Source organism: Linepithema humile, chromosome 3 (assembly GCF_040581485.1).
Source record: "Linepithema humile isolate Giens D197 chromosome 3, Lhum_UNIL_v1.0, whole genome shotgun sequence".
Taxonomy (NCBI): Eukaryota; Metazoa; Arthropoda; class Insecta; order Hymenoptera; family Formicidae; genus Linepithema; species Linepithema humile.
In genome coordinates, this window is record NC_090130.1 from 12,310 (window position 1) to 1,165,742 (window position 1,153,433).

General features: G+C 34.5%; 74 protein-coding genes and 9 long non-coding RNA genes across 148 annotated transcripts in view; 52 read left to right on the forward strand and 31 right to left on the reverse strand.

The window, feature by feature from the left end:
- The first annotated feature begins 12,871 nt into the window (after positions 1-12,871).
- LOC136999103 (uncharacterized) lies at positions 12,872-18,663 on the forward strand. Its single transcript, XM_067352652.1, has one exon. The coding sequence runs from the start codon at positions 13,018-13,020 to the stop codon at positions 14,710-14,712; it is 1,695 nt and encodes a 564-aa protein (XP_067208753.1). The 5' UTR covers positions 12,872-13,017; the 3' UTR covers positions 14,713-18,663.
- On the reverse strand, positions 16,509-21,128 carry LOC136998672 (uncharacterized). The gene is made up of 3 exons (XM_067351748.1): positions 20,978-21,128; positions 20,620-20,886; positions 16,509-16,636 (listed from the first exon to the last, which is right to left on the reverse strand). The coding sequence occupies exons 1-3, from the start codon at positions 21,126-21,128 to the stop codon at positions 16,509-16,511; spliced, it is 546 nt and encodes a 181-aa protein (XP_067207849.1).
- LOC136998673 (uncharacterized) lies at positions 21,128-21,670 on the reverse strand. Its single transcript, XM_067351750.1, has one exon. It carries the CDS (start codon positions 21,668-21,670, stop codon positions 21,128-21,130), a length of 543 nt encoding a protein of 180 aa, XP_067207851.1.
- A 17,574-nt stretch (positions 21,671-39,244) lies between these two features.
- LOC105675928 (DNA helicase MCM9-like) lies at positions 39,245-42,623 on the forward strand. 2 transcript variants are annotated; one of them, XM_012373432.2, is made up of 11 exons: positions 39,245-39,452; positions 39,552-39,696; positions 39,988-40,149; positions 40,369-40,494; positions 40,570-40,676; positions 40,802-41,018; positions 41,141-41,374; positions 41,470-41,840; positions 41,913-42,122; positions 42,260-42,414; positions 42,514-42,623. In XM_012373432.2, exons 1-11 carry the CDS (start codon positions 39,358-39,360, stop codon positions 42,564-42,566), a joined length of 1,875 nt encoding a protein of 624 aa, XP_012228855.1. In that variant the 5' UTR covers positions 39,245-39,357; the 3' UTR covers positions 42,567-42,623. The 2 variants fall into 2 exon arrangements, with proteins under 2 accessions (XP_012228855.1, XP_012228856.1); XM_012373433.2 differs by lacking the exon at positions 39,245-39,452 and having other exon boundaries at positions 39,552-39,659.
- Scamp (secretory carrier membrane protein) lies at positions 42,592-46,177 on the reverse strand. The gene is made up of 8 exons (XM_012373434.2): positions 45,929-46,177; positions 45,001-45,264; positions 44,829-44,892; positions 44,615-44,743; positions 44,350-44,506; positions 44,162-44,263; positions 43,951-44,077; positions 42,592-43,870 (listed from the first exon to the last, which is right to left on the reverse strand). The coding sequence occupies exons 1-8, from the start codon at positions 45,983-45,985 to the stop codon at positions 43,709-43,711; spliced, it is 1,062 nt and encodes a 353-aa protein (XP_012228857.1). The 5' UTR covers positions 45,986-46,177; the 3' UTR covers positions 42,592-43,708.
- Positions 46,178-49,803: 3,626 nt separating this feature from the next.
- LOC136998573 (uncharacterized) lies at positions 49,804-53,845 on the reverse strand. The gene is made up of 2 exons (XR_010889164.1): positions 52,580-53,845; positions 49,804-52,409 (listed from the first exon to the last, which is right to left on the reverse strand). It is a non-coding gene; the product is annotated as an uncharacterized lncRNA (long non-coding RNA).
- A 113-nt stretch (positions 53,846-53,958) lies between these two features.
- Positions 53,959-177,568, forward strand: LOC105675932 (zwei Ig domain protein zig-8-like). 11 transcript variants are annotated; one of them, XM_067351455.1, is made up of 10 exons: positions 76,141-76,456; positions 77,005-77,355; positions 82,003-82,099; positions 82,907-84,131; positions 107,519-107,694; positions 158,955-159,165; positions 159,556-159,609; positions 165,561-165,724; positions 166,826-166,979; positions 176,744-177,568. In XM_067351455.1, the coding sequence occupies exons 4-10, from the start codon at positions 83,993-83,995 to the stop codon at positions 176,878-176,880; spliced, it is 1,035 nt and encodes a 344-aa protein (XP_067207556.1). In that variant the 5' UTR covers positions 76,141-76,456; positions 77,005-77,355; positions 82,003-82,099; positions 82,907-83,992; the 3' UTR covers positions 176,881-177,568. The 11 variants fall into 11 exon arrangements, with proteins under 11 accessions (XP_067207565.1, XP_067207556.1, XP_067207557.1 ...); XM_067351456.1 differs by lacking the exon at positions 82,003-82,099 and having other exon boundaries at positions 82,800-84,131; XM_067351454.1 differs by lacking the exon at positions 82,003-82,099.
- Positions 135,117-475,015, reverse strand: LOC105675915 (immunoglobulin superfamily DCC subclass member 4-like). Of its 9 annotated transcripts, none has more exons than XR_010889163.1 (9): positions 370,583-373,850; positions 353,944-354,061; positions 293,916-294,073; positions 203,379-203,589; positions 202,174-202,233; positions 200,220-200,370; positions 199,314-199,474; positions 192,380-192,796; positions 135,117-135,455 (listed from the first exon to the last, which is right to left on the reverse strand). XR_010889163.1 is itself a non-coding variant. In XM_067351466.1 (9 exons), the coding sequence occupies exons 5-9, from the start codon at positions 354,041-354,043 to the stop codon at positions 199,952-199,954; spliced, it is 948 nt and encodes a 315-aa protein (XP_067207567.1). In that variant the 5' UTR covers positions 354,044-354,061; positions 390,705-390,954; positions 421,133-421,223; positions 474,083-474,153; positions 474,712-475,015; the 3' UTR covers positions 199,482-199,951. The 9 variants fall into 9 exon arrangements, 8 of the variants coding, with proteins under 8 accessions (XP_067207570.1, XP_067207571.1, XP_067207573.1 ...); XM_067351466.1 differs by lacking the exons at positions 135,117-135,455; positions 192,380-192,796; positions 199,314-199,474; positions 370,583-373,850 and adding exons at positions 390,705-390,954; positions 421,133-421,223; positions 474,083-474,153; positions 474,712-475,015 and having other exon boundaries at positions 199,482-200,370; XM_067351469.1 differs by lacking the exon at positions 135,117-135,455 and having other exon boundaries at positions 190,153-192,796.
- On the forward strand, positions 184,367-187,110 carry LOC105675933 (chymotrypsin-2-like). Its single transcript, XM_067351473.1, has 4 exons — positions 184,367-184,972; positions 186,159-186,287; positions 186,379-186,633; positions 186,826-187,110. The coding sequence occupies exons 1-4, from the start codon at positions 184,970-184,972 to the stop codon at positions 186,970-186,972; spliced, it is 534 nt and encodes a 177-aa protein (XP_067207574.1). The 5' UTR covers positions 184,367-184,969; the 3' UTR covers positions 186,973-187,110.
- On the forward strand, positions 328,524-335,709 carry LOC105675913 (uncharacterized). Of its 4 annotated transcripts, XM_012373411.2 has the most exons (7): positions 328,524-328,789; positions 328,856-328,950; positions 331,136-331,392; positions 331,481-331,750; positions 333,322-333,452; positions 333,631-333,796; positions 334,485-335,709. In XM_012373411.2, the coding sequence occupies exons 3-7, from the start codon at positions 331,138-331,140 to the stop codon at positions 334,881-334,883; spliced, it is 1,221 nt and encodes a 406-aa protein (XP_012228834.1). In that variant the 5' UTR covers positions 328,524-328,789; positions 328,856-328,950; positions 331,136-331,137; the 3' UTR covers positions 334,884-335,709. The 4 variants fall into 4 exon arrangements, with proteins under 4 accessions (XP_012228834.1, XP_012228832.1, XP_012228833.1 ...); XM_012373409.2 differs by having other exon boundaries at positions 328,524-328,950; XM_012373410.2 differs by lacking the exon at positions 328,856-328,950.
- LOC105675916 (major royal jelly protein 5) lies at positions 408,180-409,419 on the reverse strand. The gene is made up of 3 exons (XM_012373413.2): positions 409,272-409,419; positions 408,546-409,187; positions 408,180-408,455 (listed from the first exon to the last, which is right to left on the reverse strand). The coding sequence occupies exons 1-3, from the start codon at positions 409,332-409,334 to the stop codon at positions 408,321-408,323; spliced, it is 840 nt and encodes a 279-aa protein (XP_012228836.2). The 5' UTR covers positions 409,335-409,419; the 3' UTR covers positions 408,180-408,320.
- A 2,564-nt stretch (positions 475,016-477,579) lies between the features above and the next one.
- Positions 477,580-511,538, forward strand: LOC105675912 (neuroendocrine convertase 1-like). Its single transcript, XM_012373406.2, has 15 exons — positions 477,580-477,895; positions 478,462-478,636; positions 495,118-495,222; positions 495,463-495,684; positions 496,263-496,409; positions 496,784-496,850; positions 498,421-498,692; positions 499,907-500,119; positions 500,474-500,574; positions 501,366-501,431; positions 502,479-502,631; positions 503,726-503,895; positions 505,988-506,121; positions 506,864-506,995; positions 507,066-511,538. The coding sequence occupies exons 1-15, from the start codon at positions 477,885-477,887 to the stop codon at positions 507,195-507,197; spliced, it is 2,100 nt and encodes a 699-aa protein (XP_012228829.2). The 5' UTR covers positions 477,580-477,884; the 3' UTR covers positions 507,198-511,538.
- An 861-nt stretch (positions 511,539-512,399) lies between these two features.
- LOC105675903 (ankyrin repeat and death domain-containing protein 1A-like) lies at positions 512,400-538,000 on the forward strand. Of its 8 annotated transcripts, none has more exons than XM_067351446.1 (14): positions 512,400-512,571; positions 525,189-525,403; positions 526,662-526,765; positions 526,910-527,008; positions 527,331-527,429; positions 528,072-528,278; positions 532,554-532,751; positions 533,081-533,179; positions 533,452-533,550; positions 533,728-533,826; positions 534,983-535,078; positions 535,472-535,706; positions 535,926-536,069; positions 536,296-538,000. In XM_067351446.1, the coding sequence occupies exons 2-14, from the start codon at positions 525,298-525,300 to the stop codon at positions 536,379-536,381; spliced, it is 1,671 nt and encodes a 556-aa protein (XP_067207547.1). In that variant the 5' UTR covers positions 512,400-512,571; positions 525,189-525,297; the 3' UTR covers positions 536,382-538,000. The 8 variants fall into 8 exon arrangements, with proteins under 8 accessions (XP_067207547.1, XP_012228810.1, XP_067207550.1 ...); XM_012373387.2 differs by having other exon boundaries at positions 535,941-536,069; XM_067351449.1 differs by having other exon boundaries at positions 535,493-535,706.
- A 232-nt stretch (positions 538,001-538,232) lies between these two features.
- On the reverse strand, positions 538,233-573,318 carry Hrb27C (Heterogeneous nuclear ribonucleoprotein at 27C). 5 transcript variants are annotated; one of them, XM_012373393.2, is made up of 8 exons: positions 573,139-573,318; positions 571,722-571,929; positions 571,441-571,627; positions 569,089-569,171; positions 568,128-568,518; positions 565,756-565,956; positions 562,597-562,752; positions 538,233-539,457 (listed from the first exon to the last, which is right to left on the reverse strand). In XM_012373393.2, the coding sequence occupies exons 1-8, from the start codon at positions 573,174-573,176 to the stop codon at positions 539,396-539,398; spliced, it is 1,326 nt and encodes a 441-aa protein (XP_012228816.1). In that variant the 5' UTR covers positions 573,177-573,318; the 3' UTR covers positions 538,233-539,395. The 5 variants fall into 5 exon arrangements, with proteins under 5 accessions (XP_012228816.1, XP_012228813.1, XP_012228814.1 ...); XM_012373390.2 differs by lacking the exon at positions 538,233-539,457 and adding an exon at positions 539,692-541,100; XM_012373391.2 differs by lacking the exon at positions 538,233-539,457 and adding an exon at positions 541,496-543,751.
- A 2,096-nt stretch (positions 573,319-575,414) lies between these two features.
- On the forward strand, positions 575,415-576,684 carry Prosbeta6 (proteasome beta6 subunit). The gene is made up of 4 exons (XM_012373427.2): positions 575,415-575,625; positions 575,792-575,981; positions 576,068-576,304; positions 576,429-576,684. The coding sequence occupies exons 1-4, from the start codon at positions 575,528-575,530 to the stop codon at positions 576,612-576,614; spliced, it is 711 nt and encodes a 236-aa protein (XP_012228850.1). The 5' UTR covers positions 575,415-575,527; the 3' UTR covers positions 576,615-576,684.
- A 266-nt stretch (positions 576,685-576,950) lies between these two features.
- On the reverse strand, positions 576,951-579,007 carry mbf1 (multiprotein bridging factor 1). Of its 2 annotated transcripts, none has more exons than XM_012373428.2 (4): positions 578,763-579,007; positions 578,628-578,679; positions 577,877-578,037; positions 576,951-577,508 (listed from the first exon to the last, which is right to left on the reverse strand). In XM_012373428.2, the coding sequence occupies exons 1-4, from the start codon at positions 578,856-578,858 to the stop codon at positions 577,353-577,355; spliced, it is 465 nt and encodes a 154-aa protein (XP_012228851.1). In that variant the 5' UTR covers positions 578,859-579,007; the 3' UTR covers positions 576,951-577,352. The 2 variants fall into 2 exon arrangements, with proteins under 2 accessions (XP_012228851.1, XP_012228852.1); XM_012373429.2 differs by having other exon boundaries at positions 578,784-579,004.
- Positions 579,008-579,751: 744 nt separating this feature from the next.
- Positions 579,752-583,338, forward strand: LOC105675924 (phosphatidylserine lipase ABHD16A). 2 transcript variants are annotated; one of them, XM_012373425.2, is made up of 11 exons: positions 579,752-580,163; positions 580,260-580,313; positions 580,498-580,808; positions 581,104-581,288; positions 581,366-581,480; positions 581,558-581,693; positions 581,937-582,101; positions 582,170-582,297; positions 582,381-582,577; positions 582,665-582,816; positions 582,881-583,338. In XM_012373425.2, exons 1-11 carry the CDS (start codon positions 580,104-580,106, stop codon positions 582,983-582,985), a joined length of 1,608 nt encoding a protein of 535 aa, XP_012228848.1. In that variant the 5' UTR covers positions 579,752-580,103; the 3' UTR covers positions 582,986-583,338. The 2 variants fall into 2 exon arrangements, with proteins under 2 accessions (XP_012228848.1, XP_012228847.1); XM_012373424.2 differs by having other exon boundaries at positions 579,754-580,190.
- Positions 583,030-586,612, reverse strand: LOC105675885 (Ran GTPase activating protein). Its single transcript, XM_012373364.2, has 5 exons — positions 585,973-586,612; positions 585,276-585,695; positions 584,411-585,204; positions 584,108-584,326; positions 583,030-584,023 (listed from the first exon to the last, which is right to left on the reverse strand). Exons 1-5 carry the CDS (start codon positions 586,082-586,084, stop codon positions 583,802-583,804), a joined length of 1,767 nt encoding a protein of 588 aa, XP_012228787.1. The 5' UTR covers positions 586,085-586,612; the 3' UTR covers positions 583,030-583,801.
- A 521-nt stretch (positions 586,613-587,133) lies between these two features.
- Positions 587,134-592,054, reverse strand: Dhx15 (DEAH-box helicase 15). Its single transcript, XM_012373430.2, has 9 exons — positions 591,884-592,054; positions 590,971-591,326; positions 590,086-590,780; positions 589,776-590,006; positions 589,477-589,696; positions 589,146-589,268; positions 588,867-589,057; positions 588,607-588,769; positions 587,134-588,504 (listed from the first exon to the last, which is right to left on the reverse strand). The coding sequence occupies exons 1-9, from the start codon at positions 591,934-591,936 to the stop codon at positions 588,377-588,379; spliced, it is 2,160 nt and encodes a 719-aa protein (XP_012228853.1). The 5' UTR covers positions 591,937-592,054; the 3' UTR covers positions 587,134-588,376.
- A 541-nt stretch (positions 592,055-592,595) lies between these two features.
- Nup43 (Nucleoporin 43kD) lies at positions 592,596-594,502 on the reverse strand. Its single transcript, XM_067351453.1, has 7 exons — positions 594,273-594,502; positions 593,897-594,001; positions 593,699-593,820; positions 593,499-593,620; positions 593,249-593,397; positions 592,932-593,178; positions 592,596-592,836 (listed from the first exon to the last, which is right to left on the reverse strand). The coding sequence occupies exons 1-7, from the start codon at positions 594,384-594,386 to the stop codon at positions 592,661-592,663; spliced, it is 1,035 nt and encodes a 344-aa protein (XP_067207554.1). The 5' UTR covers positions 594,387-594,502; the 3' UTR covers positions 592,596-592,660.
- A 757-nt stretch (positions 594,503-595,259) lies between these two features.
- Positions 595,260-613,534, forward strand: neb (nebbish). Of its 2 annotated transcripts, XM_012373415.2 has the most exons (12): positions 595,260-595,455; positions 595,760-596,323; positions 596,524-597,070; positions 597,156-597,383; positions 597,473-597,601; positions 607,760-607,920; positions 608,101-608,310; positions 608,736-609,008; positions 610,170-610,242; positions 610,319-610,488; positions 610,936-611,398; positions 611,966-613,534. In XM_012373415.2, the coding sequence occupies exons 1-12, from the start codon at positions 595,349-595,351 to the stop codon at positions 612,797-612,799; spliced, it is 3,759 nt and encodes a 1,252-aa protein (XP_012228838.1). In that variant the 5' UTR covers positions 595,260-595,348; the 3' UTR covers positions 612,800-613,534. The 2 variants fall into 2 exon arrangements, with proteins under 2 accessions (XP_012228838.1, XP_012228839.1); XM_012373416.2 differs by lacking the exon at positions 608,736-609,008.
- fok (fledgling of Klp38B) lies at positions 597,980-605,769 on the reverse strand. The gene is made up of 2 exons (XM_012373417.2): positions 605,355-605,769; positions 597,980-599,521 (listed from the first exon to the last, which is right to left on the reverse strand). Exons 1-2 carry the CDS (start codon positions 605,461-605,463, stop codon positions 599,283-599,285), a joined length of 348 nt encoding a protein of 115 aa, XP_012228840.1. The 5' UTR covers positions 605,464-605,769; the 3' UTR covers positions 597,980-599,282.
- On the reverse strand, positions 613,523-615,011 carry Pyroxd1 (pyridine nucleotide-disulfide oxidoreductase domain 1). The gene has a single exon (XM_012373400.2). The coding sequence runs from the start codon at positions 615,009-615,011 to the stop codon at positions 613,560-613,562; it is 1,452 nt and encodes a 483-aa protein (XP_012228823.1). The 3' UTR covers positions 613,523-613,559.
- Positions 614,977-616,109, reverse strand: mRpS18B (mitochondrial ribosomal protein S18B). The gene is made up of 5 exons (XM_012373404.2): positions 615,914-616,109; positions 615,688-615,844; positions 615,487-615,584; positions 615,287-615,417; positions 614,977-615,193 (listed from the first exon to the last, which is right to left on the reverse strand). The coding sequence occupies exons 1-5, from the start codon at positions 615,974-615,976 to the stop codon at positions 615,055-615,057; spliced, it is 588 nt and encodes a 195-aa protein (XP_012228827.1). The 5' UTR covers positions 615,977-616,109; the 3' UTR covers positions 614,977-615,054.
- Positions 616,110-616,525: 416 nt separating this feature from the next.
- Positions 616,526-634,824, forward strand: PNUTS (Phosphatase 1 nuclear targeting subunit). 3 transcript variants are annotated; one of them, XM_012373399.2, is made up of 10 exons: positions 616,526-617,000; positions 617,088-617,282; positions 618,294-618,358; positions 619,918-620,102; positions 620,711-622,560; positions 629,727-629,956; positions 630,828-630,966; positions 631,388-631,696; positions 631,870-632,029; positions 632,515-634,824. In XM_012373399.2, exons 3-10 carry the CDS (start codon positions 618,356-618,358, stop codon positions 633,329-633,331), a joined length of 3,693 nt encoding a protein of 1,230 aa, XP_012228822.1. In that variant the 5' UTR covers positions 616,526-617,000; positions 617,088-617,282; positions 618,294-618,355; the 3' UTR covers positions 633,332-634,824. The 3 variants fall into 3 exon arrangements, with proteins under 3 accessions (XP_012228822.1, XP_012228820.1, XP_012228821.1); XM_012373397.2 differs by having other exon boundaries at positions 616,528-616,964; XM_012373398.2 differs by lacking the exons at positions 616,526-617,000; positions 617,088-617,282 and adding an exon at positions 617,776-617,955.
- LOC105675910 (calcium load-activated calcium channel) lies at positions 634,431-636,539 on the reverse strand. Its single transcript, XM_012373405.2, has 4 exons — positions 636,080-636,539; positions 635,875-635,952; positions 635,450-635,769; positions 634,431-635,375 (listed from the first exon to the last, which is right to left on the reverse strand). The coding sequence occupies exons 1-4, from the start codon at positions 636,138-636,140 to the stop codon at positions 635,283-635,285; spliced, it is 552 nt and encodes a 183-aa protein (XP_012228828.1). The 5' UTR covers positions 636,141-636,539; the 3' UTR covers positions 634,431-635,282.
- Positions 636,540-636,685: 146 nt separating this feature from the next.
- Positions 636,686-653,249, reverse strand: LOC105675895 (protein dopey-1 homolog). 5 transcript variants are annotated; one of them, XM_067351545.1, is made up of 27 exons: positions 652,515-653,249; positions 652,111-652,351; positions 651,652-651,929; positions 651,372-651,537; positions 651,057-651,246; positions 650,811-650,986; positions 650,456-650,725; positions 648,782-650,348; positions 648,444-648,706; positions 647,242-648,376; positions 646,734-647,156; positions 646,229-646,539; positions 645,941-646,142; positions 645,272-645,673; positions 645,035-645,171; positions 644,801-644,957; positions 644,326-644,697; positions 644,111-644,249; positions 643,770-643,941; positions 643,475-643,686; positions 643,242-643,394; positions 642,970-643,165; positions 642,412-642,423; positions 641,616-641,783; positions 641,424-641,535; positions 639,053-639,310; positions 636,686-638,295 (listed from the first exon to the last, which is right to left on the reverse strand). In XM_067351545.1, the coding sequence occupies exons 2-26, from the start codon at positions 652,164-652,166 to the stop codon at positions 639,101-639,103; spliced, it is 7,479 nt and encodes a 2,492-aa protein (XP_067207646.1). In that variant the 5' UTR covers positions 652,167-652,351; positions 652,515-653,249; the 3' UTR covers positions 636,686-638,295; positions 639,053-639,100. The 5 variants fall into 5 exon arrangements, with proteins under 5 accessions (XP_067207646.1, XP_012228797.2, XP_067207648.1 ...); XM_012373374.2 differs by having other exon boundaries at positions 636,686-639,310; positions 652,938-653,249; XM_067351547.1 differs by having other exon boundaries at positions 636,686-639,310; positions 644,135-644,249.
- LOC105675899 (uncharacterized) lies at positions 639,881-641,582 on the forward strand. The gene is made up of 2 exons (XM_012373380.2): positions 639,881-640,021; positions 640,833-641,582. Exons 1-2 carry the CDS (start codon positions 639,961-639,963, stop codon positions 641,369-641,371), a joined length of 600 nt encoding a protein of 199 aa, XP_012228803.1. The 5' UTR covers positions 639,881-639,960; the 3' UTR covers positions 641,372-641,582.
- A 161-nt stretch (positions 653,250-653,410) lies between the features above and the next one.
- LOC105675898 (receptor-binding cancer antigen expressed on SiSo cells) lies at positions 653,411-655,608 on the reverse strand. Its single transcript, XM_012373378.2, has 4 exons — positions 655,238-655,608; positions 654,825-654,977; positions 654,646-654,756; positions 653,411-654,580 (listed from the first exon to the last, which is right to left on the reverse strand). The coding sequence occupies exons 1-4, from the start codon at positions 655,400-655,402 to the stop codon at positions 654,389-654,391; spliced, it is 621 nt and encodes a 206-aa protein (XP_012228801.1). The 5' UTR covers positions 655,403-655,608; the 3' UTR covers positions 653,411-654,388.
- A 24-nt stretch (positions 655,609-655,632) lies between these two features.
- LOC136998601 (uncharacterized) lies at positions 655,633-660,049 on the forward strand. The gene is made up of 2 exons (XR_010889188.1): positions 655,633-655,827; positions 659,789-660,049. It is a non-coding gene; the product is annotated as an uncharacterized lncRNA (long non-coding RNA).
- LOC105675902 (waprin-like protein) lies at positions 655,852-658,103 on the reverse strand. Its single transcript, XM_012373386.2, has 4 exons — positions 657,964-658,103; positions 657,520-657,582; positions 657,102-657,278; positions 655,852-656,642 (listed from the first exon to the last, which is right to left on the reverse strand). Exons 1-4 carry the CDS (start codon positions 657,968-657,970, stop codon positions 656,548-656,550), a joined length of 342 nt encoding a protein of 113 aa, XP_012228809.1. The 5' UTR covers positions 657,971-658,103; the 3' UTR covers positions 655,852-656,547.
- Positions 659,204-660,055, reverse strand: LOC105675901 (WAP four-disulfide core domain protein 2-like). The gene is made up of 2 exons (XM_012373384.2): positions 659,824-660,055; positions 659,204-659,540 (listed from the first exon to the last, which is right to left on the reverse strand). Exons 1-2 carry the CDS (start codon positions 660,053-660,055, stop codon positions 659,320-659,322), a joined length of 453 nt encoding a protein of 150 aa, XP_012228807.2. The 3' UTR covers positions 659,204-659,319.
- A 1,694-nt stretch (positions 660,056-661,749) lies between these two features.
- Positions 661,750-691,744, reverse strand: stumps (DBB domain-containing protein stumps). 3 transcript variants are annotated; one of them, XM_067351549.1, is made up of 18 exons: positions 690,859-691,744; positions 687,353-687,411; positions 685,230-685,671; positions 684,767-684,964; positions 684,117-684,385; positions 671,124-671,280; positions 670,609-670,996; positions 669,763-670,059; positions 669,414-669,549; positions 669,083-669,273; positions 668,438-668,507; positions 667,631-667,942; positions 666,702-667,094; positions 666,493-666,609; positions 666,165-666,259; positions 665,586-665,802; positions 664,746-665,330; positions 661,750-663,329 (listed from the first exon to the last, which is right to left on the reverse strand). In XM_067351549.1, the coding sequence occupies exons 2-18, from the start codon at positions 687,360-687,362 to the stop codon at positions 663,313-663,315; spliced, it is 3,894 nt and encodes a 1,297-aa protein (XP_067207650.1). In that variant the 5' UTR covers positions 687,363-687,411; positions 690,859-691,744; the 3' UTR covers positions 661,750-663,312. The 3 variants fall into 3 exon arrangements, with proteins under 3 accessions (XP_067207650.1, XP_012228798.1, XP_067207649.1); XM_012373375.2 differs by having other exon boundaries at positions 666,702-667,136; positions 690,859-691,743; XM_067351548.1 differs by lacking the exon at positions 661,750-663,329 and adding an exon at positions 663,388-663,914 and having other exon boundaries at positions 666,702-667,136.
- Positions 671,460-675,141, reverse strand: LOC136998600 (uncharacterized). The gene is made up of 2 exons (XR_010889187.1): positions 673,559-675,141; positions 671,460-673,384 (listed from the first exon to the last, which is right to left on the reverse strand). It is a non-coding gene; the product is annotated as an uncharacterized lncRNA (long non-coding RNA).
- On the forward strand, positions 681,067-706,319 carry jdp (DnaJ domain-containing protein). Of its 2 annotated transcripts, none has more exons than XM_012373383.2 (5): positions 681,067-681,274; positions 696,084-696,326; positions 699,214-699,315; positions 699,428-699,544; positions 700,127-706,319. In XM_012373383.2, the coding sequence occupies exons 2-5, from the start codon at positions 696,243-696,245 to the stop codon at positions 700,349-700,351; spliced, it is 528 nt and encodes a 175-aa protein (XP_012228806.1). In that variant the 5' UTR covers positions 681,067-681,274; positions 696,084-696,242; the 3' UTR covers positions 700,352-706,319. The 2 variants fall into 2 exon arrangements, with proteins under 2 accessions (XP_012228806.1, XP_012228804.1); XM_012373381.2 differs by lacking the exon at positions 681,067-681,274 and adding an exon at positions 694,620-694,769.
- Positions 706,320-710,974: 4,655 nt separating this feature from the next.
- Positions 710,975-736,890, forward strand: LOC105675919 (guanine nucleotide exchange factor for Rab-3A-like). 2 transcript variants are annotated; one of them, XM_012373419.2, is made up of 9 exons: positions 710,975-711,249; positions 731,138-731,518; positions 731,928-732,219; positions 732,345-732,593; positions 733,261-733,499; positions 733,886-734,269; positions 734,398-734,500; positions 734,586-734,652; positions 734,906-736,890. In XM_012373419.2, the coding sequence occupies exons 2-9, from the start codon at positions 731,175-731,177 to the stop codon at positions 734,983-734,985; spliced, it is 1,758 nt and encodes a 585-aa protein (XP_012228842.2). In that variant the 5' UTR covers positions 710,975-711,249; positions 731,138-731,174; the 3' UTR covers positions 734,986-736,890. The 2 variants fall into 2 exon arrangements, with proteins under 2 accessions (XP_012228842.2, XP_012228841.2); XM_012373418.2 differs by lacking the exon at positions 710,975-711,249 and adding an exon at positions 723,951-724,150.
- A 163-nt stretch (positions 736,891-737,053) lies between these two features.
- LOC105675920 (methyl farnesoate epoxidase-like) lies at positions 737,054-742,965 on the reverse strand. The gene is made up of 8 exons (XM_012373420.2): positions 739,878-742,965; positions 739,479-739,776; positions 739,009-739,197; positions 738,745-738,931; positions 738,572-738,683; positions 738,114-738,294; positions 737,782-738,041; positions 737,054-737,253 (listed from the first exon to the last, which is right to left on the reverse strand). The coding sequence occupies exons 1-8, from the start codon at positions 739,957-739,959 to the stop codon at positions 737,072-737,074; spliced, it is 1,491 nt and encodes a 496-aa protein (XP_012228843.1). The 5' UTR covers positions 739,960-742,965; the 3' UTR covers positions 737,054-737,071.
- Positions 742,883-748,969, forward strand: LOC105675884 (uncharacterized). The gene is made up of 4 exons (XM_067351751.1): positions 742,883-742,957; positions 744,159-744,224; positions 744,616-744,779; positions 744,963-748,969. Exons 1-4 carry the CDS (start codon positions 742,883-742,885, stop codon positions 747,913-747,915), a joined length of 3,258 nt encoding a protein of 1,085 aa, XP_067207852.1. The 3' UTR covers positions 747,916-748,969.
- Positions 748,968-749,444, reverse strand: LOC105675887 (uncharacterized). Its single transcript, XM_012373366.2, has one exon. It carries the CDS (start codon positions 749,442-749,444, stop codon positions 748,968-748,970), a length of 477 nt encoding a protein of 158 aa, XP_012228789.2.
- A 1,114-nt stretch (positions 749,445-750,558) lies between these two features.
- On the forward strand, positions 750,559-760,816 carry LOC105675934 (mucin-5AC). 2 transcript variants are annotated; one of them, XM_012373441.2, is made up of 6 exons: positions 750,559-751,000; positions 756,886-758,700; positions 758,793-759,065; positions 759,171-759,392; positions 759,470-759,940; positions 760,194-760,816. In XM_012373441.2, the coding sequence occupies exons 1-6, from the start codon at positions 750,986-750,988 to the stop codon at positions 760,212-760,214; spliced, it is 2,817 nt and encodes a 938-aa protein (XP_012228864.2). In that variant the 5' UTR covers positions 750,559-750,985; the 3' UTR covers positions 760,215-760,816. The 2 variants fall into 2 exon arrangements, with proteins under 2 accessions (XP_012228864.2, XP_067207651.1); XM_067351550.1 differs by lacking the exon at positions 750,559-751,000 and adding an exon at positions 756,196-756,482.
- A 1,550-nt stretch (positions 760,817-762,366) lies between these two features.
- Positions 762,367-766,992, reverse strand: LOC105675935 (uncharacterized). Its single transcript, XM_012373442.2, has 10 exons — positions 766,369-766,992; positions 765,960-766,233; positions 765,131-765,294; positions 764,496-764,643; positions 764,246-764,410; positions 764,038-764,139; positions 763,767-763,974; positions 763,337-763,662; positions 763,023-763,214; positions 762,367-762,902 (listed from the first exon to the last, which is right to left on the reverse strand). The coding sequence occupies exons 1-10, from the start codon at positions 766,435-766,437 to the stop codon at positions 762,754-762,756; spliced, it is 1,797 nt and encodes a 598-aa protein (XP_012228865.2). The 5' UTR covers positions 766,438-766,992; the 3' UTR covers positions 762,367-762,753.
- Positions 766,993-767,806: 814 nt separating this feature from the next.
- Positions 767,807-778,074, reverse strand: LOC105675892 (uncharacterized). The gene is made up of 3 exons (XR_010889185.1): positions 775,382-778,074; positions 769,171-775,226; positions 767,807-769,015 (listed from the first exon to the last, which is right to left on the reverse strand). It is a non-coding gene; the product is annotated as an uncharacterized lncRNA (long non-coding RNA).
- Positions 778,075-783,910: 5,836 nt separating this feature from the next.
- LOC105675931 (uncharacterized) lies at positions 783,911-793,999 on the reverse strand. The gene is made up of 17 exons (XM_067351752.1): positions 793,850-793,999; positions 792,677-793,084; positions 791,897-792,023; positions 791,620-791,763; positions 791,392-791,519; positions 791,200-791,334; positions 790,746-791,022; positions 790,322-790,477; positions 790,054-790,245; positions 789,792-789,951; positions 787,589-787,655; positions 786,602-786,872; positions 785,886-786,133; positions 785,501-785,759; positions 785,190-785,417; positions 784,344-784,538; positions 783,911-784,223 (listed from the first exon to the last, which is right to left on the reverse strand). The coding sequence occupies exons 2-17, from the start codon at positions 792,764-792,766 to the stop codon at positions 784,045-784,047; spliced, it is 2,856 nt and encodes a 951-aa protein (XP_067207853.1). The 5' UTR covers positions 792,767-793,084; positions 793,850-793,999; the 3' UTR covers positions 783,911-784,044.
- A 1,362-nt stretch (positions 794,000-795,361) lies between these two features.
- Positions 795,362-800,474, forward strand: LOC105675921 (monocarboxylate transporter 9). Of its 2 annotated transcripts, XM_012373422.2 has the most exons (11): positions 795,397-795,471; positions 795,551-795,801; positions 796,257-796,497; positions 796,695-796,821; positions 797,894-798,108; positions 798,195-798,285; positions 798,353-798,621; positions 798,728-798,990; positions 799,202-799,500; positions 799,590-799,784; positions 799,877-800,474. In XM_012373422.2, exons 3-11 carry the CDS (start codon positions 796,300-796,302, stop codon positions 800,038-800,040), a joined length of 1,821 nt encoding a protein of 606 aa, XP_012228845.2. In that variant the 5' UTR covers positions 795,397-795,471; positions 795,551-795,801; positions 796,257-796,299; the 3' UTR covers positions 800,041-800,474. The 2 variants fall into 2 exon arrangements, with proteins under 2 accessions (XP_012228844.2, XP_012228845.2); XM_012373421.2 differs by lacking the exon at positions 795,551-795,801 and having other exon boundaries at positions 795,362-795,471.
- Positions 800,475-800,550: 76 nt separating this feature from the next.
- LOC105675923 (cytochrome P450 4g15) lies at positions 800,551-804,252 on the reverse strand. The gene is made up of 9 exons (XM_012373423.2): positions 804,118-804,252; positions 803,836-804,036; positions 803,438-803,651; positions 803,056-803,352; positions 802,554-802,965; positions 802,356-802,424; positions 801,421-801,589; positions 801,091-801,265; positions 800,551-800,963 (listed from the first exon to the last, which is right to left on the reverse strand). Exons 2-9 carry the CDS (start codon positions 803,972-803,974, stop codon positions 800,792-800,794), a joined length of 1,647 nt encoding a protein of 548 aa, XP_012228846.1. The 5' UTR covers positions 803,975-804,036; positions 804,118-804,252; the 3' UTR covers positions 800,551-800,791.
- LOC136998741 (uncharacterized) lies at positions 801,596-802,644 on the forward strand. The gene is made up of 2 exons (XR_010889280.1): positions 801,596-801,876; positions 802,065-802,644. It is a non-coding gene; the product is annotated as an uncharacterized lncRNA (long non-coding RNA).
- A 2,262-nt stretch (positions 804,253-806,514) lies between the features above and the next one.
- On the reverse strand, positions 806,515-951,705 carry LOC105675890 (myoblast determination protein 1 homolog). 3 transcript variants are annotated; one of them, XM_067351848.1, is made up of 5 exons: positions 950,311-951,705; positions 949,955-950,005; positions 814,218-814,927; positions 813,629-814,028; positions 806,515-808,703 (listed from the first exon to the last, which is right to left on the reverse strand). In XM_067351848.1, the coding sequence occupies exons 3-4, from the start codon at positions 814,856-814,858 to the stop codon at positions 813,635-813,637; spliced, it is 1,035 nt and encodes a 344-aa protein (XP_067207949.1). In that variant the 5' UTR covers positions 814,859-814,927; positions 949,955-950,005; positions 950,311-951,705; the 3' UTR covers positions 806,515-808,703; positions 813,629-813,634. The 3 variants fall into 3 exon arrangements, with proteins under 3 accessions (XP_067207949.1, XP_067207950.1, XP_012228793.2); XM_067351849.1 differs by lacking the exons at positions 949,955-950,005; positions 950,311-951,705 and adding an exon at positions 816,067-817,057 and having other exon boundaries at positions 806,515-808,697; XM_012373370.2 differs by lacking the exons at positions 949,955-950,005; positions 950,311-951,705 and adding an exon at positions 816,067-817,057.
- On the forward strand, positions 817,081-823,275 carry LOC136998743 (uncharacterized). Its single transcript, XR_010889283.1, has 2 exons — positions 817,081-817,430; positions 822,780-823,275. It is a non-coding gene; the product is annotated as an uncharacterized lncRNA (long non-coding RNA).
- LOC105675889 (achaete-scute complex protein T5-like) lies at positions 851,122-856,660 on the reverse strand. Its single transcript, XM_012373369.2, has 2 exons — positions 854,720-856,660; positions 851,122-853,026 (listed from the first exon to the last, which is right to left on the reverse strand). Exon 1 carries the CDS (start codon positions 855,647-855,649, stop codon positions 854,762-854,764), a length of 888 nt encoding a protein of 295 aa, XP_012228792.1. The 5' UTR covers positions 855,650-856,660; the 3' UTR covers positions 851,122-853,026; positions 854,720-854,761.
- Positions 932,441-937,171, forward strand: LOC105675886 (protein yellow-like). The gene is made up of 7 exons (XM_012373365.2): positions 932,441-932,695; positions 934,433-934,725; positions 935,546-935,675; positions 935,793-935,955; positions 936,044-936,403; positions 936,628-936,816; positions 936,902-937,171. The coding sequence occupies exons 2-7, from the start codon at positions 934,449-934,451 to the stop codon at positions 937,079-937,081; spliced, it is 1,299 nt and encodes a 432-aa protein (XP_012228788.1). The 5' UTR covers positions 932,441-932,695; positions 934,433-934,448; the 3' UTR covers positions 937,082-937,171.
- LOC136998738 (odorant receptor 4-like) lies at positions 940,225-943,650 on the forward strand. Of its 2 annotated transcripts, none has more exons than XM_067351844.1 (5): positions 940,225-941,784; positions 941,961-942,296; positions 942,399-942,603; positions 942,889-943,044; positions 943,402-943,650. In XM_067351844.1, exons 1-5 carry the CDS (start codon positions 941,423-941,425, stop codon positions 943,453-943,455), a joined length of 1,113 nt encoding a protein of 370 aa, XP_067207945.1. In that variant the 5' UTR covers positions 940,225-941,422; the 3' UTR covers positions 943,456-943,650. The 2 variants fall into 2 exon arrangements, with proteins under 2 accessions (XP_067207945.1, XP_067207946.1); XM_067351845.1 differs by having other exon boundaries at positions 941,461-941,784; positions 942,033-942,296.
- Positions 943,952-949,863, forward strand: LOC105675880 (uncharacterized). The gene is made up of 10 exons (XM_012373360.2): positions 943,952-944,782; positions 945,158-945,493; positions 945,664-945,859; positions 946,131-946,286; positions 946,501-946,555; positions 947,511-947,895; positions 948,311-948,649; positions 948,922-949,117; positions 949,396-949,551; positions 949,705-949,863. Exons 1-10 carry the CDS (start codon positions 944,421-944,423, stop codon positions 949,774-949,776), a joined length of 2,253 nt encoding a protein of 750 aa, XP_012228783.2. The 5' UTR covers positions 943,952-944,420; the 3' UTR covers positions 949,777-949,863.
- A 5,766-nt stretch (positions 951,706-957,471) lies between the features above and the next one.
- LOC105675888 (Odorant receptor 71a) lies at positions 957,472-967,664 on the forward strand. Its single transcript, XM_012373367.2, has 10 exons — positions 957,472-959,565; positions 959,656-959,991; positions 960,293-960,497; positions 960,589-960,744; positions 960,987-961,030; positions 965,478-965,885; positions 966,156-966,491; positions 966,594-966,798; positions 966,957-967,112; positions 967,343-967,664. The coding sequence occupies exons 1-10, from the start codon at positions 959,204-959,206 to the stop codon at positions 967,388-967,390; spliced, it is 2,256 nt and encodes a 751-aa protein (XP_012228790.2). The 5' UTR covers positions 957,472-959,203; the 3' UTR covers positions 967,391-967,664.
- LOC105675893 (odorant receptor 94a-like) lies at positions 961,597-964,985 on the forward strand. The gene is made up of 5 exons (XM_012373372.2): positions 961,597-962,891; positions 963,121-963,456; positions 963,752-963,956; positions 964,049-964,204; positions 964,510-964,985. The coding sequence occupies exons 1-5, from the start codon at positions 962,530-962,532 to the stop codon at positions 964,561-964,563; spliced, it is 1,113 nt and encodes a 370-aa protein (XP_012228795.1). The 5' UTR covers positions 961,597-962,529; the 3' UTR covers positions 964,564-964,985.
- Positions 967,665-968,128: 464 nt separating the features above from the next.
- Positions 968,129-971,259, forward strand: LOC136998736 (odorant receptor 10-like). 2 transcript variants are annotated; one of them, XM_067351840.1, is made up of 5 exons: positions 968,129-968,722; positions 968,987-969,322; positions 969,786-969,987; positions 970,487-970,642; positions 971,060-971,259. In XM_067351840.1, the coding sequence occupies exons 1-5, from the start codon at positions 968,331-968,333 to the stop codon at positions 971,111-971,113; spliced, it is 1,140 nt and encodes a 379-aa protein (XP_067207941.1). In that variant the 5' UTR covers positions 968,129-968,330; the 3' UTR covers positions 971,114-971,259. The 2 variants fall into 2 exon arrangements, with proteins under 2 accessions (XP_067207941.1, XP_067207942.1); XM_067351841.1 differs by lacking the exon at positions 968,987-969,322 and having other exon boundaries at positions 968,618-968,722.
- Positions 971,260-972,465: 1,206 nt separating this feature from the next.
- Positions 972,466-974,675, forward strand: LOC105675879 (odorant receptor 94a-like). The gene is made up of 5 exons (XM_067351847.1): positions 972,466-972,960; positions 973,362-973,697; positions 973,853-974,054; positions 974,205-974,360; positions 974,443-974,675. Exons 1-5 carry the CDS (start codon positions 972,599-972,601, stop codon positions 974,494-974,496), a joined length of 1,110 nt encoding a protein of 369 aa, XP_067207948.1. The 5' UTR covers positions 972,466-972,598; the 3' UTR covers positions 974,497-974,675.
- A 90-nt stretch (positions 974,676-974,765) lies between these two features.
- Positions 974,766-976,582, forward strand: LOC136998675 (odorant receptor 94b-like). The gene is made up of 3 exons (XM_067351755.1): positions 974,766-975,297; positions 975,563-975,895; positions 976,357-976,582. The coding sequence occupies exons 1-3, from the start codon at positions 974,906-974,908 to the stop codon at positions 976,580-976,582; spliced, it is 951 nt and encodes a 316-aa protein (XP_067207856.1). The 5' UTR covers positions 974,766-974,905.
- Positions 976,583-979,347: 2,765 nt separating this feature from the next.
- On the forward strand, positions 979,348-984,885 carry LOC105676710 (uncharacterized). Its single transcript, XM_067351756.1, has 10 exons — positions 979,348-979,976; positions 980,389-980,724; positions 980,881-981,082; positions 981,232-981,387; positions 981,470-981,513; positions 982,754-983,134; positions 983,396-983,734; positions 983,964-984,168; positions 984,316-984,471; positions 984,693-984,885. Exons 1-10 carry the CDS (start codon positions 979,570-979,572, stop codon positions 984,738-984,740), a joined length of 2,274 nt encoding a protein of 757 aa, XP_067207857.1. The 5' UTR covers positions 979,348-979,569; the 3' UTR covers positions 984,741-984,885.
- Positions 984,886-985,402: 517 nt separating this feature from the next.
- Positions 985,403-988,332, forward strand: LOC105676774 (odorant receptor 43a-like). Of its 3 annotated transcripts, XM_067351843.1 has the most exons (6): positions 985,403-985,680; positions 986,187-986,433; positions 986,568-986,903; positions 987,045-987,246; positions 987,450-987,605; positions 987,770-988,332. In XM_067351843.1, exons 2-6 carry the CDS (start codon positions 986,207-986,209, stop codon positions 987,824-987,826), a joined length of 978 nt encoding a protein of 325 aa, XP_067207944.1. In that variant the 5' UTR covers positions 985,403-985,680; positions 986,187-986,206; the 3' UTR covers positions 987,827-988,332. The 3 variants fall into 3 exon arrangements, with proteins under 3 accessions (XP_067207944.1, XP_012230397.2, XP_067207943.1); XM_012374974.2 differs by lacking the exon at positions 985,403-985,680 and having other exon boundaries at positions 985,697-986,433; XM_067351842.1 differs by lacking the exon at positions 985,403-985,680 and having other exon boundaries at positions 985,697-986,433; positions 987,450-987,599.
- A 327-nt stretch (positions 988,333-988,659) lies between these two features.
- On the forward strand, positions 988,660-990,806 carry LOC105676851 (odorant receptor Or1-like). Its single transcript, XM_012375080.2, has 6 exons — positions 988,660-988,724; positions 988,958-989,369; positions 989,590-989,925; positions 990,171-990,372; positions 990,460-990,612; positions 990,693-990,806. The coding sequence occupies exons 2-6, from the start codon at positions 989,008-989,010 to the stop codon at positions 990,738-990,740; spliced, it is 1,101 nt and encodes a 366-aa protein (XP_012230503.2). The 5' UTR covers positions 988,660-988,724; positions 988,958-989,007; the 3' UTR covers positions 990,741-990,806.
- Positions 990,807-991,745: 939 nt separating this feature from the next.
- Positions 991,746-997,156, forward strand: LOC105677401 (uncharacterized). The gene is made up of 11 exons (XM_012376037.2): positions 991,746-992,107; positions 992,405-992,740; positions 992,984-993,185; positions 993,302-993,457; positions 993,736-993,785; positions 994,516-994,540; positions 994,837-995,204; positions 995,678-996,013; positions 996,352-996,553; positions 996,660-996,815; positions 996,906-997,156. The coding sequence occupies exons 1-11, from the start codon at positions 991,746-991,748 to the stop codon at positions 996,960-996,962; spliced, it is 2,250 nt and encodes a 749-aa protein (XP_012231460.2). The 3' UTR covers positions 996,963-997,156.
- Positions 997,157-997,314: 158 nt separating this feature from the next.
- LOC105676923 (odorant receptor 46a-like) lies at positions 997,315-1,001,032 on the forward strand. The gene is made up of 5 exons (XM_012375183.2): positions 997,315-998,381; positions 998,996-999,331; positions 999,880-1,000,081; positions 1,000,154-1,000,309; positions 1,000,528-1,001,032. The coding sequence occupies exons 1-5, from the start codon at positions 998,020-998,022 to the stop codon at positions 1,000,573-1,000,575; spliced, it is 1,104 nt and encodes a 367-aa protein (XP_012230606.2). The 5' UTR covers positions 997,315-998,019; the 3' UTR covers positions 1,000,576-1,001,032.
- Positions 1,000,951-1,004,621, forward strand: LOC136998733 (odorant receptor 46a-like). Of its 2 annotated transcripts, XR_010889274.1 has the most exons (7): positions 1,000,951-1,001,438; positions 1,001,583-1,002,086; positions 1,002,327-1,002,662; positions 1,002,975-1,003,179; positions 1,003,549-1,003,707; positions 1,003,790-1,004,080; positions 1,004,159-1,004,621. XR_010889274.1 is itself a non-coding variant. In XM_067351837.1 (6 exons), exons 2-6 carry the CDS (start codon positions 1,001,641-1,001,643, stop codon positions 1,003,844-1,003,846), a joined length of 1,203 nt encoding a protein of 400 aa, XP_067207938.1. In that variant the 5' UTR covers positions 1,000,951-1,001,438; positions 1,001,583-1,001,640; the 3' UTR covers positions 1,003,847-1,004,621. The 2 variants fall into 2 exon arrangements, 1 of the variants encoding a protein (XP_067207938.1); XM_067351837.1 differs by having other exon boundaries at positions 1,003,790-1,004,621.
- A 97-nt stretch (positions 1,004,622-1,004,718) lies between these two features.
- LOC105677055 (uncharacterized) lies at positions 1,004,719-1,011,622 on the forward strand. The gene is made up of 10 exons (XM_067351757.1): positions 1,004,719-1,005,537; positions 1,005,934-1,006,269; positions 1,006,917-1,007,118; positions 1,007,292-1,007,358; positions 1,007,523-1,007,666; positions 1,009,369-1,009,501; positions 1,009,921-1,010,169; positions 1,010,557-1,010,758; positions 1,011,086-1,011,241; positions 1,011,325-1,011,622. The coding sequence occupies exons 1-10, from the start codon at positions 1,005,176-1,005,178 to the stop codon at positions 1,011,373-1,011,375; spliced, it is 1,902 nt and encodes a 633-aa protein (XP_067207858.1). The 5' UTR covers positions 1,004,719-1,005,175; the 3' UTR covers positions 1,011,376-1,011,622.
- Positions 1,011,623-1,012,204: 582 nt separating this feature from the next.
- LOC136998739 (odorant receptor Or1-like) lies at positions 1,012,205-1,014,299 on the forward strand. The gene is made up of 2 exons (XM_067351851.1): positions 1,012,205-1,012,734; positions 1,013,008-1,014,299. Exons 1-2 carry the CDS (start codon positions 1,012,376-1,012,378, stop codon positions 1,013,354-1,013,356), a joined length of 708 nt encoding a protein of 235 aa, XP_067207952.1. The 5' UTR covers positions 1,012,205-1,012,375; the 3' UTR covers positions 1,013,357-1,014,299.
- A 592-nt stretch (positions 1,014,300-1,014,891) lies between these two features.
- On the forward strand, positions 1,014,892-1,018,210 carry LOC105677125 (odorant receptor 46a-like). The gene is made up of 6 exons (XM_012375561.2): positions 1,014,892-1,016,135; positions 1,016,371-1,016,759; positions 1,016,984-1,017,319; positions 1,017,482-1,017,683; positions 1,017,823-1,017,978; positions 1,018,076-1,018,210. Exons 2-6 carry the CDS (start codon positions 1,016,398-1,016,400, stop codon positions 1,018,127-1,018,129), a joined length of 1,110 nt encoding a protein of 369 aa, XP_012230984.1. The 5' UTR covers positions 1,014,892-1,016,135; positions 1,016,371-1,016,397; the 3' UTR covers positions 1,018,130-1,018,210.
- Positions 1,018,211-1,018,841: 631 nt separating this feature from the next.
- LOC105677826 (uncharacterized) lies at positions 1,018,842-1,036,450 on the reverse strand. Of its 4 annotated transcripts, none has more exons than XM_012376960.2 (9): positions 1,036,227-1,036,446; positions 1,030,062-1,030,287; positions 1,028,933-1,029,101; positions 1,027,749-1,027,935; positions 1,026,624-1,026,824; positions 1,021,519-1,021,685; positions 1,020,869-1,020,964; positions 1,020,341-1,020,519; positions 1,018,842-1,020,157 (listed from the first exon to the last, which is right to left on the reverse strand). In XM_012376960.2, exons 3-9 carry the CDS (start codon positions 1,028,999-1,029,001, stop codon positions 1,019,935-1,019,937), a joined length of 1,122 nt encoding a protein of 373 aa, XP_012232383.2. In that variant the 5' UTR covers positions 1,029,002-1,029,101; positions 1,030,062-1,030,287; positions 1,036,227-1,036,446; the 3' UTR covers positions 1,018,842-1,019,934. The 4 variants fall into 4 exon arrangements, with proteins under 4 accessions (XP_012232383.2, XP_012232305.2, XP_012232220.2 ...); XM_012376882.2 differs by having other exon boundaries at positions 1,036,074-1,036,446; XM_012376797.2 differs by lacking the exon at positions 1,030,062-1,030,287 and having other exon boundaries at positions 1,026,624-1,026,818; positions 1,036,074-1,036,450.
- A 3,157-nt stretch (positions 1,036,451-1,039,607) lies between these two features.
- Positions 1,039,608-1,042,191, forward strand: LOC105678046 (abasic site processing protein HMCES). The gene is made up of 6 exons (XM_012377082.2): positions 1,039,608-1,039,768; positions 1,040,466-1,040,694; positions 1,040,852-1,041,163; positions 1,041,300-1,041,407; positions 1,041,524-1,041,678; positions 1,041,838-1,042,191. Exons 1-6 carry the CDS (start codon positions 1,039,749-1,039,751, stop codon positions 1,041,986-1,041,988), a joined length of 975 nt encoding a protein of 324 aa, XP_012232505.2. The 5' UTR covers positions 1,039,608-1,039,748; the 3' UTR covers positions 1,041,989-1,042,191.
- A 464-nt stretch (positions 1,042,192-1,042,655) lies between these two features.
- Positions 1,042,656-1,054,305, forward strand: Ptp61F (Protein tyrosine phosphatase 61F). 2 transcript variants are annotated; one of them, XM_012376245.2, is made up of 9 exons: positions 1,042,656-1,043,102; positions 1,044,629-1,044,790; positions 1,044,863-1,045,122; positions 1,045,240-1,045,468; positions 1,045,549-1,045,701; positions 1,046,029-1,046,194; positions 1,046,262-1,046,436; positions 1,046,521-1,046,634; positions 1,053,459-1,054,305. In XM_012376245.2, exons 1-9 carry the CDS (start codon positions 1,043,004-1,043,006, stop codon positions 1,053,520-1,053,522), a joined length of 1,422 nt encoding a protein of 473 aa, XP_012231668.1. In that variant the 5' UTR covers positions 1,042,656-1,043,003; the 3' UTR covers positions 1,053,523-1,054,305. The 2 variants fall into 2 exon arrangements, with proteins under 2 accessions (XP_012231668.1, XP_012231585.1); XM_012376162.2 differs by having other exon boundaries at positions 1,046,521-1,054,305.
- A 3,264-nt stretch (positions 1,054,306-1,057,569) lies between these two features.
- LOC105677683 (uncharacterized) lies at positions 1,057,570-1,058,609 on the reverse strand. The gene has a single exon (XM_012376493.2). It carries the CDS (start codon positions 1,058,529-1,058,531, stop codon positions 1,057,803-1,057,805), a length of 729 nt encoding a protein of 242 aa, XP_012231916.1. The 5' UTR covers positions 1,058,532-1,058,609; the 3' UTR covers positions 1,057,570-1,057,802.
- Positions 1,058,610-1,058,956: 347 nt separating this feature from the next.
- On the forward strand, positions 1,058,957-1,062,474 carry LOC105677599 (uncharacterized). Its single transcript, XM_012376367.2, has 5 exons — positions 1,058,957-1,059,465; positions 1,059,779-1,060,033; positions 1,060,448-1,060,612; positions 1,061,191-1,061,592; positions 1,061,728-1,062,474. Exons 1-5 carry the CDS (start codon positions 1,059,451-1,059,453, stop codon positions 1,062,064-1,062,066), a joined length of 1,176 nt encoding a protein of 391 aa, XP_012231790.2. The 5' UTR covers positions 1,058,957-1,059,450; the 3' UTR covers positions 1,062,067-1,062,474.
- A 2,560-nt stretch (positions 1,062,475-1,065,034) lies between these two features.
- Positions 1,065,035-1,067,963, forward strand: LOC105677268 (uncharacterized). The gene is made up of 3 exons (XM_012375812.2): positions 1,065,035-1,065,192; positions 1,066,268-1,066,600; positions 1,066,963-1,067,963. The coding sequence occupies exons 1-3, from the start codon at positions 1,065,175-1,065,177 to the stop codon at positions 1,067,287-1,067,289; spliced, it is 678 nt and encodes a 225-aa protein (XP_012231235.1). The 5' UTR covers positions 1,065,035-1,065,174; the 3' UTR covers positions 1,067,290-1,067,963.
- Positions 1,067,964-1,070,844: 2,881 nt separating this feature from the next.
- Positions 1,070,845-1,078,759, forward strand: LOC105678113 (putative glycerol kinase 5). Its single transcript, XM_012377212.2, has 12 exons — positions 1,070,845-1,071,289; positions 1,073,242-1,073,335; positions 1,075,357-1,075,456; positions 1,075,552-1,075,711; positions 1,075,828-1,075,942; positions 1,076,134-1,076,327; positions 1,076,562-1,076,688; positions 1,076,874-1,076,978; positions 1,077,067-1,077,161; positions 1,077,485-1,077,648; positions 1,077,932-1,078,065; positions 1,078,278-1,078,759. Exons 1-12 carry the CDS (start codon positions 1,071,194-1,071,196, stop codon positions 1,078,418-1,078,420), a joined length of 1,527 nt encoding a protein of 508 aa, XP_012232635.1. The 5' UTR covers positions 1,070,845-1,071,193; the 3' UTR covers positions 1,078,421-1,078,759.
- A 144-nt stretch (positions 1,078,760-1,078,903) lies between these two features.
- On the forward strand, positions 1,078,904-1,083,131 carry LOC105677330 (putative gustatory receptor 28b). Of its 3 annotated transcripts, XM_067351834.1 has the most exons (8): positions 1,078,904-1,080,054; positions 1,080,146-1,080,438; positions 1,080,808-1,081,073; positions 1,081,291-1,081,467; positions 1,081,749-1,081,998; positions 1,082,235-1,082,303; positions 1,082,415-1,082,504; positions 1,082,820-1,083,131. In XM_067351834.1, the coding sequence occupies exons 2-8, from the start codon at positions 1,080,160-1,080,162 to the stop codon at positions 1,082,901-1,082,903; spliced, it is 1,215 nt and encodes a 404-aa protein (XP_067207935.1). In that variant the 5' UTR covers positions 1,078,904-1,080,054; positions 1,080,146-1,080,159; the 3' UTR covers positions 1,082,904-1,083,131. The 3 variants fall into 3 exon arrangements, with proteins under 3 accessions (XP_067207935.1, XP_067207934.1, XP_067207936.1); XM_067351833.1 differs by having other exon boundaries at positions 1,078,904-1,080,438; XM_067351835.1 differs by lacking the exon at positions 1,082,820-1,083,131 and having other exon boundaries at positions 1,078,904-1,080,438; positions 1,081,749-1,081,943; positions 1,082,415-1,082,486.
- A 137-nt stretch (positions 1,083,132-1,083,268) lies between these two features.
- Positions 1,083,269-1,085,708, forward strand: LOC136998740 (uncharacterized). The gene is made up of 3 exons (XM_067351852.1): positions 1,083,269-1,084,328; positions 1,084,670-1,084,935; positions 1,085,361-1,085,708. The coding sequence occupies exons 1-3, from the start codon at positions 1,084,053-1,084,055 to the stop codon at positions 1,085,518-1,085,520; spliced, it is 702 nt and encodes a 233-aa protein (XP_067207953.1). The 5' UTR covers positions 1,083,269-1,084,052; the 3' UTR covers positions 1,085,521-1,085,708.
- A 9,885-nt stretch (positions 1,085,709-1,095,593) lies between these two features.
- LOC136998730 (putative gustatory receptor 28a) lies at positions 1,095,594-1,101,786 on the forward strand. The gene is made up of 9 exons (XM_067351832.1): positions 1,095,594-1,096,184; positions 1,096,593-1,098,554; positions 1,098,806-1,098,884; positions 1,098,978-1,099,086; positions 1,099,350-1,099,499; positions 1,099,962-1,100,214; positions 1,100,452-1,100,520; positions 1,100,606-1,100,695; positions 1,100,808-1,101,786. The coding sequence occupies exons 2-9, from the start codon at positions 1,098,285-1,098,287 to the stop codon at positions 1,100,916-1,100,918; spliced, it is 1,131 nt and encodes a 376-aa protein (XP_067207933.1). The 5' UTR covers positions 1,095,594-1,096,184; positions 1,096,593-1,098,284; the 3' UTR covers positions 1,100,919-1,101,786.
- A 3,067-nt stretch (positions 1,101,787-1,104,853) lies between these two features.
- Positions 1,104,854-1,107,155, forward strand: LOC105678180 (putative gustatory receptor 28b). Its single transcript, XM_012377334.2, has 7 exons — positions 1,104,854-1,105,172; positions 1,105,332-1,105,597; positions 1,105,841-1,105,999; positions 1,106,157-1,106,406; positions 1,106,471-1,106,539; positions 1,106,614-1,106,703; positions 1,106,972-1,107,155. Exons 2-7 carry the CDS (start codon positions 1,105,563-1,105,565, stop codon positions 1,107,065-1,107,067), a joined length of 699 nt encoding a protein of 232 aa, XP_012232757.1. The 5' UTR covers positions 1,104,854-1,105,172; positions 1,105,332-1,105,562; the 3' UTR covers positions 1,107,068-1,107,155.
- Positions 1,107,156-1,107,284: 129 nt separating this feature from the next.
- LOC136998734 (uncharacterized) lies at positions 1,107,285-1,110,691 on the forward strand. Its single transcript, XM_067351838.1, has 7 exons — positions 1,107,285-1,107,975; positions 1,108,079-1,108,350; positions 1,108,455-1,108,610; positions 1,108,807-1,109,050; positions 1,109,121-1,109,189; positions 1,109,265-1,109,354; positions 1,109,950-1,110,691. Exons 1-7 carry the CDS (start codon positions 1,107,712-1,107,714, stop codon positions 1,110,043-1,110,045), a joined length of 1,191 nt encoding a protein of 396 aa, XP_067207939.1. The 5' UTR covers positions 1,107,285-1,107,711; the 3' UTR covers positions 1,110,046-1,110,691.
- A 4,382-nt stretch (positions 1,110,692-1,115,073) lies between these two features.
- On the forward strand, positions 1,115,074-1,116,247 carry LOC105678269 (uncharacterized). Of its 2 annotated transcripts, XR_010889282.1 has the most exons (3): positions 1,115,074-1,115,362; positions 1,115,469-1,116,059; positions 1,116,128-1,116,247. It is a non-coding gene; the product is annotated as an uncharacterized lncRNA (long non-coding RNA). The 2 variants fall into 2 exon arrangements; XR_010889281.1 differs by having other exon boundaries at positions 1,115,074-1,116,059.
- An 896-nt stretch (positions 1,116,248-1,117,143) lies between these two features.
- Positions 1,117,144-1,128,503, forward strand: LOC136998735 (putative gustatory receptor 28b). The gene is made up of 17 exons (XM_067351839.1): positions 1,117,144-1,117,854; positions 1,117,959-1,118,221; positions 1,118,331-1,118,486; positions 1,118,668-1,118,911; positions 1,118,984-1,119,052; positions 1,119,129-1,119,218; positions 1,119,508-1,121,090; positions 1,121,331-1,121,911; positions 1,121,974-1,122,042; positions 1,122,115-1,122,204; positions 1,122,468-1,123,632; positions 1,123,870-1,124,138; positions 1,124,447-1,124,602; positions 1,124,757-1,125,006; positions 1,125,073-1,125,141; positions 1,125,215-1,125,304; positions 1,125,694-1,128,503. Exons 11-17 carry the CDS (start codon positions 1,123,348-1,123,350, stop codon positions 1,125,754-1,125,756), a joined length of 1,182 nt encoding a protein of 393 aa, XP_067207940.1. The 5' UTR covers positions 1,117,144-1,117,854; positions 1,117,959-1,118,221; positions 1,118,331-1,118,486; positions 1,118,668-1,118,911; positions 1,118,984-1,119,052; positions 1,119,129-1,119,218; positions 1,119,508-1,121,090; positions 1,121,331-1,121,911; positions 1,121,974-1,122,042; positions 1,122,115-1,122,204; positions 1,122,468-1,123,347; the 3' UTR covers positions 1,125,757-1,128,503.
- Positions 1,128,504-1,132,528: 4,025 nt separating this feature from the next.
- On the forward strand, positions 1,132,529-1,139,185 carry LOC136998732 (putative gustatory receptor 28b). Of its 3 annotated transcripts, XM_067351836.1 has the most exons (13): positions 1,132,529-1,133,102; positions 1,133,836-1,134,104; positions 1,134,445-1,135,029; positions 1,135,117-1,135,185; positions 1,135,260-1,135,349; positions 1,135,576-1,135,713; positions 1,135,843-1,136,798; positions 1,137,091-1,137,359; positions 1,137,600-1,137,758; positions 1,137,953-1,138,208; positions 1,138,263-1,138,331; positions 1,138,397-1,138,486; positions 1,139,047-1,139,185. In XM_067351836.1, exons 7-13 carry the CDS (start codon positions 1,136,511-1,136,513, stop codon positions 1,139,107-1,139,109), a joined length of 1,194 nt encoding a protein of 397 aa, XP_067207937.1. In that variant the 5' UTR covers positions 1,132,529-1,133,102; positions 1,133,836-1,134,104; positions 1,134,445-1,135,029; positions 1,135,117-1,135,185; positions 1,135,260-1,135,349; positions 1,135,576-1,135,713; positions 1,135,843-1,136,510; the 3' UTR covers positions 1,139,110-1,139,185. The 3 variants fall into 3 exon arrangements, 1 of the variants encoding a protein (XP_067207937.1); XR_010889273.1 differs by having other exon boundaries at positions 1,132,533-1,133,102; positions 1,134,445-1,134,588; positions 1,134,780-1,135,029; positions 1,137,091-1,138,331; positions 1,138,397-1,139,185; XR_010889272.1 differs by having other exon boundaries at positions 1,132,533-1,133,102; positions 1,134,445-1,134,588; positions 1,134,780-1,135,029; positions 1,137,091-1,139,185.
- A 6,964-nt stretch (positions 1,139,186-1,146,149) lies between these two features.
- Positions 1,146,150-1,150,857, forward strand: LOC105668489 (uncharacterized). Of its 2 annotated transcripts, XR_010889278.1 has the most exons (7): positions 1,146,158-1,147,327; positions 1,147,552-1,147,820; positions 1,147,928-1,148,083; positions 1,148,209-1,148,464; positions 1,148,554-1,148,622; positions 1,148,753-1,148,842; positions 1,149,089-1,150,857. It is a non-coding gene; the product is annotated as an uncharacterized lncRNA (long non-coding RNA). The 2 variants fall into 2 exon arrangements; XR_010889277.1 differs by having other exon boundaries at positions 1,146,150-1,147,327; positions 1,147,928-1,148,464.
- A 455-nt stretch (positions 1,150,858-1,151,312) lies between these two features.
- LOC105679761 (uncharacterized) overlaps positions 1,151,313-1,153,433 on the forward strand; it is a 3,443-nt gene continuing 1,322 nt past the window's right edge. Inside the window, exons 1-7 of the long non-coding RNA XR_010888942.1 lie at positions 1,151,313-1,151,593; positions 1,151,818-1,152,086; positions 1,152,194-1,152,349; positions 1,152,475-1,152,730; positions 1,152,820-1,152,888; positions 1,153,019-1,153,108; positions 1,153,351-1,153,433. The exon at positions 1,153,351-1,153,433 is cut by the window's right edge and continues 1,322 nt beyond it. This is a non-coding gene — a long non-coding RNA (uncharacterized lncRNA). The remainder of the gene's footprint in view (positions 1,151,594-1,151,817; positions 1,152,087-1,152,193; positions 1,152,350-1,152,474; positions 1,152,731-1,152,819; positions 1,152,889-1,153,018; positions 1,153,109-1,153,350) is intronic.

The following is a 1,153,433-nucleotide window of genomic DNA, read 5'->3' on the forward strand; positions in this document are numbered from 1 at the left end:
TGAGTCTTGACTTTACAATGCCGAGTCGTTGTGTGTCTTTTCTCGAATGCACGCCTTGACCACAGTATATACAGTAGCGCAACTCTCGGAAATTTGTGAAGCCCAAAATAAGTGCGCATGCGCGAAGTCAGCGAGTAAATCCAGTACCGCCATCTGAACTTTTTTCTCACTTCCTCTTTCTTCGTTACGCTCTCTCTCTGTTACTCTTTCTCAGCATTTAAAAGGCCGTACGAATATTTGTATATTCTTGCTGGCAAGATATTTAAATGCAGAGTTAAAAAAAGCAAGCGATTAAAAATAGTGTTGTGTTGTGTAGTGAAAGTAAAATAGTGGAAGTGCAAGTGATTTTAGTGACATTACTAAGATAGTGAAAGCTGATTGAAGCATTATCCTTAGAAAAAATAGTTAACCTATATAAATATTTATATAGATTTTCTATTTTCTTGTAGGAGCATTTTGATCTTAGCTTTGTTTCAGGTGTTGCTGTTGTTCGTGTTTTCTAAAAAATAATAATTATTTTTTTAAATGAACAAAAAAGGAAAGCAGTGGTGCGCTGTATTTAAATGTATGAATGTCAATGTGGAAAAACGACATTTTTTTTAGATTTCCAAAAGAACATGACAGGTATTCTTTTATTTATTATTTGTAAAAAATGTATTTTTTTAATCACATATATCTTATAAAAATATTATACATAAAGTTTTAAAAATTGTTTTTACAAGTTTGTCAATTTATATACGTTTCTTTTTATATTAACAAATTATTATTATTATATGTATATACAGGTGGTTGCAATGGATAAGAGCAGCTAACAGACTGGATTTAGAACAAAAAGGTCTAAGTTATGCGTATAACAATTGTAGACTATGCCACCTGCATTTTGAAGAAAAATGGTTTATTAGAAAGACCACAGTTCGTTTACATCCAGATGCTGTACCAACTATATTTTTTGGGTAAGTTTTTGAATTAATTTTTATGTATAACTTTTATTATTTGTTGTTAAAAGTAATTTAGTTTTATAATATATATATATAGTATTTGATATATTATTAAAATATTAAAGAGTTATAGTAATAATTTAATTAATCAAAGACAATATAAAAAAATAAGCTATTTTTTGAATTTCTTATAAAAAATATATAATTAAAAAATTTTTAATGTATTAATTTTTTTAGGAATACAGAAGCAGAAGCTGCAATACAACCTGCGGTAAAAAAAGAAACACAAATAGAAGAATTGCAAGAAAAAGAAGAAAATGTAGTTGAACAAGAGAAGAGATATCAGTAAATGAAATCTAAATATATTATTAGCTTTTTTTATATAATGATGAAATATTTTATGATATAATAATGATAAAATATTTTATGACATATTATAACACATGAATTGTTTTGTAGAAATACATGTGAAAAAATAGAGCCTATACTAAGAGAAGAGAACCAACAAGAAGAAAATGAAGAAAGGTAACAGTAATATATATGAAATGTGTAATATATATAAAATACTTTTTCTTTATTTCAAATGTGAGAATGGTATCACATTAAATTATGTTATATATTTTTCAGTCATGCACAAAATGTTCAATCATCGCCTGATCATATTGATGTAATTGCCGAAATTGAACCGTAAGTTTTTATGTATTATAAGAAATTATTATGTATAATAAATATAAATTTTTTTAAATATAATTACATATAAAATATAAATTTGCTAATGAATAAGAGTTATAAAAATATTTTTATATTTTACTTTATATTTTAATGCTTTTATTTGTAAAATTAATTTTTTTCATAAATTTTGTTTTCTGCTGTTATCTAATTTTGGATGTATTATAGAGTACGTCCAGTATGCAGCCAGCAGCAGAAATCTACAGGAAAGGATAGTCCGCGAAAGAAGAAGCTGCAATCCAAAATCTTTAAATTAAGGAAGCAAAAGAAGAAATTACAACAGACTGTTCGACGGCTGAGAAAACAACTGGAACAGCAGAAAATAAAGACACCGAAAGAAGAAGAAAGCGACATAATCAAGATTCGCAAATTAGGCAATAAGGTATTTAGCGGAAATTTTGAAAAATTATTAACTGCGCAGATCGATGCTCTGACGAAAAATAAACGCGGAAGACAATACGATAACGATTTTAAACAGTTTGCATTATCATTATTCTTTTCTAGCCTGCGTAATTATAAAAATATGGTGAAGGAATTTGCTTTGCCTTCAATTCGCTCACTTCACTTATTCACGCAATCGTGGAATATTATTCCTGGAATTAATGATAAAATTTTTGATGCTCTAACTTTAAAATTAAAATCATTAGCATCATTAGAAAAGCATTGCATATTATGCGTAGATGAAATGAGCTTAAAAGTTAATTTATTTTATAATGTATCGCGTGATGAAATAATAGGTTTTCAAGATACGGGTTATGAAAAATCAAGTAAACTTGCTAAAAGTACATTAGTTATAATGGCACGTAGTATTGCAGGAAATTGGAAGCTTCCTGTTTGCTATTGTTTTGTAGAAACAACATGTCAGAGCACTGTTCTAAAAGATTTAATATTTAATATTATAATAAAATTGCGTGATTGTGGTGCTATAGTGCATGCATTAGTTACTGATATGGGATCTAATTTTATACAGCTATCTCGAGAATTGGGCATTTCGACACAAAATTCGACCTTCTTAGTAGATAAAGAAGAAGTATTTTATATTTTTGATACTCCTCATTTAATGAAAGCAACGCGTAACAATTTATTGAAATATGATTTTGAATTTAATAATAAAAAAGCTTCATGGTCTCATATTGTTGAATTTTATAACAGAGACAGTAAGCAATGGATGAAAATGGCTCCTAAATTATCTAAATGTCATATTGAGCCAAATAATTTTCAAAGAATGAAGGTGAAATATGCTGTCCAAATATTTAGTAATCGAGTAACTGCTGGAATGTGCACGCAAATGTCTTGCGGTCTTCTACCAAGCGAAGCAGTTGGCACTATAGATTTAATAGATTATTTTGATAAACTGTTTGATATTTTAAATTCTTCAACTATTAATAGTCCAAAAGAATATGGAAAAGTTTTTACTGGTAGTGAAAAACAAATTAAATTTTTAGAACAAATGTTATTTTTCTTAAAACATATTAATAATTAATAAGTTATTAAAGCCAATGGTTCGCACGTGACAGTAAAATGCTTTAAATCCTGGCAGATTACAATTAGAAGTATAATGTTATTATGGGATAAATTAAAATGTAATGATTTTCCTTTTCTTCAAACACGTAGAATTAATCCAGATTGCTTGAAAAATTTCTTTGGTACTGTAAGGCAACAAGGTGGCAATTGTTTAAATCCGACACCTATACAATTTCAGCGTGCTTTTAAAAAACTTTTCAGTGTTAAATTTTTACAATACTCAGAAGCACAGAATTGCAGTGAAGATAGAGATCAAATGTTAAATGTTATTAGAACACCATATTTAAATAAATGTACAGAAATTATTTCATCTCCACCACTCAAAATTATAGATATTCCAAATCATGATTATTATGCTATGGATCTGTCAGAGGAAAATGTATTTAAATATGTATGCGGATATTTAATTAAAAAATGTACGGAAATTTATTCATGTCAAGCATGTACAACCTATGTAAATGAAAATAAGACTGTATTAGATGATACTACTTTATATTGTTCTTTTAGAGCTTATATAAATGAACAAGACAATGAATTTGGAAATTTGCATGTAGCAAATAATAATTTTTGTTCTTATATACATAAATTGGAAGAAATCTTTGTAACAAATTTTGAAAATAATTGTTTTAAAAAAAATATTGGCGGTTATTTATTTCAACTTGCGCAAGCTGTCTCTTTTGAACCGACATGTCCAAATTTTCCTGTAGACTTTTTGATAAAACTGTTTCTCCGAATGCGTATTTATTATACATTATCTGAACATAATAAATCTTGCAAAAGTACTGTTACGTCCTGATCAGACTACACGATTCTTTTCTTTTCATTAAATACCAGACCTAGTAAACGCGGAACCAACAAAACTCTTAAGAAATATTATAACGCCAGAGCTGTTTTTCTCATGAGACACCAGGAGCTCGAATCTTCTCACGGAGAAAAATAGCATGGATATTCCAAAATACCTTGGCCGCTCAGCGTGCCTATCGTCGCCAGAAAAACCGTAAAAGTCAAAACTTCGCGGTAGCTGGAGTCCTTAACCGACTCCAGACGGTTAGAGTAAGAGATAAAAAGAAAAAACTGGCACCAACTAGTCATACTCTTGGATTCCACCTACGGGAACTCTAGCTAGTAGATAGGGTTTTACCGAGTAACGATCGGGGAATGACCGCAGTCGCATGCCGAGAAGGCGCGACACCTGATACGGCGCACGTGTTTAGTAGGTCTGGGAAACCGAGATGCATTAGTCGCACTCTCCACGCGACACCAAGGGCACGCGACAGTCGTAAACTGTCAAATTTATTAGATCAGTGACCCAAGGCTTTGCGAACTTATATACCGATTCTTAACCACCCAATCCGAAAGCCGAGAATCGGGGCAAGCACTTCTATAGACCACCCATCATTCCATCGTATGGTCTAAAGACTACGCCCACCCAGATCTTAAGACACTGAGATGCACCCCACCTATACTAATTAACACCAACCGGGTTACGCCACCTCAAAAACCTACCCCCATCATATATGGACCCGAAACGACGCTATTCCTTATTCGTTAGGGCCTCTTTCTTCCTATCTCATTTCAAGTAACCTAGTCATCTAAACCCAATCCTATTAGCTAAAAATGACGCCATCCTCCCCCACATTAAAAATTTTCTCGCAAGACTAATTCCTATTCGATCCCCGCTCCAAAAACCTAAGATTTTCCAAAGGGATCTACCCCAAAGAAAAAGTATAAAAACCCGTGTTCTGGTGGCTCCGGACTCAATCACACACAGTTTTTCAAGCAGTTTGCGCAATTATTCCGTTTAGCTCAGTTTCTCGAAACAGTTTTTCGAGTAGTTCGGGGGCGCGAATCAAAGAGTAAAATCAGTTGATACTTTGTCGCGACCATCTCGTGGTGCATCTCAAGTAGAGGGTCCATTACCTTGACGACACCATCCCGCAGTAGGGTGCCCACTCGTTTACAAAAGGGTCCGACGCCTATACAACACCTTCCCTCAACGGGGCGCCTGCTCAGAACCACCGAACATATTCAACGCGATCCGAAACTACTCTGCAACGAGTAAGTCAGTTCATTTCTCTTTATTTTATTATTTCTTCTGTCCTCCCTCCGGAAAAATAAAACACTCACACACACACACACACACACACACACACACACACACACACACACACACACTTGTAAAGAATACATAAATAAAATTATTAACATATGCGATTAAGAATTAAGTTTTTGTATCCTAATTATAAATTCAATCAAATTAAAATGTTGTCTTTAGTAAATTAAACTTTTGTTCTTTTTCATTTAACCACACCCTCCTCGTTCGTCACCCCCTCACACCTTCCCTCTCAAATTGCGCACAAAGGTTCCGCCCCGGGTAATAGGGATTCAATTCCTTGACCCAAAAAGGGAACCACGAGCGGTTGACTTGTTGACGGAGTAAAAACGACTCTTCCAGTCGCTGACCCGTCGCAAGTCCTAAACGTGCCGCTCGGCTCGTGCGGTCAGGTCCGTTTACGTCGATCGCCGAGCCCAACGAAAAAAATTCTACATCTATCAGGACGTAACAGACTTGATAGAAAGAATAAAAATTGGGGGCTCGTCCGGGATGAAAAGTGCAATTTTTGAGAGGTAGGAATGACAACGAGGTCTAACTCCGATAAAGATAAAATAGAAGAACAATTTAATGCCGCAATAAAAAACAAAAAGAAAACTAAATCAGATACATTAGATACACTTCACACATCCACTCCAGCAGCCTCCTCCGCTCGCGTCCCTAAACGAATTAAATTCAACGCTAACGAACCTGAAATTGAAGCGTTTTTAGTGGAACCTAGTGCTCCCGAGTACGGTTCCGACGATTCTGGTGACGAGACTATTAGACCGTGTGGTGAGAACGAACACTTAAATTTTAAACTAAGTCCAAGTGACAGTAAAAGGGTGAAAAATATGGCGCAAGGTAATCCGTTTGCTACCCTAAAATACGCGGTCGAAGCCGTTCCATTTTTCGACGGAAAAAATATCCCATTAAATTATTTTATCGAAGGATGCGAAGAGGCAAAGTCTATGTTGCCCCATGAAGCAGAGCCTCAATTTACTAAAATTTTACGAACGCGAATAGTAGGCGAGGCGCGACGAACAATTAGAGATCGAGATTTCGAAACAGTAGCTCAGTTAACTAAATATCTAAAACAAATTTACGGCGGATCTAAAAATGTGTATCAGTTACAGGGAGAATTAGGAAACGTATATCAAAAGAATGACGAGGATGTCGTCACTTATGCTAATCGTGTAAAACTCTTAGGAAAACAGATACGAGAAGCCTATCGTAGTTCAGAACACGCGTTAACAGATCACGACGTGCGAGCATCTTTAGAAACAGACATGTGTAAATGTTTCATCCGAGGCCTAAAACCCGAAATCGAGCAGAGGATCGCTCGAAACTTAGACGTACAGGCGACTGTAACAGATGCCCTACGCATAGAAAGAGAGCTTCGTGCTATTACAGATTTACGACATGGACCTGCTAACTCCGACCGAAATAATGTACAGGAAAATCGTTCCGGAATTTGTCAAATTTGCTTTAAAATTGGCCACTCAGCAGCTAATTGTAGGAAACTTATGCAAATGGCAGACTCTTTTAAACAAAATAATTTAGGCACTGAAATCCTAATTTGCCAGATTTGTAAAAAACGCGGACATAGTGCAGAAAAGTGTCGATTACGTGATCCTCAAGCTCAACGATCAATAAATATGGTGCAGGAAAATACCATAAAATGTCAATTATGTTTTAAACCGGGTCATAATGCAAAAAATTGCCGCCTAAATAATTCTAATAACCAAATAAGTAATTTTAACAATAAGATCTCCATAATTTGCCAGTGGTGCGACCGACCGGGCCATTCTGCCAATAATTGTTGGAAAAAACAAAACGAGCAAACAAATCTTAATAATCAAAACAGAATTATCTGTCAAATTTGTAATAACTTGGGCCATACAGCTAAAAACTGCCGTTCAAATCCTAATCAACCAGCAAATTCTGCTGACGGAACGTTTTGCCGTTATTGTAAAGAAAACGGGCACCTAATTGAAAATTGTCAATTGCGCATTGCAAGTAATAATCGTAAAAGAGAAGGAAACACGGGAAATGGGAACGGCCCCTCGAAATCGGGCGTACCGCAGGGGTCCGACCAGACCTTACGCCCGTCGACCTCACAGAAAAATGCGTAAAAAGTGACCCTTCGGAAATTCGGCCCGTAACTGTAAATCTTAACAAACAGAGTCGCGTACCTACTGTCCAAATAAAAATTAACGAAATGATTTTGCCCATAACTTTTATGCTAGACACAGGTTCCGGTCCTAACATAATTAAGGAAAATTTTGTGCCTCAAAATTTAAATATTAATTATAATAACGTTTTACAGTTAAATGGTATAAATAATTACCCCGTTTATACACTCGGAGAAATCGCTCTTACTCTTTTCGGCGAGTCAGTAAAATTCCACATAGTAGCCGATGACTTTCCGATTACGCAATCAGGAATATTAGGAAACGATTTCTTTAAACAAACAGCTTCAACTATCGATTACGCACACGAACGACTAAACGTTTTTGGAAACTGCGTGACATTTTCTTCTCCAGAAACTATCGTAGCATCACCCAGATCAGAATCCTTGTTTTACGTGAGAATAAAAAATCCAGAAATAAAAATAGGTTATTTACCAAAAATCAAATTAGCGCACGGAATATATTTGGGAGATACTATCGTGGAAAACGTGTCGGGAAAAGCTTATTTGAATGTCATAAGCACTTTGGACGAAGAAGTTGAAATTCGAGTGCCTACCCTTCGACTCAGGCCCCTGAGTGAACTGCTCGACGACCATAAAATTGATCTTAACCAGGATAGTTTAAGGAAAACGCAAGAGACGACGATACAACCTGAAAGCGACGAAACTCTTAAGATGCAAAATGAATTTAACAACGATGAACTCGACGATAGAGACATTAATAACGTTAACATTATTAATAATAATGAAAAATTCGAAGATGGTAGTAAAAATAAAACTAAGATCAAAGTAAACAAAAATGATGACGTGTCAAATAATAAAATTAAAAGGGAAATTAAAAATAAAGATAAAATTAAAGATAAAGATAAAATTAAAAATAACGTTGAAAATAAGAATGATCCTGAAAGTAGAGAGGGAAGTTGTCAAGTCCCTCCAAAATTATTGAACAATTCTAAAAACGGGGAGGAAAGCCGTCAAACCTCGTTAAAAGAAATGAGTGACTCTACATCCTTTGAAGGGAAAAGTTTCTGTACTTTTCCGAATCATCAAATCATTCCCGGAGGGGGAAGTTACCAAACCTCTCCAGACCCCGTCGGTTGCGAGGAGGGAAGTTACCAAACCTCGCTACGCAATTCGACACAATCTTCTTTTAAAAATATAAAAGGGAGAAGTTTTCTATCCTCCCTAAAAAATATAAAATTTCCAAAGGTTGAATCACTCTCGAAAATTAATGGAAAAGAAAATCAGGATACATATGTAACAATTGAAGAGCTACTGGATAAAATCCAACATTTTAATAAAAAAATGACGATTAATGACAGTATTAAGAGTAAAAATAAACCATCTTCGAAAATTTTGGCGTTATCAAAAATTAAGACTCAGGAAATGATAGATAAATTTATGCGAAAGAGGAAATCTAAACATAAACATGAAAATGTGAAAAAATTAGTAAAAGATTGCATGGAGAAGTTAACTCCGCGTGAAAATCTAAGTCAAGACGCTGTTAACACTCCAGTCCGTAGCAAGTGTCTAGTAGTAGCAGAAAAATCTGGAAAGGATCGTCTTACAGAAATCGTCGACCTACTACGTTTGGAACACTTAAACGCACGAGAAAAAGAAGGCATAATAAGGCTTATTACACAGAGTCAAGACCGATTTCACATACCTGGAGAAAATTTAACTGCCACTCAAATATTACAACATCAAATTTCAACAACGGATGATCGACCGATAAACACGAGGCAATATAGATTTCCGCAATCTCATAAGGAAGAGATAAATAAACAAGTAGAAGAACTGCTGACAGGAGGTATAGTTAAACCTTCGCAATCACCGTATAATACACCCATATGGATAGTACCCAAAAAGGAAGACTCGAAAGGAAATAAACGCTGGAGAATGGTTTTAGATTTTCGAGCTTTAAACGATAAAACAATCGGAGATGCTTATCCATTACCGAATATTGTCGATATTCTTGATCAATTAGGAGGAGCGCAATACTTCTCCGTATGTGATTTAGCTTCCGGATTTCATCAAATAAAAATGGATCCTGCAGATGGCCATAAAACTGCTTTCACCACTCCTTTTGGACATTATGAATTCGATAGAATGCCTTTTGGATTAAAAAATGCACCTGCTACTTTTCAACGTTTAATGGATCTAGTATTATCAGGACTACAAGGCCAGGAATTATTTGTTTATATGGACGACATCGTTATTTACGCCGCCTCATTGGAAGAACACGAAAGGAAATACAATTTATTAATTGAAAGGCTTCGAAAGGCCAATTTAAAATTACAACCGGACAAATGTGAATTCTTAAAAACAGAAGTAACTTATCTAGGGCATATAATTAGTAAAAATGGAGTTAAACCTGATCCTAAGAAGTTAGAAGCAGTAAAATTATTTCCTAGGCCCAAAACACCAAAAAACATTAAACAATTTTTAGGACTCGCTGGATATTATAGACGATTTATACCGAATTTTTCAAAACTGGCAAAACCATTAACTAATTTGTTAAAAAACGATACACGATTTGAATGGACGATTACTCAAGAAGAATCTTTCGAAATATTGAAACAATTATTATGTAAAGAGCCCGTATTGCAATATCCTGATTTTTCAAAACCATTTATTTTAACAACGGATGCTTCTGGGATAGCAGTAGGAGGAATATTATCGCAAGGAGAAATAAATAAGGATCGTCCAGTGGCCTATGCATCTCGTACTTTAACAGATAACGAACTGAAATACGATACATATGAAAAGGAAGCATTAGCAATAGTTTATTGCGTTAAACATTTTCGACCATACTTATACGGACGAAAATTCACACTGGTAACCGATCACAAGCCTTTAATGTGGTTTAAGAATGCTCAAGATGCGAACATGAGAATATTACGATGGAGACTAAAATTAGCGGAATACGATTATGAAGTGGAATATAAAGCAGGTAAAATGAATGTAAACGCAGATGCATTATCACGAAATCCTATAAACCTTGAAGAAGTCGATTGTAAACCAGTTAGAAAGGGCAGACAGAAACGAAAAATCTCTAAAAATGCTAAAACAACCTTAAAAACGCAAAGAGAATTTGACGAAGAAGAAGATAATTATAAATTGTATCTCTCCGATTCTTCAGAGGAAGATGATAATTACGAACTACGCCTCTCTGACACTGAAGAAAATGATAATTACAAATCGCATCTTTCTGATAGCGAGGAAGAAAATTACGAATTACATTTTTCCGACACCGAAGAAAACGAAAATGCAATTAAAAATAATACAGACTCGATACCATTTACCCAAGAAGAATTAGATGAACCAAATCAACAAATAATAGAGAGAGCATTAATTCACAGTCCACCTACACATGACAAAATACTAACAAGAAGTCGGACAGCACGACGTCGAATTATCGATCAAGATGATTTAATAAAAGAGCAAATAGACGATAACATTATATTGTTAGACGATAGAAATGATCCGCCTGATAAAGAAAACAGTGATGAAGACGAGGAACAAGAAAATATAGACAATAACCAAGAGATCAATATCAAAAATTATAGTAAACCCACTATTAATAATCAGCAAATAATAGAAAATAATATAATTGAATCTCGCGATCTATTATTCTTACGTAAAGACAACATAGCATATTTTGTTGATACAAACGGTAAACCTTTAGATTCCGGTTCGCAAAAGTTATTCGAACGAAACAAACTTCCAAATTTAAATAATCTTATGTTAAATCAACCTAAAACCATTAAAGTAAAAAATTATTATCATATAATATTGCCGATAAGCGAAGAACAACGAGAAGGCCCAACATTAACTTTATCTCGAATCATAACCGCTTTAAATAACTTAAAAGAAACTGTTGAAAATTTAAAAATTGAAACACTTAGTATTGCTAAAACGGATTTTATTAACAATGTACCGTGGAACAATGTCAAAAATCAGCTACAATTAATATTCCTTGACGCACCAATTAAATTAATTATTTGCAATGGATTAGTTAAATATCCACCTAGAGATCTACGACCAATAATAATAGGAGAAACGCACTGTTTACCCACTGGGGGACATCGCGGAGTAACTAAAACGTATAATAGAATCAAACATAATTATTACTGGGAAAATTTAAAAATAGATGTACAGCGTTTTATCCAACAATGTTTACATTGCCAATTAAAGAAACTAGTTCGCGTAAAAACCAAACAACCTATGATAATTACCGATACACCCGGATCATCTTTCGATAAGGTCGCCATGGATATCGTAGGACCTTTGCCTAAAACCGAACGTGGCAATGAATATATCTTAACTCTACAAGACCAACTCACTAAATTTAGCATGGGAATACCGTTATCCGACCAAACTGCCGAAACGGTAGCCGAAGCTTTCGTCGATCGATTTATTTGTGTATTCGGTTCTCCGAAAGCAATTTTAACAGACCAGGGTAGAAATTTTATCAGTGACTTAATGAAAAAGGTAGCTAAAATATTTAAAATTCGTAAATTCCGTACAACCGCATTCCATCCTCAATCAAACGGCTCATTAGAAAGATCACATCACGCATTAGGAGAATATTTAAAGCAATATGCAAGAGAACAAAAACAGTGGGATAGATGGATAAGTCTCGCGATGTATAATTATAACACTAGTGTACATGAAGCAACTAAACACACGCCTTACGAATTAATCTTCGGTAAAATAGCACGAATTCCGTCAAATGAACCTTTAGCATCTGGCGATAAATTAGCAACTTACAACGAATATCTTGTAAATTTAGTTAGTCAACTCCACGCAATTCAGAAAAATGCCCGAGAAAACGTTGTCGAAGCAAAAATTAAATCGAAAAGACACTATGATAAAAAGATAAACCCACAAACATTCAAACTTGGTGATCAAGTCTTTTTATTAAAAGGCCCTAAACCTGGCAAATTTGGAGATCAATACACAGGACCCCATGAGGTCTTAGAAATATTGAATAGAAATAACGTAAGAATTAAAATAAAAAAGAACAGTCGCGTTGTACACCCTAATCGCCTACGAATCTCACACATCAAACCAACTCCTAATAATTAAGTAATTTTATTATTATTAATTAAAATAAGTAACTATAAAAAAAATATATATAAATATATTTTACACAAAAAAAAAATTTTATAAATAAATAAATGATAAATTGATTAGCAAATAAGGAAATAAGTAATAACAACAAGCTTGACAATTAAAGGTGCGCTATATTAATATACCTTAGACGTGCTAAATTTCAGATGGATCTCCGAGGATTTTTAATAATCGCCGTGCTAAATTTTTGGTTACGCGGCACTAAAGGCATAATAGGATATGACTGCGGATCTGCATCAACGAACATTACGACTCTATCATTACTGGGGATAGAGGAATGTGATATACCACAGCCAGAAGTAGCAGCTCAGAAGATTTATATACAATTGCTACAAATTAACGAATTTACCTCTGCGAGAGTTATACAATGCAAAATAGAAATAGACAGATTAATCAGGAGATGCGGAATGTTCTCTCACTCCATGGACGTGTACAACGGAAAGCACGCGTATATAGAAGAAGTATCAAGAGACGCCTGCCAACGAATGCACATGTATGGTACTTACGAAATCGGGAACACTCGAATAACAGGATTGAAATCCAATCAAACTGCAACACGACCGGTAACACTGGCCGGACACGTGAACAATGATGGCACCTGTTCCGGAACAACATATAGCGATCCATTCGGCACATGGGAAAAAGCCGTGGTACTCGCAACCATAAAAATTACACTACAGGATTATATAGCTGACGTGAAGATAAACACGAACCGAGTCCAACTGAGGTCTGGAGTGACCTGTGCGTTGAGCGCAACACATTGCACCGACATCGAGGGTGGGGATACCTACTGGGCATCCATGCCCACGGATACCTGCAGGTTCGGCACTTATGGAGTATTATATGAAGGATATGCACACAGAATAATAGACATCGTCAACAAACAACAGCAAATTGTTTATTCCATGACTACAGAAGACACAGTTTTTGCATTGGCAAGCAGAGACTCCTATTCTACTTGTGGATACACTCTTTTCCACACGGAACATCCAAAATTAGTAATTTTCGAAACTTCACCAGGCGTAGCAATTTTTAAAAAAGAATCACGCATAGCTAATTTGGACATTTTCACCTATATGAATTCTAAATTTGTATATGTAGAGAAACATGTGCGGACTCAATTTAGTGAACTATATAAGAATATTTTACTGCAACAATGTCAGCTCGAACAGAAAATATTACACAATTCATTAGCCATAGCCACTCAATCACCGGATGTTTTCGCTTATCACTTTATGAAGGGACCAGGATACATGGCCTTACTGGCTGGCGAAGTAATACACATAGTAAAATGTGTGCCTGTCGAAGTAAGAGTAGCACACACCGAAGAATGCTATGATCAATTGCCTGTGACGCGAGAAAACAGAACACAATTTTTAACACCGCAAACCCATATACTATTACGACAAGGAACGCAGATTACGTGCAATTTGTTCGCACCACCTATGTATCTTCTGGGAGATGCATGGTATAGACTCACTCCTAAACCAATACATACAGTACCGCCGATGACCATGAAACCGATGACAACACCTAGCTGGAAATATATTAGCCCCGGATCACTTGCTACCAGCGGCATATATACTGAAGGAGATTTAAGCGATCTCAGGGATCATATTATGTTTCCTGCTGAGAGACCAGCAATGTTAAACACCTTGGCCAGAGGAATGATGGGCCACTCTACGATTATGCACGATGGAGGATCTTTTGCAAACTTCCTAGATGAAGCATCAGTTGAAAAAATAGCTATGTCAGCATGGCAGAAATTTTGGGATCGATTCCTAATTTTCGGCAATATAAGCGCTGGATTTTTAGGAATTTACTTGGCAGTAAGAGCAGTAAAATTAATATTGGATACCATTGTGCATGGCTATGCTCTACACACAGTATACGGATGGTCCATATACCTGCTTGGAGCCATTTGGGACTCGTTAACTCAGCTCCTATTACACTTAAAACTGAAAAAACCACGCGATGGAAATAGAGAAACTATGCAACCGTCCGCAGAACGAAACCCGATAGAAGACTCTTCACAGAGGGGAACCTACCCCCTATTACCTGCAAAGGATGCATCCACTTATACATTCGCACTAAAGGACTGACCGCTTGATTTCTCTTTCCCTTGAAAAAAAAAGGGAAAAAAAAAGGGAAAAAAAAAAGAGGAGAACGGAAAGAAGGAAAAAAAGAAAAAAAAACATAAACAACAGCTTCACTACCAACCTTACATAAGCGCCAACTCTGACAATTCTTATTTTTCTTATTTACGCATTTTATTGTTTTATCTCATTTTAATCTGTTTTGCTCCTTCTTATGGGGTCTCGCGGTTGCGACCCGAAATTCGCACCTAACCCCAACACCACCTTTTTGTTTATAGAAACATGGAGATCGAACACCTCGATACTCAAACACTGAGCCGCTCGCCGTTTGCTGTTAAAATAATCAGGGTGTTTTCGCCCACGCTGATTTGGATTCACCTGGAAAATAGTAAAGAATCTTTCCAAAAAATGATGGAAGACTTCAACCAGCGGATGAACAAACGCCGATTTTTCCATTCGAATACAAAACTAGGCGACATTGTTGCCCTCGAAACGAATGGAGGATGGCAACGCGGCATCGTTACAAAAATGAACGGAGATGGGACAGCGCAGGTAGGACTCCGAGATTGGGGCGTGTATGTCCGCCATGCAATCGCTGAACTCTACCATCTCGAGGAGAGGTTTAGAGAACATTTCTGGCAAGCCGTGCCATGTAGCTTAGCCTACACAGCCCCTGCCACCACAGGACCCACATGGTCCCGCAGAGCCATAAATGTTACCAGAAGCATCGCCGAACAGCAAACCGGAATTATGCAGATAATCAAACCAATTCGTGACGAAGGTGCACTCATCAAATTAGATATTAAGAACGAAACTAACAACGTCTACCACAACCTCAGAGACTTATTAATAGAATTAGGAGTCGCGCAAAAAATAGCGAATATAGCCACACACACCGTACCATCCGCGTTGAGTTAAACACCACACCCTTATTATCACGCATAAGGATATATACATAATTAATTCTATAATCACAGATAATAACTGATAAGAATAACAAAAATATATACATATATATATTGTGTTTGTTATTAGGCAAAAGAAAAGTTTTTAAAAAAAAAAAAGGAAAAAAAAAAAGAAAAAAAATTTTATATAACTATCTTTTATAAAAAGTTATCTCTAATTATCTCTTATAAGAGAGAAAATACATAAATATATATATATATATATATATATTCAATAGTATAAATAATAACCATAATATTATACACACACACCTATATATATATATACATACATATATATATGAATACGTATATATACACGTTTAAAATAATGTTAAGAAAAATCTATATATACATATATCTCTATATATCAAACATATATATATAGTACAAAAAAAAAGGGAAGAAAAAAAAAAAAAAATTTTTTTTTTACTATCTACTTCAATAAATAATCAAACATATATAATCTTATATACATATATACATATATATAGATACATACACTTCTAAAGCATATATATATATATCTAAGTAAATAAGCAAAATAATTAACTTAGACGTAGGATTAACTTCTAGTATATATTTTACTTAATACATACATAAATAAATAATGTCGTATACTTAAAGGATTTTCACATATCCATAATTCTCTCATAAGTAAATCTTAGATAAAGTGGAATCCTTTTCATTAACAATTTGCTATAGGGAGAATTACTCGATGATCAGTCACAGTATAGAATGTCAAAGTACCAACTTTTACAAATACAAAAAAGGAGAGAGAAAGAAGAAAAAAGATCTATACATATAGTATATCGAAGAGTAATGTGCCACTAATCCACTTGACGCCACACTGAAAGATCACCCTGGAGCCTGCCCGCTGCTCACGGAACTTAATGTACGACCGCCCTGAGTGGGAAAATACATTAATTGTGGTAGACTACCACAATTCCCGTCACCAGTGTTGTCACAATCCGTGACTAAGGTGACTAAGGACAAACTTGAATACGCACCTATCACATTACCCTACCTGATCCATGAGATCAACCTATGTGAAGGTTGCGGAAACTTTATTAATAACATTGAAGATGAGAAGACTGTACAAAAAGGTTCCTGTATAAAGATGAAAGCCGAGCTGGACCAAGGGATGGAGAAGATAAGTGGCTACCCAGAAAAACAATAAAAGGGTACATGTGGTTGGACTGACCTACGGACCTTTGCACGTGACATTCTGGGACACGATTATCACGTAAATAAAACTCCATCTTTTCTTTTCTTTACTCATTTTACCATGTTCTATCGAACATTTGAAAGGATTCCACGGAAGAAGGCTTCATCAAATCCTTTATAGTAGATTTTTATTATTAGAAATAGAGTCAAAAGAAAAAATATATGCAGTATGTAAGCGACAGCAAAAAGAACGAAAGGAATAAGGAAGGGGTTTTGGAGGTCGCCTTTCCTTTCCTTCTCTTTAACAAACAAGCAGTGTAAGAACGATTCGGCATCTCAAATGGGAATGTTAACCGAGAAAAGAAAAGAATCTATCTTTAATTTAATTGCAAATGTTGCATACCCCCAACATTTGTCTAAGGTGGGGGGTGTTACGTCCTGATCAGACTACACGATTCTTTTCTTTTCATTAAATACCAGACCTAGTAAACGCGGAACCAACAAAACTCTTAAGAAATATTATAACGCCAGAGCTGTTTTTCTCATGAGACACCAGGAGCTCGAATCTTCTCACGGAGAAAAATAGCATGGATATTCCAAAATACCTTGGCCGCTCAGCGTGCCTATCGTCGCCAGAAAAACCGTAAAAGTCAAAACTTCGCGGTAGCTGGAGTCCTTAACCGACTCCAGACGGTTAGAGTAAGAGATAAAAAGAAAAAACTGGCACCAACTAGTCATACTCTTGGATTCCACCTACGGGAACTCTAGCTAGTAGATAGGGTTTTACCGAGTAACGATCGGGGAATGACCGCAGTCGCATGCCGAGAAGGCGCGACACCTGATACGGCGCACGTGTTTAGTAGGTCTGGGAAACCGAGATGCATTAGTCGCACTCTCCACGCGACACCAAGGGCACGCGACAGTCGTAAACTGTCAAATTTATTAGATCAGTGACCCAAGGCTTTGCGAACTTATATACCGATTCTTAACCACCCAATCCGAAAGCCGAGAATCGGGGCAAGCACTTCTATAGACCACCCATCATTCCATCGTATGGTCTAAAGACTACGCCCACCCAGATCTTAAGACACTGAGATGCACCCCACCTATACTAATTAACACCAACCGGGTTACGCCACCTCAAAAACCTACCCCCATCATATATGGACCCGAAACGACGCTATTCCTTATTCGTTAGGGCCTCTTTCTTCCTATCTCATTTCAAGTAACCTAGTCATCTAAACCCAATCCTATTAGCTAAAAATGACGCCATCCTCCCCCACATTAAAAATTTTCTCGCAAGACTAATTCCTATTCGATCCCCGCTCCAAAAACCTAAGATTTTCCAAAGGGATCTACCCCAAAGAAAAAGTATAAAAACCCGTGTTCTGGTGGCTCCGGACTCAATCACACACAGTTTTTCAAGCAGTTTGCGCAGTTATTCCGTTTAGCTCAGTTTCTCGAAACAGTTTTTCGAGTAGTTCGGGGGCGCGAATCAAAGAGTAAAATCAGTTGATACTTTGTCGCGACCATCTCGTGGTGCATCTCAAGTAGAGGGTCCATTACCTTGACGACACCATCCCGCAGTAGGGTGCCCACTCGTTTACAAAAGGGTCCGACGCCTATACAACACCTTCCCTCAACGGGGCGCCTGCTCAGAACCACCGAACATATTCAACGCGATCCGAAACTACTCTGCAACGAGTAAGTCAGTTCATTTCTCTTTATTTTATTATTTCTTCTGTCCTCCCTCCGGAAAAATAAAACACTCACACACACACACACACACACACACACACACACACACACACACACACACACACTTGTAAAGAATACATAAATAAAATTATTAACATATGCGATTAAGAATTAAGTTTTTGTATCCTAATTATAAATTCAATCAAATTAAAATGTTGTCTTTAGTAAATTAAACTTTTGTTCTTTTTCATTTAACCACACCCTCCTCGTTCGTCACCCCCTCACACCTTCCCTCTCAAATTGCGCACAAAGGTTCCGCCCCGGGTAATAGGGATTCAATTCCTTGACCCAAAAAGGGAACCACGAGCGGTTGACTTGTTGACGGAGTAAAAACGACTCTTCCAGTCGCTGACCCGTCGCAAGTCCTAAACGTGCCGCTCGGCTCGTGCGGTCAGGTCCGTTTACGTCGATCGCCGAGCCCAACGAAAAAAATTCTACATCTATCAGGACGTAACAGTACTAGTAGTAGAAATATGAAACTTTTAAATATTTTACATCTATAAATTTTGTATAATATTTGATGATTTTTATATTTACAGTCTTATTTTTATAATATGCATTTATTCTTATGCATATGCGTTTGTGTGTTAACTTCTCACTTGTTTCTATTGCATTATATATTTCTATTTGATAAGTGTGCGTTTGATTTTGCATGTTGTGTACTGCAATATATATATAGTATTATTAAATATGTTTCATATTAATGCTTTAAGATGCTTTGCTTATTTTGCTTATTAATAACATTTTATCTTAATAACTTATTTTATTAATTACATTTTGTGAATTTTATAATATTTTTTAATTGCAAAGGTTTATAAGTTAGTGCTTTAATATAATTTTATGTTTAAATTCTTCCTACTGTACTATAGTTTTATTAGATAAGTGCACACTATTTTATTTTATTGCATGTGTGTGCTGTAACATATAGTTTATTAGTATAGTTTATTAAATATGTATACTATAATTGTTATAATTTTAAATTGTTATTTCTCTAGGATTGAACAAGCAAGCGAAATCAACAATTGAAGAAAACAATTAATTTCATGTAGTAGATAAAGATTTTCTTTTTCTCTTTTTCTCTATTTTTTTTATTCATATCGAGGTGGATCGAGTAGCTGAGGTATGAACAATTGATAGAGTTAAAGAAGAAAGAGTTAAAATAATTTATGACTTATATTAAACATTATATATTTCTTATATCTTGTAACTTTGTAAATGTTTGTAAGTTTGTAAGTTTTATAGTTTAAGAAAATATTTAATTAATATTAAATTTTAATAAAGATTACTTTTATTTTAATTGCAAAATAAAATACTTATTATAAAATGTAGTATATTATTGAAAAATACATTTTTATTTTGCTTAATAAATATTGTATTACAATTAATAAATAAACATATTGTATTATAAATTAATATTGTACTATAATTGTGTTTTCCTTTATTAATAAATTAAGTATATAAATATATATACATTATTATTAATTTATTAATTTTTGTTACTTATATTTATGTATGGCATATATTTCATTATTATTTGCTCTCTCTCTAATATACATTTACATTATATTATATATTATTTTACAAATCTTGCAACTTTTTTATTTTTTACTGTATATTACATTAATAACAATTTATTTTTATAATAATAACAACATAATTTCTATTAAAATTCGTTTCTTTTAGATTTAGAAATAAGTGGGAAAGAGAAAAAAAACGAAGCAAGGAGAAAAAAGGAGAAGAAAGTTCAGATGGCGGTACTGGATTTACTCGCTGACTTCGCGCATGCGCACTCATTTTAGGCTTCATAAACATCAAAGGTGCCGACACAGAGTTGCGCTACTGTATATACTGTGCCTTGACCGTGTGCGTTCTTTTTTGTAACTAACTTCGCCTCTCGACTCTGTACAGTCGATACTATAGGACGGTATAGTTATCGGTAGGAGCCTACAAGTATTCTGATCCACTCGCCATCTTTTTATATTATTATACATTGCAGGGTTTGCCCACGTAAGGTCTACAGTTGATTGTCCGTTCCACCTTATACATGTGGGTGTATCATCCCTGTTAACCAGGATGAGGCCTCTGCCTGCAGCCCAATCAGCTAATAGTCTTCCCTTGACGGAGCATTTTTTATCCCATTGAAATGACCTTGCGTTAAAGTCTCCAAGGAACAATATCGGTCTACTCATGTTAGGATCTAGCAATGTACTCACCGAGTTAAGAAACTCCCTGAAGTTGGTTCTGTCCATTCTTGGTGAGCAATAGCAACCAATCACCAGGTAAGTACCCCATTCTACCGCAACCCAATTTGCTGTACGCATCATCAGGGTACAAGGGAAATTTTCCCTTATGTCTCCGCCCTCCCCCCCCCCCCTAGATGATCGCCACCTTGGGGAACTTACCTGTTGAGCCCCACCATCTGGGATTATCCAAAATCCGATAGAGCTCCGTCACTATAGCAAGGCTCGTTCTCACCTCAGTCATATACTGAATGAGCAGATCCTGAGCCCCGCCAGCGTGATTAACGTTGGCTTGTAAAAGTGTAATAACCATTATCGTGTGTTAGCTTTTTCCACCTCCATGTCCACCTCCTTTTCTGGTATATTCACCAAAGAGGTAGTGTCCTTGGGTTTTCCCTTGGCCGGAGGACATAGTGGGCATTCAGGGCTACCCACTTTATGGTTGTCTTTAAGGCCTTTTCCTTTACAAATTGGACAGCAAGCTTTTCGCGTACAGTCTCCCGCCTTGTGTCCAGCTTCCCCACAGTTGTAGCAACAGAAGGATCTGTCAGCATTTTCAGATGGGCATCTGTTGCGGGTATGCCCCCTTGCGAGACATCTGAAGCACTGAAGTGGTCTCTTCTTCAGTACCTCCACTCTGGCAAATGACCATCCTATCCCTATCTTCCCTTTTTCAGCTATTTTGATAGCCGCTAGCGCGGGAATCTGTAGCCACATTGAGCCCAAACCACCTTTAAACTTTCTGATGGGGCCGTTGCGTACATCATCTTTGTGGCAGTCTCCTTGTTCAGCCACTACCTGGATTACTTCCTCCGGTGTTAAAGATACATCCAAGTCCATTATTCTGATATCCATTTTTTGGGTGGGACGTCCAATTTTAACTTGTGTTCCTTCAAAGACTTTTCTTAATTTCTCGGCAAGTATGTCAGCTTTTTCTTTAGACTCCTTACCAGGAATTGGGAACAGGTATCCTCCCGTATATGTTGGTTTTAGTGAGGGGGTCTCGATACCTATTTCCTCTAGATTAATCGATGAACGCGCTTTTCTTAGCACTTCCGAGTAGGTATTGTTCTCATCGAGGCATGTTATTGTCACCGCAGATGTGCGTCACAGTCTTTTCTTTTTATTTTTTAGAGTATTATCCTTCTTTCCTTCTTTCCCCAGTTCTTTTCCATTAGGAGCAGCCACAGAGGAAGCAACTTGTGCATGTTTCTCATTCTTTTTTGCTCTCCTGCCAACGACCTTAGTCCACGGTTGAGGTTGTTAGTTGGAGTTGCTCTCCTTGGCTGTTTCTTCCTTCGAAACATTCTTTTTTCCTTTATTCTCCTTTTGATTTTTATTCTTAATTTTATTTCTGTTTTTTGTTTCAGATGCAGCGGTCATCGGCTCAGCGACAGAAGAGGCAGCAGCAGAAGCAGCAGCAGTCGGCCTTGCGGATCTTTTTGCGGTAAGTATATTTTTTTTTCTTTCCAGGGATAATTTCCTTTCCTTATTTTCAGGATTTCCTATGACTTGCAAACGAACAAAGTTTTCCACTATGGATGTTAACCCCTGTATCGCCATAAGGATCTCATTAGTAGAGTCCTTTCTTACTTCCTCTGGTGATTTAGGTTTTGTTTTGGGGACATCTTCTAGGGTTATGTCCATTGTCTGTGTATTTGACATGTTATCCTGTTTGAGTATCTTATTTCTAACAATCCTAGTTCTAAGTACTCTACCCTCATCTATGATTTTTGTTTTGCCCTGTATTGGAGGTCTCATTGCAGGTGGGGCATAAGTGACCTCCACAAATAAGGCAGGTTCTTCATCCTTTTCCTCCAGATCAGGTGAGTTATCCATAGGAGAGGGAGCCAAGGTTGGCTTGCCTTCCAACTTTCTTTTTAATATTATGTTTTCTTGTTTTAAGACTAACATTTCTTTCTTTATTTTATCTAGTTGTCTTTGAAGGTAGTGTAAATCCCCATCGTGGTTGGCTTTATATACCAGCAAATCCACAGCCTCCAATGACGTTTTTGTACTTATTTTAATTTTCCGATCTAGGTTTTCTTTCAGATTTTTAGACTTAGATCTAGCGTCTTCAATGTCAAACAACCATCCCTTGACCTGTGCTCCTATTTCAGCGGCTGTACTCTCTGCCAAGTCTGCCGTCTTCATATTAGCTTCCTGTCGCTGAATATAATTGAGTGGCACGCATGGGTTTTCATCTTCTTCATCTGAAGTTGATTCAGTGTTGTTCTTGTATCTCCTCCCTTTTATAGGTTTTTTCTTGGGTCGTTTTGGACCTGTTACTGATGCGGCCATTGCCTTCACAGAGGAAGATCTGCTCTCTGTATCAGAATTTCCCGTGTCCATTGTATTCACTAAATCCACCATCTCTGGATCTACCATTACTTGAAGTTTCTCAGGCAGTACTTTTGGGACTTGAAGTTTCTTAAGCAGTACTTTTGGGACAGTGGTTATTGAAACCTCTTGACTGGCTTGTAATGATGCGACCATAGCGTGGACTGTCTTTACATCTTTTTCTCCACTAGTCCAAGCCGATCCGGCTGTACTTGGCCCTGGATTCTCACGTATGATGAGATTCACTTGTTGGTTTGTGACGATAACAGGTTTGGCTGGGTCGCTCGTCATCAACGGCCCAGCTAGCCCTACACATGATGACGACGCATCGGGGGCAGAGACTAGACCCCCGTATGCGCCGACCACTGGGGTATCCGAATTCCCCTGCGGTGATAACATTTCTTCATCTTACTCCATGTATTTTCATAAAATGTAATTTGTTGACACAGTTTTCTTCTGCGGGTTTGTAATCAGAGTTTTCTTTCTCTTAGGTCGGTTGCCGGCCAAGGCTAAGGAGCCCGACCTGCCCAATGACTAGAACGCAGCCGGGCCCAATCCGACTACTTGTCAGACGGCCCCGGCCGCTGGACCAGGCCGGAATTCCAGGGAATTTCCTCAGAGAATCCGCCCCGGACCATTGCCATCACCTTAGCCTTAACGAAGGCTATGGGTGATCCAATCCAAAGTACCTGAATTTCAGGCACTCCGGACTGCCCTCCATTGGTAACCAGGGAAGAATCCCCGGCCTTCTCCCTTGTGGGACATCTTGGCTGATCACCAGCCAGGCACCCACATCCCCCCACCGAAGTCAGCGACCCGGGCCCCAATAGGGAACCGAGCCACCGGCTTGGGTTGGCATGCACTCAACCTGTGGACCGGGAGCACCCGGACCACAGAGAGGCGCCTGCGGGAGCACCCGCAATGTTTTTTATAGAGGTTTTCTCCTCTTGGCGTGCGCCTCTGTCTTCCACTGGGAAACAGATGCGCACCTGCGAGAGCACCCGCGTCGTCACGGACAGGGAGTGGTCCTCCCCCTAACGGTGCCGTGCCACCGGGCGATTAAAGTCAGGGCCGCCAACCCCTACCGGCGATTGAGATTCCATTCGTGCCTAAACACGAACTTCATCCCTAGAGGAGTCGCCGGGCTCCTATGTTCCTTCAATTGAAGGAACTGTGCGCTCTTGGCACCGTGGGATGATTCAATGGACCACCCCACGGTGAGCCTCCTCACCACGACAAGGTGGCGCACAACAAGGAGGTGACATTTTGGACCTGACATCTGATTCTGACACTTTGGATTTTTAATTTACCTGCCCACTTTTTTGTCGATAATTTATACTTGCGCAAATTCCAAAATTTAACCAAACCTAACCATTTCCAACCCTGTAACTCAAAAACTAAGGGTTGCAGGGGGGTGATTCATAGAACTTTTTTTTTACAGCATTTTTCAAGCCCTTTCGAAAGCATACCTTTTGATCGGAGGTCGTCGAGCATGAATCATCGGTCTGAAAATTTTCCAAGTCCCGCGAAATAGCAAATCGTGTTTGGAGGGCTGTAACTTCCAAACGAAGGCTCGTATCGACCTGGAACTTGGGGCGCTCGACGTTCTACAAAATTGCCTTTCATTTTCCGAAATAAAAAATAAATAAATAAAAAAAAATAAAAAAAATAAAAAAATTTTAAACAGCAGGTTGTTGAACAAGAAAGTGGCATCCGTGGCTGTGGAACTGTCCTTCTCGTCGTACGCCACCTTGTCGTGGTGAGAAAGCTCACCTGTGAAACCCTCCAAGGTGGAACGGGTGCTAAGAGCGCACAGTATCCTCGAAAGAGGATACAAGAGGAGCCCGGCGACTCCTTAGGGGCAAGGTCCGTGCTTGCACAGCCCGAATCCCAATTGCCGGTAGGGGAAGGCAACTCCGACTACAAATGCCCGGTGGCACGGCACCGATAGGGGGAGGATTGCTCCCCACCCGTGACGGGGTGGCTGGATGTCCGGCGGCGGGTGCTCCCATTGTCGAGCGTCCTAGGGGATGGGATGCGGGTGCGGGTCCTCTTGTGCCTGGGGCTGATTTCCCCTCCCCCATATAGGGGGAGACGGGGATGCAGTCTGGCATGGAAGAAAGCCGCGTTCCGCAATAGGGGGGTGCTCTCCCTCTCCGTCCAAACGGCACAGGGACGTGGTCCTTGTGTACGCGGACGTGAAGGAGAGCAATGGGAGGTCCGGAACTCGCCGGAACAGGCCGATCGTATTGAACGGCCGGCCCTCACTGCACGAGGAGGGCGACCCCCCACTACGTGGGACTACGTGCGACTCACACCGGAACCCCCAGGTCATGTCTCTGGGAACCGGGGGCCTTGGCTTAATCGCCCGGGCCGCGAGGTAGAAAACCTCTATAAAAAATCACCCCTAATCCCAAGCTGCGCCACGCGGTGAGGGGATGCATGGTCCAGGGAAGCAGGGTCTCTAGCGGGCAACTCTGAGGGAAATGGTGATCCCTCAGTAGTATTAACCTTCCCTCCGGAAAGGACGTCACCCGGGGAGCGACTGTCATTTTGTCCCAACTCGTGGGATTCAAAATGGATTTTCAAATTTCAAAAAAAACCAAGGAAGAGCAGGACAAAGAAAGAAAGGAGGAAGGAACAGCGAGGGCTGTTATAGTGGAAGACTCGAGGGTCGAGTTCGACCTTCATTTATTGCGCAAAAGATACCCCAGGCTCCCAGGGGTTGTGACGATTTCCTCGTCCTCCGCGAACGAGTCGTCGTCCGAAAAGTGGTTGCGCTGCGGCAGCGACGTCACACTGCCGCCGGGATCTTTCGCGCACCTCTTCGACGAGAAGGCAAAGCCGCCGTCGATCACGAGCGGCTCCTTGGTCTGCGGGGAAGAGGGGACATCTGTCTCCACAACGCTCCTCTTGCCGGCCCCCGAAGAGAAGGAGGAGGACGCTGGAAAAAACAGCGAGACGGACCCTTCCGTCTCACTATCATCTTCTCGCGTTTGCGAAAATACGATGTCATCCGACAGCAAGTCGATGTGTATCAACGATTTAGATCCGACTATTGTTCCGCTTATTGTTCCGACGGCTGACGGATACGGCGCACTTTTGCAGGGCGACATCGATTCGGTGCTCGCGTGCGCCGCATCGTTACAGCCGTTTATGTGTCGCGTCGTTTCACAAATTAATACACATCCGCAGATGATTTCACGCTGCAGCAATAATAAATTGACGTCGTATCTGCGCAAACGCGACGCCTTTCATCTGGCGCGTCCGGCTGGGTTCAGCGCCGTTATTGATAGAGCGAAGCCGGCCCACACGTGGTACGAATTCACACTGTGCCACGTCGACGGCCGGCCTCTCTACGCGCTTTTCCAACTTAATCCACCGGAGGACCTGACGTCCAAACCGCAGCAGACGAGAGACAAGGACGTGGAGAGCACCACCACGTGGTTGCGAGCGGTGTGCCAGACGTTTATGGCGACGGTCGTGCGCGAGGCGCTGCGCAAACTCGCCGTCAACAGTCTGACCGCTCGCGACGGAGCAGTGTACGCGCAGTACGATGTGCGGCGCAGTTACCGCTTATACGCGGCAGATTTTAGCGTTTTCGCCCGGCACGTGTCCGACATACTGCGAACGCGAAACCTGGAAGAGATCTGTGAAATGCATTTCGTACGATTTTACGTGTGCGAGCACGATCTGAGGATGACGAAGACGGTCGCCACTGATCATATCAAAGTGACCGTCGATTATCATCATCCACACCTCGACATCCTCCAGGTGCATCGAGCTGACGTGATGCGAGACACCGGTCGGCCCGCGATGATCATATTAAGGGACAATAGGACACGCGGCGACTCTCTCCGTCAACTCTACGCCGACGCGTTGGCTCTCCGCGGACACAAACTGGACAAGTTTCGTGTTGGCTTTCTCGTCAACTACGGGCATTATGTGGCAAACTGCGCCCCGTGGTGGGAGAATCGAGCGGTAACCTATGCCCAGTGTTACAACTCGGCGGCGAAATTTGCGCGACCCGCCCATGCCGGGAATCTCGCGGTACTGACGCTCTGCCGCGGATTTCAACGCACGTCAAAGATGGCGGTCACGCGCACCGAAATACAACAGCATACCTACGACCTCCTATCTTTTGTGCGCAACTACGTTCAGCGCGACTATCAGTCGCGCATCGAGGAAGTAGTTACGCTCGACTCTCGCCGCGTCGTAATCGCTAGAGAGATGCAGAGTCTGCGTGTCCTTTACGACGACACGCCGACGCTGACAGCAAGGGTGCTGTTGTATAACGGTCTTATTTGCACGCTGTCCCGCCGCGCCTGGTCCCGACACCTGCGCGCAACGATCGGAAACGATCTGCGCATTATTAATCGCGCGCGCAGGCTTGTGTTTCCGCGGGAACTGTACGTTCCTCACGAGCACGTCATACGCGTCATGCGCGCGGAATTCCGTGTAAATTACTTCGTACACGGCATAAACGCGATATACGCGTATGACGTTTCTCATGACACTTTCGCGCGCGGAACGAAAAATAGGTCCATCCAGGACGAGATGGTCCTGGTTAATCCGACCGCGATGGAGAACGACGAGGCGGAGACTCACTTTTCTCTCTTCTCCAACATCGTCCAGTACGAGATGATGCAGGCGATCCGCCACGTATGGAACGTGACGCGTATCCTGCGGACGAGCGACGCGATAGAGTTCCTACTCGTCTGTTACGCCTCCTGGGCGTACGAGCCGTTTTTCAGACAACAGGCGAATAGGAATGAGCACATACATTTTGCGTTGCGGGAATATCGGACCACCAAGGCACCGTTTGAGCACGTTCCTCCGCGTGATACGCGATCGCAAAAAAGGCACACAAAAACCGTGTTGTGCCCTTAGTGATAGGGCACGGGTTCGGGATCTGCCGAGGAGTTAGGCCGGGAACCCGGGAATAATCCTTTAATGCTTTTCCAATAAAAAACAGTCTCCCGTATATTTATTGGTTTCTTGTTTTATTACAAATTCCCTTACTTCTAGATAAACTAAGTTTTGTCAGGAATCCTTGCCTTAGTTTTAGTATTACGGAGCCTCAAGTTATTGTTATTCGCTTTTAGCGATTTGTTATAATTCGCGTTCTTCTAGATTTGTGGTCCCGACGGACATACGTCCGTTTCTTTTGACTGACAGTTTTCGACCCGCCGTCGTGATCTCGCGACGGCGATTTTATATGCGCGAAACTGCACTTGATTGCAGTTTTTTTCGATCGAATTTGCTGACGAAATTTGATAGTTCGTCAGCATTGTCACGTTAAAAGTGAATTAGGTTTTAATTTTTGCTGCGCGATTCTTCGGTGTCTCGCATGAGCCGGAAACTGAATATTTGATATCTTAATCTGATATGTAATAGATATCTTCTTATATTTTATTAATATATATATATATATTTTATTATTAATAATTGGTTGTGGTTCTTTGGACCCACAACACCGCGCATCAGTGGCACCGTTCAAGCCGATTATTTGATCAAAAACATATATTTCGATCCGACCACAAACATTGCACACGCCGTGTTGAACTGCATAAACATGGAATTCGATGAACAATACACGGAATCATATCAGTTGTGCACCAAATTTCTTGCAATTGCACGAGACACGTTCGACATCGTCCCGTACAACTTGTGGACGGTGAGGAACAAAAAGTCGGATTGGAATGTTGTTTTAGCGAGACCGCACAAAACACTGTCTAACGGCCAAGCGCTGACAGTTAAATATGTGCTCGCGGAAACTCGGCGCATCCAAAAAAAGCGGAAAAAGCGAGAGGATACGACGACCGACGATGACGAGGAGAACGACGGCGGCGACGCGGTAACGCCGATTCCCCCTCCGGCTGCGGGCAAAATACGGAGGGATAAGAAGAGGAGGGACGCCGAGAAACGGGCGAAGAATCAGCCGAAAAAGAGGAGCCGCATATCACCATTACCGCCGCCTCCTCCTCCTTCTCCTCCTACTTTTTCTCCCCCTCCCTCTCCCTTTTTTCCTTATTCCCCTTCTCCTCATTCCCTTTCTTCTCTTCCCCCTTCTGCTCCCCCTTCTCCCCCTCCCCTTTCTCCTCTTCCGTCTAAAGCTCTCCCCTTAGAGGAGAAGTCTCAGAGGAGGCTGCAAAAAAGAAAGAGAGAGAGCACTGTGGATTTAGCATCCACATCGTCCTTGTCTCGCGTGAGCAGGAGAAAAAGAAACGCGCCGAGTATGCCGGCAACATCGTCGACGGAGAGCAAAAAACAGCTATCCAAACTTCTGTACTCCAAATCTATTATCAGCAGACACGACATAGCAATAATTGGACACGCTTTACACACACGCCAAATCCATAACTTAAAATGTTGGCGTGAACCGGCGCTGCAACGGCCAGATTTGTTCAAAAAATTTTGCTCCACCGAAATTCGCGCAAGGTGCAGAGAGATAGCCCGTGGTACAGTTAACCCGGATTTCGCTGCAGACTTCCACGAACAAATAATAGCGTTGAGTCTATTGGTGCAACAAAGTCGATAGATAAATAATTAATAAATTGTAAATATTGTAATAATTGTAAATAAATTAATAAATAGTAAATAAATTAATGTAAACAAAATATATGAATATTGATAAGTTAATATATACAGGTTTTTTTATGGGTTTAATACCCAGTAAACATTCGATATCCTATGTACTCTGGCGACGATGTGCCATCTTGACGTGGTGCCAGAGCTCCCTAGGCCAGCGATCTCCTTATTCATGTGGGAATTTGTTTCTGCATGGATGGGAGGGAGGCTCGGGGTCTAAGAGCACATCTAGGAGAAGGAAACTCCGAAGGTAAACCCGGGCAGGACGGACTCGTAGTTCTGGTTCAACAACCGTCCTAGTGAAAGGAAAACCACGATAAGAAACCCGGAGAAGAAAACGGAGGAAATAAAGAAAAAATACCGGTTAGGACGACAATGACTAAAACAAGAATTTATTCTCAAAATATCTCGAAAACTAAAGGTCGCAAGGAGGTGGTTCATAGAACTTTTTTTGCAGCATTTTTCAGGCTCTTTCAAAAGCATACCTTTCGATCGGGGGTCGTCGAGCATGAATCATCGGTCCGAAAATTTTCTAAGTCCCGTGAAATAGCAAATCGTGTTTGGAGGGCTGTTACTTCCGAACGGAGGCTCGTATCGACCTGGGACTTGGGGCGCTCGACGTTCTACAAAATTGCCTTTTATTTTCCGAAATAAAAAAAAATCAATTTTTTGAAAAATTGGGCGTAACCCTGTAACCCTAGCATTTAGCTTGCTGCCCCACAACAGCTTCGCTACTTTCTTATTTAATTCGACCATTTATACCGGTTAAGACCATGGTATAAATACAATGGTATGCTCTTGCACACGCGACCAATCAAAATTGTCAAAGTGTGACGTCACGGATAAGCAGTAAATTAAAAAAAAAAAAAATTTAATATAAATTAAACAAAAATATTAATTTTTTTTGTTAAAATATGAGCATTTTTTTCTCTCTTTTAGATATTAACATTTTTATCGGTTACGTAGGTTTGACAGCTTCCTCCGTTACGTCACTTCATGCACATAGTTTAATGACAACAATAATAATAACAACATAACAGATGCTACGAAAAGGATTTATTATTTGTAAATTTGGTTAAATTTTTTTTTTTTTAAATCTATTTTCTACAGCAATATTTTGATTAATTACCCGCACTCTAATGTAGGTTCTTGTCTTAACAAGACTTTTCTTGGCAGTTCGATAGGTTTTAATGCAATTTCAATTATCCGCAAGTTTCTTAAATATGAATTTATCTTTCCTAAGATTTGAACCGTGATACTTCACTGAAAAGATTTCACTCAATCATACGTTTTTGAACATAAACATCAAGCACTGAGGGTCACCATGTTTAGTCAAACCGTTCGGATGGTTTGATTGGTTTCGAGTGTGACGTCACACTTTGACTACGCAGTGAGTGAATACGAGATTATCATACCCTTGTATTTATACTATGGTTAAAACGACAATGATTAGAACAAGAATTTATTCTCAAAATATCTCGGGAAAAAAAAACAACTAAGAGTCGCAGGGGGTACGACACACATGACTGCGAATGATGTACTTTTTTTTGTGGTGAAATACATCACTCGCAGCGTTGTAATGCACAGCGTTGTACGATTAGTATCGCAATGTGTGATATGATGTCGAACGTTATTGCGGAAAGGAATTACTGTTACCTTTTCTTTTTTTGCAGAAACGGAGGAGCACTTGTAGGCACGAAAAGATGGATGGAGAAAGAAGAATCGCAAACTGAGACGATACGCGGACGAAGCATCGATACAGCGGCACGAATCAACGAAATATCGCGCGCGCATTTCGCGAACCGTGGTAATGAATATTACAGATGAGCAAACATGATGTAACGAGATAGCCGGCGCCAAACATTAAGGTCGATTTACATGCATCTGAGTAAATGAGGAGATCGATACTTTGATGTATAAAATTTTACCTGGTGGTAGAGGACACTTGGCAGAGAAGGTTGGCATAGGAGAAATTGAGTTTTTTTTCGGAAAAAAAAAAGTTAGACAAAAAAAAATTGAGAAAAATTGAGAGAACGTTGATGTTGATGTTGATGTATAAAATTGTACCTGGTGGTAGAGAACACTTGGTGGATGAGCTAGGCATAGGAGAAATTGAGTTTGTCGATGAGCGTTTTTGAATTTTTTCCGAAAAACGGCAGATTTCCGGATGTTGTATAAAGGAATATGTGGGAAAGGATCGACTTGCGTCAAATGGCATCGAGACTCTAGCGATGACCCCTGCGGAGATATAAAAACAAACAAATTCCTTACAAATTTACGAATTTCGAAAAAGCGCCTCAAAGAATTGAAAGACCTCTCGATGCTCTGCAAATAAGGTCCTATAGTCCGACTTTCCATCTTCCATAGTTTCCGAGTTTTAAGCCCCGATAACAAAAAAAAAAAAAAAAAAAAAATTGGCGACGAAAAAGAGCTATAACTCCATAAATATTCGTTATTTGCTATATGTTTATAGGACCAAAGTTGCTTGTCTCAACGAGACGCATCGACGTAGGTACTTTCAAATGGAAAATAATGGCGACCCATAACCCCTAACCGAAGGTTAGAACCCTTCAAAAGTTAAACTTTTTTAGGGGGTTAGATTTTTCGCGGGGTAGAATTTTTGAGGTTAAAATTTTGGAAAGTTATAATTTTCGAGTGTTATTATTCTCGGGGTTAGAGTTCTTAACCCAGATAGCATACCATCGTACAAATATCAAGCTAAAAATGTATTATAAATTATAAGTTTTAAGTTATTAACTTATAATTTATTATATTATAAGTTAATTATAAATTTCACGTAGGTGGTCACAATCGTCCACTGTATGTTCGTTACAGCTCATGAGTAATATTATATCGTAATATACAACCTATCGCATATAGCTAAGATGAATGTAGCCGTATTTAATACCAGCTACATATAAGTCTACTTTATAACAAACATAGCACTATTTATATCGCGTTATTTATGTATTGTAAGATACTTATCGACTGTCTGTAATTTTAAATAAATGATGAGAAAAGTTAATGTTCGGCAACGACTATTTTTTGAATGATAGGACGGTTACGTCCTATCTCTGACCTTATTTATTATATTTAAGGTATAATACCGGCAAAAGTTATTAGGTTGTCAGGAACGACAGTTTATGTAAGAAATGAATCGACACTACTTCTAGATTTAATACTTAACATTTAATTCACAGAAAGATGTTGTAAGTAATTTTCAAAGAACGACTTCGACAAATTTTATAAGTTCTTATATCTCGATAACTTCCGACAGTCTCTCTATTGATTTCTCTTTGCGACTATTTCGTTCGACCCGACGTTAGAGAGTGAATTTGATTTTATATCTCTCTACCAGGTCACCTCTTAAGAAGGTTCTCGAACGGATCAACCGGTACATTGTTATTAATCTTAAAAATACGGGGCAGAAGCGCGCCCGCGCAGAATCGATACGATCGAGGCGCTGCTCGATATTCTGGCTGCCATCAGTTGGCGCCGTCTAACGGTGGTTTTTTTTGCCATCTTTTAGTATCTACTGGAGCAAATATATGCGACAAAATTTTATATCAGCTACCTATAAGTCTACTTTTGAACTAAAGTAGCACTATACAGGTCGCGCTACATATACGTCTGTTGTAGAACATACTAAAACATACGTACCTCCATTTATAAGCCACTTATATGTTTATGCAGGGTGTCCGGTAATTGCTGAATCACCTCTCGAATGCAGGTAGAGCGGGTTAAACCGAGTGGATGAGTTCTCTACTGTTTTGCGATTTTCGCAATAATTAATGAGAAATTCATTAAAGAGGATTGGCCAATTTGCACGGGTCTAAGCACGCGGCGAGAAAAGACAGCATACTGTTGCGTGGTCGCTAGGAGTTGAGTTGAATTGAGTTAATAGTTGTTGGCTCCGGGAGGCTTTTTCTCTCCTAACGGACATATGAATTGGTACGCGCTTGCGCGATAGAAAAAGCGGTATTTTACAACTGTAAGGCGTAATATAATGATGCGATCTTTTGTTTTTTGAAATAACCTAATTTATATGGTTCACTGATCACTGATGATTTGTATGGTATTGATTACTATGTGTAATATGTAAATGTGTTAGTGTATTTTTGTATGTATGACCGCGGTGTGTGAGCTCGGGTCCGTGGGTTTGCTAAGCCCAGTGATGCGATGTTTCCTACCGGGCTCCCGGCTTCCGAGCCCCACATAAACGAGAAGCGTGTACACCTCGTCACACAAATGCCTTAACACATGAAGTTGCACGAGTGTCAAGGCATATCGAGTCGGCGTGTTCCGACTTTACATATTTTTACATCATGACTAATTATGAACATAACGGCAATGCTGTTTTGGCTATTTTAAAGCAACTGGAGCAATTAACAAATAAAGTTTAATATTTATAATATCAATCAATTGCTCCAGTTGCTTTGAAACAGTCAAAACAGCTTTGCCGCTGTGTTCATAACCATAGTCATGATGTAAAAATATGTAGAAATGTCGGAACACGCCGACTCGATATGCCTTGACACCCGTGCAACTTCATGTGTTAAGGCATTTGTGTGACCTGGTCTTAGAACATATATACTGAACATTGAGTAAAAAGAAACAGGAGGAAGCATATACTAGCCAGGACTAGGTAAATCCGCGGACGGATGTACGTCATGGCAGCCATCTTGAGCGACCACTTTTTGAAAGTGAGAGGAAATGCTCGAGCATAGCGGCAAACGGCATACCGTACGCCGTACGCATTAATATGCAGTGTATAGTCTTTTATGCAACAGTGTATGGAAATAAACGATCAAAATGGTATACTGTAGAGCTTGTGGCATAACAGCAGTAGCTCGAAATCATGGAATAACGTTTCATCGGTTAGTATTATCAACAATAATGAGATTTTTATTTTGGAGATTATAATCATATGTATAGTATTGTGAAATTGTAGATTCACAATAATTACTAAATAATTTTCACTCACAAACAGGTTTCCAAAAAATCCGGATCAAAGAAATGCATGGATAAATTTTTGTAAGGACGAAGGATTTAATATAAATTTAGATTTTAGATTTTAACATTGCTCTTATGGAAATACTGCACGAGTGCAATCCCAATGAAAAACGCCATTAAAATTTGGTATTATTGTTGCATATTATAGTTATTTTCTTTTAATTGTACATTATTTCCTAATTAAACATAACAAGTCATTCAATATTGGCGCCCTTGAGCGGCCATCTTGAGCGACCACTTTATATAGTCACTTCCGTCCGCACTTTTAAGACCAAACGCTCCCTCCTGTTTCTTTTTACTCAATGATACTGGAAGGGGCATAGCCTATCTAAATATACATAACAAAAGTGTCCCCTACATCTATCTATCCTTGTCTGTACGAAATCGGTCAATGCGCTTGCGCGAATGAATAACCGCTTAAGTTGAAAGTAGAAAGATTTAAAATAGGTGGAAGGCATTTAAAAATTTGATTATAACAATTTATTCTTTAAGTTATATTATAATATAATTGCAATATATTATAAATTATATATAATAATATGTAGTAATATGTAATAATAGTCTTACAAAATAAAATAAAAATAATGATGCACATAACCAAAAACAAATACTGTAATGAACAATAATTATATACAGAATTTACAGGATAAACTAAAATAAGATAACAAACTTTGAGGAGCGAGACCAAACATGAAAAAAAATTTGACATCAACATATGTCCGTCAAACCCACTGTTACTGATATAAAATATATATTATTAATGAAAAATAAAAAAGTAATATTTATTATTATGTAATATTCTCGCTCCTCTAAAGTTTGTTATTTTATTTTAATTATATTTTGTATATATAGTAACTAGTACAATAAAAATTATTATAAAACAATTTAACACATATAAAGGAATGGCTCAAATGATAACAATCAATTAATATAATAGAAAGGCATAGAGAGCCGTCGCGGGATGTTAGTGCGAAATTATAATTTTCCTTAAAGAAATTAATTTGTTAGTCTACGTGAGACAGTTAAATTTGTACACCGATCTCTGGTTCGAGATACTTAAAGTGTACGAAAATTTTAGTACATTGTTCTCACATATGGAGAATCAGTATGTACTGATAGGAATTATTAGAAAGAAGGGAATAGAGAAAAAATATCAGGGCGCGAGGAGCGCGGGAAGCTTCCCGGCTTAGCCACTCGCGCCCTGATATTTTTTCTCTATTCCCTTCTTTCTAATAATTCCTATCAGTACATACTGATTCTCCATATGTGAGAACAATGTACTAAAATTTTCGTACACTTTAAGTATCTCGAACCAGAGATCGGTGTACAAATTTAACTGTCTCACGTAGACTAACAAATTAATTTCTTTAAGGAAAATTATAATTTCGCACTAACATCCCGCGACGGCTCTCTATGCCTTTCTATTATATTAATTAAAAATTATTATAATAAATAATAAAAAAATATTTAAAAATTTCATTGATGTTTAAATAGTATTAGTTTTGTATACTTTTTTATGATTATTTCTTTAGACTTGATTATATTGGAAGGCTTGTCATAGATAAGCTTGTCTAGTTTGTCATCACACACATCAACATAATCGACGCTTGCGTATTGCAATAAAATGTACAGACAAGGATAGATAGATGTTGAGGACAACGGCAAGTCAGCTATGCCCCTTCCAGTATATATGTTCTAAGGACCTGGTGTACATGTGCTGCGCGGAACGCTTTGCACAGCACATGTACGCGCTTCTCGCTTGTGTGGGGCTCGGAAGTCGGGAGCCCGGTAGGAAATATCGCATCCTTGGCTAAGTCCGAATTGGCCCGAATGACTGTACGGTTCAGCTCAGGCCGGCGTCACATAGAACCCGTAATCCGTAATCCGCACCGGAAGTCCGCAAAAGTTACTAGGGATTGCGTCTGTCTGTATTTTAGATATTTCATGTATGAATGTTCCCTCACTTACGGCGTTTGACGCGTAAATTTTAGGTTTTGTTGTCAGTGTTCACGATGACTTCTGTATATTTTGCAGTAAATAATATTTTATATTAAATGCTATTTGATATATGCAAGCTGTTATAAATATAAATTATTAATAAATGTATCTTATTTTACAGCGAATGAAATGTGCGGGTGGATAATGTCGGACGACATGAACGAATTAATAAAACATAAATGTTTTGTAACATTTGATGAGGAAGTATGCTAAATAGCGTAAAGTGACTTCCAATCGAGTACGAGGAGGTATTGGTTGCCTGATACACTCTTGTTTTGTAATACCTGGTCCAACCAATACTAATAGTCTTTGAAATGTTTCAGGTGACATTCTAAAGTAATTGAAATACTTGTCTGAATCATTCAATTGCATTTCTAGTACCACGTTGTCGCTTGCTCCTTGCAATCGTTTTCTTTCCAGCTGAAATATCGGTCGCACCCAGCACTTGCGCTTCTGTTTTTTGGCACTTTCCAGTCTCTTCAATTTTAAATAAATTGTAAACATGTAAATCACTCTATTGTACGTTAGTTTTCTTTGATAAAATGGAGAAGCCACTGAATTTTTCAACATTGTAATCATAACTAATAACATGAACCAAAGATTCATTATGCTTCTAATTTCAAAATTGTCAAACAAATCACTTTATAAAAATAACAATTATTAAGATTATGACACGTTTATTTTTATTTAAAGTCGGAGTGCACTTGCATTGCGTGCTTACATGCCTCCTTGTAGAAATTGCGTCCGTAACGTTACGTGTTTTTATCTCCTTGTGTCCCATGGAGCCGTAAATACACACGTAACGGTATTACTATTTTTTATTTAACAGATTATAATTGTTTATTTGTATTTTATTCATAAAAAAACTACAGAATATATTATAATTTTAACAAAAATTTTAATTAAATCGTCAAATTTAGTTAAATAAATAAAATTAGAAAAAGCATTACTAGTAATAACTAGTAACTTGTAGTAACTTTTACGGAAATTTCATGGAATTACGGCTCCATGGGACACAAGGAGATAAAAACACACGTAACGTTACGGACGAAATACCTAGTAACTTTTGCGGACTTCCGGTGCGGATTACGGATTACGGGTTCTATGTCACGCCGGCCTAATAATTTTTTTAAATAAACGGGTACCATATGGTATACTCTTTTACTCACAGATGTCTATACTAGTACTAGATCGCTAACTTTAGGCTTTGACGTATGGAAAAACTGAGGCTGGCAGGATTTCTGGTTTCGGCCATGACACCCTACAACAAAATGGCCGCTTAACAACTGCTCAACAACTGCTCAACAACTGCTTAACAACTGCTCGGCATCTTTCAAGAATTTTTACAATATTATCAATTTGTATCACCACGCCGGGTATCACATGTGCATATGCACGTACAGATATACACATACACACGCATTGTCGCCATTTTGTTGTAGGGTGTCATAGCCGAAACCGGAAATCCTGCCGGCCTCAGCTCTTTTGACGAAGGGTGTTTACGATAATTCAAGTTCGAGTTAGTTTTACTAGGGCCGAAAAATGAGATAGACATAACCATCTAGAACCTTTATGATTCATGACAACTCAACGCTGTCTTGTATTGCTTGAGTTAAATTCATTGAATTTATTGAGTTTATTGAGCAAATTTTATTGTAATAGAAAAATGTCATTTATTATTATTATTAATTATATTATTATTAATTTATTAAAGAGGTATACCAACATACATACCAACATTATTTGTTTCTTCATAGACTGATTTGCAGTTGACATTTTTCTATTACAATAAAATTTGCTCAATAAACTCAACAAATTCAATGAATTTAACTCAAGCAATACAAGACAGCGTCGAGTTGTCATGAATCATAAAGGTTTTAGATGGTTATGTCTATCTCATTTTTCGGTCCTAGTGAAACTAATAGCGTTTTTGAATAAACGGGGTTTGAACGATCTAGGGTTGATCAATCACTATTTTACTATAAATGCAAGTCTTTCATTGGTGGAGAGGTTGCAATGACGTCATTAACCAATCTTGGGTCGTTCAAATCCTGTATAATCGAAAACGCTATAGCCGAGAGCACAAGCTTTTACATAAAGCATAACGCATAAGCATAAGGAAATTGATTGGTCTATATATAAGCATAAGCAAATGCATAAGGAAATGGACCAATCAATTTCCTTATGCTTATGCGTTATGCTTTATGCAAAAGTCTGTGCTCCGGCCATATAACTCGAACTTGAATTATCGTAAACACCCGAAGTTAGCGATCTAGTACTAGTATAGACATCTGTGCTTTTACTAGACTGAAACACTTCCTCGAGTCGAGGAGTCATTTTATTTGTGCGACAAATGATGCGATAAAATGGGATGTTTTCATTGGTTAATTCGTGACGCGACGGATGACGCGACGCGTGACGCGCTCAGTGGGATTTTGCCATTAGTCCCTAGGTTTCGTTAGCAGTTCATTTTTTATAGATTGGTAGACATTGTTTAGCGGGAAAATAACCTTGTTATGTGCTACACGTGTATTATTATAGATAAAAGTTTTTAATTCCTCGATCATTATCATAGTGGTAATTTATTCCAAATTATCAATATGCTTCAAGATTATTTGTTAAAGTATCACACGAAAGACTTGGAAAAGATATTAAATGCTGCAGAGGATCATTTGTTCTATTCAATATATGTAAAGTAAGTTGAGTCTTTATATTTGCTAAAATTTCTGTCAATTTAGCATCATATATACCACACACATATATATATATAAAATTTTTTTTCCTTTTTTTTCAGCTTTGTGTCGTTATTTGATGCTGATGCAGAGAAGGCACAGAAAATCCTAAACAATCCTAGACATTATTTACCATTGTGTGAGGAGGCTGCAGTAAAAGCTCAGAAACAGTTATGTAAAATAGTTCAACAAACAGTAAAAACCAGAGTAAGAGTTGTTATTTTATTAATCATTAGCGCATTGTTGCGATACTGGATAAATTTATATCTAATGCTATAATAATCAAAAAGACATCCAGATATTAAATTTTTTGTTTTTATAATTAAAATATATATAATTAAAATATATATCATTATTATAATCAATCGGATCATTATATAGACACTGTTGTTGATAAATATTTGTACAGTAGTTATACTTATATAACTGAATCTTTTTTAATATATATATATATTAATATGCTGGGAATTATTAACTCATTATAACATTAATGCGCAGGTTCACATTAGAATTACTGCAGTACCGATAAAACTTGATACAGGTCAAATTGGTCAGTTAGTTTCAACATCTGGAATTGTAGTACGCATGTCTCAGCCTACAGTTATAAAGTTAAAAAAGCGTTTTGTCTGTAAAAAATGCAAACATGTCAATATAGCCAAGGTATGTAAACATTCGATAAAAAAACAATGATATAAATATATGAGCTGTTTTTTTCTTCTGAAAGTGATATAAAAGTCCACTTTTTCTTCTTTCAAGATATTTAATGTTTTTTATTTTATCCTACTTAGAAATACTGTTAAACTTGTTTTTTCAAAATTGGACTTCTATCATTTTGAAAAAGAACAGTTTATAAATTAATTTTAATTTTTTTTTTTATAGCTAGAATGGGAAAGGCGATTATTTGGAAATATTAAGTGTTGCGAATCGTGTCATTCGGAAGGTTTAAAAGCAGTAACATCCTTGGAACAAGATGATTGTTCAGACTATCAAGAAATGAAAATTCAGGTACAAAAAGTTTTGTCTTGCTATTACTATTGTATATTGTTTTCTCTCTGCTCTTGAGTAAAATTTTGTCTTCAGGACAAATGTAAAACAGATACAAGAAGCTGCTATGCTGTGGGCCTACAAGTAATTTTGTTAGATGATCTTATTGACAAATGTAGACCTGGAGATAACATAGATGTCAGGTTCATACATTACTAATATTGATTTATTTTCTTGTAATATAAAAAATAGGTTAGATTTTGCACACGATAACTTATAAAATGTAATCAACTAAATTTGAAACTAAATTCATAAAAATATTTACTAGTGGAGTGATTATACGAAAATGGGACAAACTAAAAGCTGGCTGTCGTGCAGAAGCCACACCATTCTTAATGGCAAATAGCATTTTTATACGCAAGAAAATTTCAGAAGCAACGTTCTCCACTGCAGGAATAAAAGACACTTTTACAACGTACTGGGAACATTATCGAGATAATCCGTTAACTGGCAGAGATAATATTCTCGCTTCTATTTGTCCTCAGGTACAATTTAATGTTTTCAAATATTACGAGAGATAATAGTAAATAATATTAAACATATAATAATATATCATATAAAATATACATTTTAATAAATGCAATTTCCTGCTTCCTCCTTTCTTCAGTTGTATGGTATGTATCTCGCAAAATTAGCGTTGTCCGTTGTTTTGTGTGGAGGTGTCGCAAAAACTAACGAAACAGGAACACGTGTAAGAGGTGAACCGCATCTTCTTCTAATTGGAGATCCTGGCACTGGCAAATCGCAGTTGCTTCGTACTGCGTCTCGACTAATTACACGGTCCGTCTTTACAACCGGCATTGGTACTACTGCTGCTGGACTTACGGCAGCCGCTGTCAAAGTTAGTATATGTTAAATGCTTCGTTCCTTTTTATTCGTCTTTTTGAACCAAGTGATCATTTTTTTGAATTATTTTCAATAAGAAATATATTACAGGATTCAGATGGATGGCATTTAGAAGCTGGCGCTTTAGTGCTCGCAGATGGAGGTGTATGTTGTGTGGATGAGTTCGCAACAATGAGTTCGCATGATAGAACTTCTGTACATGAAGCAATGGAACAACAAACAATCTCTATAGCAAAAGCTGGCATGGTGAGCACATTGAATAGTCGCTGTTCCGTCATTGCTGCTACCAATCCGGACGGTGGATGTTTCTCAGGTGATGAATGGAAAACCTGTTTAGGAAATCCCCTTCTGTCGCGCTTCGATCTGATCCTTCTTCTGAGAGATACTAGAAATCCTGAATGGGACAGAATGACATCGGATCATATTTTGAAAGCTGCTAGTGAAGATGAAGAAGATAATTCGTAATAAATATTCGTTTCTCTCATTCACAATAATCGTTACATATAAACGCAAAATATAAAATATTATTACAGATATTCCGAAATATTCATGGGTCCTGCAAATATAACAGGTTTGTGGATGGAAGAAACTCTATGTGAATATTTTGCACACGTGCGTACATTTAAGCCAGAGCTAACAGAAGGAGCGAAGAAAATACTCAGTGCAAGTTATCTTTATCACAGATCAGATCCATATAGAAGACCTGAGAGAACAACTGTGCGACTTTTAGATAGTCTTATCAGGTATAACAAACAATTACCCAATCAGTCATCAATAGTGATAAGAGTTCTATCATATGTTGTTTATCCTGAATCAATTCCAAGTATTGTTGTAGAAATGAATAACATTAGTAAAGTTATCATATGAATAATGTTTTCAGATTAGCCGAAGGTCATGCAAAACTCATGTACCGAACTAAAGTAGAAATTGTTGACGCTGTGACTGCAGCAGAATTGATTGGAACTACTATGTCTAATAATTCTGATGTCGGTTGTCCATTTCCAACAAACCCAATTGAAACATATCATTCCAAAGGTACGTATATGTTAAATAATTTGCTAAATTATATGAATGTATCAAATGTTTTACTATGTTTTATATATATTATATTAATGTTTCAATATTTTCTTGCAGCCAAAAACTTACTCAGAAGACTTAACTTACAGGAATTAGAAGCATATCTATGAATATTAGTCTGCAAATGTATCACAATTAAAATTAAAAAGCAATTTATTTAAAATCAATTACTTTGTGACAGATGTTTTTGAATGTTGTGAGACAATTTTTATATAATAATGCACACTATACTTTTGTACAAGAATTTAAGAATTTCTATATTTTGATTATTTTTGAAAACTAGTTATATTTATATTGTATTTATTATCATCATAGTATGTGAAGAAGTACAAATAAACCTTAATATATTTCAATTCCAACAAATAACAACCATATTTTTTAACACTGATCAGAAAAACCATAAACAACTCCTTAAAATAACTTTGAATTATTCATTGATGATGAATTAACGTTTGCATAAATAATAAAACAATTCACAGATTCATAAAATTTCGAGTGAACTTCAACTTCTTTCTATCAACATTGTTTCACTACCAGCGTTCTAGTGAAAACGAGTTATTTAACTTACATTACATGTGAAAAATAACAGTCATAATAAAGAAGTCATTCAACATGTTGCATAAAACAAGAGTGTATAGAATTTTACAAGATTTAGAAACAGGCTGTTTGTGAAAATTAGCGTTTATATTAATATTTTAAAAAATAGGAATTGTGGGTTCTTTAGATTGAATCTTACAATTATTTAAACTTGGAGTAAACTTAAATACCGTGATATTCTTATAACTTGCACATAATCACATTGTTACGAGACTATGCCGTTGAAAGCTAGGAAATATAAGTAATTATGAAATAATAAAATTTTGAATGTAATTATTAATAACTCAGCCATACCATTGTTATTAATCTGACGATTTCATAAATAAATGCACGTGATGAAGCATAAAATATTACTTAGAAACAACAAATACATATTGGTTTTGAAAGATTTGTTTAAAGGAAATACCGAAGTTAATACTCCGACATTTTACTGATAGTATCTGTACAATTAACGTTGTTCACACAACGTGCATTAGAGAATAAATTTAATCGTGAAGCACAATTTTCTTATATTGCATTGTAAGAATAAGTTTTGCAATACATTCGCATGATCGATTTGTATGATCCATAAACAGCGGAATTAATGAGATCTATCCACTTAATGATGTAAAGCCAGAACATAGTGTATTTTTGGGACAAATAAATGATAAAATTATTAATAACGCGATTGGCTAATGTCAGTCATCTGCGTACGAACTGTACTTGCTGCGACATTGCTTGCCGCGTTTTGCACATGCTCATTTCGTAAGAATGTTGTAGCAAATTCTTGTTGCGCCTTCGTAACACTTGCATCGGAGGTGCGATAAATGCGATGAATCTAAAAAAAAAGTAATAATAATTTTATTCTTATTTTTTAATACTCAATTTTTATTATATTATTTTATATATGTATTATACCTTAGTGAGCAGTAAGAGATCACCGCATGTCGCCAGAAGAAAACAAATAGCGACGAAGAGCGTTACAAGACCGACAAGAATACCTTTGACCGATGAGTCGAATGCACCAATTGCTGTTATTATACCACTACAAAATGAAAAATGCATTTTACATTAACATAAAAATACTCACGTATTGTACATAAAAGTGGAGCAAAAGTATATATATTACCAAGTTCCTGTACCAGGAATACCTATAGCTTGAATGCCAGTAACAATTAATTGAAAGAAGAAGACGAAGAAAAAGACCATAAAATTGAAAGAGCTGTCGTTCCTAAAAAAATTAAGATAATTTACATATTTCTAATTTCCCTATACTTGGATAACTCTTGTAATAAAAGATAAATTTGAAAAACATACTTGAAAGCCCTGTACGCTGGTCTAAACCAACACATGAAGGAAAATGGAGTAAAGAGTACGGCATACAAAAGAGGCAGGCCAAAATATGATATACCATAGCCACGTATCGCCAAAAGAAATCCTCCGAGTATATTAAATAGTAGAATAACGCAGTGAACTATAAATAATATTGTTAAATATATTATCGGCATATTGATAAACAAATGTATTTTTAACATACATTTAACTGATAAATAAACAATTGTAACATTATTACGAAACTCACACATCCATAAGTAATATAATTGTCTCAGAATCTTTTGGAAATCTATATTAATTTCCACATCAATGTCTTGATAGTAGCATGGTTGAAAACAGCAGTTATCTGCTAGTGGTGGCCAATTATTTCTCCTTGCTATAATATAAAAATTTTTAATATGTCTAAATAAAAAAATTTTATTTAATATGAAGAATTAGAATTATGCGAATAATATACTAACGATAGTAAGGTGTATTTCTCATTTCTTCGTCCGATCTGGCCTTCCATTCTGCTTCTGATCGTTGCTAAAAACACATCAAAATACTTTTTTGTTTAATCTTAAAATATTTCAAGAGATTTGTATACCTTATGAAAGAAATTTTGCAAAAACTAAATATTCAATATAAATTTACATCTGCCGAAGATGACATAGGACTTCCAAGAGCCGCATTGACTGTTTGTTGGGGAGTGCGAGCATATGCAGGAGGAGGTGCTTCTTGATTAGTAGGTTGAAGTGTGGCTGGTTGCTGGGTTGCACCGACTCCACCATAAATAGGTGGATTTACTGCTCCTCTAACTTGTGTAGTTCCTTGAGGACCTTGTTCAGCAAAAGGATTGTAGTCTTCAAGACTTCTACTAGCAGGTGTAGAATTTACTGCTCTTTGTATCGCTGGATCCTATTATTTATGTAAAAATATCCATTCATTTTTCTTCTAATAATCTTTTGTTAGTAAAGTTAATTATCTTATTTCTTGATTGTTTTTGATATCAAGTCTCGTATTTTATGTAGTTTTACAAAATACAAACTTGCATTTCAATAAATTGTTATTGAAAACGATACAATTTTTGATTATACATTAAAATCAATTTTCTGAAATTAATTATAAAATTAAAGCGCGCATGTTTATAATCAATATATAATCGATAGAAGAGTTATATTAGTTACTTCAATGTAACATCATAAAATTGCATATAATATCACTACATATGTATAAAGTACAGATACAACAAATATTCATCTAATTAGATTTCATAATAACTAAAATGTCGATCATATGACGATAAGGAAAAAAAAAATCGTCAACGGAGACGAATATATCTTTGCCGACGTTAGGATGACACATTCAATGATAAATCATTATTACAGCTTCGTAAGCATCGCTTATCGGTTTAAAACCGTTCGATAGATTATGATTAACCTTTCATGAAATAGACAAAAAGAAAAGAAATAAACAAAAATATCGATGAAGCGGACTGGCAGACTTTGACAGATACACGAACAATATTGAAGCACAGAGGTTGCGTGTTTCGTTGCATCGATATGAAGGGAACGCTACTCACCGAAAACGGATCATTGATTGTAGGTTCCCCGAAGGGATTTTCGTCAAAGCCGGACATTTTTCGTCTTCGTTTTTGCACCACCGATACGCAGGTGAAAGATTCGGAGTACGCACAATTGATATATTCGATTAATCTTATCTAAACCTGTCTAAACCTGATGAACTGTGGTCTCGTCATTACACACTATACAACTACACAATACTACAGTAACGCCGTAACTAGCCGTAACAGCAACCATTCATCTCGAACAACGTCGACCATTACCTATCAGCAGTTGCCGATTAGAGTCGGTTAGGCTATATTCAGACAAACTTGCATAGCGCATAAGCATATGCATAAGGAATTTGATTGGTCCATTTTTTGTGCATCTTCTCACGACCAATCCATTTTCTTGTCCATACATATGCTTATGCGCTTATGCAAGTTTGTCTGGATATATCCTTAGACGAGTTGTGCACGGACGGCACGGACTATGCTCAACCATTGTGACCATCATGAAGAATAGAGATCAGGAGGCCGAACTTAATAGGCGATGGCGTCAGATTATGAGCTCAAAAGTGGTCATTTGAATTAGTTCAAAATGCTACTCGAGATGTCGCTTGCGTTCCACGACACCGTGGGCAGGGACATAAAAGTTCACAGCGAACTGCGAACAAGAAAACCGTTAGGTTGCAAAAAATAACGAAACGATGTTGCTTGTAACATGGCCGAAGCCAAACTACTTTCTGGAGTCATTAAGTATATAGCCGAGAGCACAAGCTTTTACATAAAGCATAACGCATAAGCATAAGGAAATTGATTGGTCTATATATAAGCATAAGCAAATGCATAAGGAAATGGACCAATCAATTTCCTTATGCTTATGCGTTATGCTTTATGCAAAAGTCTGTGCTCCGGCCATATCACTCAATAACCTCTCTATTCTTTACATCTTTCGTTCTTGTGTATGTATCATTGAGTAAAAAGAAACAGGAGGGAGCGTTTGGTCTTAAAAGTGCGGACGGAAGTGACTATATAAAGTGGTCGCTCAAGATGGCCGCTCAAGGGCGCCAATATTGAATGACTTGTTATGTTTAATTAGGAAATAATGTACAATTAAAAGAAAATAACTATAATATGCAACAATAATACCAAATTTTAATGGCGTTTTTCATTGAGATTGCACTCGTGCAGTATTTTCATAAGAGCAATGTTAAAATCTAAAATCTAAATTTATATTAAATCCTTCGTCCTTACAAAAATTTATCCATGCATTTCTTTGATCCGGATTTTTCGGAAACCTGTTTGTGAGTAAAAATTATTTAGTAATTATTGTGAATCTACAATTTCACAATACTATACATATGATTATAATCTCCAAAATAAAAATCTCATTATTGTTGATAATACTAACCGATGAAACGTTATTCCATGATTTCGAGCTGCTGCTGTTATGCCACAAGCTCTACAGTATACTATTTTGATCGTTTATTTCCATACACTGTTGCATAAAAGACTATACACTGCATATTAATGCGTACGGCGTACGGTATGCCGCTTGCCGCAATGCTCGAGCATTCCCTCTCACTTTCAAAAAGTGGTCGCTCAAGATGGCTGCCATGACGTACATCCGTCCGCGGATTTACCTAGTCCTGGCTAGTATATGCTCCCTCCTGTTTCTTTTTACTCAATGGTATGTATACGCAAGCGTATATGTATATGTGAGGAGTTTTGCGATTCGAACGCCGCCTATCGAGTACCACCAGTGTTACTTCAGAAACCTGATTTTGGTCGCATTTCTGAAAGCCTAGTTCGGTCTTCTGATCTCTATTCTTCATGGTGACCATCTAAAACAGCGCTCGGAATTAGTTGCACACATAAAGTCTGTTCTTTATAGCTGAACTGGCTGCACTAGTTCAGAGTTTATCTTTCTCCTTTCATAAACTCTGAACTAATGCAGCCAGTTCAGCTATAAAGAACAGACCTATAGCAATAAGAAGATGGAGTGTAAGCCGCGGGGGGTGAAGCCGCTTTCGGGGAGCGGGGACTACGGTCACATGGTACTTTGGTGCCACATTTATGCTACAACCTTAGAACATATATACTGGAAGGGGCATAGCCTATCTAATACACACACAGATGTCTATACTAGTACTAGATCGCTAACTTTAGGCTTTGACGTATGGAAAAACTGAGGCTGGCAGGATTTCCGGTTTCGGCCATGACACCCTACAACAAAATGGCCGCTTAACAACTGCTCAACAACTGCTCAACAACTGCTCGGCATCTTTCAAGAATTTTTACAATGGCCGGTATTCATAGTCTGTTCTTATATTCAAGATCGTCTTAAGCACGAACTTATATTCGCTCTCTTTGTCAGACACAATCTATGTGTGACGAAGAGAGCGAATATAAGTCCGTGCTTAAGACAATTTTGAATATAAGAACGGACTATGAATACCGCCTAATATTATCAATTTGTATCACCACGCCGGGTATCACATGTGCATACGCACGTACAGATATATACATACACACGCATTGTCGCCATTTTGTTGTAGGTTGTCATGGCTGAAACCGGAAATCCTGCCGGCCTCAGCTCTTTTGACGAAGTTAGCGATCTAGTACTAGTATAGACATCTGTGGATATAACTTTATTCCGCGTCGCAATAGATTATTGGCCGTCGTATTGACTTCCGCCACGCGCAACACATCAATGCGTTCTGTGTGTAGAAGCCCTAAGGCCGAATTCCCACTGAGCGCGTCACGCGTTGCGTTATCCGCCGCGTCACGAATTAACCAATCAAAACATCCCATTTTATTGCATTATTTGCCGCGCGAATAAAATGGGATGTTTTGATTGGTTAATTCGTGACGCGACGGATGACGCCGACGCGTGACGCGCTCAGTGGGAATTCGGCCTAAAGCGTTCTTTGGGAGGAAATGGGTGCATCCAGTTCTACAACCGCTCACTTAGCCGCTCAGTGATCGCTTACCTACATTGAGTAAAAAGAAACAGGAGGGAGCGTTTGGTCTTAAAAGTGCGGACGGAAGTCACTATATAAAGTGGTCGCTCAAGATGGCCGCTCAAGGGCGCCAATATTGAATGACTTGTTATGTTTAATTAGGAAATAATGTACAATTAAAAGAAAATAACTATAATATGCAACAATAATACCAAATTTTAATGGCGTTTTTCATTGGGATTGCACTCGTGCAGTATTTCCATAAGAGCAATGTTAAAATCTAAAATCTAAATTTATATTAAATCCTTCGTCCTTACAAAAATTTATCCATGCATTTCTTTGATCCGGATTTTTCGGAAACCTGTTTGTGAATGAAAATTATTTAGTAATTATTGTGAATCTACAATTTCACAATACTATACATATGATTATAATCTCCAAAATAAAAATCTCATTATTGTTGATAATACTAACCGATGAAACGTTATTCCATGATTTCGAGCTGCTGCTGTTATGCCACAAGCTCTACAGTATACCATTTTGATCGTTTATTTCCATACACTGTTGCATAAAAGACTATACACTGCATATTAATGCGTACGGTATGCCGCTTGCCGCAATGCTCGAGCATTCCCTCTCACTTTCAAAAAGTGGTCGCTCAAGATGGCTGCCATGACGTGCATCCGTCCGCGGATTTACCTAGTCCTGGCTAGTATATGCTCCCTCCTGTTTCTTTTTACTCAATGCTTACCTATAACTAATAATGGTTGCGTTCCGTTTTGCGCATAGCACGCATCGTTTGCATCGCTAATGCTTAGCGCATTGGCTGCGTTTCGTTTCATTATGCGCATGATACATGCTTTGAAACGGAACGATATTGAACGCATTAGAAGCGAAAAATCAAAATGGATTCCACAATAAATTGCGCTATCAATGTGACAATGTTTTTAATTGATGAAATGAGTGACAGTAATAGTAGTGAATCATCAATGACTCTTCCATTATGACTCTTTCTATTTTGACACTTTTTACAATATAGGCCGGAGCACAGACTTTTACATAAAGCATAACGCATAAGCATAAGGAAATTGATTGGTCTATATATAAGCATAAGCAAATGCATAAGGAAACGGACCAATCAATTTCCTTATGCTTATGCGTTATGCTTTATGCAAAAGTCTGTGCTCCCGCCTTATCGCTATCAATCGCCATATGCAATTACGCAATCGCATGGAACGCATAAGCTGCTGCAACTCAAACTTGAGATAGCTGATGCGTGTATTATGCGCTGCAGGTGGTGGGGATCTAGGGAATTCTAAGCGCTGTTCATGCGCGCATTGAGTGAAACGGAACGTTTTCTATGTAATTCGTGCGCATAATGTGCGAAACGGAACGCAACCAATATCAAATTAAAGATGTAATTTAAAACTACATATTTCTCTATATATCCGGTAAAAGGAGATTTCAGCAAACACACAGAACAATGCAGCAATATTGCTGCAATGTTCTGTATTTGCTGGACATATTACGATGCCAAATCCATATCTTAAGAGGTTAATCTCATTAAAATGATAAAAAAATCAATTTTTTTGCATTTTTTGAAAGTCTAATGCATGGAGAATATATTTTTAAAGTGGTTTTCAAAAATCGTTTTTAATCGTATAAAGTATGTGGTGAGTAGTCCCACATAGCAAAATTTTATCCTACGGATGTCCGTGGGATGTAATGTAAAGGATTTTCAGATATCCCTGGAATGTCTGTACAAAGCCGTAGGATATCCGTAGGGCATCCGTGAGATATCCGAATGTCCACTTTTCAGATATTCGTAGGACATCCAAAAATAAATCCCTGGGATATCCCTGGGATATCCTACATATGATTAAATTAGATCCCAACAATGCCCTCTGGATATCTTTTTCTATCCAGATAAAGTCCAGATAAGATCATTGAATATAGGATGGTGTTTATAATCTTATATCCGATCTTATATTCGAAATCATTTTAAAACCTCATTCAAACAACAAAATGGTTGCGCAACATTATTTCATTAGTTGAATGAAATTATAAGACGATTCTAAATATAAAATCGGACTATAAATACCATCCAGAAAAATATCTATTTTAAATATTTATTTAAAATGTCTCTAAAAAATATATTTTTTAAAAAGATTTAAACAGAAATTGTTTAGTTTTAAGTTAAGAAAGCAATAAAACAGTAATCTTAATAAGTAACGTTTTTCTCTTTCTCTCTCAAAAAGTTTCATATTAATTATTATTTATATTTTAAAAAATTACGACAATCTCGCTTTAATGACACCATTATCAAGATATTGTTTTATTACTTTTTATTACTCCTTTAAAACTAAACAATTTTTGAAACATTTTTTCAAAATACATATTTTTTTCAAATATTTTATATAGACATTTGACATGTAAGTATTTTTATGAGCATAAAGGAAAGATTATTAGCAAAATTTCTAAAAATAAAAGCTTCTATTACATTACATTATTTTAAGAAATTGACACATTTCAAAAAAGGTAAAGTACGTATAAGTAATATAAATAATAGTACATTTGAAGCACATTTGATTATAAAATATGTAATTTTTTTTAAATTTTGTATTTACTATATAATGTAAAAATAGTTACAATAAAAATAAAATTTGTATATATATAAACGAAAACTAAAGATACGTCTTGTAAATTTGAAAATTGCACTAGTCACAGTGTTAGATATAAATTAATAAACTTAATATTACTAAATATTATAACTTAATATGAATAATATTACATACATAATATTTTATACATAAAATTGCTAATATTATGTATGAATTATACACATGAACAAAATATAAAAGAGAGTATTAAATATTTTATTGTGCAGCATTCAGTTTTTTTATTTTTTCAGTTGCATGACAAAACCATGATTTAATTGGTTCCGAAATTTCGTGCTCGGTAGCTTGCAGGTATTTTAATTGAACTGCACCTACAAATACGTATAAACATTTATATAACATAAATATAAACATATACCTCTCAATATATTTTTAATTTTTTTAAACCAGATGTTTAATGAATTAGATGGAAAGTTAATCTAATTTTTATAATTTAATAACTAAATCTAATGTATGTATTATATGTATATGCATTATGTATAGGTTTATTAGTGTAAATATCTATGTGTTTAAGTGTGTGTTTATGTGTTTGTACATATATCCCACACGGAACATAATATCCAATGGACGTCCATATAATCTCCATAACTCCATACTACATCTATCTCTACGATGGATATTAGATAGGTTTCTATTAGAAATCCATATTATTTCCATGATAAATAACGATATAAATTCATCATAAATGTCTATTAGACATCTGTTATCGATGTTTGATAGAAGTATCAGTATCCATAGTAACGAATATTGTTAAGGCATCGTCGATGTCAAACGTTTCGGCTGATCATTCATGCCCAGTTCCACCAACGTAGATTAACTTTAATCTTGGTTCAACTTACTCGTCATCTTTTTTTACTTCTAAGAATTAGAAGGTATATATACAGCACAAAAATTAATATAAAATATATAAATAAAAATTGTAGTAGTGGTGTTCTACTAGTCAACATCTCTCAAACATAACCTTATTTATGATATATATAGAAAGATGACCTGCGTATGATATAATAATTTTAGATTTTAATAATTACCTGTCAATTTAATAGTTCTTGACGCCTTATATGTTATTGCTTATGTGTTTTTTCCGTTTTTTAAGGGAGAATCACAGCACAAAACTCACACTTCACTGCCTGCGTTAATCTCAATAGGTCTGTTTTTTATAGCTGAACTGGCTGCACTAGTTCAGAGTTTATCTTTCTCCTTCCAATGTAGGGGAAAAAAGATAAACTCTGAACTAGTACAGCCAGTTCAGCTATAAAGAACAAACCTAATGTTCACCGATCTACGACACTAGAATTCGATTCGAGTTGTCGATCTGAGAAAGGTTAGGTAATCAAAAAGCGGTAATCTTATATATACTGGCTTCTCGAACCAAGAACTCGATGACCAAGTTCTAGTATCGTCATATAATAGAAATAAATATTTTCTCTATATATACTTGTACATTGATCTTAACAAATGGACGGATTAAAATTATATTTGTATGTTATATGTGTGTCTACGCATGCACACAAAATTAAATTTGTTCTCTGTTCAAATTAAGCAAAAAAAATGTCTTACTAAAAAATATTTATGTAAGAAATCTTTTGCTAAATTTGAAGAAAAAGCAATTTTAATGTACGTATATTTTTTGTACTAAAAATATCTTCAGGAAATCTTACGAATGACTATTTATTATCGATCTGTATCGTTCGGATCATTTTGATCAAAATGGGATGTCCTGCGGAGATCGTACATAAGATATCCACAGGACATGCTACACGGGATATCCTCAGGTAATCTTACGGATAACGTTTTACTCTTGATCAAACTGGGACCATTTCGATCAAATTGGGATGGCCTGGGGAGATCTTTGCTATGTGGGGTAGCAATCGATATATAAAATAAATTATGAATGTAATAATTGATCGATGCACTTGTTCATATAAGAATAATTTTCAGCATATTTTTGTAGAAGTTCAAATATGAAAATATGTCACGTGACATTACGAGATCTATTTCGCGGCTGCGCTGATTTTTTCACTGGGCAACTATGCGGGTATCGGACGCGAGTAAGTATATAGTCTTGTGTTTCCCGTGCATTTTTTTTTGTTCTAGGATAATGTTGCGCGTTATTCTGAGTATCGGAGACAGATTTTGCGACGGGAATAATTATTGGAAATATTTAATTAAAATATTGTTAAGAAATTGTTAATTAAGATATATGGTCGCGCAGTTATCAATCTTTCGACATTCGTAAAAATATATGAATCGTATCGTATATGAATTGATGCATACGGTTGCAATTATGTATTAATATTTCTATATTTTTCCGTGGTTTTATCAGATAGAATTAAGTAACACAACGTCTTAGGGAGTTTCGAGTATAATCACGTGATCATTTCTAAACATGACGTCACATGATCTATTTCGCGGTGGCGTTGATTATTTCACAGGACAGTGGCGAAAGTGTCGGATGCAAGCGAATATTGTCGTACGTTTCGCGTGTGTATATTCTCGTTCGAAATAAATTCCGCGTGCAAATAAATGTCGGAAGTATCGAATGTAGCAACGAACAATCGTCGTGGAATGTTAATTAGAGCGTACGATCGCGTTTATTAATCTATCGACATTCGTAAAATCAGTTGCAATCACGGATCGTATCGGATATTGCTCGTCGCATCATCGAGTATCGGTGTGAAGTTTCTTTCAAACTTTTAGGCCTGATCTACAATGTGCTTCTTGCGTATTGTTTCTTATGCTCTGCCTTTCGTATCTTTGCTTTTTATGTGTTTGTCGCATGAAATCAAGAAACACTGTGATTTACAATTTCTCCTTTCTAAATTTCCAAAGAAAAATATATTACCTTTACATAAAGGTAAAAAGGCAAAAATCAAAAAACACATTGTAGATTGGGCTTTAAACGTATTTCACGCCAATGTCGCGAGTGTCGAGCAAAGTTACAGGCGGTCCGTGTTTTGCGTTATTCGTTCGAAAGTGCAGTGCGTTTATAAATATATCGGGAGTGCTGTATAAAGTGACCGATCGTGATAATTACTTAGTGCCATACAAGTATTTGGTGCAGTCAACGTCGAAGCGAATGGCAAAGCCAACAGCCAACAGCAGCTGCTCCTAGGACATCGAGTGGTGAGTAAATTTTAATATTATGCTTATAAAATATGCGTTTTCTCAAATAAGTGGATTGAATTTGAATAATAGCGCTCTTTCAATAATAATTAATTTTAATCTCAATCTTTCGATAAAAATCGATTTTACTTTTTCGATAAGTAACAATCATTTGATTGATAAAATATTATATCCAATTTATCGAGTTTCAAAGAAAGCGTAAAATACACCTTACGCTATAATTGCGATTAATGGCTTTAGAGCGCGTTGGTTCAATAAAGTCTCAATGGTCGTCGCGTCATTTAATGTCAGTGGTGCCAGTGGTTTTTGTAATACGAATCAAGAAGAATAAAGAGGTTAGGTGCGAAGTGGAATATTTTAATGCCTGCGCTTGTTCGCTCTCTCGCAATGACGTGACAGTGCATGCGAGCAGGACTGCACCTTCTGTCTCATACTACAATAGAGTGAATCGAGGCATGAAAAAGAATATCACGACTTTCTTGAGACGAGATGAGATGCTACTGGCGCGAAAAGTAGTACGTCTCGATTAATTTGAACAACCGACCAGGTGATCTTAAATGGTCGTAATCGTATCGAGTAAAGTAATCTGTAAATTCCGGCACTCGCTTCTTTCATGGTGCGTCGGTCGCAAATGCTTGTGAATGGCCGCGGCACGTATACGCGCACGAAATTGATTTACATTTCGAATTATCCCGATTGCTGCATACAAGAGAGGTTAAAAAAATCGTCGGAGCATAAAGTGACGCGTCGAGGCCGATTTATTAAGAATAAGTCGTTAGTCTCGCAGCTACCGAGGTACGCATGCACATATACACGTACAAACGTACACCGACAAACAGTGAGTTTTTATCGCCCTCTCATAATAAAGCCCTATTGAAGAAAACGAAAGCACGAACTTTCCCTAATTAAGGCGCGCCGCCCTCGCTATTCCTCGGGCATAACGCAATCGTTTCTCATAAACACTCATTTTCGATCATCGACCTTTCTGCATGAGCGAAATAAAAGGAACCGCGGATTAGATCGTGAAGAACAATCAGTGGTACATCAGATATTTTTTGCGCTCTTTTTGTCGGAATTTATACATTTCATTTTAATATAAATCTTTGCAGTTGCTTTTGATTTTATCTAATTGCAGATTAAATTATTTTAATTGCGTGAAATTTTAATACAATTTTATTGTGCAACATCGGCATTTAATCTCGTCGATACAATATTATCTGTATGATTCCGTAAGGAGCTATTGAAATGTCTAAGTAATACACAAGGCGAACAGGCAGCGTGTCTGCGCGAATCCCGGAACAACGACATTATCTTTTGTGAGGTGATTGGTTGTTGGGCGATAAATCAAATTTGATGGCGTCCGGCTTTTGCATACACTTGTGAGCATGATGCGCGTCTTATTATCGATACTACCATATTGTTATCCGACCTCGCGATTGGACTTTTCATTGCGAGATATTGATGCTAATCTGCGCAGATATATATCTCTCTATGGAATCGAACTTAATGAGCCCGTGAAATTTGCGAATGTAGACGTTCGGAACGATATATAAGACAAGCGACGAGAAAGAAATGAGCACCCGTTTCGATTACATTGTATGTACACTTTTCGTGCGATATGTTACAATCTTAGAATTACTGCAATTGTACATAGTGATTGAAAAACGGCGTGCTCTCATTAAATGCTGGCGAGCTTAATTTCCGCGCTAAACGATTTCTCTCGAAGGCACAGTAATTAGTATTGCTTTACGGCAATTATGACGCTCATTACATAGTTGTTAACTTTACGAGGATATGTTCTGTCGATTTTTGACACTCGTGACTGAGCTCCTTTCACGAAAAAACTGTTAGCTTTATAAATAATTACATAGATAAAAAAGCAAAAGGTATATACTGTCGTTAATGATTTCGCTTATCTTTCTTCCAGCTTTGTTGTTGTGAAGATTCAAGCTCCGAGCATCTTTTTCGATCTTTCTCACGTTTAGAAACTTACGCGTGAATCTAACATTAAATTTTTAAATTATAATGTTAAAATTTACGTCGTGTCAAGTGTTCACCGTGTGTTCCGATATGTCGTATATCGTTGCTGAGCAAGCTGGCGTAGGAAAGCAAAGTGGATAAATGCAAATTAATTAATCGGCTTGGTTAACATACCTCATGTCATACGTGACATTGTGTATAATTAAATATAATAAAAATTTGGCTATTAAGATTTTTGCGCATTACAAAAATTTGGCACGACCGTATTTCTTGATATGCTATATATTTCAATGTCAAATAAAAATGTCATCAATATTTATACACATAACGAAAATATGAAGTCGATACTTTATTAATTTAAAAATTCTCTTTTTTTATTTAATTCTTAAAATTTTTTTTATCAAAAACATCGAAAACTTGATAATTTTTTAAGGAATAATTGGAACTTATCAATTATACAAAAATTCCGAAAATACAATAATTTTTTCGAAACATATAGCTATAGTATAGTATAGTTACAAATATTTTGCATATATTGCAAAAATATTGCATATATGTTGTAAAAATTCTAAATTATCGCGCCTAACATGCGGTAGTGGTTGTCTGCTAAAACACCATCAATGCTGCAAATTCATCAGCTGTCAGTTAAACGCTTGAAATTCCATTTGAGCCGAAAACTATTCTCATGTCGCGCTTTGAGGGTCACAGTTTCGGTTACTTTTCGCCAAACCGCATCGGCGGCTAACCTCCATTAATCGATTTCCGTGTCCCGACGTCTATTTGTCCCATAATTCTGCGTCTGGTTTTGTCTGGGATTCTGCGGCGAAACTTTTTCTGCAACATCAGAAACTTTTTCTGTTCTTAATTTTCGTCGATGATGTGTGTGATGGCGCGAAAATGATACGTGTGAAGTACATTCCAATAAGGATACATAGGGAAATAAATATTATCGAATTAATGCGGCCCAATGAATATTCTGGATATCCGAATATTTGAGTTATAACGAAATCAGATTTTTCGCTCGTTCACACAGCGGCGAAGCAAACGGAAATCGGTGGAAATTTACACAGCACCGATAATATTATTCGGTGAAACGAGAGTTTCTGGTCGACTTTTCTGCAATTTTTAACTTTACTATGTAAATGCTTTTTCGTTTATTGCACATATAAAAGTCATGATTTGTAGAGAGACTGATAGTTTTGTAAATATTTATTATTTTTTTGTTCTTTATAGAAACGCGATGCAAAGAAGAGATATTTATCGTCTATGTCAATATTTCTAACGTGTAATTTTGATGAAAAGTGCTTAAAGTGAATAAAGATAATATATGTATAAAACTTTTTATAGAAGATTTTAAAATGGTTGATTATTTTATTTGTTAATATTGTTTTAATATTTACAATTAAATCACTTATGATTTCTTTTCATGGACAAAATGCTTCACATGGAATGGAAAAAATTGCAAATTAAAGTTAAATGTTCGAGAACAAAGCGTCCATTAATTAACGTATTAACGATGTCCAATTTGAAATACCTATGTATCACGGCATAACTCATCGTTTTATTTATCGATTCTCATCCAGTACGATTTCTTCTCCGAGTTTGATATCCAAAGAGGTTTGATTTAAATTAGAGTATGGCGACATTTCAAGTGTGGATAATACACATTAAATATATGACATTTGTATCGGTTTTATGATATCATTAGTAACGATTACCTTTGCGACCTGTTTTTGAATTATAAATTACTGGTTGAATACACGATGGTGGAGAGAAACAGTGTAATTAGCGTTACTGTGCGCGTACTACTAGATATATATGCGGACGTATAATTGGTCTGCACACGATCACAAAACTTGCCTCATCCGTTTTGTACTCTAACGTTGCGATCATAAGTCTTGTGATCTCGTGCAGCTTCGTTTAAATTTATCTTTTGCAGTATATTTCCATACATTTGACATTATTTATGGACATTCGACAATTATAATGTTCTATTATCAGGCTCGCATCTTGTTTTTAATTTAATCAGAATATATAAATATTATAGATGTGAAATTTAATCAGGTATTACCGTGAAAGTTGTAATCGGTCTTTTTCTTATTACTATCACATATTATATTCAATTTAATGTAGGGGGATAAAATGATAATATTTAAATGATTGAAGAAATTGTGATGAATGAAAATATATATGTATGATTTCAAGAGTGAGCAATGATATATCTAATATACAAAATAATGTGATTCAAAATTGACACAAAGTTGTAAAACAATAAAAACGGATAATACAATTTTTTTCAATTTGGATCAAAGTTTACAACTGAATCTAGCATAAAAAAATGTCCATTTTAAATAAATAAAAAATAACTAAAAATTACACTGAAAGAATAGAAAATTACAGTAAAATAAAATAAAAAATAAAAATATATATATAAATAAATTTGTACAATTGAAAGTATATCAATGTGACGTCTATTTCCAATTTACAGGATGTTCCATTTTAAATGCCGCAGATAAATATCTCGAAAATTAAAGTAGATATGAGAAAGTGTTTCGGACAAAAGTTGTAGGATTTTGAAAGGAAAAAAAGATGATAAGATTTATTCGACTCTAGAATGATCTTGAAAAGCCCCATCAAAATCAACATAAAAATTTTAAATAGAAACTTCTATTCTTTATTCCATATTTTCGTACCTAATGTCGAGACATTTTCAAAATGCTCATTACAAATCCTTTTGCGATAAGAACTTTCTGAGATATTTCCTATTTTATTATGACAATTATTAGTGTAACATATGGAAGTACCTCATGAAGTATTCATTTTTCCACCTTAATGTTTTTTTATGTAGAATAATGAAAAGAATTGGTAAGATTAATTTTTATATTTACAATTTTACAAAATGCAGCAACATATTTGCAAAATGTTGTAAAATTTTTTAATAATTTTTTGTGTTTTTTATAATATTAATTAACTTTTTTTAATTATTCTACGTATAAAAATAATAAAGTAAGAGTATCAAAAAGTAAATATTTTACGGGATATTCTATATTTGACACAAACAATTGTCATAATAAAATGGAAAATATCTCAGGAAGCTTTCATTGCAAAAGAGTAACTAGTGTTTTGAAAACGTCTTGACATCAGGCATAAGAATATGCAATAAAAAATAAAAATTTTTATTTATGATTTTTATGTTAACTTTTACGGGGCTTTTTAAAGTCATTCCAGAGTAAAATAAATATTATTATATGGGTGACATAAATAAATTTTTTTTCCTCTCGAAATTCTACAACTTTTGTTCAAAACACTTTTTCGAATCTTCCTTTATTTTTGAGATATTTGTGCCTGCGGCATTTAAAATGGGACATGCTGTATATAAAATTAATGATAAGATTGCATTTTTCTAATTCTCAACACTATTTCTTTGTAAAAATGTAGAATCGTTCTTTCGATTTTCCGGTGTTAACGATATATTCAACTCGCAAAGAAATACTATTCGAACAGAAGTAAACGATGAATTCGTAACGAGACGCAAACCAGTCTTCCATTGAAATTCTTCAACCTTGTGCCAACAATAACCGCGTGAGTCGTTCTCGACTGACACCTATTCTTGCATTTGAGATTCTGTGAAATGCAAATTTTCGTTGTATCTCATTGAACGGTAGCGCGGTAAATCTCTGGAATTTGTCATACGTATACCACATTTCCTGTAAGCACTATTCTATATAAGTTGTCAACCACAGGTAATAGCTGAAAGTCTTTCAGATGAAATTATTGAAAATTGATATCGAATGCCATCGGTATGTCCAAAAATATCGCATTTTTACTCAAACTTTACTTACTTATTAGAGCCACGTTTATTTGTCCGTTAATGCTGCTGGCGTTTGTTCATATAAAAGTAAAACAGTGGGTCCAAGAAAAATACATAAAATTATACTAAACGAAATATAGCCGAGAATATATCCTCGAAGCTATAGAAAATGCTGCATTTAAACAAAGTGCTTAAATAATTATTTATTTAGCAATTTATTTTGAATTTGAGTTTGGTTTGAGTTTAGTTTGGTATTAACATACGAACATTTTTTATAGTTGCGTTAATTATTGAATTTCTTGCTGATTATACAATATTTAGTTTTAAATCAACATCGTCTTTTTGTTTACCAGCGAGTCTGCTCTTTATATCATTTCGACTTTGATTTGCAAAATTATTTGTCGATGGTATATTCAGTTTTATGCAAAATTTCAGTGTAATGTCATTTTGAAAAATAACGCCGCGGTTTCGACGCGAGCTAGATAGTGAGAAAGCAGGTTTGCGAAGTAAGAATAGCGGTAATTGCATAGGGATGTGATGGTAGAATAGCGATTGCATAGCAATTGCTATATGTGATTAGTACAAGATCTGTTTACGGACTCTGTTGCGTTTGCAATGGCCGCGGATTTTATTAACGCGGTGATTGAACATTCGAGAAAATTCCAATCGTATGTCAGGTCAGATTTGTTACATGACCATTGCCACACACGCGGTATGATTTGATTGACCGAATTTAATGATATAAGCAGAATTGCGCGAGTCTGATTGTTGTGGCAAGGCATAACAATTACAGTTGTTTTAGCCTTACGTGTGCTGTTTACCGATTGGTCGATTACACGAATTTTACATTATAAGTCTAAGCTTTATTGCAAACTTTACTAAAACATTAGCAATGTTTTGAATTAATGACGAAATAAGCTAATTACGATGTCGAACAATTATAAAACGTACAGCATTTTTCAACATAGATTATGTTGTACTCGTATATACATGTACAGTTAGGAGCATCGAAAGCTCGGGTACCTCCACCACTTTCCAAAAGTATTCATTCCAATGCTTTTACTTGAATGGATAGCTTTCGATACTTTTAACTGTACATAACGTATATGCCTTGGAAAAAGATTTATTCAATAATTAAATCATTTTTTATCTATATTTATCATGCGAAGCATTTTATCATTCACTCATCACTTTATCGAAGGATTGAAGAAATGGGAGGAGGATAGAGGAGTGAGAGAGAAGGTTATGCGATCCGAACGGAAAGGAATATTTCGAACAAGTGCCGGTAAAAGAGAAGGGCCGGTCGTCTCGTCCAACAAGGATTCCACGTTCTACGGGTCCTACGCTTTAATAATACATCCCAGATCGTTAATCACACCGATGAAATATAATTTAATACCTCACCGACCGAGGGACGACCACTAAAAATGACGAACGGCCGGGAAACACGCGGCAAACGTGCCATCTACAAGCGATCCCCGCGCGCTACCCCGAACGTGCAATAACGATAAAGGGTTGGGTATTCGTGAATGACCCTTCTGGTATGGACACTCGTGAAAGGCGTGTGTCGGCTGTACATTACATTCGTCCACTCTGCCGCACTCAATAGCTTCCCAATTCGCTGGATTCCTTGACATATGGAACGACTCGGGAGTGGGAGGAGAGAAAGAGTGATTCTTTTTCTTCGTGAATAGTGATGGAACTAATCCTTACTTACGTATACTTACGTATAATATTCAATCAATAAAATGTCCATGTGTTGTTCTAACTTGTTTATATTGTAGATATGGCCAAATATATAGTTGCATGATGATATATGAAAATGGAAAAGAAATCAAAAGCAAATATTGATTTCAATTCTTTATTTATCTTTTATTCTTTTTTTTTCTTGTTACAAAGTGTAATTTAAAAATTCTTTAAACAATTCAATATTTTTTTTCTTAATTCTCTATCAATATCAATGTCCAATAAAGAAAGTTAATTTTTTATATACCTACTTTTTTGTATATTATAATTGTTTTTATACATATAAATAGAAAAGCGCGAAACATACCGAAGGATGGCGGAAGAGACGATAAATACATTACTAAAATTAGTTGTTGAATATTTAAAAAAATAGATTACAAGATTATTTATAACATTGAATCATTTTAATTTAATTATTTTATCAGATAGAAAATTTTCAAGTTGTAATATAATATTGGTTTAGTCGTTTTAACGAAATATAAAATGTGATGACAAGAATAATGAAAACGCATGGATTTGAAAATTGGAGAACAGGACTCCATTATTTTTTTCAACTGATTTAAATAACAAAATTTTGTCTTACAATAATATACAGATGATTAGCGATATAACAATGTGATTCGATTTGAAAGTCTTGAGTCTCAAAGATATTTGCGAGGAATTTCGTCCCATTTAGTAATGGGGATTCTCAATGGGAAGAAGCCACAGTCACGTAGATGTCGATTATATTAATCCGAAGGGGACGATTCGGTTACTCGGCGAAAAAGTCTTCGATATTGTCGGCATTCGTACTGATGAGTTCGTCGAAGCATGTTCTTTTCGATCTTTGTATGACACTCGTGAGGGTAGGGGTTGTTGCTACGGACTGAATCAAGACGATGTTCGTGACAATGAACATTATATAATTTCAGTGGACAAAAGTATTCTGACGATTTGATGCGTGATTTGGCAATGATCCTAGGTTTCGAGGTAGAGTAGGTTCGCATTGATTAGTCACAGTTCAACCTTCAATACTGTAGAGAAATGAATATTTTTATCCAATTGAATGAGTAATGTTGTATAAACTATTGAAGCGAAATAATGAATTGTAGTTATAGTAGTTCTAATTGCAATTAGTTTCACAAAATATGGTTTTACCTTTCTATATTAAGCTATTTCAAACTATTGTTTGATGAATTAATTATTATTTATTCTTGTTGAATGATATTTAAGTACAAAAATAATAAAAATTTGAATTTTGTAGAAATATTAATAAGTTGTGCGTCATAATGATTGCAGATTTATATCTGTAAATGGATTGATCAATTTATTTGAAAAATATATATAATACGTGTCACAGATGTTTTTATTTATTTACGACAATTTTGCAATACAAATATTTGATATTGAGTAATCATCGACGGAAAAATAAAAATTATATTTTAAAGTGATAGAGTGCCGTTGCTAAACAATACGCTATATATATTTAACTATCAAAGACAAAAATTTAAGTCTTAAAAAAAAATAGCAATACAATCGTAATAATCACTCTCATTCATAAAAACATTGTAATATCAAAATCGAAATCATAGATTTCATCAGCAATGATCATTAAACATAAACAGTGTCATATCAAGTTTATCTCATATACCAGAACGCAAAGATAGAATTATTTATAGAATGCTATCCTTATATTTGCATTGTAAATATCACTCTATTCGTACTTTCTCATTTCTCGTTGAAAGATATTAATATTTTCTCGGTAAATCGTTAATACAATTAGTAAGACGAAATAAAATAAAGCGCGTAGCTGGTTTACAGAATAATTGTCTATAAATAGAAACATCATGGAGCTTGCTAGCAATTCGTTTATTCGCCGTAAACCTTATTGCATCTTTTTCGGCTCTCATCTTTCATTTCTTATATAAACTGTCGAAATATTTGTACGCGTGCGACTACCGAAGCTACAGTATTGCAGAGATTCCTGAGATGGAATAATAAAGATATAAGGCAGTTTCATAAGCCAACATTATAGTTAGGCTAGAAAGTCGTTAGTAACAGCGTTAGTAATAGTCGTTAGTAATAGCGACATATAGGAGCTCATATCGATCAGAATTATCAACGATCACGACGTAGAACTTATTTTACTTAAAATTATTGCTATTGAAATATCAATGACATTAATTAAAGCTTGCAAATATAAATTTATAGTTTAATAAATAATATACCGAACTGTGTCATTAAGAAAATCAGCCAAATGAGAATAAATCTGCGTAAAATCGTTGCAATAAAATGTTGCATATATATTGTCAAATATAAAAGAAATAATCTGTCTTATAATCTGACATTGTGCGAAACAAAGTTTTTGCTATTCTATCTATTCGTGAAACAAACAACACACGTTTCACGGCTTGTTCTCGAGACTTGCTGTTCTTCGGAAAGCACCGATAAACTATCTCCAATAGTCTTCGGAGAAAGACGTTAAAGCGATCCACATAAATCATCTTTCAATGTCGTAGATTCGAGCAAAAGGCACGCGTTAATCCGGCTAATTTCTTTCAATACATCGACATTCATTTTTACTTATATTTTTTATGTACACATTATATGATCGATTCGCTTGCAGGAATAACTACAAATTCGTAATACTATTTCTGCATGTGTTTCTTGTATGTTACGTATAATTAAACGTTAAAGATTTTTTTATTAATAATATTTCTATATTAACTGTTGACAAATACTTTTTGTGTGTATGGCATTCTGAATATATCGAAGATAATTAAGTAAAAATAATGTGAAATTGGTTAATGTAATATTCACTTAATGTTTTTAAATCTCTCTAGGTAGTGCTGTTTAACAGAGAAGGGGCAAAGAAAACACTAAAACCTATTTATCTTTATGCCACGTCGAGCTTGAGAACATGTGGACGCGTATAATAAAGAAGTATAGTCTCATTGCGTGTATCTCACACTGTGTCGTGCAGCGGTACTTTAGAGCCACTTCTTGTGGTTGTAAGTTTAGGGCGGAGAACTTGATTTTCATCCATCTTCCTCCACCTTTGTCATGTTATGCTTAGATGCCTTAGAGTTAAAACATTGCGGTGTAGCTTAGGAATGCATTGCGCGTAGCTGAGATCTCGCAAAATGAATTATGAGATAATGCTCTCAATTATGAAAAACTAGGGTCAATAATCAAACGACAACTAACGATAATAATGATGTATATTTACATCGATCAAATGCTAATTCGCAATTAGCTGATTATTTATAAAATGAAATAAAGCAATTAAGACCAACAAATAAATAATGTTACTGTTAAAAAGACTAATTGTAAAATTGCACACTTTTTTTTTGTTACTCAGGACAATGGTCTTAATAACATGTAAAGATAAAGATCAAAACGATTGTAAGCCTGACTGTGTAATTAGAATTATAATTATCACATTTTCTTTTTAGTAATATTGACTGTACCATCGCTTCACATAAAATTTTTTACTAGCAAAATGTAAAAGGAATGCTAAATAGTATTTAAAGTCAGGAATAATGCTTTTATGCGTGAGAGAAATGCTCCGATATAATGTTTTATCTCCAGTCTATGTATATGGTAGGGAAAATATGGTCCGATATAATAAAAACGTATTGCCGCCGGCTATACTACATTATACCGCATAATCGTTGTTTTAAAAGGACTCCTCGGAGATGTAGGACTGAGAATAAAACGTCATTTTCATACATTCTTCTTTGTCCTATCTATATTATGTACGTTAAGGTGTAAGGTGGAAGGAAGGATTCATTACGATTGATTTTACGTACAGAATGTTTACACGCATTGAAATTATACATACATACGGGTATAAAAAAAATTGCGGTTAAAATACATTAAATAAATCTTCATCAAATCTAGCAGAATTTAGCGTGATTCGTCTTTTTTCCTCATGTCACCGCGCAACTGCAAGATGTATTACTTAAGAATCGATATTTTCGTAGTCAGTAACTTTCGCGCGCGAACAAACGCGATATAATCTCCCCGATATTACACTTGACCACACGCTTGCTTAAAAATTGAACGGCCAGCTTCGACGGGGGTTGCGCATCATAAATTATCAGCGGGAGTCTAGAATTCCCAGTTTGGACACATGACTCCAGACAACTGGAGTCGTCTGGAATTTTGAATTATGAGAACGCGGTGACTCCGCAACTCGGTTGGTGATCGACCCTCTTGCCACTTCTAAGTCTTGACATTTATATTTGATATCTAAGAAAATGCCGCGCTTAGTTCTAATATTTCCAATATTTCAATATTATTGCGCTCATTATAAGAAGTGGTTTCATGTTGAATATTATTTGTACAAATGCCGTGACGTCGAGATCGCTTGTTTGAACGGCAATCCGTCTCGCTCTCGAAATTGATCAAGTTGCGTTGAAATTTTGAGAGAAGATTTAATATTACTTTAATAGGAATTATGGCACCAGCATATATAATAATAAATTGATTATATACGTTGGCAAAGATGACGCTTAATAAACCTGTTGAAATTCTGTACAAACTTGAGTAATAAGAGCAGAGTAGGAATTATAAGTTTATCTATTTTTAAAGTGGAAATTGCAAAAATACTTGGAATAAAATTAATATTTATAGAAATATTATGTATTTTGTATTCAATTTTCATCATATTAAGAAATAAGTTTTGATATAAAGGTAAAGTTTAGAGAATTGATAAAACGTGGTTTTATCGTTTTCGCACTGTACATTTTGCGCCATCATATTTGAAAATTTAGATACTCCATAAAGGCTAAAAATTTATCCAACTTTTCGATATTTCTTTTCGTAGAACGTAGAACAAATGTCTCGTCATCGAAGTCACTGATTATTCCTTCCTTGAAATCCTTAGAGTTTAGCCCGCGGGAAACGCGCTCGCAGCACAGATTTAATCTGATTTGATCGATCAGATTCTAGTTCTCACTTTTCACTCTCCAACCCGTTCTAAGATTAATATATAGATAAATCGGCGTCCAAGTCCGAAAAAGTGGCGCTAAGCCGGCCAGGCCATCACGATAACCTACGTGATCCATTTCTTTCCTTGCGCTGCTCGCCGGCCCATCATCATCCGACGACTAATTGTTTCTTTCGCCGAGCACACGGACGGGCCACTCGATCACGCGGGATGATCTATAGCGGAGTAAATCTTGTTTAGCGAGATACAGGTGGTCATCCTGTACAGCGGGAATAGAGCTTGATGGATGGCTGGTACCGATCTTGCGGTGTTTCGTAGTTTAGACGCCAAACGTACTGATACGTTAACACGGTGGGGCGTTCAGTGTAGTTTAACAAAGCTTTGACGGACTCGCCGTGCGCTCATTTTATGGAGATGCATCGGCGCGTAGCTGCGAGATTCCCGTGCGTGTTGCGGTTGCTCTCGGTACGCGTATACCATAGGATTAGTTTATACGTTCCTGATTGTTATGCATTTCTAGTGTAGCATCATTACGAGAAATTGATATTAAAAAGAATTAATTAAATTGCTATCATAAGTATTCATAACTAAACATCTATCTAAACATTACATCTATAGATATAAGGATAAAAAAATGTTGCGAGATACGTATTTTCTAATAAAATTTTTGTTACTAATCTAATAAAAACAAAAAGATAAAATCGAAATTTATTTAAGAATGTATGAGAAAAAGATATGACGTTATGTGCACTTTAACACATTTGGCTATGAAAAATTAAATTTAGATTTAGAACCATGTTTTCAAAACAATATTTTCATAAAAAGTAGCGTAGTTTAAATTGTATTACGTAATTACAGTTACATGATTACATATAAAAGTCTCCTTTTGATTAATTTAATTGACGCTGTAAAACCCCATTAAATCTCAAGTTAATAATCTTTTTCTGTCGTCTTCGTGATTTGTGAGACGCAAAGCATGCCGCGTCTTTTTTCCGTAGCTCTGCATACATATGGTCTTTTTTTAGACCACTGTGTAACTATTTTCTTCCCCTCCGTCCGATCGTTGATCACATTCTTTCCCACGTCATTTTTATTTTTAATCCCAAATTAACTGGCAAACGTTCAGAAAATTCGAGTTTAGTAAACAACCTTTAATACAGAATGTAAAAACTGTTGAAAACAGTAAGTGCCATGTTAATACATTAAAGTATTTAACATTTAATAATTTGATGTTTTTTCTCTTATTAAGAGAGTATGCTCTTATTATATAAATCTATTAACTTTAAGTAATATTTATATGCCATAACAATAGTTTGTAGACTGATCTATTCAAACAGATCTTACTTTGTACTAATGTAAAAAAAATATAAGTAACGCACGACTTTTTTTAAAAAATAAAAATACGATATTATTTGTACAAAAAATATTAAATAATGGAAAGTGACAAGTTTGTCAGATTGAATGTTCCATGAAACTTTTTAGGCGCGCTTGTAGAGATGTGTTTTGCGTAGTCAGTAAAGAGATGTAGATCATTGGATAATGATGGGATGTTCCATTCCATTCGCTTGTAATCCCATCCTCCCTGGTACAACAGTCATCATGTCGTCGTGGTACGGATCACTTAGGGATCATTAGCTTTATGGCGCTTCCGTATGGCCAGCCGTTCGCGTGCAAGTGAATATTGCTCGAATATATAATGAATCTGAGTGATGAATTCGTTAGTGTGATAAAAAAATCATACACCGTCTGATTAGTGTGTCTAAATTTATAAAAGTGTCATAAAACGACACACTTTTACAAAGAAAAGCATTCAGAATCGGAATAAGAACGTGGAAAAATGCACACGAGTGAGAAGAGCGAAGTAGGGCGAAAATTGAAAAACCCACCATAAAGTTAATAAATTTTGCCAAGAAAGCGGACTCCTTATTAAAACATATGGATAAAGGTCGCGAGGAGGGGAAAGAAATCGCCGAATCTAGACACTAACGGGATCGATTTACTCGAGTGAAAAAGCTGCCCGTCTGCCACAGTCTGCGAGTAATTTCCGTCGCGCTGGGAGCGATGATTAATTTTCTCAGCGATTCTCCGCGAAGAAACCCGCAACGGCGTCGCACAGTCCGCCGCAGGTTTCCGCGAAGTCGAATTAATCCAGATGCCACGCGATACCCTTGACCGCGCGTTGCATCCGTAGGACCGGGTACTCGTCGCGTGTAACGGCACACCGCGGATGTATATCGCGGATATTGTGTTACTGTATTTCATTACCGGCGGGCCGGACGCGGTACGCCCGGTGTATCCTGGTGCGAGGAAACCGGTGGCCGCCGGTACGGACGGCTCTCTCACGTGTGATGCACACGTTGCGCTCTCTCCTTCATGCGAAGCTTAGCAACTCCGACTTCCGGCCGTTCCATTCAGGGATATCATCTTACGCGCTTCCTCGTGTGATTCAAACTCTCTTCGGCCGCGTCGTAATCAAAGGCTTACCACTGTGCGTGCACCTCCGCACGGCCCGTAAGTCAGCCTCTGCTTATGTAGCGTGACCACCTCGATGCTATATAATCATTTGAGTACCGCATGAATATGAGGATCTTTGATATACAGTTTCCAGTATTAGTAGTGACGTATATGCGACGTCATTTGTGGAAATACGAATCAATGGAAAGACGGTAACTTGTGTAAAGAATTTGGGATAATCTCAATAGTTTCGTCTACTCAATGAATATACGTATTATATCTTGCAGCAAAATTATACTGCAAATTATAAAGATTATTATAACATTATACAGTAAATTCAAGTTCATTAATGCTATTTTAATCAAAATTGAATGAACAGTGCGACTTTATATACTGGCTATAATTATGCACGAAAGGCATATATCTACGTTTATCACACGTTACGCAATTAGACACTTATTTGTTATAATAAACCACATTCTCATCGCTCTGATTCACAATCTCAGAGCCAAATACTGTTTCTAATCCCTTTGTTACACAGCGATTCTTGCTGGGTCACTAAGCAACAGCGGCGTTAAACTACACCGCAGATTAGTGGAATGTTTATACACGACAGCGTCTATATTGGCAGAAGTTTAATGACTGAATATAAATCTTGACTTGTTAAGTAATCTCTGCAAAACATTACTGATGCATTCAAACTTGTGTTATATATTGTATATAACACAACTTTTATATATATATATATATATATATATATATATATATATATATATATATATATATAGCAGCATGTATAAATCTCATTTTACAGTATCTTTTTTTTTATTCATTTCCCATCTTTAAAGTTTAATTATCGATTATAAATTAGCATCGGAACAATTACAGTGTACGAAATACATTGTTCCGATGCTTAAAGTACGTAAGTACCTAAAATACTGTGTTATACTGTTTCTGGTGAAATTTCTGGCAGTAGCGCAAAGAGAAACTAATTATATAATGTGATAACGAGGATAATTTGGGTCCAGCCACGACTGTTTCGCACTTGTGCGCTTATAAAGAGAATAGGATTATAAATAGGGATTATAAATAGGAAGGTACTGAGAGATACAGACCATGTTTTATTCGCCGGTTCTCATTATTATACTAGAGATTTGCGTGTTGTCGGCGCTTTTTACAGAATCCAACTGTCATCCACCATTACGTAATTAACTTAGAAACCTTTGTACGCGATATTATATATCTAGAAGACGCGAGCACATTAAAGCGGTGTAAGACAGTGGTTATTCACTGCCACACGCCATCTATTATTTTTCATCGTCTTATCTCGCTCTCGTGAAATGCGTAAATTAACATTAGACAAAAGACATTCGTAATACATAAGACGGTGGTAATTATGGAGAATTCCGCGACATACAAATCAGGCAATATACAATGCGTCTATGTGTGTACGTAAAAAGAAATTTTTCTAATTACGATACGTTAGCTTAGTCGGATATTATTTTGTAACGTATGGTGTTATACAATGAACTTTGTTTACAGATTATAAAAAAAAATTAATAATTTTAATGATTATTTAGCTTTCCATCAGTCACGCAACAGTTAGATGTGTGTGCGCGCGCGCGCGCGCATGTGTATGTGTGAGTGTGTGTGTGTCCAGACTTCTGGTCAATTATACAGCCAATTATTTTAGGGAAGCAGTTGGGTTAATTATAGTACGCGTTGATTTTATACACATGCATATAGGCCGAGCGCGCGGTAAACTTATACGAGATTAATCGAATTTAATTTGATGCCTGAGGGACGATCTATCGCGCGAGAAGTTAGAATTTATTGTATGACTGCGTCATACAATTTTGCGTATTAACATTCACATGATTGAATTTTAATCCTCGGAATATTTTCGGATTTTGCGATAACGAGAGAGGGAACTGATTTATAAAAGTAGGAAAGGGAAAACGTGCAGTACCACCGCCGCTATTATTTCTCTACGGTATCTTTGTCCAATTATATTTCCAATTATTTTGCAAGCACATCCGGCTTACATCGTGCCCGGCGCGTAACGTAGGCGCAATTTAATCATATTTCATTTTCAACCAATTATAAAAATGGAGACGCCCCGAAAAACCCGTTTGATTTTTATAGTCAGAAAATATTTTTAAAATATCCCTTTACGTCTGCGATTCTTATAGATATTTTAGTGGATGGCTTCATAAATATTTTATAAACCCGTATATTTTGTTCTATTCAATTCAGGGGCGATATGCTGATGTATGACAACATCAGAATAACACTTTTGATTTATCACGAAATTAACTGCTCATATATATTGTAACATCTATTTTCATATTAGTTATTGAGAAGAAAGAGATATGTATGAGAGATTTGTATCAAAAAACTTTTTAAATTTATATATATACGTGTCATTTTTTTACACATTTCTATTTTTTGATAATAATTTTCTACGATAAAAACTGATATAGGAATAAATGGAAAGACTCTTTGATTTGAAATCTTTATTTTAGAATTTTGAAGAAAATTCAAAACAGATTAAAATAAAATTGCATTTTTTTGGTTTTCTTTCTGTCGTAAAAAAGTAATATTTTTTGTTTTTAAGCAATGAAAAATGTTTAATGCAACATTCCAGATTCTCTTCTCTACTCCTGCACTAAAATTTATACGTCGCGTTTGTTTTCATTTCGGCGTATTTAACTTCTAGGAGAGTATCACTTAATTTAATTTCAAACGTGGGAGGGATTATTTCGCCATAAAATATAGAAGTTGTACTCTAATGAAAATTTCAATAGTTCCTTAATGAGTTCCGAGCCCTTGATAATTAATTCCGCAAACTTATATTTCTGTGACCGAGTTAATTTCACCCACGCAAATTAGGAATTTAATCAAATCTCGGTAGTCATTTCGGCCGTAGATCTGGCCACGCACAAAAATGGCAATTAAATCTGACATGCCGTTATTAAGTTCCACAAATCATCTGCAGAACCTAACATTTTGCGTGAAAAAAAGTGACCGAATTGATTAAAATTTCAAGAATTTTGTCACTTTCTTATAAGAATTTAATCATCTTTTATTTATTACATTGCTTATCAAGATGAGATTCCACAAATCACCTGTTGGAATATTATAATGTGAGAGATTACGTATTACATGTTTGTCTTATTATGTATTGTATTATTCGACAAGAAAAGATTTCACAGAACACAGACAGTCGATGATCTGTTTATGTGAAGCAAACAATAGAGACTTTGAATTGTCCGGGCAATACCGATCGAGAGACTTTGATGACTGACAATGAGCGAAAAAAATAATGTATGGACCGGCCACGAATTCGAAGCTTTTAGCATTCGAGATCGTTGCGAGTCGTCTTTTGCGGAGTCGTCTACAAGTTGATTTACTGATTTACTGATCGATTATGCGAATAATTGAAATAATCGTTTGCCTCTCCTTGTTATATTAATATACATTATCCTGACAACTAATATTTTCATTTATTATCATTTATTTCATTTATTTATTCTGACTTTAAATCCTACACATCCAAAAGTTATTTATAGATTGTCATAAAAGTAAATAAAAGTTGGTATAAAAGTTCTTCATGCTTTACGAAAATACACACTAAACTTATGATCGCTGCAATAAAAGTAAATAAAATCACGAGAAACAAAATTATATAAGATTTACGTGCTTTGCTATATCTGCAATGTTTCTCTTTGTATCAATAATCTCTTACAGCAGGGAAAAATAATTATTCCTGCGTAGCTGATGATGGCATATTAAACCTGCGTGATGCCTCTTTTTTTGCCGTCGTCAGGAAGAGAAGAAAAAAATTGTGTTGGAAAAACGCTTTGGTGAACGCCTTGGTTGACAACATTTTTATTCATCACGGAAAATAATGCCAGTCCAAATCGCGAGTTTTTCGATAATCATGAATATTTGATCCGCATAATATTTCTAATACCCATTAGCGTGTCCTCTTTCCTCCGTCTGACGAGACGACCGTCGTTATAATCCAGGCGTGTATCGTGTCCGCGGCGGCGGCGTTGGTGTGTCGGTACGCGTGTAAATGTGCCATGGCGTGAATCGCGGATTCCCGAACACGCATTCGCGGTTTTCGCGCAAATGCTGGAAAAGAGCAACGCGATTTCGCGGATCGCGCGCGAGCATAGAGGATGCGGACATCACGCGCCGGGCTTTTGAACGGATCGCGAGGATTAGCAGGCTTTATGCATCGCCGCGAAATGGACCGAACATGAAGTCACGGATGCCGTTATGATGCGTGTAGCGGGTAATGTTGCGTGTCGAAAGTAATGCCGTTTGTCGTGAAACGTTAACAGATATGTCGTTTTGTGTCGTCGCTATATATTGTACGATTTTATACGCGAGTATGGTGTCATGTTCTAAATGTGTTGCGTAATGGGCGATGTGTTGGAATATTAATGATGACTACGCAGCGATGTTTCATGTCGCATTCTGTTGAATATTATAATGATCACATAGTAAGCATTAATCTCAGAGAAATTGAAAGATAGCATTTGCTTTGTTTTATTATAACACAATACACAAGTAAGATTACGCGCGCACGCGTACGAGTGACTGTTTTCTTAAAGAGCAATTATTAAGAATAAAAATAAGAATTTAATTAATTTCTTTACCTTAACGAAACATGAAGAAAGCAATAGAAGAAGCACATACTATTAAAAATACGCTAAACAAATTTGAAAAAAGTTACACAAAATGTCGAGATACGCGCGATAAAGAGCCAAACTTGTTTTTCTGCGATCAAGTCGGTGGAAATTTAAATTTATTTACGTACAGAAAGTTCGTACGAAGACGGGCCGCTTAATAGAATTTTCCTAAAGGCAGAAATTTTTCTCGTTTTTTTTGTCTCGTAGAGAGTATCGAGAGACATGAAATCTGTGTCCCGTATACCGCGCGCGGGATGCACGAATACCAGTGCGCCGCTATGATTGCCCATATTAGAAGGGGAGCACACGTTCAACGCAATTGATCGCAAATTCTGTATGCGTTTGTGGTTAGCGGCGTGCAACGCTAGAACGATCGATCGCGCGAGATATGCACGCTCGGATGCTGCGCTTTTGCGCGGGTCGCGTCGATGAACAGGCCGCGAATTGCAGCGCCTCCGCGCGGCGCGATACGCAGCGCACGTGTTGTCAGATAAGCGGAGAGTTCAATCTGTGTAGGTTTCGGCCCTTAACCCTTTAACGCCGCTTGCCTCAAATTGACGAACCGTCCGTTACGAGCGATTTATATGATATTTAAGCGGGACACAATGCCGCAGATTCAATGTTGATATTGCGGCATATTCGTCACTCCTAACAAAATATTTTTTATCTTGTATTTTGGAAGCACTCTACTGTTGTACTATTATTACTATCATCGTGAGTGTCATACAAACTAGTCAAATTACATGTCTGCAATATAACAAATACGTTTGATAATGCAAATTAATAGTGATAAAGATTATTTCATAATTCATATTTTCAAAATTTTCCACACAATTGGTAATACACGCGAATTGTTATAAGAAAACTAAGCAAAGTGTATAAAAATTCAAATTGGATACAAGAGTGTAAGACAATTAATGAATAAAAAAGTTTATTATCAAATTACTCATATGTATAGTATAGTTACATGATTAATGTTTCACGAAATAATTGAAGCTGGTACACATTACCTTGGAATAACGTGATGCGTGTTTAATACATCTGCATCGTTTTCCTATCATGTTTGTGATACGTAAACAACCATGCGTGCGCAGCTAATTATGATTGCTTATACCAATTGCGTACACGCGCGCTCGCGTTTTCGAACGGACTATGAAATGTGTAACATTTGCATGTTCGAATTGGCAGAAACTTGATCTATAATCCGCTCTCTAAATTGTCGCGCACGTTCTCTTTTCGTCACGTTACAAATGTACACGGAATACAAACTTTAAAGGTTTTTAACTTTAAATAAACAAGTAAATTGTTTTTATTCAAAACGTTTTCTCTTTAACGAAGTTGCGCAATTATATAGGTATCTAACTTGTTTGTAAAATTATGCTTCAATCTAGATTATTTTGTTGCCGGACGCTTCATGCCGGGCGTAGCTATTTCCAGAAATACAACCGGTATATAACACGTACATGATAATCGTGTTAATTCACACGTCGCGTATATCGCTTAACCCTTTACCTCCCATATCCCCCTTATAGTATTAACACGATTAGTTGTATCGCATTTCGGCGCTGCGGCGCTTACAATGCGGGCTTCCCGCACACAGATTATCGAGTTCTGTGCACACTCGACGTATCTTTGTATGAGCTCTAAATTCATGAAGGACAAGTATTTGCACCACTACAATATCATGCGCTACACGATGAAGGCAATCGGTCCTCCACCCGCACAGATTTCACGCACACACAAAATCACGCGCGTACCATGCACGCATGCACACACCCATTCTCTACAGACGACAATTTACACTGTCCCGGTGTGGAACACGCACACCAAGATAGCGTCTCGAGTGGATCGTCTCTGGTACTCCGTTCGTCGCACTACACGCGTCTAGTGTGTCTCACGCACCCACGGTGCGTGCGACTGTTTTGTCATGCGTGCGGTCGACACGCGTGTGTGCACGTTATACGTCGCCGTCGTATTCGTCGGCTTACCTAAGTTTATTGTTAGAGGGACCAGTGCGCGTAGCACACTGTAGACGGAGCTTGAGGATTTAGTGCGTCTCGCACGCTGCTCCGGGTATCACGTTTGCCGGCTCCGATCTATCTCGATCATTTCATCGATGATGCGGGAGTGAAAGAGATCTCGGCAACAAATGCGTGTAAATATGCGTGTAAATATGCGTGTGAAAGTGACGAATTTAGTGAATCGCAAATATTAATAATCGATTTTTAATGTAGTATTGATGAATCATTGATGTAATCATGAGTGAATACTTGAGTGAGAGAGTGCTGTTATACATATTACAATCTATTTGATAATAAGTAACCTTAATTAACTAATCCAAAATTTTATGAAAAGATAAAACAGCATTAATGTAACAAAATATCTATTTCTTTTTTTAATTTAATCGCACACATTGATAAGTGTAAAAAGGAAAATACATAAAATCGTATTTTAATTAATTATTTTTGAATTTTGTCCGCTCGATGATATTATTAAAGTATTTTTTAAATGTTACATGCAAGAGAGTAAATTGATATAGTATGTGGAAATTTAGGTTATTAATGCAATTGAATTAATTTAATGAAAAAAGTTATCTGATAAAAGTCGAAAGAATTAAATAGATCAAAACATAGGAAAGAGTATTTCTCCGATGGTAAATCTATATAATAACAAAATAACAGACGATTCATTTTAAATATACAGAAAAGAGGATGGAGCAAAATCGGAACACCAGAAGCAAATAAAAGTTGTCGCAGTACGCACAGCTTCGACCTGTTTACACAGATTCCACAATCTGCCCCCATTTTCCGTACCGTCGCAAACCTGAAAATCAAGCGAAACGCAATAGTGAGATTCCGTGGGCATCGCACCACTGGAGAACCGTTCGCGCTCCATCGAATGACGGGGATGCGGCGGTGTGAGGGAGTGAAAAACGAGAAATTAGGATTTCGAGAACAGCAAAGTGCTTGGAACACGAAAAACCAATTGCACGAAAACTCGAGAGGGGTTGGTGAATAGTCGAAAACGCGATAGTTCGATGAGAGTCCGCGAGTGGTAAAGAGAGACACATTATTTACTCTAGAAATAATGTTTTTATGAAAGTTTTACGCAAATTAACACACATGTATATCTAGCACACACATTTTTTGCTAAGATGATGATGATCTTAATCTTAATATTTTAATGAGTATATGAAGGAGTGTTTAGAAATACTAGAAAGTAGTTTAGTTAATTAAATAAATTAAACGAGTTATTTCTTAGAAACATACTAGAATATATTGAAACTGACAAAAGGCAGTAAAAGTTCGAAAACATGTAAATGAAACTGTTAATAGTTTCTCGTTTACAGTTCAGATTTTTCTCTATAGACAATTTACATACCTGTATTTCTTTTTTGCTAACTCCGACATATGCAATAGTATTTACTATAGAATTATATAAAAATGAATATATTGCATTATTTTTTAATTTATTTTGTTCTTTATGTGTTATTTAATTTACATATGAGCAAGAATATCAATATACTTTAAAACATTAAATTTGCATATGATTAGGCACATAAATAAAAACTGTAAATCCTTACAAAAGAAAATGTGCGAATACAAAGCTCGACTTGGCAAAAATTTCAATGCTGCAAGGTGAGACAAATCAATCAGTCACAAAGTTACGGTATTCTTTGACGTTGCAGAGAATAAAACGATGATCAGATGCCGAAAAAGTTTTGCCTTCTCGAGGAAGAGTCTCTCGCCTAAATCGTTGTTGCTAAAATTACTCCACTAAAACTCCCCGCAAATCGTCGAGCCTTTTCTTTTTGCCACGCCGCATTTGCTGATACGGGCGGCCCGCAATGTTTTAACACCGTTTCAAACTCTATTCTTCTAGAGATAATACATCTTTAAATGTGTCGACAGCCCCCATCTTCAGCCACGAACTTGGCCCTACCACTCGCGTCTCTCTGGCTTTCTCTCTCATTTCCAAAATTCTAATTAACCTAGTAATTATGTATGCGGGACGGAAGAGCTTTGCACACTACGTTACGTCGACGAAGAGAAAAGGGAAACGAGAGAAACATCGTCGACGTTGCGCGTACGCGTGTTCTTGGGAACAAATTCGACGTAAATATCACGTTCATGCGAAAGTTCATACGAGGTCTCGCGTTTCTTGCCATTTTTAACATTTAGCGAAATTTGAAAGGTTGAAGAAAAATTCACTTATTTCTGAGATGAGAGCTTAAAAACTGTTATGGCGAGATAACTGGCGAGTCATATAAATAATATTTTTCTTATTTTGACAAACAAGATACTTTGTAAGATATTCAATTGAAAATCTATATCATTTGTCATATGCATTTATATTTTATTCTAAAATAAAAAGTGGAAAGACATTATCAATCTTGCAATTTTATTTTTACAAATATTATTTCACTTACATCATTTTTGTGTTATTTATGCAAAATATTTTACATATTTTTATTTTTTTCGAATTGAAAATCTAATCTTGATCCTCAAGAAAATTTCCTTGCTTACCCACCTTGCTTTTCACAAAAATTATTCAACGTTATTTTTTCCCTTTTTCATTCTCGCGAGCATTCCCTCGCTTGACGATGTCATATAAGTGTTTGAATTTTAATTCGCCTCGTCCTGAAAATTTCGTTATCTCCAGCGTGCCCGTACACTGTATGTCGCTACATTCACACTGTCGCTACGTGTGCGCACACATATCTGCGTCATACACAGACGCGTTTTACGTGTTCCTAGTTTTATGTTCCGCTCCGTACACCTGTGCAGCACACTCGCCTGCTATCTACAACCCGCATCTCTCGCTCCTTCGCTCGTTCCCCATCAAGCTCCATAGCTTAACAAGGGCATTAATTAATAATACCTCCCAGGGATAATTTGCGCCTGCTGTCTTGTATCAGCATTGTCATTGTCCGCGGAGTCTGCGTCTATCCTTTGTGTCTGCATCTTAAAATTGACCCGGCGCTATTCATGCACAACATACAGCTTGAGGGCATACGACGGTTTTCTGAAGTTTATAAAAGATAACAAAAATAGCGTGAAAATACTAACTAAAGAAAGATTATTCTTTTACATTTATCTTTGTATGTTTGTCATTACGATTATTTTCTCAACTAATTTAGACACCTTCTTGTTTTAATTAGTATGATATAAATTCACTTGGCGTATACGTATAATCAAATGTGGCTATAGATTCAGTTGGCAAATTTCCAATTATAATCATAGATATTCTTATTGCCATATTATAGCCAAATCAAGTAATTTTTTATTTTAATATAATATTGTTTATACTTGTTGTTTTTAATTTATTGTTTTGAAATTTTACTTTAATATAATTTCTTAATTAGTTAAGCTTAATAAAAATAAATAATTTTATACAAGTAATTGTAGAAGAACATTGTTCTCTCTCTCTCTCTCTCTCTCTCTCTCTCTCTCGCAATAAATTATATTAATTTATATTAATTCGCAAAATTAAAATATCTGGAAAATTTTGATGATTTTATTTCATTTCATTTTATTGTAGATTTTGTAAACTCATTTATATGGAACTCACATGGATTTTATTTCAGTAAAAGATAGTAGAACAAGATTAGACGTAGCAAGTGTGCATACTTGCAATTGAAAAAATATTATATTCTTTATATAGTCAAACATATATCAGTATTACAAACATCCTATGAATTTCCGACGTATACTTTCAAATTATATAAAGATTTGTTTAATAAATTGCGTAATAATTTATTTTATTTTAATTTTGTAAATACACACAATGTTAGTACAATTGTATAAATAAACATGATTTATAGTAATTAATAGTAATTAATAATTAATTTTTAAACAAACATTAGAATATATATTAATATAATTTATTTGTTTATGTTTATAGAAATAAATTTTTGAAGTATTCGAATTTTTTCCTATTTTTATATATTAATTAAAAAAGTTAAGAATATTCGCTTTATTATTTTTGTCACATTTGCTTAAATATTATTTACCTTTTTATTTTTTTTTAGTAAAAGTTACTTACATAATTTTGAGGGTATTATTATATTTGATAAATTAGTTATAAATACAACACTATATTTAACAATGCGATCGAAAGTCAGTAACAATGTGTTTGTGACTGTGTCGCACATATATTCTATTATACATCGATACTATTTTAACATTTAGATTCTCATGTCATATTGGATTCGCAATTTTATGCTTACTTCATAATTCACGACACTCGTCGTCTCTCGTAAAATAACGTTGTGTATTATATATAATTTATAATTTTATAATTTTCTCAATCAAAGCGTGCTTTTTATGCCGATACATTCCTATAGTTTTTCATTAAAATCGTCGAAATTAAAAGTTGCACTTTGGGCGTTGCACACTCACTACGAAATAACCTTCAACATTTTCATTGATAACAAATTCGGATATTCTATCGAGATACCAATATTTAAACGATTTTTCACGAAGCTGACCATCGTGTCACTATATTCAATTAAAATTGGAGTTATTTTATCCTTGAATATCTCGTTGCCTACATTCATTGAATACCTATGTCATACAAGAGCAGTTTTGAAGGTATAACAATAACTCCGATAAAAATTTCTAAACTCCTAAAATGAATATTCCGTTTTACAAACTTCCTAGATATATACATTCGAATTGAAAGCGTGAGAATAGTCGTTTTATAGCGACTGTACGAGATGAATTTTATTTCGATTTCGTATCGTGGCGCATTCCAATGGACTATTCTATACTTTTAATTTAAATTCGGCCGCAGCAGAAATACTTTCTTCCCCGCTGTGATGAATAATAACTCCCTGAATCTTCCGACACGTAGACATGCTCCGAAGACAATAATGACAACGATAATGACGACGACGTGCCGGTACAAAATCGACCGACGAATTAATTAACGGCAGAATGTCATTATCTAACTGCGGTTTAATTCTAACGAGATTTGATCGATTTGATCTCACATTGCTCAACTTTATTGCCTTTTTGTGTCCGAAATCAATAACAATAAGTCTTTAAGCCAGAAATGTATTCATTAGCGGAAAATCGAGACTTTTAGATGGAAATTAACGAGGTTGTTTTGAAGCATAGTTATAGGTGAAACGCGCTACTTCCACGATCCATCTGCCCCCAATTAACCTACATGCGGATAAAATTCAGTAACGTTGTTACTGAATCTAGAAATAACTAGACATTTTAATTAAAGCGGAGGAAAATTTTAATGCTTATAGCAATTTACTACCACGTTCAAATTACTGTGATCGTAATTGATGATCAAGCTGTTTTATGTTTAACACGTTAATAATGCGACGGAAAAATTATATTGCAAACTCAAAATGGCTCGATGAGCGAATATTCAAGTATATCGTCATTGTTTTTTGTGTCTCGTAATACTCGTAAGTCATCTGAAAGATGTGACTTTGAGAGTGTTACATATTAAGTTACAAATATTAATAAGAATAAATTTATGGTCTTGGCTAGATGCATCGGCTTGATTCATCCACTTGATCTAACATAAGTTAAATTTAGCCAATTTCTTTCACAAATTGATACAACCTATTGCCGCTTTGTCATAAAATATGTGTACCGCGTAAAAGCACTTTTTAATGAAACAAAGGTTGCTCTTTTCTCTTTAACTTTCATAAATTAATTTAGCTATTTGAAATAATAGGTTTTATTATGGCTTGGGAGATGCGGATGGAACCGCATAAGATTTCCATTTGAGATTTTGAACAGTTGGTTTCAATTGCACGGAACTTCTTTGAGTAGTAAGTTTAATGTTTGTTTCGAAATTATATACAATTATGTGCACAGTCTTTGTTACCTATGTAATCTTAAATAGGATAATTGCAAACTTTAGTGGACGCTATGAATTATTGTTATTTGTTTATAATGATTGCGTAGAGGGAAGAAATTAAGATGATTGTTTTACCGCCACTTAATTCCGTGCTGATCTATTCTATTGCACGGAACGCGAATAATCGCGAAAATTAACTGCCAAAATTTATGACAAACGTAATGCATTCACGTGAGCGCGCGTATAATACATCGTATCCGAATCTTAGTATCAAATGCCAGGGGCATGCTGAAATCGCATAAACGGATGCCATTTATCATGCTGCCAGGTCTTACTACGCTGGCTGAGTGACAGCGCGTTAAATTTAGCATTAATGATGCGGTTCGAGGTATTATAGCGAGACGGAAGTTCGTTAATTAGTTATCGCGGCGAAAAGTGTATGGCAACTTGTGCCACGTTTCACGCATCTTGTCGTTTCCATCGCGCTGCATGGACGCATTTCAATTCTCCGTTAAGATAAAGGATGCGTTTACCATTCTATCGCGGCTCATATCATGTTTGGAATGTACTGAAGAATCTTTCGACTATTTACCGACTTTTACATTTGTCAAATGATTATAATAAAAAAGGGTGTCTTTTATGGAGTAAAGTAAACGCCTTCGTCGTTTCAGCAAATTGAAAAAAATTCGATGCATCAATCAATTATATATACATATTTTTAAAATTATTACCAATTCCGAAGACATGCTCTATGTCAAAATATAAAACATTATTGCAGAAGACAGAAGAAAGAAGCCAGACGATTATTATGTATGAAGTAAAACTATTTTTTGTAATACAACTTGGATCGCTGAAACTTTAGTGAATTTATTTACAAGTAATTTCTCCGTGTGACACGAAATAAAAGTGTCGTGATAACAAAACTATATTATGAAAAAGAAAGGTCATTTCGTGTGTGTCGTTTGCAAGCTGGCCGCGTACACAATGCAACTCGTTGCGCCCGATGCAATTGCATCCTATTAATGAATGCACTTCGCATCCGTGGCACGCACGTTAAGATTGTTACGAAATCTCGCGTCACGTGTGTAAGAACCGAAAGCTGGGCAGAGGAAGAAAAGAAGGAAGAAAGGAAGAAGGAAGGAAAAAAAGAAGGAAAGAAGGAAGGAAGGAAGGAAGGAAGGAAGGAAGGAAGGAAGGAAGGAAGGAAGGAAGGAAGGAAGGAAGGAAGGAAGGAAGGAAGGAAGGAAGGAAGGAAGGAAGGAAGGAAGGAAGGAAGGAAGGAAGGAAGGAAGGAAGGAAGGAAGGAAGGAAGGAAGGAAGGAAGGAAGGAAGGAAGGAAGGAAGGAAGGAAGGAAGGAAGGAAGGAAGGAAGGAAGGAAGGAAGGAAGGAAGGAAGGAAGGAAGGAAGGAAGGAAGGAAGGAAGGAAGGAAGGAAGGAAGGAAGGAAGGAAGGAAGGAAGAAAGGAAGGAAGGAAGGAAGGAAGAAAGAAAGGAAAGAAAGAAGGAAGGAAGGAAGGAAGGAAGGAAGAAAGGAAGGAAGAAAGAAAGGAAGGAAGGAAGGAAGAAAGGAAGGAAGAAAGGAAGGAAGGAAGGAAGGAAGGAAGGAAGGAAGGAAGGAAGGAAGAAAGGAAGGAAGGAAGGAAGGAAGGAAGGAAGGAAGGAAGGAAGGAAGGAAGGAAGGAAGGAAGGAAGGAAGGAAGGAAAGAAAGAAGGAAGGAAGAAAGGAAGGAAGGAAGAAGAGAAGGAAGGAAGGAAGAAAGGAAGAAAGGATGGAAGAAAGGAAGCACATTATTAAACTTCTCGCGCTCTAATCCAGGTGTAACGCGCGCGGCTTACGTGGTTGGAACGAAAACTATGCGGCACGATGAAGGGGCCAAAAAGAATCGGTGGTGATCTACCGAGCAGGAAAAAGTTGAACTACTGCCAGAAGGCGCGTCAAACTCAAGGAGTATTACTGGTGTACTTGAGCATATGCGCGTTGCTGCCTGCCGCTATTTTCACTGGTTAGTATCAATGATTCTTTTTGTCACGGCGATTTTTCGTCGCCGTCAGAGATTTATATTTCCATGATACAAATGTAGCTCTCAATCTGGCGGAACTCTCTTTTTATTGAAGAAATTACGTAAATCGATAATACATTTTTTAAGAAATATCTACTTTTCGTTTCTGAATGAATTAATTTATATTTCAAAAAAAGTGATAAGTAAAGAGAAATATAAATTATAATTGCGTATATACAGTTATCAATTATTTGTGAAAATCTGTGTGCTTATTTAAGTATCATTATTCCATATGAATACATTTAAAAATTAACACATAGCATATATTATTATACTTTCTTTAACAGATATTAATATTGCGTACGTTTTTTATAACTCTTACAGTTTCTAAAGTTTTAGAGGTAAAAAATAAACTTTTTGAAATAAATATAAATCTAGTCTTAAATTGCTGGGGATAAAAGCAAATTTTTATTTTCAAAATGTCTATAAATTATAAGATCTCTGATAGCAAATGTGATACAAATATTTTTCTCGCAAAATTCACAAATTGCATACCGTCGTCAACAGTGGCGAGCATAATGACGATATGATTTCCGCGCGCGGGTGCAGAAGGCGGGAGTGAAACTTTTCTACAGTCGTTCTTTAATATAGGGCCTCGCGGTCTCACCTGAGAAATGAAGAGCATAAATCACGGCGCTCATCAAGCCTCGCGTGGTCTCAATTTTGCAAAACTTTTCCCACAAATCTTTGCCGCCCGCGTTGGGCGCTGTCGTTTCCATCTTTTAAAGATTAGTTTAATGTCATTCGTGACGCCTGCTGTACTTCAACTTTATAATGAGAAAGTCATTGTGACGAAACGAAATAAGCAATAATATTTCATATTAGATAAAGGGCATTACATCAAAGTTACATTTGCAAAATACATATGCATGATTCTCGCAACTTTGTTCAATAATAATTTTATGTTATATTAGTATTTGACGCGATAAGTCCATAATATTTTGAGTCCAGCAAGTTTGCTTGCTCATATAAAAAAGGCATTAATATTATTATAAATTAATTTTATTATTATATAAAATTCAAACTTTTTTATTCTAATTAGATTTATAAACTTTATAGGATAAATTATAATATACCAAATGATGATATAATGCTAATATGATTCTAATGCTTTTTGCATTTTCAATTTGGGTCATTTATTTTATACACATTAATTTTATACACAAGATTTGCGTAATAATTACATACAGTTGACACAACAAAATTTACGACATACATGTATGTAGGAAGTTAACTGCCGCAAAGATACATTTAGAGCTTCGGAGACAATTCGAGTGTTGACTCTATTAAAAATAGACGTTACAGATCCGACTGAATTATACTGGTAGAAACACATTTCTCTAATTCGGACACTGCGGTATTATAATAAGGCTGCTAACAAGTAATTATAATAAATATATAATTATAATTATTTTTATTATAATTACTTTAATTCTCACATACTCGCATAAATACATATATTAACTCTGTACAGTCAACACTCAAGAGAATGTTTCTTCTCTTTTCTTAATTGTAGAAAAATATTATCAAGAATTGCCCAAAACCTTTTTAGCATTCGTACACATGTTACTTAAAACTTTTCTCCGATTGTTTTTAACTTTATTATAAATTCTATATTACGTAGTGCGAGTGTACATTGTTCTATTTTAACGTTGAAAGGGCGTGACTGGAAATATAAATTGAGAGAAACGACCCCTGTAAAACGCGAGAGTAGTATTAAAGGACGTCCTCAGACGCACTCGAACGCGAGTGCAGCTCCATGCGTCGAGATATGCAACCCGTAACGCTTCACAGGCAAAATAGGACCTAATTAAGCACACGAGAGTTTAAACGAGGCGCCACGGCACCGGCCGTAGTGCAAATTGCGAGTCGTATTAACAATTATCTCGTAATTGTCACAGCATGCTCAGGATTTGTAAAGCTAGAATTAAACTCGCAAGTAACGCTCACTTGGCACTTGGTGTCTCGACTGGTGTCTCTGTGTGTTCCTTTCTAGGTATATCTCCCACTCTATTTCCCCTCAAATCTTTACTATTGTGCTTCTCTGCTTTGTCATTGACTTGACGTTTCATTCGAATGAAAGGGGAGAAATAAATGTTGCAATCGTTTTTTAAAAACAAAATGCAGCAATCGTATAATTACCGTAATAAAAATTTTATTCTCTTTATTACAAAATTGCAGCACATATATTATTTTTATTCAATTTCAAAAAGCATTTTAAATAAATGTGTGTACAACACCAAATATAAAATTATTTGTTGCATTGTTGAATAAACTACAATGTAATAATAATTATGGTTATAATTACAATTATAATTATAAAAATATGTATATATAAAAATAATTCTGTATGCAAAAATATTTGTAGTTATATTAGAATTTTCTATAAGTCTGTTTCTACTTTTGAGAAATTTAATTTTCTTAACTGTTGATAACAATGACAATGTTATAAAAGTTTTGCTCTCAATTTTGTACAAAAAATTTTGTTTAGATGGCACGAGATTATTTATGCATCTTAAAATAATAATGCACAAGACAGTGTAATACTTGGAACTGCGATGCTAACGTTTTTTTTTTCTTTTTTTCTTTTTTTCATCGCTATATGTATTTTTATGGAGTTTTATGACGACCACGTGCCATTATAAAAGCATATGTACACATGCGTCCACGCATTCGCGAAATTCCATCGTTTCTAAGTGTACGCGACTGCATAAAATTGTGTCAAAGGAAACGCAAATAGCTCATGCTTTTACATAGCGCTCAGGGGGATCCTCTTTAATATTGAATGTGATTCGTGCATTTGCACATTAAAGTTTAATAAACAAAATAGTTTTCAAATGACATTATATGTTTCACAATTTTTAATCCGTGTTATTTGCAATAATTTGATACACACGCTGATATAACAATGGTAGCAAATTTTTCCTTTTTGCTACATTGTTAACATATTTTAAATTATATTTGAAATGTTAAAGCAATTTTTTTTAAACTACAAAGTGTTTAAACGTTCGAATTCTCAGACGTGAGGCACTATGCTGAAACATGGGAGATAGTCTTAATCTTGGTCAAGTACTTTCGGCCGAAGTTTACTTACCTCCAGGGAAACATAGGCGGCGCATTAATTGGTTTCTTGAACCGAGTGCCACATTTCAAGTTCCCTGCAAACTAAACATCTGGTTTTCGCGGTCTAAACATTCAAGTCTCGTGTTAGTTCCATGTGACGGGGAGAGCACGAAACTAACATAATGTTTAACTGCCATTTACTAATCAAAGATCTGCAATTGATACTTTAAATATGGTGTTTCGTGTAGATGGATGCATTTGTTTCATGAAATCTGATTTCCCTTTTAGATAAAATACAATTTTTTGATTTTCCATTAAATTTTTCTGTCATATAATATCAATTTATAATTGCAAAGTGAAGAAAAGTTAAAAAGTTGATTTTTTTCGTTTATTATACAGCAACAATTATAAACTATGATAAATGCGTAAAATAATATTAAATGCATTTTTTTGCAATATGTCATGAAATTTTCACATGTATGTAATTCAAGCATATTTGCTGACTTGGTTTTCTAACTATGAGAGTAGAAGCAGCAATATCTGAATAGTACAGTTGATTAGATGAATACGTAAGTATCAGTTGATTACGTGAATATCGAGTTGTCAGAAATAACAAAGATAAAGAACAAACAGAGAAGTCGTTTTACATTTACCGTAACCTACAACAGAAAATTCGATTCACTACTGCTCGATTTTCCCTGAGACAATGCCGGGTACGTATCGCCGAAAGGGAGTACCGAAAACAAACTATGCTCCGTAACTCGTCTGGCGGAAACGAACCGCGTGTCTATCAATAGAGCGAGCTGCAACTCGATTTGTTCTTGCTCGCGGGGAGAGAAAATTCGCAGACAGCTGAGAGCAACATTAAAGTTCAAATAAGAATATTGGCCTTTCTTTATTTTTGTGTTCTACCAGCTGATATCAATAATAAAAAAATTCAACAACGCCCTATGATGAAATATTAATGAGGACACAAAATTTTATTATTATTATTATTATTATTATTATTATTATTATTATTATCGTGAAATGAAAGATTTTGACTTTCAGTGCGAAAATTTGCAATCTTATGAAACACATAATCTCTCAAAAGGGACGAGTAAACTGCAAAAGTTTGATAATCGCTATTCCCAGTAGAGACTACCGAACAGTCGGGTTGCCAAGCGTTGTGAAACGTAGTCCGCCACGTCGAGACAACCGAAAACAAAACTCCTTGCGCTCGGTGCTTGCGCCGGAAACGCATCGCGCGGTTACCCATAAAGAGGATCGCGGTGAAGTCGCCGCGCGAGAGGGAACAAGTGAAGAGTAGCCCGGGCGCCGGCAGTTACTTACGCTTAGGACAATTTACCTTAATTAATTAACCGGCGTTGTGACGGGGCGCTAATTTATGCTCATAGAATGATTCACCGCCAGTACTGGGCGGATTGCGGTTTAACCTCCTTCTTCCAACGGCTCGCTGAAGTCGCCACCGTGAGGCAAAATTCGGTCGTCGCATTTTGCCTGCAGTCAGACGGATGAGCCGTGCTAATTACAAGTCAACGTAAAGCGTTTCGAATTGCAGTCGAAAATTTGCACGGACGCGCGCCGTTTTACGCGCGCCAAGTCGACAGGCGATGTTGCGTAATGTGCATCTCGTAAAAGTAAATAAATTTTTCCATTATTTTAATAATTGAAATGATTGTAATATTTTATGATTAGCATATTAATTAATGAGGTATAAGTTCTCTAATGACAAACAGACAGAACACTGGATACGACAATAAACACTTATTAGAAACATCATTAGAGATAAATTTGACGGCACATTTTGGAAGACTATCATTTCGCACTCTCGTTGCCGGAGGAACCTTCTGTTTCCACTGCAAACGATTATAATTGCATAAGCGTTTTATAATGACAAGAAAACATTGCCGTACCGCGAGAGAAATCCGCCTATAAAACGAATCTCACGCATTACACTATAATACCTTCCGATAACAGTGAGACGAACGGAGATGCCGCGCGCCACGGTCGCAATATTATTTCCACAGATTTACACGTTAAATTAAACAAAGTAAAGTGACATTGTTGCACTTTCTCGCCTCTTGTTATTTTATCTCCAGCCAATTTCGCGAAGCAAATCTTTCGGATACATATCCGGATACTCAAAGAGCTGCTTCAGCTTCCATTCTCACGTATGTACATATGTCTGCACGTGTGCGCGTGGATATATGCGAAAAGCAGCGAGACAAGTTGGAGACTCCCTAATGCCACTGACTTTATTAACAAAGCCAGATAGAGGATCCGGCGTATCCACACACGCACACACATATGCTGACTATCATATATTGACTACCTAAAGAGAGGGAGAGTGTGGGGAGGGGGAGGGGGTTCGCTCGTCCGCCTGCGCGATATTAAAATCACTTGAACGAGATGCCTTCATATTAAATTTTCGTTCCTGCGCGGAGTCCTTTTTGTCCGGCCTCTAGCCTTTGACTTTCGCTTGCAAATGCTTTTTATACGCTTGTGTTTGATCATATATGTGCTCTCGATATAAATCGATGCGCTTGAAAACAATTTGAAATATTGTATACTTGAATATTGTACTCTAGTATTATTTATTATTCTTTTTTTTATAAAATAACTTTGTGACTTTTCATCAATATTAGAATTACAGCCAATCATATATTTTTCATTGCAGTACTTCATTAGAAATTCTTATCAAATTCGATTCACGAATATTCAAGAATGTCCAAGTTAAGCACGACGGACTAGAATGAGTATATCAAGCTGTTAGTGGAAGAAGCATACAAATTAGTATACGTTTTGAAACTTATTTTATGCTTATGTAATATTGCAATCAAGACATATTATTAATCTTCATTCGTATTTTTTCACAGTTTTTTCAATACATTTTAAAAGCGTAAACTTTTTATTTTCAAGAGCTAGTAATGTTTTAATATCTTTATTAATATTTTTTGAAGCCTTTATTCAGATCGATAAAAATGCTTTGATTTTGTTTGTACAATTAATTAAATTAAGAGATGCATTTGAATCTGTCCTTTTTTTGAAGATAAACTAAATACACAGAAAGAAAGTGATTGTTTGAAGCTAATTGTAAACCGTAAAACCTGGTTCAAGTATCGATGAAACTAAAACGAATCGTACGCTAGACATCGCGGGAAAAAGTGACTGGCTGAAAAAGAGTAGAGCTCCGCAGTCAATTCATCGGGAATACGACTTCACCGACATAAACAGGAAAACATTCGTTTGTCGCGGCAGATCCGCATCCGCGCGCGACACGTTCACGCGAGGTGAACCTCTAAATCACGGTGACGCAGTCGAGTTAACGGGTTACAATCCCTATTCGGTCTGGTTGCCAGCGAGGGCTTGGCCAAGGCCTTTCCCAGGCTCGTCGACCAAGTTCGCTCGAACCTCCTTTCCGCCCTGTGACACCGCCGTTCTATGGTATTTATAGATTAATTACGGTACATTAGATCGGTGTCTATGCGCGTGACTCGAATTCGATTGACGTAGATGATGGAACACGCGAATTCTCTCTGCATGCTGGAAAGGACATGTGATGGGCATTTTGGGGACGCTTAGTTGAGGGGAAGCTTTAGCACCGTGGTAAAATCATGATGCGAACGACAAGGAATTGTTGTGGATCGCATGAAACTTATAAATATTGGCTCATCGCAATGTCTCTCGAAAATTCTTTGACGTTTCTTTATCGTAAAAAAAAATAAATTTTTATTTATTAGCGTTTTTAGATTTTTTTGTTTTATTTTCGGAATTAATAATTTAATTGAAATAATATTTCTAGCAAAAAATGTAGCAACACCTTTAAAAATTTTTATTTAGTAAAGTCAAAAATTTGGTATTCTGAACAGTTGAAAAATGTTTTGGTACTGTTTTAAAATTAATGATTCTTTTCTCTTAATTGACTGTTCACGGACTGATTTTATTAATTGTAAAACGTCGCAATAAAATTCCGATATTTAATGTCAAAATTATTTTACGTGGATATGATTTTCTGTAACTGCGCATACGAATTCTGGATTGCGTATACCATGTGGTCTACGCTAACTACATCATGCCATAATTTTCTGAGTGTTGTTCGTGGAATATGCAGACTTTCCAGTGCGCATGCAATCGAACTGCGTATCGTTGGAATTGCGGAAATAATCTCTGATTTAATTATTTAAAATATTAATTATAAATAAGAAGTACTGTTAACATGTAATTAATGAAATTAACGATACCTAACATCAAAATACAAGTAAATATTTGCAATAATACAAGATTTAAGAGGCATTTTAATTTGATACACAAGAATTAAAATATAAGTAGGATGTCTGTTTACTGACAATGAGATTGAGTGTGTGTTACAACAGAAATTCACATTTTTTGTGCAAGAAAATAACAAAATTTGCAGATCACGATAAAATAATTAAAAAATTACCATTTACAAATATCTGAAATCACTTATTGTTAGTTGTGGTTGATAATTTAACGTTGTTCGCTACAGTCATTACGATTAACGCTGAGTGTTTCAACTTACCCCATGTTTCTTAGGGCCTTAAGAAGTCTGCGCGGTAATAAATCCTTCCATCGATCCATCTATGCCTTAGCTCCGACCGCGCGAGAGTTTCGTCTTTATTTTCGTTTCTTCGACAATTTCGGCTCCGATACGCGCGCGCTGACGGGCCAATGGATTTCCGGAAAGCATTTGCCATGGTTTCTTCTTCCATCGGTGCGACGGGTGGAGTCGGACGTGTACGTTACCGCGGTGCGCTTCTTGTTGTCGTTTTATGCATTCACGCTGCCGAGGTGCTCGTACGAACGTGAAAAATGACCCAGTAAGAGACATTTCAGACGGGGGCTGGTCGAGCGCGTTTTTCGACACAAGTATTTGCTGAGATCTTCGTGCCATTATTTATGTCTAATGACGCGTAATTATGTATGGATGCATTGTAAAAATGTTTGAAAAACAGAAACTTGGACGACTAATACCAAAGAGTTTTAAAGTTTAGTCAATAAATGTTACATTCACGATTCTTTCATGCGAAACTAATTCAAATGTCAGTTAAACATTAATTTGATGAAAAAAGTGGCTTTGTTCTTTGCTTCTCTCTCCCTTTCTTTCTCTCTCTCTCTCTCTCTCTCTCTCTCTCTCTCTCTTTTTCTCTCCCTCGAGTAAAATTACATCTTTAAAAAAGCATTCTGAAGAAAAATAAATATTTTAATTCTTAAAAATTTAGATTCTTTTACACAATTATAAAAAAGTGTCCGTTTGATATATTCTCGCTTGTCAAAGCGCTTGACACGTAAGGCAGAATGAATGTGAAGACTTCGTTGAATATAAAATGGCCGTGTATACAAGTCAGATATAATTTATTCTGCATATGAATTTGTCACAGAGCTTTCGCTACTGAACCTGGCGCCACGTAAAGGTCTTTTTTAGTTTTGTGACTTCCGCTTTCTGGACTTCACATAGTAATTCTACAAAGGCTCACAAATAAACCCCGTCGACGCTCCTCGCTTTACGACTAATTTGACGTATTATGGTGTGCTTGTGCATCGTAAGCTACACGACGCGACATCCGTGCGCTAATGCTGTGCGTATATTTTTTCAAGACGCATTGCGTGATGTTTAACATTGACATTTCTGTATTTCTTGGGGTATTTATTTATTTATTATTTTATCTTTGGAAAAAGATATTCTTTCGAATTTGTATTTGCGCGTATATTGGTTTTTCTTTGCAATTTTATTTCTAAATAGCAAAATTGTTTTTCTTTGATATGTATTCAAACTTTCCTTGTCATTAATTTATTTTATATATAATTTATCTACTCTACTCTTAAATTATAACAATTTTAATTCTTCGTAGTAGCTAAATAAAGCAGGATCGTTATTTCTTTTGCGTTTAAACACTCGTTGTACGTTGTACGATTAATGTAGAAGCAAGGGTGAAATTAACAGCGTTGACGCGCTGAAACGTTTGTCACGTCGCAATTTGATCATGAACGACGGCCTTGAAATCCGCTCTTTACCCTAAGAGAACAATTGTCGTTAATAGCTCCTTGCGTTGCGTGCAAACTATCACATCAATGAGAGATAACAGTGGAGAAGCACCACTTCTATATATCCGTCAATTATCGTGGATCCATACGATGATATTACGTGTATTTTATCGTCTAGACTAAACACGACAATTGCACAATCAGATGTAATCATAAAAATTATAAATAGATGAAGTGTATATTTACTATAAAAAAGTTTGTTTTTTTTACGTTGCGAAGCATTAGCATACTATCCAAACGATACATGATTTATCATATTTCGTACAAACAGATATTATCTGTTATGTGATAAATACGCAAACAACTAATTTATTAACTGAATTTATTGTTTACAATTAAGTGTTTCAAATTACCCGCAGTAATTACAGCTTATAAAAGATAAACAGGTTATTAAATATAATTTTGATTGTAATTATAAATATCTACAATATATGCATGCATTTATAACGTATTGTAATATGTTTTTAAAGTACACGTTAATATGGAGTACACACACACACACGCGTGCGCGTGCACGCACACACTTGTTTATTTATACATTTAATGACACAAAAATGAAGTAGCTATCATATTCAATAATAAAATATGAAAAAGGCACACAAAGTTAATTTACAGTTTAATTTACAAAAAGATAGAAATAATTGTTGGAAATCTGTAAAATTCTATATAAAGCAGGACTCTTTTAGATCGTGTTCATTGTAAATATCAGAAATAAAAATTCCTCGTACTTTTGCTTAATATTAAAAATGGCACCAGGCAAGAGCTTCGAGATTTTCTATGAAACGCGAGCGAAGCGGAGATGAGATTCAGCTTCCGATTTGTCGCTTCAGTTAGACGCTGTACTCCGTGCGGATTGCGAACTTTGACGTCGCACTCGCGCTCAGCTTTTTCAATAAACCGCCGAAACCGTGGATAAGAGAAAATTGAGGTCGGAGCGCGACAGGCAAGGGGTGTAATACTTTCTTCGGCCATTATCCGTCGCGTCGCTTTGCGCAATTCGAAATTCCGGCGTGTTTCCGCGGAAGAGTTCGATTCGCGCGTTACTCCGAAAATTGATGCGTCGAAAAGTGTCGAAAAAGAGTCCCGGATTCCGTTTCATTGTCGACAAAAGCATTTTGACGTTCCGGAATTATGAAGGCAAAAGCTAGATTTTATCGTGTCTAGGATTCAATAACGTATTTAATAATCTCAGTGTTTCAATTAAGTATTGAAGAAAATTGATCTTACATTACAATATGCAAAAAAATAATAAAAGTAAATTACTATAATTTAGAAGCACAGTTAATAAAGAAATAATGTATACATGTAGAAAGATAAAGTACTACAAAAATGATTTAATTAATCAAAGTTAAAATTTTAATAAAAAATGCAAAATGGTATAACAAAATTTATAAACAATCCCTGAAAATTTTTCAATTGCAAAACGCGTAATATTAGCACAATCAAATGATTACCGGATTTAACATCACTCCCAATAAAGGCAAACCTTTTTATTTTGTTTTAACCTGCAGCAGCTATCGTGATATCGTGTTATTCGATCTGATTAATAGGAATTTGGACCGCGATTGTGCGCGTACGAGCGATTTCTCCTCTTTAGTAGCGCGACCATAGCACGTACACGTCGGACGTACCAAACTGAAAGAGATCCCTCGTCTTCGTCGCATTTTTCAAGTTTCTCGGCGACCCGCTTCACTTTTCTCATCGCACCCTCCCGATGTCGTCCTTTTTCCACCTTTATCTCGCTTTCTTCTTCTCCTCCCACCTATGTCGCCATGTTCTTTCCGCCTTCGTTTTTAATGCTCAGGCAAACGTTATCGTAACTTGCCGGCGACCATGCGCGAAACGTGCTCACAGACACAGGTTTATGTACAGGATGATACGTTTGATTTTATCGCGCGCGATGTAATTCGGAGATTTACTGCGTGAAGCGCGTTTTTGCGGGCAAATTGCGCGCTTGATAGGACCTGCTGGGCAATATGAGAATCGCAAGAGTGGTTGTTAACCATAAACATATCTTATTACTTATTTTTATGTACGATAAATTATCATAATGCTTATTTTATGTTATATTTTTACTTTGAAGCTTTGCGTATTTAAGAACAATATAATTTGCAATATTTTTTAGAAAGCTTATAGAGTAAAATGTGACATTTCTAATTGCGTACAATTAGGTATTAAAAATATGAAATATAAAATTGATTGCTACGTTAAATTTTCATAATTTTACATCGTAATGCGATGTCTCAAAATCTATTGATGTTTTTAGCTATAAATTTAGATATGGTTTTTAGATTTTATAAGAAACTGATATTTTAACGATGGCTTAATAACTATATTTTGTTATTCGACATTTATAGTAAACTATATTTCATTGTTTTTAATTTTTGCAATTAACATAAATCAGGAAAATGTTGCACGAATCGTCGGTACAGGTTCCTTTGATTCAATCGTCAAGCGTAAAGTAAACGCATATGCTTCGCATGCGACATATGTCATCCGCTTACACACGCGCGTAAATGTCGCACGAGATTCGCGAGCCAAGAAAGAGCAAACCGCGCAGTGGAATTTCTCCGAAGGATTTCTCTGCTACTTTTTTCTCTTCGTTTTTTCTACCTCCGTCTGAAATCACTCGTCCCTTCTTCCGCCACTTCCGTTTCTCTTTCAATATGTCGTGCCTGAAGAGTTAAGAGACTAGCTTCGGTTCGGTTTTATTAGCAGGTTGAACGTTCTCTCTCTCTCTCTCTCTCTCTCTCTCTCTCTCTCTCTCTCTGCAGCTTTTTTCTTCGCGTGCGTCCTCTTTGGGTCATTCACGATTCCGCCGCGATGTCTTTAAGGCGATACGTCAATCTTATCTCCTCTCCTTCTCGCGTACCTCTGTATATCCTTTTTCTTATTTATCTCGAGTTGGTAAATTTTGGCATCGTCATGAATAAGATCCCACTCTTTTCCACTACTTTTTAGAATCCATTTATTTGAACTTTTATGCGTCACTTTTAAAAATGTAATAGTACTCACTAAAAATAGAACTGCTCCTTTCCATTACACTTACACTTCATATCTAAATTGAATAAATGCGTGTTAATCTGTTAAAAAAAAAAAAAAAAAAAAAAAAAAAAAAAAAAAAAAAAAAAACACACGAAAACCGCAACTATAATGTTGAAAAATTGACTTTTTGAAAATTTCAAGCAGGCATATTTTTAAACTGCAGACATTGAAATGCTTTGAAAGGTTGCTAACACGAGGTTTAAGACGAGGTTGTTCATCCTCGTGAATCGAGCGGGAGAAGAAGTTTCCAAGAAATCATACTTACCAGAGAATACCACGTGCTCGGCATGTGTATTTGCGTATCCGCGGTGCACCCGCGCGATATCTCTCATTGCACCATTGCTCGTGTTACGGATTATAAACACTGCGTAATTCGTGCAACCTCTGTGTTTCTGCCAGATGAAATGAAATTTCTCGTGTCCGACGGGAAATTTGCCAGTTTCGCCACATATTTTACATTTTCATGGTTACAAGATTGTTCTTGGCAGGATAATTTTGTTCTCAGTCCTTCTTTGAGATTGTTTCTTAGTTAAACCGATGAATTTCTAATTAAAAATTTCAAATTAGTCCTCGAAAATCTATCTTGTTTAATAACTTTTAATAATATAAATTTCTAATTCGTTACTTGTTTTTTATTTCTCATTGAAAACTGCAAGTTTTCTTAAACATTTGGTGTCATATTGAATTAAACATACAATTTTTATATAATAATTTAATTTAACAATTATTAGGGAAATTTCGTCAGATTACTTTATGCGATTTAATATTTCGATCGCATATGCAAAAGTAAATCACATGTGTAAAAAAGTAGTAACAAACTTTGTTTATAATACCCAGGCTAAATTACTTTTATATCACGGAAAAAGAGAATTTTCCTATTGCAGCAAAATCGTCGTTGCTATTGCATATTAGATGTGACAGCGACAAAACTTTGCTATCACAACTAATTTTTCAAATTATTCGATATATCAGCAAAATCTGTTTTGTTGATAGAATAGATAAATTTTGCCGAGTACATTTGTTCGTAAAGACACATTAATTTGTTGCTACAACAAAATAATTTATTTCTAACAAATGTATTTTGCTAATGCAGTAAAATTGTCGCTGCCAATACAAATTTTGATGGCAATATAAAAATCAATTTGTCGTAATAACGAGATATAATTTACAAACTTCGCAAAATTATTTGCAGCAAATAAAATTAGCATCCGTAACAAATCTCTTTGCTGTCCATACATGTAATAACTAACACATTTTGCTATAATAGCGTAAAACTTGCTATGCCAGCAAATTCTTTTTTCCGCGTATACTGCCAATTTCACATACCGCACACACATTGACAAAGAATTAATTCTGGCAATTTTTAAATATATTATTTATATATGCAAATTTAGCCGAAAAAAATCCAAGAATACTTTTCTCAATCGCACATAGAAAGGCGAAAAACTCTGTACTACATTTTTCAGGAAGCCAATTCGGAGATGATAATGTTATACGCGGAGAAAAGTGGATTCACGCATTGTGATGTCGACAAATGGGGTCACGCGTATTCTTTTCCCATACACCCTTCGCGCAGTCACCCATGGTTCTCGAAATATTTTATGTCGTGACTTTTTATGGTATTATATCTCATATAAAACTGTCAGTGCCGAATCCATTTATGGTCACCAATCCGCGACGAATCTTCGTTTCGTGACACTATTGTAAAATCGTGTCACTACTATAATCGTGTGACTACATTTGTCAGTTTTGTTGTGCTTCTATATGAGAAAAAATAGTATATTAAAGAAACATCTTTAGCTTAATCATACAAATATATGATAAAAAATAAATCTTGGAAAAAACCAAAATAGAAGAAATATTAGAGATAGTGGCAAATTTAAGCTACTGTTCTATTTATGCTATTCTTCTATTTTGCTTATTATAGTACAATAATTGCTATTATATTTACAGTATATTATGTAGTAGATTTATAAATCATAATCTAAATATTTAAAGAAACAGCACATTCATTATGTTCCGTCTGCTTTAATGGCTTTAATTTGATCTATAAAATTTATTTGTTAAATGTTGGTTTTTTTGCATTCCACATATCTACAACTATAATGTTAGCTTTCTTGAGAGAGATAAATATTATTTATTAAACAATATTCATATTATTTTATAAATTATTTTAAAAATATTTTATAATTTTGTAAATTATTTTGTATTAACAAAAATGCGACATTAAATAATAGAATAATGCTTCTCACATTTATGCATTGTCGTATAAATGAAAAGTTAAAACAGTACTGCTGGAAATTTAAAGTAGAATTTCCAAGTTGTATAAAATTTCTCTGCGAGAAATTATATTTGCAAGTGGACAATGTCTGCAAAACTGTCACAGATAGCTGAAAGCAAAGAGGTCAAGTAGAACGCATATGTGAAGCACGTGGTATACTTATTATACGCGAGAATTTGGCGAACGTAGACGTCGTGCAAGTCTACCATCCAATTCGTAGAAATTTCATCTTTCTTCCTTGAGAAACTCGGTACTCAATAGTGGCATCTACGAAAACGCGAGAAGCTTCTTCCAGTGTCGACACGTTGCCGCCACGAAAGCATTTTCAATCGGATGGCGTTGTATTGCACTCTTTTTACGTTGCACATGTCGTGTTATATATATACAGAGGGTGTTTCAGACCGAACGCATCCTTCAGAAATGGCACATTCCTGAAATCATTTTAACAGTATAAGATGAAAATCCTAATACCAAAGTGCCGGGACTATAATAATTTTCAAATGAGAAGCATTTAAAGATTGATTGATCGATTATATTATTCCATATTCTATCCATGGTAAATATTGCGCAGTAATGAGGATACTTTCAGATATTGATCTGTTAATATCGCTTATAACATACTTTACATGACAGCATTGACAGCTAGATGTTGCGCATCGAGTTCTAATATTCCATTTCAATATTCTATAATATTTTTACTATTATCATTAATACGCGTATCACAATTAATTAAAACGTAACACAATTAAGGTAATATCATATTAAGGAAGATAGTTTCATTATTATTTCCTGTGAAATATATCTGTATTTAAAAGTAGATCGGAAGACACCCTTATTACTGTGCGATGTACCATGCCTAAACGCGCGAATTTGGAATAATCTAATTGATCAAATTCAAGTGCTTCTTATTTCTGAAAACTATTAGAGCCTTGACATTTTGGTATTAGGATTTTTATTTCAAAATAATTTCAGAAGTGCTGTTTCAGTGCGGCGCGTTGGAACATCTGTATAAGAGGTCTTTTTAGTATCGCATTAGCCTTTAATGGCGCATTCTTCGATGAACCTGAAGTATCAATTTCTCTTTCGCTCAAACATCAAAAGATGTTATAATTTATTATAAATTTGCAATCATAATTTAGCCTAAAATTACAAGCCTATTGAAGCTGATTTAAAATTAGATAAAAAATAAATTTTTCTATTTAATTGTTTGTTTAAAGTTTTTACAGGATAAATTTTTCTTTCGTTGTAGTGCAGAGCGAATTCAGGTAGAGTCGACAGCGGCCGGAAGTTACCTCGCCTGCGCGAAAGAACTCTATCTCTAACTAGGGCAGCTTAAGCCCGTAAACGGTTTCTCGAAGTTGCCGGCGTGCCGGCGAGGCAAGAAAAATTATATTCGCCCACGACGTCAAATTGGAAATAGTCTTGAGCCGTCGTCGCCTCCGCGAAGAAAGCGGGCGCGTCGAGAGCACCCGAAGATTTCGAAAAATCCGACCGAGATTATTGCGAAAGCGTCGCGAAACTTTTATATGAAAATATCGCCGTCTTCTTATTGGTCGGAATTAACTTTTTACGTGCCGCAACGACCATCTGGTTACTCTCATTTTGTCTCTTTGAGAGATTATTTTAAGCCGTTTGTTGCTACGCACGAAAAGTAATGTAACGAAAAGATGTAGTATATTAATTGGCTAAAATTAACAAGTTTTATATTGCAAGTAAAAATCTGCAAATTAATTAATTGCTTTACTTGACCGACTACTCCAATTTTACAGGAATTCTTGCTTCTCCAGAAAGAATATATAAAAGGATATTAAGAATTCATGGTATTAATGTACAAAATTTTATTAATACGGAAAAATATACTAGCTTTGTGTGACAAGTTCTACTACGAGATTCGTGTTTTTTTTTTTTTTTTTTTTAAGTAATATATATATATATCTATAAGCTATATAACAGTAAATTTGTTTATTTGAGATACACGATTATTTTTGTAATTAAAAACCGCGTTTTGATATAGGTATATCGCGCTGGATGTGGAGTGTACTTCCGCTTTAAGCATCGTTATAGCACTTCTGCCGAAATGGTACCTGATAGCGAGTACTACGCGGAGTGCATCCATTACCTCCACGCCTGTTTGAAGTGTCTAAATACGTGTGTCTGTATATTGAACGTACATGTGTACAGATACGCAAATGCAGCATCTTTTCAAGTTCCTTCTTCTGAAAATAGGTCATTGATTATTTTTTAATGTGCTCACGCATAGTTTTCACATTTTTTTCATATGGATAATTTTAATGGAGTTGCTGTAAAAGTTAAATTATTTAATGTATTTTCTATTTGTTTCCATTTAACAACTATTTTATTTACATTGATAAAAATGATTGTCTCGTTAATCTTATCAATGAAATAAACAGCTTGCGTTTTGATACAAGTTACTTAAAAATAATTCTAACATATATTTTTGATTACGCATAGAAATTGACTCTTACATTATTTTTTATCTAATGGACTGCAAAGTTACAATTATTAAAAATACACATTGATCTTATCAATTTTTACTAACAATGTAGCTACAATCTATCTACAAATCACTCATTTCGATTATATTATATTTGTTTGCTGGAATATCTCTTTTTTTCAGGAGACACAGATCTGCAAGAGTAAAATTGAGTTCAAAATAGGCGAAATTAATTTAATTCCCTCTTTCGACTGTGTCATCTCTTAACCGCATTAAAGTTCTATTCTTCGCTAGATTTCCCCTTTGCGCCGTAGTATGTCGTAAGTTTTGCTGAAACCGAACACATGTCGTTGAATTTGCCATGCGGTTCAGCGTGATTTCAGCGTGACAGCAGCGGTCTACCCGCGAAATTATGAAATAATCTCGCCGTTAATCTTGCACGTCGTATCGGGACGTGCTGCGTGCTTTTTGGACCGGGCCCCGCTCTGACCCGCGACCCTTTTCTCCCTTTTCCGCTCGAAACAATGAGGACGAAAGTTTACGGTCGCGCTAGAGAGACCGCCGGGAAGATCGTATATTTTTGCCGCAACGCTCGTAAACTGCGGTCATGCTGTCAGTCGCCACATCGTGGGCGGATCTTTGAGGGTCGGCGAAAGGGCTGCGTGCAGTGCGCCACTGTGTCAACGTGTCACTGGATAATTTCAGAGTTACGCAGTTCTCTTGTTTTTCGTTGTCCTCTTTTTTTTCGCCGCTGTAACGGCGGAGATTTGTTCTCCGCCGAGTGCGCCGTTTGCGTACGTGTTTATCTAAGTGCATTTTGGATGAAACATAGAGGTCGTCCCGCTTACTGCCCGCACTTGCGTTCGTCTGGATGTGTGCATTATGATACGGCTGGACATGAAATACTGGTATGACGTTTGTTAGTCGCGAATGTCGTGTACATATGTTGTCGTAAGACAATAAAAACATTATACCATTACATACGTAAGCTGTGAGACAAACGAAACGTGCAAATTATAAGGTATAGAAATTGAATATCTTTTTCTCTAATTTTGCTTATTGTATTGACAAATTTTCCGATATCAAGCATACTTTGCATCGGTAAATAATGTATCTTTTAAAATTAGATTTGTGCATTTCGCAAAAGTGATCCCTATACTTTGAAATAAGCACGCGAATGTGTTTATATTCTCGGAGATGACACGCACTTTTATCCATTAGTCGAATCGAAATTTATTCTTGTTTGCGCTCGTGGATTTCAAAATGCCGCACGTCATCCACGTTAAGAAACCGGGCACGAGGAAAGCGCGTTGGGAAGAAATATGCCGGAGGAAAACCGAGATAATACTTCCAAGAAATAAAAATGTCGGTGGCTCGAACACGCGAATTAGGAACTTGGTAAAGAAGGTGGGATCTGGAAGAAAGTAGTCCAAGAAGATTTAGCGTGTGGCAATTTGCGGGACGTTATGTTACTTTTCTATAGTAATTGTGATTTCACACGAGAGTTTACGAAAATGTATTATCTCTAGAGACAGCTATTTCCCGTCACACATTTATCGCTATTCGAATGAAATACAAGGGCCGTAGGAAATTACATTGACCCTTTCAGTGACAAGAATACTCGGGCTTATCCGTTAAAACAATAATTTATTTCTAAATTTAATAAATCAATATTTCTTTTACAAATATCTTCGAATCTTGACAATTAGCACTCGAGTTTGTGCGAATACATTGTATTTTGCGTATAAAGAGAGGGATGAGTTTGATGTTACCACATAACGTCAGGCTATGGAAGAGTTGACTGTCCATTCAGTTATTAGCCGTAAAAGTGAAAAGAGTGCTTCAATATACGCCAGATATTATATATTTTTGTCAATTAAGCGGCATAATAGCAGCATAATAAGTAGTTGTCGCACAAAACGACAACAATGCATTCTCGCAAATGCATTTGGCCTTATCTGCGCTTGTGCAATAAAGTGCCAGTTATTAAATTACGATATAGCCGAAGCGGAATGATATTCATAAATACGGCGGGGCATATAAAAAGTCCGGACGAGTTTAAAGCGTTTAATTATGAGCGCGACGACGCGCCCCGCCCGGATTTACAGCCCTTGCACGCGGTATGATTCGTCTGGCGTGACCAAACGTTTTTACGGCCGATGAAAACGAGAGTGGGTCTTATATACACGCAGACACACATTTTCTGTTCTTTCCCGATCTTTTAAAAGATTCACCCTCCACGATAATCTAGGGAAAACATCCTCGATCAGAAAAACAATGATGAACGGGGAGAAAAGTGGCAATCTTAGTTTACGGCACATTTACGCACGGTTTATAATATTATAGAATCTGAATGGAAAAAAGAACCTTGGGGATAAAAAAGTGGTGAGCGCAAAAAGTGGTTGTTCGCATAGGGGTTGCAAAGACGCTTGCAGAGGTGGCGCCTGCGACGGTTTATGACTAGTAGAAACGGTCGGCTATAATTGGACGTGAAAATATATCATATCTGACAAAAGTGCACATGTGTAAAGAAAACTAGAATACAAGATTGTTTTTGCAAGTTTCTTGTACAATTCATATCATACCTTTAATATGTTGCTTGAAATATGTTGACTCCCGCTCTGAAATTAATTTATTTAATATATGCGAAATGTACAGGACCGAGAAGTAAAGGAAAAAGATACACTTTCCACGCAATTCGCATTTAAAAGTTAATTGAATCTCTTCCCTCTTCCGATTTACATACCGGAAGAACCACTGGATGTAGTGGAGACGGGGATAATGGCAATGCAGGCCGATTTTCAGGTAATGTACATCATCCTTATTTGCGACGGTAGCTTTTTGTCAATTAATCTGGAGTTATCAGAAACGGTGGCAGGGCTTTGCCGTCCCCTCCCCCTCCTCCTCCCCCCTCGTGTTACCGGGGAGGAAACGTAAAGGGGTGAAGTGTTGGTCATTTGTATAACGCCAGCGGAATGGGTATGTATACGGGCGTTATCGCGCCAGTGGAGGAATGGAGGGAGGTAGTGATGGGACCAAACTAATATTTACTCTCGATTCTCGAGCAAACCAAGAGAAGATGTTCGTGTAAACTACTATCAATATTAACTTCCAAATCGCGTACACTTAATTGATATAGTTATATTAGTTTTGTGTCCGTGTTCTACATTTAAAATAATAATCTGTATGTGACGCGTAGAATATTTATAGAATTCACTACATTTCTACCCTCATTGTGGGAAATTAAATATTAATTTCAATCTTTAAAGAAATTGTTTTATAACAGATTGTATTTACTTAATAATAACAATTATACATTGTCAATCGTCATTTATTACTAATTTTATATCAACATTTATATTACAATACAAAAATAACAATCATTAGTAAATATTTAAACACTTTAAGCAATAAATATATTGTTAAATCAAATTCTACTACAGACAAATGATGAAATAAATTTGTTTTCGACAATTCGACCGTATTCTCCAATGCAATATAACGTATTCTCTGTTTTCTTTATTGTAACATTTTGATCAATCATTTCCAAACGGAAACGTTATATACCTGTCAGGCGGTGACAGGTGAAGATTGTGCGTGAGAATGGTAAACGAGCGATCAGTGGTGAACGAGATTGAAAGAGGATACCACCGGCTATTGGGGAGGACGTTGTTTATGCGAAACGGTCAGTCCAACGAGTTACGATGTCAGCGGGTTGTTCTGGGTAGATTCGTTTGATAATTTGATAGCCATCCGCGTTTCAAGCCTCTCGCAATCGTTCCTACGCTCACCGTGAATTTACTTTCGCAGCGCACGCAGGTTCATCCAATTAAATTTATCAGATTGCACGCGTCCGAGGGTCAAAAGAGAGAACGGTACGCGATGATTGGCAGGCGTTTGTCTTTTTTGGGTCACGTGAGGACGTAATTTTTTATTTACAATTGGCATATGGCAGTGAAACAAAATGGATGGAAGTGGAACACAATGGTGGCGAAATATAGCAGCGGATTGAAATAAACGTTTAGATTCGCCGAGTTTGCTAATTTGCTTTAAATGGGATTTTGTTACTTCATCGTTTACGGTATAGAAAAATTGTTCTTTCTTTTCGAATTTTGTGAAAATATTGAACAAACTTACAAAAACTAGTGCGTCCAGCATCAACAAATTTCATTACGATTGTTACATTTGTGACGACTGTTTTGAATAAAACAGTGAAAATAATGTGGATTGCAAAATATAATTAAAACAAGTGCTAAAGTCTCCAGGAGGAACAGGAAATTATACGTTTGCATCATTCGCTTTTCTTTTTTGTCATTAACAGCTGCAGTCGGCCAACCTCTATTATAAACTTTCCTTTCGAATCAATCCCTGTCTATCGCCAATAAGTATCGTCGTTCGGTCTGATGATGATTGATGATGATGGAGAGCATACTAACCGTTCTGAAGGTATATTAACGAGAGAACGATCTGTATAGATGGACAGCCATTTGAATGACGTTCATTTGGGAAGTTCGAAGAGTTTACGCAATATACGTGTTCAGAGTTACGTAGCAGACGAGAACATCGGAAAGCCAGAAAATCGCATTCTTATCCGCGTAATCTAGAAATGAAAACAGAGATGAAAACAGAGTGCGATACGTCAAAATATGTTGAGAATACTAAAATTTACGTAATTAAAATAAGAGATAATAACAATAATAATAATTTCTTTATATTATATATATATATATATATATATGTGTGAAATAAAACATTAAATGCCACTAATAAATTACACATGAAATGACGTGTATGGTTAACACACAATTTGAATAATGTGCACTTAATAATTTCCCAAGATCGTTTGAAAGTTTGGCTTTTGCGCGTGACCCCCGTAACAGGCGGCACTGAGCTACGTGACACGCATATTTGAAATAAATTTGATGGGCTGCGAGGGAGGAATGTATGCGAATCGAATTTGTCCTATTCGCTATTCGCATACGCGAAGCATTATGTATGCGAACGCGAATCGGGCTTAAGAAGAACTCATCCTTACACTTGCGCGTCATCACCTTGCAAGTTGTACCGCAAGTAGATTTTAAAATTTTTATTTCATTCAGTAATCAGTAACTAAATATTATGTTTTATTTCTTTACATCTGGCAAATATAAATTTATACGCTTGTAAATGCACAAAGAAACAAAATATAGAATATAAAATACATGTAGAATGTGGAATATAGAATATAGAATTAGAATACACGTAAACAAAAGTTTATTATAAAAGATTTTGCTTTAATTAATGGCTGTAGTTAAACATGGTTTTCTTAATCATGGCAGAGAAATGTAGTTACATATGTGAAAGAACCTCTGATTCTGAAAACATACACGCGAGTATAACCGCCCATAATAGAAATGCATAAGCCTCTACTTCAATTGGTCAAAACAAATTTTTTTAAGCAGCCAAACAATCTCTTTTATTGCAAAGTCAATAAATCCCACAGGTAAAACAACATAAAAACATGTCATCGATTAAACAGAAATCAGTTGTCTGGTGCTGGTTTTTTTTTACGTATTACATGCAATATTTTCTGTTGAAGATTTTTTAGTAAATAAAATTGTCGACGGACTCATTCTCCATAAAATACACGTCATTTGCTGTACTCGTGTAATGTCTTTTACCATTACGAAGACGAGCATACATTGTCGCTAAAGTACGCTAGATTATTCTTCATAGCGCATGATGAGGTGGGTGGTGGGCAGAATTCTATGGAGGTACAAACGAGCATATACAATGAAGCAAAGTGCATAGCGATGTTCCATAAGATATTCTACCGAAATGTCGAAGAGCGTATTACGCTTAAGAAATGAGCTGAGCTTGCTCGCTCGGCGCCAGTTCGCTACTTGCCAGTTATAATGCACTTGGATTCTGGTATCTTGTAAGTAGTACATCCAGCAGTCGCTCGCAGCAGATTCGGAGTTGTGCTCTCGCGGGAGACGTCGGCGAGCGCTTGGTTTCCTGTCCAGAATTCGCATACAAGTTTCACAGAAGATAGAACACGCCCATTGCCTCCCCGCGACGCGCAACGCAATACTACAAGCGTGATTAAGTCGCAAACACGTAGTATTTTTGCCAAATTCGTATTTTAACCACTCCGTATAATTGTTTACAATAATTTGTTTGATTGTCGTAGCTTTTACAGATAAAAGAGTAGAGCATATCCGCATGTACTTTTTTCTTTTTTCTTTTTTTCTTCTTTACTACTTTTTTTACTACTTTTAATATACATTCAAAAATAATGATAATTCAGATAAATAGAAGCGAGATAAAAACGAAAATTGACTTTATGTAACAGCAATATTTCTGAATCTAAGTGAAAAGCGCGCGGGTTAAACATTATTGTTAAGGATCATGTTTGTCAGATTGTCATTCTTTTTTCAGCGCCAGCACACATACACGGAACGTCCAAGCAAGATATGCAGTGGCACGCAAACGATGCTAATAACAATTCGACGGAAGATCTGCCTGTTTTCGAGCCGACAGCAACAAATGTTAGTGCGTTCATAGGGCAAACTCTATATCTGCCGTGCCGCGTGCGAAAATTGGGCGACAAAGTAGTAAGTCTTTTTTTTATTTCATTTACTTTTTTATTATAACGATTTATCAGAAATATGATTTTTCTTGCAAGCAAAAATCCTCGTGTATTCATTGCTTCAATTAAATTTATACACATAAAGCGGTATATATAACGATATATGTTATCACACGTAATATGTGTAAAATATTGAAAGATTACGGTCACATACTCGTATTTTAGTAATAAATATGTGATTATATTATATATACGGTGCTTCCACAAGTAATAAAGTATTAACGACAAATCGTGGATAATGAAAACTACGTATAATTATAAAATAAAACGAATGCACACGAAAGCTGATATTTCACCAGCTTTATGTCGAGTAAGTACGCTGCATTTTGCACTTCCAGATTTTATCGCTTATATTAAAAGTTACATTGTGAGGATACCACGAAACTACCAATAAGAATTTGACATCAAAATTACTGTTTCAATTGCGTTTCTTTTTCAACGATAATAAAGTGTAACGTTATGCATATTACAGTACTTGAAAATAATTCTTTAGCTGAAAAGTTATATCACTGAATAAAAAATAACAAAGTATATAAAGCATGAGTTATAAAGACTATGCAAGACTTATGTAATTGCATCTCTAATTATTCACTTTAATATGACAAAAATACTTTTGATGCAATAAACTATATAATATTATAGTAAAAATTACAAATTTGATCTTTGAAATAATATTGAAACTTTATTTTATTTGTTAAAAATAATATATGTATAATAGTAAAATATGATATAATAATTGTACTGCATTAGATAAATTGAAATGTTCAATACGTTAATTATGTATCTGAAGGCAGATCATATGGTTATATGACGAATGAAACTACATTTGTCATAACATATATCATTCTTGGACAATTGACAAAGATCGCGCGTATACGTATATCATTATTAATTGCGAACAAGCGCCGACCGGCCGATAGCAATTAATCTGAAAATTTACCGGAGACGGTTTCGATTCAAACAGGTTGCTTCCAGTACCCTTATCTACACACAAGGGAGAGCCTATGTAATTAATACAGAGGCATGACAAATTGTCGCTTCCGTAGTAGCAGACCGCCAATAAATATCGCGGTTGCGATTAGAGCGCACCCTGCGCGTAAATGTAGACATGGGGGTGGCGTCACAGCGCGTAGGAAATGGCATGTCTGCGACAATCTATCATGGGGACACAAACATCGGTGTGTTTCCTTCGAAGGCGAATCTCTCTGATGCGTATCTCATAGCGTTGACTAAGCGCGGCATAGATTTAACGAAGACGTATGAACCCCCCTCTACCCTTTCCTGCTCATCTCAACGAAGCTTTTCTTTAGCCAAGTATCTTGCGCTCAGCGTTACTTGTCGGCTTCCATCTCATTTCCAAGCATTCGTTGTATCGTTAGAGTTTTCAATGTCCTGTGTGACTTTACAATAAAATAACACTGAGCAGAACTTGTCGATATGAAATATTGTTGAAAAATATTCATATTGGTTAAATTTCCGTTGTACTTTTATTGGAAACGTTTTGCTTTATTTTTATTTAAATTGATGTGTTCTCAAATCTGCGAATTTTTTTTACGTATAATAAGGGTTCCAACTGTATATGTCTTTTTGCATTCCGATTTATTTGAAGAAAAGTAGATTAGTAATCAAATTTTTAATGTACAAAACTACAATTTTAATAGCTATTGAAATTTAGAACAAAACATTAAAAGCAATGCGCAATTGCAATAGGGTGGGAGTAAAAAGCAAGCGAAAACTTGCAAATTCGTACCGTGGGAAAGAATGAAAAAGGAAAGCTGAGAATTGCTAAAGCGTTTACATCCAAGTACGAACACTTTATAACTTACCTACCTAAATTCTTCGCTCCGAGGAACACGCGCAAATAGAATCTTTCGAAAATTCCTGCGTCCGCCATGCGAGAACTGTAGTCTGCAGGTTGCCAAGGCGCCGAGAACACAGTTTCGCGGTAATAAGAACGCAAAGGAAGGTCGATGGCGAAAATTCACATTCGAAGCGTACATGTGAATTTTCTGGACGACTCAGCTGCGATTCACGATAGATAATGGCCGTAATCATTCCGCGTGGAGCGTGATTCGTCGCGCCGATGAGTCGACGATCGTGTCCAGTATTTGTCGGTTCGCGCAGACATCCGTTGGATTAAAGAGCACTCGGTTTGATGTCAACCGACAATCACTCTGGGAAGCGAACATTATGCTATTTGCAATGCATTTTTCCCTACGAACGCTATTTTTCGACATAGCCGTTAAATTTTTGCGATCCACTTTTCGCGCTTTTCCGAATTTTCTCTCCTACTTTGGACAGGTTTCTTTCTGCTTCTACGCGGGCTTTATTGTTATCGAGCACATCCGGCGGTAAGCATATGCAACTAGCGGATGAATGCGGTTTTTTTAGCGGGGTTTTGCCTAGCTTTTTCCGCTCGGCTCGGGAAAAGAAACATCCGGAATTGATGGACGTAATTGTCTAACCGTTGACGCTTTTACAACGCTTGATTTATGTTCTCATTCATGACAAAATTGGCATCAAACTGAATGGTCTGCAACAATTTCTCTCTTTGTTGTAACAAGTTTTGTCAATTTTATATCGCTTATAATTTAAGATAGAAAAAAATTTAATAGTTATTCAATATAAAATACTAGCTAAAAAACTGTTTATAAGCATTTATTAAATCAATTATATGCTATTATGACATCGATTGAAAATTATTCCCACTGATTTACTTGGATTAGGTTAGCAATTAATATAGCTTATTTCCGTTGTATTTGATACACACAATAATAGAAAAGAAAATGCATTATTTTTTTCTATATTAAAATTTTTCTATGAAAATTGATCCATCTATCACATTCCAATTATAAAATATCTTTTTGTAAAATTTTAATAGTAATTATTTTGCTTCCGGAAATAAGTTCCATCAAGATTTTCAATAAATGATCATTTATTTTACTATACCTTTCCTACAACTAAGGGATGGAAGCGTGTGTTTTTTGCTAAAAGAGAGTTTCATTTTGATACTGCTATCCAACCGTAAAAATTTAAACTGAAGATTGATCGTACGTATCAAACGTGGTTCAACGTGCAATATTTCGAAAGCGTACTCGTGTCTAACATAGATTTTATTGGAAATGGACGAATATATAGATTTCTTTAATAGCTGGGATACAGAATTGCTCGGCGCGCATTTTCTCGAAGCACGGCCGGATGCATTTTTAGTTCACGTTCACCAGGTTTTTCCAATCTTTTCCACATTTTTCTTCCTTCCACTTATCTGTTTTCTTTTTTTTCTTCTGGCGATCCCCCTTTAATTAAATATCGATCTACGCAGGGACGGTCAGCGGCAATGCGTCGATTACGGCAAGTTTTCTCGAATTAAGTCGGAAAATCAAATGGAGTTTAAGAAGAAAATAATTGCAAGAGATTAGTCGCATTTATTTTAGTAAAATGCAGATTGCATTTTAAACAGAAATCAATGAGGTTCTAATGAAATTTGATTGTCTTCTCATTAAGGTCGGATTATAGTTAAGATTCTTGAGAAAGTATGAATGAAGAAACGGACTATATCAAAAAAGTTATTTCCCGGCCCTTACTAATTCTACAAATTCTACATATTCCGCCAATATTAGAAAAGAAGTATTCGTTAAAAAATGCGGAAATATGTATTAATCGTGATAATGATATCGTGATAATTGTGATAATCGTATAAATGATATTTTCTCTCTTTATTTGAGTTAAGACGTTGTCTTTGAATTAAGCAGTAAATGTGTATTTTTTTGCAATTAAATAATTATCTCTTTCAAAGTAATTTGTAATGAAATAATTATGATAATCATATTGGAATGTTAAACTTTTATATTGATTGTTTAACAATGCAGAATATTTAATTATTTACTTTACTCTATATTATTAACTTCTCCTCATCACTACGTATAATACAGTAAAGTTTAATAATTATACATTTATTGGTTTGATTAAAAATTTCTGCAGGATCGCGCAGGATACTTTTCCCAATAATGCATGAAAAGCCAATAGTTTAATGTCTGAATGAATGCTTATTTCTTGAGCGCTTTACATGATGTGATTGTCTTGATAACTTTATGGATATTTAATCAAAGATGAACCCCCCCGTAAAAAAATACAGAATCACATGAAAGGAAAATTCAGCGATGATAACACTGGTCGTCTTAGCTCATGTCCCTTTTCACTCTATGTGCAACAAAATGCATAGCTCGATATTCAATTCTATATAAAAGGTCAATGTATACATATCTGTTGCCCGCGTTAGGAAATCGGAACTTGATCCCCATCGAAATATCACTTTACGATTCCTTCGAGCGGGAATATCGAATGGGTCGAGATGCGAATGTAAGTCAAGTTAGCAGTGAACGACCATGCTGTGTGTATTGTATTCCTTTTCCATAACGTTTCCTAAGAATCTTACCCCTTACTTATTCCAGTGAAGATGAGTTATGAAAGGTACAGTTCTCGCGATTCTTCCGCGTGAAGGGAATCCAATGAATGTCGAGATAAGATAATGCAACGTAAAGTGCTGCCCAAATGCAATAGACGTTCTCTTTGTGCCACGTCTTGCTAAGCATTACTCAATTTAGAGGAAAATCTTTTGTATATTTCCTATTAAGAGTTAAAGTGATCATTCCGAAGGACAAATTAACTTTCTTACTACTAAAGTTTCCATAAATCGACATTAAGAGAGAGAATGTGGTTTTTCAAATGTAATTACGGAGACTGAACTGTAATCGAAAGATTTTTTGCAGTCAAAAGAGGAATAAAAATAAACTGGAATATAATAGTGTAAATTTTACACAATATTGCATATTGGCATATTGCAGGTAATCTACTTCCAATTCGATTTGAGATCGATCGTATATTTTATTCTTTTTTACTATTGCTCGGACTTTTGATTACGATGAATATTTAATTATTAATATGCACAATTTTTTGAGAATTGAATATGTCAGTTGAGACATTCGAACAGTATTGTGAAGAAAAACGTACAAAAGTATTGTAATTGAATAGCCACAATCACTCATAGATTTTACATTTCCTACATTGTGTCGTATAGCGTATATCTATAACATTTTCTTCTGTATTTCAATATTGCGGAAAGAAAAATACCACAAGTTGAATTGATTTGTTAGTCTTCTTAAAAAATCAACTCATTTTTAACGGAAGACAATCAGAAGTCTGTAGACTTGTATTATTTAGTACTTAGTCAACTTTATAATAATTTTATGATAATTCGGATAAAACAATACATGCGAAAAGCATAAGAAGTATAATAAATGTGAAGTATATAAAATTTATATCTAAGAACTCCATTATAAACATATTGGGTTGATTATAAAATTCCTTCGAATTTTTAGTTTTTATTTTTATCGAAAAATTTGAAGGAATTTTCTGATCAATCTAATATATTTACAATGTTACTACACAAAAATATAAAATTTATAAATTTACTCTTCTACGCTTTTTATATTGTTCTCTGAATTATTATAGAAATATCATAAAGTTGACTAACTACTAGCGATTTTCCGCTACTATCTCGCGGTTGTTGTCGTCTGAGAGGGCGAAAAGGGTCTAGATCGGTGAACGCGTAACGAGAAACGGAAAATGACGAGTGTTCGGACAGGCTACCATAGCAAGTCAGACAAACAATTATACCTATGAATATTGAACGCCAGACGCGTACGCGTGGACTTTGCGGAAGGCAAAATCCCCAAAATCGCTTGAAAAATCGTCACGAAAATACAATGTAAAAACACGATGCGAAACTCATCCTCCTGACGCGAGACTTGTTACAGATTCGGCCAACTCAATTTAATAGTAAAGGGACAGGGCGTAATTAGCTGCATGATAAAAATCGAAGAAAGTTTCGCAAAGACATGAAAGAAAAATGAGGTCGCTGGATAGATTGTAAAAAATTTAACAAAATTTATTACTAATTGCGTAACAAGAGCAATTTTAATCGGTACAACTCGATACAAACAAGAATAAAAAATATGCGGAGCGAACTGATAATTATTTGATGAAACAATAACGAGTGGATGTGAAAGTACTTTATTGGCCTCTTTTGACTGCAATGCCAAAATTCAAAAAAGAAATCCAAGTCGACACGTGTGGAAAGATGCTCGCACGCACGAATCACCGACGCGGAAGTTCCGAAATAATGCAATACCGACTACGCAGCCACGTGCACACGATTCGATATTCGCGACGATTTACGAAACGCGACCAACAGGTAGGGCGACATATTGGTTAACCGAACGGAAAAGCAAACAACACTGCGAAAGTATTCTAATTCCCGATAACAATGTCTTATTCTCTGTTTAATCGGGCAACTAGAGCGATTTCTACTTCTGCAATCCGATACCCGCGCGAACGGCACCCCTTCGACGACAATCTCTCGATCTCACACACCACGCTCATACACGAGACATCCATCTACAGGTAACTCTCACAACTTTTCGCACAATGCCTCGTACGATGCAACGAGTATTATACGATCGCACCAGAGGTTTACGCGAATATAAGCACGCTTATCTTTACACCTATGAATAGAGGGCCACGAAATTCTTAGTATCGCCCGATTTCGACCGTTTGCTAATACTAAATATTCGAAAACAGCCGAGAAAGAGCTGCACCAAAACGATACGGAGCTTTTTTAAAGATCGTGCTACTTTTATATAATTTGACACGAGTAAGATAGGGCAACCTCACCGCGATACTGCATTGCGATCGGTCCTCCGCCGATAGCCGCGATATAGCGATATGTATGTATATTGTGCAAAGAGATGTTGCTTATAGAATGCGTACGATCATTGATTTTGAACGTTTCAAGCGTTTGAACGTTAACTGTCACTCGCGATTGTCTGAATTAATGATTCAATGCTAATGTCCACCATCAACATAAAATCAGGCACGATATTCTGGTGAAGCCCTGGCATAGAATCACCCAAAAGTGTCTCGTAACTCGTTCACCTTCTCGACGGTCCGAAACATCCGCTAAATGATGGATGGCCGGAAGGGGATTCCTCGGTATTTATGCTGCTCATAAAGTTCGACGGGCTTATAGTCCGCCCACATTTCATTGTAGCGTTGCTTAATATCTGCTGAATGTGCGCAACAAAAGAATACAACACGCGGCGAATTGTTCTCATTGCTCGAAGCTATATGTATATCCTATATAAAAATGAGTCCTTAAGTTTGTAACATGCGCATTTTTTCTTCCGTGAATAGTTGAAGCAAACACTTTTCCCATCTGCATGTACACAAGCAAAACAAATTATTTCATCGAATATTTAACAATGGAACAATTTCATTTGACGTCTTATGATTTCAATACAAAATACTCGACATGATATACCTGATAAGATCGTAACTCGACGCACATAAATCGTAATTCGCACAGTAATCGAGGCGAAAAAAACGGGCTCGTAACTGTGAGATCGATTTTCTGCGTGTAAGAATCCAGCGGGCAGCATTTCCACCATATAAATTGGACAACCGCGAATCCCGGACATGCATTATTCATGGATTCCCAGATAAGAAAATGTGACCGGTTCGGAAAACTGGATGCGCTGTATGCATGTGTGTCAATGCAATCAGAAAAAAAGAAACAAAGCAGCCAGCAGGCGGTAGTCATTTCATTCTATTCTGATTAAGTTATTCTTTTCGAACAATACTACTATTCAGATTCTTTTCAAAGCTGAAGAATAATAGACATCTCTTAAAAGACTAGCTTTGCATATACTTTTTCTCTTATATCTTGGGTAACTTGTAGAATATTTATAAATTAGTCGAACTTGTATCGAAATATTAAATAAAGTAGGTATATTTCTCTATAAATAATGCATGTGAGAGATTTCTACAAAATATTACAATATGAATGGCATGATGATTTGGCGGCGTTAAATCGGAAAAATCATTCCCGCATTGCTGCGATAATCGATGATAATCATTGTAAAGAGGAAATTGCGAAAAGGGCAATAGCATATCTGCGCGTTATCGAGCGTATAAATGAGCGTAAAGCACGTAACGTGGAACGGCATTATGCAGAAGCGCAATAAATTTACATTTGCGCGAGGTATCGTTTATCGTTTCCCCTGAGATTATTACATATAAAATTGAAAATGTTTCGGCGCTTTCATAAAACATCGCGTGCTTGAATAATTGCCCGTACTCCCTCGGAACTGTATTGCCAACAGCGGCTACTGTGCGAGTTTGATGCATGGCTGTGTTTACGGTGTATGCGCTGCCGGATATGAAAGCTTTTTTTTATAGCACAAAGACGATATTAACGTTTGTATATTAACATAACCAGAGGCCGGGATGAGCAAAAATGCGCGACAAATCAAAAGCTGATCATAACTACACAAACGATTACTACTATAGTGAATCTTTATACCTTCGATAACAAAGTGCAAAAGTAACATAAAAGTGATTGATAGTCAAACTTCCATCGGATCGGCGATATTTACGAACGGATGTACGTGATTGTTAAACTAGCAAATATCCTCCACTGTTAACCACACCAAAATTTTTATTTTATTAGACTGTCTATTGAAAAACTGACGTGTTTCTAAATTGTTCATTATTTAAATACTGACTTATTACATTATTAATAATTAATTGACATTAATTTTAATTTCGTGACATTGTCTGACCGATAATTGTCGCTAAGATTGTCGGTAAGAAAAGAAAAGCGTTACAATCGCGCGACAACATTTTCATTATACTGTGCCACGTCTGAATGGCTAATTCTTAAGTTCTCTCAAGAAATTCAGCGGGGATTTTAATTACGAGCAGTCTTTCAAGCATTCACAAGAAAGAGAGTTTTTTTCATTAAGATTACAGTCGACTGTGCCAGAGCGTTTTCTAAACAAATGTTCCCTTTTCCCATTGTGTCGCCGTAGTGGAGAAATGAAGAAAGATGGCGCTAGAGGGTGAAAAACGCAAGAGGGAGAAAGTGAAACAACTGTAGAGTGGAATGTGGCCAGGTATTCCAAAGGTAAAAGATCACTTTGCGCTTGAAAGAAACCTTTCGTCTTTCACATGCCGGTAAATAGACGGAGTGTGCTGGAAATCGCGGCAATGGATCAGGATGTCGAATTGTGTACGCAAACTGTGTTCTGCTATTCGAGTTTCACTATTCGAAACAGGCAAAGATTCTCTATAACAATGGCACTTGTGACCGCGAAATTAGGGCCGATTGAATCAGCAATCAGTCATATGATTCGGTAATTACACAGTAATTACACAGACGAATAATTTGATCTTAGCGAAATTGTCGTCCAACAGTCAATCGACTCTCTCGCTTGCCGCGTTTGCGGATAACGTGGTAGTCGACTGACTGAATTCCACTTTCGAGTGCGTCACGCGTTCTTAACGTTAATTTACTTTTCTACCGCGCGATATATCAAATGTAAAATAAAAGACTGATTCAATTACTTTTTCTATCTTGAAAAATAGTTTTACTTTTGTTCGTGAAGATGTAATGTTTTTTCATATAATTGTGTTTTTACAAAAGGCAACTATCAGTTGAGAAGAAATAATAGAGAATAATTGTTTACAAACCGTATGACAGAAATAAAACGAGACAAATGGTGTTTTACGTTTTTCAAACTTGTCCGTGCCATAAATACAGACATTGATTTTAGATTAGTTCACGGTTGATCCATCCATCTAGATTGGAGTAATCGATTATAGTATTTTTGTTTGATAGCTTATATGTATAAAATTAAAAAAAGAGTACCGCTAGCGTTTTGAATGGCAGAAATGTGACACAAATTAATAGAATTTGACGTGAAACATTCAGAAAAGTTTTTTTTTAACATCTCAAATAATTTGGAACAAATATTTGCACGCCGTATTTCTATATTCCTTCTCATTGCGTCTAAAAAGAGAAGCAGCATTAAAAGTCTGCCATGACAGGCGCAAATTATTATTCCCGTATCTGCACTTAACATCAAGTGCGACACTGCTCCCAAGGATGTACAACAGCGGTCGGCTCTCTTGCCGCAGCTGCAGACGATAGAGAAGGCACTGCTCGCAAACTACGCGCTTGTAACAACTTGCCGGCACACCAAAGTCGACACCGAAACTGCTGGAAATGCAGCGTGGAGTTCCTTTCCGTTTGTCGACGTCGGACGGCTACGTCGTCGCCGTTTACGAAACTTTTATCGCGAATGTGAAACTGTCCGATTACTCGCGGCGCTTTCTGAAAAGAAATTCGCACCTTTTAGAACCACCGATCCACGTCAGCTTCACACTGCGACCGCATAAGCGCCAAATAAATCTCAAAGATGATAGGGTGCAAACGGAAATGTGATGACGATAGTCGAATGAGTGTTGAAATTATGCTAGGAGTTTTTGAGTTTGTCCTGACAAACGAGTGTGTTTCATTCCATACATATGATTGTAGCTCTGGTAACATGTCAGTTGTGGTTACGAATGTTGCAGATTTCATATGATTTTATAATCACGGTGCTTATATATGGAAATAAGCTTTGAATTACCATACGGCTTCGAAAAGCAGTATTTTGATACATCCGTGACCAGTGCTTTTCATCGCGGAAATGAATGCGCTTCGGTATTGGAGAATTTTAATGAACGGTGTTATTAATGTAATTGGCAACGTCGATATTGTTATTATCTAATTTTAGCATACTCGTATAATTTGATCATTGATATATATGCGCTGACAATAAGGTGAAATAAAAGAAAATTATTTCGAGCTGTAAAAATGAGAAAGATGAATTTATTCGATAAAATTAGTTCATAATCATAGGCGCTGAGCAAAAAATTAATTATTCCATCAGAGGATACGTTGAGAGAAAGAGAGAAAAATGTTGTGTAAATTGAGGAGAAAGTATCAGAATAAAGGATATCAGGTAGCTGAAAACTATATCAAAACTATATTAGTAGTAATAAAAAGGCAAAAAGTTACAATCAGTATCGTATTTCAAAATATAAGTAAAATGCAAGTTCTCATTTTTCATCAAGAACTTTGAATCTGAATTTATTGCGTTTTTATCGGTGAGTTGATTTACGATTTGATTTTACGACATAATAGATTTCAAAAACAGAGCCGATTAGTTAACGGCGAAATTGACAACTAAAAATTGACAAACGTTTGTCGAACGAACCAATAAGAGAAAAGACTGATGCTTCATGAAATGAGACTATCAGGATCCCACGGTGTCGAAATGGAAAATCTATAGAAAATTCGCAACACGGTTGCGAATTGTAAAGGTTATCCCGCTAGGAAGAAAAATACAATGAAAAAAAAAGACTCAAATTATGGAAGCAAAACAACGCGTCGACGTCGGGAGGAAGCGTGTTCGTGGATTTTTTGTTTTACGAGCGGTCGTTACGCACAACAGCGTCACCGACAGACAGTCTGCTTCCTACTGTAATTAACGTCCGAAAAACAGACGCAGCGTCGGATTGCGAATAAAAATATGACAACTGCGCGGTCGGCGCGCGCGGCATATGTTTTAAAAGTCGCTTATGAAAATAACGGGCGTGCGCGGGCAACAAACGCGTCGCGTTTAAAATTAAAAACATCCATCGCGAGTTAGTTGGGCGGATGAAAACGCGATCCCTCACTCGCGCGAGACGACACCGCGTTACGCGTGCTAACAAGCCTGGAATTGTGCGGTAAGTTTGTACTATCATGCCCAGGGATTTAGTGAATCCACTTAACTATGTTTGTAGAATTCGGGGGCAAATGAAATTTACGTTTTATGTAATTTAATTTATGTTATGCGCAAACTTATTTTGCTTTTATTTGGCATAATTAAAAACTACATCTCATATAATGCTATTTACATAATATTCACCACTTGGTTGTTACTTAATCAGAGAAAAAGAAAGACCTTAAATGCTTTAAATATATTGTATTCCACCATTGTATGTGTATTTGAATTCTGTCAACGCATATATCGAGTTTGTTTGCTAAATGATACGCGACGCCTGGGGATAATTAAATCTATCTCATTTAAACGTATTCGCAGCGATTTCAACGGATGCAACTTTGCAATTTTCCATATTTTAACATGCACGTATCCCTACTGTCGCGATTGGATTTAAATCGGCATCTCGACGCTAACATGGAAATTAATTAATTAGGTCGAAAGCTTCGTTCTGCCATTGCTGGTGCGAGATACAGTTACACAAATACACACTAAATAAGCACATTGCTATTATGCTTCAAAGTTGGCATCCGGTATAAAAAGTGATACGCGATGAAATATTAATTAAAATAATTGAACATTAGCTTTCGTGATTCAATCATATGGATGTGCATTTGCATCTTTTCAATTTATTGCAATATTAATGTTAAAATATCTATGGATTGAAATGTTTTGTAGTATTTGTAGTATTGATTTATATACACTTTCTTTTTCTAGATTATAACTATAAAAATGATAAACTCGAATGTCAGTGTGTCACGCGACATAGAAGCGGTGATATAAAATAATTTGGTCAAGTTCAAGCTTGAATTTCGTATTATATATTTTTACAATATAAGAATATTTATTGTAAAAATATATTAAACCAAATTGTACGTTAATGTAATGTTATAGATATTTATCTTAAGAAAAAAGAGCGAAAAAAGAGCATAATCGCCATGAGACTATTGCAATAGTTTTAACAATCTATCCAAAATTATTGATATTTTGTGCAGATATCTACAGAAAGGATATTCATATTTGCTGTATGAAAGCTGGTGTGAATAGAGTATTCCGCGATTCTCTCTTTTTTTTTTTTTTTTTGACGGATTCGAGAAAGCCTTTTTCAGAGTGGAAAATTGCCAGTCGAGTCTCTATGCTTTTTTCGATGGTGTTCAATGGAACGAAGACTGATTCTAGCGTAACTCAACGTTAGACAAAGAGAAAGGGATGCGCATGGGAAGAGGAAAGTGCGCAAAGAGTACAGAGAGTAAAATGGTGTAGAAAAATGACGAATAATATGAGGGAGAATTTGACGTACGTTCTCGAGGTGGTTCGTATTTTACCTGCGACACTGTCAGAAAACGAGAGAGAGAAAGAAAGAGAGAGAGTCAATTTGCATAAACGCAGGGACAAAGATATTCTCTTGCTCGCGTATTTTATTTTTTTCTGCCGATTAATATTCAAGACATTCTCTTTGCTTGCGTCAGTGTGATTTACTATTACGAAATATTCTTTCTGGCAGTGTCTGCGGCGAGAGAAATTTAACGTTGATTTATTGCTCAGTGTAAATTATGCAATGTTTTATTTATCACTACCGCGTAATGTAATTATTTTCACGAACATATATTTCTTGCCGATCTTTCGAGGATTTGTATGCGTACCGTATCAAGATGTAACAAGATGTAAGAAAGTTTACCCGAGCTCGCCCAATTAACGGAGCTTGGAAAACGTAGCCTTCGATCTTATACGTCCGTACCATCTGCCCCCTATCTCGCCTTGGTCTGGCGCTTTTCCGTCGGAAAAGATGTCGATAAAATCATTCGCCGTATCCCGGCACCCGGGCGTCGAGAGGTCATCTAATTGTTTTCTTCCGGAAGTTTTACCGGAGACGTCTCTCCTCGTGACAAACGACACCCTTACCCTCTTCGTCCACACACCTCGTCCTTTTCTCTCGTCGTCCGCAAAAAGCGAGTCTGCGATCACGAGCGGAGGAAATGACGCACGCGGTTCCTCGAGCGGGACGACGCCGTTCTCGCGCGAGCATAAGCGTCGCGACTCTCCGTGGAATTGATTTAATTCCAGTCAACGTCGTGACGTTTAATTGACGTCTCCAGGAATATCGGTTCTACACATTGAAAACGCCAGTGCTGTGGGATCTTATCGGCGAAAGCATATTTATCATCCTTGGTATTTTAAAATAAAAATTCGGACCAAGTGGAGATAAAATTTATACGACGGCTATACGGATAAAATTTATATTTGATATGTTTTACGTTTTACGTTTTAATGGACCAAATCTTCTCTAGAATAAATAGCTGAATTATTTAGAAAAATCTTGAACTTGTGAGATAAAATAACAATGAGGAACTGACAACGTGCAAAATATGGCGGTGTATTTTTGCAGAAAAAAAAACAGATTTATAACGAAACAGGACACCTTTCTATTCTTAAAATTAACCAGTATGTTATTCCGCTCGCAACGTAGAGAGCATAGCAGTCGGATTGACGAGGGCTTAATTAAGAAGTTGGACATCTGGCGTCGAAAAAGTATCAAAAAAAAGGGGAAAAAAGACAGACGTGATAATAGTGACGCGGCCAAAGTCGCCGTTCCAACGACCGATAATTGATGAGCAAGTGCAGCAGCGTGCAAGAGGAAGCGTGGGCGGTAGCGACGTTACAAACGATGACGCGGTATTATTTCATTATTTATGGTACGAATTTTGCCGCGCGGCCGGTGCCGCGGCGCTGGCCGACGTTTTTCCGATTCCGCGCCGCTAGAAGCGCGGATTAAGTTACCGTCGGTAGACTGAATTAAAACGCTAATAACGAGCGGTGATATTTATTGGACGGCTTTCGCGGGGGTTAGAACCAAAAGCCGCTCTCCGCGTTTCGCCTCAACCCTCTCTCGCGTCTGCTTCTCATCCTTCCCTCACTCTTCATTCCCGAAGCCCCTTTCCACCTTTTCGAAGCGAACTTTTGCCGAGCCACCGTAACCCAATGGTGCCACCATTGTTTCCCAAACAACGGTTCTTACCACTTTTATGAGGGAGATTTCGGACTTAGCCAGGCAGATAATTCTGCCGCACTTGTCGCTTAATCGCACCCATCTTCCCACATACACTTTTAACCCTTATTTCTTTGCACCTCTTGATATTAGGCGATTTCGAGACAAACAAAGGCGACTATTCGGCCGTTAACCAGGATTTCTTCATTTTTTTAACAATGCCAAATTGTGAGGCAGTTCGGAAAATTAATAGTGAAATTTGAGAAAAATTCATGTCCGTTTATTTAATAATATAACGTTTCAAATGTTCAAATACGATGCTGTTTAACGTTTTTTTAAGGGTTATTTTCGACTAATGTCTTTATTTGATCGTTATAATCACAGACAATCTAGATCATTCCCAATCTTCCAAAAAAATGTACTGGCTTTGAGAGTGAGAAAACCGTTTACGCACAATACTCTCACCAACGGCATCATCTCGATAAAGAGCATAGTATTTTTGGGGGGGGGAGGGAGGGGAGGGGGTTTGTACAGCATTTTCACTCTTGCGATAATAAAAGAGCATTAAATGCCGGCGCGGAAGTGCACTTTCTTGTCCTTGATCTTTTGATTGCTATTAAATAGACACAATCAAACAAATTTTGATGTTTTTTCTTTCAAATGACGCTTAGGAATCTTTCAAGTTGCATATAGTTATCACAACATTAAAAACAAATGACAATCGCCAAGAGCGTTAGCACTTACGACAGTTATCAAAAACGTCATACTACGAATTTTGCAAACAACTCAATATGTCATGAAATCGTGGAATTCAAAGGTTAATATACAAATAAATATTCCGAAATCGTAAAGAGTTATAACTCTGAATTTAATATGTCATCAATTAGATGTGTGAAAAGCTCGGTACAAATTTGTCGATTGCCGTAAAATGACATAAGAAATATTGCAGCATTATTTTAGGTGCAAATGTTTCTCTATCTACATATAAACAGGAAAGCGTAAGCTAGCTACAATGCCGTATTACGGGATATTGCCTACAGATATACTTTCTGCGGCTTAACACATCTCTTTTTCTCTCAGAGGCCGATAAGCCACGGAACGCTGAACTGATGTAAGCCACATTTAAAACGAGCTTAATCCGCTTTTGAGTAGAGTGTCGCGCGATCGCAGCAGTCATAGAATTTTTTAGCCGGACTTGGTGAATGCGACATACTCAATTCCGAAATCTAAAACGGATTTAAGCCTGCCATTATAAGGCCCGTTACTGCTATCGGCGTCAGGCGGGATTGCGTCGAAATTTTTTTAGCAGCGCAACGCGACGCTGCGTCGTCCGGGCATTCGAGGATGGAATTCAAAACGGGTTTTAAGTCGCTGTCGTAAGTAGCTTAGACAGATTTCACGCCTCGTTTCACGTCTCAGCCGGAGTTTACGCGGTAGTCACCGAATTTTGCAGCCAAAAAATGTTACTTCACGCGACACCGTGAAATTCAACGCGGATTTAACGATCGTATCTGGAGTAGATTAAACCGCGCGCTCGCGCTGTTTCAATTTCGACGCTCGTAGAGTTTTTGGATTAGCTGTAAAAAGGCCTTTCAGCCTTGCTTTTGTTCTCTTCACGTTTCTAAATGACGAGTGTGCTTGCGGTGATTATGATTGTTTCCATTCAAGCGTTTATTTTTCTCTTCCCTTTCATCATTCGTATTCTTGTGCTTGTGTGTGGTTTTACGGCTTGATATTACAGTTGATTTGCTTCACATATTTTATTAGACGAAATAAAGTGTTTGAAAACGAATAAAACAAATTAATAAAGTTGGCGTAGCAGTGCGAATCTGCGTAGCGTAGCGAATCCGAGCGGACCGCGCCATCGATCACCGCGGAAAAACAGCGCCAACAGTTTGGAGAAACACGCGCGTTCTCGTTATAATGATATGCAAATGTATTTAACGACGATTCCATGGGGCGTATGCGAGCGGTGCCGCGGGGCGTCCAAACAAACCGAATCCGCGAAACGATTCGATGGCGCGCGCGCGCGCGCGCGCGTCGACGGGCGTTTGTTGCACCCGAAATTTCATAATCGTCGAAACGTTATCGCCGATCGCTCCCGAAAATCCAACAATAACCGCACGCGACGGCTTTAATTTATTCATTGACATTCCGGATATTTTAAGCAATGAAACTGCATCGGTCTCTTTTTTTTTACTGTGAATATCGGATCGCGTGTTGCCCCGCGGGCGATTAACGGGACGATGGGAGCGACGGTTGACGCCAGAGCGGCGCGAGGCGCCGGCGGGGTGAGTTAGTTTCATTTAACTTCCCCCGGTCGAATGCCGTTCGCGCGCCCCCGATGTTTTGGCCGAAAACGCGCGTCCATACGCGCGACTCCGACTATTGAACTGTTCTCATCCCCGATTAACTTTAACGCCGACCGTGCGTTCGTCCCGTCGACAAACCGCCCTCGAGTGCGTAAAAATTTCATCAAACGGTACGCGTTTCGGCCGCGTGCTACGTCCGCCGTGAAAGCGGTAGTGAAAATATGGCGAAAATAACGATTTCTCAATCGGCGGAAGCGGCGTGTCGCATTGGTCGAGAAGAGGAGTGCAGTTAAGGTTACAAATGCCTATCGCGGAGTCCCAGCTAAATTACGCGATTGCGAAAAGAAATTCGCACGGGATCGTTAAGGTTTCTATAAGCCGAATGGAATTGTTGGCAGCTTTTACAATAATCGATAAGAAATATCAAACTTACTTAAATCTTTTATTGTTCGGAGTACCGGCGATAAAGTAAAACTTTGTATTAAACTTTGTTCTGGAGTAACTTCTGAGTTTTGATTGTTTTTCAAGGTATAGCTAATTTTAACACTAATTTTCAGTTCCATGAAGTTAACTATCTCAATTTCGCAAATTGCATTAAAGCAAAATCTAACAGATGCGTTAAAGTTGCCTTATTATTAGGTTCTAAATGAAGCAAATTGAAATTGTTTGTATTTCTGCGCGTTTGTGAAAAAATGAGCATTTAGCGTAAAAAAGTGCGAGGAAAGTAATCAATTTTTGATCGCAATGTAGGATGAGTAAATTAGTGTGTCCCAATATTAAAACAACTACAAGTGGAGTCAAAGATTAAAAAGAGTTTAATCTGAAAAGAACAGGTTTATGAAACACGCAACAAAAAGTCAGTGTAATAATAACAATGTAAATTGGGCACAATTGGTTTGCACCAGAAACAATATATTGTGCAGCAAGAGATTTAAGCGGCAACAGCAATATGCATCGCAATTACCTAATTAATTGATATTGCATATTAATGACCATTGAAACGCAATGGTAAAGGTTTTCGGGGAAAATCGAGGAAGTCAAGCCACCGCAAGCCGGCAGTCATCGAACATTAACTGAACAATAACCCAAGTTCCGCTGTACGCTTTACGAGTCACAGGGCGTTCGATGACTGTTAATTTGCATGTTACAATATTAATTAAGGAAGAACATCTTTCTCCACACCCCACGCCTCCGGGAGCCCCGGACGTGTTTCAGCTTTGGATCTTACTCGAAATTTCGGCAATAAAACACCCCCGGAGCGTCCCTCCCCCGAAACTGAGATTAGTCTACTTACAGTAGTAGGCTTATTGAAGTTGATTAAAGGAGTGACGCGGGAGGGCCGGTGGGAAAGGGCGCATCCACTCGGGCGCGATTGAGGGGCGAGAGGAGGGGCGGAATTCACCTCATAATCTTCGTAACAAGCACCCTCTCTTCTCCGCACCTCCCACGTCCACCCGCTGTCGTATTCGTGAAGAGCCCACTCCAATAAATCACGCGCCTCGAGCCCCGTGTAAACAGGGCCGACTTAATAAATCTAATTATCCGCAGCCAGAAGGCTGTCGAGAAAAATAAATTTATCGTCGGCATTTTCGGTGTCGATAATACCGCCTATTTTGCGCGCCGCGTGATAAACAAATTGTAAAAGTGCGGACTTTCGCCGCGACTACGAGTGAAATTAGTACATATTTTAACGTCGCAGTTATTGAATTGCGTATCGAAGGTTTTTATTTAACGCGAGTAGTGATTTGTTTTATTTAACGTGACAGCTAGTTTTTCACGGTGTAATGGATTGCCGTGAATCTGGAAAAAATTTGTACCGATTTGAAATCCGGGCTTGTGATTTGCGCCATGTTTTTATTGATTAAAACATCAATGATTGAGGAAATAGAGTGCCGCGTTAATAAAAATAAAAATAATTAAAATTTTTCAGTGATTTAAAAGTTGCAGGATTATTGATGCTCTTTGTGGAGAATTTCTACAGGAATATATGATTGTGTGATGAGACGCATATATTTGGTTCATATTTTAATCAACAACAAAATCTATGAATCGATATCTCTAGAGATGATATTTTCCTGCCTTTCTGTTCTCCTGTTTCTCTCAATTTCCGTCCTTTATTTTGCTTCCTTTCTTCAAACATTCTACTTGCTGTTTTCAGATCCTCGCAAACTTCTTGTTCCGCGAAACTTTGCGATTAGGAATTAGATTTGACAGTGTTTTTATGGGATTTTCCGTGACGCTCATTACTAGCAGGTCATCGTGGTAGACTAGCATCAAATTTTGTCTTCGCTTCTCCGCGATACTTTTCGACAATTTTTCCAATAGCTTTCGCTTTTCTATTGGGATTAAAATTTCTGAAGAAAGCGGAAAGTGTGGTATTTTTCGATCAGACGGAGAGAAACAAGGGCAACGCGAGTGACGTATTATTAGGGAAGAAGGCAATCTCGATTGTTGTAAATCTCGCAGAGTGTAATTAACTCCGGCAATAATGACCGGAGGAGAAATTGGAGTCGAATTCGCTATATCGCGAGGAAGACACGATTGAAGATTTATTGTTTCTTTAATCTGTGCGACTGTTCCTCGTTTCTCGTAATTAGCGTGCACATTTTGCCGAAAAACTCCGCCTATGTTATTAATGAGAGAAATACAAATTTACCTACCAGCGAAGATCACGACGTGGAAAGACGTCATACTGTGTAATGTGGCGTACTCAAGCGTATTCTCTGATCAACTCTCGCTCGTACATTTGTCATACTTCCGTATTCTGCTGCATTCTAACTTATTCCGACATGTTTTGGCATATTCTATGAGAGCGTTCTCTAGTGAACTCCGTTCTGTTCTGGCATTGTTAATTCGTGTTAATCTAACTTACCACGATCCACTTTGACGCGTATTCTAGCTTACTTTGACACACTACGATTTACGAATTTATATCAAAATTCCACCATGTTTTGGCGGACAAAATTTCCGACGCGCTATACATAAAATTTTTACTCATTTTAATTGTTAACTTAATGCATACATCGATGAATGGTGTGCAAGTGTGCACCATTTGGAGTTAGTAAATTTCGATGGTTGCTTTTAACATTCTACGTGAAGCCAAAAACATAGTGGCACAGTGCCTTATACTGTATAATGCATCTTCAAGCAGATTCTTTGCACGTTTCTGAAAGCCACTGCAAAATGTAATTTGATGACTTCTAGAAAAATCGACTCAGCGTAAAAAAAAAAAAAAAAAAAAAAATTACATTTTATTATGGGAGAGATTTAATTAGCGTCGACATAAATAAATGATAAAACTTCATAAAAAATATTTAGTTTTGAACTATAATACTTATAAATACATACATATATCGTATTTGTTTCTTTACTTACGACATACATGTATTCAATACTTTCTACTCAACTTTTTCATTAGTAATTGTCGCTAAAATTAATATTTTCCAACTATATGTCGTGCGACATTTAATAAATGCTAATCATTTTAACACACACGCCCAAGCGAATACCGCCTGTTGAAGGACTAAAGGAAGAAGCGCAATAAAATATGATGCCAATTCGTTCGAGCGTACAATTGAAATTCGAGCACAACGTCGAACAACACGTTCCAAATGAATTCGATGACGAAGAACAAGAAAAGAGAAGAAAGGGAGGAGAATGAGGACACTCGGGACTTTCAAAGCTAAGCTACCACCTTCAATTGCAGATTCTATCCCTCCGTCTTCTTATTTCCTTCCCGCAAAGTTCAGCCAGCAGCACAGTGATCCGTCGTCTCTTTCCACTCTCGAACTACGAGAACTTGAACTTCTTCCTACGCAGGACCAGTAAGACGCTGACTGGCTGCCTTTATGACATTATTTTCCTCGCGCTACCAACTTCTCGATTACTTTTATTAGAATGCAACTCTGGGAATTAACGTGGCCGAGATAGGAGTCCACCGGTTCGCTTGTTTGCAGTGCGACTTCGTGTTTCAGCCGGAGAACCGCTTTTCAACGCCTTGCTCTTTCGCTGTCGGAGCACGGAAATCCGCTTCTATCGACGCAGGCATTTCTGTGAAGCAATTTATAGTAGATAGAATCGGGGGATACTTGTGTCATTTTTTATTTTACCAGATTTTTCTTTGTACATAAATTTAAGAGATAATCCAACAAACTGTTACATTCGCAATAACTATATTTTTTATAATTGTGAATATATTTTTATATAAAATAAATATTAATAATAAATACAAACAAACACTTTAAGTTGTTTTCTCGTTACTAATAGTGATAATGACAAAAGAGATTTTCGCGTTTCCAATAAGAGTTTTCAACTTTTAACTTATCTTTCTTTCGGCTGCTAATTCTTTCTTCTCCTATGATCTTCTAGGCTTGTTAGTATCAGATAATTGTTGATCAATATATTAGCTTTTCACAACTTTTTTATCACATTTATTACTTTCTCCGCGGATATATTGATTCCCTTTCGCGAAAACGTAATTCAGCTTTCTCGAAAGCTTTTGATGACGAGTATTGTGACTTTTATATGATAGCCATTCATTCTGATGTATGTACGTGCGCATATTAAGAATTTAAAAAGGATCCAGTTTTGTCAATTGTACCATTTTGTGAAAGAAAATTAAAGCGCATTGATTCGAAAGAGGATGATTATCTAAAGACAAACTTCTTTGATGATTTTCTAAATGCGCCGTCGTGCACGCTTATTTCTTATTTGCCAGAATTTCTCTCTGGAATGAAAAAGAAATTTTTACGAACAGTTCAGCGAGACACTTGGGCTGCTTTTATTAGAATGCAATTATGGATATTGACGTGACGATCGACACGGTTGGTTTGTTTGCGAGGAGACTTGGTATTTTAGTCGAGCGAGAGCTCTTTTCAACCTTCCGCCATTAACAAGAAGCACCACTTTCACCGCCATCCATCAGCATAGCGTGACATCCAATGTCACAGATGTCCTTAAACGCAGGATAAATCCTGTCCCTTTTAGTACCACAGCATTCCCTTTTCCTCCTCTTCCTTCCTTCGTCCTCGCGCGGAACGCGTTCTTCCGCGTCCTCACGCTTCATCGATTCTCCAACTTCGATATGCCTGTGACTTTCGTGACGTAAATAAATCATATCGCGTCACACGATTTCTGCCCATTTCGTGACTGGATGCACAAAAGAAAATTTCTCGGAAAAGACTGGTGCTGTGAAAAATTTTAACAACCAATTATGATTGTGCACGCAATCACACATTAAATTAATATTCACTTTTGTAAAATAGCTTTAGCAGCAATTTTACCTAATTTTCACTGTTTTGGCATTATCAGCAATCCAAATGTGAAAGCTTTTATATCGTTACGTTAAAAAAATTGATTTGCGAGTGTAAAATCTGTTCGTATGCGATAACGTAATCATTTTTTCTCCAGCAGTAAATACAATCTTTTCTAGCCAACGATATCACACATATGAGGTTCTTGCTGCGTCGCGTACGTTTCGTGCGTAAAACTGCATCAGTGGCAATTTACGAGCCGAACTGTGTTACTTTGTTGTTAGCCCTTTGTTGTTAATTTCTCAAACTCGCAAACCGTGCACGTAACCCGGCAATTCAGCTATTCTAACTGTACTCTAAAACTGTATAACGAGAAATATAATAGTAAATGATCTTAAGTGAATTAAAAAGTAAACAGTGTAAAAATGATAATGATGATTTTGGTTTATCAGAGTTTATAATGAAAATAACACATTAATATAATAAAGTATTAATCAATTATTATATTTTGAAAATCAATACTTTACTAAAGACGCGCTCTAGTTGTAATTTACTGGATAATTAATTAAGAAGAATAAAACAGGAGTTTAATTAACACGCAAATAAAATAATAAAACAAGAGTGTGCAAAAATTATAAGACAAATCATGGAAAATCTTGAAATGCGGAAAGGCGAATTTGCGAAGGTGCCAAGTAATCGTTACATTTCAAGGAAAAACGGTGGCTGGAGAGTAAAGCGTTTCTAACTGAAATTTTTCTCATTCGAAGGCGAGGGCACGTTTTCAGTCTTGCTCAGAAAAGTTCCCCGCGCTATCTTTATTGCCTCTGCATCTTTCTGACTTTTGCTCCAAAGAATCGCATTACTGCGTTACTTGTCTTAGATTAGTTTTCCACTTCGTCCAGGGCTCCTTTTGAGAGAAAAAAATTCTTCTAAGATCCTTTAATCTCTTCGAGGAAGCACTGGGTCGATTTTTTCCTCGCTCGCGACGGTTCCTCACGCTTATGTAGAAGCGTTCGAAAGACGACACTCGAGGAAAATAACTGTCGAGAAGGACTTGACGTTCTAAAGAGTCTCGCGACAGAAATTTCTCTCATTCGAAGACCAATGGCTTGCCCAAGAAAGTCCTTTTTACTATGTTGATCATTTCCTTTCGTATTTTTCTTGTCTATGAAGTTCAGAAACTCGTTTCTCAGGCGGATTACATGTTGAACGGAAAATCAGAAGAATAAAATGTAATGTAGCATTAGAAGAATTTGTATTGTTCGAGTTGGAGAGGTATAAAGAGTGTTATAAATTATTTTACATTATTTTTTGCATATTATTTCGATCCCTGAGATATAAATTATACGTTATGTATTTGTACATTGCGAATATCAAAGCAAATTCTACATTGCAAAATGTTTAAAAATTGCTAAATTAACGAAAAACGTGGTAAAGTATGATTTAATAAATAAATAATGTATGGGAAGTGTGCTTTAAGATAACAAAGCTCTAATAAAAAATTTATTTTGTAATTACAATGAGTACACATACACACTATTAGAAAATATCAAATGGGAACAAATAAATAACAATTCAATTTTATTAACAAAAATGAAATCTCTGTTAGATGTTTTCTTCATTTTACAACAGCATGATTATGTCTATGTCATGTAACAATACTTGACTTCCGTTCTCTTCAAAATAGCATTCCTTCGGTCTCATCTCGAAATGTTGAACGAACTCGGTGTATGAGAATGAGGGTTTTCGCGGACAAGAAATCGACAATGTAGGAAACGCCGGTAGGAGAAATTTTTCTCATTCGAAGACAACGGCGCATTTTCCGTCTTCGGTCCGGCGAAACTTTTCCACGCTATCTTTATCGCTCCGTGCTCCCCAGCCTGACCTTCGCCATTTCTCTCGAAGACTCACTTTACTACGTTACTTATCTCAGATTAATAACGTCTCTTACTTCACTAGTGATTTTCCTTTCCAGCTACTACGTTCTGGATAATTTCGTGTAATGGAGGCGCGGTGGAATTGAGTGGAAGGACGTTGTAAAAATAATGGGCGTATCATTTGAGTACACTTATTCGTAGGTAAAGCGGGACGCTCGGTGTCACCTCGTGATTCCTCGACGACTCGTAATAATGCCGGTCGAGAAAGATCACACGGAAATTCGCGGCTGCTAGCTTTAAAGGTAATTATCTTCCGTCAAAATGTAAACTCTCGGGAGGAGTTCTCGAAAGCCATGTATTATGCCTTTCGCTGTAATACGTCGACGAGCTTGTACCTCCTCAAACAACGAGTAGACGCTGCCTCGTGGATCCGCGGAAGGTTTTGTGTACTTAGCATTAAATTTATTACTCAGTTTAACGCTTCTCTCTCTTTCTCTCTTTTAATGTCGCGGATTATCCCGTAAACACCGCGGAGATATTCCATCTTCTAACGCCTCTCTCTCTCTCTCTCACTCTCTCTCTCTCTCTCTCTCTCTCTCTCTCTCTCTCTCTCTCTCTCTTTCTTTCTTTTTTTATTCACCCGCCCTTATTTTTATACTCGTCATCTTTAATCATACTTTTAATCTACGAGAGCTCTGCTGTAATTTCCTGAAGTGCAACCAAGTCGTGATATGTAACGTATCGCACGCTCTCGTTACGACGACTTTTTCTTTGATGCACGTGCAATCGTCTCGTTTCCCGATATACAGAACAACAAAATGTAATCTCGTTCGTCGATATTTTTTTTCTACAAACCTATATGCGTTACTCTTCAATTAAGTTTCATTTCCTTTCGAAAACTCGGGAGTCTTGCATAAAAATATGTAATGTTTCTTGGTATATCTCATGACCCGGTGTTATACGCAAAGTGTATTATAACAGAGCAGAGCACAGCGTCATAGGAAGATATGCTATTTTTATACGGTGATTTACTAGCAATTTTGTAGGACGGGTGTACGCTCGTGTAGCAAATTCAATATTATAACTGGATGATGAATTGCTGAGAGCTGCTTTATAAGTTTTCGTTTGCCCGGAGAGAAACCGCTAGCGCTAGTCGTTGTTTCGTGATTTTCTCCGTTTGTTCTAGATATTTTACTTTTGTCCCCGACAAAGCACACGACCGCAGGTATGAGTGCGCCACAGCAGCAAAGTGTTCGTTGTAGGAATTTTTTTATTTGCATGTTGTTTCGTTTAGAAGATTTAATTAAAATTCCGAGCCCCTGCGTGGATGCGTTTTATAAACATTGAATTTATTGGGCTACAGAGCTAACTCGGCCGAAACGAAATAAATTTGTCATCTCCACGAACGTTTTTCAAGCATAATTGCAATGATCGAAGAACTTGGATGGGAACCCGCTCTATCAGCCGCAGGCTGCACGACTGTTTCGAGTTTTCAGCTATTCGCGGTCGCACCAAGCGAACGTGGCGAATGACATTCCAACATTTACAAGAGTTGGTCGCTTAATCGAGAAAATCGTCCGCGGAACAAGAAACTCGTGGCGGAGCGCCATTACGTTCCAATCCGATAATCGATTATGAGACTTTGAGCGGGAATAAATTGTTGGGGGATTGCGGGCGATACTGAGGCTTAACGATTGTGCGATTTGATCGGCGGAGAATATTGCAGCGCTATTTTGTTGCTACGTATGATACGTATTAACACAATCACTTTGTGATTTAAATATTCCCTTACGCAAAAAGAAATCAAGTTACCGAAGCTGGAAAAAACAAAGAGACGCATTGCGGATAGTGTTTGCAATTTCGTTAAATTGATACAGGTATATCATTTCTTTTTTCAAAACAACGCTCCACTTTCTTGATACGCAATAGCATTGAAGCGTAATGTCCATTCGCAAATTCCGGATTGTATACAATAAATTTCACATCGGTTTAACCAAATTCCGCGTTTCGATCAACCGATTCGCCTCGTAGAGTTCGCTTTCCTAAGTGCAACGATGCCGGCCCAATATCTCTCTTCTTTTGACTCGGACCCCCCGCGTGTGCGATTCGAGTACATGAATCGAATCACAAGCAGGGGGGGACCTGTTCATTGAACAGAGAAAACGAGCTCGGATCCGCTTCGTTCACGTATTGTATCGTATTGTTCTATCGGAATATACGTTCCGGACGCGCGTTTTGCCCCATCCTCGGGCCGACAACCCCGCGAAACCCTCGTGTTCGATCCTCGACGTCCACTGTGCCATTTCCGGCGAGATTGTCGAAAGGACCGGGATAAAGTTATATCGTATTTCCGACTCTCTCTCCGGTCTGGCAATACTCGAAGTTTCGGTAATTGACGGACCGTGGAGAACATATCGACTACTTACTCGTTCGCAAAATTACTTGGATGATATGTTATTGCGCGTTACGATTCGAACGAAGGCTGTCAGTAAAAATGTTCGTCGCCAAGTTTGCTACAGTTGGATGGAGGATACACTTGGATTCTTTTTGTTTAAGAAATCAACTGAGAAATTATCTCGAGTCTTTTTTTTTTGTTAATAGGAAAGCTCATTTCTCTTGAAAATATTTTGAGATAGAAACGACGAATGCAATAAATTTCTAAAGAAAATACATTCTAATAAACATATTAATAGGTATAAGTTTGTGAATATTTTATATCGCGTCAATATACACATTTCGTTAATATAATTAAAGACAAAAGACAAATTGCAAAAACAATTGGTAGATATTTTAGTTTTTTAAAAGTTATTAATATAAGTTTTGCTTTTCTTAACATAACTTGACATTTCTTTTGCATATCTTATTTGCAGAGTGTATGAAAATGAATGAACGATAGTGTTTATTTATGAATCTCTGATGAAAGCATTTTTCTCGCTAATCAATATTACATTAAAGGTGCGAGGTGCGACAAGACCGCGACAAAGTTGTGCCCTTTGCCAGATTTGGATTATTACGTGGTTTATCAGCGGGAGGATAAGCGCGAACGTCATACAGTCGGATTACCCGGATTTCGGCGGCAGTAGGATCGATTCTCGTTGGCTGTCTCGGAAAACTTGCTGCTGATCCACTTTCGAAAATAACAGAAGCGACGACGGTAGTTTTGCGAATTATCGATTTTTTTTTTTGTTTTTTGACAAAAAATGCGACTGGATTTGTAGGGATTGAGGTCAGAACAAATAAAAACGAAATAGATAACTTTAATAAAGATATTGGTTGTCGGGATAATATATTAATATATACATATACATGCGCGTATTAAAACTTGTTATATTAATATACGTGTATATCACATTTTTCTCTAGTATGCGTTTGAAGTTTATAAGGATAATTCTCACTGGCATTTTTCATTTCCTTTGTATAGTCCGCGTAACATCAGCTGCCTACATTTTGCTTTCAATCCGCCAGAAATTGGTTCTCGATCATGACGGATCGTTTTCGAAGCTATTCTCGATTTTCAAACGGTGGTCCTCGTTCGATCGGATTCCGTACATTTCCTGCTGTCTCTGTGGTTTCACAAAAACGCAGTAATTTCTGCAAAAGTAAAATCATTGAGATAGATAAAGATTTGTTTGTTGAATTTGAGATAATATTTCATGGAAAAATTGTCTTTAGATTAATCTATACTTGAGGACAATAAAATGTTGTAAAATGTTAATAAGCTTAATTATGTTATTAAAAAGATAAATATCTTTTCAACAAAATTAAAGGATTGGTGATGATTCAATTTTGTTGAAGAGTGTATTTTAAATTCACACAAAGATATTACAGATATTGATAAAACTATTTGTAACGGCAATATCAATTATAAAAATTTTATGCAACTTTTTTTTCAATTGAAGCTCTGATATATTTATCCTATTCCATCAGTAAATTTAATACTTTCAAATAAATTGAACGATAGTACTATTAAAGATTTCTATTATCTTCACTTTGAATGCTATTATACCCATAAGCTTTTTTCCAAATAGCTCTATCTATGAGCAATATGTGAGGATGTCTATAAGTAACATGTAGTAGGTAAATACTACAGAATCGTTGGAAATTGTAGTGCTTTTGGCAGCAGTGAATGCTTTGTGTCGCGAGAGAATTTCGCAATCACCAATGTGTCAGAACTAAATCACAATAGCATCTAACTTATGCGTTCGTAGGTCGATGTGCATACTGCATTCCATCCGCGCATATCGGCGACCAATTGTGTCGGATGTCTCTTTCGAAGGCACGGCTGTCTGATGGCTCGATTAAAACTTCCTTCGACCTACTTCCCTCCATATGTAGAAATCTCAAAGTTCATCCGGAACGTGCTCTCGGCGATTGGAGGCAGGTCACCGAAAGAACGCGTCAATATACCTCATAGCTCTAACCTTCAATTCCTGCTGCTACCATCATCATGACAATACAATTCACGCCGCAGTACAATTGAGGCGTCATTATTTACAGAGCTGTTTTTCACACAATTTGCATCTTCCGACTATTTCTTACGATGAGATTACGATTAGAAAAATCGCCAAAAATTTATTTTAAAGAATAGAAAATAGTAAATTGCACGGATCTAATTTTTTTATGACATCAAACAGAACATTGCGTTGTGATAATATTTATAATAATGATAATGTAACAAATTATTTGAGATTTATTTATTAAGAGTTATTTAATTACTATTACTTATTTATTATTACTAATTATTACTAATGACGAATAGTTAATTATCAGTAATTGCATAACGTAAATTTGAGGGAGATTTTTAGATTTTTAGAAATGTTGACACATAAAAATTTCATCACTTTCATTAGTGAAAAATTTGGTTAAATGCAAGCCGTTGAGATAGAAAAAAATAACCGCGCAACTACTGAATTTTGCCCTTTTAATATTTCAAACTTATAATAGTCACTGAATGAAAAAAATGCTACGCAACATATGTTACACATAAAATTACACGACTGTAAACAGTCGCGCATTCTACTCGCACATTCTACATCGCATCGTGTCGGCCGCAACAAACGCACCGCTTTCCGCTTGACGAAAGCCGGTCGAGGGGCAAAAAACGCATCGATATACGTCCAATCGACTCTCTTCTTCTCCTTTATCACGATGACAATGCAGATAGCGTGGAATTCATGGCTCGGAATTACGGCGCGGATCGACGTACCGGGACTACTACCGTTCGACGCGATTGTATATGTATAAGATATATACATGTGTACGGTAGTGATGGGCTCGATCCAATTATCGATTCGCAATTTTCGATCGTTTCAAGCACAAATGTTCCGCATAGTATAGATGAACATCAAAATAGGTATTGTGTAGCTCGAATGGATCAGATTCCCCGTTTACAATGCTTCTATTCAAAACTCCGCCACAACATCAATTCCATTCATATTTATATTGCGATAAACAATTGCGAATAATCGAGTGCCCGTTCTGATAACATTTATTTCGTAATTTTATTTTTTATGCTCAGCATTGTGAGAACACGCAAGCAGCTAAATTCATATCCACGAGTTAGAAATTGTACATTCAAAGCTTCGACAAGGCGATTAGTTGAATATTTTTCTAGAATGTTTGAAAATCTGTAAAAATCAAATAATTATTTGCATTATATCAAAATGTGTAAGGTTGTGATCTCATACTGAGATCACAAACTTGCACACAATATGTACTTTAATTTGTAATACCTCGTGCGGGACTTGGCGCCACTGCTAGGGCGCGGCGTCTTAGGAATCGTGCCGTTATAGCGTCTCCAGAATCGACTATACGGCTAGCTGCACTCCTAATCTCGTGAAGAGAGAGAGGTATAGTTTCTCGAGCACAGCTTAGTATTCGTCGAATGCCTCGAGCAGCTCGGGTTATGTCGTACTCGAATATTCGCGGGTGGTGCGCGAGAATGAACCACTCGCCTTGAATTTCGCGGTTAATAAACGCGACTAGGATAAACTTGCCGATATTCGTCCCTGGAAGCCGCTAACTCGATTGAAGCTCATGAATATAATCCCGATCCAGGAAACATTTGAACGTGCCATGCACATTTGATATTAGAATGCGTTTCAGTTTTTCAACGGGCGTGAGAGATTGAATCACATATTCATTGAACAAGTTTTTAAAACAAATACCATTTTTAAAACAAATTATTTAAAGAAACTAACTAAACATTCATGTTTCAGAAATATTTTTATTATAAACTAAGCTTGGACAACACTTGAATTAATTTGTAAAAGATCACATTATTTGCCGTTTATATTTACAATATAAACATTTGGACGAAATAGTTGATAATTTTATTATATGCGAACTCTATCAATTTCCATGATATGCGAATATCTCTACGGAATCTGCTGTTTCCTAAGTCTCATTTCGACATACTGCCAGATTGTAAACAACAACGCGGAAGTAAATATCCGCGCAAACAGGCGTGGATGCCGACGGTACAACTTTCAGCGTTGAGAGATTATTGAACGGAGAAACGATCCCCGGCATCTCGTTCCCGAACGAAACAACCGTGCTTCGTTAGCGAGGCTCCTTATCGACCAATTAGATTAGGATATCTTAAATGGACGTATCGCCAGCAGAAGAAAGACACATCGCGATTTGTTAAGCAAAGCTGAATCAAGTGGGAGTTAGATATCTGCCTGTAAGCCACTATTCCAGAAGCATTATGAACAATTGGATTCTTATTTCAAGCAGAGATCAACGCGAACATTTCCGTGACGAGAGGAGAACTGACGAAATTCAAAAGCCGACGATTGGGGGATTGGATTAGGCTGGGTGACGGGGGAGATATTGATCAAAGCATTGCTAATAAATTTAGAACTAATAAATTTAGGAGAGATATGAATCCGAGAGCTCAGTGTTGCTTTGTTTGTTCAATTCTTGGTTTTGTCTATGTGAATCAATTCTGATATAGCAGTCTTTTGCTGTCACGACAGCTCATCGTCAAGTATTTTAATTCCAGTCAAAATCATGATGTCTATGATTTGAGATCTTCGACGGGCTTATTTTATTCATGTTCATACGATCTTTACGGACTATAGTTTTTACTCGTCTTTCACTTTTGTCCGGTCTACGTATGTAACGTCACAGTTTTTGCATATTATTTTACACACAACACCGCAACGGGACTCTGCGTCTAGCTTGACTTTTGGAAATTACATTAATTTTTATTGCACTAATTTTCAAAAACCAATTTTACAATGCGGAACACTAATATTCCAATTTTAAACAACGATCTACACTTTTATTCTGATAATTTTTTTCGAATGCTACAACAAGTTATACTAGTTATACTTTTTTTTAACAGCTGGAAGCAATATGAATGACGTGTCAATATTGACAAATACTATTATATTCACTGCAAAATTGTGTGTATCGGTTTTACCGGGAATATCCAGAATGAATTTTAGTTCTCTTTTTCTCTTTTTCTAAAATATTGACCACTGCCGACCGGGTCATAAACTACCATCACTATATCCATACCTTGAAACAAGAATAATGTCATTCTCCGTGATTTGAAAATGAGAGAAAAGAAATCCTATATACGTACAACAAATATAGAACACTGTCATTTTTTTTATGCATAAAATAGATTAATTAATTATTTTAGGATCTTTTTACTTAATATAACATATGATATAATGTAGTATAAATATGTATAAAGAGTATAAGTACACAGAAAAGCGACTTTTTTACACTGGGAAAAACTCACATTAGTGCAATTGATACGCGTCTCTGCCTTTTATTCGCATGTTTCGACGCGCGTTAATCAACCTTTTCGTGGCCACGCCGATGTTTATTTTCTTTTTTTTTTTTCTTTTAATAACAACGGACGGTCACATATGCGTGCAGAATTTTTCACATAAAATAATGTATCTAAATTTTCGATTTTATATTATTAAGAATAATTATTTCTTGTGCGAGCTCAAAAGGTTTACTATGAAATGGTATTTTTGTGCAGAATATAAGAAATCAGTGCAAAAGCCTTCTCATTTTTGATCTTTTGGAGGAAATTACGACCGCATAATGATCCTTGGTTCTCGATTTCTGAAAGCGGGACGGCAGACAGCATCGTGCGCACATTCGAAGGGCCAGAAACGCCGCGACGCATGCATATATGCACGAGCATCGTTACAATCCCTCCTAGAAGATCCTGCTTGAAATCGAGAATCGAGAATTTCTTGCAGTCGTCGGTGGTCCACCGACCGTAGGTCTATTCGAGGATGGAGCGCGCGTAATACGACGTAAAAATCGGCCATATAAATCGCATAAGCTTTTTCCCGCTTCCACCCGTCGTTCTTTCTCGCGCGGCAGATCTTAGTATCAAATATCTTCTGCCAGTATTTTAATCGGTACTTACCGCGCATTTAATTGCTTCCATAAAACTTCTTTCCCTCTTTTGCACGCGCCTGCGGATAAAACGGATAAAGAAAAACCTCGAGAAGAAATGAGACCGCTTTCCCAGTGTACCCTTCGCTACGACCGTTTCAATTACGTTGATTCGGAACTCTTGATTGCCTTTGACAAGTCACCGAATTCCTCGTGCATTTTTTCATCTCTCTCCGGTTGTTTCTCCGGCTTGTACGAGCCAAGTGAGAAAAAACCGAACAGTAATGTCGGAGCTCTCAGTTCCAGCCATTTTATTTTACGGTCTTCCCGGGAAAACTTATCAACGTGGATGATGGGAGTGAAGTGAAAAATTGCGGGTCAAAAAGAGAAATTGGCGGGTATTCCTCCTAACCGCATACTGTCTTCCGGCTAACTTCTTTCGACGTAAACCGTCCGTACAAATAAGTAGCCGTTGCTGATTTAATTTTTTATCTTTCTTATTGAAAATCGTCATAAAAAAGCCAAAACAGCGTGATAAAATTTAAACAATTTTTAAAATCTGACGAAAGATATCGTGAAGCATCAACAATATAATACTACATTATTAAAACATTGTAAAAATTAAATAAATACATGATGAAAAATATCGTTATATAATACAATGTTGAAAAATTTCTTGTAGTAATTTTTTTTATAAATTTTGTATAATAATTTTTAACGATACACATATTTATTATCTCAATATAATTTTTATTCTTCGATATTTAAAAAAAGCTGTTTAGCTTCTTAGCTGATTTTCAGTGTCATTTCTTTTCGATATATTAGATAAAATCTTATTTATGTACATATCACTCTTTTGACATTTTGACCATCCGCACGTCCGCACAGTAGCCACAGATATAGATCGTCTCGTGGTCAGACATTTAACTTCGTATCTGCCACGTAAGATAAATGTAAGAGTTGTCAACTCTGGAAATTTCAGAGATAAGACAATGATTTAAGATGGAAGCTGACAAACGGATAGCACACATTTCGACCAATTAAAATGGAAACTTTAGAAAATGTTCAAATACTAATTACTAATTGATAGAGAAATAAGGTGTAGTAAGGTAAGTAATAAAATCAGCTTGAATGCAAATTATAGAATTAATAAAAAGCATCGATCTTATTTTTGGTTTCTTTGAGAGTTGATGCAGCATAATACATTATATTTTACGTGAGCATCAACATGTTATGTTGAAAAATGTAGATTGTAAACGTTAAATTTGAGTAACTGAAAGGACGACGATTTCGTAGAGAAACGCTTGAGAGACTACATCTAAACAATTTATAAACCCTTAAGTTACTTGCATGTGCGCAATAACTTGCAGCATAAAAGCCACTCTGTATATGTATACAGTCACCAAATCCGATGCCTTCTCTCTCCGAGTCCCCTCAAGGTCACGCGAAATTCACGATTCCGGGCAGTAAAAGGATCTTGCCGAGATCCCCACGATTCTCCTACATATATGTATGTCGTTATGGTAATTCCGATCCTCGACGACGCCCGCATGCGCGTCGAATCGTAGGACGACGCTCCACGTCGGCTCTGCCTGGAATCTCCAGGCGACCCTTTCTTGCTTGCCAAGTAACGGCGTATAACAATGAATCGCGTATAACTACTGCGACGCCGTCGCTGCCGCGGCGGGATAATGTACAGAAGCGGCAGGAAACTGCGGAGTATGGTGATCCTTTTGTCGCGCGAAATATCAAGTGCTTCTGCAAACGAGGAGGAAACGATCTTCGAGTAAATAGATTAAAACTCACTCCGGATAGCGTATGTAGCGCATTTTCTCTCAAATGACAAACGTGGAGACAGTGTGCGTAAGTATGTGTGATATCTCTACAATATGTACAATGTATTGCTGTAAAAAGAAAAAAAACGTATGCATGTAATTTATTCCATCAATGTCCCATCAATGTCGCGCCAACTATTTTTCTAAATAGCTATAACTGTGTCTGACGAACAAAAAAGTGATCGAATTTATTTTATTAGTTTCCACACGAGAACTTAAGTAGAATATCCCAGGTACATTGCCGGTCGATAGCGTATCGCGATGACCTCGCGAAAGGAACGAAGTTATAAACGAAGCCGGTGTGGTTCGAATAAAAATCAGCAGGGGCTGTTGGAACTTCCACAAGGATGGCGACCGGCTGCCTCCTCGCCATCGCGACGATAGAAGCAGGAAGCCGGGGATGAAAACTCGATCAGCGGCGTCGGGGTTTGGTGCACGTCGTGATGGAAAAGGGGCGGCGAGGCAGGGGAAAAGGGTACGGACGACGAGCTCGGCACTAGGCAGGGATACGGCTGTCCACTACCGAGATTTCTTTCCTCGCGATATACTACGCAGGACGTGGAAGGGAAGGACCGTGGGTTGATTTCAAATGATCCTGGATTTCTCAGAGGCGAATAAAAAAGGAAGCGAGCGCCCGGGGAAAGTGAAATGAATTCCTCCGACAAAATCTTTCTTTGTCTCTTCTTGCCAGTCATCCTTTTCATCTAGATCCGCATTTTTTTCGTTCAAGCCTCTTTTTGCTTTCGCAATGTATCTTTGAGAATTCTCGAAAACATGTATCACATCTAGCACGTATCATCTAATAGAACCAATAAGACACACATAGCCTCAAATACCATTATTTGAACTCTCCTGGAGAAGAAACTGCGAGAAAAATGTTACATAATTGCAAAGAAAAGTGTTGATTCAAAATGCAATTGATTTAATCGATCAAGTATTGTCGCGCTAAAATATTAGCTGTAATACTTTCCGGACCAGGTGTCTTCTATAACACGGCTTACAGGTCTATATAGGCTTGAGATTGATACTCCATTCAAATCTGAGGTCAAGAATATAGAACTCAAAATGACAGATCCAATACGATGGACGGAATTTCCACAAAAATGATCAGATTGTCTTGAAACTTGATTTTAGGGGCTTTTTCGGGTTGGGGGATTTATAACCTTAAAATTTTTGAAATTTGACACTTGAGTTCAGCGATCCCGAAAATCACGTAAAAGCGAGTTTCGCGATAATCGGACTAATTTTTCGAATTCCGCGACTTTGAAAACCCCCCTTAGAAAATCCCCTTAGAGAAGCTCCTATTCTCCGAAAGGGTTAAGAGATGATATATTGCACGATTGAAAACTTGTTTCTATTATTTTTGGTCTGAATCAAGCGATTTACATATTACCTATAGCAACTAATTGTTCGTTAACTCGTTGCCAGTAAATATCCAACATCTCTAACAAACTTTTTCGTTCATTAAATTTGTCGATAAATGCATCCGCAATTCCGCTTGCCGCGGGGGCGCGGGCATACGTAACGCGCACGAGTTGTTGCCTTAGCGGGAGCGAAGCGGGAGTTAGATTTCAAAGGCAACTCGTTTGGAACTTGGACGCCGAGCAAACGAGCCTTGGGAGAAGTACTTTTACGTCGAATATCCGGCGCATAGCACGTTGTGCGCGGGTAAACTCTTCTGCCGTGGCCAGCGATGTGAAAGGTCGCCGCCCTCGTGCTACGCCGCCACGTCGGATGGATGCTTCAAAAGCACGCGCTTTCGACAACTCCAAGAAAGGAGTAAGCGCATCAAGCCGCGGAAAAATGCACCTCGCAGGAATGCACCGTCCGTGTATCATCCCTGGACAAAGACGATAAACCGGGAAAGAGTATCCACCGGGGTATTCGAGCGCCGTCCGTAGTAAATAAAGGGTTGGACATGCCAAGTTTTGTAGACACGCGCTTTTCGCGTGGAATCTTTCACATATTTCATTTTAAATTGCAAATATTTCCCTGTGATTTTCAAGAAACTGTCCATTGATCGCAAAGGCGCAACGCGTTGACAAAGTTGCGTTTGGAATTTATCTGCAGTGATAATCAGTCTGCACTTTTAATCGGCATCACTGAAAATCTATTATACATTTGTCGCATACAACATTAATATTTATGCGTAATTGAAGAGCGGAAATTAAACAGCAACATTCATAGATAAAGTTTCGGAAGAGAAAAGTCTTTTACAAATGTCTATGCTCGCTCTATAGTTAGTTATTATATCCATATAGATAGCTGGGAACTTGCAGATTTGCTTAAGCAGGATAAAAGCACTGACACCATCCAAAGTTATGAAATCTATCCCGAGACCATCGTTTGTACGCGAGCGTATTATAATTAAAGCGGATTAGCTAACGGCATTGTTATCTTTGAGACGAAGAATCTGTCCATTTCACGAGTTCAGAATATTCTTCATTCGCGTAATGTCTTCATTTCCGACATCCTGCGTATATTCCCGAAGTCAGGTTAATTAACCTATCTAGTTTCATGAAAGAATGCATATTTTTATAAGAATGGAGCTTATTTAAGAAGAATAACTCTTATTCTTGAGCGAAATTTTACATAAAAGTCGATTCAAAAGTAAATTTCATTTACAGCACTCCTTTTTTTTGCGACTATTTTTTGCGTCTAAATTTTTATTTATTTATTCGTTTTGTTTTAATTTTCGTGTAAATTTTCGTAAATTTAGAACGCATAAGGGGGAAAATTTGAAAATCAATTAATACAACATATTATAATATATTACACAAATTCGCACATAATTTTGTGTAAGCCGGCTCTTAAAATTATAAACGAAAACACGAGAGTTTTTCGTATAAAATTAAGTATTCTGAGCAGAAAGGAACGCGCATAATCTTCCAAAGCAAACTTATAATGTTCAACTGATCTCGAAATTACCACACTGAGAAGCTGCGAATCGTTACATTATGAACAAACCGCCTAGATTCGATATTTCGTGAATTATGTAAACGGTTACCAACGCGTGTAATCCGCTTTCTTGATTGTACTCTCCGGAGTCGATAGCGTGTTAAGTGTTGAAGCGACTGAGCTAGCACCAAATTACGTGTACCAAACAGGCCTTGGACTAAGCTCAGTTTGAAGCTTCGCTTAAATTTTAAACGTCGAGCGAAGTTGCCCTAAGTCAGGTTTACTGGACTTAGCCCGGGAATTTAGACCGTAATAATTAACGCAGCTCTACGGATCTTGGCTGACGCGTCTAAGCATATCAGGACGGCTCGGAGAAACGATTAGTACAATCTACACGGACATTTATTAGGAGTTAAGGAAGTGCGCCTAATTGAAACAATGAAAATGACCATGCGATCTTAAAGGGAAAATAGTAACGGAAATAGTAGCTAACAGAACGAACAGGGATCAATACATTCAATATATTAAACATTAATATTATTATATAACACAAAAGAGGAAGCATGATAAATGCGTGAAATTTAAAACATGCGATAGCTGATTAATTGAGTTAATTAAAAAACTTCACTTTATTAAAATGAGCAATCTTTAAATAATTCCCGAAGATATTAAAATCGTTTGCTATTTCTTTTTTTTCAGTGCGGCAAACCTGATCGCTATTTTCAATGTAAAATGTGCAATAATTGGCTGATTAATAAGCGTTTCGATAATTTTATGTTTTAAAAAAAGCAGCTATACTTAATATTAATTAAAATTATTAATGCTTCAGAATTCTCATCGAAGCAAATATGTGGATTGCATAATATTTTTTATCTTCTTTATTGCACACATTTTAATTAAACTAATATATTGCCGATAAAGTTATTAATCATTACATTATCACAGTATGCAGCAATGCATTTATACCAGATAATAATAACGTCGTCTAATATTTTTTACAATGTCGATTGGTTTACTTCTGCATTAACGATAAATCAGCTGCTTAATATCATGATGCAGTCATTGATTATAAAATCGCGTTACAGCGTTCGCAAAAAAGTGTGACTTGTTCTACCGGAAGTGCAAATAAATTGCAACATGGCAAATAAAAATTCGCAGTAGAGATTTTCTCGCGACAGTTAGTCTCGATTGCGCTAAAAGCATTAACGGCGTCAAAGCGTGAATGCTTCTTCCTCTTTTCATCCTTTTTTTTGCAATCGCTGTTTTTCCGCGTGTAATTGCTATCGCATCGCGTCAGGAGTCGCCACGTTGTGCACGATTTTTTTTTCAACACGATGTCACGCATCAACGATATGAAACGCCGGCTCGTTCTTCAATTATTTGGAGCACGCGGAATTTTTCGGCCTCGCATAGTTTTGTCGTTCAATCGGATATCTGACATTAAAAGCATTTATGGGTCGTTGGAACCACCGAGCGGCCGATATCCGTTTTTTGAACCAGAGAAAAGTTTTCTCTCTCTTTTTTTTTTTTTTTTTTTAATCTACAGCCTCTTTCAAACTCCCGACAAACGTGTAAGCTCAACAGTGTCGGGGTGTTTTTGAGATGGAGATTTGTTTCTCAATCCATTCTACGTCATATGACGAAAATCAGCGTTGAAGAGGCACGCGTTTTAATGAGAATCTGTTTAAAATATTTTAATTAAAATCATTTCGATCGAATAACAAATATAAGAATATAAATTTAATGTATCGACAGATTGAGGAACATATAAATGAGATATATTTGTAATAAGAAAAGGAGATTCGTTTGATTGCGCGTTAAATGCGGAAAGATGTAATTTCGAAATGAATGTAATGAGACATTTAATCCGATTAATTGAGGTCTACGTAAATTGAAGTCTACGTAAATTTAACTGCAAATTTGCCGGTACTCGTTCAAGTATTTTAATAGAAGTATTTCACATGATGCATCCGGAGCCGCAGCAAAAAAACTCCGACGTTAAATCGATACGAGAGGAAAACGGTTTTAATTAGAGTAGATTTGCGTATTTTGCACAACTCGATAGGAATGCTGCCTACGTAATAGTGAAACGTCAAAAAACAAGCAATTTTAAATTACACAATATAATATAATTATAAAATATAATGCACAATATTAAACAAATTAATGCAATAAATAAGAATTAATAATGAGACTTGGCTTTTTCATATTTAGTTTCAGTTGGAAGAAGTCGTGTACAAAATTGTATTACACTCGATGTATCGCAATATTTGTGTGTCGAGGCTTTTGATTTTCCACTATATTTCACGCAATATCTCTAACATTTACTGACTATAAACTTTTGAAAGAAGAGCGTTAAATTTCTCTATAATATTTTTACGAATTCTACAATTTTACATTTAAAATATTCATAATTTGATTTTGTTCTGATATTATTTAATTAAGTGTTTAAGTTTTTGTTTCAAAATGAATGAAATTACGTCTATATCTTTCTTTTTGGAAAAATGTAAAAGTATATGTTGTTAAATATGTGTGTGTATGTTTTTTTTTAAATTCCTCCATCTATATATCATTTGACAAAACTGAGAGCAGGGATTCTTGAAAGCATAAGTACTTCCGGTGGACAGCAATTTATGGCGTTTTAGTCAGAACGCTCCGCGGAGCGTTGACAGGAAGGCAGAGCGCAGGAAGAATTATATCCAAAAGCCGAGGATCTTTGACCTAATGCACGCTTCATCGCTTACGAACTGGCGAGTCCTCCTCCTTTTCGCCGTGAGATAATGGCCCCTGGCAAATTCGGATTTACACGCGACTGTTCACGAACGATTGGAAGCGTTCCAACGTAGCGCGTGCAACGTTTTATATTCCCGACATTTTTATCTTTATTTTCAGCGACAATCCACCTCGATATTTTTACAGTCGTAACTTCGTGCAGAGATTACGTAAACAGCGCACTCGACTTCTCGCGGACTTACTTACGCGTGCGAATACGTGATGGAGCGACTCGTGAGTTAGCCATATCGAAGTTCTAGTCTATTGTTGTTAATATTTTTTGTTGTTTTATATTTTTTGTTTCTCTTTCGCTCTTTCATTAAATAAAACTCGAGCTATATTTTTCCGATAATTAAGTAGAATATAAATTCAATTTTTATTCAATCGTTTTAAACACTAATCTCAACAAAATAATAAATTGTTTTGAGACATGTCGACTAGCTACAAGTAATTAAATTACAATTTAACTTCAATTCTAAGAGTATCATTTTCTCAATGTATGTATAGCAAAAATTTCTGGATTTTATCGCCTATTATTCTGGCAATATTAATATGATTATAACATTTATTAGACACGTACGTCGTTATACACCATTTAGTGAAGTTGCTTATCATTCCGCAACACGAAGACAACCGTTCTCGAGAATTTGACATTAGCGGCGTTGCCAGTTTTCCAGCACGTCCGGAAAATGGCGGTGTGCGAGCAGTCTCGAGCGACGTTACAACCGAACTCAAAGCGGAACTCGGAAGATGACAAGGAGGCAACCGAAAAAGGAAACGCGTATCGCGCGCGGCCGCGCAAGTGGTCTCATCAGTATGCAAAATGTAGGACTCACTCGGGGGTGCGCGCGAGTGGTTTCCTTGTGTCCTCCATTTGCCCGACTAGGAACCGACGTCCCTGTTCAGCCCCGCTCGAAACCGCCCTGTCTGCTCTTCCACGCCGTTCCAGCCGCAGGAGCGAACTCTTCGCCTCGCTTTACGCCTCTTTGTGCGCGAGTCGCATCGCAGATGCGAGAGCGCGGAGCATTATCGTACGCCGAGCACGCGTGTCCCGCGCGTTGTGCGTGCTTGTGTGCATCCCGCGTCGCCCCGCACGTAGCGTAATTATCCGTGCGCGCGGCGCTTCTCTCATCGTGTTACTCTTTCTCTGTTTCTTTCGCCTTTCGCGAACGTCCTCTTCTCGTCGTCTCGAAACTTGGTCGTGCTTCAGTACTTTCCGGTACTTTGCACTGGCGATTTTATCTCGCTTCCACGCAAACGTACCGTTCCGATCTCTGTAATTTGTTTCTTGCGAGTTGCTTGCTTTGTAAGTTCTGCCTCGAGACTTAATTGAATTACGAACGTTTCAACGGAGCAGCGGGTAAATGCGCGACGTCGCGCACACAGGAGGCAAAATTTAAATCGTCCCGCAATTGAATTTTTATGTAGAAATCCGATTTGTGCTCTCTACTCTATTTTCTTCATTTGATTACTACTTTGCGGTCGCGTGCGCGCGCGCGCGCAGGCACGCACGCACACACGCTCTCGCGTCCGTCCGCCCAGTCGTCGATCTTTTTTCTTTTGTTTTGATCCCGCCATCGCTACCAGCTCTGGTGTCCTGCCCGTATCATCTTTGATGTTCTAATAAAGTTAGTTTGCTAAGAAACAGTCGACCGCACCAGAGATTCCTATCCCCTCTCGCGTATGCGACCAAGACGAGTTGCAGCGTCGCGACGCACGTGTTATCCGCCAAAGCAGATATCTCTCTCTCTCTCTCTCTCTCTCTCTCTCTCTCTCTCTCTCTCTCTCTCTCTCGTATCCTCTTTCTTTTCTCCGGACAGGCTGTTGTCTCCGACCTTGTCGCCGCGCAAAACCTGGAAAACCTCGCCATCTCGTATTTCGCTCGTATTCTTGGATTGCGAGCGTGGAGATAGTGAGTTTCGTGTTCTTTGCGCACAGTTCACGATAAACTCTTTCCATTGGCGGAGAAAATGCGCCACGCCAACGCTTTAAACACGAGCTGTCGTTTCTGAAACGCTCGCGAGTTTCAGTTCAACTTGGCGAACTGCGCAATTGTGCAGCGCAAAGTAGTAGTAGTAGTTGTTTCTTGAGATTATGCGCATTAAAAATTTTTCAGAAATGTCTCTTGTTTTTAAAGTTTCCGCGATGACACGCTTGTTTTTCGTTCGGATATTTGCGAAGAGAGCGAACGGTGTACCTTCGGTAGCAATTCCGTGTTAATTTGGTGTCGCAGGATTAGCACTACTGATGTTTCTACGGTCACCTCGTCCGTTTATTTTCCACCACCGGACACAACTAGTCGCAACTAACCAAATTACGTACTGGATGCTAAAATGGACCCTTGCATTCTCAGCTGTGTGCAATCTCGATGCAGTCGAGATCCAGTTAGTCAGCTCGGCCTTTTGTATCGCACAATAGGAAATGCGACGAAGCCGCCCGACGAATTTCAGTTTTCATCCGTCCGGCCGATTCTCCTCCTGTCGTTGTATAAGGAGGCAAGCGCAAACTCTAAGGACGTCGAACGTACGCGAAGAGAGAAGGTGTACAGATAATGGTGAAAAATAATTGGATCGCTCGGGTGTGGGCACTTTCAAAAGTCCCGCAGGACGTCGCGTTGCGCACGCAAGAAAAAGAAGGAATCTCCTTGGCCTATATCGAAAAATTGGAAACACTTTTATGGATTGGCGAGCGAAACTTCTGCTTAAAATTGATAGTTTTATATTTGCTTTGTTGTATATTTTCGCAACGAGAGCATATACTTATTTAATAATCAATATGAATGTAATAATTCACAAGTAATTGTGCAGTAGGAATTTTAGCTGCAGAGAATGCAGCTCTTATTCATTCATCTAGTCATCTAAATAATACGTGAGAAATTGTAGAATTTTTATAAAATACGTACGCACGTTCTTATGTATAATTTCGATTAAACACATTCATATAACGATATGTATGTGATCTGTGAAAAAAAAGGGAACATGATTTTATTTCTTCACGTAATAAACTTTTGATCTCCCGACCGTACTGATATAAACGGAAGTGTATGGCTCTTCAGAAGAGATTTCATTAGTTTTGCACACAGCGATTCTACAACGTGAGTTTCCAATGAAATTTAAATGGTAAAAAAGGCGTTCCACGACGTCGATTGGACAGTCTCACGCACTCGGCATCGATCGCATCTCCCGCGGACGCGAAGGAGACAGAATACCGGCTCTTTGTTTCCCACTGACCCAGTTCTCTTTTACATCTCCGAGTTGTCGGAGCGAGCGGACCGGAACACACCGGATTTTAATTTACGCGGAGTGTCAGAAGCACACGGATAATCGAATGGCATTACTGCCACGATGGGCGCAACGTGTAACGCAATAAAGGTAATCGATGAAAGTCCGATGACCCAAGACCACTGTTGGTCATCGAATAGTTTAGGCTTGGATTAGTCGAATTAATATTAAATTGGGGTCTACAAAATTGTACGAAAGTTTACGCGCCTTTCACCCTCTTAATAACAGGTAACAATCTCTTACTCCGCAATTAATATTTTATTACACAATTAATGTTGCATTTACCTCGAGTTAAAGTTTCTTTATGTACTCGGAAAGTAAAGTACCTAATCTTTCTAAAGTTAAATGCATATTAACGCAACAGCAGTCAAGTTGCAACGTTCATACATAGAATTTCAGATTTGTCTGCATTAAAATAAAGAGCAAATCTCGCATGTATATGCAGCTGGAAACGCCGCTGGTAACGCAAATCAGATTTCATCTAATGATTTCAAGTTATGAAATTGTCCAATAATAACCGATTGTTGCTTACATGATTGTGTATTCAACTAATTTGTCCAATTTGTTTTTAAATCTTTAAAGAAAAGGCACGTCAGAAAAATAAGCGTGTTTGAATAAAACTCGTATTGCAAACGCGAAACGCGTGTAAAAGGAATAATCTGAAAAAATTCTACCTCTGCACTCTGTAAAATTTGCGAGCAAATTAAAAAAATTTTATTTCAACATAATTTGCTTTCCGCAGAGGATCGATGTTCTCAATAGGCGCCATCATTTCCCAAGAGAAAGCACCATCCTTCGCAGGCGTAAAATTTCGCGCTGCGAAGCTTCCTAACCAAGCCTTTCGTCAACAAACATTACCTCCGCAGTGACATTTTTTTTATCCGCGTAGAGATAGAGAAAATGCACACCATCCGTTTTTTAATCCGATTTCGTTTATCGGAAAAAGTAGAAACTGCTGGCCAGCGCCGGCGTAAAAATTGTTCCGCCGAGCGGAAATGGCACATGGTCCGAGTGTCGAAGAGGATTACGCAGCGCAAGGCTCTGCGTGAGGATCCGTAAATTTTTCAACTTTTCTATCGCCCCGGAAGGCTGCGTCTAAGTTTGCTGAAACGCGAGTGATTGTTCAACCATTAAGCAGCATACTTTCACCAACTTTGCGGCTGTAAAATCAATGAGACACGTAATGAATTATTTTCATAGCATAAACAAGTATTGTGACTAAAAATGTCCAATTCGATTATCTCTCTGTGAGGAATTACAAAATACGCAGAGTATTCGATCACAATGTGAATGGTTATTTTCTTTTCTCTGTGAGAAGAAAATTTTATCGCAAAACCATGCGATTCCAGTTGGTAAGATCATAACGATAAATCCAGCTGGAAAATAGCAACGGGAGATCGGCGGGAGGTTGCCAATCTCGGTTACATTCGCCGAACATCTTTAGCCGAATGTAAATCCAAAAGCGCTGAGTCGACTTTATCGAACCAATGAACGACGAGTGCGCCGTCGTTCGCGATGGACGACATTCGCGATTCTTATCGCCGATGCGGAAGCAGGAGTAAATAATTTACCTGAGGAATTCTGATTCGATGGCGCCATCAAAGACCTTTTTTTGACGCAAGCACCCACTTCTTCCCGATTCCATCCCAAGCCATTCCTTTCGCTCGACTACTCGACTGATTCAAGCGAGCGAGGAACTTTTTTAATTCATTGTGTTTCCATCGACGAACTTTCGCCACTCTTGGATGGCAAAAACTGAAAGAGCAAAAGCACATCCAGGATTGTCGCATCGTGATTCGCCGAGTAAACGAGAGGACGTAAATGATGTCGGACGAACGGCCGTGAGAGAACCGTTCTGACTCGCAGCGGCCGGAAGACCAAGTCTCGGCGTACTTGCAGGACGCGGAGAGATCTCCCTTCAGATAGACTCCCTTATTAACCTTTCTTCCGTTGAATTATTGACCGTGAAAATTTGCGAGCGGAACTTTGTCAATTGGGTAAAAAGACCGGGAGGCAATATATTTCAAATTCAAATAGACAATTTAATTCTACAGCGGTCACACAATGTTCGGAAGAATAAAATTAATAGCAATGTCTCTATGAAGTAAAATATAAGGTGGGCATTTTTCGTTTCGTTTCGTTTGCAAAGGAGCAGTTTCTTCAAAGCAGCAGGATTCGAAAAGAAAGCAATTTTATAATTAACACTTAAATAAATGATTAAAATGAAATGAAAAAGTATTTATCATTAGTAAGGAAGCGAATCTCAAAGAGATAATGTCGTGAGAAAATCTGTAATTTACAGAGTGCAATTAAACAGAATACCTTTTGCATAAAAATATTATAAATTGGTGAAGAAGAGAAAAGAATTTTTTGGAAAAGTCTCGCAATCGGATTTCAATCACGCAACATTTCGAGCGATGACGGCGCGCAACATTTAATGTGCAGGGCAACGAGCAAAGTTGGCGGGCGGCGGGGTTTCCTCTGGCGGAAGGTAGCCGAATGTGGTGGAACGGCGTGCATAAGATGCCATCCTGCGGAAAATTCCGGCCGAGCCGCGGCGGCGGAACGCTCGTAAGGTACTGCGCGAAATGTTGGAACGACCAGGAGCCGTTGCATTTTTATCCCGGATGGTGCCGACGCAGCAGATGAAAGCGGTTATGTCGGCTCTCTATTGCCGTCCTTTGTCTCCCCCACCGTATCCAAGACGTTCCTTAACAGCCGCGGCGACTCCATCCCCCGACTGGTTTCCCCCTCCAGCATCCTCCCTCCCTCCCACCGCCCCGTCATCTTTTCCGCTTCTTCCTCTTTCGCGACCTCAAAGCCAGTTCTATTTTGGACCATCCGAGGTATATTCAAGGCACACTGGCGTACGACCAAATGCCGTGATACACCACCCTCGCTGCAACACGCCGTATAACGTGTTGTGCCGCATGGTGAATCCCTCTCGCTCTAATGTTATTGCCAAACCGACCGCGCATCCCTTTCCTCACAGCGCTGTATTATGCGGAGTAGCATTCCACTAAGAGCGGATTCCTCCGTGGTTCAAAGGTATTTTCTCTCGGAGAAAGTCACATTGGGATTTAAATGGATTATTATAACCAGTTGTGATATTTACATCCGTTTTATCTCTATGAAAAGTCTTAGATTAACGAATTTATCATCCCGCAGACTTTTAAAGCTCTATCAGCTTAATAGAATTTGCTAAAAATTTGCAAAAAGTGAAAAATTCGATTTTATCACATTAGAAATTGCCAAGTGGAGTCGAGTCGCTTTCTTAGCTTTCTAACAAAAATCGATTATTCTTGTTACTCGATAAGATTTTTATCACTATTGTCACAAATCATCGATGACCTGAGTTGAATAATAATTTGTTATATAATTCTGCATAATTAATCGTGAATTGTCACACAGATATGAAATTACGCGATGTGTCTGCGCTCTCTCTCGGAAAGCTTGAAATTTATATCTCTAATAAGATAAATATTTATCCCGATACTGATGCGCGTCAAGATTTACAAATTAGTTTATACTACCGATTGCTGTGCCGACCAGTGATTATCGCGCATAAAAGAAGGACAGAGGATCTGTTTTTATGTGACAATTTTCATATAATTAAATTTAAACGCATGAATCTACATATGGTAGATTTGCATGTCACGAGCAAATCCACTTATTATTTGAATAATTGTTTAAATTGATGCATATGCATATAATTGAATTCGCAGTAGTAGCAGTTAACGCTTCCGTGATAATATATGTCATATTATGTTGCGTACGTAAATCCCACTCGTCTTTCACCGATTTTGCTTTGCCAGAATCATTACACGGTTTGTGTATTCAACGTGAGAAACCTTTAGTTGATTATAGGTACGCCTGTTCCTTACAATGTCGCTTATGTGTAAGCATGTTGCATTGCAAACACATGTCGTACAAACCGCTACTTGCTTCGCTATTCAAGAACATCCTGCAATTCGACTAAACGTGCTTCTTTAGGAACGAAAGCAATTTACGGCAAACATGGAATATTAATAGCAATATATTTAATAAAAAATATTGTCTTACGACTTTCAGATTAGCAAAGCTATCGTATTTGTAGACACAAAGACACACTTTATTTGTCCATAAAATCAATCTAGCGGTCAAGTGCAGTGAATACAATCCTCGAAATGCATCATCACAAGTGTCGCGAAGCGATACGCTTTCTTTCTCTCCGAATCGTAACGACGGATTACACGCAAAAAGCGAAGGAGCGCATCTTGGGATATATCATAACTGCTCAATCAGCCGCGCAAGTGTAAGATATATGAAAATTTTAGGAGTGCTCGTAATGTTTTGTATTTATATGTATGTAACAAAAGTTTTACAGTGGCGTGGCGAGATATCGGATTATGAATAAAACGGCATGTTTTATTAAAACCGAGCGACACCCGATAATCAAATATATCAATCCGCGAATCAGGCCGATAAAATCGAGAAAAGAAAGTCGCGAAAGCTTGCACATCAGTACACTGCGTGGTATTCCGCCATCGATTTAATTACCGATTAATCTAGACTTCTTTTGTTCCCTTTGAATAATGTCTACGCTCGCCCGACCAGAGATCGCTCGTGTATCACCGCGCTTGTTTTAATAACGACGATAAATCTCGAGTCCCACCGCAACGCCGTCGGAATATTCGAGACTCCGCACCATTGCCTTTTTTTGTCGTCCAGATTATTGGACTCTTCGCAGTCTCGATGTCACGTCGACGGAACGTTCTCGATTGTGTTCGACGGGGTACCAGTGATGAATCAAAAGAAATCCCCATGATTTAATTTCTCAGGTAGACAAACTGAATAAAAGAATTAAAATTTAAGTGCTTTAATATGCTAAAGTTTCTCATAAAATACTTATTTAAATCTATATGCTGAAAGATTACGCTTTATTACGAGTTCTTATTCACGTAATGCAATCGCTTCTCATACCCAATTCGATATTCTACAGTATATATAAATGAAGCAATATATTATATAAAAAAATATATAATTATATAATAACATAATTATATAATAAATCCAGCGCAATATATACTTGTGCAACGCTCTAAGCGTCCTTTTCATTCGCAAGCGGCTTTCAACAACCTTGCAGCAATAAGATTAAACTGGAAATTGTGGAGCGCAACGCTCGGAGAATCCCCGTCGCTACTTACGACGTTATTAAAACACCTTCTAAGCCGACGCGGCGGTGGATGTCTCACGTTTTTGCGGCCGCGAATCGATAGCTTTTTCGATACGCCAGCGTGGCAACAAATCATCAGAAGTATCATTTATTCCCAGGCGTTCCTCGACGAAGCTAATACACCTCGGTGAAGCACCTCGCGGAATAGCCAATGGGAAAATGGTAACTGGGTATAGACCGGAAATGACTACCAGCCGATAACCGGATATCTAATATCCGACCGTTTGGGCCGGCCGAGTGCCGAAAAATATGAGAATCGGATAAGCCGCGGCACACTGTCCGCTAACCATATTCATCGGATTGCACCTTTTGCTCGCGACTCGCTGCACTCGCAAAAATTTCGACTCGTCGTAGAACGACGGCCGAAATTAAACCTTTTTTCATGTTTAGTTACATTTGTTTTTAAAATTGCAAAATAAGTAATTAAATATGACCGGAATATATTACCGTACAACCACAATGATGAATCGAGTAAATATGAATTGTTTACTTTCTCGTTAAACAGACGTTTCACGCAGCCAAGACAAAATTGCACATTCTTCGAGTATTAATTATGATGTGTTAAATAACTTGTAATCGTGCGATAAATTAATCATTAATTATTCTGCAACGATATTCTTCACACACACACACGCGCGCGCGCGCGCGCGCGCACACACACACATCACATCCGTAGTCTGCGATGATAATTGAACTCTCTAGTGATTTTAATTATTTGCTATTGCTGCATCGATGCTGCGCAATATGTTCACAGGCGTTAATTGGAATTGAAATGCGGATGGTTGAACTTTCCTGAAATTCATTAGTGTTGGTGATATTTCCAAAGTATGTAGGTTGTGCGAGACTTTGGCGTTAACACAACCAAGTAAAATAGGAGAAAGGGAATGAGTAATCAAAGAGAATTATATAACGCTCGGCTGGCTTACAATGGACATGTTCTTTGAGTCCTTCTCACTTGTTCGTCTGTTTTATGCCATTAAAACAAAGGGGCAAGAGAGAATTGCTGTACGCGCAATCCATAAATTGTGCATTCAAGAGAATCTTTGTCCAAAAACAGTCAGTGATAATATATAAATAATGTATCTTCTTTAAAAGATTTTTACACAAATGGATTATAATTAATTAATATTTTCAGAATTTTTACTCAAAAAACAAAATGATAGATATACTTTTTATAAAATTTTATTGTGTGATAAGGTGATGTAACGATTAAAATTGAGACTAAAACAATCAAAGATTATTAGGTACTTTTACCGCGTTTGATATAATAAAAAGAATCAGTTATCGACTTTTTATACATCACGAAGTAAGCAAATTACTTTATTTACAGAGTAAATATAAATTTTTCTCGAAATTGGTCGCATGTCTAGAACGTAAAAATCAATTAACACAATATTTTGTGAAAAAATAACACTTGAGTTATTTTGTAAAAAGACGGTTCTCATTTTATCAATTTTTCTCTTAATCACTATTTGTTGTCTATTTTTATCAGCATCAGATCCATTCAATAGAGAACTGCTCCTAAATGAGAGAAAGAGAAGAGAGAGAGAGAACTGGTCGCAGCTAATACGCTATCACTGATACAGTATCGATGATAATTAATAATAATTGCGTGCCGCTCGAGTAATCGAGCATCCATTAGCGCCATTACGCCCATCGTCGTGTTACCACCCTTCGCGCCGCATGTTCTCGCTTCCGCTCCATTAACTTTATTATCATCACGTCGTAATGTATTATTATGTATTACGACGCGCGTTACGTGTCGGGGTCGTGGAGAGGCGAGCGAGGAAAATAAGTCGTAGCGGGGTACGCTGATTTACGCGAGACGAGTGCGCGTTCCGCGCGAGCCTTCTCGGATTTTAAGGTACCCGCCGCAGGCGTCTGCAGTCGCATGTATACGGTTAAATGACGCCATTCTGACAAATGCGCGTCATCAATGGCGTCTGGCAACTTTACGCTTCCCGAGAACCCCTATTATCGAATGCGTGTCCAATCCTACGTTTGTACCGCTACGGCGAAGGTTCTCTATAAAAGCTACAGCTCTGAATCGCCACATTCCACGAACTCCTGTTTACCCAAGATGTTTTCGCACTTGAAGAATATCACGCGATAGCGCAGAAATTTCTCGGATATCGTGGAAATTCTTGGATTTTCGTCGTTTAAAGTCGTTGTACATTTGCAAAGAGATTTTTTTCTCAAATGTGCTTTCTTCTGTGATAAAGGATTCGACAGGATTTGAAATATACAGATCGTTTGTATTAAAATAAACGATAAAGAAGAATATGATGTATGCAGCAATCGGAGAAATAAACCGTCGCAACACAATCAATTTGACTGAACGCTCGATCCAAACGCGAATAAACAGTTTACTCCAAACTCCCTTGTTCGACTTCACCTTCTTTCTTACGCAGAGTATTCCGAGTCTAAAATTTCAGTCTGATTTTTTACTCGGCTACGTTCTATTATATATTAGCGTTTGTCACTCACACGTGATCAAAAACCGCATCAGTTTCCACAAACATTATATAATTTTGAAGTTAAATTTGAAACTGTTTTTGACACATTCCACACTTCTCTTTGCTCGGACATATGATGATATAAATGACATAAAAACGCCAAAAGATTAAATGTTAAAACAGTAAAGACATTTTGAACGCAAAATTTTGATATTAAATGTTGTCCTATTTTAATAATCTCTTCGCTTCTCTGATCTCAGGTCTCCTGGATGAGGAGCAAAGACTTGCATGTCCTTACCGTGGCGGATTTGCTCTTCAGCTCAGATCCGCGATTCGGACTTCAGCACACGCCAGGCAGCGACGCCTGGACTCTCAGGCTGGATGACGCCAGAAAGACGGATTCTGGCAAGTACGAGTGCCAGGTCAATACGGAACCGAAGATCATGTATGCAGTGCAGCTTTCTGTGCGAGGTGATTGTCGTTCCACTTCACATTTCGTACTTTACATATGCTTGTCACACGACGATTTACGATAGAATTTCGACATTTTCTTTTTTATCCGAAATCGCAAGCTTTATTCCAACTTTTGTGAAAAATAATTGAATATCTTCACGGAGAGAACAGCGTGCAACGACATAAAACTAGAATATGTATATTTAAGATATACGCAATATATCTATATTTCTGAAATTAATTTTGAAATAAAATGCAACAAGAGTGACATATCGCTCACACAGTGTATTGTGTGAAATAATGTGTGACAAATGTGCGAATAAAATAATATTAGAATTGATATTAGAATTGGATTACGATTCTTTCTTTTGCGCTTCGCGATGATACGACGTCTCGTCATATTTCCAGATCCGGACAAACCGGAGGGCTACGACGAGCCGCATTCTCAGCAGACGCGTATAAGTAAGTATACACCACGCGTGGACGCGTGACGTGTATTTCTGGCCTGCGCGCTTGTGACACACACATGAGCGTGACGTTCCTTTAGTTCCGTTGTATGCTGATCGAATCGTTCGTGTATTTAAAGAGACGACTGGAACGTTCCTATTAACATTAAATAGACTGTGCCGGTAATAGCGATGAGAATTTCAAAGGGGCAAATTAAACTCTGTTAACTGGAGGATATCGTGCACATATTACGATTTACTATAAAAGCTTCACTTCCGCGTAAAATACATCGATGAAGATACGATTCATTTGATTCACATGTGGAGAAATTTAAATTTCATTATTTACAGATTCGCGAAACCGCGTAAATTTCACTTTAGAAAATTATTATTAAATCTCATATTATGAAACAATTGGAATTAATTAAAAATTTATATGGTCGCATGCACATTTGCATTTTGTTGTGATTCTAATTTCACTGACGCTGAACTTATTTCACCGTCTGTGATATCAGCGATAATATTTTGCGCAGCCTTGCATAATTAATTTCCCGCGTAATCAGCATTACCCGAATCGAGTGTACAGAGTGTGTATAAAATGGGGCGTCTGTATCGCACTGAAATTATATCATGCAAATTATTTTATGAATTTCTTGATCGGCACGGAAACTCGGACAAGCGTGCAATTATGCAATCAAAACTTTGTCGAAAGTTTTGCGGATCACGGTTCTTAGATATAAGACGCATTCCCTTCTTTTTTCCTTTGCTTCTTTCAAATCCATCCATCGTTTTTGCATTTTATCGGCATGCGCGCTACGGATGATGAACGTAATAAAATACGCGCGGTGAACATTACTTGGCAATAAAAATTTGCGCCGATATAAATCTGTAAAATGCCCTCGGGTGCGAAGATTGACCCAGTTACCAAGGGATTTAAAAATATAACTTTCATCGTCAGCGACTGGCAATTTCCGCTTTGTTTTACCACTCGGAAAGTAGCGGAACCGAAAGCACTGGTTGAATCGTCGTTAAGATTGCATCAGTCGGAAAAAGCGCGATTAATCAGCCGCTGGGTAGAGCGCTAAGCTTACTGATAATTATCAAGCGAAGAAAGCGCGATTTCTTGTAATACAATCATTACAAATGTAAGGTATCACTGTCGCCATTAATTCTGTTTTTCGTGTTTCCCACACCCGCGACATTGGTAACACGAGTAACATGAGTAATGCAACTAGTACTGCAAGGAATCGTATTTATTGATTATCGAGTCATTCGTGTTGTCTGCTTTACAAATTTAGATTTTAGCGAACCTCTTTTGTGTATTACACTTTCATTATCCATTTTCGTTTATCTGTCGATCATATATTGTATTATAATACACGAGTTTAATTTACGACCGACATGTTTTATTAATGTGCAAGTCATTATTATTTATTTTCGTGAAAATGAAGGACTTGAAAGCTTGTTTAAAGGTGACCATATTGGAAATTATCTAAACATATGTTAGCTATAACCATATTGGAAATCTGACCTGTACACAATAGTTCGCGCCATAGGTGGGAGATTACGTTGAGCTCTTACGACTAGCATTACAACGTATGTTCAAAACTTGCGCGATGCCTGTTTACCGCTTTAGTCGGCGGCGAACTTTTGAACGGGCAAACAGCGTTATTTCTGTTGTTCGCTGTAATACTCTATGAAACTCGAGCAAGTGGGTGTATTATATGAAAGTTTATTACTAGATCTCTGCATAGCGTACGCGTATAAGCCGCGAAAGCGTTTCGAGTCTAATTCGCATATTGCCAGTGTTCGATATTTCAATAATTTGCCGAAAATAATGTTCACACACGTGTAAACCATCGCTTCAAAACTATTTGCAATTTTCTTGCAAACCTCTCCAAATATACAAATATGAGAAATATTGCAAACAAAAGATTAAAGATAAACTATTGAAAGAAAAAAATTAAAACAGAGACTGTTTAAAATATGACGAAAGTACTATATGCAAGAAATAATAATTCTGTCGTCACATTTTTCATAAATACACCAAGAAACTTTAACGCGTTCTCGTCGCACCGTTCGAATATCCTTCGAAAAATCATTAAAACCAGCTTTTTATTTTTCCTACGGAACCAAGTGACATCAATCACTTAAGGATAAGTGCGACACCGTTCTGGCTTTGACGCTCGTGATCCGTCGTCGTCGATTCTTCTTGCGAACTTTCTTCAGTCGCTTCATAATTCTTTTTAAGTAACGTCGTTTTATTTCAGACATGTCCTTTCTCTTGACGCCTTCGACGTATCTGAATTTACGCTTTTTCATTTACGACGAAACGAGAGATTACAGAGGAGCCACATTCCTTAGTCGGAACTCAAAAAGCTTCGATAAAATTCGCAAGCACGATGCGCAATGCGCGATACACATCGCGTTTCTCGATTTCTTCTTAATCTTTATTTGTTTTTAATTTTTAGGTAAAAAAAATCTGAACAAGTTTAATTATTTCTCGCGATATTAAATATGCTTCGAGCTCCCTTCCATCAACCTAATGGGAAAGTTACGACCATGAATATATTTCTTTTCACATCACTACGTATTTCCGCTCAGAACACTCCGCGCAGTTTCACTCGGCTAATAAATATACTCGCGCCAAGTTTCTTCTCGCTTTTGTTCGCGATATATGCAAGACTTAAAGATGGTCACAGATCGCTGCCAGCTATATTGTCCAAGTTTTGCAACAGATAAATAAGGCGAACAAAGCAAAGGGAAAATACGCACCCCGCGTATGCGAATAATAATGTAACATAATGGTAACTCGGTAAATTTCGTTCTCGTGCAATCATGCTTGCAATACATATAAGTATTATTGTATTGTAACGTTTATTTGATCGTAGCAAGCAACGTTAGATAAAATAATAAAACAACCATTAAAAAAAAAAAAAAAAAAAAAAAATTTATCCAAGTTATAAACATGTACAATGTATATCGACATGTCGAATTTAAGTTGAAAGATTACAACTCGGAGAGTGCTGGCGGATCATGAGAGAATTTATCCACAAAGTTTCCGGTAACAAAAAGGTGAGCAAGACCGCGCTCAGGAAAGAAACGTCGGCGAGCGAGTTTACAGTAATAACAGCATAACATAATATTTCGCTAGAGGGAACGCAGTCGTCGCCGGATTCATTTAAGTCTAATAGGATTATCCTTAATCCTGCGGTCCCGTAGCGCGGCTTCTTCGTATCCTTTTCTTCGTCGGCGAGAGTGCAGAGTTCAGAGTTCTAAGGGATAGGAGTGGCCCACTAAATGAGTCTCGACTGCGGTCCTCTTGCTGAATAATGTATATCGCGCCTCTCGATATTTTTATACAAGGCAGAGAACTCCACTTTCGACCATTTTCCTTTTTCCCTTCGAAGATAATGATGAATTATTAATCTATTCAGAGAGAGCTTGCGTCAATGGGGCCAAGATCAACCACGAAAAATATTAACATTAATACGTTTTATTATGAAATTTATTTCAATTATTCTAATTGACGTGAAACTATCTTTAGTATCTCAACTCTTTGCTTATTATCTTGTTTTTTTCTTTTTCTTCTTCTTCTTCTTCTTCTTCTTCTTCCTCTCCTTACGTATAAAACTATATCCTGTTTTTTCATCGTTGTTCAGTGTAGTCTTGTTCAAGTTACCAAGCGTCGGCGACCTATCGCAGATGTACAAATGAGCATCTAGGATCTAGGATCTAAAATCTACAAACACTGTTTCGCATATTGCCAGCCTAGAAGAAGCGATCGTAGGTCGCTTTATTTTCGTATGATGATGGGAATCGAACCCGTTTCACTAACGCGCTAGTAAAAAGCCACGGTTGCGATATTTATTACCTCACGATAGTATAAACATTCTATTACTAGGATTTGCGTATTTAAGTTTAAAAAAGATCAGCATAATACGGATGGTAGCTGTGTATAGATGCACTATAAAAAAAACCTGAAACTTTCGTTATATCCGGCAACTAAGTTTGTAACGGAATGCTCTCTCGCAATTTATCGTATGTGTAATGAGGAACCAAAGAGTTTTCAAGGCGGGGTAATTTACGGTACACTTTGTAAAGGCCGATGCACACAGTGGCGCGGCGGCGGCGGCGACGGCGACTCGCGTATTAAACGAGTACTTGTCCCTGCTTTCTAAATTAAAATGTACAAGCTTGACAGTACTTATATCTATGTGTGAGCGTGTCACTATGTTTTTTGCTACTTCAGCGTACTCTACTTTGTGCCGCGTCGGCGGCGCAATGGAAGTGGATATAACGCTGGCATTAATTAAAATCATTGCATAACATTTGTCGAGTGCCCTTGATGGCGCGCGCGTGCGCACTAAAACGCCCGGTTCTTGCGTTCGCCGGGCGCTTCGCTTTCTTTTCGCCAGGGAGGAAGGTCTAGTGCGTTAATCCCACGTTCGTCGGGATATTAAAACCGAGGACGGATTGCGTCAATTAGAGGGTATTCACGATACATCACGCTCGCTATGACGCTGTCAATTAAAAAGTTGTAAATCCTTTTGCATGCGTCGCCGTTTGTTCGCCGCCTCGACATCGCGAGTCTCGCCGGGATTTGATGAAAGCCTCTTTATATGAATTAAAGTAATGCATATAAGTACTTGAAAATATTCCTTTTTGCGTTTATGCATTTACATTAACTCTAATGGAAAGTAAATATTCATTATAGTAAAGCTCTGGCTAAATTGTTATCATTGTGCGTTATACGCTGTTGTTTGTATCTCTTCTCACGTTTGATTAAAATATACAGAATATCGTAAATGTATTATCCGTTTTAGTTAGAAATTTTTTAATCAGATGGAGATGTAGTCTATTAATGTATTGTAGTTTATCAGTCAAATGCTTTCTATTAAAAAACATATTGATGTTTTATAATTAACAGCAGGGGCGAATTTCCCATTAGGCTGGATAGGCTATAGCCTAGGGCGGCAGATTTTAGGGGGCGGCAAATTTTTAATTTTTGAATTAAAAAAAAATTTATTAACACTCGATTTATATTCAAAATACATTCTGATTTTCATCAAAAGAGTCATAATATAAATATGTTCGTGATCATTACTGTTAAAGAGTGTATAAAGTGCTATTTTTTCCGGCGTTTTCGGCGAAATTTATTTCCTGTTTTTCTCCTCCAATTCTCAACCGATTTTGCTGAAATTTTTTCTTTAAGTTTTTTTAATATTAAACATTTTTTTACGTTTTTTACATTTCTGGCTTTATATGCTCGGGGTAACATTAAATATCATAGAAAAAATGTCAACAAAATCGGTTGAGAATTGGAGGAGAAAAACTGGAAACGCGCGCGCGCGAGAGAGAATGTGTTATTTATTATTATTCAAAGAATCCTATATATAAGATATCTGTTTTCTATTTTATTATCTATTTCTTATTTAATTAATAAAAAAATTTCCCCTTGCTCCACTGTCATTAAGGGGCGGCAAATTTGATTCAGCCTAGGAGCGGCAGAAACCGAAATCCGTCCCTGATTAACAGCATCAACGACCACATAACTTTTAATGCAAAAATATTACCGTTAAAAATACATTTACAAAGTAAATAATATAAAAATACACATCTAAATAAAATTAATTATTTCCGCAAGGCTACATTACACTTTATGCGAAAAATTTGACATACCAAAACTTTTACACGAGATGTATAATAATATTTTAATATGTGTACGCATTGGCTCTTATAGAACGTGAAAAACAGCGTACTGCTTTTGAAGCAGAGCAGCTAAGGGATTCGAGTTGCATTTCCGTTTCGAGTCAAGATCCTATCCGACGAATCTTTAGACTCGATTAGGAAACTCGCCGGCGCGTCGTATCACTTGAGCCGCCGGATATGCGCGTAATCTCGTCACGACGCGGTCATTCAATTGCTTCAGCCATCGCATGATATTTGTCCGAACATGACTTCCAGGTTATGAGAGCACAGCGCCGGTGGCGGACATAATGGGTCCCCAGGAGCAAAGGGTGCCGTCGGGCTCGACGATCACCCTGAGGTGCGTCATATTGTCGCCGTATCAGACCCGTCCCATCAGGGGTGTACAATGGCTTCGGGATAACAAACTCCTAACATTCCAGGTAATGCAGCCTCAGCTGGATACGCGCGAGCGCTTTAATGAAATTTCTGTTTGACGACCGGGAATCGGGAGAAGGTCGGAAAAGGGAAAAAAGGGGCGCTCGTATATCATCAAGCGCTCGACGCGAAGAAATATGGGTCGTACGGCCCCTAAAATGTGTCTTCCACATTTCTGTTTGCGTGGTAAGCCTGCGTCGGCTGTTTCTTTCGCGCGATACGTGAGTGACGAAACGATGGCTGGGGGCTGATCGATTTGGCAGTCGACGCGGTTTTGTCATTGCGGCTATGCGCGATTATCTCGCTCGGTTGATGCTTGTCGCTTAACGTGTCTTTCGAAACATCAATCTCAAACAATTTTGCTGATTTTTTTCGCAACATTTTCTTTCTGTTATTTATAATTTGATGTTAGAAGAACTTTGCATTTTAAAAATATTATGTAAAACAAAAGTACAGATCTGAAAAATCATAATATGTGTTAGAATCGCTATAGACAACGTCCAACGCTTTAATCTTAATCCTAATCTTAATATTCTCAAAATATTATGATAAGATATTTTTGAAACGGCAAAATATTTATATATCAAATGCCATTAGTCCTTTGGATAAATAATTTGTCACTCGATGCACACATTTCAGTTTACTATTACATCGCTTTAATTAATTCATTTGATTAATTTACGAATATTTTTGTGATACATTTATACATAGCATGAATAATAATTCGAATTTGTTCCATTGATGCAAGTGTTAACGAGTACGCTTATATTCATTGATGCACATAAAAATACAGATTTGAATAGAAATAATGAGAGCTCAGCTCATGCATAAAATCATGATACGAGAGATACAGAAGCAAAAGAACTGATATTCTTTCGAATTCTTTCAAAAATATATAATGTCACGCGACAAAACTAATGTATGGAGTTTTCACGTTTAATATTATATTTTGAGATAAAAAGGTACTGACAAAATCTACTGCAATCTATAAGATTGCGATTTTGAAAAACGAGAAATATGAATTTCGCTGTTTTATTACTCAAATAAATATTTAAAAAATTTCCTTTTCTTTTATCGTAGAATTCACTTGTTTACTCTCTATCTAGACACGCGGAGGGATAACTGTGGAGACCGAAAAGGGTGCGGCACGTACAGTATCCGTGTTAATTTTGGCGCCGGTGACGCAAGATGACATCGGAAACTATTCATGCAGACCGACGGAGGGTCGATCAGCGACTGTCACCTTACTCGTTGAAGAAGGTAAGCCTCAGCACTTGCGCGAAAATATTGTAATAAAACAATAAACTCTAGCAACGTTTATAAATCATTTGGCTACGACATTCGCTGTGCACTTATACATACAGTTTGTATCCCATTTTCCTTTTTGTAAAATATATTTATTTAAAGCAATATTGTGAAAGTTACAAGACTAATACGCGAAACAGTGGATAAAGTGTACAAAAGTATGTCAAATATATTTTACGGAACGTAATGATATAATAACAGTGCACACGTCTCACAATCTTCCGGGAAATCTCGCTGTCGCCGGATGTGCCACGACCGTAGCCGGAAGCCCATCGCGGGCGCACCGATATTCCATTTCCTTCTACGCTTGCGTGTATCCTCCGCGGGGTACAACCATGATGTAAAGTCGTGCCTTAGGATTACTCGAAACACTTTAAAGTTTTAAAGAGGCGGCGGTATTTCACGCTGGAGCTATTTGTCTAGCTCAGCCCCTCGGTCGCCACGATAGGGATGAAAAGGAGCGGAAGGGGGGTGGAAGGCGAGCGGGGTGAGGGGATGAGGGGAGTTGGTGGAAAAGACGGAAGACCGCTCGCTCGGGCGCGTGTACTCCTGCGCGAGACGAAAGACGGGGGGATGTCCGAGGGACAGGAGGAACGAGAGGAATCGCGGAAGGAGAGAAATTGCGGTTCACAGGTAGAAGGACGGTGACGAAGAAGGAGTAGAGTTTGAGAGAAAGAAAGAAACTTGCGAAGGTAAGCGGCGGTATAAGCGGAGATCCTTCGCGTTTTCTTTCTCCTCGTTCAAGCTTATTGTAGAATGAATGTCCTTTTTTCACTTTTATCTCTTTAAAATTGAGAGAATAAATATGAAATCAAAGGAAAGAAAAAAATGAAAATAAGACAGTCCCGAGAGCAAAATAAAACGGACAAAAGATGGAAGAAAAAAAACTCTAAACTCTTTTGGTTTTCTCTTCCTCTCACCTTCATACCGCGCATTTTTGGCACATTTCTCATTGTCATTGTGGTGAACACACACACACACACACACGCGCGCGCGCGCGCGCACGCACACAGATTTAGACATGACTTCTCCGGATGTCATATCTGTTTCCTTCCCGAAATGTCGAACCTCTCGATTTTTCTTCGCGTACAGCAGTCGCCCAAAAACACAGACTGAGAGGAAAATAATGTAACAAAGTGAAAGTACGGAAATTATGGAGACATCAGCTGGAACTGAACAAGTGTGTGAGAACGCGCGTCGGCTGAAATGAAACGAATGGCACGGAAAAGGATGAGAATCCGCGAAAGAGGTGTGGGAGACAGACACGAAGGGATCGCGGGGACACTTGTATGCGAAATTCACGTGGGTAGTCTCTATTATCGTGAATTTCCCTTCGGAGGTTATTGCGAGGAAGCACCCGTGGCGCGCATTTTTCCCAGGCAAGAGTAACACGGCGTGTGTGCACGGCGCCATGCACGCGTGTGCGTCACATGCGCTATCTGTCCCCGTGTCTATCCATACATGGAACGCTCCCCGTGCGAGTATAAATCAGAACTTAGGCGACTCGCGGCCTCGTAGATTGCGGATTTACGCCGGTTTATGCCGCGCTCGAAGGAAACTGCCGCCCGCGCGTAACTAAGCGGAGTGCATCGTCCGATTTTTACGAGCGCGTATCGACGTAAATATCGCGAAAGGTGTGCAAGTGAATATCACGGATATTCACCGTATAACGGTAGGAATGAGATAGCATTGAAGAATGTTGCCAAGTATAAAATAAAGATGTTATCTATATACCGTTTCTTGCTTTTATCAAAATTTTCCTGAAATTATTGCCAATTGCAGTTTAATGTCTAAAATTTCATTCACTTTATTAAAGTTGTAATAAATAATTTGCAAATCATGGAATATTATTTTCTAAAGGAATAAAGATTATGAAAAGAAAATTACGATAAGGACGCTTTGTAATTTGACTCTAATAAGAGTTTATTACATTTTAATAAAGCTATGAGGCAACAAAAGCATAATAATATCATACTCTTGACGTAGCTCGCGTGAAATCTCTTATTATTATTTATACGGTCGTAAACATGGTGTAAATACTGCAAAGTTATGACTCCGTGTACGATCCTCATGCATGTCGGAGTAAATCTCCGAGAGAATATAGAATTAATTCGTTGCGTCGGACCGAGCAACACGTATAAATTGTACATTTATTCGTTACGGCGGTACTTAACGCGTGTAGGTGCACCTACATGCTAAAAAAAGGCCAAGTAATTAGATACCTATTATTTCAGCCTGGTTTATTAGCACAATGTACAATTGCGTAATGTGTATGAAATCGTAGCGACGCGTAACTTTTACAATATGCGAACTTGTTGAGGTGCAAAAGGCATCGCAAAGAAGAACGGAAAAATTGCGCACACGGCGCATAGAGGAGACCGCGTATAAATTTACTCGCATGCATCGCGAAACTGAATTTCCGCCTGATTGCGAGTCACTTTGCAATAGCACTTCACTCTCACGTGTATATATACGTGTACGCGTACGGTACATCAACCGCAGGCATGATACGTAGCCGCGCGGTCGCGCGAGAGCCGCGGACGATAAATCAGAAGTCCGGCCACTCGTTTTCCAGTTTTGCAGATTGCGAATTCGCGCGGTTTATCGGCACGGACGAGCTGAGTCCGAAGGAAGTGCCATTGCGACGGGATTAAACGGGACAACGGGCAGTTTTATGAGCGCGCCTGCATGAGAATATGCACCACCGTTGGCGCAAACATCGTGTACCGTTAAAATGAAATCAAAATTACAAATGCAAATTTTCGTGCTAATTAACAAAAATGTAAAACGATAAAATTGAAAAAAGGAAAATGCAATCGAAGGTTTGTTTCAACTCCTTAGCCAATGTATACCATTTTTTGCTATATATGTATGTTCGATTGCATTCAAAATTGCGAATGCAATCGCGTATTGTTAGTGTAAATATTTCCTACAATTTTTTGAGATTGTCCAAACCAGTTGAAAAATTGTTTCAAAAGCAGCGCACGGTTTGGCCGTACAACAATATCGATTCGGCAAGATTGTATGAAAACTTTATCTTCAATCTTATCAAGACGGTGGCAAGAAAACTTTTCTTTGCTGCAGGGATAGCTAATAATTGATCATTCCGCAATTAATTATCGATGGCGATAATCGAGACTTAGATGATAATCATTCTCAAGATCAGAGAGTTGAATTAAAGTCATTAAAAATCTTTTATATATCGGCGATATACGTACCTATATATATATATATATATATATATACGTATATCGCCGGATAAAGTTCCAAGTTCGCGCAATGAATCCACGGCGAACACAATATTTTATTGGATTTTATTGGAACGGACGTTGATTCGATTTAACAATTTGGCGGGCGCGTTCCGAAATATGAAAGAGCCTCGCGAGAATACGGGTTAAAATGCATGTCGGAATGTTTTCGCATGAGCTTTCGGCTCAGACAATCGATAGGTATTTATCCCTCGAAATAATAAACGACTACCCTGCTGCTAATTAGAACGCGCAAATGAATTGGCAGTGGATAATTAATGAAAGTTAATTCCTTTATTTATGAGCTCCAGGAAAGATCTGCATCCACTCTCACGCTCAACTTTTATTAATTATCCATTGCTAATCCATGTCGATATTTTAATCATTGCAGATTGGCCGCTTATTATTTCGAGGGATGAATTCATATCGATCGTCTGAGGTAAAAGAGCTTCTCGTGCTTTTTGTGAAATATTCAAAAGTTATCGAGTACTAGCTTTCCAATGCAACCGTGATACGAAAATTCCTATCTTTTACCTTGGCAACGTTACTAAATCACAAGAGGCTGTCGTATATATAACGCAGGCCCTTCATCATCGCATGCGTCACATCCTCGAGTATCTGCGAACGTTTCTACCGAACGCTCGCGCGGCAAGAAGCGCCATTTGCGCGCGATTTGTCGAAAGCGGCGCGGGATTTAACGACTTTTGAGGAAGCCAATGCACATTTGCACGCAAAAACGTCTCGAGTGCAGTGCCAGTCCGCCGCGGCTGATGCCGGCTTTTTGCGTCGGCTTACGTCGCGGGGGAATGGGCTTTGGCGGCCGTCTGAGCTAATTCTTATGCGATCGTAAATAATGTCGCGCATATATCAAAACTTACAGCGACTTCCCATCCCGGCGTAGTTGCAGTCGCCATCTCCCGCGGCAGCCCTGTGTCTTACACCCGTTCCACCTGCATCTCTTGGCTCCACCCTCGTCGCGTCTCCTCGTCCAAGACCCAAGTCGCGTTTCCCCTTGACCATCTTTTCCCGTCCTTTCCCGTCACTTAGCGGTGGCTTGTCCGCCAACGGCACTTATGGCCCGCCAGATTAAAGATACAATTCCGCGATTCTATTAATTAAGAAAGTTAATTACGCCGAAATTTAATTTTCCTAATTGCACATTCCCGAGTTTTCGCGCCGCTTGCGCGGCTAGCAATGATAGGATCTTGCCCTGTCTGTTCGCGAAGCTATCCAGCTACATCCAGAATAGGCGGAGAGTGCCCAGAGAGGTTGAGAGTTCCGTCAAAAGTTCTCTCTCTCTCTCTCTCTCTCTCTCTCTCTCTCTCTCTCTCTCTCCCTCTCTACCTCTTTTAATTTTATCATCTCGATTCAAGCATGGCTCTTCATTTCTTTTGTTTTGTTTTTTTCTTCAAGCCCATTTCACTTATGATTTTACAATTTTAAGGATGCTTTCAAACAAAAGCTAGCAAGACATATTTTAAAACGAATCTTGACACTTTTGCAACTTTTTGATCACGATTTATTAAAATATATTGCACATTCTTTATTCACGTAAAAAATACATTAAACATAAAGGAGTAAAGAATGAAGTGAAGAATGTCGCAAGAATTTCAAGCAATGTTAGCAAAATTAATTGAAATTGTTTAACAAACGATAGAAATAAACAAGTTAAATGTGCTTCCGTAAATCGGGACGTACCGTGCCGCCGTAGCGAGTTATGATATCACTTTCCGACATCCTACGAATCCCTGGTGCCTCGGTACGTCGCCGGCTCAGTCTAGACGATTCATGGTTACTTCCAGGATATTTTAAATATATATCGAGCACGACGGACTACGGAAGTTTGCAGGGAGTTTAATACCTAACGGCTCCCTAGACTGTCGTTTATACCAGCTCCAAACTCTCCGCTCTTCTTGGATCTCTCCCCTCTCGCTCTTCTTATCTCGCTCTCCTGTTCCTCTCGCAGCATCGTGTGTCCTCTTAACGCGCGATATTATTAAATTTTGTACCCAAAATATCCGCGCGAAGTGAAATCCGCGAGACTCGGTTCCGTTTCGTTACATCTCTTCGTCCGTTGTCCATATCCGTCCATATCCGATGAGAGTTTTTAATCCTTTCGGCAGGCTTTCTAACAAAGTAACCTATACAACATCTTGTTTTCTAAATGTTTTCAGGAACATTGAATTCTCATTGAATAGATTGCGATCTTAGAATTCCAAAATTCAAAATAAGATTTTATAAAAATTTTGCAATCTTAAAAACAAACCCAAAATCGAGTTTCAAACTAATCTAATTATTTTTTTTTAATTCGGTCCGCCTTGATGGATCTGTCATTTTAAATTTTGTGTTATTGACCTGAGATTTGAATAAAGCATCAACAAATAGTCTTATAGGCCAAGTTTCATGAAAATCGAGCGAGTAGTTAAAGAAATAAAAAGGGAGTGTCCTCTATAAAGGACGCTCGCGTCCCAGAAAGCGTTAAACTGCAGAATCTACCTATATTTTGTTTGTCACAACGCGCTCTATAATAGATGAGATCGATCCACCAACCCAGTTAAAACGCTCGTAGTGTAGTAATCGTAGATTATAACGAATCGATAAACGGATTTAAACTAGGTTCTTATAATCCTATAACATTTTTATTTACTACACAAAGCCACTGAAAATTCCATGCGTTAATCTGTCCGAAATCGTTAGTTGAAAACCAAAATATTCATTTTCTAACGCATGCACGCAAAACGTAGAGAAAGCGACGAAGCGCGTATCCATTAACAAAGTATTTCCATTTTTATGCAACTTGATATTTTTTTATCTTGCCTTGGACGTAACTCTCTGGAGCCGGCGGACAGTTTCCGAGACAATGTCTAAGGAGCTGCTAAAAGCGGGCGGATGGGCTAAAGTGCAACTTGCTCGTGAACTTCCAACGCTCGTAAATCATTATGATTTTGCGCGGCTATAATGCAAACATGCTCGCACTTATTATACGCTGATATAGGTGCTCGGTGAAAAAATCGGGTCAGCAGTTCCATAAACAGTACATGTAATTCAAAATACAAGAGCTCAGAGACGGTCATTGCGGTTGTCCGATAATTACATAATTATCGGTTCGTAATATTTATCAATTACCTTTGCATAATTCACTGTAGTATGCCGACATATTATGGCTTTTTAATCAATCGCTCTCATACGACGATCGTCTTCTCTCTCACAAGATCTCTTTAAAAAAAATTATTGACACTCACGAGGGAAATTATTATACCCTTACCGGACCACCATCGCAGATTGAAAATTAATTTTTAATTTCGCACACTCACTTAGCCCGATAATCAATCCTGTTATAATTAAGCGTGTGTTATTTTATAATATACTGCAGTTAATTTTTAGAGGAGCTTAAATACAAAAACGGTGCAGAATAATAAAAGGCTGGAATATTTGAAAAACAAGATTAATGGAAAATTGCAGTGCAAATTTTAATGAGAAAATGAATACCTGAAAAGTTATAATTATTTATCAAGAATTGTCCGTAACACGTTCTAACTGTGTGTATCCTACATTTATTAAATCCTAGTAAGCAAAGAATTTTTATAATTTTGATTTTCGAAATTATATTTGATATTTATTTATAAATATATTTACAATTATACACTTTTATAGTTTAAATTTTCGAGAATAGTAGTAGTTTTTCATTTTCAATGATTAAAAATATTAATCTTTTTATCATGTTTAAGCAAAGTAAGTTATAACAATCTTGATAATCTTATCTTTACAAAGTATCGACTTTATATCCACTCAAATTATTATGAAAATTGATATCACGACTTAAAACAGTTAATACATCCAAGCATATATCTGTGCATCATTTGCTTTCCCAATTGTCCATGCAGGAAGTGTTAAGTAGATATCGATCGTCAAATGTTATCGTATACACAATCACAAACCACCGTATATCCTATGATAGATCGCGGTGTTCTGAGGTATAGATTCATCACACGTGCAAAGATTTCACTTCCGCTTTAACCGACGTCGCGTGCAAGTACGACGCGTATGCGTGCCACGTGCCGGGACACGCGTGTCGCATTCCCAGACTCGATCACATGTACGACGTTTACGGTGGTGGTTGCAAGCACGCCTCTATCGGGCGTGCGATTCATACGGTTAATGACGCGGCTTTCGTACGAATACCTGATCGGGCGCATACCCGACTGTACGCAGGTATGCTTCGCCGGCGTATTGTCGCCCGAATTCTGGAGATCGTCATTGATTATGATACGGTCGATCATTATCGATCCCCATCGAATTCCGCGCTACCGATAATTAGCCATTTATCACATAAACTATACATTTCGATCTAATGTATAGGAACTGACAGCATCAAATTTTCAACAGGTTGTTGTCGAGAAGAGTTTGAAAATGTTGCTAGTTTTAGATCTACATGTAAATTTAAAAGGAATATGTATTTAAGGAAAATATATTAAAACAATTAAAACAACAATATATTAAAACAACTTACAGGTTGTAGAAATTAAATTTATATTTGTAGCAGAGTGATGAAATAATTTAATAATAAGAGGATATACATGGCCAATACCATAATACCATATTCAATCAGAGAGCTAGATTTACATCTTGTAATGTGTAATATTATTTATATAAAAAATTAATAATAGTGAAAGTACATATAAATATAAATTCGGATGTTGATGAGATATCGATACTTTGAAACAGAATACAGAATAGTTCATCAGTACGTCAGCCAGCATGGCTGTCTTGTGCGGTCTGTTACTACTGTCTGCCTAAATCAAGTGTTATTCTACTGGCTATTATACTATAACATACATATAATTAAAAATTAATTTCAAATAGATAGATCCTTTTTCAAATCTTGAATTAAGAAAAAAACCCACCGGTTTCCAGCGAATGGGCAAAATACGCGACAGGACCTAAGCTTACGGCGGCTTAGACGGGCGACCTAACCTTCATGATCATTATTTAGCAACATCATTATTTTCAATTATACTCTGAAAGCAATCAATATTGTCTTTCTCGAACATCGTAAGGTAACATAGCTCGCATCAAGCGAGTCCGAGTATCACAAAGCAGAGGTATATCTGCCGTTAAAGGATCAACGTTACGTAATCGGGGAGGAAGTTGTTAAAAGAGTAATTTCAGGAAATAAAGTACCTCTTATTGGTTCTTCTGTAAAGTTCAGCTTTCGTTTCCGTTAATGGCTGTAAAGAACCGTAAAGACGCGAAGGCGCGAATCTAAGCCTTGGAATCTATGCCTCAAAGAGCCACGACGACCGGAATTAAGATTTCTTCGTTATTAAAGCTTTAACTGCTTTCTACACTGATCAGCGATCGAGTACAGATGCAGATCTCGATGCGCAAATGGAACGCAAAGTGAATTTCGAGCGAGATCAAAGCGCGAAACGCTTTTCCTTTATTCCCACCGCTTTGCTGACGCCGCCAAGTAATTTATGTACGCGATAGCAGCTCGCGATTGAAGTATTTACGGCTCTTTCAGACTTCCCGCGACGTGCGGTCATCGCTGTTGGCGCCTTGCTGGAAATATTGCGGATTGAATCTTGGCGAAGCGTACCGTTCTTACGTAAGCACAGCTGAATGCGCTCGACGTCACGTGTGCGAAGCATGTTCTTCAGCGCACCGGGGGATGTATCATTTACATCGTACAGTGCGCGGAGAGTTTGAGCGCCGCCGATATTTTTGGGATAATATGCAGATGTCAGATATCAGATCATTTGCAAGTGCACTGTGCGAGGTCAAACTGTCGTGTGCAGAGAGTTTGCTAGAGAGTTTGCTAGAAAGTTTGCCAGAGAGACTGATTACTTTTAGTTGAGCATAAAAAAGTAATAATCTATTGCTCAATTTATTGGAATATTTAGTAAAAATAGAAATGAAATTGAATTGAAAATTTGATTCTGCTAACATCTCGTAGAATGATTGCAGAGGATCTTTACTGTGGATCCAAAACTGCTGTTCTGAAAATTTCGCATCGCTGGCATCTGCGATGCAAATTGCATCACTGTGAAATCGATCGTCGCAACATTGTATTAAGCTTAAACAGCGAAGAATGAAGAAACGGCACAGGAACGCGTATCGACATCCCTCAAACAACGCAATAATTAATGGATCCCTTGTAACACGAGAAAACCCATAATCCCGTAATCTTGGAGCGACATTGATTTACGAGTTGTGGGCGGTGTCATTATTCTCAAAAAGTATCAAGATTTCCGACGTGCGATATCCAGATTCAATATCGTAATATGGCAATTTTTCAACGTCTGCTAGGCGTTTTTGCCGACATGACACTCATTAGATGATATCGCGTGGAGCCGCGTTAATTTGATATCGCACTCGTAAATATTCATACGATTACGAGCGCGATACAAAGACGGCTGACGAGTGTGGTACTGACACTTGATTCTCCTTTTTTGCCCCTTTCTGTTACAGGGGAACGTACGGAAGCCATGCAACGTGACGCCGGATACGTCTCCTCCGGAAGTGACGTCAGGCACTGGCCCGGACTTTTGCTTCCGTTTTCGTGGCTTCTAATACTCGCGCGCAACAGCCAAACTTTCTTGCTCTAGCACACATCCGACAGTATTTCACGCTTATTTCTTGCCGTTTCCAACGTTGAAATGTATCAAAAATGCGACCAAGCCGATTTAGATCGTAAGGTAGACTTGTAGATCCCACAAGTAAAACATATTTGAAAATTGTCTGGATATGCCAGGCGCGATACCAAGATAGTGTGTTGTATGTACAAGTCGTTGTAATAAATTTATAATGCAGGGATTAATGCGGTCCAGTAAATAATTAATATACGTATTGTTATCAATAATTGCAGACGTACAAACACGTACAAACAAACATAAACGTACAAACAAATATAAAATCATAAAGTTCGAGAAGATTAAGATATTCAAAAATTGTAGCAATTGTGTATCGTAGATAAAATCTTGAGTAGGAACTGTAACGAGCTGCAATACCGACAGTCGAATCTACAAATTGTATCACGATTGATAAATTAGATTAGCGAGTAATAATAATTAAATTAATCAAATAATATAATTGCTTAGTGTATAATGCGAACGAGGCACTGAGTAGGATAAAGAAATAGCATGGAATTTTCACGAATTTTCTTTGCTAATTAAAGCACAAAAGAAATCGTACATCTATTCAGTTCTCTTGATCGCATTATCAGATGACAAGTAGTTTGAGGGAATTTAATGCAAATGGTGATGGGAAAATAAAGATAAAATGTCCTGTACAGAATTCCTCTCGTGTTATCCTCTAAATTTAACTTTGCGCGCAAATAATTCATTAAATGACCTGTGATACTCCATTGGATCTCAATGTTCCGGAATGTTCTTTTCGCCCTCGCAATTCACGGTGTTTCTTTGAGCGCAGCTCTTAAAGTCAATGGGATTAAAGTAACCGCGAAGCGCCAAAGAATACGGAGGTAATTTGATATCATGTATCCTGCTACATCCATTCGTTCGAAGGAAGACGCGGAGAATACGTCATGAATTTCATGAAACTCTGACAAATAAGTACCCACCCTGTGTGTGCCTGTGTTGTACCATTTACTTTGTCAATGTTGCTCATGTATAAATTTCCAAGAAAATTGTCCTCAAGTTATCGCAGCAAAATAAGGTACGTATTTATTTTAATTTTGTTTAATATTTTAATATTAAAAAAAATGTTATATAAAATTTTTATAATTTAATAATATTTTTTTATATTATAAGAATTATTCCTATATGTGTGAGGAGAAGGTAAATTTCTATTTAAAATATTATATAAAAATGTAATATACACGTGTAAATTCGCTGCAATTCTTAGACAATATATATTTTTACTGTAAAACATACATAACATTTTTAGCTTGATTTAATATCCAAAATATTTTTACATTATTACATGATAATATTTTTTAATTTAGAGTCTAATATAAAAAAATTGTTTTGAAAAAATAGCATGCGCGTACATATAATCAGTTTTTATTCGCTTCATGTATTGCATGGAGTAAATTCAGATGACATAATCGCTGTTGAATTATGCGTCAGCCTCTCTTATAAATATCAAATAAGACGATGTTCACTTATTCATGCTTATTCCGATATGCAAAAGAAAATCATGTCGCATACTCGAATTTGTCAAATACAGGAACGTGTGTTATAGTGGATGGCAATTTCTCTTGTCATGCGTCGCAAATTTTGAAGACATAATTCTCCCGAAATTCGCAATTCCACTGCCGCTACTACACCGTTAACACTCTCTCTCTCTCTTTCTCTCTCTCTCTCTCTCTCTCTCTTTCTTTCTCTCTATCTGTCTCTCGACGGTAGTGCTTTGATGTGTTATGAATTACAAATAAGACGGGCAAAAAGTCACAGTGTGACAGGTGAAATTACATATTTGATCACAAAGGCGAATTTCCCGCATGGCAGAAAAGACGACTGAAGAAACGGAACAACGAATGCATTACCGTGCTTTTTCAGCGTTCGACTATAGCGTACGGAGTCTTGTACACTCGTACTGCCTTTTACACGCGATAAGCTATACACGCAACGACCATAAAATACGTGTAATCGAAATTCGATGTGTGCCACTTCATTTTCTAAACGATTCAATTTAGATATGACGAAATTCGTTTATTTTTAAATATTTACTGTCGAGAAGTTGGAAAGCGAGTTACATTTTATGCTTGACTTAATACTAGTAGCTGACAATTTCATAGTTGAATGATATCTATGGACGTCGTAAAGAGGGAACGCGCCATTTACTACTAAACTTCACGCCGTAGCTGTGCGCTTCCTTTACCACTGAACGTGACGGCATGCCTCGCGGCATGTCCCATACTGCTGAATATTACTCGCTGCATTTCAAACTTAATGATTAGCCAAAACAATTCAATTTTATTCCAACACCCTGGAAATTAATACGATTAAATATAGCGTTTTTACTTTTAGCACTACGTATCGTGGAAATGCAATAAAATGTAATAAAAATAACTTAATGTGACACAGAGAAATGTATTAAATCGATACGTTATATGCTTTTTATTTGACTCTATTGACTCAATTTGAGCGTAATGTTTCTCTGATGGACTTGTCGCTTGTAATTTGACTTGAATTCAAACTGTGCCACATCTATAAATAAAAATGCGTGGTCATCGGCTGCTTCCTGTCTAGACTTGCAGCGTTTTAAAATTGGCACGCCCTACTGCGCGCATTTTACATTCAGGACATTACTTCGTGTTGAATTATTTTTCAAGTTCGGACAGGAGCACTGGTAGCAGTAGTAGTAACTCTTCCCGGACGAGGCTCCTGTCGTCCTGTCTCAGCCATCCCTCCTACTTGCTCACCGTCGCCGGAACGAATACCGGTTCAGCTTTTCTCTCAGTGTAATCGTATATAACTGTCACTCCGCAGTAAAGGTGATACGAACTGTGAAACTCCAGCCGGCTGCGTCAACGTCCAACATGTGCCTAGGTGTGCCGGGGGATTATAACATTTGCATGTCCTAAAGATTCTAATACTTTATAACAATGACGCGCTCTTTCCTCGAAGGAAATCGATCGCAAAGTTTCCTCGCAAATTCGAAATCGCAATGAAACACAAATATCGAATACGCAAGAACAAGTAATTTACGAATACTCTTTCTCACGTAAAGAGAAAGACTCTCGAGAATCTAGCAATTAATCAAATTGACTGATTCGGGCGGATGTGATAATGGTTACGCGACGGGGACAGTCGTAGAAAGAGCATGCGACGATCGCGCGTGTAACGAGGCACGATGCAATTCAAGCGTCGCGTCGGGGATCGTTAAAAGTGGCGCTTAAACGACGCTAAAGCAAGAATAAAATAACACTAAATTTACGGCGGACCGTGAATCAACATGCTTTATGATTGTTCGGGTAGCGGATGATAAAGGGCGTGAGCGCGCAGGGAACTAGCCGGCCAGGTCGAACAGGGGCTCGAACGTCCGGGTGGGGGGATGAAAATTGGAAAACTGCATTGTCCACCCGTTCTGCCCCTCTGGGACACATTCGTTAGTGGGCATCGTCCGCCGACGATAAATTTCACATATCTTCCACTTTCCCGTCTTTCACCTGCGTTCAAATTAAAGATCAGCTCGTGATCGTGATTGCTCTCCGCGCGCGATTCTTGACTGCTTTTTTCATTAAATGTTCGGACAAGTATTCAATTATCAGGATAACTCCTAGTGATACACACAGCTCATTCGTCTCGCATTAATTTGATCTAAATATAAAACCTCTATTCCGCTGACGCGCTTCCGACGCTTATGAATTTAACTGAACCAGTTTTGAAACGTGATATGATTCAATACGCGGATCTTGAGAGTCAATTTGATATTCGTGACGTCATATTTGCAATCGCGATACAGCTGAGGAACTCGGATGGAGCTAATCTTGAGAGACACAGCTTTGAGTCCTGTTTCGTGCGATTCAATACGTGACTCTTGAGGTTTCACACGAGCAACTATTCCACCTATCACGTGAACTCAATCTGAGCTGAACTATGTATATATTCGAAATGCGACTATTGAATCATCCACATGTTAAGTTCCGTTACAATGCGCTTCGCGCATTCTTAGGACGAGACTCAAGTAACAATTGTAAATGCAGTGAACAATAATATGTGCAAAATATTTAAGCTACAAAAAAGTAGCTGATTTTGAAACAAATAATTAATATAATAAATAGCATGTAATAAATTACAATCATTCCAATAATCTTCCAAGGGACAAGCTTCTTCCCACCGTAATGACAGCTTCAATGACTCAAACAAAAGGCGCTAAAAGAATCGGGAAATGTTCAGTGTCCGTTGTATTGAAATTAGAGTGAGATAGATCGTACTACCTACCTACCTACCCGCACGGATACGCACGTATTAATTGGGTCGTATGAAACACTATTGAAGCCGCAGAACATATTGATACGTTCAAATCCTGTGAGCACCGATGCGAAATTTACAATACCACACTAAAGCACATAATAATATAGAATTTCAGAATGAAACATGTTGAATTGAAAACACGCCTCGATACAACGAAACATGCACGGAATTTTATACACGGCAGCTTTATTCCGATCCGCGCCGTATGTTTTCGCGCTTGGTTTTAATGCAATTGATTTTTTAAATATATCTCATATACGCAAGTATGCTATTTATTTCTCTTGGTTCTTTTCTCTTCATTTTTTTTCCAAATTTGCTTCGTGGATCGACACGCGTGTGTTGTCGAAAGGTTTCGATAGTCGGATAGACAAACGGCGGCTAATTTTCGCAGATCCGCCCCCGCGCGTGACTCAAACAAAAAAGAGGCCGCTTTTCCGTAAAAAGTGTTTGCGATCTTGCTTTGTTAACAGGCAATTCAACTTTGTTGCTTCGAATAAACAACGGTCGGCCAAACGAATGTACCTTCCCAATAGCGCGTTCAACCTCGCTTTTAACGTCCCTTTTCACGCAAATTGCCACGAAAAGCTGAGCCAGTTAAAATGTTTACGAACGTCAAGTTTATCGCGAGGAATAAAGGCAAGCTCGAAATGCGAGTTTTCACGGGCTATTGCAATAAAGTATGGTGTGATTTTTGCCGCGCGACTCGTGAGTCTTGAAACTCTTATTTTAAACGTAGATTAAACATCGTGAAAAAATAAATCTAGTAATAATTAACGAGTTAAGGATTAACGTTAATTTTATTAAAGATTTCTGACCTGAATTTATATTCATTAATATGCGTAATGTTAAACTCTCCTACGTGATGTTGGTTCATTAATATATCTCAAAGTATAATATATATATAACCTAAGAATGTACAGAATAAAATTAACAGCGACATTAATGGATCGACGAAAGAATTTTTTTAGATTACAAGCTCTTTCCCCAACGATCATTTTGCAGTTATAAAATGCTAAAGACAAAAGAAACTTAAGCTTCCTGTTTCAACGTCATTCTGTGCAAGATAATAGAAACAGATGCTTAGATAAAATATGCATATTCTTTTCCAAACTGTATGCATATAAATGTGAGATTAGCATGTCAGATCAAAAAATGAGGTAAAAATGCTCAGACTTTGTATAATCTACACATTTGCATAATTTTTATATCACTGTGTGCAAATATTATCTTTTTGATAAAATTTAAGAAACCTGTGTTTACGCTCAAAACCCGATAAAAAGTTGTTTAATAAATATATTGCGTAAATTTGCTGTTTTCGAAGTGGCGCGGTGCGCGCAATTCTATACCACGCAATTAAGCCGGATATCGATCCCGTCAAATTAGGACGCGATAATATAAAGACATTGGCAGTAGAGTGCGCCAGTCACCTCCAGCTGTGACCAAAGAAATATTTTACGTGTTCACATAAATTCATTATTCCGAGTGTTGGAGTACATATTAATCACAATTTCAAAATCCTTGTACCTCAATTTCAACGTACGATTTTAAGATTATTAAGATGTTTCTTCATTTTCTATGAAACATTTTTCGAAATGTCATAATATTCACAGTCATAGGTGCACTATTTGTTATTTATCAAAAATTAATTGCTTACGTATTTGTATTATAAATATATGTTATTTATTAAAATTATGTAAACATGTAAAATATTTTTCATTAAAAATTGACGCAATTTATTCTTACATATATTTAAAAAAAAAAACATACGTATGTATATGACAAATGTACATTTAATCAAAACACGTGTTGCTATTTGGGTAGTTATTAACTCTAGAAAATAACTTGTCGATTATATAAATTGATCGATCACTCACTGTTGGTGCAAATTTAATTGAAATATATGCACATTTTAATGATGTATAGTTTAAATAAATTTGCATTGGAGTTTGCTTAAATTTGCATTTGGGATGTGTTTCGTTGAAACAATCTGTACTTCGATTTGTATGTCACATCAGCCGACTCGTTTGATCGACTTTTAACAATATTCATTAGTCAATCCTTAAAATTCATCCTGTACGCACTGTTTGAATAATAAATTTATCCGAAAATTATCATTTTTAACAATCAACAAGAATGGGGGCTTTATTTTTTGCCTTAGTTGCAAGTAATTTAATGCAATTATTTTTAACAAAGCACTATGCATTGTTATTTTATTTTTTATATCTAAATAATATTACAAGTCAAATTAAATTAACTAGATATTTTAAAAACTACATATTGACATGTCTTACCACGAGCGACTGTAATATTTTGATGGAATTAGTCGTTTTAACTTTTCAGCTATCACTACTCTTTACTTTGAAGCAAAAATTGGTTCAGAATTTATATTGTAAAATCTCACGATGAAATAATTCCAAGATACATTTTGTATTATATATTTTAAAGGCATAAAAGTATAATAGAGAATGTTATATATTTATTATTACATTGTACAAAAAATTATAAATTACGATTCGACTATGTATGATACTTTAAAGTTGACTTATTGTTTACACACACGCGTGCGCGCGCACACAGTTTTAAACAGTTTTAAATAAAATTAAATAACATTAATAATAATTTCTGTATCGTTTAATCGAGTGACGTTAGAAAAAGTTCCAGAGTACGTCTCTCAAACAGAACAATAATATTTTTTCATTAAAGCTGGATAGTCGTACTATATGCGACTAAAAGAAAATTAATTGCATATTAAGCAATGATTTAGCTCAAATCATTGCTAAAAAAATGTCCAATTTAGCTATAATGTCTAATTGTGCTTTCGGCCGTAAAAGGGGTTGAATTTGCATGTTTAAAGAAATAGAAATTAAATAGCATGTTGCTTTATATGTATAATACAACCCGCAAACCCACATACCCGTGTATACGCAATTATTTTTTCAGTAGATATAAAAGTAATTCGTGTCAGATAATAATATTCGTGAATAACATTAATTAATCCACCTGACACATGTTTCTTTATATCGGCTCTGAATGTGTTGAAAGCCGTGCACAAATATAGATTTTATAAACGCGTTTTGTTCAAAATTGTATGAATAATATGCATAATTGCAACCTAATGCAGTGCAAACAAAGACACCTGTTATACAAGATCAAACACAGATGCGAAAGCATTGGTACATAAAAGGAAATGGCGAATGGCCTCTTTTATCCAGTTTATAATTCAATCTGGATTTGCTAGATCACGAGTTGCAACGGTGAAAATGATAAAGTTAGCTATTCTGCTCGCTGTCGGCGTCATCGCTCAGCGTAAGTAAACAAAAATCAACTTTTAAATAGACAAATAATAAGTTCATTATGCAAAAGAATTTATAAACTAATTATCAACTTTAAAATTAAACAATAGTTATTTCTAACACATATTCTAAAATAATTATAAATATTACGTAATATTACTAGAATATACATCTTTTCTCGTATCATTTTTTATGAATTATATTTTTTATTTATTTCATACTAAATAAAACATTTTCAGATAAAATAATAAGTAATGTCGGTATAATTATTATTACTTGTAGAGACTTATTGCGATGAGCCTGAACGAATCGTCGGCGGTGACACAGCCACTATCGGTCAATTTAAGTATCAAGTCTCCCTTCAATCTTATGGCGAACATATTTGCGGAGGTACCATAATTAGTGATACACACATTCTCACCGCTGCTCATTGCGTAGACGATACTTTCTATACAGAGGACATGGTATGTGTAACCATTTTATATTAACAAAGATAGTTTTATCATTAATCAAAATTATAACCAGAGTTGGATGTCCTTTATTACACATTTGTTAAATTTTATTAATAGTGTACAGTAATACGATACATACTAATAGGTAAAAATATTTTTACGCGAACTTCTTGGAATAATTATTGTAATATTCTTACTCCTTGATTAGGTTACTCGTAGAAGATCATACTCTCTATTATCAAGTGAAATAACGACGACTGATGAAGAGTGGAGAATAACGCGAATAACACGAATAACGCGAATAAAATATAGGTACATAATAATGTGAATGATGAATAGTCTATACAATAAATAATACAATAAAAAAGTAAAATCTTATTCAAATAATAAAATACATGAAATAAAAATTTATTATGTTATTAAAATGCCCACAACTTTGACTATAATTGATTTATTCTGTAAGTTTAAGAGATCGCACGATATAAAATCTTTTTTATTCAAATAATATAAAAAGATATTTTTAAAAGGCCGCCAAAACTATTAGTACTCTTTGTATGTATTCAGGATATTAAAATAAAAAATTTTTGCAATTCTGTAATAAAATTTCAGTTTACAATTTCTAAAAAGCTGTTTGTAGATTGTAAAATTTTTGGGGAAAACAGTAGATTTTTATACAAAACGTTGAAATTTTACATATCGCTGCGAGAACTTATATTTTCTGTTCGAAAAGAAGAAACATTCCAAAAAAATTCGTATAGGCAAATAATCACATTGTGTCCTCTTTCATCTAGAGAAATAATGCTGAGAGAGGTTTCAAACTCCCTGCTTGTACTTTATTCCAATCTCCGCAGAAATCATTTGGAAACTCATTCGGAAAATCACACGATATTATTCAAGTAATGGAATCAAATTTACTCGGATAACGTTCCGGTTATTAGTTCGGTCCGCGTACTTGATTTCCTAGGCATTTCGAGTATTATCAAGTTGGACAAAGCCAGTAATAGTCAGTTAATGTTTGAATTAATCGGATATGCGACTCATCAGACATCGACAGCGTTAAAACTTATAGCACAGAAATACACCAAATATTCACAATCGCTTCACATCTTTTTCTCATTCGTATATCTATTACCTTTTATACACATATATACATATATGTATAAAATATATATATTTAATAAAATTGCTCGACTTGCAGGTTGTCGTAAGCGGAATTGTTACCTTGGGAGTTGGTGGCGAAAAACACGACATTAAATGCATTCGGATACATCCAGATTACACCGGTGAAAGAGAGGGCGGCTGGAAACATGACATTGCTGTGATTACCGTAAGTTCATCAAGTTCACTCGAGTGTACGAAACGTGAAAAATTCTCATTTCCATATATTTTGTACTACAATTTTGCAAATGTTTATCTAGTTGAAGAAACCGATCGAAACAAACAATGTCCAAGGTCCGATTGCTTTAGCGACTAAAGACCACATTAACGGCGGTAAGCGCGGTATCGTAAGCGGATGGGGAAAAACTAGAATAAGTGGATCAGTCTCGGAGATTCTTAGATGGCTTACCGTGAACGTCTTGAGCCAAGAGCGTTGCCTGCATGGTCATAAAAATCCACGTACCAACGAAAATCAAATATGCACGTTGGAAAAGGTCGGGAAAGGCGCCTGCCAAGTGAGTATCTCTCATTTCCTCTTATGCATAATGCATCTAGAAAGTATTACATGTGCGTACATATTTTCTTTCAAAATAGTCAATCAAAAATTGAGTATGGCATGAAAAAAATGTTTTTATTAGTTGGCGCACATTCATGTCTTTTATTGTTTATTGTCATAAATTAATAATATGTTCTTTCTCACATTTTAGGGTGACAGCGGTGGTCCGCTTGTTATCGATAATGAGGTTTGCGGTGTCGTTTCTTGGGTCTTGCCCTGCGCTTTGGGTATATCCGATGTATACACTAACGTTTACAAGTACCGCGATTTCGTCACAGAATCCCAATTATTGTGTTGATAATTTTAACAATCACAGATAATTGATAAACTATATTCAATACATTGCCTAATTTTGAATCTTAAATATTTTAATAAACACTGTAGCAATAATGAAAATATTATAGAACGGTAGTTAAAAATCTTTTCCTTTAATGAAATAAGCCATAGGAAAAATTAAAAAAATCAAAAAAGTAAGAGTAAAACCAAACAATTTTTTCACGAAGTACTTACAAATAGATTTTTTACTCATTTCTCGAATCACACCGGTATAATATATTACTTTGTACATGTGTGAAACATCGAGAAATGTCGTCGTATATTTTTCGTCAAAATAATATGATACTGCAAATAGAAAATGTTATCAAAACATAAAACATTTTATTATAATATTGAATGTTACGATAAATTGTACATATATTTCTTCCCAACCGTTAAATTATTTATATATGATACTTTCGATCAATACCTACCGAATATAATGTACCTTTATCGTATTAATATTTTCATAACTATAAATATTTGTTTGTTATCCGGCAGTTTATTTATTCCTCAAAACCAATAAAGCCGATTTAGTCGCATTCAAGTGGATATGAGCAAATATCGCGATAAAGTGGCGACTTCTTAATCTGACCGGATAACTCGACAGTTGCAACCCTCGCAGCGTGCATTCACGTCCAACTAGATGCGGACGGGTTTGCCCGAACAGCTGATAAAATATCAGCCGTCTATCGAACTGTGTTTGTCGATATTTTATCCGTTTAATTGTTTTTCGATAGCCAAGAGCCGGTTCGGCTTTTTGTGCACGGGTGTGAGAGGTCAGCGGGACGGGGATGGCCCGGGTTATTCGTTACAATGAAATTGAATCGCGTGTTAACCGGAGCAAGATGGTAAACAGTTTTTATCGGCAGAATAATTTTTTGCACAGGGGCTGCGCAGGAAATTAGCTGCCGCTGTGCAATCTCGTGTCAATGCCGACATAAAAGCTCGCCGCGACGTAGACAGACTACAATGGCACACTGTCGAAGAAGAAACGCGAATTCGCTGTTACGTGTCCTTGTTCTTTCCGCGGGAATACGCTCGGCAGTTTGTCTTTGTCAGGCGAAGCCGTTTATACTCGCGTCTGCGATGTATGCATTTCTGGGACACTATAAATGCCTTTATGGGACACTAAATGCGGAAAATAAAAACGCGCGGTGTAAAATACTGCTTTTATATCAAAGCAAATGTGCTGAAGTTTTAACAATACATTGGCACCTATAAAAGTAGTTCAGGATGGAAAATCTTATTGTTAGACGACTTCTGTGCCGTGAATCACGTCAAGATTTGATTAATTAATATTATTGAGAGATGGGCTGCGAGAGCTCAGTAGAACTTTCTGACAAAAGTATTAAAAGATATTAAGCAATTTTATGAGTGCGAAACATGTCGGAAAGTGACAGTTTTTATTGTGGTTAGAATGTAAGAGTTCAAGACACAGCGATTAAAATCATCTTCGTGTATGAAATGTCGAGTGGACAGGCGTGTGTTCCAATTCCAGCGCAGTCATCCATATAATCGCACGAGTATGCGAAAAAAGAAAATAACAACGGGCGCATGTCGAGCATACGCTTCTAGTAAGTTATTTTTTGTTTTTTTTTTCCCCCTCCCCCAAAGATACGCTTATCAAGCACCATTTCTCTTCTTCGCCAATTTCGACTTCTGTCGATCCGCCTGGCTGCCATTGCCTCGTTCATTCGATTTTGGGAATTCTCGTTTTGACGCTCGACCGGCGCAATCGCAGCATCCCGGCGGCGAATTGCGCGACAGCTCGCCGGCCCGTTCGTTAATTGTCACGGCGGCCAAGTTGGAAACAGCCGGGCACACGTAGTAGATGGCCGGGGCTTACCGCGCGCGTATCGCGTTTAACTATGCTGCCATTTTCCCTCTCTACCCACCCGTCGCTTGCCGGCGCGAAACATCGCACACGTGCGGCGAGCAAGAAAAATTGCAGCACAATGCACGAATTCACTACTCCCGAATACCCGAAAGTCGCTCAATGGCTGTTCGGCGCTTGCAATTCCACGCTTTGATCGCATCCGTGAAAAATACCGAATGTTACGATCACATCTACTTTTCTTTTAACTTAATAATAACTATATTACTTGGTATAATTAAAGATAAAATAAGTGTGAAAGAAATTATTATTTCTCAATGCATAGAGCGCGGTGCATGCATGTGCAAAGAGATATAAATATTTAGAAATCATTTCCATTATTTTTTAAATAAAATGATTAATTCTTTTCTGTTATTTGTATAAATTGCTCTAATATACATATGTATACGAGGTCCACACAGCGGCAAATTGATGTTTAAATGTTTCAATTTCCCTTAACTTATAACATTATATTACATTAGAATCGCAATTTGATTTGCAAGCTAGTTCAAAGACCATTAAAGAATTAAACATAAATTGTGGTTTCTTTTCAAATACTTCTCTAATTTCATTAATTTTATTACGACAAATTTCGAAGCGGTCGCGTACGCGTGCAGTAAATAAGAGATGCTTACCGCGCGTATGTTTCGCGTTAATAGTACGTGCGTACCAACATCGTTTTTCTGTCTACTATTTTCCACTGGCATAAAACTGGGGCGCGTTGCACTGCGTGCAACATGTGCATCAGAAAAATCGGTACATATGGGCTCCACGTACCAATTAAAACCAGCAGTTTTCGTATCTAATTAAAAAAACAGCGTATTTGTTAAGCGGAAATAAATATTTCTGCTCACATAAAAACGTTCTGCGTAATTTCTGTAACATATATTATATCCAGATATAAAAGAGATAGAGAAGCTATACACTAAATCCAGTGTATATGTAGTTTGAGTTTTTCGCCTGAGAAAATATAACAAACTTTAAAAAAATTTTCTCTGGTTGACAGCGTTATACCTAACCATATATTTTTTCAGAATTTTCTGTCGTTATTTAAGCGGAAAATTTAAATTGTCCACTCTGGCCCCTGCCTCTCTTTTAGTCGATAAAAAATATGGACATCAGTAGCTTTCGTGAAAATATCAACTGCTGAAACGTCAGAGGTGATATCACACATGGAACTTGTAAAATAGGCAATACTGCGGACATAATTCTCGTTTATATTGCGTAACAAAAAATATATGTGCTTGATAAAAAATATCTAGTAGGAAAAGCGAATCAGAAAAAGTGTTTTCTTTTTATATTATCATTACATTTATTGAAACAGTATTCACGTCGATGAATATTTTTACAATATAATATTCTATACTCGCTTGTTTCGGTTTTAATTCTGTCATTTTTGATTCATGCTTAAGTTCCCCTATAACATGATACATTATCGATTATGAATTTTATGTACAATGCGGCCTAATCTCTTACCTATGCAATGTACAACATTCCGTAAGCATGCGAACCGCGGATATTGATTATCTATTTCACAAATAGGTATACTTCTCTCGATATTTTTCTGTTTGATCACCTTTCACGCACAGGATTATCAAATCGTATAATTGAGCCACATTCCCGCGCTATAAAAAAATCACGACAAAATATGTGTTGAAAAAAAAATACGTTAAAACGAGAAACATTGCGAATATAAATTTTGATCAAATTGAGTTTGATTAAATGTTTGGATTCCGCACATAGCGATCGTACGATGAAAGTGATTTTTCGATCCGTAAAAGATTGACTTTTTCATTTTACATTTGATCACTTTTTACGCGATCACACCAATCAGTTTTTCCGCACTGTTTGTGTGATTCGCCATTCTGTACATTTCATTCGATATAATCAAATTCGTCACTTACTTAATAGTTGTTATTACAAACTTAATCGATATAAATTATAACAAATACATAAAATGATAGCACCGTGACATTTCTCCTCCGATTTTCACTCTGTCCAAAGTTTCAAAAATGTTCGACAATCTCCAACGGCAGATAGATCCTAGCTTGTGTTTTCCAAACTACAACGTTATAAAAAATCTATGGGTTCTAAGATAAATCGCATCTTAACATATTAATCATTATGATATATTTTTTTACTCGTGTTACATTGTATTTCGTAATAAATCCACTGCCTAATAATTTACTGCTATATCCTATATTACGTGCATTGGATTACTTAACGACCAGATCTAGAGTCTTGCTTTCCCTCTCGTATCTTTTTGTTTTCAGGGGAGGGGAGGGGGAACGGCTTGAATCGGAAGAAATTAATTGAGAAAGTCATAAAAAGTAAATCAATTATCTTCTTAACTGGATACTTAAGATTTAATCGATTCGATGGAATGCATTGAGAGACTAATGAAGTATTTCTATTCGTAGAATTTGATGGGAATATAGAATTTGAAATCAGATCGGCATTAAAGTTGGAAGACCGCCATATAATTCAATACTAATAGACAAAATTGATCCACCTTGAAATTTAATCAACGAGGAATTCCAAGTTTTAAGAGAATGAAATCATGACAACTATATACAGACTTATTTGATTCACTTGCAAAACGCAGTAAGTCACCCTTTTTAATTTCTCCTAAAAACATTATTTTAGGTAACTGGAAAATTATTAAACTTTTACAACAGAAAAATAGGTATGAATATAAATTGTATATATAAAGTATAAAATTTTAAATTTTACGATACAAATTTTAACAATAATTTAACTACGGCAAACAACATCTCAAGGTTTCCTAGCAAATTAAAACAAGTTATAATATTATGGCCAAAAGCGACTTTTCATTAGTTCTGCAAAGGAACCTGTTATTTCTCTTATGCTTACACTTGGATCTTTCGAATTATACTTTCCGCATGTCGACGCAATATTATTATAATACATACTGAACGCTTATCACTCGCCTATTTAAATATATGTACGTATTATCTTTTCATACTTATCTGTACACGAACTTTATGTTTAATACATCTTAATGTCCGTTGTTCGTGATCGTTGATATCCGTTTGATTATATTTTGATTGATCGGAGAATTTATTTTGATGCGTTTTAATCATCGAAAAGAATCACTAGTGACAACTTTGTAAAAGAGCTTCTTGAAATAAGATGAGTGGAGGGAAAACAACTTGTTGTTATGCAAATTACATTTTGATCATCGAACGACAAAGCAAGACCACGCATCGATCTAGCAAGAGTAATTCAATATGAAAAATCTCTGTTTGCAATAAACAAACAGAAACATATCGAGAATAGACCTATCTACAATTATTACTAAAATGATCAATCCTCTCATTCTCCTTTAAAGGGATGATAACCTCGTATACACTCTAAACACTCTTCATCAACACTCTCGTCTCATTGACAGCATCGTCGCGGACGATCACTATACGCCAACAACACATTCAACACGACGATTCCATACAAAAGAAGGAAGAATCTGAGAAAGATATTCGTGTTAAAAACGTACGTGCTAAAGTTCGTCCGCCACGTCACTGGGTCCTTCACAGCGCGTCACTGGGTCCTTCACAGGTCCACTGCACTTGGTCCGCACTGTGATTCTCTCTTGCCGTCGTCCCGAGCACTCGACGAGCGGATAACGTGTGACAGCGACGCGTGAGTTAAAGCGATCTGTCGCGGTCGGCCGAACGATTTTTCCGAATGTGATCCATTTCGCGACCGTCAATCGCCGCGTTTCACTTTGGACTTTTTTTTCCGATCGTCGAAACGTTTTAACTTTCTTTCTTTCTTTTTCTTTTAGGATGCACGATTCACGACGCGGTTGCTCACCTTAACAAATTCGCGACTATGAGAGTGATGCTGGCGAGTAGAATAGTCGGAGTCACGCCGCAGCTGCCACCGTGCTGCATCGCCGCTGGATGTTCGCCTGCAACAAAAACGTGCAAACCGCATTCAACCCATCTGTTTTCCGTTTCATTCATCAATATTATCCCCATTGCTTCTTTAGCAAATTAAAATATCTATTATTCCTAAAAGATGTCTGTTCTCGTACACTTTTCTGTATTTTTTGTTTTTATTACATTAAGAAAGAAACATCTCCGGATTTTTTACACATTAAGATTAATATTTTAAGACGACTTTACAATAATGATACTCTTTAAGGGTGTTCAACATCAATCTTAAAATAGTGGAAATTAATAAAGTTTTAAGATTAAGTTTATAATTATGTCACCACATGTGTAAATTTTTAGAAATTTTTTAAACGCATAGATTTTCTAAACAGTGACTTTAATTTTGTATAGAGTCTTGTGTAGAAATAAGATTATATTACACATTTAACATTTAAGCAAAATAAGTAATAATAGAAATTCAAAAAAAATAATGAAAATAAAAATTAGGATTGTAACAAAAACAATTTCAGATTAAAAAGCAAAATTTTGACTGTACTGTTTAGCTAGAAAAATAAAAGGTATGTAAAAAATACTAATAGATATTTGTGAAATATTATATTATCAATTATATTGTAATGAAAAATTATCAGCTAACTTAACAATTTAGTACAATAAATCGCATTAAATAATACTTTGTATGCCTTCTAATTTTTGTTTTTCAAAGTTGCCAAAACGAAAAAAGATTCTCATGTTAGAAGATAGAGGAGACCACATGACTGACTCTCCACCACTTTTTCAAGATATCAAACATCCTTAAATTGTTAAACATCTGTAGAGAAAACTTTGCGATATTCCATAAAAATACAAACGCAAATATTTGTTAAAATAATATGGTTGTATGTTAAAATTTTCTAGCAAAATTTCTGTGATAAAAATATTCGCGTGTTTTTTACACGAAACATTTATTTGTCACATATTAGCGCGACTAGTTACAAAATGAATTTCATAATTATTGACCATACCCACGTAGAAATCGTGGATGCTATCCAATTTAGTAGTGGCATCCGCGTCGATTAATTCTGTTTTGATTCTTCCTGACCTACTGTTACCCAATTTAGAAAATAGATTTGAACCAATTCACATTGATGCGCAGTGATTTGCCAATAGTGCCAACGCTTAGTCGCAATGATCGTGCATTGAAAATACTGTATGCTTTTGTTGCACCAAGTTTGCACGTATTAACAAATATTGAAATCAATATTGGGCAGTTTATAAATTTCTGCATGGATACGAATAATAATCGGGGGAGTAATAGAAAACTGTTGGCGGGAGTTGAAGTACATTCAATTATTCCAGAAACTAATTTAAATAAAGCACGTCACAGACTCGTTGCATTGAATATTATCTCGGAGTAGCTACATAACGCAGGAGTTTAATTGCGCAGCCCTAATTAGATTCACAATGTAGGTTAATCGCTCGTATAACGCGTTAAACGCTAAGCAGGAACTTTCCAGCCTAACGGCAATCTCGTATCTGGGTCCTGGATGAAATAAGTGAGAAAATAAAATGCGATGAAAGAAGCTCGTGCATTTTTATTCAAAATTAATCTGCAATGCATCCATATTTCGTTATGCACATTACAGTAAATACGACGTATTGAAAAAATAGTTGAATCATATTTATACATCATGCTGAGTGATTTAAATCTTATATTAGGGGTTAGATTTTTGCGTGATGAGCACTTTCGAACTTTGTTCAGTTGAATAACAAAAAGACACAGACATCTTGTAAACTATTGGCTTTAGAAAAATTTTCGGGCAAGCAAGATTTTTTTACGCAAAATTAAACAATTTTTCATATTTCGATAGAAACCGTTTCAATGTAAAAAGAATCAAGTTAACATTAAAATATGAAAAACATTACTTCAAAACATTTTAGAACCTTACCCTTACCCGTCCCTTTGCGATTCTGCAACTTTTGTTTCAAACAATTTTCTCTAGAAACAATTTTTTTTGCGATAAAAATTCGTAACGCTTTATTTTGTTCACCCTGTATATTCTATATTGATATTAAATATGCAATTTTTTTGTAGTTTTATAATGTATAACTTATATTGCATTTTTTACTTTTCGTTACACATTAGTCGATACACTTGGTTCATTTTTCAAACGCAATGTTGGCGACATGTTTATAAAAGTAATGTTCGACTTTTTTTATACGACCATAAAGTTTCATGCGATGGCAGCAAAGAGTAACGCGTTTAACGTATGCAACGGCAGCGTGTAAAACGTGCCGTAACGCGAGCCGCGAGCGAAATATTGTTCGGTTCAGCAATAACAGCAACTACGACGGACACGAAACAACAATTTCGCGCTCTACGACGACGACGACGACGACGAGCGGTATCGCTGTTGCACACAACATTTGGCGGCAATAGAGATAATCACGGTAGTCCGGTGGCGGTAGCATAACGGCCGCTCTCACCGGTTCCCCCGGAAAAGCCGCAATTTATGAGCAAATTGAAAATCTCATTCGGTGGAGTTACCGTATTATCGCCGCGTTCACCTGACGCGTTACCGAAAAATGACACCGGGCCGACGCTTGAAATGTTGACGGCAGTTTCGTCGACGGCGTCGGCGGGCACGGCCGACGTGCGTAATTGCGTTAATGCGCAGATACTACGTGCCGGAACGGATAGCCCGGGGGTCGCGTACGGGTTTATCGGGAAATAATTGAAATTTGCGGTCAATTTTGCAGAGTAATCAGCTGTGTTTGAAATAACGTCGATGGCCAATGCGCCGACCGCCGCGACCGGGTGCGCCCTGTAAATTAATTATGCAGACGAACTGCGCCGCATTAATTTTCATCCGGCACCGGAAGCGGCCGTTCCGCGAGCGAGACGTGCGTTCACCGAGCGTTTCCGAGCGGATCGATGTCCCGACGGTGCGAGAGAGGCGGAAGCGCACAGGGGCGGACGGCACGGGGGTTGCGCTAAAACCGTGAAAACGTCGAAGAAGGCTTGTTAAGTTCTGCAATTCGATTGCCGTACAAACGCGCAGCGTACGCGGTGGGAGGTCTGTTGTCCGGTTGCCGGAGGGGTTTGTTGATTTTTGTAGCCCGCCGACGCGGGTTGCTTGAATTCGAAAACATTAATTTAATCAGCGGTCGAAGAGAGGCAGCGATGCTGCAAAATTTATTGTGCTGTCGGTCGGGATGCGCGCGGCGTCAGTGTCGAATAAAGCGAAACGAAAGTTGCCGAATATCAATGCAGTCTGTTTTCACGTAATATTGTGAATAAACTATAAAGATCGCGTGTAAGTAAAATAATGTGATATTTCCCGCAACATAATCATTAAGATGGTTATCTTTACTCGAAACGATGCAACTTGCAACAATCTACGATTATGCATAACCAATCCGGTATATTCATATTTCCGTAGGCATATTTCGTTACAAGACACTGTTTTTTCATTTTTCTTTAATATTATATTTAATTTCATTCAAATTCATATTATTTGACAACTAAGAGTGTTAAATTAAAATTCCATTTAATTTGAAATTTTGTTAAAACAGATAAAATTTGATTATAAATTTACAACTCTAAGTTTGCTGCAACTGCTGCATTTTTAATGCCCGCTTCTAACTCATCAGAAACTATAATGTTGTATTTTATAAAGAAAAAGTCAAGTATAAATTATTGAAGAAATTTGACACGTGAACGCTGAGTTGAGAGCATACATATTTCGTTTTTGTCACGAGAGAAACCCCCCCCCCTCCTCCCTCCCGGTTGATAATAGAGACTTTATTAAAGTCGGATTTCGACTTGTGAATTAGACCGCAAGATGCGCGAAAGTTATTGACTTGGAATGGCTGCAGCTGCAGCACGAGTTTTGCGAGACGCGTGCCAGGGCAACGAGCTCGCGATGATTGACAGCTTGGATTGGTGAACTTGCCGAACAAGATATTACATGTGTTATCGCGAGCGCTGCGCCGGCTGACAATAGATCAAAAGCGAGTGTATGCGTGCGGCGCCGAGTACTTGCTGCGACTCCAATATACGGGCCTGTCAAACTTTATGACGGGGGATTTCGATACTTGATGAATGAACACGCGCCGTCCTTTTCGAATGTCACACTTCAGGAGCCCGGCTTGCTTGTCGCCGAGCTTGCGCCGCGAATATGTGAGCGTTTATTGATGCGAAATTTGTCGGTCGCGCGCGAACACAATCCGGAAGCCGTTGAAAAATTTTGCCATCCTTGAAGGCTGCCTATATTGAACAGATTTCTTTAAAGGAATCGCGCGACAATGAAAAGGATGACGCGAGAAAATTCTAAATTCCTACAAAGAAGCAAAAAATTTGCTAAATCCACAAAGCAATATTAAAAGCAATATTAAAAGGTGGAATATCGAAAAGAAAGAATTGAGAATAAAAAATATACATCTTAGATTTATATTCGTAAATAAATTATTGATATATGACGCACATTTTCAGTAGAAACGATTTATTCATTTTATGAGCAAAATACGGGAAGGTTAGTAGCTTCTATGTTAATTTGATATAATAAATGAATGAGAAAGCTAAGTGAGCACGCGACAATAATGCATCAAATAATTACTGCATAATTAAGAGGACTGTAATGTATTCCAAATACGTATCTTTTCAGGTCAAGCGATGGATAGTGACGTGGAAATGGATTACATACAGTATTATAATATCCATCTATTTCGCTTGCAAAATACAAAAATGGAACAGGTGTAAGCAGATTTAATAAATCACTGAAACATAAAATTGCACTCAATCTGCGAAAGAGTTGCCGCGCTGTATGTTCAGTAAGGACCAATTTCACTCTTCACGGATAAAACAATATCGCAACTTTTTTAACAAACACTTTAAAAGTTTTACATAATAATACATAATAATCAATATCAAGTAACACAATTCAATTATAATACATTTTAGAAAAATTTGAATTTTTAAATATCAAGAATATTGCTCTCTCCCTCTCTCCCTCTCTCCCTCTCTCCCTCCCTCTCCCTCTCTCCCTCTCCCCCCTCTCCCCCCTCTCTCTCTCTCTCTCCATGTTAGAGCACTTGAACAAATTTACGTTATCTAATTTAGAGAATATTTATCAAATATACAAATATATGTTAATTTATGTTACAATTCGAATCCAATAATGTATGATATCAGATTGACAATTTATAAATAGCAAAAAACTAATTCTTTTTTCATCAAAATTGATGTCTTTACATAAAAATTGTTTTTTTTGTTTTAATATTATTATTTGTCTTTAAAAAGTAACGATCGATGTGATATTAAAGCGTTGGAAATACGCAAATCATTGCGTAATTGCATATTTGATTGAGAGACTTGCTCGTAAGTAAAGCAGACGCCGCGCGAATTTTTTCACACACCTCCCAAGCGAATATCACGCAAATCCAGTTGCACTCTAATCGAAAACAAGCGGTTAACCGCGAACTCTGATCGAATCGCGTGATGCGGTAGACGTAAAAACGCGGCATTACAAGAATGCCGACATGGAAATGTTTATACGCCGCTGCTTGGAGATTTTTCCGCGTGCGACGGCTCTTGAGTATGCATGTGCACGCGACGTTTATCGAAGGGCGTGCGAATGACGCGGCAGCCCGACTCAACTCGCGCGTGCTTCTCCGTCGCATAAAAAAAAAGCAGCAACGCGAAGGAGAGAAAAATCCAACCATATCGATGGCATATGGTGTATATAGAGAATATATATATATATATAAATGGAGTCACAAGGCAAGAAAACTCTTGCGTACGCATTTGTACAAATAAATCAATAGAATTGTATAATTTGTCACGTTTGTTATTATTTCATAATAATTCGTCGATTTTGCAACAATGAAGAAAATTACCAGAAGCTACCTAACGATGTTAGGGTGACGCGACAGTGTTGAGATAAAATATGCAGTTTGCAGCTTGATATTTCTATTATTCTATTAGTTTGCTTGCATAAGTAAGTTACATTGTAACGTGGAACGCGTAAACTGTCGACAACTTGCCTCTGACTTTGTTTATCGAGTGGGCGTCTCGAATGGTTTGCAAACGGCATGTCGTATTTGCTGAATAGAAACTAATTGATCTTTAAAGCAGTGAATTTCCAATTAAAATGTCTTACAGTTTCGTGTATAAATATCGATGTAATTTAATTTGCATCCTGTCATCTTGCTGTCCTTGCAAATAAAGATATGTATCCGAGCGAGAGTAATTAAATGCGTTGTCGCATTTGTCGAAATAAAAATTCGTCGCATTAATGCATTTGCTGAAAATTCGGCAACTTATCGCATCGCGCGGAACCGGCTTGGTAGATAATACTCGTGATATATGGGAGGTCGCCGGCACTGGGGGTTATCTGAAAATTTCAACCGCGGATATTCAGACATTTCCATCGCGATATGTCATTAAAGCAGCTCTGAGTATCCGAATATCCGGATGCCATGCTACCGGCTACGTCGCGCGGCGAGGGATGATGGGCCGCCGGATAAGTCCGGCGTCACAAAAAAATCGCTTACCATTCAGCACGTGGACCATTACGCTCGCTGGATTCGCGTTGCTAGGGATGCAGGTGTAATTTCCGCTGTCGGTCAATCTGGCCTGTGTCACCAGTAGTCTGCTCGTCGTGCCGGTGTCCGTTTTCTCTGTCTCCAGGGAAACCCCGCCCCTGCGGTGAACACTGAATTATCGTAGATACTTTGACGCCATTCTCGTCACACATAATTGCTACTTTGTCATTAGTTCTCTCTGCAGGGAGGAAGTGCGGCTTGCAGAACAAAACGTCGGCTAGGAGCGCAGTCATATATGTAACACGTTGTCAAACGTTCGCTTTAACAGATCCGACAAATCAAATTTTATTCACGTCGAGAATGCCTTTCCGTAAAGCTGATGTATAGCGTATGCCAAAGACGCGATAATTGCGAACGCATAAACGCAAAAATACAAAAACAAACTTGCCGCGTGACGTTTTTAACGAGCAACGTTATATTATTCTTCATCAATACACATTTCGTCGTCGCTGCAGAGAGTGAAAAAGACAAAAAATAATTCTTTTTATTTCGTACAAAGTGTTATCTGAACGAATTGCGAACAAAATTGCCGGATCACGGGTCGTTTGCTTTTTCAACTCTAGACGATACCTTATCAAACTGACGAGCTACGAAAGGATTAAAGCGGGATACTCCAACGCTTGCCGCTTGTGATCGGCAATACCGCAAAGTAGCCACCGGAAAAAGCAGCTAATACTTTCCTCCTCGTTTTTCAAGGCGAAGGAACATGCGTCGGGATCTTCGGTCGCGCTTATGCGATAGCAACGGTAAACGCGATGTCGGGGCGGAAACGTGTGTATGTGTGTGCGTGTGCATGTGATAAGAAAGGAGTGTGCAGAGGAGCGAAACTGAGAACTCCATTCTCGCGGCTTGTACCTGGGACTGTCGAAATCCACCACCGCTCCTCCGTGATGCCACGAAACGCTGCTGGGAGGCGTACTTCGCACATTAACTTCGCATATGAGGCTTATTGTGCTACCCTTCTTCACGTATACATCTTCCGGCCCTACGATTGTTGCCTGAGCAGCTGCAACACATGTTAGAAACCGTACGCTTAAATATTCCGTATCCGCATCCACCTGCGCTAATTAACGGGCTAGAATTGGTCTGGGAATATCGGGTCTTTTATCGATATCGAATGACATCGCTGGCAAATTGATTTGCTTGCGCAACTAAGCATTTCATGGCAGCAAAATATTTTTTTTTTTTTTTTTTGCTTATTTGATTGCTATGTGATTAATGATTTTTTTTTTTTTTTTTTTTGGATAAAACTATGTGGGAACATATTTTAACAACAATAGCTCATGCTAATACGTGTAAATGACGCTATTACAATTAAAATTACTGCAGTTCTTTTATATTAATAGTTGATTGATAAAATTCTTTGTTCTTTATGTTTCTCTGCATCTTTTGACATTTTTATCAATTTTCTAATTTCTTTTCTTGCTCACGAATTTGTATTTTCAATACAAAATTAGTAGAAATAATTTTTGTATTGATTTGAGTCTGAGAAGAAATCTTATTGTCTATTCTATATTATTATTTAAAAAATTACATTTATCATTTTTTAGTAATAAATTCTTACAGGCAAAATGAGATATTGAAGGAAAAAACGCAAATGTAATAACGCATGCTTGTAACACACGTAATTAACGTCCCGTGTCAATATATATTATGGCGGATAGAAAAACAGGATAATTCTACATTGACATCAATTCGACTAGATTATTACATGGTGTCTGAATAAAGTCTTCCGCTAGGTATATCAATATTATCGATTCCACTTGAAGTATTGAAGAAGTCGTTCACATTGAAGTTTAGAGATATTACCGATTAGAGAAATATAAACGACACGTTTTCGCATGTTAAACTTTCAACTCGTCTTAAAAGTCACTCGTCTCTTCAAATTATAATCGACGATATTTCAATATCAACTGACGGGATAAGTTAGAGAAGCAAAATTGAGCGAAAAAACTTTTATAGAGTAATAAATAAAACAACTTAGATATGTAATAAATTAAATTTTATAAAAATGTGCTATATGCATAATTGAAAAAACGGCAATATATTCTAAAATGAGTAAAAAAATATACATATAACGAAGAAAGTAGTGCACAAAAATCACAAAACATAGTGAGATTCGTTAATATTAACAACGATCTTCAACAAAAGACGTATTTAGTTACGCTAACAGTACTTACTTGTTATATACACTTGAATCTCTTTGCTGCAATTTTACTTTAAAAAACACACGAGCCATGCAAAGTCATGTGTGTACAATTGATCTAAGGACAATCCTAAATTTTCTAAATCAGATACTAAACTTTGCATAGATAATCTATCGCTAATCATTAACTACAATCATTAGCTACAAGTCTAAATCTACAAATCTAAGTAAACTGAAAGCCGTTTGAATGATGCAGAAGAAATGTTCGCATCATTCTCGTTACGTTCACAGTTCCGAGTTTCCACAGTTTTAAAAATGATCCTCGTGCATGGTTCACTGAATATTTAACGCTTCGTATATTTACGAACTTGCAGTATTACGGCGGCAAATTAGCAGGCGTTAACGTCAACTTGCAAAAAAAAGAAAGAATACTCGCCGACAGTCTCGGATGTTTCACGTAACGACGCTTAAGGGCTGTCTGTTTCACCCTCTTCGCGCTACGATCTCATTGGCGAACGAAACCCACCGGGCCTGGCCGTTAATTTGTGCTATATACATCCATGCACTCTGTTATAGCACACAACTAAACGTCGCAAATAAAACTTCTAGCCGCTAGCAAATTCAACAGTTTGGAAAAGGAATCTGTTCTTGCGTGAGTCTAACCTGAGTTGAACGTCCGGTGAATGGCGTTCGGTGTGGTGGTGGCAGGGACAGGGGCACTTTCTGGAATGGGAGGACAGAAAAGATATCGAGTTAATCGATTTCGTCGAGATCTATTGTTTCGGGGGCTGGGAATCGAACTAACGTCGAAAGCACTACCGGTATATATATGGACCACGTATGCCTGCGAGACTTCGGGCAGAAAGAATATTGTCAACCAAGTTGTTTATCGCTTTCCGTTTACTTTCCACTATCCATTTCTCTGTAATATATCGTCGAGATTGCGCGCGCGAAAAAAAAAGCTTTTGATCTCTTCATTTTCACCTTAATGTAACGGAATTACATTGAAACATAGTGATTTTGAGCGATTGCTTTTTGAAATCTCTTGCAAATCTTTTTCAACGGCAACAAAAAATTGCGAAATTCGAAAAATATTTAAATTATGATTATTTCCCAAGATCTATCTAAATGCACGTTTAAATATTTCATGGCGATAATGTTTATATAATATAACAGATTGTGTAATCTGTTGTTTATCAGTTTGATAAAAAATGCGTCAAAGTAGATGCTTTTTTTCAATCGTCGGGGCACTATTTTTCATTTAAATGATTGTATATATTACACATACAAGTGTTTTATGTATTGAAAGACGAAATCGATGCGGAGCGCTGATAATCAAAGTAACTGCGATGTTATGCGATTACTCGATTAGAGAAGTAGATGCAACAAAGCTAATCGATACTTGAAGAGACTCTTCACGTGACAGACATGCAAGCGAAAGCATTAATCACTTTGATCATGCTGGTGCGTATTCGAGTATCCAGCAGTGTCTTTCCTGACCAGTCAGGTGATAGACACTTACGAAAGCGCTTACGTATTCCTTCATCTATCGTAAATTACGCAAAATATTTACAGCGGCATAGAGTCATTACGAGATCTAATCTAAAACCCTTTCACAGTCTTCCACTTGATCTTTTAACTCAGTGCACTAAAATTTTACGTGGGAATTGAACTAATTCGGTATATTTTGCAACATTAGAAGATAAAAGTAAATGAATCTATCTTTAAATAGATAGCAGATAGACACACACTTATTTTCTCTCTTTCTTGCGATAAAAATTGATATATATACCTTTTTCGATTGGGAATTCCATGAAAGGGTTATCTGGCAGATTTCTTACGACCTTACTTACGACCTTTGATTTTACCTTCGACTTTTAACATGAAGGCTAAGTTCATTTTCGGCTCGGTGTTAACCTGGCATTCGTAAACCCCGGCGTCCCGCGGTTGAACGTAAGCGATCTTCAGCGTCCATTCGTCGGATGCTTCGGGGTGCTTAACGGAAAATCTTGCGTCTCCCGTGTAAGCATGGATCGATGACGTCAGGATATGCAAATCCCTCTTACGTATCCAGGAAACCTGCAAGCAAAGTGAATACCCGATTAGACTTCATCCACCCGAAATCCGATCATCAATTTACCGATCCGAATAATTGATTCGATTATTCCAATTGCGTTTCTGTTTTCTTAGGAAAACATTATCATTCCACAAAAAGCTGTGAAATGCGCATAGACAGCGATAGATTGCGTTTATGCATTAATTGCAATCACTCAAAAAAATATTTCGCTGATGTAGTTAGATTTCTAGATATCGCAACAAGAATGTATCGCTATTTTTCGTATCTGTGAAAACATTGTTTGTCACATATAGAATTTATAGCAGTAATGTTCTAGCAATAGCATCTGAAAAATTTAGGTACCATTGCTAAATGTTATTCATTGCATAATCGAACACGTGATTGATCTTATATAGATAGGCGCTTTAGAGAAACTTTCTTTTTAAAGTTCACAAACAATACAGATATATATTCTGTTTCTGTCATCTAAACTGATTAAGTAATTACATATGCAATATCACAACAGTTGCTAATCATTTATCTGTTTTAGTTAATTTTTTACACCTAGAAAATTTCAGCTATTATTGCAAGATCATTTTTTTGAGTGATAAGAAGCTTCAGACATTGATATATTATGCCATTTTTTACAAAATTGTGCAACATTCTTAGCTGAGAAGTATGTTAATCTCCCGCTGATGCACCATTTATTATAAATTATTCGTCGACAAAACGTTTCATCCATCGATGAATATACTAATACAGCTAAATACACTATTAATAAACTAACTAATTTATATTTTTAAGCCGATTTTTTGTTCCAACCAAGATATTTATTAAAAAATAAAATTGATAATAATGTAAGACCACCAGCGTATCCATATTGTTGATTTGTTTTTCTGTAAAAGCAACCTACATCGCTGCTTCAAATCATACAATTTGAAACGAAAATATTACCGCTGCAGATATTTCCGGAACATATGTTTTGGAATCGGGACAAAGCGACTGCACGGGAACGATCAGTTCCGGTCGGCCTCAATTCATCAAATGACGGCAATTAGTCGGTAGCGCGATTAATCGACTCTCGGTTAATCGGTACCCAACTATCCATTTATTTGATCAATTATGTCGTCCGTCATTAACCCCTGTACTGCCGTCTGATTCGCTTTAAAAAGCGATGTTCGCTTCCGGCCGTTTCAGCTGTCATCCTATTGTTACCGGAAATATTTCGTGTTCAACAATGACTTGTACGTGGCCGCATAGATGTGTAATGCGTCGATGATCGGTTCGACTGCCCATTGTTACAATGCTTCCTGCATAAACACGCGTGTAATGCGTAACGTTTTGTCTACATAAACGTTAAATATTGTCGCACTTCGTGTCGCATATAAATATTCCATTCTATCGACGTCGTCGTCGATTGTTGGTCGATCAAGCACGTCGCTGTGGTGATAAGTGAATTACCGCGTCGTTACATCAAAATTTCAGTGTAATCTGAAATTAGTCGTAGCCGTTGGTACATACACACATCAGCGTGTATAGCATTACAAACGAGGTATTACATTTCCACGGTTTACAACGCCGCCTATTAAAGCGCGATAATAAACGGATTTCGCGGTTTAACTTTTTGAATTTTGTGGATCGTGTGATTAACGTGTCGTGATGACTAGGCTTTATATCACTGGAGAATGCTTTATAGAAATTACTAAATTTATAACAAAATTCTATGTCTTCATATATACAAAAATAAATTGAAATCCTAATTCTATAAATATTTTTCTTCTTTTTTAAATTAAATATTTTTGGATATGATATTTTTACATTTCAAATATGTATAGTCGCAACTGAGATACATAACACGAAAAACGGGTATTTGGTTTTTGCAATTTTATATGATTTATATCTGATCTTTTTATTTTGGTGCTCAATCTACTTTTTCCGTCATCAAGTTTGACGAAGATTGGAATTGTTTCAAAGTGCTTGGGTTGCATGGACTAGTTTGTATATTAAGTTTGGCCAGTAGCCACAGACTCATCTTGCTTCAGGAGTCTGATTCCTCTTAAACTTTTCATCTATCCATCTATCTCAATTTTCCTTATTCTAAATGTCTTCTTGCGATTTTTCCCTCCCCGTCATTTCTTCTCATTTCCCGCGGACAAGTATTATCACATAGGTTGCAAAACGATTTCAATCTTCATCTCGTTCAATCGTAATTCGCGCAGTGTCTTTCTCTCTCTCTCCTCCCCCTCCCCCTCTCTCACTAAAAGGGAAGACGCTCTCCATAAATTCAGTGCCAAATAAGAATTCTCCTTAACTCGAGGGAAATCTCACTAGGCGAATCATCCCCTCGAAAATCGAGTCTCTCAAATGCTTCAAGTCGATGCGACACTTGGTATCGCTTAGAATCGATAGGGATTGCGCACGTATAACGATCGAATTGGAAAAACGCATTAAGTCTTCCCGCGCCCAAGGGGGGTGGCGTACGAGATGGCCGTTAAAGGTTGTCTCCGAGCCACCCCAACAATTATAGAAGTACGTGCCTCCGGCCAGCGCACCTACAAGGCATCCCTTCTGACTCCGCTATCGGGGCCAGCCTCATCCAGCCCCAGCGACGGGGGGATCGTTAAACGTATGTTCTATCCGGGAAGAGGATGCTCTCACCCCTCTCATTAATTATTCCCCCGTCGCATCCTTCTGGAAACCACCACGGATCTAGAGTGACGTGATCCTTCCGCATGAAAGGGAGACGCTTGGATAAGCAAAGTTCTGGATATTAAACTGATAAGGGTCGATCTTCCGATCCGCGCCATACGTTAATCAAACTTGTGTCGTTTTCCTTTTTTGAACCGCTACTTGAGTTTCTCTCAAATTTCTTACTTGAAAAAAAAGGAACAGGTGGTCTCAAAGTTTCATATCTGCCCGCAGGCGTGTACTCGATCCCTTACGAGATGATCTTGTATAAAATATACGTATATGATATGTGGCGATCACATCAAATGACGTGTTTATAAAACATTCCGATACTAGTTGCAATAAAAAATGTATCCATTTACGTAAGATGTTTTGCGAGAAGATAAGGTCAGTGTTGAAAATGTATATTTTTTCCAAAAAAAATATCACAAGTTTATTAAATAACTTTATTAAATATTCTTATATCTGATAATATTTTCCGCATTCCAAGAAGATTCTTATATCCCGTAATAACCAGTAGACAGCATTTCCAATTAATTTGTTTAAAATCACAATTAAAAAAATAATGAATAAAAATAATATGATAATTCTTAAAGAATATTCAAAAACCATACAAACTCGCTTTAATAGCACTCGGTGAAGCGCTGGTATTCTTTAAAAAAATAGACATATTTTCAAATTTAAAGACTATCTAAAACTGATAGCAATCGCTTGAAAGCCGCCTGTAATTTTTGCGGGCTTAAGAGCCGGGATAAGAAGAGAGTTCCAAGTATAAATTAGAAATACGCTCGCGTATCCCTTTACGTCGCTTTTATTGTCCATATTTCTCTCTTTCTCTCTCTTTTCCTCCCTCAGCCGTGGTTATCGTTTCACGCCTTTTATATCTGCCGCATACTTCCGCCGGGGAAAATTAAATATCCGCCAGCTCTCCTACGTTTTGCCCCGTGGGGGTCAGAAACCTTCGTAACTTAGCTACGAAAATCTTATAGTTTCGAACTCTCGGCTTGCAACCGAGATTATGAAAGTAAGAACATCACGTGCTCAACGCGTTATCATGTCGTGTTCTATTACAGCGAAACATGTAATATGATAAATAAATGGATTATGATTACTGTGTGTGTGCGCGCGCGCTCACGCTACTTATGATTGCACATTAATAATTGTTGATTCTGAAATAAAATCTAAAATATTCTTTTGTTTTTGTAACATGACGTAATAAATGCATGCCTTTGCGATGATTTATGGATAAAACTTCGGTATTTGTCCTCTTTTGTTTTTTTTCTCAATTAAATGAGACGCAATAAAAAGAAGAAAGCGCTTTATTCGGCTAAAATCTCAAATAAACTCAATCTAAAATAATACTTTAATAATAAAATAAATAATTAATAATAATAATAATAATAATTTAGAACATTCACACAACAACTAATGTAAAACTCAGATTTTACATACAATAAATTAATGAAAACTCCTAATGTAATAAATGTAACTTCGGAACAAAGATTGTCTGCGACGTCTGCGAGTAAGTACACAGCTTCAAGCAGTCTGAGATTAGACTAAAGTCTTGACGCGATTTTCACGTCCCTTGGAACAATCGACGCAATCTACAGTAAAGTAACCAAATTTGTCGTACAATTTCCAAGCACCTCTTTCTATCGCAGTTGAGAGAAATTACGAAGCAACATAGGATGTTGCTCGCAATGTGGTTTCAGTCTTAGAAATCAACGTGTTTTTGGCGTACGAATAGTGAAAGGAACAGAACAGGGCAGCAGCATCCCTCTTGCATGCTCTTCTCTTGACTTTTTGCTCGTCTCTTCTGCATCCCACAGGAATATCCGGCCAAAGAGAGAGAGAGAGAGAGAGAGAGAGAGAGAGAGAGAGAGAGAGAGAGATGGAATGAGAGAGCGAGAGAGTGCCGGCTTACGACAAGCCGGGTGGTACATAAAACATCTCTAAGCGCAATTTACCGGGCGGTAACCAGCGTAAGCGAGCTTTCAGTGCTTTTGGCCTTTCGCCGCCGCTACGAAGATTTGCCATTTTCTGCTTAGATCAACCCAAAAGCGCTCCGGAAACACGCTTCTTTGTACGGTTATATGACTACAAGCGAGCACTATTCAACAATTTTCATTTTCCTTTAATTCACGAGCGGCAGATGGATCGAAGGTATTGTGCGCGCATATAACTACTGAGAGCGTGTGAAATCGGGTGAAAGATGCATTGCAATTTAGCGTGCGAATGTGTTGAAAGCGTAGCGTAAATGGCCGTCTCTACACGACTTTTCTTTAAGAAATATTTCGTCAGTGCTTTTGCGTTTTGAATAACATTTCTCAACTAATGATATCAATAATACTTTAGTCGATAACAAAATGATTTATTAAAAGTCACTCTCCAAAATACAAAATATGATTGCAATTTATTTCGCAAATAATATTTATATTATGTAAAGTAGTTTTCGCGAAACTCCTACATTTTCGATGATTCTTCTTCCTTTTTTGTCTTGTGAGCGTAAATGCTGACATTTTTCTGCCGTGGAAAAGTAGAAACTTCGTCAATACGAGCGAGCAAGTTTTCTTAGCCATTCACTGTAATCTCGCGATGTAAAAGGTTTCCTGCACAGGTATGCGACGACTTCAATACCGAAGATACGAACGTGTTGTACGAACTGAAGATAAATTCTATTTACGGGAGTCTCGATATACGAGTAGTCGCACTTTTACACAAGTTGGTCGACGTGCTGTGTCACAGCTCGGGTTCCCATTTCTTTTTCTTGTTTTTTTTCGAGTTTTCGTGGGATCTCGGGACGCAGTCAGGCATGTCGATCAATTTGGCCGAGACAGCTTGTATCCGGTCGGTTTTGTCTCGAACGTGAACTAACAGACGCGCGACAATATCGACTGACGCAAGCGAAATAAAAGAAAGGAGAACAAAAATTTAGGAAAAGGCTGCTTGAAGGCTCTGACACGATCCATTTGCGTGTCAATTTTTAATAGCGGTATTGACACTCCCGTTGTGTCAGACACTTTCCTACACGTCATCCGATACAACGTCGCGAAAAAATTATGTGAAAATAGACAGATTTTTAGAATAGACAATTCGCGAGATTAAATTTTATAATAATATTGGATGTATGTAGTTATGAAAACGTATGTAGTAGTGTTTGGTTTATCACAATGCTAAGAGGAGAGTATAGAGAGACTTTGTCGAATCAATTGAACATATCCCTTTTACTTTTTCCTCGTACAAAATGTACATTCAAGTATAAAAATATGTACAAAGGTAAAATAATAAAAAAGTGATTCGAGTAATTAGGAAAAATCGAGAAGTACATATGCATTCGCCTTGTTTCCTATCTCTTCATTTCTCAGCTAGAAATTGCAAATGCGTATCAGCAGTACGTAAATGCGACGTGAGGAAGCGCGTCATGCTAGTACATTAGCGAGATCCATCCGACCAAAGCTGCAATAATGTTACCCATTGATCATCGCCGTGACGCACTCGCGAAATTGTCAGACAGTCTGTACAGCGCGCGCGAATCATTTCGCGCGCGCAGCAATACTGGCGAGAGGCGCGTCGCGCGATTATTTTATCGCGCGATAGTCGGTACACCGAGAGATAGAAATTGGAGGTACCAATTAGCAGGTGGTATCAATTTAATGGCCGCTCGGCATCGTTCGTCATTGCTGTTACTGCGGCGAAACGCGTCCGACATGGGCGCTGGGCGTTGATTATCGTCGCCGTCGTTATCGTCGTCATTACTTGAATACCCTATCGGCCGCTTCAACCCCCGGTCTCCTCATTTCCCTTGGTGCATTATCTTTCTCTCACGTACCCGTCTGATTTTGCCGCAATAATTGTGGCTGTCTCTCTCTCTCTTTCTCTCTCTCGTTTTGGAAGAGAATAGCGCGTGTATTCGTATAACATCGCTCGTGATAATAAATTAAATTGTATTTTATGTGCAAACAAATTAACGCTTTATTAGGACACGTTGTTTGCGTAATGTTTTGTAACTAATTTTATCAGCAATTTCGATGTAAAATTTTCAGCGAGAATCTGCATGTTTTCGCGGGTTACTGAACAAACTGCATCATTGACGGCACGTTGATTTTGGAAAATGAGGTTTGTAATTGACACTTTGTGAATACTTAGTCGATGGACTGATACATAAATTCGATCACATCATTATTTGGGGACAAGTTTTCCGCAAAAATTACTCGATAATCCAGATGAAATATAATATGGCAAAGATATAAGGAGAGAGAAAAACACTGTCGACATTACCACGTAAAAAATAACTTGAAAACAATTTGCTGAAAATTTTAATTTAGAAAAATTAGTATTATCACTGGTAAGTGTGTGTAAACTTTGTAAAGTGGTGATTCTGAAATAAACAGTGCCATTCGAGCGAGCTATCGAGGCGAGGCGAGAATAATGCCGGACGATCGGACGAATTTCTCGAAAATCCGCCGTTGCATCGACGAAGGACACTTAGGCGTGGCACGAATCCAAATTCTCGCGAAATCTCTCCAAAAGGGATAAAAGAGAAGGATCGGTGCTGAGACAAACGGCGCTTCTCTTTTAACAAAGTGGCTTTGGGCGAGTTGTTCGTCACTATCTATCGCAGTGTTCAATTATTTATACCGAATAAGAAGCGGAAAAGAGGCGCGAATAACAGGGAAATAAAAAAAAGTAAAGCGACGGGGGCTGAGTTTGGATTAGATGTGAAAAAGGAATCGAAGCGACCCTGAAAGAAGATGTACGATAGATCGGGGGAGAACGATGGTTTCAGCAAAGTGCGAGGAAGAGAGCGAGAGGAAGGGATTTAACGAAGCTGTTTGAGGGAGCGAGATTGTTGGAATAGATTTGATTAGACGTTCGCGTGGTAAGACTCGAATAACAGAACACAGAAGATAAGAACAAATTGAATTAACGAAAACAGGAGGGCGCGTTGGCTTTTGAAGGAAATGCTGTTTGGATATCAGAAAACAGCTAAGTCAAAGAATATTGAAGCAGGTGAGATGGAAGATAATTAAAACAGGTATATAGAACATTGTTCGGTAAAAAAAGTAGATTCAAATTCTTAATATAAAATCACCTTTTATGTATAACCTAATATTTTTATACGCTTTTTGAATTTCTCTGTGTATTAGTAAAATATAAAAGTCTTAATATTTTATAATCAATATACATTAAATTTCGCTAATCTTTAAAATCCGTGGACGTTTTGAGATACATAATTCCAGCTATATTTTATATATTCAAGAAGTAAACTAGAACGACATTCACGTAAGAGAAGGAGACGAAGCGGCAAAAACAGAAAAGAGATCGCGGAGCACCTCGGAAAAAGCTGGGGTTTAGGTCGGATTCCGATGGTTGAGGAAGGAGGAAAAAAAGCGAAAGAACAGACGGAGATATCGGAGGGTGAGAAGAGATGAAATAGAATGGTACAGCCGACTCGAAAAGACGGCAGCTAATTAGTATTGGAGCTCAGTACGCCTCTTTGCAGGGTGAGGTGACGATGCCCGCCTTCGATGGCACAACGGGCCCAAAGGTGTTAGGCTAGGGATGTCTTGGGGGTAGCTTGAGCCTCTCGTTAATGAGCCTCCGGTAACGACGTCTTTTTCCTTCGTGGACATATATCCTGTCAAGAGGCGCGGCTCTTACCAACCGAACTGGTGCGCATTCTCTCAGCATTGTATTTTCGCTTCTCGCCGTACTGGATCGTCGTACTTTATGGCGCAATCTTCTCGCAAGCGAACAATTAGCCAATAAGGTCAATGCGTTTGGGCATTAAAAATAAACAAATAATAAACAATGTCAAGTAACATGATTATTTTACAGCAATTTAATGTAATTTAATTTAGTGTAAAAAAACATGAAATCAATGAGGCAAAAGTAATTAAAATATTTAGTAAATTATTAAAAATATTTTGATTCTTTTAATACGACCTAGTTGCTGCTAACACCGAATCCGATAAAAACATATTATTTACAAATGAATAATTCTATAACTTTTAAATAAAGCTCTCTCTTTTTAAATTTTATAATCTATTATTTTACACGTCGTACACGTCGTCATTATGAAAATTGTGTCGAATAAAATTTCAGAATCAATCAAAAACTCGTGATTTTCAGCACATGTGTCGACACCTCGGAAAGCAATCAACGCGCGCATCCTGCAGAAAACTTTGCGAGGAGAGTTCCGGAAAAACATGCGCTGTGTCATACGCGGAATACGCTCGGAGGCGTTTGCAGCGAAACTTGCTCCAATCCCACGACTCCTTGATATTCGCAAAATCCCGCGCACACGCGCGCGCGTACCAGCGTGCGATTCATAAATCTACCGGATGGTTGCGTGCACTCGGCAGTCCACCAATAAACGGTACATGCAAATTGCATTGAAACAGTGATACGCGGCAGAAAACTGCTGCGGCTGATACAAAGAATGCAGATAGAAAATAAAAAATATAAAATGACAGTAAAATGCAAAAAAAGAGGAAGCAAATGTTGCTGAAAACAACTCCATCAGAAATGTAATATGTAATATTATTAAAATACCGTGTTGATTTTTGCTCTTTCTTCTTTTTGCTATTCATCGTAAAACTGACAGCAAACCGAGCAGAAGCATGTATACGTATAAGCATCTAAGAGAGAGAGAGAGAGAGAGAGAGAGAGAGAGAGAGAGAGAGAGAACAACTAGTTTGCCATTTTCAACGTTAAAGATAGAGTGAGCTCGTTCGTGAGTCCATTGATAGCCAACGGCGGCGGGTCTTCCGGATCAGCGGCGTTTCCGCGCGGGCGAACAATTCGGGGCGTCGAAAACCATTTAGTAATTTACCGATAGAAATCGAATTAACCGCCGTGAATTTAATGTACGCTTTCCTCCGTCGTTATTCGGGTAACCCAATTTTTCAGTTTGACGCTACTGCGCTAGCGGCGGCGGCGGCGGCGGCGGCTCTTCGATAGATTGCGCCCGAGCGAGGTTGTTCGCACACGTAAACACACATACAGCCGTGCACAACGTTACTCTATAAATCGTGCATTTCCCACGAATTTTCCCCGAGATCGTTCGTACCGCCACGACAAGCCTGCCCGCCGATACGTGCGCACGTACACACGTTCCCACTGAATATATCGCCGCGCGGTGACATAGTAATGGTGGCTGCAGAGAGACGGCAAAGTAAACACGTGATCGATATTGTTTGATTTATGTGCAGCAAGAGCGCCGACGGTCACTGTACGATCACGGAGTGTTTTCGGAGCCTGCATTCACGAGCGATAGTCGAGGTTGACGGGGGGGCAGGGCGGGCGAGGGGAGATAGGTTGCGTCGATGTGGCCGGCACACCGATACGCGTCGAGAGAGCGGACCGGAACTTGCTGCCTGCTCCGAATTTCTAATTTTCGATATTGACAACCGAACGAGCCAGGCAACGTCGCTCGTCGTATATACCTTTTTGCCTTCCTTCCTTTTGATGTGCATTCGCTTTCCATCGTGATTCTCCAACAGTCGAACGGTGTATTTGTTGCTCGAATACAGCGAGACCGATGACGGAAATATATTTATGCTATGTAATTTGCGTGATTTGTTTACTTCGCGCAAAGCGCATTCAATGTAGCGTATCGACGAAGCGTCTCGTATTGCCCGGCATTGTTCGCGTATTTATCGTTACGTAAACGGGCTCTCGTTGCGATTCTTTTCTCCACGTGTCTTACTACAATTCATATCACAAATTTTGCTTCCTCTTTTCGTACGTTAAATATTCAACAATTTTGCAAGGAAAAATGTTCAAACTCTCGCAAGTCCAAAATATCTGAAATATTTGGCAAATCTAAAGTTGAAGGTTGTCCATAAAAATTCGAAACTACCTACGTATTCGAGAACTCGAATTTTTTGCTTTATCGTTAGAAGCTGATGCTGTATAAATAACGTATTAAAAAATTTTATATTTGCTTATAATATATGTGCAAATGAAATATCAGCAGTCACTCGCGCATTGGAATTTCAATTAACTTTATATATTGGACACGTTGTGCAGGAAATATAAAAAAATCTGACTAATATTACATTCCTAAAAGTATAAACGAACCGATAACGCGTCCACACACATCTCTCATTTCCATTAAAATCTGACGATTTAATTTTTCATACACACCCCTTGTCGTAATATCTGGCTGGCTGGCTGGCTGGCTGGTGTATAAATAGATGAGTATTTGTAATACGGTTATTCAAATGCTCCCTGAACTCTTCTCAGGCGAGGCAGTCGACCGAGCGCGATCTCACGTAAATCGCTCTTTCTTCCGCGCATCTTGCAGCGGAAGTCGAGGCCGGGCGATTTCTCATCCCGGATGAAGAGTAACGCGCGTCGGGCTTTCCGTCGCTCGAGCGCGCCGGTAAACACGAGAGATTGCGCTCCGCCGGCACAAGTTCTTCCGCCTTCTCCCGCGCCTTCCGCGCAGTGCGACAAATTGATCGAAATTAATACATCATGCGGCAGATACGTATCGAGTCCGTGGCGTAATTGCGGAGCGGAATGCGTCGTGCTCGGGTCGCGATGCGACCAGATTTCGCCCGCGGTCCCATTACATTGAATTTCACGTCCGCCTTGTACGTGACATCTACATCCTCCGATGATTTATGTAACGTTACGTGATGCATTATTTATTGGGTCCTTAACCGACGAGAAGACGCGATCGACCACACGTGTGGAATTATTCGTCGCATAATAATAGGACGCGCCGTAGATTTTTTTTAATCGTTACTTCTTTATACATAAAAGGTTCAGAGGAAAAATGGATCAAGTCCATTTTTCTTAACTGTTACAAAATTAGTTTTAAAGTTTGAGTTATTTTAATTGTGCGCAACATGTACACTGTTTTTCATGGATGCTACAGTTTCCTTCAATTTTAGACTTAAACATTTGCACTCACTTTTAAATCATTCAGTAAAAACTGTTAAATTTTTTTAAAATTTATACATGGATTTAGAAAAGGACCTGGTCCACTTTTCCTCTGAACCCTTTACATATTAAATCGTTTGTCGAAAAGTTTGTAGCATTTTTCGGATAATCTATTATAATACATGAATCTTCAATATTGCCTTTTAAAATACACAATTAGTAGGAGATGAAACAGATTTGATAAACGTTATCTCGTTTAATTTATTATAAAACCAATAAAACAAATAAGTATATGGAAAAGAAATAAAATCTTTGTTTTACTTTATGCAGTTATAGCACGCAGCTTATTTTGAAATATAAGATAACGGAAAATTAACTATTTTTTTAATTTTCAAGATATAAGCAATATATGGAATTCTATCTTCGCAGACACACATTGATATACATCACGACAAGTAGCAAGAAAATGCTCGACTGGCATTTACTTTCGTAAGTGGTCGATGTATTATTAGCGAATTGCGCAATAAAGTAGACCGGCTCGTGTTACTCTTTATTCAGGACGAGAAAATGTCCTGCTTCACCCATTGTGGCTGCAAAAAAAGGCAACAAAGAAGAGTAGCAATTTACGTAAGACCAACCACGTAATCGCAAAAACAATATTCAAAAAAGTCGTATACGACATGCCAGTAATTTAGCGGACTAACGTGCTCAAACTTAAGTAAGCTGTGCTTAGCGAAAGGCAAGTTTGCATTTAATTTTCTTGTTTATCGTGATTATTTGCTCGCTTTTCACCATTAGAGAGAAAACGTAACACATTACCTTATTTCTTACATTAATTCTAGTTCTTATTTCTTTTCAACCGGAAATTCAAATCGTTATCTCGAAAATCTAAAGATTACCATGGATTTATGTATTACGAATAAATCGCAGAAACAATGGGAAGTACAATCTTTTGAATTATTTTAACGCATGTAGAGGGTCACATGGTCATGATGAATGTTTCCAAGTGTAGCCCGAAAAATTCTTCGCGCTAAGAGGAATATATCGTAAGATTTGGAAATCTAAGTGAAGTCTGTCAGGTATAGGCCATTCTCCGCTCAGCCGAGAGGGTGAATTTATTATTCCATTCTCAATCTTGACGTTATAAATTTATATCGCGCGCACATCCCGCTAAATCGAAATCCGAAGACGATACGTCCTCGCTCGACGGCATCGCACGAGGACTTCCTACTAAAGGATGATCGAAACGATAGTGCAGCCGGGATGCGTGGAATAGAAGGAATACGAAGGCACCCGCAATAGAAAGGGATATGCCGTGGACTGCTTCATATAACTTCAAATGCAATTTTAACTTTTCTCGTCGGCATAGGGGAACCCCGATCAAATGCGATGATAAAAGAAACGAGAAAATAAGAGATCGTATATTATTTGAAACACCTCTCTTCGCCCTTAAATATTTACGTGAGCATAGAAAAACTTGAGAAACATCGATATTGATCGAAACTTTTTCAATATTGCGATAAATAATAAACATACAAATAGCGACGACTGTGCGGATCCTTAGGCTTTAATTTTATGTCCCGTGGAAAAATCTGTGCTTTTCGATACATCGACCGTGTGACTTTTTCACATTACGGGTGTTTTTCTTGTTCGGCGATACTCGATCAATCAGCTCGTTCCGTTACGACGCAAAAGTGAAAATACGACAGGTAAGGGAAAGTTAAACGTCTGACCACAAAGCATCCAAAGTTTGTCATAACGCTTATACGAATTTATGTTGTAACGAAATTATATAGTTAGTAAGTTTTTTTATCTATATAAAAGCTGTTTAACTAAAAGAAGAATAATAGAATGGATATTGTTTAAAATATAGTTTAAAAAATTATTATACATTTGTCAAATTAAAACGTAGACATTTATATAATCTAGCTTTAGTCCAAAAAAGCTCTCATTTTAGTAAAATTAGAAATAAATGATTGCAGTAATAATATGCCCACGTGTATTGCGTGATGAATCCTTAAATTTAGCAAGTTTAATGCTTACTTAATTCACAAAATTGGCCACCTTATGAACAAAAATCATTTATATATTGTTAAATTGTCTGCAGACATATTTTCGCAGAGATATCTATGAGATGTGTTGAACAAGTAAACACATGGGTCAAAGCTTTCAACGCGTGCATATCGAATGCGAAACATAACACTAGGATGTAAAATGAAACTAATCGGGTATGTGCGATGAAGGTTTGCACACATAACGTAATTAATGAACGTATTGTTCAGATAGAATAAACTAGAGGGCACGGAAACGGGACCGGCATGCGCATTCAAAGAGATCAGGTTATTTCATTATTTGTGAATTTCACTCTACACTGAAACAAAGGTCGGCGCAGCGAGTTATATATTAAACGATCGAATAAATCAAGCTGCTCTTGATATTCAATTCTAATAATAGCGCGGTCGCACGTTGTTTTTTATACACGCTATTTTCTACAAATATATATACATATATGTGTGTGTGTAACAAGATATATTTGACGACAGACTTAATCATGTTCCGGATAGTGACAGAGACATCAGAAAGCGATGAGAAATGCTTGGGTTTATCTTACACGTTGTGTATAAACGCTCGTGGGATTAAGGGTGAGTGTATCGTGTAGTACGATGTATGACGATGTAGGCGTGTATAGGCTTCAATAACAGCAGGCGTTTAATTAACCTTTAAACTGTCCAGAGTAATCGAATCCATCAAAAAATACTTGTGAAACTGCAAGTTGCCCATTTTATAATAAGAAGATATATTCAACTCAAATAATTTAAATCATATTTTTAAAAATGGTTTTCCTAAACTTAATTTTGTAATATCGTTTTAATCAGATTTATATTTTGTAAAATAAATATTTATACTGTTTCAATATGGTAATAAAAATCGAAATTTTTCGATAAATCATATTAATTCTTAATAGAAGAAAAGCTGAAAAAACCAAAGCACGGGTGTCAGGGTCAAAACATTTTTTTTTTATCAATTGGTACAGAGTAGCGATAGAGTTACCGAGACCGATTAATAATAAAAAAAAATTGTTTACACTCTTTATAGATATCCGCGCTTTAATTCTTTACATAACCTTTCTTCTGTTAACTTTTTGTTGTTATAGAATCATGCATCATTCTTATATTAATTTTATTTTGTTTCTAATTTTACAAGTCTGCTGTAGATTATGATGGTAAATTTACATGAGATTTCTTAAATCATCTAATCATCATATGCGCAGAGTATCGATTGATTTACGAGGGAGGAAGACGTAGCGCGGAACGATAATCGACTACGTGAGCAACAGGGTTACTGTAATCTCCACAAAATCGTGACCCCTAGAAAGAACCGGTACGAAGACGGCACGGCGACGCTCTTTTAGGATCAAAATAAATCCTAATCTAGGATCGGTCGTAAGGTCAAGAGGGTGAGACCATCTTATAAACCGAAGACGAGGGAAAAGAAGAGAGATGTGTGCTCGAGATGTGTGTGCGAAGGAAGAAAACAAGTGGGAGAGAGAAAAAGAATCTGTGTAGAGCGCCGGACGAGAAAATGTTACTCGAGATACACTAACTTCCTGCTTTAGTTCCGCCATTCTCAAGATCTCGAGACGTCTAGCTGTTGTATAGATATTAGTCCCTTGCGAGGTGAACGGTTGTAAATTCTCGAGGACACTCGGTGTATATTCGAGCGTCATACGGAGGCCGCGGAGATTGTACCCTGCTGTATATGCACGAGATTCAGAGGCGTATAGTAAATGCACTAGGTGGATTTGATGGTCGAGGAGATAGAACGCGTTATAACATACTCCTGTTCTCGAGACTCGACACGGTTGCGTTAATGGATTACGCTACGATAAGAACAAATAGTTTTTACGTAGTTAAACTACAATGTAATATAATAACAATATGTATCTGCACTGAGAAAATGGAAAAGTCAATAACGCTATTTATTATAATAACAAAAAGATGTAAAGCTTGTTAGACAAACAGAAATGGCGAGAATATTTTTTGATAATGTATCGATACAACTTTACGACTTGACTTGATAAAAAAACAACTGTAAATACAAATATTAATACTCTAAACTTGAATTAGCATATTTTATCAGCCCAAGAGATATATTTTAAATATTTTTGTGTAACTGCTGTTAATTGATATTAAAGTTGGATATTTTTATTCGACCAACTAAAACTTATATTTGTTGCAGAAAGTTGTGCAGCGTCACCGACATGCTTGCTGTATTTCCTTCCACAAGCGGAAGCCATGTTCGCATATGCACGGAGTTTCGGAAGAGAGAGAAAATATCCATAATTTATTAGTCATACACTAATTTCCTTCTCCACTTCTTCCTGTACCCCCCAAGGTCTTCGTAGTGATGCATACGTGCATTAATATTTACTGGTTGCTGGAGGATTATAAATTTCTGGAAGCAGGCCGAACTTGGTATGAGGCAAACGTTCCTGACCAGATGTTATCGCCAGATCCCCTTTCGTAAGAGATAGAGAAGCAGGTCACGTACGCCAAAGAGAGAAAATATTCATATGCGCTTTTAATCTTTAAACAGATGTGCAACAGAAGCATCTGTTTTAAATTGTAACAATTGATAATAAAAGGCAAGAATTATAATAAATTTATCTTAAGCGATGAATAGTAAATGCGACAATTTTAAATATTTATCTGTGGAATTTGTATTAATCCTGCATTAATTATATTTGTAAAGCTATCTGGTTATAAGTAATAAGTAATTTTTCGGATTTTTCAAATAAATCTGTCTACTTTTTTTATCAGGCAGAGTGCAGTTTGATTAACATGCAAATTAAATATTTATTTGTCAATGTTATAATCAAGTTTTACCCGATCACGATTTTTTAGACGCATAAAAAACATTAACACCATGTATTGGAAAATACACAACTCAAGATTGTGTCTTTGTAAACAACGTGTCCTTGTAAATTATTAAATTTATGCGCTTATTAATATTATTAGGCACAATCCTTATTTCGGTGAAGCAATTTAAAACAAGTTAATTTATAAACTTTCAAAAAAAGAATTAACAATGATTCTAAGAAATCTTCTCTCCTCGCGTAGGTTCGTCTTCATAGTTTTTAAAATGAGTTATCTCCATGTCAAAATATGGTATCGAATGACATTTTGGTCTTCATTAGTAGTCGCCGCAAAGAAATGTCTGAGGAGTTGCATATTTTTCGGAAATGCGCATCCGTAGCAAACAAACGCCACATTCTTCCGCGCGGATGCGCTTCGGAAGAGGGTCCACCGGAAGCGGTCGAAACGCAGTAAGCAACACGGTCGCACACGTTCCCGTGGCACAGTAGTGGAAGTAGCTTGTAGCTCATCCATGTGCCACTGTACATTACATGGGTCCTCGGCTGTAGCGGGGTTAGTAATGGTCGAGCACAAGGCAAACAAAATACACCCTTGCGCGTCGGCGGAGGCGACGGAGGTTCCGGGGGTTGGATTTGGTACGTTGGGTTAGGTCAGCGCAACGAAACCAGCGGGTCGAGTGTCGCATGATATGATACTCAGCCGCTACGGCCGAGTGAGCGCCTCGCAAAAGTACATTGCGAAAGTATCTTCTAAAAATAAACACTCCCTCGCAAACACGCCGCCGCCGTCGGTGACCGACCGATGTCGGCGTTCACCTTCCTTACTGCGGTTTGAAAATACCACTGCCTCACTATTCGTAGACGGTTTCCTTGCATAGCAAAATAAAAAAAGGAGAAAATTTCTAATCGAAACGACGGAGAGGTTGATTCTTTCATTGATCTGCTGCGGAAATTACTTTCTAGAGACTTTCGCAACGCCAGATCAAATGAATAGAAAGCAATTTTATAGTGGTGGCTATCTTATGTTAGCACGCGACAGATATTGCCACGTTTAAAAATAATCAGTTGAGTTTGCTTCTCTTCTAAAATAAAAAAATCTGTTAATTAGAACAACTTTTTGGAACGAATGTTGTTACAAATTTTATAAGATTGTATTTTTTCTTAATAATTGTATTTGCCTTATTTTATTGAAAATGGAATTAATTTATATAAAAAAATTGAACGTAGATTCTTTATTTCAAGCATTGATTTTGCATTAAACAATATTATTAGTTTCATACACATCTCACGTAAACGGCAATGCGTAAATGCATTTATTATTTTATCTGATTTATTCTGATTTATTCTGTATTTGACATCAATTTAAAAGCTAACATAGAGCCGAGCTAGAACTTTGTGCTCATATTCCGTATTTATTAAATATATCGAATAACGACAGCGAAACGTCAATTCCTTCTTATTTGATTTCCAACAATTTCTTTGCTTTCGTCGTTTATAATTATCTCTGCTAAACGAGCAACGTGGAGACAATTTTCAAGATTAACATACATCTTAATTCTGTTTCTTGTTGCTTGTACTTTTGAACAAGGGAACTCATTATGAGTAAATTCTTTTCAAGAGAATGAGAAAACTTGCTTACTCGCAATTACACGATAAAAATTGGATCTCTTTTTATAAACTTTCTCTCTCTCTCTCTTTCTCTCTCTCTCTCTCTCTCTCTCTCTCTCTCTCTCTCTCGACGGTTATGGAAAAGAGGTGCTTTGACTAACAAACAATCGCCTATTATAAACGGTGGCTTTATAATCGCCCTCGCGACCCAAACAAATCAATCGCCAGTGAATTCCCTCTGCCCCCCCCCTCCCCCCGGTTTCTGTGCCAAGCAACCGCTGATTATATTTTTCTGCCCCGAATAGCATCGCGTCAGCCACGCTCCCGCTGTATTTTGTGCAAATTATTTCGACGGCAAACTTTACTGCAAATGCAGCATCCGGAATGATACGATTCACGTACGAAAATTATGATAAATATTATATTGTATATATTTTAACTAATAAGCGTTCTTTTTAAAATTTGCTATTAAAACAAGATAGTAATAAAATAGATAATTGATAGTGACAAATAAATGTTAATAATATTGGTAAATAATGATTTAATTAACATATATGTAATATAATGCAGAAATGACGTTAAAAGTTACTTCACATCGGAATTCTTAAATACTTATGTATATGACTAATTTTATTTGTCAGCTGCTAAATGTCATAAACCCTTCGAACGACGATGTTTAAATGTATACAATAAATTTTGCATAAAAATCGCAAAAATTTTCCATCACTCTTACAATGAATAGTGACTCAACAATCTTTTCTGCTGTCTTCCAATATTGTGAATAGATCGTTTAACAACCTCGAATGGAAAGTCAGAAAAGTTAATATATAACAAAAAGGTACGTGTCATGAGAAAAACAAACGAATGACAATAGCGACGAACCAAGTACAGATATCTCATAGAGTCTTCCCACCGGTAAGACTTCTCTCATTATACTCCTCGGCCACCCCCTGAATTACTTCTCCACGGCGCCACCCCGGTCATCAACCTTACCCGCTACAACAGAGACACTCTTGGCCCTAGCGGAGAGATTTCTTCAAATGCGGGCCTAAGATTGCTCACACTAATAATTATTGCGACGGTTTTCTTTTGGAGATCCTCGACCTGTGAGTAACAAATGAAAAACTTGAAGCGTACGCCTATCGCGAAGGAAATGAGGTCAGAGAGAAAATAGAAGTGACTGATGTCTGTCAGACGTCGATAAATAAGAAAAGAAAAAAGCTTACAATTGTTATCACTTTTTAGCTATTTATATAATGATAACGTATAATCAAGATAATATAATAAAGAATTTCAAAGCCACAGCTGGATGTTATAATGCAAAAAATTATCAAAGTTTATTAATATTATTCGTGCATTTCAACCTATCGTCAGACCATTTTCAGAAAACAAAAACAATAAATATAAATAAATAAGCGCTCAAGAAATGTTACAATCACATTTGTCGAAAACGCAACGATAAAAAGAATATAATATTGTTAATTCGTAATCCCGATTTATTGTCATGTCAAATACCACTACTTTCAATATCTGTTTGCACGATAATTACAACGACAAGAACAAGAAAAAATGATTTGCATTAATAGCTACGGCAAAATATTGGCTACAACTTGACGCTGGTAAAAATAGGTCGAATTCGAGGAATTCGAGCTGTAGATAATCCTCATCGAATCCTTTGGAAAATAAGAGAACAATGTCGCCAAACATGATTATAGTAATAATACAAGGATCGTATAATTATCAGGGCTCAGATAATAATAGTTCCAGGTCAGCACGTTTACTTGAGTTTCGCTTTGAAAAGCTTTGTGCTCGGCTGTGCTATGCCCGAGCGGTCAGACGACAGGGATCCACTAATAGGCCTTCAAGAGCAGGAACGCGATCCCGGAAAGCCCTAACAGCGAACCCGATTTATCCTACATCCTCTGTACTCGCTCACCTTTATTCCGGATTTCCAGGATCTCCGAATACGTCTTCCCTGAGCCGCGTAGCAATCAATTGACGAAATGAGGATTTCAGCGATCTAATGCCGCCGCTCTAATCATGCAGAAGGCACTTCTGTGTGCGCATCAATCTTGTCTTAGCCAGATTAATGATAGTATTAATTGTGCTCTGTATATTGATCACACGCGTAAAACCGATAAATTCGTAACAATGAAAAATTCGTATAATAATGCATTTTGATATAATTTCTCTATGAAATACTAACACAATTAAATAAAAATAATTCTAGACTATTTCTTTCTTTAAAATATAAGATTTCAATGCATCGCAGTAAAGGAAATATTTAACATTTAAAATGCTAAATCTACCATATTTTAAAATATAAAATTCCAGTAGGTACTTAAAATGTATATTTTATTCATTTCTATGCCTTATATAATGTTATGCCATAACGTTTTTTAGGCTAAAACTTTAGAATGTACATTTTCTTCATCATGATGCATTGAAATTTTATATTTTAAACAAAGAAATGGTGTAGAATTCTAAAATACAAGATTTTAATGCAATAAAGTTCTCGGCCTACCAAATGGTACGATATAAGATTCTAAAGCATTCTAAAGCATTCTAAAGCATTCTAAAATATAAAAATAAGTAAAATGTACATTTTAGTATTAAAGGCTATTTCTAAAATTCTAGGTCTGCCAAATGTTACTCAATTTTAACATAAAAATTATTCAAATACTAGTCAAAATATTCACAATGACAGCCGCTCACAATATGTTAAGAGAAGATATATAAAAATATATGAACAAAATTGACGGATTTATTATTTCTTAGTACTAATTACTTTTATTATATTTTATTTATTTATAATATTAATTATCAATTAATTTAATATATTATTGACAGACAAGCATCTTAAATTTATAAAAATCAAAACCAACCTATATCACGACAGAACTTTCAAATCAAATTTTGAAATAATTGTTTGTTACCCGCACAATAATGTAATTAATAAACTTAATAAAAAATTTGGTGGATATCCTATACGCAGAACGGATCGAAAGGTATAACTTTTTGTTCGAAAGTAACTAATAGTTTGTATTGTGAGTAATATTTAGTCAAGTTCCAATCAGGTCAAACACAGTTTGTCAACTTGTTATCACAAAACTTCTCTCGATAAGCCATTAGTTCGACATAATTTGTTACTGTCACGCAAGATAATGCCGGGAAGGGAAGAGCGGGGGACGAAACGATAATCGTGCGAAAGATCTAATTGGTTCTTGATGGCGTCAGCATTGATCTGGGTTAAGAATCACAGACGCGCCGTGGAATGCGAATAATTCCTGCGGCGACCGGCGTCAAGAAGCGACGGGCGATGGTGGAGAACGCCGACGGTGAAAGAAATTAATTTAACCCCTCACGCGCAGTGACTGTAAAAAAAAATCTACGAAATTGAAATTAATCCGACCTCTCGCGCGTTACGACAAAGGCCTTCCTTTGAGTTCGCAGCCGGGATTATTCGTAAGAACCAGAACTCTCCGCTTCCAATTCCTAGATTTTGCGTAGATTATTCTTTCGCGATTTAAATTTTGCGAGATTTCTCGCTTCATGATTCTCGTTTCCCTTCTTACTATTCGCTATTCTCGCCAACTGCCGCGAATCGCGCAAAAGTCAAAATCAAGGTAGTTTGCAGACTCATCTTCTCGATAGTCCGCTCGCGTGCGACTCAAAGTAGACGTCTCCCGGAGCGTATAATTTCCGCACGTAACCGCACGGGATACGCACACGGTATGACGCGCATTATTGTGCGAATACGCCCTTTATGTAACGGGCAACCCCTGGCGCGGCTTTCAACCCCTTTCAGTCAGCCGAGACGGCGACAGCGACGGCGACGACGACGACGACGACGACGACGACGACGATGACGACGACGATGACGACGACGACGACGACGACGACGACGACGACGACGACGACGACGACGTCACCATCACTGACAAGGTATACGTCCGCCAAAGTCACAGTCGACGTCTCACATTCCGTAAAGCTCATGGAAAGGCGGGTAGGGTTCTAGTCATGGTTTCTTCTTTTGTCTGCCAGCAATTACGGTGCAGGCAGGCTCCTATTGAAAACAACTGCCACCGCGCCGAAGCGCTCGCCATGATTGTTATGCATGAGGGTTTCTCGTGTCGAAGGGAACGACGTAGTCGGAATGATTTTCGGTGGAACTTTGCATATTCCTTCTTTTCTCCATTAGTTGCGCAATTTGTCTAGCATAGGAATGTATGGAATCAGTTACTACCAATTGTACCGTAAAAAAATTAAAGCCATAAATAATTGACGCGAGTTATAGAACCAAAATTTCAAAAATTAATATTTTATGCTTATTTTACAATAAAATCTTTGCTTGTCTATTGTATAAAATTATTTAATACAATTTTCAATTAATAGATAGCTCCTTCTCCTCTGCGCTATTTTATAAAATCTTGCTACACCTTTATTTTACTCGCAATAAAAAGGACTACAATATTATTCATGCAAACATCATGCGAATATCGAATATCAAAAATTCCGTCTTAAATAAATGTTAAAAAATAAAGCCAATAAACTACAGCATATATAATTATTTATAAAGTTTGAAAGTGTAATCGTTTATCGATGAAATGTTGCAGACGCCGAACGAGAAAATATGAAAAGTTAGGCACAAATACACCCAAGGTTGCAAAATTATCCAACTCTCATGTAGCGTGTTGCGCTGAGGTGCGGTAAGAAATATCTGCTCTTATTATCGCAGGTTCAGGATGTTATCTATTGCAAACCCCGTAATTTTCTGCTCCGGTACAAAGTTCCGAGAAATTTTGTTTTCTCAATTCATAACTTCGGCGAGTAAACTTCCGCTTTTCCTCGCACGGTAGTCATAGTTTATTAAATACCCTTTTTTAGTATACAGCATTATGCTGTAAACACATGTGAATAAAAATCTTAATTTTACTACGTCACACTCGCCAAACTTAAAATTCTTAATGATGAAACTTAAAATAAATAACAATACGCAAAAAATTTACTTTTTATTATTTTTTAGCTAAGATAATCTACATAATCTCAATAACCAATAAATACCAGGGAAGAAATACCAGAGAAAATAGTAGTCTAAATACGTACGATGCGAGGACAGCGTTCATTCAATAGCAGCTTTAATATCCACGAACGTTTCGCCGTGACTTTTATAATATCGTACTTCTTGCATTTCCTCCCCGAGCGATCGAACCGGGTGTTCGGTTGCGACGGCTTTCGAAGATCAAAGCGACAGGACGTATTGGAAAATGTTAGATGTCACGCTCGGCACAATCTGTGTATCCCTTGCCGTATACGTTGCGTCTCTTATATATTCGGAGAATTTCCCATTCGGAAAAACGCCGATTAGTAAAAAAAATGGTCCGTGCAAGCTGGCGAATTAATGCAAAGTTAGATTTGACTCAGCATTGTCCGACAAAAGATCGGCGCTGGCTGCATCTGTCTTTGCATATATCAAGAGAATTCATATATATTGCACTATCAAGAGAAATCATATATATTTAAGACAATTGAAACGAATAAATTAAAGATTTGACTTTATTGCGCTCAGAAAGTGTGTATGTGATTTTTTTAGTTATATGCACCGTATCTTTGTTTTAGAATTTTTTTTACATCATATCGAATCAATAAACAAATCCCAAGGGTTTTCTTCTCACAACAAGTTCTGCCATGATTACCCATATATCTGTGTCGTGAATCGATTATACAACGGTAAATCAATGTTGGACTTTGCGCTTCTAGTCTCTTTGCTGTCACTACAATCAATACACAAAGCCTCGGGCAACGTGCATATAACTAATATATTGCATCGAAGATTAAAAGAGCTGAAAAAAGATTAATAAAAACAAGAATATGTAATTAACACAAATATATCTATTATTTAAAATATAATATGTGCAAATCTATAAAACATGCAAAATTAAAAAACAATAATATACAAGTAATTATTAAATCACATAAGCACACAAATAAGCATTTAAAAAAATTATACAAAAATAAAAATACTCTTTATATGCAAATGCTGCAACGAAATTGTGAGTAGTATAGTAACTATAGAGTATTATTCGGCGGATCTGAGCGTTTATTGCAACCGTTAAATATCGAAAGACACTTTGTCGAGAATGTTCCGGGAGCGCAACTGACTCGCCTTCGAAATGTCGATCGGTCTTCTCCGCTCTCTACCGAATTTCTAGCTCGTTTCTCCAAATTTCTTCATACTCTTGAGAGCTTCGTAAAATTGTGAAGATACTCTCGCGACTGCACGATTTTGGGCATTTTTATATTACTTTGAAAACTATTGCACCCCTGCTCCGAAATTAGATCCAATTTAATGACGTTAATTCCACGAATCTCGGCACGACAACAACCTTCCTGAGGCAAGTTTTTACAAACAGAAATAAATGTATCCTTCGCCCAAATGTTTGTAACAAATGACAATTTTCGAGATAAATATTTTTACACAGTAGTAATAACAAAGAAAGCAATATAATACGCTGGAAAATGTGACAAAAAGAAGACTTATTTTGTCAGTAATATTCTCGCAATCATCGCTGTAATTCCAGTGGAAATGATTCTCACGTCGCAGACTACTGCGTAACCATCATCTCTCTTAATGACTGTCACGTTCGCAAAAATGAATGTCCCAGGGGCATGTATGTGTGCGTGAAAAAAGATCCCCTTTCGACGCTTTCAATCGGTTTTGCACGCCTACCTCGCACATTTATTGTCGCGACATCCCTGTCAACTGATTTTCAACTTTTCACGGAAGTTTCCGCGAGATCCGTTTCTTTCTTTCCTCGCGCTGACCCAGCCATTGTTCCGGATTAAATGAAAGGATGAGAATCCGAAATGATCTACAGAATCCTGTCGAACCGCGACAATCTTTCTTCCTGTGAAAGCACTTCATTATATTCCTCTTGCCTGTCCGTATTCGTTTTACTTTTTTTTTATCTTTCAAAAAAACACCACGAAATCTTTGTAATCGTAAACTTTTTGTCGCAAAACAACTTAGAAAAATGTTTAAAAAATAAATAAAATGTCGACATCTTTCGTAATTGCTAATAGCAGGATTGCAAAGCTTTCTTATCTTAAACTCAATGTTGGCAATTTGTTTGAAATCCAAATTGTAATTGGAACAATTATTTACATGCATGATTGTCAATAAATCGACAATTGCTATAAAATTGTATAAATAACAGTAAAATTCGGGTATTAACATAGTTGTAATTCACACGCTGATAACATTAACGACAATACATCCGGTACACGCCGTTTCAAACATCATCGACGCTCTGGCGTTTCAATTCATTTGTCACTATTTTCCGCCCCATCGGCGACATCTCCGTTTTCTCAAACCGAAGGAGCCGCCGTTCCGATTCCACATGGCGTAACTTTGGAAGATTTAGGGGAGGTCGGGCTCTCATTTGGCAGCCAATTACAATGCCACCGGCAATAGCGACGAATCCAGTGGCGGAACTGCGCTCCGGCTACGGTGGTCGAATTGGTACCAATAGCGGTGGAGGCGTGCGGTTTGGGACAACCCTGTAGCTCATTCGAGCTCACCTCCTCGCAACCCCCCACCAGTCCCTTTCTCTCTCTCTCTTTCCCATTGCTACTTGGGCTCGCTTCCCACACTCGAAACTGTGCTCCTCAAAAGGATATGACCCGGGATACCTCGAAGGACATAGCGAGACGGGCATTAGAATGACTGTAATATCGGCACGATTGCATGCGTAATTGAAACACCATAAACCACTAGCCAGATCCCCGGCAAGCTTCATATCGCGGGTATTATTGCGTATGTATATATATGACCAGCTCTTAATGTCACCCCTTCTCGTTTACGATCCCGGGAACTCTCGACCTCCTTACACACGTTCCATTCGGCGACGAGAGTCGCGCGCGATCACGTCGCATACGTAATAGAGTTGTAAAATAAATTTGGTATGTCGTAAAGCCATCCGTATAATGCCAGCAGAGTCGAAGGTGCGAGAAACGAGTGTAAATGTGCTTTTATTACTTCACGTACGACTAACAAATCGTAACGAACGATTTTACGTCAAAATATTTTATGGCGAATGGGATTGTGAATAAAGAGAAAGAGCGTGAACTCGTGTATAATAAAATAATGTGCAAAAGTATATCTCGTTATGCATTATGAAGTGCTTTTAAGGAAAAAAGCCTGTCACGACTGGACGGAATTCTATAGATTCTTTCATTTAATCGGAAACAATAGTCGAGATAATACAAGAAGAAAAGAAACAGATTCGCAAAGCGGTGAAAATCAGTGACGATGAAAGTGACGCGGCAATAAATATGCGAAGAAACGCGTTCGAAATCAATTAAAGACTCCGAAAAGGAATCTTTACATTTCATTAATAATACATTTATTTTTCCCCGTTTTCCATTTTTCAATAATAATTCACATTAATTTCATATTGTTTTCGATCCTTGATTTATATCACTCCATTTAATCATTAAACTTATTCATTGCAGTATTAATGAGAAGCATATCTGACATTTATTGTTTTACAGCAGGTCGCAGCGGAATTGCTCGGTATCTCGTAGCAACGGGGATTACAAGGATTGTAACAAACATGATGTCGTTTCCGCGAGCTAACGAGTAACTCTCGGAATCAAAGTTGAAGCGTTCCAATCTACGATGCTCTCCAGATTCGTCCGACATCCACCCTCCGTCCATCTCCCCCGACAAGTTGTCCGCCGCTCCGCGATACCAAGAAAATTGTCTTTCCCTGCAAGTCCCTCTATTAAATTCTCGTGGTTCGACGGCGGGCGCCTCTCGTCGTCGACGGATAAACGAGGTCGAGCGCGTTGCCGTTCCGACTTCCTGTCGAGCGATTCTCGAGCGTTTCTCCTTCCTTACCCGAACGGCTCCTTTCTCGTTTACGACACCGGAGGTTTTGACCGATCGCTATTGGTCCGAACGGCAGTGAGTGAGTGCTATGCGAAAGTTATGGCGCAACAGTAGCGCTTGCTCGCCATTGTTCCTTGGTATCGCGTTCGCTAATATCTTTTAACACAAGATCTACAACTTTTGGCCAAATGATAACAAAAAGCCAACTTAATTAAACTACTTTTAAATAATTGGCAAAATTGTTACGTTTTTTAATTAGAGAAAATAATTTATCCCTAACACATAATTTTATCCGAGAAATCAAAGTGATTCGTCGAGTTAAATTATCTTCATATATTACACGTAATTTAGGTCAGAAAACATTCATTTAATTAGCAATAATTCAAACTTGATATCACTTGTACATTTTTTTTGTTATGTATTAAATAACGTTAATTGAGTGCGCGCAACACGCAACTCGCCAAGAGCGGTTGGTTATAATTAAAGGATTTTATAGCCCCGACATTAAATGCACACATTGAGTAAGAATCCCGCTAATGATCGCGTCGTAATGCTATTCAAATTATTATTCTACGGAAAACTCAGTTAGGCAATAATACTTTATGCTTTCACGCGTTATAGCTGTGCCCAAATAAAACGATATCATGCTATATCACATTTATCCAACTGCGTGATTGAGGCAATTATTGCGGTAAAACTACAAGTTCTGTAAAATATGTTGTGTGAAATATACTTGCAAAAAAATTCTAGTGTACTTTTTCATATATTAAATTTCTCTCATTTTTCTGAAACACTTTTGTGTTGTAATATAAAATTAACGCTGTTCATTTATTCTATTACACAATGTTATTCGTACTATTTTTCACTTTTTTAAATTGCAAATTTACACAACCTTTATGTTCTAAAAGCCAATCAATATTCGCCTATTGTTGAAAAGCTTGTGACACGAAATCGGAAGACTTGCGCGGCACATTTCATTCAAATTTTTCTCCTCTATATTGCGCGTTATTTCCCAGAATAAATCAATATTTAATCCTGTGACCGCGGGCTGCGCGCTTTGCGCGTCCGAATTATTTTGTTGACTTTAACGCACCACGTGAAAATTGCGCGCGTGTAAAGCTTGTTATGTGGGAATGCTGCTATTTCCGCGTCGTCATACGGTATATTTGCCGCGTGGAACGCTATTTCGATTTTCATCGTAAAATTGCAACGTTTTGTCGTGGTCGGTGAATTAAACAAATATTAGACAGCATGGGTATGAAAATATTGGAGAAGAGAAAGACGGAATTAGCGAGAGCGCGGAGTACTGCAAACCCCGCGTTAAACACGCATAAGCACTCGCAAGAAAAATCTGCCAACTCGAAAGTTTCCATCAGCAAATCGGCGAGTGCGAGATTGGACGAGAAATATTTTTCACACGTGAACAAACAATCTTCTCTCTCTCCGTCGCCATACGGTTGCATACGTCAGCAACGGCACTCTTCGACGGCGCGCGATTATAGATTACACATGCGGTAAGCATATTTCACCTCTCCGTCACGGACGGAAACGTACAAAAAGGATTTTTCTCAGTCCAAGACAATCGCGAATCACGCACTGATACGGAACGGCGCAATTATTTCGAATAGCATTTCCCAGGAAGCGCGCATTATCAGCGCGGAAGCGCGACACAAAGACTAGCTGAGACAAGGATCGTCGTAAATCACGGGACGCGCGCGGTTCGAACAAAAACCAGCAATGCGTATTTCGCAGAACGAGTTGAGAGATAAGACATGAGAAACGCCGCGGAGTTTGGGGCAAAGGGAGGAGAGCGAGAGAGCGATATCGCGGGCGACAAAAGAGAGAGAAATGCTCCGCGTCTTTCAGCGACATCGGCGTCGCGAGCAGTAGATACGCAAGGGGGAAAATGAATGGGAGGGAGTGAAAGGAATGAAAAGGAGGTGCGAATCATAACCGATTGTCTTTTGTTTTCAACGTTTTGTTTTTACGCATTTCTCGCACTCGGTGGCCATTTGTTCATCCCGTCGCAGTTGTGCCTCTTCGCTTAGGGTTGGAATTGGCTCGCTTTCTCTCTCTCTCTCTTTCTCTTCCACCTTTCACCATCTTTTGAAACGTTGACGAGTGGAATGCCAGGGAAGACGCCGCGCCGTTTCAGCGCTGAAACGGCGCGGTGTCTAATACAGAAATAACGAATGCGTGTGCCCAATGGATGCCTCTCCCGCTGATGAAAGAAGCGAGGGTCTTTCTCTCTGTAACGTGTGAGGATTTGGCACAATGATGTCGGTTCGCGTCACTTTACTCACGGGATTCTGCTTTGAAAAGGGAGGATTGGCAGGAATATTAAAAAATAAGATTCACGGAGTCTTTTGAAAGTATTTCGAAAAATTTATCAGTGAAATAAAAATGATCTTTTCAAATCTTTCTCTCGCACGGCTCGAAATAAATTTGGAATATAAAAATATTAAATGTCTCCTTATTCATCAAAGTAATTGTTAAAAATAAACTAGATACTTTCAATTATTACATACAGCAAATTATTATGTTTATATTAATATATTAATTAATTTTCATTATATTTTTTGTAATGTGCATTTGTTTTGTAACATTTGCAAATGCATTAAGGAACGAAATTATGATTGGAAAAGCATATCATTAATACATTAATAAAATAACTAAAATATCACAGATTTGATATAACTGCGTAAAACGAAACATTCATATTTATGGAAAATAAATCTGCCTGCATAATTCCGTATAATCTTATTTTGCTGGATTATAATGGCTATACAGCTGTTTAATTGCACCATTCACTGCGAATGATATCCACAACGCCGAAAAGTGATTCATCGAAACGGCTAATGTATCGCGAAACCCGTATGCTTCATGTAACAGTATCCAAGATTGATATTTTAATCTGCCCTTGTGCTGCATATCCTCTTGACAAGTTGTATTGTTAACATATTTGTTTCACATGTATATTATTTGAAAGCAGCTTACGAAAAAATAGACAGCAATTATATCCTCTTGGTTTTAATGATGCGTGACAAATTATTGTGCAGTCTCTTTACTTGGACCAACACAATTTCCCTTTCTCAAAGGGATGACCGCTACAACGTCACGCCGAGATGCATTACGACCGCAGAGCGAAGAGTAGCGAAACATTAGATATCATACATATGAATAACGACCAGTGGCGTAACAATTGACGGCAGTGAGATTGCGACGAAAGCTCATGATTTCTGTCGCGGAATTAGAAAAAAAAGCCTGACTTCACGAAAGAAGAAATTAAATGCGTCGATGTATTCTCTTCGAAAGATACGTTCTGAATAAAATAAGATTAAAGTGGATATATAAAATGTGTAGGCGTAACAAACAAAAATGCATAAAACCCGGACTTTCGAGTATCGTGATTCGGCTACGCCATTGCTGCCGACTTTATGCATAACCGCACTATGCACTACATTCCAACGAAACTATGCACAAAAGAGCTATGAAGTCTGCGTTATTCTTCGTGGAATCTTTATACCATCGCGGAGATATTTCCAATATATCGCACGCAAGCTTCTCCTTCTCTTTTCTGGAGCATCCAATAGCAAAGAGAAGCCACACTCCGGCTTTTCGATCGCTTCACCTCAAATTTCAAAAGGAAGAGAGAAATAAGTGCCGTCCGCTTTTCCGTGAAAGACTAAAATAAAAAAAAAAGAAAAAGAAAAAGAAAAAGAAAAAAGAAAAATAAAACAGAAGCTCGGTACTACTACTGACAATCGTCTGAAATCGTCTGATCTGGACAGCGCGACAAAAGTGAATCTTAGCTGTTTCAAAGTAGTGATGAAATTTCTCGATCAAATGTGATATAGTAAAAAATATTTTCTACTGGAAAACCTCATGCACAGCTGATATGGTTATTTGTGACGTAAATAATTATAAAAACGATAAAAAAGATCTTTTTTATACATATATTTTTTTAAAACAAATGCAAATAAATATTTTTCGCTCAATTTCAAATTTTTGGCATCGTCGATATCAGATTTCCGTCAGTTACGCGCACAAAAGAAATTGTGAATCGAATCGGTTTTTATGTAACATGTCACCAAAAAATTGTTTGAATCTGCCACGTCATGAAAAGTCAAATTTTATCTGCTTTTTTTACGAGCATTGCTGTGTTGTACAAAATATTATTTTTGCGCTTTGCACATCTTGTAAATAAAACAAGCCCAAGTGTCAGAGAAACTTTCTCTCAAAACTTTTCATATTACTACCGCTTTATCCATAATGTCACACATAACTGATTTTCTCACCAACTTTAGTACTCTGTATATTTAAAATTTTTTAAAGCTGTAAAACTATCAAACGAAGAAAAACCAATGAAAAAGATGCAGAGATTAGCCTGTAATAGTACTTCAAATTTTTAAAATCTGGAAAATTTTTATTTTTGAAAATTTTATTTTCAAAGTGTTATAAAAACTGACAAAAAAACGAAAGGTGAGAAATAGCAGAACGTTTTAAACATTGCAAAAGTTCCTTTGGCCAAAAATATTGTATATATAGCAAGCTTGCACGCGATTGTTCGTTTCGCCTACAATTTCAGCCGTCATTTCAATCGTTCCCGTTTTTTCTTTCCGGTCTGATACGCCGGGCCGAAATTTTAATTTAGCTTTTCCGCTACCGCCGCGAGTATCGTGGCCGTCGGCCGTTATAGTAAATTGTCGTAAATTTATAGACACGCCCGTAGTCGCTCGGTCGGTCGCGGTACTATATAGAGTTCGTTTCATTATTAGTTGTCCGGATTTGCTCCCGTAACACGATCTGGCGGACGGCCAATTCTTTTTATTCTTAATTTCCGGACAACCAAAGTAACCGTCCGGACGCGCGCTTCTGTCTCCCCTTCCAATCTTTCCCACTTCTCTCTCCACAATTTTTCCTAGTAAATGCTGCTATGTCCCGTGATGGATATAAATTCGCGTTTCGAGCAAAAATTGTATTTAAGTTTGCGTCATAAGTGAGAAAAATCTTTTTCTTTTCGGAAATAAATATCCGCGCTAAATTTAATTTGTCTTTGTTGAAAATGATTGCAAAATTCAACTGACAAAGAACCGATTGAATGAGTGAAACATGTATTCTACACAACGCGCGATACTAAATAACGGGAAAAACAATGTATTATAATACGCGATATACGTATTTTTGAACTTACATTCCGCAGTTGGAAGGTAAAAGGACATTATTTTCCGCACGAACCAATGTATTCATCAGAAAAGTGGGTCACGAATTGCGCGAAAATGCGCGGATTACGCGGTCCGCGAATTACAACCGCGAATCCAGCGGAGTTGCCGATTACGTAGCTCCGGGGCACATTAAACCCTCGGAAGTTCGTGTACGTGAGATTACGCGAATTCGATCGATCCTCTCTCGTCCGCGCTTTGAACTCGCGCGCGATCGGCGGCATTGTGCCCCGCGGGTACCCCGCGAAGCCCTTCTTCCGACCTCTCCGTTATTAGCCTCGTTAAGCGTAATTAATTGCAGGGAGCATGAAATCATTATACCTTCTGTGGGAAACATTTGGTTAATGGTACAACCAGCATGTACACGAGTGGAAACATGTATCGCAGTTGTCAATCACTACACTTTGCAGCATTACACGCATAAATCTCTTACAATTAGTATAATATATATGATGGAAAATATGCGATGCGATACATGTGTTACGATTAAATTATTCTGGGACAATCATAATCCTCGAAATATACGCAGAAATTCTTCAAATTGTGTTTGAGATGATGATTTCTTAATCTAAACATTCGGCTGTTTTAGAATATTGCGAATTATTAAAAATTGCGAAGAAAATTGCCAATCGAGCAAACATATTTCATATAAATTTATTTCCATAATTATATTATTCCCATGTGATATTTTTATGCTTTTTACATTTATGATATATTCGATAAAATTTTTAAATATTTGATTTTATCGCAAACTATAGCGACGATAAATGGGATAAACGTCAACACGATGATGGAAATAACTGTCTCTACGATGTAGTTTTGAAAAATTCCCATCGCGCTGACGCTCTCCAGAGCATCGACGATATTTTACCAGCACTCAGGATGTACGTGCTGTTGTATATTGAGGATGTCCTTAAGGTATCCTGATATATTCAAAACAGCCTCTATATGTGCGCGCGGTTGTGTGTGGTAGGCAAAGCTATCGATAATTCCCAGCCGTGCGTTAGGGGGTCACGCAAATGTGAAACAATGTTTGTAAACAACTCGACGGCAAACAGTTGGGAACCGCGCTTATGTGGCAAACCGGAAGCAAAGTGGTCTGGACCGACAACTGGTACATATCCGGTTTATACCGTCGCGCGGACGCCGATGCGAATTAATATTCCCTTTGAATTCGACACTATTTGTTCCGCGCGACAAGCGATCGAAATGTCGCAATGCGTTAACGATCGCTCAGAATTAGATTACATCTTTCGCATTCAGTGAATGATAGTGGCAGATATTGCGATATCTATTTAGTCGATTGAAAAGAACCAGATTAAAAAGTCGATCCTGTGTGTGCGATGCTGTGACGTTTCACTTCATCTGGCAATATTCGACGTACGCCCTAATAGACTTTATCGACATGTAAAGTGAAAACCATACGACTTTACCTGGCACAAGCGAATAAATAGGTGCGCTTATTTTATTCCCAACCGTCTCTTAGCGGACGCATTATTTTTCTATTTTATCAGTTCGTTCCAGGATCGAATTTGTAATTGCAGCGATGTGGACCGACAAGCGAGAATAAGAGAATTTAAGGGAGGCGAAAGGATCAGTAGTGTTAAACAGCCAGAAGTAGGCAACGGCCTCAAAGTCAGACATTGGAACTAATTCGGGACTGGCGGTATCGTTCCGTCTCACGTCACGCGGCGTCCTATATATCGACTTAAACTACTTCCCTCCGGCAATGACCGCGCACGTCGCAACTACTTGACCTGCTCGCGCGCTGCAATGAATATTATCGAATAATACCAAAAAGTTTTTAACCAAGCGCGGTTGCGCTCAGTTAAACCGCACGTTACCGAGCAACCTCGAGAAGTTCGTTGATCGAGTCCGCTTCGGTTTAGAACTTGAACAGCGCGCTAGCCGCTCAAGATTTATTAGTCCATTGGGAGATGCAATGACTATCTTCCTACTAGAACTAGAACACTGTAGTTGTACCGTGCAGTTCGAAATCCAAAATTAACCGTAATGATAAGCAGAAGCTTTTATACAGATTGTGTGCGATTTTCGTCTCCTTTTGTAAATAAAATTAAAAAGATATCAGCTTTTTTTTGTAATCGAGAAACTTGTAATACCAGAAAAAAGTGGATTAAGTTGGTAGCGTAATAAAAATATAAATTATCAGAGAAGAAATTTGTTACCTTGCCAATATTGTGCAAATTAGAAATGATTTGTATTTTATTGCCGAAACAGATCTCTCTCTCTCTCTCTCTCTCTCTCTCTCTCTCTCTCTCTCTCTCTCTCTCTCTCTCTCTCTCTCTCTCTCTCTCTCTCTCTCTCTCTCTCTCTCTCTCTCTCTCTCTCTCTCTCTCTCTCTCTCTCTCTCTCTCTCTCTCTCTCTCTCTCTCTCTCTCTCTCTCTCTCTCTCTCTCTCTCTCTCTCTCTCTCTCTCTCTCTCTCTCTCTCTCTCTCTCTCTCTCTCTCTCTCTCTCTCTCTCTCTCTCTCTCTCTCTCTCTCTCTCTCTCTCTCTCTCTCTCTCTCTCTCTCTCTCTCTCTCTCTCTCTCTCTCTCTCTCTCTCTCTCTCTCTCTCTCTCTCTCTCTCTCTCTCTGCGTGGTAGGGCCTGTGGTATATGCTGCTCGAGGGAGGTACAAATTATGGCGCAAGGACGCGACGGAGCGCGTTGCGTGAATTCTCCAACTATATTCGGTAATCGCTATTCACACTCGGAGCGACCACAATTACTCTCTCGGAGTTGTATAACGCAATGCACGGTCACGTACGGCGTGCACGCATGGATGAGTTTTCCGCAAAATTCGTAAGCTCCCGCATTGTGCGCGTCGTGCACGACGGTATATCTACTGACTCGCGCGGTGAGGTTTCCCGCGGCTTTCTGCCCGTATTATAGAACTCGCCGCAAACATTCTACCCCTTGCTGCTTGTTTGCGCGACCGCATCGCTGAAACATGCAGTCGCCGTGATAGCGGGAGAAAAGTCGCGTTTCGTTCGACCGCGATGTTGGGACGTTGCATCGCAGCGTGACCGCTTCATTATAACTTCGTGCCAAAAATACAGACTTTAATAAGCGGAGCGAAAAGCCATTTAAAAAAAATTTCATGTTTGGTATTACTCGCAGATGTATTTATTTTTGTAACATTAAATATATTCCAAATTGTATCAACAAATTTTTTATTTCGGTAATCTCACAAATTTGTGTCTTACAATTTATCTTATCAATCGCGATGTTGAGAAATCAAATTCGAAGGTTGCGCGATTATTCTCCATAATAAGACATGAGATAGAAAAATGTGCGATGCTAAGGTATAAAGAAATTTACGTCACATTCGGTTCTTTACTCTACCACTAGATGCGACAATATCAAAGCTTGATATTATTTCGTGGAAAGTCGCAGTTTCCTGCGTGAACATCACCGGGAGACGCGGTCCACTTTACGCCAGAAATTTCGAATTAACGAACTTTGAAATAAATGTCCGCACCGCATATTCATAAGATGACGGGGGCAATCACGGGACCCGAGAACTAATTAAATCGCTGTGCACCACCAGGGCGCGATGCTGAACCGCGGCACCCGCGCGAAATCTGTCGTCACGGTGGGACGAATTTCCGTGTTGTTAGTATTCATATTAATCACGCTTGGGCTAGTCAGCCGCGATTCATCCAACTCGAAAAAAGCAATCTCGCACTAACGTATTATTAATACATTTACCTATTTGTTCGAACCGTCAAAGGAGCATATTGCGCATCTTCACCGCCGCGCGTATCTGTCACCAGAAAATTATTTCTCCCGCACACGCATAATTCGAAGATTCTTAGCAGCAACTTTGCAACAACAATAATCAAATACCATTGACATTTTTCGACATTCTAAATTATTTTAAATTGCGCATATAAAAATTGTGCAAACTTGATAACAATATAACAGCGATTGATAGCTATTTATGTGCTTTGAATCGTGTTTTTCTCTTGTCTTGTGTATTAAATGTCGTATTAAAATTTGATAATATCCCAATTTAAGGAAGCCAGCATCTATACAAATTTCGCACAAGTATACATATATAGATAAGCGCTTAATTCCGAGTTTCATCTCGATTTTAGGCTTTACCGTGTGCATCCCCATGTTTCGACGTGAATACACACGAATGTGGTGTTTACTGACGCAATATGCCGAATCCCGTATTTGCGTTACTATGGAATATGTTGTTCCCAGGCGATACGAATCACTGATTTTACACGTGCGTTTCCGGACATTGAATTGCTTTCGATCAGCACGTTTCAACTGCTGCACAAGATAGAATATAGCACGTTTCGTTCTGCAAACTTCCATGTTCGATATAATTTACTAAACACCATTTCTAGCAAAAAATGTGCAAGCGTAGAAAGTAATATGCAGAATCTTCATTACTTGCATGAGTTGCAAAGCGTTCGAAATGTATAATATATGAACACTTTTAATTCAAATTTGAATCACCTTCGTATGTTACACATGTTTTATATATATATATATATATATGTATAATATATATCTCACAATTATAAGAAGATACACTTTACTATAAAACGACGTATTAAAAAACGACATTCGCTCCATTTGGGAAATAAAGTTGAAACTCACGCGATACGAGGAAACATCGTTACCGCTTGAAGCCCGAATCCAGGTTAATCGGGTAAAATCACTTTTCGAATTCGTCGTAAATACGTTACGAGGCAAGCTCTTCACGGATTGAAGAATCAAAGTTCCGAATGTACTCCTCGCCGTGGCATCCGCATTTCGGCGAAGCGAGTTCCCCGGGATTTTCTCGCATTTTTCGCAAGTTAGAGGTAAAAGCCACCAATTGCCGCGCTTTCCACTCCTCCATCCTCCGCGAACTTGATGGAGTGACTGTAACTCAACGTGTCGAACCAACAGCTGCGGCGAAACTTCCAAGTCCAGTTACAATGGGACCGTCGTGCGGGCACGAGAAAAGGAGTGAGAAAAGTGGAAAGCACAGGCGGAGAGTTGCCTGTGTTTTCCACTCCATTTGGTATTTCTTTCATAATGCGTACGCAGTCGACCTTTTCGTGGCCGTCGTCACTTGTACTTGCCGCCGCCGCCGGAGACCATTCAATGCACCGTGGGCGTTCAATCCCCATCGGACGTTCGTCCCTTAAGAGCCGCGCATCCATCTATTGAGTTTTTTCGAGCGTGAAAATCTTCCCTCGCACTTGCCTCGTTCGGAGACAGGAAGCTGTTCGCCGACAGACGCTTTTAAAGCGACGTCGCGTAACAATCGAAATACCACATTTCAGTGTTGCATTAAAAAAATGCACTCCTCTTGTTTCAAAAACAATATTACCTAATTACCAACTTTATATGCGAGCAATTGAATTTAACGCTTACATAACGTGTATATCGCATTTCTCTTCAAATTCTGTGAAAACAAAGTATTTTTTAATATATTGATTATCAAAGTTTAGATAGATTTTCTATTCTCAAATGCACAAAAGTGTGTGTGTGTTCAGACAATGTTAATTCTGCCGTTAATTCTTCCCATCTTGCCAAGAGTTGCTTCAAGTTGTCAAAAATTTGGTGCGCCAAGTTCCATTCCCTTATCACAAACTCCTCAAGCATTTCGACGTAAGGAACAACCGTTAGCGAGGGCATGCACCTCAATCTCAAGGAAACTATCCGAACTACGTGCTACATTTTGATATCAAGTAAGCGGATCGAACTCCAGTTAAATTTCTAAGCGCAGCTAATGCAACTTTACGAAACTCGAGCTTCTACCTCGCTATTACGCGCCTACGCGCACACTTCCGGTTCCGATCTATGCGACATTTACTTGGTGCGGCTCATATTAGCATAAGCTAAGCGAAATAAAGCGGGACGACTCGGTGCTGAATGAAGAACGGTCAAATGAGGGTATTAGCGTATTCCACGCCGACTTGGAAAATGCGAGGAAAGAATTAAACGGGTCACGGAAAGCTGTCCTAGGAGAATTATTTCCATTTAACGGCCTGGCTCCGGTTCCCGCTCAGGCAAGCAGTCACGCGGGTACGATAACGAGACGTTCGCAATTATTCAGGTGGCGATAATTATGGCGAGTTATTTCGTCGGTGATGACGCAATTTGCCGCGTCATGTCGGGTGATTTTTCAATCCTGCGGACTTTCTTTTCGGCCAAGTCCTCTCCTTGACGAGGGGTTTGGATTCCCCGGGAGGCTTAATGAGGCCGACTGAGCTTCGCCGAGATGTCGGAGAAAAATGTCTCGTGTACATTATATATAGTCGGAAAACCTCTATCTTTGCAGTCGAAGGAGATTCGAGAGATTTTCTTCTTCCACACTCTTTTCGTACATATGTATGTGCACATACGTATGTGTCTTTCCTGATATTGTTATATAACAAAACGTTAACATTTAAAACTTTAGAAAGTTTAAATGCAATAAAATTGAGATGGTACTTCAAATATACTATACTGTGTACATCCACTATACACTTTTAATATCAACATATTAATTCTAATAAATGAAGAAATACTAAAAGCTTTTAGTCATTCTTAAGGAATGTCTTTGTTAGCAACATTTCTTTTCCTACAATTCCTCTTTGCTTGATATAACAATTAAAACAATGTTAACAAAACAAGTTTTATTAATTTAAACAAAAATGTTTGGTTGTATTAATTTTGCTTCATTAACTTAACTAATTTCTCATATGTAATATTAACCCTAACTTAAGGGTCGAAAAGACGTCTAATAGACACTTTTTCGACTTGTATTTCTCACTGGGAATCTAATTGTGCTTTATTAAACTAACTTTATTAACTTGGTTATTTCAACTAAATATATAAAAAGTCAATTTTATTGAAAATTTTCTAACAACTAAATTATTTAATCAAGTGTTTGCAAATTATTTTTGCAGAAACAACTAAATCTTTTATAATATAAAAGAAAATATTTGGTTGTTGTGCACAGTTACCCAAGTCGAAATTTAGCGTCTCTTTTAATGCTCATACAGCCTATATGAACCTATTTTTACGGAATTAGAACCTAAAACTCCTCTTTTGAAACTTGATCTCCTATAATTTGATGTTGAAATACTACTTTAAACCTATAGAGCCTCACAAAATAGATTGTATTACTGCGAGAACTCCTCCATTAAACCTCGAACTTTTATCTAGTATATATATATATATATACTAGATAAATTCGACCTATAAAAGTTATTATAATGTTTAATCATAAAGAAAAATATTTAATTCGTTGCATTTCCAACTTTTATTAATATTGATACCTTTCCGTTTCCTTCTTCAAAATAGTGATATGATATCTGAAAAAGATTCAGCGCAAAAAAATTTTTTTAAATTAATTTTTTTATTAAATGTTAACTATTTTAGATGTACTCGTTAAAATTCAAATAAGAATGAAAAACTATACGAGCAATATGCATAATGTGGTTGTATTTTGATTATTGCTTTATTAAGTGATACAATATTATCAAACGTTTCAGTCTTAATTTGGACCTTTTTCTGTATAAATATTTCTGTCTGAACTTGTTTTAACGCATGTTAACTATACTTAATAATATACTCTTAACTATATGTATTACATATACTTAATAAATAATATTTAATTCAATAAATATTATGTAATGTTTTTAGTATCTTATTTTATATTTAATATCTTAATTTAATATTTTTAATATAATCACAAAGGTATATGGATTTTCAGCACTAGTTTTATGATATTATCAAGAAATTCTAATGATTGCAAAAATCTTCACAATAATAAAAAAAATTACTAACTATATAATTTTAATTGATGATAATTTTTAATAACATAGAATTTTTAAAAATATTAGAAATTAATACTCAATAGTTGAATTTTGATATTATATTTTGATATTATCAAGAAATTTCTAATAATTACAAATTTTCAAAAGATAATAAAATTCAACTAAATGGTATTGATTAATGATATTTTTAAATTGTATGCTATTAAAAATTATCGTTAATCAAAATTATAGTTAGTATTTTTCTTTATTGTGAACATTTGCAATCATTAGAATTTCTTGATAATATCATAAAAGTAGTGCTGGCAAAAAGGAATCTATATATTTTCAGGGTCTAAAGCGGGTCAACGGAGGGTTTTAACTAAACCCTACTTTGAAGCTTTAGCAGGAAAAAAGGAAATTTCGGACATATTGTAGCGCCAAAGTAGGTGCTATTATATACATACGATACAATGCATAACATCTACTTTGACTCTCTTATGCCTACCTCAAAATAAAAGATTAAGGTTCAATATAGGTGCTAAATTTCGACTCGGGTAAGCCTCAACTATAAAATTTTGTTAAAAACACTAAATTTTTTTTCCGGTATACTCTGTAACGTATATTTTCCGAGCTTGGGATATATTTGATGTTCGTGTACCTTCCATGAAGCTGACAAGACCTTCCTTTATTTGCACAGAGTCGGGACCGCATGCAAATACTTCCAGCAATATAAACAAACAACTCAAGAAAAATATAAAATAAAATATGTCGCAAAAATCCAAAGATGTGAGAAACGCTTACAATTATCTTCGAATATAAAATATAAATTAGCATTATTAAATATAATACAATAAATTGTTTTTTTTATAAAAAAGCTTCAAGTATAAATTCACTAGAAATGTAACGAAAGATGTATGATTAAAAAATATTTTTCAGCCATAACGAGAACAACCTTTACTCTCGAATCTTTTTATTTAAAATTTGTTTTTAAAAATAAAATAAAATTTTTACAACAAAAAGTCGAGGAATATATCCAGCAAGTCTTCTTCTAATTTGCAAACATATCTTGAACAAAACTTTATGAAATAATTGGACACAAGTTATTTGACAACTCTTCTCACACTGATTTTTTCTTATAATATATCAATTTATCGGCGTAATTAAAATCAAATAAAGAGATGGAAGCGATACGAAACAATCGGCCAGCACTGCGACGGCTGACGATAAAGGGCGGATTGGCAGCCGGGAATTAAAATAACCCCGTGTTGCTTCGAAAATATTGGCCGAGTGAAATTGATATCAAACATAAATGCCTGAAATTGGTTACTATCGATTGTTAGATATTCATCCGGCCGTGTCCGCGAATGCTATCGGATTTCAATAATTTATTACAATTCCAATTTCGTTCGCCCTTTCGCTCCGCGCGGCAGTCGGAATATTCCATTCCAGATGAGGTAAATTTCTTATCTCTTAATCGATTCATATTAGACCCTTGGATGTTTCATTATTATCAACGATAAGGTAAAAGTTTAAAGAAAGTTTTTTTTCAGAAAGTAAAATTTTCTTACCAGTTATCTGGGGAAAAAATATTCTCTTAAATAACAGTTTTTAAGAAACGAAATACTCGCATCAGTGATTGCGTTAATTAAAAAATTAATTATGATACTGACTTGAATTATTTATTCGAGCCGAGCTTTCTCGTGGACAAACTTAACACAAAGATTACGACTCTACGATTTCTTTTTTTCATGAACAAGAATGTTTATTCATTTCTCATCTCTCAGTGGAGTACCCGACCAAAGGGTACATAAATAGCTACGATACATTAATTCTCATAGCCTCAAACTCCAAAGACGATCTTCTATAAGCGAGCGTAACTGCAGCAAAGTGTCTTGAAGCATGCTACGAGAGAGTGGACTAATGCCGCTGCTCCCTTCTAATTGATGTTCTCTAATTGAAATAATGTCTCGCCATCGCCTCTGGCCGAGCTCTCGCCGTAATATCCACCAAATTCGCAGGAGCGCAATTTATTTCTTGCATTCATTTGGAATCTTAATTTTCATTTCTCGGTTTCGAGTCGTTGTAATTACACATTGATCCGCTGAGTCGCGCGGCAAAGGTGGAATTAAGGAATCGGGAAAGTACTTTGTACAAAATACCCGGGCGTCTTTTCGCTTTTGATTCACTCGCGGACTCGAGCTGATGATTATGCTGCGCTACAGCGAATAATAAGCGACAGAAGTTTCCGCTTCTTCCACCACCGCGAGCTATTCATTACGGCCAGTCGAATAAATTATTTATTCTGTGCCAGGAACTTTAAGCGAAACGGATGGTGGAAAGAATTTCCGCGTGCCTCTCGGCATTCCCACAATTTATTTCGATTCACACGGTACGGGGGATAAATTCACCGGTTGAAATTCGCGTGATAAACCAGAAAAATGCAACTTTCGTGCAGATCGCATGAAATGCTATGGGTGAAATGCACTCGGTTGCAGCAGCGTTTAGACATTTTGAAATGTTGAGAAATGTTCGTTGATAATAAATAATAACAACAAAGAAAGCAACGTTGCATCGCTACAATAGTGCTGTCACTTTTTTAACTGATAACATTATATTAGTTATAATTACATTTGAATAAATGTATTAATAAGCTCGATGTATTAAAAAATCCGGAATAAATCCAAATGTCTGTAAGCAAATTTTGTGTAATAAAACTATGATTGCGTTAAAATGTCATAACAGAAATGTCAAATGTCTCTCTGGAGAGGCAATTTAAGTAAATTTCAATCCTGGATTTGAGCATTCTTTGAAAGCACTTACAGCGCTACTTCGTCATTCCAAACGAATCTTTCGAATGGCTCAGAATGAAGCTCTTGAATGGTAGAATCTTTCTGCGCTGTTCCCCCGTAATTTAGTTCGCAGAAACGAGAGATGAATTTATTAGTTATAAATCGTGTGAAAAATCCTTAGAAGAGCAAGATATTATTCAACTTAGAATCCAAAGAGTTATTTCAGTATTTTATTCTTACGTTGCGCATAAAAAATAATAATTAAGTCAATTAATTATTAGTGTCAAACTTTTGTGTAAAAAAATGTATAAAAAAATACGAATAAACGCATAACAAGTAAATCGCGGTTACAATAAATACGTGTGCTGCAGCGAAAATACACTCGTCTTGCATGTTATATACAGTTACATACGTGCTTCTCGCAATAAATCCGGAAAATCTACTTTGCAATCCCCACAGACATCAACGTTCATCCAAGTTGGAAAAAGATGAATCCAAAATACAGTTGCGTAATTCATGCGGTGAGTCTAAAATATGTTCACACCGCGGCAAACCGGAAGACAAATTTTGGTATGCGCGAGCAAAAGAAAATTGGACACCTCGGAAACGGAAAGCACGCAGAGAGAGAGAGAGAGAGAGACGCGCAATCTACGCTATAATTCAACCCAATCTCTACAAACAACAGTTTGGCTTGTTGAGAAGCGGCGCCGATGCACAGCAGTTACAGCCATATTTTACGCCCGTTTCGCTGCAGCGACGGAAGGAGCGAAAGAAAAGCCGAGATTAGACGCGAGCATCGAAGACAATCCGCGGTCGCGTCGCGTCGCGTCGCGCCGCGCCGCGTCGGTCGAACAATTTGCAAATAGTCGGTGTTCGGTGGAAATTTACGACGCGCCGGAGATATTTCATTATAGGTTTTCATGGACGCACGTCGCGTTGCACGGCGCACACATGTACCGCGGCCGTAATATATGTCCTCACGTACCACATAACACATCTCGCGTATGTGCAACGCGTGTCCGCGCGAGCTCGCGAGACTTGAACTCGAGTCACGTACTCGTGATAAATGCAATAACATATAAACTGTGGCGAGAATTAGAGCCCTGTGGCGATTTATATCGAGGGTTTCGCTTTCTCTGTTTCTTCTCCTCCCCTCTCTCTTTCTGTTTCAGGGGATTACGGAGGCGCGATGGCTGGCAGCGTGTTAGTAAAACCCGCCGTCTACAGCCGTACCGCGAAAGTTTCGCGAATCACCGGCAATCCATGTCGATTTATGCGAGTCGTAAATAAAAAAAAAAAAGAAAGAGAAGAGAAAGAAAAAAGAGAAACTGGACAAAAAGAGAAGCGAAAGGAGAAAGAGAAGGCGGAAAACCGCCTGGAGCTCTGACAAATTGGTTCCTGGAAATTTCAACCCCTCCCTCTAGACTTTAGCCACTCGAAGCGTTGCGGCTACTGGGTGCGGGAAATTGAGTCGTGCCACCAATCGGAACTCAAGGCTTTTGCCGGAGACGAAAGAAGAATGTGCATTCGACATGTGCGCACGTTGAATAATTTCGCGAGTGTCAAGTGCGGATTCCTCGTCGCCTCTTGTCGAAAGTCGCGAAAAATTCAACACGAAGAACTGACGTGTTCTTTCGGGCCGAGCCAAGTATTAATTTCGACGAGTATTTTTTCAAGTCTACCTTGTACATTTGAAATAAAATGGAAAAAGTCAAAGCGTGTGACATATTGTAATGTTAAACACGGTTTTGCCATTAGCCATAATAACACATCGGAGATTACATTTTTAACGAAACAGAGAAAGTGTTACGAAAGTCACGGAAGTCTACATCACGGGCGGACAGTAGGAGAATCGGTTAGATCAGAGTTGAAGTGCGGAAAATTAGGTGTCAGCCTAGGAGGAGAAAAACAACGGGCGGTACTCATTGTTCCTATGCATTCATCTTCGCTATCTGAATACCAATATTTTTTCACGACTTGACAGATTCGATCAGTGCCCGCTATTTTCCTACGCTCACTCTCCTTCCGCCTTCTGTCAATCTTCTTTTATAGACCCATTTGTTGCCTTCACACATGTAAATAATCAACGCAATTCGGTCGTTCTCACTCATTGTCAGTGTCTGTCCATTTTATTTATTGTTCCAATCAAAAACGTTCCTTCATGATAAAAAAAATGAAAGAGTAATGCATTTAGGAACTGTTAGTATTTTTTATTCCTCATTAATCCTTAGGTATAAGAGAGGGTGTCTCTGTGGAGGTCTACTCGTTCAGAAAGAGTTAATTATCTAGTCTATTTTGCAATTAAACATAAAATCTTTCGACAGTTTTTATATTTAATAATAAATAGCATAAGCATTATCTTTTTCTGCCAAAATGTAAGAATCTTCCTTTTGCGTCTCGTTATATAATCTAGTTCTATCCTTTATATAGTTTTTCGCGGAAAAGTTTGTTATCCTAGCAACAATTTTCTCTTTATTGTGAAAATATTGCGATAAGATTAACACACGAAAAGGACAAAAGCTATTCAAATATTTTAGCATGTAGGCAGGCAAGTAATTGACGTTGTTTCGGCCTAGGAGAGGCATCGGGCGCGAAATCCTGGCGGAGTTCCTTCGATACGCCGAGATTGCGGAACGTAATCTCGAGAGGTGTCGATGTAATCGAAAGCTGCAATTTAACGTGCCCCGGTTATGGCACTAGGTAGAGATAGGTTTACGCGGATGCATACACAGGCGCTGAATGCAGCTTCGATTACACGGCTATAGGCGCTACAAGCGCTATACTTTGATCCTTTGTGAGCGTTGCATATCTGGAGGGACCCTTGTGCAAATTACGATCGACTATAGAGAGCGACGGGCTTCAATAAGAATGCTCGACGGTTCGATGAAAGCGAATACATTGCGAGTGCTTTTCTATCGCAAAGATATTTTGCATTCGATAACATTGTCCCATGTGTGAAAGAAAGATTTACCAATTTAGAAAATGAGTGACTCTTTAATATTTATAAGGCAAATTGAAATAACAATATAATTCCATTAATAATTATTAGAGGAATATTGTGTGCGTGCGTGCGTGCATGCGTGCAGTTATAATACCAAAGAATTGCGTTTATTTACAATATAATTATTTGCATTTAAAATTTATCTTTGTTATGTACTGTACTAAATTTATCCTCTTTTGATCCTCTTTTAATTGCTTTTTTATTTCTACACCATTTTACTTTTGTTCGTAACATTTTAATTGTATCTAAAGCATAGACAATACTACAACTGGGTCGATACTACGATCGTGGTGAGGCTTAATTGCTTAAAGCAACTGAAACAAATATCGAATTTAGGACACCAGCCAAGTGTGGTTTACAATGCAATCTGCAACGCGGGTCCGCAGACAATTAAAGATGGATGACATCGTCGGCGCAGCGTTATTTGGATGACTATGCACATATCACGGACCGTTCACTTTAAGCACGAGGACGTCTATATGTGCGCTCCGTTCCTAAAGATACGAGTTCATTCGCTCGCGTATAGACGTACCTATGTAATTCACGTTACATTGCGCGTATAATGTAACCCGTGCCATACACACGTTCCGGCGCGCAACGCCGTCCCTATGTTAAACCGCAGCTGTCGATGACAACTCTCTCGTTGTTAGTCACGAAATTACGTTCCAGCGCTGCGTTCGAGATATTCCGGAAGGCGCAAGAACGTCATGGAAGTCGCGCGTATCGAGTAAATTATACGGTGGCTCGCCTTGCCTCTGATTATTAACTATTATTACACTGTGACCGCGCATTCGAATTGAAGTTTCGAGTATACTTTCTCCCTGCGATACTGCAATTTCTGTCCAAGATTTTATTGATATGTGCTCGTTGAGAAATCTTCCGTCTCTAATTATGATTCACAAAAATTATGCAATCTAAAAAAAGATTTAAAAAATTGTTTAACAACATATTCTCACATTTAAACCAAAGAATAAGATTGATGAAATTAATGTTACTTAGTACAACATGTGTATAAATAGATTTTCAGAATTACAAGCTAAGAAAATTAGTAGGATTATCGAATGGAGTGAATGCGCAGCCTGTGGGTAACACATTATCACTTATCTCGTGAAGGAGTCGACAGCGTTGGTAATTGAGTCACATCACACGCGTATGCGCCGCATTGTGCATGCACGCTACAACGCGTCACGCCGTTGCTCCTCGTTACAACGATCGCGCGCGCGCGCACCATGAGACGCCACTGCTTCTCTTACCTGAACCCAAACCAGGAAACTTAGCCGGCGTATCAAGCGAATTAAAATATAAACTCGCGAATAAATTGTAATTCGCCCCTGCGTTAAATTACTCGTATAAATTCACAACGGGAAAGTTTGAAGAAGCGCATAGCGCAGCGCCCAGAGTTTCCATTTAATTAACGGTACTATACGAACTTAACGATTCCGCCTTGTTCGTCGTCGTAATTACAAGACCCCGATTTTAGAGCCGCGCCGGGCTCGCGATGCCGGGCGAATAAAATCGCCTTTCGCGCTTCTCGTGTTCCAAACGGATGGAACTCGTTGCAAAGTCACTTCTTTCGCAGCAATACCATTTGTCCAAGCGAATTCCTATGCCATGCTTGGCCGGCGAAGGACGTAATAATTCAGTCCTCGGGACGATTTCAATTACACCGGCAGCGTAACTGCTAATGCGCCTCGGTCCTTCATAAGGTAAGCGACAATGCATGGCTGAGACACATAGACGTTTATACATGCGCGAACCGGAGGTGCGAGAAGAGCGGCGAGAGGAGAGGACAAGTCCCGGAGAAGGAAACCTACCGCTCCCCGGATCTCCGAGGCCCGGTGGCACCGAGCCCTCGTCGCAGGCAAACGTGTCAAGTTGCCTTAGGCAAAGCTAACATCGGGGGTACCTCGAGATGGGTATATATATATATATATATATATATATATATATATATATATATATATATATACATATACATATATATGTACATATATATATATACCGTGCCGAGACACGTCAGGACACTAGAGAGACAATTCTAGTTAGTGCCCGGTTTCAACTCGACCCTCTCTCTCTCGTCCCGCCGTTCCTTTCTACCTCTCTTTCCTCCGTTCTCTCCTCCGTTCTCGTCGTTGTTGCCTTCTGGAGAAAGCAGCAATCACTTTTATACCTCGCGTTTTGCCATTGTTGGGAATTTTGTTTCTTGTAACTGAAAAATAGTGTTACAATGTTTTGTTTTGTTTTGTTAGTCAGATTATAATTTCATATATTAACCCTTTCCGGACCTAACCTCCTTTTATTTTTCAAACTGCTCGCTTGTTTTCATAAAACTTAATCTATAGAGGTACTTGTTGAAGCTTCGATCAAATCAAAAATCAAAAATACAAAATTCAAAATAACAGATTCAATGTAGCAAACCAAATTAAAGAAATAATTAGATTGTTTTAAAACTCAATTTTTCATGTTGTCAAAATATAAGTTAAAAATTTTGAAATTCTGAGGTGACATTTGAGTTCACCGATCCCAAAGACCCGTAAAACCGACTTTCACAATAATCATACTTATTTTTTAAAATTTGGCTCGTCATTTTAAATTTTGAAATTTTTAGACCACAAATTTAGTAAGCCTGAAAATCTTGTATAAGTTACTTTGTTGGAAAGAGTTAAAATCTAAACATACACTTTGCAGAAGACCAAAAATTGAAGTAATTCAAAAATCTAGAATGTGATAAATAATTTAAAGTTTGCACAATCAGTGAAATGTTTGTTGAATTTAAAAAACTGAAAACTCGAAAAATCTTAGAGCAAAAGATTTAGTAGACTCTACAAAGTAACGATGTTCGTGCAATTATCAAATCAATAAATAAACTCGGTAGTGGTAGAAGACGGCAGAACGAGGGGAAACAATAACGGAGTATAATAATTTATTACTCGTTGAGGGTGGCTGTATACTGCGCGAAGTAGCGTACAAATTTCGAGGGGAGTCAGGTTGCCATTATGGTGGCTGCTGAGCCTCATGATACTAAGCAGATTGCACGTATAATAGGGTAGTCTTCCTACGACTAGCTTATGTCAACAGCTTTACGCTTTATACCCGTGGTGGATGCGACTAGAAGGTATCTCGCAGCCGATTACCGAGAGGGTAAAGTGTTTAATGTAATTAGTCTATGATATTAAAGAAGCATACATGTGAAATTTTTCCAGTTAACGAGTATGTGCAAGAGTCCTAAAACGAAATGCGTTCAAATTTCTTCCAAGGTAATAACGACAATTGTACTATTTTATGTCCCAAAATAATCGCTTACTCCGTAAATTCGATTTTGAATAACATCAAACTACATTTACATTTACTATTTTACAAGCCTCTTTCAAGTTTCCTTTAAGAGTATTGCGTAAAATACGAAAAGTTAAGAAAGTTATTAAATTTCAATCTAGAACTAAGCTCAATCGCATTCCTCTTACGATATCATTTTAATGAGCAAACCGAAATTTCCGTTGCTAAACTAAAATAAAAGCCCTTCTAATCCAAGCAATAAAACAGTTGAGACGGCTCGTGTAGAATCGCCGCATAAATGTCGACGCGCAGCTTCGCGCGAAGGCAATTGCATTTTACCTCGCATCCGCGGCAGACATCCACGCGGAATTTCCGCGCTTGCACTCGCTTCCTGCATTTTGTCACGTACATCTTCATCATGCTCGCTTCAACGCGAGTCCCTTTCAGGGCGAGTCACCGACCCACTTTGGAATCGTGGATCGATTCAAAAATATTTTTCGCGGCGATAATTCTCGTGACTGTGAAAAACTAATTCCGAAACGCCGTCCCGCACGTTCGACTGAATGCAGCATAGCAGCGCAATATCGGGAAAAGATTTTCCCGGTGTAACCGAGCGTTCTCGCGTTGCATCGGCCGCGCGATTGTACGTGCGCTTTGAAACGCTACTATAGCGCTATTCACGAGCGACAGTCGAATACATATACCTAAGCTGAACACATTGCAAACAAATTGTATTAATTTTCTTTTGAAAAATTATCTCAATACAATGAATCTTAAGGTATGGCGTATAAATATAATAAATTCGTAAAAAATGAACAATTCTAATCATTTTCAACTAATTCATTAATTAAAAAAGAAATGTTTTTTAATTCGAATTAAAAAATCATAATTAATACAAAACATTAATATCAAATTCTGTAAGTCTAATTTGCATCGTCCACAAAAATTTTCTTTTTTAAATGTATTTTTAGACATCTACACAAAATGTTTTATGCAATAGAATTTTGCGTTAAACTGATTCAGTTATATATTTGTATTGTGCACACGTATGCACATATAAACTGTGTTTATATTACTCGCTATAAAATGATGAACATGATAAAATGTTTGATTAATACAAAGAGTAAATTGGTATTAATTTAGCTATTTATTATATTTCAATTTTGATGAAGCATTAACCGATTCCGCTGTCTTAAAAACGTGAAAACGACAAGCGAATATAATTTCTTATCAAAATGTACACATTTTAGGTGAACGTATCCGTAAGACATTATGTCAAAAATAATGTTTTATCTTTCTATCGTGATTGAGAAGCAATTATTCCGCTAAATAATCAAACAATTGTCAAAGCGGCGATGTTGCAACATATTCGCAAAGCGGTCATCGGACATTTGATTGGCGTGTAAGAACCACAAATTCTAATCCCACGAGCTTGAACTTAATTACTTGCACGGTAGAATATTGCATTTACCGTACAGTAGAACATTACAAATTATGCGCATAGCGGAGAAGCAAGTTTACTGCTTACCATAATTTCCACAACAGACGATTAAGTCATTATCAGCCGCGATTTCTGAACAATGCAATAGGAATATCCGAATGAAAGGTACGCGTGTGTGTCGTTGCGTGGGTGGCGCATCGCAATTCGCGTCCGATCATAGTTATGCGTAACTGCACTCGCACAAGTTTCGACGGATTCGCGTGGAACGGCAGGAAATCGAATAATTCAATTCTCATCGCTTTAATACCCGCTCTTTCCATTGGAAGGGCCGCAATATTAAGCGGATTATCGAAAACGTAGGGACCGACGACAGTCGGAAAATTGTCGGGCATCGTTCCGATATTGCGTCTAATTGACATCTAATGGATCTCCGGGGAAGATCCATTTCTCTCCTCTCCGTCGTGAATTTAATTCGATCTCCGCGTCGCCTTCGTAACGGATATAAGCCAGGCCACCGATCATGACGAAAATCAACGAGTGACGTCTCTCTACCGTGTATCCTCTGCGTTCAAACACGTGTATGTCGCAGATGGAAACTGGAGATTTGATAGCGCGAGGTCTGAATAACTTTTATTGTAATCTGAGTTTGTTACAAAATTAAAAGATACAATACCGATCTTGTAAGTTCCACACACAATGCAAGATTTTTCACTTGTAAAAGAATTGATGAATGTATCTATCTAAGCGACATCTAAGAAACTGAAAAAGGAAAAATATGCTCTCTATGTGTGCTATAACTGCTGTCGGCAGTTCCGTAAACAAAAATTTAACACGATAATGCATTTAAATGTATGACATCTTTATCTTAGTATCCTAATAATACCTTGATCAATTATTATATATGTATCATAGCGCCGCACTTTGTACTTTCCAGTTTCGGTTTTATTCAAAAAACCGTGCGTGTGTAGTCTCGAGTGGCGTTACCCTTCGCCTCATCCCGCGGGATTTAACTTTAAAGCCATCCCGGCAATCAAGATACCGAGCTTACGCGCTTGAGCTCAAAGTTACACACATTTTACGTACCAATATCCATTTTCTTGGAACCTCTTGGATGGTGCGTTGTAACTACGCGACTGTGCGCGACTTACGCGGCTCAGCCCGCGAAGAAATATGCGAAGAAAACCAAGCGGTTTCTTCCGCCAGACATCCCGCGTTATCCAGCGCCGTGAATTAATTCGGAATTAACGCGGATCGCAGACGCCAACCGGCAAGCGCTTAATTATCGACAAAATAGAGCGTACCGTGGAGACCCACCCGTCACACCTCGTCCGTTCTAAGAACTTTGTGAATAATTAAGCATGCCCGTCGGCGCGCCCGGACTAAATGGAATTACTAATTCCTCGATGCAATAATTGGCCAATTAACGATAAAATGCTACGGGCGAAACGTGAAGATGCTCTGGGAATTGCTGCGTTTCAAATATTATTTTCAAGTTACGTCGTACTTCGAGATAGATCGTTGTAACTTTTAGTATTATTCTTAATAAGGCTTTTCTTTAAGATACACAATCAATGTTTTTGGATGATAATTCTCTTAAATCGCGTTATTGCAAAAACACATATATTAGCATAATTAAATATATTACAATAATTTATCAACAAAACATTAACACAACAAAAATCGCAGGAACAGAGCGCAAAAAAAATATTATTATCAATAGGTATACACGGTTATCGAAACTTGCTTCTTTTTTGCACCCTGAAATCCGCGCATTGATTCTTATAGACTTTATTCTGTTAATTGATTAATTGATTAATTTACAGTGTTTTTGCAAAATTGCCTCATTATTATCTTCTTCTTCTAATCATTCATCTAATTAAAGAGCTGCCGATCGGAAATATAGATGTCGATTCTCGATTCATGTGTACGATAACGGGAGGTTAATTAATAATTTGATCGCGGCACTTTTGGGAAATCATGTTTTTCCGCGTAACAATCGCGAGTAATCTGTGCGGCATTCGACGACGATGTGGAAGAGTCGAGGGATGCATACGTACAGTTGCCGGTTGCATTGATTTTCGGGTCGCCCTACACCCGCGCCAACCATCGCCGCCGCCGCCGCCGTCGACGCCGCCCATCTCTTCGCGAGGCGGGAGTTCGCATTCCCATCCCTGCCATTCTAGAATTGTCACAGATTTCTGAATAGGGGTAGACGTGTAATTTGCGAGTGCGAAACGCACCTGCCTATCGGAACGCGGGCGCGCTAAATCACGGTTATACCGCTGCATAGAGCGCGGGGGTGGAGTGCTTTACGAGTTAAAAAGGACCGAGTTGTGTTGTGGGCCGTGTAGCAGGTGGTTGCGCGATACTTTCTTTTTACGACGCCGAAAGAGAACGAGACTGGCATAATGTAATTGTGTCCGTAGCGGAGAGAGTGTATAGCCTGATCTTTAACAGATAACACGGTTGTGTTTAATAAGCCCAAAAACTGCTAATAATAAAATTGTTTGCGTTTCAATGCGAGCTGCACAAAAATCTCTATATGATGCAAATGCACAAATAGAAATACAATAACTCTTTTTTTTATTTTTCCTTTATTTTCTTGCGTCCTGTCTTGCGCTGTCATTTGTTTGACTGCTGCAATGTTGTGAAATACAAAGAGATAGCGCGAAAAGAAAGTAAAACAAGAGAGAAAAAAATCAGAAAAGAGACAGAAACTCGTAATAAGAAATAAAGTAAGAAAACTTGTAATTTTCTTGACAAATTTAACTCATTGCGCCCGGTAAGTGGCCGTTAAAGAAATTAGTTATACAATTACGATGTGCAAAACAATATTTGGAAAAGCACGAAAATCGTGTAATCAAACAAGCCTTAAACTACATGCTATTTTCTTGTCAAACTGATCGTGTTCACGAATTTATAAGCGGTGTTTGGTGACGTGAGGATTTTGCAGCGTGCAACATGCCGGCAATCTGCAAGACACTTATTGCTTGACTTAGATGCTCGCTGCGACGAGGAAATAATTACTACGTACGAGGAAATCTGTTATACAGCCAGCAAACTGTTACGTATATAAGGGTTAAACTGTTACGCAGCTATTGTATTGCAACGTAGCTATATGCAATCCGAGAAGAAGAGAGGGAGAGAAAGAGAGAGATGGATATACACGTAACAATATTATATATTGTACATAATGGGACGGTAATTAGCGAATATTACAGCATATTGTGGCTCTCATTGCGCAAACTCTTTGAAATATGAATACAGTATAATATGAATCGATCGTGACAAAGAAACAGAATACGAAACAAAGATAATGATAATAAGCAACTTTTAGCAACGGTCGTTAGGATAATAATAATGATACAAGCACTGATGAATATAACAATGTTATTAATGACAATAACATGCATCATTTCCAATATCCACCTATTCTAACATCGATTTACGCTATATTAATAATTACATTCGTGATATCGATCTCAACTAAGTTGTGCTTTCACGATATAACCGAAATTACAGCCTGACATCATTAATTAACTGGAATACAACAATCCTACTTTGAACTGCAAAAGATAGATTTGTTAATTTATCTATCAAAGCGTGACAGTAATTACTTTAGCGTTCATTAAATGTTACTCTAATACGTGGTTCTCTTGGAAATAGAATCAAATAGAAATTTACATGTAAACATTTACATGTATAGACATGTAAACGTCATTATTTTAAATTGTCAAGTAAAAAAAGTGCACCGCTTCTGTGAAACACATTCGAAAACACTTTCGAGATCATTTGTCACGGAACACTTGGCGATCGGAAGTTCCACCAATCTTTTATTTGGCCGGTTAAATTGTCCGTGGAATAAATGGACGAAATGTCGACGGGCATGTGAGCCGAATGAATAATAATGACTGTAATAATCCAAACATACCGGCGTATTTCCGAAATAAAAGGGCATAAAAGCTGCTGGGAAACTCAGTACTGGAGATTGACCGCCGACAATAAGAGCGAAAATAGACACGTAGAGACGATTGACGAAACTACATCGCTGTTGCCGCACACACACAGCTGTGCACGAGTTCGAGTACTCGATATTTAGTATCTGTGAGTCCTCTGCATCAATATTCCTCTGCGCCAAAGTTAAGATAATTCAGATACGCATCTTGCGTCAAAATTATTGCAAAATTAGTTTTATATAAAAGAATCGACGTTTTTTTAATTCTTTAATTAATCTTAACATTATTACTAGCTTTCTGTTTTTGTATGTAAAAAGCAACCGTAAAATTAAATTCATAGAAAAACAAAAAAAAATGTATAGAAACGTAAAATAAAAAATTAAATTATATAGAATGATTAGTGGCGGCACAGCGACACACTCACTGGCGGCGACATGTTCATATTCGAAAATTAGACTCTCAGGTGCCGTGTGAAGGCACGTTTCCGCATAATTTCGACGAAATAGGGACTTTATGGGCACCCTCTAGACACAGGTATATGTCGTATAAATTGTACGGCTGTGCATGAACATGTACACGTCTGCCCGGCGGGATTGAAGTGCGTTATTCTGGGTGAATTGGAGCGCCCTACCGGAGGACGAAACTCGTTCCTTGTATCTTCGCGGACTGATGAATGTGTCTCGTTAGTCGTCACTTGCCTCGGTAATATCACCAAAATTCGACTATTGCCTCGTTACACCAACGTCGTTGCACGGCGTTGTACGTAATTCTGCTCGCACCCTCCCCGGCGTTCATCCGGCGAAAAGGTGCTTCGCATCTTATATATCGCTTACAATTGCATTTTCATGCGCCATCCATTGTAATTTTCGTAATCTAGATTGAATAACAGTCGCGTTCAGATGATTCGTGTGGAATAAAAATCACTGAGCGCAAACGTAGAAGACAGTTCTATTAAAGAAACAGCATTAGGTTACAATTTCATTAGTCAACATATAATGTTGCATAATTGAATTATGCCACGCAAGACATGATACAAATTCTCAATTATTATCATTATTACACTTCGTTAAAAAGACCTTACCAAAGCGCGTAATTTTATCTAGCAAAATTGACTGAGACGTTTAACGCGAAATATAAAATTACATTGCGAAACACGAGATTGTACAACTTTTTCGTCGAAAAGGACGCAATTCAATCATTACATCCGTTTGATATTTTTGCACAGTTACGTACGTTCACAATATATATTTTCGGAATATTCCACCGATGCAGTCCAATGATGCATCGCGCACACTGGATGCACACGGTTTGCGTATATCCATGCCGATTCGAAAACCAACCAATCATGCGTACCGAGCGGGCACAGAGCCGGTATATCGATGTGCAGTCCAATGCGACGCGGTATAACGGTGCGGTACTCCGAAATGCTCTAAGCGATTCGCTAGAGCTACGATGTTCCAGGTTGCAGTTATCAGCGTATGCTTCGGCACTTAACCCTTTATTAGCAATACGCTCAGAAATTGCTGGTGCATGACCATCCCTAAGTATACTGGTTAATGACAGTCCGGAATTATATCGTTACTATAGTGTGTGTGTGTGTGTATTTAAATATAAAGACAGAGTGTGTTTCCAAACTGTACGACAGTTTCTAAATTAATTTAATAAATATTAATAAAAAATAAAAAAACCTCTCAACTTAGCCGTTCGAAAACAGTCAAGTTTAATCAAGAAATAATTTTACTTGTAAAGTTTATTCGTTTCAAAAAATTCCTCTAATTTTTTTTTTTTTTTTTAATTCCTTTTTACAATTTATCACAAAATATATAGCATTCGAAACATATAGAATTCATCTAACAAGATTGCAAACAATCATAATGTTTGTAATAATTCTAATAATCAGAGTATTGAATTGTACTTTAATTCCATTATTCCTCTTAACTGCATTTGCGTGCTCCCGATTCACTTAATTATAAAGCGCCGCCTTAATTAATAATGAAAACGCTGTCACAGAATCCAGCTCCGAAATAACATCGTGCTACGTGAATTTTTCCGGAATACGCAACGGAAATCTATCCAATAAAATCATTTGGAATTTACCGTCAATATTTCCGCATGCTAAAATTGTGCTTATCTTTTCTCTTTGGGACCGCGCGCGTCCTTAAGGTGAAAAACTTGGTATTGAACGGCAAATGAGCTTAATGAGAGCTTGTCACGGGCAAAAAAGTTAGGAACAGAAAAGCTGGCCGGAGGGTGAAAATGCTCGCGAAAGAGAGGCAAAATCTTCTTTTTTCTGCTTTCGTCCTTTTTACCCGTCACCAGCGCCCGCCCTTGCAAACACCCCTCGGCCACTTGGCAGCCGTTCAGGAAAAAAGTTTGGCCGAAAGCTCGTTACTTAGCTTGCGGACAGAGCTTTAGACGCCGTTTAGCGAGTAGCCCACGACACTCTCTTTCCTCCTCTACTCTCCCGCACACTTATTTTCGAGTTTCCTTTTTTTTTTACGACAAACGGAAGGTCGAATGGGAACGAGTAACGGATGGTCCTTCGCTGCGCAAGAATCGATATACGGCGATACAACCTTCCGGCGATATATATTTAGCGGCAAATCGTTCCGCGAATCGCAATCTTCGCTTCGGCATGGGCCCATAAAAAATGTAAGAAAAACGTGAAACAGTCGTCTAAGCCGAATTGGATTTTACGCAAAATGCACGTACAAAACGAGGGACATTTCCAGGTCGTTTCCGCGGAACGAAACGCGCAGATTGTGAGCATTATGTATTCCGAGGAACGCGTTAGCGTGTGTAAAGTAATCACGATGCCCGTGTAGCTTGCTTTGTAATGAGAACGATTACGAGTGAGAAAGTTCGTAATACGGCAGGTCGTAATGCGCAATTTGTAGAGAAGAAATGATTCCTCGTTTGAACGTTTAGTATTCCGTAGCTATTGTCACGTGAGCAGGATGCAACTCGCTCTCAGCTTCGTGCAAAAATGTTAGTCATTAAGATGTGATGAAGGCTATGAAAATAGTGGCGAGACACGCGAGACTTTTACCTTTTTTTCATTTGCAATTTTGCCTTTTTTTACGACGGTGAATATATTAATTACCATCAATAAATCATCGGTGCTACTCAATTAAATTACAGTCGACGTTACGTGGGCAAGCATATCAGCCAGGGCAATTGCAATGGAACAAAACTATTATCCGAAATATCCGAAACAGAAGCACGCTGATAATATTACATAAAAAATAATATAAATAATTGTTATTAAAAAAATGCTAAAGCGAGAGAAACAATATGCAAAATCCAAACGTATATGACACACATCGTAAAAGCAAAAAATGTGTAACTGCTTTTTCCGTAGCAATATTGCCGCAAAATGTACATTCGGTGCGGCTGCGGAATTCCGTCAGATGCGCCTCAAAAATTGCATCGTAAACCAAACAGCAAAGTCATCTTGAACGCGTTGCGGCGCAACGATATGCTATTATCAGCGACTAGTGTGCACTCACCCGACCGCGAAGATATTACGCAACTGCACACACGCACTCGGCTCTTATATAATACATAACATCCCGCACATGCGCGCGACGCTGGTTAGATCTCACGAGTTCTACGACATCAATTTCGAGGCGCCGACCGATAAAAGGCTAAAGACAATTAAGAAAAAACACCCGCGCTGCGTCAACCCGCGCGCCACCGCGCTGCCTCGTAAAGTGTATGAGAATTTTATTTATGAGCTTTTATATAACATTCCGGGGATGCTAGATAGTGTTGGCGTTTATTGCCTCTCGCCTCAGCCACCTCGCGCTGCAAGCCCCCTACCTACTTCCTTCCCAAAGCGCCTCGTTTTCACCCTCGAAACGTGTTAAGGGAATTCCTGCTGGTGGGATTTCATAGCCGGTCTACCCACCCAGGCGAAAGACACACATAACTCCCTGAATATTTTGCGATCTGGGAAGAGAGCGCTTCGAAAACCGGCGCGGGCGCACGGACGCGGAAAAATTCGTGAAACGGGGTATAACCCCGTGGGAGCGGGAATAGCGCCTTCGGGATAATGCGATTTTATGCGGCCCGCTTCCAACTCCCGTTTGCGCGTTTGCATACGCGCGCCCGCGCGCGCCAACGCGTTTATGGCGCGACGCATCCTTCCGCAGCAGCATCGCGACGCTGAGTTTTTACGACGCGACGTTGTTACTCCTAATTCGCGATATTGCTCGTCGCGACATGGACAAGTAATCGTAATACGAAAGAACAAAGTGCATGTAGCTACTCATTGTAAAAGCGTGTGGCTCTCATCCTTGCAGCTGCTGCAAGGTGGCTTTACAGAATAATTATGAATTTGATACATCATCATTGGAGAGACTTAATGCTCTTTCGAATTACGTTCTTAAGATAATAATAAAGTTAGATCAAAATGTAACAATGCTCTCCACACGACCTACATATATCACTCTAACAAAAATTCAATCATCGGAAAACTTATTTATGTACACCAAATTAATTTAATTGCAATTATATAATTAATGTTTAGAAATGTGTGTCAATAATACAAAAAAAAAAAATAAATAAAAAAAAATTACATGTTTGCATCACGTCCACTGCATCGGGGTAAATTTAATACTGTAAATAAATGAGAAACGACCCGTTAATAAATTTCCAATAAATTTGCCAAGTTTCGTACTGAGCGCAAACGTGAATAAATTTCGCGAGCTTGAAACCTGGCAATATCTTTTGAAAATAAATTACGTCAAAAGCGGTTTGGTGGTTTCACGGGAATTGAATTAAAGGGAGCCATCTATTTAAGAATATCTGTTACAGCTATAATAATAATTTATATACAATGCAAGAGCAAGTCTAATATCCCGTGCTTCACGAATGACTGCTTTTCCATTACGAATACTTAATTAAATAATCTCCAAGTTCCTGGAAGTTTCACCTTTAATAAAGCAGAGCCTTAGCGAAGGGAACAGCTCTGTATAATTTCTCTCTTCGTGCTTTCCTAAAGCTTCGCTATATCTATTTCTTCCGCGATATAGAGATACCTTTGAAGAAACAATGATATTGCAAGCACAATGTAAAGTGATTATAAAACAAGCAAATATGTACACTGTCATTTTTCGATTATACCGCGTATTCACTTCGGTCGCACTTTCCAAAGAGATTGTAAGAATTAATTTGAAAATTAGTATAATCTTATTGAATATATTTATGTAAATTTTTCATATAGAATATTTCAAAGAGTACGGAGCGACCTATATTGCGAACGCTTTCTACAAAGTACAAATGCACGACTTTTAATCTATTTCTACGATAAAGATATATATTGTAAGACTTCTTATTCCAAAAGTGGACACACTCTCGCGAAGGATCACGTAAATTTATGGGCTTCTTTAAAATTCCTTACTAACGGAAAAAAAAAAGCAGAAGAAGTTAGAATGGACCGCTCCAATCAAGTATTCATCTCCCGCAACAGGCTCGAGCTTAATTAATAACGTGACTGTATCCTTGGGCATTCATTTGCCGCGATATGCCTTTCTTTCATTCTCATCCTCTTGCTTTTCAGGCTTCTTCCGCATTTAAGTATATCCGCCCTCTTTTAAGTATATCAGCGACTTTTTACGGTATCCTTTGTAGCCTTTGTACTCTCCGTTTTAGTTGATTGCCGTTAATTCAGTTCCATCAGGTTCAATTTTGATCATTTACAAATTGCAACATTTCAATATCGATTTCATCGAAGAATTATAAAAGCTGGAACATTTTCGAACAATCTTCAAATGGAAATGCGATTCCTATTGAATATTCTTCAAATTGATCTTACCGAGAAGAAAATGAAAGTTGGTGTAGAAATCGTAGCTTTCAGCGATTATTAAAATCCACAAACAATCCACCTAAAGCACGACTTTGTGCTATTTTAAATACGCGTCATGATATTTTTCCGTCTTTTATTGCGTTTCGGTACAACGAAGTAAAGGACTCTTCTTTCACCAATTTTAATGCGTATTCTAGTTGTATATCTACAAGAACTAAAGTAATTATTTACCCGGAGTTACTATTTTTCATATTCACGTTTCGCGATTAAAACCTGTATAGAACGCGTAATTGAAAGCGATTTTTCTACTTCGCTATGCGGAATTCCAAAAGTGAGGTGTTGAATGTTGCACTCATCTCGCGGCGGCAATTGAATCCATTTCATCTCCAATTGTACGGAATGACTGGAGCTATATTGCGTGGCCTGCCGTATGAAAATAGTCGCAGCCATTGCGGCATGACTCCGTGGAAACGCGAAATATGCTTACGGCTTAATTACTGTTGGCAAATACGCATAAGCGGAAGCAGGGGAGTATGCGCGGATTTCGTGCGACGGAAAATTAATGTTATTAAGTGCACTGTCATAGCCCGTTTGAAATTCTGAACTTTGTCATCGCTGCAGTTTATTACTGATAAATTGCGCCATAACAAATTTACAAAACTCGCATGATTATTAGATGCATTGTAATTGCTTTCGAAATGTGTGCTTTTGTGTAAACCGCGTAACGACAAATATGTTAAACACGCGTTAATAATATGTTTTAAATAACCCCTAGCAATTTAGACAAAGTTTCGCAATAACGTTTTGTAATTGGCGTAGAGTCCTTCGTTCACTAGACACCCTTGCTATTGTGTAATAAGAGAGTTTATCTCGCGAAAAATATTTATTTCTTTTGATAACATGGAATAAAAAATCGTTGTGTATTTTTGAAGCAAATTAATATTTGGAAAACTGGAATGTGGAAAACACGAGAATACCATTATACGACAATTATTTTCTAATGTAGATTTCTTTCTACCTTTTTTACAGCACAACCGTCGCGAATTTACATCCTCGTCGGATTTCGCAGCAAAGCCAAAGAGCAGACGAACGAGAGGCGATGGACGGCATCTCGTTACCCCTCTCTAAATTTAATCCACGGCGGATCGAGGTCGCGCGATTCGAATTTTCCGATCAGGAGTGGACACGTATCCCCTTATCTGATCGACGAGTGCACTAGCGAGCGACAGAACGGGATAATGAGAAAGAGGGGCAGACAGGAATTTATCGCATTCGAGAAAAAATGCTCTCCGTTAGTACCAGGAATCATCGATCTAGCGCGGATAAAGACATGTTGCCAAAAAATACGCTCTAACATTCTCGTGCATTTAAACGGAAATGGAGGTTGTTCTAAATTCTTCCCAGCGCTTTTAATCTCGTGCTAAAATACCAAAACTATCAATATCCAGAAAAGTCGATATTTGCCTATTTATTAAGAATATCACTCTTTGCCAGTATTTAATTTATAAAGCACATAAAAATCTCGGTTTTTCTTTCAAGAATCAGTAATGTAATTACAACAAGTATTTGCACGATCATAATTAAATAATGCCGAAATTTACAATGCAAATTTCTTCTTGCTTTAGTTAGTGTAACGAGCACGGCACAATTACAAAGACGTCCGGTGGTAAAATGAGAACAACAGTGTTCTCTTTGAAAATTCGATATCGCATGCAGAGTACGACAATCGCACTAATTCTCGCATTACCTTGGTTCTTTTAACAAAAGCGTTGTCAACATCTCCGAGCGTCTCGTCGTTCAAATTAAATCTACACCCGCTTCGAATTTCCCAATCGGAGCTTTACTTTTCCTTTACCCATAGACATGAATTAACAAAAAGAATGGAAAGCAATGGCCAAATAGAATTTTTCCATTTGAAATAGAAAAAAGCAGAAAAAACAACATCCGTGCTCGTACAGTGTCTGAAATTACAGACTTACGTTGTATCTACATGTATGTATACATATTGTATATATATATATATATATATATATATATATATATATATATATATATATATATATACACATTTGCAGCAAAAATATTACAAGCGCTTAATCGCGAACGAAGAACCGCTGCGCCACGAAAAGATGGGAAAAACGATGTGAGATACGGTAGCATAAAGTTCAGAGGCTATTATTACGTTCTGCTGACGATACGTAGCTGCTTCGCGTAAAAGGAAGCTGCAAAAGGCAGGAGATGGCGTTCGTTCGCGAGACACATCGACCGGCGGGATCCGTTATTATTTATTGCCAGCACGGAACGCCTTTTCTCTCTCGTCATTTCGTCGTGCCGCAACATGGACAGATACGCCAGCGGAAAAACGCCGCCACGAAACGCACGAAGAGAAGCGGCGAGCGAGCTCAGGTCTTGTAGCAAAAAAATGTTATTGCAGAAGTAGGAGGTTTGCGGATGTGGTGGTTTAGTCCGACTTTTGCGTGTCAGGTAAAAAGTTAAAAAGCAGAATGGTGCTGAATTTAAAATTTCTTATGACCGCGAGAGTTACGATTTTTTTTTTCGGTTTTATTGTTTTTATTTTATTGCAAAATTTTATTTCTGAAAGAACAGGAAACGACTAACCTCTTTGGTAACATCTTGTAGACCGCAAAAGTTTCTACGCGCCTTCAGCTCATTTATTATTCACCACTCGAAATGGGTAAAATAAATTCAAATAAAGTAAAGATGTTTAACTAAAAATTGAGCTATTTGATTGCGCGCTGTAAAATGCAAAATTTCTTTAAAGTATTGCAAATTTCTAATGTACATTTTGTGTTTACTTTCTTTGTTTTCTAATCAATTCATAAAACAATTTTGATAATAAAAGATAATCTTTTCTTATATACAAAACTTGAATTGTTTCAAGTGCAATATTTTTGTAAAACATAATTTAATTTCAAGGAATAGACACTGAGAAAAGACTCGACTATGGCTTCTATATAATAGGAAAAAATTCCGCGGTTTATATTTCTTTTCGTAGTAAGAAAAAAAACCTATAATTATTCACGCTTGAATAACTGAACAGTAAAGCGAATATAATATTCCTTTGTCAAGAAACCTACAACTCTCGTCAAAATTTTCGCCGTTATTCTCATTGATTGTCCTGTTTTTCTTTATATTTTCTTATCCATCGATTAAATTTCACTAAAAATCTATAAACGTGGGTAAATTTTTGTGCCTATCAAGTAATCCTGATAGGTTCGGAAATAATTAAAGTGCGCTAAATAAGAAAGTTTACAATATCATTACACAGCGGTGGTTTGCACAAATAAAATTTATACATACATATAAACACCCTTATAATCTCTAAAATAGCTTTCAACGCGTAACAAACGTTATAAACAAATATATACTACAATACAGTTATATATACTTGTTGTAGGTATATTACATTTCTATTGTACGTTATATTTTTTTACATTTGCGCTACATACATTCACTATACTACTGCAGGAGCCACGGAAACACGAGCGGTGCATCGCGAATGCGATCATTTCCGCGAAAAAGCGCTGAGGAAGATTCATGCGCGTGCGAGCGAGCACCGCGTCCATTCTCCAGCGTCCTTTGTTGCACTCAGAATAGGAGCCATGTATCATTTTCGTTCGAATAATAGCTAATTGCGCTGTGGATTCGTTTACTCTCAAGCGTAGGATCTGAAGCCGTTGTTGCGTTCTGCTGGTTTCATGTAACAGAGTTTCAAAGAGGAAGAGAGAAATGTCTATGGAAGCTAGGAAAATAGCGGTGGATGCGGGAAATATCGGACTAGTGGAGCGAGTGGATACGTTATTATTTATTGCTGGTACGACGCGCGCGCGCTCTCTCTCTCTCTCTCTCTCTCATTTCATGAAAATATAGGCGTTGCGAACGTTTTTGACGAAATTCGTAACGATCGTTACACGACTGCCTCTAAAGTTTGTCGAAGCTTACAGAGGAAAGTTTTCAGAAGCGTACTTAAGAGCTTTTAGTAGTTGGTCCGTTACTTTGTTCTTTATACGGAAAGAAATATATCGGGAAATATGTGTAACCGGATATTTTACAACATTTATTACAACGGGAATAAAACTTTTCAAACAGCTAACACCATGCCTTTCATATGTAACGTTTATCTATAGCAAAAAAATGATCTGACACAGATATCAGACAGCACACTGGCCCACAGGACTATTTAGTATTGATCCTGAGCATTTTATGATTCGTCGCCGAGAGAAAAATGGATAACCAAAAAGAAAGAATATGGGTCACGGAGTACATCGAGCGAGTAAATCCGTTATTATTTATTACTACTGCAACTCGTTATTATTTATAACACTTTTTCATCGCTGCATGTCATAGAGAGAGTTTTAGATGAGCTTGGCACAGAGATTTAAAAAATCATTCCTGCAAAAATGCTCCATCGCCAGGCAATATTCATGCATATCATCACCATTTTTCCGACATTAAAACAATAGATAAAATCAGCCATGCTTACGTAAACTGTAATCATTAAATTAAGACCAACGTTCAATCTATATATTGTATTGTGAAATATTAAAAAAACTAATCACGAGTATCATTCTATTATAGATATATTCCAGATGTGTAAAAGCATGTATAGTTAACATTTTTAAACAAACTGTTTTTAATATGTGCACACGTTACTAGATTTTAATTTACATATGCAATGAGAGAATGTTTAGTTTTCGATAGCTACTATTTCGTAAATTTATCCATGTTCAACGCTGTTTCTGGTTAGAGACAAACATGTGCGCGAGAGAGAGAGAGAGAGAGAGAGAGAGAGAGGGAAAAAACGAGAAAAATGAAAAGAGGAAACTAGGGAATATCGGTCACGAGGCACATTGACCGGGTGGACTCGTTATTATTTATTGCCAGTGCGAAATGCTTTTCCCTTTTCGTAGTTACGCGCCGTTGCAACGCGCGAACGAGTCAACGACGAGCACGAAGAGCTCATCCGTGATGTTTCGCAGCGCGCGAGACAGTCAGCCGAAAAAAAAGTGCGGACCTGCCACGATTTTCATGAATAAGCCAACTGCTGAGAAAGATTCATACACAGCTCGTATACTCTGATTTCTCATTGGGCATCGCCGAAACGGGAAAAAACAACACGGTCAAATATCGGTTTTCAAAATCGTTAGAGATATTAAAGCCGGGTTTATGTTAGCAGCCTCGACGCATCCGCATATTTATGGTATCTATAAAATAAAGGCACACCTCCCTGATATGTAGATATATTTTTTCCGCTTTCAAAATAAAATGTAAAAATTGAAATTTGTGTACTCGTCCTTTCAATAGTTAAATATTTCAAATGGATGCGTTCTAAAAGTGGTCAAAACTGAAGAAAGACTTTATACTAGCAAGTTTTACGATATAAGAATTTAAAGCAATATAAAAAACGCAGTAGTGAAAGGCAGCCGGCTTCTTGGCAGTAACATTAATAAGGGAGACTACATTTAATCTGCTTAACGTGATTTAACAAAAAGCCGTCGTCGGGGAAGTCGTTAACGAAGGAAGAAGTAAAATACTTCAAACGTCCGCCACTGCAGTTACTTACGTTGGCGTTATTATCCACGATAAAACGGGGACGCTTTATACTGCGCCAGCTGTGAAAAATTCACACCGTATCCCTGTTCATCGGTTTTCAAATTCTAATTAAACAAAAAATTCCAAAACACAAGAATGCATAATTCACATTCGAAACACATGGCAGATGTACGAGCTTGAGCTGCGTGAAATGCGATATCGAATATTTGCAACAAGAGACCACGGTCGGTACAGTTGCCCGCCGTGTTTCACGTGATTATTCATACACCCATTATTACTTGTTTTCGCGCGGTGGCTTCTCATTAATTTCTCTTTAATCCGTCCGACCAAATGCAAAGCCCACATTGTTCGTATAATCTACCGGCGCGAGATATTGCGTCAACGATGACCCGCGGTACTGTTATGTCGACCCTTGCGATATTTTCTTTCACGCCGATCACCCGCTTGCAAATTGAGTATCTCAATCGACACGCCGTCAACTGTCAAATGGACAAAATCATTTGTTTGGTAAAATGTTAAAAACGGCACATTCGCGTAGCGTCATCATGATATTAATATAATATAAAACCTCTAGCGGTAAAGAAAATTAGTCATTTCTCAATATAGAAGAAAAATGGAGTGAGATTTTGTTATCTAATGGGAAATATTTAATTGCATGTATGTCTCCGCAGAAATCAACAGCATGTAAAATATAACATGATTATTTCAGGCATTATTTATATTGCAAGCTCTGTAGAACTTACGAATCGTAAGCACACGGTACAAAGATTGAATTAACGTGAACAACAACCTAATTTCCAGTATCGCAATTGCAACTGACGAATTTCGAAATTAATCATTAATTAGAACGCGCTGCACCATCAAATGGAAGCGAGATTCCGCGGCCTCTTCATCATTTCCGCCAGCTACATTTTCACGCTGAGTCTTCACGGCCGATCGCGCCAATAATCGCACGCAACGCTTCCCTCTCTGGCCACCTCTCTTTCGAGCGTAACGCTCGTATGAAGGTGTGTATGCGACCGCGCGCGCGCGCGCGTGTGTGTGTGTGTGTGTGTGTGTGTGGAGGAGATGACTACAGGGGATTGCACGTTGCCCGAAACTACAGTCTGGAAACGAGATTCTTGTGCAGTCCTCCACGTATAGGAGAGCAACAGGGGGCGCGAAGGAAGAGGAGAAATTCGCTACGAAACCCGGGGCGATAAAGTTGAGCGCAGTTAATCCGTTTTGCATTCAAGAGACGCGACGGCAGCGTCGCTTGAAGACAGAAAGAGTGCAGTGAACAGGTCGGAAGTGAACGAGACGACAAGAGATGGCAATCGCGAGGCTGTTCGCATTCATGTTGAACTTATTGTTATTTGCAAATCACAATCGTGCAACAATTTGCAGGGATCTTTTATATTCTTCCGATTGTATAATGTATTAAGAATTGCAAAGCGCATCTTGAAGCACTGCGAGAACGAAAGTCAGCGACAACGGTAACAAGGATAAAAACAAAGTTTAAAAAAATGCAAAACTCTAGAAATTAAGTTGAGTGTAGTTAATTCGTTATTTCTTTGTGCTCGTCGTTGCTTGAACATCGTCGGAGATGACGAAAATGACAAAACAGTAATACAAATAAGCGCTATGTAGAAATATAGACATTGAAAATATTTAGAAAATACACAGTTTCTTTCTTAATTAAATTGTAACTGTCTGATTTTCAGCCACCAAGCAATAAATTATACACGACAAAATGTGTTGCTGTCAAGAACATCATTCTTTTTTCCGTCGGGAACGAAAGATCGCATGTATGTAAGGTATGTCTAATCTTTCGCAACATTTGCTCGCCACGCAAACTATTCATCCAACACTGGAACACGCTGCATAGCAGGAAATATCCTTCAAGCATAGTCTCGAAGGTGGCCAAGTAGAAGAGCAAAGAACGCCGCAAGGTGGTTCTAGCGAGCTCGAGGACGGATTATGTACGCTCAACTTTATCTTCTCGGGTTTCGTGCCTTTACCGTCCCTCAGTCTTTCTCTTCAATTTCTTGGGCCACTCATCAAGCATTTACAAGAATTTCAATACTTGAACGCAAACTTTACCCCGTCTTGGACTATTTCTGAACAAGCAGTCATTATTGAATATTCTCGAAACATTAGTGGCGGCGCGCATTATGTCGCGGACAAAAAGATTGTTAATATAGTAAATTTTGATCGTGCGATCCGCAAGAATTTTATAGACAAAAGTGAAGGAATTTCACGATATAGCATGATATATATTTATGAAGGACTTTTTCTCTAGATATAAAAAATGGATTAATTTATCGCGGCATTTTTGGGGTCATATGTTAATGATCAGGTCATACGTCAACCATTCCCTGCCGTGACCAGCACCTGCCGGCACCAGGTTTAGCAGGACAACAACGCAAGAAAAAAGCCCCTGGAGCGATAAAAGTGCATTATTTCAATAACCGAACCGATTCTTCCAAGCCAGCGGTCCCCGACGACAGGAAACAACATCCTCTGGCAGCCGGCCAGGCGGTAAAGAAATGCCGAAATCCCGTCTTCCCAATAATCGGATGTGTTCCTGCAGTGTTCCTGGCACAATGCAGTTATCCACTTCAATGAATTTATCCCTCTCCGACGACCCATCTACTCCGCTTCCTCCCGGTGGCCCCAACTTTTACTAGATTCCTCGAAGCTCCGCTTCCTTCCGAAATTCACGTGTCTCGTGAAGCTCGCGAATTTTGACCCGCCAATAACCCGACACGTCGATTTCGAATGTCAATGCTCGAGACTTGAAATTTTCAAACGAATCAAATAGATGTACGCAAACATTGTGCAAAGTATTTTCACAAATCGGTGATTTTATAAACTCTAAATCAAATTTGGATTTTACTAATTATGCAATGATGATGTAGGTATGTATGTAAGAACAAGCAAGCACTTATTTCGTAACGGTGTTTTCTAATTTTTCTTTTAATCCGCTCAAGTTCGGACAATAATAATTTAATTGGCTAATCATCAAATACTTTACGAACATAGAGAGCACTCGATTTCATTTCTAAAATCAATCGAATTTATCCATTCAAATCGTCTTTTACATACGTAAGCGCACAAAGCAGGACGAAAAGTCGAACAATTCTTTCAGCCGCTCTTTGTAATACAATATATAGGAAGGGTAATTGGTTGCCAGATTGTGCTGCAGTCTGCATGCGCTTTGCGCATTCGTCTTTTCGGAAGCTCGAGGCAAGTATAAAGTGCATGCGGTAGTTGTAAGCTGAATCTGGCTTTTGGACATTGCTCTAGTGCCGCGGTCCCTATCTGCTTTATCTTCTTTTCGAAAAGCGTCGTCCCCATTGGCGTCCTTAAACTGCAAGTGGTTTAGGACTGACCTTACGTTTCGTGACCAGTGTGCAAAATATTTTCCACACTGATGTATTCCTTCTCTTGGCATTCCACTCAGTTCCACTCCCTACTCCTTTTGCCCTACGGTACTTTCTATAGATCCACGGAAACGAAACCGGTGTGCAACGTATATCCCGTGGTGGAATCAATTTGCAAACTTCGAAACCATTCGTGTCTCGCAAGATAAAACGCTGCCTGTGAAAGTTATATTTCCGGCAAAAGAATCCCGGCCATGGCTACTACATGTTTATTGCTTCTTATATTCGATAGTTGGATATCGAAGGGCAGAATCTTATAAATTCTTCATATCCTTTCTTTTTCTTAAGTGAATTCTACATTATGCGCAGTAAAAATCAAATTAAGTTGCAACAAGACTCCAAAGTAATATTTTTCCAACTACTGGAAACTCATAAAAGATTATTTCTGATAGAAACATTTGCTACGTCGCAGTAACAAAAATCGAAATAAGAATTTGATATTGATTAGTTGAATAAACTTAGCTGCTGCTGCTCTCTCTCTCTCTCTCTCTCTATCTCTTTCTCTCTCAGCGTAAAATGAAGCTTGAAAACAGCTTGCTAAATGGCTATTCTGGCTATCGTGAAAAGAGAAAAGAATAAATAATCAGTTTCCGTGGCAAAAAGTAATCTGCAGTTTCGACGGGGCAATGAAAACAACAGCGAGCGTTACCTCGGCTTGAAAAACAATTCCTGTTTATGAGAGAGCACCGAGCGACTGAATAACAGAATTAGCGACTGCCTCATTACCGTAAGCGTGATTTTAATGAGGGGGAAAATTATTCGCGCAAGTTTAACGGTAGGTAGGTAAGTTTTGGACTTTCGATACTTCGCGGGTAACGATTTCGTTGAAACGCGCGGGCAGGCCGGCGCGGCCAAAGTTAAAGGTTAAAGAGGCGTGAACTTACGACAATTGGATGCCAGGAGCAAATGTATGAAGCTATCGGAAAACTTCCGGATATCTACCATTCTTTGGCCTTCCGAGAAAAAAAAAGCGATTTATGACAATCCAGTTTTTTCTTATTTTCGCGATATGTAGAGGGAAAAGTAAGACATTTTCAAGAATATTTTTTATCTTTTTTAACCCGGAACTACAATATCAAAAAGAATGCAACGAATATTCCTTTAGGCTATCTTGATCGATGAAGCGTCGAACCAGTTAATGTTTCGATTCTAGACAGAAATTTTTTGGCAATTTTAATAGAGATGCTTGAAAACAAAAAAATCAATACGTATCAGTTAATATATATGTATATGCTGTATTCTCTTTTATTATTTTTGTATAGCAATTTGACTAAAAAAGTGCACGTTTCACGTCACGGACAGAAATTGCAATTTCTCAATATTTTTCTATTTTCGACAAGTCAAGATATTTTTTTCATTCGCAAAACTTGTCGAAAAATCCGAGAAAAATATAGAATCCCCAAAATATGAGAAAAAGCTTTCAATTTACTAAAATTTTTTAATAATTGTTAAAAGAGAATTTTCGATTCCAATTTGTATCAAACGATACGTTGATACGCCGGTATACTCTTGATTGAATAACGACATTGACGTTAACTGCCCAAATATTGGAACTCTTATTTTTCAACTATTCCGTTCAATGAACCGCTTTCGTAATCAATCGGTATTTTTGCGCGCGAATCGCCTGGGTCAGAATTGTTTAGGCAATTATTAACGCTGACAGGAGTCGAGAATCAAGGGTGGATCGAGCAACGGGGATGATGGGGTCGAATCGATCGAATGCACACGAATTTGAAAGCGCAAACGAATTTCACGAGAAGCGCGCACGGCGGGGCTTACGTTTTCGAGAGAAAGCGTTGGAACGTATCCAACATCCAGACAACGTGAAATAACGTCTTCGATATTCGCCAGTATCTCGCGCGTACAAACTCATTGTCCGCGATCGAATATGTCTGGTGGTCGACACCCAAGCTCAAATATCGGATTAAAGTCTCGTAACGCGATAACGTCCGGCGATGCATGTTTAGTGAAACGCATGATTCTTTCTCAGATATGAATTCACATCTGCGCGAACTTCAAATCACATTACAATCGTGCACAATGGCTTTCACATAAATTTGTGTCATCAAATTATATTTCATTAAGCATTTTAATACCGCACACATGCAGTAATTGTTGTTAACTCTTTGTTATACGAGACTTTGTTATTAATTGTTATAATTAGTTAATTAAGTACGGAGAGAAAGTAAATTATACAACATTTTCGCCGCAATTTAATAATGAGTAACACAATGCGATGATTATGAGAGTTTGTGAAAATTCATTTAAGTCATATTACAAATATATCGCGCACAATATCAATTTGTATCGTAATGAAGATAATTTCGAGTCTTTAATTATAACGATATTATATTACAATATATATACGACAGCCAAGGGAAAATATTCCGCGCATAATAAACTCATTCGGTATAATTAGCGCGCGTACATTTTATGCTAATGCAGTCGCATTGTATCCCGTATAGTAGTTATTCCCGGTAAAAAGACAAGCTCGCTCGCTCGCTCTCTCTCTCTCTCTCTCTCAAGGATGTCGTTTGTTCGGCGCATTACGGCCCTGCAGCAACGGTCCATAAACAACCGATAAAACCGCCGACGATATCCTGCCATTCCACTCTCTCTCTTTCTCTCTCTCTCTCCGATCCATCCGATCGCCCTTTCTAGTGTCTCGCCTAAGCGACTCCCGTTCCAAATTTAATCAATCTCGATAACAAATATACACGCTTGTCAATAACACATCTCGGCTCTCGGGCGCGCGATAAAAGTACCGCGATAAACGTACCGCGGATATCGAATATGGCTCGCATTTTCGCCCATGACGCTTTTCTCGCTCGCCGATCCGCCCCGACGATCGCCCGGGCGATCAATCGATCGCCGGGATCTCCCTCGCTTCCTTCACTAATACCGACGCTGAAGTATCCCTCGTATCCCTGGCGCTTCGCACACACATACACATACAAACAAACACGTACACACAGACTACCGCGATGTTCCCAGTTTTCCCGGATCTCAGGGGAGGAGATCTCCGGGCGCGCAGGTGTCCCGCGGCGAAGATTCCCGGAGGAGATTTCCTGGGAAGTCTGGCGCGCGCGAGAGTATCGCTTCCACAGCGTGCGAGATTGCGTTGGGTGTGCTTTTTCCCTTTCCCCGTCCTGTCGCCCGCGCGCGATTTCCTCTCGATCGCAATGCTTCCCTCTCTTCCCTTTGCCGTCGCGACGGAAGCAGCGAGATAGGAACGGACAGAGAAGTAATGCGGGGATCGAGGGGGATTGAGAAAAGCGGTGAGCGACTGGGAGGAATGATGGATATGCACTTTATTATGTTACGGTGCCGGAAAGTGATTTTGGAGGAATTGAACGAGTTTATGAGCAATTAATGCACCCTTGCGACATGAGTTTAATAATAGAAGAAACAAGCCAAAGATATTTAATTCGTACGGAAATCGATAACACCGGCAGTAAATAAATGATATTTTTATAAAACGCAGTTACAGTTCTACGAAGATATTCCGATAAAAAGTTGGCGATGCTTAGCAAGCCGAGATACCTGTACGAGGTGAAATAAAAATATGTACTTGTCCACGCAGATGGTCAAGCGCCAAGAGTCAACAACGACGGATTTTGCTCTCGACGTTGTTCAAGTTAACGGCTGGCAACTCGCTTCGATATATACCAATTGTTTGTCCCCTCAAGTGCCGCGTTCTTGTATATATAACGCTTTACCGCAGCTGGCACGTCGGCCAACCGAATCGGGTACGCGAGAACTTGAAATTTTCAGTCGCATCCGCCGGCCACGGCGTGTCATCTATTTTCACCGATACGCCGGTCGAGTGTAACGCCGATACGCGCAAAGTATTGGTATCGGGACGAAAGAACGCTTCCTGCCATCGGCGGAAGAGCTTACGCACGATTCGACGAATCGCGATAAATGCGGTGGCGATTGCGAGCGGGTCAATGGATACTTCGGCCCGATCCGCTTTTCTTTTCTTTCACGGCAAACTGCATGCTAGTGATAACGCGAGAGATGTTTAATCTTTCCGCTGTGATTGGCGTGTACAATGGCGTTCCACCGACAGTTTCTCGTTTTCCTCCGCAAGTGAATTCCACTTGAGTGAAACGTAAAACCATTTCTTCCCAGATAAAAGATATACAGCAAGATTTAGGTTGACGACGTCAAGTGAGTCAATACGTTTATGTGTATCGATACGTGAATACGTGTGCACGTACCGCTTATTCATCATACGCGCATATTCACCATACGTAATATCGATGATAAACAAGTATTCCTTAACAATTTCTAGTTAAGAGAAAAATTTAACGTCAAAGAAATGACTTCTTCTTATAAATACAATATTGAAGAAAGATTCTTCTCTTTTTAACGTTTTTGATCGAAATAACAGTCACGATGTGTCAAAGACAATATGCTGTATTAGTGATTAAATATAAAAAGAAATATCAACAACTCTATATTGCGCGCGTATTGAGCGAAATATGTACATATTCTGAAATACAGAATTTGTCGAACGAAAGAACGCATCGACGAACAACATCGTTAAAAACGTTATACACATATATTACACGTATATTCGTAAAAATATATAGATTCAACTTGTATAACAAATTATAGGAAAATATTACTTAAAAACATGCAAAAAATCCAGCGAAGGATTGAATTAATGCAAAAATGCAAATTTAATTCAACAGTAAGGGAAGCATACGCAACGCTCGCGATGCAATGCAACGATCTGCTTGGCCATTTTTCCTGGCAAGCGAATATTTGATGTGGCACTAGTAGCGCGGATTAATATTTACAAACCATAGATCGTTGTCTAAACCAATATTTCATGCTGCCTCGAGAGCGGCTGATTTATTTCGCCTTTCTGGCAACGTTATGCCGTTCGCTTGGAAGTAGGCGGCGTATCACGCAGAAACGGCGACCCGCAATTCATAATACAAAATTGACATTAAATTAAAAACCCAACCATGTCGCACTCTATCCATACTAAAAGTTGGAGAAACTCGACCCAACAAATTTTCCTTATAAAACTCGTAGAAAAATTATCTATTACATTATATTGTTTTGCTGGATCGCGTTTATGAATTATCCTGATCTGTAGAAAAAAGACAGAAACAATTGAATAAAGTGCAAAAATGTTTTAAAGAGCAACAAAGATAAATAATAATTAATACATGTAAATATCACAATTCTCAAAAGTCAGATTGCTGTAACCATATTAAAAGTTTCAACTGAGAATTCTTTTCACACAGTGCAAAACCCCCAAACTTCTAAATATTACAATATAGTACAAGGTTTTTGCAAACATACTCACTTGAGTGGCAAAAATCTGTTATTCTCTTGTGAGATTATTTAGATAAAAACACCTAATTAAGCGAATCAGATACGCGCAATCAGCTGACGCTCTGTAATTGCATATTATAGAGATTGCCGCAACGTCGTGGAAGTTTGCCGCGATTTTGCAGGGTTCTTACACGTCTTTACACAAAGTCGGACGAAATCGTCGTACGACGGAACCTGCGGGTCAGTCCAATTAACGAGTAGAGCATTCCGAGCCGTGGCTTTCGAACGTTGATTGGCTCGTGTAGCACTCGTCTGTGCAAAAGTACAAACGCTGCCGTACGCAGTCTTGACTTTTCTCTTTCCGTTTCGCCGCCGAGTCGCAAGCACTCCAAGTTATAGATGAAACCGTGGAACAAACTAACTACTTATTAATTTACTGCCGACTAATGAGTCGCGCAGCAATGCTCAGCAACGACGATTTTAAGCGGCGGCGCTCAAAAGTGCATGCCGCAGTCGGAAATAAAAGTCGGTCACTCGAGAGCCTACTTGTATATATTTTCAGCATATAGCCGACGCGTTTATGCGTGATATCTCGTTCAAATATTTATCCTCGCAACCGTTACGTTGTTACACGAAATCGTGTGATACGAAGCAAAAACAAGTTTCTTTATGCGCGACCTGATTGTATTCATTAAAAAGTCAAACACAGCAAAATTTCGGTATTTTAACGATAAACCTGCGAGAACCCAAATTATACCTCAACAAAGAGAAGTAATTCTCGAGAATAAAATAAGGACATTTCACGTCTAATTTTTTATCAGCGTGCTGTACACATCTTAATGACTGATGGAAATAAAAAATATTTTTTACACAACCTTGTCACATAATATGAAGATTATTGCGTGATCGCGATCGGAGGATTTCCATCTTAAAGTTACAATAAGAACATCGGGATGTATTACAGAAATTATTAAGTGTTGATGCACTTGCAGTTTTCTGTTGGCAGTTAAATTGAGCGGTCCGTAAATCTGTCAGTTTAGGTAACAACGTCCTAAGGGTAAATTAGATTTTAATTCGACGGTTGTGTCTTGGTTCACATCGCGTGCCGCGCCTGCGAAATATTCGGCGAACGCGATTCGGGTTGCAGGCGCGACACGCGATTAAGAGGAAGCGGCCCTGGGTGATGCTAATGTCTTCCGAGGCAGGGGCAGGTGTCGTGGATGGATGTGGTACCTTAATGTATGTTTCGCCGTGGGTCTAATATGTGGGCCATAACACGTAAATCGTACCTTAACTTGTCACTGCATCCGGATGATTGAGTCATGTGCAGTGATTAATGCATCTTACCGTCTTATCGTGTAGAAATTAGAATTAAAAAAGAACCATTAAATCCACGACACATACGAGATATAGCCCATTGTGATTTATTGTCGTGTATTACAACGAATAAGATATTCGCTAAAGTTATAGTTTTATTACGACAGATTGGTATTAACGCGTAACATGTGAAAAAATACGGAAAAAAAAAACTATCAGAAACTGTATTGTTTTATTTCAATGTACGGGTATATGAAAGGTTTGGAAAAGCGCGTTATTAAATTTATGCAAATAAAATTCAGATAAAAATATATATACGTTAATGCGCCCCAGTTATGAAATAAACCGTGAGACCTCAAAAGACGAAAACGCGCGGATGAGAATTGTTTCGTAAATTACAAACGCCTAATGTTAGTAGTTGCAGGCACCGTCGCGCATTAAGCTTTGCACTCTTGAGACTACGTCGCGCGCAATTCACGAGCAAATGTTTACAGCACCCGAGTATTTCATAAGCGGGCGCAATTAGAAATCTCGAGACGGTGGATCCGTTTTATTTTGAACGTCGTACTCTTCCCTCCTAGGAATGTCCACAATGGATGATTACACAGACTCTCGGCGGTGCCTTACAACGGAAAAAGGGAAGCAGGAAAACCTGAGCTTAAGGTTTTATTTATAGCCGGACGACCCACCGTTAATCTGGAAAATCTGTAGAGTACCGTGTTGCTCGTAAATTACCGAGACATAAATTATTATTTTCCGTGCAAAGCAGGCCGAAGACTGGAAACCAAATATTGCTCTTTACGCCGAGGCATATAAACTATCCAGAATATTTCATAAATATCTTTTAACGTGTTCGATAATGGCGTAGTCAGATCTGTGGAATTTTCAAAGCGATAAAAATTGTCAACTATACTCTTTTCTTTTATAATTATGTAATGCATGTATTAAAATATTCGTGTAAAGATGTAATTTTAGAGGCATTAGGTTATAAGATTTAACGTTGTATTGCTAAAACGTGCGCAAGATCGACAACACGTATCTTGTAATATCGGATTACCATGTAATGCCAACACGTTATACAGGTTGTAATGAGATTGCGGGTCATTAAAGGAGATGGAATACAATGTCAAAATAGAAGCGGAACATGTTCGGTGTTGTCACAAACGCGCTTGTGCCAGAATGCTTTTATTAAATGTTGCTTTCGTGTTGATAATCGGATTGTGCATTTATCAACAAACTTTTTCATAGGAGATTCATAGCCGTCCTATTTTGCTTTTTGCACCGTAACAGTGGTTTAAACTCTTGTTGTATAAAATCGGTAGATCACGAAGCGCGGCTTTTCACTAGCAATTGAACGAAAAAATGGCTAACACGTTAAGTTTATCGATAATATTGTCAATACTTTTTGAATTGCTAAAATACATTTAATTATGCAAAACACATTTTCAAACTGTGCAAATAACATCGTTTCAGTGAGCACTTTTTTTCACGACAGGTAAGGTTTCGTTAGAATCGATATTGATTTTTAATAAACTAACTTCAATATGCAGAGTAATTGAGTTAAAAAAAAAAAAAAATAAAGTTTTACGTACACTTTGCAATCAATATTAACGTGTCTTTTCTAGTATTGTTAAAGAAAACTGCATTAATTTGCAATATATTCAATATACCAAGCAAAAATAAATGTAGCGTAAATACAATTTCCTTCTCAAAATTACTCTTATGAAACTAAATACAAGATAAGAATGTAAATAATCTTATTCTCTGAGAAAACAAAAGATTAAGAAAATACACCGAAAGCCGTCCGACGAATTTCCCCATTGATTTTATGAAACATAGACGAGATAGTTGAATGTATCGGCAAGTATCCAGACCGGAGATGCTATTAGCCGGAATTTTCTGTTTCACTCTCACATCGAATTTCCATCAGGAGTAAATTCGTGTATTCTATATCAAGATGCATCTCAGGGATGCTGGATAATGCCGCATCATTAGACTAAGATGCGCAACAAAGGACACGGATAGCGGGTACTATTAGGCCAGGTACGTTGATGTCACCTCTTCTTACTTCGTCAGCCGGTATCGCATAACATTTTGCACAAGCGTGCTCGACAACAATGGCCAGCATTCTCCGCTTCCGGCTTAACGGCACATCTCGCTGTTCCTTTACACGAGCTACAGTACATTAGAGGCACTCGGAAGAGAAACCGCGCGAATTTAGGAAGCGGGGAAACGGTAATGAGAAAACTCGAGCAGAGATCAAGCGTAAATCTCATTTTTCTTATCCAGGCTCGAGAAACAGCGCATCTCGCCCTCAAGAATTGATGAGTATCTTGCCACGACCGGCAACAAATTTTAAGCAATGGACGAAACGCGTATCTTGTTTTTTTTTATTACTGTTCAAATGAGATTACAGGAAGAATTATGAAAGAAATATAAAGCACATAAAAGTTTCTCGAGTATAATTAAGCAATAATTGCAATGCACATAGTATAAAAAGGTTTATTTTCTAAGTCCTAAATTTTCTAAATATATTAATCATAATTCGTAATGCGATATAAAAAATTTCGTCTTTGTCTATATGTCGATTGCCGATTTTTTAAATGTGAAATTTAAACTCTTTAACGGTTATTAGAGAATACTTTAAAAATGTCTAGGCATTCACATCGCCACACATAATTATCCGTATATCGTCAATGCTAATTAGTCAACAAATTACGAGTTCAACGACGTCAACAATAAAAAGAAAGTTTTTCGGACATTTTATATAAGTGCACGCATTAATGACTTCTGGATGAATTGTGCGAGCCACATCAACTCGTTTGTATGCGCGAAAATTGTACGTTGTGCGTAAAAATATTCGTTGGACGGCCCTCGATGCGAACGACTTTTAAAATGTGCGGGGTCACGCATCGCAAACGTTACAAACGTGTAACATTTTATAAATCCGTAACTGCGTTTTTTTTTTTGCAAGTCGACAAAGCGTCGTTAACGGTACATCTGAATGTTCGATGTGCTTTCAAATGCGCTCGATTACGTTCAATTACTCAAACATGAACGTTTTGCATCTCACATACGGAAAAAATCAACTGAGAAAAGACGAACAAAGTTTATCATTATAGAGGCTGAACTGACAAAAATCAGTTCTTTAAGAAAATGTTTTACGGCACAATATGTCTATTTAGTAAGAATATAGTAAAATTGTGACAAAATGATCCAAGTCAATTATTACTTAATTATAGTTAGATAAACAATTATATAATACTCACATCGAACATGTGAGCACGAGCAATTAATTACTTGGCTGTAATCCTATAATTGCGTTTTAAATTTAGGAAGAGATCCGATTAATGAAGTCATCGCGAGCGTATTAAATTTTCACCTAAATCCGGAGTCCCTATTTTCGTTAATGGCGTTTCACTTTTAATAATCTCCCGCGAGATCTTTTTCCGTGCAACCTCACTTTTAATAATCTCCCTCTTAAATTATGCCTGTGCCCGTCTGATAAAAGCTAGGAGGCATTTTTGCCATCGACCGTCATCGACGCTTTGCTCCCTTTTGCATTCTTCGTCGTCCTCCATTTTTCCCCTTCGATCCCTCCGTTCTCGACCCCGAGTCTTTTCTGCTGCAGCTCTTCTCCAATATCGGGAAGAGAGCAGCTCGTTGCACTCGACTTAATAGATTACATTGCGACGGATCGAGCCTTTCGCCCGGGCTAACAACGGGTGCGGCACGAAATAATTAATAAAAAAGAAGAAAGAAGGAGGCGAGATCAAGGGTCGCGTTCTCCTGCTTCGAATCGATCCACAAGATAAATATCGATGAGATTTTAGTGACACGTGAGCGATGAAACGCTGAAAGGAGATAATTTCGCAGCGTAAAGCTCCATTCGAGATACTACTGTGAGTGAAAACGAGTCCTTTCGTTTTAAGAGATAACTCTTAAAGTACGAAGAGTGTGATACGATTAGAAGGATTTGAGATAAGGGTTATTCGCGATGTAATGACATTCGGAATGTTAACGGCTCTGGCATTAAACTTGATTTGCTTTAACACACGAGAATGGGGGGAATTCAACTACGATCCTTATAAGCTCTTTAGATGACGAGAATCATAAGCGTAGCGAGGGAACTGTTGCTTTCCAGCGAGCGGCGAACTATATTTTTATCGTAAAACATTGATGTAAAAATAAAAATTATCACCCGATCTCACGCAAATCTCTCACGAAAAACCGAATTCCAATGTTTGACATTGCTGTGATTAAGAAAATGTTACGGGTATCTTACAAAGCTCGTAGGATCAATTCCAAATATCAAGATTGCCGGCAGGCGTGATGCACTCGATCGCGCAAGAGCTTTTGGTGTCGCTGCGCGAACAAAGTGATGCAGGATAGCCGTGAGGATTATTCCGAAGCTTCAGTTCGCATTGGTCGTCACGAGCGTAAATAAGGCTAATTAAGGAGGATAATTCCCTGAGTGGCACCGTCCTCTCAGTAGAACAGACAGGCGTTAGTCCGGCGCGCGTCGCCTTTCAATAATGCCGTTTACTTCGTGTGTTTCGTTCGTGTTAGACGCCGGCAAGCGGCGTGTCCGTGTCCGTTGTGGTTAATGGCCGCTCTCGGAATTGGCTTTGGAAATGTTCCCTTGACTGACCCGTTTGATGTTTTGTTTGCGCGTCGAATCTGCTCCGATGCTCAAGCGAGTTGGATTCCCTTCGCAATCGCGCATCCTCAAACGGTTTCGTATCGTTCATCGGCATGACTTATGGAAAATAGGAGATTATGGCGCTATTTTCGCTGTATTTTACTTCATACGTTGCTTTATTTCGCAAAAATATGATAGATCATGTGTGAATAATGTGTCAGTGAATAATGAACTCGGTGTGTCAGCAGTACTGGTACGGTTACCTCAGTTTGAAAGGATATGACAGGTGATTGATCGTCATTCATTAATACAGTTTCCAATAACATGTGAATAACGCGCAGCTACGTGTGCCACAACCCCGTTATATTTTTTCACGACAATTTTATCCGAACGAACAAGTCTGCTGTATACATTTATCTATATTTCGGCGTACACTACTTTTTTACAAAGTTTTTTTTGCAAATTAATACAGATTTAGATATTATTTTTGAGACTAATCTTGTTAATTAATATAATTCATAATTTTTCTCATTAAGTTGTTTCGAAAATAAGATACAAAAAAACTTTACGCCGCTAAAATTGTACGTATTTGCAAATTTGAAAAGTTGTATTTTTAGTACATAAAATCATCAATGCATAGATAACTCGGAACGTTCCATAAATACGAATAAAAGGAGAAATCAGTGCGATAGAGCATCAACGTCATACACAAATTCAGCGAAACATATTTATTCATCTGAGAGAAATTGAGAGAAAAGAAAGTTTAATTAATACGGCTATAATGCAAAATTGCATTTTCCCGTGCAATACTAATTACCGCCAATTAATGTTAACAAAGATCGTTATCGTTAGTCTGCCTGCAAAAAAAAGTCGCGACTAACTTAGTCAACTTTCAACTTGCTCAATATGTTCAATTGAGTGGATCTGGGACAACGGCAGCGCAGTAAATTCCACGGCAAACGTAGACTTGGAAGCAGTCACCGAAGCAGGCTAATTCTATCCGCGCGTCTGTTCCAGAACAATCCTCAGGGGAAGGAGTGCCAATTATACCTGGCTAGCCTTTCGTCGGTCACAGTAAATACAGATAAAGGTAATTGAAAGCAATCGTTCGCTGCGAGCTGTGTTGCTCCGTCCGCTGAATCGGAGACAAAGAATCCGGTCCACTTGTTCGCGCCAGTCATTGTTAATACCGATTCCGCGCATGTTCCATTCAGCCGAACAAAACAAGTAGGCACGACGCTCTAGAAAACTTGGCTGCGCCACCAGATCGTCCTCGGATCCTCTTAAGGTTTATCCTCATTATGATTGAAATTCATCTCATCGTTCCAATTGAATAAGAGTCGTTAAACTGTTTAGACTTATCGTTAGCTTCGAATCAATTGTTTTGAAATAGAGATACAATTATATAAATTATTTCTTTCCATCACGATTATTTCTAAATTCTTTTTCCATCAAATGCTATTCTTACATTCCGATACAATAGCTACTTTACTATTGTATTTTCTGTGTGAAAGCAGCAGCATGGTTTCTGTTCTTCGTTTGTCTGACACTTGGTCGGAGATATTGGGAATCAGCAGCGTAGTAGTGGGTGTGGTTCGGCCGAGTAATGGACAGGACCCTTCGTCCACTGAGCAAACTCTAGGACAGAGGTCCGTAATCGAAAGACGCTTCTGGCGGAAATCCTAGAGAACGCTCTCGTTCACAAACACTCCTCCGTCGAGGATTAGGAGCTTGGGTTCTGTATCCATGCGCGCTGATTGCGTTTTTTTCTCTTTTATGACAATTCCACAAAGCGTATGAATTTGACGTTTTCAGCGGAAAATTGGAGCATACAAAACGTGAAATCAAACTTTGTTTTTTGAGACAATTACTCAAAATTGTCGAGTAATTTCCTCAAAACCCCGTAATTCAATGCTAATGCGTCTTATATAGAATATTGTATATTTCAATGTGAATCTATTGCGTACGTTTTTCCGCTTTAGAAATCCACGCCGATGAAAATTTCCGGTGCGTTAAACTGTATGCGACTTTCACACAATGTAAGTTGATAAAGAAAATGCAAGTCAGCGTTCGCTCAAGGATGCAAAGTGATAAAAGTCTACTCAGCCCTTTTGCCATGTAGATATTATCGTTTCACGGCTGCTTTGTCGCAATCATGTCGGTGAACCCTTCGATAAGAAGGACGATGGCTTGCCACCTCGTTTGCATATTTCTCGTCGGCAAGTTAAGCGTGTTCGCTAATCAACTGCAAACGAGCGTGCAATAAATTAAAAGTCAGTGAATGTTCTTGGCATTCGTCGAATTTTGTAGGTTACGAGGTAATAACTTTAAGAAGATTTTCCGTGGAAGATAATGGTCCTTGAAGAAGTACTCGAAGGGTCAAATCCCCTTTATCGGGGGATAAAATGAAAGAAAACTCCTAAAGATGAGGAGGAGAAAAGAAGGGAGAAAGGCGGCAGCAAACAAAACTCAAAAATCATTAGAGCGCCGATGAGACTATCGAGAAAATTATACAATCAAATTGAAGGCGTAATTAAAATTTATAGATATTGTAATGTTGATGGAAAAATAAAAATTATGAAACTCAATTACTGCTAGATACTTTTTACTTTATATTAAAAATTACTTTACGTATAATAGGATATTAATTTTAAACTTCTTATAAAGAAACAAACCCGGTATACGTAAGAGGGCGTATAGATGCGTGCATCTAATGATCAATTTAGTTGCACTAGGGGCTGCCTTTAATTGGCAAACGGAAAGGCTTGGAAACGGTAGAAGAAGCAAGTGTAGGATAGGGATTGGGAGGTTGGTTACTCCCTACTGCGCGTCCTTAGTGCTGGCAAATGAACCGATCAAGCATGCTCGGCCAAGTGGTTGCAGAGAGAGAGAGAGGATCAGACCGCCCGCCTCACTACGTCTATGATATACATGTCGCGCACAGCGACATACGTAGTCGACACAAATGTTTGGAATAGGCATGCACCTATATACGTTGCTGTTATTCACAAGTGTGGACATCTAACGAAGATCAAAGGATAAGTGTTGAAAAGCAAATAAGCTGACGAGCTTAAGTTTGAAGACTAACTGTTGACTTTAGTTGGCCTTACTACATATTCCACTAAATTTCCGCAATGTTGCGAACGTATAAGATCAATTTCACATATTAAATTTTCAATTAAATTATTATAGATATACTATTTCAAGAATAAGTCATAGTGGCTGAAAAATTAATATTTTGTTCAACAAAATTTGATGTCATCGGGCGTTTTTCGACTTTTTGTTGCATGGCACAACAGTTGATTGTACAATATATTTAGAATTAATTCCAAGCGCGTAAAGCGGTCTTGGAAACTGAGTTTCTCTTGTTTAATTAACAACTGGTTTGGAAAGAAAAGTTGGCGGGAATACGTCGCATTTCTCACTACACTGAAGCTTGTAGGTGGAACAGCCAGCTTGATTGTAAAATGGATCGGAAGTGATCCGTTTAATCGAGCCCTTCCCATCGCATGTACCATCTGAAATAGTTCGAATGGCTTAGGCTTAATCGTGTATCTGCACGCCGCCAAAGCGATACGTACTGTTGAAGGAATTCCCGTTACATGCTACAAGGGTTACCATTTGATTGCGCGAATCGGCTTTGCATTTTCATTAAGCGCAAATGATCGCGGAGATACGAGACTCTGTCACTCATCGTCGCGCCTCAATTTGCGCGACACGATATCTGCTTTAATGAATAAAAAACGAGTATTTGGAACACATGATATTCTTTAACGCGATATTCCAGAATCGGCGCAAATTCATTTTAATCGTGAAAAATATGACTACCCAAGCTAACATTTCATCCATTTACAATTAGCGGCGATATTAAATGATAAATCGGCGGCAGATAGACGAGCATTGTGAATCGATCAGTTCTCCATTTAACAATTTGCACGTTTTATACGATACCATATATATCTTGTTTCTCAAAATCAATAAAGCAGGAATGAGTCACGGTGTGGTATGTGTAAAATTCAGCAGAATAAACAGTTTACTATTTGCAGAGTGCTTTGCCGATGCATTGTTTATCTCTCTGTAAAATGCAACGAGGAAAGTTATACAAATTTTACGTGCATTTTTTATATTTATGTTGTTAAATATCATATAATAAATATTGAATGAAAAAAGTAACGTTGTTATAGCATCGAATTTTTATATCACGTTGAATTTTATATTAAAATTTCCTTATCATACAATAATAGAAATCTTACAGGAATTTCCAACGGTACAGTTCTCTCTGTTAATAACACCTCGCATAATTATAGCTTTTACAAAGACAACAAAAATCTGCCACGTAACTTTACGTTATTACGAGGTTAGATTGACCCATTTTCTCAAGCCGCGAAATATACAAAATTCATTCAGGCGTTGTAGCAATTACTAACCCTTCTATTGCTCTATTAAACGCGTAACCATGCTTTGTTCGAAAAGCGCGTTCACATACACACCGTATAATCCATCGTTATTCCCGGCCGCCCTCTTTCCAATCCATCGCGGACGATTTTCAGCGTCGTCCGAAAATAAAAGCACGGCGCACAATATGCGAGCCGCCCGGCAAGGTATTCCCGGCGACACCCTTTCACATCGCGCCGGTAACTCCGATAATTGATTTAGCGGCGGATCAGGAACGTAATACATATAACTGGTCCGCGCGACGGCGCCGGCGAGAGGGGAGAGAGGGTTCCGTTTAAACTTAGTTTAATTAAACCGTGGATTTATTGGGCACCGCTTGATACGCGCACACGAAGACACGGCTATAGTAGCGGGCGACAAGAGGATACGTCCGTGTACCTGTGCTGTTGGGAGGGGGGAGGGGGGGGTCGGAAAGGGTGGCAAAATGGGATAAAGTGGAAGGGCGAGTCGGGGGGGGGGGGAGAAATGCTACACGTGTCTACGAGCATCCGCTGTGTGGGTGCATGCGCCGCGTAGACGGGGCGAAATCTTCCAAATGGTCCCAGGAGAGATATCGCGGGGCATCAATTGAGATAATGGCGCGAGTGATCTAAGAAGATCCGCGAAGAAATCGGTTTCGTGCCCCGGCACGGTCTCTCCGAGCGATATCTCTCTCTCCGCGAAAATGTCACGGGATCAACCACGATGCATATTCAGCGGAATAAATCGTACTTTAATGAAGGGCGCCGACGTCTCTCGGGACGCGACGCGAAATGTACACCGCCGAGGGCGAGCTCGCGGTTAATTGGAACCGAAGAGAGATGAGAGACGAAGAGCACTCGGGCTGCACGGTTGTTGGCTTACCTCGCGACGATTGCTCGATTATTTTCGATAGCTATGGCGTTTTTACGCCAAACTGTTACACTGTCGAGAAATCATGTACCGATTGACAGTCATTTTTTGTTCAGTTTCCTGCGCAAATTTTTTTTATTGTGATAGCTCAGATTTCAGAAAACTTTATCAACGATGCAGTGATGTAGATGTATCGAAATGTAAAATATACATATATTACATAACGATATTTTTACATTACATCTTTTTAGACGATGTGAATTCGTGTATGTTTTTTAAGTTTGTTAGCGCAAATCACTTATTTAGATAGAAATATATTTATCATGTTGGAATTTCAATGGGATTAATGCAATGTCGAAATGGTATTATGCTGAAGGACTTATATATGCGGTATATACATGCACATATATACATATATATCGTAATCCGACATCCGACGTTCTTGGGGCGCTGTGCATTTCAAGACCCGCACTTGGTACTGAGATGACTAATATACGTATTTAAGGAACTGGAATGTACACGTAATTAAATTGGTTCTCGTTGAAACATGTCCAATTACTAACAACTCATTACACAAAGTAGAACTACGAATGCTATTTTCCAATTAATCGATGCATTTTATTTTGTGGATTAAACTGATATATTTTATTTATAATTTATAATTAGTTGCGAAATATATCGTGTCAACCAGCGTAAATTGTGGAAAAAAAATTTAATCACCTAATAAAAAAGAATTGAATTTGATTTAACGTACGCAAATATTTTGAAATCATGAAAATCGCAATAAATAAATTGTATAATTTAGATGCATATATATTATTTTATTTAGAAATAAATTTTTTCTATTACTAATATATTTTAAATCAACTGGAGAAAAATAATCAGTTATCTTAATTGTCGCAAAATTAAATATTGAAGAATTTTGAAAAATAATTTTCCGAGCTAAAAAGGTAACTAAGGTTGTGCGTGCGTGCGTGCGTGTGCGTCGTACAATATATATATAAATACACTACGCGGATGAGCAAACACACAATGTAGCGCATGCACTCTTGGGAATTTCAGAATCGAGTGAAGGCGAGTAGTTTAACGATCGTCTCTCTTGTTACGACAATCGAGGGTACCCAATGACGCGTTAAAATAAGAGGGCAATTGTCTCGTTTCAAAATAATAAAACTTGTTGATAACGATGTTATATGCTATTCCGCCGAGATTGCAGCTGTTGCGCGTGTCCAAGAAGCGTCGTACAATTGATCGCGTTCGTTATATACGAAGCTTAGTGGAGATAAAAATATTGCATCGATAAACTCTCAATGGAGTTTTAGAGTTTCTTTGTGCACAGTTAATCACAGCGTTATTTATTGTAACATTTTCCTCATTATATAAAACTTTATGCACAGAAGCGTAATATTGATACAAGACAGATTAATCAGTGATATTAATAAATAATAAATCGCTTACGCGCGATATTACGGCGCAATTTATTAACATTAATTCGCGAAAACAATGTAATATATTATTATGAAAACCGAAAACATTAACTTACAATGATTAATAAATGAAAGATATTCTGTTATGATTGTAGACCGGTTTGTTAAATGGCGTGTTGACAATTTTGTCCAAACGTTACAAAACTGTCGCGGATGATCGCGCGCGATCAAAATTGAACGAACGACATTAATAATGTATAACGCACATCCCCGTACGGTGAACGCGGTCGTATTATACGCCCCATGATGCAATAATACGCGAATATGCAGTGCAAAATAAACATTAAACCTCAATTGTACGCAACGCAACTTTAATGAATTTAATGTGCATATTGATATCGCGCCGATACGTATGCTAACCCGGATAAACACTCATAATTATGCGAACATTTACGTATAAATCGAATCCGCTTGGTGTCCGATGTACAATATTCCAGAAACCGCGCGATTTGACACAAGTCGGATAATATAATTGATGTAGATCGACTGAGAAATGAGTTTTGCATAATTAACACATAATTATTCACTTTAAATGTTGTATGGCGTTTGTTTTTGTAGATTTATGCGTATACGCGGAACGAAAACCGATTGTCGAGTGCGAGCGTGGAAGTACGACAAATTGGTCCTACGCCATTTACACACAAAGACAATTATTCCATCAGCACACTTTATTATCGCCCGCACACTGTGCAAAGTGTTAATGAACCTACAGACATGCATTTCCTTTCACGAAGCAAGCAACAAGGTTGAGACAATGCAAACGAATTCACAAACGGTCTCGTCGACGCCCAGAGAACAAACAATAACTGACGCCGGCTCACTCGTTTGTATTTGCAAACAGTTACAGAGGAAGAAACACTTCTTGCTCAACGCAAACCATCCGAAATTACTGTTTCGACAGGCTTGTTCGGGATATTTTAGCCAACATATTGCAAAATTATAATTTATATCACGATTGCTTATAAATCACAGAAAATGTAAGTTTGGAAAATAAATGCTTCAAATTACGATAAAATTTGGAGTCGATTTCATTAAAAAAAATGTGAATTACAACGATACCATTAAAGAATTCAATTTAACAAATGGAAAGCATTAATCGATTGGTTAAATAAGTATATTTTATAATCTCACACACACAATATCCTTGGAAGAAGAGAGATTTACTTGTAATAGTTACCATATAATACCATATGATAGGTTTTACAAATTTTTTAGTGGTCAGAAATCTAAACTCATTGTGCTTAGTTAAAACATTCGCTATTAACGTTGCAATAAGCATAATCTCGAGCAAACAACTAAACTTAAATGATGGTTTTCCGCTGCAAGTGTTCCAAACTCGAATTTCCTGCCAAGCGAAGATTGAACATTTGACTTTCCATGTACCTCCAGTACTTGAGTAGGTCGTTAAAGTTTAACGATCCGTTAATGCTTGTCGAAGATAATACCCAAAACAATTCGCGGCAAATCGATGAAGTTTAACGGTGCCATAAATATTTTTTTGTAGTTTTATTATGAAAGTGCCATTTAGAAATCTTATTTTTAGCGAAACGTAAAATCTATCGATCATGCTGGAGAATTTTCCTAAATCCAACAAAAATTCCTTTGCACACACGCGCGCGATTATTTTATTTAAAATGAGATTTACTTTACACCCGTTAATTGGATGGCAACGTTAAAGGACAGAGCTGCTTTCTGCGCGCGCCATAATAACGGCGAGATTTGCATTTAATCAGGCCGAGAACTCCTCGCTGAGTTTCTTGCCGGCCATTGTAAATGCAGCATAGCAAGAATGTCCGTGCGCGTTTTTATCTCGCTGCTATTCCGCACGCGAAAGCCGTGAAAACGCCCGCCCGTTGTTGTGCCGCACGTCGAATCGCACGAGTTCTCCATAAATGTTTGCAGTTATGGACGAACGAACGTCACAGAACAGTGTTATTGTTCACTTGTCGAGACTTTGAGAGTTCCGCTGTCGCATTTGCATCCTAACGATAAATGTTCTAAAAAGAATTCTCATGCCGGCGTACCGAAAGTTTCCGCGCAATCGCAGCGCGACTTTGCCATTACGCGGTATCAGTTGTACAGATATAGAAAAGCAAATGTTTATCACAGGCACAGGAATGTGTTAAATAAAAATATTTGTGTTTACGATTACATTGCTCAGTTATGGAAGAAAAATTTAATCACAATCGATCAAAGTTTAATTACGTTATATTATATGTGTAAGTTTGCAAAATCTAAGTAACATGTAACACATTTGTTCCAAAAAATTGTTACAAAAATAAAAAATCTATTTTGAGCAAAATTTTGTAAGTATTTCGATAAAAAGGCCTTTTTTTCTGTAGCGTGCAATTCTACAATTTGCTTTAGTACATAGTCTCAAGTCCATGTACCATAATCTGGGATCTCTTTCAGGTTGTCCCGAGCGGTAAACTCTGCCCGGCATAATTTTAATCCATATCCAACCGCTTTGTGCTTACAGAGCCGTTAATTCTTTATTTACTTAAGGCGGAAAAAAATTATCTTTCGGCAATTTTGCACAATAAATAAAGAGATTTTGTAACGTTAGCGGGAATATTTAACTTAGATTCTAACTGTACGTTATTTTAATAAGAACGAAAGATCGGTACCAAGCACACGCCATGCTTCATTCCGTATTATTTCACACCTTACCACGTCAAGCTGCCGTTCCGTGTTAACATTAATCTCGAAGGCTGATCGCGTTGATTAATGTTGCGAAATTGCTACTTTGAAAAACGATAGAACGTAATTTCCGTAGTATAACTTTCGCACGACGTTAAGTTGTCGTGTTATTCCGAAATACCTGTGTCTCGGCCAGTAAACTCTGCCCGGCTTATAGTTTCAAACAGAAGACGAACAGGAGAACGAGCGAAAAGAAGTGGGAATTTCGAGGGGAGGGCGAGTTGAGAAGTGGTAGCGCACGGACCATGAAAGCAAGTGGACCGTCACCACACTGTATTTTTCTCAGGTTTCGATATCTAATAAAGTTTCTCTTCATATTTTACAAAATAAAGTGCTTCTTTGAGTAAATGATCCTGTTCCTAAAATAAGGGAAAAACAATGGATGCGTGGCAAATGTAGCGTGAAAATATTACTCACCACACGGTCACCCGGATGCTTGACGTAACAGTTCAGCTCCGCCGTCTGGCCGACGATGGCAGTGACATTTCGCGGTGCAATATCGTCGAATTGAGGTTTGTTGTCCCAGGATCTCGTCGGCTTGCTCCCTGCTACTACACTAGCGATACTGGAGCCACCTGAAACAAAATACGCCACTGTTACAGTGATGCAGTAGGAAATGCGAGATAATTCTGCAAGTATCACTTTTCACTTTTAAAAGTTTCAATTTTAAGAGAGATCATCGTGGAATGCTGCATTATCTGCGGGACAACTTTGCACCATGTTCAAAAATTATTTCAATGAAAAAAAATAACGCATAAAGAATAAATTATATAATAAAATTAAAATTTAAAAACAAATTTCTCAAACATCACAAGTATAGAATCTCAGCAATATTGTTTTTACCGTACAATAAATTAATCTCACACGACAGTCAGTAGTAGAGTTAGAATTGTGTAATCGTAATATAAATCAAACCTTTTTGTCATAATATAAAATATTAAGTTGCAGCTTGTTTGGTTTGTACATAAAAACGTCTCTAATGACGGTAATGAGAAGTCGTAATATAATATAATACACATAAACAAATGCATAATTTATTTTATACATAAATGAATAATGCAATTATGAACGACCACATACTGACTCTAGAGTTACTTATCTTTCCTACTTATATTACTTTGCAATTTTCTCCACCCGCGGGAATTGAAACTTTTTCAGTCATAGAATCAAAACATGAAGCATGTCACGCATTCTAGCTTAAGTACTCGAAACTTTGTTATTGATCAAAATTCCATTTCCAATACCAAATACCTACAATGCGCGAACCGAGCAACGAGAAAAAGGAGAAGAAAAAAAAAAGAAAAACGAAAGAGCAATTTATCCATGAACAATTTTCTCCATAAGGTTTTCTCATACTATATTTTATAAAACAATATTTAATTCATCAACATGTACCTTCCTTCACTCACAATCGGATCTAATTTATTTGTTTTACGAATCCAGCAAAAAGGAAATGTTTTTCTTTTGTAGAAGCTATATATGTGTATAAAAAATAAACAGATATTTTATATTTTGCATTTAAAAATATCCAGCAACATGTACAATAAATATGTGTGGACATCACGCTGTCGCCGCTGAAAATTATCGGAAGAAATATTGTTTGAGAGAGCGTGTCGACAAGCTTAGCAAAGCACATAAATCCACGGGCAAATCTTATCTAACGAAACATTGAGCGGGCTATATAACTCACGCTAAGTCAAAGTCGAAGTTAGATGAATATGGAAACTCAATGCGCCGTACATTCAAACGAGATTAGACGCGGAACCCGCTTTACAACATCAGAAGCTGCAGCTTGAGTGGACTGAAAGTTGCGCCGGGTTGCGCATACCGTAGGTAATTGTAATAAGTACTTGATTAAGCCCGAACTTCCGTGAATTATAAAGCGTCACTCACAGCCATTACTCACAGTCCCTATGTACAGTCTAATGTTCACGAAGCGCGATGCTGTTCGCGCCAAGAATATGGTTATCTTCTTTGATCGCATGCATCGATGCAAATAATTTAGAAATTAGTAACTGTACGGCGCATTAACGTGTCTGTGTGCGCGCACTTTCCGCTTTCCGTCTTACTTCTGCACTGCAATGTTGCTAACAGGGAGTATTTGATATAATGTTTAAAAAAAATTCACTTTAAGATATGATGTTTAAAAGTCCGAAAAAATTTTCTTTACGTCACAAAAAGGTTTCTCTGGCAATTTATATGTTCAAATAAATTAAATAAATTACTACTAGATCAATTAACTGTGCGCATTAACATCCAATATATGGCCAATCATATATTAACGTGTATTTTTAATTGCATTTCTAACAGCGTTAATTACATAACCGATTTACGGAATATCGATTAATATCTTATAATGATTTACCATTGTAAAATAGTACATCCAATTCTCAATATTAATTAAAGTCATTTACCTATGAAGCATATCGATAAATGCGCTTCAAATATATAAATAACACTAGTAAATATATAATTTTGAGCTAATTGTAATCGAATCACTCATATACGTGACAACAAATTAAAATTTAATTTACTTCCAGATAATTAAACATATTGATTTAAAAGAAAAAGCATTAATACCATTCGTATAATGAGTTAATCCCATGATGTATAATGTACTTTCTAGTGCAAGTTTTATTCAATTTATATAAATTGCTCGACTTGCCATTAAACGAGGTTTCGACGATCGCGGAGATCGTCATTATCATAATCCCATAGGAGTAGCTGAATACGATGGAAAGGAACGGGCGAATCAAGGGATGGCATTGGAAAGCCCAATAGAACGGCCGCGCAACGGGCAAGAAAGGCGAGATAGAACGCGTCCGATAAAATTTTCCATTGTATGCCGGGGAAAATGGTACTTGGGTGCGAGTAGAAATTGAAATTGTTACGAGGTACATGTGGAAATTGCGGAAATCGCGTGACGATGTTCAGAGCGTAACGAAGGTGTGACGGGATCAAAAAGGTCGGTAGCTTGAAAATGCTGACGCGCTGCGAAATTAATTCACCGTGATTTTATAGCGAGATTAATTCATAACTACGACAATGTAATGGAAATTTTGCAGCTCAAAGTGTTGCTTTCGTTGTCAAAAATGGAGAAACGAGTTCTCATAAGGTGCGAGATAGAAATTTTATATACAAGTCCGATTATACATATATTTTATTAAATCCGATAATACTTATACTACGTGTAGCATATGTAGCATGGTAGCAAGACGGATATTGCAATATCTTACATAACATATGTACCGGCATTGCGTTCCTATCCATAGAGAAATTTTCAAGTATAAATTTTTATTATAAAGTATTCTACAATCTATAAATCTCACAAGCTAAATTTAAAAATCTAATTTTGCACAGTATAAAAAGATAAAAATCTACTGTATTTATATATTTTATAAAGAAGTTTTTTTTTTATTCTTTGATTGAATTGTTAAATTTGATATAACAATATAATTAATAAAATTCTTTATAAACTTTGTATTTGAAATATATAGAACATCATTTTCACATTATCTAAACTTTTACATTCCTCGGCAAGGGCATGATTCGCCATGGAGGGAGATTCAATAAAGCATTCTCTCCCAACTTTCAATGAGTACCGGCAAATGAAAGCTATCGTGCTCGATTTCCTATACGCAAAGGCTATCCCCCTCACTGTATCTTGCACGAATTCAATAAGGTGCTGCATTCTCTGCACTCCGCGGCAACAATAACTTCTTGTTATGGTACGGGTTAAGCAAACACCGCACGCGGGTCACGAGAACAATACAGGCACTACCCACTCGCCGGATGATTTTCCAAACTTCGTACCTTCCAGTCTCGGCACGTAATCCGAGTTGTTTGATCTCTAGCTTTCAACTGGGCAGAAAACAACCCTAGTGAAATTTTCCACTTCGCCCTTAAATTTAACAGCAACATAAGCAATGTATTCTTTATTTCTAATTTTATCTTCGTACTCCATAAAGTACGCTAAATTTTGCAAGAATAAACAATAACGATAAATTAATAACAATATAAAATCTGTAAAGAATGTATGCACTGCAATGTAAAGAATAATAATACTTTAACACTTTAACAATGTAAAGTAACACTTAGCCAACCGATGAGATAGATCTATCTCATTACACCACCACCGCCATAAGCGCTTAATATGTACAAACACGATAAACATCAATAATTGCCGTAGTTCAAAGTTTAAAATAAAAAATAACATCAGTTTTTTTTCAAAACTCGATTGAACACAACTCGTATAATTTTCTTCTTAAATTGAGAAAAAATAAGTTTTACAGTTCATAATTTCAAAGTTGAATTTCATAAATTCCTTATCTTTATGTTACAAAAGTTGAAAATAAAACACATCATTATGCGCGGCAACCTGTGCAATGCCTGTGCAGTTAGACATAATAACGCGTGCGGTTGACAAAGCGATAAGATAGATTTTTATATCATAGCAAACGTAAAAAAGTAGGAAAATTGTAAGAGATTTCAAAATTAACATGTATATTAGATTCTCACACCATAAGTTTCTAATTATAAAATATTTAATATATAATACCTTGAAATATTTAAAACTTCGTGGAAAAACGTATCGCACGTTAGCTTTTAAACCTTGACGCGAAAATACATCGCCATAAACGAATTTGTGTTACTGACGTGTTTTCTACCCTTTAATAATTTGCACGAAAAGCGAAAATTCTTTCTCACGTTGATGTGACCATGCGCCACGAAAAGCAAACGCGGTAATACCGTTAATGTCAAAGCGCGTTGCGCTTTATTCACGATCTACACCGTATTTCACCGCGCTAAGCCGTGTCGAATCTTGGCCGGCTCTGAAACAATATTTATTTGCCGTTACGATAGCGAAAAGCGAAGCAAATGCCTGTACAAAGTGTCCCGCCGTTACGATACTCGGCCATAGTTTTCCGACCAGTTCCTATTCCAGTCGCACTTGGCTCTGAATTGCTCTGGCGATATTTCGAAATGGATCGTATCATCGATTTCGGCATCGAGTGCATTGCCGAAGGGTCCGTTCTTTTCTAGCCATTTTATTCTGTTGCTCGTTTCGTCGCAATTCGTCGCGGTGCACGCTCGATCGGCTCGCAGCACTATGAGTGCGTATTCCTTTTCACCTGCGATCGAGAAGCCGGATTTTGCCATTCGGATAAATCGACGACTCGCGAGCGACATTGATGGCAATCGCGCGAGCTAAGTCGAGGTCGGAAAATGATATCTGTTTTTATCACTTTCTGCTCTCAATCTGTGACGAGATCGAATCAAATATATTACCAAGTGTGTAATTTGTCTGATTCCGGAAGAATTGATTTCCGGGAGAAAAATTACTTTTTAAATAGTAAAATTAAAACAATCTATGTGTGTGACTCATTCATTACACTACTTGGCCACATTTTAAACAAGATTATCTTATTTCGATAATATATCAAAAATATAAAAAGTTGCAAAATTAAAATATTTATTATTAAAATGTGCAAACAATGCTGACTAAAATTAAAAGATATTTGAATTTGGTTATATTTTCCAGCCCCGAGGAACAATGTTAGAGAATGTGAAATAAACTGGGAAATTCTCCTTCTCTTTCTCTCTTTCTCTTTCGCAGGGTGTCATAAAAGATTAAGACATCACTTTGGCGGAATACATCGCGCGAGATCGAATTTGCACGAGCGCGTGTGTTTCGTGAGCGGAGTTAAGTTTTCGCCTGTGGATGGCTACACGGTCGATAACGATAACGATATGGCGAGGCAACCAGTTACGATCCCGCGCTCATATGCCTCCTTTGGGATGGGACACGAGCATATTCTATTAACACGACGGTTTACACGGTCGCGCATCCCTCGTAAATAGAAGTGAGCAAACAGATTCTCCGCGCGACAACGCAGCCATCGGCGCGCTTTGCCACGCTCCGTTCGGCAATTTCATCAGCGCTCGTTCGCATAACTGAAAACCGTGAAAAATGAGGACGTACCAGCGAGAAGAGGGAGTACAAAGACCTTCCGGCATTTTCCGGAAAAATGTTCGCGCGCGCTGTGATACGCGCCCGAGAGCAATTTATCACTCTCAGAACGCCGCGACATTAATAAGCGTTTCGGATCAGACAATGAGCGGTGGAGTAATTCTGACGAGAAAGCCGCGAGTAGCTCGTCTCGGAAAGATTTGTCGCTACTGGCTGGAGAAGTTCTGAGTAAAATGTGATATTAACGTTGTACATAGATCTTCAAATTCAACCGAAAGATGCTCGAAAGGTTCGGATTTCATATCTTTCAATGTCCACATAACTATTTCGTTTAATAACAAATTATTCCATTATTGTTTATTGTTTCACAAATGTATATAACTATTTAATTTAATATCACAAATTATTCTATTGTAATAATATTATTTGTATTATATAATTCTTCGTATAGGTCGCATTATTGGTTCAAATACGATAACAAATAATACGAAATATATGTTTAAAATTTATATCAAGGTCTGGTATCAGATAAATCATTATATTAATAAAAACTCGTTATTAAAGTATTCTTTTTTTGCGATAGTAACGATAAAAAACGATAGTAGATAAAAACGACGGTAATGATTATCATATAAACTTGATACGATAAACGCGATGAACAAATATATTTCCATCGATACATTGTGTCAGTAATATTATAATCCCGTAAACATTTTTAATTGTCAAATGTATTTCATTCGAATACTCAATTACAGTTCAATTAAACATATATCGCGACTTTTATATCGCGCTATATCGACCGATACGAAACTATAGAGTAATATTTTTCAATACGATTTTTACGAGATCCATTACGAGATTTACTACGGAACTCCATTCATCTCGTAAATCAGAAACGTGCGCTCGAATCGTGCGTGCTTCCCTTTTGCGAGTAAAGCTAATTTAAACGCACGTGACTACAAAGACGAGCTACCGAGATAAATAATACCGCGTATGTCGGAGGGATAGTAAGCATATTATGGGCTATCTATGTAGATAAAAAGAATACAATGGCGAAAAGACGAATACAAAAATCCGAGCAATATGCGCGAAAAGTTTACAGATTATTTGTTTATTTTTCGAGAACAGAAGTCGGAAAGCCGGACACGCAGAAAGAAATTTCCAAGTCTCTACTATATCAGGCACGAAGCAGCATATACTGATAATACAAAACTCGGGCCATCAAAATGCGCGCGAGTACAATTTTTGATCGCTTCTATAATTGGCTTCAGCCAATACTAAGGAACGTAATTGAATATTTTTTAGAAATAAAAAAAAGTGGAAAGATATTGAATATATAACATAATGCTACATTTATTCATATAGTAAAATGTTATTCAATACAATTATTTAAAAAATGATAGTTTTCTTACGAATCATTTCGGCTAATAAATTTGTTCTCATGTTGCAAAATAAAGAATCCGTAATTAAAATTGTTTCCTTCTTATTCGGATGCACACTATAAGCGTATCATTTCCTTCATACGAAAATGCTTCTAAACAGAATAAATATTCCGGCTGTTCTAATCTGATGATGCATCTAGCACAACACAATTTCACCTGTATCATACGTATTCAATAGCGAGCTGAAACTTTACGAAGCCCATTAGCGAGTTACTAGGGGATGTTCCATCGAGCGAAGTCAGCAGTTAAATTCGCGGACGTTCAAATCTCACGAGACTGTTCAGCTTCGCGGCACTAGTGCCGTCCTTAAGGGCGAGAATTCTAAAGCGTTCACATCTATGCGTGCGCGCATTGAAGAGAGTGCGGAGCCGTGAAGGATGGGAGTGAGTAATCGAAGGGATCGTCGGCCTTAACGAGCAGAGGACCTCGTAGCGACACTTGACCCTTGGCCAACGTAGAATATAGCAAGGTCAGAGAGACGGAGGGAGAGCACACATTGAAATTCGAAACCTGCAAATTTAATGCGCCGAGAATTAGCTATTAAGCGTGAACAATGCCGTAATCTTGCTCGGTGCATCTGTTCTATCCGAGCGCGATAACGCTTATTGCACAGTAAACGACTCAGAATATTAATGCAATAATAGCAGCGCTGCTCGATAATCCCGCGCATAACTAAAAGTAAGTCTAAATAAATGTCATCCCTTTCACGCTAAGAATTTATTGACCGGTATTAAATTATTCAGGATTGTTGTTACAATTCATCCAAATATCTTAATGAGATATAGATTATTGATTAAGCAATAAAAATGCGAAATAAGATTTTGCTTTTTATCAAGTTCCTCAAACTTTAATTTTGAAATCAAATTGTTTACTTCACTTTAAAAATTCTTTTTTGTAGTTTAAAATTAAAATTATTCTTTTTTATTTTAACGTTGAAATTTTAGTTGAAATTTTTTTATTTTAATTGAATTGAAACAATTTTAAGACTTTCTACATTTCATTTCTTTTAGTATCAAATACATCGTACATTGTACGTTGTATTTTTTCGTAATTAAAAGAGCATTAAATTAAATATCACGTGATACCTACAGTTTAATCTACAGCATAATTTATAATATTATTACAAATCTTATTAAAATATCTTTCTTCTACAAAAAACGGCTTTACAGCTACAAACTTATGCTTACTACACTATACTGAAGATAAGCACAAAACCGTAAAAAGCTTACAGCTGAATGAGAGTGACGAAGATGAACTGCAAAAGCTATATCATCTGAGATGATGATGAGTTGGGACGAAAGTATGTCGAAAATGCGACCTCGCGGTTAAATAGGTATAGTCAGGTTGAAAGGTTGGTCTGAGACAGCGCAGGCTCGCGGATGAAACTAGGCGCGGCCTGGTTCGAGAAAATTGCCACTCAGAAAGTTACGTAACCGAGGGGATTACAAAACTTATTGTATGGGGAGAGAACGAGGCGCCGAACCAAGTCGCGATGTATTCTTACAAGCCGCAACGCGACTCTCATACGAGAAGAAGCGCCGATATAAACCGCCTTCCTGGACTACCTGAATACAGGCTGGCGAAAAAGTGTGAGATAATAGAAATTTTGGTCGCTGCACAAAGTGGTCGCTGCTATTTGTTAAATAACTATTATTAAAAAATTTAATAATTAACGTTTCCATTACGTAACAAAATATACATATAAAATGCATAGAAAGTTGAGAAAATTTGATTTGTTTAAGACTTGATTTGAAGAGATCGGAACTGCGTTGTGAAGAATTGGAAAAGGAATCAGGAACGCTCCTGTTCCAGAAAATTGCCACTCAGAAAGTTACGTAACTCGAAAGATTACAAAACTTATTGCGTGGAGGGAAAACAAGTCATCGACCGACGCCGCAGTGCAACATCAACCCGATCCTTCTGAAATTCCATTCTTACGTGCTATTTTGAAGCGGAAGTAAGTAAGATATCTTGTGTCTGCAGTATCATAATTCTACTCGCAAATGTGCAAATTACGTTCAAAACTCTGCACCGTCGTCTCTTTCAAATCCGCGCCGTAGCCAGCAAACGTCCCCGAACGAAGAAAGTAATTTCGCATAGATTATACTTGCGAAAAAACTTGAAAAAAAAAAAACAGATCCAATGAGTCATTTTATTAAATACTTTGATCGGCAAAAAAAATGTGTGCTTTTATTTTTGAACTTGTAACTTCATCGCGTTTATGTTACAAAATTGCAATAAATTAATTGTACATATGTAAAACAACTGTTTTCAAATAAAATTATAACAATTTGAGTGAAATATTCGAACTGCATGTTCGTGTAGCAAATACAAACCTTATTTAAAAGCGGAAATTTAATTCTCTCGCACTATTAATTTTTTTCATCGTATACGTATCCTATTTTCTCGCAACTGTGCGGGATTTTTATTCACGCGCGAGTAATATTCACGCCGCCAAGCAGACTGTTTAAAAGAAGTGTGTTCCACGGGAATTGCTACTCACGAAAAGATACGTAATTATCGCGAAAAATAGACACGCTAGTAGAGGGAATCATCGACCAGTGCCGTTGTGCGTTTCTGAGACGCCGAGAGTTTCCGGGACGAAATCGCATGTCGCAAGTTTTCGACCGCGTGCTGCTTGTGAGAGAAAATGACGTCCTGCGTCTCCTCGCGCTCTTGCAAAAGTTTGAACAGCTTCAGCTATTCCTTCGATGAAGGATGAAGGCAGTCGGCAGACGCGGTCATTTGTTATTTACTGATCATTACACTTCGACGTGACTGAAATGCTCAACGAGTTTCTGAGGCGGACTAGTGATGATGACAACTGGTGGTGCTATATTATTCCTGATTTCTCTCTGTATACTGAGATTCGCCAATGTCCCGTTTTCTCATTTGATTGTTATGTCAGGGAATAAAGAATTTAACAGAAAAAAGTCAACGAATTCTCGTCATGGATTCGCATAACTTTGATAACTGATATTTTTCCCACAAATTAATACACAGATTATTGTATGTTGCGGGGTAATCAACATTAACATTGGCACAATGGATTTGAACCTCTATAAGAAGTCTTTGTAGAATCATGCGGAATCCGTATTAAGCCGAGTGAATTATTTAGCTTGCGTTGCACTACATTCCGTTTTGTATGTAACATATGCATGAATGCGCAACGGACTTTCTGGCGATCTGCTCATGCGAAATAAAGCTTATTTGCCAAGGCGATAATGAATTACATATAGACGCCAGATGCAAAGTTGCGTTTCATGCAGATTAACAATGAATTAAAGGAGTTAAGCGAGCAACATGTGGTAACCACAGCTACTATTCAGCTGAAACTATCTGATAAACTATGATATTATAATTCTCAACAATCGAAATATTTATATAAAAGTATTTTCATACGCCTGTATATCAATGTAAAACCTGTCTTTTTAATGCTTCAAATAACTTTACTTGAAATCGCTTTCGAGTTTCGCGACGCAATGTTCACAAAAAGTGCTTGCTGATTAAGAAATGGCAATAACGTAAAGCGCTTCGTCCAGCGTGAAATACCCAAACAATAAAAATTTCTCTCCCGTAACATACTGTACGTTGCGTCGATCAAGATAAACTTCAAATATGGGAATATTGGCGTACGGAAAAAGTATGAGAGGTCAGCAGTATATTCAGGCCTGAAGTTACCGTACCGGACATTTTTCTCGCAACAATCATTTTTTTCTTTCCTCACACGACTTCATCTCGAGGAAAGAGAGAGAGAGAGAGAGAAAGGAAGAGTTGGCGCCAAGCGCGAAGCCCCGTTAAAGCCTTCGCTTTAAAGCTTTGTAACTTGGGCAGAAAGTTCGCATTTGAACTATCGGGAAAACCTCACCGTACAGTATAAGCCCGACCTTTCTGATATTATTATTGCCGCGAGCGCGGCTTGCACCTCACGCTGTCCTCGTTTTTCCTTCTTTCAGCCTTTTTCACTTACTTTTCGGTCGCGGAACGTAAAAGAGTCACGACGAGTCATCTTCGCGAAAATCACCTCGCAACCTGCATTCTTTGACGCATTTTCTCTCTAATTACACTCAAATCTTGAGACAAAGTCTTAATAAGCGTTACTTCGAGATCACTCTTTATTACATTCAATTAAATAGTATTCAATACGCTAAGTAATGCATAACCATTCAATATCTGTTTCCATTATTGTACTTTTCGTCTTTCCCGACCGGTTCTCTTATTATTCCCGTCGTTAGTATTGTAGTAGCAGATTGTTTTTTTCTTCGATCATTATTTCAAGGTACGTTATTACAAGATCTGAATATATTGTATTTATTGATTAGTGGAGTGTCTTGTTGAGCTAACGTTTCTTTAAGGTATGATTGAGAAGGAGTAAATAATCCGGCAGATGAAGAAAAGTATCTCGGACTAAACCAAATCCTCTTGAATTATTTGATGTTTGTACTCTTTGAATCACGACGTCATCTGGAGTACCTATGGCTTTTGTTGCGTTAAAAAAATACATTTTTTAACAGGAAACCCGAGAATTCTTTTAAAAAAATTTTATTATTAATAATAAAATATTAATTTAATATATAATAAATTAAGTTAAAAATAATTAGTACAATGTGCATACTTGCCCAGTAATCCGTCATATTCAATCAATTATTTAGTTTCACCTCTTCATGTACTACATTAATCTTTGCAATTATATTATATTTCAAAATATTTAATACAGATAATAAAAAAATTCACATCAATATTGCACTTTACATAAACAGAGAGAGAGAGAGAGTGTGTGTGTGTGTGTGTATGCATTATTACAATTAATATAAAATATGTTCTTAAGACATGCTATGATCGAACTGTTATTTCCGTGAAACGTTATGGCTAAAGGCACGTAAACGAGAAATGTTAAATGACAGTTTTCCTTTTTTTTTTTTCTATAAATTAATTCAAACATATAAAAAAGTTTATTGTATCTTTTTAGTTATTCTATCGCACAATCCGAATATCTTCGCCGTAGCGGGCAAATATTTCTCTGAAATTTATTTGATTGACATCTCATTAATTTAAATGCTAATTTAATTGTGTTTAATTGTTAATTTTATTAAATTAAGTTTTTCTGCATGTGACATTTATATAATTATTAATTGTATAATCTTGTAAATCATGATAAATGCTTGTAGCACTAGTCATCAATTTTATCAATTTGAATATATTTTTATAAACAGTTAATACGAGTATAAAATATACATTTTTCTCGAGATATTTGTATTTAATTAAATTTCATTCGACTATTTATTGTTTCCAGTTTCAGTAAAATTTCATATTTCTCTCAATATGACAATTTAATTTAATTAGCTGACAGCTTGATTACCAATTATATTTCATTAATAATAATATATGCGTCAGTAGAGAGATCCTAATTAATTTGCACACGTTGCATTACATCTTAATAGCATCATAAGCAAAGTATATTGTTTTGTATATTAAAAAACATATAACAGAAGGTTATTAATTTTTAGTAATACATACTAAAATTAAATATATTCGTATTCTACATTCAAAACGCTCTCGGTTCTGAAACCATTCTCTAATTTCAATTAACCAAAATGCTGTATAATTTACATTTGGCATTTCAACGAAAGGATCTAGTGCGGGCATTATACCCACCCACGAATGTCATTTCCCTCATCAGTAAGCGCAACGGCAGCGTCTTCTCCGCATCGACATGTACGCGGAATGAAATCCTATTGTCATATACAGCCATGAGTACCATTGAATGTACGAAGAAGTGGCAAGCAAAGCAGCGACAGCGAAACAATTGCGTTACTAACACGCCAAGCGCATAAGATTCTACATTCAGACATTTGTTTTAGATGTGAAGTCTATAAAGTAATTTCTACGAATAAGTTTGAAATGTGAAATTTAAAAAGAGAGAACTTACAAGTCTACACTATCTGAAAAGTATCGCTTACGCAGCCACGCGAGGGTTTCCGAATGACATCGGTAAACGCGCGGTGTGAGCGCATTGAGAAACTTCTTTTATCCTTTATTCGCGCGAGAGGGATTAAATTTCATTGTCACTCGTCTCGACTGCGTTCGGCGTATACAGTGCATAAGTGCCAGGTGCAAGCGTATCGACACTGTATGTACGTTGCTTATGATGTAGGTGCGTTACTCGATTCTCGCGCCAAGTCTGGCTTTTCACCAGCATCCAGACACATTTTCCTAACAATGCGACCAGCACGTGCCTAGCCTACGAGCGACAAAAGTTATTTTAGTACGTGAACTCTGTAGCTTATATATGTAGCAGTTGAAACGCAGTCTCACTGCATACGATCCAGCGGATTATTATTACGAGATTGATTGCGATTTGTTATAATAAATTTGAAAACTTGTTTCCCTTGTATTTGTCGGGATTAACTGTCCATCATTTAATCATTTTCTGTATTAGAGGTATACATGATAAATCACATAATCCAATTATATGGCCGAATATATACCGAGGATTTTGAAGAATTTAAAACATCCTGCAACTGTGTGCAAGACAGTGTGTCGAAAAGAATAAAAGAATAAAATAGTAAAATAGCGAAGAGAGTACAAACAAGTTCAATCGCGATGTCAATCACATCGACCAGCGTGGATCAACAAACTGATCCACCATAAATGCCATGACTGGCATTGCGATTGAAAGAGTTCGGATTATTTATCGATTCGTTGACAGTTCGCGACTGCTATAGATATTTGATTGTACCCTTCAAACACTTGCAACGAAGAACTCGCGATTCTATCAACCGCCAGCCTGAAAAACGATTCGAACGAGCATTCCCAGAGTTGTCGGTACGCGCGGTCGGTGTGCTCTACGGGCTACGGCCGAGATGTTTAATACAAACTCATCGATTCGCCAAACCCCTGTTATTTTTCTCGCTCGCGCGGAGTATCCGAAAAATACCTCGAAAGATCACGGCGAAGATTCTATGAACGATGGTGGCTCGTAAAGTCGACCGTGTGGTGCGGGTGTGACCTCCATGCGAGAACCGGAAGTGGCCCTCATCGCACCACCGAAACCGCCGCACCGGGGTAACTATCGGAGTTACGAGCTGCACGATGATCGTAGATCTGAGGATAAACTGATAGAACGAAGCTGCAATCGCGCGAACCCCACGTGGAAACCCCACATTGAATATTCATTGACTAATCGATTGGAGAACACGTTTCAGAGCATACTGAACTTTACACGTAAATTTGTGTGAAATAGATTTTCGCATCTCTATGATCGACGATAAGACATTCTCAAATCTAATATTTATTGTAAATATAATTATGTATATTTGCAATTCATATAAAAAAAAAGTGAAATTTATCTCAGTTTCAATAATATTCCTTATCATCTTTTGTACTTGGAACTGCAGGAAATAGTAAGAAGTTTAACAATTGCTTTGAGAGAAATTTATTCGGGATATATGAAGAAGCGTTTATCAGATTTCTGGATTGAGAAGGCGTTACGCTATTGGCTGAGAACATCTTGCGTGAACGAGGTCATTTTTCGTACTAGAGAGAAAGAGAGATGTGATGTAATACATCACGCGGAGAAAGCGACATCCGCGTTTCTTGATTAGCCGCATAATTTTTTCCTCTCCTCCGATAATGCCGGCCCTAGTCCCTAGGCAGAGACTTTCCGTCGAAATGAGAAATGTTCTTGGACCGCGTTACCAAACGATTCCGCGGGAATGAGCTCTTCCTGATACCTCGATCCCGCATTCCCCATATTCGAGGCTCGTTCATCGTGAAGCGCGGCTCATGAATTTCTGCGAATGCCGGTTCTTATCGCCGGGACACGTCGTTGCGCATGAAAGGCGCGCCTTTTGGAAGAAGAATGATCATCGTTTGCGCAAAGACCGTGTGAATTGCGCCATTACATTTTGCGGAGCTTCTTCGCCTGCCGCGCTTCTTCATATTAACTTCTTCCTCACGATGCAGCGTTCCCTAGTGCTGATCATTTCTCATTGTGGATACGTTGCAAATAGAATTCGCGAAATCCCGCGGCGATATCGAGGAATATTACAGCGCACTTAACACGGAAAACTCTAATGCCATTTGATAATGCTTTCTTCGTTTCATGACGTGCTCTGATAAGATAAGTTCTTTTTCCGAAGATCTTTCGTAACATCTCTACGTTGATTATTTCTCGTTTATTATAGAAAGCGAGATTAGTAAAGATTTATTTCTTTTGCTGTGTACTGATAACTCTATTAAGAATCACAGATAACAAATATTTACAAAACATTGACATTAATATCCTGTTTATTGTTGAAGGAATAAACTAGCAAAATCTGGGCATACGAAATCGTCTAGCATCCGACGTCTATAAAATACGTTCTCAGCTATCTCAATTTAACGTGAAATATTTACATGGAGTATCAAACAGATATACTCTTTATCATCAGTCTTGAATAAAAAACTAAACCACACAAATTACATTGCGCACGAAAAAGAACTTCCAAGTGTTGATTAAAATTAATTATACAATAATAGTTTCTCACAGAATTGTGTACTTAGATAAAAGAATCTATACAATTATTTTCGATCTCTTAAAAACATCAAAATTTTTATTTTACAGACCAAATAAGAATTATCGTCAAAGATTCTTGGTACTTACAAAAAACAGACCTCGAACAAAATGAAACGTTGACCAAGAGAACGACTTAAGAAACGCAACAGAGCTTGGCGAACTTCCTATGACGTCATTACGCCTTAAGAAGGGTGAAACTCGGATGGATCTTCTCGCCTTTCCAAGCGAGAAACTTCACACTTCCATGTCGTCGCTCTCTTATTGTCTTCCAGTCACGAGCGACACGTTTCTGTCCACTGGACCTAATTCTCGTCCTTTAGCCGTTTCACTCTGCTGTTCCCAAAAGACTGAGAATAAAATGATATTTTCTTTCTCTCAAGTGTCGTGGTCTGAGAGAAGTTTTAGTAAATTCACATCTTATGATATCATCTTCAACCTGCTTATATTCATTTGCATCGTTATGATAACAATAACGGCTTCCTTGCAGCAATATCTTGCTTTATACTTTGAAAATTAAGAAAATGTAATCCAATGTTTAAAATATACGGGACAGTTTATCTCTCGCAATTTATTCATTATTTGTTTAACTATAAGTTTAGAAATGTATAATTTGTTACACTAATCTCAATTTGTATGAGAAATAAGAAATAGATATCGCGAAAAACAACTTATCTTATTAGAGCATTAAAAAAACACGAAAAATGCGATATCAAACAGCAATATCAGTTTTTATGTATAAACAAAAATATACATATACATACATATTTACAAAAGACGTCATTTTTATCAATCAGTATATGGAGCATAAAATTCACTCATAATCGCGCATAAAGCTAATCGGAAATAATTTAAGAAATTAAAGGTCGCGTTTCGTATTTCGACAAGTTTCCACTGTTGCAAGAAATGCAAAATGATATAAAGCATCCAAAAGTGTAACGCATACCCCCTGTAACAGTTTTCTACTTTTTCTTCACACGTTTTCTCTTCACGGAAGAAAAGAAGGGAAAAAAGCGTAAACCACTTCCCCTCCCCCCTTATTTTACGACGCAGACCGTTCGCACAAATTAACACTCCTTCTCTTTTAGCCTCAGCAACGATGATAATAAGCACTAACAAAAGACAATTTATGGTCATCTGATTCCATCATCGGTGCGACGATTACGCAAAGCAAGATTTCCTTATTTACGAGCAAAAAAAATCCACAGTTTCCGGAACACAGCTTAGATAATTCTTTATTTATCTTCGAGACACGCGGCAACACCGACGTCCCCCTCGTACTTTTCGATAACCGCTCGCTTAGCTCTCGCAGCAGCTTCTTTTCGTCGGACACGCCCAGAGCATGTATCTTTTTCCGGTGTTCGACAGGGATATTTATCTCGAACTGTCGAACTCATCGAATCGCAAGAGCATCTCGTACTAGCAAAGATTCCTATCCGGAAAAGACCAGTGAAATGTCCCGCTTTTAGGTTACTTGAAGATGTAAAAGAAAATTAAGATTTCTCAATGAAGGATAAAAACATGAGTGAAGAGACAAAATTTAGAAATTAGTGTTTTTAACTGAAAACATGAATTATGCATTCATGTATGATAATATTTTTGAAATATAATCGTATACTAAAAAAAATTAAGTATCATATATAAAAATCGATAATTTAATTTTTTTTTTTTTTTTTTTTTTAATAATAAAGCTATATTATTATGTGTATAATAAATATTTAATTTTCTTAATAACACAGATGCGTTATAATCCAAAATTAATTTATGAATTATTATGAATTATTATAATCATTATTAAATTTCTGAATCGATGCATTATTAAAAAGTGGTGACATGTAATTCAGAAAAGCATTAAATATTTCTTTCTGAATATTCTATGCGCAAAAGTATGATTCAACAAATTAAAAGCATTTCCATCGTATCTTCCTGTAAACTGCAATGATCGTTCCTTTCTGCTAGATACGAGAAAATTGCATGATTCTCAAAGGGTTAGGGTGCTTGAACGAGCATCGAAGGATCGCTATTTCAGCACCAATCGGGTTTTCAACCAAGCAAGTGAACGACGTTAGCCGACGAATTCCCCTTTTTAACGCTGTTTCGAGAGAAGGAAGATGTACCTATAAAAAGGGCGAGAGCGCCAGAGGCGCGGTGGAAGCACAGAGGAAGGGCCGCTGTAGAAAGGATGGTATTTTCTAAAGACGCTTACTCTCTTCAGGCAGATGCGAAACCGCGAGCAAGGAAAAACGAGGGGAGAGAACTTGAACCGGCGCCTATATTTACTCATTTTCTTTCGGGCGTTTCTCAAAGAGACCGTCGCCTTAGTCGTCGCCGGGCGTAAAAATGCTCAACTATTTCGCCTCGCCTAAAGGCTCAAAACCCCACGTGCGGTAATCTGCGCCCTGTGGATCTACGCGAGCATCTCGTAGACGAAGCAAACGGGCGAAGAAAAAAGAAAACGATGGAGATGTGCTAAAATTTTAAGGATCGACGGTGAGCTTGGTCCTCGACCTTCTGAGGGAGCTCGCGGCTCGTGGCTAACGAGATTTTCACATTCGAGAAGAGAAAAGTATTCACGCGGTGCGCAAAATATTCTCGTCCGCGATTTTAATTATTTTATTTTTAAGCAAACGGCCGTCTCATACCTTTCTCGTCTTCGTTTCACGGTTTTCGCGGTAGACTCGAATTTACGCACAATCACTTACTCTTCTTAATCATTTTAATAAATTTTTTCCAGATATGGTTACAGAAGAAAAATACTTGTGCGTGCATTCTCTCTCTCTCTTTCTCTCTCTCTCTCTCTCTATATATATATATATATATATATATATATATATATATATATGTATAGGTACATATAACGCAAGACAAGTCGCAAATATTTGCGACAAGATCTCACGGAGCGTAAGATCAACGATCGGACGAGGATGCCGGGGCTAATAGTTTCAAGCGCAATTGAAACGCGCGAGCGGAGCACTGGAAGCGTATAGGATCATATCCAGTTTAATTTAGCCTGACTTCTGCATCGCATAGTTACTGATGTCTGCCGCACGGTCGTATACAGATAGCGAATAGTTTCCACGGTGCCGGTTATCGTCATATTGCTCACGGGCCTTCTCCATCCTCCGCGAATGCCGCAATGGCACGCACCGCATCATCGTCCGGTAACAGCAAACCGCCTCGCTGCTGTTTCGGCACGTCATGCCGAACTGGTTTATAACAAAATTCCTACTGCCGGGCTAAAAGCCGAGGTTTAAGACACACCTGCACGCACGCGATCGACCGTGGGATATCAGCGAAGAGTTCTTTTATGCTTTTTCCGTGTACACGATTTGTACGCTCACAATTGGCCTGCCATATATATGAGCGGTTGTCCACTCGTAAACCTTCATTTCTCACGATTCATCATCTTCCCTTCCTCCCCCGTTTTTCGTTTTTACGACGATCGTAACCGTTCCTGTAACAGAATACGAGACTCGGCATCGTAATGGCGAGTGAGTTTTGCGATTGTAATGATCGGTGTTTCGATAAACTTGGTTGACTGAATGGCGTTACAGAGGATTGTAAGATGGATTTGTCAAATTCTCTGGTTGCCGCGCAATTCTGTTACTCTTATTTTCTACAACGTTTTCGTATAATTGTGTGAGTATTTGTTGCAGATGATAATATTAGAATGTTAAAAAAATTCACACAGAAAAAGGAACCGAAGCACCAATGTCAAAGCGCAAAAAAAACTTTTTATTACCAACTGATACATTAATGTATCAATGTATTAATGTATGATGTATTAATTGATAATAAAAAAGTTTTTTTGCGCTTTGATTCTTATAGCCTTTTTTCTGTTAATTTTTTGTTCTTACAGAATCATACGGCACTCTATTGTAATGTTACATTTTTTTACACCGCTACTAACATTTACATAATTGATGGGAGGAATGTTAAAGCTACACCATAAAATTCGCAGATTTCTCGCAATGATGACCTGAAGAAAACTATTTTGTAACGATATTTATTAGGCAGCTTTTCTGGTAGACAAGAATGCGCGCGAAAATCGTTGGCTGCGAGAGACTTGCAGGCACGCGAATGCAATGGCGCATTCCTCGGCATTGCTGAGAAGCGGATTTGCAGAATGGTATTTAGCTGCAACAAAACTTGGCGAACCTTTCACACGACCAAGTGGCGACTGGCTCGCGGTAAGTGAAACGAATGGTATTATTACACGCTCACGTGGCATATATAAAAGTTGTAGTACGCGCAACAAAGTATCTTCTTTGACTTTATGCAAAGCTATAACGAACAGAAGGGGAAACACTTGCATAATACCGGCCACTATAAAACGCATGTATATCGCATGATACGCTCGCATGTATTTGAACATTTACATGTACACTTCGCGCAAATAGCTCCATTATTATGCATTCCGCTGTTATCTATTTCTAAATTGCACGTCTGCGTTTAAAATAGATTATTAACGGTAATTGTATTACAACGCGAAAAATTATTATCTGTGGACAAAAAGCCACAGATAATATATTAAAAGCGATATTCTTATATATCGTATATATTTAACTCTGAGTATATTAGGTAACCAAACAAGTTCGTGTGATTATCATTTTGTTTTAACGAAAACGCAATCGCAAGTAGTAAGCACAACTGCTAGTAGCGCGTACAGTCGAAAACTCGTGATACGCTAAGTCAGTTGATGTGTAATAAGTGTGAAAAACAGTTCGATAAAATTGGGAAAGGTGACAAAAATATGTCTACAATTTTCGTGCGTGCTTGCTACATGGGTTTGAACTGGGAAAGTTGCACAATGCAAGCAGTCCGTAAAATGGCATTTGGAGAAAACACGGAAAACGAATGAACAGTCAAATAGTAGTTCAGAAAATTTTCAAGCGACGAGACACTGGAGCATGCACTCCGACTATCTTTGATGACGTTAAACTGAAACCCAGGGCCGAGTGAGATTTGCGCTAAACGTATCGCAAACAAGTTTCATGCAAGTGATGAAACTATTCATTCGTATTCACTTTTCATGTATGATTTAATTTTACCAGAAAACCGCACAAACATTTTGTAACCTTTAATATCTTTTTGTCTGCTAGAAATATTAGTAACATATTGTTTTACTAATTTATTAATTGCTTAGCAGATAAGAGAATACAATGAATTAATTTTATTTTTTGTTTCAGAATATGCTGTTCCACTAAAATTGTCAGCTCTTCAAATGTGTTCTTAAATTCTTGTGTGCATCAGTTTGTTGCAAACTTGTAAAGTCAGTTTGTTGTAAAGGGAAAAAATAATGAAATAATTTTTCAAACTAGAATTATTTTTAGGCCACATTATGTTAAAATTTATAACATTCTTGAGAAAGTTGTCATCTTTTTATATTTATACTTCATTTTTTTCAACTCTTCTACATTATACAACTATGAGCATTATAATAGATATATTTTTCAAAATATAATCTTATATAATAATATAAAAATATGTATACTTTATTATATATAAGAATAAAAAGTTTGTTTCGAATAATTTCAATTTCATTCGTTTCATTCTTTCGAGTGCTTCTCGGCTTTTCGTATTTTTGCATTTTCTACATGCAAAAAAAAGCTAAGACGCAAGAGCAAAGATTTTACATGCTGCGACACGTTACAATGACTTCGCTAAACAACAATAATTATTATTCCGGACACGCAGCCGCTCGAACCCTCTGTAATTGTTCCCCCGTCGAAAATCCGAGGGCGAGAAGTTGCGAGGCGCTGAACAGATTAAAGCGTTAAGCTGCACTACGGTACTCGGAGGTATCAGGAAGCGACGAAATAACAGCGCGATGGGATTTTCATCCCCGTTCGTACGTGTCAAACGCCCCCTTAATTACCTGGTGTAGCAAAGTTTGCATCGCCGGGAAGCGTCACTCGATGGCCAAATCCATAAGCGATATGCAAAGAACGCTCACTGGCATCGGCTACGAAATCTGTCATTAGATACGTCTGACAATGTCGTGCAGTTTGAAGACCGATTTCGTCCATACACGCCCTTTATTATCCCGAAAGACCTGGCTCATCCATGCTTCCGAGTACATCCTGCTATCTCTTTACGCTGTTTAACGCGCTATCGAACTTCTCATCGTTTAAGTGAAATATGCAAATTACATTCAACGATATAGAAGGAAAAGCTCGCCCTACAAGCGCGTAATTTAAATTCCAGCTTTGCAGAGAATTGCAGAGAGCGAGTTCCTAAGATTTTCCGCGCAAGTGTGCCGCTTTGTTGAACTTCCGGTTGATCGTAGTCACAAGTATTCACTTCTTTGTGGTAACGGTTCTCATCGTGTTATTTCAGTCTCAAATATTACTGTACTAAATTTTTTTTAACTACTGTTACAACTATTTGCATTCGTTTAACGGTATCTAAACTATTTCGCTCTAATAAATTAGTTATATTAATATTTATCAGAATATCTTAATCAATAGTAGTAAGTAAAGTAAAGCAATATAATTATGACTGTTTAACCATTCTGAAACATATTAAATTCCATAATATGATATCAATAATTGCCATATTGGTTATGCTATTTCATGTATAGAATTTCACCGTTTATATTTTATGTTGCAGTTTATAATGCAGTTTATGTTAATCTTGAAAGATTTTCATTATGTGATATTTGTCATATTAAATATTCCATTATTATTCATTATATTAAAGTATATTTAAAGTGCAATTACCAAATATTATTGCATAATCATTTCTCTTGTCAATCGATCAAAATGTAATCGCTGTTTTCGTAACATGTGATATTAATATCTAACAACAATTAACACAAAAGCAATTAATTTCTAATTCAATACATATGTGTATATATATATTGGATTGTGTAATAAGTCATTTCCAATAAAAAACCAATTAAAAATCTGAAATTACTTATTACAACACAATAGAATAAATCAATTAGGAATAAATTGTGACAAAAGAAACATAGATTGCAGCAAGAGAAAATCATACAGCATTTTAGTAAAATACTAAATTGATAAAAAGAAAATTGAAAAATTTTGCATCTAAAGGCGCAAACCGTAAAAAATTATACAAATAAAATAAAAGAATTGAGATAAATCATTATGAAAGTGGATTAATTAGATTTACCGATAAGGTAAAAGGCATAGTTATACCTCTAAATTTATGGCGTTGTTGCATTTCTATAATTTTTGTAATATAAATTAGTTAAATATTTACTTTCACCATTTAATAATTCATAATATTGAATGCTATTCCATTCGACAAACTCATATACAAGCTTTGACATTGAGCTGACGTTATTATTCACAATTATCATCAAATTACCAAATTACCATCATATCTTTCATCGCATATCTGCCAGATTCAACATCTAATATATGTGTTGCACAAGATAAATTCACACAAAAACTTTTCCAATTCTTGCACAAAACATGAAATTTCAGAAAAGTTTTATATCAATTTTGAAATATTGCTCTCCACAATGTTGAATATTGTCTTAAAAAAAAAGTTACATAAAGCTCTTCAAGTCAAAATCGATAATCAGAGCATCGTAATTGTGACGAAAATACAGTGGAAATTCGAAGCTTAGAAGCTTCTCGTCCATTCAATGTACAATTATACAGTTCAAATGAGAAAGACGGTCGAAGGTCTCGGCTAACCGACAACAGTGAATGTAACTCTGGTTTCCAGCTCGAGTTAACTGCGAGAAACGGGAGATCATGTGAGGTCAAAATGTGGAAGGATTTCTCGAATCGTGACGTAAGCGGTTAAGCTTCTTGCGAGAAGGATAGTTCAGTAACCAATCTGATATTTTACGTGTTTAACTTACATGATTCATCAATGTTCAATTCATTCTGGTCGTCGGAGAATGTCGTTTCTTAAAAAAAATCTCACATGGCGCGAAAGTTAATCAGAGAAAAATATGAATATAAAGATATTGCATATCATTATGCATTCGCAAAGATCAATCTCCGATTGCCGCGCATAAACGCTCACAAACACAAAATGGAAGTGCTACTACTTCTCATGGAAGAAATATCGTGGAAAGAATATTGAATGCATTCGCATACGTGCGTCTATTTATCGTCACGCGGTATCAATATCGGCGTCTCGGAAATGTCCTCGGAGCATTTCTTTTCCCAAGATGACAAATAAATTCATCTGCGTTTCTATCTCTCTGACAACAGGGCAGTTTGATTCTCCCGCGGGAGATCTGCATACAACTCGACAGTGTCTTTCTGGTATCGAAATGAAACCAAGCGCAAACATTCCCTCTACAATGAACGATTCACCAAATGCCGAGTTTACACCATGTGCATGTTCTTTTCAGGCGACGTGTCGTTTGTTACTTTTTTATCAAAGCACGATGCTCTTGCGATTGTTTTTCCAAATAGAAACGCTGTAAAGCACATCCGGCGACAGAGTATTTTGCGCTTCTCTTCGGGACCAAGCTGATTACGCTTCGTCTTGTTACTAGAGGAATGCCTCGCCTTTACATTAAATACCATCCGACTCAGAATCACTCGTCCGCTCAGATGAATTAATTGGAAACTTAAATGCTGTGCACTTCTAATGATCTTTTACAGTTTTCATGAAACGACAGTGTAAGAGAATAAATTGCTTCTCTGAATATCGATTTTGCATTAAAAGGTGACTAGAATAGAAACCAATGTTGAAAGAATAAAAGAAATTGGTTTCAAATCGAATAAATAGTGCCAAAAAAAAAGATATACATGTATAAATTATATGTACAAAATGTCGGGAGGAATGCGCAAAGACCAAGCATATAAATTAAAATATTCAATGTTTTATAAATATTTCACGAAAATACAATATATGTATATAAAACGTAAAATAGGCAAATATTGCATGTGAATTTTTATTGTTTCATTATTTATGTTTTTTAAATATTACATATATACGCTTTTTCAATAAAAAATACATGAACAGAATTATAGATATTTCAATATCCTTTTATTTGATAAATCTTTAGAAGCGTATTAATTTTTTAACGATTTATTACTAACATTATTTAAATATCAGAAATTTTAATTTGTACAACAAAAGACGACAAACTATTGGATGCGAATAATCGTTTCTATAAAATCCAATAAGATAAACATTTTTATGGAGATCTATTGAAGGATAACACAATAAACATTAAATTTAAGATAATTTATATGATATTATATTAATTGCAATGCTAAATAGCGATAAGCGATACGCATCCGTTAACGCTATCTCTTATCTCCATTTTCTATGAATTACCGATTGCTCTTCAGGGACTTAAATAATAAATCGCGGTCGATATTGCGCTCGGTGCGCTTACCGCAGACTCGCGTCTCTGGATTTATTACAACAAAGGGCACTTTAATCCACCGCAGGAAATCCATATACATCGCGAGCATGTTTTCGCGACCGCGAAATAAAACAATGGCGACGGTATCCTTTACAACGAACGAATCTACGAGTGCGAGTTTACACCACGAGAGTATTCAGCGCGCGCGCGGGCACACGCTGATGGAGGAGAGGGGTTTTTCCTCTTTTCAGGCCGTGCGCCGCTTTGCTCTTTTGGTGTGCGCGATGCTTTCACAATTGTTTTCCTAAATGAAAGCTCGAGAAAGTGCAGCCGTACCAGTCGACGTCGTCGTCGTAGATAGGTAGAGCGGCGAGCGGAAGGGCGCAGGAATAGTTGGACACGGCGAGGAAGGAGGGGTTAAAAGGGCTTAGTTACACTGTGCATTTCATTGTTACCGTAGCTCGGTATCACCGACGCTTCCTACTCGCTTCCTAGAACTTTATGCCCTTCATCGCGAAAGTTTGGAACTTACCCTCAGCACGAGAGCTTTTTAACCCCGCCTACTTCGCTGGAGCCGACGAATCGCAGCCGCTAATGGCACAAAATTGTAGCGGATAGCGCAGATAGCGCAATGCTGAAATTTGGATGGTACTTGCATGGTACTCCCGAGTTTGTCGCGGTCAAATATCTTCTTCTATGAATTTTTTATACACTCTTCTCATTTCTTCTTACACTTGTAATATATATGCAACAGATGTATTATTAATAGATATGAAAATCATACAGAGTTAAATATTTGAAAAGTATAAAAATATCTTAATCGAACTTTTATTTCAATAGTGTATTCAAATAGTTGTATTCAAATTATTAAAGTTTGATCGAATAATATCATATTTTTGTGTACATGTAAGAAGTTACGCGGCAGATAATTATTCATCTATTTATAATTAGTAAATTAGTAAATAATTATTCGGCATATTAGCGCGTTAAACAGACGACTTTATTGCCACTAATATCTAACATATGTTAATACCTCGCACTGTTAATCGTCGCAATATTTCCACTGAATTATTCACAATCCATCCCAGCGTATCGAATCGTTATTGACGACGTCCGGAAATATGTTATACGCAGTTAAGAGCTTTTCAATAATGCATTTCCGGAAGCCATGACAATTACTGTCGGCCACGCGATAAAAAGCTTTAATTCGAGATCGAACTCTACCAGGAACAATGCTATTTCCTGAATAGGGAATTGGGATTTTGTGGTCATAGGGTCGGAGCGTGATATGACTTCCCGGCTCCACAGAGAGATCGTGCTTTATTTAGGTCCCCTCTGATAAATTTGGTCGTACACAAAGTGGACGTGTTCAGGATTCCCCGGATCACTTTGCCCGTATCGTTCGTACAAATCTTTACCTTACATAACTTCTCATTCAAACAATTACCCCCGTTTTTATCTTTTATTACAGTCTAATGTTGTACAAATTAAATTTCTGAATAATTAAATAATGTCAATTAAATAATTTGTTAAGAAATAAAAACCTCAAAAATATCATTTTGTTCATGCATTGCTGATAAATTGCTTAGAAAAAAATATGTGTAAATATGTTGATTTTGTTAGAAATAAAATTGCATATAATCGAACTGTAAAGAGAAAGACAACATTGATTTGATAAGTCGATAGTTTTTAAATGTAGATTAGATTAAAATTTCATTATATGACACTATAAACATTTATCAGTTGTCTGATGTTATTTGACTCGAATAAATTTTCTTAAAAGCAAATGCTCAAATTTGACGTACAATTTTGCAGCAGATACTGTCACAACAAGCCAGTTCAGCTTATAGGGCCCGAGGGCCGATCATTAAATTTTCCACGCTACGATAACTGGGTGAGAGAATTTTTGATATCAGTGGAAATCCTTATAAAATCCTTCTTAGAGTTTGACATTAACGAGAATCATCGGCCATCGAGTGATTATCTAGAGCCTAACGATCGTTTCCAGCAAGGTGTAAAAATCGCTCAGCCGACGTGAGCAGCTCTTAGAAGCGACATTCATTTGATAATAATTGGATGAGCACCGCTGCATTATCGCCTTCCAATAACCGAGATGTGCCGAAGGACGCATCCACCGCCAGCCTTCAGATATTCCGGAGCCAACAAAATCATTAGAAACACGATCTCGCGAGACTCTTAAGAGCGCCGGATGCTCGTTGATTCAGGGGTCCTTGAAACTCCAATGCGCGGTATCTCGCAATACGCATAATTTCTCAATAACATCACTAAATATGCATATCGACAAACAAGTCACAAGTATGATTAACGATCGTGATAAATTATAATAAATCTCCAGACTCGAAAAAATATTACGAGACAAATTCGTTAACTCTAGAGAAATATAATGCAATTCTTTTGATAAATTCACGTTTGCTTTTGATAATGTGTAATTAATCACAATCAATTTTAAATATATATGTTTTTATATCCGTTGTTCTCCTTTTTTCCAGAATGAAAAAGAATGTTCCTGCATTAATCATGTCAAGTCTATCATCATTAATCACGTCACGTCAATGTCATTTACCGAGCGCAAGATACATTTTAAGGCACTCTAACGTTCTGCTACAGCATCTATTTTACTTTATTCTCGATCGATTTAACTTCTGGTATCAGCCGATCGCGATTATCCTGACATGGATATAATGGATCGCGGGAAAATTGTGCATGCCGATATTATTTTTCCGCATGAAGAGACATTCGTTTCGACAAATGCGCCGCGCGCATTGCAACATCCACGTTCTACTTGATGGGATACAAATGCGATTTTTGGTTCGAGCGTATCATTCAACTGCGATTATCCCGGGATGATATATTTTTCGATAAGGGAGATCAAGGAAATTGCGAAAACCGTCGTGAAATTGACTAGCTTTAAGGACGTTTCATTTTCGTCTCAGCCATTCCCTCGCACTGATTGGAAATTTCGCAAGGATGACGCAGGATGATTGGATTAACTTCCTGCAGCAACGATAACGGACAGCAGGCTGTCCTTTTAAATAAAGTTCTGTGAGAAGGAATACTAGTGCGCATCTCTCAGGCCAGTTGGAAAATTTTCGAAACCCTATAGAGCCGCGTATAATTCATAATTCAAATATTTCTTTTTCTCCTTATTAGCGCTTGTTAGCTGTATAATAATAGCAGTACATTATATTCCATGTGAAATGTATATTTTATTTACGATACGTGATGTGTAGCGATTAGATTTTATAAAAATTTCTTTTTTAAAAAAAAAGGTTGATCTCTCTGTTGTACAATTTTTTCAGTACTATCTATAACATAAAATTACTGCAATGAGAGGCTCACTTCACACCTCGGTTTATGTTACTTGTAAAAATAAATATAAAATAAGCAAAATATTTCATATGCTAAAATAAAATTTCTCTCACAAATTACACACATGGGCTAAAACAAAAGAGAGGGCTGTTTCCATTATAATTTTATAATTTGTATAACGTATAGTGTGTTGCTATATCAATAAATAATTATCAAAGTGTATCCCAATACTAAGAATAATAAAATTATTATGCTTTAAAAATGCAATTATTTAGTAAAATAAGTAAAAAATACGTTTAAACTTATCCAATTATTTCATATTCTTTTGTATTGCTCTAAGCACTAATATACATATACAGATGACAATTTTTTCGCGCCCTGACACCCACGCTTTAATCCTTATAGTTCTTTTTTCCGATGAATAATTATCAGAACAATGTAAAGAATATAGAAAAAAAATTAAAATTTAAAGTAATTCTTTTGAAAAAATCCTTCGCAAGATCAATCGCGTAGCTCTCTCAATAAATGGTTAGTGGAAATAAACTCAAGAGACAACTGCAGTCGCTTGCGTAAACATAAATGCATTGGAGACACGGGCTCCATTAGAAGAAGTGCCATCACTTGTAGAACCGATACTGAAGGGCGCATCGCTCGGGATTATCCCGCGATTCGCTCCGGAGCAGTTCCGCGCCGGGGATTCCAGTAACATTGGAAATTGTCACTTTATTCGAAGAAGGATCTTACGGAAAGCTAGTGTCCGACTATCTTTTAGCTTCCCTCGCCTCTCCTACGCCATACAATTGTCTCGAACGAGAAGCGAATGGTACGAGGACTCGTGCAACGAGTGCTCCATGAAGGGCTGCGAGAAAACGCCGTCGGGGATGGATGAAGCGAATACGGTGGAAACGTAACGACTGCATTCAGCTCGAGTGCTCGCAACGGTCCGCATTTTGCAACGACTTAACGAAACTTATATTGATATTTGAATGTCGAAGCGCGTCGGACGGCATTTCGCAAATTGAACCTCGAGGAGCGCCACGCACGAGCGTCGTGAACAGCGCCCAATGGGATGTAACGTAAAAACTTATGTGTCGGTCGTTGCGCTGAGAACGATGCTGCTGCAATGCATGTTTAAAAGACGCATTACAATGCGGTTAATAAAACATGCTTCGTGTCTCTCGCGGGATTCTTAATGATAATTAAATATCTTTTCTCAGAATTTAACTGTCGTAATTAATATTTGTCGGGATTCTTACAGGAAATACAAGCTTATCTTTGGTTTCAGTTAATTCAGTTAATTTGCTGTTTAATTTTTCATTTAATTGAAAATTGATTTTTTTTTCAATAGAAATTTAATTCTACCTTACTTTGCGTGTGCACCGCTTTTAAATATTTGATATTATATACATATATATATATATATACAAACCTCATTACATAAATAAATCTTTAATTAAAATTTTGGAAAGATAATATCCATTCTAATTATTCTTACTTCCATAAACATGTGTATAGGATTATATTCGTGTCATTATCATTCAATGGCCGTTCTGCACACAACATATAACAATTAATTTTCATGATAAATTTTTGCACAATAATTTGCAAAATGATTTGAAGACTTAAAGCGTCATTAGGTGAACGTGTGCAGGGCTGCGATAACAACGGACGATTGTAAATTCACACGTAAACACAGCAACATAATTTTTCATCGCGCGTAAACTCGTTAATTTATAGGGAAGCATATCAAAATGCGCACGTACAAATTGCGACATTTCTCTTGGATGAGTTAATGCAGCAATTTGGAGCACGTCCGTAAAACCAATAAAGCGGTCACCGACATCGTTCGACCCGATCAGCAATATCGCATTTTTTTACTATATCATAATCGTATCATGTTGTTGCGATATCTCAATTTTAGGTATTATCAAGTAATTATTTTTCACGATAAAATATATCTTGCGCGCGCAAACGCAAACACGCGATAAATTATTTCATTAAATAAATTAAGTAAAATGAGTATTTTTCATCACGCACTTGCTTACATTACACAAATTCTCTTTCGTAAATGCTCAATCATACAGTTTCCATTGAATTAGAAACCTTTTTCTGATCTATTCTTAGATATGTCAATTTTGTAATCAAAGTGACAATACAATTTATTATCTTTGATTGAGCCTTCGATGTCTTGAGCGATTGCTAAAACGTTAAAAATAAATCTATCGCATGTGCAATAGAATCTATATTTCGCGCTTAATAAAACGCAGCATAAATTCATGATATATTTGTAAAATAACGTTCAAGTCGTATTTTGGAATTGATTTTGTGTTGCATAACTGCCACCAATTACTACGTGGAAACAGGTGTTGCAACATTGTAGCTTGTCACATTTATTATTATACAACTCGTAAGCGCGTAAATTAATCTTCTTGTATCGGCTGAGCTTGTTAGAGAGAAAATTGGTATAAATACCACTAATTGCTGTCGCAATTTAACTACTATCCAAAAATATATAGAACACGTGTCTGCAAGACTATCTTGTACGTTTAATAAATTTGCCCTTCACTATGTGACTGAGTCAATTCATTTCCCCTTGGCATGCGTTAGTATTATCACCTTGTCATTGATAGATTGCAGTAATCAAGCACGTGTGCTGAATGAGAAATGTCATTCAGTAATACTCGTTATCTCTTTATGATAAATTTTTGCAGAATGATTCGAAAACTTAAAGCGTCATTAGGTGATACCTGAGTTATTAACGTGAGCAGTTTCTAGTGCATATTAATAACATTTTGTCTTGATGCACTTGTATCATGTTTATTATTAATGTTTACGATTTTGATTAAATAGCACTCAAAAGCAATACTTTCAAGTTTGCAAAAATATGACGTAAGCTTATTGTTAGTATTATAAATCAATTCTCAATTGATGCAATCATCGGGTTAAAAATTTCCATTAATTTGCATCAATTCAAAATAAAACTCGCAGTTAAACACTGCTTCAAACTTGAAACTAGACAGTAATGAAAATGCTTGGTAACTACAGCTGCACGTCGCAGTTTCTAGTTCACGCCTGAAATTCCTATCATTTTCCTATGTCGCTTGCACATTTCCTATGAACGCGCGTACAATATTGCAGACAATTAGAATTTTGGACAGCTACGCTGGCAGATGTGTTCCGCGCAATGCGAGTGATCGCTGAATAATGTAATTGAAAACTATTGGCGAATGCGGCCCGTTCCGTTTAATCGGCTCATATAAATAAATGGCACGGACTGTGAATAGAGCGCACCGATACTTCAGAATTGCACACGAGTACGTAATTTTAGTCACGTGGCCGTTAACAATTCAATCGAATAGCGATACTTATCGGCTTTCCCTAGAAATTAATTAAACCGTTAAAAATTCATCGATCGACTTACGGATGCACCCGAGAATTTCGCATTTTATCATGGATGCTTATAAAACTAATAATTTTAAAAACTACTTACACATATTTATAGAATATATTCTTCACAATAGGAATTATATACGTAATAAAATATTACATTCATACATAACACTTCTACATCATTGAGCATCATCGCGTCCGTTTCATATTTTGGATGGCATACGATAATAAATATTTTGAAACATTCCACATATAGAAAAAATATGACAGTGTAATAATTGTCGAGTTAGAGTATATAAATTGTATCAGAATAATATATTTTAGTAGTTACTATAGGAGCATCTTTTCTTGTCGACCGTTACAATTACTCGGAATTTTCACTCTATCTTTCCATGCGACACCTCAAAAACAAATAAAATTCTAAATATGCGCATCCTTGTGCAATGGAACTAACTTTAAACAAAAATTAAACCTATCTATTCATCTCTTACACGATATTATCAAGAAAAAAAAATTCTCAATGCTTAATAAGATTACTATATAATTCTTTTTTATTTTTATGATGTTTTTATTTTTTATGATTTTATTTGTAATTATAAATTTTTAAAAATTAAACATCTTTTTGTAGACTGAATAATTATGCAATAGATAATAAAAAAGATAATAAAACAACAATTTATTTAATTGATGTGTAATATCAAGTGTCATGGTGTTTATCAGATTATCAAATTTTTAATCCAACAAATTGACGGATGATGATGAATGTCGAAATAACTTATTTATAAGCGCTATAGATGTAATAACATTGGAATATAAAAATATTTAATAAAGTGCATCAACAAATTTTCATAATCAAATTTTCTGTCACAATTTGCTTTCAACGTAATATTGAAATAATTTTTTATATAATTTTCGAATTATGTTATTCCCTAAATTAATTTTTTTAAACTCAAATAATGTAAAAACAATTGTTTAAATTGTAAAATTTTATTTTAGTTTATCATGAATGTCGTGAAGTCTAAATGTATCTCATTTTTTATACGGATAACTTCTTCTCTACATATTCTTGTCATACATTTCAAATAAAAAGAATGAAGAAGATATAAATGTAGAATGAATATCTTGTCAGTGATATTATTTGATTGAATATTAGTTGAAGATATTCGTTGATATTAGTTGATTATCGTGTAAAGATAAGATATCCATAAAGATAAGATATCACTTCGGTATCATATTGAGTATCAACGTAGACGTCACACGCTTCGAAGCGTATTGAATATCATAGTAAGAAACAAATAATTACACATAGTTATGCAACCAAGATAATAATTATTATTAAGTGAGAATGACTTGCGCAAATACATTATTTCGCAACATTCATTGTGCGACTTTGTGATCGTGCCTATTGCTTTGTGAACAAGAAACCAACTTGTACAAATTGTTAGGGACAAAGTACCATTTGTTACGTAAAAATTCTTGAGATTGCGTGAAGATATTACTAAATGCTGATTACACTTTCTTATTTGTCATTCGCGTGCAGATAATTAATCAACTTTATGTATCGTGTCATTTTTTTTCTTTTTTAGAGTGATAGATACAACGAGTGACGATACGTGTAACGAGCGGTGAATTAAATTCAATTATCTCGGTAAGTCAAATTAAGTCGAGAAACATATTTTTGAGACAAAATATAGATATAATTTTACAGTAAAAAATGTCTTTTGTAAATTTTGCCTGTACTTTCTATTATTGTTGTTATTAAAGCATGGAATACATTAATTGCTGCCATTGAGACGAGAAAAGTTCACCTCACTTAAAAATATTATACAGATTGCATGTAATAAAAGTGATCTTTTTCTTTACAAAATTTATTTTTACTTATATTATGTTTATATATTATATTTATATAAAGTTATATTATATAAATTTATATAAAACATCTCTTAATAACTCTTAATAACTTAATAAATTTATATAAAACGTCTCTTAATAATGTATGTTTCGGATAAAATAATTTTTGCGAGGCAGTTTGTGTATTTAATATCTTTTTATATGCAATTCCAATTCCACATTAAATTAGCTTTATAGCATATCATAAAGTTGCTATGTTGACATTTTCGCAGAAACTGTTCTTTTTTTAAATTTTAATATTTTTTTTTTTAATTCAAAATTTTTAAGTATGATAATAATTACTTAAAATTACTAATAAACGAAAAAAAAAAACAAAATTTTAATATGAGCGTGTCATTTGAACAAAATAATGTTATAATCTGCAACAGTGTGTAACAAATATGTCATTGTTCATAAAATTTTAGATATCCATGTACACAATATATAGACAAATGTTGCACATATATTGACAAATATTACAGATATGCACGTTTCTATAAAACTCTATAAGGCTGCCTAAATAAATATTTGATGCGTTAAACATTAACATTTCGCATTAAACAGTCAGCACTAATTGCCCATTGACAAAACGAGTCTTTCAACGATAAAAACAAAAGGTATATTGACTCAGGCGACGGAGAGTAAAATCCGCCAAGATTTTTTCTGTTGAATATCACATATGAATTTCATATCCCAAGATAACGCATGTGATAGACGACCTTCGTGAATAATTCCACTATATTCTCGTCGTTCAGAAAAATTATGCAAGCTTAGTATGATGGTGTTATGGATGACGACGAATAATGCATGAATTAATTTCGGGAATTTTACATCCTCCAAATTTAACGGGTCACGGCAATTTTTGGAATTTTAAACGCAATATGCAATAGATATCGATTTATATTTTTTATCCCCTTAATAGACTATCTTCTCTCTTATATTAGCATTTACAAGTACACGTGCAGTTTTACAATCACATGTAGACGATAAAGGCACGAGCGCTATCTTTTAATCACACTATTATTTTCGTAATTAATTGACAATTGAAAAACAACGCGTTCATAATTTTATTGAAGGACAAGTCGGGACGCGAGTGACGCGGGAGTTCAGTGTTGCAGAATGAAATTTACCAAGCTTAGAATGAATCAGGAAGTCCGACCGTACAGTGACCAAGCAAATCGTTAGATGTCGTGCTCGTGATGATCGTGTGCAATACTAATCAAAGCTTATCATAGACCTGTAATTCATAGTTCCTTGCAAGAGTATAAAAGAATGAATCGCGTCAGTATAAAGTCTATCACTTCTGTTCTCCGTGTATCATTTCCCGCCTGACTTTACGAAGCGGTGTATAAAGTGAGCATTTCAGTGAAATAAAGAACCACAGTCAAAACGATCAACTTGCAGGTCAGTGTGTCAACAGTTATCAAATCTGCTTATGTAATATCAATGACTACTTAAGAAGAAATACAGTGATTTCAGCCAGTATAAGATTACCGTTTGACATTGCAATATACTGTTGAATTTCATTGAAATAAAGAACCACAGTCAAAACGATCAACTTGCAGGTCAGTGTGTCAACAGTTATCAAATCTGTTTGTGTAATATCAATGACTACTTAAGAGAAAATACAGTGATTTCAGCCAGTATAAGATTACCGTTTGACATTGCAATATACTATTGCAAATTGTTCAACTGTAGTAAATTCTGAGATTATTTCAATATATTCTGATAAATTACACTTTTCAAAAAAATATATTCAATTGCAATTGTATGTCTATGAAATACTTGGGTAACAAAAATCACAATAAATGTATTCTACAATCATCCAAAGTACTCTCTTGTCATAATTAAGAGAAAGAATGTTTTCACAAAAATGGTGCAACAGAGAATCCCATGCTCAGGTAATGCCTGCGTTAGCTGTGTGAATTGTGTTTGTGCAAAGAGAAGTTTAAGTTGCAAAAATTGCACACCGTACAGCTGCCTATTTTTACGAGACACTTGTGGATTTTACGGATGACTCTAAAAGTACACAAGATTCTTCACGTTTCATTAATTTCGTACTTAGAAATTTAATAATAAAGCAGTAGAGTATACACCAACAAAGTGTCTTAGCATAAGTGACCAATCTCTTTTACTTCTTAAACTAAAAGTCAGAAATGAAATTTAACAATTTGATCCGATGTCTATTGTAATTATAATAGTGAATCGTAAAAACTCTCCGTGTTAAGAAACTGAAAATGCTTATTTTCTTATTAATATGGGTGACGTTGTAATAAAAATCGTTGTAATAAAAATTTACTCTTAAACTCGTTCCAAACAAACTTTATGGATTTTAAATTTTGTGTTCCACGACTACTTTTTGACACACACCTCTACAACTCGTGTGATTAAAACTACTGACTAAAAACTGATATAAATATATTAATATAACAATGACTACATCTTAAACACTTCAATCTTACGTATATTATACCATAGCATAAGATATTCAAATAAATAATAATATCAAAAGGTAACCGTGGTACGAGCCAGAAAATTTAATAACTATAATAAAACAAGTAACGCATATAAAAAGTAATAATTAAATCATATAAATTTCAAACGAGGAATCTGTATATTGATTGACTTGATATGATAGAATTGTATTCTTTAATGCAAATTTTAGTGCATCAATTAATTACATATTACGCTTCATGTATGCAATTATTATGCTCGACTGAGTAGCAAATCGACTTTATCCGCATTGCAACTCGTTGTTTTTCTTTCATACCGAGTATTAATCCGAGTATTACCAAGTATTAAACTAGTCCCGACAGATTACATAATCTGCAAACAGTGTAATTTAAAAAAATGACATAGCACAATGTGATCCATTAAAACACGTGTCATTTTACATTTATAAGAGCATTCTAATGATGCCATCCATCTCTCTCTCTCTCTCTCTCTCATTTGATTCTTCTTATAAATATCAATCTTAAAAATCATTCAACTAAAGCTTGAATTAATATTCAGTTAAAATAAAATATATTTAAAATTAATTAAAAAATAAGGGTTTGTTATTGATTTGCATTCCTAACATTTTTAATTTATAACACATCTATGCTCTTAAAGTGATTCTGAATGAAAGTTTATTATAAATTCTTTATACGCCATTAAGATGATAAATAAGTTCCCTATACAAGTTCAAGTATCAAGCGTCTTAATGGCAGCCGGGGATTTGAACCTGAGAAAACTGCGGAAAACATTTCTGAGAAATGTTATAGTGGCTGAGAAAACTCATCAGAGTGAAATATAGCTGACGTCGTTCGACCGCAAGTACGTACGCGATCGCGGCGCGCCAGACGCGTCGTAAATTTCTCGCAAATACCGCAACTCGATCACGTTCGACGGCATCTCGACGCGGTACGTACGTATGCCGTTGGCCAAAAAGGAAAAGGGAAAAGCGGAGTCCCATTACGCTCTTAATTGAAACAGCGATTTCAAACGCAAGGGGAATGCTCGTCGTGAATATCGACGGACGCGAAGAAAGAAATGACGGTAAAACGAGCGAAAAACGGCGCGCAAGGGGTGGCGAAGAAAAGGGTGGAAAGACCAAGATGGGGGCAGGGGAGTTGGCTAGAAAGAAAGGAAACGTGATAAATCTCGCCGCGAACAATAAGTTATCGTAAAGAATCGTTTTCGCGTTTCGTGACACGGCGAGAAGAACAATGATTTGTCGGGGAAATTCTCCAATTCCAATTCCAATTTCAGAAATGGCCCTAGAGACACCGACATGGCTGAATCTATGCTTCGTGGAGAAGATCTTGCGAAAGTCGGAAGGCGACAACTCGATCCAGGTGATCGATATATTCTCGAAGCCGGCCACGAACAAAGGTGACAATTATACCAGCGATATGATCAGAGTTAATGTCGAGTTCTCACGTGAACAAGGCGACTGTAAGACCACGGAGAAGAAATCAATCATCGTCAAAATCGCCCCCATAGACGAAGGCGCGCGCAAAGAAATTGTAAGTTCATTTAATTTATATCAAATTTACGCACCCTATAAAAACAGATCAAAAACTGTAATGCAAATCTTGAATAATTCGTTTACAGATCTTGAAAGCGCGCCTTTTCGAAATAGAGATGTTAATGATGACAGATACTTTGGATAGAATGAACAAGTTGTTAGCACCTAAATATCGCTTGAGCGGAAAGGGCCTATACGTGCAAAAGGAAAATCCAATGTTTATAGTAATCGAAGATCTCACGCCTCTCGGTTTTCGCATGGCCGATCGTTTGGCCGGTCTTGATCTTGATCACTGCTTATTGGCGATTCGTGGATTAGCTAAATTTCACGCATCCTCGGTAGCCGTATGCGAGCAGGTAAATCACAATGCCTTCGTAATCATAACAGTTCGCAATAATTAAAAATTCTCTTCCATATCAAATTCATGTCAATGGCATTTCCGCATTAATACGTCAACGTACAGAAAATCACTTGAATTGCATTGCATGACAGTCGCATTGTTTTAAAGTTGTCATAAAAATTCTTGTACTATCTAATGAATACATATAATGCAAAATAATCTAAAATTTTATGAAATAGATTATTATAAATATTGCCGAAAAGTAATTAGATAAATAATAATAATAACAGCTTTAGAATCACGTGCTAAACATACATGTTTGATTTACGCAATTTGCCTTTTATTTCATTCAGAATAAGAGCATTCGGCAATTTCTGTTAAAAAAAATAGACAATATTTTTCACATCAATTTTATCCGCGATAAATTTAGATGCAATTGATTGAACAAATATAAAATAGATTTATATTGTTATAACTCAATATAGCTTGTACAGTAAACTATATAATTTAACTATTTTTACAACTATAACTATTTTTACAAGTAGTTTTATGTTTTTAAATAGCATATATAAGCAATAAAATATCTATCACAAAAAACGCAAATTTTATTTCATTTCAGTAAATATCGTAAATGTATTAAAAATTCATGAGTATGTCATTAACAATACCTAGTCGCGTACAATTCACAAAATTTATAAAAGTATGAACAGAATTTTTATGACAACTTTAAAACAATGATACATGTCACGATAAGGAAAAATTATTGCGCCCATTAACGATCGCTGAAACGGAATTCATTCAAGATAAATATCGTGCGTCGTGATCCTAAATTCTGATAAATTCAGATACCTACATATATACTATTATACATATAATAATGCGTGCGGCATAATGGTTACCATAAACTACTGCGATTTTGAATGGGCAAATGGGAGTTCGAAACTACACGGCAAATGATCCAACAAGAATGTTTAGCGGAGAATAATCAAAGTCCAATATCCTTTATTATCCTTTATTGCGGCACGTATTTCGATGTTTAGTCAAGAGAAGAGTTTAAAAGAAAAATTGAATCTGTCTTTCCAACTCGAAAATTACAATTCACGCTAAAAAGTAAAATTATAACAAAAAAAAATAAACTTTTTATCATTAAAACTTTCTCTAAAAGATACAGCTTTTCAATTTCAATCAATTTCTTTAAAATAATGACGGTTTTAACCAATCTCGAGTTAACGTTTTCTCAATTGGAATAAGCAATCAAAAATGAAATTTATAGCAAATTAAAGATGTACATGTATTATAAAACTTTTTAAAACTTTGCAAATTGCAACAAATAATAGTTCTCCTGTTAATTCACTACAAATAAATATCGATTCTAAACTTGTCAAAGAATCGCGTGTCATTAAAATTAGCTTCATAAATTCTATTTGTCATATCCTCTTTGAATAACATTTCAAATCGCATCACAAATATAATTATTTTACGTTTGTTAACATATGGAGCCTTTCCATTATATGTGTTTTATAATTATTTTACTTTCTGATTTAATGGATAAAGATTAGTTAGAAACAAAAATGTTTTAATATTTAGGACCCGAGCCAAAAGCAGACGTACAGAAGAGGAATGTTTAGTCATGAACATCCAACAGAAATGAGAGCATTCTTTTATATGGCTATTAAAACTTTAGCAGACGAAATAACAAAGTGGCCAGAAGTAAGCAGGTAAGATAGTGTTTGTCATTCCAATGTATAAGGTATACATATAAGGTAACATTTTATATAATATATTAAAGTAATAAACAGGAAAAATAATATGACAATAATAAGTACATGTACAAACTGCGTTATTTAAAATATTTAAAAAATGTTAATCTTATGTTTGTATGATTTTTATTGCTAGATACGCGGAAAAAATTAGTAAATTCACCGAGCACATATATCGAGTAGGAGCAGAAATAAGCAAGCCTTCCGAAGATGAATTTAATGTAATCAATCACGGTGACTGCTGGGTAAATAATATGTTGTTCAAATATGACAATGGTGGCAAACCTATTGATCATATATTTGTAAGTATCACCATAAGTTATAAAAATTTTCATACTCCTAAATATGGAAATCCACTGAGATTTACCTATTACAATATTCCTTACACACCCGATATAGAATTAAAATTACATAAATTCATAAAATGTATATCTACATGTAACAGAAAATTCATATTGTTGAAACAATATTTCCTAATGTTTAATTAGATTCAATTCGAAAAAAAAACATGATTTAAGATTGCATTTTCGCATAATTTAGAAAAATATAAATCGCACATAAGCTCAATTCTAGTTTCTTTTTCAAATTATTTCAAATTTTGTTGAATTTTAATTATAATTTCTGAAATTGAACGCTGCAATAATACAAGTTTAAATTAAATAGATAAAATAAAATAAATAAATAATTGACTAGGCGTTATATATTTTAATTCCATTATCTATTATTACCTAGCTGAAACAAAGAGTCGATGACAATATGTGATATTTCGGAATGCAATACGTTATGAATAATGCAATAAATTCAGGTTGATCGAATTCGGGTACACACATCCGCCACCTATCCGCCTGTGTCACTCGCACAAACTCTCATTCGTCCGCGACTTCCTAAACACGAATCCCGCTTCTTTTCCCGTGCACGGATTTCATTTCCAATTCAATTGCCAAACGCTCAAGAGATCGATCGATCGAAAGAGTTCGTTTGATATTGCAGGTGGACTTCCAGCTATGCGTTTACGCATCGCCGGCGCTCGATATCCACTATTTCCTCAGCACGAGTCCCTCCCCGGATGTCATTGAAAATAGCAAAAGTGTTTTATTGAACGAGTATCATAACACCCTGGTATCAACCATGCAGCAATTGAACTGCAAAACACAACCGCCTACTATGGAGGAATTGAAGGCTACCTTGAAACGAAAAGCCAGTTTTGGAATGATAGCGGCCTTCACGGTATTACCAATAGTACTGTGCAATAAGGATGACGTGAAAGATCTTGATGAGATGATGGGCGGTGATTCTTTTAATAATGAAGCCTATAGTAATGAAGCTTATCGAAAAGTGATGACAAAAAGAATACCTCTATATGATGAATGGGGTTTACTGGATGTCTAATATATTCGATCCGTCTAATATTTCTCATGCCGGAGACGTAGAAAACTACGAATGAAATATAAAAAGACATTGCACTTTCCTCGAATTATTAAAATCAATAACAAAAGTTATAAAATGTGGATATTTATATTAATATATAATTTACAATATTATCAAAAATTACGAACAAATTAATAATTCAGTTCAGATGTATAAAAAAAATTTAATGTATCTGACTGTATTATTGTACGTACGGAGTTAAAGCAAATGAAATATTATGAGAAAGACTAATATTTAATTCTCTTACAACATATTATATTATTCTATTATATTATATATAAGTCGCCGATGACTTGGTCGCCGAGAGACTAGAAACAAAAGCTAGTCGCGGCGACCAGCGGCGACTACGTACGTAAGCGCTTATAAATTCCAATATGCTCAATGACCAAGTCATTGGCATTGACGACCAAATTGCCAGTAACTAGTTAACATTGCACAAGAAGCCTACAAGGAGATAAATATAACAATAATAGATAGTATAATAATAGGCAGAATCATAATATAAGAGTTATATAGCAGGTTATTAACATAATAATAAAGATAAAAATTTAATATTAAAGTATAAGCATAGATTAAATATTGTTGTTACTTTAATAAAATTATATATTTTATCGCAACAGAAAAATTATTCATTACTAAATAAAAAATATGCAAGAAAAATAATCTTTAATTACACTATAATAATTGCATATTTCGTATTTATAAAATAAAGATATATTATAATTCGTGTTATATATTGAGAAAAAATTCTAATATTGCAACAGAATATACAGAGAATATACAGTTATATACAGAGACTTAATTATCCCTTTTAATACCTTCGGTTAACTTTTACTCTCCGCTTCGCTATACGAAATTACAAGATAATTTCTTTTACGATGCAGACTGAAAGATTATATAATGTTTGACTTCGTTGACTTTGATAAATTTGGGTTACTTCGCTTATAGGTCACATTAAAAAACATGATTTTCTATGTCTTAGTATTCTCATTATTTTACTGTAATTTCTGATATGTTCATAATTTCATTGCAAACATTTTTAATTTCTTGTTATAAATTTTTTCATTATTATGTTTATATTTTTTTTAACTAACTTCTCAATCCTCTACAAAATTTTATTTCTAAATCAGACATTCAACATTTTAATCCTTATTGGAAATTTATTGGATTTATAAATTAATTTACTTTATCCATTTTTTATTATATATTATATATATATATATATATATATATATATATATATATACACACACACACACATACATGACATATTTTACGCCAATTAATATACATATATTAATCAATCAATTTTATTAAAATTTCACAAAAATTTATTTTTAATATAAAAACGAGTTATTGTAATTAAATGTATAAAAAACTCAGATATATTTTTAAAATAATATACATATACTTGTTACGTCTTACACATTTTTTATGGATCTGTATAATATATTAAATATAACTACTGTAATATATATTTAATATATCTACACACACGCGCGCGCGCACGCACCTAAATACATTAGATATATAAAAAACATAAGACACACATAACAAGTACATATTATTCATATAATTAGAAATAGCGTTTTAATAATCTTAAGAACACTAAATAAATTATTTAGTATTATTGAGATTTTGTTATTATCTTACAATTAGATAAATCTTGAAGATAAGCAAAAAGATTTAAACTCAAATTGAACTTTCGTAACATCTTATGCGTAGTAATTCCGGCGTTTGGAATAAATCTATGCGGCACAGTTTTGCGTGCATAATGGCCATTTCACGGAAACAAATAACACGACACGTGAAAAACAAAAGAATAAAACGGAACGGAATTGCTATTGGTCACGTATCCTATGATGCACATTTATATTATAGATCAATTGCCTCAATTTAGATAAAATACTTATCAAAAAAGAGCTGTCAAAAAAATTATTAAAAATAATCCAAAAAGCTATTCTTGTAAAGTTATTGTTAAGATAAAAATAATAAAATATAGAAACATTAATGATGTCGCTTATTAATATTTGATGTAAATTACTCAATACCGTTAATCCGGTTTGTAAATATTTTAATGAGGTTTTGCGAATAATTCTCGTCGATTTCAGATAAAGCTAAATGATTATCATCCATATTGCCCCAAGTGATTCCGATTCATGGCATGCATTAAGCGCGCTATCGAATAATTAACCTTTGTTGTGGTTATATAATAATCTCAGCTACTTATGGTATTCCATATAAACAACAGGTAAAATAAACAACAGAAAATCATTATTTTGCGTGAATAATTGCGTATTTCGCAAAGATAGCATTATACAGTATGATATGTATAATTGGTGTCTTAATCTATAGATTTTCTTGAGAAATATTTTATGATTTGTTCAAAAAACTTATTACTTAAAAAATCAATTTTTTGGTTAACAAGAAATTTGAAAATTTTGTAACCATAGTGGTTTAAATAAAAACTATATACAAAATAATCATATACAAAATCTATTCACTAATATAATTAATTTGATAAAGAACATAATTTTTATAAAACTTTCTTTTTAAACATAATCATTTTACTCACAAAAATGGATCAATATATTTCAATCAGTACAATATAATGATTTGCAAAATATTATAAAAACATACAAATAATCATGTAACATAAAATTGACTCATCGACCGATTTTCCGCCCTTGTAATCCGCTAAGTGCGCGGTTGCAGTTTGCTCCAATGTTATAATCCATTGCCTCCAAACACGCTCTTATATGGCACTAATTATCATTTACGATACGACCGATACCCGAGATTCACAAATGCAAAATACGCGACGAACCTATCTGAACCATTAAACGGGATATAATTCTATCAACTATCTAAATTCAACATAGCGACAATGTCCGATGAAACAGTATCGCAAGCCAACAATATCGAACGGGATTATCATCGAAAGAACCACTCATCATCATTTGCCTCTATCATCACTTCGGCTGACACTCTCAGCGTGCGATTACACATGCGACGCACTCGAAACAAATAAATAACACGATAACCGACAACATTCGCTCGTAAATTTGGTTATACTTTCGAGATACATACGTTGAAAAAATTTGAAAAACAAAGCAATTTTAACTCGCGGCTCAAAGATTCGGCAAATTGAAGGTTAGGTTAGGTTAGGTTAGGATTATACTCTAGAATCTAGAATTACAATCGCAATGATTTAATTTTTCCGACGATCGCTTGTCATTTGATTTACACATCAATATGTTTAAAAAGTATTTTGAAAGTTCCGAGATAACTTTGCACTGATTCTTAAACGAGCAATAGCAGAACGACACGACGCGATTGTTTACACGAATATCGAAAGATTGATAATTACGATTGTACGCACTAGTCAATATACTATGACGACACACACTATTGCACACATCGTTTGATCGACACTTCTGACATGTTTTTGTGCATGGAATTCAAATGAAGATAAATGTTCGCGAAACACAGGACGATGTTTGCTAACATCCTGTCACAGTGATGATAGAAATAAGACGCGGAGCACACGCATCAATCGAGAACCGCGTCTCCTGCGCAGTGCGTCGACCTACGGCTGCGAAATAGGTCCGTGGCGTCATACTCATACGATAGTCACGTGATCGCGTTTAAATATCTTAACATTTTCGGAATACATTTGAAAAGTTTGAATGACATGGCAACTTTGCATCAAAACTTGGCCCGAAACTTGGCGAACGATATCCGCCACGATGTGATAGATGCAAAACATCAGTTTTGCAAATCGAGTTAAAAAGGTTAGATTATTCCTTTATTTACGTTTTATAAAGTCTAAAGATGAGACAAGAGAAGTCCGATATATTTTCGCATCGATATTCGGAATTGTTCAAAAAGTAATATCCAACACGACACGATGGCCGCAATTGTTTATATACTAATCAACACTCTACGACGATTGCCCATTGCTCGACCGACATTCTCGACGTACGTTTACGCGTAAAATTCACTTCAAATGAAGAAAAACGCGCGCAAAACACACGATGCTCGCTCCTGTCCGAGCGTTCATCCTGCAAACTACATGGCTGCAGAATAAATATACGATGACCACGATGATCACATTGATATTTGCGACGAGCAAGAATTCCAAACTTATGTCATGTGTACGTTGGTTATACGCTCATAAAGTTTTTACTCAAAAACGTCGCAAGATAAACAAAACGAAACGTACAGGGTGTTGCATATACATATTGGGCAGTACGACGGGTTGCGCGGCATACTTTGCAGGGATAGGCGCAGTTCAATGGGTAATGACAGCATATATACGTATCATCATAACTTATTGATCGAATTGATCGAGCGCATTTTTACTAATTTTGAGTTTACAGCGTTTCAATAATAACGGACTTGAATAATCGTTGTGATTATTACTAGAGAAGCTAAAACACATTAAAGATGAAAAATTAAATTTTAGAAAGTTAACACGTTAAAAGAAACGAATATGATACAACAAAATTTCTTTCTTTACCGCTCTATCAAAATTTACAACGCTAACACGCGCGAAAAGTAAAGCGGTAAAGAAAAAAAATTTTGTTGTATCATATTTGTTTCTTTTAACGTGTTAACTTTCTAAAATTTAATTTTTTATCTTTAATGTGTTTTAGCTTCTTTAGTAATAATTGCAACAATTATTCAAGTCTGTTATAATTGAAACGCTGTAAACTCAAAATTAGTAAAAATGCGCGCGATCAATTCGATCAATAAATTATGATGCTACATATATATGCTGTCATTACCCACTGAACCGCGCCTATCCCTGCAAAGTATGTCGCGCAACCCGTCGTACTGCCCAATATGTATATGCAACACCCTGTATGTACGCCAGCAATCGCGATATTAATAGCAACTTCGAGATCAGGGCGTCGTAAAATTATTGAGTCAAATATTCGACATATATGCGAGAATCACATGCCGATATAGAGACAGCATTTAAAAGAAAAAAAAGAATTTATGGAATTTTTGGAATAATACTCCTGCTTTCATGCGCAAATAGCATTGTCGACTAGAAACGCCGATATATAATGCGATACGTCATGAAATACATGAATTATTCCAAGTGTTGATCGTATTACGCTTGTTATCCAATTGATTATCGATGCACAAAGTGCGTTTTAAGCATAGCATAGTTTCATCAAAATTAAACAGCCGGTAAATTAAAAAAATTGTTTATCAGAGATGGAAAGATTACAAAATGTTTTTAATTCTCAGTTGTATCGCTTGTGCATACTGCAAAATTAGGACATGATAATGCATAAATTATGACATTATAAATTATTATCTGACCAATAACCAAAATAAAATAATTATGAATACATAATAATTAATTAATGTCAGAATATACTACGCCTATTGCTATGAAAGTGCTATGAAAAAACAACATCTACAATGTTGTTCAGATTTCGTTTAAAGCATAATTTCTTATAATTTATATTTTATTACTTTATAATTTATATTTTATTTACTTAGTTTATCGAAAGTATCGAGATACGCCAGAGAATGAAAAAATAAGAAATAGAGAACAGATGAGAGATAGGGTATATAGGCGACTCCAAAATAGAATCTAATCGTATTGATCGCGTATATTACTAACAAGCAATTGATGTTTGCTATTATATTGCTCCGTGTTTTAACGCATTAATTGGAACTACATATCAATAGATATATCTCGATTTTGATTTCACAAAAACAATAATACATTAACAAATTATTATAATATAATAGTATATTATAATATAGTAGTAGAATCAATTGAAAATCGAATTTAACAAATTAAACATTATTTTGATATGCACATTTATCTATTGGCATTGAAGTAAGTATTAAAGAAGCAAAGTGCTTTCTATCTCGTCCCTTATTGTCTCCAATTTTATATATTTATGTATAAATGTTATTTATATAAGTTTTCCGAATGAGTCAAAATAATCATATTGTTCTAAACGTATTTAATCGTTCTTTTTCCAACTAACGAAAAAAGTACAATTACAAAATAGTGACCTAAATTCATTTATATGTTATATCAACTTGCCCTTTCAAAATTATTCAGACGTACCGAATCGTGCTCATTTCAAGCGTCAATGAACCATACAAATTCTCGAACGCAACAATTAAATTCAACGAGCCATCACGCGAGTAATCATACGCGCTCAATGAAATTGCGTGACTGCGTGCGAAATGGGACGATTCTGGGGACCTCATGGAGAGCAGTCCGATGAACCGCGAAAGCTAATTAATATCTTTGGGAAGTCGGGATGTGTATTTCGTCCTTTCAATTAAATCAAACGTGTACGCTATCTCCAAGCGTGCACGTTGTCTACGTTCGCACACGCGCATTTATAGGTGGATGTGTGTATAGGCATGCACATGACGTGGAACAAATGGTGATATTAATTACCACGATTTGCCATCTCCGATACTGAAATCGACCCCTATTAATCTAAGCTTACACCTTTCGTTCGCCTCCTTGCTTGCTTTGCAAAATAAATCAGTCTTTGTTTAACTTTATCACTTTACCGTGCTTTTGTTTCTTAATCTTTATAATATATTGTTAACTGTGTCATATTCAGAAACGTATAATTTTTCTTTCTTTTTACATTACAAAGAATTAAAATAATCTCATTAATTTAATTAATTTTTGGCAATAAATGTTTTCTCAATATAAATATTCCGTATTTCTTTACATGCACTAACTGCATAAATCTCGTCATAAATATCATAATACATAATATGCATAATATCCTAATAAAAATTTTTGCATTTATTTAAATAAATAATAATAAACGTAATTTAAGAAAGAAAGGATAAATAGAAATGCTGGAACAAATAGCTGGCTATGCTCTACTGTGCAAGCAAATAAAATTTTCAACCGCCTATTTTTCGCGCTCTACATTCCCCCAAAACAGTCGGTGGAGTCAATATATGGTTTGACTCGCCGAATTTCTGGTATTGCTTTTTCGCATGCCGCGGATCATTCGTTACACGAAGTGGCGCAAAACGATGCAGCGGGTTTACAATTCTAGTGCTGGAACATGTTTTTCGTTAAATATTGCCGCGCACTACGCGCAGAGTTCTACTTTTGAATTCGCGATTTACGATACTCAGCTTGTTAAAGCCGCATAAACAATATAATTGTCATCGTGAAACAATCGAGAGAGTTTTACAATTAAACTAATTCCACCGCAAACGAGAGAGAGAGAGGCTATGTATAAATAATAAATAAACTTGATACTAGCTAACGTATTGGATGTTTGTCATGCTATCGCTTTTCGTTGTAACAGTAACCACTGTGCGATCAAATATTAAAATAAAATATAGAAACGTACTGTGATTCCCGTGCAATAATGGTTCTGACAATTAAAACAATTAGAAATTTAAAATAGACTTTTATCGTCATGTTCAGATAAATCGTTAACATATCTATAAACAGAAATAAAAATGAAATTTTTCAAATATTTTTTTATTGAAAAACATTTCTTTTCTCTCAACTTAAACATATTACAAATGATTACATCTTTAATTAGAAAATTGAGGCTTTCGATTCAAAATTCAAAAAATTATTATATAAAAAAGATATTGGAATTATCTCATCCAAGGAGTCGCATAGTTTCCTGCTGCTTTCTTACAGTCTCTTGCATTAATTCCAAATGTCAAATTACACGCGATATTATCGACTCGAACTAGGAACAAACGCATTGTGCAATTTTCCAAAGTTACCGGGATACAGGTCGAAGGAGTCAGTCACAAAGAGAACCAGAGCGAATGAAGTCAGACGTACGTACACGATAATAGGAGCACCGGAGGGTGAAATATAACAGCAAGGTTGAGCTGCGTGCGGGTTGGGGGAGCGAGGGGGAGAGGTGGTACGGAATAAAATAGAATAAAACTACGTACTACCCTAACGCAATTTCCTCTTCTTTCGACCCTCTCGAACCGCGTACTCATAACTCGCTAAAGTGGAATATCTCGAAGAGTCTGTTTCGCCTCGCGTCCCAAGCCGGTTGTTTCTTTTTTCCCCATCCGTCGCGGAAAAGCTTTTCAATTCTTGACCAAATGGTTTAAACGCTTGTACTCTAAAAATAGATTTCGCGATTTATATGATGACGGTGTTGTTTCGTCTTCGTGAGGTATTTTCTCCCATTCTCGGCATCGAAACGATTGACGCGTTTATTTCACTTTTTCATCACTTATCAGATTCTTCTATTAAAATTTGTCAAAAACTCAGTTTTAAATTTCAATATTTAAAAAGTTTCAAAACCGTCGAACTCTTATTGATGCTTTTATCAGTCAGAACATGTATTCAATTTTCACTACGTGGCCAAATATCATTTGCGATAATCGATAAGACATCGGATAGATTCCCAGCAAGAGCATCGATAACAGCATCGTGACGATGGACATATTGTCCAATGTGGAAAGTAATAGGCAATTTCTGTATCAAATAAGCTAATACATCAATATCATTGCACGAAGTTTCCAATCGTGATATCAAGCTCAGATAGAAAAATGTCTCTTCCTGCTCATATTTCAGTCTCTTGAGTACAATCTATAGAATATCTGATTATAGTATGTGTTTCGAGATTAAAATACTCTAATAAAAATAATTCCATACAATATTATATCAACAACTATTGTAACAAGTAAATTATTATAAAAATATTAATTAATAGTGTTGCATTTCTTATTATCGCATTTATCAAGTCCTCATAAATTTTTTAAGACAACTATTGTTTAAATAAACTATTCAAATGCAATATAATAAATATATGTATATATAATTGCTTTCATTTAAAAATTATTACAATCATCAAACGCTGTAATTAATTAATATTGTCAAATCAACATAAGCTATAAAATGTTTTTAAATTACACAATGTAAAAATGCTTAATACTAGCAATATTATAATAGCAATAGTATTTTATCAAACGTTTACGCTACACTACAGTCAATAATTTAATTGCGTTTAATTATATAATTGCAATGTTATACATTGCTGAATAACGTCAAGGTAGAAAATTGTAATACTGAAAACAAAATGACAAAATAATGGAAAATAGGAAAGAATCGAGCAGATAACAAAGCTCGAATATCGAAACCGCATACAGATTGGAACGTAGATTTGATAAATCCGATAGCGATTCATCATATTTAACCTTATTCACAATAGAGAGCCCACCGGAGCTAACCAGCCGAGGGATTATCAAAAAAGGGCGAAGAGCGCGGAAGGAAGAAGCGGAAAATTATTCGCTGGTCCCGGCGAAATTGAAGCGCGAACTTCGTCGACTAACCCACACCAGCCCATTCTCACCGTCATGCATTCGCTGCCTTTGTCTCCAGGAACTGATGCGGTATCACATGTGTAAAAGTAATATCTGGTATGCGAGTACCAGTCAAAGGGGTCTCGTTTGAGTTATAAGGGAGGGCAGACTGCGTTGAACGCGGCAGCGCGCGCGCGCGCGCACTCGACGCGAGGTCGAAAGAGAAATCGCACACACATACACACAGGACGCGAGAGGGAAAAGCATCACGAGAATATGAAGCGGACTACATGTATATCTGCCATATACGCGCGTGTTGGGGACAGAGGGTTGATAAACGTCTTTCCCCGCCAACCGTCTCCCATTCGCGTCCAACCGTCTTTCCCGCAATCATCTCACCGTTGCGGTATTCATAAACTACTCAGACAACGTCTGACAAACTTTGCATCGCGGACTAGCGACGTTCCGATGTGAAATAATAGCGACCGCATACTAATGAAGATCACACATGCTCACCGGTCACGCCTGATTTTCGCTACACAATCGTAAAAATTTCCATCACAAATAATGCAAAACAAGGTATCAAATTTGATGTCACATAGAGTTTCTGACGTTTTAATGTTTCAAAATTGTTAATAATAGAAAAATTTAAAATATCTCTTTCTTTAAAAAAATATTTTAAATATGGAAAAAAGTATAAAAATAATACCATATTATTTCCTTTTAAATGTTGAGCACACAAAGCGTGTGCAATACGACTTTGCTAAAAGATATTTTATCAAAGTGAACTTAGAAATTGGATTCACGTACATGCACGTACTAAGCACAGAATATAAAAATTAATAATGTTTGCTCTAAGAGATAATTCCTTTTGTATCACTTTGAAGTCATAATAATTAAGAAAAGTTATCTCTGTTACATAACCAGGCGGACTGACCTAATTTCAAGTGCAGATAGATGGATTGACAGTTACGGAGCAAGCGGAGGTGGAAGCTGACGCGAAACGGGCTAAAATAAATAAACGCCATAATTCACGTTCAACAGTTACGAACGGTTCAATTCGCGATTGGAAGTGGTCCAATTGTGGAGCGTGATATAGTGAGCGGGTGCAAAGATAATAGAAGGGGCATGCATTACGTGCGCGCGTGAGGGGCAAACAACTCGACTTTGCCGGCGTATCGAGGGAGAGAACCATTCTACGAAATTAATTTAAAAGACAGTATTCCCTGCGCCGCGGGCTTTGCACCTGCATAATCTCGTCGCACACTCGCAGCTTCATGCCGGTTCTCCCTCCTTTCCTCCCCCACGATCCGGCCTCGCTGCCAGTTGAAAATAAGTGGATTACCTTAACTTGATAATGCGGGGATCACATTTTATCGCGTTAAAGGAAAACCTTCCATTTCTCGTCTCTCCCCCCTCCCCCCCCTCTCTCTCTCTCTCTCTTCCACGTGTAATCATCTATTTCATCGTGCCACTGATCGCAGCACGCTCATCTCCGCTCGTGCGCTTTTGCGCGGCCTAATTTTCGATTAGCTCTGATTCTGTTCATTCCTCACAATTATTTATCGCTCTTCTTATTTGTTTTTCTTTGTACAATTGCTTGAACATCTTCAACGCGACAAAAAACAAGATAAAAATTGCACATCTTCACATTTGTACACAGATTTGCAACGAATTTAACAAAGATTTCTTTATTCTACGAATTATAGAATATTTATTTCGCGCATTTCGATTTGTCAGTCTATGCGCAATAATTTCAATTCGCGTCGGGAGACAAGCGAGCATTGCACGGAAATAGAATAACAGCAAAATCGTACACACTTAATTTCACTTTGCACTTCGCTATCTCGTTTGCTACTTTACCGTTGGCGTTTTCGTGGTAACTGCGGACGCAGCCAGTGTACGTGCATCGGATGCACACGTAATGCTCACTCCATCAGTACAGTTGCAGTTAAGTTGAGAGCACTATCGCCGGAAGGGGACAAAAAAGCAGGAATGAATGGGCGGGAGGGAGGAAGAAAGACAGTTACGCGAAACAGGTGATTATCACTTTGTTGCGCGAAAACTCGCTTACTCCCCGAATAACTGCGGTCCTATATCGTTTATTGCACAGCAGCACTCATGTGTGCTAATACAGGTCGGAAGAAATATCCTCAACTAACGGAATTTGCCTTCGCTCATTAATTTGAAAACAACGATTCTACCAAACTAACACTTTCATCTGAAATTGTGATTCTCGCGGCTCGTTGCGTTATAATAAAATCCTTAAAAAAAAATCTAAATAAATAATGTTTTAAAATTGCAAGATTGTGAAGGATATTTCGAGGATTAACAAAAACGCAGCGCGGAGTAGACAAAATTTACATCTATCGTATATTCTTCTTGTTCGCGAGATAAATTACCTCAGAGAGGGATTCCTGCATTTGCCATTATTCTTTACCGAGACAAGGCAGGATAATCCGTAATCTTATCTAATGAATGTCCAGTTAAATTCAATCCTCTAAGGTTTTATAAGATTTCAGCATGCGCGCAACGTTACAAGAGCACAGAATTTCAATAGGATTTCTCTCATCGAATGCTATTGCCCATTCTGCCGTCACACTCAATTATGATATTAAACTTCTCGCTGACATGGATACGAAGCAATTTCGCAGGATTAAAGTTCCATACAAGTTCACAAACAGCGTTTCTTCCGTAAGACGCGGAAAATGAGAGGCTTTTCCGCAATGCCTCGCCGAGTTTATTCTCACAATGCTGAATTATATTTCTTTTAAAAGAGACGCGTCCGGAGTTGGGATCAAAATTATCGTGAAGGGAAATAATTATGCAAGTGGCGCATCGGCTGCAGGCGGAAAATAAGCACGTGCACGCGTCAGCTGTTATCCGATATTCCGCGGAATTATCTCTGACGTTATACTATAACTGAAAGCGCACTGTATGACGATCCCCTCTCAGTGAGGAGACATGACAATGAATGAAGTATTACGCCGAGACGGATATAAATTGAGTGTTGTGGTAGCTCCATCTGTCACATAAGCGAACAAAGGTAAACCGATATCGAGATTTGAGTTGAACGGAGAATCTGAATAAGTTTATCTTCAAGCTTGCTCGACGTATCAATTTCTCGTAAGACCTGTCGGATACACGGAGAAATACGCCCGCAAGTATTAATCGAGTTTTATCTTAACATCGATTTCGCGTCGTGAGAGAATAATTCAACTGTTTAGCTTTCTATGTTTATTACACGCAAACTTTAAACGCGACTTTAAGCAATACGTATATTGTCATTAATTATTGTACATTAAATATTTAAACTTTTCATGTGCCTAATTCGTGTATCAAAATTGGAGTAAAATTGGAGTAAAATTGATATAATGATGAACAAATAATTGTTGATTATTATTATTAATTTTTCCATCTTATCGGTTTTTCTATCGTCACTAATCATTTCATAAATAACCACATCGATATTGCAATAATATTGAGCGATGTAAGAAATGTCTTGAGAAGAAATATCCTCGACTTTATTAAATTGAATTATCAAAAGACATTTGTCGTACTAGTACGACACATATATGTCGTCACAATGACTTGGCTTTAAATCCCTGCGCGTTGAAGAATCTCGGGGCAATAATATTCACACTTGGCCTGACCCACCGTGCATGGCCCCGACGGTTGTACTTTCTCGTCGATAATCCTCCACCCACATTCACTGTTCTCCGTAGCAGACCGGGTCTATCTATCCGCGTGTCTGTAGGGTAGTTTATTATTCATTGGGGTTGCATCCCCAACGCGGATAAACGGCGCATTGTTTATGCATTAGCCTGTACCCTGCCTGCGCAACCCCTCGATCTAGCCATTGAGTTGATTCTGCCTTTTCTCACATTCCGGGCCATCAAACTTTCTCGCCTAATTGTCCTCGTATACGCAGAATGTCCGTTAAATTGTTATGACGCACCGTTTTAATTTGTATTCTAATTTGATTTCGACTATCTTTAGATTTTCACATACATTTTTGTAATTAAAGAATGTTCAGTTTGTCCGAAACACAATCAGATGAGAAAGTGTTGACTCAAGTAATTCTCTCATAATCCTTCTTCAATATTTAACTAAAATATGACGATCACGGCATTAAGAGGATCAATGCTCTCATGTGCTAAGAACTGATAATAGCTTAAAATATTAAATATAAAATGCGAGATGAAAATTCAAAGTTTGCCAAGTCCTCTTTGCCAACTAAATCGTTATAATGCCGTTATAGATAACATCTAACATGCTTCATAAGAGCAATCCCTCGTTAAACCGGCTCAGCTTTCTCGATTTGGAAGCAGCGATAGACGGTTAGGAAATGCGACCGCGCCTCTATCACCAGTTTGAATCCAAGTCCCGATAGTTCGCACGGCACGATGATTAATGGCGAACGTCTGTTCTAGACAATTGGAATATAAAATGCGCCATAGAACTAAAGGAATCTTTAAGCGAGATGGTATGAATAAAATAACCATTAATTTTGGCGGATCCATAGTCAGCCGTATGAAATTTGCAACAGAACACTTTTGTTCACTGCAATTATATTGAAAAGATCATTAGCAAAATCTCAAATGAATAAATTTAAAACGCAAAATGAACGTAATATGTATTCAACGTAATTCAATCGCATTAATAAAGAAAAATTTAAATTGTAACATTCGAGTAAATTTTATTAAGAATAATAATAATTTTATTCAGGTGCTTAACTCCATACATCGATTAACAAAAAGTAAAAAAAATAGCTCCTATTGTATTTTCCAAAATGTCATACAACTATTTTTAATAAAATTTATAATTATTTCTGTAATTGCATCATTTATTAAAAATAATAAGAGCAACAAAACATGCTTTCAAATTAAGAAATTTATTATTATTTACGCCAAGATCATTTATTAAACTATCATCTAAAAGATTTATTTAACATTTTTTAGTAAATTTTAACTTGTTTCGTATGTATACCGTTCAATTTTCATATGCAATATAGTATATGCACGCACATCTGAAAACTATATCGGAAACACGAACAGTACGAATAAAATTCGGAATTATTCCACCAAGTTATTACATATTTTCGCATTATGATAACCCTATTGTTTTAAAGTATATGATATAATGGATCGCACAGTCGTGTATGTATTTTTCGATTTTTGCATGCATTCATCGATATACATATTTGATCTTTTTAATGTTAGTTCCCTTAAAATATAATACTTATTACAGTGCCTTTTAAATAAGCTTTTATGGTGCATTTTAATTTCTTTCATACTTTTATGTTTGCGTAAAATTACAGCTCGTTCGCTAAAAAAAAAAAAATGTCTAATAAAACTAAAAATGATTTCAAAAGGTATAATTTCAACTATCTACAAACAAAACATTTGTAATGAAAATTATTATAGTATATTACGATAGCATGCTTTTTATAGGTATTTAACTAAATGGGTTATCTTTTTTATCATAATTTCAATGAATTGCTTGCACATTTTGCACATATAGCGCTGCACAATAGCTGAAATAACATTGATTTGTTTGTAATTTTATTATTTAAATGTTATTCAAATCACAAATGCCGGAGGCAAAATAAAAAATATTTTTCTAAATAATTATACATCAAATTTAGTTGTTGGTAATCAAAAAAATACCTTCAAATTTATTTACAGATATTACTTGGTATCTATTTAGAATCTTGTACGTGAGATATATTATTTATTATTATATGTATACCGTAATTTACTTTTTAGTAAATTATACTTATAATAAGTTTATTTGATTTGATTTTTGTAACTTAAATTATTTTATTTTAACAACGCAAACAAACGAAAGTGGTGTCAGGAGCTTTCGTTTCTGACACACATCGAACTTTTGATACTCGAAAGAATACGTGACGCGCATACACGCATGCAAGCGTGAAGATACGACTGAAGTGCACACGACAGAAAGTCGAGCCACAGATTTTCTTCGATCTCGATTTTCAAGCAACACCTTTTTACAGGTGGCAACCAAGACATAATCTCAGTCGGGAAGCCTTCTCTTGGCAAAACAATAGTTTCGACCGGTAATCCCGGACTGTGTTTTAATCTGAAAGAACACCGCTACGTCGCTGATTGCATTGCATAGTAATCTTAGTTTTTATCGCGTCTCGAGATTGGTGGAGGTGTCGACCAGGAGTTTCTACGTGTATCAGGCTGGTGCAATCTGCATTATACACGCCATCACGTATAATTGTGAAAAGAGTAAGAGAGCGCGGACCAGACGGCAAGAGAAAAATATCCGCACAATATTCCGATTCGCTAACATCATTTGCGTGCATATACTTATTCATTATAAATTTGAATGTGCAATACATGTAAATCAAGATAATATCAGTTCTCTGTAAATGCAACTATCAATGGCATTTCTTGCCATGCACATTTCTGGATAATAATTAAAATGTTAGAGAATCAGTCATTATTAATGATAATGTTATACCATTAAAGATCGACTAATTCGATATTTTATATTTCGACGCGAAACGTTAGCTTTCTGAAGTTGACAAATGAAAACATTCGAAACGCGACTGTCGTGAGCTTAGCGTGCAAATATCACATCGATATTCTGAGGAATAAAAAATATTGGGACAGAAACGTTTGAACAAACGATAACAAAAGCCATAAAAAAAGTCGATATTATCGGCTGACTATGTCAATCGACAGAGACAACTTGCTGTTTTAATTAATAGTCTAAAAAGGATAGTATATAACCAATGTTGCTGGATCGGAGAAACTTGTATATCGCAAAACACCACATCAACGTGCCGACGACATATAACGGCGCTACCATAAATCTACCAGTTCAGCAATATAGATTTTGTCACAGTTTTCTCCAATTTTTATAAGGATATTTAAGAGACCTGAACGTTTATGTGCCTGCTGATTAGTAAACTGCAGATAATGCGTTTATCGTCCTCTCCACCATTCACCGGCAATAATTAATTACTTTAGAAGACCTTTTAAGTCGTTGACCGCGACGCAACGTAATTATCGCAAACAGCCTCATAATGACGCAAAATTTATGCATTGTGACAAACTTACGGTATCACGGCGCTATTAAATCATGCATAATGCTCGAAGCTTTTTTTCGAGCATCCTAATAGAAACTAACGATTTTCGCAAAAGTCGCACCATGTGCACAAATCGATGTAATACTGATGCTTCCGATATTACTGTCATTTTTGATTTCGCAATTACATAAACGCTTCACATCTGTGACAAGCCAAAATTTATTTTAGAGTTTAAAATTCTTATTATCTTTTATACCTATAAAATTATTTATTGTTTAAATTTGCAATACGTATACAAAAATTTAATTAAAAATTTAATTAAATAATTTAATTAAATTTCAGATTTTATAATAAATTAATTAATTTTTACTACAATAAATGTTTATTACGGAAAATAATATGCAGTATTTAAATAAAAGTAAAAGAAATAAAATAAAATTTTTTTACTTTCTTTACATTTATTTAATTTTTAGATTTTTAAAAATTTCAAGGTTATAACTTTATACACATCTTAACTTGATTTTTTATTTTTAATCACAATTATTTGATTTTGTATGATGTGTGTGTGTGTGTGTTTCTGGTCGTCAAATTTTTATAAAGCACATCAACGATAATAAATAATAATAAGCACAAATTACAAAATGTCGCAATATTAGCGAAATAATGCCACATCTTTCTGATGAACGTAATGGAAAATAAGCAAAAACCGAACAAGATTTTTCCCGAAAATTGTTGTTGAAAAATTATTAAAAAACGGCAAATGGGAATCGATCGTTTCATCAAACCTTCAATATAAAAAAGAACGCAATAAAGTCAGTGATATTGAAACCAATACAGATACGTCGCTACTGGAAATAAACTATGCGGATTTACGATAATGAATCAATCGGATTACGTACAGTTTGCGAGCGTAAATTAAAGTGTGCACGATGGAAACCAAGGAATACAAATAGTCTGCTTATCAGAGGACATTGACGTAAAGAATGTTATTGAACAATGTTGTACGATGTAGCCATATAAAATCCTCCTCGGGATAAAAACGCGATTTTAAACGAAATACGCACACACGAATGAAAACGTGCCGAGTTTTCAATGCGGAATTAATGGTTTCATAAGTAATGAATAAAAATTACGCTTAAAAGCACACCAATTCGCTCCCAGGACTATCTGGAAAAATGCAAAAGCGTTGTATTCGCAGAATCAACGAATGAATTAAATTCCGTGAGAGTTATCTATGAATTGATTGCTCTTAGCTCAGTTTTATGTCCGTGCGAAATTTAACGAAAAGTTAAATCATCTATATCATCTCGCATTTCAAAATGTCGATTAATTGCATACAATTACGAGTAGTATTTCGCGTAAATTAAACTGAATAATTAAAGCAATGAATTCAAAATAATTGGGAAAGCTGTCTAGGTTGAAATGGGAGAAAAGCTGCTTTCTCGTTATGTATTAATTAAAACAGTATAATGATAAATTTAATCTATGAAACAATTCTGTAATTAAAATTCAAAAAACTATGTCGCTTTCATATGTGCTGTCGCATCTATCACAGACGCATCCAAATTTTCTCCATTAATCACATTGATTGTGTGCATTTTATTAAAACAGACGTAGCTAAAATTTAAATAGGGAAAACTAGATTCCTAACTTCGCAAGGTATTTCACTTGAGTTCTCGGACATTGTAATTTACTTCTTTGTGTCAATCGGAAAAGTAATCTAACGTGCCAATGAGAAAAATCGCGGCGGCGAGATAGACATCCCATCCTCCGAAACGATGCATACGCATTACTCGTCACTCTTTCGGACAGACTCATTCCCCGCTGTCTAATTCTGTTCGCAGCCTTCGCGAATATTTCATTACCACCATTTCTCGGCTTATACCGAGGAAGTTCAGTTACGAGAGGTTTATATAGTCGTTAATTACGTCAAGTACCATTACTTCGTTTGCATTATAATTCCTTTTTACGATTATTATTGAAAATGAAACAAAACTGAAAAAACAAAGGAACGCTTCATTTAAATAAAACTTTGATTGTTCAGAAATCACTGTAGTTTTACAAGTATTATATTATGAGTCATAAATTACTATTTCAGTGTTTTAAATACAATATAATAATTCAATAAAACGCGACATAACATAAAGATTTTACAATTGTTTGTGGTAATAATGGCAGCGAATAAAAAAAACATTTAAAATAGCAAGATCACCAGTTATAAACTGTTCATTAATTTTATATTAAAAGAACAAATTTTTATTGATGAAAGATGGAGCATGTAACGTTACGCAAGTTGAACCATTAATAATCATGTAAAATAGCGAGATATATAAGAGATATACCTATAAACACTGTGTGCATGTTACAACAGCTCAATGAGAAAGATTTAATTTCCGATACAATACTATGTATATCTAGCTATACAGCAGCACCATTTTCAGCGTAATAATACTTGGCGCAATACTTTATATGATATCTGGTTGAAAAATCGCTACTAATGAAGGCATAAATATGAGTGTTCATTGAATTACGGCGCAGCAAAAAGCTAATAATACTGCCGATCTCGACGGGAGGAAAACCGTTTGTGGATTGTGACGGATGAATATGCCGCAATGCAATAGTAATCAACTATATTGAAATGGAACTCACCGGTTTTCACAGTTGGAGACGCCGACGGCTGCGCGTATAGGACATGCGTGCCTCCTAAGAGCGCCAGGATGACGCGAAAAAACTTCATACTGGTCAGCATATTCACTCCATGGAAATCCTGGAACACACAAATAACACTTGCTATATTTTTTGCAATTAACAGACAAATTTGAGCGCAAGTAAAAATAAAAAATTAACTAGCGTAATTAAAAGAAATAAAGATGTATGTTTGTTAGGTATTAATAAAGTAAACAAAATAATTAATTTATCCTTTATAATTAATTTTGTTGAACATATAATTTGTAGGAAATATAGTATATAATACGTAGGTCACAACACACACACACACACACACACACACACACACACACACACACACACACACACACACACACACACACACACACAGAGGAAAAGTCATACAATTGTGAAATTTAGCAATTAAACCTGAAACTTTGAAAAAGACAGATTACATGAGAAAAAATTGTTTCCAGATGGGTGCTAAATCTTGAATAATTTCGAAGATGAAGTGATCTATTAATATGTTGTGCTCGATGACACAAAACGATTATCATTAAATAATCATTTCAATAAAAAACGGCGACCACAAATTTTGGAAAATCGGGAACTGTTATCAGATCTTTGTTATTTGGCTTTATTCTCTAAAAACACGTTGCCAACTTAACAATTAATATATCAGAAATGAGATCCGGCTACCTGATGACTGCAAACTACCGATTTTGATAACAGCCAACGTTTTTTGCCAGCGAAATTTCGAGAGTAAGCATATTCCCTTCTTATCGCGTGATTTTAATACTAAAATTAGAATTTTGACAGACAAAAATCTATAAAGAGAAAACTAAAGCGTATTAAGGATTATGTCAAAATACTCGTAAACTATTTAATAAAAAATATGGTGTGTGTTATTTTTTATCGCAGATTGAAGATTAGAACTGTGCACTTTGAAAAATACCAAAAGCAGTGAGAAGAAAGCAACAAAAAAAGAATGTTTTTATAGAGTTACAGTTTTCCGCAAAGATGGCAAAGATGAAAGCTGAAGAATATGAGTGTAATGAGGAGTGAAAGAGAAGATGTAATTAGTTGTGTGAGAAACTTCTCTCAACTTTATGAGAAGCGCGTAAACTCATGAATTCCTCATATTCGGCTAATGTGCAGCTCTGCTTTAGGCGTAGACGCACAGTTAGTCGACTTTCATATACATGGTGTCGTAAAATATATATGATGTGTGCATTTATTACACAGATTGCTATATTTCGCAAAACTGTTATATCACAATATATAAATATTATAAATGAATAGAAGATACTTAAAGTTCAATAATCGGTATTAGAGTGTTATTAGCACTAATGAACAATATATTACGATATATAATATTACAATTTAAAAACAATTTGCATGAAAAATATCTGCATGTATGTACATGTATTACGAGACAGTAGCCACCAGCATCAATTGACCACAGTAACATGCATTGATAATATCGCTATATAATGCGCTGATGCGAATCTATCTTCTTGTACCAGTCATTTGATTCGTGGACTTTGCACAGATTTTCAAATAAAATTTGCTATAAAATATTGGTAGATATTGTTGTCGATCGTAATTGGCGCTTTCATTTGAACATTAATATACATTTTATTTATTTTTATGTCTTAGAATCTTATATCATATCATTTGACAGGTCTAGAACTTTACAACGATGCATTGAAATCTTATATTTTAAAAGAAATAGTCTAGAATTCTAAAATATAATATTTCAATGCATCGCAGTAAAAAAATACACATTCTAATGTTCTAGGTCTATCAAATATTAAGATACAAGACATTCTAAGGCATAAAAATGAATAAAATGTACATTTTAATATTCTAGACTATATTTTGTTTGCCAATCGGCATTGTGCAACAGCGATACAACAATAAACTTCGATACTATTGAAATATATCTATAACATGCCTGTTTAAAGAGAAAATCATGAAGAAAGATATGATTTCGTGAATTCCTAATTTTACAATTTAGCGCGATAAAAAATATTATTTATAGTACTTCTCTACTTTTAGTAAACGAAATAATCGTGATTTTATAACTAAACATTATTATAATAAGATACACTTACTACATAAGCTACAACTATTTTATAAAAATGCTTCCTGAAAATTAGCAACTTTAACTTGCGCTCAAATGTAAGATGGATGTTGGTTCTATACTACGTATTTAGCCAAAATCCATCCCTCAGCATCATTACCAGACCAGTTTCTTGCTGAATCTTAATGGTAATGTAGTTTTTCCGCAAAATTTCAACTCACATCACGCCAACAGGTGAAATACTAAGAGCATAGCGAAACATTAGCTATACAAGTTTTTGATCCTAATCCATGAAAAAGAGTATGAATTTCTGGATTCTGGTTTCAACAATCCACCGCGATGTAAAGTTCTCTTCACACAGTACTTCTCATCGCGGTGGACTGCAAAAACCGGAATCCAGAAATTCATACCCTTTTTCATGGATTAGGGCCAAGAACTTGCACAGCCAACAGGTTTGCTGTGTTTTAACTGCTTCACCTGTTAGCGCAACGTGAGTTGAAATTTTGCGGGAAAACCACATTATGTCACAGAGCTTCAACAAAAAAGATTTAATAATAATGCTGGAGTATAGATTTTATAATAATTATAATTCAACGTATAAGTGATATACATTTAAATTGAATGATTAATGGCTTGGTTGGCAATTATTAAAAGGTATTCTTCGAAAAATAGCTACAGCAATAAATTATTTTTGCAAAAATATTCGCATATATTTACAAGTATAACAGTATCTAATACAATGATAATTATTTCTTTCATTGAAATAAATTATTGTAGATATTAACAATTTTTGATTGAATAATTATTGAAAATGTTAAAACTGGAAAAAAGCAAAATTGAAATTGGCGTAGACAGATGAAAGCAATTCTTGTTTGTAGAATCGAGAATTTATCTTTTGCATCTTTTTTATAATCTTGTAATATTTAAGTATTACATACCAAAAAGATAAATATTTTAACAAATAATATAATAATGATTGTAATTGTACAATTAGACACACATATTAATTACGCAAGATGTAATAACGTAAAAATTTTCAATATAATATTTAATAAAATAACAAACAATTTTACTTTTTAGTTCTTAAAAGCATTTGATATATTTTCAGATGTATTTTTTAATCCCTACGGACAAAGATAGATAACTTGCTCATTCGTAGCTTTACGTCCCGACATAATCCTACCCGAGATAGATCGACTTCGTCGCAATGTTTCGCACCGAGTGGAAACACCGTCGCCTCCTCGTTTTCCCACCGCGATATCGCCGCGGGGAAGAGAAAAAAAAATGAAACACAACGATAGCGTCGTCTCACCGCGGAATGAGATTCTGATACCGCGATTCGATCGCTGCGCGTTGTCGCTACGGGAGTGTAATAAAAGGGGGTATGACGCAGGTAATAAGCGAAAGCGGGCGTAAAACGCGAACGCTGATTTATCGGAAATTAATATGCTACAAAAGCTGGCGAGGAACACTTGGCGCCGTTTACGAGCGCGTGGAACAAGGATAGAAAGAGAATTTAAAATAGATTTGCCCGAGCGAAAAAATACTCCTCGTCGTCGTCTGTTCTCCTACGAGAGCTTATCGCGGCTAAGATAACGATGAGCCCTGGGGTGGGCCGTGCAAGCGACTAAGGCACATTGATGGTCGCCGTTAAGAGGATGGAGGAAGAAACTCGCGACTGCTGGCTAGATGTATCCCCCTCGTCGGCGCGAGTGGGAGATATCGAGCATTGTATATCCCGCCAACCACCGGCGCGCAACCGCCGTACCATCGACTCACGGAGATCCGCAAGAGTTGATCCACAGAATGGATAGATCGTAGATAAGTAGCGATCTTGCCTCTCGGTTCGGGAACGCCGACCCGATCCGGCTTAAAGCGACAGAAGTCGAGTAGTGCGACTTGGAGCGTGAACCCACGCTGGGAGATGTGTTGGGAAACGAGCCACCGACGGTTGCCGTGAAGATGCTCTTCAATAGACTCGATGACTAAACACTTCCGAGCGAAAAGTAAAAAATTGAATATTTGCTTCAAGCAGATTCGACGATAACATTTGTTGCTTTATGTGTTTTTTGTATGTAACAAGCGAATGAACAGCGCTATACACATCATTGATACGCATTTGCGGTAAATGTTAATTCAACTTTGTCTGAAGAGATTCCATGTGGTATACATGTATGATTAGCAATGCCATTTTGAATAAAAATCTTGAAAAAGAGATTTGAAAAAAAGATACATTGGGCTCGTCTGTAACAATCCGACTAAATAAAATTTCAAATTTGCAAATTCTATGATAAATTAATCTTCAATTTATTTTCTTCAATTTACGGTGTCGAGGTACCATATTACGCACATGATAAAATCTCTGCAGATAAAATTAAATTAACATTCGGTAAAAGTGCGCGATGACGCGCAGTTATATATCGCGGTTATAATTCGCTGATCGATTATTCATACGATATCCTCCATTAGTGGGATGATTTATCACTCGCACGAGATATTGCATTCAAATTTCATTACCTTAATAGGGGCTAAACTCTTAATGACCACATATGCCGTGATACTCCATAGGTGGGAGTCAATAAATAATCGCCAGCAGTCTCGTCCCTTCCGTCCAACGGATCGCAGATCGTCTAAATCTACCGATCACTCGGCCGTATCAGAAATTCATTCCGCAGAGAGACCATTTCTACTCTTCCGCGAGCGCGAGCTCTCAAGAAAAAAAATGACGTAGACGAAGCACCCGCAAACTTGGTAAAATATCGCGGTGCAACCGGCGCCGCGATGCGCCACGATGCACCTGCATTCGTGACGGATACACTCGACGAGCCTTCCGAACAGGGTTTCACACACGGCCAGCAAACGCGTGTCGACGATTTATCGCGTTCGTATACTTGCTATTATGTGCACACGCCGTCGTAGGAAAGCATACACCTGCAATAAATAGCAGAAATGCACGGAATCACCTCGAATGTTACCTTTTATCCGCCATTGAACCGGATGTGACAAACTTCTTATCGCGTTTTTAAGATCTTTTTCGTCCATTAGCTCTGAACTGTGTTAAAATTGTGTGTGGCATCGTTGACCGTCTGAAATATCGCTTAGAATTCGTTTCTGTTAAGGAGTTATTTATTCACGTGATATTAAATTGCAAAGTTTGAGAGAAACATTCAGCACTCGTTTAAGAAGAAAATTTGCAAAAATGATAGCTAACAGATCAATTTTCAAGATTTATAGATAAGAATTACAAGATATATGATACATCTTTAATAAGGTCTGTATAATTTTTCGATTTCTGCCATTATTTTTCCATAATTATAATAAATATATGGTTAAAAAAATAAGAGTCAATCGGCGATGAAAGATCTATGAATAATGGGTACCGCGCTTCATTTATGTACCAGCTTCGGAGAAAATCGTTGAGCAATAAAGTCGACCTGAGACTATAAATCAGCAAGATGGGCAAAAAATTATGCGGTAAAGTACTTTCGTTTTACTAGAATGGAGAGCGCCTCCGAACAGAGAAATTTGCATTTCCTCCCTGCTTACCTCGCAGAAGCGGAAACATTTCAACGTTATGCTCGCAGGATGAAGAATATTTCCTTATTAAGAAGTCGCTGTATTATATTTTGCTGGTGCATAAATAATGATTACATCTCAGTCAAGTTAAATAACACATCAATCTTGTAAGAGTAATGTATAAATGTATAACGTTTTTCACTTTAAGCATTTCATCTGTTTTCCTTCTTTTTTATTAAAATGATATTTATTAATATTTTCCTTGCTAGCATATATTATAATAAGATTTCCAAGATTTGGCAAAGCGTTTGGAGCTATATTATGAAATGTAGCAATTCTAACTTTCGACGTGGAATTTATAATGCGATACTGAATCTCGGGCAGCATTTAACACAATCTTTGTGTTCTAGTTTATTTAATTCGGTCGAAAGTTCTGAGCAACGTTTAACCGTGCCAACGACAGACAGCGCGGTCCGGCTTTTGCCAAGTACTATGTTATCGGTTTATACCGAGGAAAAGTTTCCGGTAGTACCAAAAGTCCGGAAACTTTATCAGTGTTTTAAAGAAAAACTTCCTTTGTTTCGTAGGGTTACGCTTATCGATCTTCATTTACAAGTTGCTTGATCGATGGTGAATAGTGGTGTATACGAAAGTGAGACGAGAAAGTAGATTCACTAGTTCCCTTTACAAACAATCAAACTTTAAATTTAATATTTGTGGACATGTCCATTGAACTTTTCGACTTTCATCTCTTCCTCTCCCTCTCTCCCTCCCACCACTCCCTCTCGCTTTCGGAAAACTAAACATGTAAAGAAAGAAGAATCAAAATTCCACAAAAATAATAATATAATAATTATTATAAAAAATTCACGAATATTTTTAAATTTAAATTATTTAAACAAACATAATAGAAAAGCAGATATAATAACGATATAAGTAACGACAATGACACGCTAATAAAAAGACTGTTTGAGATTAATTGTTACTTTGCAGTTTAGATTAGGATCGGATAAACCGCCTCCGACCAGGTTAGAGTATAATCGTTTTAGATTAGAATCGGACCACTTTAAAACAAAATCAAATCGTAAGTTAAACTAGAGTCACAGTTAAACATAATCTTTTTGCAATTCTACTTATGCAACTATGTATATTTTCTCACATAAAAAAATTGCATTGATAGTAAAGGAACAATTAAAAATAGATTGATAAAAAGCTTGATCAACACTTGACGGTTAATCCAACACGCGTGAATCTCGTTTCGCTCTAAAAGCATTAAAACGCGCGACCGATTGCATTGACGGCGGTCGGCAGTTTCGGTCGTGTCGGCCCCTCGCCCTAAACAATATTCACTTTCCACTCTGTTCAACTCGCGCGGAATCAACGCCGGTCACTTTTTCGGCTGCGCCGACACCCCCCGCTCGTCGTAAACGAACAGTGCGAACATAATGTACTCGGAACCACGGCCTCGGGATGGCCGCCACAATGGCCATAGAGCTCTGCGGCCGACGCGGACGGTAGATACGCGAGCACGCGCCGTGCGCGCGGCAAGTTCGAGCAGCCGTGAATAAGGAATGCCGCGATCCTTCAGGGTATGCATTTTTGTAAAATATTCCATGCTCACCGCCGTAACCGCGACTCCACGAACCGTAACCACCCTCGTATTACGGCGCTCGCGCTGCTACGAGAAGTCGCAGGACAAGTTTTCCGGTGCCATCCCCAACGATGGCAGCTGCGAAAGCGGCGTGCGATAAAGCGAAGGAGCGAGCAAGAGCCGAAATGCCTCTAGCCCCTCGCGCGTCTAGACATCCTGGAATTTCGCGTCATCTATGACGTTAAAACGCGGCAGTAAACGGTTGCGGAGCTCGCTCAGTCGAGCGGACCGAATAAAAAAATCAGGAGCGCAGGAGATACGAATGGATGTGTTTCTCACGATCGTAAAGTCAACCGCGTTTTCCAGTTAATACCGCGCATCTCGGTTGCTCTACCGTGAGACAATAAAAAATTCGCTGGAAATATGCTCGATTCGCGTTGGACTATTTGTCAGACGCATCGTTGGCGAGCGCAAATTTATGCCGCCCGATAACGCACACCTCGTCGTTATTTGAATATGAACCGTCATTGTGTTGCATCGTCGAAAACGATCACTTGCGACATTTCTCGCAAAATGACACGCGAAAAGAATGCGACGTATTACGAATTTGTGATCGTAACAATCGCGAGAATCGCATGATTCACAGAGACACTTAATTTTATGGATAGTGCTGCACAATTCGGTCGCCGTTTTACGAACTTTACTATTTCTATTTTATTGTGCAAAATCGATTTGAATTGCGCATAAATATCCAATGAACTGAGGCTTCCTTGTCATAATATCAATACTTCGGAACAAGAACGAGCATCCTTCTCTAATGTGGAAGTAAAAGAGTAAATGTAATCCTATACCTACATATATAATATTTTTCTTCCATTCTCTCCTTCTTCCTTTGCTCTCAAGACGATAGAATGCTGCTCGTTCGAAAATATTGATGTATCCAATGCAGAAAATAACAACACGGAGGACATACATGTTTTATCTTAAAATAATTGAATACTTGAATTATTTATCTACTTTCAAAGCGCGCACGCTCCTTTAGGTTATAACGTAACACAGTAGAATAAAATGGCAATAAAACTCCTATTACTTTGTTACTGCATGTTGAACATTTAACATTTTATTAGATTAACTATTTTTATTACAAACAAGGAGAGCCGTTCCGTATTTAATTATACTTCATATTTTCCCCTATATCAAACGATAAATTCATATACATGGACTTGTGTTTGATTAACCGTACAAACATTTATGATACATAGAATCGCTTTCTCATCCTCAATGTGTTTTATCCTCAATAAGAAAAAAGTCGATTTAAAAAAAGAAGAAAAATAAAGTGATATTTAAATGTTTTTGAATATCAATAATTCTTTATATCATTTTAATTAATTTTCCTCGTGCTTGTAATTATATATTTTCTATGTATATACTTTGAACTCTTTACATATATACATATTAGGGTGGTCCTTAAAAGGGGTCTAATGGAATTTTATTCTTGGAGCCCTCTAAATCGGCTCCAAATAAATTTAAAAAAATCCTCCCTAAGTTTTAGCCCTCTATCTCAATCCTAATCTCTCCCGCAAAGAGGTCGAATTTCGCCATTTAAAATATATGTTTCTACTATATTTTAAATATATATTTTTTCGAGAGACTAATTACTCGCGAAAAATTCGTAATTGTGACATTTGAGGGCGTAAATGTTATGTTTGTAAAAAAATATTAGTATAATTTTAGGTGAAAGCCACGTTAAATTACATCAGATATGTTCATTTTTCGATACAATATTTCGTCAAATTTGAAAAAAAGTAAGATCTAGGTCATGTAATTCAACGTGTTTTCCCCCTAAAATTACACCAATATTTTTTTACAAACATAACATTTACGCCCTTAACTATGTCACAATTACGAATTTTTTCGCGAGTAATTAGTCCCTCGAAAAAATATATATTGAAAATATAGTAAAAACATGTGTATTTTAAATGGCGAAATTCGACCTCTTTGCGGGAGGGATTAGAGTTAAGATAGAGGGCTGAAACTTAGGGGGGATTTCTTTTTATTTATTTGGAGCCGATTTAGGGGGCTCCAAGAATAAAATTCCACCAGACCCCTTTTAAGGACCACCCTAATATATATACCTTGAAGAAGAAATATATATATACTTAGAAGAGAAAAGATTTTGCTCACAAGATATTTTAACAGAGACAGCTCATGTCGAGTATTAGAAAATATACGCCGAAATAAACATGCATAATTTCATGCCTTCTAGTACATTAATATCATTTGAAATAAGGCAATTTGAGAGCTCGAAATATATCAACGATTGATGGAAATAACTCATATTTGCGCATCTCGAATGAACGAGAATACGAAAAGTCACTTTCATACATTAGTCTCGAAACGGAAGCCGGAAACGGAACGCGTCTACTGTAAAGTCAACCGGTAGTGCGACCCGCAGTCACATCCGGTCACTGCAATCAGTGTATCATTGCACTACTGCAAAATTATACCGTCCCCACTTTGTTTGCTTTCTCGCTTTATACCGCGAATGTAAAACCCGCCCGGAGCAAGTGTTGCGTGAGGATGCTGCACGTATGCATATATGCGTGCGTGCTTGCGGCCGGACAAACACACTCATTCACGATGCACGAACTGAAAATCAACACCACCAGCACGTGCACCGATGCGCCGTTTCATCCAAGCGTATCCATTCATCTGTTGTCGGTTGCTTGTCTACCATCCCTGTATGATTACGCGCGCGGTTGTTAAAGTGTTGTCGACCGGACAGTGAGCTGTCGGCTCACTTACGCGCCCGTGTCTCGTTCGCGTAAAATAATGCTGGTAATGATGTCACCGTCAACAGTGAATTACTCAACTTTGCGCCAATTTCTTCCGTTGCGAACAATGCGTATAAGAGATGCCGCTTTGATATTCCGATCCCTCTCACAATATACAATAGATTGCAAAATTTCGATTTTCCGTAGCAATAATAAAGGTTTCACTGTAAAAAATATTTAATTTATATTGGATAAAAGGTTTCATTTTTCAAGCAAGACTGTAATCTTGAGATTTAGTTACTAAAGCGTTTTTAATTATAGAAGCACACGCAATCTGTTGTCGACGAAAGAGAATACTTTAAAGGGTGAATCGATCACAGACCTGACCTAGGGCAAGTTACTCCTTGAGAGAAGGACACGCCCACGTTATCCCGGCTCGTTTCACATCCGAGCGTTAAAACATTTTTCCACTCTAGTTTCTTACATCAACGTCTTCGTTGGATAGGCGCGTTCTATTAAAACCCGCGATACCGTAGCCATATCATTCAATGCGTTCGCCGTACTGGATTAAAGCCACCTTTGCGCAGCACGACAGTCAACACAAATCATCGTCTCGCGCTCGTTTAAAATGAATAGCGGTAGGCAGGGAGGCGCAAACCCGGTTTCCGGCATTTATCCGGACAGCGCCAAGTATCTGTTATTTTAATGAATACCGCGGAAGTATGTGTTTGTACACCTTTAACGAGGCGTACGTGAATAAATCCTGGTAAAACCGACTCTCGCACGCAAGACTCATCCGGCACGCTCCATACGCGTATTCCAGAGAGGTCTGAGCGCGCTGCCGATGTGTACATACCGGAATAATGAACGTTCTTTCATAAATACACGCGGCAAAGATGCATATTTTGCTTCTTTTTGTAATGCAGTTCATTTTACGATGCAACTATTTCTCATTTATTCATCATCGTGGCACTTGATTCGCCTATTATTAAAATCGTAAAGCGCACATAATTCACATTTCAGCTTTCCCTCTCTGGATGTTTTTAGGGAGAATGCCAATAATTGCGAAATAAATTTCAAAGTCGACGTGACGCCCGTACAGTTAACGCCGTAAAATAGTGTTTGTTTGACCTCATTTCTTCACAGAATTGCCATATTTTTCACTTATTTCAATCTATCTAGCAACTGTTTTCAATATCTCTCTGTACATTCAACCTGGATACTCGTAATAATGCGCGTCCTTTTTGTTAATTAAATATTATATAATGGTTTCACAAATAAAGTTAAATAAAATCGTATTTTTGACGATATATATATGTATATATATATATTTTTCCGACGGTCAGCCTCATATTGTTATTCAACACAATATAGCTTTATTAAAATAAACAGAAAAAATTTTGCAACTGGAATATTGTAGCAATATTAACGAGTGTCTGCGCAAACTATATATTTGCGTAGATGAAGAAAAATCTCACGAAATGTTGAAGGTTTTTATTGGATATCCAAAGAGAGCAATAGTGTATAAACTTGTATAATCGCACTTCATGAGGCGTAGCTTGTTGCGAACGCGATAGTACATCACTCGTATGCGCCATACATTAATCCTCTTCGAAGTGGAAGAGCCGATGTCACGCGCAGAGTTTCACAGGATGACGAACCGTTTCCCCGAAATATAGCGTTCCCATTGATCAGCCAGCCGCTCACTTAGTAGAATTCGGATCGCCGTCTTCGTATAGAAGCATTGTCTGGCTTGAGGCCCGTACGTCACTAATGGGGGTATGCGCGACCCCAGATACCCCGGCTGCATGACAAATGCACTAATCGGCCTTCAGTATAGAGAATCGTTATGCCCGCGCAAAGCTATGAGTGATTACTTTGACCCGACGACGGCGTTGCTTCGATGAATATTGAACGAATGGCCGATTACATATTCCAGAGACGTTGCCGTAATTTTACAGTGACGAGAGAAAATAAGAACCCGATCGGAACACTGATTTTCAGATGCGCCCGACACGGTTGCGCTTTAATTAAAATTGCAAAATAAATAAATTGTTGTTATTTCTATCAGGTTGAAAAACTCAAAAAATTTTCATAAACGCTCCGCTTAAATTAGCCTGAATACCGCAAGATACGATATAAACTCATCTGAAAAAGTTTATTAGATGTCTTCTATTTTTTGTTTTATTATTCCTATATTAAATCTATTATATTTTATACATCCAACTCTATGCATTTTTACATTGCTCCCCCCTCCCCCCCCCCTCTCTTTTATGCCAGTTTACTTTACGTGATGTTAAAAATTCATCAGAAACTCCTTGCTTATAAAGTGCTATTTTTCTTCATATAAATTCTATTTGCGCATAACCCCGTTTCTTTCGGAAGATTGGTATCCACTGGTATCAGTTTGCGAGAGCGAAATGCACAAACGCGCGCGTGATTAGGTAACGTTACTGTGCCAATATGGAATCACAATCGTACCAAGACCGGCAACGCCGTGATACGTGTAATGAAATATGGTTATTGATACAAATTGCCGCGGATACGTTTTAGTACATATTTGTCACGCGGAGAAAATTATTGCGACGCCGATATTATTGGTCCACTAAATCACTGTTGAAGGGAGAAATAAGGGGGGAGGGGAGAGGGAGAAGAGCAGATAAGTTTATTCGACGCGATTGCGATATGGGAACACCGATCGTAAAATCCGAGGTGCGAGGGTGGTAAAAATCCTTCGGCTTAAATCGAACGAGAAAATATGCCGCGGCGCCGAAGTAGCTTTCGGAAAAGTTTTAAGACTTGGTTTTAAGAATACGCAAAAGTTTCGAGAACGACTTTTTCGAAAATTCCGCACACGACCTGGACTTACGCCATGCGCGTAAGGACTTTAGGTCGCTGACATGAATATATAAAAGTGCGCGATGCTTCTGCAAAAGCGCGAGAGCGCAGCGCCGTCTGACAAATATTTCAGAAAATAAATTCGATAATACAAAAATAACAAAGATTTATCATTATTTTTATATATTAATTGATTTTTCATGTGCATTTTTGTGATTTCAAAACATATTTAAAAGCTGTTGCTCTCTTGCATCGTCTTTTTTATAATAGAAATTGGACTAGTCATTAATGTCAGTGAAATATGAGAAATTGTTCAAATGCATAATGAAAAAAATACTTTGTGCATTTCATTAGTTTTGCTATTACGCTCAAGAAATGTTTCGTATTACAATCTTATTTTGAAATCCTAAACATATTTCTTTTTTTTTTACATTACTTAATTATTTTTGCTGAAAGATTCAAATAGTAAAGACTTGCATTTAAAGATCTTGTTAATACGCACTTCACATATTCGTTTTCTTTATAACTAAATTGTTTTCCAGCTACATTATCAAACTAGACTAATCTTTTATCGAGAGTTTTCAATCAGACATGTGTAATAAATGTGAGACATATTTTATTATTTATCTAATAATCCAGCGTTGCATTATACCGGTTTGTTCGTGCATAAGTAAGCCAGACAAAATTAATGAAGAGAAATTACATAACGCGATAACTTTCTTTTATTCATGCATGTACGTATACTGTAACAACTGGAATATTTAATGGATATAGACGACCATTAGATCGAATCTAGCGTAAATTTCGCGGTTAAATCTGAATAATAATAATTCCGTTATTCATCATAAAAAACTTTACGATTAGATAATCATCAAATTCTAAGTGATTTCTAATCATACCTTGCAATAAATAAAAATTTGCCAGCAATTTCGAGATGATTGAAACAAATAAAGGAATAAAAATATAAACCAAATCAGAATGTCCACAATTCTTTTAAGGTTACGACATTAATCTTGTTCAGCGCGCTATTTTCCAAAAGCGGCCGGCGCCTCTAATTCTAACCGAGTGACAAATATCTCCCCGGGAGAAGATTGGGAACCTCGTTAACCAAGCCAGTAGGCTTGATGACTCTCCGTCATATCACTATTATCGAAAGCATTCAAGCGTTGTAGGTGCCAACTCCGCGCGCAAGCTAACTATTTCCTCCCCTCCTTTTGTTCCCAGGACATTTCCGCTGTCCGTCTACGCTTCCATCAATCATTTCAGTTTTGCGTAAGTCTTTCGCAAGTTTTTCGCCCATTATTTGAATCCCTATCCTCCGTTTTCTTCCTCCGTTTCCACCTTCCTTTCTTTCCGATCCTTTCTCGTAAAATCGAACCTTCGATATCTTCAATTTGTATAGTTGAAAATGACAATGGGGGAGTATTACACGTTCAAAACTTGTTTTCGTGATATTGATTTTATAAAACGCATTAGTAAAATATTTCATAGATTATTTTTTTGCAGAATGAAAACGATATAATTAATCTATATAAAAATTATAGAGAAAGATGTACTATATGTGCACACTGATGTAAGTAAGCGACAGCAGATAAGAGCGGTCTCAAACAGAGTAATCGCCAATATTGTCAAATATGATGAATTTACACGGGCGAGCTTTCACCCATTAATCTGACATTCAAAGAACAATGTGTGCTCTATCGCGATTGCCGACGGCAATGCATTAAAATGACTGTAATTTAACGGAACGGAGATTATTTCACAGTATTATTACGAAAGAGGCAGACTGATTTTTCTTTCTGTGGCCACGATTGCCCGCAGCAGCGGTGCACACGTATACCAACCGCGAAGAGTTGGAAATTTCATCGCAATTTGCTAGACCACAAAAGCTGCAAAAAAATATCGCGTCGATATTCACGCACACAAAGGAAAAATCCTCGAAAATATGATTCGTGACGTTGATGTCACTAATTCTCATCGGAATAATGTTTATAATTGTAAATTCGCACACGTAAATTAACAAGTCATTTTTATAAATAATAAGACGTAATTAGATGTTTAATTTGACTCCACAGCATGGAGTTTATTTATTATTCATAAATTTGCAAATTTTAGATTTAATTGAAATCCGCGGCTAACCTATATATAAATTTTCGTATGTTTAAACTTCTAATCCCTAAAATTTTACTTAAATATTTTACTAGCTTGAATTATTAAAGAATATAAACAGCCATAAAATCATTGTTTATATAATGCATCAAGTAAATAAAAGTACTATTGATTAACCAATATGAGGAATATTGTTCAAGTAATACAGTTTGTATATAACACACAATTTGTGTGAAATTTGAAATATTATTTCATAAAATGTATATATGTATATTATTTAATACTTTTCAAAATAATAATTTATTTATAGAATTTATATGAATAATGGATGTAAAATAAAATACAACCAAAAAATTGACGGAAAAAGGCTAGACAGAAACCAAAACGCAGTTCAGAGTCAGAGCGTAATAAATATTTTTTTATTATCAATTAACGATACAAAATTAATAATGTTTCGATCCAATTTCGGATCCTCCTCAGTCTGGTAGAATTGCAACCAGTGTAGTGTCACACGTAAACAACGTGCGACAGGGTTCTGACATCCGCGCTTTTCTTCTGTAAGTTTTGTTGTTGTTACGCATAAAATACAACTACCTATTATAATAATTACTATTTTCTTTTCTTCACTTAAATATACCTATTATTATTATTATTATTATTATTATTATTATTTCGATTAATAAATTAATAGATATTTTGCTATTTGCCATTTGCGCTGTGCTTTGATTTATACGAAACGGATAAACAATGACTAAGCAAAGACTAGCCCTTTAAAAACACGCGAAGCAAATAAGCAATATCGGACTTTTGTCCGTTTAATTTAGCCCTCACGTTTATTTGAATGAGCCTGCACTCTGGGAGTTCTAGGTAATGAGAAAGCAGTAAAGACAGATTAAGAGATCCCCAAACTCTCTTCCCATTCCCGGAGCCAACATTCTTTTGTGACAAATCCATTAGGGACTTCGAAGAAATTGAGTTTGCGCCCGCGATTCATTATAATCTCATTTATAAATGAGAACTAACTGCTCGCTCAGAAAACTGTGACAGCCCTTTAATTATCGCGCTCTAACAATGCACGTCCAATAAATCATCTGAAAACGGGATAAAGCTCGATTCTAACAAACCAGCGATTTTATCGTAATTCTCATAAGTATACATAATCCTACACAAAACTCGTGGAACATATTCATAATTATACGAAAGAATCCGTATTCCCTTCAAGAGTATTACAATCACAATACAACTCTGAGGCTTTATTAGTGTACGTACTCGAGGATGCTTACGTACCTAATTTCATCTTAATATCATGTACGCTTGTTACAGTGGAAAGAATTTAACGATGCACATTGCTTTGTAAATTTTAACTTACATTGCCAATTATTACACATATTAGGCATAAACTGTATAGTAATCACATATAAATTGTGCTAATTTAGATTCTGCAAAACCATCCGAAAGATTATTTTTTAGTCAACGCGTATTTTTTCTCAATAACGGCATTCAGTAAATTCATTTCTTTCATTTTCTTTTAAAGAAATCCTAAAATCTCGTTACTCGATGAAAAACTCTCTTAAGGAAATTAAACTAAAATTTTTAATATATCCCGTTAGAAAACTTAGCATTCTTGTTACCTAGTTTGAAATATTGCCCTGCAGCTTTTTATAAAATTACCTGTCATTAAACAAGTAAAGGTGATTCAAAACTTACGTCCAAACAAGTCTCGTGCTCCTCTTCTTTTCAAAGTACACACGATCGAGGAAATTGCCTTTCACGTAGGACACCGAATCGAACGATCGAAAGACAATGGCACGAAATCAAGCTGGGCGGACAAGAACGCGACGAAAAAGGGCGATCCTCTTGGCTTACTTGCTAAGAAATATCCAAGCACTTCTGGCACAGCTTTTAATCAACACTCTTCGATCTGTACAAGAGTGATCGATCCTCGAAACGACGGCTACGATCTCGAGAGTGTTTAGTATTTTTTCGCGCAAAAACACATAATACGAATCGCTGCCCGGTATTTCGCGAGACAATTTATTAAAGGAATTTTGTTGCGCTCTCGTCAGGTGTACATTGAGCACTTTTATTCTCATGCATATTTTATTTTTTCTCCGCGACGTCACGTGCGATCTTGTCTTACGACGCGCAGCTGTTGCTTCAATTTCGACCTTAACTCACGAAAAACTTTACGTCGTGATGGGAAATTAATAGAACGCACCGTCAACACTTTTCCGTCCGCGACAGCAGCTCCTCGCGAATGCCGAAAGCCATGTAATCGTCGATGGCGATGACGAAGAAAGTTTCGTTCGTTGACACTGTCAATATTGATACAATCGATTGTGCATATCGTATATTACAATTTTATTTTAACAGCTACGATCGCGAAAGAAATAAATTTCTTTTTAATTATCTTCTTTTCATCACACACACGCACACACACACACACACACACACAATTTTGCTTTGAAATACGCTACGCGTAATTTTGTATTTCGGATAATTGGTAAAGATTTTTTTATCGAGCCTATTATAATGTAAATCTCTGTTTCATTTTTGCTACATTTGCAATATTCTCCGCCTAATTGCGTAACTCCGTGACGTTCCTCATATACGTGCTCATATTTCGCGCTCGTATAATAATAATTTAGGTACAGCACGTGTACGTGAATGTAATTTTATTTCAATGTATTCCGATCTTAAAAAGCGGGTAATTACGGCACGATAAAACGCACGATAAAAGCTCAACGAAATACTCGAGCAGCGCGTAATCACGATTGCACTTTATACGGAGATCTCACGCCTCTAAAAATATTCCAATAAGAAGATTGCTCGAATACCAGCTGTTATTGTCAGTATTTTCACGTTTCGCACAACACTTTAACCACCCGGAAACTACAATTGCGGAGAGTTGATCTAATGGTTATTCGGAGCTTTTTTCCCCACGAATACTTTTCGCTGGTAGTTCGCGTAATCGCTTTTCGAGAACACGCCTCGTCTGGTCACGTAAAGGAGCAGCAGTACAACGTTACTGTTATTGCAATCGTATTTTGCAGCTCACGTGTATCTCCCCGTTTTAACGATGCCACCATGCATTTGTGACGCGAGTGACACCGCTATTCCCAGAGTTCTCCAAACACTTTACACGTCCCAGCGGAATACTCGTAACCTGGCAAGTTATTTTCAAGATTTCAGCACATTACAACGTTTTTGTGTTCAGTTATTCACCAAAAATATTCACAATTATGCATCATCCACGGGAAACAATTTTTTTTTCTTCTCTGATCACTCGCATCCCGACGGCAACATCCAACGATCTAATTCTCTTCGCTCCGGCGAACTTTTCTATAATTTTATGTGGAAAACGGACTATTCTCAGGCTCCGAACGGAGAAGATCCTCAAGAATGCGCACGCGGAATAATGCAGTAGCAAAAGCTGAACAGCTTCATCCTTCGCACCTTTTACACCTTTGAAAATTTGGATGCCATTATCTTTCTCTCTTCCACAAATTGCTCAGATCTTGCCGGTTTCTTCAATTATTGAGATCAACAGTGTAACAGGAATGAGCACCCGCAATCTATCATTGCTTTTGTGTTAAAAAATCAATTTATTTTATAATTGGCGGTTACAAATAAAAACGTATCTTTATGTACAGAGTTGCGAGATTGTGTTATTTTTCGCGTAAATTCAAGTATTGTTTAGAATTTGCACTTATATGAAGCTCGTCGGTATCGGAGAGAACTTGATGCCGAGACTTCACCGCGGATTTTTGCTGACACATTTACGCACCGTTGCAGAAATATCTCTATCGAATGTTCTATTGAACGTAACTCGTCGCGCTCGATTCAAATTCAAACCTTTGAATCTCAGAGGCATTCAAAACATATCCGTTGCTCGAATCGCATAAGATTTATCATATTCGAAACGCGCTACTCTTTCCGCTCTATTACTTCGTATCTCGGATATATTCTCTTTCGAGTTTTAATCGAATCTCTCTTTTAGACACCACCGATACTAGAATGTTCCGCCCGTTGTACGTGTGTAATTAGTTTTTTGTTATACGCAAGCGAAACACGCACACGCGCGAGAACGCTTTAATCCGGATTTCACTGGAACGCGTTTCATGGCACTCTCACTTCAAGCATCATCTCACTGCCACAGAATCCGAGAATCAAATTCATTCCAAACCATTTTGAACGCCGCGCGCACATTCTAGACAGTCGCTTCGCGAAACAAATTTTTCCGGAAATTCCTCGGGAATTCCTCGCGAATCAGGCGACTCTTCTTGTTTTTCGCCGGCAAAAATGCCGCACCGCGATGCAATTTCAATCTTGAAGAATTCAAGCGTTGTCTCTACGTCGTACAGATTGCCCGATCAGCCACGATTTCACCGAAAATCTTTGCATTCCCGCACGTACGTTCTGTCCCGGAAAGCGCTCGGATTGACAAAATTAATGCAGAGCGCGCGGAAGGGAAACAGGTTGCACAACAAATGGCAAACAACAGTGTTGTTGTCGAGCTAACAAACCGAATCCAAAGCAAATTTCGAGAAAATTTACCTTCCTGATCACACACGCGGATAATTTATGACGAGCACACAATCTGTCAGCGATCGAGAGATCCGCAATTGATCGCTCCTTACAGTCCAATAATCGTCCATAATTCAATCTCACAAGTGCAACCTTATCTTCTTCCGATTAAAACACACTCTTCGGGATTCTCTTCGGGATCCTCTTCGAACTGTTTCATTGACGCTTCACGCCGTCTAAAATTTTTGATTGTGCCGCTCGAACGATGCGACGCGTCGAAGCGAGTGTGTCCGGCGCGTTTTGCCGGAAATAGGACGGAATCTCGATTTTTTTCCTTGAAAAGTGGTCTCACCTTAGCGGCGGATGCGCGCGCGAAACCACCACGAGTGATGCTGAGGTCGGACTGGAGCCTCCGGCGCGGCGCTAGCGTCGCTACGAGCGAGGGGCAAACCAAAATCACCCTTCTCTGCGCCGCGACGTCCACCACCCCCCCCCCCCCGAGGAGAAGGGTGGCGTCAGTGGCGGAGGAAAAGCTAAGTCGCCCGGAGTTTAAGGTGCGAATCGCGTGGGGAAGTTAGAGATTTCTTGTAGAAACCGATTTGTAGTGCGACTACTATTCTCTCTCAAGGATTAGCCGTACTTATCTTCAACTGTAATTCGTACAAAACAAAATCACCTTTGCGCACACTTTACGACATTTTAGCCTTCAATTGCAAAGGCACTTTTCAATTTTTTAAGCAAGTAATCGAGTAAACAAGAAATACTATAATAAGTGGAAATGTTTTCGCGGCAGGTGTGCTACAATTTCCACTAAATTGCCCGAGAAAAAAAGAAGATAATTATAGAATTACGAGCCGTTAAATATTCAAGTTAAAAAAATTGTAAAAATATAAAAATGTAATACATTTCAATATTGAATATCATTGCATAAAGCAAAGTAAACTTGCAAGTTCATGTAATATTCACAAAGTATTCAGAGTAAGATCAATAATTGCAAAAAGTTGAATAAAGATATCTCGAAGAACGATGGAAAATATGCGTATCCTAGATATTGGCAGAAAAATCTTCCGTCACACTCGTTATTGAGCGTCATGAAGCGAGCAGTTTATGAAGCGATCGTGACATTTGCATCGACGTTAATAGCTCGTTCTCGACGGCAGTATCTCAATTATGCGTGTATAGGATATAACGCGCGCAATACAGCTTTCAAACTGTGGACGGTAACGTACACTCCTGATCTACCTCCGTTTGTTACACATCGCGATGTAACGTGTCAGAAGTGTCTATTGATCTCAGTGATGTCGAATGCATAGAACGGTCTAATGCGTTAGCCGTATCGAATGGTCGATGCGCCGGCAATAGATCATCCGACGGGCGGCTGAGATTTCGGAAATTACCTATCCGATATCGCGGCGCCGCGATTTGCAAAAACGGTGGCCGACGTTGACTGATGCGCGAATGACTGAAAAACTCGATTTTTCGCAAAAACAACCAAAAAAAGAACGACGCTCGCAAACTTCCGTATTCCATGGTAGGCGAGTTTTCGAATCGCGCGGAACAAGCAGAGGATTCAATCGACCGACATTTCACTGCACGGCAGGAAACAAATACCTGCTTGCGTGCAAGAAGATAAAAACAGCACAACCGCGCGTTTCGCATCGCGTCTTTTCTGCACGGCCTTCCGAACGGCAGATAGCGACATCCGTTTCTTTTACAAAATAACATACGGTTGTCATGAGACTCCGCGTTTTTTTTTTATCCCCAGTAAAATACGATAGCCACTTTTCTCACACGTTGCGCTGCCGCCGCTAAAAATTTACATTCGAGATATTCAAATGGAGTATTTAGTATGTGAAGTGTGCTTACTTTGCGAAAGAATAAATCCATTCGCGTAAAATAAAAGGTCCATCGTGCACTCTGTGTACGATGTAAAATTTACTTTAAGTAAAGTAAAACTTTTGATAAATAAAATGCATCGTTTGCAACAAGTTCTGTCAAATATAAAAATATAAAAAATGTATAATTTTTTACGAAAGTAAATGCAAACGAAGTTTCTAAAAAGAAAAACATATAAACATAAGTATAAATAATTATATTGGTACATAAAATTTGTATTTCTTGTGGAAATAGGTTGTATTATAAAAAACATTATAAAAGATAAAATATGAAAAAGATTAAATTGTTCTTTGATTAAATGTGCTTAATTTGCAAACACCTTAATTTTAATTTAACAATTTAAAATATAATTATTGTTTATTCAACGGCTCTTGCACTTATGCATGTTATATCATCTCGCTTTAGTTTAACGACATAAAACATGAATAAATGGAACAAAACTACTCTGGCAAATTGCATAAAACATGGATTTATAATACAAACAGTCGGCTGCAAATATTCAAACATACAACAGCAATGCTGTGAAAGTAAATGCTTGTTTTCATTTTCGTCTCAAATGTAGTATTAAAATTGTTTGTCATAAAATCAAACTGTATACGATCGCAACGAATATACGTAAAATTATCACGTACCAGATATTATTGCAAACATTTTACTATTGACAAAAGCGGAATGCACGTCTACATCGAAAGTCTCTCTAGTTTACCGTTTCATAATGTAAAGCGTTTGGGGTTTATCGTGGAATCTTGAAGCTTCTTAAAACTCCAGGTCCTGACCGCAGAAGTATAAGTAAGGTAAAACTAAACCAACTTTAGCGCCGTCGAGTTCAAGTTAAAATTAAAGTTTAAAGACTTATAACTTCCTAACGTGCTGCTCCCTGATCCCGAGGACGAGGATAGTTAACTCAATAGGTCCTATTTCCCACATAGACACACACACACACACACACACACACACAAAACATGCGCGTGCGCGCACGAACACACAGAGCGCTTAAGCGCCAGGATTTTCAATAACTATGATACTCTTGAGCTCGGTTTTGACACGATGCCTGCATAATGAGCTTAAAACTTTTGTATCTTCTTTAATTTCTCGACGCGCGACCGTCACCTTTAACCAATGATCGAATAGCAAACTAAAAAAAGATCCTTTAACCTTAAGATCTTTTTCGCAGTAATTTCAGATTTAAAATTGAAAATGCAATATTAAATTTTGTAAATAATACCACGAGAAATGTAAAATCGAAATAGTTCGCTGCAGTGATTTACGCAAACGGTAAATTTCGTATACAGTAGTAATACTGTGTTTCAGGCCAGGCTGCATCGTACGCACAGCATGGTAACAAGATACGCCATCGTATGTAACATACGAAAATATTCACATGGAAAAATACAAAGCGTATTTATGACGAACGATGTATATATTACATCGAGCGCATTAAATAGTCCACTGCAGGCTTTTATTTCCGAAAACTTATTGTGTTGCGTTATTGTCTGCCTGCACGATTATTTTTGCGTAACTGATGCTTTTTGGCATGTACTTTTAATACATCTTTTTAAACATTTTTGTATATATGCGATGTGTATATCGAGTCAATATATAAAAATCAATATACGGAAAAGACAAAGTTTGCTAATATTCAAAATGTGCATGTAAAAATAGAAGAAAATATTTTTAATTGCTTTAGGATTTCCGGTGCAATAAAACCTCAAATTTAAAAATGCATTAAAAGATAATTAATTTATCATAAAAAATATGCAACACAAATAAATCTATGGCATAATAAATGGATAATGGAGTAAAAATAAAAAAGCTACATTGCATAGCTACACTCTTCAATATAATAATGTAATTTAAGAGAATAATCAATCTTTCCTTTGAAGCTTATTCTAATATAAATTTTTATTTGCATTTATTCAATAAAGTATTTTAAGGCATTTTAATTTCCTTTTGTTACAAAACATGACATAGTTTTCTCACAAAATCAATTACGTAGCTTTTCCCCTACCAATCATTTAGAGTTATCATATAATTTGATATATAAATATAATCACATAGATTGAGAAAAAATACAATCAACATCTGAAACAGCAATATAAAGAAACAAAACAAGATCTGCTTGCACAATTATTGTTCGCTAATCAATAAAAACCATCATCAATAATAATCATGAGTTATAACCAATATCCATTTGTTTTTCCGTTTCTGTTTTTGTTCATGGCGAAAAATTATTGTACATCTTTTCTAATAATGTTAAGCGTTATTAATCTTTTCGCGCACTTTCAATTTTTGTTATGTCACTGTATTGTTTATCGGTTTTCTCCCAAAAAAAATTAAAATTACTTGGCAATTTATATTTGTCACTAAATATTTAAATTTTATGCAATTAAAATTTTGATTATTAAACTGTCTTTAAATATAAGACAACGATTGAAAAATGTGTCTTTGAAGTGTCTTAGTTAACGAGATTGAGAAATCGAGAGCTAAAAATCGTAAAGTCGAGAAATGTAAATATTTGAAAACCACTGGCTCGTGCTCTAAAAAGTAGGTGAAATGCAACAAGTTCTGTATCCTGCGTTGTATATACGTTGTGTGTTTCATGCTTCGCATACTTCTCTCAAGAAGAGCTATAGATTACTCACAACTAATTTGAAACCAACACACATTTCTTCGACAAAAATATTTAAAAATTCTTTTATAATAAATTATTTATTATTATTATCATCAGATAAATTGCTATTTGACATCTGTATAATCGTTATTTCATACATTAAATTACTTAAATGTAAAGTTACTTTAGAATAAAAAAGAACTAACGTAATCAATTTTCCACAAACGTTACTTGAAGCATTCGCTCGTGTAAAACCAGATAGTTTCGAAATAAGACGGTAACGCCACTTTTACGCGAACAAGCGTAAATTACAAGCTCTCAGGACGATAATTAAGTTCCTTCGATCCGCTACTGGAGCATCTGGATAACATCTAGTTACACTAAGGCGTTACGTCGTGAAATACGTCCTTTTCTTACGAACAGATGTGCGAGTTTCCAGTAGTAATCAAAACTATCCTACGGTCGATAGTTTATGACTTTCTGTACGTTATGGCACTCTCCTGGAGGAACTTTATGACGGCGGTGGAATCGCTGGGACGAACAGAAATTATCTGTGATAGCCGCGATTGAGGGACTCTACTGTGTGTGATCTCTCTTCTACCGAGCGGAAAAAAAAGAACATTTCGCGAAGAAAGTGCTGAGACGTCGATTAATTCTTATTGTCAGGGTCAGGCAGTCCCGGAGAAAAATATAACATGTCCGAGCGAGCGTCTGGTCAGTGACCATTGGAGCGAAGCCTGGCCATCAGTGGCCCTACTTGAAAGGGACTAAGTCGTCGGCTGACTAGTCGTCGACTTTGATCACTGCGACTGACCATATACCTTCGTACAAAGCGGTCCGTTAAATCAAGCACCAAGCTTACTCTTGAAAAAAAATACACACGAATTTGACAGAAAATTGGACTCTTTAGTTGCTTAATAATTTAGTTTAGTTTAATTGTTTGGCTTATGAATGCCACAATTAAAATTAAATTCAAAATTTTGTTTAAAGTATTTTAAAAAGTTGAAATAAAGTAATGCATATGCTGCTGCTGTAAAAAAAAAGAAAAAACTATAATTTTATAAACCTTGTTAAAAGCAGGGAAAAATTATGATTATAAATTAACTTTTGTATAAAGTTGTTTGTAATAATAATCATATTGCGTAAAAGCAGTTTATAATGAGAATTAATATATAATTTTCTAGTCATAAAGAAAAATGTGTTTAAGCTGTAATCTCAGAATTAATCTACTTTAGATGTGAGCATATAATTATGTAATATAATGATCAAAAACTCTTTTCTTAACACTTTAATCAATTCGTTTAGTTGAAAAATGCATACTGATAAAATCAACTTTTTCGCAACGCAGCGTGCTATACTTAAAATAACGATCGTTTAATCGATATTCCAATCTACAATGCACGGATATACCATAAACTTTGATGCTTGTAATCGTTATTCTGGTTTTCTAGCCGGATTTTTCAAAAATGGTTTCGTATTTTACCCATTTGAAATAGAATGAAAAAATGTTTCCCTTCGCCATTTATTACATACAATATACAGTTTGACAAATAAAACTGCAACAAATTTCGGTTCGCACATTTTGAATATGAATACACGTAACGATATACTTTTTAATAAATTCGTTCTTTCTTGCAACATATCCATCACTTTTATTGCATCATTCCAATATTGACATGATTTCTCTAACTACGTGTAACAGAATCAAAACATATACAGTTATAGCAAGACTGAGATACTTTACATGTTATAAAAAAATTTAAAGTTTGAGAGTTCAGGAGATACATGTATGATTCAATCCTTAAGTTATTCTTTTCTATTACAGATCTTCTCAATAAATATAATAATATACGTATGGTGAAACATGAGGTGAAATACTTGCAATTCAAGTTACGAAAGATAAAAATGTGCAAATTATTTGAATAACAAATAAATAAATGGTGTACATCTTCTAAATGTGACGATTCGTGTAATCTCTATCGTAATTGTGGTTTTATGAAATTATGACAATAAATCACGGGCTAATAAAGACAGCGGCAATTACACGGTTGTATGACGCGACCGTCTCGCTGTCGTATCAAAGCTCTTAGAGGACGCGATTCCGGATTGAGAGGAAATTAATTAAGATGGCACTGTCCTAGATCAAACCACCCCTTTTCGCACCCCAAACCACCGGCCTCCTACGGGCACATTCCATGCATAGCTTGTGGCTACATCTCAGACTGCTACATCACCAAATCCGTACCGTGCACCGCCTTGCATATTCCTTTACCAAGCCCTAGTCAACCATTCCCCCGTGGCACCGGATGCTGTAGACGGTATATCCATGTGTTCAGGTGTGCATAGACCTACCTACAGGCGCGCAGCATCTCTCGGCCAAACGCACCAGTTACACATTTCAATAACAATAACAGAGAACCGCCCGTTGCCTTCGCGGAAACCCTGCGGCCTTCGACAGGCTCTTCGCCCTTACCGAGATTAGGTTGGGAAATTGGACCAAACTTCGCTGTTGGCTATGATCCGGAGAGTCTGCTTATTGCACTTGGACATGCGTATTTCTGTCACGTGCAACAACATCCGACGGCAGGACAAAGATTAAAATCGCAGAATAAAAGAATAAAGAATGTGATAAAGTGTCATTGTTTCATTCATTTAAAAATGACAATCACTGAAGAGACAAATTAGCATTTGTCTCATTTGAACAATTATTTCCGCAGTTATTTTTCACTCTTTATTATTCATTGAAATAGAAACAAATAAATCATTGACAAATTTTGCAACTTAATTTACAAATCGTTATGCTTTATGAAGCGCAACAATATTTTAGATTCAATTTTATCACACACAGTTCCATCTGTCACGCGATTTAATGAGTTAGGAAACTGATTACCGAATTTATAATGTAGCAACTCTCATCGGAATTCATCGGGAAAATGTAATATTTCTTATTTGCCGATGTTACATAATTATTCCTAATTAACACAGCTTTGCCCAATTTTCCACGCCTAAAGTATATTAATTCTACTCCAAATTTATCCAACATATGTTATCAGTGCTAATTGCAAAATAGGTTAAAATGTTGCGATGCGCGACGATGTGTATTTTATTTTGATCAATGTATAAAACAGATTTAATTTTTAATTCATACGCGAGAGTGAACAGCCGGGGACCATGTAGACAAGGGAAATAAAGCAGAGGAAGAGAGCGTCAAACGAAGAAAGTCGGTAAGATGAAATCCCCGACGGGAGAGACCGATCGTAGGAGATTTTAATTGGCATCATTAGACCCGCGCGAATAATTAGCACTCAAACGATCGAGAGCTTAATGGCGAGCCGAGAATATGGTCTTTTCACAACTCGAGCCTGCATTATGGAACACTTTCGTGGATAGCTGCGCCCTTGGCGCAGATGACAAACTTTTAATCGTGTTAATTGCCGTCTAACTTGCTTGTAATAAATTCGACATGGCTAGCCGAAGATAAAAATATTCCCGTAAATTGTATAAAAATATTAAGTGTTTTTCAGCATGCTAATGTAAAACTAAAATATAAATACTGTCTCCTACTCACTACAGTAAAATGTTGCACATTAAAATAAATATTATAAAATAAATACTTAAATCAGTTTTAAAATTATTTGTTTTTACGCACATAATTACATACAAAATTATATAATATATGATTCAACCGAAAATGTATTCCCATCACTAAGAGTCTTTTCATAACATTAAAATTAATACGAATTCTTTTGATACGTCGCTTTTTTAACATTTGCAAATGAGAAAAATATTATATGCGTGTGTGTATGTCTATTATGTTGTATAATTTAAACAAAAAAGCGAGATAAACAAAATAATTTTATTATTGCCTTGATTATTATTTTTATAAACACATATCAAATTTTGCAAAAAGCTTTTAGGCGAATATATAGTAAAAGAAGCAAAATATTATGAATAAACAACGTAAAAGCTTTCACGTGCGATCATACGCTCGGACCTTTATATTGTGATTGCATTATGATTTCTTCGGCACGAAATATTTATCCGACGCGTTTTTATATCGGAACAATGAATTGGAGTATAATAGAGCCAGCGTAATTCGCAACTTGCCCCATTGTTCTAACTTCTGCATAGATGAAGCAATAAGCACAGCGTTTCGCGGACTAAGAAGCGTCTTACTGTAACTGCGTGCATTGCTATGCTGTTACGCGCTGAATGTTCACCGAAGAGAAATATAACAGTTGTATAACTGCATAATAAACCTATTGTTCAAAGTACGTAACTATAATTAAGTTCTGCGTCAAAGACCGTTCTTTATCTCATATCAAAGCCGTTGTGTATCGCAAATGGCTCCATTTGCAACAGCACACGCGTTAATCAATACACGAAGATAACGATGAGTTGTCTCTTTAAAAAAAGTTACGCGTACCTAAAAAGGCGTGATCAAACGTATAACAAAATAATATATTTGCAATCGATGTAATATTAATTGAAAAAATATTTAAAAACTTGAGTTTAAAATGTAATAATACATATCGAATAAAAATTGATAGTGCACACCTCTTACCCGGAAGTCCCTGATCCAATCGAGCAGGCTATCAGAAGTAGTGATTAAAATGGGGAGTGAGTGCTTGGTCTGCAAAAAGGGGTTGAAGGTAGTCTGAATGGTGGTCGGTGGGGGTCTCGTTTCGGGCTTGGGGAAACGTAGATAACACTTCTTACCCGAGGGACTTCCCGCGACCCCAATCTCAAGTCAGATATTGTTCCGAGCTTTGAAAGCTCAAAAGAACTTGTGAAAAGGCATTTCGTCCCGATTCGATGTATTATACCAGGCTCATACGTATTGTACTCCCCGATCTCTCGCTCGGAGACTTTGAGAAAAAGGAAGAATATCCTGCTTCTCGCGTCTCTAGACGGACGCCGTTTGTAATTTATAGTAGTTTTCTTAAGGAATAAAAAAAGGAGTGCATTTCGCCGATTTCAACGCTCGTCGAGTCCGGACCCAACCGACTCGAAGAGTCGACAAATTTGTATAATGTCACATTTACCAGCAATTAAATGTCTGAAAATGCATTTAGAAAATTCCATTACGTTCCTTGATTATTGGAAGATACTTATATCAGAAAGATTAGAAATATTTTTACAAATGTATTGCTAATAGCGAACTACAAATAAATTAATCAACAATAATCGATAGATATTGGAACATTTCTTTCATCGTATAATTATTTTGCGATATAAATTTTAAAGAAAAGTTAATGGAAGTTTAATTTCTGATTATATATCAAACAATTACACATTTGTCTTGCTAAGAAAGGCTCACTAAAATTTCCAAGAGCAATTACTGAAAACTAAATTGATGTTTCAATCGTTGATCGGGATTAATCCCACGGAATCTAATAAAGAGCAATTCCGTTAAGCCGGCTCACCGCAAAACTAGAGTGTCTCAGCCACTTCTAGCTCTCGAATAACGCTTCAGAGATTAAACGAAGATCAGATGTTCGAAAACGATCATTAAGATAATTCGTCACAGCCGTCCCCTTATTTCTATGTCTCACACGAGTCAAGGAACAAGTTCTCGGTACAGTCTATAAGGAATAGTCGAAGGGGACACGGGTCTTCTCCGTGCGGCGCGATAAATAAATCTCGAAAGCCGCGCCGAGAGTTGCCTGCCGACTGTACGTATATAGATACCGCTTTCATCCCCTTTAGCGAACGCGCCGCATCGTGGACGGGGGCAAAGTTGGTTCTGTATGTTCTTCACGGTGGCACCGCTCACTCGGAAGGATTTAGAGGCGGTAGTGTAACTGCGGGATACATCTCTTCGCTTCGCGAAGACGAAAGAGGGGACGGAAAAGAGGACGAGGCTGGAAGGAAAAGGGGGGAAGCGCTCGCTCGCGCGCGCGCGCGCGCGCGCACGTGGTACACGAAGAGGAATCGCACCCAAGGTCCCTGACAGCATAGTTACGGAATAAGTGACAAGTTTGTGTACTGTTCGCGGATCGTTGGATCACTTATGCATGGTAGACCGGTCCAAATTGCTTTGCGGGAGCGCCAGCCTGGAACCGGAAGTTACTGTGTCTCCTAACGTGCCGGGATTTATACCGACAGGTAACTCGGTAGCCTTGAGCTTCGCGGCTCATCCCCCTGAGCGGACTTTGGATACCTTAAGTCTCGTAACGGAGAGTAAGTTTCGCTCAAGGCGACACTTTCGATCTGCGCCATGCTGCATTTTTCAGCGACGTGCCGTATTGCACCTCGGCGACAGGCAGAAATGAAAGAGATGGGTTTACAAGATTTCGTACCGAAGAATCGCGGGAGAAAAAAAATCTGCTTTTATCGACTAACCAATTATGTCTTTTTGAAAGGACGAAATAAAGCCGAATTTGTTGCAGTCGAAATATAAAATTATCTGCAAAACTGGAGTATATTTGAATCATTATTCAAAATTTCGCGAGATACGGCGAGACTCTCCAAATGAGAATAAAATAAATCCAGAAAAATAACGAGAATGAAACGATTGCATTTAATACATTTTGTCAACTATTTAAAAGTGAGAAGCAAACAAAATAAATATGCGTCAGCCGGCATTTAAACATTTTCAAGTGCGGACCGCGCAACGTCGAGCTTATTTATTGAATAAATGGGTTTATAATACATATGAGTGAAAAGCGCTGCGCCAAAATGGGAGAACTTTTGTTACAGTAAAACATACATATGGCACTCCGTGCACATGCGGCTTCCAAAGAATGCTCTTCAAAAATTACGGACGAAGTGAAATACCTCAGACGAAATATAGTGCCGCGAGTTTCAAAATCACTACTTTCGAACAATCAAAACTTCGCGTCCTTCCCGCGCCGTGCGATATTTATATCTCGAAAGACTCAAGGGCGTGGTTGAGCTAAGTTTTATATGACCCGAAGGAACCGAACTAAAGTTTCTCTTCTATACATTTTCAGCGTGAACTCGCACTTTTCTCTCGGAGAACTCTTATCCTCCATACTGCATCTCAATAGTGTGGCGGAGCGGCTTATTTGAAGAAATATTATAATCAAGATCTTTGTTATCTTGTATCAGATTTCTATCTGATATCATATGTGCAACTCTGTATGTGTGTGCAACACTTTGTTATAACATTCAATGCAATTCCAATATTTTACAATTATATATCTCTCTATTTATATTATATCTCTCGTAACATCTTGCAACACGTTTTGCTGGTACCATTTTGATGTTGATTCAACTTGTCATTCAGTGTATATTTCCATACGCGCGAATGTTTTTTTGTCACATTGTTGGTTTATCCCGCCGTAACATAGTAATAATGCGACGTAGTATAATACTGAGAGCTGTTTTGTTTACAATCACAATGTGCAACGTGCGTTTAATAAACATGAGACATTTATTCGATTTCTCGCAATCCCTTTTTCCGGATTTTTCTCTATTTCGCGTTGAGAAGAAGATTTATGCCGGCGCAAAATATTAAATCCGTCTGTAGTCGCATGCTGGGATAACGCTGCGCGTGCAGAGTCAAGTAGAAGAAGCGATAAAGATATTCAAACACAGAGGAGTATTGTAAATATGTTTAAGAGACTCGCGCGGAAAGCCATTTGAAACGTTTATTTATCGTCATTTGACGAAAGAATTCTTTCTTATGCCGTATCTCATTACTAAGTAAACGAAAAACGTTGAGTTCATGTGTGTGCTTCGTATGATTTACGTCTGTGTATTTCTTATTCTACATAAATCCGAATAAATACCTCCATTATACGACAAAACTTCAAAATCGATCTTTTCAGTACCACAATAATGCAGACGAAGCTATGCATTTCTAGACTAAGCGTGACTACAACTTCCGCAAATAAGGATTTATGAATCAACTTGAGAAAATCATGAGAAACACTTTTTAACACAGAGATAAATCTTACCATGCATAAAATAAAACTATATTTCTCGTTTCTGCTACTCTTTTTTCCTGACACATTTGCTGAGATCGAAGTGCAACAGAGATTTAAAGAGTCTGGATGCAGAAATTACCCGTAATATTATTTCTCTCGGATTACGCAATGACGTTACATTAATTCCAAATAAATTTGTTAATTAATAAAAGATAAAACGCATATTTCAATCTTCCGCGCTCGTTTTACGTAAAAAGTAAATATTTGAGTCAGAATGGCCATCGTGACAGAGTTATAATCGCGCGATCGAATTATTTTTAACCTGCATTATTTTCAATTCGTCGACGACACTGGCAAGTAAAACTTACAATACAGTAGAATAGCCAAATAGAGATTATAGAAAGATGAAGAGAAAATATACGAGTAAAATGATCACTCGCGTGGAGAGAAGCGCAAGAGACTCTGATATTATACATTTACAGCATCGTAAAAATGGAAAAAGCCGAACGATACGAAAGAGAATGGGTGATGAGGAGCGAGACTGAGGACGACATTGGCTGGTAAGATTTCAGCAATTTTAGCTTCCCCGCCCTTCAACGCCCCTCGCCAATTTCCGTGCACGACATTCAAATTTCGCTCCGCCTGGTCGGTTCGCGTCCATACTATTTTCGAATCCCAATGTATTGGAATTCACTTTAAAAGGGTGCAGCCGAGACGAAGGCCAGAGATCGGTCCAGCGGAGGGCGCGAGATCATCATCAGCGGCGGGAAGCGGAGAAACTTGGTGGAATGGAGAAAGAGAATTCAGGGATGAAATGACGGGAGTAGGAAGGAAAGGACGCGGGAATAGTCGAGCGGCGGCGCTTTACGATGATGGTAAGCTTCACCCGTAAAAGCCAATGTAGCGCTACCGTGTCCTGGTCGTCCACCGCAACGTGCATCCCCTGACCTTTCCCAAAACCCAAGTGGGACGCTTATCCCTTCGGCAGTATGAAGCAGTTCGACGTGCAAAGATCTCAAAGAACAGCTTCATTATCCGCCGCGAGCTTCTCGTGCCTTCGTGCCGGAAATGCGACACCTATTGTCGATAGTCCGCAGAAAGTTTTCGAAAACCATGCAATAACCTCGCAACAGTGTTTTGCGCCGATCACGTTCTGATATTATGTAGAGGTAACCTAACCTCGTACATAGCGCGACATCCTCGAGCGTCTTATTGGCAACATTGGTGAGACGTTGAATTCTTCAAAGTGTTTGAGAAGTATGCTTCAACTTTCGCGACGTATTTATCGGTTAACGGAGCGATTTAGTAAGCACCGCAATTACGGCAACCACAATTACTCAAAAACTTGCTCGATACTTTTTCTTTTCACTTTCGCCGAGTGTACAATTAACAGAATTTCTTGGATATAAAAGATATTAACCAGAGAGAGTGTTGCGTAATCTCGAATATTTCTTTCAAATGAAAGAAAATTAATTGTAATTGATTAAAAAGTGTTATTCCGCAAGAGCAGTGTGTAATGTAAAATATTGAAGTAAGCCGGCAAAGTATATTGCAATATTATCAAATAAAAAGAAAGTTTTCGAAAAAATAATTTTAACTGCTGACAAATGTTGCAACGACAAAGACTAATAAAGTTGCGGAGGCAACTGGGATTACTTCTTCCCCGTAACAGGCAACGTAACCAATTAGTCGGTTCAAGCATTTAAAATCTAATTAGTCGAAACTCGGGCAACTGTACAAAACATAAACTCCGCTAGGATAGTGCTTAGAGACCGCAAATCTCCTATTAATTATGGCTGTGCATGTTGGCTGTAAAAAATTGCGACCACGATTTACAACGCGGCATTTAATCATTTCTCGAGGACACTTAGAACGCCGCATAGTACTTGCCACCGGAAATATCTCGAGATGCGTTTAGAGTGAAAGCTTATTTATCATCTACGTAAAAAATGGTGCGCGTAATAATTCTCTGTGATTTCACACGCAGTGAACAATGCGCTGTTGACCGAAAAAAAACTTGCAAGTATTTGACGTTTATTTCAGAGCGATTTTCATTCGGCAATTTTTCGAAATTGCTTTAGTTTGATAAAGAAAGTTTAGAAAATATTCCGCAAACTCTGCTATTCATCACGCGGACACGAACGATTAAATGTGGTAGCAGGTGAAAAAACGTTGTAAATCCTACGGAAGCCTAGATTACAGTTTCCACGTTTCGACGTGATGCGTCGACTGATAGCGGAGTCTGTGACACGTTTCATAAGCCTGCTTTGTCAGATAAAGCTGCTTTCCTGACAAAAAGTCGTTTACGTGGAAGTGAGTTGCAGCAATCGTTCGCGAGTATTTCCCCGCTTCTGACGTCATAAGTCAAGCTGAGTGATGTAGGCAATATCGTCGGCATGTAATATCTCTGTGATATTCCAACGCCAAGAAGCTAATACGCGTTGGGTGCGCGCTTGGATACGCTCGGTCTCGGGTCGGGGATGAGGGTGTGTTACGACGCGCGTAAAGGTGTTAAGACGCCACGTAAAACAGCAACCTGCTGTGTATTTCAGGGTCGGCGCACTGTTCATTACACGGGCTGCACGGCTCTGGCGGTGCAGGGCGAGGGTTTCCAAAGTGCTCAAACAACAATCAAGCCGCGAGGGCGCGGGGCTCAGTACATATTGTGCAACATCGCCACTCTGAATTGGGGACCGCTCCCGCCACCGCCGCCTTCCTGCTATCAATTTAACCCCTTTAACTCTCTGCGTGCCTGCCTATACGGACACTTGGACCGGTGGTCATCGCCGTTTCGCAGAACCCGCGGGTATATTGCTATTTGTACAGCGGCAACTATCAATTTGCTGGAATCCATTACGGTATTAGAGACGGACTCGACGATTTAGAGGCGCCAGTTTGCAGCATGCGCCGAAACACGCGCGACTTGCGCGATACATCCTTGCGCTTGCGGATGGCGAATCGCATTCTCGTGGCGCGCAGACGCCCCAATAAAGAGGGCAATTAACGAAATCCTCGTTAATTGCTTGCCGGCAGCCAGTAGATTCATTCGTTGCAACAGGCTGCGAAATCCCGGTCACCATTTTCAGGCTGAATTATTCTAGTCTTGTGAATCGCACGGTCAAAGGTACAATTATATCGCGATGAAATATTATTTCTGTACAAGTAATTTTTCAAGATCCGAGAGCTTCCTTGGAATAAATCTTAATTACACGAAAACGCTATCGTGATATTTCCAACAAACTTCTACACTTATGTGTGTGTTGCACTTTTTGGAAACTTTGCATAATAATTTTTATTTATCGATTTTTATTCTAAGATATTTAAATTTTGCAATTTTATGGATTCATAAGTCTGCGGAGAATGGAATAAATACCGCGGCTTTTATAACCCGCCTATAACATCGGACTTGAATATCGATCTGCCGCACAATAGACGTGCGATCAACATTTTCTGGAAAAAAGGAAACCGCATTTGGTATTCTATGAGGAATACTTGCTGCAGCTCGCCACATATACTGAGCACACCCCATATATATCCCGTGTATACGGCAAGGTGTCCTGTGGCTCCCGATGTATGCGCTATACGTATACATACATCTACATACATCGTCGTGTTACGACAATTAGGTAGCGGAATGCAGATTGCGGTCGGCTGCTACCCGTAGTTACCATACGAAGAGAACGTTCCAGGAGGGAGGAGGGTTAAAGGGGCCGATCGTGACGTCGAGCCGTTGCACCGCCGTGACCATCCCCGGAGATGCAGACCAATTGAAGCAGTCATTTTGCAAAAACCTCTAAACTACTAGTGTTTCCTAATACACAATTATGCGTTCTATTTCTGTCGCTCTATTGTTTGACTTTTCTAGCGGTTTCACTCTGTGTGCCTACTCTGTATATTCTACTCTGATTGATAATCTCGGATTTATGAATTGATGAGAGATGTTTTGAGGAGCAAATGTTTTTCACTATAAATTAACTCATGTATAATTACATGAATCAATATTTAAGATACATCAAGTTGTCCATTTTGCTGTGGACAGTCGTGCTTTTTACTAAATTCTCCCGTTTATTTAAATGTATAAATAGTTCATTTAAATGCATGTATGGATTTAATATTTTTTGCTATCAAATAAATATTTTTTCCATAACAATATTAATACATTATTGTATATCAAATCAAATTTAAAACAAAGTCCAATTCTTTTTATTAATGTAAAGAATATATTTACACAACTGTTATCTAAAAGCAAACGTATTCATAAATTTATCAGAAGCGGCCTCGAAAACTCTGATTCTATTTTTGGTTTGTTCCTACCAACAAATTTTCTAAGCAGTGCTTAAGTGATAAATAATTTGGGAGATGCCACATTTTAGTTTGAAGAATAAAATACATAATTTTAAAGAGAAATTACGTTTTCAAAGCCACAATCTAGTGAATGCATAGCGATTATGCACAATTTTGAAAGGGCAGCTAAATAGGTAACACCTCGTAATTACCAGCAATTACGTATTCTCTCTCGCTTAGGCGGTTTTAGAGAGCTGTGTGTGTGTGGGGGGGAGGGGGAGAGGGGGAAGGGGGGACGTGGCGATTATACGCGCTGTGCAGCTCGTCAATTGTTTTGCGCAAAATAGGATCTTTACTATTAATTGAGTTAATTGATCAGTTATAGTGTAATATTAAAGTTATAAATAAAAATAAAAAAATATATCTATTTAAAATTGCAATAAAATATATAATTTTAGATTTTATATTAAAATTGCACGTTGTAAAATTGCAATTAAAAATAAAAACATTATTAAAACATTTAAATGAGAAATATTTGAGTGCGTAAATTTTGCAAATATTTGGGCGTGTAAATTTTGCATTCTTGGTTTAATTGCATTTTTGAACTTTTACTCACGTAAAACGCAGCAGCAATGACCAGCGATAATTTTCATTCGTTGCGTGCCAATATCCGTAAGTAATCTTTACACGTGGATGAATATACGGCGCACCTGCGTCGCTCGGGAATGGCATAAACCCCAGGAAATTGCACCCTCGGGGTATCGTCTTCGCGAAGTCGATCAGTCTACAGACGATTGCGTCTTCCGGATTTTCCAGATTATGCAAACGCGAGCAAGTTCGTTTGTCGATAAGTCCGGAATGAGATTCTGGAAATTAAAATATCATCTGTCTCAATGCGTTAATACATGAACTACATCATTGTAATCGATATATAGATATAAAGTATTTTTATATGAAAAGAGAGATTTATCTTTCCAAAATTTTATTATTTAAAATATTAATTAATATTATATAAATAATGAGGCTGGAAGATAAAATATCGAAAAATCACACAAGAAAGATGAACAATCCGTAATTTGTGCTAAAATCGTATACTTATATTACAAATCTTCGCTACATCAAATTATAGATGGTTCGGCCTTTAATTAGGCCATCCTCAGTATACAATACAAATTAATAAGCATTACAGTTAAAGTCCGAAACAAATATAAAACGGATATTTGGCGTATAAAATGCGACGTGTTTAATCTCGTTTGTCGTTAATATTGGCATTTATTTTATTATTAGTTTGTATGCGAAATCAAGTCGCACAATCGATTTCAGTCACGTTGCTAACGTCTGAATAGATAGCGTCTAAACGCGTGTGCAGATTACTTTTTTAAAAGATCTATGTACTAGCAGGCGAGGATGTTCACATGGAAATACGAGGATTTAAAGTACGGGTGATCGGAAACGCGATACGCAGACTATGGTATCACAAGAAAGAAATCAGGTGTCGAACGATCGAGGATTTTCGAGAAAGCAGTTTACGTCACTCCGTTGCAGACCCATTTCAGACTTTCCTATTGGTCGACATCAGATAAGCCACTATGGAAACAAACTTTTCGGCAGTATCGTTCCCAGTTCTTCCCCGGTTTTTCTTCAGAGTGAAACCCTTATTATCGATATCCAAATCGCAGAGCTATCTCGCAATATCTGCGGTACTGCTAATAACTTCCGGTCCTTTTAATTCAATTTAATCGAGAGGCGATTTCCCGCTTCCGTTATCTAATAGTTTACAATTTCTCGACAAAACACTTCTTTCGTTTTCAGAAACTCTAACTTGTCAATTAATTTCCTCGGCAGCATGCAAGAGGTTGGCTAATTATTTACTTACTATTATGACCATTTTCTCTTCACGATAACACAAATAAGAAAAAATACTACGCTTAAATAAAAAAAAGTGAAAATTGATTTATAAAAAGTATCTTAAAAACTGTGCAATTTCAGTAATTTTTAAAATAAAAAAATTACTAGATAAATAAAAATAAGATAACAATGACTTCTGCTTAATATTCATTATTCACGTTTAGATATATTTTTATTTGATTTTACGGCCTCCATCTTTTTGATTTAAAAAATGTAACTGCTAAAGTACAATTATTTATTGTTGTATCTTAAGCATCTTTCTTCCTGTAGATAAGAAAAAGCTACCTTGAGGTGTTGTTAATACGCATCAATCTCGACAGGTTAAACGGGCAGAAAACTAATAAGAACCAGGCGACGGAGTTGGTTGATTGGTCGCACTCGTCTGGAAAAATAATTGAACGCGTTTCAATATAGAAAAAAGGAGTGCTATCGAGTTTCTATTATCCGGCTGACACTTAATCGTTATCAAAGTTCAATGATAGCAGAGCGGAGATAAAATTGAGAATTGAGACTGTTCTCGAAAAAAAGTCCTATGAATGCAGACCCTCAAGTTAACGATTTATCACCGGCTTGTCGTCTTCTATATTCTACGCGAAAATATCCCAGATGTATACGTAGAACTATTGACCCTCGCAACACGTTTAAAGAGTCAAGAAATATGGCTCAATCGCCTCGACGCTCTTCAATACCAGCTGTACAAAAATGCGACGGTTTTTATAAACACATTTCACTGCTACGCGGATGCGTAAAAGTTCCAGCACACTACGAAAAAATTCGTTATTTTTGCAAACGTTGTCCAGAAGGACAAAAGATCTCCACTCGCCGTCGGCAGGATTAATGACTTTGTCACGTAGCACGGTATCGCGTGACTACCGACGAAAGAGAGAAACGCGGAAACGTAAAGAGAAAACTCATCGCTTTTCACATTTATCCTTTTTGATTTCCGCAAAAGGATCCAAAAAGAGATATTCTTGATAAAAATTGTCCGGTCACTCAGGTGTACTTATTTATTTAAAATAAAACAACTCTGGATACACCCTCGAGGCAGGTGGTCAAATCCTGCCGGCGACAGTAGTGGATCTTCATGGATTTATAGCCTTATTGGGTTTAAGTTGCTTGCAGAAAGATAGCTCCGACACCTGGACACGAGAATAAATGAACAGTTTGAAGGATCTCCGTTGAATTACTTGAATTTGTTTTCATCGTTTTCTCTTGGGAGTGAAAATCGCGGCGATAGCGGTCATAGCATGGACTAAACGACATAATCGCCGAATATAATCTTAATGTAATTTTATATTTGTGAAATGCGTGAAAAATATCTTGTTGCATGTAAAATAGTTTTCCATAACATTGCGACACTTTCTATATGCATTTAGACGGTGAGAGATAACTCATTCTGTCATTAGAACTTCAAAGAGTAACGCAATTAGTTTTACAAAAGCAGGATTGCCAAACCAGTTTTGAACCACAACAACAACAACAACAACAAGTTTATGAGCAAAATCATAATTTACACGAGTTACTGTCTGCACAATATGTTGAGTAAGCTACTGCAAACCACGTGTGATACGTTGTCATTCGTGTCAAAATAGCCTCCAGTAAAATGTTAATTGTCATAAGCGCCATATTAATAATTATTATTAGTAATGAAGCAACACATATAGATGTTAGTAATAAATTAAAAATACAATTTTATTCACTGCATACAACTGAATTTTAATCCCTCCAATAAAAATATAAAACTGTTCATTATTACGCTATAATTTAATTTACGTTCACAAAACCAGATACTGCAGAGACAGGTAGATAAAAACATAGAGTCATGAATCATATTTGAAAATGATTTGTAACAGAATCGATATCGAGCGCAGCAGTATCCGCGCGGTGTATTTGTATTACGTCCGCGTCGGAGCAGTCCGAAGTTCGCGATGTCCATTAAACATCGCGTAAATGTCCACGAACGAGAGAAAGAGAAGATACATAATCTCCCGTAAACCCAAAACCATTACCATATACAAGTCCGCCTTTGTATCAAGCGCGTCCCCTGTAAATATCGCCGTTTCCCTTTGTCAATGCTTTACGCGACCGCCGCTTCCAACGCCACGTCCGCTGTTCCTCCCGGATCCTCCCTTATCCCTGAGTCGCCGTCCTTCATCCTCTCCTTCAGCCCTCCTCTTTCCACCATCCTCGATGCGCTTCTTCACACGCGCGGATGCGGATACCTCTTTCTCTTTAACGCGGATTACGGCAAGTCTCGTTTCTCGGATCTCTCGCCAGGTGATAAATTCGTTCGGCTCTGCCGCGAACGGCGCGTCCTATCCGAATCGCCTGAGATATCGCACGTTTCCCCTTCTCGGCGAAAAAGTCTCATGATAAATTCCGAAAAGATTTTGATACGATCGCCGCGCAGTTCCAAAATCGTAGATGGCATAAGTTTGTGACAATGACAGGATATTGTACGTCTTGGCGATATATAAAAATATAAAAATAAAAATTACCATTTTGCCCCTAAAGTTTGATTTACATATAATTTCGACTGTAAATCAATCTCTAATAAAATTTTAAAAATTTACTTCAAATAACAAAAATATCAAATTAACGTTTCATATTTTTGTACCTCCACTTTCCGCATTTAATCGCCAAAATCTGAAAGATAACTTGATATAACTTCATAAATAAATAACAGTTTGAAAAACAACAGCCATGGCGGTATCTTAACACGATCAGGAACTCTATTCAACGCGATATAATTTTCCACCACAGATGAGTCTTCATTCGATGTAATCCCTATTTCATTGGCAGCCCCCCAAACGAGTTTGCGACGTAAACGAGTTTGCGGCTTCACGACTTTGCCGCCTCCTCGTTACTTTATACGGACGTAAAGATACACGCTCTTTATCAGGAACGGCGTCCTCGAGGAGTTCCTGATTGGACGACACTTCCCAAAGCATAAAAGACGGTCGTTCGCGCCCGTGTTGGGCTTTTCCCGCGAATCGATAACCGGGGAAGAGAGATGATATCGTTGTCTGCGATAAGCTCTGGCCGATGCCGCGAATATACAGACACACAGCATCGACGAATTGATGGAAATTCTTTCTCCAAATCTATTTGGAGTATCAATTCGGACGGCAGTAGGACGTTTTATCGAAAATGTGATTTATATGACGGTTATGCTTGGGTATGTGCTCTTATCTGCAGGTCAATATCGCACGCAATTGATTTGATAATGGTTTCGACGTGGTTTTTTTTTTGGCGTACCAACGTAAAAGTGACATCCCAAGAATTTCGCAGGAATGTAAAAAGAATATGTATCACTATTCAACCGTGAAAAACGGAGGAAGTAATAACGTATTGCTCGAATACGATACATGTGACTCGATTTAAGATGCCTTTGCCTCAACTTTTATTTCAGTGGCTTGGCTGTATCTACAATGACACTGTGGCATGAATGAAACCAAAACCGGCGTTAAAAGCATGTCCGTCATGTCAAGTCGTCCGTTTATATCGTGTAACGGAACTACGTAAAAGTTCACCAAGTGTGGTGTTTCAAGTTTTTATCTCTTGATATCGTGAAAGTGGCATTGCATTCTATTCTGTTGAAGCGACTAATTCCTTCCTTATAATTTAAATATTACATAAGCTTTATGAAACAATACTTTTCTCACAATCAGTGTCGTAATTTCCGTCTCAAACAATAGTAGTAGTAAAACAACAAGATATTGATCAAATCTATAACCTATATATTCATTAATATTTCACGTATAAAATATATTGTTATGTCTAAAGCTAATCTACAATTTATTTAATTTAGAGAAACCAATAAATGTGTTGATTTATAAATAGTTTAAATAGCATAATTAATTTTTTTTAAATTGCAAAAAAATCTTTCGTAAAATATTTCATTAATTTTCTCTATTTTTGATCAATGTTTTTACAAATTAATATGTCAAAACTTATCTAAAAATCACGATTATATAATTTGTTTTCATTCGTTTTGTTTTTAATAGAATGTATTTCTAAACCTCCTCTTTAGTTTCAGCACGGGAACACGCTAAGACAACGCGGTCATAAAAATGTACGATATTAATATCTGATGCTTAGATATTATGCCGCAATATGTCGTCCGCATATCACACTATAAATACCTTGCTTGAATTACAACACCATGGTAAGTAATCTTCACGCATATTAACGCTCGTCTTTCTGCTATAGCAAGGGTCGTTGAAAAGAACAAAGTAATCGATATCGTCCAAATATAATTCTTAAACATATTTATATACAATAAAACGCCAGTGTAATATCGCACAAAATGATAAAAAATTTGCTGAACATCAGTTGAAACTTTCGCATTCAGATATAAAATTCTATTTAATTGGAAATAAGCTAGAACAAATTTCATAAAAATTTTCCACAAAAATAAAGTTTAAAATTCGTGCAAAAAATATGGCATTCTATATCGAATATGTGTGTGTGTGTGTGTGTGTGTGTGTGTGTGTGTGTGTGTGTGTGTGTGTATACTTAACAATAAAAAATATTTATAATTTGCGTAAATTATTCTACTGATATTGTCATCAACTTATGCGACACGAAAAGCTCTCAGACCAGACACATGTCTGGCTTTTAATTAATCAGCAAATTTCAGCGTACGTAAAGCAACGTGTAAGCCACTGTTTACTGACGGTAGCTTCATTCAGCTGCTTTTGGAATCCTCTAAGAAGAGGTGCCTACGGGGTTGGCTTAAGCGATGTTTAGCGAAGGATTCAGTATTATATTTGGGAGTACCCGTGTACGCTTAAGCACCCGATGTCAGGTCAAACTGCTTTTACAACAATAGCCCTATTAACCCTCTACGCGCATTGCGTCCCTAATATTTTAAAGCTTCAAAGAAATAATCTTCTAAAGCAATGTCATGCCTTTTTGTACTAATTTACTGTTCCTTAAGCAATGAATTTACATTGAATATATTTCTTCTATTAATTTATGTAAAACAAATTCAATATAATTGTATTTCGGCAACAAATCTTATTATTAGATGTAAGTTGCTAAAGTAATATTGTAAGTAAAATCAAAAGCTATTAATTTTTTAGATATATAAAATTAAAGTATAATATCAATGCCCAATCCATTATCTAATTAAATTGAAAATTTCTATTACCATTTTTTCTACATTACAAAATCGCAAACAGATTCCTTCCTGTTTTTTGTGCAAGCATATACTATTTAATGAAGTGGATCATTACCCTCAAAGCCCGATAGACAAGAACAATTCTTAAACGCCGGCGCGCTTATTCCCTTATCAGATTTTCCGGCGGATGATTCGATAAGCCTCGAAGTAATCAAGTTCCAGTGGCAGATGCCTACGACACCGCAGCGAGGCCCACGTTCGTAATCCGTGGAACGACCATATTGAAACGGAAACACAGAGGCCGCTGACAGCAGAGATTAGAGAATTACTGCGAGCCAATAACCATTAAAGAGAACGACCGACAGTGCCAATGTTCCGCGACCGCAAGCTGGCTTTAAACGGCCCAATATTAAACACCGTATTGCGCGGATAGCACGATGCAACGGCAGAAACATACTTAAGCCATCCTCAACAACGAACAAAAGACGCCAAGAAAGAAGCTTCGACTAGATAACACATGATTTACGATTTTAAAATTAGATATCGCTCTCCCATACAACAATTCTCCAAGGTATTCGATTAGTCAACAGAAAATAAAGAGGACAATTCGAGTTCTCACAAAACAATAGTGTATCTCTCTCAAGACTGTATCCGTTAAAATTTTATGTGCGCATGAAAATTTCAGAAAATATTGTAGTCCTATCTTTCGGCACTTTCTTTTCTTTCCTCCTTTCTTATTCTTTCTTCTCAGAGGCGCACGGTGGATTACTTTTACTCTGTAGCCATCGCTTCAACCGATAGCTTAACTTTACACGTTGAAAAATAGAAATTGTAAAAGGAGGTTACAAAGTTTTAATAATGTTCACGGAGAAATAAGGGGACCATGCACGTCAATTCTATCGCACAGATTCCAAAAAACTTGAAAATAAAATTTATAAAAACCGTCTAAATTCTTGAACATTTGTTATACTATTAAAAATAAAAAAATTTTTCTATACAATCTAATTAATTAAAATGAAAGCATCAATCAAATAAATATAAAAAAGATAAAATTACAAACTGCAAAATAATTATTAAAGTAGTTACTTATTATTATTAAAAATTACATAAAACTTTGTAATTATGAAGCAATTAATTTTAAAAAGATATATTTTTGTTAATTTTTATGAAATAAAATTTAATATTATATGTTAAATTAATATATCATGTGTGAGAGCACATTATATATGCTAAAATATTATATATATTAAAGGAACAACGCAGTTCCACCACAGGCAGTTTATTCACATTAAACCAACTTCCTCTGTTGCTTTGTCTTCTTTGACGTCGGTTAAATTACCCTTGGAAAACGCGTTGGAAAGTTTTAATAATATTCGTGAAGAAATAAACGAGCACAATGACTATGTTGAAAATTTTCAAAAGACTCAAAATTAAATAATTCTTTAAAACAAATTTCTTCTTCTGCTTAACGTTTGACATTTAAAACTTCGTAAATTATTTTCATATTTTAACTATTCATAATTAATATAGTTTAACTAAAATAATTGTAGGTATAATTGTAGAGGGACATTCATAATACATTAGCAAAATTCTTTACTATGTAATGCATCGTTTTCTTAAGAAAAAATCTGGAGCAGTGGTTTTGCATGAGCAAGAACAATGAGTATCAAAATCGCGATCAAAGCAAAGAAGGAGGATTGATGAACGTATTTAGCAAACTACTTCGTGGTCAAAGTGGATTAGCGAGTTAACCTGGATAAAACTTCTCAGGTGGTAGGAAACGAGTTGCAGTAGAGTATATAACTTCAAACGCTTTTCAAGATGAGCTTCGCTCGACGATAAGTTAAGTTGATTGCGCCACCAGGTGGACGTTAGAGGAAGAGAAGTTTCGACCGAGATCGGTATTTATCAAAATAAAATCTCTTCAGGATATTTGGATTGCAATTGACGGTCCCAACACAATAAATGACGTCACTCACACTATCGAACATTTTTATCCCTACTCATCATATTTGTAAAACAATACTTATCCGCGTTTCGAAAGCACCAGAAATACAAGCTAGTTGATTTTTGTGAGAAATCCTATATTCTCATCTTTTGCTGATTTAACAAATTAAAAGATCTGAAGATTACCGTCTTCGTCTTGCATTTCTGCATTCATTGCGTGACTTTGACATCCGTTTGAATAAAAAGACACTGTTTTACAGAAATAGCATCACAGTAAAGAAATAAGTTTCTCTCAGTTGCATTTTTCTCCTTCAATTTGTTCTTCAGTTTCAGCTTTTTTCCAAGTGAGAGAGAAAGACGTCGATTGCTCGTAGCTTCCAGATTTTCTCAATTTGCTTTAAATTTTTCTTCTGCGTTTATATATATATATATATACATTCTTGTACACCAGGAAAACGTCTTTATCGGCTAGTCGCAATAAAACGAATTAAACAACCGTTTCACAACCGTTTCAATCACTTAACTTTTTCGCCAAAGAGATACCGAATATATGTATGTAACTTGCAATATAAATACTTTATCTTTTCACCACGTGAAAATTTTACTGTCGCCGTGAGGCACCTTCGATTGGTCGCTAGTCTCGCTGCGCTTTTTTTTTTCTTTTGGAGTTTAACTTCAGTCTCGTATCCAGGTAGGGCCGTAGAGACCGCCCGCTCTCTCTCAATCGCGACAAAACTTTCCAATAATGTGAAACTAGTTAGCGATTTTTGTCATATATAGATATACTACGTATGTTCCACGGCCGCGCGTTAGTTCGGGCACGTACTACCAAGTAACGGCAGCTTATCGACTTTCGAACAGAGACAATCTTAGTTTGTTACTTGGAGAATTGTTTAAAAAACATTCTGCCCATGATCAAATTACTTGATAAAGTACAATTAAAAGTCAGAAAAAAGCTTTTTAAATTGAGAAACTTTCCAAATGACGTTTTCGATTCTCATTGCAACCGAGTGATAGTCGCAAATAAAATTATGATAGTTAAAATATATGAATCTGAACAAAAGATAAAGTTCCCATAATTTAACCGCAATTATATCAGCAATGGACCGTATCAGCTCGTAGGATTCGAAAGTGGGTTATATTATCCGCAGGTAGCAAATTAAAGACGATATTATCAGGAAAATGGATAATTCAAAGTAATTATTCAAAGTAATTGTGCATCATGTGCTATCAAATATTTTTGCTAATAAATGATAATACTATTCTCGCGAGTATCTACGTTCAAGTGCTTCTATATTTATATAATAATAATAATCAGATAAGTAAAGTAAATGCGTATCGATAATATTATAAATATTAATGCAAAATAAGACTAATATCTTCTGCAAAAAACAAAAGAAGTAAAAGCACTAATTCTCACATTGTCTCGATTATATTTAAAAAAATTGCTAATTTAATATAATTCTACTTTCAACTTGGAAATATAATGTGCTAATTTTTTAGAATCTTTTTTAAATATTAAAGTCATAAAACGCTAACATTTTTAATTTCTCACACTTTTTACTTTTCACTTTGTTATCTTTTATTAATACTTATTTCCTTTTATCTAAGTCTTCGCTTTTTCTTGTACCATAACACGTAGTGAGATTGCAGCAGCACGGACAACTTTGCATCAGAGTAAAGGGGAAGGCTTTAAAACCATTTAACGTCCAAGAAGGTAATCCATAAAAAGTTTGCACTTGTGTACGTGTACGGATCCTTTACTTTTATGCGAAGTTACTCGCGCACCAACGCATTCTTACGTAAAACACAATAGCCCAAGAGCTTTTAATAAAGTACCGCTTAAGTAATCTCTATCCATCAAGCGGGTAGCTCTTTAAAGTTCCATTCACTTGCTAATAAAGCAATAGTATCCCGTAACTTTTGCAGACAAGTTCCTTCCGTGCCTGTCACTCTCTGTTCGCGCTGCAGCTCCGCTTGACCATCATTTCCGGCGTGTTTCACTAGACGGTCGGCTTTACTCCCGATCACCATGTAGCCACCAACCCGTCTCTCAGGAAGTCACGTGGACGGTGATGCCTGTATGCTCGAGTGCATGAGAGTATATCGCGCATGTACACGCCATACGTCTTTGACGTACTCTTCCGTCACATCAAACTGAATATTCTCACCTGTCCCCTGTTTTCTTTCACTATCACCACTGCCTGTCTTGGATCATGTTGAAGTAAATGCATTGTGTTCGGTACATGCATCGTTTAATCGGAATAAAACACTGCAATAAGTACGTGTTAAAAAATAACAAGGGACACCGCGACGCAGAATCGCGTTTGTTTTGCACAGCATACATTGAAACGCCAGACTTCGAGTGTTTTTTTCGTAATTAGAATCCGAATCTGTAAGAGCTTTAATTAAATTTCTTTTATTGTAAGAGTCCTACTTTTTGCGCGCGGTGTAACAAAATTTTTTAATAAAGCGCGTTTTAATTAGATATGATTAACAGAATTCAACAAGAATGCACTTGCACAACTTTTCTATTGGAAGTACGAACATTGCACAGAAGAGTGACACACTTAGACTGTGATAACCGCTGCTCTCCATATCACATTTTTATACAAAAATGTTTCATTAAACCATATAGATAAGAAACAATACGTTATCTTGATACACCTCCACACGGCGAAGACATTCCATCTTTGCTATCATTAACCTAAATGTTCTTGCATCTATCTCCTTATCGATTAGCGTTCAAGTCTCCGAAAATGAGGACAATCAGTTATATATCACTATCTCTCGCATAACAGATATCCGCGAAAATATAGATTCTAATGATAAATTCAGTATAAATGGAGTGTACGTTGACACAAACCGCACAGTTTAACCACACAGAACTCTATTTCATTCATATATAATTAATATTATAACAATTGATAAATTAAATATCATAATTAATTAATTTCTACATGTTATTGAAGAATGCAAATTGAAATTGATAACAAGAGGACAAGAGCCAATTGCAAACTTTTTAACTCAAAAGGATAAAGATAGGTAAAACGGTATATTTTCAGGGCACCGCGTATATCACGGTGATGCTATTTACGAGTATAGGTACGTTTGTATCTACGTGACATGAGGATACATTGAATTGGACGACCTGTGAGAGGGCACAGTATCAAGAACATACATCATATCTGTGGACTTATACGTGACTTCCGTATATACGGGACACATACGTATGTGACGATCGAGAATAAAGCAGGATTGTAAGTGAAGTGTTTCGGAAATGGTGGTCAGATAGATATACCGCGCGCGGAAAAGCAATAGCTGCGTATCGCCTTGTCATCGCCGTGTCAAACTCAAGCGGAAGCTTCACATGATTTGTATAATCATGATTGCATCCCTTTGACGAAATTATGAAATTAATGCGTCGTCATTTGGTAATCGATGCATTGCATTACGCACGCAGCCACTGTAAAATAATTCCGATTGTCTATTAACAATTGGGAAAAAAATTCATGGATTGCATCTGTTCATCGATTGCAGTCAGTTAATTTTTTAATTTTTCTTTTACATGTTCTATTAGCGCATAAATTCACGTGTATTACGTATGTTGTTTTCAGAAAATTTAATCCTACAAGAAAAAATATAGTATGAAAACAAAATTCCACTCTACACTCTGCTTATATATCATTCCATGACACCGCCGCATCGATAAATTCTTTCCTGCAGTCCAAGTTCAACAACATTATACCAACAACTCGCTCGCTACCCATGGCACTCGAGATCATAAGTGGTTGCGTTTTATGCTGCTGAGCATATTTGAAGTTCTGAGCAGTCTCCTCCTTCTTGTCAAATATTGCTTCGTCGTTGATGCTAACCCGTAGAATGCAGTCGGTAAGAACTTGGACGACAGATTGCGTCAACAATACGTTTGTTCGGCATGGCAAATAATAATCTTTCATCAAAGCTGAAACAGACCGTTCGTCTCCTTCGTTTCTATTTCCGTCCTTTCTTCTTTCACGACACATCGTCATGCATTATACGTAGATTTATCATCCTTCGTTTGACCCTTCGTGGTGCTGCTCTGATATGTCCATCTCTCTGATATGTCACTCTTTTCTCCGTGTCGCTTCACTCACAATTCCACTTTCCTCAATCATTGCATATATGCGTAATTTGCAGATACATATCGGTACGATATATGAATGTTCATTGAGCATGTGCCGCGTATCTTTTTTTTTCTGCTAAGCACATCATGGATTTAATGAAGAATAATAACTAAAAATCTCTATTTATTTAAAAAATAATAACGTATAAAATTTATGATAATAATCTTAAGACTTTCTGAAATTTCTGTCTATTAAAAATAATTTTTAGAAAAAGTATCTCTTGCTGAATTTTTCCCTATTCATTCTTTTAGTAAACTTTTCATTTCTTTCCAGCTAAACTTTTTTTCTCTGTTAATATTAAATATTTTATCAAATATTAACGAAAATTATATATATTAAAAATACAAAATAATAGTTGTGAATGAAATAACAATATATGCTAAAAATAAAATTTATTCGTAACAAGTGCGATTCGTTTACTTTTAGCACAACTTGCTTTCCGATTGCTGTTATTATACGTAGGTTTCACTTAAAATTAGATATTCACCTAAATTCCTGGATTTCAAAGCACCACGCCGGTGCATTAGAAATGATGGCGTGATTATCTATCCGCATGCTGCGGGAGGGTGAGGGTTCACAAAGTGACGGTAAGGGTGGCCTAGTGGTAAATGGCTAGGGTCATCGGGGAATATCGTAGTTACGCATTAGAGGGACACAGGGCACAACTGCTCTCTGATAGGTTAACGATATTACTCGACTAACGACGAAACTCTATACTATCGAACTATTCCAGACGTTCGCCCTATCAAAAGACACGGAGGAAATGCATTAATTCAAAATGTAGTATCGTTACGATTATGTGTTTAAGTTTGTAACAAATATCACTCAAACTTTAATCGTATTCTAATCTACTTTGATAATTTTTTATTGAAAGTTACAGTTTGATTACAAAAATGTTACTAACGTTTAAGCTGTATGTATGTTAACGACACCATCGAGCGTTTAATTGTTCTCTTACCGAAATGTAAATATAATTAAATCCAGCTGCAAAATTAAACAAACCAATTAATTATCGGATTTTTTATTTTACGTGTCACCGCGAACGAAAGAGTAGCGAAAGATGCTCGTAGTAGAGCGAATTCCCTCAACAATTTCCGAGAAAAACGCTTTGACACCATGGAGGTCGCGCAATCCGTTTACCATCCATTTTGGTATGATGCATCACAGCATCGCTCGCAATGACAAATCCGCTTCTGCTGTCGGCTGCGTTTGTTTCCCGATGCATTGCGACGACCACGACATATAAAAATCTCTAGGTAAGCATAAAAAAAGAGGGAATGAAAGGAGGAGATAGTGAGAGAAGAAAGAAAAGGAACATTAGAACGTAAATCCGCACCATTTTTTTCACTATTGTTATAATCATCTTTCTGGAGAGCTTTAACTAATTCTCGCATTCAAAAAAATGCGCTTGTCATATACAGCAAAAATCTTTCTTTCTTGTAAGAGCAACACTTTACAAAATGTTAATTAGTAAAGTGGTACTACATTTCCAGATTTCTTAATTGTGTACGATACTTTTAAAGGATTAAGTTTTTAAATAATAATGTTTCCAAATAAACATGTTTATATTACATATGTAATTATTATAAATAATATCAGAATTTTTATCACGATTAATATATATCATAAAAAGTAAAGTGAAGAAAGGCTGTGAGAACTAAAACGCAGATAAGGAGTAAAAAATTCTATTATCCATTAATACAAAGCAATGATACCGATACAAAATTATTTACCGGTTACAATCCTACCGGACTAAAAAGAGTCTGAAATTAGGCTGAAATATTTCGGTAATTCTGCATTGGTATTATTGTTTCGTATTAATTGATGATAGAATTTTTTGCGCCACAACATCCTGATGCTTTGATTTTTTTTAACCTTTTTTCCGTTCACTTTTTTTGTTATTATAGAATCATGGACACGCATCGTTCTATATATCACATAAATCATCGCGTATATCTTTATAAATTAAAGATTTGAATTGCTCAAGTACATTTTCCTAGTAAAATCCCGCAATCAGTGGTCATTGATTCGCAAACGATAACATCGACGATTGTCGACGTAACTATATTGCAGGGATTAGTAAATAACGTCGACATAACATACCTACATGTCGTAATAATTGAGTTCATGAACAGCAAGCCGGGATAGATCACTGATTACCTATTGATGTACCTTGTTGCCATCGCAAATCTATTCGGAATTAACGCTGCATTATGACGTGAACATCGTCAAAACATAAAGATATTTCGAGCATTCTGACACGCATCCAAATGATTCTACTAACTTTTCTTTATATTATTGCATCAAAGAACAATAATATTAAAATAATAATTTTATGCAATCCCAATTACATTCACGTAAGATTTTATAAAAATCTATCCAACATTATTTTACTTCCATTGAACTTGACAATGTTGTATTTTTATTTATTTTTAAAAAGGCTTTTTAAAATGCAAAATATCCATTTCTTTTAACTTTTATCTATTTGTCAAAAAATTTCCTGTTACCAGTGCAATCAGTTAAAATGTGGAGAAATGTAGGTCTTGTTTGATAAACTCCTAGTGCATACTTTTAGAAAGCCTTCCACGTTGTACCCGTATCATAAAAATAAAGTTTTTAGAATATTATTTTTCTAATACATATAAACTGTTGCTCACAACAATGTTTTTAATAATAAATTTATAATAGATTAAAATAATTTTTGAAAATAATACGAGTAAATTATTTTATTGTATATTGATATAAATTTTATTATTATATAAAATATATGAGTAATAAAAAACCTTCAAAAAATTGTGTTTGTATTAAAACTAAGAGATTAATATAATAAAATTTATTTTAATAATATCGTAAAATTTTTAATTATTTTTGATTAACATTAACCAGTACGTCTCTCTAAAGTTTCAAAGGATAGATAATTATCTTCTTTATTAAAAAAAAAGAATTAAAGATATTCATAATTGATTGTTATAAAATTTATTGTATATTATAAAATAGATGTGTATGGATTTAATCTTTGAGGTGTGATTTGTCAGTGTTGAAACTTTCAATCCAATCTTGCGATATCATATCGGTACATTATGGAATCAGCACCGTAATCTGCAATTCGATGTAATTAAAGCGCATGAGGTGAGCAGATAACCGCGGCATGGCGATGCCGCGTCATATCCATGGTTTCATTGAATTCGTGGCATCGAGCCGGAGTAGATCATTAATTACCTATTACTGACACCCTTGCGGTACAGTTAGCACCATTACTACGTTAAATTGCCATAACCGCCGAATCCTTTGTTGTAACGAGTAATAAGATTAAATTACCGTCACTCTAAAGCTTTAACAGTAATTTAACAATAACGCAATGTATTGCGTAATATGTACCTCTTTTTAAAAAATTCTTCAGTTTCACAGCTCATTGACCAAGTCTTGTTAATCTATCCAGAATAAAGGATAAGATTATTATTATAATAATTCTAATTATATAACATGATTGTTAATATATCGTTTTAATTACGTTTGAATTAAAATTAAAATTCTAATACGGTCTATAATTGATCACTTATGGCGTAATATTATTTCAAATAAAAGTATAAAATTTTTGTAAACATATTTTAATATACTTGACAGAATGTGTTGTAAAAAATCGTTATTCTATTTTGATTGTTTATATATTACTATTTGACGAATCATAAAACTTTGCTTTTGTTTTAATAAAGACGAGTTTGCAATCTATGCCTGATTACGAATTATGGTACAAAAAAAGAAATCTTGAGTCTGATAATCGTTGCACACTCCCCCGTTATCTAACAAACTCCGATTCTCCGCATACGCACCACTTCAGCGCTCGTTAAACTTAACTAAGCGCACACCATTCTTTCGAATGATTTCCGGCCGTAATTTCCAACAGCCGGCTAACGCTAGATAAGCCCGAGACAGGACCTCGGAAAGAGACGGGTCGATCGGATGAGAAGGATGGAAAATAGCGGATAGGCGGGAGCAAAAGGGTGGACGGCATCTGGTACGGTGGGTCTGGGTTCCGCCTTTAACGTGTTGCCGCGTCAGCGTTACACCCCTGCCAACCCCCGTTGCGATTTACTGCTAAATAATATCTAAACAGCCGCATTCACCATCCTCACTCTACGCTTCCGCGCACCTCCTCCCTCCTCCTCTCGTACCAGGATGCTGTCAGTCTGGATCGACCCGAGCACATGGCCTTTCTACTCCGCCAACCGCCCCCGCCGATGTAGATCGACTCGCATCAGTGACAAGATCGTTCCACTCGCTCGCTCGCTCGCTCGCTCTCGCTCAACTTGATACGTTTAGTCCCGCTAAATATTTGCGTTGATTAACAATCTACCCCTCCCTCCTCTCTACCCTCCTCGAGGGAGAGAGGTCGAGTACGCAGCGCGAGCGCGTTGGCTTTCTGGTTAGCGACCTGGTGTCGAGGCTCGCAACTGCGCCGACTGCACCCATAGCGCGCGGCGGCTGCTGCGGCCAACGGTTGCCTGGCGCCAACGGTTAATCAACGGTCCACCTCGGCGACTCGCGCCGCCACGTATTCACCCCGAAACGCCTCCCTATGACGAGTTGTCGCCGCGTCGCGGTTTGTCCCACCGATCGCCCAACGCGCTTTAATTATACCGGCTGCACCGAATTATGTTGATACGGCCGTGATTGCGGTCATCGAGTTAGATCGCGTTAAGCGGTATCGCGCGAGCGGCGCGGCGGATCGCGCATTGAAAGTTCGATCGACGCGTATCGTTGCGCTCTTGAATCATCAATGAATCAATGAATCGTGAAACCATGATAGGTGTCAAGGGACATACAATCATGTCTTGATTACAATAATATTATAATATTATAATAATATTATGTTCTCACGCGTATAGTTTTTGTAAATAGTTCGACAAATTATATTAATCGAAATACATATGAATATATGACACAATTTTGCTGCATATTACTATTTATTTCAGGGACTACACAAGTTTTTAGTTTTGTTAATATAGTGTAAATATAGGTAGGGTGCTAATAAAATTTAACATCTCGGTACCATTTGCTTCAGCCAAAATTAGACTTTTCTATGTCTTCACGTGTATTGCACCGTTAAACGTCGGCCTTGACGGCTTTGGTCTCCTGGTCTTACTGATTCTTGTGGTAATCTTGGTCGTTCTTGTTGTTGTCCTTGTCCTGGTCTTTGTGATCTTTGTGAAAATTCTTGGTTCTAAAAGAAATCAAATAATTCAATAATTATATCATCGGATAAATCACCGCAAATCCTATTATCACGATCAATACTAGAATCGATAGTTACAGAACGTTTATCAGCTCCCTTAGGTTTACCAGATCTACCACGTCTACCAGATCTACTAAGTCGATCAGATTTATCAGATTCATTAGATCCACTAGATTCACTAGATCCACTAGATTCACTAGATTCACCAGATTTACGAGATCCATCAAGTTTATCAGATTTATCAAGTTTGTCAGATTTGTCAAGTTTGTCAGATTTGTCAAGTTTTTCAGATTTGTCAAGTTTTTTAAGTTTGTCAAGTTTGTCAGGTTTATCAAGTTTGTCAGATTTGTCAAGTTTGTCAGATTTGTCAAGTTTTTCAGATTTGTCAAGTTTTTTAAGTTTGTCAAGTTTGTCAGATTTGTCAAGTTTTTCAGATTTGTCAAGTTTTTTAAGTTTGTCAAGTTTGTCAGATTTATCAAGTTTGTCAGATTTGTCAAGTTTGTCAGATTTGTCAAGTTTTTCAGATTTGTCAAGTTTTTTAAGTTTGTCAAGTTTGTCAGATTTATCAAGTTTGTCAGATTTGTCAAGTTTTTCAGATTTGTCAAGTTTTTTAAGTTTGTCAAGTTTGTCAGGTTTATCAAGTTTATCAGCTGCAGTAGGTATAGAAGCTAATCCATCACGATTTTCACTAGATTCACTAGATTCACTAGATTGTTGTGCCTTTATGAAAAAAATAACATATCGTTTTTTTATACATTCTCTGAAAACTGATAGATGAGCAATAAAATTTGAATAAGTACTTACAGATTCCTGGATTATGGCGCAAGCCACAATTACCACGATGAGACACACCACTGCTGTCTTCATATTGCAATCTTACGTTTTCACTGGTTATGCTACAGTACAGTAGCAATATTCATACCACTTATATTTATACCATATTATTGAGTGACAACCTATTTGTTAGGCATTGATAAACAATGGAACGCACCTGTTTTGCCACTTGTGTAACATGGTAATATCTACTACCTAATAATAATTAACAATTTCATAATATGTCAATTTGTTTCGCATTCTTTTGAATACATACGTTGTTGGTATATAATTGTCGGACACGTGTACACGATAACGACGTCAGACAAGTGTGTATTAATTCAAACAAATTCCAACGTTAAAGAAACGTTTGTCATCTTTAAAAATAAAACTGCGCCATTTTTTAGCATCTCTCAAATTTAAGCTTTTCTTTAGATGAATGTAAATGAGATGCCCAAGCTGTTTTTTTTTATACATCACCTTACGTTTGCATAAACTCCAAATTGCAAAATGTCTGTGTTATAGATTAACTACTCAAAGTCTTTGTAAGATTATGCAGTTGATAATTATCGGATGCAATATATAATTTCTATAAAAAGCATTGCGTTCGATATTTAGAATCGAAACAATGTAAATTACAACGTGCCGTGACAGCGGAACGGAATCGAGAAGTATACGTGATACGTGATACGTGAAGTTGCGTATATACCGACGCGCGATTTGTTATCCCTTGTGTACTGTCATTGCAGGTCGTGTTTCACCCGAAATCCAGATTCACCGCTTTGTATTGTCCTCATATTTACATCATGCTGCCTTCATCTGGGCGAGAGAATTAGGAGCATTTTGGACCGCCGACGCGTATGTTTCGTACACTGCCAGCGAGGACGCAGATTCTAATTACAATCCGGAACTAGTGTATTGAATACTTCATTGAAAACGGATTCAATCGCTCGTGTTATGATATTAGCTGATATTCATGTTACTAGTTACGAAGTTAGAAGGGCGAATTCAAGTAAAAAGTGGCTCAGTTTTTACCAAATAACAATATTTTATCAAATATTTATATTATCGCACAATGCAAAGTAATATATGCAACTTAATACGCATGCCATTATATTAAGTACAATTGTTAAATACAATTCTTATTCATAAATGACAATGTGCACATCTTTTTTTTGAGCCAAAACATTGTAAAAAAAATTTGACGTTTAAAAAAGTCACTTGATGAACGTATGCAAATTATTGAGATTTAGGCTGGCTGCAATTTCAAAAATTTCAGCAAATATGCAAACAAGAGTGTCATTGACTCAGCTTTAAAGCAAATTGATGGACGTTGACAAATCCATCGAGAGAGCTCAAGAGAGAGAGAGAGAGAAAGAGGGAGAGGGCGAGAGGGAGTATACAGGACAAGGCAGGAGAGCACCAAATGGGTAACCGTTGCAGGTGCATCAATGTATTCAGTAAACTAACAGGAGACCCCAGCTGCAACCGGCAGCTTCTATCTCTACTAATTAGGATGACGACAACGCCCAATAAGAGTCCTTTCGAATACGAGTTTCATAATGAAAAATATATATCTCAAAAGGATATAATATTTTATTTTATGTAGTATATTAAGCGAACAAACAGGAGAATTTTCCTAGTTATGTCTTATTTTTATTTTAGCAAATTTAATAGATTAATGTTTAAAAAACTTTGCATATTAAAACAAAAAAAGTCGAATATTAAATGCATTATTAAATATATCAATGCTTGTGTGACATTTATTGCAATAGACAATTCCTTTCTGCATAAAGTATCATAAATTTAAGATGGAAACCTGAAAGAATGCATCATTTTCGCTTCGTACTTCAAGAGATAAAAACAAGTATCACGCTTTGCTCAGTTCCGACAATATTCTATTTCCAAGTTCTATATTCCTTCCTTTATTTATTACGTTACATTCTACTCGCCCCGCTTTTTCTTTTATTTCCGCCGCGCCGCACTTCTATCTTTGCCTCTGTCTTCCACGTTTATGCGCGCACTTATATATATATATCTCGAACAAATGCTTCCCGTTGTTAACGTTATTGCTCTCGCTCGGAAACTGTCGGATGAATTTCGAGCGGTCTGACAACCGGCTCGATTATGTGACGCGAGAATCTCAAATGATTCGCGCGCGCGAGTGTACCGTTGCGCGACAATTCTCACCGGTAAAGTTGCTAATTAAAATAACTAGAATGCCAAGAATCTGCAAAGTGCAATTAAGATGCGAGATGATCGTCTTTCGACAAAGATTTTTCGAAATTGTCTTATCCAAAAGAATATCTCATTATTACGTGTGTTACGTCAACACAAATAGTTATTTCAGCAATTTTATCAATTTTTTTATAAAGATTAAACTGAAAAATCGTATTGTATAGTTTTTAAATATCGCAATTATTTGATTTAATTACAATTGTTATAAAAATTATCATTTAATGTTTTTGTAAAACAATTATGTTCTTCAATAATGTATGATTCTATTGTTTAAAAAAAAAAAAACAATAGTTGTTATTTTTCTTTCAAAGATTTTTGGATATGTTCCAACAAGATAATAGGTTTTTCTTTACCGATAAAGGCTGTGAGAAAAAATGCTCGTTATACTGTGATTATTAAATGAAAATTATTAATTAAATTTGATGAAATAATTCAGATCTATCGTCTAACAAGATTGTCAACTCTTTAGCTTACTATCAAATTTTCTTATTAACTAATTTATTCAGTTTGAATCCTTCGTGCTATCATATCTCTTTCGCTATTCCATCCTTCATCCAGTGACTTACATTCGCTTCGAAACGTAAATCATAGTTCAAGCACCCGATCAAAGCTTGTACTTCTGGCTAGCAGCTCAGACGGATTTGGCGGTCATATAACGGAGGAATTTCACCGGGTTAGTAGCGCCGAGGTGCACTCAGCGCGGCAACTATTCCCGCGGGCGCAACTGCCAACTTGCCCTTGTGCCCCTCGATTGCAGTCGCTAATTAGAATGGCATGAACGCTTGACCATAGCCGGAAGCAGGACGGCAATCAGGATCGGGATGATGACACAGCTACCTGCTCCTTTTACGATTCGGGCATTCGAATTACCTTCAGACTCTTCGGCGCAACTCGCTTTTGCAAGAAGCCGCGAGTTTTTTCCGCGAGAATCCGTATCAATCGCGGCGCCTTCCCTCTTTTCTCAAAAGCGTCTTATCGAGCATCGCTTTCATCTCATCACTTTTCTTTCTTTTTTGTGAAAACAAAAAAATAAACGGTACTTCTTTGACTCATTAATTTAATTAAGTTTGAATTTTCATGATTTTCTAATAGAGAAAAATTTAACAGCAATAAAAACAATGCGTTATAAATAACTTTGAGAGAAATTTTTGAAATGCATTATTGCTTTAAAAGTTACGTTCAATTTTAACTAATTATTTATTTGATCAGTTTTTTATGCTACTATTTTTTATATTAAATATGATATTTATTATACATAATATCATTCATGTTACTTCCAGTCAATTTAATTTTTGTGTAAAAGTTCGTGTCATAAAAGATTAACCGACGGTCATAGAATCAATCGTAATCGCTAATGAGAGTTTTCAGACAGCTTGAATGCTCAACCAGACGGAAATGCAATTGAATACGAGATGAGGATACTATCTTTTTTATGAGAGATCTGATTAGTATTCTCGGCAGTTGGAATTGATGTCAATTTGCTTGCAGCGTTAGACAGCGTTCGATAAAGATTTATTTTTTATTTTTATTATTCGTTTCTTATTCAATTACAATTTCGACGAATTTACTTAATATTATTTTTCGCTTTTAATATTATTGTAAGCGATAAGAAACGTGCCAAATTATTATGTAATAACATTCAAATACGAAACAGATTTTATGCAAAAGCTGCTAAATAAATTTCCGTAATTGCTGTAATGTGTAATTGCGTAAAAAAATTATGCAAATAATTCGCATAAATTTATGCATAACTAGTATCTTGTGTTCTCATTATTCAAAGTTTTATGTAGGTTTATTTACTAGCTGTGGGACAATAACCACACATTTAAACCGTTCAGTGAAACATAAATCGGTAAATTTTGCGAGACGTTTATAAAACGTTTATAAAACGAGTAGTTTTATGAATATTTCAACTTTTACTTAATATTATTTTTCGCTTTTAATATTATTGTAAGCGATAAGAAACGTGCCAAATTATTATGTAATAACATTCAAATACGAAACAGATTTTATGCAAAAGCTGCTAAATAAATTTCCGTAATTGCTGTAATGTGTAATTGCGTAAAAAAATTATGCAAATAATTCGCATAAATTTATGCATAACTAGTATCTTGTGTTCTCATTATTCAAAGTTTTATGTAGGTTTATTTACTAGCTGCGGGACAATAACCACACATTTAAACCGTTCAGTGAAACATAAATCGGTAAATTTTGCGAGACGTTTATAAAACGTTTATAAAACGAGTAGTTTTATGAATATTTCAACTTTTCACATAATTCTAAGCGACTTTCTAATTTCCGGGGAAAAAAGAAGATTCACGTTATTATTATGCTAGCGCGTCTCAATGCTGCGCTCAAATTATCTGTCATAATGTACAAAAGCTCCAACACCTGTTACTATCGTCCGTTCGTTTTATTGCAAAAATTCCATGCAACGCGAAATCGCGCTTCATACCCCGAGCACGCCTTTAACCCGAGGGGTATCCTGCGGAATCTCATAAATCGTAGACATTCTTCGCGTGCGTCCGGCCAACAGCCACGCGGATCGTGGCAATTCAATTACAATACCAATCTTTCATAAGAGCCTTCTAACGCAATCGCGCCTGTCAGCTCTGACGTGCCATCAGATAACCAAGCATATCGAAAACGCGTACGCACCTATCTCGTTGTCATAAAATTTCAACACCGCCGAGATGCCGAGAGAGATACGCTGCCAATCCTCCCACCTAAGAAATATTGCCGCCCTTACCTCTCCCCCGTCTCCACCACCCCCTTTTCCGCCGATCCATCGCGTTTTCGCATCTCTCAAATTATCGAGTAGAGCAAGTATTGACGAGATGCGCAAGGGTGCCTGTACGGGATTGCTTTTCGGGCTGCACTCCGTGCTTTCGGTCGTAAACCTTTTACGATTAACTCCCTAAGTGCCGTAATTCGCTCGCATCTAAAAAAACCTCAAGTGTGCTGCTTTTTTTGATTATCAAATAACACACGCACACAAATTTGGCTAAATATTTCATATTTTATATTTGTTCGATATCGCAGTCTCACTAGCACACTCTTTCATTCATTGCATCAAATTCTGAACAGATTCATTTAACAACTACTACTTGCAAACAATTGATTGAAAAGCGTGTTGAAGCGTGTGCAAAAGCAAAATGCCAACGGTGAACTCGATCTGAAATCAAACGAATGTACGCAATCTTCTCGAATAATCCTCTCGCGGTACGGAGGTATCGCTTTAGTCGTCACGCTACCTCCAAGACGGTGCAATAAAATGGCGAAACAGTACCGTGAAAAGGAAAGCGGAATGAATGTATACGTGGATAGAAGCAAAGTTACGAGGCCGCGGCGCCAGTATATACACCGAGTATACTGCATTTACCTCGAAATGACGAATGCAAAACTTGCTTTTCAGATCACGTTCCGAGACGCCTACTGGTCGGCGATATACTGGTCTTCGTCGTACTTTATGTAATGCAGATTCTTTAAAGCGGTTGCGTGACACACGTAATAATTCCACGAGCGGGGTGCGTAAAAGATTCGAGAAAAACAGTCGGAGCTGAAAGAACTTAACACGGATAATACTCGCGGAAATAATTGTGCTGCATCCGGGGATTATAGAAATCCACGCTGCGACGCGTCTCTCGACGTCTCTAAAATGAGTGACGCGTGCTTAATCCGCCGATACTTAATCCGTCATGGTAGAGAAACGTCTCCTCACGGCTTTTCCGTTCTCGCATCCGTTCTCGCATCCGCCTAGCAGATGCCAGTTACATCGAATCATTTTACAACTGAGTTTTCGTGAATAGCAGCGTAAAGTCATTGCGTCCGATAATTTCGCGGTTTATAGCACTATCTGCATCACTATCTTCTTGCATTCATGTTGTAAAATATAGGATTATTATCACGTTACCTCATTAAAACTGCGCTGTATCACGGAAAGTAACAGAAACAACAATTTTTCACATAGATTTGAATCTCGCTGTATAAATGAGGCAAAGTGGTCGAAAGTTTAAAAACTTTGAAGCGTAATAATTATCCTTTATATTTATCAAGATTAATGGCCTGAGAGTGATGAAATCGTGTTTGACTTATTCAAAAGCGATTATTCCGACGAAACAGAAAGTAAAGAAAAACAAAAGCGACTCAATAACTGGCGCAATGGAAATCTAACGAGCAACATATTGCAATCTACGTTGAATGTTTCGTATGTGCAACGGAGGAATGTGGATGTAGCGGTTTCGTAGAACACCACCGTTATCCCAGCTATCCTTCTATTCTCCGAGGCACACCGCTCGGCTTCTCCTTGAAAACTCGCTCTGTCCAGGAACTCACGCTAGTCCATTCTTCCTAGGTACCATCAGCTCTTCTCTGATGGTTCACTCTCACGTTGCCGCTCGGACCGAGAACGGCGGAAACGCGAAACTTCAACTTCGACTTCATGGAATTGTGGACGAGTGTTCAGAACTTTGGAAACACCGCCTGCACAATCATTGCTCAAGTCTGGCCGGACATGATGGTGCGCCGTTCTTTAAAGACTTTGTATTTAAAAAGAGCTGTGATGCAACAGTAAACATACAAAGTGCTAATTTGTTGTATCATCAAATGTCATTTGAAATACAATACGCGCGGCTTTTTATGATGATAAACATTATAAAAATAATAGTTTCTCGATAAAAATATTGCTACTAATTTTCAGAAATTTTTATAATTATATATAATTTTGTATTATTAAACACATGTTTTAAAGTAAAACTTGCCGTACATGGAACTCTCCATCCACCAATTAATTTGCTCATTTCAAAAAACATTTTAGTACTTATGTCAAAACTTATTTGAAGACCGCAATCTCTCTTTCTTTCTACTTGTTTTTTCCCTAATGACTCCAGAACATTTCTCAATTGCGGAAACCAACGCGGAATTTGGCGATTTGCCTTCCAGAAGCGATATTTACTGTGTCACAAATTCACCCCGCGCGACGCTCGGGGTATTGTTCTTTCCGACTGTTAAACTCGGCAGCGTCCACGGTGGTAGCAGAACGAGGAAAGTTGGGCGCGCGGACGTCGGCTAAGTTTGCACGTCAGTTTGTCCAGTTATACCGGTTTTAGAGTCTGCGAAAGATAAAGGTGTCTGAGAGATGTCTATTAAGTCTCATATACATGTATATTAAGCGACGGCCGGCGGAGAAAATAGTCCCTCTCCTTTATCTGCCTCCGCGGCGCACTATTAAGTTCTGTTAAGTTTCCCAGTTATAATCGCAGCGTCTTCCGCTCTGCTTCTTAAGCGGCGCAACGAATATTTGTATAAATTTTCACAAGGGAGACTTAACTGAGAAACTAATTTTCCTCCGGAAAAAATGACATACCGCTGCACACACAGTAGGGTTCAGAAATACCGTCTGTTCATCCTAGCTTTTATCCTGGCTACGTATATAAATGTAGCGTCCTTTTGCAAAACTTTAATTGTCGAATAATTACCATTAATTATGCCTTATGATATATATCATATGAAGATCTTATTATAATTGCGACGTTGAAATTGTATAATAAAGCAATTGCTAAGAGAGAAAATACGTAACATAAATGTTTCTTTTTTTTTTTCAAATTTCTCGTTTTTCTTTCTTCAAATAAATTCAAAAGAACGACAGCTTAACATTATATTATTTTACTTGTCTTTTATTCACGAGGCATTTTCTCGCAGCACTTCCAATAATTCATAGAATCATTAATTATTGTCGTTACCAGATTTTTCCGGATCGTAAAATGTTTACGCGCTTTGCTGGATCTAACGTCGTGCAATTTGCTGCAAAGAAATGACCCAATTACCAATGAAATTTATCTTAATTACTACCTGAAAAAACTTAATTAAGCGATAACCGTCAAGTGGAACGTTGCGAAGGCGCGAAAGATTCTCTTCGTTTCTGCACGCTCTTGGGACGAGGAATCCCGGCAATTAAACCATTTTGATTTCACGCGCATTAATCATCATTTTAAAAATTCGCCCATGACACTTTGGCTACGACTATACTTTTCCAGGCTAAGCGCAAGCAATTACGTATGAACAATGTTTCCTATGCTCCGCGCTTCGGACGGCATGCACCTGCCCAGGGCAGGAATGCGATCAACAAACGACGTCGAAATAAGAGCACTGGAATTTCAATATGGACGTAATAAATCCGAGAACTTGGCTGCTTATTTAAATACTTTGACCCTGTATTCACAGGTACATTTAGCTATTCCTAGATAATGGAAATTCCAATTGAAATTCCGAGTGCCGTTTTTTTAATTCGACCCCCGCCGTGGCCGCCCCATAAAAACCTCGCCCTCGCTTTGCCGCGGCTTGGTTTGCGTCACAATGCCGTTGCGCGACATTAAAACGGACACCGCGACGCGCCAGGCGTCGTAGACATTTACGAGTGGCTTTAGCCATAAGTTCGACGCGCTAATAAGAAATTATATATCACATCGCCTAAAGAAGTTGGACACTTAGCGCTCACTACGTGCCCTTAAGTGCCGGTAACTGGGCGTGTCGAGCTATAAAATAATTGAATTTCGAGTTCAAAGGAGCGTGTGGTAATACCATTACCTTACGCCGGCTGGCGCAATTAAGGTGTATAAGGCGTTTCGACGGTATACGCCCGGTATTCGCCGTTGGCTTCGGACCCCAAGTTTTCTGGGCACGTAGATATTTTTATCATTTTCCTTCCCGAGACACTCGGGGGATAAACCCGATAAAGGGATTCGCGATCGACGAGCAGTCGCACGTAGATCAGATACGCCGTGATCGCCTTCGAAAATTCATTCGCCACGTCGAGGAGATGCTCGCACTCCCAACGAGAATTTCCTTAATTCCCCGAAGAGGGTAAGACGGCAAGTTCTCTTCCACGAGTTGGAGCATTTCGTGCACTTTTAACTGTGTAGTCGCGTATTGCATTCGTTATGTGAAAAGACTACGGGAAAGATTGCTCCGATTGAAATTCGAAGATGGTTCGATAGCGCGGGCATAATTCTCTCGGAACGCGTCCATACACGGATTTCTCTTGTCTCGTTTGACAATCCGCGTTCTAGCGCTTTCGACAGAAATTTCTCATAAATAAATTGTTTCGACCTCGGACAAATGGACAAATTTTTTCACGGCGCGAAACAACTTCTGGCAGCTCGTAATTTTCCCTGCAATTTAAACTTCGTTTTCTGCAAACTTTTTACTCGAATTTTATACCCTGCCATCGTGGACTCCAAGCGAGAGTTATGTCAGAGTAAAGCGTGACGAAAAATTTATATTAACCATGTTCTGTTAAATTTCTTTCTTAAAAATATATCTACTAGTATTAAGAAATATACTAGTATTAAGTAATAGAATTGATTTTGCACATTTAATTTGAAACAATTTAACGTAATAAAAATGCATAATCTCAAAAACTTTCTTTAGAAGAGCTGATAATTTAATGTGAATCGTAATTAGAATGAAAAATTTTAGCACTTTTTTGAAGTAAGCTCGAACTGGTCGAATCCTTTCATTAAATCAAATTTGTCTAGTACTTTAAAGTATCTTGTAAGATAAAAATTCAATGATTAAAGGACAAGCGTGTCTTTATTATGTGTCGCGTCCTACTTTTTTTTTATATAAATTAACCTCGACAATCGAGGCGCCAATCGCTGCAGAAAGTAACTCGAGCGTGTCCAATTAGCGCTCGTGCAGTTCCGTCATTAGTGAAGTACACGCAAGCGTGATGGTTAACGCGAAGATCGGTCCAATTTAACGAGGACATAGGTAGTGACTTGCCGGTCAAGAGAACCAATCAACGCCTGACCAACGAACGAACGAACGAGAGAGAGAGAGAGAGAGAGAGAGAGAGAGAGAGAGAACGCGACACAGTCGCAGCCAGTTTTTGAATGTAGAGAACTTTTTTCCCCTTTTTCCTCGCCTTCAATGCGCGAGATGCAATATTTTCTCTGATACATTTCTTTCTACTTTGCATATACGCAAAGAGCTGCAGATAAAAGAATACAGTTATAGAATTTCTATATAAAGAAAAAACCGACGGGATAAAGCAAAATTGTATTAGTTATATTTTATATTGTTTCGTATTGATCATTTTTGAGATCCATAATTTATTGTTGTAAGCACATTTGGGAAAGCAGCTTTAAAAAAGTTTATGTAATTCTTTCACTTAAAAGTGATCATAATAAACTGATATATTATTAAACTAAAAATTAAAATTGAGAAAACGTTTTTACCGTCTCTCGAGATAATTTACCTGCGTTTACAGTTGTTTTCTGAAAAAAACCAATCTTTGTCAACCTATCTACGCGCCGCAATGCGGAGAATCAGAGAACACAGTAAGAAAAAAAAAGAGGGAAAAAGTATCTCAGAATGAAAAGTGCCGGCGAAGATTTCATAATAAAATAAGAAAGCGCGAAAAGAGACTGCAAGTTAATTAATCCGTAAGACGAGCCGCGATGCAACTGCAAGGAAATTATACTTTGGACAGTCTCGTGCTTGTTAGCCAAACGTAAGTACGAACAAAGTCTACGGAGACCGCATTTTCCAGTATCGATCTTCGCGAACGCAAGGTGCATGTAATCAGGCGCAGCAGGCAAATAAAGTCGCAATGTCGAAGGAACAAAGCCGTAAAACAAACGTAGTCGATATTCATTTTTCTCCGATTTCTTTACGCCAATTTTCTTTTGTAAGAAAATTAATTTCGTGTCTATTCTACACCCTTGCTTACACTTAAACTAGAACAAGTGTATCATTTCGACGAAAGAAAAGAAAAACAAAAAAGTGAAACTAAAAAAATCGATTTATTAACATTTACGTGTTTAAAAGTTACGTTTTGCTTTCAAGGTAACAAACTGCCAATCTTTTTCCTCGTCTCGTACTTAAAATTTCTTTTAAAAACAAGTATCTTGCAATTTATTTATTTCAAAGAAACTTTTACTATTCCGCTTATATTAATTTGAACGCAAATAATCCGGGAAAGAATTCAAAATGAGACAAATGATGTACGAGCTGCATTATCGATTCTCAATGAACTAACGAATGCAAAGCACATCTTCCGATCAGAGCTAAGCTTCCCCGAATCGACTCTTATTCAGCTCTTTAGACGAGGAGATTTGACTTTTCTGTTTGGACTAGCTGTTTGTCATTTGCGTTGTTCATTACGATTAATTGATCCAAATTTCGGTAGAATACATCAAGAGTCAGTAGCGAAACGAGAAGATAGAGCACTTGGATGGAGGAAACAAGCGGAAGTGGAAATTACGAAGAAACTTAAAGAAGTTTAATGAAGAGAGAAGTCCGAAGAATGATGCGAATGCGGGTATTCGTGTCTGTGCACACGTATATACGAGGAAGTAGACTGCCCTGGGAAGAAGCATACTTCACTTGGAAGTAGCGAAGTTTGTTGAGTCTGTACGAATCGAAAGGTACATTTCATCGGGATAGTTAGATGGCCCCAGCAATAATCACAAATATCGACTAGTCGAAACGTATCACGCGAAAACAGAAGAGGGAAAAGTAGCGCATCTCTCATTGTTGTTTTCCCTAATTCCTTCACTCTTTCCCACCAAATGTGATATACGTTTCTACTAGAAAACTTAGGATTGCTTTACCTCTTATATTTTCGAAGCACGAATGCGGAATATCCGGCCTTACGCTCCTAAGAGACCAGTTGCAGGATTGCGAGCTCGCTTCCATTCCGATCTGTAAAAATTTATATGTTTACAATTTTTATTTATATCTAATTGCACACAAACACATATATATTTATCTTATTTTTATATTTATAATAACTTAATATTATATAGAAAATTACAAATTTGGAATGTAAATTTTATTTGATAGTAATAAATAATTTCAAACTTTTCAAATAAATCTGTCTACTCTTTTTATGTCAGGCAAGCACAGGTTAGTTAACACATAAATTAAACATTCGTTTGTCAAAGTAATCAAGTTTTACCCACATCATGATTTTTTAAGCGTGCAGCGTATTAAACAATAACACCATTTTTATACATAGAAAAAAATCCCAAATTACTTACAATAGTACGCAATCCAATATTTAGAGAAATACTTTATGAATATGTAACATTTTTTCCTCGGCTTTTATTTTAAATATTTATTCGCAAAAAATGGATACATAATTTGTAATGTTATATGCGACGCATTAATGTCACAACTTTTCATAAATTAGAAGATAACTGGCGTGGATATTTTAGAAAGATATCTGAAGAAGACTTTCTGCTGGAGCAGTAGAAATCACAATGAAAGCCAGGACCTTAATCAATCCATGACGCAACTGGTTCTCTTCATTCTTTTTCTCATTGTCCAACTCCATACAAAGAAGTTTCTCTCTTTGCGTCTTTAACTTTACGTTTCTGCGACAATACGCACGTAGAATACGTTCGGTTCGTTACGGGCCGGGTAATGACCAGCGAGTGTCGTTCACGGACACTTCCTGGGTCAGCAGGAAGTCGCGCGAGAGATTGTTACAGCATTACAAGTATCTTCAGCGATGGGAGCACGGTGAGCTTCGCGCGAGGTAAGAAAAGAACCGCGCGGATATGGGCGTGTACTCGGGAAGAAAAGAGTAACGTGAGGAGAAGTGTCGGGCGAGGAGCAGTTCGCTGGGAGTAACAATGAAGGCTCCCTTTTCTTGCCGCGCTCGACGGAGCTTGCATCGGCAGCTTTCGGCGAGCGATCGGCCGTAAATCTGTGTTCGACAATAATGATGAACTGTTTGTGTTTCACAAGACAAGCCTCGCCCCCCCCCCCCCCCGAGCGTTACAACGGAGAAGATAATACGGTTGAAAAGGCGATGGCGGTTTCAAAGCCGAAATGGAGAATATCCGGCCCTACGCGTCTCAAGAGCCCCGAAGTTGCAAGACTGTGATCATCATCACGAGCTCACTCGTATCGTTGCCGGTAACGTGGTTATGTATGCGTATTGCGATAAAACAATTTATAAACACGCCTGTTGCATTTACTACACCGTGATGCTTAATCTTCATTATTTGCAAGGCAGCTATAAAAATAAGGATTTTTCTCCATTTTCTTCATTTGCAGAAAAATTATCTTGTTGCTTTTTACTGATTTATCGAAAAGAAAGAAAAGAAAAACTTTAATAACTGATGTAATAATTTTTTTTCTTTTAATAAAATAAGTTATGTAATCTTATTAACGCTACAAATCGCATAGTATTACACATAAATATATCTACTGCAAATTGGATTAAAAAATGCTCAACCAAAAATTGTTTTGCCCAAACGCAGAAATATTGTTATTTGAAATATTTTTTCTCAAATATGGACACAAGCCTTTTAAACTCCTTCAAACCCTGGAAATCGGATAATATTGTACGGTACTTACTTTATCGCATAGAACCAATCCCTCCGTGGATCATAAAGTTTGCACGTTACATATATTACGACACATAATCCTCAAACTTGAGTTCGAAGACTTGACTTCATCATCATGTAACAGAGACAAGTTACAAGCCTCTTGAGTCCACAATTTACATAGGCAACGATTACGCAATCTGACATGCAACGAAAGCTCAAAGGTGCACTATCGAGTTCACTGGACGCATCAAAGTACTTCCTGTGCACGCAAGTGTATCTTTGATGCGACAGCGACAAAAAATACGTGACAGAAATTCTTCGAAATAAAACACTGTAGATTATAATTATTCTCACCGAAGAATACTTCAACCACAAAAAGTAACGAAGTACACCCGAGAGTTGTTTCACACACTGATTCACATACATTCTTTTATAAAGGAAGATTGTACGCAATAGTCACAGAGTAATTTTAGAATAGTCAGAATAACATTACACACAGCTGTGAACTTATTCTGTTGCTGTGAAAAATCAAACTATAAATAATTGTTTAAAACAATCTTTTGCAAACTGTAAACTGTATATTCTAATTTTTAAATTACTAATATTTAATAATGAAAAGTTCTTGAAAGATTAACATCAAATGGATATTCACACACAATAAATTTACAATAACTTTTAATTTTCTCGTACTTCTCATTATGGATTCTGTTCCTAAAAAATTGAATAATTGCGATAACAATTTATCGATTTTTACAGAATGTTCCAAGTATTGCGTACAACCTCAGATCACGTCCGATAAATTTATATTTTGCATAATTTTTCTGCCGTAATACGAGTGGCCGGTCTCTACAAAAAATTCACTTTATAAAATTATATTATGCCACTAATGGAAGAGGGATGCATATCGTACACGACACATTGTCAATTAATGCGATGAGTACGTTACTGCAGCCTCTATTCATTATAGCTATGCCAGTTATGCTGTAAATACATAATTAACGCTAATGGAATATTTATTAATTCGCAACTTTCAAATTTATAGAGTCTGTTTCCATGTGATCCTAATACATTACCTATAAGAAAACACTATATCAGTGATATAAATATTCAAATTATATGTACACTATAGTATATAAACTTTGAAACAGATCTAAAGATATGGACATTCAATTTTTCAAAGCTACATGTAAGCTACATCCCTAGCAAAGCATTCTCGAAACACTAGCTTCATTCAAAATTACGTAATTTATATTGCTGATATCTGACACGTGAAAATGAATACTTTTCGAAACATCTACAAACGAAGAGATATGAGATATTTCATCCAAGATAGTTATTAAAGATCACAAATATCAACACAGCACAATTGTTAAAAATCTTGAATCTCTCGCGATATTCCGTGTGCTATGTCCCTAACATTTGACAATGATTTGCAAGTTTAAATCTTGGTGATTTCAACTGCTTTGATTCCTCGCAAAGACTATTCTTCCTCGAGGCGCGAGAATTCTTGCCATTTAGAGTCGGAGATTCCTCGTTCTTTCGCAGCACGTCGTGTAAGATTTCGTGGTTTAATTAGCGGTCGAGAGATCGTAAATACGCTTAAAAGCCGTACAGAGAGAACCCTTTTAACGATATCTCCGCAATTTGCCTTAAACGACCCGGTCTTCCATTTGACGCTAATACTGCTAAATCTCGCGCGAGAGCCGTTCGAGCGGGGGTTAGCTATAAGAACGGGGAGGGGGAAGGGAGTGAGGACGGCCTGCTCTCTTTGGAACGGGGAAGCGAAAGTAAGATAGATGCTCCAAGGGATGCAGAAGAAATTTCCTCAAGGCCAGCGATAAATAGCCCCTAATTACGGCTCTTTCCGCGACGGTAAAGCGCTCACCCCGTCGCCGTTCATCGACAAAAGGGGTATCAATTAGTTAAAAAGAAAAAAAGGAAAGAAACCTCTGCACTCAAGGACGCTGGAACAATGAAGCCGGAGAAAGGAGACTTCGCGATGAAGGAGGAGACCCGACTATCTCGTTTCTCTCACTTTGCGTTCTCAGCCTTACTGTCTCTGCTCCAGGGATGTAGTCCTAAAATACGAGTCCTGGAGCAGTTTTGCCCAAAGTTGCGAGTCTGGGGAAATGAGCTTGAGCTATGACAGTTCTTACAGTTCTCGCAGTGCGATGCAAGCATATGCTTTCAAGCATTCCGCTCAAACTTCTTATATCTGTGCATACGATCTATATAACTTGCAATTTTACAACTATTGTCCTCCAGATTTAAATGATTAAAGTTGTGTGCAATTTTTTGTCTAACAAGCATCCAACATTCATCCGCAAATAATAAAAATACTAAAATATTCGAGATATTTAAAGATATCTAATTAAAGAAATTTTTTAAACGCGAAGAATTGTTATCTCTTTTTCCTCAAGATGCTTTCAGCGCTAATTGAAATAAATATCCTCGGTAAAAATGATGCAATATTAAAGAATAAAATTTTTACTTTTTCAAAAGCTTACAAATATAATGCACCAAAATCCCTATCAGATGTTACAGCCGTGCCTAACACTCCTTTCCGAGAACATTTGTTTCCGCCAGATGACTAAACAAATAATAACAAGCTCTCATCTTTATTCCAGCTATGAAAGGAAGAACGGTGTGCATGTAATTAATTTGTGTTATTAACGGTACCACAATAGCCTTATTTCGAGAATTGGAGCGAAACAAAGATCAACGATTAATGGCGACCATTTAAAACTTAAGCGTCTTCCATTAAATACAATTCATAATTCGGCAGATAATTGTGCAGAAATATTTTAACGCTTAAATTTATATTAGTAAATTTAAAATTATTTTTTATTCTGAAAAGTTAGTATAAAAATGTTCCTAATGATACAAAATCTTGTTTATTCGGAATTCATAAGGTTATTTACAACATTCGCCGAGAATTATTTATAAAACTTGGGACTCTGTGTCACAAATTTTCCCATAAATTATAAATCATATAAAGCAGAATTTTACATATGCTGCCAAACAATAAACGCATAGTTATAATAAATTGTACTGCTAAAGAAATGGTAGCTTGTAAACACGGAACAATAATTTGATCTCACCCGTTTAAATCGAGATAAACAGGACCAGTCCCGAGAACGAAGTGCCTTCGCACCTTTCCGCGTTTATCATTGTGCCGCTATTCGAGAACAATCCCTGTTTTAGTGGTGCACAAAACCGAAACGCGGAGGGTAAAAGACGTCGTTATTACTCGAACGTGCGAACAAGGGTTACTTGTCGTTACTTGTCGTCGAAGTAAACATTATATGATTGTCACGGACGACAAAAATTGCGGAAATACACATTTTTACGACAAATAGTAAACCATTTTTAGCATTGCTTATTTCTATACCAATAAAAGCAACTTCTTTACACATAAAAATATTTTTAATCTGATGATTATAAGCTTTCGCTAATTCTATAGTTTATAGGTTTTCATGATTGTATATTTAGTCTACTAAATTTATTTTGCTAATATCTTCAAAAAATAAAAATTTTTAAGATATAATTTTAGAATTCTCTTATAATCGAATCTGTAAATAAATATAATTATGATTTTGACAGAAATTTTATGGAGTAACTTATCGCGTAATTTGTTCAAGTTCTTTGATCATATTGTACGAGAAATCTTTGATTTCATAAATGTAATATAACAGTATTCTCCTTTAATTTAATTTATAGAGCATTAATATTGAAAATATGAAAATGTATTTGACTTCGCGTTTCGAATTTTCATTAAAAGCGTAGTATAATCATAAAGAGAAATATTAACTGTGCAATGGATCGTTTACCGCCACAGAATTGGCGACAGAACTCTGAAAGCGCCCATATTGACCAAAGTCCGTTTCATCGAGCAGAGGTATTAAAATTCACCGACGAGAGCAATGATAAGGTCCTCTACGATGCCATGAATACCTCATAACTTCGATCGAGAGACTGCAAATACCTTTCTGAGGGCCCATATCGGACAGCATTGACTTTGCCGCGAGACGTCGTACGACTGTTTTACTGCTCCAAGAAATCGACAAAATCGAGCCGGACGAGTTCGTTTGCGCGATTGCAAGGGCAACTGAGCGCCCGTGAAGGTTCATATCTTTGTAAGGGTGGTACGGATGCGACTGGCGGTCGTAAGGGAAAGACGTGAGGGAGGAAAGAGGGAGGTTTATTTTCCAGATCGCTGGAACTCGTCATTCGAACGGACGGACATCACTGGAATCCCTTAACGGCGAGCCTGTCCATTCCCAATGGCGAACCAGACGACGTCAGTAGGAAGGTCCCTTACCTCGTAAGCGTCGCGACGCTCCGTCGAACCGCTCCGCAAGCCACTCTTGAAATCGTCCGTAGATTTCACGAGATAACGTGCGTGCTGCGATTTATGTCGCGTTGAAATGTCGATTGCCACTATACTGTCAAACTCCGTTTCTCTTGCAATTCAAGATTTGCACGACTCGTCTAGCGAACATTGCCAAGTAGATTTATCTTTTTACTGAATTAACGACTGCTCTCTATCATCCGGTAATATATTACTTTACAATTTTTTCATAAATTTTACTTAGCTATGTACTTGTAGAAAATAAAATTATCTTGCAAATTCGTGAACTTTAGCTTTATCATCTGATAAATTTATTGTTGTATGAATTTAAGTACAATAATACTTCAAATGATATATATTATATATAAAAAAAGTTTAAAGTTAAAAATCAAAAATTTTAATATATACAAGATACTTCTAAACCTAAACAAAGTTTATCTCAAGATATAATTTCGTAATTTAAAGGACATTTTCCACAGCTTTTTTAATTATAAATAATCAAGTTTTTGAATTTATAACGATTTTATGGTAAATTTTTGAAAAATGAGAAAAGATTTAAAGGAAAACGAGAAGCAATGACATAAAGAGTCGTTTCCAGCTTAAATATATTTCTTATCGAAACCTGCTACTTTATTTCGAGGACGAAGAGGTCGAGTCAAGGCGAAGAACTGCCTGTAGGATCGCCTTCTCGTACGATGCGACGCCACAGGTGGCCGGTTTGAAACGCTTGATTTACGACAAGCCTTGCCTATGAAGTTTAAAGTTCGTGCGACGAGATCCGAGTAAACAGGTTCGCTGATTCGTCTCGACGAGGCAGCGAAAATCGAGAGTACCTCAAGAATACGACTGAGTACTTTGTCTCCTTCGACTTCTCTAACCTGACTACATAGGTGACTGAAAAGCAACTGTAGATCTTTCGCAAAATTGTTCATGCAAAAAAAATCCACTTTTATTTTCCTTTATAGAGGATACACTCACACATTTTCCATTTGTAACAAAGAACGAAAAAAGATCATTTCATTTTTAAACAATTATCTATAAAATTAATTTTTATAAGACAATGGCTAACAATATAAAGTCATATTTATTGAAAATTAACTCATTCGTCTATGTTAAAAGATCTCTACTTAAGATTTTACTTCCAATCTATCCATCGAACGTTCTCCAACCTGAATTATTGTTGCGTTACTGACAAAAATGGTACCATTAAATATGTTTTTTTATCAATGGAATATATCAATCAAGAGCTTTTCGTTTTTTAAAAAATTATTTTTTCAAGTGGCTAATAGTCGCTACTTCGATAAAAAATTCGAAAGTTTCGTATCAAATACAAGAGAACATTACAAACTTTTAGTTTAAATTAAATTATTTCGCATTGCATATAATAAAAATCATTGTTAGCCAAAATATCGTTAAAATACTTTGTTCTCCGCTCTCGAAATATTCTCCTCCTGTCCGCGCTATTCAAATATAATTAATAAAAATAACATTCTCTCATGACATTTTTCACTATAAAATATTAATTATGCTGTAATAAAAGAGGTTGCCTGTGTACATATGATTGTAGTTAAAAAATAAAATTGTGTCGTGCTTTAAATATTTTTACCTTTAGGGTAAATTCTGACAAATATAGTTAAAATGAAACTATGGAAACTAAATCACATCGTATTTGAGATCAAATTTTACTCCCCATTTGACCTCACAGAATAAGTTAATATTGAACTTTGACAAAACAAAAGAACAAAAAATGTAGGCAAATCATGTAGCTTATTTCTAATAAAATTTGGAATACAATATGTTAAAACAAAAATATTTCTGTTTAAGTTATTTGTTATTAAACTGATCTACATTCTCGATTCCAAATTGTCCCCATTCTTATTCATTTATTTGTACAATCTAAAATTTTTATCACAACATTCTACATTGATTAGGCTGATCTTATATCAATCTTGAGCTACTTGAAATGAGATTGCTGCAGCGAATGCAAGAGAAGTCAACACTGCAAAGCAGTATTAGGTAATTTGAGCACACCGCTAAGCGGTTAATTGTAGTAGGATGCATTGGTATCTGTTAACCGAGTGTGGTCGATCGATTGCCCAGTTAATCGATTGCAGACATAATCCACTCGAGGGTCACGCACGGTAAACAGACTAATCGATTATGTGTATATATACAAATCGCTCAGCTATGTGAGAAGATGGTAATCGATACCTAATTGTACTCGTAGCCTAATTGTAATCGTAATGTTTCATCAAAATCTGATGTGTCAATAAATAAATTCAGGAAAAATTCTATAAACAAAAAGTAATTTACAAAATCGTGACACAGTTTGTATAGAAGCAAGAGGCGTAAAATATTGAATATTAAGGAAAGAGATGTTATTAATGCCATATTACTTTAAATAAAAATACGTTTATACGATTATACAGAACTGTGAATTTCAAAACGTTCATTTCGATATCTAACGAAGGTCCTGCATCGTGTACGCGTTCTGATTTACCTCTCCACTAGAGCTTTTTATCGAAACTGTAATCAGTAATAACTGGTACAAATTGCTCCCGTGCGCCGAAATAATTAATATCGACTTTGCAAATAGCTTGAGCAAAATGTTGGCAAGCCGGAGGCAAACGGAGATTCACTCGTTCGTGCATTACCGCGTCTCTACGTGGCAGACAGTTTTCCGGAAAGTACATATGCGACCCGCAAATTGTTTCCAGATTGTTCTGTTGCGAACAAACTGTGGTCACACACGAGACAAACAGTAAGCCATTAAAACCATTTGTGAGTACGAATCGTGTCTTGTGGTACGTAGTATAATGCGATCTAATGCAACGTGCTGCAATCGAATTCCATGCCGCGAGACATTCTTCTTCTTTGACATTTTATAAAATAGATTATTAATTACTAGTGTGCGATATTGAACAAACAATCAAATTATTTATAACATTGATATTGAAGCAACATTTTTATGTGCACATACTTTAATGCAAAAGGCATACATTCAAAAATAATAAAAAGTAAAAACTACACTGATCTTTATAATTTTATTTTTTCAACGCACTTTCGTTTCATATGTAAAATCTTTAGAATCAAACAAAAGTGTCTAACAAAAATTCACCAGGTCTTAACAGTTTCGAGTATCATGGTGTAAGCGCGTAATTGTCGAGTGCGAGTAAAGCAGCCAAGAATTAATGCCGACGCTGGCGTTCACCCAAATCAAACCCAGCCACCGTGTCGATTCCTATTATAATCCCGCGAAAGTTTTCCACCGCAAAAAATCGTGTCTTTTATAAATTTAAAATCTTGTAAAACTAGTAGTGATTATACTAATTTATTGTCAATTTTTACACTTTTAGATTATTAATCTATCTGTCTACAAAAATATATCAAAAAAGTGTGAAAAAAATACGTTTTCCAAAATTAAAAATTAAAAATCACTTTTTTATGAACTATATATACATTTTCATGCCATTAAATGTACTTAACTATATCATAATATGTACTTTAGAACTAAAACAAGTAAATCAATAAAAATTTACAAAAATTAATTAATATCTAAGCGTGCAAAGTTGAAAACGAATACTGCTAGTTATACGTACACGATATACACTCGTTATACAATCGGAGTTAATTTAATTTAATTATATCGACTTGTTTTACTTGTATGTATAATATCAAAAAGCTTTAATTTTAGCTTTTAATTAAGAAGAAAACCGAGGTGAACGTCGATGTTTCAGCTTTATTATAACGTAGCTTTGCATGGTTTTACGGCTGCTGCTTTATAAACAGCTTCAAGTATATCTTCACGGAAGAAGAAGAATAATATATTTCTTCTTCATAAACACAGATATATTCCTGAGAATTACGTTTGTATGTAAATTTTCAGTTTCAAGGGATAATAAGAATTTGCATAAAGCCGTAAATTTTTGAAAGCAAATGAACTTTTGTTTTAAATTTTGTTAATTCACAACTTATTTATATTTAAATAAAAGGCTGGCTACAATATCCAATATCAATAAATATCGACGATCGTGCAAACATTAATGTTGATTTTATCATATTTATTTAACATTAACGTTGCGTTAATATTAAAATTATATATTTAAAGCAAAGAGATTTATGATAAAAATATAATATTATGATTAACACGAAAACAAAAAATTAATAATTATTTTCATACAGTATGCATAAAATCAAATTTAATTATAATATGTTAGAACAAACTCCAACTTCAATTATATATAAATTTTGTTTATTATTCCAAAAAACATTATAAAATAAATATAATATTCCTGTTCTACTTTCATTTCACGTATAAAACAATTATAATTATTTTTCTTAAAAATATTTTGATAAAAATCGAAAAAAACTTTTATCAATGAGAACAAATGGCACTTCTTGAACTAGTTATGAATGAAATTCTATGCAATTTATTATAATCAACTTTGCAAATTATAAAAATTTTTATCTTACATATATGCAATCTTTTTTATGTTATGAAATATGTGATAACAATGCAGTTTACTGTTTTGTCTGTTACTGCGTTGTTTGGCTTTAACCCTTCCCCATTGAAGGCTCGCATATACAATCAAATTAACGATCTTTAACGAAAGGACGCCTATAAACAATTCGCATACTCGTTCCAAGTGCTCGACTTGCAGAGCGCATTAGCTAAATTACGATGGCGTTCATAAACACACTGAATAATAAATTTTATGCAAATTTTCTCGAAAAATCCTATCCTATATAATTTTTGCAAGAGAAATATGCGTTTTCTGTATTGCGTGACATACCGAGCGTTGTACAGTTCATACTTTTGAAGTGATAAAAGAAATACTTAATAATTTTCAATGTTTAAAGGAGGTGTTAAAAGCATCAGTCATACTGATTGTGAGCAAAATAAAAACATTTATGCATTCATAATAAATTTTGCCAATTCAAAGACGATACGTTTAAATCTGCTTACGTAGCGAAACCAATGCAGCAATAATTCCCATTTGTTGATCAACTCCCATTAAACGATACATTTCGCATTTTGCGATGTTTCACATAAAAGGTAAATTACACCGTTTGCATTACATCGCACACTGCACCATTTTAATCGCAAATTACAAACATTTCGAACAATTCTTTTCACGAACATGTTTTGGCGTTTTATTTCATAACAGCTTATAAACAAGCAATTATAAATAGCAACAATAATTTCACTTTAAATCTGACTGAATTTTCTAACGCGTACATACGAAATGTACAAATTTGCCTAAAATTGGAGTATTGCATTTATTTCCTGACGATCACGCTTGCCTCCGACTTATATATAGAAACAAGTCCATAATTGCTAAATATAAAACGTCTCACTCATTTTCACCGCGACGTACACTAAAAAGTACTTAAAATGTTTCCGTTCGGCGCGTTACATTTATATCGTTTTATAATGCACTTGGTGCTTGCGATCTCTCAAGCGTCCGTGGAGCGATAAGAGCAGCGCGAGTGAACAGATTGAAAGCGGACAGCGCGGAGCTTTTACTACGCCGACAAAAGTGCGCGTGTAAACAATTTGCGCGCTTTCGCTCGCACGTAGCGCGAGCGTGAAAAGTGCATTATGCAAGTTAGAAATGCGACGAACCACATCGGGTGATAAATTTTTTCGCACAAACTCTCGAACCCCTCCCTCCGAAAACCCATCTCAAAGACCGACGAGTAGCACCTTACGTACGCGCATGCACATCGTGTCGCGGATACTGTACGTAATATAATGTACATACGTATGCACGAAGTTCACCGTTTTTTCCTCCTTCCGCTCGTAGCTCCCAGCAGCATCCTTTGAAAATATAAAGAACGGCAATATCCTGCATTATACGGGACGCGCCCTCGGAAAATAAGGACGAACGAGCGTCGCGTGCTCGGCGCAAGCATCCATCGTGTTGAGCAATGCGCATTGGATGCTCGTCGCTTGTGCATAATATCGCAATATGGAGCTACGCTTATGGTATTTAAATTGATTGCTCGACAAGGAACGGGGACTCATACGTTATAGCATCGTACGCACACACTACATTTCATGGCGATTGTAGTCATATATCCGATTGCTCCGGGACGAGAGTTCTATTTTATCGGAAAAAAATCACACTTTATATTCGTCATGTTGTTAAAAGCGCTACAGTTTTTTTGTCTCTAAATCTTGCTTCACGAAATAATTTTGTATTTTATCTCGAAACATAGTAGCGCTATAAATTTGACGTTTACAAAGTTTGAATGATAATCGCACTTGAACTACTTTTACATTTCATCCTGTGTGTGTTTTTTTTCTTTTTTCTTAGTTGACCATTTAATTAATGAGATAGAGCAAACTTGAATTACGATAAAATTAAAAATTTTGAAAGCAATATTTTTTATAAATATACTCGCAAAAAAGGCAGCATAAACTTAGAAAGACACTAGCAATTTTCACTTAAAACTTGCAAATTTTATTTCACACTAAATACGCGCATTATCTTGTAGCAAATAATTCAACTGCACTACTGGGTCATTATCGATTGAATACTATTGTACATTCGTCCGACATTAATGAAGTTCTCGTGTTAATCAAGCTGTATGAGAGAACTCAGTAATGCCAGATTTGAAATCTAACAAAATAGTTAAAATTTCATCTGTTTGCAGCTCACCGCGCGCGAAACCGCATTATTCAAAATATGGTCTCCGCAGGCTCGTTAAGCCTCTTCAGGCCAATGGAATCTTGGGTTAAAATTTACCTCGTAAGAGGGTGCAGCAACGCTTCCGGAATTCCATCGTGTCCCGCTGGCGTTCCTCGCACGTGTCGCCTCGCACGCGAATACATCTGCGGAATATTGAGCATTTTTACGCGATAATACTCTTCTCGCCCGTCCTTCGCCCTTATTTTCTTCAACCATTTACTATTACTACGTTCTACTATATTCCATATAATTCGCGGGAGAGGGAAGAAGAAGGAGCGAATTTACCGACGCTAAATCGTCGCGGCGGTGTGGCCCGACGAATAAAACTTCGGAGCGAGCTTCTACTCCGGAGCGTCGCCGTCGATATCGCCGGAACGACTATTTTCCTCGCGGGCTAACGAGCGATTTCGACGCCCTCGATTTCAGACTCGGTCTTGACGACGAACTTTTATGCCCGCGATTGATTGACTGTAAATGCGGAAAAGCCGGGCGTGTTTTATGTATCGTGAGCGGGGCGAACCAATGGCGGAGTCGCGCGCATTACACTCACACGCTACTGCGGAGAACGCGCAATAGAATTTCGAGGCGAGACGCTCAGGAAGCCGCCCTCCCGATGCGCTCGTTAAATTTTCTGATGAGATATCGCTGTGCGGTTGGTAAACATTCAGCGTACTAATATGCAGCTTACCACAACTGTAAGGGAACGTGGATAAATTAAACCCGCGAACCGGCAGTACTATTAATATGGACCGTATGTATTCTCTGCACCAATGCTTGTCAAATTGTGTTCCGTGGATTTCGTAATATCTAATAAAGATTAAAAGAGCATAGACTCGATAAATTTCATTTCTTATTTATACACATATCATTTTCCTTGCGTATTAAGACAAAAGAAAGACTAAGCATTCGTTTCGCATGATATTATGAGCGTTGTATTTTCTGTCTCACATTTTGTTTTCAAAAAAGGATAGATATCGTAAACTTGCTTTACATTGACAATCACTATTTACTTGTATTATCACCAACATCCACTTCCATACGCTTGTTCTAATGAAAATAGTATTAATGTTTAATTAAACATCATAAGAATATTGATAAAGATTTTAGCTTACAAACTATTAATCAAGATTCTCGGTTACCTCCCTATGATTTACATCTGTCGCCGCAATTCAGTCCATTTGGTAACCGCATGAATATTAGACGGACATCCGGATTTGATTTACCCGCGTAATGCTCGGAATAGTAGTCGGATACCTAAATAGCTAGATATTGCTAGCCACATTACTAAACAAGGAAGTTACACTCCAATAAACACTAACAAGCTATGATTTCTATCAAAAAGGATTCCGCGTAATAAGATCTTACGACAGAACGACAAAGAAAAATCTAAATGTTCGATTTAATTAAGTTTACCAACCTTTGTGAATTCTGCCTGATACACTAAATCTTCGAGAAATGATCAAAATCCAAATAATATCGAGATAATCTCGCGATAATTGAAAAAATATTAATGACGAGAATTTTAATTTCAAAACAATCGGAACATGTTTCTTAAACAAAAATAAACTTTTAACGTGTGTAAGAGCTGCATTACTCTCACAGTAGAAAATACTTGCATTATAAATTTTCAGAATTCTATTCTAAACTCTTAGAACACAGAATTATATCTTAAAAATGTATAATGGAAGGATTTCTTATCACATTTTCATTTGAGAGAACAAGAGAAAAGAGATAAGGAAACTATATTTCTTCGATAAATACTACTCCCTTCTCTTAGCGTGATCAAATCACGATCGATGAAGCAAAGCGTATCGTAACGCGCGAGTTTACTTCGAATGGTTACGCCATTCTGGGAATCTCGATATTCAGCTGGGTAGCAGCTAGGTAGATTACCCTACTTCGCCTTAATTCGTTCCTGGGAAAGCGTTTAACCTGAAATGCGTTTTTTTTTTTATCGCACCGGTTTGGCTTTACTGCCGATTTGTCTCCTGGGCACCGCTAACTCGCGAATTCTCCTAGATACGAGTTATAAAAATCATGGCCGAGTCGAGATACACACCACGCTTTTCCACAACATTGTTACATTGAACATGACAATTATTATTTTTAGCTATATCCGTGTCGGAGCTTGTAATGTAACACAATGCTAGAGAGTGTACTCCGATGAGACGGAGATCCAGTTCACCTTTGTGAAATCCGGGAACCCGCCTGCAATTACCAGGTACTATTATTGCTGCTGCGCTGGTCTCCGCGAGACTGTGCCATGATGAACCATGCAAAAGTCCGTGCGAGCGCCAACATCGCGGATGTACAGTTTACGTAATTACATGTATGTCCAGAGAAACAGATTAAAATTTTTCATGAAAAAGTCGCAGGCATTTAAATTGAAAATGTGAAACGCGCGCACAACATAGCATTTAAAAGCAAACTACGCCGAAAATATCCACGCTTCGATTTCATATAAATGTAGCATACAGACTTCTGTGATAAAAATGTGCATCAAGAGAATTCCTATTGTTATTGCAAGTATTAAAGCATTTAAATATATATTTAAACTAGCGAAATCATAAATTACGTTGGTTTTTGACCACAACATAAATTTAAATTGCAATGCTATATCTAGTAGCAGCGACAAACATTTTATTATTACATTTTAGCAAACAGAGTTTCTTTATTCTGCAGACAAACATCTCTTTGATAAAGATTATATCTTGTTATGTTTTCTCATATTTTACACCAAATTTTTATAGAAAATAAGATAAAATAAATTTATTTTTATTACTAATCTTTATTTTATTAAAAAAAACACTATATATTACACCTTGAAAAAATTTAAACACTTGCATTTTCGATGTATAATTAATATTTAATGAAAATTGAATGGTAGAAATAAAAACTTAAAATAACAAAATCCAGAAACCTTATATACAGACAAATTGAAATTTGGACGAAATTTTCATTTTTCCGCTCAAAATGTCACAGTAAAATCCCGAAGCGTACGAAATCGATGGTTTCTGTGAACGACGGAATTTCAGAGCGCGGGCATTCATTTCCCACAATTGCCAACCGAGTTTGATTCACGCAGCAGCGTTAGCTGTACCTATCGCACCGCGTCGTCGTGAAGTATTAGCCGATACGATCGAGTGGCGAACAATTAATCTCGCGTGTCCTTAATAGAGCTTCCTATCGCGGGAGACTTGGAACGACTTATCGCGGCGCGAAACTTTGTTCGCGCTGCGATATCGACGCGAACGATTACGACTTCTTGACGTCATCCCGCGAGCACACTCCACGTCACTCAACCCACGCAATTGGCTGCAGTTGAAATGCCGGATGGGCAATTCACACTCGAGAGTAATAAAGAGCAAACTTCCTTCCTCGCACAGGATAATGCCGCTAATGTACGCGTTAAGGAAGCGTACGCCAAACTGGATGAATAGCGAAGCGAAAATCACGTTTCGATCGACTATCGGCTTCTATCGGCCTGATGGGAAGAACGTTGATGAAACGAACGAGTCGCAGAACGAGTTCGATATTTACATATTACGCGAAGAGAAATCGCGGATGACGAACTTCGTTATCGTATGCAAAATTCCGTCAACGTGTGGCATTGTTGTTAGATCGAAATAATGTAAACCGACATGAAGTATAACCCGAGATATCGAAAGTTTTCAAAAAAAAAAAAAAAAAAAAAAAAAAAGAAAACAAAGCTGAATTCAAAAGGAAAGATTTATACGCAAGGAATTCTAATTTACATCGCGCATCTAGTGAAGAAAATTTCAATTTAAAAAAAACTTTTACGAGTATTTTCCTCAGTTACATTTAATATATAGATACTGCAAAACATGATAAAATTTAAAATAATTAAATTGATTTCACTTGCTACGTAAACCATAAAAATATTAAAAAAGATTGCAGAGTTACAATTTAATATTAATATTAATTTAATATTAATTAACTTAATTAAAACAGAATGGCTAGAAAAATCACAAATTTTTTTTGTTACATATGCTACTCTAACTTTTTAACATATGTACTCGTATTTTAATTATATCGTACTCCAATTTCTTTTGTACTTTATTTCACAATAAAAGTTTATGAGCTCCATGGTATTTCATGATTCATCGTCAACGAAATCACAGAATAGTATCGGACTTTCATGAACGCCATTCTTTCTTCGAGAATATCGATGGTCAACGAGCGCCATCAATATACTCATTGTCAGAGAGAGAGAGAGAGAGAGAGACCTCGCCGAAACTTTCCTTGAGCGTACTTAAAACAAATTAACGCCGTTAATTCCGGGTCCGTTGGCGCGGCGGAGCGGAATGGGCGCGGCGGACGAAAGCGGCAGAAAAGAGAGAAAACGAGGTGGGCGGTAAAATAAAAGGATCTGAATTTATATTCGTACTGATAGCGACCGAGCTGAGAAACTGCTTGACTAGCAAGATAGCGCCAGCTCAAGCCAATTACATTCACTTGCTCTGTCTTCTTGCTCTCGTCCTTCTTAGCCAAAGCTGTCCTTTTCACCCTAAGCGGATCCTGTCTCTCATCTTCCGCTCCTCTCCGCGTCCTCCTTCGTCAACCCACGCGCGCTATGCCTTTTGTTTGTTCGTCACCCGCCGACATGTCGTCGTTCTGTCTCGTTCTTCCGCGACCTATCTTGTCGGTGTTATTCTATGTTTTTACTACTTAGCCACATTATACGTTTGACTAGTAGTGAGTGATATATGGAAATAGCACACACAATTGTATTATATGCATAATAAACAATTTTCTGAAGATTCTGAAAGATAATCGGAGTTGTACAAAATATATTAAAAGTGATTGCTCTTTTTTGTTGCAGAGCTTAGCAAATTTTTATGCACAATTTATATTTGGTGCAACTTTGTAATTTTTAATAAGAAACGCTAAAAAATGCATCATACTAAGTAAGTAAGTATAAGAATAGTAATAAAAAATTATCGATTGTATAAAAAAATCCAATTTATTAATATACAATTATATTACTAAAATATTATTTAAAATTAAATTATATTCTATTATATAACAAAATATAGCAAGCAATTCTGTAATAGTAAAAATATTAAAACAGCAAGAAAGACAATAAATTGTTGTTTTTTTTTTCGCACTGATATCTGCGTTTTTTATTCTTATTACTTCTTTCACTCTTTTAATATTTATATTGTAAAGTACACATAACACAATTGTTTTTAGCGGTGAATATCTGACATGTTTAAATATCCAGAGAAAAATTAATTTCAAACAGTTGTGATTACGTTACTGATAACTCGCAGATGCTGCATTTCATAGAATGTGCGCTTTCACAAGAGTTAAAGCTCGCGTTTTACGTTTGTCAAGACGTTATTCTTACTATTTTTCTGCGTTCGTATGTGTCAAGAATGCGGAATTCAACGTCGCTATCGACAGCTGCATCTCCACAGTTCGTGCATCTCGGGCTCACGGAGTGCATTACGTATCCACGGCGAGACGCCTGCGACAATCGAGCTCAGTGCGCCGTCCGGAAAATATGAGCTTCATCTCGCAAGATGATTCCTTGCTTCCGCTGTTTTATTTTTATGGCGGCTCCGTTTCCCGGTCGATCGCCTCTACTCGAAAACAAATTTATCGCGCTGCTGTCCTCGCCTCGCATTCGCAACGTGCGTTTAAAGCAGCCTGTGGCTCTTTCGCTAGGTGCTCGTAATTTTAGTGTAATTTATGGACCAGAAAACTAGAACATACTTCAAAAACGTTTGAAAATAGAAAAGAAATAAGAATTTGTATTTTTTTTTAAATTGGATGAGAAAAAAGATTAAATTCAACATATTTTATTCATAAAAATAAAACTTGTTGAAAAATTCTCTAAAAGTAAAAATTGATATGATTCTGATATTTGTCGATAAAGAAAAAATTATAAATCGAGGCTTTTAAATAGAGCTCGGTAAATACAAGGTACGCGATAAACAAACATATTAAAAGCCTATTGAAACTTTGTGAAATAGCAATTTGTAAAAAAACAATTGCAAAGAAGCAATTAAAGGATAAGCTCTAAGCTAACGCTTTAGTCACAAAATCAAATAAGAAAATGAATTATTTGTTTCTTGTAAATAATAGATAGAAAATGGAGTTATTTCAGGAAGAAGAATTTAATATAAAATATCCAGCGGAATCACCTGAGCGTAAATACACTCTGCGGGCGAAGCGTTTCAATCTCGCCGTGGTAAACACTTCGGAATGAATCGTATTTATCACAAGTTTCCTATTATCGTTCAAAGTAGCGGATTTCTTATTCGAGATAAACGTAAGCGAACGAGACGCAATATCGAGGTGAGTTATAGCGAGCGAAACAAATGATACAATGTTTAATGCCTACTTTCGCATTTCATTATTTCATCCATCCTCTTTTGCCTCGGTTTACATTTTCAACGATCTATTTGATCTGTCTTTCTAGATCCTTGTAACGCTATCTAACGGTTGTTAAACTAAATTTATACATCGAGAAAATGATCGGCGTCAGCTTCTTGAAGTAAATGATTAATTATCGCAATTTCATCGGTTAGGACGGGGGTTCGAGTAATTAGTTGGACGCATCCCTCGCAATCGAGATCTACGAGGAGAGAGGCTCCGAGTTTTCCCCCATCGCGATCCTTCGAAGTTCGAATCCATCGTCACGGATAATGACGAGGGCGCGGGCTTAACTGCTCACCGTTTGGCCGCGGATTGCCGGATAATCAGTTCGCCGGCACGTTTGCGCGCCGATTGGCGAAATCGCCGCTCTTTTCGGCACCGACACGACCGAAGGGCTCCGTGAAATCGCGGTGATTTCACACTTGCGAACTCGCATCAGCAAGTTGAACTTGTTATAGGCCCCGACCGTTGCAGCCCGAAAGGCGGAACAAGTGGAACGGATGGAAATGCGCGAGAGATGGAAATGCGGGAGGGATTAGTTAAGTGTTCTCTCAGGGGCGACCGATACGCGGTACGATCGGGTAAACAGCTCAAGTGATATGTCGCTTCGAGTGCTTCCAGCACGGAGAGGAAAAGAAACTTGGATTCTACACTATCTTTCCATCTAAATCATCGAGTTATTCGGCCATGCCAGGGTAGTTGAACTCACTTTGCGGGAGTAAAGGGATCTCTATAACGCGATAAAGGGAGGAGAGAATGCCGCATTCCTTTTGTTCCATTAACTCTTTGGTTTCCTTCACTTTCTCAGCCCTTCGCATTCTCGATAGCTTTCATTATTATTATGGCAATTGGCTAATCACGACTATGTATCTCATCGAGATGTTAAATGGCAGTGACGCACTAACACTACGCAAACAAATACTTTATGTTTCGATTTTAAATCAAAAGCAAAACTTGGCCTCAATTTATGTTCATCATCACTTTTTGAATTGTCTTGTAAATCTTTAATTGATCGTAATAAAATAGTATAAGAAAGCATGGAAAGTATTAAGGTTTCAGGAATACATTCAGTAGACATCAAGTAGCCGCAACTTTTATGCTGTAGCCAAAAGGAATATAAAATCAGGATTATCTATTCTATAGGTCATCCTGTTTCCTCAGATCAAAGAAACCGGGGAAATGCATTTTGGTATGCAGTTGCAGCCGTTCATACGTGTATGCGTATGTGTGCGCACGATTCTTGGTAACAGGTCAGGATTAGAGAACTCGGATAAAAGATTCAAATATTTTTTATGTCTAAACTGTTCAAACAGCTCGAATTTCGCACGATTGTTCTGACGAATCTTTTGTAAGAAGTAGTCATCGGCGGAACACAACTTTAAAGTAACTGATTTATCATTTACTTGTTATTTGTTATGTTATTGCTGTGTGACATAATATAATACTTGGAATATTTATACTATTTAATTTTCAGACCTGAAGTTAATGCGAACAATCAAATTGTTTAAACATACATTTAGCTTGAAAGGTCCGAACAATTTAACGTTCTCGAGATTCTTCGAAGAATCTCTAAATTCTTGTCTAAAAATGTCTAAATTGCTCGACCGTCTGAAATTTCCGAGCAGTCAAGATACAAGATTGTATCAAGGTTACAGCACCGGTCGACGTCATGCCAGATAGTGGCAAAAGAGATTGAGTTTATGGTCATGCCAGGTTGCAACTCGATTTTCCAGGCACGAGGCAATAGCGGGAAAGATGGAAGATCGTTTAAGAAACGTGCGTAGAAATTCAAGTACACTTGCGCCTGTGCTTATGCGCGCTTTACTGTTTCGTGACAATCTCGAATTCGGATCAACGCAGCAGCAGCTTTCTCGCCGCAAATATTTTTACGTGTGTATTACTCTCTCTCTCTCTCTCTCTCTCTCTCTCTCTCTCTCAGCGAGAGACAAATAGCGCACTACCTTCGAGTGGCCGCCAAATCTAAGCAATCGTCGATCGATGACTATTCCAGCCCATAGAGAGCCACAGAGACAACTCAAGCTCGCGCGGCAACCATCGCACCCATGAGACTGCGGTCGAAACCTTCCCATTCGGCTTAGCATACATATTTATTCCACTCTGTCGAGAATTTCCTTCGCCCCAGCACGAGCACGGCGCTCGTCGAGCGAGGCGTGGTATCGGGCAATAAAAAGACGAAAGCTCGACTACAATTTTCCTTTCACCACTCACCAAGTTCGGGGCCGTCGTGCGGCGACGGAAACGAGGACGACGACGACGGGAAGGGGAAATCGAGTTTGCATGACATTTAAGAGCTCGGCCCGCGCTGTGTTTCATAACCCTTTGACTCTGCCGGCGAGTCTGATTCCGTGCCAGTCAGCGGCTTCCGGCTTCAGCGTTCTCGCCGCTAGCGGAAAGGAGAGAGCGACGCGAAGAGACGGAGAGTATAGGGAAGCGAGATGCGAGGTAACCCATTTTCGGCTACCACCGCGTAGCCGCGTCTATGACCGTGTTAGGAACAAAGTTGCGCCGCCGTAACATTAGAATTTTAAATCGACATCATCGGCCGCGAGTCGGGGCGCAGGTATCACGCGCGGAAAGGGTCGCAGCGGTTGAAGAAGAAGAACGAGTTTGGCCATGGCGGGTAGGTAAGACACCGGCGATAGAACTTGCGCCGCTCCATACCTGATGCGTTACGATGTTATTCAAATATCACTTGGCATCTAGGAGAGCGATGGGATATGTATATGGCGTACGTGTGATATATAGGTCACATATTTCTCTAAAGATACGGCTGCTCTTCTTATCTATATCTGTGTATATGTATCCTTTCAACTGTCCCTTCCATCTCTCCCTTTCATCAAACACAGAATTTTATCACAGAACTACAAGAAATTTTAAATGTCAATGATTTTATTTTATTATTATTTAAATTATTGCAAGTTTTAAAAATTTTGTTCTTCGCAATAATCGCAAGAGCGCGCGCGCGCTCTTTATAATTCACTGTACTATAATTCACTAACTCATATCTTGTACGATCAAATATGAATTTCTTTTCAAGGATTGCACTAATTCACTACGAAACTGTTTATCGTATAACCCACCAGCCGCAACACTCGACGAGGCGGTAAAAGACCCGAGCGAAACTCGATTCCTCTTCTCTCCCGCTACAGGTTACGCTGCTATATTTGATTTGAAATCGCTTTGCACTCATCCGAACGACATAATCTGCCGCCAGTGTCGGCCGTCGATGACGGAGCTCTATAATTCCAGCGCGTTCTACGCGAGCGAGGGCACGCGGTCGCAGGTCGGTCGACTGAGCCGGTGCTAGTTGATCGATCGACACGGGGAACCGCAACTGATTGATCGATCGCTCACCACACCGCCGTTCGCACGAATGTGCAGATTTCGCGGTCGCTCTCTCCCGCGCCCACCTCGCTCTTGATTTTCGGCGGTGCGAGACCAAAACCCTCGGCTGTCATCGACCCGTTTTATATCTTATAGCGTCCCTCCGGGTGGGAGTCACGTATTCTCCGTTATCCACGAATGCCTCTTCTACGACAAACGAAAGACGCTCCTCCGTGACGCGACTATGTCAAGTCCACGAATGTTATTTAGGTTATTTTCCGAGCGACCCATCCTCTCAGCCAGACAACTCGCCTGTGTGTTTTCCTTAGAAACTGCATCGCGCTGGTTGCAACGATAGAAACGATATCGAGCTTAAATGCGACCAGCTCCGCTATATGTTTATTTTGTCGAGCGTGACAATGGAATACGTTATATGCGCGCGATGCAACCGTGCGGTTCGATCATTTGCATCCGTTTATTTTGAGAGGGATCGCAGTTCTCTCCGCCAGGTTTGAGGCGCGGCCGCGTTTGTATCTCGTGAAATATATTCATATCCTACTTTATATCCAACATCCAATGGCGCCGGTTGGATATTTATTATTTCCTTTCTCGCGTCAAGATATTGAAGTATCAAAAGTGTTGTCTGCGTTATTAACAATGACTCGCGGAAGTTAAAAAACTGCACCTTTAATGCAAAATATAATAAATGTTGTCGAACAATATAATTTCCAATATAAACTTGCAGAAAGTAAAACTTTTAACTGTTGTTCTCAGAGAGTAAAATTCTTCATTAAAAATGGAAAAAGGGAACGATCTAAAGCAGCAGAAGAGGGCAATTTCATTGTAAAAAGTTTGCACAGATGGAAAACGAAGCAGCTTCAGAGTAATAATTAGATGCAATTGAACTTCCGTGGGAAATGGACGGAGAAATTGATTTCGAATGAGTCAAGTTTCGCACCCTTTTATATAATACACATTACGCGATATTTGTGGATCCCCCCCCCCCTTCCCATCATTTTTTATCTCTCGGTTGCATCCGTTACACTGCGGCACGTACGTCTCTCGCGTTTTCATTAAAAGTCGTCACTCCCGCGCTTTCCGCTGCTACATATTAATGTCGGCTCTCAGTAATTCTTTCGTAGAAACGTTTCCGAGCGACACCCGCGACGTTATGCGGCGCGCTTCTCCTCACTGCGGAACGATATAAAATCCTCTCAAACCAGATGCATCCGTCAGCAACGTGATCCGAGTAGCCTTGAACCGGCTCGTAGCCTGTAGCCGCTCGTTATGTTACTGCCGGTAATTAAATCAGTGGTCGCCTCTTTACGCACCGAATGAAAGATATTTCGCCTCAGTGTTGTTACATCCGTTCTACGCGCGTGACGGAGCTTGCGATGCAAGCCGCGATAAAGTTTACTAGAAATCCACCCGTATTCACGGTGTTGCATTTAAAAAGTTTATTCTACAGCAGCTTTTTATGACTGCGAATGTATTCACTAAACATAAGCGCCTCTTGTTTGTTTTAATTATTTATGCATGCATAAAATGGTACATTTATTGTCGATCTTTTAAACGTTTCTAAAAATATTGAAATTAATAATTTTGATAAATTAGCAAGAGATTTATCGAGATTTGTTAACAAATTAAATGTATCACTTTGTATAAATAATTTATAAAAAATATTATTTTTTTCAAATCACAAATAAGCCCTTGATAAAAAAAATACTTTATATACACTGTCGTCTAAGATCGTGCTTGCAGTTGGCATATGAGCGGAAATTTCTTTCTTCAAAACGCGACTGGTTTCTGCCTATTTATGCGCAGCTCGAGAGGGCCACTGTAGGACAGAAAACGTACGAGACAAATATCTCAATTCTTCCAACGATCGGTGAAGCACCCTCAAAGATCCACACCACACCCTTTTTCTCGAAGAGGAGCTGCGAAAGCGTCCGTGAAAGTGTCCTGAGGGACGCGGCACTGGTCGCGAGAAGGGCAAAGTGCGGAAGTAAAAAATCCGCAGAAACCGAGAGCGTTTACATTGGTATTCAATGGCTGCGATTGAACTGTGGGTTTTCGGAGGAGGCTAAAATGGAGAAGTAGGCGGAATGGGAAAACTCATCAAAACGAAATCCAGGATTCGGACCAACCGTGGCAGCGGCGAATCCCTTGAAAAAATACGGATATATTTTATATCACTTTCTGCTCGTATTCAAACGCTTTTTTTCTTCCCTCCCTGCTTTCACCATTTCCGCGCGCACGCGCGCGCGCGCGCTTTTCCCCCCGATGATCTCCGCCGGCTATCCTTTCACCACCCGCTTTCCCGGCAGTCTAACGTGACGTGAAAAAAGCAATGCTCCACTCTCGTAGGATGTCAAAGCAGAATTCATAAAAATATGTGCGATTAAAGCGACTTGGCGCGAAATAGCACTTGGCCGTGGTATTCGACGCATAGGACGCGAGTAATTATACTCGCGATATTATGCCAGAATTTGCACACAGAACGTCACTAAACATAAACAGAAAAAAAAAATAGCGAGAGGCAAGGAAATGACAACGTTCTAATTACATGGTAATTATTATTGTTCAAATTTAAATAGATAAAAGAGTAATTTAAAATAATTAAATTGTTTACAAAATCTTAAAAAACTCTGACACGTTTTTTACATAGATTTTAATAATTTTAAAGAGAATAATGGAAGAATAGTAAAGTATAGTTGAATAATAAATTGAAATGAGACTTGCGTAATATGAAATCAAGAAAATAAAGTACGTATCCAAAATTAAAATATCATAATACATATCTACATCTGAATAATTTTCTTTTTTGATGTAATTAATTTTCTTTTACCTTATTAATAAACAATATGATGATTATAATGACAAGATATTATACAGCAAACTCCAATTAACTGACGAACAAAATTGCGTCTTCCTCTCTGATGTGGTCATAGCTTTTAACTATTTTATCGAAGAATTTCAATTATAGCGTCAAACTGATATACATTTTTCACTCAAATTATTATTCGGTGATTCATAATTAACGCAAAAACGTAAAATATTGAAATATATCATAATAATAATATAATATTGTCAATTATATGCTGTCGTACTACTTTGTTTTCCATAGTATATATCATAAAATTATTGCGTACCGAAAATCACAAACACTAAAAATGGAATTTAAAAAAATGCTATATCTTATTTACCTATGCATTTAAAATACTCAAGTACAGATATAAAAATATAAAATTTTTTATACGACTTTCAGTGCCTGTAATTTTCGGTATAAAATAGTAATAACTATATTATGTTCTAAACCATGATAATACATCTAGCGACGGCGCATGCATTAAAATAAATTATCCCTAAAAGTCGTCAGCACACCCGGTTTTTTTTCGCAAAAGCATACGGTCGAACTGGAACATTCCCGGGGGTTCACGAACTTCCGCGATATTTACCAGGACAACGCCAACGGGAGAACCCCGCAATTGCGCTAATGACAAAGCCACGACGCGCGCGTGAAAAGCGAGGAGGAGAACGGAGAGGAGGAGACGGTTGACAGACGGTTACTAATACTGTTCACCCCAACGAACGAGAACATTGCAATACCTGACGAGCAAAACCTCCCCTTTTTACGTGAGCAAAAGGCCTCCACGTCCGCCTCAGTTTTCCTGGAGACTTCGTTACGTATTCATAAATGGAACGCATCCGGAATATAGGCGGCGGGTAGAACATGCGGAATTCGTAATGCCGGTCAGTGACGTGTCGTACAAACGCGCTCGCGCCAAGCTGAGTCCTGAGGGGGGAGGGTGAATTATTCGTTCGCTTTTGTGCTTCCGACATTGAGGTATCATGCACCGATACTTTGTGGCACTGTGGATGCAAATTTGTCTCCGTACATTAAATGAGAATATAATGTTTGCTGTTGTGCGGTTGGCGTTGTGCTCTATAATAAGCATGAAGTCTGAAACCCGTAATTAGACGTACTAAAATTAATGTCAATAGAAATAATTTATTAACTGATTGTGAGAGCAATGTGACTAAGATTGCACATTGAACCATGATCGATAAACATGAAAAGATATTATCAAGATATATTAAAATTGTTGCTTTTTATCTTTATCTTAATCATTTGTGAATATCCTTATTCAAATTAATTCTCAATCAAAACAATGAATGATTGCAAATAGAAATTTGTAAAAAAAAATGTTAAATATTGTATCAAATATTGTAATCCTTTAAAAAAAAGCTATAATGTTGTGCACATATAAACGCTCTTTGCTCTTTTTTATGTAAAACATGCGTACAAAGTACTATTAACAATTTTGTAAATTCGCGTGTAAAGCGCGTAAAAGCGCATCTCACGTATTTTGTGAAACACAAGCCGACTATTTCTATGTTTTGCGGTACTTTGATATAATAATATTAAAAATCATACAACGTCAGCTTTGTTACGACGAAGTCTTCGTTCTCACTCTCATTTTTAATGGACGCGACTTTTTCAACTTCGTATAGAATGGTACACGACATATAACAAAACATTTTTATTGTTATTTGAAAAAAATTTAAATAGTCAAATAGCTAAATATTCGAATATTATAAGAAATCATTTTAATGATTATACAAAATAAAGATAAATTATGCGGTAATTGGCTGATTATGGATGAGACACAATTTATGACCGGTTTAATTCTATCGTCATTTTGCCTTCTGAATCACAGATCTTCACAATAATAACGTGTGTATATCTATATACTATTCTTCTATTCTATATATTAATATGACAATCAAATTCCGATCGTAGCCTAAGAATAAAAATAGAATTATCTCGATAATAAAATAAATGCATGGCGTGTACAGCAGTTTAATTATGCCCGCGTGGCCATGGACAATAAATCGCGCAATTATTCATGAGCGTACATGCGTGTGCGTAGATAAGGATACGTGTAAACCGTGTAACCACAAGGCATCGATCGACACGCGTGATGTATAGGCGAGAAGTTAATCAAATCGTTTTCAGCAATTTATCAGAACAGCCGTCGCACAGTACGACGTGCCGTTCGCGGATAGTAGCAGTGACGCAACGTTCATCTTGCTTATACATACATAGATACGTGCGTGCGTACAACAGGATATGATACGTTTGAAAGTATTGATCGACACAAAATAATTACCGCACCACAATCGGAAATTATAGTCCCGATCGTCACAGCGTTCATATTGATTCTCACTGAATTGCTATAAATTTCTCACACGTAGTTCGCAAAGCGTAGAAAATAACGTCGATAAGGCAAGCTTTTCCCCGCCAATATAGATACCAGAGTGAAGTCGGAGTGCAGCTATCCCATCGTTTTACGTGGGGCGCTTACCGACCTTTGTTCAGTACTGCTATCCACTTTAAAAGTTGCAACTACATAGGCACATCCATTTTTCGACACAGCTGTGATGTATGTCAACATTGTAACCGCGAAATGCTAGAAACTAGATTAGAAATACTCCGCGTGTATGGATTTAATTACGTAACACAATACAACGTAGTTTAAACTCTGAAATAGGTGCAGATACTTTGTAATTGATAAATATACATGAATAAGCTGGAAAAGATAATTAATATAAAATTGTTGCTTTGCGCAAAAGCACGTACAATTAATAATTATTATAATTCTATTGCATAAATCAATTGAAATATGAGACTTCTTTCTGTAGATACATATTTTTTTTCGTTTTAACCCTATTTTCTTTGTTTATAAGTTCTTGATCAATATAATACAATCAATTCTGAAAATAGATCAAAAGATCTAAATAAATAATAAAAAATATGTTTTATTTATTTTAAGATTATTATTATATCAAATTTTAAGATTTATATTAACAAAATTTTTATTTAAATTTTTTTTCTAATTATAAAAATATTTAAAAACAGCAAAAGTTGTGATCAAATCTGTTAAATTTTCACGCTATCTAAACAATTCGCAAAAGGAAAAAATGGCAAGTACTAGTAATAATATTTATTACATTTAAACGAATACCTATGAAACATTTTACTTTTACAAATTAAATCTTTTACGAATTAGACGTAAATTATATCCATTACAAATTAGACTTTTCAAATAACTATATACCAGAATAATTTCGAAAGCGAATATTAATAAAGTTTAATAGTACTAATCAACGTATTCCAGCAAATATCATGTAGATATCGATTACAGAAGTCGAGGTGATGAAAAAGGCAAATTGCATAAGTGTACCTCAAAGAAATGAAACGTATAGACATATACTTTCTCATTTAATGAAATAATTTACCCTGAAAACACCCTATGTAATTTACCCTATCTGACAATCAGTTTTATTCTTTATATAATCCAACACTCGCAACACGCAACGTGCGGTAACAATCAACATGAAACACGTAATGCAATGTAGTTTCATGTATGACTATGTAACTTCCTGCAAACGACTACATTATGCAATTCGTGCAACTTGGGACATGTTAGATTAAAACTTTACTTTGTTTCGTTTAGGGAAAGTCGAGGTTGGTTTGCACCTTACGCCACCTGCTTTTCGCTTGTTAATCCTATCAGATATATCCCTTAGTGCATCAAATATAATAGTACTCTGAAAAGAATTTTTTACATTAAACCTTCCGTAATAATTTTAAAAAAAGCAGTTATATTTATAATAACCATTGGAACTTCAAAGTACAATTAAAGATTTTAAGCGCCACCTCTTTGCAATCCATTCCCGATCGAAAACCGCCAATAAAAAAAATAGTAGCTTCAAATATTATTCTTTAATATCCAATAGGATATTGGATTGAGATTGACGATCGAATATACCAGGTTTAAGATAAAAAAGTAGCAACCTCTGCAGAAACACTCGTTCATTTTTATTTCGATTATTTCATGAAATAACCGAATTTATAAAATTAAATCTTTACACTAATTTGTTGATATATTTTTATTATTATGTAAATGTAAATGCAGAATTTTCTACAAACTATACTAATAGCATAATTTAATCTTTTGAAACATCAAATTTTCCCTTGTCAATTTAAAATCAATTTTTTCTCAAACAATTAAAAACGTGAAAATATTAATGCATTTAGTAATCAATAATAATAATAATTTTTTATAACTTTAGTTTTAGAAGAACAGATATAATAGATATTTTTAGTTAATTTCAAGTAATAAATTTAGTTTGTACATTGCAAAAAATTATTTCTGCTGAAAAAAAACAATACCGCGAAAATTGCGAATCGTCTGTTGTTAAAATTTAATGCGATGTAACTATAGTTTTTTTTTTCAGCCAGAAAAACCTTGATTTTTTTAGTATTTGTCGAGCTACGCGTGATAAACTATTGAGTTCTTGACGCCCTTGGCGACGCAGTAATGGCAAAAAGAGAAAGTTCGAAAGAAAAGCATCTTTCGTGCAAGGCAACACGTTTCGGATATTATGTCGCGGCAGCGATCATAATGAAGTATCGATGAAACGTACGGAGCTGGATGAGAGAGAGAGGAGATTTCATGACGCCCGTAGGGTGAGTAAAACGTGAACGGAATCGTATTTTCCTCCAAACTTTTTCCAGGGAATTTACCGGGCAAGTGCCAACTGAACCTGGACTTTCGAACACAAGAAGTGGCTAGAATCACCGTAAAACGGAAAACCGCCGTTGCACCAGATGTTAGTACATACCAGATGTTAGTTACTTGAATTGGACTCTCCATACTCTTTATCTTTAATACTTGGCTTTAATACTCGCTTGATTGACGTTTTCCTTTTAAAAAATATCACTTGTACGTTTGAATAATGTCTTAATATACGATAATAACACGTAATACAAGATTAGATCTGAAAAATCATGTCTGCAATTTGCACACATTGCAGATAATATATTAAACTAAAAAATTTTAGCATTTAGATAAAAATCAGATAATTATCAATAATTACCAAGAAATAATTAACAAGATAAAAAATTATAATAGTATACTGCAATAAGTAGAAAAAGTTTAAGACTTACAAACTAGTAATTGTATCTAATGATATATGCTGCGTTAATGCTTGATCTATTCTACTGAAAACGGTAAAAATTGAACGTAAATTTAATAATCTATTGCTAGTATAATTTTTGTTATTTTTATAATTTTTATATCGAGAACTTTTCACTTTTTTCTGTACATTTCTCGCAATAACTGACAATTTTTCTCTTTCGTCTGCTCCCCTCCCGTCTGTCTTTTCTAGATCTCCCATCCCATTCGACTCCCATCCCATTCGACTCGCACATATACAAAGGAGCCAAAGCGGAAGTAGACCGTCTCGCTCCGTACAACCGTGATATTTTCCATCCACCTGATCGCTACAGCGTGCTCGGGAAGATTGGATCGTACCAAAATATTGTCGTTATGTCCGTTGCCGCGTGTTCCAAATCGCAGTAGTTCCGTACCGTATGCACGACGAGCACTCTTGAAACAGGGCCCGGCTCCAGACCGCAATTTCAAGGTGACATAAGTATCGTGAGCAATGTTGCGAGAGAGAATGTAAATACCACATGCAATCGATGCGAGTCGTTCCACCCACTTCCGAAAAGTTAAGAGGATACTACGCGAACGCAATCGCGTAAATGTCCATAATTTGAAGTTGTTACCAAATGCCAGACTCTGCGATGTACGTACGTCTGGGTGATGTACTGATTTTAATTTAATTTCATTCAATTTAATTTAAAAATTAAGATATCAGAATTACATAGTAAAATTTATCAGAATTAACTGAAAGAATTAAAGAAAATTATAAGTATGAAAAATTCTATATTTTGCAAAGTATAAAGAGATAGAAATCGATAAATGCATAATGATCTATATGCGTCACCTATCCGCGAATATGCATTTTCTATCACACTCTACAATTGGATTTTTATCCCCGGCTCGACAGTTATTACAGAAGAGATACATAAAAGTGGAAAACTGCTATGCAAGGGTACGGAGTTGAATTACGGCACGGTCGTTTTCCAATTCCGCGAGGATACATCAATCCGATTAAATCGTTTGCCAAGTTGAATCTCCCGCCGCACTCAAATCTTGTCAGCTTTTCTTCCTTTGTCGCGTCGGCGAAGAGCGGACGAGTGGACGGAGCTCTTTCGGAATCGGCTCGTGGCTATGGCGCAGTCCTATACCGAAAGTAATCAACCCCGACGGAGACATATCAGGAGCGCCCGACTATTCTGGCTGCTCAATGGCGAATGTCCGGCTGTAACTCAAGTCAGAACTATTCATCGTTTCACCGTACTGTTTCTATGCATTGGCGGTTAAGAATGGCATACATGCTCCGTCAGCGGAACTTTTTCAGTGACCTTATCTCCTCCCCCCCCCTCCCTGTTCTCTCTCTCTTTCTCTGTCTTCGCGAATGATGAATTGTACAACTTTATAAAACTTCTTTGTTTACAAGTACCCCGCCATTGAATAGAATTTTTATAAAAAATTAATTTGATTACATATAGTCAATTGTCACATTTTTGTGTTTCTTGTCACAATATAATAGCAATATTCTATTATTCTCTACATCAGACACTCCCAAGACCTAAGAACTGATTGCCCTGAAACAGAAGGGATCCACCAGTAAACCAGTCGTTCGTTCTCCCGGCAAAAGCTCGTCTATCTTCCCGCGGTTCGAGCCATCATTTCTTGCACGAGCCGTCAGGCGCAGATTACAGAGCGCGCGCCGCAGACACGGTTGTTCTAAAATCTGCTCGCTGTGTGACCCGCCACTAAAAGCAATCAACTTTAACCGAGACTTATCAGCGGCAGTCGAGCGCGCCAGGCAGGCTGAATGGAGGGCGTGCTGCGGCCAACTTCATTAACCGTTAGATACGTGCCGCTTTACGAAGGCTCGCAGCCGCTCCGCTTCGCTTCGCTTCGTTGTGGCTCGCGCAAAAAGCTGTAATTCGCGGAATCGGGGCGGTCAGCGGCCCGCGGGGCTACCGGCGCGTATTATTTTTCATAGGTGGTTCTTTGTACGAGGGTGGACTCCCAGCCTTCCAACATCCTCTTTTATCCTACCCCCACGCCGCGACGCTCTTTGCTCGCGGATCCGGTTGACCGCGTGCACGCTTGGCATTTGTCATCCGAGATTCCTTTGTTCCGGCGCGAAACAAACGAGAAACTCCCTCTCTCTTCTCCGCCCCCCTCCCTCCCACCCGCTTACTCCCGCTCCCACTTCTGTGCCAACACTGTGTTCTCCACCCTTTCCCCCGAGCGGTAACGCGCTGATTCCACCCTTCCCTTTTCTTCTCGCAACCCTCGGGCTCCTTCACGCCCTCTTGTCCTCATGTGCGACTTAATCAGAAGTTTTTTCATCCGGCTTTGAGGTTACTGGATTGTTTCGCGCGCTGTGTGTGTCTCTGCATTCAGTAAATTCTACACTCGGCAAGATTCCACGTCGTTGTACGCTAGTACGTACGGCGCGGAAGCGCATACGGTTATTCACCGGTAAATTATTTTACGCTATTTAGCAACCGGTTCTTTTGCAAAAACTCAAGACAAAAAGAAGCAGTTATAAATTGCAGTTGAAAATTAATGGACGTTGATAAAAATAGCGCATGATGTTTATCAATCTTTTTAAATTTTATATAAAAACCATTTGCATTATCAACAGATAAAATACACTTACTATAACAATAATAAAATTTCTTTCTAAAATTTTGAACGGTCTCTGAAATTTATACAGATAAAAATAGAAGAAATTTATCTCTAGCTGATTGATTCCTAAAACAGAATTGTCGAATATACAAGTTGTTTATCATGAAAAATGCAATAAGCTACTGACGATCGACAAATAAGAGTAAACACAAGAGTCAGAAATGTGCTGATCTAACGGAACGAGGGATTCAAAGGTAACATCACAGGATAGGTCAAGTGTCTCATGGTTAGCCGGCTGGTATGTCCTCGAGAAGCCACCGTTAGGTACGACAGGGTTCATCCGTCACGACGTTATCGCGCGCTGCCGGGTTCAACTACGTGACGAAGATCGAATCTCGTCACGCTGGTGGATGGCGATCGTGCCAGCATGAGAACATCGGCCTGGGGCGCCATTTGATCGACTTGCCACCCCCTGAAGGGACCGCGGCGACGCGAGCGATGTCAGGCGTTGACGTTCGTGCGTCGAGAACTGATCGAAATTATCGACACGCGCGTGCGTACATGCGTTACATTACGCCTGATGTAACAAAATAGTTTTCCACTATGATGCAAATTTTTTCTGTAATAATTGTCAAATAGTGATCAGAATTAAGCTGCGAAGTGTGATGAGAGTGCACATGGATGCATTTCTCTCGATGCGCTCTAGTGATTTCTACTCCTTTGTGATCTTGAATCATTTTGTAAAATTCTTCAAAAATTTGCGATACCTTGCACTCTGCAATGTATCATGATTGTGCACTTGTGACATTGCAGATATATTTTTAAATCTCAAAAACAATAATATTTCGATGTTATTTATATTACTCATAAATTTGACGATAAATATATATATATATATATATATATAGATAAACATATTACTTAATCAAACAGAAATAGAAATGAAAGACACTTTACAAAGTAAAAAAGATAGATACATAAATCCTACTAGAATGCAAAAACAAAGCTAATGTGTTTTTGGAAGAATGATGACAAAATCTAGAAAGGAAATCTAATGAGATACGTAAGTTTGCAATTTCTTTTTGTTGCAGAAAAGTATGCAGCTCGAACGAAATAATTTCCAAAGTTCTCACGCGATTCTAAAAAGCAAAGAAGCAGAAAAAAGTAAGGTGGAAGATCAGACGGTTTCTCCCATCGCGAAAAGTTTGATTGCGATACGACGTCGGCGGAGGCACGGGGAACTTGGTTCATCACCCGGAGAATTTTCCAGCGGAAATAATAATTCCCGTGGAAACGGCGGGGCAGTCCGCAGAACCTGAGGGACAGTAAGTAACGTCGGAGCGCGGCCGTCTTAATTCCTTCCACCATCTTTGTTCCGCCGCGCCGGCATCTACCCGACGGCTACAGGGCCGCACAAACTTCCCGACCGAAGCTCGCCCTTTCCCCTCCCCTCCCGCGCCCGTGACCGCTCCTCTTTCATCTTATATGAAGTTAATTACATTTTTATGAGCCACCATCCTTCTTCACGAGCGCACCCATACACCGCGGCCTTTATGTTTCACTCTGTAAGAAGCCAAGTGCGAACACTTGCCCCATCCTCGCCTGCCATCTCCGCCGCCACTTTTCTCGCTTTTTGCAGCACCCGCCGCTCGCCCCGCCGTATCGTTTTTCCGCGACGGAATTGGCCGAACGGAGACGGGGATAGCATGGATGGTCGGAACGGCGAGAAGCGCGCCGTGGCGGGAAGTAAATGAGAATGACTTTATTGTCCTCATTTCGGAGCGTCTACCGTGCTACCTGATTGTGAAGAGGCGCTGAGAGAGCAAGAGAGAAAGAGCGGAAGAGTAACGGAGAGGAGAATAGAAAGGAGGGGAGGGAGCGAATAGCAGCGGAGTGACGGAACGACGGAGGGAGGTTAACGCGCTGGTGAAGAGAAGCCGAGAGATGCTACCCCGTGAGTGGAGGGAAAGACGTTACGTTTTTCATTTCCTCCGCTTAAAGGTGATTTCCCGAATCACCTTTAAAGTGGAACCGACGGTGTGAGTAGTTTTTAATCTCGCCGCTTAGCCTCGGGAAGTGTATTTACTGTGCGGGGATATAAAACGCCGTTAGCGCTGCGCTGTCCGAGTGCCGAAGCCCACCTGTACATTATTTGAATTCCGTTAAATATTTCCGCGACTCGAGTACCGTGAGCAAAATTAACATATCGAGCGGGAGCGAGTACCGATGAGAGGAATGTGCGTGCTGAAAGCTTTCCGTTTGTTGATTCTTTTCCGCACGCGTCGCGTGACACCGCGTGGAGATACAATATTATTTTAATTGCAAGTACATGCTAATTTTTCTAATGCTATCTGAACGAATCACTTTTGCATATGAGCCGTCAGAAGAAATGCAGTGCTATTTCTATAAGAAGCATAAGGATAGATAAAGGAGAAACTCGTGAAATACTTGACATAGAAACTTTATATATACTTGTTAGTTATTTCTCTTTGTCCGTTCACAAATGACTCAAGAATCCTTTCCCCAAACTTTTAACGACGTATTAATGCCACGCTCGGAATTTCACAGTTCTTAATGTATGGAGGTTCGGTACTATCGTCGATATTCAATATAAATGCAAATGCAATGTTTCGCCAACTCTGCTGAACATTTCATTCTTGTCCATAATTATTTACAAGAGTATTTCACAATATTGCAAATTATATTTAGTTGCAAATTATGAAAAGTTATAATTTCTATATCAAATTGTATATTAGCAATCAGTTTTATATGAATGAAGCTTCCAGAAGCCCGATGCAAGATGCGACGGAAAAATGTATAAAACATCGCCAACGGAAAAAATTCATTTTAAACGAGCTTGTTTTCCAAAAAGTCGCTAATAAAAATAACTTGCATTTTTAGTTTAAATTTCAATAAAAATCTTCTCCAACTGCTACAAAAGTTATTTGATCAGTTTAGTTTCCTTTTTACAAACAGATAAGCAAATAGTAAAAATATGCAAACGAATGGAGGGTGAAACGCCACAAAGTTTTTTAAATCGCACTCTACACTTCTATCAAACGTATAATTTTCCGTCGAAAAAATATTATTCTGATCATTCCACAAATCAGTTAGAAATCTTGATTATATCACGTACAAAACTCGAGATCCGCAGCAAAATCGTCAGCAAACATAAAATGATTCAAATTCACTAACATTTACATATCTTCTCATAAAGTGCATTTCAAATCTATTCATTTTTAATTTTTAATTGCAATTTTTTTCCAATTTTGTTATAAATTCATGATCCATCTTTAAAACAATTTAGGACAACCACTGTTTTTTTACAATTTTTAATATTTTAAGTATCATTATTGGACAAAATTAAATATCAAAATTGCTATGATTCTGCTCTCTCTCTCTCTCTCTCTCTCCCCCCCGCTCCCTCTCTCGGTAAGTTGTTTCTAGTCATTGTAATTTATGCCGTTGTTATTCAATTATAACTCAGAGTGCCGGGAAATATTGTCAAAAGAAATAAAAAATAATAAAAATAAAAGTATAGACAAAACAGTCGTAACTTTGCTAAATAAATCCATTTCCTGAGCGTTTTATCTCGTAAAATATATAATTTCTGTACTGTTGAGTAAATTGAATACGAAGCTGACACAATTTGTGTCTGTCACTTTGTATTTTAATATTAATTACAAAGTTCTTAATGTTAATATTATGTGTATATCAATAATAATGTTTTATGTGTATTTGTATGTGTATGTTTCTACATATATTAAATATGATTCTAAGCACAATTTTTTAATTGCATAGTAAAAAGTCTTTCGCGAAACAACTTACGAAGTGATAAAGACCGATTTTTGCATCCTTTTGCAATTAATGCAAGACACGAATGTAATCATTGGTAGATTTTTCCCACTAAGGTAGTACAGCCTTGGATTATTTTCAGGAAATTCAGTTAATCGTATAAATCTTAGCGGGACGACTAAGCTCGACTAACGAGTAACCCGATATCCGTTCTGGGATCTACTGTCTGTCTAATCTTATCCTAGATCCATGATTCAATAAAAGAGTACATACTATGCTCAGCTATTGCAATATCCCTGCTAACCCTCGGTCGCTTCTTCACCACGCGCGCGCGCGTCTCTTACCTTGGCCAACTTTGTTTAAGTCTTACTAGGTCGTCCACGATAACCTTCGGGATAAGGTGCTTCCATCGAATAAGTATTTCAGCGACGGCAAAACGATAAGGACTATCCTTTTCTCTCTTGCTTCTTATACTAAAGCTACCAATAAATCTCATTAACTACGTGATGCTTAGGAGATAGCTCGATCTGCCGAACATATCGCTAATTTGATGAAACGTTCGCGCCATCGAGAGTAATGTGGTGTATTTACGCGATTAGGAGTTTGGTTGCTCGGGGAGGCTTGAGGTACACCATCGCGATCGCGAAAGCCATTTATTACTTCTTCATAGATGTATGACAAAGAGAAAAATAGTTGACCAAAATTTTTCGAATTGCTTCTTAATCATTATTTTTTTATTTTGAAAATTATAAATTATAATTATAAAGATATCGATAGTTCCTTAGAAATGATTTTAAACAATTAACTGGAAATATAAAAATATATTTCTGATGTAAGAAAACATAAAAAAGTAACTATTCAATTTTAAGAAATAATAATACTCTCAATTGTTGTTATTAATAAAAATAAATCGATAAGTTATATAAAAATCCTGTCATAATACAGTATTTCGCATTTAATTACTTAATACCACTTGGCGAAGCACTAAACTACTTTTAATTATGCACCGTGTTATGGTAGCAGAAATCACAATGAATAACATATTAATAGATTATCCCGTAGCTCATTATAGCAACAAGGTAACTTGGTTCATATAAATTACGCGCAGATAGGCAATGAATTGATTCACAAAGGCAGGAACCACGCTCGCGACCGCGAATTGATTTTCCTGCTGAGAGCCACTCTCGATACAAGTTTTCTGGACGTAATATTTGACCGCCGAACATAATTAGTCTAATGATCGTGCGCCACGAAGCCGACCGCGTTCGCGGATTATCCTAACAACTTTGGCATAAATATCCTGCCATTATCGGCGTTTCATTCTCTCATTAGATACGCGCAGGTTGATTAAATTATTCCTTGGTACGGGCAAACATTATTCGCTCGTTGCAAACCGCTCGCGCCCGCGCCGAGCGGAATTCGCTCGCCGAGTGTCATCGGTTCGGCGAAGATTTAAATTGTACCCAGCAACAAAATGGAAATGAGGGTTGTAGAATGGAAAATGGAAGGCAGCTTAAAATACAGAGCGAGTTGAAGAGAGAGAGAGAGAGAGAGAGAGAGAGAGAGAGAGAGAAAGAGAGAGAGAGAGATCGGAAGAGGGAACGGAAGGGGAATAAAGTGAGCGAGACGGAGAGTGCGCTACACAAGCGTGGAAATAGGAGAGAGCGACCGAGAGAGACAGACTGTCGGCAGAATTTTACAGCGGTCCGCGCGACTATTCCGCACTCACCCCCGCGGAAAATAATGGCCGACGGATGCGCCTGTTGTTCCATTTTTGAATTTGCAACCACTCGTGCGGTCTTGTTTGTGCGTTTCTTCCCTCTGCCCCTTCCGGCCCGCCTATTCTCCGCTCCGTATTCCTTCGTTTTCGTAAGAACATGTACCAGAAGAAAAGACGCGTCTACGAGCACGTAACCCTCGGCTAAGAAGTCAGCTACGATAACCATCTGCTCTTAGCGCGAGCGCGAGCGCAACGCGCGTGTTTCAACCCCCTTGATGAATATTCACGTAAATAAGGCTCCGTATAACGAGGGCTGGGTTAATGTAAATTCACGTGGAGATGTTTAAAGAGGCGAGGGAGAGAGAACAAGATAGCGGCGTGCATTCATTTAGCTGGATAATAAAGCAGCTGATAATTGTATCAATAGAACAGGACAGGAGACACGCAAGGGTTGTTTCCACGCCGTTGTGATTGTTTATAAGAAATTTACATTAGAAAGTGATACAGATGGTCCAAGCTGTTTCATTACCTTTAGGGTTCAGACTTTATTGCAACTGACAGTTAAACACATATGAGCGCACATTTCGATTTCCGAATACCATTTTATCTTTGCTCAAAGGACTCAGGTTTTTATAATAAACTTCAAAGATAAAGCATCAATCGTTTCGTTCAAATTTTTTGCTCAATTACGTATATAACTATATTTCTTTAATTATAATTGTCTTGACGTAGCACTTTAAATTATCAATTACAACAAAATAGTCAGTATAATAAACTATTATAACATAAGAAATATCGAATATCATTAAAAAATTAATTTACTTTTTTACAATAGAAAATTAAAAACTTTTGTTAAAGCTCGTTTTAGTTAAAAATAAATGCAAATAAAAGATAATAATAGAAAAACTAATAATATGATTTTATAAGTACAGTGTTTGAAAAAATGAGAGAGAAAACAAAGTACCATTACTATTTATTTCAATTTTTGGAAGAAAAAACATAGATCTTAACAATATATCCAAATTTTAAAAAATGGCATTATTTTATATATATTTTAATATCAAACAGCTCTCATCACAGAAAAAAATATAATTTTACAAATAACTTTATGATTTCACAAAACGAAATATGAAAGGTCGACATGCAAAGCACTTGAAGCTACGTGTTGAAAAGTAAAGGTATCGGTTGTGAAAATTGCCGCGACTTTATATGAACCTTTCCGAGAGAGCAGGGCTGCTTACGCAGATCTTCGTTAAAATTATTCATAAAGTTAATGTAATACCAGGATCCAATTAATTCAAAGGAACGACACCGGGTTGGTAAGAAGAATTTTTTTACTCTTTCTGTCCAATGCAAGACTCGTGAAATATTAATAACCTCGATGAAACGCAAATGTCTCAATGGTCCGCGAGAGATGTCAGCCTTGCAATTCGCAATGAAATAGATTGAAGAAATAATTCCCCACCTATGAGGTTGGACTTTGGACGGGTGTACCGTTTGTTTCCCAGAGTGGAGTTTTCCGGGACGTTGCAGCCGACGTCTCTGAAGGAGATATAAAGATCCCGGCAGCATAGAATTCGCGATTTTCTGCAGCGCAGATGGTACGAAATGATACTTTTCACTCTACATTATACACTGCAAGTGGCTGCTTCCATTCCCACAATTGCGAGAGAAAAAAAGCAGAATATATTTTGCTGCCAAATGACAAGATTTCTTTTTGTTCAATCTTCTAGTTTGCTTAATCTCGAAACGAACAATGCCACTATCGACATTTTTTGCAAAAATTGATATATGATCATCACAAATTAAAAAAATAAAAAACATGAAGAAGTTAATATATCAAATAATGTTTGAGAAATTTGCTTATCCCTTATATTGGAAAAATATATAATTTTTTTAAATATCACATATTTTATTATTTTTATTGTATTCTCGAAATTTAGATGACTTCTTCTCGACCAATCTGCCAATTGCTATTACTTTTCCCTCTTATAAATTGCTTTTCAATATCACTTGTTGTTTTTATTTATTATACTTATATTTTTTTAAAATCAAAAACCAAAAATTTTTCATGTAATTTACAATCAATTTTCTAATTATTGTCGTACGATCAGACAGAAACCTACATTAGCCGTTATATTTTCGCACGAGTATGAATTCAACTCACCAGAGGACACTTAAAATCAAGCAAAGTATCACGAAAAAAGGAAAGCTTTGAAACAATTATATTCATCCGTTGAAATTTTCCACGAATGAAAGACAGATATTTTCTCTCGAGATTATTCCTACTATCGCTATTACACATTCGTGCAAATCTATTATCACCTGAACTAAAAGTGACTGTCATTATTACTATAATATTGCTTCATAAGCTCCCCCATTGAATACAGGTAGTTCATACGAAGCGAATTTAACACGAATAATGCACTAGCAGTACATTATCTGTTGTATCTAATACTACCAGCTTATCGAGTTATAATTTCACGTATGCTGTAACTGGATAATGAACGCTGAATGGATATTGAACGACACATTACACGTTATATATCAGATCAATTAATTGTTAAGGCTGCGCTCAATACGCCATTCGATCTGTTTAACAATGCGATTATCATGAACATCACTGAGAATAGCCTGAAAATCTCCGTTATCGATTCCAATCGAGAAATGACAAAGAGAAATTCTGTAATTCCGGGCTATAATCACTCTTCGTCCTTCATGTCGGACAGAATGAGAAGATAAAATAGAATGTTTAATCACTTATCTATTTGTGGATAATTACATACTGAATTCTTCTAATTCTCGTCTCATTATTGATTTTAAAGTAAATTCTTTCTCAGCAACACAGATAAAATTTGATTTCCTAAAAAACATATTTAGAAACTTCTAGTATAAGCATATTTAAAAAAATTAAAAATAAATTTAAAATAAATAAATCAGTCTGTATATAGCAAAATAACTAATTTCTCACTAATGCGTTGTCATGATTCTATAATAAAAAGAACAAGATTAAATAAACCACTTTTTTGCCAAGATAATTTGCATATCATTAGTTTTGATAGAGCTTTAACTAGATCTATAAAAATTATTGTTAGGACACTTTTAATTATTATAATATAAAAAATTACTAAGATTTTTATATATATTAGAAGTTTGGAATGTGTGTGTGTTATTAGTTTTAGAAAAAATAGGCTTTAAGAATATCGGGAATACAATATAATATATGCAAAGACGACGAGAAAAGTAAGCTATAATAAAAAATAAAAAATATATCTTTTAAAATTTTAAAATATACCAAATAGTGCAAGTTTCGTGAAATGGGAACCCAGCTCGCGAAACAATAGCTTTGTACGCAAAAGTATCGCAGCATAAATTTTTTTCTTCATAATTCTAGATATACATAACTCGACATTTTAAAAGAGACATGTTTACCGTGACCTAGTCAGTTCTCAACGCGCTCGTAATCATCGCAAGTACGAACTGCGCAAATTTAAATCCGAGCAGGTTTTGCATAAACAGTAACCCGATAATCTGAATTCTCACTGTGGCGCATTTATGAGGAGACTTTCGCGGACGAACAATCTGTTTCCATTTCCGCGTCGGACATCTCCGACACCCTCGGAGAGATTCGTGTTCGGAAGTAAATGCTTCCCCCGCCCGCCCACGCCCGCCCACGCCCGTCCACCCGCGCACGGCCCACTGTCCTCGATCTTTCGTGTCCTGCTCCTCTCTCGCCGCTTAGTTACTCGAAACGCGCCTTCGCTTACCAGGAGTGTTCACCGTTCTGTCCTTCTACCCCTGAGAGCCTGCCAATCCTTTCCGGTCCTACAGTCGGGCTCTCGCAAATAGCCTCTTGTCTAACCACCACACTAATGCTGGAGGATTTTGAAATGTAATACGTAGGAAATCGGCGTACCGCTAATACCTTATACCACCAGCCCTCGACCCTTCCTTTGCGATTCTCTGTGAAAACGCCGGAAGGAATCCGGAGGTTTCACTGCATCGGAATTCAGAGAAGTAATTAGACTTCCTATTGATATTCGTAGTTAACGTGACGAGTTGAAAAGTTACATTATTATATTTTTGCCACGCATCATTCACAATTTGCATAAAAATCCCTAATTTACAAATTGCAATAATACTTTTGTTGAATTAGAATACTTGCTTTTTTCAATATCTTTTTCCCCAGCCCTTTAAGCACTCTGTAAGTTATGTGATTTCTGGGTCAAAGCAGATTTTTAGCTGATGCAGTAGCTGGCAGTAGGGCCGTTTCTCGAATCTCATTCCCCTGGAATTGAATTCCGCTTTTTGCCTTTATGGAACACGCGGAGATAGTCACATGGAACCTAATCGGTCCTACATGGAAGATTATTACAGTTTTATGGCCATTACCGGGCGATTATTACGTCGATGTTTTATTTGATGACGCAATAACATTAGTCTTGGAAATGTACATTTCTCAAGTGTTCGACATTTCTATGCTCTCACAAACACATTCCAAACTCATAGTTAAATTATTTATACTTTAGAAATTATACCAAGTCGACACAACAGAAAGGTAAGATAATTACATTCCATATTTGTAATCACAAAGAAAATATTTTTATGAGATAGAAAAAGTTATAAAAAAAGATATATATGTTTATATATTCTCCTTTCGAAATGCCTTCTATTTTTGCAAAATTTTATTTATTTTATTATATTAATGATTTGCAAATAATTTTTATAAATTAATATCTACATATTACGTTTACCTGTCGTATTTGTTTCATTCGCTGAAAAGAGTATCTTTATGCAGATATTAAACTTATTCTACAAAATAATTCATATGAAAATATTTATTGTTTTGCGTTAGAGATTGTAGAGCAATCGGGCATTGTACGAGATAACTGTCGATATCGATTCCGTCCTATTCGATTCATTTCGATTTGAAACTAAAGCCGAAAGAACAGAATTTCACAGAGGCGAAATATCTTGTAACGAGAACTTGATAATCTAGGTACGCTCGAAACATCTGCGTGATATCGTCTCGAAAATAAATCCCGAGTACAAAAGCAACGGGAACATTACGAATGCAAATTGCTCGCTTACGCGTATGCACGCTTTACGCAAAGTCGCCACTTGTTTGGCGCATCGATCGTGAATTATCGGATAATCCGAGCTTACGGCGCTCTGCTCATGCGAACGTTCGCATAACAATGACGCTGCGCCGATGCAACAACAACGGCGGCGTATCCAATAAATTAGTAACTTTATTAAGAGCCAGGATTGCAAAAGCGAGCAATTGCCAGCGACGCCCACGGCGACAATGTATCTGCTGAAAGGGCCACCTCCTCTTCCATTTCCTGTTCCACCGAGTGTCCCCGGAATCGTCCTTAATGTCCGTTGGTGATGGACACGGGAAAATCCAGCCATATAGGCGCATTCGTGCATATGTTAGACAAGGAAACTTACAAATGATATTTCATATCGCGATTCGGTAAGACGAAACGCGTTCACGAAGCTAAACGTATTCATCATATTTTCATAATTCAAAATCACTAGATAATTCGTAAAACTTCGTAAGAAAGACAAATATTTTCACATATATGCGAATGTAAAATCACATATGCGTATGCACGGTATGTAATTACATCTCATTGCGGACTCAGACCACAGTTTCGCATTCGCGATCATTCGCGCGCGCGCGCGTACGTCTCTCCGTTAATATTGAATACAATTGTATGAAAATAAAACAAAGAACCGTTGATTATAAAATAAAAATTTTAATAAAAATTTTCTTAATGTATTAATGCTATTAAAAATATTATGAAAAAAATAACACACATTTCAAACTCGTTTGATAGATAAAAAAAACTAATATGATAACTGCAAATTTAGCCACAAATTTTCTTTTCAAATGTCATTCCATGCTTATATTAAATGCAATTTTAAAACTGGGATGTTTATTGTCTATTTCAACGCAATCTGTTTTTCATTATTTCCTCCCTTTCTGGAATTCCTTCCATTCACGTTATCTGCTCCTGCATGAGTGTACTTTTTCAGATATCATACACGTGCATTGCAATAGCAATTTTCACATTCTCGGCAATAAATTAGCGAGCGAATTAAAATCTCGAAAATGGCAACTGAATAATCGGCGCGCGGTAGCGTAATTCCACGTTCGTTGCTTACGTAGCAAAAGCACATTTGTGTTTTCCACTTTCATCAGCCACTCTCTTTGCAGTCAGCTCTCTGTCTCTTTCTCTTTTTCTTTCTTCCTTTCTCTCTCTCTCTCTCTCTCTCTCTCTCTCTCTCTCTCTCTCTCTCTCTCTCTCTCTCTCTCTCTCTCTCTCTCTCTCTCTCTCTCTCTCTCTCTCTCTCTCTCTCTCTCTCTCTCTCTCTCTCTCTCTCTCTCTCTCTCTCTCTCTCTCTCTCTCTCTCTCTCTCTCTCTCTCTCTCTCTCTCTCTCTCTCTCTCTCTCTCTCTCTCTCTCTCTCTCTCTCTCTCTCTCTCTCTCTCTCTCTCTCTCTCTCTCTCTCTCTCTCTCTCTCTCTCTCTCTCTCTCTCTCTCTCTCTCTCTCTCTCTCTCTCTCTCTCTCTCTCTCTCTCTCTCTCTCTCTCTCTCTCTCTCTCTCTCTCTCTCTCTCTCTCTCTCTCTCTCTCTCTCTCTCTCTCTCTCTCTCTCTCTCTCTCTCTCTCTCTCTCTCTCTCTCTCTCTCTCTCTCTCTCTCTCTCTCTCTCTCTCTCTCTCTCTCTCTCTCTCTCTCTCTCTCTCTCTCTCTCTCTCTCTCTCTCTCTCTCTCTCTCTCTCTCTCTCTCTCTCTCTCTCTCTCTCTCTCTCTCTCTCTCTCTCTCTCTCTCTCTCTCTCTCTCTCTCTCTCTCTCTCTCTCTCTCTCTCTCTCTCTCTCTCTCTCTCTCTCTCTCTCTCTCTCTCTCTCTCTCTCTCTCTCTCTCTCTCTCTCTCTCTCTCTCTCTCTCTCTCTCTCTCTCTCTCTCTCTCTCTCTCTCTCTCTCTCTCTCTCTCTCTCTCTCTCTCTCTCTCTCTCTCTCTCTCTCTCTCTCTCTCTCTCTCTCTCTCTCTCTCTCTCTCTCTCTCTCTCTCTCTCTCTCTCTCTCTCTCTCTCTCTCTCTCTCTCTCTCTCTCTCTCTCTCTCTCTCTCTCTCTCTCTCTCTCTCTCTCTCTCTCTCTCTCTCTCTCTCTCTCTCTCTCTCTCTCTCTCTCTCTCTCTCTCTCTCTCTCTCTCTCTCTCTCTCTCTCTCTCTCTCTCTCTCTCTCTCTCTCTCTCTCTCTCTCTCTCTCTCTCTCTCTCTCTCTCTCTCTCTCTCTCTCTCTCTCTCTCTCTCTCTCTCTCTCTCTCTCTCTCTCTCTCTCTCTCTCTCTCTCTCTCTCTCTCTCTCTCTCTCTCTCTCTCTCTCTCTCTCTCTCTCTCTCTCTCTCTCTCTCTCTCTCTCTCTCTCTCTCTCTCTCTCTCTCTCTCTCTCTCTCTCTCTCTCTCTCTCTCTCTCTCTCTCTCTCTCTCTCTCTCTCTCTCTCTCTCTCTCTCTCTCTCTCTCTCTCTCTCTCTCTCTCTCTCTCTCTCTGTCACACACTTTCTCTCGTCTGTGATCCTTCTACATTGCGCGAAGGCGAAGGCAGATGCGCTAAATAGCCCATAGGGAGACCGAACCACCGCCATCCCCGTCATCATGGACGAGGGGTGCATTTTATGGGGCATCGCGAGTACCCATCGACCTTTCCCTCGGGCTGACCTTCCTATGCTTTCATTTCGAGATCAATCATCGCGGCGTCTACGTGCTCTTCCCTACATGACGACGGATATGCTATAACGATTATCCTTTCGGACCATATCGCGTGATTAATTTTGATGAGTTGTATTTCCTCTTTTATAGTTAAGCTTCAACGACACAATAATTAATAGATAATTATATTTAAAAATTTATATATCTCTCTAACAAGCACAAAAATGTAATTTTTTTTAATAACTATCCAACTATTAATTTTAATACATTTTTAATAGAATTAAAATTTACAAACTCTTACAAACTCGTCATTTTTTTATTCTTATTATAAACAATTTACCATTTGGATCCATTGCTTGCATCTTGCATCTTTCAATTTTTATCAAATTTCTATATAAATATGTAGCCGTCTGTATATAATACATCATGTAATTTATTTATATGAACTATACTATACTGTATAATAAATGTGTCGCATCCGCTAGACATAAACGATGAAGCTGACCGCGTGTGCTTTATGGGAGCTTGATCCGATAGTATCCAGAAGAATTCAGTTTATGAAGGATCGGGCAACACGAAAGCAGGGACTCTCATTGCCATTTATCCATTAAATGTACACGATAAATCAATATAATCGCAAAATAATGTCGATAAAATATTATCCGAGAAACTGTCGTGGCGCTAAAATAAAGATATTTTATTTATATTTCTAATAAAATATCGTGTTGTTAATATGACTTACCTGTGATAATTTAATGCAACAGAATATATGCATCAACTGAGATGCTAATACAAATATTTTTAAAAATTATCTAAAACACAAATTGTCATAATTTCAAAATAAATTATAATATTTATAACAGTCAACGGAAAATCTCGAACGTGAAATGAATTTGTTAGAGCGTGAAAGTTAAGTTAATGCTAACATTAATTTCACTCTAATATAAATGCAGAAGAGTACGAGCAAGGTACATTTCTTGTGAGCAAACATTTAAATATCGTTATTGCTCGTCAGACCAATTGTAGATAAGAACTTCAAATATTAAATACGCAGCGTAAGGTTACGATACCACGGATTTATCTTAAGACGGAAACAAACCCGCAGAATTTATGAGTTGAATTTTCTTTTGACCGCGCGATAAGAAGTTCCGCGCGAACAATTAAACAATTCTTAATTATTTGAAACAGATAACGCAAGTAAAGTGCCTACTTGTTTCCCGTGCGCGCTCCCTTATCTCGCGCGTGCAATATACACCGCACTGGACAAGACTCTCTTAGTTACGGAAATGATTATTTTGTCGGCATATATATATATATATCTTATTATCAAGTCAGAAAACAAAAACTTATAAAATCACAAGCAGGAATTGTTCCTTCAGTATTCCCTTCTGCATAATTGTTTAGACAGGCAACGTTTCAGAAAGCAGATACTTTCAGAAGTTAATCCTACAATTACATTTCTCGACTTGCACATACATTTCGGATCTACTCACGCTACATGACTTTCTAGAAATTCTATTTATCTGGGTTTACAGAAGTACCAAATGTTCCGAGAAGACGAGGGTTTATTGCGCAAGAAACTCGATGCATCCTCGCATCTCCTTGTTGCCAAAATTTTTCCAAAAATAATCCAACCTACCCACCTGACTCGTGCGTCAGTTTACCTTATTGCCCGTCGTATGTGCAATAAAAACGTGACAAAGGCGGCTGATACGTCAATATACAAAATCAATATCATTTCTACAGCATTGATTCTTGAAATGTTTTTTACGCGACAGGCGAACGTATGTTCGATTCGCTTGACAGCCCGTACGAGATGGCGCGAGTTTCATCGCATGACACAGTTTTCGAGTGGCGCAAAGAAACATGCTTTCGTCCGGCGATGTTTCCGCGAAGTCCTATTGCCTTTAAGGGCAGGAGCCCGCGTATATACAACGAACGCTAAAGTTTTCACGAGCGTTAAACCGAAAGTACCGAAATGCGCCGCGCAGAAGGCGACAGTGTCGAGCGACCGTATAATTTATGCGATCATAGATGTAATCGCATTTGAATATTAACAACTACGCGCGCGTCGCCAAAGAGAGAGAGAAAGAGGGAAAAGAGAAGGGGGAAGGGGGTGCCAGTAACTTTATAATTACCAAGTAAATTACCTTTCCTCCGACTCCCCGCTCTCGAGTTAGCGTCGAACCACGTACGAGAGGCGAGTGCGCTCCGCGCTCCGTGGAAGGTGAATTTATTGAAAATTAAGTCCGATTTTATCGCGCGGAAAGTTTCCAATTTTCCACGGTTACTTTCGCGTTCTATTTCGACGGTCGAGAGGAATTTGTGACGAAAGCCGACGGAGTGCTTAATAAACGGTCCTACTTTCCCTCCGTCTAACTCGCGCTATCGCCTCTCCTTCATATCTCTCGTCGTTTCTTTCCCTCCCATATATTCTTCTCCCATTTCCCATCATCTTTTGAAAAACAAACTCGCTGCGAGATTGCTAAAATATCTCCCGTGCAAATTTTCCGACTATTTGGAAGAGATCGTTACCAAACCGTAATCTCTTTGACTCTAATTATATAGCAAAACTTGAAATAAAATTAAACTATTAAATCAAATAAAAACAAGCTTCTGCAAAATGTATATTTTTGCGAAGAACTTATTCCGTTAGAAATGTTATTATTCATGTTGCGCTTCACCAACACCGACGATTCATCAAATACTCGAAAACCAAAAAATCTATCCGCGTGAATGCCGCCTGTCAATCTCAGATACTTGAAAACATTTATTTCTTTCTACATGCTGAACGCCACGTCCGATTTCGTTTTTCGTATCAATAATTCGTAAAAGTTCTATAACACGTAGCGCACCACGAACGGCGTGATGTGCGAAAAGCACGAGCATACGTGGAGCAGGACAGAAGAGAGGGGACGCAGGGATGGAAGTGCACAAAATATACAGAGTTACCTAATGGAATACGAACTTCCGATAACTATTGTAATGAAATTATCTGAAAACTGTCGGAACATTCTCTCTCTCTTCTCTCTCACTCTGCGCGTACGAGTTGCACTAACACGAAACTAATGCGCGACTGAGCACATTATATGTTTTACTTGTTAAATCTCGAAATTACTGCATAGGCATCGAACATCCATGAATTTGCGCAAAGTTAAAATTTTCATTTTAAAATAATAAAGTGCGACATTGTTAGCATACATCACATGTGAAATTATAATATTGATAAAATGCCATTGACGTGTAGATTTGAAATTTCGCAAGTTTGCAATATGCAAGTCCCATATGATCATATCGATAATACATTGCATATGTAAATTCTACAATTTAAAACAGTATTGTTATATTGTATTAACTACTTGTGATTAATGTCGATGTTAAATACACAATGCCACTAGCTGAAAATCCACTCGATGTAAAATTTCAAATATTGGTTTTACAAATCTCGGTTTTACAAACAGCAAAATTTATTGGCATAATGCGCCGCCAGACTTATTGGATTTGTAACATATATAAGAAAAAAATCAAAAAAAAAAATAACTATAATTAGTAATTTTAATCTGCTTTGATAACTTTTCATTATATATATAATTGAATTAAAAGCAACTCTAAATTTTCTTTAATAATTTGATACTTTTTTCAGCGTTAAATATTGAAAAAATATAGGTAGGTATTGTATTAACATTTACACTCAATAGTAAAAGAGGTAAAAATAGAGACTTCGCCCTTTAAAACGACTCCAGGAAAATTATTGTACGATTTTTTCTCGCAAAGTTGTTACAGTTTAAAGATCGACAATTTTTCTGCAGAAATTTAGTGATCCTTTAATCTCGCTGTTGAGTGTAGTAAAAGTATATATGTATAGTCAATCAGAAACATATGGCCATCGTTTCCAATAAAAGAACAGATTTGATTTGATATATCACCATGATCATCGAACTTTTCGCATAAGCAGTCGAGAAGCCTGGGGTCGTTTTAAGCGCGGTATCCTTACCAGAAAGTGTCAATAAAAGACAAAAGTTACGCCGTCGTAATTCTCTTGTTCTTTTGAGGAGAAATCTGCGTAAGGAGCAAAGAAAGAAGAAGAAGGAATGAGAGAGGAGAGGTAAAAGACGGCAGGAGAATTTATCCCAAATTCGACGTGAACTGAACCGAAACGAGTCCCTTTTATCGGCGGATATACCCGTCCTCTCTCTTTCTCCTGCGGATTTTACGACGCTTGCCGGCTCTGTTTCGACTTTTATCGGCCGCCCTTCGCGTGTCTCTTTCCCATGTATATCTATCTCAAAGACAGATAGTAAAAAAAGGCCTGAATTTATTTATAAGCATTACCCTCGGGCAAACGACAAAGTGAGTCGTTTCGCCGACCGAAAACTGTAAAACGGCTCTTATACCCGGTCGACCACGCTCGTATTTCAATTACGCGGATTTGTATGCCTCATCGTCGTTCCATTCGAATAAGGAAATGCTTTAGCTGATGCTCATGTCGGGGATTTTGGGGGCGCGGGAATTCTCGGTGACTATTGTCGGTGGAATTACTTGGCGAGCACCGTATTGGAAGTAAATGTCGGAGAGTATAATGTTTCAGAGTATCTATTACATCGTATCTCTCGATTGGAGAGAAGGTGAGAGAGAGATTATCATAGTTTTAATTCTAAATTTTCCTATTAATCATGAATAATAATTTGAATTTTGCCATAATTTGAATAATATCACATTTTATCGCGCCATTTTTTACATCTCAAAAATTTTTGAAATAACGGTTCAAAATTCGCAAAAAGAAAAGACGAGAGACATATCTTTTGATTAATTTCAACAATGTATTGGTTTTTAATATATCACACAAAAAATGACAATTCTAACAGAGATTTATGAGCTTATCCGTTATTTAAACATAATTAGAGCCTGGTTACACCGACAATCTAGACGAAATAAATCCAAATAATTTATTACTATTTTTGAATCTTGCACATTTCCTATAATATAGGTGGAAAGAGAAAATTAACTTAACTAAACTTAGCTGTAAGCGGCGTTAGTGCAGGCAGTCCTAAATGGATTATGCCGAGGATTTGGTACAGTTTAAATCGTATGCGGAAGGTTCCCAGGAGGCGACGGCCGGCTTCGGCGAGCCAGGCAATATGCGAGTGAAATTCCATATCAACGTTAAATCCATACGAAAGTACATTCAGTACGCGCGCACGTAGAATGCCCGACGTAATTACACAGTCTGGGTTGCATAACGGCACTTAACCGGTCGCTCGTAATTGCCGAGTTACCGGTCTCGCGAAAATGAAACAAATCGGAAACGGAGCGTATGTATGGACGTTAATCAGCCGACGATGCCGGTAAAACGAATCGCGCGTCGACGGCGAGCGAACACGCGGGTCGATTAAGCATGACATCCCGAAAGTTAAATCGCGTTTACTTAATGGTAATCCGCGTCTAAATGTGCTTACGTGTTACGCTACTCCAAACGTAACCCGCAAAATACGTTTTACTTCGCATTGGTTCAATATTAACTCCCAATTGTGCGAAATGGGGAGTTAAGTTCATGTATCACTTGAATACAAATTAAAGATTTAAAGCGTGCCTCATTAATAATTTATAGCGATTTTTCATTATCTGTCCGATCTATCATAACTTTCATTTCTTTGTGTCTAAAATGTCTTAAATATATTTGTTATTTTAATTCATTCTCGCAAAAAGATAATTATTTTGCGACACACTGCACATATTTCGATTTCCTTGTTCCGATTTCCGTCTTAGCCAAACAAGAAAGATAAATTTTGTTATATTTGTTTTATTTTGACTGTCGTTTGCAATTAACATCAAGCTATTAAGAATCTGTTAACTCAACTTAAGTTAGTATTATATCTTTAATTGAATTGTCTTACTGTTCCTTTCTCTCTAACTATATTGTAGATAAAGCTATAACTTGGAAAGCAAAGAGTTGTTACGTCAAAGTTAATTTTTTAATTTGAGGACATAAATGAGAACAGAACGTCAATTAATTTGGTCAAAACAGCATATCTGTGTAAATATTATAAAAATTGCAGTTTTTTAATGTAAAAAATAGCAAATACTTTAATATTAACTTTATATCAAAAAGCGTCAACGACTGCAATACGATTTAAACATTTAAATTACTCTGCCAAATTCTATTTTAAATATTTTATACTCCTGCAATACGGAGTCAAAAATTAATTCATGTTAATTATCATATAAATATCAAACAAATAGTTAAAATAGTTAAAAAATCAACTTGATTAATTAAATATAAAATAATTATAATTATACAATAATATATAAAATCTATTCATTAGCTAATCAATAAAAAAGCATATTTTTACAAAATCTGATTTCTCTATTTTCATTTATATAAATCCTAAGTCTTTTTTAAACAAAATATCGGTCGATAATAAAGGCAATTCTTCGACTCGCTTTTTTTACGATTGAAGCATACCAAACAAGAAAAATGTCTATGTAGAGAAATATCAGGCAAAAAAGAACACGAGTATAATATAATTACGTTATATGTATGTATATAAAATAAAACTCACCATTGCAATCGAAGAATGCAACCGAAGAACGCAGCCAAAAAACGCAGCCGAAGAAAACTAGACGAAATAACCTGAAAAAAATGGAAAAATCTTAATATTTCAAAAAATCCTATTGTTATTTAATAAGCAATTAAAAAATTAAAAAATTGATCTGATAATTCGTACAGAAATAAAAGTTTATAATAACAATTATATAAAAAAACTATTACAAAAATAATTATAGATAGAAAAGTGATCGTCTCATATAATTAACAAACGTCACAATTTTTATATAAATCTAATCTTTTCGTTTGCACTTAAACATGTCAAATCTTTTTCTAGTAAAATATTAAACTTAATAAATGATAAAATGCAACAAGTAGCAAAATATGTTTTAATTATTTAATTCACAGAAATGGATCACAGATTAATATTACAATTTTATTGTATAAACGTTATTAACGTGCTAGATATCACAAATAAACAAATAATTATATAAAATATTAAAACTGGCTCATCAGCCGCTCGTTTTTCCGTCTCGTTTTGTCAATCCATTAACTCGGAACACAATGTCTGACAAAGCCGTTCTATCAACAAATTTTAAACATAAATATCAAAAAAGATTCATTATCAAGTTCATTATCATTTACCTGTATTATTTCCGACGCGTTACTTCCGACACATGATATACGCGCGATACATTTCCGAATGAACAAATAACACGAAACGACTGCCCGTAATTTTATTCAACACTCCCGTTAGTTCTGAAATACATTTTAAAAATGCCAGAAACAGAGACAGTTCATGCCGATACTTGAAGATTCGGGAAACGATTTTCAATTATACGCAACGCAGGCGTAACTAGCTTTACAAATATCGAAAGACGGATTATAGGTTAGGTGATAAAATACATGCTGATTCACTCTCCACTGGTGATCTACCACTGCTCGATTACTAGCAATCGCAATACAATAGCTTGTCATTAGATTTGACTTACGACATTCATATGTCATTCATATATCACGGAAATTACTTGAAACAAGAAAAAGAAACAAAACACAACATTAACTCGTATCTCACATTCGAGAATGCCGCCACCGCTACTGCCTGCGTCGTGAAGTAAATAGCGGGCAATAGATTCATAGCATCACGTTTCTACGATTGTCGCGAAATCATGAATATTTTAATGTTTAAGAAATACGTTGTGAATTATTTTAATATCATCAAGCTATCGATTAATTATTATCATATGTCAATTTTATATTATTTGTATTTCGGAATCTCGGAGTTAATAATGCAGCCAATAAATTTTTACACACAATTAAGTGAAAAATACAAAAGCCGAATTATGTAAATTATTGATACAAAGCAAAATTTCACAAAAAACATAACTTTATACCGACTTTTAATGAATTATGCCCGTTTTTACATCACACGCGCGAATAATTATAATACGTTAAAAATTATACGAATAAACCGGCATTAAATACTGCGTTTAAAACAGTCATTTATTAAAAGATTATGACTGTAACCATCGCGTCGGGAAGAATTAATCAAGCATGCAAAAGTAAGTTTTACATCAAGAATATTAAGTTGATCTCCAATCTAACAGCCAAAGAGAAGTTGTGCGAAAACTGAATTTCAAAGAGCACATAATGCGATTAATCTTGGTATCATAAATGTCGCTACAATTGAGCATTCAGATTACGTCGAGGGAGTCGGGTAAGCGTGACGTAAAGCATCTGTTTGATGCTGTTATTTCGTGTCTCAATTACATCGCAACTAATCTATTTCGTGGAGCAATGGCTCGGAATAATTCCCCCAACAAAATTGCCACACGCCATTCTCCGCGAACTCTCGAAGGGCATGACAACGAATGCCTTTTTGTTTCAGTATCCGAATTCTCATTAAATTCGGCATAAATACTTCGAGTTGTGTTAAGCTGACTCTGACAACTCTACAACACTAATAATTATCTACAACTAATGCTCTTCGCGCAAGAATCAATCTTATTTTAAATCTGTAGATTTTTAAAAGAAGCATACTTTTCGCACACTGTCATACACTAAATACAACATGTACTGTAGGATATTAAATACATTTGTTATACATTGCTTTGACAAAAGTAAACAAAATTTTTGTAACATGCCTTACGCAGTTTCTTGAGTTTTCTAATATTTAGAAAAGTTATATTGCCATACATTTCCAGACATAAAACTCTATTCAGTTCTCAAACATTTCTGTTTCATACATTCCATATGAAACAAAACTTCCCATTATAACGTACAGAAAGTTTTAAGTTCCACCTTAGGAATAATTTCTCGAGGGAAAGTGAGCAAAGATACGTGAACAAAAGATGATAGAATGTTCCATCGTAAGAGCAAATAGCTGAGTAAAGTATATGCGATTTACGATGAATAAAATAATAAAGCATTTTAGAACTTTAACGTGTAGAAAAATAAATTTTATTTTACGGACAAAATTGTTTTTTATTATTGTAATTTATTTGAATATATCTTTACGTATTTTATTCGTATGTGTGGCGAATTTTTACTTTGCTCATGCCAATATTTAATCAATCCTTGCAATAAAGATTATATACATATATAAATTTTATATATAAAAAAATTATATACATATAAGAAATAACATATTTTATTTCTTGTATGTTTTAAGGATCATTAAAGCTCGATGTCTCTCTGATCATTTCATTCAAAGTATTTGATGATACGTGCGCAAGCATCTATCTCAATTCGTGTGAAGCAACAATAAGAAAAAGGTAGTAAAGACAGAAATCCCCTACAGATAAAAAAAAAATAGCGCGGCTAATTGCCACGCACACTCTACGAACTGTTGTCGTTCAGCCGACGAACTTTATTGCCCGGATTATCAACACACACATCTGCCTGAGTAATAGACGGCCTTTCTTCTTTTAATCCTTCCATCGACTTTCTAATACGTTGCTTCAATTATAGAAAAATAAAGACAGATCACGGGTATATTGTTATTAAACGTATTTTATTATACAGAATAATACGACAAAATTAACTGAATCTCATAAAATAATTCTTTTTATACAAATAAAATAAATATATATTTAAAGAAATTCGTATAAAAAGATTATTTTATAAAATTATTAATTTAGTTTTATATTATTCTGTATAGTAAAATAGATGCAACTAATAAAAATATGCTGACGATCTAACTTTATTTTTCCATAAGTGAAGCAACTATTAAAAAGCATTTGCATTCTCTGCGGAAATTACAAGTATTTGTTTCAAGCATAAAGTAATATTTCTATTAATCAACGATTGCAACGAAAGCAATAGCAATGCTGCATATCAACAGCTTCATTTGCTATCGGAAATTGCCCACAAATCGTTATCATCGGCTTGTTACATCCCACGCGCGTCCGTTTTGCGTCACGTTTGCTTAGTTTAATCCGCTACCCTTCCAAGCCCCACTGATCAGCACCGTCTACCACAGCATGAAGCGCGAGGGCGACGAGATGCTCCCCACCCCAGACAGACAAAAAGGAACATCGCGGCTAATTGCCACGCACACTGTCCGATCACTTGTCACCCGCGATCCAATAGCTGGCTCCAGCGAATTCCACCGGCATTGTCCTTCCAGTCGCGTAGACGGTACGCGCGCGGCAGAGAAATCGGACGGAATCGCTAGAGTCCAGGCGCAGTGTCGTGAAGAAAGTGATAAGAAAAAGAACGACAATTCCTCGGAAGTGATCGTACTGTGGTGGAAGTAATAATTGCGCGATCGTCGCTATTTATTGGCTACCCCTGTGTATTCTGTCGAGAAAATCGTTATGCTAGTCAGGTACGTGTCGTTGTGCAACGGCCATAGTGTCTGCTCTGTTCAAAATTATACCGACAAATTGCGAACGATAAAAATGATAGCCATAATTCTTATACGCCGTGCGAATGTCTCGCGCGCTGCACGAATGATAAGAATATAAAGGATTAACGATTGCGCTATGTTAAATCCGCTGTCTTGAAAAATGTATGTAACATCATTTTTCTTATAAACGACAAAAGGAAAAAATTTTTATAACAGGTTTTTTTCGTTAATTTACATTCTCAAAATTGCAGCAATTCATTATCAGCTCATTAATTAGCTCAAATAATGCATCGAATATGATTTTTTCCGAAAACAGAGATTGAACAGAGGAAGATCGGGCAAGAAATTCGCGAAAATAAAACGATCGAGCGTCCTTAATACTTTCGCATTTATGGCAATCGAGTATTCTTAATATATCTGTAACAGAGCGGCTTGCCAAATCCGCTTATGCGAAAGGAGGTTTTACTGCAATCTTCTTTCTTCTGCACTGCAACGCGAGCGAAAGAATAGTCGCGCTGATATTCGAAACTCCGCTTATTCCGTAGAGCGTGCGCGTACTTTATTATGCCGATCACCGTCATGGTCGTATGTGCATCCAATTTCATTGCTGATGACATCGCCGGCGCGGATCATCGCGAGGAATGGGTCGTCAGGATACAAGGCGGACCGCAAGTGGCATCCCTATTGGCAGCTCAGTCCGGTTACAAGTACCATGGCCGGGTAACTCTTTTCATTAATATGACGTGAACAATATATTACACAGAAAGAGAGAGAGAGAGAGAGAGAGAGAGAGAGAGAGAGAGAGAGAGTGAGAGAGAGTAGACTTTTTTTATCTCATAGTATCAACAATTGTAAAACGTATTATTATTTAATTTTTATAAAAATAGGGAGACGTGGACTTGTAACAAGGCGTAATTATTACGCTTGCAATCCTTAATTGCTATATAGAACGAGAACAAACAACAGCTGTAGTACGTGACTTGATTACAATCCGTACGATTATTTAATAGGTGGGGAATAGGAGGCTGTTAAATTTTGCAAAATAATTTCCCGGTTTAATCATCGACATTATTATAATTTCATATCCTTCCACTCTGTGATACACACCGAGGAAAAAAATGTATACATTAGTTTGTACGCATCATTGTTTAATAAGCACTTAAAAATGGATTGATTTTGCATAGGAATTATCTCGCGCGATGATATTGTTAGCCTAACGCCTAACATATGGCGCGCAGTAAGTCGCGTTACGATATCGAGCTAAAAGCATATTACTACCGCACGTATTGCAAATATTTAATCGCAAGTACAATTTCTTGTAAATATTATTTTCTCAGTTTAGAATAAAACACCTCTAAATAATAAAATTATTTAAAAGTAATATTTTTCAAAATATTTACAAAGAAAAAATTGACTCAAAATTAATAAAAAAATCCGTACATGAAAAATAGTTCTATATTTTGAAGACATTTGCTTTGTACAAAATGATTGCAACATGTAGAGATAATTCTAGTTAGCAACAACTTGTTTATTTCTTCGTCTAAGTAAAGAAAACCTTATTGTCTTAAGAAACATGAAAGTTAAACTACAATGCTGACGTGGACAAGAGAGTAAAGTTAAAATTGGACGTTGCATAAGTGGTCAACAATAAAATATCAAGCGATTGTATAAACTTTTAATTGCATTCCATTGTCTCTCACTTTACTTCTAGAATAGTTACAAATATCTTTGGCAAATTTATTCTTCGAGTCGGTGAATGTTTAACAAAAAAAAAGTTAATTAATTTTTTTAGTTTACAGTAACAATGATACAATAAATACAGAATCATTTATTTTAAAACATTTATCTTATTGTTAGACAAAGCTGTTCCAATATTGATAGATTTTTTTCAGTAAATATATTTAAATATTTCTCACAAAGCACAAAATATTTTGCACAAAGCAAATGTCTTCAAAATATGGAACTATTTTTCATATACGGATTTTTTTATTAATTTTGAGTCGATTTTTTTCTTTGTAAATATTTTGTAAAATATTATTGTTTTAAATAATTTTATTTTAGAGGTGTTCTATTCTAAACAATATTTATAAGAAATTGTACTTGCGATTAAAAAGTTTCTGCAATTTTTGCAACAAGGGAAATATTCTCGTACGTCAGATAATTCCAATACTCGTGTTCTAGGAAAGGGTTAATAAATATTCGCGAAACGCAAACGTATGTAGAAATACATATGGACACCAAGGGAGGTCGATCCCATCCCGGGGGCCCGCGCGCGCCGGCGGCATCCCACGAAACCGTAAAAAGTATCCCAATTTCTGCGAAAAGTTTCCGCCCTGTGGGTCCCATTCAACTCGCAAATACAGGTCGCGAAAAACGGGACGCCCCGCGCTGGGTGAAGGAATTTTCGCCTCGCCCAGCCGAGTCTTTGAAGGAGAGGTATTCGCTTTCGTATACATATTCCGCCGCGCTGAATCTGACCGGGGAGCGTAAACGTGCTTCGAAGTTTCGGCAGCGGTAGATATACAAGAGGGTTGGATACGTTCGGCGGGCGCCAAATCGTTTCCTTTGCCATACGGATGACTGCAGAGAGATTATCCCCGTAAGCGAGAGCCTCACGAGCCATTTGATCGTTCGTTTATTTCGTTCCGCTCACGTCCGTTCTAACGCCGCCTTTGCCGCTCGACAGACAGATCTCGTACGGATCTCAGGGCGCGGTGTACTTTGCAAAACGAGTTTCGCCGCGAGATCACCGCGAGAGCCCGAGAGAAAATATCAGTGAATTGAGCCGATATCGTATCTGCTTCCCTTCCCTTTGACGAGAGCGTCTCAGGCAATCGCCTTATTTTCATCGGTAGACGCTGCCGAACGCGCGTCGCTCGCTTCCCGCAGTTTCCGATGCATAATATCGGAGAAGATGTATGAGCACCATTACAAACCCCAGATCTCCTGAGAGTATCTCGTTAATCGTGCGATAAATCGAGCAGCATATTGCGTATGTAGCGTTTTAGCGCGCGATTTTCATACGAATTCGGCATAATGCGGTTTGAAATACCTTGCTTGGTTAAATATACGCATAATTCTCTAGAGTTAAACAATTAAATTACGTAATGTTCGCAAACGAGTATTTAATTATCAATATTTGCAAAATGCAAATTTTAGTAAAAAGAATTGCAAAATTAAAAACTCGGAAAATTCAAAAAATTGCTCGTAACAGCAGCTTGTATAATAGGTTCAAACATTTTAGGGACAACTTTGCACCAATCTCATTTCTGCATATAATAAATGGAAAACGATATCGCGGTTGTAGGGTACTGCCGTTTAAACCCGCAAACGATAGTATCGTACAGTTATCGTGTACTTTGCACAACGAGTTTTGCCGTACCGTGAGCAGAAGGAAGCATCGGAAAGCGACGGAAAGAACGATATCGTATCTCTTTCCTTGGCTTTGACGAGAGTACTGTGCAATCGATGCCTTCCATCTGTCTCACGGTACGTGGTTTGAACCAAAAACGCCAAGTCATCTATTTTTGAGAAAAGAGAAAAAGAAAAGCATTATATATATCAAATTTAATTTCGTATTTCCAATCGTAATAACTGAAAACTTATAGTGTCTACATTAAATAATAGTTTTAGTAATTTTTTTAATACATTAAAGCAATTCTGTTATCCTGTTACAAACATGACACCAGATATAGTAATTAAATGATGCACATTCATTCAAATAAACGACTCTTTAATCAATAAAAATGGCCAAGAGATAGATTGTTTATCTGTATCCGTATTTATTTCCCTTGTGAATAACGATGTATTGAACGGAATCAGCGCGTATCAGCGCTTAGCAAAGGGCCAATCTCATCAGATAGTTTTAATTGCAGTTTAACTGATCTTTGTTTTTTTTCAGTTTTAGTTCTAAAGAGAAACAAACAGATTGAACTAATAATAAATTAATCGTAACTTTGTTTCCAGAAAAAAAACCAATAAAAAGAGTAAATATTTAAAGTTCAATTTACTACGGACGTTAAATTTCAAATTTTACGTTAAATTTAATTCCAATACAGGAATTTCATGCATTTCAAACGGATTTCTGATTTGTCACGCTGTGTCATTACGCGCACTTTGCTTTACCTCGCATATTTGCATCACGATACGCGTTTTCTAAACGAGTCCCATGCGATATAATTATGTAAATAACGTAACAGCTTTTTGAGCCTCGAGAACACCCCTCTTTAAGCGTGATATTCAGCCGAGAAACTGTGAGCTACACGCGAGAGAAGAGAACCCACAAGAGCGATCGTGCCGCAACTGTGACTGCTTTGCCAAGCACGCGGTCTACCGCAATCCGCAAGCGAGCGCAATGCGTGAGACTGTCCTTAGACAGTCTGTAAGTGCATATATCCAGTGTGGCACCGATGTAATTATTTCATATAATTAAGCCCACTTGGCGGCGACCAAGAATACGCGATTAACGCATGTCGGCGCGACATGTCGGCGTTGACACACCAGATGAAAAAATAATGAATGCTCCCCAGAGAGCGATGTTGACTTAATTGCATACGTAAAGTCGTCGTAACTTACAGGGTATCTAAAAATTTGTGGTTCACGGCTACACATTATTGCGTCACCGCACACCATTGAACAATCAAATATATTACACAATTCACACGAACGAGAGGGTGAATCGAATGGACCTACAATTCGCAGTAACGTGTTCAACGCATTTGTAAAAGATGTTATCGTTGTACTATGATCCAATGGGAAACGACAATAGCGTGTAATAGAGATCACATGTAATGTCTTTCTCATCAAAGTATAATTTTGTGAAAACACATCACATTTACGATTATTTTTATACTAAGTCTCTGCTTGTAATTTCACGCACTTATGGATCACTAAAAATAACGTACGAGTTTACGTAGCAAGATATTTCTGTCATCTTATTACACTTATTTCTATCAAATAAAAATTTCTCAATCCCAAAAACGAATATAATATCGTTTGTCACAGTAGAGTGTACGAACTGTCATGGTCGCACTATTTTGTGCGTAACAGCGACAGAAGGAGGCGTGACTGATTGTGAGGGTATGAGACTTGGCACTGCCAATTTAGCAGCGAAACGTAAGGTAAAGACGGGATCCTTCCGACCATCGTTCTTCGATGAAGATAATAAATTACGACTAATATACGACCATTTATACATTCAGAGTTAGCATTGCAAGTTGTACGCGAGTATCACTTATATTATGCAAATATATTTTTTTAAATAATGTGCTCGCTTAGTCTATTTTTATAATAGATATTTTGCTTAGCTCATTATTGACGGTACATATAATTGCCTAAACACAATTGATCGAATTTTACATACATATATTAGCGCGCTAATTAACAATGGCAACAGTATGCATGCATTAAAGCGATTAGGTGGCATTTTACAAAGAATTATCAAAATATATAACACGCAACTATAATATTCAGTCAATGAGCGACTAGCTGAGAAGCTTCAGAAATTTCTACGGCTTGCTTGCTTCGTACATCTTACGCATAGTATTCTATTATAAAGGGCCGAAATTGCTCAATCAAGTCCAGGCCTTCGGGCAAATTGGAATTCGGTTATCGAGAATCTATTACAGAACTGTCGGAATGAATTTCCCAACATTAATTTTCCTGCCGGCAGACAGAAATCGCTTCTTTATTTCAGAGAGCGAATACAGCAGCTGTCGATGCTACGGTGACAAGGATATTGTCGTCTAAGTAAATTGTCAGCAACATCTGTTTCAATTGATATAACTATTTTAAGTGTTTTTTAAGTATAAATGCTCTATAAATAATATATACATATTTAAAAATTTTTAATATTTACTGTAAATTGTAAAATTCTACATATATGTATATGTAAAATGTTCAATGTTTGAAAGAATAGTTCCAATACTTAATATTATATAAATTTTATATACCCGAGAAAAAATGGTCTAATATGGTCAGATGTAAATATGTATAATTAGTTATGAAAAGATCTAATAACATGTAATATTTTATATGATCATATAAAATTACATATGTTATTAGATCTTTTCATAACTAATTATATATATTTACATCTGACCAATTATACCATTTTTTTCGGGTACGTTTAAAGTTAATTAGTCAAAAAATTATTAATTTGCCATTAAATATAAATATATCTTTAAATTTTTAATATTCTCTTCAAACATAAGAAGCGTTACTGGCATGTTAAATCGACTTCGGTAAAGTAATTTCTATATCCATATTCATATCCAATATTGTGAACATTTGCTAATGTTTTATTCATAAAACCTGTAGCAACGACGCTCTCGATGTAGATACTGCAAAGAAACAATTTTTTACCTTTCTTGTACATCTTTTTTTTTATAAAAAATGCAAAAATTATAGAAATGATACAAAATCTAAAAGATACATACATATCCAAAAATTGCATTTTGCAAAATTCATTCAGTTTCATTCAAAACTTATCAGATTAAAAATTATATAACAATTATTTCCACAAATGTCTTGAAAAAAGTACTTATCAGGCATAAACGAACTTGTTATTTACAGATTGTACGTAATGCTATTATTTTTAGACGATTTCTTCAGCAGAAGTATTAATGATGTATGTACATAAATTATCGGGAACTACCGACATAATATTTCACTGATTCAGCGTTTGGCAATAATTGGAACAAATAACTCGACACCCTACTAAACACCATAATAAACTTCCTGTTATGTCGGTTGACAGATGTCACAGCGATTTGCTGTTCGGAGCTTGCCTTCGTTAGCTTTCTCCCTTCGACCTTATAATAAAGATTAATCTCAAAGTGAGTCGACCCACGCCAATCTGACCAACGTTAATAAATACTTGATAGTTTATAGCATGAACCGTCATTTAATTTTGCAATTTTCTAATTTATATAATGCAATTTATATATTGTATTGTAATTTGGATACATCAAGATCTAATATATATGTACACGCATAATTAGTTACAGAATTTTTTAAATGTTTCAATTTTTGCATTTACTTTTCAACTTTTTTAAGCTTCTTAAATATTATAAAATTTCATATACATATATAAAATACTGAAAACAATATCTAAACAATATCTGTCTAAAAAACACGTAGGCCTAATTCCAAAAATTTTACCAAAATTAATGCATTGCATTAATTTATATTTGCAATAAATTTTATAATTTTATATTTTATAGATTTATACATTTTTCTATATGAGCAATTCTTATATAAAAGATTTAGAAAAAACAGTGCTTCTCTCTCTCTCTCTTTAACATTTATTATACATAGAACAATTTTTATTAATGATATTACTGCAAAATTTCTACGTGACCAGTCATGATGTGCTTGTTAAAGTTCTGTAAATATTGTTACTTCAATGCTCTTGTAAGACATAGAAACACTTCCGTGTTACCAGTGTATGTAGTTATTGGGTATATGATAGTTTGTTTCAGGGATAAGATTGAATCTATAATCAATATAACGTTAATCGGTTCAAAACAGTCGAGTGAGATCGACTGCATGAAACTAGTTGGAGCTCTTTGATCAAATTCACGTGATGCTGGTTATAGCGTTGATTTCAATTAAAACTTTAACTTTGACATCGACTTCGGGACGATGAAGTTTCAAAGGTCGGACGCATTAATGCAATTTCTCCTTGCTTATATACATGCCTGCTACAGTCCAGCTATTACAAAGATTGCCAAGTTTGATACTTTCCCTGCCTCTTCAGTTTCTTAACGCTACACTTCGAAATGCTTAACTCAAAACTCTCAACAAGATATTCTTTAGTTTTGGAAAACTAATAAAAAGATAAAGATGACAATTTCCAGATAGACACTGTTTTTCAGAATGCTCAATGTTTAATTAATATCAAATTAACGCATTCTGCGTCGATAAAACTGTCAATAAAAAACAAGATTAATACTAATTTATCGAACTTTAAAATAAAAAATAAATCGATAAAAACTCGATTTTAATAAAAGAATTAAAGAAAAGTTAATCCGCGCCCATTCGCGTCCACTGTTCTAAATATTAAATTGCAAAGATATTTACGACAACAATGTGGTCTGTCTGTTTGTGCATGCATAACTAAGTTTACGGTATCATTGTCAGTTTACGTGTTTACTGCTACATATCACCACAGCTGTATAAGCGCTTGCCTAAAGTGTGAGTTCTGCCAGTTTGGGAACCTGCACGTGAACTTGTGCACGCAGAGCGGCGAGAACTTCTACCCTCTACTGAATTCAATGCATGTAATTGAATTTGCAGTCCGCAAATGCCAGACATCGCGTAATCCTAAGTAACACGTATACCAAAATGTCATGGGCTGCCACTCAACTGATATATTCAATTATAACGAGAAAAATGCTACTGCAATCTAAAGATTCAACGTAAAATGCCATTAAAAAAAAAATAAAAATTGTAGCACAAACAGCTTTGTAAAATAACAATAGCATTAACTTGCATTAGCTTAAATTTCTTTTTTAATTTTAAATATCATAAATATTAAAGAAATACATGTTTTAAATAATGCACATTGCATATTACTTATGCAGCTTATTAATGTAATAAAAATTGGAAATAAATTATATTTTATAATTAAATATTTTATAAATGTATTGCAAATATTAATATAAAAACAAAACGATATAAATATAAATTTTGTTATAAATATTAGAATGTAGAACATATTTGTTTTTATCTTATAATAAATGTTTTTACTATATTTTTCTTTAATTAGAAAAGTAATAAATTTCTCTTTGGTCTCGCAAAGAAACGTTTGTGCGCGAATACGAAAAGGACATGGTAATAAAACCTCCAAATGTTAAGCGCGAAAAAAGTTTCTTGCTATACCGCAAAAGTATTATGTCAAAATAAGAAGCTGCAATCAAATTACTTTTTCCATGCAAGAGTGTATCAAACGTCTGATATGTACATACATATAGAGGCTAGAGAGAAAAAATCGTTTGACAATCAAACTAAAAAAACGAGATTTCCCATATATTCACATAAACAAAATTAAAAACAGAAACAGTTTTTAATATGTTCAATGTTTCAATTTTATATCAAAAAACACAAATTTTGCATAAAATATGATTACTATCATGTAAATCATATCATATTTATGCTATTAAAATTAATTAAAGTAAAAAACAAATCTTAAAATCTTGTGTAATATAACTTAAAATTCTTTACCTTTTTCTTACAACAAGACAATTCTGTCAGTGAAAATGTTTCAGTGTGTTTTTTTTTTTGTAATTATCAGTTTTTATCAGTATTGTCAATTTTTTATCAGTGTTTTGTAATTACACAATTATAATAAATAAATTTACTCACCGGTAGTTGTACTCTAGCTAAATACCGTCAATTATACCTGAAGAAATTTATATATATTTTAATTATTATTAATTAGCATACATTTTCTGAATGATGATTTTCATATATTATTCAATTTAATTATACATGTAGGTATATAATATCACAGTTATCTATTTAAATAATAAACAAAAAGAAAACTATTGTGCTCACCAGCTAGAGTATTAAAGTTTAAAATCTGCTGCTTCATCTGCTGTTGATTCCGCTTTAAACTGCTTTACATCAGAATTAATAAATTCTATGATGGATTCACCACAAATTTACACTTATGCACTTAAACACACGTACTACCGAAGATAGATTAACTCGCGGTACTTCATTTTCAAAAATTACGGATATATGTCGCGAGTTTACGTCGCAAATTTACGCGCGGTACAATACATTCGACGATTTTTTCAATACCGTGCGAGCATTCCGAACGAACGAAATGAAAAGTTATGATACACAAAAACTATACATAAATATATAAGATTCAAGCAATAAACCGACTATCATTTAGAAGAAATTCAATTGTGATCGGTCTATTTGTTTAATTCTTATTATTTACGTTCTTCTGTATATCATAAACCGAATGGCAACAATTTTAGCGATCTTGGAATGATTACTAGATGCAGATACGCATGTAACTACGTTTTACGGGATTTACATTCCGATGATAAAAATTTTCAACACATATTATATCTAATAAAAAGTAAACCGCGTTTGATGCTTTTGAGCAAACATCGAGATTATTTTCGCGCGTAATGAACATTGGACTACTCACTACATTCGCAGTAACCACGCACCGATGTAATACAAAAGTTGATCGACAAAACACCGTTAATTATGTACACATGCGGTAACAACAATACATTCCAGCAATCTCCCGGTACTTGAATCGGCACTCCCGACAAAAATTCGTACTTATTATGTATGTTAACGCACGATTAATTATGGAACTCCGAACTTTCACTTTCTACACATTACACTATGACAGAGCAAACTGAAGCATTGAAGATGTCATGGCGGCCAGTAAAGCCTCGAAGCAAGCGCGGTCCCGCCAAAATGGAAGGGAGGGGTTGACAGGCGTCGCTTAGGGCCTCATTTGCATTCTGATATCATGTAAAGCCCAAAGATAGCGCGCATAACGTCGAATTTATCGCGACATCAATCTTTTTGAAAATGTTGGTATAAATATGCTACTATTTTACCGACCATCGTGAGTTTCTCCTGGCATTGATTGATCGCGAATGTTGTGCAATTAATTGCAAATTTTATTTGTATTGAAACAATTAAAAGTGCAAATTTATATCGGGATTGCCGATTAAAGTTTCCGGGCGTTTTTTGGAACATATTATTCATTAATATACTCACCATTAACGCTGTTTCGTCTATCGTCTGGCGGCCGTGAACTCAAATGGGTTATAATATAGATTTTGATGCTGCAAATGCGAAAATTTTTTACGTTTATTCAAGAGGATTGAACCGCGGTATACCTTTCATTAAATATATCGTGTTAAATATTCAACTCGTTGAAATTGAATCGGATGAAACATGGTTGTTATTGTTTGTATGTTCGTACCTGATGACTTCTGCGTAACCGCTAAAACAATCGTTCGTATCGCTCGCTTGGAAAGCATGTGCAGTGTCGACTAAAATTATGTGCGTAGATGTGTTGCGGCACATACGTTTTATCTCACGTTTACATTTCGTGTATTGCGGTAAACTCGTTACGTGAATCTGTGATTTGTGAAAGTGAAGTGCGCGAGTTAACCTAAAGACGATAGTAGTAGTGAGTGCAATAGAATAAATCTAAATTTTTGGTGCAACAGAATAAATCTAAATTATTCATCAATTCTTCGACGGAGCTGATGCGATGCGGTCTAAGGCGAAATCTCCAGCAGAATCTGAAGTAAACTACAATACCATAGCTGGTGATTATAACAATTTGTTTATTACTTAAATATTTGTGATAATATACATATATAATTTGCACAACTACATGTTTATTAAATATTTATTAAGATGATTTGGAAAAAAAGTTTTTTTAAATATTTTGTTTAATTTATTTATTAAATATATTTATTACAATTTTCAAATAATTATTTACACAATTTCTTGCACATAATTATGTTTTAAATGGAAATAATTAAATAACAATAATCAACATATATAAAATGATTGATAATTCATAACAATAACTAAAATATGTATTGATTTGTATAGCTGTGAAAACATATTTAGCTAAGGTACAACGACCGGTGAGTAAATTTATTCATTATATAAAATTATATAAAACACTGATATACCATTTGTTACCTTTTTCTTGCCTTATTCGCTATGTAATTGCGAAGAATAATGCTTTGACAGTCGCATTCTTGCCTGTAACATACAAATAAGCAAATAAAAATAAAAATTGACTTTCCTTCTATTTTTATTAAATATCAAATTTCATACAAGCAATTTATTATTTTCAAATAATATAATTACAAAATTAAATAAGTTATACATATATAAAAAGAAATTATAAACATATATAGAAAAAATGTCATATGTAGGTGTAAATTATAAAAAAAAATAGAATTTAGAAACTAAAATTCTAAAAATAAGAGTTTTGAGAAAATAACATTCAATATAATTTCAACATACATACATATATGTTTTAATTAATTATCTCAATAAATTTAATATTTCTTTAAATTTTTGCAAAAGTGCGAATTGTCATTTTAATATTAATACATTTTATTTATTTTTATGCTTTAAAATCTTATATCATATCATTTTTAGCAGGCCTAGGTCTTTATTGCAATGCATTAAAGCTTATATTTTAAAGAAAGAAATGATCTAGAATTATGTACATTTATACATTTTCATATGTAACTACCTAATCTAACATTATAAGATATAAAAATGAATAAAATGTACATTTTAACATTCTAGATCATTTCTTTGTTTAAATTATAAGATTTCAATGCTACGCAATGAAAATTGTGAATGTATGTATATTATACATAAATTGATAATTTATAAAACCTACTAACACAACTTCTGTGAGCTTTATAGCAATATAATAGACTCGAACACTTTGAATTGCGCACTTTCTCTGTACTTTCGGGCGGGTACTTTAGCAAACTTGAAATCGATTTTTTCTTAGATAAAGTTTGATTGGACACAATCTTTCCTCGCACAACTTTTGAATTTTTTATATTAAATATCTTAGCAAAAGTAAGCTTCAAGTTTAAAATTTTTGCATGTAAAGTAAAATTTAAAATTATGTGAAAAAGAGATTTTATATTTATTTGTACTTTCTAGTATTTTTAACTTTAACTCGGAAATTATTAATATCTTAGCATCAAGACTATTTGCAATTTTATTAGATAAATCTTTAGCATATATAACGTAGATTGTCCAAGAGTAATCGCCCATATTCTCTAATTAATTTTAAATTTCCCATCTTTTTTTACAATTTTGTTACACTTTATTTTTGTGTTTCATAATTTATTAAGTGTTCCTTCAGTTTTTATTTTTGTATTATCAAGTTCATGGTGTTCAAAGAGTAGGCTTCGGTTAAGTTTGAAACAGTCCATAAAGTTGGAGGCGAACACGCGATATCTAAAACGCCCATGTATAAATATATACATGCATGTATGCACACAAGTACTCGCGTACAAAGAATACATGGAGAACGCGGGGAATGCTCACAAAAATCCAAGAAAAAGGTGTGGTCGGGGAACAACTACGAGGGTTGCTGCAGAACGGGCAAGGCCGAATAGGGAGAAGAGGATAGAGACGTTAGGGTTTTCATTGGAAACTGACGACGCCTGCGGGAGCTTACGGGTGCGGGATTACGAGAGACAGTTGGAAATCCGATCAAAACAAATGGACTGCGAAAATACTTCGCCCTCCTCCCCCCCCTCCCTCTTTCTCTCTCTCTCTCTCTCCTTTACCCTCTCTTTACTCTCTTTCCTCTCGTTTCTCTCATCTTTACTCGCACCCGAAGGGGATTACAAGCGACTTGAACCGTCGATGCGCAGATTTTCCTGTATCTATACCGAATACAAAGCGCGCGTCGTCCCTAATAGTCGAAAGACGCAATCTGAATAATGAAAAGACTGATCGTCCGCTGATCGGAAAATAATGATCGGTTCTGATTTCTCGCCTTTATCTGTCCCATCTCCCTTTTACGAGCACGGAAATGCTTCACAGAAGAACATGCGAAAAACGCCATCGTCGATGATGCCTCCAAAATGCCTTTGCATAAACTTAAGACGATTGGGTGGGAAATGTACAGGACGCGGTAAGAGTGGCATAATATCTTTTCCAGAGTTCGTGCCAAGGAATCGTTAAATGGCGAGGAAGTCAGGCATGATATAGTTGAACGAAACTTTACCAATCGGCGAATATTAGCTGTGCAATAACAGGATAGTATAATGCAACAATACAAAATTAAAAACGCAATTTAAAACTTACATCGATTGTTTATATATTAACAGTGAAAAAAATTAGTATTCTTTTTATACAAAATATGCTTACCCAAAACTGATGACAAATAAACAAAGAATGTGAAAAGTAAGATTTTCCTGTGAAATTCAAAGTCAATATTTTTCCTTCTACTAAAAGAGTATCGAAAAATGTTCCTCAAAAGCAAACCTTCAAAAAGACAATAAAGAATATTTCATTATTTGTCTGAAAAAATTAATTGCTATTTATTTTCAGTAAACTTACAGCTTTTAACAAAAATCTGCTATAAATTTAACAAGAAAGAAAGCTATGTTTACTTTACCATTAGTTTAGGATATTTTGCTTATATATATTTTTTAATTATTATATTCTCTAAAAAAAAATAAAATAAAACAAAATGTAAACGTAGAAATAGGCTGTCTCGGCTTACGTGGAAAGAAAACTGCGTGCTCATTCTCAGTTTAACGTTACTACGAAAACTCATTTTGCGTACATCGGATTAACATTGCGATATCATGCGATAATACTCGGTAATAACCATAATATTCGCCTCGTCGCTCGCTGATCGCGAAGTAATGACCGTCTCCGATTTTCCTCTACGTGCACTTCTCACGTTCGTGCACCTCGCGGTGTAGATCTCAGGGTACTTCGACCACCAGTGCTTGCCGATTACAACCGGGCCAGAGAGAGAGGGGGGGGAGAGAGAGAAAGAGAGAGAGAGAGACAGAGAGAGACAGAGAGAGACAGAGAGAGAGAGCGAAAGAGAAGAACCATTATCACGTAGTCGACGAATTCGAGTTTGAAGTGTTCCCACGTGGAATTTAAGAGAAGCTCCCGTGTGACATCTAAAAAGCACGTGCTCTATCTCGCCAACGCTATTCTCCGTTAAAAGCGACGACCTTGAAATCGTCACTCGACAAAAGGGTAGGAAACTCTCACGTGCCGATCGAAAACTTCCTAAGAATTCTATAATAGGAAAGTTTGCGGAAACTATATTGAGAGAGAGAGAACCGCAAGATTTCTTTTAAATTAATCCTTTTACGATAGAACACGTATACCAACAAAGTTGAAGTTACTTCGAAATTTTGTTATTAATTGCCTTAAAAGTTACGTTAAAATTTAGTCTTGATATATTACACTCAGACTTCACTTTATTACAAAATTATCAAATAATGTCAATTTTTTTATCAATTTTATGTAGCAAATATTAACAAATTATAGAGATAAAAATAAGAAAATACTACAATTAACGCAAATTGTTTTAAAGATTAAAACTCATAATTTAATACAGCGTTACGATACATATATGTAATGCTTTTACTTTCTTTTCTTTATTTAATTACTAGAAAATGTCAAAAAGTAAGAACTTTTATTTCCCAATCAATTGAAAATGTCCCTTTACTTTTTCACCTTCTCTTATAGATAACTCGGAAAAATGTTAGCAAATTGTTATTCCGACAACTTCTTCCATATATTTGCATATAACGGCATTAAATTTTATAACACTGCATTTATAAATCTAGTTCGCAGGAAGTAGAAGAATTTGCCATCAATTCGTGAATTGCAATGTAAAATCCTAAATGGTTAACGCAGCATGCATGGCATACGTGATCGCGAATACGCAAACATGCAACATTTATGCGCCGTTCTATTGAAAAGTGTATCGCACCGGATATACAGTAGTTTATCAGCGAGTTCAGCGAAGCATTTTGATGATCAAATTTATTCCTTCCAACTGGATGCATAGCGGATATGATGGATAGTGGATTAAAGGATTTTTGCGCACGTTTGGTATGGAATTGAGGGGATAGCAGACAAAAGGATTATTGTTTTATAATCCTAATGCCCTGAATCTCTCCTTGGATCGCAGAACTTGATCGCATTTAATAGCATTTGTACATTTGCAAAAAGCATAATGCTCGAAAGACACTATTATCGCAATTAATAAAATTACGCTACTTTTTACTAATAGCAACGATCAACTGACTTTCAAAATTATGACAAAAAGCAACATAACATGTGCAAAATACAAATTCAATATTAAAAATAAAGCTGAACAATATTACGCAAAAATGCATCAAGAACAACAATAAAAAAATTATGCACATAGCATTTTAAACTTAATTTATTCAAAATTGTTACTTGTCTATAATGTGTCAATTAATTTTGCTGCTTATGTTTGCACTTTGTTATTAAATTGTCGAACCAAAAATAGTGTACAACGGACATACATATAATGCAAAATATTGACACAATAGCACGCAAACGAGTCTACGATATAAACATTAATAAAGTCTGATTATAAAAAAACTGACTAACGCATATCGGCGGCTATCAGGAGAAACGGTTATCACGAGAACAGTTAGGAAGTATATCGAAATAAATGGCACGCGCGTGATATTACAGAAACATCATGGGCTTCCCCCTTGCAACGATACCCGGTGGTTGCCTACCAGGTGGTCCCCCCCTGCCACGCGAGCGAGGGTCTCCCTCGCTCTGTCTCCGCCGTATTGCTTATATGCCATGCGGAACAGCACATACAGATGCCATACAAAAACGAAACCAAACTGACCGTGCATGTTACACCGTAGATAATAATATAACATTACTCGATGCCCTATTTAGATTTTCGATAGTTCCCCTCCGAACGAGTCACTCGATCTACCAACTACTTTTGTATGCTATCCTGATCGCAGCGTCCCTTACGCTCGTACGAAGAGCTCCAACGTCGGGACGGCTACCTTCACCCTTTCCCTAAGCGTTCACGGGGGGTAGTTATATCGACACGCACAACATAGAGAACGCGATGCTTCGAACGTTTCAAAAAATGATTTTAATCCAAGTATTTGGTGTCTCAATTATACATTATTTTATAATTATATTAATTTATTATTATTTTGCTTCTGTCTTTTTAAAATAAGTAGTTTTATTTAATTCAAATGGAGATTTATAATAAATAGATATATATAGTTGTTGTCCGTCATATAATAATTAATTTAATTTTTATTTTAATTAATTGCTGAATAAAGTTTTTTAAAATCATGTAGGTAATTGAAAGAAAAATAGATGCATAAAATGACGGAGAAACGTAAAATTTGTGTAAAGAAGCGATACTCATCTGCGATTCTATGGATGAAATACATCGCGGTATTAGTCCACACTGCTGAAAACTGATGAAAACTGAGAGAAAAGGATTAACTGCGAAATGATAATAGAACGGATAAAAGACCGTGCTTTAACACTTATTTAAGCAAAGATTTAAATAAAGACTAAATTCGGTCTAAAGTTCATTAAATATTCAGCGCATATCAGTGGCCCTCTTGATAAATTTACATGTAATGGATCTCCTCATTCAGGTTCTTGGATTCAAGGACACATATATATGGCTCAAAGATGATAATCCAAGTCAGAAGAAAAGAGGAAACCTTCGCTTAACGAAGGCTCTTAATGCAAATTCCAAGGTAATACTTTTATGCACTTATGGTTTTAAGTAATAAAAGTATTCTAACTGCGAAATACTTCAATATATTATTAATTTCTGTAACAATTTTCTTTTTTAATTATTCTGATGCACAAGTAAAAAATAATAGTACAAATATCTGCAACAACAATTGCAGTTGTATGCGATATATTGCAAACCTTACCTGCATCACGAAGATGCAACTTGTATCTTAACGCATTTCGCATTTTACCGAGAAAAGATCATCTGGGCCGATCAACAGAAAACCATGAAACGACTTAAACGCAATTACATCTCGTTAGTCGACTTGGAGTCTGAAAAACCTCTAACGAGGGAGAAGCGTCTGCAATTAAATGCATACGAAGCTGCATCGAATGTCGTTAACAACGTGGAGGAAAATTATGCTGGTGCCCATAAGACAAAGATGTTTAATGATGAGCTTTGGAATCAAGAATGGTATCTGGTAATAATATTTTGTGACTATCACGCTATTTTGCTTTAGTTGTTTAGTAAATAACATTTTGTTACCAAATTATAAATATTGAGAACAAAATAAAATCCAAGATGAAAATAATTTTGCCAAATCTTTGCAATTGCAAATCTTTAATTCACAAAACAATTGTCCACAAAAAAATAATGCCTGCATATTTTTGTCGAAGTGTAAAATTTTATAATTAAATATAAATATATATTTCAGAGCACGTACATTTCGACAACTTGATTTATTTCAGTACACCTAACAAACAAGCTTAAAAACGATTCTCTCGTAAAAGCTGTAATAAAAACAATTGCAGAAGCAAGAATCTTATAAACAATAATAAAATTGTTATATAAATTATTGTTGATAACTCTGTATGTTTGCAATCAATATTTTTTACAATTTATTATATTCTTCTGTTACATTTTGTATAATGTATTATATTGCAAATGTAAAATACACAGATATAACCATAATTATTCTAATAGCTAACAATATAAATTTTACAACAAATTTTGTTATTATTTGCAATATTGATAAATTTTCTTTATCAACTGCCGTAGCAAGACACAAGGACGAATAAAGCTTTGCCGAAGCTCGATTTGAACGTCCTGCCTCTCTATCGGCTGGGGATAACTGGTCGTAGAGTAAGGATCGCTGTTCTCGACGATGGTTTGGAATACACTCATGATGATCTGTGGAACAATTATGTATGTAATATTTGCTTGAAGCTTCTTTGTCGTCCTACAGATGACGAAACGTGTAAGTTAGGGGTTTATTTCAAATCACAAAACATTATTCATATATTTATACTTATGTGTATATTATATATACATACATTATTATGTTACTATATATATTACACTTGCATTTAAATCAATACGATATGCATTTATCATAATTTTATTAAAAACTTATATTTATAGGAATATTTTTTATAAAATTAGCATAAAATCAAGAATTTTATTACATTTTTAAAAAATTACATTGCTCGAACTGAAATCGAATCAAATGATAGAGAGTTGTTTTAATATTATACATATTTAATTCTACTCTTATCTACCATCATAACATTTAAACTTAGGATGCGGCTATTAGTTACGACATAAATGAAGGCGACGATGATCCTTTTCCAAGATACGACGTGTCAGGTAATTCTTTCTAAATTTTCCTTTTTTACAAAAAAGTATACACAATGTGATAGTGTAATATTATAAAATGAAATTTAGAAAAATAGCACCTTTGCATAATCATTTCTTATGCGCAGTCATTTAATAGAAGAAATCAATAATACTTATAACTTAAACCATGAAATCTGACATTTGCTAATAGTACCTAATACCTGGCGATACATGTGCGTCATTATAATTACATTGTTGTACAGACGCACATAGTACTTACGCTATATCGGTCAAACTGTAGAAACTACGTCACGCAAACGTGTCAAAGCTTCGAGTAAATTGTGATAAATTGATGAAGATTGAAATGCGTCCAGCGCATTCGGTAATGCATTTAAGCTATAAACCAGCAGCGAGTCGCGAATTAGTTTAAAACTTGCTCGTAGAAAATTTTACTAGATTGAGGTTTTCTGACGACGGTAATAACTTTAGAATAAATGGAGTGTGTATATTGTGACAATACTATTTCACTTTTCTAATTGAATCCCTGATCCAGTTTGTGTCTAGATTTATTACAATCTATAATATTGTTTTTCACTTTACGTTTGAAATTTTTTCTCTTAGTATTAAAAATCAGATCTATGTTCACATTTTGTTTTTTATTAATTAACTAGAGTGGCAAGAATAAATAAGTGTAAAAGAAATCTAAAATGTATTTGCTACAAAAGTTTTTATAAAAAATAGCTTGTAAATTGATACATATACATTGCAATTTTTATACGTGCTTTGATGACGCAAGTACTATATTATCTTTATAAAATGCTCATATAAAAAAATAATAGCTTTTATTTTTTCTTTTTTTCCTCAATATTATCACATTTTTCGTTCTATAAATGTCGAAACATAATATCGATATTTGCAACCCGGTCATTCGAATAATGTAGCAACGACGCAAAAGCTCAGCCAATAAGGCCTAATAAATAATTCATCTGCTGATAAAAGTGTTAACGTGATGATCTGAAACCAGATCAAACCAGACGCTCCCACTCTCGAATCGATTCATTCACAAATTACAATATAATTATCGATTGAATGTAGTTGTAGAGTGTGGGCAGTACAATTACGCAAAATGCAACCCACATCACTTTGCTTGTCATTTTGTTTATGATAAAATAGAAATTAGTAATTATTCGTTCAATATGAAAGCGTTATTCAAAATCATCTTTAAATTTGTCAAAAAATTTATAAAAGGAAAACGTGATAGATCGGGAGCACAATGCATAATTCCACTTCTAATCTTATAAAACACATCTCCATGCGAGAAACGTTTCGACTCCTCCTTGCGCATCCAATCGTAAAGCGCGCCACTTGCATTTTTATCAATGGAATATCCGGATAAAATTACGTGCATTGTATTTTAAATTTCAAAATCCAGTAATACGCAATACACGCGCAAATTACGGAACGAAATTTCGAACCTTCCACGTAGATATTCTCAGCGTTTGACTACTCCCCTTGCGCACAGTGAATTTTAGGTGAACTATAACGATCCGATTGAACATTACTGTTTCACGATCGTATTATAAATTCAACTGCTCTTCAGGGATGAACGGTCACGGCACCAGGTGTGCCGGTGAGATAGCGATGGAAGCCAATAACCGAAAGTGCGGCGTCGGTGTCGCCTTCGAGGCGTCCATCGGTGGCATCAAGCTTCTCGACGGCCTGGTGAACGACCGTGTAGAAGGCGAGGCTCTAGGATACAAGCCGGAACTCATTGACATTTACACGGCTTCCTGGGGACCGGCGGACGATGGGAAAAGTTTGGAGGCACCCGGTAGACTCGCCGTCGAGGCCCTCGAGCGCGGCGTAACGGAGGTCAGTTCGCCATCAAGTTATTCCCTTTAGGGCTTAAAATCAATTTTTCCTTTCGTCGAAGTTTACAATTGCAAATAATTTAAATTCGTGAGATCGAAACAAACTGTAATAAATTGTAGCTTTTGTGATCGATTTGCACAAGTGCGGTAAAATTTAAATATTGTACTTTACGATCTTTTTCACCTCTTTACTTACGGATATTTACGAAAGGAAAGAGAAAAAGTATGAGTTTTGTACGAGTGGATCTCTGTAATAGGATTACGTCAAGTGAGTTGACTTTACATGAGAATGAAGTAGATTTTCTGGTCATTTAATGTCTAAACAAGCTTTTAAGCCGAGCTTATTGTTAGTTAAGCTCAGTTAAACCTTAACTCCGTTTCTCGCAGTAATCCAGCGCTTGTTAACTCAGGCACTAGAAAATCCTCAGTCACCTTTTTTTTTCTTCACTTTTACACTTATTACAAAGCTGACTCTGTTAGCGCAAAATCTTATCGCGATAATTGCAAATTAAATATACAAACGCTCATTTTAACCCTTGGTAAAGTAAATTATAATATAATCGCAATAATTAAGCTTGTTTTTCGTGTTTAATAAATTCACGGTTGTAGAATTTACGCACGAAAGTCTGATCAAAATTAAAAAGGATTAGGGTGTGTCAAGGAGAGATTGGATGGCGATTTAATCTTGTAACTACAATATGAAAACTTCGTCATGCCGGGGGGTCTTTGCGTACCACCGTTTTCTATTGTGAACTTTGTGTGTTGCTTTTATAGATCCATTCCATAGAATTTCGAAAATGTACTGGCTTTAATATCATCTACGTAAACGCTAGCTTCTTTAAAGAGATACTCGCAAGACGCGTTTATAAAGCGTTCTTTTCTCATTATTTCCAGGGCTTAAAAATGAATGAGTGTTATCTAACGTCGGCCTAAAGGAGAGGTCTGATCTGCTTACATATTTATATCGATGTCTTTTGTGCACAACTACATCTTCCTACAAAATAATCATCCATTTTCTCAAATGTCGTGGAACTTTTATGCATAATTCATATCCTTGTTTTTTTATCTCTTAACTTGTCACAATAAATCATTTATGAAGTTCAAGAGTACCTCTATACAACGTGATATATAATGCAAAAATTTCGAAATCTCATGAATTAATTATATTTCGTTTGACTCTGTTTATGCTAATATTGATGTTTGAATATTTGACAGGGCCGTAATGGTAAAGGTAATATTTATGTGTGGGCTTCTGGGAACGGTGGCTCCAAATCGGACGACTGCGGATGCGATGGATATGTTGGTAGTATATACACCGTAGCTGTCGGATCAGCCAGTCAAACTGGAAGATTTCCTTGGTATGGAGAAAGATGTCCCGCCACTCTCGCTACAACGTACAGCAGCGGCGCGTATCACGATCAGATGATAGTAAATGTTTTATCTATTTTGCCAGCTCGACGAATCTGAATCTAATGAAAATTCAGATTGTTCAATAGTCTGTCCAAAATTATATTAATTGAAATACTGTACCGTATAAATGTATTGCTGTGAAAAAATGTTGTTACGACATTAAAATATAATAAGATTAAAATGCTACGAAATTTTGCTAAAAGCAACGTTAGTCGAATCTCATTTTTTATTCAGCATGCGACGCATTCACAATTATCGTCAGTTTTTCACATCCCTTTGAAAACGAGCGATGAACGCGAATATATGAGAGAAACAAGATCCATCTTCTGGAGAGCGCAGAATAATTTAATAGCTTTCATTTGTGCTTTGTAGGCAACAACGGATCTAAAAAACACCTGCACGACCAGACACACGGGTACTTCAGCCTCTGCTCCATTAGCCGCCGGGATCCTGGCTCTCGCACTGCAAGTAAAGTACGCGGACACGCTGCCAGCAATCTCTTGCCATTGAAACTTTTCTTTGAAACCCGGAAACGCTAACTTGATTACGCTACTGCCGGACTCGCCTTCGTTTATTTTTAGTTACACCGTCAATGAAAAAAAGATATCTGATTCTCATCGAAACTTTTCCTTCCCACAACAATATTGTCTCTATTAGCATTTACGCAATTACACAATTTTTGCCATTATATACAATAAATTAATGTATCAAAATAACATTCATAAATGTTAAAATGAAGAATCTATTTTTATTACTTCGTAAAGACTTTGCGCACGTACCTTGTAAGGAATAACAATCTGACAATGAGTTATCTTTATTACAAAACTTTGCATTTTTCACCAAAGTTGGTTTCAATTTCTAATAATTTTATACTTTATCTTATAAGTTTTCTGAGTCATTTTGTGATCAAAGAAATGCAAAAACACAATTTTCTCGAAATTTTAGACAAAAATATCTACTGAAATATTAAATTATATCTTAACAAAATAAAATAGTGATTTTAAGAAAGCACATATCCCGTGAAAAGATACTACGGATAAAATTTGAACATACATATATTCTTGAAACAAAAATATTTCTTCAAACCAAAATATTTTTCTTATTATTCTTCACAAATAAAATTTGCAATATTTGATACACTCCGGGATCACGATGTATCGAGCTCTAATAAAATTTCGAGTAATGACTTAAAATAAAATTGACAGGAAATTATATTAATATTTTAATCAAAGATTGTGTTAACAATTTTTTCTTATTTTTACAGCAACAATTTGACGTGGAGAGACACTCAGCATCTTATAGCCTGGTCATCGGAATACAGTCCTCTTAGGTAAGCAATTTGCGAACAGCCATTCGGATCACGTGCATTTGCAATTGTGTCAATTTAAAGCGCCACATTTGAATAGGTCACGGCGTCGTTTTCGCATGTAATTCAGGTGAAATGCGCAGAAAACGAATTTCCTCGACCTGCTTTTAAAAATAATTCTCAGTGCGATCGACCGTGATTGACAAGTAAGGTCACGTAGGGCCACGAAGCGAGAAGATGACGGGCGATAATTTAAATCGCTCATAGACATTATTTCTCACATTATTTTCAAACATATTTCTACAAATCTTTTCAATTTTTCTCTTTATCAGTTTCTTTTCTTTTCAGAAAATCTAAAACAAATTTTTGATACTTTAACATGGATATTGGACATATTTATTTGTTACGTTTTTTTACGACGTCAATCCACTACCTTATATTAATACCGAAAAATGGTTTCAATCGTATATATGACGTTTATCGAAAGTTGTCAAAGAAAAAGAGTCACGCACGCATCTGCGGCGGAAGAAAAATTACTGCTCGAACCTACTGGGATGCGTGCACAGATGGTTCTGCAGTACAGATATACCTATATATCTCTCTCTGTTATATTGCTCGTTCTCGTAATTTATATCCTGTGCTAATTACTTCCTATTCTTGCCTCGTAAATTATACATAAAAGCAATTATAATCACTTTGCGGAAATATATTGCATTTATGTTAACAGGATTGTTAATTGTAACAAAGTCGTATTTTATTCGCATCAGCATCACGTAAATGATATTTGACAATTAGCGCTTAAGGATAATTTATTTTCGTCCGATGGATGTCAATTTTAATCTTTAATGCCATAATTCTCTTCAGAAATTCCGGCGCTGTCGTTATCATAAAGAATTCCGATAATGATGCGAATATCCTTTTACTTCCATCATGATAGAAATTTTAACAAGAAATTGAAGAAGGAAGAACAATTTTCCTGTCTCCTTGACACTCGTCGCTCTTCTTACCGTTTTACATGCGCTCAACGTTAAGTTCTTTCTAAAGAGCTTTAATAATTGCATAAATTTTCAGCGAAAACCCCGGCTGGTTTAAGAACGCAGCTGGATTTTGGTTCAACTCGCGCTTTGGTTTTGGACTTATGAACGCGTACGCGTTAGTAATGGCAAGCTACAACTGGACGACGGTGCCAGAGAAAACTATTTGCAAAGTGGATAACACATATATGTAAGTAAATTAGTTTCAGCAAATTTAGAGAGCGGTGGTTTAATTACGCGATTTGAATAACGTATAAAGCGGATAGCACAGATCATAAAATTGAGCAAACGCCTTTACTCTTTACGAAAGCGAACGTGGTTGCGCAATTTAACGCAATTTAAACTTAAATTATTGCCAGTCTCGGTTGAGTGTTTAATTTATTTCTTAATTTATATTTATTTCAACAATTTGCACACACTTTTCAAAATAAACTTTTCTTTATTTAAATAAAGCATTAAAATTATAATTGATATTTCGATTGATATATTTTACTTTGCGCGATCTACAAGTATCGAAAGTTTTAGAATCTCCACTTAACCCAATTCTGTAATCCCCGTCGCATCAATCGAAGGACGGCCCTCTTTTTCGGAAAGATATTTTCGAATGCTCGAAGAAACGCGAGATAAGAAATGCATCGTTAAATTCAACAAGACCATAAAAGTCCTCGACTCATTCGTTACGACGGTGCGATGGGGACGAGAAAATGGAACATTGTCGAGAACTTTTTCCGAAGTAAGTTCTCGAAAGGGCAATTTATTTGCTACTCTGAGAAATAGATGGAATTCTTGATACAAGAATTGTCAAATGCAAACATACATAAACATTTAAAAAAAACATAATCTATGAGTAATGGGATACTCATAAAGGCAGCTTCATTAATTCGCGTTTCTTACGCGTTCTATGGTAATTATCATAATTATTCTCGTTTGTAATTTAAAATTTGAAATTTAATCGCACACTTAAAGCATTATAGCACAAGTGCATTCGTGTTGCATTGGAAAATGGATATTTATAATAATACGGACGCTCTTTTCCGGAGAGAAACAATTTGTAATAATATTATCTTTCTATATTTTACACTCGAGTAAAAATGGAAATTATTTAATGTAAAAAATTTCTAGAAATTTTAGTTGTACATTGAAACACACGTCACAGCCCTTAGTGCTTCACGTAGTCCATCAATATTTCAAGAATGTGTGACGGTTTCAATATTTCGGGAAACGTGTATCTCCAAATCCACACACGCATATGTATGCAGCACACGCGTGCATTTCTCGTTGCAGCGCCGATATCGGGCTGGCTTATGGAAATTCGAAGAAACTGCAATTCGATGCTGGCAACGTTTGTCGGGCATCAGGGAGCGAAATAATCTTTCTGGAACATGTGGAGATCGAGGCGAATCTTCAGTACTCTCGTCGCGGCGCGTTGCAGATGCATCTGACTGCACCCTCCGGTATATTTTTGACTTTACATCCATTTATCACGCATTCAAAGTTCTTCAGTTCGTGCGTTGACTATTAAACAAAAATCATTTATCTATATGCGAAAAAAATAAAATATAGAAAAATATAGAAAAATGAAATTTTTTCAAATGTGTTTTCTAACAGGAAATATGAAAATAAAAGTAAAAGCGCAGCACTTTTAACGAAACTTTTAAGTGCAAATAGATCATACCAACCCTTGAACAATTTGCCCAGTTATGCTTTATTTAAATAAACTTCTGCAAACGCTGCCAATTTTTATTTATATTCAGCTTAAAAAAAAAAAAAACGGAAAACCGAGGGAATAATCGCGAAGGCAGTTGGAATGAGCTATTTTACGCCCTTAGCCGGGGAGTTTGAAAGAGACCTATGGAAATACCATGCAAGAAAAATGCTCTATAATTATATCGGCGCTGAAGTTTCCGGGAATTTTCTAGGAGGCTAAATGCGAATGCATTTAACTGCATTCACGGAAATCCGTTTGCCGGCCGAATTTATTATTGAGATCGATTCGCTGTTTCATTCGAGTGAGAAAGGGAACGACTCGACAGCGAATAGATGAGACATATAAAATTACAAAGATTAAACAAATACTTAACATCTTTAATTGTAACAGCTAGATTGCACTATGCAAAATTTTTTAAACTTTCTAACATTTAACATAAAGATAAATAGATTTATAAAGAAAAGAAAAAGCTTTTGCTTTCGTAATATATAATTTTTATGTGTCACATTTTTTATGCCATATAAAGTCAACTGTTTCTACTTTTTCTTGTAAATCTATATCTGTATTTGAATTATATCATAAATATTTTGCCATTTTTCGAATTGATACTAAAAGCCATTTTAAATATCATTGCTAAAATAAATGTTTTAAAATTTTCTTAATGTAATTAAGAAATGTCACATACTACCGAGAATATTAACCACGAATATTACATAGTTTGAGATAACACAGCTCAATTCGGGAAAGGTCAGATAACGAAGAGATAATTCCAACAGAACTAATGCCACCATTAATATTGCAAGTCACGTTCTTGTGTCGCACAGCAAACGCATTTAACTGCACAAATACGTTCTTAGTTCAATTTATAGCTGGAAATTCAATTTAATGCTACTTCGATGAAGCTTGTTTATCCGAAGAGGAATAGTATTCGATAGAAATGGAATTTGTTGTTGAATAAAAATTATAGAATATTATTTAACACATTATAAAATACTTAGAAATGTATAAAACGTACCGTTAAAAGAAAAAGTATTTAACTGTATATCAAATGGAGTGATACGTCAGAAATAAATACAAACGTATAGATTCCAATCATCACTTTGGCTGATACGTCGTGTTATTTAATTCCGTGAACGTTTGTCGATTGATATTATTATTGACAGATGACGGTACTTGCATTGAAATATAGAAAGAAATCCGAAACGCGTTGAAACGCAAGAAAAGAATGATGAGTAAAAGCATTCGTGCGCATCTAATGCAACAATACTGGTGCTTGGGGATTTATCCTTCCTTGTTTTTATTCGTAGATTTTTACTAAAAATATTTCATTGAAAGCACTTTCCGTTCCAAGCAATATCAATAAAGTATTGCAGCTTTTGTGAATCATACGAGAGAAGAATATTATAGTTTGAAACGCGAAGGGAAGTTTATCGAATACTATTTTTAAATGGATTTTAAAATAAAGTGAGATTTATTATAACAAAAATTTACTTGAAAAGACAAAAGTAAGATTCTCTTTTATTTTACAAAATCTTGTACTAAATAGGTGGTGTGTATTGTGATGTTATTCAAAATTACACGCTTGCTACGCATGCTTATAAAAAAAAATCAATAACGCTCGCACGCAATTGTAATTAATACTTGCGTGATATAAAACCGATTGCACATTTTATTTCATTATCTAGAATATATGTATATGTGTATGTGCTGACCAACTGAACCAAATTTCTTACAAAATCACGAAAAATACTATATTTATAAAATATACACAGATGAAACATTATGATGAAAATAATCTGAAAATGACACTGATGCAAATTCTGTGTTCCACTTCTTAGGAAACTTAGTCCAAATCCTAAGTCCAAGAAGGCTGGATAATTCCAACGCTGGTTTTACAAAGTGGAAATTCATGTCCGTTGCGACGTGGGGCGAAGACCCTCGAGGAAGGTGGACCTTAGAAATATTTGACGAAGTAAGACTTTGAAAACGCCTTTCGCAAACTTTGCTATTATCGAGCCTGCAGCAACATGTGCAAAAATAATGTATAATCATCTATAATCTTTTTCGTCGCTTCTAACAAAATCATACTGCGATGTTGATTGTTAGTTGATAAAAGTTAATAGAAAAATATCAGAGTATAAGTCTGAGCACAATAAAAAAAATTCAATTAATTCTTTGACAAAATATAAATTTTCGTGAAAGAATTTTATATTAGAATAAAAGCATTTTGCCCTAGAGAGAAGTGGATATACGATATGTTTCATGGGGCATATATATTTAATGTATTGGTAGAAAAAAGATACACAAACTCAAAAGAGGAAGTGATACGGTAGAATACGAGAATACCGGGGTTTGTTCTTTTTTCCATCAAATGTCTTAAATTATTTAACCCAGGGGGTTTTAAAAGACTGATACAACATATAAATTTACATATTTATATAATTTACACATAAATAAAAATATTGTAAATTTTCAAAATCAAACTCTTTTTTCACGGAATATGACGTACCTCACATGTCAAACACTTCTATCCCATCGAGTTTGCCAATCGCAAATACACGGATCGTTGTAATGTTTAATGCAGCTGATCGATAATCGATCGCTTCGAATTGCCTCTCTCTCCCTCTCTGCGTATCGAGAGTCATGAGCTATATATCAGTCAGTTGCATCTGTCGCGCGTGCATATTTGATTGTGTATATTTACACACTTTCAGATAGGCCCGAAGCAGAATAATGGCACAATTGGAGCATTTAGATTGATTCTACATGGAACTGCGCAAATTCCAGCTTACCGCAGAAACGGACCAAGAATTTACAACAAAGATTATAACCGAATACGTAAAATGGTATAATGCTCCATGTTTTTTTTTTATATTATTATAATAAGACGATCGATTAACATCATCTATATTTCAGTACGATGCAGCAGAACCGTTCATAACAAATTCCGTACAGGATGGATACGATCAGGATACTTTATCGAAATCATCAGAAATTGATAATGCTTCGTATACAAAATGGTTGAAAAAACTATTAAAATTGTTATAGCCGACGTGTTCTAGTTATATTACTGCATTGGAAATTAAATTAATGTACAGAAACACTCGCGCAATTGTTATGATTATTGCAGCGACATCCACAATTGCGCTCATATTTATTAACATTTACGCAAGCTTATATCTGGAATGAACTAATTCTGTCTTAATTATCTGTCTTTTTTTTTTAATTGCATCAACCTCTCACTCTAAGATTGCGATATATTACATCAATCACAGAATTTAGCCGCGTGTATTAATAAATACTAGATAATCGGATTGCGATATTTTTATTTCGACGCGATGGTAGATTTAAGCAAGTTTTTCGCAAACGTAAAATTATTTCATGAAACACTTACGCATATATGTATATACATCGACAAGATGCTCGATAATTATTAATCGCTTAATTTAATTCGATACAAATTTACACTTTGGTAATTCTTCAAAACGCATTTTGCGACATTTTTTCCATCGAAGTTTATCATGTGAAAAGTCGGCAAAGTGGTAATTATATTTTCAGATACTTTATTTTGCGTATATTTATCTTTAATTTCCATTATTACACACATCACACTTATTACATATAATACACATTCGTAGTATACGTCGGATCCATGAAAATCTATGAAAATCCATTGGTCATTTAAATCGCGATAACTTGATAAAAAAAAAATAATAGCTCAATTTTTAAAAACGGATTTTAAAGAGAAGACTTCAAGCTTTCTAAAGCAGAACTCAAAAAATAAAAATCTTTTATTTTTTAGCTCTGTACATAATATGAAAATTTAAATTTTTTTGTCAAATTGCATAATTAACTTGTAAATTGTGTCGAGAATAAAAGCTGAGACTTCAAGTTTAAAAAAATGCTTTTTTAAAAATCTCACTACAGACATTTCTCACAACGTTATTATAATTTGTTGCTAAGTTAATTTCACCATTATCGCACAATTTAAAGCGATTTAATTTTGTTAAAGAATCATGGACAAGATACTATTTTTAAAGCTCGATGGTCTTAGAAGACTTTTTGTGTGACAATGCTTGAACGAGTTACTCGCGAGGATAACTGTAGAATCTAAATATTTTTGAAATATTTAAATAATAGATAAAGTTAATATTACATAACAAACTTATCACTCAAATATTTATATACTTTTACATTTTGTGGACAAAATAATCACCAAAATTTACTCGGGGCTATCGGTCTTTAATAGTATTTCATCAGCGGTATGTATCATCCGAGATACACAATGTAATTCATTGTAGAAAATCGAGTGTATCCTCCTATCTCTTTGTTGTGGCTATCTAGCTCATTTAACAACTGACATTAGTAGTTAATAATAAACACTTCTAAAACTCAAGCCATTAAATTAGACAATAGCTCCTTTGAGCGAAAACTCTTTTGCAATTGCATGCAAAGAACATTCATAACAATCTCGAACAATAGTATAAATATGTATACATATTTGTATGTCAATCAAAATTTTAATAAAATTTTAACCAAAGTTTCAAAATCAAATAATTAAAATTTTAATGATAAAAATGAGTAATTTAATATATTTTTGATACACAAAAACTTCATACCTGTAATCTCTTTTCAATCAAAAAGCAAAAAACCGACTAAAGTTTAGAGAGTTTGCACAATATAATTTGAGATTTATTTCCTGATAATTAAAGATATATTATTTCCCGTGTTAAAACAAAAATAAATATTTACTATAGAATTTCCGATTTCGGAAAATTCCTTTCCGAAAATATTCGCTTTAGATATGCGGTTTTTCACGCACCACTCTGCATATACTCTACTTTTCAATCGCAAAATGTATAGATTCAAAGAACATACAAATGTGTCCTTTTACACATATGAATGATTATCATAGAAAACTGAAAAGAAATAGAAAGAAACATTCAAATACGCAATCCAAATCTTTATAATTCATAATAGGTATAAAAAAAACAACTAAATGTTCTGCATATTTTACAAATAAAATTATTTTTGTAATATTCAGCATAATCTTAGCTAAAATTTAAAAATGATGTAGGGAGTTAGTATATACTGGGCCTTGATTAAGGATCAAAAATCTTTCAGAAAATTCTCACAGAATACGCGAAAACAAGACTAATGTAGAAACAGCTTTCTCAATAGCAAACACAACCGCCATTGCGCACCTGCACGTTTCGACTATAAATCATTTGCTGTGCTAGCCTGCAAGAATTGAACTTACACAAGCTCACGGTCATATTTTGCGGTGATATATAACTGCACGAGCACAAGCAAAATTTTTACTGTGATCAGTCATTTACTTTTATAATAAACGACTTCGCGTTCCTCCAGATATCAGTTATCTTTAAAAACAAATAATTACATTATCTTCTCTTGAATATTAAGACACCAGGCTTGCAGAACATACATTTTCTCTTGTACAGAAATTACAGCTGCTCGTTTAGAAAATCTAGTTTTATGATAAACTAATTCGATGATGAGAAATTGCGCTGAAATAATTTGACGAGGAAGATTATTCTGCGCATCGCTTTAATGCCATATGCTGAAATTGGATTCTTATAACAAGAAAGCATATTTTGTCAAATTGAAAACCGCAAACGATGGTTTCATCAAAATCAAATTGTTCCACCGTTTCAATCACTTCAATCAACTAATGTGTATATCTAAAGAAAAAAGAAATGGCCAATAGCAATTCTGATAGAATATACAATCAATATACCAAATAAACTCTATGATGAATTATATAATTTCATATATTATCGTTATTTTTCGTTATTTCGTAATTTTTTATATTATGGTCTTTTATTTCTCTTTAATTATTTTTCCTTAAAAGAAATGTCAAAGCACCAAAAGTTTTTAAGTCATGAACAATATACGCCGTTGTGTGCGTGTGTAAAAATTTAATTTCAAATTTCTTAATACGGAATAAAAGCTTTTTCTTTATTTCATTTTAAGTAAATTTTACTTAAAATTTATTTTCAGAATATTAGGTAATTAAAGGACTACTAAATAAAATATTTAACATTAAAATTTTTAAATAAAAATCATGCTTAATGAAATTCTCGTTGAAGTAAAATTAATTTTAAATTAAATATTTGGCATAGATTCGAGAATATTGATTATTCACAATAAATAATTAATTCATCTAAGACCTATTTGCATTACAAATCATCTTATGAATTATAAACTGGGAAGATGAGGTTTAAACGATATAAATCTAATTAGTGCTTGAGGTAAAGCGAAATTATAATAAATTTTGGCGCATCCAGAGACACGTGGTGTAGCGAATTACGATAAATTCTCGAGGTTTCCACACTCCATATTTACTGTTACTCAGCCCTCTTGAATTTCCAACAGCGAAATTTCAGGATTAATTAGAATTGTTTGTTTAATTAGTTTCTCCAAGCGTACACACTTCCAGTAATAGCATAATACTGTAACAAAAAGAGTTTATAACTTTCTGTATATCGAATGCAATTTTTACTTTATTCCTTTACACGTATATTATAGTGAAATTAGAATTTGCACGTAGTTTAATCACTAAAAGATTATAAGTTTTGTTTATTTTTTACAGTAGCCTTCATTTTTAAAGCTTTAGGATAGATTTATGAGACGGGATGCACAGTAAAAAATTGTATGGATAGTGCATGTGTATTACTTTCCGGAAATTTACTCGCCAAAATAATTCACTTTAAAGTAGCCGTTCACTTTTTGGAGCTATTTCATAAATTACAGCGTTTGCTCTGTTGCTCCACATCAAAAACGTCATTTAATGAATCTGATTTTCTGTTTCGTGTCCATTAAATTTATTTCCACCACCTTAATTCACGACCTGCAAAAGAATATTTAACTTACATCTATCAAGTAACTACTTCAGTCGAAGGCCAGAAAAAAATATTCGAAATAATATACGCTACCGCAAACATGCGGGATCCGATCAATATTGTCACGCAATATTGTTTACATACCCTGCATCTCTACACGCGTTATTGATAAAGTTTCGCTTTGCAATATTGAATATATCACAATATTGTCAATATAATCGATAGTACCGCAATAGAAATTTGCAATGCAGCATAAATTAGTAGTGACGTAATTACATTTCACATTGATTGGGCGCGAATAAAAATTGTCGCCTACACATATCGTCTCAGCGTTAAAAAAAGGTCGCCTTGACCTTTTCCAATGTTATTCGCTGACTTTCAGCGCGTTTTGTAAAATCGTTGTGCATTTATCGTAAGAAGCGCTATGCTAGAGACGGCTTAATAGTGCAGCCGAAATACGCGTCATAAATCGTCCGGATATAAGAGATCTATGTAAAAAAAAAAAAAAATACGCACGGTACTCACCAACGTTGTTTTATTTTTTTTCCACATATAAATCCTGTGCTTTCATCGAGAATTGATAAATTATTTTTATATTCTAACCGTTTTCATTTGTTAAAACCATATTCACAGTTTTTTTATAAACGTTCGAATATTATGTTCTTTTAAAATTGCATTCAATTTATTAACAGCCATTACATAAATAATAAAAGAATAATGGTATGTAAAATATAATAGTGATTACACAGTTTCTTTAAAATAATACAAAAATTTTTCAAGATTATCTTAATATTTGCTGATTTCATACGACTTTAATTGTGCCACGTATGTTTTCTGATTGTGAAATAGAAACTATTGATTAAATTATTTGATAAATTATTAGTAAATTTAAAATATATGTACATTTATAAAACTGTCTTCTTTATTTTCATAATTTTGTTTAAAAACAAATTGCACCAATATCACTTATAAAATGTAATTGCCAATCTTATTACAAATATGTGGCATAAAATGCAAACAAATTTTTAAAAGATTGTTTAATTCAAATTATTAAATATTAGAGATTGATAAATACAAATGTAACATTATCGGTATAATTAAATTGGAAGAATACAAATTTAAATCCGGGCGACTAATTGCTAAAAACTGCATCTGTATTCCATAACGTGTGCTTAATATCGCGGTCAAGCGAACAACGAGGAAAAAATGTGTTGCAATCCCAAGGCGATTGCAAACTGTTTCCATATCAGCAACTCCGAATACGTACCAACTACATACGAAAACGTATCTGCAATAGTGGTCCAACCCTCCACGTGGCTGCGCTGCCGTCGACCTAGTAATGGGGGTGTTTCGCGGGTGAAACGGGGACGATTTGGTCAGTAGCATGCCGCCTCTCGTAGCGTGAATGCTAGGCGAGCTTTCGTTGTGCTTCTATCGTGGCGGAAGAACGCGACATCCGTTACTCACTTTATTTCTCCACCCAATTGTACTGGTAATTGGAAATCCAAGAGTGGTTTTCTGTCGCTAATATATTCCAGAAAGAGAGAAACACGACACACGTAAGTGTATATCAACAATAAATATCTTTATAAATTTTAAATTAAGAATATTTATTTTTAAGACATAAATAATAAAACTGAATGAATTTGATTTTAATTAATGGATGCATAAAATTAATAAATGTTTTTAGTAAGGTGAAAAATATAACAGTTTATTTAATGAATTCTATATATTGAAAGTGTGTTGAGTGTACTCTTTATTAGTTTTGTTATTCGTATTTTAATGTAATTTATATTACAAACATAATTTTACGACAAATATTATGTTAATGCGACAGAAAAGTTTGTTTGTATGTCGACGGAATATTTTTGTGAGTGTAATGATAATCTAATTGAAATTCAATCGAGTAGAAAGAAAACTGTTAAAGGCGTCATGTGACTTGTACCACTCATTCCACGTTCATTTCTCAGACGTACTCTCGTATCGAAAGCATCCACGTTCAAGTCGAGCTAATTAACCATTACAGGAAACGCGCGTCCTTTACAACCCTTTTCATAGCAATTTAACGGACGTTTTAACAAATTATGTTTCACACGCCTCTATGAAACAGTTGAAATTTATTTTGCTGTGTTTCAAATTCATCCTTAATATTTCTTGCCGTAAAAAATATTTCTTAATCATAAAAAATTTTGAAAAATTTGAAGTACTGCGTTAAATGAAAAACTTACTGGGAAAAAGAATCTTTCAATAAACTAAAAATTACTTAAAATTGGAATGTACTTAGAATTGGAATTTATTTGATTTTGTATTGCTTTTTTTTCTCAACGGAAACATCAAACATCATGCATTATTATCTTTTAAATTTTAATTTAAAGCCATAAAATTATTGAATGTGCAAAATTAAGAAATTATGAGAAAACAACGTACGATTAAATTTTCGTTAAAAAAAAAATAAATTTTATCAATCAAAGACGTTTGAAAATGTTCAATCATCAGTGTTTTAGTTCCATTTTACATGTATGGCAAGAGCACTGTGTAATTTATAAATACAAATTTTTTATTAGTTATATACTGAATGATAAGAAAGGCAATTTTTAAAAAACAAACTTTAAAATTAAAATTTAAGAGATTTGTAAAACCGTTTGTTAGCTTTCGTAATGGAAGTAGCAGCTATTGTTTGAGGCCTCTAATGCCAAAGAAAGGATACTCATAAAATTAGAACATTAAAGTCTTGTAGGAGCATGCATCATAAGTTAAAAGATTAATATAATAATATTAAAATTGAAAATGCAATGCACCGAAACAGAGAGATTAAACATACACTCTGCTACATTTTGAGCAATGTAAAACTGGGTTAATACCATATTCATATTTACAACAAATTTTTGAAATATATAATAAAAAGGAAAATAAATATATATATTTATATTTTACAATAATATAATTACTATCAATTCCACAAGTTTAATACTATTTTAGTTATTTGAACTGTTGGCGTAATGTAAAATAATAATAATCATAGTATTTTCAACGTTTCTCTTTTTCTTTCCAAGCAACACATTTAAAACACCATTACATATTTTGTTTATTAATATACTTGTGAAACTATCAATTATTCACAATAACTGTCTTCTAGCAGGCAAATATTTTGCAATAAAAGGATTAAAGGCAAATATTTTGCAATAGAAGAATTAAAGGCAAATATTTGCAATAAAAGGATTAAAAGTTGTATATTTTCCTTTATAACGGCTCGTAGATTACTGAACAAAATCATTGCAATAAGGAAAGTCAATAACATTCTCACATAATCGAAAATGCACTTAATTACTCCTAAAAAATAAAACAATATAAAATTATAAAAATGGTACGCAATTTTTTAACAGAAAGCTTATATTTTACAAAAACATGTGTAACTTCAGTCAATTTTAATTGTAATAGGAAAAGAGTCCGTTTTCATTTTCTCAGTTCTATGATTTTCCAGACTAATCCCGGTTTGTTGTTGCCGCGGATGAAGCCAGTAGCGAAACTTACCTGGTAAGACTACCAGGTAATATTTTTCGCAAAATTCAGAATTAGGCGGATGCATGCGCGTGACGCTAACAAGCGAGAATAATACGCAGCGGTAGCGTAGCGTTAAAATAATTTAAAGGCTGCGCGAATATATATACCTCATCTTTAGCATACGTGTGCGTATGTATGTTTACATACATGGACACATGGATGATTTGTTGCGAAGCTGATCGACGTTTCATGCTATACATCCGCCGTTTTCCATCGATAATCGACGGCGCACGAAAACGCACGCCGCAGATTGAAATTGACGGCGACATAAACACGAAATGATTTGATAACCGCATTACACAATACAGCATCCTTTATACGCCTTCATTACCTTTCGATATGACAGCGCATATATGTATAAGCGCATGTATAAAAGCGCAAAACAGTATTGGCCGACATGTTAATCCATGAATATCAAGATTATATATATTCGGCGACAACCAAATGAGCATACGTATAAACTCTTCAGTACCGAAAACATTAATAATAATACGTAATATCTGTTGATTACAAGCACATGCCTCTCTCTCTCTCTCTCTCTCTCTCTTTTTCTTCATCTTACTGTATTTGTCTTCATAACATCTCCACCATTCTACTTCTCTCCTATTTTACTTCTCTCCAACTTTGCGTCTGTTACGTTTCATTTTGCACCCATCGACCATCTTCGTATCAAGCTACCTTATATTTTCATGAGTAAATGAATCAAAATATAGTATGATGAAAAAAAAATAATTATAATAAAACGACCACACCTTTTGAAGTGCAAATAAAAAACAAATATAAAATAAATTACTGCATCAACTTGGAATTGTAAATTTATTTATATTAACGCATTCGTATTTCCGCACCTTGTAGCGCAGTTAGTAACTCGCTGAATTTATCATTACTTATAGCAAACTAAATAATTGTTAATCCTTAAGCTAAAATATTGCTTACGAATGAACAAGTATTCTATAATTTTCATATAAGAATCTTTTATATCTTATATGACTCACTACTTTACACAAGTATATATATATATATATATATATATATATGTAATGAACATAATCATCTACGAAACGGGAAGCAAGATTCACTTTTCTCGCACATCGTTGCGTCAGTATTTTTCCAAATTTTTGAAAATCTAGTACGCGCGCGTTATTTACGGATCAACGTTGCGCGTATGTGAGTATGTGTGGCATGTGCAAACTATCACGCTATTAGCATCAGCTAATCAGCTAGCTGATAAACTTATTTTTATGTCACCTGTTTGAAGAAATAAAAGAAATATCGGGACGTCTCCGAGTATGACATTTAAGTTTTCAATAACTTTTGAACTTTAATTACATTTTTGAGTGTGTTCGGTTTAATACTGGCGGTCTCTCTCTCATGGGTATCATTGAAGAAGCATGTTATATCGCGCGTGGAAGGGTATAGCATAGTCTAGTTCCTAAGTTCCTTTGGCAAGCTTTAGAGGATACTTAGGAGGTAACCGAGTTAAAGATCGCATGCGTTCTAGGAAATTCTCAACCCAATCATAAATTTTATTTCAATTTCCACGTTCCCCACGCGTTTTCCATTGCTGCATTCTACATAATTTAATTTCCACTTTAATAGGATTAGCTACATTCAGCTAATAAACGATTAAAGTTCAATCTGGGAAAGGCATAATTTGTGTGCGAGTTCCGTGTAACTCTCTGTATATTTTATAGAAGGCAGTAAAACCGATGTACTTCGTGCTGGAAATTCTGGATGCCTGATATATGTTTGTGCCGATATCCCGGCGCTTGGTAGATCCGTGGAAAGTTCCGTTCGATAGAAAGCTTGAATTATCGGGAAAGCGTGAACGAGTTCCTGAGCCCTAGTCACGGGAAACTATGCCGCCGCCATAAGACGGCAGACTTAAGTGTCGTAATTAGACTCGCGTAATCTTGAAAGCGATTATTTAGCCAGACAGCATCGTCTTTTACGCAATGTGACTTAAAAAATTTATTTACTAATTGGACCACTTTTCAACTTGAAAAAACCAGTTTTTTCTCCTTTTTTATTTTGAAATATTTAAAGATACATTACACGCAAAACTCGTATCTATCTCTGTTTTTCTTCTGCGATCTCACGCGATACTTTTGATACGATCATCGTTTACCATTTACTCTACGATAACTACTATTTCACGATCACATCGCACGCAACACATTTTGTAATCCTTACTCAATTACTCGCACTCAGAGTTTGATATACATCACACATTCTTTCTCGCATTCGGTAATGTTTGGCATAAATTTTTGTGATAAAAGTAACAATATAAAATTCAAGAAAAAGAGTTGCTCGACATAAAAAAATAAAATATTAAATTTTTCATATAGAGAAAAATAATTCTTATTACCAAACAATTATTTATCAAATTAGAACTTAATCCTTAAATCAAGAAACATTTAATTGCAATTTGTTCTTTTAAATAAACAATATAAAAATTATAACTTTTAAAGATAAATAAGCAGGTATTTATTACATGATTCGGCGGTTCAGTAGTGAAGTAAACGTGTGATCAGACATCGTAATCTTATAAGGAAAAATTTACAATTGATATATATCTACATTTATTCTATTTAGATTTAAATTATAATTTTTGAGTTTGTCTTAAAATTTAAATCGTATCGAAAATTTATATCGATATAAAATATAAGATGTGTAGCTATGTAAATATCATTATTTCATTCATGATAAATTTAACGGAGACCTCTCGGGCTTTTGTGCGGCTTCGAGAAATATAAGATGATTATCTCTATCGCGGACCAGCTGATTATATCGCGCTTATTTTTAGCACGAGTCCGACCGCTGTGTACATGTCGCGCCAGTTTAATGAAGTTCTGGATGATCATTCTTTCCCCTCGGCGGCATACGTATTCTATTTTTCTTCCACCCAGCCGAGCTCATTCCTCTTTGAGATGAGACTTGCGGGAAAAGGGCAAATACGCGCTTCGCTCTCGGGAAAGCGAACATTCGTTGTTCATTCAGGGCGTGATATTTCATCGATCATCCGGCGGCTGAGTGATGGCGTAAACGTGTGGTCAGACATCGATATAATTTTATAAGAAGAAAATATACGTGTGACGTACTTCTATTGCGTGTTAAATTTTTGTTTAACGTGTGAATTTGAACAATATAATTAATGACTTTAGCTTTGTCTTTAGAGCCACGAGCGCTCTTGGATTCATCATTATCTAAAACTTTACTTCATTCTCTCTCTCTCTCTCTCTCTCTCTCTCTCTCTCTCTCTCTCTCTCTCTCTCTCTCTCTCTCTCTCTCTCTCTCTCTCTCTCTCTCTCTCTCTCTCTCTCTCTCTCTCTCTCTCTCTCTCTCTCTCTCTCTCTCTCTCTCTCTCTCTCTCTCTCTCTCTCTCTCTCTCTCTCTCTCTCTCTCTCTCTCTCTCTCTCTCTCTCTCTCTCTCTCTCTCTCTCTCTCTCTCTCTCTCTCTCTCTCTCTCTCTCTCTCTCTCTCTCTCTCTCTCTCTCTCTCTCTCTCTCTCTCTCTCTCTCTCTCTCTCTCTCTCTCTCTCTCTCTCTCTCTCTCTCTCTCTCTCTCTCTCTCTCTCTCTCTCTCTCTCTCTCTCTCTCTCTCTCTCTCTCTCTCTCTCTCTCTCTCTCTCTCTCTCTCTCTCTCTCTCTCTCTCTCTCTCTCTCTCTCTCTCTCTCTCTCTCTCTCTCTCTCTCTCTCTCTCTCTCTCTCTCTCTCTCTCTCTCTCTCTCTCTCTCTCTCTCTCTCTCTCTCTCTCTCTCTCTCTCTCTCTCTCTCTCTCTCTCTCTCTCTCTCTCTCTCTCTCTCTCTCTCTCTCTCTCTCTCTCTCTCTCTCTCTCTCTCTCTCTCTCTCTCTCTCTCTCTCTCTCTCTCTCTCTCTCTCTCTCTCTCTCTCTCTCTCTCTCTCTCTCTCTCTCTCTCTCTCTCTCTCTCTCTCTCTCTCTCTCTCTCTCTCTCTCTCTCTCTCTCTCTCTCTCTCTCTCTCTCTCTCTCTCTCTCTCTCTCTCTCTCTCTCTCTCTCTCTCTCTCTCTCTCTCTCTCTCTCTCTCTCTCTCTCTCTCTCTCTCTCTCTCTCTCTCTCTCTCTCTCTCTCTCTCTCTCTCTCTCTCTCTCTCTCTCTCTCTCTCTCTCTCTCTCTCTCTCTCTCTCTCTCTCTCTCTCTCTCTCTCTCTCTCTCTCTCTCTCTCTCTCTCTCTCTCTCTCTCTCTCTCTCTCTCTCTCTCTCTCTCTCTCTCTCTCTCTCTCTCTCTCTCTCTCTCTCTCTCCCTCTCCCTCTCCCTCTCTCCCTCTCCCTCTCCCTCTCTCTCTCTGGATAAATAAAGTTTTATGTAAAATTATCTAGGCGAATAAAACTCATATTTGCAGAGACCGTTTGCGATAGAAAAATGAATTTTACGGAGTTGTTTTAGTATATGTGCATATTCCTATTTAAATACAAAAGTTAAAACTGATAAACTTTCTCTTTTCTAAACTGAAAATAAATTCAAAATTGGAATTCGAAGAATCTGAAGAAATGGCATATTACAAGATCAAAATTTGCGAATACAATAAATTTCTTACGAATACATATTTTTATACATATATCTATATTTTTGTCCTTCTATACTTCTATTTATTAATTTCTTTATTTTCTATATTTCTATATTTCGAAGATCGATCAATTTCCACCGCAATGTCATGATATGAATCATTATCGTAATTATCACATATAAATTAATTTCTATCATAAACTTTGTTTTCAAACAAATTTTTAATCTATAAATATATAAAGCTTTGTAGTTATTTAGTTTCACAATGCCGAGTTGTACAAAATCGTGAAAAATCGTAAAAAAAATATTTTACAGAAATATACAGTCAAAAGCAATTTCTTCCACTCTGTACATTGAAAATATAATTTCGCATTTAATTTTAACTTTGTGTGCCAATATTTGAAATTTTATCAGCTTCGTCATTTTACAAAAACTAGAACACATGCAAAGATGATTATGTGTATATGATTTCATATAATTGACCTACTAATAGAGTTTAATGCGCACTTCACATTTCAACGTGAATTATATTCACGGAATCGTGCAATGCGTCATCAGTATGTGCTCGATCAAAGCTGCGTCCTCGATTAAGTGCATCGGTCAGCATGAGAGAAATTCGAGTATCTCGCATCAAGCACATTCTTCTATCGATAATGGATCAAGTATCATTTCAATGTTTATTGCGTTAGTTTAATATTAAACAAAGTTTATGCAACAGTAAATCAAAGCTTTATCGTTTTTTTTACATTGCAATCTATGATATTCCTCGTGTATTATTTTTAGATTATATTAGATATTTAATTATTTATTGCACGCTACAAATTTCACATTACTTAATTTTTTTTATTTTTTTAAATTATTTATTAATCAAAGCCCAATGCAGCACGTAAAAATATTTATAACATTTTTTTTATATTTATATAAAAAGAATTAAAAATATTGCTAATTAAAACTTTCATTAAATCGTATTAAATATACTTTTAATAGAATCGATATTTACATCTTAAACTTATAATATTTATAAAGAGAGAGAAAATAGAGTGCGATTTAAAATTTGAGTTTTGCAGTGAATCGTTCGATTTAGTTCGACACTAAATGGTATTAAGTTCTTGAAATAACATCAATTGGCGAGTGATAAATTAATGTGAAATTAAGGACGTCACTTGCCCATAATTCATCTTCAATTTAGAAGTGCGTCCATTATATCTGACCGTGACATTCGAGCCTCGAGTGCCCTATTCAGGAGATCACTGCATTGTCGCTTTGTAAAGCACCGAAACCTGCCGCATGTGTGGCAATGGATGCGCCGAGAGAACAATAGTACCCACCAAACGTTCGAAATCCAATTGTGTACCTGTCATTGGTCGCCTGCTAAACGCATTTCGATCGTTGTGTTGCATTTCGGTGGAGGGTCTTGTATAGTATTAAATTATCACATGTAAAGCGATTCGAAAAATATACCAAACTGTACAAAATCCTCATTGCGCAAACACTATTTGCTAATCGATTATTAATTAAAGTGAAATAATTGTTTTATAAAAATAATTTTTAATTCTCTTTTAATAAAATATTTAGAACAATGGAATAAATTCATGATTTATATAGACTTTATTTTGAATATAATATTATAATTTAAAACGGATCTTGCAAATTAATATTCCTCTCTTTTTTTTAGTTCGCTTCATCTCTGAACGCTACAGAATTATAATAATATATTGTGCTTTAACATATATTTATAAAATTCACCAAATTTGGGATCTTTTGATCCCTGTGACAAACGATAAAAATTGTATAATTCGAAAAAAGTTATATAAATTACAATGGCTCTTTTTTATTATACAATGAATTATTAATTAAAATAAGCTACTAGAGCCTGAGCTGGTTTAACGTGCTCTATTATTTTCAATTCTTTATTACTGTACATACGTTTCGGTCCTTAGGATTTGGCCATCTTCGGTGTACTCAATTTAATCTAAACGCATTATTAATTCTAAACACAAATTGATACGCAACGCAATCAGGTTTGTTCTATATTTAGATGTTCTCTCGGTGAGAAATGTTAATACCTGAAATGTTACTTTATTGTATAATAAAAATTGTAACATCGATAAATTCAAAAAAAAAAAGGTAAAAATGATATGACAATATATTGAACGATATCACGTAACATCAGTAAATTCAATAAAAAAAGACACGCAAGAATAGTACGACAATATGTGGAACAATATCACGCAAGTAATATCAGTAAATTGAATAAAAAAAGAAACGTAAAAATGACACGACTTCACAGAAAAAGTGAATAATATCGGCGCAATCTCGTAAAATTTCATCCTCTCGTTCTCTCCGAGAAAACTCTCAAGCCACAGCATCTCATTATTCGTGCCACAAAAAAACATTTTACAAGCATAATACGTCTCTCGTAAAGCAAAATGCATAAATGCAGCAGTGAGACTTTAGACACGACACACGGCAAAATAAAGAAGTATATTTCGGAAGCGGGGATGCGTGAAATTCTCTTTACTCCCAAGCGTCGTCGCTATCCGGTTTGATCCTCGAAGAAAAATGTCGACTTATACTTGCGTGACGGCAAAATATGAAAAATGGTGGCAGCTGAAGATAATATATTTCGAGGTAGCGCCTCTCAACGATAAGAATTTATGAGTTTATTTGCTGCAGACTCGCCCTGCTACGTCTTTTACTAATTTCATAGCTGCACTTACGCCGTCGACAAAATGCTAATGCCAGTAAGCTGCAAATAATGAAGCGAATTCTCGTTGCATCTCATCACAAAGATGCTGTTTGTGAGATGTAAAATCTTTCACAGATGTAATTCCATTTGCGTTATCGTTACATTGTCGTTAATTATCTCTTTTTTTTTATCGTTAAGAATTTTTTCGTACAATGCAATAAATATCGTAGATTCTTTCTAATGCTAATATCTCAATCTTGATAATTACCCAACGTTAATGTCTGTACAACTATTAACTTATGACACTGTCAACGATATTCTATCATTTAAAAATTCTGCTTTTTAATTGACGATAAAAAAGTCATCACGTTACGTACTAAGTAATACTTTCAATCCGATAGATTGTAATAACCCATTAGAATCCGAGAAGCTTCGGCGACCGTAATTTACACCGCTTTGTTCAATTTTACATAAAACCACATTGCACGAACCGCGCGCATTTACTTTCCGAGCGGATGAATGCACGTAGCTGCAACGGATGATCAGGAAACGGAAACATCGTCCCTGATATTACATTATTAACGAAACGACACGCTGCTAGCTGAAAAGGCATGCCGCAGCCGTATGAAATGTACAACGCCATGCGATGTATCGAGTAATGGAGCCGTATCTGCCTCGGAACAGTGAAATAAATGATGCCAAGAGTACGGTGAAACGACTTGACCATTATATCACATCTATATAACGGATAAAATATTACATCTACATAATAGGAAAGCAATGTAAAATTGGTTCTTTTACAATAAAATAATTTTTAGAAAATCTCAATGTAGCACCAAAAAACATCCAATTACGTTCCGCCTTCTGATAATAATTATTATTAAATAGCTATATATAGAAAAAACAAAAGAAAAATCGGCATAAAATATTATGTGCATTAGTTTTTTCCATAAATTAATATCGCAAATTCAATTATAAATCGGCTATTAATAATTACAATATTTTTAGCGTTCGACAGAAACTGGCCGCGCTCTAATAATAGTTGCACAAAAATATTCCGAATTACTTCGTGACAATATGATAGGTACAAAGGGACCCAAGATCTCATATAGAATTAAACAAATGCAAATAAACTTCCTCAAGTCACTGAGTTATGTAGGACGTTGGCGACAAACTCTAGCAATACCTTCGTAACGCGACAAAGTCAGATACAATTAATCATTAAACATATGACAGTCGTAACTCATAATGCAAATGAATGCATCGTGGGCGAAGACGCGTTTTCCCAACCGACATAAATATAATGAAATACATTACGTAACTCGGGAACGTCTGTAATCCGGTGGTGCGCTTTCCTACATCTCCCGACGGATCCGAGAATATTCCGCGTGAATTCGAATTAAACATTATTATATACATTATATCATATTCCACGCTTCGACGAAGAGAATATTTTTACGCAAAATAACTTCCTTCGGAGGAAGTTTGAGGAGTGAGTCTCAATTATAGCAAAAAGTAATAACTTTGACTGATAATGCAACTTTCTGTTAACAGCTTGCAATCTCTACCTGACATAATTTCCATTCTCGTTTAACCGTGATTATTTGGATTTACGCGATTCCGCGAAGCTTGACAGCTGCGGAATATTGTTAGATTTATGAGATGTTGTCGCGTAGTACAGCGCTGCAAATATAACAGCAACTACGCGTTAACTCAATCGACAAAATTAGTTTAATACTTTATCGCATATTCGGGCGAGCGCACCAATGCGCGTTAAATAACGCCTACTCACACTTGCGAGGGAAAGTGATTGCAAATGCGAGAACTTTACGCACATCGTAAAATAGATTACTTTTTCATTTTCTTTTAAATAATTTTATTCGAACAGAAAAACTGTGCGGTCGTCATGGATCTGTCTCATCATAATTGCTGATTGTGTATCTCATCTTTATTTTCTTTGACTTGTCATTAACTTATTAAGTGATCCGTGCAATCATAGCTGTAATGATCCCACTTAAGAGAGACACATCCGAAAATTCAATGTATACAGATCTAATAATACCAACGCTTTCACGGAGCTAACGCTTTTGATTCAAACTATATTTATCCTCGAAATTGAGCACGACCAGAGACATCAAAGAGATGAGCCAAGAGGTAGAGATTAAGTGAAGCGGAGAAAGGGATAGGAAGCATGGATCAAAGCTTTACTTTGTTACAGTGCAGCTGACTTATGTAGAAAATTTAGACATTTCTACCATTGCGATTGTACCTATGCGTGTTTGTGCTCGTGGTAGCAAGCTCTGCGCTGTACGATAAACTCGAAAAAATCTGCGGCCGTTAAATATGCAGGGTGTAACCACGTTTAAACGAACATCGGATTACATATGTGGGTCGTTCGCCATAATCGTAATTCGATTAGTGCAAACTAAATGACAAATGTGTTGAAGTTAAAATCTAAAAAGCATTGCCCGCGGCAAAATGTTCAGCTTAATTATTACTTTACTTAAAAATTTTCATTTACATTTTCATTTTCGTACCAAATTCAAGATTAATCAATAGCCGTACAACGAATTCTATTATCGATGCACCTGTGAAACACCTTAGAACAGAAATACATTGCAATTCACGATGCAATTCGCTTGAATTCGACTTGAACCATTTGAAACATAAGCAAATATATCAAATTTATTCTTACAGTATATCTGATTTAATTCTCTAAAATTCGAATTTGCGAATGAATTAATTACTACTCACAAATTAAATGTTATACATACTATTTGTTAACCAAGCTTTCAAATATATATATGTATTTAAATGTCCGTTCATGCAAATTATGTAACGACAGATTACAACAAAACGGGAACATTTAAAATAAGACAAATTGTGAAATGTAAAACGAGAAAAATTCATGATTAATTCGTTCGTCATATATTAATTTATTCCATCGGCGATGAGTATCGAACATAATTGCGAAAAATATATGAGAGTTTTAATAAACCGTAAAACTTTCTGACAAAACTCCAGTTTTGTATAACGAGGAATATTTCTAATAATTGGCAGAGAAGATAAATTAATGCTGCGATATCGAGAAGTCAACGGCAAATGAAAATTACGTCTGTATTTTAATTCTGATATATGAAGAAAAAAAAGAAAAAATCTCTATATTTTTATCATAAATTAAATTATAGGTAATACAAAAATATGTTTAACTTTTTTTTACAATTCTCATATATTTATTCCAAATTCACGTAATGTGAATATAGCCATTTAATTTCTTCCTTTATTCACATCTCCGGCCCGTTGCCAATTACTTCAATGATTTCAGTTTCTTTTAAATTTGTAATTTTAATTATGATTTCTGTGATCGCACAACCCTTCGTATCATTTGGCTTTCCAGGTCGTCGATAATTAGTAGTCGAACTGCTCCAGGTGCATTAACGTTGCCTAACAGCCGAGAAACCGTGATGCCGATGACAATACTGGGCTTGAAACAACGGCAGTGAAAGATGGTTGATAAGGAAGAACTGAGTATAACGAAGGCGAAGGCACCACCACCGTTGAACCTCAATGAAGCGATCGAGGACGAAGTACTGAACCAAAAGACTGCTAGAAGTAAGTAGAGTACGAATACACCTCATGCAAAATGTGCCGCGAAGCGTAAGAAAATTTAAAGCTGTCTTGGCAATCCCAAGTAAAACGTGTATATATAGGCGAGACGTAGAAGCGAAACTCGCAGTCTCCATTTTTCTCAAGATTTATAGTGAAGTTAAAAAGAAACACATTCACGCGTTCGGTTGAATCACTGAGATTTCTTTTTACCGATGTCCATTGCAAATGTCAATTTCTTGAAATTAAACGGATCTTTTTCACAATGTGTTAATTTACACTAATTAATAAATTTATAATTTACTATTATTATTGTAATTCTGACAAAAAATTTTATTGCAAAGAATAAAATAACACATAAATATAATTTACCGTTAAATAAACTTTATTTTTTACGGAAACAATAGAATAATATTGTGCCACCATTATTTTTAGTTTACATGTAGACCAGATAATTTCTTTGAAACAACTATACTCTTGCAAAGCTTGGTCTTTGTTATAGAGAGAGAAAAGAAAAATATTTCGATAATTAAAATTTCTTGCATGTCTGTTTCACTTAAAAATCACTTTTATGTACAAGCGTACCGTTAAGATGCAGCTACAAAAAAATGAAAAAGTATTCAATTTACATCGGACATCGGCGAGATCAGCCATTCAACTAATTAGAGATACACTGTATTCTCGTGTTTCGTCCCAACCTTCCTTCCTTGCTTCCGCCTCGATTGCACAAGCGATCGATAGCCGCGCGGTCCGAAATTATAAAAAACGGTGTGCAGCGGTAACGACAGCACGTGTGCGCTACGACGTGACTGTCGGAAGTTAAAATGAAAAGCCCGTAACGAATTAATTGAATTTGTACTTTTTACCCAGCTCGTTCCAAGTTTTACTTTCGCAAAAACCAATATGCAATGATCGAAAAATTAATCTATATACGTCCATGTTACGTCGAAAAGTACTTTGATTCAGTTTACAAAACCACTGCAAAGGGATCGAAAAGTTAATCTACGTATGTTAGGTAACGCTAAAAAAGTAATTTCGGAAAGCTACAGATAGATAAAAAAATTAATTCATATGCATCCATGTTACACCGACAAAGTAATTTGATATATTTTAATTAAAAACATTTCTCAAGTAAAATTATTTCGTAACGCACAAATAATTTTATTTCAACAAGAATCTCGCGAAATTATCAACCTTACATAATTTTGTTTGAAAAATAAAATATTATCAAGTACGCGCATTATCTATATCTTTTTTTTATCAGTCCTTAAGAATGATCTTCTTCTACACGAGGCTGTGATAAAGAACGAAGCGGACACCGTTCGTAAAGTACTTAAGGAAACTGTCGACGTAGATTCCCGAAATAATGTAAGTCACTAAAATTGTTTCAGAGACAAAATTAAATGATGAAGCGTTCTTCATTTAATCTAACGTACATGTTGCTAATACAATTTTTGCCAAACTATTAAAAGTGATGAATGTTTTAACATTTATCATTAACATTTCTCTTAGTATGGCCGCGCTCCGATTCATTGGGCAGCATCTAGAGGAAACACAGAGATTATCGAGATATTGATACAAGCCAAATGCGATATCGAAGCGAGAGATAAGGTATGACACACGTTTCGCAAATTGTGCAAGTAATTATAAAATAAGTCAACAAAAAATACGAACGAAACAAAAAGAGAAAAATTAAACGTAATAGAATCACATCACTTTTGCATGTTAAAAATAAATGCAGTATTTAGATTGAGAATCGATGAGCATTTCTAAGATAAAGAGTGAGCGATGTAAGCGTAGCAATTGATAAATGGATACTTCATTTACATGTTTCTCGAGCGACACTTCTGTCGGAATTTAATCTAACCGGTTACTGACTTGATGAAATTCCTCGTCAAACATTAATTTCCGAGCTGTTCATTTCTCTTTCAAGTATGGAATGCGGCCCTTACATATGGCCGCCCGGCACGGACATCGAGACGCGGTGAAGATGCTGATCAATGCTGGAGCAAATGTATCCGCGGTTAACAAGGTATATCAATCGCCCTGCTACAGTCGTTTTATCAAACATATATTTCATGTTGAAGCGAACTCAAACTATTCATGCACTAAACGCAGGATATTGCGCAGGATCATAATATCAAGCCGAGAAAATTTTTTTTGAGGAAAACGAATAATCCTTTGTCCGGCAGAAATTTGCGGAATATGTTGCACGGGGTTAAACCGGATTACATCGTACATTTAATTGAAGTTTATTGATCGCGCGAGTGTCGAAAAAAAGAAAGATGTTGCAACTGAAATTTCATGGAGTTTGTGAAAAAAAAGGTGGGATAAGTCGACGGGCAACCGCCGCGAAATTGAAATCGATACGTGTCAATATTGATATTAGCGGCGGTCCTAAATAATAGCACGCGCTTCCTCGGCACGTCACGCAATCTTATTACGCGCGTGCCGATACGAGCTGTTTATGGAATATGAAAGTAAGGCGCGTGGATTATAAAAAAAACGGCATTTTCATTATACGAGAAGCTTTTTTCTCTCTTCCTTTTTCTGCAGATTGAAATTACGAGGCACGTTACACGCGATCGTATAATGTAAAAGTCTCGAGTTTTCCTTCGCAGAGTTCTTCCTTCATACAACGAGCGTAAACAAAGGATCCTTTTTTTCCGGTTAGAAACAATACACCCTCTTAATGTGCGGTGCTCGCGGCACCAACGTAGGCGTAGTGGAGTATCTCGCGGAAGCCGTGGAATCGTTAAACGGTGAGGCCACCGATTGTACCGGTGCGACTGCACTACACCATGCAGCCATCGCTGGGCATCCCGCAGTGATAACGGCGCTCGCCAACATCCCACGGATCATCCTCGATGCCACAGATAAGGTAAATAGAAACCTACTTAATTACTTGGACTATATTGTTGGATGAGTTGAATTACCATATAAGATCGTCGATACGTTCGCAGAAAAGAATAAAAACTGTGTTCCTCGTAGAAATAATTTTAATTTTATTTAATTGTTTCAAGCGAAAGAAGTATTTTCTCTCGGTTTCTGCAGAAACAATTGAAATGAAATCTCTAAAACATTTGATATTACGATATAAAGATATGAGAAACGTGCTTTACTCCAAGCGGAAATACGGATATCTTGTACAATGTACAAGACCGAGAGGAGTTATTAACCGTCTCGATAGTTTTGTTATTAATATAATATGATTTGAAAAATATTGATAATGTTATCGCGTTTATTTTATTATTTCATCATTTCGATTCAATTTAATTGCAATTATTCAGGCCATATATTTTCTATAATCCACATTCTTTTTTTAATTTTCTGTAGGGTCTCACTAGACTAAATGCTTGCTAAAGCAATGAACAAACAAACACACATATCTTGTTACATCAAACGACATATCAGTGTGCGTCGCTGTGCGTATTCCGAAACGTTCTCGTACAATACGGGCGTGCTTCGGCTTCAAGTTCTCGAATTTCGCGTTGCAACGAGATATTCCACACCCGGAAATCTGATTCCCACTATTTCCCCCCGATTCGGTACCTCGAGGGATATCCATCCATCAGTCCATCCATTAGCATCTTGGTTACGCGAACTTCGCGGAAGTTCCATCGGTTACGAAATCGCCGATCAAAATTAATCAAAACTATGCGGAAAATTTATTCACAACCACGCTGTGTACAGTTCACTCTCTCTCTCTCATAAATTATTAATTGTTATCTCCTGGAAAATATTTGCATATCTCCATGCATCATGCATAATTTTATGCATCCCATTTTTCTCGCTGGCTGTCACAGGTTAATTGCCCTAGAACAATATTTTTTTGAAACATTGTTTTTGTAGTGTTTTTAAATGTAGTATTTTTCATATAATTATAATTACGTTGCCATATAATCTACATAAAAAATAGAAGGTAAAATAACGTATTTATTTTTTCTGCTCCTCCACGAATAATGGCCAATTAACATTTAATGCAACTTTCAATTGCATCCCGTGTTCAAACAAATAAAAATTTATTATTTTCGAAATGTAGCAATAATTGAGTGTGTTGAGTAGAGTTATATCCGACGATGAGAGCAAAGTTCCTACAGAGAAAAAGACATCTCTCATCTAAAATCAGTTGTCGTTCGGCAATATAGTTTTCCCAATACATCGTTCAAAGATCTGCCAGTGTGTATCCTTCTTTTTTCGATTTTTATCTATTTTTTTGTCGATTTTTATCGATATGGGATCTTCAGTATCCTTTGTTTAAACGCCACAACGACGATAAGCATCTGTGTACAATCCGAGATCAGCTTTGACGTGTGACGCAGGCACTCGGTAGGACATCTCAAGCTGCTTCCCAATACGCGAAAGATATACATGTAGTATCTCTGCAAACGCGATCACCTCTGGGACACGCTTAAGGGCTTGAGGGCCATGTTGGTTCCCAGATCCTTTGTATGTGTAACGAAACAATATAACGGACATGCAGTTTTGTAACAAAACAAGCCTTTGAATGCAACAAAATAAAAAGTAAGATAAAAAAAGGAAAAGAAAAAATTATTATTTCGAAGTATTTAATCTGAATGCTGCGAACAAACAACTTAAATTTGATCTAAAAATTACCTAGAGGAAGAAAAAGTTTAATTAAAAGTATAAGCTATAGATGAAAAAAGTAACTTCTATACTAGAATTAAACAGAGTTTCAAAACGTAATGAAATGTTGATACAACATTTTCTTACTCACATCACCAATTAGAAATAATAATCTCATTAATATATATAATAATTTAGATTCTGTTTGCGATCATGTAAACTGTTTGGAAAGATATAATATTAACGAAATAAATAATAGAAAATTTTTCAAATTTTACACTATCGTAGCAAAATATGTTAATTATTACATGAATAATTTGTTAAACTTGCAAATTATGTTGCTAATCTGCCAAATTGATTTCTGCCATCACAATATTTTTCTGGCGACAACACAATTTAATTATAAAAGCAAGATGAGGAATATGTAAAAGTTCTCATCATTTTTAAGGCAATTTTCTTTATTGTATCTATATTATATTAATATTTTATAAATAATATACTATTTTTAATCAAAATATTTTAGGCAAAAAATGGATACCGCAATAAAAGAAGTTTGTTTTTGGATCAATCTATCTATATCTGAACAATGGAAACTTGTGCGTACTCCTAATATTATAACTTCAAGAACAAATTTGGATATTAAAGAGACAATCGAAAGTCATCGATAATATATTCGATATTATGTGTTTTTTTTAAATTAAATTTACAGACAACTCTTCTAAAAACAAAAATTAACAACAACAATATTAAGTTCTACCAGACTATATTTGCTTTTTATCTTGAATTATACATATTATTCCTATATCAAACATTGAACGCGCGCAACTCCCACGCTTTACATTTCATGTGAAGTCATCGCGTATGTACGTACAAATATCCGAAACAGCGAAAACGCATCAACAATCCGAGAATAATGGCACGGTTGTGTGTGTAACGATATTTTTTCATAGAGCAGCGCAGTATCGATCGCGAAGCGAGCGAAGGTACGAAAAAAAAGCGGAAATTTATAATTTATCGACAGGAACAATCGGCCGTTCGTTTAACGCGCGTCGGCAAGAGTAACCGCTCGGATTTCCATGTATGCAATCGTGCATGCGCTCGCAGGTAGGTCATAGCGCACCGCTCCGCTTTCGATTTAGGTCTCGGAAAGTGGGTCTCGCCCGGCTGCTACAACGCGTACCTTTTCTCCTTATCGGGAGGACAAGCGAAATCCCCCAAGGAAGATCACCGCTGTGTAACTCGACTCGGCCGCAGGCTTGAGCACATTTTACGGGGACCTTTGTAAACAAACCCTCCCGACTTCTCTCCACATCTCCCTTCTCACTGGATACTCTTGCTTTTTCATTCAATTTACTCGCGTTTCGCTCTCTAGTCTCTTCGCAGTCGCGCACAGAATTCTAATCTTCCTGAAATACCGCGTTCCATTCCATTTTTCCATTCCATTTTTACATTACACACGGTTCGCTGTGTATCAAATAATCATTCTTGAGTATAATCAATTATTACTGAGATCAAGTCGTAAAGTCTGTTCAGATAATTATGATAAAACCACGTATCGTATTATTTTTTTATGATAGAATTAACAATTGCGAGTTTTACGATATCTATTGATTTTGGTTTATCAGTATTTGTATTTTTATCAAGTGTTAATTTTACTTTTAATTCGTTTGGTATTAGATTGAAATTGTAGTGAAAAATATTCCGAAGGTAGATTTATTCCGTATTATAAAAACAAGTTATTTGCAACATTATACATACATATTAAACAGTTATCTATCTGGGGAAACCGAAGAAAACATCGGAAATTGACACGATATGAACCCACAAAAGGAAATGTTCCGTATGACGCCTAGCAGCTTCGTTGCAAGCACCGCTGGAGACTAACAATATAAATAAGATTCCCGCCAGGAATTCCTTTAGCTGGAAAAGTTTTCTTGATTCCTTTTTTCTATGACGAGATTGATAAGCGCCATTATGAGCAACTTTGCTGACACAAATCTGTATTGAGTTTTCTTTCACTTCCGATGTTTTCCGATATTAAGCCGTGACGAATGTACACATGTTATAATGAAAAATCTGCAAGAAATGAGATTCTAAAAATAAGAAATTGCAACTCTCAGAATTTCCAAACAACTTCACCGCTATACTGTTATACTTCTTCAAGTTTGCAAAATATAATGGTCCCGTGATATGCGCGAAAAATATTACCCCTAAGATTTGCACGATTCTATTTACTAAATAAACGTTCCGCCGTGCGAAAACAAGAGATGTTAAAATAACATGTTTTTTCATCGTCTACATTGCAAAACGTATGCAAAAACCATTCGGTAAAAATACTGTATTTTTACGCAAATATATTATAGTCGTACGAACCAAACCTTTAAGCGGTGTAAAAATCTCTTTATTTAATTTCAAAAATATTTAATACATATGTGTTTATCAAGGCCGAAAGGGGTAAAACGACCTAAATATCACAAATAGGCGAAAGGGGAGAAAAAGATATATTAAAGTCGCTGAAAAAAAGTGACGTTTTCCATCTAACTTTTCAAGAAATCTGATTCGTTTTCAGAAAGGACAAACACCGATGCACTGTGCCTGCACCGAGGAGCATTTGGAAGCGGTTGAAGTTCTTATAGGATTAGGTGTGAACGTAGACGCCCAGGATAACGATGGCAATACCCCGCTTCACGTAGCCACCAGAACGAGACACACAGGGATAGCGCAATTGTTATTAAAAGCTGGAGCGAATACCGAGCTAACAGACGCGGTAAATCAAATAGTTGCCAACGACATTACATCTTAACAATTATTTGACAATAAAAAAAAAAATTACATATTGCATAAACGGAATAAATTGTATCTCAAATTTTTATTAATCAAACTTCACAGATTCTTCATAATTATATATACACATATTGTAAGATATTTATAAATAACAAATTTATAAATGTTTCCAAACAATTTCTACAGAATTGAAATTGTCACTGAGCGACGAGATTGTATTCGATTAAATAAATCAACGAAATTCGTAGAAACGAGATTTCATTGTAACAACAGGCACGTATATCATATCTGATTAATCTGTATCAATTCCAGGAAGGCTTCACTCCTCTTCACGTCGCCGCGAGTCAAGGATGCAAAGGAATACTCGACTCCATGATTCAGCACGGAGCCGATCTTAACAAGCAGTGCAAGGTACAGATATATCTCGGCATTTCCAAATATAATCCGTGCCGGCTGCTGCATACATAACGATCGCTATCAATATTTTGTCGTTGCGTATTATTCGCGCATAGAAATATCCATCTCGACACTCGATAGTGAAACATGCATGCAATTATAATTCGGCGAATAAAAATAAATAAAATATCGCTGAAAAGTAAGCATTTTAACAATAAAACATATTCCCTAATAACGAGAAAATACGTAAAACGGATTATACAATTTTATTCAATTATCCATTGCAGAACGGTAACACGCCCTTGCATCTGGCCTGCCAGAACAACGAAGTAGAAACGGTAGAGATATTAATTAACAAAGGCGTTGATCTCAATTGTTTAAATTTGGTATGTAAAACGCAAATTATATATTTCCAATAAATATAATAATTCCAGCTAGAAATTAAAATGCATGTAACGCATCTGTTATCGCATAAAGTCCTCTCTATTTTTACTGAGGACATATCTAAAAATTTCCAATACAGCTTAATGAAATTATTACCGTTTATCACTGACTTGTTTTAGAGACTTCAATCGCCCATACATATCGCGGCCGAAATGGGACATACGGATATTTGCGAGTTGCTGCTTGCAGCAGGTGCGAATATCGAGCAGAAAGAACAGGTGAATACATTATCAAAGTAGTATGAGGATATAATCGAGTAACTACGCGTTACCCTTTGACGATATAATTAATTCAATCTGTTTGCGTTTCAAACATGTTATGCACGGTTGACTAAATCATTTGTGGACATTATTATTTCATTATTGAAATCGTCACACCATGAGTCGCCCGCACTAATTGATTTATAATTAAACATTAATTATTCAATAAGCAATTAAGCTTTACTTAATGTATAAATTAATTATTCGCTTAACAAATACAATCTCACTTTTCGCGACGCGAAAGAAGATTCGAGAAATACCAATGAACTAATTAAAGAGGGAATCTAATTAAATTTCCGTGAGCCAAAGTGATAAAGCAACAATGAAATATAATGAAATATAATATAATTACGCGAAGGGTTAACTGTTGAATATTGCTCTGTTTTCTGTATTCTGTTATATATATATATACTTTTGACAGTCTACCTGTAATTAGCAGATCCGCTTTAATAATGACCTCCGACATTACAATGCTTTAAATCCAATCAAGGTAGCACTAGTACGTGGCAAATACAAATCATTACTGTTCCACATAAACGAACAAATCCAATTATTCGGTATAGAGCATCGTTACAATTACGAAAATGATGAAATTAATAAAAACAGAACAAAAATAAAAAATTAGAAACAAAATGAGAATCTGCGATATATGGCCATTAATCTCTCTTTCTCTCGTTAAAATAATTTCAATTTTAAGAATAATAGAAGATAAAATTCTAGAATATAAATTTCCTCAATATGTGAATTTTGTCTTTTATCACTTATTTTTGTTCCGAATGAGAAAACAGTAGAAACTTTTTTTACAAAAACATTGTAGAAGAATAAAAATGCTATAAAAGATCTAATTTCGCGAAAGCCTAATAACGCCACATCCCACCCAATCTTAATCAATTTACCGGACAAGAGGTCTGGCGCGCGTGCACGACATGGGTCGATTCCGTCGACAATGTGACACGTGTCACGGGAAATTGACTCGCGTTATTTGCAGAAAGCTTCGTACCGAACGCCTTATCCTAATCCCGCGCGCTGCAGTTAATGCGATAGGGGTACCGGGTTGACGGCCGTCGTAAACTCGATAATGAAGTTAAACCAAAGTTTATCCCGACATTTGCAGAGCGGCCGAACGCCACTTTACATTGCGGCGAGGGGTAGTTTCACGGCCATCGTCGACATGATCATTAAAACCGCGAGATTGGATTATCCGACCCCGGTAGGTACGCCAGGACATAATTACAAGAATTTCGTTTATGTAACGTCAGTCTTCTTGCGTCTGACGGACGTCGCTTCCGACTTGAAGCTCGCCCCAAATCGATGTTTAAAGACTTTTGAGGTGATTCAATAATAATTGTAAGAAACACAGTATGACTTTAACGATATTTTACACTTCAAGAGTGGAAATTTTTTATAAATTTATCCAACAGCGCTTCTCGCGAGATTTCATTGCACCAGTATAGTATTTGAAAAATGTTATACTATTTCAAATATTGTGTTGATCCGACAAAAGCAGGTTTCATACGAATTGAAATTTTGAAGCGGAACGAACATGCTCCACGATCGTAACATTAAATTAGGCAAAGTTATGGGAATTCACTACGAATCTTAGGAGATTTCGAATTCCGATAAGGAGATCCGAGAGCTGACTCCGGCACGGAGACGATGGAGGGAAGGATCCCGCGGTGGCAGCATCTCCAGCAACAACGGCCGTCTCACGGATCAAGTTCGATCGACTCTCTGGAAGTTGGCCTATAAGCAATTAGCGCCTGGAGACTGGAAAAAATTAGCTTTTCACTGGGCCTTCACCCCCGAACAAATCAAGGCTATCGAGCATCAATATACGGGTAAATCGGCATTATTTATTGCACCGTTGGATCTCCCAAATTCCATGACTCTATCATAGAATTTCAGATATCTCAACCAAGTATATATGTTGTCGCATTGTATCGTGACGCATAATGAAATGACTGCCACGTTTTTTATCCTGATTTATAAATGTCCTGATTTCTAATTTGATATTCCTATAATGCACCTAGAACAGCCTTATGAAAAGGACGATAAAGCTCCTCCAATTATAGGTCCTTCAAGCTACAAGGAACACGGATTTCGAATGTTAATGATCTGGGCAGCTGGACTGAATCCCGATGTACCGCTGGCAAAAGAGCTCTGCGACGCTTTGTCAGCAGTGGACAAGAAAACAATCGCTGGTAATCCCTTTTTTATTATTTTCCTCTGTTATCTCGACAAATTTCCCACCAAGCAAAATAAATATTCTTCATTTACAAAGATAACAATGGATTACGGCACAAGCAATGCTTGCAAAGATAACAATAACAAATGTTAATATTTCGAAAATTTAATTTTGGATTAAATAGAATTTCCTGCGAAGAAAATTTTCGTATCATCTCGTATTTTCTTTCGCTTATTTCGCAGATTCCGTTCGCAGGCAGCTGGAGCAAGTAAACGACGGCAAGGCGAAGTCGAAAGGACAACGATGTCATAAATGTTCCATCGCATAAATGTCTACGAGTGCCAAGCTCGGGATCTCGCATACAAATTCTACATATGAAGATATAACGAATGGATGTTGTAATTTATGGCGCAAAAACTATTGCAGTTAGAACACTCCTGTCGTTGTCGTAGAGGAGAGTTCTGAAAAGATTGTCAAATGTAAGGATTTATGACAAAGAAGGAAAGTACATACATATGATGTCGTAATGATACCTTTTGTACTAATGATACACAATGTTTCGTAAATTCTCGAGACACAAACAACGATTATGATTTATAATACAGATATATAGATGCTACTATCGTTTCAAAACAATTAGAATTTCTTTATAAGGTAACAAAATTAGATATGTGATTTTTCGACAAAGTTTATACCGACATGCCAAAGTTTTCAGCCAAAAAACTGGAAAATCGAATATAACAATCTCAATGAAATCATCATTATGAATAAAGTCAATTCCACGAGAAAAAATTAGTAGAAAATCCGAGAAAAATAAAAACAAATTCATAAATTACTTTTAAATCCATCAATTTTCAGACAAAACCTCATAGAATGACCTCATTGTATTAATGCGTTATAGAAAAAGCGGGAAATATAACAGGAATAAGAATAATTCTACAGTACACATATTGCTACCCGCCGTATCATATTGTCGGACAAAATAATATTCACATACTATGATAGCGAGAAAAGAATTCGAAACGCGAAACGCTATATATGTATATATATATACAAATAATATATGCAAAAGAGAATAGTTGAAATGAGATATTGAACAATTATACGTAAACCGAACCGTCCTAAGCTAATCTTAATTTAGGCATCTATCAGTATTCCGTTATTCTCACGATTCTTTTATATAGAGAAACGCCGTATGCCTCCGTAACTTCTAGAAAGAAAGAATACAATTAGTACAGAAGCCATCGAAAAAGTGGTACAACTGTAAAATCAAAGTAACAATCGAATGTAGGGACTCTTCGAAATAAATAATAACGCATAGAATAAGTGTGAGAGTAAATCTCTTGCAGGGCTTTCGATGTGATAAAAAGTTATTAGATTAGATTTAAGATAAAAATTAAAATCGATAGCGACTATCGCACGATTCTCGAGAGAGAAAGAGAGAGACAATCTACATATCTGAAAGCTACAAATCTAGATGACGTTAATTACGATGATATTACATGTGGCTTTATTTTATGTTGCAGCGTTTTGCTAATCAAAGCTATAAATTTTTTATTATAATTGACTTCGTAACTGAATTTTCAAGCAAGAAGCAAATTACACACTTTGTTACCGTTTTATTGATATTATATTTAACTTTATATTTAACTTATTTAACTTGTATAATTTTATAAACGCTTAAGAATTGTATTGTTAAAAACGTAAAGAATAATTAAGTACAAAAATATCTTTTCTGCATGTTTGTCCGTACTTATCATTTTTTCAATAAAATTATAACAATCATTAACGAAGTATAGCGATAAGGAAAAAAATCATGTATATAATATAAACAAATATTTACCGCTTGATAAAAAATCAATGGACTTCCGAAGCTGCTTTCTGAAAGTAAGATTTTACAACAATGTACAAATCTTGTCTTGATGTAATAAATCGTTGTATTCTATATATCGTCGTATCAATTAATGCTGCAACCGTTATGTCAATAATACTATAATTAGTGTTACACAATTTGAATCTGTAAGAGAATTCAAATTTTTAATTTTCTTTCCAAAAGAAGGAACAACGAAATATCTCCCACTTTTGAGATTGCAAACAGGAAACCGGATTGACAGGAAAAAAGGATCATGATACAAAAGACTGAGACAGTAGGATAATTCAAAAATAATTGACAACTCCGTTTCTATTAAAATGTGAACGTTTATTAATTTCATACGGAATATTGCTATCCTAAAAGAATGCATTTGTCGCTGGCTTCTTAATTTGTAGTGTATGTAACAAAATATTATAAACAATATATAGTACCGAGCGGCGAATAGTAGAAATGGGGATGGTGTCATCAACAGCAATCGTATCGTAGCAAATTGTTCTCTAATTTCTTAACTATTAACTTAATCAGTAATATTACAAACATTACATGACCGTATTCTAATTCGCGTCAATCCGCGCGTTTTCTTCGTTGTCGTCACAATTCTTCGTATTTCCTTTAAAATTCATTGCGAAAGCATGTATGCCGAAATGCGAGTGCATCTCGAAAATCAGTGCAACACATCCTAAACATAGCCATTAGATATGGATCTATGTGTTCACTTCTCATTTTAATGTCAAATACACTTTACAACCGTACATGCGTGTATATCTCTTAAACAGCTACATCCCTTAAACCACTATCGCAATTTTATTAAATATGTTTGGCGTTTTCAATTTATCTATTCTTACCACAAAACGGCCCGTCTGTTTGCTTCGTTTATTATGACTTCTTTCCACACATTTATCTCTATGAACATAACTGTTAAAAATATTCTATTTTGTATATTTTTACATCTTATATATAAATAATTATGGTTTTTGCTAACTTTGTGTCAAGATGATTTATGACTATCCCTCGACTCGGCAAGCTTAAACCAGAATTTCAAATTTAAAGGCATCGATATTTTTCTTCAAAATTTTGTATATACTTTAATATTTAAAAAAAAAATCAATTATTAATCAAAAAATAATCTCACAGGCATCGTTATAATTGTATAATACATATCAACATATTTATTATATCAATGTATTTTTTTTTCAAAAATATATATGACATAATTACATACATATAAATGTAATAAATGTATTACGCATGTAATACAGAACATACATATTATATGTATATATATAAAATTATATCATATATAATTTTAAACCGAATTTTTTTACATACGTTTGTAACTTTAGAACACAATAAATTGGAGAAGAAAAAAATGGGAAAAAATACTGATGAAGAAGTATCAAACAAACGGACACGTATTTGCTTGTAATGCGTCAAACGCCATTCAATGCATCTGTTACTTTTTTTTTACCTCAAGTCCACAAGCCTCGCGTCACCCAGTCAGTAAAAACAGGACGTCTAGGAAATAAACTTCCTACGACAGAAATTGAAAAAAAGAAAGTATTAGGTTCTAAATTCTAACGCTGTCGTCGCGACAAATATAATGGAAAAAAAAGAGTGAGATAATTTAATATTACTCCCAAAATCAAATAAAAATTTTAAAAAACACGAAAAGAAACAACAAAATAGGAGATTGAACGCTCCGGCTGCAAAAACACACTGAGAATAAGGCTAATTTAAGATTATCCTGATCAATCTCTCTATCGGATTATACAATATATAAATAAAAAAATATTATTTTCCGTTTATTATGTACCGTTGTCGTGTCTTTCTTAGCACGAACTGTGTTAATAATTTGTCGTCCTTCCGATCGATTTGTTTCTTACAGGTTGACGGCACACTTATCGATTAAGGATTTAAAGATGTCACTAATTTATAGCACAATTTATATGCTAATCGACATTTCCGCCGCATAACGCTAACTTGTGTACATTCAACCCCGGCCGCATTCGTGATTAAGCATTAAATGAGTCTATATGTATTCGCAAAACCATGTTTAGCTTGCTTCGCTTGCATCCGCCAAGCATGCGAATATCACTGGCTAATCCGAACACGCAGTCATACAGAAATATGCGCGCATACCGTAATCGAGAAGAACAAAAATCGGCAAGTCAATCGATAAGTCACTATATTCTGTAATTTTGTACGGTCTTGTAAGGTTTCGTTAAACTTTCTAAGAATTATTAGTGACAAATCATTGATAAGTTCTCACAAGCAATTTGTCAATAGATGCATCGCAAACGTCTAGATTGAAATATTATCTTATCGGAAATATTTAAACTTTTTGTAGAAAAGTTATATTTATGGTGATATAATAATATAATACACCTTTCATTATTATAATTAAAAATAAATAATCCACACATCAATGATAGTATCCAATTTTTATTTAAAAAACAAATCATATATTTTATTCTGCTCTGTTAAATTCTTTGTTGAAAGGGTTAAGTGAACGTGAATAATAAATTTTATATTTATAAAATGTAAGCATTTGGAGTAAAAAGTCGAGTGGGCTGAAGTCGATTTTAACTTGTATCGGAACTTCGCTGCGCGCATCAAGTATCTCGATACGCGACCTCGCGAATGGCACCAATCAATGAAATGTCGTATCAGGTCTTAAATCTACTTGGCGCGGCTTATTCCGCCGTAACTGCCGAACTGGTTCTTCATTCTTCATCGTGGATGAAACGAATTTGTTCCATCTGACTTTCTTCTCTCTTCCCGCCTAGCATGTTCCTTCTAAATAATAATGCCGCGATTATTCGTCGATTCTTTGCATAGTTTTCGCTCATCCCGCAAAGTACTGTACGCCGGTCATTTTTATAAACTTATTTTGACCAATCCTTCTACGCGGGCTTAAAGTACATAAATGAGGCGTGTTTCGCCATCGCATAAACTATGTTTTGTAATAAGTATGCACGTACGTATGTATGTGTATATATAATTAGCAACAAAGAAAGGGCAGAGTCGCCGGTTATCCCTTTTAGCGACGGTAAGGATGATAATTGTTGGTGCTGGACGAAGAAGATCCTGTGTAACCCCTTTGGGGCCCACCACTGTAGTTGTTGTCGTTGGTTCCTGGTGCAGCAGGAACGCTCGATGGTCCGTATCCGGTGCCTGTGTAGAATCGCACAAAAGAACATAGTACTACGTACTAGGGCGCGGCGAGAGGACGTAATCGGAGAGGGTGGTACAGAGCAGTGATCCGTGTTACTTTACGGTAACTCAAGAGACTGATTCTCGATGGAACGAGATAAAATGATTTTCAACGTGAAAAGAGCGGATAAAACTTAACTCTTCGCAACCCGAATCAATATATATATATATATATATATAAGCAACTAAAAATGAATATAAAGTCTTATATTTTTCATTGTTATCATTCAAGCTCCTTGCAGGTGGCCGCCAACATTAAATTAGCACAGTTATTTAAATAATTAATGTTGATAGGCTTAAATATTTATTATAGTTAACTTAAACAGTCAGATGTTAATTTGATATTATTGCAAATATTTTGTACTACAGTGTCATCGTTCCTTTTTAAATCAAAGGATCGCAAAGAGTTAAGACTGAAGGAATTAGCTGAAAACCAGGATTGACTTGGGCCAAAGAACAGAGAGAGCAATCAAAGTAATCGCCTAAGACTTCCACGAACTTAAAATTTAATCGATCATGATATATACAAAACAAAATCGTATTTTACTATTAATAATATTATAATTATAAAGACGACCTTGATTGATTAATTGTATCAGTTAATGTTACTGAAAGAAAAAAAAAAAATATATATATATATATAGCGGAATTAATTGAATAAATTTATGATAAAAAATATAAATCCACGATGTAAACAAAACGGTAAATATTTTTCAAGTAGGCTTGATATAATTATTCGGAAATAGAATGTGAAAAAAATAAACTTTTAATATGCAAAGCCGTATTTAATGATTGCGTAAACATCCCACCAGAGTCGATCGAACTCAATTTTAAAGACAGACTTTTCTGATAACAAAAATATTAAATTTATTGGAAATAAAATTTTAAAAATAATAAATAATAAAAAATGCAATAAAAAATTAATATTTCCTTTCATTAGATTTCTTGGATTTATGAAATTTCATATAGTGGAATATTGAGTGTTACTCTGCAATAATATGCGTGTCAATTATACAGAAAGAAAAAAAAAAAAGGTAAAAAAAAGTGAAAGCGCAAGAAAACAGAACGGATCAAAGATAAAACAAAAAGGAAAAAGATGGGTGAAAAGTCATTGAACGTTAATCGAGCAAAACTGAAATCGGAGGGAAACGGGCTAAAAACATGATGGTGCTGGAATCATACGTAAAATTAGGGAATATATATCACTATTGAAACGATCGGAGGTAGGATAAATGGACGGACGGAATTTTGCGGAGAGTAATTTAAACTCGAGAGCAAACGGGCTGAACTAATATCACCGACCTAAATCTCGAAAGAGACACTTCTTGCCGGATCTGAGAGATCCGAGCATGCATCATAACGGTGGTGCGGTTCTCAGGACCTTCGGACGAGTTTGGAATCGCGACGAGTTCGTGACTAATTTGCAAAAAAAGGGATGCTCGAAGAGCCCGAAAAACAGGTCAACTCGTTTGCACCGACTTTACATCCGTTCACGGGGCGTTCCAGGCACTAAAACCGGAGCATCGTCGCGTCAGCAATTTATCGATCCCTTTAACGCTGTCCAACTCAATTTCACCTCTATCCAAGATGACGCTCTCACGTCTAGAAAAATATCCCGGCCGACGATCCTCGAGTCATTACTTTCTCAAATTCGAGCGATTGTGAAACAAACGATTAAAACTTCACTTTACATTTTATTTGATAATTTGTGCAATTATGATATTTTATTCATTTCTTTTTTAACAAACGTGAAAGACAAATGAAGAATTTAATAATATTTGAAGCATGATAAAAATGATTGTAACAAATTGAGTTTTTCACTTGTTTTCAAACACTATAATAGAGGTCACACTTTGTAACATCTGCAATTGAAAAGCGTTAAGCGGGATGCCTTATATTTTTATTTTTTAATTACTTATGCCTTTAACTTTAAATTACTTTAAATTACTTTAAATTACTAAGACAATTATAGAAATTATCATTAAAGAGATTAAAGATAACACATGTATATCCATAAAAAAGCGAGACACATCTTAAGACTTACTACAAAGTTATTACGCTCTAAGAATTAAGCGATAAAATTTAATGTTAGCTTAATAATGAAATCGTACAGCTAACATATGACGGTGGCTTAGCTAATCTTACTATGTAAAACCGAGCGCACTTATATATTTCTCATTAATTCAATAATCCTTACTCAATAATCATACTGCGCGCTATTTCTCGATTGCTGGGAACGAGCTCGAAGTCACCGCTCTATAAAATTAACAAATCATAATATATAATCAAAATTATGGAAATAGACCGGCGCGTGAAGAACGCGTGAGAAGATTACGACCGGAAGTCACGTTACGTCCGTTTCTCTCGCTCGCACACACACTGTCACTCGCTCCTCCATTTTCACCAACATTCACGCTATTTGTGAGATTTATTTCTCTCGTCTGTTTCTCACGGCCGTGCGGACGACATCGACGTTTCCTAGCGTCTATAGGGATGGTAATTCGTGTGTTGGGTCAAGGAGAACCGTTGCGGACCGGGGGCTGCGTCTCCGTTAGGGATGAAGGTCGGACTTCCGGTTTCGGCGTTTTTGAATTTGGGGATCGGGAGGGCGTCTGCGGGGAAGAGAAAAAGAAGGAGAGGTCGTTAAAGCTCGTTTCATTTCTGGGAACTGCACTTTTCTACCCCGAGTGCCACTCTCATTGAGGGCAGCACCAAGTGAGATTCGGTCGAGGACAATACAAGATGAAAGAAAGGGGAAAGAGTATGGGCATTTTCCTCTTTAAGGACGGTTCTTAACTTGAAGCGGTTCAACACCAAGTCTCTCGAAGCTCCTAATTTAACCCTTTAACCGAGTTTCTGTTTTCATAACACATTACGCTATAATTATATGCTATATACTTCGTTATGGCCTCGTTATGGATAATAATCTAGATCTTATCTAAAATTATCATTTGTGTATATTTTGACGCGAGAATAATTTGAAAGCACCGCGCGATATAATGTACAAATCGTAACTCATAAATTATAAAGTTATAACTAATACATCTATTGGACTTATTTAACTGAAATTATCTTCAGTGTTTTAACATCTATATCTACGTGTAAGTTACATCTACATAATTCATGTATGCAACTAGATTCTCTAACGCATGAAAATCACACGCATATTAAAATTACGGTACGCTAGAGAAATATTTCAACTGCCTGCCCGGTTAATGGGTTAAGTTTTACGGTATGCTCTTAATTAAGATTAAGCTTCGATTTATTATCATGTCAGCGAAATTAAGATGATTATAACCCCCTCCTCCTCTTACCAAGTCAGAAAATTAAGAATTTGCTCGATGTATAACTTGTGAATTAATCTTCTTTAAGCTAAAGTGCTAAAAATGTCAATACCAAGTCAACTCGAAACTGAGACTACAACACCGTTGCAATGTGAAAAAAAAACGCGTAAAGAACTCGTGAAAAAAGCAGTGAGTTACGAGTATATAATAACGTGCGCAAAACCACATGTCTCAGATTCGAGAGAACGTGGCGGGATATGTGTTGGGACGCGCATAAAACACTGCACCAATTAAAAGCTTGTTTCCACCATTTCCGATACGTTCTGAATGCCTGTATCAATGAAAATCCAAGGAATCCGATCAAAACATTTTTCAACAGTGGACCACCTCTGTAATTTCGTTCTCGTTAATGATACGAAGCACCGTACATACGAAAATTATCGCGATTTATAATTTTTTTTTTCCCCCAAAAAAGTATGTGTCAATTTTATATCAGTCGATATCAAATTTTTATTCCATGAAAATGTATATATTAATTTTCTGAAATAACTTTCGTGCAAAGCTGAGAGCTGCAATTTTATTGCGCACGTAATTACGTATGCACGGTGAAAATCACAATGAGTGAGATAATTGTAAAACAGAAGCGGCAAAAAGAAAGTAGAAGGTCATCTTCCAAGGAACGCATATCGGCACCGATCCGAGCGATCGATCAACTCGATCCGCGGAGCAGGCGCAGCATCGGTCAAGGCTCTAAGAAAACTCGTGTAATCTCTTATCTCCCGCGCACTCGCATGCTCGCTGCCATTCACACAATACCCTAATTTTTTAGAAAACAAATTGAAAAGAAAGAATATATATATTGAAAACTAATGATTGACACTCACACAGCGTCCCATGATAATGGCTCTGAACGTATTAATATGATTGTCGCTAAAAATAAATTATTTATGCTGTGCAGTGTTTTAAGTCTCTCAACCGCGTGGCGGAAATAGTTTTACATATCTACGTACGATGCGTAATCTAATTTAAGTGAAGGGATCGAGATCAATTTAATTGAATCAATAAGACAAAAGAAAAAGTCCTTTTTTTCATTAATATCATTTTCTATTTAATCATTCTTCATAATCTACCGGTGTGTATTTTTTACGAATAATGATCCATTTTTTCTCTATATTATCATCATAGTAATTATCAGCATATCAACTTATCATCATTATATCATTATATATATATGTATATATAGATTTATATATATAATATTATATATATAGTCATATTATAATCGTTATTAATATTATTAATATATCTTAAGTATCAATTAATCAATTAATCCACTAGAAACACCGTTAAGTATATTAATATATATATATATAGATATATTTATATAAGTGTTTGTGTGTGTTTAATGAATAATCATAATAATAGCAGTAATAATAATAATAATCATAGTAATAATCGTAATAATAATAGTATAAGTAGTAGTGGTAATAGTAGTAGTAATAGAGTAGTAGTAGTAGTAGTAGTAGTAATGGTGTAATAGTAGTAATAATAATAGTAGTAATACAGTAACTATCATAATAGTACTGTTGCTTCATGTCGAGATCGGGGGAAAAGAGTAAGAGTGTATGATGTATAACGTACTCGTATAGCATATAAATGTATGACGAAGAACGTGTGTTGGTGTGTGTGTGGTGTGTCGCACGCGCGCGTGCACTTATTGATTGTACTCACCGACGAAAATTAAGAAACAAAGCATTAACCCATGAATTGTTAGATATATTTATTTATTCATTTGTGCACGTAATTAATTGTCAGCCAGAGGCGTAGGCTCTCTAAACCTTATAGCGCCTCTGTGCAACTTTTATATGAGACTTCTCTGGCGCCATTTGTATGTCAAAAGAGAGCGCCCTTTTCTGCACTTTAATAAGATTAATTTATTTTTCCTTCTTGTCTACTATGGCGTCAATGAGAAGCTTTCCATATAAAGATCGCACAAGAGCACAATCTCCGCCCCAAGGCTCTGATCGTAGCAAGTATGAAAAACATATCTCGTAAAGCAAAAAGTACACACTTTTTTGCATTTAAAACAGGTAATTATTATGCGCAAACGAATAAGCACATTATTTAACAATTCATGAATAGTTCCTTCGTTTCTTAGTTTGTCGGTAAAGATAGTGTATTGCCATGAGTAAAAAAATGGAACGACAAGAAGAATCAGCGGAACGAGTTGACCTCAAGCTCCCCTATTTCGACCCTCCTATCACTCTTACTCCTACATCGGACTGATTGATAGTCTTTCTCCAAAAATACATCAAGGATTTGCTGTGATCCGAAAAAGACGAATGGACATGTTTTTCTTACGCGTGTTTTCTCTCTTTCGAGTGTGGATAACTACGCGTTCCTACCTTTAACTCTCATCCCTTTTCGCCTACTCAACAACTTTCGATACTTGTAAATTTCTTCATCGATCTTTTTATCTCTTGCCTGGAACCTGATTTATAGCGGTGATCTGTGTATACCGCATCCGAAGTACCTATTTCACATTGACCTCGACATTTCCGAACGCTCCGAACTCCATCTGATTTATAGTACGATTCACTTGATAACTCCTTCACCGACGGGTATATCATGTAATCGTATCTCTGCAGTACTACTGTCCAAATTCAGTCACCTGTGTTCCACATTTTTCTCACTCATATGGCTATAAATTGTACTCTTCCGAATACGGTAAAATATGAAATTTATGTATAAATATTAAACAAATTTAATAAAGATTTAACTAATTTTTTTTTTTTTTGGAAGCAAAAAGGAATAAAAAATTATCTAAATATGAGTTAAATTTAATTAAAGTTTAATGAACCAAATTCATGTAATATTGTCATTGTATCATAGTTAATTTTAGTTAAGTTTAATTTACAAAAACCAATTTTGTGGAAATTATAACTTCTTCTCACCATCACTATTTTCAAAACTAAATAGCGATCGATAAAAAAAACTATAATTAAATACGAATATATTATTCCATAATTAAGTCCAGCATTGCAGATAGGATCGGCACATGACACACCCGTAAAAGATCGTCACGTAAAAATATTCTCTACGGGAATGCTTGATACTGAGTTCTATAATCCGTACACAGATTGCTTCGCAAAACCCATAGAAGAATATTTGCTATCGCGTTGACACGACAATATCGTTATACACAATGTGAAATGGTTTACCGCAGCTCAAGAAACTTAATAAACTCCAGCATGTGTATTCATTAATTTCGAAGTATCGCTCACCAATCTCATATCCTGCCACACCCACGCAGAGACTGTAATGTCGATTACAGAGCCCTACTTTTTGTGCTGAACACGCGCAGAAATTCGCGTCACGTCAATTCGAACGCCTATCATCACAAACCTATTTTACAATTCGTGTCTCCCTTGACTTGTTGTCCATCCGTACATGCCAATCTCCCGCGATCAATCCTTCATTCCGTCGCATCAGAAATAACATCGCTAAAATTAAATAACGATCGTTAATTACTTTTTAACTATTTTCGTCATTTTCTCTCTCGTTGATTCATCTCTGTCCCTTACTCCCCTCCCTCATTCTCGTCATATTTTAATTTTTTTCTTCGCAGGCCTCGTCACGGGTCACTGGGACCCCGACGCGGACGAATCTGATTTAACGATTGTTCCTTGTCGTCTCTTGATAAGCTAACAATAAGATCACGCACGTGCCCTACGAACCTACAAAATGCTCCAACGACAAAGAAGTACGCGACGAAAAGTAAAACAAACGCACGATCGCATGAAAATGCAATAATCGAGAATTTTCTCCTTTCATTTGATTTGTAACCGTGAATTTTTTTCACTTTCCTTTTACGTTTTACATGCAAGATCGTTTGAAGGCTGATGGTTTCTTCCGACAAACGGCAGGTTCGAGGGGCGTCGATTTGGAAATATTGCACCGACACTCATCATCACATCTTCGTTTTTAATAAGCACTAACGGTTTTTAGCTATGTTTTTTTTTAATGCAAGTACTCCCTACACATGCTATACGTAATACAGCTTAATAAACTTTACTCTGTTTCGCGTGGTTTTTACTTAGTAAGATTTGGCAAACCTTAAACCTGATTCGGCGCGCCTGATCGCGTGCCACTTGTACCTCGTACAATCTATGATCCTGTATTACTAGAATGTATGTGAGAACGTCACTCTCTTAGTGTGTGAGTATATATGTCCACCGTTTGGTTGTTAACATCGAATATTTATGCCTATGCTCACTCGTAATCACTCGTCTCGTAATCACGCGGTTCTCCTTCACTCATTCTTCCTCATCGCACTCATCATTCACACCGTCCTTTCCACTGAGAAATTGAATCTATTCGGTTTTTATCGAATCTCTTGCACACTTTTTGTAGCCTTTGTAATCTGAATATCGTTTAATGATGACAAATAATCGACAACAATAAATTTCATGCAATTATTGGAACACTAATGATTCGTTTTTGATAAATATCTCTTTTTTTATTCCATATCTAATCACAGTTTTGAGTTGGAAGTCGTACAATATCGATAATTTCTTTACATCCCAATTTTTAATGGAGATGTTAAAACAAAGTTGTAGATTTAATTTAATTTGTGATATTAAACATCCAATATATATTAATAAATCCCAGTAAGTAAAATAATAATTGTTTTGTATAAATTAGTAAATAAAACAAAGAGTAATAAAAGTCACTGTTTTTTTTGTTAATCAACTTTCATGCACACACATGTATATTATTAGAAATTCAGCGGAAAACCCCGAATTTATTCGATTTCTCATTCAATCTACCGTTCATTATTCGCAAGAGTCACTCGATCATCGTGCTTATCAATCCATTATCACTCAATTTTGTCAACCACTCGGAATCATCGTTTCGTGCACACGTTCGTCCATTCGTTCTTTCACTCGCGTACGTTTCGTCTTGCCTGTGATTTATCATATCCCATTTTACTTTCTCCCGTTGTCTTTGCTTTCTAACAAAAGAATTAAATTACAACGACTTATATAATCAACGACTTAGATACGCTTTCCTCTTTTTACTTAAGAATTACGGAATAATTATGATTCTCACGAGAACACAATAGTTGGCATTTGTTGTTGTTTCATTAAAAATATCTCACTTTTCCTATTTTAATACTTGTCTACAACGGCCTTATTTCGAGAGTTACAAGTTTAATTAATTAATTAGACAATAATCGATATCTTAATTATTGATCCTATGCACCGTACCCGCGCTCTCGCCCCCCGCCATTGAAAGAAGCGACGGCGGGCCTCTATATATATAATATTGTATTCATGATAATTAAAACGAGTCAAGTGAAGTTTCATTAATTACTTTTTTTCCTTTCTGCGTTAAGGTACTCTGAGATAATCGTTAATTTATAATACATTTGTACACAACTTAGCCCTTAATCAATAATTATATCGATTTACCTCTATGACGTCTCGCCCAACTTTTCACATTCATTCATCTTTCACCCCGTGTCACCTTTCGCTACCCCGGACGCGACGTTCGACGTCGTCGTATCCCTCGTGAAGGAATATACGACGATCGTACCGTCGCGATTTTAAGACACGTTTAAGAAGAGTTATGTTGTCCAAGTACGAAGTAACATTCGTACCGATGCAGCAAAAGAGAACGAAAATAAGCCGTCGACTTTGGAAATTTTTCTTGTAACGTTCATAATTTTGAAAGACGCTCTTTTTAAAACAGCCAGATATTCGAATGTGACATAATGCAATACTGCGAACCGCACTCGAGAGGAGTTAGTGAATTGTCAATGTCGGATGTAAAACGAAAATTTCCTTCGCACTTTCCTTCCTTCCGTATTACGTATCTCGCGTTATCGTTCGAAGAAAAGAGACCTCTGTTGTGTGTGTGTGAGTGTGTGTGTGTGTGTGTTTGTGTAGCACTTTCGGTGTGTACTTTCTATCCGCGTATTTATTTTAACGTGAAATTCGGCCTTACCCAGCTAACCTTACGATTGCTTTTTTTTTTTCGTAACAGCTATTCATCCTTAGGCGGAGGTAACGAGTTTATTAAACAACTTTTTGTCCCATTATATCGAGTAAACTAGACCGTAAGACGTTAGAGATAGCCCATTAACTATTAGTAACAATAAACGCGGAACAGTCGTTTGACTTTACAGCCAGCCTTCCTAATTAACTATTCCGAGAGTGTGATTTAATTAATTCCCAGTCTTTCCAGGTCGTCTTATATACGTCTATTTATCTATCCTAACCGAGTCCAGGTTTCTGCTGCGCCCGTTTCGTTTCACACGCACCCTCTCTCAACCCCCGCCCCCTACAGCCACCCACGCAGCGCTCGGCCGCACAGGATTCTTACGACACCAATTAAGCTCCAACTCCCATCGATCTTAATTAACGTTAAACACGCTCGCCTTAGTAAATCTAAGCTACGTTCTTTCTCTCTCTCTCACACGCGCCTCATTACTCCGAAGCCTCGAGAAGCTGTAGAAGATATATAGTATTTTATCAAGAAAATAGTAAAGCCATGGCTGATGACAATTAATTAATTAATTACAAATAGAAATTAATAACAACAGTACAGTTTTTTTCCCCTCTATTTCCACCTTCTTCCCCTGCTTTTTCCACCCCGCTCTTCGGTTTGAGTCGTACTAACGCGTTAATAGTTAATTAGTGATAATTGTAGCAGTACTTTGACACTTCTTTTATCTTTTAATAAGGTTTTGTTATTTTTTTCCGCTTTTTTTATCCTAAGCTCAAGTGTCATGGCAATATCTCCAAATCGGGCTGAAGCGCCGCGAGTTCGCGCAAACGCGACTCGCGAGGAGAAACAGCAGACGCGCGATTATTATTAATGTTTCCTTCCTAATTCAGCTCGATAAAATATGCTGACTACTCGTTATTAATAATAATTCATGATTCTTGGCGATCCCTTCTCCAGGCTACGCTTCTGCGAACGGCGCTGGGCGCGAAAAAGATCGCCGCTCACGTGTCTCCACGAAGGGCAGTGGTCGTTGGACGTATTTTCGCTCTCGGCGAAATTATGCGTTAAACTAAATATAACTAACGCGTGCTGTTAAAACGCAAAAAAAAAAGTAAGGCCTAGCAATAACTTGGGCTACTGCCGCGATCGGTCGGTCTGATCTTTCGTCCGTTTCAACGAAACAACGAAATTCTGGAATGAGCAAAATGTGAACTAAGTATATTTCGATTTCGATAACTGGCGCACCGTAATCGAGAATTAAATCTCAAAACTGAAAATGCGAATCGTCTCGGTATCGGCTCCAGCTATTCTCGTAGTTAATAAATCCCACAGCAATTTTTTCGATCTAAAAAAATTGAGAGGTAGCAAAATCATGTTGACACTTAATTTTCATCCATAATTGTTACCAATATTTTGTTTTCTCATCTCTTCAAGACGTAATGATTTATCTATTGTAGATACTTGTAAAAAAAAAAAAGAAATAATGTGCGTAATTTTGCATGATCGAAATTTTTGAGTAGCAATAAAGCAAAGTAAAATGCATTACTGTGTAATATTTTTCGGCGATAGAATTAAAATCTATAATCATAAAATTATTATAAACCATGGAATTTTTATCGATAGTGCATTGTATCAAAGTGGATTAATCTTACTCGTCAATCGTCTGCAAACAAGAGAAAGCAAACATAAGGCACCTACAATGCCGGAAAATGCGTTCCAACCACCAACCGACCCTAGGCTCGCCGCCGGTCTCTCTATCGATATAATACGGTTGTTTCCGCAATAATTCTATATTTACGCACATAATGTGATGGATGAACATCAAACATTAAATATTACTCATTAAAATACAAACAGTTATTTAGTTAGTACATGCGCATACGGATCTGTGTAAATACTATTTTATATTCAATGTAGTTTATCGAATGTGTACGACGAGCAATCCCCCCGAAATAGAAATGGGAGAACGCGATACTCTAATCGATAAAGTTCTCCAAGTTCCACTTGTACATAAATCCTCACGTGTACATGCGCTATACCTTAAAAGCGTCTACGAAGACGGTGTGTGATCGATTTCTTGTGCGTCACATTTGCGTCGCGTCCGAATCGCAAGCGTAGAGAACTCTCATTAAATGCAAAAGGTTCGACATATTTAGCGAGCTAGATAAGTGGTCAGCAACTGTGCAAACTTGGCCGTTAGAATTAAAAATTACAATTAAAAAATAAATAAATACTTATTTATTTATAAATAAATGTAAAATAGGAAGATATTTGGAAGATGCACCTTATCGAGATACATATACATCATTAAATAAAACAAAGTTTAAAAAATATAATTTTCTCATAATAAATAATTTCTTATGTAAATTGTTTAATATTTTAGAGAAAACGCAGTACACCATTACAGTAGTAATAAAAATTTATGAGTTGCCGACCGTCCGTATGATAATACGGGATGCACATCTTATTCGTACACACATGATCGCGCGATTGGTCATTTAATTAGCCATTAGTGGTAAAGTCTTAATTAAGTTCCCATAATGATCTAGTTACTGATTGAACGTACCACCTAACATTAATCGTGATGTTCTACGCGAAAGATAAACTATTGATTCACAGATTCACGTTATGTCCTCTTTTTCATTAAGTTGTAAAATGCATCGCGCGACCCATCGCCGCGCGTATTCACGCGCGCACGAAAGAAGCGCACTATAATATCGTAGAATAAAAAATTTACAGGTATCGTATATCTCTAGTCTCGCGTCAATTCACATATGATAACCAAAATCTAATTAAATATAAATCCAACAATTATGAAACCCTCGTCGCGCAGTCAGTTCTTTCGTCAATTAATTAAGTTACGAATTACAACTAGTTTACACTTTACATCGATCTACTGGCAATGTTGCGCAATCAAACATGTGCCAGGCTTAATTACTTATTCGTCCAAACATAATCGAATATTGTGTTATACGTGATACTCCCACTCGGCCCTTGCGATACTTCTAAAAGTTACCGTTAATTAACTAGCACTTAAATAAGAAAGTGTTTCTTTTTTTTCGGGTCCCAAGGTGACTTAGAGACTGGCTTACTTAAGAGAGAACGGATTAACTGCGTGTTACTAGGACTTTCCGACTGGTTCTCAAGGAGTTTACTTTCGAGTTTCGCGCTTAGAATACACCCTGACAAGATCGATCGGTGGATAATATATCGATCCCCACGCCCGGCACCGATTTGCCCGACGCGATCGCAAATGTGACATGCAGATGTGACACCGCGAGATGCCAAAACAAATGGTGTTTGCAATAAATAATGGCAATCCCAATTGTTTCTTTCGAGTTTCATTCGTCGCCGTTCGTTGTACTACTCTAAACTTTAGTAGTCTCAGTTGCAAGAAATATCTTGGACGTGAGTTATTCGCAAAAGTTGCGAAGAAAAAGTTGCGCGCCACTCGGAGCATATTTGCGTAACGAGATAACAGGAAGCAAATTTTTTTTATTCAGAAAGTTATCGTAGAAATGATTGTGCTGAGACGTAGGAAATTTGGCATATTAAAATCGTTATTAATGCAAAAGATGGAATAACTATGCTTACGTCGAGCCTAACTATTGAATTCTATTGAATTGCATTGAAGCGGTAACTTCATGTTAAATAACTTATCGTTGGCTTGTTCTTACGAATCCTATGTCAAACTTAATTATTCACCAAAAATTTACCAAGGCAATCATACAAAGACGTGAATTCCTCCGAACAACATATCATTACCGGAAAAAGATCCGATCCTCCTCTAACGAAAGATCGATAAATTTTCATTTCTATATACTCACGCATAGTGTTCTATGCGCCTTTTCACGGAATACACGTCTACTTTGTATGTTCAGAATGGATAACACAAGAAAAGTGTACGACTTAAGCAAGTTGCAAAGCTTCAGTCTCGATTTCAGCATATTATGTCAATCCGAAAATTGAGAATAAGCTGAAATTGTATTGTTATCGACACCTACAACGACTGATGAAAAATATTCTTGCAACCAACATTACTCCAGCAACAGCATCGACATAACACCTCTATTTTCTTTCTCTAACAAATGAAAAGAAAAGAATAGTGTGTGTATCTGATGTTTGTGTGTACGGCTATACATATTTAGATAATATATATATATATATATATATGTACGCGCGTGTGTATGTGTAAAAGTGTGGTACACATATACGTATATATGTCGGACATACGCGTGCACGAATGATCGTGCATATAACGTACATACCTTTAAAAAAATACTTATAATCCCTATCGATAAACGCATATATTTTTAAAGGTATACATTTACACGAGCAGACATACGAGTGCGTGTTACATACACATATGTCGTAATGAATATATATAGATACACAAGAGAGTAGCGTGTAAATAGTGTTTTCTCAACATATCCTCTATGTTGATCTGATAGCATTTCAGCAGCAATGCAGCATTCATTAATTATTATCATTATAAAAGCGACGAAAAAAATTATGCTCTAGTTTCTTTCATCTACTTTTTTTCTCACTCTCTCTTTCTCTCTTTCTCTCTTTCTCTCGCTCTCTCTCTCTCTCTTTCTCTCTCTCTTTCTCTCCCTATCCCTCCTCGCTTCGAAACACCTATACCTTCCTTCCTCTCTTTTTATCCTATCCTGTTTTTAAATTTTATGGTAGCTTGCGGCTTTTTTATGTATTTAAAAAACATGTTTGATTCTCTGTTGAGACCATGCGCCTTGGCCTGGAACGTACACCTCTGTGCTGTCCAAAGAATGTCCGACTTCAAGCCTCATTATCTCACTCATAGCTTTATCTTTGAGCTCTTCAGTTCTACAGACACGCCAGAGCAGTTAAATATGTAACTGTTTTCAACTAATAATTATTATTTAATTTGTTTATCCTTAATCATCAATACCGTTGAATTCACATCCCATTTTACTTTCATTTATTTGTTCAAACTACTGTATTAAATTCTGACATTTTTAACAATCAACTCTTCCCTTCCTTTGTTATATTCTGTCAGACTGAAGAGGACCTGAAATTGGGCTGAAACGTTTTCATAATTTACTGTATGTTGATTTATAAATATCTTTTGCGTTTTCACAATCCCCTGTTGTTTTCAATTTATTAAGTTCTTACAAATAATAACTCTGTTTTACATCAAGCACAAAATAAAAAAACATCTTAAAATAACTTAAACATTTCAAGCAACTGCTCGCTTTTATTTGTATAATATCCTTCGTTTATAAGCTTCCTTTTAAAAATGATAATTTTAATTCAAGATTTATAGGCGCCACATTCACTTTTCTTATACAGTTCGCACTTACGAGTTTTTTTTTTCTATTTCCTTTTTTTTTTCTTTTTCTCAATCAAGGAATTCCAATCCAGACAATCAGATACGCTAAATTTCTTCGCTTTACAGTATGATATTTCATCGTTTCATAGCAAACTGCAAAAAGTCGAACATCCTTTTTCAGCACAGGGAGACATTAAATTCGGGGCACTGGGTATAAGACGAACAGAAAGCGCGCGAGCGTAAAGGTCATTTAACAAATATATGTCTTTATTATTCGAGATGGGCGTAACGCGCGCCCGCCACTTTTTGCAGGAAGTCACACATCGCATATGCAAATATCTAAATGCGCATGCGGCACACTCGTGATACTACTAAACTTACTACCATAGATTTTTTCTCGTTTATCTTTATTTTATGCTATTTAATTATGATTATCTCGTAAGGGGACACGACCTTACCAATACAATGCTAAAAGTTTACAAGTATACAGGTCATGTTATTACAGTTAATAATTTCATTTATTATCGTTACAATCATTACCAACTTTACGTTTATTACCTTATTACTTCACACTAAAATATGATAAAAGTAGATCGATCGATTCTCTCATCGTACCGTGTGCGAGATATTATTTTAAAGCATCCCAACGACTGTAGGAATTCCATTCTACTAAAATTGAAATAACTCTTCGTCCGTTTTCGAGCAAAATAAAAGGTGGCGGTGTGCATCCCCCCCCCATGTGTCAAAAAAAAAGAAGAAAACCTTAAAAATGTTCTCCTTATTAATTATTTTTTCTTTCATTAATTCTCAAATAGCGGTCTAATAAAATCTAAAAATTATTTAGTCTCTCGATCACGTGTCTCGAGATTCGATGATCAAAATAATTACACGTTTTACAAGACTTTATTTATTTCATCATCTAGCTAACTCGTCCAATTCGTTAATGCACTCGTGGCTTTTGTCAAAAATTACTGATTACACTCCCTGATTCACTCTTCTTTCCAGTGCTGTATGTTTTTAAGGATCTTCTCAGAGTAAAAATGTAAGTGTGTATCGTGTAAAGGTGTGTTTGTGTGTCTTATCCTTTTAATAGAATCGACTGTCTCCCTCTCTTCACTCCTGTCCATTTGTTGTAATAAACCTTCGTATCTGCGCAAATCTTATAACATAAACATATTTTAGAATTTCTCTTATATAAAACTCACTTGTTTTTAAATACCTACATTGTTTTTCGCTTTACTATATATGTTTAAGATAATGATTACCTTGTTCTATCAGACTCGTAGGAGAAAATCACTTTGTAATTATAATTTAATACCTTAACTGTTTCTATATGTAAACGTAATTTAGAATATCTCATGTGTGTGTGTATATATGTAACACATTTGTCTCTTATATTAATCCGCTGTCCCGTTTGAAATTATTTTTATACTGCCTTATACTCGCGCCCACACACGCGTGGGCAATTATCACACTACCTGAGTACAATATACCGGCGGCCTCATCTTTATTACCCTCACGCATCGTCCGAATGAAAAAAGAACTTAGGAAAGTTTGATTTATCGGAATTTTCTTATAGGAATCGTACGTCGATTTCTTTTTTTTCTTTTTTTTATTTTTTTTTTTTTTAGCGATTCTTTGTCGACGTGTACATCAATTGTCTAAACGGAGCAAAATCAATTTAACAAAGAGTAGACTTGTATAGTGATAATATTCTTTTCCACCGAGAATACATTGTTTTTTTCCCTATCCTGATTGGTTCAACGCGATTTTCGATAAAATTTATAGTTTGTCGAAGAAAAACTGCCCATCCTGTCTATCGGTCTTACTTCTATCTGCTATCGAACGACGCGATTCCGTTCGAGATTGCGGTGCAACCGTAAAAAAACCGTAAAAATAGTGAAGAAGAACTACGCGATGTTTGCGAAATTTCGAGATTAAGAATCGCCATAAAACGATCTCCATAAAAATGCAATAGCCAATAATTCACACATCGTTCATGTGGTACCAACTAAGACATATACTAACAGTTAAAAACGGCAGGAGAAAATCATCCGTATCAATAGAAAGTGTTTCCATAATAGATTACAATATGAGTAATAAGTAGTTAAGTGTAATATTTAATTATACGACCAGTCTTTTTAGTGCGCGGGACGCTAGAACGTGCGCTTAAACGTTAAAACAGACATTTCGCGACGTCCCCGGAATTATTTATACATATTTAAGGACATTTCTTTAAATCGAAATACTTAACTTGCCTTGCAAAACCTAACTCGCATGCTACGTATTTACCGATAAAATGAAAAAGATCAACCCACCCATTACCTAATTATGTTAATAGAAAAAGAATAACGAGACCTAACTTTGTGTGACTGTAATATTTATAGTTTGTTTTTCTTTTACTAGTTGTAGCTCGCTATTATTCGTATATTTAAAAAATGAATCAACACGGAAATCACCTAAATACATGAAAAACGGAGAGAAATAGTTAAATTATTGCAAAATTTCTTATTTCCGTTTTACAAGAGCATAAATGACAAACCATATATTTGTTAATTCTTTCTCTCTCCATTTTTCAAAATCATTTACAGAATAGGGCTGTGTGCAACGGTATTTGACTTCAAGCTTGATGCGTGAAATCGATTCAAATAATCGTTGCACCGAAACAACTGTACATGTTATTTCGACGCCCCGATTAGTTGAATTGATTTCACATGCGAATCTCGGAATCAAATTCTACCTAATGATTTTCTGCGGATGTCAAATAGATTTTCCTTCAGACGCGTTTAATGTCTCGTACGAAACGGAAATAAAATGCCTCAGTCTGCTTAAAACGAAGATAAAAGCATCGCACAAAAGATGTTTCAATATTGTATCTAGGGCCTCCTTTACAGGATACTCGACGAGAATGGCGCAAGCGTCCGTTTAAAAAAAAAAAAAAAAGATAAATACGACCGACTCGGAACAGTGAGAATAGATGAACATAAGACAGGGAGGAAAAAAAGAGCACGAAGAAACAATAGTAAAGAACAACAACAACCCTGAGAGCAAGCCGTACAATTCGCGAAATCGCGATTGAGGCAGGTAGTATAACAACGGCTAGAATCAAAGTATATCTTCCCTATATGCTACTTATTACATTAATTAGATGCGTCATCTCTGTATTTAAAAATACTAATAATATTGCGATAAATATATTATCTGTTATAATTAGTAATCATCAATTATTCGAATAATTCCCACTCTAAGCTTTCGCGTCCTGCCTTTGTTTTGTGTGATTTTTTAAAAAATTCCATTGGCCCACCCACTTCGCTCGCGCATATTTCAGCTATACCATCTCGTCATAATCTAAAATATATGTATATACAGTCGCGGCAAAGGCAGTCATTAACTTTTTGTAGTCCTTTCTTTTTCTCCCCTGCCCCGCACCCCGCACTAGCAACATTTAAATTTACTTTTACCCGTCTGAGAGACTCGTTAATACAATAAATTAATTAGAGCGCTTCGCGTTTATACCAATCATCAACAAACGCGTCGATTTACACTTACGTGCCCTGTACAAATCAAATGTAATAATCGCTTTTCCTTATAACACTTCGCATACACTTAAGGACTTTAAAAATTCACGCTTTAACTTGAGTTAAAAATCGATAATAGTAAGAAATACAATATTAGTATTAATCATTATAATTGGATATATACTAATGGCTCTTATTCCGCGCGTCGTTATTTACCGGCACATTACTTTATAAAATAAGTTGTGAAAAACAGCCGTAGATAAAAACACCTCGCTATATACGCCGCTCCTCTCTCTTTTGCAAGTTAGGTATTAAATAACGTGTTTATTTATTCAAAACAATGATAGTGTCTTCATCACTTTTTATCTATATATTTTTTTCCTTACGAATTTTAACGCTCGAATCACTGTTTAATTATTTTACTTCTTTTTTTTTATGCGCGTAGAAGTGTGTACGTGTGACAAGTGTGTGTTCATGAGTGTATATGTGATCTGTACGTGTTTTTTTTCCCTTTGTATCACTATCATAACGATTAGTGTGTAAAATTGGTTGTTTGATTGAGCTCTCTAATCGCATTTTCGTTTCGTTACGTGTTTAATGAAGTGTGTTATTGCGTTGATCCCAGAAATTTACACGAGTCGCGTTTGTTAACGTTTCGCTCGTCATTTCTCTTCGTCCGATTTAACGTTTACAACACCGGCTTTCTCTCCACGATATTATTTCGTCGCAGACGAAAAAGAAGTTACCGTGTAAGATTTCTAACAAAAAATGCAAAATGACTCAAAATTCGAAATCAATATTACCGGCAATAAATATAATAAAAAAAAATGGCTTATTCTACTTTTGAATGCAATGATTCAACACTTTATTGTCAGGGTACACATAATAAACATTAATGACACGAACGGTAAAACAAACAACGAAAAATAAGAGTAAAAATAAAAATCGATCATCTTGCACTTAATATACAATGAAGCCTTATACTGTCGTTCGATGGACAAGAAAAAGAACGTGAACAATGATAAATTACATTATATGAGATCACATTTACAACGCTTAACGAAACTGCTGGATCCTGTAACTGTAATCTATTAATTATATACCTTTATGTGGTAAGAGAGGTCTATCTTGATGAATTACATTAGTACGTAATACTCGCCATTCTCATCGATAAAGTAAGACACAACGCGACCCGCTCGATAATTAAACATGAGCATTTGGAGAGCACTCTTCCGAAATATTTTTCGTTTAGATCTATGGTAAATCCTACAGAGTAAATACAATTAAGTCATATATTTAATCAGGTAAACTTTTCAGGTCGGTGTCCCCTATCAAGATATATCCACATGATTAAAATATACCCTTCCCTCCACCTTATCTATCAATGATCTCGTTCTAACGATCTAAAATTTAAACACTTATAAGCATCATCGTACAATATTATATTTCGTAATTATCGTAGACAGTAATAATAGTGTAATAATAATAGTGCAGTTTGTATATAGTAGTTGCAGTAGTAGCGATAGCAATAGTAAATAGTGATAAGTAGTAATAGTAATAATAGTTGTATACAATAGTAATAATAATATAGAATTAATTGTAATAGTAACAATAATAATCGTGTAGCCTTAAACGTGCCTAATAGCTATTATAAATCGGAGGTAAAAAATAAACCAGTTTCCACGTGCTTTACGGTATGGTCATACGGAAGCCAGTCCGACGACCACCCTCAGTTCTTATAATACAATTTGTAAAAATATTTATGATTGTTTATTTTTCTTCTTATCCCCCTCCCTTTCGCGTATTGATATATCATTTCCAAATTGTTGGAAGAGTAGGAAAGCAACCGCTAAACTAATTTAAGAAATTAGTCGTAAACGAGAAAGAGTCGAAGTGAAAGGAACTGAGAGAAATACGTATTTAAGATACTACTAGTGATATGACATAAAAGTAAAAAAGGACGCTCGCAAAAAACCGCATCCTGCTGTATGTGTGTGTACGTGTGTGTGTGTGTGCGTGTGTGTGTATGTGCGTGTGTATGTGTGTATGTGTGAATGTGTGTGCGTGAGAGAGAGTCAAGACTTGTATAGATATACATACACCATATTAAAATGATCTCTATATGTATTTTACACTATTCTCTGCAGTCGATAAGTCAGCCTGTATGATCGTCTTACTTAATTATCTTCATTAATTATATTCATTATCATTTTGTTTCTTCTTTCAATATTATCCGGTATAACAACTATTTAATAAATACAAGATTGTGGAGGGACGAGCGTCTCGAATGTGCAAGTCACTCGCGTGGACTTTCCATCGGAGACCATAGTTTAAATATTTCTTTCGTTTATTATTCTTATCGTTCGTGTTATCGAAGTGTCTGCTAACGGTTGGGAGGTGAACAAGCATCGAAATTTGTGCCCTACGTCCCCTGAGAAGAACCCCTTCTCGAATGAAATCTTATTCACCTCCATAATAAATGCCATTAATGATTAAATGATGAGCATTCCTGACACTTTACGCTCGCTTTTAGTTTCACTTTACTCGTAAAAACTGCTGTATATATTATTCCTTATAATACTTCTATATTGTGGCGCTTCTCTTCCCCTATCCCAGTGCCATACAAACTTCGCTTGCATCATGGGTGTGTACTCGAATTCTGTCGATCTGCTTGCTTTACTTTATTTATTTTATTACTTTAACAGTTGCTTTTATTATTATTTTTCTTTTTTTAATTCGAGAAGATTATGGGTCGTGCTCGCGAGCGATCAATGAAGAAATCAATATCTCGAAAGAGCCTAAATACCTTCTATTCTTTGACGCTTCCGTTTTCCAAGCTTGCAAAGATGCAGCACTTCGATATTGTCAAAAGAGATATCTGTTTTCGTAAATACGACCGCTCGCGAACGACATGCTGGCAACAGGAGACATTCTTCGCGTTTTTTCATCGCCAAATTCTCCTGCGCATCTTAGCAACTTTTTTAGCGAACAATTACAACTAATCGCAACTCTAATTTGCAGTTTCTACAAAAATACGTTACGTAGCGCAGAATTTCTTAAGTGTGATACAGGTTGTTTTTTTTTCCTCTAAATGGCATCTCTAATGCATGCAGTGAGCGACGCGTGAAACGACGAAGAATGTCTCATATTATAGTGCAGATTCCGATGTACAATTTGCGCTTGTCATGAATATGAAGAAATAACCCACGAGCAAGGCCAAGCCATTCAGCGCATCTCTCCACCACGAGTCAATTAAAATGGTCATGAGGTGGGCCACTCTTTGAAATCAAAGCCTTGCTGGCCGGGTTTAGGAGCGCTGGCGGCATACCCACCTTGGTTGCTTTCTCCTCCCTGATACGAACGCTGAGGATAAGTGGTGTCAGCATAATTACTGTACGCGGAATACCCAGTATAATCTGGAGTCTTAGCCGAACTGCTACTAGATCCGGGTGCACCTGAGCCGGTGTTTTGCCGCGAATACATGTCACCTGGAACATTCATCCACGACACCAAGTCATTCACAGTACATTCGTCTAATTACACTACAGCTTTTAAAGACAAAAGTAAAGAAAATAAAAAAATTAAACTTTAACGTGCTTAAGGAATTATATTAAAGTTAATGCGGTGTGTGCACAATTACGTTCTTGTATGTTATCATTTAGACGTTATAATATTTAAAAAATAAAACAAGTAATTAAAAATAGTAGTCAGAAAAAATTAAAAAGAATAATAAAATTTTGCGTGTGTGTGTTCTTTATGTTCATACATGTATATACATACATTTTATTGCAGAATATATAAACACTACTTTTTATCTTTTTTTTTGCACTTGGGTTTACTACCCTTACTTTTTTGTATTTTTTAGTATGTAAAAATATATTCTTGATATACACACGTCAAAACATTACTTTATGCTTTGTATAACAAATTATAAATATAACACAATATAAAATGTATAATAAACAATGGTAATAATCATACCTCATAAAAAAAATTTAACTTCTTACAATGAAATACAACATCATAAGCATTCAAGTTTTACTTTACAAACATTTGTGCATAAAGAGAGTATTTCGTCTAATATCTAAAATCTTATAAACTTAATTTATATACATCTAAATTAGAACTACTTCAACATTAAGATAATGAGATCAGTATTTAATTTTAATGTATATATTCAACTAAAATTTTTATTTAATATTCTCTTAATACCAATTTTTAGTATGAGAAATTTAGATCTACATAATTATATTATATTACAGATTTTTTCAAAAAAACTTATATTTTTATCAATATATAAAATTGATTTCAAATTAATTTGTTAAAAGCAATAGACAATATATGCTCAAGACATAAAATTTCTATATAACCATGCATTTAATTCAAATAATTATTACTATCATCCAGCATAATAACAATTGTGCATAATAAATGTGTATTTAATATTTCAAACATCTAAATATCTCATTTTTTAATGTTATTTTTAATCATTTATTGTAAAATTTGTTTGAAATAAACAGATATTATAAAGATATTTGTGTATACACATAACTCATTACAGCAAGAAATTTATATATTAATTAAAAATAATTATATTATTTCATATACAACTAAAGGCAAACTGTGTAAATAAATAATAAAAAGCGCTAACTAGACACATTTATTACACACAACAAGCAAAAATACGAAAGATAAACTGATCTCAGGATCTAAAAGACGAATTGATGTCAGTTATAATTTTTATTCTCTTGATTATAAATCTTATAGAACAAAATTATGATTGATATTCTTAATAATGGATTATATTTGTTATTGCCAATAAAGAAAACATTAATTCGTCGTTCGTTAAAAACAGACAGCAAAGGAAATGAAAGGAAGGAGAGCAGGATTGCTATCCTATAATACAGATAATCATTGGATATTAATCTTTTAATAACTCTTAGCATTTTTTATGTGATTATTGTTATTTTATAACATGCTCGGATTTAGAAAGAAAATATCTTTTAAGAATCAGTTCTAAATCTGTTAGGGCTAGCAATATGCTAATCTTTCAATTATAAGTATGGTTAAATGGGTACTGGCAAATAATGTCATTAGAGGACATAGCTAATAAGCGATTCAAGTAAAAAGAAAATAGACATCAAACAGAATGCACATTCTAAAACTTGATATCGTTTATTTCGAACGTTTGATATCATTCATCGATAGAAGAGATGAGTAATAATAAATATTTAATGTTCAACGTGGTTGAAAACTATATATAAAATTTCTCAATCTAATCAAATATAAGCGACAATAATAATTGATAACAGATAAAGTGAGTTTAATATCTACAAAATAATTCTTCTAATATCAAGTGTGGACTTATATTGTATTCTTGCAGGGTACATGCTTTTCGAGAATTTGCACGTAAAAATTAAGCATATGAAAGACACGGAGCAAAAGAAGAGAAATAATGGAAAACAGTATAACAAAATGTAAAAAAAAAAATTGGAAAGGAAAGATGTGTGTCGGGAATATGTTGGGATTGCTGGAAAAAAAGGATCGTAATTTATCGTGAGGGCTCAGAAATTACTGTTTCTAATGCTCGAGACATATTTCATACACATCGACTAGCGAATAAAACATGAGATATTAGAGCAGATACAGTGGGAACATAGTGGCCAGCGTAGTGTGTCAAGCATACAGCAAGCATTGCCTTCGATCCAAAGATTGTAACAATATGCAACGAGCGCGCAGCTACATCCCTTTATTATCCCCACTCGATTCAAGCAGAAGCTAGTATCTATACGCACTGTTTCCGACTTTTGTATTTCCCGGAGAATATCATATTACGTCTTAGGTAAGATACAGTGACTTCCAAGCCCTGTGTACTGTTTAATCTTATAAATATAACACAATAACAAATTTTATTCTACTTCCTTCAACCTCTATAGCGATAATTAAATGCATCATATATAAATAAATTCTTAATAAATTGATTGTCAGAAACCCAGTTAAGCATAATGTGTTAATGTAATTTTTGCCACTAAATAATTAGAAATTGCTATGCTTACAATTCGTACAAAGATAATACTTTGCAATTCTTCTTATAATGTAATAATTCATCAAAATCGCATCTTCATTAAATCGATCATTAAAAAGATACAAAAATGTTAATGTGATATAATGTTACAAATATCCATCAAACCAACTTGGTCTTGCCATTAAAAAAATATTGCCAAGTGAATGCAAACAATTGTTATATCTTATTTGCGGTTAAAAATTACAATTAGCAAGACTCATTATGAGAACTGAAGGAAGTCTGTTACGATAAAAACGAAAAAAACTCGCGACAACATTCTATATGTTGGAAGCATTAATTTTTCCAAACACTGGACATGTAAGATTACGTTGCTTTAGGCTAGGTTTAAAATTAGGTCAGAATGGAGCTAATTACGATGCCAAAGGGTGGAAAGAGGAGAGTTTGTTTGACTGAGCTGAAGACTCACCCTGCGGGCCAGAGGGGTTCGAGTTGGAGTTGGGCTGCGAGGAGTTGGGCTGAGGGGGCTGGGGTGGGGGCTGGGTCCCAGGAGGAGGCCCATTCTGTGGCATGTTCCAGGAACTCCAGGAGCCCCCGGGCCCGCCCCCCGCAGCCCCGCCAGTACCCGCCGTGGGCCCGTAGCCCCCTGAAGCGGCCGCCGCCGGCCCACCTGCGATCATCAACCACACAAAACACGTGTCACCGACCGCATGTCACACTTCATTTCACTTTTCTTACTCATTTTTTTTTATTCATATTACTACTGTCTTTCTCGAACTTGTTAAAAGTATCTTATAATCGTGATGTATCTAAAGTAAGATATAAACAAAGTTGATATTTAATTTGAATTTTATAACTTTAGCAAAATCGAATAAGTTAAAGACTTTCTAATGCACAGCAATTTATATAATGTCTTTACTTCTTCAATATTCCTTAAAAAATGTCTATTCGGCGATTTAAACATTCATGCTTGGTTCTCTTAATAAATAGAGTAGAAGAAGAAGAAGAAAAGAAAGAAGAAGAAAACGCGAGTGACGACAGTAATTGTATACAAGAGTTGCTTTTGCGGGAAATGTTAGATCTGTGTGCAACATCGTAGTATCGATTATAAAAGTATAGATAGCTTTTCTATTTTACAACGTGAAACTATGACACTTGTTACGTAATGTAAGCGCGTTGACATGTGTTAACATACCCAATATTAGTATTTGTTCTAAATGCATACTACTTCTAGCACTGCATTGTGTCCTCCAGATAATTTAGCTTGTTAAATATAGATAAGTAGAGCAACTGCTTTAGTATCTTATTAAAAAAGAATCAGTGTAAAAATCTAGAAACGTAAACTTTAACACAGAAAGACGTCAAAAAGGATTAAACTTGAAGAGAATCAAGCATAAATGTCATAGATAAGATTATGAGGTCCAATATTTCGAATATCGATACATTTGAATTACATCAATCCAAACAAAGTATTGAAACCTTATTCACTTGAGATTATTTCACAATTATATCCTCATTACAATTGCATATGTTTCATAGTTACTATAAGCATATATAATCACCAACTAAATAATATTATTAGACTTTTGTTACATTTATGTCTCAAATTTTGAAGAATTATATGACTAAATATTGAACCAAACTGATATTGAATTAAAAAATAACATTTATTTCTAACAATACTATTGACTTTCTTCCTTTGAGAAAATATATTAAATAACTACATCTACTTATTAATTTATTTATCAATTAGTTATATTAATAAGTGAGAAACATACATAAGAGTTTGGACTGACGTAATTACTTTTTCTTTTAACTCTTTTAGCATCGAAAAATCCTACTGTTTTCTCTTTCTTAATTAACCTCCAGGGGGCATCGTGAAAATTAATTATATTATATTGCGATTTGATTTCTCATGTTCTTATCTTTTCTTTCTTCTTCTAACCTCTCCAAGCAGGATGGATAAGGAAGGAAGCAGGATCAAAGTTATGTTGATGTTTAAGGTAAGACCTTATCGCTAATATATACTCGTGATGTATCCAAAGTAAGATATAAACGAAGTTGATACTTAATTTGAATTTTATAACTTTAGCAAAATCGAATAAGTTAAAGGCTTTCTAATGTACGGCAATTTATATATGCAACATGTATAATAATATTTTTAATGATATTTTTCCAGAAGAAAACTGTATATCAACCTCATTTACCGTCATGTACCCTGTATAAGTAATAAGATATAGCAGTATTTTAATAATACTGTTAATTCATATTAATACCCTAAGATTTTATATAACAATAAATATATTCGTGTAACTTGTAATTTCGCCATAAATTGGTTAAGAATCTATAAATCTTAAGAGATTTATTTTATATATTTAATTATATTAATTATTAAGCTAAGATTATTACATTTTAAACTTAATAATAAATTTTTCTATAAGAATCTTTTCAGCTATTTTGTTTGTCAATAAAATGTTCATAATATTTTACACTGATGCTACAATGAAGAAAATGTATCAGAAAAACACATGTAGACTTTTCCTTATATATTAATAGGCAAAAATATTTTAAAATTTGTACATCTCTCGTACAATAAGACATTACTTGTCAATATCAGGCGAAATGTTGAGTTACATTTCATTTGTCTCACACTTATATCGCGATATAATCGAATCAAGATCTTAATTGCGACTCTTATTCTAATCAGCCATAATTCCCCATAGAAATGATTGTAATTATTAGTTATAGTTATTAATTGCATCATTGAAAATTATTTAAAATGTGAAAAGTAAACGGAAGATGGAGAAAATATTTTTATGTCGGAAAATATATCCTACTCACCATAGCTTCCATAGCCCTGAGTAGCAGCAGCCGGCTGAACATTGTAGCTGCTACCCCACTGATGCGGTGGAGGTGGCGGAATTTGCTGCTGTTGAGGTGGTCCTGGTGGTGCACCCCAACCCTGAGCGTTATATTGAGTGCTATAGCCGGCATATCCACCTGTTTGCGGACTGGTACCCCAACCCTGATATTGTTGCATCATGTTACCAGGCGGACCCATCGGTCCTCCCATCATGGGTCCACCCATCTGTCCGTTTGGTCCACCCATAGGCCCCATGTTTCCAGCCATTCCCATCGGCGGGCCACCCTGCTGAGGCGGGCCCCACTGACCCTGATGACTATCATTCATCTTACTCGAAGAGTCTCGTGGTTCCGCGCGTTTTATCTCAACCTGAAAGAAGCAAATGACACATTAATGTATTGTAGAAATTTCTGTTGTTGTTTTTTTTTTGTTTCATCAAAATAGTAAAAAAGTTTCAAATTTACATTAAACTGACAAATTTTTGAAAAAAAAAAATGTAAATAATATGTACATTACTACGAATTATTGTATGTTTTAAGTTAATAAGTAACTAATTAATTTTATACTCTGCGTTAACGCCTGTGCTATCTTATATAAAAATCATATTTAGCTCTAACTATAAATTAGAAGAAAGTTATTAATTGGATAGTATACTTATATCGTAAACTAAGCATGTTTTTTAATAATAATACTTATATAATAAACATTTAAAAATATTTTATCATACTTAATTATAAATTGTATTGTAAATTTAATTTAGTTCTCTCCCTGTCAGTTCAATGTATAAAGTTTATATATAACGCTAATGCTCATATTAATAAATAAATAATTTATGGCTAAAACTCCTGCACAATATTAACAATCATCGGTAAAATATGTACATATACATATTTCCCATCTGCTCCATACATCTTAATATACGTGGTGATGGTGTTATACCTGTTTTCCATTCAAGTTGACGAAATGTTCAGCGACACATCGATCCACAGCTTCTTCGTCCTCGAAACTTAGAAAGCCAAATCCTGTCGTCCAAACGTGAGAAAGTATAATCAAAAAAATGCTCGCCAGAATAATGCGAGAAAACAATTTTTACAATACAATGTATGAAATATATAACCACAGAAATCCAAAAAATACACAATTTACATCATCAATAATATTATGACTTATTAAGTAATAAATTTTATATCACTGAATGACAAAATAATCGCTATTTATATTGCGCAATGTAAACTCTTCAATAATTTAGTATTTGATTATCTCAATCGATACCGCATTGTGTGTACTATACGTATACAATAGTTTTACAAATCCAGATTAATAGTTTCAAAATCTAAAAATTTTTTGTATAAATTTAATGCTAATGCACACGAATTCTTCCAAAAGAAAAAAGCAGGTGCTATAAGGGAGGGAAATTATAGTGCTGCAGAACTATTGGCTGAGCGCGTTTCTCCTCCTATTGTAATCAAATTATCTTCATTATTCAAATATTAAAATATCACAATTATAGATTTGTCATATCTTTTCTTGATTATTACATAACTTAATAGTACTTTTTTTAATAATACAAACATTTTTAGTAATACGAAAAGAATTATATTTTTTTACTTATTAATACCAGTGCTATTACGCAATTGGTGATTAAACTCTTAATTTAATCTTATTTAAGATTAATTTATAATAATCATTCTCTAAAATAGATAAAACTATATTATATTATCCAAATATAAACATAAGTATATTATTCAAAAGTTTTAATAAGTAGCCGTAAAGAATAATAACAATTTTGATAGTAAGATTCAGATTTAAATCCTATTTTTAAATGTAGAATACATCTGATACTGTAATAATCATCTTCAATGCACTCACTATCACTAAAAAATTGTCATTAATATGAAAAGTTTATGTATAATGTATGCAGAGATAATATGTTCTACTATAAAAATTAAAAAGTAAAATGGACATTATTAAATAATGAATGCATTCCTTTGCCTTCATAACTTATTAGACTTTCATAAGGTTATAAAATCTTTCCCTGTGGCTTATATTCTATAACTTTACCTACAGCTAACTTTAACAAGTTTCTTAATGGAAATAAAGCACTTTACTTCGAGAAAGATAGATACACGAAACCAGAATATTGATTTCTTGAATACAGCTACTAACTAGTCATTTATGTAAAAAATATTTCAAATAATTAAAAAATCTAATTTGTTGCCAAAAAATTTGCTACTACCCATATCTTATTTATAAGTATATAACAGTCTCGCTTAGCCAATAGTTTCCAGCTAAATATTTAATCATTCAATTGAATGTTATAATCACTAACAATTTTTTAAGGTTATTTTTTATTCTAAAATAAATTTTAGAAAAATTTGGTATATATTACTAGTTATAGATAAAGATACAATTACATTAATGGATTACTGGATAAATAGTATACCAAATAGACAATATCTAGTAAAAGCGGAATTAGTAAGACCTCTTTCTAATTACATAATGAGCTTAAGCTATGTATAACTTACAATAGCATAACTGATAGAACCTTATACTTAATAAAACTTAGTTAAAACGCATTATATATAAACTACTTTAACATAAAGCACCGCAACATGTGTGTAATGTAATCAGGAAAGGAGTAAAATGCATCATTACAAAAGACATTATCAGAACTAGATATCATAAATAATTGCGCAATATTAGATAAATTTAGATTTCATTATTCACTCTTTTACAATAATTAAACTACTATGTTAAAAATATAAAAAATTAATTCTTATTGAGCTTAATATCAATATTTACTTTATGCTAATAATGAGTGTACTATAGTCAGAATTTTTGATCCACGCTTGCATTTACAAAATTATTTTCAATAATAATTAAAATATTTAATTGCTTACTCTTATATGTCCATATGTGTATGTACAAATTATTACAAGTTAAATTTTATAACATAAGTTTTGTTTTTCTTTTCTTTTTTTCTTTTTTTTTTTCCATAAAAATAAAGTCTTTTTCAAGAATTCTGACTATAATTCTAATATCATGGAAAAACAAAGATTGAAAAAATATAACTTATTTGAACATTATTTTGATGCAATATTCGACAGTTACCACATCTTATCTTATCTTTAAAATATACAATATGCACAATATTAAAAGTAATATAAAATATAATTTATTATTACAGTAAAAAAAAAAAGAAAAAAAAATATATATTTAAAAATTAGCGTGAAAACTGTCAAACACCATATCAATGAGTATAGCTTGATGTAAAAATCAACTTGCACTCACCTCGTGATTTTTTCTTTTCCTGATCATACATTATGACCACTTCCATAACTTTGCCAAAGCGAGTAAAGTACGACCTTAAGTCAGTCTCCGTCACATTACTTGGCAAGCCACCAAGAAAAACTTTTGGGAATCCACCGCTACGCTTGGGCTTTTGAAGAGTCCGTGGATTACATGGTTTTGGATCAATCTGTAATACAAACAATCAATAAAATGTATTTTCTGTAATCCTTCATTTATATTCTGATCTTAGCTTTATTAAGCTATAGTTTTCATCTACATACCGTACGTCCGTCAAGTTGATGAGGTCCATTTTGCAGAACCAGAGAAACATTAGCAGGATCACTAAATGTTACAAATCCAAATCCACGACTGCGCCCAGATTCACTGTTCTTCATAACAACACAATCGATAACTTCGCCATAACGGCCGAAATATCGTTGGAGATTTTCTTGGGTAGTCTCCCATGACAATCCACCGACGAATAATTTACTGGAAGAAAATAAGAAAGAATATATCTTCAATCATTAAAACATATATTTCATCCTACAATTAAAGAATCTATAGTAGTGACATATAATTTTACATTTTCTCACAAATATGTTAAAACCATATAACGTTCTAATTTAAAGTTTTGCAGCATAATAAACAAATTATTTATGTTTATGTATCTCATGTTTATGTATATGATTTTTTCATAAAAATAAATACATAAAATTAACTATCTCTTTTATAAACATAATTTAAATCATGAAATTAATATATTTATATATATATATATATATATATATATATATATATATATATATATAAACAAATATATTAAAATATAAATAAAAATTAACTCATAATAAATATAAACACAAAAATTTCACATATATATATTACAATTTTAAGTACCTCGAGTGTTTAAATTTTCAAAATAGAAAAAATGAAAAGTGTTGTATCATATAAAGTATGAATATATACAGTAGCCATGTTATAATGATATATAGAAATGTAAATATCAAAATCAACACCTTTCTTTTCAAAAAAATCAAAGCTGCTTTTTATTCAAATCCGCTATATGCTTATTATACTTTAATCGTGGAGACATACAGATTCTCCAGATGGGTAACAGAGCGGACCGCAGTTCATCGGGAATTGGAGCATAAAAATAGAGAATCTAGCAACCTAAAGACGCGAATGCAAGCGGCACCCGCTTTCGCGAACCGCCTTCGTGCGCTGCCATAAAAGAACGCGTGAGTCGCGAGCGGGGAGAGGAGGGTCACAGAATTTTCCCAGAAGACTTGGGAAGATCGCGCAAGGCCGATGAAGAAGCCGGCGATGTGGCCGCGCCGAGAGTCGATTATAGCCGGCATTCGCGCGAGCCTCGAGCGGAGTCACGCATCATCGCCACCGCTACCGCCACAAAAGAAAAAAAAAAATGAACGGACCGCCAGCGTATCTCGCGAGATATTCTCGTCGATAGCGTTGACGAAGATGCTGTCGTGAGTCACAGGGGAACATCAAACGGCAAACAAAGCGACAAAAAATGTCGAGAAAAAAAATCGGCGCGTCTCGTGAAGAAATAATATGCGCGAACCAAGTATTCGCCCGACGAAAAATCATGGCACCGCGAACACACGGCTCGGCACGGCGGTTTTTCCGCGATGACGATTATACCACGAACGCGGCCGAAACACAATCAAACACACTTACCCCTTTTCGTCGTCGTCCATTTCGGTCTTCACTCTCATAATATTTCACTTAAAACTACGAGAATGTTGTTAATTTTAGGGCGCGAGTGGGAATATGGCACGATGCTGCAGCGCGAACGAGGGTAATGGCTCCACACAACGCGACAAGAACAGAATGTAAACGTAACGAAGCCGCGCGTCACTTCCGCCGTCAAGTACACCGCTTGTCAAATGAGCAACTGACGCACAGTGCCGTAGGTATACGTTGCAGTGCAATGAGATTTCTTTGAAAAAAATTTCAAATGCGTGTAAATTTAATAAATTTAATTTTTGATGCTAAAAACAAATGCATTTTACTGTAAATTGTTTACAATAAAAAAAATCGATCAGCATATCAATGAATAATTGTACAAATCAAAGAAAACAAAACAATTAAATTATTTTAAATTGCCTGCAAAAGAATGTTATAACTATCATTATGTATATCTCGATATCTCTGCTTATTTGTTTTCATTGTACTTTCTATTACTTCCCTCTTTCTGTCTGCAAAAAATAAATATTTCTTTTATTTTAGGTACAAGAAAGTGCAGATAGAACAAACTTAATTACTCTATTTGGATCACATAGGATTACATGGGCTGCGTTCCGAAATTCACTGCTCGTACTGAAAATCTACAATATACGCAGGGGGGGATTTACCAATAGGCCAACATAGGCCATGGCCTAGAGACCGCAGGCCCCAAGGGGGCCGCACGACTAAGAAAATTTTTTGTGAAACTTATTTTTAACCCGTTACGTACGGGAATTTTTTTCAAAAAGACTTAGTTTACATGGACTCCGTATAACAGTTTGAGAGTGATGGCAGCACAACTAAGGGAGACAAGAGTGAAACAAAAGAGCCCCTTTATTCTCGCTCTCTTTCAGTTCCGCACAACTGAGGGAGACAAGAGTAAAACAAAAGAGTTCCTCTATTCTCGCTCTCTCTCTCTCTCTCAGTTCTGTTGTCTTTACTAGTTTACATGGGAAATAATAGTGCTTGCGGGGTCCATGTATACTAAGTCCATGGTATCACGTATCACCGCAGAACCGCAGAAGGTTATTGGTTGACGCATGTATTCATCTTTTTAATTCTTTTTAATCAGTTTAGAATATAATTAAGGTACAATTAAGGTTTTATTAGTCAGATTAGGTAATTTTACGAAAAACGTATACTTTACCCAAATTTTGAGGAAGGGGGGGGGCCGCAAGCAAGACTGGCCTAGGGCCGCAGGAACCCTAAATCCCCCTCTGAATATACGTAACGTAAACTATAGATTTTCTAGTACTAGCGGTGAATTTCGGAAGACAGCCATGATCCCCCTTTTTACGATCCTGCAAAGAAAACCGCTAATTTGTAGCGTATGTATATTTCACGTGATAATTACATTGCATATTTATTATATTTGCGAATTATAAAATTTACGCCTTCGAAATTATAATCTCTAAGTATCAAAACTATAAATGTTAAAATGTTGCTTGACCATGCAGTTATTCTGAGTTCAACGATCTGTCGTCACGCACTCAGATATGCCGAGTATGCTGCGTCACAGTTCCTGCGAAAGGATTTTTCAATTACCGTCCACTTTTTTCCAGTTGAACACAACTCGATGAGTATTTAAGAACTTGTACAAAATTGATCAAATATTAGCCACCGAAAATATAGTTCACGCAACGTTACAGCGAGACGGCAGAACATGTGACAATGATGTCTCTCTAATCAAACGAGCCGGGAGAAGCTCCGGTATCGAAGCGAAAATGGAGGGAAATTTAACCGCGTCTCAGACAATCTTTGGAATATCCTTTGATTCGTATTCGCTAATATAGCCATTTGATTTTAAATATGATAAAACGTTCATTTTAGATATATTTGTTTTTGATGATAAGTATAGGATGTCAATGGGCTTTTATGAACAAAGTTAGAAAAGAACAAATTCTAATAATGAAATGAATCCTAAATAAATTTTAATTAATGTTTAAAAATAACTCCATAAAATCCAGCTAATTATAAAATAAATCTGTACATCCCAAATTATACAATAAAAATATTCCAATATTTCTTTTTACAAAATATATTTATTAATAAATTATTTTAACAATTGCAATATATCTGATCACAAAGATATTTACTGAATAATTCTTTTTCTTTAAATTGACATATTTTTGCTTGTATAATCTTTTAGTAATTGTATATCCCGGCATTTGCTTCGTTCGACATGACGATAATGCGCATGAGATGAATTCGTAAAAATTCGCAACAACTGTTTTGCCACCCGAGACTGTTTGAGGTTAGACTGCGTCTCCGTTGGAAATTGTAGTGTCATTCAGTGTTACAAGCAGCAGAATTTTTAAACTTTAACTTAAAAAATACGATAATGGCTCTTTTGACAGATAACGGAAAAGGATGTTTACCTGATTACGAGGTACAGGGAGCAAAAAAAGTGAGCTTTAGTCCATATTCTGACAATGGAGGGTAAGTTAAATAAAAATAACCTATATCTCCAAAAATGGTTAATGTCATCGATTGAATGATTGTTTTTCTGTAGTTAATTAATATTTTTTACCATTATATTATTGTGTTTTTTTTTACATAAAGAGCATTATATTTGCAAAAGATTCTTATACTATTTTATTTTTAGGAGTGTAGTGGCTCTCGCAGGAGATGACTTCTGTGTTATAGGTGCAGACACGCGTCTCAGTACGGGATTCTCTATTTACACTCGAGAACAGGATAAGTTATTTTCTTTGTCGAATACTACCATTTTAGGCTGCTCTGGCTGCTGGTGCGATACTTTGACGTTAACTCGTCTCTTGTCTGCTCGCATGCAGGTATAGTCAATTAAGACTATAGAGAAGTATCTTACATTAATTATAAGTTATTAGACACATGTGTATATTTGTCATCCTGTTTTTAGATGTACCAACATGAACATCAAAAGGAGATGACAACTCCAGCAGCAGCACAGATGCTTTCAATAATGCTATATCATAAAAGATTCTTTCCTTATTATGTCAGCAATATACTTGCTGGATTAGATGAGAATGGGAAAGGCTGTATATACAGTTATGATCCGATTGGACATTGTGAAAAAACTACATATAGAGCAGGTGGTTCAGCAGGTGCGCTTTTGCAACCACTTCTCGATAATCAGGTATGTTTCGATCCAATTTCAAAATAGTGTAAATTATCTTTACATGATATTGTAACGATTGGACAAAATGATTGAAAAATATCACATACTTAATATTGCATTATGCAATATTTTAATCTTTCAGATTGGATACAAAAATCAAGAAGGCATTGTTCCTACACCCTTGACTCAAGAAAAAGCTGTGGCAATCTTGAAAGATGTATTTACTTCTGCAGCTGAGAGAGATATATATACAGGTGATGGAATAACTATTAAAATTATCACGAAAGATGGAATAAAAGACTCCAGTTTCGCATTAAGAAAGGATTAATATGGAAATAAGGAAGAGCATTTATACACTCTCTGGTATTTGCGCAAATAAAGTTATTTGAATACTTGAATATTTCGTTATTAAAATTTTTCTCTCAAATACTTTTTGAAGAGAATAGTACACAATGGGATAAGAAAATTTGAGATGTATAAATGAAAGTATAAGATACAAATATAATGATACAAATATTACTTAAATAGGCGTTTTTTTTTATATTTATACATATTTTCTACTTTATATGAATATCATATCTGTTTTTCTTTTATTTTATAAACTCTTAATAAATCTCGCATTACAACTTCTCTGTACTATGGTGCTCAATGAACAAATGTCTGGTACTTTTTACATAAATTAAGAATTTTATTTTGTCACACTCAAGCATATTTCGCTCTTATTTCATAATTAGCATTAGTAATGTACACTTGAAAATCTATAACAAATGATTATGCCAAGGTAACTCAATAAGCCTTGTTCAAATTACGCTATGTTACTGCATGCGTATGTATTGTATATTACTCTGTGTGTTCTGTATTCATAATATCCTAAAATATCTTTCTTTTATTCCATACGTAAAGGCAAGTTACTTATAACCCATTTCTATCGTTCACAATATCAAAATAACCAAAGGAAAAAAGGGTAGGGGTTTGTTTGTTGCATTCCATTCTACCGTCTTTCTCATAGTTCTTCCATGGGAACAGTATATAAGGATCGAAAGTAGAGATTGTTTCCCCCCGAGATTCACTTCTTCGTCCCGGGGGTCGCTAACGGTTTGCCACGATCTTTACCCCGCAATTTGATTCCAAGTACTCGCTCGATTTTGCCAATGACCATTTGATTTGGGATTCCACGTCCCGCTTCGTAATCATTAATAACTTGCGCTTTCTCGTTTACTTTCTGCGAAAAGTACATAAAAATTAACAAAAATGTTTAATATAGAAATATTCATATATATTTATTTCTTTAACATTTTGCCAATTATTTGAGTTACGGCACACACTTTACATCACTTTTGAGGATATTTTATAAATGTTTTATTTATATCTAATGAAATGACTTGTAAATAACCACAGTTCTTTCTAAATGCAAAAAGTTTAAGACTTAAAGTTACACTGGCGTTATTAACGTTTGTTGTGTTTGCTAAGTTGTTGTATATACTAAATACTTGTTGCAATGTGGCGCAAAAAGATAAATCTATCCATTCTATTGGCATAATGCATTAATAATAAATAATTCATATACTTATAGAAACAAAAATACTTTACCGTAGCTAAGTCTTTTTGAGATAACCCTTTGCTCTGGCGTCCTTGTTGGATAAGTTTGCCAAGTTCCAGTGGAATTTGATCATGCTTCAATTCTTCCGTTTCACGATCTAATTTGGCTGTATTTTTTGTGGTTACATGCTGTCTATTCGCACCACCGCCCCCTAATATAAAATTGTTTCAAAATTATTTTATATTAAACAAAATTTGAAAGAAATTATAAGATAACATAATATTATTTTACAATATCAGAATATAGACATATCTTATACAATATGGAAACATCTAAAATTTTGTTAAATGTAAAATTTTTCATTTTTTTCTGTCATCAACATGGTATTTTAATTGGACATTAGTTCTTATTTTCTGAATAAAAGTTCTATGCTTCTATATATTAATTATATATATAAATATGCTAAAGTACTTTTCAATCATCTTGAAATTGTTATCTATGACATAATATGATGACACAATGATTTTGATAACGTACAGGTTTTAATTAGATGGCAACTAATATGACAAAATTTAAATATTGAAGTATCTTTACTTCAAAATTACTATAATTATTACCTTGAAAATAAAATTCCATTGATTTTCACAAAAATATATATAATTTAAAGGCACTGTTCATCGATAAAAACATGTGCAAAATTCATCACTGAAAACGAGGTACTGTTTTGTTTACATGTATCCTTAGGAACAATTCTGAAATTGCCGGAAAAATGTAAAAATCCAAAGAGCAACTCGTACTCACATTTTGCTTGTGTTTCTACGGTAAAACCTTGTCGCCGTGCGTCGTTCACCGCCTGTAAATAAAGATATAGTTACACAATCATGCGGCGCATATACGGACATTGCGATACGGCGAACGAGTATGATAACCGCGTACAGTATTCGCGAAACGGATCACCTTCTCGGTTTTCAGAGTGGACGATTTCGGTGCGCGTTTTCGCAATGTAATAGGCGCGGTATCCCAGTCTGACATATCGTAAAAATTTGTAACGATTGGGTTCGGTTGTCACGGTTATCAACGTTGCAACGTTTCCCAGCGGCCACGATAGCTGCTTGGTTTTCTGCTGCGTGTAGCTTTCCAGAGTAAGTTCTCCTCCTCGCGGACGTTACGAAAATCATGCGACGCGCGGCTGCTCGATCGACCGGCGCGAAGCTGCAATCGCGCGAACATCGGAAACGAGAATCGTGCAAATTTCGCTAAATTTTTGCTTGTACCGTTACCTTTCACGCGATTACAGTGAGACGATCCATAAAATATTCGAACGGCGTCAATCGTGAAATTTAAAATCACAACTCATATTTGGCGTAATGGAGAACGAAACTTGGACTGCTTGATAGAAAGTCTGAACGGAGTGTCTAACTGTTGAAATTTCATTTAATACAATTTTTTATTCTACACACGCAGAAAAGGTATAAATTACTCGTCATATTGTATTTTTATTCTAACAAAAAAAGTAGAAATAATAATTTTTACGTGAAAAAGAACCGTAGGAACCGGTGATCCGAACTAATCAAAATCAACTTCGACGATTAATCGATTTTAATATTGTATTCATGTCGAGTAAATTGTCAAGTTCATTCATTAATGTTCAAAATAATGTAATGAAACGCAACGATTCTTTATTGTTTTTGTATATAATTTAAAATTTTTTTTAATATTATATAATAACTGTTTTGTCAACATGTGGTCGGATATTGGGACATGTCCAACTACTGTGACATTTGGCTTATTCAATTTCGACTCGTTTATTGTACGTGAATGAACAAGATCGGCAACATGTCTTTCTTATGACAGACAGAGATAATATAATGTTTCGTTCGAAAACAGAGAAAACTGATATGTGATCTAATATACGACCTTGTCAGTATCGATCAGACATATTTAAACTACATGACTTGACATTTCAAATTTCCAGTTACATTACGCAATAATACAGAATCTTACTTATAAAATTGATAGAGATAAAGATAGATTCAATGGAAATGTAATTGCAGCGTGATTCTGCGCTAACGCATGACGAAAGCTCTCTCTCGGTGAGAATTATTTGTTGTCCATCTAGCTGACACGCTTGTTCGACGGACGTGGCGGACAGAAATGTTTTAGCTTGATTCTTCATGTCATGTTTGTGGCTTAAGAACTTGATCCGCATCGCGATTCCGCAGTAAGACTTACACAACGTTCGATTTGATCGTGAAGTACATACTGCGTGAAAACGAGATGTCAATCAAAACGCTATGGAAGTGCACATTCAGTCCGCGGCTTTATAAGATTTACGAGGTAACGTGGATCGGTCATTTGGTTGACGTAAGTACTTATTCAGCATTTCCAGTGAGAATTTACATAAAGTTGAGGTTATATCTATGTACATTGCAGAAACCGTACGAGCCGAAAAACTTGGAACGATGGGGCGATCAAATTGTGATTTCTGTACGTGTTCTACACAATAATTCAGAATTATATTATTAAAAGTTCAATTTTTTACTATTGTACTTTGTGCAAGTACAATCTCGATTATCTATGAACGCAATCTTATACATTTTTCTTTTCATTTTAATTGCATTTTTTGCACGTAAGAATATATAAATTAATAAAAATGATTTTCATGTTACAGTTTGCAGCAATATGGTCCATAAGTCTTTATGCCGTACCACTTATTGCTACATTTATGTATCAGCGAAGTTATTCCTTGACAGACAATGTTTCTTGCTTGAGTAAGCTGGCAGCCGGTGCTGGTGCACTTCTCGTCGCTTCATTGGCTGCCCGTGGTTACTCCAGAGTCAATAATCCAGTATATACAAAATTTGTACAAACTTTAAATGAAGCGCATTTACAATATAACAATAAAACAAAACAGGAGCTTCATAAGTATGATTTTGAATTCTGGGCCTGGCCTGTGGAGTTTGATTTGTCACAATTAAAAAGGTTGAACATATATTGCATTTATTATTAACTTTGCAAGATGTTGTGAAATCTCCAGTCTTAATTTTAATGTCAGGTTCTTTAAAGAATTTAAAATTGGAACTGTTTGAGAGCCAATATTCAGTAGTTTTTAATTAGAATAAAAATTAATGACATGGAAAAATAAAGCTCAAATACACATCAAAATTTTACGTTTAGAAACTTAGAAAAATATATTTTAGAATTTCTAAATGAAAATTTGAAGATAGTTTATATATCAATTAATATCATATTTTTTTAAATTATATATTTCTTTCAGTGATGAAGCTCCGGACAAATTGACCTTAGGAAAAATTGCAAAGGCTAGTGGACGCTTGAGGCGCCAAAGTGGCAAAGAATATCTATTTGCTATACCATGTAAATTACTTTCTTATATGGTTGCACACACTTTTGCAATTAAACTAATTTATCCTGGAAGTGTAACTGTTCTCAATTGGATGCTCGGTAAAAACATTATTATTACTACTGTACTTATTCGTCATTTTTATACTATTTAAAATGTATGTATCGCAATTTTAAAGGTGCTGCATTGGAAAAGGGAAGGATAGATTTGATAAAACAAGGTGGAGAAAGATACAAATTGATTACAGCTGATAAAAATCAAATTGACGCAATGTTCGTCGATCGGCGCAACAAGTAATGTAAACGATAATAACTTTATCAACAGTTTTTGTATTCTACAAACCGTTTTCCAACATGCACCATTTTTACAGAAGTGTTAACGGTGATGTACTGGTTGTAACTTGCGAAGGAAATTGTGGTTTCTACGAAACGGGCGTTATAGCTACTCCTTTAAACAAGGGCTATTCGGTGTTGGGGTGGAATCATCCGGGTTTCGGTGGCAGTACTGTAAGTAACATGCTTGTAGTGAATTGAGTTTGTCATATTATTTTACAGTAACAAACCGATGAGAAGAATTGCTATTACTCTATGTTGAAACATTTTATTGCAACGATGAAATTTTGCCAATGTTGCAGTTATTGTCACTTCACATGTAGATAGTAAATGCAAAGTTGGAGTAATGGCAAACCTCTTCTCCTTCGGATTGATTTGTATCTCGTATAACAGTAACAGTAAGTCATGACCACAAAGGGTGCGCCATATCCAGACCAGGAAGAAAACGCCGTCGACTGCATAATGCGCTTTGCGATCGAGCGTCTGAATTTTCCCGAGGAGCGAATTATCCTGTACGGCTGGAGCATTGGTGGATACACCGCTACCTGGGCTGCTATGAATTATCCTTCTGTTCAGAGCTTGGTAGTGTTTTTTATTCAATCTGTTACATCGAAAAAATATCATAAATTAATAAATTAATATTTTCGTAGGTATTAGATGCAACGTTTGATGATGTACTTCCATTAGCTATTAAAGCAATGTCGCCGTCCCTGGAAGGTTTAGTCCGCAACATAATCAGAGATTACTTCAATTTAAATATAGCAGAACAATTGAATAGGTACGTCTCACAACGGGATCACAATACAATCTAATTATTGACAGAGTATCATATGTGTATATCAAATCTTTTAAATTTTATAGGTATAACGGAACTGTGTTGTTAGTGAGAAGAACAGATGACGAGATAGTTTGTATACCTAGTAACAGCTTAGCCGGAAATCGCGGCAATATGTTGCTGACAAAATTGCTTCTCAGACGTTATCCGCATTTATTTTCCGAAACTTCCGAGTCTGGAACAGTTCTATCGAGGTTTTTATCCGTTGAAGCTTCCGACAGAAGTAAATAGAACAATAATAATAATGCTACCTAAAAAGATCTTAAATGAAAGTATATCGTTATCAAATTAATTTTTATATTTATTGCAGCGTCGATATTGGAATCATTCAGAGTGAGAGAAAAGCATTGTTTAGAATTAATAGCGGCTGATATACAAAAAAATGATGGGATAATAAGTTATCCGTCTACTTTGGGGGAAGATTGTAGTACTGAGACAAAATTGCAGTTGATTCTCTTCCTTGTATGTATTACATATACAAAAATATATAGATTTCCTTCTTTGAATCTGTTATTTCGTTTTTTAGGCAACAATGTATATGAAAGATCAATCGTCGTCGCATTGCATCCCATTAACTGTTGATCTCTTTCATCCTGGTTGGGATCCAACATCCGCAACCGCTATGAAGTAGATTCTGCAATATTGCATCTTAAAACTCAGATCAAGCTTTTCAACTTCTTATTCATATGATACAGTATGAATGACCAAAAACGGTAATAACACTCCGTACATTTCATATTAAGTTTTACTAGCACACACACACATATACACACACACAGGCATTATTTATTCCACATTAATCGATATAATCAATCTTATAAATTTGTGAAAAATGTTATGTACTAGATATCATTTTTCATTTATAATTAATGTCTTAATTAAACTGTGGTTTATTCAAATGGATTATGCGAGTTGCACATTACCAAGTATTGCTTTGTATAAAATTTATTTTTATTGAAATATAAATATTAAAATTAAAAAATATATTGACCCTTAATGTTTTTTCACTATTTTAGAAATAACAGCTTTCATTATTAGTTACACATAGTATTAGTTTAGTGTTATAATTTATAGAAGTAACTTATAGAAGTAACTTGCGTTAGAATTTTGAAGTGGATATTGTATTTTTTATTTTGATTATAATTATCTAATTTAATTAAATAAAAGGAGAAATATGTCAAACAAAGCAGAAAAATTTTTTATAGTGATATATAAAATAACACAAAAGAAATAAAATTATATCTGTACTGAAAAGTTTAATGTTAAAAATACAAAATATTGTTCAAATCGTAAAAATTCATTTTAAAGATCACATTTATATGTAAAGTTGCAAAATTCATATAGTGACATGCCTTAATTCTAATTTTACATTCTATTATTTTTCATACAATGTATAAAAATAAATAATTCTATATCATGCTAATATAGCTAATAATTTTAAGTAAATTCATGTAGTTTGAATATTGTACAGCGCAGTTTTAAGAGCATCTTTGGAATCTTGAAGTGGATCTATGACGTTTACGCGACTGATCTTCACCGGTCTTTCTAAAAATATTTTTAACGTATTCCTTGTTTGCGCTAAGAAATAGTCCTTCTGACTAATATTTTCTAAAGCTTTGAAACATCCCTCCAAATTCCAATCAATTTTTCCACCCTTTTTGTCTTCACCCTAAAAAATGGATAATTGTTATTTATTCTATATTTCTCTCTCACATACAACATTTTATCAATAGTAATTCCTGATTTATCTTACTTTTATTAAGCCAAGATTGACTAGTAGTGCATTATTCAAGATTGCGATTTTATTGGTTTCTGTGGCATAAGAGAACAGCTTTGCATATAAAGCATCTGATAAGGATTCTGCTTTTATTCTCACATCCATATAACCACTGCCACATAATGCTGATACTTTCATGATTATCCGCAAAAGTTCCTCTATATATTTCTGTTCTGTGCTTTGATTTGCCGAATTCTGGAATAAGTAAATTTTTACTAGAAGTGGTAATTTTGTAAGAAATAAAATTTACTGGATATATTAAAACACATTAATACTTACCATTGCATAGTCAACAAAAGCTTGCACATTATCACCTTGCAATAACAATAGCTTATCACCTATCGGTGATTTCAAAAATTCCGCCGCTGTTATCACTGTGTTTTGTGCAATGTTATCTTGTGTTTTGTTGTCTTTATCACTTGCTTCACCTTCAGTATCGCTTTCACATTCTTCACTCGTTCTTCCTCCATCATCATCATTATCTTCATCTTCCTCCTCCTCTTCATCCTCAGTACAATCCTCATCTAAGGAACTCAATGCATCAGCCCTTCCCAACTTTGTGAGAATTTGTTCAAGTTGCTTACGGCCTTCTGTACCAAAGCAATTGCCATCTAACTGTAGATTCGTCAAGAGAGTTTTATCATGCGTGGCTTTAGCAATGGCATTTCCACCATCCATGCGTATTTCATTGCTACTTAAATCCAGACATCTGAGAGATGTATGATTGCCATGAGTCTCTAGCGCCTCCGCTAGAACTATAGCTCCTTTACTCTTCAATAAACAATCTCCAAGATTCAATTCCTCCAAACCTCGGAAAGTTGGCAAAACCTTAGCAAGCGCTTTGGCGCCCTTGAAGCCGATTGTATTATCGTTCAAATTTAACACTCGTAAATTGGGATTAAAGAATAATCCTTGTGCAATTGCAGTGATGCCTACGTGGTAAATGCCGTTCTGTTGCATTACAACTTCCTCTAAAGTTCCCAGCTTTTCAAATACAGATGCTAATGCTTGTGCCCCCTCATTTTCTAATCGATTTCTTCCAACAATGAACACTTTCAATGCAAGTGGTATACCTGTGATAGAAATTTTATTAAACATTTACATTATAGTTAGAAATATTTATTACATTTCTATAATATATCACCTTCTTTGGAACTGTTCTCATGGCACTTTTCTAATGCTTTAGCTAACATTATTCCACCTGATATACCAAGACCATTATTGTTCAATCTCAATACTTGAAGAGTATAACATGGGCTTGATGTCAAGAGGTTTGCCAAACCCTGAATTCCAATTGGGCCAAAAGCATTATCGCTTAAGTCAAGTTCGGTAAGCTGACTGTTCGCTGTACACAATGCTGTTCCTAAATATTCCAAAGATTTTGGGATTTCTGTTTTTAAACGACCAGTAAACATATCTTTCCATAGAGCTTTTTTCAAAGGCGTTCCCTTTTCTTTTAAGGCTTCAGCTATAGCCTTTGCAGCTGGGGTGCCCAATGTATTCCCTTCTAAATCCAAATACTCCAAACATGCGCATGATTTTATTGCTTCTATCACTTGGGTAGCTATATAATGAACATGATAAATCCAATGGTATAAAAATATTCTTAATAATAAATATTTACTTATACAAGCATCACATATATATATAACTAGAATGAAGAACTTTGCAAACAAATAAAACTTTGAACAATAGCTTTAGCTTCAAACAAAGCTAAGGAAAATGAGCTCGTACAATTGTTTACACAATTGGCACAATTGATACAATTGGTAATTGTGCAACTTTATATACATGAAGAATACAATAAAAAACTACATCATCTAAAAATTCTGACGTCTTACCTTCATTTGCAGTGTCTAATACGAGTCCGTGACCGGCAAAAGAGACTCCAATCCACTTTCGGCTGACATCTTTCAGCTGCTCGCCAATTTCGCTCAAGCTGAATGTTGCCATGTTGCCCGCTTGCAAAAACTGATAAAATTTTGTAAAATGATTCTTGTCGACAATTTCTTGATGTGCTATCGGACTGCGATAACCAACAGATCCGTTTTTTTTCTTTTTTTTTTGTTGATATCACTTTCTGCAGTGCATACTTTCTCTCTATACGATATGAGAGTGTACACTATGCACGCGCGGGAAACCTCTACCAACTTACACTGCACTATCGAAAAAAAACACTATCGTTATAACGTAGCTGTAATAGTAAAATTTTGCGAATAATAGGTCTGTTCTTTATAGCTGAACTGGCTGCACTAGTTCATAGTTTATCTTTCTCCTTCTAATATGGAGGGAAAAAGATAAACTCTGAACTAGTGTAGTCAGTTCAGCTATAAAGAACAGATTTGTTCCTTCTAAAATGAAGGGAATTGATGAAGTCTAAAGTTGTTTGTTTTACTTAAAAAATAATTTTATATTATATAACAAAATTATTCTTTCCGGATAGATCATAATATTATTTACTGTCTTTCACCAACGTATACTTTCTTAGATTCCTATAACGCAATAACAATTTTCCAGAAAAATAAAACATAATAAATAATTCAAAAATTATATATGTTAAATATTTTATCAAATAATAATTATTATTATATTAATTGAATAAAATTCATATTTTGTGATCTATTTTTAAAATCTAGTTTCTGTTATAAGCGCAATAATTATAACTTTTTGATAATGATAAACAAAAATTTGTTATATATTGTTTATACATAAAGCAGATTTTTCTCTTCAGAAACTCTTTCTTTTAGGAAATCCAAAAATGTCCATCAGTGATAAAATTAATATCAAAAGTACAAAAAAAGTTAGATTGTAAAATACTAAAATGGTTGCAACAAATTTTTTCTTACAGAGAATCGTTAATCATGATATTGATTTAATGAAATTTAAATTAAATAAGAAAACATAAAAGATGTATAATAAAAGTTAATATTAATTGTAAGATATAAATTTCCAATTTATTGGAATAAAATGTTATAACGTAATAAAACATTATTTGCAATTAGTTTCGCGTTTGCACAAGAACCTTTTAATTGTCTCGCATGTTTATTTACAAAATTGAAAGTATTTTATTATATCCAATATATAATAAAACAGTTGCTAATTGTAATAATTACACCAATTACAGAGTTGATTGAACATTCGCACAAGATTATTTGAATTTCTTTTCTTTAAAGCAAAATTCGTATATTCATTGTTAATAAGTGTAGAACATCAATGATGAACAATAAACATGTAGCATATCCAAATTCACTTTTTGTTTCAGACGCTAATAAAGATGCTTTATTAAACACTGTTTTTCATAAATTGGCCACTGCTTATGATTTTATTATGCTAATATATTATAAATATTTTTATCAGTAATTTGATTTTTTCAAACCTAAGGGAGTATGTTCATAGAAATATCTGTCTATCTCTAGTTTTTTTTTGCTTTATCACTTCGAATTTATTTCAAAGTGATATCGTGAAGCAGTTTATAATAAGCATACATCATTCTCACTGTATTCACTCTTTCTTTCTAATGTGCTTGCATTCTATTAAAAAAATCTTCATGGACATTGCAACATATTTTAAGTTCAAAAAAGTAGAATACAAAACAGAAAACATAAAATCATACGACACATATTACAATTTTGTTATTATTACAATAAAAGGCAAGTTAACAAAAGAACATTTTGTTTCAAAGAGTATTAGGCAAGATGCTTATTTTTGACAATTCATAGTGGCCATTTTACATGTCTTCTTCATGATATACGGTCAACATTTAATACAAAAATTAATCTATTATATCTAGCAGTATTCCGAATGCGTCCGAATGTAAACGTCGATTAGCGAATTTTTTTTGTTAAAATTACTTAGAGACTAAATCTTCTCTTAAATGTACATAAATAATCCTTTTATCGATTAACTTACATACTTTTGCTGCGTTTCCAACTAATTGTCCATTTTTATTTCCCCCTTTTCAAATTTAAGCATTGAAAATATTAAATATTCAATTTTTACATCGTACAAGCTAATATTTAACTTATACAGAAACCTAAATGTTTTAATATATTTCTTCCGTATCTTAAGTAAAGGACAGAAAGTGATTATTCTCTCTCACAATGTGTTGTACAATGTTTTGTATGTGATGTAGCTGTGATACGTGAAAAACTTGTATAGCAAAGTTTGCCATGATAGAAGCAGATTGACTGAGCATTCCCGAAAATTTCTCATGATTTTCAAACACATATCTAAAGTATATAATGGTTAGAAGCCTTCCTGATACTGCTTCGAGTCTAGTTTCGCCTGAATCATTTCCAATTGTCTTTTCGCTTCACACTGTGGGAAATTTTGTAGGTCATAATACTGTGGTGCTATCATGAGTAGCCAATCAGCTGTAAAAAGATAAAATCTTTATAATAGGGAAATAATTTCAAAAAAGTAAATAAATTAAAAACAAAAGTGTATACTAATAGAAATATAATCAGAAAACTTACGTTTAATATCAGTGACTGTCCTAATATAATTTTTAGTAGTGAGCACAAATTCATTATAAATAACCCACTCTGGTTTGTGATCCAAACAACTGCTTGGATGAAGTTGCACTACCTGATTATCCTTAATGGTTAGGTAATGGCCTGTTCTTTCTAAATGCGCTACCTATTTGGACGATAAAAATAAAATATATTAGTACAAATAAAAAAAACAATAAAGAGAAATTTTTTACAACGTCTTTTGCAAGACAATTTTAAATTACCTGCATAAAGAAACCATTAACAAGAGCTTTCCTGATGTTAATGTAATAATCCTTTGAATTGAAGTCCGTTGAAGTGCGTTTTAATACAAATCTATCCATTATCCTGCTCAATTGTTGTCTTACATTGTCTCCGCTCTTCAATGATCGATAATTTACATAATTATCGTAACACCATTGAACATCATCCATATCTATAAACATTAAGAAATTGTTACAACATACTATAAAACTATTAAACCGTTTCATGATAAACAAATAAATAAACAAGTAAATACTTACGTTGTTTAAAGGAATGATACACATTAAGTAGCGTCAAGTGATCACCATCAATATGTGCAAATTTCATTTTTGCATCATCCGCGGCCTTTTTTGATTCGTTCGGTCTCACAAAACACTGTGGGACTAATACCATGTCAATCATCAATATACTACTACCATGTTATCTTACCACGATTTTAACTCTATTATTTTTATCCATTATTTTATAATTATAATTAAATTTTTATAATTATATTATTGATCATTTATAAGATCGACGCCTTAAAAAAATAAATAAAAAAAATGTTAATGTACACGATATCAACGCGTACAGCAAATCCCAATACATTACCTGAAAGCATAGCAGTGATGCTGAGTATTTCATTGCTACAATTATGATTGCAAGATGCTATAAGCATTTTCGCCAATTGGGGATCCAATGGAAATTCTGCCATGACTGCGCCAAGATCCGTCAAATTTCCGTCATCATCGAGAGCTGCCAAATAATTCAAAAGTTCCAAAGCTCTCATGAGAGTTTCAGGCGCAGGTGGATCCATAAAATCGAAGTGTACCTGTGTTGTAGTACGTAAAATTAATTCTTTTATATTACACAATTCAATCATTATTCTCATAATGTAATGGTAAACGCACCAGATCATCGATTCCAAGTTTCTTCAACTGCAATACGACACTTCCAAGATTGGAACGCAAAATTTCAGGATACGTATTATCCTGCATCTCATTTTTATACGCTTTTTCCGTATACAATCTGAAGCACTTTCCAGGTCGAGTTCTGCCAGCTCGACCAGCCCTTTGCTGTGCCGAAGCTTTACTAATAGGGGATACTAAAAGAGATTCGACACGAATTCTAGGGTTGTATACCTATCAACAAAAAATATTCAATAAATTTATATAATAATAAGAATTCTTAATAAGGATTTCATTGAAATACTATATTTACTTTTTGCTTGGCAAAACCAGGATCTATCACAAAGACAACCCCATCGATAGTCAATGATGTTTCCGCGATATTAGTCGAGACCACGACTTTACGACCGATAGCACCATTAGCTTTAGTGGGTGGAGCAGGCTCGAATATTCTCTGTTGAAGATTCGGTGGTAACGTCGAGTACAGCGGTATACACTTTAATTCACCAACATCGGGTCCCAAGTTGTCCATTTCTCTTTTAATTCTCTTGCAAGCTTCCTCGATTTCTTCTTGACCAGTCAAAAATAACAAGAGATCGCCGGGAATTTCTTCACACATTTGGATTTGAATGACAGTTCTAATAGCTGCTTCTAGATAATCCCTTTCCGGTTCTGGTGTATAAAATATCTCGACTGGATGTGTTCTACCAGGTACATTCATAAGTGGTGCATTGTCAAAGTACTGCTGAAACTTTCCAGCATCCAAAGTAGCACTCATAATCACAAGTTTTAGGTCCGGTCTCTGCTTGATCACTTCCTTCAAAACACCCATGAGCAAGTCAGTGGCTAATGTTCTTTCATGAGCTTCGTCAAGCAGTATCACTTGATACGCATCCAGCATTGGATCAGACATGCCTTCACGAAGCAACATACCATCAGTCATATACTTCAATACGGTTCTTGGTGAACTGCAATCTTCAAAACGGATGCTATATCCTACTTCTTGACCTTAGTGACAGGAATTTTATTAATTTATTACAATATTCAACAGTATTATATTTCTAATAATATAATTCATTAAAAATTAAAGAAACTTAAACATAAAACATTAAAAATTGTCCATAATAGCTATGTAAGCTTTTAATCATAATAGCAGATGCATTTTGTTTTTTGATTTTGTAATAGAATGAAAAATTACCTAAGGCAACATCCATTTCCTCTGAAACTCTCTGTGCTACACTCATAGCAGCCACTCTTCTTGGTTGTGTACAAGCAACTCCTTTACTTCCAATACTCCTTGAATATTCTACACACCATTGTGGTATCTGTGTAGTTTTGCCAGAACCTGTTTCTCCAACAAGAACAATACATTGATGCGTGGACAACAATCTCATAAAGTCAGTACGATATTCGAATACAGGCAAAGTAATTCTTTTCTTATAAAGTTCATAATATTTTGGCGTGTATGGCAGCATGGTATATTGATTAAACTGCACTTGGCTCTTTGTCGCCGTAGCGGCTGTGGTAGTCGCATTGCTGGATGTTGAACTGTCCCTGCAAGAAGAAATCATTAAGACATTTCTCATTCTGCTATATAAACAAAAACGTTCTTTATTTTTAACAAATGCACAAAATTGACTGCAAATATAAGTTGAGAACACATGTTTCTATATAAAATAAAATAAATTCGAGCAAAGATATTGTTAACGCAGACATATCGATAGACGAGCAAAATCAATAAAATTAGTTGATAAATGCATTCTCATCTCAATATATACACCGACAAAAGTGATTAGTTTAAAGTTTACTCTTTTGTGATTTTAAGTGCGAAACTAGTTAGTTGAGAACCGTTATGGAGCATAACGAAATCTCCTTGTCGCCGGAAGTAGAGAGTAAAATTTCGACAGCATTTGTCGAATACGGATGATATCTAAAGATTATGCGCATGAAAACCAAGACGCGAATCGCGTGCTACAAGAATTTATGTGCGCGATCGCATGTGGTAAATATTACACAGCCCGATAACGCCGCAATATCGCACATGGCAAGAAGAGCCATCGACGACTCGTCATTGCGACGCCTGAAATAGGAAAACATGCTGGTACACTCACGTGGCTTTTCGCTTGACGTAAGGGTCCACGACTTCGATTCTACGTTTCGACATCGTGTCCTTTTCACTTCACGCGCAGCCAAACAGAAGCCGAAACTGTTTACGAAACTTCGGACGAGGCGTCAATCAAAATGGCAAGCAAGCGCCAGCATTGGTGTCCGCGGCTTCCCGTCTTTGTGATAAGGGTAAACAACAGCAGATGGCATTGATAGTCGCTTGGCAGCGTTGGAGCGTTCACTTTTATGAATTGCACAAAATTGTCAAGTTTTGGGACTAAATCGACAATCCAAAAGTGAAAAAAAAAAAAGATCGTAAAAATGAACGACTTATTACAAATGAGAGAACATTTCTATAATAAAATAATTGAACTATTTTTTACAGTTACATCTTTTACAAAGAACTTTTTTCTTCTCTCTTTCTCTCTTTTTCTCTCATTTTAACACTTAATTATACATATATCTATTTCGTTTTAAATACAAAAAATGTAAATGTAGCCATGTAAAAAAATAGAAATGAACAATACAAATAAATATAATAGACTACGCCGATTTTTAATCCCAAGCGGACTTTTAACAGAATTTTAATAAAATTTGATAATCAAGAGGTTTCATATAAAAAAAGCATCATCTAAACAAATTTTTGCTAAGAATTGATTTTGAATAACAATCATATGAATATACACATTGAAAAAAATAATTAATGATTTTGATAAATAGAGAAAAGTTGACAATCATTTATTAAGCATAATGAAGATATCAAAATATATAATATGTACACATTAAATAAGTACATTTTTTACGATATACATTGCTTCATTGTCACATCCAAAAAGAAGCGTCGATCTATTGATGTCGATGCTGTTAATCGGTTTATGCATAGCAGCACACAATGAAGTCGCATTAACTTTCCCATTTGCGCTAATCGTTTGCTTCAACCAATGTGTATCTGTAGAATCTGATATTGCAAAACAGTTTGTTTGAATTAGCTCTTTACGTAATACTGCAGTCCTGTATAAACTTTTTATCCATCTGTAATTTAAAGCTACTTACCAAGTTTCAGTTTTGAACTTTGTGCATTATTCCAATGCCATAATTCTCCACTGACAGAACAAGTAAAGATATTGTCTGGTCTGTCTTGATGGAAAAGTATTTCACTGATGGCTTTAGTATGTGCATTGAGTTGCAACACTGGATAAGTGTTTTCTCTCAAGTCCCATGCAGTTAAACTGCCATCACCTCCACCAGCAACTACAATATGTCTTTGTGTGGGATGATGCGTAACACTTGTAGCTGCTGTCTGTAAAAAAATATTTTTATTACTTTGTAAGATGTTGTCTCAAAAAATTTTTACAGCTTTTGTAGCTTACTTTAACTTGATCAGAGAGCATAAAAGTTGTATCAGGCACATCTCGATTGCTTCTCAAATCCCAAATTTTCATATGTCCTCTTGAATTTCCAGTAAGCACTTCGTTATGTTTTAAAAAATCAACGCAATATATGGAGCAGCTATCAGCATCTTTTGTAAAAATTACAAGAAAATATGATAAAGTATTCTTTCTAAGTATGATAACTATATTATACATTAGCCAAAATGTTTCTATTTAGTATAGCATTTACCAATAACTCTAACTGGTTTTTTCTCTGCAGCTGTAAGAAGATTAAGTTTTCCATCTTCTCCCGCAGAAGCTATATCTTGTTCAAAAGTAGACAATGCAGTACAAGAGGCATAATCTGTTGTCCTATAAAAATATATAACTAAAAATATAATGATTTTTACGATTGTCTTTAAAGTTGTATAATCAGCCAAATTTACTCACTTAAAATTATGTATAAATTCCCATGCCATATGTTCTTTGAATTCAGCACACTCTTCCTCAATTTGCAATAATCTTACTGAACCTAAAGATGATGAAACCACGAAGAAATCTTTGCTAATAAACTAAAAATTTGTATTCCATTAACTCCCGATGCATAAGATAAATTATTGGTTATATCATGATAGAATAATATATCACCTTCAATTCAGTAACATCACCAAGGAATGTATATGATGACAAGACTACAGGAGATGGTTCTTCATCATAATTTGTTCTAAATGTCCAATGCGTAATTTTATTTACCTGTATAAAAAAAATTTAAGAATTAAAATTACTCAAAAATATTTTTATTATAGATTCTTTATTTTTATTATAACACAGCATAAAAAATATAGACGATTCGTAACTATTTAAAAATATTTTTTTTTTATTAAAAAAAAAATTAACAGAAATTGTTTGAAAAAGTGCAAAACAATAAAATTTCAATTATCAATACAGTAATTCTCTCATAAATAAATATTTGTATTGTATATGATAAAAGTTTGAATCTAGGTTAAGTATGTTCGAGTCTCACCGGGTTATCCCAACTGCCAGTTAAGAAATTCCTTGCTTCTGTGAAATCACCATGTTGCCACCTTATTTTGGAAATTTTTTCGGATACAAATGTTCCTTGTACGTTTTCGCCCATCCTTAAATAAATTCAATGAACAGTTCAAAGTAAAGTCGAACGATACATACAATCATATACAGAGCATCAGCTGATTGCGAATTGCCCGCTCGAATATCAAAAGTGCCGCCATCAACGAGATACTATCAACAGCAAAGCACAGGTATAATTGAAGAACACTGCATTATCAATTGTCGTAATTAAAGAGTACTATGCGTTATTAAGCGGAGAATCTAACCTGAAATAAATTGTAGCTGCGTAAAGGCCATTATACGTAAAAAAGTTTTAAAAAAGTTTTTTTTTCCTGTAATCGTAAAGCCCGTATCAGAATTGAAGATTGAAGATTACAGATTGAAATTTGACCAATTGAAATAAAAGAAGCTAAAAGTTCTTTGTTCTGATTGGTCAAATTTAAATCTTTAATCTTCAATCTCTATCTTCAATGTGTAGTCTGATACCGGCTTAAGGCGTAAACAAATCGACCAATGAGCAGTAATGCGGGTGACTCGCATTATTCATATAAGGTCTGTTCTTTATAGCTGAACTGACTGCTCAGAGTTTATCTTTTTCCCTCCACGTTAAAAGGTGAAAGATAAACTCTGAACTAGTGCATCCAGTTCAGCTATAAAGAACAGACCTAAGGTTTGTTCTTTATAGCTGAACTGGCTGCACTAGTTCAGAGTTTATCTTTCTCTTTTCAATGTGAAGAGAAAAAGATAAACTCTGAACTAATGCAGCCAGTTCAGCTATAAAGAACAGACCTCTATATTATTACTATGAATAAACCAATCATGTGTTTAATACAAATTTGTATTCGATACACGATTGGTCAATTTTTTAAGCATAACGTTTATGTAAATCACATCTACATACATTTTTCGTGTTCTATGATTAAAAGCCCGGGCTCCGTAAAGTTAGGTCACTGAAATCAAATTTTCTTGTAATAGTGTCCGTCAAACAGTTTTTCAACGATTTTTATTGAAATGTCTCACCATAGTCTGAAATCTACGAGCCATGGATACTGCGAAGCTATCTTCTCAACTTCGCCGAGAAATTCAAACAAAGAAAATACTATTCCCGCGATAAAAGCGTAAGCGCTTCATTGTTGACGTTTAATCTGGCAACCGTTGTGTTTTGCGTACACATTGCTTAACGGTTAAAAATTATTATTTTTTGTTCATATAAGAATTGTCGTAGGTTATATTGTTACAGAGTGTTTAATAAAAATAAATATTGTATTTTGTTAAATAAAAGTTTAAATATATGTTATTTTTAAATATAGATTTTGTTTTAGAGATTAATTTTATTAGATATTTTTACTTTTTGTATTTTATAATGGTTTCTATTATTAAATTAATACTTTCCAAAATAACGTAATTTGTTTTATGTTATAGAAAGAAAAATTTGCACCCTTCTTTCATATCTAATGAGCCATCTATCCCATCAAATAAAAGTCAAAGTGCAAATAAGAAGATACAGAGTTTTACACAGAGGACACCATCAAAACGTGAAGTAATAGACACATTAGGATCTTCAAATAAGTCATCCAATGTGGAGCTATCATGTTTTAAATCTGCAAATCCTGTAAAGCAGGAAAATCCAGTCTGTAATAATATTACATCGAATGAAAAATTGAAGACTCCTATCAAAACAAAATTTATAAACAGTTTATCCAGTGATAAGACTGTCATGCAATTTGGGACACCAAAGCATTCAAGGATAGCAAACACACCTAGTGTCAATTCAAAATATAATATTTTATCTACCACAAGAACACCATTGAAACGTTATTTTAGTGATCATGCTTTACCACAAAGCACTCCTGATTGTTTCAATACAGTTCACTTAGAAACCCCGTCTCACAAAATTGATGATATAGTAGTTGCAGAGCAAACAATATATGAAGGTGAAAGCAGTAATCTCACTGTTGGTATTCGCATTAGACCTTTGAATTCCAAGTAAGTAAAATTTTCTTGTAATTGTAATTTATATATATATATACACACACATGTAAAATTTTATTAGAAAATTAGAATTTACTTATATTAAAATTTTTTATGATAAAATTATTTTACAATAAATTTTTGTCTAATTGTATTTTATTATACTAATATACAACAAATATCGTATTACTTATGATATTTGAACATATTTTCAGAGAATCGAATGATTCAAAAGTTACAACAGTTGTGCAAGGAAGTGGCCAAAATGTTACAGTGGAATGTGAATCTGCACATCACACTTTTACATATGATCATTGCTTTGTTTCTTACAATGATCCACTCACACCTGGCCATGCCAATCAGGAAGTCGTCTTCCGTAATATGGTACTGCCTTTAGTACAAAATGCATTCGAGGGTTATAACGTCTGTTTATTTGCATATGGACAGACAGGATCTGGAAAGAGTTATAGCTTAATGGGCACAGAATCCACGCAGTTAACCGCGATACCGTTCGAAGAAAATGTTGGTATTATACCAAGATTTTGCCAGGAGATATTTACACAAGCGTGTGACAATCCACAAATTGAGACAACTGTAGAAATCAGCTATTTCGAAATATACAATGAAAAAATTCATGATCTTTTGACGAGCACAAATAACGGGTCAAAAAAGGCTCCTCTCAAAGTAAGGGAGCATCCTGTCTTTGGTCCTTATGTTGTAGACTTGAGTCAGCATTGTGTACAAAATTACAAAGATTTACAGGTACATTCATGATTTCAAACTTGCAAAATACAATTACAATTATTTTAAGTATAAATTTATCTTTTTTTCAATGTAAATCTTTTAGGCTTGGCTTAAAGTAGGAAATTCACAGAGAGCCACAGCCGCAACTGGTATGAATGAGAAAAGTTCACGGTCTCACAGTATTTTTAGTATTGTATTAACTCAGACACATTTGGACAATCAGTTGGACTGCAAATCACTTGATGCCAATCGTCGCAGCAAAATTAATTTGATTGACTTAGCTGGTAGCGAGAGATTGAGTCAAACTTCTGCTACTGGTGACAGATTAAGGGTTTGTTTCCTTTCACCTGTGCTGTATATGCGTCAAATAATGAATAATGACAAATTCTAATATTTTTTTTTATCCTTTGTCCTATATAGGAAGGGGTTTCTATTAATAAATCTTTACTTACATTGGGGAAGGTAATTGCGTCACTTACGGAGAACACAAGTAATCGTAAACAGGGTTTCGTACCGTATCGTGAATCAGTATTAACATGGCTGCTGAAGGTAAGTACTATTTCATTCAAGTACTGTATGGTTTAGATTATTACATGTTGAATCAGAAATAGAAATGCTAAATTTATTATCTTAACATTCTCTTGAAAATTGAGGATTTAATAAGAAATAACACAAGATTTAAATTATATAAATGTAAATATAAATTTTTAAGATATTTTGATCTTTTAGTTTGTTGCAAAGTATTGCATGAATATTTTTTCAAGTACTTAATGATTCTTACAACAAAATTTCAATATAGTTTTGGAATAAGATAAATTTTTTTATTGGAATGAGAGGAAATTTGTACACACACACACACACACGCACATACACACACGCACACACAACACACACAAATAAGGAAGGAAAAATTTAAAAAGACTTGCATTATTATTTATTGTTTATAATTTTTATTTTCAAGCAATCAAAGTGATGTTTAAAATCACCAAGCTTGTGAAGTGAAAATATTTGTGACAATATCATGGTTATATGCAATAATACAGTAACTTAAATATAAACCTTATTAGATAAATATTATCTCACTACATGATAAGTAAAAGCATATCAATACCGGCATTCTCCATATTTTTAATCGTCTTTAAAAAAATTAGAATCTTATCTCTCAGAGCTAACAATAAGTACATTATGTAATGCTATGTTACAAGTGAAATGTTAATGACATTTATGTGAATTAACTTACCAACTACACTATTCGCTATTCTTATAACGCACAATCATGTACTCAGTCTTATGCAACAATTAATTTTGAAACTTCATTAAATTTTCAAATTTTGATTATATTAAATTTTGCACAATTTTAGCTGATCTTAGTTGTTCCAGACAAAATAGTTACAGATAAATCTAAAAATTGTTATTACATTGATATTTTATTTCTTTTGCCTTTTTCAATGGTATAATTCATGTAGATTCATCATAGATTCAAAATTATTAATTATTAAAACCCTTATCAATGGTTATGAAAATTTATCAAAGCCACAGTAAACAGTCTTTATAAAAATTGGATATGTCCATTATTATGTAATTTTAGACATTCTATTTTTTTTTATATGACACAATAAATACATATTTGTAAGAAGCTATTTACATTCACATTTATACACAAAGATATTTATTGAACAATTAGCGCGCAGCAAATATTGATAAAACCTAATTGAACGAGTAAAGTAATTTACTGTGAGTACATCTTGATATAAATTTTTCATATTTCTTAAATAGCTTTATTTGATATAGTTCAAATAAATTTTATGAGTATTTCAGTCGATCGAAAGATTTGTTGCAATTTTTTAACAATTTATGCACTTATGTCAATCATGATTTTTATAATAATGGCAATGATATACATTTTCGTTAAAAATGATATACTTCAGTATAAATCTTGAGAATCCATTCATATTTTCGTCTTTAAAGATGCAAATTTTATATATACCATTAAAAAATTGTTGAATATCTGTAAAGTATAAAACACAATAATGATAGAAATTTAGAAGTCTATCATTATTGTGTTGTTATATAGAAATACATTTTGTCAAAAATAATAATTCAATGTAAGATAAACATAAGAACGTAATATAATCGTTAAAATTAAAGTAACTTCCTTATGTACGCATATTTACGGTTGCAGATATTATGCTTATATGAAGCTTATATTACTGTTTACAATACCAAAGAATTACGATTTCTGTTTTTCTGTATTGCGTGATTTCGCAGATTTATTTTGACTTGGATCTGCAGTTTTTTGCTCGCCGTGTGTCGTATCGTTCTCCTCTTCTTCCTGAATTCCTTCATGGCAGGAATCGCTTCGTGATTTACTTCTTATATAAACAGCTAGATTCCTCCTTTTCATTTCTTTGCATAAATAACAATTTTCTTTAGACAGTTCTCGCGTGCTGCGTCGAGTTTCTGATTTTTCTAAAACAATAACGTGAAACAAATCGTTGAGTGCGGTTTATTTTAATATTTGAAATTAATATCCGAGATATACAAGAATTTCATAGTAATGATTTTTCGTAGTAATGTAATGCCCGTCATAATTTTAATTGCAATAATTTTTACTGGTTACTATAAAATGCATCAATTTATCTTTTCAAACGCTATAAAACAAATATTTATTAAATAATTATGGAAAAAACAGTCCATAATTCACAGATTTACATAAATATTTAAACGATAATTCTTAATTCTTAAAATTTATATTTTTTTGCTTTGAAGTAATACCAATTAATTCTCAAGACTCAAGTAGTCTGAGTACTGCAAGTCGATTAAAGGACAGTTTTTTATTCCTATTATAATTATCCTCACTACAGCTTTGTGAAATACTTAATACGCGTATGTATTTTGTAGCAATTGCAAAAATTTTCATCTTGATATGTGAAAAACTCGTAGGTCCAGAGACTATGTGCGTTTTACGTTATATAAAGTTTGCTAGTCAAACCGGTTTATTTATTCTTCGGTACACTGAGTGTGCTGCATGAATATTTACGGGATTTTTTTCATTTAATGTATCAACGACGCAATTTATAAATGATAAAAACTTGGTATTTTTCGAGAAAAACTAGTCTCAAATCTGCGATCGTTCACGCGAATGCGAATAATCGGGTTATTAACATTTTTCTTATTTGCAATGATTCGTGTAATATGCAGATATTTATGTTCGAATTTTGCCTAATACTGAGTTTATTGAGATATTTACAAATATGCTAATGAGAATTAATTGAATCTTGTGCAATAAATATTTGTGTTTTATATCTCCATCAATTATACATATACATTAATATGATAATAACGATTATCCGCAAATGTGTTTGCGACGGAAATTAAATTATACACATTTATCATTCAAAGCTAGTAAATCCTTAGTTCGTTAAGATAAAAAATAATAATAGTTTCACAAAGTTTACTCAAACATTCAAATAATCTAATCATGTTTGCCAACTTCATCGAGCGATTAATTTTTAATTGCTTAAATGATTTTTTTCCCCCACATTATTACAGCGATTCTCACATATTTATTCATGTATGAGTAGGTTTCAAGAATAATTGTACCTTTTTGTTAACTTTGGATATAAATATCATTTAAATCACAATAAAATATAAACCAACAATAGATTAAAGTACAAAGTTAAAAAGAAAGATTAAAAAAACGTATTTTTTTATATCTAGAAATGTGTAAACAAATGTGTAAGAGAGTCACTGTGTACAAAATGATACAGTGAAGTTGTAAATTTTGCGTTATTTAATTGTGGCACGTGTGCTTGTTACTGACTTTGAAAAGGCTTAATTAAATTACACATCCAATACTGGCGAATGAATAATTAATGAAGATTTTGACAAACATCGGGATTGTCGCGTTTAATTCGCTTTTTAATAACGATAAGTGTCATTAAAAAACATCATCTTGTATGTATGCCAACAGGAAATGTTACGACCGTCACGATATACGATCACATTCATATTAATTAAAAAATTCTACCGTGTAATCTTGCATGCGCTCACTTGTAGCGCCAGTTGATTATATATTTTTACTTTGAGTCATGGAAATCCGTCGTTCCACCTTTTGACCACTTAAAGATCCTGGACGTGTCGCGTATTATAGCTTCTGGAGCTTGTCGCAAATACAGTGACGAATCGCAATTATGTTTATCCAATTGTGATTGATATGCAATTTTGTTTATAAGCTGAGAAGAATGATTTAGTCGTCTGATCACGTCTAGAAGATACGTTTCAAAAAAACTTCTTGAAGAACTTGTTTTATCTAAAAGATGTTTTTGCATTTCAGAAATTTCCAGAAGTCAGCGAGTTTTTTACAATTGATAATCAAGGCCGAACTGAGTTATCGCGTTTTAAATTTAAAAATCGCTTTATGAATATTGATAGAGAGATGTTGTGAAGCTCGAAACGCGATTCGGGTCATATAGCACATGGCCGCCTAAAGAAGCCAGCTAAAAATAGACACGTGTGTACCGCAGAAACATAGCATACGCATAATGCTGAACGTTAGAACTGAAATCACGCAACTCGCAATTTGCTCGTACGCTATCTCAAAATTCCTTATTTTAGATCATTTTTAAAAAATTTTATTTTATTATTTATTAAAGAATACACATTTTTTTTCTTTCAAAAATTGATAAGATTTTACATAATTGGCATAAACAGTGCAATATGTACTGATGATATCTTCAATAACAAGATACTTATTATTTTTTGCAACGCAATCATTGATCTTTAATCGATGCATTTTTTCTGAGACAAATACATATTTCTTAGGCCATAATATCAATAAACACAATTTTATCTGTGATATATCGCAACTTATCTTAAAATGTGATAACATGGGGGGATTTCTTTTTATTTATTCGTGTTAAGAACACGGATCGCGGCGCGAGGTGTGGTAAACAGGCGCGTGGAAGTGCATTGGATTGCCAATGTAATGCTTCTTAAACAATGTAAAACAAAGATTGGATATAATTGTGAATTTCGAGATACGCGTTTCGTAAATAAGTGTTCCATTTACTGGCGCCGATTTATACAATTATGTAATATGTTATCTGGTTACGAAGACGCAAAACAGAAACTAATTTGCATGAGAAACACATTGCAACACCAATGTGTTTCTCGTGTGCTTCTTTGAGAACAAAACAATGTATCCTCTTTTTTCCGTTCGCGATCGTATAATTTACGGTGTCTCGATAATTACAGCTATAAATACCGTAAAACTGCAAACGTGATTAAAGTTGCGGTCGCAAACGCGATTAATTATGTATATGAATGTGATTGACAAAGTGCAGAAATGTACCGAGATTTGCGATAACATTACAGTGATACTTTTCCCGTGTATAATATATTTAGATCGCGGTGCAATGCAATATATCTGATGATATGTGATAATAGGAAGTCACTCGCACATTGATTATTTGCCTTTTTGCATACGAATGCGTTAGCGAACTATCGACGCAGTAATTATCTTGAACTTGTCCTCTGTAAGGAATACTTATAATTTACGCCATTGTCAGTATTTCTAATCGATTCGATATGCTAAATATGTAATCGTTTCCGATGACGCATTTCGAGCGCAGCAAGCATAATAAAAATAATAATATAAATATAAATATTCAAATATAGATATAGAATAAAATTATTGGAAACTTATAAACAAACTATTGGAAATATCTGGAAAACTTTAGATAAAAAGATCTAAATATCTTCATAAAGATTTTTTCTTTTATTAAACTAAAATATTTTATATAATTTGAAATAATATCTTTATAAAATATTTCTTTGAATTTACGTTGTGTTTTAATATTTTATTAAGATCATTATTTGAAAAATACTTTTCTTATTAATCAAGTTTCTGCTGTGTGCTTCGAAATGTACATTTTGCAAGCGCAAAATATCTTACAACGCAGGTTTTCACAGTACAACGAAAGCTATTATCCGCAAATTCTCGCTGTTAATTATAACACTTCATTATAGCACTTTGCGGATATCGACGGTAATAAAAAATAATTTTTTACGATTGCAATCGCAAGGTATTTTACTCTGTTATACTCTGCATAATTTTGTATATATTTAATATCTTATTTTTCCTGCGAAAATTTGTTTATTTCTTTACTTCACTTGATTGTGAAAAACGTGGAAAGAAAAGCTATCGTACATGTGCTCAAAAATCGTAAGATTGACTTTATGATTTTTATTTTTTCTGAAACTCACCAAAAAGGCATGGCAATCTTTCTGCGATTAAATGTAAAAATTCTCAACAAAAAAATCACTTTTGCGACATTTTATTGTTTTTGCCGTTGATACGCGTTTATATGAATCACTGCCCCGCCCTCATCCGACGTAACAAACAAATTCTCCGTCAATATGTATGCTAATACAGACAAATATAACTTGCTGCGTAGCCGTACGTGCGATGCAGCAGAACTAACGATTATTATTTTTGCAATTTGCTCGTAGTTCGACGAATTTTCCGCAATTTTATCCGGACTTCCGATTACATTTATCACGGTTTCCTTCATTATTTTCTTTTTATATGCTTTATTCGCATGTTTTCTATACCTTTTAATTTGCTTATTCGAAATATCTCGGATATTTGAAATATTCATTTATTTTCATAAACAACTTGGAAAGCTGATTAAACCAAAGGAGTCTATCAAGTTTTATATGAAAAATATTTAAAAAAATGAGACGTTATGAATCATACAAGGCGTATTGTTTAAAGTAAATTCTTTAGTTATATGGATAGGCGAAAGGAAGCATGGTTAGTAGAAAGCACATGGCCAGATGTCACTTATAATGATGGTTTTCCACGAAGGGACACAAATCGACACAAGTATCATATCCCTGTCTTTGTTCGATATTCAATGAGCAACAGAGAGAATAATACTTTTGGATCAACTCGCGTCCCTTGCTGGAAAAAAAACCAACAATAATTTTTAAGTAACGAAGAAATATATTGATACGCGTACATTATCACGAATGTTATTTGAAATATTTATGTGTTCGGATATATATTTATGCTCTCTCTTTCAATAACTCAAACTAAAGAAAAATTTTTATACCTGAAAAATCGACTGTTATACAGTAGAATTTTCAAATATATTTCTCGAATAGTTTGACTCACAGAGAAGATTAATGGTTTATCGGAAAAATATATTTGAAAATTCTACTGTATAACGGTCGGTTTTCAGGTATAAGAATTTTTCTACTCAAGTACAAAAATCGTCCCATGCTGATAGCTATAAAATTGGAGATAAGATATGTTCCTTTGCAAAGACATTACAGTCTTATAATTGGCGATAATGACGACATGAGTTAATTAATAATTTTTTTTCTCCCTGAAAATAATAGTTTTTGTTTAGATATTCCTAAAAATTATTTCTTAAAAATGTTTCTTTTTTCTAAACTTTCAGTATTCATTATTTATTTTTCCGTGTTTATTTATATTTAAGCTTAAAAAAAAAGTAAATACAAATTTAAACAATGAACAAGCATGTGTTTAAAATACTTCTTTTATTTTCGTTATCTTATGCTTAAAAATGCATAAAAAAATTAGAAATGGAAATACTTCTTCGTTTATCAATTAACATTTATCGTAAGATTACAATTTAGCATATTTTATTGTCTAAATTTCACGTGCCGACTGCAAAATTGCGTTGAGTAAACGTTATCTGTATTTATCACAATTATCTGCACAAACATCTGCTGCGTTTCGGGAAATTATGCATGATTGCACTGTGATCTAATCCAGTTCCCAAGATATCAATCTAAAATTTCATTTATAGATTCTTTAACCAATACACTTAATTTTTCTTTAGCGAAAATTATAGAAAGAAATATAACAATTTTTAAAAACAATTTTTGTTAAATGTCAGGATAACACGTCACCTTAATGTAAGTCGACATTCTGTTAATTAAAAACTCCATACTTTCACATTCCTGTTAAGAAAAAAATTGATCTTGAACTGTAATTGATCCAAAGAAACATTTAGTGCGACCGCTCAAGAAAATACGTTTGCCACGTGGAATATGTAAGCATAATATACAACGAAGCGCTATATTATCATTCACTATTATCAACGTTATTAATTATTCGAATGCGTTCGCAGCTATGAGCTATTAAACTATGATTAAAGACCAAACAGATCGCTTGAATTTTTGCCATGTGAAAACGCAACGATTTCGCTCTTTCGACAAAACACTATCGAGCATCGTCGAGCAAATTGAAACAGCTCTGTATACTCACTGTTGCCGCACTTGAAGTAGTCCTGGTTCCACGGTTGCTCGTAGTCGCGATACTGCGGATTTCGCGAGTACCCATATGTGAACACTTCCGGTATGTAAACAAGATCCATGGCTTTTTTCGGGGACGATCAGTGAAAGAGACTATTGTTATTGAAGATTGTCAGTGCGGATTTGTTAGCAAATGATTTTTCCGTCAGTGGCTCGTTCACCGCAGCATCATTCTCTTTGCTCAGAGTACGTCAAGTTTTACCTTCTGTGCCCGAGCGTCGTGTCACCGTTTGTGCTCGATCGCAGAAACGCAGTTTCTTTTTCTTCTACCGCGGAGAAAAAGCGTTCGTTTCGACCTGTAGCCTACAACTTTTGCTTTATACTAACGAAGCATGAACGCCTAACGCACGTAATGTTTATCTGTCGGTCTTTCCCACTCCGCTTCACCGGTTCTCCGCTGCGTCCCCCCCCCCCCTCCTCCTCCTCTCCCGTCTTCCATATTTCTTCCGTAACATATCTTCCCGGCCTTCGGGGTACGCGTACGCTCGTTTACGTTCTGCGGTGCCCCACCTTCCGCTCCACCAATCATCTTCGTCGCTTCTCTCGATTTTGTGCGACGCGCAAAAGGTAACAAACACGCGCGACGAAGAAAGCCGCATGCGTGCGTGCTTCCGTGCTTGTTGCATGAGTACATGCGTACGTGCGTATTAGCGCGTGCGCCTACACGAACGTTGATTCTCAATATTTTATACATTAACTCGCCGTTTTTTTTTTCTTTTCTTTTTTTCTTTTCTCCCACAATTGTACGCATTGCACTCTACATCCTCTACATTATATTTTTATTTTTGTTGACTATTTTAATGTTTTTTTTTGTAATTAAATAAAGACAAAATATATATATTATAGAATTAAAACGTATTGGGCATTTGCCCACAAACGTTACGAATATTGGCAGATTGATCAATTTGATTTGTCAATCTGTCAATATTGCTAACATTTGGCTATTTGGTATAATGCTCATTTTTCATAATATATTTATTATATTTATAATAATAATAATATAACAGTTATAATTATTATTATCGTACTATTGAACACATACAGGAAAAAAGAAAGAAAAGAGAGATGAAATTGCGCAGTAGATGATATTGTACACATGTTTCAATGATGATCAAGCTTTATTGTGCTTTGAACTCGTTATCAATGCCAATCTTATGATACATATCGATGATTATTACGTACAATGAAATTAATGAAACGATAAATGATCCGAAAATTTTATGCTGATATTATTAGCAAAAGAGATCGCAATATGAGAACAGAAATAATATCTAATTTGATTTCTGATATTATGCTTCACTCATTAATTGATATAATAAATAATACGTGGGATTTTCCTCAAATAATTTTTTATAAACTCTGGAATAATTGTTTTCCTAGGTTTTTTTTCATAAATTTACATGGTTTTCAATGATAAAACTTTTTTACATGCGAGTATGGAAATTTTAAGGCAACTATAAACTCAACGCATTTGAAGATAACAATACATTTAAAACACGACATTAGCATAACAGATATAGATAGAAAAATTTCAATCACCGGAAAGCTTTTTTTTATTTTAACAATTCTTGTAATGTAACAATTACTTATAATCAGTAAACAGTGCGTACTTGGCGCGTGAAATGTCTTAAATCGCTAATTATTATTTTGATACTCAATTTAAAAAATCTATTTTATGTTTATTTCATTCTAGCAGAATATTAATAGAAATTATCTGTGTTTCATGTGATGTCAAATTATTTGTTTTTCATTGAAATTTTTTATCGGTACGCAATTAATTGCTAATTTACTTGTAAATTGGAAGTTAAGGATTAAGAATGAATTGCAAAATAAAATTCGAGAATAGAATTTAAAGATAAAAGTTAGCGAAATTATATTTTCACTTAAGATATCATATCTTAAGAGGCCCTCGAACAAAGGATGTAATCAAAGAATCTAGCTTTCAAAATCTAATCATTCTTTTTGATGCGTAGAGAATTCCCCATTGATCGATGACAATATAGATCGATAACAATACCTGATAATTGGATTTGTAACTGATTAGATTTGCGGTTAGATTAGATTAAATTTATTTCTGCCGGCGTTTAATGCCTTTTAGTACAATACGCGATAAACACTTTATCTCTTACTATGTGGACTGTGTCGGATTCAGATAAAAATATACAATACATTTTAACAATATATGCATTTGAAGTACCACGAATTAAGTCGCCGTGCAAATATTTTGGCATTAATTATGCAAAGTCATGCATTTTATCTAAGTCTCGTGATTTGTAAAATTTATAATACACAAAATGCATAGTGAAACAGTTAAAAAAATTAAATAGATATACAAAAATATTTCCTATGTTTTTGCAGGAAAGTTTGGGAGGAAATTCACGGACGGCAATGCTGGGGACGATATCACCAGCAAATATTCATGTGGAAGAGACTTTAGCGACTCTTCGTTACGCCTGCCAGGCTAGAGCTATAGTCAATCGAATTCGTATCAATGAGGATCCACATGATCGGCAAATTCGGTAAAGTAGTCTAATTTAGTGCGATAAAAGTTATATCAAAACTACAAAACTGTTTTGCAAATAAAAATTGTTAATATGAAGAAAAATATGATATATAATAATTAAAGTTTCATTATTTTTATAGATAACGAAGGTGAATACATAATTTAATGATTTAATTTATTTTTAAACTTCTAACAGCGAATTAAAAGCTGAAGTTCTACGTTTACGTGGGGTACGCGAGGGATATGAAAAGCAACTTGGAGTTGTACCTCGTCGATTGCTCGATTGCATCGAGCCAATTCGCCCGACAGAGAAGCCCGACAGAGAAGTTAAGCGAAAGCAAAAGGAGATTGATGAGCTGAAGGATCAATTGAAGAAAACAGAAGAACAACTGGCTGCCACTCAAATGTAAGTGAAATTGTTTGATCCCTTGCAGGCGAATAAATTATGAAGCAAGTTCGATAAAATTTAAGTCCGTCTATATTATCGATTCTTTTTTACCAGATATTAGAAGAAGAAAAATAAATTCTTGTACTAGCGCGATAATTTTATAAAATATGGTTTTTAAACACGGATATACATATATATAATAATAGATGTATTTTAGTTTTATTCTTATTGTCGGTTAATTAAATTATTTCTGTTTGGTTTAAAGGGCCGGAAGCTATAATTTAATCTTACAATTGTAAATAAAATTGGCCAAAGTTTTTCAGGATATTAAATATGCACTTGTAAATACGTGATATTATTAGGTCTGAAAAGGTTTCGCAAATTTTACTAGCGACTTTTCCGACTCGAATTAAGACTTAATCGTTAGCCACGTATAATTACAGGAGCTGGAGCGAAAAGTTCCAGAAAGCCGAGGAGAAGAAGAGTTCGGAGCTGAAATATTTGCGTCGTTGCGGAATCGCCATTGAGATCGATTTTCACGAAAGAGACAAACATCCTTGTCTTGTAAATCTCGCGGCCGATCCTATGTTATCCGGTACGCTTTTGTATCTCATACCTCCAGGTTTGGTCCGTGTTGGAAAAAATAGCGGATCCGAAGCCATTTCCAGAAAGCTGGACATCTTGTTGGACGGGCCTCTTGTTAGAGAGTTGCATTGGTTAGTCATGGACTGTGCGTGTTTGTTTTACGTGCTTGGGTAGAGTGAAAAAAAGAAAGAGAATGGAATGAGTCTGTGAGAGAAAGAGGGAGATGTTTTTTTAGAATCGAAGGCTGATTTTCTCCTTTTTCCAAACATGTCTTAACAATGTTATTTTTTTTGTATCTTTTGTTTCGATAACTTCAAAAAGCTTCCTGGACATGCTGCATAGTTGAGAAATACGAAATATTCTACATAAATTATTTATGCTATTTTTCCTTTAAAATACTATACGTTTTTGTTAAGCATTTGTAAAAATCTAGGAGGCATTCCTGAAAGCTATTTCGTGAAAGTTTTTTAAATTCCGCCATCGGCATTGTAAATGATGTCAGTAAAAACGTTGTTGCTTCATTAACATTTATAGTAGTAAATCTGAAATTTTTTTTTTAATATTCTACGTACTTGTTGAAATATGGTTGATGTCTTTGTAAAACAATTTTTCTTGTTTGAATATTTCTGTAAACTCCAATTCCGGGAACATTTTGAAACTGCCACTCTTCTGTTCATCAGCATGCATTGCATCATTTGTTATTCCTTATAACAAATTAATAATTTCTAATCTTAATGCCCGTGTAATGTTGCTATTGCGCAATAAATTGTACAGCAATGATTGATTATAAAAACAAATTGTTTTATCAATTAGATGGACGGAAGCGAAAACAATTTTGATGTTTTTTTTTTGTAATTTTGAGGTGTTATTGGTTTCCTATCCAACATTCACATTCTGTTTATATACTTTTATATATTTGCTATGGATGTCATTTTACATTATATAGGTTGCAGTAGGAATTCATGAAATCGCCATATAAATTGGAATCTAAACAAATCGGAGATTTACGATGTACTATTAAAATTGTACTTATCATTGCCAGTAAATATACAACTTGCAGCTTGCTTGTAAAATAGATGCGCTTATGCATATACCATTTGACGAAAACTAAATATTCACTAAAATACAAATATCACGCTTATTCTAATTTTTTCTGAATTATTGAATTCTGTTAATATAAATGCATGACTGGTGTTTTTAATCTTTTTCCTTTTGAATTATATATCGTATATATTAATATATTGATATACTTTATATGGCCGCTTGTTATATTTTCTTTTCCTTTTTCTCAGTTCCATTGAAAATAACGAGGGCAAATTAATTTTAACACCGGAAATGGACGGAGACACGTACGTCAATGGCCAGGTAATAATAATCAACAATATATTGTTGCTTATTTCTAAGAGATTTGATATTAATTAAAGATATTGTTGCTTTTCAGATAGTGACTGGGAAACTTATGCTCAAACATGGTGATCGTTTAGTCATCGGTGGCAATCACTATTTCAAAGTGCTAAATCCATATGATGATTCCTGCAATGTTAAACTTTCCACGCAAGCGATAGATTTCGAGTTTGCGCATCAAGAAATCCTCCGAATACAAGAAGAAAAGTATATATTGCTTGTTAAAATAGATATAAATAGACCGTTCTTCAAAGTTCAAAATTTCAAGAGAAAGACAAAAGTTAATTGGAGTAAATAATTAGGTCATTAATGAGTGTTTTGATAATGGTAGTAAACATGCGAATTTCTTTATATCACTAGTATAGATAATAGTATAGATAACAATAACAAACTCACTTATCATTAAGGAGAACCCAATTAAAACATTTGGCATTTTTGTGATTACTATCTTTACTATCATTAATTACCTAAACAATTTCGCGTTCTTATGATTATTATCAAAACAATCGTTAGTGACACGAATATGATCATATGATAATTATGCTCTAGCTGAAATTATCTTTCCATTAACAATTCTTATCGATAATTATTGCATAATTATTTTTTACTGCATTTTGAATTTTTTTTAATTGCATAACAATTTTTTTTCAACAGATTAAGAGCAGAACTGGAGGAATCGAAGCAAAAAGCGATAAAGGAACTAGAAAATGCAAAGCGTGAGGTAGAATTGCAACTTGGTTCGCAGAAATCGACGTACGAGCACAAGATCGAAGTTCTCGGTTCCACTTTGGAAGAGCAAAAACACGCACTCGAACAAATTAATCGTAGAAAGAAAGAGTTGGAATTGGAGAAGGAGTTACTGGCCACAGAAGTTGAAACGAATAATAAAATCAAGAAAATACAACTGGAGCAAAGTCATGAGAGACTATCGCCGTACAAATCAAACTTTCTGCAAGAACTGGAGAGTATTCTGAATGAGAAAGCTGCCGATATTGAGAGTGCGCTAAAGACGAAACTTGACAAGGAAACGATAACCGCCGGTGGAATTAGTCTGCACGAAATGCAAGTACTCGTCAAAGAAGCGACACAGCGGTGTAAAGAAGCCGGTTTTAATTACGTGAGTTATCTTGTAATAATTGTATACGCAAATTATGCATTGTTTAGTAAATTGTGGTAAGAGTGACTAGATGATTCCTCGTATAAAAATGAGTGGAAAATATAAAATAAGTAAATACATAATTTTTGAGAAACTGCATTTGAATATTGAAATAGTGTGGGTTTCTTGAACAGTTGGATCGCGTAATCTTTGAATTTGATGATATAACTATAATTATGATAAATGATAAAATATAAGAACTAATATCTTTTTTGGTTTTAAATCTCTTGGCATAGTGAGATATCGTAAATACACAGATATATACTAGAAGCTTGTGCACCTTGACCGTAAATTGTTATAAAAAACTGTGATCAGCACATATTAGAAGCAAACAAATGAAGCATACTCTTTTCTCTCTGCAATTTATTCAATAATTATAAAAAACTTATTTTACAATTTTTATTAATTTTTTAATAAGAAATTATCTGAGCAGTTTGTACTATAATTTATTAGACATTAAATAATAAATTCTGCATATATAGATAGTTAATATTTTCTCCAGATCTTGATGTTACTTTTTATTTCTAGGAGTTTTACCAACAACAAACTATAGTAAAAAAGAGTTTGCGACCAGTAATTCGCGTTCGCGATAAAACGCGTATGATGGAAGCTCTGTTGCAACCAATAGTCTTTCTAAATTGGGTTCATCGGTTGAGAAATTGCGACATAGAGAGTTCTATAAAAGAACTGGAAAATTTCGATTCTTATTGGGAGTCTTACGATGAAACGGAAGTATTTGAAGACTCCTTGAATGGCAGTAAAATTTCGATAAACATGACACCTGTGAAGAAGCAACTGAATGAGAGCATCCATCAATTCTCCATGGATACGTCGATGTTCGAAGCGACGTTCAGTGATCAAACATCTGTAACATACGATCAACAGGAAGATGTAAATGCGTGTCTCGTTCAAATTGAAGTCGCTGCGAAAACATTGAATAAGTTGTGTCATCGGTATCAGAAGCTCGACACGAAACCGATCATTGAATCATTATCAAAGATGCAGGATATTATTGAAACTTTAAAAGGTATCTTTCAGAGCACAGAGTCAAGTGAATGTGAGGATACAAGTGGAACTTCGATAAACAGCGCCAACAATACTGTTATCGACATGACAATCGACATAAAGAATATTTTTCAAAGTAAAGACAAGACAAGCGAATGCGAAGAAAGGCATGAAACTTCGATGAACAACGTTAGCAATGTCAATAACGAAGTTAAACCATTAAAAATGGAAAATTTTAAAAATTCGGCCAGTCGCAATATGTCACCGAAGAAGCCTAGTATACATGACAATGTGTTAGATGCGAAAACCAGAAGTGCTCAAAAGAACGTGAAGTTTTTTAATAAAACCAATCGTTAATAAACCTCACAGAACAATAAAGCAATAATTATTTAAAATAATCATTATTTTTAAGTAAACTTGCGCTATTATCGTTTTAAAGATATTTTACAAAAAAACGCATTGTAATGATATTATAATAATGATACATATCATATCACAGTTTTAGACTTAGAAAACATTTCATTAATTTATACGTTTTAATGTATCTTAATGTATTTTAAATAATTTATTAGAAATGCATTTTGAATTTTCACCGTTATTTATAATTTTATCTTTTCCATTTAACTTTTTAATTTTGCCTATGTTAAAACACGACTTCTTTTTGTATAATCAAATTAAGAGGCTTAGTACAAAATTTACACATAATATATATTTTAAAAATATGTTAGATTAGAGATGTCACAATTTAAGAATATTAAGTGAAATATATTTTGTATATTATCTATGTAAGCTCAGTTAGCTATACACTGTCGCATATGCCAATGATTAAAGTAAGAGTTTCCAATTCTTATTTTTAAAGTTTTAATTTTCTCATATTTAAAATTAAAGATTTAATTTACAATCTAATGTTATTGACGGAATTAAAAAATTTAAGCTTGCGAATGTAAAAAGAATGTTTGACTAAAAATATTATAAAATTCATATCTATGTGCCATAAGAATAAATTTTTATATATGAAATGTCAAGAGTGAATAATAATATTAGGCTAAGTTTAATTGTGAAAATAAATTTGATAAAGAATTGTCAGACAAATTGCATTTATTAGAAATTTAATATATCAATCAAAGTAATCCTCAATATCAATATTAGGATTTAACAAATCTTCTCCATACATACTTAAGTCCAACTGATTAAGTATTAAATTTTCGCACATTTCTTCCAAGTCAGTTTCCCCGATGAGCACGGCACCTTGCATTTTACCATCTTCCAGAATAATCTTAACATACTCTTGATCTTTAGTGATTCGCAAAAGTATCTCATAATTCTTTCCCAAAGTCTGTCCGTTGTACAAGCCAAGTAGCACAACTTTGTAGTTAAAAAATTTAGTTACGTGAGTAAAAAGTTCAAAGCAAAAGTCTTGCAAGAATTCTTCACTTTTTAAATTCGAGACCATTGATTTAGCAACGTAGCGACCCATCTGATGAGCCTGCGTCCAGAGTCTCATCTGAAACCAGTGTTTCGCTTTTGACCAGTTTGCGGTACACACGTCTCCAGCAGCATAGATATCCTTCTCTGAAGTTTTCAGCTCCCAATCTACTGACAACCCAGCATCCTCCCCTCTTTTCAGATGTTCCAATCCACATATGTTAGAATTTGGGATAACACCTGTTGCTGAAATGATAAGATCACACCCGATGATTTTACCGTTCGTTAATTGCGCGTAGATTGGCCATTCTTCTGTAGAATCCAACTGCTTTTGTTCCTCGGTAGTGAATAATTTCGCTATTTCACATTCGTACTCAACATGCACATTTGTACGTGTAAAGAGTGCACCATTCATATTAAAGCTGTTGTGCCAATCTGGACCAAGAGCAGCTCCGTTTTTAACTGGTGCGCTATCTGATATTACATATCTCATTCTTTTGGTTGGCACATCTTTACTAAGCTCTTGTGACTCATCGGACTTGGAAGAAATCTTGTTTAAAAAGAATTCAGCAGCTCCAGGATCAACAAAGGTTGCAGAAATGTGTTTATCTTTAATTACCCAAACTATTTCAACACCTTTAACCTCGTGTACAATTTCGGTAGCAATTCCCCCATTACCAACAATTATGACTTTTTTGGTGTTTTTAAGTCTCTCAGAAAATTGTAATACGGATTCTGTATCACGAATACCTATAACAAGATCATTATTTTCTGCTATCAATTTGGGTTTTGCGCCAGTACAAAGGCATAACATTTTGAAATTTATGATCTTTCCACTGCTGAGTTCTATTTTTTTCCTAGCTGTGTCAATCTTAACTACAGTATCATGAAGAACTTGTAACATCTCGTGTTTTTCACCAAAAGAGATTGCACTTTTCTCTTCTATATCAAAATGCATTAATGTTTTGCCTAGTGGAACTACATTTGTCACAGCTTTTATCAGGGGACTAGCGGTAATTAAAATTATACTTTCCTCAGGAGCGAGAAAACTCAATCCTTCGGCACAAGATACCCCAGCAATGCCACCTCCCACTATGACAAAAGTGGACTCCATTTCTTCCATATGTTCCTTGGATTCATTCATATTTAACAAAAAAGTACATATCACATTACAGCGATAATAAAAACTAATTATTCTTTGCTGGTTTCCAATCTGAGTAATTATATTGTCTTATAGGGACATCAAACGTGATAGTCCCATAATCCTTAGCTCTGAGTAATGCAATTAAAAGTTCTTTGTGCCTCTTTTGACAAATATTTGTCTTTCTGTAAATATATAAAAAATAAATATATAAATATATGTGCCAAAAAAATATAATAAACTACTGAAATAATTAATAAAATTTAGACATTACTTACGTATAACTTATAACATCGCCGTTATATTTGTTGATAAACTGTTCAAGCAGTTTGATGTTTCTATAATCAAGTACGAGATATTCATCTCTACATATGGGACAAGGACTTCCAGTAGAGATTACACCGGCTCTCTAAATTATACAAGATTGTTAAAAACATTGTATCAATTGTATAATACATAGAAAAATTTGAATACATACTATGCAAGTCTTTCGAGTCTTTTTTGGTGGAAACGCTCCTTTGTGATTTCTTCTATATAATTTCCACACTGGATCATCTCCGTATGTTTTTTTATAAGCTAGATTTTGTAACAATTACATTAATATAATAATCTTATCACATAAACTTACTTATAAGCTAAACTTTGTGATATATAACATAGCTCATAAACAATTTCTAACCATCACTATTCATATAGTTGATGCTTGTTTCTACTGAAACAATTGGTCTAAGGGCAACTTTGGGAGCATCTGGATTCTCAGCTTCAGCTATATTTCCTTCTTCTGTATTATCAGAACAACGTGCAACCGAAAATGTGATAGCTCTTGCTGGATCGAGCTGTGAATAATTTAAATCTATAAAAAACATTGGCTTAAATATTGTTTCTTAGTTACTTTGCAAACTTACTTTATGAGATAAACTCGCTCGCGCCAGCGTTCCAATTCGATGTAATGTATTAAGAATCGACATATTTCGCAAGTTATAACGAATATTACGTAGAGTTTCGTGAGGTTAAACAGCGTGTGAATCAGGTAACATCGAATATATTCACAGTGTTTAAGTTCTATGTACATACACTACTGTGAACGAATCATAACAGAAAACAATGCGTTTACAATCTTTAATATGAATAGACTTGTCAATGTGCGATATTCTGATTGTCCAATAGAAAAATGTGCTTAATAGAAATTTTTATTGATAATATATTTGTCACTAAAAAATAAAGTTTTTGATTGGGAACGGATCTATACAATAGCATATGTCGGATGATGTATTCATGTCGGTTTGCCTTAAGCATGTCATTATTTTAAGGTTTGTTCGAGTTACGTATAGATCGGAGCATAAGCTGCGTTCAGCAGAATGAAGCGCTCAATAAGCGATTAGTGATGCATTGCAATAGTTGGGAATGTTCTGCTGAACGCTACTTTAGGGTACGTTAATGCTTACGTTTTACAATACTCAGCTTGAGTGTTGAGTGTTGAGTGTTGAGCTCAACTTGAGCTCAGGTAGCCGACTTAAAATATGATGGAAAAAATGGCGTCCTCAGTAAACACGTTGAGTATCACGGAGCGTTCAGCAGCTTTTCAGTCAACCGTTGTACTCAACTGATGCGCTTGCTAACGCAGCCATATTGAAGCGAATAGGAAGATGTGGCTTGGGATGTGACAATGTGACGCGCAAACCTTTAGTGAAACGAGTCAACAAAAGATTTAAATGATACATCACATTTATATAATTTAGCAAACATTATATTTTGATTTAATGTTATTAGATTTAGTTGAATTGCATATTATAGATTTTTATAAAAGAATGTGTCAATTAAAGCAATTTAAAAATGTAATATAGTGAAATTGTTTCGCATTTGACTCACGTAACGAGGACCGGATATACGTTGCATCATCTTACGTAGCTGGACTTTCACTCCCATGTTGGTCGGAAAAACAGGTTTCGTAGTCAGGTAAAGATCGCTTCATATAAGTTGAGAAGTTGAGAGGTATATTTGTAGCGGAAAACGTCTAAGATGAGTCGAAAGCGGGCACAATAGTAACGTCGATGGATTATAACCGATATTTACTTGCAGATGGCAAATAGACGACGAGATATATACGGATTACGGATACGGATCTATACTCGTAACATTCTCCAATGCGCAGCAAGAGTAACAAACGAACGAGCGGATCGTAGACCATTACAACGTTCTCATATAGGAAATATTGCATTTCTTATGCACCGTGAACATTTATTTTCCATAAAAAGGACTTAATTTTTATCAAATGTGAGTGGCTTTTCTATTCTCCAACAAAAAAAAATATCGTTTGTCTGTCGAAAAAGATACGAAATATTACATCAGAGGATCGATGGTATCGTTATTTTCACTGAAAATTAGTCTTTAAAGATAGCTGATATCGAAATTTTGGGAATTCTGTAATAGCGTAATGGACGCTAAGAGAAAGCATCCGGTTTCGGAGTGAATAATGTCGGGATTGGTGACGTAATCATATGTATGTGGGCATCACGTCCAAGTAAAGTTCGTGAAAAAATTCGTACGAGTGTCAATCAGATGGCAAGAGAAGGAATATTATAAGCAAGTTTATAAAGTGCTGAAAAAGAAAAAAGTGTTTCTAGCTATATAGATCCAGAGAAATTCGTTACACGAACGTGGTATAAAAATAGAACTCAGCTACGTCAGAAAGGGAGGGGATGGACAAAGAGCGAACTGCGGGAGACCGTTACGGCGGGCGGGGCAGGGACGCGTTCGTAGTTCCGATTGGTCGACTATGCGAGACGTACAGACGGCAGCTGCGCAGTGGCTATTCTAGTTCGCCGAGTGAGAAGCTCCGTTCGTTGCAAAGGAATCTCGTACTTCGCTTGCATTTTTGAGCATTTCAACGAGCGGCCGTTCCGAGTTCCGCCTCGAGCGTTGTTTCTAAAGAAAGAGGATGATAATTGTAATTACGTAATTGCAATTCGCATAGAGAACGTAGGCTAGGCACGGAAATTTCTATCTACGAGAGCAATTAATCCGGCATGTCCCAGATCGTTTTAGCTCGATGAGACCCGCGTGTCGGCATTATATTGTAAGCGAGATTAAGAGGTTTGATCTTCAGAAAATTTGATGAATCGTATGGTCAAACGACGCAGATCGAAATTTTGAGAAACAGTGGCTCGAGATGCCAGCCGTACTTTAATCAATTCGTGTAACCGTGAGATTCCGTTTCGACAATATGGCGTGAGGAACGCGTCAATTGACAGACCATGTAGTTATGGATTTTATATTTCGTTGCAGAAACGTGCGATGAACTTATATCTGGTCCGAGAATGGTTTGAAACATCTTAAAGTTCAACAAAATGGTGAGTAATATGATTTATATAACTATAAACGTGGCTTCTATATTTCTTGGTAATATAATTTAAAAGCGATGGCGCCAGCTAGTGGCGATGGCGATGCTCAGAGATCAATAACCTTTGCTTTTCTCTTGACCTCGTGTTCTATTTTCACAGTTATGAAATCTGTTAATTTCCATCCTTTGAAACTATTCAATTCAGCATCATTGTATGAATTTTTGTAATGAAATACATAATTGATAAAGAAGTAGATTATTTCTACTAATTTGCATTAATATTAAATAATATGAAACATTTGGCATGAGAGACAATGCATATTTTTCACATGACTAAACAATTATTTTTATATTTAATAATGAATAGATAATGAGCTCAATATTCTTGAATAATTTGCAGATAAGTAGCAGTTGACCAATTAGTTAGTAGTTACAGTTTGTGTTTCAAATATATTCTTCATACATGTCTTTATGTCTTTAATGCTTCATTAATTTTGAAACATTTAAATTTTCTATAAATATTCTCTATTATTTTATTGATTATTTATAATAGTATAGGCTAAATAATTTTTAATATCTGGATAGCTAGGCATCTACTTACCCGATACATAAAATTAATCCTCTAATATTCCAAGACTTAACATATACACTTCTATATTGATTTGATTACTTATTGATATGTTATATGTTTGCTGTAATCTGTGCTCAAGAATATTGGGTTTTTTGCTTATTATTAGTCATAAGTAATACTCCAGTATTCAAGCATTGAATAATATTTGAAAAGGATATTTCAAATATATTCTTGAATATTATTTTTATTTATATCTGACAATTATACAAAATAGTGAAGAATTTATGTCTTTTGCTTGCAAATTTTTCCATTTGAGTTTTTAGAGAATTTGTTTTCTATGTAAAGAAATCGAAGGATTTTACACGATTCAGAGGTTTGATTGATATTGTCTCAGAGAATTCGCAGATAACCAGCAATTGACCAATTAGCCTAAAGTTACATTTTGTGTTCAAAATATATTCTCCATACATTTCTTTTTTTATGTCTTTAATGCTTCATTAAATAAGTATTAATATTTAAAAAAAATCTTTGTTTTATATTTTTTGAAAAGAAAAAAAATTTATATAATATTTAAATTAAACTTATTACTATTTAATGAAAATTTTCTTATTTGATGCTTCTTTAAATATATTTAAATACATATACCTAAAATGAGGTATAGTATGAGAGTTCTTCGCTTTTAATATTTCTTCAAATATAGTAATTTAGAATTGTGTAATCTTAATTTCTCCACGATCACATAAATAGAAAACATCAAAAAGTTTATACTTAAATAATTTTTTTAAAATTTGCATATAAAAATGTTCTAAGTTTCTAATTTTCTCTGGAAATTAAAATAAAAATATTCAGAAAATCAGATAAATTTTTTTTTTAAGATTTTAACAGGCATCATAATTTATATTTTTTTGATATTTTTTAATTTCTTGTTGAGTTTATGGTTATGGACATTTTATATTTATATAATTATGTTAATAATATTTTTTAAATTGTATTTTCAGCCACGCATAGATCCTCTTTCATTACTCAAATGCCTCAGCGTTTTATTGGGTTCAGCAGGAGGCATTAAGAGTAAAGAGGAAGTCCATCGATTAGCTAATTTAATGACAAAGTTTTCTAAGAAACTCGTCTCGAAATGTATTTATATACAAATCTTGAAAACCACTAATACGGATTTGCTTAGTCAGTAAGTATTCAAATAAAATCTATGCAAATAATATTGATACAATTTAATTTTACGAATATTATTATTATTTATGATATTGACACATTACATTGGTAATTAAGCAGTGTAGTAGTAGTGCGAAAGAAATTTTTTATTTAGCATGTTGAGACATGCAAGTATATGTTATCTGTATATTTGTGTGGATAAAAACGTAAAACATGCAAGAGAAAATATAGGCTCAGAACCATTAGACGGTGCTTATTAATGTGCCGTTTTTACTGATACGAACCTTACATTTAAAATAGTGTTCAAAAACTCATTAGTTTTTTAAATCCTTGGTTTATTAAATTTATTTATAATTGTCGAATTTTTTGGACAATAATTTCTGCTAAAACGGAGAAAAAAGCAACTAGAATTACAATAATATAATAATTATTTGTTCGTTATTTATATAAATTATTAAAATTTTTAATATTTTTAGAGTTAGTTTTTATATTTCTATACATAAAAATAACTTTAAAGTTTAATTAAAAATAAAATAACAGGAAGTGGTAGATTATTCATAACAATATGAGATAATATATTATACATTTTATAATACTATTGTTTTTATATTTTTATTTTTGTAGGTTTATGAGCGCTGGGGGGTGGAACCTTATTCACACATGGCTTACCGATGGCATACTTGCGAAGAACTGGGCTCTTATTCAAGAACTGTTGGAGCTTTTACTACTTTGTCCAGTAGATATCGAACGGTTGAAGAGTAATAATTGTCCAAAATTGGTTAAGGGTTTATCGAAAGAGGGTAGTCATCAAGGTGTACGGACTTTAGCCACTCGACTCGTCGAACAATGGCTGAAAATTGTGAAAGGAGAGGCGGCACCGAATTCGGTGCCGGCTCAAATCATGACAGTGCAATTGAATGCTGCTGCAGGACAAGCTTCGGTTGTTCCTTCATCGCAACAGCAGCTGCAGCAACATTATTCCACGAACTCTCAACAAACCTTGGACATTTCGGAAAATGCAACTGTTCATGTACAAGACTACAAAGTCGTGCAACAATCTGCTCTGAGTACTCCAACAAATCAAATTCAGCAAGACCAAGAAAAGCAACAACAGGAGAGGCTGCAGTCGCAAATTGTGCAAGTTGTCGGTAAGGTCCAGCAAGTACAGCAGCAAACAACGCAACAACAATGTAAAAAGCAATTTGTTGTTGTAGCTTCGCAATCGTCAGTTCCTGTTTACAAAATTACTATTCGTGATGGCAATCAGGTTCTTGCCAAAGTGGAAACGGACGCTGCGAATATAAGTGGCGTACTAAATACATCCGGTGCTAGTACAGAAGTTAATGGAAGCACTGCAGGCGTCACGCTTCTTGTGAAGCAAGAAACAGAGAAGACAGAGGAGACTGAACAAAGTGGCAGTGCGACTAGTGGTCAAGACGATACGGTAGACATTGGACATTTGAACAATTCGGTAAGCGTTTCCAGTGAAGTGAAACAGACTATAGTTAGTTCGAAAGATAATCAAGATCCTGAAGGCGTTAAAAGCAAAGACAATAAAGATTCTAAAGACACTATTAGTGATAGCAGTAAATCTAGTGATAAGGAAAATAGGGACTCTCATAAAAAAGATGATAAAAAATCCAGTAATAGTTCTGACAAAAAAAGCGGTCATCATCACAGCTCGTCTTCGTCGTCTAAGAGTTCTTCTAAGTACAGCACAAGTTCCAGTACACATCGTAGCAGCTCCACATCCCATAAATCCAGTAGTCACCGCTCCAGTTCCAGTAGTAGTAGTTCGAAAAGCTCCAACTCCAGCAAAGACAGGTCTTCCAAAGACAAGGACAAGCATCACTCCAGCTCATCCAGTAAACATAGTTCGAGTAGAAGTAAGTCTGACCGAGATAAAGAACGGGAAAAGGAGAAGCAGAAGAAGGATCAAGCTGAGAAGGACAAAGCGACTCTGGAGAAGGTACAGGGTCAAGCGCTGAGTCCCAAGTTGGGCAAGATACCGAAAAAACGAACAGAGGACGAGAAATCAGATGCGAACGGAAGGAAGTCTTCGACCGAGTCGCGAGATAGCTCGAAGGAAAATAAAGACAAAGCGGATTCGAAGAAGGACGCTGTTGCTACGAAGGTCGTTACCGAGAAGAAGAATATATCAATCTCCATCGAGAATAGAAAAAGTAACCAGGATTCAGCAACGCGACCGAAGACGGTGAAGACGTTTAACTCGAAATTCAGATCCACGGGTTTGGAGGAAGAAGTAAAACCACCACCACCTAGATCGAAGAAGCCGAATTCTGCTGTTGATAAGAAGATTCTACCTCCAAAATTTCCTTTAAAAAGGCCATCGCCATTGAGGGAGGCTGTTCCACTGTTGGAGAAGCGCGCTAAGCTGTCGCTGGATTCGCCAACAACTCCACCCAGTGACGAGAAGAAGGGAGGAATTAAGCTGATACCGGCAAAACCAAAACGTAAGTATATTGGTATCTTATTACAAATAGTAAAATTTTTTTATTTAATAATAAAATTTCTTCCTTAATAATGATTACTAATATAATTTTTTAAATATTGCTATTATTCTTGTCTTAAATGTAAACGTATTGCTAATGTCCTCAGGTGAAGCAGTCTATAGATTTTATCTAGAAATTCGCATATGTATATACACTAAGTTTATTACATTATACATGATATAAAATGATTCTTTAAAAACAAAAATATACAAACTTTTGTTGAATGCACATCTTAAAGAAACTTTTAAAACACATTAAAAAAAAGCAAATATTTTAACAGATATTTTAAATTTATAGATTCATATAAATAGCAATAAAATACATTATTATTATACATAATATAATAATAAAAATAGATATAGTACAAATAAAGCTTAGCATGATTAATTATAATTTATTATTTTATTACAAATAGAATATAGATTTGTTAGAAAATTGTCATACAAGTTTTTTTTTATTTGACAAATTATATTTTTGCAAGTTATTAAGAAATTTTGTACATATCATCTTTTTATTAATTTGTATACCTTTTTCTATTTTTTATTGATCTCTATAAGTTAAATTAAAGAAATAATTTAAAAAAATTTTATAATACTTTTATTTTACATAGTAAAATTTATTATTTATCTGACACAGTTAAATCTCAAATAATAATTTATTTGTTATTTATATAATTTTATAACGTGCAATTTTTTTGATAACACTTATATTTTTTCAAGAATGTTATTTTATTACAGTTTTAAAAACATATATATATCATAATTATAATCTTTTTAATGAGTCTTTTTTTCTGTTCTATTATTTGTCTGTGTGCATTACGCAGGATGTATTTTGGTAAAACTGTGAAATAAAACATGACTGCTTAAGCTTTGTACATTAGCATGCTGCACTACATAAATATGACCATTACTAACTCTGTAATATTGAGTTTGCAGGTGGATGGTGCAACAAGCAGAAGCTTCGATACTTTGTGCGATATTTTTAAATATCGCGAACATGATATCGACAATTTTCTCTGTGATTTCTAATATTGTTACGTCGGATATTTATTTATTTATGTATTTATTTAACTTATTGTTTTTTTTTCAGGTATATTTCATAGCATAATGCCTTTTAAAGTATTAACGGTATAAACGGTAAGGTATTAATAAGGTATTAATACCTTAGTACACCCTCTTTACTTCCCCAAAACATTATTATTAGCTTCTCATATAGAAGATATAATGTGTAACGATTTATTCATCGTGCTGCATGAAGAATTAGCGGCTCTTGTGCGGACCGCATCTATGAAAATTAACATCTCTGATTAGAAGAACGAAGCCATTAGGATCTGCGACAGGTCGACTACGAACTTTTTCATATATTAAGAATCTTCGATAGCAGGTAATCTTGGAAAAAGTTTTCATTATATCGCGTCAACCGTGAATTTCTCAATCACTATTCGCGCGACGAAATATATACATTCGTCGTTTCAAAGTATAACTGCAAATAACTGCACAGTTTCTCATATAGAAAGATATTTGAATCTGAAAAAGTGTTTTATTGATATTTGTCAGTAGCCGGCGCGCGTTTTAATATTTTCGATATAAGTGACACGACGATACCACGGCATCAGACAGGAATAATTCTAATCTCTAACTAGGTAAGGTAAAAAAAATCTTGTCTATCCATACTTTTTCCCACTATAAATGTAAATCCTACTTAAACATTTAAATAAATTTATTAGAATTCTGGAAATACTTAACTCTTGGGTTTCGCTGTATTACATGTCTTGCTCGCTGTTAAATGCTTTCAAGACAAAGTAAATGTGAGCCCATCCAGATTTCCATCCTCTTGATGATTTTTTTTAATTTGAACGCAGAAATCTAATGCAAAAAGTACTTGATTAATAAGTTTATAATGTTCAGAAATTTGTGACCCTTAAAGTAATTTTTTGGATTCAAACAAGTACAAGAAGCTTATCTTTTTTTATTTTTGAATTACAGTTAGCATACTGTATTAAAAGCAGCAGAATTGACACCGAGAGTAGATTTGTTATGAATAAAATATGAATATGTTTAAGGCATCTCGGTGGATGAAATGGAATTCGACTTTTCGTATACGACAAATGTGCGCAAATATTTACGCATTTATCATAGAGAATTGAAATTTGCGTGGGGCAAATCCAATACCTTTGAGAGAGAGGGAGAGAGAGAGAGAGAGAGAGAGAGAGAAAGTGAAAGAGAAAGTGAAAGAGAGAGAGAGACAGAGAGGGAGAGAATGAAAGAAAGAACGAATGGTTGAAAGAAAGAAGTGAGATCGATGAGAATGAGATATTGCAAGACGTATTTTTTTTGCGCCAAATAGCGCGTGGACCACGTGGATTGAAAGTAGCACTGAAAGTGCACATATTCTGAAGCCGCATATTCAACGTCTTCAAACAAGAAGGCCTTTAGGATCTCTGCCGACTCATTTTACAACATCCGATTCAACTCGGCGAAAAGACCCGTCTTCCCAGTTAATGATTTTGTTAAATAATCGAAAGACTAAGAATTCAAATGAGAAAGAAAGATTAAAGAAATCATTAAAAAAAAATAGATGGTTAAGACAAAATGTGCTCCAAAATTTGCAGCTTGAGCACAATGGTTTTTTTCGCATCTTATTTTATATTAACATTATCATATTTTGACAAAATTCTCAGAGACTATTCTAATTCAGATTATCTTGCAATTCTTGTCTTCGATTCTATTTGTTGATTTCATTGCAAATATCTCTGGAATTGGTAGAGAATTATATGCATAAGATCACATAAAAGAAAAATTTACCAATCTTGAATTTTTTTCACTACAAAAGATCATACAATACTATTTTCCTATTTATTTTGATATTACCTCGTTATACTACTAACTACCTCGATATTACTACAAATCGTACAAATTATGCAATCACATTTTTTGTGCTCTTACAACAAATTTCGGTGCGACGATACACAAAAATCTCAAATATTGTATAAGATTTTAGAAAGTAATTTACAAAAGAAAAGCAAAATGTATGCATATTGATAAAAGCAATTAGAATGAATTCGCGTAACGGTGACGATTTTTTATTTGGTCACGATATTTGTGTTATTGCACGATATTTGAGAATTCGAACAAAATCGCGCTTCGTGGCATACGCACGTGGCGGGCCAATGTTTTCACAATCGTTTTACGCCGACGCACTCGGCTCCTTAACGTATCCCGCCGCACTTGACGTATCGCGCTTCTACCGACACCTATTAACCTTTTAACGTACATTGACCCACGGTAAACTCGTGGACTCTTCGCGCGGCATCGCGTTACAAAATTGTTCGAACCAAGAATAAAATATTTTATCTGATTGCATGTAAATATATATGCATAATTTTATATATTATATAAAATTTCTTGATTATTATGTAGCTATTATGAACTTTCAAATCATAAAATATAAAGAAAACAAAAGTTTAAAATTATATATATGTTATATATATGTATACATGTGTATGTATATAATTGTATATATGTATATATATATATATATATAAAATATATATATAAAAGTACAAAAAGAAATATATTAGATTTATAAAAAAAGAAATTTACATAAGTGGCTAAATTTGTCTAGTATTGGTCTTGCACGTGTAAAAACTTTGAATATACGGATAATTCAATTCTTATTTTTTCTAAATGTTAAAAAAAACAAATATGAATTCGAAAAGATGTTTTAACTTATGACAACGTATTTCTATATATTAAAATTAATATTCAATAGTTATTGTAAATTATTATATTTTACGCAAAAGTAATTTTTTTAATATTAAATTTGTTACATTTATAATCTCATGAAAATAAGGCAATTTTTTAATTACTAAGTAGAAAACGACTTCTATATAAATTTATTTATATTTTTGATCAATCTTTTAATTCTGTAACTTTTAATGACGTCGTTATGTATCACTGCGCAGGTTTTTTGTATCATGTAATAGCTGCGCAATGATACAACACATGACAACATCGTTAAAAGTTACAGAATAGACTCCTAAATGTAGAATATTTGTATATCAGATAAAATATTTTTACTTTTTACCTTTTTACGTTAGATACATTTCATGTCATTGTGCGTAATTATGGAGATTAATGAACAATAACGCATGAATAATAAATAATTCAATAATAAGTTTAATTAAAGGCTGCCATTTTATTTCATATATGTCGATTACTTAGTTGTATGCTGAAATATAGGCTAAATTTTAACGTTGCTATTTGAAATGCATGTTCGAATTTATTTTTAGCATTTGCCAAAATTATCAGTTCTTTCTCTTTAGTTTAAATAGAATACGTTTACAACATTGTTTATTTTATAACATTATTTAGTAATTAAATATTTAATTATTTTATCTTTATACGAACATACATTTCAAATGCACGTTTGAACTTTGTTTTTAAATATTGCTATTTTCTATTGATCTTAATTTAAGAAAATTATTTTCGTAATATATATTTATTATATTTTATATATATTTTATATTTTCAGGTACTTTTATTGTGTTTATAGAAACATACATATACATGCAACTTATAACATTATTACAGTAATTAAAAGATAATAAATTATTAATAATAATTAAAAATTATAATTGGATGGCTGTAGCGATGAAAATTTGTGTTATGTATGAGGGCTTGTATAATTTATTTTTTACATTTTTATCATCTTTTATCGTATATACGATACGCGCAATCCTGACAAAATTATTTTATTATTTTAATATGGCCGTACCAATAATAATTTCTAATAATTTGAAAAATACAAGTACAAGACTATAAATCGAAGGATATCTCAGGAGTATCAACTGCTATTAGGAATACTAACAAATTGTTTAGACAACTGATAAATGTTGTGTATTTTTAAAATTTCTTTTTTAAACTGTAGGTTATTTCTTTTCGGCAATAAAATCATTGTATACCATTAATTTTTGTGTTCATCGATTTCTGTATCGTAGATGTACATTTTTCATGCAATATGGTCTGAGTTGGTTGGTCATAACTGAGTTCACCTAGCATATTACTCGAATTTAAAATCGAGTATTCGGTACTACTACTATTACTATTGATACTACTATTGGTACTACTACTACTATTGACAGTACTTTAAAACCTACCAAAATTTTATCAATAAAATAATTTATTATAATTTTTTGCTTCTACAGTAAATGTGTGACTTGGTAAATAATTGTTAATTATGAATCATTTTTTTGCTTGTTTTGAATGAGTTTGTTATACACGAATAAATACAATTACAATTGTTATCTATTTTGTGTAATTTAATACAATAGAATAAATATAAAAATTAGCCTGTAAAAGAATATAATTATGTGAAATAATACCTAATATTGTCTCAGTTTGACATAATTATAATAATTTTGACATAATTATAATAATATATATTTTTGTTAAAGCATTATTACAGTTTTAGCTAATTGAATTGTTTGGTATATCAATGTATTTGTGCATATAATTGGTATTTTTATCCTTTGTTCTTTATCCTTTATTATACAACATAAAGAGTAATCTCGAATATATCATTTACAGTTTATAAAGATAAAATTAATAGCACAGAAAATATTAATTGTTAAAATAAAAGAACTTACGTAAAGACCCACACAGCACAAAACATCCTATGCATCTTAGGATGGATCTTAGGAGGATTACCTCAGGTTTATCATTGAGATATCCCTAAGATGTCATAGGATGTTTTGTGCTGTGTGGGGAGGATCACATTGATCAATATTTTATTGAAAAAGCACAACATACACAAGATTGATAATAATGTATAATTCTTTTTTTTTAGAAGGCCTTGTCTTTCTGATTTACACTTATGTTCCACCTATATCCTTTTCCTACAGCTCATACTTGAAAGCATAGAAATAATACTATTATCATCTAATCTGTTCTTTAATTATTACTAAATTATCATTTTAGGATGAATGCAGAACAATATAAGTAAACTTTTAAATTACTTATAGTAAAGTCTTAAAACTTTTCTTACAGGATATGGTTGAACAAAATTGATATTAAGTTTATGTTAACAGCCAAGTTATCTTTGTTTTTCTGTTACGGAAAGTTTATTTTTACTGATATAAAGAAAATTTATCTTTTACTTGCAGCTGCTGAAAAATGGAAGCAATTAAATTCCACTTTACAACTAGTTGGAGACATCTCTTATTTCTTTAGGTATATACTATATACCTAAAGATAACCAATAAAGCAGCCAACGCGCGAATTGTCACAGTTATATTATTAATTTTTATAAAAGCATTCTTTTTTTCTTATCATTTACAGAAAAGATCGAGCCAAATGAGACTGCAATCTGGAAGCATACTTAATAATTAGATAATAGAAACAGAGTATTTCTCTTCATTTTTGGGCATAATTTTAGGAATGAGTTTAGTGTGTAAAAATACAATAATAATTGGTTATTGCTCTTCCTTAATTTAGTGTGTAAATTTGATGAAAGTAGTTTATAATAGCTTATTTCCTTTTTTTATTTAATTATTACTCATACTATCAAAATATAAAAGTTATTTAATAAATATCTAATTCGGAAACAAGTCAGATTCAAAGATCTAACATTTGTATGGACTTTTATGCATTGAACTTACAAGTTATATCCCACATATTGAGAAATACATCTTATATTTTTAAAAATATCTGTTACATCTATTATCTATTTGTCTTTTGAGATGACGTATTGTTTCTTTCAGACTTATTTTTGGAACATTCTGCTCTATCTTTTTCGTCTTTTCCATTAATAATTATTCGATTTTAATATTGCAGCTAATGTTTAGTTATAGCCATTGCAGTGGCAATGTCGTTGTCGCGAGATAGATGTTTGAACGCAGATACAACTGGAGATGTTGCAATATCTTTGTTTATACTATATATTTTTCCAGATGTGATCATCTTTTTGGAAGTACTTTCAAAACTCCCAGTTTTATTTCTTTTATATGTTCTTTTCAAATTTTGGTAATTTATTATTCGATTTTTAGGCCATAAACACAATTGTAATTTTACTTCAATAGTCACTGTACTCCACAAATATGTTCAAGTTGCCAAATTTTTGGTTTTTAGCTATGGTACTCCAAGAGAGCGATATGTTCATGGATGCTCTCACCGCGTCTACCAAGAGCAAAGAACCGAGGAAACGTAAACGTAGAACTTCTGTTACGAAAGACGGATCTTCGGAAGCGAAGAAGCAAGAAGTTGCGAACAACGCGGATAATCGTGAAAGCACGCCGCCACCTAGTTCGCCTTCGAATACTGAGGAGAAGTCGCCAGTTGCCCTGAAACCCAATTTCAAAGTAAATATCTCACAATGAATCTTAAATATATAATAGATATTCGATGAGGAAAAAACAATACCAAAGCGATCGGTTATTCCAATTCGATCCGTTTCGGACCTTCTGCAATTGAGCGCTATATCTTGTTTCTAACTCTTGTAGAAGTTTTAAGTTTGTTGGAATCAGTTGAAATGAAAAGAATATCGAACGACGTTATGCAAGTTTTGTGCAAAACTAAAAAAAAATTCACTGAAACATATGAAAAAAATTAAAAATGTGTTTCATGTTGATTTTTTATTTTGCGCTCTAATCTTTTGTTGCCACAAAATGTTTTCATAAACGTGAGATGAACACCTACTTTTTATTAGATTGAAGGTTAATATTAAATGCACACACGTGTAACGTGCATGCATTCCTCTTTCATCCCTCCTTCCTTCCATCCCTCCTTCCATCCCTCCTTCCATCCATCCAGACTGCTAACACACGTGATACGGGCTGACAGCCCAGCTACTCAATCTGAATCGCGATGTTCACAATTCATACGTTCAATATTAATCTTTATGATCAAAACTTGCACAAAACTTAGAATGAAAATGTAGCTCTTTTCCTCGAGGCAATTCTGAAACAGAATTTTAATTTATTACTCTGTTCTCTTCACATTTTATATATATGTTATCATCAGAATCCAAAGGATAGGCAATCTTAGGCAATCTTATTACGCGTTTTATGGTTTTTTTTTTTACTAGTTAAAATACTAGTTCTTTTTAAAGTTTTTTTTTTTTAATTTTTATAATTTTTAAAACAAAATTAACTTATTGCATTGATTTTTATTTTGTATTATGCAAGAACGTATATTACTTATTGATAATAAATTATAAAATTTATCTTTTAGTTCTATCAAGATACTCTGGAAATAGAGGACGACAAAGAACAAAAAGAAAAAGAAAATAGCGAAGAAGATTCAAAGAAAGATAAAGATCAGTTGCTTGATGACGAAAAGGATAATAGAGACGATGATGACGGAAGTAACAGTAAGTGTATCTTGTTAGGCAAGAAAAATAAATTTTTTTTGGAGAAGAAACTTTTTTTAAAAATATATATTACATATAATCTATCATAAAATTACACTATTGTGTCTATTTATTTTATACATATATATATAATTGTAATATTTATAATTTTTTTAAATATTAATATATGTTTTTATTGCACTGATATATTATTATTAATTCTTTCGTTATGGTTTTTCAACCGAGATTATAATTTCTACTCTATATATATGTAGTTTATGGTAGGAATAATTCCAACAGGTTTCACGAATGACGACTTGTCACTAGGAACGAAAGAGTCAAAATACATTTTTATATCAGATACATTTCACATATATCATCAGATTAAAATTAAATTAATTTGTCTACAGTATATACAATTTATTCGTTTCTGTTCTTATAGCACCGACACCTGAGGAAGATGTGGAAGATACAAAAGACTCCGAATCGCCGGAAGAAGCGTCTTCGGATTCGTCAAAGAAGGACGTTGGCTATCCTGAAATACGATATGTAGATGGACTTAGAAGTGTCTTATTACTTCAGAAACGTAAAGGGCCGAAGAAGGTTTTAAAGTGGAAGACGGATCTAGAATCTATACGTTACTTCGAATTAGATGAAACGGAAAGAGTAAATGTGACAAAGACGTTTACTGACATGAAGCAAATGGAAAAGCAAAATGAGAGAGAAGCATTCCAGATGGCCAGAAAATTAAGTAAGTGTATATGAAGTGCCTTTTTTAATATTGTAATGTTGTTATTAAATATTTATACATATATAAAACATTATATACTTGCAAATTATCTTGTAAATATATTCTACTTATGTTTTATTTATTAAAATATGTATATAGAATGTATTATATAAAACAATCTTGTCTTTTTTTAGATACTGAAGACTTAATGGAAGAAAAGACAAAATGGAAACCTCTAATTCCTATTAAACTACCGCCTCCATTAGTAGAACCTGGCAAGGATAGTAAAGAGAAAGATATTCAGTATGCTCGTGAGAAAGGCATTCTTCAAGCGCTTTACTTTAACCGAAGCATGTATGTATATATATTACAATCTACAATGCAATACATCAAGTCATTTAATTTGTCAATAATTTTATCTCTATTACTTATACACTCTGTTGCGATAAGATAAGATATTTTATATTTTTTAGAATATTATATTAAAGTGAAAAAGTGAGATTTATGAATAGCAGTATAAAATACTTATATATTTTTTAGAAACATAAAGATATTCCGTTATATAATGTTATAACACAAAATTATTCTAATTGGAAAAATGTTGCGTATATATATTTAGAACCGGATATTTGGATATTATCTGAGGTACTCGAGTATCTCTCGTGCATTACCGGACTATCAGGATACCCGAGTATTGACAGCACTAATATATGTTATATAAATATTTTTTTTTAGTTTTGAAGGAAAATTAGTTTTTTGCTCGGAGTGTATTATTGTGTTGAGATCTTCAAATTAATCAACTGAAAGTTTCTATAATTCTGATTGCTTTCGAATTACAGGATTCCAGATTCTGCGGCTGAACCCGATGAAGAACGGCATCACATAATGACCGATCCTAAGATAATACCATTGGATGATCTCACAGGCAATAAAGAAAGCGAGAAAGACTTTACGACGGTACCGTGGCCAGAACCTAAGCCGCAATTAACGCCGCAACCAACCACCGTGACAACGTTCCATTATCCAACGACATTCCCGCAACCAACCATGATGACACCCATGGGACCCCAATCGACAATGGGTCCTATGGGTCCACAAATGCCTCAACAGATGATGGCTCCTACACACATGCCTCCTATGGCCCCGGAGATGCCAGCGGGCGGCGGCGGCGGCTGGAGGACAGGCGACGGCAAAGTGCTCATGCCTGACGTCAGTATGAATCCGATGGCGAACATGCCAGCTGGATTCAATCAGGGAATGGAGGGCGCGCCCATGGTTCCACCGGGAATGATGGGACCGCCACCCATATACAACCAGCAGCAAGAGGGTTACGGCATGATCATGAATCCGGAGGAAATAGGATTCAACAATATGAATCCTAACAACTTTCAAGGCCCGCCCGGACCGATGTATGCTCCCGGACCTAATTTCCCGGGTCCGAGAGGAGCTCCCATGCATAATAGGGGCAGAGGCGCTCCCGGTTGGGGATACCGCGGCGGCGGACCTGGCAGAGGCGGTTGGAGAGGCGGCGGCAGCGGTTGGCGAGGAAGCGGCAAACAGCCACCAGTGTGCAGACAATTCTCGAAGAACGGTTACTGTCGGGTCGGCGACAAATGCCAGTATCTTCATCCCGGTGTGAATTGCCCGCCGTTTTAAAACTGGCGTTGAAACCTCATTGCTGGATTACCGAACTGAACTGGTGAGATTGGAAGTCTCCCATTAGGTGAAGGATTCTTCTGATAGAAGGAAGGAAGATGAGAACTCTTCACGCGGAAAAGTCAAAAGTCCGGGACCTTTTTGATTAAAACCTACATTTCAATTTTGTAGTGTTGATAAAGGTCTCTTTAATTTTTGACTTACCTTCGTAGAAAAGAAGAAGCAGAGGAAGGTGAACATCAGGCAATATTTGACGTCGTCTTTCCGGGCATCGTAAATGAGCGAAGGAAGCGCATGCAACGACATGCTCGGAAAATAGATTGACACGAATACGCGAATATGTGAAAAGTTATAATATACTCGATGTGCAATTTTTATTAGTATTTGTAAAGCTCTCAGTACACGAACTTCGCTAGAACTTATATTTATTTAATATATACGCTTGATGCGTTTGAAAGTTTTATAATTACAACGGCATTTTAATGAATGCGTCATAGGATTCTTTACATACTTACGGCATTCGACATTGAATATAAATGCCAGCCGGTCTTTCCAGCTAATGACACAAATCGACACAAGTATCATTTTGTCTTTGTTATTCGAACAATATCGAACTTTTATTGTCGACTTGTGTCATGAGTTGGAAAGCGGCCATTGTAAAGTGGAATATAATCATGTCAGATTCGCATTAGCTGCTGGACGGCAGAATATCTCCATGGATGATTGAGAAATTAAAAAAAAAAAAAAAAGATTGCTAATGTAATCTTGTTTTTGATTCTCTGACTGCTTATTACAATCTCCAGAATTGTATTACTGTGCGAAAACATCTCGTTTAGTGTCTTCCCTTTGCGTTTATATTTTCCACATGTGGCCACTGCCGAGATTATAATTTTATAATTTTTTTTTCTTAGAAATCCATACAGAAAAATCCATACTGCAAAAAATCGAATTACCTACGTGACTGCCAACTGCTTTTAAAATTTGGTCGAGTATTGAATCGCGCTGTATAATATCATCACTACTTCACGCTTAAAGCAATATAATTCTGGGATAGACGTGATATCACCATGTTTGGTAATGCATAATAGAACACCAAAAGTTCAATATAACAAGCTCATACTTTTTATTATAATTTCTGTGTATAGATTCCTTGTAAATATCAAGGTTTGCATAATATAAAAAGTAATATCTCTAATGACAGACTGTCAGATTTAAGTTGTTAAAGACGAAGACCACATGTAATAATGTTTAGTAGAAAACGCATATGTATGTATCCTATAAAATAAGAAAAATTATAATTTTTCGTGATGTATAAAATCATGTAACAATTCTTAGTAATTCAAGCGTTCAAAGTAGCAATGCAAGTTTTTTACTATGTAAGATAAATGGTTACACCCTTTTGTATATGGTTGATCATTATGTTTGTACATAATATTGATTGTTGTATAAGCTACGCTTGATAAAAATACACCAATCACAATTATTTTTTAAAATTGCTCAGTGATTTCATAAATTATTATAAAATTTCCTTATTATATGTATAAGTTTTTCTTACCACTGCAATAATATAATATATTTGAGATTATATTGAAGTATTATATCGAAAAGAGTTCATATATTCTGTGCCTATGATTTTGTTTTCTTCAATTATTGAATCTGTTATTTAAGAAATAAATGAAGGTATTTCATATAACAAGCGTTTCAATAAGTAATGGAACATAAATTATATTTTATATATTCATATTTCATATTTACAGTGAAAAATACTCTAGAAAATTCCTGAAGACACTAAATATTTCAATATTTAAATAATAATTTAATGTGAAAGATAAATAATATGAGAAGTTTATTTTTTATGTTATAAAAATTAATCAGACACAAGTAAATGCCTAAAATTTAGTAGCTGTACAAAAAATCTCAAAATACCAACAATTATTCTTCAAATCTGTATTTATTTAAATTGTTGAGGTGGAGGTCCGAAGATACTGCCACTTTGTTTACTTGCGGTTCTGGATGGTGCAAAACCCAGCATTTTCTGGATGTTCTAAAAATTAAAAGTGTATGTATGAAAAGCCTTGTACATAACCAAATGTATTCAAGGAAACAAATTAAATTTACCTGTCTGATACTCATGGTGCATAATATGTATAAAAATATAAATGAGCATTCCGTATAATCATCGCCTGGAAGATTTCTATGGGATAAACCTTGTATCCAGCTGATTGGAACAAACGGTAATCTCGCAACAACTCGTCCATCAAATATGTTATTGAACATACTTAACAGTGCCGTAAACGCAAATCCAATAGCAAACATGGATTTCATTTTTACAAGAGATAAGTCTCGATTATTATTCTTTAATCTTTCCTCTTCGCGTTCTATCTTCTTCTTCTGCTGCTTGTCCAAAGAGTCTCCATGAGCCTCTTTTCTTTTTTCCACTGGCAAACAAAATCACTTTATGCAGATATTTTTTTGTATATACAATTCCTCATATAATACCTCATAAATATCTTGAATACCTCATAGATATCTTGTAGACTTACATTTTTTACTCTGCTTTTCAACTTCAGCCTTTAATTTTTGATATTTTTCAGTTCTATACACCATTAACCATGTCAAACCTAAACAATATATATAAAATAAATATATTAGAACGAATAAATAAATAAAATAAATTATTTTGTTTTTTTTCTCAACTTATAAATACATTTATGAAAATATTGCTTTTTATGTTTTTTTTATGTTTACCTTCACCCAATAACGCTGTACATATACTGATAAATACAATAAGGATGGTGTCTGCCCACATATTTGGGAATAAATTTTTTATTCGAAGTTCATATAATTCAACAATTAACACCAAGAATTATTGTTAATTCATTGAACTTCTTTTCCGTTAAAAGTGACTACGTATGCACTGTACAATATATAAGTCACGTTGTATCAGAATTAAATTATGCACTTCACGATGCTATTAAAAACATTCGTGTTAATTCAGAATATCGGATATAGCGTGAAATCAGTCTTCTTTTTAACAAACTTGCACATTGCTATCACATGCAGACATTTGGATTTTCAGATCGAATAACCTCTTTTTGATCCGATGACTATCACCGACGAAGCTATTATAAAACAGTACAGTGATAAATTACAATACTTGTGTACTTGCAGTACAGTTGGAACAGTTGATAATGTCACCGCTCTATAGTTACCTTCGGGCCCCTTTATGAATATTATGAATATTTATTCAGAGCTGTGTTTACTTTCTACTTAAAAAAATCTTTTCTTAAAATATCTTAATTTTTTTTCAATGTAAGATTGATGTAAGATTAATGGTAAAAATAAATACACTGCTTTAGTTGACAATAATTTATAATAGTCTTTGTATATTGATTTATTACATAAAATTACATGATTGCAACACAAATACATGTGTCATTTACCTAATATCTCTGACAGATTCTGATTATACTGTCTATTAGTTTGTGAGACCAACAAGATACTTATAAATTATCTTGATACTCACAAACTACAGATGCCAGATACATTAAAAAAAGATTAATTAATAGAAAAATTTAAAGAATAAACGTATTAAAATCGTATGACTTATGTATATATAAATAACAAATAACATAATGTAGGTACTACTAAATAATGAACATTTTTTTACGTCCATTAAAGAACAAATCTTCATACAAGCTCCTATCGAGAAACAGTAGAACAAATTTATTATATTACTAACTATACTTTAGAGCTAAACAGTAATTTCGAGCAGTAATACTGCTTTATAAATGTTTTCCTTTTAAAAATTATTTATTTTCACTAATCTCAGATTTTAATGGCAACATAATGGTGAAATTAGTCAATTTAGTAAATTAGTGTTCATTTAATTTAATATTATTATCGCATGTTACATATGCAAATTGCATTTAAAATACTATGTTTGTATATAAAAAATAAATCGTTATTTTTTTTTTGCAAGTGTTATTTATTGTGAACCGTTTCGCGGAGTCGCCTGTCCGTTGTTCGCAAATAAATAAATCTTTTTAATGTTGCGCGACCGAAGGCATGTTAACACATTTATTGACAAAGAATATCTACCAACATGTAAACATAATTCTATTCTATTCTAATATTGTCGATACTTTTATTAACAAAAAACTGAAAGAAAAAATTTTATGACTTTAGAAATTACTTTAATAATAAAAAAAAAAAAGAAAATGATAGCATATAAGCTTATTTGAAATTGTAAAAGATAACGACAATATGTGTTTGAAAATAAATATCTCTTACTTTGGACTTTTATTGAGCAAAATAGACGTGTACATTTTTCATAATATATATTCCAATATTATTTTCAAGTTCTCATTTACTTCTTAACTGTGTGCAGAGGCTTTATGAGAATACATCGTATAGTTTAGGTAGATATTCTTGGAATATTAGATATCTTTCAGTATATATTAGTTTTGCATAAAAATATAATGTCTTATTTCAAGCGCGCCATGATACTTTACCGCTTTATATAATATTATAATAATTTATCGGTTGATACCGACAATTTGTTCATTAAAACAAAAAGTGTATGACATAACATAGCACATTATCAGACGACGCGGAAGTTTTTTCTGTAAAACTTCACGGTGAATACTTTTAGTCAAATAGTCTGAAATATATGAAGACAGATGGGTTGGCCTGACGACACAAATAGTGGCGCGGAAAGCAGATTATGTTTACTTTAAGTGGTGATGCATGCGAAAACCATTGCAAATGCATCGTATGATTCCGGAGCGTTTCAATCCCATCCACTTCAAGTTTCACCATAAAACTTCATAAACTTCCACATTCTCTAATTGATATTCCAAACAGATATTGCGAACTGCATATTTCATATTGCACAAGTAGGACGTTAATTCTTATTCTTTGCAATTCATCATTCACTGTTCACGCTTCAGCAAAATCTTTGTCTGTCTGAAAAAAGATCTGTAGAGAATCCTCCGCACGTGTATAAGTGATCACTTTTAAGTTACACGATAATATGTAAAGTTAAAGAAAGAAGAAATGAAATATGACAGACAGTGAAAAAGTGGCGGGAAGACCTCGTTCCATATAAATATTATGTTACACTGTACACGCTCTATACAATTTTACATTAGCAGGCCAACGCGCGAGTTTAGCTTGCTGTATTATACAAGCTGATAACTATTCACAACCGAATGAGGAGACAAGTCGAAAGCTTAATTAATAAAAACCAGTAACAAAAAATGTCGGGTTATTTTACAGACTCCCTTCTGATTCATTCCAGATTCACTTCTGGTTTTTCAGAATTATAATGGAAATCTCTTATCTCATCTATGATTAATTTGTCGATGAAGAAGTTAGCTTGATGATGCGTCGATTTTTCATCCATCTTACAGTTTAAAACTCATTCGAATATAGGGTGTCTCAAGTTCATCGTATCTTCTTTCATTCACTACTTTCTATATCTTGATCAATGTGGAGTGATTTTCTTCTCTAAGGGAATATTTGATTGGACGTTTAACAGCGGGAACAGTTGGCGCATTTTTTGAATGTCTGTATTCTAATTGTGCCATATTTATATAACGTGATATTTCCTCATAGACAGTGTGTAGATACGGCGCGAATCTGAGATACCTTATATACATATACTTTTTATAAATATATGAAACGACAAAGAGAGTGTCTTAACAACATATTTCTTACGTTTCCTTTGAAGAATGGATATTACTTGTATATCTTGATGTATCCCTACTATCTCGCTGGCACAGTCGGCATCTTCTCAAGGAAGTCCTGTTCGATTACGGTCTCCAATTGCGTATTATTTATGGGTATGTGCATGTCACAAGTGGCGCGACTTAGGCTAGAAAAGAAGTGATGTAAGTCTTGCAAAGAGCGGACGTTGTTTGACGTCAATAGAAGCTCTCCTGGATTCCTTTTGGGCGATGGACCGTCTGGTTTGAACTGTAAGAAAAAGATTCGTAAGTTTAAAAAAAATTGAAAAAATTTATTCCAAATTTTACAAGGAACAACTCTGCACTTAATGACAATTTCGAAAAATTCCATATAACACTAACAAGATAAAAAAATTTGATTAATATTATATATAATAAGGAAGTTGAAGGAGCACTGAAGAAATTCGAAAAATTGAATTTATAGCGCTGTACGTTGTGCAACACCTCTCGACTCAACCCACCAGACAGCGTGTATTGGCTTAGTTGCAAAAATGAATATATGTGATTCTCATGGTACTAAAATAAATATTTCAGTTACTAACAGTGTGTTAACGGTGCGTCCACACCGAGTAATTCCTGTGATTTTCATCTTCGAATAGCCGCAAATATCAATTGTAACAAGCTGAGTGACATAATTAACATAAGTGGTGTTAATTGAAATTTTTGTGCTTTTCTAAAAAACTAAATCGTTTAAAAATATAACAATAAAATAGCTTAGATTCAGTAGAGCTTTTGCGCAATGATATAATAATAATAGCATCATCTTCAAGCGGAGCCGATATAAGAGTAGGGCTAGTGATAATTGACAGTACTTGTACGGCATAATTCTAACAGTACGCGTGGAGTCTGTTGGCGGTTCGCGCAGAAGCGACCATAGCAATGGCTCGGCTGAAGATCTTATTTTATTACGTTCTGTGCACCATAATAGTTATTGCTGCACGTGAGTATTAAAACAGCTTGATTTATCATCTCGTTTTCATTAAGGATTAACATAAATTTATATAAAATATAATTTTTTTCGTCAAATAACTGCAACTTTCTTTTATCGCAGATTTGTCGATAAATTTTGAGCTGATTCCTTTCAATTAAATTATTAAAAGAAAAAAAAAACACAATTTGTAACGCAACTTTTCCATTTCTAACATTTCATTATCTATTTGTTCCTCTAAAGCTCAGTTCTAGAAATTCTATATTTTTAATTGCTTCTGACTCAAGCATTATGATTTAACATTTTTGTAAGAGAAAAATGGATTTGTCAAAAAAGTAGTGCGTTTATTTTATACATAGAGACATCCTGTATATTTATCTCTAAATAATATTCATAAATAATCATGAATATAATTAGCTTCTTTTCTCCATTCAAGTCAATCATATTTTTCATGCTTTAAGTGAGTTTAATTTAAGCTAAATGATACCAATTAGTGAATATTAATGAAAACATGACTGCAATGCAATGGCTCTTTCTCGCTATTAAATTGGTTTAATTAATTCAATTATTTCTATTCAAAGCATTAATTAAATTCTTTTACTCTAAAATGTTGTTTGAAATATTTTTTTAACATTGTGAAGAAAATTTTTGATTATATGCAATTTATAAATGAATAAAAATTTAAAAATATCTCAAATTTGTGTAATTATAAAAATGATTCATAAAATTGCGCTCATTAATTGAAGCATGCGTTTTATGCATTTTACTGATATATGTGTTAAGTCAATATTGCAACAATTAAATTATCATATTTGTGTGCCAGAATACGCAGGCGATGCTGATTACAACGATTTTGATTTCTACGAAGATTTATCAACAGATCAATCGGGAAGTTTTAACAAAAAATACTCCAATGCTGCACAAGAGAATTCTTATATTGCGAAGGCTTTCGACGACACAAAAATTCAGCGTGAGGCCTATTCCGCCTCAAAGTGGAATGACTTCACTGCCTTCGGAAGTAATGTAAACTCTTTTAAGAAGAGAAATTCGTTTGATAAACAGTTCGACTGGTATAAAATGCCCGAAAAGGTTTACCGATATACCAAGCATCGAATTCCTGGATATGATTACGACGAATTCGATTACATGCGTTCCAGAAGTCTTCAGCAATGCGACGAGAGATCAGTTTGGACGCACTGTCTCTGTCAATTTACATGTTCAAAGCCGAATGTAGTGGATTGTTACACACCATGCAGAAGCGGATGCGAGTGCAAGGAAGAATATGTCTTCGACGAGAAGACACAGAGTTGCCTATTACCCGAACACTGTTTGTCACACGACAATTACAATTATCAAATATAACCGTTATCGTTATATTTGCATGTTCCTTTAAAACGTGATCGCTGAAGCTTACCTTACTGTCCATTAATTTTGCTATTCTTGTAATGTGCGGTACAAAGTCCGAGGATAAATTATTGTTATCCATACATCCTGCCGCTGCGTCTCCGACGAACGCCCATTTATACCTGTAGATTAATGAAGCAATAAATATACTGTCAAAGTATGAAAAATACATATGCTGTTATTTATCTCGTTTTTTTCTTACATTTGAAATTGCGGCAATCTATGTGCGGGCAATAGTAACGCGAGATCCAGCAGCTTGGCAGCAGCCAGTTGTAGTTGCAGCCAGTGAGGATGTCCGTGTGCTTGAAGTCCATTGCTAGCGTTAACGGCCCACGACGAGTCCAGAGCCGACAACAGTTTAATGTGCGAGCTGCGTGAACACGTATAGATTATCAATAAAAGGAACGATATGAAATTTCGAAAGAAACATAACGGTTTTGCCCAAGTTATATAAACGATACGATTTCCTCATAGAGTTCGATCGACAAGGTACAAGATTGCTATTAGTGATACCTCCTGACACACTCGAGCAGTGATGTAAAGTAAGTACAAGCAAATACAAATTCTCTATTCCCAATTACACATTTAAATTACTTATTTACAGCAGCAAGTAATAAGTACTTTTCGCAGCAAGAATCTGTACTTGTATTTAGATACGCCTTGTGAGTATTTATCTATTTCTTATACTTCCTTTCATGAGATAATCCATTTAGTCTAATTTAAAGTATCTCTTTGAATATTTAAAAAATCTTTTTCATTATTTTTTATATTTTACATGTCTAAAGAAATAAATGTCTCGAAAGACATGTAAGATGCTTGAATTAAACGAATTATATACGTATCGAATAAAACACCCAAGTGCCTTTGGCTGCTATCGGCGTCTAAAGTACTAAAATTGGAGTATCTTTTACATCACTGCGCTCGAGTCCTTGTGTGTACAACATTGACGGTATGCGTACGGTGCGATATATCGAATATGCATTGGACTATGGAGTTACCTGCTGTGACGACTGCCGTCCCAACACCATTCAAGTTACGGAGGCACCATAAATCCCATCAAATCGCGAAGATGCCGAAACAGAGTCAAAACAGTACGATATTAGGTAGTATCCATGTTAGTGGGGTGGGATGTATACAGACAATGCAGCACAATTTACGCTGTTTAACATTCTTTCAATCTCTAAAACTCTAGGAAGTAAAGTCGCATACTTTCATCTCACACGCCTCGATTCCACGAATCTCTGTGTAGCAATTATTCACAAATTTCGAACATTTTGTAAATCTTAATGATCTGATTATGAGACCGATTTTGAAACGCATTACCCATGCTAGCATAACAGCGAGAATTTCACTGTTGAATTCTTTTCACAACAAATCTTTGAAATTCAGAATATAACATGAAAAAAATAAGAAATAAAATAATCTCAATACTTAAAAAAAAAGTGATCAATCGCATATCATAAATAAACATGTATCATGCACATATGAAGCAACAGCGTCCCATAAGCGAGTTTGCTCAATGTTCGAAAGCACAAGGATCAGAAGAATTCGCGTACCTGAACTCTTCGCTGTCTGTATTCAATTCTTGTTCAATGTAGAGGAAAACTTGAACAAGCTCGCTAACTATGACCGGCCATAAGGACGTCGCGTGTTGTGGTGACATTCTCAATAGCAATACGCGGAAACATAGAAACACTTGCGCCTGAATAGACGGGATTACTTGGGGTAGGCGTAAACTATCCGCTAAACGTTCTGAAAGCAAAATAACCAATGTATAAACACAGTTGCAATTATATTCTATAAAATACTGCTCGTGATGAATATTCACCTTGTATCTCCGGCATGTACTTGTGATATTGATCCATCTCACTGCAGAGGATGACAAACGCCAGACGTTTCAAAAGTTGCGCTTTCTGCTCGTACTCCTGCTCCTTCGACGAAAATATACTAATTCCACTGCCTTGTGCCATAGAGACGCGGTCTATTTGACAAAATAATCCCGTAAGTGTTAATTCCTATCATTATATAATATATATATGCTGTAATAGAATGTCGTTTTACTCATTAAATCTCTGAAAGTAGTATTGTCGTGCGTCATCAGATTGTCTATTATAGTTCTCCAATAAGGCAGACACGCCGGCGTCATTTGGAAGAAAGCGGAATCGAGTAACAAGTCCAAAACATCCTTGCGCCATGCCTTTCTCGTATATTGATATCCTGACAAGGAGGCCAATAGTTGAGAGCAAGCGGTGAATGAGGCGATGTTCTTTATCCTGCAAAATTATTCGTGCGCTATTTATTCGTCTCTCAATTCAAATAAAATTTCTTAAGGCACTCGGCCAATTTTCGAACTTACGTGTGATTTTTCAAATAAGGCGTAACGTTGTACATGAGATTCGTTAGCAGCGTTACCACGCGCTCCTTTTCTTGCGAGCCGTAACTGACGTCCAGTAATGGTGCGAGTATTTCCGCCAATACTGCCTGCGCTTGGACACTGTATGCCGCGTTAGGTGGGGTTCCAGGTGTCACTGTAAAATAAAGTTTTCATTAACAATCATGAATTTGTGAGATACAGCCATTTGTAATTACCAAATTGCAAAGTAAGAAAAAAAAAACATAAAGCACGACAACAGAAAAAATGCCATTACGCTAAAATTTCTTTAAATATGTTCATAAAATAAAATGCGCGTTACGCACCAGCACCGGTTTTTCCCTCTTTACCTTCCGAAGAGCCCTCCGCCACTTCGAAGGCGTCTTCTCGGACAGCCAAATTTCTTCTTAACCATGTTGTTTGTTCTAAACACGCGCCAGCTATTTGCGAGCACGATTCAATCAACTGAAACGTTTTATCGAGAACATTTAGTAACCGTATTTTATTAATTATTATACAACGCACAACGTGAGGTAATTACTTTTGCAGATACGTCTTGCAGATCTTTGATATCTTTCTTTTCTTGCATAGGTGGACACTTTTGTACATATTCGTTCAGTATAGCCAGCAGAAGAAACTGAGCAGGCGCTGTTAATGACAGACCGTCCTTCAATAAACTGAGCAAAGATGCCCAAGACTCGATAAGCGATTGCGACGTGTTACTCTGCATGTACACGTAAAGTAATTCCAGCACCGAGACCTCCAGCGAGAAGTCTTGTTTGATTCCGTGTATCGGTGGTGGCGTTTTCACTACTTGATGCACGGTATGCACTAAAGTGTCAATCGGCATCACGCGAATCGCACTGACTAAATGAACCATCACTTGCTGATTGGGACAGGCTTCTGGAAGTATCTGCAACAAAATGAAATTTAAATCAACAAAGCGTTCCTTCTAAAGTTACCGATATTAGTTACTTTTTATTTCTTGAATTAAAAGATTAAACAACGTTGCTTACTTTCTTTGACGCGGCGGATGGTTGGCGTCTTTCATGCCAGGCAACTGCGACTGCAGCCAAAAAGTTAGCTCCATGATGGAAAGAAATCGGAGACAAGAGTTCCAACAACTGATATTTGACTATTCTCGGACTGCCCACCACACAACTGGCTTGTTCACTGTATACAATGAGATTAAAAACATATTCAATGCAAACGATTTTTCTATATATTTAATTAAGGAATACGAAACATACTTGTCTTTCGTTGCTAGAACTGCTTGCCACAAAGCAGACAAAGATGCTATTATTCTTGGCAAATGGCTTAACGCTGTTCTTCTGGCGTGTTGCTGCAACTCAGTTGCACCAGTTTTATCTTTCACTGTCGTCAGATCCTACGAAGAACAAAAATTTGGCCGGTTTTATATAACTCTAATTAATAAATCGGATAAATTCTAATTAAAATTGATAGAACGTATTCTTCGTTTAACTAACCGGAGAAAGTGGACTGGGCATGAATACGTGTATAAGATTGTTGAATATCTGTCCAGGATTAGCGCCGGGAATGCCCGTTTGTATTGTACCACTTAATGGTTGATTAAATGAGAATCCAATTTGCTGAGAAGTATCTAGCAGACAATAATGCAGCAAATATGTCAAAGCCTCCAAATGGGTCACTGTGTAATCCGCGGGTAGACAGCACTCCACTGTGCTTATATCTTGCAACTTTGACATCAACGCCGCTTCCTCGCTAATGTAATACGATGCTAGATGTTCAATGTTATTACATAGTTGATGAATGACCGATGTTACAACGGACGTTAAAGATGATCCCATAAAAGGCAAACTGGACGTAACAAGGGTTGTCCAATGTTGATGAAGATGTCTCATGTGTTCCTGTAAAAATTGTATTTATTAACGATCATTGATTTAAATGGTGTGCTTCACTTAATTATTAAGTCAAGTTATAACTTTATATGTATTTGCTGTTCATGTAAATTTATCATGTTTACATTTTGTTGTAAAATGGAATAAATTGCTTATAAAAAAATCAAACATTTTTTTTACAACAAAGGTACAATATTTTAAAATTTGTCGAAATATTCATAAACTTTCAGATTGACCCGACATAGATGTATTGTGACATGCAAAGGAATTACGTACAAGCTGTAATGCGCTAAGTATGCTAGCGAGAAACATCGGTTGCTGCGGGATTGCTGCACCGGGAATGTATTTCAAACTATTCCCGATTAAATTCGGCAGATTACGCGTCGGCGAACTTGGTGTGGACGATGTTGTCGGATTAATCTCCTCTCCTTTCTGATTACTGCACTGATGCTCTAACATAATCAGCGCTAACAATAACCTTGAAAAATAATAAACTCATTAATTATAAATAATGACATAAAAATAACAGTAATTTTAGTAAAATAATTTATATTGTATAGTTACCGTAACAATTGTATTTGGAAAGCTTCTGTATGATCGCTCGCTCTGTATTTACATTTATTAACATCATTATCGACAAACGGATCATTAAATAATACGATTTCTTCAGTAAATGTAAAAACATCCTCGTTTTCCTTATGAGCGTTTTTCATACTCATCACGCTGGATACGAGACAATGCAGAGCAACCTTTTGTACTTTACATTTGGTTAGCAAGTCGACTATGTAACAGCTAAAACCCTTGCCAGAGTCACGAACGATTGGGATTAATTCAGAAAATATCAACGTCAATAATTCCGCACTTGCAAGTTGCACCTGTGCAGAAAAAGATATTATTTATTTATGTTAATAATATTAGTTTGATGCTAAACTTCTCTTGGATTACAGCAAAATTAATACATTCATAAATCAACGATCAAAAACAAATCAGATTAGTCTTCGTGCGTAATCAATGTGCGTTACATGCGCCAAAAATATTTGTAAAATATCTTTTACAATCGATTACATACCTGGCGATTACCAGCAATCTCTTCGTACGTAAGTCTCATCTGTCCAAGATTTGGATAATAACTTCTCGCAAAATATAGGCACACACTTATCAACACTTCCAGATACATGCTGCTCCTGTAAGCCGCTATGAATTCTGTGTTAGCTACGTCGCCGTGAAAATTTCTGCCAAAAACACTTTTCCTATGTCTCGCTAACAGATTTAACAGTGCTGTATTCTTTGTCGCGGTTGCCACGCCGGTCGTCGCGGCGCAGCACAGAAACATTCGCGTATTCGTCAACAGTTCATTCCTAAGCGTACGAAGAGCATAGAGAGTCCTAGCCGAATCGTATACCCCGCAATAGAGCAACATGTGAGAGTGAAGATTGTGAACACCCAGGCCGATGTTCCGATTAGTCTTCGCGTTGTTCTGTGGAACTTCCTCCTGTAAGTAGACGAAAAAAAAAAAAATGTAAAAAAAATTTAGCGAAATATTTATCGCTTAATAAATAAGATTGTAAGATACTTGCATTTTTGGGCGGCTCAGCAATGTCGCACAATTGCATCGCGCGATCGAGAACCTCGTTCAAAATCTCCTCGACTATACTGGCGCTGCTGGAGTTGCTGAAGTACTCCTCCGCGGTGGTGCTGACGTCGAGATCGCCGTCATCGTCGTCCATTGTCCAACTAGGCACTTCCGCGCTCGCTTCGAAACTGCCGATCTCGTGATCATAATTCGTGTTGAATTCGTTCGTGCTGTAATATCTGCCTTTTATTATAGTGCCGGCTACCTCCCTGGAACCACCAGTCATTAGGGCAGATTCCTTCTTCGGTTTCGACTGTTTGTTAGTTACTTCGGGACTGCTCGAGTCCAAGCTATTTGTTATAGAATCTAAAGACGAACCGACATCATCATTCAGCTTTTTGTAGCTGTTCTTCTCCTTCGCTTTCAAACTGGAATTCGCCGACTCGAAAAGACTCTCATCTAAACTGGCAGTAGAGCCTTTATCGAAATCAATTTTCTTGAAGCGAGTGGCGTTCTTCAGCAATTCCGTCGTCAGGTTGGTCTTGCGCATACTAGGCAGCGAATCGTCCTCCGTTAAGGAATCGTTCGAGTTTTCGTTACAGTTGATCGACAGAGGGTTCACGAACACTGAGATCTTTCTGTTGCCGGATATACTCGGCGGCACCTCGAGTTCCTTCATAAACTGATTCCTCTCGGTGACATAGTGATTGCAATTATCGCCATTCGCAAACGTCGTCACGGCGAAAATTCGTTTTATCTTAACGGGATTTATCGCCTGCTTCTTCTTCTTTCCCTTCTTCCACTTCTTATCTTCGTCCACGCTGTCACTTACGTGGTAGATCACGTTACCATCGACCGAACTAATCGCGTAGATTTTTGCGGCACCTTCCGTGTCGTCCTGAATCTCCGACTTCTCTTCCACGGGATCGTTCTTCGTTAGGACGGTATTACTATGTTGTATGCTCACGTGAAGGACGCTCATACGGCACGTGGATGGATCCAAAAGTATTGTCAGCAAGGGGTCTATTACGCGCGATATGTCGCCGCGCATCAAGGAATGTAGTAGCCACGATTGGGCCTGCAGTTTTAACGGCGAGTTATCCGCGAGTTGAAGATTGTCCAACATTTTCAATAAAGATCTGTGCAAAGTACAGAAGTGATAAAATTCGTCATTAATTGAAGAAATACTAAAAATTTCTTACTTACTGGTCGAAAGTTCTGAGACAGCCGCGTAACCTCGGATTTGTTTCAATTTCTCGTCCTAAATGCCACAAAGTGGCAAATCTACTGAACGCCTCGATCTTTTTTTCGGGATTTTCAGAGGTAAGCGCGGATCCTATTAGATCTTCAACCGCGTCGCAAGAGTTGTACAAAGCGTGATGTAATTCATGCAACAATTCCACACACCGCATCCTGAACTTGTGAGCGGGAAGCTCGCCTAAATGATGCCATAAGGAATGTGCCAGCACCTACGCATCCAACAATTGTTAATATTTCATTTTCGGCAATTACACGCTGAATGCAAAAATACTACAAATACATACTTGGAACACATTGGTATATTGCATCAGATAAGTTACGTGCCATTGCTTCAGCAACGGCATCATAATTACTGTCGTCACACCCTCACCGCTCTTCGGATGCGTCTCGACGTCATTATGCGCTTTCAACAACGCTACCAAGTCCAATAACGTGGCGATGCTTGTCAGTTGTAACGCCGGTTGATTCTGCAACCAGCAGGAGCAGACTATTAAGACTTTCAGCCAATCCGGAAGCACATGGTCGAACTTTGGTTCTTCTTCCACGAGTACATCGTCACCGGAGAGGAAGTACTTGGGGAACGTAGACAACTCGACAAACAAGCTGGATGCGATCTTCATGACCTCGATCCATTCTAGATGCGTCGCGATATCAAGAAATAGATGAAAAATATCCAGGCACTTGGTATCCTCAGTTACGGATGTGTCTTGGCTACAGACTCCAGAGTCCTCCATGCTCAGTCTGGAATTGAGCAGAAGCTCCAGGTAACGCATCGTCTCGTCGAAGTTTTTCCTCGGGCAAGACACTACTAAGTGATTGAACATATCTTGCACCGTTCTGTCCTTGCTAAGTATTCGGCTGCTAATTAATTTTACGTAAAATATCTCATATTGACGGAGGCATTTTTCCAGCATGGAGTGCTGCGCTTGAAACGCCGGAGATGGTCCCCTGCACAAGGATGTCATCGATCCCGTCGGACTCGCATTTGTCAAGTTTTTCAACGTGGACAAATGATTCTTTGACGAAGAAGAGTTCATCTCATTGGTTTCCAGGCAGCTCGCTTTAATGTCGTCCATGCTCTTGTTCCTCGGTATAGGCTTGCTGTCCTCACTCACTATAACCGATATGCTACTGCCGTCAGCTTGTATAGTATAAGTGTCGGTTAACTTGGAAGTGCTCTTGCTCCCCTTCTTCTTCGACTTTTTGTCGCTTCTTTTAGCCGCACCGCCGGAATTTGCTCTTCTTCTGGTGCTCGGACTTTTTTCGGGAAAGGAATTAATGGTTGTATCGGGTTTGTTTAACTTACTGTCCGATTGACTCTTCTCTAAAGGAATCGTCATCAAAGAATTATCGCTAGGAGCTGCAATGCTATTCAGAGACGCATCCACTTTGACTTCTATCTCATATTTATCGGTATGAGTCGTTATCATCGTCGGTTGCACTTTCGATAAGATCTTTGCGCATAATTTGAGACTTTTCGAGATCTCCATCGGAGACAAGATATTAATATGGTACAAAAGTTTGCTAATTATTTCGTAAAATAAACCAGGGAGGTGCTCAGACGGAGTGTCTATGAACGCGTCCAATGACACTGTCTCGAGTAAGAATTCCGTTAGTATGCATACTTCCACTAGATTCGGCATTCCACTGCCGATAGGTCTCACCACGATATCTTCTATCACAATCTGTGTCCTCGCTCTAGCGTCACAAGCTTTTTCAAACAGATGTCCGCAATGTATCCAGATGTACGATGGTTCTAAAGTTGAGAACAACAGATTCGCAGATTTCACCACTTCATTCGCCTTCGGTAAGTGACTCGGCGCGAACTGTTTACAAGCGTTATAAAATGTCCTAAAATATCGAAATATAAAAAATTTACGATTAGGAAAAATAATGGCAAAATAATTTCAGTTTTTGCAGCACTATTTGCATTAATAACGCAACAATGTCGATTTTACCTAAACACTTCGAACAGGATATCATCCAAAATTACTGGTCCAATATCTATCTTATCGAGTAAGGAGACAAGTATTCTGTATGGCTTCAAATCTTGCGAATTTTCTTCGCACACTTCTTTAAGCAGATGCTTTATCGCTTCGACTAACATTTCTTTCGAATACATATCGAAGTATGTTGCAGAGTCCTCTTTAGTGTCTGTATTTGCATTGTTCTTTTTCTTTAAAATTGATGTGCTCACTTCAGTGCCCAACAGCCAAGCAAACAAACGTCTGCAATTATACGAATAGAAAAAGGTATACAAAGTATAAGAAAGATTTGAAAAGAACGATTCGCATAGTGTAATTTCCTTTTTACCTGTTTAAGCTCATGTCCCTCCGCAGTATAGTAACTAAGGCAGCTTTGATTAATAATATCATATCCTGATGTGTCAATTGACTGTTGTGTATAGGAAAGCCTATCAATAAAAAATCCAATGCACTTCTTTGCACTAATACCGAAGTATCTTGCACTCCAGCACACAAGGCTGAAACCTTTTGGAGAATGGGATGTTAAAAAATTTAATACTTGAAAATATATGTTTGAATAGAAAATTTTACTTACCATAATTGTAGTATTAGTACCCATAATATATTTTTGTTCCTCCGTTGACAGTTTTTTGTTGAAGTGCGCTAATACAAATGATATAGCGGGCAATCGAATGCCAGAATTTGAAGCTAAGCAGTCCCAGAGGCACGCATAAAAGTGTTCTGCACCCACACCATCGCACACTTTCTCCAATAAGGAATTGGTTCTAATAAAATAATATATATATTTAAATTTCTACAGTACTCATAAATCATTTAAGCATTATTTATAAATATTGTATTTAAATATATAAAAAATGTTGAAAAAAAGTTTAAAAACATAGAAAGTCACCTGTCAAAATGATCGGATCCATCTTCTAAACCTAAAAGGACACCACTTAAAAAACCACTTAATCCTGGTCTCAATCTTTCACCGAGTGGCACAAAGTGTGTCTCATATACCGTTAATAATGACGGTCTAACATTCATAGCAGCATGTCCCAATAATGGAAAAAGGCCTATTTGAGAACAGATAAACATAGAATGTAGAGAAATATAGAGAAATGTAAAGAAATATAAAGAAATATCGAAAAATTAAAGTTGTTAATGATTGTCTCATATATCTTAATTACCTGCACTATAGATAAAGAGCTCATGACTCAGTCTATTAGTGCCCATACACTTAAAAATAATGTCATATGTTTCTAAAGCTTTTAAATGAACACCAGAAGGTAATGCCGGATGCATACATTGGGCTAATCTTTTCGATATTTTAATCCTTCTTGGAATAACAGGAAATTTCATATGACTCAATAACACCTTATTGAGCTTCCCTAATGCCGATATTAGATCTGCCCATTCGCTTGTGTATTCAAAACTTTTTAGGGCCTTGTCAACAGCAGACACATAGCTGCAAAATGGATGCAATATATTACAGTGTATCTCTTAATAAAAATTATCATATACAAATACTGAGTGTCTAGCATGCAAAAATTATGTCAAAATTTATGGAATTTTTTTTTGATATTTATTAAGACTACAAATGCTAGTAATCTCAAATAGTTATCTCATACACTGAATACTTTACTTACACTCGATATTTCGAGTCTTTCATCAACTCGTACTCCTCTAAAGCGATGGAACCCATTGCTGCACTTTTTTTTTAATCCACTTTACAACTAGATAAATGATGATATCATCTGCGTTATTTTATATGGTTTACATGGTTTAAATTTGATTTCGCAGAGTGAGTCATAGCAAAGTTCCTTTTTACTTATACTACAAATCTTATCATATTACACATCATGTTTAGATAAGGGAATACTCCAATACCTAGAATTCAAACCTTCCATGTTATTATCGGAAAATCCATAAACTATATATATACGTATATGTTTCTCAATCCCGCTAATCGTGTACAAAGCATCAGCTCGACGATTCAATACTCGCACTTAGAATAACTCGCGAATTCTGAGTTCTAAGAATGCAAATTTACCCTTTTAATTTCTCGTCGAGGGATCGTCTACAAAATCGCGTCGGACCACGGCGGATTCATGACAGTATCTGTGTGTTATGTTTACACAAGTCGAACCTATTTTAGTTCCGCTATCAGTCTGGTTATCTCTTTCCTCTTGTCGGCAACGCAACTTTTCTTTTCGAAATAATTCAGCAGTGATTTACTCCTGATTGTCTAATTGACTCGTGTTCAATTGACATTTCCGTGTCAAGGTCTTCATAAACTCTCGAACGTCGATCTCGCGACACGTAGCCGATCGCGAGAACAGTACTCCAGCTGGCCTCCAGCTGTCTCCAGCGAGACAGTCTGGCGGGCCACGACGCGACGCGACGCGATACGAGATGACACGATGTGCACTTCCGCGATTCGATCTGATTTTTAAAATCGAAAAAAATGACTCACCGACGTGCTGTCGTTTACACCATCGAGAAACCTCACTGCTCACCTCTGGATGTTGACATTTCGTATTTGCAAGTGCCGTCGATGAGGATAGCGAGCGTCGAATCGGCACATGACCGTGAATCAAAAGCACGCAACATTCAGAATATGTGGACCTACGCGGATCATACATGCACTTTATTCTGTTGGTCTAATGTGGTATTTTTACACGCAGTCAAATTCAACGAGATCGAACGACGAATTAGCATGAATTAACCGGAAAACCTTTCCTTTGAATATGCCTTCCCCATCCGTATGACACACGTGAATTCGCGATAACAACACAAATAGGATGTCATACGCATCTCGTATACATCGTGCATACGTCACTAATGCGTGTACACGATGCACACAATGGCTGTATTCGGGAAGTACAACGGTTGCGCAACCGTTGAATAAGCGCCACATGTGTATATAAAATGCTTAAAATTTGGATATTTTAAAATTAAAACATAGTCATATTTTTTATTATGAAATGTTTTAAAATCTACATTTACTACAATTTTCTTGGCAATTGCACATAAATAACATAAACATGAAAACAAGTCCAACAAATTAAAATATTATAACATCTCTCTCTTAAGAAAATCAGCCTTTAGCAAACCTGTAAATATGAAAATTATAGATTTTTAAGGACTGTAGAAACATTTTTGATAAATATCAATTTTCCACTTAGTTGATACATCGACTTATTATAAACTTACAAAACAGTTATCCTGTCTTATGTAAAAGCTAAGATACATTATACTCGAAATATTATACAAAATTCACATGGAATGTTACAAATACTATTATTTTTTTAGAAGAGAATAGACATATGAATATATTATCTTTCCGCTAATATTCAAAAAACGCTAAGGAGGCTGATACATATTTAAATACTCTGTTCGGAAACATTCATATGCTCAAATAAAGCGACAACATAATATACTAATTTCCAAAATATAGTCAAAAGATTATAACATTGAAGTACCTTAATGCAGTATATTAATGCAGTTTTATCATTCTATTTGAAATAAATGTAGATTGTAGACACTCTTATGACATTCAACCTTCTATTGTCCAAATTATTTTTATAGATTTAAAAATATTTAATATAAATAGAAATAGTTTAAATAAAATAATATTTTGGAAAATACAAAACCTAAAGATGATACAAAAAAACACAAAATTTACAGAGATTTTATACCCATTCCATTTCATATAGTTGACAAATGTAAAGAAACATGAAAAAGAAATAAAACAAAATTAATTCTACTACTAAATTTAATATATGACTCAAAAGTTATATTGGACAGTAGAGAATTGATGTGAATAAACCAACTTCTATATTCAAAATATTCGGTATGTATCCCAGTTAGATTGTACATTATTGTGTATTTTGATATTAATCCCCGTATATTTGTAGTTTCACATCAGGAATACACTTTTGCGCCCAAAGATTGTGGTTTTGTCATACGTTCCAGCCTTTTCTGATGTTGCTCTATTAATCGTTGTTCTCTCTCTCTCCTTCTTTGTTCTCTTAGTGCTTTGGTAGGATCATTAAACTCCTCTATAGCATCTACTTCCCAGGCGGCTGTATTTTCTTCCCATTCTTCTAATTCATTCTAGATAAGTAACATAAATGTAAGTTTCTAGAATATCACAAGTCTGATTGTTCAAATAAACTTACAGTTGGAATAGGATCCATAGCTGAGAATTTTGTAGCATTACTAGATGAATTGTCCATATGATTATCTTTTATTAGAATCTTTGTTTGTCTAGTGATCTTCGGTGTCATATTCTACATAAAAGATTTAAAGATAAAGTTCATATTTAATTAAGATAACAGTTTCATTTAGAATTATGTACCTCAAAAAAATTAAGTTGTTCTTCAGCTGGTGATTCAGGAGGTTTGACCACTTGTTGTCGATACTGTTCTATTTTTGCTTGTACTGGGTTGACTGGTTTGTCCGGTATAACAACAACTGGATTTTCCTCCCATTTATCCCATTGTTCTAATTCCTGGAAGAAGCACATTCCATTAAGTGTTGTTGCTAAACTTAGAAATACAAGATAATCACATATTATATTTCTCATATTTTACTATAAAACGTAACATAATAAAGAGCGACTCTTTATTGATAAATAAAATATTCAAATTTTTCCTTTATTCTTTCGCAAAGTTGCAAATTTTTTTTATACTTGCTTTATATTTTTATTTTTATTGCTTTCCTCGCATTAAAGAACAATTGTTATAAAGTGCACAAGAAATAATATCTTACCGTTGAATTGGTTAAGACGTTCGGTACCACTCCGACTGTGGACAAGGGTATCGAGTCACAGGACGATTTTCTTCGACGTCGAAGACAACACATGGCACGTTTAAATATGCCGAAAAGTAATACGAGCAGGGCTTTCAGCCGATTTATCAAAAATTCCACAGCCATTTTTGGTAGTCGGCTAACCTCTCTGCGGAGCCGGAAGACGGATATTCATGCGGTTACCGGATACTCATGCAAAACCGGCGATCCATTTTGTGAATTAAACAAGTGTGATCAAACGTTCACATCGTCCAACGTCTTTCTTGTGTGAGATACGACTTTTCAATAAATTGAAGAAAATTCAGATCTATTTAGAACATAACCTGCATCCCTTCTACGTTGATACAAGTTGACAGGTATCATCCGTATCGATTTGGTAATTATCGAAGTGCGAGAAGAATCGATTATCAATGGATCGAACGACTACATTCAACCACAATTGCGCTAAGAAGTATGTCAAACTTCAAATCAAAGAATAAGTTACTTAATAGTGTCTAATAGACAACGTTATTTTTATGCAGGTGTATATCGCTAAATCGACGCACATACAGGTACATATTTAAAACATTCAGATATATTTTATCAAAAAGTTACTTGTTTATTGAGAATTATATATAATTGGTATCAAATAAATTCAAAAATAAAAATAACCTAGGCAGCACACATGTCCAAAATACATCTAAAGGATACCCAGAGGACGTCCTGTCATCCCACAAACGTCTTCGGGATATTCTCTGGACATCTTTTGGATATGCTGTGCTGTCTGGGAAATTATCGAAGATACATTGCAATTAAAGTTACAAATGTTTTTTGAGGTTAAACATGTTGGCATGCATTATTTAATTTTTTAATCATTAATTCCGTGACGTACAAGCATTTGATTGAATATAAGCGCAATATATAAAGCAAAGGAAATAAGCTCAATTATTTTTGGCGATGTTTTTTGCACACGCGTGTTATCTAAACTATATAAAGCTGTATTTTGCTCTTGATTAAACCAGTAGAACAAAATTTTATTATTTAATCAGCCTATTTTTTACTTTTTGCATGAGTTGGATCATTAACACATGAATTTGTCAACGAGTGTCAAGGCACATTTGAATTGGCTTGTGAATTCACACTCGTGCAAGTTCATGTGTTAAGGCATTCCTGTGACCGTGTGTACATTTACAATTTCTTTTTGTAAGATGTTTTGGCATATAATCTCTAGTTTTGCAAAAAAATTTATCAGTGAAAGTTATTAAAACTCTTGGTTTTAATGTGAAAAGTAATTAAGTGCGTGTGCATTTGTCACGCCTAGTATTGCGGTCATACTGGCACTTTTCGTACGCGGCACATTTTACTCCATTGCAGTAAACAGCTTGATCTGCAAAAAAAGGTTATGTAAGAGAACACAATTATTATAATTTAAAGTATAATTTGAAGAACTCGATAAGGGTTTGTAGTTTATTTAACTTATTTTGAGAGAGACGTTTCAATATTTAATAGTTTGGCTACCAAGATGTGATATATCGCGTTTTTCTGTTTCCTTTTTGAAAATTATCGACAGATCCTAACCGTGTTTTTCTGTTGCGGTTTATAAAGTTATTAATAATCTGATACACTTTCTTTTCCTTTTTATGTCTTTATTACATTATTATTTAGCATTATGATATATTTTTGTGTGCCGAAAGATGCAACTTATTAATAGATAAATACTTGAATTCAAACAATCGTGCTACAATTGATTAAAATATTGTAGTAATTTTCAAACGGAATTTGGTTCTGGCGCCGCGGAATCGGGAGGGGAGGGCAGAAAATAAGTTACTGTAATTTTTATACATACTACTCGAGCCTTTGTATCCACCATCGTTGCCGGTATTAATGGCACCTGCTGAGGCACACGATCTATGACCGCATTTATTAGGGCAGCATTTTTGATTGGAAGGGCATAGTTCATCACTTGTGCATCTAGGGGCACAACTAGTCACGGTGTTTTTCATTGGACAATTGCCGCTTCTACCTAAAGAATAATTGTAATGTAATATTGTTAATAATGAGAATTTCTATGATTTACTCTTGTTAATCATGGAGAGTTGATACAGGATTAATACTTTCTCTTATTTTCACATGATTCTATTTTTAATAATTTTTTTAAAAATAATTTTATATAATTTTTTCTATATATATTTTTCCAAAATTATGTATGCAAGAATGTATTACAGTTCTACTGTTTTCGCATTTAATTATTGATATTTACTTACCGAACTGAGCAAACGTGCCGGCCACTACTAAGATTAGCAGTATTGCAAAGAACGATAAACTTCCTACAAAAAGAGTCGCAAATTCTATATTAATATAATCTACAAATCTACAAAAAAAAAATCTTTTGTTACACGAAGAAAATTTTATATAAAAGATTACTATGATATGGCAGTAGCCGCGAACTATAAGACGAATTATAAGTTTAAATACTATGGCTATTCTGTGAAAAATATAGTAAAAATTTTTATAATTTCTTCACAGTCCGCAGCTACTGTCGTACATAACAATTTTTCATATAAAATTTTCTCTGCGTACGTATAATTCAAGTGCAAATAATATATGTTAAGTATGCTAATAAGGTAGAACATTGCGCATTACATACTGCGAAGAAATGCGTAATGGCAATTATGACTTTCAAGGCTATACAGCGTATAAATACTCACGGTTCATTTTGCGGATCGTAACGCGACGATTCTTATGAATACTGACTATAGTTCTCGGTTACAACGAGACTTCTAAACGCGCGGAGATAAACGCATCAGCTTTTAAATACTTTCCACCTCTACTTTGACATTGAGCAAGCAAGACGAATGGGAAATGCAAAGTAAATTACGATAGGAACTCGTCTATAATACTATTTTAGTATACTTGAATTTTTACATACCTTTTCATCATGTTGCATGATGACGTAAGCGATGACAGAATGAAGATACAAACGCGAAATTTTATGCGCCACTATGCAATTTAATTATGCAACTAACATTAATTTTTTTACTTTGCAATAATAATGAGACATGCTTATTTTTTAAAATCGGATAATCATTAATTATCATCGACGACTGAGAGAAAACTTATAACATTTAATCTTTTATAAAACTCACTTCAGAATTCAGAGAAAATGCATATCTAGTAAAAGATAATTTGTTTAATAAGTATTAATTAATCATTATTATTTATTAATCATTATTATTATTAAAGTTAATATAAAAGGCACTTACATTATAAATATAATATTTCTGAAAAAAATATACATATGTAACAAAATTTATTTTAACAAAAATCAACAAAAATTAACAAAAATTTTAGAGTTAAGAAGAAAACATTAAAATTTAAGAAGCAATATGTTTTGTGTGCACCAATAGATCCGTCACTGATATGACAAATGTATTTCTTTTGATGTTGTCTTTTGCACAGCCTTGGCCTTTGCTTATGTCATGCTAGAATTATCGACGAATACTGATTTATTAAACGTATCTCTGGGATATTTTAATAACTTCCTTTTTACTGATGTAATTTTTGTTAATTTATTTTGGTAATATATTCGGTAGTATAAACTTATTATACAAATGCAACAGATAAAGAAATATTCAGAAAATAATTTAAAAAAATTTTAATATTATTATATTTATTTTTGCAATTTGTTCTTTGCAGTACTTTAAGCAAGCATAAAAGATTTATTTATTATTTAATAATATCAATAACAATATTTGGGGACATTTACTATGAAAATAAAATAGTAAAAGAACTTACATATCATTAAGATGAATGAAAGTTATTAACTAGATTAAAATATAATTACATTTTGTAGAAAAATATATAAATAATGTTTTCTTAGGTAATATAACATAAATCTCGATACAGAATTAGAAACATTAATCTCACAAAAAATACTACAATTTCACATAAAATGCTACAAAATTGCTTTATTGCTTATATGTAACGAAAAAAATGCTTGTTATGTTATAATTATTATTGATAAAATTAGTTATTATAAATATAGTAATAATAAAAAATCGAGTTTAAATATAATGATTGTAATCATCATTTCCAAAGCGCGGAGCAACCGGTTGAACTGGAATATCGGTGGATTCAAGTACTTCAATTTCCGGTTTTTGACAAGCTAAAGCGCCACATCTGTTTTTGCAGCATTTTAGATTTCCTCTGCAATTATTGTCACTATTGCAAGTTGATGAGCATACCCATCTTCCTGTCGGTATCGATGGGCAAGATCCTTGTTTCTCTGAAAATTTTTTGAAGGAATTATTAGCACAATAATTTTCTTTTAACAGTATTCTGCTCATCAATTACGATAAAAACAGAAGTAGAAATTAAATGAACATAACGTTATATTGCAGAATATTATTGAGGAAAATATACATATAGTCTTGGATAACGATTATAAATAAAAATAATTTAAAAATAAAATAAAATTTTACGTTGTAAGTTTTACAATTGCACTAAAATCACATACAAATATTTATGTTTCAGATTGACTAAGCTGGCTTAATGCAGAAATTACTCACCTGTTTGAGGAGGTCGCGTCATCGTGACGGGCATGGAGCAAATAGTACCGCCGCATTGAGTCGGACAACACTTGCCGATTCCAGCACAATGCGCGTCAAGGTAGCAGGAACGTCCGCAGAATTGTACAGGTAAGGCAGGTGGACACGAACCTGGTTTCGCCACGTATCGGGTTTGTGTTTTCGCAATAGAGATCGTGGCCGCAAAGACTAGTGATACGACTAGCAATTTCATTTTTTTGCTATTTTCGAGATACTTGCTTGTGATCTTGCGTATCGAAGGCTGCAAGTGAGATAAATATTTTATATAGAAATAAACACATTGAACAATTCGATATAATAATGAATCGTAATAACGTTTCTGTTTCTAAATATGTATATAAAATTATTTAAACTTTTTGTTGAAATCTAGAATTTGCCCACAGAAATGTATTAAATTAATAATAATATTATGTGATATAATTCTATTATTAATTTATGCAGTGAGATAGAAAAAAAGAAAGATATATAAGAAAAAACTCTGTTTTGAAAAAATGCGTTAAAAGCTTCTATTTTGTCTTACAATGTATCCGAATGCAATTATAATTGTACTCTGCTTCTTTTTTTAAGATAAAATAAAATATTTTAATTGCATTTTTCAGAATTTTTCTTATATTCCTCTTTTTCAGTTTTATTGTTTTAATCAAGGAAATAATGTGCAAAACGTAAAACAATATATCATTCAGCAGCAATGATTTTCATTTATATGTTTCCTTCTCACTTTTCTACAAATTCAAGAAATTAAGCGAAATAAAAGATTTATAAACAATTTTATCATTGATATTAATAGTTTAGTTTGATGTTTATATTCAGTATTCAAAAAATCGCTTTCAATGCGATTTCTTATTTCCTTCTCTTATCTTCCACGTTTCACTATTTTTCTATGTGCACTATTTATGAGAAAATTCTACGAATGAGAAACGTTTTATATTTAAACGTACACTTAAAACGTATACTTACTGCGATTTTATTGCGTCATACTTTTCACTCGGAAAAAGTAGCTGGTAGCAAAGATGATCTTCTCGTTTTTACCACTCAGCAGAATGGTACCTCTGATATATATATGCCTATCGTCGTCAGCTTCGTTTTTCCCCCTCTCACGATCGTTCACACACTTCCACTTATTCTTGCACACAATTTTATAGATACACGTTTGAAAAAAACAATTATTAATTCAAAATTATTTTATATATATTTAAAAAAATAATTTATGAAGATATATAGGTCTATGTTAAAATTTATTGCGTTGGTTTTGTACATATAGCAATTAATTATAATGATGTGAAGTCAATTTAAACATTATGGGAATCTTGATAATCAGATTTTTGAAAGAAATATTTTTTTATAGATTTATTATAAATGTAATTTTTGTGTAATTATATTAAAAATTCTATGCAATTCCAAAATAATATGAAATATTTGTTTTAATAATTTTAATCTGATAAAAAAAGATTTAAATATTTGTAAAATATTTTTGTAAAGTTGTAAAGAAAACTTTGTTTGCAATTGTGTTGCATGCAATGAATTTCTTTAGCATATAGCTATTTTTGTTTTATCATTTTTTCTGATTATGGGTATCGGATATGCGTCTGATTTGGCTGCCACAACTGAGAAATGTTTGTGATAAACCGCAACTAATTAGGACTTAAATTAATGAGAGTTTAACCGGAAGAAGTGGTTTTTGAATCGTTGTAGGTTGTATTTATTTCCTTTGTAATTCAAATGGAGATTGCTATTTTAAAACAGTTTTTTCAAGTTATTTACATAGAGATTTATACGTAACTATATATTCGTGTAAAATAAAAATTTTTTTCTTAATAAAAATATTAAGATATATGAATTTAGTGTGAATATGAACAGAATTTGAGTTGTAATCAATAAAAAATTGAATTTTACATTTTGGATATATTTCTATATTTTTCATCAATTTGCTAATACATATATAAATATAAAATAAAATTGTCGGCAGGCGTAATAAAAAATGATATAAAATTTTTATAATTACGCATTACTTTTAAAATTAATAATAAATGCATTATTGGTACTCAAGCCTCTCCGTACCTGAGAAGTCGAGAAAAATATAAAGATTACGGAAATAATTAATTTAATTAATGCTAATTTAGTACTAATTTAATATATCGTTGTTTAATGTCAACTTAAAATTATATAAAAATAGTACAATATTTTTGGAAGTTGATTTGCACGAGCGTAATCAGAAAGAGGGGTGCAAAGGTGCATTTACAATCTTTATGCGTCTGCGATTTTGCATTTTATTATTAATATGCAAAGGAGGAATATGGCAAACATGATAAGTAATCGTTACATATTTGTATGCTATATATGTGAAAAAATAAATAAAGTGCGTAACATAATTTTATGGATGCAATTACATTTCTTATATTAACTATTGACACCTTTGCATCCCGGAACAAAAGTTTTTATTAAAAACTTGGATTTGGATTAAATTTTTAAAAATATTTTTTATATGCAAAGTTCATGAAATTCTGCCTTATCATTATATAATTTATCGGTATATAGTTTACAACTGATCAATTTGATTTACGTCAGACATTACAAAGTTAATAGATAGAAAAACTCGCACACAATCGTAATTTTAATGATATATTGCTTCAGTATATATTGCTTTTGCAATATAAATTTATTTCTTCCGTAACAAAAATGTTGAATAATATGACTGCGTAATTTATCGCAACCATCTTGTTTCCTGAAAAATTTAACTTTATATTTATCAAAGAATTTTTCATTAAAATTGAGATCATGAGAAGTATCTCTTATATTTGGTATTGTGATTATTTTTATAATATTTTGGATATATAAATTATAATATAATCGTTTTATACGATTAAATAAAATGTAGGCATTAAATTTTCATGTATATTTTTGAATATTTGTAAATTTTCATTTTTTTGCTCTATAAAAATTTGTGTATGTGCGAGTTGTAATAATGGCTATACTTGCACACATTCAACGAGTATTCTTTTACATAGACAAATATATTATGTCACAGAGATATAGTTTTGGAGTACATCGAGATACACACATGAATCTTATATTGACTAATGTTCTTTAACATTAGTTTTTTAACACTGAGAGAAAAGTGTGTGATATTTGGGACTATAATTGTATGGATCTATGATTATAGTCAGAATACATTTTTATAAGAATTGTTACTGTAATGTTAGCAATAATAATCTTATACATATAGTACTGCCAATCATATAATCAATCATATGGCTAGAATATCTATAAAAATATGGTTGACGCTAAAAAACACTATAGATTATGGTTACTGCAATTATTCTTTTCTCTCAGTGTCTATATACGATAGTTCAGTTGCGATTTAATGTGCGTAAAATACAGAGTATATAATTTACATAAGTAGTATATAATTGCATAAAACTTGCCAATGAATATTTTCATATGCCTTGTTTTCTACTTCTTAGTCGTAACTGCAACAAATAATAAGAGAATTTATTAAAAACAGATCTTAAATAATAATATTGCTTATTTAATGGAATTAATTATAAAGAAATACATAATTATATATACATAATTAAAAATTTATCTTTTATTGATTTGATTATTGTAATTACATTTACTTTCATATATGTGTCTTAATATTTTATTACGTATATATTTAATTATTTAATTAGTCACGTTATAAATTTAATACATATTTTAATTATAATTTGTATTTTAAAATCACTAAATTGTCCATTACACGATATTATGACTATAATAGCATTGAAACAAATTGATAAAACTCATATTTCAATGATCGAATAATTCAATCGATTAATATACCGGTAAACAGCTTATTTGTCCCATTATTTTATCATACAAGCTGCTAAATAATAACTCTTCTTTAAACGGTTTCGCAGTTTCGAGAATACATTCATATGAATCACTGACATATTTCTTAATCGCGCATTCTCAGAATCCAGTCATTTTTTCTTGATATTTAGTTCCGGGAAATGATTCTTGCAGAATTAAAACTTGTTGCAATCAATCAGTGATTCACATTTCGCATGTAACTGAAATATCTACGTGTTATTGAAAAGAATTACATATAATAATTATCAAAATATCTTTTGCAGAATCTATTTAAATCGAGTGTAACATTTAGAAATGTTTAGAAAAAAATTTTGCATAATTTTAATCATTTATCGCTAGCATCTGTCGACAACTATTAATTAATTTTGAGAATTTTATTCAATACAGTTCAGATCTACAGACTTTTTATATACATATTATCAATATTATAAGTATTAAAAATTTTATATAAAATGTTAATATTCATGGATTCTTTTAATGATTTTTTAATCAATTTTAAATCAATTTTTCTTCAATAAAAATGTTGAGACATTGATAGTTTTTGACTTTTTGCAAACTAAATTTCAAAAGGACAAATGCATATAATATGTACTTATCAAAATAAATCATATCATATATTTTCCAGTTAATTTTAAATTTTAATAAAATTTTAATTTAAAGTTTAACTGAAAAGATATATAATGTTAAAAATTACAAAATTTCAATTAATAATCTTTTTTAATATTTTCATTAAAAATTCAAGTTTATCAAATTTATCAAATATTTTTTAAATATTTCTAACATCAAGGCATAAAAATGGAAGAAAATTCGAAAAGTTAAAAATTAAGAAAATGAGATAAATAATTCTTTCCTTTTTTTCGTCGAGAAAAAACTAACTGCAAATTGATCAGAAAATCTCATTAAAAGAACATTTACGATTTTTTAGATATCTGTATATTTTTTAATCCCCAATATTGATTAAATCATCAACACAAGAATTATTGCATTTCGCGTTGCACATTTATTAAATATGTAAAATTATATATACATACCTCTCGGAGGCACGGGTGGTGCGGGCAGTTTCTTTGGTATGGCGCCGAGGACCTTGACATCGTGACCTATATTAGTAAGGTTCATGTATTCTGGCACTCTGTTCTCAGTGACCTCGTTCGTAGTTTTCGAAACATTTGTCGTGTCCGCCGGCACTTGTCCTTGGTCGTATTTTATCTCGGCGGTCTCCTGACCCCGAATAACGAGTGCGGAATCGACCTCGTCGACATCCGGTTGAGCGAGCGATGGCTTTATCATCGCAGTATCCGGATATATCTCGGCGGTGTCGGTAGAATCACCGTGATGCTCGTTTGCCATTTGAGTCGAATTGACAGATGTTGATTCGCCGTCGCTCGTACAATCTGGGATACACATGCCTGATGGCGCGATTGGAATAGAATTCGGCGTCGACGGATCGATATTTGTGTAATTGTTATTGCCAACGACGTTGGCTTTCATTATATCGCTTTCTTCTTGCTGTTTATCCGCCGAAACGGCGACGTTCTGAACGAAATCGTGATACCTCGAATGTTCACATGGCGAAGTTGGTGTATTTAATTCTCTCGGAGAACCGTCCGCTTTAAACGCTGTAAAAAAATTTGGATTGCAAATTACTCATTTTTGAGATTTCTATTATCTTAAATGTTTAAAGAACATTTCAAAAGACATTGTTAAAATATCTTGAAAATTATCTCATTTTTTTTAAGACGACTTTGAATTTGTTTTGGGCTGTTATGTTATTGGCTAATTTTGTTCAGATGTCATCTTGAATACATAGAAATGAATTGATACATAGAAATAAATTCGAAATTATAGATTGTCGATTATTAATTGAAAATTACCATGCACGGGCAATCCTGATGGAGGGAATGCGATGTAATATTCGTTGTTGCTGGCCCGGGATGATAGTGTTTGTCGGAGATCGAGATCACGTACAATAGGGATAGTTGGTGATGGAGAATATCTGGATGCCGGTGAATATCTTCCGGTGAACGGTTTAGGAGCGGGTGGTATCTCGTAGGACATCATGCCGGTCTTCTCGTCCCTAACATTTTGGAGCTAGAAACAAATCGTAAATTTAATTTGTAACAATGACTTGCTATGCTAGTCTTTTGATGTATAATTTCTTAAACATTATTTTTCAAAAATGTAAGGCAAAACTAATCTTGGATTTTAAAAGTATTTTAATCGAGAAGTGTTTTTGTAGCTAGTCAAGGACATTAAATACTTAAAAAAAAAATAGCATAATTTTTACATACAAATAAAAAAACACAAGTGTTGTGAGATTGCTTCAGAAATTAAAATGTACCAATATATGTATATGCCTGATGATTGTCGTTTCTCTGATTTATTCTGTCGATTAATAGTTAGTTAAATTGAATAGATTCTTTTTAATTTGTGTCATTTAATATATTACTTACTCTTCTGTCTTCGGAATCGGAATGAGTACTACTGTCGCCTAAACTAGCGCCGCTGCAACCGCTGACAGTGCTCATTCTACCAGATGAGGACGAACCTAAAAGAATTTATAAAATTGTATAAACTCGTAAAAAATGGGTCCAACTATTACGTAACAATGCACATATTATGATAGCTTTTACAGATCTAAAAGACGTCCAAGATATGTATATTTTTTTATGCGTTTTAAATATCTGTTTTATAAACCTTCTAACATTATAAAAACATTCTTATAAAAAATATTATAATAGTTTTTTGAGATTATATTAGATCATATTAGATCATACTTACTGGAGACGCTACGAAGACTTAAACTGCTAACAGGCCGGCGATCAATTAATCCACCGTTAATGTTTTCGGATTTGCTCGAAGACGAATCTGTGACAGCATTAACAGATTCCTTTGTATCTGTAATAAAAATCAATTTTAGTTGTCATCCCGTTCAGTCAACAAAACAAAAGAAAGAAATTCTAAAACTATTAAACTCCAATGACACTTGCCTTTCTTTCCTTTGGAGAAGAATTTTCGTATCTTATCGAAGGGCGTCGGGGTCTTCATTTCTTCTTTCAGCTGCTTTTGTATCCTGTCATATTCCTCTCTCATTGCCGTCAGCTGCCGCTGCTTATCCTTGAAGCTTTGTTGCACGTCGTTTCGCTTCTGCCAGTTCTCGACGAGTCTCTCCACTTCGGATATCGTAAAGACGTTGTTTTTGAAATCGTTTATAATCTCCAGAAGCTCATCCTGAGGGCCCGACGGTTCCCTGGATTTGGTGCTGCTGTTAGATGATGTTCTACCGTAAGAAATATGCTGACACATTTTCTGACTGCAATTGTCGTCTCGCGTCCCCGAGGAATTCTGATGATACTCTTGGCGAGTACCTTGCGTAGGTGTACCTGTTCGAGAAGGTGGTAGGTTCGTTGTAGGTGTTTTTGAACCTTTCAAATTAAAAAGAAATTAGTCTTTTTCATGAAAAATTTTTTACGCATATACTCACTTTTGCAAACAATCAAATAAAAATTATAATTTATTTTCTTTGTTATTAATATTATTATTAACAAATAATCAAAATATGGGAATTTTTACGATTAACCTAGTTTAGCAATTTATAACTCGCAATAAAATTTGAGATAGAATCCTATTTATAATTTTATACGTAGTATAAAAAGATTTAAAGAATACCAGAATACACACATATACACAATATGTTTGTATATTATTGATATACAATTTATATACGTATGTATTCTAATTTTTGAAATGTTTTATACATAAGATTATAAATAAATTGTATTTGGAATTCTCTCGCAAATTAAATTTTGTTGTAAAACCTATTTTAGACGATCTATAATATAATTTGCAGCATAATTTCAGATATAATTTTAATATTTTTATATAAAAGTATAAAAAATTTTAATATCAAGATATTTACCGGCGGGATACATTTTCATGTAACCTTGAAGAGGCAGGTCCAGGCCATTCGGTGTGATAGAAGTTGTGGGTGTTGCTGGCAACATTACTGGCGTAGGTGTCGGCACAATCGAGTAATTCGCGGTTAAGGAGTTGTTAGCGGTCGTACTAGTGGTCATAGTCGTTTGCAGGGTTGGGATCGGAGCTATTACTGGTCTTGCAACTGGTGGCACCAAGTAAGCCTCACTCAAAGGTCTTGGCCGACAATAATCTTCCTTGTCGTTGCTGGCATCACTTGCAACCATTGATGAAGCATCAGCGGTTGAATCCGTTCCTAAGCACACATCATCTTTTAAACTTCTCTCAGGAATCAAAGATAATGCACTGTTTTATTTTCAAGTTTTTTACTGGTTGTTTTTATACACGATGTGTGTGGTTTAGTAGTATGAAGAGAGAATAATTCTACAGAAAAAAATATATCAAAAATATGAATAAATTTATTTACGAAAATATAATATCCTATTCGACAAAAATAAAGGCAAATTTAATATTGCGTTGATACGCAATTCTGTCTTTTCTTTTTATTAAAAAATTCAAAGAAATTTTCTGATTAACCGAATATTTAGAAAATAATTCTTTTAATAATTTCAAATATTATCCATTATTTTATTAGACAAGCTGTTGAATGTTTTTTATTTATATTTTGATAATATTAAAAGTTATTCAAACTTTTCGAAGAGCAAGATTATTCGATTTATATCCATTTTTATAAAAAATTAACTCGAAAATCTTGTTCCAAAATTTATTCTTATAATATACTGCTTAATACCTGTAGACCTGTTCGTTGTCTGGCTTATAACTTTGAGATAGTTATACATTTTGCTGAACTCGTTCATTTGCTGGTATTTCGTCCATCGAGATTCAAAGTCACGCCCGAAACATGCAATACAGAATCAATATGTTGGTTAATTCATCGACCACTTAAAAAATATTAAATGAGTAACATGCGAATTCGCGCAATTTTTTTTCTCGATTATTTCTATTCTAAGATAAAGCGATGGAATTTTAAAAGTAAGACACACTTCAAGAAAAAAAAAACGATTATTTTGTTCTTACTTAGTGAACATATATAAAAATGCAATTTACTTCTTACATATTTATTTTTCCACATAATCTTCAAACGGGTTTAAGCATTTATCTCAAAATCCTGCTATTTCGCTGACAGAAATGTTTGAACCTATTTGGAGAATATTTAAAGAAATAAGTAAAAAGTAAATCTCATTTTATGTTCATTAAATAAAAATAAAACTTTTATTACTTTTTTTTAAGTGTATCTTACTTTTGAAACTTCTTGTATAAGGCGAGCACGCGTAATGGGCGTCAGGTTTTGAGAAAAGCGAAGAATAAAATATCGCGGTAGTACCGATTGCGCTCGACTATTTGCGACGTTGGTCTAAAGGCGAGGTTTTTGTACCATGTAGCCCCGCAGTTGATGAGCCAGCCTCGCGTGCCCGGCTTGCTCGGCGAGATCGGTCGGTGTTAGCTCGGCAATGTTTTTCAAATCGCATGCTAGATCACCGCCAGGACATTCGAGTAATTGCCAGGCCAGTTTTTCCAAGCCAAACCGCGCGGCGAAATGCAGCAATGTCGGATTTTCTTCCGGACCTAAAACCGAAGAATAGAAAATAATCGCTCGAAAATATCGGTCTTAAAAAATATAAAAAATTTTTACTTGTTATCATTTTTATTTGTCAATAAAATTCGTTTAAATAATGTAGCTTTATTCAAAGTTAGAGGCTACTTACTCGTGTAATTTTTATGAGTGGGCACCATACCGCTTGGAGTGGACAACAGATTAAAATGAGGAGGGATGTTTTTTTGAAATGCGTGGACCATCCAATTATCCAACTGTTCCCGATCAGTGGAACCGAAGCCGAAGGTCTGCGAAAGATAAAAAACATAACAATAACATCTATTACTTCCCAATGCTAAACGTCTTGTAATATACACAGTTTATACACGTATTTATACACGTATTATTTATTATTAATTTTTTTAAATAAAATGGCCCCACTTATATGGAGATCAAATTTGATTTTGTTATTGTAGATCAGTATTAAATTAATTCTCATAAAAATTATCAATTAAAATTACCTGGCACATAAATTCGAGAGGGTTGTCGTGCGATCTGAGGATCTGATCTAATTCTCTGAGTCTGCTCTCGCACTTGACTTGCCTAACACCGAGCGAGCATCCGTTCTTAGATATTCTCACGCCGACTAGCATTGACACTTCGAGACATCTTTCCGGTATAGAAAATTGCAAAGTGTAAGGATTTCTTCTTTTCACATTGTTTATCTCGATTGCATCGCCGCAACGATCAACGATCACTGAGACATTATCCTCGCAAGTCAATGGATCGTTCAGCAAAACAATTATCCTGTTTTGTCCCTGCAGATACATATAAATTTTTTGTTATTTTAAACTTTCATACTTGTAAAAGTATTTTTATAACATTGGTCACATTTTTTGACATTAGTTCGATTTCGATATTTAGATATGATATGTTCGACTTTTCTTATCTTTTTCCGTATACAGGATATTGTAAGTCTCACGGGTGTTCTTTTAATGATAGGTTTTCTAACAAGTTTGGAAACAATTTTTTTCTGAATAAAAATGTTGAGATATCTGCCGATACTTTCCGAATTATAACTAAATTGTGAAAAAAGGCTTCTTGTTTAACTAAATAAATTTTAATTAAAAGATAGAATTTTAATTAAAATTTTACAAGCTTGCAAAAATATATGATATCAAAAATTGCAAGAATGTAACAAAAGATGATTTGTTTCGACATTTTCGATGAAAAAGAAAATTTTCTCAAAAAAATTTATTATTAAAAGAACGTACGCAAGTACGCTTGCATTTTGAGACTCACATCCAGTGAAATTTGTCCAAATATTTCGAAAATTTTTTACAAATATAGATATCATAATTACTTACTAGCTTGACTTTCTTCGGATGTACGGAGAATGCAGTTTTGTCGCTTCTGAGGGCTGACGGCGGCGTAGTGCCTAAAATCGTGACTGCCGCTCCCAATAATTCGCCTACGAACGTCTCGTCCTGATCCTTTACGAAAAATTTCTTATATCGATCGTAAGAAACTAGGCTAGATCTATGGCAATCGTTGATGTGGCTGTCATGAACGCCTAGCATCATCGCGAGTACTCGTTCAGCGACCAGATGGCTGGTTAGATGGACGGCATGTTCCGGATTAGTGCGGACTCGTTCTAGTAATAACGGACACACGACAACGATCTGGAGACGAGAAGATCGGATTTTCTCCTCAGTTTTTGGAGCTATTGACTCTTCAATCGCTATGTGACGTACTCTGATGCAAAAAGAAGAAAACAAATTATTATTAGAAATTTTTTCTTTCCCGATTTCAGAGTTTTATTTATTGTGAGTCGAATCAAAGTTATAGAGGAAAATCATCAAAAAATTTGTTTCACACTTACTTGAACGGAGGTCGCCCTTGTTGACGGCTGATTTGTTCAAAACATGCTGTTAAATAGCTAACCCACAGATTGGAAGCATCGCTTTCTTTGCTAGAGACGAAGAGAACATCGTCTTCTGCACGTCCCTCTTTCGGTAGGGCCGTTGCTGAATGAGATCCTGAAATGAGCAATTCAAATATTAAATCAGTTATATAATTAATAATAAGTTATATAATCAATATAATTTATCAATATAATCGTATAATTTAATAATATTAGATCAGATAAAATTAATTCTCATATCAGAACGTACAAAGAAATATTATGTTTTTAAATAAAAACATGAATGGCAAAATATGCTTTTGCTTAAGCGGAAAAAAAAAAAAAAAAAAAAGAGAATAAAGGAATAAAGGAATTCCTGGAAATAAAAACGGTTAGATAATTTAATTAATAAATAATTGATAAAATAATATTAAAATGTATTATTTGTTTGCGAAGTAATTAATAATTTGATTAAGTTTATTTTTTTTTTTTTAATTATTATTTATGTTGCTCTTTAATTTCTAGAATGTTTTTTGTATGTGTGTCAAAAGCAACCTTGATTTAGCTTTACCGTGACGCAAAGGGAACGCATTTAATTTCATATGACGCATATTACACGTGATGTGGCCATAATACATTTGATGAAATAATGTGGATAACGCGGCCGTTTCGTGCTACACGCAAAAACAATGATCATAGAACGACGAAATGATTCCGCAGAATTTTGATGCCAAATCAGCACATGCCGCGCGGCCAATGATTCAAATCAATTGAACGAATTTAACGTGATATTGCTGATATTTAATAGTACATATAGATACAATATTGTCCTAACTGAATGTTTGCAGCAACAAATTATTATTTATATTAGCTTTTTTATCACTTATGTATTTAATATTAATTTATCACATATATACAAAAATTTTGACATTTTATTCTTTTTTTCTAAAAAAACTTATTTATGAAGAACATTTTACAAAATAACAAGCAAAGGCTGTATTTTATATAAACTTTTTATAACAGAAGTACATGAAAAGTTTGGTAATCTTTATTCTATTAGCGCAGTGTATAATAACTTTTATACCCTGCCAGTACCTGAGGCACGTGGCTTCCATTTTCGGTGCTTCCGGCTTTAGTTAAATTCATTACTCGTGAAATGAAATTGAACTCATTTTAGACTCAGAGTAAATTTCATATGTGCGTCATACAGTTCTAATACATTACTCATAGCGTTAATGCTGTCTTTCTCCGACGATCTATATTCTCCACATGCAATATGCGTTAGCATTTACATATTATTCGTAATACTGTCAATTGAGAAATATCTTTACTGCGTAGATAAATGTCTATAAATAAAACTTAACAACGGTAGAATTAAAAGAGAACAAGGAACATGTTTTTTTTTTTTGCTTAAAAATTTCAACTTGATTGATTTTATTTCAACTTTTCTAGTTTATCCGAGTTTACAACTAAAAAGTTATTTAATTAGTTAGGATTAAAAAGTTCACTGTGTGTGTTTATTTTTGTTTATCACTTTGTCTTATTAAAACTTTAGAACTACAAGCTGAGTATAATGAAGAGCAAAAGTTCTGCGAGAAGCATGACTCTTGCAAATTTTTGTATCTCATTGCCTCTGTCATCGCATCAAACTTTTATATTTATTATTTCATTTAACATTCATTATAATATTTGTACAAAGTAGTGTAATTTTAATAACATTAACTGTTAAAGAAAACATAAGACGCATATGTATTTTATGCGATACGCTCAATTAAATAATTAATAATAAATTAAATTAATTAAGTAATAAAAATTATTTTATAATAATAATAAATTTGATGGCAAGTAATAAAAATAATTGAATTCTTTAAATGATGTAAAAATTCTAGTTTTATGCTCTTTTTGAAGGTGAATCTTGATTGCACATAAAGAAATAATTTTAAATTATATTATATATAGAAACAATATTAAAATTATTTTAAATCTTTTATGTTTGTGAAATAATTTTATCTACTTTTTACATATTATAAAATTAATTTTAGTTTTATTATACATTATTCTCAAAATATAATACACGAATGTCATAAAAATTATGATTCGTAAATTTTATCTCAATCTTGACTATTAACGGTGTTTAACAAACTTGACCTGATGAGCAAACTGCAACGATAATATCACGGGAAATACAGCCAATTTGTAATGCACGTGGGTCGCGAGTCGCTCTTGAACGATGATAATTGCTGCAAAAAGATCAACGCTCTCGAAAAGACACACATCAGATGACTTCTAAGATTCTTTCTAAGATATGCAGTTTGTTTTTTTGCGGATTATCGGTACATATATGCGTTCACGTTCACAATTTGCGCAACATATAATTTGCACATCCTCGATAATTTTATTGCAGTGTGACTTACGCGTTATTGCGGAAAGATCTAAAAAGTTTGGCCGGTTTCGTCTTCTTAATCGAGGACTAGCGTAGACGTCAGCCATCCTTTCTTCGTGATCGAATCCGAAATCAATCGAACGTTTTCGAATAATAAAACATCGAAAATGCGCAACCTTTTTGATGCTGTACACGTTTTAACTTCAATCTTTTAACTCGAAACGATCTATTGAACGCTTGCCGGCGATTGCTCGATTTACGCACATTTCGATTTTGTTCTAAGACAAGATCTTTGCCCCTTCATATCGCGACGGCGAACACGAGTCGGCGGATGACGACGTACGACTGCCTAAAGTTTCTCTCTAGAGGAAATCATACTGTTTATTTCGAGGCCCCACCCTTTTATACATTGTTTTCACGCTCAGCTTTAGTGAGACGAATTAGGCGATGCCCATAATTTTCTCTCACGCATGATGCATATTAAGCACTGAGTTCTCCATCTGAATCGTCTGTTCCTGTGTTGACTACGTCAAACAATAACACTGTTATACAATTGTGGGCCATTTGTGATAATTTAATTATATTTTCTTGCTTCGTCAGGGTAATCCATTTGCACTACCGCGTATTAGTATTCGAGATATAGTTCATTAACCACGTATGAGGCGTTTTTACTACATTTTATCTAGAAATTTTTTTGGATAATTTAAAAAGTAGGTGTTCCTTAATTAATTTAATAAGAAATTTATTAAAAAATATTATAAAGATTGTTTATCATCATTTCTAATTTTATATAACTAATAATAATATGTGGATAATTTTAAATAAGACATTTTTAATAATATATTAATTTTATTAGTTATTACTTTAGTTACATATTATATAATAAATAACATTCAATAATCAAAAAAATATATAAAGAAATTGATATTGTTAAAATTAATATGAATATATTCATATATTTTGTATACGTTCAACATTGATGTTTTTGGAGTAACAAATAAATATAAATAAAAAATTTTTACAAGTAAATTTCAGCTTTACACAATTTAAAAAAGAAAATTTTATTGAATTTTATGTCAGATACGAATTTTATGTTTGGAGAAAAATAAATAAATAAATAACTAAATTATTTTAATCTCAAGTGCTAAGAAAATGATTTTTGGACAAAGAATTGACAAGTTGATAAATCGCGTAAACGTGACAGTACCTTAACTTCATTTATATTCAACCCACACGCGGTTGGCTTTGCATTTGATTAACATACCATATATCCTGCATCGGATACATCAGGATGATAGCTCACGCCTTCATAAAGAATTTGTGAAAGATGCATTGCAAAGGCGCGTGCAGTCTCGGCGAAGAGACTTTTTATATTTTTATTAACTAAATTTATTAATTATGCATACACAGGATGTTTCACATAAATCTATATGCAAATATGCCTTATAATTTTATTTACCACTTATTTGATAACAACATATTAATTATGATGAATTAGGTCTTTATTTATAGCAGACTCTTTATGCAGTTTGTTATATTTTTCTCTGTAATCATGCGGTTATTTTTATTATGAGCCAATTGAGAAAGATGAGATTAGAATCAGAAAAAAAAGATAATTACCAAAGTATTCAGCGCTTCGTTTGGCGTAATAATCCTCAGCTTTTATCCTCATTTTTATTTCGTTATTATCGTGATCTATACGATTAATACACTCATCGACTCCCACTCACTCATTTCAAACCACTGAAAAAAATTTATCTGCGAGTGAAATAAACGATCAGTCAAAGTAAGATTAAATAAACAATGAGATGCTTTTGCGTTAAGAAAATTCGTGCTAATAAATTGACGTTAAAACTGGCATAATTTAGACAAGTTTAAGTTTTAATATAATGCTGCGAACACCACTGTAATTTTGATATCTACAAATAATCTTTATTTCTGATGATATAAACATAACAATTAAAATGCGTAAAGTGCACTTTTTCGCGTATGTAACGTCGAAAGTTGAACACATTAAAATTATACTAGTAATTTTAATCAATGAACAATTAATGAAAATAAAATACGCGGGAGTTACGAGTATAAAACCAATCTCTAACGTGATGCGCTGCAGGACTGAACAAATATTCGAGCGCTTCTCGAGGATGCACCGGCCGCCGCGACGCTTGAGTCTGGCGCAGGCGCATTGTCAAGACGGCATCGGTCGCGGAGAGATCTTCTGGGCCCACGTGCGTGATCCATTGATCTTGGTCTTTATCATGTCGATAGAACCAATGAAAAGTATCGTGTAATTGTACAATTTGAGAAAAATATGATTGCAATCATTATTTGCCATATTATATATTTGTATATATAGTTTTATTCAAAAATAATTATAATTTTTTAAATTTCAAGCAATTCAAAGATGTAAATGCCATAAATTTTACATAAAAAGTTTATTTTTTTTAATTTATAACAAATGAAAGCTATTGAAATAATAGTTACTACATTAATAATAATTAAAAATTAGAGATATTATCTATAATAATTACTATCTATAATAATTAGATCTATAATAATTTTATCTTTATATGAATCATTTTTCTAACGTTTTATTTTCATTATTCTCGCATTAATTATTAGATCATATTTACGATATCAGTAGTTTAGTAAGTAAAAGAATCTATAAGTCTTTTCTAAAAAACAAGGGGAGTTTTATGTAATAATATTATAGTACAGATAAAAATGCGTTTACTCAGGTATTTTACAGTTAAAAATAGATTGTATTTTTGGTGTATTACATATTTTATGTTTACTTTATTGTGATTGTATTATCAATAATTATCAATAGGTAATATTAATAATTACAAATAAAATTCTCTCATTTATGGTTAGTAGACTTAAAACAGCAATCAAATTGAAATAGTATGAAAAAGTTTCTTTATTGAAATAATTTGTCCATAAGAATTCAAGAAACCTAGAAAATGATATTATACTTTTGACACTTTTATCGTCAGTCTTTGATAGTTTCTAAAAATAGAGAACGTAAAACAGGGGCCTCATTCACAAGTGAATCAAAATTCTTTTATAGAGTGCCGGTCATTTATCGGTGCTTTTATTTCCGTTGCTTCTTTTCTAAAACCTTTATCAATGTATTTAATAGCTAATCTTCATTATATATATAATTTCTTTAGAATAAGATCAAATCAAGAAAAATATAAAAAAAGCATCTTTGATCAAGAATAGAAAATATATTTTGTTTAGATTTATTGCTTTGTCAATTAATTATTCTCGTCTGTTTTTAAAAAATTTTTTGAAATTCTGAAAGTAGATATTTTTATTCACAAACATATATATTCATTTAATAATAGAAATATTTATGGAAGATTTGAAACATTTTATATATTTATGATATAATGAGATAAAAAAAGCATTGTACAACGACACTACTTATATCATAGTTTCATAATTTCGTGCTAATGTATTCGTTTTTAGTTTATGTATTCGCTAGTAGCATATATTGTAGCGTATATCAAGCCGCGCATTTGATACAGAAATTAGGCTGCTTCAATTAGTCAGATCAGAAAAGGGGACTGAGTCATTCGGTCCGAGGGACCGATGAAGGAATAATAACCGTCTTGAAGTCTCCACGAGAACAGTTCCCCATATCTTACACTCGAGGCTATCTTCGTTGCACTTGAGTTACATACCGTGTCGGATACGATTCATTAACGTGCCGAGATTCGGACTGCCAATGCTTCGTCTCAAACTTAGTGAAATTAAAAAGGTGAACTTATTTAATCTACAATCATTCAGATTTTATTAAATTATATTGCAATAAAAATCATTTAATACAATCTTGCAACATATAAAAAAAAATTTAGATTAACTACTAATTACATTGGCGTAAATGGCGATTCACATAAGTCGAAAAGAAGCATTAAGTGAGAGTATTGTGAGTATAGAAAATTAAATCTCAGTTGATATAAAAAATGTAATTATTTAATAAACATAGATTAATATCCAGACAGCACAAATATCTTAAAGGCACCTAAAACATTTGTGCTGTCTGGGATATATTTGACAAAAATAATAATAAATAAAAAATTGAAAAATCCAAAAATATTTTTTAATTAACTATTTACAGATGCAACTATTTAATCGTAATGAGTTAAAAAAAGTAATAATAATATGAAACAATAAACGTTGAGGATATTTTTGTGACAGGAAACGCAACGGATATTGCGGGAATGCCAAACGGATACGCGAAATCATTGCTTATGTACATCAACGCAGTTGCGGTGCATATAACGCGTTGCATTCGGAGCATATGTACTGTTTATAAATTTCTCGGAGAGACAGAAGAGATGATAAGTCGGCAGCGTTTATAGGTTCTTCGTTTTCTCGGAAATCTCGACTGACAAGAGAATCATTAGTAGTTCCCCTTACGGGGAATAATAACCGATAAAACTTTCTTGTTGGAATGCGCGCTTTGATCTATATAATGTGTCTTAGAAATAAGATATCAGACATATCAAAACACATTTTAACTATGTCTTACAAATTTTTTGACAAATTTTGAGTCGAATTTTTTTTAACAAATATTAACAGACCATTGGTTTTTAATTTACAAAAATAAAGAGTTAAAAAGTATAGGAGAAAATATATTATTTCGAGCTAAATTTAAAAAATGGAAACAAATACTGTAAAAATTTTATCTGATTTTAAGTTTTATCTAAATTTAAAGACTTATCTAAATAACAATTCCTGATATACATAAATATTAGATAAAACAAATTCAATGAGAAAAATAAAATTCGTAGATTTTTGGAGATAATGAGTTATTCTTCCAATTCTGCCGTATCATTGTTCTGTACTAGTCTATTGAAAGATTAAATCTTTGTAGGCGCGTGTTAGAACTTTTAACTAGATACTAATCCTTCTCAACAATCCTATAAGCTAGGTATAGCCGATGTCAGAATGATTGAAACACGTCTTGTTTCCAGATAATCTCTAAGGATTTACTTTTATATATAAATAAAAAATAATTATAATAATTATGAAAATATAAATACTATTTTACTAAAATTATATATAAAGCTCTAATTCTTATGTTCTATAAATAAATATAAAGAATAGGATATTTTTGTAGAGAAGTGATAACTTTTCTCTTTTTCAGCTGATAAGAAGTAAAATTTGATAAGATATAATAAGTCGAAGAATTTATTCTATAATAATATTTGTATATATCGAGATATCTAGTTTCTTGATACACATATACCTATTTCGGTCGACTCGCGGATGATCGGCGGGATCAATGAGCAAGCGTGCGTTATCGAAGAGCAACAGGGCGCGACTTTTGGTTCGCTGGATAAATCGTAGTTACCGGACATTGCGTATTGACCAATCAAACCTCGTTTATGTACTTGATAGTTGTTCCAACTCCGATCGCGTCTCTCGAATCCCTTTTTCGAGCACGAATCTAAATTGATGTTCCAAATAAAGCAAATCCAACGTATATTTTTAGTAAAGTTTCTACAGTATCACATTTTCGGTCTGGAATTTCGGATTTAGCGTTTCGCCATCGATCTAATTGATCTTTAATCCTTTTAATCGTATGATTATGCCGGCCTTTATTCTTCATCAGAAAATATTGAAATACAAAATCAATATTTATAAAACGCATTAAGAAATTAATGTTCTTCACAATTTCAACTTATTGTTAGTGCTAACAGAAAAGAAAAATATATATATAAAATTATTATTTACTAATAAATTATATTAATGCGTAAATTGTTTAAGTAAATATCAAATGACAAAAAATATTAATTCTTCAATATTTTCAGTTAATTTTTTTCAAGTTTGTAAGAAAAAAATTTTCTGCTTTTAATTTTTATGTAAAATTATTATTTTTTTGTTGTGCCATCATTAATGCACTATCTTATATTCTTATCTTATACACACAAAAACAAGAGGCAATTACGCAAGATCTCCTAAATTTGTTGTAATAATAACATAATATTATAAAATTTTTGAAAAAGTTTAGTTTGCTCGCCGCATGATTATATAGATTCTGATTTTAATGAAATAAAAGTACCTTTTTATTTTACTACTATTTTTTATCACAATGTATAAAAATCCTTAGATCTTAATATTTTGAAAGATATAAATAATTAACAGTTGCTGAGTTTCAAGCAGTTTTCAGAAGCTTTGTTTCTCTGCGACTTCTGGACAAAATCTCCAAGAGCGTAAATATTTATAACACGAGTAAATATCGAAACAGAATTATATATCCTTTCCCTTCTTCCGGATGTGTTTGTCATACTGCGCATGACGATGTATATACATACCTTCGCCATGATAATCTGAACAAATCCGAATTAAAGTAAAACTACGCGTCTGGATGGAAGTAGAACACAACTCAATATGTAGACGTTAATTGCGCTAATTACGCTGTTGCGATTCGAGCGGTTTAATTAACACAATTTCAGAACTCGGGACTTGAGGAACGGATAATTAATGATGATCAATTCCGCGAAGGTATATTACTCAGCAATTTTATTATCCGCACATGCACAGTAAAAATCAAGATGGGGATAAAAATAGCCACGGAGAATTTTACTAAAAATCATAACGTTACTATATTTACCATTAAAACATGAATTTTTATTTTTACGATTTAATTATTATAAATAGATTTCATTGTCAATATTTGGTTAACTAATGAAAGCTAGCGCTGTTTTGTAATCAATTCTTTTCTAATCTCTATTTATTATCATGTTGTAAAGATCGATATAACGTCTGACGGAAACTAACTGTCAGCACCGGAAGCGCTAGATCTCTGCTGGGGTAGCACCAGGAAGTACAACCGGTAAATAATATGAGGATAGAATCGAATATGTCGGCAGAATGCTTAATCTTGCGGTTACTGACCTCCGTCTTTCAATAGATTTATGTGGCTCGTTTTACTGCTCAACATACTCGTTTTGTGTCTGTCACGCTACGGATTGATCTCTTTATCACATAATACATATTTTCATAGAGCATGTCAATTTAGAAGATGTTGCGTAACTGACTCTTATTTTGTACATACAAAGTTTGTTAATGGTCGTAAAATAAAAAAGATGGTAATTTTATATGAAAGAAATAAAGTAAAAATATAAAAAATCTGTCAAAATAAATTTATCGATTTATAGAATAAGGTCATAAAATTATGTAGGCTTAAAATAAAGAGAAGATGTTATTAATTTTTAAATTCGATTTTTCAAAATAAAGTATTATAAAAACTTTTATTTTATTTTTTTATATAATTTTTTGATGTAGAATTATTTTCTCTTTTAATTATGCTAATAATGAGTCAAGTCTGTGCACGTCGTAATACAATATTGATTTTTTTGTAAACACCAAACAGAATAGGTGATTTTTTTTCCAACGTTTTTTATAATATTGAATAATATTTTTGGATATTTATTTAAAATATCAAAGTAAGATCATGGGGTTATTATATCGAAACATTTCTTTTTCTAGATGGAAGGAAATAATTTATGGCGTAGAGGAGCGTATTCTTTCGATGAGGCTGTGGGATGTACGTTAGTGCGACTGCCTGTGACCTCATGTCAACATATGGACGGATATTTCCGTTTCGTGTTGGCAACAGCATACTGTGCAGCGCTTGCAACGGAAGACACGTGAAAACACATTCCAGAAACGAATCTAGACTTCACAAATACAGTCGGGTATCTGTCTTTCGCATCTTCTGCAATATATCGTAAGTAAATGATTCTTTGAAAGATTCTTTTACTAAATTAATTCTTCCCAGTTTCCGAATGCATTGCATTTCTGCCAAATATTTATGCCAAATATACCTCCATAGATAACAATGTTACTTTTCGCAATTTGCTAATACTTAACAATGCAATTTTTGAGAGCAGACATAAAACAATTTCGAGAAGAAATCTTATTATTTTTTTGCAATAAAAATTACTCATTCTTTATATTATCAAAATAAATTAAAAATTATATTTGATTTGTGATATAACGAGTAGATAGAAATCTCTCGACCGGATGTACTGATTTGACCCAATTGTTAAGTCAATTAATTGGGATAACAAAGATGATTATTTACTATGCGAGATAGATTCTTGTCTTACTTATTTATATATACTGCGTTGCTAGCATTGCAGACCGTATTCCTATTTTTGCCTGCTGCATGAATATCTACGATTCATTTCCGGCTGTAATTAAAGAGCGGCCGGATGCTGGTCACATTTTCGTTGTTAAAAGCATGTGTAGTGCAATCTCGCTTGACTTTCTTAATTAAGAAATCGCTCGGTGTATCTCACATGTGCACGCTATTACACACAAATATTCTTCCTACATTAAGAGTGTACGAATGTTAATCGCATAAAATATTAGCAGATGTAAATTTTATGAAGATAATCTCTCTTTTTTTACGGGATTTAAATAACTTTACATTTACACATTATTTTGCAAAATTTTTGATCGTATTTATCACAATTAATAAGATTTTATTTAGTATGTTAACACATCCGCGATATTATATATCATTAAATTCATATTTAAAAAAATTTTGTTACAGTTGTCTATTTTATATAGAACCAAAGATTACAAAAGTAAATTTACATGGCAAAAAATATTTGTTATCTATTTATTAAAATTTCTCTTTTTTTTTTAAGAAGAAAAATATTTTTTTAAGAATATGTTTTACAGCCTAATAAGAATTTTATATTTCTATATTTCTATATTTCTATATTTGTTGCGTGTGTATTAATATTTAATATATTTTGACTTTGTATGTAAGATGTTTTATTGGGCATATTTAATTCTTATAAAATTGGAAAAAATTTAACTTACTTGAATTTTAGCGAATAATGAGGCTTTTCATGTAAAAACTTGATTTATGGAAAATTATTTATAAGCATTATTTATAAAACTATTAATGCATGACGCAATTTTTGTCAAGTTAGAATTAATTTTACGTGCATCAGAGAATTCTTCGTTATCTATACAACTGCTCACGTAACGTCGTAAATTTTGGGGTTTCATAGTCGTGCAGCGACCAGTGGCAACGGCGAGATCGCTTGCCGAATACTAAAAGTTGTGAACTTCCGGACTTTCATCTAATCTACGTGTATGTTCATCTGCGCGAATCGGTCCCGAGTTTTATCCATTACGCGAGATATCACCGGATATCCTTTATGAGATATTTATTTTAATTCCAATTCGAATTTTAAAAGCGATCATACATGCGAACTGAATTAATTAATAAAATTATTATAATATTGTGCGAAATACGATAATATCAATTCTTAGATAAAGTGTGTACGATTAAATAGAATTAATAATATTACAGTTATTGCGCATAACATATTTTCTTTCATTTACAAATTGTTTGGTTAACAATAAGATTTGTGAAAATATAAACACATTTAATTTTTATTTAAAATTTAACACTTTATTGCTACATCTCCAAGTTTTTCATGAATAGAGAAACAATCGGTGTGCTTAATTTTAAGCAAATATAAAAAGTCAATCAATAAAATCAATTCAGAAAAGATAATTTTATCTTTTTTTCATATAAAAGCGCTTGGTTTTATTCAAATGAAAGTCGTCCAATAAATGTGACACTGCCTACAATTGTCACTTTCCAGCGCCGTAATTAAAACTGGAGTGACCCGAAAGTGTCATCTGAATGGAAATTGGAGAACAATCGATGCCGTTGGAGCGATCGAAATTGTGTCGCAGTCGCTTGGACTTTTATAACACGCAGGCGTGATTCGCGTTTCATGCGGGCATGCGATAGATGGGACGTGGGAATGTGAGAACTCTTCACTCTCGAGTGCTATTCTCGCTATAGAAATAATAATCATGTCCGCGATGAAAGAAAAAAAAAAGAATACGTGCGAATCGTATAGCTCAATAACTGTCGATGATTCTACGCCATTCATGAAAACTTGAATGCGGGTCAAATTTCTGATCGAAGCGAAACAGGACAAAATTTGTTTATTCGGATACTAGATTACTGATTAATAAACCAGAATCTTTCAACGGCAAATTATCATATGATTAGAGACACGATTAAATATTTCGCATTATGTTACAATTTGCTTTAATTTATTAACCACATTTAATCGTAGAGATCTATATAAAATATTATTGTAAATGTTGTCTCGCGCAATGTTATTCTAATTATTTTATTAATTAGGTCAGTTTGCATATATAAGAGAATCTGAAACTTCAATCGAAGTTAAACAACCTGGTAGTTTCGAATTTTTTTTGACTATTTCAAAAAACGAAAGTATAGAGTTTTTTTAAGCACATACACTCATACTTTAAGGAGATAACTTTGAGATGCTTTTACAAGCACTTAAAGAAATGAAAGCTATGCTTTTGAATAAAATTTATATTGGAATTGAACTGTGTTAGAAATTCACGAGAACATACTAAATTTGATTTTATTTATAATTATAATTCTGCACGGAAAAAAGAATTATATCGTGAAAGGTACACCATTGATTATGCAATAACTTAATAAACATAATCAAATGGTGTATAAAAAGCGATGAAAGACTCGAGATCTATAGACTTACCTTTATTAGACGAGTTCTTGTATTTTCTCCGTCTGTTCTTGCTGCAAGATATTTCATTACAAAAGACACCATCAATATTGTCAATTGGCACTGAAGCTGCCATCGCATCTGTTTCTAACAGATTCTTAGACCCTGCTGTTTGTTTCCGTCCTGAATGTACGGCATTACTGGATACGCCTGCTTCTTTCCCGAGAAAAGTGCCGATTGAATGTCTTCTTCGGCAGGCAGTTGAACCAGCCGTAGGAAGAGTGGAAGAAAGGTTGTAATATCTGAAAAAAATATCCTACAGTTATTTTACAGCCTTCTTTCTTTTTTTAGTTTCTCTTAACCACACTTGAGCATTAAATGTTTATTAACTAAAAAAACCATAAATATTGAAGTGACTTATAAGATTTTTATTTGCACAACATCTCGTCAGAAAAGATTCTCCTAAAAAATAGGTATAAAATAAACTATGAAAAATATATAAAAATGAAAAATTACGTATGCATAAAAATTGACAAAATTATTATAAATTATATTACATAGTCAGAAATTAAAACATGTGAGAACCGTTTAAACCGTCTGAAAATATGGTAAAAGAAATTTAGAGTACAAAGATATGTTACAGATGATAATGTTATTAAAAAGATAAAATAATAATTTTTTACCTTGCGTCGTCCACGCCAAGAAAGACCTCTGCGGAATCGTCATCGTCATTACTGTTGTTATCGTCACCATTGTGATTTTTAGAATTGCCTGCTAAACCACAGTAGACCATATCGTTAGACAGAAGCTCGCTAGCAGATTTCAGAACTCTTCTGCCACGGCTAGGATGACGCCGATCCTTTTCAGAATGCGAGTGTGATCTGTACTGACAAAATAATCCTTATAATACATATTCCTCACAGTAAAATACATATCAATTAAACTAATTAAAATGATAAAATTCATTGCAAATTTAATGAATTAAAAATTAGTTTAACTACAATTTACATGCAAAAAGTACTTTGATGTTTTCTCGTGATAATAAAAACGCCGTGATTTAGCATTGCAAGCGCGTAAATAAGTAAATAAATTCAAATTTATTTAGAATATATCGATTTCGATGTTTGCAAGGAAAGTGACATTCACCTATGAGGCAAATACGGTGAGGATGGCGCGACGTCGGACGGTCTCGGGTCGCCTTTGAGGAAATTTTGCGTTCGCTCTTGATCCGCGTTCGCGCTCACGGACCTGAAGAGATTCCGGAAGCTTCTTCTCTTGCCGCATCCGGGCTCGGCCGCGTCGTTCCGCGACAGCATCGGTACACGCTCCTCCGTCGGCGTCGACGGCGTTGACGCGCCTGACGCGTTGCCGCGTCCTTCGTGATGCATCAGCATGCCGGATGCCGATTCCGAGATGACGACGCCGGTCTGAGAGGAAGCCGCACCCATTTTGCAGGCTCTTCGTCGGAATAAGGCAGAGAAACCACCGCTGTGTCCTCTGGGCGACGTCGGCGACGCCGACGTGGCCGTCGTCGTCGTCTTCGTCGATGACGAAGCCCCGCCGGACAGCGAGAAGTACGACGGATTATCTGTGAACATACGGATCAAACGGATCCAATCGCAAGATCAATTCTCCCTCTATTGTTCTTTCACGTGACTTTTACGTTATACTGGCACGTTAGTGTGATCGGCTCCGTAAGACACATAGATTTGCATAAATTCTCACACAATGTGTCTATCATTAACTTGTATAATTAGCGTGAAAATTCATACAGTTGCTTTTGTCACTTTTATCGATTTTCTTTAAACCATCGTGCCACCAAAAACAAAAAAATCATTTAATTAGTCTATCACTTGTGCAACACTCTTTGATGTCTTATCGAGTTCGATCTTCATTCTTTCGCGCCACACGAAGATTTAGATGAAAACCTAGGCGTTGAATGCTGTGTTCGCGTGTGTTTCTCAGTACGATTCTATGCACCGCCGCGTTATTGATATCATACACGTGATTGCGGAAGAGGCGTTTATCTAATTCGAGATCAAATGTCATTTAAGGCAGCGTTGCTTTTATCAGGGGCTGAGTGAGCCGCGCTGTAGCCACGGCTGCGGACTAATAGAGGGTCTACCTGTGACTGTGGGTGCTGTGTTGTATTCATGGGACACCATACACAAGTCTTACTACGATCACTGGATTTGACCAGGGTGGGGGGATGCACTGTGCCGGACGTTGCATTGTTTCTCCCCTCCCTCTCCCCTAGCCGGTGAACCGGCAGGAATACGCGGTAGCCGGCACCGGAAATATGCCACCTCGATTCACACAATCTCCGTGCCATTACTTCTCGATGGAGATGTATATGAGATTATAACTTTGACAAAATTTTATTCTTATTGTTAAATTTATTTTTTGTTATTTGCACATTTGATTATCTGATTTTATCTATTTATATTTATCTGATTCTTTTTTATTCATTATTTCTCGTTCGAAATTTTTTAGAACCGATATAGTAGTAATGAATTTTTTCTCGCTTATTCGGAATGTAATTCACAAATGTCTTTTTAATGATTGATTTTCTGATCAATTTGGAATCAATTCTTCCTCAGCAAAATTCATTACTTTTGCCGCATTTTTCTAATTTTTTATATCATATATTTTTTAAACTAAGCTTTAAATTAAAATTTGATTGAAATTTACTTAAAATTGATTGAAAAATATAGTTTTGTTACTTATTTGCTCTCTAAAGTTTAATTCGCAAAACGTTCTTTTTTTACAATAACTTATTTAAAAATTATCGACATTTTCATATGCAAATTGATCAAATTGATCAAAGAATCATTAAGAAGACATTCGCGTGTTTTGGGAATTTCGGCACATAAATTAAACAAGTTAGAGTTTAGAATACCACGTTCAGCAGAATTCTTCAAAACATTTTTATAAATAATTTATATTTTGAAGATATAAAGAATTATAGAACTATACTTTCAGCGAAAATCTAGATGTGAGATTATTATTTATATTCCATTCAAGTTGAAACTCGAGTTACAGTTTATATACGATGAAAGCACCAAATTCTATTGAAAATTTTGCTTGCGATTTTGTTCGACAAGTGTTGTGAGCCACTGTTTGGCTGCGAATAAAAATGAAAGATGTGAGGGACGCGCGATTTTACGCGTTAACGACGTGCTCTGCGTGCTGAACATCGCTCTCGTCAAGATCTGTATGCGATCTTTGCGATCTTCGATGCGATTCTACTGGGAAAGTATAAAACTCACCGACTGCCATGATGATTCTCTCCGTAAAAATGTTGGTTCACAGTTGAGGCGTCGCGGAGCTGCAATACAAAACAAATCGCATGTAAACAATCATTTATTTATGTCATTCTATATAAATATTATTGTACTTGAGAATCGGAAAAGAATATGTCTAAAATTACTAGACATTATTTATAAAAATTTGGCAATGTGGGGGGTAAAAAAGAGAATTAAATTTATAATACAATATACTTGGTCTCTAGATATTTCAGAATAAGTGGTTTGAAGCGCGAGAGTAAATCGAGGAGTTTCAGATTGGGTTGTTTATCCGCTATTGGATCGATAGTAACTGACTAGCATGTATCCTAACGGTATTATAAAAAAAGACACCAGGTACACGTGTTTGTCGGAACACTATTCTACACACACAAAACAGTGTTGTTTTAATTAATCTATATTTTTCTCATTACTAAAGAAAAATGAAAAATTATTTTATGTTTTCTACAAAAGGAGTGATGTAAGAAGCTGGTGTCAACTGAAAATAAAAACCTGCACCATAATTTCGTTAAAAATACTGTACAACTCTTGCTTAGAAATTTATAAGAAAAATAAGCGTTTAAATTCTTTCGTTTCTGAGATAGAAATTTCATTCGTTTATATCCCGCATATTCAACTCGCACGTGACATACTGACAACTTGTACTGCAATCATGACATCAAAGAGAACGTTATTGCGGTCGCGGAACTGGCTCTCACCCGCTCCCTCCTTCTTGATTCAGAAAATTGCACGCGGGAAAGTCTGCGGGTGTCCGATGCTTTCATTCATTGCTGAAAATACGCGCGAATATTATATTTAGCACGATGAGAGACGCACATCGTGCGCATGAGGGACCCGTTTACATTTGCACGCAGAAGGGGGTGGAGAACGAAGAAATGGGGGTCGGAAACGCTCGAACGCGACTCATTCACGTGTTGTGCACGCGACATTATCACGTTGTTCTCCGCATGTCTCTGTCGCAGTTACCTGAACAATGATATTTATTACTCGTCCCGAGAAAGTCGACTATTTATAACAAGATTTTTTCTCATCCTTGAGTATTAGAAGCATTGTTCTTCTTGTAAGCCAAAATCTTTTTTCCCTAAATTAATTTCTATACGTTAATTCTTGAATTTTGAGCTGTACATTTTTATTAACATTATTATTTTTTCCAATTTCCACAAATTTATAATAAAATTCTTATTTTATTCTCTTCAAATATTTTTGCATTTATTTTTAAGATAAATAAATAATTTTTAAGGTAAAAAAACAATTAATTTGTGTTTTGTGTTCAACAATGCAAAATTTAAATTGTCCGAAATTCATTTTGATTTAATTGTTCTTGTCGTTAAAAAATTGTTACTAAAAGATAAAGCTTATTTATAAATAAAATTGTCGATAATTTTCCATGACTTACATTACGTTTCTTTGATAATTATTTTTGTCATCCCACGTGGCCGCAACTTATGAAATTAACCGGGAATCTGTGCGTTTCCTCAAATTTAGTTCAGCGAATGTGCGACGCCGCGACAATTTTCTGCCCTCATAGTTGCGGCAACGATGGCGGTTACTATTTTCGTACGACCAGGAGAAGCAGTATGTGTCTGGCAGAGGTAGAGATAAATAGAAAGGGAGGAAGAAAGAGAAAGGGATAAAAGGGGATCGAAAGAGAATCAGAAGAGAAAAGGAAAAAGGGTGATTGCACCCATGAAAAGCCGAGCATTCTGATACACATATTCTTTTACTCAAATAAAGCAGTTGAAGAAATGAAAAATGCGATGATATGAATAATTAATATACATATCGCTGAATTATTAAAATATTGTTTTTTTAAAGATTGATGATTTATTACATGTTTGCAAAACTTTCGAGAACGAAAAATGTATAATATTACATCTGAAGAATCAAATATTGATTTGTAATCAAATATTGATTTGATTTGTTACGACAGATTGAAAATTTATGATAGATTGATAAGAGAACAGAGAATCAGATCAACAGATAAAAGAAAAGATTATCAATCAGTCAGGAGAAATACAAATTTCTCTACTCGATATCAAAATAAAAATAGCCCACAATTGCATTATTGTATATTAAGAATTATACTTGTTGAACTTAAGAAAAACGATATTACAATAGCTTATTAAAGTTTTAAACTTGTACCCTGTTAATGAAAGATACTACAATTAATCACATCTTTCAGCCCGTTCGTAGTTTCGACGGAGATAATTAAAACTAAAAAAATATATTAAGTGAATGGCTGACAGGTGATTGCCCTTTATAAATGAGAGACTTATTACACATGGCGATGGCTTTTATTTAACTTATTTCCTTTGCTTTGTATCATAATTAATTTTGCAGGTTTGAAATTGTGTCACATCCCGTTTGACCTGACTCGCGAGATAGTTTTTGAAAATGCCGGAAGTTCATCTTATTCTGTAGTAGGTCGGATCATACCGCTTCACTGCTAAACGTGGTTTCTCGAACAAATCACGCACATTTGCGCGGCTATTAATAGAGGCCTGTTCTTGTGACCGTCGCAGAGGACCGGCCGTTGCCGCGCGCGCTGCATCGCGCCCTGCGACTGCACCTGCAACGACGCATGGTCCGATAAAAAGAAGCCTGTATCCGGCGATGCACGTGCCCCTGTAAACGCGCACATGTGCGGCACACGCTATATCCAGAATATAGCGCGTTGTTCGAGACTATAAAGCGGTGTTTAAACGCGAGCACAACTGAGGAGTTCTCCTCTAGAAAAACGATTCGGAATTTACGTTTGATTATTTTTCCATTTCTTCGTTTTTTTTCTTCACTCGTTGCATTCTTGTAATTATTTTTTGTAAATACAAAATTTTTGAAATTATTTGTTTTGTAATTTCTCGAGGGAATAATACACACACACACACACACACACACATTAATTTAGCATCACTAGATTATTTTTAACTATCTGCGTGTAGAAGAAAATAAAAAGTGCATGTGTAAGTACAGAAAGGTGCATGCACATGCAGAAAATACAGAAAAGATTGTAAAAAATAATCCATTACTTTGCGATAAATATTGATTTTCAAAAGAATTATGTTAAACATCCATCGACTTTTATATATAATTTTTATAAAGAAAATATAAAAATACTAAATAAGTTGATTTAAAATCTGATTGTTACTAACAAGTATACACATTACAATTAATATTAAATAATAAATAATAAGAAAAAGTAAAAAATAATTAATATAAATTATATGCTGAATAATTTTTCGAGTATACTTAATGCAGAAATTGTATTAGTATAATAGATTATTTACTCAAATTATTTTCTGAGGTCTTATAAAAGTATTTATCGTTAAAATTTATATAAAGTGGAAGGCAAAGTACGGTTTCTGTGAAGTGAATTTATTCTTGTGAGGAAAGTTAATCTTACGTAGTATGTCGGAGAGTACGAATATGCAAATGCAAGTCTAATTCATTTATCATGCGGTCTGTAAACTCACCTTCAGCACTTGGTCGTTAATATTGCTTGCATTATACAATCTTCGTTTATTCTATGATTTGCTTGAGAGATCTTCTGAATTGTATTTGAAAACGAAGAAATTTGTACTAAACATCAAGCTTTGTCTCACTTAAACACTATCGAATAATTATCAATGCCAATTTCTATTCGCTTCGTCTTCTTTTTCTCCTGAATTGCACATGAAATATAATATGTTTTATCACAGTTTATGCATTTTTTTTTAACTTTAATTACTTTGACAACAAGAATTTTTATATTTGTCCATAATTTTAATATACTTTAACGGCTCCATTTAAAGAAATATTTTTATGTGAACATATTGCAGATTTCGCGAAATTACTCGTCGATTAGAAATAAGCAATATTCGAGAGCACGATTACAATTTTATATCAATCACTTATTTCAATATTAGATTGAGATCATGGATCATTTCTTCAGTGTCTTTTTTTGCACAACATCGTGCAATTGATATAAGAACACTATAAACAACTTCCGTTTGACGCGTACACATTATATTGCAATCAATTGCAATTCACGAGACCAGCAATGACAATCAACGTCTCATTTCTATCTCACAATTGTTGTCGCATTTAATTACGAAGCATTTGTGCTGTAGCTTTCTCTTCTTTTTCATGCTTCAGGGCACTCTGTGTTGTCACCTTTATTGTATCGATTTCGAACTTAAAAAAAGTTCACCGAGACTATTTCACGTGATCTTCTTCGAAGTTTCCCAGTCATCGCAGTGTCGAGGTTTTGCGAGCCTCGTTAGGGTCGTGCTCGGTCAGGGATCATGCACGGGTACGGCGCAACACTTCATGAAGCACTGACAAGCCAGACCTGGAGGGAGCCCCATCGGTGGGCACTACCATATGATCGCTCGCTCACTCGCTTTGGTGTGCTCTCCTTCTCTTCTTCACTGCCACCACCCACGCATCTGGCAGTGGCACGAAGAAACGCCCATGTACGTCTCGTACAAAACGTTATTTCGGGCTAGACAAGGACGACAGAAGTTGGGACGTCGAAGGACGGCGGCGGTGAAGAAAAACGGTTTCACGTGCGTTCTTCTTGTCCCTCCACGAATTTTTCCCTTATATTTCAGGGCAAAGATTACTTTACTCACGCGTTTTATATAATCAGTTTTTGTATCGTGTTAATCTATCAAATTGGCTACATAGAAATAAATGTGAAATTTATAGCCCTAAAAAATATATAATTTTTTTTGTATTTTAAATTAACGAAAAGAAAAATAATAATTAGGACGATTCGTTAACGGCATAGATAAATGAATTCACATACACCTTAATTATTTGGATACGTGAAATGTACATACACATGCACATAGGTGTTTAGCGGCGATTTCTGTTGAGGTAAAGGATTAATACTACGTGTGCACGCTGCGTGTCTGTCACGCATATGCGTGCGGAAACGAAGCGGAGCATGAACTTCCTGTCCCGCGAAATGGAAAGAACATATCTTTCCCCAAGCGTTGAAAGGGTTTGACCCTTTCGACACGTCTCCTTTCGACCACGTTTCGTAAAATCCTTTAAATGATTGATTACAGTACCATAACTCTCTGATTGTCAGTAACTCTGTCTCATTTAACTATAACTGGAAAAGATATAAAAATTACCAGTTTGTAAATACATGTATTTAGTTAGTTACTTTGGTTATTTTATTAATTAATTATACTTGCAAAATAAATCAGAGTTTTTGCTATAATATCGATATTTTTAATAAAATAATTGTATCAGATTTTATCTAAAAATTATAGGATCAAAAACTTTTAAACAGTAATATGTATTAATTATGTTAACATTTCAGCATTTTATGATCTTTATTCTTTTGTATATAAGTATAAAAATGAAAATCAAAGTATCTGTTTCAAGTTAAAATGTGTACCAATTAAAACATTTTAAATCTTAAATCAAAATATTTCTTCTAAACAAATACATTAAAATACTACTCATTTACTTTGGAATTATTATTTTTATCTTATTGTTAGAATATTGAAATGTTCGTACATCACTTATTTTTCTATTGGCAATAATATTTTTCTAAATATAGATATTACAATGATTAACAATTTTTTATTTTTTTTGCCTCTTGTAGAAATTAAAAGATTAAAAATCTAAATGGCAGACTAATGTTAAAAATTCAAACTGCGAGAAATTTACACTTTTGAAATGCGACAGGTTTCATATGTACGATAGGTGCTTGACACGTGTCGACCAAATGGTTATATGTCTTTTCGACAAACCATTAAATACTGCTGTTATACTGCCGCTCCTTTTTTTGTTTCTCTTTGTAACGTAGCATGCTCGATGCACTCAGTAAATTTTTAGAATACGTGATTTTTTAGGACTTTTTCTCGTGAATTTACAGTGAAAATCACAAAAACAAATATTCCTTTTTAATTGATCTTAAACGATTGATATTTCTCAAAAAAGAATACTATGGAATGTTTATTGATAAAAATGTATACTGTATTAATAAAGTTTTCAATTTTGATACGAACTTTATTGAAAAATAACAATTTAATGTAATAAAAACAAATATTTTTGAATTGTAACGTTTGTAACGGAGAACCGATTTATAAAAATATTTGTACTTTTACAATCGATATTAAACGCAATCGTAAGTTTAATAATTGATAGTTTGTTAGGCTGTTTTGCAATTTGATAAATAATATTATAAAATAAATTTGTGATATGTATTCTCTAATATGATGCGATAAATATTTGTGATGCACGAATAAGCTTTTAATTAGAAATTTTTTATTTAGTAAAAATTTACTTTGCGTTTACAAGTAAAATTTTATTTTTTATTGTTATTTTCCATTCGCGAATTTGTTCGATTGTATTATTTATAATGTCGCTTGTAGAATGTGGACAATATATGATGCGTCAAACGGTGGCGTCAATAGTTGTAAACGACAACGATCATTATCTGCTTTCTTCTTGCAAGCAATTGCTCCATGCATTCACTTACGTTTCGATATGTTTTTTGTTTGTTCTTTTTCGCAATTTTCTAAAATATCGAATTATTATAAGTTTGAACATATCTATTCCTTGGATTGATTGTCCCTTGGAGTACGATAACTTTACAGCGCGTCCGATGCACGCTGCTATGCTTTTTAGAGATGCACGAGGAGTAAATTTTGATCACTATTGTCAAATACCAAATTACTACTATTTTTTATTGCGTTAATAAATAATTTGTGTATTATTAAGTATGTTATTTAAAAATGTATTATTTTTTAATAATACTTTTTTCTCTTTATACGTTCTAATAATTGTGTATAAATATTGCGCGTAAGAGAAGAATTTGCATATTTCACTTTCTTTCGATATAATTCTATGTAAGAAAAATGTTGCTGCAAAATGTTGTACAATATATTCAGTCAAAGTGAAATGATGTTTCAAATGTTTTAATTGTTTTATATGTAAAAACACATTTTGCAACAGTACTTTCTTTGTTCATGAAAATTATTCTACAGAACATGAGAGATTTGGATATACTTTTTTTAAAATATCATATATTATAAATTAGAACTTTCTCTTTCTGTCTTTTACTTAGAAATATTTAATAAGATTTCCATTTAACCAGATTGCAATTGCAAAAAATATTGATTTATAATGATAATAAAATTGCTATATTTCTTGTAATAGCAACGTTTTCCTCAATCGGTAAAGTTGTGAGAAATGTTCAAGGTTGTTTGATCGCGAGTGAAAGTCGCGGGTCTCTGGAATCTCGTCAGCAACGTAGATGCGTTGAGAGCTCAATGTCGCGTAGTGCTCCTTACAACACGTACGACTGTGTGCTCTAAAAAGAAACATCGTTGTGATCTCCCGAGAAGACCGTTATTGCACAGGGGATTGAATTTTCGTGCTCGTAAGTGCTTTTACGGTTTCCATATGCAATTTCTTGAAAGAAAAAGCGATTCGAGCTGTTAGTTTCGAAAGCGATTTTAACGTGTCAAGAATCTCGGTGATAACAGCGTTCCATGTTACATAAAAGCAAACGCGTGGATTGTTGTGTTATTCGTATCATTCATTGATAATTGGATATTTGTGCTGAATCAGTTGGATATTTAGAACGAGTTTTAAATAAATGCGTCTAGAGAGACAGATCTAGTTTTTTAAAATTCTTGACAAGATCAAGTTTAAATCTGCAAAACATAAAATGGTAAAATTGTAAATTAATTTTACTCCTATTATATATTTCTTTATTGTGTGGCATATTCTGAATTTAAGATCTAGATTTATACCTTCCAAATTTCTGTTGATATTAACGTTACGATCATTTTTGGTGACATAATAATCAACAATGTGGCTATATGTGCATTGCAATTTATGACAATTGATAAATAAGATTTTCATGTAATTTATGTATTAAAAGTGTTTCTAATAAAATGTTTGCTATGATAAACTGCAGTACTTAACAGTGATTGTAAGTGTAAATAACGATTGTAACTATTTTTTAAAATTTGAATTATCACAAAATTGTTAAACATTTCTTTATTTACTTCATATTTCTTATTTACATAATTCACATATTTAATCATTTTTGTGCAATTAGTAATTAAAAATTAAAAAAAATTAATTAATCTTTGGAAGAGTAAAGATAAAATTACATTTGATTGAATTTCAAGTAAATCTTATGCAGAAAAAAGTATTGTACTCTTAACTTAAAATTAAAACAAATAGACAAATATAAATTTTGCATTACATTTTTCAAGTTTGTAAAAGTACTCTCTGAGAAACGCAAAAGCACTTCAATTAGTTTAATGTACATTGGAAAAAATTGAGCCGAATTTCTTTTTTTGACATATAATCCCATACAGTAAAAACAACTGGAAAACTCAAGCCCTTTAAATTTAATTTAACAGAACTTTTGGTTGAAGGAATGTGTAGCTCGTGAATTTCGGAGAATGAAATTAATATCTCATAAACGCAACTTCTTTACAGCGCGTACGTAGAAATAATAGGGGTGTAAGGGTAAATGGCAAGTTGCAACTGCGCAACGTTACGAACCGCGCGTATTGCGAAGGGGGTGCGGGCTCAGGATCGCGAGTACGCAGTCGCGCGGGATTCCCCGGGAATCGGGTCTTTCCGGGTCTGCGACACGGTTTTCCCTTACTCGGCTCACTTGAGCGCCCGTGCTAGTCGGCGACGTGCCATTCACGGACTCGTTTACTCGCAACAGGTGACGGAATCTCGATCGACCGGGTGAAAAGCGACAAGATTCCGACGAGATATTCAGGAATCGAATAGCATAAGCAGCGGTTACATTTTTGCCTGATTGCATCTGGAACACGTCAAAGGGGAAAAGGAGGGCAAAGGATTTCGAGAGGAGTCACGCGAAATGAGTGTCGAGGACGCCATCAATTACTCGCCCAGCGAGGAGGAGGACTATTACGCGCTGTTATCCTGCGACGAATCTTCCACGGTGAGATACGTCACATTGCCGTGAATTTATTGCGCTTTATGAAATGAAACTCGCATTACTGTTCTATTGATTGATCGTTAAATGTAGTATAGTATTATATTTCAGTTTTATTTGATGTTGACATTTATGAGATATGTTTATATGTTCAAAGAGAGCAAAATTTAAAACCACATTTAGCGCTAAATGTAAAACAAGAGTATAAAATTTCAACAAAATTGAAAAAATAAACATTTCTTATTTCTAAGATACTTTTTATTTCTTTATTAGTCCTGTTAAGATTAATTTTATATTATAAAATTAGAGCAGTATATATTTATTATATTTCAAAAAGAATTGTTTTAAAAATATTTAGTTTACGTTTTATCATATATCTTGGGATAATTATTTTAAGTTCACTATATTTTTTCATCTTTTTGTACTCATAAAGATTTGCAATGAAAGAGGAAATTTATTTCAAATTAATTACGGCTTATCGATATTAACACATTCTATGTATTTTAGCTAATATGAAAAGAAATGTTATTAGAAGAAATATTTTTTAAGTTAACAGCAAATAGTTTTGTGTTTTTAATTCATTATTTTGTTTTTAATATCTGTACAAGATAAATCATTGCATTATTATTTCTGTTTGTATTGTACGTCTAATGTAGGCGTCGCCCGACCAAGCTTCCGTTCTTGAAATATTTCATTGAAAAAAATAAGTACTTAAATTAATCTAAATGCGTTACAAAAACTGAAAGAATTTTATATTTACAGAATTATTATTTAATTGCGTTGTCCTAACTGACTTAAAATCAATAATGTGAAAAGCTCTGATTAACGAAAATCGTCAAAATTGTACACTGAGGAAAACCTGATGTCAGACAGAAACGATTGTAAATAACTTTAAATGAGAATACAGTAACCTTTACACGAAGAACTTGCATTGTGACTTTTTACGCTCTTTTTAATTTTTATTTGATTTAAAATCTTTGATTAATTTATTAATAAATGGTACTTACATTAATTAAAAAATTCATAAACTAATTATAATTTGAAATATTTTCTGAACACTATAATGATTATTATGCATTTATTTTAAGCAAAATTAGTTGATTCATGTATTTCTAATCATTTAATTTCTAATTTTCACAATTATATTTTATTATCTTGTATTATAGTATTTAATTATTTTATATTTTGAGTTAGTCGTCGTTTTGTTTTACAGTATAAACTCGATTGCTTTTGGACAGCATGTGTAATTTGCATTCTTTAATGTAAAAAATGCATTTAAATCTTCGAAATTATGAGATATCAAATTTGAAATTAAAATTAAACATCAAATATTATTATATTCAAAGGCGATATTCTGAATTATAATAAAACAGAAAATTTAATGTTTATTGTAATATTATTATTGATTATTTGAGATACTTTAGATTAATAAATGGTATATTAATTAATTAACTGCAAAGTAAAGCAAGTAAAATGTTTTCTTCAACACTAAGCGATGATTATTATATAATATTTATGCAAAGTTAATTAATCATGTTTCTCTAATAATTAAAATTTTAATTTACGCAATTTTTTATTATTTATTTTTACTGTAGTTATTAATTTAACATAAAGTTAACATCACCAAAATTCATAAACAATACTCTGTAAAAATTATGACAGTGTGAACATATAACGATGGTTTTAAACGTGACCTTTACCTATATATTATACATATATATATATATATATATATATATATATATATATATATATACATGTATAAAACTAATTTTCCACACCTGTACTGAAATAATTAAATTAAAGTCCAACTGCTTCTGTAATAATTAGTTTCTACAGAGAAGAAAACTGCAATTTAAATTCTCCATTAATTGAATTTATGATTAATATGATTAGGAGCAGCCTCATCTGTTTCTAGTTCGCAATATGCTAAAGTTGCAAACTACGCGATAATATATGTGTTAAAATCAAATTGCATCTTTTATCGAACGTGAGATTTTGTTTCGATGTATTGAAACGCGTATAGTTTTATACGCACAAAATTGTAACAAATTCTGATTAATTCTGACCAGAAAAAATTTATCGTTCTGCATTAATAACTGCAGTGTCTCCTAATGAGCAAATTCCTTTGATATGATTAATTTAGTTTGGTTAAAATTATAATAATAACTGATAACAGATAAAAATATTATCATGGTGATATTATCAAGATAATTTGAGCTGTTAAAAATATTAATATAATACATTATCTGTTTAACTGCTCACACACACAGAGCGTTTTATTTCGTTACTGCATAATGTACACAGATATAGAAAATTTAATAGAGATAGAAGAAGATTACTTGCCTTTCAGCTCTAGAATTTATTATGTGATACGATATGTGTAATTTCTTTGTTGAGATTTTGATAGAAATTTCATCTGGCGGATAAATCTTGTCAGCGTGTTTGTGACATCTTGTTTCCGTCGGCAAATAACGTGACTGTGATTACGTGCTAGACGACTGAGATATTCGACGAGTATTACGTGTGTTCGGCAATCAGTTAAACATCAGAGACCAAAATTATTTTGATTAGGGCTAAAATTTTCGCATTTTTGGATTCTTTTCTGAAAGCCTGAAATGTGAAATGTATCATAATCTGTTTTTGAAATAATTTTATGTTTATTTAAAATGTTATTTAGAAAAATATATTATTTTGAGAACGAAATTAGCCTGGAAAAATTAGTCTGCTTTAGTTTCGTACTTCTCTAATTTTACGTTTAATTGTTAAAGCGTGTTTTAATAAAAAATAAAAGGACGAAACAAAATATTAGGGCATATATAATTGTAAAATACAAAAAAGATCAATCTTATATATTAAATGATCTCGTAGACAATTAAATTTTAAAAATTAGGTCGAGCAGATCACAGCGGAGTATAAGGTGTTAGCTCTTCAGTATCATCCGGATAAGAACGACGGTGACAAGGAGGCCGAGAAGAAGTTTCAACAGTTGAAGGTTTGTTTTTCACGTAGAAAAAAGCTGATTGATTTCATTAATTAGTGATCTAGCTAAACCGCACTCGCTTCAAGTGTCAAGCAGAGCTCTGATGAATTTGTTTATCTCATAGTACGCGAAAGAGGTTCTATGCGACCCTGAAAAAAGGAGCAATTACGACAAATGGCGGAATAGCGGTATCAAGATCAGTTACAAGCAGTGGCTCGGTATGAAGGAGCATGTGCAGCAGGTAAAATGCGACAATTTACAATGCAACGATTGTCCATTACAATAGTTAGTGTTAATAATTTGTTCTTGTATTGCGTGCGGGAATAAATCAATTTTTTTGTGTGGTTATTGTATTGTATTTGACAAAACAGATTTGTAAAATGTGTCCACGATTCTCTTTCGATTTATAAATTTGTGATTTTTAGCAATGTCAATGTTGGAAATGTAAAAAATGTAAAACATTTATAAATATAATTTTATGGCTCTGTATTAATTAAAAATTCTCAAAAAAAGAATTGTTTTACATTTTGCAGTATGTTTTATCGAACAGATAAACAGAAGTATGCAAATCTCTCATAAATATAAAAAAAATTGTATTTGAATTATATTTTAATGTTATTTACTCGATATGCGCGGAATGTTTCTTTGTTTAATTTTCTAAGTGCATTTGTGATTCTTTGACCAATTTTGAGATAATTCTTTTTTTTAATTAATGAAAACACAGGGACATGTTGAAATTACGATAAAAAGTTAAGTGCCTCTTAATTTCTTATTTCGTATCATTTTTATGAAACTAACTTTGCGGGTCTTTCGCTGTTCGCAGACTATGCACTGGAGCACGCCGAAGACAAAGGACAGAATGTTGCCGGATACGACTGGAGAGGCGGGCGGTTCACCGGCTCACCTGAGAGGTCACCCTACAAACGCACATAGAAGAGCTTCGGAGGGTGGCGCCATGAATCTTTACTACCGTTCGGGTCATGGCGTACCATTCGACTATCAGGAGACCAATGAGGTCGTCAGTAAGTTTCGCAATTATGAGATTTAAAAGATCCCCTGGGTAAAACTCTCATTGGAACCGACTCCATTGTACCAGATGTCCTTATGAAAGCAGGAAAAATGTTGTACTAGACAAATATCTACCTGTATACAAGTGTACGGGGCGTTGGTCAGATCGCGTCAGCACACACACACACACACACACGCATATCAATGTGCTTAAAAACGATGAGTGAGAGACGCGAGCGTGAGTCTCATCGTCCGCCATTATTAATGACGTTCTTTTTTGCTCTCTTCACACGCAACTTTGCAGTCGCGAAATTTTTATTGCTATTGCATCAGCGCTGTTCTGTATTATGTATACTCGCGAATCTAAGCGGTCTGACAGCTTCGGAAAATAGTTGAATGATCACAAATTATTCTTCTCTGCGCGTGAAAATGATTCCGCGGAGTACACGTTTGCGTTCTAAATGCAACAATCTATTCTACATCTTAGATTCTATAGATTCTTAGATTCGCAGCGTGTTTCTTCGTTCTTCACAACCCATGCCAATTTGATCCAACGAACGACCCCGTACACGCGTACGTGCTCGCGATCGCGCGCACGTATTGTGTCGCCTTCAGATTTATATTTTGTTATACTATACTAAGCACGAGACGAGAAAAGAAAGGATCGAGGGGTAACGCTGGGAGTGGAGTTTGATGCTATTTAAGCTCTCTTTCTAAATTCTCTTGAGTAACGTCCGACTCTGATTGGTCGCGAAATATTATATACAAATCGAATCTCGATCGCGCATTCTATGCATGTTTCTTGAATCCTACGAGATGTTTAGCGACATTTAAAACGGTGTAGTGTCGGAGAGTTCTTATAGTTATCTGTGATTCCGCGAATAAATTTTCCACTATAGAGATTAACTGGTCGTTTCAACCGTAAACACTTTGGAACGAAATATTTAAGCGTTGCGGAAATCTTCGTATCTCTCTATTTTAAGTACAATTATTACGTACAAGAACGGAATTTTCGTTATGAATACAAATTTGTATTTCAAATATCAATCGTGTATTCTTATCGACCGTTGTTTTCAATGCGAGTTTGCAGTGTTTGATATACGGGTACTGATTCTGGTTAGAAATATTGAATTAAAATATCGTGTATCTATGCAATACGTCAATGGCGGAATTAGAAAATAATTAAATCGGAATCCCGAATGGACGTTGCAAGCGCCGAGTTTATCAGGTACAATGTTTTAATGGAAAAACGTAAGTAATGTAACCGTAAAGTCGATACTCTCTATCAAAATATAAAATAACGCTAAAAGTGGTAGTCACTATTGTCAATTCCCGTAAAGCTGTCCCCAATATTTTTAATTGACGTTTCCAACGTTTTGTTCCGGGAACTCATTCGTTCAATCGTCATCGTTACGACAATCTTAATTTCGCAAAACGCTGGAGCGCTTAAATATTTCTTTCTAATAATGAAACAGATCGATGATGGCGCACTTGTACCTGTGTCCGATGTCAAACGCAAAATACATCGTTCTTTCTCGACGATAATTGCGAAGGCTTCCTTCACTCCGTGAATTATAATCGATTGTGAGACAATTCGTCGGTTAATTGCGTTTGGCATATAATTGAAAATGCCTACTTATAACCGGTAATTAATAATAACTTAGCAACAGTTAACCTTGTGGATGTGTCGATGTGTATAATCTTACAATAATATAATTAACGGTAAGCGCGTCGAGCTCATTCCTTATTGAAATATATTTAATGAGGTCGATGTTTTTCAGTTTCGGTTTACGCATTTCTCCAAATTGAATGCTCATTACTAAATATACGTACATCGTGATTTAAAATTGTGTTTGATTTTTTTGAATATTTGACGTATGTGAAGAAAACAAAATTAGTTTTAATTACTTTTAAGAGTATTATTAAACATATCAGTTTTTTAAGAATCATAAAGTCATTTAGAATTATAATTAGTCTGTTTATGCGTCATTGTTTTGCCGGTTGCAATACTGTTAGATTAAAGAGAGTCCGAAATTGGACCGAAACGTTTCCTTACTTTGCATTTCTTTAATAAAAATATTTCTTTGAATGAAGAGATTTTATGCGCTCCGACATCCGCGCTTTGGTACTTCCGTTAATATTTTTTGTTATTAATTATTCGTCACTGTTTAAGATTTATAATTTTTTTAAACTTTTTGATACGCGATAAAAGAATTAAACATAAGGTTAAAAGAATATAAGATTTTTTAATCAAAATTATGATGCACGAATATCTAAGTACGATGGGTGTTTAGTAGCTAGAATTTCAGATTTAATAGGCGGAAACAGCTAAACAGAAACTGAGAGACATTAATGACGTTGTCTGGATTAATGAATTTTCCCTTCCACAAAAAGGATGTGATCTTCTATATTCCTTGTCAAGGTCCAAAACATATCACGACAGGTCCATTCAGTCTTCCTGCTTTATTTCCAAATTCCGACGATGGAATTCTAGCCAAGATATGTCTTGTTTGCATGAAGTAAAAGAAAGCGGAGAAATAATTGAGGCTATTGGGTGAGAACCTGTTTTGCGATTAAAGGCGCGGTAAAGTGGGAACAATTAGCAAATGCCAATGGAGATAGGCAAAATTAACATTATTAGTAATTAGTTTACTGACATTTTTGTATTTTAATTTTAGACTAAATGTAATCTTAATTGTTTAACATATTTTCCGCAAATTCTGAGCGAGGCAATACAGTGATTCTTGAATGATTTAAAATTAAATCATTAAAAGTTCAACTTTCCCAAAGGTCTCAATTTCTCGTCCTTGTTTCTAAATGTTAGAAATTGCGTTAGTAACAGTAACCTGTTAAAGGATCCGTCACTGACTATACAATTAATTTCTGCACATAATGTCAAACATATAAAATCGATATGGGAGCAGAGCAACTAGCAAGTTATTGTTTGTTTACATAATAATAAAGCTGAACTGCTGTACGCGTGCGCGTATTTGAAACAAGTATGTTTAAGATTTTAAAAATAAAATAGAAGAACAGAGAAGTCGGAGGTAAATAATTAAAAATACTTAGAAATAACAGAGAAAATAAAGAATTATAGTTTTACGCGAGGCGATCTTTCAAAGTGTCGAGAGCTCGAGAGATCTCTCACTTTCTTTTGCTTATTTTTTCTTTACTTTTCTTAGATCCTTTGTTGAGAGAGTTAAGCGAAAATATCCTGCTGCTCGACTTGTCTCCCTACCGACTCTGTATAAGCTCGACATTAGTGCGCGGTCAATCGAATTAGTCGAACATGTAAGCGTTCGCTCGCGCTTCGTGGGATTCGCCGCGCGATCGATTCTTCTCGAGACTTGCGACAGGTAGACGGCTAAATTAAATGACATATCTTCGATAAGGGAATCTCTTCTAACAATTACGCTGCAAGGAGGCAAACGCTGTCGAATATACCTCTGGCATTTCAATTAACACTATCTATCTGGAACAGTGAGAGGATGTTACTAATTTTTTTCATTTCTAAATTTCTTCTTAACAACAAAACTGTGCGAAACAGCTTATTTTATACTTTTGATTTATTTTTACGCGCATTTATTTTTACGCGCACAATTATCTCCTTAATTGTGTCCAATAACTCCAATAACTCATTCTATTTATATATGAAATATATAAATTAAAATTAGTGAAGTTTATTAATATTTTGCAATGTGATTTTGTATGCCATTCTCAATCTTTTACATTTCGGATGCACAGCGGATGATATTTGTCAAGCGATTCTTTTACCAGGAAGCGGAACTAGATTTATTCGGATAAAGTATCATCCGAATAAGAATCGAACGAGCAAGTCACAAAAAGTTTTAATCCCGTTGCGAATACATCATGAAGTTTAGAATAGATGAAACGGCATCGGGCAACGGCGTTCACACAAAATTTCTTTGCACTGGTTTGCCGACTTCTTCAAGCTTCGAAGAAAGTAGCAACTAGGTCGATAAGTTGTTAAAGTTTGAACGAGGAATTTGGAGAAATTATATAGACTATCTATCTTGTCTCTGGTGCACTGCTAACAGTATCTTTGTGCACGCGTTAGAGGAAAATATAAGAAATATTACTGTTTATTACAAAAAAATACACATATATATATTAGCATAAATTTCGCACAAATATGCGCGCGAAAGAGAATAATGCCTAAGTCAAAAACTTGACTCGATCGTTATTACCTCATTTGAGTGAATAAGACTGTCGATTATGGATATCGGAATTGGATTAGATAGCGTCGATCGACACGGATATAAAGAAGGACATGTTAAACCTTGAAGTCTTTCAGTAATTCTATTATTTTATAAGAAAAATGTGACGATGAAAAACCGCGAGAGCTTTCGCATGCTCTTGGAGACATTCCAGTTTGCGACATAATTACGCAGACAAGATTCAGGTCGTGCGACCGAAAGCCCGCTGCTGTCGAAAGTTTACTGGACCATCCTGTATATGTGCTCTATATCTATATATTTTTCTAGATGAGCCCATGATTTTGGCCTGTGAAATGTTGTTTACATGCCTATATCTTACGTACCTATCTGTCGTTTATGATTGACCTATCGCAAATTCCTGAGAGAAAGATCGGAGCCTGTTCAAACGCCTATCAGTACGATGCTTACACGGAAAAAACATTTGTACAGAAATATCTAAAAATTGTGATAGATTGGATACAGATCTGATAATTTTTGTTCGACTATCAAAATTTATCAATAGAGGTCCACTCGATTAGATTGATAAAACATGAGATTATATCGCAAACAAATTCGAGTGCTCTATTGATAAATTTTAATTGTCCAACAAAAATTATTTTTAGATCTATATTTGGCACAATTTTTAGATATTTCGGCAAAAATGTTCTTTCCATATACGATCGCAGACCTCGATGTCTCTTTCGTGTTGTACACGCGCGTTTATGATACAATAATTGGATAAAATGGAATTTACGTGGAATTAAAAAAAAAAAATAAGGAGAAAATCTTATCTCTTGTTTTTAGATTTTTCGATCCAAGTTTCAAGCTAAGTCTAAATAAATAAAAAGTCAATTAAGCACATCTAGCAATTTGAAAGAAAATCATCAAAATACAAATACAAAATATCTAATTTTATATGACTTAATTTTAATTTAAATTCTAAATTTGAGTGTTGTTTGAGAAATTAATATTCTAAGTTGCAGAAATATTTTTGTGAAAAATATTGAAATTACCATTTCCGCCAAAGCAGTCAGCGCTTGTAAAATTGTCCTTGCTTTCACATTTGTAAATGGCGGACTATTAATGGTACTCATTAGCAGTCCTTTTTGAACTGGTTATGTAACGCTAATTATGTTACCTAACGTTTGTATCGATATCGTCTTTCACTTTAATATCTACGGTTAATGATCGTAGTCGCCGAATGCTTTGAACAATTAACTGCAAAGGCATACAATGTAAATTGTACCCGTGCATTATCAAAAATAGCAGATTTTTATCATCCGTGTTGATAAATTAATAATAGAAAATTGACTCAAAAATTTTGTGCATATTAAATATATATTATTTTATTTTGCATATTAATGGATCAGCGATTACACGATAAGTGTAATTCCTTACGAACGGTAAGGAATTAAAATACACTATGAAAACTAAGATAAAGTTAATATTAATTGAGATTGAACAATCCTGAATTTGTTAAAAATATGGTTATTACTGCTTTAAAATATATACAAAATGATCTTACTCGCATATCCTCATATTATTATTTATGTGTCTTGCGCAATCTGCTGATTGATGAACAGTATTTTCGATCGTTCTCACAAGTAGTGCGAGTTTTTTGTGTGCGTGGCAATGTGGATGAAATGTAGGTGTATGTGTGTGTATATGTCTATACATTTAAATGCGTAACCAAATACATATATTGTATATTCGTCTCGCGCTGGTCGACGCGGCGATGTATTACTCGTACCAATAAAGAAATTCAATAAATGTGTTTAATTATGAAAAATACCATTTCGCACTTTAATCAATATTATTCTTAGTATACGATTATTTACGATAACATTAATAGCATGTCGCTAATTATTATTAACAAATTGATATTTTATAAAATATTTATTTTTATGTTTTATGTCTACAAAAATTGTTAACTATTTTCATATCTCCAGCATTTTTAGTCGTTTTTTTTCATGCTTTTTTTTGCGACCTAAAATACATCGAAGTCACCCTACCTCGTGTCACATCGATGTAATCCCTTTCCAAGTAATAATTCATCGCTCTCGTTTCATGACGCGCTTCATTAAGGAAATTAGCCGCTTTCAGGCTAATGGAATGATGATGTTACAGTGGTAATGCCGATAATTGTCAAGCCATCAGCAACAACGAGGTGATTATTGTTTCACCTCTTCGTGTCGTTTTGTTGCATTTTCCATAAACGAAATGAAAAATGACTCTTAATGCGATATTAATATAGATATGTTATTTCTTCGGAAATCATAACCGAAAATTACCAATTATAAACGCAATAAATCAACTGATATCGGCCTGGAAAAGTTATTTCCATTAGCTAGACACATTTATTTAACAAAATGTTTGTAATATACAATTAAAAATATAAAGTAATATTATTTGAACCATGTGCCAACATGTGCGTTTTTACAAACTATTGTCGAGTTGAATGAAGCAATTTTACATTTTTTCTTTGACAGAAACCTGCTCCCGCTTTTTTGGTTATTACGTTCTATCGATTGTGTTCGATTTGGCGTATACTGTTTTCATAAGTTATACGAGGAACTTTGTTTTCCATATAGAATAGGAAGCTCGACGCGCCGCGCCGGATGATTGGGAACTGGAGCGAAACATTTGCTTCTCGCTTCGGAGGTTTCTCCGCAATTTCGGTCGTTTATCTGACGGTTGCCTTCAGTTTACGATTTTTATTCATATACGAAGTATAATATACTAGAACGCGTAAGTGATATTTTAGACGGGTGATACATTCGAATTTTTAAAAAATTTTTTCTTTTTTCATGAAATGTAGAAATTTTGAGTAAAAACTTTATGTTTATAAGTTTTAAAACAAACTTTATACAAACTAAAACTTTAACAAACTAAAATAAAATTTTAGTAACAAATTTATTAAATTTTATATTAAAAATATTGACATTTAAATGTCAAATGATGATAAAATCTCTGCTTTTTTACTCATATTCTAAATTTCTATTGAATAAACTCTATAAACTTAATCAATTAAAAATTATTTATAAATAACTTTTAAAAACTATTCCTTAAAAAGTGATTTTAAAAACATAAATTATTACAACATAAATTTTAAACATCCAAAACTTTTTAGAGATATATTAACTTGATATTTTAATCATACTTTATTACACAGAGTAGCCAACTTTGCATCCCTTTTATTTTGTGATTGTAAGTTAATCGATTTGTATGAAAAGTGCTGAAACAGGTCAATTTTCAAAGGAATTATATATGATAAATTCAATTGTCGTTTTAATAGGTTTTTGGCTGGTATTTTTCATACAAATCAGTCGGATGCAAAATAAGCGTAGTGGAAAGTTTTTCTCGGTCTACCTTGTGTATTCGTATCATATTTTATTAAACGAGCATTTGTTGAATAGACTATTAATCATCTCGAGTGCGCGTCCGATACTCATCGCTCTTTATATATGACTTTATATATGACTGAAGATCAAAAAATGTCTGAAGATATTTTTTATTTAGCAGATTTACTCTTGGGATCGTGTTTTACTATACCCATACGTGTCAGTTTCCATACATCATATATCAAAGTGAAGTTAGGTAAAACGTGGTATAAAACCATTCTTTCATTTGCCTAGCGAGACGCATATAAATATCACTCCACTTCGTAACTGCATAGAACGCACATCCCTCCATTGAACTGCAAACAGCCCTTTGAATGCCATTATCCTACCTACGTTGTTACTACTTAACGTCGCGTCCGCAAGTGTGGCTGCGTTAGATAACGAGAGCTGGCCGTTGTTCCCGATCGGCTTTGCCGACAACGGTTGCCTGTTGGAGCGCTGTGAGAGAAAGAGAAGTCCGTGTGTCAATTTAAACTTTGACCTACCAGCACCATTCTCTCTCCGCCCGTCATAGACCACCTACGCCTCCCTCTTTAACCTTCGCGCACCGTCGTCAAACGATTTCGTTCGAATAGAGTTTAATGTACTTTTTTTTTACGATTTTTGGGAAAAATCACTTTTATGCAAAATGACGCGTTTGAAAAAAAAAGAAACGTATTTTTTAGAAGCAAAGAGACGACTGCGATTATATTATTTTATATTATTCCTTGTTACAATTCTGCATTTTATATCGAATCAGCGTCCATTACATTATTGTGAGCGGTTCTTCCTACACGTTTGATTTGATTAGCAGTTATATAAAGTGTTTGATTCAGTACAAGAAATATAATTACAATTTAATTATGATTTTTTGTAATAAAACAAAATATTTAATTGTAATTTGTTAATTGTAATTTTTTAAAAAGAAATTCCAAGTTGTTATAAAGGAAACATTTATTTGTAGTATAAAGTTTTTAGAAAAAACCATTGAAGCATCTTTCCGATGCATGAAAATTGAGACGATATAAAATACGACTCGCAGAAAGTAAATCGCAAGATATTTGTGAAAAATATCTTCAGAAATTTTTGAATGTTTGGAATTTATATATAAAGAGCAATACGTATTGAACACGTAGATCGACTCGAGATAATTAAGTATCTCACTGTTATAATAATTGTTATAAATAATAGTCATTTACACGCAGCTATATTTTGCTTTGTCTTGTGAAAATTGCTTGTACGAGAAATGAGGTAACACTGTGACGTGCTTTCTAGCTACGCTAATCCATGTCGGTGGTGAACAGTAGGAAAATACGCCGCCAGGAAGGAGAGCGAATCGATATTGTTGCTCTCCCGCAAGTCTGTATATACAACACGTGTGATGCGCTCGTGATATTGTGAGAAGTTGCGTCCTCCGGGCCTTATAAAGACGCCTACGTATCGAGATAACGCCATAAAGAGAGTGAGAGATATCTTTATCTTCTGCTTTTATTTTGTTTTTTTCTTCGAATATTTACTGTTTTAGAAATAAAATATTTTTCTTTTTTTTTCTTTTTTTTTAAATTTTTTTTCCGCAGAAAATTTGAGATACATTTGTAGAAATGAGAGAATTGTGACAGTATTTCCAACAATGTATTTGTACGGAGTGTCAACTGATCTGGTGTTTGTCTCTCAGGATCTTGTAACATTATTAATAAAATCACCGACAAGAAATGTTATCGGGAAAAATCCAAATAATTATATCAGCGTTTTTCGCGGGTAGTTTCTTGTTTAGTAACGCTATCTGCTTATTTGAGAGTTGAAACAACTACATAACAACATCCATTCTTCAGTATTGCCGGTGAACGATACTGTTACCGACAAGGTAATATTGAAGACCGACAGTTCTGGGTAAAATTTTGTGACCATTGATGAAACCCTGGCAATCTGAAGTATCTCGATTATTCAACCATAAAAATATACAAATATTTAAATGAGTTTCATTATAAATAATTCATCATTATTTAAATGTTTCAAAAATATACACATGTATACACATGTATAACGTGAAAATATTTTTATAAATCTGTATTTCTGTACAGTTACCATCCGGATATATGTAATCTACTAAATTGTAGTTTTACAAAAATATATGTATAATATTACGCTGTAAATGTGTGTGTACACATCTCCGAAATATTCAAATAATAAATTATAAAATTATAATACTGACTTATAGATCAATTTTAAATATTGTCAGTTTTATTCACGTTGAAACTTTTAGTATTTTGTCGATGACTAAAGCAAGTATGTATGGTAATATATGACAAAAAATTTAAATTGGCTTGAATAGTGTTAAAATGAGAAAGTCTCGAAAATCTTAAAAGTTTTAAAAAATTTATAGTGTTAGGTTATTAATGTTTTGAATAAAATAAATAAGTAAAATTATTTTTTCTAATCTGTTCAATAAAAGAAAGATTTTTTAGATATTATTAGGACATTAATTAATAATGTTAATTTTGTAGGATGTTTTTAAGACATCTTTTTTAGACCATAAAGACGACAGCTATTTTTTTCATTGTTTTTTTACATTTTTTGTGAAAAAAGGATATAAGAATATTTTTCATATATTAAACGATGATATGAGTTCCTCATAAATTAAACAATAATATAAGTTTTTTTTTAAAGAGATATAAAATCCATTTTTTTTTGTTTAGTAATATTAAAAGATTTGCATTTCAATTTATGCAAAAATATCACATTATTAATTTCTCGAAATTGAATTTACTAACTAGATTCACCAGTTTCCGAATTAACGGCTCATGTATTAACTAGATAAACGTTTAAATAAATTTAAGGAAAAAAATTTTACAAACATTTTTTGAAGCATATTGTCATTTGCAAACATCATTGCCTTGTTTCGTGTCCGCAAACAATCTATTTGATTCGGTCATGGAGATCAAATTAGAACTTTCCGAGAATTTTGGTGTGCCGTATAGAATTAAGTTGCTGGGAGACGCTGGGAAATTTGCCATCGAGGAAATTAAATGATCGTCGTCTACACTGGCGTTTTAGTACAGGACATTGCCAATAGGTCGGGCCGCAGTATTACGGTGCGACGTAGCGTTCTGAGAAGCTTCAGGGTTTCAGTAGCCGTCTGTGCCGCGGCATGTGAATTTGCATCGGTTTGTTCACATCATTCGTGGACCCGGTGTGACATACGTGAGTGCATCGTGACCCCGGAAACAAAAACCGGAGACAATCCTACATTTGCATCACTCGCGTTCATCACCTGTCGCGGATCTTCGATTTTTCTTCCTTCTTTCTCACGCGAATGGCAAAACTCGAGCTGCTACACGCGGGTGAGTATGTCTGGTCGCTCCCATTATTAGAATCAGAGCGTACTTTGGATCGATACTGATTCTCTCTGTTTCGCGGCGGGATACCGCGCGACGGATGCTGTACGAGATTTTCCGCCTTCTGTTGCGGGAAATCAACAGAAAAATTTTACAACCTGTTCGATTGATAAGCGTCTCGCAGCGTGTTGCATTCACACGGAGAAAATACGCTCTTTGACAAATGTGCGAAAACGATTGAACGATGAGATGAAGAAGCGAATAGTATTTATTGTCTATAATTGTTTTGCATTTCTAGTTTACTTATAGGTTGTTTTTACAATATTATAACATTCATTCACATATTAAAATCGAATAGATTATGATTTTAATTTTTTGGAAGTTATCCTATAATATTGGAGTTTATATTCTTAGTTGAAGTAAATCAAAACCTAGTGTTTATGTTTTTGTAAGATATATAAAGTTCTTTTATAATAATTACATACATATGCGTGTAATTACATATCAACATCTGCATGTTGACTTTAATTAAACCTCGTGTTATCTATTATTAATAGAAAATAGTAGTAAAAAGAATTATTTAACTAGATTACTAACAGATCAAAAAGTATTTAAAAAAAGTATTTACAGATCGGAAAAATAAAAAAAAAGTCGTATTCTCTTTTTATTCGCAGTAATTTATAGATTCGCGTGTGAAATTAGCAATTTAGTTGTCTTGTTATGTTATGTGCAAAGCTGAATTTCGGATTTTGCGATGCGTTTTGCAAAATGTATGTGGAAGAGAAAATATAACGTGGCCATTTAAAAAGTAGGTCTTTCACCGAGTGGTAGAATGTCTCAACGATGCATTGCTTCGAGAATTTCAATGAGGATTCAGCATTTCTCGCTTCCTTCACATTGCATAAGATGCTATATGCCATTTTTCATGTTGCAGTTCCGTTTGACGTTGCAACTCAACGTGCAAAATTGTGCTGTTTAACGCGCAGGCTCATTGGTTATTAGCAATCGTAAAATCGGGCATAATTGGTTGATCTATGTGAAAATGTTTATTGCTGATCGCGTGATAATAGAATTGCCTTTGGGTTTATTGCATTAATTTGCAACTGCGATTCAATTTGCATAACGCGCTGTTAAGCAAAGCTATATAAATAATGTATTTTTTTTTAGCTTTTATTTTTTTATGTAAATAAAATTATAGATATATAAATTATGTGATGCAGAATTTTAAAACTATCGGATGTTCTTTTTGGCTTTAATTTAGCAATTAATATTAATTTATTATAAAATAAATTTCAAAAAATGCTTACAAAAGATTTTGCACAAATTTTTTCTTATTATTTTTTATAAATTGTCTGTGATTATTAAAAGCATTAATGTCTCTATTTATGAAAATGCCTCTTCGAGATTTGAAATTGATGAAAGATTTAAAAGCGAGGTGAATTAAGGCTTACGTTGCTGGAATGTTTTGTGGTTTTGCGTAACGTAATGATTTTACGCATCCCTGGTTGCTGTACTGGCAAATTAACGTTTGTCATGGATTTCTCATGTGTCACTAGACTATCCTACTTTCTAAATGGTAGGAAAGAAGCGAGAAACCGCGAGCTAAATATTCACGTGCGGAGTACGTGCGGAATACGAATGGTAGTCGTGTTAATCCGATTCGCGTAATATAAACGTTAGATGTTTATAAACTCTTCAACGTATTTAAAAAAATTTTTTTTTCCGTGTATCGCATATATACGTAGTGAGAATATATTATAAAAATAAATAAATAGCAAGATCTGTCACTAGTGAGATAAGATACTTCTGGACTCAAAATGCAATACACGCAATTTTCTTAAATATTTCACTGGCAAAGCCTTTAAATGTAACACTGTTAGAAGTTTCTCCACACTTTCTAATTGCATGGAAAATGGAACCATGTTTAGCATAATTAAAAATTACTTTTCTCATGAGGTATTGCTGAAGGAAAGTCTGTATCCAATAATTGAATTTATAAGTAAAATATTTTATAAACACTTGATTAGAGATATTGATAAAAATTGATAAAATATATAAAATGTTCCATAAAATATGGGAGTATATTTATTAGTATATTTGTGTGAAATCTTACAAGTGTTTGATATTCTCAATATTCCCAACATAGTTCCATAAATTGATTCGATGTTCCTTGCATAAATAGCGACTGCGGTTCATCGAACTATAAATGTAATCTGATGGCGAGGTACACGCATTCATGGTTTCCAATGCTTCGACATCAACGACAATATGCATTTATGTACACGACACGCGGAAGCATCATGAATTGTATATGCATCAGTTGTATATATTTTGCATATCTACAGAATGTTTCCCACATATATATAATCTTTAGTATTTATATAGTAACACTTTCTGTTTACGATATTTTAAACATTTGCAGCCAACATAAAATAAAATAAAATTGAATCAATTCTCGTAGAGTAATATATAGATTTTCTAATATAAATAATGTATATAAAATTATTTATGTCATTGCTGCATACTTCTCTTATATTTCCGTCTTCCAAGCAAATTTTAAAGCAAATTTAATAGCGCTTGTTAATGATAGCAGGGAGTATCAGGAAGTCGCGTCTGCGAAGAAGTTCCTGGCGCGAGAATGTCAGTTTTTTAGTTAACTAGAAAATAAGAGAAAGTGTGATGGTGAGAAATGAAATCTGGTAGGCTAATAAAACCAATTACAAAACACTCCCCCGTCAAAAAAAATAATTGGCAGTTCTGGGAGGAAACTTAATGATCTTAGTAACGTTTCAATAATATCGAATTAATGATAAATCACTTAAAGTGATTCTTCTTGATTGATGACGTCTGCAAATAAAATCACGATTGTAAGAATTCTTCTTTGACTTGATTATCGGACAATTTTGATATTCTGATTAAACTTGGATAGTTCTGCTTTGGTATTCTGTTAGTTGGTGCAAATCTAAGATTATTTGTTTTGTAGGAAGATGGTTTAATCAGTTTTATTTTCCAATATTAAACGTATATATATATTATGTAATTTGGTTTGTTTTATGAAAAGTACTCTTTTTAATGCATTAAAAAATCATGGTGTGTATTAAAATTGCGTACATTTTATTCTTACATAATTACAAAGTCAGAAATAACTAAAAATGCGTTGTCTAATCTTATTTACGAGCGGTGCAATCTTTCGCATTGTTCCATGTGTGCATGCGTGAAAGCCGTAACACCTGCGCGATTGGACATTTAGTGCACAAATATTTTAGACTACGTGTGTGTCTGCGCGAAATCTTGCACGCAAAAGCGATGTTCAGTTTAAAACGCGATTGCTATATAGATTTCTCTTTCAACGCGAAAGCACTCGCTCTACTGGAGGTGAAAGTTAACTTATTGTATAGCGAGCCAAGGTTTCGATCGACTCTTTGCCATGCTGTTTCATTGTTGAAGTTATTGTTTGCTTCTATGTATTTCATTAATTGGTTTCTCAAAAAACATCGCTTGTCTAGCCGTTTCACGTGAAGTCACGATGAGGAATCCAACAAAAATCATATTTTGATTAAAAGTAATGTAGTTAGTAGTTATTTATCGTATTATTCGATATGTATTAGTTGAATCTTTGATTTGATACTTTGATTGAAATGGTTTTCAGAGCGTGAAATTGAAAATACACAATTAAGAAACAACGAGTATTAAATGAATTACGGAAGGTTTATGGTAAATTTAATTGCTTTCCACTGAATCTCGGTATAGAAGAATCTTTTAATTACTACGAAGAAAGTACACGTTGTTTACTATTTAATAATTCTTGAAATAATTCTTGCAGTTTATAGTGCGTTTTGTGAAGTAGTCTATAGAAATTTGGTTGAATAAATAGTACATTTTCCAATTAAAAATTTAGATTACATGCTAAAATAATGATGATTATAAAGTAATTAATGTTGCGACGCGGGATTGAAATACTTTGTAAATATTTTGAACACAATTTAAATGTAAAAAGTGATGCTTTAATTTAATTATGTTACTTTAATGTCGCGTCATTAAACAGCACTTAAATAAAAATTTCCGAAGAGAACGTAATTAAATGTCGATGTAAGTATCATCGAAGAAATTGGATGTTAGTTGACAGAAGTTAGCCGCAAAAATTAGTTCGCAGAAGTCACTGCACTCATTTGTCTTTAATAGCCGGCGTAATTGCTGTTATTTCGCGCGTAATGACTTAATGGCCACTAGAAATTAGTGCTTCGACGGCAACTATCACCGTAACATACACCGTACATATGTACGGTATATAATAAAAACGCGCAATAGCGAACAATTAAGCTTTTGAAAAATTCGAAAAAGATTGGAGAATCATTTGTCTGACGGTTTGAAAAATTTCCGTTACTCAACAAGCAATTATCGTAGTGCGAAGTAAAATCCGATCGTGAGTTGGATCACAATTACGTGAAAGTCGTAAAGACTGTTTTATTGCTTTAGCAGAGATTAGTTTCTGTTCCTTTGTTTATTTATTCCCGCGCGTATCTATCTGCCAAGAAAATGTTACACGCGCGAAGTACTTGTACGCGTACCAAATGTTGCAAGTTCATCTCTTTCACACGCGTTAAATTGCATACGTGGAAAAATTGCAAAAAAGATATCATTTATTTGCAAAGTTAATTAGCGCATAGCGTTCTTTTGCGCTGTAAACTATAATAATTATAAAGAATTACAAAGAATACATATTTTATTGTGACAGAGATTCATTAAAGACGTCTCTTTTTTCTGCATTTATTTCATTCGCGCAAATACAGTGAACTCGCTGTAATATTGTCCAAAGATGGAAAAGATAACGCAGGTTTTCAAGTGAGAAATTATTTTTTTTATCAATACGGCCCTGGGGTCCTGGATTCCGTTATTCGAGCAAGCCGTTCTACTTGCTCTTGTGCCGAGCGAGACTTTGTCAGCCTTTCTAAAGCGCCGCTGAAGAATATCAGGGTTGATAAAATATATTTGCGATACATCTGCAAGTCATCTCTAGAGTACATAATAAAATCTATCTTAAACAGCAAATTTTCAGACATTTAGTAATTTTTTTCACAAATCTAAAATAAATGTACATTATAAATTATACTCATATTTCGTCACATATCTGAGCAGATTCCAATTTTATTGTTTAAAAATTAATGAAACGTAAATATCTCACAAAGAATGCATCCACATGAGAATAACAAAAACTGAAAAATAAAAAAAATTTTTTTTTTAAGTGTTTGAACGGTACCAATCTCTCGAATGTGCAAAGTTTGGTCGATTTGGAGCAAAAGTGCAGTGAAAAAGTCCGATAATATGAACATTATTCACGCGATGTATAATCAGAGAAATCTTAAGCTGTGAAAAGCAGCACGCGGATGTGTTAATTCTTCTAAAATGCCACGAGCCTTTTGCGTCACGATGTAGAAATGGCAGAATAGAAAGAGTCAAGCGAAAAGTGTTGTAATCTCGAAAACTCCCGGCGCGGCACGTACCAGCACGTGCATAACGGATAAAAGGCAGGATGAGCGTACAATGGACGCGTGTGCGATGCGATGTGCAATTAATTTGCTTTGTGCACTTATTCAAGTGTCAAGGAGAGAGAGAGAGAGAGAGAGAGAGAGAGAGAGAGAGAGAGAGAGAGAGAGAGAGAGAGAGAGAGAGAGAGAGAGAGAGAGAGAGAGAGAGAGAGGAGAGGGCTAATTAAGCAATTACAGTTATCAGTAGAAGCTGCGAAGCGCAAAACGCGATATCAGCGCGAATTTTTCGCGTTCTTCGGAATGCTCTTCATTCACTTTTCATCAAGAGAGGAAGGGGGAGGGGAAGGAAGGACGCAATTCTCTGTTTTGTTCCGTCAACCACGCTGCGTCGCATTTTCGAAAACCGGTTGAATGGAAACCGGTCTCATGTGTTCGGGGTTCTCCTGCGTGTATGCGAATTATTCACGATAACGGAATCACTGATGACGGAATTGACGATGAAGTGCATGTAATTATCATACATTGCCGCGTAACGAAAGCTGGCTGTGTTCTTCTGTTTACAATTTTTTATCAATAAAATCAACATGCTCGCGTTTATAAAGTGATCTGATGATATGTATACGATACAGCGGTTATTGAACGATAATATTTGTAACATTATGTGCCATATGCAGCGCTTATGTTTTAAAAACGTGAACAACACGTGACAGAAATTCCTGTAATATGTATACATTCCGTTACTAGAATAATTAAATACGAAAAATATTTGCGTAGCGCAACACGAGTAATAGACATTAATTAGTACGAGTATTCGAGAATCGTTTGAGCATGAGTTATGACCAACAATTAATTAGAAAGATGGAACTAATTACTTCTTCCACTATTTAACTACATTGCAGATATATTTATTCTACTTCCGTATATTTATTTTTTTTTAAATAAAAATTTTTTTTAATTTGACATAAAATATGTGTATTTTATGAATAAATTTATTGCTGTTTTTCTTTACTTAATAGATGTTAAAAAAAATCTGCGTGAGTCGTGTTAAAAGTTCTTGGAAAAAAATAATAAACGACTTATATATCCTTTTAAATTATTTATACTTTTCAATATAATCTCTTTTAACATCAATATACCTGATCCAATGATACTAAATGACACTAAAGTGGTTATATCATTATGAAATTCCGATTTGTCAAGGCTTGCAAAATATCAATCGCAATAATGAACTCGAGATTTATGTAATATTTGCCAATAATTATGCAATATAAATATTGAAAAGATCTTATAAAAATCTCTGTATACAATATTTAATTATATAATTCTTCTCACACATAAATTGAGTAAAATTAATTAATTAATTTTTAGTTTATGATTAAATCTTTATTTTATCAATATATTTTTTAATTCGTTAAAATATAAATAGAAGACATTGTTACCACATTGTCTTATAATGATTAACACTTGAATAACTCATTAAACTTTGAATTACCATTTTATTACTTTGGTAACGCTTTCACAATTTTATTGCTTACATTAATTTGTAACTTTTTTAAATTTTATATTTACGCGATGCTGCGACACTTTCACAAAATTCATCTATTGCTTCTTGAAAATTCCGCTTTCTCGATTTTACTTAGAGATAAGTTGTGCTTCTTCATGGTGCATAGTGAGTAACAGATATTCAATAAGTTAATGAATAAGATCACTTGCACGGAATATTCGGGCAAAGAATCACGCACGTACACGAGTAGCTTGTGTACGCGTACTTGCGTTAGTCCAAGAGAAGCGCCCACTATCACCGCAAAAATTTTTGCGGATAAGTACAGGAGAGTTATCTCGTTTATGAGTTAGGAGTACGGGAAGTCGTGCACCGTCGGATAGTCACTGAGCGTGGAACCCGTCGTACCGGTTTCTACTGGATTCCAGTTCGCACCGGTTCGACGGCACATTTAAACGGGGAGATTTTTGACCTTAAGACACCCCTGAAGTACCTGATTCTACGTTTTTTCAACCCTGCGCCATCGTTTATTTGCTATAGATTTAAACAATTAATTTTATACTTAAACGCAATATTCTTATTAATTGACATAAAATTTGGAAAAACCAAGAGGCGTCATTCTTCAAAAGAGAAAAGAGAGATTGATTGAAAGAGATATTTTCTGTAATGTAAAATCAAACTTTCTCAAATTATGTTATGCTTAATTAAATATGTAATTATAGTACTTAAGAATCAATTTTAATAGTATTGTTTAGCATTACTTTCCAATGGTATAGAAATTGTTATTAATTTTGAACAAGTTTTGTTTTAAAAAATTAGTTAAAAAATATTCTTACAATTATATAGAATACATCTGTATTGTAATATAAAAGTAAGGTTATTAAAATTTAAAAAATCAAGTAACTGAAATTGTGAATTGAAAGCATTAGACAGATACAATATTTAAAAAGTTTTGTGCTTCTTTGAAAGTAAATAAGTTTTTCATTAATATTTATGCGATAAATTCATTAAATAACTCTTTTCATGCTGAAGGTTTATATTATTTTTATTATTCCATGAATTTTTCTTTTTGTACGAGGGCGCAATTGGATGCAGCGTGTTTCAGATTCCGTTTCAATTTCAAAGTAGCATAGCGAGATTCTTCTGTAAAGTACGCAATAGTGGCATCTATCTCGTTTAAGATAAGGTGGATGCGCGTTGCATGTGCATGTGCGATGCTATGCATTCACGGAACTGAGGAAGATAACTAAAAACGCTGCGACTGCATCGAGAATGCATGGATGCTGTTAGGTAGATAAATCTCATGTGCTTTATCGCATCCAGTCGGAAGCGCTGCGTGATTGTAATGGAATAATCTTCAACTTTTCAGCCATTTATCATTAATGGACCGAAATTTAAGTTGTCGTTGAAAGAAAAATTTTTACTCTTGTAAATTTTAATATATTGGATTTTTTTACTATAACATTACATTTTTATCGATATTATAAATTTTTTTCTATTATAATAGAAGAGAAGTTTTTAATTATTTTATATAATATAAAAAATATTATACATTATACAAACTATAATAATTGTTTTAATCCAACGTTTTTGATAAGCTTGCATCGACAGGGTTGATATTTATTTTATCGCTATTGATAAAACGGTAAGCTTATTAACGATTATATAAGCAGGAAATTTCTGAGATACATTTTTATGTATGATAATATCACTATCAGTTAAGTAACACACATTTATTTGATCCAAATACATGTGTCTCAGTTAAATGTGATAAGTTATGATTGTGTTTTATAATTGATGATATATAGTCCGATATGACTCAAGCAATTTTTAAAATTGTTCCGGTTAGTATAAATCAAAGGTAATTACGCGATTTTCAAGAACTAGTCTGCGAGGACGTGTAACGATCCCACGGCAGTGCATGTGGATTCACATGCACCATACGGCGTTTACGCTCTTTGAAGCGGAATAGATTCGCTTGAGTGCACTTTCTCAGAGGAATTTATTCCACCCGATCTATATGATCTCTGAACCAGCGTATATCATATGTGCAATGTAATTTACTCTAATGGAACAATACATTCTAACGAAATTTTCTACCATTTTTGCTAATGCTATATTTTGAACAATTTTATACTATGTTATACTTTTTGAAACTTGGCGTGAATTTTTGTTAACAAAAGTATCGAAGCATTAATAGTTTTCAAATTGTTATTATTAAACGGCTTATTTAAAAAAAATGTAATTTGAGCTAAATTTTGACAAAATTTGGTTCTACGACTTAAAATGCCAAAATATTAAAATTTGAAAAGTAAGAAATAATGACTTTTCGCGAAATATTGTTGCTAAGTTAAATTTGATAAAAACAATGGCACAGTAGAAATTCATTTTCTGTTAATTTTGTACTTTATAAATAATAGTACTTTTCTAAAAAAAGGTTTACATTGTGTTTGAAGGAATGCAACTTCTGCGACTCGGTATATAAGGAGTTACGCATTGATGTTGATGGATGCGTGACTAGAAAAAGAAGAGGAAAAGCTAATAAAATAATAAATCCATTATACGGCCCGTTCATTGTCTGGGCAGCTGCTCTTTGTGACCGACCTAACAACACGACACCGCATACGTGCATTTACGCGTACTGCTACGAGCCCTTTTGCACGAATGGAATTCACTACGGCTCGTGCACAGTCGGGTCACGGCTCGAGGGGAACATGAGAGCATGTATCTACACATGATCTGCGCGATACTGTCGTTGCATATAGGTATATAGGAACCTATATGCGACGTATGTAATATCGTATACGTGTACAGAATTCCTATAAACATGCGAGCTTAGGTGCATCGACTGCGTGTTTAAAAATAAGACGGGGAAAACTGCACGAAGATTGTACACCGTCCTATTCCCTCAGTCACGTGATCGTATTGGTTCGTACATAAAGCAGAAGTTAAAGCAATGAAAATAAAAATTTTTTAAATATTATTACTGATTTTTATGAATTATTTTTATAAGTATTTTTATATATGATGGGTATAATATAAAATCTACAAAAAATTCTTCATATCAAGATTAAAAGGATTACCACAAAGTGCATTTTTCCTAATTATATTTTAAAATTAAATCTAGAATTAATATTAATAAAATTAAAAATTAATATAAAAAAATTATATGTCGCTTTGTTGATTTTGATGTTCCAGACACAATTCTAAAAATTTTTTAAATATTCCATTTCTATTATATGTGTCAGAGAGCTATTACTATTCGTGCATTTATTCTATAATTACATTTTTATACAAGCAAGGTTTATGAAAATTTGGATTATAAAAGTATATTCACTTCAAAGTAAACCATAGTAAGATAAATTTTATATTTTTTGCAAGTATTTTTTTTTATAAAGCAACTTCTTTAATAAAAAATGTAAAAAGCAGAAATTTACTAAAAGCGTGCTTCTAAAATTTTGTAGTAGAACACAGTGAATATTGAAAGATGTAATTTAATGGGCGGTAGCTGCTGCTGAGATATTAATGGAAACTCAGACGCCATGTGAGTTTGCTTCTGAATTTTTTAAGTTTTATCGTCGCGTAGGAAATGCTCTCAAGAGTTCTACAAAAATTCGAGAATTTCTTGTCCATAAAAATTTCGTCTAGGAATTTTATTGTATTGCGTTCTGCGACAAGCAATTTTCTTCCTGAATATACGACTCTGCGCATATTCGTGTGATGAGGCAAAACTCGTGCCGAAAGTGACGAAATTGTACGCAAATAGCCGAGGAGAACTTCTCACACGCGCAATACACATACTCAAATGTGATATATATGTATGTGTATTGTAAAGAGTAGTCTCCTTCGCGGTTCCCGCGAATCTCTCAAATGTTTCAAGGAGTTTCTCAATGTTAGTTTTTGTACGTAACGAGCTACAAGCATTCAAAAAGTTTAAATCAAAAGATCCATTTACAAAGAACTATGATGTTGCAGAAAGAATTTTATAGCAAAGTTCCTCATTTTCCTTTGTTTTATTTTATTTCTTGACAATAAAAGGCAAAAATAAATCTACGCGAGAACAAATACTAACACTACTAGTAGTTTTGTTAAAAAATTTGGAGTTAATTTTTTTCTATCTCTGAAATCTTTATCCATTTAAAACATTTTTCATATGTATATTTAACACATTTAATTTTTTACTCTAATAATTGATTTTTTATTAGTAAATTCTGTTGTTTGAAAATTTAGAGAAGTTTTACGAAGAACGATTTTTTTCCAATGGACATCTCTTTCAGAAATATCCTATATATATATATATTTGCGTCAGTTCTTGCAAAATCAGTAGCTATTTATACAAACTCGGTTTGTAAACAGCAATTTCAATTGGGGAAGCAGCACGATGAACCTAATGGATGGAGTTTCATTATTGACTCGACAAGACAGTCGAGATCTCACAAAGTCAACGTTCAGACGAACGATTGCGCAGCATCGCCGTTGCATCGTAGAACGAGTCGCTTTTGCGATGTGAGTGAATAACATCCGGAAAATATTAATGTTGTCCGTCTTGTAGAAGGTTTTTGTTTCGAGCGCTAGTTAATCTTCGATTTATTAGAACAAGGCCAAGTGCCCAGTTAAAAATTTATAAATAGAAGATCTAATAAAATTCGTTCTTCTATTATATTATCTTCAGGGTTAACAAATTTAACTCCAATAACAAAGGTTGGCATAATTATGGCATACGTCTACGCAGTAGGAATAATATCTACTTTTATACTTCCTAGTGGAAGGAAATTGCGTACGATGACTTTAATGCTCATCATGTGCGTAGGAAGAAACCAGTAGATATAGCAGTAATGCGCTCAGTCGCGGTATGTAGAGGCCACCTCGTATCAAGGGTCACACTTATCTCATTGAGCCCTATCATACTCAATTACGGACGCTATAATTAACGTTCCAGCTAGCTAGCTGGCCTACTCGAGCACTGATAGGCATGAGAGGGATATGTTATTATCGAAAACCTCGTGTGGGAGAAAGCGCTATCAGGCGGACAAGTGGTCGGCGGAGAGATCCGGGAGGCAGAACCAAATATAAACACGAAATATATAAGCACGAATGTATAAGCGAGAACGTGCAACCAATCGCCAAACAAAAATATAATCAGTCAGTGACACGCTTCTCAATCTGTGAGGAAAAACAGACAGCTAATGAATGATGCTTTAGAGAGAAAAAAAAAAAAAAAACGATTAAAGAAGATCTGCAGTGCACAAGTGGAAACGGATGTCATCGATCATTTTTACAGATTCGGTCGATCAATGATGATTTTTCAATCATATTTGAATAAATCGAATTCATTTTTCTTTTTCTGCTTTTAATGTTTTTGTTCGTCCTTTTTTCAAGCAATTGAATCAAGGCCAAAGAATCGAAGAAATAATTTTTAGGATTCACTTTATATATAAAGTTGCATGTAAAATAAATTTTGCAAATTGTCGATTTATTCAAGCGCTAGAATTCATTCAAGCGTTTGGCATTCTGGAATCGTCATCTCGTTCTACTATTTTATTCGACTCGCCATTATCGATATACGTGCTATTTTCATGCGGACATCGCAATTGCACAACGTAACTCCTTTAAATCGCTACAACAGGTTGATGATGTACGGCAAAGAGGATGAGATCGTGACGATGCCAAGCAAAGGAGGGAGAGAGAGAGAGGGGAGAGATCATTGGCAGGCTCTGAAAGTGGGAGGAAATAGCAGGTTCAGTCCGTGTCGAACCGCCGCGAAGCGTGGATTTAGTGATACTTGAATCAATCGGACTAGTCTTTGTCTATCATTAATTTAGCAGCTGTGACGTGACTGAAGTCGGTGTACATTTTACATTTAAATCAAACAAATCGATAACGAATGCTTGGAGCACACCGGGAGGATTTCGTTCGAAAGGTACGTTCGCAGCTCGCTGCAAACTTGACGTCACACTGCTTCTTCTTCTGGCGTTCTATCGGGACGCGCTTGACATTTCTTCTTATTGTAGTCGCTCAGAAGTACTCTCATCCTGCACTTGTCGTATCTTTGCGATAAGTTTTGAGTCTCGTTTCTCGAATTCTAGCTTATTGACGTAAGAGAAAATGCGCAACGCAAAGAAACAGGAAAATAAGTCTTTGTTGAATTAAAATTGTTTGACCTTTCATTGACGTCAGACATAAACTGGGTCTAAAACACTAAGCGACTTGTGAACGCTACCGGTGAATTTTCTTTGCGCTGTAATGAATTTGATATTTGATGTTGCAATTGATATAGAGCGATGTTCTTGTTGATTTTTCAAGAGAAACGGCCATATGTTACGCGTATATTAATTTCAGCAATATCGCGTGTATTTTGTAGACAAATATCGAATCTGGCGAGACCCGACCTTCGACTCTCGATAACAATTTGCACTGATATTGGTCAGATCGTTTGATTGATAGAGCGTAGAAAGAGCGTGTCGTGGAAAATTACTTTGCCGCATTTTCCTAGAATGATATTTTTCCATTTCAGTTGCCGCGAATTGAAATTACATCGAGCAAACAAAATTTACGACCATCGTTCATCGCCAGACGTCAGTTTGGAATATTTGGACAGTGTCAAAAGAAAAAGAGACGAGTGTGGTCGTATCTCGTTCAATATAAATATTTATCGCTACTGGGCGTTTTAATCATCGAGTGTACGGGATTTATTTATTCTTATTCGTCGACTCTTTCACTCGCCCCACTTCGATATTTATCTGTTTGCGATTGCATTGTCTCGAGTAGGTGTTTTGTTATCAAATGGAAATTGGATTCGTCATACGATAACGCACTTCCGATTTATCCTGCTATACCGTCTGGTCTGTAAGCCTTGTAATTGTTGAATAACTGATTGTGTTGAATTATTGGTTGTAGCGACGGGATAAAATGCAGGCGTTTTACCGTAAAATCTCTCTCGATTGAAATGTGCATGACAGTTACAGTACGGTGCTTTTTGATGTATCAAAAATTGTTTGTTTCTGGAATTCTTTGTCGTTGAAAGAGTAGTTTCAGCTATACACGTAAAATTAATAAAATAATTAATTTTAGTAAATTTAATAAATTACATATAGTAATTTTTTATTTAATTACCGTATATATTATTTGTATGCGAAAAATTGTATTTAAAGTAAAATTAATTAGATAGAAATTGCCAATGGTACAATAACGTAAAAAAAGAAGAAGAGAATGACATTTTGAAGTAAATACTAAAATGCTGGAAAATGAAATAATTTTACGAACATTGTCAACGTCGTTGAATAAGCGGATGTAACGCACTAGTCCTGATGTACGTGGGAAACGACTTGTATATTTCTTTTTATTCCTGTCTCTTTTCGTAATTCTCCTGCTACGGTTCTTAGCTGCATTATTATGGCCTCTATATAGTCACTTTGCATAATCATTCTCTTTCAGTAAAATCAGTAAATAATTTCTCGTTACTTTAAATCAATATCATTAACGATATTGATTTAAACCTCTTTTTCGACACAATTGTCATCATAAAGTTGATTAAAACACATTTTCTGCATTTATTCTATATCTTATTTATACTTTATTGTTTATTCACACGCAAAGGATAGAATGAATTCTTTTTGTCTCTAAATTTTTTTTACGCTAAAACGCTTGCGTCGACGAAAAACTGTAAACGATACACTTTCCGCCGTTCCCGTTAGTCACGCCGCTCCCGTTAAATTAAGTATTATTGTTCGCCAACGTAGCGCATCTCGAAAGCCGTATGAATGCCGTATGAATTATGCGATGATACAATATTGTTGGTCAACCGTGGAGGCACGGCGCGAAATGAGATACCGTCGGATTAACGCGCGCCATTGCCTCCATCATCATTTATGACGCGGTATGTCATCCTGCAATCGGAAACTGTCCAGTGTCCTATATTGCAGCTTCCGCACTGCAATGTGTGACATGTAATTACAAACAAAAAACCTTCCATAACGTTACGTACGCGTAAATTATCACCTTTGTCTATGACACAACGAATGAGTCGCGTATACATCGAAAAAGTGAAATAATGACGTTACATACGATATGCGTCACTGGTGAATATATTGCATAAAATACAGACATAAATAAAGATCCGGCTCTCTACGTTATTTGCAGGCACGATTGTGTACTTCGGCACTTAATGCTGAAGATTACAAATGTACGACTTCTCGTAAAAACCGACGCACCTCAAAGCAAACTGTACTTTGTCGATGAATAGATAAAGAAATGATGACAATATCACAGTACAAGAACGATTTATTTAAAAAAATGTTTTAAATGTTGCATATTAATATTTTGTAAAGCCAAATGTCACGAACCCAGAATTATTTTATCGAGATGCGTCGATTTTTTTGATTAGCGGAGTAACACATTCCTCATAATCAAAGTACGATAATTAGTCGATACAACGAAAAGAAGAAACGTATGGCGCAGTTAACAATGCAAGGTGTCAAATTGTACAGCAGTGTGCAAAATGATATGCTTCGATTTGTATTTTGCGTTTAAAATTTTTTACACGCCTGTATGCACTGTCTTTTATCAACCTCGGTTATTATCACAGTTCTTTTATTAGAATGCCGTTATAAAAATAAGAATTTGTTAGACTTTGTTTATGCATATTTTTATTTTTATGTTTGATGCTTTTGAATTTTAATTTTTGCAAATAGTTATTAGACGGAAAATCCAAACCGGATCTCGTAATATCAGCAAATATCTTTTAATTATTGTAAAAGTAAATAATAACATATATAGTCTCTAGCAATAAATAGTACGTACTAACGTTATGAACATAGCACGAAGTCCATTAATAAACTGCTTACAGACATGATTATAGCAGTGAGCGGAAAATTAAATTACACCTTTGTTGTATGTAGGTCATGTGAGTGAATTCTACTCGCTAGTCTAACGTTCAAGGCGGGAGTATTTAATTAAGCACTTTAGTACTGCACCACTAAACCTTGATTCATCAATTGACTGACAAATATGCGCAAATTTTAGTTGCCCGAGTTAACAGCTTTTGCGTTTCGGTCCCGCATAGTCAAATGTTAACATTGTAAGTAGATTGATAGCAAATTTGATGAGATTTAATCAAATTTGCTGTCAACCTGTTAACACAGCTAACATTTAGCTGCTCGGCAGTCTTGAACTCAGTTTTAATATTTAGTTTAGTCGCTAAACTAAATTTCACTGCACTTTATCGATTTAAATCATGTATTTAGATCACGGTCTACTACTCGGTTTCACCAAAGACAGATAACTTATTCATGCACAGGCTTATATTATAAGTTTTCTTTTCTCACGTTATTGACGGAAATAGAGAGCGAGTATATTTATTCAAAGAATACAGGGATTTATCTCATGAATAAAATATTATGTATTAGGAGTGAAAAACTGGATAAAGACTCTGGTAAAGATCTGTTTACATTTCTTGACGAACAAAGTGCGTAAAGAAAATCTATATGTGGTATTTTGACTTTGCTTGCACGTAGAGTTTATTCGAAAACTCTGACACATTTCTCGAAGATTTCTCGCTGACGATTCACACTGGTAATTTTAGTGATGAGAATTAGAAAAAAAACTGAATTCAAGCCAATTGTCACTTTTGTTTATAAATAAATGTAAAAATAAGTTTTCGATATTTCTTGCGTCTAAATTTGAATTTAGTTAAGCTACATATATCGATAGCTTTAATTTTCACTTTGTGCGTTCTTATTCCGGCATTTTGAAGGCGTCGATGATCTCATGTCGAGAGAAAAGACATTCCTTCGTTCATATTCGGTGGAGGAATGAAAGCAATGCTGGACACACTTGTATCTTTCGCCGTCATCTGTCGTCGTGGTACACTGTTCGTAGAACGCTCTCTGCGACTGGTACACGGTCGCACGCGGCTTACACGTTTGTAAATGTGTGTTAACGCACACAGCCGAGTGATAGGAACGCACCCACACTGTCGAGATACCGTCAATTTGAACCCCGTAGCGCATAACTAGCACACGCGAAGCGTGAGAGAGCGTAAGGCCAGGGCTTTATACCCAGGGAATTTTATCGTGGTATTTTTTTACAGGAAACGCAATGTTTTGAATGTTAATCGCATCCCTTAATCTCCGTGATAACTGATAATTAAACGCGGGACTACCAACCTTTGTTGGTACGAAACGATACTAATCATACTGAATTTCATATCTGTATGTTATGCTATTTTGTTACTAAATTGACGAAAAATAATTTAATGTATTTTACTAATTTAATGGAGATAAGATTGTATCTTATCTCCATTAAAGATTGTATCTTAAAAAATGTTTTAAAATAATTTATCGAACTAAATAACGAGATATTGTTTATTTTTATTCGTAAAATTTGTGAGCAACTTTAATTTCAATGATTTTGTAAACGGTTTAATTATATAAACGGACTCGAAAAACGGTTTTTCGATGTTTTTATTAATAAAAATTAATTTTAAATCTTACAAAAATAAAAGTGGTTATCTTTTACGAACAATTAAACTATTTTGAATCTTTTTAGCAACAAAAATAGAAAATAGTACTTGACTTATCATCACGTGGTTTGTGATAATATGTCAGCAAGAAATGTTCGCATAAACGTAACGTGTACCCGGCTGTACCATTCACCGCCTTTTCGCGCGCGATCACGATTTAACCGTGACGCAATTCCCGCGCGTCCCTTATATAGCCCCAAAGGAAATCATCTTCGTAGATTCCGTGGCACCGACTGTTACATTGTTAAAGAGCTACTTCGTGAGAATATGTGGAAACAATCCATCCGATATTCTTGAAGTTCGAACAAATCATTAATCTTATTTCTCGTGACTGTGATTGCAAAAATTATATATTGTCTGTTATGCAAATCACGTAAAAAAAAAAAAAAAAAATAAACAATACCGCATTGAAATCATGTATAATTCTTCCACGTACGTTTTGTTTTGTAATAATTGTAATAATGTTTTGTAATAATTTTAAGTAAAAAAAATATTGTGCAACAAAAAATAAAATGTTAACAATAAAATAATTTTTGAATTCACCGAAACACTTTAAAAAATTATAGATTTTTAACAGCAATTAAAGCAATTGAATGAATGTATGCCAATCGAGTTGCAACATATGCTTCCGCATACTTTTCATACCGTTTGAACCGGAAGCTTCCGCACGTTCGCATTTTATATTAAAAGATATATACAATTGCAGTTGGATCATTAAAAATATAATTAAAGTCGTAAAAGTTAATTAAAAATATTGTTTGTCGCCTATTGAGAATTGCAGTAAATATAAAGTGACACTGCATGATTAAATTATGATTATGATGAGAGATTTATGATTAAAAATGATTGCCATTCTTTAGTAATAATAATTTACGCTTTATTTGCAGTGAAGGTTACGGGGTTTTTCCCAGGACTTTCTCGGTATACACGCGAGAGTTTTTGTATGCGTATTGCCTGTTTTATCTTTATTAATGTAATATCTCGTTCGCAGCTGATTGTGAGTTTGCGATAAGACACGCATTTGTTTCCATAATATTCTGAATTATATTAACGTTTTGAAATGACGTTTGGAATTGTACGTATTTAAATTTCAAATAGACTCTTACTCGCCCACCCGTTTTCATTAAAAACATTGTTTTAAAATTTTGTTTTAAAAACATTGTCTTCGTCGGTGTATTTGAAATTGAAATTGCATTTAACGAATCAAATACTTTGACGATGGAATTAGTGTCACGTACATTCCTGATGATTGTCCTACTTGAGACAAATTGTAATAACAATCTACAATGGGAACTTGAGCTCCTAATTGTTCTTGATTTGACGTTCGTGAGGAGAACGCGTGTGGATATATCTTCCTCTAAGTATTTATGTTGTACATGATAGGGCACGATGACGTAAAGATGTACGTGCAGCACGACAGTATTCGTTCTTTTCCATTACCTCAAATTGTACCTGCAAGCATTAAAATAGTTAATGGATATTACAGTGCAATTAAATGAAGCAGTGTTACGCAAAGTAATTTCACAAAAATTAAATTGATATGTTGTATTTATGTACAATATTCTCTATTTCTGTATTTCCATACAGTATTCTGTATTTAACTTGATTTAATAGATATACGTACAATTGAAAGAATTAACTGTTCACTGCTATTAATACTCGTTGTACTGAATTTTTATAAAATTGTGAAGCAAATAAAATATTTAAATAGTCATTGAAACTGAATCTTTGCATGGAAATTTATTGCGATCGACCATGGCAAATAATTGGTTTATTCCACGTCGTTAGAGTGTTAATAGGCTTAAATTTGACATGACTTATTCGACGTGGTCAGAGTGTTAATAAACTTAAATTTCCTGAAATGCACTTACATAATGAGCAACAGTCAACGCGTATTCACGTCGATGTTCACGCACAGCATGCATGGAATTTGTGAGTTATTTATAAAATGTGAAATTTTCGCGTTTCGCGCGATAAAGGTTTCCACGAGTTTTTCGTGTTAATACTAAGTGTCGGAATTGCATATCATATATAGTTAAACATGAGAATAACTGAATAAAAATTTACTTTACAAATGTAATAAACATTTAGCAAGAATATAACTAATCATTTAAAATAAAATTTATATTTCGGTACTTTAATTTTTACTTTTAAATTTAAACAACTGTTGTTTTTATATATTTTGATTGTAATTTTTTTTTTTTAAATATTAAGTAGCGAAGTCATATTCGCTGTTTAATAATTTATAATATTAATGTTTATAAATGTACTTTTAGTACTTTTAGAGAGGATGAGACTATAAAGAATAGAATAATATTGTGGAAGAAAATTTGAGAAAACATGTTTACGAGTTATTCGCAAAGTGAATTGAGGTGTCAAATGTTTCAGAAAGCTTGAAGGCTCCATCCGGCCACAGCAAAACACCATGAAGGAGGTCCAGGAGCAACAGCAGCCGGAGTCAATGGAATCTAACGAGTCGGTTTCCGCCTCGAACGAGTACGCCTACCGACCGCTTACGACAAAACATAGAAGGGCCGGAAGCACCGGAACCACCGGCGACGAGGAATACACCACGGATGAGGATGAGCTGTACACGGACGAAGCTGATTGCTCGATCGGTGCGACGCTACATCCGCCTCATCCTATTCTCAAATCCGATCTCGCGAGAGCAGCGACGGATCTCTTCGGATACGCCACAAAGCGTGAAGATGAGGACGAAGAACCTACTAGTCTATTCGACGAGGATGACAACAAGTTCCTAGGTGATAGGTGCGTCTAAACATTGACTTTTTCTACTTTTTGTATCGAAATATGTGCACACGAAAAAATAAATTTGCTGGTATAATTTACGTAAAGAGACTTTTTTTTATCAATTATTATGTAGACAGCAAATAGATATATTAAGGATATTGATGTGATTTGTTAAAAATTATTTTGTTATTTTGCAAATTATTTCATTATAATGACAAATTGCTTCTTTTGCTATCAAAGCAAATGCGTTGCTGGGGACAAACTGTTTTGCTTCAACAGCAAATTCATGTGTTCATATAATTTTAAGTACTCAGCAAGATTTTTCTATCTTTTGCGATAATATCGAATGACTGTTGACAGCAAAGCTAATTAATTTAATTTTATATTGAATATATGAGAAAAAATCATTGTACAATTTATATTTCAGTTCCAGCTCAACCAAAACAACTCCACTATTTACGTACAACGAAAAGCTACAGGGTGTCTTATCGAGACATCGAAATCCATCGGAAGAAAAGAAGTCGGCAGAGCCTAGCGATAAGTTGAAATCTCATGAGCTGGAAGTCTTGGAATCTCAAGCTACGAGACCCTTGGATTTTCGGTTGAGTGAAGCTGAATCAACGACAAAAGCAAAGAACGAGAAAATTGATGCGGAATCAACGAAAAAAGACGACTTCCACGAACCGTCGAGGAGGTCTTCCCTTTCTAAAGATACACAGGTAATTCTAGTTTTTATTTTATCAGGCTTCGATCATTATAAAAGAGTCAAAAGAGAAATTGATAAAATTTTATGCATTATAAATAAAGAATTAAATTAATTTTTTTAATAATTAAATTATTTCAGCCGGAAGCGTCACCGAAGCAAGAGTTGTTGTGCGTTCCTAAAAAGATTAGCGGCCCACCATCGCCTACCACTCTACAATGGGGAAGAGCAGTGGCCGAGGTGAAAGAACACGCGGTTGCGAAATTGCAAGACGAGCTTAAAAGAGCTCACGAAGAATTGAAATTGAAGGATGAGGAGGTAGCCAGACTCTCGCGCATCAGACAGGATGTAGAAACCGAACTCGAAGAACTCACTGCCAGCCTCTTTCAAGTTAGTCGCTGGTTTTATACTTATTCTAAAAATAAACATACATACACGGAAAAAAAAGATATTCTTATTTTAAAAATATCTTTATTTTTAACATGAAAATCTTGAAATGAGATTATATTGCTTTAAACGAAGAAAACTGGCTTGAATAAAGTCATTTTATATAGTTCAACCACGAAAAAAATATTCTTATTATTTAAGAATAATATTCTTATTATTTAAGAATGATTTTCTTCAGTGGAAAAGAAAAAATGTTGGATAGAAAATAACATATTTTTCAAATAAAAGGAAGATGTTTTATTGTCAAAATAATTATATTGTATTCTTCAAGTATTCCATTATAAAATGGAAATAAGACTATAATATTGTTAAAATTTAAGATTATTAAATTTTTATCGGAAGATTATAAATTGTTGCGTATATATGAAACAATGAACGCGTTAATTTGAGTATATAAGCTTTGATTTGACACTACTTTTTTTTCTGTATATTAAAAATAAATAATTCAAATAAAAATAAAATATATAACACTTATAAAACTTCACAATTTTATTATATGATTTGTTTAAACTTTTGGAAGTCGTCAACGGTTTAATAAAAAAGAGCGCATTATTGAAGAAGTATTTCAAATAAGCTACGGTGTTTAATGATGTATGAAATACTCGTTTAGGAGGCACATAATATGGTTCGAGAAGCTAATGTACGCCAGGCGACAGCGGAGCGTCTTTTAGAGGAAAGCCGCATGAAATCAGAAGTACTCGCAGCCGAAGTAGCAGCATTGAAAACTCTGGTGCTCACATCCACACCATCGAGGCCGAATCCCCATTTGCATCCTCAAATTGACACAAAGGGTCGCGTTGGTAATGGAGAGGAAAGTCAGCAGGGACTCTTCATGAAGAAGCATCGAAGGTAAATTTTTATTCGAGACTTACGATATTTTTAGTATTGCTGCGACAAATGTTTTAAATATAAAAATTTTACGATATCTGATTTACATTACTGTCTTGCAATAATTTTGAAAAAAATATTCTTACGTAATGTAATTAATTAAAAGATTAAAGAAAGAATTTAATACATATATTATCGATTATAAAATATGATATTTTTAAAGAATAGTTACAAATTATAGAAAACATTTATAAAAATTATGGGATTACTAAAAGTTATTAATGTTTTATTATTATATTTTAGACACAATTTAAAAACTGTTTATTAATTCTTTATTTTCGCGAGTCATTTATTTTTAAAATGTAAATTGATAACACGTTTATGGGCGATTTGTAATTCTGATGTAGATCGCCGTCGCATTTCAATTTAAAATATGGTCGAGAGAACTCGCCGCCTGAATCGCCGGTGAAAGAACAACGGCCGCCTTTGCCGATTGACAAGGAGACCCTCGAGAAAGATTGGAAGCGGGATCGCGAGAAAGAAAAGGAAAAGGAGTGCAAAGACTTTGGTCTGGAAGTCGATCCGAGGGTGCACACGGAGTTTCTCAGGTGGAAGGCAAATCCTTGCGTCGATAAGAGCGACGCCTTTGTTGCACGAGTATTTAAAGAGGATATTGATCTCTGCCTGGATTTTCCAAATAAGGAATTGGGAGCCAAGGTCAGACAAGCCGTTTTAGATGGCATCATTTTCATCGAAGCGGTCAGCGATAAAACGAAACTTTCTTTTCCCAAGTATGTTTGCAAGTGCTACTTAAAAATTCTCAATATTATCTGTGCGATACAGAAAAATTGAAAAAAAATTGCAGAAATATTTTACAGCAAAATTGCAATATTGTAAATACATAATGTTTTGATTTCAGGAAATGTGCGCTGCTAGAGGCTCCACGGCAATGTCATTATCGTATGCGACTTGGTGATCAGGACAACCAATGGTATTGCATCTCACAGATCTGTCGCAATCGAGTAAGTTGTAATAATTAATTACAATACATCTTTAGATGATCTATGATAAATTCCGTTGTATAAAGGATTATATGTTTTCTTGCAGATTATAGCGGTGTGTGATTTTCTTAATTATCTGAGATATGTCGAACGTGGTCTCGTTAAAAGTTCAGGTAAGTTTCTTTTATTAAATTTATTAGAAAATACAATTGAACAATTTATTATAGAACTATACGTAATTTTCGAAATTTAATAATAATAGAAATATAAAATTGAAATTATTCACGTATTTTTCTCATATTTTACGATCTTTTTATATTTACATTTAAAAATCTACAAAATTTTTGATTCTTATGTTTAATATTTTTGTTGACAAGTTTTATATTTCTTGAGGGTCAGTAATATCTGTATTGAATTTTGTTGCAGTTCATGACGTTTATTGGGAAATCACACGGCTAAGAAAGGAAATGGTTTTTGCACGATTGGGTCTGGCACTATCGTCTTGAGGTTCGCGTAGGCGGGATGTTATTTAGTCTCGAAACAATTTGATCTAATAACTGCAAATGCCTAGAAATAGAATCATTTCGTAAAGTGTGCAGAAAATTGATATAATTTAGCGACGATCTTTTGTCGTTTTATCGGCCTTTTGCGCAGTTGAAGACGCAAAGCTGTAACTTTTGAGATATCCGAAGTCTCTCTAACTTTGTAACGTGATTCTGATAATGTTTCCAAGAAATTTACGTGCTGTTTAGGAAATTGTATTATTTATAACTACGAAATATGCATAATTTATTCATGGAACTTCCCTTTCCCGTTTATGAATATTTTATAGCGTGTTAACAAATTAAATCACTGCATCAAGTTATTTCTGTTTCTTAATATGTACAATATAGCTATTCAGAATTATATACTATCATATATAATTTCTGTGGTGCGTTATATTCTTGCCGTAAATTTCCTCACGTAAATTTTTTCGAAACATTGATGTCTCTCGGCACCGTGACAGGTTTTAGATTTAATTTTTTCTGAACAATTTGAAACGACAATGAAGCTGATTACAAGGCTGTGAATGATCTTGATGTGCGGATCAGATATTGTCAATGGCTCTCCTATACGAAATGTAAATAATAGCAAAGATTTTTGAGATATTGTATCGCGTTTTTTCGAGATTTAACTGGACTCGAACTTATTGTTAGACTCGTGTGAATTTTGACGCAGTTCAAGTTCTGAATCCGTTGATGTTTATTCCATAAGATAGTTAATGGTTAACAATCACATAAATATATATGAGATCACTCTCTTTGCGTCGTGGTTTGGTATTAACATCGAAAAGAAATAATTTTGTGTTTACGAGTTATTTATATTTATATTTGTGTTTATGCAAATTAATTTTGTGATTTGTTGTCATATTCATTTTCTATTATTTTGTTATGTTAATTTATTAATTTTTATATTGCACTAATTGCACTTTGACTAATGGTTTTTGCTAGTGTTATTGGTTGTTGATTGTATAAATTTATTAATACTTGTAAATGTTTGTACCGAACCTCGTGATCATAAAATTGTCATTTAGACTTGTTAGTTGATACTCATTGTTGGATCATATACACTTTCGATATTATCGCTTTTAGAAAAGAATCACATCTATGTGGACCATACGAATCTCCAAGTTCTTAGTGTAAATAGAATTCATCTATTTCTATCATGTCGTACAATGATTCTACACATCTATCATAATGTGTCCGCCTATAAAGGACACTTTGTTTCAACTTTACGAACATTAATCTGGCATAGAAAGTACACATTCTTTCATATTATGTTAATATATGAACCGAAACTGATGTCTATGTCAGTCACGTATTTTCTGATTGTATATACGAATATATATATTTTCTTTACTGCGAAAAAATGTTCGAAACTTTAAATTTTGGATCAACTAATCGTCTTCTCGAGGCCAATAATCTCTGAAAAAGTGTTTCAGCATGCGCGCGTGATCAATTTACTTTATGATTTAAAATATTAAATTATAAAAGCGACATTAATTAATTATGCTGTTGCAAAGGCAATATTAATTTATCAATAAGATTTTTATAGACTCTGTTGTCTTCCATTATTTATCACGTTTGATATAACAGCGATGTGCTAAAGAAAACAGTTTATGGATTATTTAATTTGTTTATTTTTTGTGTGTGAAATAATGCCAAACGTACAATTTGTGACCAATGACGAAAATCTATCAACGTTCCCATGGATATCATGGAGACGTAGAAAGAGATTTCTTGTAAGCATTTCTTGTGAATAGAAAGTGTGTTAATTGTATATCAAGTGTAAATAGAATCTTCTATTATAATATTACTTGAGACAGAAACTTGTATTTAAAAACGAAATAAAGGTCATCGCCATTGTAAAGATATGATGACTAATTTTTACAATTTTTCTGAAAACTTATCGAATTCTATTTTATTTGAGAGAGAGAGATGAGAGAAAGAGAGAGAGAAAGATAATTATAAGATTATGATTATCTTTTTGTCAATGTTATTATTGTACAAATATAACATTATTTTGTATGTCGCTTATACAACAACGAAGCAGTTATGCTCTTTTGACAGCAATAATACTTATATCAGGTGGCGCGATCGTAAAGCCATCAATACCATCTAATTCAGGATTAGAATGTTTTGGCGGCAACACAAACTGAAATTTCTGTAGCAGACACGCAGTGAACAGAAATATATTGTTTTTCGCCAAGGTCTCGCCCAAACACTTTCTACGACCTGTTAAATTATTAATATTATATTCTTTTTTATTTATACATGGTGTTAAATAATATTTGCGTCAACGCTCGTGTACAGGTAGAGCGCGGTAAACTGAACAGAAACGTCTTTTACCGTTTTGCAATTTTCGCAGTACTAATTGAACTGTTAAAAAGGATTGACGAATGGTAGCGCGTTTTGCATTGCGTTTTAAATTGCAAAAAACTATTTTTGCAATTTAAAAATATAATATACTTCAAAAATAAACTGAATACTGAATTTATCTAAATTTTTAGAATCTACTGATACTAATTGTTCAAATGGCAACTCGTCTCATATATGTTCCAGTAGAATATTTCAACATATCGCGGGACAAATTTGTTCCAGTAGAAGTGAAAGGGTTAATTAATATTTCAATTATTATTGCGAAAATTGCATAAAAACTTTTCTTTTCCGCGCCAGTTTACCGCGCTCTACCCGCACACGAGCATTGGCACGAATATTATGAAACACTCTGTACATTACGTATAAAATATACATTTTTTTTACCAAAGCCAAACTGCATTAACCATGGATCTTCAACATATTCTCCTTTGTCGTTAATAAATCTTTCAGGTCGAAACTTTTTAGGATCACCCCAATGTTTCTCGTCCAAATGGACGCTTCTTAAGTTAGCCAACAGAGTATAATTTTTTTTTATTTCATAACCCAGTAAAACAGTGTCAGTCGTTGCTCGATGAGCGACTGAGGTGGGACCCACATTTGCTAGTCTTGACACTTCCGCTATTGTTGCATTTAAATATGGCAGTCTGAAAATTTGCGGTTTTCTGTAAACTTGTTATAAATGATACCGTGAGCAATATTGTCAAATTCGTGTGTACCGATTTTTGTCCGCGATGCGAGGTAAGACTTCCTTGCCTAGCACTCTATCAATTTCCTCATGTACCTTTCTTTGTACATCTTGTTTCACTACAAGATACGTAATTATGAAGCCAATTGTGTTATTCGTCGTTTCTACACCGGCAGTAAAGAGGTCTTTCACGACGCTAATTAATTGTTCCTCTGGAACAAAAATATTTCGTAATTATTTGCGCGGTTCAATTTTCGAAACTTTAACCAGAATGTATATGAGTTTAATGATTTTATAAAACAGTTTATTAAAAGATTATTAAAATAAGCCACTTATATATAATATATTTTCTTTTATAAAATTACACATTTTTATGCGTTATAAGACAAAAATCTATAATACGCAGAAAATCTAATAAATATTTGAGTTTGTGTTTTTCTTATATAAGAATTAAAAAAAATTTTTTTAATTATTCTTAAAAAACATTACCATCAAAATACGATACAGTTGAATTTGATTGTTTCTTTATTTCCGCTAGATAAACGTCAATAAAGTTTCTGAGTTCTCCGTGTGTTTCAGCTTTGTGTTTCGTTACTTCGTTCTGCAACAAGACATTATGTATCCATAGAAATTACATTGTTAAAGCAAACATGTAGTATTACCTTAAAGAATTGGAACACTCGTATTTGTCTTTGATTTAGTGCGGTAAATCCAGTCAATCCTGGGCTAATATGTCTCAAAAAAGGTAAATGAGTCAATATGCCTCCAGTGACATTAATGTTTCTGACAATATCATTTATTATTGATAAAATTTCCATTAATTTCGAATTTTTTTTCTCTAAGTCAAATCTATAAATAATACGTTTAAATGTTATTTTTAATAAAATTAATTGCACATAATATTGTATGCAATTTTTATATTATACCTTGTTCCAGCGACTAATGTCCATAAACTGTTGAGAACAGCTATTGAGGTGATATCGTATAAATTCGTAAGGGGTCCAGATTTAGCCGACGATTCTATTATGCTCGTTAAGGAAACGGCGTCGTTTAATATTATATCCTCCATCGCAATTTTTCCATATCCAAATTCTTTTAATGTTTTCAGAATAAATCTGAACTTACAATAAGTTATAATTTAGTTTAATTTGTTTAGTTTTTTTTTATGCGTTAAGAATAATGTAAGAGCATTTCAAAGATAAAATTTACAAACACTTTTTAATCTTCTAACTTAAAATATTAAGTTTAATGTAACATTTTAGAAACTCTTAAAAATATTAAGACTGTTAAAAATAAGAATTATTACTTCTTTTATATTGATAGTAAAATGTAGTAATGTAATAATCATAAAAACATTATTTATTAAAAAAATTTAGTATGATAAACATATACAGACCTTTTTTGATCTCGCCAGATATCGCCATCGGTAAATATCACACCTCTTCGCTTACCCCCTGTTCGATGTCTATGTATGAATCCATTAGGCCTACCATCGAACTCAGGTCGACTCATCATTTCAATCACAGCATCCCTACCGGAAACGATGATCAGCGGCTCAGATATGCCGAGCTTTAAGCCGACGATGGATCCGTAAATGTCGGCTAAATGACACCAAGCATGACTATAAAATTTCATCTTGTCGACCAGACGTTTCAAGTCCAATATATTTCCCACGATCGGCAGGCCGCGAGGTCCTCGAATAAAATGTTTCGTAAATATTGTGTAACAAAAAACCAAATGCTTTTAACTTTCACATAATTTTTAAGGAAGATAAGAAAGATGTAATTTTATTTACCTGGCGGAAACTTTCTTGGTCGTTGCCAGTCGTGCACGATTTTTATTATGAATATTGTCAGACAAATTATTATAAACCACATTTTTTATTTATTATTTAAGCGAGAGAGCAGTAAAAATAATGTTATTAGGAGTTGTTTTTATTCTAAGACCTTTTTATTCTTTTTTACATTTTATAAAAATAACTTAAGTACATTATCACAAATTAATAAATCTTATATGCGATGAACAAATATTAATTAAATATATATATTTGATATATTTTTATATGTTTTATCTCGCGCACGTAAAATTGTTATTCACGGTAACGGATACCATTTCGAACTGCACTCGATTCTGTAGAAATTCCGCTATATGAGGAAAACCTTTCACCGCCCATATTACCCAAGAAGATTTTGGCTCAAGGTTGCAATCGCATATAAATATAGCCACACATTCACGTGCACGCAGTGTGTAAGACAGTCTGTCTTTTACCACACAGAGTTTTTTTGCAATAATTTGCGACATAATATGGCATAATTTTTGTACATATTATGCAACACTTTTGGATATCAACATATATAGATATTAATGTTCGATCGGCGCTATACGCGCGCAATTTAGCCTGAAAAATATCAAATTAATAAAAAATACAACTTAAAATTTAAAACATTGAGATAATATCATTAAATATGAAGCAACAGTGCATTAGCTATGTATTATAAATTGCAGGAAGCGCACATTCATACAGTCACGACATGTGACGAAAATCTGCTTGCAAATGCTGTGCATCAAAAATATATGGTTAGAGTTTGAAATATTTCAGAATGAATCTATAAAGCGAGTATAAGAATCATAGAAGGACGAAAGTGTCGTATAATATTTGCATATTGTATAATATAATGTTAATAGGTTGAACACAGGTCATTGCTAACAATGAGGTGCGAAGTGATTACCGAAGTTATAAACGGCAGACGCGAAAATTGCACTTTGCAATTCCAAACAATCGCGCACATCAAAACGTATGCGATCTCCGATTTGCCATTTCAGTGTTCGGCTAACACTTTGCGCAACAGCGTTTACGATTTTGCGCTCGCACGCGATCTTTCCATTTTCTTTTTTCTATTCTTCACTCGCAATCGGTTTTCCTCTTCCGCTTTACACGCTACGTCAAATCGAAATGAGAACGATCGAGAAGGCGGTTAACGATCAACGCTAGCCACTTAAATTCTTCGAATTAATTCAACCGCGATTCGGTTGAATTACCATATTCATAATATACAGGTTGTTGACACTGTTATAGCTATTGGCGACTTGTTAATAAATTATATTTTGGTGTCCCAAATTATATTTTGTGGCAATCTTTGTTAGTATCAATCATCAATTACCAATTAAAAATAATTTAGATTTTAAAACGCATATGCATAAGATAGATTGAATTAACAATATTACTTTTCTTATTATGCTTAAATATCAACAAGGTATCAATAAATATTCTTAAAAAAAGAAAATAAGAATATTATTGCTATTTAATAGATTCATATTCTTGAAACTATTTGCGAATCAAATGGAGAAATAACAAATAAGCTTTATTTTTACGTGTTTTTATTATAAGAATAATTTTAATTTTAATTTCTTTTTCGTAGCAAAGTTTAAAACTTTCTCTGTGGAAAAATTTGTTAAAAAAAGCAATTAAAAATAATCATTGATTTCAAATTGTCTCAAAATTGTAGCATGTGCATGCGATGAACGGTAAATTATTTCATCTTGGTCTCAGTAGCGATAAAACGTCTAGAGAGAAACAAAAGAGCATATAAAGCAGTGTACCTATTTTTACTTCCGTCAATATACAATAGGTAGCCGCAAAGCCGTGTAACGTATGTGTAACGATATCAAATGAATTGCTGGTAAGAACATAAGAAAAGAAGGGAGAAGAAAAGGGAGTAAATGTTATTAATCGTTGGAAAAACATGGGCGACTTTTTATTTTCCTCTGCGCGTTAATTAGAGTTCTCAGCCGAATCATTTATGTTGTGTGTATTGAATAAAATATTGTTTCACGTGTTACGATAATTTAGCTCTTGTTAGAAACTTGATAAAGAATGTTTTTACATACAATAGTGAATAAGAAATTCAAAAGTATTTAACAAATACCGATTTAAATTTATTAATTTTATATATGCAATCATTTTATTTCTAAGAAAGAAATTTTATAATTAATTTCTAAAACAGTCTGTGCATAGTTATAATATTATTGTATAAAAATCTAAGTCATCTATGAAAATCGACTAAAAGACTTGAATATTTTTATACGAACATAGTTAAATATAAAATAAAAATAAATTTTATTTTATAAGCGAGTATTTGCATTATCATAATTCAAGGACGCGAGACAATTGCAATTCATTAAAATTATAGATATGGTGAGCAAGATGTTCTTCTTATAGAGACGAACAAAGCGACAAAGTTTTATCGTGCGTAACGAACAAAATTTTTAGATTAAACGTTTCACGGTCAATCATCGACTGCTTGTTAAATTAAAATGATACAGCCGAGTATAGAATCTTATCAAGAAAATAAACGTAACTCCAAGATTCTTCAAGATCTTTCAAGACTTTAAAATAAAAATTTGTAAACACCTTTTAATAAAAAAATACTGCAGTCTTATATATAAATTTAATATAAAGCTCAAATTAAAAAGGAATGAGAGATATAAAAATATTTATTTATTATTAATACTATTTAAGAAAATTATATACAGCGGTTTACTCAATCAGTTATCCGAAAATTATTAACAGATCCTACGAAGTATTCGATTAATTTGAACACACAGAACACTTAGTTTCATAAGGTTTTTTGATAAAGTAATTATTCCAACGATAGTGAATGATTCTTGTTCGGATCGCGTTGGCGGCCGAAATGCATTGTATGGATTGATCGATCGATCGTCGAGACAATAAGGAAGAAAATAACAAGAAGGCTATGAACGCGACGTTAGTGTAGCTGATAACAAGTCCGGAAGACCGAGATGTTGGGATTTAATATAGAACGGGGTTGGAGGGATTTAATGGTAGGTGGGGGCGGTGGTTTGCATTTACCGAAGGTGCTAGGTTCAGCCGAGTTGGCACTTGAGACCAACAGACTTTAATTCAACATTAGACGAGTGTTGCCGTCAACGTGCATCATCGAAATTCTCAATCATTGTCGTGATTAATATCAACGAGAAACAACAGTTTGATCCTTTTGAAAACGTGATTCAATTGTAATTAGTTAATTATTTTTAATTATTATCTAATCTATTATTTTTTAGTTAAAAATAAAATATTTAATTAAAACTTATTGACGTCATCAAGTAGATTAACTTGTATAGTGAAAGATTAGCAATTTTGCCAATAATATTAAGAGTCTTAATCTAATATTGAGTGGGGATTGTGTTTGCTAGTTAAAACAAGATAGAAGAGAGATCTGAAACAAATAGAGAAGAGACAGAAACATTTTGGCGGCGATGTTGATTCGCGCGCCTTACACCCTGCCCTTTTTTCTGGCGGTAGGTTATTCTTTTGTTAATATTATTTAATCAAAATATTTAAAAACTAATATGAACTTGAAATATTACCAGAAAATATTTTTTTACATTTTACAATAAATAATGTTTATTTAATTTAAATATAATTGCACGTTAGTATGATAAAATACAAGTACAAATTCATAGATATTAAATTTATCAAATACATACCAAAATTATCTTAAATATGGAAAAAAGGTTTTAAAAATGATAAAGATATCTATATAAAGAGAATAAGATTAGTTAAAAAATATTATATTTTTAGTAAATTTTTTTTCCAATTTTTATCACTTCGATAAAATACATCGAGTGTTGCAATGTTAGAAAACAATTAAATTATTCGTTGATCGCTTTCGGCGGATATTGCTGTTTTTATCTTGTGTCGTAATATATAATTTATTCTTCAATCATTCTCATTTTTACGCCGCCGCATTGTGCGATCGTTTTGTTGATTTATCTCTTGAGATATCGTTAACTTTGCATGAATCAATTGAATTAATTGTGAAACTAGAATTTTTCAAAATTAAATCACTATTATAATTTATATTAATTCAAGCCATATTAAACATTGTGTCTTCATAAAACATATTTTGGTAAAATTAATTATTTGCTTCTATTCCAATTATGTACGTGATTATTTATATTTCAGTTATGCATATTGTTAGTATCAAAATATAATTTTAGTTGTGCTACAAATAATAACTTTAAACTGAATATTACATTTGTTTGATTGAAATAGATCTGCTGTTGGATTAAACATAACGATGCAATTCCACTTGCCACTTATTCATCAGTTGCAAGTCGAGTATGTAAACCGATTATACGTACAATTATTGTTATTTTGTAATATGTTTTTGCTTATTTTAGTTACATTTTTTTATATTATTGTTATTGAGTTTTCAGATGTTTCATGAAACAATACTTCAAATTTTTTACTAGTAATTATGCTTTATTGCAATTGCAACGTTTTCAATAGGATTTGTCGGTTCAACATGGGTAAATTTTCCGAGTAAATTCTAAATATTTATGATCGAGAAACAAATACTATTAACTTTGCGCATTAATAGAATCTATTGTAATATATATAAATTTGTATCTTTATTTCTATAATGTGTCTATATAATGCATTTAAATTACTTTCTTTAAATTCTTTCAATCTTATCATTAACTTTTTCTGCATTTATTAAATTCTTCAGATCCAGGATATTTTCAAAGAGAAAAACAAAGGTTCTGAAAATAATTGGAGTGATACTCCTGCACAGTCTCGCGCCAGGAGACAGGCGGTACTATTGGGCTTTGACAGTGATAACGATGAAACGATTAGAAATTTAAATGGTCATGGGTCGCAGGAGGACAGAGTGTTAGTAATTTGAAATGTAATTAATAAAGTAAAATATGTAACTAGTAAAATAAATCGGTAGAGTAAAATATAATTCAAATAATTCTGAAGATAAGGAAAAATAACGACGCAAATAAAACTGATACAAAATTTAATTTTCACTATTATTGTTAATTATTTAGCTTCTTATTTTTGTTTGCACAGCATGAATCATAATCAAAACGTAAACGTGAATATCCTGGGTCTCCATAAACCTTACAATAAACATCCCGAGTTAACGCTCTCGAAGGAAGATTCCACACCGCTCTCAGAATATCAGTCATTAGAGGACATCAAGGAAGAACAGTCGACAAATTGCGCGAGCAACAAAAAGAAGAACCAGAGATACACGAGCAGCTTCGTCGGAAACACAACGAGCAATCTGAGCGTCGACAAGGAGTTTGATAACGTATTCGGCAATAATTCCAAGGCAAAGAGAACTAGTAGCGTTCACGAGGGCGAAGATATCACTCTATGCTGGATTGAAACGACGACCATCAAGGAGAATAAGACCGTTCGACCGCCGAATAGGCTGGTGATTCGCGAGTACACGATTTCCTTCGAAAACTCGGCGACTATACCGGACAGATATCTCGAGTGCAAGAGGCTTGAGGGCGAATTGTCGGCGAATGATTCCAATATTGGTAAGACAAGTCTGTTCGAGGTCATAGATGAAGACACTAAGATTAGTAGAGTCGTCAATTTCACCTCGATCAGTCACGTTGGCGACATCGTCGTCTGGCAACACAAGAGAGTGAAATGCGGCGTCGGTCCAGTGATTACTAAAACCATTATAGAGTGGAATGATGGCACAAAAAATCCGAAGAAGCGAGTGGAGATTAAAGTCAGTCCCAAGTTGCGTTCCAAGTTAACGGCGACAAAGACCGAGGAGGAATCCTGCACGGAAAGAGGAGAGGAAGTCAAAGACGGTAGCGCAGATAATATTGTTGAATCTTGTAAAAACACGGAAGGCAGCACTCACGAAGTGACCGCGACAACTGACGGTATTTCAACGAAGTATGAAATCAGTACGACTGAAAAGGTTATTACGGAGTCGACAAGTGAAGAAGAGAGTGAAGAAGAGATCAGTTCATCAACGTCATTCTCTGAAAAGGCAAAATCAACGACCGAAACATCTATTACCACTTTTGAAAAGTTAGACTGTGAGGAGAATTCGTCAGATCCAGCATGCATTATTCAAGAACTCACCACGCCGTCTTCAAAGGAGTTGTCCACTAAATTATCGATTACGACGGAAGCAACTGCAAAGAGCGAAGCACCGTCGATGAGCACGAAGGTGCCAGAAGTTTCAACTTTGATTGATAATGGCAAAACGACGGAGAAAGAGCCTTCGAGTGAGGATATTCAATTCATGATCACGGAACCTTTTTCGAGCGAGAGTGTCTCAGAAACCATTTTAACGACTGAAGAGATAATTCCGCCTACATCCACGACAGAATTAATAGAATCTTCGGAAACTCGTGCATCTCAACCAACAGATAAAATCACAACATCTAAGGATGTTGAGACAAAAATAACGACAAGTCGCAGCGTGACGGAAGAATCGATCTCTGAAGAAGTTAGTAGTTTTGTTGAGTCGACAAGCGAAGAATTAGGTAAAACTGATTACGTTACATCTTCAGATGAGACAAGTTCAAGTGAAATTGGTACTGAGCAAGGTACAACTGCAGTACCATCATTTACTGAATTCGCGAGAGAATCTGAAATACCTGGCGAGGATTTGAGCAAAATATCTGAATCATTAACTCCAATTGAAAGCACAACCGCGACATTTGAGGAAAGTAGTGAAATTAAAAAGACGATGATTGAAATGAAAATTATTGCGTCATCGGAGGTCAAATCAACGACTCTGTCACCGACGACAAGCGGCGAGATTGATTATTCGTGCGAGAACTCCGAGGATTGCATGTACGTCAGCAATTCAGAGGGCTGTGAGTCCGGAAATTGCAGTAAGACGACGATTAAATCCTGCGAGTCGGAGGTGTGTTCTGAGGAAGAAATTACCGAGGATCAATCAACATTCGACACGTCAATTCCTCCGACAATAACGACGAAAACTCAGCCGTCGTCTGCGGAACCAACAGAGATCGAAACTCAATACTCGAGCACCACGACGATCTCCTCTCGAGAAGATGAAAAGATCACAACAATCGACAATTTTTTCACCACCACGACGGAGAGCCGAAGAAGTACGATAACACCGCGACACAAGTTGACTTTGAAGATCACGATTCTTCTGCAGCATGTTGGCGAGAATAAAGAGAAGCGCAATCTAGTCGAGGTCGAGAAGCAGTTGTCGTTGGACGAAAATCCATATCACAAACATTCTGATTTGATTAAGCGACTGAAATTCTTGAACAACACCGTCAATATAGAGGCCATAAATACGTTGCTGAATTGCACGAGTTTGGGCAACTTGACGAAAAATGCAAGTTTAATTAGCACTACTAACAATAATCTTAAAAACTCGGAATCTTCGAACGCTGGCTCCGAGGATTCGATTTTAGTAGAGCAGGCCACTTCCGGACAAATTAATGATAAGTACGAGAACTCTAAATATTCTGAATATTATCAAGAAGCAGTGCCTCAAAAACGAAAACGAAGAAGTGTTAAAGAGGTTTTCGATAGTAAAGCAGGAGATCTAAATAGACTTGAAGTTGTTAGACAAAAGTTTTTGGATTCCGATGATTCTACGGGATCAAAGTACCAAGATGATAATCTAAAGAAAAACGTACAGTCCTCCACGATAAAATATACAATGAGAATACCGAAAAACGAAAATGGAATAAAGAAAAACATCAGTGATGAAATAAAGATGGAAGTTGCGCGACAGACCTTGCCAGGAATACAGGAAGATGTCTCGCGCGGATTGCAACATATAGTCGCTCGATTGACAAGAAAAAATTTGATCAATATGGCGAGCACAGATCTGTTAGGCGTCATAGCGGATCCGAAAGATGACAGGATTCACTCGAGAAGAAGAAGAGCGGCTATGGAAGAAGTCGGACATTGGTCGAACGAAAGAATTAGGGAGGCACCGATGGGCGGCAGCTTTAGAAGTTTCACCGAATTTATATTGTACAAAATCTTATCTTGAAGATGTTTTGCAAGACTAAGTTTTACTTTGCTGTTTCGGTAGATTTAATAAGATAATTCTCACATAAGATAATTCTAATAAAGTCGCGAGGTAGGAAATTGTATTGTATGTAAATTTCGTTGTACCTTAATAATCTCAATCTCTCTTTTGTTCTCTCATATATAAATTAATAAGGAAAATTGTATTAAATTTACGTCTGTTAAAATATAACTGATAAAAGTTTATAAAAATATGCTTTTAATTTTAACAATGTATTTACGAATTTACAAATAAATATAAAGGTGTTTAAGATTTAAAAAAATATATATAATTAGTAATATGTAAAATAATTATGCTGCTGTGACAGACAAAAAGAATATACTATTTTATATATTTATCGGTATAATTTTCAACAATTATTTTATCAATGATAAGTTGAATAGTCTATTCGGCATTTATGTTACAATAGAGAGAAATCAATATTTACAACGTTTAATAATCTTTAAGGTAGCTGATTATTGTGCGAATTACAGCTCGCGCGTTGATAACGTGAAAATAATTAATATCGGATAACGCTTGGGCAATTGCATCGACCAAATCGCGCCTATAATAGATTACACTAACGAGGAATTGTTATGCGCTTTTATTGTTTCCATTAAGTTAAAAATAATATGTCTCGGGTGACATAAACATGATTGTTAAGCGCACGATAATCAAAGATCCATTTATTATTTTTCTGTTGATTTGTAATATTAATTTTTACATTAGAAATCCGCTTGATTGCCAATTATAAATAATTTCACTAGTGTCCGAATCTCTTCTGTTTTTCTATATAAAATATTATTAAACAATATAATACTTGTATAAAAATTTCAAAAATTTTTTTCGATCATACTCGATTTATCGCTTGTTGTTTAATAAATACATACATTTTACATCAAGAAGACAACTTTTGCTAAGAATGATTTATTTTTACTTCAACAAACAATTTATTTATAAATCATTTTTTATATTGGTATCTTTGTATAACTACCGATATATGTGCTGTCTACGTGTTTTCGAGTTTAGTTATTCTAAACTAGAGTCCCCGGGCACTTGTATTTTAGTGGCGATACGCATTTCTCCGATAATGGATAGAATACCAGCGTGTTTGGACACCTGAGATTGTCCATTTTGGCGTAAGCAATGCCGTCCCAGTAACACAAGTAGTACTTCTTACAATAAATATCTGCTATCGGAAATCTACCGTATCGATAACAAGGCGCTACAGTGGTCGATGGTATCGTCGTCGTTTGTTGGCATATAGCTTCACTTTCGGGCATGCACATGTTTACAGATGGATCGAATATGGTAGTGCTGGTGCATGACAGTGGCACAGGAATGAATTTTGCACCATCGTACGTGCACAAATAATAATTCTTGCATGTTCCGTCGTACACTTCGATGAACTCCAAGTACATGGTGCAGTTGGGCGTCACAGTAGTCTCAACAACTCTGATCAGACTGCAGTAGAGGAGATACAGAAGAAAGACGACCGAGAAGTGCTCCATTATCGCATACATCCTGCCGATTCGAGTAATTCGATGCAACTTTCTCAGTTTCATTTATAGCGAACAGGTTTATGATTTAATTGCGCTGCCATTCGCTTGTGTATTAGGTGAGATTTTATGAGATAATGTATGTATTTGTGGCACACAGTTGTAAAGATAAATTTAAGATACATGAAGATCTCTCGACCTTGCCACATATTTCGGTATCTTATCTTGCACACTTGATGTTCTAAAAGGCCGATCTTGATATTATTGTGTCAGTTTCTTTTATGAAATCAATTCCTTGATATTTATTTTTTATTATATCTGTATACTATTTTTAATATTATTTTTAAACTTACGTTTGTTAACTTATTGATTGTCAATTGATGCCAATTATTAATGCAACAAAATTGAAATGTAATATGGATTTACTCGATATGCTATTGTAAGTCAAGACAGCATTCTCGACGGTTCTTTCCAAGTGAAAATGTCGGACGATTCAGAATACGCGGTTTTTTGACGCGGTAGTCTTACGACGAGGAAATCGAGGGTGAATCTACGGAATACAAAATCGTCAGAAAGTCGGCGAGAAAGTCGCACTGGGGATTTAATGTTCGGGCGTAATATTGTGCATGTTTGCGCGTGCCGGCGTTTTGCGATTATATGCGTTTTGCATATCCTGCATGCACGCGTTGAATTGAAATAAGTTATTTTCGCGCACGTAAATAATTTATTTCGTACTTTGTCTTTAGCCTAAGAGCTAATTTTCATTTAAAAAAATTATATTACTACATTACATTATATATTAATTATATTATATAAAATTTTTATATTAAAATAAATAAATTTTAATAGTGTGAGCTTGAGTAGTGATTTCACTACGTATATTGTTTGTTGAGATGAAATATACATTACATTATACAAAAAAGAGAATATTGTGTTTTACGTGGGGTATCTTCAGGATAAAAAAAAACCATTATAGCTATAGTCATTCTAGCGCGGGACGTTTGATAATTTTTCTTAATCATCGTCAGCGAGAAATGAAGGTTTTCTGAACAGATAGGAAAACCCTCTGCCCTTTCACACACCCAACCGCGAGCAGGGAGAGATCGACTGAATGAATACAGAGGAATCCTTGCTGCGGAGCGAGGGAAAGGTGCAATGGGAAGGAGAAAGAGGTGTCAGGAAGGAAGGAGAAAAGAGCAGATGTATATAAGTGACTTCGGCCGAAGACGCTCCAATGGACTCTCTCTCTGACCCAGCTCAAGTGCGCATCTTTTCTTCCCATTTTTTTTTCTTTCATCTCCCTTCCCACGTATGATCCCGCCGCTTCGACCCTGCGTCCTTCCACTTCAACCTTCACCTTCTTGCGACGAGGAAGTGAACCAAGTCACCGCGTCCGTCGGTTGCGTTACGCTCTGTGACAATGACACAAGGCTAACAGTCAGCGGGAATACGATTCAGGATTCGAGATTAGGATTCAGAACAAAGAGTGTGATCTTGGTTTTGCGTGTAATTTGTAATATGTTCTTGACGAGAAGATCCTGATTGTGGGAGAGATGGATGTTCGACGAGTGAGTACTTGTAATAACAATCATTTATTATCAGGATAGTCTCGTGAATCTGTAAGTAATTATTTGGTTATTACTGTTATCGAATCAGTCAAAGGGTTTCGGGGTTTCTTTGTACAAAATTTGAATAATTAATGTAGTAGCAATAATAAATTATTACTAAATTATTATTACATTGTTCAGTAGCAAAGGTAGCAGTTGTTACTTGCATATACAATTAGTCATCAGTTAATAATAAATTAATTTTATAAAAATAATCGTAAAAGTTTTACAATTTACATATTATTTTACAATAGTTTTATAATTTTTATGAAAATTAAATTTTATAGGACTAATATTATTAATATAGAATATCAAAAAGTAAAAAGTTGGGCTATCAAGCTGTTTCACTGTAGATATAGTTTTCGACTAAAAATGCAAATTGGTGCTCTCTCCTAAATCAGCTTAGTGAATTTAATAACAGATCATCAATGTGCCATAATTCTACTTCCAATGTTGATAACGAGGCGAATCGTGCAAATTGCACGATTACGATATATTCAGAATCGTGAGAGCCTTGATGACATAGAAAAGATGAAGACTTTCAAGTTCAATCTATGTTGCATACAGATGAAATTTTGTATATTCATGGGATAAACATTGTTCTACCAGCTTCAAAATATATTTGATTCAAAGAAATCGACCTATCGCCGTAGTTATAATATAAAGCATTGTATAATTTTCATCTTCACAATTCCAGTTCTAAAATCATGATTTCTTTGGACAAATTAATTCAGTTTCGTGCAAATCGTGTTACGCGGGGAAATCATTTCAGAGTCACGTTCTTTAATTAGCTAAGAGAGCGTTGTCAGAACAGTATGTTAATGCGCGGTTCGCGTTGTGTTTCCGAGAGTCACGGCTGATTTATGTACGGTGTGAATCGTCGATAGCGCGCGTCAGAGCGACGAACGAGCGACGAAGACATATGCCGCTTTCGAGATGAACGATCGCAGACCGTTCGGCACAGCGCCAGTCGAAGAGGGAAACTCTTTCGGACGACCTAAATCTGTCGCTTTCCGCTTGCACGTTTCATCTAGTCGCGATTTCCAAAATTGTGAGCGAAATATTAATAATGAACATTTTTGTCAAAAAAAAAAAGGTCGACTTTAATATACGTTTTCTGTCTGGGGAAGCCTTGCTAAGCACATTCTGTTTGACTATTGCGTCGCTATAAGAAAATCAAAATTTGAAATATTTTTCAATAATTTCTGACACTGTCCATTACAATGCTTATATGTCATTTTCGAACTATGTGTTATCTGCAAGCGTGCATAATGTTGATAACAAACAGAATGTGGAGAACTGAGAAATTGTTTTTTTATCTTGAAAAAACAAAAAGAATTTTTAGTGTCACTTTCACGCTATAGCAGATTAGTTTTATCGAGGTGTCAATATGGATTTTTACGGATATGATATGAAACTATTTTCTACCTCTGTATTTTGTTAAAAATTTTAGTAGAATTCAACTTAGACAAATATGCAAACTCGTAATCTATCAATATTAAGCATCGAGTGCTCGCGTGTTTATATTGCATCCATGCATTGTTAATTCATAGCATTATTAGTTTGAACAAGTTCGCAAATAAAAAAGCTGGTTAACACACTCATTTGTGTTGACAAAATAAAGGTGGAAAGGTCTCTTTTCGTTCGGCACATACTTCCGCAATATCGAGTTGTCAATAATGACACAGTGTTTCTCACTTCCTAGCATTACGAGAAATTTTCTGTGATGCTTTCCGCTGATATGACTCTCCTATATTTATTCAATTTAGTTTTATCTCTCCGATTTTATCTATTTTATCTATTCGAATTGCATTTTTGAAAGCGAGAAAGTCTGCCAACAGACTAATATCTCTAATTTTGTCATTCCAAACAAGACAATAATTTACCAGAAATAATTCCTTCAGCCTTGAAATTATCTCAATTAGTTGCAATAAAACTTGTCAATCATCGCGATTCCTTAAGGAAAGTGCGCGAGGTTACGACGAATGCCTTACGCAGCCGAATGCTTCATACTTTATGAAGTCGTATTCTTCTGACGCACGTCGAATTGGAGCAACTCGCGATGTAAATACGACAGTTAAACTCTCTCTGTCTCGACACTCCTGTAATTGTCTTCCGCGCCGTTGAAGCACCGTTAGGGCACGTCTTCTCTAGAAGATCGTCGAGATCTTTTGATTTTCACCCGAGCATTCCCACGGGACCGCCGAGGTTTCAAGAGATCTCAAGAGTACGCCATGGAAAGTGACAGCACGATATCATTATCTTTTCAGTTTTGCATTGCAGATACACTTTCAAAACTTTACAAATGCAACGGACACATTCTTGCAAACGTTCCAAGTGAATTATCGCGTGTATTTTACAATGAAATAATTTCATTAAAAATTTTAATTGTTATTAAAAGAAAGCTTGGCGCGGCCTTCGCTGAACAACATCGAAAGTCTCGTCTTTGAGCCTCGCGATTTTTGTCGACGATCGATCTCGATTTCACGGAGATATCTCGCAAAATTTCTCATATGTGTGCAATAATCGTTTTATTTCGGATGGCGTTTAATCCTAAGCAATGAGAGCGCAGCCTCGTTATCGGCAGCGGTTCGTCTCGATTAGCGCTGACATTCATTTTCCGGCATGTACATTCGTACGTATGAGAGTGCTCGCACACGCGCTCACCGTTGAATTATACGCGCACGGCCCCCGCGTGCGCGTTACATCGTCTTCTTTCACTGCGGGTCTCCGAGACTCTCGTAATATACCCACAGCCCACTTACCTACATTACTCGTTTTATGTGCGCGCGGGCGCTGTATCCACTGTTCGGATACGACCAGTTCGTACGAGCGCAGTGGCGTAATCAGTTTTAATAATCGGACGTTTCAATAATGAATTTCTGCGGCAGCGTGAGACGTACTCTTAATGACGAAGCGCGCGAATAACTTCTACGCGCGGTTAGCTCTCCGCCACTTTCAGACAAACAAGTTTATTAGAACTCGCGATCCTTGTTAGTAGCGCGTTGCTTGTAATTTATCACTACGATTATTAATGTAAATATTAATATAATAATTATTATCAATTATACGTTGTTCCTAAATTTACAAATCTAAGATAATAAATATACTCCGTATTACGCATTACAGTTATTTATATATTCGTGTGCCAATTTTATCAATATCTGTTTTTGTTACAAAATTTTGTTGTTTTGTGTTTATGTTTATGTATATCGTCGATTTTCCACATCGCATTCACGCTGCTGTAAGTGCATTCGTGTGCATTTTCTCATCTTGCACCTCGAGACCTCGCGGTCGAGACCGATATATCGTGGCAACCTGATACAAACGTAATCTTCCGACCGAACGTGACGGTATAAATGTGGCCGAAGAAGAGAGTTGATATACCGGTAGGCTCGCTACGACCGTCAGTTGTAAACGGCCGATTGTGGGGTATCTGTGTGCCAAATCGATACTCTCCTCCAGATGTTCTCGGTGATCTCGAGAAATCGGACCTATCCACTTCCTGGTAGATTTCGACCTGTTCTTGTATCCTTGATTTTATCCTTGACTTAGTGTGCGAAGTCACTATTATTCTCGATCCATGATTAATACCTGCTGGGTATTCGTAGCCTACTGACTTCTCATTAGCGTCTATCTTAGGAAATAGCGTCGTGCTACATTGCTCCGTTGATGAAGACGTAATATCGTATCGAAAGAACATATGCACGAGCAAATAGGTTTATGGAATCATCGTGTTCGAATGAAATCTAATCCATCTAGATGAATGTCAAATTTTGCAAAACAATCTAATTGTGGATGTACTTATGGGATAAGCGTAATAATTTCGATTTGTATATTACAGTGTCGATCGCTTTACATTCGAACATATGTGTACACCATGAATGAAACTGCGTACACGATATGTTGCGAATTATCACATATCGCGCACAGAGTGCAACGATGCGCCATGTAGGAAGCAATTTGCATAACACCCGTTCGCATTGCCGTAACGCGTTATTAGTGTTTGATGTATGCGCTGCTCTCGCGTATGCCTTCTTTTTTTTCGTTTCTTCACTTTCCTACGCGGTTTCCGGTTCGCGGGACAAACACGGTCATCACTGCGACTACTCTCGTTCTCTCTCACGCGAGAGGCGATGCGCGTGCACGGACTCGTACGCGAGGAACTAGCACGTGGAGCTCCCGCATTCAATTCACGTGAGAGAATCTCAGCGCGGGTGCTGCGAATCGCGACGAATTCCCGGGCCTTTCTTCGGCATTTTATTCGTTTTCTTCGCGGACTTCCACGAGCTTCCTTGCGCCAGTTTTCTGCTTCCGAGAGAATACTTCTCATCGAATTCAATAGTAAAAATTCAATACCTTGTATTTTCAGAATGGAAACCAGATTCGTGAAACATTGTACGAGATTTTACTCAATCGAGATAATAACCGTATTAACTGCAAGCATTAAAATTAAAATAATTTCACGTGATAAACGTAAGTCGCGTAAACACATATTATTTGAATAAATATTGTATTGAGAGAGAAAGAGAAAATCATAATAATCTAAACAAATACATTAAATATATGAAACAAATATGACAAATTACGAGAAGCTAAGTCAATTTTACGATTGATGAAGAATGAACAAAACGCGTACTACAAGTTCTTGTCACGAAGCTATTAGATAATTCTTTATTAGAATTATTAGGCAGATGTACAATGTATGACCGAGCAAATGAATGATAGATAGAAGAAACTCGTACGAGGCAATTTTATGAAATTGAATCCGCACATTCTCGACCTTACATTGACATTGCATTCGTATTTGCCTTACGACCTCTTGCTTCTTGCTCGGTAATGACTGGCTGACTTAGAAATTCTTCCACAGAGACCAATGATTGCAGGGTTCCATGTCAGTTAAGTAGGTCGAAGAGTCTCGGAAGCTGACACTTACAAATGCTTTTTGCTCGCTTGAAAAGTCAATTTTGAAATTAGAGATAGTAAAAAGTGCCGAGCGAAATCTAGTGACGTTTAGTTTAATGACGTTTAAGCAAATGTGAAAACTAAATATTACAGACATGAGGAGCGTATGATTTGTAGCAGTCGACTGCACCGCGCGCGGTTGCAACCAATTGTTAGTCGTTCCGCAGCGGCATAGAGAATTTTTACGACGCCGCAATATATTGTCTGTTCCTTGCACGTGCGTAAATTACGCGTGGTAAGCGAAAAGCGGGGTAATCAGCTGAATTCAGGACTAAGGAGAGGAAAACCGAGTTCAACGAGGACTCCATTCTGGAATAACAAGGGAGAGAAGGCGTCTAGTTTCGCGCACGGCATACATAATCCTCGGCAACGTGGAATGATTCTCATGGAGTGACCCAGTTTGCTCCGCCGCACGTTTATTCTCCTCATAGTCATATCATTGACTGCGGTGCGGAAAGTGTGCATAATAATATAATACGTACGAACTTTCATCAGTCAAATAATATCTTGAATATTGACGAAGAGACAGTTGTCATTATATTTAACAACGGGACATTTGTCTAATTCTTTTGTTTAGAAGTAATTGTCATAATTTAGGTTACTGCATGTAGAGAATAATTTTGTTGAATAAGAGAAGATTTCACTTTTATTTTGTCTTTCTCGGTAAAACAATGCGCAGATTTGGTGAAACTATTTTTAGCAGTTAAAATTAATATTCTTAATTAATATTTTTGCTGCCTATAATAACTAACAAAATTTGCAACAGCAATTAATAATTATTTTTCAATATATTATAAATTATCGTAATAGTTATTATTTTGTTAATTTGTTGTAAATAGTGTAAATAACTCTAAAGCGATGATCTCGTGTTTGTGTTTCAGGCCTTGCCGTTCTTACTGCTGGTAATCTGCGTCATCAGCGCGGCTTCTGCCATTAGGAACGAGCCCAACAATATTCGGCGCATTCGCAGAATCGGCTTGAACGAGTATCTCGTTCCACCGCCACTTCCTTCAAAGATCAGGATCGGTAGATATGCCCCTCAACCCACCGAGGCGCCAGGATACTTCACGTGGTTCATGAGTTGGTTGAATCCCTTCAGTTCTCCGTCAGAACCGCAGCTAACGGAAGTGGTACCACCACCCCCGCAGCAAAGAATTCCTCCATCATCGATGTTTTTTCAACCGCCTTCTTCACCTTTTGGGCCACCCTCGACGGTTTACGGCGGTCCCTCGCCTACAGCTTACGAGAAACCGCCTCCTCTTTCACCGATCTCCTCCGTCAACGATAATTCAGGATATCCTCCCTCCACGGGTAAAAGCTGCAATTCTTGCAACAAAGTGCCTTGGACGCCGGTAAACGGCGGTTCCCATTCGGGAGGGGATGTAAGTGCACCGTCGCCGCCATTGTTGCCTGAATTGCCATCGTTAAGCGGCGATTATCCGCCATCGAGAAATGTCGAAACGACTTACGATGCTCATTACGCCGCTTCGCATAATGTCAGAGCGCCGGGTTTTTCCTCCGCGTCTCCGTCGTTCCCTGGTCAGGACGGACCGTTCGTTGATCCGTCATCGAATCCGCATCTTTATACCGGCGCGCTACCGCCGCTCTTTAACGCGGGAGATTTTAATTATCCCGTAGCGTCGCCATCCGGTTCCACCGATGGTGGTGCGAATAATGGACTCACGGGAAATAACGGACAATCTGTCTACCCAGTTCCTTCAAGTCCTTCGGGAGGTGTCTATCAAGAATTAGAATATAACAATGCTGGCACAAGCAATGGAGGATTCAATAATTTTGCCGCGCACAATGATCTGTCCTCCAGCGGTACTCAGGTGTCCCACGGTCATGTCGATCCTTTACCGAACAAGCAGGGATACGAAAATACGGCGACTCATCAGAGCTCATCCGACTTCATAAATCAACAAACATCTTTCGGTAGTGCTGATATTTTGAATCAACAACCTTCGGCGGCGCCTAATAACGGAGTGTTTTATGACGTCACCGGGCCGAATGCACCACTGGGCGACTTTCTCGATAACTCGAGTCAGATCAATCAGAATCTTCCCAGCAGTTACGGCATTTCCGGTTTCGGGCAAATACCGAACAATTACGAGCATCGATACAACAATTTGCCCACCGTCGCTAAGGATTCTCACGCATCGTCGACCGCTTCGGATGGATCTTCCGCGAAGATTGAAAAGTCAATACATCATTTTGAGCAGTCACCGTTGCTAGATTTCACGCGCAAGGGTGAAAGTCGGACGGACTCGTCCTCGATACCGCCGGCCTCCAACGTGGTCGCGCATTTCGAGAGTACGAAGATCGCCGCGACGACCTTGGCACCTGGCAATTTCGGAACGCGTCAAGGTAGCACGTCGACGGAATCTTACTTTTCCGCGAATCACGTGCAGACCATTATGCCCTCGGCAAAATCGAAGATCAACAACAATGTGAATTCCGGAAGTGATTCTACGAATCTTCGGGGCCAGGACGTTTCGTACATTCCGCCGTCAGGCCAGGCGGGATTTTTATGGTCCAATACTCTACATTCAACAATACCACACGTTACAGAGAGAGATCCGTTTTGGAATCCTACGGCAAAATCCTACGACGATGTAGCGGAAGAAATATTGAATGAAAATGTTAATTCGAAGGACACGACGCTTAGTCAGGAAGGTGCGAAGAGAAATAAAAAGGTGACGCAATTATTTCTTGAATAAAAAAACACGCTTTTAAAAACCGCATTTATAGTTATGTTATAATTTACTTTTGCAACTGAAAAATTTAGGTGCAAGTCATCATTCCTTATACATCACAGTACACACCACAACCGTTCCAATCGGGAAAGGTTCCTTACACGGGCGAAGCCGATCACGATAGTTATGTCGGCGAGGAATCAAGGAATAGTATTAAAGTGACTAGCCCTCCGGACTCGTCGTACACCATCCAATCTTGGCCGACTGCTTTGGAAGATGTTACCAAAAAACCAAACGATGTTAAATCGACCAATTTCATAAAGCTACATAAATTACAAAAGAATATCGATAACTGGACAATACAGGTACGTTATAATTTCTTAATAAATGCGATTTTGTTAATGAATAATATTTTTTTATAACAAGCAAACATTATAATAAAAATTTTGTTTCTTACTAATTTAATTCAGGAATATTCGAAAGGTACAACCGTTAGTACAGCATCGCCTAGTTCAGCCAATCCATATCTTTACCCTTCAAAGCAGATTCCTGAAAAATATTTGACGACCACCGAGCCTATTAATCACGCGACTGATAACAATAATAATAATATTTTTACTCTGGCCGGATTTACTTTCAACGATCTTAATTACAAGGATTCGGCTAGTAACCACGACAAATCGCACATACAAGTAATTAATTAAAGCTTTGAAGAACTTTTAATGTTAAGAATCTTTAATTAATCTTTCTTTAATCTCTTTGGTTCAAGGTGATACAACCCGATATTTCAAAGCCGGCCAAAAGTTCCACCGAAGTGCCCGCTACATCAACGAGCGCTGATTTCATATGGCGCAGCTTCTCTATCGATATTTCTCCGGTGAACAAGGAACGCGTGTATGTGGTGACGCCGCAGCCTATCGTAACCACTCCTAAATCGAATCCCGCTGTGCAAAAAAAAGAGAAAGCGGCGAAAGAAGCGGAAAGGAACTCGAAAGAATTGAAAGCTTCGAAAGACACGAAGAAGTCCACAGAGAAGTCCACTATGTTTGAATCGATCGAGAAAGCCTATCAAGTGCTGCCTCAGGCTGTGAACAACTTAGCTGTGGCTTCCACGGGCCCGGAGAGCGTTCCTTTATGGGGCATCATGGAGCATGAGTATGCGACAAATGACGGTGACGAACACGCTAACGAGGACAATGAATCTTCTGAACTTCCTGTATTGCATGCTACACACTCGAAAGTACGATATATCACTCACTGTTTATACCGCTAGTGTATTTTTTTAAAAGAATACTGTTGCAAATTAAATTTTTTTGATAATAAATAGCACTTAACAAACAACTTAATTTTGGCATCTAATTTAATGTCAGAATTTCTAGTTGTGCGTGTTGTTTGATGTATAAAGTATATTCGGAAAAAATATTTTTTTCATATTTTTATGGTTGGAACGTTGTACATAAAAATTTTGCAATAATACTTAATACTTTTTGTAGGTGTCACGTGCCAGGCGATGACGCATCAAGTGTGAAAAATGCTCAAGACTATTGTTTGTGCATATGGAGCAATTTTATAGTGTGAATCCGTGAACGATGCGCGACTGTGAACAATTAATTAAAAATGGAGTACTTCCGATGAATTTTTTGATTCATGTTTATGTTATATTACGCAAACGGGTGAGCCGTTTCGATTTCACGTATGTGCGTAAGTGATTATTGTGGCCAGTGCACCGGATAAATGTATTTTATACTCCGGACATGTGTATTATTTTTACAAGCTCTGTTATATGTAACTCAAAAAGTTACTCAATAAGTTTGGAAATAAGAAAAGACTAAAGATATGTAAAGAATGCGGCATATATGTTTGCATTATGCTGTCATCATAACTTGCAAAATTATATCGACTGTTAAAATAGCCGCAAGTGAATACTTCAAGTACAGGTCAGTTTTTGTATTTGTAAATAAGTTAAGTAATGTAATGTCAAAAATTCATCTTGATAATTCAAGCAAACTGTGCGATTATTTTGCAGTCGAGTCGCATTTGTGCTTGTATTGAGATGAATTTAAAAATATAGGAAATATTATACGTTTTTTAAAAATTAAATTCTCATTTTTAGAAAGTTGTTTTTTGATTATTTTAAAATGTGCCTTTAAAAATAATTTAAGTAGAATTTTTTATTATACTTTAAAAATGATTAAGAAATATATTTCAATAGAAAGGAAATTGATGATCGATATCACGCGTGTACACGTGCGTGTGATGAATCAAGTAAATGTGTATAACACGAATTGGATTTTAAACAAACACGCTTTCGTTTCCTTAATTGCCAACGTCAATCCTGCAAGCCGAATAAAAATAAGTTTGGAGTCAATTATTTCAAAATTTGTCGTGCATATTAAACACTTTCTAATATGAAGAAGAGTTCTTTGTTTCCAATTATACTCTGCTTAATTCCATAATAATGAGTCTGAAATAATAAAATACGACAATGATGAATAATGAATAATAGAAAACAGATAGTAAAAATAAATAATGAATAATGTATATTGATTTATTTCATATATTTGCTCGCAAAAATTAAAATACCTTAATTTTTGTAATAAATTAAAAAATTTATTAAAATATAATTATAACTCTTTTTAAAAATTATATCAAAATTAAAATATCTATATTTTTATTTTCTTATTCATTATATGATACAAAAGCACGATATTTTTTAATAATATAACAATATTTTTAATAATTAACAATATGTATACTCACAAAGCATGATACATTACTCGTGAAAAATCACTCTTTTCTTACGTTAATTTTAGAAAACAGCAGTTGCGATTTCTAAAATTGATGCTCTATTTTACAATCCAGTCTCGTTTACGTTGAATTCGTTTTTTATGCACTTGCCAATCACGTTCGATCGTCACTTTCGCCGATTTCGTAGAGCTGGACGGCCGCCAAAGAAGTGTCACGACCATTTGGGCATGTTGCATCTAAATATACGTACGTACGTGATATGCATTTATGAATATCTCATAAGTCAATCTTTTCCAATTGTACGCCGTACGGTGAAAAGAACTGTGTGTCGCGAATTTTGCAACTGATCGTCTAAAATCGTATAAAAAATTACAAGTTGTTTTCTTTTTACATTCAGATTTTTTTTAATAAAGAATTTTTAAAAAAATTACTTAAATATACTTCAAGTCGTTTAAGTTGAGAAAAAATTAAGTGATATTGTGCATAGATCATATCTCTTTAAGATCATAAAGAAGATATTACATTTAATGAGCAAAAACTTGGTGCGAGAAAGATAAACTTAATAGCGCTGCATAGATTGGCTTGATACAACATTATCCACATTTCATTGACCTTCGAACTTCCTTTTTAGGTCTCTTCAGGAAGATCACACGTTGTCGCAGTGAGAGACGTGAGAACCCTCGCCGGAAGAAATGATGGGAAAAGATGTTCTATTGTCTATGCGGTGTACCGCGGTTGTTTGTCTTAAAGATTCTAGTCGTCGCGAAGACTAGCGCCGTAATTAGATTCATTTTTATGTTAAATGGTATCGAACAAGGACACGACCTTAATTGCAATTGTGTGATGATGGAAAAGTCTAATATACCATTCAGGAAGCATGTAAAATTTTCATGCTGTGTGAAATTAGAAAGTGCTGGATCTTTGTTTTACGTTTAAAATATATTTAGATAAGCTACAATATTTGCTAATCGTATTCTTACAAGATTAAACATTTACAATGCGTACCGTTAGAAAAAAAATTGATTCATAGCATAGCTAAGATTTTTAATTGCATCTGTCAATTCATCAAGTCAATTTTCAAAATAAACGGTGATAGTTCGAATGATTTTTTAAGAACCAAGGTCTTCTCGTTTAAAATCTTTTGTTAAAAATAATTTTTAAATAATTTTATTAATAACTAAAACTGAGTATACAAACTCTTAATTATATACATATAAGTTCCCACACAAAACGTTTATTTTGAAAAACTGCAACTCTTAATTTTAGTTCTTATTTACAAAAATATAATTATTTAATTTTGTTATATTAAGATTTTTCGGGCGAATTCAATTTTTGGCGTGCAGACCTCTTTGTAACTATCATTTCTACCGTCCATATAATTACCGTAATAGCAGTCATAATATTAATCAGAATAATCACAACTGTATAATTTCCACATTTCTCTCGTATTGCACCTACAACATACTTATTATTTATTCCAATATCTATCTTTCAATATTTGATATTTTAAATAAGTTATGTACAAAATGTTACTTAATGGATATAAGAAGCAACTAAATATTATTTTTGCATACCAAGTATAGGACCACCGCACATAAGAAATATGCCGTTGGACACCATCTGGATGCTCGAAGCATTGGGTAACTTCTGGAGAGGAACGTAGGTTGGTACTATTAAGAGCATGTACACCGATCGGATTCCTTTAGCTAGTCCCAGACCGATTGCGACGGCCATCAAAGTGACGAAGCTATTTACAAAGAGTAGCACTGCGTCGAAAATAAAAACAATAAATTAGTCGCTAACTTTTTTACTCTTTGTTATTATATTATTATTATTTTTTTTTTAATTAAAATTCGATAGAAATTCGAAGAGAAATTCGATACGTTACTCAATCTGCTAATCAGCAGAAGAACGAGACTAAGCATGTACATCACTCGGGGTGGCTGACGTAGCCACTCCGCCAGGTAAGGAGCCGCGCCTCTGCTAATGAGATCAACCATCGCGATGATGCTCATGGTGTTAGCAATCTCTCTCTTCTCCATTTTCATTTCGTCGAGAAAGCTTGGCGTTAACATCGAGAAGTTCACCTCCGCGAAAATCGCTATCGACATCCCAAGCATGATGTTCAAGTAGATCGGATCGCGCAAGATTTCAAAATCGAATAGGTCGATCACTCGTCGCAAAATTTGCCGGATGATCGATTTGTTTTTCTCACTGCAATACAATCGATGTTGATGAAATAAAAGTAATATGCAATATGTATTACTTTGTTTTATTTTTATCATTTATTAATGTATTGCAGATTTTTTTATACTCACTCGTTCTTATCAGAATTTTCTCCTACGGAACTGTCATCTGTCTCTTTTTCTACTTCTTTCAACGCTGAATTCACTTCAATGATGCTTTGATTTACATCATTACTTTTACTTACACCATTTTCGATAAGATCCAGTTTCCTCGCTATTGGCACAGATTCGTCAAAAATTTTCATACTGCTACCGAGATTGACACTTTCCGTACTTTTTGCTTAAAAAAAAAAAAAGAATATACATCAGCGCGTTTTAATCAATATCTTTTTGGTATTATTACCTGCATTCCGCCATGAATATTTCGAATATTTGCGATTATTGTGCAAATTTGTCATTGATGTGTTTTTTGCTGACATCTCGGTATATGTTGATTGGTACGATACTGAAATATTAAATTTGTATATCTTAAGTTGTGTATATTTTTAAAATAAAATTCTTAATTAATTACTGTTAATTAACAAGTTGCAATTATATTATATCGATTATACTTGTTTTGTCAATTGACATCTGTCGAGGTAAAGTGTCGAACCCGCAAATGCTTCCAGCGTCGACATTATAATCAATGCTCGATAATGTTAATTTTCTCTTTCTTTGATAATTGTTTACTACTAGTTTTGAATTGTGTATATCAGTATCGTCTTCCGAGTTATAATCTAATTAATTACATAATTACATAATTATATTGACAAAAGATAATTTTGAATATTACATACATATGTTTAATTAACAGATTAATACCTCCTTCGCTATTAATTGCAATGTTGGGATTTTCACTGATTGTTTCTAAGCAGAGAGGCGCGCTTTTCATATGCCATTTAATTGGCTGCAGAAGCATAACAGCAATCACTGAATGAAGACTGTAAGCGCCCAATAACAGAACTGTCCCCTGTTTAAATATTATATTTCTTAAATTATATGTACAATATGGTTTTAAACCATCATCTGTACAAACAATTTAAAATATAATTATAACTCTTGATAATCATTTAAAAATTAAATGTTTCATTAAATTACACTTGACAAGTAAAATTCGACGTAGATCGATAGAGCATAGAAAATCGCGTCACTTTAATATTAATCATACAGATTGTACAATTAACAACAGGAAATAAACAGACATGCGACCTAAATTGATAAGCAATTGCCGTTGTACTTTATGATCGGCATAATTCACCGCAAGAGCAGAGCTACATCGGATCGATGCCTTATCAAAGCGTAAATATAAATACAGATTTTATACTTTCTGTCTGGCGGTATTGACTCCGTATGCTGTTAGATGTTTTCACTTGACATATGTCAGTAATATTGAGAAGCTATTAAAGTATTTTTTGGATCTGTTATATTTTTTTACTAAAATATAATTTTTAGAATACCTGAATATCGTAGACTTTAAGTAAGATGGTAATTAATTGAGGCACAAAAATTGGGCCTAGTCCTGTGACAGTTATTGATAAGCCCACGGCACGTTCTCGTCTTATAGAGAAATAAGAATTGATTGCCAGAGAAAATCCAGCCATCGCCATGCTCAAGCCAACAGCTGTGCAATGAGTATAAACAAAATTTAATAATGAATTTGATATAGAAAAATATATTATTTAAATTTTATTAATGCTATTTAGCTGATCTTCACTAGATTTTATTTTAAGGAAATTTAGGAGTGTCTGCCAAACTCTAACGTAAAACAGCCATTATTTAGATGAAATTAAAAATGAGATTGATAATATCCATGTATGTATATATATATATATATATATTTGCGCACACGCATTTATATTGATTAAAACAGTCCTGTTTGCTTCAGTTATATTAAGTTCGGCCAAATAATCGAACATAAAAAGAAAAAAAATGTAGCGACTCCAGGATTCTCTTAAATGCTTTAGATAGCGTTATCTATTAAAATGATATTAAGTTGGTCATGCAACTCATTTTCAATAATAATAGAATCCAAAAATAGAATGTAGACAGAATTCAAACAAACTTTCGATTCAATTTAACATATAAAATTTTAATAAAATTGCTTACTTATATCTAATTTCTTTTCGACATAATTGTAAGTTTCTTTATAATTTTAATTATTGAAATTATTGAATGTATTGTAATTGCTTGCTTTAAAAACATATAAAAATCATTATAATACTGCGATTAATACTGTTACATAAAATGTTATTAATAATGCTAGTCGAATAATTCTATTTTACTTACAGGTTAGCAGTCCGTAACTAATAACGAAATGAGTAAAACTCTTGGCGAATGCTGTCAGAATTATCCCAAGTGAAAATATTAGGGTTCCAACTGTCGCCACTTTTCTATAGCCAAAGGATTTTAAAAGAGGACCATTGATCAAGCCGAGTATCATACCAAACGCTAAATTTATATTGATTAAAACGGTCCTGTTTGCCTCAGTTATATTAAGTTCGGCCAAATAATCTTTATTAAATATCAATCCAAAACTTTGTATAATTGGAATAGTTGATAACTACAAAATTATTATTTGGATTAATTTCAGTTTTTCTAGGAGGAACAATTTTAAAAGCTTGATTATAAAATAAAAATTGTACTCTTATTTTGATCACATATTTGTATTACATTTTTAATATACACACTAACTTACGCCATTTAATGCACCAGATAGAACAATGATCCATCCCCAACCCCCATCCGGCGGCACTTTTGCTAACATTTTGCAAATTGTGAAAACAAAATTATATAGTAAATTTTTGTAGATTTTAATATCTATTATCAATTTAAATTATTAGAAAAACGTCACGTAAAACACTAGAAATACACATGTGAAACAAGTATTAGAATCTCTACTATCACATTTTTTACATTTATGTAGCCATGGCAGCAGTAACACACTTAATTGATATAAATTTATGTCACTTCTTACATTCTATTACTCATTTCATATCATTACTGATTTAATAATCGTGACTTGCGTTTTTTAACACTGTCAGATCAATGGATCTTATCTACATCGATTGATATTGCAATCGTTACTTGACAGTTTCAACGTTCCACGTTTCTAACGCGTCATCAGTAATTTCAGTTGTGGTATCAAAATTATTTTTGATTTATTTGCAATAAATTTATGAAAACTTTACATTACATTTATGTATTATTTACTAATTTCACAATATTATTTTTGCTGAGAAAAAAAACTTTTAGTTAAAAATTTGCACAATACATTTTTAATCTTTATAAAAACAACACTTGTACTATTTATTTGTACTATTAATTTTAAATATTTATATTATTACATATTATTTACATAATTGCAAATAATATTTATTAAATATTATACAATTTATAAGTAAATGTTATATAATTCATTAATATTTTTTGAAATAAATTTTTTATGTATCAATTTATATATAAATATAATGGATTTAATATTCATGCACTAATAAATTTGACACACAAAACCAAACAGCACCAAGTTTGATAAATTTCTTTAGCTTGACCACAGAGTGTTGTGTCTCTCATTATGACAATGACTACACTGCTATTGATGGATACTTTTATAGATGATATAAGCTTCTAAGATATCTGAGAATAATCTAATCTGATCATAGTCTATGAAAAGTCAATAAATTATGAAAGATTCTCTAGCAAAAATTAATAATATAATAAAGCAAAGATATGTAGAAATGCCACAAAATTTCCACATATCTTTGCGGAAGATTTTGACTAAATTATATAATCAAAAATAATATGAGAAAAATTTGTAAAAGTGAAATAAAATTTAACATTTATTATCTATATATTTATTATTATCTATATTTATTATCTATATTATTTATGTTATATTAAATAAGAATAACATTAACAAAATAAAATGCCACATTATAGAATTATTTTAGAGATAACATTAAATTCGTAATCAAAAAATTTTTAAACAAGCTTAAAATGATGAAATAATACAATTTAGTATATGCTAATAATACTTTAAAACAACATTAATCATGATTGAGGAATTTTTATATGAGCATAACATTAACAGAATAAAAAAAAATGACACAGTATACACATAAAATGACACATAATACTTAAGAATATTGATACATTATTTATTAAAGATTCAAATAAAGACGGAACATTTGCACAGATAATATAATGTAAACATAATTTGTTTGAAATATATTGTTGAAATATTTAACATATGTTCGGCGCTATTCGTACTTTTCTCTTCTCTTCGTATTTAAAAATTTTTATATGTTTTTTTCTACACGTTTACGAATATTAAAAAATTTAATGTAATAATATTTATTTTCGCAAAACGTACGTCTGTTCGAATATTCTGTAATTTTGTTCAAAACTGTCACAGTCGCCTTCAAGTTATGATTTTTAATAACATGGACATTATGTTTGTTTCTTGCGCATTTACCAATACATCCAAAATTTTACTTTTTACATAATTGTTCAAAATCATTTTATGCAGTATAAAATGTAGACATTCGAACTCTTCAAAAAGTATTTACGCAAGCATGGTAAAAAGGTACTAAAGGAATATACATTTTGTACATGGATTTGGAGAATTACTGTCTTCTTATGCACAAAAAAGCAAAACTTCTATACAACTACGACATATACTTATAATCCTCCAGTTGTTTCTTCACACAGTCGTTAATTTGCTAAAGATTTTGACCTGCACTTTTTTCATGAAGAACATTTAAAAAAATAATATTTTTATGTTGAATTGCAAAATATATAATTAGAAAATTCCTTCTTCAAATATTGAGTAACGTAAACATTGTATCTGTTTCAAGCTACAATATGCGATTCGATAAAATTTTCATAAACATTTGTAACATATTTCGAACAAGTACTAATTATCTGAATTTTGTTATACATATACATGTGTATTGGGTATGTCACTCAAAGATTCGTCGCTACAGAAAAAATTTGTTATATTCATGAAATCGGTTTGGTTTTTTATAAATATAGTAACTCAGAATTCGATTTTAAAATATAATTTAAGAAAATTATGTTTCAAAATAATAACTATAAGTATATATATAATTATATAAATTTAAACAATTTGGTTTAGATATAAATTTATAAATATACATATATTTAAACTTACAAATTTTCTACATTTATAAACACAAAACCGATATGGCACAAATAAGTCAAATTGTACGCCATTGTCTTCATGTATATCAAATCACTTATGCCAAGATTGTCGTTGTCGCTGGTCATGAGATGCTACTTAAAAATGTCGCTACCATCATTTCCATTGTCAAATGTAGATAAATCTATAAAAACATTTGTAATATATAAAAAACAAATATTAATTAATTAGTTTTTGCTGTTTTTATCATATTTTGATTGAGTATACAACTAAAAAAATAAAATGTAATGATAAATATTAATAAAAAATAATAATTAATAAAATATGATTGAAACTTACGATCATTTTTCTTTCAGTTTGCGTGGCTTGTCGACGGTCCAGCTTGATCGTGTGCTGTTCCTTGCTCCAAATTGTTTTGATGTATACTTTTCCCTTTTACTAAATCCCCAGCATCTGTATAACATTTTTGCAATCCACTGTTTTTTTCAGTTTGCAATTTCCAAAATATTTCTTCTTGTTGTATTCTCTTCCAAACGGTTGGATGTTTTGGCATATGTCGTCTTAAAAGTCTCATATCCAAATGATAGTTTATAGTTGCTTCACAAATGGTACATTTTGCAATATCTTCTTTCAGTTCTGCGTATTTAAAAACCCAATTTTCGTGTTCATAGAACATGAAATCTGTTGTCTTTTGTGAATAATGATTTTCTATGTGATTTCTCTTGATTTGGTATTCATTTGACACAGTATTTTCACATATGATACATTCTATTTCATCTTTTTCTTCCCGTTTCGTAAATCTAAAATATTTCCAGTAAGCGTCATTCTCCATGTCTTTAGACTCTTCAAAACCGAAAGTAATTGTATGTTTCTGTACGTGTTCTCTAAGCGATTGATGCTTGACATATGCAATTGTGGATTGGCAAAATTGACATTTTGCTCGAAAATTCGCAAACATTGAATAACATTTATTCAAAAAGTAGTGCTTTTCAGTTAGATATTTCCAAGATTGTTTACCTGGTAACTCTTTTTGGCACTTTTTTTCATGTTGCTTCGTGTGCAGTTTTAACCCATTATCATGTAAATCTAATTTTACAATTTCTGGTTCATTTGTACAAAGCTTACATTCAGCAGAAAAATCTCCAATTTGTTTCAAGTATTTCCAAATCCAATATTCTTTTTTATGACGTCTTAGATTTTGTTCTCGTTCTAAATGCTTTTTTACGTGTTCCGATAAGTAATCTAGCGAAAAGTCAATTGGGTCGGTATCACATAAAATACATTCTGTCTTTTTTTCTCTTGTCAGCCTAAAAAATTTCCAGTATCCGTTATTCTCGTTATTTTCTTCATGCGTATAATAATCTCGATGCTTGTTTTCTACGTGTTTCTTAAAGGATTCTTTACGTATTGTACTACACTGCACGTATTTAACAGTCTTTTTGCAAGATTGTATTTTACACTGTACTGTAAAATTATCTTCTTTTGTAAATTTTTCCGTTATCCAACCGTACAGTTTTTGAGTTTGGTCTTCCCAAGACATTGTGATCTGATCTGTATGATAAAACGTATTTAACTGAACACAATGCGAGCATTATTTCGTTGAAAAATGTCTGATCGAAAAGGTCGAAGAAAGTGACGTACAGTTTTTCTGTTTGAAAGTAAATACTGACAGCGTTCAAAACTACATAACAATTTTCAAGACAAGCGGTAGGATCTGATGCGAAATATGTATAGTAAACAATTTTGAGAGAGCAAGAGCCCATGTGTGAAAGTGTAAGAGGAAGAATTGAAGGGAGGAGAGAAGCATTACTGTGTATTTTTTACGCAGATAAATAATGTCTTGAGAAATAATGTACACGATATTAATGGAGTTTATAGTTAATATAATTACTACTATGATCTATATCAATGACTACATCGATGAAATATAAGCATTTTTCTAATTTATTTATATATAAAATATATAAAATATAATATTGCAATTGATACATTCTCATTGCAGAAATATAAATACTTATATGCCTATTTCATCTCATTTATATTTTAGATACGCCACCATCGTTATCGTCAATTCTTTCATTCTTCAGTGCAATATGCTTCACATTAACGGTGTAATTTTTATATTCAACATTCTTTCTGCTAATTACTTAATGATTCCATTTTTAAGTATCTTAAATTTAAACACTTTAGTATTCATATTAAAATAGAGCAAATATTTTATACTTCAGGTTTTCTAGATAGTGTATACGGTGCACGGTACGGCGTGTGATAAACTGGTACCTTTACAAATTGAAAATTTCTACAATTACTTGGCATATTTGTGATTCTAATAAAGATACATCTTTTGTTATAGTAAATTGATAATATTTATGCATATAAATTCTTTATACCACTAAAATCTGCAGATATAATTAGAAAATATAATATTACGTATTTTCACAAGACTTTTTTTTTCTGCTAATGAATTGCATTGAGTCAATCTTAAAACATTTCCACCGGAATTTCAAAGTCCACTTATCGTCCATAGAAAAATACAAGACAAGCTCAGAAAGGATGTAAAATAAAGCGCACCCACGTAACTAATCCGTGGAATCACGAATCAAACCTTAGAAATAATATAATGTAATTAGATGATATCGTCTCAATAACCATTAAAGCTTAAACTAATTATTCAAAAATTATAAATTATTTATTACAGTAAATTTATGATATTTATTAAGTTGTCCGATGACTGGTCCCACGCTGATAGACAGAACACCGTTACAAAGCATCTGGATACCGAATGCAACCGGCAGGCTCTCCAATGGCACGTAATTGGGAATAATTAGAGCTTGAAAAACACTTTGGTCATGGAAACACCGATTACAGCGACATAGAAATCACCTTACGTCGACAGAACTGTCAAAAAGATATGAGATTGTTAGAAAGACGTGCAGAATTAAAAATCCAAAAGTTGATTTACACTTATTTAATGGAAAAGAATGCAACAAATTGATTAAATATTCGAAAAATTACAGAATTATCAAGTTGAAATTCTACTCTAAATACCGAGATAAAGATAACGCTAAACGAATAACGATAATTTTTAATAAATGTGCGCACGAGAAATGTCTCGAAGCTCGGTAGTCGCACATATGCTGTGACAGATTGTTGCGAGTGCAATAAGCGAACAATATGAGAATGCATAAAGTAATGTAATATAATCTAACATCTGAAAAAGCGTGTATGATACGTGAGATAGAAATTATAAAAATAAATGAGATAGAGTGTCACATCCAGTGCTAATTTATAAAATCCAGCCATAAAAGTTTACGCAAAACACTAAAAATGAATGATTTTGTTAAATCGGAAGTATCACGTTACATATTAAAGTGTCATGATATAAATATTAGAACTTTCGCGAACCGCGCTTTTCGCGGTCCACTTGTTATGATTATTATACAATACGTTTAGATGATTGTCAACCCACCCCACATATCGCGGATTTGTCGGCATTCGTGAAGACACTCCTCGTGTTCGTATACTTTATCTGGCGGTACGTACTAGTCTTCCCGAGAATTGATTTCAGCAACGGCACAAACGAACGTCCTTTGATATCCGCAGCGGCTCGAACCGACATCACTGTAGCTATCGATATTCTGTCTAAACTGGCCAATTCGGCCAGAACGAAAGGTATCATTGCGTTGAAATTTGTCTTGGCTACTAATGACATTCTTATACCTGTTTTTCAAAGTTGCACGTCATCTCAAAATTGATTTGATTTTAGTAAGACTTCTGTGTGAATTTTATTATTTCGAATCTACCTAATATTATCGCTATGTAACGACCATCACGAAGAAGATCAAGATTTAAATTAATTAATTTTTTAGAAGATCAAAGTTTCTTTGCTTTATTTCAATTCTACTTCATCGTTTACACGATTGATTTCATTTTTCAGTGATTTTGATAGTATTATTTTTCACATCTGCTTTACCCTCAGTATGTTCTGGTCTATTTTGATTTTTTGAATTATTTTTTTCAATTAGTGCATCAGTAGCATCTGCCGAAATAATCTGCAAGAAATGGAAGAAGTTTGTTAAAAAAAATTCTATATTGTCGGTTGTGATATATTTAATACTAAATATATATAAAATGGGAAAGTGAAAATAAGATTGCTTTTCTCACGTATTTTTAACTCACCTCTTTCCGCTCTTGAAATGGTTTTAATAGAAATGCACCAAGAAGGGAATGTGCGGCGATCCCAGCAAGAATCAAGAGAGTGTCATTCGTGGTGTAAGTCTCAAAGAATCCGTCTATCAAAAGTGGCATCAAGATCGGACCCAAACCAGTCATTGTAACCGCGAAACCCATAGCAATGTTTCGCTTCCTGCGGAAGAATGTGTTTAAAGCTAACGTTGTCCCTAAATAAATAATTCCTTGGTCAATACCTTAAATATACATGTGTTTTGTAGTTAATGTTACTATTTAAAACACAAATAATATCTAATAAATTACTTAGAAGCGTTCTAAATAAAATTTGTATCTTATTTTTGTCGATGTATGTATTTTCGGTGACTTATAATAATCAGAATAGTCGTAATAGTCGGAAGAGACACGGTGAAGGCTGTTGTACATATTTCGAAAACGACCGTCAGGCTGCCGATGTATGCGACTTAACGAAAAATGAATCTCTTCATCGTAGGACCGCTTATCAGGCTTAGACTGCACGTAATTATTCCATTAAGATGAAGAATTAAGTTTGTTTGCGTCGCGATAATGCCAAAACGCGTGAAACGTTCCGCGAAGATAAGTCCGAAACATTGCTCGATCGGCAGCACAGCTAACTGAGAATAATCTAATTTGATCATAGTTTATGAAAAGTAAGTTATGATAAATTATGAAAAATTCTTTAGGAAAAATTATTATATAATAAAGTAAAGATATATAGAAATGCCATAAGATTTCCACATAACATTGCGGAAGATTTCTACTAAATTATATAATCAAAAATAATATGAGAAAAATTTGTAAAAGTGTAACAAAGTTTTACATTTAATATCTATATTATTTATATTAGTTATATTATAGTATATGCTGATAAAACTTTAAGACAACATTAATCATGATCGAGAAATTTTTATATGAGCATAAGCATAACATTCAAATAATAAAAAAAAATGGCACAAAATATACATAAAATGACATGTAATACTTTAGAATATTGATGCATTATTTATTAAAGATTCAAATGTAGACGAGACATTTGCACAGATAATATATTGTAAACATAATTTGTTGAAATTTGTTGATATAATACATATGTCCGGCGGGTATTTGTACTTTTCTCTTCTCTTTGTATTTAAAAATTTTTATACGTTTTTTTTATATGTTTACGAATGTTAAAAAATTTAATGTAATAATATTTATTTTTGCAAAACGTACATCTGTTCGAATATTCTGTAATTTTGTTCAAAACTGTCACAGTCGCCTTCAAGTTATGATTTTTAATAACATAGACATTATGTTTGTTTCTTGCGCATTTACCAATACATCCAAAATTTTACTTTTTACATAATTGTTCAAAATCATTTTATGCAGTATAAAATGTAGACATTCGAACTCTTCAAAAAGTATTTACGCAAGCATGGTAAAAAGGTACTAAAGGAATATACATTTTGTACATGGATTTGGAGAATTACTGTCTTCTTATGCACAAAAAAGCAAAACTTCTATACAACTACGACATATACTTATAATCCTCCAGTTGTTTCTTCACACAGTCGTTAATTTGCTAAAGATTTTGACCTGCACTTTTTTCATGAAGAACATTTAAAAAAATAATATTTTTATGTTGAATTGCAAAATATATAATTAGAAAATTCCTTCTTCAAATATTGAGTAACGTAAACATTGTATCTGTTTCAAGCTACAATATGCGATTCGATAAAATTTTCATAAACATTTGTAACATATTTCGAACAAGTACTAATTATCTGAATTTTGTTATACATATACATGTGTATTGGGTATGTCACTCAAAGATTCGTCGCTACAGAAAAAATTTGTTATATTCATGAAATCGGTTTGGTTTTTTATAAATATGTTAACCCAGTATTTAATTTTAAAATATAATTTAAAGAATATTCTATTTTAAAATAATAAGTATAAATATATATATATTCTCATAAATTTATAGAATTTGGTTAAACTATAATATTATAAATATACATATATTTAAATTTACAAAGTTTGTACATTTATAAACACAAAACCGATATGCCACAAATAAGTAAAATTGTACGCCATTGTCTCCATGTATTTCAAATCACTTATGCCAAGATTGTCGTTGTCGCTGGTCATGAGATGCTACTTAAAAATGTCGCTACCATCATTTCCATTGTCAAATGTAGATAAATCTATATAAACATTTGTAATATATACAAAACCAATATTAATTAATTAGTTTTTGCTGTTTTTATCATATTTTGATTGAGTATACAACTGAAAAAATAAAATCTAATGATAAATATTAATGAAAAGTAATAATTAATAAAATATGATTGAAACTTACGATCATTTTTCTTTCAGTTTGCGTGGCTTGTCGACGGTCCAGCTTGATCGTGTGCTGTTCCTTGCTCCAAATCGTTTTGATCTATATTTTCCCATTCCTCGTCATGTAGAAGTAACATGTGGTGTATTAAATTGTCCATGTCAAATTCAAAGTCTACTTTATCTTTACATATCGTACATTTCGCAAAACATTCATCTTGTCTCGCGTATTTAAGTGCCCAATGTTGGGAATAGGATTCTAGCTTTTCTGCAGAATGATTTAAATGAGGTAGTGAGACCATTTCTTGACATATCATGCATTCTACTTTTGTTTCTTCCGTTCCAATGTCATTTGTTGTGTACCTTACATATTTCCACTGATCTGCGTTTTTACTTGGATTACACTGTTCAAAGTCGTGAACATTATTGTGGGCTTGCTTGATGTGTTCTATGAATTGTTCATGCTTGATATATGTTTCATTGCAATCGCAAAATTTACATTGTGCTCGAAAATCCCCAGCATCTGTATAACATTTTTGCAACCAACTGTGTTTTTTAGTTTGCAATTTCCAAAATATTTCTTCTTGTTGTATTCTCTTCTGATCGGTCTGATGTGTTGACATATGTAGTTTTAAATTTTCTAAATGCAATTGATAGTTTATAGTTGCTTCACAAATGGTACATTTTGCAATATCTTCTTTTAGTTTTGCGTATTTAAAAACCCAATTTTTATGTTTATAAAACATTAAATCTGTTGTCTTTTGTGAATAATGATTTTCTATGTGATTTCTCTTGATTTGGTATTCATTTGACACAGTATTTTCACATATGATACATTCTATTTCATCTTTTTTTTCCCGTTTCGTAAATCTAAAATATGTCCAGTAAGCGTCATTCTCCATGTCTTTAGACTCTTCAAAACCGGAAGTAATTGTATGTTTCTGTACGTGTTCTGTAAGCGATTGATGCTTGACATATGCAACTGTGAATTGGCAAAATCGACATTTTGCTCGAAAATTCGCAAACTTTGAAAAATATTTATTCAAAAAGTAGTGCTTTTCAGTTAGGTATTTCCAAGATTGTTTACCTGGTAACTCTTTTTGGCACCCATTTTCATGTTGCTTCGTATGCAGTTTTAACCCATTTTTTAAATCTAATTTTACAATTTCTGGTTTATTTGTACAAAGCTTACATTGAGCAGAAAAATTTCCAATTTCTTTCAAGTATTTCCAAATCCAATCTTCCAATTTATGACGTCTTAGATTTTGTTCTCGTTCTAAATGCTTTTTTACGTGTTCCGATAAGCAATCTAGCGAAAAGTCAATTGGGTCAGTATCACATAAAATACATTCTGTCTTTTTTTCTCTTGTCAGCCTAAAAAATTTCCAGTCTCCGTTATTCTCGTTATTTTCTTCATGCGTATAATAATCTCGATGCTTGTTTTCTACGTGTTTCTTAAAGGATTCTTTACGTATTGTACTACACTGCACGTATTTAACAGTCTTTTTGCAAGATTGTATTTTACACTGTGCTGTAAAATTATCTTCTTTTGTAAATTTTTCCGTTATCCAACTGTACAGTTTTTTAGTTCGGTCTTCCCAAGACATTGTGATCTGATCTGTATGATAGAACGTATTTAACTGAACACGATGCGAGCATTAATTCGTTGAAAAGTGTCTGATCGAAAAGGTCGTGGAAAGAGACGTACAGTTTTTCTGTTTGAATGTAAATACTGACAACGTTCAAACCTACCTAACAGTTTTCAAGACAAGCGGTAGGATCTGATGCGAAATATGTATAGTAAACAATTTTGAGAAAACAAGAGCCCATGTGTGAGAGTGTGAGAGAAAGAGTTGAAGGGAGGAGAGAAGCATTACTGTGTATTCTTTACGCAGATAAATAATGTTTTGAGAAATAATGTACACGATATTAATGGAGTTTATAGTTAATATAATTACTACTATGATCTATATCAATGACTACATCGATGAAATATAAGCATCTTTCTAATTTATTTATATATAAAATATATAAAATATAATATTGCAATTGATACATTCTCATTGCAGAAATATAAATACTTATATGCCTATTTCATCTCATTTATATTTTAGATACGCCACCATCGTTATCGTCAATTCTTTCATTCTTCAGTGCAATATGCTTCACATTAACGGTGTAATTTTTATATTCAACATTTTTTCTGCTAATTACTTAATGATTCCATTTTTAAGTATCTTAAATTTAAACACTTTAGTATTCATATTAAAATAGAGCAAATATTTTATACTTCAGGTTTTCTAGATAGTGTATACGGTGCACGGTACGGCGTGTGATAAACTGGTACCTTTACAAATTGAAAATTTCTACAATTACTTGGCATATTTGTGATTCTAATAAAGATACATCTTGTTATAGTAAATTGATAATATTTATGCATATAAATTCTTTATACCACTAAAATCTGCAGATATAATTAGAAAATATAATATTACGTATTTTCACAAGACTTTTTTTTTCTGCTAATGAATTGCATTGAGTCAATCTTAAAACATTTCCACCGGAATTCCAAAGTCTATTTATCGTCCATAGAAAAATACAAGACAAGCTCAGAAAGGATGTAAAATAAAGCGCACCCACGTAACTAATCCGTGGAATCACGAATCAGACCTTAGAAATAATATAATGTAATTAGATGATATCGTCTCAATAACCATTAAAGCTTAAACTAATTATTCGAAAATTATTTATCACAGTAAATTTATGATATTTATTAAGTTTACCGATGACTGGTCTCACGCTGATAGACAGAACACCGTTACAAAGCATCTGGATACCGAATGCAACCGGCAGGCTCTCCAATGGCACGTAGTTGGGAATAATTAGAGCTTGAAAAACACTTTGGTCATGGAAACACCGATCACAACTACATAGAAATCACCTTACGTCGACAGAACTGTCAAAAAGATATGAGATTGTTAAAGAGACGTGCAGACTTAAAAATCCAAAAGTTGATTTACACTTATTTAATGGAAAAGAATGCAAGAAATTGATTAAATATTCTAAAAATTGCAGAATCATCAAGTTGAAATTCTACTCTAAATACCGAGATAAAGATAACGCTAAACAAATAACGATAACTTTTAATAAATGTGCGCACGAGAAATGTCTCGAAGCTCGGTAGTCGCACATATGCTGTGACAGATTGTTGCAAGTGCAATAAGCGAACGATATGAGAATGCATAAAGTAATGTAATATAATCTAACATCTGAAAAAGCGTGTATGATACGTGAGATAGAAATTATAAAAATAAATGAGATGGAGTGTCACATCCAGTGCTAATTTATGAAATCCAGCCATAAAAGTTTACGCAAAACACTAAAAATGAATGATTTTGTTAAATCGGAAGTATCACGTTACATATTAAAGTGTCATAATATAAATGTTAGAACTTTCGTGAACTGCGCGTTTCGCGGTGCGCTTGTTATGATTATTGTACAATACGCTTAGCTGATTGTCAACCCAGCCCACATATCGCGGATTCGTCGGCATTCGTGAAGACACTCCTCGTGTTCGTATACTTTATCTGGCGGTACGTACTAGTCCTTCCGAGGATTAATTTCAGCAACGGCACACACGAACGTCCTATGATATCCGCAGCGGCTTGAACTGACATTACTGTAGCTATCGATATTCTGTCAAAACTCGCAAATTCGGCCAGAACGAAAGGTATCATTGCGTTGAAATTTGTCTTGGCTACTAATGACATTCTTATACCTGTTTTTCAAAGTTACACGTTATCTCAAAATTGATTTGATTTTAGTAAGACCTCTGTGTGAATTTAATTATTTCGAATCTACCTAATATTATCGCTATGTAACGACCATCACGAAGAAGATCAACATCCAAGTTGGTTAATTTTTTAGGAAATCAAAGTTTCTTTGCTTTCTTTCAAATCTACTTCATCGTTTACACGATTATTTGGTTCATTTATTTTTTCAGTGATCTCGATAGTATTATTATTCATATCTGCTTCATCCTCAGTATGTTCTGTTCTATTTTGACTTTTTGGATTATTTTTTTCAATTAGTAGGTCAGTAGCTTCTGCCGAAATAATCTGCAAAAAATGGAAGAAGTTTGTTAAAAATAATTTTATATTATCAGTAGTGATATATTTAATGATAAAAATATGTAAAATAGGAAAGAGAAAATCAGATTGCTTTTCTCAAGTACTTTTAACTCACCTCTTTCTGCTCTTGAAATAGTTTTAATAGAGATGCACCAACAAAGGAATGTGCGGCGTTTCCATCAAGAATTAAGAGAGTGCCAGTAGTGGAGTAAGTCTCAAGGAATCTTTCTATCAAAAGCGGCATCAAGATCGGACCCAAATCGGACATCGTAACCGCGAAACCCATAGCTATGTTTCGCTTCCTGCGGAAGTTTGTGTTCAGAGCTAAGGTTGTCGCTAGATAAATGATTCCTTGGCCAATACCTTAAATGTACATGTGTTTTGTAGTTAATGTTACTATTTTAAACAAAAATAATATCTAATAAATTACTTATAGGCCTTCTATATAAAATTTGTATCTTATTTTTGTCGATGTATATTCGGTGACTTATAATAATCGGAATAGTCGTAATAGTCGGAAGAGACACGGCGAAGGCTGTTGTACATATTTCAAAAACGACCGTCAGGCTGCCGATGTATGCGACTTAACGAAAGGTGAATTTCTTCATCATAGGACCGCTTATCAGGCTTAGACTACACGTAATTATTCCATTAAGATGAGGAATTAAGCTTGTTTGCGTCGCGGAAATGCCAAAACGCGTGAAACGTTCCGCGAAAATAAGCCCGAAAAACTGCTAAATCGAAGCTCAGTTAACTGAGAATAATCTAATTTGATCATAGTTTATGAAAAGTAAATTATGATAAATTATGAAAAATTCTTCAGGAAAAATTATTATATAATAAAATAAAGATATGTAGAAATGCCAAAAGATTTCCACATAGCATTGTGGAAGATTTCTACTAAATTATATAATCAAAAACAATATGAGAAAAATTTGTAAAAGTGTAAAGAAGTGTTACATTTAATATCTATATTATTTATATTAGTTATATTATAGTATATGCTGATAAAACTTTAAGACAACATTAATCATGATCGAGGAATTTTTATATGAGCAAAGCATAACATTCAAATAATAAAAAAAAATGGCACAAAATATACATAAAATGACACGTAGTACTTTAGAATATTAATGCATTATTTATTAAAGATTCAAATGTAGACGGAACATTTGCACAGATAATATATTGTAAACATAATTTGTTGAAATTTGTTGATATAATGCATATGTCCGGCGGGTATTTGTACTTTTCTCTTCTCTTTGTATTTAAAAATTTTTATATGTTTTTTTTATATGTTTACAAATGTTAAAAAATTTAATGTAATAATATTTATTTTTGCAAAACGTACATCTGTTCGAATTATCTGTAATTTTGTTCAAAATTGTCACATTCGCCTTCAAGTTATGATTTTTAATAACATGGACAATATGTTTGTTTCTTGCGCATTTACCAATACATCCAAAATTTTACTTTTTACATAATTATTCAAAATCATTTTATGCAGTATAAAATGTAGACGTTCAAACTCTTCAAAAAGTATTTACGCAAGCATGGTAAAAACGTACTGAAGAAATATACATTTTGTACATGGATTTGGAGAATTACTGTCTTTTTATGCACAAAAAAGTAATACTTCTATACAACTACGACATATACTTATAATCCTCCAGTTCTTTCTTCACACAGTCGTTAATTTGCTAAAGATTTTGACGTCCACTTTTTTCATAAAAATACATTTGAAAAAATAATATCTTTATATTGAATTTCAAAATATATAATTAGAAAATTCCTTCTTCAAATATTGAGTGACGTGAACATTGTATCTGTTTTAAGCTACAAAATGCGATTCGATAAAATTTACATAAACATTTGTAACATATTTCGAACAAGTACTAATTATCTGTGTTTTGTTATACATATACATATGTATTGAGTATGTCACTCAAAGATTCGTCACTACAGAAAAAATTTGTTGTATTCATGAAATCGGTTTGGTTTTTTATAAATATGTTAACCCAGTATTTAATTTTAAAATATAATTTAAAGAATATTCTATTTTAAAATAATAAGTATAAATATATATATAATTTTATAAATTTATACAATTTGGTTAAATTGTAATATTATAAATATACATATATTTAAATTTACAAAGTTTGTACATTTATAAACACAAAACCGATATGCCACAAATAAGTAAAATTGTACGCCATTGTCTTCATGTATTTCAAATCATTTATGCCAAGATTGTCGTTGTCGCTGGTCATGAGATGCTACTTAAAATTGTCGCTACCATCATTTCCATTGTCAAATGTAGCTAAATCTATATAAACATTTGTAATATATAAAAAACCAATATTAATTAATTAGTTTTTGCTCTTTTTATCATATTTTGATTCAGTATACAACTGAAAAAATAAAATGTAATGATAAATATTAATGAAAAGTAATAATTAATAAAATATGATTGAAACTTACGATCATTTTTCTTTCAGTTTGCGTGGCTTGTCGACGGTCCAGCTTGATCGTGTGCTGTTCCTTGCTCCAAATTGTTTTGATGTATACTTTTCCCTTTTACTAAATCCCCAGCATCTGTATAACATTTTTGCAATCCACTGTTTTTTTTAGTTTGCAATTTCCAAAATATTTCTTCTTGTTGTATTCTCTTCCAAACGGTTGGATGTTTTGGCATATGTCGTCTTAAAAGACTTATATCCAAATGATAGTTTATAGTTGCTTCACAAATGGTACATTTTGCAATATCTTCTTTCAGTTTTGCGTATTTAAAAACCCAATTGTGTTGTTCATAGAACATGAAATCTGTTGTCTTATGATAATTTTCTATGTGATTTTTCTTGATTTGGCATTCATTTGACACAGTATTTTCACATATGATACATTCTATTTCATCTTTTTTTTCTTGTTTCGTAAATCTAAAATATATCCAGTAAGCGTCATTCACCAAGTCTTTAGACTCTTCAAGACCGAAAGTAATTGTATGTTTCTGTACGTGTTCTCTAAGCGATTGACGCTTGACATATGCAATTGTGGATTGGCAAAATTGACATTTTGCTCGAAAATTCGCAAACTTTGAATAACATTTATTCAAAAAGTAGTGCTTTTCAGTTAGATATTTCCAAGATTGTTTACCTGGTAACTCTTTTTGGCACCTTTTTTTATGTTGCCCTGTGTGCAGTTTTAACCCATTATCATGTAAATCTAATTTTACAATTTCTGGTTCATTTGTACAAAGCTTACATTGAGCAGAAAAATCTCCAATTTCTTTCAAGTATTTCCAAATCCAATCTTCCAATTTATGACGTCTTAGATTTTGTTTTCGTTCTAAATGCTTTTTTACGTGTTCCGATAAACAATCTAGCGAAAAGTCAATTGGGTCAGTATCACATAAAATACATTCTGTCTTTTTTTCTCTTGTCAGCCTAAAAAATTTCCAGTCTCCGTTATTCTCGTTATTTTCTTCATGCGTATAATAATCTCGATGCTTGTTTTTTACGTGTTTCTTAAAAGTTTTTTTACGTATTGTACTACACTGCACGTATTTGACAGTCTTTCTGCAAGATTGTATTTTACACTGTGCTGTAAAATTATCTTCTTTTGTAAATTTTTCCGTTATCCAACTGTACAGTTTTTTAGTTTGGTCTTCCCAAGACATTGTGATCTGATCTGTATGATAGAACGTATTTAACTGAACACGATGCGAGCATTAATTCGTTGAAAAGTGTCTGATCGAAAAGGTCGTGGAAAGAGACGTACAGTTTTTCTGTTTGAATGTAAATACTGACAACGTTCAAACCTACCTAACAGTTTTCAAGACAAGCGGTAGGATCTGATGCGAAATATGTATAGTAAACGATTTTGAGAAAACAAGAGCCCATGTGTGAGAGTGTGAGAGAAAGAGTTGAAGGGAGGAGAGAAGCATTACTGTGTATTCTTTACGCAGATAAATAATGTTTTGAGAAATAATGTACACAATATTAATGAAGTTTATAGTTAATATAATTAATACTATGATCTATATCAATAATTACATCGATAAAATATAAGCATCTTTCTAATTTATTTATAAATAAAATATATAAAATATAATATTGCAATTGATACATTTTCATTGCAGAAATATAAATACTTATATGCCTATTTCATCTCATTTATATTTTAAATACGCCATCATCGTTATCGTCAATTCTTTCATTCTTCAGTGCAATATGCTTCACATTAACGGTGTAATTTTCATATTCAACATTCTTTCTGCTAATTACTTAATCCATTTTTAAGTATTTTAAATTTAAACACTTTAGTATTCATATTAAAATAGAGCAAATATTTTATACTTCAGGTTTTCTAGATAGTGTATACGGTGCACGGTACTGCGTGTGATAAACTGATACCTTTACAAATTGAAAATTTCTACAATTACTTGGCATATTTGTGATTCTAATAAAGATACATCTTGTTATAGTAAGTTGATAATATTTATGCATATAAATTCTTTATACCACTAAAATCTGCAGATATAATTAGAAATTTAATATTACGTATTTTCACGAGAATTTTCTTGTTCTGCTAATGAATTGCGTTGGTTCAATCTTAAGACGTTTCCACCGGGATTCCAAAGTCCACTTATCGTCCATAGAAAGACACAACACAAGCTCAGAAAGGATGTAAAATAAAGCGCACCCACGTAACTGTCCGTTGAATCGCGAACCAAACCTTGGAAAATATTTAATGTAATTAAATGATGTCGTCTCATGAATAATTAAAGCTTAAACTAATTATTCAAAAATTATAAATTAGTTAACACAATAAATTTATGATATTTATTGAGTTTACCGATAATTGGTCCCACGCTGATAGACAGAACACCGTTACAAACCATCTGGATACCGGATGCAGCCGGCAGCCTCTCCAATGGTACGTAATCGGGAATAATTAGAGCTTGAAAGACAGCCCTGGTTCCCTTTGCCAGGCCGACAATCAAGGATACTCCGATCACACCGACATAGAAGTCACCCCACGTCGACAGAACTGTCAAAAAGATATGAGATTGTTAGAAAGACGCGCAGAATTAAAAATTTGAAAGTTGACTTACTTTTATTTAATGTAAAAAAAATGCAACAAATTGATTAAATATTCTAAAGATTGCAGAGTCATAAAGTTGAAATTCCACTCTAAATACCGAGATAAAGTTAACACGAAAAGAATAACAATAATTTTTTAAAAATTTGCGCACGAGGATCGCCTCGAGGCTCGGTAGTCGCACATTTGCTGTGACAGATTGTTGCGAGTGCAATAAGGGAACGATATGAGAATGCATAAGATAATGTGATATAATCTAACATCTGAAATGTGTGATACGTGTGTGATACGTGAGATATTATAAAAATAAATGAGATGAAGAGACACATCCAGTGCTAATTTATAAAATCCAGCCATAAAAGTTTACACGAAACACTGAAAAATGAATAATTTTGTTAAATCAGATAAATATCATGTTAAATATTAAAATGTCATAATATAAATGTTAGAACTTTCGTGAACTGCGCGTTTCGCGGTGCGCTTGTTATGATTATTGTACAATACGCTTAGCTGATTGTCAACCCACCCCACATATCGCGGATTCGTCGGCATTCGTGAAGACACTCCTCGTGTTCGTATACTTTATCTGGCGGTACGTACTAGTCCTCCCGAGGATCGATCCCAGCAGTGATATCACATAAAGATTTCGGCAGGTCCAACTCGCTCGTTGCGCCAGCAACGGCACACACGAACGTCCTATGATATCCGCAGCGGCTTGAACTGACATCACTGTAGCTATCGATGTTCTGTCGAGGCTCGCTAATTCGGCCAGAACGAAAGGTATCATTGCGTTGAAATTTGTCTCGGCTACCAATGACATTCCCATACCTATTTTTTAAAGTTATACGTCATCTCAAAATTAATTTGATTTTAGTAAAACCTCTGTGTGAATTTAATTATTTTGAATCTACCTAATACTACCGCTACGTAACGACTATCACGAAGAAGATCGAGATCCAAGTTGGTATTAATTTTTTTGAAGAACAATGTTTTTTTGCTTTCTTTCAATTTTACTTCATCATTTACACGATTATTTGGTTGATTTATTTTTTCAGCGATCTCGATAGTATTATTTTTTAATTCTACTTTACCCTCAGTATGTTCTGTTCTATTTTGACTTTTTGGATTATTTTTTTCAATTAGCAGGTCAGTAGCTTCTGCCGAAATAATCTGCAAGGAATGGAAGAAGTTTGTTAAAAATAATTTTATTGTCTATTGTGATATATTTAATGATAAAAATATATAAAATGGGAAAGAGAAAAATTAGATTGCTTTTCTCACGTACCTTTAACTCACCTCTTTCTGCTCTTGAAATGGTCTTAATAGAGATGCACCGACAAGGGAATGTGCGGCGATCCCAGCAAGAATCAAGAGAGTGCCAGTAGTGGCGTAAGTCTCAAGGAATCTGTCTATTAAAAGTGGCATCAAGATCGGACCCAAACCGGTCATCGTAACCGCGAAACCCATAGCTATGTTTCGCTTCCTGCGGAAGTATGTGTTCAGAGCTAAGGTTGTCGCTAGATAAATGATTCCTTGGCCAATACCTTAAATATATGTGTTTTGTAAATAATGTTATTATTTTAAACAAAAATAATATCTAATAAATTACTTAGAAGCGTTCTAAATAAAATTTGTATCTTATTTTTGTCGATGTATATTCGATGTTTTATGCAAACTTAAATTTGTAAAATATAGATTCCTCAATTATTTTAGTAATTTTAGACTCAATTATGTTATTTTTTGTTCTAGCAATTGTAACGACTTAATCTCGGATCAAAGCTGTAATGCAGTGCGTTGCTTCATCGTTCGTAATTATTAAATACTGAACAAAAATGCTGTGCAAGAAGTAAGTTGCAGCAGCCAATGTTCCAAAGTTTCCTTTGAAACTACAATTATATCATTTTTTAAAATATTTCTTGCTCAGAATTCAGTGATTCTTAGCACAAATGGTTAAATAGCATGCCATGTTATGAACTTCATTCGGACTTTATTAATTAATTTGATTTATTTACCAATGATGACGCAATAAGTGATAACAATAGTCGGAAGAGACACGGCGAAGGCAGTTGTGCATATTCCGAAAACAACCGTCAGGCTGCCGAAGTATGCGACTTGACGAAAGGTGAATCTCTTCATCGTAGGACCGCTTATCAGGCCTAGACTGCACGTAATTGTCCCATTTAGATGAAGAATTAAGCTTGTTTGCGTCGCGGTAATGCCAAGACGCGTGAAACGTTCTGCGAAGATAAGCCCGAAACATTGCTGGATCGGAAGCACAGCTAACTGAGAATAATCATAAGAAATTAGTTTCATAAAGAACTAACTTTGTAACATCTACATAATATCGCTGTCGTTTTTGCAAAATATCTCGTGACATTTTTCAGAAAATATAAAAGATGAATTAAATAAACATATTTTATGTATAACATATATGTCTATATAGTTATACATATATAGATTTTAGTAAAATTCAAGCTGTGATTTTTTATCGAAATATGAAACAGAGAACATAATACAGAGAACAGATAAAATTTATTGTATTTACATTATCAAATTTATCTTATCTACATAATAGCATGTATTCGTTGCAAATACGTTATTAAATGTTTCAAAATTTCAAAAGAATAAAGTTCAAATATTCTAATATAAAAATAACATTAATTAAATTTTTAATCGAAAGCTAATTACAAAGTATTGAATAATGATAAAACATCACTGCTAATATCGACATAACATTATTATTTTAAAATTGTGAACTTTATGTTAAAAAAATTTTTTACAAATTTTTAATTAATATTTTAATAAGTTTTAATAATTTGTCATTCTTATGATAATAATCCGTCATTGTTTTCATAATTTTTCATTAAAATAGTTTTGATGTCATATTAATAGATAAATTTGCCATTAAAATTAAGATCGAAAATTAAAATGGAGACACTCTCTGTATCAGCAAGAAATGATAACGCTTCTCTATGGCAATCTAATAAAAAAGGGCTTACATTGATAACAGTCACACCGACAACAATCGCCCATGCCCAGCCCCGATCTATTTCGCCACGTGCCATTCTGTTGTATCAATCCTAATCAATCCCGTTCTGCAGATATTATATGGAAGTTTGCAGTTTCTAGAGACTTTCAGCTGTATCCTGCGTTCATATTATCGGCAGACTGCAGACCTAATCGTTCTGATGGTTTCAAGTTTAGATTAATCAAGTGATAAGATACGCGTTGAAATGGACAAAGTTTCTTCAACTTTGGTTTTTATACGTCATATGTACATATTTGCATTTACGAGATGATAAAAATTTAGAAAACTATTAATTTGTATTTTTTTTGCTGCCAGAAAAAATCAAAGTATTAAAAAACGCATATTTCTCAAGAATAATGTTGTCTTTATCAATACAAATGCATTTATAGTGTTGATTTTAGTTTTATTATTGTATTGAAGCTAGAATGTCGTGAAGAGTTGAAAGAGAAAGAGAAAATGATATATTTGTAGTAAATTGTTATTATCACACATTCGTCGCTATAAATACAATTACATTTAATGAAATCAATTGAATCAAATTGAGATAATGCTTGTTCCCACCGTTTTAATCTACATCTACTTTATAATAGTTATATATTAAACAAAAATATTTTTTACATAATAAATTGATAATAATACTTTTAGATTAATTACTATGTTTTGTGTAATATAAAAATTGTGTAATATATTGTAATTTTTACGTATGCTTAATAATTTTTGCTGCTTTATTTCGATGATTTATTTGTCTGTCAACGCACAGATTTGAAAACTTAAATAAAAATTTTGTTTAATTGTTAAATAAGTAGTTTATCTACATTAATGATTCAGATGTTCTTTTTTTTCGCAAGTTATTTACTTGATAATCAAATTAAAATTTTCTCTCGATTTTTTAAGTCTCTCGGCTGGCAAGCAATCATTAAAAAATATAAAAAATGATTAGAACAAATAGTATGATTAGCTTTTTATCTCTTACGTTCTTAATCAGCTCTTTATCAGTATTCTACAATAATTTCTTTACGTACTAACGACTTAAGTGTTCTCCATTTGTAAGCTGTTTAGTTGGCAACCAAAAAAAATTAATATCTAAATTTCAAAGTTTCTATGCTGACAAGCAATTGTCAAAAGATATTGTTTAATGCCAATTATAATATAAATATTTTTCAACACCACAAATATTGGCTTGACAATAGACAATATTAACACTCACGCGCGTCAAGTTTTAATTCATTTAAATGCCGAACACTTTTTAAATGCACCATAAGGCGACACAGATGTTTTGAGACGCAAAAGCAATATGTTCTGACACAAGCTGTGGGCGTTCTGAGACTGGCTCGAAGAGGAGGAAGCGCGATAGATACCGGCTCCGCGGCTCTATTTGAGATCAAGCGTGATCGTTCCTAACAACCGCGTTTTCGTTCGCGAGCGCGAATGCACGCAGTGCCGTGCTCGGTGAATTTTATTTGCAGTCGCTTCTTTGTGCTCTGTGTGACTTAATCAGCGCATTTCATTATCTCTCTTATAAGTGCAATGACACGAATAGCAATATGTTATATAAGGCGCGATTTTATTACGCTATAATAACAAAAAAACCTTGTAGCATTATATAAAAAGCAGATTGTAACAAAAATGTAATTAAAAAATGTAAAAATATTGATTGTAGGTATTTTACATCTATCAAGTTATTCTTTATCTGCAAATTATTTGATTAATTTGGAGTTTAAAAAAAAAGTAATAAGTCCATTTATTCGTGTGTAGAACAAACAACAGATTCGACGGCAAAGTTTCCTTCTTCGATAAAAATACTACAAGAAACCAGTTTATTGCACCTGTGAAAACAGCATCTCATCAGCGATAGATAAGATGGTATTAATGCTTTCGTGATATCACATATTATAAAGTCTACGCGGAAAAAATTTTGATCCTTTACTCAATGCAGGAAAATAATTTTTTTTTAAACAAACAAATAACTGTTTGTTTAAACAAAAATTTTAACCATGATTGATTGATCATTTTACAATAAATAATGATTCATTAATTATAAGGAATTATTAATTGAGAGAAAAACATTTCGACAAAATTATTTTATTTTTCTTAGAGTTTATAAAAGCTAGGTTTGCTTGATAAACATATATACGCTTTATTATTACACAATTATTATTAATTTAAGCTATTATTCTCTTATATGCATTTGTAATTTTCTAGCTATGGCAAGTCGTCGTTTACGAAAGGCAATGTATATAAATTCAATGCTCCACAAGACAAATGTGACAAGTATCATAACAGTCATTATATGAATGCAAATCCTGTAGTTGTTGGTAACGTCTCTGACGTATCCTTTTTTAACATAAAGTAAATATCAAATTAATATTTAATATTATTTTTATTAAATAATTAAAATGTATTAATTATCACACACTCAAATCACACACAACATACCGATTAAAGGACTCATAATGATTATGCCCAATCCTTTAAACACAAAGAATATTCCAAAGGCACTCGGCAGCATTTTCAAGGTGCAACATTCCGATATGCAGAGATTAAAATTCACCAACGTAGCGCCACGCAAGAATCCGACGATTACAAACATGACGATCAATAGCATCCTTTCCGATTGTTCCGCCAATGCTGTGTAATAAGAAAATTTGTATATTTTCTTGCAACATTTAATAGTTAAACTTTTAGATTTTAATGAAAAAATTACTGGAGCGTGCGATTCCAATGAGCAGACAGAACACCCAGAAGATCAAGCGCTTCTTCCAGCCGAATTTGTCGAAAAGCGTCGGCAGCAGTAGCCTGGCGAGGATATCGGCGAACGCAGTCAAGGATAGGACAAAAGCGGTTTCCTTTTTCGTCATTCCTGTTGATCGTCAAGTTCCTACGAGCAGTTTATCTAATTCCCGAGCAGTGCCGTAGCGAGGATGTTTGTCGAGATCGGTATCTTTCGATCATCGAGGTCTCTACAATATCGCTCTAATGTGGCACAGGCATAAATTTGTGTGCGAATAATTTCTAATTTCAACATAGATTTCGGCTGTATTTTCACGGTCGTAGTACCTCATCATCGACGAAATAACAGAACATCCTTGGCTACGAGACTGATTACGTTTACAATTAATCTTACTCACCGATATTTGAGAGGAAAAACGGAGTTATTAGTTTGAAGTTCGTCTCTGCCACATAAAAGATACTGCAACCTAGAGAGACGTTTAAGTACGTGGAATTCGTGAGAAGATCCAAATCAAAAGTTTTTTTTATCTTTTTCAAGAACGAATCATTCTCAACGTTTGGCTCGTCCGCGTTCTGATCCTTGGTCCACGTCGATCCATTTGACATCCTGCGCGCTCCAGCAGGATTCGTTTTCATTAATAATGTTTCGCTCTCTCGTTCCTCATCGGTTTTTTTCTGAGAAAGAATTTTGCATATGTTCTATCTCGCATTGTTGCTTGTGATTTCAATATTATATTCTTACGTTAATATTTCTGTTGAGTAATTCAATATATAAATTGATAGTGTAAGATTGTAAATGCAAAATATATATCCGTTGTATCCATTAAGTACTTTATGGATTAAAATAATTACTTCGGCTGGCGGTGTCGGTAATGGTTCCTTAAGTGGACGTAATAAGCACGATCCCACTATGGAATGCAACGCACAGCCTCCAACAATAAGTGTTGTGCCACGAAATCCATATAAATCCAGCAGCATGTGTACTAGCTGTACGAGTAAATTGCTCATTATTAGTAACTTATTTCTTTTCAATATATTCCTCACCTGCGGCATAAGCATCATTCCCAATGCGGTTCCCGCCATCGAAAAGCCCACAGCTTGTCCGCGTTTTTTGTCGAAAAATGTGTTTAACGCGACGAAGGAGCAAGCCATTGCAAGGCCAGTGCCAATGCCTGTTGTGAAATAAACAACACTCATTAAAAGCACATTGGAATATTACTTATAATTATATACATTATAAAATTATTATTTTTATAAGAATTTTATGTATACCTCCTAAAATACTGTAGGTACAAATAATATACAGCATACTATTCGCTCTTGACGTAAGTATCAAACCGCTGCAACTCAGCAGAGATCCAAAGAATGCGACTTGTCGATAAGAATACTTTTTCAGTAGCGGTCCGACTAAGAAACCTGTAAATTTATGTTAATCAATACTTCAATAAATAAATAATTTCTTACTTGTAATTTTAAATGATCTGACTAATCTCTTTAATGCGTAAACACAATCAGGTTTTTTTTATTTAATGTTACACAAGACGTTTACCTGAAAAATTAACACTAGCATCTAAAATGCTCATTATAACTGATGTTCCGGTGGAATTGACATTGAGGTTCTCCAGTAGATCTTGGAAAAGCAGTCCAAAAGATGGATCCAAAGATCGTAAAGAAAGCTGAATTTTACATTATTATTAGAAGGATAATGCGTAAAACTTTTAGAATAAATTAATATTAGGAGAAAAAGGCGAAAAGAACCGTTGCCAGTTATCCGTGCAATATATTATATTATAAAATTACAAGGACAAACGTTTCTGTCTATGTTAGGTCTTCAGTGTTATAAATAATTAATCTGAAGGCATTCTGTCAGAGACCAAAATTATTCTGAAGGCATTCTGTTGAATAATTTCTCTGATTCTTCCACGATTCTGTATTGGACATACAGTTTCGGCTTTAAAACAATGCCAATTAACAATCTTGTAATAAGGAAAAAAGTTTTCGTTGAAATCATTTGTCATCAAGAACATCTTGCGTATATTGTTTTATTTATTTGTAAGATGCATCGACACTTGTAAACCGTTTATTACGATGTTTTATTTGCAACGACACTGATGAAGACCGAACATAGGCAAAAACGTTTGTCCGTGTAATTTTATAATACAATATATTTCACGAACAACTAGCAACGATTCTTTTCGCCTTTTTCTCCTGATATTAATTGTTAATTTAGTGGAGCCTTAGTATTATTATTAATATTTGTTTTATAATAAAATTCTATACAATTTATAATTTTATAATAATACGCGATAGCAACTTTGTTATATTTTACCGCAATTAAACTGCTTCCGAGGCAAACAAACCAGCCCCATCCACCATCCGGAGCTTGACTTGTAGCGTCTTCTTCTTTATTTTCTGTCATCTTTCACGTATGTTACTCATTTAGCATAAATTAAACTAATCAAAAACAATATTTGCTGAGAGTTACGCCGTTCATCGAATATCCCCTTTGAAACATATGAGCGCTTTCTAATCTATCTATTGTAACTCACTAATCACCAATCCACGTTTGCCTCACACTAGAATGTAGCTTTCTGTGCTAAAGTGACTAAGCATTAATTATGCTGGCCATTTGTTCCTCTCCACTTCTTTCCACTTCTACTCCTCTGGAAAAATACTGCAGCCAATCTGTCGATTTTGAACCAATAGACGTGTAGCATATAACGGAACAATGACGAATCTATAAAAAGATAAATAATATTATGTATAATACACATGTAATGCAATTATATTGCGGAGAAAAAATATATAAATCTTAGATAAGTTAAAAAAAAAAATTACACGACGTACAAGACGTAATTGATTTTAATTAAACTCAGTCAAGTTCGATGAAAACATGTCTATTGTGTCACATTACTTACATATTTAATTTATTAATAAATTCTCCTTCTTAATGAATTTTCCTTTAGCATTGATAAAGTCTTAAGTATTTAAGTAGCAAAGCATGTAAACACTCTATACGTTTTTTAATATTATATTGTGAAAAAGATAACAGCGAAGAAGATTATTATTATTATAGCGAAGAAAATTATAATTATAATTGCTTTGGTATACAATAACTGTTATTAAATTTAATGAATAAATGATGTAACATTGAGGATTATTTATAAATCAGTGCTATTTTTAATTATTGAAGTATTTTCTCATAACTTTTTAATATAGAAATTATATCACATTATCGTACACGTGACAAGTATAAAGCGTCTTGCACTGATAGTTGTTGACTGAAAAAAAAATTTATTTGCGAGTTTTTTTACACAATTGTATCACTTTGTTTCACTCGTACATTTTCCGTCAATTCTTTTAACACTTTCATAAAATTTATATATATTTTTTAATAAACATATAGTAAAACTTTTGTGACCTTAATCGCAAAAATTTTATTATATTATAAATATTCACGATAATGTTTCACAGTCACATTATCTCGTTCCACTTTACGTACTTCTTTCTTGCTCGCTTCTTTCTTGCTAAGAAACGCAGATGTTTTTATGATTTACCAATGTGAATTAGTGGATACGGTTTAATTGGCAGAGCAATTGCTAACGCGCGTGTCCACTGTGGTCAGCGAATCGTTTGCAATACTAGCCGACCTTCGTTGGACGTTTTATCGGTGTCCACATTGCATAGATATATATAGATAATACTCATGAGACGATAAAATAAGCCAAGCTTATTCGCAAAATGTTATTCAACACAGCCAATAATTGTGCCAAAACATGCGACAAAATTTATATAAAAATACACGACAATGATAAATCACATTGTACGTTTATATAATAATAAAACTGATTATAAAATAGATTATATAATTATAAAAGTTGTAGCAACAATTTTTTGTATTATTAGCACATTATGCAAAATCTATACAAAATAGACAATCATGTTTTTCATGTAACACAAACTTACATAGAGCTTATAACACGCACACATTAAACATTATATAACACAGACTGCGCCTCAGTTTATGCAACTGTCACATATAGAATGTATGCATGGCAAACGTCGGTCAGGTTTAATTTACTTTTATATTAATTTTTTTATAATTGAAATAACATTACTTATTTTGAAATAAAGTTGCTACTATTAAAATTAAAATGTATTTTAATTAACCAGCAAAATGCAAATTAATTATAAGTATAACAATAATATAAACGTCAACTACAGATAAAAATTGATCCGTTATATTGTATTTTTGTTAAGGATAAATACTGGCAAGTTAATAATAAATTAATAACATTGATAAATATTAATAAATATTAATATTACTAAACTTATAATAATTTTTTATTATTTGTATGTATAAGATTTACTATTTATTTTTGCTAAATTTTTCTATATAATTTTTATAGACTTTATTTGAATTAATTTGATTCTGCATACATTAAAAATTGTCTTATCAGATGAGCGAAACGTATGTAAACATTTCTGAATGTAAGTGTTAAGTTACATCACAAACAACTGGTGTTGGCTAATTAGCATATTTTATTTTCCGCTTTTTTATAGACTTTGTTTCAGACTTTCTCACACATTAGTTAAATAAAAATCTTATACCTTAAATTTTACTTTATTTATATATTAATATTGCATTAAAAAAATATTTTAAAAGTTTGGCATTTATAAATACACAAGGGTTGTTCAATCTGTGGAGGTTCTATGTTTATGATGCATTTCGTTTATTTTTTCAACATATTTAATAGAATATATAGTAGTTCTTAATTATAGTCAATTAATTATTACATAAAACTTTTGACAATTTAATTTAATTATCAGTTATTTGAGTTGCGTATTTCGTGCAAGAGAGCACTTGTGACATTTTATTTGCACTCTTTAGCTTTCCACTTTTTTCTCTTGTGCAATCCGTAATTGCAGGTGATACAGTAGCAATATTTCATTTCAGTCTAAGAATGAGTATTTAATACGATGACACTTTCGTATGTAGATAAGAGAGTCTTCGAAATTGTTTCTGGCGTACCGTGGTTAGTTTGAAATCGTCTACCTTCGATTATCGCAGAAGTCGAGATCGTTCAAGTTCTCCTATTTATAACGTGTGAAAAATACTATTGGGTAAATACTTAAATCTTATCTTTAACCGACGTATTTATTTCTAACAGAAGTATTGTTTGGCATGATTTGTTTAATATAGATGCTGCATATAAAAGATGCTACTGTTATCTGACACTTGTCACACATTAATAATGCTAACAATGATAAAAATATTAAACAATTCTTATCTAAAGAAGGTGCTACTTGCATTTTATATTACTAATGGATATTTAATATCTACATATGTGATCAGTAACCATTCAAAGCGCTACGCGGTCAGAGCAAAGCAATTGTTTATATATTCGCTCGATTGCTGTGTGAACGTTAAAAAATATATATTTTTTTAAATATGTAAGTACAAAATATATTTTCTCGGTGTTAAATGTTGCGCGGAAATTTATTTTGATATGTATAAAAACCCTGCATTTGATAAAGTCGGCACAATTCTAAACTTTTTATTTATTCTTTTAATAAATTGTACTTACATGATGGATATATGTTTATTTACAAAGAATTGTGATCATAAAATAATAATTAATACAAAATTAATTTAATAAAATTAATAAACAGTATTTAATAAACAGTAAACGTAAATGGAAATCTATTTCTACATAAATACGTAATAAAATTTTATTAAATTAATTTTGAATAATAATTAATGTGAAATGTACGCATTTATGTAAAAATAGATTTTTATTTACGTTTACTGTTTATTACATACTTCTTATTACATTTTATTTGGCTAAAAATAGAATATCTTAAATTTAGACAAATCAGCACAATTAATTGTGCGTATTAAATTTTAGCGATTCTGACTTTCTACCTTCAAGAAGAGACTATAATAATATAATGACAGTGGCAAAAAGCAATGGCACAACGATAAGTGAACCGACAACAGAAATCAACAATGATGTCGAAAATAAAAAAAGGAGCACAATCACAAGGATGGAAGATTTAATGAACGAAGAAGATAAAATTACACCGGAAGACCTAGCGCCAGAGGGTGGCTGGGGATGGATGATTGCATTAGCGATGATTTTAATTTTTGTTAGTATAACAATAACAGTAAATAACAATGTATAGTAACAATAGTCTTTGAAACATAGAAATTATTTGTTTGCACACAATTAATATAATCTATAAAATTTTTTTCGGAATTTCTTTAATTACATAGAAACAAATAATTTCATAATTGTTATTTTACTATTATTTTAATATAAATATCTGATTGATAACTTCTGCAGATTAGCACGATAGGCCCAACAGTGTCATTTACTTTAATCTTTACCGATTTCCTCAAAGATTCCGGACAGGAAGGTATGGCAACAAGTCTCTTCAATTCTGTTTTCATGATCACCCAAGCTATTGCTAGTAAGTATTTGTGTATCTATAATGATAAAATTGGATTATTTTATTTAGAATTATTAATTGAAATTGCTATGTGCAAATCTAATAAACACATTTTGCAAAAAGTATTTGTGGTAAAAACTTGTATGCATTTTTCGTGTTCTCAAGATTTTCTCCGAAATCTGTGCACTAATAAATTTGCATTTGCATTTTTATTTGCTTTTGCATTTGTATTTTTATTTTTGTTTTTGTGATAAAAAGACTTAGCAACTCTCGAAATAAGTACGATTTTCTGCTCTTATCGCTGACGCCGATGACATTAGCTTTATGTAATTTTACTGGCGCCAATGTCTTTGTATGGAGGATTAAGTCGATTAATGAAGTTTCAATTCGATGACGCTTATGACGTGCAATATATATATAAAAGTTTTCGTCAAATAAAAGTTTCGTGCGGTACACGAATCTGCAGTCGAGTCTGCTTGCAAGAAATTCTAGTATATTTTGTCACACCTACTGTTATCATACTATCACACGTATCTATACATGTTCTTTAAACAAATTACGACTATCAAACAAAAATTTCTTCGAAGAATCGCGAATGTTATCAATACTTCTCTTATCAATGGAAATCTTATCTGAATAAAGATAAAAAAATTTTATTTGTAGTTAATTCAAAATCTTTGAATGAAAGATTAAGTTTAGCCGAAACTAATTTTTTAGATCTTCTGTTATCGCGTACATCGTGCGTGATAATTTCATTGAAGCATATTTTGTCAATATAATAATACAATAACACATTACTCAATTATTTATAATCCAATAATAGATAAATAGTTATTATTTCACATTGAAATTTTTAGTAAAAAAAGCCTCAATTTCTAAAAAAACAGACCATTGCGGATAAAAATCTTTATTATCTTTTATTTAGATATTTACAAAAACATATTTACAAAGATTTAATATTAAATTTCAATTTATAAATTTTTGAGATTCTTTGAACATTTTTAATAGAATCTATATTCCGTAAATAAAGTTGCATTTTTGTTATTAAAATATTTTCTTATTTCTTCATGCATTAAAAACATATTCTTTATAGGCTTGATGACTAATACGTTGTTAAAAAAATATTCCACAAGACCAGTCGGAATCGCAGGAGCACTCTTTTTCGCGATACCAGATATCATTCTGGCATTCGTCAGAAACATATATGAAATGGCTTTCCTCTTTTTCTTCCAAGGTTTTGGATTTGGTCTGATCATTACAGTTTGCAACACGGTTTTCAACTCGTACTTCGTAAAAAAGAGAACAAAAGTAAAACAATCACATGATTAATGTTCAGTTCCATTTAAAAATGTTGGAAACATTTTTCCTCCTGACCTCTTTCTTTTTGTTTTTAGGTGATGAGTGCGTCGCAAGTGATCATTGCGTTTGGCGGAATTATTTTTCCTTACTTGACTGGAAAGATGATGACAACGTACGGTTTTCGCGGTAAGATTCGCGCAGTACGAAATCTATAAATATGTTATAATTAATGTTTATTCATTATTTACGTTAGGCACCACGGCGATCTTGGGAGCACTGAGTTTGAACGGTGTCGTCGGCATGATGCTGATGCATCCTGTGGAATGGCATGCGAGAAAGCCGGAGGAGATTCGCGCTGAGAGAGCGCGCGAAAGAATGCGAAACCTTCAAGCATTAGCGTTATCAAATCGTCGATCAACTATCGATGTTATTCACGAGTCTTTCAAGACTAGATGGAGCAGTCTCCGTAGTCTTAAAGAAGAAAACAGCAATCAAGTGCCTTTACTGAGCGAAACTTTTAAGGTAATGAAAAATTCAGTACAACCTAAGATCTTTCTTTCACTAAATTCTAAATAATAAAAGTTTTTTTTTTTTTAATTCACACTTATTCACCGACTTTGTGCGACAGACTTCCGCGCACCGAGTCGCGTCAATCTCAGCAATCGAGGACATCCGCGGAAGGGCGAAATCATTATCCATGCGCGAGAATTTAGTGCGGCGTATGTCGGTTCTGTCGGCGTCCAGCTTGGTCAATGTGGCGACCAGTGCTAGTACATTAGGGGATGTGCGACAATCTCTGGAGAAGAAGAGCAGAGAGAAGCACATGGAAATGAAAGAGACGGAAGTAGAAGAAAAACAAGATGACGAAAATAAAGAAGAAGAGGAAACAAAGTGAGCATAATCTTTACAATTAATTTCGATCAGATTTGTGTGATTGATTTGCACATTTCGCGGTATCCTTAGATTTCTGTTACAACTAATAATCATTTTTCCATTTTCAGACTTGAATAATATAATTTGTATCCGTGATAGGATAATGTATAAAAGAATTTTTTTTCTATATGTGTGATTTATAATCTGATCTATTTTATCAATGCTAAAGATGCCGGATCTTTCTGAAGGACTTTCTGGATATGTCATTGATAAAGGACTACTGTTTTATAAACTTATGTTTGGGGATCAGCACCGTGAGCACCGCCGATTATGCTTTCTCTTCCTTTGTTCCTCTTATAATGTCTGACATTGGATATACAACTGATCAAACCTCATTGACCCTCACAGTTAATGGAGTGGCTGAGATGATGTCGAAAATTTTACTCACAATTATGGCATTGATGGTGAACGTGAAATCAAAGTACCTGTTTTTCGCAGCCGTAATCTGCATGGGATTCGCAAGAACAGGTGAATATATCTACGCGGAAATAGTTGTGAATAAATTGTTAGAAATTTTTAATCTTAAAAGTGACATGTACAAATCACGATTTTTGCAGGTTTCTTGCTGTACCAGCGTACGATTACGGGTGTGTTTATTATGACAGCGATAATCGGCGCCGTACGATCGTGGTTAATGGTTCTGCAGCCTCTAGTCATAATGGAAAATACCAGCATAGAGAAATTCGCTTTGGCTTATGGTATCTATTCCGTTATCAGCGGAATGATTGGAATAGTCTGCGGCGCTATCGTAGGTAAGACGATATTATAATTTTTGATATAAATATATATGTGTGTGTGTGTGTGTGTGCAATATAATTACGCGTATGTATTGTGCATCTTGCAGGACTCATTAAGGATTGGACTAATAGCTACGATATATATCAAATCTCTCTATTAATATTAAACGGTGCGTTCGTTATACCCTGGGCTTTGCAGTTCATTTTCGTGGACTTTAAACAGTGGCGGAAGCAACGCGCGCAGAAAATTACCACAAATTCTTTACTTTAATCTGAAGCGATCCGGTTATCGCGCGTATTAGAAATGAAGAAGGGTGAAGCGTTAAATTAACAGTTCGCACTGATTTAATTATTCAAGTGAAAGAGAGGAAATAGTAGAATAAATTGCATTTGTGCAATTTCTTTATCGATATGCCCGCTAATCTTAGTTATTTTTAAAGTACCTGGGAGCAATTATATACTTATGTGTGTAGGTTTTTTTCATTAAGATAGAGAAAATTTTATATTTTGTAGTGTTCAATCTTTTTTATGTATAATTGAGTATTTTAAAATAAATCAGAGGTTTATGCTCATGCAAGAGACAAGAATAATTTGCAAAATTTCAAAAATATTAATTTTATAATATTTAAAAAGAATCATTGCGCATATGTATTTTTACGTAAGTTCTGTTAATTGTAAATAAAGCAAACTTCTTCATACGTTTTATTTAATCAAAGATATATTATACCTAGATTATCCTCATCCATTTTATAATTAATGTAAATGTTGAGAAGATAACAAATAAATAGCACTTGCTTTTTAATTATATCAGTAAATTATAAGTACAACATTAATACGCAATAACATCTAATAATTTTTCAATATTTATAATATAATATATTAATATTTAACTGTAACATATAAATATCATTCTTAAAAATAAATAGCAAATAATTAAAGACAAATTCAAATTTATGCGAAAGAAATGCGTACTATATAAGAAATAAAATTCTTACCAAAATTTATACCAATATGTCTACATTTTATTTGCGCGGCTCGATCTTGATCTTAAATCCGTCTTCTCTTTTCAAAATAATGTCAGCTCGCAACTGGAAATCTGTATATGATTTATCGGAGATGACACGATAATTCCGCAGTATTGTCGACAGTAGGACCTTTAACTTCAGCATAGCATATTTCCGTCCTACGCAGGACCTTTGAAAAATATTCCATTGTCAGTGAATGTGTAATAATATATTTGCTGCATAAAATATTTTTTCAAAACAAAATCTTATAATTGAAAAGAAAATTTTAGGTGTTATATAAAATATTTATTAAATACCTTGGCCCGGCGCTGAAAGGAATATAAGCGTAATAATGTCTCTGTTGCATTTTTTCGGGTAGAAAATTATCTGGATTGAAAACCAAAGGATTCGGATAGTATTTCTCTGAACGATGCGCTAATAACTGCGCAATTACTATCGTAGCACCTCTTGGAAGAATGTAATCGCCTGTAACTATTATATGCAAAAGATTGAATATGTGCTTCCTTTATAATTCACAAGAAAGTTGATAAAATATATTGTAATAGTGTATAATATTTATAAAATATACTTATTTAATATATAACAATATATTATTTAATATATTATTGTTAATATCACAAGCTTACCTATCTTTGTGTCCTTGTTAAGTTTTCTAGCAATTACAGGTACCGGTGGGAAAAGTCTCAAAGTCTCTAAAATAACTCTTTCGAGATATTTCATTTCTAAAGTATCGTGAAAAGTGCACTGTCTGTCGCTGTCGCCGAAAATTGAATCCAATTCTTCATGCACGCGAGCCTACGCAAATAAAAATCATCGAATTTAAATCGACGTATTGAAGTTGAGCAGTATCGATCTACGTGATAGATATAAGCAATGATAGATAATAAAGAATAGACATCGTAAATTGCAATAGTGCGCGCGATTGAATTATTATTTTAATTAAGAATTTACTAAGATGGGCGATGCGGCCAACGGTAAAAGCTTGTTTATGAAACTATGTGTTAAATGCCATACCACGGAGAAGTATGGTAGACATAAAACAGGGCCTAACCTATATGACATCATGGGCAAAACTTCTGGAAGTAAGTATATCAAACGCTCTACGATTTGTTAAACGACAAATTAGTTTAATCGAAAGTAAGTTTAAGAAAGGAACATGTATCATTACAATCATTTTAATCAATAAGTATAAGTAACTGGATAAAGTTATTACTTAACTGATGGTATTCAACTATTGTAGCATGAGTAAATGTCTAATTTTTAAATACAGCTATTAAAGGATTTAATTACACAAAACCTATAAAAGAAAAAGCCATTGTATGGGATGAAAAGACTTTAAACGATTATCTCGAATCTCCCAGCAAAATAATTCCGGGAACAAAAATGGCTTTTCCCGGCGTCAAAAAGTCCGAAGATCGAAGAGATTTAATCGCTTTCTTAGCTACTTTAAAATAACTGCATTTTAATCAAAGCAATATAACATGAAACAATATTATTTGATACACATACACAGGATCCGTTATGTAATAAAAAAAGTTGTATGAATCGTTAATAAATGTACCTGTATATCTGGATGACATCCTAACACGCAAAGTGCAAAACTTGAGCCAGCTGCTGTGGTATCATGGCCCTGTAACGAATCAATGATTAATTTTAATGCATGAAATTAATAATTTAAGAATAATTAAAAAATTTCTGTTTTCAAAAATTCGTTGTAAAAATAAATTTAGAAACGTATCGAACGTGAGTATCTTTCTACCTCAAACATGATAGTGTTCACTTCCTCTTTGATCTCCTCGTCAGTCATTTGCTCACCGTTTCGTCTCATCTCTATCATCATTTCTAGGAAAGCAAGTCGTTTCTTCTCACCTACATCGTTCTCATCAATGTCGTCGAGATCATCTCTCACGTAGTGCAATTTATAATTGGTCATATTAGCATTATCCACCTTTTCGGTCAAACTTTCCTTTGATGTGCCGTTTTCTTTTTGCTGTTGATCTCTCACACTTTTTTCCTCCACATCATTCGATTTCTCATAAATCACACGATTGGTTAATGTGTGAATGGTATTAAGTAGTTTTTCTTGCATTTTGGCAAGCTTTGTAAATTGAAAAGTAATATCCGAACGTAGGGTTATATCGTAGTGCCTTCGATGTACAATGTCGGATAATCTATAATATTAAGATTGCGCAGTGAGACTGCAGTGTGCTCTTTACATGCGGTAAAGAAATAGTACAAGTGTTTAGAGGAGCAGTACTCACTTCATTACGGCTAAGGCATAATCAAATCCAGTTTGTGGCCTTCTTTCTTTCCGCACTCCCATTGCCGTCTCCGTTAAGATATCAACCGTTACAGCCGATAAATAATCATGGCAATCGAACTCCGTTCCAACTTTATCGCGAAGCCGATTTACGAGATCGATACTATTCTCATAAAATAACGGTACAAATGTTTTCAAGATGTTCATGTGAAATGTGGGCGCTATTGCCTTTCTATGTTTGCGCCACTTGTCGCCGGTTGTGATCAACAAACCATCTCCAAGCCATGGTTTGAACAGTCTTTTAGAACAATATTTTATTTTGTCAAAAATAAAGCTCGCACTTTTACACTTATAGTTAATTTATTATTAATTTGATATCTTACTGATATTCCACGGATTTGTCGAGATGCTCAGAACTACTCAAGATTACTTCGATATCTTGTGCTTCTGTTAGAAAAATTGCTACTCTTAAACCCAAACGTGCACTTACTACCGGTCCATATTGCTCTGCGAATGCGAAAGCTTTCGTAAGAAAAACATCGGGAGTCAGTCCGAGTGATAATAATGCGTGACCAATAATAGGTACGGCTGGCGGACCTAAAAGTAGAAATTGAAATGTGAATGTGAAATTTACTTGCAAATTAATATGATTAAATATATATTGTTTAAATGTAAATGTATGTTGATCAAGATTTTATTGTAACAAAATATTAACATATATCACATTGGCAAAAATTATAAGTCTGAAGATAAGTAAACACTTATATGTATTTGTATATACCTGGTAACTTCTTTGCAAGACGAATCGTTCGAGAAGTATCAATGTAATAATACGCTGCGAGTAGCGTCACAACGAGTACAGTAAGCAGAGAAAAAATTATGGTTGATAAGTACGAAGTTGTTTCTGGAACCACATCCATTGTTGCAGTAAAGTATTAGTATATTGTAACGGAGTGTCTTATTCCTCGGTTTTTTCGTAAAACTGAAAGAATAGACAAGAAAATGATATCAAAGTTGTATCAAAGTAATAACACTTTGAGAAAAAAAAAAATATTGTACTTACTACTAGCACTTAATGTTCTCTACTTTGATAACGACAATACTGCTCTAAGCTTGCGACACGCTGACAATTTATAAGCGCGTGATGAGGAAATTAAAAATTTAAAAGTGGACTTTGTCTAGATTTTAATTATACACTGGCCTCATTTCTATACCCATTTGCATTGTAGATAGGCTGAAAAAAATGATGAATTCGAATATTAATTACAGATTCATCATTGTGTTATAACCATTGTATCGTTATTTCGTTACATATTTTACGTCAAATATAAATTTAAAAAAAAAATTTTAAATTTAAATATAAAAAAAGATAATTATTTAAAAATAATAATTTACAATGTTTGAAATATCCAAAGATTTATCTCATCTTTAAAGTATCATCTACAAATTCCATACATTTCTCGACGTTTTCAATTGCTTGAGATAATATATTCTGTGCTTTTTGCTTTTTATTTTTCTAATAATCCTAAATTATATTCTTAATAATTTCTATGTTATACAAGCGTATGAGAATCTTAATAACGTAATCAATACTATGAAATTTAAATTGCATACTAAATTTTATATTATTTACTTTTTAGCAATGTTTTATAGACACACAACTACAGGGCTGTTCACAAAAACAGAGTTTAAGGCTTAAAGAATAGATAGTACTAAAAATCACTTTTATTTCTAAAAAAATAATCTACGTTGAATTAAATATTTTTTACTAAGTCAGTATCATCTATTTTCTAAGTCCTAAAGTCTTTTTACACCCTTTATTAAATTATATCTTTTTTATATTTTAAATAAAATTTTTTAATTATTAATACAATGCAAAACTATTATTTCTACAAAATATTGTACAATAAATATTATTTGTATACTTTATAAATATAGATAAACTCATTATTTTAATTTAAAACACTATAATAAAGTAATAAAAAGTAAAATGTATATAACTTGCGTTACAACAATAAAATGGTCAATTGTTGATATGGAAAGTTTCAAATAATAGATAAATAATATACAGGGTGGGCCATTTTAATCTATCCACGCAAATAACTCCGTAAGTAAGCCAAATACAGAAAAATGGTTCAGACAAAAGTTGTTCAGAACAATGGGGGTCACCTATTTATGCTAGTGACTTTGACCTTGAAGTCAATTTTCAAGGTCATTTGAAGGTCAGAGTTATTTTTTTAAATGGAAACCCCTATTTTTGATTCCAAAATCTAATAGCTGGTGTCAAGAGCTTTTCAAAACACTATAATGAAGTTATTTTTCATTAAGTACTTTTCGAGTTATGAGGCTTGTAAATTACAGTATTTTGACATAAAATACAAAATATCTTGTAAAACATTCAATTTTTGGGAAGCTTACTTTAATACTTTTATGCATAAAATAATGAGACGAATCAATTGGTATAAAGAAAACACATAGTTGCTTTCTTGAAAAAGTATGCAGTTGCATGTTGCAAACTACATATTTTTTCTTGAAAGCAACTATGTGTTTTCTTTATACCAATTGATTCGTCTCATTATTTTATGCATAAAAGTATTAAGGTAAGATTCCCAAAAATTAAATGTTTTACAAGATATTTTGTATTTTATGTCAAAATACTGTAATTTACAAGCCTCATAACTCGAAAAGTACTTAATAAAAAATAACTTTATTATAGTGTTTTGAAAAGCTCTTGACACCAGCTATTAGATTTTGGAATCAAAAATAGGGGTTTCCATTTAAAAAAATAACTCTGATCTTCAAATGACCTTGAAAATTGATTTCAAGGTCAAAGTCACTAGCATAAATAAGTGACTTCCATTGTCCTGAACAACTTTTGTCTGAACCATTTTTCTGTATTTGGCTTACTTACAGAGTTATTTGCGTGGATGGATTAAAATGGCCCACCCTGTATAGAACGTGTCCCCGGAAATTGATTATTCCATGTAATAAAGAAGGGGGAAAAATGGAAGAGGGGATAAGAAATGTAAGGACTTTGTCTCCACGTGAGACGTAGCATTTTAAACGTAGCATTTAATTAAATTATAAATTATTATTTCTGTTGATCAATCCCGTTTACTAATGCAAGTCACACTCTTTATACTTTTTTCAGTTTCGACAATAGCGTGAAAATGTAAAAATAAAAAGATATAGTATATCAAGAAATAATAGAAGAGAAAAAAATTTTTGATGTCAATAGCTTAATCATAATATAATTATTACACAATATAATTTTCTAGGGCAAGTTTTAAATTATTCGAAGAAAAAATTCGCAATAATTTTTTCAACAATTAAAGACTATATCAATATTATGCGAATAAAATTGAAAAAAATATTGCAAATTATATTTAATATCAATTATATATATTATATAATATTGTTGTAGATTAGGTTGTTACGGATCATTAAAACTGCACATGAATATGTATAATTAGTAAAATGTATTTTAAATAATGCATAAAAAGAAAGATCAAGTACAAGATTGTAGAATACTTATTTTAAGCTTAACAAAGGCACTGATATTTACAAAAAGATTAATATGATACTAGCGGCAATAGAATATTATCTAGATCTGCGTATAACTTATAGTAAATTTAACATTCTGAAATGGCAATTTTTACATTTCCATAATACTGATTGTAAATAGTATCTTACATAAATTAACTCAATGCGAAAGACGGTCGCGTATCGCGTATTTGCAAGTAATATAAAATTTAGAACAAAGATAATATTTATTATAAACTTCGGGTATCACTCTTAAAAATATATATTTATATTATATTGTGAAGCATTATAATAAATATAATCGCATAAGTTAAGATACATCCATAATAATTTTATTATTTCCATTATGCGATCGCGTAATTTGGAATCGAGACGTAAATAGATATTGCATTTCTTGATGAATCATAAGTGTAGATAAAAAAATCTGATCACAAGAGTTAGATTTAGATTTCGCAGAATTAAGACACGTAAATATACATATTTTCTTTAAAACATTATCAAAAATTTTTATTAAAATATAATTGATTATTATTTAATTGCCGCAACATCATATATCAGAATGACTACTTTCATTATTAAACAAACCGTAATATCGTAAACAGATAGCACTCTTTTGTGCATATAAATGTAATTATAACTTACGTATTTGTTTTAAATATTACGTCAAAAATTTCGAGTATAAAATATAAATATCAATATGGCTTATTTCTTATATATATATTTTCATACGCGCGCGCAATTAATTAAGGCACTTTTATATACAAATTTTTTGATTGTGTCTCGCAGCATTAAAAACGATTCAAAGATCGTTCACGTCAGAATATATCAAAAGACCAAGTTAATAAAGCTAAAGACGAAGGATTATAAAGGAAGAAAATTGTGTGTATACATATAATAAATAACGTAATTACAAGTATAATATAAATTCTTTTTGTATTAGCTACGGATTGTTAAACGATTTTAATAAATTATATATTATAGCAATTTTTATATAAGTAAATAATCATCAGCTTCCAAGAAAATAATCTATTAATATATAATTTTGGACTACCACAGCCAGTACAAAAGAATTCTGTATTATTATTGGCGTCTTTTAGCTCATCTCTTTATTAATTGATTTTGTCTTTTGATATATATCTTGCATATTGTTTCTCTTGTGTGTGTGTGTGTATTATCATAATGTATGTAACACAATCAATTGTGCAATAATAAACACACGACGTAATAAATATTTTATAAACATTGTCTTTAAATAAGAATGTCACGTTTTATCTTTTAAGTCTTAAAAATATGCGCATTGTAAAAATTTAATAAAATATCGTATCAATGATGATACTAGAATAACAAGAAATTATTGTTTATATTCTATCGCACGCGTGTTATACATAATTATCATAATTTGATAGTTTTTCGATCAAAGATTTTACTTTAAATATCATCGAATTCGTGATAGAAATAAATTAATTGTATTTGTTGTGACTATAAGTAGCCAAACAATAAGTATTTTCTTTCTGGAAGCGCAAAAAATGTGTCATTGCAAGAGAATTAAAGTAATTCTCTCTATTAATCTTAAGCAGGTAATTAGTACAGCTCTGAGAATGTATGGATAATATTACATCCACTTGTAAAAGTAATCCAATTAAGTATATAAATTTTAACACGGAATTTTAAGATATGCAATGCAACGCAAATAAATCTTTTTTTTAAAGAAATAAAACGTGATATATATATATACACATACATAATTTTACTATCTCAAGATTCAATTTCTCTTAAATAAGAATATTCAATCTGCATTAATAATAATTTAATCTGCATAAAGATAAAGAAATATTTATGAGCGTTACATTTTGTTGATAATTCGAAAAATGAAATAATAAATAGGTCTACTTAGCCAAGTACTTGTAATGATAAAAGTACGATTTTCCGATTTTTTTTTATTGATCACAATATCCGCGCGCGTGTTTAAACGTACTTTGTCGAGAGTGGATCCCCGTCCAGGCTCAGTGGTTTAGTGAGATCATGCGAAACTTCACCAAGACGCATTAATGTATAGTGGACTTCGAATCGTTGTAAATAATGATCTTCCCTAATTGGAATCTATAACTGAAAAAAATCACAGAGAAATATTAATATTTTCTATAAAATTAATCTTTATACATAGTTCATATAAAATGTTATAAACTGTAGAAAGTAATTTTTAGAAAATAATTAAATTAATTCGGATGATTTCTTAACAATGTAAATATAATTAAAATACTAATATTTATTTTCTTAAGAAACTATTAAAAAATAGAGAAATTTATATATGAATTACACAATAAGTCTCGAATATTAGCAATATTGGCAGATTGATAGCAAATTTGATCAAATTTAATCAAACCTTGTTTATTGAGTTATTTAGTTTAGGAGAAATAAACAGTGCTGCATGTTTATTTAGTGAAGAAAGTAATTTCTTCTGTTATAAAGAGTTAATAATAAATTATAAAAGAAAACAAATGACAATTTTGTCGTTATTCGCAGAAAAAACACTTATAATAATAACACAAACGAAAAAACACAGCTTATAATAACATTTCATGCAGAACTCTGTATTTCTATCGTAAAGATTTTATGTGCCTCTTTTTTTTAAAGTTGTAACACGATTATCTTGTGATGTATCGTGAAATTCTGCAAGTACAAAAATTTTTTGTACTTGCAACAACCGTTACTATCCGAGACACCCATGAACCCTCGTCGAAGATTTATATCGAAAGAAAACAGTTTCTATCACAATTTCGTGATCCTGGGAGTAGGGAAAGGAAGAAAGCTCCCGTGTATATCCTCGAGAGATCCTTTGTCCCGTCACGCTATTGTGTTCACTAGATCGTGCGGATCCTCGTTTACCTGAATTGAGGAAGAATTAAATTCGGAAACGGACGGGAATTGTCACGGATTCCGAATTCCGGATATATCGTGGGAAAAAAACGACATGTACAAATAATGTGGCAAATCCTCATCTTTCAGTGGGGAGTATCGGAAAAAAAGGAACGAAATAGTTTCGATGTGTGAAGAAAGAAAGATGTCTTGCTTTTCATAGTGCATCAAATTAAAAAACTCAATAAAAATAATTTCTAATATAATTAGATAATTAATAATACATATAATAGAAATGTAAGTATAAAGTTTCGTAGAATTAACGCAATAACGTTTTTATAACAAAGACATAATATTTTAACAATTAATATTTTGTTGAATTGTTTCTATATTTCATAGACCTTTTAAACAATTTGATGTACTGTAAGCTTTGATATATATTTTTCGGTGTAATATACATAGTTTTCCAGTATATCTGAAAGCAATCATAAAGAATTCGGTTAGGAAAGCGTTCCTTTCCAGTCGCAAAGATAAAAAGAAAGATCGAAGAAAGAGTGTGCGGTATACGTAAGTGGCGAAAGATAAATTGAAGGATCTGCCACGCCCGCACTTTTAAGATCCTAGAAACCGACGTGAAGTGTCTTTGGCAAAGTGTTCAATATCCCAAATCTGGAAACTCTCAAGCTTATTTCTGCTTATCTGATGCATCTTATCGTACTTCGATAAATAAAAGGAGAGCATGTATCTTAGAATGCAATTGAATTTTTGACTGAAGAATAGTCTAAAGAATATTATTATTTAATTAGTGCAAAACTTTGATTAGGTGGACAACGTATATAAACATTATTTTATCGAAATGCCTTAAAAAATTCATGAAATTGCAATTAAATTCAATAATCAAATATCTATAACGTATCTTCATAATTACGCTAGAAAAATTGACTTAAAAAACAGAGAATTTAGCAGTCCTGGAATTAGCTTTAAACGATCGCAGTCGTTTTAAAGCCGTTGCATTGCCATGCTGGTAATGTTTATTGATAAGATAACCAACATGCGGGTTCCACCAGCATAATTATTCGTTGGATTCTTTGTTCTACGTACTAAATGTCCGTGGAACAAGTCGAAGGCGGAAAATGACGAGAGCTATAGAGTCCACATGCTTGTTTCACGACATAGTTTGCGCTAGTTTGCCATTTTAATCACATACACATACGCACATAAATATTAAATTTGTAAAATAATATTTTGGAGAGAAGCAGATAAATATCGACATTTTCAATACATAATTATTTTAAATTTAGCTGTTTTAGCTAAATACAAAAATACTGTTTATACTGTTTTCAATAGACGAAATTATTATATTAGAAAAGTTTGCTTTATTTTATCGCGAAACGTTATTTTATCATTTCAAAAGGAAAGAGTTAGATAAAGATAGAAAAAATTAATCATCTACGCCTTCCTTCTTTTTTTTAATAAAGTGAATTTATGGATTTCTGCCGGCGCTTGAAAGGTCTAAGAAAAATTCTCACGATTACGTGGCCGCAGCTCGGCCGTATCTCACACCGTGTTTAATCTCTATAATACGTTTCAATTACTAAAGCGAGACATGGTCATTATTTACTGCAACTTTTAGCCCGCGGCCTTTCGACCACCCCTGCACATGCTCCTACTGAGAAAACTCCCGGTGTCCGATGCGACGTTACGCCACTTCGATTAATTATTTCGATTACGGCGGATTATCTCGCGCTTAATTCGCGTAACGTACTCCCGTTATCTCCATAATACGTTATCCGAAAAAAAGAGATTTAATTGGACTGCCCACGGTTCCGCGGGAGGGAGGACGGAGGAATACAAGAGGAGAGAGGGGGGAGGGGGTACCTCACAAATTAACGATAGGGTTAAGAGTACTTGCGTCTTAGTGCTCCTTGCGGCGCCGTCCTCGCACGACAGGCAGACTAAAAGCGAGAAAGAAAACCGACACAGCGGTCGCACGCACCGATATATGTGACCGGGAGCCAAGTAAGGAATTTATTAAATTAATTTGACGCGACGACGCATCTCGTAAACTTCGTAGATGACCTCACTTTATAATTGTCGGGAATTACTTGCTGGCCGCTCATTCCAGGCCTTTGCGCGAAGCTCCTTGCTCTCTGCTTTTTTTTGCCGCGCCGATACGTTTCTATGATAATATTTTACATTATAATTGAAAAAAATTGTGACGCATGTTTGTTAAAAGCAAAATATTGCGGTCTATAAATAATTCTCGTAATTTATCAAATTTAGGAAACTTTTAATTAAAATATAAATTTAGAAATTAAAATTATTTTTACGAAATCTATCTTCAAATTAATTTTGAATAATAAATATTAAATTTTATCTCTCTCTCTCTCTCTTTTATATATAATATTCAACGTAAAATACATATTTTAAGAGAAGAAAGTTTTTCAGAAAATAGTGATGTTGGAATAAGGATTTCAAGAATAAAAATTCCGCGTGTTGTGGCTGTGACTGGACTTTTTTAAAGTGGTCGTGCCGCGCATATGTCAGAAGCGGCGGCAATGCAACTTCTGTCGCCCTTCAGTCGATCAACGTATGTGTATGCAGCACTATATATCGCCCTGCATGCACGGCACGTGGGCACTACGCACGTTTCTAAGGAAACCGCGACTTCTATTTGTGGCACGGCGACTGGCACCGTCTGCCAGCTGATTTTTTTTCCCGTTTGAATCGCGCACTTCAGAATCGAATGCATCGATTATCGTTATACAATAATTCATTCCTTTCACTTCTGAAAAATGCATTAGTTTGAAATTTGCTAGATATATCGAAAATATACACATATGTATCAAAAATATAAATATTAAGAAATCTTGAGATGGTGCAATTTTTTTGCAAGTCTTTAAGAAAACTTGGGTTCAAAAGCAATATTCTAGGAAATATACGTAAGGTATCTTATATGGATATCAATGTTATATTTAAAATTCTCCTAAGTAGAGTTTGGAAGAAGTAGCTTGGTCGTGAAACGAACATGTGTTAGATATCCATAGGGATTGATGACCAGCAATTGGAAACCAAGAAGATTGAGGAAGGTCTGGTTGCGAGATATTTCAAGGAGAATATCCAACATATGGCTAGACGTTCCGCCACTTCCGTTCGTGGTTGCACGCTTTTAAGATGACACACCATGATCCACCACCAGCCATGTGTCCCCCAAATTGCATACTGTAGACCATTAAGGTTACTCTGACCTTCGAATGCATGAAACTTGGAGCACAAATATAATGAAAAAAATAAAACTCGAATTATGTGAACACAAAAATATCTTAATTTTGAATTTTTATCAAAGAGAAACTTGGATTGCAATTTACTTTGTAAAAGGAATTTGTCTTTATCGTCATGGAATAAGCAATAATTTTATTGGTATAAAATAATAAATAAAAACATAATTCCGTGAAGATGATCGTTAAATAGAAAGACGAGAAAAACAATCTCTTTATAATATAATATAAAACTCTATGAACTTGCTATCAAGAATATGTGCTCCCTACTGATAAAGCCTCTTGGAACGAGAGGGTTTTCCGGTGCGACAAAAAGCATAGAAGAGACTGACATCCAAGTGTCACGTCGGCACGTACTTTGCAAAGTGGTTTCAGTGCGTAAAGTTTATTTTCGGGCTCGACACCGACGTAGCACGTGTTCGGGATGAAGCGTCGAACACGAGTTTCCACTTGGCGGTGTTTCCGCGACGCGGGTATCACGTGTGCATCCTGAACACATCAAAAACGCAAGTCGCGACACCCGCTTGAACAGACACTTGCACCCTTCCCACATTTGTCATGCAAAAGAACTTTCGCTTACTGCAGGCATCGCTTTGCGTATTAAAATCGAGCAAATTTTTTTACCATAAATAATCATTTCTCCATTCGTTTATAATAATAAAAGTAAAAGAAATATGTACCTTTTAAAAACGTGTAGTGTTAAATAATAATTTTACGAGGGAAAGCAAAGGAATATTTTTAATTAATTTGTCAATCAAATATAGTAATCACAACATTAAAGAATGAGATAGCTATTAAGTGCCGTCTCATTCTATGCAAATTTTCCCGAAACTTATTTATTTTCACCGGCAGATCCGGCGTCAGGACGGATCGCTATTAAATTCGTCGGAAACTCACCTACGGTTACACGTGCGTCAGCCGTTGCGTGTGCTGCTGATGAACGAGTCTACCCTGTTCCTGTTCCCACCAGCTGACAACGTCCATGAATTCCCCCGTCTCGGTGATCTCTTGTTTGTAGTAGAGGGCTCCGGAGAAGGTCTCCGGGCTAGTCGTGTAGACAGTTGTCGCACCCTCCTCGCTGTCGCCGGCGCCGCTGTACGGCGACAATATCTGCGGCTCCAAATTCTCCTCGTTCTGAGCGTAATATTCCGACGGCGGCGAGGCCACAGAATTTGGCGACAGTCTGGAAAAATTCTGTCCGCCAGTTATAGGTCGCGGCTCCAGGTTTTCCTCGTCACCTGCCGAGGATGCGTAATAGTCATGCGGAGATGAAATTGCCGTCCGATTCGGAGACAATCTGTAAAAAATAGAAATGAAATTAATATATGTAATTAATTGTGCTAATTTGTGTTAATAATTAATAATAAATACAATAATTGGAAAAAGTCGTATTAATAAAATAAAAGTTTGAACTGTATTATTCTTGAAATATTGTTTTTGCCTACTGATGTGTCTTTTTTAGTCACCGTCTGAATTCAAAATTTACCTGGCTAATACAATCTTTGATTTGGCATTGCTCCCATCTTCCTCCTCTTCCAGTTGTTCTCCCTCGTCGTCTTCGGCAGCTAACACGTCGTCTTCGAGAACGAGTCTTTCACCAGAGCCATTGTGACTCGACGAGATCACGCTGCTAGTCGGAGATGGAGCGCACTGTGCACCGACAGCGATCTTGGAATCGTACTCGACACCGTCAGCTTCAGCCAGCAGCCTTTGAAGACCTCTGATGTACTCCACGGCCATCCTGAGGGTCTCCACCTTTGACAACTTTTTACCCCTGTCCCCGTAACCCGCGGCAATGTGGCTCGGAATGTGTTGTCGCAATGTGGCAAATCCGTTGTTCACTTGTTTCACGCGATTTCTCTCTCTAGCATTCCTCCGAGCAACGGCAACGGGTGGCGGTTGCCCATTCTTGCCGTGCTTCTTCAGTCGAGAAGGGTCGTAGGGGGGTAGTACGGTCGTAGAATTCGTTGCGTTATTCTTGCCGCTGTTTTTCGAAACTATCAACGGTTGGTTGCCAATGATGTTGTTCTCATTATCTTGCAACGTCCGCAACAGCATCAATTGTTCCTGATCGTTGCTATTGATCTGCACCCTGTTGCAGAACACCGTTACCCCCATAGTCGCCATTATGCACGTTTTGTCATAAATCCTCAGAGTGCGTAAGTTATCATCAAAGTTTCGCAATCTTGTTCTAAGCTAGAAAAATATTGTTTTTTTCTTAAAAAATTCAGTATCCTAAGCAAGTTAGAGATCTCTATAGTTACGTTTAATAATTTATAATAAACCGAGACCAAATGATTTTTATAGTACTCTTATATCCACGCTAGGAATGTGCAATATCTTGGTAAATTACAGATTCCGCAAAGTGTCGCGTTTTGTATATTGTTGCGCCGAGTAATTTCCACAATAGTGCTGATTAAACGGGTTGCGTTGGGACAGCGGGGTCGACCGGTCGATAAACGACACTAATGCCTGTCGAGGACGAGCCTAATTGCCGGACTTATAAATAAAACGCGCTCTCTCTTGCCGAAGACAAAGGCGATTATCGATGCAGACCGTTGGACGACGCCGCGATTGAGTGTCAATTTGAATCTAGGTCAAACCTGTCGCTTGCGAAAAAATATAAATCAATATTTCTTATAAAAGCTTATAACACGATTGAAATTTCGAGGCTGTGATTATTAATATTTTAAACATCTGAGCTTATGAAAAATTAATGAATATTTAGCATTTTACTTTGGTCAGATTTCTCTTTTTTCTTACAGCTGACCATTGAACAAATTGTTACATCCGGAATAAAAAAAAATGTGCAAATATTTTGCCACAAATAATTTGCAGTGAGTCCTTGCCTCTGATAGGCCTATAGCTTCTGCCTCTACTAATACACGAAGCTGATGACCCGAACCGAGATCTAATTGTCTCGCTGCCGGTCACTATGGCTTAAGTAAAGCATGAGGTCACCGTCTATTCTTCTCCGCGACGGTCGTCGACTCCTCGGAAACTATTATACAGATCTCCCAAAACAAATCTGCTTTAAATTGTCAGTATATTTTTGAAGCATATGTTTAATATTGTTCACGATGTTTTATACATGTATCGCTCATTTCCAGGTGATTGCCGAAATATCGTGATTTAGAATAAGCATTTCGGCGAGACTTAGAATTAAAATCGCAGATCTACCAATTATGAAACGATTCGGTTTACTTTTAGCTAAGATTTAAAATAATCTATTTGTAAAATGTATGCCATTGCTATATTTATACCAATTGCAATTCAACAAGCTATGATAAATATCGTATTTTGAAAATAATTTGCTTTTGCGGTCGAATACTCACCAAAGATCAAGATAATGCCTGATGCAAGTTGTACTGTATAATGCTTGTCATCAAGATGAAACTGTCTGGCAATTTCGCATACAACATAAATGAAGACACTTTGTGAACGCCTTTATTCATAAAATAACAATATCTTACGAATCGAGAAATCTCACTAGATTGAAGGCACTTGAATTTCAATAATTCATCCATCTATGTCTTTCATCAATATTTTTGCGGTTTTTTTACGCGTTGCTGTCGCGCGCGCACTTCTATAACGTTGATTTACTGCATGCTGTACATGTGATGAGTACAAATTATGATTTCCGATTGCAAACTCGGTCTCACTATAGTAACAGTCACTCGTTCCGAAACGTTCACGTTTAAAACACCGTGGACGTTCAATCAGTTAGTGATTAATATCGATGTATCGCCCAGGCGAATGATAACCACAATGCGCTTCTGACACGTCTTTAATATCAATGTAAGATCGTCAGAACTGATTTGTCTTGTATTTGTAGCGTTAACATTTGTCATTCTTCTACAAGACGACGTTTGGAACGTTCCACACACGCGAGTGGGAAAAAGAATCCACCCGAACTTCGGCTACATTCACACCAGATACTCTATAGATCTTCACTCTTCACTTATAACCAACAACAATCCACATGAGCACGATCAGATGTGTAATAACGGTGTGTAATCACGTCGATCTACGAAACGGAGCAACTGCGTAACAAAAACTTGATTCAGGGTTGCTCTTAAGGGTGCGACGGTTTCTGAAACTAACTGGAAGCTCGCGTTCGCCGCGTTCGCCGCGTTCACCGGAAGCTGTGGATCGTCGCGATCGCGTATCACCGCACAGTACCACTATCGCCGATCGTGCCACCGTGCTACAGCACTACATGGCGTCCGCGTCGAGAATGAGCGCGGACATCGATAGATGGGTTAGGTTTCAGCATTTTGCCGCACCGCGCCGAGCTGGATCGCGGGGTTGGAGCGAGAAGGGAGAAGGGCGCCCGTTCTCGAACGGCGAGAGGGAGCGAAACGGGCTGTTGCGTGCTTACATGAAAGAAAAGAGAAGAGAGGAAGCGAGAGGGAGATGGTGGGGATTTTCAGCACGCGCCGCAGCCCCTCGTTTCTTCTCCCCCGGAACTGAAAAGGGGGACCGTGCGCGCCATATGCCGGGGGAGAGAGAGCGAGCGTGTGCCGGTTGCGCGACTACGTGTGTGGGTCTACGGTCCTGGCGAATAAGTGCGTGGCGCACATTCGTGCGTGCGTCCATGCGTGCGTGCGTGCGTGCGTGCGTACCTTACCCGCAATTACCGCTTCTCGTACCGGTGGCGTCGGCCGCGGAAGACTGTACGAAAGACAAAGTGATCCAGGTAATCTAATGCGTAATTGAACGGCGGTCGATACGCGATTAAAAAGGGCCGTGTTATTATGTACTTTGGTCCTTATTGCCCTATGTTAATAGACACACGCCGACACGGCCGAGTAATATTATACAATTCTAGACATGTTTGTATTGTTAATTTACTTAGCGCTTATCTTTGTTCAGCAGCTTTTATTTGCATTCGTAAAACCGCATTTTATTTCTTTGTCAACAAGAGTCTTTAAATTGCATATTTTAATAAACATTGCAATGTACTGATTTAATTTAGGGAAACACTACAAATTTATAGGCTTGTTTTATTTGCATTTTACGTCGCATCAACCACATGCATTTAACGGAAGCTACTCCTGCATGGACACTGCGATTTTGGCAGAACAACGACCAAAGATTACGTATATCCCGTGCTAGATATTCATGCCAAATAAATGCGTCGTGATTTGCATTTTCACTCTATTCAAACAGGACGCTTTAATCTTTGCCATTGTACACCATAGAATGTATCATGAGAAATATACATACTGCTGCAGCAAAACTGCATAAAATATCGCGTTTTATAATATAATAGAGATAATAAAATTTTAATACAGCTAGAACGTTATAGTAATTTTATACACTTGCTCCAAAATAATATCGAGCGTATATATTTTTATGTTTTTATTCAATTATTAAAAAAAAAAAAAGAAATTTGATAAATAATTTAATTCTACCTAGCATACTTTCTATTGTGGCGAACGACAGGAAGAACCGCACTCACTCGTTGCAGCGCGGAAGTTTCGTATTTCGGGGCGGTACACTCGTGAGAGTGACACACCAAATGCGAAATGATTTTTGTTCGAGAAAGTGAAAACATCGGTTCTAAAATCGTCCACCAGCGCACTATTATTTAAGTTTTGTGTTTGAGCGCATTTTAAGAAAATCTTAAAAATTATATATTATTAATTTTTTCTAAGAATATTATTTATAATATATTCCTTGAAGAAAAAATAGAGAGAAGGCGAAGCAAGCAGAATTGATTTGAATCACTAAAACGTATTTATACTTATTGAACAATTGAAAATTGCTCCGGTTGAAAGTTGCTGCGAAAAAATTGCAATTGAATTGAATATTCAATCAGAGTGTACCTGACTGTAATTTTTATGCGCATACGTAAATTATAATTTAAGAAGCAACCGCGCGATAAAAAGCTCTTTATGCCGAGGGCTGTACTGATTATGCCAAAAGGGACCGGAGGGTTCGGTGGGATTTGACCTAGATCTAGTCTGCATTTGTGCATCTCAGAGTCTAAACCGACCGTAGGACTAAAACGAAGGCCCGAATTTATAATACGCATAAAGTGGGGAGCCTTTACAAACTCTCGCACAAAATTTTAATTTCAGATCCAAAGCAAATAATTATTTATTAAAATGCGATAAACGTCTAAAATGAAAAATATCACATATCTCGTAAATCTAAGTTAATATTTTATTAATAGTTTTAGGTTTCCTGTTATTGAAGAGCGATTTTACGTGATAGAAGAACGGGAGCTGTGAACAGTGATATTTTCCGCTCTATCAACAGCTGGGAGAAATCTATTTGTGAGAAGACAGCGTGGTACAGCGCTGTGGTTTCCCCATATGCGAGAAAGATCCGCTTTTTCCCATAGAGGATTAACGCAATTTGTGCGCAAACGGTTTGCACGTGACACCAGTTAAGCTGGCTTTTAACAGCGGTTTAGACAGTGATTTATGAAATTTTTCTCAGGCGATACTTTATCCTCTCACTTCCTCGTTATTTTCATTGAAAACGGAAAACACTCAATCCTCGCATATGATGTTCATTAGCGATGATGGAACATTTCCTTCGTCCCTCAAACAAGATGTGGGAAGCAGTCAAAAATTTGATGCAATTTTGTTCTTCGTAATGTGTGTATGATATGCAAGTATGTGAGCATCACACGCGAAGTATAAAGCGGCACTCACATGCCGGAGCGTAGTACCTAAGCATTGCGTCTTATTGCGCATTAAATATACATAATCTCGCGATTATCATTGCGCGACTAACACACACCGAGCGTCCGCCGTTCAAGCTCGACGCCAAGCAGGGTGGAGTCGAAATCAAGGACAGCTCCTCGTAGTACGCGCGCTCGTAAAATCGCCGGATATGTTGATCTGATGTGGCCGCGCGCGAATGGAATCGAGTATTTTCAAAGGCGTGCGCGACCTTTGCGAGGCGAGGTTCTCGCATGCGCGCAAAAAATACGTGTCGCAACACAAAATGATTTGATCCCGATTTATGTATCCAGATCGGGATATCGCCCCACTCGGATCGGCCTCGTTCTCGCCGCGCTGTGTATCACGGAGCGCTTCGGCATTATCGAGCGGCGCATCGATGCCGCTCGCGACCGTCCGACTGATAAGTTTACAGGCTCATCCGGAGGCATTATGCGTCGGAGAAGATCCTCAACAATGGGGAACTCTGTGGGGCCCCACGGCGGTCCCCTTTCCCTTCCCCGTTCTCGCGCATAATCCCCGAGAGCACTTCTCGACTGGGACTCCACCGAGGCGTGCGCGCCCCCTCGGTGCCCCTCGGCACCGGGAGATTAAAGCTCCTCTCGCGAGGGTCGCCGCTCTATATATTTCGTTATAAATTCGACCACGGTTCTCGTTCACCTCGAACGCGCGGCTTGGCATTGGCAGTCCCGTTGCGCTTCTCCTTTATAGACGCGCGTGACATCGGTTCCCCGTTAATATCCTGTGTTTATTGTTAAAGGGATAACCATGGACGTTATTGATAGCCGTGTATTATTGGGACAACAGCGATTCCCGTTTGATCGCGTTACCGCGAAGGAACGTGACGCTGACCTTTCGTCCTGCGCAAGCTTATAACTTACTGAAATTTTTCTGCTTATAAAAAAATATAGATTTTTTTTTTAACCAAATTATTACGGAAATTTTTTGAATGTAGTGCGGAGTCATTGCCTACTTTTTAAGTATTGATCGTGAAGAGTGCAACGCGTTGTAGGCTCGTTCGCCTGTGCGCGATCGCTACCGCCTGGTACGAACGTGACTCGTTCTTCCGGTGCGATGGGGTGAAGCAATACGTCCCTCGGATCGACGATTCTCGGCCAAGTCGCAGCGCGAGCGTAACTTTAATGTGCATTATGCGTGAAATTCGCGGCGCGGACCAATGCGCCGCGGGGGCCCATGTGCTTAAAAAAGCACTAATAATACACTCGCGACGAGTGGTGTGCTTTGGACTGCCGCGGCAGTCGACGGGGTTATGCGGCCGAAGGAAAAGGAAGGAGACGTGGAAGGAAAAGGAAAGGGATGTGGAATGAAGAGGAGAGGCGGTGGTGGTGGAGCGACGGGGAAGCAGGGAGGAAAACGAGGCAGAAAGGGGGTGGATCAGTGCGGGCCCTTTGTCATGACGCGTGCCCCTGCACGTGTGCACGACCAATGCCTACGCACTTCTGTTACGCACCATGCTCCGTTGCAGGGACGGATCTCGAAGCTGTAAATTCGACGGAGAAGTAACGGTGTTTCCAGCAAACAAACTGCACTTCCGTTCTGCCGTGCGTTTAATAACCGTCGCACGACGTAATCAAAAATATCTCTCTCACGTGTTGAAAAATAGCCCAAGTAGCTGTGTGATATACACCTACATCTATTTTTAATTAAAATTGTCGTTACATGTTTAAATAATAAGCCGCAGTTGGCTTTTAAAAAATAATTTACTTAACAATAGATGCAATTAATTAAAATGAAAAATATTTTAGCCAATAGTATGTTTTAGATCAAAGGGATTGAGCCACAAAATTTGTAAAAATAAACTTTGAAAGAAACTGTAATACAAATATTGTATTTTTACAATGCGCCAGCAGCTTAATAATGCAAAAGCGATTGCATATAGCGGTCGTCCGACCCTGATTTGAGGCGCACTTACGCTTTTCTATACAATTCGTCCTACGTGCCTACGTAGGTGCGCTCTATTCAACTGCGAAAGGTAATTCTACTCCCCTTTTCTCTATCGAGCCCACCCCGCCACGGTCTCAGCTTTACAATGTGCAAAATTATACGATCAGCCTGCTCGATCTATCTTTCTCTCCTCCCCCTTTTCCCCTTGTACCCCTCGCTGACTTTACTCGCATTTGGCGATTGTAAACGATACTTGAGCGTAACAGAATACGAATTTTTCGACAATTTGTGCTCCTGTCTTTTTCCTTTAAGAAACTATGGCAGTGTTGCACGTACAATAATGTTACAATGTGTACACGTCAATGATGTACTAATTGTAAGATAATTTTTATAATTAAATATTGATTCTGCTACTTTAACATAATTAAATATTCGAAGTAGGAAATAATCATTTCAGCGGGATTGCGTGTTAGAATGATAAAAGTATATCTTTTCTTCACGCGCAAATATTCAGTAGACGGTCCTCTTTTTTCTAATCATTAAAAGTTGAGATAACGCAGGCCGCCTCGATAATAAAAGGTTGGAAGGCGCAAAAAGTTCAAGCCGTTTCCTGCTTCGAGATTCGAGGGTTCGTAAAAAAGGGCGCAGAAAAGAGCCGAGAAGAAATCGCTCCTTTTCTCTCTTTCTGTCTTTTTTTTTTTTTTTTTTGCCACACGTAGTCCGTTCAACTCGCGCGGCGACTAATCCGTAGCGCCGATGGATCTCACGCTCCTTTTTTGCCGACCCTCGGCGAAAATGCCACCGCGACGCACTTACGCATCGCTTCGCCGAAGGCGTATGACACGACCGTTCGCGACAAGGAGCCAACTGTCGAGTCCTTCGAAGATACGCGGCGATGATAGTAATCAAATGGTAGTCGGCGGTTTTCTCCCGGAAAAGGCCATATGCACCGCTCGCGCGACGCATACTTAATGCCACATGAATGTCGCGTAGATCGAAAGCGTCCAGTTTGGGGTGACTTGAAATGTGCGTTAATATTTTTATTAGCATAAACTTCAGTCACGAAAAAGTTTATGTATTAATACAATATATTATTACAATATTGATATCGGTAAATTGTGTGGGACGGGAAAAAATTTGGTACAAAATTGATAGAGAAATGTTAATTTGTATCGTTATAATATAATTTTGATTATTTTGATTATTTCTAAGAGAATAGATTTCAATTTATCAGTTTGAACAAGTGCATGCTGTCTAGATAATGTACTTTCTATATTCATTACAATTGAAATTCACATCATATTATTTACAGTTAATACACAGCAACTTGTTTGAGACAAAGAAACCTGCTAATGTATGCAACGTCTTATCGGCAAGACTCGTTTCGATTGTTATCGGGACACGCGTGCATGTGGTTACTATAACTTACAACCTTCGACTTACAGACATGTAGAGCGCACGAAGAAGGAGAGGCTTCTGTGTCGAAGTCGCGTGGCCGAAGCGTGGCTGTGACCTTCCGTCCTCGTCTAGCCTGCCGGTTGGAAGAAATCGGGTGAAGGGGAGCGAGACGGCAGATACGCACGAGCGATGGTGCAAGCGGGACGACGATGACGACGAGCGCACTTCGCTCGTGTGCCTGGAACGAGTGACGTGAGACCAGCTGCACTTTGGGGTGCCTGCCTCGTCCGCTTTCGTGCCCGTGCGAACGGGATCTCGTACGTCGTTCGGTCCGCACATCACAATGCAACGATCGCCGACGTGTCGTGTTTTCCACTTTGAGCTTTAAAGGGAACGAGACGATATTCCTGGACTTTACTCTTCGTCACTCAGGCCAATTGGGGCACGCGTGCTCTTTAACCCTATCACCCGCAAATTTGCAATTTTGCTGTCGTCGAAATCATGTTTTCGGTACAAAAAAAAAAACAAGAATAAACAAAATAATTCAAATGCAATAAATATTGCTTTAAAGATAGATAGATGTATAATCAATTTGCAATGGTTCCTTTTTACAAAAAAATGCAATATCTTGAAATAATTGCGCATTGCACAACGCTTTGAAACGGATAATTACAAAGGATAAAAAATGATTGTCATACCAGCGCACAAACAAAGTTTGAAAAATTAATATTCAACAGAACGTAGATTGGCAGGCGCGATTGGTTGATAGTGATTCCGAAATTTTTTTACACAGACGGCCGACGGCGTCGTTAATGAAATGCATTTTCGTTGTGACTTGCAGATCTCGCAATGCAATGCAGGTGAGAGTAACCAATTTTGCACCTGGAGTCACCGCGAAATTGAGCAATATGAAATATCGATCGCACTGTCGACACACGTCGAGTGGGTCAAGACTTGTGAGAATATAGTTGAAATAATTAATTAGCTAATTAATCAATTACTAAGTAACCGATGATTTCTTCTTGTCACGATATTTGGACATTATGAGTAATAATTTCTCGAGAATCTGCTAATAATTTTCATTATTATTAATTGCGCAGTTATAGCACATTATTTATCATTATGCTCTTATGACAATAATCATGTGTAATCAAGATTTAATTTTAGACAATTAATATCTAGAAATATCTACTTTCTAGAAATAAAAAAAAAAAACAAGTACATCGCATGATCAAGAAGCAATTTCGTAACTAATAAAAAGTGTATCCTTTTCTGTACCTATGCTTTTGTAATTTGTATCTTGAATAATTTTTGAACCAACTATTGAAAATTTACCCCATCGAGGAAGCAAAAATTGAAATACGTGAGCAGTCATGCGCCACCGAAATATGGACCCTAAAGCGAAATCAGAACGTGCCGGTTCGTGTCTACGTCGACACGAGCCAACCCCTCGGGCTCAATTTTCCTTCCTACTACATTTTCTAATTACGAAAACACTCGTTTCCTCGGACATTTCGGGGGAGGTGACGGGGTTCGTTTCCGACTTCCTCTCGAACAGACAGTCGGTTCCTGGTCTCGGACGAGCGGTTCTCTCTTACGGCTTGCGGCTCGACATACGCGGGGCATAACATATGCGGGCAGATGGTTTCTACCTCCCTCTTCCCCACCCCCTTTGTCGCCCCCCCTTCTTCGCTGTACTTCCCCGCGCCGACTCCCTCCCCGGCACATTCGATTTCTGGCCTCCCCTTCTTCATGCATTGCATCGTGCGTCTGAGCGGCGACCCGATCCGAAAAAGCTCGGGGCACCCTCTACGAGCGTGCGCGCGCGAGTGCTCTTGCCTGTTGCCCACCCCAAAAATATCCCGAGACTCATCCAACCACCCTGCGTGGCACTCATCAATAACGTGCGCAGTGGTTCTCCCGTCAATCACCAACCACTTGTGGAGTTGCGATATGTATATGTTTTATTTCAGCAACAATATTTCAATACTGACTTATCTCAACTGATAACAAGAAGTATCTTTGCATTTAGAAATAAAAAAAAATGTATCTATCATGTTTTAATGAAATAAAGAACCACTATAGGTCCCTATTTTATTCGTTTATATTGATAATTGTTGACATACATTGTATATTCTACAAATACACTCGATCACATCAGATATGCGGAGCTTTGATTGTTCATCGAGAGACCTGACTCAGAAATCGATTCACTCGTCGCTACGTCATGTCTTCCATCGTAAAGAACGTTTCGTAAGGTTCGGGCAACCTTGCACACGTGAAAGAGCGGCGCAGGAGAGTGAATTTTAGGGGTGGATATTCAACTCCCGTGGCATGCGACGCTATTCTTTTGTGTCTTCGACCCCACAGCCGACACCGCCTCTCGTCTCTCTCTCCTCTCAATTGCTATACACCTTTCCTTCTTTTTTTCGTTCCATCGCCCCTGCCGTGACCGCGCTCGTGCGCGAGGGGTACCGCGCGCGACCCTTCGTCTATCAGAACGAGCGCCTGCACATGCGTGTTCGCACGCGAGGACAACGGATCTCATATTGTGTTCCACGTCGGGAAAATGCGCGAGTGAAACTGTTGTGTCACTTAATGTATTCGCGATGCGCTAACGAGTGTCTTTGATTTATTGCCGTCGCTAGAGAAACCCATGCTCACCTTTCATCGCCGTCGCGCGTTACTCCAAAATTGAACGCTTGACACAAAGAGCCTACGGGCGCTACGTACAAAATGAATAAATATGATTTAAAAATGCCTTGTCCCGAAATTTATGTTTCTTACGTACATGCTTTTTTTATGCTAAGTCTTTAATGCAAGACGCGCATTTTGTATACCGAGATTTAATCAATTCCCGACTTTCAAGCGAATTACTTTCAGTCTAGATAATTATTAATTTTGTCATGTAGTTATTGACTTTTGACAATTCGAACAATTCGCGCTGAAAAAGTGCGTTTTTCGTTGAGAACCTCTGGTATACGATATCAGTGCAGTTATGCCGGATCACGGCTACGTATATCGGGTCCTGGGTAGGGGCGACATATGCCACCTGAATGCCGAAAATCAGGGGAGCAGTCAGGTTTCTGGATCGAGTCGAAATTCGGGGATGCAAATAGAGATTAGCCATTGCCGACGAACCGACGCGCCATGCCCGGTTCACCCCTACATACTTGCGTGCGTGCATGCGTGCGTGCGTGCGTCTGCATTAGTCGTGTATATGCATACATAATTTATCGTACCGCGCATCTCGATACAGGGAACGCATGGGTCTGGCGTTTGTTATTGTCAAAAAACGTGGTGGCCACTTCGATACAATTGTTATGGCGCGTCATGCGCGCTCTCGCACACGCACACTGAAACATACCACGTAGAGACATAAATTGCGAATTTGGTGTCTTTTCATAATGTATGCACCGGTCCACTTAGGGGAGATTTTATAATGCGCTAGGTGCACAATAACGACTGCACTAGCATTGTTACTTATTTGCATCTATTGTAATATTTATTACCATGTGTTCGCCAATTGCTAATTATACGAAGATTTATTTCAGACATCTAAAGATATCTAGAAACAGATTGTGAATAAATTATATATGATATATAGCGTAACCAATAAAATATATTGCGATATAATATTTTAATGTACAGGGTGTCTCTAAAGTAACCATTTATTATGTAAAATAAAGCGAATAAAAAAAAAGACAATTTAATAACATTTGCAAATATTTTTATAAAAATGTCTGTATAAATATAGCTCAAACTTTAATTATTTTTACATGCGCGCTATCAATGTCTCTGCAGATTTCAAACCGATTAGTTTACGGAATACACGTTTCAGCAATTGAGGGATTATTTTCTGAATGGTCTGAATTGTTGAGGCATATCGAGATACACGATACTTGTAATTGTCATCTTTGCGAGTAAAGATTCGTTAACCTTTGATTTAGTCGTATAAATTAAAAAGAAATTCTCGTGTGTTTTATGACATCAAAAAAAAAAATAGAACAAAAAGAAGCCAGAGAAAGAATCCAACGCCAGTAAAAGCAACGGGATCATTGGAAAAATGCGTATCGGTATGACACGATCGATTCTTTAGAATAATCGTGATCCTATGACACGTGAGAGAAGAGGAAGAAAGAAGCAAGAGAGAAAGAGAGACGCGCTCCAATCATAGAAATAAATCTCCATATCTGACACGAAATGGAACACTTTGGCACTTTGTATGAAAAGCCATGGATGAATACTTCCCAGAGAGCGGAGGACAGAGGAGACAGAGAGGGTGGGGCGAAATACAGAAAAAGGAACCCGATGATTTCTACTTGCTATAAAAGAAGCTTGCGGACTACCAAGAGGACGGGTCCTAGGGATAAACGGAGAAGAAAGACAGATAAAAAGAAAAAAGATGAAGACTGGATGAAGAAATGGTCCCGTCTTCCGATGGCACCCGGGGATCGAATCCGTTTCTTTGAAAAAGTTTTCTCGGAGAAAACGAGCAGAACGGCTTTTTATTCTCCATGAATTCCTCTCTAGATTTTCTCTTTTAGGTTTGTTATAAAAGAAGGATGATGAGTCGTTATCAAATTAATGTTTGATTTAATCGATTGAATTTAGTGAAAATAATGTTCGCCGCATTAAACGTATCAAAAACTCATGATATAAAATAATGCTTACTTTATAAAATTCTGATTGCTTTTTTGAAATTCGCAAGAGCAGCATTTGTTAAAAAAACATGATTGTATCTAATTTTTGCAAATCCTGTTATTTTTTCAGTATTTTTTTTTCTAGTATCTGTGATAAATTGCGTTTGTATAAAAGGTAATAGATTCAGTAATGCAAACAGCAAAAGAAGGATTTAGGGTCAATGTACAGGCTCAGTTCAGTCACCGATCAGGTTCTTTTGTCTGGTTTAATCCGCAAAGATGTTGCTTGCATAGCTGTGCCAACTTTCCGCTGGCGATCGGTTTGTTGACTTGTCTAGGACTGCAAAGAGCAGTAAACGGAAAATTAGATTTAGATGTAATTTTTGTCTGTAGCTTACATCAGTCTAGAGTTTTATCTCTAAATAATTTTTTCTCATGTAACTTAGCTAGCAAATGTACAATGACATATGTTTTTTATTTGTTTCACATTTCATATAAAACAACTCTGATAAAAGTATCGTACTTACAAAATATAAAATTGAAAAGTTCAGTATAATTCAAACCATCCAAAGAGAAACTTGGAGATACCATATCAATCCTTAAGTTAAGAAAATTGCATTAAAATTAATTTTTTCAAATTTATATAAAAATATAAATTATTTTGCAGTGCACTCTTCGATCAACGAAGAAAGTACGATTCTATTTTATTTATTACGCGTTTCTGATGCGTCGTACAATCTTGACAAAAATATAAAGTAGTTTACTCAAGTAACAATTACTTCATGTTAGTCTTCCATTTTCTTTGAAACAAAAATGTATTCCAATGGGTGGATAATAATTGACCCCGCTCTCGGTCTATTACGCTGCAACCCGAGACTTGGGCCTGCTATAAGGGTTAAGCAGTAAGTCCGAGATATCGGACGATTAGCGCTTCCTGTCTGCGGCAACTGCGAGTTAGCGAGTTGCCGGCACGCGTCCAGGATTCGCCGAAGTCGGACTCGCGGAGCGAGTGAGCGAGCGGGGCAAGCGCACGGTCCTCGCCTGGAGAAGCGGGCGAGTGAGGGGGCCAGAGGGTGGAGAGGGAAAGGGAGACAGGTGCATCGCACCGCCAATTATATTTCGGAAGGGAAAAAACGAGCGGTGCGTAAAAACAGGAAAAAAGTCCGAAGGCGCGCGCGCGCGTACGCACGTGCGAGAAGGGGAAGGGGGTGAGGGGTGGAGGAGGGAGGAAAGCGAGAGCAACGAGAAAGGGGGAAGATTGAGAGCCCCCAAAGAGCGGGGGAGAGAGTAGACGGAAGAGAGGTGGGATACTGAGGAGAAAAGTAATGGGGATGCCCTGAGCGAGAAGAGGAACGATGCGCGTCGTGAGACGACGTATCGTGCGTCCGCGTTTGTAATTTACGAGAATTTAATAGGGAATTCACATAATTGTGGGAAACACAAATTGACACAAAAGCGTGTGCACGCTGAGGAGAAATAAATTTTACGACAACGTTCACATTACTGCCAAGTCTGTTATTTTGGCTGACGTAATTAGTGGCAGTGTTGGTCTCCCGTTCTTCGCATGCTAGAATTCATATCAGTGTGTTATTCGTGTTGAGCGAGAAAGATTATTTTACTCGCAAAATTTCTATTACAGTGTGCCAAAAAAGAACAATTATCCTATTTTTATAGTAAAAATATAAATTAAATGGTTGTATTTTTTTAAATTTAATTACAGCAAAAGGGTAATTCTTTCTTAGTAAAAATGTTGAATTATGTGAAAAGGCCGCTTGTAAGTTTTTCCTGAGCTTCTTAGAGATGACGAACGGTTCTATTTGCTAGCAATCCAATTTAACAATCGATGTCTGATTTCCAGAATTATTGAAGACAATATTTGATTTAAATTTTGTATATCGGAATTGTGCAACTTTGTATCAAAGTTTTACACGGCTTTTCTCGCTTGAATACTCTTCCTCTTTTTCCCGCATCCTGTTTACGGCTTTCATTCAAGTACAAAGTTTAGCTTCTCAGTGTAAAGCAGTAATTTGAAAGGTTCGGTAACATCATAACCACAAAATGAAACCAATACAATCTGGTGTGCCTTTGGTTCTCAAAGGTGGGGCTTCCACTCGCTTTCTCGGTTCTTCCACAAGTTGAAGGCGAGTGGCAGGACTCCCACAACATGTATGTAATTCCGCTAATTTAAAGAGATACGATTAAATAATTAAATATAAAAGTAGTAATCAGCCGCTAAATATAGCCACAAAAGTACACAAACTCTAAAAATATCTTAAACATCTTTCCCGCATTGCACGAAACGTAGCATTAAAGTCTCCAGTATTAGATTATGCGCAGCTTTCGCATTTGACAATAAAAATCGTTAAATATGTAATAATAATATACGTAAATATATAATTTCCAAAGAAATTAAGTATTTGCACAAAAATTATAAATTATTATGCGATTATGTTGAATCCGGCAGTCCACTTCTGGCAAAACATACATATATTCAAATAAAAAAGATTCACCACCCAATGTGTTTTTCTGGCAACGATTCAGTTGTGTAAATTTGCCTTAATGCGAATCTGATGCCCGCGTAATTGATAGATTCGTTCGCAAAAAATCGATTTTCATATTTTACCACGGCGAGCGACGCGCGGCAATGCGCAATACGCCGCTCGATTTAAGGACAATAATGACCGTGCATTAAATTCTCCGCGTGTATGTCACCGCTGGCAGCTCCGCCAGCAGCCTTTAATTACCACGAGATTCGGAAGTGGACCCCGGGCCCTTTCGAGGGCCGACGATGGGCCCGTGGATTCGCGCGGAGAACGTGTCCGAAAGGGACGGGGTAGGGCGCGGTGAGAAGAAGGCAAGAAGTTTTGAGCAGCGGTTACGCGCGATCATGAAGAGGTCGTGCACCTGCTGTTCGCACGCCACTAAGACCCCGTATTTATAGTCGTTACATGAATCTCTCGTCTCAAGAGTGTATCAGGTGAGATGTTAAGAGCGGAGTTACATGTCTTGACGGTTCAATAGCGATATTTTAAATAAAAATTTGACTGACAAGAGAAACTTGGTGACACACGACACATTGATTATTACAATAACACGGATATTGATTTTTCAACACAACTTTAAAGCGATCAATTTAGTTATATATATTTCACAGTAGTAATTATTATAAAAAAATTAATGTTCTTAAAATAACTGTTATTATTGTCTAATATTGGGATAACTGTTAATGTGTCCAAATATTGGGATAATTCTCAATTTTTTAACTTAACATTTATGATACAAAACAAATATCCTTCAGAGATGCTTAGTATATAAAATTTCTACTAGAAATCATTTCTGGAGGAACTTGGAAGGTTCCTAATTCGCGTATTCATCGGTTGCATAATCGTGGACAAAGTTCTGTCTTCTTAAAGTTTTTTTAATGTTTTCTCACGATATCAGGCTCGCATATTCGGCGTGTATGCATTCATGCGCGTCATGCGCGTTTGCAGAAACGCACGCGGCGAAGCTCATTAGCCCGCTATCGCGCGGATGGCGCGAGCGCTGCCTTCGCTCTTGCACCTTGCTTTCGCGACAGACAGGTGCAATCCCGTATCACCGTCTTCGTTCGACAGGCCGCGTTCGTCCTTGTCGGCCCGTCCGATAATAAGAAATGACGACGTGGAGCGGGACGAGAAGTCTGAGGCACGTGGCACTGAAATAATCGCGATAAGCGCTTCTGCGCTTTCGGGTGGCGCGGCGACGCTGCTGTTAAACGCATCGAAAGAATGCACCGAAGAAATCGCGAAGGCGACCGTGTATCATAATGTGATAACGGCTCGGTAATATGATAATGATTTCGTCGCCGATACGTCGGCGTATGACGCATGCGAGGCGTAAAACGAAAAAGTCAAACAGCAAGCGAATGGATTATGTATTCTTGCGTATGCGCGGCATATATGCATTTTAAAATGTAATTATAATTGTGCAAATCATGAAGCAAAGTTGAACAAATTTTACTTTAAATGATAAATTAAGAATAATGAGTGAAACTAAAAGATTTATTTGTAAATAATAAATAAATTTTTAAGGAAAATTTATTAAAAACATGAATAATTATATAATTACTACAAATAAAAAAGTCATAAAGCTATTAGAAGAAATTTCTACAATTATAAAATTACTCCTTTATTTTTATCTATCGAAAATTCATAAATTAAACAAATCTTTATTTAGATAATTTGTATTGTAAGAGATTATTATTATCAAAAAATTGTTAATATGTTTATAAGATTTTGACTCGCATGACGCTTACGCCTGTTAGTATGTTGTATAGATACATCTGTGGAGAAGATGTTTCTCTCATGCAGGCGATGGAGACAATTTCTCTCGTGCTTCGTTGATATTTATAATTACGATTAACTGAAAGTTTAATATGTTTAAGGTATCTGTAAGATCAATTATAGCTGTCCAATTTTTTAAGTGTACGTAGCATTCAGCTGTATCATCTGCATTCAACGAATTTTTTTCACCGTAATGCATGTGTTTATCGCGATTTCTTCGTTGTAATTATATTAAATGGCGTACTTATATTAAATGACATTACTTTGTAGATTGCCTCTTGAAAAATATCTTTTTTGCAATTATCGGGACATTATATCGAAAAAACGATTTCGGTCGCGAAGATTAACGAGAAAATGCTCCATCCGTGAAAATCTTGTCAGTTTCAGCAATTCAGCGCTTTTTAATTGAAAGCGTGATAATTAGTCTTGAGTGTGTATGCCGGCCGTTTGTGTCGGCGCGAGCCACAAAAAGGACAATCGTACGGACAGAAAGTATCGTGATTAAATGGCCGCGCCGACATTATTTTCTTGACATATACGCAAATTGCCTGCTGACTCGCATGCGTTAGCACGCATTCCATCTTGCTTCTGCTGCGTCATTTTTATCGTTTTACGCACCGGCAGCGTGACGCGATCGGTCTCGAGAGCTCGTCGATGGACCCGTTTCTCCAATCTCGCGCTCCAACTAATCGAGTCAACCTCGTAAACAAGTCGGTGGTCGATAATAATTTCGGAATGTTGTGAATGAATCTCGGGACCGCAAGAATATATAAGATCGCTTAATTAAGCGCATGGCTTGTGTTTTGAAGATTACCTCAAATAAATTTGTTTCGCAAGAGTTCTTGCCGATTCATCTGTACTGCAGTTTAAATCTGAATTATCATTTCAAAATGGCGATCGATGAGTGGCAATTTTGAATAACAATAAATGTGGTTTGATCGATTGTGTCGTTCATCATAATACATTATACAAGTACATGCTGACCTCATCTAACTTTTGCATGAATTCTAATGCGTCGTTTAACATGACAATGTACGAGCTTGGCTTCGCGATTAGTTGTGTTGTCGTTTATAAACCCTAATTACTTAGACCCTCGAGCATTTTTCAGCTGGTCTTCAAAGTTTTTCGAAGCCTTTCGGCATGGCAGACGCTGGAGTGAGAAGAAACCCTATAAAATAACTGACTTTTACGACTTTGTAATTACAAAAAGATTTTATCACATTATTTGAGCTTTGTATCCGCCGTTTATAATGTATTTCTTTTTTTGATTATGTTACAACAAATTACTTAGACTTGTTTAAAATTCGACTAGTTATCGGTTTTTATTAAATTCATTAAGCAAAACAGCATTACATTAGCAATAACATTAATTATCTGCAAATAAAATTTTATCGCGTTACTTTCGATTATATTCTTCAAATGAGTTACCTTGTTAAAAGAATGCAAAATAAAATATTGATTCAACACGAAGGCGTTAAACCGAACTTTAATTTAACAAACGGGCGATTTATAAAACTCGTTAAGGTAGCACGAACGATTTGAGAGGAAGAAGCCAGCTTGCGTAGGGCTGGAAGACGAATTCGTTGTCAAATTGTCTAACAGCGGGGCGGCGGTTATTATCAAGATGGTATAGTCCGGATGTGTGTATGTGCGTTGTGTATCATCGGAGAGGCTATGCTCATCTTTCCCCGACGCGCACACTGCCGGGATGCACTCGATTTATCGCTGAAAACGATCTCGGACGTGTTCCTGTGCTTCCTATCCGAGTCTAGCATCATTCCGTAGTTGTTAACGAGAACCAAAGAGGCATTGCTCTTCCGGCTAATTTATTATCCATTGAAATTAATTCGATCGTCAATTCCAAAACGGCTGTCGCTCAATAATTATTCTCCATGATAAATTTTCGAACGAGAAGTTAGGATTCAATTCGCTTCTCTTTTTGTTATCTTAAAAACGTGTGTCACTGTGCTTCCAAATAATGATTTTCTGCATTTTAGGGAAAAATAATTTGGAGCTTGTGTCGACCTTTAAATGAGCACAAATTTTTCTGACAAAATATTATTTGCAATTGTTAAAGCGCAGTCTTACTTTTACGTCAGCAAACTTTGACTTGTAGATTCTTGCTGTGCTGTATTCAATTCTACTTTGACGACGAGTCATTTCCACGTTTGTCATAGAGAGCGAATTGATTGACTTGTCGATCGCTCTCCGGGCAACACCGCTTGGAATAGCGGAAGGATCGATTTTCAAAATGGCAGAGGAGGTGATTGAAGCGCGTCTGCGAATAAGATCGACGATCCTCGGGATCTGGATGTATTTATCGAGGGAGACGAAAGAAGATTTAAGCGGAGTCTCGAGAGAGGGTATATCGACCTGACGTTCTCGTCTCAACAAGGGCGAGCGCATTGATGCATTTTACAAATAGGGTACACAAGAAGAAAAGAAAAAAACGAGACCTATTATTTCCCATCGAAACGAATCTCTCTAGTCGGTCCTCCGACCTCGCGATTTTCGATGAATGGCGTTCGCAGGTCAAATCTATCTACTGCAACAATTCGCAATTCCGATGCGTTAATGAAAATTTTTGCAACAATTTTATATTGTCTCTGATTTTTCAAGCTCAGCAAAATCTATTATTAATGTAAATATTTCTGTGATAATTAATTGTGATAATTAATTTTATAAATTTTTGTACAAGAGTAAATACATATGATAGCGATTTAAATTTTCTATTACAAAGTACGGTACAATTTTTCGCTGTTTGAAAAAAGATACTGTTTCTAAAAGGTTTAGCTTGTATAAAATTTCAAAAGTTCCGAAATATCGAAACATCGATACAGTATCAAAGCAGTGTTCACTCTGTCAATGCGGATATCCGTCACGTCTTAATCTCCTCGCGCTCTATTACCCAGAATAGAGCATGATTAACTTGACGTAAGTGTATCGCATCGGTTTCCATGGCGCTATCTAAAGAGGAGCGCCGCTGCGGTCGTCGCGACGGGAAGATCGATCGGCGATACGGGCGATCGTTCGATCAGACGCGGTGCGTTCGATATCTACCTGCCTCGATACCCGCGTTGTATCGGCGAACGTCGGCCGTGTTCGCCACGGGTGCCGAAAAAAAAAGGAACGGAGAGGCCGCGCACGCATGCACGCATGCACGCACGCACGCACGCACGCACGCACGCACGCATGCACATACGCGTGTAGTCCGCAGTCTCGGAAGCGAACGAAGGAGAGACGAGGATGGGGAATCCTGCTCGAGATGAGACGAGAATGACCGGGGGCAGCGCACGCGAGTCCGTAATGATACACCGCAGAAAGGGAGGAGTAGCTCGCGACCAGCTCGATGGAAAAGGAGAGTGGACACTCGCGCGGGCAAGCGGAATTTCGCGCGCAGAATTGCGCCTCTCACCGAATTAATCAGATGGGAAATTGTCGAACAAGTAGATCGAAGCACAGGATTCCCGAAACTCTTCCCGAATGCATAAAAACAGAACAACAAGATGTGAAATGTAAGAATCATAATAAATAAACGTACGTTTCATTGACAATTGTTTAAATTTATTTTGTAGTTATTCAAGATTTTGTTGTCATTTGTAAAACGTTTGTAAAAGTTCCGTACGGCAGGCCGAAAAGAAAACCAATTGGATAGCGCGTTTCGCGTCACTGATCGCCGACGAGATGAGGGGAGAAGCGTTTTCAATTTACAGCGGCGGTAAATTGAAAGTATTCTGGTCGTTCCGAAAGAGGCACTCTCTCTCCATGGCTGCGCTATTCGCCATTGTATCCCTTGGATAGTAGTAACACGTTGCTGCTAAAGTCTGATTGTAGTCACTAATGGAGGCTAAATTGATCGCGAAAGCGAAGATTATTTTGTCGATTCAAAAGAACAAAATTCGACGTCTTTGCCAACTTAATGGATTCACTATTGATAAAATCGATCGAATTGTCTGTTAGAAAGATCCGACAAAATCTTCGTCAAAAGCTGCGATTCGGGAAAAAGCGGCTCTGATGCCTTTAATGGAATGAACGGGATCGCCGACGATCAATTTGGCTTCAATGTTTTCGATCGCGCGCCCCGATCGATCATTCTCACTCGCGTGAAAGCTTTTCTCCTTTCGGACGCGTCGGGGAAATCGCCCGCCGGGCAGGACCCATTCCATCCTTTCGCTCGACTTTCTGCATCCATATGAGGATGCACACTCACCGCATCGATTTCGCGGTGCAGTTAATATGTATCGGTTCGATCGGACGTGAGTGATCGCGCATCGAAATTCGCTCCCTTATCAAATTACGCTGCATGCAGTTGCAATTGTTCCGCTTATTGCATTTATGCCACTTTGGAAGATGAAATAAATTCTCCGCACAACGTGAAATGTAAAAATTGATAAGTAATAGAAATCATCCGGCTACGTGCGTGAAAAAAACGGCACATGCGTTGAAAAATTATACGGCCACCGACGAATAAAATACTGCAATTTATTTATAATCTTCTGACGAAGTAACGGGTTAAGAAAATTCCTGGTTAACGTCTGTAATTACGCGAGGAGAGGGACACGGCTGGACACGTATGCAGTCACATTGTATCGCGGCGGTACAAATTGTCGACAGTTAAACGAAAATAATTTTGGGCGCTCAGGGAAGTCGGCAATTATCATAATTCCGGGAATACCTCAATTTCCAAATGCAAGAGTTTGCAGGCGGCGGCATTTAGCAAGAATGTATACGTAACCTGTTCCTGGATCGAAACGCCAGTGCGCGTCAAAAGGGGGCGGGTAAAGGAGACGCAACGGAGGGTAACGCGGAGGGGGAGATGCACACACATACAGCATGCTCTGCATTTGTTGCGGACCCCGCTCCCTCAACAAGCAGAAAATATGCCGCGAACGTAATTGCGCGTCGTCGGGCAGGCAACGGCGTTCGACGGGTTAACGCGGCCGCGCGATATTAAAGTATTTATCGCGTGCAACAGGTATAGAGATAAGATGTAATTTCACGTCGGACGCCACGCGCAACGCCCGTGTCCGCCGGTCGTCTTTTTGCAGATCTTAAATCTCTCGCTGTTATTTTCAGCCGAACGCTGCTCCCGTCACGGATCCGCAGTCGGATATCGCGCCGAGTCACAAGAACGCTTTCTCGTTAAGCAATAGGTGATCATTTATTTGGCCGTCCAAATAATAACTCGTCGCCGTTAAAATGTTTTTCGAGATAACGGCCGGCAAGAGTAAAACAATTGCAGCTTGCGCGATAAGATGTGGATTGGGTAGCGCGGTCCAACTTATCGTGATTCACGAAATGCGCCGGATAAGTGAGGAACGCAAGGAGGCACGCGGGCGAAGCGCGGCGCGGTAAATTATCGGGAGATAAACGCGACGGTAATTTGGCGCGACTTGAACGTTTGCCAATTACCGTGCTTCTAAGAATGCCGCAATTTTGATACGCGTGCGTGCGGTTGCGGTTATGCTCTTAATGGGCCTACATGTCCGCAACCAGTTTCGTGAATGAAACAATGTTGCAGGACGGGAGAGCAACATAAATATCGGCAGAGACAAAGAGATAACTAGCGGTTCCCCGGCCGATTTCCGATACGTGTCTCTCGCCGGCGAGCCCGGCGAGAAGAGCGTGTACGAAGATACGCGATTGCGTGTCACGGAAAATGCGACTACTCCGCGATTCGTAGCTGTGCGCGCAACGTTCTGCTGATATCACGCACTTATCGTACGTGACTCGTCGATATTCAGTTATTTTCCATTTGCAAAGAGACGGTCGGATTGTGTATCGAACATTAGCATCGGCTTACGCATCGTCATTTTACGACTTTGAGAAAATTTATGCTGAGTTATTCGTGTCAAGTTTTCACGATAATTATGATTAGAGAACAATTGAAATGAAAACACGTTCGTCAAATTACGCAAGTGGTAAATTAAGTTTCCACATTTAATAAACTAATATATATTTTGTAAATAATATATACGTGTGAAATAAGTTTTTTCAGTTTTCCAATTAATTACAATCGGGACACGTGGAATTGACTTTGACACTCAGCTCGTACCTTCGATTCACTCGTTCTTCAATTTATGCACGTGTGGATATTATATCATACAATACGCGCATTTATTATATAAACTCATGCGGCACGGCATTTACGAGTTCTCACTTTCCCGTCAATCTCGATGTACGATCCCTCCTTCTTCGGCGGGCAACACTGTTGCAGCCGGTGCAACGCGCGCGCGGCGCGCACGCACGTCGAGAAAATAAAACACCGCCACCGCCCCGGGAGCGCATTTCACGATACGCCGCACCGCCTCGCTCTGCTCGAGAAAGGGACCGACCGCAAGGCGGGTTGGACAAAGATGAAGAACCCGAGTTCGGTGGGAACCCAAGAAGTTGCTGCCGGTACCGCTGCCGTTGCTGCTTCTAGCGATGGGAACCAATCGCGCTCGACCAGCTCCTAATTTTTTTAACAAACTGTTTGGAGCAGCGCATCGATCTTCTCGTCACTTAATCTCTCTCAGTTATTTAATCTATTTAAAATTAGAAAGTTAACAACTTTTTGCTTCCAGCAGCTTTTCGGAGAAAGAATGCCTATCCGCGCCGAAACGATTGAAATGCTCTTACTTTAACAATCCCTCCGACTTTCTATTCGTATATAAGACAAAAATAAGAATAACAATAAAATGTTAATTTAATGTATCTATTTCGGCAAACGTATTGATTATTTTAATATATCTCATTTATATGTTTAATGTACTTCAACTCGCCAGCTTTCAAGCTGCAAAAATAAATTTCTGAAACTTATTAAACAAGAAATATCGCAATCATTTTGAAGGCACCTATATACAACGAACGTCGAACATTTACTGTGTTAAAGCGTGAAGACCAAAAGCCTTCTTCACACCTGATTATGGCAGAAGGGGGAGGGCCAGTAAAAAACAGCGACGCAGTCCTAAATTTACGGACGCCAAAACAACGCGCCTCTTCACAACCACAATGTATTAAGTAACAATTACCGACCGCAAAAGCAGTATCGATGTGCGTTCCTCCAGCTACAACGCATCATCGGCCCGCAAAAAAATGTGTTATTCCGTCAATTGCGTAAGATTCAAGTGTCGATTCAATTGCTACGTGTCTTACCGCCGGCGCAGAAACGAGAGTGGATGATCGGGAGGATGCGCACCCATCCCATGCGATTACCCCGGCTATTATAAACAGACTCTAAAAAGAAGCAACTGGAAGTGATGAGAAAGGCGAATCGCGCGAGCCCCGAAGAGATGAAGAGAAGACGAAGAAGAGATTCTCTTTTGAAAGGGGGTGGAAGTGATGCGAGATAGCCATCGGCGTTCCATGGAAGGAAAGCGCAAGAAGACGGCGGGAAGCGGCGGGAAGGGTGAGAGGGAGAAAGAGGAGATGAAGCCTCGAGATAGCGAACGTGGCGGTCGCGTGGCCGGCAGAGAAACGCGTACGCGCACGGGAGACTCATCATGATGTTTATTTCAATGGGATGTTTATCAGTTGGCATATCAAACTTCATTTCGACAAGCAGCCAAGTTGTATTCGTGCACCAATATTACGGGATAATAATGAGTCCACGACACTTTGCGGTTAATTCCGGAATAATAGCGTAACTTTTTTTCTGTTTTTTTTTTTTTGCGTGGAAAGTTGAGTGGAGTTTTTGAACTCTACTCGCTTTGTTGCTAACAATATGTTGCACGTTGTTATACGTTTCGTCAGTATTTGAGAACGTTACGAATTAGTAGATTTCTTTATTATTTTCCATACAAGAAAAAAAAAAGAAAATAAAATAAAACAAGTGTATTAAGCGGCTTATTCAATATATTACAATGATTTTCTTGGGGTTTGAAAAGATCCTACGCTATTTTCGGGTTAATTCAATATAATTAATTCAATACATGTTTCAGTTTTATCTTAATTATAGCCTTCGCCGTCTTTCTTTTTATCTTTTTATTGTATTGTGCATAAACTTCCAAAAATACAGATTATAATTATCAAGTTTTCAGTATTTGCTCTCATCTATAAATTATTTAAACAATTATGAGCAGATTTTTTCATACTTTTTCTCTGACCCAAGAATTAAAATTTTATTAAGATAAGTACTTGAAAGTAAATGAAGGATGTTTCATCTTGCATCGAGTTTCTTCTTCAATTTTACAGTGTTTCGTTTAACGCAGCCGAATCAGGCGTACTCTTGTTTTCGCGATAAGTACTCGTTTCGGTTCTGACTAAAATATTCGACGATATATCGAGCCACCACGCCTTTTGTATCGTTAGCGAAAAATGCATACCTTCTTGGCTTCATGAGCGCGTTTTACCCCCCGTTTGACGATATTGTCTTTTTACGGACGCACGATGTCTTTACGAAAATTGGAAACAACTCCAAATTTATGTAAAAATTATTCACTGACGTTTTTCGGGCGACTTTCGAGTTTTTTTTTAAAACTTGACACGTGATATTCTATTGAATTTGCAGTCGCGTTTACTTCCTGCTCCAAACGCAATTTATACGTGGTGGAGGCAATGCGAGCATAACGAGCGATATTACTAATTTGTATCAGCACATCAAGTAATGGAAAGGACAGGTCGGAGATAACGATCCCGCTCCTTCGCAACGCGCTGCGATCTGACACGCGGCAATTACCGGCGACATCTTCATTATTGCACCCACGAGGATCGACCCGTGGATCCAAAGTGTCCTCAGAAAACATATACAAGCTCACATATACGCATATACGCAAACGCCTCTTTTTGTTTTTTTGCAAGATCGTTATTGCGTTTTAAGTTCTTTCAGAGCTACTCGTCGTGGCAGTTTCCAAGGTCGACTCGGTGCTCCCGGCTGTAATTTCGACTTTTAACGCGCCGTTGCAGCCTAAGGTTGCGCCGAATGTTCGCCGAGCTCTCGTTACCGGGGCTAACACGCCGGGACCATTGTTTATCCATGCACACGCACGTGGCGCACGCACTCGTATGGGCGCGCGTAAAAGTTCGAAGGAACGAAAAAAGGCATCGAAAAACGGCATCGGATCCGACGTTTGTTCCGCTCGGGTCCGAGACGATTGGGAGCAACTCGACTCGGTTTGTAGGTTCGTATGCCACGGGGCCAGTAGGCTTCCATGCTCCATGTCTCGAGAGCCCGTAAGCGCGTATGCGTGCTGCCGGACACGCGCGCGCGCGTGGACCGGCGGGTCTGCGAGCACGAGCCGCGTTTCGTTTTTAATTCGCGCTGATCCAAATTGCACACGGGGGTCATTGAGCCGAGATATGAATGAAATATAAGAATAATATTCGTCCCTTTCGATTTTCCCAATACCGAGTAATTTTTATTACGTCACATTCTTCTTTTATAATTTATAATATTAAATTGTTATCGGATAAATATAAATGGTTTTTTATTCCTTTTCAGTAAAAGAATATAAAAAGCTGCATCGTATACATATATTAACGATGACGAATAATCGAGCGAGTGCGTGTTATCAATTCTCTATATCTCATGATAACAAACTATGTCAAATATGTCACGATAACAAACTTTGTCATCCAATTTTTGATCTTTCTCGTCCTTTTCCTCACTTCTTCCTCTCCTTCTCTCGTTTTCTTTCCTCCCGCTCTCCCTCTCGGCGTCTTTCGTTTTCTTTCTCCATCTTGCTTCGTTTATCGCTTCTCCGTCTCTTTCTCTCTCTCACATTAATAATCGCATCGCCGAAACCTGTCCGGTTTATACTCGGCCGGAGTGCAAAGAGAGAAGTATAGCATGCGGGCCGGCTCGTTGCCGCTCGTCTGGGGTACTGGTAATTGTCGGAGCCTCTCTTTCGGGTCCTCGTTAGATCCGCTCCGCTTGACTCGTGGACTCGCTGCCGCTGGAGAGTTCTGATACCACACAGACCGACCGCAGCTTCGCGCCGGCTTCGCCATCGAAATTTGCTCGCTCGGAAATTGGTTCAGGTTGCGGCCACCGAAAATCGAGCACGTGCTTTCTACGAGGTACACGAGCATTCTTCACGGCGCAGAATTTTGCACTACGCCGCGCGAGACTTGGATCACCGCGTATTGTGATCGAGAGATCATTCATCAAGCGTCGCGAGTAAAAGTTCTTCGTCGATGAAAGCGTTTATTTGCACTTTGGGTAATAAAAATATATATCAAGTAAGATTTTCTTCTCTTCTCATATAAAAGAAAAATTTGAAGAAAATTACTTATAAATGACAAGATGAGATAAATGCGACAGAAACATAGAGAGACGACATACATAATTATAAATAACTTTTTCATGTTTGAATTTCACTTATCACCGGCGTATATCAAGATTTAAGCAAATCCAAAATCCATCTCTTCAGACTTTTATATCATTTCAGCTCGCGCCTGGCGATCAATGTGCATCGATGCGAACACGTGCCTACAGTGTTCTCAATCTTCAACATTCATCTGAAATTCTTCGATTATTTTCTGCGGGAGTCCCCCGTTTGTATTATAGCGATTCGACGTCCACCAAAAATCATGGCGGACGGCATTATGACCATCGAGCGGAGGGCGTGATTTCGGCAAAGTGGCCGGGAAAATAGCATACCGATCTCACATTCTATTGAATCCGGACCACAAGCGCTCGATAATTCCGCGCGTTGAGCCATCTCTCATCTTGCCCTCTCGCGCCCGTTCCGCACCATAATTTCTTCGGCGAGCCACCCCTCGCCTCTCTATTCCGCGTCTCTCGCAGGGGAGTGACAAAGAGTCGCTGTCGAAGAAAGAGAATGCCAGACTGAATGGCGACGGTCAATGTCGAGGCGTGAGACCCCGGGACACCGTGGATTGTCCTCTGAAGAAAATGCGAATATGCTGAATGGGAAAGAATGGTGGCCAAACGAAGCAGAGTTAGTCGACCCTACTGCGGCTGCACCGCGATGACGATGAGGCGACGAGGTGTGGTGGTAGAGAATATGGAAACGAGCGCGACGGCGGAGATCGACGAGGATTTCACGTCATAAAAACGCCCCTCCTAGCGGTGCCTTGAAAAAATCGCGGCTCGAGGTACTGCGATAATATTTTCCTAGGAGCCTAGAAAAACTCGATACCCGCGTTTGCAGCCACCGGGGATCTCATCCCTCGATCTCTCGCTTCCAGCCGACGACAGGCATCCGCGCTCTCCTCGTGGTCGGATTACCGAGGCACGATCGTAACCAATGAAAGGACCCGATTCGAGAACGGATACGTCCTCAAGCTCGTCTGTTTGTCTTCTCGTTCAACTGCGCGCCGCTGAGTTTTCCTTCTTCAGACGCCATTGAGTTTGCTCATACCATTCACAAGCGGTACTATTTATTTTATTAATGAACCAATATTCTTTTTCTTCCTCGTCGCTAGTAATTCGATAAGTATGTACAGAAAATTTAAGTTGCCAGTCCTTTAACATGGTCTGCGATGCGTCCGCAGCGTCGTCGAATCTTTTAATCAAGCCGTTGCACCACGACGCCGTGAAGAATGAATCCGCTCGCGATTTCGACGCGCAATGAACCAAAGGCGATTTCACTGGTTCGGAAGAAGAGGTGAGAGTAAGACGAGAGGGAGAAAGAGAGAGAGAGAGAGAGAGAGAGAGAGAGAGAAGAAACCCGCCGCTACGAATCGACGCCGCGTGTTGTTCGCTGGGATATAAAGATCTTCTTAATTCGCGTGAGGAGCGGCCGGCTTCCGTGCTTTTTTAATCCACGTAGACTTTTTGCGAGGTCCCTTACGCCCGGTGCGATGGTGCCTACCAACGTCGGTCGCGACGTGTATATTTAGGCCGGCATTAGGCCGTCCCGGCTTCTAGGCGGCCGCTTATTAACTCTTCTTCGGCATATTGCCTCCCGTAATGCGACCAACAACTGCAGCGCCTCCCCTATGTTTGTCTCCTTTTTGCCTCCCGCTGCTTTTTCGTGAGCTCCGCCGACCTCCTCTCCAGTTTCCCCGCCCCATTTCTAATGCCACGAGATCGTGTTGCGACTAATGCGCAACCATGATTGGGAGCGATGACCATAATAGGTCTTTAAGTAGTCGCCGCGTCGGGCACGCGAATAATCAATAACGAAAAACTTTGTTTAACTTGGTTTTCGCTCTCGTTAAAATTGTCATAACATTGTTGTTAAATAATTTGGTCCAATTAACAATACGTTCTGTCATTGAATACAGCTTTGTTCCCGTTTACACCAACGTATTACGTCGTTCAAACACAATTGGGCTTCAGTCAGTCCGGATCGAGATACAATCGTGAATGAAGGTTAACGTGGCAAATATTTGTAGTCATTTCCGGCCTTAGCGTTTTCTCACAGCATCTGGTTGAATTCTATTTTATTGTGTCTGTAGTAAATAAGAAAAAACGGTATAAAAAAATTTGTGAAATAAAAATAAAATTTTAACGATAAATTAAATTTTGCAATATAGACTTGGAATAATTTAAAATAAATTTTAATTTTAATTTTTAATTTAATTATAAAAATATGGTTAAAAGTTAAAAAAATCTTGATAAGTCTATTTTCGACAGACTTCACAAAAAACTTATCTTCAAAAAATGGTTTTATCTTTTAAATATGCGATGAAATATTTATGAAAAAATATCTACTTGTTTTTTATTTTGAGTTATTTTACAACATTTTTAGAGTTTGTTAAAATTAGAAATCGATGCTTATATATGTTATATGTTTTCTCGTTTAGATTTATCTGATTTTTTTTTATTCTTTTTTTTTCTCAAGTTTACCAGGTGGTTCGAAGATAGAACTATCGATAATAGAACAAAAAGGATACAAAGCGTAAACAATTGCTTTTTGGCAAAGTCACATCGTATTCGTCTATTTTCGTTGATATATCGATGAGCGATTAGAAAGTAATTAGCGCCTCGATAATTGCCAATCTTTAGATCGAACCCCTGCGGTTCTTACTCATCTCCTACCGGATATTCGATACATCGAAGGAGGGTCCCATTGTTTTTTATCAAGCAGCTTTCTCATAGTCGTTGCTGAGCACCGCCGTCAACCACTTCGTGTTACTATAGTCGAGATTAATTTATTGGTGGACTTTTTGTTTGTTAGAAAAAATATACTTTTGTTATCTACTTTATCTCTAATTAATTATTCTATTACATTTTTTTATATAAGTTTTTTACAATATATAATATTGAGGGACCTCATATTTAGACGCTGCAACTTGATCAATTTTCCGCACACCTCCGATTAATCAGTCCCCAATCATTTCCGAATTGCTTCTCTCTGCTTCTTCAATCTCGTAACGGGCGGGTTTCGGGGCGTAACAACAGTACGAATCGAAGAATGGCCGGGCGACTTTGTGAACGAGAAGAACTCGGAGAACTTTAGTATATTCAGTGTTGAGAAGTATTTTTCCATTTTCTAATTCCTATTCTCTTTTCCTTCAAACAGATTCCAAAGCGTCTCGAGACTGTCCTATGCAGTTTGTTTGCAAAAATCGCAGACGAAAAGATTTACCTCGGCGAAGTACATTGCATTATGTTCTTCGCAGCTAATATAGAGACTAACGAGGCCGGGATATGGTTTTTCCGCGACAAAGGCGTAGGTTACATAGCGATGGCGCGAGGAGAAAAAGAGGAAAAAGGAGGCGCGGACATTCATGCGTGGCCGTCTACCCGGTACTACTACCAGCAAAATGAAAGGGAAGGTACGGTAATTGAAGTTAAACGAGATAGCCGGCCATTCACGGGTTACGAGATCGTGACAATGAAGCTGGTTGAACGGACGCCTCGGGCGACAGACAATGGCTCCGCTGGAGTTTATACCGTGTCGAGGAGTTATGCCGTAATACTGCGGCCATCCTGGTAGTTTTCTGCCGATGTCGATGAAGGCACCGCGTGAAGTTCTCCGAGTTCTCCGCGTTCACAAAGTCGCCCGGCCATTCTTCGATTCGTGCTGTTGTTACGCCCCGAAACCCGTTCATCGTTACGAAATTGAAGAAGCAGAAAGAAGTGGTTCGGAAATGATTGCTATTGGGAACCGATTAATCGGCCGGAGGTGTGCGGAAAATTGGCCAAATTGCAGCCTTCGGAAGGCTTCAACATGTCCTCGCCACTTTTTATTTTAGATATATTGCAAGAGGCATTCGTGATAAAGTTGCAAAAATTATAGAAGGTGTGAAAATCTTTCATTCTTTAGAAATATTTTATAATTTAAATCAGGTGAATGAGTTGACAACAAATCGTATTTTAATCGATTCTTCAAATGACCCACGCCTCTCCACTTAAGTCCAATACGAAAGATTGAATTTAATTTGTCTGTAATTAACTTACGAGCAAATTCATTTCTTCGTTTTGGAACAGAGCATCTATGTATCAAGGTACAGCGCACGTTATAGCGCCCGTGCGTATCTTTCATCGATAAGAAAAGAGCCGCCGCCGAACTACATTCGAAAAGCACGATCTATCCATTTGACATTTTTTTTTTTTCAGGCTAAGTAACAAGCCAACAGCACTCTCACGAACATCAGTGTTTTATTCATAAACATTGCAATCCAACACACTGCGATAATGGAAACTGTATAAGCGCGGAACCTTGCAATTGGATTTTTATGTAGATATAAAATTTTTGATCACAAGATCGAGATGTATTCGAAGCTCTCATCAATGCTACGAGTAGAGCATTATTTTTTCATTTTTATTTTTAATGTTTAATATATATATTTTAAATAATAATACTTCCTGTTACAAATCGTGAAATTTTTAGATATAATTTGAAACAGTGTTCGAGCATAATAATTTTTCAATATTAATTAATGTTATAAGTTAACAAAGCTGTGATTCTAGTGGCGGAAAGCTTTCTCAAAAGCCGCAAGCTGAGAGGGTCAAAAGAATTTAGACAATCAAGATATCACACTTCTTTCGCTGCAAACAGATTTTTCCATGGATCAGTTATGACGTCGAACAAAGGTTTACAAGATTGATTTTCTTGTTCCCAGTTGTGGTCAGTGATCTCCCGTCGCGACCTTCTAGTAGCTGTAAATTCACGATGACTTGAGATTGAGATCTCGAATCTTCCACAACTCTTTCTCCTTACTGCTGAAACAAAAGTTAGAATTTTCATGGGGAACAACGTGGCTGATCGTGTTTCGGGAAATATAACCGATGAGCCTGCACGTATGACGTCTGGATGCTCGGGGGGGAAGCAGAGCGCTGTCGTTTACTTATTTTTCATACAAGGAGTTCTCATATGTTACAAGTAGTCATCTGTTTCTCGTTGACACCTCGTGTATCCTTCGTGTGTCACGCTACAAACAAAATAAATGCAGATGTCAGAAGAGTTGCGTCGAGGCGGTAACTCTTTCTGTCATTCTACTGGTTTGCTAGAAATTCAACACTTTAATTGAACGGTGTAAATTATTTTTTTACTGATTTTTTGTTTATTAATTAATTAGATGGCAGAAATAATCAGATGTGTAAAAAATTATTTTAAATCTGGATTCTTCAGAGTCTGAACATAATGTAAAGCCGATATTGCGGATGTCAAGCTCTCTTCGGACTATCTATAGTTCGCGATAGAACTAAAAAATTAAATAATATGTATTTTGTATGCGTGTATATTCTAATTTTTAAATGTTTTCTGTTACGTAAGATTACTGGAAGAAGAAGACATCACACTAAATGTCTATCTCGAATTCCAACGCGAATTATTAATGGTCTAAAGCGGGCTTTAAACGTAAATTAGCCAAGCTTATAAAGATTAAAATCTTGATATCAATATCGCATCGCAGTCAGAATATTTGTGATTCTCTTCGCCTAATCTGAATCTCGTGGCGACGCGTGCAAGCACGTCAACGTGAGATCGTAGACGATCTCAGCGGCAGCCGGGATGCCGAGTCCGCCGAGGGCGATCAGCGCGCGATCATCGGTTTCATCCCGGGACCCGCGGTATATCTCATTCCACCATCTTTGGTCGCACGTGAATTCCTCCCCTGAAGAGACGCAACATCCAAAACGCGTTTCCCGGGATGCTATTCGGCCGACCACCCACGTTCACGACCACGACATTCACTCGTGTCGGATCCGTGAGACGCGAGCGGGCACGAGTCTTCTTCTCGCTTCTTTCTTTTTCCCGTCCTTCGCTCATAACATCCCCCCCGGCCTCATCTCACAAACTTGAAAAGCCAAGCTTGAATGACTAAATGGAATCGAAGTGAAATGAAACGACCGCCCGCCCGCGTGCGCCACTCACGCGCGTGTGTCACGTCTCACTCTTCGCGGCTGTCGAAAAGCCGGTCCGGAACGGCTGATGATTTCCGGCGACCAAACATGACTATATCGATGACTTAAGTCCTTTCGTGACTTAAGTCCTTCTGTAACTTGCGGCTATCATTGTGCGGAGGGACCTGAATACTCTGCAATCTATCACTGGCACAGTGTATTATTGTTCTATCCTGCAACATTATATGCTTATATTTATATGAGATCATGTTACATTTATCAATTTATCAATGATTTTGTATATAGATATTTATGGGTGTATACATTTTTTAAGTCCACTTTCTCGACAATACATATATAAAAATAATGTTAGGCAATAGAAAATATGCACTAGAATTCTCTGTTTAAAATTCTATCGCAAATTATACACATTTTAAATTGGGCTTAAGCAATCACCACGTAAGTGAAAAAATATACGAATATCTTGTTTTGCAACAGCTTGGGAGCGAGAGGGTTAATGACTGGCGGAGTGCTCCTCCGTCTTTTTGGCCGCTACCCCGCGGCATCTCTCCCTTGCCCTCCGTGCATCTCCGGTAACGTATGGAGCTGTGCGGCGAGTGCGTCCAGAAGCAAAATCGAAGAAAACGATAGCACGCCGAGGTGGTATAATGCTTTCCATGCGGCAGCCCCCGGCATCCTTTCTCACACTCTCTCTTTCTAACGGAACAGAACGCGGCACTATGCGCCGGAGCGCGCCGGATTCCGGCTGACTCGGGATGAGTTGGGAAGGAAACTTGCCTCTAATTATCCTGTTGGGTCATATAGTAGCCGCGCGAGTACACGCGTACGTCGCGCTGCGTATACGTGCGTGCGTGCATTACGTGCGCGCGCGAGTCGAGTAACGCTGACGCGCGACCGCGAGAGGAGAGGACCGGACTTGAAGGAGACGAGCGGCTCCGACGCAACAGAATATATTATAGACTTGTTCCTTTCGACTTGCGCCCGGCTGAAATCTCGCTCGCTGGGTTTCGTGTTAACTTAAGTGTCCCTGAAACGGATTTTGTGGGAGAGCGCGGCGCGCGTTTGCAGCGGCTGCTTTTTCTGTGCCGCGCGCGTCTTCTTTGCCAGTTGACCTCTTAACGGTCAATTTTTTTATCTTTTTTTTTACAGGATTCGTTCGGAAGTGGATTACAGATCTCTACGGATTATTTTCAGCTGCGCTCTTAGGGACAAGTGAGCAGTTGTATCGTAAAGCCAAAATAAATCGCAAAATCCGTATGATAAGAAATTGCGAAGATTGTCGTTGATTCTTGCACTGAAAAATTGAATGACACATTATAACATATGATAAAATAAAAATTTCAGTACAAAATGGTTACTTTCACAAAACACGGATGTTATCAACAATTAAAAATACGGAAAAGTTTAGTAAAAATTTGCTAATAGACTCTAAAAGTGCCGGAACTTATATTCAGAAAATTTCACTATAACTTTCAATAATTAACGATTAATGTTATCATTCAAGAGACACACTGAACTTACGGAACAACAATATACAACAGGCTTTGTTGTTTAACCTTAAATCCAATTTGAAAGCATCTGAAAGAACCAGCCGCATAACAATGAGAGCGAGTCTAGTTGTTTTTAGCAAGGATCCTTACCAGCCAGACGGATCTGGATTCGTATAGTTAATTCACCCTTGAAGCAGCTCGTCGTTTTAACTTGTTGCACCGGTAAAACAGGCCCACAGGATTCGATCGTCCGTTCTCGTGAACATCTATTACCGTTCCTCTTCGTGTTTTCGCATGAACTCGTTGATGTAGATAAGGAAAGATAGACTGAAACGCGACCGTGTAAGTAAAATCTTCACACGATGTATTAAACCTAAATAATTAAGATATAATTATTAAATTTTATAAAATCAATGTAAAAGATAAAAAAAAAGAAAATATGCAGGATATTAATTCAAAAGTATTTATATTTTTTAGAAAATTCTATATTTGGATTCAGATACACATTTTTAAGATAATTAATATTTACTTATCTTTTAATATACTGGCATTGCAGTTCGAACTGTACCAAATTGACACGTTGCATTTTGCAAATCAATCGTGAGACACACATTGCAACCTTTAACACTAATTCAGCCGTTTTAAGTTGTTTGCGGTTTCGAAAATCGTGAGGCAAAGGGGCGCGCAACACAGAAATTACTGTTATTTCCTCGTGTTATTTACTCAAAAACCACAGGGACACTGAAGGGATAATCGAGATCAGCCCTTTCTTGCGTCGTAATCTTGTCAATTTGCTTCCAGAAAACATTATTTTTTAATTTTTTTACTTTCAGAACTTGCAATTAATATTTAAATAAAAATAATATTACTTCCAAACAAATAGCTATATATTAAAATATATATAAAACATTGAAAGTACTATACCAGACCAAATTTAGTTTTAGTAAATTTTAAACTAGATGTAGAATACATTTGTTCATATTTTTTTAAATAAATAATATTAAAAAATTTATTATATAACCTTGGTCAAATTTATCTTAGTTTGCAATCTTTAATCGGATCTGATTTGAACTGAAAATTAATTAAAAGTTGAAACTAAACTTTAACTTTGCTTTATGGCACATAAATAAATTTTGTGTTTTATTAATTTTTAATTTTTGTAGACGTTAGAAAAAAAATGTATGCAATTGTATATTCAATAATTATATTTATTATATGCAATGAATATATTTAAAATAAAATTGATATAACGTCGGAAAAAAATATGACAGGTGTTATATCCTCCTTTCGAACCGCTTCATTAATATTCTTAAGTTATAGTTACAAAAAAATAAAATAAAATGTTTGGCACCTGCAGAACTGCACATATGCAATTGTCGATAATTACGATGAAATGAGATGCATTTAAGCTTTGAATTCACACACACTTTTAACTCAGATAATGACAAGTTTGAATAATCATTTAAATTTTGTCATCAAAAAATATTTATGAGATTTATTAAAATACAAAAATATAAATATATTTGAAATATAAAGTAAGAAAGAGAGAGTAAGCAATTGCATAATTGCAGTTTTGTATATGTTTGTGATAGATTCTATTGTATAAATTTAAAGTTGAAATTATTTTTAAAAGTAAGTGAAATTAGTTTATATGTACCTGTGTAAATGAGTGTGAATTGTTTCGCAAATATTAAAATAGGTTAAGTAGCTTGATAAATAATAATATAGAGTTGTAACGTCATTTGTTATATTTTTTTAACAAATTGTCATTGAATTTTATTACAATGTTTTTTATGTACAAAAGGCACTGCCGATCGCAAAGCGTCATTGATCGATTTGTTCGATCGTACATACTTTTTTATCCGATTGTCTTTTATATAATTTTCATACAATGCAATATAGAAATAATTAATGCTGCCTATATTCAGATATCTGGCCATATCTGGATATTTCGGATATTATTCGGATACTACGTGTACAAAATTTATTTTGAAATAACTAGGAAACCGGATAGAATAAAATTATGAATATTTGGATTAAACCTTTTTACACAGAATTATATTCTTAAAAAAGATAATTGAATGTATAAAATACGATAGTGTATCAAAGAATAATATTATTTTTCAATAAATATCAATGTAACATTATTCTCTGAATGTTGTAATCAATAATACTCTCTTTATATATATTTTTAATTTTTTAAATAATTATATATCATTTTAAGTTTGTATTGTAGGATGTAATTAAAAATATATAAATTTTACCAATTATAAAAGCACAGTAAATAAATGTCTACAAAGGAAAAAAGAGAAATTAATTACTTAAATACCAATGCTGTATTCGAAAAAATAGTGCAGAATAAAATAATGAATCCGGTTGACATCCAGTTAAATGAGAATTTGGGTAATAATTGGATATATCCATGTTTAACAATTACTTGGCCACTGCTAACAGTAACACTATAAATGATTATTATATAATAATGTAGCAATAATATTATAATATAATAATAATTACGTTAATTATTTGTTATTTGTAATAGTTATAATGAAGCATCCGAATAATATCTAAGATATCCGGATATCCTGAATATTGACAGCGCTAACACTTACATTTATTAACATAGCCAGTGATTCTATGGAATCGTCCGGAATTGCATAGAATTACCGCGAATTCACTTTTAACATATATACATATATGTATACTCATTATTATTGTACAATCATTATATATAAAATAATATGATATAATACAACATATAATATAATGTAATGTAATATAATAAAATATAATATATAAAATTATTATAATTATTACGCACAAATAATTTTAACATATCAACGGATGCTATTTCGAAAACTTAACGACCTCAAATTATCGATGAATTTTTCATCGAAAGAACGTTTTAAATAATTTCGAGGAAAGCGTTTTGTATAGAATCGCTTCCAGACTTTAAATATTATCTTTATGTTTCAAATAGATTCACATAATTTTTTACGATTATTTTAATTATTCTGCACGTGTAAAAGCATTCAGATAAAATTAGTGAAAACGTTGAATACGTTACGAGTTACATCATATTTTACGGTGACACATATTGTGACATATCTCTTTATATATCTTCCTCAAAATCGTGCAACACTTTTTTGAAATATTTGTTCATGCAATGAGTAGTTGGAAAATAATCTAAGGACGTTAAGATAGATAAGGCATCCTGAATAAATAATAAACTGCCAATCAGGCGCCTTATTTTCGTATGAGCATAGTCTTCTTGTATTAATTCTTGAATAATAAAATACAAAAAAATAATTATGAAATAAAAAGACCGCGTAATTTAAAAATTGCAAATACATTTGTTGTATACTTTCTAAACATTATTTCTAATCGCATTAAAGATGCATCAAAGATGATTGATATCGATACAACATCATTCTTATAAATAATACGTTTTTTAAGAACCTTTGCATTTATACAAGAGAAAATAGTGTGTTACATTAATTTAGACAACAAAGTAAAAATAAAAGAATAATATGACTAGATTGTAATTAGTGCAACAGCCGCTTTCTTCAATTACCTTTGTTTCCCTTGTTCGCTTTATATCTTTGACCCACTTGTACCTTTGCATTTGATCATTGCTATAACAGTAAATAGAAAAAAATTTATTAGATAAGTGTATTTAATATTAAAACAGAGAAGACAATTTTTAAACTATATAGTTGATCATATATATATATATATAATATATCTATTATATAAAGAAATTAACTTACGCGCGAATTTTACTACATCTTAATATGATTATTAATTAAAGTGATATTCTCTCTCTCTCTCTCTCTCTCTCTCTCTCTCTCTCTCTCTCTCTCTCTCTCTCTACATATATATACTCGCGCTGATATCGATCATTTATAAAAAATCACTTCCAGTTGGAAAAAAATGATAAAAAAGAATCCCTGCAGGGGCTATATAGAGATGATAAAAGTAGGGGATGATTTCAGGTAAGGGCAATACTGCAAAGAAATCCTGCTCTTCGTAAGCGAGAGAAAAAGTGGAAAGAGAGAGCAAGAGAGAAAAAGAGAACGTGATACCGGTTCAAAAACCGACAACGAAGACCCGGAATATCCTGAAAGATGCATTCAGGTTAAACGTGGCAAACAAAATCGTCCGCGTGAAAAAAAGAGAGGAGGAACGGGAGATGGAATAAAGAAGGACGGCGACAGAGAAAAAGTAAGGGTAAGGGAAGATATGTTGAGAACCCGAAAGTTACGTCCATCAAGATTAAATTCGAACGGGGATTTGAGAAGACAATCGGTATTTTTTCTATGCTTGCGATTTGCTAAGGTCGTTGACTTAAAGAATTCCTAAAAAATAATTTTTACGAAAGAAACTTTGACGATATAAAGCATTATATTCTTTTCAGATATTTCTACCCTTTAGTTTATTACATTTAAAAATTTATATTAGAATAATGCTATAATTTTCAATCTGAAAAATTAAAATCTATGTTATGTTTTTTTTTATTAAACGATGACTCACTTTGTACAATGTACATATTCAACCGAAAAAAAGGTGTCTTCCTTGATGATCGAGCGACTCGAAAATGCCGCTGAAGGGCGCGGAGTCGGGAGGAGGGTCGAAGAAAAAAACGGTAGAAAAGGGACCGACATTCACGTACACACGTATGCGCATTAACGTACTGTGAAAGAAATCGTGGTACAAAAGCGTCGCTCCTCGAATGTATATTCGCTGCTCCCTGAATGGGTCTGCGATTTGAATGGACAGGGTTCAACCAGCGAGGGTTCGCGCGCATTGTAAGAAGGCAAGGTCACAATTTTAGTCGGAACTCCTTTGAGCTTCCATAGGTAACATAGCGAGTATTCGTCTTTAAACGAAATATACCTACGACTGTCAACCGAGGGTGGTGGTTGACCAGAAAGAAAAAAAATACGAAGAATCGGGTGAATCGATTGAATTATTGAGCGTCGATGTATTAATATAATTCAACAATGATCAATTATCAGTTATCCAGTTTCATTGTTTATGGATTTTAACAATAAAATATTATCGTAAAATTTTTTTAATTAAAGATAAAATTTAGATTCAAGAGAATAAAAATATACGAGATTGAAAATTACAACGAAATGACGTTTGACACGATATCACTCACAATAAACTAATGCACAAAGAATCTTTGAAAAAGTACAACGAGATGAGACTGACATTCACGATTGCGACACGCGATGCAGCTTCGTTCAAGGCCGCAAGCCTCGCAACGTGAATGACCCGCAAGTTACAACTACAAAAAGAGAAACAACGGATCACGACACCAACCTTGAGAAGGACGCAAAGGCAGAATCAACGTAGTAAAAGTGCTCATTGGCTCTGCTGCCACCAGGATATGGCATCCAGCAACTCCTCGTCCTCCGGGCTCATCGGTTCGTAATTGTCGTAACTGTCGGAATGTGTCGCGTAGAGCGTGCCTGACGTGCCGTAACCTTGACTGCCGGCCGACGAGGTCTCCGAGACGAAGCTTGGCGTTGGTGAACTCGACGCGTCCGAGCACGGCGTTGGAACGAAAGTCGGGCTCGAATTCTGCCTGAGATGTTGATGCCGGTGCATGTCAGTTCTGTGTGGACTGCCATGATGACGGATCTCTCCGCTGATGCTACCTCGTAGTCTCATTTCTGCCGAATGAAGGTTGGAATCGGAGCCGATCCCGTTCTCGGAACCACACGCGGGCGAATTGGAGGACGTCGAAGAAATGGGTGAGGATCCACTGGACTCGGAGCCGCCGTCGTGCTCCTCCAGAAGGCGTTGAAGACTCCTGATGTACTCCACCGCCATCCTCAAAGTTTCGACTTTTGATAGTTTTTTGCTACCTGCTCTGGATCCGCTGTGAGCCCCGGCTGTGCTGCTTCCGAGCGCCTGCGCCACTGTCTGCGGTATGTGCTGTCGTAGAGTGGCGAATCCGTTGTTTACCTGCTTTACCCTGTTGCGTTCTCGCGCGTTTCGCCGGGCCACTGACGCTGGTTGATGCGGCACCGTGCCGTACGGCCCGGCAGTCTGACCGTAGATCTTGGACCGCTTACATCCGTGTTGTAGGGTATTGTTGCCGGTCGGCATGCTGCCAGTGGAGACAATCACATTGCCGCGGTGTGTTTGCGAACTTGAAGTGGCGTGAAGGCCATGGTGGTGATGTTGCTGCTGCACACTCAGCATGATGGGTAGGACGTTCTCCTCTTTCGGCCCCACTAAGGTCATATCACGGGTACAAATCCCCCCACCACCTGGGAGCAGGAGTTGTAACAGCGCGTGCCAAGCCTAACCTTCGTCGAGTACACTGCTCGATATTACGTATCGGAAAAACTTGGGCGAGGTGAGTCCAGATGCACGCCTCGTTTTTAATCACCTCGTGATGTCGCACACGATCGTAAGGACGAAACGGACGAATGCGTAAAGTTTAAATAAACTCTACCGACCGGAAAGCGAAGCGTGGGAACAAAACTGAAACCGCACCCTCGATGCTCTCAGTACGAATCTGGCTCCCGAAATGCCTAGCCAATGAGGGTGCAGGGCCTTATATAGCCAAAGGGGGCACGCGCCAAGCCCCTCTACAAGCCCTCGTACTCGATCTCGGGTCCTAAACCCCCCATCTTCTTCTCCCCCTCCCTATCTCACCGGCCTGTAGTGCCTCATACCCCTGTGATTCCCCACCACTGCGGTCCCAAAGGCCCTACGCCGCCCGAGATTCTCATCTTCGATCGTCTTCGTACTAGTACGCCGCTACCATCTCGATCTGTTTGCCAATTTACCTTTCAGGATACGTTATCGGTATGATAAGATTTATCATTGGCGTGTGCTCGAAATAGTTGACGCGCTAACGTTAAAGAGATATAAATCCCATTTAGAAGAGATACAAATATTTTTTTCTGTTTTTCCATGAATAAATCACAAACGCACGCGAGAGAATATAAAAAAATTGAATATATTCTTTTATCTTCTCTATTGAAATTTAGATCTCGTCGTCGTATAACACACGGTTCGTAAAAAATGCATATATTTTTCGATAAACAAATGTTAACAAAAAATTCAAAATTAATATAATATCGTTAAGAGAAGCTTAAAAGAAAATGAAAGAAGAAAAGAAATAAATTTTGATACAAAGAATGTAAAACAGATTAAAAAATATTTTACGTGTCGACTTTAATACAAGTTTATTCGTTATATGTGTGCAATTTATTTATAAAAAAGTTATGAAAAAAAGTAATTAAATTTATTTATAAAAAGGTTATTAAATCCGTAATTAAACATCAGTGAGGCCCAATGTCTACATAGGACCAGCCGGGTTGTTGAGAAACACTGCTATGTATAAGGGTCCACACATCCCCACCGGCCCAGCGAGTGTCTCGGGAATCGAAATTTGAACAGTTACCGGGAGAAAGAAAAGCTGGTCCGGGGACCTGGGCAAGTCGACGAAGTGAGATGGCGAGAGAGCGAGGTGTAGAACACACGAGGAGGACAGAAATCGGAGAAGAAGAAGAGGAAGAATGATGAGGAACAAGGGGGAGTGGGAGGAGATGGAGAGGTCTGTGCGGCTGGAGAGAAGCTGTGCAGAAGACGAAGAGGTATCGGAGGAGGGTAAAGGAGCCCGGTGGCATGGAACATACGAGTACCCGAGACGACTGCAACAGTGGGGTGAGGGGAGCGAGGGGGGGGGGGAAAGCGAGGAGTAGCGACGGTAGAATAGCATAGTGATGGGCATGACTGTAGCACGTGTCGTCTTTATGGAACACACATATTTTATTATAAATTGCAGCTATCGCAGAATGTGGAAAAAGTCCAGAATATAGTTTATCTTTCAAAAAATTTCTCGGTGCGATAAAAAAAAGCAAGAAACACGATTGTATCTCGCGTCAAGTCAAGCGCGACAAATAGCGAAGCAGACCGTGCACTTATACGCAGCCCGTCAAATTGAGAATCAAATTCTTGTATCTGTAATAACATTTGTATCGATCGAGTTCCTTAATTGATAGCTAATAGAATTACGCGATACATGTTGAATTATGAGAATTATTATAAGGAATTATATGAAAGACAGAGTAAGTGACGCACAAGATATAAACATACGCCGACGTTAGTTAATTCCGCTTGAAATACAATATCGCTTCGATTATCTCACGGGGAAGTCATGTTTCCCGAGAAAATTTATTTGCGGACTCATTGATAAGTTGCTCATTGCCATCAGTAGTAAAGAAGACATGTATGACGACAAAGAGGAAGGGGAAGAGACGCGAGCCGTCCTCCCTTCCTCACATTCGTGGCGCGCGCCTACTCCCATCCGCCGATTCCCCCGTTCCATTCGTCCGGTTTTATCCTCACCGAACGGAGCGTGCGTCTGCATACGTGCGTGCATACGTGCGTGCGTGTACGAGAAGGGCACACGCGTGCTTGCTCGAGTCTCGTGCTTAAGGGCGCTCGTATGGGGGGGGGATGTACGCGCGCATACATGCGGGGAACCACGTTTACGTGCGCGCGTTTGCCAGTATGCGTGCTCGCGCGTGGAACAGGTATATGCTCCCCGTATATCTCCCCCTTTTTTTTTTCTTTTTTGATTCCGACGGTTCTTTCCGTCTCTTTTCACAAGTCCGTCCTTTTCCTTGTCGAAAAGGCGATGCGCGAGGGAGCGCTATAGGGCGGCAGGATCCCGCTGGACATTTCTACACGAATAAATAGACGTCAAGCGGGAGTTCGACAGATAGATAATAGATACGTGCTTTTAACTCCCGATAAGGGTTTCCGGTAGAAATGCAAAAAAAGACAAGCACCTCTGGAAACGCTGGAAATATGAATGATACGCGTGTTATGTTGTAGAATTACTTACTTACAGCTTATATTAATATTAAAAGATCTTACAGGTAGACTTAATTACCTGTATTTTAATATGGAATTTATCGTTATCAGACTTTCTTTTTATACAATTGAAATATACAATAAAAATAAGAAATTTTATTCCACCGGAATCTATGAAACGGTTAATTTATCGAGCGAAATTTTCTTGGACACTCGTAATAGCCTTATTGTCTTGAATTTCGGAGAGATAGATTTTATTCCATAATTATATTCTCGGGCCACTCAATGCCCGGCCTCTCTTCCTCTCTTTTCGGCCAAACACTTTGCCACTAATTACCATGGAATTAATTACCGTGCCGAGTGGTGAGATGAACGATGCCACGGTTGTGTTCTTCGAGTCAACCCTTGCTCCGATGCAACTGCGCGATCCAGCGCGCGTTGCAGTCGTCTCGCGCCTCGGGCATGGTTTTAGATGTTAGATCGTTCGGATCATTGTCCTGTGCGATCATAGAGATTAGGGGTTTTCTGTGGTTGGTCGGATGAAGTATGGACTATGGGTGCGCTGTGTGTGCAGTTGTTACAATTTCTGGGCTCTTGTTCTCCATCATTTTCACAATGGAAGCAGTTTAGAGCGGTTTTGTTCTATAATACGTTATTCTAATAACATACCGGTGTTGATTTGTGTCGATTACATGTTACCGTAAACGATTTAACGAGTTTTTAAGTAAGAAACGTAATAATAGTTGCCTCTCCATTTTTAATACTCTTGTGAAATATTTTTATGTTACGTAATATATCATAATTTGTATAAAAGTGGCAAACTCATTGTTTTTGGAGATTGTAGAATTAAATACTTTAATTTTGCAAAATAATTGGTTGGATATAATGACACAAAGAGAATTTTTTGAGATCTCTAATTAACTGCAGGCAGTGCTGACAAGATCGATAACGATTGTCCTTGATAACTGCATCCATGCGAAAATACATCGTCATTGAGATTACTTATATCAATAAGGACATCAAGTAATGAGCTTGATCATCTCGTGGATATACGATAGCCTTTTTTTATATTATTGCAAGTTTTAAGTATCGCTTTATAAATGTAAAAAAGATATAGTTTATGTAATAATTACGATAAGAATTAATTGCTTAATTAATTTCCAATAACTTCATGATGTTGATAATTTTTATACGACAGTTATTAATAATATTATATTAATTATATAAAAATATAAATCATTGATATAAATTTTATATCGTTATAACAACGAAATTTGTAAAATATTTTTGTTAAGTGCAAGTCGTCTGACACGTGCAGTGCAGGTTAGCCACGAAAATATGGATTTTGACGTGTCGGCACGTCGACACCGGCTCGCACACATGTAATGCACAAATACTTCTGTGTTCCGGAATGAGTAGGGAGATAAAGAGAGTTCGAGGGAGAGAATTTACGCTTGCATACGCCTATTTCGTTAGGGGTCATGTGGGGGGTTGCCGAACGGAATATAATCGGCGACACATATGGTGCGCAAACGTATGCTGGCAGGTATGAGTATCGATGCGTGAGCCAACGTACGTAACATATGTCGCAACAGGTTGGCCGGATACCGACGTTGATTAACTCGCTCATATCAATATTTCGAAGATTTTTTACATTTTTGATAAAAATGCAGATTTAAAAATCCTGCACAATCGTAGAAAAAGCATTAAAAAATTGATACAACAAGCAAAAACGGTCAAATCAATTAATTAATTAATTATATGTTAACGTATTGTAGATTATCTGAAACAGAATCTGTCGAATTTTCTGTGGAGTTAAAGATGTATCTGATAAATTTCCTCGATAAGTTATCAGTATGAATACAGATTAGTTATTAGTTATTTTAATAACAAGTAGTCAATATATTTTATAAATTGTATAATATGTCTGCACTCGACGTATTAAGTGGTTGAATAACGACATGCGTTATTAAGACGGCGCTGATTATCATCGTCGAGAAGCGCATATGTAGGTACTTATCATGCCGTAATTAAACCGCACTTTGCGTCCAAGCGTGCGCGCATTAATGGGCAATGTGCACTTTGTTCAAGGCACGCGTAAAAATGATTTGACAGCGAGATGCTTATCGGAATTCATCTTCCCAACTCATCCTTCCTGAATACCATCCCGGAAGATGCAAGAAGAGGCAAAAAAGAAGAGCGCGCGACGTTTTGGCACGGCAAATTATATCGCGGGGCGAAATAATGTCCGTGTGTGAATGTGCGTATCAACGTGTGACCAGTAAATAAGTAAATATATATATATATATATACGTCATTTTAAATCCAGAGAGCTTCGCTGCGGGAGATTTCTAAGGTCAACTAACAATGAGACTTGGTTTATCACTCCTGTCAACCCTTACTAGCTGGTATTTTGTCACTCATTGTATTTTGAGTTTGTCACGTTTGAACAAATACACATCTTATTTGCATACCGGAAAATACTCGATGAATTTTGTACGCGTGGAACGTTGCAATTACTCCGACGGTGGCTTGGCGCGACGGCGGGTGTCGAGCGAATTGCCGTGACAGCCAGCGCATAATTCTTCGTTTAAGTACAAAACGACAGGATTTTACCACTCCATCGGTCGACGCAAGTGCATTGCTGTGCTGATTAATAATCCACGACACGTTTCAGCCGTTGCGATTTTCCGTGCTTTAATATACCTTGCGCGACCTTGTCGCTTTATTACCGTGGATGTGATCCTTTTCATAAATCAGCGCACACCCTGCACCTAATAAGGAGCATGTGGTATAAACAAGTAAGATTTTAATACTTTAATATGACTGTTTAATTGTTTTTCAAAGTTACTACTGTTTTTAATCTTAAGAAAACGAAAACGAGATAAATCATTATGCACAAGAGCGTTCATTTAGTTTTTTGGCGTATAATTTTACTTGATTTCGTGTTATACGTGCATTAAAAAGCCGTCTACTATAATTGTTATTTATGCTAATTGCTATGAAAAATGTTTCATTATCGATATCGGACGGTTCATCTGCAATTAATTACCCGCATTGATAATCAAGACTATACAAGGATTATTTCATTTTTATTATGCGTATAATAAATTCTCTGTTTATTTTTATTCCACATGTAACACTTTTTTTAGACATTTACTGTTTTCGTCGACGACATTGATTTATTGATAAAATGTGTAAAATCTCGTTGATTTCACAGATAATCATGCGTAATAAAAATTTATCTATAAGCTGCACCTGTAAAATATTGATTGTATCATAACAATGAATGAATAAACAAATGAATAATAAGAGACAAAAATTTTATTATATCAAATATATTCTAGAAACCATTTTAATTTTTCGTGAGTTTTATTTTTATAGAGACTAAATTTTACGCTTCTTTTATCATAAAGATTTTATCGTAACAATAAACACAAAAATTATATATAATTAAATTATATTTAATAATTCAACTTGCATGAAAATAATATAATTACTAATGGATTTATAATTTCACCATCGTGAATCCAATAATATGGTATACCTTAATATCGAACCTTCCATAGTACGATAAATATTAAAACTTTTGATAATACAATTCAATATTAACATATCACTACAATCAATAGAATCAATGTAATCGCAGAACAAGAGAATGCAATTTGAATAAGAAGGCACGAACATTTTAGTATATACATCATGCGCGTACCACCATTGCATTATACGACCGTCGTATTACATGTCGGATCCGCTGGCACAATTCAATCCGGCGTAATCGCGGTTTCTCTCCGCGCCGGGTGTCATCCATCTCTATCACTGGTCCGCGTGTAAGAACGCTTGTAGGAACGGCGATCGTCACAAGATCGAGAATCGGAGATCGACGATCGGCACAGCGATTCTTCTCGTTGAAGATTTATCGCGCGAGTGTCTTGCATAGCTCGGTATAATCCCGAGATAGGCCCCGCGCGCGTCCTTCTGCGGCGGATCATTCGACGAGTCATTTTTCACGTGAACGCACAAAGGGAACGCCAATCCCGGAGTGAGGGACCGCGCGCGCTTCTTGAACTATCTGGTTAGACTATCTGTGCGCGACGGCAGACGTCCCACAGGAATTTCTTCTGCCCGACAAAAGGCGGAATCACAAATCCTCCGCGAGTTTGGCCAGCCGTTGAAAAGATTTCGATCGACAGCTACCGGCGATCATCACCGATGATTCGAGGCGGTGATATCCGTCGGAATATAAAGATCGGACTACTGAATGTGTGGCTACGTGACTTGATATTTCTTTTACAAGAGAAGCTTGATTGGTCAAAAATACTATCGTTGAAAATATTAAATGATGAATACAATCGTTTAATTTTAGCCTATTCAAACACCGTTTTTACGAACGAAGGCGTCGAAGAGAGATCGGCGCGGTATATTTAAGTTATACGCGTTTCAGAAATTGCTCTATGACTTTGCATCATAGTACTACGTTCTGTACGACGGTTCGTGTAGTGGTTGCCGATCGACAATGAGTTCCATTCAGCATTTTATCGCGTCACATTTTATCGCCGGCTAAATATTAAATCCCGCTTACACGCTGTTAAGATTAACAGGAAAGCGGAACTAAGGTCAAATATGTCAAACTTGTGACGCAAGTTTCTCTCATCATCCGTAGTTTTCAAAATCGTGAATTTCCAATTTCCATTCCTCGTTAAAGATAAATATATCTCCTTCTTTCGCTGTGCCGATCGTCGACCCTCGCAAAAGATTCACCGCAATAACGATCGTGGTTGTTAAGGTCGCTTTGTGACTTCTCAAATTTTCATACGTCCGAAGGATATTCCTCGCCGAGAGAGAAATTTCGGCTTTATACCTGCTACCGCACACTGTAGCTGCGTGAAGACGAAAGGGCGATTTGGCTTTTTGACGGCGTTATCTAAATTATCACCGGTGCCCTTTGGGGATCGGGCGCCGCGGAATGTGAGATATTCCGAGACAGGCTTAATTACAAGCGTCGGAATTAAGCGTAGACCATAGGTTACCTACCTGATAAAATCCTTTCTGCTGTGCGGTGGCTCACGACGTTGAAGAATCGAATCGTGTCCTTACGCATTAATCGATTAAATCCCAAGAGACCTTGAATACATTAACTACGGAGAACAAGAGGCCGTGTGAGAGAAGGAAAACATCGGTGGACCTTTCTCCTTGAACCGCGCCGGATACCAGTAACGATGTGATATTACGAAGCTGTATTCGCCGATTAAAACTTAATTCGTACCATCCATATAGCCGACACGCAACTAATCGATTTATTTTTCGTCCCTAAATCCGTCTTTAAATTGTTTATTTTATATTAAATTTGTGCAATTGATTTTTCCTGTACGAAAATGTCGACATAGTCAATAGTTTTCGAGTTACAAGTGATTGAAAAAGAATCTGTTAAGGAATTAATCTCTTGTGGAATAAATAAACAAGAGATATTTTAAAATTCACTTCAAGTGAGTCTTAATAGAATTTTAATTTAAAGTTTAGTTGTAAGAAAATATATATGACATTAAAAATTAAAAAAATATGTTGACTTTTTCTCTTCGACATTTTTGTTGAGGAAAAATCGATATCAAATCAGTTAAAGAAACTGTTATTAAACATCTGTGAGCTTTGGCATACAATACCGATGTATATTTTTACAATGCACTTATATACCGATGTAAGTATAAAGTACAGCCGACTGCATTTAGAAAATTCAACACAAAGCGCGCTTAAACACATAAGTGCGAAAATACCATGTAAGCAAATTGCAGTGGTATCTCCTGGAGCAAACACATTCGCTTACATGCGCTCTCCACCTACAATTTTCAAGTCCACTCCTATTGTGAGTACTCGGCACGCGATTCCATGCGCGCCTTGTTGACATGCAAATATCGGGCAGCTGATGACGGCCGTGGTCGGACGCGAGGGATGAAATGAGACAAACAGTATAAGTATATGCGCGCACGTCGCTGGCATCGCGCGTTTCCACTTTCACGAAATGACGTGGTCTACCGTGAGAGGTCGGATGCAATCGTTCGGGATGTCAAGGTTTCGCGGTCAAGGACGCGGGCCCGCACGTTGTTCCTGTGACCCGTGAGAGTCTGGATCCCGAACCCTGCTGTGTACCGGTCTGCCACGGACGCGCGCCTTGAGGTATCACCGGCCCGACGAGAAATCGGGGGATAATAAAAAACACTTAAATATCTCTCTCTCTCACTGCCGCCGCCGCCGCCGTCACTGTTGCCGCCTCCCACGCGAACACATACGATCGAGGGTTATAATAAAATAATCGGACGTACATGCCGTGTTGCTTATACTCACGCACAGCGGCAACACCTGGTTATAAGCACACGCGGGGAAAAATGCGCAAAAATTTGACGGATGATGGCCTTCTTTGTAATCGACAGGCAATTATCTCAAGTTTAAAAATTTAATTTAATTAAATCCTAATTACTTAGATTATATTATGATATGAGTGTATTTTACGGGAAATAACATAATTTATACAATCTATAATGTAATATCACAGATTTTCTTTACGGAATCAGTAAAATAAATTGAGAATTAAATCTAGATAATATTTTCTAATATAAAGTTTAAACAATAATAAAAATTTGTTGCAAAATACTTGATTAGCAAATGCAAAAGAAATTTTTCGAATTTTTGTCGAATGAAGATTTATTTGTAAGTGTGGATAAAAATATGTCACGTTTTTTTATTTTTAAAGCAAATTTAATTAGTTGGCAGAATGTTTGATTGTAAACATGCAAGATAAATTTAGCGGAATAAAAAAAGTATTTAATGCTCAATTAAAGCTTAATTTTTTAAAACAGATATTTTTCCATTTTTTATGAAATGTTACATAAAAGAAACTAATCTGTGTAGCTTAAATATCTCAAAGTACTTGACTCGCGCACACACACATACATATGATACTTTCTGACTTAATATAACAATTACCTAAAATGATATTTCAGGGTGCGGCAAAAATTCACAGATTACTTATAAAGTTTGTGTTCCAACGTAATTAACTTTACTGCCGCGTCACTCTGGAACGCCGAGATAACCCTTCGCGCAAGCGGCACGATCGATCCACGAATCGTGCGCAAAAAAATGGGCCCCGAAGAGGGCACCCAGTGTTCCGAGGTGCTAAAAACCTCGATAATCTCGGCGAGTAATAACGAAGGACAAACCCCAAAAAGGATCCCCGAAAGGGGGCGTGCCAAAAAAAGATACCAAAGTGCGGGACCAGGACTCGAGAGGCGAAAAAGGATAAGTAGGAGCTGTGAATGGAAGGGAAAAGGGGCGCAGGATAAAAGAATCAGAAAAGGGACTAGCAAAGAGATTTCGAAGATAGCGCGTACGGCATGTGTTCTTCTCTCACTTTTTAGCGCCGGTGCCCTGTTAATTACACATCGGTGATCATAATTATCTGCGGCAAGATAATGAATCGATTATCAAAGACAGCAGCATCGTCGTTGTTGTTTTGCGACACTTCATACATTCGCATCGATTTGAGTGTAATCATGATTATCGTAAATATTAACATTTAAATTATTAAAAAATTAATAAAAAAAGAAACGCTCACTCTGCGTATTATTGTGAAGTCTGAATCTACTTGGATTTTTTTATAGAAATCTTGCCCGTTCATCGTTTGTTAAGAGTTTTTCACGCGATGTGATGGTAAGATAAAAATTTTTGGCAAAAATTATAAAACGACCTCGTCGATGCAGCAGCTTCTTTCACGGACTACGCGTGCACGTACAATGCGATCACGCGAGAGAATAGAAAATGAAAGAAAATACTGCGTATACAGTGGAAGAGAAGGAAGAAGATAAAAAAGCAAAGGTCTGCCTGGAAACAAAACAGCAGGTGGAATTCGCATGAAATTTACTCGCGATCAACTGCACGGCGTATTTCGCGAGAGGCACGCAGAATGATACTCGAAAAATTTAGATACAATTTTCACAGATCATATTGCAATATTCAATTTATTATACTTCGATGTTAACTCGATCAATCTAAATATAGTTTTTGATATCAACAATAATTCACATCGAGATCAAGATAAGAAGTGATTTTTTCGGCATTATTGTGTCTTTTATTAAACAATTTTCGAAATTGGAAATTGTCATTAACACGTCGTATTTGGCGATGTTAACATATCGTTTGCATAATTGTTGTGAGAGTGACATAGACGTTTCGACAGACATCGGAAACAACTGCTTGAGAACGATACGGAAAGCTATCGATGACGTCGTTCAAAATTCTTCGGCGCGGCATTGAGCGCCGTATCAGCGACGCTATAAGACGCGTGCCACGCGACTTTTCCTTGCCATCTTTTTAAAAAATCGAGTTTTTGCTTTTACATCGATACGAGAGATACACAACGATACTTGGAGCCATGCGGGCCTCCGAGGCTACCAATTACGATGGCAGCTGCCGTCGCGTCTCAAACGTGCTACGATCCTTAAATCATATTTTATGTGTATTACTTAATATATTGATACTTGGCTACGATCCATCAATTTTCTCTATTTCAGAATACCTTTGATCTAAAAAAGAAAAAAATGGTGGCTGATACGAAACACGTGCTGCACGTGGTGAAAAAAGTTCCATCTTTGAGTGTTAATTTGCATTTTAACGATAAGCGAGTAATCTGTATTGCAATTAAAGAATGTTAATTAGAAAATAAATATGGACGATGAACTGTGAACATCCATTCCGGGACATTGCTTATTTAATTCTACTGTTCAAAGATTTGGAATTCTGAGATATTACGATATTACGAAATTGGATAGGGAATTGGGGAAGATAATTATTTGTGTGGACTTTCTTTCTCTCGTTATCAACACCATGATTTTAAATATACATTTAATTAGTGTCACACTAATGCGCGGATTTTTATACAGGATAAAAGGATTACTTATGTTAATAGAATTGATTTTTTACTTTGTGATTTTAAATATCCATTAATTGCTATATATGGATATTGATAGATACAAATATTTACAAATAACATCGTGCTCTCTACGCGTGTTGTGTAATATCCTTTCAACGAAATATTCTTTTTGACTTACAGTTTGCTTTTATCTTAAAATCTTTTCTTCGAAGATATAACTTTGAGAGGAAAGAATGCAAGCAATGCGGGACAGTGGAAAGAAAAGAGGGACGATATCACACGCAAAGATCCGAAAATATGTCGATGACGCGCACATTTCGCGACGCGCGATTTCGAGCGCGCAAGTGCGTGTACGCCATCAAGATCATGCATGCACGCACGCGAAAGAGACTTTGTACATCGGGATTCATCTTTCGCGCGATGCACCTGCCTATGGCCCGGGAGCTCGTTTAATGTCGCACGTTACGTCAGAACGAGACTTTGAGCGAAGTTCCTCGCCGAAGAAAGGAGCGGAGTTACGTGTAAATGATTACTCTCTTTGTAGGGTAATGTCGGGCACAGGAGAACGAAAAATAAAGACTGCAAACCGTTATTAGCCCCATCGATGCTAATAACGTCATTTGAATTGCATAAAATATAACGTGTTCAAAGAAAACTTTCAACACAAGTGATACACCTCTTTTTTCCGACATTGATATTGAAAATTCTAAACAGGTAAGAGAGAACACGAAATGCGAAATAAATAAGTTTGGTAGAATAATCAAATGTGCAAATCAGCAATTTTAATGTCCATTTTAATGTCATTCAATCAACCGGTTTGCATCTGCATTAATTCCCGATTCCTAAGTCAAGGTATGTAATTGATTACGTTCTCTGTCATATTTGATATTCGATACATGTTGACGCGAACAATAAGCATAATGTTAGAAATAACTAGCCGCGCGGGCGCAATATCAATTCCCGAATTTCATCGTCTTCCTCCTCTCTCTACCCTCATTCCTCTCTCGCTACTTTGTGCCCCGAGAAGTTAGGCAAGGTGTCGACGGTGGCCGTAAGACCGTTGGGAGTCTGCCAAGCTGCAGGTGACGAGTCCGGTGGTCCTCTTTGGCGCACGACTCCGCTTCGGTGTGCGTGCGTGCGTGCGTGTCACCGTACATGAAGCAAGGATGGCGACAGGGTGCCTGCTCGTCGTCGCGAGGAGGAAGGAAAGAGAAAGAGAAGGGGAGCAAGGTGGACGAGAGACGAAGGAGGACGACAGAATTCGGCGTTGCGCGATATAGAGAGAGAGAAAAAAAGGTACGCGAGGGGGGTGATGGGGGAGGAAAGGGGCCTAGGGAACAGGAACGAGCGTCGTGGAGAAGTGAACCTGTAAAACGGTGTACGAGGAGAGCCGAGGCGGCGGCAGCGGCGGCGGCGGCGGCGGCGGCGGCGGCAGAGAGGACGCGTGGCAGCGTCCAGCTGCAGCTGCCGTTTTCGTCGTCTGCATGTGCGCGAGGGGGGACACACGGGCGCGACGGCGGGGCCTCGCCCTGGCGCTTTCTCTCTCCTTTTCATCCTGGTCGCGCGCGCTCGCGCGCGCTGTGTTCTCCGTCGGACACGCGCGCGTGCTCGCCCGCACGCCGCCGGTGCCGTGGCGCGCGCCAACACTCATTAACGCGAAACTGCGGCGGCGGCGGTGGCGCGCATACTTTCCCGCGCGACCGTGATGCTCGCCCCGCACCGCCATTCTTCATCGATTAAATTAATATGCCGCATTCGTACGCGGCGAAAAATTGGATAGATTAATATCTTAATGAGTGGTCTCATAATTACGAGATTAAAGTACGCAAATAGAAAGAGGAGACGATAATGAATTGCAATAGTCACAATTTCCTTTGTATGTTTTATCATTCGGCGAATCATATTGATTCTCCGCGAAGCGATCGATAACACGAATCGTACTTTGCATGACGATAATTTGTGCACAATTACATATTTGTTGTATGATTGTATAATAAATACAGCGTTCCTGCGTGCAGCTTCATCGCTTGCAATGGATCAGCTGGTGTCGAGACTGATGATTGCTCCAGTAACTGTTCTTTATAATGATAACTTAATTAAGATGAGCCGTCTCAACATGCAGCCTGATGAAATTTGTAATATTTCAAAAATACATATTTGACAATGTATGCCAGGTGAATGTGTTAATGTGTTGCAATTTCATGAAATACGATTATCTTGATATTTGATTTTTACTAATGCGTAATATCGCAAATGCATATCGCAAAAGGAAAATCATTTATAATATCTTAAGATATCATATATCTTTTTAAACAAAATTTTTAAATGTACAAAGCTTGGATACTTTAATTTATTAATATTCTATCTCATTGTCTCAACTGCGTACTTGGATAATTTTTCACGTTTGCTGTATAAATTCAATGTATGGATTATGATTGAAAATAATCCAACACTGAGAACCAAAGTATTTCGAAATAAGCGAATAAATTGCTAACGTAATATGTTAATTATTGTGTCTTTCGAAAATTGCGTCGAACGTAATGGCAGATGAAGAACAGTGTTTCTTAAAGGAAGCAGCGCGTCTTTAAGCCGGGAAAAAATAAAATATTATAAAAGTACCGTTTCGGCAGTGCACACGACAGTGTGCGGACCGATGGAGGAACTTTTCACGAGGACGCTTTAATTAAGACGAAGCGACGGATGCATCTGTCTGTACGCGCAATCTTGATTATGCGGCACCTTATATAAGAAAGTCTTAAATCTTTGTAATTATTTAGTTTCTGATGTGGCGCACATGTAGTTATATGCTTTTATTTATAACTTTCTGCCGATTCATATACAACGTGCATTCTCATGCCTTGAAAGCCACTTGTTTAACTTCGCCAAATTGGCATTCTCGAATTAGTATGACACAGAAATTATTTTGTAGCAATATCTTAAAATATATATTCCCATCGGCTAAATTATTTTTTTTAGCCAAATGCCAGTTCATTGTTAATGCGAAAAGATCACCAAAAAAAGAAACATTTACACGACGAAAAAATTCTCGATCGTATCAGCTCATCGGATGACATTAGAGAATAGAGTTGATGATATTTAAATAAATACTTACGGAGATAATTAGGAAATAGAACATCGCGTAATGTCCCAAAATGTATTATAGTATCAAAATTATAGACTGCTATATCGATTTGCGTCACGCAGTGCACCTTGAGGAAAAAGAACAGATAGCTTCTGGCAGCATGAGATCCTGCTGAGAATCCAGCATGGAAAAGGATGGGAAGTTAACTGGCAAATTAGTGACGTTACAATGTTAACGTCCTATCAACGTGATCATAACCCCTTTTTCCTCCCTAGTTAAATTAGCTGAAACTTAGCGGCACCGCAGCTGGAATTCGACTGTCTTCATGGTCTCTCCTTCCGTGTGCGCGTGGGCCGCCGTAAACAACAGACTTTATAGAGCATCGGGGGATCAAAGATACTCGGCATGCTCTGACGTGAGTTCCGACGAATCAAAAATGGGTTCTTCGACGACTTCGATTTTCAATGTCATCGAAAATATGGACGAACCGGCTACTAAATATGGCAAATTCACTGTTAATTAGAATACCGTCGGGGAGCTTAACCCTAGTCTTCGGCGGTCAGACGTATCGATAAAGCCGACGTGAGTCATCGATGTCGATGTGAGTCATACCTTATTCGATAGAAGGAGAAATAATTTTTTACAATAGTGATAATTATATATTTATAATTATCTTGATCTCGGAGCTCCGATGCTCACGATAAAAGCTTGTATTCATATGAGAATACGGTATAATATTAATTATTTCAAATTGATATTAATTAAGTCGTAATTGTGGAAAACTTCCGCGCGGTCCGATTAATAAAAGGGAAATGTTGCACGCGTGCCATCGTGAGAACACATTAAAATGCAGCATCCGATTTAATCGGGTAAAGGATCAAAAGTAGCTGACACAGATGTTACTAGTAGCGGTAGACACTTTCACAAAATACTAGAGATAACTGTGAGATTAAGGGACATGCACCGTTTAGTTTGTAAATATATATTCTCCTGGCTAATAGCTTCATAAATTTCCGCCTTGAATTTAACTTTAAATCGAGAAGAAGAAATATATTTCGGATGAAAAGCAGCAAGATTGATACAGGAACCGGCGCGATCAGACATCTCGCGAGACAGACCTCCTTAGAGGCCTCCCCTCCACGCATCCGGCCGATTGTGATCGGGCGGGTAGAGCACTTTTTTACGACATTATCCCTCGTGACGCGGCGACGATCGTTTATCAATGCGTATAATGATGACGGGAGTTTGCGTACGCGCACACAAGTGTTCGGTAATAAAGCCGGTGCTAGCGCGGCAATAATGATCCGGTCTCGCCGGCTCAATGGCTGAATGCGAGGAATTGAAAATAATAGCGGGGTGGGTGGGTATTGTGCCCACGGTGCCCCCTGCTTTTTTGTGAGCCTCTCCCGCGTTCCCGACGTGACCGATCGCTATGGCGAGTCCTCGGTCAAACTCGAGGAGAAATTGCTTGAAAGGACAATCGTCTGACCCTAACGGAAACCAAGTATACGTTGCAAAAAGATATTTAATTACTATATTATTCGTCAAATTAAAGAGTGACTTTTTTCGTTAACTTTCAAATCGTACGAAAAGATGTTAGAAAAGGTATTCAAGATTTTTATATCAGAATTTTAGCAATTTTATCATTATTTGAATAGTGATTTTACAATTTTGCGGATGAATTTAAGAAAAAACTAGGGAATTCGGGGACCACATTTTTTCAGAGATATTAGTCAGCACATAAGGAGATCTTTCTAACTTGTTTTTTACGCGTTTTTTACGCCTTCTCCCATTCTCTTTTTTTAACCACAAAACCACAAAGGTAGATCCGTCCGTGCCGAAATTTGTGCACCATTCAAGCCTTCCACGTGTATTAAGAAATGTATTATAATACTTTCGCTCGTTATAAAGATGTCGACGGGAGAAAAGCTAATATTGTTCCCCGATCGTGGGACCCGTGTTCCCGTTTATTTTTATCCGGCCAGCAGTACACAAGTAATTTTATTATGCAGAAGTGGATGCGCGGGCGTTACAGCGATTCTCTTGCTTATGCAAAGCAGCGCGCGAAGATGTTGCAAAGTGTTCCTGTGTCAACATTGCATGTCGTATATTTCCTACGGTAATCCGTAGCGGCATTCGAAGCGGCTCGAAGACATGGGAAAGATTGTTTCTGTAAGCGGCAAGATCGCCGTATTTCAAGGAATAATCATTAAAGAATTACCGCGGGAGCGGAACTTCTCAGCGCAAATAGTCTTCTATTCTCAATACGGCCGTAAAACGTCGTCTTTACAGCATTCTTGCGTTAAGCCGTGCGACGAAAGATTTTTGAAGGTCCTCCGCTTATATGTTAATCGCAGTCAAGTTTTTCATTCATTCTACGGAATCACAAGTTCGATTTATTATTTGACGCACGCTCGCATAGCTTTGCCAAAATGTTTACAAGACGCAAAAAATAGATCTTAGGATTTAACAATCTCGTTATCGGTTTTTATCCTTTTTGTACAAGTTGCGATCCATAACGCTTGAATCTCGATGCAGTCGGAATCTTCAATGCTGAAGACCGATACGGGCTTTATATGCATCTACCTGCCTATTGGCTATAATTATGATGATGATGATTATTCCTTCCTGCGGAACGATGAAGGCAAGACCTGGCGTCGTTGGCATACTGAAGAATTGAGTCCCGACGTTGTTAGATAAATGAAGGTAGCCCCGCGTCGGGTGCGCGGTAGATTCCCAGGCGCGGTAAGTGCGCGGTCGGCTTAAGTAGAACGTGGATACACGCGAAGAAGAGCGAAAGGAGCAGCGTGAACGGAGCGCCGACGTGGAGTAGAGGGGATCGTTGGCGCGTGGCTCCGATCCTTCCCCGTGGTCCCTTGACTCGTCCGCCGATCGGCGACCGACTCGCGCGGCCGTTCGAGCGGACGGAGAACGAGAAGGGGAGAGAGAGAAAGAGAGACAGCGAGAGGGAGGCAGATGCCGTGGTGCTTCTTTCGGGTCTACCTTCTTATCCAAGGCGGCATTGAAGGCACGAGAGAAGAGCGCCGGCATCAGCGAGAAAGGCTGTACGGAGAGGCAAGCACCTGCCGCGGGCGCACGGTGTCGGATCGCGCTCGCTCATAGCGCCTGTGCCTCGAGACCGCCTTGTGCCCGGTTAGACCTGTGCCCCTATGCCCACATCTTTGCCCGCCAACACGAAAAATCATCGGCTAGAGAAAGAAAAGAGCGCGACACACGTGTACCTGTCGCATAAAGTAGCGTAGTCATTAAGTCCAGTCTCTCCTCTCCATTGCCTTTTTCTCAAGGGCCTTCTTTCCCGTCACTATCCATCGATGTGTCGCCTCGTTGTGTGCAGACACATCGATAACGTCGCAAAATTGCATGTCAAAAACGACGGAGCCCGGTTTCGTTAAACGAAGGAAACTTTTTTACTCGATTTTAATCGAATAAATGATTAAATCGTGTATGCACGGCTGAAATTTCGTATCAATCATCAAAGTGTCTTCGCGGTTTTCTCGTTTCTATTTCGACTGGAATGTCGATCGTTTAAGATTGGAATTTGTCTCTTATTTATGTTTTTTCCGAGAGTTCGTCTATGCATTAAAGGACACAAACGTTTTAACATATTAACAATAAATTACACCAATTTAGGGTAATTTAAGGCACGATATTTGTGTTTAGATATCCGTACGTTACAATTCAGAACTGTGTTTGAGAAATTGATATCTCTAAGCGTTTGACATATTATATAAAAGATTAAACGTAAGTTTAAATTTCTAACAGTTTATACATTAATAAAAAAATTATAGCAACAATAAAGTTTCAATCTACAGTTTCAATTTTTGTTCGCTTTGTTCTTATCAAGTTTTAATTTATGATATAGAATCTCTATATAATCTTGATATTCAATTTGTAGTTTAATACGGGCCATATATCAAAATATAATAGCGAATTTGGTAGGATGCCTTGTATGTACACGAATACATATTAAAGTATCATAAATTGATGTAAAAACATGCGCATAATATATAAGCGTGAATTTACAAGATGGAATTTACAAGCTCCGTATGGTTTATCATTTTATTTGCATTATTTTTAGCAGAATATATAGAAAATTTTTAATCGTTTTATTTTATAAAGTACAAATTTTGATCTGCATCAGTGCGCACTAGTGCATCTAATTGAATTCGTCATAAGTTTATCGAGCATCTTTCTTTTATTGGACAATCTCATTCTCGAGTGATCTTCTGTCATTTCGTCGCGTTAATCTCGAACGGGTAAAAAAATTAAAGATTAAAGAATCGAAAGATTAAGAAGTGACGCCCATGCCTTGCAAATTATTATTGAAAAACAAGCCGATGAAAGAGAAAGAAAGAGAGGAACAGAGAAGTCAGACTCGCCTGTGTCGGCCAACGAATAGCCAAGTCATATGGTTATTACGGTACGCCAATGACGGGCCAGCATGATCAAACTGAAGAAGTAGCAGGCATGAGGAAACAGGGGGATGCGAGGAGTTGGTGATGAGGTACGACTGCATAGATCGGCAGCACTAACCTAGTGAACGCCAATGTCTGTCCGGCTGCATGGAGCCGGCGACTGGAAAGATTTTTCTTCGCGACCGGTCTAGCGGCGTCTAGCTTTAGTCTGCCGTCTCGAGGATTCCCCTTCTTATTCTTCTCGATGAGGAACGGATGAGGCGTGTGATGCGTGAAAGAATGCTCGATTATAGCCACGACAGCCACGAGTGCGTACTTGGCAAAGTTTTCGCGAGGTTTTCCAAGTCGCAATTTGGCCTGATGAATCGTTAAACTTTTTAATCGTTTTTTTATTGATAACAAGTGTATTTGTTGAGTAGAATGCTATGTATGCTATATGCATACATAAAAGAGCTTATGGCTTATATTTTTTCACTATAATGTATTATAGGCTAATAAGAGTCGTGATTAACGGTGCAAAACTAATGTTTAACGCACTCAGAGCTCAATCCGAGATTTCGTAACTTAACGAACGTTTTGGATACTTAATAGGAATATAAAAAAGTGTATTTTTTGATTCTTAATTGGAATGTAGGAAAAATAGTGTCGATCTCACACATTTTAATTAGACTATTAATACGCAAATCATTAGTACGAAAAATTTAGAAAGGCAGATGAGAAAAAAGAGATTAGCATTCTTCCAACAATCCTATTAACACTCTAGAAATAAATAAATAATATTCGATAATTCATAAATCTTATATTAAATTCTAAGTATATTAAAAAATAATTTTGCATCGCCAATTGCGGCTTTTTTCAACTTATAATAGATGTCATTTAACGATAAAGTACTGAAAAGCCTTGATTTGTTCGTTTATACGAAAATAGATTTAAACATTTTCCAAAAATCGGAATAATTAAATGTGTATTTATTATAAAAATTTAAATAATAGCTTATTTTTCCATATAATTATCATGTTTTTTAATACACTTCTTCCAGCGATCCAACAGGCTTTTTGAAAAAATGACCTTTTGCTTGGGAAATTAATCAATTATACACTGCAATCATAAACTGGTCATCATTAGGGAAACATTTTACAGTTCTATTACAGTTCAGACCCGACGTCATTAGATTACAATGTATTCAGACCATTAAAAGAAGAACTAACAATAAGAGGATCTGAATTGTGTGTAGGATGTACTAAGACACTTCCTTCTAACGATGACGAGTTTATGGTTGAAATTTATGGTACAGCTTACATCTGCGATACATAACTGTCTATTTTCTCAGCCAATATATTTTTCTTTTGAGGACTCAAAAAGCAATCGGACTCACTCAAAGAAATGAAGTGTTAAAAAGTACGATAATTATGCAGTAAAATAAAATATATATATATATATATATATATATATATATATATATATATATATATAATTCTAATTTCCATAATAAATATATATTTTTTAATAACAACTTCTTCTCGAAACTTTCTGACTCGTTCTCGTATGTTTGTTTTAGAGAAGTTCAATCGGGATAGATAGTTCTTATTTCCGCGAAATTCATATACACACGTTTGCTCTGCGTACCGTGAGTCAATCATTTGCATTGCGATGTACTGGAAAATAAGCGAGCGCCGGAGATTCGATGAGGGTACTGGCGAAGGGTGACGCGGATTGTGGCGCCCCGTTCTGATTACGTTTAACAACACCTGCCCCCCGCAGGTGGTTCTTATTCTTGTTCACGTATACGTGGAAATTTATCCTCGTGCTTGCAATCGGTATGTGATCAGCGAACAACTGGCCAGTAACTGCGTATGTTCGTAACTCCTAATAGTATTACTTCTGTGTACGGCTCAACCCTCCGTAATCACTCTTAATAAAGCGACCAACGACAATCTCGTTATGCTCATTTGTACATTTAAAATACAAAATTAGTTCTAGAATTGCATAATCTTCGGTCTTAATAAATATTAATATAATAATACGTGAAATACATAATTTCGTAACATATGCGGCCAATTCATAATATTTTCAATATCTTTTTCCAACATAAAATAAAAATTTAAAAAATTTAAAACTTTAATTAAAAATTGTATAAAATTATGTGTCAAAAAATCTTTCAAAATTATATAAATATTTTATTTTTCAGATGTTATATTTTATAGTCCAAAAGTTGACGAACGATGACTTTGTTGTTTTTAAATATTATTGGCCGAGGAAGGAATGTGTGTACATTGGTGTCGATTTTCGATTCTTCGAAGTCCTAAGTATATCTTTTTCAGTTTGTTTGATCTGTTTTTATCACTGACCACGCTTATAGGTACTGACGCAACGGTCCGCACGCCGATATATATCTTTTTTTCCTTTACACCCTCGCTTTCCCGACAATCACTTATGCGGGAGTAGGCACCTGGCCACCCCCGCACGCGCTCTTATCCCTTTGACCACCTTGCCGGGATCTATGCATACTTGCACACGTGTGCATACTTGCGCACGTAATCTGGCATATGCTTTTACCTCCGATAAAAGTTGTTGTTGCCTCAGAACAGTGTGTAAGCAAAGCTTAAAGGGATGCAATTTATTTAACTCCTTTAGTTTTTCGGACACATATTTACAGCTCTAGAGACTTTTAGTAACACGATAATGCTGACATGCTTGTGATATATTTACTTTGAATAGAGATTATTCAAATTATACCTCTGTGTAGTTTAGCGCTTCGTCCCTTTTATCTTTCACAAGAATGCATCGTAAACTATTATATAGAAAATAATATTATACAAAATATTACATTGCGACATATAAAACGCGAGTGGGCGTGAAACAATCATAGCGGCTGCAGAAATTCATTATCGCAGATACGTTGAGTGGTACGCCATCGTCTCTTCTTCCAATTATCAGCTCCTCGCCCAATTAACGCGACGACAATAGCCGCGTTAACTCGCGCTGGGCGCTATCGAGAGACATCGAGAAATCATTCCGCGGACAATCGCCGCGATGTCGAAGGAAGCGAGGCGCGCTGTTGAGCGAAACTGCCGAGAGCCCGGCAACTGACAACCGAGGCCAGGGAGTCATCGGCAAACAAACCACGGGGCATCCTCCCGGAGCCCTGATACTCGTCTGCATGCATGCTGGTACGCCGTGGCGACCACAATCGCCACTTCCGAAGGAGGAAAAATCCGAGGTAACGATCGCGCGCGGCAGATGCGTGCGCCCATACGCACGTATGCGCGCCGTTTCTTTCGACTGGCGCATAATCGTCAATAATAGATGCAGCGGAGGTGTATTCAACCCTTGCCCCACGGGCCCACCGCGAAAAACAGCCGGATGAAACCGAATGCATCCCTCTCGTCGTACATCGCGAAAGCGACGCACGTGAATGAGACACCCCGTTTCCCGAATTTCAGCATTCGTCCGGACGAACGTATCGTTCAGGCTTTCCTTTCCAATTGTGCACGCAGTCGTATTTCAGTACGCGTGATTGTATTTCTGATTTCTATTCTTTTGCGTTGCTGTTTCTTTTTCTTCCGGAATTTGCATCAAGAAATATTTGATCGTACTATTGGTATCTAAACACGGTTTTTTTAGGAAATAAATCTTCTTATTTTTGCATTTCCAGCGTATACAATTTTGAAGTTTAATAATAGGAAATATATGGGTGTTTTTTTATATTATTGATCACTCGCGTTATATTAAAACCGATATTGTGTAATAGTGTCCTTAATGTAAGTATCGAACATCCTGTCACGTTGTGAGTTTTACCGCAGTCATTGTCGTTCCAGCAGACCGATCGTGAACGAATCGGGGACTTTAACCCTTTTTCGATCTCACTCGGAAAATATCCCTTGAAAATGCGGAATCATTCCCTCCCTTCGCGTGATTGTCCGCCACTCCTCGCGGAAACACCCGGCTTTTATTTGAATAAGACATCCATAGGCGATCAAGGCGCGGCAGCTGTCAGAACTGTGCGTTTGAGGTCCTCCTATGTAGTTTTTCCAGATTTTTGCGTGCCGCAGGTGATGCGGGCACGCGACCTTCCAACACGCATATGCCCTCTCCTGTTCTCGGTTCGTTGTTGGCCTTTTCTATGCCCGCAGGGAACCCTTTCGAGAAGTGGCCACTGTGAGTTACGAGCATCGGGATCTTTCGGCGTAGCGTGGGAGAGCTAAGAGGCAGATGCCGGATTTTTGCTGGTCAGAAGCTACCACCGACTGTGCAAGTGTCAAAACAGAGATTAATTCTTTTCTGACTGTCGCTCTATCTAATGCGAATTCGCGCCATAGATACCTTCTGTTTACCTCGACTTTTCTTCGCAAGTCACTCTGTCACACTCTTTGGAGTGTAAAAAAATTTAAGAGAATAATGCATATCAACTGTATCAAGATAAAGTTAACAAAGCATTTTGGAATAATGTGGTCACAATAGTTCTCTAATAATTAAAACAATGCATCAGGCATCATTAATGTCTTATATTTCCAATTAAAAATATTTTCGAGCCACTTGTATTATGTTTAAGCTAACTAATTTAAGTTAACTTAAATAACTTAATAATTGAATAAAATTATCTAATTAAAGAATTCAAAGCAAGAATTCTAAATCAAAAGTGTGAGATATTAATGTCAACTGATCAATTATAATAAATTCTATATTTTTTTAGTAAAATTTATAAATGTAAAATAAGAATTTATTTCTAGAAATCAACTTGAACCACAAAAAGCTAAAATATCGAATTGCAACGAAAGGAAATATACTGAAGTAGCTGTTATTGCAATGCTATCATATTTATTGTTAACAATACATGATACATTAAGACGTAGTATTTTAATCGTAATCGTAATCGCGATGTATGCGATGATAAAACAAAAATTACCGGAAAGCTTGCGTAGCAATTGCACGGGTTCTCACATGGTGCGGAAATGAGAAATGTAATTTGTCATTAAGCGATACGTTATACTACGTCGTGCGAACGTATCTATGGTATATGCGCGTGTGATTACTCTTTTTTTTTTTTTTTCAACGAACCGCACATTGGATGATGTAACGATAATGCAACGAGCAATCCTCTCTATTCCCACGCAATTCGTATTGCACGGCGTGGCGTGGCGTGGCACGCACGAAATTCCACCCTCGGTCATTGGCCGGCCACAACGGGGCCCTCTCGCCCTTTCAATGTGAAAAAAGGGGCTCCAGGATCGACTTTGCGTGGGGGCTACGTCGCGTAATCGCCGGCAGGAAACGTCGAAGAGCGAAACCAGGCAATAACAGCAAACTACCTGGACAACGCGATTCCGCCGCCTACGCCATATGGCGCTTCCTCCTGAAAAGAGCCCAACGGTTTCACTACGTGACACCTACGGCTCCCACGGACAAAACGTTACATTGAGATTATCCAACGATCGGTCGCGTTATGTCTATCGGACATTTTGCATCTCCCAAATAAATAGCAACGTATAATAGATGCTATCATTTACGCGGGAGAATTATCTATGTCCTATAATTGTGGAATAAAAAATCGTATTTTAAAACTAATATTTATCTATTGTACATTTGTTGCTGAAAAGTCTTGAAAAAGTACAAAATATTGCGGAGCTTGTTTAAAACTTAATCGACCATGAGTTTTGCCTAAAGATTCTGTTTCATAATTATGTTAATGGCGACGCGCCTTGCGTAATTAATTCATAGATCATGTATGATATGCAAGTAATTATGTTATAATTAATTTAATTATTAAACTTTAAAACTTTTTGAATTAAAAAAAGGGATTAGATTAGAAATTGCAAAATCTGTTATTTGGTTTTTTAATGAGTTTTTTTGCTATAATATTTTCAGATGCGAATTGTGAGACACTATGTATACAAGTAAATGTACACAGTCTAGACGCGTGAAACACAGGATCACAACAGTGGGTCGAAGACTATAAAGGATGTGCGGACCGCCGACCACATGTTATCGTCCGCATATAAGCATAAAGCACTGCGAATTGCCTCGTGAAACCGAAGAAATTGGTAGTCGACAAAAGCGACGATAGAGTTCTGTCATGTGAACTGCGTGTATATGGCTCATAAACAACTGTCAGACTGAAAATTTATTTCTGTAATAATATTTTGGTAATCTTTACAATACAAGATTATCGTAGAAATTTTTTAAACAAATGCAATCTTTCCATAATATTTCGAAGTCAAGAAATCATTTTTTAATCGCTCTGACAGAAATAATTCAGAATATAGAAAAATTTATGAAATTCTAGATAATTTTTGTCAATTATTAAGAAAATCTAATTTCTCAAAAAAGAGAAAAAAAAATTCTAAATGATAATAATCTCGATTCCTCAAGTTCGCCAAAAAAAGTAAGTCGCAATCTCACGACCGCCAGCCACATGTCACCGCGTCTGTTTGCTCGGTGAGGAACTGCGAAATATATAATACATGCGCGGCGTCTCGCGAGACCGAGAAATAATAGGAGGTCGTTGAAACCGAGAGTACAAGTGCTCCTCGCTGAGCGAAGAAATCGCGCGAAAGCGCTCGGGGGGCAAACAGAACGGATGCGGAACGGAGAAGAAGAAGATGGGGTGGAGGGGGGGGGGGTGCAGAAAACGGTGAGGAGGAAGAAGGGAACGCGAAGAAGAGGAAGGAAGAACGGGGAGAAGAAGGTGAGCGAGGTATAAGTATCTCTCGGGCAATATTTATACCGTTTATGATCTTGCCGGCGCGCGAGCGATAGACAAGGAACGGCGAAGAGAACGAAGAAGAGGGCGACGGAGAAGGTCGTGCGTATGCGAAAGTAAAACCGTTGCGGTTTACGGAGGATTTTACGGTGTAACCTATAGAGATAGGGAGACCACGACGCTATTATTATCTATCTTGGCAATAGAAATTGGCTGCCTTTTAATAGGTATTTGCTTCTCGCGCGCGGAGACTTTAATGATACCCGAGCTGGGAGTTGAAGACAGCAACACACACGCACAACACCACGCGCCTCCTCATCACGTCAGCTTTTAACACGGGAAGATACAATGGAATTAGCACACACCGCGCTGCGCACCTACCGCCATACTTTCAGCACGCGGCATCGCGCTGGTACACGGCGTTCTATAGTGCACGATTGCAAACGAACCGCGGAATTTTGACACGTCCGCATCATCTTCCATTTCGGGAACTCAGTTAATTGTATTCGTCGTGAAATATTCAACGTGTTTCATCGACATATGAATAAAATCCTTCGGCTCGTGCACATGTATGTGGAAACTTTTCATAATTTTCTGCGATATTAATTCCTTTCGTAACGCAGGAGAAAACGAATCCCGTAAATATTGAGCGCCAATTTATAGCAAGCGCGTTTTGCAAAATCTGCTTTCAACAGACTCGGCTGTCCGGCATAAATATTGTATCTTATTGTCGTTTTATTTTGTGACGGATCTGAACCCCGAAGAAAGAATGCGAAAGTTCGGCATCAGATGGTAGAGCCGGAGGAGCGGACCATCGTGGACCATCTGGTGATCCATCGTGGCATACGGCGAGTAGTATCCTTCGAGCGGGCGTACGAAAAAAAGACTAAAATTCGATACTCCGGCTACAAAACTCTAGAGATAAGGAACAACAAGAAGACAGAGTATACGATTGTGCGGGATAATCTTATGCTCATTATTATTGCGGAGAAAGAAATTATTTAATTAGTGAACAAAATTAGATGAAATTGACACACTGCTTCACGCGAGCTCTATCATACGCTATCATTAAAAAATGTGAAAAAATTTAATATTGTTTTTTTCACCATTCTTTATCAAATTTTTTTTTCAAAGCATCAAATATACCACATATTAGCCAGTCAAAATGTTTTTTTTTCTTCTGATCTTTAAAGAAAAAGATTATAATTTTTATCATAAAATATCTCCACGCAATGACGATGGAATATTCTGCACATTTCAATTGTAAGTTCAATTGTAAGTTCCTAAACACTGTGTATTTTTGTAGCGCCGCTAGTGCACTCTGATCGCGCGAAGAAAGAGAGAGAGCCGGTGCAGGTTATTCCTTTGGGATTCTTTTGTCGGTGCGCGAAGCCGAAGCACGCGTGCTGCACGTGCCTCATTGCGGACGTGACTCGGCCAGCATTGCGCCTTATATTGCGTTAACCGTCTTATTTTGCCCCGGTTGCGCCCTGAAAAACAACGCCGTCCAGCCACGGCCGGTTCGGCGCCTGAAATTGCGACGTCGCGCGAGCCGCGAGTGTGACCTAAAAATCCCATTTAACTTTCGACGTGTGCTCGCTGCAAAAAGCTTCGAATTTTGCATTTCCCTCATTAGATAAAGTTCCCGATTTCTCCTCGTTGTTGCATAAGTTGTGTCTTGAAATAAAGTCACGTGAAATAATTATTTTCATCGATCATAGATGATCACACAGAAGAAATATTATAATGATTGCAATACCGGTAGCAAAAATTGCGTATCGTTCAGCAATTACATTTTAAATAATATCGAGTCACGAAGCTTTCAAATTTAATGTTACGTACACATGATACATGAGAGTATAATCGTACAAGCGCAGCGCGGTGCTCGCTCGCCGCGGACGTAAAACCGAATTTACGAGCTGATATCTCTTAAGCGGAAGAAAAAGCCGGAGAAACGGACCGCGCGAGGCTGGGGGAAACGCGCGAAAGAGTACCATCTCGTTTCCGTGGTTGTTTTGCCTCGATTAAGACCAGGCCCTTTTTCCCCGTCGGCCCGGCTCGGTCCGCTTTTGTCTCCTGTGGCGGCACGTACCCCAGTTTCGGTGGAGTGATTTACAAGTCACTCCAGCATGAAGGCAGGTGACCGTGCCGCTCGAGCGTTACTTAAGCGCTTACACCGAGTTATAAACACCGACCTCGTCGGAAATAATAAAAAGACACGTCAGCATTCTCGATAATAGTAATTCCGCCCGACTTTGCGTCGTCGATCAGAACGCATCGGTGGTGCAGTAATATGGAAATTTTATGCGTTACATGCGCCGTTGTCGCGTGACCAGCGCGTAACATACACGTGCGACATGACGGATCTTATATTTATGTACGTGTTATGGGTTTTCGTGATGTCGTTTCCTTTTTACCGCGCGCAAGATAAACGACTTATCCGACAGTCGATTGGTAGGTTGTGGAACCGAATCTCCATATGAATACCTCGAGACAACTTTGTATCATTAAATTCGTTAAATAGCAATCGTGTAAAATGTTGAAACGAATGAATATTTCGCAAAAGCAAAATTTATTTCAGATAAGCGGCGGAATCACAGAGAATCGATGTTTAACAACGGGTGGCTTGCGCCGAGAGATCGGGATATTCGACGTTCTTTTTTATTCTTTATTATCCTCGAGAAAGGTCGAGTCTCGCAGGCGCGACGGGCATCGTACTGTCCTTCGACCGTAAAATCATCGTCCATCGGAGGTCCGGAATTTACCCCACGTACATTAGGAACTTGAGATCACTCTTGGAATCGTTCAAACGTATCGAGATGTACTCGTATAAAAAATGCTGGAGAAAAAAAAACGTGTCGATAAAGATCATCGGAGTGTAACTGCGCCGGGGGTCGTTCGAGCGTCACAGAGCTTATTCGTCTTTTATCACGTTACTTCGTCCTTCATATATCTGTTTTTGTACAAATTCTCTGCGATAAAGTCGGCTTCTATTGAATTTGATTTTCATTCGAATTTTCAGAGTTCTTAAATAAAGTCGAATATTTTGCTCAGAGGGCGAGAAATCTTGAGCAACGTTTTATTGAATCGTGACGCGCGCAAGCAGAGCTGGTTATTAAGCACGAAAGATCGACTTTGAGTCGGGAAAAGGATTAGCATGCGTTAATGTGTCAAGGCCAAACGTACACCAAATCTGCAATTTTGCGTCTTGAAAGGGAGCAGAGAGACGGTCTGTAATGTTAGGCGTCGAAATCGTTAACACGTGGCCTGACCCGCGCGTATGCGAGCGCGCCGGTGCCCCGACACCCTTCAATTACTTCTCACGTACCGCATCGGCATTGCGCACGGATGGGTTATGGTTTGCGCTCACGTGCCGCGCCGTAATGCACTAGCGTCGACACACCGTAGGGGAACCCGTAAATATCAGTTCAAACCGATCGTTTCGACGCGAAACGCGACGGTTAACGCCACGCAAATCCTTTTCTCGCTTCTCAAAACGTTTCGGCACGTTCGGCATGTTGTGCCGACAACAAAAGGTGCTGCCGATCCATAGTGAAAGCGGAATAAAGAGGCAATCAAGGTGACATTTGGTATTATATTCAATTACTCGCACATAGCAATAACTGATTAGAGCTATTTTCTCTTCGTAAAAGAAACAAATAAAACAAAATTGTATAAATAAAAAGCAAAATAACGTGAATGAAGGGAAGAATTCGACGAAATGCGAGAAATTTTCGCGGAGAAACTGCATTTACAATATTGTGTTCTAAATAGAGTAATCGGTATAAAGCTCCAGCGCAGTGCAACGTAATACCGGTGTTGTGGCACGTGCTCTCGCGCACAACTTGTCGTCATATTCGTGCGGGTGTAGATACGACGTGATATTTGTTCGCCGAAAGAAGGGGAAAAAAGAGCCGAGGGGAAAGATGGAAGAAGGTGGTAAAAGACTCGGCGTTTGCGGCTGAATCGCCTCGTTGTTGCCGACTCACCCCCCTCCTCTTCACCCGCCCTCTTTTTTTCCGCTTTTTATCTATTCACGCGTGTCTTTCTCTGTTTCCCTCTTTATCGTGCGCCGTTGCGTATCTTTTTCCCTCCCATATGCCATCGCGCCGACATTTGAGCCTCGCCTCTCTTCAGCTACTCGCAGGAAATGTGTCGGCTATCTCGCCGGTTATCTCGTGGAGAAGGGTACACATCTCGCGCGTCGTGTCGTGTCAAATACACGGAAAGCGATTTTCAGTCTGACGCTAAGTCGGGATCTGCGCGATATCTTCCGTCGTTTTTATATGCGTCTCGAAAGAAAGCACCGTTCGCTAACTCAAAGAAATTAAACTATTTTATTCAAAATATATTTTTTAATTTAACGCGGAATCGCAATCAAACATTTGTTGAAGTATTTTTCGGATTTTTTCTAGAAATCTAGAAAATTTTGACTTTTTTTTATCTATTTGTTCCATTTAATTAAAAAAATAGAAATTAAATTCACATTATGAGTTTATTCTGAAATTTATAAAGTAATTGCAAATAAAAATTGAACTAGATAGGTCAATCAAATGCAAATAATTGAACAGTGATTAATAACAATCTTAAGGTGCAATAAATGATGATGAAATAAATTTTACAAATTTAGTTAAAAGTTAGTATCTTCCTAGACTGCTTGGATGTAAAACACGCGCGCTTGAAACGTGCGATGCATACTGTCAGTAAAGGCGCCAGTGGAAACGAAAAATTTATTCGACTAGATGGGACATTCGTTGCACCTGAATTACACACTGAATAACTTTACTTCTCCACCACGTATCAATAAATTTAAAACAAATTTTTAGAGCACAAATGCGTTGGCACGCAAAGACAATCGCACCAACAGAAGTGCGCACCGTTATTTTTACTAAATGTCTGCCGTTCCAACTTCATTAAAATCATTCCTCTTTGTACTAATCACGTCGGTAAATACATTTCCCGTTGAGCCAGAATTTCCGGTTGATGACTCGTCGGTGCTCTCGCTTCTATTGCTCAACGCGTTTCACAGGTCGCCTTGAAGTCGGAGCGCCGCCGCGTTTGTACTCTATTATACACGGTCTCGCCGGTTTTCACTCATGAACTACGAGTAATATCTTCATTCGAGGTTTCACGTTAATGAGACGTTTTTACGGCGCGGGCCGCGGGGCCGCATAGTCGGTCTCTAGTAAAAACTCTCTTGACCGTGACGCGCTTCATGCAAATCATAACTTGTGGCTATGCCACTTACTTGAACGAAATAAGCGCTGACGAGTTGAGAATCCTGTTCCCCTTCGACCTCTTTCGACAAATATTTGTTAAATGCAGATGTGCACTTGTATCGTGCCGCGCGTATAGTCTGCACTTTAGATGATTGGCAGAAGAAATGTAAATAACGAGCCAATCGTTTCAGCCACCCTAATTTTTTCAGAAGCATCTTTTTTGTTAAACGTCGGCAATCTGCTTTTTTATATTAACAAGGTTATCGTGCATCAGGCAGAATCATGTAAATTATCGCATTACTTCAAAACGTCCCTTCTTTTTGTCAAAATAAATGTAACGTTATTTGATAAATATGGTGCACATAAACATTATAAAAAAATATTTTTAAAAATATAAAAAGATACAGCAATAGCATATTTATTTCTTCACGTAGTCGCCGATTGCAACATTTATCTCGATATCTTACGAGATACTTAAAAATTTCATCATATCTTTAGTTCAATAAATCTATTGTTCATAAAATTCCACATATCATATATTACCGTATTCAAATTTTTACCTTTTCGGAAACTTACCGTGAAAGAGTCTTTAAACTCGTAAAATAAACGTCAAACTCGTTAGAATAAAAAAAAATTCTCCTTAACTTCTGGTAATTTTTACGGATATCTTATTTATCGAACGACTTTCGTATTTATTATTGAATATCTATCCACGATTATTTTTTTGACTACATCGTTTAAGTATAAAATAATATATAGTTTTGTTTTAATACAGAGTAAGCGATTAATCATTCAACCTGGTATTTATGTAATGAATTACAATTAGCCTTACATACATTGGCTGGCTACCCGTGCTGTTTGGGCATTAGGGCTACTAATTCCTCCAGATTACGTGTAATTTTTCTGTCAAAAATATCGACGCATAATTGCGTACACGCGCGCACGACTTGGGACTATCTGTAGTTTATGCAAATTCGGTTTCGGGGAGTCTCGTGCCGAATCGCGGTACCACATAGAGATCCGCTTGAAAAACTCGTCGGGTCGAGCTATTAAATCGAGAATATATCATGTCGCATTCTACAGGAATGCGGTCTCTATGTCGTAAGTTGACGCTAATAACAGCAATTTTTTGCCCGCTCTAGTGTATTATGCATGAAAGCTTCGGGTGGCGTCCAGTATACCAGAAATGCTCTTGTGGTGTCCTGTTTACGAAGAAGTTTACAAAGTCTACAAGCATAAATATTCACACGTTATTATCCGTATGTTCGTCGCATCCTTCTCTCTCTCTCTCTCTCTATTCGTTTAGATTTACATTTTCAATCTTTATGTTGGGTAGCGCGCGCTCGAACTACCGTCAGACGTCACTATCGAGATGCCATCAGACATTCGTGACTGAATCGCCAATGGAGGTCTCGTGCCATTCTCATCCTTCCAGAAATTACCGAGTCCTCTGCGCATCGGCAGACTGCTGCATCAGCATTTTAAGCGCGTGTCCTTACTAATACCGCGGACAGACCTATTAGTGATACCGATGTTTTATAAATTGCACGCGATGGCGAGGCCTGGTCAAATTTCATTTCGATGCAGCAAGCGATAATCTTTAGTCTAATACGACATTGATTCTACAACAACGAGATAATCATTCCATGAAATGATCATGGAGAGTATCAAAAGAATATGTAAAAGTGGTTAAAATAAAAAATTAGTGCAACAAAGAAAACGGATTCAGCGACCGCACGCGAAGACACCGCCGGGCACAAAATGCCAGAGTGATCCCTATTCTTTGTTACACAAATTGTCTGAAATTGTAGCCGAAACATCTTTGTAAATAATTAGTAGTTCTTGCGCTCCGACAATCACGCTGATTATTATTGCCTTCTGTACTGATTTATTCAATTCTTTTCGTTTGAATATAAAGTCGGAGATCGCGAAGGGTTAACTATCAAAGAGAGAGAGACTGAGCTGGAAAACAACTACACTTCGACTTGTTAAGCTTCAGAGACTTCTGCCTAGAAGTGATTATTATTCTCGGACGCGCGAGTGCCACCGTTTCGGTGCACCGTGGCCTCTGAGCTGGTGGCAGCACGTGCGCGGCGGAATAGAAGCTAATCGGGATTCCATCGCGGCCGCGTGACTAGACCATCGATAGAAGCCTCGTGTGCCATTTTCGTCCTTCCAGAAATTAGTAAATCCTTCACGCAGTTGGCGCAGGCTGCGCCATCGGCACCCCGAGCGTCTATCCTTTCTCGCGTGGATGCGTCGAGAATAATGAACGCGCTGTGCCGTGATGCAGCGGTGGACGTACGCATCGCGATCCCTTCTTTCCTTATCTTCTTGCTCGCGCGACCTCCGGTCGTCTATGCTGCAGACACCTTATGCCACGCGCCAGACTTTTTTTCACTTTATCTCGCCCTCCTCCGCTCCCTCTCTGTGTCAATGTTTCGCTTCGCTCGCGGAGTCCGGACGCGAATAAACATTTCGTCGCCGGAACGTATTAACGCCATTTCGGGAGACGACATTTCTCATACCGCGCTACTCCAAGTCTCAATGTAAGTTTTATAGCTTACGATAGTTGCCGACGCGACCGATTAAATATTTGCTCGTTTATGCCGTCTCTCGTGCGGCCGAGCGATAAGTATTTAATGTCAGTGTGAAATTCGCACTCAATGGAGTTTCGGACGTGTGCAATCACGGTGGTCCAGAAGTCGTATACTCTTTTTCGATGGGAAACGTTTTCGAGCCTGCGGTCGTCCATCCGCTGCGAGTGGAAAAAAGCGGCTTTAACATGCGTGGGAAATTCTGGAAATGGATTTCTATTCGCGTGTCTCGTGGGAGTAAAATGCGTTTTGAAATATCTTTCACGGCTTTGCTTTGCGGCGAAAATTTTACCGCTTTGTCCAGTGCTTTTTCTATTTAACGCCTACACAAGATCGATGATCATTGTATGATAAATGCGTGAAAAAAAAAAAAAATATCTGCATACTCACGGAAGAATTTCTGTGAATAGGCACTAAATTATATTTTCTTAGGGTAGAAAATTACAACAATATATTTTTACGTACATTACGTTTCACGTATATATATTTATAGTTATAAGCTTAATCTTCTGTAGTTCTAATTTTAACTCATACGTAAATTATTTCCGTTCCGTTGCAATAAATCTATTCCATGGAAAAGATCTTTATACATAAAAAGTTTTGAAAAGAATATACGAATATAATGGGAAGGGTGACGGAGAAGAGATCAGAGCTGCTTTTGTGATGCAACAGTACGACTCACGGTTTTAAGAAGGGTTTGAAAAAGCGGCAAAAAATTTCCTAAAGTTTTTCAAGTCCCTCGCGTACATCGCGATCAGGATCTCGTTAGATCAGCCAAGAAGATGAAACTTTGACGTGGCCGTGACGCAACGATTCAGCAGTTGAGATAGGAGAGACGATATTGACGCTTCCGTTGGCAGTTGAGTATATGAGAATCGACTTGTAATCTTTTAGATAATCTGCTCATTAACGATCCAATTTTATTGATGTTCGAAGAATCGTAGAAAAATCGATTTACGTATTGCAAAGCGAACGAACTTTTTCATCAATTCAATATAACAAAAATTCTATGGATCCACGCAAGCAATTTGTATTATCAAACTAAAAATTTGCTTTCCAAAAGGTGCTTAATTAATTATTTAAAAATAATTAATTTTTTCGGCCTACATTGGTTAATCGTTTTTTATTCAATTTACGTGCTATTTGTCTTCTAAATTCGAAACCCCTTTTTTTAACACCATGTATATATTTGCATACATATGTTATAATATATAGATGTTATGATTATACTTATAGCCATGATAACTATATTCTTCAGGCAGTCGTAATCCTCGTGAGCCGCTTCAAAGGACGAAGACGGACCCGAAGGATCCGCAATCGTGTAGAAGAAGAAGGAGCTCTCGCGACGGGGTGTCTCGTGGTCAGCGAGTGAAAATAATTAATGCGTCTCGTTAGCTTACGATAGCCGCAATATGTATACACTCAGCTTGGCGGGGAGTGTGTAATGGATACTAACGAATGGTCGCGTCTTATTCGCTCCTCACCGGGGAGGATGTGGTAATCCACTTTTCGGCAGGAACCGATTCGTCGAGTGAATAATTAGGTCCGTTCACCCCCGGCCGTGCCAGGCCCCGGGATGACCGAAGGGATCTTTATGACCGTCCGCGGATGGACCTATCCCCGGGTGATTTAATAGGCGGCTAGAACGGCGCGCGCGTTCCGAGTTTTTCTGCCGTTAAATAACAGCCCGTTATTAATTGCGTCCGCCGCTACGTTTCGCTGCGGCAATAGTCGGCGATTGAATCCGACTCTAGTCGATTGAATGGCGCGATAAATCATATTACTTTATTTTTTTATTCTCGTTTCTTATCGTTACCCGAATATTAATAAGGCCTGTTGTGATTAAATTAGTTCTTTTAGAAAAAAAGTATTTTATTTTTAGCTCTTATTCTCGTCAACGTGCGCAAAAAATGTGTACATTTTTACGAAGAATAACATTATGCATAATAAAAACCTATATTTATTTTTGATATAAAATTGTTGTCAAATTTCAAATTGTGATATTTTTATATGTGATCAAAATGTTTATCACACACAAATTATGGATTATTTCTATTTTTGATAATTTTGTTTGAAATTTTAGTGTCATCCGTTGATCATTTGAAAGAAGTAAGATGAAATCGAAAAAATCAAACGCACAGAAATTTCAAAGTCATTGTCGACCGCTTCACGGTGGAAAAATCGAAAGCATCATTTTGTTGAAGAGGCCTATTTCTAGTGAAGACGTAGACGTATGGCTGGCTAAACCGCAACTCTTTCTTTGGCATCTAGTAAAAATTTTGAAAGTCATGAAAATCATACGAACACACATCAATAGATATTCATATCTATTTTATAGAAAATAATATGAAAAATATATTTTTTAATTTGTATTCAATCAAATTGAATTAATTTCATTCAATCATCAACATTAACATACTTTTACTTATCAACTATGTTTTTTGTTAAATATTTTGCTTATTCTTTTGATCAATAAATATCATTATATATATTTTTAAAGTTTACTTTTCTTAATTAATTCATACACATTATATAATTTATATACAATGTTTTTATTAAAATTGTGTTTGTAACTACTTGTGACGTATGATGTAAAAACAATAATATAGGAAAAATAAAAATAAGTAAAGTGTAGACAAAGGATGCGTTATTGGATTATAAATGTCACTGCAATTGATATTGTTACGATGTTGAGTAGGTTAACAGTAATTAAGAGCAACAAATTGCGGACACATTAGCTGGACCAAAAAGTCGGCGACATTGCGCAGAGCTCTTTTTACTGGTTACCGTTTTGCGGACGTTTCTTGATCGAATTTCAGGAACGAAAGTCGACCTCGATCCTGAATGCTCGACCGTGGAAACGCGAGTACAATTACAAAGATGGAGGATGAGGCAGTTCAGACACGCCTTCCGCGATCGATCAGGTCAAAAAAGATTAATAAAGTGGAGAAAAATAATGACCCCTAGATGATAAAATCACGTGATAATTATTCTTAATGAATGGAATGTAATTAGTTTTATGCAATTAGATATTTATTTGCGAGAAGCTCTCTTGTGACATAAAGTTTTTTTGTTAGATAAATTTTTTATAATACATTTCGCTTATTCTTGGAATGGAATAATTTATATTGTTCCATTATTCTAAATATTTTGTTAGTGCAATATCTGAGAGCTTTTAAAATTTGTTATCAACTACGCTGCTATAATGTTAAAGATGCAACTTTGTGTTGGTGCAAGATTTATTTCAGCAGAAGAGATAAATTATTTTCACAATTCTCACACTTTGCGTTTCTCTACTTTCTGTTACTTTCAATGTAAGCGGTATTCATGTTTCTCGTGTATACGTAAATAAAATCCACTTCTTTATAATTAAGTACACGGACCCGACTTTTTCTTAATCGGCAATCTACATTTGGTTCCTTTTAAAACTCGCCTTTAATTTGCAAAATAACCTGTGCGCGTCGGTTACTAATAATGAACTGTCGCGCGCAATTAATTGCGCATTTCGTACTCTCCCAGTTTCAATGTTGGTCGAAATTCTTATCCTCCCGGCGAACCAAAGAGTTCTCGTCGAAGATAAAACGGATAAAAAAATGGCACCTTTCATTATCTCATGCCAGGCACGTGGCCCGTTGCACGACAACTTTCTCGGTCCCGCGTTTTTCATCTGAGTAATTATCTCCACTCCCCTGCGGCTCTGGATGTAGATTAAGTTCCGCAAAAACCCTGATGCATCGCGCGTACTATAATACCGCCAATAAAGGTGCCTTTCGAAAATTACTTTCGGATACAGCGATTAATTTCAAAAATAATCTTATTTTATAATGCCAATAAAATTGTAGAATGTGCGTTTTCAAGCTCAAAATTCTTATTTGCATAAACATTGTGTTAACACGGCAATCTTGTTGCAATAATTAATTAATTACTACAATTCTTTTACGTTAATTGTAATATTAATTATAAAACATATTATTAATCAATTAAGAATACATCTATCATAAAATATAAACTAATGGATTTAAGTCATTTTTAATAATCTCGTGTTTATGAGACAGTCATGCGTATCGACACCTGCGTGAAACACGAACGCATCTTCCGAGGTTATGTATAAAAATGATTGGGAGTTGTTATGTAATGTCAGATGTGAGCTCCGACGTAGAATCGGTGTAACATACAGGTAAGAATTTTATTCAAATTTTATGGCGGAAATATTAGAATAAAAAGATAACTGGAGCGGGACGACCCATGTTACAACCCATGTGAGATATCTCTCGTGGTCAGTTAAAAATAATGAAAAGCCAGCTGAGTTGCGTTTTTCGAGGCGCTACGGAGCGCGCCGCGTGAAGGAGCGCGAGCGTACGCGCGCGCGTGTGCATGCGAAACACGAAGAGCGAGGCGCGGGGGCACTCGAAGCAAGTCGCCCGGATAATTTGAAAGCGATCCGATCTTCTTGGGGCAGCTGCCTGCCTTACGCGTAAAATATTCAAGAACTGGCCCCCTCCTCCTTACGTTAGTCGGTTTGTTAAGTGAGACGATGACGAAGGCCCCGCGTTAAAACTTGCTGGCTGGAATATTTTTTCTCACAAATTCACCGTGTCGTCATAAAAAGATCGAGAAATTCGACTATATCTGATTAATAAATATAAAAGAAACATAAAGAACAACTGCATGTGCTCGGATGAGATAAATGAACGAATATTTTCGAATCCTGCACTTATTTCTTGGATATGGAATAGTAACGTTTAAACTGCTATGAATTAATTGAATACATTCGCAATGTTATTTATTTTTTATTAAAATAAAACATAAGAAAGTTTTCTATACTTTATTTTAAATAGAACTGTGTGAGCGTTGCAACAATAAATTTACATAACGAGAAACATTCATTCTTGATGACATTCTTTTTTTTTTTTTTTTTTTTTTAAAGAAAGAAAGGAGAGTATATTTTACGATCCGATTTTGTATTTTTATATCCGTCGCGAATGTATTAATATATGTAGTTTGTTGCTAAGAGAACATTGATATGATGAAATCTTATCTAATGTGATATATATCTTAAGGATAATTTCGATGAACATAACAAACGCGCAGATAAATGTAATGGCAGTAAACGGAATCGTAACAAGTTTTTGCTTTTACTTTCTGGAAGCAATAAAGATTTTCACATATCTTTAACGTCGTTCTGCTTTCACCGTACCAGCCGTTTGTCGAATCGTCGGTAAAAAATTGGCCTTTTCCCCTTTCGTCCCTTTTTTTGCCGTGAAATATTATGTTACCAAAAATATGCAGATGCAAACTCACATTACAAAGACCGTATAAAATTCCGCAAAATTGTTAGAGCCAATAAAAAGTATGTAATCAACTTCAACATTTTAAATTATCCCACAGATGTCGGTCACTTGAGCGCATCGATGTGTAAAAGTTAAGCTGCGAGTCGTATTGGAATTAATGTTTTCAAATTCAAAAAGAATGAATTTGGTAAGCTGCGCATAATCCAATGGGATTCTAATGCACCCACCGGCTGAATTTTGAAAATGGGTTTCTAATTTTCAAAAGAAAACCGACAACTGCGTCTTGCCAAAGGTATCGATTTCTCGCATTGTGCCGTCGGGCGTTGTTTATCCTTGCGGTTTACGCCAGATTGTTTCACATAAGCGAAAAACCGTCCACATCGGCTTTGAGGTGATTCAATGCTCTCTTCCGGTTCGTTCTTTTGATTTACCTAATCCGTGGAGATAGCCGACTTCGCATCTGCACATTCATGTCAGTAATGCGATACTAATCTTCTGTAATATAATAGGACCGATAGAGAAAATACAGAGAACAATGTACATTGATTGTATACTGCAACGGTATATTAACACGAAGTTTCATCTATTATCATTCACGGCACATTTCTAATTTTCACTCTAATGTATATATATAAAATAAATAAAATCAGCTTTAAATTAAAATTTTATTCAAAATTAATTTAGAATTAACTAAAGCATATCTCTGTTATTTATTTGTTTGTTTTCTTGAAGTTTCGGTCGCAAAAAACTCTTTCTAATCGCTTATAACATCGAAAACCGTCTCGATATTTTCGTTAAAAAATTAATTCTAAATTCAACAGAAAACTTATTATATATATATATATATATATATATATATATATATATATATATATATATATATTAAAAAGATCTCAACGAGTTTTGAAATATAAAATTATTCTTCTTTATCAAGATGGATATTTTCAATAAAAACAATCTCCTGAAAATTTCTCAAGCTGAACAAATTTTATAATAGACGTGTAAATGAAGTACGGCAGATGTGTAGTGCAATACTTGAATATCCATCTCATTAAACACAAGTCGAGTGCACCGGAAATAGCACAATTCAGAAGAAGGGAGCTCAAAGGACGCCGGCATTTTTCGGATTTTCACGTAATCCCCATCGTTGCTCGAGTGTCTCTCACAAAATCGGTGGTAATTATCTTGAAGATCTTGACAAGAAAATGAATCTCTCTTTCGTTTTGACGTCCGCTTTGAACCCTTGATTACCGGAAAGACACTTCTAGCATCGATTTTCCAGGTCCTCAATTTTCGAGATTTTTCACGAATGCCACGACATTTCAAAATATGCTACCTTCTACGAAGAAGCGTTGCTTCTGCAAAAAAGCAGTGCGCCAAACAAAGAACTGTTTCACACGCCATAGGCACAGCGACACACCCGGAACTGATTTACGGACAGATAAAGGGTTGAATTATATCTGTCATTTTTATTCTTGTTTATACACCATCTTTCATCCAACTCTTTCTAAATATTTTTGCCCCTCTTTTTATGCCTCTTTATGCGTCTTCGTGTCGAAATACTAACGTCGACCCTTTCATTGTAAATAGCTTGCACGACGTTGGAGCGGAAAAACTGCTCCCGCGCGGAAGTCTCACGGGAGAAAATTATTATTCACCGCTTGGCAACGAGAAAGAATCTGGTGGAATTAATGGCGGACAAATTACATAGCAAGTTTTCGGGATTTTGCCGCGGGATTCTCTTTCGAACATTGTGGGACAGGGGCGTAGTTAGAAATTAATTCTGAAAATGCAAAGATATTATCAATATAATAAATGCGAGCACACATATTTAATATTTTTTTCATTATTATTATACAAAACTATATATTTATTTGCATATGATATTTTGTGTAATTTTAATTTTTACTTTCTTTGTCAATAACGAAACATAAAATTGCTTAGGGTGTTGTACATGTTTTTGCATTCATCTGTGCTACGCTCATGTTACTAAATGTATGCAAATTAACGTCACTCGTTTTCTTACCGAGAAATAAAGAGCTATGAAAAAATTGATTGCTGAATAATTATGCATTCCACGATCAAATGCGACCCTTCTTCTACTTGTTCTTCTGTAAAATTAAGGGTCGCGGAATTCTGGAATGGCGGCACAGAACTACCTGGAGAAAATTTAGATGAAGAAGGGATCGGTTGCCATTCACGATTGCCGAATTGAGTATTGTTGGGTAATCTTTCCGTTGCTCTCGTTTTCTTATCATTTGAGAGGACAAATCTTGAAATTTTTATTTCAACTCTCAGCTTTATGTATTCTATTTATTGTATATGTATTTTTGTACGTTTATTAATACATACTGCATGTCGAAAATATTCTGCATGTAGAATCGAGATGCTTGTACATTTTTATTTTATTTTAAACTTAATAAGATCAAACTAGTTATAATAATAGTTAAGCGCAGATTTATTCAATCTTCAAATCGATCCACTCGTGTACTCATTAAAATTCGTAGGGATAATCACGCATTCAATGAGAGGCAACATCATACTTTCACCTTTTTTTTTTATTCTCCCTTTAAAAATAAGGGTCACGAAAAATCGAGTTTGCAGGTAGGCACCTCTTCGTAATGGAAATTCGGTGCGGGGTTGAGATCCAGGTCGAAAAGGAGGGCGATCATTGTCGACGCGCATTGTTCGCGTACGCGGGAGCTGCGTCTGGAATGGCATTAAACCTTGATTCTAACTCTGGAATGATTCCAGGGTGAAAAGGGAGACTGTCGTGTGTCGCGCGCGCATTTTTCTCCATTTTTTCTCTCTCTCCCGGGCTCGGTACTTCGCTGTGTTGTCGAGGAGGCAGCCTAGCGCTCTTTGAAATGTGGGTTATGCCCGGTGATCCCTTCGGGAATCTTCTATATAGGGTGATCCTTTTAATCATTCTTACGCAAAAGTTCCAGATACAATGATAAGCGCTACTTGTGCCTTTATGCAATGATAATCGTAATAATTGTATTAAAAAATAAATTTTTAGAAATTATAATAAAGTTACTTTATGCCATTGCACTCCTTTCATTATTCATAAAATTATTTATGACACTTAAGCAAGCATAATTAATTTATTAATTGCACACTTTCTCAAATCTGTCGAATCTGCCACTTTTACTTTCGCCTGAATTCAACGTCGAATCAACTATTTTTGAATCACCCGTTGTATCTAGATCTAAGTTTTTCAGTAATAAGAGACGATCGCGCGGTAGGCAGGTAGAAAAGTCGTTGAATGATATCGCGTAGAAAGAGAATCCTGCCCCATATATCCGTGATCGACGAGCGGACTAGATTGGGACCCCCAAACACTAGTGCGCAGGTAAAACCGTTATCCTTCGCGGCAACCACCTCACCATTGGTGTTTCACTCATGGTTTATGAGACACTTTTCGGGGCGTAAGTCTCTGATTGGTATCGTTTATCATCCAGCTGGAAAAAGCGATCCAAGAATCCAAATTTCAGAGCGAGTTTCTAGATCCTTCATAATCTTCAACAATAAAAGAGGCATTCGCAGCTGAACTAAATACAAGATATTCCATGAATGTATCGTAAAATTATGAATCTTGTTTATTTTTTACATATTAAAAAACAAGAATCTATTTACAGTAAAGTTCTGTAATGATAATAAAGAGGTGCAATGAAATCATATTACGGTAGTGGACTACTTTGTTTTGATCGTATCCTGGTAATGATGGTTTTCATGAATATCGGTAATCTCCAAATTTGAACCTAAGGGCAACGGCGATATAATATATATATATTGGGAGCAGAGTAGTAGCCTCTACAATACCGCCCCTGAAATTTATGATCGGCAATTGCGGTTTTATTACATCAGATTGCATCGATGTGCCCAAAATTCTCTTCTTTGCCCAAAATAATTCTTTATATACGAAAAAAAACGTAAAGTTTACACGCGCACTTCTGGACAATAAATATAAAAATAATTGCTATATATTTATAAATAATAATTAAAATTTAGTAAATTAAAAAGAAAAGAGTTTGTTTGGCTATATGCGTGCGCATTAATTAAAATAAAAATTCTACGCACAACAATCTCGCAGGCTGAATCTTCTACTGCTCTTTCGGTGGGAACCAATAATGATGGCTTCTCGGGATATCCAGGATCTCTAAATTTGAGCCCGAAGGCAAGTAACGAACGGGGTAGTAGTTCACGAAACTGCCGTCGGATTTACGATCGGCATCTCTCGATCTCGTTATATCAGATTATTAGAACCGTATGATTACTTCGATATCCCGGCTTCAAAAGCAACATTCCACGTGTGAAAAATATACCGATACTTCTTCACGAGGATGCAAACAGATATATACGAGTAAATTTATATTTTCCTTTTACTTGATTGTTTCTTGCAAACAATCAGAATATTTACATTCGAAAAACAGAGATAATGTTAAAAATGGCACTTAAATACATTCCCGACGTCTTAATTAAGGCCGAGGGACATGAAGATCCACGAAGATCACGAGCTACCAGGCCGGCCCATATTTTGTTCCCGTCTGGACCCAAAGGGAAATGCACGGATCTTGAGATAGCCATGATCTCTAAATTCAACCCCGAAGGCAAGTAGCGTAGACGCAAGACCGCCCTTGGATTTACGAGCGGCCGGGCCCCACGAGGAAGAAGTCGCGTGGCCGTTCGTCGGGCGCACGGAGCTCTTTGAAGCTCGATATAGCCTCGAAGCTTTTTTATTTTTATTTGTCTCTAGAAAGGAAAATAACGCAATAATCTATGGAGGTTTTCGGGCGGCCAAAGATGAAGCGGTGTGCTTCGATGCGTTTGAAACGTTCGAATTGGAAATTTGTAAATGAGTCGCAGTGCCCTTTGACGGTTTCCACAAGCGCGACGTGCGTCGATAGATACATAGCTGGAATCTATATTGAAATTTGTCATATTTTATTGCATTTATAAGTACGAGAGAAAGACAAGAAGCAAAGAAACTTTTTCGATTTGCAAATTAGTTGAAAACTTTCCTTTGTATAATATTTTTACCTACATTTCTATACTCTCTAATTCATTCTTTTTAAATTGGCATAAAATATAAAATATAAAAGGCCGTCAGCTATGCCTGTTTAGCCGACAACACAATCCAGCGTACATTAACCGACTCTAATTCACACTGTTTCTTTTAAAATTCTTAATCACTGTGTGAATGTATGACCGCAGTGTGTGAGCTCAGGTCCGTGGATTTGCTAAGCCCAAATGACTGTGCGCGGTTCAGTCATCCTTGCGAGTATTCTCTAATTTATATATTTTTTAACACATTCGCCACATCTTTTGTAGAAATACATTAAAACAACACCGTTTCACGTGTGTTGTGCCAACAACGGTATCTCGTCACATCAAAACTCATATAGCTCTAACATCGGGCTGACACTACATCGATTGTAAATCCCTATCTGAATATTTTTACGGGCGTCGAATAGGCGGTCCCTTCTCTTTCTTCGTTTTGATGGCTTCCCTAATGGTAGGATTAAATCTTCAGTATGGTAGTATCAGTAAGACAATGATACTTGGATATTTTTCTATTTCTATATTACAAAATTAATTCAATAATTGTATTCATTTCCTGAAACAGCCGCAGGTTGCATCAGAATGTTTAAACATTTCTCGTCATAATTTTCACATTGTATTGCATTGCATTGCAACTTTATACTGAAAGGAAGCGTAATATATCTGCCGGGAAATATCGACCGCTCAGTTTGGATGCATATCGCACAGAGAGAAGGTATATCTCAATCTTTAATATCCATAACGATCCATCACGCATGACGCGTATTGTGCACCCGCACGTGCATTATGCGCGCGCGTGGGTGAGTGAAGAAGCGCGCGCGCGCGTCTATCCTCTCTCTCTCAAGAGAAAGAGCACGAAATCTGTTTTTCGTCCCGCTCGCGGGTCGCGACTCGAATTTCATCGTGGTAGATGCGTCGCTCCTTTCCGCGTCCTATGCACACGGAGTGTCCGTTTTCCGAGACTTCCGACAGAAAGGACACTCCCGTCGGTTTTAATGGGTCCTCCGGGAGAGAGTCGTGTGTGAGAGAACTCCGATATCGCGCTTCTTCTTTAATCTTTTTTTAAGCAGCCACTTCCAAAGCCTCCAGTACACTTCCGAGTGGTGAAGGCGTCTCGAGGACTCGTCGCGACAAGATGTGTCTGTCGACATATTTCCGCTGACGGCGATGAGAAAAAAAAAAGAAGATCGAACGTTTAGTGTAACTGTATTTTTTAATTTTGCAACGACACAAAAGCACATTGCTCTCAGTTGAAACAACAAGTATCATGTTATGTTGAAAAGAGATATTCGAATTTCGACTAATCCTATTGAAGCAGTTTTCTTTCCAGAAATGTTGAAAATAGAAACATTACGCGCTTTGTATTTTACATCCACTATACTGACGTTTCAGAGTAACACGATATTTTTCTCCAAAGCTGGGCCGAAAATATGTATAAAAAATATACATATATATCTGTATATTTATAGCTTGTGTAACTCATTTGTGTGTGGAACGTTTTTCTTAAAATTCTTTGAACTACGGAAATATATCTAACAATTGTTAACTCATTCACAAGTTGTTTTTATGGAAATGAGATATATCTTCATAATTTACTCAGTTTCAGTTTGATTTACACATGTTATTAGTTGCATTCTAATATATGTATGATCTTTTTCCTCTATGTATAGTATGGATTTAAAAAACCCGTAAGTTGTTGAATTTCTGTGATATAATATTAATATTACTTTTTGGTTTCAAAAAATAAAAATTTATTTTGGTTTGTTTTAAAAAACCAAAAGTTACACGAATAAAAATACATCACTAGATTTAAAAAAAAAACTCATGTTATGCATACTAATCGTAAGATAATTTAGACAGAACTATAATGTCGCATGAAAAATCGTTCTATTGAAACGACGTTTTGAAATGCGATTGCCCGTTTTAATCCAACCGGTTTCAATTGAGTCAATGCGTCTTATGTAACATCGATATACCATAACTATAAAAGAAACGCTTCACACGAGAATGTGATTGATTGCGTCGATGAACGAGCTTTAGCACGAATTAAGGACGATTACGATCCTTCTGTCCAAAGACAGGTAGCCGCCCGGCTTTCGTCTTTCTTCCAAAGGCCGACGCTAATTAGAAGTTAATTGTATTAATGGATGATCAGACTGTCGGCTACCACAAAGGTTCGACTTGATGGATTCAAGTATCTGTTTTGGTCGAATAGTTCATCGAGAGGGAAAAGTTTCTTTTTCGATTTCCAAGATGCGATTTGCAATGCTTGAGTCTTAAATTGTTAATTAAATGATGTAAAAGTAATTAATTTAATTTTATGTAAATACCAAATTTAAAATATGATTTTTTATATACATTAGAAATAAAATTTTATATACACAGTAATGCTAAATTAAAAGTGAAATAATTATTTTGACATATATGTGACACAGTTTATTTCTGTGACATTTCTGATTACATAACGATATGTATTTAGCAATATTTTGCAACAGAGATTTAAAAATCTAAAACTGGCAGTTTGCATAATTACGTCGCATTTTATTTATCCTACAACTAGGTGAAATTTGTTGACATATTCGATGTACAGTACAAGCAGTAATGCTTAAGGCAAGTATATTTATAAATTGTATGTTTAATATTTTTGGAAAGAGGCATTGTACGATCTGCTTGAGAGAATTTTGATTGAATCTTAAAATGCTCCATATGACAAACCGAAATTTCTTGTAAACGTTCCCTAGCTCCCTAAAAGCAAAGAGCTACCCGAAAAACGGATGTTCGATCCGCATGTACGTACTACCGGGGGACAAAGTAGGTATGTATGTACACACGACCCACTTCATCCTAAATAAATCGAGCGACTTTTAGTAGTTCAGTCGACACAAATATTGTCGCATCAATTAAAGCCATTGTCTCAAACGGTACTTCTCAGACTCTCTTTTTCGTTTGTATGTATTTGAAAACGTGGCGCCGTGCTCTTAGGAAGAATTTATCTTTTGTACAATTATACAAATTTTATGTATTTTAAAAAAATATTGTAATAATTTAAAATACATATATAATACGCGATTGAGAGCGCCTTCCTCTAAGAAGTTGCACTCTTCAACTTTAGACGGATTAAATCGTAGCACTATGTTTAGATATTCATGCATTATGTTTCAAAATTGCTTTTGATAATTTGACGTTTATCAATGTTCAGGAAGTATGAAAAATTAAACGTGAGATGAAAAAGATAAATAATAACTTACAAATAAATGAATCGATCGATTTCAGTTTTTGCGACTAATCTTTTTTGCTCTGATAACGAATAACAAACATGTCTCCCGTTTAATCGGGGCGACTCACGAAAACACGAAATCGGGCCCCCTCTTCCGTGGCTTCCTTTTTTTAAACTGCACGCGTTGGATGCGAGGCAGATGCGCCCCCGAGAGCGAACAGCTGTACGATTGTCCATTTCGTTTCCACGTCCAGTCGTTCATCCTCCGAAGGGCCCCCCGAAAGATACCGGGATAAGGATCGAAGCCTCACCCGTGCGGGAGAAAAGAAGACGGCAAGAAATATGAAGATACGTCAACGGATAAAGATTGGGGCTCCAAAATGGGGGGTCGGTGATGGGTGAAGGGGGAGAAAGGAGGAGGGGGGAGGGGGAGTTAGCGTCGGTGGCGCGGTCAGATTAGGAACGGGTGAACGGCGAAAAAGAACGAATCATGGAAGTGCCACGCGACCCACAATGGAAACATAATAAAAACTGATTGAGAATCCTTCGGAGCCGTCATCGGCGGCGGCATTGGCGGCGATTCGGCGGCGGCGATTCGGCGGCGGCGGTGGCGGCAGCGGTATCGGCGACGACGGCGTCGGCGGAACATCTGGCCCTCCTGGCTATCGGTAATAATCACGGTCGGAGCGGAAAATAAAACGCTCGCGTGCGTGCGTGATCCGTTTAACGGATGTAATGTGTAACGATACACTCCAATTAGGTAGCCCTCGTTGGACTTTTTGATCACGCCGGGTCAGTCAGTTGTTCTCATTGCTGTCGGCTTCGAGGATGCAGCGTGGGCGTACCGCGAGGATGCTCTCGCCCCCTGAGCCTCTTGGGAACAAAGAGTGTTGTTAAAATAGTATATAATAGTATCGTAAATAGTATCGTCGATTTATCGGTTTAGTAACCGGAAATACCTGATCGCTCTCTCTCTCAATTTCAATGACAAATTCTACAAAAGATTTGAGATCAATTCTTCGTTGGAAAAAATTGTAAAAACTATACGAAATATGATAAAAAATAGATAAAAAATCTTATTGCTTGTAAATTTCGAAATCAATTTGTTAATAAAAGTTGTTATTAAATATTAAAATTGCAAGAATTATTGATATAAGAATAAAATTGATTTCACATTTTAATTCCACATAAAAGTGATTCTACATTTTAGGCAAGACAAAACGCCGGGTCGACCAACACTGCAACATCCCGTATTATTACACGCTACAAAATTATTATACTGTGTGATCCCCGCTTGCAACTTTTTGGACCTAAAAATGCCGGCTAATTTGGATCGCGCGCGGCTACATGGCGGCATCGGAAAAAAGGGCTGCCGCTGAAATCGCGAGTCATCGTCGGCAAATGGCCTTTCGTATGGTCACGATCGAAAATACTCCGCCCATCTTGAGTGCCGGTCCGTGCGAGCAAAGGGTTGCGTCAACAATGCGCGGTTCTCGACTTTCATTCGAGAAATTCGAGTGGAGAACTTTGTAAACGAGACGCGGACAAATAAGCGCGCTTCACCAATGCTTCGAAACAGCCTGCGATTTCGATGCGGCATGAAAATTCCATTTGCAAATTCTCTCGTCAGATGTTTTTATAGCTGCAATGGTAAACATTAACGATTTCAACGCGTTGATGGAGATGCCGGTTGTGGCGCAAACGATTTGTTATTGTTGCTTCGATGCACATTATATGGAGTTGGCCTATTGAGTGCACGTGGAACATAAAAGTCAAAATGCGGCAAAGTTCCGTTAACAGAATCGATAGTTGCTGTCAATCCGAACGCAATATAATGTTCACGAATAATAATCTCATGATTAATAATGCAATAAAATTAAATGGTGCTTTTCGAGAGATCTCCATAAAAATTTTGTTTTGCACTTTAACGATTATTGTTGAAATTTTCTACGCTTATGCTGTATATTAATGAGTATTTTAATGTGGTAATAAATTTTAACAATTACGATGAAATAAATTCTATAAGTAATTAAAGCGCAAGCAGTTAGTTTCTCTTTTCTACAATAGTGACATAAGCAAAATTAGATACTTTTTTTATGGTCATCTCGAAATTGAAAATTTTTACAAAAAATATGTTATAATTTTATTAGTCGCGCATTAATAGTAGAATCTTTGAAAATTATTACAGTTGCGTTAGTGCATAATCAAACTATTCGAAAATATTCATTCTTAAATGGATTATCACAAATAATATACTTTATTTTGCTCAGTGACCACTACACTACTAAATTTTACATTATTGGATGGAATATTTCATTAAATATGCGGACGAAATCTGACTATAATAGCTGATCGGATTTGTGGAAAGTCCACTCATGGTTAATCCGCGTGCGGCAATTTTCGATGACCTTCGTCCCGAATGCACAAAATACACATCGCTAAAGCGCTCATATAATAGTTACGTGAGTTCGGTGACCACAGAATCCTCTAAGAGGCTGCGGTATTCGTGGTGCCTCCCAAGGACGGCTTCCGCAGCATATTGCATGGCGCGGCAGCCAGAAGCGAGGAAAAAGTGGAGAATCGTAGGACCGTGAAATCAATTCACGGATCGATCGGGTTTTGCGATTTGCTCGCTTGACCAGCGATACGGTGACATCTGTGCTAGCAGAGAGCCGATTTTCACGTGTTACCGTCGCCGCTGGTCATCCGACGGATCTTTATAGCCATTAATGGGATTTCGGGGCGAGAGAGGAGCCGCCCAGCTGCTCCTTCATAGTACGCGCGTACTCATATGTTTTAAGATATATGAAGCGTGCACTCTCGTAAGAGGAGGGAAGGGTGCGCGTGTGAAAATGGAAGAAATTGAATATATACTGAAACGGCGAACCAACTGCCAATGTTTGATCTTTAGATTTCTCTGCTGCAAAATATTGCTAAGCATATGTAGTATGTTATATAGTGATTGTTTCAAAATTTGTCGATGTTTTCTAATAATGAATTTTCTAAACAATTTCGATTCGACTTTTCGTCAGCGAAATGCCAAGAGAGAATATTTATCATTAATATTATTTCTTTTATTGCCAACATTTATACATTTATTTAATTAAGTTTTTTATTAACGCGTTCTGAAATTTAGTAGAGAATTTAGTAAAGAATATGGGTTTGTATCTAGTACCAAATATCTGTTTTGCTAAAGCTCACATTTCTTTTTACATAACATTAGTTTTTGTTGCGTTTTTAGGTACGCACGGGTATCGGTAGATCGCGATGCATTCCGCATGAATGTTCTTGAATCGCGGATTATGCGTCCATGCGGGAGACAGCAGGGCACCCAAAGGTACCAAGGGTGCCAGCCATGTCGCATTGTCCTGTACGAGATGGCAATTTGTATGCTTTTGTGCGGGAACTAAGAGGACACGCCAGCTACGCTATCTGATGAGTGAGAAACTTTTCCTCCAAAGACTACTACCGAGCTACATTTGGCAGCGTGTGCAATAGCAGGTTTCAGCTACCATTTGCCAACCTTTTATAAAATATTACACGTCGTGTTCTAATTGAATTACATGGTCTTTTGATGGTTTGAGTCCCATTTTAATTCATGTTTTACTTAATTCATTTCTGGATCTTAAATCAAAACACGCCTAATTTGATGTCTTAATTTTGTCGACATTACAATATATTGTATAATTATGCAATAATGCAGTAGATATAAAAGTTGTTTAAAAATTCGCATACTTTATTTAAATAGTAAAATATTATATAATTAAAATAAATTCAAAATGGCCATCAATGTCTTTCGTTTAATCCGATTTCTCGATAATCCTAATCTTCATCCTAATCCTAATAATCGTCCTGCTAATCTGCTTATTGCTCGGATTATCAAGATCATATATAAAGCATTAGAAGAATTAGCTGAAGAAAATTAAATTTCCTAGAAGATATAATAAAATACATCGTGCTATTATTTATAAAATAGTTTGTAAAAAAGTCTAGACACATACGAATATTTTTTAATATTTATAAATTATTTACTTTCTGTTAATTTTGAGACACATGCTCCGCATAAAAAAGGAGTAGTAATATAAAAATATCCTATATACATATATAATAAGATCTAAATTGCCGAAATGGTATTCGCAAACAGCTTGGCACATCGACAATTCATCGAAGTAGCGGACAACTCAATAAACGTATCCATTCCCGCGGCTTAGCGGAAGTCGTAGAGGGAAGGGTTGAAAAAGACTCTCTTTCAGAGAGGCCCCTTTCACGAAAAGCAACCCGATCCTCCCACCCTTCAATCCTTTTTTCCTTCATTGAATAAAGTAAATACTTTCACCTATGCAGCCTGAGCATCGCCTGCCGCGGAGATGTTCGAACGGCAAACAGCGATCCGTCGATTGTGGCTTTCACATGGGCATTGAAATTTTCTTTCTGCGAGGCTCAGGTATCTGCCGATTTTTATTCCCCAGTCCTCGCGCATCCGCGTAACGAAAATTCACGCCTCCGCAAATCGCGGACATGTGACATGTGACATTTCCCTCACGGCTGTCACGCATACATTATCCTGTCTTATAAACGTGCGTCAGTTTAATTTTGAAAGATAGTTACAAACGAACACGCACAGGAAAATTTATGTGACTTTTGCGTTTCGTAATTGCCTCGCGTTTGCCTCATTAACTTCACGATTGTTTTCACTGTGCGTAACACGATCTAGATAAGTGTCCTGCGTCAACTTACGTTGAAAATCGATTTTTGCAAAGTTCACGCACGGAACGGGCGTTTAATCAGTCGCGGGGCGAATTCTTTAAACGCGGTGAATCGGAAAAGGGAATCTTTTAAAGAACGAGTAAATTGCCAATTTGTTTGAGAAAGAGCAACATCAATACTGATATATGTGCGACATATAAATCGCTAATGTACATAAAATAATTAATGCTCGCGGTGTTGTACTCGCGATGTGCACATTTACGACAGTCATAAATACGGAACGTAATATTCTTATCGACATAAATATAGCCGCATGCTGATCGATTGACTCCATATGTATTCGGCGGAAAGTAAGAGTATATGCACGCGTCGAGAGAGAAAACATGGCTTCGGGGGGAAGAAAAAGGTGCCTTCTCTCGTTGGTCCACTTTTTCACACTATCGAGAGTGAGGTGATATGAGTTGATACTCGAAACGAGTTAGTGAAACCAAAGAAACTAATGCACAACATTAATACGTTATCTAGAAAATTACGAAACAAGAAACTGCCATTCTAAACAAGTTATAGAAAAAAATAAAAATGTGCAAATATATTAATTTGTACAACTTTATATAACGAAATATCCAATTTGGTTAAAATAGATACAAAATGTTTCTATAGAATCGATGCATTACTTAATTAGTACTTTTTACCCTTCGTTGTAGCAGCAAGTAATCTTCTAAAATCGACCGCGCTAAGATCATATCGTGCAATCATATTTATAGATCGCGAAAAAAGCGATCTGAGGAAGAGAAGAGCTGCTAGTGAGTGATTAAAAAATTATATCGCTATTTGTGCGACGAATAGCTGTGAAGAAGGTTGAAAATATAAAAGATTTCTAAGCGACTACACACTTATCAATTGTGCAGTAATAAAATTTTAGTATATTTTATATATATATTCCGTACAACAATAGAATTGTTAAACGTTTAAATTTCCTTTTACAAGAAAGAATGAAATATCACTTCGTCATTCCTACCTCATATTTCGTGTCTATACATCAAGAATAATACAAAAGAAGAGAAAATAATTAACAAAAACTTCCGCCAGTATTTACACGCTGCGTGTTTTTAGATCTTATAAAAAAGGCGAACGATGGTTGATGATGATAGATTGAAGAAACTATTACGTAGAGTGTGGAAAGGCTTCCTGAGTACCCTCGAAATGAGATTTTCTTTTGTAAGGGTGGATACTATCTCATTAAGGGGAATCTTTTCCATTTATTCTCTCTCCTTCTAGCGTGAGAAAATTTGAAAAATAATATTGCCTGCGTTGAAGACAAAAATAGAATGCTTTTTACATTACATTAACGTCCATTTTCATTTAACTAATAAGCAAAATTACTAATATCTTTATCTATGTTCAAAACAATGCAAACTATTTTAAAAGAAAAGAAACATTTGCTTCATTTTATTTATGACTGATTATGTATAATATTTGAGAAGAATATTAATAGTTTGATAATAATAAGAATATAATAGCTGTTATTACAGGAATATTATACGAAAGAGAGATGTGTCTTCTACAAGATTCAAAATCGAAACGCAACGGGATCGATCTCGCATAAAATTCTCAAAGATCCGCGACGTCGTCGGATCAATGCCACTCTGAAAAAAGGATCCACAGGAACGAGAGAGTCGATCGATAACGTCTGTGCCTTTAGCCCCTCTTTCCTCCCCCTCTCTCTCTCTCTCTCTCTCTCTCTCTCTCTCTCTTTTTCTCTCCACCGTCCACTGAAAATTACGAGGGTCTGGCTCGCTCCGGTTGCGTCAATGACCAAAGTTGGCCGGCCCGGGCCCGCGCGCCGGAGGCTGCCACGTTCGTATTTATATAAGTGATTTTTTATTCATGCAGCTTTTTGTTCAAGAGTACCGGGAGAGGGTATCCAACGCTAGTCGATCGGCGTTACTCACTTCTCGTCCGCCCTCCTCGAACGCCGCCGTCCATCGTCTCCGTCGGCAGGCTCGCACGTGGAGATGCGTATGCGTGTGCGAGGGGCACCTGTGTTTTTCATATACACCTGCTCCATCGGCTTGAGTGTCTTTCTGGTATAGTTTCGGTGTTTCTTCTCGCCGTGGGGATATACATTCGGCGAGGAAGAAGTCGGTTATGGGACGCGTGCCCGGTGCAAGCTGATTGGCCGACCCGTTAAGAGAAGACCGGGCCGCGCACGCCTTGATGAAATATTTTCGCCGGTTCTCTCCTCCTCACCTTCATTTCTCTTCCCTTGTGCTTTTCTCCCCTCGCTTTGATAGATCGTAATATCCGTCGATACTTCCGTTCGCGTCGCTCCTACCGCCGGATAATCATATATTTGTTATAGGGGGAGGATATTTGTGCGCGAGAGCCTTGCGGTCGGAATTTAGCAAAATAAGAGTGTCCAGAGAGATTTCTTGGAAATTTCGCAGAAGTTGTAGGATCGATTACATATTTCGGCAGTCATCAAGTGTAGAATTGTACATTAATTTTGGGATACTCTTTTCCTCACTGCTTATTTTTACTATCCACTTTGGCAGATTCTACCATTTTTACGGACAGCAGTTTTCTTTCAATTACACTGATGTCGATTTCTAATATTAGCTGTAATCCAGACAAGTCACCGCGCAAGATGCGGTTCTTGGTTTCCCTTCTTTTGTTTTATTTTATCGAAGATTACGTAATACAATATTTAAATGAAGAATATTGTTTGTAAAATATTGTATTTTAATTATATTTATTTTATTTTATATTTGACACCAATCTAAACGATGTCCAAATATAAATATTTATTCTTAGAAAGTAAAAATCGAAGCAAGTTTCTTATCGTATCAATAAAATAAATTGAATTAAATTTATTGTTATGTGCTCTTCGCACGTAATTATCGATAAGATATATTTCTTCGAAAATAATCCTTCATTAAGAGTAGATATATGTCCTTTGTAATAAAAAGGGTCGAGTTCTTTGTAATAAAAGGAGACCGCGGAGTCTTCATCAGTATGTGGCGCTTCTCATGAAATGTTGCCGTTCCTTTTTAAATTTCAGTCGCAGTTGCGAAACAGCCAGCTGTTACATAAAACGTGCCGTAATCGTGTTACTTTATCGCGTGTGGCGGTCCCCTCTCAAAATATCATTTACCGTTCTGAGATCACTTTGCTCAAATTTAATTAATGTGAGCCTCGGAAAGATATGCGTTCTATAAGGTAAAGGAATGAATTAAACAAGTGAATGGTAACGAGTAAATTTTCAGAAATGTCACGACGATCCGCAATAACTTATTTATTACTTTCTAAAATTAGCGAACATTCACGCGGAAAGTTTAATAATTGAAATTTCAGAAGAGAACGCATAAGATTTAAAGTAGAACGCGCAAGCATTAAATTTCGGAATTATGATAATTCATTAAATTTAAATTGCTCTCTGGAATCGCGTTATGTAAATTGCAACAAGCAACAACATGCGACAACATGTGTATAATGTATTTTATCGTTTTTAATCACCTTTTCTTTTGATATCAAATTTGTTGTTTGTTGTCGCGCACTACTTTAGGTTTGCAATCATAAACCAATCCGATTTCTTTTGACATGCATATATAGTGTAATTAAAAAAAACTTACGTGCAATTTATATTTATACCTAATTAACACAAAAGAATTTTATCTATTGTTTTAATTATGCTGTAATTATGTCTCATTATATTTTTACATTTAGTTTATATGCATATTAGTTTCAATATGCATAATAAATAATAGTAATAATAATAAAAATTACTCAGCTACTTGAGCTTTCTCATGTCATATCAATTTTGACTTCTTTTGTCATTTGTCTTCATTCGGTCTTAAGTTTAATGAAGTTCTCTCTCTTTTTCTCGCTCATTTCCTTTTGCGTTATCTCTCGGGCCTTGTTAAACTCGAGCTAGAGGGAAAGTCAAAATAAGTTAGAGAGGCTTCTTTTCAAATAAGAGCCATTTCTTGTAGATGTTTCGTGGATTAATGTTCGACAACAAACACGTATCTGTAGACAAGATCGACGAGGTACCTTGCAAAAGCAGTCTTTCACTGATCTAACAGCCTGCGACACTTTCGGACTCGTTGCTCTCGACTTTAACAAGGTAGATTCTCATCGATAACGCAGCTGGCGCAAAGAAGATGAAGTTCCGCGCTGCAAAATCCACGCGGTATGTTCCGAGATGTGTTTCATGTTCTCCACAATAGAGCGAAACAGCTCCATGCTGCGCAATTCCACAAACTTTAGGTTTAAAATTTAGATTGAACACGACTTCTCTCGTAGAGTTTGTGATCATTTATTTTTCGAAAGAGAAGTATCTTGTGGCATTTTACTAGAACTTTATCAAAAATAATTACGGCCTTAACAAATTAGATTCTACAAAGCTATGCTTGTTATCAATTAAGATGCAGATTGAGAAAAATTAGCAAACGTCTTTTTTTTGTAAAAAAAAAAAAAAGAAAATGAAATAAAACTACATTTAGAGTTTCTACTTTTTCTTGCTAAATATTTGTAAGCGATAAAAATTTATTAATTTTAGCTCTTATATTTCTATAACGTTTGTAAAATTTTTGTAATCCATTTTGTGCGATCTTTACTAGAAACGTTAAAATTAAAAAATGATTTACTTCAAAACTAAGTAAATAAATGTGATCGAATTTAATTTTCTCTTTTATATCCTCGGTATATCTCGCTGCATTTCGCCTCGTTAATCGCGACCAATGAATGAAGATCGGTAGCGGTAGACGGTTCAGCCGTCGCTTTCCCACGAAGGCTCTTTCCTCTTCCTCCCTCTGTCCAGTCGGAGGAATTGTTGGTGGATACACCGTCGCGGGAGAGCCGGGACCATTCGTCCTTCCGTTCTGAATGGGTAGGATAAGCGAAGTGAGTCTCCGCGAAGAACTGCTCAACTCCGCGGGTGAATTTATCAATGTCCGGATACGAATCAGCGAGGCTTCATTTACAAGACAAAGCTACGCCATGCGGTCAGTGCTGAGAAGACAACCTTCTTGAAGAAGGAGTAGACGGAGTATGCGTGCGTAAACTCATAGGCGCCGATTTCCTTTAAACCAATCGACGCTATCATGAATCACGAGCAAATAGGCGTCGCGTTTCTTTATTACGCGCATTAACGATCACAAAGCATTTACAAAATTAGAAATTATAAGATAAAAATTGGAAATTTAAGGCTTGGTAATAAAACTTTTACAGTTATATAAATTAGAAGTCGAGATAGTACAATGTTCAGAAATTAAACGTTTCACCAAGTTATAACAACATTATAAACATATTTGCAATATTTGCAATATTATAATGTTCTTTCGAGAAGAATTGTATGAGAAGGCCTTCGCGGTCGGCGCTCATGCTATACGAGGGAGTCGGATGATAATCAGAAGACTCCTCTGATCTTTCTCTCAGGTCGGGTCCACCCACGCCGAGGACTTAATTCGCTCGATTGAAGGCACTGATTTAATCGCGGACACTCAAGCAAAACGGGATGAGGGCAAAGAGAAAAAAAAAGTGAAAGGGGGAGCGAAGAGAGAGAGATTTGGTTTCTGAGACAATCGTGGATTCGCCGGCGTCTTAATTAGTAACTCGAGATGTGGGGTGGCCTCTGCGATCGAAACGACTTCTGTCACTGTTGATTCGTTTGTCTTTGGGATTGATGCTTCTTTCAACGCAGTGCCGAAAATACATTTCCGTGACTACAATTTATAAATCCGTTGCACGTAAAATGTTGTGATTTGTAATTATGGTAAATATTTGTAATGTAATTCTGCTGAATCATAAATTTCACTTCTGAAATTACGGTTGAAATTAAAGTTGTTATTTTGTACATCGATAAAAAGCATTTAAGAGTAATTAGCCGAAGGAAAAAGAAGCTGCCGATGATCGTGGTATAATTGAGGTTTGGCGCGACGACGAAATGAGATATATTAACAAGACGACGTTAATTGCCTCATTAGAGAGTATAAAATATCATAAAAATTTGTTACATTAATGAAACATTTTTGATTAATTTGAAATGCAATATCGAATTCATGTCAAGTACACTGCACTCGACTCGTTGCATCTATGCAACCACGTTAGTCTGGTTGCTAAGAACTAGGGGTAACAAGGTAGCTTTGCGTATCGCCGTAATGCTACATTTAATGTTATATATGTGTAAAAAAAGGAACACTGTGCGCATAAAGTAAAAATATTAAAGAATATTATGAGTGATAAAGTAGACATAAACTGTTAATCGTATAAAATAAAATATTGTATCGCAATAATGTTTTTATATAACTTTTAGAAGCAATTTTTGATAATAAAGAAAGAGATAATATAAAAACAAATATTTTGCTTTGTCTAGATAAATAACCTATAATTTTTGGAATACGATAAGTATAGTTTAGCAATCAATAAACTTTCATAAACCTATTTCAATCCTGAAAGGATACGTAGGAGCTTGATTGGTTTGGCTCCCTCTGTCCTGGAAACATGAAATGAGCGCTGATGAACCGAGAAATCTCGCGAAATGGGAGAGGAGCTCTAATTTCTTCTAGGGGTGTGGCGTGGAATCGTTAAGGGAGCTTATTGGGATTTTCGGGGGGGACGAAAACAGGACGAAGAAAAGAAACGGTTGGGAGTTTCCAGTGTCCCGAAAATCGAGAGCACACCGGCACATTCAGGTGCCGGAAAAAGGGTGTGGTAGTAATATTCCGTGGATGCACACTAAAAATCTCTGATTTGAAAAATGGCCAATCCCTCTTCCTTCAACATTGCAACCGGTCTTAATGGCTGTTCCCTCTCTATATTTCCAATGCTTTCATTCTACATCCATCACAAAGTAACCATATATTTTATGTGTCACTAAAATTACAAGTAAAAAAATCAGAACATACCATCCACATGCAAAGCAAAATATTCACATTTTTTATATTTTATTATAAATTTTATTATCATAATAATAAAATATAATATAAATATAAATATAATTGCAATTATCTCTTGTTATGTATAACACATATGCTTTTATGTTTTTCTAAAATGTTAAAAAATTTAGCTTAGAGTTTTGAGGTTTTTTAATAAAACACAGTGGTAAATAAATTAAAATCTATCTAACTTTTTCATCCTCTATTGCAAATTTAAAATTGGAATAATTTTTATAAATCTAATGTTCTAATACATCTAAAAAATATAGTATATCTTTAGAAATTAAATGTGGTCTTTTTTTCATGTTTCCATTTTTTTGTCTCTTGTTACTTATCATGCAATTTACATTATTTGTAATATTTATTCGCACTTGTTCGAGACTACTTTGTTGACCATAAATCATTGCGTTCACCATTCCGCAAATTCAATGTGCGATTATCTTGTCCGACCTCAATATTTCCAGTAGCACCTGGCGACTCGTTGGACCGAAAGTGCCAACTTTACAGAGAAGTCATTCAACAATCGAGTGAGGCACGCGTCGTTTACGTCGGGCCGAAACCGCAAAGCAAAAGTACAACTCAATCGCTGCATTCGATGCAAACATAATGACCGACACAATATCCGACAGCGAAATTAATATCTCTCGATTCTTTCACGCGGCGACATTTCCGGACAAAGCTTTGCAAACCGTCCACAATGACGAGCACAAATTTGGGACCAGTTATTCCCAGCTCGATAAGCCACGTCCGGATAAATCTTTTGGGAGTACCTCAGCTATTAAACCTAGATTACCACCGGCGTTCGGACGATTGTAATCTCGATTTAATCCGACTTTATGGAAAGAACGATGTTTGTCGGGCTCTAACGAAGTCTAAGCTCGAATTAAAATGCGTCCGGGCCCTTTCCTCCGATCTTCGCTGGCCACTTTGTTGCTCAAATACCTTTCTCGCCATTTTGAATGGTTTCGAATACTTTGTGATCTCGAATTAATTTGGCACTGCTCGTCGTTCGTGTGAAAGATTTGAAACGTGCCGATTCTTGCTTTTGAGTTGCGACACGAGCCGCCATTATAAGTTCAATGTTAAGTCTAGTGTAATGGTAAGTGACGGTTGATTAAAACTTTTTCCAAACTGTACTTTTCGAAATGCTTATTTAAAAATTTTTATTTTAAAAATTGCAATAAATTGAATATTATTACTTTTATATAAAATTATGTTGTGTATACTAAAATATTACTGAATTTAAAGCTTTACAGTATTTAAATCTTGAATTTTCTTATTTTTAATCTCCGATTATTACTAGAATTTTTAAATAAAAGTTGCATTGCTTACAATAATAATAAGAAAATACAATGTGGTGTTTAAAAAAAGTATAAAATCCATACCACGTGAGTCCAAGTGTTAGAGGAGCAATCATTTGGAAATACTGTTGTATAGACCTGCAATCAGCAAATTGCGATTCGATAAATAATTTATTCTCTCAACGATGAATTAATTACTCGTAATAATTACTCGCAGTAATTACAACGGTCTGCCATCGTTAAGGCTGTATTTACACAGCGTAATACCTTTCATTATTTTACGCAACTAGAGGCGGGCGGGCGAGCGAGCGAACGGGAATGGAGCGGGCGAAAGAAAAAGAAGAAAAAAAAAGGAGTAAGGGACAAAATTCCTCGAGGGTGGAACGAGCACGAATTCCCGAGAGCCATCGTCCGATGCACCTGTACCCTGCACGGTTAGGTTCTGCATTGCCCGCCTCTGTTGCACATCACAGTCCCTCTCACCCTTCCTTCTCTTTTTCCCGTCCTCCTCCCGTGCACTCCCTGTCTTATATCAGGTTCTTCTTCTTCTTCGTCCGTCCGTCTCGCTCTTTTGCTCTCTCCTGCGCAGCACAAAATCGCTCTGTGGACCTTCGGACGCCAAACAAGTGGAGAAGGCGGTGGAGAAAGAGAAGCGAGAGGAGGTGGGAGCACGTTCTTGCTGAAGGAGACGCGTGCCTGTCGTGCGCTTCTCTTCCCCACTCTCTCTTCTCCGCTCGCACGACGCAGGTCCACGCAACCGAAAAAGATCAGGTGCACCCGGCAGAAATGCATTCTCAGTTCCTGATACGCGTAAGTGATAAGGAACGTTACATTACTTTGTTGCAATCTCCCCTCGAATGAGAGACCGGTTTGTGTGACTTTGACTCTTGAATCGATTAAGTTCCAACTGATTGTAGAGTAAAAGCATTGATCTGATATTTATGCGTTTCATTGAGATAGCGTGGCGAAAAACAGCTCCCTTATGCATTATTATTTCATTCGGCGCGCCGGTTTGCGCAAAAACAAACGTATTCTCGACAAATGACGAATGTTAAGAGGAGAGAAATTCTCGAAACGAGAATTGTCCGTTAAATAATATGCTACGGAGTGACAATGTAGTATACGGAACTTTGCGCAGCAAGTGCGGAGTAGATTGGTATTCGTCCAGTAGCAAATTGGATTGGCTGTGCAATGTGCGGAAATGTGCATTTACATTTCCATTTGCAAAGCGTAATCAGCTATAGATCACACAGCATCTTGTACCTCGACTACGGAGAGTTAGAGTTCTCTATTTCAGAGAACTCTATCAAACACACTGCGAGTGATACTGCAATTGCGCTGTAGCTCCGGGCTAGTCTATAAATAATGAAATATTGTGTATGGCGAGTTCGATGATAAATTAGTACCATTTCTCTTGAACGCATCGGCATTTTGTTATCTTTATATTTACGCGCAATGGTGAATGATTATATTTGAAATAATCGTAGCGGGCAATAATAGCTCAATTCGCTTTATCCAAGTTTGCGGAAAAGAATCGACAATTCTCACAATAACAAGACAATGTTATGATACAATGTTTATTTTTTGAGAGAGATGGATTTGCAGCGAGCTGCGGGGACCAGAATGCAACGGTAAGTCCGTCGAATTGTACTCGAATAAAAACTGTTTGCAAGCAAAAAGGGAGAGAGATGGCAAATAAACGAAGCGCAGATGAAGGGCGGGAAAGAGAAAAGGTGGAAGAAGGAAGAGGAAGAGGAAAGAGAGGAATTGCGGAGTGCGCCGTCAGTTTGGTTCTCCCTGCAGCAGGTTGGCAGCGACTAAATGATTTACCAAACAATAAATCCTCGCGAAGATACGATCGGACGCAGCGCGGACCGAGCCTGGGAACGAGCGAACTGTTCACTTTGCCTTTGCGGCCGAAAGCAATGACTTCCCTCGGTTCGATTTGATTTCTTTACATCGCGATGACGCGCCTTTGATATTTTGCATCGCTTTGCTCACAGTCTAAACGCTATTTTTTCATGAATCTCCCGCAAATACGAAATTGATATAATTATATATTTGTATAAAAAAAAGCACATTTGAGCAATAGTTGAAATGTGTTGTTAAAATATAATTTCATCATTGTGTAACATGAAATAATATTTGCATTTTGGATTTCGTTGAAAAAGCGTGAAAGTTTAGTAAACAAGTTAACGTGGGAAAATAATGGACTCTAAGATCGCTTCAACAGCAAAATTGTGTTGTAGTGATCGCGATTTATTACGCGAATACGCGGCAGGAAATGGAAGCGATAAGAAGCAGAGGAAGACGAATGCAGATACTATTCGAGATGTTTGTAAGCCGTGAAGAGAGCATACAGCCGTGCCTACTAAAGATCTTCGGGTCCGACCTTTTTCTGACTCGACTAGAACTCTAGGCACTAAATCAAGTTCTCGTACATCCTCAGAAGTTGCTATCTAAATGCATGCGCAGAAAGTGATTAAAACGCGAACAGCCAGAGGAGTGAAATGAGAAATCACAAATGCTGCAGCCACAATGTCATTTCTCCGCAATAAAGTTGCATCAAATCAGAAATTGCTTATCAGAAGTCATTATTTTTCTCTTATACGAGTAAATTACGATGTATCATTGGAAAGTTAACATGGAACATAAACTGTTACAAGTTGTTGATCGTAGAGTGTTCGATATATATCCAACGCAATGACATTTTGCGAAAAGAATAAAATTCCATAACGGTTTCCCAAAACGGGAGCTGTACGGAATCGCGCTTTATCGACTCTTTTCGCACAATGCGAGGGACCTCGGTCGGCGTTGGTTTATTCGACAATATAGGAATGCGCTGGTGCGGCGTGCCGTAACATCGCATCGCATCGCATCACGCGCGCACCGGCTAAACCCGCGCGGCTACTTTGCACATTGTAGGGAGCAGGTACAATTCTCGCAGGGTTCATTTCTCCCGTCGAGGCGTCGGCCCTTCCTCGTAGCTCTCCGTGCGCGGTTTCTCAGCCGCGCGACTCCCACCCTTCTTTTTGGTTCTTCCACCACCGCCGCCCCGCGTGGCCCATTGTTCCTCTTCTCCTGCGGTCTCCCGCTACACCACCCCCACCTTCCCCATTCATCCGGACACCGTCGGGCATCTTGCTCCCATTTCGTTTTACGTCTTTGTACATAATGCTCTTTGTACCGTCTGCCTGCACTCAGCAGCGGCCAGCAGCAGCGGCAGCGGCAAGCAGCAGCAACGGCGGCGGCGGTGCACCGGGCGCACTCCACCCCACCGTCTCCTCACCGCGCTCTTTCACCTTCTCTCCTCGAGGAAGGTGGACCCTGCGTTCGTCGACCTCGGACGATCATATGAGTGCACGTGGGTGGCACAGATCCGCGTGGTAATTCGAATGATCGACCAGACAATGCTGCACGATGCGCAAGAAGACAATAATGCTAATAGGGGTATTCTATTTTGTTTTTAGAGAAACACTCGTCTAAAAGTAACAATTTAGTTCAAAGAGACTATTGCATATAAAATAACGGAAATAAAAGATTACAGTAAAATGACAAAAGAATGATGCAACGAGATGTAAAAAGAAAATGCGTACAGGAAATACAAATGTGTATATAGAAAAAAAGAAACACACGAATACTGAGCGTATTAAAAGGAAAGTAATTATTTAGTGTAACAAGTTCATGTCCATGATTGCATCTGATGCACGTAAATTAAACTGTCATGTCTGTAATAACGGATGCAATAATTAAAATATGATCATGCGTATAACTTCGCAGATGTATTACGCGTTTTAGTATGAAGTTTCACTTTTCACATACAATTAGTTATTATTGGCTTTCTCACAATAAATATGAATCATTTTTAATCAGTTGTAATTTTGTTATATACATTTTGAACAAAAGATTTTATACTGCACTTCGATCTTATATATCATTTATCTGAAAAATTAATTTTTTTAAATAATTTACAGTAATAAAAAAATAGCCATACTTGTTTATGTGTAATAAAATACTCACTATTTCAATACAGGTTAATACAGATTTTAACGCATTCGCTGCTAGGTGATCCACCGTGCAAAGGTTAATTAAGTTGATAGACAACCGTGTAGAATATATAATCCGACAGCTGACCGCTTCGACCGTCGTTACACGTATATTCGTTTGTTTCACGCTTCACAATCGTGCATTATTCAGAACATATTCGGAGCATTCTATCCGCCTTACACAAGATAATCCATCAGAGATTGTCATCATCGGGATCTGGCCTGTGAAGCTCATTTACAGTATTAAAACCGACTCTTTCCCCGTGACATTATGATCGAGTCTCATTAGCTTCATCGTATGCGGCTCGCCAGAGGTAATTTGATCGGAAGGATATCGGACAGATATCCCTTGCGTCCGGAATGTGACACGCGAATTGTGTGGCGTGAGCGTACACAAGCGAGGAGCAAGCGTGGCGGGAGAGAAACAGATAGGATCGTCGAACATGCGCGCAGACGAGGGCGAAAGCGAGAACGAACGAAGGAATAATTGTCTCGGGTCGTGTTATTCGGCGCGACCCAATGGATAAGCGTATCCGGCAGGGCGAGGTAACGGCGAGGTACGTCGATCGGATAAGAACTTATGCAAATTATGCTTCTAGGTGCCACGGATTAACCCAGCGTATAAATTTGACTCGCGTGCTCGGTTATCGATACCCTCGACGGGACCACGGTGCTCTTAATAAAACAAGACGTCCAGACGCGTTACTGCTCGGGAACAATCTAATCCTTTCGCAACACAACGCTATGCACGAACCTTCTCTCGATCAAAAGCTTTTATATTTGTACGGTGTAAAAAATATATAGCATGCTATTAAAATTCTTGAAATGAGTGTTTTAAAATAAGAAACAAAAAGCTAACCGCTTTAAACAATCTCAACAAATTTATATTTTGTAATAAAATATGTTTAAAAAATCAGAGTGCAAAATATATACATATCACTGATATTACAAGATATTACCGCATGCATGTTAGTTTTTGCAGTACAATAATAATAATATAATTTTTTGACGGAGCGTATAAGAGCTTCTTTGATTAGAAGTCTGCCAAAGTATCGTTTAGGTAGATGATATTCTTGTATCCGGAAACAGAGAGAGACTAATTTTTATCTTGTGTTACGAAACATTGAAAATGGGTTCCAGCTATAACTTTAGCTACGTGTTGGTTAAGCCTTAACGCGAGTTTTTGCCGAAATGACATAGTATTTCGCCGCGTTCTTCCCAATGGAATCATAGGTTCGGTGGCACCATAATTAGAGAATTAATTTGGCTCCGTGGGATTTTCGAGGCTCTTACGAAGGGACGCATTACGGCGCCGCAGAGACGCGATCTGGCATTTCCACGTAAACATCGCTCTTCTTTCATCACCGCCGGTTATTCGTTTTCGAAACGCGTTCTCTCTACACGTATAATTCGCATAATTATACGCGCGGACTGTCTACTATTTCATTTCTTGTGTCTCACAAATATGTGATATTTCTGAAAGCGCAGCTTTTACAGGTCCATTGCATGCTTTTCAATTTGTCAACAAGATTATGAAAAAAAATAGCATCGCAAAGCGGAAGTGAAAAGTATGTATCGGAAAGCGGAACCGAGCGAATCGGGAGAAATTTCTGTGCTTCGAGAATTATATAACAAAAGAAAATGATATATATGAAGATTGCATGAAGAATATTTAGTGTGATTACGTGCGTATCGACTTGAAGCAAACGTGTCATAATCTTCATAAATAAATCATTAAATGCATTTTACGAAATAATAAGGCGTAAAAAAACATATAACTCTCTCTTCCTATCGAAGCTAGACATCGCATAAATAACGTTGATATAACAAAGTTAAATTATTGCCACGTATATAATTCTGCGTGAAATCACTGAATTTTAGTTTGTTTGCGAGCGTGCGTAATTATTTATTTGCGCGTTTATCACGTTGATTTATCAGATTGATTCATAAATCGAGTGTAACATTCAGAACACACAATATGGGATATTCGGACAATTTGCAAGTATATCGACTTGCCTGTAGGTATATCATTCTCTCCAGCGCGCTGCAGCGCTTCAATTATAAAACACTTCACTTTTAATTTTTGAAATCTTTGGATTGTGCGCTCCGAGCATAATTCGGCAAAGTGTTGGAAGTTTAGGTTGCCAGACCGCTTTTGCGATCGCTCGAATTTGTGAAACGAAGGAGGCGGAAGAGGGTCAAAGAAGAAGAGGGATAAGTACGAAAATCGAGCATGGAAGCAGTATATGCGTCGGGGCCGCAAAAGAGTGGACCAAATTGAGATTGCCGGAGAAGGGGAAAAGAGGGGGACGCGGGCGAGATCTCGAGAGAGCCGGGAATTCTCATGCTCTCTACGCGGAGATCGGTAATTGCCGGGTCGTTGAAATCGCGTGCGAGCGACGATCGAGACTGGACAACCAGAGACGCGAGAGGGGGCGTAAGAATATGCGGTGCACGTGCCTTTATTTATTTTGCATAATTAGCGCTGCACTGCCCAGGATACCGGCGGAGGCCGGCAAGTTTTACAGCCGGACTTATTCCTCACACCGTCACCCCTTTCCCCCCCATCCTCCCCGAGACCCGCCGCAGAGCAATTCCTTATTAGCCGGTGAAATCTCTTCCCGTCTTTTGCGCGAATCAATTAGACCGCGCCGTTAATTGCCGCGCGCGGTGATTTTCACGCTAAGCTGCCGAGAAATTGTTCAGCTGGGAAGTTTCGTAATTGTTCTAGCGTTCCGAATGATAATTATTAGTTGTGTATTTCTATTGTGCAATTTAAATAAAATATCTTTAAAATTTTAAATAAAACAGCTTTCTAAAACAAATTAGTGACTCTTATAAATATTTATAAAGAAATTATTACATATATTATATGTAATATAATTTTTTTATTTAAATTCTGTAGAAAAAAAGAATAATATTGCCTACAAGATATCGTGAAAAAGATATTCGTGAAATTATGTTACAAATGTCTTATCTTTTTATTGCAAATGTTTGTCGTCTTTCGACGTGTCGCAATGCAATTTACATTCTTATAACGTGACGCCGCATTTCTCACAATTACGACATTCGTGCGACCGCCCCGTTTATATTTAAGACGTAATAGATTAACCGGAGGAAAGCCAATTCTTTCTTCCTTTATTATCCCTCGCAATTTTCGTAATTGCCCACACCCTTTTTCGGGCGGCGCGCTGATGTCCCGCCGCAAAGTAGAGCGCGCGGCGCATTTACCAACGAGTCGTGCCAGGACGTGTGATTTGCAAGTAGCTGAGAACACACATGTCGGATGTAAACCAATCTCACGCCACGCGACCGAGTCCGGTCCACTTTTGACTTTTGAATGCTCGACTGAAAGTTTCGCTTGTACGTCTTTTTCTACTTTCGCGATATTAAAAGCATGACGTCAAGTCAAGCATTTCAATAGCCGCCTCAAACACGTTGCACGTTATATTTATATACGTCATTACGCGACGAGGTTTTTTTGCTTCACTTTCAGGATCGCGGCCGTGTATGTCTTTTATACGTGACACGATCTTTCATCGGGTTAACTTTTATTCATCGCGGATATTTATGACGTTCTGAAATCCAAACAGACTGCCGGCGGATGTTACACACAGGCTGATTTCAACACACACGAAAATTGGACGAGTGCATGAAGGACTCCACGTGAAAATTACGAAGGACGTAATTGGGATGGCATTTCTTCCTTACGGCTCTCTTCGCGGAGAGATCCACGCAACGCTTTGAAACTCGAGTTTTATCGCCTCGTCCGGTAAAAGGCCTGAAATTTGGCCGGACCAGTCCGGCTCAAAATTAGTATTCATTAGGGTTTCACGTGGGACAACGCGGAATCACGTGGACATAATGAAAGTAAATGTCGGGTCTAAAGTATTATTCGTGGCTTGGTTGCTCAATGATCGATCGATCCTCTCGCTATTTCTAACATACAAACTATTAGGCGTTTCATATCTATCATACTACTTCTTCTGCAATCGATTTCTTTATTTATTTATTTTGTAATTTAGTACTTGCACAACAACTTGATTTAATGAGCACGATAACGTTTTGCTGTAACTATTCAATATAAATAAGAAAGTCACATAAATAAGCAATAAATAAATTTAAAAAATTTAATTACCGATTTAATTACCGATTTAATTATCGAGAATAATTTCCAATCATTTCCTTAATAAATATATTTTTTTAATCTAACGATCAACAAGATTGACATATTTTAATTTTTGTAACAAACTTTTAAGACATAAGTAAAGATCGAGATTGACAGGAAATTTAATCGTTTTTCAAACGCAAAAATTTTCTTAATTATTTATAAAAATTAAAAGCTAATTATCGCAAAAATTAATTCGCAGAAATTAATCCATTACGTAATTCAAAGGAGAGAGAGGAAACGTTAAAAATTAGCATTTGCAAGTGTTATTTTTGCGGGGATTACACTCGAAGCTTCTGTATTAATAATCAGTAAGATCGTTAAGAACCGCGAGCACGACTTCGCCGTCTTTATGCATCCGCGGCTTTCCGATGCGCGATGATTCCTGGCCCCGCTTCTCCCTTCACCTTTTCAGCCACATATTACCTCTGCGTTCGGCTACTTTTATTACTCATTGATACATTTCTTTTTTACGATCCGCCGCGCGGCCGGCTCTTCCGGATGCATAAAACAAGCGCTTTTTTGGAAACTTATTGGGGAGAAGCGATGCCGCGCGCGATGTCGAGTTTCGCTGAGGCGGCAACGAATTTCGCCGATGGCCGCCCGTTTGATCTCATTTCAGCGAAATAAAGCAACAGAAGCCGGGAGAACTTGTCGGTGCCGTCGAGAGACCGGTTGGATATAAACGGCATTGCGGAAGCTTCGCGCGCGAGCGAGCGCGTGTCCAGCCGCCTGTATCATTACTCGTTGCTGAAACGTCTCTATCCATCCGCATCCCCGCGAATGCGTTCTCGTTTTCCTAACGTAGAGAAAGGGATGATAAAGGCCGCCCCCTCCCGTGCCTACGTAAAACTGCACAATTGCGCAAAAAGCAAATGGAAGAATCTGGTTTTTTGAAAGTGGAAGAAAAACTGTTCAATCCACGCCGGTGTTTTAATCATACTTTGATAATAAACAATATGTAGTACTATTATATAATATAGAGTTTAAATTAAAATTGTTACTAAAATATATTTGGTATTATTACAAATTTTTATTTGCATCGTTTTCTCCCTCCCATAAAAAAATAATTAGAATATATCGATATAAAATTAGTTAGATGTAATATGTTGTAAAATTTAAATATACGTATACCGATTTTCTGTTCGTCTTTACAGGAACGATAATTGTTCTCGTAATTTTGAGATTACAGATATATATGAGAACTTGTGAACCCCCTTTTCGTGATTGCGTCTTAGCTTTAATAAGCCTCACATGACACGATGGTATTATTTTCTGTATCAAAAACCTATTTTCTTTAATTATATGAAAAAAAAAAAAATAATACTGTCAACCGAAAAGTCAATCGACTGTGTGCCGCGGCATACGCTCAAGAATCCCGTTCCGCCTCCATCAAGATTCTTCTGGGTCGGGATGTCGCCGCTAATAAGCTCTAATCATTTCTTTTTGTGTGGAAATCGAGACGTTCCTCCTGAACGCGTATACCTGGTACCTCCATCCGCAGTGATGTACGGCACGCGGCGGCACCTGTCCTCTCAACCTGTCCCGCGTGGGCACTACACCATGTCTCTCTCTCTCTCTCTCTTTCTTTCTCGGTACCGTTTCACGGCAAACCAATGAATTTTATGGGTAGTCTAATGAAGTCGTTTCAAAACTCGCCACCCAGGACCGCGGCGATCTTATCGCGACTTAATTGGACAAACCGTATTTCATCAGAGTCGAATAATCTGCGGCCGAGACCAGCTCTTCGTTTCATCTACCTCTCGCGTATCTCATCTCCAAACGACTTCAACTACTCTCATTGATGTATCTCCCTCGATTACTCGGGTGTACTAACAACGCAAGTGTCTAACGATCACAACCACAACATCGCTACTGCTCTTTCAGCAGGGGGATAAAAAGTGACAGTGTTCAAGCTCGGCTAACGAGCGAGTTTTTCAGCAATGTTCGCTGTCAATTTTTGAAAGTTGCCTGAAACGAAATCCACCGAAGATTACCGCGATCGAATCTTCTCTTCTTTTTTATGAGAGTATCAAAAATTTTCATACGAGAGAAGGTCGTGCGATTGTTCGCTTGCACATCATTTACGTGCTTCCCGAGACTCCCGTGGCGTTTAATCGGAGAGCTCGTAAATGTCTCGTGCTTTTCGGCGTGCCGCAGCTTCACACAGCCCACCTCCTTTCTCGGGAACTTAATGTGCGCTCATTTTCGCCGCACATTACGCATCGTTTTTTGCTCGTATCAGCGATATATTCGATCGTTTGATAATAATCCGTCTGCGTTCTTCCGCACGCGTAATTGCTTCCTCTTCTCTCGCACGTCTCCTCGATACGACCTGTCTCCGTTTTATCTTTGCTTTTCTGGCTGCTCGCGCCTTTGATCTCCGTTTCCCCGCCTTCGTCGTCATCTTCTTCTTCTTCTTCTCTTCCACTCCCCTTTCTCCCTACTTCTTCTCTTCTTTCTTATCCTACCTGGAAGAACAGGCTAAGCTCGTTAGCCCGTGCACCTGTACGCTTCGCGACGAATTTCTCATGTCTCCTCGATTCTGATTTGTTCAAAAAAGTTTGTCCGATTCTACGATTGATTGGTCTAGTGATTTATATTTTGTGAGTGATCAAATATATAGGTATTCTAATTTTGCTAGGTTGTTCTTAATTTTTTTTTATATGTATGCTAATTGACAAATTAAGTATTATTATCAAAATTTCTCATTTTTATTTTTGTCAAATTTAATTAGAAACGATTGAGTTGCTACAAACTGGTTCATTCTTTTCTGAAGAACGTTCTGATTAATATGCAGATATTTTTACATGCGACGCATTTTGTCAGCAAATGTAGCTAACATCCAGTTCTTATCTATCTCGTAAAAAAATTATTCCTGTTGGTTAATGAAGATTTTTAGTGCGAGAAGAAGTCCAGAACTAAATAACATGGAATCAAAAGTCGACGCGGGTTTTGGACGAAACCGAGACTGTGCGTCAGAAGACGAAATGAAACTTGTGCACCTGCCTCGTTCTGCCAAGCTCTCGCCTCCTTTTCTCTCTGTCTAGCCCGCAGTAACATAATATCGGTGGAAGTCAAAACAGTGTTAAATATAATATACACTATGATGTATAAAACCGAAATTTGCGCACGCGGTAGTAGAAAAAATTTCACGAGCATAAAAAAGTTATAATTTGCAATAATAGATCGTTTTCTTTTGAACTGTTGATTTGAATCGCGTTAAAAATGCCTATAATCGAATTTATGAGTATGCCTTCAGCTACATACATCTTCGCAAATATGCCGCTACAGTCTCAGTTCTGCCATACGTGTTGCTGTTGGACTTTCCTATGTTGCCTCTTTTCTAAGCAGCTGAACATAAAATATAATAAAAAAAACACCCATCTTACATACATATGTATGTGCCTCTCTGATATCTACCGAGTCCTATCGCTCGTATCCTTGCGGTCTCTCGCATTCTATTTCGTGTTTCCTCACTGTGCAGGTTCTATACGCGTGCCAGAAAGTGCGAGCCGCGAAAACACGTGCCAGGCGATCCGGAGCTGCAAATCTTTTTTCTTTCACAAATTCTTCTGTTTGGAATGCCGATTACGGTACCAATTTTTCTTTCTTCTACCTTTCTTCTTTCAATTTAGGTTTTGCAAAACTTTTTAAAATCACCCGCTTATTCTCAAAATTTTTCTTTTTTTACAAGGCAAACATATGTGTGTGTGTGTGTGTGTGTGTGTGTGTGTGTGTGAATTATTCATTATAATTTTTATTTTTCAAAACTAACGTCCATTTTAGACAATTTATAATTTACGACAGAATTTGAGACAGAATTCTATTTATAATTTTACGTGTCGTGTAATAAACAGAAAACATTTTAGAAATTAAAAGACAAAATACATCAGCTCAGAATATATAAACAACATTTATCAAATATTTTTTATTATAAAAATATAACTAGATTTTTGTTCCTAGTTTTGCCGCAAATTATGGATCGTTTAAAGCATAATAGGATGCGCTTTCTTGGTTTTACTTTTTCATTTGTAAAGAACTGCAACAATGACATACATTAATATATTTATCTTGTATCGTACTATTAGAAAATTTATAAATTTACATTGCACTGTGTGTTACAAAACTAACTTGCTACCAATCTTGTTTACCTCCGTTATAATGATTTCTGTAAAAGGAGAAACCAATTTACTCAGCCATTAAACCAGTTTGATCCAGAGTTGTTGGCAACCCGTTTTATCTGCGATCCAAATGGTTGCTGAAAGTTCAGGCGTTGCCACTAATTTATCTTCCTGATTCATTTCTCTCATAGAAATAATTTTTTTTTAGTTTAGTAGCTTAGAAATAAAATTGTCCCAAGTGTACAGCATGGTCTTAGATTTACGTTATAAAAATAATTTATATTGATATTTATATAATTATCCACAATTTTAATTAAAAACTCATTAGGAATCATACTACTCTGTCTTACTCGCGCGCCTAAAATTGCACACTCGATGAAAATGAGGTCGATCGTCTCGAGTCAAACTGTTGATTTTTCGTTGCACAATTGGATTCACAAATGACGAACTTTCCTCGCAATGCTCGTGTTATTACAGTTTTATTTGCGGCTTGCACCGTTATTTCGCTGAGTCTCCTTCAATTTGCAGCTGCGACCCACACAAAGCTCATAGGGAGACCGTATACCAATTATTTCATTACAATCAGATTCCGGAGACTAATGATCGCAATTTGTCTGAGACCTTCAGAAGTACCGCTCGCCAAATACGTCGATGATTCGTATGTAAAATCCCGAGCCCGGAGGGGCAGAGATTTATTTTCGAGCGCGTGGCGCAAATGGAATTAATGAGTGCCGCATATAAGCCTCTCGGTACGGCTCGCCCATATTTCGCATACCAGTACAGGCCGCAAGAATCGTTGCGTGAATGTAAAACAACATTTGCGCAAACTACATTTCAATTTTAACAGATTTAATACACAATGCGTAATATTATCAATAACATCGTAATTTATTATTGATATCGAGAAAGATCGCGAGAAAGATTTAATTAGGCCTTCGCGGTGAGTGAAGTAAGTGGGCATAAATTCTGTTAAGCAATTACTTGATAAACTGTTACGCGTTTGATTTGAAAAGAAACCACGCTGATACAGCATCTCATAATTACGCGCACAAATATGTGCACTGTCACACTCATGCATTCTCCAATAAATATGATCACGAAATGCAAAACCATGCAATTAGCCGCACGGTTGAATTAGCGGATACATAATGATGGGATTATACTTTAATACATAACGCGAGAGATATCCACAACATTTTCCCTCGATATTACCGTCTGATTACTTGCACTCCACTTCTCTAACTTTGATGTATTATTTACGTTTTCCTCTATTGAGAAAAAAACTTTCGATGACTCCACTGATTGTGAGTAGATTTTTTCCGAAAACCACTCCAAGTTCTAGTGTAGCGCGTATATTATTATAAATTCGTGATTTTTCACATTTGTTAAATCGTTAACTACGAAAATATTCATGCAATTTTTATAAATATATTTTGCACTTCCGTTTAATATTATTGTAGCCTGTAACTGACAAGTTGTACTGACACGCTTGACATACGATACTCGTTAATTCTGCGAACAAAAATTCTGAAATTCTCGAAATTTTCATAATTTACAAAAAGGCGTCTGATGAGAAAATGATGGGCGACGGGCGATGAGACGCGCGAGGACTCTGGTAATTCGAGCGAGTGGCCGCTTTTAAATTAGCATGTCAACTAGAAAGCCGGCGGGCGATCCGGGAAGCAATCTAGGCAACCTTGATTGGGGCACTGCGATCGCAAGAAAATGACTTGACGAAGTCAGTCTGCATTAACTTTGCGGCTCACGAAAGTTACGATTAGATTGTGTGTATAGGAAACGACCAGGCAGAACTAACGATGAATGATAAGAATATGCCATGCGTTGACCTACTTTAAAATACTTTCATTTATATGTCGTTGCATGACTACTGGCCGATAAAATCGTGCGAAACTCACGGATCTAGTTTTGGCGTGTTTATGAAGAAAAAAAAATATACACGTCCCATCGATTTGACGATTTGAGTTCGAGCGGTCGTTTCGATGACGGCTAAAGGCGATTAGAATTGGCGAAGCGTATCCTTCCATTAGTGCATAAGTGCCTTCAATCTGTCATGTATATCGTGTCATTTTGTCACGTAAGTTTAATATTTCTAATTTTTAACGTTAATCAATGCAAAACCGTAAATTGATTATTTTTCTTCATACATATTGCATGCTTATATATCATGCAAGGTAAAATATGAGCAAATTGTAGCAAGACGTTTGACACACAGCAATTCGAGCATTCTGCAAATCAAAATTTGGAATTTCTCGACGACGAAGGAAACTGTTTTGATTTTTATTGATTGCTACGAAAGTAGGAAATTAAAGTTTTGGAATACTTCATTACACGCCAGCATGTTTCAATCAACTTTCTTAAATCATGGGAACTCGTAATCGCCATAATAAGCCCGATATTTGCTCTGAAACAAGCGAAGGGAATAGTTTCTACCCGTGCAAATTCAATGCATTCTAAATTAAAAAAAAATTTTATGACACGACATTCGATTTACGCTAAAATAACTTGTGGGAATTGCTCGCTTATTCCGTGACGGTCATAACGCAACGCATTAATTTCGAGCGAAAGTTGCAATTCGCGATTTACCGTTAATGTCGCGCGGCGTCGATAATTAAACTGAAATAATATTTCTCACCCGCCGGCAATTACTCATTTTCGCGAATTCTGATTGTGCCCTTCAGAAAGGGCGCGCTGATTAATGAAACGCAACGAAGTGGGCGAGGGGGAGGGGAAAGGGGGGGGACAGAGACTGGTGATGGGGAACGGAAGGCTGAACGCAATTTCAGCCGTCAGTTCTCGCGGGAAGATAACGGAGTGCCCTCGGGAATTTATTCTCGGGAGCCGATCATCCGTGAGACAGACGGCGGGCTTTTTGTCGTCACCTCGTTACGGTTAACGAATGACTTTCCGGCCCCCCGAACGCGCCTGCAACCGCCCGCCTGCGTTTCCACATTCGTCGTGTGCCCGCCCGCCAAGTTCCCCGATAAACACGCCGGAGATTTATGAATTTAATTAAATCCCTATCAGATTCAATTCAATTGTGTCGTTTGCGGCTGATGCTAAAATCACGACTGCGCGTACTCATCAATGATCATTATGATTTATAGAAATCTTGTTTGTATCGCGCTGTCATCGCGAGTAGCCAGTTCACACGGAATATGTCCAAGTATATGTCCAAGTATAGCAAAACCGGTCACTCATACTGAATTACTTTAGAACCCGCAATGTGACTTAACTGCGTAAGTTCGTTATAATAGACAAAAAAAATATGAAAGAAATCGTGATTTATTACTCATTAACGTTACTGTGTTTGCAATTAAGCAAGTGTTTGGGTTTTTCTACAGTTTGAAAGAGAAGTCCTATTTTCTATACAGACAAGAAAGTTATTGTTTTTAATGCTATAATCCGAATTATGAATTAATAGAGTATATTTTACAGCAGAGTTAAAAAAACACGGTACCGAATAAACTTTTACGTAAGAACATAGCTCATGTTAAATAAATTGAAAAAAATATAACAAGGTAATCATTTTATCTCTAGCATATGAATCGTTTAATTTCAGTATTCCTTTTTTAAAACCGGTTAGATATGCAGGATATGTATGCAGGTATGTAAATTGTTCCACTTTTTACTATCGGATCAATTTTGAGCTAAAATCTTACGTTTAAAATTGACTGTTATTAGAAAGCGATAATATGAGCGAGAAAATACTTCTTATTTTTAACAATCTTTAAATTTTGAATTTTAAATATATTTTTGTAACTTTTGTGGTTTCTAAGTTTCGTTAGAATTCATAAAAATTACTTATTTAAAATTATTTTGAATACAATATAATTTTCAAACAATTTTTCGCAAAGTTTTTTTAAAAAAACGCCATCTTTGATAGATAATTAAAAAAATTATTAAAATTTTAGCCAAAAAATTGAAAGCCAAATTTCTGTTTATTTATTTATGAAAATAAAATAATCTATTTTATTAAAATAATCTATTTTATTAAAATAAGCCTATTTTATTAAAATTAATAAATAATATTGAAACAATTGGGCTTATAAGCCAAAACGGATGGCAGTGCTTATTGTTTACTCTATGTTTATATTATCGTAAACGATAATTTAGGTTTCTCTCACAGTTCTCTTTAGTACATTTACAAAACAATGATGAGTCATTCATTTTGCTTTGACCTATAAGCCTAATTGTTTCAATATTATTTATTATTTATTTATATTTTTTTGTATGCAACAAATATTAAAATATTTTAAAAACATTTAAGAGAGCTGATAAACCTATTATCAAATCGTTAAGGCACGCGTGAAGCATGATTACCGCGTCGAAATGCATAAGCAGGTGCATATGATGTCCATTGCGGTTGACAGTTTAGATAAGCGCGAGCATAAGTGCACGCGCTAGTGCACCAAGATACATTTCTCTCTATGAACGGCATGAGTTCCACGGTATAAGGTATGTTTTCGATAGGACTCGGTGCATATATACGGCGAGCGTCTTATAGGAACTTGCAGTTTAGAACTGAAAGAGCGTCGACGTTGAGCTACGGTGTTACGGTGTTATCCTTCTAATCAGACGCAATCAAAGATCTGGATTGACTTTACCCTTTTCTATTGGATAAGTGCGGTAAATATTGTAAGGTGGAAAATTTCAATAAAACTGTGTATCTTAATCGACATTGTTGTTTAAAATAAAAAAAAAATTAACTTTGCGGAGATTTTATGTTTTCGTCATTTTATAGAAAATGCAATTTTTTTTCAACAACACACACACACACACACACACACATATATATGTTGTATAATTAGAAGCACTTTTTTTGATCAATTTTGACAGTTGAGTAATAAATATAAAAATGTGACTGGTCGTTACTTATCTTATAATATTTTAATTTCTTACAATTATCTTAAGAATAAAATATTCTACTAAATAATAATTCTGTTAAAATTAAATTTATTTAATATTGTTTAAAAAATAAATTTTTGGTATTCTTCAACAGTGTCGCAATTAAATTTCCGGAAAACTTTTGATTTTTAATTAACAATTTTCATTGTTAATTAATTGTCGCGTTTAGAAAATTTATTTACACATATTAACATATATTTGATATTATAAACTGATTAATGCGTCATTCGGAATGATATATAATATGTAATAATATGCGTATCTACCGGTTAGGAAAGTAGTATGCAGGTATATGTAAGTATAAGTTTCACACTAATCTTGCTATTTTGCCTAACTTAAAAATTTCATGATAAATGAGGAAAACATATTTTTCCAATAAAAATTTAATTAGCAATTACGTAAATGTGTTAATATCGTACTATATTCCTTCTTTATTTTTTGCAAAGATCGCTACATAAAATCTAAGGCGTATGGCATGCACATTTATCTGTATCTTTTTAATTATATAAAAATGCAAGTTGGTACATATATATCTCTATGAAAACATGATAAATAACATTAAAAAATTAGATATTATGTATATATATCAAACATGCATATCTAATAATGCTTTGTTTTCTTTTCGTTTCTTGCAAAAAATTCTGCACCAAATTAAAGACGTGTGAAAGCACACGTATACATATATACATATGAAATTAATTATATAAAACAGTGAATCGGGTGTATATCTCTGTAAAAACGCGCACGCACGCATATTAAAATATTGCTCACGTGCGCACGAATAATTAATGCTTTTTTAAAAGTAAATTCATAAATATTCCTTTAATTGCAGATATTAGTTTGATACGGGAAATTTGTGACATTTACATATACAGGGTGTCCGATAATTGCTGAATCACCTCTCGGGTGCAGGTAGAGCGGGTTAAACCGAGTAGAAAAGTCCTCTATCGTTTTGAGATTTTCGCAATAATTAATGAGAAATTAATTAAAGAAGATCGGCCAATTTGCGCGAGTCTAAGCGCGCGGCGAGAAGAGACAGCCCGTTGTTACGTGGTCGTTAGGACGCAAAGATCTAGCGTTACACATCGCTCGTATGTGCCGTTGTCATTCATAGAGCGCTCCTCCCAACGATTTATCGCGCGCCTAGTAACAAAATAACAGTGGGCTGTATCACCACGGGTCTCTTTTCGCCGCGCTCTTAAACTCGCGCGAATTGGCCGATATTTTTTAATTAATTCCTCATTAATTATTGCAAAAATCGCAAAATGATAGAGGACTTTTCTATTCGGTTTAAACCGCTCTACCTACACCCGAGAGGTGATTCAGTAATTATCGGACACCCTGTATATATCTTAATGCGATTAGTGTATTTATGTCACTATTTTCCTGACAGAAATATCATTACTGTAGAAAGCTATTTTTAAGATAATATATAAATATATTTTTCTATATATACAGAAATTGAACAGCAAAAATGAGTGGCTATTGTGTTTGGAATTGCGCTCTCGTTTCTGCCCTCTTATTATTCCGGATTGGAAACGTCGATGGGATTCAAATATGGGGCATGCAGTTCGGACGCGCACCGCTTTTGGAAAAATTCACGTGGAAAACGATGGACTTCGCTTATCCGGACGAACGTAGCAGACAGTTAGCGATAGCGAATGGCGAATACGTGCCCGAGAATTCTCTGCCTGTCGGTATCGAGATCTGGAAGAACAAGCTCTTCGTCACGATACCAAGGTGGCGCGATGGTGAATGTCAAAAATATTAGTCATTAATTACAAAAGCCTTCGCTTTTGTCTCGATTAACGTCTTACGCGACGCGACAGACAAACGACGAACCCCTTTGCGCCGAAAACCCGAAGCGCGACGCTTCAAAGTCAGGAACCGGAAGCAGACGCTGGCATAATACGCGAAAGATCGCCATAGGAGGTACACGCCTCGATTCCCGTCTGAGCAACTTCCGGTTCGCGACAAAAAGCGCCGAAAACCGCGAGTACGCTCTCAATGGGGAGCGTTTCTGTCTTTGTCGACCTCCGCCTCCACCTTCACGAATACGGGTTCCCTCCTTCTCTCTCTCTCTCTCTCGCTCTCTGTTCCCGAAGGGAAGCACAGCGACGAACGGGTTTATTCAAGTCCTCACTGTCCTTTATTCATTCCATTTTTTTGCACGCTCTATGTTTATTATATACGTTGGCGCGCGCCACCGTTTTTTGTGTCACACAAAGACCGGACAATGACGGCGGCACGCTGTGTAAGATCTTTAATGCGTTCCAGGCCTCTGTCCTTCTCTCTCACTTCCTTCGGAGACGTTCGCCAACTCCTCGCAATTCCTTCCATTCGCGCATTTCTACATCTCTCTTGCATCTCTTTCTTCTTTTTACGCCCTCTGCGTTAAACTGCATATCGACGGTCTGGCGTAACGTTTGTTTTATTTTGCATTTTTTTTATATGTTGCGTGCTAATTGTTGTTAAATGCAAAAATAATTACACGTTAGATAGATGAACATAATAACATAACTGTAGATTTCAAGATTTATTGCTTTGAATATTTTATATTACATCACATAGGAATACCGTCTACGCTGAATTACATACCGCTGGACGCCAATCGAAGTGGATCGCCGAAACTTATACCTTATCCAAGCTGGGATCAGAATAGAGCCGGTGCCTGCGGCAGCGGATTGACTACCGTTTACAGGTAATAATTACATCAATTCTTACAAGTCAATTATATAATAAAAATATCTCAATTCTTACTTGAATATGAATAAAATTTCTGTCGAAAGCATTCTGTAAATAATATCCTTTTTTCCAGGATTCACGCAGATGAATGTGACAGACTATGGGTACTGGACACTGGAACAATAGGAATCGGTGACACAACTGTGCAAGCCTGTCCTTACACTTTGAACGTATTCGACTTAAAGACGGATAAACTGTTGCGGCAATACCGACTCAGATCGGAAGATATTAATCAAGTAAGCAGCTACTTTTGCGTTTGATTCACATGTGTTTTATATTATTCCTTCCTTTGATTAATCTTTGTATTTTTAATTTACTACGTAGAACACTTTCATCGCCAACATCGCGATTGATTTGGGAAAAGGCGGCTGCGACGATGCTTTTGCTTATATGTCCGACGAGCTCGGCTACGGCCTGATCGTATATTCATGGCAACAAAACACATCCTGGCGAATAACCCACAGCTATTTTATGCCAGACCCTCTAGCTGGCGATTACAATATCGGAGGCTTGAACTTCCAATGGGGAGAGGAAGGAGTTTTCGGAATAAGTCTGTCGCCAATTGCAGCGGACGGCTATCGAAATCTTTTCTTTCATCCTCTCAGCAGCTATCGGGAATTTGCGGTTTCCACGAGAATCTTGCGAGATCAGCAATTATCGCAAAATAGTTATCACGAATTTCAGGTTTTTTTTTTTTATTTTCCTTCTTCAGTATTTTTATTTAACAACCACTTGAAGAATTTTTCTATTTTTAATTTCGATTAAATTTTTATCCAAAATTTTCTATATTATTGTTACGAAATTTTACTCATATTTTAACATTCTTTAACAAAAAAATTATTTTCACATAAAAAGTATTTATAACAAAGTATTTCTTGTTAGAAAAAACTAATTATTTTTATATGTAGGTGTTGCCATCGAGGGGAGCACTTTCTCATTGCACCGCATCCGTAATGGACGAGAATGGACTTCAATTTTTCAACTTAATCGATCAGAATGCAGTTGGTTGTTGGAATTCTATGCTACCTTACGCGCCAATCAATCAGGCGGTCGTCGCCAGACACGATGAGGCAATGATATTTCCAGCAGATATTAAAGTACGATCGATAAATATATAATTTTCTGTGATCAAAGATAATTATCTGTTGCCAATTGTTATAACGTTTGCTTCATAATTTGCAGGTGAAGCACGGTTTACTCTGGATTATATCAGACCGGATGCCGATTTTCTTGCTGTCGAGTCTAAATTACACAGATATCAACTTCAGAATACTCACTACACCAGTTCAAGCAGCGATCGCTGGAACGGTATGCGACAACATGCCTTGGAGACTTATTAACAATCATATCTGGTGGAAGTGACAGTTCATTGCATGCCGATTTCTACAGCCAGATCGCAGTGTGTTCAATTGTGCCTTCGACTTTTGCACTTGAGAATATATTTAAAAGTGACAGAGGACGCCTTTACGTATTTCCCTCTCCATTCTCTTTTCTTATATATTTTCTCGAAGGTTTAGACCTTCTCGGATATATTGGACGTGTCTGACATGTGAAGCGGCTCGTTTTGGCGGCTCGTGCGGCGCGAAAATAGCGAATGGATTGGCGTGAATCAGCATCGGCGTGCCCCGCAGGAGCCAAATGGTTCAACGTGGCTCATTAGTTTTGGCCCTCGTTTCCGATAATTTGAAGGCGACCGGCCTGCTGTTCCTGCGGCTTGATATACGATCCGATATTGCTTCCTTCGAAAATTATCCGTTTCACGCCCCCGCTCGTAAAATATGGCCACGCGCTTCGTCCGTTTTCGTGTAGGGCTGCAGGATTTAGAACTCTCTTTCCTCTTAGGGCGACTACGCGGCGCACGATGCAGATTTGTTATGGTTTTTCGTTCGACGCATCAGTTACGCGTGTTCGAAGTAATTGAAGTCGATTGAAGCGCCGTCGAGGCGGAACTTTTGCTAAAAGCCATCATTATGTCGCAATACTAATATTTCCTGATTTATTAAACGTATCCCGGCTACATATATGATAATATCGCGTGAATATATTGTGCGCGATCTACTTGTCGGGACAGCGAGTCGATGATTTACGCATAGATCATAGATTATGCGAGTCGATATTACGCATAGATCACGGGTGAGATCTATCCTACAGTTGTGCAGCCCTAAAATTTACGTGGCTGCGGGTCCGAGAGATCCGCGAGTGAGATGCGCACGCCTCAAATGCTAATTCCGAGAGGATCGATAAATCGATAGATCGCGGCGCTCGAGACGACTAACTGGCGATTAGAGGGCCAGCAGATACGCCATGCCGATCGTATGCCGCGATATCGGTGCGTTTTCAATTTGGAAAACGAGTCTTTCCGCGTGCTGCATCTCGATCGTGATAAGGCTGAATCTTAATGGTTTTGGAGCTGTCTCGTTAGCGCCTGGACCGCGTGCATTATAGATCGAAGAAGAGGATCGATCGAATCTGTAATGAATTAGATACGAGCTTGAGGCATGCCTCAAAAGTTACCTGAATTTTTTGTATTTTTCTTTTCATTATTAGGGAGAATATTATACGAAAGATTCCATCGTTAAACTCCTTTGCAACAATGTTTTTGATAGGAAGCGTAGTATTAATGCGATATTAATGACACTAGCGACAAATAAAATTCGTGCATAATGCGTGAAGGAGTTGGCACAATTTGATGGCGGTAAAAACGATAATTTACTGCTGCCCGCATAGTTTTTTATACGTGTAGGTCAACTAGCTTTAGACTCTCGAGGGTGTTGCTCACGAGTTCGTGGACGCGAGTCGTAAAATCACCTTTGAATGATGAGAAAAAATGGAGAAGGTGCGAAGGGAAGGTGGAAGGTGGCCCCTGCCTGAAGGTAAATATAAAAAAAAATTGGTTCGAAACTGCTGTGCTGATTACACGTTATGTGCGAAAATTTGCCATCGCAGTGGCGTGTTCTAAAATCATCTAATTTGAAACAACAATTTTGCAAAGACTGTTTTTTATAAATGCAATGCCTCTTAAAATATATCTATATCATATATATTATAAGAATTTTTCTGTTACAGACGCTTATAAAATAGGCGCAAATGAATAAGTTCACAAATGCAATTCACTATGTATTAATAATAATAAAATTAAATTGTATTTATCAGAAAATAGACATAACTTGTATATTCCAACTAAACGTTTAGTTTTCATTAAACAAAATCGAAATATAAGCACTACCGGGAAGGAAGATGAAAAATCTTCTACGCCACTGAAACGAGGACCGGCCGATCGAATTTCAGGGCGAATAAAAGTACACGGCGGCTGGATTTCAAATCGGCGCTATCCTTCGGTTTGTTTTAAATTAACACCTACCTCGGCGTGAATGCACAGGCACAAAGCACACTTTAACACCTTTTTAAAAGGTGGCTGCACGGCGGCCGTCCGCTTTTTTTTATCGGCGCCAGTAATTATGGGGTACCGGCGATGACGTGAGTCTCGTTATAAGTTACTCTCGACCACTCTCGTATCTTACAATCTTTTTGATTTATTTCAGTCTGACTCAAATAGGTTCTTCTATTCCTCACCGCTGAAATCTATTTTATTCTTGTAGAAACGCAAAATGTGTAAAAATCACACAATAACATTAAAAATTATTACTGTGACAATAATGTTTAAATTTTCTAAAATAATGTGCGAAATGTGCACTTCACTACTATTGAATATTAATTTAAAAAATGTCATTTACAAACTTTAATTATATACAATAATCCACAAAAAATTAAAACAGCATTTTGAAGTTGTACTTTTATGTGTTTTGGCCGTTTTTGAACATTTTTATCTTTCTGAGTTCATAAACAAAACACGTCATTTTGTTCTTAAAACTATGTACTTTCAACACTCTGCAGCTTTAATTTTTTTTAATTTTCGTGTATATGCAGTATCAAAAACTATACTCACATATTGAAACTGTGACCTGTTTCAATTTACTGTGTAGTAATCGATGAAACGCCGTTAATTGTGAATAGTAGTGGCAAATAATACGTTTTGGTAACGTTTGCTCGACACTTTAAGAAAGATTTTTGATAAAAATTTATACTTATTCTGCATTCATCATGCACTTTTATGGGCAAAATATGCGATTAATCGGGGACCTCTTGTGGTTTGCATTCTAAGCTAGCACCATATAGTAGAAACTGTTTTAGCGGCTGGAAAGTGATGTGTATTCCATCAATATCGGTCATTAATCATTTAATAATAATACTAACATTTGTTTTAATGAAATTGTTAAATTATGTACATGATAAAGTATATTAAATAAAGATTAATTTATCTTTATTTAATATACTTGGCAATCTTTTACATAACAAATAAAAATGCAAGATTATCAACTTTTTAATAAAATATTTTTAAAATTAAAATGTTCATCAAACATATTAATAGTTTAACTAGTTAATTCATTTTTATAATAACTTATATATTATTTTCATAAAAATTAGTGTAAATATTACGCAAACAAAACATTACATAAATAATTTACGTAGCAACAATCATGGCGAAGCATCAAATTGTGTAGCAATCTGTTACAACCTCATATTTTGAGTTTTATATCAATAATCATTGCTTAGTAACATTGTTATCCCTGGTTGATAATAGCGTGTTAACTGTTGCCAATCCTCTGATATCATGGATCAGTAAAGAACAGGATACTGGCATTTGATAATCTGATACTGAAATATAACTGATAATAAATTTTATTCACAGTAAATTTTTCAATTGTAAATATTTTGCAATCACAATTAACAGTAGCATAATTCAATGTATTTGATATAATGATTACACATTATATTCTAATTAATTCTGACTTGATAATTTATAGTATTTTAACTTATTATAGTTTTATCAAGCATTTTATCATAGAAATGTTGCTTTTTAGAATCTTTTGACAAACATTTTATTACTCTTATTAAATTCAAATAATTATTCAAGTTATTAAACTATGCTTTTTCTCTTTTGCGTTAGCAATAACTGACAAGCATTGGGACGCGATGAAACATTAAACTACACTATGGCAATAATAAATTAAAAATAATTTTAAGTATGTATAAGCAGTCTGTATCAAGATTTCATGTAGAAAAACTGTAATTGATAGTTTGCTGATGTGTACAGCACAACGTTCAGTGTAAGCTATAGTTGGACGTAAAAATAGCAATATGCGACATCATGTACAGGACGTAAATGACATAAATTTTAAAGCATTTTGCGCACGCAAAATGTATAGAGACGCCAAATTGCAAGTTCTACGCTTCGATAATGATACAGTTGCCGGGACAGCAGTTGCAAACAAAAAATCGAATTGCGAAACTTATAGACTGTAGAATCGTCAGTTAAATTTTTTTACTCGCTGTGCTACAGAGAAATATAATATGTTTAAGAATTATTACTATTATTTTCATATACAGATTCTTTGATTTGCGTGTAATTTTTGTTGATAAAAATTAAATTGTATGTTATCACAATTATTTAATTTTTAGCAATACATATATTAATTTTTTAAATCAAGAATAATGTTTTCACAACAAATCAGATGAAAGAGATCAAGCATATTTCTTCCGATGTTTAAATGAGTGATAAATATAAAATTTAAATAAGCGTTTTTGGCGTTTGTGTAATCAAATTTTTTTCTAACGTTATCGGACGCAATAAGTAAAGCGGAAATGAACATTTTGATGTTTACATTTAAAGTTCTTACCATTTGCGGATGTTGGCTACCGATTTCGTGGACATCACGATACAAACGTATTATATATCATGTATACACGATCTCCATAATTTTTTTAACAAATACATTTATGTTGTCGCAACTGATGGATATAGTTTTCACTGTGAATAATACTGATGATTTCACCGATAATTTCTACGTGATGCTTGCCATGTTTGTGTCCTGCTGTAAGATGTTTAGTTTATTAAAAAATCGAAACAACATCGCGATGCTGATCAATATTTTGATGGAAAAGCCGTGTAAGCCCATTGAACATGACGAAATCGAGATTCGGCAGAAATTCGATAAATTCGTACAGTAAGTATTGCAAAATAATTATTACATATTTAGTATACAACATATAACATACAGAGAGTACAACTCTTTTTCAAAGCAAATTAAATAAAACATTAACTTGACATAATCGAATTATCGGCTTTATGTTAATAATTAATAATACGTAAAACACAAAAATGTCTACAGCTATTTTACAGGACAAACACGCTTTATTATGCGATTCTGGTAGAATTAACGTGCGCATTTGCATTGACGACATCATATTTCAGAGACTACAGAAAACAGAGATTAGCTTTTAGAGCATGGTTACCGTTTAACTATTCGTCACCGATGCTATTTCAAATTGCATTCCTGCATCAATTCACAAGTTTGATAATTGGATCGATTCTTCACATAGCTTGTGATAGTCTGATTTGCGGATTATTGGTGCACATATGCTCTCAGATAGAAATATTGGAGTGTCATCTGAGAAAAGTCGTAAATAAGCCACATTTTCTTCGCGAATGCGTAACACAGCACATATATATCTCCAAGTTTGTTTTTTGAATTAATATTATGAATAAAAATATATTTTTGTAATGTATATATAATTTTAAAACTGTTGAAAAATTTATGTATAAACCGATTAATTCCAGATTCGCATTTATGGTGAATCAAAAGTTTAAATTAACTATCACCATTCAATTCATAGTGAGTACGTTGGTAGTGTGCTTCAATCTGTATCAGATGACACAGACGAGTATGTTGAGTGCAAAGTATATTCAAATAGTATTATATATGTTGTGCATGCTAATACAAATCTCTTTTTATTGTTGGTATGGAAATGAAGTCAAGTTAAAGGTGTGCATTTTTACAATAAACATGCTTTCCTACTTTTTAGATATTATAAATTTTTTCTATATTGTGCATGTATTTTAATGTTTGGCGCAACAATAAAAAAATTAAATTTATATTAATAAAATAAAATATTTAGATTACAAATATTTTGAATTAATTTATTAAGGTTATCTATTTGATTTTGAATCGATATACAAGCTCGATCGATTTCGATCAAAATAATGTATGCAATTTGATTATTTTATAATTAAGATTACTAAAAAAATGTTCCTGCATTTTTAAATATAGAGTCAACAACTGATCAGTAACGCGTTTGAAATAGAATGGTTTACCTTGGATCATAATATGCAGAAGAATTTATTGATGATTATGACACGCAGCACAATACCTATTCAGCTCAGTAGTGCTTTGGTTATCCCTATGAATCTTGAATCATTCGTCGGTGTTAGTATAAAAATTTACTTTTATTCTGAAATTAGTGTAATTTATTTTACATTAATAAATATCATAAATAATAATAAATGCGCTATTGATTTTTTTATATCTCAACAACATGTAAAGTAAAATTATATGTATTAACACTATATTCTTTCTTTAATATAAAGATGCTAATTACAAATTATTTGTAAAAAATTAAGGTAAAACTGCCAAATAGAGCATCACCCGTCAATGATCTTGATTTTCACCAAAATTAAAGATTAAAAATTTGTTTTTCATATATGTTTTTTGTTGAAAAAAAAATTAGTTATTAATTACTAAAAATTAATAAAAATGGTAAGCAAATAACTTTGTTTATTGTAGTTGCTCAAGACATCGTATTCTGCTTACAATATACTTCAGCAAATGCGGGATTGAAATAGTTAAAAAAGTAGAAAAAAGATTAATATTATATTAAAAGTAGAAAATAGATTAATTATATATGTATTTATATAAAGCTTCGAGAAACATATATGAAAGTATGTGTATGTGTAAAGAATTTAGTTAAATTATTGCAATTAATGCTCTTGTATACTAACAAACAATGTAGAATAAAGTGTTATAAAAAAAGTATCTTAAATTGTATTGCTAATTGCACAATATTCTATTAACACATTTATATTAATATTTTGATTCAAGATATTTTTACTTATTTTTGTCATCAATGGATTTTAGCTCCAGTATGTTTGAGAATTTATTTGATCACTTTATACGTGTATGTTAAAGATGCTTTATATCGTTCAGTTTGAAATAATCGTAAGTCAAGACGGCAAGGAGAAATTTGTTATCATCAACTATTCAACGTCATACAATCGTCTTAAATTATATATTTTCTTGCAGAAGTGAAATATGTGCAATATTACTTGCAATAATCAGAGAATTTCATTCTTTCTCTTCAGATTCCACTTGATGATATAGAATTTTACATTTTATTTACACGAAACTTTATATTGCGACATTATGATATGAAATCTTTATCTAGCGATATTCTCTTTTTCATGGTTGATGCATGAAAATATTATCCGAAGAATACAGTTTCAATCTAAATAATAGAATTCGTTCTCCACGAAGGGGAAAGTTGGACGAAGAATATCTTTGTCGGAAAATTGCGAGACTATAGACATTCGATGGTCATTAAGTCTAAAGGTTTTACTGCGAGCTGTACTGTTGCGAATACAACTGATTAATTGTTAGCATGCGGCGCACGTAATCTGTCTACTAAATTTTTTTCTTTCAATAAATATCTGCAAGTTTTCTTAACAATTTAATATTTAAGAAAACTGTTATATATTGGATAATCTATTTTTTGTCATATGTGAAAGATAGAGACAATCAGAATTACAATGCGCGTATTAGGATTTACATTTAAAATATTAACAGGCTGTGGTTGTTGGATACCAAATTCCTGGACATCTCCCTATAAACGTTCGTTGTATTATGTATATACAATTTTTATATTTGTACTGATAAGTACATTTACACTGTCGCAATTTCTGGACCTAATTCTAGTCGTGGACAATACAGATGACTTCAACGATAATTTTTACATGTTACTCGCCATGATTGTTTCTTGTTTCAAAATGCTTAGTTTATTGGCAAATCACAGCAACATCGCGTTGCTAACAGATATTCTCACGAAGAAACCGTGTACACCGCTCGAACCAGACGAACTGGAAATTCGACAGAAATTTGATAAACTCATTGAGTAAATATAATGAGATGACACATTTTATTGTTATTTATATTATTAAAATTGATTTATATTTTATAATTAGAAAATCTGCATAAAAAATTAGAGTGATTATATATTTCTCATTGTCAGTGAAATATTTAGAATTATTTAATTAATTTTTCTAGTGTAGTTTATTACTAATTGTAAATTAAATTTATCTGCTATTTTGTAATATATTTTTACGTAAGTGGCAGTACTTTTATTTATATTAATGTTCACAATAGATTTCGTTTTTAATTTCAAAACTATTTTATAACAATTCGTAATTATTAAAACATTCACGGTTTACATATTCAAAAAAATATTGAATAATAAGTGAAATATAAAACCGTCTGTAGTCATTTACAGGATGAACACGCTTCATTATGCGATTTTGGTTGAATTCTCAAGCTCATACACGGTGATACAATCATTATTCACTGCTTATTGGAAAGAAAAGTTGACGTTCAGAGCGTGGTTACCATTCGACTATTCTTCGACAATGCTTTTTAATTTTACGTATTTTCATCAATTGATAAGTTTGCTTGTTGGGGCTATTCTACATGTTGCTTGCGATAGTCTGATATGTGGATTACTCTTACATATATGCTGTCAAATAGAAATATTAAATTCTCGTTTCAGAAAGGTCATGTACAATCCAGAAATTCTTCGTGACTGCGTCATTCAACACAACCTTATAATGAAGTTTGTTTTATATGATTAATATTTATAATTTCTAAAATTATTCTGTTCTGTAGTGCTTCTTATGATTATAACATATATAGCCTAGCTTTCGTACTTGTGCCAGGCTAAAGATAAGTTGCAAAAATCTCTTATAGAAAATATCAACTAATATAACATGAATTTCATTTTAGGTTTGCTTTTATGGTGAATAAAAAATTTAGATTAACTATTGCCTTTCAATTCATAGTAAGTACGTTGGTAGTGTGTGTAACCTTGTATCAACTGACCAACACAAACGCAAGAGTTATCGAATTAGGATTATACATGTCGTGCATGCTGACGCAAATTTTTTTGTACTGTTGGTATGGAAACGAAGTTAAATTAAAGGTATATGGTTTTAAAATAACTATCTTTTCCAAATATGATTTTACTTGTCACATTATCCATATAAATTAAATATTCTATAATACCATTTTTTGTTCTAATAATTTTAATCTTTATATGAACTAGACAAAATATTTAAATATGTAATTTTTATATCAAAATGCACAATATTTTTACAATTAGTACCTACAATATCTTCTTCGCTTTAAATCAATCACCTTTAATTTTATGTAATTAAAATAAATAAATAAATATTTTGCATTTTTGAGTATAGAGTTTGCAACTTATCGATGACCTATTCGAAATAGAATGGATCGCGCTGGAACAAGATGCAAAGAAAAATTTATTAACAATCACAAGATGTGGTGTCGTACCGATCGAACTTACGAGCGCCTATATTATTCCTATGAATCTCGATTCTTTCGTGTCGGTTAGTGCAACAAATTAATTTTTACCATGTAATTTTATATTTATATATAATTAATATTAATATAATTAATATTGATTGTTATATAATAGAGTTTTAAAACATAAACTTTAAATTTATAAATATATTATACATTCGTACATTTAAATAATATAATAATAATTAATTAAATTTTAAACATTAAAAATTAGATGATGGATGATTTTACTTATTACAGCTGCTCAAAACATCATATTCGACTTATAACATACTTCAGCAAATGCGAGATGCAAGTATTGAAATCGAATAAAAGAAAAATTATTATCCAAATTTTCTATATTATAAATAATATTATATATTCTATATTATACTATATGTATGTAAAGCTCATGGTTAAAATAAAATTTTCCGAACACTATAATTAATTGTTGTTACGTTGTACGTTCTGATGGAACTTCACGATTCATTTATTTCACGCCAGTCTGTATTTCGTTAGAAAGTAGAAGCGTATTTAATATTTTATATCTATGTATAGGTCGTTCTTATCCAGATATGTACATGTGTATGCGGAATTGTAATTTATCACAATATGACTCAATATTAAAATATTTACTTGGAACATAGTTATACAAGTGGTACAGCCGTAAATTCCATATTTTCTGATATGCAATATAAAACACTATTATTGAAGATTTTCGATTTATATTTCTTATTTTTCAGTTCAAGTTTCTAATATTTAATTTCACAAAGTACCTTTTTCATGGCGTATTATTATGCGATGATATCTCGTAATACCAAGTTTTCATTTAACGACACGATGCAGTTGTATCGCATAAAAATATTATTACGTAAGAGGGATGGATTCATACATTTAAATAATAAAACTCGTCGCATGTGAAAGGGGAAATTGAGCAAAAGCATATTACATATTGTCGGAAGATCGCGAGGTTATAGATATGAGATGATCGTCAGTCTCTTTCAAGATTTCACTGCTATATTGTTATGAAAACGATTCTATATCACAGTTGTAGTCATTTTTAACAAGATTATTGACTAATAATTGTTCTCGTTTTTAACTGATAACTGACACGGCATACGTGTCTTATCTAATAAATTTGTCTATCAAATTAATTTGATATCAATAATTGTACACCGTATAAATGCAATTTTGTTTATCCATTTGAAATAAATAAAAAAAAAAGAATAACATATCTCCGATAATTTATCTTTTGTCGTATATAAAAAAATAAACAAAAATAGTGCAAGTTAAAATGCGTATATTGGGATTTACATTCAAAATTTTAACGAGCTGCGGTTGTTGGATGCCGCTTTCTTGGACATCTCCCTATAGACGCCTAATGTATCACATATATACAATTTTTATACTTATGCTAATAAATACGTTTACATTATCGCAATTTTTGGATATAATTCTGACTGTGGACAATCCGGAGGATTTCATGGATAATTTTTACATGCTGCTTGCCATGATTGTTTCTTGTTTTAAAATGTTTAGCCTGTTAATGAATAATGGCAACATCGCAATGCTAACTAACATTCTCATAAATGGACCATGTAGACCGCTCGATGTGGTAGAAGTGGAAATTCGACAGAAATTCGATAAACTTATCGAGTAAGTATTGCAACTTAATAGTTTTTTAATTATTATGCTATAAAAATTAAATAATTTATATGTAGACTTAATGAGAGAGAGAGATTTAAAGATATGAAAACTCACAATGTATGCCACAATGTATTCTAAATTAATTTTTCTTATTTTTTGTGTAATATTAATTCTCAGCAAAAATTAAAAAATTTTAACATTTTTGTCAGTGGCAATTTTTTATTGACAATGCATCGATGTTTAATATTTTAATACTTTACTTTCTATCAAATTTATGTATTAAAAATTAAAAATTACTATTAACCATTTTTTTAAATTAAAACTATTTAATATAATAAAAAAAATATTAGTTGCAATTAGTTAGTCTTGAAGAAAAATATTGCGTATTAAATGAAATGCAAGACCTCCTGCAGTTATTTTACAGGACTAATACTCTGTGTTATATGATTCTGGTTGAATTAACATGCGCATCTACGGCAATAGCATCATTGCTCACAGATTACAGGAAAGAAAAATTAACATTCCGAGCATGGTTACCATTCGACTACTATTCATCAACAACGGTTTTTCATTTTACATATTTTCATCAATTAATAAGTTTAACAGTTGGATCTGTTCTACACGTTGCTTGCGATGGTCTTATTTGTGGATTATTGTTGCATATCTGCTGTCAAATAGAGATATTGAGTTATCGTTTGAAAAAAATCGTACGCAATCCAAAAACACTTCGTGACTGCGTCATTCAGCACAACGTTATATTTAAGTTCGTTTCTCTAATTAATATCATAATTAAATTTCATTTTTCTACAATTTCAATGTAATTATGTCACAGTTTATTTGAATCTTTTACGGTATAAGAAAATAGTAAAAAATAGTCTTTGTGTAGTTAATATTGCATTTAACATATTTAACATATTTTTAATTTTTAGTAAATTATAATTTAATGCCTGTCAATCAGATATTTATTTATTTTTAATTTTTCATTATTATATTTGCTAATGTATCGATAATTAGAAACAATTTAACAAATTTCAGGTTTTCTTCTTTACTAAACAAAAAGTTTAGATTTACTATCACCTTTCAGTTTATAGTAAGTACATTAGTGGTGTGCTTCACTTTATATCAGCTAACCAAGACGAGTGGAAAATTCGTCGAATTAGGAATGTACATGTCATGTATGCTCACACAAATTTTTTTGTATTGCTGGTATGGAAATGAAGTCAAACTAAAGGTATGCGTTTTTGCAATAAACCTTTTTTTACTGCTTAAATATATTTTTTATAGTATTTAATTTAATTATACCATCTTCTAGTTAAATACTTTACGTAGTATTTCTTTTATTTTAACTATTCTAATATTTTTCAATTTTAACGAAAAATATTTTTTACTTTTCTAAGTTGTCCTAATAAAATATTTAAATGTTAATTGTGCAACTTTTACGATAAAGCACAAATTTTTAAATTATTTTTTTAAGATTCGTAAACAAATTTTGTGTTTTTACAACTGCAGAGTTTACAATTAGTCAATGATCTATTCAAAATAGAATGGTTTACGTTGGAACAAAACGTAAAGAAGGAACTTTTAATAATTACGAAACGTTGTACAGTACCTATCGAATTTAGCAGTGCTTACGTTATACCAATGAATTTGGATTCGTTTGTGGGTGTTAGTATAAACAATATATATTTACTGCATAATTATATCTTAGTATCACATAATTAATAGTAATGATTATTAATAATTTAAATAAAACGTATACATTCTAACATTAATTAAATTTGAAACATATAAAAAGCAACACAACTTCATTTATTGCAGTTGCTCAAGACATCATATTCCACTTATAACATACTTCAACAAATGCAAGATACAAGTAACGAAGACGCATAGAAAAACAATATTATTATTAAATTTTTTGTATAAAGATGTTTCAAGATTAGTATACGCTTAAAAACTGAAATAAATTATTTCATTCAATATTGGCAGTTAATTTTTATATAACTTAAATCACCGATATTAAATTATTATTCCATTACTTCTTTAACAGACAAATTGGAACTTAACTCACCGATCGATGCGCTGCAACGGAGTTGTCGTTCTGTTGATCTGCATAGTTAATCTATAAAACACGAAAATAAATCAAGATTAGAGCTGCGTTAAAAATAATTAATATTTATGAACCTATAACTGCATACATTTAATTTTCAATTCATTTTTTAAGTAAATATGTAATAAGAAATTTGTTGGAGAAAAGTTTATATATTTGAAAAATTAATAAATATGTAACAAATTTCTAATAATGATAAATATTAATTAATGTACATATTTTACTTTATTTATAGTCGTATTTATAGTCGAATATTTTAAGTTGTTTAATAAATTTAATGTGCGACATTTTCGACAAACAAATAAATCATTATTCACCGTAAAGTTGCTCCGCCGATGCCTGATGCTCCTCCTGAGTCTCCTCCTCCTCTCAGTGGTCTTCAAAGTTCACTCACACACATTCGCGACGCGAAAACGAAAATCGCACGGCACTCCCGAAGCGCGTTTTATACCATTGCAACTTTACGGCGAAACAATATTACAATGATCACGCGATATTTTAGACGACACTCCCGACGCGCGATTTATCCTGTTAGGACAAAAGTAATACTCGAATATCGCTCGCACGGAATACATTCGACACTTTGCCATGTACGCAACAGGTAACCAAGATGGAAAAGGAGGGGGAAGGGCGATAGAAAATTGTGAGGAGCAATAAGCGTTGTAATAGAAAGATAACGCGCTGATATGCGAAACCGTCTACTTCGCTCAAGTTCTGCCGTGCGAACAATCAAAGAGCAAGGACAATGTCGCACCGGAAAATCTAAGGAAGGAGTAGGGGAAAAGAATGTACGCGCCGATAACACGTGCGAGAGAGAAAGCGTGAGAGTGAGGGAGAGAGGATATAAATACACTTCACTTCGCGAAAATTATTATTGATTTACATCGTGAATTTACCACGGAGCACAACGCGAGATGAAACGTATATTCTACTACTGCAACTCGTCCGCGTATCACTGTAGTTATGTAAACATTTTCGATTCCGGATTCGCACTACATACGCATCGATACAGCGTAGCTATGATCTACGAAATACCGCTAATCGTATTCAACCGCAGTCAAAATAATAAGTTCCGACACTCGACCGTTACTTTAATCGACACTCCCGACGAAAACTTGCACCAATTAGACGTTTTTAATGAATCTCTTTGATACACATACGCATTCTGAGTACACGAGAAAGACGCCGATTGTTTTGACGGTCTCGCGAAGGTCGTGAAATAAAAACACGTAGCTATACAACTTCGTTTTGACCGACGAATTAAACTGCGAGACGTTACATTTAAAAACAACATGCGCGCCAGAATCACTAACACGACTGAGTCAACTTCATGCGTAATGACGAAGCAGATTGATTTCTATCCGTCCACACTTGCCGAGATCGTACTGATTTCAACGCACGATGCATCCATAGTTTATCGCAATACATCCATGGTAAATAATACCGTTTTGGCAATCGTCCGTCATTTTAATCGACACTCCGTATAAAAATTCGGCACTTTTTACAGTATCAGAATCTGTACAACTCGAACTCCGGATTCGCACTACATACGCGCTGATGCAGCGTAGCTGTGATCTACAAAATACTGCTAATCGCGATCACCTGCAGTCAAAATAATAAGTTTCGACACTCGCCTGTTACTTTAATCGACACTCCCGACCAAAACTTGCACTAATTAGACGTTTTTAATGAGTAAAAGTGCACACGCGATTAATCATAAAACTTTTCCACCAAATGTTATGGCGAGCCGACATGATGTACTAAAAACTATTGAGGGTGACGACACTTGATATCGATATTGAACAATCTGCGCCATCCCTCGGTGATAATTTTTATTATGCCACGTCCAATAAGGGCACTGGAATTTTTTTAAATTGTTAAAACGTAATGAAAGGTGGCGCACATAGAGACGAATTTATCGATTTTGATCTTAGTACTATGCTATCATTGTTCAGTCGTCATGATAATATTTTTGCGGAAGCGTCAGTTTGGAGCGTAAAGGAGTTACGTGGATATTTTACTCGTTAAAGTGCGTACTAACTGCAAATTTTTGTCGAGAGTGTCGCTTAAAGTAACGGGCGAGTGTCGGAACTTATTATTTTGACTGCGGGTGATCGCGATTAGCGATATTTTATAGATCATAGCTACGCTGTGCGTATCGATGCGTATGTAGCGCGAATCCGGAATTCGAGTTGTACGGATTCCGATACCATAAAAAGTGCCGAATTTTTATCCGGAGTGTCGATTAAAGTGACGGACGATTGCCGAAACGTATTATTTACTGTGGATGCATCATGCGTTGAAATCAGTACGATCTCGGCAAGAGTGGACGGTTAGAAATCAATCTGCTTTGTCATTACGCATGAAGTTGATTCAGTCGTGTTTGCAATTCTGGCGCGTATGTTGTTTTTAAATGTAGCGTCTCGCAGTTCAGTTTGTCGGTCAAAACGAAGTTGTATAGCTACGTGTTTTTATTTCATAATCTCCGCGAGACCGTCAAAACAATCGACGTCTCTCGCGCGTACTCGGAATGTGTAAGTATAATATATGAAAGAGATTGTCGAAAATGTTTATATAGCTGCAGTGATACGCGGACGCAGGCGATGGAATATATGTACGTTTTATTTCACGTTGTGCGCCGTGGTAAATTCACGATGTAAATCTATAATTTTCGCGTAAGTAAAGTGTGATTTATATCCTCTCTCCCTCACTCTCACGCTTTCTCTCTTGCGCGTGTTATCGGCGCGTGCATTTTTTTCCTCTACTCCTTCCAAATCCCCTACTCCTTCCTTAGATTTTCCGGCGCGACATTGTCCTTGCTTCTTGGTTATTCGCACGATGGCACTTGAGCGAGGCAGACGGTTTCGCGTATCAGCGCGTTATCCCTCTATTACAACGCTTATTACTCCTCACAATTTTTTATGCCCCCCCTCCCACCCCCGCTCCTTTTCATCGTTACCTGTGGCGTACATGACAAAGTGTCGAATGTATTCCGTGCGAGCGATATTTGCGTATTACTTTTGTTCTAACATGACAAATCGCGTGTCGGGAGTGTCGTCTAAAATATTGTGTGTTTCATTGTAATATTGTTTTGCCGTAATATTGCAATGGTATAAAACGCGCGTCGGAAGTGCCGTTTAAAGTGCCGTGCGATTTTCGTATTTGCGTCGCGAATGTGTGTGAGTGAACTTTGAAGACCATTGAGAGGAGGAGGAGGCTCAGGGGGAGCATCAGGCATCGGCGGAGCAACTTTACGGTGAGTAATGATTTATTTGTTTGTCGAAAATATTGCACATTAAATTTATTAAACGACTTAAAATATTTGACTATGAATAAAGTAAAATATGTACATTAATTAATATTCATCATTATTAGAATTTTTTTACATATTTATTAATTTTTTAAATATATAAACTTTTTTCCAACAAATCTCTTATTACATATTTGCTTAAAAAACGAATTGAAAATTAAATGTATGCAATTATAGGTTTATAAATATTAATTATTTTTAACGCAGCTCTAATCTTGATTTATTTTTGTACTTTACAGATCAACTATGCAGATCAACAGAATGACAACTCCGCTGCAGCGCATCGATCGGTGAGTTAGTCCAATTTGTTTTTTTTATTATTAAAATAATGGATCGAACAATGGGATAAAACACATACTTTTGAGATACTTTGCTTTAATGCTTTTCATTTTTATTGTTTTATAATAATTATAAGAAAATGTTATTTTCACGTATTTTTAAAAATTCTGAGACTTATTATAAATAGATTAATAATAAATAGAACGAATAGCAGAATATTAAAAATATAATCATATACAAGAATTTTACATAAAATTATAAAAAGTAAAACTATTTTTACGATCCATTATTTTAAATGGATAGGCTAGGACTTTGTTAGATTAGTTGCTCATAATTTAACTCTGGAATATGTGTACATTACGATGCACATGTAAAATTATAAATTAAAGTGTATATTGCAAATTTTAATCTGAAAATCATGAAAATACTCATTTTAATAAGATGCATATTATTATTTATTTATATGATAGATTTATATAATAGATTTATATCATTTTTATTTATAATTTTTCATGGTTCTCATATTCCATGTACTTTTTTTTATTTATTTATTTTTAAATCAGATCTAGATATATTGGGTTATTCGTAAAATTTGTAGACTTTTTTAGAACAAAATAAAAAACAATTGTTATATGTTTATATATCAATTTTTATTCACTAATATATGCTCTGTTATTAGAGATGATTAAAGGATGTCGAAAACAACAATGCATACATTATTGAATAAAAATAGACCTAAACATACAAAAATTGCTTTTGATTGTGTCATACAAATTGCTACGAACTCTTCGAATAACTCAATATATTTCGATTCACTTGATTAATGTTTAACTTTGTTTATGTATTTATTTAAATTTTTTTCATATTTTTTTATATATAAGGAAATATATGAGAAAAGAGAAAAAATAATATAATAACAACATCGAATAACATTTTTATTTTTTTTGTCTATATATATTTTTATATCAGAAAAGAAATGAGAAAAAATTTTTCCTTTTTTTTCTTTTGCTTGAACAAGGTAAGTGATTTGCATTTTTATATCCAGAGTTAAATTTTGTTCAAATTGGCGTGGAAAAGTCAGAGAAATTCAAAATACATATATTTGCAAATAAGTATCAATTAAAAATGAAAAACACATGTTTTGCATAACATAACTTAAGAATTGACATCATATTTGATTTAATAAATAACACATTTACAGTTAACTATTACTAAATATATATGAATTTTATGTATATGAAGTTAGCCCCACACTTTAATAAAACTAAAATAATCGAAATTGTACTGCATTGTACTAGTTTTGTACCAAATTGTACTGTAGTTAATTTTTTGAAATCACGCGCGGATTTCCAAAAAATCGAAATTTTTGAATTTTTTGAGTAGCCCCACACTTTTCGAAAAATGATTTTTTCTCGACTGTACTACATTGTACTAGTTCTACCGAACATTGTACCGTTTAAAAAAAATTTCTAACAAATTTGGATTTTGAGAAAAACAAGAAAATCGAAAAATTTTGGACATTACGTAATTACGGCAAATCGGCTATTTTTTAAGATATCGAAACGCGGCCAACGAGGTTCGAAAGAGAATTGTTTGTACCGGTTTGTACCGCTTTGAATTTCGTTTGTACCACAACCGGACCGAAAGTACCAAATGTTACAATTTTTAACAATACGTAAATACGGTAACTCGGCTGTTCTTTAAGATATCGAAACGCGGCCAACGGGCCTAATTTTTTTGAAATTTTTTTTATTATAATAAATTTTTTTTATTTTTTTTTATAATAAAAAAAATTTAAAAAAAATTAAACCCGTTGGCCGCATTTCGATATCTTAAAAAACAGCCGAGTTACCGTATTTACGTATTGTTAAAAATTGTAACATTTGGTACTTTCGATCCGGTTGTGGTACAAACGAAATTCAAAGCGGTACAAACCGGTACAAACGATTCTCTTTTGAACCCCGTTGGCCGCGTTTTGATATCTTAAAAAATAGCCGAGTTACCGTATTTACGTATTGTTAAAAATTGCAAAATTTGGTACTTCCGGTCCGGTTGAGATGCAAACGAAATTCAAAGCGGTACAAACCGGTACAAACGATTCTCTTTCGAACCCCGTTGGCCGCGTTTCGATATCTTAAAAAACAGCCGAGTTACCGTATTTACGTATTGTTAAAAATTGTAACATTCGGTACTTTCGATCCGGTTGTGGTACAAACGAAATTCAAAGCGGTACAAACCGGTACAAACGATTCTCTTTCGAACCCCGTTGGCCGCGTTTCGATATCTTAAAAAACAGCCGAGTTACCGTATTTACGTATTGTTAAAAATTGTAACATTCGGTACTTTCGATCCGGTTGTGGTACAAACGAAATTCAAAGCGGTACAAACCGGTACAAACGATTCTCTTTTGAACCCCGTTGGCCGCGTTTTGATATCTTAAAAAATAGCCGAGTTACCGTATTTACGTATTGTTAAAAATTGTAACATTCGGTACTTTCGATCCGGTTGTGGTACAAACGAAATTCAAAGCGGTACAAACCGGTACAAACGATTCTCTTTCGAACCCCGTTGGCCGCGTTTCGATATCTTAAAAAACAGCCGAGTTACCGTATTTACGTATTGTTAAAAATTGTAACATTCGGTACTTTCGATCCGGTTGTGGTACAAACGAAATTCAAAGCGGTACAAACCGGTACAAACGATTCTCTTTTGAACCCCGTTGGCCGCGTTTTGATATCTTAAAAAATAGCCGAGTTACCGTATTTACGTATTGTTAAAAATTGTAACATTCGGTACTTTCGATCCGGTTGTGGTACAAACGAAATTCAAAGCGGTACAAACCGGTACAAACGATTCTCTTTTGAACCCCGTTGGCCGCGTTTTGATATCTTAAAAAATAGCCGAGTTACCGTATTTATGTATTGTTAAAAATTTCAACATTTGGTACTTCCGGTCCGGTTGAGATGCAAACGAAATTCAAAGCGGTACAAACCGGTACAAACGATTCTCTTTCGAACCCCGTTGGCCGCGTTTCGATATCTTAAAAAATAGCCGTGTTACCGTATTTACGTATTGTTAAAAATTGCAAAATTTGGTACTTCCGGTCCGGTTGAGATGCAAACAAAATTCAAAGCGGTACAAACCGGTACAAACGATTCTCTTTCGAACCCCGTTGGCCGCGTTTCGATATCTTAAAAAACAGCCGAGTTACCGTATTTACGTATTGTTAAAAATTGTAACATTTGGTACTTTCGATCCGGTTGTGGTACAAACGAAATTCAAAGCGGTACAAACCGGTACAAACGATTCTCTTTTGAACCCCGTTGGCCGCGTTTTGATATCTTAAAAAATAGCCGAGTTACCGTATTTACGTATTGTTAAAAATTGCAAAATTTGGTACTTCTGGTCCGGTTGAGATGCAAACGAAATTCAAAGCGGTACAAACCGGTACAAACGATTCTCTTTCGAACCCCGTTGGCCGCGTTTCGATATCTTAAAAAATAGCCGAGTTACCGTATTTACGTATTGTTAAAAATTGCAAAATTTGGTACTTCCGGTCCGGTTGAGATGCAAACAAAATTCAAAGCGGTACAAACCGGTACAAACGATTCTCTTTCGAACCCCGTTGGCCGCGTTTCGATATCTTAAAAAATAGCCGAGTTACCGTAATTACTTAATGTCCAAAATTTTTTGATTTTCTTGTTTTTCTCAAAATCCAAATTTGTTAGGAATTTTTTTCAAACGGTACAATGTTCGGTATAACTAGTACAATGTAGTACAGTCAAGAAAAAATCATTTTTCGAAAAGTGTGGGGCTACTCAAAAAATTCAAAAATTTCGATTTTTTGGAAATCCGCGCGTGATTTCAAAAAATTAATTACGGTACAATTTGGTACAAAACTAGTACAATGCAGTACAATTTCGATTATTTTAATTTTATTAAAGTGTGGAGCTAACTTCATACACATATGAATTTTTGCTATACGCCAATTTTCTCGTAATCTTTCCTAGCTTGTCCATGCATTCGTGGTCCCATGGCTTAATTGATCTCATGCCGGATGGTTGGGCACGGAAATTCAAAATTCGTGGTTCCATCGATGATGGTCGAGCATGAATCTCGAAACAACTTTGATACAATCGACCATTGAATAATGGTCGACTATCAACACATTTCGGACGCAGCTAGCGGAAACTGAGCCGAGCTCTGCGCTAGCGTTCTGCGATAAACTTTCTTAAGTTTAAAATTTTTTATCAGGTATATTTTTCTGTTAGGTAGAATTTTTATTAGGTAGGATTTTCCATTAGAGTTTTCGGATAGGTAGGGTTTTGAAACTTTCTATTGCTTGTATATTTTTTTTAATTCTTTGCTGTCTATAAACTTTGGAACTTCTGCTTTGGCAGTTAGTTTGCAGTTTATTGATGATAAAGATAATGACAAAATTTCGGGTGGGCAAATAGCAAGATTTCTGTTTCGCGAGAGCGAAAGAAGTTTCTTGTATAAGAAACATTATGTTAAAAATTTTGTTTTATTTTAAATTTTAATTGTTTTATCGATTTTAACAGGTAATTTCGTGTAGATTTTTCTTCGAAAATTATAACATGTGAGTTTTAAGAGAAAGTGTATAATATATTGTATTATGTAAATATTATTTATTTTGTATTATTATTATTTTGCATTTGTTTTTTTTTAAACACTTTTGATAAATAATACGTTTCACTTGGCAACTTTTATGAGATCAGCCAATTAAAATCGAAAATGTAACGCGGGATGGTGCTTATGATATAAAAAATGAAAATACTCTTAACTCTTTTTTCGATCTGTCAATATCTTCGCAATGATAGCCGTTCACGATATAAACTGAACGCAATGAAAGAACCAATTGGCATTGTGGAAAAGCGGCAAAAATAAACTTTGATACTATTGAGATAGATCGGTAACATAGTTTTTTAAAGAAAAGATGCTTCAACACGACAATTAATAAAATATTTCCTACTACAAAATATAGCATTATTGAAAACTTTCGAAGATTTTTATTCTTATTTTTTATTCTCCAGCTCTGCTGCCTAATATCTAATTTTGTAAAATGTTAATCTTAAAAGGCATTATTATGCAATGACATTGTAATAGTGAATCTATATTTAATGACTGCATTAGAAAGTAGACTTAGATACATGAAAATATTATTATGAGAAGGACATATTCTCGCAATCTGAATAATAGAAGATGCGCATGTGAAGGGGAAAGTTCGGTAAAACATTGCGGAAAGATCGTGGGGCTATAGACATCTTATAATCTTCAGTCTCTCTCAAGAATTTGCCCCATACTACAATTTTTTCCAAGAAATTCTTTTTCATCATATGCTATCGAAATCTGTGATTAGAGAAAAAATCGCCGATTGAGGTGTAATTTAGATAACAACTTATTCTTATTGCATAAACGTAGATTTACAAATTTATTCACAAATAATTATAAAATATTATTAAGTGCCTGAAATCTCATGTTTAATTACTTAAAATTAAAAAAGAATAAAGATTGCTATATTTTCTAAAAAATGTGATTATATACTTGTTTTGGAAAACGAATATTAATAATATCGACGGAAATATATTGAAAATTGAAGGATGCGCGTATTAGAGTTTACGTTTAAAATATTAATGATTTGCGGATGTTGGCCGCCAGATTCCTGGACGACACCGTACAAACAGTTAATTTATCGCGTGTACACGAGTCTCATAATCCTGTTAATTTACACGTTTATGCTGTCGCAATTATTGGATCTAATTCTGACTGTACGCAATGCAGACGATTTCACTGATAATTTCTATATGCTACTTGCCATGATCGTTTCCTGCTGTAAGATGATCACTCTGTTAATAAATCGCAGCAACATTGTGATGCTAATCGGTATTCTCATAAGAAGACCATGCAAACCCGTGCAACCTGACGAAATTGAAATTCAGCAGAAGTTCGACAAACTTGTGCAGTGAGTATTGATACATAATTTGACTACCATACATGAAATCAAAAGTTGAATGAAAAATGAAACGGGAAAACTTCTATAGTCATCTTACAGGACAAATACGCTTTCCTATGCAATTCTGGTTGAGACAACGTGTTTGTGCATTGCTGTGACGTCGTTGCTGACAGAATTCAATAAAGGAAGATTGACTTTCAGGGCATGGTTGCCATTCGATTATACCTCGCCGTCATTATTTCGTCTTGTATATATGCACCAATTGATAGGTTTGACGGCCGGATCTGTTCTTCACGTGGCTTGTGACGGTCTGATATGTGGATTATTGGTACATGTTTGCTGTCAAATATCGATTATAGAATGCCGCTTGAAAAAAATCGCATGCAATCGCGGTATTCTTCGGGAGTGCGTTCTTCAGCACAATCATATATTCAAGTTAGTTTTACAATTAATATCACGTATAAAAATATTTCTAATTATTTCTTATAAAAACGTCACAGTATAATTTTTATTCGTATTTTTTAGAAGAAAAAAAGCCTATAGATTTTAACATTTTTGTACATATCATTAAGTATATTTAACATATTTAAATTTTTAATTAATTTATTGTTGTCGGTTTTGTTACATTTTTCTTATTATTTAATGCGTTGATCATGTAATTTTAATTATAGTTTTTGAAATTAAAAGAATATATAAATACATTACAAATTGAAACGATTCTAACTTTAATTTTTAGGTTTGCTCGCTTAGTAAATGAGAAATTTAGGTTAACTATTCTCATACAATTTATTGTGAGTACACTGGTAGTGTGCTTCATTTTATATCAATTTACTAAGTCGACTGCGTTAAAAGCAAAATATATGCAATTGATAATGTACATGGGCTGCATGCTGTCGCAAATCTTTTTTTATTGTTGGTACGGCAACGAAGTTAAATTAAGGGTATGTGTACTTTTACTGAAAAGTAAAATTTTTAAATAAATTTTCTTGTCAATTGTAAAATAAATAATAGTCTTTAAATTGTTAAATGTAGAGTCGACAACTGGTCAATAACATATTTGAAATGGAGTGGTTTGAGCTGGACATTCCTACGAAACAATCTTTATTAATCATAATGAGACGTGGAACAGTACCAATCGAGCTTACTAGTGCATACGTAATCTCTATGAATCTCGATTCTTTTGTGGGTGTTAGTATAAAAATTTCTTGTTGTTATATAATTTATAGCTGATCATAAATTTTAAAGGTAGATATTTGGAGCGTTAAAACTTTTTTTTTTTTATAAAATTGATACGACTTTTTATTACAAAATTACAACTATTAAAAAATTTCTCTTTTTTAACAAAAATTAAATGGTCTTTTAATTTTTTTAAGAAGTGTATATGTAAATACTTAATTTTTATTGAATGACAATAATAACCTTAATTGCAGTTACTCAAGACATCATATTCGGCTTACAACATACTTAAGCAAATGTAAATGTTACAATAGCATAAAAAAATAAAACAAGTAATTGTTTATATTTTGCAATCATAATATATATCTATATCTTGCATATAAATGTTAAAAAGTTAATTTGATATAAAATATTTATTCAATGTTCATATATAATTCTTATATCACTATTCTTCATTAAATGGATGAATATTTGAAGAAAAACTTAAATTATAATTATTGCTGATTATACAGGGTGTTTCATAATGTCCGTGCCAACGCTCGTGTGCGAATAGAGTGCGGTAAACTGAATAGAAAAGTCCTTTACCGTTTTGCAATTTTTGCAATAGTAATTGAGATATTAATTAAAAGGGATTGACGAATAATCGCGCGTTGCGCGTAGCTAGATCGTGGGCTGTACACTCTAAACGTGACAACAACGAGGATCGCATGGCAACGAAAAATAACACGTAGCGAGAGCAGGAGTGATATGCGGTGTTATTTTTCGTTGCCATGCGATTCTCATTGCTGTCACGCCTAGAGCGTACAGCCTACGATCTAGCCGCGATCAACGCGCGATTATTTGTCAATCCTTTTTAATTAATATTTCAATTACTATTGCGAAAATTGCAAAACGGTAAAGGACTTTTCTATTCAGTTTACCGCACTCTATCCGTACACGAGCGTTGGCACGGACATTATAAAACACCCTGTATAGAGAATTTCAGAATCAGTTAATATTACACTATTATTTTTACTTACTTTGCACACTAATTCAATTATATTCTCTATTATTTGAGCGTTAGATTAATGATCAGAAATTGTAGTAGTAACGATCAGAGTAAGATGAAAAAATTTGTTATGTCCATAGCTCAATATGACAAATTCACGTCTTCCTGAATTAAATATCTTTTGGTTGAAGTATCAAGTTATAGACATTAGTATTTTATGAAGTCGGTATATATACAGTTCGATAATTCAATACACATTCGGGATTATATTCTACATTCTTCTGGTTTTGCTTTTTAACGTATAATGTCACAGTATATAATTATTGTGAACTTATTATTATGTTACAATATCATAAGTCTATGTTTAGGCGCGTACTGCATGAACATATTGCTATCCGACAAACGTACATACCAGGAATTATGAATAATAAAAATCGTCGCATAAAAAAGGGGAAGTTGAGCGAAATGTATGTAGCATTGACGGAAACTATAGATATTCGATTAGTTTCAGTTTCCCGTAAAATTTCATTGCAGCCTAAACTACTTCACAAGGAAATTTTTTTCGCAAGGAAATTTTATCTAAATTAGAATTGAGAAAATTTAACGGGCAATTTAACTATCAACTTATGTATATCATTTTATATAATTTATTTATTTGGTGGATAATGATGCTGAAATATAATGGAAATTTGTTTCTAATTTATTAAACTAAACAAATAGTCTTAAAGGTTAAAAAAAATCTTCCACATCATTTTTTTTATAAAAAAAAAAAAATATTAATAGATAACATCAAAAATAATAAACTAAATATGCATATATTGGAATTTACGTTTAAAATATTGACAATCTGCGGTTGCGGGAGACCAGATTCTTGGACAACACCGTATAAACGATTTGTTTATCACGTATATACAGTTTTTATACTACTACTAATACACACATTTATGCTATCGCAATTACTGGATATAATTCTGACTGTGGACAATTCCGATGACTTCACCGATAATTTTTACATGTTACTCGCAATGATCGTTTCTTGCTGTAAGATGTTCGCTCTATTGATAAATCGCAGCAATATTGAGACGTTAATTGATATTCTTACCAAAAAACCTTTTCAACCGAGTGAGCCTGACGAAGTGGCGATTCGACAAAAATACGAAAGACTCATACAGTAAGTACTGCAAAATAGTCTCCAATCACTGTTGTTTTAAATATAATACAATATTCATAAAACAACAAAGAATTCTAATATAAATCAAAATTATCTCTTGAATGCAAGAAGAAAAATTATATTAAACACGTTTTTCATTTATATTAAAAAATAAAATTGTGCGCGATACTTTACCAAGAATATATTGAATGAAAAATGAAACGCAAAAACGTCCACAGCCGTTTTATAGGTCAAACACTCTGCACTATGTCATTCTGGTTGAATCAACGTGTTTATGTGTTACCATGACGTCATTACTGACGGAATTCAAAAAAGGAAAATTGACGTTCAGGGCATGGCTGCCATTCGACTATTCCTCGTCATCACGTTTCCTCTTTGTATACGCTCATCAATTGATAAGTTTTACAGTTGGATCTGTTCACCACGTGGCTTGTGACAGTCTCATATGTGGATTACTGGTGCACATTTGCTGTCAAATAGAAATACTGGAATGCCGTTTAAGAAAAAGCGTGTATAATCCAGAAATTCTTCGCGAGTGTGCTTTTCAGCATAATCGTATATTCAAGTTTGTTTATATAGTTAACATTAAAAATAAAAATGCTTTGATGTATTAACATATATTTTCACGATAAGTTTTTTCTATTACTGAAAAAAAATTCATATTTTCAAAAATATAATGTTATTTCTATCAGACATTTCTTTTGTCGAACAAATATTAGATAAATTTAAACTTATAATTGATTTATTATTTATACTTTTATCATATTTTTTATCTGTATTTAAAATTGTTTGATTTCTACATTTGTACGTATATTTTTTAAATATTTGAAATTTGCAATATTACATTGCGTTAATTTCAGGTTTGCTCAAATGGTGAATGATAAATTTAAATTCACCATATTTATTCAATTTGTGGTAAGCACTTTGGTAATGTGCTTTAATTTATATCAGTTTACCAAATCGACAGCCTTAAGAGCAAAATACATACAATTAATATTATATATGTGCTCTATGCTTTCACAAATCTTTTTTTATTGCTGGTATGGAAACGAAGTTAAATTGAGGGTGTGTGCATTTTATAAGACATCTCTCTGTTACTTGAACATGTGATATTATATATATAAAATAAATAACAGGCCTTAAATTTATAAATATAGAGTCGGCAACTGGTCACTAACATATTTGAAATGGAGTGGTTCGAATTGGACAATGATGCTAAAAAAACTTTATTAACGATCATGAGACGCGGTACAGTACCAATTGAATTTACCAGCGCCACTGTAATATCTATGAATCTCGATTCGTTCGTCGGTGTTAGTATCAAAATTCATTATTCTATAATTAATAATAGAAAGTATAAAATTTGATGCAATAATATTTTCTTAATAAAAATAATTAATTAATTTAAAAAATATTAAGTTTTGTTTATATTTCAAAAGTAATTGAAATATTTAACATATTTAATAAAAAGCACTCTCTGGTATCTATGTATTAATGTACAGTTTAAAATTAAAGAAAATTATTTTTGTTTTGAGCATTTTAATATAGTGTAATTAAGAATTGTATATACACAGATCCAATTCATTTTGAATGTAATTTTTAATTTCTTTAATTACAGTTGTTGAAGACATCATATTCGGCTTATAATATACTTAAGCAAACGCAAGAATAATAATCTTAATGTGAGACATAAAATAGTAAAATATTTAGTAACATATTTTGAGAATGTAAATTAATGTCATAAATATGTGTGTGTATAAACTCAGTTTATATAATATTTTATCTAATATTAATAATTAACTCTTGTATACTCTACATATATAATACATAAAGAAAAAAAAGATATTTGACATTATTTGCATCATTATCATACTGTTTTTACTTACATTGCACGTTGTAATATAAATACGATAATATATCATTTGGTATCAGCGTATTTGCTGTACGCGTATATATGAATGTTCGGCTAAAAATTGTAACAAATCAATATGAAAAAGAATCTGTCATCTGCGACTTGATACGATAAATTCACACTTTTATAATTAAATAGTTTCCGCTAGAAAAAAAGCACGAGAGAGTACCAACATTAATATTTTATGCTGCATATAAGTGTACACAGGTCGATCATGCGACATTTGAAGGTAGTCATTTTCTTTTCTTCAATAGCGTTTACTAACATATAATTTGTTTCGAAACGGTTGTACGGTTTCTTCGTAGAAATATTACATTACGAGAGACACACACCCCATACATAAAAGCAATTTGAATACTAAAAATTATCGTATACAAAAAGAAAAGTTAGACGAAGGGTTTACGTTAGTAAATCGCTCAGTTATAGACATTCCATCTGATTTTATCTCTATAAAGTTTAATGTATATTAGATTATTATTTGTGGAAAAAACAGTTTTATCCTAATATTGCTTCGAATTTTACTCAACAAAATTACCAATTGATAATTTTTGTGTGTATCTTGATATAAATTTTGAAGAAAATTAATTAATTGCACAACTTTTTTAACTAACACATGAAAATTTTTACTTAACCGTAGTAAGAAAATGTTTTTAAATTCATTTGTAACATAATTTTTATTCAATAGTATATTTAATTAAAATATTGAGAGATATATTCAAAATGCGCGTGTTAGATTCCACTTTTAAGTTTCTTACTATTTGCGGTTGTTGGCGGCCGGATTCTTGGACGTCATCATGCAAGCGCATAATTTATCATATGCACACAGTCTTCGTACTTGTATTAATAAATACATTCACTCTGTCACAATTATTGGATATTATTCTTACCGTGGATAATCCAGATGACTTCACTGATAATTTTTACATGTTGCTTGCGATGATCGTCTCTTGTTGTAAAATGCTCAGCATGTTAGCAAATCGCAAGAATATTGCAACGTTGACCAGCATTCTTACGGAAAAGCCGTGTAAACCATTAGAACCGGCTGAAATAGAAATTCATGACAGATTTGACAAGGGTGTGCAGTAAGTAGCATGAAAATCACAAATTTTTACTATAATTATTATATTAAAATTAATTTTGTAATTATAAAAAATATGCGATATATATAATTTTATGGTAAAAAATCAATTTTTAAATATTTTTGATTAACACTCTTCATATTTATATATAATATGTTGAGATATTTATATTAAATTATTAATAAAATTAAACATTAAAAATTAGCAAAATTAATTCTGAGCAAAACACTGAATGACAAATGAACCGCAACAATGTCTACAGCTACTTTACAGGTCAAACACGATACATTATGCAATCCTAGTTGAAACGACTTGCGTATGCATCACGTTAACGTCGTTGCTGACAGACTTTAGGCGGCGGACATTGACATTCAGAGCGTGGTTACCGTACGATTATTCGTCGCCAATCCTATTTTACATTACGTACGCTCATCAATTGATAAGTTTGATAGTCGGATCTGTTCTTCACGTCGCTTGCGACGGCTTAATCTGTGGATTATTAGTGCACATTTGCTGCCAGATTCAAATCTTAGAATCTCGCTTGAGAAGCATAGCTAGCAAGCCTGGTATTCTTGATGATTGCATTCTACAACACAATCGTATTTTCGAGTTTGTATTTGTTCTATGTAGCATTGATAAAAAATGGCGATATTAATGCGCTGCTATTTCATCTCTGTAGTTGCTGAAATAATTAATTGTGATTAATTGCAGCTTTGCCTTTAAAGTTAATGAAAAATTTAGATTTACTATTGCTATTCAATTTGCAGTAAGCACACTAGTAGTGTGCTTCAATCTATATCAATTAACCAGAGCAACCACATCGAACGCAAAATACATCCAGTTAGCATTGTACATGTGCAGCATGTTGACACAAATCTTTTTCTATTGTTGGTACGGAAATGAGGTAAAAGTAAAGGTATGCAATTATTGAAGCAATGACGTAATAAATAAAATAATTATAATGATTTATAAATGAATAAATTTGTTGCTTTATATAATTGATTTAATAATTAATCGATGTAAATTTATATTCTATGTTTTGCATATTTTAATATTATTTTGTAACAAATATAGAGTCGACAACTTGCCAATAATATTTTTGAAATGGAATGGTACAACTTAGATAAGAATGTAAAAGAAACTTTGTTATTGATTATGAGACGTAGCGCAGTGCCCATTGAATTCACTAGCGCTTACATTATCTCTATGAATCTCGATTCATTCGTAGGTGTTAGTATAAAATGTTTATTATTATTGTACGATTAGCCAAGTCTGACAAGATCAGATTTTAATAATAATTTTTATAAATTTATTTACATAAAATAAATCTTAAATAACAAATTTACAGTTACATCAAATCATATTGCATATTACATTTATTAAAACTTGATAAAAATTGGTTATTAACTTATTTTAAAATGTTTTAAAATTTATTCTCTAAATTTGTGCGTTTATTGTAGTTGCTGAAAACATCGTATTCAGCTTACAACATATTGCAGAAAGTGTAAAAATTATACAATATAAATGGTGACTATTAAAAAATTTATCTCTATATGTTATTTGTGTATGTATTAAAATAACATTAAGCTCTTAAAAATAACACAAATAGAAACAATATAATATTACAGTTAATATATTAATATTCTTGAATCGTGTGTAGTTTTATTAGATCAATAAAATAAAATTATTTATATATATTTTAACACATTTTTTATTATGTACATTATATACTTTAATATATTCTCTATACTTATATATTTTATAGTAATAAACAAATAATATATTATAAGTTAATATTCCGCAGAAATATTTTATTATATTGTGCTTGCATGTAACTTACTTCAACATTATATTAGTAAAGATTTGCGGTATCTATACACTTAAAAGTCTTATTAGCAATTGTAACGACAGAAATTGATATTTGAAAAAGAGATTTAACATAATATGGCATTTTTTTTCCCTCGGTGGCGGTAAGTCAAACAGTTTCTTGCAGAAATAGAATTTACTTGTATGAATATTATATAGGGCTAGATTATAAGTAACTATTCAATACTTAAATGTTTCCCTCTTTTATTTCTACCACGCACCGCCTACAGGGGACATGCATTCGGAAATCGTTATACGAACTTTGCATCTGTCCACCGCATTTTTGATTTATGAGTATATTATACTGCAGGGGACATTATAAAATTAATAATGAAATTACTACAAGGGTAAAGTTACGAAACGTACCATCAGGTAAAAACAAAAGGTAAAATTGTAATTCTTGTCTCTCAGTCGCTCTGCGGATTATGTCTCGTGTTGCACTTTTTATATCCACATAACAAATTTTTATTTATTTAAAGTGTTTTTAATCAAATTATTATTCAACTAGTATCTTTGCTAAAAGCTAATTTAAATTGTTGAGGAAAGAAGCACGGTAATCGATTATTCTTCACTTTTTATATAATGAGTAATGTTGAAGAGGGAGAGTTTGAAATACATGTGTTAGATTTTACTTTTAAAGTGCTAACAATATGCGGTTGTTGGCGGCCGAAATCCTGGACATCGATATATAAACGTGTAGCGTATCGATTGTATACAATCTTATTGATTTTGCTAACAAATACTTTCGTGCTGTCGCAAATTATGGATATTATTCTGATCGCGGACAACCCCGACGATCTATCCGATAATTTTTGCATACTGCTCCCTATGTTTATTACTTGTTACAAAATGCTCAGTTTATTGGTAAATCGCAAAAGTATTGCCAAATTGACCAATATTTTAATAGAAGAACCTTGCAGACCGTTACGACCAAATGAAGTGAAAATTCAGCAAAAATTCGATAAAGGCATACAGTAAGTAACAAGCAAAGAATTATTATTACATATTAAACATTTTTAATCAGTTATAAAATAATAAATAAAAAATTTTTTTTTATATAATCCTAATTTTATCTTAACATTTTTTTTATTAAAAATGTTTTATGGTTTAAATTATATTTAAATTAAATAATTATAATAGATTCTGTACTTCTTTAAATATTTTTATGTATATAATAATATGCTAGGATCTTATTTTTTTTAAACAAGAAAATAAATACGCTTACAGAACTTTTACAGAATTAATACGTTGCATTATGCAACTCTGGGTCTGACAGCATGCGCCAGTGCCGTGTTTACATCTTTGTTGACGAATTTCGGTGAAAGAAAATTAACGTACAGAGCATGGATGCCTTTTGAATACTCATCTACGACTTTATTTAGCTTGTTGTATGCTCATCAATTAATAGGATTAACATTTGGCGCTCTGATGAACGTTGCTTGTGATGGTCTTCTTTGTGGATTTTTGGTGCACATTTGTTGTCAGCTTGAAATCTTGACAAGTCGTCTAAAAGAAATTATGTTTTATTCAAGAACTATTCGTGATTGTGTACGACAGCATTGTGTTATTTTCAGGTTGATTTTTATTAATTTATTTTATAAATTGAAAAATTTCTTATATTTAGTGTACATGTAATGAAGGAGCGAATGGTGTGTGAGGATGGTGCGTGTGTGCATGTGTGGATTGGTTGCGAGTAAGAATTCAAAGAATAAAGTTGAACGAGTAAAGTGCAAGAGACTATTGTTCATCTGCTTAAATATATTTTTTTTTTATTACTTTGAAAAGAGAATTTTTAGGATAACACTCTAGCCTTACTTTCTCACAGTAACACAATGTAGCTCTAAAAATCAATACATATTAATTGATTTTTATATAAAAAAATTTAGATATATCATTTTTTAATAAAATACTTGATTATTTTACTTAATTAATGATAATAAAACAATTATAAAATTTTGATCTAAATATGATTTATATAAAAATAAGTAAAAGAAATTGTTTATTTATGTCGCCTAAGTTACTCATTGTTAATTTCAGATTTGCTGTTATTGTAAATGCGACGTTCAATATGATTATTACCATTCAATTCGTAATGAGTATGTTAGTGGTATGCTTTAATCTTTATCAAGTAACTGAAATGACGATAAATGCAAAATATATTCGAATAGCGATGTTAATGTGTTGCATGTTAACACAAATTTTTGTCTACTGCTGGTATGGCAACGAGGTCAAGTTAAAGGTGCAAGATAATTTTTATTACTAGTCTGATACAGTATTACCATTTCTTGTCCGGGATTTCCACACACACATTCGAGGGGCTGTGTTCAAGTGCTGCTCAGAGCGCTAACACCTCTGATACTTTTAATATTTTGATATATAAAACTTATACTTTTGTTATAAAAAGTAAATATCTAAATTTCTGCCTTGTTTTAAATTTATATAGAATAGTTACGCGAAAATCAATGTATTAATTTTCTTTAACATTTTTTTATTCCGAAACTTATTGTGAAGATATACTAACAATACAAATTTTAGAAATATATTCTTTTTTGTATATAAAACTAATGAAATAAAAATATGTGTATACATATATATATATATATATATATATATTATATATATATTATATATATATATATATATATATATATATAATATATATATATTTATATATATATATATATAAATATTTTATATATATATATATATATAAATAAAATATTTTTATATTTAAATAGAGTCGTCAATTGATCGATAATATTTTTGAGATGGAGTGGCTGGCGATGGACAAAAATTTAAAGCAATCTTTAATAATAATAATGAGGCGTGCGACAATACCCATTGAGATTACTAGTTCTTATATTATTTCTATGAATCTTGAATCCTTTATGGGTGTAAGTATAAAAGTACATATAATTAAAATTACTTTGGAAAGTCAATATAACTTTAAAATTACGTAAATTTGATTTTATATTTTAAATGAAAATGTGCAAAATTAATTATTCATATAGCCAAATGTTAGCAATATTGGCAAATATATTGATATATTGATTGATTAGATTGATATATCGATATATTAATTGTATAGATTGGCAAAAATAAAATTTGATCGACTGTTTTGACAATTTAATATAGAATTTAATAAAATCTGGAGAATTAAAATCTATAAATTATAATTACGTTAACTCCATAAAAAAAATGATACCATGAAAGGTCGCGTTTATGTGTCTCTAACAATAAGTCATTATTGGCGAGATCATAGATTATTAATGCACGTGTATCTAAATTATAAAAGCTTGTATTTGTTGCAGGTACTTAAAACGTCATATTCGGTTTACAACTTACTTCAACAAATGCAGGAATAATGGAGTAAAAATGAAATTACTTATATAATATCTTGATGGTTATTTTATTCACAATCAATTGTTAATTTAATAAATGTAAATAAATAAAAATCAATAAAAGTCGCGAAATAACATAGCCATAATTAAACAAAACAAAAATCTGAATTACACATTAAACTATTTATTTTTTTTTTGTTACATTAAACTGCTACATATTTCAGCAAGAAACGCCATCAGCAAAAAATTGACCCATAAAAAAATATTTCTTTATCGCCTTTATTTTATTCAAAAACTGTAACATTCTCTAATATATACAATACGAATATTTTCAAGTAATTTAATTATTTCAATATTTTATAAAAGTAAAATGAATGTTTAATATTTAATAATTTTATTCTTTTTTGTCTATTTATTGTTCTTTTAGAAGATTATTTTATTTGAAAGTATTATTACGCTACGTTATCGACATTCTAGTTACTTAAAACATTATTTCAATTTATAACTTATTTCAGCAAACTCAGAAGCAATAATAATGTAAAAGACTAATAAAATCAATTAATCACGAAGGACTGGTATAAAATGTGCTTTGCAATTAATATTAATAATTAATGCTTACTTAAAAAAAAAACAATTTTTACAAAATGTTTTTTCTGCCATTTATACATATCTCTTAATATGTGTCTTTCTTGTAAATCCTTCTAGAATTAGTGATACGAGTTGGATGCTACTGTTATACGGATACAAAAAATTAAAAAGAAAAAAGCCAGATGTTCTAGAATTTTTTATAGTAATAGCTAGATAAGAAAGTCTTAACTTCATAGAAAATTTAAGTATTTAGAAATTAAGCATGCATAGAAAGCATATATGGAGGCATAATTTGTATGTACTAATATTTCATAAAAATAGATTGTAATTGTCTGTTCAATTCTTTAAGATTCAGTTTTGTATTGTTTATACTTTGCCTTCAGATAATACTGCATTTAAAGATGTAATTATGCTATGTCGCCGTCGTATTGTTTCTATATTGCATATTCGATTCATGAAAAAATTATTTAGCAAGAGATACCATTTTAAAAGAAATAACAAAGGGGAGAATCGTAGAATTGTAGGGGAGCATCCATATCTAAGAAATTCGATCGGTGAAACTATAGACTGTCAACAGTCATCAGTTTCTCAAAGATTTTATCACGTGCCATACCTATCAGTTATCGCTCAAAATGTTCTTTGACCTTATATTTTAGATAATTTAAATTAATTTACAACAAATATGTAATATATATATATACCATTTTAATTTCGTAATTATAATAAATAGAGGCTTTTTAAGGTATAATATGAAATACATAAATAATATTTATTAAGAACAAAAAAACTGTTCAAAAGAATTAATTTGCATTCAACAAACTAGTAAATTACTTCAGATATATATAAATATATATTATTAAGTTTTATATATATATATGTCGTACTTTACGAACAATATCAAAGAACATCTTTAAAAAAAAAATGCATATTCTTCAACTTACATTTAAACTTTTAACGATATTTGGTTGCTGGCGACCAAATTCCTGGTCATCGCTACATAAACGCATAGTGTACCATATATATTCAATCATAATGATTTTATTATTAAATACCTTTTTATTGTCACAATTTATGGATTTAATCATGACCGTGGAAAATGCTGATGATTTTTCTGATAATTTCTTTGTATTGCTTGCTATATTAATTTCCTGTTGTAAATTGTTTAGTATGCTAGCAAATCGCAAAAATATTATCAAGTTCACTAATATACTAACCGAGAAACCATGTAAACCATTGAAATCAAATGAAATAAAAATTCTGTCTAAATTTGACAAACACATAGAGTAAGTACAAAAAACAATAATTATAATGCACTACTTACTAAAATAATATTAAATTATAAAAATTCATCGAAAGTTTTGTTCAATTTTTTTTTTATTTAATATTAATTTTATATTTTAATTTTAAAATGTAATTATTATAATACATTTTTTAAGGTTTAAATAAATTTAATATCTTTTATGTTATATTTTAAACATATTTAAATAAATTTTTTTAATTATAGCATAACTATTTATTTACGTTAATTAGATCATTCAGTTTTTTATGGCACAGTTTTATTTTAAATTGCGGAAAGTTTGGTCTCATTTTACAATTTTGAAAAAAATGCTACGTTAAATTTTTTTTATATAGGGAATTCACAAAAACATAAAAAAATATGTATACATCTGCAGTTAATTTACAGGACCAATACTTGGCGCTTTGTATATCTTGCAATAGTAACAGTCTCATTCATCGTGTTGACATCTCTATCTTTAAACTTCAGAAAAAGGAAATTAACGTACAGAGCATGGTTGCCGTTTAATTACTCATCAACGACAATGTTTTGTCTGACATACAGTCACCAATTGTTAAGTTTGTGTGCCGGAGGTTTCCTAAATGTTGCTTGCGATACTCTTATTTGTGGATTATTGGTGCATATTTCCTGTCAGATTGAAATCTTAGCTTATCGTTTGAGAGAAATTATGTCATCTAAAAATATCTTACCCGATTGCGTGAGACAACATTATAATATTTTTAAGTTGGTCTGATATTGAATAATAAATTTTGCAAATTTCTTATTTTTTGTTTAATGTGCATACAAATATGTACGTTAATTATTTTAATATATTAATGTTTGTTTATCACATTTATATTAATAAAATATGTTTTTAACAAAATTATTATATATTTTAGGCTTGCTTTTATTATAAATGCAACATTTAGATTAATTATTAGCATACAATTTATGATAAGTATGTTAATAGTATGCTTCAGTCTTTATCAATTAACTAAAACAACAGTGAAAGCCAAGTTTATAGAACTGACATTATATATGATGTGTATGTTAACACAAATCTTTTTGTATTGTTGGTATGGAAACGAAGTAAAGCTAAAGGTACAGAACTTATTTTTATTTTTATAATAGTATATCTTAATAATATTTACTTTAAAAAATATATTAATAACAAAGATGATAATGCACTTATTTTTTTTTTGTATAAATAAAGTTGTTGACACATACATTACATTTTATGCAATTCAGTAGAGTCGTCAACTGGTCGATGACATTTTCGAAATGGAATGGCTATCACTGGACAAAAGTAAAAAAAAGTCTCTAATGATAATAATGAAACGAGCAATCGTGCCTATTCAAATTACCAGTGCTTATATTATTCCCATAAACCTTGATTCATTTATGGGTGTTTGTATAATTTCTGCTTTCTAGATATTTGCTATTAAATATATTTGAATCGTAATCATAAATATTTATAAATTATTTCCAGTTACTCAAAACCTCGTACTCTACTTATAATTTACTTCAAAAAATGCGGGAATAATAATATGGATCAAATCAACGTGCTATTTACATCACGAGATGAAATCAGGGAAAAGTGTGAAAGAAAAAAGATGTCAAACATTTTATACATTTAATATTGATAATTAGTACTCGTGTCACGTAGTATTATTAGAAAAATAAAGAAAAATTATCCAAGCGGCATTATTTATTTTATAATATATATAAATATTTTTTTATTTGGGATATTTTAGAAAAAAATTTTTGGACATTGTTCGGAACGTCGACAATGCCGAAGATTTCATTGAAAATTTTTATATTCACATAACAAATTTTTATTTATTTAAAGTGTTTTTAATCAAATTATTATTCAACTAGTATCTTTGCTAAAAGCTAATTTAAATTGTTGAGGAAAGAAGCACGGTAATCGATTATTCTTCACTTTTTATATAATGAGTAATGTTGAAGAGGGAGAGTTTGAAATACATGTGTTAGATTTTACTTTTAAAGTGCTAACAATATGCGGTTGTTGGCGGCCGAAATCCTGGACATCGATATATAAACGTGTAGCGTATCGATTGTATACAATCTTATTGATTTTGCTAACAAATACTTTCGTGCTGTCGCAAATTATGGATATTATTCTGATCGCGGACAACCCCGACGATCTATCCGATAATTTTTGCATACTGCTCCCTATGTTTATTACTTGTTACAAAATGCTCAGTTTATTGGTAAATCGCAAAAGTATTGCCAAATTGACCAATATTTTAATGGAAGAACCTTGCAGACCGTTACGACCAAATGAAGTGAAAATTCAGCAAAAATTCGATAAAGGCATACAGTAAGTAACAAGCAAAGAATTATTATTACATATTAAACATTTTTAATCAATTATAAAATAATAAACAATAAATTTTTTTTTTATATAATCCTAATTTTATCTTAACATTTTTTTTATTAAAAATGTTTTATGGTTTAAATTATATTTAAATTAAATAATTTTAACAGATTCTGTACTTCTTTAAATATTTTTATGTATATAATAATATGCTAGGATCTTATTTTTTTTAAACAAGAAAATAAATACGCTTACAGAACTTTTACAGAATTAATACGTTGCATTATGCAACTCTGGGTCTGACAGCATGCGCCAGTGCCGTGTTTACATCTTTGTTGAATTTCGGTGAAAGAAAATTAACGTACAGAGCATGGATGCCTTTTGAATACTCATCTACGACTTTATTTAGCTTGTTGTATGCTCATCAATTAATAGGATTAACATTTGGCGCTCTGATGAACGTTGCTTGTGATGGTCTTCTTTGTGGATTTTTGGTGCACATTTGTTGTCAGCTTGAAATCTTGACAAGTCGTCTAAAAGAAATTATGTTTTATTCAAGAACTATTCGTGATTGTGTACGACAGCATTGTGTTATTTTCAGGTTGATTTTTATTAATTTATTTTATAAATTGAAAAATTTCTTATATTTAGTGTACATGTAATGAAGGAGCGAATGGTGTGTGAGGATGGTGCGTGTGTGCATGTGTGGATTGGTTGCGAGTAAGAATTCAAAGAATAAAGTTGAACGAGTAAAGTGCAAGAGACTATTGTTCATCTGCTTAAATATATTTTTTTTTCATTACTTTGAAAAGAGAATTTTTAGGATAACACTCTAGCCTTACTTCCTCACAGTAACAATGTAGCTCTAAAAAGCAATACATATTAATTGATTTTTATATAAAAAAATTTAGATATATTATTTTTTAATAAAATACTTGATTATTTTACTTAATTAATGATAATAAAACAATTATAAAATTTTGATCTAAATATGATTTATATAAAAATAAGTAAAAGAAGTTGTTTATTTATGCCGCCTAAGTTACTCATTGTTAATTTCAGATTTGCTGTTATTGTAAATGCGACGTTCAATATGATTATTACCATTCAATTTGTAATGAGTATGTTAGTGGTATGCTTTAATCTTTATCAAGTAACTGAAATGACGATAAATGCAAAATATATTCGAATAGCGATGTTAATGTGTTGCATGTTAACACAAATTTTTGTCTACTGCTGGTATGGCAACGAGGTCAAGTTAAAGGTGCAAGATATTTTTTATTACTAGTCTGATACAGTATTACCATTTCTTGTCCGGGATTTCCACACACACATTCGAGGGGCTGTGTTCAAGTGCTGCTAAGAGCGCTAACACCTCTGATACTTTTAATATTTTGATATATAAAACTTATACTTTTGTAATAAAAAGTAAATATCTAAATTTCTGTCTTGTTTTAAATTTATATAGAATAGTTACGCGAAAATCAATGTATTAATTTTCTTTAACATTTTTTTATTCCGAAACTTATTGTGAAGATATACTAACAATACAAATTTTAGAAATATATTCTTTTTTGTATATAAAACTAATGAAATAAAAATATGTGTATACATATATATATATATATATATATATATATATATTATATATATATATATATATAATATATATATATTTATATATATATATAAATATTTTATTTATATATATATATAAATAAAATATTTTTATATTTAAATAGAGTCGTCAATTGATCGATAATATTTTTGAGATTTAGTGGCTGGCGATGGACAAAAATTTAAAGTAATCTTTAATAATAATAATGAGGCGTGCGACAATACCCATTGAGATTACTAGTTCTTATATTATTTCTATGAATCTTGAATCCTTTATGGGTGTAAGTATAAAAGTACATATAATTAAAGTTACTTTGGAAAGTCAATATAACTTTAAAATTACGTAAATTTGATTTTATATTTTAAATGAAAATGTGCAAAATTAATTATTCATATAGCCAAATGTTAGCAATATTGGCAAATATATTGATATATTGATTGATTAGATTGATATATCGATATATTAATTGTATAGATTGGCAAAAATAAAATTTGATCGACTGTTTTGACAATTTAATATAGAATTTAATAAAATCTGGAGAATTAAAATCTATAAATTATAATTACGTTAACTCCATAAAAAAAATGATACCATGAAAGGTCGCGTTTATGTGTCTCTAACAATAAGTCATTATTGGCGAGATCATAGATTATTAATGCACGTGTATCTAAATTATAAAAGCTTGTATTTGTTGCAGGTACTTAAAACGTCATATTCGGTTTACAACTTACTTCAACAAATGCAGGAATAATGGAGTAAAAATGAAATTACTTATATAATATCTTGATGGTTATTTTATTCACAATCAATTGTTAATTTAATAAATGTAAATAAATAAAAATCAATAAAAGTCGCGAAATAACATAGCCATAATTAAACAAAACAAAAATCTGAATTACACATTAAACTATTTAATTTTTTTTGGTTACATTAAACTGCTACTTATTTCAGCAAGAAACGCCATCAGCAAAAAATTGAACCATAAAAAAATATTTCTTTATCTCTCCGCCTTTATTTTATTCAAAAACTGTAACTTTCTCTAATATATACAATACGAATATTTTCAAGTAATTTAATTATTTCAATATTTTATAAAAGTAAAATGAGTGTTTAATATTTAATAATTTTATTCTTTTTTTCTATTTATTGTTCTTTTAGAAGATTATTTTATTTGAAAGTATTATTACGCTACGTTATTGACATTCTAGTTACTTAAAACATTATTTCAATTTATAACTTATTTCAGCAAACTCAGAAGCAATAATAATGTAAAAGACTAATAAAATCAATTAATCACGAAGGACTGGTATAAAATGTGCTTTGCAATTAATATTAATAATTAATGCTTACTTAAAAAAAAAAACAATTTTTACAAAATGTTTTTTCTGCCATTTATACATATCTCTTAATATGTGTCTTTCTTGTAAATCCTTCTAGAATTAGTGATACGAGTTGGATGCTACTGTTATACGGATACAAAAAATTAAAAAGAAAAAAGCCAGATGTTCTAGAATTTTTTATAGTAATAACTAGATAAGAAAGTCTTAACTTCATAGAAAATTTAAGTATTTAGAAATTAAGCATGCATAGAAAGCATATATCGAGGCATAATTTGTATGTACTAATATTTCATAAAAATAGATTGTAATTGTCTGTTCAATACTTTATGATTCAGTTTTGTATTGTTTATACTTTGCTTTCAGATAATACTGCATTTAAAGATGTAATTATGATATGTCGCCATCGTATTGTTTCTGTATTGCATATTCGATTCATGAAAAAATTATTTAGCAAGAGATACCATTTTAAAATAAATAACAAAGGGGAGAATTGTAGAATTGTAGGGGAGCATCCATATCTAAGAAATTCGATCGGTGAAACTATAGACTGTCAACAGTCATCAGTTCCTCAAAGATTTTATCACGTGCCATACCTATCAGTTATCGCTCAAAATGTTCTTTGACCTTATATTTTAGATAATTTAAATTAATTTACAACAAATATGTAATATATATATATACCATTTTAAGTTTGTAATTATAATAAATAGAGGCTTTTTAAGGTATAATATGAGATACATAAATAATATTTATTAAGAACAAAAAAACTGTTCGAAAGAATTAATTTGCATTCAACAAACTAGTAAATTACTTTAGATATATGTAAATATAGTATATTATTAAGTTATATATACAGGGTGTCCCAAAAATTTTGACACAGCGGCCGTATGCCGGTAGAGCAGACCAAACTGAACCGAAAAGTCCTCTACCATTTTACAATTTTCACAAGGGTTAAAGAGATATTAATTATTAAAGATTACCGAATGCGAACGCACGGCTGAGATAATACCGCCTACAGACTACGGTCGCGTGACGCGCCGCTCGCTGCTCTCCGCTCGCCGCTCCCCGCTCGCCGCTCCCTGCTCGCCGCTTGTCGCTCGCCGCTTACCGCACGCCGCGCGCCTAGCGACCGTAGTCTGTAGGCGGTCGTATCAGCCGTGCGTTCGCATTCGGTAATCTTTAATAATTAATATCTCTTTAACACTTGTGAAAATTGTAAAATGGTAGAGGACTTTTCGGTTCAGTTTGGTCTGCTCTACCGGCATACGGCCGCTGTGTCAAAATTTTTGGGACACCCTGTATATATATATATATAATATGTCGTGCTTTACGAACAATATCAAAGAACATCTTTTAAAGAAAATGCATATTCTTCAACTTACGTTTAAACTTTTAACGATATTTGGTTGCTGGCGACCAAATTCCTGGTCATCGCTACATAAACGCATAGTGTACCATATATATTCAATCATAATGATTTTATTATTAAATACCTTTTTATTGTCGCAATTTATGGATTTAATCATGACCGTGGAAAATGCTGATGATTTTTCTGATAATTTCTTTGTATTGCTTGCTATGTTAATTTCCTGTTGTAAATTGTTTAGTATGCTAGCAAATCGCAAAAATATTATCAAGTTTACTAATATACTAACCGAGAAACCATGTAAACCATTGAAATCAAATGAAATAAAAATCCTGTCTAAATTTGACAAACACATAGAGTAAGTACAAAAAACAATAATCATAATGCACTACTTACTAAAATAATATTAAATTATAAAAATTCATCGAAAGTTTTGTTCAATTTTATTTTTATTTAATATTAATTTTATATTTTAATTTTAAAATGTAATTATTATAATACATTTTTTAAGGTTTAAATAAATTTAATATCTTTTATGTTATATTTTAAACATATTTAAATAAATTTTTTTAATCATAGCATAACTATTTATTTACGTTAATTAGATCATTTAGTTTTTTTATGACACAGTTTTATTTTAAAATGCGGAAAGTTTAGTCTCGTTTTACAATTTTGAAAAAAATGCTACGTTAAATTTTTTTTATATAGGGAATTTACAGAAACATACAAAAACATAAAAAAATATGTATACATCTGCAGTTATTTTACAGGACCAATACTTGGCGCTTTGTATATCTTGTAATAGTAACATTCTCATTCATCGTGTTGACATCTCTATCTTTAAACTTCAGAAAAAGGAAATTAACGTACAGAGCATGGTTGCCGTTTAATTACTCATCAACGACAATGTTTTATCTGACATACAGTCACCAATTGTTAAGTTTGTTTGCCGGAGGTTTCCTAAATGTTGGTTGCGATACTCTTATTTGTGGATTATTGGTACATATTTCCTGTCAGATTGAAATCTTAGCTTATCGTTTGAGAGAAATTATGTCTTCTAAAAATATCTTACCCGACTGCGTGAGACAACATTATAATATTTTCAAGTTGGTCTGATATTGAATAATAAATTTTGCAAATTTTCTTATTTTTTGTTTAATGTGCATACAAATATGTACGTTAATTATTTTAATATATTAATGTTTGTTTATCACATTTATATTAATAAAATATGTTTTTAACAAAATTATTATATATTTTAGGCTTGCTTTTATTATAAATGCAACATTTAGATTAATTATTAGCATACAATTTATGATAAGTATGTTAATAGTATGCTTCAGTCTTTATCAATTAACTAAAACAACAGTGAAAGCCAAGTTTATAGAACTGACATTATATATGATTTGTATGTTAACACAAATCTTTTTGTATTGTTGGTATGGAAACGAAGTAAAGCTAAAGGTACAGAACTTATTTTTACTTTTATAATAGTATATCTTAATAATATTTACTTTAAAAAATATATTAATAACAAAGATGATAATGCACTTATTTTTTTTTGTATAAATAAAGTTGTTGACACATACATTACATTTTATGCAATTCAGTAGAGTCGTCAACTGGTCGATGACATTTTCGAAATGGAATGGCTATTACTGGACAAAAGTAAAAAAAAGTCTCTAATGATAATAATGAAACGAGCAATCGTGCCTATTCAAATTACCAGTGCTTATATTATTCCCATGAACCTTGATTCATTTATGGGTGTTTGTATAATTTCTGCTTTCTAGATATTTGCTATTAAATATATTTGAATTGTAATCATAAATATTTATAAATTATTTCCAGTTACTCAAAACCTCGTACTCTACTTATAATTTACTTCAAAAAATGCGGGAATAATAATATAGATCAAATCAACGTGCTATTTACATCACGAGATGAAATCAGGGAAAAGTGTGAAAGAAAAAAGATGTCAAACATTTTATACATTTAATATTGATAATTAGTACTCGTGTCACGTAGTATTATTAGAAAAATAAAGAAAAATTATCCAAGCGGCATTATTTATTTTATAATATATATAAATATTCTTTTATTTGGGATATTTAAAAAAAAAATTTTTGGACATTGTTTGGAACGTCGACAATGCCGAAGATTTCATTGAAAATTTTTACGCCATTCTGGCATTTTATAATTTTATATCTATTTATATCTTACATCTTGTACTTCCTTGGCAATCCTGCCTTCCTTAGCGTGTTTCGTTATTGAATTATGCCCAAAATATTTTATAGTTTTATTACAGATCTGAAATTGGTACAGAGAAGTATATGCAGACTGACTATTTCATACGGAGTATTAAGAATAAAAAAATATATTTTTTTAAGGCAAAGAAAAAATATGAGTTACCTGCATTAAGATTTCATGAAGGGAAAGTAAAGTAGTCGGTGACATAATAATATACCCACATTCCTTAGTTTTTTATTTCTTCCTCAAATCATATTTGTATTAAAAGATATCATCTCTGAAATGTCAGCGTATAATAGTCAGTTTTTTAGAGAGCTATAATATTCTACGATAAAAGTGTATCTATAGGATCAATGATGCAGATCCGACATTATGATAATAACATAGTATAGACGAAAGAATATTAGCGAGAAAAAAAATTGAAGGAAATTGAATTACCAACGTTCTACGATTGTCAGTCGTTTTACGATTGTCAGTCGTTTGTTAATCGTCTTGTTCGTCAGTTATTATTTTCAGCTAAATTTCAAATACATATTTATCTTTAGCAATATTACAATAAATAAAATGTTGTAAAATATTTTATGTGACATTTCACAAATAGTTCAACTATCTTCTATAATTGATTGCAAACAATGTGTGTGAAAATTTAGCTGAAATTGTAGGTATAAAAATTATAAATTAAAAATTTGGAGAATTGTGACAAAATATAATTACGTAAAAGACAATTTTAAATACAAAAATTTTAAATATTGTGCATTTATTTATAATGTGATTGATTAATATTGTTTAGTACAGCTATTTATTAATTAATTATTGTAATAATATTTGTTGTAATTAATATGTATATTTAATTATATTTAATTAAATTTAGCATGCTTAAAAAAGTCGTACAAAGTCGAAAAAAATGCAAGTTCTGCAATTTACTTTTAAACTTTTGATAATCGTCGGTTGTTGGCGACCAAAATCATGTTCGTCATTGTATATGCGCATAGTTTATGATGCATACACGATTTTTATGATATTATTGCTATATACATTTTTGGTGTCGCAATTTCTGGACATTATTTGGAACGTTGACAATGCCGAAGATTTTACTGAAAATTTTTACGCCACGCTGGCGTCGGTTGTTTCATGCTCTAAAATGTTTAGTTTGTTAGTAAATCGAAATAACATTAATATGTTAACTAACAAACTCATAAAAGACCCGTACAAACCATTGGAGATCGACGAAATAAATATTCGATATAAATTCGATAGGCTTATACAGTAAGTATTATTACACCATGAATGAAGTGAGACTTATAACTACAATATAAGTACTAATGTGTAATACAGTTTTAGTTTATCTTTTTAATTAAAATAATACATCTAATATAAATATTGCAAAAAATATATACGTTTTATATAATAAAACAAAAAATTTTTTTACGAAACATATTATAAGAAATTAGTGCAAACAAACTTTTCTACATCTCATTAAATACAAAAAACCCAAATATTCAAATGAGCGTAACAGTCGTTTTGCAGCACCAACACGCTCTGTTATACGATTTTGGTGGAATCAACTTGTATATGCATTACTATGACATCTTTGCTCATGGAGTTCAGAAAAGGACATCTGACGTATAGAGCGTGGATACCGTATAACTACCATTCGTCCACCATTATATTTTGTCTCACGTATGCTCATCAACTTATTAGCCTGACAGCTGGATCGCTGGTCAATGTAGCCTGTGACAGCCTTATTTGTGGATTACTAGTGCACATTTGCTGCCAATTTGAGATCCTAGAATACCGACTGAACAAAATATCGAAAGATTCTGAGGTTCTTCGCGACTGTGTACGTCACCACGACAGTATATTTGAGTTAGTTATTTTATTTTACCATTCAAAAAAAACAATATCTTGCATTTTATTAAAAGAAGAACGTATTAATCTTTTTTTTTTAAACTTTTTTCTTATACTTTCACACTTTGTTCTGATTTGAAACATTTTACCGCATTTAAATTATGTTTTAATTAAAATTATTTTTATTATGAAAAAATATATTTATTAAAAACATTATTGTTATTTAATATTTAATATTTTATAATAGATATGCAATCAAGTTAAATGACAAGTTTAAAATGACTATTGCAATGCAGTTTATGGTCAGTACGATGGTCGTATGCTCAAATTTATATCAGATGACTAAATCAACGTCGTTAAATGCAAGCATTCTTCCTTTACTGCTATATATGTCCTGTATGCTGACACAGATTTTCATTTATTGTTGGTATGGAAATGAAGTAAAATTAAAGGTGCGCGTAATTAAGTTGTTCCGCGCGTCAAAATTACAGAAAATATTAAAAAACTTATACTAAGAAATTTTATAATGCAATACATTGTTTTAATTAAGTTGAGTACAACTGAGAGATTAATAAAAATTTTTACATTTTGAAATACAGAGCATTCAACTGCTTGACAATATTTTTAGAATGGATTGGGTATCATTGGATAAAAACCATAAAGAAAGTCTATTAATAATTATGAATCGTGCAGCGGTACCAATAGAATTTACCAGTGCATATGTTCTTTCTATGAATCTTGATTCTTTTGTTGGGGTTAGTAAAAATTAATTTCTAGTTTTGTAATATGTTATTAGCTTAACTTGAAAATATATTTTTACTTTAATACAACGTATTTTGTTAAAATTGGATAATTTGTAAAGAAATTAATTTATAAATAATGTTAAAATACCAACAAATATAACTATTTATCATATGTTAGAAAAATAAAAGTTACAAGATAAGTGCATATATATGCTTGCATATATTTGTTGCAGTTACTTAAAACATCGTACTCGGCTTACAATATATTGAAACAAGTGTAAGAATCGTAACAGGAAAATAAAATAGAAACTAATTGCTACGATGTTTTCCAGTGCATTCTTGTTACTGATAATTATTAATATGTATCACAATTTTAGTATTGCGTATGTAGACAAATAAACAACAAACTTGCTGCTTGCTCTCTTATGTATCTTCTTTTATTATATAATCACATATTTAATTATTAAATTAATTAATTACGATAAATGCACTAAAAGCAGTTTTGCTTTACAAAAATTAATACGTAATTTATTTAGAATTAGTTTATGTATGTGCTTCAAAACTTAATAAATTAATTTAGAAAGAAAATACATCATTATATAAAAATATGCATTACTATTTGAACTTGCGAAACGCTCTGTTTATGTCGCCCTATTTGTGGGAACATCGCGAGAAAAAAAGAATATAGAGTTTTTAGGACATAACAATACACAATGCAAATGTATTTAAAAAACTCACCTTATTCTGCTTGTTAGAAACTGTTTAAATTCGATATAAAAAACACAATTGACTATAAGAATTTAAAATAAATAACAGAATTATAGCTAGCGATAGCGATAAATATTTACTGAGGAAGTAAATTGATGGTTTACTCTTTCGCATTAAGATTTTATAGAGATAAAATAGAAATCATGGTCTACTAACTTGCGACGACAATCCTGGATTTTTTTACATTTTTCCGCTATTACCTTAAATATTATTATATTATATGATTATCGCATATAATTTGCATTTGAAAATAGTTGTGTATGCTGTACCATGAAAGCGAGGAATGATGTTGCAAGTTTGGTAAGTATTGCGAGTAGGAAACGATATTATGATAATTATATAGCTGTAGAACGCGAAGGGGACGCTAGATGAGAAATGTTGTCGCGCAGAAAGTTATATCATGTGACTATAGACGTTCTAAGGTTCGTCGGAGTTTCGCGAAATAAATTTAGGGTGCGTTTGAGAAAAGAACAAGAAGTGTGCAAAGTTTCGTATTTTAAACGTCATTAAACTCGAAAAATTTGTACAATTAGAAAATTTTTAATTCCGACTTAAAGTCAGATTTTACAATAATATTATATATATTTATATATTATATATATATTTCTCTATATGTTTGAGAAATGTATTAGACATCAAATGAAATATCGTAATCGCTGAGTAATTAATACTTTTCAATGTGTATTTTATGAGGCTAATTTAACTTGCTAATAACTTAATAATATCATTGCTAAAAGGACTCATTAATCACATTATTGACATAAATAATAATAAACATAATTGTTCGATATAACGTTCTTCGTAGTGCTTTATTTGATTGAAAATAAAATTAAAAATTGAGAAAATGCAAGTTCTTGATTTTACATTAAAAATTCTTATGGTTGTGGGCTGCTGGCGACCAAAATCTTGGACGTCATTGTCTAAACGCACTGTATATAACGCGTATACGATTTTCATAGTTTTGCTGCTGTTCACATTTATGTTATCTCAACTTATGGATCTTGTGCTGAACGTCGATAATACCGACGATTTCACGGATACTTTTTATATCATGCTCGCCATGGTTATTTCTTGCTGTAAAATGACCGGTCTCTTGATAAACCGCAAGAATATAGGAACATTCACCAGTATTCTTACTCAGAAACCATTTATTCCACTGGAACCCGACGAAAAAAAGATTCGTTATAAATTCGACAAGACGATACAGTAAGTATCTAAACAATTACTTTTCCAAAAATAGCTAAAAATATACAAAAATTTCTTTGAGGATAATTAAATTATGCCGTTAAACGTTGTTGTGAAGAAAGATGTCCATAACGAACCGCATAGGCGTTTTGTAGGACCAATACTTTACGGTATACGATTTTGGTCGAGGCGACGTGTGCGTGCACCGCATTGATCTCATTGCTTACGGATTTTCGGAAAGGTAAATTAACATACAGGGAATGGACACCGTACAATTACTCGTCCAAAGTGGTGTTCAGCATCATATACGCTCGTCAGTTGATAAGCTCGACATTCGGCTCTATGGTAAACGTAGCCTGCGACAGTCTGATTTGCGGATTATTGTTGCACGTATGCTGCCAGTTGGAAATATTGGAGTACAGGCTCAATAAGATCTCGCTCGGGCAGAACAAACTGCGTGAATGTGTACGTCAGCACGCCCATATATTTAAGTTAGTCTCTTTAAACAATTTCGCAAATTAATAAAAAAAGCATATTTTAGATTAAAGTTATTTATTAGTGTCTTTTGAAATAATTTTGCATACGTGTATTGAGTGCTATTAATTTCTTTTTCTAAATATATTTTTTTGCAGGTTTGCATTCATGGTAAACGAAAAATTCAAGATAATTATTGCTATTCAATTTATCATAAGTACACTAGTCGTGTGTTCCAACTTATATCAATTGGCGAAGATAACGATAAGCGCACAATCTTTCCCATTGATATTATATGCGTTCGCCATGCTAACACAAATTCTTATTTATTGTTGGTATGGAAATGAAGTCAAATTAAAGGTGTGATTTCTGTGTGCATATTAATAAAAAGCTCTAACATACCGTATCTCGTATTTAATTAAATGCTTACGATACTAAACATAAAACTCTTAACAGTCTACTTAACAAATGTAATAAAAATCGAAAAAAAATTTACTGTAATTTTTTTTTGCAAAAACGTTATGTAAAATCTTAATTAACATGTGTTATATTTTTTAATCTAGAGCGTTCAACTTGCCGCTAATATCTTCAAAATGAAATGGCCGACACTAAATCAAAGTGTAAAAGCGAGTTTGTTAATAATTATGAATCGCTCTCTAGTACCCATTGAATTTTCCAGCGCGTACATTCTTACAATGAATCTCGATTCTTTCGTAAGCGTTAGTATAACAAGTGTTTATTGTCAATGTGTTGTCAGAAAAGATTCTTTATAAAATTTTCTTGAATCTGTTTGGATTATGACAGTATTTTATTATCGGCAATATTTATAATATTTTAAGAAAAAGCTTGTAATGTTTACATGATATTTACATTTTTGTTGCAGTTACTTAGGATATCATATTCGGCTTATACCTTATTACAACAAATGCAAGTAACATGATTCAAGCGGGAAGTAGTATAGAAACTAAGTAGCTACTATGTTTTCCAAAATTGCGCATAATTGCTTATTTAATATTAATTATTGTAAATTTAATTTGTAGGCATATAGCGATAGGCATTTAGTAAATAAATAAATAATAAATACATGTACATTTTACTTTTATTCGATATATAATCTGCGATCTTTAATTATTGTATAATTAGAATTTTTTGTGAAAATATAAATATTTTAGTAGTGCAATAATTAACAAAAGAAATCTTACCTAGACAACTGGCCAAGTCGTTATTTTCACAATATCTTTGTAAAATATAATTTTATATATTACATTATAATTTAGGTATATAAATTTTTTTTAAGTTATAGATAAAACGCAATATGGTGCTTCGTTAGGTCAACGTCGACTGGATTTTCATTCCCGTATCCTTATTGTAATACATTTACTTTACCTATATATGTATATTTAATGAGTTCTTGAAACCGCAGCACCAGAATTACGAATAGATCGATATAAACAGCAGAATTAACGATGACAAGGCGGATACACGGGGTGGAACTGGCGACAGTAATAAATCCTATATTTTGTAAGCAAGTATCCGCAGTATTATCTGCATCAAGATTTCATGACGATATATTGTAATGCACGGTATGTCAACGATCGAAGATATTATAGGTTTTTTTCTTGCATTATTTCTCTTTATTTTGTCTTGATATCGTCGTATAAATTTCGCAAAAGAAATATGCATATTACTTCATAAAAGTATTATTACCAATTGGAGTACGTACATTAGAAATTCGATATTACTGTAATCATATGTCTACCGAGAGAATGCGAAGAAAAAAGCTAGGCAAACAGCATTGAGTACAGAAAGTTGTGTCACGTGGCTATAGACGTTGTAAGGTTCGTTAGGATTTCGTACAATTGCTTTAAAATATTGATGTGCAAGAAATTAACAAGAAATTGTTGCTGTTTTTTTTATACGAGTTTATTAATTTTCTTGACGCTCGTATTCTATATGTAAAAATAATTTAACAAACCAAAGAGAAATTAATGTGATTATTATAGTTTTATAGTATAATTTTTTAGATAATAATTTTATATAAATTAAACGTTTTAATTTTGTATCTTTTTAGAACTTTTCGTCATAATTATATTACTAAATTACATTGAAAGGCTTTGAAAAATGCAAGTTATGCAAGTTCCATTAAAAATTCTCACGGTGGCGGGATGCTGGCCACCAATTTCTTGGTCCCCGATGTGCAGACGAATAGTTTACAACACATATACAGTTTTTATAAGTTTATTGCTGTTCACCTTTATGCTGCCACAGCTGATGGATATCGTCTTGAATGTCGACAATCCCAATGATTTCACGGATACCTTCTACGTAATGCTGGCTATGGTTATTGCTTGCTGCAAGATGCTCAGTCTGCTACTAAATCGTAAGCACATCAAGATATTAACCGGTGCGTTGATCGAGAAACCATTTCGACCACTGGAACCAGATGAAATAAAAATTCGACAGAAATTTGACAACATAATACAGTAAGCAGATGGAACATACGTGTGTGTACTTAATTGACAGACATAACAAGTATAAAATTTAAAGTCTTTGACAAAAGTATAAATACATAAAAAATAAATGATGAATAATGAAGAACATTTTTATTATTTGAAAGAAGTGAGAAATATATTTCTTTTTTTTTAAGGAAAATGCAAAGTAAAGTCATTATAAATTAGTTCAACCCTTATAGTTATTTTGCAGAATCAATACTATATGGTACATAATTTTGGTTGAGACAACGTGCGCGAGCATCACTCTGACGTCCTTGCTGACAGACTTCCGGAAAAGAAATTTAACATACAGAGAGTGGATGCCATACGGATACTCTTCCGATATAGTGTATTATATTATATACTTTCGGCAATTAATAAGCCTGACGACGGCATCCGTCGTGAACGTTGCATGCGACAGTGTGATCTGTGGATTATTGCTGCACATTTGCTGTCAAATCGAGATCTTGGAGTGTCGACTAAAGAAATCCTTGCGCGATCGAGTCGATCTGGGTGAATGTATACGTCTGCATGATCGCATCTATAAGTTAGTCTTTGTACGAAATTCTCTACACTTTAAATTTTTTAATCATTTTTTTTATCTGAAATGTAAAATATTTCAAATCTTAATTAGATTAATATGTTTTAAATAATCACATTATTATTCAGCAATATGCATTTTAAAATAAATATTCGAATTCAAAACTAATTAAAATTATTATGTATTATGTATTTTGAAATCAAGACGCACTAAAAACAAAATATTGCTGCAACAGCGTTTCTCTTTTGCAGATTTGCTTATATGATAAATGAAAAATTCAGATTTATAATTGTCGTTCAGTTTGCAGTAAGCACACTGGTGGTGTGCTCCAATCTGTATCGATTAGCGGAAACGACATTAAGTGCAAAATATATTCCACTTATATTATATACATGCTGTATGTTTACGCAAATTCTTATTTATTGTTGGTACGGAAACGAAGTAAAACTAAAGGTATTGATTAAATGAATAAATATCACACTTTGTAAATGTATATTTGGAAAAATGAAAAAAATATTCCTTTGACAACTTCTATTGCAGAGCGTTCAATTTGCTGATGAAGTTTTCGGAATGAACTGGGTGACAGAAAATAAAAAAGTGAAGGATAATTTGATAATGATTATGAATCGCTCTACGATGCCTATAGAATTTTCTAGTGCACATCTCAATCTGAATCTAGATTCTTTCGTAAAGGTAAGGAAATAAATTAATTTTTATAGCAATAAAATCAATTGTGTTTAAGAGTGTTATATAAAAATTTACATGTTCTCCAGTTGCTTAAAATATCATATTCAGCATACAGTATACTACAGCAGATGTAAAAAAACAATTTAAAAAAAAAAATAAAGGGAAATAACCAGTATTTGACATTCAACATATAGACGCGCTGTGCGTGTCAAAGAATATTGAGTAAGCGACCATTAAAGTAAAAAGAATATATATATATATATATGTGTGTGTTAATTTTATAAATAATACTTAATATATGAATAACTCGCAAATTAAAATTAGGCATAATGTATTTTAAAAAATCTGTAGTCTACCATGAGAATTTACAAAATTATAAATATAATAGTTACATTATATAGTTATATAAACCATAATATCTAGTTTTATATTATTCCAATATCACTTATATTATTATATTTCAAATATGTATATGTTATGTAGAGTTGAAAAGTGTTATATACTTATATATATGTATAGAAAAAGAAACAGACCGTTCTGATCCATTCTGATGTGAGTATTATTCCTATGCAATATGCGTCATATTATAGAAGCGAACAAATCGAAGATTATATACTTTGTTTTCCGCACTTAATTAAAAATATATATCAAAATACCGAGAAACAGACAGCGCATCAAGAAAAAGTATACCCATAGACAGTAATGAATAAAATATCTGATAATGAATGCGTATAACGAGAAAACGTATTAAGATTTTATGCATCTGAATTATTATATATGAATTCTGCTTACAAACCGCATCATAATATATTGATATAAAATTGAACTACATGAAAATGTTAATTCATGGGAAACATCTGCTCGGGTTTATTATTACAATAATAACAGGTGCTGCCTGCAAGGGAAGTTCGAAAAATGTTGCGCCGCGCGATTATAGATCCTCTAGTCTTCTTATAAAGTAGACTCGCTTGTGAAAAACGTGCAACGGCAATTTTATCGTGCGACTTATGTCAAAGGATTATGCAGCACATGTTACATGACCGATGATAATTATACGTAATCGGATTAACCAATTGTGAAAACTTTTTTCAGGAAAAAGAAAACTCGTTTGTTCTCGAAGTTACTTAAAGACAACGAAAATGAGCGCATTGAAATTTACACTTATGATTTTATCAATCGCTGGATGCTGGCGACCGCACTCGTGGACATCATTGATCAAACATACACTATATAACGTCTATACGTTATTAGTAATTAGCGTGATGCATGTCTTTACGTTTACGCAGTTTATGGAGATTGTGCTGAATGTCAACAATCCTGAAGACTTTACCGAAATTTTATACACAATGTTGACCATGGTCATCTCATGTTACAAAATACTTCATTTATGGATAAATCATGAGGATTTTGCAGAATTAGTTGAGAATCTAAATAAGGGATTGTTTAGGCCACTCGTACCTGCAGAAATTGAAATTCAACGGAAATTCGACAAATTGATAGAGTAACTACAAAATTGTAACAATTGCGTGTACAATAACAAAATATTTCAAGAATGTGATGATTAAAATATTAAATTTGAGTAAAATGTATTTAAAATAATTGAAGCATCTTTTTGTAAAATTATTCTCAACAAATTTGATGCACTTTGAAAGCCATTATCAAAACTTTACTAGATGCTTCCGTATTGACAATTAAATTATTTGTGCTATAAATATTATATATTTGATAAAATTTATGTAATAAGAGATTAATGTTGTGCGAAATGAACGTAAAATTATTTTCTATATTTCTCTTTTAGGAACCTTGCAATGCACTACACTGTTCTGCTGCAGTCAGTGCTCGCAGGTAATCTCTTTATATCATTAATGACGGATTTCAGAAAGAGGAAATTAACATTTAGAGAATGGGTGCCATATAATTATTCATCGTTTGTGATATTTTGTCTCACTTACACTTATCAATATTTGAGCATAATGGCATGCATTCTCGTCAACCTTTCTTGTGATAGCCTCATTGTCGGTCTGTTACTGCATCTATGCTGCCAAATTACAATCTTAAAATATCGTATAAAATGTATTATAAATAATCCAAATATTCTACGTGACTGCATACGCCATCATCATCATATAATCAAGTTGGTTCTTGTAAGAATTCCATAATGTAAATTTTTTCTTATTTAAAAAAATATGCTTTTAAATTTTAAATATATAAATTTTATTATATTTATCAATGTTACTTTTAATTTATTACTTATTGCAATTTGAAATCTATTATCTTCTCTCTCTATTTTAAAAAATTTTTTAAATAAAATTTTGTATTGCAGCTTTTTTGGCGCAGTTAATTTTAGTGCTTAATGTAAAAATAATTTTTTTTCCAGATATGCACACAAAACTAATGCGAGATTTACGAAGATAATAATGTTTCAATTCGTGACAAGTACATTCGTGGTGTGTTCAAATTTGTTTCAACTTACTAAAACAACTCTGGGCATAAACCACATTTCATTAATAATGTATACATTATGTATATTTATACAAATTTTTATGTATTGCTGGTTCGGAAACAAACTCAAATTGATGGTATGCATGTCTGTTTACTCCATTCAAAGTATTGTAATTACATATGTGAAGATTATTACACGCGTCATTAAAAAAATAAAGTTATATTTCATGAAAATTTATTAAGAAATTTGTAGAGTCTCCAGGTGGTTGATACAATTTTTGAAATGGAATGGATAACATTGAATAATAAAACAAAAAAAAGCCTCTTGATACTTATGAATCGTGCAATGATACCTCTCGAATTTACCAGTGCGCATATTCTTAACATGAATCTCGATTCTTTTGTGGCGGTCAGTATAAAATAAAATATAATACTATATTTCATTTTCTTAGTTATGTTCTTAATTATTATTGTAATAAATTTTTTTTACAAAATTTTTGCTAATGTTTTTTTCTAGAAAGTGTATAATTTATATTAAATAAAATAATATTATCTATAATTTTGTAGATTGTAATATTTATAATAGTTTGATAATTATGAATAACGAAAATATAAATTTCATAAATTTTAATCATAGACTATTATAAAAACTTCAAATAATTTCCGATATATTTATGATTATTGTAGTTGCTTAAAACATCGTACTCTGCTTACAACTTACTAGTACAAATTCAGGAGCAATAATACAAATAGCAAATGCATTAAAGATACATTTGATGCAATTATTAATGTTACACCTCTTAATGTATGTTTAAATGTATATATACAGATGTACGATAATTGGTAATAAATATTTTGAAAAATAAAATACCTTTATATTAGAATAAAACAGTATTTTGACAGTTGTGATAATTCTTATTTTTATAACGTTATTTTTTATTTTATATAAAAATATGTCAGAATAAAATATAAAGCAACTCACCAATATTCACTTTTTTATCTTCAATACCTGTATGCGCAGAATTTGGACGAATTATAAAAAGAATCGTATAGTTTCATTTAAGAAAAAAATGCAACTATATAGCGATGGCATTTGTGGAAAATATAATACCACAAAATATTCGCTATTTTTTCTTTTATCCACATGCTACCAGTCTTATAGATACTCATTTATGATTTCCGTCACTCGTTTATGTTTACATAGTAATCAATGTGGATGTGTGTCGACTTCTACTGAGACAATCAACGAAATATTTTATCATCGAAATATAAAAAAGTAACGATATGATATCAAGTAAATACTGAGATGTTTCATATTTTATTAATACATTTTTATAGAATTTATTTTTTTCTCCATACTTTACTACAATTTCGTCTTGTATTTAGATGTAAAAACATTTCTCTCTTGTTTCTTTGTACGATAAAAATATGGAAGGAATTTTTCTAGTTAATTTGCATGAACGTTAGTTTGAAGGCAATTACTGAAAGTTTGGTATTGAAAAGTACAGTTATTAAATATGCAAGAGAAAGACGAGGAAATATCGTCGACAAAAAATATTGTCCATTATTGGAGAGCAGTGTCGCAAGTCTATAGACATTCCTATAAGTTCACATACTCTCATAAAATTATATTACTTCCCGTACGGTAGATATTCTGTTAGGCTAAATTCTTGAAAAGAACAAATATTGTTTAAAAATTATTTCATAATTGCTAATACTAACATTAGTCACATACGTTGCACAATTGGACACAATTGATCGGTATCGTTTTATCTATTTAAATAAAAGCTGAAAATGCATGTTTTGAAATTAACATTCTCAATCGTCATGTTTGTTGGATGCTTTCGACCACTATCGTGGACATCACTATTTAAACGTACTATTTATACTATCTATAGAATATTCATAATTACTCTTTTATACACTTTTGCATTTTTGCAAATTATGTACATTATTCTGAATGCTGACAATCCCGACGACTTCACTGACACTTTGTATATAATGTTAAATGTATCAGTTTCGGGTTATAAATTGCTTATTATGTGGATGAATTATAAGGACGTTAAAACAATAATCAACAAACTTAACGAGGAACCATTTCAACCCTTGGATGCAGGCGAGTTAGAAATTCGTGAAAAATTTGATAAAATAATACGGTAAATATCTTAATAACAGTCGCACTTTTATTTAACAATAATTTATTCTGAATGTATATTTTAGTTTAGTTACATTTGACAAGATAAATCAGATCATTTACCAAAGCAGATTATTTTTAAATATTTTTGAAAATTAATTCAATTTACACTTACAGTATTTATGAATAAATTAAGATAAATACGAGCCAAACAAATTAATTTTTTAGAATATTATAAAATTTTCAAAAATATATACGTGATCAAAAAGTATCGGGACTGAATTTATTTTAAAAAACCCACAAAACTTACATATTTGAGAAGGGAAATGCAAAGAAAGGCATTGAGTTTCAAATCTGTAAGTTTTGTAGATTTTTTAAATAAATCTAGTCGGGATATTTTTTGATCACACCTTATACACAATATATTGTAAATTGATAACAAAAATATTGTGTATGTGTGTGCGTGTGTGACTAACTTTTTATTTCTTTTTCTAGATTCAACACATTACGATATTCAACTCTGATCGAGATGTCATGGTCATGCAGCGGATTGACGTCGTTACTCGTCGATTTCAGGCACACAAGATTAACGTATAGAGAATGGATACCATACAATTCTTCATCTTACATAGTATTTTGTATTACGTTTGCTCACCAGTTTTTAAGCACGTTCTATTGCGCTACCATCAACGTCGCTTGCGATACTCTTATATGCGGTCTTTTGATGCACGTCTGCTGCCAAATCGAGATCCTGGAATATCGCTTGAAGAAGCTTGTAAAAGATCAAGATACTCTGGGTTATTGTATATATCATCATAACAATATATTTGAGTTAGTTATCTTAGTAACACGATAAAAATATTATAAATTATTGCCGCGTTACATGGAATAAGTATATAAATTATTTTGTTTCCAGATTTTTATCACATAAATATAAAACCGTAAATCTAAGATGTTAGTCAAAGTAGATAAAAAATTTATTATCGATTTTTTATTACTGACCGACTTATATCACCATTCCATTAAAACGCTTTGTGTAAAATTTTACTATTATATGATTAATACTCTTATTTAATTTTTTTATTATTATCTTTTTTTTAATAAAACAGCTTGTTTTCAAATTGATATGCAAATATCACGGAATTATAAAAATAAAAATTTGATTACAGGTTTGCACAATTAATCAATACAAAATTCTCACAAATAATTGGATTTCAGTTTATAACAAGTACATTGATAATATGCTCCAATTTATTTCAACTGAGCAAATCGTCAATAAGCGCGGACTATATTGCATTATTCATATATACATGTTGCATGTTGACAGAAATATTTATATATTGTTGGTTTGGAAACAAAGTCAAATCAAAGGTATAATTATATACTATATTGTAAATAATTAATAACAAACTTTTATGCAAACATAGACACAAAATCCTCAAAAATAAGAAAAAAATTTTTGCATATTAACTTATAGAGTATTGAACTAGCAAATAGTATTTATCAAATGGAATGGCCAGTGCTGAATAACAACATTAAAAAAGATCTTTTAGTAATTATGAAACGTGCGCTGGTGCCCATCGAATTTACTACTGTACACATTATTAGTTTGAATTTGGATTCATTTGTATCGGTTAGTATAGAACATTTTTAGAATAATTTACATGTTCTAGTTTGTGCCAATGAGATCTCACATATTTTATTACATATTTTATTTTTCCAGTTGCTTAAAACATCATACTCGGCTTATAATTTATTAGTACGAATGCAAGAAGAGTAGCTTTGTAATCTTATTTTAAATGCAGTTAATTATTTGTCAACAAAATAAACTGATTATATTATGGCCAATACACATAGAAAGAAATACATCGTGATAGTCCAATATCAAGTTATAGATAGCATGATATAAATTTAAAAAAAGAAACAATATTTCTAGATTAAAATAAATTTTAAAATAACTTCAGCAATTATTCTTTTTAATATTTGTATTTTAAGCCAAAATGTATCAGAATAAAATACAAAATAATTCATACAGTATTCGATATAATATAATTTCAATATTTTTATTATAAGAGAATTTGAAAAAATCGTGAAACAAATCCAATAGTTCCATTAAAAAAATGCAACTGTGTTATTGTACTTACGGAAAATGTACTTAACATTAGAAAGTTATTTTCCGTTTTATCCAACAGCTTAGTAGATATATTCCTTCTTCTTTATTCGTTTCTTTTGCGTACGCAAGAATCAGTGTGGACTATACATCAACTACTAAGCAGAAAACAATAAAAAAAATATTTTGTCTTCATAGTGCGGAGAAATAATCAAATGACATGTATAAAGTAAACATACAGAAATTATTCGCCTTTTATATTCTTTTATATTCTATTGATTAATTTGTGGAGAATTTCTTCTTCTTTTCTATACTGTTTTATAAGTAATTTTTTCTTTTCATCCAGGCGTACTGTATGTTTTTATATAATGAAAATTACATATAAATGAAATCCATACAGTTTTTCCAGACAATTTCTGCAAGGTTAATATTATGAAAATGTAGATACTAAATATGCAGAAGGATAGAAACTATTATTGATGAGAGATATCGTCTACGATCAAAGAATCGCGCGTCACAAGTCTATAGACATTCTTTAGTCATTCTCTTGAAATTATGCTACCTGATCTGACTTCCCGTGCGATAGAAATTCTGTAAGATTATCTATAGAGTAAATAAATATTTTTCAAAGACTTTCTAACTTATTTAAACAATACCGGAGTTGATCATATTTACTGTATAGCTGAATAAAGTTATAAGTTCTTTTTTAACAAAAAAAAATTTTAAAATGCAAGTTTTAAAAGTGACATGTGCGATTGTTATGATCGCTGGATGTTTACGACCGTTAACGTGGACGTCTTTGTTTAAACGGACAGTTTACAACATCTACAGATTATACGTAATTAGTATGTTATACTTTTTCTCGATGGCGCAATTAATGGATATTATTTTGAATGTTGATAATGCTGATGACTTTACTAATAATTTGAATATGATGTTGACTTCGTCCGCTGCATGTTATAAAATGTTCATCATGTGGTTAAATTATGACAAGGTTGCAGCATTAATCAGCTGTCTGACTGAAGAACCATTCAAGCCATTAGATCCGGGTGAGATGAGGATTCGCCAGCAATTTAATCAAACAACACGGTAAATATATTTTAATTCATGCATATCTGATTTATTTGACATTGTTTTGCTTTAAATACCTTAATTGCAGCACTACGTCTGATAGAAATATATTTAACCCTTAGTCCCGACGGTTCTTTTCGGCACCTTTAATCCCGACTCATGGGTCGTTTGCGTCTTTGCGTTATTTGGATCAGTAAAAACGCTTTAAAAAATCTGAAAAAATTCATGGAGTTTCTTTCAACTTTCAACCTTGAAGTTCCAATCATAATATTTCAATAAAAATTATTTTTTTAGGTAGGGGATATGGCGCGTTCCGTACCCGTTTTCAAAAATTACAGCACTTTGAAATTTCGCTTGGGTCGAAAACGACCCATGAGTCGGGACTAAGGGTTAAAACTGTAACTTTCAAGAAATTTGTTTTTGCCAATTAAAAATTTTATATTAAAGAAATTGCAAATAAAAATTTGTAACAAATCTATAAAAATTATATTTTTTAATTTACAATAAAATGAAACTTAGCAGTGCTTTACCATTTGATAAATATTATCTGTTATAAAGAATAAACACAAAAATATCTCGTATTTTGAAACTTCCATTAGACGTATATAACAATCTCTTTAGCGACTTTTTAGGAACAATACCTTGCGTTACACGATCCTGATCGAAACGACGTGCTCGTTTATCGCTTTGATGTCGTTGTTAACTGATTTTCGGCACAGAAGATTAACATATAGAGAATGGGTACCGTACAATTATTCGTCTCACATGGCGTTTTGTTTTACGTACGCTCAGCAAATGATAAGCACCTTCCATTGTGCCACTGTAAATGTAGCTTGCGATACCCTCATATGCGGGTTTTTAACGCACGTGTGTTGTCAGCTCGAGATCTTGGAATATCGCTTGAAGAGACTCTCGAATAATAATGTTACTCTGGGCTATTGCATTCGTCATCATAATCGAATTTTTGAGTTAGTATCACATTATATTTAAAAAATTGTATATTATTTGAACCACTTGAAAGCCAAACTGACTAACTCCATCAATTTATTTTATTTATAAAAAGTTAAGCACCAATTGTATGCTTTAGTAAAATTGGAAAATTTACAAAAAATGGAGCTAATTGATTTGACTTCTGAGCGACTCATTTAGCATTATTGTTATATATATAAGTTATAAAAGTTATATTGTTTTTATTTTTATTTTCTCATAATCGTAAAAGAAAAAATCTGAAATTTTATATTACGTTATATCAAATTAACATTAGATATTATAAAATTTTAAAATGTGCAGTGTTGTTATCGATTTTCACCATTAACGGCTGACTTAGCAATATTTCTATTAATAATTGCTTTAAAAAATATTTTGTTGAATTATATTATATATGATTATTCTTGATTATTCTTTATAATTTTTAGTATTGCAATAAATAATTGTCTTTTATCTGTAGTTTACAGTGCTACAAATTCTATTGACTTTGCGTAAAAATAAGATTCTAAAAGCAAAATCTCGATTGCAGATTTGCGAAGTTGGTGAACATAAGATTTTCACTAATAATCGGATTTCAATTTATGGCGAGTATGATGGTAATTTGCTCCAATTTGTATCAATTGACCAAATCGGCTCTTAGTCCGGATCATGTTCCATTGATTATGTACACAAGTTGCATGCTGACGCAAATATTTATTTATTGTTGGTTTGGAAATAAGGTTAAAACAAAGGTACGTTCAATAAAATATGGACTACTATTGTGTTAAGAACTACAGAGAAAATATTTTAATATTATTTTGCAGAGTGTTAAAGTAGTGGATAGTATTTTTCAAATGGAATGGTCAATCTTAAACAACAGCATTAAAAAGAGCCTCTTCGTAATCATGCAACGTGCATTGATACCCATCGAAATTTCTACCGCGTACATATTGACTTTGAATTTGGATTCTTTCGTATCGGTTAGTAAAAAAAATTTATTTGAATCATATAATATGCGATCATAAAACTTCATTGTTTCTTATTTTATTATATTTAGATTTGATAAAAATTATTGTTTAAATAAGCTTATTGAGTTTTATAAATGTGCTTATATAAATACGTATATTATCAATAATCTATTTATAAATATTAGTGTATTTATAGTAAATTAAATCTTAAATATTTTTTATTATTTCAGTTGTTAAAAACATCATATTCCGCTTACAACTTACTGGTACAAGTGTAAACATTTATTTTGCTTTCTATTTCTTTTTGTTTTTGATAAAACTAATTATTAACACAATTAAGCTTGTATCTTGGAAAAAATGTTTTGCGATTAAAATAATAAAAGTATTCATTTTAACAATATAATATTACGTACAGCAATAATGCAGTCCTTATATGCAGAGGGGGTTTGGTGAAAAATATTAAAAAATATACACGAGATACATGTACCTCAATGACATTTCAATAGCGCGACGTAGATACATAGTATCATAAAAAAATGATGGTAGTACAATAATTTGTAAGCGTGTCTATAGACTAGTTACATTAACATTTCATACAGATAAATTATTGCTTCTGATTCATTAACTAATATTCAAAGAATTGATTGTCGTATATTCTGTTGTATTACAGAACAGCTTGTCAGTATTGCAAATAGCTGTAAATAAAATATTTTATAATGGATGTATTAAAAGAAACCATATCGAAGTATCTCAGATATACTCCTCAACTACTGATCTATTGATGACAATTTATTTTTCCATATATCTGCATACTTTTGTCTCACTGTTTTCCAACAAAATAACAGCATATTACGTAATTTTATAATAAAGATATTTTAAAAGAAAGATTCTCGACCTATGAGAGTATTACTTGACAAAAGATACTGTGTGTTACTGTAAGTCTCTTATTGCGATAATAATACAGATAATTTGAGAGAAAAGTCCGATGGAAAATATTATTGAGTTGGGAGGCTATAGATATTATAAGATTGTCGCTCTCTCGTAACATTATTCAACTCGTCATATAACGAACAGCAAATATTTCTTCAAATCTTTCGCAGTATCCAACAAACTTCTAAAGCAAATCGCTCGGAACATTTTCGTAAGTTCTTCATGTAAAAAGTTGCATAAATTAGAATTAAATATTTTAAATAACAATAGAATGCATTAATGTATATTTTTTAAAATAAATTTTATTATTTTTATTAAATCGTTAGCTTTGAACCTAATTATTAACAATTTTTAGCACACATAGTGTGCGGAAAATAGTGAATAAGTAAATACGTCAATTGACACAGTGATATATGTTAAACAAGTGGATATTGGGAAACAATGTGCGGAGCAGGAGCGAAATGCAGAAGAGAATTGAAACGCGAGAAAAAAGCGAAATGCCTGTATTAAAATTTACGCTCACAGTTTTGGCGTTAGCAGGATGTTGGCAACCAACATCATGGACATCAATATTTAGACATATTATATATAATGCTTACACGGTGTTAATAGTTTTCACATTATACACATTTTCAATGACCCAACTTTTAGAGCTCATATTGAACGTTAACGATGCTGACACAATTGGCGATGCTTTGTTTAACATTATAATTTCGCTTCTAGCGTGCTACAAGACAATTATTATGCGAATGAATAATGACGGCATTAGAATGTTAATTAATAATCTTACAGAAATTCCATTCAAGCCGTTGGATTTGAACGAAATCATTATTCGAGAGAAATTTGACAAGAGAATAACGTAAGTATTGCTTATAGCATTTTCTTTGCAAAAGCGATATATTGTTTGTAAAAGTAAATTTGCTAAAATAAGTACTATTAATTTGTTTAGATTTATGCTGTAGAGAATTTCATGTTTTTATATATTCAATATCTTAATATATAACATGTAATATAATTATTTTTAATAAATGTCAAACAATAATTAATAAAAAAAAACAATTTTCCAAAACAAATAAAAATTGCAGTTCTGATTTTATAGGAATAATACAATAATGTACATAATTCTCATCGCAATCAGCGCTTTTTATATGATTTTGCTCTCTTTTCTCACGGATTTCAAGAATGGAGCATTAATGTACAAGGCATGGCTACCGTTTGATTATACAATTTCTGCGTTATTTTATCTCGCATACCTTCATCAAATATTGAGTTTTATATTTATCGGACTTGTTCATCCCGGCACTGACAATTTTATTTGCGGACTATTGTTGCATGCTTGCTGTCAACTTGAGATATTAGAATATCGGATAACAAACATCGCGAATGGTCGAGAAAGCCTGCGTAATTGTGTACGTCATCACTTATGTATATTTGAGTAAGTTTTTTAAATTAATTTTACTGCTATTAAATTATAGAAATATTTATTTCAATTTTCGTAAGAAGCTACAAAAATAAAAAAGTATTTTATTTTTTATTATAAGAGTATATAAAATAAAATATCATAATTTTCTTTAAAAATTAAGAACCTATTTATTAAACAAGTACATTATAATATATTTAATTACATATTTAAAATATGGCATAAAAATATATATAAATCTATTTATTGATTTAATATCGTAGAAAATCGGTTATTAAAAATTATTATTAAAGGCAGATTGTTGAAAATATTCTATATAATTTTCAGATATGCGTACACGCTGAACGAAAGGTTTTCCAGGATAATCCCTGGTGAATTTATAATGATTATGGTAGTAACGTGTTACGAGTTAATTCACATGGCCACGACATCATCATCTAACATTACTTACCTACAGGATATGATGGCTGTAGCTTGTACACTGGCTGCGATTTTTTATTACTGCTGGTTTGGTAATGAAATTAAGCACAAGGTAGTTTTTTTCCTCATTTTATTTTTACTGATGAGTTTATCTGAAAAATATTTAAAAATCTGTTTAAAAAGAACCACCAAACAGAAATTCTTCTGTTAAGCGCGCAATGCTCTGTCACAATTATAATTCAAATAATTTGCAAAGGATCAAAATTCTCATTTAAATATTCTTTAATTTAAATAATTTTTATTTTACAACTATAAATTGCTCCTGAAGAGCCTCGCGCATTTTTGTTACATGCATTTCGCGATTCATTGCTAAGACGCTAGTGGTGAGAAAATCAATGGGCGTCTACTTTGAAAATTGGCTGAAAAAGTTGCAACTAATTCACAGCTCTGATATAAAATTTTATCATGACTTTATCCGTAGAGTCTGCAATTATCGGATAATATTTGGTGTAACATGGAATGGACTATACTTAGCGACAACGTAAAGAAAGGTCTTATAATGATCATGAATCGTGCGATGATACCAATTGAATTTAGCAGCTCGCATCTTATGCCAATGAATCTTGATTCTTTTGTAATGGTTCGTATAACACAAATTACCTTTTTCCACAAATATTTAATTTGTTTAATAAATTTCATTATTAATTGCATAATTATTATAGGTGTTTAAAACGTCATATTCACTGTTCAATGTAATGAAACAATCACAGAAGCAATAATGTAATACAAAACTGGAAATTGTTATTTACATGTTATTTATATGTTTCCAAAATTCTCTTGGAATTTTCTTTTAAATTCTGTAATTTATCAATTTTTGTCTGTAACACTATAGCTTTTCAATATAACTCTCATTTAACTATACACTTGTCACGGATATCAGAAAGGAAAACTTGACGTACAGAGCGTGGCTTCCGTTTGATTAAACATTGATATCGATGCCTGCTATATCAATGGTAATTTTTGCACAATATTATTTTAATTACTGTAAAAGAATTGTTATATGTCACTATAGTAGTGTTCTCACAATTCAGATCCTCTTCCATGTTCCTTACGTTTTCTCTACAATCGCAAACAGAAATCGGAATGCAAAACGTGATACGTTATGACAAGTCGGATAGTGAATAGCGACTGTTATAAATTAACCATTTTGTAAGAAATGTACATTATATAGCTTTCATGAATACTACATAAAGGCAATTTACGTCTGATATTTCATATTGATGAATCTCTGAAGAAATATCTGGTTTATCTTACCTTATTTTATAGTAATATTATTTCCATCTTATCGCATGGCAAAAGTTCCAGCTAAATGCGTCACTTATGAAAATAATATTTCTCGTTGTCGTAAGAGTGATATCGTAGCAATAACATAGATAGATAAGAAAGGGTTTAGTGAATAATATTTCTGTCACAAAATCGTGTCGCGAAGCTATAGACATTCTGGGCATATCTCATTCTCTTGTAAAGTGGATTTACTTAACATCATTTATGTATTATTATTTTTTTTAAGATCTACTTAAAACATTTGAAGATGGTTATGATAAACATTTAAAAGCGATATCAAATAATTGACATTGCAAATTAATTATATAAAAGCGCCTTGTAAGTACAATAAATATTCACACATCAACAAGTTCGACATTTATAAATAAAATTATATTAGAATTTTCCAAAATTGACGCTTTGCATAATAAGATTTAAATAACTTGGAAACTGTACTTCTACTATAAACATTTATCTACAAGTTTTTTCAGTATCTGACATTCAACATTTTAATAATTTAACTTTTAAATTTGTTTAATTTAACTTTTAAATTTATTTAATTTAAATCCATCTAAAAAATTTATAAAAATTATATATAAAAAGTTTGATAAATAAAAATCTGTTGCAATATATTTTAACACATACATATATTTTATTTAATATTTCTATAAAATTTTTTTGCCTTTGTTAATTCAATTATACATGAGATATTTTTTACAAATTATGATAAATAGATGTAACATTAAAAATAATTTATATAGGCAAAATTAAATTAAAAAGTTTAAATGCACGTGCTAAAATTTACACTTTTACTCTGCGCGATCGCTGGATGCTGGCAGCCACTTTCATGGACATCACTGTCTAAACATGTAATATATAATGTTTATCGAACATTATTAATCTGCATAGCATCCGCATTTGGGATATCTCAATTTATGAACATTATATTTAATATTGATGATTTCAATGAAATCAGTGAGAGCCTGTACATGACGTTAGCAGTGTTGATCGCGATATATAAAATAATTACGATGTGGATAATCGATAAAAGTGTTATAAGGATAATTAATGCTCTTACGGAAAAATCTTTCAAATCGAGAGAATCATGCGAAGTAATGCTTCGACAAAAATATGAGAAAATGATAAAGTAAGTGCTATATTCATTACATTATATAAGTAAATTAAATGCAATCAGTCATTCAGCCAATAATAAATTTCCAAATTATATTTCGTAATTATGATATTCATGTTATTAAATACATTAAAGCAATATTTTGATATAATATTTTGTTATTTAGACTTGTCCATTTTATTGCGCAATAGATTAATATTACTATTATTGTTTGGCATAATTAATTTTTTTTTTTCTAAACATAATTATTTCACATTTTTTCATGTGAAGATTATTCGTATCTCACAATGTCATAAATACAGAATAAAAAATATGTGAGTGATATATTGAGCTTTTTTGTTAAAAATAAATAAATAGAACAATTTCCTTGACAATTAAAATAATATAATTGATAAAAATTGTGTTTTATAGGAAATATGCAGTGTGGTATTATTTGCTTGTCCAGATAACGGTCTTATGTATAATTGTAAATGCTGTCTTCATGGATCTAAGGAAGGGAAACTTAACGTATAGAGCGTGGTTCCCATTCGATTACACGCCACCAACTATATTCTATTTGGTGTTTACTCATCAAATGGTAGGCATGTCGATCACTGCAGTCATGAATGTTGCCTGCGACAGCCTGATATTTGGACTCCTGCAGCAGATTTGCTATCAGATTGAGATTCTAGAATACAGATTGACGAAAATCTCGCTCGGTCAACATATCTTCCGTGATTGTGTACGTCACCACAACCATATATATGAGTTAGTTTTCAAAGCAATTCTGTCATTATAAAAATTTGCATGCTCACGCACGTGCACATTTTCTTTGTAGAGAAAATTTTCTTTTCAAAAATCTCTTTTAAAAAACCGATATATTTCCATAGCATCGAAATTCATCGTTGCTTTTCGCGATGCCGATTTGTTCTTTCGTTCATTAGCAGTTCATATCGTGAGCGATTGTCAAGTTGGCTGTGTTCCAATATACACTGCCAATGCTGAAATGTTTATGGTGTACGCACTGTAAACTATAAATTTTAGTACTGGCAGAATATATCGAAACACATCTTGCATACTTCGACAGTTGTTATCTTGAAAAGGTTAATAAAAGAATAAAAGGAGTAAAAAGAAAAAATGGTGCGCGTGTAACGCGCGCCTAGTAATAAAAAGAATATTAATCTGTTGATGTATTAAATTTTTTACACTTTCTATAAAAAAATAATCAATTTTTTTTTAGAAAATTAAAATATTGTGAAATTTTTTTACTTTAAAAAAAAAGTACGATAGTTTTAGCAAGATAAAAATTAAAAAATTAATTATTTATTAAACAGAAAATAAGATATAATACATATTTAATTAATAAATAATTTTATAAACTATGCAAAAAACTAAAATTTTCTATCTAATCGCAGGTATGCGTGTACGGTAAATCACCGTTTCGCTCCATTAATTGCTCTCCAGTTTGCAGTAAGCATGCTAGTGGTGTGTGCTAATTTATATAAAATAGCTGCAATGAAAATTAATGCAGGATCTGTTGTATTAATATTATATACGGCCTGCATGTTGTCGCAAATCTTCATTTACTGCTGGTTTGGAAATGAACTTAAATTGAAAGTAATAATTTACATTATTTTTTTAAACTTTATTTGAATTTTAGATATAAATTTTTTTTTCTACAACTAAAAAAATAATTATTTAAGAAATTTGGTCAAATTAATTAAATGTGCTATCAATCTGCTAACATTACTAACATTTTGCTTACTCGATGATTATATATTTATTTGCAGAGTATTGATTTAGCAAATAACATATACAATATGGACTGGTATACGCTTGACACCAATAGCAAAAAAGGTCTTCTATTTATTATGAAACGTGCGATGGTTCCCATTGAATTTAATAGTGCAATTATCATTACGTTGAATCTTAATTCATTTGTGTCTGTCAGTATCAATTAATTGTAGAAATAAGAATTGAATATTTAAAATAATATTATGTGCATCCGCAATTTTTTACAGTTGCTGAAATCATCATATTCGGCTTACAATGTGTTGAAAACAGCACAGTAAAAACGAAGAAAAGAAAACTGATGAATAAAAACTGTTATTGCTTACATATCGATCACGAAGACATGTGTCATACAAGGTATGTCAAAACACAATAATAAATACATCAATATATTAATATTAACTTTTATTAGCAGATTTTAAAGAATCTATAATATGTCTTGATGATTTATGCCGAAAGATCTAATAGCGAGTTAAAACACGATATTGTAAGTTCACATTAGTAAAGATATATAAATAGAACTGTTATAAACATTTTTGATATTTCCGTTATTTTATACTCCTTCTTCGGCTATAAATATGGTTTGTGACAAAGCTATTAGATAACATATTATTTCAAATAGCTTATTGCACACATAGACTGGATATTACAATAAGTAACACAGCAGAGAAAAGTGATTGTATGACTAAATGCATAAATGGAAAAAGTTTAGTTCCGATTTAAATAAAAAGAAAAAGTTAAAACTTCTTTCTTACCTATTTATGTATACATCAAAGAAAGAACAGCAAAATACGAGATATCATTCTAACGGCAAGTTGTGGACAATATGAGAAATATAAGAAAAAATATGCGGCTGTGTAACCGAGCGTATGGACTCGGTTATTACCGATATTAAGATTTCATAGATGTAGATCACAGCTAATGATTCATTACACAACATCAGAGGTATTCATTTCACAAAATAAGAGACAGTAAAAATATTTTGTAATGGACATACGATGAAAAAGCTACATTGAAATATCGGAGAAATGCATGATTGAGGACAAAGGATTTTATTATTCCGTATATATATATATATCTTCCCTCTATTTCGTTATCCGCAGAAATTGGCATACAATAACTATTTTATATAATCTTCTAATAAGGAATGTATATTGAAGCAATATTGCATCTCAATTTATGAAAGTATTATTTCGCTATTGTGATGGCAGTGGAAATAGATATGTGTGTGTATATGCGCGATACGACGAAGAGTGTTCGATGAGACAATTGTGTTATCTATAGACATTTTATCTATTGTCACGGACATTAAAGAGAGATAAAGGTTTAATAAAATTATATTTTCGAGAATTATGTAAGCGGTGTAAGTTAGTTCCGACAATATATAGATTATAGACAGTTGAATGCAGACGTACGTAATTAATGGTGTAAATTGATTGAAAAATCTCTGTAAGTGCATTATACATATAATAAAAAAGTTTAATATTATAATAAAAAGATTTTTCTGAGCTACTTTTAAAATAATTTCACTTAGAAAATTTTTTTTATAATTTTTGCTGTTTCATATTCAATCTTCTTAATTAAATCTGAAATTGAAATACTTTTCAAGCAATATATATAAAATATGGTTTTCTTAAACAAATTTTAAAGTGACACATTACTCCAACTTTTTTTATATTCTTTTAAATGGTATTTGCTTTTATATAACTTTTACCTTAAAAAAAAAAAAAAAAAAAAAAAAAAAAAAAATATATATATATATATTAATCAAAATAAGCAGTGTTGTGATATTAACAAAAATTTATGTAACAAATTAATTTAGATAAAATTGCGTTAAAGGAACTCAAATGAACATACTAAAATTTACACTCGTAATCTGCGCGCTCGCTGGATGCTGGCAACCGCTTGCATGGACGTCGCCGTTTAAACGTATAAATTATACAATTTACGCAACGTTTCTGATCACTTCATTAAATGCATTTCTGTTATCTCAATTTATGCACATCGTATTAAACGTTGATAATCCTGACGGATTCACTGACGCCTTATACATGATGTTAACCGTATTCGTCGCAGCCTATAAACAACTTTATATGTGGATAGATCGCAAGCATCTTATGTCGCTATTAAATGTTTTTACGGAGAAACCTTTTGCACCGTATGAAACACAAGAAGTGATGATTCAAGAAAAGTTTGAAAAACTAGTACAGTAAGTATAATTTTTCGGATTGTGCAACTACATAAATGCATTTACACATACACACAGTGATTAAGAATTTTAAAAGAGAAACAGTTTAAAAGAATGAATTAGATTGGGACAATGAACGTCAGGTCTTGTAAAAGTAAGCCAAATAGGCTCCTAATGATCTCTTATAATTGTACTTTATGCCAATTAAAAAAAAATTTCATGAAATAACTTATATAAATTATCTTGCACATGTTGCTACTTTTTAAAATTCCACTTAAATCATAACTCTTTTCGGAATACAGAATATATTTATTTTTTGCAATATATAGAAAATTGTTGTGGTTATTTTATAGAAATAACACATTGCGGTACTTAATCATTGTCATGATGTCAATTACATCGATAGTTTTGACATCCGTCTTTATGGATTTCACGAACAGAAGGTTGACGTATAAGGCATGGGTACCATTTAACTACTCGTCTACTGGTTCATATTATCTTGTGTATACTCATCAGATGATAGCTATGTCAACCTCCGGTATAGTAAATGTCGCTTGTGAGAGCATTATTTTCGGACTTTTGCTGCACATCTGCTGCCAATTTGAAATTCTAGAGTATCGATTGACCAAAATCACGCATGATGAAGACATCTTGCGCGACTGTATTAATCACCACAACCGTATCTTTGAGTTAGTTTTTTTAAGCAATTTTATCACTTGAAAAATTTGATCTGCGTGATAGAGTATGTTTTCGTAATAATTCTTGTTTTTTTTTTTTAAATAGCTAAAGATTATATTGAAACTTTTTAAATAAAAAAATTATTAAAAGATTATTCAATTTGTAGCTATTGTAACAAAATATAGTGCTTGTAAAACATGCATTAAGATAAAATTAGATAAATTTGTTAAAAAATCCGTAAGTAAAAGAAATGTGTGAAGAAAATTTAAAATAGTCTGCATCTATTTTGAAAATTTGTTTAGCAAATTTAAAAATAATAATTAAAGTGATTTAGATTTAATACAATCTAAAGAACAGTTTCATAAATAATTAAAAAAAACTCTACTGTTTAATCGCAGATATGCGTATATAGTGAATAACACGTTCGTGAAAATAATCGCTCTCCAGTTTGCAGTGAGCATGTTGGTAGTGTGCTCGAATTTGTATCGAATAGCTATGGCGACAGATTACATGAGCTTTATTCCATTGATAATGTATACAAGTGCCATACTAGTGCAGATTTTTATCTACTGTTGGTTTGGAAACGAAGTCAAATTAAAAGTATATACATCTTGTTTAAACTATAATTTAATTTAATTAAATAAATTATTAACAACAAGCTACAGAGCCCAAGCTGGATTTTCGTGCTTAATTTATTGATATATTATAACAATGTTTAGGTCAATCTAACATAGATTGACCTAAACATTGTTATAATATATCAATAAATTAAGCACGAAAATCCAGCTTGGGCTCTGTAGCTTGTTGTTAATAATTTATTTGAATAATTTGAGCCAATATTATAGTTTTAATTTAATTTAATTATATTCTATTTATAATTCAGTATGTTTATTTCAGTATGTTTTTATGTTATTTTTTAATTTGTAGAGTCTTCATGTGATGAATAGCATTTATGAGATGGACTGGCCAGCACTTAGCAATAGCAATAAAAAAGCACTTTTATTAATCATGAAGCGTACGACGACTCCCATCGAATTTAGTAGCGCGTATATAATCACAATGAACCTTGACTCGTTTGTAGCCGTCAGTATTAATCAGTAAAAATAATGAATATTATTGCTAATTATTGCAAGAGCATGCCAAGTAATTTTTGTTGAATTTTACAGTTACTTAAGATGTCATACTCAACTTTCAATTTGCTGCATCAATCGCAATAGTAATAACATAAATAATAAACGGCAAAGTTTTGCATATTTAATTTATTATATTATAAAAACACATGCAACAGTAGTAAAAAAGCAAAAGTAGATATATTTATACCGCGTTAGAACGGACCTGTTTTAAACGGTATGTTTTAAAAGAATCTGTAAAACTTTTTTATTAAAAATTTGTGTTATTATTTATTTAAAAATTATAACATGTAAAAACAAATTTATAAAAGAATAAAGTAAATTAAGACTCTAAGTTAATATTTTATAATTAATATTTTAAATATTATAATATTCTAAGTTAATATTTTATATTTATATTAGTATTAAGAAACAAAATAAAATCAATACAAGCGTGTTGGATGTCTTATTTGTTCGGCATTCCTTCATCATTTATTACGAATACTTCAATTTTATAAAAATAATCCATTTTTTGTGTGGCTAGTTCGGACAGCTATTGTAATGCGCATAACGTTAAATATTCTAGAAAAATGACTTGCATTATATGTACTATCTGTCTTAATGTCTAATGTGCGTGCTCTATTGAGCAACACATTCAATAAATTATTTCCATACATATATCTATTTATACCTTTTTTTTGGATAGTTTTTATAAAAGTAACATTTATTATATAAATTCTCCTCCAATAGAGCATCTATCTCATATGCAAACATTTCTTCTTGATTTACAAAAATATTATTTCGAGAAAACATTACTACATGTTATATGAGTGGACATTACGCTAATGACAGAAATGATTAGGCAGAAATCTAATAAATAACATCAGAAAGTCGTGTCGAAATTCAGATTCAGAGTGCTCAGTGCTTCCTCAGTAGTGATTTTGGGATGTGCAACAATTATTCAGTCAAATAATGTCAGATAATATACTAATGTCAGTAAATACTATACAAAGTTCAAACTAGTTTTAAAACAAAATACAAACAGTGTTGTAATTTTAATAAAAATTTATGTAACTAATTAATTTAGATAAAATTGTATTAAAGATAAATGGATATGCTGAAATTTACGCTCATAATCTGCGCGCTCGCTGGATGCTGGCAACCACTTTCATGGACGTCGCTATTTAAACATATAAGTTATAAAATTTACGCAACGTTTCTGATTACTTCATTAAATGCATTTCTGTTATCTCAATTCATGCACATCGTATTAAACGTTGATAATTCTGACGGATTTACTGATGCTTTATACATGATGTTAACCGTATTTGTCGCAGCCTACAAGCAAATTTACATCTGGATTAATCGCAAGAATATCATAATGTTAATAAATGTTTTTAAGATGAAACCTTTCGCGCCATATGAACGAGAAGTAATGATTCAAGAAAAATTTGAAAAAGCATTACAGTAAGTATGATTTAAAAATTGCACCAGTAAATGTATGTATTAGTCGCGTTCTCTTTTCGTGCGATACATTTTGTAAAAAAAATATTTATTAAAAACAGTTATAAAATAATTAACGCTATACATTTACATAGTGTGTATTTTGTATCATAACTTCAGGTATACACATCACATATCTTGAATAATTCAATTTTTTTTAATTACACTGTTTTGCACTCTTTGGAATAAAAAACATATTTAATTTTATAAAATTTAAAAAAGTTTATTATTTTGCAGAAATAATACATTACGGTACTTAATCATCGTCATAATGTCGATTATGTCGATTATTTTGACGTCTGTTTTTACGGATTTCACAAAAAGAAAGTTAACGTACAAGGCATGGATACCGTTTAACTACTCATTCCCTGCTGCATATTACTTTGTGTATACTCATCAGATGATAGCTATGTCAACCTCTGGTATAATAAATGTTGCTTGCGAGAGCTTAATTTTCGGACTGTTGTTGCACATCTGCTGCCAATTTGAAATTCTGGAGTATCGATTGAAAAATATTACGCATAATGAAGACATCCTGCGCGACTGTATTAATCATCACAACCGTATTTTTGAGTTAGTTTTTTGAACAGTTTTGTTATTATAAAAATCATAATAATTGATATTTATTTTTTAAATAGTCAAAAAATTACTAGAATACTCGTAGTAAACAAATAAATACGAGGTATTATAGATTTTTTGATTGTTTTTTATCTATGAATTTTTGAATTAATTTTAAACTAATTTTATGACAGCAATTTGTAAAATAAGAACAAATTTTGATTTATAAAAAATAGAAAATTCAAAAGATTTGTTTGAAAAAGACTGCATACAAGAAAATTTTATTACAAATACAGTCATAATAACAGAATCTTATTTTTTATTTACAAGCCAAATCAAATTTAATTATTAATTTAATTTGCTTATATATTAAATCTAGTACGAATTTAACGATTAGTGAATAATAATATCAGAAATTATTAAAAAAGATATCCATTGAAATTTTCTGTTAAATCGCAGATACGCGTACACAGTGAACATTAGGTTCACAAAAATAATCGCTATCCAGTTTGCTGTCAGCATGTTGGTGATATGCTCAAATCTATGTCGAATAGCTATGGCGACAGATTACATGAGCGTTATTTCATTAATAATATATACAAGTGCAATACTAATGCAGATTTTTATCTATTGCTGGTTTGGAAATGAAGTCAAGTTAAAAGTATATATCTTGTTTAAACTAATTAAATTCAAACAATTTAACACATATAAAGGATTAATTAAATTAATTAAATTAAATTATATTCTATTTATAATTGCAATATGTGTTTATTATGTTCTTTTTTTTTATTTCTAGAGTCTTCATTTGATGAATAGCATTTATGAGATGGAATGGCCGACACTTAGCAATAATAACAATAAAACACTTCTATTAATTATGAAGCGCACGATGACTCCCATCGAATTTAATAGCGTGTATATAATTAGGATGAACCTTAATTCGTTTGTAGCTGTTCGTATCAGTTAATAAAAACAATAAATATTGATTATGTGATTGTTACAGAAAAATTATAAATAATTTTAAATATACGTTTAATTCTTTTCAGTTACTTAAGATATCATACTCAATTTCCAATGTGCTGCGTCAAACTCAAGTGTAATCACATTATTAATAAACGGACTTTACTTTTTTATTTATTGCATTAATTAAAATAATACTATTTTGTATATGCACAGCGGTTCTTTCCACAAACGTATGTACTTGTTTTTTTAACATATTTTATATATTATATATTATATGCATTGTATATATTTTATGTGCTATATTTTTAACTCAATTTCTCTTCTTTTGCACTTAAATGTGCAACATTTTCTTTAGCTAACTTATAAAAAAAGTATGTAAAAATCAACTTATCAACTCTTCCAATAATAATCGAACAACACTTTGCAGATAAAAATATATCTATAATAGAATAAATGTTTAATATTTAAACTATCTTTTGAAAAAAAGACGGTTGATAGTAAATATTAAATTTTATGATAATATTTGAGATAAAAACATTATATATGGTTTATTAAAATATCCATTTTTTACTAGTTTTACTATTTTTATTTTTACTTACTAATTTTTTTCTAGGTTTCTAGCATGCAGAAGAGAGAAAAACCATTTTTATCACATGTTGCTACGTCACTTTTTCGCTGACAATGAGTTCTAGCGTTTTACCAACATGCGGATTATTTATAAACATGCGAAATACGCGTGGCACACAGAAGTGCTAATCTATCAGCAATTATTTTGGTAAAGATATATTCTTATTGCCATTTTACGTCAATCTGCCGAATGCAACTTCAATGCAACAATATTATTTTGTTAATTGTTTGATAAATAAAAAATTGAAAATAGCACACAAAGAGACTCACAAATATTTATTCTATTCAAAATTTGAGTTTAGCTTTTTCAATGTTCTCAAAAAATATCTTTCATATGTTCAATATATCCAATTTAAGACATACACATTTTTCAGAAACTTTTTGACTCGCCCTCGTACAAATACGTTTTGTATTAAAATGACAAAATGTTTATTTAGATACTTTGGATAACTTTCGATCTGTGTTATTATGCTGCTTAGAGAAATCTGCATTCAAGGAGTAAAATTCTTTTTTTATCTCTATTTGATGAAAAGAAAGAAAAAAATATAAGAAGAACCATTATTGAACAGTGCATTATAATTTGACATATATCGACTTACGTACAAGTCGCACTCAATGTAATGACAAAAATACGCTATTGTGGAATTCAGAGTATGACCTGCTAATATTAAGATTTCATAAAGGTAAATTACACTTAATGATTTGTTAATCAACATTTGAAGATATCTGATGAAATACAGTAGAGAGGAATAAATTTAATATTTTGTTGTACAATGAAGAAACTATGATGGTTTTACTAAAGAATATATAAAATAAGTCATTTCCATCTCTTTTTTTCCCTTTTCGCTATGTCTATAAAAATGACACGATGTATTAGACGATTTATTACAAAAGCATGTATCTTATACGTTGCATTTCGATTCATGAAAATATTATTTCATGAGGACGTTGTTATAAGAAATTGTACATATAGATATTACGATAATAACGGATCAAGATACAAAGGGCTGTGAATAATATTAGAAAGTCGAGTCGCGAGACTATAGACACCCAAAGTATTCCGTTCTCTCTCAAAATTGATCTTGAAATGTATAACAAGGATTTCGCCAAGCAATGTTACTAAAAATTATTTAAACAGTTTAAATTAATTTTAATGATAGAAAATTGAATGTGGAGGCAAGCAATACGTGATACAAGCAGATCAAGCAGAAACTTTTGTAGGTACAAATGCATATTACATTGTAGATAATAATCTCAATATTAAAAAGTAAAATAAATTAAATAGTTTGCAAAAGTGAATAATTCGGGGACATAAAAACAATTTTTCTGAATAGAAATTTTTCTATTCATTTTTTTAATTTATTCTAATTTTAATAAAACATCTAATTTTTTATAATAAAAGAAAAATATTTTATAATTATAATTAATAATGTAATATTAATAACAATATAGGCAAAATTATATTAGAGAAAGACTGAAATGCGCGTGCTGAAATTCACACTCTTAGTCTGCGCTTTCGCTGGATGTTGGCAACCGTCGTCATGGACATCATTATTCAAACACATAATTTATAAAACTTACGCTATGTTTTTAGTCTCCGCGTTGTATATATTTTCGATATCTCAATTTATGAACATGATATTCAACGTTGAAAATTCTGATGAATTCACCAATTCTCTATACATGATGTTAACCGTATTCGTCGCAGGCTATAAACAAGTTTATATGTGGGTAGATCGCAAAAATATTATGGTAATATTCAACGTTCTCAATGAGAAACCTTTTGCAGCATGTGAAACACGCGAAGTAATGATTCAACAGAAATTTGAAAAAATAATACAGTAAGTATTATCAGATATGTGTAAATAAATGCATCACAGTGTCATGCTTCAATAATAAAATTATAATATATATATCGTTCTTTTAAATATTATAAAGTAATATAGCAATGTGTGTGTATGTGTGTGTCTGTGTGTGTGTGTGTGTGTGTGTGTGTGTGTAATTTTAATTTTAATCTTGTAAAATAAATGAATTATAAAAATCTTTACGTTATTTTTTTTTACAGAAATAGCATATTGCGATATTTATTTATCGTCTTGATGGCAATTGTATCGACAATTTTGACATCTCTTGTTACGGAGTTCAAAAAAGGAAACTTGACATATAAGGCATGGGTACCGTTCGACTACTCATCCTTTGTTATATATATTCTCGTATACATTCACCAACTGATAGGCATGGCAACCTCCGGTATAGTAAATGTGGCTTGCGAAGGTGTAATTTGTGCACTTTTGTTGCATATTTGCTGTCAGCTTGAAATTCTGGAGTATCGATTAACAAAAATGACACAAAATCAAGACATTCTGCGCGATTGTATTTCTCATCACATTCGTATTTTTGAGTTAGTTTCTTAAACAATTATGTTACTCTAAAAGAAAAACGCTGATATATTGTGCATCGGTCTATAAAACACGATTATAAGATGCAAATTCACAATGATATCCCAATAATTTTAACAGTTACTTGTAGCATAATCAATTGACAATTTTCTGTTCGATCGCAGATATGCGTACGCGGTGAATAATATGTTTGCGAAAATAATCGCTCTTCAATTCGCGGTGAGCATGTTGGTGGTGTGCTCGAATTTATACCGATTAGCAATGGCGACAGATTACGTGACCCTTATTTCATTATCGTTGTACACAGGTGCCATTCTGACACAAATTTTCATCTATTGTTGGTTTGGGAACGAGGTCAAGATGAAAGTATATATCTTGTTTAAAATAAAAATTAACTTTGCTATTAAATAACAGAAATTGCTATTAAATATCATTTAAATAGCTAAGAGAAATATATGATGTGCTTTTCATATAATGTGTAATATTTCTCTGATATTCTTTTTAGAGTCTTCAATTGGCGAATAATATTTATAATATGGAGTGGTCGATGCTTAATAAAAGCAACAAGAAAGGTCTTCTATTAATTATGAAACGCGCCACAATTCCCATTGAATTTAATAGCATGTACATAATCACGATGAATCTTGAGTCATTTGTAGCTGTTAGTGTCAGTTAAGGGATAAAAATTATTATTAAATAATACAAATATCCCAGATAATTTTAAGTATGTTTAAATATATCTATGCAATTTTTTACAGTTGCTTAAGATGTCATACTCGGCTTTCAATTTGCTGCATCAAACGAGTGAATAATAATAACATTATTAATGAACAAAAGTGTTGTTATTGTTTAAAATCAAGTACAATGTTGAAGTTGGTAATTTTATACTAGATAATTTTCGAAAAACTTATTAGATATTTATTAAAAATTTTAACATTTTTTTACTGTTAACGTGTAAAATAGTATTAATTTTTTAAAGAAAAATAGAAATTATATAAATTAAAGCACTATATTAATATTATATTAGTATTGAGAATGTAAGTAAAAATCGTTACAAGCATTTCTAATATTTCTTTCCTTTTCTGTTTTTCTATTGCGTTATATAAGTAAGATTTTAAAAAAATACTTTGCAAGAAAAGTCTTCTAATAATTATGAAACGCGCAACGAAGCTTATCGAATTTAGCAGCGGATACATCATCACAATGAATCTTGTGTCATTTGTAGCTGTCAGTATCAGTTAATTAAAATGAAAATTATTAGGCATTACTCAATGCTGTAGACATCTCAAATAAATATAAATTTACTTGTGCAATGTTTTACTGTAGTAATGTTGCCACATTTAGCTTCTTACAAAATCACAGACATGTTAAAGATTCAGAAATAAATTATTACCATAAAATTAATCTTATGTGAAATTTTTACTCAGATTTTTTATTAGAGTTTATTTAAAAATTGAATGTACATAAAAATGTATCATTCGTTAGTTTGTGTAGAGGAATAAAATTATAAATTAAAACACAATATTTATGTAGTACAAAAGATTCTTATTAGTGAATAAAATTAGAAACAAATAGAATTATTACATATATGATATTTCTGAATTCTCTTTCCTTTCATATCGCTTCTTTATTACATCGTAGATACGAAGTTCTATCGATTTTTTATTTTTTACTTTGAGCAATCGTAGATTGAACATTGTTAACACAATTTAGTATTAAATTTTTCTTGCCACAAACTTATTTTCCTCGAACGCACAATAATTCTTGTTCAATATTATTTTATTACACTAAATACATCTAACGTAATATATAAAAGATAAACGCAAATGTCTTAATATTACATTATTTCAATAGTCTGAGGTATTATAATTATTTATAAATATTGTATATTATGTATATACTTCTAATATATAAATGGATATGAATATCAATATTCTCTGTTCGCTTCCATAAATTCTTTTCACATTGGAAGACAAACGCGCAGTCAGACACACGTACATACACGTATAAATACACACATTATGTTTAAACAAATACTGAGCCTCCATAATAAAAAAAATGAGCACTAATTAACGACTCTCGAAGTGTTTATAATATACTGCGCCATCGTATAGTGTGATCCATTTATGTATTTTAATATTATTAGTTTTTAATTATGCACACACAATTTTTCTTTTCATTTATTATGCCACTTTCTGTAAAATTGTTGTCATGTTTAGAATGACAATGTTCCAGCTTGTCAATTAAAATTTCTTTACCCATATTTTTATAAAAAGTATGTTTCCACAAATAACTCTTAAAATACATATCTGTTAAGTAGTGTAACATCTTTCAATCGTTATTGTCATAACGATATCGTCATCTTGTTAAAAAAATAATATTAAAACACTGTAATTAATTAATATCTGTATTTAAATTTATTTATTAAATCAGATCATTTTGATATCTCGTTTATCAGAATAACGGTGTCTGTTAGTGAATTAATGCAAATTAAAATTTATTCACAGTTGTTCATATTTCATTGTATATGTAAAATTGTTGATCAAGTTATGTGGAAAATGTCGGCGGATCACAACAAAACGAACGCACTTCGGTCGTTATATAGCATCTACAAGCGTCATCGTTCTTCCAGATTTGATTTGTAGATCGGTCTATTACTGATCTTGCTGGAAACTGTATTGGTCCTAACTTGTAGATACTTTGGCCTCTTGTATCTCGTGCTCCAATGTAAGTAAGTGTACCATCCCGCTATGAAGACGCCTAATCCATTGCAAGTGCATGAGAAAATGAGGAGGATCGTCAAGATATTTTCTACTTCGGGACAATTAAGATCCATGTATCTGGTGAAATACACAAAATATTATTTCGCATGCATTACACACTGATACATTATTAATGGTATATGCGATAACATGAACGCTATGTTATTCTTTGAAAAAGCACAAGTTCCAATATTTTCTATCATTTTTCAAATACTTTGAAAAATTATAATATATCAATCTGAGCCAGATTTTATAGCATACCTGACTACACCTTCGAGTGAATTAGTCAACTCGTCACGTGGCCTGCATATGCACGTGGCATTCAATACCCGCGGCGGAGTACATTCCAGACTCATGAGACGCGACAAGTGCATCGCGGAGAATATACATGCGCTCATACACGCGACGGTCGCCAGCACCGCCAAAAGCACACTAAGCACCTGTTTGGGAGAAAGTAAGTGCGATAACATGTCAAGAGATAATAATACTACATTTTTGTGAATAATTATATATAATTATTCTGTCAAAAATCATAAAAGTTACTAATGAAATCAAAATAAAATTAAAATCAAATTGTTTCTCTTCTCATGATAAAATTTTCAGAAATATTGCGATCCAAAAATATGATAAAATAATATTAGAATAAATCATAATAGAGATATTATATTTTTTAGACTACATTTTCTTAACAGTACAAAATATATCATGATAGAAACTGAATGAGTAATAAGCGGCTGGACCTTGAGATTTTTTTAAAGAAATCTATGATGACTCATTTAGAATTCTTACCTTCGTACCGGAAAGACAAAATCCAGGATTCATACCCGGATATTCCTTCTTGAAACAGCATAGAAGGCAAATCCCGAAGCTTCCCGACATCAGAAGCTGAAGATAATGAAATTGAAATTATTCAACCAAACAAACGCAAAGAAAATATTGCAAAAGATATAGCAATTCATAAAGTGTTAATATACATGGTATACTTACATGTTAGTAATTACATATATTTCATTTATTGTAAAGGAGCATTGTATGTGATTATCATAAGATTGTGAAATATTGTTAGTGAAATTTTATTGTAGACAAAGATATTAGTTTTATCAGATACTTACCTTTGATTAGTTAAAGTTTAAAGTTGTGAACTTTATAAAAAATATATCATTCGAAGCGGTTATTGCAAATCAATGCAGTCGTCAATAAATGACGACTTATACATTTAATGTTAATAAGAAAAATAGTAGCACATCCTTATAGAGTATAAAATTCATGGTTATATCATATTACATATACGAGCGTAGTTGAATAAGTAAGTGTTGGTGCACTTAGTCTAATAGAATTATTCATCTTGTTAGTCAGAACTGCCATTCTATGTATTATATTTTTACATCGTCATGATGATAAACGCAAATTCGACTACAGCATGAAATCGTGATACTTACAGGCATGCCGCTCCAGTATGGATTGTCCGTGACAGGAAGGTGCGGTGCCCAAAGTAGCAGCCATAATGACAGGGAAGTCACCGCGATGCCGAAGATGGTTTGCAACGCCGCCAGGCATCGGGCTATTCGTCGATGATACACCAAAGGAGGTAAAAACTTTTCCGGGCCTAAAAGTAAACCTATTTTTTAACTTCCGTGCTACAATACTATTTTTAATAATCCGTATACGATTATTAGGGATATTATTTTCGTTGATAATTACAGATTTATGTGGAATTTACCGGATGATAATTCCATTCTAAATATCTTTCATAACAACGTTGCAGATAAATTAAATGTTTATTTAAAAGATATAAATTGATATTTTTGATAAACAAAGTATTAAATCATTCATAAAGGTGAATATAAGATGAAGTCATATGGGAAGAAAGTTAACCATTCACATTGCCGCCTTTACTCTTCTACCGCGATTTATATCTCCTTTTAGTCATCGTGGGATTATTATTTCGACGATCAACAAGAGTCGATAACGCAACTTGCCACGTCACATGTTGCGAGAGATTTTATCTCGCAAATCTCCCAGGCTTCAGAAAGATTTCCAAGCGGTCGATCACCTATTAGGTAATTCGACATTGCAAAGAGACATGCACACGCCGTTTATCTTCTTTCACGACACACATTTTCCCGCGGTGTAAACGGCCGATTGTCGACCGATACCCCGTCGAGAAACTCGTGTGGAAAGAAAAAGAGTTTCCGAACAGAACGGCCTCGTCACCGTTCCTCCTTACAAGGCATCCTATAACCGGGTGATCGAACGTAGCGTCCTTGCCATAGCAAATCGCCCACTATTATCGTTTGCGCAAGATTTCGCGACAATTATTCTTTCGGAATATCGAACAGAAGCGATTGCTTAATATGAAAATTTTACAACAACCGTTTCCCTGTCTTATTATTTTCATCATAAAGTTATAATAAAGATTTAATCTATAAACAGAATTAATTGACGCTGAAGAAATTAGCCATAAATATAAGTTAGATTAGATATTAAAAATTCTCTATGGTAATGATAACGGATTCTCGTGCATAAATAATGGCTCGATCAATATTTACAGATCAAGTAAGAAAAAGAGTGATTAGTCGTACAACGAGTAGGCTATCAAAGGAGTAGAAAAAATTACAAGTAACTTACTTTGATCATTTCTGAGAAATATATATATATGCTTTGCGTCTCACATGCGTGTAAAGAAAAAATTTTATTGTCACGATATCTACATAAAATTTTAACGTCTCACGGTCATCGTTGGACGTCGAACCGTGAAAGATGCGATACGTGCTCCAAGTCGGAAATGAAAAACAATTTTTACTCGCGGAATTGCAATGCGGGCACCTGCCGCGCGAGGATTGCATCTCGGACGAGCTCTAACTGTACCGCAGATACGCGCTATAACTTACGAATAAGGCAAGGTGCAACCGCAGAACATAAACGCCCATATGGTATGAGAACGCCGTAAGTCGGTGAAAATAGAAATCACACAGTCAACGATACATAGCCGGCTTTTACCGCATACTTACTCTCTCAAAGAGATGGCATAAAAATATAGAATGTGCTATATTAATACTGAACATGCGAATTATAATATAATAAAAAAATCTCTTATCAATAAAACAAATTTTTCGTTTTTTTAATAATTATTATACGTGCTTCTAAATTCTTATTACATATTTGAAATTGTTGGTGCTAAATTTTATTATGAAAAATAAGTCTTTACAATATAAAAAATGGTTTTTTCATGGATTTTTTGGATTGTTTTTAATATAACGAGCAAAATAACAGCCACAACCGTTAAGTAGCGGATATTGTTGCTTCTTTGAGGAGCGATTCGCACAGTAAAGAATGCGGGACATGAATACGTCGTTTGCATTGTGCTGCCTCGCCACATGTATGCCGTATTTATTGCACAATGCGAGAATATACCGGTGCGAGCATAAAAGGGAAAAAGGGTCGTACCAAGAAATCAAACGGCGACAATGTACGACAGAACGAATCACTCATCACTTTTAATTTAATTACCAATCTATTGTTGCCACATCATTAATTAGAAAATGCAGCAATTTGATGTGGCTTATACAGTGTGCCGTTATATAATTAAAATAAATAATTAAAATTATTTCGCACTGTATGTCAAATTTATAAAGAATGAAATTATTTAGCATCGACATGTATGCTGCGACGCAATCACCGCGTAAGTACGCAACTACCTGTAATTTGTCTTCGTCCGCATCAGGTATCGAACGCATTGACTACGTGAATGACCTCGCTCGTATAGATGTGAACGTAAACGCATGCATTATAGCGGAGAGCCAACAATGAGCAACGTGGTCCTCGTTGATACGTCGTTATAACCGGCAAATTTGCCGCAAAGTGTACAACCCACGTACACGCGTAACGTGGAAACGTACTGGGTGGTACGTTTTCATTATCCGCTGGCCTCGCTGCATGGATAATGTTAATGATGTGGCTTGCGCAAGAAGAAACTGGCCGCGGGATAATTGGGTGATTGCACTCTACCGATAATCATCAGCTGCTTATTAGAAGCCTTCAATTCATTCTTAATTAATTATTCAGGATATTCGGTGGCCACCTTCAGTTCTACTAATTTTCTTTTTATATTTTTCATGCTATACTTCAATTAATTAATATGCGATAATTCAAATATGAGTTATACAGAAAAATTGTTGTAACATTTTTCGTAAAAGTCTACAATTGTTGAAAGTTTAGCAATTTTTAGTACGATTATTCGACATTTCTGAAAGAAAACCAAATACGGATTACGCGTCTAAAGACGCTAAAAACTGAGCGTAAAAATAGCGAGCAGATTTAAAAGTCTGGCCCGCCTGGTCCCGAAATAGAGCTAGGGTCGCGTCAAATGTATGAACGACTCTTGAATAGGGCAGAACGAAATTATTATGCGTACACATTTCATCAATTTCGGCCCTTTATGAGCACGTATTGCTTGCGCAAAAGAATGCTTTCCTCGCAAAGGAATGAGAACGGTGCTCATTGTTCACGTAGCACGCTGTTTCTTTAGAATTAGAATTTGAATATAAGCTATATATGCATATATATTGTACAATAGTTTATGTATAAATATATATATTAATATGTGCAATTGATTTTTTTTTTTAAATTATAAAGATTTATAATTCAATGTAATACATTTTTTGACAAGGAAGTTTTGCTCTTTGAAATTATAATCCAATGAATGGGAATTATTTTTCTTAAAATCAAGAGGTGTAGCGATTTTAAGTAACATCCCATGTGGGAATTTCATACATCAGACTAGTATTAGATACTGGCGAGATACAGATCCAGTACCGAAAAACGGGTTTTACATTTCGGTACTGGAATAGTACAAAACCAGTATTAAAATATATAACAATGGTTTAGTACTAACCCATTATCTAAATCGGTATTGAATAATGGTACTGAAATGGTATACTGCCGGTAAATTTACGGTACTGTATCTGTACAAAAATTAATAAAAGAAAATGTCAAATGTCAAGTACCGAGACGGTATACTGCCGGTAAATTCAAGGTACTGTGCCCGTACTGAAATTGGCAAAAGGAGAGCGTTGAATGCCAGTACCGAAATGGAGCAAAGCGAGAGAGAGAGGCAATTAAAAAATACAATGAATTTTTTACATTCGCGCGCCAAGTTGTGACTGCGTATTTCGAACGCATACCAAAAAGATCACGCGATATATTTCCGGCCCGGTACTTCCGCTATCTACGGGGAACCATGTGCATCCACTTTAAAGTATGGTGGGTAACGAAGCAAGAAGCGCTTAAAACGCGGTGGATTACATAGACGAGGGTAATTCAAGAAGAAAAGAACGAGCGCCTATTTCGTACATAAATGCGGAAATATATTATACTGTTAATATAAAATCCACATAACGTTTTACGATTATGTTCTTTAATTATATTTTTCTCATTTGATTTAACTAAGAGAAGCGTAACGTACATTCATAAGTAATTTCGAAACATTAATATTTGTATTAAAAATTTTATTTAGACAGCCGACAGATATTGTCAAAATCTTTTTCTTTTATATTGTAATAATCTTTAACAAAATGATATTTATATGTTAATATCTTTTAGATCCATTTCGCGTACACTGCTACGCATATAAAGCTTATCCCGATTTTTCGTCCGCCTCTTTAACGTAAAAGCTTCCGTCATGTGCATCGCGTTTTCATCACTTTTAGCGCCTTCCATTAGCTACTATATGCCGCGCGCATTTTATGCTATCTAATTACCGCGGTGATAAAAAGTCGCTGCATTTTTCTACGTCACCACCTACGTAGTGCTAATTATAATTTTCCTGTCTGCCTTGGCAGCAACCTCGATCCTGCCGATTGACCGACAACGATAGTGCGCATTAAAAGCGACAGTCGCGCGCTCGTTACTGCAGAATTAAACATATAGTAGCGCTGTGTAAGTAATGTGTCAGTGTGAAGCGACAAGGCGATTATCGAAAGAAATCGAGAAAATCGAGCGATACCGGGCCGGTCGCATTCCGTGGCTGAGAAACGGATTACATGTTGCATTCGCGAGCGCGCGCGATCTCACCTTCGGGAGAAATTGATCAAGAATCGCCGCCTATCGTGAAAAGCAAATTATACGGTAATGCGATTGCATCGGATTGATAAAAAAGAGCTAAAAAAAGACCGCTATTTCTTCGCGCTTCACGGTTCTTCGCCAATTCCGCGCATTCTTGTATATTTTCACCTAGATTCTTAAGTGCTTATAATTTTTTGCGATCATAATACATGGTATGTGCGGCGATAACGAACGGAGAAAGAAGAAATTACTGCATTCTAATTGAGAGCCGTAAAATTGCTCTATCAGATGCATCGCTTTAACGCACAACGCAATGAGCGTATGATGTTCAAATTATTTTGAATAGAATTGCATACGCTTTTTTAATAATATTTAAAGAAATTTATTGAAAATAAAATTCAGAATTAAAAAACTGAAAATAAATATTTCTTTTATGTGGAATTCGAGAAAAATAAGATCAGCTGTTATGCTATCCACTTACGATGGCCGGTCCGATGCATCATGATCATCCTGCTGTGCCTCAGAGAATTTCGCGTGGGCGTATGTCGACCGGCTATTTGAGAAGCGGCTAGATTGACAGGAACCGTGGTTGACAAGCAGTTTGCCATCGAGGGTGCTCGATCGAGCTCCTTCTCTTTGTCGCCGCGGCAGACTCGCCCAATGTTCCCGGTTGACACTGCACCTGGCAATACAGTTAAGTTATTCAATAAAATATCAATTTTATCAAAGAATTTCGATAGAATATGAATTCTACTGAACGTTACATGACAAATCTATCTTGTTCGACAAAAATACGTTAAAAAAATTTACGACCGTTAGCACGCGTCACGATATTTCTCGTGTATATATTTTCACGAGTGCTTATATGAACAATGTCAACGAGTTTCACTTTATGGAATATTATTTTAATCTTTTAAGCGTTCAAACGTTCATGAGCGCGACTGTAATCGAGCTGATACATATAATTATAGAAGAGACGTTTGCAATTTCCTAAAATTCTTGTTATTAAAGAAAACATAAAATTACTACAATTATTGAACATCTGTTTCATTTTGAAATACATAATTTTCTCAGTGCAAGCAATTTTCGTGTGCGTGAACATTGCTCCCGAAGACGAGCGACGCGGCGCATACGAGAATTCAGGACGATAATGTTTCGCACGTTGAAAACACCTGAAGTGGAACAAATAGGTCAACCTAACATAGAAGATTAATATACGGTGTGAATACATAACTGGTATGAATTACATCCGAGTTATTTATCTCACACACACATTAATCTTTTTATTTTTATAATTATGTTAAGCTTTTTGACTTAAAAGACAAAGATAGAACTCATGATAAAATATTTCAACAACATCATTAAGAAGACAACATCGTCAATCAAAAACTAATTTGTGTAGCAATGATTATTCTGAGTTAATTTAAGATTAATTTGAAATTGAAGATTAAGTAACGCTTTACAAAAAAGCTTTCGAACATATTAAGAAAAAGAACTCGAAATACTAATTACATTTTTAGGAACTATTTTATTTATCCATAAATTACGCGCGTTAAAAAAAGCTATACATGTACAAAGCACACCGAAAAAAGTTCATTCAACTCACCCATAACTTTGACAGTGTGAATCTTCGATACGTTGCCCGCGCTAATGGCGCTATTGACCCTATTGTTATTATTGTTGCTATTGTTGTTGTTATTACTTTGAGACATGGTGGATGTGCCATTGCCGTCATGATTCAAATTGCCCACGCTCATAGCGGACGTGACGCATGCCGACATCGCCGGTACGTCCTGCGGAGTCGAAAAAAAAACAATCGCGTTAATTTTGGCGAATGTCTCTCGTCACTTTGAGAAGAGGCAGAGAACTGTACATAGTGTCAAAAAAAAAATAAGTAGCAAAGAAAATTGTAGTCAGTTGCTATTCTTAATATTCATGATACTATGCGCGTAATTTTTTAAATTAATTAGTTTGTGCAAAACTGTTAATTTGCCAACAGTTGAACGTACTATTCACCTTAAACTTTCATAAGAGAAATATGATTGTACCGTAGATAAAACTAATTAAATGCTCTGTAAAATTTTGCTGTTAGATTAGACATCATTTTCTGCCGCTAAAAACGCGGAATGCGCATGCAAAACAAGTATTTAACATAAATGCTTAAAATGTAAATTTATGATAATTTTTACATTAATGCATTAATGCATAGCGAGCATCTGAATTATAGATAATTAATATCGATTATAGTGAAGAGCTTACATTGCTATGAAACATTATTCCGGCTTCTTCTAGCGGCGCTCTAATTACTATTTCTAGCATCGCAGAATATTTGCATTGCAATATATTCATATTTAATAATATGAGAAGCTGCTTTTATATCGTATCATTAGAACTCATTACCGGTAAGCATAATGAGTTTATAAACTTTAAGTTTCAGTGTATGTATATTTGCTCCGGAATACTGTTCAATTAGTATTTTAAACCATGCAAAAATTATACAAAGTTATGTAAAATTATGCGAGAAGTGTCACAGATTATAACTCCTTTTATTCGTAGACATTTTCAACTTGATTTTTCCGAAATTTAATTCATAACTTTTTTATTACTTAAAAGTTTTTAACATAAGAAGTAATTCTATTAAAAAATCAGGGACACTTGTTCGTGATTTTTGCCACTCGAGAGATACGAAAATCATCGGATCCATAACTAATGCCGATCGCGTTGCGCTGTCACGCGAATCTTTTGACAGTGCTAAAACACGTAAACAAAGACACGTGAATGAATTCGTACCTTGTAATTGTCGTAAAAGCTCACCGGCCGACTCTTCGGCGCATACTGAATCTCTTCATCGGGCTGCATCGTGCTCGTGCCGTGAAACGGTGTCCCTAAGGGATGCGCGCGCAACACGTAGGACGTCCTCCGTAGGTCACTCTCCCTTCTTCCACCACGTCCGGTGAATCTGCAAAGGTGAGCACAGATGGCATAACGACACGTAATGAGAGCACGATTAAGCATCGTTAATTAACGCCGTTACATGATAATTTTTTTATATTCATAAAAAAAATAACAATTATGTCGTAGATAACAATTATGCTTTGCACCTCTTAAGCGGAAGATTGTATCACTTATATTAAATCACTATATCAGGAAAATATTACGTTATTTTAGCTATTTCGGCTATTAAATTATTTATGTAATTAAACGTGGAATTAAAAGAGCAACAGAATAGAAAGCATGCTATCTTAAATTTGTTGAATAGCGTTATGGAATTTAATAGACAAAGAAAATTTTATTATAAAAAAGTAAGCATTTATATATGCATACATGCATTTATATATATTTTGATTAGTTTGAAAGTATCATTATATAAGTAATGTAACGTAAATGTATTTCCTCAAAATGAAATGATATTACATTGAATTAACAAAAGTATTAAATTCTTTTATTATATTTTTTATGATTTGATCATTTAGCTAATGTATGTATAATATATGTTATGGACAAAGTGATGATGAGGCATTATGCATAATGCCCGAGACCAGTCGGGCAGAGTGATAAACATTTGTTAATTTATCGCTTTAATCAGGCAATATAAATAAAAAAAAATATATATATATATGTATATTTATTTATCACTCTGCCCGACTGGTCTCGGGCATTATGTATAATGCCTCATTTATCACTTCGTATATAATATATATCTCATCATCGTAAAGGCCAAAATGTTTCGCGAACGTAAACATGTTATTTCCTTCTTTCCCGGATGTTTTCATCAGTTGAAATAATGACCCGTGACAATTATCAAAATGTCGTTTGGGTTTGTTTCTTTTTCGTCGCACACACTGCCTCCGCGGAAGCATACCTGACATGAGTTCACAATCGTTATACCCTCCACATCGGATGTGGTCAGATGACTCACCATGCCAAATCAGTCGGCAATTTCGGAAGGGTCCTTTTTCCTAATCCCATCCGATGCGTCGTAAGTCACGTACTAGAGTCGTGAGAGATGCGTTTGTGCATAAAACAAGGATGATCAGGGATAATAGTCTTGCGAGACGATACGAAATAGAAGATTGACGATTTTCCCGACATCCGCATTCACGTGCTCGGTCACGTGCGTTGCGCATCCGTCACTCCATAAATGTCTGGAAAATTGAGAAAGATTGCCCGCGTGAGAGTAGCTTTGATCGGCGTCGTTTATTTTCAAAGGTCATTCCTTTGAAGCATGACTGTGCTCTTCTCTGCAAATATCCGATTACTTCGATACATCTTCATAAATAAATACTATTCTTTCAAGGCAATTGAGCTGCGTGGGTGTAATAATTTTTGACTGTATTACTTAGCAAAAATAAAGATTAATTAGCCACTTTGCAAGAGTCCACAATTTATTGCTCAAAAGTGAAGCATTTTATGTTTTAATAAATTAATCTATTTTTTACATGAATTAATGATTAAATCATTCTTTTATCTAAGAATTTAATCAACGTAATTCATAAATAACACGGTGTTATAAACACAGAACAAAGCTGCGAGCAAAGTACGTAATGCAGTAGTACATAAAGTGAAAGGAAACACGCGAGATTAAAACATCGCTTTGTAAACAATAATAATTCCGCTGAGGTGTTACGTTTAATGATGGAAAGAATTTCCATTTTACGAAGGTTATTTCGCCTTCACAAACTATCTCACGAGCCATCCCGCTGTTCACAAGAAAAATGCGATATTTCTTTGTGGAAACTCCAATACGAATTATGTTAAGATGGTCTTAGCATCTAGGCAAGCTTCTGCAGTCTTGCCAGACGCTTAAGTGCTGATGAAACTTTGATTCCGACTTAGCCCCATGATTTTCCATGCCATTAGCGCGAATGATGTGTCGTCATGTATATTTAATGCGTTTCCAACAACAGCCATCGCTTGAATGAAAAGAATTATTTTTTAAATTATGTTATTTCTAATTTATCTAATGAGGCATAAATATAAAAGTTTAATACAGTATTGGTACATAATTATCTTAAGACGATATAAAATGTTATATTCAACTTTTTACAGAATCGTAAAGAAATTAATGCAGTAAGAAAATTTAATGTTATATCAAGCACTTTCATAAATCTTGCGTTTCTCTACCAAGAAAGCTTTATCGCTTTTCTCCCATCAAGTCACATGTGAAGAGGAAAAAAAACAAAGATACGGTACACTTGACCGCCACGAAAGTATTTTTCATCTGAGGGGGCAAAATTTATAAAGGGGATACATAATACATTCATAATATGTATATATATATGTATGTAACTCTATTCAAACATCATATAATAGGCCACTCAGTGGGTAGTATAAATGTGCGAAAAATATGCACAGATTTTTTGTTCTAATTAACTTAATGCGCTTAATTTTCTTCGTTATATAGTGCACTTCAATTGAACGAGTAAATAGTCGAAAAAAAAAAAGACTCATTTTTCCACCTTTGATGTAAATATTTGATGCTCAATATTTTCGATCATGAAATACCTTAAAAAAACAGAAAAATTTCAGAGGGGCGTAGCCCCCCCCCCCTCCGATTCCGCGGCGCCTGCACTTGACATAAAAATCCTTAAAGACATTATGACGCGACACTTTGGAATGTAAGCTTCTCGACACAGATTACGATAACAGTTAAAGTTTTAAATCCATCTTAACACATATTCAGCTTGTTTCCTTACAATTAAATACTTAATTTCTGAAAGCGCAGCAAAGTATCGCGCTGATGATATCAAGATTTCGATGCTCGATAAAGATACTAAAAATATTCCGCGATAATGTTGAAATAATGACCGAGCATCGCCAAGTTTCATGATCGTTGTTGCGCGATTGAAGAAATAAAAATTCTCTTGTACAAGGCCAATTGTTCTTAATGTTACCGAGGACATACATAAGCAAAGTAATATGATACGTCTATGAATTTTTCGACGTGCTGCTTTTATTATTAGTATCCTGTCGAGTCAGCCGAAGTTTGTGCAGTGGAAAATACAAGAGTGACACATTTATATTCTTTATAAGTTCTTGTATTACTCTATACAAATAGTATACCTAAAATCACATGAAGAAATTAAAGACGATAGATCTGAAAAATTCATATTTATATAAATAAGCATTTATCAACATTTATTTAATCAAAAAACTGAAAAGTGCAATTATTATTTATCATGATTTAAATTTATGCAGGAAATTATTAATCTTTTTATTGTATTATAAACTGTGAAATTTGACAAATTGTATATATCAAAGTTGTTGCAAAAAAAAGAACTTGCAAATTTTAATACATCAAGCACAGAAAAACAGAGCAAACGGAATGAGGCTTGTAGGACAATAAGTTGGTATGAGCGATGCTTAAAGGGACTTAATGGAGAAATAACTTATTTCCAGCTGTGTAACCCGAACAGCCAGTCAGTAGGTAGGTCATTGGGATCTAAAGAATCTCTCACACTACCAGAGATTATCGTCAGTACTTTCATTATTCATCTATCGCCGATGTAAAAATTCTATTTATAGGACAAAAAATTTACACTAACGATGACAGTGTTTGCTCGGCTATTAATAGCGATCTTGCGAGGGCTCAGTAACCTCCGTGTGCGGTTTTATTGCTTTGCGTATATTGCGCAATGACTTGGGATCTTGCGCTGTGAAAGTAAAACCGCGCTCACAGTACTTCGACAAGTATGATGACGACGCTGCGCTCCGATGATCAGATGAAGAAAAAGAATAGGAATCTTGACGTAATCATATGCTATTGCGTGTTGGGTATCACCTGCATCACGGATTGCTGCACGTAAAAATATTATTCAAAAGTGTGAGGCAATATATGTAACTGCAAAATTAACAATTCAAACAGTAGCTAATTAATATAGCAAAAGTTTGCAGAATTATATAAACATTTTACGAGAAACTATGTATGTTTAAATAATATTAAGTCTTAAAATCAAGTTTTATGTAACAAGAATAAAATATAAAAAAAGAATTTTTGTTTAATACATTTTGAGATATATATATTAATATAAGTATTATTAAATATGTTTGCAAAAAATTGCACGCAAAAATATACGTTTGATAATAAAAAGTTATTTTTAATTTTATACTTTTTGAAATAAACGTGTTTGTAAAAATCTATTTATGTATTGATATAGCGATTTCAAACGTACCTTAAAGTTCTATTTCCGTATTACGCGGTACCATAAATCGGGCAAAACAAAATCTACCAGAGGGAAAGAGCGAACAGAAGCAAGTTCGCTAAATTACATAATGAAGGTATGGTTTTAACATAATATCTATTAAATAAAAATGAGACTCGATTAAACAAAAAAGAAAGAAAATTAATATGATACAAAAAATGTCGATATAAAAAAATAAAAACTCTCAGAGTACACAAAATCTTGTAAAAGATTCGATCGTATTTATATGATTTTGTCAATCTCTTATTATTTTTATTGTTATTTTTTAGTGTATTTATTCAGTTGACATTTTGTATATAATGCTAGATAAAGCAAGAAGAAAAAGAGCATTCGACGATGCTATCTTTTATTATATTTTTATTGCATGATTTGAAGCGGAATCATAAATTAATGGTTTATTTGGCGCATTAGGCTTTAAAAACATGTTTAATGCTTCTAAGATATCATGATCACTATGTAAACTAGGTATGTAGGCTGCTGACGTAATACGCGATAACACGCGATTGTTGCAAACGCAACAGTTTCCTCTAACAAAAGAACAATTACGAGAATTTAACTATAATCAGACAAGGAAATTCAACAAAAGAATGTCTTTTTATGTACAATCAAGCAATAATTAATAATTGTCACAAAACCGGCAGTCATTATCGACGTAAGACGTTATTCCTGTTTCACTTTTCCTGTTTCATTTTTTCATTTCGAAGAAAACACGTGTTCCGACGAGACATAATAATATATATATTTAAGACTATTATATTTCAAAGTCATTTTTTGTTACGTGACGTACATCTCGTGACATCTACAACAGTGTAGTTCATCGTTGATTGAAACGTGAAAACAAAAAGCAGCTAAGAGTAATTGTGAGTTTCCCACGAAAACTCGTGATCATCATCGTGATCACTAAAATACATATATAAATTGTTTCGTAGCATGATGATACAAATCTTATTTCTTCTCTTCAAAGAAACAAAAATTTGTAGAAGTATTTAATATAAACGTACGTTTGCAGCAGATCAAATACAACAAAAATTTTTACGCAGTTGTGTTGTTCGACAACACCTCGAGTGTTGTTCACAATTTACATTAATTTGCAACAAAATTGGATTTGTTTGAGCGCTCCATGACACATGGCATATTCTATCGTAATAACATTGAAGTTATTTAAAGTATTGTTATTATTGTGTGGCGTAGCAGGATGAAATCAATAGGTGCAGTCAAAATGATCAACAGATGCAGCTTTCTAAATCTTTTTGTTTCCTTTTTAATAGATATTAAATAACTATTATAAATATTTACTTGCGATAAAAAATTAAATTATGTATATATATTTTCCTACAATTTTAAAATAAAAAATAGTATCATGTAATATGTCGCGCAATATTAAAGAGTGAAAGAATATGAAGCCTTATAGGAACTATATTAATTTATTATTGGAACACATACTCTCTATTGCGATATTTTCCGATAGAAGTGAAACTTCTCATGCGTTGCGTGTTAATGCGTACAAAATTGTTAAGAATCATAGTTATAATTAACGGACGCGAGAAAGTAGCGATCGCATTCTATCACGCTCGATTTTCATTAGATATCCATTAGACAATCGTCGTCTTTGAATCCACTTTAGCCTCTCGCGTACGTAATTAACGTGCGAACATTTGAGAAATATTTGATATATCAAATGTAGAACGTGTGCGTTTACTAACCCGAATAACACACGGCTTTTCTATTTCAGAGCGAAACCTGTAAAACTAGATCAAATAATTCTATAAGGGAAAATAGCAGTTACACAGTAAATTTTACGTTCATGTTTTTTTTGAGTTATAAATGACTCATTCGACGATCAGACTGTCACATTAAATATGTCGTAATTATCATCTGCGTCATTATACATTTCATCGAGTTTCGTCAAATTTATCAGCGACTCTGGCTCAAGGTAAACTCGAGATGGCAAGGTCGAGCATGACCAATGAATCAAATTCTGTCCGTTTGTATGGCGAGATCGTTTTTAGCCAGACGCAGTTTGTAAGAGGAATTGGTATGTTGCAATCACATTTTTTGCATGGCACGTAATCATATCAGTGTATAAAAGTGTCGCGTGTGACATCAATTACCAAAAAATAAACCATCAATAATCATCAGAAAGTTCACATTCCATATACCACAAAATAGCAAAAGTTAATTACAATTTTTTTCAATTAATTGTTTTTAAAGTTTTATTACAGATGTTTAACAATTATCATAATTTAATTTTTCTCGTGCAAAATATATTTATTTCATCAAGAAAGATTTATATTTATATTTTTATATAAATATAAATCTTTTTCGATAGATATTTTAGTAAATTATAATTAAGCCCGTACAATTTAACACGATGTAATTTCTCTCATATCGAATAATAACAAAATATTGACAGATAAAAAATCTTGTTATAATTATTATGATAGCATAAACTTGCGCAGCGCGTACACTTGTTTTCAATACATTATCGCTGTTTTCAAAATGTTTATTTTGTCTCGAATTATTCGATTTTGAGATATAAACAATGTTGTTAAAGCAAGTTAGCACTTGCAGCATCATTTTAATGACATTTTATGATTTTAATAAATCTATTGATCAATATTTCCATACAAATTGTATTTTTGGGACATCGTCTCTCTTCTTTACTTCAAAATACTTTTTAATAAACCTAGGATATTTATCAGAGTATGCTTATCAGAGTAAATTCCTACCTTGACATACATCTTGCGTAATATACTTTATTTTAGATCAAATTTTAACACTAATATCTTCCAATCCACAAGCAAACTATATTAAAAAACTAAACTGCCAAATTTCTGTATAATTCATTGCTCTATGAATTGATTATGTACTTGCACACGAACCATTCTCAACAAAACTGGTAACCACGTGAGACCGAAATTAGATTTCAGGTTGATTCCCGAGAAATGCCAAGACGTTTTTTTTTTACTATTTTCACACTGCGACACGCTTTGGACACAAATATTCTCGTGAAAAACGATCCGCACCACTGTAACAATAATTGGAGCGTTCTCCACAACCGGTCGTTAACCGGCAGACCGACCATAACACGCAATGCGACTCTGCCGACGTCGTGGTGACAACTGAAGGCCCACGTATATAATGCATCGAAGCGAGGCTGAACAGGCCCCACCAGAGAGTGTGTCCAAGTCGAAGTCGGGTGTACCAGGTGTGTCAGAGCGTCTCAAACCGGGGGAATCCTGCCGGCAGGTGAGAACGACCATCTGATCTCTGGCCAAGCATGATCGCTCGACCGGCAAAGGTAACCGGCGTTCCGGATCCGTTTGCATTTCTCAAACAAGCACTTGCTATAAAAATGAAGAGGTAAGCAAAATCATTAACTATTTAGATATATCAGCATGTAGAAGATTACTTCAATAAAAAATGGACAACTTGGGAAAAATTATTTCTTTAGTAAAGTTTGCACTTAATATTAAGTTTCCTTTACTTTTGCATTTGAAATTTTTCTCAAAAAAGAATTTAAATAAATAATAAAGTTTCTGAATAATTAAATTGTACAACTTGTACGACAGCTCTAAGACGATAAACGTGCAAAATTTCTGACAATTTAAACAGCTTCTGAATGCGTTTTGAAAACGCAAATTTGCAGTTTGTAGAAGAGCAATGTAATCTGAAACGTCGACGTAACGTATTTATTAATATTTATTGGTTACCGATTTAATGGAATGCTAATCAACATTTTTTCAGAACTGAGCACCACTGTTGTTACTTTCACGTCGCTGGACGTTTCAGGCTTGATGAAAGAACTTATGGAAAGTAATAAAAGGGGCAACAAAAAGGGGTTCCTGTCTACCTTGAACGGTGCTCCGTCTATCTTGTCCTTCTCCAAATATTTTTTATTCTATTATTATTTGATCCTCCATTTGCTTCATCTTAATTTCTTTTATTTGATAGTTGTCTTAATGATAACGCTAATTGTTTACATGATTTTTTAACTATTTTTTAAAATTTATGATTGTTTTAATTCATTTTAAGTCGACTTTACCTTTTAACACATTTTTAATATCTTTTAATATACATAACAGATCAAATAATATCATTCTATTTTTAAGTGTTGTGCAAAAAAAAAAAAATCTGGATTATATTTTATTAATTTTTCTAATCAAAATATGTATAACATTATAAAAATATTTTGTTTAGGTGCGCGTGTATTTTGTGTTTCTAATTTAAATATTCTTAATTTAAAACTGAAATAATATTTAAAACTAAAAAAGCGTTTGTGTTAAACAGCAACATATGGTTCTAACTTATTTAACATAATACTAACTCAATAGAGTATGTCTAGATTTTTTAGAAATTCAATTCCTCTACAAATAACTGTAAATAGAATTTTTCTTCTCTCACTTCGTTTTCTTCAATTGCCTCATTGCAACATTGAATGAATAATAAGTGTTACGAATTGGACGCTTTGTTCGAAAGTATACCATGCACGTGTGGCTTTTCCAGCATCGTGTTTCGTAACGAAAGGTCGCCGACGAGGATCTTCCTCGCTCAGCTCATTAGCGTAGTGAATTAGTGACTCCGGTTCAACGAGCCTTCTAGAATACGCGTTCCATGAGAGGCAAAAGAGCATATTCGAACGAGCACGCACATGTGTGTATGCACAGAAGGAATTCCGTCCCTTGTCCCACGCGGATAATCACTATTCGAGGGTTGGAGGCCTGGACCCCAGTGCATTCCAAACAAGTCCGATTCGACACCAAGCGGTCGTAGCTTCTGGTTGGGTCGACAGGAAATCTACGTTCAGCAAAATCTCTTTACGAGAGAGTACGAACTTTGTCGATTTACCCTCTGCGAGTCGAGTAATAACATTTATCATAATTTATATGAAATGCAAGGGAATTGTTTAGAGAAATTTAGATAAGTAATGATTGTTAAATTTTGAAAACGAGATAGAAAAGTTTAAATTTTCAAGATTTTTTTGCGATATTAAAGCAATTTAGTTTTTTTTAAATTACCTTTTTTGGATTGGTATTTTACTATGATAAAATAATTGATTTACAAAATTATTCAAAATTTATACCTATGCATATATCAAGTAAAAAAATTGATGTTTAAAACATCATTATCAGGATACGCGTTCTTGTGCAATCACATAGCAGCCTTCAGCTTTTGTTCTTTCGATATCGGCGATTTTCGAGGGGAAGAACAGATTCGATACGAATACCTGAGAGCAAAACCGGTCTCTCGAAATCATCTAGGTGGAAGATGCAGAAGAATCGCGATCGGTCACGATTGTATAAAAAACAATTTCAACCAACGGACTATGGTGTGTGATGTGCGGTTCATTTTTAATGCTGACACTGGCATAATGTCGTCATTGCTTTTCCACCCAACATCTCATTACATAGTCGTGCGGACGTGGACTTTCGTGCCGCGTGAACCAATCTGCGAAAATTAACACTTGCGTTAAGTGTCATGAGCTTTCAGCCTGCGTGTGGGTTTAAAATCTATATTGTTACAGTATTTTCACGAAACACACACAAGATTCTATTTAAATGCACATTAATCTTAACTTAAATATATGTGTATGATAGAAAATGTATTTCTGGTTTTAATGTCTAATCTCTATTTTTAACAAAAGCATTTTTAATGATTCTTATTTTTTTTTTCCTGGAATTATATCGTACTATCAAATGCATTTTATTATACTTTCTAGAGGTCTTCATATATTCGCATCGTTCATTCATGCATAGACGATAATTTTACACGTTAAAGTAATAAGGAGAAAAATTTCTCTGGTAAATTAGTCAATAGAAAATAGAATACTAAAAATTGAAATATATTTTTTACAAAATTGTGTTACTACATTACATAATTATTCAATCTTGTCATTTTTTGTTTAAAACAAACACTTGCTTTTAAGAAGAAAAATGTCTGTAGAATTGTTTTAGAATGCAATAGCGAACGCGTTAACTTGAAAAATTGCAGGCAGTTTATCAATCGTACAAAAGTTGTAACGTACATATACTTTTATTTTACTTTAACACACACAAAGAAACAAATTATATACTATTTATATAAAATAATAAAGTTAATAACGTTTAAATCGCATGACTAGTATGACTTCTAATCATCGACAATATGAATATTAAATATGTTATATATCAAAATGATAATTCTCTTAGAATGAGAAAAAATTAATTAATAAAAAGTTATTCTATCGGTTTATACTAACATTTTATTACAAATATATATTATTATTTTTTAAAAACAATAGATTATATTTAGAAAAATGTTATTGTAAGCAAAAATAAAAAAAATGACACATTTTTCTATCTAGTGACAAAAATTTAATTGGCAGCATTGTAGAATGCTCAGTTGCGCGACAAAAATTGAAGAACATGTGTGGCCGAACTTGCTGGTGAGCAATTTTATCATTATTTTATTGTTTATTACAATAATTAGTGCGTGATATATTTTTTAAAATAAATATAACATTATTAATTTTCAATTGCTAATGAATTGAATTGAGCTCCTTAGAAGTAAAGCTGATTAATTTCACTTTTTATAAATTTCTTAATCTTACAATGAGTATCGAAGTACATAATTAATATGAATATTTATCAATTTTTTCTTCTTTTTATTTTATTATAGAATTGATTACTTTGACACTTGAAAAACTCAGTTTATAGTGTCAATATAACAATGAGAGAGATATTAAAACAAAGCATTTATAGTGTATTTTTTTATAACTGTTCAACAGATATCACTTTTGAAACAGATGACAATTAATAATGATAATATACATTTTTGTTGCAATTTTATTTATCTTTATCTATGCTCAAGTGTTTTAAATTTTAGGTTATGCTTTCTTAGACTCCACAAACTTATTACTTTACAATTGTATTATATTATTTTTTATTGTAAATAATTATCATAACTTTATAACTACATTTAGAACAATGTGTTACAAAGAATTTTATAGATATATCACTTTTAATTCAACAATGAAGTTTTTTTAGACTTGTTACAATTTAGCTATACTTAGCGCAGAAAGATTATAATTGATATATAATTGATATATAAACCATATTTTTACAAAATATTGTAATTTACAGTTCATTGGACCCAGACACTTTGTGTTGTGCGTGTGAATATAAAGACATTAATGGTAAACAATGTAAACCGACATGGGCTAAAACTGACAATGAGGTAAACTATACTCCATCATATAATATGGGTCCACGAGATGTTCTGCCTTGTGTGGTATCTGGTTCCCATTTTCAAGAGGAAGAGGAAAGAGTCCTTTGCCCTATGATGTGGGGAATAATTCCACCTTGGCATAAGGTAAGTTAAAATACTCTTTAACGAAATAAAATGTAATAAAACTGTAATGTAACTGTTTCATATTAGCTTGTTAGTTAAAATTAATTTTGCTAATAAGTAAGAACATTTTTAAATTGTTTTCCTTGATATTAACTACTTGAAATTAATTGTTTTATAGGGAGATTACAAAAAAAATAAATTATCTACGCATAATGGTCGTTTGGAAAGCATAGAAACTTCAAAACTGTACTCTTCGTCGTTGCAAAAGCGACAACGATGCATTGTGGTTTGTGAGGGCTTCTATGAGTGGAAAGCTGGTGCAAATAACAAGTCTCCAAAGCAACCGTATTATATATATGCAGCTCAAGATAAAGGTGTTAAAGCAGATGATCCTACAACATGGATAAATGAATTTTCTAAAGCAGATGGATGGAAAGGTTTCAGAGTATTGAAGCTGGCTGGAATATTTGAAACATTCAAAACTGAGGAGGTAAACAAGCTTCTTCTTATTTTTCTAACACACAATTTCTTAGGAACAGTAAATCTGTAAGATATTTAATGTTTTAGATGTAATTAAGATATTTAATCTGTAAGAAATTTAATCAATATTGAATGTTTTATCTTAGGGAACACTCATATATAGCTGCACAATTATCACAAGAGAAAGCAACAAAATTCTATCTTGGCTCCATCATCGTATGCCTGTATGTTTCAGTAATGAAGAGGAATGTCAAGTAAGTACTTAACTGATATTGTTACATATTATTTGCAGAAATATATATGAATTTATATAAATATATATACTGTTATATACTTTGTTCATCTATTTTATAATACATTATTTTATTAGATGTGGTTAAATACAGATTTACCAACAGAAGAGGTTATTTATCGATTAAATAACATGATATTACAAGAAGAAACTTTAAGTTGGCATCCAGTATCTACGATTGTTAATAATGTCTTCCATAAAACTGCCGATTGTAGAAAGGAAATAAAACCAAAGTAAGTATAAATTTAACAAATCAAAGATAATACATTTAGTGTTTCACAGAAACAAGAATTAGAAAAATCTATATATTATTTAGAACTATCTTTGGTTGGTTTTTAATATTATGTGACAGTGAGATAAGAAAAATTAATTTATTATTTTATTGTACATAGGGAAGAAAAGAAGAATAGTCAAATAGCATTTATGGCTTCTTGGTTACAAAAGGGGTCAGCTCCTTCGAATAAAAGAAAGAGCACAGATAATGACACAGATGTAAATAATGAGAAAGATGAAAAGATCTCAAAAATTTTAAAAACAAATTAAAATTTACCGAAAAAGTATAAACTTTAATTTTCTGTTTGAATTTTTGAGACAGAGACATAAAATTTATGTATATTAATATCTTTAATTTAATTATAATTAATATATTGAAACTCAGGATACAACTACCTCTCATAAGTGTACTGTGAATTACATAATATATTTTTCTAATAATTATAAGTTTCTTAATAAAATATTTTAAACTACATTTGTTCATTATTAAAAAATTCTTTTAACACATATCCTTTTTGTGATTGTATACCATTTAGAATAATTAAATTATAAAATTCTTTCTAACAATTTTTTGACATGTATTGTTGCAAAGTACGTAAATTTCATATAATACTTATCTCTTTTTTTATTTATTACAGAATAAAAAGAAAAAAACATTTTTTATAAATAACTTCTCGTAGCAAATTACATTTTTCACATTATATTGATTCAAATTTATATAATTATTTATTTATATTTTATATTTATTAGTTTTATTACTTTATTTTCTATACAATGAACAAATAAGATGAATAAAACCACATGAAACGAATAATGGCGGTAGCGGAGAACGAATAGCCGTTCGCAACGTCACACGAAATCTTGAAACTTTGCTCTACAAGGTTGGTAGCACACGAGCGGTTTCGCGCCGCGTATGGTTCCCGTTGCAGCGCATCCGCGAGTACGCGCAGTTGCACATAGTTGTGCGCGCCGCGGCGGACCATAGGTTACGTGCATAAGTGCCCCCCCGCAGAATCGCTGCTCGTGTTGCGCGATTCCTCGTCGTCGTTCTTCCGTAATTCGGCAACGGGGTCGACTGTTCGCTGATAGAAAAACTGACACATGGCACGTTGACTCAAGGCGGACAGAATCGAGTGAGTGATTGAAAGAGTGCGTGCCCAGTTCGTCGTGTGCACGCGCGCAGCCCAGCCTCTTCGTGCGTGCGTTGCGTTGCATTGCGTTTCGTGCGTTGTGCGCGTGTCTCCTTTATTCTTACGAGGAATCTAGACGCCAGCGAGCTGCCAGGATGACCAGCAACGAGCAAACGCGTGAGCAGGCAATCAGCAACGTCGAAACCGAGTACCACGAGATCAACTCTAAGAACGCTTGGCCGATTCTCTATCAGGTGAGAGGAGGAACGAGGGTGAAGAAAGAAATGAAGAAGAAAGAGAGGGCGAGGAGAGAGGAAACGGTCCGCTCTTCCGCTCGGCGACGGTTCTTCCGCTGCCGTTTCCGCGAGCGGACGGAAATCGCGCGATTTTAACGAATAACGTTGCTTCCCGATTGACACGTCGTGCCGGCTCCTCGTACACCGCTTCGTCGCCGCTCATTCTTTCTCTCTCTCTCTCTCTCTCTCTTTCTCTCTCTCTCTCTCTCTCTCTCTCTTTTTCTCTCTCAGTCTCTCCCTACTCTAAGTCTCTCTGTCTCTTTCGTCCACGGACTCTCGCGTCCCGTGTTATCGCTTTCCCGAGATCACCCTCTCATGCAGTCGTAGCCGTTGCTCTCGCTAAAATGCTTGTGCTGTATATTGTGCCTGCCAAGCAGTCGTGATTGCAGATGCATAACGACCGAACATCGCCGTGTTGAATCGTGTAAGCTCATTTCATTATCGCGTAAGAAATATGCAGATTTCCGACGCGAATCGTTAGATTCCACATGAATAGAATAACATTCGGTCAAAATCAAAACACGAATATATTCATGCGCATGCAAAAATGTATATATTTTGCAACGTTAAATTTGCACTTGAATTCGCAGAGACTCTGGCTCCTGGTCGTAGTGAAACTTCTGTTAATAACAAAACGCATTAACACGCTTCATTCCTACGTGCCTATAATCAATAAACTATGTAATATTCTACGAATCAATAGACAATAGCCGGTGTGTGTGTGTCGTTCGATGTCGACACAATTCTCCGAACATGATACGGCTTCCGCGTTACTACGCTGATCTTATCGGCGATTGCCGAGGAATTCCCGACACACATGACTTTAAATTCACTGCAATTTAACTTACTAGAATTTCCTGGGAAAAGAAAAAAATAATTTTCGTATTTGACAACGTTCGAGAAGTTGCAGGAAGTGATAGTATATGCCCGTGCTCGATGTTTGCGTGTCTAACGGCGTGATTGTGCATGCCAAGGTCAAGCTTCCAACTCGAAAATATATGGTTTCAGTATATTTAGCGGTCGTACAATTTCCCCGAAGTCGATGCCTGAGAAATTCGGTGATGTACAATACACTGGAACGTTTTAATTTTTTTGTCGAAGTCATTCCTGTTAACTATTAATATTTCTACTCTAATATTTCTTATATACTGTCTGACTGAGTTTTATATCACATAATTTTTATCTATGTACGTCTTCTTTTATTACGATTATATTTTATACAACAATACTCTAACATAATATATCTCATTTATTGCTCATATCAATCAATAATTTAATTCTAATTCCCAATTTTTAAATAAAGTCATTATTTTTTTAGTTGAAACTCGATTTGACGGTTGAACCAATTATGATGCTTCAAATTAACTATAAAGTTGTATTATTTAGATTAATTTAGTTGACATTTTTTTACACCCCTTTCTCTACGCAAAATTATTTTTTTAAATTTAAATATCATTAATCATATGTGTTTTAATATTTTGCAGCACATACGTAACGAGTGTGGAAATTACGACTACACATGCAACGAATCAAAAAAGCCACAGAACAAAATCTTGAATCGTTACAGAGATGTGGCACCGTACGATCACACTAGGATTATACTTCAAAGGGGTGTATGTGACTATATTCACGCCAATCTCATACAGGTAAATATGCTGTGTAAGATATCATTTGCGCGATAAAAGCAGTAAACATTATATTGTTTCCTTGTGCGCTAGGTGGATCGCGCCCATAGGCAATACATCCTGACGCAAGGACCCTTGCCAAATACCGTCGGCCACTTTTGGCTAATGGTATGGGAGCAAAATAGTAGAGCCGTATTGATGTTAAACAAGATAATTGAAAAGAGTCAAGTCAAATGCCATCAATATTGGCCTTTGGACGACTTGGAACCTACTATGACGTTCGGAGACGTCGGTTTAAAGGTGGATTATGTCAGCAAGATAGAATCGTCAGATTATACCACTAGGACATTACGGTAAAAAACATGTGTAAACTATAGTCTTCTTGTCAAGCTTTGCTTTATAATTGGCAATCATCTTTAATTTGTGTGTGTAATTTTATGATGTTTTCAATATTTTTAACTTGTCTACAGTATTACGGACTTGGAAGGTAATAATGATAGTAGAGAAGTCTTACATTATCATTATACCACTTGGCCAGACTTTGGAGTACCACAGTGTCCAACAGCCTTTTTACGTTTCTTGGCAGACGTCAGGCAGTCAGGAGCATTAGATCAAAATGTCGGACCACCTATCGTTCATTGTTCTGCAGGAATAGGACGATCTGGAACGTTTTGTTTGGTTGATACATGCCTAGTACTGGTATGCAATATATAGAGAAGAAGCACTTTTTCTCAAACATGTTTTGGTAATTACTAACCAAGCTTATTATCCAATTTCAGATCGAAGAAAATGGATTAAATGCCGTAAATGTGCGCGAGATACTGTTGGAACTGAGACGGTCTCGTATGGGCTTGATACAAACACCAGAACAATTGCGTTTCTCGTATGCTGCTATCATTGATGGAGCGAAAAAATTACCACTCGATCTCTCGGTAATTCATAGTTTAATTAATCAAAATAATATTTACAATTTTTCCACATTTCTAAAATATTTTTTTAAATTAATATTTTATAAGATATAACATTTGTATATTTTGTTTAGAAAATACATGTAATTTTGTTAAAAACTTTACTGCGATGCATTTAAATCTTATATTCTAGGATTCTAGATTATTTCTCGGTTTAAAATATAAAATTTGAATGCATCACAGTAAAAAAATGCATTCTACTAAAGTTCTAATCAAACAATGTTATGATATAAAAAAGAATATTGATTTTTAATAATTAATTAACAAAATTATTTTCTATGCACTTTATAGACTCTCGAAAGCAGTGAAGAAACGAGTCATTATGATGAGATGAATAATAGAAGTAATTCTTCGCTAGAAAGAGACGACGAACCTCCTCCCTTACCTCCCCCGAGAGGAGAATCTTTAACACGTAGTATGATGGCAGATTTGAGTCCAGATACGCCCACTGAAAATGGTACTTTTATCTTTTTCAATATTGTTTTTGCGTTAATATATAAAAAAAAATTTTACTTTAATTGCAGACGAATTAAATGGACCGCCTGATAAACCATTACCGAGCGAACCACCAAATCATACAGAATCATCCACAGGTACGAAGTCTATCGCGAACAACATAGGCGACCAAAATGTGGACGATATCGCGGTACCTGATGAAGTCACTCCCGATGATATTTCGAATTCGTCCAATTTAGACGGGTGAGTAATATCTCTTAATAACCAACGCAAAGATTTCACGTTTGCGTGACACTTAATAAATTTCGTGTTTTTTTTTTGAGACAGGAAAGGGGGGGAAGTACGTCGACGCAATCGGGAGAGAAACGAACGATTGGCGGCACAAGTGAGGGAGATGAAACGCCGGCAGAAGGAGACAGAAGAATGGCAGAAGCTCAAGAGGTCATTATTTACGCCCCTTACAATAAGCATAGGCATCGGGATCGGTGGGGGTATCGTAGCGCTATCGTATTACTATCTGTACATGCGTAGTTAGATCTACCGCGTTTAAGGATACCGTACATACGCACGTACACACGAACTTTCGAATTGTCAGCAATATTGAAACGATTTGATAATTGAGAATGGTTACTCTCTCTTAACACGAGATTCTAATAACGTTTAAAATCTGCACGACCACACGAGATTTTAATAACTTAATTTTTATCTTGGTTAGTGTTTTTCTAAGACAGTAATTAAGAAAAGCATTTCGTAATATGATTGGCAGCATAATCTCATCTCGTCAGCGATACAACTGTTTCCATTAAAATAATAAGTAGAAGGAAACAATAGGAAATAATAAAACAAGAAAAGAATAATGCTAAGAAGTAATCAGGACAATGTGCTGTAACACATTGCTTACATTCGAACAGTACAGAGTAACAGTGAAAGAATCAGAAACCAACAAAGACGAAGAAAGAAGACGGACTTTCGATTTGTATTTTTATATTGTGATTTACTTGATGAGTATCTAGAATGTTAGGATATGCATTTGTTCTTTTCATAACCCTTTGGCTACCATCAAAAAGTTCATAGCTTAATTGATACATACGCTTACGGAACACGTTGTAACGAATAAGAAGAAGCATACAGAAATTATTGGTTTTTCGTGATCTATCACTTTTACTATTTTTTTTGGGGGGTAAATAAACAATATTTATCAAAAAATAGTAAACTGTATAACTATACGAAAAACTATATAATTATACGAATTAAATCCGCAAATTGTTAATTCGTTTTCTTATTCTTTAGAGCGGCTATGATAGACTCTCGTATATTACGTCGTGCACAGGCGTGTAAAATTATGCATTAAGTTAAATCATGAAAAATCAATTTTAGCATTATTGTCTTGCTGTGCTGGCGAGTGACTTTATTATTTTCTGTAAATAGATAACAATTGCACATTTTTAAATTGACGTCCGATCTTTTCCTTGTTATTCAGTTAACATAACGATCGGTAAAGAATAAAAGCACAGATTACTGTGGTTTTTGATGAATTATTTCTAAATAAATGAATTAGAATTTACTGTTAGTAATATCTCAAAGTACCAAAATTGCTAGCTAGCTTTTTAGAGTAAAGAACTTATTTCATATCGTATTAAATTTATATTTCTTCACAAATATAAATTTAATAATTTGAAAGTAAGATCTTCAATTTCTTCAACAATGTTTAATGAGTACATTCGTGATAGAAATTGGAAATTTTATTTTAGTTTTGTAGATTTTTTTTTTTTTTTTTTTTTTTTTTTTTGATTTTAATAGATTTTAATGTCCTACATAAAAAAAATTTTCATACATATAAAAATTTAGATTATACATATATTATAAATTGCGACACTATAAACGGTATTTCAAGATTTGTTTTTTTTTTTTATTTTTTTTATTTACTACGATAATCTCGCTTGAATTTTTGATTGTTGGGCTATGAGTAAGATGTATCTTTTCTCTTATTTGCAATCTTTTTAGTTATTTGCAATCCTTTTTTTTATTACAATGGACTATATCTATATTTTACGAAGATTGTCATTTGGGATGTCGTACATTTGATGAGCTACTGATAAAACTTGTACGAGAGCTTGCTATTTATACGAATCCTGACAGATTAACATGGTGATAGATTGTAGGATCAATTATTTTAATTTACAACAAGACATTCCTGATATTTGCATATTAGCTTCAAATTTTTTGCACTTTGAAACGGATGTACTCGGGGATTTTTAGATCAAATCATCAAGCAAAAAATCAAGTTATGCTGTGTTTATCGAACATTTCTTGCTACCATATATAAATCGAGTTTTAATTTTTTTAAATAAATTTTTAATCTAATTTATTTTTATCATTAAATGATTGATAAAGTAGGTGCCAAAATTGCGAAATTACACAAATTTTTAATTTGATTTCTAATCAAAATAACGAAAAGGTAAATTTAGGGAGTTGGTAGCAGTAAAAGGGCAAATGTGACAAAATTTTATACACATGCAAAATGTCATTTCTAAGAGATGCTAAGTGATTTCTGCGTTACATTCTCAATTTTACTATCCTTTAAATCAAACCGTATTCCTGCATTTACTCCATTAATATTCAGTCAAGTAAAACTGCGGAAGTTCTCGGCAATGAAGTTACATTAATCGGTAGACAAAACGGGAAATGGTGAAAAAGAAAATCTTAGAAAAATGTGAATTCCAGCTCATCGTCCAATAACGTACGTTGCAAGCACAGTGTATTGGGCGTTGAATAAAGACTGAGTACGTCTAATGATTTCTAGGAAAGACGGAAGAAGAGTGAAGTAAATAATGAGAGTTTAAGTGCTCGCGTATTCTTAAGTCGAGCTTTTATATAAGTCACCCTGAGAGAAAGACTTGTCAGATCGTGTTCCAATCCAAAGATGAAGTGTGACGAGAAAGCCGATACGTCGCGACGTCTTAGAAAGATGCACGTCACTAAAGCGTATTTTGTACTTTTATACGTTACTAACCGTTGGAGCACGATCTCCCAACGAGGTTTCAGGCACGTCGAACTTGCGCGTATTGACATGCTCGTCTTCGCGTGATCATGTACGTGAGACGGTACATTACAAGAAATTTAAATAGTGAATGAGAGGGAGAGAGAGAAAGAGAGAGAAAGAGAGTATTCCACGTGAACATGATGTCGAATTTTCGAGGGGATATGCAGTATTCTATTGTCAACACGTTTTTAACTTTACGCACTAATATACTATTGTTATCTAATTTTTATCAAGATATTATTTATGTAAGTATATAAACTGCAGTCTGCGGCGATTCGATCGACGAGAAATGACGCGACTTAAATCTCGCGACGATCGTTTAATCGTGTCATTGAAGACGAGAACGAAACACGGTATGGAAACTTTTCAATCGCCGTTTCCATGCGCCTTCGAGTCGAGTCGAGATGTAATTTCGAGGATGGCACGTTCGCACGGTTCCGAAATTCGCAATTTATCCACCGCCGTTTCATGCACGAAAGAAAAGAGCCGAAGACGAACGCTCACAGACGCTCACATCTCCCCTGTTGTAGGCGATCGCGCGAAGCTTCCGAAAGTGAGACATACGCTCATAAAAAGTTCACAGGTCACGAAGACACGGTGCTAATTAAAAGTTCCAAAACTACTGTGCACACCGATGTGCGTGCATGTGTGTGTGTGTGTGTGTGTGTGTGTGTGTGAATATGTGGATACGTGTACATGAGACGGAAGATGGATGAATGAGAATTAGTGTGAATGCAAAGAATCAATTACCGATGTTGATCGTGTATTTCATATCTCGAAGCGCTATCTAAAAAAAAAAAAAAAAAAATGCGAATACAGTTTCGCATTATTTTTTTTCGCAACAAAATATTTTTAACATTTTTTTATTATAATTTTATATTGTTCAAGGAAACTTTTTTCCTCGCAAATTATTAAAAATTTGTACACATGGCACACGAGCCTCAAAAGTATTCATGGATTTCACAATCAGCATCGGGCAAAGCATAAAAAGAAAAGCAGACCTGGCGACACATCCTTTTATACTACTCGTCGTCTGTACAATAGACATAACGTTATACAAGCAAAAAAAAAAAAACAGAAACATAGCCAAGTGCCTATTCGTACAAACAAGGGGAAAGGGGTGAAATCACAGCAATCGGTAAATAGTGTAACGGTAGCAACCTCTCCCCTTTTTGGAAGAGCATAGTCACCGTGGAAGCGAGCCGTTCTTATTATCCGACAATATATAAGTAGATAATCTAGTAAATCGATCAGATTGATTTACTCGAAATGGTACTTTCGATGGTGCTCCCACCACATTTTAAATGATAGTAAACATGTTATATTCTTTCGTCTCTTAATTGATAAGAATTAATCTTAATTAAAGAATCATGGTACATGATTTTACGTTTCTGTATAGAAAGTTGCGAATAGCACACGAATTCTTTTTTTACAATCAAAATCTTGTTCTTTTATGACATGACTCGTTTTCTAATTATGAGAAAGTTATCAAAACGCATATCTCTGGCGTGGAATAATTCCAATGAAAAATGCCAGTCTTGTTAGACTAGAGTCTCCCGCCATGTTATCTTACTGAAGTAGATGTAACAAGTTTTCTTGAGCTGTTTCGGAAACAGGTTGTCTCGAGAAAAAGACTGTTTCGAATTAATCAATCTTACTATAATCCTCCGGATTGCCGAGCGATCGTGCATCAGGGTAGTAGTGGAACGCGAATGTGTGGATTTCGAGCTTATTCATTTCGATTACTGATGCAATTATTAATTGAATACGTTCGACTTTGATCCGTGCGAGAAAAATTTCGAACGGACAGGATTTTTCTATCATCAATTCGAAGCAATATACGTGGATCACGGCGATGTCGAACGATTATGATTCGACCGATACGCTTGGCAGCCGGATTGATAATAATATTAAGAATCGAATGTACGCATTAGGCAGATGTAAGAATGGCGAGGCGGGGAAGATTAGCGATTTCTTGATTCTTCTGAAGCGCACTGGCTAGAACATACACTTCACGATATCTACATAGTGCATTCTTTATACTCGACGGGGCCTTGTTACAGTTACTGACGATTGCTAATCGCCGACGCGAAAAGACACGAACTCAAAATGAAAAAAACTAGACAATTGTATGTGAGCATGCTTCAAAGAATTAAGACAAAAGTACGTGAGAGTAAAAGAAAGCTATATACTTATTCGATCGATTGACCGCCAAATTCGGCATCTCACGAAATGAGTGGTTGTTTCCATAATTTCATCGGTTTTATTAAAACTCACAGAATTAATATCAAAATTGAAAAAAAAGACGTAAAAATTGCTAAATCAAGGTATCGAGAAAAATTCCGACTACACTCCAAAATTATTATATAAAATTGAAGGTTTCTACATTTGCAAAAATATCTCAAAAATCTAAGAAACAACCACCTATTAATCGCACAGCGTCAACGGTACCCGCGTAGGGTGATATTTCTCCCTAGCCTATTCTGCATCTTGCTACTCAAATATAGTTAATTGCATTTACGATGTATCGTTGTAGGACTATAGCGTTGAATGGTATTTTAATGTATAGAAAACTGGAGACAGTAAAAGAGAAGAAAACGGAAGTTGAAAGCGCGCATGTGTGAAAGAACTGGGCGAAGGAAAAAGTTGATCGAAAGGAGATTGAAATACGCAAGGAGTAAAAAAGAGAGATTGTTACATTTTACCGCATAATTATCGGCAAAATTCGATAAATTATTCGAAGTTCTGCTAATAATTTTTTTTTATTATATGACGGATTAATAGTTTATGAATTAATATTTAATATTACGACCGACAGCATTTCTGTTATCAAATGTATCCAATTTCTGGACTTTATATTTGCCCATAATTAGGCGGTACTATGAGACGATTGTCTCGCGAGCGGCACCAAATCGCTCTTTATCATCCCTTCGCCCAAGTTTCACGAGGGATGAGTTGCAGTAGACAGGCGCTGAACGGCAGACGAAAGATTTGCACGCAATAAAATGTTATTTATGCAGAAGCAACGAAGCGGCACGATCATACGCACGTGTATGTCAGGCCGATTCGTTCGAAATGCTCCTTTCCTGCGAGAACGCTCTCATCGTAGAGAGACTGGCAAATATTTTACATAGCTGGAAATAGCATTGTGAGAGTAGAATATTTCGCATAGTAGATTTCGTACCCTGATCCCGTTTGCAAGCAACGGGAAACACGTTTATTCTTACAATTGTGCGTCTTTCACACCGTGAATTTATTTTTCGGTAAAATACATTTCTGCGGACAGTTCGGATTCATGTACTGTGGATTCAGGTAATACAGATGTTTTTTTACGAACCATCGACGCAACTATAGTAGATCCCAGACAATGTCATGAAAAACCATTTGAAATTAATTAATTCACCCAATGTACTTTGTTTTATTTATATTCCCACGTAGAAAGGTAGATCGTCCGATTAGGATTGGAGTGCCGTGGATTTTTTGATTTACTCGTTGGATTGGGAAGGGATTTATTTTTACTTAATGCCTTTTGCTCCACTTTCTGTCTGACGAACCATCAGAAAAATTCTGTGCGTACCAAGAGTGTTTTAAAATCTTAATTGCTCATCAAACGAAGATCGAGATATGTTCCGTGTCTCATCACGTCTACATTTTGTTTCGCGAACGATGATGAAGATGGTGTGACTTCTGGTACGCATATTATTTCTCTTAATTGTATCGAGCTTCCGACTGTCGTCACAACAATAATGGCTGTACTAGTATCAGTGTAATTAATCGAATACGTGTGTTGAATATTACTTTGGATTAGTCCTGAATTTTGTTTTCGATAATATACGAGTTACTTATTAATGATAGTAGTACACCCTGTTGTTGATATTTTTCTTTACCTTAGAGTCAATTGGATCGTTTATTCCGAAAATCGTGTAAGAACAATTATTAAGTATTCCACTCAAGTTGTCACGTCTTAATTAAACGATGTTACGCAGAGTTACACTATTTTCGAAATAAATTTATGACCTCAATCCCGTCCTGACCGTCGAATCGAGGATTTGCATATACTCTGAAAATATTTACGCGATGTGTTTACGAGCGATATGAACTCGCGTAGCCCTCCGCGCATCGATATTTAGAGCAACTAAATCCACTCTTGTCGTTTCATACTTTTAGTCTTGTCCATCTATCCTAAACTCTGAAGAGATCCTTATCTAATGATTTCTTTCAGATCAAAAAGCGAAACTACCGAAAGCGGCGAATCTGTGCACGAGGAGGCCGAGCCCACGATCTAAATCGAAAGAAAGAAAAAAACGCGTAACCGTCCTTCGCAGTAATCCCCGTTTTGTGCCTTGTCACGTTTTAAAGGGAGCCACATCTGACGGGAATCTGTTTTAATGACGATGCTTAATAGAACAATAAATCAATTTGCTACACAGAAGCAAGATGATGTATGTGTATTTGCTTTCGCGCGAAGCCCGGATTACATTCAAGGGCGAGGGGTTTTCATTATTTTCGTCCTTTCCCAGTCGTCTTTTGGCGATCTTGTAATCTGTAACAAAAATAAAGTACAAATTTTCAATTGATTACTTTTGAAATCATAAATAATAAAAATTGGACAAAGACTTGCATTCGTAAAGTCTGATATAATTCGTCTTCTAAACAGATATAATGTTTAATTAGGATTATCTTACAGATGTAATATTTAATTAAGAATATTTTACAGATGTAATATTTGATTATGAAGTAAGGCAATTGCTGAGAATAAATAAATTATTGAAAAATTTTTTTTTATTCTATTAAGGGGCCAAGTAGCATTTCTTCTTGCATTTCGCAAATTGGATGTTTTTCGAATGTCGAACTGTTGTGCAATATTGAGGAGAACGTGATTAAGTTTTCACGTGCGCAATGATGTAACAATGTGTAACGTCGCGACGTTCTAAAAACGGCTCCTCCTTATGCCATCACGTGAAGCTCTAACAACGTTTGCGTCTTAGACAATAAAATATTTCACAATGAAATATTTTGCAAAAATATGTCCTGTACAATATTAAAAATAAAATAATTTATAAAATTTATTATTGTTCTTTCGATTAAAAGCGGTAAATCAATTGCTAATAAATACAAATCAATAATAGCGCGTGGTTAAATTAATATCACAATATACTCTGACATACAATCTTTTATACTTGATATTTTATAATTATTTTGAACATTCTAAAGTAACAATATCTTTATAATTTTTCTTGTGATCTCTTCGTTATTTTTATGAGACCAAAATATATAAATTAAGCTAATGTATCAAGTTTAGTACACATTAAAAACGCATTTTCTTTCAAATTTTTTGTTTTTGATCTCTTGACAAAATCAAATAAATCTTGTAATAAAAAATTTGAAATGCACATGATAGAATTTATACACAAACAAAACTGAAATATTTAATTTTTTAACTGAAAGAAAAAAAACAAATTAGGAAAAACCTAATTGTAATCGTGACTTTTGTATTCTAATAATTGAGAAATATTTTTTAATTGCATGAAGAAGAAAATATGAATGTAGATTGTGTGGAAGCACGTAGATGCATCAAAAGTAGAACACACTTTATGGTTAAAAGCAGAATTTTCTGGATTTTGTTACCTTGTTTTGGTTGATTAGTATTCACACGACAATTTTGGGCAATCCTAAATATTTGGCGCTCGAAATTATCAATATTTTGCGCTTAAACAGATAAACAACGAGGGAGATATATGATCGTTCCCTTGTGGTCAAGTTAACACCTGCCGGACCGGCATAAAATAAGAAGCAACGTCGTACGCCCAAGATAGGCGTGTGTCGCGTCAATTTACCGGGTTAGTTATCACCTGTCGTAGAACGTCATTGTATAATTAGCGTGCTCTGGTTTGACGTCATTGTTTCATATAAATACTGAAGGCTCGATCCTAGGCACCATAAACTCGCGAGAGAGCTACCTTGACGCCGCTATCGCACTTTAAAGAGACACCTCACATTGACGCCTGACGTTTCTGTTACGAGTTATCAAGCAAACTCAGTCGTTGTGCTTCGCACTTGTGGAAGCGATTTCATTGCAGAAAATCGTTGACAATCCGATACTTCTCAATCAGAATGGTAAGAACATTATTTTTTTTCGTCTTTAGACATATCGCTCTTAATAGCCAAATGTTAGCAATATTGGCGGAATTTGTCACTCTACTAACATTGCTAACATTTTACTCATTGAAATGTAGACTAAGATTATCATTTTTTCATTACAAGTTTAATACTTTTTCGATGAATATAAAAATATTTTTCTTCTTAGAAAAATTCCATTCAAAGTTGATACGAAATATATGTAAAATACGTCTAATATTAAATTGAAATTTTCATCTCTAAGATAAATTTAATTGAATTCTGTAATTGTTTAATTTATTTATATGAAAATTGTCAGAAACATGTATTTATAATATTTAAATATATTTTTTTACATACATATTGGAAATTTTCAAATAAGTTTTATTTAAAGTTTTATGAAACTTCTCTCGCTTATTGCAATCGGTTTAAAATCCCTTCAAGTCCCTTAATACTCTTCAAGTTTGAGTCATCAATTGTTTGCGAAGCTTTAAAGCCTCTATCAAAGCCGTGGAAATAAATCCTATAATTTTACATAATCCTTTCTCTTTTTTTTTAGATGGCTGCCAAATTCATTTTCTTCGTACTGTTGTTCGTCGTCTGCTCTTATGCCTCACCTCTTAGAACGGCAACTATGTACGGTTTTCCGGTGTTTGTCGTGCCGGTCTTCGTTCAAGATCTCGACATACCTCAATCTGCAATCGACGAGGACGCTTTGAACAATTCCAAGATCGCGGAGGACACGGCGAATTCTATTGAAAAACGCAGTGTCGAGGAGACGGATGATCTCGAAACTGCTGCTGGTACGAACGTTCTTCGTCCTCTTTTTGTCTATCGTCAACAAATTGCATATCGACAGCGCGCTAGAGAAAACGCGATTCGTCGTGGAAGACGAATATAGGCGGAGACAGGAAGGTTGATTTAGGAAATCCGGCAATGACACGAATTGCAACGGTTATTATCTCATTTCGGTATTATCGGGAAGGTAATACATTCGAGATATTTTGAGATCTCGGTACAAAACCTCAAACGGCCTTAAAGATCTTTAAAATTCTAAAGAAGGATTGAAAAGAATCGGGTGTGTGTGATGAGAAATTACGCCAGGAAATTTCACGTGGATGAAGATCGAATGATAAAGAAAGATAGACGACATTAAGCAGAGATGAGAATTGTTTTGAATAATCAAGAGATGACTGCGTCAAATAACGACCAACGCCTGTCTGGAAAATAACAAACTACAATGGCAATAATATTTTCTAGCGCGAAATTCATATCCGCAGCGTGCCGCAAGCTTATATACAAAACAAAGCTCGCGGATATTTATAAACGTACCTACGAACGCAAAAGAGTGAAAATGCAAATTTGTAAATAGCGAAGCGAAATATTCGCACCTGTATAAAAATTTTCGGTGCAAATAAAACTGTTCTCTTGCCGACTTATTGCTGGAAAAAAATATGGGATTACCAAAAAAAAAACTTTCGAACAAAAAGGGGTGAATTTTGGGACGGCAGTAAGAGGCGTTGAACTCGTTAGTATAATTATGCTAAAAGGACGTCATCACTTTGAGCATTAACAGCGCGAATTAACGGGGTGCGAACTCAACTCACTGACTCAGCCAGGCCTTTTTTTAACATCGAAGCAATAAGAGCGATCGAAAAAATCAGGAAAGCATTTACCTGTTTTACGATCACATGTATGATCTCTTATAAGCTATATGTTTAAATCAAACTATTAAATTAGGCTTATGAAATTAATTATATTACTGATTAATAATAAATTCGAATTAGAGGAAGCGTGTAGTATTTTTTATAACATAAATGAATAGCGGGATTAAGTTAGATTTTTTTATAATATTAGATAAAAATAATATTAATTGTTGAAAGCTGTCTACCAAAGATGCGGAATAATGCAAACAATTGAATTAATGATACTGTGGATACTTGAATGCATATGTAAGACACTACCTTGTGATATAATTTCCCTGATGAAATGTTATCTATGTAATGTAATCAAATATGTGCATAAAATTTTATAAATAAATTTATAAATTTGTCCATATTTATTCTTTATTTAAATTATAACTAACATAATATATAAGCATTGTGATTAATGTAAAGTGATTAATATAATTAACATATTATATAAAATAACAGACACATTATTTCGTTGAAAATTCTTTTATTTTTTTATTGCAAGGTAAAATAATTTCATAAAACTTTTGAAAATCTATATATTTTTAAGAAATTTTGTTAAGAAAACAAATTTTTTACATTACAATTTAAATTTTAAAATTATCCTCTTCTACATTTATTTTCAAGCAATATTATCTCTACATTTTCTATTTTAGCATTCTATTTTTCAGAATCGATATATGTAAATTTGATTATGTAAATTGAGTGCTTCCGCAACGAGGGAAAATGGGAAGAAAACAACGAAATCCTCTAAAGATTTATTTTCCCGGAAACACTGGGTATCTTAAGTAGTTACGATAAGGCTCTCTTCTGTCGTTCGTTCGATATCTTTGATTCGGAAACTGACCTCGGTACCAATACGGATACTGAGCTTGATACGGAGATTGATATCTATCTTCGGCTACGCTGAGATCACCCTCAAGGTCCGAGCTGCGTAGTGACGAATCGATACTCCTACTCTCGACGTTGTTGTGAGATTCAGCATCGCCGGGGATGTCCTCAATCGATGCGGTAGTGTAATCTACGTCACTTTTTTTAGCTTGGCGAGCCGGACGAGCTGGTATTAAGCTAGGATCCAGAAGGATATTGTGCGACAAATCTACAGCCGATTCCTCTTTGCGATCCGATCGAGACGCATCGCCTTCTTGATTTCCGATACGCCCCAAATGTCGCATATCATCGATAGAGCTGCTCGGAGAGTGGACTGAAGTTGTGAATGCATCCAATGCTTTATTCGGATATGACGAACCCTTCGCAGGGTGTTGTCCAAGCTCAGCCGCGTCTTTCACGTGGTTCTCGTTCATCGAAGAGCTCTCAGAATCGTTCTCGACGCTCTTCAGCAGATCCGCATGATGAATTTTGACGTCTCCTATGTCGTATGCACCATTTTTCGAAGTTTCGGTCGTTGCCGACGAATCCGCGTATATTGATCCTACTAGAACTGCGAAAAAGCAGAGGTTAAAGAAAAGTATGCTGAGGCGTTCCATTCTGGATCTGTCCACGGATTTTCCGAAATGATCCAAAGAGTACAGTTCTCTTTTGCTGACTAGCGGCTTACGAAGTTGAAACGAGTCTTTTATAGTTTGTTATCCGGGGATTCACTGTTAAGCTGCTCGCTAAACATTACTGGGTCTCGGGAATATCGTTAGGAGTACGCTAATGATAAGTAAAATATTTCTTCGTGGTCAGTTGTCATATATTTCAAGCGGAACATTACTAAACTGGATAAAGTGACAATTGCAACGATTAAATAAAAAATAAATGCAGACAATAATAGAAAATATCGACTTATTAATCTGTGAACAGAATATGTTCAAGAAATTCTTTTATTTAATGTTTTTTTTTTCAATTTTTATATTTTATATGAATATAAAACGCGTAATATTTGAAAAGAAAAGAAATATAAGACTTCTGCAAGCTCTTATCAATTATAATTTATATTATAACATCTCATATACATTCACGCGAGTCTCGGCAACGTTTTTTTAATTTTTAGATTTTTGTTTCTTTTTATATTGGATGATTATCCTGCAAGACTCATGAGCTGCACATAAATATATATGTAAATGTATATATGACGATGTTAGAAACTACTGCGCACAAGTGTTAACCAAGTAAAAAAAATAATATTTTATATTAAACAAAAACATGTGAAAGATAGAAGATTTACAACTTGTCGAAACTACTGATCATTGATTAAAAATCTTTGTGATACAACATTTGGCAAAGGTTTCAATTTACCGCACGGTTGATACTCACGTTTATTAGCGGGGTGGCGATAATTCTTTCAGCACGTCGTATAAAGCCAGTACGATCCGTTATACCTTGACAGAGCTAGAAAATCTTTGGCAAAGTAGACTTGTCGAAGCTACAGGAAGAACTTCGCGCAGTTTCATCATCGCAAAGATGAAAAACAATTTGGTACGTTTTTACATTAATTATAATGTTAAATTTAGTTTATTTTTTTAAAAGTTCAATTCATGTAGCAATTAGCACAATGTGTGTAAATGTACAACAAATATATACTTTTGTTCGAAACAATCAATATAAACGCGCAAGTCTTCTTTTTTGGAAGTCGTTTACAAAAATGTCGGGAAAAAAATGAGAAAATGGAAAATGTTTAATTTTTTGTAATGAATTGAAATAAACTTGTAAATTTAATTTAATAATGAATTTATATTAATAAGTGCAGTCTGATTGTTTACTTTATAGCTAATTGATTGTCTTTCTATAGATTCGTTTAGAAGGCGTTACACTTTCTGCGATTTTTCTGCTGTTTGCGGGAACATTGAACGCAAGATCTTTAGAATATGAAGACGTGGCAAATTTATTGCCGACGGAACCTCAAACTACAAACGACACGTTAGCTGCCATTGTACAAGATCCGGTGGTGCAAGATGCTGTGCAAAATGCAGTCGGCAATGGATCCTTGGAGGGTTTGGTAGTAAAGAAAAAGGTCTTAGTTATGCCCGCCACTGAGCCTACCAAGGTTTGCAAGAACTGTACATTTATTTCTTTTATCAATTAATCATTAAAATTAATATTAATTTTCTATCGAGAAAAATAAAATATCAAAATCAATGCTGCCGCTATACTGTCGATACTTGTTAATTATCGGTGTGATTAGAGCTGTTAGGTTTTATTAACAGTAACGAACTATTTTAAAGTATGATAACAGTAGTTCAGAAATGCCAATTAATTATCAAAACAAATTACGTAATCACGCACCGTCGCAATATTGTTCGCAGTTCGTAGTTGTAGCTCCGAATTATCGCGTAAGTTAGTTTTCCGTGTAAAAATAATTCTTGTTTAATGCAAATAAAATATTTAACATATAAAATACTCGAATTTATCACGGTACTGTCGGAAGAGTAGTAATTATATTATTTCTTTTCTTTTTAAGGTGGTATCGCAACGCGAACAAGTTCTCGTCGTTCCTATGATGCATTTAGAAGATGTACGGAAGAATATAACAGAGACTGTGACCGCGGAAACCGATGTAGACGGCTTGACATTTACAGATATTCAGTCCTTCACTGAGGATGGTGAAGATGGATATGCAAATCCGGTAAAACAGATGCTATATTGATATCACAATATGTTTTGATTATGTTATATTTGTTTCTAAATACACTAACGCGCACTTGTATATATTATAACATTTTATTTCTTAAATGCTTTTTTTTCTATTCTTTTCTGTGCAGCATAATTAGTACTTTTTAAATTATATTTTAAATGCAGATTTATTAATTCATTAATTTATTATATTTTTCGTATTATCATATTTTTACTAATTTTTAGTATTCTTTTTAATTCTGAATAATTATTATATTATTATAATTGATTATTTCCAAAAGTGGCAATAATTAAGTGTACATTTGAAACAAAAATATTTATTTATTTATAGTGATAGAAAAAAATGTTCTGTTTTCTGTTTGAACATGCAAATTTTAATTGTTTAACATATTCGTTGTTTTACGTGAACAACAAACTTATTTTTTTTGGTAATCAATTTAGTTAATTTTGTAATTCCATATAGCCGTCTAATTTGATATAGCGACTTTATTGCTCCGTTTGATATGATTTACGAAAGAATCGTTAAAATTTATGATGGATCATAACATTGATGAACATATGATCTTCCAGGAAGGCAAAGATGATTCGTCTTATGTATCGCAGCCTAGTAATTTCTACGAAGCATTAACCGAGAGTTCTACGCGGAAACCAATATTTCCTATTGATAACGTACCACAAGAAATTCCGTATCTCGTGCAAAACCCAACTGCGGAAATAATGCTTCCAGAGCAGACATCGCCCGCAATATCTGTACCTATCATTGCGTTTCTCGATCCTGCGAAAATCTCCAATGATAATCTCAATGTGCCCATCGCAGCGGCATTATCGCAACAAGATGACACCCTGAAGAGCCATTTGAACGTGTTGGAGAACGAACGCGGCAAAATTCAACGACACGTTCAAAATTATGTCGATGGAAACCCATGGAACGTGGATTCTGATAACTGGCGATTTACTTCGTATCCTCCAGAGGTAAAATTGTCTCTAAGGCAATTTTTAACAGAAAACTTTTTACTGTTTTAGAAAATATAAAATTTTGAAGATTAATCAATGAGAAAATGTAAAAACAAATATTTAAAGAAAATTGAAAGACATTTCTTTATTTAGATGCAAGCATCACCTTCGTTGTATGAGCCGGCCACAGCAGAGGCGAACGTTCAATACGCGAACGATGTTCGTTTCAAAAAATCGCTGCCAGTCGTAATGCCTCGTATCGATATCGTGACACCACTTTTTTGGACTTCGGACGCGGATACTAATTATCCTAAAGATCCACACGACATGGATGTTGCCGCAGATATCGTCTTTAGGCCTCTTTTTAGGTACCGGCAGGAAGCGCAGCAGAGATCTTATAGAAGATCGGCTTATCGAAGGTACAATTCTTACGATTCTTATCCGAGACGCAATTATCAATACAGACCTCGATATTCAGACGATTATTATTAAACTACTATTATTAATAGTGATAAATGTTCTTGTTTCTCAAAATTGAATGTCAGTTCATTTATTATTATAAAATAATCTTTCTATTTTCTTATGATTATTGATAACAATGTTACATGTAAAATGTAAAATTAAGAGTTGCTAAAATTATCGTTTATGTCGATTAATATTTTGAATGCTATTGTATTTTTTAAGTATATAAAATTAGATATATTGCAATATATGTTAATGTAATATGTTAAGTAATTAATGATTAATGTTTGAGCTAGCAAATAATTATTAATAATATATAAGTACAATATATATATATATAATATAATTTTAATATGTTAAATAATTAATTAATTAATATGTTAAGTATAATAAAGAATATTAAAAAATTGTTAATTTTAATAAATGTATTTTAATGTATTTTGCCATTTTATCTTGTTTTTTCTTTTTCATTTCTACGATGAATAAATGAATAAATAATGCAGCATCAAAATCGGAGGATCGGACATAATTATCTGTTATTATCTGTTAATTCATTCACATCTTAGTTGCGCGTCATGGTCAGAATTAAAGTTAACAGTCTTGTCGGAGAATATTATTTCCCAGATAAACATTTATTCTCACATTATATATGGATACTTTGATATAGAAAGTGCGTATGTTAATTAGTCCGAATACCGCTAGAAGCAACTTCGGGATTAATTTACTAGACTCGGGACATCTGGAAACCTAAATAATTATTTGACACATATAAAGTACAAGAAATGTACATTTCAAGGCGGAAAGAGACTTAATTTGGTACAGGAAATATGTTTCTCAAAGCTGTACAAATTTATGAATACAAGTTAATTATTCTTTAACTGTTTTCATGAGAAAGATTAAGCGAAACTAGTACACGTTCTACTTTCGAAACTAGTACACTAGTCCACAAAATATAAAAAAAAGGATATTATAATTTGCTATTGAGAGTGTATTAATTTTTAAGAATTCCTTAACAAGAAATTTCTAATTTTTAAATAGCATCTTTCAAAAAGAAAATAATTGTTACAACTATAATTTACGATGATCATAGATGATAAGATGAATGATTATTATTATTGCATTCGTATCTTCTACAATAATATCTGCAATGACTAACTGCTATAACAATTTCATGTAACATTGAGCTGAAAGATAATAATCTAGATATTATCTAACGTTTCTCCAGTATGTCATTTAACAATAAACATGCAACTGGAAAGGATGTGTTTGTGATGGACAGATCTTGTATGCAGTACACATTTCTAACACCAGGCAATAATAAAAATTGCGAATATCAATTAAGCGAACCTACACGCTCTCGTTAAACGAAAGATTCGATGAATGATTATTGGCATGCTTACCAAGAATACATACAGTAGAAATTATTATAGTGTCATTGTTAATGCCTGCGGGAGAAACAGTTAGTCACTCGCTGACTCTTCTATCTATTCATTCGAACTACGCAAGACTGCGATTGCTTATCTCTCTAAGATGTGCCGTACTTTTACGGTTTGGATTTGCTTCATAAAAATGCACAACAAACAACAATAAGTTTAATTAAAATTCAGATAGGTATAATTTTGTTGTAGTAAAAAACACACAAAATGTAGTTAGCATAAACTAGAAGCAGCATTTTTAGTAAAATTAATAAGACATTAAATAATAATTAAAATTAATAAGATTAAGAATGCACATAAAAATTAAACATATTCATAACATATAATATGTTACACATATTAATGTAAAACACGTTACACATAATAATTAAGAAATTAAATAGTCACAGAATATTCATCAATCTTTTACTAAGTAATGTTTACAGTGAATGAAATTTTTTGTACCAAATCATAATGAGAATAATATGAAAAATTATGCCTTGCTAACATAGCTTCTATGACAAAATGCATTTTAAGAAAGAAAAACCATCGCGAATCATCGGCATTAGAAGAGTGGGAAAACCATTCGCACATGTACTACACGTGTAAGTCATACGTGCCGATGTTTAGCATATCAATGTTTAGCAGTGAATAGGTGTTTAGCACCTGCTCACTGCCAACTAGCAAGGGCGGAAATATTCATTATATTCTCGGTTTACATTAAGAAAAGCGGAAGTAGTTACGATATTCCCGTTATTTAAAATGACAAATCAAATTTTGGTAATTTGTTGTGGTTAATTAAAATTAATGAAAGAAATGTCTCCAATTCATATAATTGTGTGTATTATTAAAATAACATGGAAGTCATGTATTCAAGTTCATTATAAAATAACAAAATTGGGAGACGAAAAATGCAAAATTAATGCTTTAATGAAATAAAAAATTTGTTTCAATAAAAAGCGTATTAGACAAGCATAAATAAAAATGCACAATATATTTGCAGTGTTAAAAAAATTTGATAAAATAATGAAACTAATAAAAACTTCATAAGAATAAAAAATGTATAAAAATATTTATGTTTTAAAATTACATTTATTCTCTTTTACGTTGTAATTGTAATTTTTTACTACACAATTATATTTTATAAACTGAGCTAAATAAATAATTAGTAATATAAAAGAATCTTTTCTGTGCTGCAATTATTTTTTTAATTCATAAAATTCAATACATTGAAGCGCAGCCCAGTTTTATCTCACATTAATACTTGTCTAGTCTGCGTAATTCTATCTATGTAATTCTTAGAAAATGATCATAGATCCTCGGATCGTGATTTCACAGAACGCGGCAGCCAAAAATCTGTTCTCTTAATATTTTTTTCCACCGAGTGCTTTTACCCGTGTCCATCCCCAGCTGCAAAAGAAACATAACGATGATTTTTCGAGTCTTTTCACCCATTCACGCTTCGTTTACAAAGATGACTCACCGCAGTCTTGCAGTGGCGGGATTTTTACCGGGAACGAGACCGTTCTCACTCTACAACGAATCTGCATATTACAAACTTCCATGTGAGAGTAGCTTAATTACGTTCTTCAAGATCGCAGCCGGCTTACGTATATAACCGATGTACGGTTGGTCTTTTCCCTCAAACACCGACTAAGAGTCCGAGCAAGAGCAAGGAAGCTAACCGCAAATATTCGTGATAAGCAAAGAAGAAAGTTGCACAATGAGAATAGTATTGACGGTAAGAATTGAAAATAACAATTTACTTATATATTAAACTAATACCTTTTTAATTATAAAATCTATTATTTTTATCTTTTTTTTATTTATTTATTTTAATTAAATGCTTTTTCTTCGTAATGTTTTATGATTTATATGCATTTCAACAAGTTGCGATCATTGTTACAGCATTTATCTAATTTTTTACATTTTTAATTTAAAGCAATTTATAAAATGTTATATTTAAATTTTGTCTTCCATATGTAATTTTGCCATTAAATATAAGTGTAGAAAAAGTTATCTAATTACGAAAATTCTTCAGTGGCGGATAATAATTAAATGGAACAAATAAAATTGTAGCGATAAAATAAAGATTAAATGTGATCTTATGTGATGTGAAAAGTGAAAATAAAAAAGTGGTTTTAATTGTTTTATTAATTACGCGTCTATTAAAGTTTTATTTTAATTTTGTATCTTACATGGTTTTTTAATTTGTTTTTTAATTCGTTAATAATTCTTTGAACTGTGAGAGATATAATGTGAGAGAAACACTGTACTTTTCTAATTACGATAAAAAGTAGAAATCGTTTAACGTTGAAAAAATGCTATTTTATTATTTTTCTTATCACAAGGAGACACTGAAATATCGAGTATACAGAAACATTCAGTGAATCTCGTTAAGTAGTTTTCCGTGAGATTGCGGAAGCGATGTTATATTCCGATTAAGTAAATGTCATTGAAAATGTAATTTCCGCGTTTTTTTTTTTTAAGTATGATTAAGAGTATCGTGGTAGACCGCAAAAGATAGTGTTTATATATCTCGTCACACAGTAGAAATTGTATCAACTTTGCGACAGAATATAAAAACATTTATACTTATTTAGTTTATTATATATATATTAATTTATTAATTTTCCAAAAAGTATTTTCCATTCTTTCTCTTTAAACATTTGTTTTCCTAAACATTGAAATATATTTTTACTTAAACAGTATCTATATCTAGAAATAAAAGCATCAACAAATGTAATATTCATAAATAGTTTACAGTTATTTATAATTACAATATCACGTAATTATGCAGTTAATTTATTTTTTAGCTATTTGTATGCGCTGTTTCGCTGAGCTTGAGCGCGGCACGACAGCGTACTGATGTCCTATCAAGTTCTACGGTTCGAACAATCGGTCAGCCTGATCACGCGCAATTGAGCAAATCTCCGGATAATGAGAAATACATCAAGCGGGTGCAGATCCTCAATCAAATTGGATTAGACGGTAAGGTGCAAAAGATCCGCACGGAATCCGATGAGGAAGATAAACCAGGCATTCGCGCATATGGTTTACAGAAAAAACGTCTTCAAGATAACGGTGCCATCGAAAGAGTGTATATTAAAAGAGAAAGTAACGTCGATGATTCGAAAAGTGGTCGATTAGTAAGTATCTGATTTTAATAAACGCGATACATGTATATTTTGGAACACTTAATATATGATTTAAATTTTTAAAATTTTGCTTCAGCTGAATAAATCATTAAGATACTTAATAGAAATTTGAAATATTTAAAAATTGTATGCATTTTTGTTAAAAAAAAAAAAATAATATGTCATAATAATCAAATAAATACCTTATTATTATGTTATTATTATTTTTAATAATTATCTTATTATATTTTACAAAGAGAAATACATTATTTGTTTAAATTTTTATTAAATTACATACAATTCAAAAATAATACATTATCACATACATTGAGTAATCTTTAATATCTGACTAACACTGTATTTTTATTTTCCAGGTCGAAGCCTATGGATTGCCGAAAATTAATGTGAAAACCAACGGTTTTATCGAAAAATCACCATTGCCGAACACGGACCAGTCTGCGAGATTGGAATCACAACATCAAGATATCAGAGCAAGAAGATCCGTTCGCATCGGATCCGAGAACAAGGTCGAAGAAAAAACCGGCAATGAAGCGGAGGACATGGAAGCGCAAGATGCGAAGGTCTTCAGACCGCTTTTCGTCTATAGACAGCAAGTGGCCGCCAGAGAAAGACGGAAACAAGCGAGAAACGTAGCGCACAGAAATCATCGGCATGCAATTCATCAACCTTGCAATCATTGACTGTTTTTACCAAAGAAAGTGTGAGCATTAATGTATTTCCTGTCAAAGTTAACAAGCTGAATGTTTATTAGATTTCACAGTCAATATAAATGCAAAATTAGATTCTCTTTTTAAAATTCAAATAAACCGTAAATAATAATGTAAAGAATAAAACCACAGACTATAATTAGGTTTGTAATAAAAATTTCCAAAAATCATTATTTTGAAAGTGTAAAAATATTTATTTGGGTATTGTTTGAGCGTAGTTGTCTGATTTATAATTAGTACATGCTTTAAGTACTTTGTATTTATTTATGCAAAATTATTATTAAAAAAAGGAAAAATAGATCGTTGATTTGAATAATAGCATTAAGTTGCAAATTAATAACATAAGCCAATGCTCATTGCACATCATTAAAATAATAAGATTGCATCGATTTTTAGAAGTTTACTGCGAATAAAATTTGCTATTAGTATTTCGCATATGTACAGTTGAACTTATGACATTGCTTCTTATGCGCAATACCAAAAAGTATTATAAAAAATAGTGTTAGTTTTAGATAATAATATGCTGACTTATTAGATTAATTTGTTTATTCTAAACAGAGTCGTATATAGATTTACCCATTAATTATTATTATTGCAATATGTATATCTAGCGCGCTATTAAATAAATAAATTCTTAATGCCATAAAGATTATTTGCCTATTTATTTATGTGGATATATCTTTTTTATATAACAATTTAAAAATTAATTGTTAGGAAGTTTTATTTATTTAAGGCAAAACGTAAATATAAAACAAGTTATGCAAACCTTTTTCTGAAAAAATTGATTAGTATTTGGTTAACATTAGAATCGTGCGAAGTTATAAACTTTGACGTTCGATTATTAATAGCAATAAGCTTGTAAAATTGTTTGACAACTGTGTAATGCATGGATAATAAATTACACGTGTTATAATTTCTGTTTATTAATATTTGCTTGATTTGCAAATTTAATTAATATTATTATGCATGAAGTAGTTATGCAATTTGAAAGACAGAACTGCTGCAAAATACTTTCAAGTAATCACGTTTAATTTCTCTACTATTATTTGACACATTATAGGCTAGGAAATCTAGAGATTTTGAGAGAATAAGAAATGAAATTTAATATTGTGTAAATTTAAAAAGTAAATGTATTAAATATAAAAATATACTAAACAGAAGATCAAGATTTAAAAAATGTGCTGTTAAGAGACTAAACGTCATGTGAGCAATATGTTTCTTCAATTTGTTAACCTTTTTTATAACAAAATTATTTTTTTATATTTGTTATACTTGTATAGTGTGCAAATATAATTAAAATATTTTATTATTAAATTTGAGAAATAAAAATGTTATATATATCTACAATGATTAATACATATTTTTTACACAATATGTATAATGTAACAGCATGTACAAGAAAGTGTGGAGTCTATTTCAAGTAAACAAAATCATTTGTGTAATTGTCATACACGCGCTCGACTTATTATTACTTCTTATATTACTGCCGTTTATGATTTGGAAATGGATCTCCGCGAGAAATCATATAATAACGATTCTAAGAGTAATTATTGAGGTAAGGTTTGATAATTAACTACTTTATTTATATATTTTATTATATTTTTATATATTTATTTCATTTAAAATTTAACATTATTTCACAGATTACATTAGAGCTGATTATGTGGATTATCTTTGCCGGCGTAACAGTACTTATGACTGTCGTTTTTATATTTGATGACGTATATTCCAGCAAAACACATCATGATATCCAACAAAAACATCTAGATACTACGTTGTCCGATAAGCATTTTCACATCATAAATTCTCCTCTTAAAGAAGAAGAAAATTGGTAAAATTTTATATAATCTAAAATATTTTTAATTAACAAATATTATGTTTTAATAAAAATACATATTTATATATAATCACTGCTTTAAATTTCTTTGAAATTTGAATAAATATATCTCATAAATTTTTAGTAAAACAATATCAAAGTAATAGTAAATCAGAAAAATGTTACGACTTTTAATTATTTATAATTAAAGCAACAAATATTTCTCGATCTATGTGAATGCAATATTATGCAATTATAAATTTTTATGTAAAAACTTAATATATTTTGTATTAATCTATCTATCGCGGACAATTCACATTGGAGATTTGAAAAATACAATATATGAGAACGCACGCCTAAGTCACTGTTATCATGCGTTGCTCTGTGTTAGTTGGGTTGCTATAACATAATTCGGTTTTTACACAAAAAGAAAAACAATTTTTTAAACAAAAACTTGATCAATAAATGGATAAAAAATAAGTGTTATTTCATTCAAATCTTTTTATACTTAAAATTATACTTAAAATTAAGTATAAATTTTATACTCTATTAAATCTCACTTATAGTATTTGTTAAGAAATGTAATTTATGTGCAAATTATTTATTTTACTTGTTGTCTCTATATTTCGTTAGAGTTTATTAAATGAGATTTGTATTGCGCGCGATTAAAAAGAGATAGATACAGGAATATGAGTAACAGGTGGCAATAGTGAGATTTTCGGAGCCTCGTGATCCGGTATTTACTGTTGATCTTTCTCTGGTGCGGACGGTGCGAGCATGCGGATCGTAAAGTCTTGCAAGATAAATAGAGAGCTTTATCATTAGATAATCTGTTTCGTTGATTAGATAATTAAATAAGGTTTAAACTACTACAGTTGATTAATATATTGTTACAAATACGAAGCTTTCAAAATTCTTTCAGTGCACATAATAACGCTAAATAGCATTCTAAGCGTGTCATATCAATTGTATGTGCGTGACATAATGTGCCATGTCATGCTTTTTACGTGGATGACAAGTGTCACGCGATAATTAACGATTAAGTAATTAAACAGCAAATTAAAAATAAAACAGTTGAATATTAATTGTAAATGATAACATAATAGTTGCATTGCATAAAATGTTTCAGATTCTCGCCTTTTGATTTTTTAACTAATTCTATTTTTTTATTTAAAATTAATTTTAAAATACAATTTTGTTATAAAATTTTAACTAAAATAATATATAAAATGTAGCTTTTACAAAATTTTTAATAAGTTTTGATTAATTGATAATTTTAATTTAAGATTAATGATTAGATGAAATGACAACCCGTTATATTGTATCATTGTAAGAGTAGAGCAAAGAAAAACATGTGGGAGTCTTACGAAACGGAGTCTCCAAGAAACCTAAACTAATATGTCCTTAAACGCTTTTAGTTATAGAATACTTGGAGCAATATTGATCGCAGCCGCGATAGCTATGACCACAGTAGCTATACGGCTTCTGATGATCATTGATTAAGTTCGCACAGTGAAAGAAACTGACGATAAACAGTAATAAAATTGTTGATTTTTTGGTGGCGTGTTTCAGCCATAAGTGCATGCGCCATACGCCATACTGAAGGCGAATGCCCCGATTATAGCGTACGCTCTGTAATCTGCACATGTGCCCCACTCGCTGCATACATACAAAACAACCGGTAGTCGTTTCATTCTATGAAGTATGTGGCCATGAGTCTCGATAAAACTGCGGATCAGAGCATGCGTGATGCACCACGTTAAAAGGCAGTCGAGTCGCGATAAGCGAGTGTGCTACAACGATCGATTGAACCGTGTTGATCATCGATCGTTGGATAAATTATTAAAATTTTTTCTTGCATTTTTAAGCGTTTTTTACCGCTCCTCGTCCTTGGTAACTCAATATAAAAACCGCACAGCAAATATTAATCGGTGCACATCGATGTTAGACATCACGACCTATGAAGTGTAAAGTTATCATTCCACGGTTGATCGTGAGTGCGTGATCGCTCGAACAGAGCAGTATTTTCCAATTTACTGGAAAGCAGAGTAAAGAGATACCATGAGGTACGTCGCGGCGCTCGACGTGGGCACCACCACGGTGCGTTTTCATATTTTGAACGAGAAGGCCGTTACGATTGCTTCATCGACAGAAAAGGTTTGTCATGCTTTTTGTCATTTTTTAATAAATATTTAAATGGTTCACGTTTCGAAAAACTCGGATGACACATCGTAAACATGAATTGTGATTTCTAACGTGTGATTCAAATATTTTGTATTTAATTTAGCTAAAGTGGATTGAAGTTGATCGTAGCATTGCCTGGAATAATGTAGCATTTTATTTTACTTAAAAAATGATACTCTTTTTAAGATGTGATTATAATTAATCAAGAGCGGAGCGGTATTTTCCAATTTACCAGAAAGAAGAATAAAGAGATTACCATGAGTTATTAAAATAATATGCCGCTGGATTGAACACAATCCATATTTTTTATTTAAAAAAACTAATTATTATAAAATTATTATAAAATAATTAGAAAATTGTCGAAAGTGATAATTGCTTACGTAATAGATTTATTTCTCCAATTTAAAAAAAAAATAATATTGTTATTTTAGTTATTATTATTAAATAAATCAGTGAGCATCAGTGAGCATTAATTCAAAGCTGTTTTAAATGTATTAATATGTATTATTTAGAGAATGTATCACGATTATTTACTTTGATTATATTTAATATGTAAATATGCTAAATATCATACATATCTAAGCGACATTGTAATGTTTTTTTAAGAATACATTATTAAAGAAATTGCAATGTCATTTATAATACATATTTTATTTATAATACATTTATAAACATTTTTGCCGTTATTATGCACCATTACATTATGTGATACATTATATATTACATATTATATTAATATTTTACGTGCGGGCGGAAATTGATAAAAGAATTAGTCATTTATGCTCCACGCTGATAATGAAATTGATAAACCAAAGCAAATATTAAACTCATGATATACATAACATTGTGCGTACTAATAATTCGTACGACACATTTAAAAGAAAAAAAGATATGTAAAGATATTGCTATATTTTAAAATTATTGAGAAATGATCTAATGCGTTAGTTATCTAGCTAAATATCGACCAGACCGATATTTTGGTATATGATATGATAAGAAAGTACAAACAGCCAAAAAATTCTAAGTCAAATTTATGAAAGACACATAACGAATTATTGAAGCAAGTATTCGGAAAATATTGATTACCGATATAGTATCACCGACAAAAGATTTAAAAAAATACATATTGACTTTAAGTAAAAGATAAATAAATAAAATTATAAGAATTGTAATATACTTGTGCAGTTAATAATACAATTTGTGTATTGATGGTAAATATAGCACAGGTTGCCTATTTTATCTTTAAACATATGTTTCGATTCAGTGCGCAAAAGACCACATACCGCCTTATATAACATGTTAACGTCATTTTCGTTATATAAACTCGTGATTAAAAAAACTCAACGATTAAAAAAACTATGATTAGTAAGATTGCCACTAAGTCTGTACACGTGCAAAGAATTATAATTAGAATATGATTCATAGATTATTGTCGCAAAGATTGAATAAAATAGATTTAAAAAAAAAAATTGGCTCTTGTTAATTATTATGTATCTATTCAGAAATGCTTTCGATAGTAGATAAAATAAATAATGCCAAAAATCTGGTCAAAAAGTAATTTTAAAGTTAAGATAAACAAATTATTACAATAATGGATTTCTTTGAGAGAGTTTAAAGTTTGTTAATTCAGTAAAAACAATAGCATATATGCAACATAGGATATATGCATATTACATTCCTCGAATGCATTTATAGGCGCTGAACATCGATTTAAGTACGTACGATGCAAAGGTCATTGCCAATAGCAATGAATTATTTTCTATTTCACGTGCATAGAGACATAAACAAGAATGTGTATTCGTGTCGTATATCACAATGTGCTAAATTTTCTTAGAATATTGATCCACAATTACGTTCAATTATAAATTAGTAAATTCGTAAGTAAATACAGATAGTCTGCTTTATTTTTTTTTTTATTAATTTAGGTAGAACTGATCTATCCAGCACCTGGTTTCGTGGAGATAGATCCCGATCATTTATGGCAGATCATAGTGAAAACAATCAAGGATACATTAAACAGTAAGCTATTAATCTTCCTCCTGATTGCGAAACATTAATCTCCTAAAATTTGATATTTCTTAATCATAGTGATAAGCAAAGTTTATTTGCGGTTCGCAAACATGCACACATATCTATCATACGATATTTTCAATTTCATCTCGTTAACAAAGTTGAAACGAGAAAAGGAAAGAAATACACAAAAAGTTTAAAACAGTCGACACAATTGTTCGAAAAACATAACAATCTTCTCGAGTTCCACGATCCACAATCTGGAATGGATGAACGCAGAAAATCTTGGTTTCACGCATTTTCAGTAGATACTTGAAGTTTCAATTTAAGCCGCGCTTGATCTCAATTCATTAGTCATGAATAAATTTGTGCTTATAAAAAATGACGTACGGCTGATACATTTAATTTCTTTTAAAATAATCTGTTAACTTTGTTAATTAATTGACATATAACATTATTGAATAATAAATTTGATTAACTTTCTTGTAACAACGTCGCACAAAATCAGCTTGAATTGAATCTTTGGCTACCCATCGAATGTGTGCCAAACCTCATTTCTGTATTTCGATCTGTTCTAGAAATTGCCACCGTAAACCGAAGTGACAACAATCGGACGCATCGAAAGTAAGAATCACATCATTTTGCTTGTAACACTCGTCGCATTTAGTGCAATTACACGCATGTTCATACATTATTTAATAAAATCATATTAAATAATGTTTTCAGGCTTTCAAGCATTTAATTTTATCAAGCCATATATTTTATATTTTTTTACATAAAATTTTTACATAAAATTTCTTGAATACCGCGACGTTTTTCTTTTTTTTTTTAAAGATGTACGATAGATTTGTAAATATAGTATTTCATATTGGACATATCTTTCATTCTTTATTTGTCATTTTAATGAATATACATATCATTATGTATGTACGTAGGCTGCTGGAAAAATTTCTGCAATCTAGTACTTCCAATGGCGCCAACATTCTGCTACTATCATATCCGTAAAATTAGACGTTTTTAATTTATGATTCAGTTGACATTTGTACCCAGCCAACTAGTTTTGTTCGCACAGTATTTTAAAAGAAGTTATTTTGTGAGAAAATGGAAATTTCTCGTGAAAATTTTTGGGCAATGATTTTTTACGATTGCAAATGTAGTCTAACTCCGAAACAATGCATCGATCGACTTCATTTGGCTTTTGAGGATGAAGCACCATCCAATAGGACTGTTTATAATTGGTTTACCGAATTCCAGTGTGGACGCACCTTTTTTAGTAACGAATTTCGTTAAGGTCGTCCATCCACTGTTGTTTCCACTAATGTTGATGCTGTGCGTAAAATGATTAAACAAGATCAGCATATGACATATCGCAAGATTCAGGCATCCTTGGGCATTGACATGAAAGCAATATATGCGATTTTTTTTGTATGATTACTTAATCGTACGGAAACTTTGCAGTCGTTGGATTCCACACAATTTGATCGAAGCTCAAAAACAGGCTCGTGTTAAATAGTGCAAAGAAATGCTCAAGAAATGTCGAATTGATGACTCATTGTCCGTATTCATCTGATTTATCACCTAATGACTTCTTTTTGTTCCCAAACATCAAACATAAGATGCGTGGTGAGCGATTTGTGTCGCCTGAAGCAGCTGTTGAAACATTTCAAACACTGATTTCTGAGATTACAGCCTCAAAGTGGAAAAAATGCTTCGAAAATTGGTTCGAGCATATGCAAAAGTGTATCGATCTTAAAGACGAATACTTTGAAAAACAATAAAGCCATTTACCGAATTTTACGTTTTTTTTCATATCGTTTGCAGAAACTTTTCCAGCAGCCTACGTATAATGCCTACGTACAAAAAATAGATGTGCATAAAAAAAAATAATAAATACTTAGTTTTTATCGGATTTCACTGCTCATTATTCACCTTTTTTTACATTCAGTTTTTTGTCTGTTTTATTATATATCGCAATTGTGTCTCGCGTTTATAGCCGAAATTAAATCAATTTGCTTTGTTTTTGATTGCAGGTAGCGGAATCGACCCAAGGTCTATCGTTAGCTTTGGAATTTCATCTCAACGTAGTAGTTTTATTACTTGGAACTTGAAAACAGGAAAATATTATCATAGGTAAAAATATAATTATAATATAAAAAGATCGCGTTGAAGGGCGTTCCGGCATGGATATTCTGAAATATGTTCTTACAATTGTGATTTTCTTTCAGATTTATAATATGGAAAGATCAACGTGCAGCCGCTTTGGTCGACGAATGGAATCAGTCGGTGACTATGAAAGGACTGCGAGCAGGCGCGCATATTTTATACATGTTTACAAGAAGCAAACGCTTTTTGGCTGGCAGCGTTCTAAAATTTATGAATATACAGGTCTGTATAATCCAAACTATTATATTGCCACAAAATTTCGCGACTATTTTTGTTTTTTTTTCTAGTCCTTTTCAATATTTTTTCAAGAACTTTACGTAGCTTAATTTTATTCGTAGGTTACTTTAAAATTAGTATGGGTTCTCCAAAATATACCAGGTCTCCGAGAAGCTGCTGTTAATGGAGAGGCAGTGTACGGAGGCGTGGATTGTTGGCTTTTGTACAAGCTAACAGGTGAAATAATATTACATACTTTATTTTTTACTTCCGCATTTATATTCTATTATTTTGATAAATGTAAATTATATTTCTATTGCACACAGAGCAGAGCTGTGTAAGCGTCGAATGTAATAATAATTATTATTATTTCATAATTTGTTGCATATCAACGGATTAATAGCCGTTTATTTTTTTATTTATTGTAGGAAGGCATATAATGGATGTTTCATGCGCCTCAGCAACCGGTTTATACGATCCATTTACAATGGAATGGGCCAACTGGGCGATAGGTTTTTTGAAACTGCCACGCAGTATTTTTCCAGAAGTGGTAGATACAGCGGGAAATTTTGGAGTCACACCCAAATCTTTGTTTGGGATTGAAATTCCCATTTGTTGTTCAGTAAGTAATTTATTATTAAAAAATTTTATGATGTAATAAACCTTCATTTGACATAATTGATTATACAATAATTATAATTATATATAACATATCGAGAGACATACGATCGTGTTTTGTGTCAATTGACAACGAGACCAAGCATGTATCTATGTGTATGTTGCATACGAGCTTCTCTCTTTATAGTTTCGTAATTCACAGACGTTTTTGCTTTTAATGATAATTTGATGAAATTAGATGGCTGACCAAGCAGCATCCTTGTTTGGTTCAGGATGCTTCAAATCTGGCGATCTCAAAGTTACGATGGGGACTGGCACTTTTCTAAATGTTAACACTGGACGGGAAGCACATGCATCCGTTGCTGGTAATTTTGTTAAATCATATTGTACACTTGTTGTAAATATTTAAATAGCAAACATGTGTAGTCCCTTTTTTATCAGTTGACTTATTGTAAATCTTTATTCAACATATCTTATTGCGTATAGAATGTATAAATAGTATATCGTATATTTTAATATAAAAAATAAATGTAAGAGAAATTATTTACAGGACTTTATCCAGTTGTCGGTTGGCGAATCGGGAAAGAATTAACATATGTAGCAGAAGGATCTTCAAGCGACACTGGTATACTGATTGAATGGGCTAAGTCAATAGGTATTTCACGAATTTGTGAATTTTTACGAGAAATGTGTGATACATTTTTTTTACATATTAAATTTATATAATTATATGATTGTTGCAGGAGTTATAAACAATGTTTCTGAAACGGCTGATCTAGCAAATTCGGTCAATGATTGCGATGGAGTATATTTTGTTCCGGCATTCAGCGGACTGCAGGTACAGTCTATTATAACAAATCATTTCTTTTAATATCAAAATTCAAAATTTTGTATTGTAAAATATGATGAAATCATTTTTTGTTATGCACACTAGAAAATACAAGAATTTATAGTCAAATTATTCCTGAAATTTTCCTTTTTTGAATACGAAAAGTACTAGATTTTTTATATTAATGATTAAAAAAACATTAAATTTGTTTATTACATAAAATTTATAAGAAAGACAACATCGAATTATAAATGCTTTCATATAACGTAAAGAGCAACGGTATGAGAAATGAATATAAATAAGTATAAATCATATTATTCATTATATTTCAGGCGCCTATAAATGATTATACAGCTGCAACCGGTTTTTTAGGAGTAAAGCCTACTACAAGGAAAGAGCATATCGTCCGTTCTCTACTGGAAAGCCTTGTTTTTAGGATACAACTACTTCACGAATGCTTATGCAAAGAAACATCCTTCACATATAAAAAAATAAAGTAAAAAAAATTATATCTTGACATGTATTATAATGTATTAAATAATTCACAGTGAATATATTTAATATTTTCTAATTTTGCAATTATAATGATGCAAAGATGATGTCAATATAGTGAAGGAACAAATAATTTTATTTCGCCGTACTTATTTCGCTGTCAATTTCTATAACTCCTACGAGTTCTGACGCGATGATCAAACTTAAACAGTACATAAAACGTAAAAGTATCAATTAAAATAAACATAAAAAAAAAATTCCAATAAAAATGCTATTATTTTTTTTAGGGTCGATGGTGGAGTTTCTAAAAATGACTTTATTATGCAATCGTTAGCTGATTCGACAGGATTAGAAGTAGAACGACCGGAATCTGTGGAAATGTCCATTTTAGGAGTAGCTTTCCTGGCTGGTTTACAATGTGGTATGAAAAATTTAAGTTATAATTATTTAAAATTATCTATTATATTTTTTTATCAAATTTAAAAAAATTTAATTTATAGTATTTTGTTTTATATAGAACAGTTTTACTGTTGTAAAAGTATCGAACAAAAAAATTGTTTATCAATTAATGTAAATGAATATTTATCATCTTTCACGTCGTGCAATTATAAGTTTGAGTGCATTTTATTTCAGGATTATGGAAAAATAGAGAAGAAATATTAAAACTTCGTCAAGTGGATAGAATATTTAAGCCAAACGAAAAATCACAAACATCTTATCAACATGTGTTCAAACAGTGGAAGCGTGCGGTGGAGCGCTTCAAAAATTGGTACTGACAAAGATTTTTGAATAACAAAATTTTTTTGATAATATATACAATAGGACATATGACGCATATTAAACTGAAGTTTTCTACCAAACTTTAAGAACATCTGTGTTCCAAATATTGCAGATTGATATTTTGTAAAGTTAAATATTACAGGTGTAAAATTATTTTGGGATGCATCAATTGTTTTTTGATAAATTGAGGGTATATGTATTATATATCAAACATTCCTGGTAATCTAAGCATATATGCATTTGATACATTAAATATTAAAATGTTAATGTAAATCTGTTAATGTTAAAAATTGAAAATTATAATATAAAAGAAAATTGTTTATTGTACTGTAAAATTTTTATTGTACTGTAAACCTTCATGTATATTTACTATCGTATTGTATCGTACAGACGCGTAACACTTCACACACAAGCTTCAATTAAAATGAAAGCCTTAATGTTCGATGATATCATAGTATCTAAAGGACAAATAATCAAGGACAAACATATCATGTTCATCCGCGTAATATAAGACCATTGAAGGTCTCATCATATTTAAACAATTTTTTTTATTTCTTGAATAGGTTTTTATCTCTTAAATTATAATTAATAATATTTAGTATGATATTAAAATATTTGAAGACTTAATTATATAATAAATTTGCAAATAAATTATATATATGTAATTTTATATATAATATAATTATATTTTCTAGAAAAATATGAATCAATCTTAATTAGTATGCACGTGGTTTTATTTATATTGTTATTCATTATCAATTTATTATACTTTTCTTATTTTTTATCAAATTCGGAATTAAAAAAATTATTTTTAGAATGTTCTATTCGTCTCTATATTCTTAGCGCAAAATCTTCCTTTGTATTTGCGTTGCGTTTTTATTTTTCCAAAAATAAAAAAAGGATAAGAGATGGCGAAAATATATTTATTATTTTCTATTTTTTAATCTACATAATCTATATAAGAGAGTATCTATAATTATATAGCTATAATTATTTATAATTATATTTGGTAAAATCTAAATATACTTTCAACTGGCCAAACGCAAAGTTTAGCGTAAATTGCCAGTGACATGAATTATATTAATTAAGATCAAGGTCGAAGTAACAATCGTAGCTTTCATCAAAGCACTAAAAGCAAATGAGAATAATATTAGACATAATAAAGTGCAAACAAAAGCGACTTTCAATTACTTATTGCTATTAGTAGTTAAAACTAACTTCCGATAGTGTTAAAGAAGGTCAAACTATCAGGACAATCGAAAGGGTTATACAACGTACGTTACTGATGTGAAACATGTGTAATAAGTGAAATTGCATGATCTACGCAGGATGGTAACAACACGCGAGATCGCTTATCAGCTTTAGTTGCTCGCCAGCTATCGAGTTCATTAAAAAGTAGCAGATAACACGCAGGACTAACACCTCAACCGAGTCAAATTTAGTCCTCGACAGACATCGAACACGTAAAAACACTTTTTTTCTGTGCCTTGCGACAATTTGGTCACTTTTGTGGTCAAATAAACGATCTTTTATCTTCGATAACTATTTGTTCTAGTTATCGTATGTGGTTGGTTGTTTCAATAAAAAAACCGCGTTTTACGTAGAATATTGCAAACAAACATAATATAAAGTTGGTTTATAATGTGTTTATTACATTATTATTTTTCGCCACAATTAACATACTTTTTAGTTGTGGATTATATTAATTGATTTACGCTCAGGTTTACAATTTAAAATGGCTGTGACAACATTGAAAGAGGCAATAGCGCCTATTAGATGGCTGAACTGCATATTTTGTATGGGAGTATTCGAGATACCTATAAATCGTCCACGATTTCTTCTAAGTGCTTTTTACGTCGTTTTGGCAACAATTGGATATTTTCTTTTTCTTTTCAAAGGAATGCAAGTTTTCGAGGAAGCATTCTCTTACGAGTTTATCATATTCTATTTTGTCTTAACGGTCAACATCTTAGTGGCTTCTTCGGCTATAATATTGTTCTGGTGCAAATCAGAGGTATGATAATATTTTATAGATATTATTGAAACATAAGATAACATAATTCATTTACATTATTTTATAATTATTTTGAAACTTCTTAAATTACCATTGTATTTTTTTTTAAATTAATATTTGCAGCGCCAAATTATTATTATATATACCGTAAAAACTTTTCTGTGTGAGATTATTTTTTTATTTCACATTAATCAAAAATTTAAATTAACACATTACAGAAATATTTAGCGTATTTTTGATGGTGGTTTTTATGAAGTTAATGCTTAGCTAATTTTTGTTTCTTTACAACAAAGATTTGCACATTAAACTTGGATTGTAATTATTTTGGAACATATTTATTAATCTGATAATTAATTTGAATATTTTTAGAATTTAAATAATATAGTTAAGAGATGCAGTATCGCGGACAACACTTTAGAGACATTAGGCATAAAAAAAAGTTACCCAAAACTCTTCCGTTCCATTTTAACTTTTATGATTGGTTGGCTAGTTGCCATGATATTATTAAACATTATGCATGTAATGTGGATGTATCGCGATGTCGGATACTGGTTCACTATTTATAGCGATATATGCTTTTGTCTTCCGATTATGATAAATTCTGTGGTGGATCTTACTTTCACTGCACTTATCAGGTAAGTATTATGTTTCTCAAAAAAAGCTACTAAAAAATTTATGATAAAAAGTTTATTCTACAAACTGGAGTTATATTTTCTTCATTTTTAACTTATATATTTTTTGATTATTAAGAACACGTTTATGTTTCAATTTCATAAATTATTTGAAATAAGAAATTAAATACACATTTTTGTGTATCTCAGCAAGATTGATTGATGCAAGATTACGTGGTAGGTGTGTTCAAGTAAAATTGCAGAATACAAATATTTTGCTTAACAATGTAGTAGTCTGCGCAAATGAGTTATGTGTTTATAAGATTCATGATGATTATGAGAACAAACCTATTACAATGGTCAGAACATATTATAAAAATCGCAAAGACAAGATACTGCATCTTATACAGACGTTAAGGTAAGATCCATGATAATTCTTCAAAGAGATAAAGTTTAGATACAATAAAAAAATTTTTTTAAATTACATATAAGAAATTAGAATCAAGGAAACAACTTTTAGCGTATCAAATGCCATGTTTTAGTCGACAATAAAAAATTTCACAACACAAAAAATTAACAATATATTTCATATTTTATGTCGTAAATATAAGGTCAATTAAAAAATTTTAATTTTAATTTAATTTTAATTTAATTTTACTTGAATATTTATTGACTGTAATTAATATATCTATCTTAAAGACATTTGCATCAAGAAATTACGAGAATAGGACGAGCAATTAACGAAACTTTTTGTCTGCAACTTCTGCTCGAATTGGCGGTCCATTTTACCGTAGTAACTGCAACTACTTATTGTTTATATGCCTCATTGATCGGACATATAAATTGGCAAATCAAGGGCGAGAAGATCATTGCGATGATAGTCTGGGGAAGTGTGTATGTGTTTAAAATCATATTTGTGAATAATCTTTGCGCTAATATATCAGTTGAGGTAAATATCAGATTAAAGCTAAGTATAATTGTATAAATTACGATAATCCGATTAAATGCATATTTGCAATTATATGTATAATTTATTGATTAACACTAAATATAAATTATATGTATTTAAATATCTTTTTATATTTAATATTGTTGTATTAAATAATTTGTGCATTGCAAATTTAATATGTTATTTATTCATGAATTTATGTCATATCTACATTAAATAATCAAGATTTATTTTAGGCATATAAAACGGGTGAAATTATACAATCTTTTGGAGGACCTCTCATCGATAATGATATAAAAGACGAGGTAATTATTTTTTATATAGTATACGTTTTTATCTCTCAATAGTAATATAATAATAATATATATAATTATTTTTGTTAAAAAGATGAAATCCATGTGCAAATGTGTTTGCAGATTCATCAATTTACACAACAAATAGTGCTTAATTCATTAAAGTTCACCGCTTTTCGCTTCTTTACACTTGACAATTGTTTCACTGGCAAGGTATGTTATTTATTTATATTCTTAAAAATTTTTATTTACAAGATCATTTATTCAAAATAATTTAACTTACGTCATTCATTTATTTTGGACAATAATATGGCCAAATTAATAAGATTAATAAGATAAGTAGAATGATTTAAACAGTTGGCATTTAGTTTATTTATTGTAAATTCTAATTATCTAAAATCGTCTATGTAAGCATAAATTATTCATAAAATATATTTGAAATATAAAATTTTGTTTTTTATTTAATATTTAATTTAAAAATAATAAAAATTAAAAAGGTTATAATAATGTTTTGTGTATTTTTTTTAGTTCTTTGCTACGGTCACGACGTACGTAGTTATCCTGATACAAATGAATGCACCAGTATCAACAAATGAAGATGAAAGTCTATAAGTATATGACGATTTATTACATAAAAATTCAAAAATATTATAACAATGCTATACATTAATACTTATTAGTTTAAGAAAAAGGGATTTATGAAGAGTTTTTAATAACAGCTTATTAAAAATATCTTTGTAAAAAAATTTTGCAATTGATAATGTAAATTAAAGAAGTCTAGATTATTTAAATTTAGATATTACAAAATTAGTTGGAGAATCTTTTGTATTCTTTTATAATTAACTCTTTCGGTACAGAGCAGCTCAATGAAGAAACACTCTGTGTGGCCGGAATAAAAATAGTAAAAATAGTAGTAATAAAAATAGTAGTAAAAGCGCGCTGTGGGCCCACAGGCCAACATGGACTTCTTTCTCTGAGCGCATGTATGCGCCAATAGGCCAAAAGAAACTTCTTTTCCTAAGCGCATATATGCACCAACAGTACTGAAAGAATTAAGACGTCTTTAAGATGATTCTTTTTAGAACGTCTTTAAGATGTTTTTTGTTATGATGTCTTTAAGATGTCTTTTTAAAGACGTCTTTAACTTAAACACTCTATGCGGCCAGAATAAAAATAGTAGCAACAAGCACTGTGAGCGCATATATACGCCAACAGTACTCAAAGGGTTAATCTTTTGAAACGCTAGAAATACTTATAAGTATTGTATATCAACTTGTAATATTTCAGAAAAGTTAGCATAACGATAGTAAAGTAAGAAGAAAATTACATTTTTTTGCAATCGCATTTATTTATAACATAAAAAATAAATTAACTTTGTATAAACTGAATTAGATTTATTTTGTCCTTGACCCTTTTTGTAACGTAAGTAAATATATCTAAAATGTATAGGTATACAGGATGTCTTGCGATTCGCTAATCAAAATACTATAGCATAAAAGTATTAAAAAAATAAAATAAAAAAGTTATTTACGATTTTTCAATCTAAACAACCTTTTCTGAAATATAATGCAATTAAAAATAACTACTTTGATAATTGATTTGTTGAATTATGTACACCTGTGCTGTCGTTTAATGATTTAATAAAGTTAATGCGACGATCTAATCAAATATCTTCCATCATCATGATGAATATAACAATTGTACGCCATTTCGATTCGGAGTCTAATACTTTGCGTATAGAATTGTATAAAAATTGTGATTATGGTTGATACTATAGAAAGAGCCATACGTCCTCTTTTTCTAGTCACTTTTATCATCGGTTTTGGAATTCTTAGACATCCTTTGGACCGTCCGAGACAGCATTTAAGTATTTGTTATATGTTAATCTTATGGAGTGTTTATGCATATGCGTATCATTATGTAATCGTGTTACTTGTGCCGAATATATTTACCAATGACAATATAAAGCTTTTCATACTAACGTCAAATTGGTTTACGATGATGATATTGATAATCACCACTGTTCGCAAAAGTGAGGTACATTATTTTTTATGGATATTATGCTAATGCTGATGTAATGTCACAAAAACAAATCAAATAACACATAATGTTATCTATACTAATTTATATACTAATTTAGTCTTTTCTATTTTTATTTATTTGGAAAAACTAAAATTAATTGAGTCTTAAATAAATTTATTATTTATGTGTAACTGAAATAAAACCTTGCATTTTTACAATTTTATTTTAGAACGATAATTTTCAAAACAGTGTTTTAATATTTAACTAATAAATTTTGTTCTGAATGTATTAAATTGTCACTATTATAAACATGTATTTTTTTCTGAAAAAGGCTTTAATAACTATTATATCTTTAGAAATTTCGAATATGTATAAGAAAACTCGGTTTTGTGGATCATACATTGGCAGAACTCGGAATACCCAAGGAATATCGTAGAATACGAAATTCGATAAAATGGGCATTTGTTATGTGGCTTACAATGATTTGTATGACATGGACTACTGCTTCTTACTGGTACACAAAATTGTATAGTGACATAAGAGTCATAGTTATTCCTCCCATCATGGATTATTATATATATGTCTTTACTTGGATTGATATAACGTTTGCACTTATTCTAAGGTTTGTAAATCTTATTTAAGTTGAAAGCATTTAATCACAGACAATTAAAGTCTAGATAATTCAGTTTAATAAAATATTAATTTTCAAAATTTTTAGTATTTGCTATGATAAATGAAATATATTATAATATAAATAATATATTATAATATAAATAAAAAAACAAACTGCAAATTATGTTGTCGCGATATGTGGTAACTATACGTGTATCCATTTGTTATTAAATGTTAATTTTTTAAATTTGTTATGCAATATAAAATACTGTGAGCTCATTCACAAAATTACTTGTATAAAATTACAAAATTTTAAGCATATTAAGCAACGTCAAATTATATGTAACGACTGATTAACAGAGCATTAATGCTGAAATAAATGCAATAGCTCTGTGCCGTCGATGGACTGTGAAGTATTAATACGGATTTTTACAGACAAATCGGAACTAGATTGGATAAAATAAACGAGCATATCGAACAGATGGCAAAAACTGAAGAATATGGACTAAGGTGCACGTGGCAAAAATCTCTTGTTGTCACTCGCCACTATATCCGGACGAATAATCACCAACGTGTGTTGTGGACTGCAATGTAAATTTATATACACTTATCGCATTAAGGTGATATAAATAATTAATGAAGGTACTATTTAATTGAAAAAAAAAAATTTTATTGACTAAATGCACACAAGTAGAACTTCTTACTACATTTTAGTCCCATTTATAACGTTTATCTTTTTTTTTTTTTACTAATATTTATTAAATTTATAATTAGAAAAAAAGATTTTTTTGTAAATTTTAGATTTATTTTATTAATATATATATTTTTAGGCATCTTTATTCAGAGCTTTGCCGTATAGCTCACGATATAAATTGCATATTTGGAACGCAAATAACTTTGCAAATGTCAACCTATTTCATAATTTTAACCCAACTGTTTTATGCTCAATATCATACGATATTATGCATACCACAAATCTATGAAGACAATAGAAACGGAATAAAATTTATACTTTGGAACGATATGTGGTTAATCATATACTTAACAAAATTAATATTTTTGAATCATATTTGCGAAAGCGTTAGCACTAAGGTAAGCTAATTTCTGAAAGATGTAAAAATATTATTTGTACAAACAAAACTATTTAGGCGCAGAAGACTAAGGATGTGATTCATAAATTGACAAATCTTATCCGTTTTGCGGAGGCACGCGAAGAGGTGAGATAAATTGTTGCAACAATTTTTTTAAAGAAGCTTTTATTAGATACCTATAAATAATAATAATATCACAATGCAGATTTGCCAATTTGCTTTACAACTATCACTTCGGCCATTGAGATTCAATGGAATGGGCCTATTTTATTTTGGTTATAATTTTATTCGTAAGGTTTGTTTCTAATATCATCTATTGTCTGTATGAGCACAATGTAATTGTAATCTAGAAATATCTTATTTAATAATAAAATTTGAAATGGTAATTATATATATTTGACACTTTTTAGTTATTTACTCAAATTCTGGCTGTTATTGTTATTATGCTACAAATGGATAATTTTTCCATATATCGAACGACGACTTCAGGCAACAATAATGTGATATGTCACAATTAATAAGCAGGAAATAAGCAATTGTAAAATTCTTTACTTTATTTTTCTAGTTTATTATTTGATATTTTTATTTTGCTTATAATTGTTACAAAAATTAGTTGTATTTTGCATTTATTATTTTTATATTATATATTAATATTATAAATTAATATATAAAAATTTAATATTATATATTAATTTATCTCATATCAAATTTATTGCATATATGATTTATCGTTTCAACAAAGAAATCGCGTTGAAATGCACATAAAGTTTAAAAACCTAATGTAAGAATTTTATAATATGTTTTCTATATCATTAATCATAGCAATAATTAATATATTTTCTTGTTACACATTTCGTTATGCTTTAATTAAAATTAACTACTGCAAAATATTATACTTTATACAAAAATTAATTATTACAACTGCATTTGTTATTGTTAATTTAACGATATTAATTTTGATCTAATTAAGAATTATTCTATTATTGAGATACCGTGTGGCATTTATATCTCACATAACAACTTTCAACTTGAAATATAATAGTTAGTGTAGAATTGCAACAGTTTGCGACAGATCATGATTAATACCATCAAAGAGATTATACATCTCGTTTCTTAATTTTTATTATTTTTGGTTCTGGGATTTTCAGACATCTTTTCCATCGTCCAAGATTGTGTCCAAGTATTTTTTATATATTAACTGTGTGGTGTATATATGCCTGGATGATTTATTACGTGACAATAATCTTTTCACGTATGGTGTATAATTTTTTTAAATTTTTCTTACTAATCGTAAATTTGTTTGTGACAATGATAGCTATCATTACGACCATATGCAAACACAAGGTATATTTTCTTTTGCAATATTTATTATTAATTAAGTAGTGAAATTTAGATTTATTTAGTGTGATTTAGATTTATTTTCGTCTTTATTTATTTCTGTGAAAGTTAATTTAAACTTAAGTAAATGTTTTATCCATGTAAAACACAAATTTTTATCTTTCTAATTTTTACTATTACGTTATGCGTTTCTTATATGTTTAAAACAAAAAATAGTTAACGATTTTATACATATTTCCTTAATGGTTGTGGTTATTTTTAGAAATTTTACAATTGTATAAGAAAACTTGGTTTTGTGGACAATACATTAAAAGATCTTGAAATCTCCAAAAAATCTCCAAAATGTCGTAGAATGTCTACATTCCATTATTGATACACGATAAAATGGACATTGATTATATGACTTATAATGATTTGCACGACATGGGCTACCGATTCTTTAGTATGCGTAGAAATAACTAATCATAGAAGGGCTCCAATTATATTTATCGTTTTGAGTTATCCTACACATATCAATATCTATATGAATGTAATGTTTGTGTTTATTTTATGGTTTGTAAGTTTTTTGTTTTATATTAAAATTATTTAATAATAAGCATTATTAAAGTCTAAATAATTTAGCATAACAATGTTTCCAGTTTTCTCTGAACTCTCTGAGCTCTTTTGAGCTTATTTCTCATAAATAAAAACTATAGAAATTTATGTGAAACATAGAAGACTTATGTATAACTTAGCAAACTTAGCCACTTTTTAGTATATCATAAGTGTTTACAAAAAAATTTAATAATTATTACTTATTAAATGTTTTTGAAATTACAGATATATCGGTACTAAGTTAGATGAAATAAACAAATATATTGAACGAATATCAGAAACTGAAGAGTATGGATTAAGTTGTACATGGACAGAAGCTCTTACTGTCACTCCCTATGTCCGATGCACGGAGAAACATGTTTGTTAACCGTGATGTAAATTAATATTTGCTAAGATAATATGAAAAAATTAGAGATAAAAAAACAAATGTTTTTATTAACTAAAACTGATGATTATATATTAGATAATGTTTGTATATGTACGTGTAGCAATGATCTGTCAGTGCAATTTCAATAAATAAATTTTACCTTGATTATTAACAGGAGAAAAAATAAGATTTAGAGTATCAAATTGATCATGCGATTTAAAATATATGACGTAATTTAATTATATAAACATGTGTAATTAATTGCTAATTTGTTTTAATAATTCATTATTAATATGTAAAATAATAAAAGAGGTAAACGTTGTATTTATATATATAAAATAATTTAAAAATAACAAAACATATTCAGCGATTCCAATTATTAAAAAAGTTTATTCGTTTATTAAAATAATATCTTTTTAGACATCTTCATTTTGAACTTTGTCAAGCTCGGGAGATAAACAATTTATTTGGAATACAAATGATTCTACAGATGGCATTCTATTTCGTATTTTGCACAGTATTGTCTTATATTCAATACAACATAATATGTCAATTACACAGAACCGGTGCACTTAAATTAAAAACTATGCTTTCCGGCGAATTGTGGTTCATTATATTACTAACAAAACTCATATCATTAAATCATTTTTGCGAATGCGTTAGTACCAAGGTAAATTAATTTTCAACAAATTATAAAAAAAAACTGTTTTTACAAATAAGAGTAATATTTCTACAAATTAATGTTGTAAAAAATTCTTTAAAAAATAAAAAATTTTTTTACAATTTTTTAAACTAAACAACAGTTCCTGAAATATACTGCAATTAAAAATAACTACTTTGACAATTGATTTGTTGAATTATGTATACCTCTGCTGTCGTTTAATGATTTAATAAAGTTAATGCGACGATCTAATCAAATATGTTCCATCATCATAATGAATATAACAATTGTACGCCATTTCGATTCGGAGTCTAATACTTCGCGTATAAAATTGTATAAAAATTGTGATTATGGTTGATACTATAGAAAAAGCCATACGTCCTCTTTTCCTAGTCTCTTTTATTTTCGGTTTTGGAATTCTTAGACATCCTTTGGACCGTCCAAGACTGCATTTAAGTATTTGTTATATGTTAATCATATGGAGTGTTTATGCATATGTGTATCATTATATGATCGTGTTATTTGTGTCGAAAACATTTGCAACATTTATCATAAAGCTCTTCGTCGTATCGACAAATTGGCTTACGGCAATGATATCTATAATTACCACTGTTCGCGAAAGTGAGGTACATTATTTTTTATGGATATTATATTAATGCTGATGTGATGTCACAACAACAAATTAAATAACACATAATGTTATCTATAATATACTAATTTAGTCTTTTCTATTTTTATTTGTTTGGAAAAGCTAAAATTAATTGAATCTTAAATAAATATATTTTTTATGTGTATCTGAAATAAAACCTTGTATCTTTACAATTTTATTTTAAAACGATAATTTTCAAAACAGTGTTTTAATATTTAACTAATAACTTTTGTTCTAAATGTATTAAATTGTCACTATTATAAACATGTATCTCTTTCTGAAAAAGGCTTTAATAACTATTACATCTTTAGAAATTTCGAATATGTATAAAAAAACTTGGTTTTGTGGATCATACATTGGAAGAGCTCGGAATACCCAAGGAATATCGTAGAATACGAAATTCGATAAAATGGGCATTTGTTATGTGGCTTACAATGATTTGTATGACATGGACTACGGCTTCTTACTGGTACACAAGATTGTACAGTGACATAAGGGTCATATTTATTCCTCCCATCATGGATTATTCTGTATATGTCTGTACTTGGATTGATATAACGTTTGCACTTATTCTAAGGTTTGTAAATCTTATTTAAGTTAAAAGCATTTAATTAGAAACAAGTAAAATCTAGATAATTCAGCTTAATAAAATATTATTTTTCAAAATTTTTAGTATTTGCTATGTTAAATGAAATATAGTATAAGTATAAATAAAAAACTAACTTTAAATTATGTTGTCACAATATGTGGTAACTACACATGTATCCTTTTGTTTATAAATGTTAAATTTTTTAAATTTGTTATGCGAAATGAAATACTGTGAGCTCACTTACAGAATTAATTGTATAAAATTACAAAATTTTGAGCATATTAAGCAACGTCAAATTATATGTAACGACTGATTAACGGAGCATTAATGCCGAAATAAGTACAACAGCTCTGTGCCGTCGATGAACTGTGAAGTATTAATAAAGATTTTTACAGATATGTCGGAACTAGATTGGATAAAGTAAACGAGCATATTGAACAAATAGCAACAACTGAAGAATATGGACTAAGGTGCACGTGGCAAAAATCATTTGTTGTCACTCGCCACTATATTCGGACGAATAATCACCAACGTGTATTGTGGACTGCAATGTAAATTTATATATACTTATCGCATTAAGGTGATATAAACATAATTGAAGAACATAAGTGAAAATATTATTTAATTCGAAAAAAAAGATTTTATTCACTAAATGCACACAAGTAGAACTTCTTACTACATTTTAGTCCCATTCATAACGTTTATATTTTTTTACTAATATTTATTAAATCTGTAATTAGAAAAAAAGGATTCTTTCTTAAATTTTAGATTTGTTCTATTAATACATATATTTTTAGGCATCTTCATTCAGAGCTTTGCCGTATAGCTTACGATATAAATTGCTTATTTGAAACGCAAATAACTTTGCAAATGTCAACCTATTTCGCAATTTTGACCGAACTTATTTATGCTCAATACCGTACGATATTATGCATACCACAAATATATGGAGACAATAGAAATGCAATAAAATTCATACTTTGGTGCGATATGTGGTTAATCATATACTTAACAAAATTAATATTTTTGAATCATATTTGCGAAAGCGTTAGCACTAAGGTAAGCTAATTTCTGAAAGATGTAAAAATATTATTTGTACAAACAAAACTATTTAGGCGCAGAAGACTAAGGATGTGATTCATAAATTGACAAATCTTATCCGTTTTGCGGAGGCACGCGAAGAGGTGAGATAAATTGTTGCAACAATTTTTTTAAAGAAGCTTTTATTAGATACCTATAAATAATAATAATATCACAATGCAGATTTGCCAATTTGCATTACAACTATCACTTCGGCCATTGAGATTCAATGGAATGGGCCTATTTTATTTTGGTTATAATTTTATTCGTAAGGTTTGTTTCTAACATCATCTATTGTCTGTATAAGCACAACGTAATTGTAATCTAGAAATATCTTATTTAGTAATAAAATTTGAAATGATAATTATATATATTAATTGATATTTTTTAGTTATTTATTCAGATTCTGGCTGTTATTGTTATTATGCTGCAAATGGATAATTCTTCCATATTTCGAATGATGACTTCAGGCAACAATAATGTGACATGTCACAATTACTAAGCAAGAAATCAGCAATTGTAAAATTCTTTGTTTTATTTTTCTCGTTTATTATTTGATACTTTTATTTTGCTTATAATTGTTACAAAAATTAGTTGTATTTTTCATTTATTATTTTAATATTATATATTATTTTATCTCTTATCAAATTTATTGCATATGTGATTTATCGTTTCAACAATGAAATCGCATTAAAATGCATATAAGGTTTAAAAACTTATTGTAAGAATTTTATAATATGTTTTCTATATCATTAATCATAGCAACTATTAATATAATTTTTTGTTACACATTAATTTAGTCATGCTTTAATTAAAATTAACTACTGCAAAATATTATACTTTATATAAAAATCGATTGTTACAATTGCATTCGTTATCAATAATTTAACGATGATAATGCGGCGATTTAATCAAGAATTATTCTATTATTGAGATACCGTGTGGCATTTATATCTCACGTAATTCTCACTTTTAACTTGGAATATGATAGTTAGTGTAGAATTGCGACAGTTACGGTCATGGTTAATATTATCGAAAGGACTATACATTTTTTTCTTTAGTTTTTTTTATTATTGGTTCTCTGGGATTCTCACACATCCTTTCCATCGTCCAAGATTGTGTCTAAGTATTTTTTATATATCAATTGTGTGATGTGTATATGTCTGAATGATTTATTACGTGACAATAATCTTTACACGTATGGTGTATAATTTTCTTCAATTCTTCTTATTAATCGTAAATTTGTTCGTCGATGATAACTATTATCGTGACCATATGCAAACACATGGTATATTTTCCTTTGCAATATTTATTATTAATTAAGTAGTGTAATGTTTAGATTCATTTAGTGTGATTTAAATTCACTTTTGTCTTTATTTATTTCTGTGAAAGTTAATTTCAACTTAAGTAAATGTTTCATGCATGTAAAATACAAATTTTTATTTTCTAATTCTTACTATTACGTTATGCGTTTCTTATATATTTTTCTAAAAAAGATAGTTAACGATTTTATACATAATTCCTTAACGGTTGTGGTTATTTTTCAAAAATTTTACATTTGTATAAGAAAACTTGGTCTTGTGGACAATACATTAAAAAATCTTGAAATCTCCAAAGAATGTCGTAGAATGTTTACATTCCATTATAGACACACGATAAAATAAACATTGACTTATAATGATTTGCACAACATGGGCTACCGATTCTTTAGCATGCGTTGAAATAACTAATGATAGAAAGGCTACAGTTATACATATTGTTTTGAGTTATTCTATACACATCAATATCTATACAGATATAATGTTTGTGTTTATTTTATGGTTTGTAAGTTTTTTGTTTTTTATTAAAATTATTTAATAATGAACTTTATTAAAGTCTAGAGAATTTAGTTTAACAATATTTTGAAATTTTTCCGAACTCTCCGAGCTTTTTTGAGCTTATTTTTTATAAAAATGTATAGAAATTTATATAAAACATAGAAAACTTATAATTTAGTTAATTTAGCCACTTTTTAGTATATCATAAGTGTTTACAAAAGAATTTAATAATTGTTATTTATTAAATGTTTTTGAAATTACAGATATATCGGTACTAAGTTAAATAAAATAAACAAGCATATTGAACGGATATCAGAAACTGAATGTCCGATGCACGGAGAAACATATTTGTTAACCGTGATGTAAATTAACATATGCTAAGCAATATGAAAAAATTGGAGACAAAAAAAGAATGTTTTTATTAACTAAAGCTAATGATTATATATTAAATAATGCTTGTACATGCACATGTAGCAATGATCTATCAGAGCAATTTAAATAAATAAATTTTACCTTGATTATTAACAGGAGAAAAAATAAGATATAAAATATCAAATTGATCATGCGATTTAAAATATATAACGTAATTTAATTCTATGAACATATGTAATCAATTGCTAATTTGTTTTAATTTAATTTATTATTAATATGTAAAATAATGAAAGAGGTAAATATTGTATGTATATATATAAAAAAATCTAAAAATAACAAAACATATTCAATGATTCCGATTGTTAAAAAAGTCTATTCATCTGTTAATATAATATCTTTTTTTAGCCATCTTTATTTAAAACTTTGTCGAATAGCTCGGGAGATAAGTAATTTATTTGGAATACAAATCACTTCACAGATGGCATCCTATTTCGTATTTTGTACAGTCTTACATTGTCTTACATTCAATACAATATAATTAATACAATACAATATAATATGTATATAATATAATACAATATAATATAATTACACAGAACCGGTGCAACTATATTAAAAACTATGCTTTCCGGCGAAATGTGGTTCATTATATTGCTAACAAAATTTATATTATTAAATCATATTTGCGAATGCGTCAGTACCAAGGTAAATTAATTTTTAACAGGTTATAAAGAAAAACTATTTTTACAAATAAAAATGATATTCCTACAAAATAATGTTTTAAAATTCTTTAAAAAATAGAAAAGTTTTTTTACAATTTTTCCATCTAAACACCAGTTTCTGAAATATAATCCCAGACAGCATGATGACCTCATATAATACTCCTAAAGAGTTCCAAAAATTTTTTTGAGTTGATAAATTTAGATCAGAAGGTGGTTAGAACGTGCTCGTAATGTACTCGAATGCGTCGACTTCTGAGCTCATTTTGATTTCATCATAAAGAGCTTTTTATGTATATAACCTAGTAAACGAGAAATTATTGAAAGTTCAGAAATGGGATTGAAAATTACTGAGAAGAATTCATTTACGATAAAGTTAAATTTTATTTAATTCTTCTCAATAATTTTTAATCCTATTTCTGAACTTTCAATAATTTCTCGTTTACTGAAAACAAATATACCTCAAAAAATTACATGTGAAAAATTGCGTCAAAGATCGTTGTACCAGGAACAATTTCACACACTGCGTGTTTTTTATGCACTGCGAACTGCGAGACTTGGAAAGTACTTTGTGGGTAAATATAAATAACAAAGAGAATAATCGACGAACATATATGGATGACCAACAAGAACCCAGCCGGGTCAGGTTGGGTGATGTGTGTTTTTTGTTTTCACGCATCATATTATATGATGTCAAAATGAGCTGATTATGAAGAACTATTTTGTGTACTAAACTTTTTGTGAACTATTTTTAGAAATATAAGTTTATAGTGAGCTCTTTTTGATTTACTGTTAAAAAATTCAGAGAAAAGAGCACTTTTAGGCAATTTTTTGTAATTATTTTAGCAGATCATAAAGAATTCAAAAAGAGAATACTTTTTGAACTCTTTCTGGAGATCCTGCTGTCTGGGATGCAATTAAAAATAATTACTTTGACAATTGATTTGTTGAACTATGTACACCTGTGCTGTCGTTTAATAATTTAATAAAGTTAATGTGACAATCTAATCAAATATCTTCCATCATCATAATGAATATAACAATTGTACGCCATTTCGATTCGGAGTCTAATACTTCGCGTATAGGATTGTATAAAAATTGTGATTATGGTTGATAGTATAGAAAGAGCTATACGGCCTCTTTTCCTAGTCTCTTTTATTTTCGGTTTTGGAATTCTTAGACATCCTTTGGACCGTCCAAGACTGCATTTAAGTATTTGTTATATGTTAATCATATGGAGTGTTTATGCATATGCGTATCATTATGTGATCGTGTTACTTGTGCCGAATACATTTACCAAATTCCTCATAAAGCTCTTCATCGTATCGACAAATTGGTTTACGGCGATGATATCCATAATTACCACTGTTCGCGAAAGTGAGGTACATTATTTTTTATGGATATTATATTAATGCTGATGTAATGTTACAACAACAAATTAAATAACACATAATGTTATCTATAATATACTAATTTAGTCTTTTCTATTTTTATTTCTTTGGAAAAGCTAGAAATAATTGAATCTTAAATAAATATATTTTTTATGTGTTTCTGAAATAAAACCTTGTATCTTTACAATTCTACTTTAGAACAATAATTTTCAAAACAGTGTTTTAATATTTAACTAATAACTTTTGTTCTAAATGTATTAAATTGTCACTATTATAAACATGTATCTCTTTCTGAAAAAGGCTTTAATAACTATTACATCTTTAGAAATTTCGAATATGTATAAGAAAACTTGGTTTTGTGGATCATACATTGGAAGAACTCGGAATACCCAAGGAATATCGTAGAATACAAAATTCGATAAAATGGGCATTTGTTATGTGGCTTACAATGATTTGTATGACATGGACTACTGCTTCTTACTGGTACACAAGATTGTACAGTGACATAAGAGTCATATTTATTCCTCCCATCATGGATTATTCTGTATATGTCTGTACTTGGATTGATATAACGTTTGCACTTATTCTAAGGTTTGTAAATCTTATTTAAGTTAAAAGCATTTAATTAGAAACAAGTAAAATCTAGATAATTCAGTTTAATAAAATATTATTTTTCAAAATTTTTAGTATTTGCTATGTTAAATGAAATATAGTATAAGTATAAATAAAAAAACTAACTTTAAATTATGTTGTCACAATATGTGGTAACTACACATGTATCCTTTTGTTTATAAATGTTAAATTTTTTAAATTTGTTATGCAAAATGAAATACTGTGAGCTCACTTACAGAATTAATTGTATAAAATTACAAAATTTTGAGCATATTAAGCATCGTCAAATTACATGTAACAATTGATTAACAGAATATTAATGCCGAAATAAATGCAACAGCTCTGTGCCGTTAATGAACTGTGAAATATTAATAAAAATTTTTACAGATATGTCGGAACTAGATTGGATAAAGTAAACGAACATATTGAACAGATGGCAAAAACTGAAGAATATGGACTGAGGTGCACGTGGCAAAAATCTTTTGTTGTCACTCGCCACTATATCCGGACGAATAATCACCATCGTGTATTGTGGACTGCAATGTAAAGTTATATACACTTATCGCATTAAGGTGATATAAAAATAATTAGTGAAGATATTATTTAATTCGAAAAAAGAGATTTTATTAACTAAATGCACACAAGTAGAACTCCTTACTACATTTTAGTCCCATTCATAACGTTTATATTTTTTTACTAATATTTATTAAATCTATAATTAGAAAAAAAAAAAGGTTCTTTCTTAAATTTTAGATTAATTTTATTAATATATATAATATTTTTAGGCATCTTCATTCAGAGCTTTGCCGTGTGGCTAACGATATAAATTGCTTATTTGGAACGCAAATGACTTTACAAATGTCAACCTATTTCGCAATTTTGACCCAACTGTTTTATGTTCAATATCATTTGATATTATGCATACCTCAAATATATGGAGGCAATAGAAATGGAATAAAATTCATACTTTGGAGCGACATGTGGTTAATCATATACTTAACAAAACTCATATATTTGAATCGTATTTGCGAAGGCGTTAGCACTAAGGTAAGCTAATTTCTGAAAGATGTAAAAAAATTATTTGTACAAACACAGCTATTTAGGCGCAGAAGACTAAGGATGTGATTCATAAATTGACAAATCTTATCCGTTTTGCGGAGGCACGCGAAGAGGTGAAATAAATTGTTGCAACAATTTTTTTTAAAAAACTTTTAGATAACTATAGATAATAATAATATCACAATGCAGATTTGCCAATTTGCTTTACAACTATCACTTCGACCATTGAGATTCAATGGAATGGGTCTATTTTATTTTGGTTATAATTTTATTCGTAAGGTTTGTTTCTAACATTATCTATTGTTTGTATGAACACAATGCAATCGTAATATAGAAATATCTCATTTAGTAATAAAATTTTAAATGATACTTATTTATATTTGATATTTTTTAGTTATTTATTCGGATTTTGGCTGTTATTTTTATTATGCTGCAAATGGATGATTTTTCCCTATTTCGAATGACGACTTCAGGCAACAAAAATGTGACATGTCACAATTAATAAGCAGGAAATCAGCAATTGTAAAATTCTTTGTCTCATTTTTCTAGTTCATTATTTGATACTTTTATTTTGCTTATAATTGTTACAAAAATTAATTTTTTTTGCATTTATTATTTTAATATTATATAATTTTTTATCTCATATTAAACTTGCATATGTGATTTATCGTTTCAACAAAAAAATCGAATTAAAATGCACATAAGGTTTAAATACTTAATGTAAGAATTTTATAATATGTTTTCTATATCATTAATTATAGCAATAATTAATATAATTTCTTATTACACATTGTTTCGATAGTTTTATGCTTTAATTAAAATTAACTGTTGCAAAATTTTATACTTTATACAAAAATCGATTATTACAACTGCATTCGTTATCGTTAATTTAACGATGTTAATGCGGCGATCTAATCAAGAATTATTCTATTCTTGAGATACCGTGTGGCATTTATATCTCACATAACAACTTTCAACTTGGAATATAATAGTTGGTGTAGAATTGCGACAGTTACGGCCATGGTTAATACTATCGAAAGGACTATACATCTTTTTTCTTTAGTATTTTTTATTATTGGTTCTGGGATTCTCAGACATCCTTTCGATCGTCCAAGATTGTGTCTAAGTATTTTTTATATATTAACTGTGTGGTGTGTATATGCCTGGGTGCTTTATTATATGACAATAACCTTTCCACGTATGGTGTATAATTTTCTTCAATTGTTCTTACTATTCGTAAATTTGCTTGTGACGATGATAGCTATCATCACGACCATATGCAAACACAAGGTATATTTTCCTTTACAATATTTATTAATAATTAAGTAGTGTAATTTAGATTCCTTCAGTGTGATTTAGATTTATTTTTGTTTTTATTTATTTCTGTAAAAGTTAATTTCAACTTAAGTAAATATTTTATCCATGTAAAACACGAATTTTTATCTTCTAATTCTTACTATTATGCGTTTCTTATATATTTTTCTAAAAAAGATAGTTAACGATTTTATACATAATTCCTTAACGGTTGTGGTTATTTTCAGAAATTTCACACTTGTATAAGAAAACTTGGTTTTGTGGACAATACATTAAAAGAACTCGAAATCTCCAAAAAATATCGTAGTATGTCTACATTTTATTTTAGACACACGTTAAAATGGACATTGACTATATGGTTTATAATGATTTGCACAACATGGGCTGCTGATTCTTTAGCATGCGTAGATATAACTAATGATACAAGGGCTACAATTTTACCTATCGCTTTGGGTTATCCTATATATATCAACACCTATATGGATATAATGTTTGTGTTTATTTTAAGGTTTGTAAATTTTGTTTTATATTAAAATTATTAATAATAAACATTATTAAAGTCTAGATAATTAAGCTTAACAATATTTTGAGTTTTCTCTGAATTCTCTCTTGAGCTCTTTTGAGCTTATTTTTTATAAATAAAAATTATAGAAATTTGTGTGAAACATAGGAGACTTATAACTTAGCCAACTTAGCCACTTTTTAATATATCACAAGTGTTTGCAAAAAAATTTAATAATTGCTACTTATTAAATGTTTTTGAAATTACAGATATATCGGTACTAAATTAGATGAAATAAACGAGCATATTGAACGCATTTCAAAAATTGAAAAGTATGGATTAAGATGTACATGGACAGAAGCTCTTATTGTCACTCCTTATGTCCGAAGCACGGAGGAACATGTATTGTGGACCGCAATGTAAATTAGCATGTGCTAAGATGATATGAAAAAATTGGAGACAAAAAAAAAGAATGTTTTTATTAACTGAAGTTAATGATTATATATTAAATAATACTTGTATATGCACGTGTGGCAATGATCTGTCAGAGCAATTTAAATAAATAAATTTTACTTTGATTATTAACAGGAGAAAATAAGATTTAGAATATCAAATTGATCATGCGATTTAAAATATATGACGTAATTTAATTATATAAACATTTGTAATCAATTGCTAATTTGTTTTAATAATTCATTATTAATATGTAAAATAATAAAAGGAGCAAACATTGTATGTATGTATATATATATATATATATATATATATATATATATATATATATATATGTATATAAAATAATCTAAAAGTAACAAAACATATTCAATAATTCCGATTGCTGAAGAAGTTTATTCGTGTATTAATATATAATATCTTTTTAGACATCTTCATTTTGAACTTTGCCGAATAGCTCAGGATATAAATAGTTTATTTGGAATACAAATGACTCTACAGATGGCATCCTATTTCGTACTTTGCATAGTATTGTCTTACATTCAATACAATGCAATACGTCAATTATACAGAACCAATGCAACTATATTAAAAACTATGCTTTCCGGCGGAATGTGGTTCATTATACTGTTAACAAAACTGATATCATTAAATCATATTTGCGAAAGCGTCAGTACCAAGGTAAATTAATTTTTAATAAATTATAAAGAAAAACTGTTTTTACAAATAAAAGTTCTACAAAATAATGTTGTAAAATTTCTTAAAAAATAAACAAGTTAGCAATTTTTATTCATAAAAAATATACACTTGTTTAGATAAATATTTATTTACAATTATTATAAATAATACAATTTTATTATATATGTAAATATAAAAAAGATAGCTGATTTTAAGTAGAATTAAATTTATATATTTTAGGCGCAGAAAACTAAAAGTTTGATCCATAAATTGACAAATATTATTTGTTTTGCCGAAACACGTAAAGAGGTAAGCTATATTTATTGTAACAATTTTTTAATTCAAAGCAGCATTTTATTATGCAACTATCAATAATAATTATGTTTTAATGCAGATTTGTCAATTTGTTCTACATATATCTCTTCGGCCATTGAAATTTAACGGAATGGGCTTATTCTACTTTGGCTATAATTTCATTTATAAGGTTAATTTGTAATATTATCTATTGTATGAACATAATAAACTGTAATCTAAAAATGTTTGATTAAACAACATAATTTTATGTGACAATATTTATATTTAATGTTTGTTTTCAGTTCTTTGCCTGGGCTGTTACTGTTATTATTTTTATTGTGCAAATGGATAGTTTTCCTACATTTCGAACAATACTTTCCGAAAGATATAATAATGTGACACGTTATAATTAATAAACAAATGTAAGTTGTAAAATTTCTTGCATTTTTCTTACTCATTAGTTGATAATCATCTTTCTAACTATTGCAAAAATTAACCGGAAATAAATGTATCGTAATGTATCTAAATAAATGTATCATAATGTTTTAATATTATATATTAATTTATCTTATCTGCGACGTATTATCCTATCTATTTTATAATAAAATATAAATTTAATGTCTTTTTATCTTTAGCAGTTTGTAAAACGTAGATAAATTTACAATAAGTACTTACACAGAAAGTGAACAAAACGCAGTTAAAAAAACAGCAAATACTTTGCAGGATCAATTATTACAACTGCGTATATTTATGTTCTTGCTTAATGACTTGACAATGTTAATGCGACGATCTAATCAAGAATTACGCCATTATCGTAATAAACGTGACATGTGGCGTATATGTCATATAACTTTTAACTTTCAACTGAGGGTCTAATAGTTAGCGTATAAAATTGCGAGAGTTACGATTATAATGGTGGACACTATTGAAAAAGCCTTATATCCTTTTTCGTTAGTCTCGTTTATCTTTGGTTTCGGGATTTTTACACAACATGATTCTTCAAATGATCTGAGACGGCGTCTAAATATTTTTTACATGTTTATTATATGGAGTGTTTATGCCTGCGTCTTTCATTATATGGTGATGTTCTTTACGCCGGAAAATATATTTGGCAACTTAGTAAAGATTTTCATGATAATAATAAATTTGTTTGTCGCAATAATATCTATATTTATATCCATTGGCAAATATAAGGTACATTTTTCCTCTTTGGAGATGTTAATCTAGAAATAATATCCAAAACAAAATAAATAGTATACAATATTATTATCTAATTAGGACTTCTGCTTTATTTATTTAAAATTGTTATATTTTTATTTAAATGTTAAGTAAATCTATTTTTATATTTATATAAATCAAAATTTTGTATTTTTCAACTTTTATTTTAGAACAAATTTTATTATAATTTAGTACTATATTTTTCGAAAGTACTGTTACAAATATATTTTTTCAAAAAAAGCGTTTATAATTGTATGTATTTTAAAGAATTTGAATAATTATATCTTCAGAAAATGCTTCTATGTGTAAAGAAACTCAGTTTTGTGGATGAAACATTAGAAGAACTCGGAACGCCTAAAGAATATTGTAAAATGCGAGACTCGATCAAACGGATATTAATTATATGGTTTATAATAATTGGCATGACATCGATTATCGATGGTTTATCGTACATAAAAGTATATAATGATATAAGAGCCATAGTTATTCCTATTATTCTGCATTATTCTATACACACCAATACCTGCATGGATATAATATTTGCCTTTGTTTTAAGGTTTGTAAATATGTAAAATATCTAAAATATGTAAATATCTAAAACATTTGCTTCAAAAATGTTTCTTTAATATATTTGAAACAAGCATTAAAAATTGAAACATTCTATATATGGCAAATAATATAAATATCTTTTATAATTAAATATTAAATCTAAATTTTCTAAGTTATAAAAGTTTAAAAGTAATGTATAAATTTTTAAGTGAAAAGAAAGAAATTGATAGTAAAACAACAAATTGGCCTTTGTTTTAGTACATTGCATGTGTGCATTGCGTGCATTGCGTGTGTGCATAAAAAATTTAATACACTTGTTTTATTAATCATAGGTACGTCGGATTTAAACTGGATAAAATAAACGAGCATATTGAACAGTTATCCGAAATTGACAACTGTAAATTGAAATGCTCGTGGAAAAAATCTTTATTTGTCATTCGCCGCTATGTCCAGAGTACGAAAAACGGCAGAAGTATGCTATGGATCACAATGTAAATTTATATTGTATATGTATATAATATTAAAATGACATAAAAAATGTTTAAAAAAGTAATAATATTATGAATCAAATGCATAAACATTGCTTTTATTATATTTTAATATGACTTTAAAATTTTTATGTTAATTATGTTAATTTGTGACAATATTTTATTGTATTAAAATTCATTAAATCTGTCATTTTACAATGTTTCAATTTGCTTTAAGAATTAAAATAACATTTTTTAAATATTTATAAAATTATTCAATTAAGTAAAAATTTTTTAGAATGTTTTTACATCAATGTAAATTAATGCTAATTTAAGATTGCTTCATGTTTTTTTTTATTACTTATATTATAAGTAGAATTATGATTAACAAGTCAGTATAATTATCCGCTAATATAATCGCATTATTAAATCAAAATTTTGGCTTTAAAATAATATAAACAATGTTACAAGCATTTAGTGTGTTTAGATAAAACAATAAATCAATAATTATATTTACAAAACTTAACAAGTTTCTTTTATTTATTAATATAACATTTTTCTAGGCATCTTCATTCGGAACTTTGCCGAATAGCTGATGACATAAATAGTTTATTCGGAATACAAATGACTTTGCAGATGGTATCCTATTTTGTGCTTATGACTGGAATGTGTTATTTTAAATATAAAAATATATTACATCTAATACAGATATATGGAGGCGGTTCCAGTGAAATAATATCTGTATTTAGCGCTGACGTATGGTTCATTATATTCTTAACAAAACTCATATTACTGAATCATATCTGCGAAAATGTGAGTGCCAAGGTAAGATAAATTTACTTTCGGTAAATTTTATTAAAAACAATTGTTTATACAAACACAATTACTCGATATGTTACGACACAATATTTTTTTTTAAATAATGTTAAAAAATTTTCAACGATTTTCTTAAGTTCAGAATAAAAGATTTAAGAATTTTTTCTCCCCGAAACATATTTATCTATAATTATAAAAAACAATGCAATTATTATAAATATAAAAATCATATTCAATATAGTTAATTCTATATATTTTAGGCGCAAGAAACTAAGAAACTAATTCATAAATTAACGAATTTTATCCATTTTGCCGAAGCACATGATGAGGTGAGACAAAGTTTTTCAAAATTCTATTTAATAGGTTTTGTTAAGTATATTTAGTTAATAATCATATTATAATGCAGGTTTATCAATTTGTACTACAAATAACACTGCGACCGTTGAAGTTTAGTGGATTAGGCTTATTTTATTTTGGCTATAAATTTATTCGTGAGGTTAGTGTTTAATTTCATTTAACTGCCTGTATCAGCATAATGCAATCAAAAATTAGAAATAATTTAATAAGCAGCAAAATTTTGGATAGCAATATTTATAATTTATTTTGTTTTCAGTTCTTCGTCTGGATTCTTACTGCCGTTATTTTTATGATGCAAATGGATTCTTCTCCGATATCTCGAATAATAATTTTTCCCATTAATAATAAAACACATTATAATTAATAAGAAAAGAAATGCAAATGTGATATTTTCTAGAGTCTCTTTATTTTATTTTTTGTTAGTATACACTCAATTGTTACACGAATTAGATTTAATAATGGCTATAAATATTTAGCATATGTAAATAATTGCTACATTACCTTTTAGTGTTATTGTATATTAATTCTTCTCCGTTATTTATTACATGTACACATATTTTAAATAAAAATTTTTTCAATACATATATATTGATTGATTGATTACATAATGCATTTACATATTATTTGCAAAATAAATTCATATTGTTCATCATATAAACTCGAAAGTTATCAAATCTAGTTTAATTTGTTCACTAAAAAAGTATCAAAGCTTTTTTCATCTGTCATATACTTTTAATATCAAGTCAATATTTGATGGCTGTCCGTAAGCTGAAAACTGCCAATCATTGAAGTTAATACGACCTAACGACATCGATCGATTACTGTGTTTAGAGAAGGAGTTAAATGATGCATCGCGGTGTTATCGCATTATAGCAATTGCGCAATATTCTAAGTCATTTTGATAAATGAGTTATGTGTTATCTGAATAAACATGTGACATCAGTTTGAATAGACATGTAATGTTAGTTTGCGGGCGAAATCGCAAGGGTATTGACTATGGCAACCACTGTAGAACAAGCTGTATATCCTTTGCTCATAACCTTATCCGTTCTGGGTTTAGGTGTATATTCCTCGCAGAAACTTTATTTAAGTATTTTATATAATTTGACAGTGTGGACTGCTTATAGCTGCTTGTTTTATTACACAGTGACCGCGCTTAAAGTACAAAATTGGTTTCTATCACCTGTTTATTTGGCCAATCTGCATATTAGCATTTTCACCAGCATTGCATCTATTATCCTAAGTGTATATCAAGACAAGGTATAAAACATGTCCGATACTTGGATTAATTTATAAATGATTAAAATATAATAGTTTTCATAAGAAAGTAATTATTAAGAATTGTCTTTATGTACAATGATATTTGACATTGTAAAAATAGACATATTCTCTATTATTATTGTATATAACATTTTTTAGAAATTTCGTAAATTTATAAAAAGACTTGAGCTTGTAAACGATACACTGGAAGAATTAGGTACTCCAAAGATATATCACAAGCTACACGTGTACGCAAAAAGAATATTAATTGGATGGTTAGTGTGTAGTCACAGTATAAGTGCGTGTGACATAATATGGTGGTGGTACATAATAAAGGATTGACGAAGCGTGATTATACCTTACGTTGTAAATCATTATTATTACGTCAACATGTTTGTGGATTTATTATTTGTCACTTTTTTATGGTTTGTATATTAAAATCAGAATATTGAATTTATTTTGAAATCTTTTTTTTTAATTAATACTAATTAATATTTCATAGACACTCATGCGCGTGCATGTATAATGAAAAAAGCTGTTCATATAAATTAAAATAAGTATTATAACAAATTTGTATATATTTTAATTATTTAATTTTTTTAAATTATTTTCTAATAATTTTTTTTTACATATTTTGAGATTGTATAATTGTTTTTGCTTCGCGACAGGTACATTGGCACTAAATTTGATAACGTAAATGAACACATGAGATGTTTACTAATAAAAAAAAAACGTGGATTGAGACGTGCATGGAGAACAGTCACACCGATAACACGTCTATGTATTACATATACTGGCAATTACAAATGCGTGCTGTGGACTTCCATGTAAATCATGTTGAATAGATCATTTATTTGAATATAATTGATTAATAAAATTTTATTTAAAAAATTTATCTAAGATTTAATTGATTAAAATATAGGTAATTTTTGTTTTTTTACGTGTTTTCCTATAACCTTATTCACAAATTTTATTTTTTGATAGGCATCTTCATCTGGAGTTATGTCAAATCGCACGAGAATTAAACGCAATGTTTGGAATACAAATCACTTTGGAAATGCTAGCTCATCTGATACATCTGACAAGATTAATTTCTTATTTTTTCATAAATGTAAAAATAGAAGATCATCATTTGCTTACATCAATTGGTGGAATCGATTTCCAAGTTTGGATTTGGATATATGTAGTTAGAATTTTTGGATTAAATTACATTTGTGAAAATGTCAGTGAAAAGGTAAACTCTTAATGTAATTTCCAAAAATATATATATTTCTTTAATAATGAATTATTGATTTTAGGCTAATAGAATAAAAAGAATTATTCACTATTTATCTGATTCCCTTCGATATGCTGATGTTCGTGAAGAGGTAAAAAAGTTTTAATAATGAGTAACTTAAATTGAAACTTAAACCTTAAATATATAGCAATTTTGTGTGCGCAGATTCATCAATTTATATTGCAAACAATACACCATCCATTAAAATTTACTGGGCTGAATCTCTTTTACTTTGGTAACGGCTTTCTACAAAAAGTTGGTTTCCTTATTTAAATCTTTAAATTACAACTTCTTCACTTTTATAATATTGCATAAATTATAAAATGTCATCTTCTTTTTTATCATATTCTTTTCGTTATATAGTTTAACTTTATTTTGTATTATTTTTCTTTATTATACAATGTTATTGTGTTATATGAATGTAAATTAATAAAAATAGAAATACTATGCTAAAATATTTTTAATTGTCTTATATTAAAATTATCGCTCCGCGCAAAAATTTAATATACTAATTCCTTTTTAGTTTTTTATAAAAGTCTCAACATTAGTGATGATTGTAGTGCAGATGTCTAACACTCTATCACCAAATACAAGTGCCGGAAATTTTAAAGAAAAATAACCAAAGTAACACCAACATATGTAACATATGAGAAAATGTGGTATGCATATCTATTTTAGGCGTAATAAATTTATATACTTTATATCAATTTCCATTTCTTTTTTACTGCAATTCCCTCTTTTCGTTTTCTGCGTTGTATAGAACAGTCCACTTTTAAAAAATGCCTGTTATCTGATGTCTCAATAGTATCGAAGTTCATCGTTATCGTTTTTTCGCGATGCTGTTTGATTTTTTCGGTGCAGTTTATATCGTGATATCGTTATATCGTTATACCGTGAGCGGCTGTCATTGTGAAGTTTTTGACAGTTGTACATATTTTATTTCTTTGTAATTAAGAGAATCAATGGCGCGTGTAGCACGCGCTTGTTTGTCTTGTAATGATAAAAACAACATTAAATGTATTAACTATCTAAATATATAAAACATAAATTAACAGTATTATCTTCATAAATTATAACATAACAGATTTACTGATTAATCATTTTCTTTGTTTGTCAAGCAAGTCGATTTTGTTAATATGCATAAGTGCGACTAACAAAACTCATTACAATTCCATTACCACTATGAGTCAATCCAATTATCACGCGCTCCTCAAGTGAATTTATAGAAGTATCAGTCCATACTAGTTTAAGATAGTAATTGTTATGATGATCACTATTCAACAGGCCTTTAGACCTCTTTTTATTCTGTGTTTTATTGTGGGTTTACGTATATACCCCATTAAACAATCAAAACCAAAAAATCAATGGATTGGATATTTATATGTTCTATATTTTTTGACAGTCTGGTTTGCTTATAGCTATTTGTTTTACAACGTGCTAATCGACAATCTAGAAACGGCTCCAGGTTTTACAGGAGGCATCTTTATTACGTTTACATCCGCAATTTTTAGTCTTTATCATCAAAAGGTATAATAATACTTGCATTATATATATATCAATATATATATATATATATATATATATATATACATATACACGTTATAAATGTATTTAATTGGCATTATTTTAGAGATTTGAAATACTTATAAAAAGACTTGCTAAAGTGGATGATACTTTAGAAGAACTTGGCACTCCAAAAATGTATCGGAAAATGTATATGCAGTCAAAACGAGTGATAATTTGTTGGATTATATATATTCTTACCGTATTTATTTGCGAAATAATATTACAGTGGTATATGAATGATATGATGTTTCCTTGGGATATTATTACATTTAATATAACATACTATTATCATCATATCAACGCATTCATAGATTTGTTGTTTATATTGTTTCTACGGTGAGTATAAAAGTATTTAATAATAGTAATTATTTATACACGTTTCATAAGTTACCAAACATATAATTATATATTTTTATAAATTAGTTATTTTTTAAATACAGATATATTGGTAGCAGATTTGATAAAGTAAGCGAACATATGCAAAGCTTGTTAGAAAAAATGGACCATGAGTTGAGATGTACATGGAAAAAATCTGTAATTGTGCATAAATATTCTTTACATATTAATAATTACAAGCGAACAATATGGACTTCAATGTAAATTGGCACATGCATATATTTTGATAGATTATTGATTTAGAGCTAATCTAATAATGATATAAATAATGATATAAATGTATTATTTTTTAAATTTAAAAATTAGTTATTATAAGAATTAAAGATCGTAAATTATTATAATATCCGTTGATTTTTAATCTGCGATTTCTAATAATAAAAATATATTTTTCGACAGGCATCTTCATTTGGAATTATGTCATATCTCTCGCAATTTAAATATGATATTTGGAATGCAACTTACTTCTGAAGTGATATTTTATATTACTTATCTACCAATAATGTGTTTTTTTTTATGTGTAATGATAATAATTAAATATCGAGAATTCTTTTCTATTCAGTTTCGAGTTCTCTGCTGGACTTTCATATTTTTAGTAAGATTTTGCAGTGTAAATTATATATGCGAGACTGTCACATTTAAGGTAAAAAAATCTAAACAACAAAAGTATATGTATTATATCAGTAATATCAAATTTTTATGATGTTTTGTAGGCCAACAATATTGACAAAATAATTCATCAATTGGTAGATATTCTTCGATACAATGACGTTTCAAAAGAGGTAAAAAGTATTTTTACACTACCAAAACATAATTAAAAAAAAAATTAAAGCTTAGCAATGATTATTTACATACAGATTCATCAATTTACGTTACAAACAATGCGATATTCCTTGAAGTTCAACCGAATTGGTCTCTTGTATTTCGGCAATGAGTTTCTTCGAAAGGTTTCTATTTGCATTAAATTTTAAATTATTCTATTTTTATCACATTTTAAATAAAATTATAGATTTTAAAGACTATTTATCAAAGTATCAAGTTTTTGTAGTAATTTTTTAAACTTGAACTTTATTACCAAATGATTATTACTATGTTTTTTTTATGTATTATATGTTATAAAGCATTTTTTAAATTTTAGTTTATATTTTATAATATTGTTGCGCTCGCGCCGCGGGAAATCGTCGATTGTGACGTGTGGGCTGCGAGTTGGCATTGAGAAGCGTCGCTTAGTAATTTGTAAATAAGTTGTGAAGCGTTGCTTAGTAATTTGTAAATAAAGTGTCAAGTGACAGTTACGCTTGGTCCTCGGTGCCGTGAAGACGCGTTTCGGAGGTGAGACGGTTTTCTTAATTATAAACGAAAGTTTTGTTGTTACGGTTCAAATTGTGTTATCGTTGAGTTCATTAAAGTTTGTTATACTCAAATTGAGTTTATTATTTCTTGCGTGAGCGCATTCGCGAGTGATTGTCGCGAGTGCAACAATATGTTTAAATAAGGTGTTGTTTTTGTACTGAATAATAAATAATTGATAATTTTTTCCAGTTTACCATGACGATTCTAACAAGTATTATCATTCTTGCGCAATTTTGTGCTAAACTAATTATGGAAGTGATGTCAATTGAAGATTCAGATTTGTAAGCGCTCTGGCAGAGAGAAGTTGAAAACATATATTGTAATTCTGATTAAATAATTTATTTTAATAATTCGTAGATACACACATAATGCTATTATAATAATTTATAAAAACTGTGTTTATTGTTTTAAAAAAAATATAGTGTTATGAAATATAAGAATTCTTATAATTTTTGGTAACAAATGCTTTACAAGTTATTTTGAATTATATGCTAAAAAGTTATTTTATAATTATATGCTATTATAATAAAATGCAAATAATCTTAATAAATTCTTAACAAAAAAATGTAGTACACATATCTATTTTAGGCGTAATAAATTTTATATCAATAAAATTATTTTTATTTTTTTTTTTTTCTACAATTCCCTCTTTTTGTTTTCTGCGTTGTACAATCCACTTTTAAAAAAGGCCTGTTATCTGATATCTCGATAGTATCGAAGTTCAATGTTATCGTTTTTCCGCGATGCTGTTTGATTTTTTCGGTGCAGTTTATATCGCGAGCGGCTGTCATTGTGAAGTTTTTGACAGTTGTACATATTTTATTTCTTTGTAATTAAGAGAATCAATGGCGCGTGTAGCACGCGCTTGTTTGTCTTGTAATGATAAAAACAACATTAAATGTATTAACTATCTAAATATATAAAACATAAATTAACAGTATTATCTTCATAAATTATAACATAACAGATTCACTGATTAATCATTTTCTTTGTTTGTTAAGCAAGTCGATTTTGTTAATATGCATAAGTGCGGTTAACAAAACTCATTACAATTCCATTACCACTATGAATCAATCCAATTACCACGCGCTTCTCAAGTAAATTTATAGAAGTAACAGTCTATACTAGTTTGAGATAGTAACTGTTATGATGACCACTATTCAACAGGCCTTTAGACCTCTTTTTTTTCTGTGTTTTATTGTGGGTTTACGTTTTGACCGTATTAAACAATCAAAACCTAAAAATCAATGGATTGAATATTTATGTGTCTTATATTTTTTGACAGTTTGGATTGTTTATAGCTATTTGTTTTACTACAGACTAATCAACAAAATAGAAATTCTAAGTCTTATAGGGGGCATCTTTACTACGTTTACATCCGCAATTTTCAGTCTTTATCACCAAAAGGTATAATAATACTTGCATTGCATATATATGTATATATACCCAGTCAGCAAAGTCTGTTCGAACAGATATTGCCAAACGTCTGCTACAAATTTCTGTCAGCAGAAAGACTGCAGATTGTATACAAAACCTGTTACATCAAATGATGATAGCAGAATGTCAGCAGAAATGTTACAAAATCTGCTGACATAATTTGACAGCAGATCAGTAGCAGAAACCGAGTAGGATTTGCTCGGAATTATTACAGCAGATTAGCGGCAGAAGCCGAGCAGGACCTGCGCAACGCAGTTTGATATCAGATTGACGGCAGAAATCGAGCAGGATCTGTATAATGCACTTTGATGTCAGATTGGCGGCAGAAATCGAGCAAAATCTGCGCAGTGCAATTTGATGTTGTTTGCCGCTTTGCAACGTATTTCTTCATATATAAACTCGTACTGAAATTTCATCTACAGTGCATATAAAGTGTGGCCAGTGGCTTAATGAAACTTATCAGTTTAATACAATAGTCTGATACAATCCCCATAAGAGATTCAGAATATTAAACTGATTTTTTAAATTGAAAATGCGCTGCGAGTTGACCCGATATTGCTGTGATTTCGAGATTTTGCCTAATAAATTTATTAAAACATAAGTATTTTTTTTGTCCGAATAAAGCAAATATATATTACATATATACTTTGCATACCTCATTTACTACTTTTAATAAACGAAACAAGAAATGTAAAATTGTAATAAAGCACTTAAATGCCGTTATTCCATTTATATTGTGACGGCAGATTCTGTTCGATTTCTGCCGACAATCTGACACCAAATTACACTGCGCAGAATCTGCTCGTTTTCTGCCGCCAATCTGCTGTCAATCTATGTCGACAGATTCTACCGACAGAACACGAGCTTAAGGCGGACACAGATGGCACCGTATTTGCTGCCAAATTCTGAGCGAATCTGCTTGCAAACTGCCAGCAGGCTGCTAACATTTTGTTGACTGGGTATATATATATATATATATACACGTTATAAATGTATTTAATTGGCATTGTTTTAGAGATTTGAAATACTTATGAAAAAACTTGCTAAAGTGGATGATACTTTGGAAGAACTTGGCACTCCAAAAATGTATCGAAAAATGTATATGCAGTCAAAACAAGTGATAATTTGGTGGATTATATATATTCTTATCTTAAATATTTACGATATGACATTACAGTGGTATATGAATAATGCTTCCTGGAATTTTGTTATATACAATATAACATGCTATTATCATTTTATCAACGCAATCATAGATTTATTATTTGTATTATTTCTACGGTGTGTATGGGAATATTTATTAATAGTAATTATTTATACACATTTAGTAAGTTAGCACACATAATTATACATATATATATTAACATATATAATTATTTATTATTATAAAATACATATTTTTTAAATACAGATATATTGGTAGCAGATTTGATAAAGTAAACGAGCATATGCAAAGCTTGTTAGAAAAAATGGACCATGAGTTGAGATGTACATGGAAAAAATCTGTAATTGTGCATAGATATTCTTTACATATTAATAATTACAAGCGAATAGTATGGACTTCAATGTAAATTGGCACACGCATATATTTTGATTGATTATTGATTTAGAGCAAATTTAATAATGATACATATAAAATGATACAATGATACATAGTACTTTAAAAAAAATTCAAAAATAAGTTATAAAAATTAAAAATTATAAATTATTATAATTTCCGTGTTTTCTAATAACAAAATATATTTTTCGACAGGCATCTTCATTTGGAATTATGTCGTATCGCTCGCAATTTGCATATGATATTTAGAATGCAACTTACTTCTGAAATGATATTTTATGTTACTCATCTACCACTAATGTGTTTTTTCTTATGTTTAATGGTAATAAATAAAAATCGAGAATTACTTTCCGAACAGTTTCATACTATCTGCTGGACTTTCATATTTTTAGTAAGACTTTACAGTGTAAATTATATATGTGAGAATGTCACATTTAAGGTAAGAAATATAAACATCAAAAGTATATTATATCAGTAGTATCAAATTTTTATGTTTTGTAGGCCAACAATATTGACAAAATAATTCATCAATTGGTAGATATTCTTCGATACAATGACGTTTCAAAAGAGGTAAAAAATATTTTTACAGTACCAAAACATAATTAAAATAAATTATTTAAAACTTAGCAATGATTATTTACATACAGATTCATCAATTTACGTTACAAATAATGCGATATTCCTTGAGGTTCAATGGAATTGGTCTCTTCTATTTTGGCAATAAGTTTCTTCGAAAGGTTCCTATTTGCATTAGATTTTAAATTATTCTATTTTTATCACATTTTAAATAAAATTATAGAGTTTAAAAACTATTAATCAAATTATAAAATTTTTGTAGTAGTTTTTTAAACTTAGACTTTATTACCAAACGATTATTACAAAGTTATGTTTTTGTTTATGTTTTTTTATATATTATATATTATACTGGCATTTTTTAATTCTTAGTTTTCATTTTATAATATGTTTAATTAAGATACTGTTTTTATATCATACTAAATAACAGATAATTAATAATTTTTTCCAGTTTATCATGACGATGCTAACATTTATTATCATTCTTGCGCAAATTTTTGCTGCAATGTTCAGGACATAGATGCCAATCGTAACTTCAAATTTGTAAGCGCTCTGGCAGAGAGAAGTTGTAAAGATATACATATTGTAATCCTGATTAAGTAATTTATTTTAATAATTCTTGGACAACTCTAATATGATAATAATTTATAAAAACTCTGTTTAACACTGTCTTTTGAAAAATATAGCGCTATGAAATATAAGAATTCTTATAATTTTTAGTAATAAATGCTTTACAAGTTATTTTGTATTATATGCTAAAAAGTTATTTTATAATTATATGCTATTATAATAAAATGCAAATAATCTTAAGAAATTCTTGACAAAAAAATGTACACATATCTATTTTAGGCGTAATAAATTTTATATCAATAAAATTATTTTTATTTCTTTTTTTCTACAATTTTCCCTTTTCGTTTTCTGCGTTGTACAGAACAATCCACTTTTAAAAAAGGCCTGTTATCTGATATTTCGATAGTATCGAAGTTCAATGTTATCATTTTTCCGCGATGTTGTTTGATTTTTTCGATGCAGTTTATATCGTGAGCGGCTGTCATTGTAAAGTTTTTGACAGTGGTACATATTTAATTTCCTTGTAATTAAGAGAATCAATGGCGCGTGTAGCACGCGCTTGTGTGTCTTATAATGATAAAAACAACATGGAATGTGTATTAGCTATCTAAATATATAAAAAATAAATTAACAGCATTATCTTTATAAATTATAACATAACAGATTAACTGATTAATTATTTTCTTTGTTTGTTAAGAAAATCAATTTTTTTAATATGCATAAGTGCGGCTAATTACAAAACTCATTACAATTCTATTACCACTATGAATTAATTCAATTACTACGCGCTCCTCAAGTAAATTTATAAGAGTATCAGTCCATACTAGTTTGAGATAGTAATTGTTATGGTGATCACTATTCAACAGGCCTTTAGACCTCTTTTTATTCTGTGTTTTATTGTGGGTTTACGTATATACCCCATTAAACAATCAAAACCAAAAAATCAATGGATTGGATATTTATATGTTCTATATTTTTTGGCAGTCTGGTTTGCTTATAGCTATTTGTTTTACAACGTGCTAATCGACAATCTAGAAACGGCTCCAAATTTTGCAGGAGGCATCTTTACTACGTTTACATCCGCAATTTTTAGTCTTTATCATCAAAAGGTATAATAATACTTGCATTATATATATATATATATATATATATATATACACGTTATAAATGTATTTAATTGGCATTATTTTAGAGATTTGAAATACTTATGAAAAGACTTGCTAAAGTGGATGATACTTTAGAAGAACTTGGCACTCCAAAAATGTATCGGAAAATGTATATGCAGTCAAAACGAGTGATAATTTATTGGATTATATATATTTTTACCGTATTTATTTGTGAAATAATATTACAGTGGTATATGAATGATATGATGTTTCCTTGGGATATTATTACATTTAATATAACATATTATTATCATCATATCAACGCATTCATAGATTTGTTGTTTATATTGTTTCTACGGTGAGTATAAAAGTATTTAATAATAGTAATTATTTATACACGTTTGATAAGTTACCAAACATATAATTATATATTTTTATAAATTAGTTATGTTTTTTAAATACAGATATATTGGTAGCAGATTTGATAAAGTAAGCGAACATATGCAAAGCTTGTTAGAAAAAATGGAACATGGATTGAGATGTACATGGAAAAAATCTGTAATTGTGCATAAATATTCTTTACATATTAATAATTACAAGCGAACAATATGGACTTCAATGTAAATTGGCACATGCATATATTTTAATAGATTATTGATTTAGAGCTAATCTAATAATGATATAAATAATGATATAAATGTATTATTTTTGAAATTCAAAAATTAGTTATTATAAGAATTAAAGATCGTAAATTATTATAATATCCCGTTTAATCCGTGATTTTTAATAATAAAAATATGTTTTTCGACAGGCATCTTCATTTGGAATTATGTCATATATCTCGCAATTTACATATGATATTTGGAATGCAACTTACTTCTGAAGTGATATTTTATGTTACTCATCTACCACTAATGTGTTTTTTCTTATGTGTAATGATAATAATTAAATATCGAGAATTTTTTTCTATTCAGTTTCGAGTTCTCTGCTGGACTTTCATATTTTTAGTAAGATTTTGCAGTGTAAATTATATATGCGAAACTGTCACATTTAAGGTAAGAAATATAAACATCAAAAGTATATGTATTATATCAGTAATATCAAATTTTATGATGTTTTGTAGGCCAACAATATTGACAAAATAATTCATCAATTGGTAGATATTCTTCGATATAATGACGTTTCAAAAGAGGTAAAAAATATTTTTACACTACCAAAACATAATTAAAAAAAAAAAATTAAAGCTTAGAAATGATTATTTACATACAGATTCATCAATTTACGTTACAAACAATGCGATATTCCTTGAGGTTCAATGGAATTGGTCTCTTCTATTTTGGCAATAAGTTTTTTCGAAAGGTTCCTATTTGCATTAGATTTTAAATTATTCTATTTTTATCACATTTTAAATAAAATTATAGACTTTAAGGACTATTAAACAAAGTATAAAGTTTTTGTAGTAGTTTTTTAAACTTGGACTTTATTACCAAATGAATATTACTATGTTTTTTTATGTATTATATGTTATAAAGCATTTTTTAATTTTTAATTCATATTTTATAATATGTTTAAATAAGGTGCTGTCTTTGTACTGAATAATAGATAATTGATAAATTTTTCCAGTTTACCATAACGATTTTAACAAGTATTATCATTCTTGCGCAAATTTATGCCGCAGTAATTATGGAAATGATGTCAATCGAAGATTCAGATTTGTAAGCGCTCTGGCAGAGAGAAGTTGAAAACATATATTGTAATTCTGATTAAATAATTTATTTTAATAATTCGTAGATACACACATAATGCTAATATAATAATTTATAAAAACTGTGTTTATTGTTTTAAAAAAAATATAGTGTTATGAAATATAAGAATTCTTATAATTTTTGGCAACAAATGCTTTACAAGTTATTTTGAATTATATGCTAAAAAGTTATTTTATAATTATATGCTATTATAATAAAATGCAAATAATCTTAATAAATTCTTAACAAAAAAATGTAGTACACATATCTATTTTAGGCGTAATAAATTTTATATCAATAAAATTATTTTTATTTCTTTTTTTCTACAATTCCCTCTTTTTGTTTTCTGCGTTGTACAGAACAATCCACTTTAAAAAAAGGCCTGTTATCTGATATCTCGATAGTATCGAAGTTCAATGTTATCGTTTTTCCGCGATGCTGTTTGATTTTTTCGGTGCAGTTTATATCGTGAGCGGCTGTCATTGTGAAGTTTTTGACAGTTGTACATATTTTATTTCTTTGTAATTAAGAGAATCAATGGCGCGTGTAGCACGAGCTTGTGTGTCTTATAATGATAAAAATAACATGGAATGTATTAGCTATCTAAATGTATAAGAAATAAATTAACAGCATTATCTTCATAAATTATAACATAACAGGTTCACTGATTAATCATTTTCTTTGTTTGTCAAGCAAATCGATTTTTTTAATATGCATAAGTGAGGCCAATTACAAAACTCATTAAAATTCCATTATTACTATGAATTAATCCAATTATTATGCGCTCCTCAAGTAAATTTATAAAAGTATCAGTCTATACTAGTTTGAGATAGTAATTGTTATGGTGATCACTATTCAACAAGCCTTTAGACCTCTTTTCATTCTATCTTTTATTGTGGGTTTACGTTTTTACCCCATTAAACAATCAAAACCAAAAAATCAATGGATTGGATATTTATGTGTCTTATATTTTTTGACAGTCTGGTTTGTTTATAGCTATTTGTTTTACACAGTGTTAATCAACAACCTAAGAATGATTCCAGCTCTTACAGGGGGCATCTTTATTACGTTTACATCCGCAATTTTTAACCTTTATCATCAAAAGGTATAAAAAATATTTGCATTATATATATATATATATATATATATATATATATATATATATATATTAATATTTTATATGAATATTTTTAATTGGCATTGTTTTAGAGGTTTGAAATACTTATGAAAAAACTTGCTAAAGTGGATGATACTTTAGAAGAACTTGGCACTCCAAAAATGTATCGGAAAATGTTTATGCAGTCAAAACGAGTGATAATTTGGTGGATTATATATATTTTTACCGTATATATTTGCGATATAATATTACAGTGGTATCTGAATGATTCTTGGGATATTCTTACATATAATATAACATACAATTATCATCATATCAACGCGATCATAGATTTATTGTTTGTATTGTTTCTGCGGTGTGTATAAGAGTATTTAATAATAATAATTATGTATACATTTTTAATAAGTTAGCAAACATATAATTATATATTTTTATATAATAAATTATATATTTTTTAAATGCAGATATATTGGTAGCAGATTTGATAAAGTAAGCGAACATATGCAAAGCTTGTTAGAAGAAATGGAACATGAGTTGAGATGCACATGGAAAAAATCTGTAATTGTGCATAAATATTCTTTACATATTAATAATTACAAGCGAACAATATGGACTTCAATGTAAATTGGCACACGCATATATTTTGATTAATTTTTGATTTAGAGCTAATTTAATGATACATATAAAATAATACAATAACACTTTAAAATAAAAAATAAAAAATAAGTTATTATGAAAATTAAAGATCGTAAATTATTATAATTTTTGTGTTTTCTAATAATAAAATATGTTTTTCGACAGGCATCTTCATTTGGAACTATGTCGTATCGCTCGCGATTTGCACATGATATTTAGAATGCAACTGTTTTCCGAAATAATATATTATCTTTTTCATCTACCAATAATGTGTTTTTTCTTATGCTTAATGGTAATAAATAAATATCGACAATTATTTTTTATTCAGTTTCGAGCTGTCTGCTGGACTTTCATATTTTTAGTAAGACTTTGCGGTGTAAATTATATATGTGAGAATGTCACATTTAAGGTAAGAAATATAAACATCGAAAGTATATTATATCAGTAGTATCAAATTTTTATAATTTTTAATTTTTTGTAGGCCAACAATATTGACAAAATAATTCATCAACTGGTAGATATTCTTCGATACAATGATATTTCAAAAGAGGTAAAAAATATTTTTGAAATACAAAACATAATTAAAACAAATTATTCAAAATTTAGGAATAATTATGTACATACAGATTCATCAATTTACGTTACAAACAATGCGATATTCCTTGAAGTTCAACCGAATTGGTCTCTTGTATTTCGGCAATGAGTTTCTTCGAAAGGTTCCTATTTGCATTAGATTTTAAATTATTCTATTTTTATCATTTTGAATAAAATTAAAGATTTTAAAGACTATTAATCAAAGTATAAAGTTTTTGTAGTAGTTTTTTAAACTTTGACTTTATTACGAAATGATTATTATTATGTTTTTTTTATATATTAAATGTTACATAACATTTTTTAATTCCTAGTTTATATTTTATAATATGTTAAAGTAAGATGCTGTTTTTATATGAATAAATGCATATTTATATTTATATTGTATAATAAATAATTAATAATTTTTTCCAGTTTAGCATGAGAATTCTAACATTAATTATCATTCTTGCGCAATTTTTTGCTGATGTAATCATGAAAAAGATGTCAATCGGAGATTCAGATTTGTAAGCGCTCTGGCAGAGAAAAGTTGAAAACATATACATATTGTAATCTTGATTAAGTAATTTATTTTAGTGATTCTTACAAAATGCTAATATGATAATAATTTCGAAAAACTGTGGTTACTGTTTGGGAAAATAAAGTGTTATAAAATATAAGAGTTCTTATAATTTATAGTAACAAATGCTTTACAAGTTATTTTGAATTATATGCTAAGAAGTTATTTTATAATTATATGCTATTATAATAAAATGCAAATAATCTTAAGAAGTTTTTAACAAAAAAGATTTAACCATTCTACTTTTTAATCAATATAGGATTATAGTAAAAATATAGATTTTATATAAAAAATTTAAATTTTAATTATATTAATTTACCTGATTTACTAATACGCAATTATTTTAAATAAAAATCTTTTTATTATTCATAAATTCTAATTAATTTATAACGTGCAAAGCATTTTTATTAACGAAATAAATCTACATGCGTTACTTTTCAGAAAAAAAGTTTTTAAATCTAGTTTTTTATTCATCAAGAGTATTATATAATTTTGTCTTTATTTACTAAAGAATTTTAATATCAATTTAAATATTTTTACTGATAGCTGTTTGTAAGCTAAAAACTGTTTACAAATTATTCACGCTAATATTGCCCGACGACATCGATCTGTTATTATGTTTATAAAGAAATGAAAAGAAGGGCGCTAATGTATTAAACTAATTGTGCATTATTTTATCGTGTTGATGAATGTGTCGTGCGAATAGCCACGCGATATCAGTTTGCGGTAAGAATCGCAAAAGTATCGACTATGGCAACTACCATAGAACAGGCTATATATCCTTTGCTCCTAACTTGTTCTATTCTCGGTTTAGGTGTCTACAACCCACAGAAACCTTATTTAAGTATCCTATATAATTTGACAGTGTGGATCGCTTATAGCTACTTGTTTTATTATGTAATAACCGTGTTTAAAGCAGAAAAATGGTTTCTTTATACTATTAGTTTCTTCAGTCTCGAAATTGGTGTTTTCACCACCGTTGTATTTATTATTTTGAGTATATATCAAGACAAGGTATATGAAATAATTTATCCATTACTCTTATAAGTGATTAAAATGTAAAGATTTTTATATTATAAGAAGTATTTGTTGAAAGTAGTTTTTGTATAGAATAAAAATTTTAAATTATAAAAAGAGACAAATATTTTGTATTATTATTAAATATTTTTCAGAAATTTCGGGCATTAATGAAAAGACTTGAAGTTGTAGACAATACGTTGGAAGAGTTAGGTACTCCAAAAATATATCACAAGCTATACGTATATTCAAAAGGAATAATAATTGGTTGGTTAGTGTGTAGCCACAGTGGAAATATGTGTGACATGATATGGTGGTTGAACACGATAAAGGATTGGCGATCTATAAGTATACCTTACATTACGAATCACTATTCTAACGTCAACATATTTGTGGATTTATTATTTGTGACTTTCCTGTGGTTAGTATATTAAAAGCAAAGTATTTAAATAAATTTCATCTTTTTATCAATCGCTTTAACATAAACATACATATATGTATGTGCACAATTAGTAAAATTAAAAAATTAAAAATTTATTATAAACGATTTAAATAATACATATAAGAAATTTATACAAGTTTTAATTATTTAATTATTTTCGAATTTTTTATTCGCATATTTTAAAATTATTTATGTAATCATTTTTGCGTTGCAACGCAGGTACATTGGCACTAGATTTGACAAAGTAAACGAGCTTATGAGATGTTTACTGGTGACAGAGAATCATGGATTAAGATACACATGGAAGAAAATTGTACCGATTACTCGTCTATATATTACGCATACTGACAATTACAAGTGCGTGCTGTGGACCTCAATGTAAATCGGTACACAAATTACTTATTTGAATATATGTATGATTAATTAATAAAATTAATTAATAAAAGTACATTTAAAATTTACTTAAGATTTAATTTATTAAAATATAAATGTTTCTTTTTTTTCAACGTATTTGCCTATAATCTTATTAACGAATTCTATTTTTCGATAGGCATCTTCATCTAGAATTGTGTCGAATCGCTCGCCAATTAAATGCAATATTTGGAACACAAATCACTTTAGAAATGCTATCGCATTTAACATATTTAACAACAATACTTACTTATTTTTTTATTAATGTAAAAACACAAGGTCGTTTCATGATTACGCCTCTCGGTTGGATTGATTTTCTATTCTGGATTTTTTTATATGTGATTAGGCTGTTTGGATTAAATTACATTTGCAAAAATATCAGTGCAAAGGTAATTGTTAATTAATTATTAATAAATAAATATATTTATTAATGATAAATTATTGGTTTTAGGCTAACGAAGTGAAAAAAATAATTCCTCAATTATCAGATCCTCTTCGATATAATGATGTACATGATGAGGTAAGTGTTTTAATTTTAAGTAATAATTAAAGTAATTTATTTAAATTTAAATAAACAGTTTTGAGTATGTAGCTTCATCAGTTTACATTACAATTAATACATCGACCATTAAAATTCACTGGACTGGGTCTCTTCTATCTCGGTAACAGTTTTCTGCAAAAAGTTAGTTTCTTTATTAGATTTTTATATTTCTCATTTTTTACATTATATTACAAATTATAAGCCATTGTATATTTTTTCATTGCGTTTCTCATGGATTATCTTAAATTTATCTATTTATACATATATATATATATATCTTTATGTTCTATGAAGTAATAAAAAAATTAATTAGTAAACAAAAATATTAAATTAAAATATTTTGACTTATTTTAAATTAATATCTTTGATTTGTGCAAAAATTTAATTTCCTTATTTCTTTTCAGTTTTTTACAAGAGTTTCAACACTTGTGATGATTTTAGTGCAGATGTCCAAGTGGACATTAGAAGATTACATAGATTCGAAAAAGAATCTGCTAACAATAGAAAACAATAGCTAAAGTATTATAAGCGCTTTTTAGCAAGTATCACGCATAAAAATGTTAAAATTATTAAAATAAGAATGTATTTTATACAATAAGTATAATAAGTGTAAGTATAAAAAATATAAACATACGTGTAATACGTTTCTTATAAATTTCCTTTTTTGTTACTCACTTTCCTATCTCTTATTCTTCTACAATGTTTTTAAATAAATAACATTATAATAAAACATTAATGTGATTATGATCTAACGCAATAACAACATGTATTATAATTTTAGTAACGTTATACTAATAAAAATTATATTTTATTGTATTAAATATTAAAAAACTCTATAATATCAATTTGTATAACCAGCTAGATTACTGATATACATATTTTATAATAATAAGTATTTTTAATTCTATTTGTATGTTATATGATCTCACGTCAAATATAATTTATTGCTCTTTCCGTTAAAGATAAAAAAAGGAAATTACTGTGTAAACCTTTATACATATACTGTATATTACAAATATCACCCTCCGTACATACACGCGCGCACGCAAAAAATATATTAACGGCATCGTTTTAATGATTCGCAATATGTAAAATTCAATAAGAAATAATTTCTCCGGTTTATTAATGCAAATCGATTTTTTTAATATGCGCAAGTGTTGCAAAAGAAAACACATATTACGATTATAAAGATCTGTTATCGTGAATTGGCGCAAAAGTTATGTGCTTAGGAAATGAGTTTGAATGCTGAATGTCTATACATTCAGTATTAGTTTATGATCAGTGATGATTATGGCGCTCACTATCCAACATGTCTTGCGACCTTTTTTTATTACGTGCTTTATTGTGGGTTTAGGTTTCTATCCTATTGCAGATCAAAAACTTCGGTGGATTGCATATTTAAATATTCCATATTCTTTGACATTCTGGTCTGTTTATGGCTATTTTCTTTACTATGCGATGATCACTTTTACATATAACATATTATATTCTACTCTTACTTTAGTCGTTATGGGAATTAACATCCTTACTACATGTACTTCTGTGATAATGAATCTTTGTTATAGAAAGGTACAAAATTAAATTATTATTTTAACATACAATTATATTCACTTCAAAAAATCATGAAAAAAGCTTTTTTTTTGAAAAAAATATTTACAATTAGATAAAAGTTGTTCTCCTTTAAGGGAAAAAATTGGTACTACAAATTTAACTTTGGGTGGCGCGGTATAAAAAAATACAAAATCTTATTTTATATATATGTATATATGTAATATAAATCGTTATTTATATTTTTTTTTTTTAAAGAGATTTGATATATGTCTGAAGAAACTTGCTGCTGTGGATGATACTTTGGAAGAACTCGGCACTTCAAAAATGTACCGGGAAATAAATATGTGGTCGAAACGAATGATAATTTGCTGGATTGTATGTAGTCTTCTTATAAATTCTTACGATATGATGTGGTGGGTGCATCTAACTGATAATACTTCTTGGGAATTTCTTGTATGTAACTTATTGAATCATTGTCATCACCTCAATACGTTCATGGATTTATTATTCATCTCTATCTTATGGTTTGTATAGTACTAATAGTACTTAATTATATTTTTGTCAAATTAACGTAAGTTACATTTGTTTCAGTATGATGTATATATATATGTTTTTATATCTATGACATAATGTAAATAGCTGCAAAAAATGTATTCATTATCAAAATAACTAACATGTTTAGCAAATATTAAGAAAAATATTTTAGAAAAATAATGATATACTATTTTATAATTCATACAGTTCCAATAGAGTTATTTAACAATTAGATTATTGTAATCAAAAATTTTAATGTAGATTTTATAATTTCTAATGCATTGTTTGTGCAACACAGGTATATCGGCTCCAGATTTGACAAAGTGAACGAACATTTGCAAAGTCTATTGAAGAAAGAGGAACATGAGCTAAGATGTAGATGGAAGAAACCTGCAATCGTGCACCAATATTCCTTGCATATTAATAATTACAAGCGAACATTATGGATTTTAATGTAAATTGGCATACACATTCAGGAAGATTATTTCTTGGTGCTAATCTAGCAATAAAATTTTTCTGAAAATATTAAAACGTAAATTGTGGAAATCAAATGTTTTAAATTCTTACAATTTTTATATTATTTAGTAACAGAATATGTTTTTCGGTAGGCATCTTTATTTAGAATTATGTCGTATTGCTCGTGACTTGAACGTGATGTTCGGAATACAGTTGACTTTGGAAATGACATCTTATGTTATATATTTAACATCACAGTGTCATGTTTTGTGCATTATGTGGTTAAATGAACATCGACTGCAAATATCATTGTACAATTGGATTGGTGTCGCCTGCTGGGTCTTTGTATTTATAGTGAGACTTTATGGTATAAATTACACATGTGAAAATGTTAGAATTAAGGTAAGATTATCCAAACATAATTAAATCAAACAACATATATCAATATTAATAAATTTTAAATTTTAGGCTAACATGATTAATAAACTAATTTATAAAATGACAGATACTATTGAATATGCGAACGTTTGGAAAGAGGTAAAAAGTATTTTAGTCACAAAAGAGTTGAAATAAACTATCTAAAATTAAAAAAATGGTTATTTCTTTGCAGACTTATCACTTTATTTTGCAAGCAATGCAAAATCCATTGAAATTTAGCGGAATGGGTCTTTTCTATTTTGGCAATGAGTATCTTCGAAAGGTTTATTTTTACATTACTTCTTAAAATACTTTATTTTTATCTGTATTTTGTAGAATAAATTATTGGAAATCAGGAATTTTTTACTTACAAAATTATTTTTATTATTAAAATAATTATTACCACAAAAATCAAAATCAGAAAAGCGCAGATGTTTATGTAAAGCAAGATATTATAATTTAATATGCAAAAAGATTACAAAATCTTTATTAATCTTATTTATCCTTGAAGAACTAGACATTGACTAGATATTGTACTACTACGTTTTTTCGTAACATGTCATACAGCAGCTTCTAATTTTTCATTTTTTTATTTCTTAATTTTATATTTTATTATATAATACATAAAAATCTATTTTTTTCTCATTGAAATGTAACTACTTTTTGTTCCAGTTGTGCACGACGGTTGTAACATTTATAATAATTTTAACGCAGTTTAACATCTATCCAACATAAGTGTTTGACAATTTATGGTCAAAAAGAAAAAACAAAACTAACATTTTAGCGAACGTAACATTGAATAATGCATCAAGATTACAATTATAACGATTTTACAACATTCACAAAAAATATAATTTTATATTTTGCTGTTACACACAAATTTTATGTAAATAATTTTTAATATTATATTAAAGCAATAAAAATGTTTACTACAAAGAAGATTTATTATAACTTTTATGAGTATGTAATTTATGTTTTATATTAATAACACACGTTACAACAATTTTTTAAACAATAAAAGTTTTTTGTCAAAAACCAGTATAAGAAAATTAATGTATATAAAGCTTTATATCTTCGTAAATTGAAATGTACCCTTTCTTCGGTTTCTTCTCTCTTGCAATTATATTATTACATTATCACAGTTGAAATTGAAGAATAATATTATTACAAATATTATTTGTCATGTTATTACTTGTTAATTTTAATATACACGCAAAGTATTATTGCATTATAATACTAACAAAAGATTGACAAAGATCAAACAAAACAATTTTTATAAAATTAACATTAAATATGTTTGTTACAAAAAAAAAACGTGCATAAAATAAGTTAATAATAGATTTTATTGATATTCATAGCATTTAAGACAATTCAATGACAAATTATCTTTTTCGTTCATTACGCAACAGAGCGATCTTTTTAATATAGATAAGTGCAGCAACATCATCGTTATTAGAAGAAACATTTGCAAATCAACGTAATTGCGATGCATCTGAAAAAATTAATTTAAACAGATACAGTATTAGCTTGCAGTAATACTCATGGCGTCTACTATTCAAGAAGTCTTGCGTCTTCTTTTCTAATTACGTGTTGTATTATCGGTTTTGGTTTCTATTCTATAAAACAATCAAAACCGAAAAGTCAATGGATTATATACTTAAATATTTTATATTGCTTGGCAGTTTTATTCGCTTACAGCTAGCAGTAGAAGTCCTTTACTATATAATAACAGTTTTTTTATTGAAAGTATTAATTCCGTATTTCTATGCATTACTTGCTTTAGAAATTAATATTTTTATAATTAAATAATATATAAGGCTCAGTAGATTATTAAAATCAATTAAAATCAATAGGAGCGTAAAGAGCCATAATGCTGGTTAGTCGTGCGAAGATTAAGATATATTCATTAAATTGTTTACATCATTTACAAGATGTTTTATGTAAATAATTGAAATTTTACGCTCCTATTGATTTTAATTGATTTTAATATTTTTATTATGTTTACGTCCGCGACTATGAGTTTTTATCATCAAAAGGTACAATAATATTTTGAGTATTATATATTCCACATAGCATGTACATTTATTGCACGCGTTAATATACCTACATATACTATATATAAATTAGATTTTTTATCACTTTTTAATATAATAATATTATGTAACACATTTTTCAGCTCAAAGAATATTATTAAAAATTTTCAAATATTTTAATACACTTATATTTTACATTATAGATGCATTTTATATTTAAATTTCATATTATTTTAGAAATTTCAGATATGCATAAAAGACCTTGTCGTTGTAGATAACACTTTCAAAGAGCTAGGCATTCCTAAGATGTATCGAAAAATGCATATATGAACAATACAAATGATAATCGGTAGGATCGTGTACAGTGTTGCTATAAATTGTTACGATGCAAAATGGTGGTACAACAAAAATGCAACTGTTTTTTGAAGAATAGTCTTAACTACCACAATAAATTATGGCGTAAAAAATTATGGCGTATGGAGGGTCATAAAACATACATGTATAGAACAATATTAAAACACAAAACAATTTAAAATATAATTTTTGTTAAAAATAAAACACGCCCGGAATAAATTAATATAATGCCGTTACAATAATTCATAGTATTCAATATTAAAGTATAAATTATTTCTCTCACTTATCACTAAAAGAATCGATTTCTGTTATATAAGTAAAAGCAATGAATATGTATTGCGGTAAGAAAACATTTGCGACTCAATACAATTTTACTACCTCTGGCAAATTAATTTGAGCAGATACTTAGTACTAATTTATAGTAGTGATAGCCATGACGTTCACAATCCAACAGGCTGTGCGTCCGCTTTTAGTTGCACGCTTTTTTATGGGCTTAGGCGTTTATCCTACAAAACAATCAAAGTCAAAGATTCAATGGATTAAATATTTAAGCACTGCGTATACTTTGACAATCTGGATCGCTTATGGCTGTCTGTTTTACTATTCGCTGACCTTTTTTACAATGGACGTAATATTTTGGTCTATCACTAATAAAATTGTTTTGATGATAAACGTTCTTACTACGATTACGTCAGTGATTATGAGTCTATATTATCAAAAGGTATAGATAATGTGTTTTATATATGAAAACATACATACAACTATGTGTGTATGCGTACGGATACATAAGTATACATGCTGTGTGCTTCGCGCGCGAGCGAGCGCATATGTGTAATTTAACTCAATTTTATACTTCAATATCAAATATAGTAACTTTGCATGAAACATACTTTTTTTTAAATTGAAATAATATTCTTTAAGTTTTGTAAAAAAATGTTTACACAGATATATTTTACATTTTAAAAACATACTTTATATGTGTATATAAAATTATCGCGTAATATTACATATTGTAGAATTTCGAGATGTGTATAAATAAGCTTGCTGTTGTGAATGATACTTTGGAAAAACTGGGCACACCAAAGATGTATCAAAAGATGCATGTCTGGTCGAAACGAATGGTAATCGGGTGGATTGTGTATAGCCTTGTCCTAAACTGCTATGACATGATATGGTGGATTAGGGATAAAAAAATTGATTCTTGGGAATTGTATTTATCTCACATATTCAATTATAACATTCATGTCAATGCGTTTGTGGATTTACTATTTATTTACTTTTTGTGTTTAGCATCTATTGTGTATAATATCTGAAATATACATTTATATGTACATTTAATAACGCATATTTGTATTCTATGTGTACTATTCTTATCAATATATTATCTGCATACTTTCTATTTTTGTATATTTTATTTAAAATTAATCATACAAATTATTTAAAAATTAATTGATTTTGCCATTTAAAGTATTATTTTTAAAACATTCTTTGGCATATATAGGTATGTAGGTACCAGATTTGAGAAAGTAAACGAACATATGCGATGTCTATTGGTAAACGAAGATCGTGGGATAAGATGTACGTGGAAAAAATCTGTAATCCCTTTTCATCGATACACATCGCATACTGATAATTACAAGCAAATATTGTGGATTTCAATGTAAATTTGTACATATATCTAGTTTGATAGATTATCGATTCAATACTAACTTAATAAAAAAATTTTATTAAAAATGCTATTTCTAAAATTAATGAAAAATAAAAATCAAAAATGATATATTTCAGCTTTGTTAATAATCGCTATGTGTTATAACAGAATAAATATTTCATTTTGCAGGCACCTCCATTTGGAAATATGTCGCATTGCTCGTGAAATAAACTTAATGTTTGGCACACAAATGACATTCGAAATAATATCCTATCTTTTCTTTGTTACAATATTATGTTTGAAATCATATTTCTTTGTGACACGTGGGTTTGAAAAAGGAATATTACTAAGTATAACTTATGGATTTCGAAACGGTTTATGGATAGTTGGAATTTTAATGAGACTATACATTATAAATTACATGTGTGAAAATGTCAAGCTTAAGGTAATGACATATAATGTTATTAATAAAAGTATATTTAAATTTTACAAATTTTAGGTTAATAAAATTGACAAAGTAATTCACCATTTAACAAATACTCTTCGATATGCTGACGTTTGGAAAGAGGTAATAAATATATTACTAATAAGAAATAAATTGCTTAAATATAAAAATGTATTATCTGTCTACAGGTTCATCAATTTATTTTACAAGGAATACATCGTCCGTTAAAGTTCACTGGAATGGGACTCTTTTACTTTGGAAATGTATTTTTGCAAAAGGTTTACTTTTATCCCTGGTAGAAAAATCACCATGGTGCTAGGCTGGCGCTAACTTACTTGCCCCACTGCCTGATAAGGAGCTAGTATGGCATGCAGACTATCGCCAGACACAAAATCATCACATTTTTCCAGTCTAATACCCGATTTAATCGACTAGTCAGGCGTTAGCTAGCTTTAGTGTAGTGCTATCTAGCCGTGGTGTGGCGCACTCTAGTTCTGATGTTGTACTATCTAGCCATGATGTAGCGATAGCTAGTTCTCACGCAGTTCTTATTTTATTATACTAGAAGTAGTCTGGAGTAAACTAGCGCCAGGCTACTTCTAATCAGACATTATTAACATAGTATATTTCTAGCGCCTCGCTAGAAATAGCTTGACGCTGATTCGAACCACGTCAAAACTAAATTTATTATATTAAATGGGGATACAACATAACAGTCAAGATGGGAGCTAGCTAGACATCAGGATCTAGCATGGCACTTTCTACCAGGGTATATATTTTTATTATTATTATATTTTTATTTTGTAATTTGTAGTATAAATTTTTCTAGATCTCGAAATTGACTTGTTATTATATATATTATTGTTACATATTTCTATTATTATACACCAGCTATATATAACAGTGGCTGATGTATGAAAGAGTAATATTAAAAAAAAAAAAAGAATTTTTATAAATTAAGAACAGTATTATTTTTAATAATACTTTTAATTTTTAATAATGTTAGTAATACATATGTAATTCTAATAATTATTCAAATTTTAACACTATTATGTTCAAATAAGATTTTTAATTAGATAATTTAAAATAATTTAAATAAAATAGATTTTATACAACAATCTTTTGCTTGCCAGGGAAAATTTTCTTGCGTACTATCGGCGACATTCATGCCATAGATTAACTATCACTGTTATATGTAACATTGTTTAATATTTTATTTAATTAATAATTTTAAATAATAACTATTTATACCAAACTTATTTATATACTATATCTCTTTACGCGTTTATATCATATAAAAATTAACATACATATTTTTTTCCAGTTTTGCACAACGATGGTAACATTCATGATTATTTTAGTACAAATAATAAAATTTCCAGATTAAATAATTAATATCTAATTTATTTGCTGCATTAAAATTCTTAAGTATTTTCTATTTATATTAAAGATTTTTTGATAATCCGACTTGCTTACATTTATTTCCGTTACTATGCGGTGACTTTCCTTATGGTGAAAACATTACATCGGTCACAGAATTGTTATAATCATAACATTTTTACTACAATTACACCCGTGATTATGATATTTTATCGTCAAGAGATAGAATTACATTTCTTATATAATGTATATGTGCATACATATTTGAGAAAATAAATATTTTTTAGCACATACAAGATAATATGGATAAAAATTAATATGGACATAAATGGACTAAAAATAAATATCTTTACTAAAAATAAACAAGCACAGTAAATTATTTTAATAATTCATAGCATTTAAAATACAATAACAACTTCCCATATAGCAAGTGGTCATTATCTGACGTGATTTTGTCGTTTCAATTATTAAATAAACTAAATAATATCTAATGATAACGCCATAATTGGTTATTGTGACTGTTGCGACATTAAATATTAGTTGCGATAAAAACACGCGTGGGCCCACAAAAAAGGTTTTGCCGACCTCAGTCGGCATGCGACAAAGGCTTCGCCGACTTAAGACAAACAACCAACATGTCCGGCGTTGTCCGATAACCGCGTCACATAATATTATGACCATTTAGATTGGTTACTTAAAGCATATTTCTTTTGATTGGTTCCCTTCTACTACCGCAAGATGCTATATAAGCAGCGAGATTAATTCACGAACTTCAGATCTGTATAATATCGCGACTTTGTAACAAGCCGAGATACATACGAGGCCGAATCCTCTGAACCCTACAGTATTATTTGTACGAAATATATAACATAATAACAAATAAACATAGATACAAAACTAATACATTGAATAAAATTCTTTGTATAAAAATCACGATACGACATCTATTTTTTAATAATCCGGTTTGCTTACAACTATCTCCTTTACTATACGGCGACTTTTCTTACTCTGAAAACGTAATCGGTTACAGTGTTGTTATAGTCATTAACATTTTTACTACAGTTACGCGTCCATAATTATAAAATTTTATCAAGAAATAAAAAAATTATCAAGAGATAGAATTGCATTCCTAATATAATGTGTGTGTATATATATATATATATATATATATATATATATATATATATATATATGTATTTTGGAAAAATAAATATTTTTTCAACACAGGCAAAATAATATAAATAAAACTAAAGACAAATATCTTCATTTAAAATAAACAAGCACCGTTAAAGTATTTTAATAATTCGCAGTATTTAAAATACAATAACAATGTTATCCAATGTAGCAACTGGTCATTATCTAATGTTTTTATATGTGTGTATAATTTAATTATATATTAATAAAATGTTACGTAATTTTCTAAACAATAGAAATCTTTTGTCGAAACAAGTATAAAAAATTAATGTATATCTTCGTTAATCTAAATGTTCCCTTTCTTCGGTATTTTTATCTCTCTTGTAATTATACTATCACATTATTATAGCTGAAATTAAAGAACATTATTATTACTAATATTATTAATAATTTTATTATATGTTAATTTTAATATGCATACACAAAGCATTATTACATTATACATTAATAAAAGATTGACAAAGATCAAACAATTTTTATAAAATTAATTAAATACGTTTATTACAAAAAGAAAACATGCAACAAAATAAGTTAATAATAGGTTCTATTGATATTCATAGCATCTAAGCATTTAAGGAAATAATAAAGTATTTCTTTTTATTTATTACGCAATAGATCTTTTTAATATAGATAAGTGCAGCAACATCGTTATTAGAAGAAACATTTGCGAATCAATTACGACGTAATTACGATGCATCTGGAAAATGAATATAAACAGACACAGTATTAGCTTGCAGTAGTAATACCTATGGCGTCCACTATTCAAGAAGTCTTGCGTCTTCTTTTAATTACGTGCTATATTATCGGTCTTGGTTTCTATCCTATAAAATTGAAAAATAAATGGATCTTATATTTAAATATTTTATATTGTTTGACAGTTTGGTTCGCTTATAGCTACGTCTTATACTATATAGTAACAACTTTTTCATTGAAAGTGTTAATTCCATCCTTCTTTGATTTACTTGGCTTAGCAATGAATATCTTTACTATGTTTGCATTTGTGATTACGAGTTTTTATCATCAAAAGGTACAGTAACATTTCAAGTATAATATATTGCACATAGCATGTACACACGTTCATATACATATAAATATATACATATACAGGGTGTCCGATAATTACTGAATCACCTCTTGCAAGTAGAGCGAGTTAAACCGAGTAGAAAAGTCCTCTATCATTTCTCGATTTTTGTAATAATTAATGAAAAATTAATTTTAAAATATCGGCCAATTCGCGCGAGTTTAAGCGCGCGGCGAGAAGTAACAGACCACTGTTACGTGGTCGCTAGGATGCGAAAGTCTAACATTACACACTGCTCGTACATACATAGCCGTTGTCATTTGTAAAGCGCTCCTCTCAATACTTCGCACGCCGAGTAACCAAAGAACAGTAGGCTGTCTCTTCTTGCCGCGCGCTTAAATTCGCAGGAATTGGCCGATATTTTTAAATTAATTACTCATTAATTATTGCGAAAATTGCAAAATGGTACAAGACTTTTCTACTCGATTTAATCCGCTCTATCTGCACCCGAGAGATAATTCAGCAATTATCAGATACCCTGTATAATTTGATTTTTTAACCACTCTTTAATATAACTACTCTATGTAAAACATTTTTCAGCTCAAATAATATTAAAAATATTATTAAAAAAACTATTAAATACTATTAAATACTATTAAAAATTTTCAAATATTTTTATATAGGTACTTTTATTTTACATTATAGATGCATTTTATATTTGAATTTGATATTATATTAGAGATTTCAGATATGCGTAAAGAAGCTTGTCGCTGTCGATAATACTTTAAATGAGCTAGGCATTCCTAAGATGTATCGAAAGATGTATATATGGACAATACGAATAATAATCGGTTGGATTGTGTACAGTGTTGCTACAAATTGTTATGATATAAAGTGGTGGTGCAACAGAAAAGCAACTGTTTTTTGGGGAATAGTTTTTAGTATCACATTTAATTATAGTTATCACGTCACTGCGTTCGTCAATTTATTATTTATATTTTTTTTTTGGTTTGTATAATATTTATAATATATATTTTTATTTAGTAAAATAACACATATTTATTTTTATTTATTTACCTCTATAAAAGTTCTTTGTATTCGATAATTTTTTTAGCAATAAATACAATGCAAACATTTTAAAAATAGCAATTTTTTGTTTAACAAAGATGTTTATAAATTCATTATATTAACAAAAAAGTTTATAAATTTATAATATAACATTTTGTGATAACAATAGTATTTCTTAATTTCCTACTTAATATTTTAATTAAAAAATTGAAATTTTTATGAATCAGTAATATACCACAATGTTCAATACTATATAAATATATTACAATTTTATTTTAAGGTATATTGGCAACAGATTTGATAAAGTAAACAAACATATGCAAAGTTTATTGATAAAAAAAAAATATGGGTTAAGATGCAAATGGAAAAAACCTATAGTTGATCAATATGTGTGTAATTACAAACAATCGTTGTGGACTTCAATGTAAATCAGGACACGCACCCTTGTTTGAATATTCATATAATATTATCGATTCAATGCTAGTCTAATAATGCTTTTTTATAAAATACTTCTGAAATATACTTCCAAAAGTATTTAAAAATAGATTGTAAAAATTAAATATTTTAGATTCCAAAACTTTTTATATTTTCTAGTAATGAATTGTTTTTTACCAGGCATCTTCATTTAGAATTATGCCGCATTGCCCGTGACTTCAACTTCATATTTGGAACGCATCTAACTTTTGAAATGGCATTCTATCTTATATTTTTAACAATATTATTTAATTTTTTTGGCCAAATAATTTTAAGTAAATATCCAATAAAATTATCAATATATGATCGTTCTGGTATCATCTGTTGGGTTTTTATATATTCAGCAAGACTTTATGCTATAAATTATATATGCGAAAGTGTCAGCATTAAGGTAAGATTGAGACAACATTGATAAAATATACACGCGTACGCGCATATATATATCAATAATATAATAGTAATAATGTTGGTATTTCAGGCTAATAAGATTGATAAAATAATTCATCAATTAACACATATTCTGCGATATGCTGATGTACAGAAAGAAGTAAGCAATATTTTTACTTTAAAAAGTAATATAAGTAAATTATTTAAAATTAAAATGTAATCATTTATGTACAGATTCAGCAGTTTACTTTGCAAATAATGCAACATCCACTGAAGTTCCATGGGATGGGTCTCTTTTACTTTGGCGCCGAGTTTCTTCGAAAGGTTCATGTTTTATTATTTTCTAAACTTTATTTTTTTATACTATACTTTGTAGGTATTCAAAAAATGTATTTAAAATTATCTTTACTTCTTAACGGTTGATTCTTTTCATTACATATAATGTGAAAGTTTTGACTTTGTAAATTATTTTAATATTATTTTATTATAATCCAGAATGATTTGCTACTCTTATTTACTATAATAGCTAACTAATATTTTTTTCTTTTAGTTTTGCATGACAATTGTAACGTCTGTGATCATTATGATCCAGTTCAGAATATATCCGGGGTATCTGACACATATCTAAAACACAAGGGTCTGACAACTTGCTCTGAATTAACATTTCAACGGACTTTATGTTGCTGCTGTGCGTAAGATTACAATTATAACGATTCCATCTGTCGTGTACTTGTGAGCCCGGAGCGGAGGTGAAGAACACACACACAAGAAAACTCTCACAGCAATGCAGTAATATAACTATATTTTTCTAATACAGTAACAATATGTACGTGAGAGACGTGTGCCTTCCAGCGACAAAACGAAAGACAGCAGTCCTTCTCCGCAATCGTACTGTTACCGTAAGCGCTAATCATTTGCAAGATTAACACATGTAGCGCGCGTGTTTACTTATTTTGCCGGTTATTCGCTCACATATATAATACTACTATAGTATAATTTTTTATTTTGTTTTTACAAGCGAAATAGATAAAAATATTTGGCCAAAAATTAGAGTGCAACAAGAACGTGTACTGAAAAAAGTAAAAAATAAAGCTTTATCTCATTATTTTTTAATCTTATACGTTATTATATATGTTGTATATTAAATTTATGTTATTTATTAAAATTATGACGTATCGTAACAAAATCTGCGTGCACAGAATAATATTAAAACAAAAAACAACTTAAAATATAATACTTGGAAAAAATAAAACAAGCCTAAAATAGATTAAAGTGCCGTTAGAATAATTCATAGTATACAATATTAAATAACAAATTATTCTTTTTACTCATTACAAAAATGGATCGATTTCTGTAATATAAGTGAAAGCTGCAGCAAATATGTATAGCGATTATAAGGAAACACTGGCGAATCAATACAGTTTTACTACCTCTAGCAAATTAATTTGAGCAGATGTCCAGTACAAATTTGTAGTAGTGCTGACCATGACGTTCACTATCCAACAGGTTTTGCGTCCGCTTTTAGTTGCACGTTTTTTTATAGGTTTAGGCGTTTACCCTACAAAACAATCAAAGTTAAAGATACAATGGATTAAATATTTAAGCACTGCGTATACTTTGACAATCTGGATCGTTCATGGCTGTCTGTTTTACTATGTATTGTCCCTTTTTACAATAAACGTATTATTTCGGTCAACCACTCATAAAATTATTGTGGTGATAAACATTCTTACTACGATTATATCAGTGATTATGAGTCTATATTATCAAAAGGTATCAATAATGTTTCATATATTTAAACATTATATATATACAGTTATGTGTGTGTGCGTACGGATGTGTAAGTGTACATATATGCTGTATGCTTCGCGCGCAAGCGAGCGAGCGTGGATGTAAATTACCCCAATTTTATACTCTAATTTTAAATATATAACTTTGCATGAAATATACCTTATTTTACTAAAATAATATTCTTAAAGTTTTTTAAAAATGTTTACATAAATTTTACATTTTAAAAACATAGTTTACATATGCATATAAAATTATCGCATATTACATATTGTAGAATTTCGAGACGTGCATGAATAAGCTTGCTCTTGTGAACGATACTTTGGAAAAACTGGGTACACCAAAGATGTATCAAAAGATGCATGTCTGGTCGAAATGGATGGTAATCGGGTGGATTGTATACAGCCTTGTCCTAAACTGCTATGACACGATATGGTGGATTAATCAGAAAGAAACTGCTTCTTGGGGATTATATTTATCTCACATATTCAATTATAACATTCATATCAATGCGTTTGTGGATTTACTATTTATTTTCTTTTTGTGGTTAGCATCTATTGTGTATAATATCAGAAATATATATTTATATGTACATTTAATAACGCATATTTGTATTCTATATACACTATTCTTATCAATACACATTATCTGCATACTTTCTATTTTCGTATATTTTATATTTGATATTATAAATTATATTTGAAAATTAATCTTACAAATTAATTAAAAATTAATTAATTTTGCCACTTAAAATATTATTTTTAAAATATTCTTTGGCATATATAGGTATGTAGGCACCAGATTTGAAAAGGTAAACGAACATATGCAATGTCTATTGATAAACAAAGATCATGAGATAAGATGTACATGGAAAAAACCTGTAATCACTTTTCATCGATACACATCGTATATTGATAATTACAAGCAGATATTGTGGATTTCAATGTAAATTTATGCATTTATCTAGTTTGATAGATCATCGATTCAATGCTAACTTAATAAAAAAATTTTATTAAAAAAGCTATTTCCAATATTAATAAAAAATAAATATTAAAAATTATATATTTGAGCTTGTCAATAATCGCTATGTGAATTATGTGCGCTATGTATTATAACAAAATAAATATTTCATTTTGCAGACACCTCCATTTGGAAATATGTCGCATTGCTCGTGAAATAAACTTAATGTTTGGCACACAAATGACATTCGAAATAATATCCTATCTTTTCTTTGTTACAATATTATGTTTTAAATCATATTTCTTCGTGACACGTGGGATTGGAGAAGAAATATTACTAAGTATAACTTATGGATTTCGACGCGGTTTATGGATAGTTGTAATTTTAATGAGACTATACATTATAAATTACATGTGTGAAAATGTCAAGCTTAAGGTAATGACATATAATGTTATTAATAAAAGTATATTTAAATTTTACAAATTTTAGGCTAATAAAATTGACATAGTAATTCACCATTTAACAAATACTCTTCGATATGCTGACGTTTGGAAAGAGGTAATAAATATATTACTAATAAGAAATAAATTGCTTAAATATAAAAATGTATTATCTGTCTACAGGTTCATCAATTTATTTTACAAGGAATACATCGTCCGTTAAAGTTCACTGGAATGGGACTCTTTTACTTTGGAAATGTATTTTTGCAAAAGGTTTACTTTTATATATTTTTATTATTATTATATTTTTATTTTGTAATTTGTAATATAAATTTTTCTAGATCTCGAAATTGACTTGTGATTATATATATTATTGTTACATATTTCTATTATTATACGCCAGCTATATATAACAGTGGCTGATGTAAAGAGTAATATTAAAAAAAAAACAGAATTTTTATCAATTAAGAACAGTGTATATTTTTAATAATACTTTTAATTTTTAATAATATTAGTAATACATATGTAATTCTAATAATTATTCAAATTTTAACACTATTATGTTCAAATAAGATTTTTAATTAGATAATTTAAAATAATTTAAATAAAATAGATTTTATACAACAATCTTTTGCTTGCCAGGGAAAATTTTCTTGCGTACTATCGGCGACATTCATGCCATAGATTAACTATCACAGTTATATGTAACATTGTTTAATATTTTATTTAATTAATAATTTTTAATAATAACTATTTATACCAAACTTATTTATATACTATATCTCTTTACGCGTTTATATCATATAAAAATTAACATACATATTTTTTTCCAGTTTTGCACAACGATGGTAACATTCATGATTATTTTAGTACAAATGGTAAAATTTCCAGATTAAATAATTAATATCTAATTTATTTGCTGTATTAAAATTCTTAAGTATTTTCTATTTATATTAAAGATTTTTTGATAATCCAACTTGCTTACATTTATTTCCGTTACTATGCGGTGACTTTTCTTATGCTGAAAACATTACATCGGTCACAGAATTGTTATAGTCATTAACATTTTAACTACAATTACACCCGTGATTATGACATTTTATCGTCAAGAGATAGAATTACATTTCTTATATAATGTATATTTGCATACATATTTGAGAAAATAAATATTTTTTAGCACATACAAGATAATATGGATAAAAATTAATATGGACATAAATGGACTAAAAATAAATATTTTTACTAAAAATAAACAAGCACAGTAAATTATTTTAATAATTCGTAGCATTTAAAATACAATAACAACTTCCCATATAGCAAGTGGTCATTATCTGACGTCATTTTGTCGTTTCAATTACTAAATAAACTAAATAATATCTAATCATAACGCCATAATCGGTTATTGTGACGATAAAATAACATCAGATAATGACCGATTGCTATTTGAGTTATCTCTTAATTATTTACACAATATATTGATCATGTTAATACAGTTAAGTGCTAGAATGAACATATTCTTATTATAAAAAAAAGTAACATTTGCTTATTAATGTAATTACGGTCTTACTGGCAACTGAATTTAAACAGATACTGTTAGTTTGCAGCAATAGTGATGCCATGACGGCTACTATTCAAGAGGGTTTGCGTCCTTTTTTTGTTATGTGCTTCATTTTAGGTTTAGGTGTCTATCCCATAAAGCAACCAATGTCAGAAAGTCGAAAAATTGTATACTTAAGTATTCTATATTCTTCGACAATCTGGTTTGTTTATAGTTATCTTCTTTATTATACAATAACTTACTTTACATTAAGAATATTGTTTGTCAACATCATTTCTATAGTCAACATGGCGTTTAACATCTTTATCACAATTACGTCTGTGATTCTGAGCTTTTATTATCGGAAGGTACAATTACGTTTTTATTATTATATTGCGTGTATGTGTGTGTGTGTGCGCGCGCGTGTGTTGTGTTATATGTATATAAACAAATTATTGCGCTTGTATAGTATAGAAACATAATCGGATATTATTTTAGAGATTTGAAATATGTATGAAAAAACTTACTGCTGTGGATGATACTTTGGGAAAACTAGGCAATCCAAATATGTATCGGAAGATACATATGTTGTCAATACGAATGATAATCATGTGGATTATATATACCCTTATCACAAACTTTTCCCACTCAAAATGGTGGCTTGAAAGAAAAGAAACAGCATCTTGGGGATTAGTTTTACCTTACATATTAAATTGTTGTGTTCATATTAATGCATTCGTGGATTTATTATTCATCTTTCTTTTATGGTTTGTATATTGTTATAATATTTATTTATTTATTTATTTGTCGTAAATAAATACCTATTTATATTTAATTATCTCTATAGATTCCATACATTTTTATAAGTATTGGATTAATTGATCAAATATATAACCATGATTAGTAGCAATTTTCAAAAAATATCTTTGTCGTTTAACAACATAATATTAAATAACAATTTTATTTTGTAATTTTTATTAAAACTTTTTTTAGCAAAAAAACTAAATTTATATATATTAAAAGTCTTGTAAAAAATAATTATTTACTTAATAATTTTACTTTGCCATGTTACGATTTCTAAAATTTTTTCTAACGCAGGTATATAAGCACCAGATTTGATAAAGTGAATGAAAATGTGCAATGTTTATTGGCTAAAAATGATCACGAGCTAAGATGTACATGGAAGAAACCTATAGTCTTCCTCCATCGATATGTGAATTACAAACAAACGTTATGGACTTCAATGTAATTCGGCTTGTCAGATATACAATTATTGACTACATTCTATCCTATAATAATAAAATTTAATTGAGTTTTTTTTTATCAAAATAATTATTAATAAATTTGAAATATCATAGTTTGTGAGTTGTAAGAATTTTTCTATTTTTAATCATAAAAATTCTCTCGTCAGGCATCTTCATCTAGAATTGTGTCATATTGCTCGCGAATTGAATTCAATGTTTGGAATGCAAATGACTTTCGAAATGGCATCTTATCTGTCCTATTTAACAATATTGTGTACTTATTTTTATATAATGCAAAAACAGAATAAAGTACCAGTATACAATTGGTTTAATAATTCATTATGGACTTTTACATTTTCATTAAGACTCTACACTGTAAATTATATCTGTGATAATGTCACTGTTAAGGTAAAGCTATGCATTTTTCAATATAAAAAATTATTACAAATAAAATATAAAAGTTATTATAAAAAATAAAATTACAAATGCAAAATTTCAGGCTAACATGATTAACGGAATGATTCATCAACTGACAAACATTTTTCGATATACTGACGTTTGGATGGAGGTAATAAATATTTTAGCACCACGAAATAAACAAAATACATTATATAACATTAGTTGTTATTAATTTATAGATTTATCAATTTACTTTGCAAACAATGCAACATCGTCTGAAATTTAATGGAATGGGTCTTTTTTATTTTGGCAACGTGTTTCTTCAGAAGGTTTGTGTTTATATTACTTTTTGAACTACTTTACTTTTACATTGTGTTATGCTTATAATATGAATTATTAACTAATAATATGAATTATTCAATTTTTGCATTTACCTATTTTGTTTCTGTTATATTTTGTACTGTAAATTATAAAAATTCAAACATTTAAAATTATAATTAAAATTATTTTTAATTAATATTTTAAAAATTATTATTAATTAATATTATTTATATTTTATGCTATGCTCAATTTTTTACTTATTAACCTGTCAACAATGCGTATTATTAAAATATTGCTTTTATAAGTGTTAAGCAATATTAATAGATACATTTTTTCTAGTTTTTTACGAGGATTGTAACATTTGTGATCATTTCGATACAGATGAATATACTGTAACTAAATCAATTTTTAAATATTTAACAATTTAACAATTTAAAGAGTAGTAACAAAAATAACACACTCGCACAGTTCGTCAAATCTAATCTAATATTGCACCACGTAAAAATGAAAAATGTAATCATTATGTGTGTGTCAATTAGATATTATTTAACTGCAGATTAATTAAACAATAAAGTAAAATATTACAATGTTTTCATCGTATTACAATATTTATGATCTCATTAATCTAATTATGTAGATATCTTTAAATATAATTATGTATGAAATATATCTGAACTATTTGGTACTCATGATTAACCTCAAGATCCGAAATGTCCGAACTGCTTGACCATCTAAAAGTTTCGCGAGCATTAATAGAATTACACTAATAAAATACACATTAAAATATACTTTTAACCAGAGTAATTTTATTCAAAATTGAAAACATCGTGCAGATACTTATATGATAATTTAAATTTAAAAATGGAAAAGTGCATACAAGTGCATGTTTGCCAGTATATGCTTTTATTATAAAAATTAATTGTTATATATAAAAATTAATGCAAATAAATATTGTTTGCAATTAAAAAAGGCGATCAACAAAATATATTTGCTGTTAGCAAATCGCAAAAATGTTGCGTTCTTTAAACAATACAAGACCACATAGATATGTTTTCAAACTTTTAGCAACAGTTATATATATTGTAACTAGATTAAAACTACATCGCCTATCATATTTTTAATATGATATTGTAACTTTTATGATTATTCCGATCACTTTAAAATAATTTAAGACATGAAAAACTCACTTTTTAAGAACTAACAAAAATCATCTTAAAATATATTTCAACAAAAAGACCAGTTAAATTTTACGATAATAAAATAATACAAATGCCTAAAAGATGACTTAAGAGTATAATATTAAATGACAGACACAATTTGATTAAAATAGAACATAAACATGTTTTTAAAAATTAAACATATTTAAGTCAAGTGTAAGAACATAGTTTTGCAAGAAGAATAGTTTATGGGTGATTACGTCTTGTAAAAATTAATATAGATAGATAAGAACTCTAGGCAAAAAAGTGATCCAATTTAGATTATCTGTCTGTTTATTTAACCGTTCGATATGCGTTTCGGTTTAATAACAATTGTAATATCTTACAGTCGACTTCTCGTAAAGTTTTCCAAAAGATCTATGAAAAGAATGTAGAAGCATCTTAGAAATTGTTACAAAAAGTATCAAAGTGTTTCTTTTTTGAGAGCAAAATGTAATTTATAACCGATAATTTGAAGATTATGATAGAAACAATTCAGGAAGCATTAGCACCACTGTTGCTCATCGGCTCATTTTGTGGTTTGAGCTTCTTCGAATATCCTCTTGGACGTCCCAGACCATATTTTACTTGTTTATATTTTTTGGTGAAATGGAGTTTTTTTGCGTACATTTTCCACTATCTAGTTTATACCAGTTCTACAACATTTTTATACATGTCCTGGCCTAGTATAATAATAATACTCGCCACGACTGTGTCAACGCTTGTCAGTTTATTTTATTTTAAGGTAAATATTATAAATATATTGTAAATTTAGAATAGTAACTTCATCCTTGTATATGAATTTTACTGTATCGCAAAAAATTTTTCAAACCACACTATTTTAAAACTTTATAAACAAGCATGAATTTTGAAGAAACTTTTGAAATTAATCGATTTCAATATGCTATACATTGTTTGTTTTTATGTTTTAAATTAAACAATTTTATATTTAAAAAATTATTAATAACTTTCACAAATTTTCTTTACATATTTTACGATACATTCAAGTATCACAGTGATAATTCCTCACTTATTGCACATTCGACTGATATGAAACTCTTTTTAAGGAATTGAAAATTTGTTTATACAAACTTTCTATTGTGGATGACACAATGGAAGTATTTGGAACGCCAAAGGACTATCAACGATTGTACAATTGGACAATTCAAACAATAATTGGATGGATTGTATTGGCTTTTGTCATAAATATATGGGACAGTGTGTGGTTAAATAAAAAATGTTTCAGCATCACTCGTATTTTCGTTCCATTTTTTGGGAATTATTTGCTCCATGTCAATACCTTCAATAGTTTGATGTGGGGAATTATTTTGAGGTCGGTATATATTTTTTATAAAACTATTCTACAGGCAATATTAGATATATGTATGAAGAACGTACAAAGCTCAAAAGCTCAAAACTTCAAAAATCTTATAAATATTTTTTAACAATTTAAATTTTTTATTTAATTCAGATACGTAAGCTGCAAATTTCAACAAGTCAATGAGCACATTTATAATCTGTTACAAAACAATGCAAAGTATACCAGACTGAACAAATTAATTATAGTGGGTCAGCAAAGGATGGAATGCAGGCAGTATATGTGGATTATAATGTAATTCTTTCTTTATAGTGCATGTATATTATTCTGAAGATTCAATTGTAAGACACACAATTTTAAATTTTCACTAAAACTTGTTTATGTTAAAATTCTATGGTATATTTAAACTCAAAATATTTTTTGTCTACCATTTTTTGTACATATAGAATTACATATAGAAGTATATTATAGGTAAGCATTGTGAATTACAGGCACGTCCATCAACAGCTATGTCGCATATCACGTGAATTAAACAAAATATGTAGTATACAGATGACGTTACAAATGACATCTTACTTTGCATTTTTTGTGGAGTTATTTCTGGAATTTTACAAGTCGTTTACGGACATTAAAGAAACAGCATTTGAACACCACATAGATAATCTGTTAATTTATAGCTGGGCAATTATATATAGCGCGAAACTTCTTACATTAAATTATATCTGTCAGATTATTTGCGATAAGGTAACAAATAAAAAATAATTATTAATTAAATATAATTAATATAACTATTAAAAATAGCAAAACATTTATATTTGCAATAAAATTGTCGTTGAAAATTTTTTATCTATTATAAATTACTTAATCATATCTTTTTGTATAAATTTTTTAAGTATGTATTGCAAGTTTCAATTTTATGTTATAATTTTAGGCAAATGGAACAGTAGAAATCCTTTACAAACTATCCAATGATAGTTTCGATGAAAACTTACGCAAGCAGGTAAATTTTTGTCACATAATTTTGAATCCGCTACAATTATTCTATGTTACGATAAATATATTTTACATTAAACAATAATTTTCTTTTAATTCAGATATTGCAATTTATACTACAAATAAAACAGAGAGAGTTAAAACTTTCTGGCGTAGGCCTTTTCTACTTTGGTTATAATTTTATTCGTCAGGTATGTTCTACATTTTGTAAAAGTATACATATTGATACAAGTAGAAATAAAATTAAAATTTTATACTTAATTTTTTTGATAGAAATATTTAAATGGCAACGTATAATATATATCGATTGATTATTATTAAATTTAATCATATTTTATATACCATATGTACGTTTTTGATTATTATATAACATTCTAAATTTCTCCTTTTATGCAATTAATCGAAGGCATGTTATTCTCACCTAAAATAAAAATATATTTTTCAGTTTTACGCATCAGTTTTGACAGTTTTGATACTTCTAACACAAATGACATAATTAATGACATAATTATATATAAAATTCGTTTATAACAGATTAATGTTAAAATTAAGAGAACACATGATATATAATAAAATATATAAAAATTTTAAGATTTGTATTCTTAACATTCACAAAAAATACATTTACATAAAAATATTGATTTATTGTACAATGTACATATATGTATTTATAATAAAAAATAAAATTTATTTGTAATGTGTTAGTTTGTGTCCCAAATTTCTGCGTTAACTTTAATCATTAAGTAACTGCTTACTTTTAATTTATCCTTTTGAAATAAGATTGTTCCGAATATGAATCAAAGCCTAAAAGGAAAACGTAGATATATGTCATCATTTATTTTCTTCATCTAATTGCAGTTACATTTTGTGAATCACATATGCACACAAAAATATCTCTTCTTTCTTTCAAGGTCGATTCATTTAATCAGCATAAGTTCTTAAGCGATTAATCGCTGACGTTGTGGAAATTTTTATCTATCTAATTATACAACGTCAAAACAAACTTTGTCATCTTATAATGTTACAACGGATAATTAATAATGCGATGAAAAACATCCTCATTTAAATGTCTTGTCTTTGACAAAAAGTTATTATAAAGCGTATTTAAACAGTTATAACATTGTTTCCACACGTGTTGTACATCTACCAACTCGCAATTCCAGTGTCAAAAAGATTAATCAAAATTGTATCTTACTAACCTATTATCTATCTTTAACATCATGGATGCTTTAGTTTGATATTGTTGTAAAAATGAATATTTCTTAAAAGCTCCAGAATTTATGTGCATCATTGTGCATCTTGTGCATTATTGAAACAAATTACAACCGCAATTGTTGCAGTGACGTACATGTTGTTTAATTTCAATTAAAATAAAATATGACAATTTAATAATATTATAAATATTCAAAAATAACTAACATTTTTTACATGATTCTAGTCTGAAGTCATGCCACTGAATTATGTGAACTATCTACTTCGAAAGTTATGTGAATTCAGTTCTAAAAGTTAAACTTTAAAATTTTCAACCTTTATAAAAATTTTAACGTATATGATGCAGTGCTTACCTAGAAATATTATCAATAAAACATAGTGTTGTGCAAATCGTTTGTATTTCCATATTATTTTTATATTAAACTTTAATGATTCGCAACATGCAATATCAATCATGAAAATCTATTACTCATGAGAGATGGTAGATCGTTTTAATATGCGCATATACTATAGATGTATCATTATTACGAAGATCCATTATTTTTGCAACATGGCATAATTACAATACGCTCAGCGACAGACATTCCATATTAGTTAGTAATGATCATGGCGTCTACTATACAAGAAGCCTTACGTCCTCTTTTTATAACATGTTTTGTTATGGGTTTAGGTGTTTACCCCATTAAACAATTAAAATCAAAAAGTCGGTGGATTGCACACTTAGGTCTTCTATATTCTCTAATAGTCTGGTTTGTTTATGGCTATATGTTGTACTATACAGTGACTATTTTTACACTAACAGAATTGCTTGGAACCTATATAATAAAAACTGTCGTGTTCCTTAGCATCATTACTTCGATAATGTCCGCTATTGTGACTCTTCACTATCGAAAGGTATAATATAATTTTTAGTATTATTTATATAAAATACATATGTGGTATTTATCTCATATCATATTAATTGTATTTAATACCAAATTGTCATTCCTTACTTATTTTTATGTAACAACTTTAAAATTTGATCAAATTTACTGTCAATTTGCCAATATCGTAATGAACAATGTGCTTACTGGGTATGTATTTTAAACTATTACTCATTGTTGTAAAAATTATTTTAGAGATTTGAGATATGTATAGAGAAGCTTGCTACTGTGGATGACACTTTAGAAGAACTGGGTACTCCAAAAATGTACCAAAAAATGTATATGTGGTCAATAAGAACAGTATTTGGATGGATTATATTTACTTTTATTACAAATGTTTACGACACAATATGGTGGTGGAATACAGAAAAAATTGCTCCTTGGGGATTACTTGTAGCTTATATACTAAATCATCCTATTTATATCAATGCCTTTATGGACTTACTATTCATTTTCTTCTTACGGTTCGTATATTCATTCATTATATTTCTTTATATATTTTGCGAATTAATATAATATATTATAATTTCTAAGATAATCTTTTTTGTGTGTATGTGTATGTGCAATATAGATACGTCGCAATCAGATTTGATAAAGTGAACGAGCATATGCGATGTCTATTAGTAAAAGAGGAGCATAAGCTCAGGTTTACATGGAATAACTCTGCATTCTCTTGACGACATAAATTGCGTATTAATAATTACAAGCGAACGGTTTGGACATCAATGTAAAGGCTCATTTATAATAATAAAATTTAATAGATTTTTATGTATATCTAAAAACAATTAATATAATTTTTAATTTCTTGCAATTACTACACTTTTTAATAATAAAGAATAATTTTTTTTACAGGCATCTTCATTTAGAATTATGTCGCATTGCTCGTGAACTGAACTTGATGTTTGAAATGAAAATAGCCGTTGAAGCAGTATCTATTCTTATATACTTAACAGCAATGTGTTATTATTTATTTCTTACTATTGCCTTAACACAAATAAATAGAGCACAAATAGAAATAAACTTTTTATTTGGTGTTATTATGTGGATCTTTACACTTTTAATGCGGTTCTACGCCATAAATCATATTTGTGAAAGCGTTAAATTTAAGGTAAAATTTTGTTATCTTGAACTAATATATATATTTAAAATTAGTAATAAATTAACAATAGATAAAATAAAATAAATAATAAATTTCAGGCAAACAAAATTAAGAAAATAATTCATCAACTGACAAATTCACTTCAATATAGTACAGTTTGGAAAGAGGTAAACACTTTTAAAATAAGAAAGTTTATAGTAAACTATAATAATATGAAGTTGATTAAAACAGATTCAGTAACATAGCTAAAATAAAATATCTAAAATGACATTCTAAATATGTAACATATATTTTCAGGTTCAGCAATTTTCTCTACAAACAATGCAAAATCCATTAGAGTTTACTGGGATGGGTCTCTTCAATCTTGGCAATGAATGCCTTCAAAAGGTTTATTTTAATATTCAATTTTTCCACCACTTTATTTGTACATATATACTTATATCATAATTTATATTAATACACAAGGTTATCTAAAAAATTATCTTATTGTTAGTTTAGCATATTATAGTCTCCCGTTTCTAATATTACAGTAAACTAACAGTAGCTCACAAAATACAATTTAGTTTACGGTACATTTCGATAAAATACACTTTTTATATGCAGTGAATATTAATAAATGTATTTTTTTTTCAGTTTTGCATGACAATTGTAACATTTGTAATTATTTTGATACAATTACAAATGCCGTCTGACATAAGGAAACAAATGCCGACTGACATATATAGCCGTTCTTAGAAGAGAGTAATTGCATCGCAAGTTTAATATTACATCGTTAGTTTAATATTGAAACAAAGTATTATTGTTATTCCTTGTGATGGTTCTGTTATCGTAAAAAGTAACATAACATTAATTAAGTAAAAATAGAAAATTGCAAAAGTCGATACGAAAGTAATGCTTCCAATCTTTTTTCTCAGAAAATTTAATTCTTACAACTGTGGTTTTTAAACAATATAATCTTCAGTCATTAACAAACATTTAGTTATTTTTTCACAAAGAAACCATCATTTTGTATGCACATTTGTCATCCTTGAATCAGACGCTGTATTCCAGACCCGTTAAATTCCTTGCTACAACTCTTGAGGACTTCAAAAACATTTTTCTTAATGGCGACTTTATAGAAAAATAACTGAATGTCTGTTAGTGACTGAAAATTATTTCATATAAAAATTATAGTTGTAGGAATTAACTTTTCTGAGAAAAAAATTGAAGGCATTACTTTCGTACGTTTACATAAAAATATTTATTTATTATATTTTGTATACAATAAAAAATAAAATTTATTTCTAGTATTGCTAGTTTATGTCTCTTTCTACATTGACTCTAACCATTAAGTAATTGCTTACTTCTAATTTATCTTTTTCAAATAGAATTGTTCCGAATATGAGTCAAAGCCTAAAATAAAAACATAAATAAATGTGATTATTTATTTTCTTTATTTGTGCATTATGTGCATTTTATTACAGTTACACTTTATGAATCACATACATATGAGCACCTCAGAGGTATACTATGTTAAATCACATTTTTTCGAAAACTGAATTACTATTATCGTAAGACTCTATACTTCAATTTTTATTCAATGGCAAATGTTTTCAATAAAAATAGAGATGTTGACTATATAAAGTTAAGTCACAACATGATGACATATTTATCAGGTAAACAGTATTAAATCACATTAAAATTACACATTATATTGCGTAATACTTCATTTTCTGAAACATATCGAAGTTTGATATTATATCCGCGAATGTAAAAAAACTCTGCTAAACATTATAAGTCTTTACTGAGAGCAAAAACAAAAAATCTCTTTAGAAAATCTTTTTATCCTGAAAATTATGTTCATGTGATTTAACATAGTATACCTCTAAGATGCTCATATGTAATATACATTGCATATGTGATTCACATATGCAAAATATCTCTTCTCTCTACAGATCGATTCATTTAATCAGCATAAGTGCTTAAGCAATTTATCGTTGAAGTTGTGGAAACGTTTATCTTCCTAACTATATCAACGTCGAAATAAACTTAATAATCCTATAATGTTAGAAAGGATGCTTAATAATGCGATAAAAAGACGTCCTCATTTGAATGTCTTGTCTTTGACAAAAAGTTATCATGAAGCGTATTTAAACAGTTATAACATTGTTTCCGCACGTGTTGTACATTTACCAACTCGCAATTCCAGTGTCAAAAAGATTAATTAAAATTGTATCTTACTAACTTATTATCTATCTTTAACATCATGGATGCTTTAGTTTGATATTGTTGTAAAAATGAATATTTCTTAAAAGCTCCAGAATTTATGTGCATCATTGTGCATCTTGTGCATTATTGAAACAAATTACAACCGCAATTGTTGCAGTGACGTACATGTTGTTTAATTTCAATTAAAATAAAATATGACAATTTAATAATATTATAAATATTCAAAAATAAATAACATTTTTTACATGATTCTATTCTGAAGTCATGCCACTGAATTATATGAACTATCTATTTTGAAAGTTATGTGAATTCAGTTCTAAAAGTTAAGCTTTAAAATTTTCAACCTTCATAAAAATTTTAACGTAAATGATGCAGTGCTTACCTAGAAATATTATCAATAAAACATAACGTGTTGTGCAAATCGTTTGTATTTCCATATTATTTTTATATTAAACTTTAATGATTCGCAACATGCAATATCAATAATGAAAATCTATTACCCATGAGAGATGGTAGATCGTTTTAATATGCGCATGTACTATAGATGTATCATTATTACGAAGATCCATTATTTTTGCAACATGGCATAATTACAATACGCTCAGCGACAGACATTCCATATTACAATAGTTAGTAATGATCATGGCGTCAACTATACAAGAAGCATTACGTCCTCTTTTTATAACATGTTTCATTATGGGTTTAGGTGTTTACCCCATTAAACAATTAAAATCAAAAAGTCGGTGGATTGTACACTTAGGTTTTCTATATTCTCTAATAGTCTGGTTTGTTTATGGCTATATGTTGTACTATACAGTGACTATTTTTACACTGAAAGAATTGCTTGGATCCTATATAATGAAAATTGTCGTGTTTCTTAGCATCTTTACTTCGATAATGTCCGCTATTGTGACTCTTCACTATCGAAAGGTATAATATAATTTTTAGTATTATTTATATAAAATACATATGTGGTATTTATCTCACATCATAATAATTGTATTTAATAACAAATTGTCATTCCTTATTTATTTTTAATGTAACAACTTTAAAATTTGATCAAATTTACTGTCAATTTGCTAATATCGTAATGAACAATGTGCTTACTGGATATGTATTTTAAACTATTACTCATTGTTGAAAAATTATTTTAGAAATTTGAGATATGTATAGAAAAGCTTGCTACTGTGGATGACACTTTAGAAGAACTGGGTACTCCAAAAATGTACCAAAAAATGTATATATGGTCGATAAGAACAGTATTTGGATGGATTATATTTACTTTCATTACAAATGTTTACGACACAATATGGTGGTGGAATACAGAAAAAATGACTCTTTGGGGATTACTTGTAGCTTATATAATAAATCATCCTATTCATATCAATGCCTTCATGGACTTACTATTCATTTTTTTCTTACGGTTCGTATATTCATTCATTATATTTCTTTATATATTTTGCAAATTAATATAATATATTATAATTTCTAAGATAATCTTTTTTGTGTGTATGTGTATGTGCAATATAGATACGTCGCAACCAGATTTGATAAAGTAAACGAGCATATGCGATGTCTATTAGTAAAGGAGGAGCATAAGCTTAAGTTTACATGGAAAAACTCTACACCCTCTTGACAACATAAATTGCGTATTAATAATTACAAGGGAACGTTGTGGACATCAATGTAAAAGCTCATTTATAATAATAAAATTTAATATATTTTTATGTATATCTAAAAACAATTAATATAATTTTTAATTTCTTGTAATTACTACACTTTTTAGTAGTAAAAAATGTTTCTTTTTACAGGCATCTTCATTTAGAATTATGTCGCATTGCTCGCGAATTGAATTTCATGTTTGAAACGCAAATAGCTGCTGAAGCAGTATCCATTCTTCTATACATAACAGCAATGTGTTATTATTTATTTCTTACTATTGCGCTAATACGAATAAATAGAGTACAAATGGTAATAAGCCTTTTTTTGGGTGCTATTGTCTGGATCTTTACACTTTTAATGCGGTTCTACGCCATAAATCATATTTGTGAAAGCGTTAAATTTAAGGTAAAATTTTGTTATCTTGAACTAATATATATATTTAAAATTAGTAATAAATTAACAATAGATAAAATAAAATAAATAATAAATTTCAGGCAAACAAAATTAAGAAAATAATTCATCAACTGACAAATTCACTTCAATATAGTACAGTTTGGAAAGAGGTAAACACTTTTAAAATAAGAAAGTTTATAGTAAACTATAATAATATGAAGTTGATTAAAACAGATTCAGTAACATAGCTGAAATAAAATATCTAAAATGACATTCTAAATATGCAACATATATTTTCAGGTTCAGCAATTTTCTCTACAAACAATGCAAAATCCATTAGAGTTTACTGGGATGGGTCTGTTCAATCTTGGCAATAAATGCCTTCAAAAGGTCTATTTTAATATTCATTTTTTCCACTTTATTTGTACATATATACTCATATCATAATTTATATTAATACACAAGGTTATCTAAAAAATTATCTTATTGTTAGTTTAGCATACTACAGTCTCTCGTTTCTAATATTACAGTAAACTAACAGCAGCTCACAAAATACAATTTAGTTTACGGTACATTTCGATAAAATACATTTTTTATATGCAGTAAATATTAATAAATGTGTTTTTTTTCAGTTTTGCCTGACAATTGTAACATTTGTAATTATTTTGATACAATTACAAATGCCGTCTGATATAAGGATACAAAAGCCGACTGA

Bases quoted from the DNA above. Each gene is read 5' to 3' on its own strand.
- LOC136999103 (XM_067352652.1), top strand. From the start codon at position 13,018: ATGTTCTCTCACTCCATGGACGTGTACAACGGAAAGCACGCGTATATA.
- LOC136998672 (XM_067351748.1), bottom strand. From the start codon at position 21,128: ATGGTTATTACACTTTTACAAGCCAACGTTAATCACGCTGGCGGGGCT. The intron at 20,887-20,977 runs GTAAGTTCCCCA...TGATGCGTACAG, and splicing joins CAGATGGTGGGGCTCAACAG to CAAATTGGGTTGCGGTAGAA. The intron at 16,637-20,619 runs GTATAAGGTGGA...GTTTGTCCTTAG, and splicing joins CAGGGATGATACACCCACAT to TCACCTTAGTCACGGATTGT.
- LOC136998673 (XM_067351750.1), bottom strand. From the start codon at position 21,670: ATGGATATCAGAATAATGGACTTGGATGTATCTTTAACACCGGAGGAA.
- LOC105675928 (XM_012373432.2), top strand. From the start codon at position 39,358: ATGCTTCAAGATTATTTGTTAAAGTATCACACGAAAGACTTGGAAAAG. The intron at 40,495-40,569 runs GTACAAAAAGTT...TTTTGTCTTCAG, and splicing joins ATCAAGAAATGAAAATTCAG to GACAAATGTAAAACAGATAC. The intron at 41,375-41,469 runs GTTAGTATATGT...AATATATTACAG, and splicing joins TTACGGCAGCCGCTGTCAAA to GATTCAGATGGATGGCATTT.
- Scamp (XM_012373434.2), bottom strand. From the start codon at position 45,985: ATGTCCGGCTTTGACGAAAATCCCTTCGGGGAACCTACAATCAATGAT. The intron at 44,078-44,161 runs GTAATATATATA...TTCATTTTGTAG, and splicing joins ATTCCTGGTACAGGAACTTG to TGGTATAATAACAGCAATTG. The intron at 43,871-43,950 runs GTATAATACATA...CTTTTTTTTTAG, and splicing joins ATCTCTTACTGCTCACTAAG to ATTCATCGCATTTATCGCAC.
- LOC105675932 (XM_067351455.1), top strand. From the start codon at position 83,993: ATGAAGGGGCCAAAAAGAATCGGTGGTGATCTACCGAGCAGGAAAAAG. The intron at 84,132-107,518 runs GTTAGTATCAAT...TTCTTTTTTCAG, and splicing joins GCCTGCCGCTATTTTCACTG to CGCCAGCACACATACACGGA. The intron at 159,166-159,555 runs GTGATTGTCGTT...TCATATTTCCAG, and splicing joins AGTGCAGCTTTCTGTGCGAG to ATCCGGACAAACCGGAGGGC.
- LOC105675933 (XM_067351473.1), top strand. The intron at 186,288-186,378 runs GTAAGTTCATCA...ATGTTTATCTAG, and splicing joins ATGACATTGCTGTGATTACC to TTGAAGAAACCGATCGAAAC. The intron at 186,634-186,825 runs GTGAGTATCTCT...CTCACATTTTAG, and splicing joins TCGGGAAAGGCGCCTGCCAA to GGTGACAGCGGTGGTCCGCT.
- LOC105675913 (XM_012373408.2), top strand. From the start codon at position 329,259: ATGGTGCAACAGAGAATCCCATGCTCAG. The intron at 331,393-331,480 runs GTAAGTTCATTT...ATTCGTTTACAG, and splicing joins AAGGCGCGCGCAAAGAAATT to ATCTTGAAAGCGCGCCTTTT. The intron at 333,797-334,484 runs GTAAGTATCACC...TTGATATTGCAG, and splicing joins AACCTATTGATCATATATTT to GTGGACTTCCAGCTATGCGT.
- LOC105675915 (XM_067351466.1), bottom strand. From the start codon at position 354,043: ATGCTGACCAGTATGAAGTTTTTTCGCGTCATCCTGGCGCTCTTAGGA. The intron at 294,074-353,943 runs GTGAGTTCCATT...ATTTTGTTTCAG, and splicing joins GTCTCCAACTGTGAAAACCG to GTGGCTCCAGTATCGCTAGT. The intron at 203,590-293,915 runs GTGAGTAATATT...CTTTGCTTGCAG, and splicing joins AGCATCCGGGTGACCGTGTG to GTTTCCTGGATACGTAAGAG.
- LOC105675916 (XM_012373413.2), bottom strand. From the start codon at position 409,334: ATGAAGACAGCAGTGGTGTGTCTCATCGTGGTAATTGTGGCTTGCGCC. The intron at 409,188-409,271 runs GTAAGTACTTAT...TTTTTCATAAAG, and splicing joins GCGCCATAATCCAGGAATCT to GCACAACAATCTAGTGAATC. The intron at 408,456-408,545 runs GTAACTATCGAT...GATTTCTTTTAG, and splicing joins AGGGAGCTGATAAACGTTCT to AACCAAGAATTTTCACAAAG.
- LOC105675912 (XM_012373406.2), top strand. The intron at 500,120-500,473 runs GTAAATGTTTTA...TGTGCTTTGTAG, and splicing joins CGTATCACGATCAGATGATA to GCAACAACGGATCTAAAAAA. The intron at 503,896-505,987 runs GTATATTTTTGA...TCCACTTCTTAG, and splicing joins GCATCTGACTGCACCCTCCG to GAAACTTAGTCCAAATCCTA.
- LOC105675903 (XM_067351446.1), top strand. From the start codon at position 525,298: ATGGTTGATAAGGAAGAACTGAGTATAACGAAGGCGAAGGCACCACCA. The intron at 533,180-533,451 runs GTACAGATATAT...TATCCATTGCAG, and splicing joins ATCTTAACAAGCAGTGCAAG to AACGGTAACACGCCCTTGCA. The intron at 535,079-535,471 runs GTAGGTACGCCA...TACGAATCTTAG, and splicing joins GATTGGATTATCCGACCCCG to GAGATTTCGAATTCCGATAA.
- Hrb27C (XM_012373389.2), bottom strand. From the start codon at position 573,176: ATGAGAGTGAAGACCGAAATGGACGACGACGAAAAGGG. The intron at 565,957-568,127 runs GTGAGTAGGATA...TGATGATCGCAG, and splicing joins TCAGGGCTATGGAAGCTATG to GTGGGCCGGCGGCGGCCGCT. The intron at 556,906-562,596 runs GTGGGTATGCCG...TTATGTTATAAG, and splicing joins GGGAGGAGAAAGCAACCAAG to ATTTGCGCAGATACGAAGGT.
- Prosbeta6 (XM_012373427.2), top strand. From the start codon at position 575,528: ATGGCTCTTTTGACAGATAACGGAAAAGGATGTTTACCTGATTACGAG. The intron at 575,626-575,791 runs GTAAGTTAAATA...TTTTATTTTTAG, and splicing joins CCATATTCTGACAATGGAGG to GAGTGTAGTGGCTCTCGCAG. The intron at 576,305-576,428 runs GTATGTTTCGAT...TTAATCTTTCAG, and splicing joins AACCACTTCTCGATAATCAG to ATTGGATACAAAAATCAAGA.
- mbf1 (XM_012373428.2), bottom strand. From the start codon at position 578,858: ATGTCAGACTGGGATACCGCGCCTATTACATTGCGAAAACGCGCACCG. The intron at 578,680-578,762 runs GTACGCGGTTAT...CTTTATTTACAG, and splicing joins TGATCCGTTTCGCGAATACT to GCGGTGAACGACGCACGGCG. The intron at 577,509-577,876 runs GTAAAGTATTTT...TACTTTTCGCAG, and splicing joins CTCAAAAAGACTTAGCTACG to AAAGTAAACGAGAAAGCGCA.
- LOC105675924 (XM_012373424.2), top strand. From the start codon at position 580,104: ATGTCAATCAAAACGCTATGGAAGTGCACATTCAGTCCGCGGCTTTAT. The intron at 580,314-580,497 runs GTACGTGTTCTA...TTCATGTTACAG, and splicing joins GCGATCAAATTGTGATTTCT to TTTGCAGCAATATGGTCCAT. The intron at 581,694-581,936 runs GTAAGTAACATG...ATGACCACAAAG, and splicing joins CGGGTTTCGGTGGCAGTACT to GGTGCGCCATATCCAGACCA.
- LOC105675885 (XM_012373364.2), bottom strand. From the start codon at position 586,084: ATGGCAACATTCAGCTTGAGCGAAATTGGCGAGCAGCTGAAAGATGTC. The intron at 585,205-585,275 runs GTGATATATTAT...TTTCTATCACAG, and splicing joins TGAGAACAGTTCCAAAGAAG to GTATACCACTTGCATTGAAA. The intron at 584,024-584,107 runs GTAAGATAAATC...TCCATTTTTTAG, and splicing joins TCAATCTTGGCTTAATAAAA to GGTGAAGACAAAAAGGGTGG.
- Dhx15 (XM_012373430.2), bottom strand. From the start codon at position 591,936: ATGTCGAAACGTAGAATCGAAGTCGTGGACCCTTACGTCAAGCGAAAA. The intron at 590,007-590,085 runs GTAAATATAGTA...TTTTGTTGATAG, and splicing joins CTGGTTTTGCCAAGCAAAAA to GTATACAACCCTAGAATTCG. The intron at 589,058-589,145 runs GTAAGTATTTAC...TAATGTTTATAG, and splicing joins GTATCATTCCTTTAAACAAC to ATATGGATGATGTTCAATGG.
- Nup43 (XM_067351453.1), bottom strand. From the start codon at position 594,386: ATGGGCGAAAACGTACAAGGAACATTTGTATCCGAAAAAATTTCCAAA. The intron at 593,821-593,896 runs GTGATATATTAT...ACAAATTTTTAG, and splicing joins GTGATGTTACTGAATTGAAG to TTTATTAGCAAAGATTTCTT. The intron at 592,837-592,931 runs GTAAGTAGCTTT...TTGCAATATCAG, and splicing joins AAGTTCAAAACTGAAACTTG to ATTCTACAGATACACATTGG.
- neb (XM_012373415.2), top strand. From the start codon at position 595,349: ATGTCTCACCATAGTCTGAAATCTACGAGCCATGGATACTGCGAAGCT. The intron at 597,384-597,472 runs GTTTGTTTCCTT...TGTCCTATATAG, and splicing joins CTACTGGTGACAGATTAAGG to GAAGGGGTTTCTATTAATAA. The intron at 597,602-607,759 runs GTAAGTACTATT...ATGTTTTTGCAG, and splicing joins TATTAACATGGCTGCTGAAG to GAAAGTTTGGGAGGAAATTC.
- fok (XM_012373417.2), bottom strand. From the start codon at position 605,463: ATGGATCTTGTTTACATACCGGAAGTGTTCACATATGGGTACTCGCGA. The intron at 599,522-605,354 runs GTGAGTATACAG...TTATTGTTTTAG, and splicing joins CTACTTCAAGTGCGGCAACA to AAAAATCAGAAACTCGACGC.
- Pyroxd1 (XM_012373400.2), bottom strand. From the start codon at position 615,011: ATGAATGAATCCAAGGAACATATGGAAGAAATGGAGTCCACTTTTGTC.
- mRpS18B (XM_012373404.2), bottom strand. From the start codon at position 615,976: ATGTCGATTCTTAATACATTACATCGAATTGGAACGCTGGCGCGAGCG. The intron at 615,418-615,486 runs GTATGTATTCAA...TGTATAATTTAG, and splicing joins AGACTCGAAAGACTTGCATA to AGAGCCGGTGTAATCTCTAC. The intron at 615,194-615,286 runs GTAAGTAATGTC...ATATATTTACAG, and splicing joins GGCGATGTTATAAGTTATAC to AAAGACAAATATTTGTCAAA.
- PNUTS (XM_012373399.2), top strand. The intron at 622,561-629,726 runs GTAAGTATATTG...TTTGGTTTTTAG, and splicing joins GATACCGGCAAAACCAAAAC to CTATGGTACTCCAAGAGAGC. The intron at 629,957-630,827 runs GTAAATATCTCA...TTTATCTTTTAG, and splicing joins CCCTGAAACCCAATTTCAAA to TTCTATCAAGATACTCTGGA.
- LOC105675910 (XM_012373405.2), bottom strand. From the start codon at position 636,140: ATGTGGGCAGACACCATCCTTATTGTATTTATCAGTATATGTACAGCG. The intron at 635,770-635,874 runs GTAAGTCTACAA...TTTGTTTGCCAG, and splicing joins TGAAAAGCAGAGTAAAAAAT to TGGAAAAAAGAAAAGAGGCT. The intron at 635,376-635,449 runs GTAAATTTAATT...TTTAATTTTTAG, and splicing joins GCACCATGAGTATCAGACAG to AACATCCAGAAAATGCTGGG.
- LOC105675899 (XM_012373380.2), top strand. From the start codon at position 639,961: ATGGCTCGGCTGAAGATCTTATTTTATTACGTTCTGTGCACCATAATA. The intron at 640,022-640,832 runs GTGAGTATTAAA...TTTGTGTGCCAG, and splicing joins CATAATAGTTATTGCTGCAC to AATACGCAGGCGATGCTGAT.
- LOC105675895 (XM_012373374.2), bottom strand. From the start codon at position 652,166: ATGGGTTCCATCGCTTTAGAGGAGTACGAGTTGATGAAAGACTCGAAA. The intron at 650,987-651,056 runs GTAAGTAAAATT...ATTCTCCAAAAG, and splicing joins GTACTAATACTACAATTATG to GTTTCAGCCTTGTGTGCTGG. The intron at 644,698-644,800 runs GTAAGCAACGTT...ATTTTGTTGCAG, and splicing joins CATCCGCCGCGTCAAAGAAA to ATACTTCCAGAAGCCTGTCC.
- LOC105675898 (XM_012373378.2), bottom strand. From the start codon at position 655,402: ATGGCTGTGGAATTTTTGATAAATCGGCTGAAAGCCCTGCTCGTATTA. The intron at 654,978-655,237 runs GTAAGATATTAT...TGCTTCTTCCAG, and splicing joins ACGTCTTAACCAATTCAACG to GAATTAGAACAATGGGATAA. The intron at 654,581-654,645 runs GTAAGTTTATTT...TTACTTATCTAG, and splicing joins CTATGGATCCTATTCCAACT to AATGAATTAGAAGAATGGGA.
- LOC105675902 (XM_012373386.2), bottom strand. The intron at 657,279-657,519 runs GTAAGTAAATAT...ATTATTCTTTAG, and splicing joins CGGCACGTTTGCTCAGTTCG to GTAGAAGCGGCAATTGTCCA. The intron at 656,643-657,101 runs GTATGTATAAAA...CTTTTTTTGCAG, and splicing joins TGGATACAAAGGCTCGAGTA to ATCAAGCTGTTTACTGCAAT.
- LOC105675901 (XM_012373384.2), bottom strand. From the start codon at position 660,055: ATGAAATTGCTAGTCGTATCACTAGTCTTTGCGGCCACGATCTCTATT. The intron at 659,541-659,823 runs GTGAGTAATTTC...AAAAATTTTCAG, and splicing joins GACGCGACCTCCTCAAACAG to AGAAACAAGGATCTTGCCCA.
- stumps (XM_012373375.2), bottom strand. The intron at 670,997-671,123 runs GTAAGTGTGAAA...TTTTTGCATCAG, and splicing joins CAAGGGCGACCTCCGTTCAA to AGTACGTCACATAGCGATTG. The intron at 670,060-670,608 runs GTAAGTAATTAT...ATGTATCTGCAG, and splicing joins ATCCGAAGAAAGTCAAGCTA to GGACAAAACAGGATAATTGT.
- jdp (XM_012373383.2), top strand. From the start codon at position 696,243: ATGAGTGTCGAGGACGCCATCAATTACTCGCCCAGCGAGGAGGAGGAC. The intron at 696,327-699,213 runs GTGAGATACGTC...TTTAAAAATTAG, and splicing joins CCTGCGACGAATCTTCCACG to GTCGAGCAGATCACAGCGGA. The intron at 699,316-699,427 runs GTTTGTTTTTCA...TTTATCTCATAG, and splicing joins AGAAGTTTCAACAGTTGAAG to TACGCGAAAGAGGTTCTATG.
- LOC105675919 (XM_012373419.2), top strand. From the start codon at position 731,175: ATGAAGGAGGTCCAGGAGCAACAGCAGCCGGAGTCAATGGAATCTAAC. The intron at 734,270-734,397 runs GTATGTTTGCAA...TTTTGATTTCAG, and splicing joins ACGAAACTTTCTTTTCCCAA to GAAATGTGCGCTGCTAGAGG. The intron at 734,501-734,585 runs GTAAGTTGTAAT...GTTTTCTTGCAG, and splicing joins CACAGATCTGTCGCAATCGA to ATTATAGCGGTGTGTGATTT.
- LOC105675920 (XM_012373420.2), bottom strand. From the start codon at position 739,959: ATGTGGTTTATAATAATTTGTCTGACAATATTCATAATAAAAATCGTG. The intron at 739,198-739,478 runs GTCTGTATATGT...TTGTAAGTTCAG, and splicing joins ATCTGGCGAGATCAAAAAAG to ATTTATTCTGAAAACATTAA. The intron at 738,932-739,008 runs GTATAATATAAA...TATTATTTATAG, and splicing joins ACATTAGTCGCTGGAACAAG to ATTTGACTTAGAGAAAAAAA.
- LOC105675884 (XM_067351751.1), top strand. From the start codon at position 742,883: ATGTTGGGATTTAATATAGAACGGGGTTGGAGGGATTTAATGGTAGGT. The intron at 742,958-744,158 runs GTGCTAGGTTCA...TGATTGAAATAG, and splicing joins GTGGTTTGCATTTACCGAAG to ATCTGCTGTTGGATTAAACA. The intron at 744,780-744,962 runs GTTAGTAATTTG...TTGTTTGCACAG, and splicing joins GGGTCGCAGGAGGACAGAGT to CATGAATCATAATCAAAACG.
- LOC105675887 (XM_012373366.2), bottom strand. From the start codon at position 749,444: ATGGAGCACTTCTCGGTCGTCTTTCTTCTGTATCTCCTCTACTGCAGT.
- LOC105675934 (XM_012373441.2), top strand. The intron at 758,701-758,792 runs GTGACGCAATTA...TGAAAAATTTAG, and splicing joins GTGCGAAGAGAAATAAAAAG to GTGCAAGTCATCATTCCTTA. The intron at 759,066-759,170 runs GTACGTTATAAT...AATTTAATTCAG, and splicing joins TCGATAACTGGACAATACAG to GAATATTCGAAAGGTACAAC.
- LOC105675935 (XM_012373442.2), bottom strand. From the start codon at position 766,437: ATGTTAGCAAAAGTGCCGCCGGATGGGGGTTGGGGATGGATCATTGTT. The intron at 766,234-766,368 runs GTAAGTTAGTGT...ATAATTTTGTAG, and splicing joins TATCTGGTGCATTAAATGGC to TTATCAACTATTCCAATTAT. The intron at 763,215-763,336 runs GTAACGTATCGA...TTTTCGACGCAG, and splicing joins TCTGCTGATTAGCAGATTGA to TGCTACTCTTTGTAAATAGC.
- LOC105675931 (XM_067351752.1), bottom strand. From the start codon at position 792,766: ATGACAGAAAATAAAGAAGAAGACGCTACAAGTCAAGCTCCGGATGGT. The intron at 791,335-791,391 runs GTGAGGAATATA...TTACTCGTACAG, and splicing joins GAATGATGCTTATGCCGCAG to CTAGTACACATGCTGCTGGA. The intron at 785,418-785,500 runs GTAGATTCAAAA...TTTAAAAAATAG, and splicing joins TTACGTAGCGGTAGTATTAG to GTATGGGAATGTCATTGGTA.
- LOC105675921 (XM_012373421.2), top strand. From the start codon at position 796,300: ATGACAGTGGCAAAAAGCAATGGCACAACGATAAGTGAACCGACAACA. The intron at 798,991-799,201 runs GTGAGCATAATC...TCAATGCTAAAG, and splicing joins AAAGAAGAAGAGGAAACAAA to ATGCCGGATCTTTCTGAAGG. The intron at 799,501-799,589 runs GTGAATATATCT...CGATTTTTGCAG, and splicing joins CATGGGATTCGCAAGAACAG to GTTTCTTGCTGTACCAGCGT.
- LOC105675923 (XM_012373423.2), bottom strand. From the start codon at position 803,974: ATGGATGTGGTTCCAGAAACAACTTCGTACTTATCAACCATAATTTTT. The intron at 803,353-803,437 runs GTAAGATATCAA...TTGTTCTAAAAG, and splicing joins GACAAATCCGTGGAATATCA to ACTGTTCAAACCATGGCTTG. The intron at 801,266-801,420 runs GTAAGCTTGTGA...TGCATATAATAG, and splicing joins TAACAAGGACACAAAGATAG to TTACAGGCGATTACATTCTT.
- LOC105675890 (XM_067351848.1), bottom strand. From the start codon at position 814,858: ATGGCGACTATGGGGGTAACGGTGTTCTGCAACAGGGTGCAGATCAAT. The intron at 814,029-814,217 runs GTAAATTTTGAA...TATTTTTTACAG, and splicing joins TCAAAGATTGTATTAGCCAG to ATTGTCTCCGAATCGGACGG.
- LOC105675889 (XM_012373369.2), bottom strand. From the start codon at position 855,649: ATGACCTTAGTGGGGCCGAAAGAGGAGAACGTCCTACCCATCATGCTG.
- LOC105675886 (XM_012373365.2), top strand. From the start codon at position 934,449: ATGAGTGGCTATTGTGTTTGGAATTGCGCTCTCGTTTCTGCCCTCTTA. The intron at 934,726-935,545 runs GTGAATGTCAAA...TACATCACATAG, and splicing joins GATACCAAGGTGGCGCGATG to GAATACCGTCTACGCTGAAT. The intron at 936,404-936,627 runs GTTTTTTTTTTT...TTTTATATGTAG, and splicing joins ATAGTTATCACGAATTTCAG to GTGTTGCCATCGAGGGGAGC.
- LOC136998738 (XM_067351844.1), top strand. From the start codon at position 941,423: ATGAACATTTTGATGTTTACATTTAAAGTTCTTACCATTTGCGGATGT. The intron at 942,604-942,888 runs GTGTGCATTTTT...TTTTAAATATAG, and splicing joins GAAATGAAGTCAAGTTAAAG to AGTCAACAACTGATCAGTAA. The intron at 943,045-943,401 runs GTTAGTATAAAA...TGTTTATTGTAG, and splicing joins ATCTTGAATCATTCGTCGGT to TTGCTCAAGACATCGTATTC.
- LOC105675880 (XM_012373360.2), top strand. From the start codon at position 944,421: ATGCGCGTATTAGGATTTACATTTAAAATATTAACAGGCTGTGGTTGT. The intron at 944,783-945,157 runs GTAAATATAATG...AGTCATTTACAG, and splicing joins AAATTTGATAAACTCATTGA to GATGAACACGCTTCATTATG. The intron at 949,552-949,704 runs GTTAGTATAAAC...CATTTATTGCAG, and splicing joins ATTTGGATTCGTTTGTGGGT to TTGCTCAAGACATCATATTC.
- LOC105675888 (XM_012373367.2), top strand. From the start codon at position 959,204: ATGCGCGTATTAGAGTTTACGTTTAAAATATTAATGATTTGCGGATGT. The intron at 960,498-960,588 runs GTATGTGTACTT...TGTTAAATGTAG, and splicing joins GCAACGAAGTTAAATTAAGG to AGTCGACAACTGGTCAATAA. The intron at 960,745-960,986 runs GTTAGTATAAAA...CCTTAATTGCAG, and splicing joins ATCTCGATTCTTTTGTGGGT to TTACTCAAGACATCATATTC.
- LOC105675893 (XM_012373372.2), top strand. From the start codon at position 962,530: ATGCATATATTGGAATTTACGTTTAAAATATTGACAATCTGCGGTTGC. The intron at 962,892-963,120 runs GTAAGTACTGCA...GCCGTTTTATAG, and splicing joins AAATACGAAAGACTCATACA to GTCAAACACTCTGCACTATG. The intron at 963,457-963,751 runs GTTTGTTTATAT...CGTTAATTTCAG, and splicing joins CAGCATAATCGTATATTCAA to GTTTGCTCAAATGGTGAATG.
- LOC136998736 (XM_067351840.1), top strand. From the start codon at position 968,331: ATGAGTAATGTTGAAGAGGGAGAGTTTGAAATACATGTGTTAGATTTT. The intron at 968,723-968,986 runs GTAAGTAACAAG...GAACTTTTACAG, and splicing joins AAATTCGATAAAGGCATACA to AATTAATACGTTGCATTATG. The intron at 969,323-969,785 runs GTTGATTTTTAT...TGTTAATTTCAG, and splicing joins CAGCATTGTGTTATTTTCAG to ATTTGCTGTTATTGTAAATG.
- LOC105675879 (XM_067351847.1), top strand. From the start codon at position 972,599: ATGCATATTCTTCAACTTACATTTAAACTTTTAACGATATTTGGTTGC. The intron at 972,961-973,361 runs GTAAGTACAAAA...GTTAATTTACAG, and splicing joins AAATTTGACAAACACATAGA to GACCAATACTTGGCGCTTTG. The intron at 974,055-974,204 runs GTACAGAACTTA...GCAATTCAGTAG, and splicing joins GAAACGAAGTAAAGCTAAAG to AGTCGTCAACTGGTCGATGA.
- LOC136998675 (XM_067351755.1), top strand. From the start codon at position 974,906: ATGAGTAATGTTGAAGAGGGAGAGTTTGAAATACATGTGTTAGATTTT. The intron at 975,298-975,562 runs GTAAGTAACAAG...GAACTTTTACAG, and splicing joins AAATTCGATAAAGGCATACA to AATTAATACGTTGCATTATG. The intron at 975,896-976,356 runs GTTGATTTTTAT...TGTTAATTTCAG, and splicing joins CAGCATTGTGTTATTTTCAG to ATTTGCTGTTATTGTAAATG.
- LOC105676710 (XM_067351756.1), top strand. From the start codon at position 979,570: ATGTCGTGCTTTACGAACAATATCAAAGAACATCTTTTAAAGAAAATG. The intron at 980,725-980,880 runs GTTGGTCTGATA...TATATATTTTAG, and splicing joins CAACATTATAATATTTTCAA to GCTTGCTTTTATTATAAATG. The intron at 981,514-982,753 runs GCGGGAATAATA...TGCTTAAAAAAG, and splicing joins TATAATTTACTTCAAAAAAT to TCGTACAAAGTCGAAAAAAA.
- LOC105676774 (XM_012374974.2), top strand. From the start codon at position 986,072: ATGCAAGTTCTTGATTTTACATTAAAAATTCTTATGGTTGTGGGCTGC. The intron at 987,247-987,449 runs GTGTGATTTCTG...TTTTTAATCTAG, and splicing joins GAAATGAAGTCAAATTAAAG to AGCGTTCAACTTGCCGCTAA. The intron at 987,606-987,769 runs GTTAGTATAACA...TTTTTGTTGCAG, and splicing joins ATCTCGATTCTTTCGTAAGC to TTACTTAGGATATCATATTC.
- LOC105676851 (XM_012375080.2), top strand. From the start codon at position 989,008: ATGCAAGTTATGCAAGTTCCATTAAAAATTCTCACGGTGGCGGGATGC. The intron at 990,373-990,459 runs GTATTGATTAAA...CTTCTATTGCAG, and splicing joins GAAACGAAGTAAAACTAAAG to AGCGTTCAATTTGCTGATGA. The intron at 990,613-990,692 runs GTAAGGAAATAA...CATGTTCTCCAG, and splicing joins ATCTAGATTCTTTCGTAAAG to TTGCTTAAAATATCATATTC.
- LOC105677401 (XM_012376037.2), top strand. From the start codon at position 991,746: ATGAGCGCATTGAAATTTACACTTATGATTTTATCAATCGCTGGATGC. The intron at 993,458-993,735 runs GTCAGTATAAAA...TGATTATTGTAG, and splicing joins ATCTCGATTCTTTTGTGGCG to TTGCTTAAAACATCGTACTC. The intron at 993,786-994,515 runs GCAATAATACAA...CATGAACGTTAG, and splicing joins TTACTAGTACAAATTCAGGA to TTTGAAGGCAATTACTGAAA.
- LOC105676923 (XM_012375183.2), top strand. From the start codon at position 998,020: ATGCAAGTTTTAAAAGTGACATGTGCGATTGTTATGATCGCTGGATGT. The intron at 999,332-999,879 runs GTTAGTATCACA...TCTCGATTGCAG, and splicing joins CATCATAATCGAATTTTTGA to ATTTGCGAAGTTGGTGAACA. The intron at 1,000,310-1,000,527 runs GTTAGTAAAAAA...TTATTATTTCAG, and splicing joins ATTTGGATTCTTTCGTATCG to TTGTTAAAAACATCATATTC.
- LOC136998733 (XM_067351837.1), top strand. From the start codon at position 1,001,641: ATGTTAAACAAGTGGATATTGGGAAACAATGTGCGGAGCAGGAGCGAA. The intron at 1,002,663-1,002,974 runs GTAAGTTTTTTA...TATAATTTTCAG, and splicing joins CATCACTTATGTATATTTGA to ATATGCGTACACGCTGAACG. The intron at 1,003,180-1,003,548 runs GTAGTTTTTTTC...CTTTATCCGTAG, and splicing joins GTAATGAAATTAAGCACAAG to AGTCTGCAATTATCGGATAA.
- LOC105677055 (XM_067351757.1), top strand. From the start codon at position 1,005,176: ATGCACGTGCTAAAATTTACACTTTTACTCTGCGCGATCGCTGGATGC. The intron at 1,005,538-1,005,933 runs GTAAGTGCTATA...TGTGTTTTATAG, and splicing joins AAATATGAGAAAATGATAAA to GAAATATGCAGTGTGGTATT. The intron at 1,011,242-1,011,324 runs GTCAGTATTAAT...TGAATTTTACAG, and splicing joins ACCTTGACTCGTTTGTAGCC to TTACTTAAGATGTCATACTC.
- LOC136998739 (XM_067351851.1), top strand. From the start codon at position 1,012,376: ATGGATATGCTGAAATTTACGCTCATAATCTGCGCGCTCGCTGGATGC. The intron at 1,012,735-1,013,007 runs GTAAGTATGATT...ATTATTTTGCAG, and splicing joins AAATTTGAAAAAGCATTACA to AAATAATACATTACGGTACT.
- LOC105677125 (XM_012375561.2), top strand. From the start codon at position 1,016,398: ATGCGCGTGCTGAAATTCACACTCTTAGTCTGCGCTTTCGCTGGATGT. The intron at 1,016,760-1,016,983 runs GTAAGTATTATC...TTTTTTTTACAG, and splicing joins AAATTTGAAAAAATAATACA to AAATAGCATATTGCGATATT. The intron at 1,017,320-1,017,481 runs GTTAGTTTCTTA...GTTCGATCGCAG, and splicing joins CATCACATTCGTATTTTTGA to ATATGCGTACGCGGTGAATA.
- LOC105677826 (XM_012376731.2), bottom strand. The intron at 1,027,936-1,028,932 runs GTACGAATTCAT...TCGACTCCGCAG, and splicing joins GCTTTTACGACAATTACAAG to GACGTACCGGCGATGTCGGC. The intron at 1,020,158-1,020,340 runs GTATGCTATAAA...GTATTTCACCAG, and splicing joins TCACTCGAAGGTGTAGTCAG to ATACATGGATCTTAATTGTC.
- LOC105678046 (XM_012377082.2), top strand. From the start codon at position 1,039,749: ATGTGTGGCCGAACTTGCTG. The intron at 1,039,769-1,040,465 runs GTGAGCAATTTT...TGTAATTTACAG, and splicing joins ATGTGTGGCCGAACTTGCTG to TTCATTGGACCCAGACACTT. The intron at 1,041,679-1,041,837 runs GTAAGTATAAAT...TATTGTACATAG, and splicing joins AGAAAGGAAATAAAACCAAA to GGAAGAAAAGAAGAATAGTC.
- Ptp61F (XM_012376162.2), top strand. From the start codon at position 1,043,004: ATGACCAGCAACGAGCAAACGCGTGAGCAGGCAATCAGCAACGTCGAA. The intron at 1,045,702-1,046,028 runs GTAATTCATAGT...TGCACTTTATAG, and splicing joins AATTACCACTCGATCTCTCG to ACTCTCGAAAGCAGTGAAGA. The intron at 1,046,437-1,046,520 runs GTGAGTAATATC...TTTTTGAGACAG, and splicing joins AATTCGTCCAATTTAGACGG to GAAAGGGGGGGAAGTACGTC.
- LOC105677683 (XM_012376493.2), bottom strand. From the start codon at position 1,058,531: ATGGAACGCCTCAGCATACTTTTCTTTAACCTCTGCTTTTTCGCAGTT.
- LOC105677599 (XM_012376367.2), top strand. The intron at 1,060,613-1,061,190 runs GTAAAACAGATG...ATGATCTTCCAG, and splicing joins AAGATGGATATGCAAATCCG to GAAGGCAAAGATGATTCGTC. The intron at 1,061,593-1,061,727 runs GTAAAATTGTCT...TTCTTTATTTAG, and splicing joins TTACTTCGTATCCTCCAGAG to ATGCAAGCATCACCTTCGTT.
- LOC105677268 (XM_012375812.2), top strand. The intron at 1,066,601-1,066,962 runs GTAAGTATCTGA...TTTATTTTCCAG, and splicing joins ATTCGAAAAGTGGTCGATTA to GTCGAAGCCTATGGATTGCC.
- LOC105678113 (XM_012377212.2), top strand. From the start codon at position 1,071,194: ATGAGGTACGTCGCGGCGCTCGACGTGGGCACCACCACGGTGCGTTTT. The intron at 1,073,336-1,075,356 runs GTAAGCTATTAA...TTTTGATTGCAG, and splicing joins AATCAAGGATACATTAAACA to GTAGCGGAATCGACCCAAGG. The intron at 1,077,649-1,077,931 runs GTAAAAAAAATT...TATTTTTTTTAG, and splicing joins TTCACATATAAAAAAATAAA to GGTCGATGGTGGAGTTTCTA.
- LOC105677330 (XM_067351833.1), top strand. From the start codon at position 1,080,160: ATGGCTGTGACAACATTGAAAGAGGCAATAGCGCCTATTAGATGGCTG. The intron at 1,081,468-1,081,748 runs GTAAGATCCATG...TCTATCTTAAAG, and splicing joins CATCTTATACAGACGTTAAG to ACATTTGCATCAAGAAATTA. The intron at 1,082,304-1,082,414 runs GTAATTATTTTT...ATGTGTTTGCAG, and splicing joins ATAATGATATAAAAGACGAG to ATTCATCAATTTACACAACA.
- LOC136998740 (XM_067351852.1), top strand. From the start codon at position 1,084,053: ATGGTTGATACTATAGAAAGAGCCATACGTCCTCTTTTTCTAGTCACT. The intron at 1,084,329-1,084,669 runs GTACATTATTTT...TTATATCTTTAG, and splicing joins CCACTGTTCGCAAAAGTGAG to AAATTTCGAATATGTATAAG. The intron at 1,084,936-1,085,360 runs GTTTGTAAATCT...GGATTTTTACAG, and splicing joins ACGTTTGCACTTATTCTAAG to ACAAATCGGAACTAGATTGG.
- LOC136998730 (XM_067351832.1), top strand. From the start codon at position 1,098,285: ATGGTTAATACTATCGAAAGGACTATACATCTTTTTTCTTTAGTATTT. The intron at 1,098,555-1,098,805 runs GTATATTTTCCT...GGTTATTTTCAG, and splicing joins CGACCATATGCAAACACAAG to AAATTTCACACTTGTATAAG. The intron at 1,100,696-1,100,807 runs GTTAATTTGTAA...GTTTGTTTTCAG, and splicing joins GCTATAATTTCATTTATAAG to TTCTTTGCCTGGGCTGTTAC.
- LOC105678180 (XM_012377334.2), top strand. From the start codon at position 1,105,563: ATGTTTGTGGATTTATTATTTGTCACTTTTTTATG. The intron at 1,106,000-1,106,156 runs GTAAATCATGTT...ATTTTTTGATAG, and splicing joins TGCGTGCTGTGGACTTCCAT to GCATCTTCATCTGGAGTTAT. The intron at 1,106,407-1,106,470 runs GTAAACTCTTAA...TATTGATTTTAG, and splicing joins GTGAAAATGTCAGTGAAAAG to GCTAATAGAATAAAAAGAAT.
- LOC136998734 (XM_067351838.1), top strand. From the start codon at position 1,107,712: ATGATGATCACTATTCAACAGGCCTTTAGACCTCTTTTTATTCTGTGT. The intron at 1,107,976-1,108,078 runs GTATAATAATAC...GCATTATTTTAG, and splicing joins TTAGTCTTTATCATCAAAAG to AGATTTGAAATACTTATAAA. The intron at 1,109,051-1,109,120 runs GTAAAAAAATCT...GATGTTTTGTAG, and splicing joins GCGAGACTGTCACATTTAAG to GCCAACAATATTGACAAAAT.
- LOC136998735 (XM_067351839.1), top strand. From the start codon at position 1,123,348: ATGATTATGGCGCTCACTATCCAACATGTCTTGCGACCTTTTTTTATT. The intron at 1,124,603-1,124,756 runs GTAAATTGGCAT...GTTTTTCGGTAG, and splicing joins CGAACATTATGGATTTTAAT to GCATCTTTATTTAGAATTAT. The intron at 1,125,007-1,125,072 runs GTAAGATTATCC...TTTAAATTTTAG, and splicing joins GTGAAAATGTTAGAATTAAG to GCTAACATGATTAATAAACT.
- LOC136998732 (XM_067351836.1), top strand. From the start codon at position 1,136,511: ATGACGTTCACTATCCAACAGGTTTTGCGTCCGCTTTTAGTTGCACGT. The intron at 1,137,759-1,137,952 runs GTAAATTTATGC...TTCATTTTGCAG, and splicing joins CAGATATTGTGGATTTCAAT to ACACCTCCATTTGGAAATAT. The intron at 1,138,332-1,138,396 runs GTAATAAATATA...ATCTGTCTACAG, and splicing joins ATGCTGACGTTTGGAAAGAG to GTTCATCAATTTATTTTACA.